Below are 902,500 nucleotides of genomic sequence, written 5' to 3' on the forward strand. Positions count from 1 at the left end.
TCTAAAAACACACACTTATATATATTTCTTGATGTTGAAAAAGAAATGTTGTATCTGTCCTGCAGATGGCGCTCCACTGAGTGAGTTGTCCTGGTCATCCTCTCTGGCTGTGGTGGCTGTGTCTTTCTCTGGACTCTTTACCTTCATCTTCCTCATGCTGGCTTGCCTCTGCTGTAAACGAGGTAACATTGGCTTTAAGGTGAGACCCTCTTTCATTTCAATCTCTTTTTTTAAAACAACGGCTCTTAAATCCAAACATGATTTACAGGGCCCAATCTTTGAAATAAGCCGACCAGTTCCAATACGAATATTCATAATAAAATACACTATGTTAGTCTCAGGCCAATTATATAAGCACACAATGCAAATCTCTACAGTATCTTTCTCATATTTTCCTGTCAATTTTTTTCAGACTTTTTTATTTAAAAAATAATAATCTTATTGTTTCAAGCTAGATTCATTCTTGTTTATTGTTTAGTGAAAATGTAGAAAAGGACGATATATACTTAAATTCAAGATGCATTCTAATAATAATTAGCTTTGCTTAACCACTAAATTGATTTTTTTTCAATATTTTGAATTTTGAATTAAAACAAACACTATTCATTAGGAATATTATTTAACAATGATAAAACAATAACATTCTGTAGTAAATATAGTATATATAGTAAACGCTCTGGCTTTCTCATGCTACTGTCTATGAATATGTATAGCAAAATGTGCATTAATGATGTGACGGAAGACCCGGAGGCAAAGATTTATTATATTTACCATATAAGTAAATAAATGATCATGAAAAATCGATTTGAGTTGAAATTATTATGCGAGGAGAAAGGGAGCATGGAGTGAAACATGAGCCATGAAACTAGCTATAGAATCAGTTATTATCATTTAGCCGTCGTTATACAAAAAAATGTATTGTAGAATTCTACAACTGACCAATCACAATCAAGTGTTAAAGGGTAAATGTTGCCAAAATTTAATCTAGGCTGTTTTTGTTTATCTACCCGAGTTAAACTTTCATGTAAAAGCATAATTAGAATGGAAACGCCACTTTTAAGATTAACCATATTTTTGTTTTCGGTCAAAATGCATTTTGAATGGGAGAGCATGGGGCACTTCTATGATAGCATCAAAATCGCTATTCTTAAAACACTAAGGAGGCTCGACACAACATGAAACTGTGCTTGAAGGATCACCAGGGGCTCTACACATGAACTTGAGCATTGAATTAAGTGTTTGTGTACATAAAGTTTACTAAAAAGAAAGGTTTTGTACGACTCACTTTATCAGTTAGTGTTTCCGGTGGCTGGAATTTTGTCAGTCAAAAGTAGTCGATCTCCGAATGCAATGTAACAGGGAGGAGAGTAAAGATGGAAAGCTCCTAAACCAGTTAGTTCCATATAAATTCACGGATAATTTGTTGTTTTGTTGTTAGCGAAAATCAATATTGACCTTGTATTTGAAAAAGGATCCTCATATAATAATGAAATGATTCAGTGATACAGATCGACTATTTTTGACTGACAAAATGCCGGCGGCCGGGAAGAACCACAGCTACAGTGAGTTGTTCAAAACGTTTCTTTTCAGTAAATTTTATGTACACAAACAATGTAGTCAATGCTCAAGTTCGTGTGTAGAGCCCCTGGTGATCCTTCAAGCACAGTTTTATGTTGTGTCGAGCCTTCTTAGTGTTTTAAATATAGCGATTTTGATGCTATCATAGAAGTGCCCCATCCTCTCCCATTCAAAATGCATTTTGACCGAATCCGAAAATAGGGTCAATCTTAAAAGTGGCGTTTCCATTCTAATTATGCTTTTACACGAAAGTTTAACTCGGGAAGATAAACAAAAAGAGCCTAGGTTCAATTTTGGCAACATTTACCCTTTAATACACTGATATAAACACCACATCTATTCAGATTTAATCACGATTGTGTCATAGAGAGGTTTTTGGCTGGAGATTTCAGCAGCGAATTAACACATAAACATCTCTCTCTGTTGCGACTTCTTGGCCTGTTGCTCTCCTGCAGTTATGAATGAAATTGTGAAGTCTGAAAAGCATCATTCATGAATCACTTCTGAGCCTGTTTCTGATCTGTAGGAATGCTTTGATCAGCTACTTGAAAAGTAGCACAGCGCATGCACACATGCGTTCTGTTCAGCTGCATGTCCTCTTGCCCTTTTAAAGTCTAAGAGTTTCAGAGTAAAGCCATTTCTGCAGAGCAAACCACTTAGTCCTGTCTCAAAAGGGTAAAGGAGCCAAGGCAAAGAGAGCGCAGGGACACAATCACTTCCCTGTAGACGTGTTTTTGTAGTGAGCAGCGGAGGCCTTCTAAAGGCATATGGCCCATAGGTCTCTGTGCATTTTTCAGCAGCAACTTTAAAGTGGGTCAAGGCACAGGAGAAATGAGACTCGTGTAAGTGTGTGACAGAGAAGAGGATAGCTCTTTCATGCTTCTAAGCACATGGTCTCCAGTAAAGGCCAAATATTTGTAATTACAATCCCTCAGTGGAACACCAGCTCTCTCTCTCTGTCTATTACCTAACACAATTCCTGTCTCTGCTTAAATGGCTTTCATTCTTACACACAAGGTGGAAGCCTGACAGGCCTGAAGGTAATTGATTCATTCCCCTTTAGCATTTAGCACAGGCTTCACATGCACGGTTACACAATATGTGAGCGCTGCGGGAAAAAAACGTGTTTGTTAGGTAGAGGTGAGACTGTAATGCAGTGCTTACATAAAGTGCAAGTGTGTTTTTATGCTAATATGTTGGGAGCTGTATATGCAGGGTCAATATTGAAAACTCATCAAGTGTTGGCGAATAAATTAGAGCTATTCATCTGTTGTCTAGTAACTTCATCATGTACTGCAACAGTATATGCTTAAAGGGAATTTTATGAATGATCTTTATTGATGCAACACAATTAAATGCATTAAGACCATCTGTATAAACATGCAGATTCAAGTTATCATTGTTCATTGATAACTGTCACGATCCACACACGGGAAACAGGGGTTAGATCCAAAAGCAGTTTATTGGGTAATCCGTACTCACAACTAATCCAGGCAGGGGTCAAAACCATATAAGCAATCCATAAACGATAACAAAACAAGACCGGGCAAGAAACAGACATCCAGAAGTGGTGGGACATATAACAAGGACTCCGTGACACATACTAAAACAGACAGGGTTATATACACAGGGAAACGACAAAGCTAATGGGGAATAGGCTGAGTGCAATGATTAGTGACAAGGGACAGCTGAGTGCAATGAAGAACAAGGATCGTGGGGAATGTAGTTCAGAATGTGACAAACACCGTGGGGAAGGAGGACATCTAGTGGTGACCCAGGGAACTCAAACCAGACACTGTGACATAACCCTCCTCCTACGGAGCGGCTACCAGACGCTCCAAGAAATGACAGACAAAAAAAAACAGGGGGAGGGATGGGGGGCCAGGTCCATGGAGGGAAACGGGGACAGGGAGTGACAGTCCATCGGGCGGCCAGGGCGGAGACGACAGTCCATCGGGCGGCCAGGGCGGAGACGACAGTCCATCGGGCGGCCAGGGCGGAGACGACAGTCCACCGGGCGGCCAGGGCGGAGACGACAGTCCACCGGGCGGCCAGGGCGGAGACGACAGTCCACCGGGCGGCCAGGGCGGAGACGACAGTCCACCGGGCGGCCAGGGCGGAGACGACAGTCCACCGGGCGGCCAGGGCGGAGACGACAGTCCACCGGGCGGCCAGGGCGGAGACGACAGTCCACCGGGCGGCCAGGGCGGAGACGACAGTCCACCGGGCGGCCAGGGCGGAGACGACAGTCCACCGGGCGGCCAGGGCGGAGACGACAGTCCACCGGGCGGCCAGGGCGGAGACGACAGTCCACCGGGCGGCCAGGGCGGAGACGACCCCTTGGGTGGCCAGGGCACAGGAACAGAGACCACCGGCTCAGGAACTGGAACAGACACCACCGGCTCAGGAACTGGAACAGACATCACCGGCTCAGGAACTGGAACAGACATCACCGGCTCAGGAACTGGAACAGACATCACCGGCTCAGGAACTGGAACAGACATCACCGGCTCAGGAACTGGAACAGACATCACCGGCTCAGGAACTGGAACAGACACCACCGGCTCAGGAACTGGAACAGACACCACCGGCTCAGGAACTGGAACAGACACCACCGGCTCAGGAACTGGAACAGACACCACCGGCTCAGGCTCAGAAACAGACACCGGTTGAAGCACAGTGTCCGGGGTTCCAACTAGACTGGAGGCTGTCATCTTGGTTGTGTGTGCAGCCCAGGCACGCAGGACAGCAACTGTGTAAAAGGTGAAGACTGCCCTCTTGGCCGTGGCAGGCCTGACGAGAACAGCCTCTGGTGCAGGAACCGTCTCTGCATCGGCAGACGTGACGTGGACAGTCTCTGGAACGGCAGACGTGACGTGGACAGTCTCTGGAACGGCAGACGTGACATGGACAGTCTCCGGAACGGCAGACGTGACGTGGACAGTCTCCTGAACGGCAGACGTGACGTGGACAGTCTCTGGAAGGGCAGACATCCTGTGCCTCCTCCACGCATGCAGTACCGCCACCGCATAAAAGAGGAAGACCGCTCTCTTGGCCATGGCAGGACTGATGGTGGGCGGCTCCGAGACAATCTCAGGGATGACAGCGGGCTGCTCGGAGGGGACGGCCTCCGGGACGACAGCGGGCTGCTCGGAGGGGACGGCCTCCGGGACGACAGTGGGCTGCACCGGCACGGCCACTGGGACGACAGCGATCTGCTCAGGGACGGTCTCCGGGTCATTAAGGAGGCAGGAAGTCTTCCTCCTCCTCCGTGTTCGATGGCGAGGAGTAGGCTCCAGGCTGGACAGGAACAACGGTGAAGGGAGCTCTGGGTCAAGCATCACCGGCCCAGGGTGGAAGAGAGACTGAGGCGAAGAGTGGTGCTGGAAGTCGCCTCTAGTACCTCCTCCCCTGCGGCCTCCACGGGGCCCAGAAAACTTGGCCAGGCGGGTTCCCTCAAAAGATTCCTGCCTGACTGAAGGAGGCTCAGGGGATTTGGTCGCCATCATCTCCTCCGTTTGATGGGCCCATAGTGCAAAACATTGAAAAATGTTCATCCGCGGTAGAACCTCTTTCGAACCTCCCCTCTTGATGGCTGGGGAAGAGCCACGAAAACCCTTACCGCTGGATCTATTCATGACGGAGTCCTTCTGTCACGATCCACACACGGGAAACAGGGGTTAGATCCAAAAGCAGTTTATTGGGTAATCCGTACTCACAACTAATCCAGGCAGGGGTCAAAACCATATAAGCAATCCATAAACGATAACAAAACAAGACCGGGCAAGAAACAGACATCCAGAAGTGGTGGGACATATAACAAGGACTCCGTGACACATACTAAAACAGACAGGGTTATATACACAGGGAAACGACAAAGCTAATGGGGAATAGGCTGAGTGCAATGATTAGTGACAAGGGACAGCTGAGTGCAATGAAGAACAAGGATCGTGGGGAATGTAGTTCAGAATGTGACAAACACCGTGGGGAAGGAGGACATCTAGTGGTGACCCAGGGAACTCAAACCAGACACTGTGACAGATAACTTGCTGCTTAATATTTTTGTGGAAACTGTGATACCCTGAATTGTTTCCCCCCAGGATTCTTTCATGTAAAATCAACAGCATTTATTTGAGATAGAAATCATCTGTAACATCATAACTGTCTTTACTGTCACTTTTGATCAATTTAATATGTCCTTGCTGTATAAAAGTGTTAATTAAATGTTTTTTTTATATAAAAATGACTGACCTCAAACATTCGAACGGGAATGTACTCAGCTCAAAAAGACAGTTAAAACAGTAAGCGGATATGAATATGCAATATCTATATACAAATGGATGAACATGCATATATACAGTAAAATGTTTAGAATATTTCCCTTCTTTTAATATCTGTGTTGTAAATGCAGACATACATGTGAGCATGCTCATTGTGCAAGGGCCTGTCATGCACATGTGAGAAAGAATGAGCGTGAGGAAGGAAGGATGAAGAAAAAAGAGTGATGTCATGAGCACAGAATGTGAAAGCCTTTCCCTGTTAGATTTTTTTTTTTTTTTTTTCAGCCTCGCATTTTTGTGGAAGCGTCTCCACTACTATTAATCTCTGGTCGTCCACACACTCTCAGGGGAAGAACACAGGAACTGCCCCTCCCTGCATTCTCTCTCTCTCTCTCTCTCTCTCTCTCTCTCTCTCTCTCTCTCTCTCTCTCTCTCTCTCTCTCTCTCTCTCTCTCTCTCTCTCTCTCTCTCTCTCTCTCTCTCTTTCTCTCAAGTAGAGAATCCATTTGCTCTTTATTTGTAAGTTTTCTGGAGAGTTATCATGATGTATTCTCGAGACCTGGACTCGGTTGCGCAGCAGCATGGGCTGGTTTCTAATGCTCTGTCTAGTGAGGGATCCGTCTGGGGTCATGTGGACACCTCACAGGTGCTCTGTGAAGAGCCCAGCACTGCAGGTTCACGGGGTGGAAGGGAAGAGTTAAAGATTCAGCACAACCTGTTAGATCTAACACGTGCATTAAGGGCAGGTAAGATGGGAAATTGATGAAATCTTTGCACTTTTGGAAGAGAGCTTTCAAAGGTTGTTTTAATTTTAATAATGGTGTGCTTGAGTATATTTAAAGAATAAATGCTGTTTAATTATCAAATTTAAAGTGTAGCTTATAGTAGATAAGGTTGAGTGATCTGAAACCTGAAAATCTGAAAATGTTTTATGTAGAGTAGCCATTATTGGAATCATGCATTGCTCAGTGATGTTGGTGCACATAGAATGCAATATATTGTGCAGACCGGGGCTAGTTGTCACATAGGGATGCACATAAATGCTGGTTTGCCCTTCAAGTGGTTTTGAATGCTGGTTTCAAATATTTTGAATAATTTCTTAATTTTCCTTTAGAAAAAACAATCGATATCATAATTTTTTTAAACATAAAAAATATGTAATTTTGGATTTTAAGTGCTGCAAGTTATCACGTTTTGGAATATGTGGTCATTTTATACTTTTTTGAAATAACACTTACTGTTGACTAACAGAAAAGGTTACCTTTCACATTTCTGCCATTTAGGCAGCTTGTTGTGTTTCATAATTGCTGTACTATTTAAATGTCGGCTGAAAGCCTTTAATTGACTGTTTAATGACAGGTTCTCGTTGTGACAATTTACCCCATGTTGTGTGACAAAATATTCTTTATACGGTAATAGTTTTTTTTTTTTTTTTTTTTGCATGTTTTTACTGAGATGTTTATGGGCCATTTCCAGTCAAAGATGATTGCCAAATGCATTGTTTTTGGATGGATGTGTTGGCTTGTATTGAAAAATAATCCCTATACTTAAAATGGACATGTACTTGCTTATTTTTCTTCTACAGAGTTTATAACAGTGCAGAGAAGATGTTTCTGAGCCTGATGTGATAAAAAAAATCCAGTGCGATTCAGTTGGCTGGAATGTTTATCCTGTGACTTGAGCTTAGCAATGTGGTTTTAGGCGACACATTAGTGCTGGCCTTTAGTTCGAATCAGAGCGTGCCCTATTGGGAACCTCAGCACTGTCAGTATCAAGACAGTGTTCAGTAGCGCTGCCTTGTGCTGGGCAGATCAGGAGCCGGGTCATATGGCAGCCGTGTGGGGCGTGTGAAGATGTGGCGATGGGGCCCATTGGGGAACTTGAATGTTTGTGTGTATATGTCTGTTAGCTTGTACGTTTAAGTGTGTGCGACCCCCCCCCTAGGTCACTGTTTTCCATTTCTTCAACCCCATATCTCTGCACTCGCGTTCACAGAAAATTTGCTTGCATCTGGAGGAGCATTTCCGATTTCTAGATCCTGCCAAGTTTTTTCCTTGTCTTTTCTTAGCACTGTCTCATCTCTCTTTGTAGTTTCACCACATCCATAAAGAGATGAAAAACACATTGGAGCAACGTATAAGTTTGAAGCTCTTCAGATTAAACTGATGGCTCATTATTTGATCTGATTATAGTGACATGCTCTGTAATGGACTGCTTAATAAATTGTCATTTGTTCCAGTAAGCATTAAATGGTCTTTTTATATTAATTTCATTCAAATAATCAGGTTAAAAGCTCTGCAATTAAAGAAGCCACTGATGTTTGTTCTCAATTTAAAGAAACTCCTTGTTTATTCTTGTACATCATGTCTCAACACACACACACACACACACACACACAATTTGACTACATGGATCTCTTCTAAAGACTAAACATGAGGAAGAAAATTATTTCAAACTCATTTTGGAGGGAAAATGTTCTTATCATGAAAATAATGCAAAATAAAAATCTCAATAGTTCTAAAAACTGGGTTAATTTTCTTTATGCAAAATATAATTTAAAAAATAATCTTTTTGAACTAGGGGTGAAAAATAACCTGGAAATGTCTTTTAAGACATTTACCCACTCGGGTTAAGAGTTGCTACCTTCACCTCTGACCTCTGTGTTTTTCATTTCTACCGTAGGAGTTTGAGAATGCAGAGGGAGAGGAATACCCAGCGGACATGTCCACGCCGGCATCGCCTGCATCTCACAACGGCCCCGACGTCTACATCCTGCCTCTCACCGAGGTCTCGCTGCCCGTCGCCAAGCAACCTGGCCGATCAGGTGGGTCTTTGTCACACCGCATAGTTTGATTATTAAAAAGAAGCTTTTGATATGAGCAAGACCAGATGTGATAGCACTTAAGAAAGCCCAAAGCGGATTGGGGTTGTTGAGTGTTTCCTCCCAGTCCTGAATCCGCTTTGACCCCGCTTATGCAACTCCCATACGGGTTTCACATTCTCTGGATTGGACCGAGCTTTAATTTTTTTCCAGAGAATATTGTTAATGTGTTCGGTTTCACTTCCAACCCACAAGTTCTCCAGTGTAAAATCCAGAAGAAACCAACGCCCTGCTGCTGCCTCCACTCTTCCCTTCTGGGATTGACACCGTCCCACAACCCTGCCTTGCTCGGGACCCTCAGAAGCCAGGCCAGCTGTTCCATGCTGTGCAAAATTAAAAATTAAACTATTAACCTTACAATTTATGAGTGTGAATTTGAATTGAATTGTCCTCACCCTACATGAAGCTGAATTGAAATTTGAATGGGAATGATGCAATGCGGAATTTACCAATTTAAGTTCATTTAATAAGAATAATTAAATATACTAATTATTTCTATTCACTCTATGGTTCCATGAAGAACCTTTGACATCCATGGAACATTTCAAATCCACAAAAGGTTCTTTATATTGGAAAAAGGTTCTTTAGATTTAAAAAAAAAAAAATTCAATTAAGAACAAAGGGTTCTTTTAAGAACTTTCCACTAAAAGGTTCTTTGGAGATGAAGAATCATGAATGGTTCCTCATGGCATCGCTGCGATAACCCCTTTTTTGAAACCCTTATTTAAGAGTGTATGTCGCATTTCAAACATATACAATACTTTTCAAAACACTGTTTAGACACTGAATTGGAATTTAAAAGGCAGTTTCAAATCAAATAGTGCACAACTCAATCTGAGCTTTTGTTCTCACATGGCCTTCAACAATTTTCTTTCTTTTGTCTGTATCTCTGGACCGGAATCTATGGATTGACCCGAGACCACATGGCTGGCGGGAGCAAATACATTGAAGAGAGACAGACTGGAGTCAGTATTCGCAGAGTTCTTAGATTTGCGTGCTCTTGACTGGTGCAAATTCTCAATATTAATTGCATTTCTGCCTTGTTTTTCAGTAAAAACATCCTTAAAGATTAAGACTTGTTTACATAGAGTGTTGTGTTAATTAAGTTTATTTTTCTTACCCCACTAGCAAATTGTTTTAAAATCCAAACAATTATTCACTCGAGCGTTTTTTTTCCGTCTTTCTCTCTCTTATTCAGTCTTGACCAGCACAAACATCTGCCTGTTGCATAATGCCGCCTCAGCCAGCCTACATAAATGTGCCTTGGAATCTGAGGAATCTGAGAGACGATGTGTACATTCCGATCCATCTGTCTCCCTCTTTCCCATAACAACAACTCAATTTATTATAGTCTGACAGTGATGCTAACAGCTATGTGGTGCGATTAGTAAAGGTCAGAGGTTAAGAGGTTGTGGTTATCCATATCTAGCTCACAGAACTCTCACACAACCCTCTGATGTGGCATTTAATTTATGCGCTAACTAAGTGAATAATAGATGCAGTATTTTGCCACCTGACCGACAAAATGCTAATTCATCAAAGTAAAAAATCCCACTTATGGTATAGTCCACTGGGCCCATCTGTAAGAATGTAATAAACAGCCTGGTTTCAGGCATGGCTGAGATGATGTCACTCCTTAAGGATGAGGTTGAGGTCAGATACAATCCTCCTGCCAGGAAGTGCAGGTTTCAGTCATTGTGACACGGATAGCATCTGTCTGTAATCAGACGTGTCTTTCTTCACACGAGAAGTCAGTTAGACATGAAAAAGCTAATTGTAGTGTTTATCATCCGATTTGAGAGCTTTCAGCCAAACAGATCATGTATTGCACTCTGGTGTGTAGTATCCACCCCAACACAGCTGTGCTCGTAAACACACCCTCACACACACACACGCACGCACACACGCACACACGCACGCACGCACGCACGCGCACACACACACACACACACACACACACCTCCGGGCAAGGGAATACTTTAAAAATCACATCATTTCATATATAACATGCGCACACACCCTCTTTATCACACTGATTTGCATTGCTGGGAAAACTAGACTAGAGGGACAAATAAAGCAAGTCGTGCGTAAACACATTTGATAATGTATGATAATTCTATTTGGTTTGAGTGGAATGATTTCTCACCATTATTTTCCCAACGACTGCATTCCCAGAAGCCATCTGACCAGCGTGTCACTGTCACTGACCAACACTGTGGTAATGAGCAGGCTGAGTAGTCATTCATGTATATTCACATACACATAGAGAAAAATCCTGATACGTGATGTGATTTTTGCTGACACCTTGTTGTCATACTGTTGGCAGACCTCAGTGTGTTTCTGTTCAGCTCTGTTTTGTTCATAATTTGGTCTTTGTGACTAAATTAAAGCTGTGTCCAAAACCGCTCCTCGTCTCCTATATAGTGAACTATATCAGTTGTCGGACATTTCACAGTGGTGTCCGAATTCTGTGTACGACTTCATTCCCTACATTCGTTCACTCCTTTATGCCCACAATGCACTCTGATTTCAAGAGTACATCCGATGTACACTCGCTGAAGCATTATTTCCCAAAATCCAACACGAGCTTAAAGATTTTAACATTTATTTGACGCTTCCATAAACAGCTAAAAGCTCAAACTGGATGTTCCAGCAGGATACTGGAGATTTAGTTTACAGTTCTGTTTTTACTAGCCTACCGTTTAAATACTATTATTCATATTTTGAATTAGCTTTTCATTTTATACTTTGAGTTTTCATTAAAACATTTTTTTAATTTTAGTCATTATAAAACTATTTTAAAATAGTTATAGCTTTAACTTATTTTTATTTCAGTTTTAGTCATTTTAAAGTAAACTTATTTATTTTAGTTGCCAAGTCATCATTTCTGATTTTCGTAATTTTTTTTAAATTTAATTTCAATGACCAAAAAGTATTGATTGTTTTCTTTCTTTCTATTTCTTGTTGACTTTGTGTTGCTAATGATGGATATACACATTGATTTGATTCATAAATTAATTTCACTTAATTGCAATCCATACAATTTGTAACTACATCTTCAGTCTCTTCATAAATGCTGTATGGCTGTTTGCAACAGTCATTGTAATATAATATTTAGTATCTCGTTCCCACATCAAACATTCTGATTTGTTTACCGGCCATTTGCTTTCCCAGACTTAGGCTAGAAACCTCAGGAATAATAGCATTAGTGTTTCCATCCTCTCAGTGGTACCAAGCAGCACCGCCAGCATGACAAAGAGCCCAATTCTCCCCAGCGAGGGCTCTCTGAGGGGGCAGGCAGAATGAACAGCCTCCACAACGCCACATGGGCGTAAAATATGGCTGCTGCATAAAAAGAGAACAGGGAGTGAGACAGTATGTCATGCACCCTTACAATACACTGTCTGTGTGAGCACGATGAGATGAGAGAAAGAGAGAAAGAGACTGTTATGGCTTTTTGAGATGATAGAGATATACAAGGATCTGTCAGACGGGAGGTTGAACGATACAGAAAATCACTGGTCAAATCTATCCCTACTGCGGCAGTCTTCATCCATTCCCTGACTTCTGCATTTCAGAAAAAATGCTTTTCAAGCAGTTTGATAGATCACGGCGAGAACTCTTAAGGCAGACTCTCGAATTTGATTTTGTGCCGTTTAACCTCTCTCTTGCTCAGAAGATTGCTCACTGCCTTTTGGAGAGGATATTTGGAGGATGATTTTTTTTTGCTGAAGGAAAATCTTGATGAGACTTCACGTAATGCACTTACAAGCCTCAGCTGTGCACTAAGGGTGTGTTACGTTGACTTGGAACAGTTCAAAATGGTTTAACTAATGATGCTAATTTCTCATTATTCATATTGATTTTTTTTTGTTTTTTTTTTTGCATTTTACATAGGTTGAAGTTTTTCTATTTTCTGTATTTTATCAGTTTTGTTTTTATATATTTGCTTATTTGACGATGCAATGGATTTAATATGTATAGAGGGGTCCAAATGCTGAAAATGCTGCTGTTCTGCTTTTTTCTAATTTAATAAACTTTTTCATTTCAAATGATATTGTCAACATATGATCATCCTGATGATCATCTTCTCCAGCAATAGAATAGAAGCAAGAACATCTGATCGTCTGCACAATAGAAGTATACTTTATTCGTGTTACGTCATTTTTCAACTTTTCTTGATTTCATTAGTTTTTGAATGCCAGATTTTGCCACTGGTCCATGTTGCCAATTAATATCTTGCTCTGTCTCTGTCTGATAATCATCCTTTAGTCCAGCTCCTGAGATCCACAGATCTTGGCCGCCATAGTTTGCTTTATATAAAGGAGATTGGACATGGCTGGTTTGGCAAGGTAAGTCTAGTTGGTCTATTGTTTATTTTATATTTGTTTTGAATGTCCAGCTCGTAGACATGGATGCCCTCGTGTACTGCTACTCCTCGTGTATTAGCTCGGTTTAGCTCTGTAGTTTAGACCCAAGGATGTAAAAATATCTTCCATGCTGCGTTACCTTGGCCATGCTTCAGTAATACTCAAGCTCCCGGACTCGTGTCTTGACTGTTCCCTGCGAGAATTTCTGTGTTGCAGTAAATTCCAGAAGCACTTTAATATTTCATAGGAATAATTTGTGCCTCTTTCATTCTCATTCTCTTTTCTTTCTCTCTACTTCTTTGTCTTTGTAACACACATACATAAACACACACACTACCCCAATTACCCCAACTTTCCATTGAATGGGTATGTCCATCTGTATGTCTGTCTCTGGCTGCATGTTTACCGATGTTTCATCTGGTTTTGTGTTGTTTCGTCTTTCTGCATTTCCCTTTGAGCAACTTTTCGCATGATTCCTGGACTTGATTTAAATCTTTTTGGGTTTGTTTGTCTGTCTTCGATTTCCTTCCTTCCTTCCTTCCTATGTGCCCATTTCCTTCTTGTGCACATCTGTTTGTGTCTATCTGTGTCACCCTGTCCATAATTGTGTGTTTTGTCCATTTTCCCTCTGTTCATACCTGTATGTGTGTTTCTGTTGTCTTTCCCTTGTGTGTTTGTGTTTGTGTATATGTGTGTCTGTGGGGTGTCGTTCTCAGGTATTGTTGGGGGAGGTTCACTCTGGTCTCAGCAGTACCCAGGCGGTGGTGAAGGAACTAAAGGCCAGTGCCAGTGTGCAGGACCAGATGCATTTCCTGGAAGAGGCTCGGCCATACCGGTAAACAAATCGTGCATTGCATTTCATTTATATCTTTTATTACATTTCTTTTACAAGAATGAATAAGGATGTGTTATTTGTAGGTTCAAATCCCTCCTAGGCTGATTTTCCTTCTAAAAATATACTGTATTTTTTCTTTTTCTGTAGTAGAACCCAAAAGAACAATTTAGAAAAATGTCTCTGTTTGTTTCCTTTATTTATTTCTCCATAGTAAAAGTAAGTGGGGTCAGTGTTGTTTTGGAGCCCTAAATTGCTTTGGGTAAAATGTCTAGTAAAATTTGTTTTAATTTGTAACTAAAATTTAGGACATTAAATGGATAGTTGACTCAAATTAACATTCATTCATTGTCCCATAAAATAAAATTCAAAGGGTTTGAAAACTACTCTGACACCCCTGACTTTTACTGTAGAACACTGAGAAAAAACAGCGAACAGAGGAATTTTTCTAAATTGTTCATTGTTCTTTTGTGCTCTACTACAGAAAAAAATAATACAGGTTTGGAACTATATGAGGGTGAATATACTGTACATGATGACAGAATTTTCCTTTTTGAGTGATCTCTTTAAAACCAAAGTGGATTCTGACAGTGTATTGCAGTGATGATTGGGGTAAAACTCTTTCTGCAGGTCTCTCCAGCATCCGGCGTTAGTGCAATGCCTCGCTCAGTGCACAGAGATCACACCCTACTTAGTGGTCATGGAGTTCTGCCCACTGGTTAGTCTATTAGCTCTGTTTTTCTGTTTTTATTTTATTTTATTTTATTTGTTTTTTTCTAAAACCTTTAACCTAAAGTGTTAATTTTTGGTTTATCTCAAACACAATTCATACCTCAAATCAAAACGGTGGCTCAATGACGCACTGGAGCCACTGAGCTCCTGGCCCCGCCCCTACTGTCGATGACACACTGGAGCCACGGAGGCTGGCTCCGCCCCTAACATTAGAGCACATTCGCATCAGTTCGCCGCTCAATCGCGACTCGTTACTGTCAGTACTTTTAGTTACTACAGCCTACAGTTTGCTAGCTATGCCTTCATCATGGAAATGCATATTACTTACATACATGCAATGCAATCACTTACAAAACAGATCAGTGTCCTTATTTTAATTTCCGAAAAACGACTAATTTTGTGAAGAGCCAGCTTAATGGAGAGCTGAGGATCACCACCAACACCCGCCTCTGCAGTGATCATTTTACACAGGATAGTTTTATAAACTTTAGTCGCAGACAACTGGGATTCACTGATAATCCGCTGTTACTGGTGAATCCTTCATCATCCCGTCCCGAAAGCAGTATATCCTAATAAGTTACTGTGTTGCATTTTCGTGAAAGGGTTTTTACATTGCCAAAAAATAGTTTGTTATTAAAAAACAAACAAGAAAGCCCAGCCCAGGTGAGACAAAGTTACGCAAAAGTAATGTAACAAATTACTTTCCATAAAAAGTAACTAACAGTATTAGTATTAGTTACTTTTTAGGGTGTTACTGAATATTGTAATGCCTCACTTTTAAAAGTAACTCGCCTTAACACTGTTTGCAAGTAACCCAATGATTTTTGCCTGATGGATGATAAAACAGGTGATAAAAATCCCATAGTCCATATCTAGAGACCATAATATCGTAGTGTTTATATAATTAGGCTAGTAAGCAACCACATAGCAGCCACCTAGAGCACTTCCTCGCAACCACATAGCAATGTGCTGAAATCCCTCATAATACTATAGCAACCATATAGCAAAGCCATGGCAACCATGCACAACACCCTACTGTTGTGCCTGCCTGCTTGTTTTGTATGTAATTGTGCTTTATTTGATATACAAGAGCCACACATGATAGTGTGCTTCTTTATTTTATATCATTCTTCTCCTGTTATTGCTTAGCTAGGTCACATGTGCTACATCATTGTCAACAGATCAACCCTTAGCAACAACATCAAATGTTGCTGACCTAATAATGTCTTGTTATATAACTCCCCCCAGTGGATAGCTGAGGCAAATCAGTCTGACAGCACACTCTTTTGATGATTATGCATACTGATTTGAATTTACACCTTACCTTTGTATTTTAGCATTTGTTTTCTCTTGATATCAGGGTGATGTTAAAGGTTACCTGCGCAGCTGCCGGGCAGCAGATTCCTTGACCCCTGACCCCTTACTGCTTCAGAGAATGGCGTGTGAGATCACTTCAGGCCTGCTGCACCTTCACAAAAACAACTTCACCCATAGGTCAGCCAACATTTTCATACATAGTTTAATCAATGTATAAAATTATATTTTAATGTGCAAATTCTTGTTTAGAGAACCTTTGGATCCTTTGATTTTAGGAACTACTGTAATAGATATCATCACAACCTTTATTATCATTCTCAAATAGACTATTTGGGAGACTGCCATCAGATTTAAAGTATGAGTATGAAGCTAATGAGTGTGAATATCTGCTTTCCCTGCTTCCTGTTTGATGGTTTCTCCCTGCAACAATCTCCTGGTGCTGCCTGAGTGTCTTTACTCCACTCCAGCATCAGTGATTTTGTTGCCGGGGATCACCACACTTCTTCAAGCAACTTCAACATGTCCTTGCCAAGATACTTTTAAAAGGTTCCTGAAGACAAGAGAATTATTTTTGGAAAGTAACATCACAATGCAAGTAAACCCTTGTGGAAAAAAAGTGCACTTTAGTGTACTTTTATAAAGTGTACTTATTACACAAATAATATACTTTAAAAGTATACACTTAAGTGTGAATTAAATGCAATCTTTTGGGCGCACTTAATGCACATTAAGTATAATTAATTTCAAATTTATTACATATTAAGTTGAAATAAAATGCAATAAGTTGCCATTAAGAGTAATTTTTTGGAACAACTTAAGTGGGACTTTAATACAACTTTATATCTACTTTCATAATTGCTTCTAGTGTCCTTAAAATATACTTAAAGTGCACTACACAATATACTGACACGCAATTAATGTGAACTAAAATATACTTTAATGTCAGTTAAAAATACACTTAAGTGTGAATTAAATGTATTGTTTTGGGCGCACTCAATGCACATTAAGCGTAATTAATTTCAAATGTATCACATATTAAGTTGAAATAAAATGCAATAAGTTGCCATTAAGAGTGATTTTTTGGAACAACTTAATTGGGACTTTAATACAACTTTATATCTACTTTCATTACTGCTTCTAATGTCTTTAAAATATACTTTAAGTGCACTACACAATATACTGACACGCAATTAATGTGAACTAAAATATACTTTAATGTCAGTTAAAAATACACTTAAGTGTGAATTAAATGTATTGTTTTGGGCGCACTCAATGCACATTAAGTGTAATTAATTTCAAATGTATCACATATTAAGTTTAAATAAAATGCAATAAGTTGCCATTAAGAGTGATTTTTTGGAACAACTTAAGTGGGACTTTAATACAACTTTATATCTACTTTCATTACAGCTTCTAGTGTCTTTAAAATATACTTTAAGTGCACTACACAATATACTGACACGCAATTAATGTGAACTAAAATATACTTTAATGTCAGTTAAAAATACACTTAAGTGTGAATTAAATGTATTGTTTTGGGCGCACTCAATGCACATTAAGTGTAATTAATTTCAAATGTATCACATATTAAGTTTAAATAAAATGCAATAAGTTGCCATTAAGAGTGATTTTTTGGAACAACTTAAGTGGGACTTTAATACAACTTTATATCTACTTTCATTACAGCTTCTAGTGTCTTTAAAATATACTTTAAGTGCACTACACAATATACTGACATGCAATTAATGTGAACTAAAATATACTTTAATGTAATATACATGTACATCGTTCGTTATATAATTAAATACATTTATCATTTTAAAAAATTATAATAAATTTGTAATTTAGTACATTTCAAATTTTAATAAAAAAAAAATCTCTTAATAACCTAGTTACAATCAAAAGAAACACTATACATAAACACAAACAGTTACAACACTTTAACTCCTTTAGAAAGAGTCTGGAGGACAATGAAGCTTATATGCACAATCATTTTCTTCCTCAAATACAAAGGTACCTAAACATCACAGAAAACATTATGCATTTTTACATTTTCAGAAAACATTCTGTATGATATATAAAATTGTTTTTGTTTCCATGTAATTTACTGGTACTACTACTTTTGGGGTAATTTGGAATTTGGTCCCCATAAAAAAAAAACACATACACACACACACACACACACACACACACACACACACACACACACACACACACACACACGCACGCACGCACACACACCTAATATTAACAAAGATGAATAAATACAGTAAATAAATTGTTCATTGTTAGTTCATTTTGGCTAATGTATAAACTAATGTTAGCAAATGAGACTTAATATTAAAGTAAAAATATTAAAGCTCTTAAACCTTTACTAGCACCAACAGGACCAAATGGTTTCTTCTAAAATCTTACTCAATTACAGTGAATGTAAGTTTGTCTAAAAACAAAAAACAAAACAAAATCTGAAGAACTCCAACGGCATAAAAACAAGAAAACCAAAATCGTTTGTCACCAAATGTTTTGAAGTTGTTGGAAAGTGCTGTTTATGTCTATGTCCCAGAAGCTCTCCAGAGTATATGTGAATGGAAATGTTCCAGAGAAGCAGGAAAGTCAGAAAAAATACCTTGAAGAAAGAAAACAAAAACAGAAGGAAAACAATTGTTTATAAAAACAGATCCAGTCCATTATTATATTTGGCTCAATTGAATGAAAGTGATAGATATACAGTTGCGCTTTAAAGTTATACACCTTGCAGTATCTGCAAAATGTTAATAATTATAGTAATAAGAGGGATAACAAAAAATGTTGTTCTCTTTTTATTTAGTACTGCCCTGATGAAGCAGTTTATTCATTCCCCAATCAAATGTCAATAAATTTTCGTCATAGTTGTCGTCATTTAAAACTGGTTTTTATTTAGTTATCGTCTCGTTTTCGTCTGTGAAAAAATGTCGTGACGAAAATAATGATACAAATTATTCGTCATTAGTAACATTGCAAGATGGCTGTGGATGAACACCAGTTGTTTGAAACAGCTTTGGCCGCTACAATGAACAAGAGTTAGACTTTTATCTAAAAGAGGAACCGAAGACGGTGCTCGAAACGTTCCTTTGCAAGAAGGATGTTTTTACTGTTTTGCCGGCAAGAGTCTAATATACCAGTTAGCTCCGCTGGTAGCTAGGCGTATGGGGCTTAGTTGTGATTGGTCGTACTAGTATTATCCAATTGCGTGCAGTGAGATTTTCAAATACATGCTTGGTGCCGCCCCTCGAGTTGGGTGATTTATATTACTCAATGCCAGTGCCCGGTTGCATAAAGCACCTTAAGTTTTTCCCTTAAGTATGACACTTAAGGGGCGATTTCCCCTTACCTAAGAGAATAACTTAAGGGTGTTGCATATAATCTCTTAAACGATTCTCTTAGGTAAGGGAAACATTTAAGTGTTTCACGACAGCGATCCTGGATTCACGTTATAAAAGTCTGTTGTTGCCATAGATACGCAAAACACTAACACAAGCGGGAAAGAGCCCCCGCAACCCGGTGAACCACTCTGCTGACAGACGACTTATGAACGTGGAAAACATCTCCCACTATCGTCTGAAAACTCCCAGTTGCAAAAAAACGCAGTGCTATAAGCAGTTGTAACACCGCAGGTAAAGAGTGGTTGCGATCTGTGACACGGTCAAGGGCGCCGTACTAGTTTGTTAGTGATGTCAAATATTGCGCGTCGATCAAAACGGTATTCATGCAACAATAGGGTTCTCCCTATCCCTAAAAATTATTCTTGGCACATAATTATCTTCAGCTCGTTCCATAAATTCAGCCATGTCGTCTTATTTTTTGTCCGCGTTACTCTTAAGGTTACGATTTCCAAACCTTAAGTTATACTTAGGGAAATGACCGTTAAGGGGTTTTATGCAACACTTAACGCTTTTTAAGGGATTACTTAAGTGAAAAAACAGCATTTAAGGGAAATTCTAAGTGTTTATGACGTTTCACTTAAAAAAACCGTTAAGTAACACTTAAGGGTATTTTTCTGCAACACCCTTAGGTTTAAGGGAAACATAAGGGCAAACTTAAGGGAAAATTTCACTTAAGGTGCTTTATGCAACCGGGCACAGACCCTTAATCTTTCGGATTTGGGTCTGGATTTCCAGGCTAGCAGTTCCTGGATGTTAAAGTTGAATTTACTGTCCAATTCGAACCACTGAATTTGCGAAGCGGAAAATTGTTTTTGACCAAAAATCACCTGTTAAATATTATAGGTTGTATTTTTAAACCATTTGAATATTTTTTAAGTAAAATATTAAAGGTGAATATGGATTATTGGATTTTTAATAATGAAAATGGGTTTGAAATGTTTTTAATCGAAATATTCACAGCTTAAATTTCAACCCAAAATGCAAGCCCTAAAAATACAATGCATTAAAATGCAAGCATAGTTAATGCAATGCATTTTTTTTTTTGTTCAAGTAGTGCAATTCAACAGGCTTTTTTGTTTCAAAAACATTTGCCATTATTTTACTTCCATACCCAAGACCCATGCAAACGTTTCCTCATCTTGGCTTGTAAGTTTCAGCTTACCGCGCAAATCTTCATGAAGGATGTTCCTGTATTTACTGGTACCACGGTTGACACAGCAATTCTGCGGCCCTCTTCCTTTGGTTTGATACCTGTAAAATATATGATGATTATAGGGGCATCTGTAAATGCACAGGTGGGAATTTATTACTTGCAAATGGAGAAGATTCAAAGTATTTAAAAGCTATAGGGATAGTAAGTGACTTGATAGCAGTGTTTCAGCTTGATCAGGGTGTGCTGTCTGTGCAACAATTCATGACAAATTATGTAACGTTAACATCACCTCATCAATAAGGGCCTGTGATTCCACACCGCTTGCACTGTATCTCCAATCACATATGAACTGATCCTGCAAAATGAACGTGTAACTCCAGATAAGCACAAAAAAATGACATATTCCAAAACAAATAGTAACTGAACAACTCACTCTTCAAATGCAAAAATAAAAAAATAATGCTACATTACAAGCATTATTTCTAGAGTGATATATTACATTTTTATGGTGGTTATAACATTGATTATATGTATTAAATGTATATAAATGTCTTCGAGTGTTACAATATTGGATCCGTATTTAGAATTTAGTAATTTTTAAATGATTTAAAAAGTCGGTTTAATTTAATTATATATATTTTCAGCAGCCAAATTCGTCGAACACACCCACACGCGAACATATTATGATATAAGAAATTATTAGAATGCAATCATAGATAAATTATTGAAAACCTGATTAATTCACCTCCCGAGTCTATTGCGTCTGTCTGCGATTAAAATAATGTAATGTGTTACACAGTCTTAATCGCAATAACAACTGCCATGTTACGGTGAAAATTTTAAAATAAAGAAAGCATCAAGATATACTTACTTGACTCATTATTGCAGTATAACGTCTCATCTGTAATCAAACGTGGCGTGGCGTTCTCTTCCTGATTGCGCAGCTTCAGTTTCCTTTCCTCACGAATCGCGATTACAGAAACATAACAGTGCATTTTTCAAACTCTGGTGAAGTAGTGCGTCATCGTGACGTAGTATATCTGGCGCATGCGCATTAAATAAAGTTAATATATTTCATGCATGGTTATGTTTCAGCTTTTTAATTTCTGTTCAAACCATAGGTTCAAACTCATTGTGTTGTTAGACTCTGTAAGTTCACAAAACTTGATTCATTCACCTAACTAAAAGTCAATCATTTTTATAGTGTAGTGTAGTCTAATTTAAATTAAATGTATTTTAACTGCATTTAAATGCAGTTTAATTTTGTTTAGATTTGTTTAACTTTGCTCACAATTAAATGTGTTTAATTTAATTAGATCAACATAATGATATTAAAAGTATTCTCTACACAGATGTAAAGTACAATACGTTAATATTACATTAAGAACTCCTCTCATAAATGACATTTTATTGTCAAATATTATGTAGAAAACTGACACTTTTAATTGAGTTCATAGAGCAGAAGCTGGTGATAAAAATGTCAACAATAAGTTGTACTGGAGTATACTGTATAAACAAATGTATTGCAGTTTAGAGGAAAAATACATTTCAAGTGCATTAATGCACACAATATATTATAGACTAAACACATTTATAATACATCAACAAAATAATTTTGGACAACACACTTGAGTTGAAATTAAAAACAATTATTTTCCATATTTTCCATTAAAATTATTATTTTATTTAGTATATTAGTCAATACATCAAAATAACTGTTTAAGTAAAACTTAAGTAGACATTATTACAAAGTGCCTTTTTAAAACATGCACTTACGTGTGTTTAGAAATATTGTGATGAAAGTGTACTTACTTTAAGTTAAACTTAATTAGACATTATAACAAAGTGCATTTGTAAAAAGTGCACTTAAGTGTGTTTATAAATATTGTGATGAAAGTGTACTTACTTTAAGTTAAACTTAATTAGACATTATTACAAAGTGTATTTGTAAAAAGTGCACTTAAGTGTGTTAAGAAATATTGTGATGAAAGTGTACTTACTTTAAGTTAAACTTAATTAGACATTATTACAAAGTGCATTTGTAAAAAGTGCACTTAAGTGTGTTAAGAAATATTGTGATGAAAGTGTACTTACTTTAAGTTCAACTTAAGTAGACATTATTACAAAGTGCATTTGTAAAAAGTGCACTTAAGTGTGTTAAGAAATATTGTGATAAAAGTGTACTTACTTTAAGTTCAACTTAATTAGACATTATTACAAAGTGTATTTGTAAAAAGTGCACTTAAGTGTGTTAAGAAATATTGTGATGAAAGTGTACTTACTTTAAGTTCAACTTAATTAGACATTATTACAAAGTGCATTTGTAAAAAGTGCACTTAAGTGTGTTAAGAAATATTGTGATGAAAGTGTACTTACTTTAAGTTCAACTTAATTAGACATTATTACAAAGTGCATTTGTAAAAAGTGCACTTAAGTGTGTTAAGAAATATTGTGATGAAAGTGTACTTACTTTAAGTTAAACTTAATTAGACATTATTACAAAGTACATTTGTAAAAAGTGCACTTAAGTGTGTTAAGAAATATTGTGATGAAAGTGTACTTACTTTAAGTTCAACTTAATTAGACATTATTACAAAGTGCATTTGTAAAAAGTGCACTTAAGTGTGTTAAGAAATATTGTCATTAAAGTGCATTCCCTTTAAGTACACTTAAGTGGTATTTAATTTGAACTATATTATATTATCTGCAAGTGCACTTTTCAAAAAGTATACTTTTATGATATTAAGCACACAAAAAGTACGCTTTCAATACAATTAAGCACACTTCTTTTTCACAAGGGAAATGATGGCTATTTCTGGCACTGTATCTGTCCTACTTTGTAACTTCTACTGTGTTCATTTTATGCGTGGTTCCAATTGAGTAAATAACATCCAGTTATCTTTTGAGCTAGCTAGTGGTATGAAAACATTTAGGCCATGTACTATTTTTAGAAGGTGCTTATCATATGTTTATTTATTTATGTTGCTCTGATTTTCTGCAGTGATCTGGCTTTAAGAAATTGCCTGCTAACATCAGACATAAATGTCAAGATTGGAGACTATGGACTATCGCACAAGAAGTACAAGGTATGTACATTTAAATCTATACATTTTTTTTCTGTACAGTTTTGATATATATCTATAATATCTATAAACGCATAAACATGAGTTTTAGATTACATTAATTTACTTTTCAAAGTTAGTTTTGAGCTTTTTCACTCTTCATATCTGTTCGTCCCCAGGACGACTATTTTGTGACATCAGACCAGACCTGGATTCCTTTACGCTGGATTGCCCCTGAACTGGTGGATGAGGTTCATGGTAACTTGCTGGTTGTGGACCAAACCAAGGAAAGCAACATCTGGTCTGTATCTTTACTCAATGCTACAACAAATAGCTAATTTTTGCATCTGTGTGCAGGAAGTATAACAAATATAATGTTGAATTTAGGCCTTTGTTTTGCAGTTAGGCTGTTTAGGAAGAATGCACCACCTCTTTAATAACCAATATTATTGTAGTGTCTATATGGCTAGATAGAAAACAAGTCATTATTGATTGATGCATTAATTGCTATTAGTTAACAGAATACGTTGTATTTTCTCTCTGTACATAGGTCACTTGGTGTAACCATCTGGGAGCTGTTTGAGTTGGGGAGTCAGCCGTACCGCCATTATTCAGACCGACAGGTTCTCAGCTATGCTGTGAAGGACCAACAATTGAAGCTGCCCAAGCCACTTCTTAAGTACCCTCTTGCTGACCGCTGGTGGGTGTCTAATAAACCTTATGGTGCTCTTCTTACTCATTTAATTAACCGTTACCTAGAGTTAGAGCCCTGAATTTTCACTTCGCTAGAGTTTTTACATTTTCACTCGTTTTTAAAAAAACTCGTTGCTCTTAAAACTATTTTAATTCTCTATTTTCAGATCACATTCATAATCAAATTTCTTTCATAGATGTGATACAGTGTACACTGCAAAACACTGTAACACAATGTACTCTATATTTTAATAATTAATAATATCATTTTCCAGTTACAATCTCTACAAATTCTGATGGTATCTTCGCCTTCGTGTACTTGTATGTAGCAGCCACCCGTTACAAATGTAAACAAATTAAAAACAGGTGAAAAAAAATCTCCCAGCCTTACTAAAAAATACTATTATATTTAATATACAAACTATTAACAAATGTAATCTCATATGCGGTGTTGCTTCTCAAGTAAATGTATCTTGTTTAAAAAAAAGTGATTTATTTTTACTGAGAAATAGATCAAAAGACCTAAAAGCTCATTAAGAAGTTAATTTTGCAGTGTATTTTTCAAAGTGTTTGTGTTTTACCAGGTATGAAGTAATGCAGTTCTGTTGGCTTCAGCCTGACCAGAGGCCCAATTCAGAAGAAGTTCATCTGCTGCTTAGTTATCTATGTGCCAAAGGAGCCAGTGAGGCTGAGGAAGACTTCGAGAGACGCTGGAACTCCTTGAGACCAAACACAAGTCATGCTAATCTCCATGGAGCTGGTGCTCTTGCAATCAACATGCCCCTCTCATCCACCACTTCATCATTCCCCCTACTGGAGCAGTTCCCCACTGGAGACGGCTACCATTCGGAATCTGGAGATGACATCCTGACAGTTACTGAAACCAGCCATGGCCTCAACTTTGAGTACAAGTGGGAGCAGGCACAGGCTGAACAGCACTACCATTCCTCATCCACCACAGGCACTTTGGGTCAAAGCAATCCCCACTGTCAGGAGGTCTACTACCCTCCAGGTGGAATAGTGGGGGGCTGTTCTGTTGAAGGACTCGCCCTAGGTGTTTCTCCTTTATATTATGAGCCCAAACAACTACATACCCCTGTCGTGGTACCAGTCCTGAGTGCCCATAGTCCACCAGTGAGTAATGAATACTATATCCGCATTGAGGAACCAATACAAAGCAATATTGATATGAACTTCACCATGTGTGCTTACAGTCCAGAGTTCGGGGGCAGCAATGGAAGCTTTCTAACAGGTAGTGGAGACTCTGGGGAGTGTATAATCTGTCCCCCTGAAGCTAAACCAGACATGTATTGGTCAGCAGATGTCCATAAAAGCAGTGCCTATGATTCTGATACCAGTCCCGCCATGTCTTTAACTATGGAGCCTCTTTTGGGACATGGTAGCCCCCTTAGGGCATGGGAGTCTGGTCACTATGTCTCATACAAAGACAGGGATGGAGGTTACTACTATGAACCATCACCTCCTAAGGTCATGGAGCACTACCTGATACGAGACCCAACACAGCCTCCACACGAGAGCTGGGGGTCTCGAAGCCTGAGACAGGCACTTGGGGAACTGGAGGACCCTTTAGGCATCTCAACATCACATGGAAGTCCTCCACAAGGCTATACTGATCCTTACTTGGAGAACATCCAAGGCTCCATTATAGGAAAGAATGTTACAGGAGGATACTATGATATGATGGGCTCCTTGAGGAAAACTATGCCAGGTAGCCACTCAGTTTGTATTGACATGGCGTCAGGTGGTGCTATATTTGTAGGACGAGATGACAGCGACTCTGATGAAGAGGAAGACATTTTTGTTGAGAGGCGAGGAAGAAGCTGGTCCACCGGCAATCCAGCAAATACAAACACAATGACTTTGCATCAGAGGCAGGGGTCTTGTCTCCAGGGTTCATATGCAGACTTCCACTACACTATGCCAATGACAGACATTGAGGATACATGGCCAGAAGAGCAGACCCTGCCGTACCATATGGCTAAACCTGTTGACTACTTGGAGACAACGGTCAAAAGCAACACTTGCTTGGTGCACGGAAGACACATAACTTCAAACCCTTCACCCGAGTGCAACTCGTATATCCATATGTGCCATGAACCCAGAGAGGCTGAAGTATATCCTGTACCATGTTGTCAAGCTTTGAGCAGTTCACATTTTGTAGACCCTCTAACAGGAACACTTGTGAGGAACTGCTTCATGATCGACTGTATTCCAGGGAAACCCATGACATTGCCCCCAAAAAACCAACATCTAGGCCAAGCACCTTTATCTGCTGGACATATAGTCTCCAAAATAGAGTCATCAAGGGAAGGAGCCAAAGAGTTTGACATTTCGGAGCAATATGTGGATATTGCGGCAGGGGAAACCAACTTAAAACAAGAAAAAGCTTTGCATCAAGATGCATCTCCAGCAGATCCTAAAACTGAAATTACTGCCATCCCTTCACAGTTGATAACATCCCTATCAGAGTTACCCAAATCAGAGCCAGAGTCAGAGTTGAGTAAGACAGCGGACAGTGGTGTGGACCGTGGATGCTCTAGTATCAGCCTAGTAGAGATTGATGATTGCAGCGATGATGACATCACTGATGTAACCTCAGGGATTTTTTGTGAATTCACAGTAGAAGCAGAAAATGTTGACTACGCCAATCCAACATTCAAGTCACTACAAAAGCAGGTTGGTACCCCTGATTCCATGGACTCCATTGACATACCATCTATAGCATGTTCTTGTGAGACACTCAGTCCTGCCTCCATCCACCCATCAAGCTCTCCCAAGACTGTGGACAGTGGTTATGACACCGAAAACAATGAATCTCCAGAGTTTGTCCTAAAGGAACCCCATGAGCTACAAGATTCCAAGGCTTTTATCCAACCATTGGGAAAAGTAACATCTGGGACTAACTTTGTCAGCGAAGAACAAGAGATTAAAAGGGCAGAGGATGAGAAGCTAGAGTGCAATGTTGATACTGTAATGGCCTTTACAACATCTGAGAGCAATGATGGAGAGCTGAAAGCACTGAGTGATAAAACTCCATACAGAGATTCGGCCTACTTCTCTGACTATGATGCCGGGAAAGATAAAGAAAGCGAAGAGGACATCAATGAACTTGATGATCAGAATGATGGACTGGAGGAAATTACAGATAAAGAGGAGCTACTTCAACCACAGAATGAGACCGAGGGAGAGGAATATTGTATGCCATCTACAAGGGACCATGAAAATACTCCAGAAAAGGCTGATGATTCCACTTCAAACAATCCATCTAAGATAGATGAAGGTGTGTCTGCTTGCGACACAATCTGTAGTGTGTCCCTCTCACCTCCTGATAATGAAGTGTCTGCCATAAAAGATAATTTTGATGGTGATGATGAAAATCTTGGTATAGATTCAGATCTTTCTGCAGTACTTGCGGCACCAAAATCTGAAGTATCTGATTCAAATACTTTTCCTGGTCCTGATGTAAAGCAAGAGGACTCTTTCACGCAAGTTGGCATTGAAGATAGTCCGACTCTTGACCAAGTAACTTCTGAGGGCGATGTTGTAAACACCAAAATTGAGTCCATTTCAGAGGTCCTCACTGATGAGAATGAAGCGGCCATATTCAAAGATGTGGGCTGTACTATTTTGTCTGAAGAGGAATTAGCGTCTCAGAAGGAAACAGCAGAAAGGAACAGTTTCTCTAGACATGAGGGGCTGGAATCCAGGAGGAAGGACTGTGAAGAAGGAGGACGTAAAAGAAGCTCCATACGTTCTGGCTCTCCTCCCCCTCCATTAGAAGGACGGGTATCTCCCACAGATGGAGAGGAGGCAGATGAGGAAGATGGTGACTCTGAAGACAGCGATGAATCTGATGAGGAGCTGCGCACATACAGCATCCAGGAGCAGAGCGAAGAAAGCGAGGATGAGATCTTGACCGTTCCTATTATTGTGAGCGATTGCAGTGATGCACACAAACTCAGAAGCCTACTTAAGATACCAATGGTGCTCAGTGATTCACTGTCTGATGAAATGGAAAGCAAAAAGAAGGTGGTGTCATTCTTCGATGATGTCACCGTCTTTCTGTTTGACCAGGTATGTTTTGTCCAGATATTTCAAGACAGTTTTCGATGACATATTGAATCACATTTGAGTACTTTTTAAGTTTAATCATACAATTTTGTGTCAATGCCTCCAGGAAAGTCCAACCAGAGAGTTGGTAGATCACAGTTTTCCCTTGGGTGGAGAGACAAGCAAATCGAGCGTAAAGAGTAAAGTGCAAAACCAACAGGAAAAAGTCAATGCCTCAGATGACTCTTCTGATGGAAACATATCAGAAGAGAGTAAGCTTCTTCTTCTTTTTTCACTGCACAAAATATTTAAGTATCTATCACACTATCTATTTAACATCCTTCTTTGTCTTTGATCTTAGGTGCAGGGTTTGAATGGGAGGATGATTTCCCATTGTTGCCCCTTCCCACATCTTCTGAGGGGTCTTCACCGGACATCACTGCAAAGCCGAGCCTGCCGACCGGCATCACTAAACCTGTTGCACAAGTCTCTCGTTTTACCATTTCTCCATCCAATGTGTCACGTTTCTCCATTACACATGTCTCGGATTCAGATATGGATTCTGCATGAGGTGAGACAGCACGTTTGAAGCAGTGTTTTTATCATTAACGGACGCAAAAACATTAAAACATTTGTATATAAAATATACAATTTAATGAAACCCTATTCTAGTACACACCAAAAAGAAAATGAAGACTGAGATAATAGGACCCCTTTAAACCGTATACATTATATTAAAATAATAAATTGGAAACTATATTAACAGGCTTAAAGTACATAATGTTTCGATTTTTTAAGTTTGACTACGTGTTACATATTTTGTCTTTGAATAGATTTATTCTACAGTAAAAGCTTTTTTTATTCTCCAAAAGCTTTAGACATTTATTATGCGATAATATGTGATAAGTTAATGAAAAGTTGTGTTTTTCCTCTATTTTAAAGGTAGCAGTGAAGACGGGGAAAGAGAGTGAATCATCATACTAATGCCAACAGTGAGCTGCACTGACAGACCCCTCAGTAAGAAGAAGGTTTGGATCTCTTTTGGAAACCGTTTTTGGATTTCCTCAAAGACAGTGCCACTTAATGTCAGCAAACACTTCAGAGCAGAACCTTTTAAAAAGGGCCCAGAAGAAAAAACATGTGGAAATGACTAAACATATTAACAAACACAAACTAAAATTTAGCATATTATAAATGAAAGAGAATTTGGGTGGATCTGCTTTGCTCATATGGACCTACTGAAAACTGACTGTGACTGTTTACAACATCATATACTGTATTTTTGGAAAGTGTTTGAAAAGACGCTAAAGGTATCACTGCATCAAAAATTTAAAGAGACCATCTGAGCGAAATGTAACAAAACTAAACCGATCTGATTTTTACTGTGAAATACCAATGCAGTGTTGTTTGAAAAGGAAAGGGTATTTAAGTGTTTTCATGACTACAATGAAGTTCACGACACACAGCTGCCTTGTGTATGTCACCTGCCTGAGAGTAGCATTGTGTTATGGTGACATGGCATTCTGAAACCACTTTTATGATTTTATTAATAATCACACTTTATCATCAAATCTCTTTCTTCATAATTTGCTTAGTGTTTTAGATCATGTTTGTTATTTATTTACTTATTACTCAGTGTTCCAAATGAAATCAATTGCACATGAGGCAAATGACTTTGATATTTTTTGCTGTTCATAGCAGAAATCAGGTTCCATGCTAAATCCATGAAATAATATATAAAAATGAAATGATTACCTTTTTAAAGGATTGAAGTTTTAAGAGTAGGCAAGTAGAAAATCTTCATAATACTCAAAAATAAATATCAAACAATATATAATTGACAACATATTATGTAATGGGGGATTTAAATGGTCTGACATGTATTTAATGATGTATTTAGAGTGGCTAAGGGACACTTAAGCTAAATCATCATCATTAACATTAATGTAGCCATTTGAATCATATTATTAAAAAAAAAACAAAGGTGATTACAAATGACCAGAAAGTGTTGCACTTTACCTGTATTCACCCTGTTAAAATGATGCTGTACATGCCTGCTATCTTTGGAGGATTGAAGCCGGGTTGTATTATGATCAGGGTGTTAATAATATACATAAAGAGTGTTATTTATTAGCCAACACATGTTTTATATATCCTTGAACATTGAAATGCTTTTTAGCATTGCAAGCTGCAACGCTTAACAGAATGTCATGCTGAACTAGATGTTGGACTTTATAAATTGACCAATAGGAACAATTTAAACTGCTGAACAAAATGGACATGATCTTGTGACCTTTTTTCACATATGGTTGGGAAACAACACATCGGACGTGATCAAGGAGGACGAGCCTGCAGATGTAACTGAGAACAGTGTACAGTGCGGAGGGATTGGATGCTACCTGCACACTTCTGTGCGTTAAATCTCCATACGCTACTCTCGATATGTTCTGTTTGTTTGCCCGTGAAGGCGTTTATTCTATGTAACCGTCTAGCTTAGATTGAACTAGACAACAGTCTGTACTATTTTTGTATTTGATTCAACAATTTTAAACTACTGAAAGATCAAATGGGAACTCAGGAGGTAAAGGAAAAGTATGTGTTTTCTGCCAAAGAAATGTATCACGTGATATGGCACACGCCGGACTGGTGTCCCTGTTATTCTGATCCAGAGCGGCAGATTCACTGATTTTTGTCCCTGGGAAACTTGCCTGTACGATGGTTTTGAATTGCAGTATCATGTTAAGCGAGAGTGGTTGTAAGTCTGTTCCTCAAATGTGTCAAACTTAGTGAGAAAAATAAAACTATTCTGTTTGACGGTTATCTCTTGCAGTTTTTTATCTTTTAGGGGTTCTCATGTCATCGCTTTATGGATTTAGTTTTAATTAATGAGGTTTTTTTAATTCATATTTTTATTTTGATTAAATTTGCCTATACCCGATGTGAGCGTCGCCCGATGGTCGTTTAATGACAAGCCTTAAAGGTACTTTTCATTTTGAAAAAAGGGATTCATTTTTGAAAAGTAGCGATTCATTTTGATAAAAGTAGCGATTCATTTTTTGAAAAGTAGCGATTCTTTTCGAAAAACTAGCGATTCATTTTTTGAAAAGTAGCGATTCATTTTTTAAAAGTAGCGATTTATTTTTTAAAAGTAGCGATTCATTTTTTAAAAGTAGCGATTCATTTTTTGAAAAGTAGCGATTCATTTTGAAAAAGTAGCGATTCATTTTTTAAAAGTAGCGATTCATTTTTTAAAAGTAGCGATTCATTTTTTGAAAAGTAGCGATTCATTTTTTGAAAAGTAGCGATTCATTTTGAAAAAGTAGCGATTCATTTTTTAAAAGTAGCGATTCATTTTGAAAAAAGTAGTGATTCATTTTTTGAAAAGTAGCGATTCTTTTTTAAAAAGTAGCGATTCATTTTTTAAAAGTAGCGATTCATTTTTTGAAAAGTAGCGATTCATTTTTTAAAAGTAGCGATTCATTTTGAAAAAAGTAGCGATAATTTTTTTGAAAAGAAGCGATTCTTTTCGAAAAAGTAGCGATTCATTTTTAAAAAAAAGTAGCGATTCTTTTTTTAAAAGTAGCGATTCATTTTTTAAAAGTAGCGATTAATTTTTTTGAAAATTAGCGATTCTTTTTTTAAAAGTAGCGATTCATTTTTTAAAAAAGTAGCGATTCATTTTTTTGAAAAGTAGCGATTCATTTTTTGAAAAGTAGCGATTCTTTTCGAAAAAATAGCGATTCTTTTTTTAAAAGTTGCGATTCTTTTTTTGAAAAGTAGCGATTCATTTTTTGAAAAGTAGCGATTCATTTTTTGAAAAGTAGCGATTCTTTTCGAAAAAGTAGCGATTTCATTTTTATTTTACAGGGGGAACAGAATCCGACGGCCAAAAAACAGCCGTCGAAATCCGTTCCCCCTGCATTTTTTACACAAGGAGGATCTTCTAATATCTTTCAAAGTGCTTTATTTCCAATGTTGCCACAGCCTAGTGGTCCAGACATTAAGAGCTGAAGATTTTTAGGAGACACAAGTTCAAATCCCGGCTCGCTGGCTTTTTTTTAATCCAATATTTTCCTTTCACAATAAAAGGTAAAAACTCGAAAATATATTTCTTTAAACTGGTGCCAGGTAAGCTCCATCCCCACACAAAATAAAATAAGATTTTTTAAGCCACTACAACGCCTCTCATAATGGGAGTGGGGGAACGGATTCCGACAGCTGTTTTTTTTTTTCAGGGGGAACAGAATCCGACGGCCAAAAAACAGCCGTCGAAATCCGTTCCCCCTGCATTTTTTACACAAGGAGGATCTTCTAATATCTATCAAAGTGCTTTGAATTCCAAGGTTGCCACAGCCTAGTGGTCCAGACATTAAGAGCTGAATATTTTTAGGTGACACAAGTTCAAGTCCCGGCTCGCTGGCTTTTTTTTATCCAATATTTTCCTTTCACAATAAAAATGTAAAAAAAATCGAAAATATATTTCTTTAAAATGGTGCCAGGTAAGCTCCATCCCCACACAAAATAAAATAAGATTTTTTTAAGCCACTACAACGCCTCTCATAATGGGAGTGGGGGAACGGATTCCGACAGCTGTTTATTTTACAGGGGGAACAGAATCCGACGGCCAAAAAAACAGCCGTCGAAATCCGTTCCCCCTGCATTTTTTACACAAGGAGGATCTTCTAATATTTATCAAAGTGCTTTATTACCAAGGTTGCCGCAGCCTAGTGGTCCAGGCACTGACATTTAGAGCCAACGATTTTTAGGTGACCCAAGTTCAAGTCCCGGCTCGCGGGCACTTTTTTTAATCCAATATTTTCCTTTCACAATAAAAGGTAAAAACTCGAAAATATATTTCTTGAAACTGGTGCCAGGTAAGCTCCATCCCCACACAAAATAAAATAAGATTTTTTTAAGCCACTACAACGCCTCTCATAATGGGAGTGGGGGAACGGATTCCGACAGCTGTTTTTTTTTACAGGGGGAACAGAATCCGACGGCCAAAAAACAGCCGTCGAAATCCGACCGTTCCCCCTGTATTTCTTACCCAAGGAGAATCTTCTAATATCTATCAAAGTTCTTTGAATTCCAAGGTTGCCACAGCCTAGTGGTCCAGACATTAAGAGCTGAAGATTTTTAGGAGACACAAGTTCAAATCCTGGCTAGCTGGCTTTTTTTAATCCAATATTTTCCTCTCACAATAAAAGGTAAAAACTCGAAAATATATTTCTTTAAACTGGTGCCAGGTAAGCTCCATCCCCACACAAAATAAAATAAGATTTTTTAAGCCACTAAAACACCTCATATTTGGAGTGGGGGAACGGATTCCGACAGCTGTTTATTTTACAGGGGGAACAGAATCTGACGGCCAAAAAACAGCCGTCGAAATCCGTTCCCCCTGCATTTTTTACACAAGGAGGATCTTCTAATATCTATCAAAGTGCTTTGAATTCCAAGGTTGCCACAGCCTAGTGGTCCAGACATTAAGAGCTGAATATTTTTAGGTGACACAAGTTCAAGTCCCGGCTCGCTGTCTTTTTTTATCCAATATTTTCCTTTCACAATAAAATGTAAAAACATCGAAAATATATTCTTTAAACTGGTGCCAGGTAAGCTCCATCCCCACACAAAATAAAATAAGATTTTTTTAAGCCACTACAACGCCTCTCATAATGGGAGTGGGGGAACGGATTCCGACAGCTGTTTATTTTACAGGGGGAACAGAATCCGACGGCCAAAAAACAGCCGTCGAAATCCGTTCCCCCTGTATTTCTTACACAAGGAGGATCTTCTAATATCTATCAAAGTGCTTTATTTCCAATGTTGCCACAGCCTAGTGGTCCAGACATTAAGGGCTGAAGATTTTTAGGAGACACAAGTTCAAATCCCGGCTCGCTGGCTTTTTTTTAATCCAATATTTTCCTTTCACAATAAAAGGTAAAAACTCGAAAATATATTTCTTGAAACTGGTGCCAGGTAAGCTCCATCCCCACACAAAATAAAATAAGTTTTTTAAGCCACTACAACGCCTCTCATAATGGGAGTGGGGGAACGGATTCCGACAGCTGTTTTTTTTACAGGGGGAACAGAATCCGACGGCCAAAAAACAGCCGTCGAAATCCGTTCCCCCTGCATTTTTTACACAAGGAGGATCTTCTAATATCTATCAAAGTGCTTTGAATTACAAGGTTGCCACAGCCTAGTGGTCCAGACATTAAGAGCTGAAGATTTTTAGGAGACACAAGTTCAAATCCCGGCTCGCTGGCTTTTTTTTAATCCAATATTTTCCTTTCGCTTAATTTTTTTAAAAGTAGCGATTCTTTTTTAAAAAGTAGCGATTTATTTTTTAAAAAGTAGCGATTCATTTTTTTGAAAAGTAGCGATTCATTTTTTGAAAAGTAGCGATTCTTTTCGAAAAATTAGCGATTCTTTTTTTAAAAGTAGCGATTCTTTTTTTAAAAGTAGCGATTCTTTTTTTAAAAGTAGCGATTCATTTTTTTAAAGTAGCGATTCTTTTTTTAAAAGTAGCGATTCATTTTTTGAAAAGTAGCGATTCTTTTCGAAAAAGTAGCGATTCATTTTTTGAAAAGTAGCGATTCATTTTGAAAAAAGTAGCGATTCTTTTCGAAAAAGTAGCGATTCATTTTTTGAAAAGTAGCGATTCATTTTGAAAAAAGTAGCGATTCTTTTCGGAAAAGTAGCGATTTCATTTTTATTTTACAGGGGGAACAGAATCCGACGGCCAAAAAACAGCCGTCGAAATCCGTTCCCCCTGTATTTCTTACACAAGGAGGATCTTCTAATATCTAACAAAGTGCTTTATTTCCAAGGTTGCCAAAGCCTAGTGGTCCAGGCACTGACATTTAGAGCCAAAGATTTTTAGGTGACCCAAGTTCAAGTCCCGGCTCGCTGGCTTTTTTTTAATCCAATATTTTCCTTTCACAATAAAAGGTAAAAACATCGAAAATATATTTCTTGAAACTGGTGCCAGGTAAGCTTCATCCCCAAACAAAATAAAATAAGATTTTTTTATGCCACTACAACGCCTCTCATAATGGGAGTGGGGGAACGGATTCCGACAGCTGTTTATTTTACAGGGGGAACAGAATCCGACGGCCAAAAAACAGCCGTCGAAATCCGTTCCCCCTGCATTTTTTACACAAGGAGGATCTTCTAATATCTATCAAAGTGCTTTGAATTCCAAGGTTGCCACAGCCTAGTGGTCCAGACATTAGGAGCTGAAGAATTTTAGGAGACACAAGTTCAAATCCTGGCTAGCTGGCTTTTTTTAATCCAATATTTTCCTCTCACAATAAAAGGTAAAAACTCGAAAATATATTTCTTTAAACTGGTGCCAGGTAAGCTCCATCCCCACACAAAATAAAATAAGATTTTTTAAGCCACTAAAACACCTCATATTTGGAGTGGGGGAACGGATTCCGACAGCTGTTTATTTTACAGGGGGAACAGAATCTGACGGCCAAAAAACAGCCGTCGAAATCCGTTCCCCCTGCATTTTTTACACAAGGAGGATCTTCTAATATCTATCAAAGTTCTTTGAATTACAAGATTGCCACAGCCTAGTGGTCCAGGCACTGACATTTAGAGCCAAAGATTTTTAGGTGACCCAAGTTCAAGTCCCGGCTCGCTGGCTTTTTTTTATCCAATATTTTCCTTTCACAATAAAAGGTAAAAACTCGAAAATATATTTCTTGAAACTGGTGCCAGGTAAGCTCCATCCCCACACAAAATAAAATAAGATTTATTTAAGCCAATACAACGCCTCTCATAATGGGAGTGGGGGAACGGATTCCGACAGCTGTTTTTTTTTCAGGGGGAACAGAATCCGACGGCCAAAAAACAGCCGTCGAAATCCGTTCCCCCTGCATTTTTTACACAAGGAGGATCTTCTAATATCTATCAAAGTTCTTTGAATTCCAAGGTTGCCACAGCCTAGTGGTCCAGACATTAAGAGCTGAAGATTTTTAGGAGACACAAGTTCAAATCCCGGCTCGCTGTCTTTTTTTTAATCCAATATTTTCCTTTCACAATAAAAGGTAAAAACTCGAAAATATATTTCTTGAAACTGGTGCCAGGTAAGCTCCATCCCCACACAAAATAAAATAAGATTTTTTTAAGCCACTACAACGCCTCTCATAATGGGAGTGGGGGAACGGATTCCGACAGCTGTTTTTTTTTCAGGGGGAACAGAATCCGACGGCCAAAAAACAGCCGTCGAAATCCGTTCCCCCTGCATTTTTTACACAAGGAGGATCTTCTAATATCTATCAAAGTGCTTTGAATTACAAGGTTGCCACAGCCTAGTGGTCCAGACATTAAGAGCCAACGATTTTTAGGTGACACAAGTTCAAATCCCGGCTCGCTGGCTTTTTTTTAATCCAATATTTTCCTTTCACAATAAAAGGTAAAAACTCGAAAATATATTTCTTGAAACTGGTGCCAGGTAAGCTCCATCCCCACACAAAATAAAATAAGTTTTTTAAGCCACTACAACGCCTCTCATAATGGGAGTGGGGGAACGGATTCCGACAGCTGTTTTTTTTACAGGGGGAACAGAATCCGACGGCCAAAAAACAGCCGTCGAAATCCGTTCCCCCTGCATTTTTTACACAAGGAGGATCTTCTAAAATCTATCAAAGTTCTTTGAATTCCAAGGTTGCCACAGCCTAGTGGTCCAGACATTAAGAGCTGAAGATTTTTAGGAGACACAAGTTCAAATCCCGGCTCGCTGTCTTTTTTTTAATCCAATATTTTCCTTTCACAATAAAAGGTAAAAACTCGAAAATATATTTCTTGAAACTGGTGCCAGGTAAGCTCCATCCCCACACAAAATAAAATAAGATTTTTTTAAGCCACTACAACGCCTCTCATAATGGGAGTGGGGGAACGGATTCCGACAGCTGTTTTTTTTTTCAGGGGGAACAGAATCCGACGGCCAAAAAACAGCCGTCGAAATCCGTTCCCCCTGCATTTTTTACACAAGGAGGATCTTCTAATATCTATCAAAGTGCCTTGAATTACAAGGTTGCCACAGCCTAGTGGTCCAGACTTTAAAAGCCAACGATTTTTAGGTGACACAAGTTCAAATCCCGGCTCGCTGGCTTTTTTTTAATCCAATATTTTCCTTTCACAATAAAAGGTAAAAACTCGAAAATATATTTCTTGAAACTGGTGCCAGGTAAGCTCCATCCCCACACAAAATAAAATAAGTTTTTTAAGCCACTACAACGCCTCTCATAATGGGAGTGGGGGAACGGATTCCGACAGCTGTTTTTTTTACAGGGGGAACAGAATCCGACGGCCAAAAAACAGCCGTCGAAATCCGTTCCCCCTGCATTTTTTTACACAAGGAGGATCTTCTAATATCTATCAAAGTGCTTTGAATTACAAGGTTGCCACAGCCTAGTGGTCCAGACATTAAGAGCTGAAGATTTTTAGGAGACACAAGTTCAAATCCCGGCTCGCTGGCTTTTTTTTAATCCAATATTTTCCTTTCGATTAATTTTTTTAAAAGTAGCGATTCTTTTTTAAAAAGTAGCGATTTATTTTTTAAAAAGTAGCGATTCATTTTTTTGAAAAGTAGCGATTCATTTTTTGAAAAGTAGCGATTCTTTTCGAAAAATTAGAGATTATTTTTTTAAAAGTAGCGATTCTTTTTTTTAAAGTAGCGATTCATTTTTTTAAAGTAGCGATTCTTTTTTTAAAAGTAGCGATTCATTTTTTGAAAAGTAGCGATTCATTTTTTGAAAAGTAGCGATTCTTTTCGAAAAAGTAGCGATTCATTTTTTGAAAAGTAGCGATTCATTTTGAAAAAAGTAGCGATTCTTTTCGAAAAAGTAGCGATTCATTTTTTGAAAAGTAGCGATTCATTTTGAAAAAAGTAGCGATTCTTTTCGGAAAAGTAGCGATTTCATTTTTATTTTACAGGGGGAACAGAATCCGACGGCCAAAAAACAGCCGTCGAAATCCGTTCCCCCTGTATTTCTTACACAAGGAGGATCTTCTAATATCTAACAAAGTGCTTTATTTCCAAGGTTGCCAAAGCCTAGTGGTCCAGGCACTGACATTTAGAGCCAAAGATTTTTAGGTGACCCAAGTTCAAGTCCCGGCTCGCTGGCTTTTTTTTAATCCAATATTTTCCTTTCACAATAAAAGGTAAAAACTCGAAAATATATTTCTTGAAACTGGTGCCAGGTAAGCTTCATCCCCAAACAAAATAAAATAAGATTTTTTTATGCCACTACAACGCCTCTCATAATGGGAGTGGGGGAACGGATTCCGACAGCTGTTTATTTTACAGGGGGAACAGAATCCGACGGCCAAAAAACAGCCGTCGAAATCCGTTCCCCCTGCATTTTTTACACAAGGAGGATCTTCTAATATCTATCAAAGTGCTTTGAATTCCAAGGTTGCCACAGCCTAGTGGTCCAGACATTAAGAGCTGAAGATTTTTAGGAGACACAAGTTCAAATCCTGGCTAGCTGGCTTTTTTTAATCCAATATTTTCCTCTCACAATAAAAGGTAAAAACTCGAAAATATATTTCTTTAAACTGGTGCCAGGTAAGCTCCATCCCCACACAAAATAAAATAAGATTTTTTAAGCCACTAAAACACCTCATATTTGGAGTGGGGGAACGGATTCCGACAGCTGTTTATTTTACAGGGGGAACAGAATCTGACGGCCAAAAAACAGCCGTCGAAATCCGTTCCCCCTGCATTTTTTACACAAGGAGGATCTTCTAATATCTATCAAAGTTCTTTGAATTACAAGATTGCCACAGCCTAGTGGTCCAGGCACTGACATTTAGAGCCAAAGATTTTTAGGTGACCCAAGTTCAAGTCCCGGCTCGCTGGCTTTTTTTTATCCAATATTTTCCTTTCACAATAAAAGGTAAAAACTCGAAAATATATTTCTTGAAACTGGTGCCAGGTAAGCTCCATCCCCACACAAAATAAAATAAGATTTATTTAAGCCAATACAACGCCTCTCATAATGGGAGTGGGGGAACGGATTCCGACAGCTGTTTTTTTTTCAGGGGGAACAGAATCCGACGGCCAAAAAACAGCCGTCGAAATCCGTTCCCCCTGCATTTTTTACACAAGGAGGATCTTCTAATATCTATCAAAGTTCTTTGAATTCCAAGGTTGCCACAGCCTAGTGGTCCAGACATTAAGAGCTGAAGATTTTTAGGAGACACAAGTTCAAATCCCGGCTCGCTGTCTTTTTTTTAATCCAATATTTTCCTTTCACAATAAAAGGTAAAAACTCGAAAATATATTTCTTGAAACTGGTGCCAGGTAAGCTCCATCCCCACACAAAATAAAATAAGATTTTTTTAAGCCACTACAACGCCTCTCATAATGGGAGTGGGGGAACGGATTCCGACAGCTGTTTTTTTTTTCAGGGGGAACAGAATCCGACGGCCAAAAAACAGCCGTCGAAATCCGTTCCCCCTGCATTTTTTACACAAGGAGGATCTTCTAATATCTATCAAAGTGCTTTGAATTACAAGGTTGCCACAGCCTAGTGGTCCAGACATTAAGAGCCAACGATTTTTAGGTGACACAAGTTCAAATCCCGGCTCGCTGGCTTTTTTTTAATCCAATATTTTCCTTTCACAATAAAAGGTAAAAACTCGAAAATATATTTCTTGAAACTGGTGCCAGGTAAGCTCCATCCCCACACAAAATAAAATAAGTTTTTTAAGCCACTACAACGCCTCTCATAATGGGAGTGGGGGAACGGATTCCGACAGCTGTTTTTTTTACAGGGGGAACAGAATCCGACGGCCAAAAAACAGCCGTCGAAATCCGTTCCCCCTGCATTTTTTACACAAGGAGGATCTTCTAATATCTATCAAAGTGCTTTGAATTACAAGGTTGCCACAGCCTAGTGGTCCAGACATTAAGAGCTGAAGATTTTTAGGAGACACAAGTTCAAATCCCGGCTCGCTGGCTTTTTTTTAATCCAATATTTTCCTTTCGATTAATTTTTTTAAAAGTAGCGATTCTTTTTTAAAAAGTAGCGATTTATTTTTTAAAAAGTAGCGATTCATTTTTTTGAAAAGTAGCGATTCATTTTTTGAAAAGTAGCGATTCTTTTCGAAAAATTAGAGATTCTTTTTTTAAAAGTAGCGATTCTTTTTTTTAAAGTAGCGATTCATTTTTTTAAAGTAGCGATTCTTTTTTTAAAAGTAGCGATTCATTTTTTGAAAAGTAGCGATTCATTTTTTGAAAAGTAGCGATTCTTTTCGAAAAAGTAGCGATTCATTTTTTGAAAAGTAGCGATTCATTTTGAAAAAAGTAGCGATTCTTTTCGAAAAAGTAGCGATTCATTTTTTGAAAAGTAGCGATTCATTTTGAAAAAAGTAGCGATTCTTTTCGGAAAAGTAGCGATTTCATTTTTATTTTACAGGGGGAACAGAATCCGACGGCCAAAAAACAGCCGTCGAAATCCGTTCCCCCTGTATTTCTTACACAAGGAGGATCTTCTAATATCTAACAAAGTGCTTTATTTCCAAGGTTGCCAAAGCCTAGTGGTCCAGGCACTGACATTTAGAGCCAAAGATTTTTAGGTGACCCAAGTTCAAGTCCCGGCTCGCTGGCTTTTTTTTAATCCAATATTTTCCTTTCACAATAAAAGGTAAAAACTCGAAAATATATTTCTTGAAACTGGTGCCAGGTAAGCTTCATCCCCAAACTAAATAAAATAAGATTTTTTTATGCCACTACAACGCCTCTCATAATGGGAGTGGGGGAACGGATTCCGACAGCTGTTTATTTTACAGGGGGAACAGAATCCGACGGCCAAAAAACAGCCGTCGAAATCCGTTCCCCCTGCATTTTTTACACAAGGAGGATCTTCTAATATCTATCAAAGTGCTTTGAATTCCAAGGTTGCCACAGCCTAGTGGTCCAGACATTAAGAGCTGAAGATTTTTAGGAGACACAAGTTCAAATCCTGGCTAGCTGGCTTTTTTTAATCCAATATTTTCCTCTCACAATAAAAGGTAAAAACTCGAAAATATATTTCTTTAAACTGGTGCCAGGTAAGCTCCATCCCCACACAAAATAAAATAAGATTTTTTAAGCCACTAAAACACCTCATATTTGGAGTGGGGGAACGGATTCCGACAGCTGTTTATTTTACAGGGGGAACAGAATCTGACGGCCAAAAAACAGCCGTCGAAATCCGTTCCCCCTGCATTTTTTACACAAGGAGGATCTTCTAATATCTATCAAAGTTCTTTGAATTACAAGATTGCCACAGCCTAGTGGTCCAGGCACTGACATTTAGAGCCAAAGATTTTTAGGTGACCCAAGTTCAAGTCCCGGCTCGCTGGCTTTTTTTTATCCAATATTTTCCTTTCACAATAAAAGGTAAAAACTCGAAAATATATTTCTTGAAACTGGTGCCAGGTAAGCTCCATCCCCACACAAAATAAAATAAGATTTATTTAAGCCAATACAACGCCTCTCATAATGGGAGTGGGGGAACGGATTCCGACAGCTGTTTTTTTTTCAGGGGGAACAGAATCCGACGGCCAAAAAACAGCCGTCGAAATCCGTTCCCCCTGCATTTTTTACACAAGGAGGATCTTCTAATATCTATCAAAGTTCTTTGAATTCCAAGGTTGCCACAGCCTAGTGGTCCAGACATTAAGAGCTGAAGATTTTTAGGAGACACAAGTTCAAATCCCGGCTCGCTGTCTTTTTTTTAATCCAATATTTTCCTTTCACAATAAAAGGTAAAAACTCGAAAATATATTTCTTGAAACTGGTGCCAGGTAAGCTCCATCCCCACACAAAATAAAATAAGATTTTTTTAAGCCACTACAACGCCTCTCATAATGGGAGTGGGGGAACGGATTCCGACAGCTGTTTTTTTTTTCAGGGGGAACAGAATCCGACGGCCAAAAAACAGCCGTCGAAATCCGTTCCCCCTGCATTTTTTACACAAGGAGGATCTTCTAATATCTATCAAAGTGCTTTGAATTCCAAGGTTGCCACAGCCTAGTGGTCCAGACATTAAGAGCTGAATATTTTTAGGTGACACAAGTTCAAGTCCCGGCTCGCTGGATTTTTTTTATCCAATATTTTCCTTTCACAATAAAATGTAAAAACATCGAAAATATATTCTTTAAACTGGTGCCAGGTAAGCTCCATCCCCACACAAAATAAAATAAGATTTTTTTAAGCCACTACAACGCCTCTCATAATGGGAGTGGGGGAACGGATTCCGACAGCTGTTTATTTTACAGGGGGAACAGAATCCGACGGCCAAAAAACAGCCGTCGAAATCCGTTCCCCCTGCATTTTTTACACAAGGAGGATCTTCTAATATCTATCAAAGTGCTTTGAATTCCAAGGTTGCCACAGCCTAGTGGTCCAGACATTAAGAGCTGAAGATTTTTAGGAGACACAAGTTCAAATCCTGGCTAGCTGGCTTTTTTTAATCCAATATTTTCCTCTCACAATAAAAGGTAAAAACTCGAAAATATATTTCTTTAAACTGGTGCCAGGTAAGCTCCATCCCCACACAAAATAAAATAAGATTTTTTAAGCCACTAAAACACCTCATATTTGGAGTGGGGGAACGGATTCCGACAGCTGTTTATTTTACAGGGGGAACAGAATCTGACGGCCAAAAAACAGCCGTCGAAATCCGTTCCCCCTGCATTTTTTACACAAGGAGGATCTTCTAATATCTATCAAAGTTCTTTGAATTACAAGATTGCCACAGCCTAGTGGTCCAGGCACTGACATTTAGAGCCAAAGATTTTTAGGTGACCCAAGTTCAAGTCCCGGCTCGCTGGCTTTTTTTTATCCAATATTTTCCTTTCACAATAAAAGGTAAAAACTCGAAAATATATTTCTTGAAACTGGTGCCAGGTAAGCTCCATCCCCACACAAAATAAAATAAGATTTATTTAAGCCAATACAACGCCTCTCATAATGGGAGTGGGGGAACGGATTCCGACAGCTGTTTTTTTTTCAGGGGGAACAGAATCCGACGGCCAAAAAACAGCCGTCGAAATCCGTTCCCCCTGCATTTTTTACACAAGGAGGATCTTCTAATATCTATCAAAGTTCTTTGAATTCCAAGGTTGCCACAGCCTAGTGGTCCAGACATTAAGAGCTGAAGATTTTTAGGAGACACAAGTTCAAATCCCGGCTCGCTGTCTTTTTTTTAATCCAATATTTTCCTTTCACAATAAAAGGTAAAAACTCGAAAATATATTTCTTGAAACTGGTGCCAGGTAAGCTCCATCCCCACACAAAATAAAATAAGATTTTTTTAAGCCACTACAACGCCTCTCATAATGGGAGTGGGGGAACGGATTCCGACAGCTGTTTTTTTTTTCAGGGGGAACAGAATCCGACGGCCAAAAAACAGCCGTCGAAATCCGTTCCCCCTGCATTTTTTACACAAGGAGGATCTTCTAATATCTATCAAAGTGCTTTGAATTCCAAGGTTGCCACAGCCTAGTGGTCCAGACATTAAGAGCTGAATATTTTTAGGTGACACAAGTTCAAGTCCCGGCTCGCTGGATTTTTTTTATCCAATATTTTCCTTTCACAATAAAATGTAAAAACATCGAAAATATATTCTTTAAACTGGTGCCAGGTAAGCTCCATCCCCACACAAAATAAAATAAGATTTTTTTAAGCCACTACAACGCCTCTCATAATGGGAGTGGGGGAACGGATTCCGACAGCTGTTTATTTTACAGGGGGAACAGAATCCGACGGCCAAAAAACAGCCGTCGAAATCCGTTCCCCCTGCATTTTTTACACAAGGAGGATCTTCTAATATCTATCAAAGTGCTTTGAATTCCAAGGTTGCCACAGCCTAGTGGTCCAGACATTAAGAGCTGAATATTTTTAGGTGACACAAGTTCAAGTCCCGGCTCGCTGGCTTTTTTTTATCCAATATTTTCCTTTCACAATAAAATGTAGAAAAATAGAAAATATATTTCTTTAAACTGGTGCCAGGTAAGCTCCATCCCCACACAAAATAAAATAAGATTTTTTTAAGCCACTAAAACACCTCATAATGGGAGTGGGGGAACGGATTCCGACAGCTGTTTATTTTACAGGGGGAACAGAATCCGACGGCCAAAAAACAGCCGTCGAAATCCGTTCCCCCTGTATTTTTTACACAAGGAGGATCTTCTAATATCTATCAAAGTGGTTTGAATTCCAAGGTTGGCGCAGCCTAGTGGTCCAGACATTAAGAGCTGAAGATTTTTAGGTGACACAAGTTCAAGTCCCAGCTGGCTGGCTTTTTTTTAATCCAATATTTTCCTTTCACAATAAAAGGTAAAAACTCGAAAATATATTTCTTGAAACTGGTGCCAGGTAAGCTCCATCCCCACACAAAATAAAATAAGATTTTTTTAAGCCACCTCAACGCCTCTCATAATGGGAGTGGGGGAACGGATTCCGACAGCTGTTTTTTTTTTCAGGGGGAACAGAATCCGACGGCCAAAAAACAGCCGTCGAAATCCGTTCCCCCTGCATTTTTTACACAAGGAGGATCTTCTAATATCTATCAAAGTGCTTTGAGTTCCAAGGTTGCCACAGCCTAGTGGTCCAGACATTAAGAGCTGAAGATTTTTAGGAGACACAAGTTCAAATCCTGGCTAGCTGGCTTTTTTTAATCCAATATTTTCCTCTCACAATAAAAGGTAAAAACTCGAAAATATATTTCTTTAAACTGGTGCCAGGTAAGCTCCATCCCCACACAAAATAAAATAAGATTTTTTAAGCCACTAAAACACCTCATATTTGGAGTGGGGGAACGGATTCCGACAGCTGTTTATTTTACAGGGGGAACAGAATCTGACGGCCAAAAAACAGCCGTCGAAATCCGTTCCCCCTGCATTTTTTACACAAGGAGGATCTTCTAATATCTATCAAAGTTCTTTGAATTCCAAGGTTGCCACAGCCTAGTGGTCCAGACATTAAGAGCTGAAGATTTTTAGGAAACACAAGTTCAAATCCCGGCTCGCTGTCTTTTTTTTAATCCAATATTTTCCTTTCACAATAAAAGGTAAAAACTCGAAAATATATTTCTTGAAACTGTTGCCAGGTAAGCTCCATCCCCACACAAAATAAAATAAGATTTTTTTAAGCCACTACAACGCCTCTCATAATGGGAGTGGGGGAACGGATTCCGACAGCTGTTTTTTTTTTCAGGGGGAACAGAATCCGACGGCCAAAAAACAGCCGTCGAAATCCGTTCCCCCTGCATTTTTTACACAAGGAGGATCTTCTAATATCTATCAAAGTGCTTTGAATTACAAGGTTGCCACAGCCTAGTGGTCCAGACATTAAGAGCCAACGATTTTTAGGTGACACAAGTTCAAATCCCGGCTCGCTGGCTTTTTTTTAATCCAATATTTTCCTTTCACAATAAAAGGTAAAAACTCGAAAATATATTTCTTGAAACTGGTGCCAGGTAAGCTCCATCCCCACACAAAATAAAATAAGTTTTTTAAGCCACTACAACGCCTCTCATAATGGGAGTGGGGGAACGGATTCCGACAGCTGTTTTTTTTACAGGGGGAACAGAATCCGACGGCCAAAAAACAGCCGTCGAAATCCGTTCCCCCTGCATTTTTTACACAAGGAGGATCTTCTAATATCTATCAAAGTGCTTTGAATTACAAGGTTGCCACAGCCTAGTGGTCCAGACATTAAGAGCTGAAGATTTTTAGGAGACACAAGTTCAAATCCCGGCTCGCTGGCTTTTTTTTAATCCAATATTTTCCTTTCGATTAATTTTTTTAAAAGTAGCGATTCTTTTTTAAAAAGTAGCGATTTATTTTTTAAAAAGTAGCGATTCATTTTTTTGAAAAGTAGCGATTCATTTTTTGAAAAGTAGCGATTCTTTTCGAAAAATTAGAGATTCTTTTTTTAAAAGTAGCGATTCTTTTTTTAAAAGTAGCGATTCATTTTTTTAAAGTAGCGATTCTTTTTTTAAAAGTAGCGATTCATTTTTTGAAAAGTAGCGATTCATTTTTTGAAAAGTAGCGATTCTTTTCGAAAAAGTAGCGATTCATTTTTTGAAAAGTAGCGATTCATTTTGAAAAAAGTAGCGATTCTTTTCGAAAAAGTAGCGATTCATTTTTTGAAAAGTAGCAATTCATTTTGAAAAAAGTAGCGATTCTTTTCGGAAAAGTAGCGATTTCATTTTTATTTTACAGGGGGAACAGAATCCGACGGCCAAAAAACAGCCGTCGAAATCCGTTCCCCCGGTATTTCTTACACAAGGAGGATCTTCTAATATCTAACAAAGTGCTTTATTTCCAAGGTTGCCAAAGCCTAGTGGTCCAGGCACTGACATTTAGAGCCAAAGATTTTTAGGTGACCCAAGTTCAAGTCCCGGCTCGCTGGCTTTTTTTTAATCCAATATTTTCCTTTCACAATAAAAGGTAAAAACTCGAAAATATATTTCTTTAAACTGGTGCCAGGTAAGCTTCATCCCCAAACAAAATAAAATAAGATTTTTTTATGCCACTACAACGCCTCTCATAATGGGAGTGGGGGAACGGATTCCGACAGCTGTTTATTTTACAGGGGGAACAGAATCCGACGGCCAAAAAACAGCCGTAAAAAATCCGTTCCCCCTGCATTTTTTACACAAGAAGGATCTTCTAATATCTATCAAAGTGCTTTGAATTCCAAGGTTGCCACAGCCTAGTGGTCCAGACATTAAGAGCTGAAGATTTTTAGGAGACACAAGTTCAAATCCTGGCTAGCTGGCTTTTTTTAATCCAATATTTTCCTCTCACAATAAAAGGTAAAAACTCGAAAATATATTTCTTTAAACTGGTGCCAGGTAAGCTCCATCCCCACACAAAATAAAATAAGATTTTTTAAGCCACTAAAACACCTCATATTTGGAGTGGGGGAACGGATTCCGACAGCTGTTTATTTTACAGGGGGAACAGAATCTGACGGCCAAAAAACAGCCGTCGAAATCCGTTCCCCCTGCATTTTTTACACAAGGAGGATCTTCTAATATCTATCAAAGTTCTTTGAATTACAAGATTGCCACAGCCTAGTGGTCCAGGCACTGACATTTAGAGCCAAAGATTTTTAGGTGACCCAAGTTCAAGTCCCGGCTCGCTGGCTTTTTTTTATCCAATATTTTCCTTTCACAATAAAAGGTAAAAACTCGAAAATATATTTCTTGAAACTGGTGCCAGGTAAGCTCCATCCCCACACAAAATAAAATAAGATTTATTTAAGCCAATACAACGCCTCTCATAATGGGAGTGGGGGAACGGATTCCGACAGCTGTTTTTTTTTCAGGGGGAACAGAATCCGACGGCCAAAAAACAGCCGTCGAAATCCGTTCCCCCTGCATTTTTTACACAAGGAGGATCTTCTAATATCTATCAAAGTTCTTTGAATTCCAAGGTTGCCACAGCCTAGTGGTCCAGACCAGTGTTGGTCAAGTTACTTGGAAATAGTAATTAGTTACTGATTACTGATTACTTCTCCAAGAAAGTAATCCAGTTACTTTACTGATTACTCATTTTCAAAAGTAATTAGTTACTTTACTAGTTACTTTACTTCAAAAACATGATGCACGACCATACGCTATAAAAGCAGACCTTTCAGCCTAATTCTATTCTTTCTGCATATTCCATCATCTAAAATTAAATCAAATTAAACATTCTCTTTTTGAAAACTTCTTTAATTAGTTTCAATATTTTAACTTTATGCACATTGCATCAACCAAATATTTAATTAAATGCAACAGTCTCAGACTTGAAGAAAAATGTTGAACATTTAACCAATTTCTGCAGAGTCCACCATATTTTTACGAAATACACAAAGTCCTTCTTCTGTTAACTTATATTTCTGCATATTCCAGCATATAAAATGCTAATATTTTTTTGTAAAATCCTCTATTCGATTAGATTCAAATAAAATACAGCAATAAACTAATTAAAATGAAAGTCTCTCATGACTGTATTCCAAATTATTAACAGTTACGTCTTTTAACATTAAAGAGCAGATTCGTTTTGTTTTTGTAAATCGTCAGACATGTTTTTACCATTTCATGGAGTTTTCCTTTGTAGAAAGCCTTTCTTTAAAGTGAATTTCGTTTTGTATAAATTGTATCTTAATTTTAATAAATATTGCATCAACCAATTGCATATATTTAATAAATAAAAATTAAATAGCAGACAATATAATAACCGTGCATTGAGGCGGTAGCGCGCCGCGTTCACTTGCATTGCATTGTTAAAAGCCTTTCTTTAAAGTGAATTTCGTTTTGTATAAATTCAATTATTTTTGTATCTTATTTTAATAAATGTTTCATCAACCATTTGCATGTATTTAACAAATACAAGGCAAATATAGCAGACAATAACCGTGACATGGAGGAGCCGCGCGCCGCGTTCACTTTCACTTTCATTGTTAACTAGAGCGCGCACCTCATAAATGAATGAAACTCAGCGTAGGCCGATGTCTCATGATTCATTAGCATTAAATATCTTTGCTGCATCCTTTCTAGAACAGACAAGGGCTTTCTCGCGGCTCGCATCAGCATTTACGGATGATGAGTTTTGTGATGCGGTTGCGGATGAAATAAATAATACCCCATTCGCGCAGCTCTATCGATAACAACATTGAACACTAGGATACACAAATAGTATTTTTTATTTTTATTTAGGCGATTCATTTTCCATAGTGACATAGGAGGTGCCGGATCCAATAAAAAGGGTTCCGTATCCAACGTCGGGCGTGTTCCGGCTCAAATTAAGCCACGACTCACGAGACAGTCTAACGAAACAACATCACAGTAACGCAGTAACGCTGCCTCCTTACGGGAAAGTAACAGTAATCTAATTACTGTTTTTGCAATTGTAATCCCTTACTTTACTCGTTACTTGAAAAAAGTAATGGGATTACAGTAACGCGTTACTTCTAACGCGTTACTGCCCATCACTGGTCCAGACATTAAGAGCTGAAGATTTTTAGGAGACACAAGTTCAAATCCCGGCTCGCTGTCTTTTTTTTAATCCAATATTTTCCTTTCACAATAAAAGGTAAAAACTCGAAAATATATTTCTTGAAACTGGTGCCAGGTAAGCTCCATCCCCACACAAAATAAAATAAGATTTTTTTAAGCCACTACAACGCCTCTCATAATGGGAGTGGGGGAACGGATTCCGACAGCTGTTTTTTTTTTCAGGGGGAACAGAATCCGACGGCCAAAAAACAGCCGTCGAAATCCGTTCCCCCTGCATTTTTTACACAAGGAGGATCTTCTAATATCTATCAAAGTGCTTTGAATTCCAAGGTTGCCACAGCCTAGTGGTCCAGACATTAAGAGCTGAATATTTTTAGGTGACACAAGTTCAAGTCCCGGCTCGCTGGCTTTTTTTTATCCAATATTTTCCTTTCACAATAAAATGTAGAAAAATAGAAAATATATTTCTTTAAACTGGTGCCAGGTAAGCTCCATCCCCACACAAAATAAAATAAGATTTTTTTAAGCCACTAAAACACCTCATAATGGGAGTGGGGGAACGGATTCCGACAGCTGTTTATTTTACAGGGGGAACAGAATCCGACGGCCAAAAAACAGCCGTCGAAATCCGTTCCCCCTGTATTTTTTACACAAGGAGGATCTTCTAATATCTATCAAAGTGGTTTGAATTCCAAGGTTGGCGCAGCCTAGTGGTCCAGACATTAAGAGCTGAAGATTTTTAGGTGACACAAGTTCAAGTCCCGGCTGGCTGGCTTTTTTTTAATCCAATATTTTCCTTTCACAATAAAAGGTAAAAACTCGAAAATATATTTCTTTAAACTGGTGCCAGGTAAGCTCCATCCCCACACAAAATAAAATAAGATTTTTTTAAGCCACTACAACGCCTCTCATAATGGGAGTGGGGGAACGGATTCCGACAGCTGTTTTTTTTTTCAGGGGGAACAGAATCCGACGGCCAAAAAACAGCCGTCGAAATCCGTTCCCCCTGCATTTTTTACACAAGGAGGATCTTCTAATATCTATCAAAGTGCTTTGAATTCCAAGGTTGCCACAGCCTAGTGGTCCAGACATTAAGAGCTGAAGATTTTTAGGAGACACAAGTTCAAATCCTGGCTAGCTGGCTTTTTTTAATCCAATATTTTCCTCTCACAATAAAAGGTAAAAACTCGAAAATATATTTCTTTAAACTGGTGCCAGGTAAGCTCCATCCCCGCACAAAATAAAATAAGATTTTTTAAGCCACTAAAACACCTCATATTTGGAGTGGGGGAACGGATTCCGACAGCTGTTTATTTTACAGGGGGAACAGAATCTGACGGCCAAAAAACAGCCGTCGAAATCCGTTCCCCCTGCATTTTTTACACAAGGAGGATCTTCTAATATCTATCAAAGTTCTTTGAATTACAAGATTGCCACAGCCTAGTGGTCCAGGCACTGACATTTAGAGCCAAAGATTTTTAGGTGACCCAAGTTCAAGTCCTGGCTCGCTGGCTTTTTTTTATCCAATATTTTCCTTTCACAATAAAAGGTAAAAACTCGAAAATATATTTCTTGAAACTGGTGCCAGGTAAGCTCCATCCCCACACAAAATAAAATAAGATTTATTTAAGCCAATACAACGCCTCTCATAATGGGAGTGGGGGAACGGATTCCGACAGCTGTTTTTTTTCAGGGGGAACAGAATCCGACGGCCAAAAAACAGCCGTCGAAATCCGTTCCCCCTGCATTTTTTACACAAGGAGGATCTTCTAATATCTATCAAAGTTCTTTGAATTCCAAGGTTGCCACAGCCTAGTGGTCCAGACATTAAGAGCTGAAGATTTTTAGGAAACACAAGTTCAAATCCCGGCTCGCTGTCTTTTTTTTAATCCAATATTTTCCTTTCACAATAAAAGGTAAAAACTCGAAAATATATTTCTTGAAACTGTTGCCAGGTAAGCTCCATCCCCACACAAAATAAAATAAGATTTTTTTAAGCCACTACAACGCCTCTCATAATGGGAGTGGGGGAACGGATTCCGACAGCTGTTTTTTTTTTCAGGGGGAACAGAATCCGACGGCCAAAAAACAGCCGTCGAAATCCGTTCCCCCTGCATTTTTTACACAAGGAGGATCTTCTAATATCTATCAAAGTGCTTTGAATTACAAGGTTGCCACAGCCTAGTGGTCCAGACATTAAGAGCCAACGATTTTTAGGTGACACAAGTTCAAATCCCGGCTCGCTGGCTTTTTTTTAATCCAATATTTTCCTTTCACAATAAAAGGTAAAAACTCGAAAATATATTTCTTGAAACTGGTGCCAGGTAAGCTCCATCCCCACACAAAATAAAATAAGTTTTTTAAGCCACTACAACGCCTCTCATAATGGGAGTGGGGGAACGGATTCCGACAGCTGTTTTTTTTACAGGGGGAACAGAATCCGACGGCCAAAAAACAGCCGTCGAAATCCGTTCCCCCTGCATTTTTTACACAAGGAGGATCTTCTAATATCTATCAAAGTGCTTTGAATTACAAGGTTGCCACAGCCTAGTGGTCCAGACATTAAGAGCTGAAGATTTTTAGGAGACACAAGTTCAAATCCCGGCTCGCTGGCTTTTTTTTAATCCAATATTTTCCTTTCGATTAATTTTTTTAAAAGTAGCGATTCTTTTTTAAAAAGTAGCGATTTATTTTTTAAAAAGTAGCGATTCATTTTTTTGAAAAGTAGCGATTCATTTTTTGAAAAGTAGCGATTCTTTTCGAAAAATTAGAGATTCTTTTTTTAAAAGTAGCGATTCATTTTTTTAAAGTAGCGATTCTTTTTTTAAAAGTAGCGATTCATTTTTTGAAAAGTAGCGATTCATTTTTTGAAAAGTAGCGATTCTTTTCGAAAAAGTAGCGATTCATTTTTTGAAAAGTAGCGATTCATTTTGAAAAAAGTAGCGATTCTTTTCGAAAAAGTAGCGATTCATTTTTTGAAAAGTAGCAATTCATTTTGAAAAAAGTAGCGATTCTTTTCGGAAAAGTAGCGATTTCATTTTTATTTTACAGGGGGAACAGAATCCGACGGCCAAAAAACAGCCGTCGAAATCCGTTCCCCCTGTATTTCTTACACAAGGAGGATCTTCTAATATCTAACAAAGTGCTTTATTTCCAAGGTTGCCAAAGCCTAGTGGTCCAGGCACTGACATTTAGAGCCAAAGATTTTTAGGTGACCCAAGTTCAAGTCCCGGCTCGCTGGCTTTTTTTTAATCCAATATTTTCCTTTCACAATAAAAGGTAAAAACTCGAAAATATATTTCTTGAAACTGGTGCCAGGTAAGCTTCATCCCCAAACAAAATAAAATAAGATTTTTTTATGCCACTACAACGCCTCTCATAATGGGAGTGGGGGAACGGATTCCGACAGCTGTTTATTTTACAGGGGGAACAGAATCCGACGGCCAAAAAACAGCCGTAAAAAATCCGTTCCCCCTGCATTTTTTACACAAGAAGGATCTTCTAATATCTATCAAAGTGCTTTGAATTCCAAGGTTGCCACAGCCTAGTGGTCCAGACATTAAGAGCTGAAGATTTTTAGGAGACACAAGTTCAAATCCTGGCTAGCTGGCTTTTTTTAATCCAATATTTTCCTCTCACAATAAAAGGTAAAAACTCGAAAATATATTTCTTTAAACTGGTGCCAGGTAAGCTCCATCCCCACACAAAATAAAATAAGATTTTTTAAGCCACTAAAACACCTCATATTTGGAGTGGGGGAACGGATTCCGACAGCTGTTTATTTTACAGGGGGAACAGAATCTGACGGCCAAAAAACAGCCGTCGAAATCCGTTCCCCCTGCATTTTTTACACAAGGAGGATCTTCTAATATCTATCAAAGTTCTTTGAATTACAAGATTGCCACAGCCTAGTGGTCCAGGCACTGACATTTAGAGCCAAAGATTTTTAGGTGACCCAAGTTCAAGTCCCGGCTCGCTGGCTTTTTTTTATCCAATATTTTCCTTTCACAATAAAAGGTAAAAACTCGAAAATATATTTCTTGAAACTGGTGCCAGGTAAGCTCCATCCCCACACAAAATAAAATAAGATTTATTTAAGCCAATACAACGCCTCTCATAATGGGAGTGGGGGAACGGATTCCGACAGCTGTTTTTTTTTCAGGGGGAACAGAATCCGACGGCCAAAAAACAGCCGTCGAAATCCGTTCCCCCTGCATTTTTTACACAAGGAGGATCTTCTAATATCTATCAAAGTTCTTTGAATTCCAAGGTTGCCACAGCCTAGTGGTCCAGACATTAAGAGCTGAAGATTTTTAGGAGACACAAGTTCAAATCCCGGCTCGCTGTCTTTTTTTTAATCCAATATTTTCCTTTCACAATAAAAGGTAAAAACTCGAAAATATATTTCTTGGAACTGGTGCCAGGTAAGCTCCATCCCCACACAAAATAAAATAAGATTTTTTAAGCCACTAAAACACCTCATATTTGGAGTGGGGGAACGGATTCCGACAGCTGTTTATTTTACAGGGGGAACAGAATCTGACGGCCAAAAAACAGCCGTCGAAATCCGTTCCCCCTGCATTTTTTACACAAGGAGGATCTTCTAATATCTATCAAAGTTCTTTGAATTACAAGATTGCCACAGCCTAGTGGTCCAGGCACTGACATTTAGAGCCAAAGATTTTTAGGTGACCCAAGTTCAAGTCCCGGCTCGCTGGCTTTTTTTTATCCAATATTTTCCTTTCACAATAAAAGGTAAAAACTCGAAAATATATTTCTTGAAACTGGTGCCAGGTAAGCTCCATCCCCACACAAAATAAAATAAGATTTATTTAAGCCAATACAACGCCTCTCATAATGGGAGTGGGGGAACGGATTCCGACAGCTGTTTTTTTTTCAGGGGGAACAGAATCCGACGGCCAAAAAACAGCCGTCGAAATCCGTTCCCCCTGAATTTTTTACACAAGGAGGATCTTCTAATATCTATCAAAGTTCTTTGAATTCCAAGGTTGCCACAGCCTAGTGGTCCAGACATTAAGAGCTGAAGATTTTTAGGAGACACAAGTTCAAATCCCGGCTCGCTGTCTTTTTTTTAATCCAATATTTTCCTTTCACAATAAAAGGTAAAAACTCGAAAATATATTTCTTGAAACTGGTGCCAGGTAAGCTCCATCCCCACACAAAATAAAATAAGATTTTTTTAAGCCACTACAACGCCTCTCATAATGGGAGTGGGGGAACGGATTCCGACAGCTGTTTTTTTTTTCAGGGGGAACAGAATCCGACGGCCAAAAAACAGCCGTCGAAATCCGTTCCCCCTGCATTTTTTACACAAGGAGGATCTTCTAATATCTATCAAAGTGCTTTGAATTACAAGGTTGCCACAGCCTAGTGGTCCAGACATTAAGAGCCAACGATTTTTAGGAGACACAAGTTCAAATCCCGGCTCGCTGGCTTTTTTTTAATCCAATATTTTCCTTTCACAATAAAAGGTAAAAACTCGAAAATATATTTCTTGAAACTGGTGCCAGGTAAGCTCCATCCCCACACAAAATAAAATAAGTTTTTTTAAGCCACTACAACGCCTCTCATAATGGGAGTGGGGGAACGGATTCCGACAGCTGTTTTTTTTTACAGGGGGAACAGAATCCGACGGCCAAAAAACAGCCGTCGAAATCCGTTCCCCCTGCATTTTTTACACAAGGAGGATCTTCTAATATCTATCAAAGTGCTTTGAATTACAAGGTTGCCACAGCCTAGTGGTCCAGACATTAAGAGCTGAAGATTTTTAGGAGACACAAGTTCAAATCCCGGCTCGCTGGCTTTTTTTTAATCCAATATTTTCCTTTCGATTAATTTTTTTAAAAGTAGCGATTCTTTTTTAAAAAGTAGCGATTTATTTTTTAAAAAGTAGCGATTCATTTTTTTGAAAAGTAGCGATTCATTTTTTGAAAAGTAGCGATTCTTTTCGAAAAATTAGAGATTCTTTTTTTAAAAGTAGCGATTCTTTTTTTAAAAGTAGCGATTCATTTTTTTTAAAGTAGCGATTCTTTTTTTAAAAGTAGCGATTCATTTTTTGAAAAGTAGCGATTCATTTTTTGAAAAGTAGCGATTCTTTTCGAAAAAGTAGCGATTCATTTTTTGAAAAGTAGCGATTCATTTTGAAAAAAGTAGCGATTCTTTTCGAAAAAGTAGCGATTCATTTTTTGAAAAGTAGCGATTCATTTTGAAAAAAATAGCGATTCTTTTCGGAAAAGTAGCGATTTCATTTTTATTTTACAGGGGGAACAGAATCCGACGGCCAAAAAACAGCCGTCGAAATCCGTTCCCCCTGTATTTCTTACACAAGGAGGATCTTCTAATATCTAACAAAGTGCTTTATTTCCAAGGTTGCCAAAGCCTAGTGGTCCAGGCACTGACATTTAGAGCCAAAGATTTTTAAGTGACCCAAGTTCAAGTCCCGGCTCGCTGGCTTTTTTTTAATCCAATATTTTCCTTTCACAATAAAAGGTAAAAACTCGAAAATATATTTCTTGAAACTGGTGCCAGGTAAGCTTCATCCCCAAACAAAATAAAATAAGATTTTTTTATGCCACTACAACGCCTCTCATAATGGGAGTGGGGGAACGGATTCCGACAGCTGTTTATTTTACAGGGGGAACAGAATCCGACGGCCAAAAAACAGCCGTCGAAATCCGTTCCCCCTGCATTTTTTACACAAGGAGGATCTTCTAATATCTATCAAAGTGCTTTGAATTCCAAGGTTGCCACAGCCTAGTGGTCCAGACATTAAGAGCTGAAGATTTTTAGGAGACACAAGTTCAAATCCTGGCTAGCTGGCTTTTTTTAATCCAATATTTTCCTCTCACAATAAAAGGTAAAAACTCGAAAATATATTTCTTTAAACTGGTGCCAGGTAAGCTCCATCCCCACACAAAATAAAATAAGATTTTTTAAGCCACTAAAACACCTCATATTTGGAGTGGGGGAACGGATTCCGACAGCTGTTTATTTTACAGGGGGAACAGAATCTGACGGCCAAAAAACAGCCGTCGAAATCCGTTCCCCCTGCATTTTTTACACAAGGAGGATCTTCTAATATCTATCAAAGTTCTTTGAATTACAAGATTGCCACAGCCTAGTGGTCCAGGCACTGACATTTAGAGCCAAAGATTTTTAGGAGACACAAGTTCAAATCCCGGCTCGCTGTCTTTTTTTTAATCCAATATTTTCCTTTCACAATAAAAGGTAAAAACTCGAAAATATATTTCTTGAAACTGGTGCCAGGTAAGCTCCATCCCCACACAAAATAAAATAAGATTTTTTTAAGCCACTACAACGCCTCTCATAATGGGAGTGGGGGAACGGATTCCGACAGCTGTTTTTTTTTTCAGGGGGAACAGAATCCGACGGCCAAAAAATAGCCGTCGAAATCCGTTCCCCCTGCATTTTTTACACAAGGAGGATCTTCTAATATCTATCAAAGTGCTTTGAATTCCAAGGTTGCCACAGCCTAGTGGTCCAGACATTAAGAGCTGAAGATTTTTAGGTGACACAAGTTCAAGTCCCGGCTCGCTGGATTTTTTTTATCCAATATTTTCCTTTCACAATAAAATGTAGAAAAATAGAAAATATATTTCTTTAAACTGGTGCCAGGTAAGCTCCATCCCCACACAAAATAAAATAAGATTTTTTTAAGCCACTAAAACACCTCATAATGGGAGTGGGGGAACGGATTCCGACAGCTGTTTATTTTACAGGGGGAACAGAGTCCGACGGCCAAAAAACAGCCGTCGAAATCCGTTCCCCCTGTATTTTTTACACAAGGAGGATCTTCTAATATCTATCAAAGTGGTTTGAATTCCAAGGTTGGCGCAGCCTAGTGGTCCAGACATTAAGAGCTGAAGATTTTTAGGTGACACAAGTTCAAGTCCCGGCTGGCTGGCTTTTTTTTAATCCAATATTTTCCTTTCACAATAAAAGGTAAAAACTCGAAAATATATTTCTTTAAACTGGTGCCAGGTAAGCTCCATCCCCACACAAAATAAAATAAGATTTTTTAAGCCACTAAAACACCTCATATTTGGAGTGGGGGAACGGATTCCGACAGCTGTTTATTTTACAGGGGGAACAGAATCTGACGGCCAAAAAACAGCCGTCGAAATCCGTTCCCCCTGCATTTTTTACACAAGGAGGATCTTCTAATATCTATCAAAGTTATTTGAATTACAAGATTGCCACAGCCTAGTGGTCCAGGCACTGACATTTAGAGCCAAAGATTTTTAGGTGACCCAAGTTCAAGTCCCGGCTCGCTGGCTTTTTTTTATCCAATATTTTCCTTTCACAATAAAAGGTAAAAACTCGAAAATATATTTCTTGAAACTGGTGCCAGGTAAGCTCCATCCCCACACAAAATAAAATAAGATTTATTTAAGCCAATACAACGCCTCTCATAATGGGAGTGGGGGAACGGATTCCGACAGCTGTGTTTTTTTCAGGGGGAACAGAATCCGACGGCCAAAAAACAGCCGTCGAAATCCGTTCCCCCTGCATTTTTTACACAAGGAGGATCTTCTAATATCTATCAAAGTTCTTTGAATTCCAAGGTTGCCACAGCCTAGTGGTCCAGACATTAAGAGCTGAAGATTTTTAGGAGACACAAGTTCAAATCCCGGCTCGCTGTCTTTTTTTTAATCCAATATTTTCCTTTCACAATAAAAGGTAAAAACTCGAAAATATATTTCTTGAAACTGGTGCCAGGTAAGCTCCATCCCCACACAAAATAAAATAAGATTTTTTTAAGCCACTACAACGCCTCTCATAATGGGAGTGGGGGAACGGATTCCGACAGCTGTTTTTTTTTTCAGGGGGAACAGAATCCGACGGCCAAAAAACAGCCGTCGAAATCCGTTCCCCCTGCATTTTTTACACAAGGAGGATCTTCTAATATCTATCAAAGTGCTTTGAATAACAAGGTTGCCACAGCCTAGTGGTCCAGACATTAAGAGCCAACGATTTTTAGGTGACACAAGTTCAAATCCCGGCTCGCTGGCTTTTTTTTAATCCAATATTTTCCTTTCGATTAATTTTTTTAAAAGTAGCGATTCTTTTTTAAAAAGTAGCGATTTATTTTTTAAAAAGTAGCGATTCATTTTTTTGAAAAGTAGCGATTCATTTTTTGAAAAGTAGCGATTCTTTTCGAAAAATTAGAGATTCTTTTTTTTAAAGTAGCGATTCTTTTTTTAAAAGTAGCGATTCATTTTTTTAAAGTAGCGATTCTTTTTTTAAAAGTAGCGATTCACTTTTTTGAAAAGTAGCGATTCATTTTTTGAAAAGTAGCGATTCTTTTCGAAAAAGTAGCGATTCATTTTTTGAAAAGTAGCGATTCATTTTGAAAAAAGTAGCGATTCTTTTCGAAAAAGTAGCGATTCATTTTTTGAAAAGTAGCGATTCATTTTGAAAAAAGTAGCGATTCTTTTCGGAAAAGTAGCGATTTCATTTTTATTTTACAGGGGGAACAGAATCCGACGGCCAAAAAACAGCCGTCGAAATCCGTTCCCCCTGTATTTCTTACACAAGGAGGATCTTCTAATATCTAACAAAGTGCTTTATTTCCAAGGTTGCCAAAGCCTAGTGGTCCAGGCACTGACATTTAGAGCCAAAGATTTTTAGGTGACCCAAGTTCAAGTCCCGGCTCGCTGGCTTTTTTTTAATCCAATATTTTCCTTTCACAATAAAAGGTAAAAACTCGAAAATATATTTCTTGAAACTGGTGCCAGGTAAGCTTCATCCCCAAACAAAATAAAATAAGATTTTTTTATGCCACTACAACGCCTCTCATAATGGGAGTGGGGGAACGGATTCCGACAGCTGTTTATTTTACAGGGGGAACAGAATCCGACGGCCAAAAAACAGCCGTCGAAATCCGTTCCCCCTGCATTTTTTACACAAGGAGGATCTTCTAATATCTATCAAAGTGCTTTGAATTCCAAGGTTGCCACAGCCTAGTGGTCCAGACATTAAGAGCTGAAGATTTTTAGGAGACACAAGTTCAAATCCTGGCTAGCTGGCTTTTTTTAATCCAATATTTTCCTCTCACAATAAAAGGTAAAAACTCGAAAATATATTTCTTTAAACTGGTGCCAGGTAAGCTCCATCCCCACACAAAATAAAATAAGATTTTTTAAGCCACTAAAACACCTCATATTTGGAGTGGGGGAACGGATTCCGACAGCTGTTTATTTTACAGGGGGAACAGAATCTGACGGCCAAAAAACAGCCGTCGAAATCCGTTCCCCCTGCATTTTTTACACAAGGAGGATCTTCTAATATCTATCAAAGTGCTTTGAATTACAAGGTTGCCACAGCCTAGTGGTCCAGACATTAAGAGCTGAAGATTTTTAGGAGACACAAGTTCAAATCCTGGCTAGCTGGCTTTTTTTTAATCCAATATTTTCCTTTCGATTAATTTTTTTAAAAGTAGCGATTCTTTTTTAAAAAGTAGCGATTTATTTTTTAAAAAGTAGCGATTCATTTTTTTGAAAAGTAGCGATTCATTTTTTGAAAAGTAGCGATTCTTTTCGAAAAATTTGAGATTCTTTTTTTAAAAGTAGCGATTCTTTTTTTAAAAGTAGCGATTCATTTTTTTAAAGTAGCGATTCTTTTTTTAAAAGTAGCGATTCATTTTTTGAAAAGTAGCGATTCATTTTTTGAAAAGTAGCGATTCTTTTCGAAAAAGTAGCGATTCATTTTTTGAAAAGTAGCGATTCATTTTGAAAAAAGTAGCGATTCTTTTCGAAAAAGTAGCGATTCATTTTTTGAAAAGTAGCGATTCATTTTGAAAAAAGTAGCGATTCTTTTCGGAAAAGTAGCGATTTCATTTTTATTTTACAGGGGGAACAGAATCCGACGGCCAAAAAACAGCCGTCGAAATCCGTTCCCCCTGTATTTCTTACACAAGGAGGATCTTCTAATATCTAACAAAGTGCTTTATTTCCAAGGTTGCCAAAGCCTAGTGGTCCAGGCACTGACATTTAGAGCCAAAGATTTTTAGGTGACCCAAGTTCAAGTCCCGGCTCGCTGGCTTTTTTTTAATCCAATATTTTCCTTTCACAATAAAAGGTAAAAACTCGAAAATATATTTCTTGAAACTGGTGCCAGGTAAGCTTCATCCCCAAACAAAATAAAATAAGATTTTTTTATGCCACTACAACGCCTCTCATAATGGGAGTGGGGGAACGGATTCCGACAGCTGTTTATTTTACAGGGGGAACAGAATCCGACGGCCAAAAAACAGCCGTCGAAATCCGTTCCCCCTGCATTTTTTACACAAGGAGGATCTTCTAATATCTATCAAAGTGCTTTGAATTCCAAGGTTGCCACAGCCTAGTGGTCCAGACATTAAGAGCTGAAGATTTTTAGGAGACACAAGTTCAAATCCTGGCTAGCTGGCTTTTTTTAATCCAATATTTTCCTCTCACAATAAAAGGTAAAAACTCGAAAATATATTTCTTTAAACTGGTGCCAGGTAAGCTCCATCCCCACACAAAATAAAATAAGATTTTTTAAGCCACTAAAACACCTCATATTTGGAGTGGGGGAACGGATTCCGACAGCTGTTTATTTTACAGGGGGAACAGAATCTGACGGCCAAAAAACAGCCGTCGAAATCCGTTCCCCCTGCATTTTTTACACAAGGAGGATCTTCTAATATCTATCAAAGTGCTTTGAATTACAAGGTTGCCACAGCCTACTGGTCCAGACATTAAGAGCTGAAGATTTTTAGGAGACACAAGTTCAAATCCTGGCTAGCTGGCTTTTTTTTAATCCAATATTTTCCTTTCGATTAATTTTTTTAAAAGTAGCGATTCTTTTTTAAAAAGTAGCGATTTATTTTTTAAAAAGTAGCGATTCATTTTTTTGAAAAGTAGCGATTCATTTTTTGAAAAGTAGCGATTCTTTTCGAAAAATTTGAGATTCTTTTTTTAAAAGTAGCGATTCTTTTTTTAAAAGTAGCGATTCATTTTTTTAAAGTAGCGATTCTTTTTTTAAAAGTAGCGATTCATTTTTTGAAAAGTAGCGATTCATTTTTTGAAAAGTAGCGATTCTTTTCGAAAAAGTAGCGATTCATTTTTTGAAAAGTAGCGATTCATTTTGAAAAAAGTAGCGATTCTTTTCGAAAAAGTAGCGATTCATTTTTTGAAAAGTAGCGATTCATTTTGAAAAAAGTAGCGATTCTTTTCGGAAAAGTAGCGATTTCATTTTTATTTTACAGGGGGAACAGAATCCGACGGCCAAAAAACAGCCGTCGAAATCCGTTCCCCCTGTATTTCTTACACAAGGAGGATCTTCTAATATCTAACAAAGTGCTTTATTTCCAAGGTTGCCAAAGCCTAGTGGTCCAGGCACTGACATTTAGAGCCAAAGATTTTTAGGTGACCCAAGTTCAAGTCCCGGCTCGCTGGCTTTTTTTTAATCCAATATTTTCCTTTCACAATAAAAGGTAAAAACTCGAAAATATATTTCTTGAAACTGGTGCCAGGTAAGCTTCATCCCCAAAAAAAATAAAATAAGATTTTTTTATGCCACTACAACGCCTCTCATAATGGGAGTGGGGGAACGGATTCCGACAGCTGTTTATTTTACAGGGGGAACAGAATCCGACGGCCAAAAAACAGCCGTCGAAATCCGTTCCCCCTGCATTTTTTACACAAGGAGGATCTTCTAATATCTATCAAAGTGCTTTGAATTCCAAGGTTGCCACAGCCTAGTGGTCCAGACATTAAGAGCTGAAGATTTTTAGGAGACACAAGTTCAAATCCTGGCTAGCTGGCTTTTTTTAATCCAATATTTTCCTCTCACAATAAAAGGTAAAAACTCGAAAATATATTTCTTTAAACTGGTGCCAGGTAAGCTCCATCCCCACACAAAATAAAATAAGATTTTTTAAGCCACTAAAACACCTCATATTTGGAGTGGGGGAACGGATTCCGACAGCTGTTTATTTTACAGGGGGAACAGAATCTGACGGCCAAAAAACAGCCGTCGAAATCCGTTCCCCCTGCATTTTTTACACAAAGAGGATCTTCTAATATCTATCAAAGTTCTTTGAATTAAAAGATTGCCACAGCCTAGTGGTCCAGGCACTGACATTTAGAGCCAAAGATTTTTAGGTGACCCAAGTTCAAGTCCCGGCTCGCTGGCTTTTTTTTATCCAATATTTTCCTTTCACAATAAAAGGTAAAAACTCGAAAATATATTTCTTGAAACTGGTGCCAGGTAAGCTCCATCCCCACACAAAATAAAATAAGATTTATTTAAGCCAATACAACGCCTCTCATAATGGGAGTGGGGGAACGGATTCCGACAGCTGTTTATTTTACAGGGGGAACAGAATCCGACGGCCAAAAAACAGCCGTCGAAATCCGTTCCCCCTGCATTTTTTACACAAGGAGGATCTTCTAATATCTATCAAAGTTCTTTGAATTCCAAGGTTGCCACAGCCTAGTGGTCCAGACATTAAGAGCTGAAGATTTTTAGGAGACACAAGTTCAAATCCCGGCTCGCTGTCTTTTTTTTAATCCAATATTTTCCTTTCACAATAAAAGGTAAAAACTCGAAAATATATTTCTTGGAACTGGTGCCAGGTAAGCTCCATCCCCACACAAAATAAAATAAGATTTTTTAAGCCACTAAAACACCTCATATTTGGAGTGGGGGAACGGATTCCGACAGCTGTTTATTTTACAGGGGGAACAGAATCTGACGGCCAAAAAACAGCCGTCGAAATCCGTTCCCACTGCATTTTTTACACAAGGAGGATCTTCTAATATCTATCAAAGTTCTTTGAATTACAAGATTGCCACAGCCTAGTGGTCCAGGCACTGACATTTAGAGCCAAAGATTTTTAGGTGACCCAAGTTCAAGTCCCGGCTCGCTGGCTTTTTTTTATCCAATATTTTCCTTTCACAATAAAAGGTAAAAACTCGAAAATATATTTCTTGAAACTGGTGCCAGGTAAGCTCCATCCCCACACAAAATAAAATAAGATTTATTTAAGCCAATACAACGCCTCTCATAATGGGAGTGGGGGAACGGATTCCGACAGCTGTTTTTTTTTCAGGGGGAACAGAATCCGACGGCCAAAAAACAGCCGTCGAAATCCGTTCCCCCTGCATTTTTTACACAAGGAGGATCTTCTAATATCTATCAAAGTTCTTTGAATTCCAAGGTTGCCACAGCCTAGTGGTCCAGACATTAAGAGCTGAAGATTTTTAGGAGACACAAGTTCAAATCCCGGCTCGCTGTCTTTTTTTTAATCCAATATTTTCCTTTCACAATAAAAGGTAAAAACTCGAAAATATATTTCTTGAAACTGGTGCCAGGTAAGCTCCATCCCCACACAAAATAAAATAAGATTTTTTAAGCCACTAAAACACCTCATATTTGGAGTGGGGGAACGGATTCCGACAGCTGTTTATTTTACAGGGGGAACAGAATCTGACGGCCAAAAAACAGCCGTCGAAATCCGTTCCCACTGCATTTTTTACACAAGGAGGATCTTCTAATATCTATCAAAGTTCTTTGAATTACAAGATTGCCACAGCCTAGTGGTCCAGGCACTGACATTTAGAGCCAAAGATTTTTAGGTGACCCAAGTTCAAGTCCCGGCTCGCTGGCTTTTTTGTATCCAATATTTTCCTTTCACAATAAAAGGTAAAAACTCGAAAATATATTTCTTGAAACTGGTGCCAGGTAAGCTCCATCCCCACACAAAATAAAATAAGATTTATTTAAGCCAATACAACGCCTCTCATAATGGGAGTGGGGGAACGGATTCCGACAGCTGTTTTTTTTTCAGGGGGAACAGAATCCGACGGCCAAAAAACAGCCGTCGAAATCCGTTCCCCCTGCATTTTTTACACAAGGAGGATCTTCTAATATCTATCAAAGTTCTTTGAATTCCAAGGTTGCCACAGCCTAGTGGTCCAGACATTAAGAGCTGAAGATTTTTAGGAGACACAAGTTCAAATCCCGGCTCGCTGTCTTTTTTTTAATCCAATATTTTCCTTTCACAATAAAAGGTAAAAACTCGAAAATATATTTCTTGAAACTGGTGCCAGGTAAGCTCCATCCCCACACAAAATAAAATAAGATTTTTTTAAGCCACTACAACGCCTCTCATAATGGGAGTGGGGGAACGGACTCCGACAGCTGTTTTTTTTTTCAGGGGGAACAGAATCCGACGGCCAAAAAACAGCCGTCGAAATCCGTTCCCCCTGCATTTTTTACACAAGGAGGATCTTCTAATATCTATCAAAGTGCTTTGAATTCCAAGGTTGCCACAGCCTAGTGGTCCAGACATTAAGAGCTGAAGATTTTTAGGAGACACAAGTTCAAATCCTGGCTAGCTGGCTTTTTTTAATCCAATATTTTCCTCTCACAATAAAAGGTAAAAACTCGAAAATATATTTCTTTAAACTGGTGCCAGGTAAGCTCCATCCCCACACAAAATAAAATAAGATTTTTTAAGCCACTAAAACACCTCATATTTGGAGTGGGGGAACGGATTCCGACAGCTGTTTATTTTACAGGGGGAACAGAATCTGACGGCCAAAAAACAGCCGTCGAAATCCGTTCCCCCTGCATTTTTTACACAAGGAGGATCTTCTAATATCTATCAAAGTTCTTTGAATTCTTCCAAGGTTGCCACAGCCTAGTGGTCCAGACATTAAGAGCTGAAGATTTTTAGGAGACACAAGTTCAAATCCCGGCTCGCTGTCTTTTTTTTAATCCAATATTTTCCTTTCACAATAAAAGGTAAAAACTCGAAAATATATTTCTTGAAACTGGTGCCAGGTAAGCTCCATCCCCACACAAAATAAAATAAGATTTTTTTAAGCCACTACAACGCCTCTCATAATGGGAGTGGGGGAACGGATTCCGACAGCTGTTTTTTTTTCAGGGGGAACAGAATCCGACGGCCAAAAAACAGCCGTCGAAATCCGTTCCCCCTGCATTTTTTACACAAGGAGGATCTTCTAATATCTATCAAAGTGCTTTGAATTACAAGGTTGCCACAGCCTAGTGGTCCAGACATTAAGAGCCAACGATTTTTAGGTGACACAAGTTCAAATCCCGGCTCGCTGGCTTTTTTTTAATCCAATATTTTCCTTTCACAATAAAAGGTAAAAACTCGAAAATATATTTCTTGAAACTGGTGCCAGGTAAGCTCCATCCCCACACAAAATAAAATAAGTTTTTTAAGCCACTACAACGCCTCTCATAATGGGAGTGGGGGAACGGATTCCGACAGCTGTTTTTTTTACAGGGGGAACAGAATCCGACGGCCAAAAAACAGCCGTCGAAATCCGTTCCCCCTGCATTTTTTACACAAGGAGGATCTTCTAATATCTATCAAAGTGCTTTGAATTACAAGGTTGCCACAGCCTAGTGGTCCAGACATTAAGAGCTGAAGATTTTTAGGAGACACAAGTTCAAATCCCGGCTCGCTGGCTTTTTTTTAATCCAATATTTTCCTTTCGATTAATTTTTTTAAAATTAGTAATTCTTTTTTAAAAAGTAGCGATTTATTTTTTAAAAAGTAGCGATTCATTTTTTTGAAAAGTAGCGATTCATTTTTTGAAAAGTAGCGATTCTTTTCGAAAAATTAGAGATTCTTTTTTTAAAAGTAGCGATTCTTTTTTTAAAAGTAGCGATTCATTTTTTTAAAGTAGCGATTCTTTTTTTAAAAGTAGCGATTAATTTTTTGAAAAGTAGCGATTCATTTTTTGAAAAGTAGCGATTCTTTTCGAAAAAGTAGCGATTCATTTTTTGAAAAGTAGCGATTCATTTTGAAAAAAGTAGCGATTCTTTTCGAAAAAGTAGCGATTCATTTTTTGAAAAGTAGCGATTCATTTTGAAAAAAGTAGCGATTCTTTTCGGAAAAGTAGCGATTTCATTTTTATTTTACAGGGGGAACAGAATCCGACGGCCAAAAAACAGCCGTCGAAATCCGTTCCCCCTGTATTTCTTACACAAGGAGGATCTTCTAATATCTAACAAAGTGCTTTATTTCCAAGGTTGCCAAAGCCTAGTGGTCCAGGCACTGACATTTAGAGCCAAAGATTTTTAGGTGACCCTAGTTCAAGTCCCGGCTCGCTGGCTTTTTTTTAATCCAATATTTTCCTTTCACAATAAAAGGTAAAAACTCGAAAATATATTTCTTGAAACTGGTGCCAGGTAAGCTTCATCCCCAAACAAAATAAAATAAGATTTTTTTATGCCACTACAACGCCTCTCATAATGGGAGTGGGGGAACGGATTCCGACAGCTGTTTATTTTACAGGGGGAACAGAATCCGACGGCCAAAAAACAGCCGTCGAAATCCGTTCCCCCTGCATTTTTTACACAAGGAGGATCTTCTAATATCTATCAAAGTGCTTTGAATTCCAAGGTTGCCACAGCCTAGTGGTCCAGACATTAAGAGCTGAAGATTTTTAGGAGACACAAGTTCAAATCCTGGCTAGCTGGCTTTTTTTAATCCAATATTTTCCTCTCACAATAAAAGGTAAAAACTCGAAAATATATTTCTTTAAACTGGTGCCAGGTAAGCTCCATCCCCACACAAAATAAAATAAGATTTTTTAAGCCACTAAAACACCTCATATTTGGAGTGGGGGAACGGATTCCGACAGCTGTTTATTTTACAGGGTAACAGAATCTGACGGCCAAAAAACAGCCGTCGAAATCCGTTCCCCCTGCATTTTTTACACAAAGAGGATCTTCTAATATCTATCAAAGTTCTTTGAATTACAAGATTGCCACAGCCTAGTGGTCCAGGCACTGACATTTAGAGCCAAAGATTTTTAGGTGACCCAAGTTCAAGTCCCGGCTCGCTGGCTTTTTTTTATCCAATATTTTCCTTTCACAATAAAAGGTAAAAACTCGAAAATATATTTCTTGAAACTGGTGCCAGGTAAGCTCCATCCCCACACAAAATAAAATAAGATTTATTTAAGCCAATACAACGCCTCTCATAATGGGAGTGGGGGAACGGATTCCGACAGCTGTTTTTTTTTCAGGGGGAACAGAATCCGACGGCCAAAAAACAGCCGTCGAAATCCGTTCCCCCTGCATTTTTTACACAAGGAGGATCTTCTAATATCTATCAAAGTTCTTTGAATTCCAAGGTTGCCACAGCCTAGTGGTCCAGACATTAAGAGCTGAAGATTTTTAGGAGACACAAGTTCAAATCCCGGCTCGCTGTCTTTTTTTTAATCCAATATTTTCCTTTCACAATAAAAGGTAAAAACTCGAAAATATATTTCTTGAAACTGGTGCCAGGTAAGCTCCATCCCCACACAAAATAAAATAAGATTTTTTTAAGCCACTACAACGCCTCTCATAATGGGAGTGGGGGAACGGATTCCGACAGCTGTTTTTTTTTTCAGGGGGAACAGAATCCGACGGCCAAAAAACAGCCGTCGAAATCCGTTCCCCCTGCATTTTTTACACAAGGAGGATCTTCTAATATCTATCAAAGTGCTTTGAATTACAAGGTTGCCACAGCCTAGTGGTCCAGACTTTAAGAGCCAACGATTTTTAGGTGACACAAGTTCAAATCCCGGCTCGCTGGCTTTTTTTTAATCCAATATTTTCCTTTCACAATAAAAGGTAAAAACTCGAAAATATATTTCTTGAAACTGGTGCCAGGTAAGCTCCATCCCCACACAAAATAAAATAAGTTTTTTAAGCCACTACAACGCCTCTCATAATGGGAGTGGGGGAACGGATTCCGACAGCTGTTTTTTTTACAGGGGGAACAGAATCCGACGGCCAAAAAACAGCCGTCGAAATCCGTTCCCCCTGCATTTTTTACACAAGGAGGATCTTCTAATATCTATCAAAGTGCTTTGAATTACAAGGTTGCCACAGCCTAGTGGTCCAGGCACTGACATTTAAAGGTAAAGATTTTTAGGTGACCCAAGTTCAAGTCCCGGCTCGCTGGCTTTTTTTTAATCCAATATTTTCCTTTCGATTAATTTTTTTAAAAGTAGCGATTCTTTTTTAAAAAGTAGCGATTTATTTTTTAAAAAGTAGCGATTCATTTTTTTGAAAAGTAGCGATTCATTTTTTTAAAAGTAGCGATTCATTTTTTTAAAGTAGCGATTCTTTTTTTTAAAGTAGCGATTAATTTTTTGAAAAGTAGCGATTCATTTTTTGAAAAGTAGCGATTCTTTTCGAAAAAGTAGCGATTCATTTTTTGAAAAGTAGCGATTCATTTTGAAAAAAGTAGCGATTCTTTTCGAAAAAGTAGCGATTCATTTTTTGAAAAGTAGCGATTCATTTTGAAAAAAGTAGCGATTCTTTTCGGAAAAGTAGCGATTTCATTTTTATTTTACAGGGGGAACAGAATCCGACGGCCAAAAAACAGCCGTCGAAATCCGTTCCCCCTGTATTTCTTACACAAGGAGGATCTTCTAATATCTAACAAAGTGCTTTATTTCCAAGGTTGCCAAAGCCTAGTGGTCCAGGCACTGACATTTAGAGCCAAAGATTTTTAGGTGACCCAAGTTCAAGTCCCGGCTCGCTGGCTTTTTTTTAATCCAATATTTTCCTTTCACAATAAAAGGTAAAAACTCGAAAATATATTTCTTGAAACTGGTGCCAGGTAAGCTTCATCCCCAAACAAAATAAAATAAGATTTTTTTATGCCACTACAACGCCTCTCATAATGGGAGTGGGGGAACGGATTCCGACAGCTGTTTATTTTACAGGGGGAACAGAATCCGACGGCCAAAAAACAGCCGTCGAAATCCGTTCCCCCTGCATTTTTTACACAAGGAGGATCTTCTAATATCTATCAAAGTGCTTTGAATTCCAAGGTTGCCAAAGCCTAGTGGTCCAGACATTAAGAGCTGAAGATTTTTAGGAGACACAAGTTCAAATCCTGGCTAGCTGGCTTTTTTTAATCCAATATTTTCCTCTCACAATAAAAGGTAAAAACTCGAAAATATATTTCTTGAAACTGGTGCCAGGTAAGCTCCATCCCCACACAAAATAAAATAAGATTTATTTAAGCCAATACAACGCCTCTCATAATGGGAGTGGGGGAACGGATTCCGACAGCTGTTTATTTTACAGGGGGAACAGAATCCGACGGCCAAAAAACAGCCGTCGAAATCCGTTCCCCCTGCATTTTTTACACAAGGAGGATCTTCTAATATCTATCAAAGTGCTTTGAATTCCAAGGTTGCCACAGCCTAGTGGTCCAGACATTAAGAGCTGAATATTTTTAGGTGACACAAGTTCAAGTCCCGGCTCGCTGGCTTTTTTTTATCCAATATTTTCCTTTCACAATAAAATGTAGAAAAATAGAAAATATATTTCTTTAAACTGGTGCCAGGTAAGCTCCATCCCCACACAAAATAAAATAAGATTTTTTTAAGCCACTAAAACACCTCATAATGGGAGTGGGGGAACGGATTCCGACAGCTGTTTATTTTACAGGGGGAACAGAATCCGACGGCCAAAAAACAGCCGTCGAAATCCGTTCCCCCTGCATTTTTTACACAAGGAGGATCTTCTAATATCTATCAAAGTGCTTTGAATTCCAAGGTTGCCACAGCCTAGTGGTCCAGACATTAAGAGCTGAAGATTTTTAGGAGACACAAGTTCAAATCCTGGCTAGCTGGCTTTTTTTAATCCAATATTTTCCTCTCACAATAAAAGGTAAAAACTCGAAAATATATTTCTTTAAACTGGTGCCAGGTAAGCTCCATCCCCACACAAAATAAAATAAGATTTTTTAAGCCACTAAAACACCTCATATTTGGAGTGGGGGAACGGATTCCGACAGCTGTTTATTTTACAGGGGGAACAGAATCTGACGGCCAAAAAACAGCCGTCGAAATCCGTTCCCCCTGCATTTTTTACACAAGGAGGATCTTCTAATATCTATCAAAGTTCTTTGAATTACAAGATTGCCACAGCCTAGTGGTCCAGGCACTGACATTTAGAGCCAAAGATTTTTAGGTGACCCAAGTTCAAGTCCCGGCTCGCTGGCTTTTTTTTATCCAATATTTTCCTTTCACAATAAAAGGTAAAAACTCGAAAATATATTTCTTGAAACTGGTGCCAGGTAAGCTCCATCCCCACACAAAATAAAATAAGATTTATTTAAGCCAATACAACGCCTCTCATAATGGGAGTGGGGGAACGGATTCCGACAGCTGTTTTTTTTTCAGGGGGAACAGAATCCGACGGCCAAAAAACAGCCGTCGAAATCCGTTCCCCCTGCATTTTTTACACAAGGAGGATCTTCTAATATCTATCAAAGTGCTTTGAATTACAAGGTTGCCACAGCCTAGTGGTCCAGACATTAAGAGTCAACGATTTTTAGGTGACACAAGTTCAAATCCCGGCTCGCTGGCTTTTTTTTAATCCAATATTTTCCTTTCACAATAAAAGGTAAAAACTCGAAAATATATTTCTTGAAACTGGTGCCAGGTAAGCTCCATCCCCACACAAAATAAAATACGTTTTTTAAGCCACTACAACGCCTCTCATAATGGGAGTGGGGGAACGGATTCCGACAGCTGTTTTTTTTACAGGGGGAACAGAATCCGACGGCCAAAAAACAGCCGTCGAAATCCGTTCCCCCTGCATTTTTTACACAAGGAGGATCTTCTAATATCTATCAAAGTGCTTTGAATTACAAGGTTGCCACAGCCTAGTGGTCCAGACATTAAGAGCTGAAGATTTTTAGGAGACACAAGTTCAAATCCCGGCTCGCTGGCTTTTTTTTAATCCAATATTTTCCTTTCGATTAATTTTTTTAAAAGTAGCGATTCTTTTTTAAAAAGTAGCGATTTATTTTTTAAAAAGTAGCGATTCATTTTTTTGAAAAGTAGCGATTCATTTTTTGAAAAGTAGCGATTCTTTTCGAAAAATTAGAGATTCTTTTTTTTAAAGTAGCGATTCTTTTTTTAAAAGAAGCGATTCATTTTTTTAAAGTAGCGATTCTTTTTTTAAAAGTAGCGATTCATTTTTTGAAAAGTAGCGATTCATTTTTTGAAAAGTAGCGATTCTTTTCGAAAAAGTAGCGATTCATTTTTTGAAAAGTAGCGATTCATTTTGAAAAAAGTAGCGATTCTTTTCGAAAAAGTAGCGATTCATTTTTTGAAAAGTAGCGATTCATTTTGAAAAAAGTAGCGATTCTTTTCGGAAAAGTAGCGATTTCATTTTTATTTTACAGGGGGAACAGAATCCGACGGCCAAAAAACAGCCGTCGAAATCCGTTCCCCCTGTATTTCTTACACAAGGAGGATCTTCTAATATCTAACAAAGTGCTTTATTTCCAAGGTTGCCACAGCCTAGTGGTCCAGACATTAAGAGCTGAAGATTTTTAGGAGACACAAGTTCAAATCCTGGCTAGCTGGCTTTTTTTAATCCAATATTTTCCTCTCACAATAAAAGGTAAAAACTCGAAAATATATTTCTTGAAACTGGTGCCAGGTAAGCTCCATCCCCACACAAAATAAAATAAGATTTATTTAAGCCAATACAACGCCTCTCATAATGGGAGTGGGGGAACGGATTCCGACAGCTGTTTATTTTACAGGGGGAACAGAATCCGACGGCCAAAAAACAGCCGTCGAAATCCGTTCCCCCTGCATTTTTTACACAAGGAGGATCTTCTAATATCTATCAAAGTGCTTTGAATTCCAAGGTTGCCACAGCCTAGTGGTCCAGACATTAAGAGCTGAATATTTTTAGGTGACACAAGTTCAAGTCCCGGCTCGCTGGCTTTTTTTTATCCAATATTTTCCTTTCACAATAAAATGTAGAAAAATAGAAAATATATTTCTTTAAACTGGTGCCAGGTAAGCTCCATCCCCACACAAAATAAAATAAGATTTTTTTAAGCCACTAAAACACCTCATAATGGGAGTGGGGGAACGGATTCCGACAGCTGTTTATTTTACAGGGGGAACAGAATCCGACGGCCAAAAAACAGCCGTCGAAATCCGTTCCCCCTGTATTTTTTACACAAGGAGGATCTTCTAATATCTATCAAAGTGGTTTGAATTCCAAGGTTGGCGCAGCCTAGTGGTCCAGACATTAAGAGCTGAAGATTTTTAGGTGACACAAGTTCAAGTCCCGGCTGGCTGGCTTTTTTTTAATCCAATATTTTCCTTTCACAATAAAAGGTAAAAACTCGAAAATATATTTCTTTAAACTGGTGCCAGGTAAGCTCCATCCCCACACAAAATAAAATAAGATTTTTTTAAGCCACTACAACGCCTCTCATAATGGGAGTGGGGGAACGGATTCCGACAGCTGTTTTTTTTTTCAGGGGGAACAGAATCCGACGGCCAAAAAACAGCCGTCGAAATCCGTTCCCCCTGCATTTTTTACACAAGGAGGATCTTCTAATATCTATCAAAGTGCTTTGAATTCCAAGGTTGCCACAGCCTAGTGGTCCAGACATTAAGAGCTGAATATTTTTAGGTGACACAAGTTCAAGTCCCGGCTCGCTGTCTTTTTTTATCCAATATTTTCCTTTCACAATAAAATGTAAAAACATCGAAAATATATTCTTTAAACTGGTGCCAGGTAAGCTCCATCCCCACACAAAATAAAATACGATTTTTTTAAGCCACTACAACGCCTCTCATAATGGGAGTGGGGGAACGGATTCCGACAGCTGTTTATTTTACAGGGGGAACAGAATCCGACGGCCAAAAAACAGCCGTCAAAAATCCGTTCCCCCTGCATTTTTTACACAAGGAGGATCTTCTAATATTTATCAAAGTGCTTTGAATTCCAAGGTTGCCACAGCCTAGTGGTCCAGGCACTAACATTTAGAGGTAAAGATTTTAAGGTGACCCAAGTTCAAGTCCCGGCTCGCTGGCTTTTTTTTATCCAATATTTTCCTTTCACAATAAAAGGTAAAAACTCGAAAATATATTTCTTTAAACTGGTGCCAGGTAAGCTCCATCCCCACACAAAATAAAATAAGATTTTTTAAGCCACTACAACGCCTCTCATAATGGGAGTGGGGGAACGGATTCCGACAGCTGTTTTTTTTACAGGGGGAACAGAATCCGACGGCCAAAAAACAGCCGTCGAAATCCGTTCCCCCTGCATTTTTTACACAAGGAGGATCTTCTAATATCTATCAAATTGCTTTGAATTCCAAGGTTGCCACAGCCTAGTGGTCCAGACATTAAGAGCTGAAGATTTTTAGGTGACATAAGTTCAAGTCCCGGCTCGCTGGCTTTTTTTTATCCAATATCTTCCGTTCACAATAAAAGGCAAAAAAATCGAAAATATATTTCTTTAAACTGGTGCAAGGTAAGCTCCATCCCCACACAAAATAAAATAAGATTTTTTTTAAGCCACTACAACGCCTCTCATAATGGGAGTGGGGGAACGGATTCCGACAGCTGTTTATTTTACAGGGGGAACAGAATCCGACGGCCAAAAAACAGCCGTCGAAATCCGTTCCCCCTGTATTTCTTACACAAGGAGGATCTTCTAATATCTATCAAAGTGCTTTATTTCCAATGTTGCCACAGCCTAGTGATCCAGACATTAAGGGCTGAAGATTTTTAGGAGACACAAGTTCAAATCCCGGCTCGCTGGCTTTTTTTTAATCCAATATTTTCCTTTCACAATAAAAGGTAAAAACTCGAAAATATATTTCTTGAAACTGGTGCCAGGTAAGCTCCATCCCCACACAAAATAAAATAAGTTTTTTAAGCCACTACAACGCCTCTCATAATGGGAGTGGGGGAACGGATTCCGACAGCTGTTTTTTTTACAGGGGGAACAGAATCCGACGGCCAAAAAACAGCCGTCGAAATCCGTTCCCCCTGCATTTTTTACACAAGGAGGATCTTCTAATATCTATCAAAGTGCTTTGAATTACAAGGTTGCCACAGCCTAGTGGTCCAGACATTAAGAGCTGAAGATTTTTAGGAGACACAAGTTCAAATCCCGGCTCGCTGGCTTTTTTTTAATCCAATATTTTCCTTTCGCTTAATTTTTTTAAAAGTAGCGATTCTTTTTTAAAAAGTAGCGATTTATTTTTTAAAAAGTAGCGATTCATTTTTTTGAAAAGTAGCGATTCATTTTTTGAAAAGTAGCGATTCTTTTCGAAAAATTAGCGATTCTTTTTTTAAAAGTAGCGATTCTTTTTTTAAAAGTAGCGATTCATTTTTTTAAAGTAGCGATTCTTTTTTTAAAAGTAGCGATTCATTTTTTGAAAAGTAGCGATTCTTTTCGAAAAAGTAGCGATTCATTTTTTGAAAAGTAGCGATTCATTTTGAAAAAAGTAGCGATTCTTTTCGAAAAAGTAGCGATTCATTTTTTGAAAAGTAGCGATTCATTTTGAAAAAAGTAGCGATTCTTTTCGGAAAAGTAGCGATTTCATTTTTATTTTACAGGGGGAACAGAATCCGACGGCCAAAAAACAGCCGTCGAAATCCGTTCCCCCTGTATTTCTTACACAAGGAGGATCTTCTAATATCTAACAAAGTGCTTTATTTCCAAGGTTGCCAAAGCCTAGTGGTCCAGGCACTGACATTTAGAGCCAAAGATTTTTAGGTGACCCAAGTTCAAGTCCCGGCTCGCTGGCTTTTTTTTAATCCAATATTTTCCTTTCACAATAAAAGGTAAAAACTCGAAAATATATTTCTTTAAACTGGTGCCAGGTAAGCTCCATCCCCACACAAAATAAAATAAGATTTTTTAAGCCACTAAAACACCTCATATTTGGAGTGGGGGAACGGATTCCGACAGCTGTTTATTTTACAGGGGGAACAGAATCTGACGGCCAAAAAACAGCCGTCGAAATCCGTTCCCCCTGCATTTTTTACACAAGGAGGATCTTCTAATATCTATCAAAGTTCTTTGAATTACAAGATTGCCACAGCCTAGTGGTCCAGGCACTGACATTTAGAGCCAAAGATTTTTAGGTGACCCAAGTTCAAGTCCCGGCTCGCTGGCTTTTTTTTATCCAATATTTTCCTTTCACAATAAAAGGTAAAAACTCGAAAATATATTTCTTGAAACTGGTGCCAGGTAAGCTCCATCCCCACACAAAATAAAATAAGATTTTTTTAAGCCACTACAACGCCTCTCATAATGGGAGTGGGGGAACGGATTCCGACAGCTGTTTTTTTTTTCAGGGGGAACAGAATCCGACGGCCAAAAAACAGCCGTCGAAATCCGTTCCCCCTGCATTTTTTACACAAGGAGGATCTTCTAATATCTATCAAAGTGCTTTGAATTACAAGGTTGCCACAGCCTAGTGGTCCAGACATTAAGAGCCAACGATTTTTAGGTGACACAAGTTCAAATCCCGGCTCGCTGGCTTTTTTTTAATCCAATATTTTCCTTTCACAATAAAAGGTAAAAATTCGAAAATATATTTCTTGAAACTGGTGCCAGGTAAGCTCCATCCCCACACAAAATAAAATAAGTTTTTTAAGCCACTACAACGCCTCTCATAATGGGAGTGGGGGAACGGATTCCGACAGCTGTTTTTTTTACAGGGGGAACAGAATCCGACGGCCAAAAAACAGCCGTAGAAATCCGTTCCCCCTGCATTTTTTACACAAGGAGGATCTTCTAATATCTATCAAAGTGCTTTGAATTACAAGGTTGCCACAGCCTAGTGGTCCAGACATTAAGAGCTGAAGATTTTTAGGAGACACAAGTTCAAATCCTGGCTAGCTGGCTTTTTTTTAATCCAATATTTTCCTTTCGATTAATTTTTTTAAAAGTAGCGATTCTTTTTTAAAAAGTAGCGATTTATTTTTTAAAAAGTAGCGATTCATTTTTTTGAAAAGTAGCGATTCATTTTTTGAAAAGTAGCGATTCTTTTCGAAAAATTAGAGATTCTTTTTTTAAAAGTAGCGATTCTTTTTTTAAAAGTAGCGATTCATTTTTTTAAAGTAGCGATTCTTTTTTTAAAAGTAGCGATTCATTTTTTGAAAAGTAGCGATTCATTTTTTGAAAAGTAGCGATTCTTTTCGAAAAAGTAGCGATTCATTTTTTGAAAAGTAGCGATTCATTTTGAAAAAAGTAGCGATTCTTTTCGAAAAAGTAGCGATTCATTTTTTGAAAAGTAGCGATTCATTTTGAAAAAAGTAGCGATTCTTTTCGGAAAAGTAGCGATTTCATTTTTATTTTACAGGGGGAACAGAATCCGACGGCCAAAAAACAGCCGTCGAAATCCGTTCCCCCTGTATTTCTTACACAAGGAGGATCTTCTAATATCTAACAAAGTGCTTTATTTCCAAGGTTGCCAAAGCCTAGTGGTCCAGGCACTGACATTTAGAGCCAAAGATTTTTAGGTGACCCAAGTTCAAGTCCCGGCTCGCTGGCTTTTTTTTAATCCAATATTTTCCTTTCACAATAAAAGGTAAAAACTCGAAAATATATTTCTTGAAACTGGTGCCAGGTAAGCTTCATCCCCAAACAAAATAAAATAAGATTTTTTTATGCCACTACAACGCCTCTCATAATGGGAGTGGGGGAACGGATTCCGACAGCTGTTTATTTTACAGGGGGAACAGAATCCGACGGCCAAAAACTAGCCGTCGAAATCCGTTCCCCCTGCATTTTTTACACAAGGAGGATCTTCTAATATCTATCAAAGTGCTTTGAATTCCAAGGTTGCCACAGCCTAGTGGTCCAGACATTAAGAGCTGAAGATTTTTAGGAGACACAAGTTCAAATCCTGGCTAGCTGGCTTTTTTTAATCCAATATTTTCCTCTCACAATAAAAGGTAAAAACTCGAAAATATATTTCTTTAAACTGGTGCCAGGTAAGCTCCATCCCCACACAAAATAAAATAAGATTTTTTAAGCCACTAAAACACCTCATATTTGGAGTGGGGGAACGGATTCCGACAGCTGTTTATTTTACAGGGGGAACAGAATCCGACGGCCAAAAAACAGCCGTCGAAATCCGTTCCCCCTGCATTTTTTACACAAGGAGGATCTTCTAATATCTATCAAAGTGCTTTGAATTCCAAGGTTGCCACAGCCTAGTGGTCCAGACATTAAGAGCTGAAGATTTTTAGGAGACACAAGTTCAAATCCTGGCTAGCTGGCTTTTTTTAATCCAATATTTTCCTCTCACAATAAAAGGTAAAAACTCGAAAATATATTTCTTTAAACTGGTGCCAGGTAAGCTCCATCCCCACACAAAATAAAATAAGATTTTTTAAGCCACTAAAACACCTCATATTTGGAGTGGGGGAACGGATTCCGACAGCTGTTTATTTTACAGGGGGAACAGAATCTGACGGCCAAAAAACAGCCGTCGAAATCCGTTCCCCCTGCATTTTTTACACAAGGAGGATCTTCTAATATCTATCAAAGTTCTTTGAATTACAAGATTGCCACAGCCTAGTGGTCCAGGCACTGACATTTAGAGCCAAAGATTTTTAGGTGACCCAAGTTCAAGTCCCGGCTCGCTGGCTTTTTTTTATCCAATATATTCCTTTCACAATAAAAGGTAAAAACTCGAAAATATATTTCTTGAAACTGGTGCCAGGTAAGCTCCATCCCCACACAAAATAAAATAAGATTTATTTAAGCCAATACAACGCCTCTCATAATGGGAGTGGGGGAACGGATTCCGACAGCTGTTTTTTTTTTCAGGGGGAACAGAATCCGACGGCCAAAAAACAGCCGTCGAAATCCGTTCCCCCTGCATTTTTTACACAAGGAGGATCTTCTAATATCTATCAAAGTTCTTTGAATTCCAAGGTTGCCACAGCCTAGTGGTCCAGACATTAAGAGCTGAAGATTTTTAGGAGACACAAGTTCAAATCCCGGCTCGCTGTCTTTTTTTTAATCCAATATTTTCCTTTCACAATAAAAGGTAAAAACTCGAAAATATATTTCTTGAAACTGGTGCCAGGTAAGCTCCATCCCCACACAAAATAAAATAAGATTTTTTTAAGCCACTACAACGCCTCTCATAATGGGAGTGGGGGAACGGATTCCGACAGCTGTTTTTTTTTTCAGGGGGAACAGAATCTGTTATGTTCACTGGATTAAGTGTTTTAGGTTTCTTACTTAGGACTCTAATTTGGAAAATTTCCTGACTAAGCAAGAGAGCAGCCATTTTAGTTCAGTTTGCTCAGCTCTCTCAAGCATTAAGCTCCATGTGACTGCCGCTCCAGTTTTCTTTAATGTTCATGCCTTCGAAAGCATTGTCAGTAAGTAATTATTGTAAAATGTGTAAATTGAGAATATTTTCTTTATTTCCTATGCTATATTGGTAATACTTAAGTGTTGTTTTATACACCAATTGCTCAACTGGTAACCCTGCTCTGTCAGCCTTTATATTGTGTATATATTTTGTATTCCTTTTACTAAAAGCTATTTATTTGTGTATTGTTTTTGATAGTTTCACTCTCCTTTGAAGCATATTGGAGTAAACATCAGGAGTTTTTTTGAAAACTACACCCTGGCTCCAGTCGTTATTTGAAGGGAGTTTGGCTTGCTGCTAAATTGTGTTCACACATATGGAAACACACAAGGAGAGCAGTATAGTGAAATGACATGAACTCAGCTGGCCGAACATCTTCGCAGAAGCATACAGCAGTAAGTAGTGAGCATCATGGCTGAAAAGTATCCAAAAGACACCACATTAGGAAAGATACAAAGTAAAAGTATCAGAACATCTGACGCATCCTCTAAAAGTTCTATAAGAACTTCAAGATCCTCAAGATCTTCAGTTGGTGTTGCTGCAGCACGTGCTAGAGCTAAGGCAGAGGCGGCACGAGCACGAGTTACTTTTTCAGAGAGAGAAATTGCAATTAAGGTGGACACAGCCAGATTACAAGCTAACTTGGAAGCCCTACATCTAGAAAAAGAGGCTGCAGCTGCTAGTGCAGAAGCAGATATATTAGAAGCAGCAGCAGAGTTTGAGGATGAGGAGCCATATGAAAGGAAAAGTCACTCTTCATCAGCACAAAGTACAGAAAAACGTGTTTGTGATTATGTCAGGGACCAAGCTACATATCTCAGTGAGCAGGCCGACTTAGCCGCTGATCAGTCTCATGATTGCAAATCTGAACCAGACCAAGTAACGGATCAGAACCAGTTTACCTCTCAAACAGAACCAAATATAGTGCATGTGAATGATAACCAGTATGTCATACTTGATGCATGTTCTACATCTTCATCTCCAAGAGTGCCAAAACTGCAAAAAGTAAAACTCCCAAGAAACATGAAAGAGGAGTCAATAGAATCACCAGTTAGCAATAAATGGCAGCAACAGGCTAAGTGCAGTGGTTTATCCAGTTCTTTGCCACAACAGTCAGAAACTTCAGGTATGATGGACCTAGTGAAATATCTTGCACGTCGTGAGCTGGTTAGCAGTGGTTTAACACGCTTTGATGATCGCCCTGAAAGTTACAGAGCCTGGAGGTCCTCTTTTATCAACACAATCAAAGAATTGGGTCTTACAGCCAGTGAGGAGCTAGACTTGTTGGCGAAGTGGCTTGGTAAAGAATCCTCAGAATATGTGAGACGTCTCAGGGCAGTTCACATAGGAAACCCAGACACAGCCTTGAAAATGGTCTGGAACAGACTTGATGAATGCTACAGCTCACCTGAAGTAATCGAAAGTGCGTTGTTTAAGAAGTTAGACAGTTTTCCCAGGATTTCAGGTAAAGACAACCTCAAACTAAGAGAGCTCGGAGATCTTTTAATGGAGCTGCTCTCAGCCAAAGAAGACGGCTATCTACCAGGTTTAGCCTACTTGGACACTGCTCGTGGCATCAGGCCCATCGTTGAAAAACTGCCATATACCTTACAAGAGAAATGGATTTCTCAAGGCTCAAAGTTCAAAGAAGAATTTGGTGTCATCTACCCTCCTTTCTCGTTCTTTACTCAGTTCATTTGCAATCATGCTAAAACACGTAACGATCCCAGCTTTGCCTTTTCTAGTAGTTGCCGCCCACAGTATGAAGGACTAACTGTAAACCGCTCTAACTTCAAGACGCCAGTGTTGGTACACAAAACTGAAATCTCTCATAGTGCATCTCAAGACAAAACGCCTTCTAAAGATGATCCAGCCAAATACTGTCTCATACACAACAAACCCCATCCTTTAAGGAAATGTCGAGGCTTCAGATTGAAAACAATCGATGAACGAAAAGCATACCTAAAAGAGCAAGGGATCTGCTTCAGGTGCTGCTCATCATCATCACACTTTGCTCGCAATTGCAAAGTCATTCTAAAGTGTGATGAGTGCAACAGTGACAGTCACAACTCAGCTCTGCATCCTGGTCCACCCTCATGGACACCCAAAATCCAAAGTCCTCCATTGCAGCATGGCGGGGAGGATCCAGGGGAAAATCTAACAACACAAGAGGTGAGCTCCCTTTGCACTGAAGTTTGTCACGGCCTTTCCACAAAATCTTGCTCCAAAATATGTCTCGTCAAGGTGTTTCCCGTGGGGCATCCTGAGAATGCTGTAAAGATGTATGCTATGCTCGACGATCAGAGCAACAGATCTCTGGCCAGGTCAAGATTTTTCGACATATTCAACATCAATAGCAAAGCATCTCCTTACAGCCTAAAGACATGTGCTGGGTCGATTGAGTGCTCAGGAAGAAAAGCAAATGGCTATCGCATTGAAGCGGCAAATGGTGGAATTAGTCTTGCGCTTCCAACACTAATTGAATGTGATGAAATACCCAACAACCGTGATGAAATTCCAACACCTGAAGCTGCTCTCCATCAACTTCACCTCAAGCATATTGCAACTGAAATCCCAGCTCTGGACCCTGAAGCCCACATCCTCCTGTTGCTTGGACGAGACATACTCAGAGTTCATAAAGTGAGGAAACAAATTAATGGCCCACACAACACACCCTTTGGCCAAAAACTTGACTTAGGATGGGTTCTGGTCGGTGAAGTATGCCTAGGAGATGTGCATAAGCCCAGTGTTTCCAGTTACAAGACAAACATCTTAGAAAATGGAAGACCCTCACGGTTTATTCCTTGTACAAGTCACGTACACATTAAAGAAAAGATCAACAGCAACTTAACAGCTCTGCATACAGCTCACGACTTTGAAACCCACTGGAACCTGAACAAAGACAATCTTGGCCAGACTCTATTTAAAATATCAGAGAATGACAATAAGTCTGCACTCTCCATCGAGGATGAAGTATTTCTTGAGATTATGGAGAAAGACGTTTTCCAGGATAATTCCAACAGTTGGGTGGCACCTCTTCCTTTTAGGTCTCCACGGCCAGTTCTTTCAAACAACAGAAATCAAGCTTTAAGCCGCCTCTCTTCTTTACGACGTACCCTAGAACGGAAGCCAGTTATGAAAGAACAGTTTGCAACCTTCATGCAAAAACTATTCGACAGTGACCATGCAGAACTTGCAGCTCCACTACCAAAGGGAAATGAATGCTGGTACTTGCCACTATTCGGAGTCTACCATCCCAAAAAACCAGACCAGATCAGGGTAGTATTTGACTCCAGCGCACAGCATGAAGGTATCTCTCTCAATAATGTGCTCCTCACCGGACCAGACCTTAATAACAGCCTCATTGGTGTCCTGATGCGCTTCAGGAAAGAGTGTGTAGCAGTGATGGCAGACATACAACAAATGTTTCACTGTTTTGTTGTGAGAGAAGATCATAGAGATTACCTACGCTTCCTATGGTACCGCGATAACGACCTTAACAAGGACATTGTTGAATACAAGATGAAGGTCCATGTGTTTGGCAACAGCCCTTCCCCAGCAGTAGCGATTTACTGCTTAAGACGAGCAGCAGATAAGGGTGCGCCGCAACACGGCCCAGACACCAGACACTTTGTGGAACGTGGATTCTATGTGGATGATGCACTAATTTCCTTGCCAACTGAAGAGGAAGCAATAGACCTACTAAAGAGAACGCAAGCATCCCTCTCTGAATCAAACCTGCGGCTACACAAGATTGTATCCAACAGTCTACAAGTACTCAAAGCATTCCCAACTGAAGATCACGCGAAAGACATCAAAGACCTCGATCTCAGTGGAACAACTATGCCTACACAACGCAGCCTTGGTCTGAATTGGGAAACTGCTACCGACACATTTACTTTTAAAGTATCAGTCAACGACAAACCATTCACACGCCGTGGTGTTCTATCCATAATCAATAGTCTCTTTGATCCTCTCGGCCTTGTGGCTCCTGTCACTATACAGGGGAGGTTTCTACTTCGAGAGCTATCAATTGAAGGAACAGACTGGGATGAACCACTGCCACAAGAGAAACGTGGCGAGTGGGAATCATGGAGACATTCATTGAAAGACTTACAACACCTTCATATTCCTCGTTCTTACACACCCAACTCTCATTCAAAGGCAAATCACAAAGAAATCTGTGTTTTCTCTGATGCGTCAACAAAAGCTTTAGGAGCCGTAGCATATCTCAGGGCAGTAGATGGAGATGGACAGATCAGCATTGGCTTCATCTTAGGAAAAGCAAAACTGACGCCAAAAAACCAGCCTACCATACCCCGATTAGAGCTTTGTGCTGCAGTCTTAGCAGTGGAGGTAGCAGAACTCATTGTTCAAGAGATTGACTTCAAGCCGGATGCTATTACCTTCTACTGTGATAGCAAAATTGTACTTGGCTACATCTATAACGAAACTAAACGTTTCTACGTCTATGTCCACAACAGAGTACAGAGAATCAGACAATTTTCAGAACCAAAGCAGTGGCGATACATACCCACAGAGCACAATCCTGCTGACATTGCTTCCAGGTCCATCCATGCATCTCAACTCGTGAAATCTAACTGGTTTACTGGTCCGGCATTCCTGCATAAGCCACATGAAGATGACTCCATTATGACAGACAACTTTGCACTTGTGGACCCAGATTCAGATACAGAAATCAGGCCAATTGTGACAGCTTGCATCACAGGAATGAAGGAAAAACAACTTACCCCTGAGAGGTTTCAGAGGTTCTCCTCCTGGAAAACCTTACAAAGAGCCATTGCATCGCTCATCCATGTAGCTTGCTCTTCTAGATCCACCAATGAATCCAAAACATGCAGCGGTTGGCACCTTTGTTCACAAGCACACACTGTAAGTGAGCTGTTAAAAGCCAAGAATGTGATTATCCGCTCTGTGCAAAGGGAATCATTCAGCAAGGACATCGAAACACTCTCTAAGGGAGGACACCTGAGCAGCAAAGTTCCACTCTCAAAACTGAATCCTTTTTTAGATGAAGACGGCCTACTCCGAGTCGGAGGCAGATTAAAACTAGCAGATTTAAGCTACCCAGAGAAAAACCCAGTCATCTTACCTGGCAAGCATCACGTTTCTGCGTTACTCATAAGGCACTATCATGAACGTGTGGAGCACCAAGGCCGCATATTCACAGAGGGTGCCATTCGTGCTGCTGGACTATGGCTTATTGGAGGCAAGAGATGCATAAGCAGTATTCTCCATGGATGTGTAACCTGTCGTAAACTTCGTGGTAAACTAGAAATTCAGAAAATGTCAGACTTGCCACCAGAACGACTAAGTGTGTCACCACCCTTTACCTACACTGGCTTAGATGTCTTTGGCCCTTGGACAGTGGTAGCTCGCCGCACAAGAGGAGGTCAAGCTCTCAGTAAACGCTGGGCGCTGCTTTTCACCTGCATGAGCACCCGTGCAGTTCATATTGAAGTCATTATGTCTATGGACTCTTCGAGTTGTATCAATGCACTTCGCAGGTTTTTTGCGATCCGTGGCCCTGCAAAACAACTGCACTCAGACTGTGGAACCAACTTCATTGGTGCCTGCAACGAGCTTGAATTCCACAAAGTTATTAAAGAAACAAAGGTGCAAAGATACATCAACAACGAGGGATGCACATGGGTTTTCAACCCACCACACTCCTCCCATATGGGAGGCGCATGGGAACGAATGATTGGTCTGGCTCGTAGAATTCTTGACTCAATGCTGATGCGGGAAGGACACTCAAACCTCTCCGATGAAGTGCTTTGTACACTTATGGCGGAAGTGACAGCAATCATTAACAGTAGACCTCTCGTACCTGTTTCTATGGAGGCAGACTCACCCTTGATACTTAGCCCTGCAATGCTCTTAACACAAAAAGCAGGTTCTCCACCTCCAGCAGGACAGTTCTCTGAAAAGGACATCTACAAACGCCAATGGCGTCAAGTTCAGAGCCTAGCCAACCAATTCTGGAGTCGCTGGAAACGGGAATATCTGCAAACACTGCAAGTTCGTCACAAATGGCAGGAGCCATTCCCAAACATCCAGGGGGGTGACATAGTACTACTAAAGGACAATCAAGTAGCCCGAAATGAATGGCCTATGGCACTCGTCACAAGTGTTTTCCCTGGTCAAGATGGGAAGGTTCGAAAGGTCGAACTTAAAGTGACTAAAGAAGGGTCCAGCAAAACTTTCTTGAGGCCTATATCTGAAGTCATTTTCCTGCTTAGAAAATAAGACAACTCCTTTAAACGGTTGGCATACCTGACATCTTTATAGACGTCAGGCGGGGAGTGTTATGTTCACTGGATTAAGTGTTTTAGGTTTCTTACTTAGGACTCTAATTTTGAAAATTTCCTGACTAAGCAAGAGAGCAGCCATTTTAGTTCAGTTTGCTCAGCTCTCTCAAGCATTAAGCTCCATGTGACTGCCGCTCCAGTTTTCTTTAATGTTCATGCCTTCGAAAGCATTGTCAGTAAGTAATTATTGTAAAATGTGTAAATTGAGAATATTTTCTTTATTTCCTATGCTATATTGGTAATACTTAAGTGTTGTTTTATACACCAATTGCTCAACTGGTAACCCTGCTCTGTCAGCCTTTATATTGTGTATATATTTTGTATTCCTTTTACTAAAAGCTATTTATTTGTGTATTGTTTTTGATAGTTTCACTCTCCTTTGAAGCATATTGGAGTAAACATCAGGAGTTTTTTGAAAACTACACCCTGGCTCCAGTCGTTATTTGAAGGGAGTTTGGCTTGCTGCTAAATTGTGTTCAGACATATGGAAACACACAAGGAGAGCAGTATAGAATCCGACGGCCAAAAAACAGCCGTCGAAATCCGTTCCCCCTGCATTTTTTACACAAGGAGGATCTTCTAATATCTATCAAAGTGCTTTGAATTCCAAGGTTGCCACAGCCTAGTGGTCCAGACATTAAGAGCTGAATATTTTTAGGTGACACAAGTTCAAGTCCCGGCTCGCTGGATTTTTTTTATCCAATATTTTCCTTTCACAATAAAATGTAAAAACATCGAAAATATATTCTTTAAACTGGTGCCAGGTAAGCTCCATCCCCACACAAAATAAAATAAGATTTTTTTAAGCCACTACAACGCCTCTCATAATGGGAGTGGGGGAACGGATTCCGACAGCTGTTTATTTTACAGGGGGAACAGAATCCGACGGCCAAAAAACAGCCGTCGAAATCCGTTCCCCCTGCATTTTTTACACAAGGAGGATCTTCTAATATCTATCAAAGTGCTTTGAATTCCAAGGTTGCCACAGCCTAGTGGTCCAGACATTAAGAGCTGAATATTTTTAGGTGACACAAGTTCAAGTCCCGGCTCGCTGGCTTTTTTTTATCCAATATTTTCCTTTCACAATAAAATGTAGAAAAATAGAAAATATATTTCTTTAAACTGGTGCCAGGTAAGCTCCATCCCCACACAAAATAAAATAAGATTTTTTTAAGCCACTAAAACACCTCATAATGGGAGTGGGGGAACGGATTCCGACAGCTGTTTATTTTACAGGGGGAACAGAATCCGACGGCCAAAAAACAGCCGTCGAAATCCGTTCCCCCTGCATTTTTTACACAAGGAGGATCTTCTAATATTTATCAAAGTGCTTTGAATTCCAAGGTTGCCACAGCCTAGTGGTCCAGGCACTAACATTTAGAGGTAAAGTTTTTAAGGTGACCCAAGTTCAAGTCCCGGCTCGCTGGCTTTTTTTTATCCAATATTTTCCTTTCACAATAAAAGGTAAAAACTCGAAAATATATTTCTTTAAACTGGTGCCAGGTAAGCTCCATCCCCACACAAAATAAAATAAGATTTTTTAAGCCACTACAACGCCTCTCATAATGGGAGTGGGGGAACGGATTCCGACAGCTGTTTTTTGGCCGTCGGATACTGTTCCCCCTGTAAAAAAAACAGCCGTCGAAATCCGTTCCCCCTGCATTTTTTACACAAGGAGGATCTTCTAATATCTATCAAATTGCTTTGAATTCCAAGGTTGCCACAGCCTAGTGGTCCAGACATTAAGAGCTGAAGATTTTTAGGTGACATAAGTTCAAGTCCCGGCTCGCTGGCTTTTTTTTATCCAATATCTTCCGTTCACAATAAAAGGCAAAAAAATCGAAAATATATTTCTTTAAACTGGTGCAAGGTAAGCTCCATCCCCACACAAAATAAAATAAGATTTTTTTTAAGCCACTACAACGCCTCTCATAATGGGAGTGGGGGAACGGATTCCGACAGCTGTTTATTTTACAGGGGGAACAGAATCCGACGGCCAAAAAACAGCCGTCGAAATCCGTTCCCCCTGTATTTCTTACACAAGGAGGATCTTCTAATATCTATCAAAGTGCTTTATTTCCAATGTTGCCACAGCCTAGTGGTCCAGACATTAAGGGCTGAAGATTTTTAGGAGACACAAGTTCAAATCCCGGCTCGCTGGCTTTTTTTTAATCCAATATTTTCCTTTCACAATAAAAGGTAAAAACTCGAAAATATATTTCTTGAAACTGGTGCCAGGTAAGCTCCATCCCCACACAAAATAAAATAAGTTTTTTAAGCCACTACAACGCCTCTCATAATGGGAGTGGGGGAACGGATTCCGACAGCTGTTTTTTTTACAGGGGGAACAGAATCCGACGGCCAAAAAACAGCCGTCGAAATCCGTTCCCCCTGCATTTTTTACACAAGGAGGATCTTCTAATATCTATCAAAGTGCTTTGAATTACAAGGTTGCCACAGCCTAGTGGTCCAGACATTAAGAGCTGAAGATTTTTAGGAGACACAAGTTCAAATCCCGGCTCGCTGGCTTTTTTTTAATCCAATATTTTCCTTTCGCTTAATTTTTTTAAAAGTAGCGATTCTTTTTTAAAAAGTAGCGATTTATTTTTTTAAAAGTAGCGATTCTTTTCGAAAAATTAGCGATTCTTTTTTTAAAAGTAGCGATTCTTTTTTTGAAAAGTAGCGATTCTTTTCGAAAAATTAGCGATTCTTTTTTTAAAAGTAGCGATTCTTTTTTTAAAAGTAGCGATTCATTTTTTTTAAAGTAGCGATTCTTTTCGAAAAAGTAGCGATTCATTTTTTGAAAAGTAGCGATTCATTTTGAAAAAAGTAGCGATTCTTTTCGAAAAAGTAGCGATTCATTTTTTGAAAAGTAGCGATTCATTTTGAAAAAAGTAGCGATTCTTTTCGGAAAAGTAGCGATTTCATTTTTATTTTACAGGGGGAACAGAATCCGACGGCCAAAAAACAGCCGTCGAAATCCGTTCCCCCTGTATTTCTTACACAAGGAGGATCTTCTAATATCTAACAAAGTGCTTTATTTCCAAGGTTGCCAAAGCCTAGTGGTCCAGGCACTGACATTTAGAGCCAAAGATTTTTAGGTGACCCAAGTTCAAGTCCCGGCTCGCTGGCTTTTTTTTAATCCAATATTTTCCTTTCACAATAAAAGGTAAAAACATCGAAAATATATTTCTTGAAACTGGTGCCAGGTAAGCTTCATCCCCAAACAAAATAAAATAAGATTTTTTTATGCCACTACAACGCCTCTCATAATGGGAGTGGGGGAACGGATTCCGACAGCTGTTTATTTTACAGGGGGAACATAATCCGACGGCCAAAAAACAGCCGTCGAAATCCGTTCCCCCTGCATTTTTTACACAAGGAGGATCTTCTAATATCTATCAAAGTGCTTTGAATTCCAAGGTTGCCACAGCCTAGTGGTCCAGACATTAAGAGCTGAAGCTTTTTAGGAGACACAAGTTCAAATCCTGGCTAGCTGGCTTTTTTTTATCCAATATTTTCCTCTCACAATAAAAGGTAAAAACTCGAAAATATATTTCTTTAAACTGGTGCCAGGTAAGCTCCATCCCCACACAAAATAAAATAAGATTTTTTAAGCCACTAAAACACCTCATATTTGGAGTGGGGGAACGGATTCCGACAGCTGTTTATTTTACAGGGGGAACAGAATCTGACGGCCAAAAAACAGCCGTCGAAATCCGTTCCCCCTGCATTTTTTACACAAGGAGGATCTTCTAATATCTATCAAAGTGCTTTGAATTACAAGATTGCCACAGCCTAGTGGTCCAGGCACTGACATTTAGAGCCAAAGATTTTTAGGTGACCCAAGTTCAAGTCCCGGCTCGCTGGCTTTTTTTTATCCAATATTTTCCTTTCACAATAAAAGGTAAAAACTCGAAAATTTATTTCTTGAAACTGGTGCCAGGTAAGCTCCATCCCCACACAAAATAAAATAAGATTTATTTAAGCCAATACAACGCCTCTCATAATGGGAGTGGGGGAACGGATTCCGACAGCTGTTTTTTTTTCAAGGGGAACAGAATCCGACGGCCAAAAAACAGCCGTCGAAATCCGTTCCCCCTGCATTTTTTACACAAGGAGGATCTTCTAATATCTATCAAAGTTCTTTGAATTCCAAGGTTGCCACAGCCTAGTGGTCCAGACATTAAGAGCTGAAGATTTTTAGGAGACACAAGTTCAAATCCCGGCTCGCTGTCTTTTTTTTAATCCAATATTTTCCTTTCACAATAAAAGGTAAAAACTCGAAAATATATTTCTTGAAACTGGTGCCAGGTAAGCTCCATCCCCACACAAAATAAAATAAGATTTTTTTAAGCCACTACAGCGCCTCTCATAATGGGAGTGGGGGAACGGATTCCGACAGCTGTTTTTTTTTTCAGGGGGAACAGAATCCGACGGCCAAAAAACAGCCGTCGAAATCCGTTCCCCCTGCATTTTTTACACAAGGAGGATCTTCTAATATCTATCAAAGTGCTTTGAATTCCAAGGTTGCCACAGCCTAGTGGTCCAGACATTAAGAGCTGAATATTTTTAGGTGACACAAGTTCAAGTCCCGGCTCGCTGGATTTTTTTTATCCAATATTTTCCTTTCACAATAAAATGTAAAAACATCGAAAATATATTCTTTAAACTGGTGCCAGGTAAGCTCCATCCCCACACAAAATAAAATAAGATTTTTTTAAGCCACTACAACGCCTCTCATAATGGGAGTGGGGGAACGGATTCCGACAGCTGTTTATTTTACAGGGGGAACAGAATCCGACGGCCAAAAAACAGCCGTCGAAATCCGTTCCCCCTGCATTTTTTACACAAGGAGGATCTTCTAATATCTATCAAAGTGCTTTAAATTCCAAGGTTGCCACAGCCTAGTGGTCCAGACATTAAGAGCTGAATATTTTTAGGTGACACAAGTTCAAGTCCCGGCTCGCTGGCTTTTTTTTTATCCAATATTTTCCTTTCACAATAAAATGTAGAAAAATAGAAAATATATTTCTTTAAACTGGTGCCAGGTAAGCTCCATCCCCACACAAAATAAAATAAGATTTTTTTAAGCCACTAAAACACCTCATAATGGGAGTGGGGGAACGGATTCCGACAGCTGTTTATTTTACAGGGGGAACAGAATCCGACGGCCAAAAAACAGCCGTCGAAATCCGTTCCCCCTGCATTTTTTACACAAGGAGGATCTTCTAATATTTATCAAAGTGCTTTGAATTCCAAGGTTGCCACAGCCTAGTGGTCCAGGCACTAACATTTAGAGGTAAAGTTTTTAAGGTGACCCAAGTTCAAGTCCCGGCTCGCTGGCTTTTTTTTATCCAATATTTTCCTTTCACAATAAAAGGTAAAAACTCGAAAATATATTTCTTTAAACTGGTGCCAGGTAAGCTCCATCCCCACACAAAATAAAATAAGATTTTTTAAGCCACTACAACGCCTCTCATAATGGGAGTGGGGGAACGGATTCCGACAGCTGTTTTTTTTACAGGGGGAACAGAATCCGACGGCCAAAAAACAGCCGTCGAAATCCGTTCCCCCTGCATTTTTTACACAAGGAGGATCTTCTAATATCTATCAAATTGCTTTGAATTCCAAGGTTGCCACAGCCTAGTGGTCCAGACATTAAGAGCTGAAGATTTTTAGGTGACATAAGTTCAAGTCCCGGCTCGCTGGCTTTTTTTTATCCAATATCTTCCGTTCACAATAAAAGGCAAAAAAATCGAAAATATATTTCTTTAAACTGGTGCAAGGTAAGCTCCATCCCCACACAAAATAAAATAAGATTTTTTTTAAGCCACTACAACGCCTCTCATAATGGGAGTGGGGGAACGGATTCCGACAGCTGTTTATTTTACAGGGGGAACAGAATCCGACGGCCAAAAAACAGCCGTCGAAATCCGTTCCCCCTGTATTTCTTACACAAGGAGGATCTTCTAATATCTATCAAAGTGCTTTATTTCCAATGTTGCCACAGCCTAGTGGTCCAGACATTAAGGGCTGAAGATTTTTAGGAGACACAAGTTCAAATCCCGGCTCGCTGGCTTTTTTTTAATCCAATATTTTCCTTTCACAATAAAAGGTAAAAACTCGAAAATATATTTCTTGAAACTGGTGCCAGGTAAGCTCCATCCCCACACAAAATAAAATAAGTTTTTTTAAGCCACTACAACGCCTCTCATAATGGGAGTGGGGGAACGGATTCCGACAGCTGTTTTTTTTACAGGGGGAACAGAATCCGACGGCCAAAAAACAGCCGTCGAAATCCGTTCCCCCTGCATTTTTTACACAAGGAGGATCTTCTAATATCTATCAAAGTGCTTTGAATTACAAGGTTGCCACAGCCTAGTGGTCCAGACATTAAGAGCTGAAGATTTTTAGGAGACACAAGTTCAAATCCCGGCTCGCTGGCTTTTTTTTAATCCAATATTTTCCTTTCGCTTAATTTTTTTAAAAGTAGCGATTCTTTTTTAAAAAGTAGCGATTTATTTTTTAAAAAGTAGCGATTCATTTTTTTGAAAAGTAGCGATTCATTTTTTGAAAAGTAGCGATTCTTTTCGAAAAATTAGCGATTCTTTTTTTAAAAGTAGCGATTCTTTTTTTAAAAGTAGCGATTCATTTTTTTAAAGTAGCGATTCTTTTTTTAAAAGTAGCGATTCATTTTTTGAAAAGTAGCGATTCTTTTCGAAAAAGTAGCGATTCATTTTTTGAAAAGTAGCGATTCATTTTGAAAAAAGTAGCGATTCTTTTCGAAAAAGTAGCGATTCATTTTTTGAAAAGTAGCGATTCATTTTGAAAAAAGTAGCGATTCTTTTCGGAAAAGTAGCGATTTCATTTTTATTTTACAGGGGGAACAGAATCCGACGGCCAAAAAACAGCCGTCGAAATCCGTTCCCCCTGTATTTCTTACACAAGGAGGATCTTCTAATATCTAACAAAGTGCTTTATTTCCAAGGTTGCCAAAGCCTAGTGGTCCAGGCACTGACATTTAGAGCCAAAGATTTTTAGGTGACCCAAGTTCAAGTCCCGGCTCGCTGGCTTTTTTTTAATCCAATATTTTCCTTTCACAATAAAAGGTAAAAACATCGAAAATATATTTCTTGAAACTGGTGCCAGGTAAGCTTCATCCCCAAACAAAATAAAATAAGATTTTTTATGCCACTACAACGCCTCTCATAATGGGAGTGGGGGAACGGATTCCGACAGCTGTTTATTTTACAGGGGGAACATAATCCGACGGCCAAAAAACAGCCGTCGAAATCCGTTCCCCCTGCATTTTTTACACAAGGAGGATCTTCTAATATCTATCAAAGTGCTTTGAATTCCAAGGTTGCCACAGCCTAGTGGTCCAGACATTAAGAGCTGAAGCTTTTTAGGAGACACAAGTTCAAATCCTGGCTAGCTGGCTTTTTTTTATCCAATATTTTCCTCTCACAATAAAAGGTAAAAACTCGAAAATATATTTCTTTAAACTGGTGCCAGGTAAGCTCCATCCCCACACAAAATAAAATAAGATTTTTTAAGCCACTAAAACACCTCATATTTGGAGTGGGGGAATGGATTCCGACAGCTGTTTATTTTACAGGGGGAACAGAATCTGACGGCCAAAAAACAGCCGTCGAAATCCGTTCCCCCTGCATTTTTTACACAAGGAGGATCTTCTAATATCTATCAAAGTTCTTTGAATTACAAGATTGCCACAGCCTAGTGGTCCAGGCACTGACATTTAGAGCCAAAGATTTTTAGGTGACCCAAGTTCAAGTCCCGGCTCGCTGGCTTTTTTTTATCCAATATTTTCCTTTCACAATAAAAGGTAAAAACTCGAAAATATATTTCTTGAAACTGGTGCCAGGTAAGCTCCATCCCCACACAAAATAAAATAAGATTTATTTAAGCCAATACAACGCCTCTCATAATGGGAGTGGGGGAACGGATTCCGACAGCTGTTTTTTTTTCAGGGGGAACAGAATCCGACGGCCAAAAAACAGCCGTCGAAATCCGTTCCCCCTGCATTTTTTACACAAGGAGGATCTTCTAATATCTATCAAAGTTCTTTGAATTCCAAGGTTGCCACAGCCTAGTGGTCCAGACATTAAGAGCTGAAGATTTTTAGGAGACACAAGTTCAAATCCCGGCTCGCTGTCTTTTTTTTAATCCAATATTTTCCTTTCACAATAAAAGGTAAAAACTCGAAAATATATTTCTTGAAACTGGTGCCAGGTAAGCTCCATCCCCACACAAAATAAAATAAGATTTTTTTAAGCCACTACAACGCCTCTCATAATGGGAGTGGGGGAACGGATTCCTACAGCTGTTTTTTTTTTCAGGGGGAACAGAATCCGACGGCCAAAAAACAGCCGTCGAAATCCGTTCCCCCTGCATTTTTTACACAAGGAGGATCTTCTAATATCTATCAAAGTGCTTTGAATTACAAGGTTGCCACAGCCTAGTGGTCCAGACATTAAGAGCCAACGATTTTTAGGTGACACAAGTTCAAATCCCGGCTCGCTGGCTTTTTTTTAATCCAATATTTTCCTTTCGATTAATTTTTTTAAAAGTAGCGATTCTTTTTTAAAAAGTAGCGATTTATTTTTTAAAAAGTAGCGATTCATTTTTTTGAAAAGTAGCGATTCATTTTTTGAAAAGTAGCGATTCTTTTCGAAAAATTAGAGATTCTTTTCGAAAAAGTAGCGATTCTTTTTTTAAAAGTAGCGATTCATTTTTTTAAAGTAGCGATTCTTTTTTTAAAAGTAGCGATTCATTTTTTGAAAAGTAGCGATTCATTTTTTGAAAAGTAGCGATTCTTTTCGAAAAAGTAGCGATTCATTTTTTGAAAAGTAGCGATTCATTTTGAAAAAAGTAGCAATTCTTTTCGAAAAAGTAGCGATTCATTTTTTGAAAAGTAGCGATTCATTTTGAAAAAAGTAGCGATTCTTTTCGGAAAAGTAGCGATTTCATTTTTATTTTACAGGGGGAACAGAATCCGACGGCCAAAAAACAGCCGTCGAAATCCGTTCCCCCTGTATTTCTTACACAAGGAGGATCTTCTAATATCTAACAAAGTGCTTTATTTCCAAGGTTGCCAAAGCCTAGTGGTCCAGGCACTGACATTTAGAGCCAAAGATTTTTAGGTGACCCAAGTTCAAGTCCCGGCTCGCTGGCTTTTTTTTAATCCAATATTTTCCTTTCACAATAAAAGGTAAAAACTCGAAAATATATTTCTTGAAACTGGTGCCAGGTAAGCTTCATCCCCAAACAAAATAAAATAAGATTTTTTTATGCCACTACAACGCCTCTCATAATGGGAGTGGGGGAACGGATTCCGACAGCTGTTTATTTTACAGGGGGAACAAAATCCGACGGCCAAAAAACAGCCGTCGAAATCCGTTCCCCCTGCATTTTTTACACAAGGAGGATCTTCTAATATCTATCAAAGTGCTTTGAATTCCAAGGTTGCCACAGCCTAGTGGTCCAGACATTAAGAGCTGAAGATTTTTAGGAGACACAAGTTCAAATCCTGGCTAGCTGGCTTTTTTTAATCCAATATTTTCCTCTCACAATAAAAGGTAAAAACTCGAAAATATATTTCTTTAAACTGGTGCCAGGTAAGCTCCATCCCCACACAAAATAAAATAAGATTTTTTAAGCCACTAAAACACCTCATATTTGGAGTGGGGGAACGGATTCCGACAGCTGTTTATTTTACAGGGGGAACAGAATCTGACGGCCAAAAAACAGCCGTCGAAATCCGTTCCCCCTGCATTTTTTACACAAGGAGGATCTTCTAATATCTATCAAAGTTCTTTGAATTACAAGATTGCCACAGCCTAGTGGTCCAGGCACTGACATTTAGAGCCAAAGATTTTTAGGTGACCCAAGTTCAAGTCCCGGCTCGCTGGCTTTTTTTTATCCAATATTTTCCTTTCACAATAAAAGGTAAAAACTCGAAAATATATTTCTTGAAACTGGTGCCAGGTAAGCTCCATCCCCACACAAAATAAAATAAGATTTTTTTAAGCCACTACAACGCCTCTCATAATGGGAGTGGGGGAACGGATTCCGACAGCTGTTTTTTTTTCAGGGGGAACAGAATCCGACGGCCAAAAAACAGCCGTCGAAATCCGTTCCCCCTGCATTTTTTACACAAGGAGGATCTTCTAATATCTATCAAAGTTCTTTGAATTCCAAGGTTGCCACAGCCTAGTGGTCCAGACATTAAGAGCTGAAGATTTTTAGGAGACACAAGTTCAAATCCCGGCTCGCTGTCTTTTTTTTAATCCAATATTTTCCTTTCACAATAAAAGGTAAAAACTCGAAAATATATTTCTTTAAACTGGTGCCAGGTAAGCTCCATCCCCACACAAAATAAAATAAGATTTTTTTAAGCCACTAAAACACCTCATATTTGGAGTGGGGGAACGGATTCCGACAGCTGTTTTTTTTTCAGGGGGAACAGAATCCGACGGCCAAAAAACAGCCGTCGAAATCCGTTCCCCCTGCATTTTTTACACAAGGAGGATCTTCTAATATCTATCAAAGTTCTTTGAATTCCAAGGTTGCCACAGCCTAGTGGTCCAGACATTAAGAGCTGAAGATTTTTAGGAGACACAAGTTCAAATCCCGGCTCGCTGTCTTTTTTTTAATCCAATATTTTCCTTTCACAATAAAAGGTAAAAACTCGAAAATATATTTCTTTAAACTGGTGCCAGGTAAGCTCCATCCCCAAACAAAATAAAATAAGATTTTTTTATGCCACTACAACGCCTCTCATAATGGGAGTGGGGGAACGGATTCCGACAGCTGTTTATTTTACAGGGGGAACAGAATCTGACGGCCAAAAAACAGCCGTCGAAATCCGTTCCCCCTGCATTTTTTACACAAGGAGGATCTTCTAATATCTATCAAAGTTCTTTGAATTACAAGATTGCCACAGCATAGTGGTCCAGGCACTGACATTTAGAGCCAAAGATTTTTAGGTGACCCAAGTTCAAGTCCCGGCTCGCTGGCTTTTTTTTATCCAATATTTTCCTTTCACAATAAAAGGTAAAAACTCGAAAATATATTTCTTGAAACTGGTGCCAGGTAAGCTCCATCCCCACACAAAATAAAATAAGATTTATTTAAGCCAATACAACGCCTCTCATAATGGGAGTGGGGGAACGGATTCCGACAGCTGTTTTTTTTTCAGGGGGAACAGAATCCGACGGCCAAAAAACAGCCGTCGAAATCCGTTCCCCCTGCATTTTTTACACAAGGAGGATCTTCTAATATCTATCAAAGTTCTTTGAATTCCAAGGTTGCCACAGCCTAGTGGTCCAGACATTAAGAGCTGAAGATTTTTAGGAGACACAAGTTCAAATCCCTGCTCGCTGTCTTTTTTTTAATCCAATATTTTCCTTTCACAATAAAAGGTAAAAACTCGAAAATATATTTCTTGAAACTGGTGCCAGGTAAGCTCCATCCCCACACAAAATAAAATAAGATTTTTTTAAGCCACTACAACGCCTCTCATAATGGGAGTGGGGGAACGGATTCCGACAGCTGTTTTTTTTTTCAGGGGGAACAGAATCCGACGGCCAAAAAACAGCCGTCGAAATCCGTTCCCCCTGCATTTTTTACACAAGGAGGATCTTCTAATATCTATCAAAGTGCTTTGAATTACAAGGTTGCCACAGCCTAGTGGTCCAGACATTAAGAGCCAACGATTTTTAGGTGACACAAGTTCAAATCCCGGCTCGCTGGCTTTTTTTAAATCCAATATTTTCCTTTCGATTAATTTTTTTAAAAGTAGCGATTCTTTTTTAAAAAGTAGCGATTTATTTTTTAAAAAGTAGCGATTCATTTTTTTGAAAAGTAGCGATTCATTTTTTGAAAAGTAGCGATTCTTTTCGAAAAATTAGAGATTCTTTTTTTAAAAGTAGCGATTCTTTTTTTAAAAGTAGCGATTCATTTTTTAAAAGTAGCGATTCATTTTTTGAAAAGTAGCGATTCATTTTGAAAAAAGTAGCGATTCTTTTCGGAAAAGTAGCGATTTCATTTTTATTTTACAGGGGGAACAGAATCCGACGGCCAAAAAACAGCCGTCGAAATCCGTTCCCCCTGTATTTCTTACACAAGGAGGATCTTCTAATATCTAACAAAGTGCTTTATTTCCAAGGTTGCCAAAGCCTAGTGGTCCAGGCACTGACATTTAGAGCCAAAGATTTTTAGGTGACCCAAGTTCAAGTCCCGGCTCGCTGGCTTTTTTTTAATCCAATATTTTCCTTTCACAATAAAAGGTAAAAACATCGAAAATATATTTCTTGAAACTGGTGCCAGGTAAGCTTCATCCCCAAACAAAATAAAATAAGATTTTTTTATGCCACTACAACGCCTCTCATAATGGGAGTGGGGGAACGGATTCCGACAGCTGTTTATTTTACAGGGGGAACATAATCCGACGGCCAAAAAACAGCCGTCGAAATCCGTTCCCCCTGCATTTTTTACACAAGGAGGATCTTCTAATATCTATCAAAGTGCTTTGAATTCCAAGGTTGCCACAGCCTAGTGGTCCAGACATTAAGAGCTGAAGCTTTTTAGGAGACACAAGTTCAAATCCTGGCTAGCTGGCTTTTTTTTATCCAATATTTTCCTCTCACAATAAAAGGTAAAAACTCGAAAATATATTTCTTTAAACTGGTGCCAGGTAAGCTCCATCCCCACACAAAATAAAATAAGATTTTTTAAGCCACTAAAACACCTCATATTTGGAGTGGGGGAACGGATTCCGACAGCTGTTTATTTTACAGGGGGAACAGAATCTGACGGCCAAAAAACAGCCGTCGAAATCCGTTCCCCCTGCATTTTTTACACAAGGAGGATCTTCTAATATCTATCAAAGTTCTTTGAATTACAAGATTGCCACAGCCTAGTGGTCCAGGCACTGACATTTAGAGCCAAAGATTTTTAGGTGACCCAAGTTCAAGTCCCGGCTCGCTGGCTTTTTTTTATCCAATATTTTCCTTTCACAATAAAAGGTAAAAACTCGAAAATATATTTCTTGAAACTGGTGCCAGGTAAGCTCCATCCCCACACAAAATAAAATAAGATTTATTTAAGCCAATACAACGCCTCTCATAATGGGAGTGGGGGAACGGATTCCGACAGCTGTTTTTTTTTCAGGGGGAACAGAATCCGACGGCCAAAAAACAGCCGTCGAAATCCGTTCCCCCTGCATTTTTTACACAAGGAGGATCTTCTAATATCTATCAAAGTGCTTTGAATTCCAAGGTTGCCACAGCCTAGTGGTCCAGACATTAAGAGCTGAATATTTTTAGGTGACACAAGTTCAAGTCCCGGCTCGTTGGATTTTTTTTATCCAATATTTTCCTTTCACAATAAAATGTAAAAACATCGAAAATATATTCTTTAAACTGGTGCCAGGTAAGCTCCATCCCCACACAAAATAAAATAAGATTTTTTTAAGCCACTACAACGCCTCTCATAATGGGAGTGGGGGAACGGATTCCGACAGCTGTTTATTTTACAGGGGGAACAGAATCCGACGGCCAAAAAACAGCCGTCGAAATCCGTTCCCCCTGCATTTTTTACACAAGGAGGATCTTCTAATATCTATCAAAGTGCTTTGAATTCCAAGGTTGCCACAGCCTAGTGGTCCAGACATTAAGAGCTGAATATTTTTAGGTGACACAAGTTCAAGTCCCGGCTCGCTGGCTTTTTTTTATCCAATATTTTCCTTTCACAATAAAATGTAGAAAAATAGAAAATATATTTCTTTAAACTGGTGCCAGGTAAGCTCCATCCCCACACAAAATAAAATAAGATTTTTTTAAGCCACTAAAACACCTCATAATGGGAGTGGGGGAACGGATTCCGACAGCTGTTTATTTTACAGGGGGAACAGAATCCGACGGCCAAAAAACAGCCGTCGAAATCCGTTCCCCCTGCATTTTTTACACAAGGAGGATCTTCTAATATTTATCAAAGTGCTTTGAATTCCAAGGTTGCCACAGCCTAGTGGTCCAGGCACTAACATTTAGAGGTAAAGTTTTTAAGGTGACCCAAGTTCAAGTCCCGGCTCGCTGGCTTTTTTTTATCCAATATTTTCCTTTCACAATAAAAGGTAAAAACTCGAAAATATATTTCTTTAAACTGGTGCCAGGTAAGCTCCATCCCCACACAAAATAAAATAAGATTTTTTAAGCCACTACAACGCCTCTCATAATGGGAGTGGGGGAACGGATTCCGACAGCTGTTTTTTTTACAGGGGGAACAGAATCCGACGGCCAAAAAACAGCCGTCGAAATCCGTTCCCCCTGCATTTTTTACACAAGGAGGATCTTCTAATATCTATCAAATTGCTTTGAATTCCAAGGTTGCCACAGCCTAGTGGTCCAGACATTAAGAGCTGAAGATCTTTAGGTGACATAAGTTCAAGTCCCGGCTCGCTGGCTTTTTTTTATCCAATATCTTCCGTTCACAATAAAAGGCAAAAAAATCGAAAATATATTTCTTTAAACTGGTGCAAGGTAAGCTCCATCCCCACACAAAATAAAATAAGATTTTTTTTAAGCCACTACAACGCCTCTCATAATGGGAGTGGGGGAACGGATTCCGACAGCTGTTTATTTTACAGGGGGAACAGAATCCGACGGCCAAAAAACAGCCGTCGAAATCCGTTCCCCCTGTATTTCTTACACAAGGAGGATCTTCTAATATCTATCAAAGTGCTTTATTTCCAATGTTGCCACAGCCTAGTGGTCCAGACATTAAGGGCTGAAGATTTTTAGGAGACACAAGTTCAAATCCCGGCTCGCTGGCTTTTTTTTAATCCAATATTTTCCTTTCACAATAAAAGGTAAAAACTCGAAAATATATTTCTTGAAACTGGTGCCAGGTAAGCTCCATCCCCACACAAAATAAAATAAGTTTTTTAAGCCACTACAACGCCTCTCATAATGGGAGTGGGGGAACGGATTCCGACAGCTGTTTTTTTTACAGGGGGAACAGAATCCGACGGCCAAAAAACAGCCGTCGAAATCCGTTCCCCCTGCATTTTTTACACAAGGAGGATCTTCTAATATCTATCAAAGTGCTTTGAATTACAAGGTTGCCACAGCCTAGTGGTCCAGACATTAAGAGCTGAAGATTTTTAGGAGACACAAGTTCAAATCCCGGCTCGCTGGCTTTTTTTTAATCCAATATTTTCCTTTCGCTTAATTTTTTTAAAAGAAGCGATTCTTTTCGAAAAAGTAGCGATTCATTTTTTGAAAAGTAGCGATTCATTTTGAAAAAAGTAGCGATTCTTTTCGAAAAAGTAGCGATTCATTTTTTGAAAAGTAGCGATTCATTTTGAAAAAAGTAGCGATTCTTTTCGGAAAAGTAGCGATTTCATTTTTATTTTACAGGGGGAACAGAATCCGACGGCCAAAAAACAGCCGTCGAAATCCGTTCCCCCTGTATTTCTTACACAAGGAGGATCTTCTAATATCTAACAAAGTGCTTTATTTCCAAGGTTGCCAAAGCCTAGTGGTCCAGGCACTGACATTTAGAGCCAAAGATTTTTAGGTGACCCAAGTTCAAGTCCCGGCTCGCTGGCTTTTTTTTAATCCAATATTTTCCTTTCACAATAAAAGGTAAAAACATCGAAAATATATTTCTTGAAACTGGTGCCAGGTAAGCTTCATCCCCAAACAAAATAAAATAAGATTTTTTTATGCCACTACAACGCCTCTCATAATGGGAGTGGGGGAACGGATTCCGACAGCTGTTTATTTTACAGGGGGAACATAATCCGACGGCCAAAAAACAGCCGTCGAAATCCGTTCCCCCTGCATTTTTTACACAAGGAGGATCTTCTAATATCTATCAAAGTGCTTTGAATTCCAAGGTTGCCACAGCCTAGTGGTCCAGACATTAAGAGCTGAAGCTTTTTAGGAGACACAAGTTCAAATCCTGGCTAGCTGGCTTTTTTTTATCCAATATTTTCCTCTCACAATAAAAGGTAAAAACTCGAAAATATATTTCTTTAAACTGGTGCCAGGTAAGCTCCATCCCCACACAAAATAAAATAAGATTTATTTAAGCCAATACAACGCCTCTCATAATGGGAGTGGGGGAACGGATTCCGACAGCTGTTTATTTTACAGGGGGAACAGAATCTGACGGCCAAAAAACAGCCGTCGAAATCCGTTCCCCCTGCATTTTTTACACAAGGAGGATCTTCTAATATCTATCAAAGTTCTTTGAATTACAAGATTGCCACAGCCTAGTGGTCCAGGCACTGACATTTAGAGCCAAAGATTTTTAGGTGACCCAAGTTCAAGTCCCGGCTTGCTGGCTTTTTTTTATCCAATATTTTCCTTTCACAATAAAAGGTAAAAACTCGAAAATATATTTCTTGAAACTGGTGCCAGGTAAGCTCCATCCCCACACAAAATAAAATAAGATTTATTTAAGCCAATACAACGCCTCTCATAATGGGAGTGGGGGAACGGATTCCGACAGCTGTTTTTTTTTCAGGGGGAACAGAATCCGACGGCCAAAAAACAGCCGTCGAAATCCGTTCCCCCTGCATTTTTTACACAAGGAGGATCTTCTAATATCTATCAAAGTTCTTTGAATTCCAAGGTTGCCACAGCCTAGTGGTCCAGACATTAAGAGCTGAAGATTTTTAGGAGACACAAGTTCAAATCCCGGCTCGCTGTCTTTTTTTTAATCCAATATTTTCCTTTCACAATAAAAGGTAAAAACTCGAAAATATATTTCTTGAAACTGGTGCCAGGTAAGCTCCATCCCCACACAAAATAAAATAAGATTTTTTTAAGCCACTACAGCGCCTCTCATAATGGGAGTGGGGGAACGGATTCCGACAGCTGTTTTTTTTTTCAGGGGGAACAGAATCCGACGGCCAAAAAACAGCCGTCGAAATCCGTTCCCCCTGCATTTTTTACACAAGGAGGATCTTCTAATATCTATCAAAGTGCTTTGAATTCCAAGGTTGCCACAGCCTAGTGGTCCAGACATTAAGAGCTGAATATTTTTAGGTGACACAAGTTCAAGTCCCGGCTCGCTGGATTTTTTTTATCCAATATTTTCCTTTCACAATAAAATGTAAAAACATCGAAAATATATTCTTTAAACTGGTGCCAGGTAAGCTCCATCCCCACACAAAATAAAATAAGATTTTTTTAAGCCACTACAACGCCTCTCATAATGGGAGTGGGGGAACGGATTCCGACAGCTGTTTATTTTACAGGGGGAACAGAATCCGACGGCCAAAAAACAGCCGTCGAAATCCGTTCCCCCTGCATTTTTTACACAAGGAGGATCTTCTAATATTTATCAAAGTGCTTTGAATTCCAAGGTTGCCACAGCCTAGTGGTCCAGGCACTAACATTTAGAGGTAAAGTTTTTAAGGTGACCCAAGTTCAAGTCCCGGCTCGCTGGCTTTTTTTTATCCAATATTTTCCTTTCACAATAAAAGGTAAAAACTCGAAAATATATTTCTTTAAACTGGTGCCAGGTAAGCTCCATCCCCACACAAAATAAAATAAGATTTTTTAAGCCACTACAACGCCTCTCATAATGGGAGTGGGGGAACGGATTCCGACAGCTGTTTTTTTTACAGGGGGAACAGAATCCGACGGCCAAAAAACAGCCGTCGAAATCCGTTCCCCCTGCATTTTTTACACAAGGAGGATCTTCTAATATCTATCAAATTGCTTTGAATTCCAAGGTTGCCACAGCCTAGTGGTCCAGACATTAAGAGCTGAAGATCTTTAGGTGACATAAGTTCAAGTCCCGGCTCGCTGGCTTTTTTTTATCCAATATCTTCCGTTCACAATAAAAGGCAAAAAAATCGAAAATATATTTCTTTAAACTGGTGCAAGGTAAGCTCCATCCCCACACAAAATAAAATAAGATTTTTTTTAAGCCACTACAACGCCTCTCATAATGGGAGTGGGGGAACGGATTCCGACAGCTGTTTATTTTACAGGGGGAACAGAATCCGACGGCCAAAAAACAGCCGTCGAAATCCGTTCCCCCTGTATTTCTTACACAAGGAGGATCTTCTAATATCTATCAAAGTGCTTTATTTCCAATGTTGCCACAGCCTAGTGGTCCAGACATTAAGGGCTGAAGATTTTTAGGAGACACAAGTTCAAATCCCGGCTCGCTGGCTTTTTTTTAATCCAATATTTTCCTTTCACAATAAAAGGTAAAAACTCGAAAATATATTTCTTGAAACTGGTGCCAGGTAAGCTCCATCCCCACACAAAATAAAATAAGTTTTTTAAGCCACTACAACGCCTCTCATAATGGGAGTGGGGGAACGGATTCCGACAGCTGTTTTTTTTACAGGGGGAACAGAATCCGACGGCCAAAAAACAGCCGTCGAAATCCGTTCCCCCTGCATTTTTTACACAAGGAGGATCTTCTAATATCTATCAAAGTGCTTTGAATTACAAGGTTGCCACAGCCTAGTGGTCCAGACATTAAGAGCTGAAGATTTTTAGGAGACACAAGTTCAAATCCCGGCTCGCTGGCTTTTTTTTAATCCAATATTTTCCTTTCGCTTAATTTTTTTAAAAGAAGCGATTCTTTTCGAAAAAGTAGCGATTCATTTTTTGAAAAGTAGCGATTCATTTTGAAAAAAGTAGCGATTCTTTTCGAAAAAGTAGCGATTCATTTTTTGAAAAGTAGCGATTCATTTTGAAAAAAGTAGCGATTCTTTTCGGAAAAGTAGCGATTTCATTTTTATTTTACAGGGGGAACAGAATCCGACGGCCAAAAAACAGCCGTCGAAATCCGTTCCCCCTGTATTTCTTACACAAGGAGGATCTTCTAATATCTAACAAAGTGCTTTATTTCCAAGGTTGCCAAAGCCTAGTGGTCCAGGCACTGACATTTAGAGCCAAAGATTTTTAGGTGACCCAAGTTCAAGTCCCGGCTCGCTGGCTTTTTTTTAATCCAATATTTTCCTTTCACAATAAAAGGTAAAAACATCGAAAATATATTTCTTGAAACTGGTGCCAGGTAAGCTTCATCCCCAAACAAAATAAAATAAGATTTTTTTATGCCACTACAACGCCTCTCATAATGGGAGTGGGGGAACGGATTCCGACAGCTGTTTATTTTACAGGGGGAACATAATCCGACGGCCAAAAAACAGCCGTCGAAATCCGTTCCCCCTGCATTTTTTACACAAGGAGGATCTTCTAATATCTATCAAAGTGCTTTGAATTCCAAGGTTGCCACAGCCTAGTGGTCCAGACATTAAGAGCTGAAGCTTTTTAGGAGACACAAGTTCAAATCCTGGCTAGCTGGCTTTTTTTTATCCAATATTTTCCTCTCACAATAAAAGGTAAAAACTCGAAAATATATTTCTTTAAACTGGTGCCAGGTAAGCTCCATCCCCACACAAAATAAAATAAGATTTTTTAAGCCACTAAAACACCTCATATTTGGAGTGGGGGAACGGATTCCGACAGCTGTTTATTTTACAGGGGGAACAGAATCTGACGGCCAAAAAACAGCCGTCGAAATCCGTTCCACCTGCATTTTTTACACAAGGAGGATCTTCTAATATCTATCAAAGTTCTTTGAATTACAAGATTGCCACAGCCTAGTGGTCCAGGCACTGACATTTAGAGCCAAAGATTTTTAGGTGACCCAAGTTCAAGTCCCGGCTCGCTGGCTTTTTTTTATCCAATATTTTCCTTTCACAATAAAAGGTAAAAACTCGAAAATATATTTCTTGAAACTGGTGCCAGGTAAGCTCCATCCCCACACAAAATAAAATAAGATTTATTTAAGCCAATACAACGCCTCTCATAATGGGAGTGGGGGAACGGATTCCGACAGCTGTTTTTTTTTCAGGGGGAACAGAATCCGACGGCCAAAAAACAGCCGTCGAAATCCGTTCCCCCTGCATTTTTTACACAAGGAGGATCTTCTAATATCTATCAAAGTGCTTTGAATTACAAGGTTGCCACAGCCTAGTGGTCCAGACATTAAGAGCCAACGATTTTTAGGTGACACAAGTTCAAATCCCGGCTCGCTGGCTTTTTTTTAATCCAATATTTTCCTTTCACAATAAAAGGTAAAAACTCGAAAATATATTTCTTGAAACTGGTGCCAGGTAAGCTCCATCCCCACACAAAATAAAATAAGTTTTTTAAGCCACTACAACGCCTCTCATAATGGGAGTGGGGGAACGGATTCCGACAGCTGTTTTTTTTACAGGGGGAACAGAATCCGACGGCCAAAAAACAGCCGTCGAAATCCGTTCCCCCTGCATTTTTTACACAAGGAGGATCTTCTAATATCTATCAAAGTGCTTTGAATTACAAGGTTGCCACAGCCTAGTGGTCCAGACATTAAGAGCTGAAGATTTTTAGGAGACACAAGTTCAAATCCCGGCTCGCTGGCTTTCTTTTAATCCAATATTTTCCTTTCGATTAATTTTTTTAAAAGTAGCGATTCTTTTTTTAAAAGTAGCGATTTATTTTTTAAAAAGTAGCGATTCATTTTTTTGAAAAGTAGCGATTCATTTTTTGAAAAGTAGCGATTCTTTTCGAAAAATTAGAGATTCTTTATTTAAAAGTAGCGATTCTTTTTTTAAAAGTAGCGATTCATTTTTTTAAAGTAGCGATTCTTTTTTTAAAAGTAGCGATTCATTTTTTGAAAAGTAGCGATTCATTTTTTGAAAAGTAGCGATTCTTTTCGAAAAAGTAGCGATTCATTTTTTGAAAAGTAGCGATTCATTTTGAAAAAAGTAGCGATTCTTTTCGAAAAAGTAGCGATTCATTTTTTGAAAAGTAGCGATTCATTTTGAAAAAAGTAGCGATTCTTTTCGGAAAAGTAGCGATTTCATTTTTATTTTACAGGGGGAACAGAATCCGACGGCCAAAAAACAGCCGTCGAAATCCGTTCCCCCTGTATTTCTTACACAAGGAGGATCTTCTAATATCTAACAAAGTGCTTTATTTCCAAGGTTGCCAAAGCCTAGTGGTCCAGGCACTGACATTTAGAGCCAAAGATTTTTAGGTGACCCAAGTTCAAGTCCCGGCTCGCTGGCTTTTTTTTAATCCAATATTTTCCTTTCACAATAAAAGGTAAAAACTCGAAAATATATTTCTTGAAACTGGTGCCAGGTAAGCTTCATCCCCAAACAAAATAAAATAAGATTTTTTTATGCCACTACAACGCCTCTCATAATGGGAGTGGGGGAACGGATTCCGACAGCTGTTTATTTTACAGGGGGAACAAAATCCGACGGCCAAAAAACAGCCGTCGAAATCCGTTCCCCCTGCATTTTTTACACAAGGAGGATCTTCTAATATCTATCAAAGTGCTTTGAATTCCAAGGTTGCCACAGCCTAGTGGTCCAGACATTAAGAGCTGAAGATTTTTAGGAGACACAAGTTCAAATCCTGGCTAGCTGGCTTTTTTTAATCCAATATTTTCCTCTCACAATAAAAGGTAAAAACTCGAAAATATATTTCTTTAAACTGGTGCCAGGTAAGCTCCATCCCCACACAAAATAAAATAAGATTTTTTAAGCCACTAAAACACCTCATATTTGGAGTGGGGGAACGGATTCCGACAGCTGTTTATTTTACAGGGGGAACAGAATCTGACGGCCAAAAAACAGCCGTCGAAATCCGTTCCCCCTGCATTTTTTACACAAGGAGGATCTTCTAATATCTATCAAAGTTCTTTGAATTACAAGATTGCCACAGCCTAGTGGTCCAGGCACTGACATTTAGAGCCAAAGATTTTTAGGTGACCCAAGTTCAAGTCCCGGCTCGCTGGCTTTTTTTTATCCAATATTTTCCTTTCACAATAAAAGGTAAAAACTCGAAAATATATTTCTTGAAACTGGTGCCAGGTAAGCTCCATCCCCACACAAAATAAAATAAGATTTTTTTAAGCCACTACAACGCCTCTCATAATGGGAGTGGGGGAACGGATTCCGACAGCTGTTTTTTTTTCAGGGGGAACAGAATCCGACGGCCAAAAAACAGCCGTCGAAATCCGTTCCCCCTGCATTTTTTACACAAGGAGGATCTTCTAATATCTATCAAAGTTCTTTGAATTCCAAGGTTGCCACAGCCTAGTGGTCCAGACATTAAGAGCTGAAGATTTTTAGAAGACACAAGTTCAAATCCCGGCTCGCTGTCTTTTTTTTAATCCAATATTTTCCTTTCACAATAAAAGGTAAAAACTCGAAAATATATTTCTTTAAACTGGTGCCAGGTAAGCTCCATCCCCACACAAAATAAAATAAGATTTTTTTAAGCCACTAAAACACCTCATATTTGGAGTGGGGGAACGGATTCCGACAGCTGTTTATTTTACAGGGGGAACAGAATCTGACGGCCAAAAAACAGCCGTCGAAATCCGTTCCCCCTGCATTTTTTACACAAGGAGGATCTTCTAATATCTATCAAAGTTCTTTGAATTACAAGATTGCCACAGCATAGTGGTCCAGGCACTGACATTTAGAGCCAAAGATTTTTAGGTGACCCAAGTTCAAGTCCCGGCTCGCTGGCTTTTTTTTATCCAATATTTTCCTTTCACAATAAAAGGTAAAAACTCGAAAATATATTTCTTGAAACTGGTGCCAGGTAAGCTCCATCCCCACACAAAATAAAATAAGATTTATTTAAGCCAATACAACGCCTCTCATAATGGGAGTGGGGGAACGGATTCCGACAGCTGTTTTTTTTTCAGGGGGAACAGAATCCGACGGCCAAAAAACAGCCGTCGAAATCCGTTCCCCCTGCATTTTTTACACAAGGAGGATCTTCTAATATCTATCAAAGTTCTTTGAATTCCAAGGTTGCCACAGCCTAGTGGTCCAGACATTAAGAGCTGAAGATTTTTAGGAGACACAAGTTCAAATCCCGGCTCGCTGTCTTTTTTTTAATCCAATATTTTCCTTTCACAATAAAAGGTAAAAACTCGAAAATATATTTCTTGAAACTGGTGCCAGGTAAGCTCCATCCCCACACAAAATAAAATAAGATTTTTTTAAGCCACTACAACGCCTCTCATAATGGGAGTGGGGGAACGGATTCCGACAGCTGTTTTTTTTTTCAGGGGGAACAGAATCCGACGGCCAAAAAACAGCCGTCGAAATCCGTTCCCCCTGCATTTTTTACACAAGGAGGATCTTCTAATATCTATCAAAGTGCTTTGAATTACAAGGTTGCCACAGCCTAGTGGTCCAGACATTAAGAGCCAACGATTTTTAGGTGACACAAGTTCAAATCCCGGCTCGCTGGCTTTTTTTTAATCCAATATTTTCCTTTCAATTAATTTTTTTAAAAGTAGCGATTCTTTTTTAAAAAGTAGCGATTTATTTTTTAAAAAGTAGCGATTCATTTTTTTGAAAAGTAGCGATTCATTTTTTGAAAAGTAGCGATTCTTTTCGAAAAATTAGAGATTCTTTTTTTAAAAGTAGCGATTCTTTTTTTAAAAGTAGCGATTCATTTTTTTAAAGTAGCGATTCTTTTTTTAAAAGTAGCGATTCATTTTTTGAAAAGTAGCGATTCATTTTTTGAAAAGTAGCGATTCATTTTTTGAAAAGTAGCGATTCTTTTCGAAAAAGTAGCGATTCATTTTTTGAAAAGTTGCGATTCATTTTGAAAAAAGTAGCGATTCTTTTCGAAAAAGTAGCGATTCATTTTTTGAAAAGTAGCGATTCATTTTGAAAAAAGTAGCGATTCTTTTCGGAAAAGTAGCGATTTCATTTTTATTTTACAGGGGGAACAGAATCCGACGGCCAAAAAACAGCCGTCGAAATCCGTTCCCCCTGTATTTCTTACACAAGGAGGATCTTCTAATATCTAACAAAGTGCTTTATTTCCAAGGTTGCCAAAGCCTAGTGGTCCAGGCACTGACATTTAGAGCCAAAGATTTTTAGGTGACCCAAGTTCAAGTCCCGGCTCGCTGGCTTTTTTTTAATCCAATATTTTCCTTTCACAATAAAAGGTAAAAACTCGAAAATATATTTCTTGAAACTGGTGCCAGGTAAGCTCCATCCCCACACAAAATAAAATAAGATTTTTTTATGCCACTACAACGCCTCTCATAATGGGAGTGGGGGAACGGATTCCGACAGCTGTTTATTTTACAGGGGGAACAGAATCCGACGGCCAAAAAACAGCCGTCGAAATCCGTTCCCCCTGCATTTTTTACACAAGGAGGATCTTCTAATATCTATCAAAGTGCTTTGAATTCCAAGGTTGCCACAGCCTAGTGGTCCAGACATTAAGAGCTGAAGATTTTTAGGAGACACAAGTTCAAATCCTGGCTAGCTGGCTTTTTTTAATCCAATATTTTCCTCTCACAATAAAAGGTAAAAACTCGAAAATATATTTCTTTAAACTGGTGCCAGGTAAGCTCCATCCCCACACAAAATAAAATAAGATTTTTTAAGCCACTAAAACACCTCATATTTGGAGTGGGGGAACGGATTCCGACAGCTGTTTATTTTACAGGGGGAACAGAATCTGACGGCCAAAAAACAGCCGTCGAAATCCGTTCCCCCTGCATTTTTTACACAAGGAGGATCTTCTAATATCTATCAAAGTTCTTTGAATTACAAGATTGCCACAGCCTAGTGGTCCAGGCACTGACATTTAGAGCCAAAGATTTTTAGGTGACCCAAGTTCAAGTCCCGGCTCGCTGGCTTTTTTTTATCCAATAACTCGAAAATATATTTCTTGAAACTGGTGCCAGGTAAGCTCCATCCCCACACAAAATAAAATAAGATTTATTTAAGCCAATACAACGCCTCTCATAATGGGAGTGGGGGAACGGATTCCGACAGCTGTTTTTTTTTCAGGGGGAACAGAATCCGACGGCCAAAAAACAGCCGTCGAAATCCGTTCCCCCTGCATTTTTTACACAAGGAGGATCTTCTAATATCTATCAAAGTTCTTTGAATTCCAAGGTTGCCACAGCCTAGTGGTCCAGACATTAAGAGCTGAAGATTTTTAGGAGACACAAGTTCAAATCCCGGCTCGCTGTCTTTTTTTTAATCCAATATTTTCCTTTCACAATAAAAGGTAAAAACTCGAAAATATATTTCTTGAAACTGGTGCCAGGTAAGCTCCATCCCCACACAAAATAAAATAAGATTTTTTTAAGCCACTAAAACACCTCATATTTGGAGTGGGGGAACGGATTCCGACAGCTGTTTATTTTACAGGGGGAACAGAATCCGACACCCAAAAAACAGCCGTCGAAATCCGTTCCCCCTGTATTTTTTACACAAGGAGGATCTTCTAATATCTATCAAAGTGCTTTGAATTTCAAGGTTGCCACAGCCTAGTGGTCCAGGCACTGGCATTTAGAGGTAAAGAATTTTAGTTGACCCAAGTTCAAGTCCCGGCTCGCTGGCTTTTTTTTATCCAATATTTTCCTTTCACAATAAAAGGTAAAAACTCGAAAATATATTTCTTTAAACTGGTGCCAGGTAAGCTCCATCCCCACACAAAATAAAATAAGATTTTTTTAAGCCACTACAACGCCTCTCATAATGGGAGTGGGGGAACGGATTCCGACAGCTGTTTATTTTACAGGGGGAACAGAATCCGACGGCCAAAAAACAGCCGTCAAAAATCCGTTCCCCCTGCATTTTTTACACAAGGAGGATCTTCTAATCTTAAATCAAAGTGCTTTGAATTCCAAGGTTGCCACAGCCTAGTGGTCCAGGCACTGACATTTAGAGATAAAGTTTTTAAGGTGACCAAAGTTCAAGTCCCGGCTCGCTGGCTTTTTTTTATCCAATATTTTCCTTTCACAATAAAAGGTAAAAACTCGAAAATATATTTCTTGAAACTGGTGCCATGTAAGCTCCATCCCCACACAAAATAAAATAAGATTTTTTTAAGCCACTACAACGCCTCTCATAATGGGAGAGGGGGAACGGATTCCGACAGCTGTTTTTTTTTTCAGGAGGAACAGAATCCGACGGCCAAAAAACAGCCGTCGAAATCCGTTCCCCCTGCATTTTTTACACAAGGAGGATCTTCTAATATCTATCAAAGTGCTTTGAATTCCAAGGTTGCCACAGCCTAGTGGTCCAGACATTAAGGGCTGAAGATTTTTAGGTGACACAAGTTCAAGTCCCTGCTCGCTGGCTTTTTTTTCCGTTATTTGCGTTATTTTGTCACTTATTTGGATTAGTATGCTAGCTGCAACCATTTACATCCAGTCTTTGTGCTAAGCTAGGCTAGCGGTGGGTGCGTCAAACAGACTTATAGCACGCACGGAGATGAAAAAGGTATGTATGGACTTATCTAACTCTGGGGGATAAGGTGAATAGGCTAAAGTCCCAAAAAGTGTTCCTTTAAAACAAAGAACTTAAAATACAATTAAGTACAGAATATAATAAAGTAGATTACTTAAAACAATTACATGGAATTGTCATATCTAAATTTATAAAGCAAATAAAGAAAGAAAGAAAGAAAGAAAGAAAGAAAGAAAGAAAGAAAGAAAAAGAAAGAAAGAAAGAAAGAAAGAAAGAAAGAAAGAAAGAAAGAAAGAAAGAAAGAAAGAAAGAAAGAAAGAAAGAAAGAAATGAAACATTACTCTGATGAATAACATTACTCTGATGAACTCGGTGGTTTCCACCACGAGCTGTTCAGGTTCATAACGGAGCCATTTTTGCACGTTTGTAGCAAAGATAAACTCTGAGGTATGGAGTCAAAATAGGGCCATATATATCTGCAAAATAAAACAATGTTTCGCAAAAAAAAAAAAATGTTTTGCAAAAAAAAAAAATGTTTTGCAAAAAAAAAAAGTTTTGCAAAAAAAAAAAAAAGTTTTGCAAATAAAAATAGAGTATTGAGGAAAAAAAATGTTTTTTTGCAAGTAAAATAAAATAATTGCAAAAGAAAAGTTAACCACTGAGAGAAAAAATAAAGTTTAGCAAAGTAAAACTTCAGCAGCATTGACTGCAACACATATTTCCCTTTGCGCCGCTCCTTTAAATCCGCGTTTCTGTCATCCGTGCCTCTGCGGTGCACGCTTTCCTTTGCGCTTCCTTTTTCTTTGCGCCTCGCTTTGTGTCCCTGATTTGACGTGGGGGGTGGGGTCAAGAGGTTGGGGTGTGTACAAGGGACGAATGCGCGTCCTTCTCGCCTACGTCATCAGCGCGAGCCCCAGACCGAGTGGATCGATCGAAATGGCGGAGCAGAGACATGTGGGTGATGGATCACAGGTATGTATTATTGATAGCTTTCTTATTATTATTATTAGACTCCTATATTATTAATAACAGATACTGCTAAATACCACCCTCTAGCCGGTCTGAAGTATCTGTTATTAATAATATAGGAGTCTAATAATAATAATAAGAAAGCTATCAATAATACATACCTGTGATCCATCACCCGCATGTCTCTGCTCCGTAGAGTTGTGACGTTCGCGAACGAACCGATTCTTTTGAACGGCTCATAAACATGAACGATGGGAGCCGAGTCGCGGCTGGAGGGGAGCCGTTCTTTCTGTCGTTCTTTTTTTCCTATGCGTGTTTCACACAGATGCACACAAAGGCTGTGTTTACACTTGGCATTAACATGCGATCACCATGATCTGATCAAGCAGATCGGATCATTAGCCAATCAGGACACCGTGCGTTTACATTTGTTCATATTAACAAATGTATCTGGATAACTGATCGGATTTCTGTTTCCTGCATAATATTTAAATTATGTCTGTAGCACGACACCAATAAGATAATACAAATTAAGCAATGTCCCAATTGCTTTCACTCACTCACTTTACTTTCCTGTGCAATCTCCATCCTTAAATCAAATTACGTTTTTTGAATGAAGGAATATTTCCAGAGTTGATCATACATAACCATATAAGTTACATCATCGATCATCGGGTGATGTCCTATTTGCAAAGTTTACAGTAGTAATAGTGGATTGTATGTAGACATTTCCATTTTATTTATTCTAATTTCATCTACAGTATATATTTAAAACTTTAAATATTTTTTGTTTTTTATCAAAATGTTCTTGTGTGGAAGTGTTTGTAGTAAAAGCTGTTTTGCACAGAAATTCATTGCAGCCGGCTTTGTTTTTGATGTTTATTTGTGAGTAACGTTAGGTATTGTATGAATAACATAAGTCAGCATAGCTTTACACATAGGCCTACACAAACTTTGTACTAAAGGTAAATCCAAAATAGTGATGTCACTTCCTAAGCAGAGGGATGTTGTGCAATGAAATATAGTCCACACATGACAAATGAGGTAATAATCAATATTTCAGAATAATTCAACTATTGGTGTGTGATATCTGAGTTTTAATTATTTGACTACAAATCTCACCTCATCATTCCTCCCAGTGAGGATAAACTAAGATGCTCCCAAGCTGGCTTCTTAAAACTGACTAAATATTTAAAAAGAGCCAAAAGAGCCGTTCTTTTGAACGGCTCTTTGAAAGGAACGGATCCCCTCAAAGAGCCATAAATCCCATCACTACTGCTCCGCCATTTCGATCGATCCACTCGGTCTGGGGCTCGCGCTGATGACGTAGGCGAGAGGGATGCGCCTTCGTCCCTTGTACACACCCCAACCTCTTGACCCCACCCCCCACGTCAAATCAGGGACACAAAGCGAGGCGCAAAGAAAAAGGAAGCGCAAAGGAAAGCGTGCACCGCAGAGGCACGGATGACAGAAACGCGGATTTAAAGGAGCGGCGCAAAGGGAAATATGTGTTGCAGTCAATGCTGCTGAAGTTTTACTTTGCTAAACTTTATTTTTTCTCTCAGTGGTTAACTTTTCTTTTGCAATTATTTTATTTTACTTGCAAAAAAGCATTTTTTTTCTCAATACTCTATTTTTATTTGCAAAACATTTTTTTTTTTTGCAAAACATTTTTTTTTTTTGCGAAACATTGATTTATTTTGCAGATATATATGGCCCTATTTTGACTCCATACTGAGGCATCCTTTTTTTCACTTCAGGCCATCTTAAAAAAAAGAGAGAAGTTGGAAAATATTCGAAAATGTGACTTTTGTGAATGTGAATGTGAATTTGCCTTAAAGACCCCCTGTGGTGAAAGGCAAGTTTTTAATGTTGTTTATATGTGGTGTTTTTATGCTTTAAGACAAACCATGTGCAAAAATCTCTAAAGAATCGCTATTTTTTCAAAAAGAATTGCTACATTTATTCAAAATGCATCAATACATATATAATCAATACATTCACTACACTTTCAAAAAGAATTGCTACTTTTTTGAAGAGTCGCTACGTACTTTTTCCGAAAAGAATCGCTAAATTTATCCAAAATGCATTTATACGTTTATTCAAAATGAATACATTTATTCAAAATGCATCAATACATGCAATCAATACAATTACTACACTTTAGAAAAGAAAAAATACTACTTTTTCGTAAAGAATCGCTACTTTTTTTCCAAAAGAATTGCTACATTTTCAAAAAGAATTACTCTTTTTTTTTTTTTTTTTTGCTACTTTTTCTAAAATAATAGCTACTTTTTCAAAAAGAATCACTACATTTTCAAAAAGAATCTCTACCTTTTTCATACAATCAATCAATCTAATCACTACACTTTCGTAACGAATCGCTAATTTTTTTTAAAGAATCGCTACATTTTTCAAATATCGCTACATTTTTCAAATATCGCTACATTTTTCAAATATCGCAACATTTTTCAAAAAGAATCGCTACATTTTTCAAATAGAATCGCTACATTTTTCAAAAAGAATCGCTACATTTTTCAAATAGAATAGCAACATTTTTCAAAAAGAATTGCTACATTTTCAAAAAGAATCGCTACTTTTTCAAAAAGAATCGCTACTTTTTTCAAAAAAGAATCATTACTTTTTTTTAAAGAATCTCTACATTTCTTCAAAATGCATTTATACATTTATTTAAAATGCATCAATACATACAATCAATCAATGCAATCACTACATTTTCAAAAATAACTGCTTTTACTAACTGCTAATAACTGCTGGGTGTGTGTCATTTATGTTGTAGAACAAAACGTCAAAGTATCGTACAAATTTGACAAGATTTCATCACAGCAGAAAGTTGTGAATAATACCTTTAACTATAAAGCAAAATAATGCATTCTGGCCAATATCTAAAGTAATACTGTTAAGTGGTTTCGCAAAGTGTGTATGATGTCCTGTTCCATTGATATGGCTTGGGTCCTTCAAGAAATGCATAACAAGACTCATTAAGAGTGAAATTTTGTTCTGTTTCCTACCTTTGTTATGCATGGACGGTCTTTCTTTTCCAACTTGAGCTGTTGCAGGGCAAGTTTCTCCAAACTATAATAAATGATTGTGCCTGTCCAACAGTCTAGCATTTTTTTTTGGATTGATTCATATTCGTTCCGTTGTCAGCCAGAAGACATGTAGGCTAAATGAGAACAGCTTTATTTGACATTCGGCTATATTATGAAAATACAGCAGGCCTGGTGGAAAACAGATGTAAAGTGCTGATAGTTAACGCCATCTAGCGTCATTTAAACACTTTCAGCAGGCTTTAGCTACTTTCTATTAAAAAAAATGGTGGGCAACACACACAAAAAAAACTCCTCAATATTCACATTTTCTCAATAATCACACTTATTCAAAGATGAGTTAAAGAACTTTCCTCGTTGAGGAACCATTCTTAGAGAGCAGTCTCTAGATGTATATAGAGATAGAAATGAATAGAGATGACAATGAACCTTATTTTAAATAATTCAAAGTGCGAGAGACCACAACAAATATGTAGTCCGGTGGAAAGAGGGCAGAGACTGCTGTATGAGACAAAAATACATCATAGAAAATATCATGTATGTTATCTGGTCATTTGAGCAGATTTCTTCAATGGACCAAACCTAAAATTGACTAAAAGTAGAAAGGTCTTACTAAATAGATTTGCATTTGTATATTTTCATAACTCGAGTGATGGTTTCTTCAACATGATCTAGGCCTATATGATCCATATTAAGCTAAACTTGTTATGGCAATAGTAGAATGAAGAGAAGCTCAGAGCATGGCGTTCTGATCGTGTGTGTAAGATAATGTTCTGTACGGTATCTCCATGTGGCCTGCAAAAATGTGTCCTAATAATGGAGTCGAGATCCAAGGTCTTCAGTTATGATGAGTTTGGCTTTCTGCTTGCTGATGGGATTGCTTTGTCTTTGGCGAGATGTGAGCGCAAATGTGGTGAATTGGAGAGGGTCCGTCACTCTAAAAAAAAACATACAAACCATAGCATCATATAAAGGACAGACGTAACATTGTTTCTAAGGACGCTTAAAAGTGACAATAAAACATGCAAAGAAGATAAAAAAGGAAGTTTGAAGCTCTATATTTGAGTGAGTGAGATTATGCATGCCATACAAACAGACATAATTCTCTCTTCCCTGGGTCGTTTGTGGCTGCATAAAAGATTCATTTCAGATTCATTTTGCATTAAAATATGAAATTGTATGTGTAAATTGAATTGTTTAGAAAGCTTTATTAAATGGACTGGGGAGGAAAGAACTTGAAGCTGAAGTAAAACCAGGCCCAGTCAGAACCTTCAACATGCTGTGGACAGAAACATAAAAATAGAGACCCCAAAAGTTCAAATCATTTAAATAATTATTCAGTGGTGTCGTAACCATGCAATCTTCTTTAAAAAATGTAATATATAAATAAATGATCACGGAGATATATTTTAGTTGTAGTTTACTCACTCAAATGCATTCAAATTCAGGAACCACACTGGGAAAAAAACGAGAACAGGCTATAGGAATTTGACTCTAACGAAAGGAACTATACTATTAATGTTTTTTTTTTATTTGTTTTTTTTTATAAATACAACAACTTTTACTGAAAAGTATACAAAATAGAACATGGAACTTTCCGATGTATTATATAATGTGCTTAACATTCATACAATGATGAACAGAAACGAGAGCTCTTTTTTATTGTTAGTTTAGCAGATTGTCACAGTCATCACATCTAATAGTTTTTTTAGATTTTTTTGTTGCTTTTTGATTTGTTATTAACACTTTCCCACGCCAGCGTTTTTTGTTTTAAGTTGCCAGCCAGCGTCAGCCTTTTTGACCATTTTAACAAAACAGAAACTGAAATGAAATTATTGTTACTTTGAAAATTCATTAAAATCAGTTTTGATTAAATATGATGTTTAAGTAATTTCAACTTAAAATTACATTAAACTGAATTAAAAAAATTAGTTGAATCTTGTAGAACTTACAAAAAAGCTGAAAATTGCTTAACTTATTTTGATGAGTTAAAGCAATGTAAAAAGATATGTTGTCAACTTCATATAATTTTTACAGTGTATGAAGCAGTGAAGTTGCAGATTACAGAAACTGCAGATTGACATGTCTGCAGTTATCAATCTGAGAACTGACAATCAGCAAAAACTGCACAGGTATTAATATTGAAAGACTTAATCAGCTATCATAAGCGACAAATTCAGATCAATTTAGAGACAAACGGACTAAAATTTAGACGATCTCATATTCTGTTGATCGGTCTCATGGCACGAGTCGACTATAGACGGCTTACCATGACATTAAGAAGGAAAGCAAATTATGACAAGACGGGCATTAAGAAAATCTACACCGCTTAAATTTGAAGAAATGTTTATTCATCTTCTCAAGAGTAGAAAGTCACATGATCATTTAGCAACATTACACTGTTTAGTGTCGCCCAAAATACATGCATATTGGAGTGTATATATACTTTGCAGCATTATTGTAATTTCTCTACTTTTACATCCAATAGTGGGCATTCCAAAAAAAGAAAGAAAATGAAACCGACAAATAACATGACAGAGGATCTCTGTTTGAGCGTGGCGGCTGTAATGGCGGCTGTACCATGGCTTTACTTTAGTGCAGAAAGAAGAAACACTGGCACTGGCTTCCAGTCCTTGACACCTTACCGCTTTTGTCTCTAAATTCATCAAAACAGAGATGGAGAATGTTGGCAGAGCCACAGCAAGACGTTGGTTTAGTCACACAGAAATGGACAAACAGAAGGTAAAAGAAAAAACTAGTTGGAGAGACAGACACAATTAAAGCACCTGGCGGGATCTTCAGTGCAGGAAAACATGAGAAAACCTTAAAGGGAAAGTGAGTGTACAATCTGGACATCTTCACACTAGTTTGCTGAAGGTGCATTTTATTTCATTGTGCATCTCCTTCATGTACAGCGATATATCGGCATTTCAAGTACAATACAGAGAAAATGTAAAGCAGTGCACCTTTGGACAATAACTGTTTTGCTGACTAATAGACAAGCACTGCAGTGTTTCTATCACATCAGAGAAACATCAACCCTATCGCCTCTTTTAATCCTCAATTTGTTTCTATAAAATGGCAATTTCAAAGCATTTAATCCGTTCCCTGTCATTACAACACTGGAACTAAAAGACTTCTGCTTTCACTCCTGTGAAAAAGGCTATAAAACTCACACGAGTAGTGTGTAAGTGTATTATAAGCATATAAGATTGTGTAAATTGTTATTGAACAACAAAAAAAGATGGTATCAAATTTGATTATTGCTAGTGTTTACATATTACGTTTTGAATTAAAAAGCTATACAGGGATCTTGTTGATCCAAATAAAAGAAATGCTTTCATGTCAAAAGAAAATAATTAGAAATATTCATTACAATTCGGTGTTTGATTAAAGTTATATTTACAGATATTATGTGCTATGTACAAGGCACTGGATCACATGGATTATATTAAGACTTGGCACATCAGTAATATGGATGTATGTATCGCTGGAGACTGGAGAGGAAAAAAGGCCGATCCGACTGTAAAATCTGATTGGATTAGCTGAGCTTTATCTACATTAATAAAGAAATGTTGCTTGTAACCAACCTATATATTGTTTATTCTTTCTGCCTTTATGTATATGAGCAATGAGTCACTCTGTACATGCATTACAGTGATTTACCATGTTAAGCGGTTATACCCCTTATCTGTGGTGAAATCACTAACATACAGCTTCTCACGGCTTATTGAGTCACTTGTGGTTGGTGAAGGGACATGGAAATGTAGGTATCCAGTTGTCTTTTCTTTCATGCATGAACCATGAATTCCAGAAACAACTGACATTTGTCATTTATATTTAAAGAATTTGTTCCAATTCAGCTTCAAGGCTTTTAGAACAGAACAATCTTCACTTGAGACAATGCAAGGGTCAAGTGTTTGCTGCACATCAGAACCGTCCTGCTCTAATCAACACTTGACGCATTTAGAAAACAGAGTTTATTGAAGGCACTCCAGATGAGATATGAGATCATGGAGGCCCTTTACATCAGCAATATAAGCAATGAGATGGAAAAACACTGAAACCTCTTTAATAATTACATCATATCCATTCAATTGTACAATGCAAATGAATCATTCAAAAACACCTGAATATAAATGTATTTTTTTCAATCCTCAGCTCTGTTTCATTATTAACATTTGTTTGTACTTGGATAAACTCACCGTTATTGTTACAAACAATAAATTCAAACATATTGCCACACCGGTTTCATTGTCTTTTTTTTTGTTCAACAAAAAATGTAATTAATTTACTTGCCCTTATGTCGTTTCAAGCTCATACAACTTTTATTTCTTGCATGGAACACAAACAAAATTTAGATTTCTGAGCTTCTCTCTTCAATAACGTCAAGCTCCAAATGTAAAAAAAAAAAAAAAAACACTATAAAAGTGGTCCATATGACTTGAAGCCATACAATAGGTTTGTGTGAGGAACAGACAATCACAGAAAAATAAAATCTTACTGGACAGATCCATTCACTTTCATTTTAAGGAAGAAAATCAGCTTCTTTGTGTTCCACAGAAGAAAAATGTTACGCAAATGATGAAAGAATTTCCATTTTCTGGTAAAAACTAAATCCATGGACCCCTCGATGGCAAAAGTGATGCACTTAGTTTATACATTGCTGACATGTACATGCATGAAAGACAGGCAAGAGATACATATAGACAATTTAACATGTTTATTGAAAAAAGTTCAACATCCTCATGATAGGAACGTATGGTGAGGAAGGTCAACATGGAATATTCAGCATTCCGGTTCCATTAGGCTGCTTCCAACTTGGATAAAATAAGGGAAAGGGAAGGAGGGAAGGGTGGATCTAGATCCTCTTCCTCTGAGGGTGGAGTGAAGGGGAATGGATTGTTGAGATAAAGGAAGACAGGGAAGTGAGTGTGGACGGAGGGGAGGGTGGTGTCTGTGTGTCTGTCTGTCTGTCCTCTCACACTGTCGAGATCAATTTGCCCTCGGCACTGTGGAACAAAGAGAGGGAGATGCTGCCAGACTGGCTTTGGACACGGACACATTGATGCACAGAGAGCATAAAGCACTCATGTTCAAGGAATAGTTCACACATAAATAAAAATTGTCATCATTTACTCAAATTTTCCAAACCAAAAGTTACAATGAACGGGGACTGAGCTTATCAGGCAAAAGCACGAAAGAAAGAATCATAAAATTAGTCCATATGAATTGTTTGCTATACTTGAACTGAAGAAATGAATGAGTCTGATTCGTGAAGGAATCATTGAACCTGGTTTTGTGAACTTGATCAACCAATTCACAGAAAAGATCGTAATCAAAAGAATTATTCGTTTTTGTGTTTCTCTCATGAAAGGAGAGGCAGGGGGCGATGTCAAGATAATAATGATTTCATTTCTAGTGTGTTCTTTATACAAAGCTATTGTGTGGCTTCAGGGGACTTGTGAATATAGGAAATTAGTCATTTAGACTACGTTTATGGTGCTTATTGAAGCTGAAAAGCGCCAATCTACATTTATTTCTTGAGTTCCAAGAAAGGAAGAAAGTCCTCTATGGTGATGTGAGGGTGTAAATGATGACAAAATAAAACATTTTGGGTGAACTATTCCTTTAATGTTACTAATTTAAAACTAATCTCTATTTAAGCAGGTTGCAAACATGTGATGGGCTTCATTTCCTGCAAGACACGTGTGTGTGTGTGTGTGTGTGTGTGTGTGTGTGTGTGTGTGTGTGTGTGTGTGTGTGTGTGTGTGGTTCAGAAGTCAAATGAAAACAATTCAAACATATTAATCAGAAAGAGAAAAATAATCCAGATTCATACACGTGTATTGAGAAAATGGAGCCCATTGTTTCAAATGCATCATGGGAGTCAGATCTAAATGGTGTGTATAGCAAGGTGTAAAGTGAACTAGAGATTTAAAATACTCAGGGAAGCATGTGGAAAATCACTTCTCATGAGAAATTCCCAACAGAAACTAAAAGTTGGAACATAATACACTTAAAGACTATTTAAGACAGACACACATGGACAGCAAAAGCAAGAATGGAATGGAAACGTAAATGGAAAAATTTAACCATTTGAGAAATGTAATCTCTACCTACTTCAAATTTTGGGATGCTAAGGAATTTGGAATAAAAGCTGGGAATGGTCAGCTTCCCCATAGATGACCCACAAGGGGTTATTTATTTATTTATTTATAGTGATGGATGTCACACAAGGTGCTTTCTACAATAAAAAAAAAAGTTAACTCAAATTGGTAAAGTATGGCTACAACATGTTTGAGAGTAGGTATGCTTCTCATCTATGGGAAATGACCATAAATGACTTATTATATTATTGCGAGGTTTATGAAACCCATTTAAACAATCAGAGGTTTCTCTCTTGTTCAATATGGGTTTAGGTGCCCTGTTTGGTCACCCGCCCACCTTATGTTTGGGCTAGACCTTCAGAAACGTCAGCTATGTTCGTCTGCTCCGGCTGCAGGTCAAGCAAACAAGACTTTTTTGCTTGCCATAATCGCCACGGATTTACAATATGTATGTAACATTTTTAATTCAAACAAAACCAGAGAAATAATTCAAATAATATAGGAAACAAAGAAAGAACTTATAGACAAACGAAAATGCATTTTGTTTATATTGTGTCACTGTTCAGAGGGCTAAAGAGTAAGTGAAAACTTGGTCTTACCTTGTTTGGAATCGAGACTCGTACTCCTCCAGCCCTTGCTGTGAAGGAAGAGAGAATATCTTTAAGTAATTTACTTTTCCTCACATCTCCAGTAGATGGCAGTAGAAGAACACGGGACACTTATGAACTGCAGTATTGATGATACTGTAGCTAAAGCATTGCTATTGTAACAGGGAATAAAAAGGAGGTCATTGGGTGCATCCTGAACAGAAGCAATGGGAAGAGACAATTGAGCAGTGTCTCCAGTCCAGAGGAACACAAGCATGACAATATTGAATGCACTAAAGGGGACCCTGGGATTTCTTGCCGGCTTTGTTGCATGTGTGGAATGTGGATATGTGCACTTTGCTGGCTTTGTTACATGGATATATAATATATGTGGATATAATACATAAAGTCCTACTTCTGAAACTGTGACAAAAAGCGTTCCACCATACCTCTGGTGTATGAAATTGTGATGCATTTTGATCCATTCAAGTCTGTAATGCCATTGCAAGTGGATATATTTCAGTACACTTTAGTATAAAAACAGACTTTTCATGCAAGCATTTCTCAAAAATAAATGTTGGGTTTTAAATGCCAAACCCTAGATTTGGTTTGTTCTTATATGCAACATGCCAGCTTCCTTCAGGGGGTTCAGGGTAATGTCCTGGAACGTCCTCTATGCAGTTAGCTGGAGATTGGGCTGTTCTAATCGAACTGTCGCACCGCTATATTTCAGCATGTCTGATAAATGTCTACGAAAGGTGATTAATACTACGGTACTATTTTTATAGAAAGCTATACTAATATCTGCATACATCTGTCAAGTTGAATCTGTGTGTACAGGATGTAAGAATGAGAATAGACAGGGTGTGTGTGTGTGTGTGTGTGTGTGTGTGTGTGTGTGTGTGTGTGTGTATAGCTTACTTGTGAGAATCCTGGCACAGCCACGCTGTACGGTCTCTGTCGGCTGTGTGGTGTGCTCTGCTGCTGGGCGAGGAAGCGTGTGGGCATGCCGTAATCAGGTGTTGGCAACGCCATCTCTCTCTCCAGAAGATTTCCTGTGCTGCTGCTCCTGTTATGCTGCAAACTACAAACACACATATATACACACCATTCAAGTCAACATGATTTGCCATCTACAGCTCATTTATGTCTATAATGTGACATTTTTGGATATTGAATTGAGAAATGTAGTTTATTTTATCCATTAGGAATTGATTGGATGTTGCATACTAGAATGGAGCCAAACTGAATTCACATTTGCTCAAACAATATCTAAACATTATGATATTGGATAACATTATCCAAGTGACATCAGTGAAAAGGAAAGTGAGACTGAGCTAGAACATTACATTTAAAGGACGGCATTTTATTCTTCTTGGAATAACATGCACTGATCATCAAACACAATCATATTATGAATGTGCCTGAATAAAGTAAACAAGGTTCATTTTGATTTGTCATGTCAACATTAACATCTTTATGCACAGGCATCAAACTTGTCTGAATTGCATGTTTTATGGTGTTATTCAGCTCATGATGATCGTAGTTCTCTAACTGCACTTCATTCATAGGTTGAGCCAGCACAATATTAAATGGCATAGACATTGAAAAGGCTTTTGTGAACCCGTTAATATTCCGTCAGACTCACCTGACGTGGAGTTTGTTGCTGTCTGGTTCGGGAATCACACGAGTGTAAGAGAACGGAAACCAGCCTCTCCTGATAAGACACATACAACATGGCATTTGAAGCAGATTTTCGGATTCATCAATTCGCTTTAAAACACATTTTCATCATCAAAAATCTTTTTCTCTTAAGTTGTCCTATGCATAAGCAAATTTTATTGTGATGTTAGCATTAGATGCTTACATTCTGTTCTTCTCGTTTTCACCATAGTGCCAGCCATCTCGGGCTTCAGGCACCAACAGTGTGATGATGTCTCCTTCCATAAAGCTGAGGAGAGTGCTGTTGTCCCCGGCGGCATGGGAGAAGAGGGCCTGAACGCGTGTCCGGCCATTTCTCTCCAGCCCAGCTGCCATCGAGCTTGACCTGGGCAGGGTCTGTGTCTCTGCTGGGGTCAGAGATTAGAAATTCATGCTGAGCAATTTTTCATAATTGATTGTGCGATAGAAATGTCAGTGTATAGATAAATGTATATTTTATAGATTCAATTGTTTTTGTGTTTAAAATATTTGTGCTGTTAACATACTAACATCAAACTATTGGAATATACAGTTCAGTCAAATGCCTGTTTGCTGCATGTGAGGCACTATTTGAGTCTCTCCTCTCAAATCGGTCACTTCCGAGATTTAGTTTCAGTTAGTATCCTGCCTAAGTAGGCAGTTAACACCAAGGCAGCTCAGTAGGTTTAAGAATATATTTAAAATTTGGTTGCACTTTATCTTACAGTACGTGTATTTGCAGTGTACTTACCCAAGAAAGTACTGGTTGATATAAGGTAACTACATGGGTTAAGTTTAGGTTTAGGGGTAGGTTCAGGGTTAGTACCTAGTCATTACCCAGTTATTGTAAAAGCTATAGTAAGTACATAGTATGTACATGGGGAACAGGACTGTAAAATAAAGTGCTACCAAAATTGCACGTAAAGGTCGTGTACAGCACTCATTAAGAGGGCTCGTTTCTGCTGCTTCTTAAAAATACTTCCTTCAAATGAGAAGCTATAACCTTCACCTATTTTCTATTCATTTTTAAAACTGTCCTCTCTATTCCCAGCTGCTCTGCCCCGTTTTCATTTCCAGCAGTGTTTGCCCTGTTATTGTCCACTCACTAGAGGAATACTCACTAATTTCTCGAGGAGAAAGAAACGCGCAGGTGCACAGACCCTGACACAGCTAAAAAGCGCAGATGCCAGTTCGAAATGAAGTTATATAGCTGGGTATTGAATAAACAGCACTGAAAACTTCCATATGTCGTGATCAGAGAGTTAGATGCAATGGGAGATGTTTCGCTTGTTGCATCCTTAACTTACCCAGAGTGTTCTTGGGCTTTGCCGGAACAACCTTGCGGACAGGCAGGGTATTGGAGAAGGTCTCTACACCGTGTCTATGAGACTGCAGAGACTGTTTCTCGTGTGCGGCTTTGGTCTCCATCCAGCGTTGGTAATCTTCTCCTCCATGGACACCTGATCCATTCATTATGGGTAGACATTCTGCTCCCATCATCCTCTGCAAGAGGATTTTTTAGGCATAAGACATAGTTTTCATGTGTAAAAACAAACACTTTACTTCAACTATACAGTAACTCCTTGCTCCAGCTGTGCCTCTGTGATAATAAACTGTAAACTGAAAAGTTGTACGTGCCCCCAGGTTTCTGATTATTCTTTCCACAGCATTGTGGTCATTATCAAACAGCATTTTAATGACTTTATATCCATCTGTCTTTCATTTAGCCGTGAGTGGTTCTTACACCCCCAAACACCCTCAGGACTTAATTATACACATCATTAATGCAAGCATTTACAAATTTTCTAGCTACACTTGACACATTGTATCATTTTGTGGCTCTCATTGTTTTATTTAGGTCAAACTTGGTTTCTAACTCACCGTCTGTTGGCTCCCCATGAGAGCTGCAAGCTCAGGTGGCACAGGAAGTGGCTTGGCCCCAGGGATGGGGTCTGAGATGGTCAGGTTAGATTTAGAGGTGTGGTGTCCCAGCGTCCCCACCGCTCCTGAGCCCATCTGCTGAGCCAGAAGCATTGCCCGCTCCGGGAGTTTATTTGGGTCGGCACATGCTTGTTGCCACAATGGGATCTTATGCGTTAGCAAGTCTCTGCCCTAAAATAAACAATCCACGCCACAACAAGTATTAGCACCCGGCATGAGTGACAAACTTTACATACCTGCAAGAGAACAATTTAGAAAACCCATGTGGGTAAATCATGAATAGACCAATATAGACTCTCCATGTGAAAATAAACTTCAGTTCCTGCACAGCTAAGGTTTCAGGAGGGAGCTCTTCAACTGATGGACTGATAGAGGGAATGCGATAAAGTGTGATAAAGTGATCCCTCCTCACCTGCCGTTCCTCTGAAGCTCTGAGACATCCCTCTCTATCCTGATAACCTCCCCTCCCTGTAGGTTGAAGCCTGAAATAGCCTCATTACTCTGCCCTATGCACAGGCAGTGAGCCTGGCTGAGCGCTACGACCAGTAGCTGTAAAAGAGAGATGAGGAACGCCTAGAGACCTCCGAATGTAGAGCACAGGAAGTGCGATTTTATCTTTGGACTCTTTTGTGTAATTCAGATCATCTGCTTGAGAAGTGCATGGATGCTTATTTAAAACTCTGAAGACCCACATTGTTGTGATTTTTTTTGGTCATTTTTATAGTTCAGGGATAGTTCACCCCAAAATCAAAATTGTTGTTATTTACCAACTAAATTTTGGTTTGATACTCACAAATAGTTGTACTATTAACTTTTCAACTACATGTCAACTAACTGTCATTAAAGTGTTAGTAGACTGTCTGCTTAATATCTGCTAACACTTTATTTTGTTGGTCCCCCAACAGAGATTCTACTGACTATAAGTAACTTGGCAACTACAATTGTATTGTACTTATTCTCCTAACCCGAACCCTAACCTAAAAGTCTATTGACACACAGTCTTCTAATCTAATGACAGTTAGTTGGCATATAGTTGAAAAGTAAACTTATAGTTAGTAGAATGTCTAAAGTGGACTATCGAAAGTGCAACCTTCAATTGTGTATACTTTTCTTTGAACGATTGCTCTGCTCAAGATGCCTAAATCAAATATAAAACAATCTACAGGATGATACTATATTGACACCATAATGTTGTCCCAAACCGGTAGAGGACAATTTATGAAGAATCTTTAACGTGTCTGACAGATGATGACTACGATATGGTTATAATCAACCATTGTATGTCATATGCTAAACACAGCACTAAACATATCTGTATTCAATGATAATCTTGCCCTCCACAGAATATCTGAAATCTGATTTGCATTCACATTCAAATAAAGATATAAAAAAGGTATCATTTGGTTTGTGGGTGACAATTTGAATAGAGAATCAGATTTGACAACGGCACAAAAATGGTTAAATTCTTAGGTGTCCAAACCTGATCTACCGTCAAGATCTACCTTCCTGCAAAGTTCAGCTCCAACCCTGACCTAACAACTGAACAAGATACTTAAGAACTTGATTATTATAGTGTTGGATTAGGGTTAAATCTAAACTCTGCAGGTCTCCTGGAACAGGGCACCCCTGCTTTAACATAAGTGTGATAAATGTACTACACATTGCACTGGGTGAAAAATACAATTCAATACAGCTTTAACTGTATTTTCACAAGTTTGTTTGCCCATATAATCTTTAAGCTATTAAGGTTGAACTTATTTGGCTTTGAGTGAAGGGGCTCAAGGAAGCAGCTTCAAAAATAGCAAAATGCCTAAATGATGTTGGTGGAGCTGGGGAGGTGGAGGGATGCCAAAACAGCCGATGCCGGAGCAAGGTGGGCGACTGCTTATATGGTCCGCCAGTTAAATGAAAGATTAAATGGGTTCACTCATCTCGAAATAACATTTAGGAACTTCCCTTAACATGTCAAAACCTTTCTAATCGAATCTTTGTTTTTATTCTACTTCACTCTGTTCTGTCATAATATCTCTATTTGGCCAGCACAGGTCAGTACCACATCTACTGAGCCCCCATGGTCCTTTTCTAAGTCACGACCTCATACCACTCCACCCAAAGCAATTATCACTCGCCTGCCTGTCCGGCACCTGCAGACTCTGTCACGACCTCATTGGGTCCATGAAAGCACAAACGTTAGTGCTGTTTTCATTGCATTGAACACAATTGGCAGAACTTAAAGTCAATTTATCCATGCACATAATTTTTAAAATTCATGTACCTTCATAATCTTTAATCAAAAACATGAACTTCCCCTTCTCTTTGCAACAACATCATTTCATGTGATGTGATCTCACATGGAATCGCAGCAGTTAGTAAACTCCAATAATCCAATCAATTCCCAAAATCAAGTCCCGTCCTACATTTCACTCGGATATACTTCACAATAGGGATGAAAAGAGGAGCGCAATTTCCAATTCTTCATTATTTTAAATGCTGAAAAGTGTGAAGAGTCGACATGACATTCAGTAAGGTCATTAAACTATTGCCAAGTTGAAGCAACATCGTTTTAAAGGGCTAGTTCACCTTGAAATTAAAGTTTGATCATAATTTACTCATATTTACTCACATGTCATTCCAAACCTGTATTACTTACTTTACTTTAGTGGAACACAAATGCAAACTGATATTAAAATCCTGAACTATTATTCCCTAAAAGTCTTGCTCTGTCATACAGTAGTTCTCAAATTTAATTTATTTACATTCAAAAATGACACTTAGAGACATGTTGTGGCGGGTTTATCAATGCTGCTAAATGCTACTGGTTTACAGCACAAAACAAGTTTGAGAATGTAGGAGAGTGAATAAGTTTTGAGAGTTTTGAATGCAGTGTGCGAATAACCATTTAACATTAGCCTCTTCTTCATAAAAATGTATTGTAAGGCCAATATAGCACAAAAAAAAAGTATTCTATTATTCTAGCTCAGGGCTACTAACTGACATGTTGATATAGTTCAAATACCTCAAATAGTTTAGGCACTTGATCCTAAATTGCTCCAAAGGGATGACCCTGTATAAGTGTACTGTCACTTCGGATAAAATAATCTGGTAAATCTCACTGCCTTTTCATACAGACGCAATTTAGAGACCACTACTAACTACCCATTAGTTCTCAAGAAATCTATGAATCCTTCAAGCATACAACATGTATAAGAGGTCTCTTTTCCATTTTCTTCCCAGTGGTAAAATCTCTTAGTCATCAGAGCGTGAGAGAGACTCTTATACTTTCTTTGTTCCTTCTGCCCTCAGTTGCAGACGAGTGAGTAAGTATCAAGTACTGCTGCTATTGCATGACTGGCGTGGGCAACGGTGTTAAGATTCAAACATGACGAACTCTGGCAGATGGTCATTTAGTTCACATCACTTTGTTCTTCCTGTTCTCACAAAAGTAGATCATAAAGAAGGTGAGATTTGGCCAGTATTATGTAGAATAGACCCAATACAATTTTACCCAATGAAGTACCGCCACTTTGTCTAAAATATTTCTCTATTTGCCTGCAGAGAAAGAGTCTTCCTACACAAATGAAAACAGTGATTATCGTCTGAACAGTCTGTTCTTGTAAAAGTGGGCCACTCTCTGCCTGGCCCTCCCTTTTCCTTCTCCTTCTCTTGCCATCGTTGCTCCCAATGCTCTGTCTATCACCATCTCTGAAGAGTGGGCGTCACAGTAGAGGAGTGAATCTCACTTACTTGGGAATGACTGGTGTTCTTCTGCATGCTGGTGAATCCACCAGATCACTGAATCTCTACTCTATTTTTGATCAGTGTGAATGATCAAGTCAGTGTGAACGTAATGTCCTAAAAGAATAATCATCGTTCACTGCGTAATTATGTTTTATGTATGGACTGCACCACCTTGATGAAATCTTAATATGATTCATAAGTAATCAAAATGTCCCCAATATACATTCAAGCACATTCTCTAGCAAGCATAGTGGAATGATCAGCAATGAAATGCAATGAATGATATGACTGAATAAATGGAAATTGGGAGCAGAAACAACTGAAAACAAAATGTGGAGTTGTCCAAGTTTGTTATTTACTTGGCAAAATGGATACTTAATTTATAGTATATGATCTGTTTTAAGAGATATTTCATCCAAAAATGAAAATTATGTCATTACTTACTTAACTCAACTATCCCTTAAATGCTTACATTACATGACTGAAAGGTTAAAGACAACATTAAATAAAAATTGAACATATACTTTCTTAAAAGTCTGAAGTCTTATCAAATTTAATAATTTTCAGAACTGCTAATGTAACAAAGGCCAAGTTGACATAAACAAGGCTTTATAATATTAACAAAAATCAATTTAACAGAACAAATGATCCAACCAAATATGGATAAAATCAAATTAGTCTTACGATTATTCAGCTTTACTTGAAAAAAATGTCACAATGCGGAAGTTAAATGTGCTGTAAATGCCATTTAATGTTGTCTTTAACATTTAAATGTGCAAATAAGGGCTAAAATGCATGCTTAGTGCAAATTTTACTTAACTTAATTTCAGTGTTTCTGCCACCCAAATTTTCTTCAACATGACATGTATTCTCACCTTGGTGTGGTAGGTGCTGCTCGTTTTGGCCACTGCACATTGACGGTCAACAAGGAAGCAATACCTCCGCCTCTCTTCGGACAGGGCGTTCTTGTAGCTCTCAGAGATGTAGTTATCCAGCTCATTTTGTTTGCTGCTGATGGTCTCGACGTACTGAGGGACAGGGAAGGTGGCATGAAGCAGACAAAAAAAAAAAAAAAAGGCAAACAATGCCCAAGTTTGACTCAGACTGATGACTGATGTAACGTCATGCTAGGAGAAATTGACATGCACATTTCAAATGATAACCATGTAGGGCTTGCGGTTACTCTCATTGTATGATGGCAAATGGGAATGCTAAAGCTCAATGGTCCATAGCACACAAAGCTGGTGAGGGCTTATTTAGCCAGCCTATTTGGTTTGATCAGAGAATCCAAGTAGCAAAGAAGGTCATGTTCATTATTTAGCATTCAAAAAAATAAAATAAATTTAATTTTAAAAATGGATAACTAAAATAATCATAACATTAACTCAAACGTCCTATATAACAACAATAGAAATTACCAAGGCTGGTGCCTCGGTAGAGATTACACTACAGTCAAAACATCATCTAACAAGGACATACACCTTGCAGGAACTGGATCTGATCCAAACGCACACACACAGATGACACCTCATAAGGTTCCTCAACCTGTGTAGGCATCGTGATATCACAGTGAGTTATGCTGATTCCTTCCCACCAAGTGTAAATGAAAGAGGCTGGAATCACTGTTTGCAAGTCTATTATTAGTTTTCAGTTGGAAAAGGTCATTGCATCACATGAAATGTGTCACAGGTTCATAGTGATGTATGAATGTGTACAATATGTTCACCCAGACTCTCAATCTTTGAAGTGTCATGAGGTTAGTGACTTGCACAACTGAAATGAATAAAGCAATGCCTCATATGTAATTGGTACATATCCAACCAGCACCAAAACAGCTTTGAAGGTTTAGTTACTCTGATGCACATCAAATGCACATCAGATAGATGGTAATACTTTAGCATAAAACTCATGTGGGAAAGAAAGTGAGAAGTGAAAGAGTAAAAAAAAACTCATGTGGGAAAGAGAGAAGTGAAAGAGTAAAAAAAGGAGTGCTAAAGAGAAACAAAAAAACAGATGTTGTAGTGTAAAATATAAAAGCAGATATTGAGTTATCCAGCTAGTATACATCCAATCACCCTGTAGGTAAAAAACAAGATGTAAATGTAACAGGATTTCCAGGATTCTCTCTGATCATGAGTGGGAGTCTGGTCACACCGCTGACAGGTACATGCTCAGCACACAAAAACAGCTGATCGCAGAATATTTCTGCACACAGCATCAACCCAAAGTGTCAGTCACATCACATTATCAAGCTTGAAAGACTTCTTCATTTGACAACTTTATTTAAAGTGAACTGTGAATTGCTCAGCAAAAAATATTCCAGGAGACTGAAAAGAAAATGCTGAGGGCATGGTGGTTACACTTCTCCTCAAATAGCGTCTTTTCTTTCTAGGTTCTAACCAAAATAGAAACAACTTGGCAAAAATGTTGAAGGCATTTCCCTCCCCTTTGGAGTTTGGTTCTCCAGTGTAAACACCCTTAAAGAGAAACCCTTCATTTTTTTAAGACAAACTAGCATACTGTCAAGGTTCTGTCCCTTTGGTCTGGTTTATTCTTAGTTTGGTCTTTGTGTGAGCGAGGCTTGCACGCTTTCGTCCAATCGTGACATTGTATGTGGCTATGTGAGCCAAATCAGCATGTTATAATGATTTCTGAAGGGTCAGACTGATGTAATGGCTGTTGAAAATTCAGCCTTGCAATCACAGAAATAAATTACATTTTAAAATAATATTAAAATAGAAACAAGTTGTTTTAAATTGTAATAAAACAATCGTATAACATTTAAAAAATCTTACCAACTCCAAACCTTGAAGTGGTATGTAAGCTATAACATAGCTGTATTTGTGGGCAGCAGTAATTTAAGATGATTGAATCTCTATTTTGGAATTTGAAAATGTCGTAGCCCACATCTGCATTAGACTGCATACATTTATGCGCTAATGGATCAGATATGACAGTCTGTCTTTTTTCTCTCTGGATAATGACAGCACTATACAGCAGGATTTTCTTGGAATTGAATGACCCATGGTCAAGACCCCTTTTCTGCTCCTATTAAATATTCTTTCAGTGTCTGAGTCATGAAGAGTACATTTACATGTACAGTTCATGTACAAGCTGCACACCAAGATTAAAACTTGAGGTTCAGAAAGTGCACTTACACAACTGCAGACGTAGAACCAGTGAAAGTCCGTTGCCAGATACAAGTACAAAAATATGTTGTCACCAGGCAAAGCTCAAATGCATCATATTTCTGACGGATGTATTCTACAACTACATCTTATGGTTACCAAACTGCACCTGCACTAGTTCGTTTACACACACAAGAGTTTCAGTAGCAATGCTGGCAGTAATTCGCTTTATTTTATTTAGTGGTTAAGTAAAATGTATGAAAACTAGTGTTTTTTAATGTCAGCTTTGATAGATGTTTACTGCAATACAGCCTGAGGCAATAGGTTCACTCATGATTTATTTAAACAACTAAACTATATTTTCACCATCAGACATTTAAAGCATAGGAGCATGGCAAAACATGACATTCAACATCTGTATAACAATCTCATTTCGTGATTCTAGTAATAGACAGGCAGTGTGATTAGCATGATGTTAAGTACTTGTGAAGTAGCTAAAATGATCATACTCAACCAAGCAACAGTAAACACTCTTTAAATAGCTGTCAGGATAAAAACACTACATTCAACAGGTACTGTACTACTGCACTGTCATAGTGTATTTATATGCAGGACAGTATGTAGCCGTATGGCTCATTGTGGTGGAGTCGGGGTAAATGGGTTCAGAAATCATATTCAGATCAAATTCCTGCACTATGTGCCTTTAGTTTGATACCCAAGGGGAATACAAATGTACACACATATACACGCACAAAGATGATGTAACGTGGGTCCATATCCTACACTACTGCAGTCTGAAATCATAAGCGACACTCCAGTTGAAATCAATCTGCCTGCCCTCCGTGTGGCCTCATTTTAACACGTGCTGAATATGAATGCAGTGCGCCATCATTTCTGTGCATTATGATTCCTCAAGGAAACAAAAAGAGAAATGAGTATATTAAATTAGTCAAGGTATTCATTTTGGCAGCAGTTCTGTGGGAGAACTGGAACGTTTCTCTTTAGTAATCAGGGAATTGAAACGGTGTAATTTAATTGTTTCTTATATAAAACAAAACCTATATTATGTTTTAACAACTGTGAAAAATTACAAACTTCAAATTATAATAACAACAGCAGATTTACAGAATAAATAGAATTTTTCCAGAAAATATTAACTACTGTAGAATATTGGCATTTTTGGGGCAAATTGAGATTTTTTAAAAGGTTGATATTAAAATTTGATTTAGTCCAAAAAGATAAAAAATGTGTCATTTTACGAGGGAATTTACACATCAAAATATTACAAAGTAGAGTTTGAAAATGGATATAGATTTGGAATTACAAAGATTACATTTAAAAATTATTATTGTTTTTAAAGATTAACTTTTACCTTTTCTGACATCTAATGCTCACTAAGTAAATCTAAATGAAAAATACGGTAATAATCATGCGCAATTAAATATCCAACGTTGGCAATTTTTTAAATAATTATAATATCAGCAAATAATTGATATGGTACCAACGATCAATATTCCCTAAGGCTTGTAGTGTGTTTTGCAGTGTTCTGCTCATGGCATCTCTAAAGACAGACTCTCCACAGCACGATGCACAGCATGACCATGAGCCCCACATGTAAAATTCATCCATGGTTCATACTGAGCTGCTAAGTGGAATGAACACACTCACACACCTATAAATAATTGACAAAAGCTATTACAGAAGAGAGAAAAAAAATCACATTCATTGGGCATTTAAAGAAATCTCATGAGAGAGATGCCACATGTAGGGAACCACGGGAAGGGTTTACACCTACACAGTGTTTCCTCAGCTTTCAAATCTCAGCTTTCACAAAAAACAAACAAAAACAAAAAAATCCTGGGGAGCGTCTGGGGTTTATGGGCTGGGATCAGAGGCGTTTTGACTTGCAGCTCCAAATATCGACCAGCCCCTAACAATCAGAATGTGATTTCCATCTGTTTTCTAAATGCGCTTCTTTCTTAGAGCTGCATACGCATCTAACTTTAGGCCTTTGATCATTAGTCAAGAAAATAAGTACATCAGAGCCTCTGTTTCTGCTTGGAACTGAATCTGTTGAGGTCTATGGAGGCCTCCTAGAGCTTTCGTTAGACTCCAGAACAGAAACAGGAAGTTGTCTTCACTGTGTTCACCTAATTAATTTAAACAACCCACTCATCTTCTTTCTTTCTGTGTTTTCTCTTATACACACCTGTGGAGTGTGTTTAAAATGCAAGCAGAGCCCACAGCGTTTTATGCAACAGCGTGTTCCCACACCACTATGAGGAGCACACCTACAGCTAATGGCATGAACTGACCCCAGGTCAGTCCACAGCATAACACTCCCACTTCCCCCTGACCTCACACCTGGTGACGACGGTAGTGAGAGGCGTACGTTCAAAACAAACAGCGGCCCCGACAATTCAACCCCCGTACAATGAGGCCTCGGTGAACAAAAGCACAAGGACACCACACACAATGAAACCCACACAAAACAAGTACAATATTGCATGGAAGGGCTTCAGCCAAACAGAGTGGGATTTTCTTTAGCACCTAAAAGCCAAAGAGACTGAAACTGGAATGTTTTCTGTTTTCACAGCTTCTTGTCTGATTCAGTGCAAAGCAGGAGCACGAAAAGAGCAACAGCATATCATAAAGGAAAAATACACTTTTATCGGAAAATAAATAAATAATGAAAACATTTATAACCCCTGTAGATCCATAACTCACAAAATTCTGAAATAGATTCTGAAAAAATGCCTGTGCAAAACTCGCCGCCGACATGGTTATTTTTAATGAATCTTTCGATCCAACTGATAAATAGTATTATAATTGTAACAAAACAAAAATATGTTGGATAAATTAGCATAAATTGCCAATGTAAAAATGTTATCATGTGCATGTTTAATTTCTCATATCCTCTCAAGTGTGTTCAAAGGTGTATATTCAAGCTTTGAAGGGAGAAAAGGGTGGATTTATGGAGATTTATTTATAGAAATAGAGGGATTTATAGAATTCCCACGATATTCAATCCCAGCAGGAAGACTCAGTTGGATATCATGGATTGCACTCACATCAAAAACAAATTCAATGCCTAAGTTCTGGAACATTCCAATCTACTGCCAAACTCTGAGCATAGGGACATACATTTTTAAATATTGAATTGATTTATGCTTACTCATTTTGAAGAAATAATTCATCCGAAAATAAATTCTTTCATCATTTACTCAACCTCATGTTGTTCCAGACTTTTTTTCCATGGAACAAAAAGGAGAAAACATGAAGAATGTACTGGAACTTTTTTTCCATGCAATTATAAGAAATGGGGACTGGAGCTTTCAAGCTTCAGAAAGGATGCAACGCACCATAAAAGTATCATAAACTTCATACAACTCATTTGTTATATTTCAGGTCTTCTGTCAGGACAGTCATATTAAAGACTATGGACGAGAAGCTAAAATTAAAATCGTTTGGGTCTTTGGAACAACATTCTTCAAAACATCTTCATTTGTGTTACACAAAAGAAGGTCATATGGGAATAACATGAGGGTGAATTTTGACAAAATTTTTACTTTTGGCCGTAATTAGTCCACCAAAAAGCAATTATCTTTGTTGAAATTTGCGAAGAGCTGACTCACCTGCATCTCCTTGTCTCCATATTTGGAGGGGTTCTTGCTGCCCTGACTCTTCCTGCGCAGTTTCTTCAGTTCGGCTTGGCACTTCTCCAGACTCTCTCCTTTACTTTTGTGTTCGTTCTGATATTTCTTCAGAGCTGCCTGCCAGACGAAATAACACAGCTCTCATCACAATCAGCAGCTACCAAAATTCAAATGGACAAGACGAGGAAATTAATGGTCGCATTTCAAATGATCTATATCAAACATCTATTCCAGAAGAGTGGATGAATGCCAACTAGAATGCGGCAGTAGATGCGGCAGTATTCTTGATAACTTTATCCTAAGGACATCCTGAGGTTTAAAGGTTAAAATAAATGTTTAGCGTGCCCATGGTGAGTCAATTGTTTCTTAACAATGCTTAACTGAACTGAATCCAGAATCGAAAAGACCTGAAGGTCGTCATGTGTTCTTTACTAATGGGAACTTGGCTGAGTCAGCCCAATAAGGTCTTTCATTGTCCTCAAAGTGTCTTCCCAGAGCTCCCTGCTTCATGGATTCATTGTGTTTCAGACCAAGCCTCTTTGTTTTCACTAGTCTTCACTGCCAAAGCCTTCTGCTTCATTTGACTGAGCAGTTTTATTTTGCATCCTTACTATGTGTGGAACAAAAAAGCATGGGAGCATAGTTAATTATGTTTGTCAATGCTGGAAATGAGTGACCGAAAAAAAAATGGGCCTTTGATTTTTTTTGCAAATAAGCTTAGGGTCAATCTAATGCATTTACAAACAAGCCTGTTAGAGACTCAGTAAGAAGAATTCACAATCTGTGTTGCTGAAAGCCTCGTTTCAGATGCTCCGCTTATCTTTCATATTATAAACAGACTTCTCTCAAGTAAAAAAAAAGATCACTTTTCCTAACACAGACGAGAAGACTAGCCTTTTAGAAAATGTTACTGTTAATGGAGGTAATACTCTCACTTTCATTACATACAGTGAACTCATTTAATGCCTTATTGCATACTGTATTTGGGGGTAGATAAAGCCAATTAGGTAAAATGGAGAATAAATCTAGTTATGTTATTGGAAGTGACTATACATGTTTTAAAACAGTTAAATGAAGAAACGAGACAGAGAGACATCCCTTAACTTTACTAAGTTAGGTAAAAGAGAATCTTGAGAGAAATAATTTTGTGAGTGAAATCCAGTCATTGCGATCAGGAATTTCATGCGAGTGTGAAAGTTAAACACAGATTTCACAACTGGTTCAAGTTGCTCATGCGGTTTCGCCACGTTGACCAATAAAAAGCTGAAAGTGACTTCAACGTGAGCGAGCGGTGCTTTATGCTTCGTTACACTATTGACAGTAGACGATGAACCTTTTTTGCCGACACAATTTCAGCATCATTTTACAAATGTGACCGTACCTTAAGAAAGTGTTGGTGTGTGCTTATAAACTTACATTTAAGTAGCGAACATCCAATTCCACTTTTTTCTCAAGTTCTGTGAGTAGTTCATTGTGGAATGATTTCAGCTGAAAATTACAGTAGACAAATACAATTTATATTATACACACACACTACAGTACAATAGACCAGCAATTTTCCTCTCGTATGACAAATATTGATTCTGCATCTGATTACAAATTTACCATCAAACTCAGTCATTAACACTAGACAAAGTAGCCTTACAGAACCGAAACTGATGTCCTATCCATAATACTCCTTTGTTAACTCCATTTTCTGCCCCGTTATCATTTTCAGAAGGACTTAGATATGGTTTGTTTAACATCTGCAGCTGTGTCACACAGCACAGGAAAGTCTGTGTTCTGTCTAAGTTGGTGTGTTTACACATGTGACCATGGGCTATTGTCCTCCATGTATATACGGAAGCGTCTGAGTCGATGTGACATTTTGAGACGCCACTCCCTTCCATTTCCTTATCCTGGAGGCTAATGTGGCCTCTTAAATACAACCTGATTGTCTCAGTCATGTTGTGAGAAAATGTAATGAGAAAATGTGAGCCTATGAGGCAATGCGATCTTCATCACATTAATGATACTCACCATGTCCTCTAGCTGCATTTGGATCTGTCTGTGAACCTCCGCCATTTGAAAAAGCACATCCCCTTGAGAGAGAAGGAAAGAGAGATAGACGGATGAAATAAATGAAAATGTCATTATAATACTTTCGCATCTGATATCAGAACATCATGCAGTCAGACAAGGGTGCAGGGATGTGAAAAAAAGGAGGAAAAATTATGAACAAATTATGAACAAGGTGAGCTGACAGTCAGAGCTGGCGCCAGGGCACATAAATTAGCTTTATATTTTTTTGGGGGGGTCAGCGGCAGGCGAAATCACACATTTGTAATCGCTTTCTATTGCGTTTTCGTTTTTTTTTTAAGTTTTTGCAGCGGGGAGGGAAGGGGGGGGCACATTAACTCATTGTGGGGGGTGGGGGGGGGGCATGGCTCGCGAATGCCACCCCTTGGCGCTGGCCCTGCCGACAATCAAGCTATAGGTGCAAGAAAGAATCTGACAAACATGAGAACTCAAGAAAAAAAAAAACACCACAGTGTTAAACCATATTGTTTCATAAAAAACAAACAAACAAAAAACAAATGAGAGATCACACTGAAAAAGTAATATTAGTCTGAAATATTCTTCCATGAAGATGCAAACACAATAAAACATTCATGGGAAACAGTAAAAGCATATTGCAAGTGCATGTTTAATAAACATGAGAAACAAATAAGACTGAACAAAAAATGATAGAAAAGATGTCAAAAAGATCATGTTGTTAGCACACAGTTTTCTCATATCAACGTATCATTCTGTGGTACAAGAGAGAGAGAGAGAAAAAAAAGAAAATCGAAAGAAAAGCACAAATAAAGAGAGAAGAGGTGATTCATGCAGCCATTTGTGGCGTGTGTGTTGTGTTGTGCAGTGTCGGGGTACCTACATGCTGCCTCTTCTGATTAGGCAATGCATTGTAAAAAAAGGAACAAAAGACCTAGTTTGAGCAGGAACAAATGTACAGAAGACCTTAAGACAGTAAGAAAGAGTGAATAAGTAAAACCTCCCCAAACACTAAATGCATAAATAACACTGGCCAGAGGGCTTCCCTATTAGTCTCATGGGCACAATATCAAAGCAGTGTTTCCTACACCGCTATTTGCTGCTGAATCCATAATGCCACAGTGAAAAAATACAGCATTAAGCCACAAGGGCCATCAAAGTATGCAAGTGTTTTTGAAGGCTTTGAAGGCTCAGACTGGCTGGTGGCATCTTTGTAGGTGTGCTTATAAAGCCTCACATCATATTACTCAATCAAAGCAACCCTAAAACAAAACTTCCATTCATTACATTAGTGATACACCCTTCCACAGGGACAGAAATGATTGTAGAGTACTGCTGAGACATCTTCCTTCCTTCCATCCATCCATCCATACATCCATCAAACTGTTGTCTAACTCTGCATTAACCAGGTTTGAACTGGCTTGATAAAATAATGAAATAAAATAACATAAAACGCACACACAGTATGCAACAGAGACAGTATGCAACAGTATGCAGCATCAGCTGCAGACACTTTGAAAAGACAAGGCATTTACACACGAGTCAGCTGTAAAAGAACAATGACAGACGTTCACGTTCATGCACTCGCATGACATCTCTCTACCTCCTGAACTGGTAATGGATCCAAGTCTTCATAGGGCTGTATATGTGGAGGCAACTCATGCCTCATCCCATCATTGTTTGCGCTATGCATGGACGTGAATGATAACTCAGATTGTTCTGTCTGTTATTTTCCATATCACTAGATATTAAATACCTTCAATATCAATGCACATATTTATTTATATTTGAAATCCATGCACATCCCTCTGAGCTACAGAGCCACACAGTGTGTTTCATAAAGCATGACCCTGCCTGTCTTTGAATCCGTCAAGCTGGACCCAGGACAACTGCACCAGCCTGCAGTACATATCTAATCAAGCCTTCCCTTTAAGCCCTGCCTTCTGAGAAATAGAGGGACAGTCCGTTTTATACAGTTGTTTGAGTTCAAGGTCAGCAGACTGCATCCAACCAGTAACGTCCAACGAAACAGAGAGATTAATAAGGGTGGACATGCAAACACATATTACACATATGCTTATCTTGCTGTATCCATAATTTTTGTTGTGGTAGAATGAAGAAAACATTCGCATGAAAGGGGAAGCAGGCATGAATGTGACACTTTCTAAGGTACCAAACAAGAATAGCCATTGCTTTCTAATAGGAACTCAATTAAATATTCAGAAAGAACTTCATCAGATATTATGGGCAAGTGACTCATTTGACAACATTCAAGTGATAACGTTCAAAACAAAAAATTGTTGGTTTCTCTTTTATAGCTTTGAAGATGTAATGGGGATCCAAGTTATTCTTCATCTAAAGATGTTTCCTCAAAAATCCTTTAGGAGAAATAAACAAGGCAATTGTCTAAATACAGTAAAAGTATAGTGATATAAAATTAAAATGGATAGCATAGTTTATAATTTGGCTTTTGAGAAATTTGAGAAAATGAGAAAATCACATCTGAGCACAATTTGTGACACTGTTGAGATGTCTTCTGAAAGTCTATGCACATGTGAGATCCCTAAGATGTTTTTCTCAAGACGTTCGAGGAGAAACAACTGAGATATTAAATATCATCTGTGATTTTTTTTCAGTATACTGTATCAGGTTCATATAAAAGTGTACGAGTAACTGGAGACCCGCTGCTGCTGACCATGCCCTAGCCTCACCCGGTTGTCCCCAGTCCAGATCTCGTCTGTAGGTCGACACACTCTCATTTCCTGTCTAAGTCAGCACAATGGTCTGACACCACTTCCCGTCCTCATCCTTCACACCCCCGAATCTCTCTGCTCGGCAGGGCTCTAAGCCGCTTACCAGTAATCAGCACGGATCACAACATCTGCAGCTTTGAAAGACTTAAACATATTGTTGTCCGCTCTTAAAGGGCCGAATCAATTAAGGTACAGTCTGAAGAAACACTGGGGCATAGTCAGCACCCTAAAAAACGAACTACTAAAAACATTTTGGCTTGTTTGACAAAAACACATTACAAATACATTATTTAAATAAAGCACTGAGGACTTAGTAAGGAATAAATACAAAAAGATAAAGAGCTTAAAATGAGAATGATTTTTGATTTGCTGTGCACAAGTCAACATGAAACCCATTTTATTTTTGTAAAATTATACTTTTCTATGGACCCACGAACATGGCATGCAGGGTGGAGGTCAAAATATCATGGCCACGAATTAAGAATTTGTTCCCACAACTTAATTTGTTTCCTTGTTGGCCAAAATTTAACTAAAGCGAGGGAACAAATTAGTACAACGTGACCATGATTTAACTAAAACAAGGAAACAAATAAAAAAACGTGGACACAGATTAATAAGTCATGGGAATGAATTCTTAATTTGTGCCCACTTTTATTTTTAATTCCACATGTCATGTTTGGGGCTCCATACCTTTCAAAGTAAAACAGGATATTCGAGAGAAGAAGAAAAAACTTGGACTGACTGAGATGTGGCCTTTTTATATGGTTGGCGAAGCACTACAGCGGCATCATTGTATGACACCGTAAAGACTCACTGGGTCAACCTAACCTTTCCAAGGGAAGATGAGCCCTATAATGTACTCTCATCAGAAAGCAAGTGAGTGCTAGAAAACCTTCTTTTCCCTAATCTTTTTCTTCTTTCTTTGTCCATTCTTCTGTTGTCCTTATTAAACTAACTCAATTCTTCTTCTCCATCTCTTGTTGTTTTTAAATGATTTGACTCTTTCTGTGCCCTTGGTAGAAGTAATAAACACCAATATTAGGTTAATTATACAGAACACAGATGGATATGATAAACTTTAGTGCCTTTGGACCAAAGTCTCCTCTGCTAAATTCTCCAATAAGCTGGAAGACACTTTGCAGCAGAACTTTTATCATTAAAAAAACCTAGTGCACAGCTCTTTCTTTCCACTAAGCTCACATTTGATTGTATATCTATAAGCAGGACAAACAAAACAGTCAATCTGATCCATATGCTTCAATATAATAATCAGCCGTATTTGAATCTGTAAAACTCAGCGACCTAAAACGAAATGCGTTGATGCCTCATTGAGCTTGAAACTCCTAAATAATTATTTTGCGGACATTACTTGGTGGCAGAGGACTGTATACATGACTATTAGAGAGCAGCTGATGAGGTCGTAATGGAGATTGATTACTGCAGCAGAACAGATTTAGGGAGGGGTGTTTTGGGTTGGATGTGCTGGGCAGCCAAATTCATTTGATCAAATATCGAAGTAACATTATTACCATTGTCCATGACTATTGAACTTTATTCAGACCTACAGGTGGCTAAATAATGAATAATTTGAAGCAATAGCTTATGAGTATTAAACATCTCTATTTCCAAACCTAGTGATCTGCCTTATGAAACTATACCTACATAGATGTCTACCTTCAAAGTAAAATGTAACCCCATAAGCAACTGATTTAGAAAGCCCTACATTGGCAGCAACTAATTCCAATGGAGTTGGGCAATAGGATGTTGCTAAGCTAACAAAAAGATACTCTAATGAGAGTTAAAATTCAGAGCACACCCATACCCATCAACACTCGTCTGCCATTTTACTATTATTATTATTTTATTCAAATTTATATTCATTTTAAGGCTTGTCGCAATTCATTCTGGAATATTTTAGAAGGCAAGTACCTACATGATGCCTTAAAATGCTGTCTAAGGTAGCTCACTGGGGGTTTGGAAGGCTTAAAAGTTACAATAACATAAATATATTAATGTTCATGAGCAAATTTTCCTCTATAGCATGACTCATTAATTTGTCTACCTGTGAGAGGATGAAATGCTCTTAAAAGAATGTTCTCCAATAGCAGCTCTGATGCAAGTCACAGCAGTGGATCCATCGCCAAGCGACGACTCTGTTTGCAATGGCATCTGTAGCAGCAATTATCAGCTCTGTGATTCATTCCTCAGAGGTGTTTGAGCCATTTGCCTTTTTTTTTTTTGTATGTGTGCTTGTTTGTGTGTGGAGGGAGAGATACCCAGAGGGTGAGACAATGGCTTTCAGTGTGGTGAGGAAATACTCAAACCATGTTATAACACTACAAATCCCACCTACTTGGAGTGAAAATTAAACTTAAAAGGTGAAAGGGAGTAAGGCAACCCATACTCTGCATTTAACCTATCTAAGTTAGTGCACACACATAAGGAGTAGTGAGTAGAGAACTCACACACTGCATACCGTGGATACACACACAGTGCGCAGCCATTTTTGATGTGGCGCCTGGGAAGCGATTGGGGGTTAAGTGCCTTGCTCAAGGGCACCTCAGTCATTTCCTGCCGGTATTGAGAACCAGACTCTCTAACCATTAGGCCACGACTGCCCCGAACTTTGTCTGTGCCAACCTGCTGCTGCGCTCCCAACATCAGAACAGAGTCAATCACATAATAAAGTGCTATTTCAACTGTTCCTGTGGTGAGCAGGAATCGAAGGTTTGAGAACAGAGAGAGAGAGAGAGAGAGAGAGAGAGAGAGAGCTGTATATATCTATACAGATAAATATTTCCACGGTTCTTAAATGTCTCGTTGAATGTTTATTTTCTTTTTATTTGTTTTTAAGTTTATGGTATTCTATTACGTTTTATTGTATATTCCGCACTGAACATCTTAACTATTAACCAAAAAACACACATGACATGCAGTGCTCAATTTAATTGTGAACATTTAACATTGTGAAATAATATTGCTGCTATTTTAAAATAACTAGGTTAATATATTTTAAAATGTAATGTATTCCTGTGAGGATTACTCAAGTCTTTAGTGTCACATGATCATTCAGAAATCATTATAATATGCTGATTTGGTGCTCAAGAAACATTTCTTATTATTATCAGTGTATAAAAACAGTTGCTGCTCAATATTTTTGGTGAAACTATGATACATTGTTTTCAGGATTCCTTGATGAATAGATGTTTTTTTTGCAACAATGTAACAGTGTAAAAGTCTACTCTTTACTTTTGATCCATTTAATGCATCCTTGCTGAATAAAAAGCATTAATTTATTTATATAAAAAAAAAATCTTACTGACCACAAACAGTAGTGTAGAATTTTGTAAAAAAAAATTAACTTATTTGTAATATATACACAAATCAATTGTGGTTTTATTCCTTTGGCTAAAATTATTTTATTACTTTATTCAGCCCGGTCAGAAAAGGCTAATGGTTTTGCAGATGTGCAATTTTTCTTCACTCTAAATTAATTTAATGAGTGATTTAGCCTTCGGGCCACTCCATAGATGAAAAATAGCATTCATTGTGGTGTGCCACAGTAGCAAAGAAGCTAAAGATACAAATGCTACATTTTTGGACAGGAAATCCGATCTGTGAGGCATATTTTAAAGGATTTATTTAAATAGCTTATCAAAAATGAGACCGGATGTGTTGCTGGAGCATTTCAGTTTGCACCAAGATTTGCCAGCATTAATTATTCAAACACCCCAGAGTTATTTTGTGACTACAGCCAGAGCAAGATGCTTGCAGACGCAATTAATCGTGTTTAGTCAGAGAACACAGTTGCCTTTCTGCAAACATTTGTGCTTGAGCGAGAATATCCAGGATTTAGACTAATTATCAGCACAAACAGTTGTAATTTGATGGAAAACTCCCAAAGCTAAAACTACAAACGTGAGAAGACAACGACCTACTGGTATCTCACATGCATGACGACTGATACCCCTATTTGGGCAGGAGGAACAGGAAGCCGTTTAGTATTCCTCACACTCGTGCAGCATTGAAAAGGCAGACAGGGGAAGCTGTTTTTGGAAACACATGACATCACCAAGGAGGCATTCTGGGACTCTAAATCCACAGCACGGGCCGCATTCACATTACTCTTGCTCTCTCATTCTCTCTCTAGCGGACCTTCTCCTGTTAAGGCAAGTGCTTAATCTATTTTTAGCTCACGACTCCCTCTCTCTCCTCAGGCCGGCTGCGTTCCTGCATCAGTGCGTGGGCTGACTGCGGGCGGTGGGTGATGCGATACGCACAAGTGCTGCATTGAAGAATCACTGTGCATCTCTCTTCACAGCGAGAGATCGCGAGTTATTCAGAGTTGAGGATGCGATGAAGAGGAAGAGAACAGCACTTAATGTAATCTCACCATTATCCACAACCCCGAGAAAGAAGCTCTTGCAATGATAAAAAGGAATTTCATAAATTTTGATTACTTCCACTCATTTAATTTTATAACTAGACTGATAGGATTTAAGCCTGACATCATTATATATATTTTGTAAATCAACTGGGTGGGTTGCACGACTGACTATAGTTGACTTATCGTTCTTAAAGGAATATTTCCCTCAAAAATAAGAATTCAGGCATCATTTACTCTCTCTCAAGTCGTTCCAGTTTTCTTCGAACTGCAAAGAACACTAGCCAACCAATGAGATTCGTGCTTTTAGTCACAAGCCCAAAAATGACGCAAGGGCAAGAAAATTACAGATATAGTTTTTGGGTTAAGTCTCCTATTAAGGAAATTCTGGGCTGGTTTTAAGTTCACCTTTTACAGTTTACAAGTTCATTTTTTACAGTGTAAGATGCATGTTTGCATTCAAAAGAACATTTTGAACATCACAGTGTCTTACAATCACAACACTCATGGTGGGAGTTAGATGTGATGCAGTGTTGCTTCATTTAAAGCAACTTTTCGTAGAGGATAAATGTTTAAAAAAAATCAAAAATATATATATAAAAATACAAAATAAATATATGTAATATAAATACAAATCATAGCACAGGCCTGTTCCTACATAAATAAATTAGTCAACTGCACTAATCAACTAGGTTGTTGGATGACTAGTCGACATCCATTAGAAATAGTATAACATGGGGGACAACAAGTGCACACACACCTCAGGCATGTGAACTGCTACCCATTATGCTTTAGGTCTTACATTATTAATGCAGCCGCTGTGGTGCACATCCTTTAAAACCCCTCCAGTCCATCTCAGAGACATGCTAACAAGTCCATGAAGACAGGAACATCTTGAAGCTGACTGTAGTGGGCAAAAGTGCTTGACTGAGATTGTGTGACTGATTGTAAGGTTTCATGGCCATCACGATGATCTAAGGCCAGTGAAGCCTCGCAATACAAAAGCCAAAAATAAGTCTGCATCAATTATTAACGCTGGGCTAAGACCTCACTTAAGAGATTTATTTAGGCACGCAGCAATCGGTTGGGTCCACATGGCTGATGCTATGGTTCCCACGTGCTTAAATGCACGCACCCTCACCCACGCATATGTCTGCATGAGTATGAATTCATAACACAGACTCATTCTGCCTGTGGCCAAATTGGATAAAAGTTTCCACTTCATGCCGATGTTCTCTTGCAAGCTCTATCAAAGCCTATGGCCCCTAACTAACACTGACATTCAACATATACTTACAGAACAGACCTGATTTTAACAAAACCTGTCACTCAAAGAGGAACACACACTTCTTTGTCTCGCTCATGTAAATCAATCATAGTACTCACTCGGACAACAACCAGACAAAGGAACAGGTGTTTTGTGGTTATGCTATGCATCTGGTATGCTCTGGAATATTTTTTTAGTGTCAAGAAATGTAAGACAAGAACGAGACACAGAAAAAAATAGACACATGCAACAAAAGTGGGAAGCACTGTTGATTAGATGATTAAAAATATTTGTACCATATACACTGCAATTTTTTTTTTTAATGTTTTGGCTTACATAATATTTCAACAGTAACAAAAAATGAGAAGGGACTTCTGGGATTGCCAAATAATAAATAATTAAAAAGAATGAAATATACAATATCTGCTGCTACTATAATAATAATAATAGAACATTTTAGCAGATATTAGGCCAAAATCGTTTCAATATCGTGCATCCCTAATAAAAGCCACATGGTAATGGTGATGTACAGAAAGTTAAAAAAAAGTTACTGCCTGGTTGTCATTCATTGTAAAGAACAGGCACAGACAAATGACATGAGCATTACTGGAATAACTGTAGAAGCATAAGATGTGGGAGGGGGGAGTATACGATGTAGTCTGCAAAACAGCTTTACCTTATGTAACACTTTTAATTTAAAAAACAATATATTAGCAAATATTAACAAAAATATTTGCAAACAAACAACTACTTGTTTGGGGCACATCCACTTCTGTATTTTCTGTATTTTATTAAATATCTATTGACGGGCGCTATTCAACATTAAAAGATAATATGGGCATAATCATAATGCCACACATAGGGACACACATGCATATGACATTAAGGCATAAAACAAACAGACATGCTGTAATTTGTCTAGAGATGAAAGTTTCTAGTGAAAAGGCTAAGAGACTTAAATAAAAAAATTATCATTAAACTTTTTCATACAGAGATATTGCTGCTTTTTACAATGCTGAGACAGCAGCAGAGAAATAGCTCTCCTCCAGCCCAAAAATATAATCTCATAAGGTCTCCAGCTCGGCTGTACTGTTTAGATATTGAGAATGTTGGAAATCAGGTAACTAATATCAGGATGAGATGAAGCTGAATTCATTCAAATAATAGCCTTTTAATGATCAAATTAGAGCTGGTATCGTGATCTCCATTGAACATGTATTCAATGAGACACCAGCAGTGAAATGAGAAGGCGAATGCTCTAGAAAAATGATTCTGAGATAAATGATGGAAGTATAACCAGCCTCTCCCCTCCAGTCCTCTGCAAAGATAAAACGTCTATTCAAATTTGCTGCTGCAACACTGATGTGCTTTTAGCATCATCTTGAAGAATGACAAATTATGCAATAGATTCAACAGCCAATCCTATCAAGAGTCTCACATTCCACTGAAGTCCATCTAATCAGACTCCAACTTTACCCAGAGTGATGCACTGGACACACGATTGGACAAGGATTGTTTGTTTGAAGTTAAGGACTGAGGTTCAAACCCACACTCAACGAATTTCACCTTGGAGATCAATAAATCTAAGTCTAACCTTATTTAAATCAAATGATATTCAGACTTGCAGGTCTAAAATGCTCTTTTCAGCAAGATACCAATAGAACAGAACAACACTTCCTGGGAAAGGCAAATGCCAAAAGATTTATTTGTATGTACTGATATTTGGTGCATCCATTGGTTGCTATAGTGTTTACTGCACAGTTAGTCACTGCTAGCTACAAGGCACAGTCACTTGTAAATAATGAATGGACAGCAACATTACCGAGGAAAGAAAAACATACTTGTACTGTGACTGCAGATATGTTCTCTGACTGTAATCTCAAAAAGGGTTCACATATTAAATTTTTCATGGACATGTTGCGCAATCATTTGTAGGGCATAATTTGTTTTCAAAGGGCTGGAGCGAAAACAAATGATTCACAGATGCCCTATTAATGCACACAACTTCATAGGTGTATTCAAAATTGACATTCATTTTTAATTTATTAAAAAACATATGCAAGACAAAATACTACAGATAATAAAAGGTGTCGTGATGTGCAAAAACTTCCACTAAACTAAAATATTTAAAGAATATGACTTTACCTAGCAAAGATGGGACAGATGCCATCTGAAGTGGCATGCTAAGAAGAAAAAAATTACACAAACTTTTTCATATGGTTTCAGCTACTATTAATGCATTGATTGTTCTCATGCACAGCCGAATGGCAAAGTTTAAGGTCATGAAAGGGCAGAGCAGGTAACTAGATTTTCATATTTTACTGCAAAAGAAATTCACACTTAGACTGTTCGTAAAAAGTTGAGTTGCGTCAAGAATGGTTAATCTCATCATGACTCCCTAAATCTAAATCATATTTGTTACAGTTGGATGATGATTCATAGAGAGACAAGGAAATAAGACAACAGTATAGAATGAACATTGTGCAAACCAATCACCAATGAGCAAATTAATGCATCTGCAGAGTGTGTACATTTGTACATGTGTGTTATGTCCAAAGATACAGTCTTAGATATGCTGTACTATGTTCTCATACATCCAAAGCCATTCACACTGAAACCATAAGTTATTCTCTTTTGCAATCCCCCTCCCAACCACAGGGGCCACTGCAGCTACAGTCTATAACTCACCAAGATCCTTAGAGCCGTGACTCTCGCTGGCCAGCTCTCCCATCCGCACCAGTGCGTCGAAGTAGCCTTTTGCTGCAAATGTCACACCTGGAAACATGGAAGCATTGGGGACATAAGAATCGGGGTTGTGCTAACTTGCTGACCCGAAGCTTCCCTCAACCCACAGGTGCAGCATCTATGAAAACAGGAGTGGTGGATGGGAAAGCTTTAAGCTCTATGTTCTATGATGTCTCGGCCAGAGAACTGGGGAGGTGGGGGTGGAGCTTGTGATTGGTGAGCAATGAATAGCAAAAGTACTATTACTTTAAAATAATAATAATAAAGAAAAGTTTGATACCCTCCAAAACTTAACATTCACATCAGATAGCGCATTACTGAGAGCAATCACTCATTCTGTGTGAGGTCCCGCCACAGGGACAGCTGTGCCTCTTCTGCGTCACCATGGAAGAGAAGGGCTGGCTCTGAAACAGGCTCTCTCGGAGCCAGAGGATCATGGCAGTTTAGCGAGGCGGGAGAGTGCCAAGAAGCACAAAGTATCTTGGAGCACAGGGAAATTTAGAACCAGAAGGTACTGAGCAAGTGGTTAGCGAAGGTTAGCATGTGTAGCAGAGTAGAATAAGCCAAGTTCTGCCTTGACTTCAGTTGATAGACTTCATTTTAAAATCAAGTAAGAATCATACAGACAGACACAGCATATTTAATTTGATGCAAATATAAAAGGCTGTGAGAGATAGAATCCAATATGTTGAAGAATCATCTAATTTTCATTGCATGTTTTTTAGGGCTTTTTGTCCATTGGAAATGTTTTGTAAAGACTTTTCATTAGTCTTTACAATCAACACCATGGTACATTTAACTATATTGCCTGAAACGTATACTAAATATGTGAACACAGACGTTTGTCGCAATGCACGTTTATTTTGTTCATTGTTGCGTCTCTAAATCCTGCAATTATAGGGATGCACAATGTAACTGTTCCAGTACTGGAAATTGAATTGTGCAATAGGGATGTCATAGTGAAGACATTTTACAGACTTTTCACTTTCGTGTAGGGAGCGGCAGTATCTGACCGCACATTTACACTATAAGATATTTGTTAATGATGCTCAGGATCTATTGAGCACCAAATCCTCCGCTATCTTGTTAATCATCTCAAGCAATTTTTCAAATTAAAGTTTCTCAATTTCTCAAAATCTCATAAAGTAAAGCAGACTCCTGCTGCGACTCTGCAGCTCGTGCTGTATGGAGCAGAGCAGACGCTTTCAGTAATTGTAATATCCTTGGTCCAACTAAACTAAATGGTTTTCATTGTATTTGCGGTGTCGCGGTGGGCAAGTAATGTAATCAGTATATGGCCAAACACAGTGTAACACCGGTAACACTGAATCCCGCAGCAAGCCTACTGTGAATATTCATCATTTTTAAATTTTAAAATGAGCTTTGTCACTATCTTACTTTGGCATTAATCATTAAAACACTAAAAAAATGTATCTTCTTTTAATCTTCTATTCATCTGTAGCCTACATTATAATGTTGTGACGTCTAAATTCACTTGTAGCATTTAAAACATGTGAATTTAGTGTTATACTTTTAATTTATTTAGAACAAAATAGTGTTGAATTTTAATATGAGCCATTAGTCAGCTATCAGCCATTAAATTAAAATGCATCTAATTCATTACACAGTGAAAGTACACAAGCATTGATTTCTCAGCGTTGCCACATGTACTTGTGTTGTAAGATCTAAGAACTGTTTCTGTTCTCTGACATTTTAAACAGACCATACTTCTGTCCCTAAAAGACTTGTTGACACTCACATCAAATTAAATATGCTGTATGGCCATCCCAATTCAATGCAGAAGGAGTGTTTGGGTGGAGGTGGTTAGGCTACACCAATGGCAGCCCAGTCACATATGAATGTATAGACTTATTTGCTAGTGTCCGCACAAATCCCATGCTCAGGATAAGGTGCGTCCTGGTTGTGAGGGATTAGAGGGGGAAATCTGGGGGCTTTGGTGCTCCAGCGGTTAGGCTGAGTGGTGAGGGGTAAAGAAACGAGAGAGGCAGCAGAAGGAAAAGAGGATTACAGAGGTCTGAAAAATAGGACAGAACGTCTCTCCAACCATCTCTGAGGAAACACGGATCAGCCACAAGAGACAATCCAAAGTTAAAAACCACAGAAAAGCCCAATCTATACCCTGTTATCACGTTGTCTATATGTGATATTCTCCTGCTTAATGCACATAGAAGTATCCATTGAATACAGATGTTAAGGTCTTTGGTCACTAATTATTCTTATTCTAATAAATTATTTAACCTCCTGACCCTTTCGATCCTTTATTTCTAAGAATCCTCCAACACTTCCAAAAAAAAAGGCAAAGGGGGAGATACTTTAGGCTTTACAGCTGATTATGCACCATACATCTCAACATAATCATCTACTTTAGGGCATGCAAATGGGCCTCCAAGATCTGCAAACTGTTGAACATTTCATTTGCAGCCAATGTTTCTTTTTTGTACTAGATATTTCATTATCTTCAAACAATCTATTAGTTTTACTATTGGTTACTTGCATTTGCCAAGCAACCCAAAAACTTGCTAATGCCCCGTGGCCACCATTTGTATCATTAGTGGGTACTGTGGAGGGTTTCCACTCTGCTGCCTCCAAGACCTGGCATATTTACAACTCCGGCAAATCCCCATGAGGGATTCTGCGAACCTCCATAGATCTACAAGGATGGGAGCACAAATCTCACTCTAGTTGGGTCTATTTTTAACTTTATCTCTCAGACTTCACACTCTCGCACACATACACACACTCTCATGGTCTATCCTCCAGAGCGTTGGTCTTTTTCTTGTATTTTCTGCCTCATAAAATATTAGATGGACTCTGGAATGATGAGTGAAATTATTGGTTCTCTGCAGTTCTTGGCACAGTGCTAAAACTCTACAGGGATTTGTCCTGAAACTTCTGCCCTGTCCGTGGGCCTAAACTGAACACAGGAACACTGTACACATCATACCCTGAGATCAGACAATGTGGCACCATTATTTACCTGATTATAATGCAAATCCAATGGATTAAATCCTAACCAGAAGCAACGTTTTAAAAGGGACAAGTTATTTAAAAGTTATCTCTTTCTCTTTCAAAAATGTTTCTAACCCGCCATGATCGCGATGAGTGACACCAGATTTTGTCTGCTAGTTGTTGTTGTTTTTCTCTTCTGCATCGCGCCATGTAGCCTCACACACACCGAAATCACCCTGGACTGAAATACTACTCCTCATGCATATTAAACATCAAACATGGATGAGGAGACACTGAAGAGATTGAGAATCGGATATTATATTAGATATTAAATAACAAAATGAAAAAGCATGAAATGCAAGGTTTGTGTTCTTATTTTTATGCTTAATTGTGCTGTGAGAGCACAAACGGCAGAAACTGTTGTAATTGGCTGTTTGTGATCGATTAGGTCACTTGTTTGATTTTCATCTTTAGTATGGATAGACAAACTGCTTGTCATCTTTTTTGCGTCGCACCTGGTTAGGGTTTGTCATAAAAATCTGTTTTTCCAAGAGTGATCGAAGTTATAAATGAGACAATGTTAGTAATTATTAATCTGAGAATAAAGCATTGTGAAAGAAGCGATGCAGTAAAGGGCATTTAAGTGTTGCATTGAACACCAAATAACTGTGCTACCCATTGTCGTTTTTGCCATACTTCGTCCTCCTTGCAGTGTCATATCATTCTTGTCCTGAATATATATCTTCCCTGTTCCCTTTTCGCTTCCTTTGCGGGACTGTGTCTGCTCCCAGAGCTCTCTCTGGCCTATTTATGCCTGTTCTCTGTTCCATTTTACTCTCCCTTCCTCCCAGTGCATACTTTTTGCTCTGAAATGCCTACATCCATGTCCAGTCAACATCTTGAAAACACACACAGAGGTCCGTAGTACTCCGTACATCATCGAGTGTCATGTATGTGTTACATGTATGTGTTACATGTATGTGACAGCTCTGGGGATGCTACATGCATGAACCAGATGGAAGTTAAGGGGGTTTCAGGGTGCATATGGATTTAGACATGTAACATTCTATGACATCATTAGTACGAAGGAACAGGAAGCCTTCCGCCCCACAAACATAAACATAAATTCTTAACAAACATTTAACAAACATTTAAACAACATTCTACTAGATTTCTATACAAGAATTTGATTGGAGTTTTTATATTAGTCGTGAATGTGTATGCAACCAAGGAGTGTCAAGGAGCGGAGCTCCCCATAAGCATGAATTTCAAGCAATTTCTTCTCATAAATTAAAGCAGACCAATGAAACAAGAGCTTGAATAGCTGGCTCATTGCCTGCTAGAGTGATAATGAACAAGCCGCTGATGTACTCACTGGAGAGGGCCTTCTCATAAGTCTTCCCCATGGCAACAAAGTTCCTCAAGCAAGGGTTGAACTGCTCCATGATGGACTGCAACAGAAATAGCACAGCTTTAGTCAGCACAAGAGCATTGGTTTAACAGCCATACTCCCCACTAGCAAGAACATCAGTGGGACAAACACAAAAAGTTTAATGGGAGGTCACATCTTTAAGGATGCAGATAATTGACAGGTGAACTTCTAATTCTAAGTCTCAACTCCATATTACAATTAAATGTCTGTGTGTTGATGCAGTGCATGTGAAGATACCAAGAAAGATGGATATAGAGAGAAAAGAAGCCAGAGCTCTCACGCCCCCACTTTTCAGAACGCTCTCATTAGTGGGACTTGGAGGGCATCCTGCCAGCTGGGATTTGCCGTTCTTTTGTTGCTGTGAGCACAGAATTGTGGGAATATGTGGAGATCTACCCACAGCCTGACTCACCTAATCCAACATTAAGAGTTGCCTTTTAAAATTTATTCATTTTCTATTGAAACTCCTTATTGACCTCATCCTCTTTTTTTTATTAAGAGCTTCGCTGCTCCATTCAAAGTAAAATCTCTCAACATGATGAATTTGTTCTGAGCACGTTTGCCCCAATGTCCCATTGTTCCTTTTTTTAAAGGCTTTATAACAGCTTCCAAAATAGTACCTACAGCGACATATAAAGAGACAGAAAAAGGTTTCAAAATAGTATACCAGGAGACAGAATCTAGGAAAGCCAAGAAGAGCAGAGGATGTACAAAACAACAACCAGCAATAAAGCACTGTACAACACAAATACTGTGGCAGCTATGGAGAGAGAATGAAGCTATGTGAATGAAAGTCTCCACTCTGGGTTTTACAGAATTGGAGTGAAGTTGTTTATGTGATTAATTAAGGTCGACGGTAAACTGATTTCTTGGGAATATACGAAATCCCCGCCACTCTATGCTCCAGTTACAATGAAAGCAGGTTTCCAGTAAAAATGAGGACAAAGGCAGAATGTTTTTTTTTTGCTGCAGAGAAAATTGTGATTCAGAGGTCTTGAGGAATGAACGGTCAAAAAAATGTAATAAAAAAAATACCTCAGAGCATGCAATTAATAACATTTATAGCGAACTAGTAAAAGGACAATATATCTAACTACGCTAGTTAATCAGATGCTTTAGATAACAGGCATTGGCAAATCTCTACGCCCACTAGGCCAATTAACAGAATTGCACATTAGCCATTTTTCAATATTTGTTTGTAAATGTATTGTGTAAATATTCTTTCAAATAAATGTTTCATTTCAAACTTTGCAAATATGCCAAACTTGCACAAACAGCTAAACAATGAGGGACAAAAGAGAGCAAGAAAGAGACAAGGCAACTAAATCAACTCCAAGTAAATCATTCATAAAGTCTTTCTCTACACTGTCACGTCTTATCTAACACAACATCTCAAGTCACAATTATTTCTTATGTAATTCATCATCTGCTGCATGTAATCATACAGCAGAGTCTGTCCAGCGGTAGTAATCTTCATTATTAAGTCTTTAAAAAGGAAAAAGGAAACACAGACCAACAAATAAACACCAACAAAAGAGATGAGATCAAATAAAGGCACAGGAAAAACTCATGGTTGGATGCAAAGCAAGCACAGCTGGCATGTTTTCATCAAGGAAGGAATTACACAATCATAGTGTGATGGATCTCACTGCACCACATGCCTAAGAGATGAGAGTGCATGATCGTATGAATGAGGTGAAACGTGCGACTGGTCCAGGGTGAAGCTTTTGCATGTCAAGTTATAATTTAATTTCTGCACATTTTAAACCCCCTTTATGATCAGTATAATAAATGTCCAGTAAGTATGCATTGCAAAAATATCCAGAATGCATTGCAAACCTTAAAATCTCATCTTTTCTATAAGCCAATACATTTAAACAAACTGCTTTTCCTCTCCTCAACATTTCCCACAGAGCTCTGTCCTAGAGAAATCCGTATTATACATGAACCGGTGCCAAGCTGATGTCCACCCAACATTTAATCATTAAAAGCATTTAAAAACGTTCTTTCCTTGATTAGTCCCACATCAATCAATCTAGGTTTAACAAGCATGAACGAGAGCAACCAAACCCCAGATAAGGTGTCATTTTCTTCTCTGTGCTGCTCTGCCAGACACTAAACACAGATTACCATGTGATTTTCCCAGCACTTCATTACAGACATCTTCATTAGGATAGGATGTAATTAATAGTCTTAACTAATGAGCAAGATTTTATATTGATGCATATTCAATCAGCTGGACTGCCAGCTCAAAAACTGCTGAGGGGAATTTTATGCTCCCTCCTGAAATGAAGGTGTGCATATATTACAGTATAAAGTACAGAACTAGATATGCATGGTTTCGTTAGATAATACAAATGCTCACCGAAGAAGAGAGTGTATAATTTTCCCTTTTTTATAAAATAGTGCAGAGGATCAAATGAAGCACAATTTCTACAGTCCATTAACACAGATATCCAACCACATCAGCAGAAATGTACAACATTTGGGAAAAAAAAAAAGTGTTCAGTGCATCAATTCTGTTACCACTTTTATTTAACTTAACCCCGAGAATGCCTTGATAAACCAACTAAAGCATAAGGTCCCTTTGAGAATATGAATGAGCCCCCTGGCTCAGATTTTCACTGTGCACATGCACACAGACTGGCTTTGTCATGTTAACACGTTGAGAATGGTTAGTATTTGTTGAACAAGCAAGGTTGTAATTGTAAACATGCCTTATTTACCACAAACACACCCTCATATCAACAAACCTGTATATAAACCTGCTACACCACAAACCTGTGATGAGAAACTATTGCTGCAGTCTCAGACAGCTTGCAGCAGATTGATGAATATAATCAACTCTTCTGTGTGTGTGTGTGTGTGTGTGTGTGTGTACGTGTGTGTGTGTGTGTGTGTGTGTGTGTGTGTGTCCGTCCTATAACAATCTATGCTTCAGTGTCAGGTGGGTGCACAAGCGCCGTTTTCATCTTTCATCGTCAACGTACACACACAGTAAAACATAGTTAAAACAGCCGTGTGGCCACTGATGCGAGTTGCAGAATTGCAGTCTGGAAAAAGCTTCCTGCTGTTCAGTGTTTATGTAATGCTCTTGATTCCTACGGCCTCAGGACAATTGAGCAGCGGAATGGATAATGATGATGTATATTAATCAGTGTGTCTGAATAGGTTTTTGAACCCAAATGTCAGGGGTTGATTTTAAACGGCTAACCTTCTGTTCAAAGCATTGCATTACACTGTCCATTAATTATATTATTCAGTTCTGGAAATAAACTAAAAATAAATGCGAAAATGATTAAACTTATTAGAATGATACACAGTTGGCCTCAAAAAGTATTTGTTCACTTACGTCACACTGTATAAATGTCACTGCATGACATTCATACATTTTAAATGTGACTTAAAACTATTGGGGCCACTATAATTTCAAATTGACAACTGGCAACTGGCCAATATTCTGCAAGTATATAGAGAACAATGAACTAAATGTGGGCAGGGAAGAATCACTCGCTAAATAACTAAGCTCAAGGTGATCCAGGCTTGGATTTTTCCAACTGGAGACATTTTCGCTTCTTCGAAAAGAACGCTTGCACCATGAAACACTGTCATTTACATATTGTAAGATTACCTAGTAAACAAAACATTTCAGCTTTGTCACAAGCTCACACTTTTTAAGAGATGTAAAAACAATAGGCAATTCACACACCTCCTACATCCATGAAATTCTACAGAAACTTCATGTGTGATGTTTGTATATACTATATGTGTCTATTTAAACCACATAAACCCTTGTTTATCATGAAAAAATATTCCTTACCATAGACATATTGTTCTATACCCATCTATCTATTATAGATAGTATTACAATCAACAGCAATCTCGCATTCAGCCGATTCTTCATCTAATCAACAATAGATGTAAAGAACCTAGTCCGGCCCCTAAATTTTTTCTTTTTAGATTTCTTTCGAATGTATGTCACAATACTGAATAAAAGATCTGGTGTTACTTCCATTTCATCACGACTTTGAAGGATTGGAATTTAACAATTTACTTCCTAAAAGCTATCACTCTCTGTCGCTCCACACACACACACACAATCCTAGCTTCAAAACAACACTGACTGCAGATCAGTTTTACCATTTTATTACACTACGACACTAACAGCAAGAGTATTCGGCCCTGATATGAGATATCTTCCCTCCAGCTTCCCACATGGACAAAGACCTTTCCGTGTCCACTGCGGATGCTGCATGTCATTTAGTTACAGATGTCTCACTCCTACAAGCCGCCCTGGCGCTCATCTTACCAATTTCCATTTCAGATGAGCCCCTGTCTGTGTACGTGAGTGGGTGTATGTGTGCCTGTGCGAGTTCACCGTGAACATCAGCACTGCGTGTGCATCCCACTTCAGAGCGAGCTTGGAGAGGTGAGATGGAGAGAGAATGACTTCCTTGCCCATATATGGTTGTGTCGGAATTCCCCCGCATTACTCTCTGCTACAGTGTATTCCTATTCCCTGCACGTTTGGATCATACCATCTGATCGCAGCAGGAGGGGGAGTTTGTGCAGCTAGAGCTCATTACCTTTGACTGATGGAACACTGTGTCCCCCTTCGTTCCATCACCTTAATTCATTCACAGAATCGCCAATAAGAAATGAGTGAATCGCAAATTCAATTTCAGTGCGAGGAGACAATGATGAATACGACTGAGATGCATGTGCTGGTACATGTGCCTATGTATAATACATGTATATAAGGGGGGCTGTGTGTGGGTGATGCACACGGACGCGGTTTTGTCTTCCTGCTGATGTATCCTCCTGTGAGATCTCGGTTGAAATGTCACTGCAAAGATTCCAGCATTTCCCAATTATCTCCTCCTGTCTCAAACACACACATATGCGTCAAATCGTTCCTCTTCCATTCACCGTCAATCAATGTCTCTTATTCTATTGTTTTTCCTCCTCTTGCACTCTCTGACTGTTAAATACACAATAATCAAACGGGGGGAAAATAAATTATATTTTACAATGAATTTTAAAAAAGCATATTTTAGGTTGAGATTTAATAATAATTTATCTTTATTTAATTGTATATATTTTTTCAGTATAGTATTTTAAAATGTAAAAAAAAGCAAGAAAAAAAAGCACTGTAATAGGCTACCTAAGTAATGGTATGCAAAATATAATTTTTATTTTTTAATGGGTGAAATATAAGATGAATATTCCCAGACATTCCTTGACAATTTACATTCACTCTGTAGACTACCACATCACTTGCAGTGCATTTTTGCATTTTTTTTCTTTTCGGATGATCAAGACAAATATAGAATATCTTCACTGTAACCTACACATTTGTGCATCAATGATATTTTAATAGGTTTCTCTCATGCCTTGCCAATTCCATCCTCCATTCTTAAACCACTCTGCCTGGCAGGCATGACAGTAGTATATTTGCCCTGCTGTCTATTAATAACAGGCATGACAGAAACAAACTCCTCTTTACAATATCCATCATAGCAGCCAAAGGCCCACATTACCCCATGGAGTGAAATAAAGGGGGACGGAGCCAAAATATTGTCACATAAGCAGATTACCTTTGGGTTTGAGACAAAGATATCACAGCCTTGTGATTAAATGTCAAAAGAGATGTGTTCATACAAACTGACCAAAATATCAATATCATAGACATGGGAGTGGGCTCTTTCAGTAACAAACGGTTTGCACAGACCACCGCTAATTTTCTAGTTATGTTAATATAGTTACTTTGCAGATCTGTCTAAGCAATTTGTACCATTAGATATTTTATATCAGTAAATCTGGAGTGGATTTCAACATCAAGCTGCTGAGATACAAACAATTATAAAAGAAATCATTAGAGCACACAGATGTCTCTGTTTAGTGCTCCAGGAGTATATCTGTGTGATTTGTTTGAAGTACAAAAACATTTTGTGCCTATGAGAACATGATAATCTGATGATGCGCTGCTGGCAAAATAAAATCTTTTCCTCCTCTTTTTCTCATTCACTCTTTCATCATCACTGACATTCAAACAGCTGGCCAGCCTCTCACCAACAAATCACACAGAGACAACAGTGCAGTCTCTCTCTCTTCATCTAGATACACACATAAAACCATTTAATCTGGACCTTAGCTTTAACCATAAGACATATATGTGTCTATTACTAATTATATTTAGAAGAAAACCAACACATTCACAGCCAATCTACTGTGGAAACATATTTTCAATGTAGGAAAGCACCAACACAGGTCACTGTGGTGTTCGGCTTCAGCCAAGAGTCCAGAAAGCAGGACATTAATTAATCATTAAAACATGGCATTATGATGTAAGGCAGTACATTCATAATGTGGCCATCTGTAAATACCAGGTTTTTGCATAAAGTCATAAGCTTTGCCCTTTTCAGAAGCTTTTGTGATCTACTTGTCTCAACTAAGAATCCCATTCAAAAACAGTCAAAAAACACAAACACAAACACACAGTCCAACAGCTTTCTTCCAACATGCTGTTAAGCTACCATCTGTCTTCTATCTGACAGCTTACAGCACGCAAAAAATAATATTCAGGACAGATTTTTAATGACATCTATATTCTTTTAAGGCTCTCCAGATGACTTGGAGTAAGATAAGAGGAAAAGTTGAAACTAGGACTTGTTATATAATACCAAAGGGGTGCATACTGTGCCACTCTAATTACTATGCATATGAAATGGGTAATCAAAACCGAGAGAAAACCCAACTGACCTCACCCAAAACTCGTAAGCCTATAAAGAAATCCCCACTTCGCCCTGAAAATCCACTTCATTTCATTGATAACCCACACCTAAACACACACACACACACACACACACACACACACACACACACACACACACACACACAGATAATGTTGATTTTGGAACGAGGTAGAGATCCATCAAACAAAGGAACTTTGGGTGGATATAAGCACTGTTTCGTTGCGTTTACAAACCGATTCAAAGGTGATTTTGTCAGTTTTACCAGTTGAACTCTCGCCTATTCAGCACCACTTTCATTAATGGCATGACCCCAAAGGGACAGTGAGTTTAAATCAGGGGTGTAAAACTCAGGTCCTGGAGGGCCACTGTCCTGCAGAGTTTAGCTCCAACTCTAATAAAACACATCTGAACCAGCTAATCAATGTCTACAGGATTACTAGAAACATCCAGGCAGGCGTTTTGGACAGTTTGACTCATGTGGTTTAAATTATGACAAAAAATATTAGTAAATTGAACAGAATTCTAACAGAATAACTCCTTAACTTCCCATAACTCCTGTTTGGATGTACAACATACCTCTTAGAAAACAAACAACACAAGAGCATAATTGAGCCTGATACCTATCAAAGAAGTGAGACCCAGCATGAGGCCAGTTCAAGCGTGGACATGTGGTCAGGTTGTGGGCAGTGCAGCGTGGTACGAACTGAAACAGCCTCCAACAGATGACAATATCTCTGAGGCCTGACTGTCCTACTCACCGTGGGCACACACAAAGTTGAACTCACACACAAACCCTACGCTTTGGCAGAAGCACAATCGCACAATCAGACCGTTTGGTCTGCGAGACACTGCCCACACATACACACACACACACACACACACACACACACACAGGCAGAGGCACATGCACGTACTGACACACATAATCCATTGGCCCGTGAGACACTGCCCACACACACTGGCAGATGCAAGCTGAGTCACTCGTAAGTGCAGACGGGTGGATTCGAGCTCCCAGGGTCCTGTGAGATTACTAAGCAGCTGCCTGGCGTACACACAAACATACATCGACATGCTCCCAAAATCACACATGAAGTTGGACAAAAGAAATTGCCATCAGATCCAGTTTTACATGAGACATTGGAACTCCATTAATTTACAAATTTCCAAAAAATTGGCAGGCTTGTCATTCACCATGTTCTACACAAGCTTTGTGCCTTCTGTGTTGATTAAACAGTTTGATCATATTTTACAAATAATAGTGTAGTAAATCTAATTTAAATCAATTTCATAGATTTCTCCCCCAAAATAAGTGTAGAAAAATGTAACAAAAGTTAAAAAAAGGCATTAAAAAGACCGCTATGCAGTCTCATGATCAACAGTGTTTCTCAACTAGATTTGCTTCGGAACCCAGATTTTACTTTGGACATTAAGTAGCAACCCGACACATTAGCAAAATTGTTTATTGTACAAAATGTTGTACAATAAACAATTTTGCTAATGTGTCGGGTTGCCAATACCTTGCAAAATTATAAACATGACATAAGCTGAATGGGACTGAAAATGTCCAATATTTCAATGTAAACCAAACACACTGAAGTCAGCACAAACCATGTCTATCCTATTTAAGTTCAAGACGAGTGAACCATTAAAAAGAAGGTTTACTTTGACTAGAATTCTAGAAAAGTTTGTTCATGGTTTGAGGAATCAAGGATAAAGGAAGTTACCTGTACACGTTGGCATCTATCTTATTCGCGGTAAATTAACTTGTAGCAAAATTATCTTCTTTTTTTTACCAAAAATGATGTTTGGATAATTGAACTTGGTATTCATGAACTTGGGTGTCATGTTCTCAGGTGATAAATTAAACAAGTTGTATTAAAGTTCTTCGGCAATGAGCCGACTCTGTATTTCAGCTAAACAATTCTTACTGTTGCTATTCTATCATGCTTTCCGGTCACGGTGAAGACCGTCCACACATTGGTATGTTTACCTTATCCACTTTGTTTGCACATATAGACACTGACACGGTTAAATGTGTCACCAGGAAAGCACTAATTAAACATCATAGTTTCTGTCGATGTTTTCAGACCTTCCAAACTGTTTGGCCGAAACGGAAAGTTAACTTTTGTTTTTATTTTTTTTTGCTCTTTCTGCCAAATATTTTAAGTTGCCAAAATGTCAGTGCATCACTACAAAATATAGAGTTTATGTATCCAACAACAAAAGATACATAAGATAATGTTACATTGCATCTTTTTTAATTTAACAAGTTTTTGCCATGCTGTCTGTCATTAAACAGACCTGCGACCCAATTCTGGATCACGATCCCCCAGTTGAGAATCACTGAAGTGAAAGATGATGCCTGATAATGTCAAATGGCCCACTACTTTGTTCTTCTATAGTGAGTGCAGTTTACTGCTCCACTGCATCCGCTGTCTCTTTATTTCTTATAATAGAGAACCCCACTGCGGCCTCACAATACCCATAATTATACAAATCACAGAGCCTAAAGAAGCCAAGAGACCCAATGAGGAAAGAAAATTCTCCCACTTAAAGTCTGAAAGGACAAAACAACCAAAAAAATGACTTACGTTCCCAGTTCCCACTTCTCACCGCTCCTACACTTAACACAACATACGCTAGAATATCGAATTAATGATATAATGAGGTTTAAAGTCATTATTCTTGGAGATAATTACTTTCTAAAGTGTCTTTTTGAAGTAGTCAATTTTATAAAATATGACTTCATCCTGTTTAAAATCATCCTATCTATGAAAGAACATTGGTAATGCGTAAGCTTGATGTCTTTAGTTAATCCTGAAACAATCAATCAAGTACAATCCAGCAGGAAAAAAAGTCGCAATTTTCATCAAAGGTCATAAAAACATTGGAGATGGTTTCACTGTAAATACTCTGAAACTTCTGCCATCGACAAGAAGATAATACTAATGCATGCAAAATAATCCTGAAGGAGGATTACGTGGTCAAGAAACGTCCAGTTATTAAACTTAAGCTTTTCTTCTGGCCGGTTACGCAACTTCTCCAAGCTCATGAAAAATGTATCTCCATAAGTAAGACTTACAGTACAAGAGAAATAACTTCTTCCTTTAGGACCCGAGGTATTACCATGACCTCATTTTGACTCATTTCAACCTCACATGAGCCTTTCCAAGTGAGAGAAGCTTTCCTGTTTGTTCACATACTGTATGCTGCAGGTTGTCATTTCCTCATAAGCACAGATGAACATGTGATCAGATGTTTTTTCCAAAGCCTGCCATTAAAAGTACCATATATCCAACCAGAAGAAACAAGAATCCTAACAGTAACAAGTCAGCTCTGCAAAAAAGTAATCTACTAGAGATGACTGACATTTTGGAGAGCGTTAAAAATGCATTTTGTACACATTGTGTACTATATATTGTCTAATATGAAAAATTATATAATATGCAGTGACATACATAATAAGTTATTCTAAACCTATTTTTTATAGCCTAGATGTTTGTTTACAAGCTTTACTCAACTAATATTATTATCCAATATATATTATCCTAATTTTGATATAATAATCAAAATTAACATAAAAATGTTATGACCACATATTATTTACTATTTGTTCATTTCAAAATTAATGTCACACCGCAGGACTATATAACTGTAAAAAATAAATAAATAGTAAAAGGTGATTTTAAAAGAAGAAAAACTTGCTATTGTGAATGTTTTTGTATACCCAAGACGAAATGTATGCCGTGACGCCTCATTTTCACATTAAAATATTGGCATTAAAATAGGTGCACTTGCAGGAAAAAATATTCTGCAGTTTTCCTCTGAACCCAAAGAAAAGTTAAAAGTTCAGAAAAATGCCATCCCTGCCCATGTAATAATAGTGTCCCTTCCTATAGCCAAGGATATTAGCTCCATGGGTTGGAATTAACAGCCTAAACATTAAAGTCCCTTAACAGATGTCTGCAGGATTGGACTAACACGCTTCACTGGGTCAGCCTCAGCAGCCACCAAGGTTTAGTTTGGTGAGTCAGGTGGTTTCAAAGAGGTAGGCTACGCTATACAGACGTGAGCTCCACCGGGGAAAAGCTGGCAGAGAAAATAAGTTAATGTACGTTCGTATGCGCGTGCCGTGGGGATCCATGGAAGTGCATTAGCCACTCTTTCCTGTTGGGACTCAGTATGCTCCATCTGTTTTACACAATCAGCTTCATACCACATTACAAACCGAGAACTCATTTAGAGCAAAACAAACCAACAGTTACAAACAGGGAAAACATTTACATATTAAGCTTTTCACAAATACCAAACATGAAAGAACAACAAAACCAGAGGAATATCCACAAAAGTAAACTCTAAAAACATCTTTACACTCTCCACAAGAGATTAAATCAAAGGCACCCGAAACTCACTTGTCTCCCAGTGAGTTGCAGGTGAGATGTCAGGTTCAAGTATTTGGCTAAACTGGTTCTACACTGAAACCAGATATGTATGCCTTTAATTACACGAGCCTCTAGTCTGCATCATTTAAAGGACTAGTTCACTGTAAAATATGATTTCTGTCATAATCTATTAGTCACTATTCACTTTCATTGTAAAAGATGCTTTCTGTCATAATCTATTAGTCACTATTTACTTTCATTGTAAAAGATGCTATGTAAGTGAATAGTGACTGAGGCTGTCAGTCCCTCACGATCTCTAGGCTATTTAGGTCCCAGAATTGAAAGTGACAGGTTTAGAACAGTAAATGATGACAGAATGTTCCTTTTTGGGTGAACTGTCCCTTTAAGCAAGTTATTAATCAGCAAGTAACTTTAAAAGAGAAACCCTTTGCATTTACATAATTTTATATTAAGTTTAGAATATTAATAGACATAAATATAACCGAGAATACATAAAATACAACCAATGCAGTGTAATAACAAATATAAAACTATATAAATCTGCCTATACAATAATAACAGTGAAACTCACCTTATAGACATTCTCCGTTATACGGTGCACCTCATCGGTCCGGGACATTTTGGAAGCTTGAGTCAGAACCATAGACGAGAATTTTAATTTCTACTGCAGGAAAATGTTTCCGAGACAACACAGGAGGAGGAGGATGAGGATGAGGAGGAGGAGGAAGAAGAAGAGGAGACACTGTATCGTTCAAACAGAGAGTGTCAGAGGCTGAGGAGGATGCGGGAGCTTTTATATGGAACTCTCTCACTGATGCCCACGCGCAGCCGCCGGAGTGGCGGGAATCCACCGTACGCGTTCATCCTCGTCACTGGAACTGCGCTTGATATTCCAACGGACTCCGCCTCTCCTCTTCGCCTTCTACACTGCGAATGCGGGCGGCGCGACGCGACAAAAAAGCTTTCTTTCTTGGTTATTATAACAGAAGCGTTCGCGTTACTACATAACGCGGGCAGTGAAAGAGCTGCAGTCAGATGTGAGACCATTTATTACAACATTACGTCGCGTGCTTGCAAAGAGTAGCCTGTTATCAGCGTTCATGTTTGGCGCGTCGTTACGCAGTGTAGAAGGGTGTCAGGAACAGTCTGTCCTTTATGGATACCATAGCTATGTTCAAAATCGCCCCCTATACCCTCATTCTCCTATATCCCATTTCATATTAAGCCAACAATTGAAGGAGTGAATGAAAATGATTGCGCCGGAAGGGCTGCCGCTTTTGCATGCTGCGTGCTTGCTGCTTAATAATCATTTGAAACTTAGCAAATTGGCAGCTCCAGTATAATGACTATCTATATTGAACTCTGTCATGGAAACTAGCATGTTAAACCAATTAAACAATTTAATCAATTAAAAAGGAAATTAATTATACCGTTATGATATTAGCATATCCGAAATCGCATAGGCTACTATAGCCTAGTAGGCGTATGTGACTGACAAGCAGTATGTGACAAAAGAAGTATGCCCGAATTCACTCATTAAAGACTTAGCAAAGAGTAGCCTACCCGGATGCCTTACTTCCGGCGAGATTCTGATGTGTGCATAGGCCCTACAATGGACTTACTATCCCATGAGGCCAGGGGAGAGGATCTATAAATTGCAGTGAAGCGACCATAGGTCACATAATAATGACAACATAGTGAATGCAGTACGTCCAGATTATATTCATACTACACAAATTCATACCATATAGAACGTGAAGTAGGCTACTTATTCAAAACAAATAGCCCAACCTCAAGAGAGAATGCGATTAAGGACCCGACAGTCACAGTGCATTATGGGTAGGCTATTCTCTAGCCGTTGAGTGTACATCGGTTATGCACTCGTTATTGCGGTACAGTATGGGATTGAGTACACTTGAGAACGTCCACTATGGTTTTGGACACCAATGCAAATGACTCTCCCCTCAAATAGTGCCCTATTTAAGGGTATGCTATAGGAGGCGGTTTCAGACACAGCCCTACTCTTTAGTGGGGGGCATTTTTAATAAATTTTAATGAACTTAATCTTTGAAACCTCCTAAAAAGACACTGACCCTTTGTCGTGGCGACATGCAAGTGTGTGAAATGAGCAAGTGATTGCATTATTAATTTTTAGCAAAAGTTGTGTTCGACTTGAAGTATAGGACATAGCTACTCGCTCTCATGGTACTTTCGGTCTGCGCAGCCACAGCGCTACTTCAAGTCGAACACACTTTTGCTTTAGTAAACAAAAAAAAATTATCTTTAGAACAATATGTATCATATTGTGAAAAACATCATACAAATAAATTTAATTTTAAATGAGACGATGACGAGACAAGTGTTAAAATCCAGGATTAGATAACTTTAATAGCTCGTTCATAGAACAATACGAAATCTGTGATGTTTTTTTCTAACTGACAATGTCAAATTTCACATTGTCAGTTAGAAAAAAACGTCACAGATTTCGTATTATTTTATGAACGAGCTATTAGTGTTATTTAATCCAGGATTTTTGTGTAAAAAGAGAAATCTATCTCTAAATTTGAGGTTAAATGAGACTTTTTTCTGTTTTGAGAAACATTTGCTTTAGCCTATATTCCCAGAATCAAGCGTCATGACTACATCACTCATAGTACAACTATCACCCAAGGACAGGAGGAGGATGAGATGAGTAGCCTACAGTAGTGGGCACTGCGCATTTCATGCGTGGGTCTGTGCGTGTGATGCAGGCAGGGATTCCTTTTGTATCTCTCAACAGCTTCTACCCACACCACCAACACACAGTTTCTCCCTGCTGCACTCTCCCTCTCTCTGCTATCTTAGAATAGAGAACTACAACACCACAAACCAATAATAAAACCTCATATTCAGGATTTAGGGCACCTGATGAGATCATTTAAGATGCTTAAAAATCTTACAAGAATATTTCTTCTTTTTTTTGTCGTCAAAACACATTAAGTATTTAGTGCTTTATTTTTAGTTTTTAAAGCAGCTTCGCAGTAATAAACCGAACAAAAAAAACTATTAAGCATCTCTACAGAAGACATTTGGGTTAATATTCACCTCAATTCAAGGTTTTGTTTTCTCATCCGGTAATATTTTCTATTAATCGTGTATAAGCCTGGCAATAGACATTAAGATGATTGCTAGATTAGGCCAATATTTCGGGTTATGTTAAAAATAAAAACTATTATGTGGCTATAATAATTTGAATGTTGGGTCATGTAAACATGTCCGAAATATCCACTGTAAATGAACATTCATTCATAAATTAATTTAAAAATGATAATAATATGTTTTAAAAAATCAAGCTATTAAAAAATACATTTAGTAGAGCAAGCATTTTTCTTTACTTTTTTTTCTTTATTTCTTTATAAACCTTTTGCAATTGATTGCAGCATTATGTTATCAATAAGGACATGAATAATAATTAATTGGTTGTTCTTTTGCTGTCAAAAACAACCAGAATAACAGCCAAAAAGTTGTAAAGTTGTCAGGTAATTAAAAAAATTACTTTGGTGCGTAAGCTCTAAAACATATCAACGTTCAACAAGGAAAGGAGCTTGTACACATAATAATAGAACATTTCTTACAAAAAAAAAAGTTTTGGCCTGTAAATAAAGTGTTTTGTGTGTAAGAAATGTTCTACTATTATGTGTGCAAGCTCCTTTCTGAACTTTGTATAGCATGTATTGCTGCCAGTGTTGGAGGAAACACATTACAAGCAAGTTATCAGATCACTTTTTTCAAGTAAACAGTAATGCATTACTTTTAAATTTACAACAAAATATATTATTATGCAAGTTACATGTTTTCCCATGTATTGACTGAAACCTCTCCTGCCCCCCTGTTGAGAGAAATCAGAAGTGCAGAGGTGTTGTGTGCGCTGCCGCTGTGTAAACATGATGGTTATTCTAGGCCTACTTCTAGACTAAATATGAGCAGCATGCAGTTCTCATCTCACTTGCACAAATACAGATACAATATTGAATGAAAAAACAGATTATGCAAACTTGCAATAATTAAATATGTTAACACAAATATACTTTATGAATTTAATCTTATTTTATTAAAGGGGACATAACACACACAGTTTCTGCCAATCTCATGTTAATCTTCTTGAGTACCTATAGTAGTATTGCATCCTTCATATCTCCGAAGAGAGTCTACAGTTTTATCAGATTTATAAAAGACAGTATACCGATTCTTTCCGAATACAGCCGAGCTCCTGGGGGCGTGCCGTGGGCGGAGCTAAAGAGTCACGCACATACATCATTGTATTTTCCCTGGATACCTTCAGATTCACTATACGATCATGTTGTTTACATGCACGCGCCGATTGCCAACAAAACACAGACATTTCATGTTACTTACCGCCTGTAATTCCGACTCGTAACCGGGATATTTTAGCACTATAACGCTCCATCTTTCAGTTTCAAACGATCTGCAAATCCAACATCGAACTGGGCCTTGTTTATGAAACATTTGTCATCGAAATACCGAGAAGAAACAAACACACTTGCACAACTCCGTTGCTGCCTCGGAAAAACTAACTGCATCCACTGTTACCGTAACATTGGGTTCTTTAGGAAGCTGAACATGTTTTATTTCCCTCACAACCAAAAAACACACTTTGTTGAAGTTTATGGGCATTGCTCTTGCTCTGGTTGATGTGTGCACGCGCTTTTCCGGGAGAAGTACCCATACAAGGAATTCCGTCCTTTATGACGTTATACAAGGCCATACCTTAAAGAAATCCCGAGCTTCCCACTGGTATTTACAACATTGTGGTGGCGTTCAACTCGTAAATACGATCTATAGGCCTACTAGATGACTTGAGCGCACCATACAGTCTATGGGCCAATACACGAAAAAACTCTTCTAAACTTACACGAATCTGTTTTTAGGACAGAAATACTCCGTCATACGTCCAGCTCAATTTAAAAAAAAAACTTTGGCCATGTTTAGCAGGGGAATCAAACTCTTTAAAGATGTAGATGAGTCAGAATCATGGTCAGAATGCATGAAATAGCATTAGCCATCCCATTAAGCAATGCCTTTAGCTGCCAACCTTCGGCGATCCAATTCAACCATAATAATAAGCAAAAATGTCTAAATATCACATTTTTTTATTGCTGATAAAAGTACGTGTTTAACTTTCTTCTCCTGCATCCTATTCTTCCGAAATCCAGAATTGCAGTAGGCTACAGCTGAAAGGTTTGAGTTGGACTCTCTACAGGAGTGAATTTGCACTTCTTTCATGGCTTATTCATTTCACTTTTGCTGTTAAGGGGCCTTTGCATTAGCCAAAAATAGTACATTTGTGTTTTTGTTATTAAAAAGCAAGCAAGCCCAACCCAGGTGAGAAAAAGTAACGCAAAAGTAACATCACAAATTACTTTCCATAAAAAGTAACTAAATAACGCATAATTACTTTTTTATGCAATATTGTGAAAGATTACTTATAAAAGTAACTTTTCCCAACACTGTGTATTATAGTAAGATGTGCATGCATTAAATAATATTCCAATAGGATTATACAGTAATATTAACCACAAGATTTGGACCTTAATCAAAAAAGATATTTGCATGTGTGAACGTGGCCACACACTACGGTGGTAATGGCCCTGACAACTCCTTTTCCAGCTGTTCTGATGGAAAAAGCTTTACAATTATAGTTCAAACTGTGTTGTTGCACACCTGCATGTCATTTTCGACTGAACCCCAAGACCTTGATTAGTTAGATTGTGTTGATAACAATTGGAGCTAAATTTCACAGGAAGGTATCCCGAAGAGCCGGACTGAGTTCTAGTGTTTCCCTGTTTGAAAGGTCAAGCGAGAGAGTAAACTGCATTTGGTGTGCGACGCTTCTTGATTGCAAAGGTCAAGAAATTGAATCTGATACAATGGACAATTTCCTTTCTTTTTCAGTTAGTTGCATATACACAGCTCATGAAGGTTCATGGGAAAATGCGAATAACATAAGAGATGCTTCTGTCTAGAGGCCACATCGATTGATTTCACATCACAGTCAAAGTCTTATCTACTGGACATATCAAGACTGAATGTAAAGGGTAAATAAAAAGCAAAACAGAGATCAATACAGACAGCTAAAACCAGCATCTCTTCAGAACCGCTGTGATTAAGGGAAAACTTGAAATGTGGAATGAGAAAAGGCCAAATGTTATTTAATTAAGATAAAAATGAAGTTAGAAGCTGTTTCATATTCGGATATAGACTTTAAAGTAAAAATTGTGTAGGAGTGCTATAACTCATTATACATATCAGCTTTTTCTGTTTCTAGGAAACCCAGTTTCTGTCTTCACTGCACAATATTCACACCCCCATATGTTTACTGATCAAAGTCCGTTGTCTGACAGTGTAACAGTATGAAGCTGCTTCACATTGAGCTCTGGTGGAGCCATTCAGACCCGTGGGGCAGCCGCCCACTCCCATAGTGCTTTGTGTCAGGCGAGATAAGAGCAGCCCCACACAGCTCCAACTGCCTGGTTCCAGACAATGGACTTCCAACAAAGCAATACAGGTACTTGGTTTTAGGTCAATACCTTTCAAACAATGGTCTATACTTAAGCTTGTTCAAGAAAATCTGCACTCTTCTGGAACAGGCTGTAACATGAAATGCATTTGCTGTAAATCTAAATGATTTAGTTAAAAAACAGTTCTTTGATTTTTGATTGCAGACTTTATCTTGGCAAATCTGAGCTGAGTTTGAGATTTATTGTCTTTGTATCCTCAGAAGAAAACATCCCCATTTAAATGTCAATGCTGCGTCTAGTTATTATATTGTTTATATATATAATGTAGACATACTGTGTACGCTACTATGCAAACATTTTGGGCTTTATTTTTTAAAGAAATTACGTTTTATTCAGCAAGGAAGCATTATATTGATTAAAAGCATTACATTGATTTAAAAAATAATTAAGAGTAATAGCTGTTGAAAATTCAGCTTTGCCACAGGAATAAATCTTATTTTAAAATATATTCAAATAGAAACCAGGTATTTTAAATTGTTATAATTTAAACAATTCTTACTGTATTTTTTAATCAAATAAATGCAGCCTTGGTGAAATTATAAGACTTCTTTTAAAAATATATAGCCATACATTGCCCACATTTTGAAAGGTAGTGTATATGAGAATATAATAAAGACATCTTATTTGTGTACTTTTGTTTCTATAATTAAGAAGTGATATATCTGAGACCATTTGGCGAAATGCATGATAACTACCTGCAGTAGCACGCCGCGTTTCTGCCAAACTGCCAGCCTTGTAGCAAACATGCCTTGCATAATACTGCTGCCTAGTGGCTGCTACATATACATGCCGTTTCCTGCAGGGAGTGCAGGCACAACAGTGATGAAAAATGATTACATAAAATCCATTGTTGCATATTTACTAAATGAAACGTAATGAAATGTACTTAATGAACAGCGAATTCATAGTACAGTAAAAGAGTGCTAACCTGGGAAAATTTTAGTTTAAATAAACAAAAAGGACAATGTGATTAGTTTTGCTTCTATACATAATGTCCTTGTATCTTATGCATGTAAACTTCATAAAAACAAAACTCTGTGTACAACATACATAATGCAATGACTCAGAAGTGGTTTTGACTTTAAAATTACATTTCTGTTGTAGTATACCTGCATTTATCCCTCATCAATCTATGAATCAGTTTTAACTACTTCTTAAGCCAGGCTTGTCATAAGTTTAGTTTTTAATGACATCTTAAAGCACAGTGAAAATTTTGTAAAAGTTTATGCTCATAATGGAAACGCTTCAGGTTTATGTTCTTTGTGACAAAACATGGCGTACTAAAGTTTGGGAATCATTTTTAACAGAGATTGTAATAATAAAAGTAATGCATGCATTAAGAAGTGACAAGCTTAGACATGATATGCCTTTGATATATAATTGAAAGATCAGACAAAACTGTAGGGTGATTAGAAAGACCAGGCACTGTTAAGAGTGATCTTCAGAATGATCATCTTACTAAACTAAATGGCGTACAGTATGCTGTGTATATACAATTTTAAAAAATGGCATTGATGTAGGGTCTTCAACATGAACGAGGAGGAGGACTGTTAATCACTCAGTTTTGTTTAGGATGAGCCCTTGGGGTCTCCAGTGGGATGGCTCGAGAGAAGACATGGAGGTACGACAGATGGACAGGTCTTTATTTACACTGCCACCATTTCTCGCTCTGGTTTCTTTTTCGCCCTCTCCTTCTCCCGCACTGAAACGTTACAAACATGTTTTCTAAGCATTTGCATACTGTGCACTTTATGCATAGTATTTACTACAGAAAAGGAGAAGAAAACACAGACCTGGCTCTTGCTCTGGACCCTTTGGTAGCTCTTCTTCAGGCACCTCAGGAAGTTCAAGGTCAGCGTCTCCCTGAGCACAAACAGGAGAAGTATAAGGTAGATGAAAAAACAGCAGCTGACACAACATCAGTAACAAGGGCTGTCAGAGTGTGTTCATGTACACACCTGAGTGATGGCCTCCAGCTCCGCTAGCACAGCCTCCTCATCCTCCTGGGTCAGAGATCCCGCCAGCATATCATCAATTTGCTGCACACACACACAGACAATCAGGAATGAGGGAAAAAACACTTGTACATCGTGCACAGTTGATTTAAATAGCAACAAGCACACAAGAGACCCAGTGTGTCTGCGAGTGAGATCCAGATAACTCTCAGTTCTTCTAGATTTGAGCACAAGAGAGTATAACAGATCATTATAGCCTTTTATGGCTGCTCATCTTTAGACTTTTTTTTTTATTTTTTTTATTTTGACACAAAGTTGATGTCAGTCGAAATATTTCTCTCGCATGTGCCCCTCGAAAATGAGATGTTACATGTCAAGGGGTTATACTTTCAATAAATTCAAATAACGATCAGTAAAAGATCATTGTGTTGCACGTAACAATCTGAAGAGAAATCTGTTAAAACATACAAATCCAACTGTAGGAGTACAGTGGGAGACTTTTTCATCTAAATTTAGAAACATTTCAATGTAAAAAGTTTTTAAGAGAACTGAAGAAACATTATTATTAGGTCACGCATGAAATATACACATTAATAAATGTGTGACATTGACCATGTGAGCGCTGAACAGATTTTAGGGCATACCAAACACATTGTATTAATTTTTCAATTCAGTTTTCCACTCAAATTATGCTAACATTAACAATATAATTAGTAATGAAAACATGCAAAAGAGAAGCCTTGGACCCTACCGTATATCTAAATGTATTCCGATAAAGGGTCTTATAACTTTTACTGTGGCCGGTTACATAAACTGCTTAGACTAAACTTACAAATTAGATTTTGAAAAGTAAAATGTACCTGCTGATACTCAATGGCATCATGTGTTTCATCCATGATCTTCTCCACGTCCTCTATGGACAGCATCTGGCATCAGAAAAAAAAAATGAATAGAGATATGGCTGTACAAGTTCAATTAACCAGTACATTGTGCTGAACACGGCCAAGAATAACATTTAATTTCACATTACATACCTCATGCATTTTCTTAAGGCAATCATTGCCAACTTTCAGTCCTTCAATGACTTTTATCTCTATTTGTGCAAATTCAATATCTTGAACCTGTAAAACAAAAATAGATCTGATTGTGATATGCATGAATAATGACAGATAAATAAATAAATAATACAGAAAAAGGGGCAACCATGTTAAAACGAGTCAAATCTAACATTCTCAATGTAAGATCTGTTTTATTTACCATCCGCTCCAGGTTGCTTATCTGATTTTCAGTTTTGTTCAGTAACTGATCCTGGTAGCGTTTCTTTTTGAGGAGTAGGAGTGCTTTCCTGAACAAACAAACACAAAATATTATAAGGAAGATTCTGTTTGTTTTAGAAAACTAGACCTTCTAGTTCTACAAGTAACACGAAGAGAGACATGATCACACTCACTCTTTCTTTCCATCTTTCAATAACTGTTTGGCCAGTTGTCGCTCTTTGTCTACATGAAAAGTGATCCTTTTCTGATACTGCTTCAGTTTATCTCTCTGCTGCTTCAGTTGCTGCTCACACACACAAATAATAAAGAAACATTAAATGAAAGCGAAAAAGTGACAAGATGTACAGTAAATATCCTATAGCAGAGCAGTTTTCTATATAATACAACATAAACTGCACTTTCATATATATTTTGTATATGTATATATACACTTCTCTCATAAGACTTATTAGCCAGTTAGCAGCTGTCTAACACACCAGCACAGCTCTGTCCTGCTCGGTCACCCGAGTTGCTTTCTTTTTCCCGAAGAGATTTCCCATGTCGATGCCGCATCCCCGCCACTATCTGTCCAGACAGGGGTGGTGTTTCTAAAATTTAGAAAATGGTAATTCCATAAGCCTCGTATGTCTGTAAGTCCATGACAGCAACACTGAATTCTGAGCTGTGGAAGAAAACAGCAACCCGGCCTACCGGAAGTTATGTCCTTCAAAATAAAAGCCCTATAGAAATAACTTGTTTTATTATTAACAATAATAATTATTATTACTTCGAATTTATTACATTAATAAAATTGTTCCAATGGCCGTTAGGTTTGCTCAGTAATGCAAATATCCCACATATTTTACTGTATATATTTAGTACTGTCGGTGCAAAATAAAAGTATGGCTTAGGGTTAGAGCTTTAGGGACTTTGACTAAGCCTAGCCTAGTTGTCTGTATAGACTAATTCACTGAGCCACACCTTTGGGTCAGCTAGCAACCAAGTTACTGATAATTCTGTAAAAAATACTTCTTATATGCCACATTTCTATTTGTCCAAAACGTGAAAGTTAAATGTCCTCCATCATAATCTACCACTTCATCATGACCGGATGTGGACGTGGCATACAGCTCAGTTCTTCCGGTGCGCGTGAGGAAGGGATTAAACGTCTGTTTCTCTGCTCTTTCCGTGAAAGAACGGTAGCCTTGTCGCGTTTACCGGCGTTTAGAACCGGAACGGCGTCCCGACGAATCGTTCGTTAACCCATCGAGCTGTTTATGAGGTGAGCTGTCAGATGGCGCTAGATATTTGTTATATTATTTGGTTATTTATTTTCCTGTCACTGCTAGCTTAGCTTAGCACATTCAGCGCGAGCCGCAGCGTCGAGTCATTTATGCGTTTTATCTTTATTTAATCCATTAAAGTGACACATTTTGCTGTAATTCATACGATATAAGGGTTTATTGAGGTGAGATCGTGTTGGCAGACCAAGTGGGTCATTTCCTGATTGTGTTTTAATAACCGGCAACGGTAAACATCTCAAATTAGCTTAGCAAGAGGTGAGAGAGTGAGTGGATTTAATGTCCTCATACGACACATAGTGATTTTAAAAATACAGTTATTTATTAAAGCATAACGTGTGTAATGTCACTTAATGGCCCAGTTAATAGTATGTTATTTACTTTTAATAGCACATGTGTTGTTGCTGTTTGACTTTTATGTTATGATTTAGTTTCTCAAGTTGTTTGACATTCCTTCTACTCTGAGTCTCTTAATATCATGATATTCATGTATTTTAGTTGTTTTGTTTTTTTATTCGCGTAACACGCTCATGTCCCTCTCTTTTGCTTACATTTTCCAAATGTGTGTGCATGTAACGTTAAGTGAAAGCACGACACTGGTTTCCAGACACGTTAGAGTCACTGACGTGGAGTGAAATGCATCATTTTGTTTTCTTAAGTTGTCAAGATAGTTATGCTCACTTAAACTGAACAACTTTAATGCAAGTTTTTTTGTTAAAATCCATTAAAATGACATTACTCTTAGTGTTCCCCATTGTAAATTAATGGGTAACAGAAATGTTTTATTTTACTCTAGACCACGCCCCTTTATTGACAACTGTATCTCTATCTTCATTTCAAATTTTTAGTGGATCTTACTTTTCTACCGTGCTTTTTGGTCAAATCAACAAATGGCCAAGCAATTTTAAAGGCAGCTTGGTTGTTTGATCATCAGTGTCTTTAAGCCTTAGGTTATGAAACCAGTTGCTTGGGTCAAAAGACTTGCGAGTTTGAGTCTCAGACTTGAATTTCCACGTCTGCTGGTTTCCCTTTACGTAACGTTGTCACCCATGTTGTGATCTTGTACACAACTCCGATGAGTATATTCATGCAGCAAGCCTGTCATTTCATTTCAGACAGATAGATGGAAAATTAGCGTGTTTATCTCTGGAAGTGCTCACACATGGGATACTGTATACTATTACGGTATCCATTGCCTTGAATTATTCAACATATTATCCAAGGCTGCGTTGTGCTCAAGCTTCTCAGCTGTTACATGCTATAAACCCGAGGAACAGTATTTTTATAGAAGATGCTTTGAAGTCTAAATTTAGATATTTCATAATAGCCTGTTGAATCTACTTTCCATATGCATTTTGATTTCATTATAACATCTGCTAAGAAAGCAAGTGTGCTAGCACTAATCGTGTCATTTGAGTTGACTACAATCTGCTTGTGTTTCATTGATGTTTGTGAAATTGATATGTGGGAGACACTATTAAACACTATGTTATCAGCTTCAGGAGTTACTTCAGTTTGTTGAGAGTTTGTCATGAGTCTCAGATGTTTGGAATGGGTGTGGATGTATTGCTGTCAGCCGTCTGCTCGGTTCTGTGAATGTTATTAGGGTGTGCTTTCTTTTGAAAATAGGTAATGTTTTTGTTGTCTATCATCAGTCCTCTTAAATGGTGTTATGCCTATGCAGAGTTTTAAAATGATCAAGGTTCACTTCAAGGTTTTTCAGGCATAGTTTAAAGTTGACATGAAATCAAAATGTAACCTTTTTACTTTATTAATGCGTTTTCTTTTATTTATTTGTTAATTATAATACATAATTTCATTAATCACAACAAAATAACTTGTTCGGTTCTGAATTTCTTTTAGTTAATGCTAACTTGTATCCGAATATGGATATGTTAGGCTACTTTTTGTAAACTTTCTAAATTCCTACCAATAGTTAATGTGAAAGTTTCATGCCTGCTAACATTAATTTAATAAAATAATGGTCACACTTCTAATTCTCACTATTAACTACGACTTTTGTCTCAAACACCTAATTATTGCTTACCGGTATTAATAGTTAATATGGTAGTTGTTAAGTTTTGTTAAATGATGGGATGTAGAATATGGTCATGCAGAATAAGGCATTAATATGTGCTTTATAAGTACTAATAAACAGCCAATATCCTAGTAATAGGCATGCTAATAGTAATAAGCAACTAGTTAATAGTGAGAATTGAACCCTTAACTAAAGTATTACCAAATTAATGATGGTGAAATCAACTTCAGGATGAACTTGACCTCCACGTAGTCTTCCATGATCCACTGCAAGCTTTCATTCACATAGACTCTATTCTGATCTGCAACATAATCCAATCAATTCCCCTTTGATAATTCAAATCATGTAATTTAAAAAAATCTGTTTCATTAAGAAATGTCACATTATGCAAGTTAAAAGGGTTGCTAATGTTTACTTTAAGGGTCTGATTTATTATTTGACCATAGAATACAACAGATGAGACGTTTTCCACTAACAATTCCTCTCGAATACTGAATTATATTTCACTTTAGTTTAAACAGGGTTAAAGTCTATGCTGAAATGGGTTTTGTCATTATAAATTACTAATTTTGATTCTCATGCTTAAAATTAAAGTGAAATGCACATGTTATTTGTTTGCTCATCAACTTCCTTGTGTTGCTTGCTTTTAGAAATCCCAAAGCGTTTTTGGCTTGAAGAGTGAAAGAGCTTTTCGGGCAAATTTCTCTTTTTATGTCAACATTTGCTGCACTGGTCTGAGCTTAAATGATTAGTCGGGAGTTTTGCTGTGCCAGCAGTCCAGCAGCACATGTCTTTAGACCTCTGAAAGCATCAGAGCGACTAACAAGACCTCTTAAGCACTTCTCACAGCAGTACCTCATAAATATAGATTTACTCACTCACTCACTTTCTCCTTTTCCCCCTTTTTCTGCCCTCTATTTAGAGTTAGGGATGAACTGAGAATGAATGTCAACCAGCAACCTCACATGGCCTCTCCTTATGGGCAGCCTCAGCCTGGGTATCAGGGCTACCCTCAGCCTGGCTATGGGGGTGGCCACGTGCCATCGGGATATCCAGCTCAGTACGCACCTTATAACGGGCCGGGTTCTGCCTACCAACAAGGTCCACCGCAAGGTAAGGGGGTGAAAGTACAATATGATTGTGACTGATTCAGAAAATATTTATGATGGGTTATTATCATTTAATAGGGCCTTAAGGTCAATCTGTAAGATATATTCTTGTGTATATTCAAGCTGTGCTTGTTCAGAGCACGAAGAAGAAAGTGACAGCCAGATTTATCCCTCCCAGCCTCCTCTTTTTACCTGTCATCTCCTGCTTTCACATTTTATTCCCATTTTTTACTTCTCTCTCTTTCTTGTATTGCAGGATATTCTCCTTATGCAAGCTTTCCTACTAAGACTCTTGCAACAAACTTAGTCTCTGACCTGTCCTCCTCCTCTCCTCTTGACCTAGGTAACTGGTTTAATTCTGCTTAGCAGCCTGTCCTCTTCTCTTTTCCCTGCAATTTGTAATTGACTAGGCTATATTGTGTGGGATGGCTGGGCGGTGCTTCACCTGTGGCAATGGAAACAGCAGGATACAGTCAAAAGCCTGCTGTGGAAAGACATTCTGCCTGCCTGATGATATTTACATCACTTTCCTTTTCCAGTAATTTTCTCTTTTTCCAATAGTCTCAGTACATGTTAGGATTGAACGTTAGTATGTTAAGCATTCTTACATGATCATTGAGTGAACTTGCTTTCCCTTACAAGAGTCAAGGGGGTTATTTGACTGCTTTGGTATATTTGTAATATACACAGTACAAAATCGACACTTGTACCAAAACCAAGGAAAAATTCCCTTTATGTCTATACATAATTAGTTTGCACACATTTGGCTGGTGATGTAATCAACTGCAACATAAAACATTTTGGCTTTTGGCCTGTAATAAATTTTTCTCATCCCGTTCCGTTTAGGTCCCACATTTTTACATGTTTATTCTTTGCAATAAAAAATTCTTTGTCATCAGAAAGAGTGAGAGAGAGAAAGAAAAAATGACTAAAGTGTAAAGACAAACAAGTCTATATTATAAGCTGCATTATTTGCTTATATTAAATGCCTGTTGTTGCTCACAGATAATCACAAAAGTTTGAAATCAAAAGTGTGTTAAGCTTGGGACACACCAAGCCGACATTCAAAGAACTAGCAGCGACAAAAGTTGACTGTGTTGTCGTCTGTGTCTGGGCCAAAAAAGCTGCGCTTGCCTTGAACACACCAAAAGGACTAAAGGCGACTCAACTAGCACGTGCGTTCTGCGTCTGCGTGTAAGTAAATGCCTGTCTATATCAGCAGGTATCAATAGTCTATTTTCGTCATTCAAAAAGGGCTAGGACTACAGCCACAGGACTGCAGCTATACAAACCGTAAACAAAGCAGCGCTTGCTTAGTTACCATTTTGGATATCCGTCACGCTTATCCCTTTCTTCATTACACTCGGCTATTTTTGAAAATATTTGTGCATTTGAATCCTTAGGTAAGATGATTTAAAATAGAACAGCCTTCTGTCTGTACCAACTTGACATCTCTGCTCTCTTTGATCACTTTCGCTTTTAGTCACGTGCACTGACTCGTTTGCTAAGCTGAACAGCCAATCAGAGTTCTCTCTCTCACCGACGGCCTGACGCAGATTCAACATGCTGAATTAGCCTAGAAAAACCTGACGGCTTCCGACTAGAGCCAACGGTGCGGAACACACCAAAAAAAACTAAGCCGACCGACGCTCAAAAACTGCTCGACATTGTCCGATGGCCGACCGTCGGCTTGGTGTGTCCCAGCCTTCACTCGAACATTGAACTGTTTAATTATTTATTGTCTCTCCTCCTAAAGGTATGAGAGGACCCCCCACTTCAGGGGCACCACCTGTCTCAGGTGCACAGAACTATTCTCAGTTTGGGCAAGGAGAAACTCAAAATGGACCACCTCCGATGGGTGCTCCACCACAGAGGTCAGTGACCTGTCATATCAGCACATAACCATGTTCCTTCACCCTTTCCCTGTTATCGATTTTTATTTGGCTTGTATGTTACCTCTTCAGTTTTGTGGTTGACATTAAAAAATGTGTTATAATAAATTTCACTTCAATGCTTAATAAATGCAAAGTGAGTTATTTTTCATGGTTTCTCTGCACTGTCTTGTCTTACTTTGATCTTACTTTAATTGTTCGTTCAGGCCTCCAGTGTCTCAACCTTACACTCCAGCTGTGGTGAATCTCTCTGGTCCTCAGCCCCCGTACGACCAGCAGTTTGGAGCTCCACCTGTCAGCATGCAGCAGATGACCAATCAGATGGCCAGCATGCAGGTTGGCTCCACTGCACCATCCCCTGCAGGCCCAGGCTATGGTAAATAACCTTTTTTGAAAAATGTAACATCATAAAAAGATTTTAGAGCATTGCAGTGATCAACAATTTGTTCTCTTTTTTTTCTTCTAGCCCCTCCCTCCGTATCCCAGGCTCCTATCTCCTCTGCCTACTCGCCTGCAGCTCCTCACACTTTCTCACTCACCTCCACTGCTCCCACACAGCCTCCGCCTACTGAAGCTATGGCTCAGGTTCCCCCTAGGTCCTACTACGGAGCTCCACCTCCTGCCCAGCAGCCTTTCCCGAATGCTGCCCCGCCTTTCTCCTCCACTGGCCCCACTCAGCCCCAAGCCCCCCCACCTGTTTCTCAACAATCCTTCTCTCAAGTTCCGCCTGTCTCTCAGCCTCCGTTTTCCACAGCCATGCCTCCAGGTCCCACCCAGTCATATGGAGGCCCACTTCCTCCAACACAGCCCTCTTTCCCAAGACCTCCACCTCCCACCTCCCAACTGTCCAATTTCCCTGGAGGGCCACCACCCACCTCAACTCCATCTCAGCTCCCAGGAGGCATGCTACCCCAACCACCAGTTTCCCAACCCTCACCTTACCACTCAGTTCCACCTCCAAACACTACTGGGTTTCCACCACAAGTTGGTGCTCCACCAAGGCCCCCCCCTGCTGGAATGCAAGGTCCTCCAATGGCATCACAAGGGCCTCTAATGGCACAGGCTAATCATGTACCCCCTTCACAGCCTGGCATGCCACCTAGTCCTATCAATGCTGGCCTGTCAGGGCCACCACCACAGCCAGGAATGCAGGGATATCCTCCTCAGCAAAATGGTACGCATCATTGTTGCTAACTTCAAACTATTAAAAAAATAATAATCATGTGACAGTTACATGTCAGTGTATTTATGGAAGCTATACAGGTTTGGAACAAGTACCAAATGTTATTTTTGGCAGAACTAAATTTTAACAACCCTAGTAATTACTTCACAAGACTTTGATTTTTGTGAATTGATTTGCCTATGACATTTTTTTCCCTACCAGGTGCTTTCGGGCAGGTCAGAGGTCCTCAGCCTGGCTATGCTGGACCGTATTCTGGGCAGCCAAATTATGGACCGCCACCCGCTGCACCTGCCCCAGCACCAGCCGCCCCGAAGAGGCTTGATCCTGATTCTATTCCAAGCCCGGTATGAACAGCTCAGATCTGACACACACAAATACCTCAAAATCACTGTCCACCACACCTTGTCCCACACATCTACTGTGTTCATTTCTCAAGTGTGTTTTTAACAGGGCTTTAACAGGGAGTTTTTTAGCTTGTTTGCTGTACACCCTGTCACACAGCAGCTTTTAGGCATTGTTCTGTTTTTTGTTGTAAGTAAGAAATGACAACGAGGCAGCTTCACGTAATACAATGTGAGTGGAGAGGGTTGGTTTGTTTTTGGTTTTTGGTTTTAATTGCTCATAGACACTTACCCATTAATTCTAATTTAACATAATCTTGTCAGTTAACAGTTAATGATCGGTTAACGGGCATCATTTGTCGGGACAGGAAAACCCCCAGAAATGAACGTCCCTAGGTTTAGTTCCAACCAGCTCTAACACACATACCTGTAGTTTTCAAATAAGCCTTAAGGACTTGATTAGCTGTATCAGGTGCGTTAATGATAGCATAGGCTTGCATAGGCTGTACTATTTCAATTCCTGATTGGTTGACTGCCAAATTAAAATGTATACGATAAAAGGACATTATTAAACAGTTAATGGCAATTTTAAATAACCGTTTCTGTTCAGAACGATTAAACTTTATTTAATTTCTGTTTTTGTTTGTTCATGTTCCTGTTAATTTAGTTTGTTTATTTTTTTACACACACACACACACACATCCATCATTTTCAGTACTAATGCACTTGGATACACACTCACTCACATACACACAGTCATACCCTCAATATGTAATAAATAATATCTATGTATATAGATGTGTGATGTGGTTGTGTTAAGAAAGGCTTCTGGAGTCTCCTGTGTCTGATGTGCATGCACTATGGTGGCTATAATTAACAACAACAACAACATCCAGATTCATAGATTTTTTTTTTAAGGCTTGAAAATTCTGCACGTGCCACATCACAATAACTGCACACATGTCTCTTATACTGCCTGCTAAACAGTGTGATTAATCATCAGTAATTCTAGGCCTGGAAAACAAAACAGAGGAACCGTAACTGTGGTTACACTTCTGTTTATCTTCTCTGCTCTCTCTCTCTCTTTTTCTTTTGTTTTGGCTTCTCTCTCTATCTCTCTCCTCTATTATCATTTGCTGACTAAATTGTTAAAATGTAAAGCAAGCCTGTGACATGCCGCCTGTGCAGAAAACAAGACATAGAATAGACCCAGACGCAATCCCCAGTCCAGTAAGTGCCTCGTGTCTCTGCTGTTCTGTGTTATACTGTATCCCGATTTCTCTGTTCCTTACTCGTAGGGATGCCAGTGACTCTATCTAGATGAATATTTTATTCTCTGTTCTTATTATGGAGCTTACATGATAGCTCTGTGCAACAGACCAACTTCCTTGTTGAGATGGACACATATAACATGAATACTTAAAGCGATAGTTCACCCAAAAATGAGAGTAGTCAGCATTTACTCACCCTCATGTTGTTCCAAACCGATGACTTACTTTCTTCTATGCCTTTTTTTGTTCATACTGTGGAAGTCAATGGTTTGGTTCCCAACTTTCTTCAAAATGTATTCTTTTGTTTTCCACAGAAGAAAGTTATACAGGTTTGTAACGACATGAGAGAGAGTAAAGAATGACAATTTTCGGCATAATTTTATCCATTTAAATCAATAAATTCTTTAAATGATTTTGGATAATTTACTTGTATTTTTTATAATGTTTAGAGCAGTCATTGGTACCCACCCAAAAACATTCCTATCAACACTCCCGCATGCTATATAGTGACCGTGTGTGCATGATTGGCATGTTCTTATTTATGGTTTAATAGGCTGTCTCTAATGTAAACATTGTGGCCCATCATTTAAAGGAATATTCTGGGTAAGATGCTACTCGAGCTCTGTCGATGGCCTCTATGGGGATGACGAGGGCAGTAATAGAGCTTGAGGGTTGACGTAATTTTGTTGGCCAACCCGGAAGTTGACATATCTCTGGATTTCCCTTGGCAAAAAGATTTTCCAATGGCTTTTGGGTTTTTGCAGAAAATAAGCTAATAATAATTATGCAGTTTCTTGCACTTTTTTTATTTACCAATAAAAAACACTTCCCAATGAGTGGGCTTGATAAGCACAGACCTTATTTCAGGCATTTAACCAAGGAAATTTTGACTTTAGGACGATGGAACCGGAAGTAAAAAAAAAAAGAAAAAGAAAAAAAAGCTTGTTTTTAAAGTCTATGGGACTGTTCAATGATATTAAAGCCAAACAGATTGAGACAGCATGTATCCGATGCTGTTTATTCAGCTTAACCTATTCAACCCTGAATATTCCTTTAATCTGTTTTAGATGCTCAGATGTGGCACTGAACTTTTAAACTTGCTGATCCTGTTTGGATTAGTTCTATATGGGCATACAGAGGTTTATCAGGTGTAAGGTTGGGTTGAGTTGTGTTTGTTCATGAATAAAGGTGTGTCACTCTTTCATAGGCTGATGTTTGTTCTCTCAGATTCAGGTTATCGAGGATGATAAAGCAAACAAGGGAAGTGAACCTTTTACTACAGGGGTCAGAGGTCAAGCCCCACCTCTTGTCACCACCAAATTCCAAGCTAGAGATCAAGGTAAGAATAGAGATTGGATACGTTTAGTGTATGTTTGGAATGGAAAACTAACTTTAATATACTTACTAAATTCTTTAAACTGCATTTTTTTTTAATCATAAGTAAAACGGTAGGCTTTATATCAGAATATTACGGGTTTGAATAAAATATGCTTTTGATTAATCTCTTTAAAGGGAATGCGAGTCCACGCTACATCCGTTGTACAGCCTACAACGTGCCCTGCAATGCCGACATGGCGAAACAGTCCCAGGTGCCCCTGGCTGCTGTCATAAAACCCCTGGCCACTCTGCCTCCAGATGAGGTAAAAGGCCACATATGAATGTTGCTTATTGCCTTGAAAATGATTGCAAAAGGGCCTGTGGGTAATAGCATGTCATTCCTTTTTACTGGCAGTCACCACCATATCTCGTGGATCATGGAGAAAGTGGTCCCATCCGCTGTAATCGCTGTAAGGCCTATATGTGCCCGTACATGCAGTTTATTGAAGGTGGCCGTCGTTTCCAGTGTGGCTTCTGCAGCTGCGTCACAGAGGGTTTGTCATGCTCCAAGAACACGTTTATCATATTGAATTCATTCTAATCAACATCTAATGTTTTTGTTTTTGTTCTCCTTTCACTCTCCTAGTGCCTCCCCATTACTTCCAGCATCTGGATCACACAGGGAAGAGGGTGGACTGCTACGACCGACCGGAGCTCTCAATGGGCAGTTATGAGTTTATGGCTACTGTGGACTACTGTAAGGTACAGTATAAGTTCCAATCGTGCAAGTACAATCTGTGCTGATGTGTGTGAGATTGCTTAATTAAATATTATTTATTGACAGAACAACAAGATTCCTCAACCGCCAGCCTTCATCTTCCTGATTGACGTGTCCTATAATGCTGTGAAGAATGGCATGGTGGGAATCGTATGCCAGGAGCTGAAGACACTCCTGGATTACTTGCCCAGGTGAGAGTTCAAAGTTTGAACCATCAGAAACAACTACAAAAATCTTTTGAGAGTGTTTTTGCATGTATAATAGTATAATTTTGACATTGCCTATTTATTGTTCCTGCAGACAGAATCCTGATGTGGATTCAAACATTCGAGTTGGCTTTGTCACCTACAATAAAGTGCTTCATTTCTATAACGTGAAGGCCTCACTTGCTCAGCCACAGATGATGGTTGTGTCAGATGTGGCTGACATGTTTGTGCCCCTACTGGATGGATTTCTGGTCAATGTCTCGGAGTCCAGGATGGTTATTGAGAGGTAGGCTTCGGTTTTCATACACTACCATTCAAAATTTGGCGGTTGGTAAGATCAAAATACAGGAAAAACGGTAATATTATGTAATATATTAATGCAATTTAAAATGATGATCCTGTGATTGCAAAGCTGAATTTTATCAGGCATTACTCGGGCTGTCATTCTCTCATGATTCTGATATGCTGATTTGGTGCTCAAGAAACATTTCTTATTATCAGTGTTGTGCTGCTTAATATCTTTGTGGAAATCTTTATACATTCTTTTTTTTTAGGATTCATTGAAGAATAGAAAGTTGGAATAAAATTAGTACAATTATAAATGTCATTACTGTCTCTTTAGATCAATTTAATGTATCCTTGATTAATAAAATTGACAATTTCTTTTAAAAAAAAGAAACAAAGGAAATATTAAAGGCTTTGTACCTGAATTTTGACCATCGGAGTGGTTTGATTATTAAAATGTTTGTTGCCCCCCAGTTTGTTGGATCAGATTCCTGAGATGTTTGCAGACACGCGGGAAACTGAGACTGTGTTTGGGCCGGTTATTCAGGCTGGGCTGGAAGCGCTCAAGGTATGTGATCCATCTTATTGCAAGTTTCATAGTCTACAGTGAGTGACATCATCATATGAATGTTAATGATTCCCGCAACTCAACTCATTGTGGTTCAAAATGATGTCAGCCTTGTAGAACCTTTTCAAGGCGGTACATGGGGCATTTCGGAAATGTGTAGTGTTATTCATGGAAGAATTTTTTGTTTGTTTTTTTCACCTGCGTATTTTGTGTCTACCCTGAGTGCAAACACTCCTTTATAAAGACATTTCTGTTTTGTCACCTAGGCTGCAGACTGTGCTGGAAAGCTCTTTGTTTTCCACTCGTCTCTTCCCATTGCTGAGGCTCCAGGCAAACTGAAGAACAGAGAGGATAAGAAACTAGTGGGCACTGATAAAGAGAAGGTACCATGACCGTTTCTTCTTAAATCTCTACTGCTCATTACATTCTGTCTGTCTCTGAAAGAAGCAATCATGAATATACAGACAGTGGCAGTTGAAAATGTATTGTCACCACAGAGACTGAGACCTATGGGAACATTGTAACTAGGGATAGGGGCGATATATTATCATTTGCGATATACCGGTAAAAATTCTCCCCACGATAAGAATAAGTCTTCCCGCAATAATAACGATAAAGCCTAGTTGATGGCGTATTTCTGTTTGGGACCCAATCTCAGCTCACGTGCAGCGGAGTTTATCGCTAAACGAGGAACTACCTCTGCAATCTGGAACTGGTACACACAGATATATTTTCACTCGCCGAACATGGACTGAGTGCTTAGAAGTTTCGCTCTACGACAAGCGATCCGTAAAGCGCACTGTTTCAGTTCATCCCAATGAATGCACAGTGACGCACAGTATACACTAGTGTGAGGCGCCCGACTCGCCGTCACTTTACTGAGAGCGCTCAGTGTTTCTCACACACTCAAAGAGAGCGAGAGAGTCTTACATGCCACGCAGAATTGACGTTCTACATGTAAACAATATTATTTGTTGTATTTTCCTCTTAAAAAGAATGGAGTTCATTTGAAATTATTCAGCCTTTATGAGCAAGCAGAAACTAATGCGCAAACGGTAATCTCATTGGCAGTTCGAGCAAACGCAGATCCGTAGTGCGGTTTATACTGTTATGAATAGAATTTGTAGTAGTAGTATTTTATCAGTATTATTGTTCGTATTTTACATTTCAAACTTGTAATTGTTTGAATTGTAATGATTATTGTGTGATGTTTTACAGTACAGTTGGACTAGGCCTATTTAAACATTATCTGCACGTTTACAGGAGAAACTGCAACTTTTCTATTTCTGCAAGGGCTGGTGTTTGGATTTTTACTGTTTTTTTTTAATTATTTAATGTAATTTGGATATTATAATAGAAGCCTCTTTGATGATGGGTATGTTTTACTTTAGATCAATGTTTGTGTTTCTGAGGCTCTCAAGAATGCATGCAGCTATCACTTTTAGCCAAAAACAGGGGTGAATGGTACTATATTTATATCGTTATCGCAATAAATACCAGTAATATCGTCATATATTTTTAAGCCCATGTCGCCCATCCCTAATTGTAACAGGAGTTTTTTTTATTGTGGTATTTATAAGGACGTTTTTTAGAAAGAGCCTCTCCATTCGACACATCCTGAAATTCCTCCTATTTCTTTTGCAGTCATTATTCCAGCCACAAGTTAGTTTTTACAACACTTTAGCCAAGGAGTGTGTGGCACAGGGTTGCTGTGTGGACCTTTTCATCTTTCCCAACCAGTATGTTGATGTAGCAACGTTAGGGGTGGTCCCCACTTCAACAGGCGGATCTATCTACAAATACACCTACTTCCAGGTAAGAACTATACCACCCAGTTATATTGCCATACATGACCAGATCAAAGAAATCTCCTTAACCAAAAACATGCATTATGATTATTCACTCAATGGTTTATTTCAGTCTTCGACTGACCAGGAGCGTTTCCTCAATGACCTGCGGAGAGATGTGCAGAAGCCGATGGGCTTTGATGCAGTGATGAGGGTCCGCACCAGTACAGGTGAATATACAGCTCTATACACCAGATTATTAATGTTTTCTTCATCCTGCTATTTACTTACCGCAATATATTTATACACTACCATCCAAAAGTTTAAGTTTAAGAATGAAGTTTCTAATTCAAGCAGCATTTATCAGAAATACAGTAAAACAGTTTTAAAATATTATCATTTAACATTACTGTTTTCTATTTTAATATATTTTAACATGTCATTTATTCATGTGATGTCAGACCTGAGTTTTCAGCAGCTTCAATGTCACAATGAGCATTCAGAAATCATTCTATTTTGTTGATTTGGTGCTCAAGAAACGTTTCTTATTACCATTTCAGCATTTCAAACTTTTGAACGGTGGTGTAAATCCCCTCTCATTATGACAGAGGTGCTCAACTTCAAAAGCGAAGAGGGCCACTTTCAAACCGCAATTTTTTTTATTTATAATTGCCCCTCAAAAAGTCCTAATTTATAAATGCGTAATTTTATGATTTGGTTTGTATGACTGTTCTTTGGTCCCAATTTTTTAAAATACGTATTATGAATATTTATTACACAACTTTCAAAGACATGATAAAGCCATTTGACCTTCATCCACTTCCTGTTTATTTATTACAATTTTATCATTGATTTAAAATACTGGCATAAAGGCTGAGTTGAACTTGTGTGCGGTGCTGTGGCAGGTATCCGGGCAACCGACTTCTTTGGTTCCTTCTACATGAGCAACACCACAGATGTAGAGCTGGCAGGACTAGACTGTGACAAGACCGTTACCGTGGAGTTCAGACATGACGACAAGCTCAGCGAGGAAACTGGAGCTTTAATGCAGGTGTGTGTGTGTCTAGTCTTGCACACATATGTGAAGTGTCAGCTACACTGAATTCAGTCAGCTCAACATTTTATCACCTCAGCTGTGCTGACCTTTTTGTCTGTACTTTTTTTTTTCTTCTTCCTCTCCCTTCAGTGTGCTGTTCTTTATACCAGCTGCAACGGTCAGCGACGGCTTCGGATCCATAACATGGCAGTGAACTGCTGCTCTCAGCTGGCAGACCTGTACAGGAACTGTGAAACTGACACCATCATCAACTTCTTCGTCAAATATGGTGAGTGAAACCACACACATCCTCTCAAACCGGTTGGATCAACACCTTCTCACTGCTTCCTGCACTATTATTCTATGGGCCAGCTCTGTTATATTGTTTTGTTTTAATTTGAACAATTCCGATTCTGCACATTGATTCCTATTTTCAATTCCAATAAGGTAAAAAAAAGACACTTGGATATAATTTACATTATACTTTACATTTATTTTAAGTCTTATTGCAAAACATTTAATTGTAGCTGAAAACCATAAATAAAAATCAACAGGCTAAGGAACACTTGCACAAGGATTAAAAAATATCAAAGCAAAAACAACTAGGCTAACTAATATAAATTTCAAGCATTATTAAAGACAAGTGAACACTCGGTAATTAAAAAAGAATGAATAAACAAATTACCAATCGCACAAATAAATACAACTGAACAAAGATACGATTGAAAAGTGTTTTACGATTTTCATGTATTCAGGTACAGAAACTGAAGTCAAATGTAAAATAATGCTGCACGTTATAAATAAATTACATATGCATTACAAATATAGTTACAAAAGTTATTACAAATGTAGTTAAAAAAATTAAGAACAGCGAGTGAATTTTCTGTCTTTAGTTGTTTGATTAACGTTACGGCAGCAGAAATGCTGTCACTTTAAGAGCTGCACAGATTCATTTATACTGTTACACATACATTTTCTTTGTCAACTGTTTGTTTACTAATGACATAACCGACTGTTTACGAGGAAATTTTGACATATTTTTGTGTATATTTGTCCATTCAAGTGCAAAAAGACACGGAAGAGAACTCTGTTCATTATCACGCACTGTACAGTATGAGAAGCAGTATGTTTTGGATTGTGTGCTGAGCACAGAAAACAGCATGCAAGACTTCTTGTGCTTGAATGGTTTAAAGTCATTAAAATGCACACAAAGGAATCGTTAAGAGGAATTTAAATTAAGTATCTGATTCCTGACCTTAAGTATTTGATTCCAGAATTGGAATCGATTTTTGATTCCCATTTAAGTTTAAGTTTTATTTAGCTATATTTTATTTTCATTTTATTTATTTTCTTTTGATTTAACTTTTTTGTTTAATTTTTGGTTTGTTTTTCATTTTGTTTTTAGTTTTGTTTTCAAGAGGGAAAGTTCTCTCCTCCGTCTACACACATCTTTAAATAAAACTAGACTGCAAAGTCATGAATCAATTGTCATGATTGATCGTCATAACCATCAACACCTACATATTCAGCAGCTTCGTGGGCCATTATTATGCATTTCACATGTTAGTTATTCATAATATCGGTAATTTTCTTTTAGGAGTCTTAAAGGTCCAGTTTAAATTTTCTTAATTGTTCTGGGACCATCAGAATTCATTTAAAAAATATATGTTGTTGTATGTGTTTGCAGCATATCGGAGTGTACTCAGCAGTCCTACCAAGAATGTACGTGATAGCCTGGTGAATCAGTGTGCACAGATCTTAGCCTGTTACCGCAAGAATTGTGCCAGTCCATCTTCAGCAGGACAGGTAAGTAAAGAAACCCACCCACAAAAACACAGTGCTATAGTGAAGACCAATACGGTTTCTAATGATTTTATATATACTCAAGTTACCATTCAAAAGTTTGGGGTTGATAAGATTTTTGTTTTTGAAAAAAGTCTCTTATGCTCACAGAGGCTGCATGTTTTGGATAAAAAATACAGTAAAAAGCGAAATATTAAATTATATTGAAATATTAAAAAACATAAAAAATCTTACAGAGCCCAAACTTTTGACTTGAATGGTAGTGTGTGTATATATATATACATTAAAATATTATATGCTGAATATATATATATATACACACAGGGTTTGAAATTTACCTTTTCACTCGCCAGCCTATTTGGCTATTAAATTGTTACCAGCCATTCAGAACATCTACTAGCCAAAACATAAACCAGATCATCAGTCACAGCTTAGATTTAAATATATTTATTATTAAATCTGATTGAATCATTGTATTGTTTTCAGCTTTACGACAGTCAATACTTTGTGGATACCCTTCAAATAAAAGGAAATGGAAATAAAAATAAAAGCAAAATTCTCTGTGACTTCTCTTATAATTACCTGCACGTGGCAATAAATACGCTAGGGTGCTTTTTGGCCAAAAGTCTTGGACATCCGGCATTTATGAGAGCGGTTTGGAAAAAGTAGTCTCTTAATTGTCTCCTAGGGCTCTGGCGGCACAGCAGACGGGAAGCGCCACACCGCAGACATCTCACAGGCAGGTTTATCGCACACCGGTCGCGTCTTACTATACTCGCGTTCTCAAGTTCAATGCGGCAATCCAAAACATTGAATCTAATCACAACACACGCAATAGTTCACTTCAAGAATGAACAGTGGCGTCGATAAGTTTGAAGTAAGGTATTTGAAAAAACTTTGCAAACGGAAAGCGAAAGTGCGACGTATATACAATAAATATCTTGTACAATACAAGATCTCCTAGGCGTTTCTCTGTGTGCGTCCCTTTCTACGCATTGTTTTGCTAATGTTTGAGGCTCTTTTTAGGGGAAGGGCTTTGATAGCGATGCCATGCAAAGTGACTATTGTGATAATTTATGAATTATAACCTGCCAAATTGGGTAGTGTGTTGATATGCGTTCCCTGCCACAGTGGATTTTCACCCGCATTTGGTCGGGTGTTCATTTCAAACCCTATTTATATTAGGGCTGTCAACGTTAACACATGCACTTCATTAAAAAGCATTCAAATAATTTTACGCAAATAAATTGCTTAAGCACATTTTTAGCTGTTATCCAGTAAACAAATTAATTCACACAATCAGTCCAAAACAGCGCTAATGTAAAGAAAACCAGGCTTATTACATCAGAGATGGCAGAGAGAACAGTGATTCACTCATGGCCATTTTCAATGAATGACTTAACAGAACGTCAAAAAATTACACGTTTCTCGGCTGAATAAAGCAAACCAGCGTCCTCGCTTGTAAAGTTTTGATAGATTGTAATCAAGGTGAAGACGTTTGCGGTGACGTACAGGAGTGGTACAGTATGCATGCGTGAGTCCGTTATATTGATGTGCAAACAAACAGTGCATGTGCGCTCTCGATGCACTGATCGCACATTGTATTCATGCACATTCAGGATAATGTTTTTATCTGTCTTGTGTATGTTGCTGTGTTTAGTAATTCTGAATGGATCCCTGTAGTAGGTATATGGAGTCAGGTCAAGGTGAATAGTATATATATATATATATATATATATATATATATATATATATATATATATATATATATTTTTTTTTTTTTTTTTAATCTCATCTCCATGTTGTCTTGATCTGTATCACAAACTTTTTGCTGTTGCACTGTACACATACTGTACACTTCATTCTGAAAAGTTTTTTTTGTTGTTTTTTTCATGGGTGCTTTGGTGTGTTTAAATTTATGTACTATATTGACTCCTTATCGTTAATCAAATTAGTTTTTGATTTATTTTCATTATCAATTTTTACCAATTAGATGTTACAGCCCTTTACTTTGCGGTATATAGCAAATGATGACAAAATATGTATTGATATTTTCTTGTCTATTTGTCTGTGTACAGTTGATTTTACCAGAATGCATGAAGCTGCTGCCCGTGTATCTGAACTGTGTGTTGAAGAGTGACGTTCTGCAGCCCGGGGCGGACGTCTCCCTGGATGACCGGGCCTACCTGAGGCAGCTGGTTAGCGCTATGGATGTGGCCGAAAGCCATGTGTTCTTCTACCCTCGGCTGCTTCCGCTGGTGAGAGACAAACACAGTAATATCACATCACCCCATTTGATATTGTAACTGAGCTGTGATGGTTACGTTCTCGGTTTCTCTACAGCAACAGCTGGATGTTGAGAGCATGTCTCTGCCTGTGGCAGTGAGAGACTCGGAGGAGAGACTGTCTAGGGGAGGAGTGTACCTCTTAGAGAATGGATTGAATATTTTCCTTTGGGTGGGGGCCAATGCCCAGCAGGAGCTGCTTCAGAACATCTTTGGCACAACTGCCTTCAGCCAGATAGACCCCGGCATGGTACGACCCTTTGTAAATGCTATATTTAAAAGAAAATTGTCCATAAATCATTTGTTTTTTACCTCATACAGAAGCAGTTTTATAGCTCCACCTTATAAGCACATGAAACTTTAACACTTTACCCAAGATACTTGAACTGTTTTTGCATGCTAAATTTTGTCTTTAAAAATGTTATGTGAACATTGGCACTTTTTATTGTGTTTTGCTGGTTTAGACCTCTCTGCCGGCTTTGGATAATCCTTTTTCAAAGAGACTGAAGGAGATTATCGAGTCTGTCAGGGCACAGCGCTCACGATACATGAAGGTAAATGCGTCACATGGCTTGATATTTTACTTCCGCAGATTTTCGTGATTTGGACAGCAGAAAAGATTGTTTGAAAGCTTAGATCACTTGTGTTGATATTTTATTCACTACAGTACAATACAATTATTAGCAAAATCAGATGAGCATGAGGAATATGAAGGCAAGATAATCCAGGAATTATGTATGACTTTGACTAAGGGGAAAAAGGGAGTATTTTCCAGTCCAGATTAATGTTCATCTGTGATTTATTTCTCACTACTGGGTCACTCATGATTATAGGGTGTTTTTACACTGGAGTCCTCCTGAAAATAACCATATTTAGACCAAAAAAAGGAACTAGCTTGCTTTCACACTGTCCGTGACCGTTTATGGACCACATAGCCATGTTGGGGATTTAATTGATTTATTCATTTTAACGGGTGGGTTCTGGAAAATGGTTATTGTTGTTTTGACTTTTTTTGTATGTGTTTTTGTTTTACTTTATGTAATAATTAGAGATGCACCGATTTATCGGCTGGTGACCGGAATTGGCCGATTTTCGCGCTGTCTATTTTTGTTGCGCTGCTCACGCTCCATTAAAGTGAAAGCACACTTTTGATGGATAAAATAAATAGGATTTCACACAAAAAGTGCCCAAACTGAACAGAATTTGCATGTCTAGTGTGTTTTAACAAGAACTGGAGTAGGGTGTGTCAGAAAAGAAAGACTCAAAAATATTTAAAGAAAATGTACCCATTTAAACTCGTTTTTATTATTCAGTTTGGGTAAAAGTACATGACGTTTTATTAAAAAAAAAAAAATATATATATATATATATAAAAAGTGTGTGCTGTAAAGTGGTTCAAAAATGAAATCAGAATCAGCTAAAATCGGTATCGGCAGGTCAAACTCAATCGGAATCGGCCTAGAAAATTGTAGCTACCCCACTTGAAATGATGATCAAATTACTCCTTAAACTGATGTTTCCATTAGCATTTTATTCGTGACACTCATGTAGACACCGTAAGAGCTACAGCAAAAACACAAACAATAAAAACAAACACTGTCACTCAAACACATTAACCAACATCACAATAAAACGATACAATTACAAAAAATAATAAACATCAAACTTAGTTTACCTTATAACCCTCAAGTGGGATGCACAAAACTTCATGAGGGGGAGAAAACCGTCATGTATCACAAGCTGCGTCCTTCACAAAAGTGTGCGCACATACACATAGCGGAAATAGAGCGCGCTTTATACACATGTTGGTGCACGTTAAGGCCGTATCATAATAAAAGTCCTTCAAATAATTATACATAAATCGGTACAGACCTTACAAATTCAAGCAAATTAACAATCCTTTACACTCCCACCAAATCATGCGTTATAATAAACAAATGATTTCAAAATTACAATGACACTTCAAACAATACAAAACAACAACAAAAAATAAAGAAACAAACAAACTTTAACAAGTCTCCAACAGTAAAACCAACTTCTGAATAGGACGTTCAATTACAGAAGGCTTCCCTAGACGTTCTCCCTTCTTTCCAAGATTTTTGTCACCAAGATGAACCCTAACTCTCCTCACAAGTCCATCCGAATCTATGGTCGTTTCTACAATCCTACCTAACAACCATTTGTGCCTAGGTAGATCATTGTCCTTGACGATCACTATGTCCCCAATTGACAAATTTCTCTTAGGGGTGTGCCAACGCTGTCTGACTGCAATGTTTGAGAGATACTCTTTACGCCAGCGACTCCAAAATTGTTCAGCAAGATATTGGACATGGCGCCACCTTTTTCTGGCATAAAGATCTTCTTTAGTGAACTTGCCTGGAGGAGGTAAGGCAATGGTGGATTTCATGGTAAGAAAATGATTTGGCGTTATGGGTTCAAGGCTATTTGGGTCACTTAAATTGTTGACAGTGAGTGGGCGACTGTTTACAATTGACATGGCTTCGTAAAAGAACGCTCTTAAAGATGAATCGTCAATCCTTTCAGAAGCAATTAAAAGTGTAGACTGGAGGACACTTCTGACAGTCCTAATTTGTCGCTCCCATACACCTCCTGTATGACTTGCACATGGTGCATTCATAACAAAGTCGCATTGATTCAAAGCCAAGAAGTTATTCAACTTCTCAGTGTCAAGTTCTTGGAGTGCTTCAGCCAACTCATTCTTAGCCCCCACAAAGTTGCTCCCTTGATCAGATCTAATCTGCCGCACAGCTCCACGTATGGCAATAAAACAGCGCAAGCTATTAATGAAGGAATCTGTTGACATTGAATCAAGCATCTCAATATGAATGGCACGGGAAGACAGACAAGTGAAGATCAATCCATATCTTTTGTGCACCTTTCGTCCTAGTTTCACAGAAAATGGGCCAAAACAATCCATACCACAGTAAGTGAATGGTGGAGAAGGATTCACTCTCTCTGAAGGCAAGTCAGCCATCTTTTGCTCTTCTGTTGGACGCCTGTGTTTTCTACAGGTAACACAATTACGCACATGAGATGCTACAACACGATTGATGCCTGGGATCCAAAACCCCCTTGAACGAATCTCATTGATGGTAAATCCTTTACCTTGATGTTTAACTCTTTCATGGCAGTCAGCTATGATCATTTTTGTAATGTGATGGTCTTTGGGGATAATTGTAGGATGTTTGAGTAGACTACAAAGAGAAGAATTGCGAAGTCTTCCTCCCACCTTAAGCACACCAGCACTATCGAGAAATGGATCAAGGTTGTACAATTCATTGTGAGATGACAATTGGATACCCTTACTTAATGCTTTCAATTCAATTTCAAACACATGTCTTTGCAGAAGTTTGATTATGTGGCTCTCAGCCTTTTCTCTTTCCTCAACTGTAGAAAGTCTGTTTGACTTATCCTTGCGAATCCGTCGTTGAATACGTGCAATTGCTCCTATTACCTGAGACCAAGTTGAGAACTTTGACAGGCGATTTATAATGGTTTCCTGTTCCACTGCTTTTGTGTTAAGCGTTTGAGAGCATCTGACTTCTGAGTCACCTAGTTGTAATTCTGTAATCTCGTTGGCGGGAAGAACCATCTCCTTATTCCATAAGAACCTTGGCCCTGTGAACCAGTCAGATGAAATCATTTCATCAACAGTGAGACCTCTTGAGACATGATCTGCAGGATTGTCCTTTGTTGGAACATACCGCCATTGCTGCGGAACTGTACTTAAATGAATCCTTTGTACTCTGTTAGCAACAAACGTATGAAATCGTCTGGCCTCATTATTGATATATCCCAGAACAACCTTGGAGTCAGTCCAGAAAAACTCTGTGATGTCAGTAAACCGAAGTTCTTGCTTAAGGATTTTACTGACATTCACTGAAACGACTGCAGCCGTCAACTCCAACCTTGGAATAGTTGTAATCTTTAAAGGAGATACACGAGACTTCCCCATGGCAAGAGCAACATGGACATTTTTACTTTCATTCTTCAATCTCAGATATGAGCACTGTCCATAGCCACTAGTACTAGCATCTGAAAAATGATGCAGCTCTACTTCCGTTACCTTTCCAAACCCAGGAGGAGCATATGTGCGGGGAATATTCACTTTCTTCAAGTTGCCCAAATCTCTTTTCCAGCACTCCCAACTTGGCTGCAACTCATTTCTCAGTGTGTCGTCCCAACCTGTACCATGTCTGCATACTTCCTGAAGTATTTTCTTTCCATGAAGAATGAATGGAGCCAAGAACCCTAATGGGTCATACAATGATGCAATCGTAGATAAGATTCCACGTCGAGTTGCTGGCTGTTCCTTGAGAGAAATATCAAACTTAAAACAATCACGTTCCATGTTCCACTGAATCCCCAATGTTCGCTCTGTCAAGGAATCAAATGAGAGATCAGGTTCCTTTACATTGATTGCTCGTTCTGAGGGAGGAATACTTTCCAGCACAGCATTATAATTGGACACAAATTTGTGAAGTCTAAGGCCACCAATGGCACAAAGGTCTCGGGCTTCTTGAGCAAGTTGAATTGCATCCTCTGTCGTTTGTACACTTGTAACACCATCATCTACATAGAAATCATTCATTACAAACTGAAATCCCAAAGGGTACTGATCCTTGTTACCTTCAGCCAAATGCTTCAATCCATAGTTCACACATCCTGGAGATGAAGACGCTCCAAAGAGATGAACTGTCATTCTGTACTCTTGAGGTTGTTCTTTTAAGTCTCCATTTTTCCACCACAAGAAACGCAGAAAGTCTCTGTCTGCTTCAGGCACATGGAACTGATGAAACATTTTCTCAATATCACATATTAAAGCAACAGGGTGCTGGCGAAATCTAAGAAGAACACCGGTCAAATTGTTCATCAAGTCAGGTCCTTGCAGGAGATGATCATTTAAACTTATTCCACCATACCTCGCAGAACAATCAAAAACAACTCTCAGCTTATCTGGTTTCTTCGGGTGATAAACACCGTGATGAGGAACATACCATTTTTTACCTTGACTCCCTCCATCTTTAACTTCCTCTGCCTCTCCTCTGTCAATGACCTCCTCCATAAATTTGACATAATGCTCTTTGTACCTTTGGTCCTTTAACAATTTTCTCTTTAGATGGTTAAGTCTCACAAGAGCAAGTTGTCTGTTGTCCGGCAAATTAGGTCTCTCTTTAAAGGGTAGAGGCATTTCATAGTGTCCAGAGCTATTTCTCTTTATACCATCACTTAATTTGTTCAAAAAGGTGATGTCATCTTGGGAAAGAGTTTTGTCATCATCATTAGCATCCTTAAAATCAGATTCTAAAATGCGTATGGCATCTGCTGGAGTCAATGAAGGAATTTCTTTAACAGAAAGTCTATGACAGAGACTAGTGATACCTGAAGAGTCAAGCCTGGGTAATGAAGGTCCAACAATGCTCCAACCCAAATCAGTCTTGACCGCATAAGGTTCGTCATTCTCTCCTAAAATCGCTTGTCTTGGTGCCAGCGCTCTAGCACAATTATAGCCAATCAAAAGACCAGCTTCACAGTCCTTCAAAGAGGGCATCTCCTCAGCAATTGCAGAAAGATGATTCCAACGTTTGGCTGTTTCACACGTAGGTATATGTGCATGGTTGACAGGAATACAATCTTTAGTGTAGACAGGGGGGAGTTCAATGTAAGTGGCAGAGCTATAACCCCTTACACGAAGTCCTGAAATCCTTTCACTCTTCACTATGGTATCCTTTCCAGTCATGGTGGTCAGTTTTAACTTGACAGGAAATTTATCTGCCTGCAAGACATTGCTCACTTCTTGGTCGATAAAGGTTGTATCACTTTGTGAATCGAGCAAGGCATAAACTAGTTTTTCCGTACTCACATTGTTGCTTGATGATAACCATACTGGCACAACCATCGATGTATAAGATGATCCCTTTCCAGCCACACTCAGAGACAGAACGGCTGTTGACTCATCTTCTAACCTTGGAGCAGATGCCGTTAATGGAATTAGCCTTTCTCTTTTGGTGAAGTTATCGTCGTGAAGGCAAGTAGGATGTTTCCCTTTACATGAGTTACAGGAATGACGATGGCGACAGTCTCTTGCACTATGGCCAGTTTTCAAACATGCATAACAAAGATTATTTTCCTTTACATATGCCCGTCGTTCTGCTAGTGTCTTGGTCATCAGTTTGGAACAATCATAGAGCTGATGTTTAGGATCTTGACAAAACACACAGGGAGGTTTGACATTTTTCTTGATGATCTTTGGTCTGTCAAGTCCCAAATCGGTCTGAGTATTAAGGACATTAGCTTTATTTCCCTTGGACTCTCTGAAAGTTTGTTTGTTACCAGATGTTAAACTGAGAGCATAAGATGACGTGACTGGATTACAACCAATCTCTGCTTCAAATGAAACAAAGGCTGCAAAGGTCTTGAAGTCAGGAAAATCCTTATTGTCTCGCAAGGTTTGTGTAACTTGTCGATTCCAACGTGAAGCAGCCCATTCAGGTAGTTTTTGAACTAACTTTTGGTTTTCGTCACAGTCATTTAAGATTTGTAAACTTGCAACATGAGGTATGGCATCTTGACAGGCATTAAGAAAGTCCGAAAATTCTCTAAGTCCAATAGCATCCCTTGACTGAATTTTTGGCCAATTTGCAAGCTTCTGGCGAAAAGCACGTTGAATCGTAAATGGTTGACCATACCTTTGATCTAATTTACTCCAGGCATCCTTATAAGCTTCGTCGTCACTCCTGTAGAAGGTACCATCCAAGGTTTTGCGTGCCGATCCACCCACATACCTTTTTAGATAATAAAGTTTGTCAGCAGCAGATATACTCTTTCGATCGATCAATGACGTAAAAGAAGCCTTCCACTCAACATATTGAATGGGATCACCGTTAAACACAAAGGGCTCTGGAGCTGGCAATCTGTTCAAATTTATGCTGTCTTGTAGGGCTTGAACAAGAAAAGGCAGTTCATTTTGAGATGGAGATATATCATTAGCAGGTTGGCTAGAAAAGCTTGGAGGCAGGCAATGTTGTTCTCTGATAACACGGTTTGTTGAAGGATTGTCAACTTCCTGCACTGCTATCCGATTATAGGCCTCGAACCTTGCCTGTGCTACTTTTAAATCCCTTTCCGCCTGTAACTGCTCTAGTTCACGTTTTTGAGCATCTAGGTCTCTTTCTTGTTTTTCTTGCAAGTCTTGAATTTTTTCCTTCCGTTTATTTTCCTCCATTAGCATTTTGTACTCCACTTCCTTTGCCGCCAATTCTGCTGCTGCTTCAGCATGTTTTGATGCTACACATGAAGATGCAGAACGATGACTTGACTGAGCACTAGACTTATGGCTAATTCGAGAAACAGTGGAGCCATAGATAGAACGAGCATGGCTAGATTCAAGTAAATCTTTTAAGCGATGTTTTACTTGTTCTACATCAAATTCATCAATGCCTGATATTCTTTCATAAGCAACTTTCATTATTTCTGTTGTCACAGCCTCACAAGCATCAATACGACGTCTCAGTTCAGTAGATGGCGTGACATAATTTCTAACTTCAACATAGATACGCATAACCTTCTCCTTTTCCTCTTCCAGGGTGTCAATTAGAGTTGCTAGCTGGCTTTCAGAAATATCAGACTTGAGTTGATCTCTAGCCTTACGTGCCGACATTTTCCATTGTTCATACATTGAAATAAGCTTTCTTTCTTTCTTCTGAATTTCATCCTTTTGAAATGCAAGCATTTTTTCTGTAGGATTTCGTGGACGAACAGAACGTCGAGGACCTTGAGAGTTTTCTTGAAGTTTACTTTTAAGTTCACTCAAAGTTTGTTCTTTAGCCTCAATTGTCTCTATTATCTGTGGTCTATTTAAACTCTCTGTTGATGTGTGATACTCATTATTAAGGGTTTCAATATCATGTTGGAGACTATTTATCAGCCCTTCACATTCAACATTATCAAAGGAACAATTTGGCTCTGTCATTTTAAAATTACCAGATTAACACACAGTAATATAAAATGTCCAGCACAGTTAAAAGGTCATTTAAATTCCCAAACAGTAACGTTAATCATGTAGCCTCAAACATTAATATCAAGTGTTTTTTAAAATAACCCCCTTTTAAAGACAAATATTTCCTTTAAAACTCGTATAAATATCCCTTCTTCAGACACAACATATTATTTGGTCTTTCAAAATGCTTTAAACATTTCAACCCTTGTTTTAAACTTGAAGAAAATGTCTGTCGTTGGTTAAATGTTTCACCTTAATATCCGTTTACTGCTGTAGAAGTGCGTAGAGGGATAAATGTCACCTGAAGAAGAACACAGTCTTTCGCAATCCGTAGTGTATCGCTTAATCCTTGATTTCAGCCGTAGTTATCCATAAACGAACCACATTTGACCATCGGAAATCGACCTGCTGCCCGTGAACATCCACTTCTTAAAGACCCGTCGGCATGGACACCAGTCATTAACGCAGCAGACGAACGACGAATGGCCAAGCTCTTACTGTAGCTACCCCACTTGAAATGATGATCAAATTACTCCTTAAACTGATGTTTCCATTAGCATTTTATTCGTGACACTCATGTAGACACCGTAAGAGCTACAGCAAAAACACAAACAATAAAAACAAACACTGTCACTCAAACACATTAACCAACATCACAATAAAACGATACAATTACAAAAAATAATAAACATCAAACTTAGTTTACCTTATAACCCTCAAGTGGGATGCACAAAACTTCATGAGGGGGAGAAAACCGTCATGTATCACAAGCTGCGTCCTTCACAAAAGTGTGCGCACATACACATAGCGGAAATAGAGCGCGCTTTATACACATGTTGGTGCACGTTAAGGCCGTATCATAATAAAAGTCCTTCAAATAATTATACATAAATCGGTACAGACCTTACAAATTCAAGCAAATTAACAATCCTTTACAAAAATTATAATCAGTGCATCTCTAGTAATAATTTATATTTGTAATTTTGCCACTTTGTAGTAGGCCCACAACTGCTACTAATGTTCTTTCCTCCATAAGTTTACTTGCATTAATTTTTTTAACCTAAGAATGAATGTATTGAACTTCTTGTTGTCTTTCAGCTCATGGTGGTGAAACAGGAAGACAAGCTGGAGCTGATCTTCAAGCACTTCCTGGTGGAGGATAAGAGCAACAACGGTGGGGCCTCTTATGTGGACTTCCTGTGTCACATGCACAAGGAGATTCGTCAGCTCCTGAGCTAGGAGCATCGGGTCCACCCTCCTCCTCCCTTGGCTCTGTACTCAGAAGCGCTTTAACTTTTTATTTAACATAATAAGCAAAATCCCATTGCCCATCATCTTCTCTTCCTCAAGTATAATCTCATCCACCCAGACTCTTGAGGAAGACGCCACCTTGTAAAGGAAATGTTGCTTCGTCAGATTACGGTGTTCTTTTTGGTTTTAGTGGTGGGAGTTTTGACCCGACCTTCTCCTCCTCTCTTTTGATGGCAGGCTCGTGAGACTGTGTGATAGGGAAGCAGATATGCTGTTGTTACCGCTCTACAGCTGATCTGGGATCAGGCTACGTAGCCTCTATTAGAGCTTAACCCACTTTGTGAAACGAACATCTTCAGAACAGCTACCTGGTTTTAGAGTGTGCTTGACTGTGAACTTCGATGCTGATTGTACTGGGTGTTTTGACTGTGAGAAACACTAGCACTGATTGATGGCCTCTAGGTACAGAGGGACAGAAAAATAACCGCATTAGAAATTAATCTAGACCTACTCGGAATACAGTGAAATGAAATCCTTCATCTTACTCCAATATGAATTGAAAGTTGTTTTAGAACAAGTTAGATTCATGTCTACCCAATTATTTGTATTTTTTTTCTGCTTAAGTTCTGTTTCCCTTTGATTTATCACTCTCAACCTTGGCCTTACTGATCGTGTCTCTCCTTTTTCATCCGTTGTTCTGTTTATCTTGTCTAAGTTTTGTAATTTCCACCTTTTTAATGTGTGCGAAAGACCTAATAGACTCTGTGGAAGTGTGAAGTGTGCTGTTAACCGTTCAAAATGTATTTTACTCAGAGAAAACATTTGAAATAAAAGTCTATGCATTAACTTAACATAATCTTTGAAAGAGAGGGAAAGCTGTTCAAGAGCCTGACGAATATTATCTGCACGTTTTTTTTTTTCTCCTTGCCATCACCCTCATCCACCGTAAGATGCAGATACGCCTAAAACTTCTACGTTAGTGACGTTTCTGCGTCCTGATGAGGAATATGGATCCCTACGGATGCCCGGACAGGGAGTTGAATTTCAGATGAGCCTCTCGGGAGGATGGGAGTTATCAAGTCCCGTCAGATGGTTCAGTAATTGGGCATACATTACAGAAGCATTCTGGCATTCATTCAGTTCCCTTTTAAATTCTCTTTTTTTTTCTTTACTGTATGGTCTGTTAGTAACCTGTATATTACATGTGCTTGATCATCATGTATCAGTTATGATTTAATATTATCTGTGTGAAGGCTTATGGTTTTGTGCAGGTGGAGTCTCTCTGCTCTAGGATATTAATCTTTGTGCACTGGAAGCCTCTGCTGAGAGTGGAGTGTGGGACTCATTAGAAACTGACCATTTCTAACCGCTTTTCCAAGCGAGCGACGTCAAGCACATGTGGAATTGTGACCTTAAAAGCAATCAACACTGAATACCTTGTCATCACATTTATTACATGTACAGAATTAAAAATCACATTTTAAAAATGATGTCAAGCTAGTGTGCTTTGTTGAATCTTTAAGTGAACTGCATATGATGTTTGGGTGAGCTGAAGAATGACTCTTTTGAACGATTCTTTTCTTGTCAGTGTCAGTCTTTTACAAGCTCATCTTAGTCCTTTCAAAGACTTTCTGAAATATATCTTTATCTCTATCCAATACTACAGAGCTCTTTTATATAGAGGTGTGTGTGCGTGTGTGTTTATTTATTGGAAGTGTTGTCCTAGTGAGGTTCTCTTTAGAACGGAGGGATCAGCCTTTTAGTTTTTTCTTATCTTTATTTTGTTTTTGTGTTTGTCTCTAACCCATATTTGTTTATGTTGGCCATATACTCCTCAATGTCTTTCTTGTTGCATCTATGCCTCCTGACTGCAAATAAATAACTATAAATTCATTGATTGACTTGAGTCCTGCCCGTCCAAATTCAATTCAGTTTCTTAACTGGATTCGGGTTACAATTAGATGGCCAAATGTTCCAGAAGTGAACATTTGAAATTTCAAGTATAAGAATGTAACATCCTGGCCTAATTTTTATACATTTGTTTCGAATGAGGTAGATCTTGTGTCGTGATCTCTGATCTTAATCTCGGCTCAAAGCACATGCCATGCTCAGAGCATCAGACTCTCTCTCAAAAAAAAAAAAAAAAACTAAGCTCTTATGTAATGGAATAAGTCAGGCTTAAGAGGAAGTGATGTGATGGTTGCATTAAAGGTGTGTTTATTAATGCCGTTCTAGTTCAGGGTAGGCCTATGTGTGTGTAAAAATGTGGTTTTGTCAATTTTTAAGAGTACACAAGCATATAGATGGCCTTGGTATGGGTTAAACCCCACAAAACCGATAGAGAAAGACTGCTATACAGATTGCATCAATGTGTGTTAGGTTGAGAATTAAAGACATGCCAACCAACTACTCCTCAAGCTTATATGCCTGAGAGCAGATATCACTTCTAATCAAGTCTATGAGAGAGAGTGAGTGAACTGCTGGTGGACAGATTACTGTTTATTAAAAAGCAATAAAGGCTCACATCCAATAAACGATGACTATATTTTTAAGTATTATCAAATGTCAAACCAAAGTATAACATTTTAAAATTAATAGACGTAAGAAAACGAAATTTAATAAAATAATGTACATTACAAAAATTTGGGATCTGCAATACTTATTTTTAAAAGAAGTCTTTTATGCTCACCCAGGCTGCATTTATTTGATAGACAAAAACAGTAATATTGTGAAATATTACAATTTTAAATTATTCCTGTGATGGCAAAGCTGAATATGCAGGATCATTACTCAGTCACACGATCCACCAGAAATCATTATAATATGCTGATTTGATGCTTAAGAAACAAGTCTGATTATTATCAATGTTGAAAACGGTTGCTGAAAATAGTGAAGCTTAATATTAAGTAAACGGTGATGGATATTTGTCAGGATTCTCTGATTAATATAATATTTAAAACAACAGCACTTTTGAACTTAAAAAAAAAAAAAAAACATCTTACTGACCCCACATTTTTATTTGTAGGTGGTAGTTGACTGGAAAAAGTTGCTGATGATGACTGGAAGTGCAATAATTGGGTCCCCGGTGCATCTGCCAACCCGAAGTGACTCCTCCGTTCAGAGTCTTTGTTTTGGTTATCTTTATGCATGCAAGCATGTCAAAAAATAAACCAACCAGATTTCGCTTCCCTTCTGACATAAGGCCTAGGCTATAGCCGATCAGAAAAAAAACTCATGAAGTGACAGGTCACCTGTCAGGTGTAAAAGGCCCCTGCGCGCGCGTGTGGTTGAATGACTGTCATGGAGTGTAGGCTACTAATATGTCCACGAAAATGTCATACAATTTCAGACTCATTTCTTAATAGCAACAAGTCAATCGGTCCAATAAAAACAATCCAGTGAACGAACGAAGTTTTGAAAAAGTGTTGCTTGTTGTCATCACCGCACGACTGTCACGCGCCGGTTCGCGTCATTCAAAAATTCAAACAGAAATAAGGATAACGTGTAAATTAACCGACTAACCGCATCTGTCTGCGAATCATATTGTTTAATCTCAGTCGCGATGAACAAATCACCTGTAATCGCGGTTAATCGCCCGGATAAACATAAAGATCTCAATGAAGGGAAAAAAGAGGAAAGCAAATGGTCTTGAACCCAAGGAGTCCAAGGACTTCAGGTAACGTTAATTTAACACTGACTCACTATAGCCTCGTAGAAACTAACGTTAACGCTCACCATATTTCATATTAACAATATTCAGGACGGTTATTGAGTGAACATGAATGACAGAAGATAACACTGAGTACACTGAACAAATATATAACGTTATTTGTTTATAATATCTTAATAAAAACAAACACAATTTAAATGCATATTTCACATTTTTAATACACGCGATTCAACTTAAATAAATACAAGTAAGTTAATATAAAATGTTACGATAAAATGTTACACTTGCAATTGAAATTAAAACATAACGTGTATAGGCTACTACTAATGATACTTTGATATGTAACGTATTTGCTGGTAATTCAAGATATAACGTCTTCTATGGCATTATCATTTAAATAAATACACATGTTGTCATGAGGATGTAACGTTAATGTCTTATTTTGTCGGTCAATGTGCCATTAATGCCATCACAGTGATCTAAAAAGAAATGTTAAATGTGACTTTTCCTGTCTTTTAGGCACTGCTATCTTGTGTATATTAACATTTGTGAACCTGATAACAATCCCACTGGACATGGCATTTTCTGAGGACAGTAGTGCCCACACATACTGGGTGCGGCTTTCAATGTATTCTCAGACCTCATGTTTTGTGTTGATGTTGGCCTTAATTTTCGAATGGGCATTTTCAGTGAAGATGGTCAGGTATGAACGTGCCTTCATTATCTTGTATAGTGTAATATAAATTATTTATTATGGCTTTACCTTTCTAAAATATGGTTAAAAAATGATTCAATGCATTCCTGTTTCTGTAGGCCATCCTTGATCTGAAATTAATAAGGAAGGATTATTTCAGGTCTTGGTTTGTTCCTGATGTGGTGGCTGCATTTCCGGTTGACATTATCATTATTATTCTGGTAATTATATTCATCAGTTAAGTTAATATCACTCACTGATTAAATTGTAGAGATTCTTCTTACAGTTCAACCAATTCACCACAGGAGCATTTTTATCACGCTGACACTACTTCACTGGTGGCTTCGAAGTTTGTGCGGATGCTCATGTTTGTGAGGATTCTCAGTTTGATCCATTTACTCCGTGTGCCAAAGCTTCTGAGATTCTACTTTGAATGGGAAAGTGTAAGTTTCAGCACAACTCACCATCATGTTTATGCAAGAATTTATCAATGGCCATATGCAACAACTTTACATTGTTTCAAAGTTTGACTTGACAAATGCGCAAAAATAAAGGCTCCAATAAAAAGGCTGTCATATTAAAAGTTATACAAAGAAGGACTTGTTATTCTCTAGTTTTTCAGAAAACCATGATCTGATCATTAATTAAGGGATAGTTCACCCAAAACTGAAAACTTGGTCACAATTTACTCACCCTCATGTTGTTCCAAACCTGTATGAGTTTATTTTTTCTGTTGAACAGAAAAGAAGATATTTACGTTTGGTAACCAGACAGTTGGCACTCCTATTAACTTCCTTAGTATATTTTTTCCTATTATGGAAGTCAATGGGTGCCGTCAACTGGCTGGTTACCAACATTCTACAAAATATCATCTTTTGTGTTATAAAAAATAATATAGCAACTCAAGAACCCCAAACAGCCTAAAATAGTATTTAATAATAAGATTGAAAAAATATGTAAAATAAATAAGATGAAAGGATTTTTGAGATAATTTTTGTAGTACTTTCTCACATTTTTCCTCATCTATCATAACACGATAAACCAGCAAGCAACAGGACATTTTTGGTTGTATTTTATACACCCTTATTGTTCTATGGAGACTTTATGTTATATTATCTGTCATTTTAGGTGTCTGATGTACAGCTTGAAGAAGTCAAGAAGTTATGCAGGCGTGTCTTTGTTTTCCTGATGATGGTCCTCATTTGGCACTGGAACACTTGCGTTCAGTACTTCATTTCTGTAATGAAAGAGTTTCCCCAAGACTGTTGGATTGTAGAAAAGAAACTTGAGGTATGTCTCATTTTTTATTGCTTATGCAGGCATTTATTTGACATGATTGATGTGTTGTTCAACATGTCTTCCTTTTTTTCTGTTACATTTTGCAGAATACCTCGATCGGGGAAAAATACTCCTATGCTTCCTTTAGAGCTTTATCTCAAATGACCTGGAGATCATTTGACTCACCAAAACGTACGCCGCACAACATTCTTTCAACATTAATACTTTTTTTGAGAAATGATAATCAATCTTATAATCAGTCTTTGGGCAGAAAAATGTCTCCTGAAATCACTTTAATCGGTGGCGTTTGCTAAGGCCAGCATCACTTTTACAATCATGATTTGGGATTTTGTTTTAAACCTGTGACGCAAAGTTTTTTAATCTATGATTTGCTGTTACTTTACATTGAACTAAAGTGATTCCCTTTTTCTTTTCTTTTTTTCTTTTTTTTTTAGGTGTGGATGAACGGTGGATAGCTATTGTAAGTATGGTGATTGGATTTATAATGTGTTCTGCATTTATTTCTTGCTTGATCACAGCATTTGGGAGCATGTCTGCGACTGGCAATGCATACAAGGTAAGGGTGAATTTTAAGAGTTAAAATTAAAGCTGTTAGTATTTGTTAAGTTTGTTTATTCAGCAAATAAATACAAGGCGGTTCTGATGATACTATGCCATGATATATAAATATTTCAGATAAACCAGCTAAAATCCTCCACAATGTTCCAAAGGCTGCCCAGAGTGTTGCGCCAACGTACCACTGCCCAGTACAAGTGGCACTGGGATGAATACACAAGTTACTGTAAAGCCAGATATAACTTTAAAATGGAAGAAAATATTGTTTATATGTATATGTATGTTGATATGTAGTTAACATTCATAATAAATCATTTCAAAATGAATGTCATTTAAACATTTATTATGAATTTCAACTACATATCAACTCTAATAAAACATGCTTCATAAGGAATCACCCCCCTTTTGATAGTAAACCATTTTCTAAAATATGTTACTATCATAAAAACCAGCATGTGCTTGTGACTGAGTCATGTTGCTCGTGCAGTGATATATTTGACAAGTTGTGAATTAATTCTTCATTATTTCCTTTCAACAGTGCCAACTGGGTTTCTAAATTGCCTATTTTCTTAACCAAACCACGATAGCCCACTCATATGGTTTATCAACAATATTTTCTTCCATTTTAAAGTTATATCTGGCTTTACAGTAACTTGTGTATTCACAACGTCTGATTTAAATGACTGCGTTATCTAAATGCTTTAAAGGATAATTCCGGTATTTAACACCTTGTTAAATAAAATAAATTTTAATAGTGCTATGTTTTCTGTTTCAAAGGATATTATGGCAGAAACATGCTCCAACCTGTTGAACAAAGGCATGTTTTTGCTTAACAAAGAATTCACCGAAGCCGTCTTGATCAAGTTGGACCATGAGTTCTTCAACGCAGGTGACATCATCATTCATCGGAATGCTCAACCTGACAAAATGTTCACCATTGACATTGGACTGGTGCTTGTGAAGAACGAGGATTTCCTAATGGAGCTGAGTGATGGAGATCACATTGGAGGTGATGTATGAGAAACGTACTGTTCTGTGATTCAGTTGAGAAGTAGTCTCGTGTAGAGTATGGCATATACTGGCAAGTCTGGTCCACATTGCAGTGCTAGTCAAGTCAAATTTAGCGCTTTTCAAATACACGTTGTTTCATAGCAGCTTTACAGAAAATCATGTTAATGTTTATAATATCTGAATTTCAGCATGCCTCGATCTGCTATATACATTATGCTGATACTGTATGAATGTGAATAAAGTTGGACATGCCTAAATATTGAACCTTATAAAGAGCTGTGCAAAATTTTATTAACATTTTGCAATAAAATAAAAAAATCAGTCACCTGAGACTATATAATTAGTTTCAGCTGCCTGATTTATATATATATATATACATACACACACACATAATATCAAAAGGAACCTCTTATCTGTCGCCACGTTGTCAGTGTCCTCTTTACTCCGCAATGTTTTTCACTGCATGAGAAAACAGTGTGAGAGCGTGACAACAGTGTCAATTACATGAGTTTCACACTCAAAAATGCTCAAAATTAGATTACAGAGCTTGCCAGATCTGCCAGATCTCAAGGCCAAGATATAAGGATGTCGTTAACTCGACAAAATGATTTTGTGGTACGACTTACCACATTCCCACGAGTTAATATGACGTTCCCACAAATTAATATCTCGTGGCCACGACAAAACTAATGGCACTTTTCCATTGCTTGGTACGGTTCGGTTAAATAGTATCACGTCGTCGGGTGAGGATCCAAGTGAACCGTACCGATACTAAAATGTGACGTGTAAAACACTGATTGGTCAGAGAGAATCGTCACTACCAGCATCATTGGAGCTTTGATATACACGATAGAATCTTTATTACATATCATATTAGAAAAAAAGTAGGTGTGTATGTGACGAAATTACGAAGACTAATAACACACACTGATGAATCTTTCATAAGAAGACCATACAGATTACTGAAGCCAATCTAGAACATTTCGATGTCATAATGATTTTAAGACTTATGTTTGTTTATTAAAGGTGATGAGCTGTATCTGTTTGCTGAAGGGTATCCAAGATAAGTGTTGGTGCCAACCCCCCCACCCCCCGTCTGAACTTCTACATGCAGTCCATCCTGTGACCTAAGATCTAGTGATCTATTTATACTCACTGTTCCTTATACTAGCTCAAACGTAGAGGAGACAGAGCTTTTTCGGTAGTAGGGCCAAGATTGTGGAACAGCTTGCCGGCACAACTTAGAGTAGCTCCTTCTCTATCAATTTTTAAATCTCTGCTAAAAAAAACATTTGTTTTCCTTAGCTTTTAATACTTGTTAATGTCACTACTCTGTATGTTTTAATTTTGATTTTGTCTATTTGACTTCACTGTTTTCTGTTTTAAATCTGTACATGTAGTTTCTTAGGCCCCGTTTACACGATGGGAAAACGCAGGTATTTCTCTGCGTTTTGGCCTGTCATTTACACGAAAACGCCGTTTTTATCCCAGAAAACGATTATTTCTAAAAACTCCGGCCAAAGTGGAGATTTCTGAAAACGCCGGTTATATGTTGTCGTGTCAACTGGGAGAAACGGGGTTTTAGGTTCTCTCTTGTCGATTCTGAGGATTCTGATTGGCTAGCATGGCTTTATCCTTCTCCCTACACTGCCACCCATAGGTTTAGCATAGTTATAAAGGCGCTCGACGGCGTATTTATGCGGGTTGTGTGCACGATGTTATTATTGAAAACGGAGGGGGAGAAATATTCATTTCTCTAAATACCCGGCTATGTGTAAATGTGGCCTTAGTGTCATGATTCCCTGTCTTGTCAATTAGTTATCCCAGGTGTCTCTCATTTCCCACGCCCCCTTGTTATCCTGTTTAGCTCAGTTGTCTCTGATTATTTAAGACCTGTGTTTCTGCCCTGTCCTTGTGAGTTCTTGTTTAATGTTTAACTGTTAACGTCGATGTTGGTTGTTCCTGTTCCTGTTCCTGTTCCCGTTCCCGTTCCCGTTCCCGTTCCCGAGTATCGTTGTCCTGTCTAGTTTCTAGTGTAAAAGTTAGTCTGTTAAATAAAGCGTGTGCTGCATCTGGATCCTGCCTCTTCTCTGCTTCCGCCGCACCGGCGTAACACTTAGCTGTTTTCCCCTTGATTTTTAGCTTATGCTTGTACAGCACTTTGGTCAGCCTTGTGACTGTTTTTAAATGAACCCCCACCCCCACTCATTACAGCAGTGTATATTTTAACAATAAAATGAGTTTAATATTTTTGTTGTTTTGACCCATTATTCAAATAAATAAGCTACAGACAAGGCCTACCAGTGACATTTTCGATACCACAGCAACACTACTATAATCAAGGACTTTACTGTAGTCAACTAAAAAGTTCAAATGTTATAGTTATATCCTGGTTATAATTAAGCAATGGCCAAAACAAATTTAATAAAGATGAAACAGATTAAATAAACACATTTCCAGGTAGGTCTAGTATTCACATACAGATATTGAATAATCGAATGTAAAATAACCATATTTTATTCTGTGATGATTTTTGGGTACAAATATAATTTTAAATTTTATTTATGTTTTCATTTATTCTGATCTGAAGCAATATTCTCAGTGTATCAGCTGTTATTACTTAAATCTGCATATTTGTGATATTTACTACTACAGGGCGTTATTTACCTTTATAAAGGTACCTTATTAAATGTAGGCTATACATCATATTTCTGTAAGTGTTTTTTAGCACTTCTACAGAAATATCCAGTCACTGCATCAGAAATCGTGTGTCACGCATTGAGCGTGACAGTCACTCATTTCAGTCTTTTGTCACGCACTCCCGCCACACATTGTATTTCTCACGCGGAAAAACTTTATAACATATTTAATATGCCGCAGCGCCCAAAACTTCTCTGGCCGCGCCGCTGTCACTATGGAACCGGCAGGAAACAAGCGTGTCGCCGCGACGCGTCTCCCCTGGATACAGTATGAGTTGAGCCTGCCACTTAACAGCCAATCAAAAAAAAGAAAGGGGCTACAAAATAGCCAATCAGAAAATAGCACTACTGTATCTGGGTAAGATTTAACGTAACAACCAATTGGGAAAAAAGGAATTGTTCACGTGATCTTCCGAAAGTTTCGTTCACCCACAGAGGAAAACGTACTCGGTTACTTAACGTAACCTCGGTTCTCTCTAGAAGAGGGAACGAGTACTGCGTACTGAAAGTACGCACCGGGTAAAGTCTCTTTGCTCGAGATATTGAAGCCAAAATTTATCCTTAAATTTCCATATCTTGTAAACGCAGTGCAGCAGCAGTCAGACCTAGAGCGGGCAATCTAGCGCGCTCATTGGCTGCTCCGCGGCAACTGCTGCAGCCTACCACTGAGCCCCAGGCGTGACGTCACGCCCAATGAGGGCGCTTCGCGCCCTCACGCGGCAAAGCCCGCCGAAATGGGAGTGGCTTAGCGTATATAAGGGGCAGTTCAGGCTGCTAACACTCGATTTTGATCGCTGAAGCGAAATGAGCTCGAAGCGCGACACGGCAGGGAACGCAGTACTCGTTCCCTCTTCTAGAGAGAACCGAGGTTACGTTAAGTAACCGAGTACGTTCTCTTACGAGAGGTTCTCTCGTACTGCGTACTGAAAGTACGCACCGGGAACCCCTTGTAAACGCCGTGTGCGCTTAAGCAGTCACAATATGAATCCCAGGGGGGAACGCCCCGGGGGACATGGATAAGTGAAATTTAGGTGGCCAACAGAGTGGGCTCGCACCTGTACATAAGCACTTTATGAGGGGATATACATACAGAGCGGCACTGCCGGTCTTATATTGAACACATCTACCCTTGTAGCGCAGTTCACGAGTGAGTCGCTAGGACTTTTTTTTTTTTTTTTTTCAGACTGAAAGGAGTCTAGCCTGCAAGGCGGGGACTTCTAGGTTGTAGAACCTAACAAATGTAGACGGGGAGGCCCAGCCTGCCGCCGTACAAATGTCATGAATAGAAATCCCGCTGGACCAAGCCCACGAAGAGGCCATGCCTCTGGTGGAATGAGCCCTAACGCCCAAGGGGCATTGCAGGTCTTTTGACGCGTAAGCCGCAGCAATAGCGTCCACTATCCATCTGGATAGGCTGTGTTTCGAGGCGGCGAGACCTTTGGTGCGCCCACCGAACGAAACAAAAAGCTGCTCCGAGCGCCTGAAGGCGGCGGAGCGCGTGACGTAAATTCTCAGTGCTCTGACAGGACAAAGGAGGTTCGCATCGACCTCGTTGCCTGATGCCGGCAAAGCTGAGAGTGAAATGATCTGTGCTCTGAACGGGGTACCGATCGCTTCGGGGACATAACCATGTCTCGGTTTAAGGATGACTTTAGAGTCATTAGGTCCAAACTCGAGGCACGTAGCACTCACAGAGAGCGCGTGTAAGTCACCCACACGTTTAACTGATGCAAGAGCGATCAGAAACACGGTTTTGAGCGCGAGGTACTTCAAATCCACAGAGTGAAGCGGTTCGAAGGGATGTGCTTTCAGGGCCTCTAAGACCAGGGAAAGATCCCAGATAGGAACCGAGGGGGGCCGTGGGGGATTCATCCTCCTGGCTCCTCTAAGGAAGCGGATGATGAGCTCATTCCTTCCTATCGCCTGGCCGAGCGTCGACTCGGCGAACGCTGCGATGGCCGCGACATATACTTTGAGCGTGGAGGGGGACCTGCCCCTGTCCAACATCTCTTGAAGGAAGCAAAGCACCCACGAGACTCCGCACGTTTGTGGCTGTAAGCCCTTGTCCGTGCACCATTTAGTAAACACCGACCATTTAGACGCATAGAGCCGCCTGGTAGAGGGGGCTCTAGATTGCGTGATCGTGTTCACGACCCCTTCTGGCAAAGCAACGGGTACCCGTTGATTATCCATGCATGCAGAGACCATAGCTCTGGATGAGGATGCCAAATCGATCCGCCGGCTTGGGAAAGGAGGTCTTTCCTCACCGGGATCGGCCATGGGGCTGAGTCTGACAGCCGCACCAACTCCGAGAACCATGTCTGGTTCTCCCATCGGGGGGCTATGAGGAGCACCGAGTGACGCATTTCCCTGATTCTCTTAATTACCTGTGGTAACGCGTATAACGGGCATCTGGGCCATGTCTGGGCCGGAGCGTCCTCGTTCTTCGAAAAGAATCTTAGGCAATGGGCGTTGTCTGTCGACGCGAATAGGTCGACTTCCGCCTTGCCGAAGCGGTGCCACAATAACTGGACTGACTGAGGGTGCAGGGACCATTCCCCGAGGGGAACGTTGTTCCTGGACAGTCTGTCCGGTCCGTCGTTCAGGCGTCCTGGCACATGCGTGGCTCTGAGCGAGCGCACGTGGTGCTGAGCCCAGACGAGGAGGCGTTCCGCCAGATCGCAGAGTGGCCTGGATCTGACACCGCCCTGGCGGTTCACGTACGATACCACAGACATGTTGTCCGTTCGAACCAGTACGTGGTGGCCCCGCAGAAAAGGGAGGAAGTGTTTCACAGTGTACTCGACCGCTATCATCTCCAGACAGTTTATATGGAGGAGCTTCTCCGTGTCTGACCATAGGCCAAAGACCGGTCTGCCCTCGAATATCCCGCCCCAACCAAGGTTGGAAGCGTCCGTCGAGATAACTTTTCGGTACGAGACAGTTCCCATCATAACTCCCCGCTGATACCAGTCGGTCACTAGCCAGGGCTGCAGAGCTGAAACACAGCTCTGAGTCACTCTGATTCGGTAACCGCCGGAAGCCCAGGCTCGGTGGTGTACACGAGCGTTGAGCCATCGTTGCAGGGGGCGCATACGCAATAGACCTAGCCGGAGCACTGCTGCGGCTGAGGCCATAAAGCCCAGCAATCTCTGAAACGTTTTCAGGGGAAACACTTTGTCTTTCTGGAAAGATGCGGCCAAACGCTGAACACGGCGCGCGCGCTGTGTTGACAAGCGAGCCGTCATTGCCACCGAGTCGAGCTGTATTCCTAGCAAGGAAGCTGACTGACGGGGCAGCAGTGAGCTCTTGGTCCAATTGACCGTGAGACTCAGGTTTTCCAGATGACTGAGTAGCACAGCTCTGTGAGACACGAGTTCCGCCTCTGATTGTGCTAAAATCAGCCAATCGTCCAGATAGTTCAATATTCGCATCCCCTGACGCCTCAGGGGAGCGAGCGCCGCGTCCATGCACTTCGTAAATGTACGGGGTGCTAAAGACAGGCCGAACGGCAGGACGGTGTACTGATATACCTGACCGTCGAAGGCGAATCTCAAGAATGGCCTGTGACGGGGTATGATCTGAATCTGAAAGTACGCGTCTTTCAGATCGAGAGAAATGAACCAGTCCCTCGGGCGAATTTGCGCGAGGATTTGTCTGGTCGTGATCATTTTGAACGGTCTTTTCATAAGAGCTTTGTTCAAATGTCTCAGATCTAATATAGGTCTGAGCGCTCCGTCCTTCTTGGGCACGAGAAAATAACGGCTGTAAAAGCCTGACTCGCTCATAGAAGGACGTACCGGCTCTATCGCCCCCTTGCATAACAGTTTTGCTATTTCTGCGCGAAGTAGGTGTGCTACTTCTGGGTTCACGCTCGTCACTGTACGGGCTCGGAAGCGCGGGGGACGGCGAGCGAACTGCAGTGTATAGCCCTGTCTTACAACATTCAGCACCCATTCTGACACGCCCGGGATCGCTTCCCATGCTTTCGCACGCATAGCTAGGGGCAGAATGGTCTCCGCGTCCTGAGCGCCGCACTGCGCGGGCTCGAGAAACTGAAATGGAGGTATCAGCGCGGCGCGCGCGCCCTCGTTTGCTGAGTAATGCTGCTCGCTGACGGCAGCAGCCTGCTGTTTCACATTCCGTAACTCGGTCGCTAGGGACGGAGAACAATTTGTGGCGCGAACAGCGGTGCGCGTGAGCGGTGTTGGGGGTACAGTGTTTGTTAGTAAGCGTGAGCGCTCACAGGGCTCACGTTCACAACACAGCCGGTTATACAATGGTATCCGCGTTCCGATCGCCGCACTGCGCGGGGTCGAGAGACTGTAGCGGAGGTATCAGCGGCTCGCTGACAGCGGCAGCCGGCTGCATTACACCTAATGACTCGATCGCTTTGGACGGAGAACATTATGTGGCGAGAACAGCGGGGCGCGTGAGCGGCGTCGGGGTTACAGTGTTTATCAGTAAGTTTGAGTGCTCGTGAGCGCTCACATGGCTTACGTTGACAACACAGCCGGTTATACAATGGTATCCGCGTTCCGATCGCCGCACTGCGCGGGGGTCGAGAAACTATAGCGGAGATATCAGCGAGGCGCGCGCGCTCTCGATGTCTGTATAGGGCGGCCGGCTGTTTCACATTCAATGACTCGGCCGTTTTGGACGGAGAACATTTTGTGGCGCGAACAGCGGGGCGCGTGAGCGGCGCCGGGGTTACAGTGTTTATCAGTAAGTGTGAGTGCTCGTGAGCGCTCACATGGCTTACGTTGACAACACAGCCGGTTATACAATGGTATCCGCGTTTCGATCGCCGCACTGCGCGGGGGTCGAGAAACTATAGCGGAGATATCAGCGAGGCGCGCGCGCTCTCGATGTCTGTATAAGGCGGCCGGCTGTTTCACATTCAATGACTCGGCCGTTTTGGACGGAGAACATTTTGTGGCGCGAACAGCGGCGTTGGTTTACAGTGTGTATCAGTAAGTGTGAGTGCTCGTGAGCAGTCACAGGGCTTACGTTCACAACACGGCCGGTAAACAAAGGTCTCCGCGTTCCGATCGCCGCACTGCGTGGGGTCGAGAAACTGTAGCGGAGGTATCAGCGAGGCGCGCGCGCTCTCGATGTCTGTATAGGGCGGCCGGCTGCATTACACACCCAATGATTCGATCGCTTTGTACGGAAATCATTCTGTGGCGAGAACAGCGGGGCGCGTGAGCGGCGCCGGGGTTGCAGCATTTATCAGTGAGTGTGAGTGCTCGTGAGCGTTCACAGGGCTTATGTTCACAACACGACTGTTAAAGCTTTCGTCCCCTGGAATAACTGTGCAACAGAGCGGGCAGTGAGTAGGTGTGGGCACTGTAACGTGGGCACATATCCTACGTCTAACACTCGAGCGGCGCGTGCCCGCTTATGTGAGTGGGCTCTGTGACAGTGAGGGACACCGGGGGGGATCGTGCTTATGTGTAGGGTGAACACAGTGGCGTGGGCACATCTTCTACACTTGAAAACACCGTCGGCGTGAGCCGGAAAAACAGACACTACACTCTTTATGAGATTTATCTGGGTCGCCGTGGAAACGGCGTCTGTGTGCAGGCGAGCGGGTTAAGCAACTGGCTCGTTGGCTGCGGTATACACTACTGCAGTAGCCTTTGCTAAGGGGACTGGCAGAGCGGGTAGGTTTGATGGCGGTCCGGCCGCGGCGGGACTCGCGCATCTTCTCCTCCGTGCGGCTGCTAGGAGGACTTCGCGGCTCAGGTTTCAACGCGATCTCGGGCCGGGGTCCCCCGGGGGGGAGGCGGCTTGTGGCGGCTGTCAGAGCGCGATCTGTCGTCGCTGCGAAGAAGGTCCGCTGGGGGAATTTGTATCCCAAAAGCAGCCATCATCGATGGTTCTCCGTCCACCTCATCCCCTGAGGCGACAGCAGTGAGGGCCGAGGCCGGCAGCTGCGTGTCGGGGGGGAGGGGGTCTCTGGGGGCGGCACTTCTGTTGCGCGGCCCACCGAAGACAGCCGGAGTGACATCTTCAGCGTCGAACGCGGCAAGTCGAGCCCGCAGGGTCGACATTGGCAGTTCCTCGCAGTGAACGCAGCCTCCCGAAGACAGAGCGAGGGCTGCGTGGTCCTGTCCCAGGCGGAGAGCGCAGAAGATGGCGGTCTCCGTCGCTGAGCGGGAAAAACGAGGCATTTTGAAACAAACACCTCGTGCTCTTTTAGACACGTGCGTTGCAGCGGCGAACGCACGGAGAGGAAATACACATTATATCATAGACATAAAAAGGATATGACGCCGGATAGCGTAGCTGGCACGGACGGCTGAAGGTGGCGAAGACGGCCGGCTTCCTCAGGCGCTGTCCTAAGCTGGCTGGTCGCTGGATTCGACGGCGGCGGCTTCTCTCAGAGGTCAGCGTAGCGTAGAGCGTCGCTGAAGAGATTAAAATCGAGTGTTAGCAGCCTGAACTGCCCCTTATATACGCTAAGCCACTCCCATTTCGGCGGGCTTTGCCGCGTGAGGGCGCGAAGCGCCCTCATTGGGCGTGACGTCACGCCTGGGGCTCAGTGGTAGGCTGCAGCAGTTGCCGCGGAGCAGCCAATGAGCGCGCTAGATTGCCCGCTCTAGGTCTGACTGCTGCTGCACTGCGTTTACAAGATATGGAAATTTAAGGATAAATTTTGGCTTCAATATCTCGAGCAAAGAGACTTTACCCGGTGCGTACTTTCAGTACGCAGTACGAGAGAACCTCTCGTAAGAGAACACTGGATCTCCTCATGATCTCCTGTAGACCCCGAAGCCATTTGTTTTGAGAATAATGGCTGGCTGATGAAGTTATTGGCTGGCTAGCCGGCTCAGCCAAAACCTAAATGGCTGCTGCAGCCGCCAAACTTTTCATAGCTGCAAATGGCTGAAGCTGCCACTTCGTGTCTACAGATGTCTATATGTTACTGATTTACTAGATCTCAATATTTCCAAGCAATGCATGGCTTACACTATATTTATACAAAATGCAATACAATGTAATAAAGAAAACACCAGATCGCGGAGAAGTATGTTGATTAAGAATGCAAACTTTTGTTGAATTTATGAGAAATCTACAGACGCAAACAGACAAAGTGCAGTAAAATAAAGACCTAAATGTGTATTTCGCACTTTTTTTCACCACAAGTCTGAAAGAAGACATGTTATTGAAGACAAATATCCAAAAATCTCAAAATTGACCAGTAAAAAAAAACGATGTTTTTGCCTGCCGTGTCTCGCCTTAATATAAACACACACTGTTATCAGTATTATTTTGGACAAAGTTTTGCACATTTCACTTCAATGTACACTGAAGCATGCGTCGTGAATTAGCAATGTGGAAACGGTGGTTTGTTACTGCAGTAATATCACGTTCAGTGCTATAAATCTCTCCGTTCCAGAATATTTGGTTCATAACATCAATCTTTGATTCAGGTGTTTGTGCAACCGTACCCTGAAGATTTAACAAAAGTCTGGGTAGGCCTAAGTTTAAAAAAAAGTAAGTAGGAATCAGGAAAGTATGTGAGAAGGGAGATCAAAATTACCTTGCTTGCTTCTTTCCGCAATTTCACCTCAGTGCGAGAAAAAAATGCACTGCTTCTTCTGTACGGAAAACGAGCAATTTTAATTGGTCGTCAATTCACTGTGAGTCTGTGTATCGTAGCAACGAGCACAAGACTGTGCTGATGAATCCAGTGGGGAAATAGATATCGTGTATTGTTTTTATATTTCGTGTGTGTATGTCTCTATGTGATAGATTTATTATTTGATGCAAATAATACCGGCTCAGCCAAACTTTATCAGATGGCGGCTCAATTTGGCTTACGAAATTATTGGCTGGCGGCGGCTGAAATTCTAAATGGCGCAAATGGCGGCGCCTGGCGGCGGCTTCGGGGTCTAATCTCCTGTTTTAATGTTACAACAAATTCACAACTTGTTTGACACAAACAATGACAACTTGACTGCTGTTAGAAAATGTTTCCCAGATAATTACCATCAGTTTTTCATGAGTTACTGTAACTTAGCCAACAGTTTTACAGCCTGTTCACTGACAACACCTGCTCAGAACAAGTAGTCTATCACACGATGACTGACATATTGTTACATTATAAACATCTCTCTCTCTCCAAATAGGCTTAATAATTTTATTAGCACTAAATAAATTAAACTGTTGTATAGTCGATGTTATAAGTCACTTTTAAAATCATGTCATATTTTATAATATCCATGGCCATGCATTAATCATTGCATCTGTCTTTCAAATATGTCAGGTAAAAAGCATACTTTGTATTTGGTTGAATTGTCAGTGCCATGTGTCAAATATTATCTTCTGCAAGTCTGAGCATTAATAATAACAACAAAAACACTAATAATATTATTATTAGCCTAATGAAACACCAATAATAATAACACTAATATAAAAACAATAATAAACACAAAAACACTAATAATATTATTATTATTAATGACCCCCGCGCCCCATGTGTCACTCTAGCTTGTCTTCAAAACTTGAGAGCCCTGTAGCCTCATTCTGTATAGTGTGCGAAAAAAGGTAGGCCTACGCCAACAGAGTAGGCTACCGGTAGTATAATTGCATTTTAGTTAGATATAAGTCAACATTTGAACCGCTTTAAAGGTTTTTATTTCTACATTTGTATCATTAGATATTTGGGTAAGCTGAAAACACTTACGTAAAGTGTAATTCGTCAAATTCTTTCAAAACAGTCCTGTCGTCACTGGCGCGCATTTCTGAGGTAGGTAACAGTGATGCGCGGGTTGATCCAAATGAAGGCACCCGCGTCTACGAGTCATCCAAAAATATTTTTAATGATATTCGGGTCGCGGTCAGTCGGGTCGTTTGAAATAAAGATGCCAATTAAACCTTTGTAATTTATATAGTAGCCTACTAGACACAATTTTCTATGAAATACATAGGTCGCTTTATTGTCTGAATAACTGTCGCGAAGATGACGCACGAGCTCAGTCTGCAGGCAGAGATGAAAGTGGTAAATCCTTTTATCTTTTGAATGTTGAGCGCGTTATGAACTTTTGTATAAAAGCTGACGCGGGACAAAATGCCCGATTTCCCAACACGTTGAACTGAGCAATACCATTTTAATAGGCTACTTTTAAACGCATAGGCTATAGCTCAATAATGTCAGTTTTATGTATTTTCTGAGAGGGGGCGGGATTTTTGTTGGGAAAGTCGGGGGAGAGACGCACACTTCGATTAGACTCGTCGGGTGGGTGCGGGTTGTTTATACATCACAAGGCAGGATCCAGCTGTTATTGAAATGAACGATACAACAGCTGGATACCTTTGAAGTAGGCTAGAAATGTGACCGCCTTCATTTTTATTTTTTATTTTTTATTGTTACAGCCTCAGTCGCGCAGCCGTGACGCCATCGTCCTTCGAATGCGGCCTCTGAAGAATGCAGCCTCTGTAACACTGATAGTAACAACATGGTGGATGGATGTTACCGGTATTTAATTCATACTATGTACAGGTGCGGACTTGGTGATTTGGGTGCCCCGAGATTCCAGGTATGGGGCCCCAACAGTCAAACTTTGAACACAAAAAAACACCCTTTTTCTATATGTTTCTGTTTTTTTTCTTCAACCTTTGTAGGATAAACTGCATGTTAAAAATATCTGTAACCTGGACCATTTATTTTCTCAATGTAAAATTAAATACAATTGAATTCACACACACACACACACAAAAACTAAATTCACAATCAAACCATTTACAGTTAATTAACCATATTTGTGATTAGACTTTAATATTAATGCATAAAAATGTCTGTAACTTGGAACTGTTGTATTTTCTCAATGTAAAATAAAATAAAAATGCACTAATAAATAAAAAAAATCACAAACTCAAAACTCATTATCTGACGGATGTTTTGACCAGAAAGCAGGATGGTCATTCATTAAAACTCTCTCTGAGTGCTATTCACGTCTGTGTGCTGTTCATGTTCGCGGGACACACTCACCGGCACACATCGATCTGATTGAGCTCAAGCCAAATGAAATTTCGATCAGATTGAAAGGGGTGGTTTATTCCTATAATGTTTCGTCTCGACGTCACAACGAAACGGTTTATGACTCGTTTCAAAAACGATTAATTTCATTGACTCAGAGTCGACTCTTACTTTTGAAAGACAATATACAGTGAACTTTCAGATTTAAAACTTTGCCGGATGTTTTCATTCACTTAGAGCTATGTTACACACACAACATGAAAGATAATTTTCCTCTGTAATAAATAAACATCTACCTTTTCCAGTGAGACAGCAGTTATTATTAAAGGCAAACCAGAGCCTTATAACCCTCACGAGTATGAAAATGACCTATACATATATTACATTGAAGTTCACTAAATAAGATAAAATAAGAGGCTTACATTATTCATGTTATTACATTTTCTTGGAATACCACTTATTAAATATCCCTAATGCCAAACAGATGTCACTAAAAGCTGTCCTGAAAAATCTAAATATGTCCTATCAAATTAAAATATGTCATTCATGGATAATGAGGACTAGGTTTAATGCAATTAATAGGTTAAATATGACCACTTGCAGTGTTTTGGAATAAATATTTTGAAGGTTGGAGCTTGTAAGTGCTGTCCAATTAGAGTGCTGCTGGCTCTGTGACATCATGGAGAGTGAACCCGGGGAGACTCATGGAGAATTCCCTGTTTGTGCGAAGCAAATCAGGCCTTTGACACCTGCAGTGCGATCAATCGCAACCCACATCAGACGCTTTGCATTAACAAGGCCCCTGCCACCCTCCTCTCTCTCTCTCACATACACACACACACACACACACGACACACCTCACGTTCTGCTTTGAACCCTGTCTCTCTAAGTCCAAGGCAGAAGTGATTAGTCCCTGTCCCGTGGGACTGCTGTTTTGATAGCCCGCTGAAAGCACCGTGTGACGACTGTATTATCTCAGCTAACTCCAAGTCACTGAACATTTCTTCCTCTGTTTTCAAAATGAAGCCTTACAACCCCTACATAATGAAATCATATCTCAAATCATGTGGCTTGTTGGGTAGAGATAATGCTTACTTTTCTAATCATGACAGAACCCAGTTATGTATTGTTTAATGCCATTCTGTGGTGGAAATTACATTTTTAATATAAAATTCACTGAAATTTTAGCACTTTTGAAAAACTTGTTGTGGTGCAGGGAAATGACAATGAGGGACAGTAGTACATTGTTAAGAAATAATAATAAAAAATCACTATAAAATGTGCAAACATTTATATTTTACAATGTATTTTGTATTTTAAGATTGAGAATATGCCTGGTTAAAAGGTTTACATAAACAGATTTTGAGCATTTTAAATGTAGCAAAAATAAATAATAAACGCATGGACACTATTTCTAAAACATTTTAATATGACGAAGTTGAATTAACACCCATGTACAAGTCTATATTTGTATTAAGGACAAAAATAATGCTAAATAATATTAATAATACAAAAATGCTATTATATATAGGCTAATTTACATTTATTTAAAAATGTATTTAACACAACAATATAAGCGATTTATCCTCTGGAGAAAATAAATAAATGCTACAAAACAAAATTCAAAGACTGGCTTTGAAAGTAGTGATATTTTTTAGACTATGCCTTAAAAAATAAAACAAACGTTTTCTTCTTGTATAAGGAATAATTTCCCCACTATGTCCAGCAGGTGTCAGTGTGTTGAGGATAGTAAACACACACACAATCTCCTGTTCTGTCCTCGTGTAGCCTGTTTCTGTCATAACACATTCAAATATCCGAGCAATCACACGGAAGCATCAGATCTGTGTGTCCTGATGAAGACCTGCAGATGAACTTAAAGATTCTTCTTAAGGAGACAGAATGAAGGCAGAGTTCTTGCGCCATCTGCACGTGTCCGTGTGTGTGTGTGTGTCTGTCTGTCTGTCAGGACAGTTTTCCCCACCCACCAGGATGACCACCTGCCTACCCGAGCATCATCACCTGTCAGCTATATGGGTCACAGCTGTGCATATGCATGCGTTTGTGTGTACAAATGTGTGTGAGCCGTAGTCTTTTCTAGCCCTGAATCCAAACTCCAAAGTAAGCCGGAATATATAGTTCCACATATATTTTCATTTCCAATCAAAGAATTAAAGCTGTGTATGCTTGGAAGGACTCTGTCTTTCATACACATTAAAATGTACAAATTCATGTCATTTCATATTTACATGCAATGCAAGCATTCCCCAACTTTTCTGTCACCTGAACCTATTAATGACCGTGACCTATTATTTACTTGAAGAACCCTCTGAGATTTTAAGTTAATAGGTTAGGTCAATCTAAGTCAATAATAATAACAACGATAAATAATAAAAGTTCATGGTTCTCTAATGCAGTGAATGGTCACATGACGTAGGTAAACAAATAAAATATTTGATAGGCCTACATTTTATATAATATAATCTTTTTAGTAAGTTTTTGGTATATTTTAAAAACACCTATTTAGTCAGTGTGTTATTTTGATTGTTTTTATTTTAATTTATTTATTTTAATTTTACACTTTTATGATTTAATTATTTAATAGCTTTGAATTGATCCCCAGTTTGGGAAACCCTGCAGTAATGTAATTTTGAATGCACTTCATGTTTTTGATATTTTCTTTCTCTTCGTATGTTTTATATCAGTATGGTACAGTGTTATCCTATTCGAATCAATGTGATAAACAAGTTAGGTCAAAATAAATCTAAAAGTAATAAAAAAATAGTCAGATTACCTTAAATGTGTAATGTAATGGATTCCGTTACTTACTACAATCTACTATCTTGAAAACACTATGAAGTCATAGCCACTGTTGCTAGTTTGAAGTGGGACTGTTTGTCGACCAATGACATACAGGAGGCGTGGTCTGGAAAACTGTTCGAAAACAGCGATTGTATTTACATTAGTTGATGTTGATGGAGCATAAATGACCGTTTACCTGCTTATTTTAGCTTGGGCACGAAGCGAAACATCAAAAAACAATACAGACATGCAGTTTGCTGCTGAGGCATTGTGTGTGCATTCTAGCAGTGAGGTCAAAGATGTGCGGTATAGGCCTAGATAGGAGGCATTTTTGCTAACAGAGATAGAGAGAAAAGAAAAAAGCCAGGAATGAGAAAAGAAGGCAGGGATGCTGCACTCCTCTGCACTCCCTCGTTCCCTTGGCTCGTCTATCACTGCGTTCAGCCCCCGCCGAGGACTTGCCAAGGAGACCCCTGGAGTGCTCTCTCCGCCTGACCTCAGATCAGTCCTGATGCAGTGAGTGCAATAAGCCACAAAGTAGAAGTGAAAACGAGAAACTAATCCGGAGTCAGCTATTAAAGGGACGTCTCTACCCTAGAGCAGACGTGCTCGGGCTTGACCCACATTGCCATCCGCCCGTTCTCGCTTTGCTCTCAGCGGCTCCCTATCAAGGGCACCAAACAGTCGTGCTTCACGGTTTCACACTTTATGCGTAACCTGGCAGGAATCTTTGATATTAGAGGATGTTTCTCGTGAAATATGGCAGAACAATTGATATAAAAAATCTTCTGGAGCATCCTTCTAGCATCTCACGCATCTTTGTTACTGTTAAAATAATCGTTTCACTGTATGTCACAGGTTTTTACAATACATTGTGGTAGGCCTAATTTAGAGTAACTAATTTTTTAAATAATTAATTGTGATTAATCATACACATTTTTGTTGCTAACACATGCAGGTCCTCGAAAATCTTTTGTAAAATTGTGAGAGGTTCCAGGTTCAAATCCCGGACGAGCCCCCAATTTATGTTATGACCCCGTCTTAAAGTCACAACATAAAGAGGACACTTAACAAAATTGGTTTCAATAAAGGAAATCTGTCAGTCCTTCAAAAAAGGACAGTCATTTAGAGACGTTATCGAGTGCTATAAATCCCACAATGCACTGCAATAACGAGTGTACAACCTACAGTATGTACACTCAACAACTAGAGAATCCTCATAATGCACTGTGAGGCTCGTGGCTCCAGGGTCTCGCCAGAAGATGGCCGAATCATCCATCCATCCATTTTCATTGGATTGTTAAATTAAGGTTTGTACATAGTTTCCATGACGGGTTTTAAGATAAATCTTTTCATTACTACTGGAGCTGCCAGTTAGCTAAGTGTCAAATGATTATTAAGCAGCACAAACAACGCAAAAGTGGCAGTCCTTCCGGCGCACTCAGTGTCCGAATTCACTCACTCGTTTTCATTCATTCCCTTAAGTAAAGTAGCCTATAGTAGTGGACTAATGTAGTGAATGAGGTTATGGGGTGATTTCGATCACAGCCAAGAATGAGAGAGAGTCAGACAAAATAAAATATGTTGCCACAGGTGCTGTCCATTTTCAGTAGAGTAGTCTCTTCCCTAGAATTCATTAAATTAAAGTAAGTTTAAGTTTTATAATAATATAAAAAAAAATCTTACAGACCCCAAACTTTAAATGTTAGTGTATTTATTTATGACACTGAACAGATGTCCTCTTTATTCGTCTCACTTGCTTCTTTCTTCGCAACAAGAATATAATGCATTTTCATATTCTTCTATCATCTTTGAAACATGACCAATATCCAAGTTAATGAAGTTATAACTTGTGAAAGACAAACAAGCTCAAGCGGAGGAAGCTGCTTGGTGAGTCAGTTTTTCGCCCACAGAAAGGGAATCATTGTAAAAAATTAATAACTTTTTGGTTAATAATAATAATAATGGTTATTGATGTCAAGTATAATATGAGTTAGAAGAAGCAGGTTTAAAGTCAGTGAAGGGGTATTAACCTTTATGATGGCGGACACAAAAGACAAAAAGTTTGGGAATCACTGTTTAAAATTGCTTCATATGACAGTATCATGTGAGTTGTCCTTGATCCAGATGGTTATTCCAGAGGTCATCATCCACCTTCAAACACAAGCTCCACCTGCGTCATCCATCTATTGACATCTGATGTACGGCAAAGAGGACAGCTGTATAACTTCGTGTTTCGTCTGTATCTGCCACTCGCGCTGCAAACATTTAAAAAAAGTCTCCTCTGGGGTTTTGTTCCATGCGTTGATCGGTCCGATGTGTCCTACTGTCAGTCTAATCTGACTCTCTAATAGTCTGTCTGTCTGTTTCACAGTCTGTCATGTCAGAGTTGATGAGGCGTCGACTTCACACCGGATCTCAAGGTGACTTTCCTGTTTCTCTGTTGTTTTTGGTTGTTGTTGTTTTTTGTGGTATAATCATGATATTGAAGGCTAAATAAAGGCCACTATTCACTATGTGTCTTCAATGTCACATGATCCTTCATAAATCATTCTAATATGCTGATTAGGTGTTTAAGAAGTAATATATATAGTGTTCTTATTATCAATGTTGAAAAACGACTTTTGAATGCTAGTGTATTATGCACAAAAACTCAAACATTCCTCCTCAATTCAGAAAGACCCTTTTTTTATCATGCTGCAAATATGACTGAAATATTGGTTCTGAAGTCTCTATATTTAATGCCAGATGGATGAACACATGAAGACATTGACCCAGCAACCTTAATTTGATCAGACAACTATTTGGTATTCAGAAATTTGGCTATAGTCATACAATAATAAAGATAAAGTAGATTCATAATGTTACTTTAAAATAAGAGGATTCTGTTGTTCGTGTGAATATACTGTATAACTGTAAATACTGTATAACTGTAAATATATATATATATATATATATATATCACATTAATGCTGTAGTTTGAACTTTCTAACATGGTTCCCACAAAAAAGTATTAACATGAAAATCAAAACTGACCATATTTGCTTTACACATTCCTGCTCTTATTATGATCATCAGTGCACAGCACACTGAAAAAAAAAAAAAAAAGTTTGATCCAAGCAGTTCCAAAGCCCCATCCAGATCACACTCTTTATCCACATTACAGAAGTACAATGTGTTGTGAATCTCAGGCTGACTAAATGTATATAAACAGCCTTCTAAGAGCAGGAAAGAGGCCGAAAAAAAGATAAAAAAAGAAAAGGAAAAAAAAAAGATTATGATATCTCCTAGTAGAGCTCTGATTTAAAGGTAGATATGAGTATTAACGGGATGCTCAGATGTTCAACCCACTGGATTTTCCTCTAAATTCCTCAGTGAGGCATTGAGAGGAGAGAACATTAATGCTGACTGTGTCTGATCTCCAGCACGTCAGAGTCTGATTAGAGCGCAGGATTACAGCATGAAGAGCTGATGCTGCATCGCCCAGTTATAGTGAGCGTTTCATACACTGTAAAAAAAATGACATGATCAATAAGTTATGACAACATATGTTTTTACATTGCTTTAACTCATCAAAATAAGTTGAGCAATTTTCAAAAAAATTTTTTATAAGTTTTACAATATTCAACTTATTTCTTATGTCAGTTTAATGTAATTTAAGTTGAAATGAGTTAAAGATCCAAGTTGATTGTACTTAAAAATAAGGCAGACATTTTTTATTTTTTAGTATGTACATTGGGGTCCAAAAGTCAGATTAATCTTCAATTAGATATTACTGGCAATTCTAAAATGTAAATTTTATTTCCAGGTTTAAATTAGACTTTGAATTCTCAAAAGTTGTGCTGGCTGAATAATCAATCCATCAAATCTAGATGTTTCATGTAGTAAATGAAAAACATTTTTGCTCACTAAATGTTCATGACATATTCATTTCCACGACTTTTCTAGACCTTTTCCAGAAATTTTAGCAGTGGTCAACTGATATGGGTATATTGGACACGCACACACTAAAGTTTGAGGTCAGAACCATTACTTCTCATATTTTATTCAGCAAGGATGAGAAAAAGAGACAATAATGACTTTAAAATTGTCACAGACACACACACACAAAAAAAAAGCCTATATATATATATATATATATATATATATATATATATATATATATATATATATATATATATATATATATATATATATATATATATATATATACTGTATATATCACATTTAATTCTGTTAAAAGCAAAATTCAGATTTTAAAATGGAATAATGCTACATTTTAAATTGTAATATTTCACAATATTGCTGTTTTACTGTGTTTTGATCAAATAAATGCAGCTTCGTTAAACAAGAAACTTATTTTTTAAAATCTTACCGACCCCAAACTTTTGAATGGTATGTATACACAATATATAAAATGATGACATTAAAATGAATAGTTATTTAAAACTATTTTGATACACAATGAAAAAATGCTTTTTTCAGCCTGACCAATCGGTCTATGATTCATTTTCAGATTCGGTTTGACTGAACAATGGAAAAATGATGAAACTCATTTGTGTAATCCTGATATTTGTCCATGTATCATATATTATAATTTGCTATAGAGAGATGGGGAACGTCTCTTTGGTTTCTCTGTGGGTGTAAGGAAGAAATTTGAACTGTCATGTACCATCAGTACTGCAGCCCATCTCAGAGCACTGCAGCGACCCACGCAGCTCACACACACACACACACACACACACGCGCAACAGATAACACAACGACTCTCTCTTTGTGCCGCCGATGACCTCTCTTTGTCTGCACTCATGCAAAAATCACAAACACGCACACAATGAGTAATGAGGACGCCTGGGCTGCAGTTAAGTGTACATCACTGTTTATGTCTTCATGCATTATTCACATGTACAGTCAAAACATCTGCCAAAATGACTGCTCCACTCATTTGCACGGACTACTTCCATCTACTTATCTACTGTTAGCCTTTTAAATTTCCATTCATTTGCACACACACACTTACTGTAGCCTACATACGCACACACAGGTTGCTTCAAATGTCACCTCAGCTGACAGGAAGAAGTCATATTGACTTTAAAGAGCCCTTAAAGTCAACATAAAATCAAAATGATTTACTATTTACTTTCTTAATACATATTCCTACACTCTGTATTTTGAATGATTTATCAGTGGATATTATTGCAGATAAAAAAATATAATTAGAACGACCTCTAACTTTCCTATGCAGTTGATGTCATAGGTTGCACGGGTGGGAAAAATAATGGTAATTAATAGCTAATATGTACATTATTTTTGGCTACTCTTTGACAATGGAGCCTTTCTGAAACATAACTGTTTAATTTCTGATCATCATGCATAGTACCAGTATTTAATGATACTTTTATTCAGCAAGGATGCATTAAATTAATCAAAAGGGACAGTAAATTTATAATGTTACCAAAAAGCAGCACAACTGTTTTCAACATTGATCATAAAAATAAATGTTTTTTGAGCATCAAATCATGAAGGATCATGTGACACTGAAGAATGGAGTAATGATGCAGAAATGCAGCTTTGCCATCACAGATAAAACATTTTTAAATTAATTACTTAAAAATAGAAAACTGTTATTTTGAATTTTAATAATATTTCTCAATATCAATGATTTTCTGTATTTTGGATAAAAATACAAATAAATTATAGACTCCAAACTTTTGAGTATAGTCTAAATATGGGTTTTGGCAATGATATTCAATAACAATACATTAGAAGTGTTACAAGTGGTCTTGTTGAAATTTACATTCTTCGAATAGCATGCTAAATGTATTAAAGTAATATAAAAAAATTACTTCTTTCACCTCTGAAATCCTTTTTTTCTGCTAATTTAACCAAGGCCAGGAAAAATTATATTGTATTTTTCTTATTTGGACTTCAGTGTACATCAAAATATCTTCTTTTGTGTTCTGCGAAATGGAATGGCACGAAGGTGAGTAAATGATGAGAGAATTTTGGGGTAAATCCATTCCTTTAAGACTTGCATTACGATATGCAGAGACTGTGTCAGAGAAGCCCTGTACACTTGCATCTCATCACATTAACCAAAACGGTATAATAACAAAACAGGAAACGCGGCCCACTGTGCACTGTGACGGAGGGATAGCTCTCCAGAGATAACATATGAAATTGCATTCGTTTTGTCTTTCTGCGCCTATCCACTTATATCTGGTTTCATCTCTCTTCCCAGCATGTCATGCTCTCCATCAAATCATGTCTTTCTCCTTCCGTCTCATACAATTTCTCCACACATTTCTTTCTGTCCAGCGCGGCTCTTTCCATTTCTCTCTTTAATAATTCAGAGCAGGAGAGGTGTGTGTGGCTCTTCATCTGCCCTGTTCTGAGAGGACAGTCCCACCTGCTCACTCCTCCAGCCACTGAGATGATCTCTAAACCACACTACTCATACTATCTCTGGAATATGCATACTACAGTATGTGATGTATAGCTATGTTTGGAATAGAATACTATGATAATTATTATATGATGTAAAAAACAAAACAACAAATATATCTGTTTATGTCTATACTATATCTATCTATCTATCTATCTATCTATCTATCTATCTATCTATCTATCTATCTATCTATCTATGTATCTATCTATCTATCTATCTATCTATCTATCTATCTATCTATCTATCTATCTATCTATCTATGTATCTATCTATGTATCTATCTATCTATCTATCTCTATCTATCTATCTATCTATCTATCTATCTATCTATCTATCTATCTATGTATCTATCTATCTATCTATCTATCTATCTATCTATCTATCTATCTATGTATCTATGTATCTATCTATCTATCTATCTATCTATCTATCTATCTATCTATCTATCTATCTATCTATCTATCTATCTATCTATCTATCTATCTATCTATCTATCTATCTATATCTCTATCTATCTATCTATCTATCTATCTATCTATCTATCTATCTATCTATCTATCTATCTATCTATCTATCTATCTATCTATCTATCTATCTATCTATCATCTATCTATCTATCTATCTATCTATCTATCTATCTATCTATCTATCTATCTATCTATCTATCTATCTATCTATCTATCTATCTATCTATCTATCTATCTATCTATCTATCTATCTATCTATCTATCTATCTATCTATCTATCTATCTATCTGTCTGTCTGTCTGTCTGTCTGTCTGTCTGTCTGTCTGTCTATCTATCTGTCTGTCTATCTGTCTGTCTGTCTGTCTGTCTGTCTGTCTACATGTATATAATTATGATTTTTTTTTATTGTTTCGAAATAAGTTTCTTATGCTCACCAAGGCTGCATTTATTTGACCAAAAAAATCAATAAAAACAGTAATATTGTGAAATATTATTAGTTTAAAATAACTGTTTTCTATTTGAATCTATTTTAAAATGTAATTTATTCCTATGATGGCAATGCTAAATTTTTCAGCATAATTAGTCCAGTTATTAGTGTCACATGATCTTTCAGAAATCAGTCTAATATGCAGATTAGGTGCTTAAGAAACATTTCTTATAATCATCAATGTTGAAAACAGACTTCATATTTTTGTGGAAACCATGATACACTACACTTCCTTTTAAAAGTGTGGGGTAAGATCCTTTTTTTTTAACGCACAAAATTGATTCAAGTCTGTAAAGACATTTATTTGTTATTATTAATGAATGAATCAGATTCAGAAGGATCTATCAACAATGATTTTTATCCTCTTTGACTCATCATTTGATTAGATGTTCATAATATTTTTGGAATAACGCCTACACCAGTTTGGAATAAGCATATTCCATTACAGTTTTAAATACAATTTAATGAAACGGACGTTGTGATAGTGTTTACTTCTCTATTGTGATATGAGTGAAACACCTTCTCGAACAAGAAAAAAATATGTAGGGCGGGACTTGATTTTGTCAATCGGGAATTGATTGGATGGTTGTGGTTTGCTATTGGTCGATCTCATGTGAGTGACAGGTTGCCCCGCCCTTGCGCCAGTAAACACCTCATCAGAGAACAGAGATGAGATGACACTGCAAGAGGGAAGGTTAAGTTATTTTTATTAAAGAAGAAGAGGGCATGTGAATAAATAAAAAATGTATGTGAATAAATTATTTATAATAAATACTGCAATATTCATTAAACAAAAATGTGTCAATTTTGATTTTATGTTGACTTAAGGTGATAAAAAAAGCAGTAGTTGCAGTATACGCTAGTGTTCAATTCCGAACAGAATTACACCATGCACACACACAAAATTCATCGGACCGGGATTCATAATCAAGTTCCCTTGCAACACATTAGCAATATCTGCTAGTCTTACTCTTATCTCTGCTGAGCTCAGGCTCAGAATAAAGCGCAATCTTTCTTGTCTCCCTTTCACCGCTCACTATATCTCACCTCTCTCCTCGTCTCTCCGTGGTCTGCTGTGTAAAGCAGGTCAGTTGAGGGGGAAGATGCTAACACAAGCTGAAGTGTGCTGTTACATAAACACTGTGGGAGAACCAACCTCCGGACACCTTCCCACAGGCCTCTGCTCACTAACGCTAAGCTAACATTATTATCATGTAGCGCTCTGTCCTCATACACCCCCTCCCCACACACACACAGGCCGTCGGCCTGCTTAATTCAACTGATGCACACAACCCCTGTCACTCAAGGGCTCCGCTCAATAATATGTGAAAGAACACCACTTACAGTACATTGAGTCACTTTAAGTCACTTCTGGGGCATATCTGAACTATAAAGAAAGCTTAAGAAATGATAGCAGAGAATAAAATGCATTCATGCAAGCAAATCCATACACAAACCCCTCGAAGGGGCTGTTCGGAGGTGACACGTGAATTATACTTGAGAGAATTCAGGATGCAGGATTTTTTTGTCTATGCCTGATACTTAGATTTATATATATATATATATAAACTATTATTACGAATAGAAAATAAATAAATATGTATGAATAAAAAAAGTATAGGCTAAATTCTCTCTCTCTCTCTCTCTCTCTCTCTCTCTCTCTCTCTCTCTCTCTCTCTCTCTCTCTCTCTCTCTCTCTCTCTCTCTCTCTCTCTCTCTCTCTATATATATATATATATATATATATATATAGCCAAGAAGGTGGAGGGGTGAATCAACGATGAAGGCCCATAAATCTGAGGCGAAGTCAGAGTGACTTGGTCAGTCGTCGCTCAGACTTCACCACGGATTTATGGGCCTTCGTCGTTGATTCACCCCTCCACCTATTTGGGTTCGTCAGGCTGAGCCTTCCCTCCGGCTCCGCCTCAGTCCTCGATCGCACCGGCTCCACCTCAGTCCTCGATCACACCGGCTCCGCCTCAGTCCTCGATCGCACCGGCTCCGCCTCAGTCCTCGATCGCACCGGCTCCGCCTCAGTCCTCGATCGCACCGGCTCCGCCTCAGTCCTCGATCGCACCGGCTCCGCCTCAGTCCTCGATCGCACCGGCTCCGCCTCAGTCCTCGATCGCACCGGCTCCGCCTCAGTCCTTGATCGCCCCGGCATCACCATGGCCGCTCGTCCCCATAGCTCTGCCTTGGTCTCCAGGACCTTCAGTGACTCCCGGTCTCATCGACTCTTTGGCTCCGTCTGGGTCTCCTCCACAACCATCAGCTCCGCCTCAGTCCGTCATCCCCCTGGTTCCACCTGTCAAGGCTCCATCATGGCTCCTCCCGCCCTCGACTCTGCCGTGGGCTTACGTCCTGGGATTCCGCCCTGGCTCCTCCTACCTCTAGCTCCTCCCTGGCTCTTCATGGCTGCTCCGCCCTGGTTCCATGGTTCCTGGCTCAACCTAAGCTCCCTCCTGCTCTCCTCTGTTGGACTCTTTATTTTTAGGGATGTTAAGTGCAAGGATGCGCCTTCTTGATGAGGGGGATATATAATGGGTTACCTGTGCTCGTTTCTGTTTTGGGTGGGTTTTAGTTCAGTTTGTGTTTCAGTTAGTTTCTATGGTGTTTCATTGATTTGATTATCATGTGCTCCTGTCATTAATTTCAGTGATTGGTTTGTTTGTATTTAAGCTCTATGTGTTTTCAGTTCATTGTCTGTTCTCATCGGGTCATCACGGTAGTATTCTGAGTTTTTGTCAGTAAAATCTAAACTGCTGCAAATAGATCCGTTCTCGTATTTATTTGCAATCGAAGCTGACAATTGTTCACTTATGTCTATTATTATTACCACAAAAAAAAAATCAGATTACTTGATTAATCATCAAAATATTCAACCGATTACTCGATTACCAAAATAATCATTAGTGACACCCCTAAATTAGTTAAAACATTTTAAAATGCACATGCATTGTTTTGCCTTTTGTAACTTCCAGTCAAATAAAAGACCATTTTCAGTCATATATTTTGTCATCTTGTATATATACATACAGTATATGTGTAGTCGATAGTAACTGATACAAGATCAGTAACAACCGTAACAACAGTTGTGACTTGTGATACACTGAGCATATGATAATGGACGGCACTCCATGCTAAATGTGATAATGTGCTGCACTTGTGAGCGTACGTGGAAGAAGTGACAGTGATTCTGCAGGGACCATGTGGAGACTCCAGCGTCTTCACCAATGACAAGTCAGAAAATTAGAGCCAGTGACATTAACAGCTGAGAAAAGCTCGTTCTCCTGTTGTTTCCACCTGTTAACATCTCTTTCTCTCTTACTGTCACTTTCAATCTCTTTTACACTCTGTTTCTCTCTCACTCACTCACTCGGCACTCTCGCTGAAAGCATGTACAAGACACATACCAAGTATCTTGACATTTAACTTAAGACACAACATGTGCCAACATATTTGCAACACTAACTGATGCAGTGTTAAAATATTTAGGCCTGAGTGACTGGTCTTTAAATTGATCCAAATGATCTTCATTCGAAGTAAGATGTAGTGTAGTGTAGATGGACTGTGTATTCTCAATTGTATATATATTTTTTTGTCTTAGACCACATTGGACCTGAGTATTGTGAAGATTTAAAGAAACATTCTGACATAAAATTAAGTGGCGTAAGACTATTAGATTGAAAATGAAGAATTCAGGATTTCAATAAGTGTGAAGTGTCAAATAAAAATTATGAAGTGGTTTCTGACTTTTATAAATATATTTTTTTTAAATAAATAAATACATTTTCCAATTGAAAACAAAAATATTTAAAATCGATTATTTAATTACATTTTAATTAAATTTGACATTTTAATTAATAAAGTGTATATATCAGTATAAATTCATTCTCAATTCAATTCTCAAATGAGCTGTATCTGTCATTGGCCAGGACGCTCTTGTAAAAGAGATTCTAATAATCTCATTGTGCTTCTTGTCCTGGTAAAAAAAAAAAACGGATATAAAATAACAATCAACTTGAAAAATTCAAATGAATTTCAGAAATCTTAAATTTTCTTATTAATTTTGTCATAATATGATAAATATATATATATTAAAAAGTCTCTGACTTTAAGATTAAATTGTTTTTATAATTCAAAAATAAACAATGAAAAAAAAATTAAATTGAAAAATAAATATACCTAAACTGTTTATTCAATTCCTGTTTAAAATGTATAATATAATAAATAAAATACAGCAAAAGCCATTAATTAAGCATTCATAGACTTAGATGTAATGGTATTTGATGCCTGATCTTTTAAATTGAGGCTATAAATATGTCATCACAAGTAAATCATTAAACCCATACATTGGAATTGTTGAATGTTTCATAAAGCCATCGCACACTGTTTATCCTTTGCAGTTTATGTATTCATGTATATGGAGAGAAGAGCATGTGCTTTTCCTCAGTGTGCCCATGTGTTTAGATAGACCTCTCTCCGTTGCACAGACAAAAGCCTAACTCTGTGCTCCTAATTTCAGCCTGGTGAAAATAAGCTCATTGATCTCTATTGACTGATGACTAATTTATGTGCCTCCATCTAGAGTGTTATGTCTTGCAGCATGAGTTGCAATGTCCGGAGTTTACTTCATTTGGCTGCCATAGAGCCTTTGCAGAAAGTCAACTGTCTGCATGCAGTGGTTTCAGACCAACATCAGAACTGCAAACACTGTCGTCGTAATGAACGCAGAGTTTGGTGATTTCCTTAATAAATCATCTTATAAAATGGCATAATGTGGGTGCTTTGGAAGGAGGTTAAATCTTGATCTCGTTTGCGTGTTCATTCATTTGATTTGATTCATGCCTCTGATATCATTGGCTGAGTGATGTCATGTGCGTACATATTCTACAAATGTGTTATGACATTGAATAATCAAATGATTTGCATGTTTTGCATGTGCAGGTCAAGCTTGTAATTTCATTGGTTGGATATTTTCTACATGTGATATCTGTGCAGTTATGCATATATTCTGATAAGGCAAGCAGGTTTCAAGTACTATAAGGTGGAAGGGATGGACCACAGTTCAGTTTTGAAACAAAATACATTTTTGTGTGTGATTTGAAGTCAAATGTATGAAAGCAAAATATATAGAAATTAAATCCTAACCACAGTTCTGGAATTCCTGTTCCCTTTTGAATGAACTGGAGGCATTTTCATGGACCAGACCAGAACGGATATATGTTTATGAGGGACTAATGGATGAAAGTGCTGAATATTTCAGATGAACAGTAAAACGGCATCAATTATGAATGGCTTGTATTTAGTGATCACACAGGCCAATAATTGTAAGCTAAGTAACATCAACAATAGACTATAACTCCTAGATGCCCATAACAGCATTTCTGAACAGTTTTTGAAAAATAAGCTTCAATTAGTAGGCTGTAACTACTATAATGCTTATATGACATGGGCTCAATGATACATAATGACTTTATCATTGTGGGAATCATTCATAAGAACGAATCTTTGGCAGCCATAACAAACGTTATTACTCAGATGTAGCCTATTGGTCCTCTCTCATTTGTTTTTATGATGAAACTCTTTGCCTGACGCTTTAAACGGAGTTCATCTTTGCAATCTGGCACGAGAGTGAGAGAGCACACTGTCCCTTGAGAGAAGGAATAGAAGCACTTACAAGGTGAGATAACCTAACAAGCAAAGTCTTTTTGAAAGTGCAATGGGATTTATATAGGAGCTTTATGGCAGACGATGAAGTAAAGTATTCTGATATTTGAATGGCAGCAAAAGCAATGTAAAACAAAGATGAATAATTGTTTGTAAAATGAAATTTGTAAAATGAAATGGGTTTCATATGAATTTTCAAGCTGCTTAATCAGTGTTCGTGGTCTGACATATTATTCATCTAAAACGATTTTGCACAAAATCTTTCTGATTATTCTATAATTACTAAACATGTTGTTTTTATGACTTCATATTCATTAAGAGACAATTGAAAGTGGCAAAAGGACCAGTTAGTGAAGGCAAAAGGTTTATTAAAATAATGACATTTTTAAAATAATTTGTCACCAGCTACAAATTCTTATGCATAAGTTACTGGAATGCTAAATTAAAAAAAGTGTATGGACATGCTAGTTTATCCACTAACCTTTATCCAGATGACACTCCTCACTTTAAAAACAAATTAATGATGGAACTAGTAAAACGTTTTGGACTGTTCATAAAAAAAAATAACACACAATACATAACTTCAAAAAACGTCAGAGAGAGAGAGAGAGAGAGACACAGAGAGAGAGAGAGAGAGAGAGAGAGAGAGAGAGAGAGGGATTTGAACGGATGAAATAGGACTACCAATGTTGTTTGATTATTCTGTGGCACCTTTTTATTGTAGGCCTACTGTCTTACAAAATGTATTCAATGAAATGTTTTCGTTGTATTATGACTAAAAATTACACTTGTCATATATATAAATGAAAAGGAACTGTCTGTCTGTCACCCTACCCGTGACTTTGCTGATTGCATGGAAGTCTCGCGTTGTCTCGCGTTATGTTCTCTCCACCCCCACCACCATCAGCCCCTCCCCTCCACTCTTTCCGTCGTCTGTATCTCTCTTCTTTCTCTCTCTGGAACACATGAGATTCTCCTCCCGAAACCTGAACCGCAGCAGCAGAGGCATCGACCCCCCTCCCCACACGCACACACAACATGGCTACAATCGTAACCTCGACCAGGTTTACGGACGAGTATCAGCTTTACGAAGAGCTGGGAAAGTAAGTGCGCGCAACATTGTAGCAGTGTGACGTCATCGGCGCAAGTTACTCTTGTTTGTTTCGTTCCATTCTTTTATTTGGATGTTGACAGCAGGGGAAATGACTTGCTAAGAGACTCGTAAACCTCTCCGAAAGCCACGCACAGGGGGCTTGATCGGATCAAGACAGCACTACGGTACAGCACTCGGTTCTGGACTTGATCCGATCAAGCCCCCTGTGCGGACCTAAGCTTTAGGCGTTTAAAATGTCAGGTTTGAAGGGCTGTAGTGGTTTTGAGTAATGTGCATGTAAGCGTAGAATGTTGAATATAGCATGCACTGTGTTTTGTGTTCACGCCTTGTTTTATTTTAAGGGCTTGCTGATGGGCAGGAAGGTTTCCTCGTCACTTTGGGTATTTGGCTGCCACTTTTCATGGCATTAACATTGTGGATTGTTTTATGCTTGTAACCAGAGGTTTAATAATGTTCTTCTGCAGCTGCTTAAAATTATTGCAGGGTAGTGCACTATGTAGCTAGTGCACTAAAGAATATGAAATATAGAATGATGTAGCTGTATACTTGATATTACAATAAAATATTGAATGTGTCGCACACACAGTTAATCACACTTAAATATCTTAGGAGGGGAGCGATAAAGAGGGATTATAAAATCAATAAATGAGCAGTGACGCCTTTCTGAGAATTCAATCTCACTTTTGGAAAGAGCATTACTGCCTTCTAACATGCAGATGCGAATTCACGCCGCCCGTTTTTCTTGAGGCGAATGTCATATTTGTAGTAGCCTAGTGTTATGTTAAGTATTTTTTTTTCCAGACATGAGCCAATTTGCTAATTCGTACTTGTTCTTTTTTCATACTTAAATGTTTTGACGTCTCGCTATGTCCGAATGACTCGTATCGAATCTTTTCAATGAATCGGTCGAACCGGTTCACAAAATTGGTCTGAGTGATTCGTTCACTAAGGAGACTGAATCGGTCCGAGCGGCACTCGAGTCAGTATAATTATTTTTAATATAATATTTTCATGCAAATGTAAATCATATTTAGATTTCAGGTATGAACACATTACAATAAAACATTTATTTAGAACAGGGATGGTTCACCCTAAAATTAAAATTCTGTCATCATTTACTCGCTCTCAAGTTGTTCCAAACCTGTATAAATATCTTTGTTCTCCTGAACACAAAGGAAGATAATTTTGAAGAATATGGTTAACCAAACCGTTGTGGCCATCCATTGCGTGGAAAAATATGATGCAAGTCCATGGTGCCCTACAACTGTGTGGTTACAAACATCCTTCAAAATATCTTCCTTTGTGTTCAGCAGAACAAAGATATTTATACAGGTTTGGAACAACTTTAGAGCGAGTAAACTGTGAGGAAACTATCCCTTTAATAAACAGCAATATGTTTCACATAAAGCATAAAATATGCCACGCCGGTGAAACCGGTTCTTTAAATCGAAATATCAGACATCTCATCAATAAATTATAATGGAACTGCTGTTACGTCATCTGTGACTGGCAGCTCTTCCTTGTTTGCAAGAGTCAAGTGCATCTTTTACTTTCAAGGGAAATCAAACTCTGTATTCTTCATTTGCAGGGGTGCCTTCTCCGTGGTGCGGAGATGTGTGAAAAAATCCACTGGCCAGGAATATGCTGCTAAAATAATTAACACAAAGAAACTGTCAGCAAGAGGTAAGCTTTCGATTCAGCACTCTTCCAGCGTGTGCAGTACAATGGGATAAAGGTGCTTTGTGTTTTATTTCGATCTGCATTCACTGAAGGGAAGAGAAAAGACATCGTCCTCTGAAGTTGTTCAAATCAAAATGGGAGTTTTGTGGCTTTTATGTCATGTCTGTTTATTTGAGGGCGTCTTTTTGGTTGCGTACTCGTAAAAGTTGACATACAGTAATTAACTTTATTGCAGATACACTCATTTAAGTCATCTGGTAAAACGGACCAGAAATATTGATGAATCATCCTGCATTCACAAAAAAAATTGTACAATGAAGTGCTTCCTAGAATGAGAACATCTCCTCCCCCAATTCCACCGTCTTCTGACCAGTACTAGACAAATATCATCTGTTATTTGGCCATTTTTAGATTGTTACATTGATTAGTTGGTTTACACAAGTAGTTATTTCACCAATGGTCAGTTCCAAAATCTACTGACAACCTTGTCAGTGGACCGGATACAGGTGTTTTAGTGAATTTTGAGTAAAATTATGTTTTTTAAATACATTTTATTTGACTCCATTTAACTGGCACTCAGCCACATTGCTTGGTGAATATCGGTATTGTCTTTTAACATTCTAGTCGACCATTACTTCTGACTGCCAACTGAGTGTTATACTTATATTATCATAAAAAAATATATAGCTTTTTTCGGCTTAGTAATTTTAGTACTTTAACTTGTTAAAGGTGGGGTATGTAATTCTCTTTTTTGGCCATTTTTTCAAAATCACTTAAAATCCTATTCCTAACCCACTTACAGCCACTGAGTTAGAAGCACTGAAATAAAAATTAAGCAATTTAATCATCTGTGGAGCAGGCAGGACTCAAAAAACACCAGCCAATCATTTCCAAGACCACCTAGAATCATTGGACAGTAAGTGTGTCAATCAATCGGTCGTACCATTGATTGGTCCATGTTCTTTGAATGGGTGGAGTCAAAGGAAAGAAGGTAGGACCATTTGAGTTATGTATTTTCAAAATCTACCGGCCGTTTTGCAAATCACATACCCCACCTTTAATTTCGTCGAGTCACCAAGGGCAACATTTTTAACATTTCATTTAAATTTAGGGTTTTCATGTAATATTTATATTTTAATGTATTTTAGCTTTAATTCAAATGCCAAAAATTGTTTTAGTTAACACTGTAGAAATAACAAGCAGTAAATCAGAAGTCATGGCTGTGACGTGAACTAAAGGCTGTTGGCTATTCAAAAAAGGACAAGCCCATTGGTATGCATGTCCTATCCCAACTTCCTGTTTCAATAGGAAATAGTCAAAATTGAAAAGAAAACTGAACTCAATAGCTGTGTGTTGAACCCTGGCCTGCTGGGTTGGTCGCAGTCCTTTAGATGGAGCCCAGTGTGTTCATGTTTTTGTAGAGGAAAAGCATGCAGAAAAGTTTGCCTCTGTCCAGCCCTGTTTTTCTCAGTACTTGAAGAGACGCATGAGAATACGTGCTGTGCCCTGCAGCACAAATCTGGCAAATGGTCCCACCTGCAGTTTTGCAATAACTTTGTGAACCTTTTTGTGCAAGCATGTGTTTATCAGTACCATGTGGTGTCACAGAACTTACATGCTTTGTTGTGCAGCTCCTGAAGACGAAAGTTGCTTTTGATTAGAGAAAAAAAAAGAGATGGCGCTTAAAAGGGAAAAAAAATATTTTTTTTGTATTTTTTTAATTTCAGTTGAAGAATGGATTTCTCCAGGATCAGACAGATTTAAGGTGTGTTTCAAGGCCCGCGGCGGTTACTATAGGATATATTCATTGGCATGTGCTTGTTTCTCTCATTTGAATGTTCAGATGCTGCCCTGATGAACGGGAAAATGTGTTGCATTATGGGAATGTCAGAAAGGCCTATAAGCTGAGTCATACAAAAGAAATATTCTGAGACAATTCAGCTGATGGTAAACTTTTTTTTTATCGTCGAGTAAAATGATGACTGTGTTAGAGCCAGGGTGAAGCTGTTGTGAGCCATTGATGATCAATCAACATGTTCAGTGATTTGAGTTTTGTAATAAAATAAGTATTTTTCTGCTTTAGCTGGTTGGGTTTTGGTCTGCTGCGTTAAATCTAATTGTACCTGCCTCAGCAGGTTGGAGAAGCTTGTTTGTCATAACGGCGGATGGTTAGTAAGTGAAGTGTCTTGTGCAGTACGTCTTTCTGCCTTCCTCGATTTGCTGATTTGCAGTTTTCCATGGAGCTAATGTGAATTTAAGTGGAGAGCATGGACAGTGAAGGTCTTGTTTATGGCACAGCCATTTTCTTTGTTGAGTGCTTGTCTCCAGCAGCCCGGCCAATTAAGACTGGACTAGCCGAAGAAGAGGAAGCGTGACGGAATCCCTTTAACGGCTAATATGGAGATTCTGGAAGATGCCCTGGGAAAGGTGTGGTTCTTGTCATCGTGGTGCAACTTTATATCCAATTCATCCATGTCTCATTTGAGATGGATGATCGGTTTAATGTTCCCTCAACTTTCACTGATGCGTGTGCATTTAATTCTAGTTCAATTTGAATAGATTAGTTCGCAAGGGATGAGAATCTAATGATTCAATTTAATGCATTGATTCAGATTACACTTAATGAAGTTTGTTCCTTAGCGATTCCATTAATGATTCCTTTTACTTTTGAGGAAGGGCCGGCTAAGTAATTGATCCTTTAAAGCATTTACTACATTTGTTGTTATGTATTTATAGACAAAAATTCCAACTATACAATACTGTTGTGCTCACTGTACTGTGAATGATTTCTAAAGGATGGTGACTGACTGGAGACTGGAATAAATGGCTGCTGAAAATTCTGCTTTGCCACCACAGAATACATTACATTTTAAAATGTATTCAAATGCTTAATTAAAATTTTAATAATATTTGACCATGTTAGTGTTTTTACTGCCTTTTGGATCAAATAAATGTGAGCATTTAGTGAGCATAATATACTTTTTTCACAAGCATTAAAAATCTTCAGACTAGACATTATCAGCCCGATTTTCACACGATCTGCGTATCGTAGGGTGTCGTGGTGATTCGTAAATGGCCGCCAGGACACAAGAATCAATTGTTTTATCTAGTGTGTAGTGGACGACAACAGACTTTGTGATGCATTTGTGGCGCTTGACAGAAAGACAAGCAAGCTTAAATGTTTTTCCCGGCACTCCACGACATGTTCCATCACATCTGTGATATCGACCAATAGGAGCACAGAAGCTCTTCCGCACACAGCTTTGAGCTTTCAAACATGGCGACACGAAAGAGAGACGATGGTAACGATATTGTGTACTGTTCATCTGTGATTGACTTAGCTAAGAGTCAGTATAGAATCGGACAACTCTGCTTGTATGTTTGTTGTTGCATTCAACGGTTTGGATGAAACGATAATTGCAAAGCACTTGAAAGCAGTGTTATTTATTTACACCCAGTCTGTCCCTCTAATTCGATCTGTCAGCTCACAACTACAGCATTAGGCATCATTTAGTTTACTGTGACACTGAAAGAAATAAGAGAATGCAGACATAAAAAAAAAAAAAAAACGCCAACAGAACCAAACATCATAAAAAAACATTTAAATTTAGTATTTTTCCAAAAATGAACCTGCTTATTTTTGTACTCCTAAAAGATAATTAAAGTTGTGTTGCTGTAATGCTTCACTCATTGGCTGTTTTGACCAAGAGCTTGTTGCAGTAGCTAGGCAACCGCTTTGCTTGGGGTGTATTTGATTGGTTGCCTCAAACGAGGAGCTCAAGACTTGTGTTGATGGTCTGAGTTGAAGATGAGAACGAATGAGAAGGGACAAAAATCTCTCATAATCCCTCACTGCCTGGTGCCCTGACGCGCACCACACGTCTGCAGAGAAGCAACACGTCAGCCTGACAGGGGCTTAGAGTAGACGAGTCTCACTCCGCACACCTACTGCCCAGATACGTGAAACAACCTGACAGCTTCTCAAAAACTGGGGTTCATTTGTTTATATTGACCTCGGCACACAGAGACCCCGTGCCATATGCAGGAATCCCTCTCTTATTTGCCTAGATAAATATTTGTGTGATTAGCGCTCTGGCCAGGTCATATGACGACCTTATTAGCGGGTGGGGGAGGGTTTTCAGAGCCAAGGAAATGTATGCTGTAATGACAGCAGCTGTGTGCGTAATGCTTGCAGCTTGGCTTATTCGGAAACACGAAGGTTGAATTGCTATAGAAATGGCAACAGAGGTCTGGTAGACACGTGTACCCCCCTCACTGGGGTGCAAACGCTTCCCAGAGGGTCTTCACTGTAAAGAGGCGGGGTCATAGTGCACAAATGAATATGGCTAAATAATATACATTCGTTTGAGGATTTTTTTTTTTCTGCTTGGCTGTGTAATGTGGTTTTGTAATGTATTATATAATAATAATTAATAATAACAATTATTATTATTATTATTATAGATGAAACAAAAATAAATGTCAATTGGAAAAAAAATAGTCAAAATGAAAAATGTATATATTAAGAAAAAAAAACACATAAGTTCAAAAGCTTGGGGTTAGTATGATATGTTTTTGAAGGAAGTCTATTTTGTTCACCAATGCTGTATTTATTTGATGATTATTATTATTACTTTTGGAAATATTACAATTTAATATAACTTTTTTTAATTTAATAGATTGTAATATTTATATATATATTTTAAAAAAAATCTGAATTTTCAGCATTATTACTCCTGTCTTCAGTGTCGTACGTGCTGATTCGCTGCTCAAGAAACATTTCATATTATCATCAATGTTGATAGTGGTTGTGCTGCTTAATAGTTTTGTGGAAACCATGATCAAAGTTTAAGAGAACAGCCGTTTATTTAAAACCAAAATCTCTTTTAATATTATAAATGTCATTACTATCGTGTTATCAGTTCAATGCCTCTTTGCTGAGTATTAATTTCTATAAAAAAGCAGTGTACATTTATTTATATGAATTATGAAAAATAAAATTAATTTAACAGATTCAGAATGACCAGAAATCAGGCGAAGGTAAAGGTGTTTACCCTAGCATTTATAAAATTATACAAGGACAAGAATATTTTACTTAATTCAAAGTGCTTTAGAGATTTTCAATTTATAGTTTGATGTGTTGTGTGCTTTCTGTTGCTGAATTTCATAAGTTATGAAATTATTGGTTAATCGAAGAAAATGAGTCTGTTTTTCCCCCCTGGGTTTGGCATGTATCTGTCCTCCTCTCTCTTACCTTGCAAGGGGGATTGCTTTTGTATTGAGGTTAATCCACTTATTTAATTGTATTTCATGGGCTCAGACCAGAGGCGGGTTGCCATAACCATATCTCACATTGCGCTTGTTTTTTTTTTTGTCCACCATGGCATGTGGTCATAATTTCTGTCTTTGCAGACATATGTTGTTTAAACTTAACCTTAAACGGTTATGAAAGCGGCACAGGAGATTCAATCAGCTCCTCGGATCCAGTGGATTCAGTTTAAGCTGCTATTGAGAGGACTTAACCTCCCTAAGGCCGACTTGAGCCCAATGACTAGTTGCTTGTTTTGCTTGACGAAAACCGACATGGAGTCTGAATTACCTCCGAATTTTGTTGTGATACTCAGGATCAAAATGTCACAGTTCAGTTGTCCAAAAGGCCGAACGATTCATGTCCTAGTGTTTGCACACACAAACACACACCCACTATGCATATACATGTTGTGTGTACACATGCATTATTCCTTTGATATGGCTTAAAAGGGTGTGACCCCTGCAGTAAAATGATCAAATAGTCCTGTCTGAAGACTTGTCCTCTACTTTGTGAATTGCTTTGCCTGCCCTGCAACATCATACTCCCCCTCTGACTGATCTGACTAGAAGCGTTATAACGCATTTTCATGTCGTGGGTCATTAAGATCACTGTCACTTATCCTGCATGCATCTTCCCGACTGCTCTCTCTCTCTAGCGCTTCATCATTGGCGTAGTCATTTCCAGCTGCCCTGTTCACATTTTTACCATGCCGCTAGTTCCCCTGGACGAGAATGTTGCGTAAAACACAAATGAGGCTTGAAGCAGCACATGTACATTGCAGATAAAGCTTCTTTGTCTTCAGTTCAGCGAATCTAATCTCAAGATTTTTGAGATTTTCTCTCTTTTTTTTTAATCTACTGACGATCTTCTAAATGGATAACAAACCATTTTACAATGTGAAATCAATGTTTATTTCAGCAATTTTGTGCATTCACTATCATTGTAGTCTGTTTAGAATTGGGATCCAAGAACCATTTCTTATTCATAACATGTCAATTTAACAAATAATAATACTGGAACCGAATGATTTTTATGAGCCAGTCTTTTCGGTGAATTTGAAACATACAGTACAACCAGTGTATTCGGATTCCAGAATGAAACATTCAGTACTTTTTAGTGAATCAAACATACATCTTACAGCTAATTGTGAGACTCAGTGGAGTTACTCGCTAGTTAAATATATAACATGTAGTTAAAGATATACGTTGTTTGTTTTTTGTTAGTTGAAATGAAATGAAATGCACTACCATTCAAAGGTTTGGGGTCAGTATGATTTTTTAGAATGTTTTATTCATCAAGGACGCATACAATGGATCAAAAGTGTTTACATTACTGACTTCTTTAAACATTTCATATATTTTTTGTATTGTTTGCATTGAGTTCAGCATCCTTGTGCAACCCATTTTTGTTGCATCCCTTTTGAGCCATGGGTCGTAACAAATGCGGGCTTGTCCGTTGCCATAATAAATTAAGGGCTTTAAAATGAGGATGACTTGAAATATTTGACACATTGGTTTGTTTTATCCCGTTTTGTTTTTGCATTTTGTCTTGATTTCGATATTTGATTAGATTTGAATTTGATTGTGGCAGTTTTGAAGGAAGTCCCATTTGATTTTGTTGTTGTGGTGAAAACAGTAGTAGCATTTACAAAAATTATTTGTTAGTTTAGTATCATTGTTCAAGCCCATATACCTCATATACTTCATGTCAAATACTTCAGCCATCCGTGTTTTTTTTTGTCCAGCCCCAATTTTTGCGTCCATGCGGAAGGTGCGCATACAATGGCGGATGTGAGAGTGATACTAAAATCTGAGAGTTAAAACAAAAGTGTTCTAGATGTGCGCATGCACCGAACGCATCGTTCGACTCTCACGTCCTTTGAAAGGTTTGCGTACTCATCTGTGCATGAGACGGAGCGTAGCGTGGAAAATGAGGTATGACACGGAAGAGACGAAATTGTTGAATAAAGTGCACAAAAAGTATTCTCATCGCTTCATAACCTTAAGGTAGAACCACATAGCCTGGGAAAACCCAGACCCTCTCAGTTGTAACTGAGTAAGGGTCTGGCAAAGCTCCATAGACAATTCATTTCCACAGGGGCGTCACCAACGGACGTCGGAAAGATCTAAAACCAATCAGAGCGATGAATGACATGACGTATGCAGAGCGACGGAGAAACATATCGAGACTCTCAGCAATTCTCTGTTTGTGTTAACGAAAATGACCATTTTAAATCGCTTGAAACAGACGCGATAGCTGATTCGAACGAGTGATGTTGTGATGTTCCACGGCGGCATCCATGTCTGTAATGTACAAAATCTGCGTCACCGTCTCTGCTCTGTCGTCATCGTGTAAAACGTTTCTGATTGGTGCCGCGATTTCGGCGGATTGGAAATGGGTTTCAATGGGCTCTTTGCCAGACCCACTTGCAGAGCAAATCTAAATTTGCCGGAAGTGGTCTGGGTTTTCCCAGGCTAAGAACCACATGGACTATTTTAACATTGTCTCTTTACTACCTTTCTGAGCTTTTTGAAGTGGTAATAATGTTGCAGTCTATGGGGCGTCAGAAAGCTCTCGGATTTCATCAAAAATAACTTAAAAATAACTGTTTGTGTTCCGAAGATGAACAGAGGTCTTACAGGTTTGGAACGATATGAGGGTGAGTAATAATTACAGAAATTTAATTTTTGGGTGAACTAACCTTTTAATTTCTCTAGATATTATGGAATCGCAAATGTAACCAGAATTGTAACCAGAACTAGAAAATAAATTATTTACGATTCCCCACGATTCGTGTACGGTAAATATCAGCATCAGCCATTGAAAAAAAAAAAAACTGGTCTTCCACTAGTGCACACACACACAGAGCGTATTCAACAATTGGTTGTTATCAGGCAGTGTAATACATGAGAGGAATGAATCGGAACACAGAGTGCGTGTTTGAATTCAATTTTCCTAGTGTGTCGAGCATGTATATACAGCCCAAATCTTAATCCCCTTTCCTTCGGGATCATTGGCCTCTTTGTTCTGCCTCATTTTAAACCCCATTGTGTGACAGAAGCATAGAGCATGGAGGTACTATAAGGACTGATAGAAAGATGTTCTCACTACAGGGAACGGAGTGGCATTGTTCAACTCTTCTCTTCCATCCATCTCTCTCTGTGATGGGAGCTGCGATGTTCCAGCCACACTCATTTTGCAGTCTTTGTTCTGAGCCGCTGCGTACGGTGCCTTTAGTAGAACTTCCATCGATTGCTCTCCCTCCCATTCCTTCCTGCTCTTTCCCATTTTGTTTTGCTCCGTATCCCTTCTGTTCCCCTTTTCTTCAGCTGTGATAAGCCTTATTAAAATCAGGTTATTGCGCAATCACTTTACTGGTTTCCCGACAATAAGGTTTGCTCAATTTTCACACACTATATTTAGAAAAAGAGGGGCAGTAAAATGAATTGGATTTAAGTCTTTAGGAGGAAGAACTAGACAAATCTGATTACTCGCCTTTTAAAGGCTTGGGTGTGGGAATAGTTTTTTCTGGTACATATAGTGTCCGAAAGTAACTTCTAGTAAGAGGCAACTTTTACTTCCTGGAATTGATTTCTAAGGTCTTCAAAAAATATATACTTTTTTATTATTAGGTTAACGCAATTTCAGTGGTTCTCAACCTTTTTTTTCAAGAAAATATTCAAAGGAATTCCTATCTAACATATGCACCACTTATGTTGTACTGAAGAAAAAAAACCTCAATCTAATGTCAGTTTAATGTTGATAAAATTAAATTCTTTATTTTCAAAGTTTTAAAAAAAAATCTTTATTTTCAGTTTTTTAGCAATTTAATTAAAATATAACTAAATATTAATTGAATAATTTTAATTAAATTCTCAATCTTAATGATTATGTTGGTTTATTGTTATTGTATGCATTTATTTATATTTTAGTAATAAGATAACATCAAATATTTGCTAATGCACAAGGTATCCTAACTAAACACTAGTTTTGATATCCTGTGCATTATCTCATTCTCATCTAATAAATTGTACTATATTTCAAATCAATTCAACTATGTAACTGCAATATAAACGGATTGCCAATTTAACATTAACTTAAATTTAGTTAACTATATTAAACATGTAAAAATGAAAGTATGTAATGGTGTTCTTTAAAAAAAGTTCTTTCAAAACATTGCTGTGTTTGCTTGAGAATCCCACCCGTCGGAGACAACAATATTTGCTCAACCAATGGTGTGAGATTGGGGCGGATACATCTGTCTCACAGGACCAATGGCTCAACGTTTCTGGCCTTCGCCGTATAAATATGTGGGACTTTTTTGGTAGCGTTTTTGCCATGGGCACTGGTTAATTTCTGACCCTCGTCTAGCACCTACTGCATAAATCCTTCTAGGGAGAGAGACAGGAAAGAGGGAATGAGACGGAAAGAGCAAGAGAGCGATTGCAGGCAGAAACCTTTGCCAAGTTGTTCTGAAAGTGAATAGAACCTGCGAGAGTGAGTCAGGAAACTTATAGTGAGTCAATTTATCTTTTGAAATGTTGACTACCATGCAAATGGCTCTTTCTAATCAGGTGAAGACGTGGGCTGTAATAAAATGTTAATGGTCGGCGTAGCTGCCAAGCTGATTGCGTACGATTGTCTCTAAGTGTGATATGATTCCGCTTTAATGAGAAGTGTTCATTCCTCAATTAATGGATGATGTGCTCTGACCAACAACCATGAGGAACCAAAACCGAGAAGGTTACTTCCTGTCCAGATAGTGGTTGGAATAGTTAAATTACCCAAAGATGATCACATACACACTACCTTGTGTTCTCTTCCCTTTATTACAGTTTTGGAAATGTGAGAACATTTATTCAGAGGTGAGGCTGGGAAAAGAGTGGGTGGTATGAGAAAATTTTACATCACTGTATGAGTAATTTTACATTACGATGATGGTATTTATCACAATATACTTGTTTTTCCTGAAAGTTTAACCTCCAGATATTTTATATCTTACAAATCTGTCATATCGACATTAGCCACTGAAAACCCCAAAATAATTAAGTTTATAATATGAAAAAGTTTTCTTATAAAAACGTTTTTGTTTTGTTTTTGGAACTTTTGGAACCAAAATGTAAGATTATTCATAACTAAGGAATGTCTGTAGTACTATAACCGCTGCATGTGCAGTTAGATCATATCAGTTGAATTCCATATTGTAATTTGCTGACAGTTGCGTTCAGGACCGTGGCTGCATGTCATGTTATCCAGAGAAAGCTGTAGCTAGTGAGTTGGCGCTCTGGGTGGCATTGAGTCATTGATCTTTTCTTCCAGCGAGGTTGAGTTAAGCCAGGGTCCTCGGAGATCCGCACAGGCCCTGGCACGCCGCATCGGAGAGCTCTGGATACCCACTAACTCAGACGCAATGGAAATGCTAAATTAGTCAGCTTGCTAGTTCAGCAGAGAGTGAGGGACCCAGTAGAGAATGACTTGTGACACACTTTAGCTGTTCGAAGTGAACTTGGAATAACAGAAATGACAGCGATGCTGAGGGAATATTTGAATCCTTCTTGTAATGTTGAATCTGGAGTGTGATCCAGTGCCTTTTGGGATTGTTAAGTTGTTGCACTGCCCGATACTAATGTTAGCTTTTTTCTCTCTCTCTCCCTCTCTCTCTCAAGTGTTTGTCATGTAATCCTCACATACTCCTCTGACACTCCAACCTCCTGTGGATAAATATTTGCCTACTTTTGTATTTACTTGTAATGGGCCCTTACTTTTTACTGTGTGTGTACTGAAGTGTGTGTCATGTGAGCTAACGTACTGCTCATCTGGCACTGGTGCGTCTGTTGCTGCTTTTATCTCTACCATGCTTTTCCCTCTCTATCTCTGTCTCTCTTTGTCTTGCAAATTTTTGAAAACTAGGTCTGGGGAGTATATATCATGTAATGGTAGAAACTGTAATTTTGGTTTGCATCCATCAAGTTCCAAAAATGTATAAAAAAATAATATATAATAATTAACACTGCTGTTAAATTTTGGGGTAAGAATTTTCTAAATTGTTTTTGAACAGTCTACTCACTATATCTTACATTTATTTGCTTAAAACAATAATATTCTTATAATTTAAAATGCCTGTTTACAATATAGTTTAAAGGCAAAGCTGAATTTTCAGCATCATTACTCCAGTCTCCAGTGTCGCATGATCCTTCAGAAATCATTCTAATATGCCGAGTTGCTACTCAACAAACATTTCTCTTTATCTTATTATTATTATTAAAAATCTGATACTTTTACAATGAATACAAACACGTACTGTGATATAAGATTTTGGTCACACTGCCCACACCTTGTTATTTCCTTATAAATGCGTTTACAGTTTGTTACCATTACATCTATTTCAGTGAATCTATTTACTTCTATTTGAAACACTCCATTTATGATTTTACACATGCGTATATTTATGTTGTTACACATACGTATCTGTTTCCTACGTGTTCTCTTTCCTCTCTTCCTCATTTCTCTTTTTTTATGTGCTTGTTGTGTTGATTCTCACACACACACACACACACACACACACACACACACACACACACACACACACACACACACACACACACACACACACACACACACACACAGTTCTAAAGCATGCAATGTCATGAAGTGCTCCTCTTTCTCTGAATGAACTGCTGACCTAAAACACACACACATTTCCCTCGCTCTCTCCTTTTTTTTTTCTGTCCTGTGAAGTTGTCCTCTATCTGTCCCTTAATCACTGTATCTGAGTCCTTCACAGTTCACACAGCACAAAGCTCAAGATCCGTCCTGCCTCTAGAGACAGAGAACTGCCTGAGCTCAGAACACAGAGACCCATTTCTAGCCGGGACTGTGCGCCATTCAGTTTTGAAATAAGTTTCTATTTAAATCTAGTTCAGTTCCTCAATTTCAGTGAACTTTGAATCAAACAGTTTGCAGAATTGAATTTAGTAGAATTCAAATAACTGAAATACAAAGAAATTCATATAACTGCAGTAAGTGTCATTTAACTAGAAAAGGTGTTATCGGCTGTGTGTGTGTGTGTGTGTGTGTGTGTGTGTGTGTGTGTGTGTGTGTGTGAGTGTGTGTGAAAAGTCTACTGCAAAATGATCAGTTTCTCTGGGTTTACTATTTTACTCTACTAAATTAACATTTTCCAAACTACTGACAACATTTCTCCCAAATTCCAAATAAAAGTATTGTCATTTAGAGCATTTATTTGCAGAAAACGACAACTGGTAAAAATAACAAAAAAGATGCAGTGTTGTCAGACCTCGAATAATGAAAAGAAAATAAGTTCATATTCATTTTTAAACAACACAATACTAATGTTTTACCTTAGTAAGAAATCAATATTTGGTGGAATTTCAATCACAGCTTTATGCGTCTTGGCATGCTCTCCACCAGTCTTTCACATTGATTGTTGGGTGACTTTATGCCACTCCTGGTGCAAAAATTCAAGCAGCTTGGCTTTGTTTGATGGCTTGTGGCCATCCATCTTCCTCTTAATCACATTCCAGAGGTTTTCAATGGGGTTCAGGTCTGGAGATTGGGCTGGCCATGACAGGGTCTTGATCTGGTGGTCCTCCAGCCACATCTTCATTGGCCTGGCTGTGTGGCATGGAGCATTGTCCTGCTGGAAAAAACAATCCTCAGAGTTGGGGAACATTGTCAGAGCAGAAGGAAGCAAGATTTATTCCAGGACAACCTTTTATGTGTGTGTAGCATATGTATATAGGCCTGGTTTGGGGTCAGTAAAATGTTTCCAGTCTTCAGTGTCACATGATCCTACAGAAATCATTCTAATATGCTGATCTGCTGTTCAAGAAACATTTCTTATCGATGTTGAAAACAGTTGAGCTGCTTAAAATTATTGTCAGAATGCTTTGATGAATAGAAAGTTCAAAAGAACAACACTTATGATCACTTATGAAACACTTTTGAATTTAATGCATCCTTGTTGAATAAAATAATTAATAAGAAAAACCTTGCTGACCCCAATCTTTTGAAATGTACTGTAATTAAATGATTACACACACGCAAGCACACACTCACACTCACTCACACTGCTGTAGTCTGAAAGTCTTCCTGTACTTTTTTTCTGCTATGAAAGAGGAAGGGCTGCTCGCGAGTTCTTGAATGTGCTGCTGTTTCTCACACTTTTACCACTGAAAGTAGAGCATGTTGTCTCTCGGATAGATCCAGTGAGGGCCAACACTGTAAAAGGATATCAACACTTGTCTTTTTGCTTTTGTAAAAAGCTAGTTTTGTGTGTTAACACTTTAACAGGTATATTTGACTGTTGCTAGTTTTTTTTTTTTTATAAAGACACCATGACACTGCATTTATAAGTTAAACTTCTGCATTGTGACAATTCAGTGAGAAATAAGTGTAAGACGATTGGATGTTTATTAGGAATACTGCTGTTATGATGTATTTATTTATTATTATATATTCCCAGCCTATGTGAGCTTGGTTGCATCTGCAGGAAATAAACCAGTACATGTACAAGTACAATAATGTGCCCTAATGAATCGGGAATGGATTCCAAGGAATAAAATGTGCCCCTTGAATGCAGTACAAGTAATTCTTTATAAAAGCTTCTGCCAAGTGCATAAGTGTGAATGTAATGTAAATGAATCCTGCACTATAAGGCCAGGAAAATGTATTAAAATAAATGCGGTCAGTTTAATTGAACCTATATGTTAAACAGGTAATCCATCAATAACACACCATCCTGTCCTGTCTTGTATTGAAAGGGTTAGTTAAAACTTGTGCTTGTAGAAGCAAGGCAGTGTAAGTCCTTGTTGAGCCCACACTGTCTCTGAGGGGTTTCAGAGGAGAGAACCTGCCGTTGGCTGTTTTAATGAGATGTATCTGTGGTGGACATCTCTGCTTCTGCCTTCTGAGGAATGAGAGAGGAGAGGAGAGGAGCAGAGTGAATTCTTTCTTATTGAGTATCATTTGTGGTATTCATCGCAATCATTCATGCGGATTCCTTTTACAACATCATCTTGGTAATCTGTTCCTGAATCGGGAGCTGAAGTATCTGTGAAAGTGTATGTTTGCTTGATTTAAATGGGCTTGCTGCACTTGTGCTGTTGTGTTTGTGTGTTCTCCTGTTTTTCTGAGCAGTATGGCCCTGCAGGATTGTGGATTATTTTATTTTATTTATTATTATTTTTATTTTTTCTTCTTTTTTTAAGTTATAGCGCAGTAACCAAAAGTAATATCCGACCTAGGAAAATCAACATCTTCATAATTTATTAAAATAGATTTTGATCAAATTTTGTAAGCATATTGCTTAGTTGTGCTTGGAGTCAATTGTTTTATTTGTAATAACGCATTGAAGTGCGGACATAATTATGGCCAGGTTGTCATACAAACAATCAGTTATGGTGTTGATTATGTTGTTGTCAATGCATACTTTTTCCTGTGAGCTTTTTTATATTCTATGTATTTTTTTTGCATACTAAAATAAATACATTTAAATGTACCCCTTTTTTCACCAAATAATTTTGTCAGATAAATACCTTAACCAAAATCAGTGTTATGTTCTTCCCTCATATTTAAAATATTTATAAAATATACAAATATTTTCCTCATATTTCGATGGTTTAATAAAAAATTTAGGTTCATTCAAAATAAAAACAAATCACCCACTTTTGGCCACTACTGATAGAAATATATACTTTTTACTAATTTGTTTCTGTTCTGATTTTGGTTGAATATGAATAACTAAGTGTGTACTGATCTAATGCTATGATCTGTGCTGGTCATTTTTTTTCTGAAGTTTTCATATAAAAAAACTAAATTATTCATTTTTGTAATGAGAATATCACTCATGAGGTGAAATAACGCAATACTTTGAAAAAAAAAAAAAAAAACAGTTCCCTGCTGTATCTCACACAGTGTTATCAGGACTGGGACAGATTATTATTATTATCGGTGCTGAATTATTAAAAAAAATCTAATTGGCAAGAGTCATGCATAAAACAAAGGACTCCATCTTTAACAACAAGATAAAGTGCGCTCTCATGGTGCGCTTTCAAGTTTTTGCTGTCACACCTGATAAGACTCTGTACATGTTTGCATTCTGACTGGCCTATTAGCAGTGATCTTATCTTGTATGTAGTTATTTGTCGGAAGAAAGTATGTGTGTGTGAAGTATGGCAGGCGAGCTCTCAGCAGGGGATAGTGTTCATGCATGGACTCTTTGAAATTTGTTTTGAAATGAGCATTCTGCCTTGAGATACGAAAAACAGCGAAACGTAGCGCAGATCTCTTTAGGATGTAGGAAAGGAAAATTGACAGCATGCATATTTACGGTGCAAAATGTGCTTTTTTTTTTAAAAGCAGCTCTGCCAGTTTACATAATTCACAAAAGGCAAAATAGTTGACGGTCCATAAAATGAACAGTCCTCTTTTTCGTTTCCTAAATTGGCCAAAAGCTTCATGTCAAATGTGAATCTTTCTGTAGTGAACAATGAGTATTTTGCTCTGGTGTTAACATTATATAATCCCTCCGATTTAATGAACACTCCTCACTGCATCACATGCGCGTTGCTGTTCTTTGGCGTGGGGCGTTCGCCATGCTTTTGTTGTGCTGCCTCATTAAACACGGAGTGAGATTTTCCTCTTCGTTCTTCTGCACAGTCATGATTCCTCAAACATGGCTCTGCTGGTTACTGTGAACAGCTGTTCCTGATGGAACATCTATTTTGCTGAAGATAAGAAAGCCTATATACTACAGTCCATTGGACTTGTGTTGTTGCCCTGTCTGGATTTATTCAAAAAACTACCCCCCCTATAGGAAAACCTGCTGCATGTATGAATGACCGCATAGGAGGGAAATATGGTGGACTAAACAGTTTATGTGTGCTTGTCTGTGTTTGTGCTTTAGGTCACTCCCAGAGGGCCTCATCTCTCCAAATATATCTGTACTCATGTCTGAGGGGACGCACACCTTCTCCCGGGGCTATTCTTAGGTCTCCTCTCTCTCTCTTTCTCAGGTCCTGTGGTGGGTTCATCCCGTTGTGGAAATGTCAGGCAAACGCACTGCTGGAGCTGCATCAGGCTCCATAAATTCTGATGTAGTCTAGTGATCAACTTTAAAAAAAAAAAAAAAAAAAAAAAAAATGTATGTATTTTACACAATATTTGCTCAAATGTATAAAAATGCAAAATATCTATTAATTTGAAACCATAACATTCTGCTGTTTATAGCAAAAGGAGGTTTTCACAGCGATGCCATAGAAGATCCATTTTGGGTTTCCAGAGGAACCTTTCATTGTGTAATGCTGCGTCTCATTTCGGGTTAAACTTTGATTAGTCACTCAAACCTTTAAACCTCTCTCCGCCGGTCGCGCATATCCGCCATGTTTTGTAGTTTTTGTAGTTCCTCCTCCAAAGCGCAACGGGTTGTGGGCAATATTAGCCTTTAGAATGTGTACGGATCCACACTTCGAAAATCCACCGGAAATAGTAGACGATCCGAGGACTTCTGGCATACTCCTTTCAACATACTATGCTTCGGGACACACTTTTTTAAATCTCACATACTGTTTAGTATGGATGGTATGTCAAAACGACTAAGTGTTACAGGACTGAAACTTTGGGGATGTTGGGGATTCTGATTTATGGTTTGATTTATTATAAATGTATAAAAAAAAAATTTTTTTGCAAAAAGTGCTGCAAAAACTTACATCATGGAAGGAAAATTGTGTGATATTGCTTAAAAATAAAGTTTTAATAAAAACTATTAAAATTATTACTTTGAGAACTCAACTCTACTGTGCAATGGTAATATATTATTTTAAGCAGGTTTTGTAGTGAAAGTTGTAGTGAAAAACTTTGCGTTTTAGTGTGTATCTGATGATAGTTTTATGAAATGAAATGGTAAGATGCTCATGATGTGAACTCTTGTGTCCTCATATAGTGGTGCTGGCTGGCCACTCAAAAAAGTTACAAGAACAACAGCTCGGTGCGCCTTTCAGATCGTTGGAGGAAAGATGCAGTCGGGTTATAAAGACTATATATCATACACAAATTTGCATGTTTCTCTGTGAAGATGTTACAGTTGTTGGCTCAAGTCATTAAAATGCTTGCAAAGCAGTTTTATATTAGTTATACCTCAGGCATTCTGATACTCTCAACTTGCAATTAATATTTATCCCCTTCAAACTTTGTTTTTTAGATATTTGATCACCTAAAAATCTAAATTCGATCTCCTCTGAGATTCAGAAGTGGACACTTTGCTGTCCCATGAGGCTATGGGAGCAGAGGAACTGTCAGATTTAAAAAAGCTAAAAAATAATGGCGGGGTATTGTTAACCGGGCAGTGTACCAAAAAAGTGTTTCCTCATGGTTAAATTGTACATTTACGTAAGTTTTCGTGGTTGTTTTTGATAGTAGGTCATAAGTCAAAGGACTTGTGGGTCAAGCATTATAACAAATAACAATGTAGATAGTAGTATGTATGTATTTATACAACATACACCTTTATACTAGAAAACATACTTTACTAACAGTCAAAAAGTAAGCTCTTTAAATTCAGTACATACTCTGAAAAGTATAAAAATTAGGACGTAGCTTATGTGGGAACCTATGATGTGTTTTCCGAAATTTAGTTTTATTTTTCTTAAGTTCTGTGTTTTCCATTTTAATGGTTTAATTACATTTTAATAATCCAGGATGTCAACAATTTTTCAACAATTTAATAATTTATTAACTGTTTAACACCGATATTGCCCTATATAAAATGTTTGTTTTTTCCCAGAAATTATTTTATCTTTTTTTCTGGATTCTGATTTATGGTTTTTGATTCATAAATTTATCATCAAAAACGGCAGTAATTAAATGAACGCTTAACTGAAATTTTAATAAAAAAATTTGCACAAAGTGCTGCAAAAACTTAATTTTTAATTTTGTGATATTGCTTAAAGTTTTAATAAACTTTATTATAGTTATTACTTTGAGAAGTAAATTCTACTGTGCAATGGTAATATATTTCTCTCATAAATTAAGTTAAAGCAAACTTTTATGTGTATATGTTATAGTGAAAAACTGATTTTCACTGTGTATCTGATGATAGTTTTTATGAAATGAAATGGTAAAATGCTCATGATGTGAACTCTTATGTCCTCATATAGTGAGACCGCAGAAGCTGAAAATACCACAAGTGTGCTTCAGTTTGTGATCTCATTCATACTGAGACACGCAGAGCATGCAGACTTCATATTTCAATAGTCTTTTATGGTTTAAGTGTACAGCCTTAATTTTTTATTCATTTATGCAGCATTTCATATACACAGAACCTGAACCTAAAAAGTCCCCCTACAGTCAAAAATTTTATCCCTTAAAACTCATCTTTGATTATCAAAATGACACATTAAAAAATTTTTTCCTGTGACAATCATTTCTTCATGCCTTAAAATACCGGTAGCTTGAATGTAACTCTACACCCTTGTTTTATTTACTATATGCATGAATATGCAAATTAGCTCAATCACACTAGCTCGGACTACCTTTTTCGATTTGCTAACAAACGCTACACAATGGCAAGTGGAAATATTTGTAGCCATATTTGAACCAAAAAATAATGTAGAAGAAGAAGAGCAAATTACATTGGCATGCATATACTGTAATGAAAAGTTCAAATGACTTTGTGACTTTCTTTATTAGGTCCGAGGCCAGACTGACTTCATCAGCTGTAGCTTCGCCAAGCTTGTTGTTGAAGCTTATATTTTCTCTCTCTGTGTCCATTTCAGATCTCGTGTCGTTGTGCGTTAGCATGATGTTCTTTGGATCCCTCTCTCCTTGACCCATTTAACGCCCGTGGTCTTTCTGGCTCTGGGCTCTGCTCTCTCTTATGGTTCCCTCTCTCCATCACTCACTCTGGTGTCTGTGGACACGAGTGAGGTTTTGTCTTTTATTTGACACCGTGTGCACTGCAGTCACCCATTCTTACAGCTGTGTCATGTGTCCCTCAGTTTCACCGTCCGAACTTAAAAAAAATCCCTTTAGAACTCCATATGGTGACACATGCGGTATATTCCTTGCATTAAGCCACTCAAAACGTGAATATAATGATCAAAGTTGCGATGTATTTTTTTCTGTTTTTGTGCAGTTTCATTGAGTGGTGGAGATGGGCTCATCTCATCTCATTGTATTTTCACTGTGTATGATACCTTGGGGCAACATTATTCGTAAACATGAGATGAATGTTTGTTCAGTTTTATGCTGATGACACACCGTTACACCCAATGACACTGATGCATTAAAGAAATGTATGAATAATCGTCAACTCTTTTTCATGAGAAGGAGAGTAAAGCGACTACCAAGCATAGACGAGCTCCAAACATTCACGTTTTTAAGGTAAAGAAATCCTTTTTGGTTAAGTTTTTTAAATATAATTTTTTAAGAAATTGTATTGAATTATTATTATTAGTTCTTTCCTAATTTTTGTATTTTTCCATTGTTGCTTTTTTTTTTTTTTTACTAAATATTTGATCTTTCGTACCGTTTTTGTAATTGTATTTATTTTTTATATATTCTATTTATATTTTATATTCTATATTTGTATGTTTTTGTATATTTTGTTTTATATATTTGATAATCACTTTGAGCTGCATTTAATGTACTATATAATACTAAATGGTACTGTACATATATATATATATATATATATATATATATATATATATATATATATATATATATATATATATATATATATATATATATATATATATATATATATATATATTATATTAAGATTTTTTTTTTTTTTTACAGAAAATGAGTACTTTTTTCAGCAAGGATCAAAAGTGACAGTGAATACATTTATGATATAAAACATTTCTTTTTCAAATACATGCTGTTCTTTTGAACTTTCTATTCATCAAAGAACCCTGGAAACGACTGTCACGGTTTGCACAAAAATAGTAAGGAGCACAACTGTTTCCAACATTAATAATAATAAGCACCAACGATCTTGAGCAGCAGATCGGCATATTAGAATGAAGTGGATGCACATTTACTCATGCAACTCTGAAAATAGAACCACTGAGTGGTTTGGTTTTATTGATGGCCTTCATTATCACATAAGAGCTCGACCAGATACATCTTTTCATTCAGTCACTGGTTTGTTAATTAGAGTTGTGGTAAGTGTTTGGTCTGGGACTCTTTATTAGTACACGGCCATCCTGCATGGCCCGCCCCGTTCGTGAGAGACTAATAACGGCAGCATTTGGAAAACAGAAGATCTGTCATAAACGTCAGAGGAGAGAGAGGCTTAAATGGCTTGTGCGAGATGACCTGGGGTTATGGGACGTCACGAAGAGGGGAGGGAGATGCGCAGCTAAAAGCCATTACATGACGCACGCCACCTTTGCCTGCTGCTCTGAAATATTCGTTGAGAGGCTCTTTCTGATGAGCCGTAGCTTTCAGTTTCTGTCTAAAGGGAATAAACTGCTCTAATTTGCCCCCTCAGGCCACGGCGGGGGCTGAGGTGTATGTTGGGAATGTATTGTTTACGTCCGTATCTCCTGTGGCTTGGTTACCGTTGTTTTGCACCACAGGTGCGGTGAGCATTGAGCTCAGTTCCGCATTACCCAGAATCCTCTTCTCGGATGATTTCGCTAGCCCCTGTGGAAAGTTTGAATGCGATGCTACTGTCTGGAGATTCAGATTCCTGTTGTGGATGGTGTAATTCTTTGAAGCTCATTGTCCAAATGCTGTTTCTAGGGAAACACTTCCCTGAACCATTTACACTAACTGCTGAATCACTTAGATTGGTAACATCATGTTTTTGATGTCAAAATACTTCTTATTCCAGCTTAATGTGCGGAGACAACCATGTTGGGGCTAACATGTTAAAAATATGTTCATTATGAATGATTTGTTATTCCATTTGGTGCCGCTACTGGCAGGAAGGTTATCCTCCATGATTTTGGGAATTGGTAAGGAATTGAAGCCACCTGAACATCTGTAAACACCTGCATCTCATGTTATAGTCTTGTGAAAGAAATGAATAACATTGGCAATTATTTTAGTATTTGTATTTAAGCTAGTTTTTATCAATATTTTAAATTGGCTTTTATTTTTTAGATTTTCAGTTTTCATTTTAATCTTATTTTAAGTTGTAGTAAATTGGGGGATTTTTTTTTTTTTGTACTAATTTTCATTTGTATTAGTTTAAAAATAATATTTCTATTTAGCTGTATTTTTGTTTTAGTCATTTTAACACTTCAATTTAAAGTGGACCTATTATGCCCCTTTTCACATGATGTACTATAAGTCTCTGGTGTCCCCAAAATCTATCTGTGAAGTTTCAGCTCAAAATACCCCACAGGTCATTTATTAAAGCTTGTCACATTTTCCCCTATGGGTGTTAGAAAAAAAACCGTTTTTGTGTGTCCTTTTAAATGCAAATGAGCTGCTGATCCTGGCCCACTTTCCTTTTAGAAAGCACCTGGACTTTTCTGAATGGTTAGTGGATAAATGTATGTAGTTGTTGTGGAGTTAAGTTGATTCAACTCCTCTACTAGCCTGTACTGTCATGTAAATCTACAAATCTATCAGAAACCAATTTTGTGCAAATCCAGAGTTGAACTGAGTTGGCCCCCGTTTGTGTTGCAGTCCGGAGTAAAATGATTTGCGCAAATATATGACATTTTAACATTGTTCGTTGGTACGTCCAATAACACAACATTTTGTAATGTTTTTTTTTGGCTCAAACATTGTATCTCTCCAGCTGCTGCAGTGAAACAGAGATGGTGGCCTGCTGCGGTTCACTCAGGGTGGGGTCTATTCTAATAGGGCAGATCGTCTCAAGTCAAATCTGGAACCGCTCGTTTGGAGAGACTGGTTATGATTTATGGTGATTTATAAAAAAGGAGTTGCAGAATTTTTACCATTATAGGCTGGTTGTTTACACACACTCTGGACACACTGCTGTGTTCAAACACCTTATAAAAGTTAATTTTGCATAATAGGTCTCCTTTTTAAACCAAAACTATTTTTTTTTTTCCAGTTTGTCTTTCCAAAAAAAAAAAAAAAAAAGTTCAGTAGACAAAATCTCCATAAAATATATTATATTACTTAACTACGAATATGTAAAATTACATAACCAGACATTTTTTTACTTTTGTGTTAGACTTCTAGAAAGTAATCGCATGGGACTGCAGAAATCTTGAAACCTAGTTTTCCCCTCAAATGTCTTGCTTGTCTTAATTTTGCTAAGGTCTCAAGGGTCAGAGGATTAGTTTAAACGGTTTAATTGCAGATTAATTTTAATTCTAACTAATAAACAACGTTATTAGGGAGTAATTTCTTGCTCTTTAGCTTTTATTCTTTTTTACCTCAGGTTCAATATCATTTTCCATGTGTGTCTGTATAATCAAAAATTATTCTTTCTTTCTTTCTGAAGGTTTTCTTTATGTATTCATGTAGTCTGTTTATTAACATTCTGTTGATATGCTCTCCCACAGTTTGTACTTTTATATTTCCCTCAAGACAGTGGTATAGCAGTGTTATCATGGAGAGAACAGAGGAATGGCGCTGAGGGGGCATGCATGTGTTGAAAATATCAGTTCAGAATAGTCAAAGAGGGGCATTCTGAAAGCGAGAAGGGCAGAATAGCAACAGAGGAGGACGTTTGCAGTGGAGATTTGAGATGCAGATACTGTGGCCTTGCCGGCCAGTGCCTAGGGACAGCTCTGTCTGGGTCACATACATTCTGATAGCCAGTGCTCATGACGTTTTTTTGTGACGTCATGTTGCTAAAATGATAGCTTGCTTCATGAATATTAATTCAGGCTATGTGAACTTTTCCTTTAGAGGTGCACTCAATGTTTTGTTTTGTTTTATTTAAAAAAAAATGTCACTGCTTGAAGTCACATATTCAAAATGATAACAAAGGCTTGATAACTTGGTGTGTGGAATATGAGTTGTCGTCTTCACCTCTGCCGATGGAAATCAATCCGACGGGTCTCACAAATCATGTTCATTGAGGTAATGAAATAAGGTTTTATAACCGTTACGTTTGATCACATGATTTTATTTAATTCTAATGAATTGGCCGCAAGTAACGTAATGTTTAATGCTAAATTGCTTCTCGCATGTCACCTTTTTTGTCGAATTAAATGGTGGGGTAACACCGCGCAGTTGCGATGTAACGGAAGTAGTGACAGATCTTTTCTTACGTATTGTGACATACTTCAAAGTGAAAGGGATTATTGTATCCTTTTTCTCTCTCTCACACTATTAATACATTCTAATAAAATCATCAGATAAACACATACATCGTATCATGTTGTGTGGCACTCACTCACTCACTCAGTCTTGGGACTTGGCATGTGTGTCCATGCGGTTGTGGTTTGTATGGTGAGTGTTGTGAAGACTGGCATTGTGCCCAGCATGGATTTGGCCTGGATTTAGATTTTAGTTTTTTTTTTTTTTTTTTTTGTAAAACCATCTGACCTCACCCTCACCCTCTGCCGGTGAAGAAAGTCTGTCCCAGAGCACAGAGCATTACATGACTTTAGTTTATTGACACATCACTCTTTGCTCCGTTACATCCAGGTGCAGCTTTCTTTAGACCTTTTAGCATTGCATTAGGCAATTTCTGACATCAGGATACAGCTTGTAGTAGTATTATAATCAGTGGAAGATAATGAATGAAAATAGCTGGGAGTGAACATGAAACGGCATTTGTAAGCTATTTTATTTTGTAAAGTGAATTTCAGACTGAAATAGCGGCGTGGATTTTTGTCACTACTAGCCGCTTTGGCGGGTTGAATTTTCTATGTAATATATACATTTTTCAATTGTAGTTTTTTAAAAAGGCGTCTGAAATAATAAACTAAGCGCAATGTTGTTTTGTCAAAAATTTAGATTTTTCTAAACAAATCGATACTGAAATATCTGAAATGCTTCCAATACTAATTTTCTGCAGAATAAATACACAATACCAGCTGGGCTTTCTCGCTCTCTCGTCTCTCCGACAGCGAGTTGACTCGTTTCATTTGCTCTGGATGAATATTGTTGGTATTACAAGGCTTGAATTTTAGCGTGGAATTGCGTGTATTAAACATAATTTTACTTGTTCCCGCAGATTTTGTTTGTGCACATAAAGCCGTCTCTCTTTCATAAAGCCTTCCTAAATTGAGCCTAATATACTTGCTGCCAAATTTTGAGATATTAAAGATATATCTATATGGTAGTTTTCCCCATGGTATCGATGTCAAAATTGTGCCCAGTGAAAATGCTGAGTGGCTAGTAACTTTGGAACCATGTACACACATGTGTATATATACATATATATATATATATATATAACGAGAAAAAATCTGATGTTTATTATATATATATATATATATATATATATATATATATATATAGCTTTTAAACATCAGATTTTTTAAAATACAGTTCTTTGTAAGCCCAAATGTTACTCTAAATCAAAAATTCAACATTATAATGCACATAGAGTATTTCCTGTAATTCTAAACTTTAAGTCTGCCTGATGTTATTTGCTTGGTGCTGATCCTTCAACATAATGGCCTCTCGTCATATTTAACATTAGTCATTGGAAAAAAATTGTCATTTCATCATTTTGAAAATGGAAGAGCCGCAGTGACCAGCTGCTTCCAGCAGATATTGACAGGCTATTAATTGTCCAGGCTCATACTGATTTGCGCTCTGGGTCCAGACCCGTGTCCCTGCGGGTCTGCGCTTCTCTGCGCCTGCTCTTTTCTGTTGGCCGCTGCAGTTTTGTTGATTGCGACAAACACAGGAGTGCCTCTCAGTGGGCCAGTAATTGAGCCCACGGATCTCTGAGCTTCAGCACAATAAAGCAAAACACTGACACCGACACTAAGTCAAACACACACACTCACACTCAGTCTCTAAACGGCACGGGTGATGGAGCAATTAAACAATGCACCATCCGTATCCATATTAGGAATGAGCATTTTCTTTTTGGAAGGGTTACCTGTGTGCGTGTGGGTAAGCTTGTGTGTGTGTGTGTGTGTGTGCGCATGTGTGCGCGTGTGTGTGTGTGTGTGTGTGTGTGTGTGCGTGTGTGTGTGTGTGTGTGTGTGTGTGTTACGCTCGCTTCAGTCGACTGCCTCTCGGCTCCTCCTCCTTCCCTCTGGCATCCTAATGAAGGCATTATCTCGACAAGTCACGGAACATGAAACTGCTGTAATTTGGCTTTTATCAATGTGTTTGCTGGTCGGGAAACATCCTTGCCAGCTCAAATGAAAGCAGAATGCTTTTTGATGCTGTTTTTTTAGATGATTCTTTTTCTGAGATTGATTCGAAACGGCATTATGACATTAGGGCTTGCTTTGTCACATATAATCAGACCTTTGACTAGACCGCATAAGATGTAGTCCACACTGCAGTTTATTCTGGTCAAGATCCGCCCACTTAGATAGGAAGAGACCGTCTGTCTGGCATGGATAGTGACCAAGCACATTTATATTTATGCATTTATGTGCCATTTAGGGGTGTGTTTGTCTGAAATTATATGATGATATGATAACACAAAAATAGACAAGTGGGAAAAATGTACAATTAAATAAAAAAAAGTATTTAAATGATAATGCTCTATACATGTTGTGGAAAATGTGTACCGGTGTAAACCAATGAAAATGCAATTTCAGCTTTTCTAAAATAATTATATATTATTTCACAGACATTATTCAAAAACCAAGCAGAATAGTGTGTTGATCTAAAGCAGTGTACATTGCGTTCAAGTTTCTTTTTTATCAGTTCATGGAGTTTTTTTGCAACAATACTTTGACACCACAAGGTCTTAATGAAGAATTTAAAATAGTTTATATTTGGTATTAGACAATTTTTCTGATTGTGTTTTCTGAATTTTATTGTAACGGTTTTTATTTGTTGTTGTTGTTTTTTAAAAACCTTTTTGTATTTATTATGACATGAAGTGCTAGGTGAGGAGAGATGGGATGTGACTGTTTATAAATATATATATATATATTAAATATTTGATATATTTAAAAAATATATATATTCCATATGACCATGTAATTGATATAATTAGGTGAGATTATTATCACCGGATTTATTGTGTTGCTTTTTTGTCTTTTATCAGTTCATGCATTGTCTGGTATTCAAACCTTTGACCTTTGCATGGTTTGTAGCATGCTTTACTATTTGCGCTACTGAAACCTGGCCGTTTTGTGTGCGTTACGAATCAGGAGTTCACCCAACGGGCATGTTGTCTGAGGTTAAGATTAGGGATTTTTGGATGAGTGCTTTGTAAGATCCAAAGTCACGACAGTGGCTACATTTTTTTTTTTTTTTTTCTCAGGATAAGAAGACCTAGAGATTGTTGGTATCGCACAGGCTGTACAAATCACTGTATTACACAAGGAAACACACTCTATTTTAATGGAGCAGATGTGCATGTAGGCGTGTGATTGTGCATAAGTGATTACTTGATGAACTGGCATTGCTGGCCGCTCAATGGTATAGTGAGGACCCTTACCAATCCGGTTTCTGATTTTTGAATATCCTGTTTCTCATTGCGGAAGTAAAATGTTTTATTTTTGTTAACTTTAAAGGGGTTCTATTGTGTCCTTTTTACGAAGTCTTGGTTTTATGTTTTCATGCTTGATTGAAAAATATTTTCATGCTTGATTGAAATTGCATTATTTTTTGCATATTTTACATTTGGAAATGTCCCGCCCCTCCATTACTGCAAGCTATATTTATTTAGATGTAAATCTTAATGATGGCGTCAGTTTCAAACAACTCAATTCGGATCCTGACAATGTTAACGAACAAGAGGATCATGCAGAACGGATTTAATGCACACACTTTGCAAGCACAGATTTTACAGGATGTTTCAGAGGGTAAACTAAGATAATACAAACCGTAATCGATCACTAAACCATGGTTAATTTTCCTAAGGAGTGGTGAACAGCCTTACAAAAGCAAGAAGTTACAGTTACAGAAGCTACAGTAAAGCTGTTCTCCATAAAATATGCAGTGCACAGATAAATGTTTGGGTTTTAATGTTAAGGAACAGTGTTTAAATACATTTTAATCACTCTAAGGTCGTCAGCCTTAGGAAGGTCAAACAAATGTCTCTTTGGAAGGTCAAAAAGGTCTCTTAGAAAGGTAAAAATACCTGACAACACTGTTTTCTTTTCTAATGCAGCTCACCCGGGCCTCGTCCCCTTATTTTGCGTTTTCCGTGGGTGGAGATTATTTAAATGAGGAAGATTATGACTTCATTAGATCTAGAAAATTGCATTGTAGTCCAAACGAGCCGTTCATTGTAGTTCTTTCAAAGGAGATTCTGTTAAATAAAATATCTCTCTTTGGAAAGGACTTTGAGCTTGCAGATCTTTTGTATGCTCAAACAGCAACATTACACATTACAACTAAAGTTAAAAAAGTGGAAAAGCATAATAGGACCCCTTTAAGTCAGTAAATGATGTCAACAAGTGAAGGGATATTGGTAAAAACTGTTTTTTTTTTTTGCTCTGGTTATTCGTAGATTAAATCAGAGGAGTGAAGGAATGAAGGAAGAAAGACATCCTGGCATCTGAGCTGATGAGGACACACACACACACACTTTTTTTAACAAAATTTATGACGAAAAAGGTTCATCGATGTGCTTAACAATCATAATCGGTAACTGTGATTATATCAACATGCAATATCGATGACGATAAAAGACGAGACTAATGTTGTACGAATAAAGTTGTTGAAAAAGGAGAAAATATTACTACAAGCGTTCATGTTTGTGGTTGCCAGTTTTCAAGAGTTTAAATCCCCAATCAGAGCTTTTCTGCTAAAAGGATACATTTTCTGCTGTGTTTTACTTAATCTTTGCAATCTGGGAACCATGTGTGTACGCGTTATCTCTACATTGCAGAAGAAGCTCGGATGATCTGGAAACAGACAAACATGTAAGCCGATCTCAATTGAGATATTCTGCTCAAATGAAAGTGTAATTCAGTCAGTCTGTGTCCTGTCACGAGCCACTTGCACTGTTAGCTGGAACTAAATCTGCGATCAAACCTTCAGTTATGAACCGTAATAAATACAAACATGGATCTCCACTATATTGTTTGCGATTGGGGTTGCTGAGTGAATGCACTTACGCAACCTCTGCAATTCAACTTTTTTTTTTTTGCTGTTGTTTTAATAGAAGATAATAGGAATAGGAATTTTTGGAGCTACTATTAGGAATTTTTCTAGTTTCAATTTTTGAGAGAAGTTTCTTTGACTAAACAAAAACATGACATGGTTAACTAAATGTCATTAAAAAAAAAACATTTGACACAGGACTAAATAAAAAAAATAAATGACAAAATTAACAATAGTTTCAATGTTTATTTCTGTTTTAATTCCAGTTTAAACTATAATTCAGTTACATTTCCATCCCATGTATTTCGTATTTCTCTTTCCTCCACCCCCCCCCCCCCCCCAAATCAGTTCTTATTCAATGTCCATTCAATTTATATTCAATTCAATTCCAATTCCAGTTATAATTAATTTCCATCAATTAATTTGCATTATTTGCTTATTTTGATTCCACTTTCAACCCACATTTCCACTACTCGCGTCATTTAAAGGTGTTTTAGATAGATCTATGTGCAAAATATCAATGGACTTCACAATAAATGATCTATTTCACTTTCAATGCAGGGTTAGTTTGGTGTTTTTGTTCCACTGCTTGGCCTCTTCCCTGTAACCTTTCAGTGGCTCCCATTTCCCCCATTGTCTTCCTGTCCGTCCTCTTATTCACCCTTTACACAGAATGTCAGGACAGAGGGCCTTTCCTATCTCTACCCTGCGTTTAATTATGCATCAGATTAGAGGGCTGTGTGTGTCTGTAATACAATTACTGCAGCATGAGAGTGTGTTATCTTCCGTAGTGAAACTGAAGTAGTTTTGATAGCACCACGCTGCTGTGTCTCTCTGTAATATAGAAGGGAGTTTCCTCTCTAGTTACTTTTGGAACTGAAACTTAACAGTAGAATATCTTCCAAAAATATTTGTCATTGAATGTTTTGAGTCAGACCTTTTAATCGGTGTGAAATCAGTTTTTACATTTACACATTTTGCAGACACTTTTATCCAAAGGTATAGTTTATCAGTTCATGCATTTCTTGAGAATCAAACCCTATGGCCTTGGTGTTGCTGGCACCATGACCATGTATGAGCTACAGGAATTCGCAACTCATTTTACTTTACACAATGAGAGAATCTTGGGCAAAATGTGACAGAATAGAGCTCGTTGGTTTGAGGAGAGGGGTTGAAAAGTAAAGGCTTTTTCGAAAGTAAAGTGATGCCGTTTGATTTTTCGATGTGATGAGCGTTTGTGAAATGTAGACAGCCTCAAGATGTTGCGGCGTGACAACGCAATGCAACAACTTTCGCATCTGGTGTAGACACTGTGTTACGCAACTAAGTGCTGACAAGTGACTGTTAAAAATATGTATTTGTCATTGAATCATTCATTTAAGAGATTTGTTCAAAACGCTGATTCATCCATTAATAAAACAAGTATTGTTTGAAACAAGTATGAGTGACTGATTTTTTTAAATAATTCTTTCAAATGAATTAAACATTTTTAAATTGACAGCAAAAATTATTATTTTATCAGAAGCTCTAGTAAGTTACATGTAATTTTGTCTGTTCAGAATCATGGAGAATCTAATTATCTTTATTTGAAACTATTTCACAAATTATCCAGGATTGTGCAGCTCTAGTATCTTGTATATGTTTAGTTATGAAACCGACTACCATGAACGTAAACGTATAAATATCATGAAGGAGGATCTAGAGTTTAAAGCTCCCTTTTTAATATAAACAAGACATGGAGAACTAGAATGAGGAGGAGCATCAATGTGTTTATATATATATGCGTATGTATGTGTGTGTATAAAAATATAACAAAATATGTATGTTTTCCATTTTTCTATATTTTTAGCTATATTGCCCTCTTTTCCTCATATAAATGTTTCTAGTTTTCTATTTGCTTCAGTTGCCAGTTCATAGTCACATTTTCATTGTGCCTCTGTGCTGATCTAGTAACAGGGATTTGGTGCCATCTTGGCACTCTCCTGCTTCTGCGGTTGGAGTGTGTGTGGTCAGTGTTGGCCAGCAGGGAAAGGGGTGTAGAGGAAAACCGTATTTGTGCCAGCAGCATGCTAAGGGTTAATCTTCTACTGGGTCACAGGGCAAGATGGAGAGGATGTAATCCTGTTAGCTTGGAGCATGTCTGCTGTACGTGTGTATGTGTGTGTGTGCGTGGTTGTGTGTGAAAGTCTAACACATAATCTAGTTCAGAGAAAGATTATCAACAATACATAATAGAGCAGAGAAAAAGATAAAAAAACAGGAGTTATGGACCACAGACAGCACAATATGTGGAAAATTTTAATGGTTGTGTGTGTGTAATAACACATCCAATCAAACCAACAACCGAATCAAAAATGGCACTTATCTTCCAGTTGATGTGCTTGTTAAGTTGATTGGATGGGGTGTTATGTCCTTTCAAAAGTGCCATTTTATAAAAAGTAACAATTGGACAGAATCATAGTCATTCTATAGCTCTGTTTCAAAAACCTTGCCTAGTGCCTACAGCATAGGCAGCAACATGTTCAGCAATACATTTCAATAAACTTCAATGTTAGCATTCTCTTAAATTAACAATGTGATATGCCAATAAGCATACAAAATTGGGTTAAAAAATAATTTATTTTGTCATTTTCACATTGAGTCTCAAAATTAATGTAGAAACAGCATAAAGATGCTATATTATAAAAAATAAAAATTAATGGCATACTAAAAGTAATGTTTTCTTCTCAATTTCTGGGAATAGAATGAGAAAAATTTAAGCCATTCAGCATTACAGTATAATTAAAAGCCATCATTTTAAACGTTTAATAAACTAAAATATTGAAACTTTAAATTTAAGTGAACTTCAACAATCTTCACATAAAAAAAATCATTATAATAAATTTCACATCTTTTACATGTTTCTGTCCGATGCATGTTTTGTCGATATCAATTTTCTCAGTTTGAATGAGAGCTGCCAGTTCATTTACCCCCCCCCCCAACTAAGTTTATTTTGCACATTCATTTTCACTGTAAGAAAATGACTAGTTCTAGCATTTGGTATCCATATTTTTATGTGTGGATTGATCCTTTCGATACAACGTCAATATCACAAGTATTTACACTTATTTTCACACTTACACCTGTATGTCTTGCATCCATCAGCCTCTCAAAGAGAAACACACGGAGGTGAGCGGGGCTGATCATAGGAAAGGCCTACATGCGGACCATCCTCGGTCGGTTGCTCTCTCTTTCAAGGAAAGTCTGTTCCCTCTGTTGGCCATATTTATAACGGCTACGTTGCTATTTTGAGCATCCAAGACCACGTCCTATCTACTTTATTGGGGAAATTCTGAAATCTCAAAAACTGCCTGCTGAATTTATTCAAGTAACATTTCATATCTGTAACAAAATCTGACATGAACTGTCCCATAAATGTATCTTATGCTCAAATAGCGTTAAAGAAGTGTATTCTTCAGGCTAGACCAGCCAATGCGCATATGCAGTCCTAAGCGGACGTCTCAAAAGTGCGGTCAGGGGATGTGCTGCTGCTGCTTCTCTCAGCCATTCACTGAACAGAGTAGACAGTAGGACAGTACGCTAGCAGGACAGTACTGGCGACGTTTAGAAAGTTACTGAGGTTTGTCCAAAAATAGTAGCTAAATCTAGCGACAAAGTCGTTAAGTTGGTAACACTGCTCAAAACATGGACTGGTTGAAAAACAGCTCTGAGTGACACAATGCCTTTACCAATCTGTGATTGGCTCCTTAATTTAGAAGGCAGGACTTATTCCTTGAACTTTCTCCCATTCATGAGTAATATGAGTGCACAGTCTTTGTATATATAAAGTCTTGGTCGGAACCTAGATAGCATGATCATATACTATAACACTAGCCAAAGGATGTGGGGAGACATTAGCATAGCTACTTCAGGGAGGGGAAAACGGAGGCTGCGTTAATTACTTAAATATTTTTTTAATGAATTAAACAGAAAATATTTGTTGCAGAAATGAACACACTAATAAAAATACACACAAATAATGGGTAAATGTTTTTGTTTTTTGGTGAGATTGACATTTTTATTCCTACTTTTTTGTATTGAATGAATTTTTTTTCTTTCTTTGTCCGCCATCTTTGATTTGTTTATTTATTTTCTTAAATGAGCTTGTCGTTTTTAACTAATTTGTGCATCTTGCAATTGACCTCTCTGTGAATAATACGCGCAATTCTCCCTAGCATTGACCAAAATAAGGTGTATTTTATGCTGCCTACATTTTGGAGTCTTCACACCTTAAAACGCCTCCTACGTAAGCAACCCACTAGGTTTTGGCCCAGAGCCTGCTAGGAGGTCCGCTAGACTCTGTTTCTCACAATGTCTTGCTTAAGCATGTCAACTTATGGCGCTTTTCCATTACCAGTACCAGCTCGACTCGACTCAGCTCGTCTCAGCTCAGCTCGGCTCGGCTCGCGTTTCGCTCCGTTTTCCATTGCATAGTACTTCCACAATAGTACCTGGTGGTCGTCATAGCGACGCGACACACACCCGCTACCCACACACACAGGACAATGGAGGAAATCGAGTGTATGCTGTTTTACATAATATTAGTAATGGGTATATCACGCAATCTCTGGCAAAACTATTTAAAAATGCCAGGGTTATTCAGGATACTCCGTCTGGCGCGTGCAATGATGGCGCAGTGAATAGTGACGATTCTCGCTGACCAATCAGCAGTCTCCCGTGTGTCACGTCACGTTTTAGTATCGCCTCAGCTCGCCTCGGCTCGCTTAGAACCTCGCCGGAGGTGATACGAAAAAAAGTACCTGGAAGCAGGTACTGGTACAACTTTTACACAGTGGAAAACCAAACAGAGGCGAGTCGAGTCGAGGTGAGGCGAGCCAAGGCGAGCTGGTACTGTGCAGTGGAAAAGCGCCATAAGACAGTGTTAATATTTGCAGGCTGACTCAAGTTGATGTGTTTATCGCAGAGAGCTGGGTGAATGAAAGCTGACAGTTTTACTCCATGAAGAATACGCTGTCCATGCCGGTTGCACAAACATGCATATGAATTTTGTAATGTTCATCTACTGGCCTCGTACTCCGTACAGTTGTCACTCCACGTCTGAGTGCTTAATGACAGTGATTCTAGGGACAAAGTTCAGAAGTGGCAGGTTTGGATGTGATGGTGTGTTGTACTGTGCATGGCGACTGCACAGCAATCATTTCAAGTTCACTTAAGGGCATGACTCGTGAGGCTGAGACCTTTGAGATGGCCCTGATATTTGCTTGATAATTAAATGATTATGATTGCCATCTTATTTTTGTCTTGTTGTCTGGTTAAAAGACAAGATCATTCAGTTTACAGCAGATTTGTGTACACTAGAGAAAATGTTTTGAAGTGTAGTTTTCTTAAGCCTTTGTCCAAAAAAATGTTTCTTTAGTTTTAACTTAACAAAATGTTATATTTATGCAAAAAATAAGAAGAAGAAAACTGCTTGCTAGTGTGGCAATTTATACATTTAATAAAAGCAAATTGATCTTCTTTAAAATGCCTGTTTAAGGATATTATTTAAATATTTTATATTTGATCTGCAATGGCTAACAAGCAAAATATGAAAGCTTGCATAGCCTGCTGTATGAATATAATCTTTCAAAACATTTTTTTTTTTTTTTTTTTTTACTTTTAAGCCTATTATTTTCTAAAATATGAATCTCATCCAATTTCATAGGCCTCCAGCAGTGCATAGTGGGTGATTTTTACATTGAGAAGATGAATAAACCCGTCAAGACATTGAGCTGCTATTTAGACTCCCCACGCTTGTGATGTGTGTGTTGCAAGTGTGAGGAAATGAGCCCTCGGGCTTGTTTGTTTAATTTTACGTAACATTCATCCTTCAAGCTCACACAAGCATATTACATGTTTCAGTAATAAGCCCTAGATTAGCTTGAACCTCACCCCCACTCCAACAAACACAGTTTACAGTATCTTATCATGACAGGAGCAAAGTCACACACACACATATATATTGGTATATTATTGGTTATGCCGATCCGATTATATATCAGTATTATTACTATTTCTGCATATTTGTTATTATTATTATTATTTTTGTACCAGTAGTTCAAATAATGTCGTAAAGTTCAGTTACTGAATGAGCAGATTGTCTCACTGATTCTGTGAATTGTTTATCCCTGCCTACCTCCCCAGTCCTGCTGGTCACATTTATGACACCTGTGTGAAAATGTGCTCTCATCTTAGAGGAGAGGACAGAGCTGCTCTCACCCCAGCTGAAGTGTTCTTTTCATTTTATAGTTGTGAGAACAAGCCATCAGCCACCTCAAATATCTAACCTGCTTTTCTCCCCCTCTTTGTCCTCTGCAGATCATCAGAAACTGGAGCGTGAGGCCCGAATCTGTCGTCTACTCAAACACCCCAATATCGGTGAGATTGATCTGTATTATGACTTTGTATTTTTTTTAAAGTGCCCCATTATGCTTTCAGGTATTACCTTTCATGTAGGGTATAATATGGATGTTTGTATATGTAAAAGTTTCAAATTAATCTCAATTCTCAAATTAATTAATTCTCAAATGAATACGCCAAAACCGACGCCATTGGTACTGTTCATATCACTTTATCAAGCTCTGAGGAAGCCTCTAGAGCTGAAATTCAGATATGGTAATGGCCGTTAAATTTCCAACAAGCGTTTTAAGCGGTTGGACCAATCACAGCAGACTGGGTCATCTGACCAATCAGAGCAGAGTAGGCTATTGGAAACCAGGGGTTTAGAGAGACCGAATCCTTTATCGGTATTATTAAATGAGAGAATTTGAAGTATGGGTCCAAAAATTTAATAAAAAATAAATAAATCTAAACTATATTTGAGCTTCAAGTTCACAACCCCTCTGTCTAGATTCCAGCTCTGTGCTTCACGCGCACTCAACTTTTCTAGTCTATCTCATCCTTTAAAAATAGTTTTGTAAAGAAATATTTCTCACAATGTATATATGTCTACATACCTAATATTGAAGCCTTTAAGTTTTTATATAAAAAGTTACAAAACACACACTATTGTTCAAAAGTTTTGGTTCAGTACATTTCTTTTTGAATTAAATTAATTCTTACAGGACACATTAAAGTGAATAAAAGTGACAGTTTAACACCTATATTAACACTTTGCCATAATAGGAATAAATTACATTTGAAAATATATTAAAATAGAAAACAGTTATTTTAAACTTCAACAATATTTCACAATATTACAGTTTTGTACTGTACATTAAAAAATCTTGCCGAACCCAAACTTTTGAATGGGACTGTAAATTTACTCTAAAACGTGTGTGTGGTGTGTGTGTGTACTTGTACAACTATCTTTGTGAGGACCAGTTTGAGTTTTAGCCCATTGAAGTGAGGACATTTTGGCCGGTCCTCACTTTCTGAGACCCCTTTAAAGGCCTGTTTGTGGGTCAAGACTTGGTTTTAGGGATAAGGTTATAATTAGGTTAAGGGTAGGTTTAGGGTAAGGGTTCGAGTTAGGCACTTAGTTGTGATGGGTAAGGTTAGGGTAAACTGCTAAAGATTGCATTGTCAATGAATATCCTAATAAAGATAAGATGGATGTACAAGAGTGTGTGTGTGTGCGCTGGTGAAAAAAAATGTTTGCTCCAAAAATACTGTGTCCTGTGAAACAGCCTCTTCCAAAAGTCATTGTCTAAAGGAACGTATGAACAATAGAACAAAATAAGGATTGTGAGGGGGAAAATGTAACTAATAAATGGCAGAATTTAGTAGAACACAAACAAAGGAGAATGAAAATTAAGGCACAGAGGGAATTAGAGGGAGGAGTGGAGACAGAAATTGGGAGACTGATCGATAGAATAAGGAGAAAACAACCAAGCTATCGAGAGCAGAGCCATCGAGATGGGGCGATGACGACGAAGAAAGAGGTGAAGGCAGAGGGATGGAGAGAGCAGCGGAGAGAGATGGAGAGGGATAGAAGAGGAGTGGAGCTCTATAAATAACTGTGCTAAGGTGGGAGATGCTGGTGGGCAGCAGTTCAGTCCAAATACCATCATTATTGCCAATGAGTTCAGGAGAACGGCAATAGAAGAGGCGAGAGAGTGGAAGAAAACCACGAAGAAGATGAAGAAAGACACCTGGTTGAGGCACTATGACAGTTTATGATGTGTACTGTGCTGTTTATACCACAAAAGATGCATTAGAGGTTTGTTTATTGTGATTTATCTTTTTGTTTGTGTTCATCAGGGATCAAATAATAAGATAAAAAAAATTATGAAATGGTCTCAACGGAATTATACTTGGATCATGGTTATTAACATATAAACCATTTTTCTTTATTACATTTTTTACAATAATAACTACATTGTGATACATTCTGTTATATTACTTTAATAATTACTCGTACCGTGTTACGTATTTATACCCCCGGGGCCGTATTACAGAAACATCCAACTAGAATCCCGTCTTATCTATTTGGTACCAAAGAAAACTAGCCTTCGGGCTCATTTGGGTACATGCACATTCATGAATGTTGATAAATGTACACTGTATACACACACACGCTCACTGCGACACAACTTGTACACCACAATTTAAAAGTTTGGGTGCATTTGACAAAATTTACAGTCCCATTCAAAAGTTTGGGGTCAGCAAGATTTATGTTTTTGAAAGAAGTCTCTTATGCTCACCAAGGCTTCACTTTAAGACCTGCCCATGACGCGGATATAACACGCACTCTTTACGTTCAATTAAGACTTTAAGTAATTCAAGACTGTGCTTACAAGGCCACTCTACAAACTGGGCATTTTGCGCATGAGTCGTGTATGTGTCACACAGATGGGAGGTACTGAGTTCTCTTTTGTGTCTTGTCACGCTTGAATAATTTTAAAGCATTTGCACAAATAAGAGCCTGATCACATAGTGTAAAGTTAGCTAAAGGATGGCGGGAAATAAACAAATGCTAACACATTCATTTTGACAGCTCTAGCATATAGTGTGTATATGGTTTTATGGTTATATAACGCTCATTTCAGTTCTGTATTTTACTGATATGTAGTTCTACTGTCTGGCATCTTGCACACCTTTTAAAGTAGTCCCACATTGACCTCGGATTCACACTCCGTCCAGTGTCTTTCTCCTCCATTCTCGGTTTCTCACTCCTCCATCTTTTTTCCACTCTCGCCATTTTTCCATCCAATGTGTTTTTGTATTCTCGTCTCTGTTCCCCGCCTCAGGCGATGCCATCTCCTTTTTCCTGCTCCATCACCTGTATCTGTTTCTCTCTCCTTTACTTTCCCTCCTGTTGTCGCTCCTCAAGTGGACAGCTTGTCATGTTTTCTGCTTGGGCTGCACATAAGTGCTGAACAATAGAGCCAATGAAGGAAGAGAGATGGAGAGAGAGAGAGACAGTCTGAAAGGTTAAAGAGAAGAGAGGACTGAGTGCTCATCGCTACTGGCACAGTTGGCACACACTAATGTGCATCTCTTTCTCTTTCCCTCGCTCACTCAGCAAGTATAAAACATTTTTTTTGTAGAATGTTCTCCAGCATCATTAAAGACAATTTTGTAATATTAAATAATAATAATAAAAAAATAATTATTTTTATTATTAAAATATTCATTATTTTTTTGAGTTTGTCATTTAATTTGCATAAATTAAACGTTTCTAATAATAATAATAATAATAATGATGATTATTATTATAGAAATGTACAAAAATTATGTGAATAAAGGTGAAGTATGTAATTTCGGCACCAAACAAAATAGATTATTCCCGAACTGGTTTCCTGTCTTTTCAAACACTTCCCTACAATTCGTTGAACCAACAGATAGCCCCACCTCCAGAATCATGCTATTGGTTGACATGTTTCCATCAAGCGTGCCGCACAAGTGCTGAAAAGTGAAGCCAAAGTGTCTCGATCGCCACCCGGTGGCTGGTCCCAGTATAGGTCATGAACCCCACCTCCCCAAGAACTCTACTGGACGTGATGGAAACAATCAAATTACTTAATTTTAGGTCGTTTTTATCACGCTGATTAAAGTTTTAAGTGTTTGTTTTTTTAAATAAGTTTGGTCTTTAGTTATTTGATGCTATGAAAACGGAAATGTGGCGTCATGATTGACAGCTGTGATTGACAGCTTCTCTAAACAAAGTAGTCACCAAGGCAACAACGGAATTTTTTGGGAGGAGATTGGTGCTTCAACTTTAATTTCTACATGTCCATAACTGTTTATTTCACACAGTACATTTTGTATTAACCGTTTCTATGGGAGTGAGGGCGGGACCTTGATGGTGGCTTTACTTCCTCGATGCTTGCTTTACTTCCTGCTCACTACTGCGCAGAAGCAGGTCCCAAATCTGCGCAAGATATCAGCGCCATATTAGGACTTTGGCGGCTTCACTTTTCACCAGTGGAAGAGAGTGAAGGGGCGTCGTCCATCTTTTTTTACAGTCTATGGTTTCCATCTAATCAAACTTCAGTGGCTCCCAGTCCTGCCATACATTTTTTCATGCGGAATATTGGTACACCTATTTTACACAAGTTAAATGTGTGCAGATGTCAATTTACATGGTATTTAACCTCTGACTGAATGTTTAGGACTTTATTAAACTTGAGCATCTGTAATTATTGGCATGATAGCAGCTCATGTTTGCAGTTCCAGTGTCAACAGGCGAGGGCCTTGCTTGTCAAACAATCACTCTGAGGACTATTGACTCACTGCATTACTCTAATAATGTAGAAGTAATTTATCTAATATATGTATATTCCAACATCAGATTTGCCTCGATCTCTCTGTTATTTACCCTCCGTCTCTTCCTCTTCCTCCTCTAGTTGCAATGTCGCTCTTTTTCTTAGCACTCTCATATGGGTCCTGCTATTCTGGGCAGTGTTTACTCAACTCTTCTCTCTCTCTCTCTCTCTCTCTCTCTCTCTCTCTCTCTCTCTCTCTCTCTCTCTCTCTCTCTCTCTCTCTCTCTCTCTCTCTCTCTCTCTCTCTCTCTCTCTCTCTCTCTCTCTCTCTCTCTCTCTCTCTCTCTCTCCCCCCCCCCCCCCATACACTCGGTGTGTGTCACTGTCTACGTGACGCACTGCTTGTGTTCATAAGTGAGCTTGTCATCCATATACTATCTCTCTTTTCGATGGATTCTTTTTGTGTTATTTCATTTCGCCATGTGCTCATTATGGTTATCTTAAGTCTATAAACGTAGCTCATAATTGTAAGTGTCACTATAATAGCGTGTAATTGGACGTATGCTGTATGTTGTTCTCATCAGATGTTTGTATGAACGCTGTGTGATGGAGCGAGGAATGCTCAAGATTTCCCTCTCATTAAAAACATTTGCTTTCATAATGCATTATCTCTGTGTCTGACATTGTTTAATGCTGATTCTCTTGTTGTGTCTTTTCAACTGTAGTTCGGCTCCATGAAAGTATTTCAGAAGAAGGCTTCCATTACCTGGTTTTTGACCTGTGAGTAACACACACACACACACACACACACACACACACACACACACACACACACACACACACACACACACACACACACACACACACACACACACACACACACACACACACACACACACACACACAGTATTGTATTGTAACTTGAGACATGATAGTAAAATCCTCATTTAATTGAAATTTCATTAAAAATATGACCAAATACTGTAATAGTAAATAAATAATACAAAAAATAACATGGCTTCTGTCTTCAGGTAAGTTTGTAACACTCAATGGTTGTAAGAGGCTTCCTGCTCTTTGAAGAAGGATGGACAAGTTATCAAACCCAAGACATTTTGTTCCCATGAATCATGTCTGAAACCCCATTGCTGCAGGCAGATAAATGCAACTGAAATATGTTCGACAAGAACAACCTCGTATGCATCTTCCCGGGTGTCAAAAATATATCCTTCAATTTGATGGGATCTGCCAGCAGAATTGATGGGCAGACATTTCTGGGTGGCCCTAAAAATACGATTTAGTACTGTCAAGATTGTTGTTCTGGTTTTACCCAGAGTCCAGTGCACTTTGATTTTCCCAGGTGTCATTGTGGAACTCAATTTATCTGGAACAAATGCTGAGTTACTAATGTTCCTGTTACATGTCTCGTGCACTTCAACTGCACGCCACCCTCACAATTTACCATGGTAACCATTGCGAGTTGGTGATATAAGAAAAATTTTGTTTCATAATACTCTCAATAAATATCAAATACTGGTCAAAAGTTTGGGGTCGGTAAGATTTTTTTAAAAAAAATTCATTTTATATTATTATGAAATATTATTACTGTTTTCTATTTTTATATATTTTCAAATGATTCTTCAGAAATCATTCTAATATGCTGATTTGCAGCTGAAGAAACATTTGTTAATATCAATGTTGAACACAGTGCTGCTTATTATTATATATATTTTTGGGATTATTTTAATAGAACATTTAAAACAATTCTTATGTATAATCTCTATAAGAATTCAATATTTTATAACATTTATTTTCTTTTTTTATATATTTAATTAGTTGTATTGCAATGCAAAATATTTTAATATTTCAATATGTCAATTAATAAAAAAATATGTATTACTATTGTTATTTTTATTTGATTTGTTGTAATTGTTATTACTATTCTAATTGTTGTTGTTTTTACTCATTTTTATAAAAAAAATCTAAAGTGTTTTTTTTTTTTCTTCTGACATTTCTTTATCTAATTTTCTACCAAATGTTGCATTTTGCATAACTGAAATTCAAACAGTTCTCAGATTTACCAGTTTTGGATCAAATACCATAGGTTAATACAGTAATTGTAACTACAATAAAACTCCTGAAACTTTGTAATAGCCACCATCGTCTTGCACTGTCACTTGTATTTTGTCAAAGCCTACGGTTACCATGGTAAAATTGCTTATTGCGGCCTTGCATCCAATAATATACCTATATGAAAAGTATAATTGGGCCATGCGAGTTTTATTGCAGCATCACATACATTTGCGATCATGTTGACGGAAGTATAAAATGTCGGTTCTGCCTCCTGCTGCTGACCAAATCAGCCCAAAACCCAGCACACTCTCCACTCTCTCTCATCCCTTGTTTCACTGGGTTTTTTCCCCCTCTCTATTTCCGCAGTGTGACTGGGGGGGAGTTGTTTGAGGACATCGTCGCCAGAGAGTATTACAGTGAAGCTGACGCAAGGTGGGCTCTCCAATTTACTGTTGCTGTGGTTACTGTGCTGCAGCCTGCAGTGAGCAGGTCTCACACACACACACACACACACACACACACACACACACACACACACACACGCACACACACACACTCACATCTGATTCAAAAGCACAAAGTGGACGATCCCTTTTGTGCAGAAAAACTGAGAGCCTTTAATGATGGTGGAGTTGCAGAACTGGCAATCAACAGGTGCCGCACAAAAACGCATCCTTTTGCCCTCAGTTGGCCCCTCCTTTTGAGTGCATCATTTCTGCAACACTAACAAAAGCAGCACTGAACTGCAAACACCAAGATTCGGTCTAAACAGGTTTCCCAGAGTGGCACAGAAATTACACGGTTTGAAGAGTGTCTTCAGGAACCAGCAGCGAGTGTGTAAGTCTCTGAGGAACTCTTGATTCCAAGTTAAAGCCCCAGGCATCCAACGCAAACACCCTCCAGCAGTTAGCTGTGTTTTAATGCGCTCATACGGGACTGCATGGTAAATTTGCTTTACTAGAGTTGCATGATGCCAGTTTAGCATCTAAGCTTTGATATTACGTAGGAAAAGACAGAATAAAAAAGTGTGTGTGTGTGCGAGAGCGAGAGCGAGAGAGACAGGTCTTTTGTGTCCAGTGGGATTTGTGCTGTCCTGAAAATGGAATGCGGGGCTTAAAATAACCAAATTTGGCCAAATAGCTTCTGTGTGCTATTTTAACATTAATATACTCAACAGTCTTTTTCAATCTGCTTTCTTATCTCGTGTAATCCACTTTTCTTATTCCCTTATTCCTTGTGGCATGTCATAACCAAGCATGATAAAGTGACAAGTGATCAAATCTGTCTTCCCTGTTTCTTGTTACTGGAAACTTGTCGCCTAGTTAGGACTAGTTAGGTATAAGTCTGCACTTTTGAGTAATATAATATAATATATTATGCTATTTAATATTTACAAATGGTGAATATCTATATTATATTAAAGCAATAAGCCATGGTTTACAGGTGAATTTACAGCTAAAGGGGCGTTGTTAGGCTCAATGCGAAGTGGAGCTTATTGCTTTACGGGCTTATTGCTTTTATTAAACGGTTATTCCTCATACCTGGCAAGGTTTTATAAAATAAACACACAGACACAAAAATGTTATTCTATTGATAAAAATAGTCTTCCTCCGCCAAGCAATGTAGTTCTTCAGAAGTGGAAAGTTTGCCAGTAATTTGTATGACAGCGTAGTAGACCGTATTGTTTGTAGAGAAATTTACTACAGTTTTGAACCCGGTTCAACCAATCATCATCAAGGACTGGAACTATCCGTTTTGTATTATATTATATTATATTATATTATATTATATTATATTATATTATATTATATTATATGTGACCCTGGACCACAAAACCAGTCATAAGTCGCACAGGTATATTTGTGGCAATATAGTCAACAAAACCCTGTATGGGTCAAAATTATCGATTTTTCTTTCATGCCAAAAATCATTAGGCTATTAAGTAAAGATAATTTTCCATGAAGATATTTGGTAAAGGTCCTACCGTAAATATATACATTTTATTTTTGTGAGTGAATGCAGCACAATCATGAACATAAATGGACAACTTTAAAGGAGATTTTTCTCAATATTTTTAATTTTTTTGCTCCCTCAGATTCCCGATTTTCAAATAGTTGTATCTCGGCCAAATATTGTCCTATCCTAACAAACCATACATCAATGGAAAGCTTATTTAAATATTTCAGATGATGTATAAATCTCAATAAATAAATAAATTGACACATAAGACTGATTTTGTGGTCCAGGTTCATTATATCATATCATATCATATATTATATTATATTATATTATAAAGCTATCCATCTGTTTTGCTAAAATACTACAAGTGACCTATGAAGAGAAGTTAATTGTACACAGTCATGACCTAACCATCATCTATTCCACTTCCTCAGAACAAACTCGATAAGGATCTAAAAAAAGGCATCCATAATTTCAAATGAATACTAAGTATTTATAGCAGCGTGACACCAAAGCAAAACACACACACACACACACACACACACACACACACACACACACACACACACACACACACACACACACACACACACATTCTGGTTCATCTGTCCTGGTTAGGCCTCTATAACATTGTTATAGGATTACATCTTTAAGAGGGATGAGATGATGTGTGTGTACCTGTCTGAGAGTGAGGTGCTTTTCCCAGAGTAACGCTCACCTCAGCTATCCCAAAATCCCCTGCTCATCTTATATGCCTCAGTCACATTACACTTGACCCGTGACTTGGCTCATTCTGCTAAAGTAGCAGTAGTACGTGCATATGTAGTGTCAATCATCCAGTCATGTTTAATTGAATTGCTTAATTGAATTGTCGAGCACAGGCTGTTGATTAACTTCACTGTAATCAATTTCAAGGGTTTATTTTAATTATTAGATTGAAGTTATGGACTTCAATTAATTTGTCAAGTTCTCAAAACAACAACAAAAAAAGTAAAAGAAAAAACCTTGTGGAAAACTACCTTTTAGAAGGAAAATGAATGGATAGGAATGTAAATATAAGGAAGCTGATTTTATTAAAGGTTTGTAATGGAGTAAATAGAAAGTTCAAATCAATATTTAGCCTTATCTCACCCCTCACTTATCCTTATGATCTTTCTCTGCCACTGATTGATTTATTATTCTGTTTTTCAGCCAGTGCATCAATCAGATCCTGGAGAGTGTCAATCATATTCACCAGCATGACATCGTGCACAGAGACCTTAAGGTGAGCGAGCGCCAATCGCCACGACAACCCCACACATGGCAAACGGGCCGTCTCTCAGGGCTTTGCCCCACACAAACACACAGATATACACATACAACAGTATTCCTGCTCTTGTTTATCATTCCCCTCATTTTAAGCAATGACTTTAGCCAACTGACCTGCGTATCTGTAGTTCTGGTGTTTTCTCTACAGTTCAAATGCTCAAATACATACTTAGACTTTTTGTACAAAGGATTATCTTTGTTTGAAATGATATTCTCTTCTTTAACAGCACTAGTTAAACAATTCATTATATTACCATATGAATCAAGTGCATGCATAAACATCACACACACGTTGTGTCTCCGCTGCAGTGGGTGCGAATGCATGAAATGAGTGTGTGTGTGTGTGTGTGTGTGTGTGTGTATATGTTGTCTTGACAGTGCCAGTGTCTTTGATAATGCAAACAGACACGCCGAGTTTTATCACGTCCTCCTATTGTGCATTAGTCACATACACTGCCCTCCCCCATGTGTATGTGAGCCCAATGATGAGCAGCAGAGATGTGCCCAGGCTGGTTGCCATAGCGAAGAACGTGATACGACAACTGTTGCTGGTATTGCCGGAGAGACGGAGGGATGTGGGAGGGGTCACCTCGAGTCTCACCATCCCTCATTTGTAGTCTGCGCATTTAATGAGGGAGAGTGAGAGATTCACACCTATGGGCATAAATTTCCCTGCATCCTCATAACAGATGCATTTAAATTCTGTGCTTGAATGTAGAACTAGAGTGTGAACTCTGCGCATTGAGAAGATATATGTGCGGTAGCTAATAAATCAAGCCTATTGAGTTGTATATTCGAGAACTGGAGAGGAAATCGACTTTTCCAGCCTATATTTTAGTGTGGAAGGCTTCCATTCTGCCTAATATATCTTTCTGGGCCTTTTCTCTCAGATGTGTACTTGAAGCTCCTGGATATTGATGCATGTTTGTGTTTGATTATCAAATTTGGTGCACTGACAAAACCACAGGAAATTCACCCTAATATTTGCTCAGCGTAACTGTGGTAGTAAAGAGAAAACTATTCAGATGTGCTTACCCTGTAAGCTGTGTATAAACTCAATTACCTGTGGAGAGAACGGATCTGGTTTGGCTGGTATAGTGAAACCACCTGTTCATCTGCACATCTGCTGGGATGCTCTTCTCTTTAATGGCGGTTCACACTGACAGTGTTGAAGGTTGTAAAGTGGCTGTATTGTTGCTCTTGTATGTTTTCCTACTGCTGGATGTCCTAATGCCACTGTTAAATTTAATAATGAAAATGTACCTTATTTTTAAGATATCATTTTTTTAAATCATTACTTTATTACAATAAATTAAACCGATTATTCTTTTTAATTTGAAATGCAACATCATTCTTGTACTATTCTCATATCTGTATTGTTTAAAAATATAGGAACTACCACTCTAAAGTTTGGGGTCAGTATCATTTTTTTTTTTTTTAAGGTAAGAAATACTTTGTGTATTCAGCAAGGACATATTCAACTGATCAAAAGTGTATTAAACTTCAAAAGTGACAGTAGAGATTAATAATTATATTTCAAATACATTTATAAATTTCTATTCATCAAAGAATTGATAAGGAATGTTTCTTGAGCAGCAAATCAGCATATTAGAATGATTTCTGAAGGGTCATGTGACACTGAAGACTACAGTAATAGAAAATAGTGATTTTAAATTATAATTAGTGCTGTCAAATGGATTAATCGTGATCAATCATATCTAACATAAAGGGTTTTGTTTATATAATATGTGCATATACGTACATATGTGTGTGTGTTTGTGTTTGTGTGTGTGTTTGTGTTTGTATATGTGCTGTCAAATCAATCAATCGCAAGTTTTTATTTACATTAATATGTGCGTGTATATATATATATTTTTTTTTTTTGTAATATTTTTATTTATTATATACATGTCTGTGTGTGTGTGTGTGTGTGTGTATGTATGCATATGCATGCATGTATAAATATATTTGTGTGTATATACAGTATAAGTGACGTCTGGTTGCTTTGATGCTGCAAATTGCTGTCAGTGTGAACATCTCAACGCCAGTAAACTGTCTTTGCGCCACACGCTGGGCACGGTCAATCCCAAAGAATCTTTTTAACCCCTATTTGAAGTCGATTTGAAATGTTTGTGACTGTTCAGTGTGTTAAAAGCACTATCTGCTTTCCTCCTCAGCCCGAGAACTTGCTGTTGGCCAGTAAGATGAAAGGAGCGGCAGTGAAACTGGCAGATTTTGGGCTGGCCATCGAGGTGCAGGGAGATCAGCAGGCCTGGTTTGGTAAATAACTCTGACTTCAGCTCGAATTCTGCACCTCACGCAAACTTATATTTGTGAGGATGTCAAGATTTACTACACCTATCCAAATCTTTTCTCTACAACTTTTGGGGATTTTTAGATTTAAAATATATTTTTACCCAAAAACCTTTTTGGGTGATTGATAGGCAACAGTAATAGTAATGTTTGCCCTAGCATTCACTAATTAAAATAGGCCTATTGTTTTGCCCATTTATTAATACTTTTTATACCTTCTTTTTTTAACTGCTAGTGTATTACATTTTTACAGGATTTACTGTATTTGTGAGGACTTTTCAGACATTTTCCCTACGCAACTGTGATGATTCTCTCATAAAATTCATTCAGTTTATCTTAAAAGGATGTTCCGACATTTCCCGCTCCATTACCTGCAGTCTGAAGTGGATTGTAATGGCCGTAAAGGCTTATTTTCTGGCCGTACTAAATGCCAATCTTTGCCCATTTCATGTTTCGCTTTCACACATCATTCCTGTCGGTGTGTGAAAGATCCTTTAGCTCTGAAAATGTCCCTCAACAGCTGCCTTTCCTGGATTAAATCACCATGCATGCTTCTCTCAGGACTTGTGGCCCCCTACTGGCGGCTGGGTAATTCTGCCGCCATTCTGCTTTAGTGCCAATCAAGTATCAGTACAGCTTTCTTTAGTGTTAAATATGTAATCATCTTGTTTTGACTTAAGCATGCTTTGCTTTGTGAAGAGAAAAGCCCTGTGAGTGGAATATTTGTTATATACAAGCTATATGATTGGACAGCGCAGAATTATTTTACCACAGTGGGCAGCTGTTTAAAAACCTACCTATTTCCAGCCTTTTTCAGCCTTGCCAGTGCTGGAGGGATGAAGCTATCTCAGCACGTCACCATTTTGGCTCTGAATGGTTCTGCCGTATGGAAAAATCCATCTAACTATCCACACACACATGCTTGGAATTATTAGCATTTCAGTGAATATTAATTGGCTGAGCTACATCGCCTACAGGAGTCTTCAGTTTGCATCCACTTTATCTTATACTCATAGTGAAGAATAGTCACTTTTCAACTTGTTTGCTGTTTTGTCTCAGGTTTTGCTGGCACACCTGGCTACCTGTCTCCAGAGGTGTTGAGGAAGGATCCCTACGGCAAACCTGTGGACATCTGGGCCTGTGGTGAGTCTTCAACAGGGTCCTTAATCATTAGACCTCTTGCATATTCAGTCTGCTTGAACTGCTTCCCATTATATTAACAGGTTGCAGTATTCACACTGCACGAGTAGGTCATGCTGCATAGCACCGCAAGTTGAATTTCAGTTCCGAGCCTATTTTTGATGCGCGTCGCATGCTGAACTCAGCAGAAAATATAGTGCAGATGCTCTGTGGACCTGTCTGTCAACACAATCTTTTGCAATACATGCTTTAATGAAGCAAATAATGAGTGAACGCTGGGACGTTCGTCAGGTTCAGGCTGCAGGTAACGCATGCAGCCAACAAACTACACTTTTTTTTTTTTTTACATAAATGATTAGGTACTAGTCAACAGTGTTGAGTTCCACCATGTAAAACAACTACCATTTGGATGTAAATATGGTATTGCTTTGTCATATGAATTGTATTTCGCAACAATCCAGTAGGAAGTTAACTCGCTGTGCATTCAAATTGTGTAATGCACGTCTAGCCCTGGATTATAACAAGTTAACACCAACACTAACAAGTTAAATGTTTGAACCACACAGTTTTACTGGAAGGGTTAAAAATACAGTTCATTTTGTTGATATAGCAACAAATTATATAGATATAGCATGCTGCATGTTTTAAATCAGACACTGAGATAAAGTAGTAAGATTTATTTATGATTGAATTATAATATTTATTTTAATTAATTATTGAGAGAGAGAGAGAGAGAGAGAGAGAGAGAGAGAGAGAGAGAGAGAGAGAGAGAGAGAGAGAGGTGCATGTGAATTACCTGCATCTGTGCTGTGTCTCTCTACTTACAATGATGCTGTGAGTTTAATTACTTTAAAAACTGCAACATCACCACCTCTTTGCGGAGTAATATAATGTAGCGATTCAGTAGCGAAGCTAATTTATTCCTAAAAGTCCCGGGGCAGCCTTGACAACAAGTTCCTGTGCTCCTGAATGTTTCTGTGTGGGTAGCACAATCTCTAATCTCTCTCCATTTGTGCGTGTGCGCTTCAATGAAACTGAACTACCTGTGCATTACATGACTTGAACGCGCACCTTCCAGCCAATCAGAATGGAGTTTTCTGACAGACCATGTGATGCAATCAGTGGAACAACTTCATAACCATGCTGAAAAGACCTTGGAATGTCTGTCAGCCAATCAGAACAAAATATTTAACAGTATGAGGTAACTGATTATTTCTCTCTTGTTTCCCTTTTCTGTCTTTCTTTCACAGGTGTAATCTTGTACATTCTACTAGTGGGCTACCCTCCATTTTGGGATGAAGATCAACACAAGTTATACCAGCAGATCAAGGCTGGAGCTTATGATGTAAGTACAGTTGTCGTCCAATGCAGCCACACTCTGTCACTGTAGTTCAGTCCAGCCGCTCGAAAAAACCCTTCATCTGATTGGTCTTTGAATGCACCATCAAGTCTTTAAAAAAGGGGGCATTCACTAAGAGTGTAAAAACTCTTTTTGCCTTGCACATTTCCTTTGGCCACATTTCAGTCAAATTTACATAGATTTTTTTGGAGCCATGTCTTACTTTTAAATCATATTTTTGGTTGTTTCTAATTAGCCCAGTCTATGTGAATTCATTAAGTCCGTTTCATAAATCAGTCTAGTGAGGCTTGTTTAATATTAGACCGCACATCACAAGGCCTCTACATCCTTTCAGAAAATCACTGGAATTTCCCAGAAGGATACCGTTAACACCGTTTCCTGTCAACATTTGTGAAATCACTTGGAATAAAATTCAAGAGGCAGAGCTGTGCAAGAAATGTTTAAACCAGTGGCAATAATGAGCCAAGAGGTAGAAATAAGATTTATTAAAGCTTGGAGACATAAAAAATATATAATCTAATCAAGTAATGCTCAAACAATTAATCAATGAGTTGGCATTTTATTTTATTCAGTTTTATATATTTAAAAAAAAGTATTTTATTAAAAAAAATATAATCTTAATTTAATCTTAATAAAAAAATACATTTTTAAATGTTTCTAATTATTTTATAAAAAATGAAATAAATATTATCTTTAAAAAAAATATAAAATAAAATAAAATTCCAGCTCATTGCTTATTTATTCCAGCATTATTTGATTACAACAGATGTCGCAAGGTCTCTGCAACACTTACTGTGGTCCAACTGCCCGTTTAATTTCTGATTGGGTGCGATTTCAACTACGGGTGCTGTTATTGATTATGTCAGGCCCTCCCTGACGCATTGCAGAGAGATGGGCTTTGCTTAGAAACAACTGCCTTGTCCCAGAGTGTATGTGCTTGTTTGTTTGCTTGTGTGTGTGTGGGGCGTTTTAAATTGTCCATCAATTGCATCACCGTCTCACACCCTCAGATGTATTTAGCAGGACATGGAGCGAGTGACTGCCCCAGAGAGATATTCATTCCATTAAAATGTATGTCAAATAAAAGGGAGGAGATGATATGATTGTGGCTTGTTGTGAAAATGGAGTGAATGTGTGTTACACTGTTAGATGGGTTTGGTGGTCACAGTGTCAGGCCTGGTCAGTTCACCTCAGGGGATGGCGATATGAAAAATCTTTTATCACAAAAATATATAAAACAATGTAGTTATTTTTGCTGAAAACCCAACCACAAAATAGTTTATATCAAGAACACATTGGTGGATGGAGTGACGTTATGCTCATACAGTACGAGTGTAGTTCCAAATTTTGCTCTCTTATGATGCTTACATTGTAAATTAAAGGCATTAAAATAATCATTGATGTTCAGAGTCAAATAGTTTTCCTTATGTGTACATAATATTTTCATTGTATGGGCCCCTGATTTATATAATAAATGTGGTATTGTATAGTGTAGTCATTGAAGATAAATATTTATGAAATGTTTTTTCATTATGATTATTTTCTCTTAGTATTTGGAAATTGATGGACACCGAAACCAAATTATATGATGATGAATAATTAGTGCAAAAATGCTATACCAGTCAAAAGTTCTAGATTTGGTGTTCAAAAACATTTATTTTCAATATTATCAATAATAGTAATATTTTTATGGAAACTATGATACTTTTTTTAGGATTCTCTGATGAATAGAAAGTTCAGAAGTACACCATTTATTTGAAATATGAGTTTTTTGTAAAATTATCAATGTTTTACTGTCACTTTTGACCAATTTATGCATCCTTGAGGAACAAAAGTATTCATTTCTTTTTTTCTTTTTTTTTATCTTACCGACTTTTGCAAACTTTTGCATGGTAGTGTATAACAGAAGACAATACATATTATAAAGATAGTTCTTCTGATTCCTTCTGTTGACTTGTCCCACTCTTTATTGTTTTGCATTTTTCTTTGTTAGCACAGTTATCACATGTAAAGTAAATAACACTCAGTAACGTTGGCAATGTATATGTACCATGGCATAAATCTTAATCCAAATCTCTACATGTTGACACATTGCTATTGTCACACAGTATATGCCGTAAGAATCAAGAATAGGAAACCTTACCGTGAGCGTCTCCGTTTTGTACTTTTATAACCTTTCGTCATGTGATCACAATCAATGAGGTGTAGTTGTGCCTCATCATCCATTACAAGCTTCCGTCACTGCGCCTTCCGGCCATGCGTTCACATTTGAATGCGCCGTCCGCAGTCTTGAGTGGCCGTCTTTGCTGAAGCAGCGCACGGCAGTGCAAAAACGCCCCACCCATGACATGTTTTAGCAGTGCCCTGAGCCAAAAGCGCAGCTGAATCAGTGTGTGTAAGGGCTTATGAGCACCTGCAGTGTTTCTAAGTACAATCCACATGCTCGTTTTAGCTGATGCAACACAGCTTGATGCGCAAACAAATTATACTTCCTGGAACCTACCCAAGGTTTTCTTGGAACAGACGAAAGGATTTGTAACGGCCACATTAAGATCTCCTGGTACGAAAGAGGAGGTGCGACACACATTCAACACTGATACAGACACAGCTTTTTATTGGCTAATTACAACTGCAATTTTCTCTAGTTACGGGCTGCAATGAAGCCACGAGGTGTGAAATGCGCAAGCAACATGTTTCGAGCACCAGCCGTGCCGAATAGGCCGACTGTAGGAGGACTGACTGGCGTGACTCATTGAATCCTGTACGCTGCCTTGTGACAGGTTTAATTTCATTAGGCCTCGATGCAGACTGCTCTGTATGTGTGTCAGTACGTATTGTGGTGTGAAAAGCTCTCTAGGCATTCTCCTGCATTCAGATTGCATATCTAACACTCACTCGTGATTCTTTCCCCTACAGTTTCCTTCTCCGGAGTGGGACACGGTCACCCCCGAGGCCAAGAACCTCATCAACCAAATGCTGACCATCAACCCAGCTAAGAGAATCACAGCAGAGCAGGCCCTCAAGCACCCATGGGTCTGCGTAAGTTATCTCAGCTGAAGACTTAATTTACCACAAGCCCTGAGCAAGAAAGAATCATTGAGTTTAATGTGAAATGCAGCCTTTCACACTGTCACTTTCCACATATTTGAGCTCTCAGAATAAGTTGATGTGAAAATTGTCATTATTTGACATTATTTGAATTTTTAGTATGTCATGTATATTTTGAAAAATGAAACTGAGTAATGTGCCTGACCCGTTACTCTTTTCTTTGCAACTACAATGAATTGGGAGATTTCAGATCTTTTAAATGCATAGGTCGAATGATTTGTTCACAAATCTGACATTGTTCTGGTTCTCGAGTGCAACTCAGTCGGGAGATTGAATGAATAACATAATCTTCTCTTTTGGCTGTTTTCCTCACACAAAACTATTGTATGACTTCATAAAACTTAGATACAACAATAAGTCATACAAGAAGTTGTATGGACTACTTTTATGGTATTTTTGCATTCTTCTTGAAGCCTGAAATTACACCATTCATTGAATTGGAAAAGCGACAATTAATTGTGTGTTCCACAGAAGAACACAGTTCATTCCTTTAATTGGTTCAAATACCTCTATAATGCTGATGTGACATTTTTTCTTCATCTCTTTTTGCTCGTTTCAGCAACGGTCCACAGTGGCATCCATGATGCATCGCCAAGAGACTGTGGAGTGCTTGCGCAAGTTCAATGCTCGCAGAAAACTCAAGGTATGGCAATGGGTTTGAAGGGCCGTAGACTAACTCCAGTCTTCATCCCTTGGGTAATTAGTGCTGAAAGTCCTGTTGCCATGGACTAAACACTATTTTTCTCTGTCTTTGTTCAGGGAGCCATTCTTACTACTATGCTGGTTTCTAGAAACTTCTCAGGTTAGTTCCCTCATTCTCCTGGGATCAGGTAGGAAAGTGCAAAGTCACGGATGAACTTGGCTGACCTCTTGAACTCTTGCTCCAGTTTTCACTATAAAAAAAGATCTCCAAAGGCTGACTCAGTAATTTAATGGAAGGAAAATTCACTTTTGGATTACAGGAGTATAAAGTTTTAGATTTTTCTGCTCTAAGTCTATATCTCGGTTTCTTTGAGCTGTTAAAGATTTCTCTCCGAGGCTCGAGGATAACAGTAAAGGAATATCTATAACTTTCTTCTTCATTTGTTTAGTTAAGTTAACATTTGCGAAGTTTATTTTCTGAACAGACAATGTTTACTCAGATTTGTGCAGGTATATCTTATGTCTTTCATACAGCAGGTTTGAGAGCTTTAGCTTGATTTTAGAGAGAGATATTCCTCAAACTCAGTCCTGGAGGGCCACTGTCCTGCAACAGTTTAGCTCCAACCCTGATCAAACACAGTGTGACAAATCGGTGTTGGAGCTAAACTCTGCAGGACTCCGGCACTCCAGGACCGAGTTTAAGGAACCCTGTTCTAGACCGTAATTCCTTATAAAAAGCAAAGATAACTTGTTCAGTAGAGGGTTTGAAAAAATTCCATAGCTTCTCCCAACTCAACGCCTCTCTGTCCAATAGTGGGCCGGCAGCATACCAGCCCTGCTGCTCCCACCACAAGCACTGCCGCGCTTGCACAGGAAGGTATGTGAGAGTGCATCTCCTCACCTCGCCACCAGGGGGACCAGCGAGCCCCCTCCACAATTCCTCTAAACCCCCGCCCTATCTCTGCTCTATCCAATCAGCATGCATCCAATGAGAATCTTTCTGCCTTTTCTGCCTTTCTTGCCATCACTTGCATACATTATTTGGTTTACCTCAGTCTTCATTCTCATGAACACCGTCTTCTATGTAGTCTTGGAGAAGTTCTCACATTTAAAAGGATAGTTTCCATTTCTCACATACACGTCATGCATTTGAGCAATGTGTAAGAGTTTATTGATTAGCATGTCATTTTTTTTTTTCAGCCATGTTTTTACTATGCTTTGCTATTACCTGACCATGTAGTTTTGCATTCATCTAGCTAGCTTTTAACCCTACTTGTTGTAAGATGTATTAGAGCAGTTATCTTCCCACCTCTAATCTGGGTCTAATCAATCAAATAGATCATTAAAATTAAAGAATAATTCCTACTAGGCATCTGTCAAATTCAACTTTTAAAAATCTATATATTTAGAATTAAAATCATTGTTTAGGATTTAATTATTTGGTTATAGATTGATTTTTTTTTTTAATTTTTTTTTATGGGATTTCTTAATTATTTTAAATATTTTTCTTTACTGATCAGTATTTGTTACCATATTTTGAGAATGACTCGTATAGCATCATTTGAAGTATCTTAGCTTTTGTTCATCTCTCAAAAAGACTATTTATTTATCCATCCGTCGCTATAGATTGGCTCTTTTTTTAAATGCGTGAACAAACAATATCTCATTTCATCTTGCTACTATCCCCAGTTCAGTTTACACACAGTGGCTCTAGGCAAACCAATCCAATCAATACCACAGCACTATATTCATGTTAACGATAGCCACCACGAGACCCACCATCGGCTTGCATGCATTATCGTCTGCATGGAGTTAAAAACGCGAATGCCGCTGCTTCTCCTTTGATTAGACTTTCTCTTTCCCTCTGTCTTTCTCGCTCTGCTCCTCTCGGTTAAATTGCTTCAGCCCTTTTTGGCTCCCTCCTTCCCTGCTGTTCAGCTTTCTGGTGTTTTGTGCTATTGGGTTAAATAGCTTTTAAGTGAAGTCTGCTTTAGCTGAAGATACAGGACCCCGGTCAGGTGTCTGTCCTCAGCCCGCCTCTGTGCTCTCCACCTCATGGAGGATAATGAGGTTTGGATGGGATGGAGGTTTGGGGGTTCTTAGATCTGTGTCCTGTGTCATTAACTAAAGCAGACCTGTGCAGCCTAGCCAAGCCACCATTGCCCTACCACTCTCCTTTCAACTCTTCCTCCTCCCCTCGCCAAGAGCGCAGGGGCTTAACTACATGGACGGGCAGGAGCGGGGTTGGCTTGCTGCCAGTCGTCAGACCCGATGTAGCTGGCACACGTGTCCGGTGAGAGCCAGGTGGTCTGCGGGGAAGGAGGCCCGCTGGAGGGCAGATGGACGACACTGTTGACAGTGTCACTGAGTCAGGAGAAAATGGAGAGAAGGTCTCTGGTTCCAATTGTGTTGTCTGATCAAATTGAATTGTTACACTCTTACCAAAGCCTGGGACAGCTGTCTGTCAGAGCCAGTAAATGTCAGCCAGCTGTCATCTTCAACAAGCTGCGTCTGAGCAGCTGCCGTCTCGGTGAGAATACTCCATATGTACAAAATGAGCAAAGGAGAACAGTTAAGAAAAGATCAGATCCTTGCAGATCCCTCAGGATTATGGAAAACAAACTAGAGCTCTTCGTTGTCTTGTTGAACCTGTTAATGTGTACTGTTTTGGTTGTTTCAGCAGAAATAGGATCTGTTCAGAATAGCATACAACGTACTTCTCTTACTCTTTCCGCAGGATTTTCTGTATCCATAAAATTCTCCAAGGAGCTATAGACAGATATCCATTAGCATTCCCATTAAAGTAGTTTGCAATCTGGATGCTGCCAGGAAAATGCACTCTTGGCTCACTGTTTGAAAAGTAAAATTTATAAAATGTGTAAAAATATAATTTTACCTCTATGTACAGCATCCACGGCCTCAATTACCACAGACAATCTCAATTTAAATGTATACACTCCCCTTCTCTTTTTTTTTTACTAACTGAAGGATAATCCAAAGAGTTTAAAGTTGTATTTAACCTGGAATATTCCTTTAATGTTCTTTTGAGCCGTCCAATCAATGCTCTCCATCAGTTCTTGGCTTCAACTAGTACTGTAAGTGTTTATAACTCTTTATATTCTGTTATTGTTAAAACCAGTCCTCAAGTTGAATATGTACGATGTTAACCAATAACCAGTAATGACATTTCATCAATGTTTCTTCATTCCTTTTTTAGAGCTTTTCATTATATATGACCAAGCTAAGACTCACTGACCAATAGATTATGGCATGTTAGTATGTCTGCTTTGTCGCCTGTTAAATCTATAATATATAATTTTTTTGCTTGCACAGATCTGATTTAAAGATGTATTGAATGTGTAGTGGCTGTTGTAATTGATATTACTAGCTCAATCTGCTGCCTTAAAGACCTTTTTTTTTCCTCTTTTGAAGCCTGAAGCATTATTTAATAGGGGTGTGAATATTTGCTTTGAATTTGATTGTTATTTTCATTTGAAATTTGGTTATCACAATTATTTTGTTATGAATATTAAAGAAACGGATGCTTAAAATGTGTCGGGACAATTAAACGTGCAAAAGATGTAGATTGCTGATATGGATTTGAAGGATATTTATAATGGAAAATCGTTTTAAAAATGTACACAATAAATGACTATTAAATGCATTATGCAATTATAAGCAGTTAATAATTTTTTTGTAATCAATGCATTGAAATTGAATTGATTCATATATTCACCCCTGTTATTTAAACTGCATTAGGATGCCACATGACCCTTTTTTGCATAGTATAATTGTGTTATCTTTAAATCAAAGAAGGTTACTGCACTTTGTTTGAAAATGAGTTAATTTCTTCCTCCTCATATAATTTATTTCCACTCAGCATTAATCGCGGTATGACTGCAGCGTGGCCGTCCTGGGGTCCCGTATCCATCTGATTGTTCCGCAGTATAACTGAAGACTGCTGGCTCAGCTTTCCCAGTCACAGTCTGTGAATCCTATGAGACATAGTTAGATATGTGAGAGACAGTGGAATGGTAATGAGTTGAGGTCTAGCTTTATGACTCCTTCATCAGTGCATTGCATTATGGGACTCGTAATCCCGTTGGCACTGCATGGCTGACCGTATGGTGAATTGCATCCACCACCAACACCTCTCACCTCATAATTAGTGAAGCATGAAAGCAGGACTGCAATGCAAACAATGCCTGCTAACTTCCAGCTTGTCCTCTCTGCTTCTAAATGGGGTTTTGTCTTAACCTTGCCATCTTTTCTTCCAATTTGTTTATTGAAGGTAAGGCGTTTAACAGGAATACCGAATGTGAAACCTGAGTGTTTAGTTTTTTCATGATTGAGGTTTTATAGGTCTTACACAAGTCTTTTGATTGTTCTCTGAGGGACTCTGAAGTATATCGGGGGCCGTTTCCCCTACACTGACTCAAGACCTCCCAAACATGCCCTCTGGGAAATAACAGTTGCAGTTAAAGGAAAAATCAATTGCATACATTAGTCATGATTTTCCCTCATTATGTCTGCGGCCGCAAATGGAGAACAAATTCATTCTCTTTATCTGCTTGAGATTGGTGAAAAATGGAATAAAATGGGTAATTTATTCCAAGTCTGTGCAGTTAGTTAATTTTAAAGGGGTTATATCACACTTTTTTTTTACCAACCGTCCCCCTCTTACAATATTAGTAAAAAAAAAAAGAAACTTTTTTACCCAGGTTTTTAATGACCATTTTCCACCCTCTGACCATTAAAATTAAGCAGGAATTAATTTTTTTCTGTTCCTTTAAGAAACACTTTGCTGCACCTACTTATCGATTTTATATGTATTTATGAATAAAATTTGAGGTCAGTAAAATGTTTAATGTATTTTATGCGCACCAAGGCTGCGTTTAATTGATCAGAAATACAGTAAAAACATTTGCGAAATATTATTAAATTTCTAATTTTATATTTTAATATATTAGGCTACATAAAATGTTATTTATTCCTGTGATGGCATAGCTGAATTTTCAGCAGCCATTACTAAAGTGATTTGGTGCTCATTTTTTATTATTTTTTATTTCTTACTATTTTCAATGTTGAAAACAGTTGTGCTGATTAATATTTTTGTGGAAACCATTAAAAAAAATGTATTCTTTGATGAATAGAAAGTTCAAAAGAACAGCGGTTATTTGAAATAGAAATCTTTTGTAACGATGTAAAAGTATTTACTGTAAAAAAAAAACTTTTTGCATATTAATTCATATTTCTAATTGTGACAAACTCACAAAACAATGAAGTGTGCTGTACAAACTGTTGACTGAAATAATCAGAGAGATCTGCTAATTATTTCTAATGTTGAGTTTTAATAAAGTAACTTGTTTCTCACTGGTGAAAAGTTTGAGTTTGACGTTGCAATATGTTTTCATACAGTACAGTAGTTCAGCAAACTCTTTTAAAGATCAAGGGAAAATTTGGTCCCTGAAGATATGACCCCTTTAAAGTTAATTTTACCAAAATGAATTTCTCATTTGCGGTAAGTTATTTATTTATAAGTTACATCCTTTTTTACCTTCCTCTCCCAAAGCTTCATATTTCTTTGGCTTAAACTGATATATAAAGATCAATAAGAAATTTCTCCCGTGGTAAAAAATGATTCTAGTCAGCATTACCTCCCAAACCCTGTATGCTAATGAATGACGGAATGCAAGCCAGCAGTTTGTTAAATGTTTTATATGGTATTTAATTGAAATATGTGCAGATGTGAGCATTCTGCTGGTTTTGTCACTCACACTGTATGTAGTCATTTGTTTTTTTTTCTGTTCCCTAACAGCATGCAAAAGTTTACTCAACAAAAAGGCAGATGGAGTCAAGGTAAGTCCACAGATGTTCCTTATATACCGACTTTCTTGTGGAGTTTGAGATGTTATAATCTCTCCAGCAGGTTTTAATTCAATCACCACAATTTAGTAAAAGTATATTGGTGCCCTTAGGCATTAGACTATGTGCTTTGCTGTAGATTGTAGCTGTACAACCCAAGTGTTGCCTGAGCGGATCTAGTTATCAGACTGTATTATAATGATTTTGACTACAGCTATAAGGTACCATGAAATATCCATTAGTAATTGTCGCCCTCTGTCTGAATGATGGATAACTCTTCCTGCCGTATGTTATTCATCTGTTATTTTGAACTGCCATCCGATCCGATCATTTCCCTAGTGATGTCATCTCTCTGAAAAGAAAGTTGTATATGTCCTCTCTATTTCAGCCCCAGACAAACAACACTAAAAACAGTGTAGTGAGCGCTGTAGTGAACGCCATGAAAGAAAGCAACACGGCTTCTTCTACACCGATGGTACCTCATCTACATTCAACACTCTTTGTAACCCATCTACTAATTTGACCGTATCCCATAATACATTTCTGCTAATGTTGTATTTGGTGCATGTCAGAGGTTTTTGCATGTACTAAATACATCAGATCTGTAGTTTGCTGTGCAGTAGATGTCTTAGTCATTCCTCCCTTATGAGTTTTTTTTTTTTTTTTGAGTGCTCGTGTCCTTTCAAAGCACGCCTGGTACACATAATTGTGGTGTTTTATAAACATATCATAAGGATTTGTTCTTGTCCGTAAGCTGCTGGTTTATGTCCTTCTGCACTCCTCTTGTAGGCGTTTACAACTACAAACTAAATCTAGTCATCGGACGAGGTCTTCTTTGACATTGCACTTGTTGTGTATACATGGTGCTGGAAAATAACCAATATAAGACTAGAGTTTGAGCCAAGTCACCATACAGAGTAGCATAAATGTATGGATTCCAGCAAATAACTAGGTAATTTGAGTCCGAGTGCATAAACCAGTCACAGTAAAGATGCAGTGTCCCACAGCTGTCAGCCGTTCGGCCATGTTGGAAAACTAGGAGTGTCCCCTGGAGATTTAAGAAAAGGAAAGCGGATTGACACTTCAAATGGGGCCTTGTTTGCTCGACTGCCCAAATAGCTGAGCAAAGAGTATCCTGGGACCTCCAAAACAATCCATTAAGAGCACAAGTTAACCCCCAACCCCTCCCGAGGCCTCCAAATGCCTTCACAGTGCTGATGGACAGCCAGCAACCACTGGGCGATATGAAACATACAAGACCCCAGAAACGCCAATTGGAATAATATGCTCGACATTTTAAGGATTCAAATGGGTCAATTGGGTAAATAACTGGAAGTTAATCAGAGGAAAAATATAGGGCATATAATCCAGAAACTGCTTGATTCAAGGCAAATTTTTAACTCATTTATGATTCTCTATCCCTGTGGTTCTGGCAGAATATTCGTTTATTTTGAGGAACTGCATCTTTAGATCTTTGTGACGCATTCCATTTATTATTTTTTATAAGTGTACACGTGTGGTCGGTTTTTATGCAGTGAATGTTCATCAAACTCATCATGAACTCAAAATCCTTATTTTGTGTCTTAGCCAAGCTCAGCTTTAAAAGTATGCGTGTGTATTCCTGGAGGATGTTGTGTTTATCCAGATCGTTGTGGATGAGTCTTAACCTACTTTAATCATGATATGAAATCTTATAAAATTTTACAGGAGCCACAAACTACAGTCGTGCACAACCCTGCCGATGGTCCCAAGGTACAATTTTCAGGAGCTTTTAGAATAGGGGTGGGGAACAATTCACAAATAACACTATTACGGTTCTTTCTAAATGAATCTGGGCTGATCAAATGAAAAACATAACGTGATTTTAATATATTCTTTTAATAATTTGATTTATTTGTACTCACAAAATACACAATTAATTAATATAGTAAATGAATATAAATAATTTAACATGATCATAACATGAATATGTTCATAACATGATCATTTTATAGTATATACACATTTTGTAATCGCTCTCTGATATAATCGCGCTCTTATTAATAATAATAATAATAATATTATACTACTAATATTGTATAATTTTGGCAAGACTATGGGACTATACTGTTGATAAAAAGTTCAGTTATTTTTTTAATGGCTGTCTGAATCAAAAACAAGTCACATCTTGAGGTATTTTATTTTATTATTTTTCTATTTAATTTTTTAACTTGTAAAAGATTTGTGGCCCTGCACTGTTGCTAAAACAAATGTAGATGTATCACGAATCACTCTCTGAATCAAGAACATTGCCTAAAGATTCCCACCCCTGATTCCGAAACTTATTTCAGAGACCATAGCCTAATGCTATTCATGACTTTTCCTTCATGTCTCATGTTTTGTTTGTCTTGCATGTTCTTCGTCTGTCTCTGTTTCTGTCCTCAGGGCTCCACGGAGAGCTGTAACACCACTGAGGAAGAGGATATGAAAGGTAGGAAAGGTACACAGATCTTCTCTCCTGTTCTCTGCATGCCTTCAGCACGGTGGAGTTCCAGCTCCCGGTGCTCGTGTCAAAAGGGTAATCCCTCTCCTCTCCGAACACTTCCGGTACTGCAGTCCCAAAAAAAAGCCTTTGATTGATCAATATACATCTCACATCAGTCAACAGCCTTTGAAATATGAAACATGAGGCTGTGGAGACACCTGAAGCTTTGTGATTTGAAGGCAGGGCCGTGAACTCACGCTGCCGGATGGAAAGGAGGGGAATTACGGTAGAGGGCATTGAGACGGGGTTTGATGGATTGTGCTTTACACATTAACATGCATGATGGTACAACTCTCTTGGTTTACAGCTACATTGCTAGTTTAGAGATACAATGTTAGTAAAGATCCACAGTGAAGGTGCACCTGATAGATTTAGTATTCAGCAAAGTAAATGAGGGCAAATTCATTGTGAAAAAAAACAAAGCATTCACAAACATTCCTATCCGGATGGGATTAGAATTCTCTGAACTCCAAGATAGCGATAGTCGTGTGAGGGAAAAACAGACATGTTTAATTCAAATTAAACAAAATAAAATTGCAAAGTACATCTGTGAAACACAAATTTACCTGACGTCCTCAGAGAAAACTAGTCCCATCTGAATAGGGCTTTAATAAGCATTTCTATGTCAGATCACTCACGCAATTTGTCATTGTCACGCAAATGAATTTGCAGCCACATTCAAACGATTTAATCCAATTTAAATATACATGTATACATCTGTTTTAAGCTGTCAGTGTCTCAGTAGGTTTCCTTGTAGATTGTGTGTGTGTGTGTCCTGTGTTTTTCACCCCACTTATTTAGATGTTTGTTGATGTGCCGTGTCTTGTAAATTCATTAGCATGTTGTGAACCGGACTGTTTTTCCCGAGGGACTCTCGCCGATACAGTTTTCTGTCACGAAAAGGGCCAGGCTCGAATTCATTTCCTCTCCTTATTCACTCCGAGCCTGAACAGACAATAGCAGCTTAAAGAGCCTTATCATTAGCTCCGTCACGTCTGAGGTTAGGTGATGAGGACAGGAAATTGGCGCGGAGCCTGGAGAAACAATCTCTGAGCGCGCTGTTGTCCAAGCACAACAAACACGACTCAGCTTCACCACACCCATAGATCCAGACCTGCGTCACACCATCACTCATAACTCGGCTGGAAAATCCAGGATCATCACCTGTAGTCCTGTTCCCATAAACACAGTGCTGCTTTTATCGAGAACAGCTCATCTAAACGCATCCCATTCAGCGTCTTCGTGACCGTTAAGCTATTTAGTCATGATTGCGTGCCAGCGTTGGTGTGGTGTCTGTGTTGGTTTGTTTCGGCTGGTGAAGGACATGAGAGATGTGTGTGTTTTTCCTCCTGGTGTCGTGTGGTTTTGGGGCTGTGCCAGCCGAGAGTGCGCAGGGAGCGAGCAGTGACAGTGCCGTGATGAGTCAGTGCAGTGCCGGGGAAGAGCCGCCCGCTCTGGTGGCTTCACCACAGGGCTCTCCTGCCAGTAAGTCAAGATCCTCTCGTATCACCTGGGCACCTTCAATCTCCCCCTCAAACCTTCAAGTCGAGACTTTTTTGTATCACCCCCCCCCACCCCCCCAACAACTCCAGCATTTCTGCCCTTCAGCATACTATCATATGGGTCACTTGTTTTCCGTGTAGAACAGTATGTCACAGTTGTTGATCCCCTTTTCTGCTCACAAATGTATTCACCCCCTGATGCATGCTACTCAACTGTACTGTTGTAAAGTGACATGCCCTTTAGTAGCTAGATTGACCATTTAGATGTTCTACTCCTGATTTTTCCTACATTCTCCTTCCTGATAAAGATTTAAGTCTCGCACACGTCGTAAACGTTAATATGCATTTTTCCACATACACGCATTTCAATAGATTCCCACAACCAAGCTACATGTTTGTGATTTCATGTGTCACTGTTTGATGAAACACTACTCCATACAGTCTCTAATGTATTGCTGACCTTAAGAAAACCCTGAAATAGGCCTAGTACGTAGAGTATCTAGTGAAATTATGCTTTTATTTTCTTCTATCATTATTCATAGTCCTTTATGAATTCTAATGCTCGTTTTTAATTTGAAATAATTGTATTTCTTCAACTGGGTTTGGTAAATGACCAAAATCCATTTACATGAGCTTCTTTTCAAAAAGTACGGGGTCAGTAAGACTTGTATTCAGAAAGGATCCAATAATAAATTGCAAATTATATTAGAATGATTTCTGAAGGATCATGTGACACAGAAGACTGGAGTAATGGTGCTGAAAATTCAGCTTTGCCATCACAGGAATAAATCACTTTTTAATAAAAAATATTATTTACTGATATGATTTTTGATCATATATAAATGCAGCCTTGATGAGCGTAAGAGATTTCTTTAAAAACATAAAAAAATCTTAAACCCTAATTTGAATGACCAAAACCATTATAAACCACAAACAAAGCTAGAGAGCAGCTTGGTGGACATAACACAGATACACTACTACTCTGTATATGCATAATATAGATTCATGTTAACAAATGGGATGCTGATAAAATTAATGCTTATTTTACTATATTTAAATGATCAAAAAAGTTGGAACTGACACATATAAGTTAAGGCTTCTGTTAAGTGGCTGACCATGAATATTATAACATATGAGAGGAGTAATGGTAAAAGAAACAAAAATTGAGTTGATTCTGTGTCCAAGCCAGAAAACACTGCAGCTGCAACACATCCACATCTGCTCTCTCTTCCTTTAACATCTGTCTGCATCTGTCTTCAGCAGTTTCCTCCACCCTCCCTCCTGTTCTTTACTTCATAAGTGATCAATTCATTGTCTACATTTTGACTTGCTTTGAACATCATAATTTCATTTTAAACTTTTCCATTCTTTTTTTATTCATCCCTTTATATGCATTCTAACACCGTTTATGAAGTACAGCAAAATGACTTTATTGTATATACTTTTATTTAAGGCATTAAAATAATTATTTATCCAAAAATGTAAATTCTATCTTCATTGAAAAAGAGCTGCATAGATATTCTCCTTTTGTATTTTGTGGATGCAAAAAAAGGATGATAGAATTTTTATGTTGGGCGATCTAAGATATGTGATGTTGTACTTCATACTCACGTGTTCATGCGTCCTCTCTCTTTCTGCATGCATCATCACTTCACTGTTGCGTGTGCTGCGTTGTGTGTTGCAGCCGTCCCCGTGCATGACGTTAAACGCTTGGCATGGAACAGTTCAGAATATACCTCATGTCCAGAGTTAGAGCGAACTCATTCTGGCCCCTGTGCCTCAGTCCATGGGGTCGGCGGTATCACAGCGAGTGTGTCCGCAGCTCAGTGTAAGTGTGTGGGGTAGACCAGGACACACACACACACACACACACACACACACATTCTATCAGATGTCACAGTGGGCAGTTTGCATTGTGTTAGTCAAGGTTGTGACTGATTTTTAGCGGGTAGATTTTTAGTAGTTTAACGAATAATGTGTTAATCCAAATGCATATAATTTACACACTATAAAGGCCTATTTATATTGAATTCAAGCACTTAAATTGAAAATCTGCATTTGTACCGTCTCCATCACACAGTGTGAGAAAATGTGCACATTTTTATTCTCATCTTTTTTTTTTCTCTGTGGAAAAATAAATGAGTTCATGGCTTGTCAGAATTATCATAATTACAAGATTTTAACTTTGAATTTGAAACTCTGAAACACTTCAGTAATTCCATTCATTGAGTAATGCCTTAATAATGCAAGATTAATTTGAAAATAAACATAAGACATACAATAGAGTTTACTGTTTCTAGAAAAGAATTGGATAACCATGTCTAATGTCCTACTAAATAACTTTAAATGTTTATTAAGGCTTTTGCATAACGACTGTTACTTGTTTTATTATATTTTTGTCTATTATTTACTATATTACTATACAATATTAAATGGATTCCTTTTGACATTAATATTGTTGCCATAGAGGTTTTCACCTTCCTGCATTTATACATGTCTGAGTAGAACTTCAAGTATTTACAGTAACTACGACATGGCGTGAGCGCACCAAAAACTCGCCAACCAATAGAATACAAGCTTTTGGGTCATGTGACTAGAGCTGCCATTTCAGATCAAGGTGAAGCTGGTTTCTGAGTATTTTCAACACATTTTATTTTTATTTAGGCATATGTATTTTTTCACAGACTGATACATTTGATTTACGATTTGTTTATTTGTAGTTTTATGTCACTTTCACTCTTGGTGTCAGTAGGTCTTAAAGAGAGAGTTCACCCAAAAATAAAAAATTCTGTCATTAATTCCTCACCCTCATGTCGTTCCAAACCCGTAAGACTTCGTTCATCTTCGGAACACAAATGATGTGTTCCGAAGATGAACGAAACTCTTACGGGTTTGGAACGACATGAGTAATTAATGACGCAATTTTCATTTTTGGGTGGACAATCTCGTCAATATGAAATTATCGCAGGTATCTGCAGTGCGAGCAGTGCAGGTTGTGCTTATTAACTTTCCATTGTTGTTGTTTTTTTCTTTTTTCATCATTTCATTTCCTCTCCCTCCATCATCCCTCATCTTTCACCCGTTCTGTTCGAGTAGCTCGTAAGCAGGAGATTATAAAGATCACGGAGCAGTTGATCGAAGCTGTCAACAATGGAGACTTTGAAGCATACACGTAAGTACAGCCCACCTGACCTGCACATGACTGCAACACAGGGATCTCGAAACCTTGTAACAAAGATACTATGAAAATTCTAGGTCATTGTATGAATTTAATAGCCTGGGAAAACCCAGACCACTTCCGGCTAATTTAGATTTGCTCTGCAAGTGGGTCTGGCAAAGAGCCCATTGAAACCCATTTCCAATCCGTCGAAATCGCGGCACCAATCAGAAACGTTGGGGCGGGCTTTACACGATGACGACAGAGCAGAGACGGTGACGCAGATTTTGTACATTACAGAGATGGATGCCGCCGTGGAACATCACAACATCACTCGTTCGAATCAGCTATCGCGTCTGTTTCAAGCGATTTAAAATTGTCATTTTCGTCAACACAAACAGAGAATTGCTGAGAGTCTCGAGATGTTACTCCGTCGCTCTGCATACGTCATGTCATTCATCGCTCTGATTGGTTTTAGATCTATCCGACGTCCGTTGGTGACGCCCCTGTGGAAATGAATTGTCTATGGAGCTTTGCCAGACCCTTACTCAGTTACAACTGAGAGTGGTCTGGGTTTTCCCAGGCTATGAATTTAAGGCTTTAAGGTGCATTTTATATTAAAAATGTACAAACAGGCAGATAAACTATCGGTCTGAAAGAACTGAATTCCCAGTCTGTGAAGAAGATGCTCCTGTTATTTTAAGAGAATATTGTATCTAGCCACGAAATGCTGGTAATATCCAGTTGTATCCAGACTCCAATTAAATTGCTTCACTGTAAACATTCTTATGTACCACAGAAGAATCTGTGACCCTGGTCTGACCTCTTTTGAGCCCGAAGCTTTGGGGAACCTGGTTGAGGGGATGGACTTCCACAAGTTTTACTTTGAGCACTGTGAGTCACGTCAAACTACGAGTATAGTTGCTTTACCTAAGTCATAACTACTGACCAAATCTGAGATACAATCAATGTGTTTGACTTTTACAGTGTTGAGTAAGAACAACAAGCCCGTGCACACCACTATTCTGAATCCTCACGTTCATCTCATCGGGGAGGACGCTGCCTGCATTGCGTATATCCGGCTGACGCAGTACATCGACAGCCAGGGCCGCCCGCGGAGCTGCCAATCGGAGGAGACGCGTGTGTGGCACCGTCGTGAAAGCAAGTGGCTTAACGTCCACTTCCACTGCTCAGGGGCACCAGCCGCCCCCTTACAGTGAACTGCACAGGACAGGTAAAAACACACCATTCGCACTGCACCATTTTTCTCCGTCATTTAACGCATGTAAGTAAGCCTGGATTAACAAAAGAAGCAATAAAATAAAAAAGGTCATTGTAAAGGTGATCTCACCATTGTGATTTTATTGCTCATGATTGCTTTAACTTTATTTGTCTTATTAGCAGTGTCTGGAAAAGTTTCTTTTAAAAGTAATGTTACAATATTGCAAAATAAAATATCAATAAGACATGCACATTTCCATTCACAAAAAGCTTTATTTCTTTCAGTTTACCTGGATTCTCGAGATAATGGGAATGTTTCTTCTTTGTGGCTGGACGGGCATGTGAAGGCCAGCTGGATGACAGCTCTTAAAGTTACAGACACACCAGTGAGGAACTCTGACAACATCCAGTTCAACTGTCTACACCACCTATCCTGTCCTATCTTTGACCAACGGGAGCTGGCCGCGGCCGTGGCCCCGCCCAAGGGACGGTGCATGTATCTGACGCCCACATGGGGGGTGCTGTTTTGTCCTTTTCCCACGGAACCATCTTTTATTTTTTTGCCCGTTAAAGATGTTCAGAAGGTGTTGTAAGTACTGATCTATGAATTCATAAATATACTGTACATTGTAAAAATCACTAGCTGAACCAGAAGCTACAATCAAGTTTGAAAAAGCATTTATGTAAGTAAACCAGGATGTGAGTTGGCAGAGTTGGGGGGCTGAACTTCAAAAAAAAAAAAAAAAAAAAAAAAATCACTAAATGGACTAGCGCCCAAAAGCTTCTAAAGTTTACAGGTTTGTCATCACAATCATTCTTGTATACTTTGCAGATTTTTGGAAACAAAATTATACGAAAAATTAAGGGAAGGTGTTGTCTAATCCGAGAGCAGAAGTTCTTCATATCAAAAAAGAACCAAAGTGTAGTTTTTAGTCTTTTTAAGGAGTGTTTTTGTTCGGTGTTGGCTTTTTATGTAACCTGGGTCTGAGAGAAGGTTTGTGCGGCTCAGGTTTTAGTAATCTCTTGTGTTAATGTGGAACTCTTTCTTTTTATTTGATTTTTTTTTTTTTGTCTTGGACTGACGTAACACAAGTATTTTATGTTCAATTTTTAAGACTGTTTTATTTTTTAAGTTAATCTAAATAAACATGTAAAGATATACAGAGATATTTAAAGGAGGTATGAACTCTCACCATCCAGGTTTAGGGAAAGATGTCGTTCCTGATGTGTGTGTGGGTGTGTGCGATTGGAACTTGAATAAATTGAATCCTCCCATTTAGATTGAATATGACGAAAGCCCAAGTGAACAGCACACAACTAAACGCCGACCAGTAGATTTGCCCTTCCTGTTTTGCTAGATCACATTAGCGCCATAGACGAACCACTGCCTTTATACGCACAGGCAGGATGTACTGTGATAGTCAGACATGAACTTCATTCCCGTTTTCCAAACTCGTCAGGTTTGAGCTCAAAGGAGGACTAGTAATTTTTACAAACTGCATCATGATGAAAATAGCTTTAGTATTCGACTCGCCATCCCTTCTTCCACCACTCGGCTGCATTGTAAACGTACTCAGTTGTTTTAGTAATGTTGGACGTGTCTAACTCGCCCTGTCCTCAGTGTTGTCGTGGCGTGGTTCATGTCGGTGACGGGGGTGTACGTGCTCTGTAAATACATGCCATTCAGTTCGTCCCATCACAAGGAGCGGGTGAGGAAAAACGAAACACAACGCGTCCAGTTGCCACAGTTACGTTGTTTAAAATCACCGTTTTAATGTTTGTACAATTGAAATTCACAGCAGTTTGTTAGATCTCACCACAAATGATATTACGCAGGCTTTATGGCACTGACTATTTAAACTCAGTTTTAGTGTTACTGTTACTTAACTTAGAAGTGAGGGTTTGGTTTTTCGCAAGTGATTAATCTGTTGAGTCTGTAGTTGCACGGATGCTTTTCATCACTGCTACGGTTTTGTCTTTAGATAGATTTTAGTATAGTTTCGTTTGACGCAAATATATTACGTGTGGGGAAAAAAAACAACCAAAACTACCGAGTTCACCCCGTCTCCTTGAAACGCATCAGTCTTTTGTAACGGTCTGTAAATACATGTAGTGTTCGCACACCTCATTGTGTGCTGGGCTTTGTGACATATCAGGACTATACCTCCGCACGTGTGTGTGTGCGCGCGTTTATCACCTTAATGACAATGTCTTTTAAGTAAGTAGTGATGCTGTCAGATTATATGTGATGCTGTTTTCACGTCCGTTTTGTGTCTCGCGCTTATTTCTTGCATTTTTTTATTGCTATTTTTTGTCCTTTTTCCTTTGTTTGTGCTATGGGGAACTGCTGCCTTGCCTGGCCAAACTAGATCTACGCTTTTTATTCTTTTCATTTTTATTTAAACCCATCCAAGAGTTCCTTTTACTGTGCATGGTCGACATCTTCAGCTCCATGAAAATGAAAGGGATTGAGATGAGGAGTCACTTAGCTGGTAGATTTAGAGAAATGAATATCCAACCCCTGAAAAGCTCGGTCTGAATCCTGGGCCAGACGGCAGATGTATGAGTCTTCTGGCCCACCCGTCCAATGACAGGAGAAATCAAACACGCAGTTTAAATAAACCACAGAATATGCATGTGTACTTTTCTTGGTAAATCTTCTTTTCTTTTCTTTTTTACTGTCTGTGTTTACTTAATAAAAAAGGGAAAAAATCCTCATAGTATTTGCATCTCGACATGAAAATCACTCCATTGGGAATTATAAGTGATGTACCATATTAAAAATGAAAAAAAAAAAATGTAGAAAATAGTGAAAAATATATAAAACAAAAGCCTCTGCTTGGTATGCTCCCCTCATTCTAAGTAAATCTATTGCATTGTAATGGTATACTATTGGGCTTCGTATATACTCGGAGTTTAAACATGGATGCTGGATTTTTGCATGATCATACATTTAATAAAACCATGAAATGACAACTATCAAGTGTTTGTCTGAATGTTAGTAGGTCTTTATCATAGCTTTGTTATTATTGAAACTTGATCTGGAAAGTATTTAATAAAAAGAGCATTTCTGCAGCTGATTCTGTGCTTTTTTTGTGCAATGTAAAAATCCACATGAAATCAACATTTAGTGTATTTGTCTTGATACGCGTCACTTGTCTTATTTTGAAAGATTCATTCATGCACATTATTACAATGAAGAGTGCGTCTAACTTCTCAGGCCTCACGGAACACAAAGGTGCATTTAGTAGTTTGGTGCTTATTTAAAAAAAATGACAGATTAAGAAATAAATAGTTTTTGTGAACTGTCATCTGAATGGTTTACACTCAAACGAGATGAAGACATAATCACTTCTATAAAAAGTGTTTTGATTATGTAGTGGGTCACCCCCCTCCAAAAGTGATGCCCGGCTTAGGAAATTTGACCCTTCATTCAAATTTTATAAAATATTTTTTTTAAGCATATTGCATAGTTGTGTTTACGCTATGAAACATGCCATATTATGCAGACATTATTTTGGCCACGGTGTAAGAAATTACAAAAAACAAGAGATAACTAACGAAACAAAATAATAACTGATCATGTTGTTGTCCATGAATGATTTTTTCCTTGTTTTCTGTTTTTTTTTTTTGCATAGTAAAATATTTTTTATACTCATATTTTTTATGATTTATTTGAACTTGTAGGGTCATTAAAAAGAATTATCCCCTCCGAACACCAGTTTTGGCTGCAACTGTAGGCCTGTTCATTTGGCAGTGGAGAAAACGAGAAAATCACACGTATGGCTGAAAATGCAGATATGGACAAAAGAAGTGTAAAAATCGAGCGTAAAGAACCAAGTCCAAGTTGCTTTTTTGTTGGACTTTAAAGGGTCCTTGGAAAGAAGCCTTTGTTTCCTGTCAAATGTTCATTTATTTATTTTTTTAAGGAATGGATGCATCAGGTGTATATCCTTGGTCCACAATATTCCTTTCCACACATTCCAATTATACACAAAATTAGCAGAAAATGAATCGGGACTGAGTTCGTCCAGTTTCATTAAACGGAGTTTCATTATGGAATGCAAGATGAAATAATTTTAGAGATGAAGGTATTATTTTTCTTTTGCTGTAGGCTAAATGAATCACTTAATGCTAACTGGGCATAATGCAAATCATCACCACACATGTTGTCACTATAGTCAGTAATACAAATTAAAAGTTCATAGAAAAAGTATTTTATTCATTTAATAGTATTATCGTGCCGTGACCACGTGAATGAAACCTTAAACGACGTAACCTTATGCACTTACCAGATCAACTCATTCTAGTCATCATAAAATCAAAATGTACTATTACTTTTTATGGAATATTGCAGCATTATAAATGATTTATCTGTGCATTTTTTTTTATTACATATATATATATATTTTTTTATTATCTTTAATCAAAATAACCTCCCCTGCCTCATCTCTTCTCTGATGACGTAAATTAAAAAAAAAAAAAAATTGTCCGAGAAACGTTTCACTCGTTCTCCACAAAAGGGAAAACACTATAGCAACTTTACCAAGCCTCACAGGATACAGCCTTATTGAGAAGCACTGAATGCACCTTTAATTAAATGATGTAATGCTGGTTAATGAATGAAAAGCTATTTTTTTAGTTTTGAAAAAAGCATTTGCATCTCAAGTTGCCTAGTTAAATATTCTGGTTGACTTCTTGAGGCTACAGTGCTTCATGAACCAACAACCGTAGCCTACCATACATGTCCATGTTTAATGTGCTGTGAATTAGACCTTATAGTTTTTGCAGGTGTCCAGCTGCGCTAGATATGCTAGGAAAAGTAATACTTCAATACAAGCAGCATTTGCTGCATCAATAGCGCGGGTCTGCAGTCAGATGCATAGGCACTTTAGAGTTCACACCATTTATTTTCCTTCCTCTCCCCTCCAGCACGCCGTGTGCTGTCTGTGGCGGCTCCCAGCGGACCTGAGCAAGTCTTATTTAAGGGCTTTGTTTCCTGCAGTCGAGCAGCTGGGCCCCCAATCTCTCAAATGGAGGGCGAGTCTCTCGTTTCTGGGCGGTGATTAATCAAACTCTCTCTATTCTTCCTCTCATCTGATAAAGCAGACTGCAGGAACAGAGATAAGATACCGTACTCACCTCTCATCTCCAGTTCACCTTATTCTACTCTTAAAGAAGAGGAAACCGAGATGCCCGTCTCCATTCTGTGCCTTCATTTCCCAATATGTGTGTACTTAAACTAAACACCAGACATGGGATCACATTACTGTGAATTCATTTTTTTATGTACCCAACTGTTGCTACACATACACAAAATTCACATTCACTCATTGGCAAAAGTGCAGCACACTGTACTTCTCTTCTTGGCTCCTGGGGCTGCACAATGTTTGTTGACCTCAAACAGAAATCACTTAACAGTAACTGTTTTGTTTTTTTTAAAGGCAGCAAGATGGCTGAAATTTATGATGCACATTTAAATACTTCTCTGCTTGGCAGAGTTAAAGACTTTGGAGAATAAAATTTAAATAATCCTCTCATAGTCCCTCCCTTTCATGGGTATTTCCACAAAATGTTCCCAATCTCCTAGAGGTTCTGTGCAATTCCCTCTCTTCCTAGAAGACTATATTTGCATTTCAAAACAGCGAGTTCACAGCGGCTTTTAAACCACTCTAGAAGTCTTTTTAAAGCCGTCCAATCAAGTCACTCCCATTTCCATATCTGTGAATCCATAAAGGTCTACTACAAGTTCCCATGACGAGGATGAGGGCCACTCTGACTCTGAGGGCTTCATTCAGACTGACAGCGTGATCGGGCCGTCTCCTCGGTCAGAGCCTGTGCGGAGTAAGGAGGGCGAGAGGGGTCAGTCCTCTTTTGGCTCCTGCCGCACACGGGCCCCGAGTTCTCCTATGTGGAGCAGGGTTCTGCTGTGGTTCTCCTCATCAAGGTTCTTATCAGCTCCAGCTGGCGTTGTGCAGTTCGTCTCTGAGCCAAACGGGCAGAGGCTGACCCAGACGTTTAAACATCCTGAGTAACTCCACGTTCTGCTCGCGGTAATACTCTGACAGAAACGCCCTTGACTGGAGTGATGGGAAGATAACAAAATCAGAGTTACACACAAATATATATGGAAGCTCATTTCCATCACTTAAAGAAAATCATGCTTTGGTAAAACATAATTATGACATAAAAAGTAAAAATGATAAGATACTAAGTCATAATCATGAGATAAAATCATAATTGTGACATGAGTCAATTGACATACTGTAAGTCAATTCTAAGATAATAAACCATAACAAAGAAGACAACAGATGTCAATTATTGACATTGTGAGATGTCAATTATGAATTGTCAAAAAGCCAAAATTATGACACCATCATAATTATCAAAATTTTGACTGTCATCATTTTGTCTTATGTCAATTTTGACAATTCATAATTTACATCTCATAATTGTGACAGTCATGATGTTGTCGTCTTTGTTATGGTTTATTATCTTAGAATTGACTTAAGTATGTCAATTGACTCAATATGATTTTATCACAATTGAGATAGTCAATTATGATTCTAAGTCTTAATTATGAGATAAAGTAAAATAATTATAAGACACCAAGTCTATGGCAGAAAATTTAAAAGACTATCGCATAAAAAGTGAAAAAATATGAGATACTAAGTCAATTATGACAGTCAAAATTGTTAAAAGGTCAAAATGATGGCAAACTAATTCACAATTATGAGATAAAAGGTTGAAATTGACAAAGTCATGACATAAAAATTCAAACTTGATATAAAATCTTAAATATGGCATGACAATTTGATGTGCCATTAAAAAAAAAAAAGGTAATTATGAGATCATATTTGACATTAGTCATCATTTTGGCATGCAAATTTTAACATTATCTTAATTTATCTCTGCTCTATTCTCACTTGATGTCTAACCGACTCTTTCTACACTGAATTATAGAGAGGAAAACAGGACTAAATAAACGTCACTGGCTATAATTGAAATGCAATGTCTATTTTTGTTCAGTTGGAGAATCTTATCTCCATATCTGGAGCTCTAACATTGAGAAGTGAGCTGTACCTCCAGGCTCATGTCTGGATATTTCCTTCCTTTGCTCTTTCCCAGACAGCGAGTGCGTCCTGCCTCCAGTTTCTGACACCAGAAGCCTTTACTCTCCTCAAACCTTTCAACACAGAGCAGAGAGAGGGTTACTTTTCCTATAGTACGACTTTAGAAAATAAACATACATTCATAGACTTCAGCAATAAATAAAAAATGTAATGTGAAATCCTTAATACATGACAAATTAGCATCCAGGACTGGAACTACTGTATCAGTTTTGTGATAAATATATTTTATTAAGCGCTCTCGGACTCCAGTGAGGAGGTGTGTAATAAGGAGAGCTCGTACGTCAGAGCCTGTGTGTAGTTGTAGTACGGTGTGACTCCCAGGAACTTCTGAATGCCATCCATCATCTGAGCAGGACTGGAGCGCAGCTGGACACCATCCACGATCAACAGCTGTTTACAGGATAAACACACATCACACACACTGATGCCGCTCAACACACCTGCTCAGGAACGCTACGAGATGGGTTTGAACGAGTGCAGGTTCACTCAAATGTGTGGACGCATGCATTACTTGTTTGTGTGAATATTTTAGGTTATTTCTCAACATAAATGTAAAGGTGTTGATGCCGCTGACAACTCCAGTTTTCATTCATGTTTATAATTTAACACAGTTTACAGTAATACACTTATAAATGAACAGTGATTCTCAACCAGGGGGTCTCAAGATTACTTAAAATAAGACAAAACAAGCCTCAAAATCAAGATTTTTTTCATTAAAATAATTTCTAGATTTTTTTCTTGCCAGTTTTATGAATACAGTTTGGGGTCAGTCAGATTTTTTTATTTTTGAAGAAGAAGAAATTAACTCTTTTATTCATTGATCAAGTTTCTATTTGTTTTCCTTTGAACTAAACATTTACCAAAAAAATCTGAAAAAAATGTATTACATGTTTCCAAAAATATGAACTGTTTCATGAAGGATCTTGTGACACAGAAAACTAAAGTGCTGCTGAAAATGTAGCTTTGCCACCACAGGAATAAATTACATTTGAAAGTTTATTAAAACAGTTATTTTTAACTCTAATAATATTTCACAATAGTAATGTTTTACTGTATTTTCTAACAAATAAATGCAGCCTTGGTGAGCATAAGACTTCTTTCAAAAACAATAAAAAAATCTTACCAACTCAAAACTTTTGAATGTAATGTAACATATTTTTCTAGTTATGCCAAGCTCAGAAATATCTTATCGATAGAAATAGTGTACAAAAATACTTTTCATTAAATAATATTTAATTCATTAATTTATTTAAGTACCTGCCTTCCGCTAAAAGATATGCATGTAAACTTCGGTGAACAGCTTTTCTGGGTGCTGTGCAGTGACTGAACCAGTTGTGTGTTTTAGCTGCTATTATATGATCTATTTACTCATGTTTTGAACACAATTGACACCCAGAACTGAAAAGAAGGATAGTTACATCATAGCATGACATAACTGCGGACTAAGATGAAAAGAGTTCTTTTAAGAGGTAAATCTTTTGTGTTCACACCTGGCTAGGTTAATAGCGGTGTAACTAGGAGTCAGCTGTTGGCGTGCGTGTACACACACACACCTGACTGGGCTGGTAGTGATGTACCCAGCGCTCCAGGTGACTGCTGTAGGCTCCGGGCTGAAGACAGCGCCGGTGCAGAGACAGCAGAGCAGCGGGAGAGGACGGCCCAGCAGAGATCACCTCCTGAAACGTGTAGTTTAGCGCCACAGGATCCTGATGAGCCCTCTGATGCTAGAGAGAGAGAGACAGCAGAGGAATTAAACAGTTGTAGTTTTCTTCAGATGTGTCACTGGAGGAGGAGGAGGTCGATAACATCTGGAAAACACTCCATTAAGGCCGTTATATACTCACGGTGAAATGCTTTCGCTTAGGGGTAAAAAAATTAAAAGTTTGAAATGTGTGACCTATGGTATACTATTAGTGAACCGCTTTACAGTATTAAACACAAACTCAGTGTTGCTTTCGATTAGTATTGAATCATCTTTTTCTACTATAAGGCAGCTCTTCAGTGTGTTCATGTTATTATCAGGCCAAGACTTTGCAGGCAGCGTTTGCACATGAAGGTGATGTCCAATCAAAGGCATTTCCAATGGAAATAAATGTCAATTTTACATCAGACGGTGTAGTTATGACATCTACCAGCAGGGGCTAACCGAGTCGTGCTAATTAACCAGCTAAACCTTGATGCTTTGGTTTCTTGCGTACACAAACGCACCTGATACCAGGAATACGCCCGGTCAGCAGGGTTGATGAGTATAGAGATGATTTTGGCTCTTGGTAACAGGGCGGCTGCTCTCTTCGGGGCGGTTTCAGTGTCAAAATAGTTTGCGCTCTTCTCAAACAGGAAGTCTGTGCTCACATTTGAGGGTACGGGGAAAAAATCCATATACCTGAGACGAGACAGAGGGACAGAGTTAGCCTGCACAATGAAGCAAATGGCAAATCCTATACCAATCAAATATTAAGAGGGGAATAATTATGTTGTTTGTTTTAAACATGTTCCTATGCAGGTGATCTGAGTGCTTGCTAAGGCATTCCTAGGTGGTCCAAATCGAAAAGGTTTACAGAACTTATTTGACCTTTTTTTGTTGCAAAACCACATGTCTGATGACTTTTAAAAGTAATAGCATGTCTTCTCAACCAGTGACATAAATGTAATACTTTACCCAACATATGAGCATTAATAACAATAGTCATGCTTTCTAAGGCACAATATACTCACTAAAATATAAAATGTAGGACATTTAATTCAAAAATGAGTTTTGTCAGTGTGATGTGAGTGAAGCTTTGCAAATGAAACAAAGAGCATGAGGCATGGATGGAGTTTCCATGGTTACCAGTCAATGCCTCGCTGGTAGTTTGGTCCGCTGAAGAACTGCACCTCCTCAAAGGTGACGGTGCTGGGGAAGCTGCTGGTAATGGCAGGATGAAGGGCAAGAAACGAGTGCAGTGCGGTAGTTCCTGCGGAAAGATCATGACACCAGAATACAATCAAGCTGTTTTAGTCAAATATTAATCACATTTCTTGGAAACATTCGGTGTTCCGTGACTCGAATGCCATGTGTTCTACATCATAAAGCCTGGCTAATCGCCGAATTGTATTTTAGTTTCTTATGGTTTAAAAGACTGACAAACAACACGGGTTCATGCTTCTGTTACTGCAAACAACCTCACATCTATGTTCAACACGGAATTCATTTCTAACCAAAAAAAGAATAATATTTCAATGTTTTGTGTTACCGGTCTTCTGAGGGCCAACCACTAGAAACTTGGGCAGTCTGTCACAGGTCTTCTCTTTGGACCAGATGTCTTTGTGTCTCTTGTCATGACATGGGTTCTGTTTATCAGGGGGAGTAATTAAAAATAATATGAGCATAAATTAATATGAGACTAATACAAATCAGTTGTAAAAAGTACTGTAAGTTTTCCTGTTCATTATGTAAACTGCATTTTAATTCAAGGGTTTTTAACAGAGGATCCACGGTACTGCAGGAAGTCTGTCAATTAATGTTTCTGTAGCGCTATATATACACACACATACATATATATATAATAAAACACATAAATTATATACAAAAACTTGATGTTAGATGCGAGTGCCACTTTTTGTTTTGGCGGGCAGTGTATATACATACATATATATAACCATTTTAGATGCAATGAAACAAAAATAATTTAAAATGACATATTACAATTTTTAAGAATAAAGAATGTATATAATTTTTTATATTGTTCACTTTACTATTGATTTTGGGGTGAATTATGATGTCTTTAGCACAATTGGTAGCCGAACCATGACATTCATCCAATAATAAGAGATTCAGTAATAACCATAAAAATGTGAGTGCACAAACCTGCCACAAGGGGTCTCTCTCATCAGGGAAAATCTGGAAGTATTTGTGAGCGAGTCTGACAGGAGGCAGAGTCTGCAGGCGCAGGTGAGTCCAGCACTGCACAAACCTCACCAACGACTCAAAGGTGTACAGGCCCAGCCGGTCGTTGCCGTAGTTTGACAGGTGAGTCATGAATATACTCACCTACCCATGGGAGAGGACGGGAACAAGTGGATCAAAAAACAAACGTTTGTAATATTGCATAATTCTTTGGGTTAGAGTGTCTTTGTGGGTGTGACACTAACCGGATTGAGCAGCACTGTAAGAAACAGCTCTCCGCCACGGATGCTTTTGTCCAGCTCCTGAGGGCCTCCTGGATAATCTTTATAGAAGATGGTGTGTGTGAAAAGCCCACATGTCTGCCGGGGGAGAACCTAATACACAAAACCACACACAACTTATTAAAGTCAAATTACACTAACAGAAATGAGAGAAATCTTGGGAAATGATTACTTATATTATAAATACGTTTGTAACATTACAATAAGGCTTGATTTGTTAATATTAGTTAATGCATTAGGTATCAGGTACTAAAAATGAAAAAAATTAACAGCATTATTAATCTAGGTTAATGTTCATTTAAAAAAATGGCTTCTGGAAATTTTAAAGAAAAATAAATTCTATTTTAAAATAAAACAGTTAATTTAAATTGTAATAATATTTCACAACACTGTGTTACTGTATTATCAAATAAATACAGCCATTCTTAAAAAAACGATTACAAATATTATTTTGAAGTTTAGTGTATAGAAATTTGCATTAATCTTGATTAATATATGCTGTAAAAAGTATTGTTGTTAGTTTATGATACCTACTGCATTAACTCATTTTGATAAACTGATCCTTAATGTGTTACCACAATTTTTTTTTTAAAGGTGTTCCACTGCAGGGGAAGATACCAAGCCCGAGTTAAGGTGTGCTACCATACCCAAAAGGCAAAACTCTTGCATAGTTTATGATTGACACATTAATACCTGCCATTGTTGACAGCGTCAGCTGTTATGCAGCTATCATGAGACTGTTGAAGTCATACACATTAAGGCTACAGTATGTTTACACGGAAACGATCTGAAGAGAAAACGCAAAAGTGGCGTTGCTTTATCCCTTTTTATTCTGCGTTTAGACAAACGTTATGTGGGGGAAATGTGTGTGCATGGTGACGCAAAAGTGTGTGAAATTCGATGTAGTATGCACTCCAGGCGGCTAGGTGGCAATGTGAAGCAATGATAGTGAAAGAGACGCTGACACTGTTTTTCATGTTTAATACGGTAAAGCTGCTGCTTTAACCCTCGGTGCTCTTCGTGTGTCACTCAAAAATGACAGATTTTTTTTTTTTGTCAATGAAATTAATACTATATTTTAGTTTGATAATGTTTTGTTATTTTCCTGTACTGGTGCATGCCTGTGACGTAAACGCATACACGACGAGAGCCACCGTGAGCAGATCGGTGCCTTCACTGTCTAGCAGACTTGTGTTTTTACCCTTTAGACGGGAACGCGACGGTGGAACGTTTTTAAGATTTCCACTCTGGAGGGTGGTTTCACTTTTTTGAGTTTTTAAGCCCCAAAAACGCTGTTGCCGTCTAAACGAAACGCACATCTGATAAAATATTTGTCCGTTTTCACCCGCGAGCGTTCTCGTGTAAACCGGGCCTCAGATGGACGTCTCTGGCATCAAGTAAAAAAAATGTAGCGCTGCATTCAGTCTAGTTGTTTTGCTAGATGCAACCAAGCATCTTATGTAAACGCCCCCTGAGAAACACGTTTGATTGAGTCAGGTGATCTTGGGTTGCTACCTGAATGCCGTTGTGTATGAATCCCCTACGGTAGCGGGCAGGCCTGAGATGAGGATACTCCTCTGTGCTGGTCACCTTGATGCCCCATACACTCTTCCAGGCATCATAAAGCTGACTGTGCACAGGGTAAACTCCTGAGTGATGGGGGGCTACAGCGTAACCCATGTCTGTGGGGATCCCATGCTCCTAAAAGAGACACAACCTGGGATTACTTTGCTTGTAGCTATGCAAAATCAAACAAAATCTTGTGCAACACCAGAATTCAACGACATTATTTAGCATGCATCAAGGCGGATTCCGACCTGTGCAAACTGTCTATTAAGTCTCATCTGTTCTGCGAGCACGCTGACGTTGTGGAAGAGATGAGGTTGCATGTGGCTCCACATGTGCGGGAACCACCAGAACTCCTGCCGGTGTCGGAGCAGCGTGTCGTCACCCTCATCTTCCTCATCTGTCCCTGAAGAGCAAGATCAGACAGAGACAAAGTATACATGTGTGGAGGTGGAGATATAGATTTTACCTGTTTAACTCATCTAATAACTTTATCATACCTGTATGAAAAAACTTGCCAGAGAATCCCAGGTTGAAGGTGAAATTAGGTACCAGAGAACGAAGTTTATTCTGTGTGTGAAGCAGTGCCTAGAAGAAAAAAATCCAACTGGTTCAATATACATAATTTTATAGCTGACACATGATGAGCAGTTATTGTGGGTTAAGATTTTTATTTTGGGTATATGAAGCTACTGTAGGTTACAACTAATGGCGGGTGGTATAAATGTATCACAGTATGAGTCACGGTGATGACATCTTGCAAAACAGTTATTTTTGCTGGATTCAAAAAAAATGTGTTGACAGTACAATGTACTGTCCTTGTGTTAATACCAATTTTGGATAATCCAGTCAATTAAAATAAAATAAAAAATAAAGTCATTTTCTCTTTGTATTTGTAACAAAAAAATACTTTTTTTATTTTTAAGATTTAATATTATATTAAACTGGATGAGTCACATTTAAAGTTGTGACCGCACATCAGTTCTACTGTCTATCTATGTGGAAAACAAACATAAATAGCTCAACTTTAAATTCAGGCTCTTCCTCATCCTGACTGTTTGGGACACAATTGATCCTCTATCTTCGCATTTACTTTTTTTTTTTTTAACACAAACGGTATTTTAAAGAATGTTGTTATGTAACCAGACAGTTGACAGTTTTTTTTTTTCCTACTATGGAAATCAATGATTGCTGTCAACTGTCTGCTAAACAAAATTCTTTAAAATATCTTCTTTTGTGTTCAGCAGAAGAACGAAACAATCCTAGGCAGTCCTAGTCAATCAAGTATATTATTTTGTTATTTTAAAGATGCAGGTTGGAGAACAGGTGGATAAACAGGTCTTGCAGAAACAAGGAAGGCAATAACACGAATAGAACAAAAGATGAAAAATGAAAAAGTGCGCTCTTACTGGGGGGAAATAGAAAGGGTAAGAGAGGAAAAAATGAGAGAGAAATGTGAAACTGAAAACCTCAGGCATGACATTGCTTTTGGTGTGCTGGGCCACACAGAAACCCCTATGAGAACTTATCTGCTCAAATTAAAAAGTGAGCCAGTCTAATTAGCCCCATGCTAGCCTTCAGCAAGAGCCTTCTTTCACTCTGAGGAGATGAGAGAGAGAGAGAGGGGGAGAGAGAAAGACAGAGAAAGAAGAAGAATACCATGCTCCAATGCATTACAAACAAGCTCTCCCTCTCACACAATAATCAAGGCTCTCTACAAACAACAGCAGAGAGAATACATCTCCCTGATCCGTATTAACCGTGCTAATTCATTAGCTTCATTTCAGTCATGGAGGAGCTCTGGGAGTGTGATGGCAGTCAGAGAGAAGCTCTGAGAGTAAAGAGCTGGGATTATTTAAACAAAAGATACCTTTGATGGAAGACAAACTGATGTCTGATTCTGTATCAAGCCTATCACAAACAGACAATTTCATATCAACAAACTTGTTTTGATTTGTTTTTTTTCTCCTAGTGGTGGTTGCCGAGGTTTTTCTATATGGTTGCTAAGATGTATAAGTTCCTTTGCTAGGGTGTACTGGGCAGTTGCACACTGACTCAGGTCAAAACAGCCCACCCCCAAGTCTGTGATATTTCGGTCACTAGATATGGCTGAACTCTTTGCCTCAATTCAAGTCAATTGTTTTTGATAGTTTCCGTCCGCCAGGAAAAAAAACTAAATCTTAAACTGCCTAAAGTTACTAAGAAAAATGACAAACCCATGAAGAGGTAAATATACGACAGTCCAAGCTGGTACTGATGATCTACTCAATCTAGCCTATGTTTTTATCATCATTCTGAATACGATCAAGACGTAAAAAAAAATATTTTCTCAGCTTTTTGTTTTGATTTTTTCTTTTTAATTAAATTTACCCACATGATTGTTGATTTAAAAAACACACAAAATGAAGCTAAAAAAAAGTTTTTTAAAGCAGAGGCTTCTTTATATATTGGCTGTACACACATTCATACAAAAACATTCTGGGGGCCATGAACTTTTTGTGAATATGATAATAAATTCACACTCATGGTTGAACATTTGAAAATGAAAATTAAGATATTAGTATTGTCATTTTTCTGATGTACTTGATAGTCATATTGATATGTAATCAGAAAATAAGGCTCCATAAGGCTCTTACCTCAACATCTGCCACTTTCATGCGCGTCCCCTCCTTCCCAACAAAGATGTCATCCACGTCCACCAGCAAAAATCTGTCCAATGAGAGGCTGAGCCTCCTGCCAGTTAAATACCCCACAGCATCCACAAACAACAGCTTGTGCAGCCAAAAAGTCAAGCTTCCACCAAAGAACACCCGCTGAATCCCATCGTGAAGACCTAGGTCCTGCACAACCGTAGCTAGCAGCGCTCTCTGTTGGTGTGAGTGTGTTGGGAGCTGATTGGGTTCTGCTGGTCTGGGGCTAGCTAACAGCACAGGCTCATAGGTGCTGTGGTTGGACAGGAAGGTGGTCCAGTTGTCTGCAGGTAGAGGACCAGGTTCCAGCTCATTGGGTTTGGTGATATAGAGTAGGGGTGCAGCAGGGTTGACTCTGTAATCCCAAAGTGGCAGGTTCGAACGCAAGAACAGAGGGAAGCCTCTGAGCTGAGCGCTGGATGGCGAGTTTTCATTCGCCCGGTAGAAGCCAATGATTCCCACTCCATAGTCTTGGCAGTATTTATCCAGTAACTGGCGGTTCCACGAGTCCAAGTTGACGTACTTGAGCAGATTCTCATAGACGATGAGTGTGTATCGGCCACGACCTCGCCAAGCCAGAGGAGGCATGTCCCCTTTCCCCGGTGCAATTTCAGTGCGGTAATGAAAGCGGCTTGACTCTAAAATGGCAACAATCTCTTGTCCGAGTTGGGAGTAGATGCTTTCCACAAAGAGTAACACCACAGGCTCTGTCCGAGAGGTGTCTGCTGTCCTCGGCGAGTGTCGCCGCTGGCTGATCTGCGATGGCAGGAACAGTGGAGCCCTTTGTCCGCCACCAACTACCGATGTAGCTACACAATCCCCCAGTGGTAGCGGCAGAGGGGCCTCCTTGATCTTGGGTCCAGCAGTGACGTGATAAGCCAGGTAGGCCATGGAGAGTAGACAGAAGAGAATGAGTGCAAGGATCAGGCGGTGGAGACCTTGGTGCCTGACTACTCGTGCCAACTTCCTCACTCCAGCCATAGCTGTCTTGGCCAAGTGGGTGGCAGGGACAGAGAGAGGGTGGCGCCTCACTCTGGTAGGGAGGTAGAATAAAAACAGGGCAGGGATTAAACGGCAATGAATTTGCCCTGCCAGAAAACAACCATTGAATCTAGGTCACCATGGCCCCCATAGCCTGCGACGGAGTCGCCGCTCCGGTGTCTCTGTTTTTGTATTGTACTCCTCCCGTCCATATAATGACCCTACGCGTAAGCAGCCGAAGGCATCATGTGAAAACACTTCTCAACTGTTTGTTCTTTAGAGTGTTGTTGTTTTGGCTTGAAACCATCTGCCACTTCATGCATCTGCTTGATCAAACCAGGTGTGAGAGAACCGTCATCTAGCAGAACCACATGTTCATCCTAAAAGAGAAATGAGAATGGGGGAAAAACAAGAAATGAAACGTTTGAAAGGATTATAACTAAATCTGTTTACTTTAAGGCTGGAATTCACTAAACAAATTTTCACAATCTGGAGAAGTTGAAGCTAGTTGCCTAAAGTCAGAGCCATTCTGTAGATTGTGTGTAGTCAGAGTTGACAAATATTGCATAGAATGCAGTATGATGTTTAGACTTGAAGTCATGTAGTGCATCCCAGCATTGAAAATTGAAATTTGAAAATGAAAATTCTGTCACCCTCATATTGTTCTGAAAGCACCTGGTATTACTTTTTTCCTTTTTGGGGGGAGGGAAACAAAGGGAGAAATATACTGTTTGCTCTTTTCAATGCAATTACATTGAATGATGAATGAAGTTTTACAGCTTCAAAAAGGAAATAAAAGTACCATGATGCTCCAGTCTCCATTCATTGCAATTCTATGGAAAAGAGTGATCAATACATTATTCATACAGCTTTAGAAACACATCAGACCAAAAGCATTTTTTTCTTAAACAGTTTATGGCCTTCAACTGATAAAGAGCACTTTTTAAAGCATTTAAACCATGTGTGAGCTTAAACGCTGTTGTATTATTAGCCATAACCAGTGTTCACGTGTGTATGTAAACACACTCATTGATGACAATATTCCTTTTTGGGTGAACTAATCCTTTAATGATATTAAGAGGATACATTTTTACAATGTCTAGACACTAGGTCTATAATCATGGTAATAGCATGAATAGGAAATCCGTCCTGTACTTAAACACTCACATAAAGAGTCACAACATAAACGTGGGAGTTTCAGAAGGGAGTCCTGCAGCTATCTGAACTGTACCATGCACTTTCTTAACCTTTAAAACTACAGGTCGTAGAGCTTCTCCCCATCCAAGGGGCCAACACATACAAGAAGGGGCCACAGAGTATCTCCACAGAGAGAGTATTGCAGACAAACCATCTGCTGATTTTCCATTAGATGACACACAAACACATACTCACAAAAACACACCCCCTGCCCCATTATCAAATCTCCCTTACCGTCTACATGAGACCTTTTCCCAGGGATCCCAAAATAACTCCACCCCACACCATCCCTTAGTCATGATCCTCGGATATAGGCTTTCAGGTGTGACTAGAAATGTGTGAGAGTGCTAGTGCGTGTGCTACGTGTATACAAAAGAAGAGGGCGTCAAGTATGAAATGTCAGTGCGGTGCATAGTCTGTTTATCATGAGCTGCTTTCCGCTCTGTCGTCTCCTCGATATCAAATGTGATTAAGTTTGGTAGATCCAACATTCACCTGTAGATACTGCAGAGAAATCTGATGCCGTGAGAAATTGAGTTCTAGTTAAGTAGGCCAAGCGACAACCCAAACAAGTCGCCCTGCCACTGGCATTATCGCCTTTAACGCTGCAATATTAGCCTTTGCTAGCATTACCTTTATTTGAATAAGTTAAGGACACATTAAATGTAATTTTTGGGCACCTGTATTCAAAGGGCACACGGAAATATCATTATGTTTGACGCACTGCATTAAGCTTCCATTAAGTAATGGCTTAAAAATTTCTCAATGCCTTTATTAGTTAAAAAGTGCAGAACAAGCTTTGGACGTGCAGCAGTTTCTGCACCAGAGATCCAGTTCCATTAATGTGGCACATTTCAATGATTAATCTCTGGGAGAAAAAAAGCAGAATGGCTGAGCATGAAGAATTTCAGAGATAAAACATAAGCTGACTTAGCAGTTTTATAATATATTATACTGTACCATGTAAATGGATCTTTCCAGTTGCCAAGAATAACTTTGATACAGAACTTAGCAGAAGAAACTCTATGACAGGAACAAAATGCACCACAATGCTGGTGCCTCATCATCCGAGGATGTTTCTTTACTTCATATGTAAGCTTTTGATGCACACGGTCTAGTCAAAGAGGCTTTTGGAGATGCAGAAGCAGTGCAGCCTGTGACCACAGCGTGGAGCGAGAGCTTTGTAGCGCAGCTCTACAGAGTCTAACGCAGAAGGGCAGAATCAGCTCAGCCCGAGGGGTGCCTGAGGGCCGCCGGCGTCACGACACGCATAAGCAGATGACATTCTTCAAGAGTCCTTAACACGCTCTCTTCCCACGGCACTCAGAAACACTTCGAGTGATTCAGCACACATATTCCGTTTGACTTCAGTGTTGACTTATGGTTCCTTTCCTTCCACTAGGAAATCATTATCCTGGCCAGGCAGTATAGGGTTTCTGTTCTGCCAGTGTGTCTGGCCAACAGGAGAACAGCTCTATGGGACACTGTTCCTTATGACTGCTGGAAGCCAACGGCTCTGTGGAATGTCTTACTGGCTTTATATAAAGACAAAGTGTCACATGCCCTCTGGCTGATATTTGATCCACAGGTAATATAAGGATAATGAATTCAGCAAGAGCCCTGAGAGCTGCGATTCACACAATTGCGCATGAGTATTAATGAGACGAGTCATTTAACTGATGAAGAAAAGCCATTCATAAAAGCTTGAGGCATTCTAGAAATAAGGTACAAGAGACGGTGTATTGTGGATTTTTTTTTTTGCTATAATAAAATGACATATACCACATACTCTTACATGATAAAATTAAGCAAATTCACTTTAGCAAAAGGCCTCTAGATAGATAGATCGTTAGACAGACAGACAGACAGACAGACAGACAGACAGATAGACAGATAGACAGATAGACAGATAGATAGATAGATAGATAGATAGATAGATAGATAGATAGATAGATAGATAGATAGATAATATATTGTGATTTTGTTCCATTTCTATTCATATTTATCATTTATTCATATTCAGGGCTATGCCTCCATACAACCAAACAAGGTTGTAAACATATATTATTATATATTGTCTTTTAAAATAAATATATATCTATCATTTTATAAAAAAACATTGTTATATTGTGTCTTGCAATATATTTTTGTAATATTAATGTACACTATTACAACTATATGCAAGGTTTTTAATTCACAACATAGTGAGAGGACAAAAAATAAAATGTTGCAAGCCAGATTGAAACTCTTGTTGTACATGCGAGTACCATAGCTCAATGTACTGTTTAATGTGCTAACCACTAAATCACAGGTCCGACTGCATACATGATTGGGGGAGGAACACAGTAGTCAACACACTCGCCGAAAAAGCCATTTTATAGAGGTCCTGCAAGCTCTACACATCAGAGCCTAAAAATATGTCTGTTGAATCAGTGGGATACATGGTAGTATAATTCATAAGACAGAATGGAAAAAGAGCAGATGGCAAATGTTACAGAATAAGGATAAAGTTTAATCTTCCATCTCTCTATCTTCTAAAAAGCCAAGATAACCGCTCTCATTAACCATTAATAAATATTTAACAGTGGAAGATTAGAGTTAAATAGGTCTCCATTAGTCAGGTTATTCATCATAAGACTTCCAAAAGTGTGAGAAAGGAAAAGATTTAGCGAGAGATAAGGTGTTAATATGAAAAGTGAGAAAGTGTAATAAGTTAATTTAAGTAAGACACCCCGTTGGACAACTCTGAAGTGTTTATGGGAAAGAGTAGCACTTAGATCAGATAACTATGCCCAACAGAAGGAATGAGAGTGTAACAGTGTATGAGAGAGAGATGAGGATAAATAGAGTCATGAAAATCAAACCACTTTTTTCTTGCTGAATATCAGTTTCAAATATTTTTTCTTGTTTCAATTTCACCCTGAAATAAGTAATATTTTTGTAGTAAAATGGGTTGCTGTTTGATGTTGACATTAACCATCCTGAAGATTTTCTTCACACACACAGTAATCTGACCGCCATGTAAAAAATCTTTAAAGAACTGATATCCACCAATCACAAGAGTGTGTTTTCATCTGGGCCCAAGCTAATACTGCCAATACACACACACACACACACACACACACACACACACACACACACACACACACAACCTTATGAACGGCTTATTTTTGAAATGATGAGCTGCAGAGAGCTGAGAGAAGGTGAACATAAATGATGGTGAAAGAGTGGAAGTAAGAGGAGGGATGTAGAGGATACAGTGTGCATGTTTGGGTTTTTTAGGAAAGGACATGTGTCAGCATGTCTGTACAAGAAAATAGCTTGTAATAGCTCAAAGCTGGTTTATACTGTACATGATGTATTTGTAGTTGTACCACTTTTAACATAAAACTGGAATGCGCTTTGCTTACCCTGAAGTCATTTACCAGGCTCTTGAGGACACAGTGAAGTAAAACTAAACTCAGACAGCTAAAGAAACACAACTTAACTTGCATAACAATGGCGATATACTTGTCTGACTGAAATGGGCATTTTAATGAATTGCATGAAAAACTCTTTCCACTTTTTTCAGTGTTGATGATAATATGAAGCTGATTTCTGTAATGGAGGTGATGCTGAATTCAGCTTTGCCATTACAGGAATAAATTGATTTTTAAAATATATTTAAGTTATTTAAAATTGTAATAGTATTTCACAATATTACTGTTTTTACTCCATTTTTGAACAAAATCAATTTTCACTGTAAATTTTAAGCCTTGGCGACCATACGAGATTTATTTTAAAACAATTTTTAAAATCGTACCCACTCCAAACTCTTGTATGGTAGTGTATATATACACAGTATACTATATCATACTGTACACACCAATATTTTCATCACAGCTGGTTTGACAGCACTGACTTGACTGCTGTGATAGTAGTAGAGTGCCAAAATGTGTCTCTTTTCAAGATACTGTAGAAAACCTGGTATCCTTACATTTTTTTATTTTAGTATTTACCAAAATAAGCGCATTTTGACATCCCTAATGGATGCAATCACATGGCACATCATGCTCAGGAAGACTTCAGTTTCCACATGGCCAGATTCCCGAATACCTCTCATCCTGTCTAACCGTGCAGGTAATGGAACACAGTTTCATACTTGCGCGAGACATTGCATCCAAATCAATACTAGCTCAAGCATGATGGCGGCCATCGTCCCCAGGTCTATGTTAGAACAAGCCTGCGGTGGATACGTAGCCACAAGGTCATGGATATTTCAGTGGAGCCTACACAGGAGTCAAGGCCTGCCATGATTCACCTGCCCATCTCTACCTCCCCAGCTTGATACAGCTGTCAGTCAAATAAAAGATGACCACAGTGGCGTACACAGCCTCACAGCCTGTCAAATCCATTTTAGAGAGCACTCCCTCAGACAGACACAAAAACACAAACAGCTATTAGAGCTGTCAGCCCCCATTCACAGACGGAGCAACTGACAGTATCTCCCCCCTCCTCTCAACAGTCCCTCATAAACACATTAATGCAGACAAACAAAAGACAAGCGATGCAGGTAATCATTCCATCAGAGGAATATAAATCAAGCTCAGCGCAGCATTAAGAACTAAAATCAATTCCAATCTTCTAGCTTTTAGCTTCCCTTCCTCCTTTACAAAATCTCCATGGTGATGGATCAATCACTCCACCCCTCATGCGTCCTCCATTTCTGGGATATTGTATTAAGAGCTGGATTTCTCCAAGGTTCAGTTTGGGCTCTCAGGAGCGGACAGATGAAGAACAGTAATCTTTTTATAGTCTGAGAGTTGGGATATTCTATTAGCTAGAATGGCTTGAGCTTTCTGATTTATAGCACAGCGTGTCCACCTCACAGCCAGGGGGAGCTGTTAGAAATCAGCAGTCAATCAACTCAAGTCATCGACCCAGTATAATCGGGCTTAATGATTTAGGGAAAGTGAGAGAGAAGAAAGAAGAGAAGAAGAGAGTGTGAAAGACAGGCAAGATCCAAAACTTAGTGTGCTGCCTAACTTTTGTGGCAACTAACTTTTTCAGTTAGTTGTTGAGGCAACATTTCTTCTAATTTTATTTTATTGTAAATCGTTTCATCTAATATTTATATTTTATTTTAGCTTTATTTCAATTTTAAAAAAAAGTTTTTTGATAGTTTTAGTGAACAATGACACTTACAGGCAGCATAATTAAGATATTTTCTAAGAAACATTCTTCTGTTTAATAGAATTATAGAAAATAAATTCTTCTTCAATATAGTTTAAAGAGGTTGTGAGTTGAGAAATTAAATTTTCCTTGATCTTTTGGCATATAAGTGGTCAGTTTCTGAACTCAAAAATTCCTCATTAGTCCAAAGGTTTTATTGAATCCAAGTTTCAAAAATGATTCCTTTTGGATGTTGTCACATTATGGTGTAATAGCGTGACCAAACTTCTACATCATCGCATATTTTTGCCCCAGCCACTGGCGCTTTAATGAGATGAGAAGAATGATACAGGATCACTTAATATTACCTTCCGACGGATCCTAATAGTAGGAAAGTGCTTATTAATTTTCAAAATGTCTCAGTAGAGCATTATTTGTTCAGTTCACTATGGATTATTTGGTAAATCAGTCGCAATTTCGGCGAAGGCTTTGCAAACCAACTTTTACTGTAAAGGACCTGACAGTAATGCTACAACATGTAAGTAACCATGTTAATATTTCATGCCTAATCTGTGATTCAATGATTTCTGATATGTAATGATTAACGTACAGTCAGACATTCTGTCTCAAAATCGTTTAATGCCATTTATGGGTCAGTAAATCAAGCCAGTGACTAAATGGACAACTTCACATTGTTTCTCTTTATACCATGAAAAAAAAAACTGTAATTTGAATTGTGAATGAATCATATAAAGCAATTAAAGAACCCTCCCTTTATAATGGCTGGAGCTGTAAATCACATAGCACAAGTTTATCACTGAATAAGTTCTGAATTCTCGCCAAAACTCCCGTTATAATCAATTACATTGTCATTGTATTTGCACTGTTAGTTCTTAAAAGCATTCATGAGAGTGCAGAGATAGAACTGCAATAGCGAGATCACTGCATTCATGCGCTCAACAGACTTGTCTATCATCGGCTACAATGCTCATCACTGCAACCTATCATGTGATGGGAGTAGATCTAAATATAATGCTATAATAAACATTTTTTACAATTAGGTAATCTTGACAGCAATAACAGTAAAAATGTAGTAAAAGAATTCGAGAGAGTTCCACATGTAATACTTATTTCATATTCAAATATGTTAGCCAATCATAGCAGTGGGCGTTTACAGTACATTGAAGTCTCACAGAGCGTTCAAATCAGAAGGCTAAATTATGGCCTTTTATTTTGACATTATGACCATTTTTATGTGAAAATCATACTAACATTATAAGTGCACCTTAGGAAGCATTGTAAAAAAAAAATCAGTTCATGACCCCTTTAATAATATCACTGGACAGTAAGGTTTAGATGAATCTTGTATGCTCTTTACTAGAGTAGCGTTATTTGAGCTATGAATGACTTTAGAGAGTTGCTACCTATGCAGGGTGTTTTTAATCAGCCAATTATATCAGGTTTCATCATAGTTAAGATGCTGCCTATGTACTGTAGGCGCTAGGTATCGAGACAGCTCAAGGTTCTCAAACAGAGCTAGAGTGAAGACCGATAACCAGGGGAAAAGATGAAATCACACAAGAAGAACAAGATAAGCAGATCTGTGTGTATGCCTTAAACTAGATAACATAATCTCATGGCTAACTGCTTGAAAAAGTCCCATGCTGGTTACCAGTATGTGTGTTAATCAAATATTAAATACTAAAACTCAGTCATGCAATGGCATTTTTCATACTTGTCCAAAATTAAGGTTTTAAATAGAATTTAAGGGTTAAACAAAGAAACGGAATTTGATTAAAGAACTAAAAAAAAGTATTCAATACAGAGAGCGACATTATAATATTTTTTTTCTTGAATTATGTCAGAGCAAGAGCCTTTCCATTAATGAAAGTCACATAACAAGAGGAGATTCTCATTTTCTATGGTCAAATGGCATGAATACTGTGCCGAAGGACAAAAGAAGCTGGACAAACTTGATGAAAGGAGAGAAAAGGAAATTAAAGTACACAGTTCATAAATCCTCTATGGCAACAGACATATTAGAAAAGATAAAGCACAGATGGGCCGCTAGTAAATTTGCATTGTAAATCAAAGATTTACAGCTACTTGTAAATCTCTTCCAAGAAGGGTACAAATTATGAGAAGGATTAATGTTTGATCCCCTTAATTAAGGCTTCAACCCAATTCCCCAAAAAGGAAGTCAAAACAGAAGGTTGGAGAGAATCTACTTATTCTTTTTAAATATAAGAATGCTACGTCAACACGGTTTTCAAACGTTCCAGTTGCCACAAGTTAGTCAAGTTAGTTTTACAAGATTAGTCATTTTCACTTGGCATTAAATAGACGCCCACGAACAAACATTGTGTTTAATTGAGGTGGTAACCAAGGAAACCGTTTTAGTCCGTATATATATAGGTTATATAGGCTATATATATATATACATATATGTATATGCATATATATATATATAATTTCTGATATGCACCACCCAGACAAATTTGGTTACAGATGCAAAAGACAGCTTGGGTGGGCTCTTAAAATAGTCAACATCCCTAAAAGTCTATATAATTCACATATTACTTCAGCTGTAATTATCACAACGATGTCGCATCATTAGGAGACAACTATTTAACAAGTCTCAAAATAATGTGCTGCCACAAATAACAAATACATCAACACTAACATGAGAATCTATGGCAACATTTGCTTATGCGACATTGCTTAAATCTCCGCACACACGCTTGGACAAGCTGATAATAATTTGTTTTCACTGGAACTGGTTAACATTCAAAATGTCAAGTGTTTGTGGCAATGTGAGCAGCCTTGAGCACAAAGGCATAAAAATGCGCTCAAAGAGCCTCTCTTTCGACTAAATCCATGAACCACCTCTAAGAGCCCAAAGCTAAGAGCTGAACCTCTGAGAAGAGAAAATGATATCCTCTCACCAGCCTTTCTAATTCAAATGTTATCTGTGATTAAACCTTTAGGGGCGGCAAGCACTACTACTGTATCTCCTCGTCCCTTTGAATGCACTTAAAATAAAAGTGCAAAAGACAGCAAAAAGCACACCAACAAAAACAAAAAAGGCATCAATCTCCAACAAAGGCTTTTAATGGCATCCATTTTAATCCTCGTTCTGAGAATTTCAATCAATGCGCCATGGGCACACGAAAACATACCGACAGAGTTTCAGAAAGTGTTTTTTTTTTGTTTGTTTTTAAAGGTTGGAGTATATAGGAAGATCATGCAGCCATGGGGTGATTTCCTCTGTCGTTCGGGATATCAAGGCTTCTGTTGAGGGGAATTGATTTCCTTTAAAAGACAAAGCGACAGAGGAAAGGCCAAATCGCTGCTTTATCTAGCATGCTACGAGTGAATTGCTCAAGCCAGAGAGGTACTGGAGCTTATCTAAGGGTCAGATGGCCTATCATGGGTTACACATCTGGGAAATGCAGATCATTCAAGACAGTAATTGACTAAAATGGGCTTTTCACACTTGAAACCGTTTACCCTGTCGTAGCTGTGGGCGTTTTGATACCAAAGGATATACAACACCATTCAAAGGTTTTGGGTCAGTAGAATTATTATTTTATTTTTTTAAGAACTTAATACTTGCAATAAATTGACAGTAAATACATTTATAATTTTACAAAAGATTTATTTTCCTTTTGGAATTTCAGTTTCCACAAAAGTATTAAGCAGCACAACTGCCTTGGTGAGCATAAAAGACTTTCAAAAACATTTACAAAAATTGGTACCACTTTATTTCGAAAGTCCACTTTAGACATTCCACTAACTATAAGTAACTTTGCAACTACTGTACATGTCAACTAGTCATTAGACTGTCTGCTAACCCTAACCCCCAAAACATTATTAATACTTGGAAATGAATGAGAGTTAGATGACACTGTTGCAAAACTACTTATTGTTAGTAGAATGTCTGAAGTGGACTATTGGAAATAAAGGGCCCTATCTTGCACCCAGCGCAATTGACTTTGAACACCGACGCATGTATCATTTTGCACCCGCGCACAGGGGACTTTTCCCTCCACAGACGCACGTCGATAAATTAGGGAATGAACTTGCGCTCGCAGGGGCGGTTCAGCGCAAAGAGGAGGTGTGTTTCGGCGCAAAACTTCCATGGTGCTATTTTCCAGTTTTAGAAAGCAATTGCGCCACTGACCAGGGAAAAAACAGTCTAAAGACAGTGGCGCGTTGCGCGTTAGTGATATGGTATTTTAAGGGCGCGTGCTTGGCCATAATGTTAACGCGCATCCACTTTGATTATATTTAATATAAACAGACGCAGCAGTTTTCATTTTTGCAAATCATACATTATTACAAGGAAAAATATTAACACACGAGGGAAATCATTGTTGTGTCCGTGAAGATGTGAAAAGATCTATCTAGATTTAAAAAAAAAAAAAAAATCTAGATTAGGCTACACATTTACCCAAAATACACGCCTGTTTAACCGAAGCTAATTTGGGTGGGTTTCTCCTATTATCCCCAATGTCACTTCTCTGTGTTTTACGGCCCTGACGAGAACGTCGCTTTCCTCGGCTGTGAACCGCTCCTGGCGTGCGCTGGCAAATCCGCCGTTATAATAGCGATCCGCCATGGAACAAGCGCGCCTGCTCTTAAAGGGAATGTGAGAGGACGCTCTGATTGGTTTATTTCACGTTACGCCCAAACCACACCTATGAATAATGAAGCTACTTCAGACCAACCCCTTTTACATTTGCGCCAGGCGCAAGAGGCATTTATCCCGCCGGGAAAATAGCAACAGCGCCGGGATCCGCCCACAAAGTTACTTGCGCTTTGACACTTGCGTTTCAGATCGTTAAAATAGGGCCCAAAGTGTAGTAAAACATTTTTTTTGTACTGTTCTTGAACTTTTGAGTGATAGTGTATATTGTAAGATATATTTGTTCAGTCTCACAGGTCACGTCACTTCCTGATCCCACTCCCTCCCTCTATCCCACTTTCCTCTCTGCCAGTAAATAAAATGCTAAAAATGTAATGCATACATAATCCTGTGTTATCTTGTTTCACACTGTTCTTATTTCCTCCTGGGTTTGTAATTAATCCTAGATATTCAGGTTTCAAGATTTTACACTGTGCATCTGTAAACCCCAGTTTAACATTCTTATTAGCATATTTATGAGGTCAATAACACTGATTGGAGGAATACAGGTTTGCGAAAGACTCAGAATAGTTTAAAAACTGCTTGTGGCAGTCACAGAAAATGTACAAAAGCAAAAACAAATTCCAGTTACAGCATTTGCCACCACTAGTGGCCTTTGCTCAGGGTTTAGAAAGATGGTAGTTCAGTTTGAAAAGCCCCACAATCGTATTATTCATGATGAAACTGCAACATTATTCCAAGGAAAATATGTCTTCATATAAAATAAGTTACCGAAAAAAGCAGCTCCACTATATAGTGTTTTTTACCCAACGGTGAAACTCATTCGTAATTTGACAGGCTAGAATATACACAATTGATTCCAAAATGACACAAATTCACCAAAGAATATATCAGATTTATTTTTCAACAACCAACCAGACAGGGAAATCGAGCAACTCCCTGCAAAGTCTGTCCATTCTGATCACATTTATGACATCTTGCCTTGATATCCACTGGAAGTTGCAGGAATTTTATATCCGGCATTTTTAAAGATACCTAAAAACCATCTTTGTGGTAGAAGGTTCTCTGCCGTCATTGCAAAGGATAAGCCTTAATTACATCCCTGTGAAACAATGTGACAGCATGAGGTTGGGCTGAAGACTCCTGCAGTGCTGGAATGGGACTACAGCCAGATGCTGTCAATTAAAATGCCTGGACAAAGGAAAAGCCAGGCTCCTAGACAGGGCCAGAGAAGGATATGATATCTACCAAAGGTGTTTTTCCACTCACAGAAAACCACTCGTCCCATGTCGCAGCGTAGGCAACGATCAAACCCAAGATCTGCTCTAATGAACTTGAGCTCCCATTTAATTCCATCTCTTCAGATAAAGAGGAAAAAAACCTCTGACCACAGGGTACAGAGGAGTCATAACTGTGATTGATGGAACCAAAGAGCAAATCGCGCTGTTCATATGAGTGTATAAATAATGCACATTACAAAACAGTTCTGGCTCTAGAATCTCATTGAGTGAGTTCAGTCCAACCTGAACACTCATCAGCTGAATTTATATCAATGCAGTCTACAGTATATATTGTAACTCTGGCGTCTTAGTCATATTGCTTTTTCAGTCATTTTATGAAAGAAAAAAAAATGTCTAGAGGAGTTTATTACAGTGCTTTCACCATGTTTAAAATGGGGTTTTAAGGGGGCAACACATCCCCGTGCCTTGTTAAAGTGTGTGTGAGTGTGTGTGAGTGTGTGTGTGTGTGTGTGTGTGTGTGTGTGTGTGTGTGTGTGTGTGTGTGTGTGTGTGTGTGTGTGTGTGTGTGTGTGTGTGTGTGTGCGCGCTCTGGGAACAAAATGTTTTACTGCTCATGCTCAGAGCCACTTGAGTAGAAGTAACTAGATTAGCATTTTCTGAAAGTAAGGCAGCAAAAATATCGTGTTAAAACAAAAATGTTAGGTATAGTCTTGTTTTCTTATGAATGTGCATGAGAATCAATGTGGCTTTTATGATTACAATACAGTGTGCAAATGTGTGCAATGACAATTGCTGTCAATTACTTTTGAATGGTAAACATTCTATCAATGTAAGTCAAAGGAATAATTTTCTTTGATAACAAAAAGATAACTTCTTAATTGGACAAAAAAAAGTTACAAATGGAAACACTGGAAAGAAAAGAACTTTTCATAAAAAGAAGTACAAGGAATTTCTTTAGTGTTGTTTGCAGTAATAGTCTGATTCTGAGTCTGTTTGCACCGACACATCCCTTGAGACTTTGTGTGACCACTTTCATTTTCACATAACTCCTCAGACAAATGTCATCCTCAACACCTCTATATACACACATCACAGTGTGGATGTCAAAAAGACACAGGCAGCTTCCTGAGGCAGCAATGAGACGTGACCGAACAAAAAGCAGACGCATCCCACTGCTGTCATCTTGAATCGGCAAGCAGACGGCACAGAGGTCAGGACAATCTCAACACATTCCTGCAGAGAAGGTGGACAGGGGTGCTTTTTATCTGGAAAAACGAGAAAAATATAGACCGTTTCTCTCTCAGAGTTTGCCAAAATGAAGTATAACACTGTTAAAATAGCAACACAATGTAAAGCATATTTAGTTACACAAAATTAGGGCCAGTAAAACATAAAAAATAAAATAATAATTTGCAGCAAGGATCATTAAATGTCAGCAACAGCCGTAAGTAATGAATGTTGATGGTCTTGTTTTGTAACTAAATGTGCATGTAACATCCACCCACAAAATGATCGTATTAGCAATACTCAGCCTTTCTAAATGAAAACTAGTGAAGACCGTTGACAAACTGGAAGAAAACAACAAAATACACCCCACCTCTGTCCTCCTTTCTGACAATCACCAGTGTTCGAGGGTGTTTATTAACACAAGCACACAGAGTACTGTGTAAAAGGCCACATAAATCTGTCCTCCCACCCCTGTCCAGTTCCTATCCAAACACGGCATGAACGTATGGTAGATCTCTCACTCTGCCTTTGGTCCACATCTACAGGAGAGGCTTTCCAAGAGAGGATGTTTTACCATTATGGATAACATCATAATGTGACATTATAGGCATTAAAGATTCAGGTAATACGGTTTAGATGGTCCACTTTAGACATTCTTATAACTATAAGTAACTTTGCAACTACATGTAAACTAACTCGCATCAGAGTATTAGTAGATTGTGCGCTTAATATCTGCTAACACATTATTTTGATGCTCCCAAACTGATATAAGTGACTATAAGTAACTTTGCAACTACATATCAACTAACTCTCATTAGAGTATTAGACTGTCTTCTAAATATCTGCTAACACTTTATGTTTAATGCTCCTCTGAAAGACATTCTACAACTTATTCTACTAACCCGAACCCTAACACCCAACCCTAACCAAACAGTCTATACAGTGTAATACACTAATGAGAGTTAGTTAACATGTTGTTACATAGTTAGAAAAAAAATTCATTTTGTGAATAGAAATAGAAAAATAGTTTTGTGAAGTGAAGATAGTAAGGAAAGATGATTGACAGGCCGACTTCGGAGGATTTGGTGCGCAATAGATCTGGAGCGTCATTGACAAATCTTCCCCGGTTTCACAGACCAGGCTTAAGCTAGTCTCAGACTAAAATACTTATCTGAACTGTTTTAACAAAGCAACTTGCTCGGACATATCTTAGACTGTATGTCAGTGCTATTGTTTTGTCTCAAGATGCACACCAGTAATGTTTTGGTCTAAGGCATGTTTATAAAATGTACTTATATGTCCTCCTAATTGAACTAAGGCCTAATCCTGGCTTAATCAAAACCCTGTCTGTGAAACCAGGCTCTTATCTAGTAAAATGTGTGGTCACTCCCTATACACAGAGTACGCATGATCGCAAATTAAAAAATTAAAGTGAAAAGCATACATGCATTCCTGCCTGATGCCTGCAAATTATATATAATATAATTATCCAACTATGTAATTGTGAGAGAATGCGAAAGCTTTGAAATATATTTTTTTCCCATGTCCCTTTAGAGGCTGCATAGAATGTGTAATTTCCTTTCCGAACATCGTTTTCAGTTTCGGGCACATCCCAAGCTAGCATTATGAATGAATGAATGAATGAATGAATGAATGAATGAATGAATGAATGAATGAATGAATGAATGAATGAATGAATGAATGAATGAATGAATGAATGAATGAATGAATGAATGAATGAATCAATCAATCAATCAATGAATCAATGAATCAATGAATCAATGAAAATGACATCAGATAACATCTGATATTACATTATTGACAGATAGTCAATATTACACCATCCAAATGACAAAAGCTTGAATACTTCTTGAAAATTTAAATGATTGATTTCTTCAATTCTAACCAATTGGAGTCAATCTATGTTGTACAGTCATGGGGGATGAGTGCTAGGTTACTAACACATTATTGAAGTCATGGGAACAAGTGTTCAGTTTGTTGCCATGACAACACAGAACAGCACTTCAGCATCATGGACGAATGAATTCAGTGTCTTTAATGCAAAATCTGACATTTTGCATCATGGAAAGAGTATCAGCTTCGCTCTGTTCATTAGGGTTTCAGTAATCTGTGAGATAAAGACACTTCCTGTGTGAAAGATCACACCTGACTAAACAATTTACCTGCTATCCTGGTACAAATATCCAAACGCACTATTCAAAGATTACACAAGAGAAGTCAAATGAAAGATCTAAATGGCAGACTGTGTGACACTCGTAATATTTAAACAATAACACTGTTTGAGGGAAATCTTAACTGACAACTTTCACAGAAACTGTCAATCAACGTTTTCTGCCAAAAGTGTGAATGTCTGTTTTGAAGCGTCGCTACAGGAATAGCTCAGCTCAAAATGATTCAAATTCCTTAAAAAACGTACCGAATGACTTCTTTGACTTCTACTTCCACTCAAAAACATCTACTGTAATCAGTGCTTTATAATTTGGATGGTGAGCAGCAGACAACGGCTCCCCTGAAAGACCATCGGGCCATTCTAGAATCGGATGAAACGCTGAAATATTCATGACAGGCTGATAGACTCAAAGCATTCTGTCGGCGTTCTCCCACCGACAGAGCATTAGTGGCTGTTATAGAGAGGAAATGGACTTGAAAATAACCCGTTTTTTTGTTTAAGAGGCATCGGTAAATATTTAAAAGCTGGCTGTAAATTTCACATTTCAGAGAAAAATCATATGGAAGTCAAGAAACTGAAAAATGGAACAAATAATGGTTACACACACACACACACACACACACACACACACACACACACACACACACACACACACACACACACACACACACACACACACACTTTTTTAGATTCTTCCTGGTTTTTATATCTTTTCAACAACACAATATAACTCATTTTGTAAATAACTAAGTAATGTTTAAATAACAATTACAATTCTCTGAATTTTATAACTATTATTAATTGCAATAAAATAGAAGGAGTAGCAGGATTAATAATAATAACAATAAATGGTTGCATACATTTTATTTTTTAATTATCTTAATTTTTATAAATCTCTTACCTTTTTATTTTATTACAACAATCACAACAGCAGTTACAATAAAAATCATCATTTTATACTAAATTTTTTTTAAAATAATTTTAAAACAAACATACACTTATTTTTAAGAATCATCTACTGTATGTTAGTGTATATTATGCAAACATTAAATAAGCTGTAAACACTGTTATACATTCTGTTATATCTGAATAAGCTCTTTAATATATGAAACCTGCAGCAAAGACATTCTCATCCAACAAATACATACAGTACATTTAATTTACCAAAAGCAGACATTTTAGCTTCCCGAAATAACAAGACTATCAAGGAATCATTCCATGTAAAATCCTTCTGGTTTGTGATGCATCTCCAGCACCAAGTCTTGATCAAAAAAACAGAAATCGCTAGAACTCTGCCACGAGCGCCCTATCCATCACTGTGCACTGACAAAAGAAGAGGGATGAAAGGAGGACGAGAGGGAGAGGTGGGAAATGGAGGGATAGCTGAGCTGGCTGATTACACCCCCTGCCTGCAGAGCCTTGTTGGATGGGATCAAACAGGCCCCGGCTCTCCCATGAGATTATCTAGCGGGGTGTGTGTGTAAATGAGGGGTGCCCAAGGCTGCCTGCCATCTCCATATTCACAGCAGGAGGACCTACAGCGAGCTGGTGCAGCTGGCATACCATTATCCTTTGGTCTAAGGTGCGAGCTTCCTTCTGCAGAAAACATGCAAGGAGGCTGCAACCATCTGTTAGGACACAATCCGTCATGTTTCAGTGCTCTTGCGATACACACTCACAATGCAGTTTCTATAATAAATGCATTAATTAAATACCAACTAATTGTACATCTTTAAAGGGGTCATGGCGTTTTTTTTATTATCTTGAAGTTCACTTAATAAAGTTTTTTTGCACAAAATAAAAAAAATATATAATAATAAATCTACATTTATTTGGGAAAACAATTATTTTGAACCTTCATTCTGACCCATTGTTTGAAATAATCCGTTTTTAAGGGGCGGCTCTTGTCAGTAAACATCAACGGTCATGATTGGCTAACGTCAATGCATAGGAAACAGTATCAATTCCCACTCACTATTGCGAGTAAGTGTTTTGAAAACATTCTTCATCATGACACCATAATTCACAGACAAAACATTATAAAATAATTGACTTATGGTTTGTGACGCAGCTACTGTCAGATCCAATAGAGTTGGCCACTTCATCTGTCAACTAAAGTTTCTTTGTGAACAAAACAAAATGCTCCGAGTCCGAACAAACATACAATCCTCCAACACAATCCGGGACGGCATTAAAAATAAACCATTTACTTTCCAACGCTGGGATCCTTCTGAAGTCTGTACAGAGACGTAAACAAGGTATTTGAACAAGACATTTGTCCTATTGTCAACTCAAGTGTGTGGAGTATGTCAGAATCGCAATGCAACGCTCACATCCAGTGAGGTAAATGTCAGCCTTTAATGGTAAATGGACTGCATTTATATAGCACTTTCACAGAAAAAAAAAATGGCCACCAAAGCGCTTTACATTTTGCCTCACATTCACTCACTCATTCATACACAGACGGCGGTGTCAGTCATGCAAGGCGCCATCCAGCTCGTCGGGAGCAGCTGGGGTTAGGTGTCTTGCTCATGGAGACCTCGACACTTGGTCAGGTGGAACCGGGGATTGAACCACCAACCTTCTGGTTTGTAGACAACCTACATGAACCACTGAGCCACTGCCACCCCTTTAAAGCGACTGAATGCCAGTGGGCGGGGCCTCTGGTGTGATGATGTATAACTATTAGTTACTGTCTTGCTCTGCAGGCAGTCATATGCAAATGTATTTGCCCATGTGATGTCACAGAACCCGCAATATCAAAACGAGCCATTTTTGGAGCCTGATTAAATAAATGCTTTGTTTATAATGAGGAGAACGTTTTAAGCTATGAAACTTGCAGGATGTTTTAATGGTTCAATGACTTCTTATATGTCAAAAGATCAAGGCAAATTAGATTTCTCATGTCATGAACCCTTTAAGGGTTTAAAGAAAATTACATCACTTTTAAATTATTCAATAATTTATGACATTCTTTCTTCCACGGAACACAAAATTAAAAATTATTTTTGCTTCCTTCCAGACAATTAAGTCATAATGCGTCATGCAGGGCCTTTCAAGGACAAAAAGTACCATAAAGTAGTTACTAATGACTTGTGCACTATATTCCTATAGTCTTATGAAGATGAATATACCAAATTATAAGTGTTGCCCTTTGCCACAGCGCTCAATTCTTATTTGGGCATACATATTTATTAATCTTTTTTAGTGTGTATCTTCAGAAGAACTGGATTATAGTGCACACATCATATGGATTACTTTTTTATTTGTTTTTTTCTGTCTTTTTAGAGATTCACACCCCCTCTATGCTTTAATTGCATTGGGAAAAGCATATTACATGGGTTTTAAGTAACATTAAGATGAACAAACAATACAGAATTTTCATTTCAGGCTGAACAGCTCTTTAAGCATTTCAGCAAATCCAGAACAAACTGAAAATGATCAAGTCTACTGGGGAATCCAGCTTGAAGATAAACAGCAAAATCACTTCCTGTCTGTTGACGTCTCAGAGCCAGTGCATGCACATTAGTCTTTAATAAAGTCTATGTGTGTCTTTGAAGCGGATGCTCTCAGGACAGATTTAAGTTTTCTGGGGCTTTTGGAAATCTAGCTCACCTGTTAGGCTCTGCCCAGAATACACTCTCACAGTTCTCAACCTCACTCAGCCCAGGAAACCTGATACCAGTACCAGTAACCTCTGCTGCTTTATGCTGGGATGTCATGGATGAGACACCACAATTACTTTTATCTAGCCAGCTTTGTATACATTTACCATAGTGCTGATGGTTCACCCAGACAAACAGAGTGGTTTAATGTTTAATGCATCTCTTGTATGAGTCAAGTGCAACCAAGAAATGGAGAATTTATACATATAATAAAAAATATATGCAATAACACACCAAATTTAAAATAAATATGACCACGGTTCGACACATTTGGATTTGAACACTAAGTCTGATCATCAAATCGAACCAAGTAACGGTGGCTGTGTAGGCTATGTGTGGTCTTTTCAATGAGATCAAGGTGCTTGCTTCAAGAAGAAACACATGGACCTTTAAGTCCCTCAAGTCCTTGAAATTTGGGATATATCAGTAATTATAACTCAAGTAGGCATTTAGCACAGACCTGTTTGTGTGATGTGTGAATCAACCAACTACCACTAAACACATCAGTACCACCAAAGGAACATACATGTGGCGAATAAAACCCACCAGAAGAAACATGAAACGGGTCAAGGTTACCAAAGTGACCAAACTTTTGCTACCAGGAGATCTTGAAAAAAAGGCAGTCAGAACTGTATTATACATACAGTAGCTGTGTGCACATCTCTCGCTCCGGGCTTCACTCTACTTAGCAGCTATAAAACGGCAGTGATAGTTATACAAATATTTGGAAGGATTTTGGTGGTGAAATCAATGGATTGTGCAGGCTAAGTTTAGCTCAGAGACCGCAGAATGATGTGAACAGAACTCGGGCTTCGGCCATAGGTTAACCTCAGGCTGTATGTAAGCAGGGCAGTGATGTTAGCTGAGGTAATGGTTTTATACTAGACTAACAGCTCGAAACATCTAATAGCCCTCTGAAATATGTAAACATGGAACAAAAAACAAACTGGCACAAGAGCCTTATATTCAGCTGAGAATGTGTGAAAAAGGCCAGTGAGGAGGACTGGAATTAGATATGTAGCTAAATGCTATAAAAAGTAGAAGAGTATACGTTCAAAGTACACTTGCGTCATCATTTCCACCTAATATTTAAGCAGCACAACTGCTTTTAACATTGATAATAATAAGAAATGTTTCTTGAGCACCAAATCCGTATGCTAGAATGATTTCTGAAGGATCATGTGACACAGAAGACTGGATTAATGGCTGCTGAAATTTCAGCTTTGCCATCAGAATATTTTTATTTAAAATAGCCTATACTAACATAGAAAACAGATCTTTTAAATTGTCATAATATTTTACAATATTAGTGTCTTTTGATCAAATAAATGCAGCCTCAGTGAGCACAAGTCTTTCAAAATGTTTGAAAAAAAATTATACTGACCCCAACCGCTGGGTGTAATGCTGGCTGTAAACGATTAATCGGATCCAAAATAAAAGTTTGTGTTTACATAATATGTGTGTGTATTGTGTATAATTATTTTGTATATATAAATACACACACATGCATGTATATATTTGAGAAATATTTGCATTTATATACTGCATATATATTTTTATATGATTTATATTATATATAAATATAACTATTTTATATATAAATAAATACAATTCCTAAATATATACATGAATGTGTGTGTATTTATATATACAAAATAATTATACACAATACACACACATATATTATGTAAACACAAACTTTTATTTTGGATTTGATTAATCGCGATTAATCGTTTACCTCGGAAGATTAATTTTAGAGTTGGGAATGATGTCACACCCGAGTTGACTGCATTCCAGTACACAGGTCAAAAAACTAATGGACATGCCAGGCAAAGCTTTGTAGTGCTTGTACAAATGAATAAAAAAGCGGTATTTTGCACAAATAATGGCAAAGTATGATGTCCATAAATTGAGGCTGGACAGTACTGTGTGCACTATTGAGATTGAGACTGTTTCACTACGGTTGATGCGTTGAGCAGCCATATTGGATTCTGAAGTTGAGGTTGTGGTAGTTCCCCCGAGTTTCCCAGTTGCAACTCCGACTTGAGGGGGCGTTCCAGTTCAAAGTTAGGCCTACTTCTGGGAACTAGGAATTTCAAAAAATGGAAAGGACCATAAACTGTTGCCGGTGTCAACTGAAGGAGAGCATATGGCTTTCCAGAAGCTTCAGAGGAAGACGAACCTCAATCTTGACAGCCCCTTCATTTGCATCAATAGCACTTCTTATAAATAAGATTGAAAAAACAGTGACAACTGATTTAAAACTGCTGCCTTTACACCAATAAGTAACACAAAACCTGATACAGTATTCACTACCAGCTTGTCTTTTAAATGCAGAGTGAGTGTTTCTATTTTTGACTAAAGAGCTATTGTACAGAGTTCAGCTCAAGGAAAGAGAAAACCATCATTTCGTCTTAGCCAGCATTAAGCCAGAGATGCAGCATGTTTAATTCATCCTGAATAAAATTCTTCCAGAAAAAAAACCCCTCAACGTCCAAGATGCAGTAAATGAATATCCACAGTGGTGTTTATCATAATGGGAGTATTTTTTTGTGTGCTGAGACAAATTGCTCTGTGCAACTTTGTACTGTCTGAATAATCTATAAATATCTAATGGCCGCAAATCTGACTAACAAATAAGCAGACAGCGCTATTTTGCAGTACATGTGTAATGAAGATAATGAGTCCATTCAGCAGCATGCTATTAAAGACAAAATACAGAGGAACAACCACCATTTAAGTCTGATTGTATATACTTCAAAAAGACAAAATACAAAGCCAATAAGTAAGACACAACCTGATATTCACTACCAGCGTGTCTTTTAAATGCAGAGTGATTGTACAACAGCTCTTCAGTCAAAAATAAACAGAGTTAAGAAAGGAAAGGAGAGGAAAGAGAAAACCATCATTTTGTCTTATCCAGCTTTAAGCCCGAGACGCAGCAGGAGAACACCATGCATGTATAATTCATCCTGAATAAAATCACATACTCTGCATTTTAGGGAAAATAATGAATTATAGAAACATTACAAATCACCACTAGCGCTCCAAGAGGAATAGATTACACATTCCCTGTGCTGCCACCGGAAATACAGTCAGAGCTGAAGACTGACAGATGCGACAGTCCTTCTGGAAGCTTCCCAGGTGGACGTTTCACCTCCAGTCCAGTGCATATTATAAAGTGTTAAAACAGCATGTGACCTGAGGGACACCCAGTGCTGAGAAATGCTGAAAAATGTAAGGAATTCAATTGGCCATTACTTCTTTATCCATAATCCCTCACGGCATACTTCAGCTAGGCTCATGGTAACAGAATCTAGTGAAATGTTTGGGCAGGATCTGATTATGAAGTCTATAACAGAGCAGCGTTGTTGCAGAGGGATGCATTACTATAGGTCGGACCATAAACAGTTCATAGAAAGCAGCTCAGTAGAGAATGTATAATCTCTTTCACTCTTTATTTGTTCCTTTTGTCTGGTTTTCTCTTCCCTTCATTTTACAGATACAAACGTTACTACACATTAGACCTCTGATATAAAGCGAAAGCAAATTAAAGCCATAAAGAACGTCAGAGAAAGAGAGAGAGAGAGAGAAATGGTGTGTGTGTGTGTATGTGTGTGTGTGTGTGTGTGTGTGTGTGTGTGTGAGCACATACACGTCAGACACAGCGAAAGGAAAAGATTAGATAAAAATAACATGTTCTGGCTTGTCAGCCTGAATGAGCCGTAACATGCAGTAAAACTACATCCTCTAAACTTTCTTTACCTCCCTCTCTGCCATCTCTCCTTATTCATCTCTCATTATCAGGCCAGACTAGAGCTTCAGACAGACTCATAACACACAGTCTGATTGTTCCATAAAACTACTAGTTATTTTACTCATCCTCATGTCATTATGACGCCCTACAGTATTATTAAAGGCGCTGGTCACTAATAATCTTCCAATTTGCCTTAGTCTTTTTTTATTATTATTGACGTTGTGATTGGCCACAGGACACATGATGTCAATTTTGGTGCTTTTGTCCATTTTGCAGCTTAACAGTAAAAATCAACATCCACTGTCTTCATGTAAAACAGAAGTACAGACTCTCTATGCTTCGTTTAAGAAAGAAAATAATATGGACTGACATGAGGGTGAGTAAATAATGACAAAATGTTAATTTTCGGGTGAACTACTCCTTTAAACAGCACTTGGAAGTGAGTCTTATGAAGCAATTATAAAAACAGCCAACAGCTTGACAAGCCGTCTCTCAGAAACCACTGAGCCATATCGCGTTCACCGCCAAAGGCTGGAGTATAGCCTATATACTGCATATATATAAAAAGGTATGTAAAATTCATTATGCAACAATAAACATTCCAAACAATTTGCTACACTGTTGCATTACATATACGGTGTCCAATAGTGATGTCTGAAATAAATGTGGTTATGTAGCATTTTTGTAGCAGTCTGATTAAATAATGCATCAAGGCAGAAATGTTAAGCATCACTGATTTCTTCTGGTGCACACAGGACATGTACGGTCAAGTCAACCTCTGTGCTTATTGTCTTAATTAGCTATAGATATACAGTGCGTCTTATTTTGGATGACCATAATGGGAGTATTTTGTGTGCTGAGACAAATTGTGCTGAGCAACTTTGTACTGTCTGAATAATGTATAAATATCTAATGCCTGCAAATATGACACACACACACAAACAAAAAAGCAGACAGCACTATTTTGCAGTGCACACTGTGTAATGAAGATAATGGGTCCATTCGGAAGCATGCAATCAAAGACAAAATACAGAGGAACAACCACAGGCACACAACCAGGCACACGCTTGGTATTTTAATATTTAAGTCTGATTAAATATACTTCAAAAATACAAAGGTAAAAGTAGAGTACATCATGTGCCGGTTTTGTTCTATTAAATATTAGTGAAAATGAAGCAGGAGCAGGATGAAGAGCGACCGATGTGCACAGGTGGTGTGTAATGATTTGTTGAAAGCTAAATCTCTGAATGTCACGAGAGATTGCAGGACACTCAAACAAAGAAGACCGGAACACACAGCGAGTCCATTAGCGCCAATATGCCAACATGACGGCTTTAGCATGTGTTCCATTAGCCGCATCTTCCGGTGGTGGAGGATATGTTCTTACAGAAAAACACTTTTACACAGAGCTATTTTTAACCTGCTGACGTTCAAATCTCTACCATTGTTTCTGCGGGCTGGGGGGAAAACGAGCCATTGATGTTAGAAATTATTCCTTAAGTATACGCAGGGACAATATAATCGTTCTGCTTGTGTTTCATGAAAAAAAGCAGGTCATTTCTTATTTATAATTAGAAAAATTAAAACATTTCAATAAATAAATAACAATAAAATGATTAGTGATTTTAAAAATGAATGATTAAGCACATAATGTAACAATTAGACATTATTGACTATACTCCAAATCATCACGATGTACAACAAAACCAAAAAGTTGCCGCAATCTCTGGACAAAAGTATAGTTCATCTTTCTTCTGTAGAACACAAAAGTAGACATGGAATATAAAACATAAGTCATATGGACATTTATTATAAATGTATTCTAATTTTATGGTTCAATTTCTCCTTTAGTGTTCTACAGAAGAAAGTCAGTCATGAGGGTAAGATAGTGATGACATAAGTTTCTTTTTGGGGTGAACTGTCCATCTCAAATGTTGTCATGTCATGTGAAAAGAAAATTTTGAATTTGACCACTAGGTCAACGAACTATGGTCGGCCCTTATCCAAGAGCAACATGTGGGGGGCAGCATTCGTGAGCTTATTCACTATAATATATTATATAATATATCTGTACCCTGAGCATGAACCTCTAGTTAGCAGAACTGTTTGCAGACACTCAAGCTAAGTAGCTCTTAATACTGAGCCTATTGATGCGAAAAAAATCATGAGGGAATTAATTACATTTCTATCAGATGATGACTCTATCTCCGCTAAGGACACATTAGAAGATGCCTCCATTATCAGCAAGGTATGCAGTGTGTAATAAACATTAGGCTTGGAACTGGAAGTGAACGAAAATCTTAAATATAAACATTCAAAGCTCTATTCAGACAGGCCTAGTAGTTTTCTAAACAATGTTTGAGTTACAATTGAGTTTGCCAAAAAAAACAGTAGGTAACTTGTCCTGACATTTTTATTGAAGTTGTGCGAGATAAACACAGACATGGCAGATTTGGACAGGATTAAAATCAAGTACGCCTGTGAAACACGAACGTCCTTCATGAAAACTAGTCCGGTCCGAATTGGGATTTCGTGTATACCATTATAAATCTGTCTATCATTTATCATTTTGTGCAGATGATATCTTTTTAAACTGCTAGGGTTTACACCGACTGCTTAAGTATTCTGCTTTATATTCAGTGAAAGTATTTGGCTTTATATTGTGCTTGATAGTGTGTCATCATTACATCAAGTGCCTGCTATATGCACACATTATTAATCACTTGAGTTAGAGCTCTCAGCCAATTCCAAATGAGTAGATGTGCCTCCAGCAGATAAACAGATATTCACCTTGAGAATGACCTCCTAGAAAATCTATTAGTCTCAAGAATGAGAAAAAAAACATTTTAATTATTACAATGCAGCAGAGCAATTGAATTCAAAGATATTGAACAAGACTTTTCATTGAAAAGTGAGAAATGACTTAAAAACTTTTTTTTAAAGGTCGATCTCAGGGTACCCCTTATTCTGTGAGGTGCTGATGACCTAAAAAAAGTAAAGAAACCACTTAAGCTCAGAATAAATGAGTGCAACTGAAGATGACTGTCCTTTTCTGGCTTTATTAAATAAAGGGAAAAAAAATCGTAGAATTGCACGATATAAACTCGCAATTAAGAGTTATATAGTCAGATTTGCGTGATATAAACTTGCAATTGCGTGTTATGAGGTCAGATTTGCGTGATATAAACTTGCAATTGCGTGTTATAAAGTCAGATTTGCGTGATATAAACTTGCAATTGCGTGTTATAAAGTCAGATTTGTGTGATATAAACTTGCAATTGCGCGTTAAAGTCAGAATTGCGAGATATAAACTCGCAATTGCGTTATAAAGTCAGATTTGCGTGATATAAACTTGCAATTGCGTGTTATAAAGTCAGATTTGCGTGATATCAACTTGCAATTACGCGTTAAAGTCAGAATTGCGAGATATAAACTCGCAATTGCGTTATAAAGTCAGATTTGCGTAATATAAACTTGCAATTGCGTGTTATAAGGTCAGATTTGCGCGATATAAACTCACAATTGCGCGTTATAAAGTCAGAATTGCAAGATATAAACTCGCAATTGCGCGTTAAAGTCAGAATTGCAAGATATAAACTCGCAATTGCGTTATAAAGTCAGATTTGCGTGATATAAACTTGCAATTGCGTGTTATAAGGTCAGATTTGCGTGATATAAACTCGAAATTGCGTGTTATAAAGTCAGATTTGTGTGATATAAACTCGCAATTGCGTGTTATAAAGTCAGAATTGCATGATATCAAGTCGCAATTGCCTGTTATGAAGTCAGAATTGGACTCGCAATTGCAAGTTTATCTCACAATTCAAGTCAGAATTGAGAGATATAAAGTCAAAATTATCTTTTAAATAGTTTTATTCCGTGGTGGAAACAAGCTTCCATACTTTCCTTAAGGGCTCGGTAAGAGATCAGTCTGTCAAAACGTCATTGTCCTCATAACTAACTGCCTCAACTCTAATCATTTACTAATGTTTATTAGATATTTTAGTCCTTGAACTTTTAGAACATAAACTTTAAACCTAATTTGATTTTTGAAACTTGATTTTTCTTTATTTTCCTCATATATTTCTCATAGTTCTTCAAACATGCTTTGTACACTAGCTTTTTAAATTCTTATTAGTAACAAAATTGTTGGTGGTTGAGAAGGGGCCAGAATTTAAACCATTAAGTTTGGGGTACTAATATTTCTTTTCAGGATTCTGTATTTTTAAAGATAATTTAGTAAAATCCAAATAAGCTTTACAGATCAGTATTGGAAAGTGAAACAATTTTTACAAATTCACTCCTAGAACAGTCCTTAAGACGCTTCCAATAACTTAGGATAAGAAACCTTTCTACTGGCTCTGAAAAACCCCAGGAGAAAGATGCAGGGTTCCTGATCACCTGCGTTAACATGCCATAGTCATGCTGCCGGGAGGCATGAAGACTGCAGATGTGAACAGAGCAATAAACTGCAATGTTCGTAGCGTAAGACTAAGACAATGGTACAGGGAGAAAGCAAGGACAGCTGACCTGATCGCCCTTGCAGAGCCAAACCATGTGACCATTTGTCTCCCTAGATGTGTTCGAGAACTTGCAAGTGTCTTGGTGGAAGAGTGGAGTAACATCACACAACAAGAACTGGCAAATCTTTCTCAGTCCATGAAGATGAGATGCACTGTAGGACTTAAGACAGCTGGTGGAAACACCACCTGACTGCTCCTTTTGATATTGACCCCTGCTTCCTTCAGGGACTCATTATTCCATTTCTGTTGATCAAATCTCTGTGATATTCATTCCGTTTATGTCTCAGTTGTTGAATCTTTTTATGTTCATACAAATATTTACACAAGAAATTTGAAAATTAGAAAAGCAGTTGAAAGTGGGAGAACGTGCCTTTAAGTATATTTCAAATAAATGTTGCTTATTTTAACCTTCTATTAAACAAGGAGTCCTGAAAAATCATGGTTTGCACAACGATATTAAGCAGCAAACGGTTTTCAACATTGATAATAAGAATTATTGCTTTAGCACAGAAATAAATTGCATATTAAAATATATTAAACCAGTTGTATTATAATAATAATATTTCACAATATTGCTGTTTTTTACTGTATTTTTTTAATCAAAAGAATGCAGCCAGTCCAAATTTTTGAATGACAGTAAAATGCCATTTCAATATTTATTGTATCAAAATGCCAACATGTTTTGGAGAAAAAACATTTATTTCATAATGTGATTCCCGGTTTTGATCATATTTACCAGGGGTGCCATTAATTCGAGCACGACTGTATGTGTGAAACTGAACAGTTTACAACTGAAAGTCTGGATCTACAAGAAAAGTTAATCATAATATTTATACATAAAGGTATTTGAATAGTAGCAAAAGTAACATGATGGCATGTTGCAAAGTTTGCAAGAGAGTTTTCTAACAAATGACAATTGAAAAAAAAAAAAATAACTTTTAATAAAAATCAACTCATGGGACAAAGAAAAATGGCTGTACTTGAAGAAACACCCACACATATCAGTCACTTCATTATGGACAGATATCGCGGCACTCAAAACACAAGCGTCCTTCATCGTCTGCCGCGCTCTGTCAAATGAGAATGCAAATGCAGGTCAAGGGCGGCATCTCAAGACACCGTCCTCGCCTGTCAGTCAGAAGAGCACACGCTACAACCATTTCTCCAATTTGATCCATATTCATGCCCTCATATTCATGAGACCTCAGGTAATGGGGCCAAGAGAGGTTCAATTACCTGCCGCCACAGAAGCATAAGATTTATTAGAGAGGGCCACCCTCTTTAAACATTATAATTCAAAGAAGTTTGCGATTCATTAATTCTGCTTCCCAATTCATGATGCCGAGTGTCGTTCCGCCCAGTGTTATCATGTGAGGAGCGAGCGAGCGGTATCCCACGCAGACGTGTGGAGTTCCAGCGGTGCCGTGACTGACAGATCGCTTAATGAGAGCAGAGAGGCACAACGGCAAAGCTGGCGTCTGAATGGGCCCCTTATTGCAGAGCACTGGTCCAATCTGTGTGTAACCACGCACTCTTTGCTTTCACTAAGCACTCAGTTGAGAATGGACCATGCCTTGGTATCAAATGCCTGTAGTAAGAGTGAGAAATCCTTGTTTGAGCTTGTTTAATGTATTTGTGTGGTTAATAGATCCTTCGCTGTTTTCCATGCCATCATTATTTATGGTACTTTTCAAATGTCACTTGTGTATTGATTTTATTGTTTTACCATCCGCCTCTCGGACAGCGTAATCCCGATTTCCGTTCTCTTCTGCAGCTTATATGGCCAAATACACACAAAATGACATCAAAATGCCTATCTTGGTCAGTCTTCATGTAAACACAATCCGTTTTGGCTTAAGTGGAGTAAACAGTTGAGAAAGCACGCATGTAACAACATATTGGATCTGTGCAGCTCCTGAAGTGACAGCAGCCTAATAAACATGCTTCCATCTGTGTCTTTAAAGTCCACATGAAATCAAAATGTTTTACTTTTGTTAGCCTTAAGGTTATCTATAAGCTAGTGTGCTTTAAAAAAAATCTTACAGTCTCTCACTTCCGACAATATGGATCAACAATTTTGATGACATCACACTGCACTTCAGCTTCTCATCAAATCAAATGCTTTCTAGAATCGGACATTATAAATAAACGCTGTAGCTGCGGCTGAAATTCGTCACTTGTTCACACATTTACTATTTTCTATATGGTGAATGGCACATGGTGCACTTTATAGGGGACAGGGAACGATTCAGGCAGTGTAAATATGCTTTCCATTGGGGCGAACGAAGTCTGGTTTCGCATTAGTATCACGCGAATCACCGCAGCGCGCACACAGTCTGTTCCGGTCCAGAGACACGATAGCACAGAGCAGATTATATGCGCGTGTCGCCACAGACAAGAAAACGTATCGGACACATATGAATTCTACACAGAGTGCTATATTTTAAAACGATATGGAGATTAGGAGGAGAAACGGTTAGAGAGGCATTAGAAGCAGCACTGACGAGTAGAAGACATAATACCGATACCATTCACTAACATAAATTACACACTTTTCAAACAACAAAGCCTCAGCATGACTATGTTCACTGTTTTGCTTTAGTAACAGTTTCATAGTAAATTTAAAAGTGGACTCTTTTACACTGTATAGCTGTCAAATGCGGCTTTGCTGAGCTCTGGCCGATCTGTGATATAAACGAAACACTATTGGCTATTTAAAAAAGGGGAGGAGCTGCTTGATGTCCCGCCCTGTCTTCCTGTTTCAGTGGAAATTACGTCAACACATTGAATAACGCTGCATGTTTCAAGGCACTTCAGTGGGCCTTTAAATGTTAATCAAACAACCAAGACAAAGCGAAAATCACTCACTGCTCTCTTGACTAAATAACTTTTGTAGCTTTAATAAGAATCAGTGTCTATTTAATTCATATAGTAAAGATTAAGAAGGGTTTTCTTTTTACATTTGATTATTCAATTTCTGTTGTTAAATAAACCTAATGTAGGCCTATCTGAGACCATAAACCCCCCTTGATTTACACTGGCGTTCAAATTATACTCAAGTTTTATGCAATGCTGCAACGCTACAGTAAAATACTGCTGTTCCCTTTCAGAAGTCTTAGGGGTGCTTTCTTCTCACAAAAAGAATGTATAAACGTGTATGTTGGTTATATAATTTTGAGTTTTTCAATATATTTAATTTATTTTACACTTAAAGCCTTATCGCATTCATATTGCATATCAAATAATAATATAATTTCCACCACGGAACAGAACAGAACACACAATGCATAGGTTAAGATGTGATGGAATGTTTGCTGGAAATGTTCAGGACTTTTAGGTGGCTCACAATCCACAAACTAAGTAACAGCAACAGTGGGCTACTTTTTTTGTGTCTGCTCATTGCTTAACTAAGTTTAGTTAGCGCTATTTCTCAAGGAACATTAAACTAAAGCACATTAAAACTCAGACTGAAGCTGTGAGAGAAAATATGATGAAAAGATCCATATTATGTTCTGTGGCGGTTGCCATGACGACTGCTAAAGTTGGCGTAAACACAAGATGGCTTGATGGAGCTGCAAGGCTAAAGTGACTTCAAAATGGAGCCTCCATATGGCAGCCCTTCAGTCAGCGGATCTCATCCTTGACACCAAGCCTGATTCTTAAAAAGTGCATGGCTTCAACCAACTTGCTGTTTGCATTTCAGATCAGGTGTAAATAAAGTGGCATACGCATACCACAACCTTAGGCGATACATCTAACACACACATAAAATCAGTTTAATTATTGACTTGCTGTAGACTTTGATGCTTACTGATGAGACATATTCTTTCAATGAGTGGTTCTGTTTTCCCAGAGACACAAATACATTTCCAGAGACCTTTAAATAATTGAATGTGCAATTATTATCTCAGATCTAGAGCTAAGCATGCTTTTGAATTTTGCATGAATAAGAGGTTTATATTCTGTACGCATACAAGGTTTGTGAATGCAGTGAAAACGAAGATCCCATCAATCCTAAAGCACTTTATATAGCAACATATATCAGCAAGAGTCTGTACTACACTGCACAGTTAGAAATCCCAGAATCAAACATTGATTTTCCAAAAATTAAAGCATCCCTCGAAAAGATAGGTTTAGCAATATATAAAAATATTTAAATGCATCGCCTTTTGTATGGAACTAATCTTAAAATAATTTAACCAAATTCAAAGACTTAGGGGCTTACAGGACGTGTTTTTAACCTTTTTTTTACCTTCAAATGGGATCTTAGGATCCATTTTTTTCCCTTGACATATCATCTTAAAATGTGGCGTAATGACATTAGACATCCGACAAAACTTATGAACATATGAACACACAATGAGCATATGAGAACACACAAGTCTCTCAAAATATCCAACTTAAAATGCATTTTAAATTTTATGCATTGATCATTTAGAAAACACAGCACAAAACATTTCATTACAAACGAACAGATTACAAAGTGAAATCTGACACTGGATCAATATATTATTGAAGATATTTCCTATTTCACAGACACTACAACAGGCTGATCTTCTCTATTCATCTTTCCTAGACAGTTATGGCTGATGCTGTGATAGGCCTCAGGGCGCCAGCGCTCTGCAGAGCATACGTTTAGATTCAAGGTTTAGGGCTTTTGATAAATGCGCTGTCCCGCCAGGTTCACACTTTCTTGCCTCCCCATTTCAGACCACTGTCCTTCACAGGCCATTAGACTATTCACTCCACTGAAGGTCGTACTGCCAGATCCCAGTGAGATCCATAAAGCCCTGAACAGCACAGGTTGCAAACAGCTCCCGAAGCAGGTACGTGGAGTCATCTGGCTTCATTTCATCTCTATTCCGTGCCACGTCTGAGTAAACATTTCGTCCTCGTGTAATTTTCTCGCAACAGAAATTGCTTCAGTCATTTCCGTCTGGTTGGAGAGCTTTTGATGTGTGAGTCGAGACTGCCCTGCAGAGCGCTGTCAGGGCTCGGGAGGAAGACTGGAGAGGTCTGGATTCCCATTTGATTTTCACATTGGAGCACACTCTCCCACAAACTCTCTCACGCACAACCTTGGATGCAATGGTGCGAAAATGAAGCGCTGCCAGAGACGGTACCCTCGCAGGCTTGGCCTGAAACTCAACACAAGAAGCTCAATGTGTCTCTTTTTTTCTCCCACATCATGACTGTAAGCTGAAGTGCTCAGAAACAAGCTCATCTGCGCCTCCCTCCATAAGCGCTGGACACCAGACTGCTTTTATCTCCTCCAATAAAGGTATTTCACTTGTCGGCCTGTCAAAGCGGTGCCAAAGTCTCTCGCTTTTTAAAGCATTAAGCCAAGGAGAAAAAAGAAAAGAAGTTAGGGAAAGGGGGGAGGAAGGAAAAAAGGAAAAGATTGTATGTGATTTTCCAGCAGTGCAGTATGCAGGCCAAAGGAAATTAGACGCTTCCTTGTCTGGTTTTGAAGATGGAATGTAATTTATTATATCCAGGACCTGCATTGTGAGCGAAATCTCCAAACCTTTCTCAGAACAAACCACATCATGTTACATCAAACTTCTACTATTTTTGATAAATACATGCCAAGTCATTTACAAAAATTGCTTATGGAAAAATTTAAATTCTGTCATTCATTATTTAGGCTACTTACTTTTTTCTGCGGAACACAAAAGCAGATATTTTAACTGTATGCAAGATAGACTGTATTTATATATTTAAACTGTATTCATACAATTAAACTATGTTAACAGTTTTTCAATGAAAATCCATGTAGTCCAAAACATTGTATGGTCAAAAATAACTGACTTTTTCAAGATGTCTTACAGGTTTGTAATGACATCAGAGGTAAATAACAAATGTTGGGAAAAAAATTAACATTTGACCATTAAAATGAACAAAGTGTCTTTCAGGCACAATGTTAAAGGGATAGTTCACCCAAAAATGAAAATTGTGTCATTACTTACTCACCCTCATGTTGTTCCAAACCTGTATGTGTTTATTTCTTCTGTTGAACACAAAAGAAGATATTTTGAAGAATGTTGGTAACCAGACAGTTGCCAAACCACTGACTTCCAGAGTATTTTTCTCCTACTATGGAAGTCAATGGGGTCCATCAACTGTCTGGTTACCAACATTCTTCAAAATATCTTCTTTTGTGTTCAACAGAAGAAAGAAACACATACAGGTTTGGAACAACATGAGGGTACGGAAATGATGACACAATCTAAATTTTTTGGGCGAACTGTCTCTTTAACTCGAGACACACTGCTAAGTGGGTAAAACAATTGTGCAGGCATTACAATGATTTACGGCTCTAAAAAATTGTTTATTCAAGAAAGGCCTACAATTTAAAGATCTAATTTGTCAGCTTGTCAACAGCTATTGTGTGGAATGCGACCAGAGCATTTTTACGAGCGCAATTTCGTATGCTGGTCCTGTCAAAGGCTGAGCTCACCTTGAGCAAATCATACCCCTCAATGCCCATATTAATATTCTCACTTATCTTCAACTACGCTGAGAACTGAAATGCTGAATATTTTGCTAATTACGACGAGACCTTGCGGCTTTGACCTTATCAGGCTGTAATTAGCGTCTCATTAGGAAACAGTTTACCACTGATGTGAGACCTGTCGACACTGGCAGGCATGTAATCCCATTCAGTTCCTAAGGAAGGACGTTTCGCTGTCAACGCCCCAGTGCAGACAGGCGAGGCGGAGGAAGACCCTCAGGTGTTCTGCCGGGTTAAGAGGTGCTCATCTAGTTTTCTTTTAAGTTTGCGCTTGGGAAAAAAGCCCGCCTCCGGAACAGGGGGTGATAACATCTGTTGTAGGTGTTGGCAAGCAGCGACGGAGCATCATTATTATAGCACTTTGAACGATTCCATGCATGTTCGAGCAATCAAACACTGTGTACTTCTAATTAAAGCCCGGCTCTGATTGCTAACGGAAGCGACAAAGGAAAGAAGTTGACATGAAATGTGAAAACACACGTCAGGCAGAGAGGGGAGAGTAATGAGGTAGGGGAGGGGACGGGAAACAGTGTGAATTGGTTTCGTGATGGAATCGGTGAGCTGAGGAATGAGACCGAACAGCACTGAAAAATTAAGTTTTTCCCCAGTAGATTGCAGCCGGAGGGTCCCGGCGAACCAACCGCAGTCTCATTACTTTCCTTCATAGGCTGGAGGGAAAACCAATTAACTCAACAGCTGGATGAAGAAGAGACACTAGAGGAAGATGGACAGAGAAAGACAGCCAGAGACTGAATTTCATATTAACACGACAGAGTCAACAGCTACAGAGCCATTGTAGACTTGAAATATGGATAGCGGTGACAGTAATGGTTTTATGTGCTAAATCATGCACGAGCTTAAAGGGATATTCTGTCATAGTTTACTCACCTCCATGTGGTTACAAACCCGTTTGACTTTCTTCTGTGTAACACAAAAGATATTTTGAAATACAGTATGTCTCAGTGTCTCTGTTTTTTAGTGTTATTTTAGTATTATTTATATACTATTATAGTATTCATAGCTTGTAGTATTTATCTTTTATTTTTAATCTTATTTAAGTTTTAGTGATTTTATTATGCGCTTTAATAATTTGTATTAGTTTTTAATGTTTCTATTTATCTTTAAATGTATTATTTTATCGATTTCAGATTAGTTTTAGTTCTTCAACTTAAATTTATTTTAATTTCAGTTAGCTGCCAGGGAAACATGTCTAATATTAATTTAAGTATAAGTTTTCCTTCTGATATGTCATATATTCAATATTTAATTTTAGCTACTGAAAACAATTTTTACCTTTAGTTAACAATAACAACACTATTGCCCATACATTGAATATCATTGGGCTCCAATGTTGTTTGGACCCCATTGACTTTCATTGTATGGACAAAAAGACTTATTTTGTGTTCAGGAGAAGAGAGAAAGTCATGCAGGTTTGGAATGACATCAGGGTGTTATAATAGAACTTTAATTTTTGGGTGAAATATTCTTTCGATTTTCCGATATATTTTCTAATATTCCAAGAATGATTTTAGGAGAGACAAATCAAAGTGTTTCACACACACTGAATTGAAGGAAACCACAAAGCAAACTAAATCCTAATGGTGGCAGGCCGACTCCCACACGCCATGTTCCTGCAAAAGCCAGGCTTATTTGACCTCTTTCTGAAAGTTTCTGTCAAAACAACAACACTTTGAAATAATAGAAAAAACAGGAGAGGGACACTTTGCAATAAAGCATTGTGCAATGATGCAATAACTTCTCCCTACACCACACACACATCTAGACCAAGTGTACAACTAATATTCAAACATTCTTTGTGCGAATCGAAAAAAACTACTCAATTAGAACTCAATTGCCAAATATTGTGTTATTTATGTGGGACAACTTGCAAAACAAATCTATGGTCGATGACAGAAGTGAGACTGTTGCATTGCAAGAAGCTGAATATTGCAACAGCGTGTCAAAATACTGACAGGGTTTCACAGCAGGGAAGAGCTTTTATTGACAAGTTCCCCGTCTCCCTGATGGCCTAAAGCCCGGGTTTCAGCATCTATCATGGCAAACTTTGACAAAACAACCGCGCAGCTTTCTAAGTCGGAGATGGTATTGCATGACACTTCATTTTAATATACAGAAATACAGGGGGGATGTGACCTTTCAGGTTTCATTGTGAACCGTGTAGGAAGGAGGTGGAGAAATGGAATAATAGCCACTCTGATATGCCATTTTTCTCTGCATGCCGTCTAGAAAACATGTTTTCGATGTCTGGAATTGGGAACATGAAATCTTTAAGATTTTCATTTCTTAAAATGGCACAGCTAAATGCTGAGGGTACATTTAAAGTTGCAGTTCTGCTTATAATATTCTCCAGGAAAGAGATGTTTCAATCCAAAAGGACTGGTTGGTTGTCATCATATGCAGTCATCAAATTTAATAATACTCTCCCCTCCACTGTGTTTGATGTTCAGGTTGATGGTTCTGTCAGTCTGGTGTGATATTACGGAGACCGATGAACGTTGAGGAGTCTCTGCGTTTAAGAGGTTTTGAGGACATCCCTGGAATAAGTGGGCTAGAGGCAGCTGTCTGGACTCCAGGGCATTTAAGGGTTTGGCAGCTGGCAACATTGAACTTCATCTCCAAGTCAAGTTTCCAGCCATGCAGAAAGTAGGAAACATGAAATGACAACGAAAGACATGGAGACTGATGAGATTAGTAACAACTATAAAACTAAAAGTATACACAGTATAAAGTATATACACATTACCATTCAAAAGCTTGGGGTCAGTAATAAATAAATTAAAATTAATAAAAAAGTATTCTTTTATTCTGCAAGGATGCCTTATTTCGATCAAAAGCGGCTGTAAAATACATTTATAATGTTACAAAAGATATGTATTTTAAAGGTGCAGTATGTAAGCATGACAACTAGTGGTCGATATAGGTACTGCTGTTGAATTCAAAATATCAGAGATCGTCGTTTCTCCCGTCACCTGCTCTTCAGACTGGACGGCGATCACACGGGTTGCCAGTTTGACCACAAGCAACAGAAACGAGCACAATGGACAATGAAAATTGGCAAAGTGCAGTATCACAGACAAAAACAATAACAAGCATTCCAGCCTGGAAACGCACATTTCAAAGTAAAATAACTGACTTTTGAAGTGTTTTTCAGAGAAACGAGCATGTTTCCTCAATATATGCAAACATATTATGGTATTTTTATGTAGAGTGAAAAGGTTGCATACAGCACCTTTAAATAAATGCTGTTCATTTGACCTTTCTATTCATACTGCACAAAATTCCATTAACAAGTGACACAAATATAGAAGAATAAAATAGTTTTTTGGACACCAAATCAGCATATTAGAATGATTTCTGAAGGATCATAAAACTCAGCTTTGCCAGGCAACTTATTCTAATAATATAGAGTGCATAAACACAGTCACTCGTCAATCCACAATTCAGCCTCTTTTTTCTGCAGTGCAATAGGCCTACTATAAATGGCGAATACAGAAAGAACAAAAAAAGGGTTTCTTATGGAAAGGAAAGAAATAAAAATACTGTGACAGAATAAAGAGCCAAACTACTGTAAACTCATGTGTGCTATTTGTATATGCAAATCATTTGGTGTAACATTCAGAAAAAGGGGATGTGAGGAGTTGGAAATTGAGTCATCTTCTGTCAAATCAATTTTAATTATAGTTTGGCTCATCAAATGAACAAAAAAACAAAGATAGGAATGGTGATATTAGTATGCTTAGAACCTTGATTTCAGTTGAATAATGATTGGAAATTAGATTGCCACATTTATTGTATTTATATAGTATACATGATCTGTTTGCCACATCATATTTAGCATAGAAAATGTGATACAAAAAATTAAAAAGTGCACTATACTCTTTTAAAAAAAGATATGATTTATAAGCTATATCGTTTTTAATGTCTTCAAAAAGATATTTGCATGTATTTTTTAATGCTTAACTGTCAACCTCCCATATAACAAAAATAATTGGAATTGCTAAATACACACAGTGACGGCAAGTTATATCTCACTGACAGGGATAAACGGACATTTCTCAGAATAGAAGCTAACTGTATTAGTATCGATACAGCTCCTAAGCAACATGAGAAGTGCAAAACTGGAATTTAAGGCAGGCCTGTCATTTGGAAACCACTTATATCCAAGGCCAATACACCGAAAATCATTATTTTGTGTTAAGAACCAGACCTGTGAGCAACATGTGACAGTAATGTGGTCTAATAAGACATGTTATGCCCTTTCCTATCCAGACAGGTTTACATTTGAAGAAAGCCAATGGATTCCTTAAGAGCAGGAAGCAGATTTCCACCTCCTTCATCTGATCAACAACTAGAGGCTTTTCATCTTGATAAATGGTGCAATATGCAGTAAAAACACAGTCCAGGACTAACAAGATAGAGTTACCTACACCTTCTCAGATCTTTGAGATAAGTTACACATAAGAAAGACAACAAGCTACACATTTAACAGTATCATTCGATTTTGGGGAACATGTACAGATCAGATAGCAAGCATTCAGGGATTTTTTAAATTGGCTGAGCCATCAAAAATTTAGTATTTAGCCATCAAGTTCACTAAACATCCAGACATATAACCCACATAACATCAGAAGATCTCCAGACAACAGACTGCTGTAATTTAATAATTCACTGCAGGGTCTGGAGAAATTTCACATTCAATAAATTAAATACACATTGCGGTCTTGCCCACTGGGTTTTTTATAGTCCTACAGAAGAATTGCGGAGCCTTCGGCAAATAAATAAAGATGTAAAAGCTGCAAAATAAAAAAGGCAAAGAACCGCAGACATAGCACCACTAAAGAGAAGCCAACAATGGCTTCCAGTTTTCTCACGGTTCAGATAAGACCCCCTCCTCGGGCGTGTTGGACTGAGGTTAATCTCTGGAGTCTCCGTGAACAATAAGTCAATGCGCGCTGTATGCATCAATGTGGCTAGTGTTCCCTTGTGAGCTTAGGCACCAGAAACGAAACCTAATGGGGTCAAGCAGCCTGGCGGAAATCCTATACGAGACACCTCTGCTGAACTCCGGGGTAAAGCGTTTAGCATTCTGATTCATGAAGGAAAAAGGATCCATGCTCCGAGCAAGAGAGCAAAGCAAGAGAGGGCTGAATAGATTAACCAGTGTTGGGGGCATGTGTTAAATTTGTTAGCATGTGAAAGGACACACAATATTAAGGGCCAAGTCGATGGTTAACCATGGCTTTGCTGATTCAATCTCCAAGCCTCAAACAATGGAATGAAGTTAATTAAATCCAGGGAGGATTCAATGAACAGCAGCGTTTAATGAATTTCAAAACATCTCTATCTATCTAAAAAATAAGTGATGGTGAAATTGGCTGTTTTATTCCTAGACTGGCCAGTATTGGTAATGATACTGCTTATAATGCAATGTCACATTCACAATAATGTCAACAGGAAACAGCATTTGCAACTTATTATACTTCTGGAGAGGAAGAAGAATTTCTATATTCAATCCAAAAACATAGGGCGGAACTTGACTGAAATCGTCAGAAACTGATTGGTCCATGAAAAGTGATCTCTATGGCCCTGTTTACACCTGGTATTAAGATAGTTTTGGTCGATCGGATCACAAGTGGATGACCCTAAATACAGGGTCTAAATAAGCTTGTCCATTTTCGACCACTTCCAGAGGTAGTCGAAAACGGATTCGACCGGATTGCTTTCGTAGTGTAGACGCTCATGTCGGTTGAATGTGTTCAAACAGCCACTAAAGACTGCCTAGTCCACCTAATGACCTAATGCATACATATTATGGGAAGCGCACCAGACGGGATTTAAACTATGTCGGCTGAAGACCCATGTTTGGTTTGAAGATAAAAAAACATACCAAGCACGATGTACTCTCACTATTCCTGATTTCTAACACACACTCACAGCGTTCGGCGTGGTCTTGCGGCTGTCAGAGCAGAAATGAAAGCTGATGCTCTCTATATGTTTTTCTGTTGTCTGCTTTCGCATTCATATGTAAATTGCGTGAGCTTATTTCGTCCATTAGATCGAAAGATCTGGAAAAAGCCCATACATTTACCCGCCCATAGACCCCTCCGTCGAAGAAATCAGGACAGAAGTGGTTTAGGAGTGGACAAAAGAGACGGATTAAAACACCAGGTGTAAACAGGGCCTAAATGCCAGCTGGTTGGAAGAGAGATTGAACATTCTTTTATATATATAAAATATATACTATTTAATAATACTAAAAAAAAAAAAATATATATATATATATATATATATATATATAAATTAAATTAAATTATATATATATATATATATATATAAAATTTAGATTCTTGACATTTTAAATATTTATTTTAGAACATTACATTCTCCATTATTTACACTACAGTTCACTCTGTTGTCTTTCTCTTCATCAAAGAAACCAGCATAATTGTTTTAAACATTGATAATAATAAAATATGTTTATTAGAATGATTTCTGAAGGATCATGTGACACTGAAGACTGAATGACTGGTGAAATGGAATAAATTACATTTTAAAATATATTCAATAGAAAACCATTATTTTAAATAGTTTTTAGTTTTATTGTATTTTTGATCAAGTAAATGCAGCCATGGTGAGCATAAGAAACTTCTTTCAAATTTTATTTTACAAAAAAAAACTTACCGACCCCAAAGTTTAAAATAGTATATAAGGTATATATTCATAATATATCACTTTAACCAATGTTGAATTAAAAAGCAAAAGTCCAGCTAAATATTTAATTGGCCCACCCAAATTAAAATGTATTTTGCTAAATTAAAGTATATATGACTCTGCAAGCCATTAAAATCATCATTAATGATGTACAATGTCAAAATCATAAAGTATGTAAATACATTAATATAATAACATGCATTACATTTTATAACAAGTGTATATATTACAGGACCCCTGCTCTGGGTTTCTGAGGTCCTGGTTTAAAGAAGACAACTTTTTTTTGGACAACAGATGCTTCCTTATTATCAACTTCAAATACTCATTAAAAAAAAGCTGAAAGTAAAGAGAACATAGAAAGTTATCCACTGCACCTTGAAGAAATTCATTAAACCAGCTGACAACAGCTGTCGGGCCTGAGCTCAAGTCCTGTTTCTCACAGTGCAGAAGCACCTTTAATCAGTTTCTTTGTGGAGCCCTATGGAAAGATGCCATAGAAAACCGGCTCTTGGACGACCTCCCATAACCTAGGCCTGAGGTTGAATCTGGCAAGCTTTCCATCCTGTCACTGACAGCAACTACAGCTCGCGGAAGAGTTATTACTACTGCGGGGCAGAGGAGGACACGGCTAAAGACGGCAAACCGGAGCAGATGCGGCAAAGTCAGAGCAGAGCCTAGACAACCTAGACAACATCGTTCCACAATCAAGACATCTCTTTCGAAAGTACAACTCGTCTCTCAGAGGATGTTCATAAATCATGCATAAATTATCTAGTGAACTCTATGTTCTCACAGTGCTGAAAGCTCTGAATGACAAGGTGTATCCGCTGTTATGACACGTGCGCAGCGTGGCTGCGAGACTCCATGCCAAAAACCACAGGTGAAGATTTTCATAATATGACGCTGGGTTTTGAAGTACTCTCTCTCGCTCTCTTTATGAGATTACGGGCCAGTTTCAGTTGATTGCGCCCCAGGAGACAGGCAGAGCATTACGGGTATTCTGAGAGATGCTCGGCTCAGTCTAAGTACAGGCAGGGGGATTTAGAGGCCCTGTGGGACGCCCTGCAGCTGCAAACCTCCGCATTTAACCATTATGATAGGGAAACCATTGTGACCAGAGAACTGACCAGAGAACAGATTCCAACTGTTACTTGACGGCCACAACCTTTAACCTAACTGTTGACCACAATGCATTTATCCTCCTCCGACCTTTTAATAAAATCTAAAGCACCTGCTTCGAATTCAAAGCATATCATTTCCCACAATCCTGCAGTGACAAAGCCCTCGGCTAATGCCGCTACTCAAAAGGCAGCACGAGAGAGGGAATCTCATTGTGGATTCAGAAAGACTAAAGAAAAGTAGAGTATCCTATTACACAGCCAAACGCTGCTGAATGAGAAAATGGAGTGAGCCTTTTTGTGTGTGCGTGTTTCTTTCTATTTTTTTCACCAGATAACTAGAAAAAATGTCTTCATGTGTGGTGAGCCACCAAATCATTTGCTTGCTAAGAATATCAATATTTTGTGCCGTTTTAGAATGAACTTCAGTTTAACAGGTCTGTGTGCACGCTTAACAATCCATCAAGTTACATGTACACATTTTTTTTTGCCATGGTATTAAAGATGTAAATTTATGCAAATGTATGCACCTCATACACTCCATCTTTATAATTAATGGCTAGTACGGCTTCAAAACAAGTCAAAGCGGTATTGTGGAGCACAATAATCAGTGTTTGCTCTCAGTGCAGAGATCAGCCCCATAGGCACGTGTTCAAGTTCAAGGCAAAACAAAATATTATCTGTTTGCATGAAAGAGATCCATTAGAGTACTGTGAAAACGACAATTTGTAAGTGATTAAGTGGCAGGCCTTAATAATTAAAATCTGTATGACTTCTGTGAAGCACAAAAAGGCATATTGCTCCAGAAACACGGAGACGTTTCTTCAAAAAACTTGTGTTCCATAGAAGAAAGAAAAACATACTGGTCTAGAATGACATGAGGGTGAGAAAATGATGACAGAATATTTATTTTGGGGTTAACTGTCCCTTTAAGATGAAGACATGCAGGAGTGCAGCTGGCACAGTAAAACGGATTTGCCACCCTGGGAGAACTTCCTGAACCTAATATGTTTTTTTTGGAGCTCCAGAACTAAAATTCTTAGCGTGTTATTTCAAGAACATGTTTAACTTCTGGTTACATCAGAAAAATGGGAGATGGTGCTATCATAACATTTAAAAAAAAAAAAATCCCTAAAAAGTTAGCAGTCTGTCCAATGATGTAGAAACAACATCAGAGATCAAGCTCTCTTGACGCAGAAATACTGAGCTAATTATGATTCGGGTGCTGGCTAACGGAGAGTAAATGAATTACGTGACCAGCACTGACATAGACCACGAGGCTGGGTGCATCTATCTTCGTTTATAAGAGCGATTTGGATTAACTGTGGAAAAACAGAAATCAACAACAAATGCTTCATCCTTTGCAATATATCATGGATTAATCCTTGAATTATACAGATTTCTCTGACAGAAAACAGAGTGAGATAAATGATGGCTGAGAAACATGAAAACCCATAATGAGGGATTTCCATTTATGGAATGAGGATGACAGTCTTTGAAGTGCCTTCAGTCCTAAAGCACATAACAAGGAAATGACGCAAGACTGAAAGCAATCCGGCATGAAGAAAACCTCCAGTCATTTAAATCCCAGCCATTTTAAGGGAATGAAGATTCACACAGACTCACCAAACAAATAAACTAATGCTTTTGTAGATGGCGGAGTGTCATACAGTGATGAATGCAGAAAGGCCCTTCGGTTACTGAAAAACAGATCTAAATGGGTCATCGTAATGGGCACTTTAAACAAAAGATGACATACCCAATGTTAATGAAATAACAAAAATAGAGACCATCTGAATACGTCCATGTCGAGGGGTGTTCACACTGACAGCGAATGCGTCACTGGAAGTCATTCAGTTCAATGAGAGTTGGCGAATTGACCAAAGGCCATAAAACAAAGATAGCAGTATTCATATATACATGCAAATGAGCAGTGATGTGGTGTGGCGACTTTCCGGATACAATTAGAGTCAATTACCAACGTCTACTAGCAAGCAATAGCACAAAGACTCGCATCATCCCATTTACTCCCTTTCATTAAATGGTTTATGTAAACGAACAGGTTCAAATTATAAACAATTTACTGATTTGAGTTGCAGTCTTGTTTTTATTGAGTCAAACACTGTTATTCACTGTTTTTGATTCTGTTACATTAGTTAGTTAGTTGCTTTTTAGGTTTATTTACAGTAGTGTAAATTTATCAGTTCAAATTGTAGCCAATTATTAAATGCAATTACCTTATTTGAGAAACTCATTGTTTCTGTGCAAGATAAGACTGCTCTAATTGCAGAACTAAATTTTATCATCCAATTGTTAATATTTAAAAAGATATTGCCCTCTAAAAAGCTTTAATGCACAATAGTAAGATGTTTTGATCAACACTCATGGCAAATCATAACTAGATTTCGGTTTTGGCAAATTGGTTGCTAATTCGTATTCACACAATTTTGTATGATCTGCTTACGCCCCACTGGAGGTTAGGTTTAGGGGTGGATCTTCATACATTTCTTCTAATAATTGTACATTTTTATACAAATCACATTGTACAAATTTACCACCTCACAAACTAGCTACATTTTCTGATGAGATCGGGTTATTGTTTTTTAAGCAGCTTGTAGTGTAACTAACAATTTTTTATAATGTTACATGATGGTAGCTTGACTGTAGTACTTGAAATTTAGAGAAATTTGTTTGTTTCAAATTAGCTTCCCCAAAGCTGTTTAAGTGTGTATAACTGTAAACCGAAACAATTGGAGAGCATTGGAAGTCGAATGTTCACAGGTAACCCGGGATGTCAGATCAATCAACTCAGCTGGGTTAGAGGAAAAGTGAATTCTGTTCTTCAGTGGATCTATTTACTGATAAGTTAACCAGGCCAATAAGGAGATGATTATTCTGATTTCAATAAACTGCAAGTCTATGAGGAAAATATTTTTAGTAAATAACATGTCTCCATTAGCAATCCCAATCTGATCTCTGATTATGACGCTCTGCTGGGGTTTACCTGCCGTGTGACTGGATGTGCAACGACTCACTTCATTAACGTTTAAACTGAAATTTTGCCACTGACTAGTCACATAAGCAAGCTATATTGTTATATACTAGTTTGACATGAAGAAAGGGAAAATATTTGTATAGGGTTTCAAAATACTCCCTCACTTGCTCATCTTCCAAATGTGAACATTTCTCTGAACCCGCTGCGAGAGCCACAGAGAAAACCAAGGCATGCAAAATATGAGGAAATATGAAATTATTTAGTTTTCTGCTCCAGATATATGCTTTTCAAAATAATATATTATATTTTAAAATGAAACATTAACACGATTGTAATTTAAACGTAGCCTTTGTGAAACATATAAAGCAAAACATTAAATGTGCATATATGTAAACGACTAGTATTTCCAAGTCGACTAGCAGCAGCAGTATCGACTAGTCTCGCACATCCAGTTCTAACATTCGGTGTGTGAACATTATTATGACAATATCAGCAGATGGCCATGTTAGCTTTTTCAGCTGGTCAAACAAGCCTGAATGGGTAATCGATTTGATAAAAAGCAGAAAAAAACGATTTTTTTCTGCCAACTTACAACCATTGAACTGAATGAAAATGGATTTATCTGAGTTAACAGATTTTGGAGAGGAAAATACATTCCCTGCTGTGCTCAATGCAGACTCTGCATCTGACAAGGTGGTTTCTAGGACACATAATAATCTCGTTTTGTGGGAGCGTAAACATCTTTATACCATAAAGTCCCTTAAAAAAAAGATAAGTGATGCAAATAAGGCCCTGGCTTTCATCTGTGTGTAAAACGGTAATTGTATTACAGATGCATGTCCCAGATAGCACAGGTATGTCTCTAAGATGTCTGCTAAAGTGTGCTTCATCTGGAAAAACGTCTCAGAAAAGGCAGTTTTACATACATTCTACATCATAAACTACTTAAAGACATTTTCTAAATGTCTATTTAACGTCTAACAGGAAACATAAGCCCCTTCCACACAGCGCGTTGATCTCGGGAAATTGCTGTAAAATTGCGAGAGTGCCTTCTGTGTGAACACAAACACGTCCCGGGATTGATGCCGGGATCGATGCCAGGATGGGGACCTAGTAACATTGCCGAGATCAGTCCTGGAACGCGCCCCGTGTGAACATAAGCCAGGACCAATGCCGTAAGGGGTGTGTCGTAGTGATCGCAATGAACTGTAGCTTTAAGTATCCGATGGTGTCTGCGTGCTTTACATCTCGCTGCTTCATTTTGGTTCCTACTCTCCGTAATTTTTTCTTCCAGCGTATTCCTTATCAAATGAACACGTTGAAAAGATATCATAATCGGAAAAAAAAGATTTGACTACGAAACATGTTGTACATAAACAAGAAAGTTTGAACATCAAACTTTACTGGATGTGTGTGAACGCACTCACAGATTCCGGAAAATCACTGGCAGTGTGAATGAACCAAAATCAAACGATCCCGGGACACATTATCCGTGTATTTTCCAGAATCTCTGTGTGAAAGTCTCAACTCAACTCAACTTTTATTTGTAAAGCACTTTCAAAACCATTAAAATGGACCAAAGTGCTGTCCATGAGCATTAATAAGTTACACAAAAATTACAATAGCTCTAAAAGACACACTAAAATACACACTAAAAGACACACTAAAATACACACTAAAGACATGACACCATTAAATCAAACATATAATCACTCGCAGTTCTCAGACCCATTCAAAGGGGCTATAGAGACATATTATTCAGCAAACACTCTAAAAAATACATCTTGCAGATGTAAATGCAGACATCAAATAGATGTCTCTGTGATGTGTGCTATCAGGGGTAACAAATCAAATGCTCAAATAGTTAATTAGTGAGGTGATTTTTCTTTCTTTTTTAACACATGGCCATTGCATTCTAATACAAAATAGATGAAAAATAGTTTCAGCTAATTAAAATTTACCACTATAGCCAATTGTTGTGTGTATTTTACTGTTCAAATTATCACATTGTTAGCTTAGCAACATGCTAATGCCAAATGATTAATTCACGCCATGTGATTATTAGATGACAACCCGGCATTCTACTTGGATCTGTTCACGTCCTCAGACTTTCAGATTATTCTTGCATTATTAAGGCATTAACAATCTCAACTATATGAATTATTAAATGGAAATATTATGAAATAATTACTAAGTTACATTTTAATGCTGAGAAGCCATGCCATTTTGAGTGCAGAGCTCTCAGAAAATTCTGAGTTTACAAGTTGTATGAGTTCTACGAGGATGTGAACACTTACACATCGGAATTGAGCAATTATGGTAATTTCGACATGTCATGGCGTAAAGTAAACACACCTAAACGCCCAGGTACTTGGGGTAAAAAGAGCTAGTCTACTTGTGCTTGCTCTTTTTGAACATCCTACCACAAACATTGCATTTTTAAATACCATGCAAAGTTAAAAACAGTCCAAGTCTAGTTACGTTTTAATGCAAAAACTTAAGAAATGACCTGTGCAATCAGGGTCGGGTGATTGGTCAACTGGTCACTCGTGCAACTCACAGGCTAGTCTATTTTGAAAATACATAGTTTTGCAAATCCCTAACCAATATGAAAGCATGTTAGTGTGCAATGTGAAGGAAAATAAGTCAGCAGAAAGCCACAGGAATGAGTACGGGTATAAAAATATGAAAATCCAACAAACCCAAAAATCTATGGATTTCCCAGCAAATAATGCCTGCTTTCAAGCGGACTCTTTCATGTCGGAGAGAATATTGGATGAAATGAAAGGACAAAAGCAAATACAAGAGCGAGAGAGCAGGAGAGAGTTGGAGGAAAAAGCACAGCACATTTTCCATTTTCCTCTGCAAGTAAAAAGGCACATGAATTATGGATGCGAGCAAGCCAACAGTGCGAGAATTTGATCCCTGACCAGACAGCTCTTGGCTCCCCGTGGAGCAGCCTGCCACCATCCCCCCCCTACCGGGTTTTTCGACATTGCTTGCTACCATCCATTCCTAACTTCCTTCTCGGGGAGAGAGCTGGAACTGTCGGCTAACAAGGCTTGGAGACTATTGCCTGGGGACAGGACGTACTTGTCTAGGAGACTTCAAGACGCTACCTCTGCATGCCTTCTATTGTTAGCATCTTGATCCTCAAAACTGAACTGACATTTTCACCTGGTGGTTTAAATGTGAATGTTCCAACATAGATGCTCATGACGGCTCCATCATGAGGGGTTTGCAGGTCAGACGAGAAAACAAAAGGAATATTTATTACAAGTACCCTCAGCTATTTACAGAACACACAAAGAATGGCTCTAACTATACAACATTAACTTTAAGTGAAGAAAGCAATACCAAGAGATCCCAATTTAAATGGAAAGTAAGGTTTACAGTAAAATAGATCCTACAGAAAACAACAGGCAACTAAAATACAGACTAGTCTAGACCTTCTGGATGATTTTCCCCATTGTTTGTCATTATACTAAACACATCATGTGGACACTCAATCTATCAGGGTATTTATTCATATTTTAAAAGTCTTACTGATAACTGGCCCTGATATAGACACAGGCTCTGTTGTAAACCTAGGAAGCTGCCTTCTAAGGCAGGATCCTGAGTCTTGACTGAAATGTAACTGTGCATCAGATGCTGCCTTCAGGAGTCAGGCATTCACTATTAGGACATCATGTGTTTGAGTCAAACACACAACACTAAAGCAAGAGCTCTGTGACCAAAAACCCAAATAACGACATCTAATTTCAAAATTATGAAAATTATTCATTTCTACCATTCTATAAATGGTACAGTATTACAACTGGTCTTTTTTACAATGTTTTTGTGACAAAGCAATCTGTGAAATTTGAGTGATTAACTTTACACCATTCATCACGGACCACTGATTACTATATAGATTATACATTATATGATATGTATATATTATATTATTATGAATCAGTGTTTCCACCATGGTTTAATCAACACGCCCCTTCCAATATCACAACCCATGTATCATTCTAGAATTCATCTTGTTTCGACTCTGGTAAACAAGATGTTGATTAGTCATTGTTGATACAAAATAGTTCAGATTAATTCAATCGACTATTTTATCCAATATTTGTGTTTTATGGTATCATGCTGTTAGCTTAGCAACATGCTAATGTCTATATTAACAGCTAAACACCCAGGAGTTATAACCTACCGTGTTCACGCCATGTTGTAATTATCGCAATGACAACAAGTGACTTTCTTCAGACTCTGGCAAAATGAATGGTAGCAGTCAGGTGGTACAAGTCGGGTTTTCGAGTTCTACGACGTGGACGCTTTTTACAAGTCGAAACCTTGTAATTACGGTAATTCCAACATGGTGTGAATGCACCTTTAGACATTACCATGTTGCTAAGCTAACAGCATGATACCATAAAATGCATTGGGTAAAATAGAGTAAAATCATGTGCATCGTGAGATAGGCTTATCTGTTAAGGATACATGCAACACTGTGTTACAATTTAACAAAAAATAAATCTTAGGGGACAGCATAATCATGTATTTGGAACTAATCACTGCAATAGTGAATTAAACTGCCTTTAAGAACAGAAATCAACAAAATGTCTTAATTAAATTTAAATTGAAATCAATGCTCTGAGAATTCAGGGACACATTGAGCAACAAGTCTTTGGGAACTGAAGAAGGAACACTATAGATATTGGTTAGGCCTGAAACCAGGCATTGGAACATTCCACACCACAAACAGAACACCACCACGCCAACCCACTTACAAAACAAACTCCAAAACAGCAATGAAAAAGCATTGCATAAACTATTATCAGCCAATGGGCGCATTGTGGGTACTACACTATTGCATTTGAATTCATTAAATACATGCAAACACACATCACTTTGTTCAGTTCCATTAAGCATAGCAATTAGTTGAATCCAAAATAAAAGTTTGTGTTTACATAATATATGTTTGTGTGTATTGTGTATAATTATTTTGTATATATAAATGCATGTATATATTTCAGAAAAATGTGTTATTTATATATAAAATAGTTATATTTCTATATAAATCATATGTAGTGATTATATATACATATATGCAGTATATAAATGCAAATATTTCTCAAATATATACATGCATGTGTGTGTATTATTTATATATACAAAAAAATATACACAATACACACACATATATTATGTAAACACAAACTTTTATTTTGGATTCGATTAATCGCGATTAATCGTTTACAGCCCTACATTAGTCCTGCTCTAAGCAACACTGGCCAGTTTTTAAAGTTACATCACAAAAACAGAACTGACACTGTGTTTTCAGCCACTAATCATGAGAATGTGTCTTAAAAGTCAAGAGCCAAATCAAACAATGAATGACTACAACCCTTGGGATTAGTTTGCATTTAGGATTATCTTGCATATACTAAAGCAGGTTTTAACTCCATTAACAATGAAACAAACCGCTTTGTTGACTTACCTATTGTGACTGAATAAAAATCTGTTCATTGTACTTGATGTCAAATGGACATAAGTAGCTGATGACTAGCATTCATATAAATTGTGTGCATGGCAGTGTATTAGAAAAAATCAGAAATTAATTAATAAGAGTGCGTTCATATGATTAATGTGCATCCAGGGTATGACAGATTGAAGGAGGAGGCTGTCGTGTGCAGACAAGGTAGGTCTATTTACACAGTAAGCACATAAACAGGTTTGGCTCCACTTTTATTGAGCACTGATTAAGCTCTTCGTGAAGCAAATTACAGTCTGGAGAATAAAGCCCACGAGCAACAATGTTTAATTATATCTGACTCATCAAGGACATCAATGAGGCACTCAATGAGTGGTATTCATCTTCAGCTCTCTGACCAGCACTCATTGGGTTCCTCAGTCAAATGAGAGGCATTAATAGGTTCATTTCAAAGGAGGCGGAAGCTCTTTTATTTCTCTCTTCTCCTACTTCAATAGCTGCCGAATGTAATTACTGAGTCGAAGCTAAAACGAATAAAAAACGATTTTCATAATTTCATTTCAAATGTGCCATCACTCCACCAGCAGCTACAGTAGTCATTTCTTTCAAAACTTCAATAGTCTTTTGTGTCTTTCCACTCCAGTTTCGTTTTACTTTAAACCGCAAACATCTTATCAGTAGCACATTAAATGAGACTTAATTTTTATTAGTCTCAGAACATGGAATAAAAATCACAGAAATGGATGTGTTCGGATCTCGGATGCACAGCCAGTGAAACTATCTTGCCGTGAAGATTCACAGGCAAGAAAACAGATGCTTTCCTAATCATACAGTCCAGTTATTACCGTAGAAACTTAACAAGCATCTCAAAAGCAAACAGGCCCTTGTGCTTTGAAATATGTCATTTAACTGATATTATGTTAGAATGACAACAAATAATATCAACTTGTCTATTCCCACTAAAACATTTTTTTTTTTTTATGTGCAAAACACAGACAAAATAAACACATCAAGAGAAACTTCCCACACACCTTGGCAGAATATCACAGACTGCACGCTGGCAACACCCCAAATGCCCACAGCAAACAATTCCAGGTTGTATGTTTTAGCAGAAAGATACATCATCAACAGGTTTGTTTGTGCGTTGAATTACATGGAGATAACTGAGACAAAAGATCCTTTATAATTGAGGTAAAATGATTCGTTTGAACTATATTTTGTAACCGATACTCAAGATTTTCAATTTAATCAGTTATCGGTTCTTTTTAATCGGGCTACTGATAAATGCCACCATTTGTTGAGTATAGCCTACTAACAATTTATTTAAACTTAATTCATGATTTTTGTAAATGACTTAAATAACAGCCAATTATTCTCAAGTAAGCAAAGCGTATACTTATTTGCAAAATGAATGCAAATCAAAAAATGTCTTTGCAAACATCTAGATCATTAGGCTTGCTATTATTTATCAAACATTCTTAATCCATTTTTAATATCTATTTTTGTGGTCTAATCATCATTATTGTCAACAACAACAAAAAAATCGGTTATGTAATTTATCAGACAATTAAAAATAATGTCATAAAAAAAGCAATATCGGTCAATCTCTGCTACAGAAAGATAAATAAAGAAATAACCCTATTTCAGCACATACCTGTACAACAGAACCTTGATTTCCATTACTATATAAAATATATAAAAGCTTAACACAAACTAAAAATAAACAACGAACCCCGTTAGAGACATTTTGACAGGTCTCTTCCACCTATTGTAGGCTACTGGCTGACTGTAGAGAATTTGATGGTCTCGAGCGAACTGTAAACATTGCAACTTTGCAAACAATAGCACTGATTTGTCTTCAATCTACAAACAATCCACTACATACCACTTTCATCGAACATGTCACGCAACACTCAAGTCCTCATGCATAGCTCAAGGCTGAAGGCGAGATGTTCCTGCATCTAGCGGACTGCCACATTGCAACTGAAGTCAACGCCAAACCAGTGTGTATGTGTGTGTGTGTATGTGTGTGTGTGTTTCCAGAAAAAGCAAACAGTCCCTTGGAACACGCATGGAACACAGCACTCAACACGCATCCCCTTACCGTTTTAAATGCCCGCTTTGAGAGCAGTCGCGAGAATCCGAATCAACTGGACGCCACAGAAAGAACTTTGATGTCTCGTGAGCGCATCCTGCGCCGCTCGCTCGCGCTGCTCCGCCATCTTCAGCGCGCGCCGAATGCGCGAGAGAGTAGAGCAGCTGACGGGCGCGCGGGGAGGGTTCTTCACAAAACAGCCCGAAGTTCTCAGCTCCTCATCCATGCACTACACCCCTGTCATGTTAGGGTACCTACCTAATAGGTTCTTTTTATCAAATTTAAAATAAATAAATGTAAATAAACTAATATATGACAGCATATAGGCCTATATAGCTATAGGCTATAGTTGACAAAAACTCACTTTTAGCACATGTAGATTTCCCAGAACAGACCCAAAATATTGATGACTCACTACACGACAAAGATTTGTGTCCACTATGCTGTGTAGAATGATCTAAATGAAAAAAATGTAATACGTTGGCATCAATATTCATCATAAGGGTTATCAAGAGAGAGAAAAAATGACATGAAACTGTATATATATATATATATATAGAGAGAGAGAGAGAGAGAGAGGGGGGGGTGTTTGAAATTAACTTTTTCACCCACCGGCCAATTTGGCTACTAAATTTAAGTTTATGAGAGACCAGGTTACTCTGATAGTGGCCTTCAGCTCTTCTGCATTGTTGGGTCTGGCGTATCACATCTTCCTCTTCACAATACCCCATAGATTTTCTATAGGGTTAAGGTCAGGCGAGTTTGCTGGCCAATTAAGAGCAGGGATACCATGGTCCTTACACCAGGTACTGGTAGCTTTGGCGCTGTGTGCAGGTGCCAAGTCCTGTTGGAAAATGAAATCTGCATCTCCATAAAGTTGGTCAGCAGCAGGAAGCATGAAAGCATGAAGCATCCTGGTAGACGGCTGCGTTGACCTTGGACCTCAGAAAACACAGTGGACCAACACCGACAGATGACATGGCACCCCAAACCATCACTGACTGTGGAAACTTTACACTGGACTTCAAGCAACGTGGATTCTGTGCCTCTCCTCTCTTCCTCCAGACTCTGGGACCGCGATTTCCAAATGAGATGCAAAATCTGCTCTCATCAGAAAAGAGGACTTTGGTCCACTGTGCTTTATTAGATCCAGAGTCAACGCAGCCGTCTACCAGGACATTTTAAGAGCACTTCATGCTTCCTTCATTTTCCAGCAGGATTTGCACCTGCCCACACTGCCAAAAGAACCAAAACCTGGTATTACTGTGTAATTACTGTGTGATTTCATGTAATATTCTAATTTTCTGGGATTTTATTTTGTGGTTTTCATAAGCTGTAAGTCATAATCATCAAAATTATAACAAATAAAGGTTTGAAATATCTCACTTTGCATGTAATGAGTCTATATAATATATTAGTTTCACCTGTTAAAGGTGGGGTATGTGATTCTCTTTTTTGTCCATTTTTTCAAAATCACTTGAAATCCTATTCCTAACCCACTTACAGCCACTGAGTTAAAAGCACTGAAATGAAAATTAAGCAATTTAATCATCAGTGGAACAGGCAGGACTCGAAAAACTCCAGCCAATAATTTCCAAGACCACCTATCATTGGATAGCGCGTTCACGTGTATATGGTGTATATGACCAGGTATGGTAAAGGATATGTGATGATGTGGGGCTATTTTAATTCCAGAGGCCAAGGGCACTTTATCAGGATGCATAGTATCCTGGATCCATGAAATAACTGGCCTTTAAAAATAAAAATCTGCCTGCCTCTATGGGAATTTAACATAGGGGTGTCCTGACTCCTGACTTATGCACCCTGTATTTTAAGGAAGAACATTTATTTATTTACAATACATTATTCATTCACAAAGAAAATTGGTGTCCTTAAAGGTTGGAATTTTCCTCATTTTTTTAATTAAGGCATTAAGATCAATTTCCAAAAGATAATTTTTTATTCCTCTTTTTTGTCAACTTTAGCATGGGTGTTCACTTATGCTAAGCACTGTATATTAAAATTTGGATTTCATACATTCATTTCTAATTCAAACAAAAACCTGTCATCCAGCAATCTCCTTCCTATATATAGAATGGCTATATATATATATATATATATATATATATATATATATATATATATATATATATATATATATATATATATATTATATATATATATGAAACTATGACAATCGCTAGTAGGTTATTTATTGCTTTGTGGTAAAGTTTCTTTCATTTATTATATTAATTTATTTATTTTTGTGCTATTGTTTTAATTACGTTATTTTTTAAGTGCAAAAACATTCATTGCAGTGGTATAATAGTCTTGTTACAATTCAAATTAAAATGAATAATCAATATGAAATGTAAAAAAAAAGAATCTTCAGAAATGTATTTGAATAAATCTAAATATAGCCTACAATTAAACCATATTGAAGCAATACAATGCCAAAGCCACAAGAAGAGGTCACTTTATTTTGGCACTTGTCACACATGAAAATATTCAGAGCGGGGTTTTTTTTTACAGAAACTCAAAGACTTGATAATGACTGAGAACATCATCAACGTACAAACAGATGCTTGCGTGACATGCAACAGATATCAACACTCTCCAGAGTCAGGGCGATGAGCTCCTTATCACGGTCCTTGATGAAGAGTCCCAAAGCTCCGATGCAGTGATTGGCCACTTTAAGCAGTGTTCTGAGCGCGAGGCCTGTGTAGTTTACTTCTAAAATGGCTTTTGAAGATCTAAGCAGGCACCATCCAAACACAGAAGTTAGTCTTCAGAGAGGAGAAGCACTTGATACAGTCCAGTTCCCATTTGATACATCTCCAGAACATAAGACCCTCTATACATAAAAACTGAAGTAGTGCTTTGAGATCTTAACTGTTCCCATTTCTTGAAAATCCACCATTTAATGTTTAGCCCTGGGTTTTACAGCAATAGAATGCCATAAAAAGATGCGGGCCCATCGGAAGGCATGGCTCCACTAACATTAAGAATACATGAATAATATATGCCTGTTCACTAATTTAGCAGGCAATATCAGATTATTAGAATAATTTGTACGACAATATGCATTAATTATGAAGCAGGCTGAATAGAACTTTTTTTTTAGAACTGGCTTTTTAGAAGTAATATCAGATCTCGCAGTAAACTGAGTGTTTTAGAGAGAGGTTCTGTGAATATTTGTTGCATCAATAGAACACACATAAAAACGGACATGATTTAGACTTCCTTGTAATTTTGGAAACTTTAAATGTCACATTATTTTCACCCAGCCCATATTTTGCACAACTGGAAATAATTATTCAGATTTTCATCACATCTAAATGAGCAATCACGACAAAATTGGATGTATATGAAGCTCTTGGCTTTTAATTTACATTCTCATCCATAATCTGTGATGTCATTTCTTATATACCAGTAGCCTACATTTGCTTATTGCCTCTCGTAATGGTGAATTTTAAAGAGCCCTTGTTGCTTACTTTTTTTCTCTTCAAATTAAATACAAAAATCTGTCATTCTTTGCATGAATTCGGTTCTGTAATTCTGATGGAATCCGTGAGGAAACAGTCAAAGGGGGTTTAAAATAAAAAAACAGACTGAATAATCTAAATCTATATACAGCACAGAACAGAATTGAGTTAAAAAAAACACAATATCGCCACCCACTGGATGAACACACACAGTTCACAGAACAAAGTACAGATGCTACAAAATAAAATCTCATTATACTGACTGTCAACCAAAATATAGTCAGTCACAAACTTGCACTTTCTACACATTAGAAATGAGAAACTCCTCTTGATTTCACCCTTTGAATGGATAAACCCCATTATCAATTGCCATACTACCTTTACATAATGACACACGTATTAAATCACCATGACAAATAAGAGAAAAGTCACATTAGGTTATTCGCTATAATGATTCTAAAATGCCATTCTAAAACTTGTACTTCGACTGAGACAAACAAAACACATTGAGTCATTTCTTCAAGAGCTGTATGTTAATGCATCAATAGCCTATACTGATAGTAAATTAACGCCAATTTGAAAAGTTAAATATCATAATTTACTGTACATGATTTAAAAACTGCATTAAATGTATGACACATACAAGAAGACACATGGCTTTAAAGATCACTTCGACTGTCGCTATCTAAAAAATCCTACGTGATTCATTTTACTTGTCTAATCCACAACACTGAAAATGTTTCCACGAAGATTAGAGGTGCAGTTCAAGCCTTCTGTTAAATAAGAATAGTAAAAGAATCCATTCCGTTTTCTTCCACCCCACAGAATAAAAAAAATCAAACCTGCTTTTGCAGAGCTTTTGCTACCATTCTATACCATGCGGAAGGCCTGGGCAGCTGCATCAAATGGCTTTTAAAGACAATACATACATTAACATGCACTGCAGCCTCTGGATGGCGCTAGAAACATTTTAAATGCACAGTAGAATCACACGTCGCACACTCTTTTAAAGGAACACTTCGCCCAAAAATCTAAATTCCATCCTCATTTACTAACCCTCAAACGGGTTTGGAACTAGCGGGTGAGTAAATGATGAGCGAACATTATTAAAAGGTGAATTGTCCCTTTAACATCACACTGGTCATTCTACAGTGTCCTAGATAAATGAAAATCTTCCCAGACTCTAGACTTCCTAATCTCTAAATGCTAAAGATGTCAAATTGAATTGTACAGATAGAATACAGAAGAATTAAGATCCAGGGTGTTGAAAGCATATAGCAGGTGTTAAACACTCTCAGGCTCTTGTTTATCCTTTCATAGAGTCCTGGGTCTCTGAGGTGTGGTTTTCAGAGAGAGTGGTGCTTCAGTGCTGAAGAGGGGCGGTGCTGTGCGTCACCTGTTCGATCCAGAGCAGGTAACGGCTGACCCGTGAATACACGCCTGGGTACGAGGGGTCACCGCAGCCGTGACCCCAGGAAATGACCCCTGTCAGTACCCAGCGCCCCGCCTCGCCCTGACACACTAGCGGACCCCCGCTGTCGCCCTGGCAGCTGTCAGCATGCTTTCTCAGGTCAGACGTCATGCTGCCCGCACACAGCATGTCGTGGCTTGTGAAACGCTCGCCATAGCGCTTCTTACATTGCCACGAGGGCAGAAGAGGAACCCAGGCCTGAAGAAGAGTGCTGGGATGCTCAGTGTCTGAAAAATATGGGGAAAACAAATGGTAAAACACCATTTGCAGCACATTTAAAGGAACAGTTACCCCAAAATGACATTTATGTCCTTCATTGTTCCAAACAAAAGAAGATATTTGTTATAATAAGATAATCCATTTTATAAGATGGATTGATGAATCGTGCACAATAAGATATATATATACAGTATATAACGTGTGTGCGTGCGTGAGTGTGTAAAAAAAATGCATTTCATGACCTGCCAATATTGTGCCCATGTAAGAACAACCGAACATTACCTGTCATTCCCCAGCCAGTGATGACACAAGACGCAGGTCTCTTGCCCCACTTGCTGCCAGGTGCGGGCAGGCAGGCGGCGTTAGTATGAGGGTTAAAGGCCACACACTTCCCCTCGGCGCCCTTCAGCCGGACCAGAGCCACGTCATGCTCCCAGCTCTCCGTTCGGTACTTCCTGTGCACCTCTATGCGCTCTGGAGAGAGCACACGCTCAAAATCATCCTGTTCCCGCGTGTGATAATCCCCGAGCTTCACCACGTACCGTGAAGCATCACTGCCAAACCTGTGGAATAAAAGACATTCATTCATATTACAGATTATGTACTGCCATTTCAATCTTTCCACCGCTACATTAATTCATGCACTATAGTTTTAGTTATAAATAAAAGTAGAGCCTTTACAGTTTGCATTCCTCTTATCTGAATGACCAAAAACGGTTAGTCGACTATAATTTTAAAATGTAATTTATTCCTGTGATAGAAAAGCTGAATTTTCAGCATCATTACTCCAGTCTTCAGTGGAACTTTTGTAACATTATAAATGTCTTGACTGTCACTTTTGATTAATTTAATGCATCCTTACAGAGTAAAATTATTAATTTATACATAAAAAAAAATAAAAATAAAAACAGAAATGTAAATACATATATTTGGTATTACAATTAGTAGTTTGTGTGTTGGTAAATAAAGCTTTAGAAAGTTTTTATATTTAAATGAAAACATTTTTTAATGTATTTGTGCCAGATGACATCTGAAATACATATGGCAGTGTTCTTCAACTACATTTATTGCAGATCAAAAATATGAGGGGCGACAAACATTTTTCAGAATAATTATCATATTTTAGCAATTTTAAGACAAATTAGGGAACTAGAGAAAGTTAAACTGTTAAAGCCCATATATTCAACCCACATAGGGATTTTTTTTTTTTTAGAACTGTACATTAAATCATTAATTAAGCCAGTGAAGAAAAATGAGCATTCCCTTGTCCTGAAAATATGTTGTACTTCTCAGTGCAGATATTTGTGCTTTATATGATTGAAGAGTGCTTCTTATTTTTGTAGATTTATTCAAAATGTATAAGTTAAAAAATATTATACAGTCAAAATTGGCCGAAATATAGAATATAGCTGAAGAGCCCAGGCATAGCAGCCAATACCACTGATGTCCAGCAAGTGTCTCTCTTACCGTTTAAAGCAGTGCGCTGCAGTGAGCAGCCAGCAGGAGTTGATGAGAGTTGCTCCGCACAGAGGCTGATTCCCTTTAGACTGAGATCTGAGCCACAGGGACGCCTGCCAGGGCCAGTCACCCCTGCGGGAGACACACACAGACACACAGACAGACACACACAGACACACACACACACACACACACACACACACACACACACACACACACACACACACACACACACACACACACACACACACACACACACACACACGAAAGGTCAAGGTCAAGAAATAGACACTGTCATATTCATTTGGGAAGAAGTAGGGTGATTATAGAACATTATAGGGGTGGTATAATGCCCTTTTCACAAGATGTAAAATAAATCTCTGATGTCCCCAGAGTGTGTGTGTGAAGTTTAAGAACAAAATACCCCACAGATATTTTTATATCATGTTAAAGTTGTCACTTTTTGAGGGTTTGCAAAAATGCACCGTTTTGTGTCTGTTCCTTTAAATGCAAATGAGCTGCCGCAGAGGGCGGGGTTTCATGAGCTGGTGTGTGTTACCCCGGATTTCCACCAACTGCAGAACGGCTCCGTGCTCTGCTGTCCTTCAATACCCACCAGGTCCGGATTTGTTGCGGAACGGCTGCGGCCGAGGACCCAAGAGATCTCGCTAATTCACGTGTGATCGCGCGATATGTAGTTTCGATAAACAGAACCACCAAACCAGGAACAGTTTTCCATCCATCCAGGTGTAGTGTAGGGAAATATGATCCGCCATGATCACGGTGTATTTTATTTTGAAAATTAAACGGATCTTTTATTTTGTTTTGGTTTGTTCTGTTTTTTGCTCGACTTCCTGTCCTGCGCACTCTGCCCTGTAGTGCTGCGGAGCTCTCCGGCATCCGGCAAAAATAGAAGCTCTGCGTATCTGCTCCGGAGGGCTGCGGATCGCCGGAGTCGGAACGCAGCCGTTCCGCAGTCATTGAAAATACACACATTGGGCCTCATTCATGAAACATTCGTAAATATACGAGTAAATATGTGAGTGATCTGCGCGTAAAGAGACCTTCCCGAAAATTCTTCTCCTGATTCACAAATACTTCGTAAACGTCAGATGTGATAGTGAAACGTGTGTGTGTGTGTTATGAATTCCAATCTGTCGTAAATGGGACGCGCGTTCACGCTCATTCTCAATTACCATAAATCCCGCCCATTAAATCCGACTGACAACTATATATGGGTATCATACTATGACACCAAACGAAGGATTTCAACATGTCTTCTTAAAAGCGAATGAAAAATAAAAATTTCTCATTATCAGATAATATTTTATTATCAGAAGTTCATTCAAAACGCCACATAACAGGGCCGGATTAACCATTGGGCAATTGCCCAGGGGCCCAGCCAGGACATCTAAGGGGCCCTGGGCACCGTCAAATATTATGTCAAATATTATGATTAAAATGTCTCCACGATCTGTTTTTGAATAAATATCGTAGGATCGTGCATTCTATCAGTTTGCAGTTCTGGCGCCTCCGTCTCAACATAGCCTACTGTACAGCGCGACGTATATTCACATGAAATGCAGAGGAACGGGACACTGTAGTTTATAAAAATTAATTATTTGCATGTGCTTTAAAGCCTTGCCGGTTAAACATGTCATTCGCTGCTGATGCGCTGTTCTAACGGGCGCTTTTCTGAGCGCAATAACGTTACACCCGCCGACGCGCGCATGCACTAAAAGCCTACAGCGCCTGTTATTTCAAGCGTACATAGCCTAGTGGCGTATCAGGTCCTAAAAAAAGCAAGCTTGGCAGATATTACAGATGCAGTTACTGGAGTTTCATCTGTTAATCGAACAGTCCCAGAAGTGAAGAGAAAATGGTTCGACATGAAGCACGACTGCAAAAAACGAATTAGTTCACTTCGAAAAAATATAGCCGAGCCGTATTGAGCAATTAATTATGTGATTAAAGTGTTCCGTTTGCAGATGCTATTACTGGCTCTTATAATAAAAGTAAAAAGAAAAAACATATGTAATTAATATAATAGCTATTTTTTCAAAATGCTGTGTAAATATGTCCCCGATTAAAATGCAGCCTTATTAATGAGCAAAACGTTCGGAAGTTAAACGCACTATTTACACGTGGTTGGGAGCAGGTGTAGATTTCTTTCGTACCAACTAACATTTGGAAAATACGAACATTTTAATGAATCCGAAAATTTACGCCAGAACCACTTTACACACGATTTACACAAGAATTCGTTCTGCTCGTGTTTCATGAATGAGACCCATTGACTTTAATAGAAACCTATTGACAGAAACTGTTCTGTCTTTAATGTTAAAACAGAGTCAGACAAAGATGAAGAGACTCAAGAAGTGACAACATGTAGAATGCAACAGGACGTCTCTGAATGGTTAGTTGATGAATTTATGTTGCTGACGTGGAGTTTCTTCAATTAGTAATCTTCAATTAGCATATTCTGTCATGATAATCTATAAATCGCTCGTATAGGAACTGTTGTGAGATGCACACAGGGTGGCTTTATATTGCATGTGAAAAGATGGATGCTAAAGTTTGAGCTGACTCACAAATGTACTGTTATACAACAACTTTTCCTCTTCTCAACATGGACTGCGTGCTCCCGGGGCGGGGTTTATGTACATTTTAGGGTTGGTGATGTCACTAACCCGTGAGGAATGTTGTGTAGTCCATACCAGCCGTATGTTGTAGTCCTTTTCTTTAGAAGCAAATATCTTCCTTTGCTTTGAACTTTGAGCGTTGTAACTTTGCAGATGTTGTTTATGCTCAAACAGCAACATCACACACTAACTAAAGTTAGAAAAGTGAAATCATATTCAACCACCCCTTTAAAGGGTTCTGTCAGGCGCTTAACATATTTATAGAACCTTTTAGGGGTTCCCATCATGGGATAATTTAATGGATTTAGTTTTAATTCATTTTGTTTCAATTAATTTTTCATTTTAATTAAATTTTATGAATTAAACAACTTGTAAACATACTTCATCACTAGAAAAAAATTAAATAACCTGTTAAAAATGAAAGTATTATGCAATATTTTAAGGCATTTCTCCTAAATATAACCTTTTTAAGCATAAAGGGTTCTTTAAACCCTCAAAATCCCTAGGGTTCTGTATAGAACCTAATGGAACCTTATTCTAAGAGTGTAGGATGTCTTAAAACAACTTGTATTTGCAATCCATTTTGAGCAAATATCCACAACATGTGTTGTAGAACTGATTGCACAGCAGTAAAAATGTGATTACCTGAGAGATTTGTATCCACCCACAATTCTCTTGCTGCGCCTCTCAGCGCCAGCTCTCAAACCGCAGGTGTGCGTGCCCACTACTGCTATGTCAGCCTCCGGCTCCGGCAAATAATCACACGCTACACCCGCATCCTGTCCGTGCTTACAAGCGTGGCTGTCTTGTCCTTTAGAAGGGCATTCTCCGAGGAACGACTCCTTCCCAGTGCACCTCACATTGGTCAGATGGATGGTCCCCTTCCCTGCTCCGAAATAACCCATCGGCCGCACTTTTGACACCCCACTGCCATAGAGAGTATAAAAACATTTAAAGACTTTTTCTTTTTTTAATCTCCATTCATTATGACTGAGGGATGATAATGAATCATATTCCACGGTACTGATTATGAGATGCTTTAGAGCTAAGATGTTGCAAATGGTTCCCTACGTGAATCCAAGCTGTCTGCAGACGACAACAGCATTGACATCATTCCAGCCATGATCACAGACACTTCCCCACTCTCCGTTAAGAAACACCTCCACTCTGCCCTCTTTTCTATTGTCGCCACCTGCCAATCGTACCAGAGGCCCTGAAACCACAGAAAAGCAAGAAACTACCTCAGATTGTGTCACTTAGAGTAAAAAATAAATAAAAAAAATCCCCACAAGTGAAGGAAGTAATTTTCCATTAAAGCTTATTATGATGTAGGCAGGTTCAGTACATGGATGGAATTGACTGAAAGACAGAAATGATTTAATAAATTGCATGTGATTGCAGACTGAAGGACCACATCCGATCTGTTACTAGCGGTATAGCTTAAACCACAACATGACGTGCACATGGGTTTATCAGTTTGACAGTCTCAAAAATGGGTTTTGAAATTGTTAGCAGAGTACACAGACAACACACGAAATACTGTTTCACAACGACCAGTCTCTCTGACTGGCACACTTTAACAATGCGCTGCTGGTGTTTCTGACGATTTTTAACCAGTCACGTCAATGTTTGATCCCTGAGTTGCATTCAAGCTATTTTAAGGAAAAAAACAATTAAATGTGTCATTTTGGTAATCAAAGATAAATGATTGACTACAGGGGGACTTTAAGCAATTCATAGTGTCCTCCTCATGACATCTAAATGGGCCTTAATTACTTTCTTAATATACAATCATCGTCTTACTGTACTCAATTCATCAGTGCATATTACTACTGTATACAAAAAGCATCTTTCCTTTTCAGCTAACGTCTTTAACATCTCTTATTTTTCAACCCCTCCTTTCAATCTGTAATGTCTACTTTCACAACACTACTTTTGCACTTCATTGTGCTTATTAATATTTCACTCAAAAATGTCACATTACAAAAGTAAAATGGGTTGTGCATTTCATGTCAAAATCTTAAATAGTCAAACAAATAAAATAGATTGTTCAACAGACTGCACACACACACATGAATACAATTTCAGTGTCTGAAAATGTAAGCCTTCATATTGAAAACCACAATAACCACTACATACTGTAAGAAGCACCTTAACACGGATTTTAATCTATCTGTCTGTCTATCTATATATATATATATCTGTCTGTCGGTCTGTCTATCTTTCTATCTATCTATCTATCTATCTAAAACACATACTTTTAATAATAATAAATAATGATAATCATGGTAATAATAATAATAATAATTATTATTATTATTATTAATGTGTCTAGGCAGTTAAGAGATTAAATTTAGCAGATGCTTGGCCTTAATTTTCAAAACCACAAAGGAAATGGCTGTTTTTCTTTTTTTTCTTCCTTACTTCCTTTCTGTGTAACATGCTTATACTGGGTTAGAAGTGACAACAGAAGGAACACACACATTTTATAACGGACTCGTACAGGTGAGTAATACTACAAAATAACTACATTAGCAAATTGTGTAAATCTAAAATGATAATGAACACTGTTTTTCCACAGATTTATCTGCAAGCAATTTTGTCTAAAATGACAAACTCCACAAATGTCTACATGGTGCTAAGCAGCACAGAGAAGGTGGCCATTGGCGCGATCTGTCTCGTGATCGCACCCTTCAGCCTCCTGGTCAATGTGCTTGTTCTGGTTGTCGTAGCCAGCTCTGGGAACCTGAGGCGAAATCCGTCATACCAGTTTATGGGCAGCTTGGCACTAGCTGACACCATTGCCAGCTGCTGTTTCACCATCTCCTTTCTGGATTTCCACCTTTTAAAACAGGACGACTCTTTTCAGAGAACAAAGTATCTGTTTAGGCTGAGTGGCGTGACCATGGCGTTTACGGGCTCGGTTGGAAGTCTGCTTTTGATGGCAGTAGACCGCTATCACGCCATCTACAAGCCTATAACCTACAAGATACAGCTGACGCGTAAAAGAGCCTTGTTGGGAATTCTGACATTATGGGCCTTGGCTGCCCTCATTTCCCTCCTTCCTCTGATGGGCTGGAGCTGTCAGACTTCTCTACCGTGCTCCCAGTCCCATCTCTTTCCGTACGTGGATCGTAACTACCTGGCATTCTTTACCTGTCTCATGTTGGTGGTGCTCGTCCTCATACTGGTAGCCTACGCCCTGATAGTGTGGTGGGCCCACCAACATGAAGCCAACATGAACGCTGAACATCTAGGGCTAGCACACATGCGCATAGACATCCATTTGGCGAAGACTTTTAGCTGTATAATTCTGATTCTGTTGGTGTGCTGGCTGCCTGTCCTTTCCTTCATGATGACAGATGCAGTTACGACAGAGCTTTCAAAACCACAAAAAAGGGCATTTGCTTTCTGCAGTACTCTATGTCTGCTGAATTCAGGCATTAACCCATTGGTATACACCCTGCGCTGCCGCGAGCTACGTGCAGCACTTAAATCATTAGTAAATGGTTTAATGAGAAAATGTTGTTGTTCACCATGTTAGTAACTAATAGCAGCTAGTAAAAAAACATTTAGCTAATAAACAGGAGTTACAGTATAGCTCCCCCTAGTGCATGTTTGGATTTAAATAGGCAAATGAGTCAATGATTGGATCATTATTGCAATGATTATTATGTTTCTAGCATGTTATATGTGTGGCAACAGTTCTTCTAACCCTGATTGATGGAGTGTGTAGTTTTTCATTTCTTGAACAACCATGTAAGAAGACAGAGAACACTGAAATTCATCTTACCATCCCGAGTCATTAAAACGTATTCAGATGCAGACGTCGTATTTGTAGTAAAGAGGATGATTCTCATCATCAAGCGTCTATTTTATCAGACCCGGTTTAGAGCAAGAGCATATAAGGAGGAATGGATTCAGTCAGTGTCTTCGAACATGTCTCAACGTGAGTGTCTTGTAAAAAGACCGAAGACCTTTGAACATCGAGTGAATTGTTAGGCTATATTCAATAATACTCTACGTTGGCAAGGGACATAGAAGGCGTTTTACTTCAATAATGGCATGCAGTGGATAGTGACCCTAAACTCAAGAAATGTTTTAAAAAGCCACCACGTGTTGTACACAGGAGACCACCTAACCTTCGTAATATTCTGGTCCGAGCTGATGTTACTCCTCCTTTACATTTTCTAAACAAGGTGCTTTGGTAACTATAGATGTGGTAATTGCCAACAATGTAATTTCACTGACAAAACACATTCAAACATCCTCAGACTGCAAAAATGTTTAGTATAAGAGGCACAATTTTGTGCAAATGGCTAATGTTATTTACATGTTGCGCTGCCCCTGCGGCCTTTGCTATGTGGGCAAAACTATTAGATCTTTAAAAACCCGCATTTCAGAACATCGTTGCGCTATCAGAAATTGAGATTTTAAAAGTGCGGTTGCTCAGCATTTTGCGACTTTTAGACATTCGGTCTCTCTACCTTACAAGAATAGAATTGGTGAAGTGTCCACGGCGCAGAGGCGGCATTAATAATTGACTTTTAAAACATGAAATCTTCTGTATTTACACACTAGATATTATGGCACCTATAGGAGGAATTTGATATGCATCCGTTTCTTTAAGATTTGCTCTTGACTTTGGTTTATGCAGGTATCACTATTTGAATTGATATTAATTTTGTATGTTAAATTTGACTTTCACATTTAGTATGCATTATCTTTGTATTTTTCCTTTGCCTTTCTTTGTTCTCTTGGGTGATATTGTTATAATTTAAGGGGGGGGGGGGGGGGGGCAGCATTTATTTAAAATTGAAATCTTTTAACATTATAAGTAACATTATAAATATTATTACTGACACTTCTGTTCAATTTAATGTGTCCTTGCTGAATTCAAGTATTATTTTTTTTGTAAAAAGTCTCCGTTATTTAAAAATAAAGTCACAATTATAGTACCATTTCATTTTTTTCCCTCTAAGGTGGAAACTCAAATGTTACATCAAAGGCGCTAACATTTAAAAAAATAAAAAAATAATAATAATAATAATATATATATATAAAGAGACATTGTATGACCTTTTAGATCCAATAAAATCATGAATTTTCTCATTCTGACAAACTTTGTCTTCTTTTATCACAGCAACACTGACGGAACATTCAACATTGTTCTAACATCAATCTTGTATTTCATACCTTATATTTCAAACCTTTTCAAACATACCCAAAATGTCACAGGCTGGGAGCAAAAAGAGCAGTGATGTTATATGATAATGGAGTTTAAATTGAAATGGTGTTTGTTTGGGGGAACAAAAAAAACATGTTTGTCTAATATTACACAGTCAAATGTCAAAGGTAGTGTTGCGGTCGCCAAGTGCTACACAATACTTTATTGAAATTCAAATGGAAGTTTTTATCAATAAAAGCGAGCGCTTGGTAGACTACAATGGCCGCGTTTATTCCTGCTCTCTGTCAACAAATGACATTTAAAACCCCTGTGAATTTCAGAAGGGGTCAAAACGGCGCAGACAGAGAAGTCTATCAGCAAAACATATCTGTACCTCACACAAAGCCCTACTCATGCACACTGAAGCGCATTTTAGTATATTCAAGATAACTTACCAGTACTTTCTGGAGCCAGCGGGACCTCATTGTTTTCTACCCTGTGGCAGCGTATTCCAACATCTTCGCTATGAGAGCAATCGTGTCGACCCCACACACTATGTTTACACTCCAGCAAAGAGCTCTCACTCCCCTCACACTCCACATCGTCCAGCAGAATCAGCCCCGTTCCTTCTCCAAACGCGCCAGACGGGGCGGCCTCCGCACCGCCCCTACATGGACATACACACTCATGATAAATCCCCAATAGCCACTTGAAAATCTCCCACAAAATTCTTTAAGTATGCATATAGAACATATAGAGAATGTGGACACCCACATTGGACACTCACTATTGTTGAGTAGGACACTTCTAAGAGAATTTTAAATTACTAATCCCCTACAGCCATTTGCTAAACAAATCCCCTAAGTTAAGAAGTTAGTGATAATATAATAATAGTCATAATAAGGGTTTTCCTAACTTTAGGGATTTGTTGAGCACTGAAGGTTTGTGTGTATATTCTACTGTATATTCACAGCGACTGGAGAATTAAAGAATAGCACCTGAATCCCAGCTGTCTGCAGACCACCTGCGCATGCTGCTCCGTCCAGCTGTCATCGCACACTGTGCCCCAGTCCCCGGAGTGATATACTTCCAGACGACCTTCCCATGGGTTATCACCGTCTACCAGTCTCACCACGCCATCTGAATACATATATTTAAAAAAAAACACTATAAATACACACACATTTCCTCTCTGGACAGTTTCTGTATGGCCAATGGAAAGTGACAAAGCACAGTCAACTGAAGAGAAGGGGAATTGTTTCATCCTAATAGGGTTTCTTTTGTTTGTTGTGCATTATCCCATTTACACGGCTACTTACCAGATAAATAAATAAGTAGACATTAAATATTGACTTGAAATTATTTTTTAATGCGAGAAGAGAGAAACCATAGAGTGATACAACATATATAAAACTAGCACAGCTACGTAAACAAATGACAGGGTCAATTGTAGAAAATATTGCGGTTGACCAATCAGCATCAGGTATTCCTGTAAGTAGGGCTGTACGTGTGTGTATGTGTGTGTCTATGTAAAGGACGAGACCTGAATAGGGGTTGCATGACACCCCAGCATCTTCCATATGGTCACAGTTGTGTTGTTCCCATCCGCTGTGACGGCACTCGTCCAGAGAGAGCTCATTGCCTGTGCACTGCACTGCGTCCAGTTGGATCGGCCCACTTCCCTGCCCGAAATGAGCCCATGACCAGGCTTTGGGGATGCCCCTAGACACACACAAAGTCATATAAATGGTCAAAAAAGAAGTAGACTTCACAAGGTTGAGTCAATCTCAATATATTTAAATGGTAAAAGTAATTAGTTTAAAAATATTCAAGTTCCTCTTAACAAAATAAATAAATAAAAGCACTTTACAGAGTGAGAGATACAATGTGTGTGTATTTGGGGTTGATTAAGAGGCCATGATGGACAGAGGCTGAGGGCAAAGATGTTTTTTCCAAGAAACGCCATGGGGATTTTTACTGACCACAGACAGTCAGGACCTCAATTTAACTTCTTATTAGAAGGATGGTGCCTTTTTGCTGAACACTATCCACATTAATATACTGGACCGACACAGAGCTCAGGGTGAGGACCCTCTGCTGGCCTCACTAACACCTCCTCACCAGCAGCGTTAGCTGGTCTCTCATCCAGGTGCTGACCAGACTCAACCCCGCTTCGTTTCAGTGGGAAACCAAGAGGCCCTGAGAAGCACTAAGTACAGCATTTTAGACATTTAAAATGCTTCTTACTACACATTCAGTTTGAAAGCTTACACATTTTTTTGTTGTAACTATAACTGACAAATTCATCATTCCATTGCTTTAATGCTGCAGTAACTGAAGTCGTGCGTATCATCTCTGCAGCAGCGGTGCGAGTCTGTGCTCATGTGCCATCTCACCGTCTTTATTCTCTACAACTGCTACAGAGAGCAAATAATACAACCGCGCAAAATAAATAATTCAATCTTCCTCTCATCGAGATAAGAGCACACAGGGATGAAAATACCTCACAAGAGCTCCTAAGATTTGTGTTGTGAAAAAAGAACAGTGCTACTGGTTCTTTAAAGAGGCCATATGATGCCCTTTTACTGTCTTGATTTTGTTTTTGGGAATACTAGAATAGGTTTTAATGCTTGAATGCTCAAAAAAACACAATATATTTTTCATTGTTGCAGCACCTCTCTTCCCAGTCTGTCAGTAACGTCCTGTTTAGTTGCTTTCTCTGAGCTCTGATTGGTCTGCAGGAACAGTGTGTTGTGAATGGTCAACCGCTTTGAGCGGAAATGTCACGCCTCTTACCATAACAGCAAGTTTCAGCTTCTCAGGTGTAAACACTAACAATGGCATCAGTTTTACTTGATCAGTTTCAGGGTGGACAAAACAGCGTCTCATAGCAACATAACACCAAGGAAAGTTGAAAACGTAAAAAAGCATAATAGGTCACCTTTAAAACCTTACTTTTTTTTTTTTTTGCAAAAGGCTGTTAGCAAAGGTAGGAGTTGCAAGCATGATGTATTACTCTGAAACCATCCACTGTATATTCATGACAGGGGTGTGTACGGTAAGCATTTGATGTATTAGCTGTACATTGGACTCACCCCAGTCCAAGCTGCCTGCAGACCACCTCAGCATCCATGTCATCCCACTGATCATCACAAATGGTCCCCCAGCGCCCATCATGGAAGACCTCAACTCGTCCCTCAAAGTCCTCCTCCCCACCAACCAGCCGCAGTGGCGGTCCATTACCTGAGCGAGCAAACCAGGAATCATGACCCGAAGCCACAAACACATCAATAAATGTAGTGACACTCAGAATGCTCTGCATGCAATACTTGCATACAATACATCTCTCTCTCTCTCTCTCTCTCTCTCTCTCTCTCTCTCTCTCTCTCTCTCTCTCTCAGGGTGCATTAAACAGATCAAAAGTGAGAGTAAAGACATTTAGTTTAGTTACAAAAGATTTCTATTACAAATAAATACTGTTCTTTTAAATGTCTATTTATCAAAGAATCCTTAAAAATATGTTTCTAGAGCAGCAATGATTTCTGAAGGATCGTGTGACACTAAAAACTAATGCTAGTAATGCTGAAATTCAGCTTTGAGATCACAGGAATTAATTATATTTTAAAATATATTAAAATAGAAAACAGTCACTTTAAATTGTAATAATAATAATCGTTTTACTGTATTTTTGATCAAATAAATGCAACCTTGGTAAGAATCAGACTTTTTTTTTTAAACATAAAAAATTTACTGAACCATTTACATTTGCGTATTGTTGGGTTTCTATGCAGTTTCACTTTTGTATCATAATAATTCTGTACAATAAACAACTGGTAATGTGTTTAAAAATTTAAAATCTGGGTCCTGAAGCAAAGCCAGAATCATTACAACTACAATTAGATATATGCGCAGTCATAAATATTTTATATATAATAATAATAATAATAATTCATATCCGGAATGCATTATATGCACCCATTCAAGAGCTAAAAAACATCTTTTGCTGCCCTGGTAACCCAGCAGCGCACATCTGTCCGTGTGTCCTCAGACTGTGTCTTCAATAAAGCTCTCAGCAGGCAATCATGAGTTCAGACGCCATTGATTTGCTTTCCAACCTATTTTCTCGTTTTTTACCCGCTTTGTTCCTTTCTACAAAAGAAAGTATAGCTCTTTTGATTCCACCAAAGAAAGTATAAACCCCCACTGAAATGTTTCATTAAAATTTCTAATTTCAGCTGGCGCCAATTTAGTAAGTCAATATGAACGGACAAAGAAGCTGGAATAACGGCAATTCAAAGATAACATAATCGTCTTCATGATGTTCAATCACACACCCTGTGGTTTTTGTCTTAAAAATCATTTTAGATCAGAGATACTCAAATGATGTTGCTCCAGGGCAGCTTTTAGAAAATGCAAGGTGATCAGTGAATAAATAGTCATTTTCATTTGGTTTTACATTAAAAATGTACATTAACCGACAATTACAGCAATGTCTCAGACCAACCTCATATTTATATCACAATATTAAACAAAAATCAGTGATTCAGTGTTGTTTTAGGGCAAAATCTGAAGAATAGTATTTAATGTGGTTAAATTGGAAGAATAGCTGAGAATATTTCTTATTGGAAGCTGAAAGCATAATAAAAGTCCAAATATTTAACAAGTGAACATGTCAGGGGAATTTCATCAATCAGAGATGATAGTATTTGGATATGCAAATTTTTTGTGTCAAGCTAATTAAAAAAAGTTGAGCAAAAACTCTTGTGAATAAATCTGCCACTCAATGTAATTTAATTAGACAGTCTGCACTGCACAGCAAGCAAAAAGGTGAAGTACGACACAACACGGAAAAAAAAGGATGCTCGCATTATAAGCACTTGCCGACCGCTTTGTTGATTATAATAGGAGCAATCTTCTTTGTCGTATGCAGTGATACACTTACCGCGCAAACATGGAAAATGAATTCAATCATCAAACTGAATTCTCAAAACCAGACTTTGAGTAACCCTGATGATCTTTGTATCCTATTTAAACACTTTTTCAGTTTGATGGCAGCTGTAAGGTTTCGCGAGGGCATCGAGATGCAGGAGTGTTTACAGCACTTGTCACTTAAAAGGTAATTACTAGCTTCACTCCCACAGAAAGCACACTGACCTTCAGGTTGTGCGCACAGCACTCCGGCCTCGTTCCCATGGTTACAGTCACTAGTAACAAACTTCCTGCTCCGGCACTCCAGCAGGGATTTCTCATCACCACGGCAGCCAAGGCGGGCGTAGTGAAAAAGCCCGGAGCCGGGGCCAAAATATGAGTGCTGGAGAGCTGTGCCAATCTCACTACAACAAACGAAAAGAATTATGAAGAAAGAAGCACCAAGTTATTTCCTCCACTGTTCAGTGGCATAAGGTTTTAAACCCACTCATTTTATAAAGGCTAAATCAAAAATAGATATTGTAAATATGAAGACACATATACATTTTAATTTATCATTTAAATATGCAAATGAGTAACCATACTTTCAACACACTGAGAAGCACAGGCAAAAGGGCTAACATTTATTAAATTATTTACATGACTAATTAATCAAATTAATAGCAAATAATCACATATTTCAACATTTGCTGAGAAAAAAAACGAATTAGTTATTATAAACAAAAACGTATGATTCAAAGACATTACCTTACTGTGGCAGTCAATGCATCATTTTCACATTATCTTTAATTAATTGTACTAAATTAATGGGCTATATGTAAGAATGTATCGCTTTTTGTATTGCCATTTCCAATGTGTGAACTGCTTGTAACAAAACTTAAAAAAAATTGAGACCTTCTAGGGTGTCTATGAAAGCCTGTTGACTGATTTTTTATGTGAAGGACTCGTGTCGTGAGGTTTTCGGCGGGAAAATCCAAAGGATGTGACGTTTGTGTGCGCTCTCATTCCATGACACGTGAAATTAATGCCTATACAATGTTCAGGAGGATACTGCCGAAACAGCGATTCTGTGCTGTAATGTCAATGTGTCATGCAAAGAAAAGGGAATCATTCAAAATGTAGTCTCACATCGCCAGATCTATACCGTCTATAGTCTCAAACATAGCCTACTTTATATTCAAACTATCATAACAGTGTCATTTTAATGAACTCTGTCGTGATGTTGGTGAATTGCAGAGATTGTGCAAACATATCCACATCGCTTTGTTCAGATGCTTTCTTCTCGCCACTATCATTTTTGTTGTATGTTTATTTTGTTACATTCATCTAAATGATGCACCTGGATGTTCGTTAACAGCATATCGCTGCAAAGGTATTTCCAACTTCTTTTTACTGCTAAGGAAAGAACGAAAAAGAGATTCGCCATGAGTATATCAGGGCATTGAATCATGTCCAGTCTCTTGTGTATCACGCGTGGATGAGAGCGAGCACAAGTAATATTTCGCTGGCTGCAGTTCACTTAACGGCCACCGGTGTCGCTAACAACAAGGGTTTCTGAATTATACTTATAGTTAAACTGACAGCCCTAATTAGAAGTAAACATACCTCAGTCCAAGCTGTCGGCAAACCACACTGGCATCACGGTCTGTCCAATGCGTGTCACAAATTGACCCCCACTGGCCGTTCAGGTAGACCTCTAGTCGGCCACTCTTTGAGGACGAACCTCCCGCTAACCTGACCGCTCCTGAACAGGTAAGATATATATACACATATATTATAAATAATAATAAAAATAATTGTAGGAAGTAATAGAAAGATTCTGAACGAAATCTATGGAAAGTATTGATATGAATTTGTTAGGGTTAGGTGTTCTGGGACTGGGTGGTTCTGGGGAATTGTCTGAAATGTACCACATCCAATTCTGTAAATCTGTATATAAACCTATTTACACCCAGTATTATCATTCCTAGCTGTTTTCTAGAATTTAATAAGAATTAACAGTGAGTTATAAAATCTTACTGAAAAGCGATCAAGGCCATTTTATTCTTTACAGGGAGGATAACAAAAATGTCAAGGTTTTGATTATTTTTTTTCTTTATAAAACTGCTCAAAATACCATTGTTCATTCTGAATTTACATACAAATGTATCTTTTATAGAACTGAATTTGGACATGGAAATTAACAGGCTTCTTTAGGGAGACATACTGTAGTAGTGCGAATAGTTTATTCAGATCCCTCAGCATGAACTCCTAAAATCAGAGGCAAAATCTAAAAAAGGATTTTGTTCTTATCAATGTGTTCATGCCTCTAATCCCAGCCCTAAACCTTCAGTATATGTGATTGCTTGATAACAGGAACAGAATGTTGATCCAGGAACACATCGTACTTGGAAAACTCACAGCCACCATGTGTCTCCACTGCACACAGAACGCAATGTTTTTTTTATAAAGAATGTTTACCATATATAATTTTCCTGAGATTCATACTGAGATAGAATATTCTTCTTAAGAATGTCAACCACTGATTTCTAAATATACAGTCGCTGCAAAACACAACAGTCTTCCAAGAGACACCAAAAGGGAAGAAAGACGTATTCAAAGAGGTAGCAAAAACATATTTATCAGCTGATTAAAATGTACTAACATCAAAGGCTGACGTCCCACTAGCTGATTTTCAGTCATAACCATGTTTCTCTCCACAGGGGAACTTTAACAGCCCCAGAGACTAAACTCCCTGATGAGTAAATGGATCTGACCCAAACTTTTTCTTTAGCAGACTCGAAGCCACATATCTCAAACATTGATTGCGTTTTTCTGCTAAAATAAAACAGCGGGAGTAAAAAAAAAAAAATCTCATTAAAGCTGTGCATGAATATTCCTGTGCATGAATTCATGGGGTAAAATAACCGTGAATTTCTGCTTTCAAATTGATTTTCCAAAACACATTACTGCAATCTATGGCAGTAAATCATATTTACAGTAATCAGTGAAGAAGAGGGTGAGATTTTAGAAAAAGCAAAAATGGGTTGTTTCGATTTTGGCTAGTGGGACACCTCCTTAAGAAATATTTTAAACTCACTAGTTAAACATAGCAGATCATTAGTTGTAAACACTAGGGCTCACCTTGGTGGCAGTCGCAGTAGGCCCAACCAATGGCCCCTGAGCTCTGTCTGAAAAAGCACCATGGGTTAGACTCACGGTCAGGATTTCGACAAAAATTGTGCTCTCCCAGACCCCTGCCCGGATACTGCTGCACGTAATCTGGGAATTCAGTCCACTTCAGACAAGGTGAACCTGAGTCGGTCTGAGAAACGGTGCCATTGTAATAGCCCAGCTCAGTGAAGCCCTCGGAGCAGGACAGAGGAACTGGGGGGGGGAAAGAAGAAGAAAAAAAAGGATTTTACAATGTACATAAATCCGATTTAGTTTTCAAATCCCATCTTTAAGGCTGACTGTTCGCACTGGCATTTTTCAAAGTGATGAAATCTAATCCGTTTGTTCAGACAGTAGTCAATATCCTGTGTATCTACTGTACATAATATGAGCATGATACCAAGAGTATTTCTCCTTCAACACTAGAGAGCAGCTCCCGGTGTTGAAGGAAAGAACATTTTAAATGTAGTCTCTGCTTATGTCCATCATAAGGACATCTTGCTGTGATGCTTAACAGATAAGTTACATATTTTAGGAATATTTATATGGATAAAATATGAATAATATAATTTAATTAATATGAAATATACAATATTATTATTATTATGTATTATTAATAGATATAAATTAAATATGGATCATACATGTTTCACACATATTTTGTGAGCAAAATTAGCATCTTTGGACATTATTGAACTTTTAATGAAAAAAAAAATTGACTTGACATTCTGAAAAAAAAGAACATATTCCACAATATATATATATATTAAAATGAGATTTAAAATCCTATAACTTTGCATTTCATTTGTATTTTTCTGTTTAGACCACAAAAGTATCCAAAGTAACAACAGGAGATATGTACATTACACCTTGCACTCAGTTATTGAAAAGAAGCACAAAGTATATTATGCATTTATATTAGAAGTCACACATTAATAGGCTACACATATCTTTTTTTACAAACAGAATCAAAATGATTTAATGGCAGCTAATTGGCAGCATGGCACAGAATGCATTGACAGAGCATACCTTGTGTTTAAAGCTGAAATTAGGTATTAAAATGGACTTTATTGAAGTAATCAAGTTTTGACAAATATGGGCTCAAAAATAAGACAAATATTAGTCAATCCAAAATAAAAAATATATATAATTAAAAAAATACTTCTACTTAATATAATTAAATGAATACAGTGATTTATTTTGGAACTGCTTCAAGTTTAGTTCCAAGAGTGCTCACTATCTAGCAAAATCCCCTTTTTGTCATTAGAGTCCAAAATAATAATCCCCTTTTGTATAAATTGCCAATGTAGAGCTCTGCAGATGTGGCCTTTCAATATGGCTTTCCTGCCAACATCTTATATCTAACAGCGGCCCTTTTGTTTATCTCTCCGGAACACCCACCTTGGCCTCCAAGCCATGAGCACTGAATCCTCAGCCCCGGGGCTGGAGATTGAAAAGAGGGAGAAGTTGGACATGTGGATCCCTCATACAGCCTCCTTTCCCAGAATAAAGGACGAGGGATTAGACAAGCCTGTGCTCTAAGCAGGTGCTGAGAAGCCAAGATGAACAGCCAATAAAGCGGCAGGGAGCAGAACTCTCACTGACCTGCCCTACTTGAGCCTCACCAGCAAGAGCTACACCACCCGTACTGGATTTAAAGGCACAATTATTGCAAACTTGCACCTCGTGTTAAGGAAAACAGGTGGTTGTGGTTTCTTAGGCCTAGTTTCAAGGCTACACATATCAATGTCATTGTTACATATGTAACTGCATATACACTATCTCAAATTCTTTAAGATCAGACGGTTATTTTCTATAACAAAGATCGTTTCAAAGCAGTATTTGATTGACAGATGAGTAGGAGGTTCGATGATGTCACCCGGTATGCATCAGTATGGATTAGAGTTTACACTACAAATGTCAAATGCATTTTCGACAAAAAACACACACCATATGCCATCTAAATGTGATATTTAATCGAGCTGCCATACCATTTTTGACAAAGTATAAGCAACCACAGCAATGCAGAAGTCAATGAACCTGAAATTATCACAAGGCTTTATTCATGGATAGACATCTGCCATGTCTAACAATTATAGTCACTTACAATACGTCCCAGCAGGTATGAACTGACACGCTTCCAGTGACAAGTGATTAGTCCGTCCAAATTGAAAGAAACATTTCTGCGGGATGTGACACAATCACAGCCAAACTGAGTGTATTCGATGTTTAATATAGATCAGGATTTTAAACCAATGAGATTTCACTGAGGGAGGGGCTAATCAATGCAACACAACAAAAACAAAAAGTGAATGGACAAAAATGCAACAACACAAAAAATATATATTTTTTTTATCAAGTTGTTTTTCTCAAAATGCATATTGTTCCAACGCAGCTTTACAAAGAACTGATTTGGAACAATATGTTATATAAGGGGAAAAAACAAAGAAAATAAGAAATGATTGGATAAATGACTGAAGTAAACAGAAGTCCTCACACGATTATGGCTGGAGCATAGCTAGCTGGATAGAAAATCATAGCTGGTCTTCTTCCAGAACTCAAACTTGATTACCTTAACACAATTTTGGTGTTGTAGTGCTGTGAAAATCAGGATCAAATTGCATTGCGCGCAGAACAACATCACACACCCTGTGAATGGCTAGATAATCTGCAGGAAAGATTATTAGACTTTCGAACAGTTTGAACACAACTTTACTGCGCTAAAGGGCTTGAGTGTTCGAGTTTGGTGCTGTGCTGATGAAGACACAAATGCGTCTCTCGCTGGATGACTGAACACATGGTGGGGAGGAGAGCAGAACTATGGGAAGAACTCATGGAGAGTTTAGATGCTGAGGTCCATATGGACTGTGAAATGCTGCAGGCTTTGCACAAAAAAAGCCTCCGAGAGGTTTCAGCAGAATGTCCATGTTTGTATGCCGTTTTTGAGGAACTTTGTTGTGAGTTGGACCCAAAGACAGTCAGAGAGGATTATGGGAAGTGAAAGATCACAGCCTCTCCATCCTTCTGTCAACCCACAATTCCTTAAGTCCCAGAATCCAGCACTCCATGACTCAGCAGAATTTCATTCCCAGCCTGTCACTAAAGCTCTGTAGATATGAAGGGTCCTCCACCTTCCATTTGCCTTTGAAAACACATCACTGGCAGTGGGAAGAACAGGCTGTTAATCACAGTCACGACTGGCACGTCTGCAGGCTTCTTTGTCTGCATACTCATGCGACTGCACTTTTCTGAGCCAGGCTGTATTCAAGTGATATCAGAAAAACATATATTACAGAGGAACTGTGTGTGTGTGTAAAGAGCAGCAGTAGATTAATGTCTCCATCTGCAAGCTCAGACAGACTCACTGCAATCAGGGCAGGGCTGAATTAGACATATTAAAACAGGATGACGGAGAGCGCTCTCAGAAAGAGTTGTGCCAACCTCAGGGAAATCGTTGACTGGGTTTCTGCTTAATTGGATGCATAAAGATGTGTGGGCAGGAAACGCCATAATGCCGTCGATAAAGTGTCTGGAACCAACTGAAAATTATTTAATCCGTAGAGAGTGACAGAATAAAAAAGCTTTTGATTGCTTTTTACATTCATTTTCATCTTAATTAGTATTTTGTCTTGTTTTACGATAAAGTATCTAAACATCCTAGAAACAAGATTAATTTACTTGAGAAGAAAAATTGTGTCAGATAATAAGACTCGCTTTAAGAGAATATTTCCTTGATTAAGGTTTTCTTACACCATTGGCAAGTAACTATCTTGTTTTAAGCATAAATCTAATAAAGTGTTAAAGTGTGCTTTAAAAAAAAAAAAGTATACTGTTCAAAAACTTGGGGTCAGTACGATTTTTTTATATTTTTCAAGGCTGAACGTATTTGATCAAAAATACAGTAAAAACAGTAATATTGTGAAATAATGTAACCCCATTACCATTGTCTATTTAATATATTTTATTAATATACTTTTATTAAGTGTAATGTATTCCATCATTACTCCAGTCTTCAGTGTCACATGATCCTTCAGAAATAATTCTAATATGCTGATTTGCTGCTCAAGAAATATTTCTTATTATTATCAATGTTGCTGCTTAATATTTTTGAGAAGAATGGACAGCAGTTCAAAAGAACAGCATTTATTTTAACTAGAAATCTTTTATAACATAATAAATGTCTTTACTGCTCAATTTAATGCCCCCTTGCTGAATAAAAGTATTAATTTCTTTAAAAAAAAAAAATGTACTGACTCTTTAGTACTTTTTAATGGTTGTGAATATGAGGAATATGAGTCCAGTCGGAACAGAATATCATAGAAGCTTGGTGTGGACTGTTTGACTTAGTGTTCTTAGTCCACTACTTCATAACCACCCAGAACATCTTAGCAACTGTAGGAACAACTTGCAAATGTTGTAAATAGAATTTAGACCATGAATGTAATATATAAAAGTCATTACTCATTATTCACTGATTATCTTCACCTTGCAACTCTTGAAATCACGTGTCGCTTATAGTGCAGTTTTGATGTCATGACATTAAAGGATAACTCTTGCCAAAATTGAACCTAGGCTATTTTTGTTAATCTATCCGAGTCAAACATTCGTGTAAAAGCATATTAGAATGGGAACTCCACTTTTAAGGCACTACAATGAGAGCATCAAAATGTTTAGCAATCGCTATTTTTAAAAGACTAAGGAGTGTCGACACAACATGAAACTGAGCTTGAAGTATCACCAGGGGCTCTACATTAACTCGAGCATCGACAACTTTGTTTGTGTACACAATGTTTGCTAAAAAGAAAGGTTTTGTACGACTCACTTTATCAGTTAGTGTTTCCGGTGGCTGGAATTTTGTCAGTCAAAAGTAGTCGACCTCCGAATGCAACGTAACATGAGGACAGTAAAGATGGGAAAGCTCCTAAAGCTTGTTTCCATATAAATTCTAAGTGTCTAAGTTATCATGCTTTTTATTGGAATTACAAGTTCATGACATTTCCTCATATGGAGTCGGAGATCGACTACTTTTGACTGACAAAATGCCGGCGGACGGAAACACAGTAAGTTGTTGAAAATCTTTATTTTTAGTAAACTCTGTGCACACAAACAATGTTCTCAATGCTCGAGTTCATGTGTAGAGCCCCTGGTGATACTTCAAGCACAGTTTCATGTTGTGTCAAGCCTCCTTAGTGTTTTTAAAAATAGCGATTTTGATGCTCTCATTGTAATGCCCCTAGCACTCCCATTCAAAAGGCATTTTGACCGAAAATGAAAATACGGTCAAACTCAAAAGTGGAGTTTCCATTCTAATTATGCTTTTATACAAATGTTTGACTCGGGTAGATTAACAAAAAGAGTCTAGGTTCGATTTTGGCGAGAGTTATCCTTTAAGAAACATTAAATAATCATTGAAATTTGATGTAACCGACATCCCTCCTGCACAATGCAAAATGGTGCATTTATTATGCTTTTTGAAATTTTACAGCCCCTGGTCATGATAAACTGACATTTTATGGAAATCTCTGTCAAAAACAAGTGTTTAACACAACTGGAATGACAAAGGTTAAGTAAATAATGATAGAATTTTCATTCTTGGTAAACTATCCCTTTAAGACTGATACATTAGGCTGACATTTAGATCATTTTATAACAAAGAACAGAGGAGATAGACATCGTCTGCGTGATGGAATAGCACATTTCGTGCTAAAAAGAAGCAGAGAGATATTTAACATGAATGACAGGGAAGGTCAGGAAATAAAAGAGTATAAAACAGAGGCGTCTGGGCATCAGGACCAGCACCAGGAGCCGGCCATGCTTATTCAGCACAGGCTCAGACATTACGATCCCATTCCATTACGGTGCAAGAAAAAAAGGCTGATCTCCAGGTGTTAATAACTCCTACGACATGAAGGTCGGGGGAGGGGACGCCACGGGAAAATATCGAGCATGTAGGATGCATGCTCTACCACGGATCTGATAAACTAACACATCCCGCTCATTGAAAACAAGCCATTCTTTGAAATATCAACTCTAAATCATCTTATACTGACGTTCTTCTCCATTCTAAACCAAACACACGAGGATCTGACACATAAGGTGGGGGATGAAACATCAAAGCCGTTTGAGAAAGCAAAGACTGGCACAGAAGCACAGAAGAGAGAGAGAAGCTGAGAGAGTCTTTTCTGTGATGTTTTGAAGTTGTATTCCAAAAAGATTTATTTAAAAAAATACCTTATGAGTCAACTATCAAAACTGGAGGACATAAGTGATTCAATCAAAGCTTGGGCAATACAAACAGAGCCAACCAACATGTATAGAATTAAAAAAATTGGCACAACAAAGCAAATCTACAGACAATCAAATCGGAACAAAGATAAAAAATCTTAGATATAATAGATCTTTTATAAGACAATATGCAGTTAACATTGAGTGCAAAAAATAAGCTAAACAATCATTGAACGTAATAAGAAAAAACCCCAAAAGAAGACAAATAAATAATGCAGAGCATTGTATTAGAGCTCTTTGGCTGGAATTCATTCACCTTCAGCCACTGACACCCTCTGTGCCGCTCTAAGCTAATGGAAGCACACTGGCAGAACGAATGGCAGCAGAAATCAAGTCATTTACGCAAAGCATCCGTATGGCGTACTTGGACACACACGCTCTCAGCTCTGCGCCATAGGAGAGCTCATTCTCCATCCCCAAATAATCCATTTCCCCACCACAATGAATATTTGATACGGTTCACATAACGTGCTTTGGCGTGTTAAGCGAATGTGGGAGCAGATGCATGGTGGGGCACCAATGGGTGACAGGAAGCAACATAAGAACATCAGGGCAGGCACATTAACATTGGCTTTTTTTTTCTTTTTTGCAAAATAAACCAGAAATTAGTTCTCCTATTGTCACTGTTTCACGTATTAAGCTTCAGTGCAAGACAATCGACAAAGACTTTGCATGCAATCTTTGCACATTGTTTCAAAGGATATAACTCATATCAAAATAAAAAAGGTCCACTGTGGCATGCTACCTAGATCTATAGGAAACAATCTAACCATGCAAATTTCAAGGGTACTATAAAATCATAAGCTGACCCATTTTTTTTTTTTTTTTTTTTTTAAAGGATGCTTTGGGCACAGTTTATGTTTTCAATGAGAAGAGAAAACCAAATCGCTCAATCTAAGCCCTTTCCGTTCCCGGCACCATAAAGCCGTCTGATTGGCTGATCCGGGGAAGGCTGTTTATCTGTCTTGATGCAGTGACATCAAAGCACTGACAGTCATTAGCACTTCAGGATTGGTACTGGGGAATTTCACGCTGTCAAAGTATATGAGAGCGAGATGAGGGAGAAAATCTGACACAGCTCAGAAAGATGGGACACCATCACAGGGTGAATGCCCTTATTAAACAGCCACACTGGCGGTATCCAGCGACCAGCGCACAGTGATGTGGTGTAAATGTCACATTTTGGAGCTCTGGAGGAATTGATGAATTATTTATATAACACAACCCATCACAAATCCATCTTCATCGGCTCATTACTGCCACAGCCAGAACTAAGAGAATGAGAGAATGAGATATAGTGGAATGTAGCTCTAAACAAGCATTTGTTTTTAATTTTTCATACATCTCGGTATGAAACATGAAAGTGAGCCAGTGTCTTCTTTATAGACCATGAAATGAAAATTGCGCTTTTAGTACTTTTAGTACTTTGAAGCCATCTACAGTAGTGTACTCTTAAAAGATAATAAAAGTAACCGTTAGCAGATACTCACATTTAGAATTTCCTTATTTGCTGGGAAAATCAACTAAAAAGATTGTTGACTCATCTTGCAAAACTGTACAGGTATGTATACAGATTTTTGTCCAATCAAATGCTGTTAGGAAATCTCTCTCCTTAATGCTACTGTACCTGAATCAACTAACACAAGGATCAAATCATGTATATGGCATAAATGAACCCTAGATGTTTACAAAAAGGAAGCAATCTCTTCAATATATATATATATATATATATATATATATATATATATATATATATATATTATCACTTTATATGATGAACAGATTGAATTTATGCTTTTATTCACATATAAACAATCATCAACTCCCACATCAGTTGTGGTAAACAGAAGCTCAAGCATGTTTGAGAAGACGTTTAAGAACCAATGAGGTTCATTCTCGTTACGCAGCACGTTTGAGCTTCAGCAAGAACCAATGAGGTTCATTCTCGTTACACAGCACGTTTGAGCTTCAGCAAGAACCAATGAGGTTCCTTCTCGTTACGCAGCACGTTTGAGCTTCAGCCAGAACCAATGAGGTTCATTCTCGTTACGCAGCACGTTTGAGCTTCAGCAAGAACCAATGAGGTTCCTTCTCGTTACGCAGCACGTTTGAGCTTCAGCAAGAACCAATGAGGTTCCTTCTCGTTACGCAGCACGTTTGAGCTTCAGCAAGAACCAATGAGGTTCCTTCTCGTTACGCAGCACGTTTGAGCTTCAGCAAGAACCAATGAGGTTCCTTCTCGTTACGCAGCACGTTTGAGCTTCAGCCAGAACCAATGAGGTTCCTTCTCGTTACGCAGCACGTTTGAGCTTCAGCAAGAACCAATGAGGTTCCTTCTCGTTACGCAGCACGTTTGAGCTTCAGCAAGAACCAATGAGGTTCCTTCTCGTTACGCAGCACGTTTGAGCTTCAGCAAGAACCAATGAGGTTCCTTCTCGTTACGCAGCACGTTTGAGCTTCAGCAAGAACCAATGAGGTTCCTTCTCGTTACGCAGCACGTTTGAGCTTCAGCAAGAGGTTCGTTCTCGCGCATCAGGCAGGTTCGGTTGAGCTTCTGTCTTATGTTTGCTGATCAATGTTTATATGTGAATAAAAGCCTACATTCAATCTGTTCATCATATAAAACAATTGAGTCTCTTCAGAAAATTTGGAATAAACAGCTCATGGATTAGTTTTAAGATCTCTTTATGAACTTTTTGAAACGTCAAAGTTGCGTAGCTGCCAATGATGGAACAGAAAGCTCTCAGATTTCATCAAAAAGATCTTCATACAAATGTCTTACGGGTTCGGAACGACCAACACGATCTCATGAAAGTGCGTATCTATACCACGAAAGTTATTTCTCGTACCATTTATACACCAAAAATGTTTTTTTGCGTGCATATGCTACGCACTGAAAACCCTTGGGTCTCTGATTTCATGACAAATGATATCACAAATAAACTATATGGTACTGCATGTTGATAAAGTGCAGCAATATTTGCACACCACATTCTCAAATACACTTAAATTGAATTATTATCAGTCACTAATAACAATTTTGAGCAAAATGCACAGTTATTATATACACAGTTACTACTATACATAAACTCATGATGCTTTATGATCTAGGTTTATTCAATTTAATTTAGCATTTATGCAAATCAAATTGTCTGTCGCATACAATCGTATGCTTTGGCAAATGTTTTCATTTAATTCAGAAAAAAAAAGTTTAGAACTCTTATTTTAGCACAGTGCTGATGAATATGCAGATCTTTAATGTGGCCTCACATTAGGACTGGTTAGTATTTACACTACACATACAGTTGGGTCAAATGCATTTTTGACCACCACTGAATGTGGTTGAGTGATCATCAAAGCTTTTGGACTCCCTTTACATGTATTGGATCTTCCGAAATCAATGTTAATAGTGTAAATGGGGTCTAAAACAGAGAGGACACATATCGGCTCACACTCACCTGTATTCTGCACTGCATTCAGGTAGCTGTCATCACCATTCACCTGCAGAGAGGGAAAAGGAAACTGAGTTCAAATGCAGAAAGATGACAGAATTATGAATTGAATTGATTTGTTCAGTACACTAAAGTGTCTGTTTTTCTAGAAAAGTGAAGTTTTATCTTCTTAGACGTGACACACATTTGAACAGCGGTGCATTCTGTTTCTGCCTGGCTCAGAGGAAGCGGTGAGAGTCACTCCTGACAAGGAACGAAGATAATATCTGTTAATATTTTAACTGACATTTTATTTCTGCGTTTTCTCATTCTGCACTGCGACTGAAGAGCAATTAGGAGATGAGTTATCATCTTAATCTTTAAAGGTAACTGCTGTCTTACGATGGAAGAGAGGACTGGGTAAATGGGAATAAAATGGCTTTTCCACACTGTATATAAGTGGTTTTAATTCGAAAATAATAAATGCATGTTTTTCACTAAACACAAAACTGATATTTAATAATGTTCATTTATATTTGTATAAAATAGTGATAAACAGCAACATGTACACTTCCTTTAAATTATTTTATCATTTGAAAAAAATCCCACCATACAGTGCAAATTATGCATTTTTTTTAATGGATGGTTCTCAACAGGATTTTTACTGGATTCATGGAAATGAATCGAACATACCGACTCAAGCTAATACAAATCAGAAATGCTATTAAAACATCTAAATGCTCTCATATTCATGAGTCATGAGACAAAGAAGAATCATAAAACTATAGTCTGATGATACACTCTTTAAAACCTAATAGTTAAATAAAATGCACATTAAAATCTCCACAATATTATTTTAACATTATTGTGAATATATGGTGAATGCTTAATTGCCTAGCCCTATTTTCTACTAACAGTTCCACAAAGACTTTAGATGACTCTGCAAACAATGCTTTAATTGTCCTGATATACATCAACTCCTCAGTATTCAGTTGAACACCAAGCTACTAACACAGTGATCAAATCTGGCACTGGGTTTTCAAACCATTTAGCTCAAATTTGGGCAGCTGTCAAGGTTGAGTACACCCTAGAAATCTGAGGATTGCTGATAGAGCATCATTGTGGCAGCAAGAAGGAACTAAAGCTGCTTCTGTGACTTGAAATGCAATGAGAGATTTCAGTGAAGCAGGAAAACAGCTATAAAGCGTTGAGTTTTCCAGAACCAATTGGACTCTGTTCTCCCGACTGATTTCTCACTGAGGACCAGAAACCATGCAGCTTGTAATCCTAGATTTGACCTAGCATTCATCACTGACCCTTAAGAATATTTAAAGGAAACATTTATTTTATGTGTGCCAGTTCTTTAAAGATATATATAAAGGAATCGTTCACCTAAAAGTAACAATTCTGTCATCATTTACTCATCCTCATGTCTTTCAAAACTAGTATGATTTTCTTTTATCCGACTACACAAAAGGAGTTATTTATAGCAGAAAGTCCAAGCTGCCTTTTTTCCATACAACGACATGAATGATGGTCCAAGCAATAATTTCAATGCAAGATTTTCAGTGACTTAAATTCCTGTCCTGTTCTTCTCACACAAAGCTATAAAATGGCTTCAGAAGTCTTACATAGAATATACAGCATGAGTCATGGACCACTTTTATGATGCTTTTTTGAGCTTGACAGCCCTTTCGTTGCATGGAAGAGAGCAAGACCAGTCATGCTGTTAAACTTTTGTGTTCCATACAGGTTTAGGAAGACATGAGGGTGAGTAAATAATACATTTAAAAAATAATTTTCCAAAGAAACTATTCCTTTGAAACCCTTTTGCTTCCATGCTGCACTGCACAGTCATTTGAACACGTCTGTAGATGAAAACATGGTATTGATTTACTTCATTAATTTACGACCGATAAACTGATCTGGGGGTTTAGCACCACCAGCAGGGATAATTGCATTATAGATAACAAGCTCCAGTTATGCACCCTGATATTTATGCTCATATCAACACACTCTGGTCAGTCACGGCCATAATCGCATCTGTCATTCTCATTCCACAGCAGCAACTGAGGCCAGACTGACACTTCCTTTCCCTGAAATAGCAAAACACACATCAAAAAGCCCTTGATTTAAGCAGCATCTTTGTTTTTTCAATCTCAAATGACACGCATACAAGGAACAGACTGTGGTAATGGAGTATAACACAGATGTGTGAACATATGACCAGGTGTGTCTTACTGACAGCTGCAAACAGAGGAAGGCACACAACAACCTTGATGTCTATAGCATATAGCAATGATCCAGTGTGCCGCTGCTCTGTATCTCAGGAGTTTAATTGCAAATGCACATTTTAAAATGCATGATATATATAATCAATCCGGTGTATTACACCATCTTAGGAGCAAAGCCTTTCAACAGATGTGTTGGTGCTGTAAAATTTGCATAATCAAGAGGAGCATAAAGTCTCTAATGGAGCACGGCATTCATATTACTCATTAATTCCGTCCCATAGTGCTGTTGTTTCACCGCCCAGACAGATGTTAAGATAGTCCAGCTCTGTAGTGAATGTGAACTGAGATGAAGGTACAATTGTGTAGCTGTTGAATAACACTGGTGCCTATTTCTTTATGTTATGCTGAAAAAAAACTAAAACCGAGGCATTTGGGAATGGTTTTCCAGATGTTGATACAAAGAAAAGTCTTGTTCAAAGCATTCTGTCTAATCTTTCACAACTGGATGTTTCTTTGTCTGCTGTGCTGAGCTGAGTTTTGAGACTCCTGTGTGTAGATATGCTCTATAACCAAAAGAAATCGGCCATTCTTTTCAAACAATTTTTATACTGAATTATTTAAATGAAATGTAATGAAACCATTACGTGTGTGGGTCAATATTTTTTGTTCTAGCACACTCATCAAACTCATTAGTCTTACAGCAGAATATGGGTCAATGTGCTCTGTATTTTTTCCACGGAATCATTGTGGTTTGCAAGCACTGGTCTTTAAGCATTTAATAAAGAAAACATAAATGATAACTGAATTAAAACGTCTAATAATTCTCCATGTATACGGTGTATCGTTTAAGCGATATTTCCTCCCTAAAGCATGTCCGATCCTCTTTTAGAGGGAGGTGGCTTTGCTTGAATCCATTAAACAGCATGTGAGTGCTTTATTGCACAATGACAAATATTAAATGCTGAATTAGATTTGACCAAAAAAGGTGCACTTTGAAATCATGCTGCAGTAATGTTTCCGGCTCAAAGCAATACAAATAAGAACACGCAAAAAGCAAACATGGTCTTAGCAAATGGAATAAAGCTATTTAGGCTTTTGTCCCAATATATATTACCGAACAGCTCTAAAGGCGCATCTTACCTCCAGAAAGACTGCAAACACCCCGAGCAGCGCGAGCATCCTCCACACTCTTGGATCCATCCCTATCTGCGGCTATGGGTCAGTGTCATTGTACGGTGTTAGAAGCCACCTCCGGAGCAGGGTGTATTCGCGAATGAGCGCTGTTCAAACGGTTTGAATGGCACAACTGAGCGGATGCCGTTTAAGAGCGTTGGTTTCCAGTGTGAGTGATGCGATGCTCCGTGGCCTGCCGTAGGTTGATATGAGATGTCTAATCGGTGTTGTGGAGTATAGCCTAGTGTCACAGACGCACACACCCCTCGTAGCGACCCACGCGCAACCCTACGTCTCCAAGCGCTCACGCACCACGCGCGCGCCGCACTGATGGACCAGCAGCCAACAAACTGGGCGTCACTGCTGCCTTAGTGCAAACCTGGCAACACAATCATAATAATGATAATTAACAAATAACAAGTGAGCGCAATTTGTGAGATATGTGCCTAAATGAACAATTAACACACTGCTCATAACTAATAATATCCTAATAATGATACTCTGTGAATAGCCTACAGGTATAAATAAATAAATAAATAAATAAATGTTTGTTTAGTTAGGCTATGCGATTACATTTTTCTACAAAAAAGATATAGTCCTAGAAAATAAATTATGAAGTAGGCATAGTTCACAATGTGTAAAACTCAAAACACACAACAGTGTTGTGAGGAATAGGAAATAAGTAATTATTCACTGATTGTTACAATGTTGAGTGAGTTGAACTTTAGAACCGAGTCAGTCTGAGTTGTGAGCGAATCATGCAGATCGATTTTGTGAATCATTGTGAATCAACTCATTGAAACTGTCCGATTGAGACAAATTGCTACTTCTCTCAAAGGCTGCGTCTGAAATCGCATACTTCCCTACTATATAATAGGCTAAAAACAGTATGCGACAAAAAAAAGTCACAGTACTCATAAAAGATTTTGCAAAAAGTACCCCGATTAGCTTATTCCAGCGAGATTCTGAAGTGTGCATATGATGGATACTTAACTGTCCCATGAGGCCACTGGAGAGGATTTATTTATGGCAGTGAAGCGATGCAACTGACGCTGGTTGGACATGTGATACTGACAACATGGCGAATGTAGTAGGCCTATGTCCAGATTACTTTCATACTACACACTCATATAGAACATAGGCCTACATATTAGCGTGCATATGAAGTAATTACTTATTCAAAATAAGTACCTCAAGAGAGTAGGCCTATGCGATTTCGGACGCAGCCGTCATCTCTCATGAATGCCATGTGCATGGAGAGCAAAGCTGGATGTTAAACTTTTTAGAGAGAATGACAACTTAAACTTGTAGCCTAATTTTACTCAGTTTGCTGTTCACATAGCCTAAGGATGTCACAGAGAGAAGGTACTAGGGACATTTTGTGTGAAAAATAACACTTAAGTTACAGCATCTTTAAATAACTACTCCTTCAGGTAAACAAGATGACTTGACTACATTTTCAATGCAGACCAGAAGAGATTAAGTCTCTCTCTGCATTTTTATGCATGAAGTTCTAACCACTTTAAGACAATCTCTATTGCTAAAAGTGCTATATAAATAAAGTTAAACTGAATTAAATTATTCTTTAATTAATAACCTCCAGCCAGTTTACTTTATTAAGAGATTATTTTTAGCAGCTTTTTTTTTTTTTTTGCATTGTTGTACGTTTACCCTCTAAATGTGCATAAACATAGGAAAGTGATTTCTCTGAACAAATATTTGTTTTGCATGCAACAGTAGAGAGGTGACTATGAGGTCTGAATCTTCAAAAAGAAAAAGACCTGGAGGGACTTTGAATAAAATCAGCAGAGGGAACATTATAAACTGCAGCTAGATTTAGAGGGGAGAAAAATTAAGGCAATTAATTCTTTGTGTGGGTTTCGGATGGGAAGAACAGAATATTTTCCTCACAAATAGGCTAATCGTGATTAATGCACCCACTAGTCAAAAAAGTTCATGGATATTTCCAGAAAACTGAACAATTTAGAAAGTTACATCAAAGCATTATTTCACATGGAAACCAAAAAAAACAAACTATAATTCCATGGAAACCATAAAAGTCCAAGAAAATTTATGAAATGCATTGATGCAATATATTAGATGAAACAGCCATGCACTCTATAGCATTTATGGGATAGCATGAGTTCAATTAATCTCTATAAAAACAAATAGAGCAGAGCATAATAGATTTAGTTGATTCATGTTTGCTCATAATAATAAAGCTATACAGCTGGGAAGCCCAGCATGAGTGACCTTCTGATACTGGCATGCAAAGTCACCCACGGAGTCTTCGCACCCACACAAGCATGCATACATTACCCTCTCAATCCTCCCTTTCTCCCGCCACACTCATGACCTGATCAGTGGCACTGACGTGTTTTACAGTCGTGTTATATCTCTGTGCCGCAGAGACACCTGCTACATGATGATCTGTGGTTGTAATGGGGGAAACAAGAATTTTACTGGTGCACCACTTTGATGGATGCGGTGTTGTCATGGCAACACAATGGTTAAACCGCCAGCAGTACCTCCAACACTCACAGCATATTTAAGGATTTTTAAGAGACAATTGTCTTTGTACTCTCTGGAAAAATTGGGTCATGAGAGGGGGAGGGGGGGGGGGGGGGGGCTGAAAGTAATAACCTGAAAGTGGCATTGTATAGAAATGACATTTTAAAAGGACAATTTTAATAGAGATAGCACAGATAGTATACTACTGGTCAAAACACGAGCTGCATGGTGATGCTCCAGAGTGGTGTCTTCGAAAATCTGGTAATAAATATAATAACAAATGCATCTCTATACCACAGTGAAGCGTCCATGGAGGAAGAGCAATTGTGTCGGAAAACCTTTTTAGCTGCTGGTACTTCACTGTGAAGTCATTTAATGCTTTCGAGTTCAGGAGAATATTGCAGAATGGCTTCGCTTCCCACAATTGAAAAGCTGTTATCTAAAGAAGAATGATCAGATGTTATTTTTCAATAAGACACAAGAAGTCCATCAGGCTCATGTTCTGTCCTGGTCAGAGTCCAGATTTGAATATTTGGTCTCACATCAAACTCAAACTAACTGGGAGACACTTTTCAACTATGAAATGTTTGAAGCCATTACTATGTTTGAAGGCTATTCTGTGCTACGTTCCTTTATTCACAATATTTGTGCAATTCTTGCTAATTGACTTGTGATTTAAATGGTTATGATAGACCATTAAAAGACTACTAAATACATTTTCGCCATGGTCCTTTTATTTGGCCCATGTTTTATATTGGCAACAAATACACCACTGAGTCATAATGCTTTGTAAAGTCTTTCCTTTTTTACACAGCCACACAAAAATCCACATCCTCACAGATTTGAGGGCTCTGTCTGTCTATCATAACTTCTTTACCCAGAGGCGTCATCTCTCAGTTCCATTAACCGCCTCTACAGCAGCCAATCCCCATTCAGTTGGTATGGAAACAGATGAGAAAGAAGAACGGAATAAGCCTCTCTTCTTCTTTTTTTCCTTCTGTATAACAGATATTGAAGTAATAGTTCACACAAATATGAATATTTGTTGACCTTTATGTTGTGTATTGTTTCTTCCATGGAACACAAATGGAGAAATTTGTGATCGACGGCTGTAATGCTAAAAAAATAAAAAAAAAACATAAAAGTGGTATGACTCAAGCACTTTATTCCATGCACTTACTATATATGTACACAATTGAGCCTTATTTGTCCATTTTGAAGCTTGACAGCCTATGGTCACCATCCACTTTCATTGTAAAGTAAAGAGCAGCATTAATATTTTGCTGAACATTTCCTTTAATGTTCCACAGAAGAAAGAAAGTAATATGAGTTTGGAGCAATATCAGGTTGAGTGGTAACACTTTACAATAAGATTCCATTTTTTAATATTCCATTAGTTAACATGAACTAACAATGAAAAATACTTCTAAAGCATGTATTCATTTCAGATAATGTTCATTTCAACATTAACATCTGTTAATGTTATGGACATGAGCTAATCTGAAGAAACAATGAGCATTTATATTTTATTAACACTATCAATCTTACAGTATCATGTTTCTATAAACAAATTTATAAGGCCTCTAAATTATTAGCAAGATTAAAACTTTGGTCATGATTGATTTTGTCTGATTGATTTTAGCAAGTGTAAAGGCTTTTAGTATAATTGAAAAAGTATCCACCTTCGGGTTGTTTACTATTTTTAATAAATTAAATGTAAAAATACATGTTATTTTTAGTAATATTACAAGATGACAAATCACAAGAAAAATAAGTCATGTTAAAATGCGAGTATTAAACCTGATACATCAGGATATTGTGGAACCTAATGCATTAGCTGCATTAATTTGTTCCACACAATACAATTTACAAAGGTTTGATCATAAAACGGAGCTTTTAAATATAGTCTGAATATAACATCAGAATTTCATTGCACTTTTTGGCCATCTAAATATTAGCAAAATTGCATTTCTTAGTTTGGGCCAATGAATAAAATTGAGGTGTTTTTTTCCTCCTCGAGTATAAACTCCATATTCCCCTGTCATACTATATGAGCCATAAAAGCCTGGTGTATCAAATATGATAATCAACAAACAAGACATATGCAAACTTTATTTTCTATTTTCTCTAAAGGTTCAATAAACTGCTCTATAAAAAAAAATAAAAAAAAAGGCTATTATGTCAGGCTATACGGGGTTAACTAACATTGACAAAGGTTTGATAAATAATGTAACAAACGTGTTGCTCATTGTTAGTTAAAGTGTTACTTGTGGAGTAAATGACAACAACACTTTCCTTTAGACTAGCAGTTATTACAGCCAATAAGTTCAAGGGACAAATCACACACCATGAGCAGGTGAGATAGCACTATAGATATTAGATATTTGAATAACAATTTGGCTTATTCAGACATATCTGAACTATTATGCATGCACCAGTTCTCTAGCATCATGGTTTGGAACTTTTTTTTATTTACATAATCTGTAGTCAATCTCTCTGTTATGTTTATCATCATATTTTGCATGTTAATTTAACTCATACAACAAGGGAATGCAAACCTTGTGTGTTTTATATTTCTGAATTTCATTTCAAATATCCAACATGATATAGACTTCCTTGTTCAGTTAAATATTTATAGTTGAATGCTAAAATACTTAGACATCCTTGCTTCCTCTATGTGTATCCTTCCCTAGAGTTTGGCAGCGGGAGAACAGCAGAACGTTTAGCATTGGCTGCCGCAGGCACTCTGGATGCTGTTGTAAGATAGCTTTTGAAGTGGCACATGCTGTCGAAGATGCGAGCAGCCTCGTGAAGGGTTGTTCTTCTGTTAATGGAGGATCTTAACCACATTACTAATGTACCAAGCATCAATCTTGTTTCGCAATAAAGAAGTTTATAATGAGAATGAAACTGGTTTGCTTCATTAAGGCAAATAACCAGTTAAATATGATTTAGACAGACAGACAGACAACAAACATTGTGAATGCCTATTCAATTGCATTCATTTTTGCAGAGTATTCAAAATCTTTTTGCATCCACTCACAAGATCGCCAGAGGGCTTTTGTCTGCTGATCAAAGAAAAATAACAAATCCCTCCTCTAAAATAAGCTAAAACATCAGCTTCAAAAATGCACACAAAGTCTTTAATTTGATGCATGTAAAAATGCATGAGTTATGGCCTGGGCATATAAAAAGACCAAAAGTAATGAGTCCTGGCAGACCTTTGATTTATATGTCAATCTGACCTGACACGCCTGATGCAGAGGTTGCTGAAGGAGGAGATATTTATGCTTTTCCAGCACATATTACATCCGTCTCTCCATCTCTGGTCCCCTTGCGCCTCCTGTGCTGACACTTCATTTGTGACCAATTGATAATAGGCAGATACATGAATTCTCTGTCAGGAGGCAACAACAGAAAATGGAGAGACATCACCTCTCTTCCCATGGAAACATCTCTAAACAAATACTCTCATTAATAGCTTCCCGGTCTCCTAAATCTCTCTTCCACTAGCAAGATTATCAAGATAATGGGTTTGGCTTTAATAATTAGCACTTAAGACTAATTGTCCAACTAGCTGAAAAAGCAAATAAACATTGCAGCTTTGGGATGGGCCGCATCTAATGAGATCATTAGTGGTGAAATAAAGCCATTTGAGAAGAAATACTGCCATCTAGTGCAGAAAATATGAACTGTATAAAAAAATAACCTATCCAGTGAGCAAGAATGAGTTTCTTTGGTGAAGTTCCTATTACATTTAAGAAAACCAAGCTGTGATCGATACACTGCAGTGCAAAGAAGCGACCTATTATTTAAACATGAAAACTATTTTTTAATGTTTTTAATGACAATTAGAAATCCAGTGTCCTTGATTTGATCGTATTTCATCACGTCTGTATAATACATTTAAACCAATTCAAATTCACTGCTTACTTTTGTCAAAAACATTATGTGACAAACAGGGAGACACCTGGAAGCATTGTTCACGTCCTTCCATTCTAAGCTCCGGATATTCCGCCTCTTTTCTCTGACGTGACATGAGTTACACAGGTCTCCACGAATAAGCGCTTTCAGAGAACATGATTGACAGGAACATTGGCCAATGAGCGTACGAGCTTTGGCAGCTATGGCGTCGGTGCCCCGTCTGCTGATTTGCAACCCGCCGAAATAGGATCGGTGAAGAAGGAGACCTTCGAGCGGTTCGCCATGGACTGTTCTAGGATCAGTACGGTTTAAATACGACTCTAACCATTGAGCGGTAAGTAAGAATGCTGACAGTAACTTGTGTCTGATTCAAGGTTAGCGTTCGTAACCAGAACAGTCCGAATAAAACGGTGGTTTGGACGCTTTTGAGAACATGAATACGGTGGAATATCAAGTTTCAAACATGATGGTGGCTTTGGCCTGTCCTACTGTTGATCAAAACAAGTAGATTATCATTCCTCTCAAAGTCAACACTGACTTATGCAGGCTTTATGTGTATAAGCTTTTTGTCTTTTTGTGAAGTAAACGCTACTTTATATCACATACTCATACTTTATCAAATGCATGTGTTGCAGCCCAGTTTTATTTACCGGGTAGTTTTAATGTTCAAGAGTGTGTGGAAAAGACATACCGCCGCGCGATCACAAGCACGCGCTTCAAAGTTCAGCCGTCTCGCGCAGAGGTGACGCTGTCACAAAAAAAAAAGTAATGTGGGTCATCTTCTCACCTTTATATTTGACGAAGTATATGATAATGTTGATCTTTTAAAACATCAATGTAACCGTAAGGTCATGAGAAATTATCTTTGTTCGTTCTCTCTTTTTTTGTAGCAAGAGTTTTATTTGGTAGGGACAAAGAATGGAAAATGCTAAACAAATTTTGCATCAAATTAAAAAAAATGTTGAATTTGTGGACTGGAAAAAGAAACAATTTACTACTATTGACAGTTTACTATTTACAAGATTTGGAAGGATTTAGAAACCCATATTAACATAAAAATAATTACGAATTAATTCACATTAATAAATTAATACACATAAGAAGAATTGGGCTTACATTTTACATTTGATAAAATTATACATAAACCTTTGGAACAAACTAAAAACATGTAAAAGCATCAACATTTATGTTACTTTTTTTGTCCAGCAGCTAATGTAAAAAATTTCAACATCTTGTTCTTGTGGCATTTATTTGACAAAATATAGAAAAGTCTGAATACTACCAAAACATCTATGAAATTGGCAAATTTAAATGAAAATAATTTTGTCAATACTGAATGAAAATTGACTTTTTAGTTTACATTACTAATATTATACATGTCCCTAAATTAGGTCCCAATCAAATCGATTGCTGTTAGTTAAAGTCTTCCCTTCATTTAGTCTGATTGAATTTCCTATTTCTGCAGTTTATGTTGACCTGTTTGAAAAGTATACATAATATATCGGTTTATTTAACCACACATTTTTTATATTTTCTTTTTTGTCAGATACAAAGTTGCATTAATAAGCTGATGATCATTGTGCTGGTGAGAGGGAAAAGATGGATCCGTCTGCAGGTATGCACATGTCCGCTGTTCCCCAGAACAGCGATATCGTCCACGTCTCTGTCGGTAACCCCATTATAACCATGTATCAGCCGCAACCTCCAAACATCGCACAGATCATCTCACAGCACGTGGTTCCTCAAGAAGTCTCCTGTCACGCTGTACCGCACACAGTCCCGTCGCACATCCACATGCCAACTCACATCCAGACTCAGTCTCACATCCAGACTCAGTCACACATCCAGCCTGCTCAACATCTGCAGACCCCACAGCAATGCCACGTGGAAGCACAGGCTCATATTTCGACCCAAGGCCATGTATCAACACAAGGTCCGTCAGAAGGCCAGAGTGCCGCATCGTCTCAAGATGGTGCAGTGAACTCACTGCAAGTCCCTTTTGCAGAGGTAGCCTCCCTGCTGGATCCTAACATGAAGAGCTCAAAGGCTCGGAAGTACCAGATCCATTACGATGAGGTGAAGAGGAGATTGGAACCGCCTGAGAAGATGTCTCTCCGCTCTCTGGCTGCCTACACAAGAGTGAGTCGAGGTCCGGCTAGTAAGAAAACACTCTTAGAGTCCCTAAATGTCTTTGGACTGTCACCAAGCACCAACACAGCAGTGTCCAGTTCCTTTTCCAAACTAACTGAAGGTAAGTCTGGACCATATACTTAAAAATATGAAAAATTCCATGTTTAGAAATCATGTTGTTCCAAACTTGTATGAATTTCTTTCTTCTGCAGAACATAAGAGAAGATATGTGACCCTGGACCACAAAACCAGTCACATGGGTCAATTTTTTTAAATTGAGATTTATACATAACCTGAAAGCGGAATAAATAATCTTTCCATTGATGTATGGTTTGTCAGGATATGACAATATTTGTCAGAGATACAACTATTTGAAAATCTGGAATCTGAGGGTGCAAAAAAATCTAAACATTGAGAAAATCGCCTTTAAAATTCTACAATTATGTTGGCGATTGTGCTGCATCCACTCACAAAAATAAATGTTTTATATATTTACGGTAGAAAATGTACTAAATATCTTCATGGAACATGATCTTTACTTAACATCCTAATGATTTTTGGCATAAAAGAAAAATCGATAATTTTGACCCATACATGTGGCTATTGCCATAAATATACCCGTGCGACTTATGCCTGGTTTTGTGATCCAGGGTCACATATGTTGATAGTTTTAGTGTTTTTTTGCCCATTGACTTTCATTGTATGGAGGGGAAAAAATACTAAAACTATCAAAATACCGTCTTTTATGTTCCGCAGATTAAATAGTAAGTCAGACATGTTTGGTACAATTTGATGGTAAGTAAATGATGACCAAATTTTCATTCCTTTTATACACCACATGAAATGTATATATATATACTAGGTTACTAAGTGTACATAATGCATTTTAATAATTTTCAGGTGACACAGCGGCCCTTTGCAAAGACATGAAGGATTTTGCACTGCAGTATGTCGATTATGAGAACATGGCTAAACAGTTGCTACCTGAAACAAACCAGGTGCAGCACTGGTCAAAAATCATTGAAACAAGGTAACGTACTAGTAGGCCCGTAGAAAAAACAATAAATGGTTCTGCTTTGATTCAAAAAGTTATTTTGGTTGTTTTTTACTGTTAAACAGGAACTATCTCGAGGAGATGAGGAAGATTTTTAACGACCCCATGAATACCCGCTTGTTCTCCAATGTTACGCATGGGCTTGGTAACGGCATGATGGACGTGGCTCTCGATATCATAGATAACGTCATCGACCGACAAATCCGAATCCTCTCTGGGAATACGGACCCCAAACCCGAACTTCCAGTGAGAAGGATTCGGAAACGCAACCGCAAGCCCAAAGCTGCCACGGAAGATGGCAAACCTAAAGAAAAGGGCAAAAGGGGACGTAAGAAAGGAAAACAGATGCGGCTGGATTCTGTTGTTCCTGAGGTTCAACAGTCCACAGAGATGGAGAACAGCGTGTTAACGCTAGTCTCTGTAGGATACGAAACCATTTCCAGTGGACTCAACCCCACCAATGCTGGTCTTGCGTAACGTCCCGTGCCCGAGAGGCACACAGAGACACTGTGAATTCTGAGTGCAACAATTTTTTCATAGAAAATGTTAGTTTTATAAACGTTAGACTTCTCTGAAGACTAATTATTTTCGATTTTTCTCACTATAGTCAATCAAGAAAATATTATGGGTCTGAGAGGGTGTTCGGCAGATGTTTTGATTTATACTTTACCAATCACGTGTCGCTCTCGACCTTTTGTTTTGTTGTTTGTGGTAAAAAAAAAAAAAAAAAAGATGTACACAGAAAATGTATGCTATTAAAGTAGCATGCAAGCATATTTTTTTTTGCGAGCACTATGTTGTATTTTATCTCTTAAATGTTCTTTAATTCTGTTGTACTTAATCTTACAATCTCAGAGCAATTTAGTTTGACTAAGAACATATCTTCTCTTGGACATTGTTTGATTTTCAGACTATTTATTTCCTTTTTCTGTTTGATTGTGTCTGATCGTGTATGTGAACGACTATAGCCTGTACTCGGTAAGTTTTGCAGATTGCTCATCATATGCTTGTATTAAAAGCATTACCTTTTTTAAGCAATTCGTATATTTATCACTTTTTTTATTGCTTCGCAGAGCAAAGAAGGATTCACTCTAATATAAATGGCTGAAATGTACAATATCAAATTTATTAATTGCAATTTCAATTGCTCATAATTAGGGTTAAGGATTTGAACAAAACCCTAACCCTAAGTATTCAAATTTGGAGCGTTACTTATCTCGCACCCTTAGTGCTACGGGCCGGAATGATACTTTAAATTTTGTGGGGTTTTGAGAATCAATCAGTCTTGCGATTTTCATTGAACGACAAAACATCAAAACAATCCAGAAGCAGCCACGTAGCATGTTATCATTTATTGGTTTTATACATCCTCTCAAATATTAATAATAGCTAATTGTTTTGTTTTCAATTATGTTCAGTTCAACTGCTTTGTTATCTTTTGTGTTTCCTCAAAAGATTTCCCCCACAAAGCAGCTTTTCTGAATCCCTGGCAAGCATGCAGAGAAAATCCTCACCGTGGAGTCAGTTTTGTAGCTCAGCCAATGACATTGTTTGTCTGTTTGTTGTTCCACTCTCTCTTCTGCCCTCTAGGAGACATTTGATGTGAGCGTGCTGCAGTTCACAATGCCACCTACAGGCGGCCTGTCCACTGTGAGGCTTTTGTTAGACTTGAGGATTTGGAGTGCATTAGTGAAGGTCTCAATCAGAGCAGGCAATGTAGAGACAGATTGAGAGGAAGAAAATAAAATGAGGGAGGGAGGAGTTTGTGTCGCAGACATTCATGCACATACAAACCCAACAGAGTGGAAAGAAACAAAGCAGGTGAGGGACCCAAAAAAGGATAAATATATACAGATACAAAGCAAGAGATGGAGCTGTGTGAGATTTTAGAACAGAAAGGCAGTCTAGACTGTCCTAATCTGGGATACGAGCAGTGCTGAGGACTAAACGGGTCATCACAAACTCACATATGGACAAGATGGGGGCCAGTCGTCCACTGCCCAGCGCGCCCAAGGGTAAGTAACAGCAGACACAATAGAAACTGTCTGAAGGATGTACATTTTGATATACATTTTCTTTTTCTCTCAGATTCATTAAGTGTTGCAATAGAGGCCATCAGTGTGTGCACAGAACTTGTCGAGGAGGAACTAAAACCCTATTTGGAGACAATGCTGAATGTTGCCATTGAAAGAAGTGAGTATATCTCATGTTTTTGTTATATGTTTAAAATTTTGGATTATTCATTTGGGTGTCAAATGTTTGGGACATGAGGAGGTGGATCAAGAATGTACCTGTAGTTGTATTGGTGCACATGTCTAACTAAACACTTAAGTCATGTCTACATACACTTGAGAAAGAAGCGAGTCCCTGCGGACTTGTATAGTACGGTACTAGTTGAGGACTTGTTTACAAAAAACCATGCCCTCTGAGCATTATACAGGATGTAATAATATTTAGTGACATTTATTTATACATTATGCCTTTATAAAGTAGTTTCTTTCAAAGGAACAAGAATGAAACGGTTGTCAATTATTATTATGAGCTTGTTTGAACTAGTTAGATGCAGAATGTGCCAGAACTTTGTGTGAGGTCTGAAAGCTGCTTAGTGTGTATTGTAATTACTCTTTGGCTTTAGACATCAGTGAGGCTACTATCGCAGGTTATTATGCCTCTTTTTTGGAATACTCGATTCTGATTGGTCAATCCCAACACTCTATGGTTGAACATTTTGCGCAAGTACCTAGAAACTGTTTCCAAACATTTATTTTATAGCTATGCGAGGTTCATGTTTTTTGTACCACTCTACATATTCTTTCTTCTCACATATTCAAATAATTTAAACTTAATGTTTGATGTGTAAAAAGCAGGATAATGTACAGACAGATTATGTACTGAAATGATAGTGTCAGGGTTATTTTACGATTATTGACCAGCTGACTGTGCATTATCCCTTGCTTATCACAAATCATTTTGGCATAAGTGATAAACCATAGTTACTATGTCAACGAGGGTGGCTATGAGAAGGTATGAAAACAGAGACGCTCTAATCCGTGTTTGTCTCTGTGAAAGCCATTGAGTGACAGAAACGATTAGCCAAACTGTTCACTTGTACGCAAGCATCCAGATAACCAGCTGTGAGCGACATCTGTAGTTTATGGAAACATAATTTGTGTGAAAGTGAATGTTCATTCGGGTCAACTGGACAATGGTCTAGCTTGTTGGAAACAGTTGATCCAATTTGTTGGTCTTTCAGAGGGATGGGTTTGTAATATATACAATAAATGTTCGTGTCAGTACAATTTTAAAATACATTTTGGTTACACTTCATTTTACAGTGTAATTCTACGTTTAGGTACTGAGCAACATTATTAAACAACGTGTACTTACTATAGGGTTATGGTTAAGATTAAGGTTTTAGCTAGAATTAGTTGCATGCAATTATGCATAATTTACTCTTATTAATTTAGCAAGTATATGTAACATGTACTGTGTATGTAACAAGGGCACTGTAGAATAAAGTGTTACTGAAAGTTTTAGTACTTTTAATTAACCAAGAGCTCATTAAATTAATAAAAATAAAAACATTTATTTTACAAAAGATTGTTCAAATAAATGCTGTTGTTTTGAACTTTCTATTAAACAAACAAAAAAATCCAGAAAAAAATGTTTTCAACAAAAATATTGGTAATGGTAATAATAAGAACTGCTTCTTGAATGGCAAATCAGCATATTATAATGATTTCTGAAGGATCATCTGACACTGAAGACTGAAGAAAATTCAGCTTTACCATTTCATGACATTATTTTAAATTATATTAAATTCAAAAACCGTTATTGTTTATTGTAATAATATGTCACGAAATCACTGTGAGCATAAGTGATTTAGTTTAAAACAATAATGCATTTTACTGACCCCAAACATTTGAACAGTTGTGTATCTCGATTGTTTAGTGTGAACGTGTGTTTTCCCTGCCCTAGAGAAAGGCATATCCGAGCAGGTGGTCAAAAGCGGGATCCTCCCTGTCATGGCTCAGATTTTAAGAAGGAAAAGCACTCTCACTACTCACACTGCCAGACTAGTAGCTGAACTGGCCAGAGACGGTAAGAACAAATGTTTACTGTTTTAATAAACATGTTTATGGTAATGTTTTTATTGTCTAACTGTATACTTATAGTTGATGAGCTCTAAATGTGTTTATTATTCTATCATTTCTTCATTAGCTCCTGTGAGAGAGCAATGCTTTGAGACGGGCATTGTGTCTGCCCTTGTGACCTTACTGCTAAGCCAAGACCAGGACCTTCTCCTTCACGTTAGCCAGGCCATCGCCAGGATCTGCTATGACAGCAGTGAGTGGACCTGAACTTTTTCCCTTTTTCTTCTAAACCATAGATTTTAAAAGCAGTACTGATGTGAAAGGGCATTAGTCATATTTCATTGACTAAGACTCAGATTTTAATTAAATTTGAAGCACCCTATCTGTGAATACAAAGGTATTGAACCCCAATTGATCTATTTGAGAGGCAATTGTTAGGTTTCAGCCTTGAACCAGAATCTGAGGTGATGTGGCTCAGAAGAAAGAGTGGTTTCAGAAAATAGTTGACATTATCAAATAGTTTTGCCTGCCTTTTGTAATGATTACACTGGAACAGATGGTGTTCACAGAAGAGATAGAGAAGTGGAGCTTTCAAGAGCTGTGTGTGAACATTGCCAGATAATATTTAATGTCACAAACTGTAAAATACTTACGGCAGCTGCTATTTTCAGAGAATGTGAAGAGAGATCACACCAGATTTTTAAAGGGATACTGAAACAAAAAAAATCTGTCATTGACTTTCTTTCTACTATGAAGCACAAAAGAATTGAGAAATCTCTCAGTGTCAAATGGGTTCCCAATGTTCTTCAAACACATTATTTTGTGTTCCGTGGAAGAACGGAATGCTTACAGATTTGGAACTATATGAGGAATGTTGACAGAATTTTCATTTTTGGGTGGAGTATCCCTTTAAGAGGCTGGCAGATTTTTAGGAGGGCTAAGATGAAAATCAGGGAGCTGAGGCGCCCCTAAGTAGAGCTTAGCACCGTATATCTTGATGCTGACCCTGGAGTTTGAGATGTAAGTGTGATTACTTTCTTGCCAGACTTGCAGCAAGAGCGATTCCTGAGGCTCGGAGCTGTCCCACGACTGGTGTCGGTTCTTCTCCAGCACAGTGGAAATGAGGCACTGCAGAGCTCTTGCCTTATGGCCCTCTGTAACCTGGCTGACATGGGTGAAGAGGACGGCTCCATGCTTTCCTGGGAGAAAGGGGCATATTTCGGCGAAGGGGAACGTGTGTTCCGTGGCACCTCGCGTTACTGTTTCGGCTTCTCTTCGGCTGTGACTTTGGTCAGGCTGAAACAGTGGACTAACGGCCAGTACTCTGTGGCGGTAGAAGTGCTTCAAAGGTGCTCCACAATGCTGTGGGGCGCTAAAAACGGCCACCAGACTGGACACCACTTACCGAACTTTGCCCATCTGGGCAGCTGCCCCAAATTTTATAAAGTTATCAAATGCTCAGTGAAGAACATACCGAGAAACAGGAATCTGAGGGCAGCCGTGCTTCATACCCTCATGTGAGGCTTCATCGTAGTGCTTTTGGATTTATTAATAAACGTCTGAGGTGGCCTAAACAGGTGATCTGGTGTTAACCACGTCCTGACATTTAAGGAGCTCATTTCAGCCATTTGTTTTAAAGAATGGATCTGAAAGCAACAAAAAACATAGAATAGTACCGCTCTTGGTTTCCTATTGCTAAGGGTACCAAATGAGTGCCAGAATCACAAGCCAGGTCACAAGACACGCTGTGTCCAGGCAGTTTAAGTCTTAGATGCTGGCTGTAGAGCATGAGAACAGGTGGACGCCGAGCTGCAATCTGCTAGCCTTTCTGAACTCTGTGATTAGTCCATAAGAGGCCTTACAGTAGTGGATTATCCAGACCCAGTGTTCAGGGTCAGAGCAGCTACACTCACCCAGGTCACAATATGCAACCATGTTGCAGGGAAATAGATTTATAGATGAAAATGGTGATTTATGTTTACATTTTTTTGAGTCCAGGTAAAAGCAGACTTAACTAATTTGATCAGTGTTACGCATAATTGGGTTTTAAATTTCATTCAGGTTTGAGAACTGCATAATGTTAATGTCCATCAATAACATTGTAAAATAAAACTCTGCTAAAATGGCCTATACCCACAGTGCATGCATGTAGGCCCAGCGGGGGTGGAGGATTTCACACTGTGTAGGGTTCCCACAGACATGGAAAAAGTTAAAATATTAAGGGAAAAATAATATTGTGGCTAGATTTTGCTTTTGTGTAGAGTAAAACCTGCTCAAGCTACACTACTGTTCAGTAAGAGTCAGTAAGATTTTGAAATGTCTTTGAAAGAAGTCTCACCAAGTTTGCATATATTTGATTAAAAGTACAGTAAAAAAAAACAGAAATATTATTGCAATTTAAAATAACTGTTTTCTATTTGAATATATTTTAAAATGTAATTTATTCCTGTGCTGGCAAAGCTGAATTTTCAGCATCATTACTCCAGACTTCAGTGTCACACGATCCTTCAAAAATCATTCTAATATGCTGATTCGCTGCTCAAGAAACATTTCAACTGTCAGTGTTGAAAATGGTGGAAACTCATATTATTATAAGTTTTTGATTAATAGAAAGTCTAGAAGAGCAGCATTTATTTAAAATAGAAAGCTTTGGTTACATTATAAATGCCGTTACTGTCACTTTTGAGCAATTTAATGCATCATTCCTGGCTGAAAGTATTAATTCCTGTTTTTTTTTTAAACATACTGACCCCAATCTTTTGAACAGTAGTGAATGTCCAGTTTGTAAGTGAATCATTCTTTTGAATTGGTTCTTTTCAATGAATCATTCAAACTGAGCGATTCAATAGCGATCCCTGTGACCCTACATGGGACAAGAGGTTTGGAGAATGGCTTTTAAACAAAATCTTTATTCGTCATAAACAACTGGAAAGGTCATGGAAATGTGTGGGTCAAGGTGCGAATTTAAGTGTGGGAACCCTGTGGTACAACTGGACTGTAATTTTACCTTCTGCATCGTCACACAAATGTTCTGATGGGACTGCTATTATTTTTAATAAGCAAACTCATTCACAAATTTATGCTATCAATAAACCTTTTCTTTTAACTTTTTTTTTATTCCATTTGATTTTTGACATCAGCCTCTGAAAAAACACTTCCCCCTTAAATACAAGTCTACCATTCTTTGGCATTGAGTGGGTGTTGTTCAGTGAGGTCCCTGTACTGTGTCAGCGGATCCCAGTGGGTGCCATTGCCTGACCAGCTCCTGTGGTTTGCTGACCATGTCGTTCCAGTGTTCCAGTTCTCTGCCCCTTGCATACATGAACGGCCCAATGACCACAATCCCCAACGACACTGGCATTAAAGACAAAACAGAGTGACTCGGTAAAGATACATGGGTGACAGACATTTTTAATGGTGCATCAAAAATAGCTGTATGTCTATCATTTTTAATGACGTTTATTATCAGTATAACAATTTCAGTCAAAAGTTTAATAAATTAATATGAGCACAAATTTGTTTAATTAGTGACCTATAAATAGTGTAGGAGGACTTTGAATGTGTTATTCATTTTACACCACAACATTTGTTTGAAATATTTCTGAAATATTTGAAAAAAAAATGTTTTGTTGTAACCAATATTTTTTATAGTATCAATATGGTTATTTTGGTATTATTTATACTATATATTATTTTTAAAATAATTTGAATGAGCTTTTATTTTGAGTTTTTGTTTATGTGCTTTTGTCATTTTTTTTATTCGTTTTTTTCTTCTTCCAAATATTACCATTTAGGTTTAATTCATTTTTATTCAGTTTTAGTTATGGTTCAGTTTTAGTTCTTATTTATGTCCACTTAGTAATTTTAGTGCTTCATCTAATATTGATCTAATATTTTTCATCTAATATTTCAATTCACAAAAATCTTTCTTATGATTTTAGTTAGCAATAATAAGCTTGGTTTTCCTAACCATGGTGTTTCGTTTTCGAACATTTACATCTGTTCCCCCAATATTTTCATTTTAATTCATATAATGTAAATTCGATTATGCTAATTAATACAAATTATAAAATTAATATTAATATATTGTTTTGTTTTGCATTCTGTTATTTCTGCATTAAAGGGATAGTTCACCCAAAAATAAAAATTGTATCATCATTTTCTCACTCTCATGTTGTTTCAAACCTGAGTTTCTTTCTTCTGTTCAACAGAATGTTTAAAGAATGTTGGTAACCAGACAGTTGACGGCACCCATTGACTTCCAGAGTATTTTCCCCTACTATGGAAGTCAATGGGTGCCATCAACTGTCTGCTTACCAACATTCTTCCAAATATCTTATTTTGTGTTCAGCAGAAGACAGAAATTCATACAGGTTTGGAACAACATGAGGGTGAGTAAATGATGACAATTTTTTAATTTTTGGGTGAAGTATCCCTTTAATAATAGCAGGATAGTGCAGGTGAGTGGTGCCCTGTCGCCTTAGATATGATTGCTTGACATTTACCAGGATCTTTTGTGCTGGGCTGCTGAAGCTGTAGAGTCAGAAAGGCTGTGTCCAGCTGAATGGGGAGGAGTCTGAAGGTAAGCCTCTCATTAAAGGATGGATCATTTCCTTTTGCCACAGAAGTCCACTTGTTTCTCACCACCTGATTATGCATCTTTAGAGAAACCTGGGCACACACACCTGTACCATACACGTGAGTTAAAGGTGCAGAGACTTCTTGTAACTGTTGTATTCTTTACTGCTCTGTTTCTCACCTGCATCACTGGAACACTGCAACCCTCGTGCTCGTAAAACAACCACAGTGAGGCGGTGTAGGGACTGGTTGTAGTTCAAAGACACCTGGATGTCACCATTTTTTGAGATGGGCTACAACAGCAGAGAAAAACACATTCAGTACATTTAGTACAGCACACTTTCCCACAAAATGCTCAGAAATCAGATTAAAATATTAATTCTGTCATTATTTACTCACCCACAAATTGTTTCCTGTAAGTTTCTTTCTTCAGTTGAACACAAATATATATATATATATATATATATAAGAAAGTATTTTAAGAACCCCAACTGTTTGGTTACCCACATTCTTCAAAATATCTTCTTTTGGGAAAGAAACTCACACACGTTTAGAACAACTTGAGGGGGAGTGAATGATGACAGATTTTGAATTTTTGGGTGAACTATTCCTTTAATATCCTAAGATCTCTTAAAGTATCGTACTTGATCACTTTCATTGTCCAGATCCCTCCATTGCACTTCGCCTGCTGCCTCCTTTATGTCAGAATGCCTGAGGGGGATCAGAATGTGACCCACGAGATGGTGCTTCTTCTGATGGTCCACAGTGTACATGCTCATATTCAGAGAGCACTGGTCAACACAGCCATTAGACACCTGTTATAAGGCATGGGAATCAAGTTATTTTGACCATACACTATATCCCATCCAAAAGTTTGAAGGCGTTTTCCCCCCAGCAAGGATTAATTAATTTGATCAAAAGGGACGTTAAAAACATTTATAATGTTACAAAAGCTTAAGTTAATGTTGTTCTTTTTAACTTTCTATCCATCAAATAATTCTGAAAAAACGTTTCACAGTTTCCACAAAAATATTAAGCACGACTGTTTTCAACATTCAAAATTTTATTTGAGCACAAAATCAGCATATTAAAATAATTTCTGAAGGATTATGTGACACTGAATACTGGGTTGATGGCTGCTCAGGTTTTCCATCACAGAAATAAATTGCATTTTAAAATATATGATTTTTTTTTTATTGTAATTCTGATCAAATAAATGTAGCCTTGATGAGCATATGAGACTTTTTTCAAAAACATTGAAACATCTGGTAACACTTTACTTAAAGCCTTTATATATAATGCATTATAATTAATAATGCTTTGTATAATACACCTTATAATGTGTTGTACGGTCCCATGAATAATTGTAAACATAATACATTATACTTTCTGAAGGTGTAACAAAGTATTATAATGTATAAAACACATGACAAACAACCTATTATCCAATTAAACATTATATCCAAATATTATAATTCATTTTAAATTTGACTGCAGTTATTTATAAAAAAAATATATCACTTAGCCTACATTTTGAATGCCTTCACAGAGCATTATACATAAAGGCTTATCTTAGTGCATTTTTATTTATTTTATTATTATAATTATTATTATTAATATTTTACAAATTGGGGATTAAGTTGAAATGAATGTGTGTGGTAAAATCAACCGCTAAACTTGTATTGAACCCAGAACATTCCTCTGAGTGCTCGGAAACCTGCTAGCAATGGCCAATAGATGGAGACATCAACTATCAAAATGTCTTCTCTATTTTCAAGAAGTTTTTCATTTTTTAGAACAGAAATGTTTTTGAAAATCAATCCACAAACAAATCATGAAACATTCGTCCAAAGCACTTGAATCTTCATAGAATGAGGAATATTTTGCTGTTGTACCCACATCCCGAGAGACAATCTTCAGATTGCTGATGTTTATCAGAAGAGACTCCATACCTGAAACACAAAGGTGTCGTTGAACTGCGGGTGACATCCTTTCCGCCGTGCTTTGGCTTGCCGGTGTCGTCGGTCGTCAGACGGCAACAGCTGCAGTTTGACCAGTGTGGCGTTACTCTGGCACCGAACGGGCAGGTTAGCGGCTCGGAGCAGAGACACCACCAGCTGCTCTCTCTCCTGCTGGTACCGCAGAGCGAACCACAGACGCACCGCTGAGCCGTTGGGGAGGGCCCATTCACTGGGTTCGTCTGGGAGCTGGTACAGGTCTGGCCTTATGCAGCCCAGAGGAAACCAACCTCAAAAACCACAGAGCAGAACGAGAGACAGTCAAAAGATTCTTCTTATACTTTCTTTTTATCATCATTTCTGACATCAAATGCCTTTATTCCAGTCCTGACATACTCCCTGTTAGAGAGCCTCGCTGGGTGTGCAGATCCGGATGGAGTTCCCATTCCTCAGCATCCTCTCTTCCCTCTTTCCCCTCGTTTAATTGGGATGTTCTCTTGAATTGAGGAGGCACGAAGAAAGGAACATCACCTGAGCTGTGAAAGTTCAAAGGTTATAAGAATGCACTTCAATATATTACTCGCATTTTAATATAGTCACATATTACTTTTGAAAATGTGAATATATATATGTGCAATGAATGATACAGTAGAAATCTTATATTATTGTCATTTTTAGACAAGCAACAACTGTTATTTACCCATAGCTGCTGATCTCTGATGTCTGAAGCACTGGAGCGGTGCATCGTGGGATTGTGGGGGTGGTAGGTATCAGTCCCCTGTAGAGTGTTTGAGTTCGCCTCTTCCTCCACAGATAGACTGATAGGCCGAACAGCAACAGGAACAGAAATGCTCCAGACAGTCCACAAGCCAGTGCTACAAGTGGATCTAATGGCACAGACACAAAATGAAGTCAGGTGACGGTCACCCTCACCTCTCACTCAGTGTTTCATACAACAGAGAACATGGCTTTGCATTAACTAAACCTGCTGTGTGACACCATTGGACAGTCTCTTTCTCTCATGCCTTTTAAATAGACGTGTCAAGTGTCTTGTGTCAACACACGTTAGTGGAGACCTTCGTGCAAGAGGTGGAGCACATTGTGTTTCTGCTGCTCAAGAAGCACAGTTTCTAGAAAAACAACCTGTCTTCTCCTTTACTGTTACTGCAGCCACCTTCAGGAATCCAGTGCAGGTGAACCAGAACTTTGTAACAGGTATAGTAGTTGATTTAATACAGCTTATCGTTGAGAAATTAAAAGGAAAACTTACATGGGATAATTAATTATATATTAAAATGTAAAATATATTTAAATAAAACAAATTTATATAAAATAATACTATGTTAAGCTCATTTGCTTACTTTTAAATTTAGTCAGTGCTACAAAACCTTTTTTAAATCTTCATAGTAAGTTTTTAAATGTTCATAGTAAGTCATAGTGACCCAAAATGAAAATCATGTCATATTTTTCTCAACCTCATGTCGTTCCAAATCTGTATTACTTTCTACTGTGGAACATATAAGAAGATATTTTGTCTCCATAAAATGAAAGTCAGTGGGGTCTGATGTTGTTTCGGACCCCACTGACTTTCATTGTAGGACAAATCCATTCTTCAACATCTTCTTTTGTGTTCAAATGATGACAGAATCTTAATTTTTGAGTTAACTATCCATTTAAATAAGCATTTGGCATTTATGATACTAACTGTATCTGTAAGCTGAAAGGGTTAACTATATATTCATACATATTTACAATTGCACATTCTAATGTATCAGTGGTCAATAATTGTTCAATTGCACATGAAGATTATTGGTGTACAGGGGGTCAACCATATGTTCTGTAGGGTCTAATGGCATATCACATTATCAAACAGAAATACATGTCGCTATGACAGCACTAAACCATCATGTCTGGAAAAAAAAAAAGCTTAGGTGCAACTAACATACATAGTACATATAACATGTCTGGCGCAACTTATTTTAAGTCACATTAGATGACAGAGCACTGATCAAATATTTGCAGCCTGGTAAAACAAACAATGTCTGTTTGTCTTAAAGATCCACTATCACATAGTATTATATCTGTGTAAAATAGGTCTCAAGTATATGGTTTGTACAACTGTTTCCAATAATCCTCTACTCACCAGCCATGGATGGCCACAGTCTGTCTAACTCCTAACTGAATAAAGTGTCTTGCTCTCTCCAATACAATCACCAATCAGCGATTTCCCATTTTGCCCAGAGGCCGTCTCATTGGCACTCTACCTGATGTCCCATTGAGAGTAAGCTGTGGCTTCTGACAGCCTGGTCACCCTACAGGAGAGTACTACAGTCTCCCTGAGGCTTCCCAGGTTAGTTAATCAACACCGTACACTGGTTTAAGCAGGTGACCGATATGTGCTCTGCCAGTTGCAGTATTTATTTCCAAACAAACACAAAGCCTTGATGCAGTGCAGTGAGCATACAAATAGCAAGCTACTTGGACTTCCAACCTAAAGAGCTATTGTGGCAATTGTTTAAAGCTAGTCCGGATTTCTTTATTTTAACATGTGGATGTTACTACTCTTACTTTATGGAACCACCACAGGGCTCATAGACTGTGGTTTAATAACTACAGATTGAATGTTATGGTGTCCACAAGAGCCTAGTTTGCATTCACTAAGTGTTAATGAATAACTCTTGGACAGCAGGGGAAGTTTATCAAGGCTGTGATCAGGCAACACATCTGCTGTTCCCACAATACATCTAAATGTAGTTAACAAGGCATTAGATTGCAATAAACACTTACAGTAAACTCATCTCAGATTTACTAAATAGAATACATCTAATTTAATTTAGTAAATTCCAATACATTTTGATGTTCACGTAAATATATGAATAACTAGCTAGCAACAGTGCATGTTAGCACTACTCCAATATATTTGCGTTCTATATTGAACAATAGTTAACATCATTTTTTATTTATTATTATTATTACTTACCTTTGTGTCATTTCAGAGCTTCTTCTTCTTCTGTGGAACACACACACACACACACACACACACACACACACACACACACACACACACACACACACACACACACACACACACACTCACAAAATATATATTTTGAAAAATATTCAATATTTTTTTCAGTCAGTGGGATCCAGTCTTGTTTGGACTACAGTGTCCTTCCTTTGTGTTCTGCAGAAAAAAAAGAGAAAGTTTTACAGGTTTGAAACAACATAGTGTGAGTAAATGATGACAGAATTTTAATTTTTAAAATTAAATTAAGGTCAGGCTTTTTCGTCAAATTGGTTTATAATGCCAGTGGAAATACACCAAATACAAAACCGATTTAAAATAACAACAAATAGACAGCATCTGTGTTATTATGCCAACAAAATGTCTTTACTGCCAACAGGTTCCAAATGTCTCTGTAAATAGGGTGGGGGGGGTTCAGTTTTTTTTATAGGGCGATTAATAATGTGTCATGATTTTGCTTTTGCATTACCTTTTAACTATAATTATTATGGAACAGGTAATCTGTGAGATTGCAATGACAAGTATATGAACAGGTGAATCAGATAGATGAGTCACAGACATATATCATAATGGTTTCCCAGCACCACAAGAGACTGTTTTCATTGTTCCCATGACAACTTAAAAAAAAGGCATGATGAAAATTCATCGGGCTCCTATTGAGCATGGCTGTTTCTATAGCAACAGGAAGAGAGGGACTGAGTAAGAGGCAGGAGCTACGTGTGTGTGTGAGAGAATGAACATGTTATGTGTAAAAAAGAGTATTTATTATATTGATTCGCAAGGGAGAATCTACATTTTCTCCTCTAAACCCCATCCCTCATCTCATACACACACTTTCACACAATTCCACCCCCCTCCATTGGGCATACAGTGCTTCATGGCTACCCACCATTTCTGTCTGTGTGTCTTTGCACCTCCTCCCCCCTCCACCATGGATTTCCTCTCAGAGAGGGAGTGTGTGGTGTGTAATCAGCTGACAACAACTGATAATCCAGCAACACACCCACTCTGTCCTGTTCACTTAGAGCGGAGCGAGAGAGCCCGAGTGGAGGAGAGAAAAGAAGTGAAGGAGGCGGAAGCTGTCTGGATTGAGGGGAAGGAGACGAGAGGAGGAAGTGGGAGGTATGTACATGTGCGTGTGTGTGTGTGTGTGTGGAGGGAGGGAGGGAGGTTGTTGATTTACCTGTGGCCATGAGGGAAACCGTAGCTGTGTCTTTATAAAGCAAGTGCTGCTCAGTGTGAAAGGAATGTTTTTTTTTAAAAGGGGGGGAGTGAAGGTGACAAGGAATAAAAGACAAAGGATGGCACGGGGCCTTGATTGGACCATGTATACTTGCTAGCAAAACCAAAAGGTGAGATCTTTCTTGTTTGCCTTTCTTGTATGGGATGAGAGGTTCATTCAGTGTTTATATTTGCATGTGTGTAAGAGTGTGTCCCAGTCTGAAGCTAGTACGTATGGGTGGAGGTTAGCTTGTGGGTTGAGGTGGAAGAGGAGTGTTAACAGTGAACACCTTGTCTGTTATTTTTAGATGCAGTTGGAAGATAAGTATTTTTGTTTTCCCATGATAACTGAGGAGAGATAACATCCGCCATTATGCTAGAGTCACAGTCATTTGTACAGGTTATTTTCCTGGTCTGCTTTATCGTTGTTATTATTATTTAATACACGCTAATGATCAGTATTAAATAGTGGGAAATAACTGTAATAATAGTATTAAATATGTTTGAAGTATAGAACACTTGTTGCGCGATAGTGCCACCCTACAGATACAAAACAAAAGTGTGCCTACTTTATTATTTTAAGAGTTATCAATTAATATTTGTGGATTTGATTTATGAGCTGGATGCTGAACACTGGCTTTAGCACACATGGCCTTTAGATCTTCTGCTCCCATAGAATCAAACAACTTTTCATGAGAACATATTATCTGAATTATAGACTGTGCACAAATACAAACACAAGGGATCAGAGATTTGTAAGCTTTGTGAATGTTGTGTTCCAATTCTGCAGAAATCTGCTGAGCTTTTTTCAGAGTTCTGCACATGCAGATTCTGTGTGGGCATCCTTGGAAGTTACATTTATATGGTATGATTAAACTATTAGTCACAGATGGCCTAATCATTAAGTATCCACAAAGATAACACAAAGGTTGCAAGTTTATTTCTGAGTTTACTCCTGAAAGTTCTGAAATGCCTTTGATGCACTTAACCTCCGGTTGCTTCAAAGAACATTCCCTGCACTTGGTCTACTGCAAGTTGCTTTAAAACAGTGGCACCTCAATAGCAAGTAACAAATCATTCTGAATTAACGTGTGCCTTGAATAGCATTCACAGATTAGAGTATGAGTGTGATGTATTTTGGATTCAGTAGTATGTTTGTGCTGACAGTAGGGAGTGACAGACCCAAATGTCTGGACTAGTGGCTAAAGTGGCTAAAGTGTGATGTAAACATGAACAGACCTGACACACATTCACTCTGTGCTCTCGAGAGTTCCTAGAAATGAGATATACTCTCACAGTAATGATTTGAGGTCCAATATACCATGAAGCATAGACCGTTTGCAAACCGTTTGCAATATTCAACCCCCTGTCCTTTTTGGACCATGTGGTGTGGAATTGGCCACCTGTGCTGGAGCCCCATGTGGATTAATGTCCTTCTGAGAGAAGCTGGGAAACCCATGTTGTAGCTAATGATCTTAAGACTTAAATTGGGCTTATCCATCTGTAATCTGACCAATTCTCTTGGGAGAGATACCTAGACCTCACTTTGTCCTATTCACGTTAATTTAGTAAGGACAAAAGAAATCGCAGCTTTATACCGTAAAAGTAAAGGTTTAAGGGTCATGCAGATTCATCAGAAATTCAATGGATTGTCTAGTAGACAACTAAAGAGAGGAATAATTTGTGTGCCTCTTCCATTTTAAGAAATGTATAATCATTTAAAGTATATAGTGTAAATAAATAAGTCATCATTAATATTGATTATACTTCTCAAACTTAGTTGTATATCATTGTCTGTCTTTCTTTACCAGTAGATATTTCACTATGGAGGAAGGACAACGACCTACATCTGAGATCTACCTCCCAAGCATCAGCCTTGGATCTGTTGATGCCGAAGCAGTGGAGGACCATGAGCTACCAACCATTTCTTTATCCAAAAGCTCGATAGAAATGGTGAGTGGACCTCCTCAACGAATGGAGCTGGCATGGTATCGTCAGAATTTGCGCAAGAGTGTCAGCAGTTCAGCATGCAGTCAAAGGCCTATCAGTCTGGGTGGACCCGCGGCTGGAGTTCCTGTGAACGTTTGTGACCATGAACAGGGGAGCTTGCACAGTGGCAACAGCACCCCTGAGACTGTAATCTGGCATGGAGGAACTGCAAGATCCTGGAGCTTCATGGAGGACTCCCCCAGAAGGACTCCAACGCAGGATCTATTCCTGGGGCAAAATCAGGTCCATAGTGGTGTGAATTGTGTTCCACACTCGCCATCCACAAATAGAGATTTAAGGATGAAGGGTCTGGTTTGCAGGGAGGGATGTTGTCGATGTTATGGACCTGCAGAGAACCTGACAGGATGCAGCTGTTGCAGAGTGGCTTGCAGAATGAGTTCTTCAGGTTTGAGCAACAGCTTCACACCACAGGGAGTGAATACAGAAGACCATGCTCAGAGCAACTGTGAAGGCCATCATTTAACTGCATGCCATAGATCTACCTGTTCTGGTCACATGATGAACACTTCCTGTTTGAGAAATGCTTGCAGTGTTGTTCCATGCCCTGGACATTTGATATCTCGGCCACCTTGTGCAGGAAACCCCTGTGCAGGACAAAGATCACTTCTTCATTCAGGCTTGCTTGGTTTTCCACCACTTGTGTCATCTGTCAGCGAGACCAGACTTGACAGCCGGAGTACAAGCCATTGCTGTGGATCCGAGTTAAGGGGGCAGAACTCCTCCTGCCTTAGACTAGACCGGACAGGTCAAAATAGTCTTAACAGGACAGTCAAAGATGCCACTACCATGACATCTGATCATGAGATCAGAGATATCGGTGTGCAGACCATGTCTGATTCCCTTGTTTCCCCTCTTTCTCACGTGTTTCCTGAAATTAGTTTGAGAGCGGATTCTACCTCGGATGCACCTTTGACAATAGAGCACATGTGTCATAGGACCCCAGTAAAGGAGGTGGAATGGGATGCTGAGGGTATGACCTGGGAGGTGTATGGTGCAGCTGTGGACCCTGAAGAGCTTGGCCTGGCAATCCAAAAGCATCTGGAAATTCAGATCAAAGAGACTGCAGCCGCTGCAGCTGTGGCTGCTCAAGCGGAGGACTCCACGGACAATACCAGCAGCCTGGCACTGCAGCCCTCGCGACGAAAGAAGAGTGAAGGCATTATAAAAACACTGCGCAGTTCTGCATGTTGCGCTAACCCCAGTACTGTGGCAGACTAAAGCAACTAGTGCAGGGCTAGAGCTTGCCTTATCGGTATGTGGGTGCCTCGGTTAGGCGTAAGGTATAGAAACGATACAACTTTTGCTGCAAGGTGGAAATGGATGGAAAATTGCTAATCTAGCTAAAGCTAATTGTCCTTCAAATAATATATCTAAATATTCCAAAGCCTTGTCTGCTTAGCTATCAAAGCCCCACTATTGGATCAGTAAAGTGGTAATGTTCAGAGAAACACTGAAAGATAATGTTGCATAGAGCTACCATTTAAAGTTTACAGGTAACGGTGTGTTTCCACCTATCTTCACACATGGCCTTGTCCCTGTCTTGACCTTCAATGTATCTTTTGGATGCCTTTTTTTGGCCAAAAATACCAAAATATGATTTTGGTGAGCACTGAGTATTAGCAATTTTTAAACTGTTAATTATAGGCTAAATGTGGCTGTTGTGCAGGTTAATGAGCATCAGCTAGGGCTACGTTAAAGTTAATGGAGCTCTCGGAGACCCTGAAAGGCTTCCTGGAGCAAGATCCGAAGGCTAGTTCTATAGTCTATGATTAAGATGGATTTAGATCTCTTTGTTTTCTGATCTCACAGATTCATGGTGTTAATCCGTTTGTAGTCAAATACAAGCTACAGCTCTCGCTCTCTCTTTTTGTTGTTGTTGTTGTCTTTTGTCTTGATGTAAATGGTGATTGGTAATGTTTTGGCCTGGTGGGTTGGAGTGGGCTTTAGGCCAGAATCAATCCGCAGTGCTAAAAATATGAAAGGTAGGGTAGATAATTACGGAGCGGCTAGCAATAGCAAGCTCGCTCTGAAAGCATAAGATCCCACCCTCTCTTCAGAGCGTCTCCAAAGCCACGACTCATAAACACGCACAGCCAGAGCAGAGTTTACAAAGCGTCACAAGAGACGGCTTTAAATTACCTTGTACCACCTGTATCACCATTACTTGTACCACCTGACTGCAGCAGATTTATAATATCATTGATAGTGTTGCCATAGAAACGCATAAATCAGAGTCTGAGGACGTGAACCACTCTGAGTAGAATGTCACGGGTGGCCATCTCGTAGCTACGGTAGTTATGCTGTGAACACTGCATAAGTTTATTTGTTTTGGTTCAGGAGGAACTGTCAAAAGTGGCTACTGTTTGTTTGTGGCGCACGGTGACTGTGTGTCTACAAGTCTGCATAGCCTTGTGAAACTTGCTGATGATGTGTTGTCTGCGCGAGCAGGTTATGTGGAGATATGGAAATACATATGTGGTTGCGATTTATTTTACAGTATGTGTACTTACAGTGTACTTACTTAAGAAAGTAGTGGGCAATACAAGGCAACTACATGGGTTAAGGTTAGGTTTAGAGGTAAGTTCAGGTAATTAATATAATGTGCATGTGGAACTGGACTGTAAAATGAAGTGCTACCACATACGTTAACAGGTAGGAATGCAATGATTGGACATAAAAAATTTGTTATCGAGACTTCCACATAAATGTTTTTTTTTATATATATATTTAGACCCCTTCTATTATTGATTGCTGTCAGGATGTGAAGAGAGTTTCAACCAGTATAACAAAAAGTGAAAAACATTCCCTATCCTAGCTTTAATGCACATGAGGTTTGTGGGTGTGTAAAGCTAGGTTCTTATCAAAGCTTCCTGTAGCTCAAACAGTAGAGCTTTGGCGCCAAGTGTATGGGTTCGATTCCCAGGGAAAGCAAAAACTGATAAGATTGTAAAATGTGTACCGTGAAATGCAATGTAAGTCGCTTTGGATAAAAGCGTCTGCCAAATGCATAAATGTACATGTAAAACCTACTGATGATTAGTAAATATAGACTCAAGGTCAATGTTCCCACACTTCTAAAGTACACTATGAGCTGAAAATAAGCCCCAGTTCTATGCTCAGGGACAATCTCAATAAATTATCAAATTAAAACATGTACACTTGGAATTTGGTGCCAAAATCTGACCTGAACAACTTCTTTCCGCTATTTTCATGTCACAATTTAATAAATTGTTGTTTTTGTGGTTGTATCCTAATCAGAACCTGTGCAAGGACAAAGATAATTTGACATTTTCACATAATTTTACATGTTCATAAATCATATTTTTTTGTCATGTAATATCATAAAATGTTTTTTTCATTATAATGTTAAAATATTCTAGTTTAATTGCTTAATTTCACATTGAGTAAGAGCTTTACTGTTTTTTATGTACATCATGATCACATGTGCTATATCAAAACTATAGCATATACAGAATCAGTCATGATTTTGTGAAAATTAGGGATTGTAATTAGAGCAATCTCTGTCTGTAATGTTTAGATTATGTTCATTTAAATAGCATGGATGGACCTTATTGTATGTAAGTAAATGTGTATCTAGAATCTCTGACCAAATTAACAGTATGTGCTGCACAAACTGCTTTTGTTTTTCTTTGCCAAAGCAATGTTTTCCTTTTCTCTTTTTTTTGGACCAGAGCATTGTGATTTAACATAATATAGATATTACTGAATCAACCTTACAGTATGATGAAAATAAGCTTACTATAAGCTTTATACAGCAAAAACTACACTAATGTGTTTTAATATTGAGAATAGTGAATGTCTTGAAAAGTATGAGCAACAATAAAACATTTGACAAACAATATCCAGTGTCTTTCATTTTGATTCATTTATTTTGAGATCCCTCGTTGGCTTGCTGGCAATGGGATTTCTCTTTGTTTGTGAAGATCACGGAAAAGAGAGTGACATGAGAACATGTCAGAAGGTCCTGCTAAACTTGGTGAACTGTGTTCCAGTAGATTGCCCTGGACATTTCCATGGCTCTTTCATTGTAACTTTGACCAATTGGATGAGCAGGCACATTCCCTGGTATTGACTGTTCTGTCACTGAGCAGGTGATCCCTTTTTGGAATAAATACAACAGGTGAGCAGGGACACATCCTAAACAAGAATAATAAACCTCCATTCAGCCTGAATATAGTTTCATAGTAATTAACATCTCAGCATCTCCTGTCTTAAAATCTGCACCACCAGAACAAACAACTTTGAAATTCAGTAGGTTTCACAGGCCTTATTGTATCCATTTTGCTTCTTATGCCCTCTGCTGGTAACATGAGAAACATGTTCACATTGCTATCAAATCATGCAAACTATACTGTATAAATCTTCCATCCTTTACTATCTTGAACTCATGGAAGTTTAGCTGAAGCTATAGGCTAAGAATAAGACTAATTGTAAAGTCTATTATGTAAATTAAGTGGTGGTTTAAGGTCCAGCTGAAAAGGGATGTCCATCCGCAAAGTTCAGGCTATAAGCAATCACCATTGTGCCCTTGAGCAAGGCTTGCTCCAAGGGGATTGTTTCTGTAATGAGTGGACTCACTTTGGATAAACGAGTGCCTGCTAAGAACAGGTTCTGCTAATATTTAATGAAATGAATATATAAATGACACATGGATCAGTCATGATCTTGTAAATTATTTGTCAGGGGTTTACCAAGGTAAAACTTGAATCCTGCAAGGTTTTGGAAGGCAGCAGAAGGTCATGTGAAGGCCAGCTCTTCTGCCCATCCAAACAGCTATTAGCATGGCGTGACTGTAAGGAGGCTACTGGCAATCTATTCTGGGAGAGTTGTTTTGCACAGTGGCAAGGGACGGGCTGTAGCTGAAAGTGCTGATGGGACTCCCATGATCCCATGGGGCCAACGTGTTCTGAAAACCCCCAGCTACCCCACCAGAACAATCCAGGATTGGGAGGGGTATTGTGAAAGTGCTTTGTCCCAATGACAGGGGTGGGGAGCGCACAAAGAATGGCCTCTGCACTAGGCATGGTATAAATGGGTAATCACCAGAGCGCAACACACAGTTTACTGTAAATCATGGAAGTAAGGAGCCCATTTTTTCCACTGTTGCTAATGCTGCTGGGTCTGGTGCTGGACAGAGCCTCCACCCATGCATTCAACCCTAGTCGCCTTCAACAGCACAAAGTCCTCCACCTTGGTGAGAAATGAAATGAACGCTAACCACTGACATCTTTCAAGTGCATTTCAAGTGCAGCTATCTTGAGAAGAAGAAAAAAACTGAATTTACACTTATTTCTATGTCTTTCTCAAAGATCCAAATATGGATTTCCTTTCCTTCTTTCCTCTCCTGGTACAACACCTTTCATTTGCTTCCACATAAATCCTGTGTACCTTGTGTATTCTTGTCTACATGGTACTTTAACTGACATTGACTTAAGTGTTGTTCTGTCCTTAGACTGGCCGACGGACTGTGGCCTGCCTCATTTCAAACCAAACACAGTGGAGCGTATCGTGTCGGGCAATGAAGCGAGACCCCATTCCTGGCCGTGGCAGGTCTCACTGCAGGTAAATTATACTTGAAATGACACCGCATTACTCAAGGTGTAACAAAAGAGGAAGTCACTGATGCCTGTGTCTATTTTAATAGGTTCGTCCCAGAGGCAGTAAACATTATGTTCATGTGTGTGGAGGGACTCTGATCCATAAGAACTGGGTTCTTACTGCTGCTCACTGCTTCCAGAAGTAAGGCAAAGCATAAGTTTATCACCAGTAGGGTAGACCTAAGAGCGCTGCTCTGCTGGGCAACTTTTCCTTCGATGTCCAACCTTCGATGTCAAAATCAACCAACCACTTTTTGTATCCCTCTTGTTGACCAGGGGAAAAGCAGAGGATGCTAGTAGCTGGCGTATCGTTGTGGGTAAGCATCAACTGAAAAGATCAGAGTCCGCTGAGCGCACTTTCCCAGTGAAGAGGATCTACAGGCATGAGCACTTCCGTTATCCAGCCCACAGTGAGCTAGACTATGACATCGCATTGGTTAAAGCTGGCACGGACATCCCGACCACTAACTTCATCCGCTATGCCTGCCTGCCGCGCAAGCAGATCAACCTTAAACCAGGGCACTACTGCTGGGTGACCGGCTGGGGGGACACACGAGGTAAAATCATAAGCCTTTTGTGCTAAGAAAGTTCGGTCTTGAAATATGATGGCTTGTTTATCTATGGTATCATTGGCTCATAGATAAAGTATAATGAGTGTAGAGTAACACCGTCACTCACAGCAGTTTCTACCTTAGAAACTGGTTAATTTTATATCCCTGAGGTGAAAACAAAGAGCACTTTAATGTTTTGTTGATATCATTGAATTTACAAAGGGAGGTGATCCACTTATCCAGAATATTGGTTTGGTATCTCCTCTTAGGTGGGAAAGAAAACGTGTCACTTGCTGAGGCACTGAATCAAGCTCGCCTCCCAGTCATTGACTACAAGACCTGCCGGCAGAAGAAGTTCTGGGGTGACCGTGTGCGAGACTCCATGATTTGCGCTGGGTTCCGTGATACAGAGGGGACCCCAGCTGCATGCCAGGTGAGAAAACTATTTAATGGGGAAATGTATCTTGGTGCCCCATCTTCAACTCTATTCATACCTTCTCTGTGGCTTTTCTTCCTAAAGGGTGACTCTGGTGGCCCTCTGCTGTGCCAGGTGGGGCGTGACCGCTGGGAGGTCCACGGCATTGTAAGCTTCGGTCCTATTGGATGCACGGTGGAGAACAAGCCCAGCGTCTTCACTCGCACCGCAGCCTACATCCCATGGATAGAGGCTACACGCATCAGGGACTTCTTCTTGCACTGAATTCCCACCTCCAAGAATTATTTGCCCACATTTGTAGGTACAAGAAGAGTTGTGAAAGCAACTGATTAAGTGCCATGTCCCGGTCTGGGTCTGGCCCATGGACCTGCTTATCCATTTGTGGTCCGTGCACTGAGAGCTGGTGTACATCATTGCAACCACCAGCCACCAAGTTAGGGTAGTTTGCACTGGTTTGTGGGTCGTTTCACCGCTATGCATGTGAGATTCTCCTGGGCTTTGCTATAGTACATCAACTGCAAAGTTTTAACTGCTTTCAGCTAAATCACATTGGTCTCCACACTGTGTTCAGCAAGCCAAGCTACATTTTCTGTAAAACAAGTCTGGCTATTCTACATTACACTCATCAGTTCAGTTGGCCTTGTTTTTTTCTGTAAGGAATGGCATGTACATTTGCCCTCTCTTGGGTAGTCCGGTATTCAGTCCCTAAAGGTGCTTTGACGGTCAACGTCAAGTAGTAATAAGAACATTTCACCTGTTGATGGAGACAGTCTATCTTTGATACTCCAGTGCTTTTCACCGAACAGGCTAGGTCATTTCCACAGGACGGATATTTATATTTTACACTAAGATGCTACAAGGAGTTCATACATTTCTTTATACGGTAATCATTATTCTGAGAAGGAGCTTTAATTATTGCATCATGCATATATCGCTCAATTATTCAAACTAAAGGGAGAGTGAGTTAGTGGTACAATACTACTAGGATAATAGGATGATTTCGAGAAATAATACTGAAAGGAATTTTTAAAATGCTTTAGCTCGTAAAAATGTGTGAATGAATACTGTAGCATAAGGTCGTAATGAAGGACATTCATTCTGTCATATTATAATTATCATTCCTCTGTACTCTACACATTGACTGTAGAAATAAAAGGTTGACCTGCTTACAAATAAACCATTTGGAAAACAAGACCCCTATCAATTCATTTCTATGCAGTCAGTACATTTAAAACATTTTTGTACATTAAAAAGAACATGTACTAAATGTTGTTTATATATTTAGAGCTATGTGACTACAGTACTCCCAGTATGAAAGACTGACCATTCATGCATCCATTGTATTATACAACTTAGAAATTTAAATCCCCCTAAAATACAAATAATGAACCTCAAGGAGTGGAAACTAGCATTTTATTTTAGATGGTTGCAGAGAGGAAGCGGACAGTTTAATCAGCACTGATAATGTGCATCAATCCACAATGAGAACAGATTAAACCACATATTAAAGGATACAGAGTTAATTTGTGCAATTTACACCAACAAAGACATGTACTTGAACAACTGTACGACTGAGATGTCACCAGCAAACTCAGTGCTACATAGTCCACACAGCTGGAGGCGGTCTGGCTCTTCCATTTAAATATTACACCTACTGTAACTCTGAAGAAATCTGTGCACATGTGGTGGTCCATGGATTTCTTTTAAAAAGAAATTTGAAGCATCTCCAAAAGGGGGTGAAAAGACTAAGAAGGGCTCAGAGTCAAAATAAGTCCATGGTTTGAGTCATTCTCAGTAATGCGAAGGCGATGTCCCCTTAAGGTGACCCCAGTTGTTGTAAAGAGCATACAGCCCTGACATGGCTAAACCAACGAGACCTCCTCTGGTAGCTCCTTTGAGTCCACCTGAACACAATAAATATACAGTATGTAATAAATTATTATTACAAATATTACGTTCAATAGATTAAAGAGTTAGTTCACCCGAAAATGAAAATTCTGTCAGTAATTACTCGCCCTCATGTTGTTACAAGACTTTCGTTCATCTTCGGAACACAAATTAAGATATGTTTGATGAAATCTGAGAGCTGAAATTGGTAACGCACTTTTACGTTTTCTCGTTGGTTTCTCACGATTTGGACATCAAGGAAATGCACACTTAAGAACCATTTTAAACACTACATCGAGACCCATCTGTGTCATCTGCTCAGTTCTCGCGCATGTGACGTGGTGCTCTCGTGAACTCACGTCAGAGGCCCACATGCAGAAAATGAATAGTTGAATAAAGTCGTTATTTTATTCTCGTCGCTTGATAGACTTAAGGTTGAGCCACTTGGACTATTTTAACAATGTTTTTACTAACTTTTCTGGGCCGGCAGATGCAATTACCTAGCAGCCTATGAAGGAGTGAGACAGCTCTCAGATTTATTCAAAAATATCTTCATTTGTGTTCCGAAGATGAACGAAAGTCTTACAGGGTTGGAACAACATGAGGGGGGGTAATTACAGACAGAATTTTATTTTTTGGGTGAACTAACCCTTTAAATATGTGATTGCCACAATATTGAGCACTGAAGTCAATGTGGCTTTTCCTCACCTGTGGATTTAAAAAGCATCCCAGTTAACGTTCCAGCTGCCACTGTGTTGATGTCATCCTCTGCACCTCTGGCCTTCTCAAAGGCCACACCAAACACACTATACAAAAGAGCTGTAGAGAAACAAAACAAAATACGTTTTCATATAGCTATACGTTTTTACTGATCGGATAGCTATATGATGGTAAAACCGTTCTATTTACACCTGGCCACATAAATTTCCCTTCGCAAGACGAATATAAAGCCGATCATCAATTCAGTTCACATCAACGAAAGCAACACATGTGATCATTTTATTTATCATGAGCTAATTTCAAGATCAAATACCACAATAGGAGAAAGAACACCATCAGCACTGGTAAGATCATTTAGTGTCTAGGGGTGTAACAATATATTGCAATACAAAAATGCAACACTATGTATCGTGGATACTGGATAGTCACAATATTTTGTCAAGTTTTCAGAGTTTTAGTGTCAGTACTAGAGGTCGACCGATAGTGGATTTTACCGATAACGATAGCTAGGTTGGGCCATACTTGCCGATAACCGATTAATGAACCGATAGTTTTTAAAATTGATACTGGATAAAAACAAACATAACACTCCAAGTAAAACAGTGCTGAACTTTATTATAAAAATAAAAAAAACTGTATTGAACCATGAAAACATGCTAAATGAAATAAATATATAAATGTGAATAAATATTTAAGTCAATAAAAGACATTCATTCAAACTGAAACAAAAAGTAATACTCTAAATAACAAATAAAACCAGTTACATTCAAAATGTAACTATTTAACTGTTCTTTTCAAGCCAACTTAATTAATAAAAAAGTAACAAAATTTGTATTGAAGTGAAGATGAAAAAAAATAATAACCGAAATCGAATATGCTTTTCTGATTCGTTTATGTTTCTGTCGGCTGTATGAACATATCAGTTTGCTTACGTCTCTAGCTTTACATATGCAACTTCTCTGCATATTTAATGCATAAAAGTGACCAGCTGGATATGAACTAATGCAAATAGAGGTAACAATTGTGACATTAAACATTCGGGTCGGACTTACGTTTATGTTTGTCAGTGTTTTAACCGCTTGAGGTACTACTAATGTTACTAGCGTCCTCTCAGCCTCGAAGGCAAACAAACATACTGGTGTGCTGTTCTTTCTCTACTAATGCAGCATTTAATCAACAAATTAATCACTTTATAATGATATGACAAAATGTACTGTATACATACATTTGAGCTGTCGGTGCTTTAAACGCACATCTGATGTCAGCGCTCTCCACGCAGCATGTGCTCTCAGTGTAGCACGCAGCATCACGTGTCGAAATAAACAACACGAGGCTCCAGCGATAGTTTTTATTACACCTCTAGAGGCCGCTCTTGTACTGCATCATGCCAGCAGACCCTTCTCAGCTCTGACACTGTGTAATGAATGACAGTGTGCGCTTCTCAGCCGCTCCAGCAATGGACGCAATGAACCAGGAAAAACTATCGGTATATATTTTTTGCCGATAACGATAGTTCCACCAGTCAACTATCGGTGCCGATTAATCGGCAAAACCGATGAATCGGTCGACCTCTAGTCAGTACTACATTAAACTACTATATAATGTTGAATATAATAATGTATAATAATGCACCAATGGGGGAATATTTGTGGGTCCTGATCATGCCAAATGTGCTCTCAGGCAATCATTTATTTTTTTACATTTTGAGAGGAGTAAAATTGATATTTGTGGTTTCAACAACCAGATGAATTTACACTTGTCCGGTTTAATTTGGAATGCCCTCCTGAAGTGGTTTGAGTGATCGGATTTAAATCCATCTCAAAATCGTTTCAGAGGGCATTTACACCTGGTCTTTTCCCGATCGGATAGCTATCCAATCAGAAAACAAAAACACATGAAGTGACCATGTGTAAAAAGGCCCTTTAACTAATGCCAAAACAGGTTGTGATGTTATTTTACACAAGATGTTTGAATTCAATGCATTTCTTACCCACAGATCCTAGTGTGTTGGCCCATGATGCCCCTTGTCGTGTGACCATGTTCAAAATCCTGAAAAAAAAATCACAATGAATGTCAATTTTACAATAGAATTATATGGGTAATGAAACAATGGATAAACCGTTTTAGTGAATGTTGAATAACTTTTTTTTTTTTTTCAGAAACACCAAAACTGAAAATTAAGTTTTCATTAAACCAAAAATAAAGTTTTGATAATTCAATTTGGGTAATCGGACTTACAGGTGAAACTCGAAAAATTTTAATATCATGCAAAAGTTAATTTATTTCAGCAATTCAACTTAAAAGGTGAAACTAATATATTATAGACTCATTACATGCAAAGTGAGATATTTCAAGCCTTTATTTGTTATAATTTTGATGATTATGGCTTACAGCTTATGAAAACCCCAAAACTCAGAAAATGTGAATATTACATGAAATCAATTTAAAAAAAGGATTTTAAATACAGAAATGTCGGCCCTCTGAAAAGTATAATCATGCATATGTATGTACTCAGTACTTGATTTGGGCCCCTTTTGCATGAATTACTGCTTCAATGCAGCGAACTAAATAAACTTTTGCACGAATCACGATATTCTAATTTTTCGAGTTTCACCTGTAATATACTGTTCAAGGTGTCATGTTTACAGATGATAAAGAGTCATAGTAAAGTTTTTCATCAATTGTTGCTTAACATGTGTGAACAAAACAGAGACTGACAGTCAAAACACTAACTAACAAAAAGCACTATGATTTCAGCCCTCCAAAACTATTTTGCCCTAAATCTTTTTTTTGCGGTTTCGGCATGTTCACAAATTTGTAAACATCCTAGCTTTCATAATTAAGCAGCATCATCATATCAGCATTATTAAAACCATTGACCAGTCTGCTCCGTGGATATTCAAAAAGATCCAAACTGAATTTGTGCAGTAACTTTCATAATTTCCGATCAAAGTATTTACAAAAGAACAAACACTTACTGTACGTTTCTGGGTTTGGACCATGACATGTCTCTAGTTTCCATAAGGCCCATACGAAGACCATTAAGTGTCCCAAAAGCAGCGCCTTCAAAGTAATGAGCAAAAGTTAAAAAGAGTGCAGATTTATGACATGGTAAGATTGATCAGAGACAGGACAGGCCTCACCTGTTATACAGCATCCCCCGATGGTGAAGAAGGCCAGCTCAAAGCGGCCACGTGTTTTATTTGCCCCAGTTGGCAAGATGAACTCATCTGTGTCCTAAAAGAGCAAGAAAGAACCATGAAAGCATCTTAATTGTAATGTTTAGTGTATTACTATAATTCCAAAATCATAAACAAGGGAACACAATACAACCACACTAGTAGGGCATGGGTCAACTTATGAAGGCAGATTTTAATTGTAGTTTTAACTTTCTTTCTCAGGGAATCACGTTAGGTCTTACAATAATTATATGCAATTTATCAATCAACTCCTGTTGGCCAAAACAATGTTCTGATCGTTTTGTCCATTGCTGTTTAATGAATTGGCTTTGGTTGAATAACTGATTTTCTTTTTTACCATTAAACAACCTACAAAGACAAGTTTCCAATTTGACCCGTTAATTCAGTAGATTAAAACTCTTAACATGAGCTAGACACATAATTTCTACCACGCAAACCTTTAAATAGACCTGAAATGTAGCTGTGGTCTCATAGAAACTCACCTGTACAAGGTAACGAGGGTCAACATTGAGGTACGGCGAGAGAGGGCTCATACCAGTCACTGAAAATGACAGATAACAAATGTATACATTATCATAAATATATAGATTCTCGTAGCAACTCACTTGGCCTTAAAGTGAATCTGACTGTTAAAAAGAGTAGCTTAGACACTTATCACGTAACTTACATGGTACTCCTGCGAGCTCAGTATTTGAATACTCAGGGGTTCCTCCACCGAAAAGACTCCCGAGTCCCCCTTTAAATCCTCCTGATTCCTGCGTGTTATTATCCATTTCTTTAGAGATGACAGAGAAAACTGTCTCGATGATCCTGCTTCTTCCTTACCGACCCGGTAAAACTGATGAACGCTAGGGACACTAAACGATTTTCTTTACCGACAGGGTTGTGTGTTGTATATCATCTGTTGAAAATCCCACATAGATGTCACTGTGCAAAATTGTTGTCAAGTGTTGTTTAAATTAAAGAGGTTTCAGTGTCTGGCAGTGAATATCTGCATCTCTGACCTCCACATGCTGCCCTGCCGTAAAGTGTAAGGACACTGCTGACGTAACACTGCCGTAAAATTACTCGTGTGATCGCTCCATAGACTGTAATACAAGCTCGAAGATTTCAACAAAACAGTAATATATGTAGGTATAACATTACAATTAAATACATATTAGTTTGCTAAAGTACCGTATGCAATAAACATGGAAAGTATGCGATATTTGTGTTTAAGAGACTCTAAAAGACCTGTCAGTGAACTTACCATAGAGGAATTTACATATTTACCAGTTGATTGCACGACATTTTGCGACATTTTGTTTTGTTGCGCAAGAGTGATTTTTGTTTTTCGTTTCAGAACAAGTAAGATTCTACAATTAAAAACAAACTGAAGCAACATTCATGACAATGAAAAAAAAAAGTTTTTTTTAAAAAGGTTAAATAAATAAAAATAGTTAGGGAAGAAAAATGAAAGTAAGACATGAAGCTGTCAGAATGATGTTTCAACCCATGTTTGGGTCAAATATGGACGAACCCAACCGTTGGGTTTAAACATTTAGGCCTGGTTTCACAGATTGTGCTTAGATTAAGCCATGATTAGCCCTTAGTTTGATAAGGGCATTTAATAGTTTTATAAACGTGCCTTAGAAAGAAAAGAAAAAAAACTTACTGTTGTGCTGCTTGTGCATCTTGAGAAAACAATGGCACTGACATAGCCTACGCCTATAAGATATATCAGAGCAAGTTGCTTTCAGTTAAAACCGCTCAAACATACATTTTAGTCTGGGACTAGCTTAAGCATTGTCTGTGACACCAGGGATCAATTTAAAATTTTAAACCAGGTTGGGTTTTTCCATATTTGACCCAAATATGGGTTGATCATTTTTTATCATCATTTTTTAGTGTAGTATATATATTTTTTTTGTATCAGAGATTAACGTTAAAATGATTTTTTTTTTATCAGCCATGAAAACAACAGAAGAACAACAACTTAAAACTTGAAACTGTAATTATATTAAATTCTACAATGGCATTACATTACATTATATGGCTATTTAATAACTTATACTAATAAATTAATAATAAATAAATAAAAATGCATTCTACTTGAGTGCTATGATATCCTGTTCATTATTTACAGCTAATTTTGTGTTTGATGTTGATTTTATGGGTAACAGCCATAATTGTTCAGATTGATAGTTTATTTTGTTTTTAATTATTACTTTAAAAATATTTGACAGACATAAATAGAGTGTGGCTGCGTTCCAAACCGCATACTCAATGAGTAGGTACTTAATTTCAATAAGTACTTACTTAACGAGCGCTAAAAGAGTAGGTACTTTATAGCCAAATCTCGTTAAGTATGAATGCGAACCGGACATCTGCCATGTTGACGTTATCATGTGACCTACGACGCGTTATCACAAGTGCAACAACTTAAAAGATTTGAACGACACGTTTAATTCATCTATCTGTAAATATCTTGATATTGATTAAACTTGCTCATTTTATGGTCTTTTTAAAGAAACTGCTGCCCATTTATTTTGAGAATACATTTAGGGTTGATTTAAGTTCTTATATTTAACCCTACTTATGTGACCCACCGTTTTATCCTTAACGATATTATTTATTTTTATTACGAAATCCCAAAATTGTCATCTCTTGAATATGTTGTTAATTTCTTTATTTTATATCCAAACATTTTCATCCACAAGCAAAAGTGGCTTACCGTGACAAATACTGACCGATACTTAATTATATTACTTTTTACTGAAAAAAATCAATAAAACAAACAAAATGTAATGTATGTCATATGACATAGCTATGCATGAATACACTCTAGATGTGTATATTGTGAACATATCTACATTTTCATTCAAACAATTAATTAAATAATGATATTTTATTTACTGACAACAATGATAAATATTAATAAAGGAGTAAATTAATGAATGAAAGTCACCATCACATAATAAACAAATGCAAGTCAACACATGAAACAAAGCTTTATTCAAACTACAATCATGTATATAGGCTAGGCACTGAACCACATCTACTGCCATCTCAACACAGCGGTTCCCCTTCTGCGGCTTTATTCTGATGAATCAGCGGACCGCCGGAGGTGAGTCGTGCCGGAGGTTGTTGCGTGATGTGTTGTGCTTCACAATCTGAGGCAATAAGGGCCGGTGGAGAGATGGAGGGTCTCATAAGGGCCGGTGGAGTGATGGAGGGTCTCATAAGGGCCGGTGGAGTGATGGAGGGTCTCGTCCATGGCACGATCTCCAGGATTCAGCTCTGTGCTCCTCATCCTCAGTGCTCACACCAGTCTGCTGACATTTCAGATCCTACAAAAATGCACAAACATAACACAAAAGCAGTAGTTTTAACAGCACAATGTCATTTGATTTCAGTATTATTTAGCAGACAAGAACGCTTTTTTTCCACAAATGCCGCCATCATCTTTCCTTGCAGGTCCTGCTCCACCACAACAGCTGTGCAGTAAATGCACAGAAATCAAGAATCAGAAAGGTGCTGTAATAACTCTGTTTGAAATTACAATAATTAAAATAAACTACAACTTAATATTTAAATTATTATTAATTTCTGTAGTATACTCACTCAAAGCCTTTGATGACAGCTTCAGCTTCATGAGCCTCTCTCCACCGGATAAACACACATCTGTTCATCTGTCCCTGCAACATCCAGACAAGACTCCCATAACCTCTGTGATTTATGAGCTCAACACTACATTTACATGTTTAGGTTGTTTTAACTTTTTATCCAACATACATGTTCCTCAATTTATCAACAGTACTAATGGACAAATAAAATAGAGTTTAGTTACTTTATAGATATGTTCTACATAATTGCACACATATCACTCAGATGTATATTTCATGTTGTGATGTGCTCTTCTGCAATACTTATAAAAGATGTTCCTGTCAGATGTAAATAGACGTTTAAAATAAGCGTCTTTAAGATGTTTATGGTTTATGTAAATCCACGTTAGAGACGTAACTTACGTGTCCTTACTGGAGCTCCTGTCAGCTAGAGCTAACGTTATACATAATAAAACGTGTTTTTACAGCCAAATCACAATCATACTATACTATCTAACTCCTTTACACCTTCAATAGTTAAAACGTTTACTCTATAGTAGTTTAACACATGCAATTTTAACACAAGGAACCGTGTTTACTCACATTTGAAACCCCGCGCGTCGCTGATCTCCGTGATGTTTGATAATGACGTATCCCCTCGCGTGGCCTCCTGGGATAGAAGAGTATCCACCAGTTGAGCACTCAAAAATCTGGCTGGAAGCAGTAAGCCATCCGGGAACTTCTCGCCTACTCTTTTATGAATACTGATGTTTCGAACGTACTGCTTCCTTCACGTACTGTTTTCGCCTACTATATAGTAGGAAAGTAGGCATATTGGAACGCACTTAAGTCCGAATCTCGCGATAATTAGTACGTCACCCAGGTAATTCTCGCCTACTCTTTTGGATTCATACATACTTTTTCGCTCGCCTACTCTTTTTCCCATACTAAATAGTAGGGAAGTATGCGGTTTGGAATGCAGCCTGTGTGTTTGATATGGTTGGAGAAAAATCTCTGAAACCAGTGATGATGCTTTCCCACTAGATGGCAGACAAGGACAAATTTCAAAAGCCTGATGGAGTTACATCAACTTTTTCTTCTTCTTCAACAGTAGGATAGTTTTTTTCTTCTTCCTTTCAGTTGATTTGTTAGTTTGTGTGGGGGAAAAGATCTACCTCACACCGAATCATGTGCCACAATAAAGCATGTCCCGCAATGCATGCTTGAAAGCACAAATGGTTGTTTAGCACCATAAAGGTTGTCTTCTGATCCTCCTGGCCTGATGAGATTTAAGAGGAATTCGCCGAGTGGGAGGATGCTGAAGCAGAATTCTATCACCATTGCTAATTTTTTTCCTGTCTCTTTCTTTTCCACCCCTTGAGGTGGAGCAATAACGTTTGCCATTGTTGTCATTCTGTGAGCTCAGACTTCCTGGCATCCACACTAAATTACCCAGGGCTTTCTGTGGGAGCAGAAATGGCTCACTGTTCCCCAACAAAAAGACCATTCACAGTCAGTGGAAGGCCTCCTATAGACAGCCCACAGTGCTGAAGAGAACCAGAGGCAGTCGAATAGAGACAGGCACCCCGAGGAACTGGCCGCACTGGGATATGACAGTGATGTCATAATGAATGCATCTCACAGATTATCTTTTTATCACGCTTGTGTTTTATCATCACACTTTGTTGTCGGCCTCTTATATTGAGACTTTTTTTGTGCCTAAACTCAAACACAACAAATGTTGAGTAGCCTACACACACAAAAAACTCCACAAGGACCCCAAAGGGGGTGTGTTTCCATGGAGACATGAAAGCTGCGCAGCAGAGCCTCTGTTCCTTAAACTAGTTTTGAGGAGATGAGAGGGGAGGATAAGAGGGGGTGGGGGTTCAAAGGGGTCCTCTGAAACCTTTCAGATGAAGACATAAAAGCTATCACACTTTTTTTCCCCATAAAGAGTAAATAAGCATGGCACATACTGTTGCTGTCGGAGAATGAGATTCATAAAACACATTTAGTTTGTTTAGAATTTCCATTAGCCATTATTACTCAGTCATCAGTGTCACATGATCTTTCAGAAATCGTTCTAGTATGCTGATTTGCTCAATTATTATTGGTACTCAATTGTTAATAATGGTTCTTATTATTATCAATGTTGAAAACCGTTTTTGCTGCTTAATATTTTTGTGGAAACCATGATACATTTGTGATTAATAGAAAGTTTAATGAACAAAATTTTTGTGAAATCGAAATCTTTTGTAACATTATAAATGTAATATAAATTTGCTGAGTAAAAGTATTCATTTCTTTTTTTTTTTAAGTATACTTAACCTAAACTTCTAAATATCACAGTTTCCACAATTTTATATTTTATTTATACTCTGGGATTGTTCGCGAGTTGGTGGATTATTTTTTTTTTTTTCAATGAAATAATATTTTGTATTTTATATTTTTAGGGGATTTTATGATAATGAGCTTTCAGTCAAATTTTGTTTGGCCGCAGTACCAAACGCTTCCACTAGATGAAATTTGTCTCCCATTCATTTCCAATGCAGTCATAAGTGTGATTATTTTTTTCAGGACCATTTAACCTTTTTGAATCATGTCCATGACATTTTTGTGTGTGAACAAAGTGCCAACACCTTTACCAAGTAAAAAATAAAGATCTAAACGTAAACATTTTTTTTAAGTTTGATCAAATAACTGCAGAGACTTCTTTTTAAAACAAATTTTTTTTCAAACTTTATATGTAAACATATTAAGTATAATGTGTTATGTTATGTATACTGTACAGGGTGGGGTTCGGAACGAACAACTCAAAGAGTTAAAACAGAATCACCTTTTTTAAAGTCTCTGGAAACATGGAATCCCCCCAAACTCAACAGTTCCTCCTTAATGTGGATTTGTTTCGTTAAAGCCCAGCTGACACTCGCAATAGATTTACATCAGCCGTATAATATCCCAGATACAAATTAAAATCCAAGAGCCATAGTTGTCCCTTGGCATGGCTCTTGTCATTTCAAGCTCCCCGTTATTCTCTGGCAGTGCTTTAGGACTTTGGCTTGGCTGCGAATGTTCTCCACTGTGGCCTGCCAAGTTCTGCTGTCCTCTCCCACCAGTCTGGACAACGTCCAGCGTTGTGGAGCCAGTGTGGGGGGCCAGGACTGAGCCAGACCCCAAGCCCCATCCCATGAGAGCAGACAGGAAGGGTGGGGGGGGGGGACCCCACAGAACGAGAGGAAGTGGAACGGGGACACCAATAGAAGACAGAGAAGCAACCTACAAGTTCAAACACACCATGTGTGTGTCTACAGTACAAGTAAACTCAATTCCTGTACATCTTTTCTTGGAAAACCCATTGGATGGAAGTGAAGTGTAGCTGCGCCCTACTGTGCGACTCCGCTGTGGCGTAACATCTGTTGTGTCATCCTGTTTAATTTGCTGCGTCCTTTATATGCACCCCACCATCACCACCTCTGATATTTCTCAGATCTTTAGCTATGAATAGAAACAATTACACAAGCTAGGTAAACAGCGATGACTTCCTCTCTTACATAAACACTGATGGAAGTGTCTGTGGAAAAGGATCTTTAATAGAGCAGAAGGAAGTGTTCCTTGAGATTTGTTCTGGGTGAGCCCGTTGGGAGGACATTCCCCACCCTCTCCATATCCTCATGCTGGACATGTCTTTGTGGTCGTCATTGTTTAAGATCAAGTGCAGTTTGTTTCCTAGAAAACCTACACATATGCTGACACCCCCCTTGGTTCAACCAAACTGAGGGAAACTGATGAAATCCTGATCCTTCAAGCGATGCAAGACATCATTCAAAGCTAAATGGGAGGGATGTGAGTCGAAAGCTGATAAACAATGACAAAATGAATAATAATAAAAAGAACATGATATTTATGAAACATTATTGAAGTTAATTTTTGAGTGGTGTGAGACTAAATTAATCTGTCCATTACAATATTCAAAGGTCACATAATGACCTTATAAATTATTAAATCTATTACAACTAAACTATTAAAACTGAATGTCAATGTGTACATTCATTAATAATGAATCCAGAGGTTTTAAGAACTATTTCAATAAAAACAATAGGTATTTGTTACACCTTGACTGTTTTAATTAATTAAGTTAAGTTGTTTTAATTAATATATTAATAAAAAATTATGAATTTATATAATTTTAAGTAATTCTGCAGCCCCCTTGGAAGTTTGCTGAGAACCAGCAGGAAGTTTGCTGAGAAAGGTTGCAAAGGTTTTAATTTTTTTCAATGCTGGTATACACCACATCAATCATACTCAGTTCAGCATTAAACAGCATAAAATATTTTAATATTTAATGTTACGCTTCTTCATATAGGCTACCTGCAGTTTTAAGAGTGCACATCTTGACAATGCCCCCTGTTGCCTAATTTTGTTTATAAACGCTAATAAAATTAACAAAATTTTCAACCACACCAGCTTCTTTAGCGGAAACCAGGCTAAAAACTACATATATAATCTTGGTAAATGTGCAACTAAGGTAGGACTTTTCTTTTTTTTGAACAACCAATAAAACGTTGTTCAGTACCTGACAGATATTACGAAGGAGAGTGGACGTTTTAGGGAGGGTGTGTGGTTGAAGCTATATCCAAATGGAAATCACACCTACTGAAAGCATGGACTGAAAGCCTTTCTTTACAGCCGCCATATTGAGTTGCATTGCGACATCCCTATTCATTTTATCTACAAAGAATCTGTCGCCTCTTCCTTAAACCGACTGTGGGTTTGGCCGGCCATCGGCGTCCAATAAGATCGGTAGATTGACAAGGAAGGAAGGAAGGAAGGAAGGAGGGAAGTAAAGGGTTCTATTTTCGTTTGGTAAGTTGGGACAGAGAGTCCTGAGTTTGTTTGTGGGCATAACGGTTGTAAAGGTCATCACAGCCTCTGAGGGGGAAGTCAGAGTGCGAGTCTCTATAGCCTACAGGAACTTACCCAGTTCATCTTTCCTCTTTGGCCCTCAGCAAAACTGTTATTCATTCCACTCATCTGCTGCATTACGCTCCATTACTTTAGTATATGTGTTTTGATAAGGTAAGCAGCGCTGTAAAGTTAAGGAGGTAGGAGGGGGCATCAGACAATGAACAAGACAAGAAATTGAAGTTTTAATTGCAGGTTAGATATGGAGCGAGGATGAGAGGGAAAAGAGGGAATGATTACCTAACATAGCAGCTAGTAATTTAAGAAAGGCAGGAACCATTAACACAACGTGTGGCGTTTAATGAACAGTTTGCCTTCAGTGGGAGCGAATTAACCGCACTCTCCTTTTCCATCCATTTATTTTCTCCCTCTCAGTGCACGTCCATTTTTTGTGCTATAAAAGGAACAGTGTAGAACTAAAATGAAAACCCTTTCATTAGGCCTTATTTACTCACCTTCATGCGTCATCCCAAATATAGCCTAGCCTATGCTGCTTTTAACAAAAGCAAAAACATTTTCATACAATCTTATTGACCACAATTTTAAGCGCCCAAAACACTTAAAAAGGTAGGCTAGTGAACAGACCAACATTTATTGATTATTTTTTTTAGTTTTTCTGGCTTCTAGAGGTGCGGTCCTTAGGCTACCGTTGTTCGTAGAATTTTCGCAGGCGAAATATAGAAATTTCAATCCACGTGATGAGGAATTTCGCGCGAGCGCCAATGAGTTCCTCTCTCCGCAATGTGTTTAAACTGGTCACCCCAAATCTCTGATTTGAACAACAAAAAGCTTTGTCTTTCGGTCAGTTTCTCTAAAAAAAAAAAAGCTTTAGAAAACATTTAATAGCCTACCGGTTGTCCCCCAGTTGTGAACCTTTATGAGTGTTGTTTTTGGCGAGAGGCTAATCTCGATATGAACTGTGGTCGTTAGAAAATAGCAGAATTAGGTTTCTTTACAAATTATTTTCCAAGGAAAAATAAGAACATTTGAGTTCAGAATAAAATGAGGACAAATAAATAATAGCCTATATTGTTCATTCTGCAGTAGGCCTACTATTCTTTTTAAACAATCTTTGTTGTCACAGACTGTGACAGTCACAGATTAAGCTCTGTTGCTGTTCTTTTGGATATGACTAGATTTGTTTAATGGTTGGCGACTTTGCTATAAACTGAAAAGGGAACAAAAGCTAGTAACTAGGACTCTTGGGTGCCGTGATGAGGTCTTGTGGGAACTAAAAGTGTCTGATTAGCTTTATCAGCTAAACACAGACCATTACACACAACAGCAGCTCATTAAAACAATGTGTGAACATTTAGAAAATTGAAATACAGTTTTTAGAAGGTTATTCAGATTTCCTTCGCTACTCCTATTCCTCTCAACACTGAACAATTGCTGTGTAAGTGTTATGACCTCTGCGATTTCTATGAGGATATTCACTTTTCAAACGAGGAAGTGATTTGAAACTTACATTTTATAAGCCTGATGTTTGTTACTATAGTTAGACAGTGCTGCTGATGAGCAGCTGAAAAATATTCCGGTTAGTGGGTGTTATTGGACTGACCTCCAGTTATTTTACAAAAGACGATGTTAGCTTCTTTTGTTTTCTTACACATTTCAGACAATCTGGAAAGTTTTGCTTGCATTGTATGGTTTCAATGGACTCCTTTGAAAGACAATTACCGGTGTAATCTATCTGTGGATACTCTTTTCTTGGTGACTCTTATGACTTTTCAAAACAGCTCAACAGATGGCTACAATACAAAAACAAGCACACATAATGGAGAGCGTTGAGAAAGAGAGAATAATCAAACTGTGTGAAAAAGAGGTGGGTGTTCTTCCAACTCAAGCAACCGTACCGTTTATATAGATTTTACGTCTTCCTTTTTTTCTGCCCCATAATCATCCTGTCACTTTCCTGTTACATGCAGCTTTGTTCAGGATGATCAATTAAACAGTACAGAGAAGTTTGGACCCAGATCTTCTCCGTTATCTACAGCAGACCTGAATCAGATTAGTAGGCAAAGTGTTCTGGCACATATAAAAAGCACAAGAGAAAGAGCGACCAAGTTAGTTTCTTTTTTAAAACTGTGATTTTAATATTTCGCTATTGCTTCTCATTACAGAGTTTAGTCCAGCATATTTCAGTCAGTAACACACTCTTTTGCTTAATTTCACACAAATCCTTTTCTAAAGATTCAAAGCAGACAAAAGAAATTATTGACGGGGTTAATGTAAAGAAATCATCAAATGTTAGTACAATCGGCAAGAAAAGATTAATCAAATTATATAACTAGAAATTGTTAATAGTTTACAATTTACATGAGAAGGCACAGAGGCAAAGCAACAATGACAAACCAAACACCCCAGCAAATAATAACCTCTTTAAAACTTGCTCAGTGTGAGGCTGGAACCAAATAATATTGTTCATCGAATGGGGTTTTCCATTTTCCACCTATGGAATTATATCATCATGGAAAAAATATCTGTCTCTCAAAAAAAATGTCTCTCATGTCAATTTTTGTAATAAGGCATACTGTTCATATCTGGAAATGTGATTTAATGTTATTTCTCACATACAAAATATGATAGAAAAATACATTATAAAATGTTACAATGGTTATAAATAGGACTGTATATTTTCCAATGCAGGAAGCTGCTTGGGTTTGCGACAAAACATAACGACAATAATAATAAGCTTGAATGGCGAGTTGCAGTTCATTGGCATATACAATACACAAACACTCACTCACACAATCATCAGTAAACATGTTCACACATGTCGACACGGTCTATAGTAATACTGCATGGAAGGCAAACACTAAACCAAAAAACACACATTAACAAACAACTCCAGTTCCTGGTCGTAAAAACAAATTCCATCCGTTAAATATATTTGCAGGATTTTTCCTTTAGAAATATCCAGATTAATAGTAATAAAAAAAGAAATGACATGCAACTTGATAACAAACGCAAATGTTTTAAAAGTATTGCATTTGCTCGGCATAAATACATCCAATATTATTAAAAAAAGGAGATGCATCTTCTAAAAATCCAGTTATGATAACCAAATAACAAAATGTAAATCATAATTTGTTAATAGGCTTTTAGTTTCTGAAATGGTACTGGAAGACCAACTGAAGGACATTTATTCGGTCATTTTAATAAAATTTAAAATCATTTGCATAGGAAGGAAATGTGACATGTCTGCACACAACTTCTAGTACACTTCAATTCTTCAAAAGGAATAAAATGAGTCCTGTACTAATTAACCCTAAACCTTTATCAATTTCAACCTGCTGAATTGAAAAACAGCTCCTTGAGATATAAGCTGAGTGAAAAACACAGAATCGAAGTAATAGTTTAGAAGTTTCGTATTGATGTGCTTCATTGCTGTATAACAGATGGCTCTATAAACATACACATATATTTTCACAAACAATCAGATTGCTAGCGTTAAGAGCTCAAGAAGTACCTAATGTAGTGTGACAGGGAAAACTATTAATCATTATTTGTAAAGAAAAATATTAAACGCACATAAAAACACTAGTTTTTGAGTGTAACGCCTGCAACATTGTTCTGTACACCTCGTTTTCATGATCACCGATAGAGGAATTGAACAGAAATACCTGATATGTTGGCACATAACACATTGATGGACATTCATACTTGTTCGTAATTGATGATAGTGTAAAATAAGGCACTTTGTTCGTTTTTATTTAAAAAAGACACCGTTTTGGTCTCTAAATATTTGTCATAAGGAAATAAGCATTGTTTGTTCATCATATTTTGACAATACTGTTTCTTTTTAATACAAAAAAGGATCACCTGTGGAAAAATATAGAATCATTTCCTGTGCAGCACCCACGTATCAAAAAGATATTAATTGATGTTGTGTTTGTACACTTCCTCACGTGACTGAATGCTTTTCGACAGCTCTCTGAAGAAAACGCTGGTAGGCAAGCATGGCTTTTACATCCCTTATGGACATTTGGACCTCTAAGTCAGCTTTAAAGTAAACTGCAGGCTTTTTCTTTTAACTCTTCAGGATGGTATGAGAACTGCAGTGCACAAACTTAGAGTGTTAAACATGATGCTCAATTATTCATTTTTAGAAACAAATAAAGATGTGTGTTTATTTAGTGTGTGCATGTGAAGGGCTAACATTAGGATTTTAGGTGTCGCCCAGACAGTGTTATTGCTTTATGACACTTCAGTGCAGGCTGGGAAGCCCAGGTCACCTGACCAAGGAGGTCCTCGGTTTGAGAAGGGGAGTGATTCGGTTCTGCGGGTGGTGGCGTGGGGCCATCACGGCTTCTCGGCTGTGTTAAGCGAATTAAAGCTGCTTCTGGGCTCACCAGCAGGCTGCCAAAACATAGAAGCGAAGGACGAGAGCCAGAGAACTGGTCAGCAGGCAGGCAATGGTCAGGTCATCATTGGGTGAAGAGTTCAGAGGGTCATTGGTTAGTTGCCGGTGGCGGCTGGGTTGTTAGAGAGAAAAAAAAATGGACAGACAGAGGGGAAACGAAAAGAAAATAATAAAAGGACATAAAAAGGACACAAAAGAAAAAAGATAGAGAAGGAGATTAGTTTCAGCTAGTGACGGTTGGATGACAATATGACATTACTAATTACAGCTACTGTAAGAGAAAACTGCTCAAAGTCTACATTAACACGGAAAAATCATGAAAGCCTCATGATTTAACTCCAGAACCCATCTCCCAGGTGAAAAAGGTTAAAGAAGCAAAAAGGCAAATCAATTACAGAGTCATTACGAATTAAACTAACAGCACTTAATAGTTAGTAGCAGTCAACTGAGTTTGGGTGTTTGGAAAGTCAAAATCAATCCTGGATTAAGAGATGCAAGGATCCTCTGACTGCTATTAAGCATTAGAGTGCTGAAAATACAAAAGCCACAAAGCTGCTAGTGATAATGATATGGATTCATGAGTAGTTACAGAGATGTGACGAGAGAAGTAAAATCAGAGAGTGACAGGCTAATCAAAAGATTTCTAGACAGCACAAAAAGTTTGGTGTTTTTTTTAACTCAAATTTTATTGCCTTTAAAATTGGGCTATTTACAAAAAAAAAAAAATACAGAATGCTAATCAAACATGATACTAAAGCACATTGGCTGAAATTTAGGGCTAAAACAACACTACAAACACAATGAACACAGTCTACGTGTTTCGCAAGCTGATAAACTCTCAGCCTAAAACTTTATAAGACTGTCACAGGTACGACATCCTAAAAACAAAATGTACCCCTTATGGAAAAATAACATGGCATTGTTCTCGAAGCTTACATGTTTATAAATTCCCTACTCATTTACAAATACAATAAAATTTCATAAATGTTCTTGCTTTATAGTTAAACATATTGCTTTCATAAACTCATCTTTAAAAGATCACACACGATAACTGGTTTTCCATACATTTGACAAAATTCAAAAAGAAGCTTACTGCAAAACAACAAAAACAAACAAACCAAAAATGGAATATTTCGTCAGTTCATCTGTTGTTCTTGTGCTAACAGGCAGGCACAGTGTGTAACCGCTCTGCTTTGATAAACAACCTAACATCTCATGAGGTTTTTTGCGTTTCGTTTTTTTTTTTTTCTTGTTTCACTTTGCTCTGTCCGAGTAGCGCAGACTAGGAGCTGGTGATTTAAAATCTTCAGTGCAAAATACTTGTGCCATATTTTTATGATGAGGAATTTCTTGAATGGAGAGTTTAAGGGATCATAAGCACCTTTATAATGCACAGAGCAACTATAAAAACGATAGTGCATATGATGACTTACACTCTCAAACAAGTCCTAACCTTCATAACTGTCTAGTCTATCTCATGCGACACTGTCCGAGCCATTTTCCCTGCACAGGAATCTTATAAATGATCAGAGATCTTTCTGTGGCTGTGGGCAGTAAGCCAGACAAGGTAGATTTGACTTTTTGTGCAATTTCACAATTGTTATGCATTAAACTGGTCAGTTGTATTGGTCATTAAATTATGACATGTTAAAGTCTTACGGGAGTGAAATTCACTTGTATTGATCAGTAGATTCTCACATTTAAAGTTTTTTTCAGGAGTCATAGTTAATATATGTACAGTTTTGGCACATCCACATGTTTGTAATATGAGTTGTTTAATTCAGTTTCATTACAGCAATCTTTAAAAGCTGGCACTGTAATTCCCTTAGATCCAGTTTATTCCATTTAAGGCATTTGAAAGATTTTTTTTATCATGAATATGCTCATTGACCCGGGCCAGAAATGATTACTTTTAACTTAAAATACAATTATCAACTGATCTATACATAAAAACTGCAGTAAAAGGTATAAATACAATATGTAAGTTGAGGAAATATTCTCAAGAATGCATTAGAAAATTGCAATATGAGGGGAAAAAAAAGATTTAGCAGAAATCAAAGTATCTTTACAGAAGAAATACTGTACTGTAATATGAGATACAGGTTATAACAAGCCTGAAATAATATTCAGTAGTTTGAAGTTTCTCAAATAATATGATTAAGTTTACGTATATATCATACATTGGGGGAAATTCTAAATATTATTTATGCTTGTCTGGCCAGGTTGAACTATGATAAATAAGCTTATGTTTCATTATGTGAGACAAAAAAAAAAAAAAACTTAGATCTTCCTCCAAAACCTAAATCTTGTAAAGTTGTTCCATTATTCAGAAAAACTCTTTGTAAGCTGCCAAAAAACTGTTTCAGATGATCAGGATTGAAAAGTAGATTTAAATGGGACACTACTGTATTCAAGCGGCATAAAAGGATCTGCAAATACACTAAAACTCCGAAAGAATATTAAAAGGAATGACAAATGAAGAATAAACCAAAGCAAACAAACAGGTGAGCTCCATTACCCTTCATTGACTATGAGCCTGAAGGCCATCACAACGTCATCAGTGTAAGGAGTGTAGTGGACAGTCAGTTTTGCTCCATGTAGGTTCTGTGAACCCAAAGTGGTTCTAACACTATCACACTAGTTTTTCATCTACATACGTCCACAACTAAACTTCAGGTCATGTTTGTCTCAATATACAATGCATGTAAGTGCTGAAGTTATCAGATCATACCAATAGTCTGTTCCAAAACCTGGTGAGCTGCCTACAGAGCCAGTAGTTATGAGCTAATAATATGCTCATTGATTCCATTCTGACTTAAAGGCCATTCGCAATGTGAGGATTAAAGATAGCCTCGGTTTACCTCATTTTAGCCTAAGCCGGAATGGTGTGTATCCTTCACGGAAAAGGCAATCCCAGAATGCACTGTGACGTTGCATTCATTTAATTACTGACAAGTATTGATAAAACATTTTTTTTTAAAGAGTTCAGTATACTCTACACTAAAAAAAAATGCTGGTTTGTTTCAACCCAATTTTGGGTCAAATATGGACAAACCCAACGGCTGGGTTTGTCCATATTTCACCCAAAATTGGATTGAAACAACCCAGCAGTATTTGTGTTCTATGCGTTTGTGGCGCGCAAATCACATAATACTGTGCACACGTTACGCAAGCTCTTCCTATCGCGACGATCTATTCCTATCCTTTTATTCTTTTGAGAATTAACAACTTTAAAACGCTATGGAGAAAGTCAAACATGATCTAAAACAGCTACATAAACTAAAAAGACAGGGAGAAAACAGGAGAAAACATAATCAAGTTGCATAAATTATAAAGATTTTTAAACTACTCATGACCACCCATACTAGAATTTATCACGTTTTTTTGGAGTTGCTATTTGTAGATTAATAAAAAAAAAAAAAAAAAAGTCAACATTGAGGAGCCATCAATGGTCTCACATGTAATTCTAACCTTATCGTAACAAATGCTATAGTTAAACAATTACAAGAACTATGATACATTTTCATTAGGGCAAGTACAAGTTTAAAGTATGGACGTTTTTGAATTACTGACCAAACAAGCAGTTTTTCCCACGTGTAAAATGTGTTCTGTTCTAATGATGACGGACAGGAAAAACCTGGCCTTCAGATATCCCAAGAGATGACATAGCTGTAATCATTTTGAGTCTGTTGAACTGTTAAGGAATGGGAAATAAATCATTTCAATGTAAGAAAATGTAAAGTTAGTTTGACTTCCCATGGCATTTTGAAGTAGAAAATTCTATCAAACTGATAAGGTTTCAGATGCTTAAATAATATAAAATACATAATATATCCTACGTAAACAAGTAATTGTTAAGTATAGGCTACTTCTTTATTGCAGTTATGTTATCAACCAACTTTGCATGTGTGGATTATAGGTAAGATACCACAAAAGACCATTTTGCTAAATTAAATAAATAAACAAACAAATAAATGTGATAAGGGAGCATTCTCTGAGACCCCACTAAAACGGTTCACACGTCGGCCCCCTTAATGTTCAAACCAAAACTACACCCTTGGTTCTATGCATCTATATATCCTTAAAGTATCACACTGTTAGCTTAGCAACATGCTAACTGCAAACTTTGAAACTATTGAAATCAGTTGCAAGTCGAGTCTCCTGTGTGCAATGCAATTTATGTAACGTGTTGCTTAAGTAGAGTGTTCCAAATTGTACATTGCGTTCCATGGTGGTTAGGATGCTCTTTTTGAAGGTAGCTCACTAGATTTTGGAACAGAGCTGAAATCTCGGAGTTTGGAATGTTTTCATAAACCATAAGGATGTTTTGACCTATTGTAAATCAGTTATAATTTTTTGTTGTTCCAGTATTCTATTTTTTAACCTTTGCTTCAGTGACCCCAAGAACATGCTCAACATATAATACAAGTAAGATGATAACACCTTCAGTTTCAATGCATTTCTAGGTTGGCAGGTTTGGTGAGTAAACAAACCCTGCACAGTATGACTGGCATGTACTATACCCGATAACAGCAACACTGAAATCTCAAATGATGCTTTTGTTTGGAAGGTTATTAGAAGTTGCTAAAAACAGTTCATCTCTTTGTATTGAGTGAGATGCAATGAAAAAGACAGTGTAATCAGCATACTGAAGAAGACAAAGTACACACACACACACACACACAGAGCACAGTTTGAACACTGGAGCTAAACTAACCTCGTTCTGCGGTCACTACCCTTTGGTAAGGATGGACGCGCATATCCTGCCTTCGTACTTTAGTAGTCACTGCACCTGCTCAGAGCGCAACATTGCCAACAAAACAAGAATTAACAGATTATTCATCAAAATACATTAAAACGACATTTCACACAAAATTGTTTCACAAACAAGTCTTGTGAATCCAAATTACAAGGCACAAGTGACCTTTTCTCCATTGTGAAATCACATCATGTTGTTCCCCTTCTCAATTTCCCAGTAAATCTGAAGTATTTCCATAAAAACACAAATGCTGCTTAATGCTCCGACTAATTTAAACTATAGAGCCCTTGTATTCCTCTCAATACACAAGATGCTTCAGATAAAATGAATTCACTACAGGCTTTCATGGAGAATGTTTTTCACAAGCACGTTATATTAGCAATAATACTGATCACTCTCTAAATATCTAAGATACAGTTGCAGGAGAAATTAAGTGATACAAATATTACAAGCTAAACAAATATAGATTACTTTCAAACAGAGGAATGTAATAAGGCTTAATTATCAGTATTTATCTGAAAATATCACTTTTTTTAATCTATGAATAAGTCAACAAAACAGTTAAGACCAGTGTAAACATGAGTAGTAATGATCTTTAGTCTTTTGTTTCTTATAGAAATCGGTTTCTTCGTTTGCTCTTTTGTTCCGAGGCAGCTGTAAAGCAAAGCATTTTTAACACTCGTATGGGCTGAAGACTGTGTAAAACCCCTGAGCATTACTAGCCTTTTGTCGGGAAAGCCATACCTACAAGGACAAGACAGAACGCTGGAGTTAGTCTACTGGATCTCTGAGCAAACGAGGACAGACTGTGTACTCCAAACAGGGTTGGACATATAGAATATAATACGAAATAAAATAAAATATAATAAAATGTATTTAAAAAATATATATACATACTTCAATATAAAAAATTATGTATTTTATTTTAAAAAACAACAATATATTAACATAAAATGTATTATTATTGGTAACTCTTTATAATAAGTATAGAGTAGCAAAGCAACAATATAATTTGCAAACTACTAGTTTATAGTTAATTAATAGTTTATAAACTGCAGTTAATACATTAATAGACTATATAAAAATAGTGATTTCTTCTTTCATTGTCACTGTAATTAAAAAGTGTTATTGTTTAATTAGCTCATAAGTAAAGAGTTAGATAATGCTTCGTTAACAACTTATAAAACATGAATATTTCACTCTTTAGATTACGTCATGGAAAATCGGAAAATGTCAAAAATTAAGTGCTTTAATCCAGCCGTTTTTGGACATTAATTACATTAGTATTAAGAGTTCCTTAAAATGTTTCAAAGTATTATAGAAAGTGTTACCTTATTATTATTAATATTATTATGAAAATAAACTGCTACAGACAGATGAACAGTATAGCAAAATCTCTAACTGTTGACAAATACCATGCATTTTGGGTATATCATACCAGTCATAACTCCAAATCATAGTAATTGCATAATCTGTACAAAACACCTTTAAAGACAAACAAATAATCAAATCTCTTACCTAAAACACCACTGGAGTCAATAGGATATTCAAGAATGGAGGCTGGGGCTAGGGTGTAGGGGTAATCGTAGGGTGCATAGATGATGCCTGACTCGGGGGTCTGGGGTAAGAGGTGGTGCGGCGTGCCCGTGGGCATGAGGGCAGAGGTCTGGATCTGTCGGATGAGGGGCATGAGGGTGGGTCCGTTGGGTGCAGGGTTACGCAGTGCCCCAGTGGGCATCCCCGGGGAGGGGCCGGTGATAATGCGGGGATGTTGTGCTGTGGCGGCCAAGGAGAAGGCTAAGGCTGCTAAACAGAACAAGATGCACAAGAGCAAATACACAAAAGATGTGAGGGGAAAAGAAACTTGGGTGCTAATCATTTCAAAAAAGCAAACCAGCTGCCTATGCAAATATTTTCACACAACAAGTTTGCTTATTAATTCATCCACATGGCAACAAAAATTGAGATGGGCAACTTTGGTCCTGGAGTGCCACTGTCCTGCACAATTTAGCTCCAACCCTTGATTTTAGCATTCCTGAAGACATAACCTGTCACTATTCAGAGGCTGCATCCTTCGAAGGCCGATTGTGTCACGGTGGCGCGACAAAGGCGGTCCCAATTCTAAGGCTCCTTCAAATGAGTCCTTTGTTTCCCGTGCAATGAGTGATAAAACAGATGGATCTTTTGCGGCCTTGCCTACCCCAAAATTTTAAAAAAATGACGAATTACACTTCTAAACACAAGTATTGGGTTTCAGCTTACTCAAATATAGAATGATTCAACATTTGTATCATTAGATATTTGAGACCATGGTGAACATATGTACACAGTTTGTGAACCCTGTTTTGTTTTCAGACAGTTCAACATAACTTTCAAAGAAGTCCAGTACAAATGTTACTGCCACTCAACAACAACAGCAGCTTTTAGCAGTTGCAATTAACACTAACAGTGCTCGTTCCAACCGTCACTGACTTCGAAGGATGCAGCCTTTGAATTGGGACACAGCTATTGCTTAGCTTGTTCAGGTGTGTTTGCAGGACAGTGGTCCTCCAGGACCGAAGCTGCCCATCCCTGGTTTAGGTCATTATTATTGTAAGTCAATATTCAAACTTTCTTTTTAATCAAGTTCACAAAACCCCAAAATAGGCCGCATATCTAAAACTGAAATGATGTACAAAAAGGCTCGGGTTGAATTAATTGCAAGAAAAGATTGGTTTATAACAAAAATGTTTGAAGAATATCAATACAGTGCTCCAATATCTTAGCCTGGAAATCCAGACCTAAATCTGAAGGATTAATGGTCTGGCATCAACTAATGAAAATCAGCCAGCTCGAGGGGCGGCACAAAGCATGCATTTGAAAATCTCACTGCACGCAATTGGATAACACTACGACCAATCATACACAGTCTAAGCCGCATATGCTTAGCTACCAGCGAGGTTAACTGGTAGACTAGACTATTGCAAGCACTATAATCAAAGCTAAAGAGCCCAATAGAATCGAGTTGTATTGCAAAAAGTAAACTTTGAAAAGAAATTAGTTTAATATAGAGGAATGAATATTAGAGGGGAAGAGAATCTGGACAGATAACCAGGTCGATGTTTGATGATGTCATTCTTACGTGACTTGATATTGGCATCTCTGTATGTGCCGTTGAGTATGGCCAGCTCCATCAGCTGCATTTTTTTCAAGCTGTCTTCACCTTCAGCCTGCACATACACATGAAAAAAGTTGTTTAGAATAATTTTACATTGTTTAGCTTACTTAAAAAAAAGCTGGATTCTACATGACTACACTTTTTGTCTACTAGGATGTTTGAGAAGTAGGCAGTGCAGTGGCGTGGGTAAGCTAACGTTTCACACTTGCTAAGAGCTAGCGGATGATTTACTCTGCCACTGTTAAAACAAGCCAGCCCCAAAGAGCAAGAGGTTAAAAAAACAGATAGCATTACTCTCAGCAGCGAATGCTGAGATCAACGCCTCTCTGCATTCCCGTTTTCCGTCGGCTCATCCTACAAGCTGTTTCCCCATCCGCATAGTTCACTTCCCCTGAAGTGGACTATTTTTTGTCAATTAAGGTTCTCAATCAGCTCTGCAAACTTCCAAAGGGTTTGGGGACCACAAGATGACTTACAATTATTACAATAAGACAAAAGTATTTAAATAATTACAAACTACAAAATCAATGTATTTTTTATTTTAGTTTACCCCCTTAACAAGTTTTTTTTTTTTTTTTTTTTTTTTTTGGAAGAACCAGGATTCCCACAGTTTTTAAAAACTTGAGGAAATATGAGGTAGCCTACTTTTAAATAACACACACATAGCCTATACATACACACAATAAATTATTCTTTTATATTATTATTATTATTATATATAAATATTTATACATTTTTTAAATATAAATTGTACATTCATTTTAAATATCTAATTTATATATTTTTCTAGTTATGCTAAACACTAAAAAATATTACATTAGTAATATCATGAACGCCTGGGAAAGTTATGAGGCCTTCAAATATTGTGGACAATATTCTATTGTCTGCAACACTTCTCCACCTAATCATTTATCTGTGCATGACAGGTAAAACAGCCATAAATGCACTGATCTATTGACAGCAACCATATAAAAATTCCAGCCTAAATAAGTGAAAAGATCAGCAACTGACTTTTCGTCAAGCTCCCAGACAGTAAAGTGTGAGTCCAGAGCAGATCAGTAAGGGGCATGGCAGACAGGCCACAGAATAATATGAACTATGTCAGCAAGCAGAGAAGCGAAAGAAAAGCGGAGCTTTTCAAAGTGGGATCAGTGTGTGTGTGTGTGTGTGTGTGTGTGTGTGTGTGTGTGTGTGTGTGTGTGTGTGTGTGTGTGTGTGTGTGTGTGTGTGTGTGTGTGTGTGTGTGTGTGTGTGACCCTTCTCTCTGCTTGCTTTGCTGAGATCTGACCGAAGCTAGTGAATATCAACCACTATTCAGACTGTGTGTTAGTGAAAATACATATATAATACCGGTAATTATAATATTTTGATGAAGGAAATGCTGAATTCAACAAAAATTGCAGAAAAATATTAATTATTCTCGTGAAATTAACTTCTCTTCCATTAGCTTTTAGCAGAAAATGGTGGAAGAGCACAATTCAAGCTCAAACCTGTTATGAAAAGACATTTAAAAACTCTATATACTATAAATCAGTGGTTCTCAACTGATTTGGTCATGGGACCTACATCTGTGGTCATGAAGCCACAACCCAGGGATTTGAACCAAGCTCATTTATTTCTCAAAAATGGTTGAAACATACAAGTAGGCCTACCGTCCCACTTTACTTAACATACACATGCATTGTAAGAATATAACTAACACAAGATAAACAATGTATATCCCCCATTCATACTATATTTTTTCATTATACAATAATAAGTTGGTATGAGCCACCACAGTCATCAAAAATATAGAAAAGCAGAAAGTAAAATAAAGTGGTATTTCGGGTTAAGACTACGGAAACTACAGTTGCATGATAAATACACAATACTAGCATGAACTGTTAATGAAACATATGGACACTGATCCATATATTTAGGTTATAAAAAAAGTACATTGAAAAAATATATACTGGATGCCAAAGCTTTAGTTTAGACACCATTAATTTCAGGAAAGAAACAAATGGGATGAATTTGCTTAGAGAGTGATTGGTTGCTATGGGGATTCTTTTATATCTTGATATATAATTGCAGAGACTAATTTTTCTCCCAAGTGAGACAGAAAGACTAGATATTCTAAGTCTCGGAGGGGAAGAGATGTCTTCCATGTGTTTTGGGCCTTGAGCTGGAAAACAAACGCCCCACAATAACTTTTTTTCTACACTGGCAGTGAAACATTCAACATGTTTGAAATATGAAATGGTTAAGAAGTGCATGACTTGTCACTGACTTGGCTAAAACAGATCAAATTTAATTCAAAATAAATATCAAAACATTATCTTTGAACACTACTTTATTACAAAAAGCAACATCTACAAATTTCTCACAGCTTTAAATGAGTAGGCAGTGCCCCCCCCCCAAAAAAAAAAAAAAAAAAAGAAGCTGAACACTTCCCCAGGCTGGTTTGATGAAGACAAACACAAACGCAGTGGGTTTACCTTTAAGACGAGAGCTTCCTGGAGTAAACAGTGCTAAACTTTATAAAGAGCTTATTCCCCATTCAGGGTTCCATTGCAGAGAAAGGGCACAACTGTCAATCAAGGATCAGTGCATCCCAAGAGGGTTTCCATAGTAGCACCACAGGGAGTCCAGACACCCTCTCTCTTTGACAGCCGAGGAGGGATTACAGTCCACAATTACACAATATTCCTCAATCCCATTCTCTAACTCTATTCTGCTCTCTACATTAAATAGCTGATCTTAAGAAATACCACAGACCCAAGAAATGCTTCACTTTAAAGTTAACAAAACATAATTTGCAACAGTATTATTTTATTATTATTGAAATACTATTACAGTGTTTATTAATATTTGAATTAGCCTTTTTTGTGTGTTTTAATCATCAAATTATCTGTTCAAAATCATTTTCTGTAATAAATTTAAATGTGAACAATACCAGCACAAACAATAAGTCTGTAATGTTACATATTTTTGAGTGAAATGGAACAATAACTGAGAAAAAAAACTAAGCAACCCATTTTAAAGGTATAGAACAAGAATAATATCAAGTCATTGACTGGATTATGTCTCTACTTGATGGATAAAAAAACGAAGAAAAAAAGTTAAAGTTAAAGGTATATTTTCTTTTTCCGGGTGGGTAGCCTATACTATTGGTCCACCTAAGTGTCAATCATTCTGGTGATATGTTTACGGAAGGCCGTTCACACGCTGGCGTGCGCTAAAAGCACAGGTTGGGCTTCCCACTGATGCATGCTATTTGGAGAAATCCATTTAAAATCACTGCTATGTGCATTTTAAAAAAAAAATAGGAGAGGGCGGGTCTTTTCTAAAATTAGGAAAGATCCTCCGCTATACCTTTAAGAAGGCATTTTGATGTTAAGCGACAAAGCAAAATAGTTTCAGATGACATGGAAATAGTATTAAAGCAAATATGACCAATTTTGATTTAAATTTTTTTTTACTTTAATATTACATTTTAGTGTAAAGTCCTAAAAAAACTTTTAAAAAGTCAATTGTTCTTCTTGACATTTCAATCTACAGTATCCAGATATGATTAGATAACTCTGATGCAAGAATATTGCTATATTTCAATGTCTGACCTCGTAGCTATTTTACAAATGAAAAAACCGTTGTGAAAAACACTACAGAAAAAGAACATTTCTCTCAAATCTCACTAGGCTTCTAATGGCACTTCCTCCTAACCTGCTGTCACTTCCTTTAGACCCAAAGGTTAATTGGCATTCAGCTCCGCGTCCCAGGGCAATGCTGAGACTTCTGTTGGTCCCCTGTGGGGATCTTTTGAGTCTTGACCCTTCAGTACTGAGCTCCTCATTAATTTATAAGCAAAGGTAATTAAGCCTATTTAAAACTGCACACGGTGCTCACCTTTGCACATCTGGAGTCATGTGTGCTCAATGGCTCCAAATTCATTCTCATGGAGGAAAGCAACTCCTCTGTTTCTGCTCCCTGCTCACATTTTACCTGTCTGAGGATGCAGAGCAACTAGCGGGAACACAGAAAACCTGCTGAGCGCAGCTCTTTCGATTAAGAGTGTTCTCCTCAGAGTAAATATATTTATCAGTGCCCAAGCAGCTTCTCCACGAGTCTTCTTTGCAAATCAATGTGGATTTTTCCACTCTACACATTTTTTTGAAGCCTCTTCTCAATAAATACACACAAGGTCAGGAGATCAAAGGGACAAATCACTCACCGCAGGGACAAGCAGTTTCTTGACCTCCTCGACGGCTCTCTTGAGTTTGATCTCAGCACGGTTCTGAGAGTCTTCCACAGTGATGAGGACATGCAGGTCTTCGTTCAGGTGTTCCCAGTTGGGCTTTCCTCGGTTTTGCTCTTCCTGTTCAAATGAAAACAGAAGAACCATTTGAGAACCAGGGCTGTGTGCGCTATTCAAAGCAGAATTATGATTTTTTTTTTTTATCAATTCACAAATTTGAATTGATGTGTGAAACAGGACGCAGAATTGCAACTTGAATTTGAATGCAAGCTAAATTAATTAAAACGTGTAACTAATTGACAGACAGACAGACATATAGACAGATGGTTTCAAACGCATGAATTGCAAGGGAGACAATTCTTCAGACAGACAGACAGACAGACAGACAGACAGATAGATAGATAGATTCAAACTCTTGAAGGGAGACAATTCTTCAGACATACAGACATACAGACAGACATACAGACAGACAGACAGACAGACAGACAGACAGACAGACAGACAGACAGACAGACAGACAGACAGACAGACAGACAGACAGACAGACAGACAGACAGACAGACAGACAGACAGACAGACAGACAGACAGACAGACAGACAGACAGACAGACAGACAGACAGACAGACAGACAGACAGACAGACAGACAGACAGACAGACAGACAGACAGACAGACAGACAGACAGACAGACAGACAGACAGACAGACAGACAGATAGATAGATAGATAGATAGATAGATAGATAGATAGATAGATAGATAGATAGATAGATAGATAGATAGATAGATAGATAGATAGATAGATAGATAGATAGATAGATAGATAGATAGATAGATAGATAGATAGATAGATAGATTCAAACTCTTGAAGGGAGACACTTCTTCAGACAGACAGACAGACAAGAGGTTTCAAACTTATGAATTGCAAGGGAGGATTTTAAAATGACAAAAAGGCTAAAAAATAAAGTCATGGACAGTCAGAGAAAAGACAGGAAATGACAGTGAGAAAGAGGTGGGGGTGAGATTGGCAAATGACTTGATCCGCCCACATAAGAGCTACAAGAAGACGTGTCGGAGAACGTGCACAACCGGCCAGGCCACATTTCCAACAAGACATTTTTTCAAGTATTTTCCAGGGACATTTGTAAGACTTTGGATCAATTGCCTATGAGCGCACAGACCGCTTCCTGTGAATACGCAGTGCCACAGTTTCCATGGAAACTTTTCCAGACTCGTATTCCAACTGTACAGCTAAACATGGACATAACCTAAAACATCAACACTTAGCGACAGTTAGCTTAGAAACAAGTGACTGTCGGTTTATCTCAGGGTTCAGACCGCCAACAGCAGTGACAATCCTGTTGCCATAGAAATGGGGCGTTGAGCCTTATTGAATGCATTGTCTCCAGCTGGGTTTTTCATCACAGCGGGGCTTATGTTTACGACACAGCTCAGGCCTACAGAACAATCCATTACTGTGAACTCGCTCGCTGCCTTCTGAGGTTCCCACTTCAAGCAATCACAGACATCACCATGGCCTCAAGGGAAAAGTTTGAATGAGAGTAACAAAGACATAGACGGCCCGGCCTCATCCTTGACCAGGGGACGCCAGCTTCAGATCACAGTTGGTGGCGTTGTATTTGCTAATAAGTGGCTGCCACCTCCTCAAGACAGAGTAATTAGATGATCAAATATGTGCATCCGATAAGGCTGCAGTCTTAAGCACAGCTGGTTATGTGCTAATAATAACTGTAATTTTGACTCTGAAAAAGTCTAAGCAGCAGCACAATGCATAGAGGTCTTCTTCTGGCCTACTTTTGGTGGGTCGGCAGTTTTGTGCACAACACAGCAAAGTGTGAAAAAGTTAATAACAGCTATAGATCATCAGTGAATGTAAAAGGCCAATCCAACACAAGCTGTAAATTACAGAAAGTTCACATCAACACGATTTTAGCAAGCTTTCATAGAAGGATTGTGAACCTAATGGTGCATTTGGTCTATTTTCGATTTTCATTTGTACACAAACTTCCCTCAAACTTAGAATCTTTATTTTGCTTTTGCAAAATTACAGCATACAGCATAAACAGGCTATTGCGTCATGTCATGTGATATTATAAACGTAGAAGTTTGCTATAGTAATAATTGACCAAAAAAAAAACCTGCCATCATTTACTTCAAAATATGAAAGGATATCCAAGTTGCTCTTTTCCATAAAATGAAACCATAAGATGTTCCTCAGATAATTGAATGGCTTGAAGCATAACACTACTTAAATTTATTGTATGGTGCTTTTTTGCTTTGCTTTTGGAACCTGACAGTTCCTGGTACCCATCCACTTTCATAGCTTAGCTTATCCTTTTGTTTTCCACAGAAAAAAATAAAGTCATACAGGTTTGGAATGACATGAAGGTGAGTAAATAACCAACACCATTTTAATATTTGGATAAATTCATGCTTTAATTACGAACGCCTTTCACATCCAAAAAAAACCTAACCCTATTATTTGTTTGTTCCAGGAAATGTGACAGTAAATCTAATTTAGAGAAAGAGAAGAGATGCAGATGGCATCTCCATTTGACGCATGACTTGTTTGCCCCTGGCTGCAACTTTTCTTATTTTTCTCGCTTCCTTGATTGCCATAATATTTCACAAGATTTATGCACAAGTTTCGCTCTGCTGTCAGAGTAGTTTCAGTGTTACAGAAAAATAGTTTGCAGAACACTAGAGGGCTTGATGGTTTCATAATCTAACATTCATTTTAGCACAGTACTCAAAAACTTCACAGATTTAATTTTGACATGCTATTATGACAACAGCTTTTTGCACTGCTGTCAGAAAACAATTATGTCAAACTTGAGGAAACAGCTGAGGTTTAAACTTTCCATTTCGATTGTGTGTTCTGCGCTTCCTAGATGTGCAACACTAGTCTGGCAAAGAATGCTGAGCCACCAGTCTGTTTTTCCATCTTGACCCACACTACGAAACAGCCTTTATAAGCATCTCTGGTGTGATAGACACAGATTGTGCAATACGGTGAGAGAATGGTACTTTGCCTAAGGCATCTCAGCTCATTGTGTTCCATTAATTCCCCATCAATCTGAATCTCATCAATGTGTCTAACCCAATATTTTACCGTGTATGCTCTTAATGTTTTATGCGCAAGCCTGTGTAGGCAGTAGAAGTTGCGCTGTGAGGAATAAACACAGATGGTGTTTCCTCAAAAATCTCAAACTGATGAAACAAGTGATTTCTATTATGTAAAAAGGAGACATTTTATGATCCATCTGTGGATCACTACTACAGGCTTGGTGTGTGGGAGTGGGAAACAGGCCTGGACTCAAAACGGTAGTTGCTAGAGTCTGTATACCACATTGAAATCAAACAGGATGACATCAAGCACTTTAGAAATGCACCAATGCAATGCCATTAAAGCATTACAACATTTTGTAGAATTATTTGTTCTGTTCTTGTTTATTTGTTCTTTTCTTGATTTTGATAGTTTAAAGTACTGGATATTTGCAACATGCCCATACTTCCTCGTACCTAAAAACTTGGGCTAAATGGTGTAGGATGACGCATTGCAAGGAAGTGAAACCGTATTCTTTGAGCTTGAAATCCAGAGCATTCTCCTTTATCTAATGGCACTCATTTTCATTTTAATGCGAGTCATTTTTCCTCTGTGTCAGGCAGCCTTGGAGGCAGGCAGATCGTCTGCCTCAGCTCTACAGTTGGGAAGGCCATGCAGACTCCGTCAGGAATTCCATTAAAATGGAATTGCCTGGATTTTGTCTACTACCATTTGGTATCTATTAGTTATGCGCTGTCGCAAAGATAGTATATGGTCTTCGTCACTATAAAACATGCAGTAAAAACACAGCTCGAAAGAAAGAAAGAAAGAAAGAAAGAAAGAAAGAAAGAAAGAAAGAAAGAAAGAAAGAAAGAAAGAAAGAAAGAAAGAAAGAAAGAAAGAAAGAAAGAAAGAAAGAAAGAAAGAAAGAAAGAAAGAAAGAAAGAAAGAAAAAGAAAGATAGAAAGAAAGATAGAAAGATAGAAAGAAAGAAAGAAAGAAAGAAAGAAAGAAAGAAAGAAAGAAAGAAAGAAAGAAAGAAAGAAAGAAAGAAAGAAAGAAAGAAAGAAAGAAAGAAAGAAAGAAAGAAAGAAAGAAAGATGTTTCTTCAACTTGGATGTTTGAGTCATTTAACTTAAATGAAATTAAACTGACTTATTTATAATCATTTAATCTTGTATAACTTACAAAAATGTTGAAAATTGCTCAACTTATTTTAATGAGTTAAAGTAATGTAAAAACATGTTGTCATTAATTATGAATCTTTAATTATGAAAGAAAAAAGAAAGAAAAATATTTTAAAAAGAGAAAAAGATATTGAAATAAAAACGGAAACACCGTAAATAGAAACAAAAGAAGAAAAGTAAAAAAATAGTACAATGCAAAATAAAAGAAGATCTCACCTTCTTCTTGTCTCTCATGGAGCCTTTGCCTCGCACCATGATCTTGCAGCCCGTCTCTGCCTCCAACTGTTTGGCTGTCAGGCCCCGGGGCCCCAGGATTCTCCCCACAAAATTAAACTGTGAAGAGACATCAAAAGGTAAGGAAAACAAGAGAATTCTTTCAATGGAAAACCTCTGCATTTTACACATCTGGTATGAGCATCCGAGTGCTGAAAAGCTGAAATCATTTGTGTTGCCGTCTCGCCGTGACTAAATGATGTGTGCTTTATCACCGTGCACACGCATTCACTTTTAATGCGCATTGCTCTGATATTTTAGTCATTATAAAACTATTTAACATGGTTAAAAAATACCTTTAAAAACTAGAGCGGCAGAGGCAGCCACAGTCACATCCTCAAGGTTACAAAAGACAGACCATCATCCCCTCAGCTAATGGTTCTCCCATATGGAAGTTTTGGCAGAGCTCGACGTAAACTGCAGCATGGTAACATAATTGTATAATTTAATCAAAGGGACTTTGTAAACCCTGGCAGAATGTGAGGAATGCTTAATCCCCCTTTTATTGAAAGGGGAACATCTAGAGACCAAATGTGGTTTTGGAATGTACCATTTGCCACGGGGGAGCCTTAACCGCTCCACCCTATTCCTGCACTGACACAAGTCACATGGAACAAATTTAACCTAACAAAGGGGTCAAAGAGTCATATAAACAAATACCTACCATATTTAACAGCCAATTTTACTTGGAATAAGAACAGGATGTACACGAAAGTACTTGCTTGTTTGTTTTTTAGTCCAATCCAAATTCATGTTTCAATTGATTTCTACATGATTTCTGCTTTAAAAGTAAAACGGCAACAATAATTTGTATTCTTACATCGACATACTATTTTTAAAAACCAAGTTGGTTTGAACCGTTTCCACAATCAATGATGATTATAAATGATGTTTTTCGACGTCTTCGTAGGGAAACCACCAGGCAAGCATGCTGAATGATTACTAAAGCTTTGATTCGACCCATGGCGTGATTTATTGCGCTGCCCCTTTAACAGTCGCGAGGCCAGAACATTGTGCTTTTTGGCATTTGTGGGCCAGTGGCAGCGCCGCGCTTTCAGCATTTAACCTTATCTGTCACAAGGGTTGAGTGATAAGCCAGGCAGCTGCATCTCTCTCAGGGTCACAATGCATTCTCTTCCTTTTAAAGCTCATGTCTTGGCGGGCCGTTCACAGCTGCTGGGGGCCGATGGCTCTCTGTGCTGTATATTTAGAGTTGAGCTCATCAAACTACTGTGTGGATGGCACTGTCTGTCTGTCTGTGTCCTTGTGTTATTGTCGTTTTAAGGCAATGTTTGTGCAACTGTTGACTTCGTGAACTTCGTTTTTGTCAGTCAAGATGTTTTTTGCTACCTTCTGTCATTCTGATTGGTAAGCCGTGTAACAGTGAGATGAGTCACCGCTGGTCTACGTAACCGCACAGAATAAATGACAGAAATTACTGCTAGTGTATAATTTCCAAAACAAAGGGACAACAGCAACAACAAAAAAACATTCATTTCGAAGAGTCGGATAGTGGGTGGATATATTATTGTTTACAGCACAAAAATACGCTTTACTAACATTATAAGTGGACATTGGGGTAAAAATTAAGAAAATAGAAATAAAAACAAAATAAAGCTGTTTTTATTTGATCAAAAATACAGTAATATTGTGAAATATTATACCTATTTAAAATAACTGATTTCTATTTGAATATATTTGAAAATGTATTTTATTCCTGTGATGATAAAGCTGATTTTTTTTGTATCATTAATCCAGTCTTCAGTGTCACATGATCCAGAAATCATTCTAATATGCTGATTTTCTGGTCAAGAATAATTATTATTATCAATGTTGAAAACCGTTGTGCTGCTTAATGTTTTTGTGGAAATATTAATGTGTCCTTGCTGAACAAAAGTATTTTAAAAAATCAACAACAAAAATGTACTAACCCCAAACATTTTAATGCCTTTATAGTGATAGATCAGTTAAGGTTAGATTTGTTTTTCAAATTAACACAAACAACGGGGGGTTTTATTTTTATTTTACACCCATTATATGGACTTTTAATTTTAATGTATGTTCATCTGAAGAAAGTAAGTCATATACATCTGGGATGACGTATTGAGTTATTGATGAGAGAAAATACATTTTTGGGTAGACTATTCCTTTAAGAAGACAAAGAAAGTCACAGAATCCTAACAAAAAGTAAACAGTGTCTTTTTTGTGATTTTTAACAAGTTCAAGGCTCTTAATGAACAACAATGAAGCATTGGAAAAACCTCATTACCAGTCGACAGCCAGAGAGAAAAGAGTGGGATGAGGATGACAGACTGAGGCGACGGCCTGAGAATCATTCTGAATGGTCTTTACATAGAAACAGTGAGAGCATGCAGAATAGAAATCTAATCATCATTCCCCACCCCGCCCATCTCCTCATCAAAGTCCACATTTGTTTTCACACAGACTATGCAGGCAGGGATAATGTTCTAGATCATTCTCTCCAAAAGGCGACGGAGGACAGAAAGGCCAGTGACCTGCATGTCTCTCACCCGCACTTGGCACTGGTTGTGGGATGGTGGTAACCCTGACAGGTTCCCGCAGGATTATCGGAATTCTGGTTCTATTACAGGGGAGCAAAGCCACTCTCAAAACAAGCCTGATGATTGATGGCTGCAAATAAGATAAGATTTGTTGGACACCAACTGATCTTTAAAAGACAACGGCCAACTAAGTGTAGAGGAAAAAAGGTAGAGGCAAAGCAACAAATAAAAGATAAAAAAGAGGGAATAACAGTATCTTACATTTGCTAATCATGTACATTTGTTTTAAACCTTACAAACATTCGATTTTCTGTGACGTGAACACTGAAAATTGAATGTAGTGGATTAAAGGCAACTCTAGCTGGTTGACAGTTATGTTGAAATGTCAAGAATATTCTAGGAAGCGTCAATAGAAATATTTGAAAATAACTAAATCAATAATGTATTGCACATTATGCCACTATTCTAGCAAAAGTGTGTAGTTTGTTTATTTAAATGATTTGAAATTGTAAAAATATCCAGCTATATTGCAATTTAAAACAATCATATACATTTATATATCTATGAATTAATTTTGCTAAAAAAAATCTATTTTATTTTATTTCAGCAACATATTTTTGTACATTTATTTTAAAACATTTCGCCAAAGAATAAAATGTACCTTATTTTGAAATGGGGCCATTGAAAATGTTGGCCAGGCAATTACAGATCTAAATAGGCCTGAAAAATCCCTATTGTTGAGCCTGATTTATCACAATAACTGTATAACTGTATAATATTGCACATGACCCAGACATATTGGTGCTGGTGGGGTGCTACTCCAAATTACTTTGTTGCTTTATGAATATGTGACCTCAATAAATCACTCAACAATGGGAAATTCTGAGCAGGTTGTCAAAATGTATCAAATTTTAATACACTAGACACCTGACATCAAGTTGGAAGTTCCTGTGTTTTGTCATCCATCAGGCTAATCTATACAAACGCTCTTCTTTCTTCAAAATGTGTTTACTTGACGCAAGAACAGCATCAGAATGAGATATTTTACATTTTATAAGAGTTCCAATTTCTCTACATAACTTTTCAAACAAGTTCATTTTGCACACTTGCTCAAGTGCTGTCAGTAGTTGGTTGGGTTTCACCCTAATATAGAGGACAATGCACAGAGGTTAATTATAACTAAACGGGAGATAAGAGAGAAGCCCCAGTAACGCATCTCTCATTCAAACTCGATTAACCCTGACCCTACTATCACTCTTATCAGCTCTTTAAAATGGCAGAATCGTGAGAGCTGACAGCCAGAAACACTCCTCCGTCTCCTTAACATCTCCTTAAACTCAGTCTCAACCCTAAATCTGTTCAAGATCAAACGAGACAGATAATCGCCCACTGTGAAACGTACATCCCAACACTTTATATACAAATGTTTCAGATTGGACTCCTCGCGTAATCCACTCTCGGGCCTGATGACCGTTTCTGCATAAATTATGTTTTCTGAGAAGAGTTTCTTGCATCGAGATTTGAAAGCCACAATGTATTCAAATTAGAAACACAGGCTGTGAGTCAAACAATGCCTAGGATTTGCAGTATTAAGCAATATTTACCATGCTAATTATTTTCATTTGATTATTGCTGTCCTGGTAGAGACGAGTTAATTGGATCAATCTGCTGCAGGCTTCTCATGCTCCCCTGAGTCGACGTCTAAGGTAAAACAATCAACGTGCAAGAAAAACCCCAGAGGATCCACCTGTGATTATAGACTTGAAATAAATGTGCTTTCATGGACAAATTACCAATTTTCTGTCATTTGAGTAATCTAAAAAAAAACATGTGTTAACACCAAAACATGTCTCTCTCTTTATTTACATGCACTAGTCGGGGTGCATTTGAATCCCTCATAAACATTTTCAGGAGGTAAAAATGGCAGTTTCGGTACATTACTTTTCCAGTAATACCATGAAGTGGCAATGATCTTATCAAAATAATAATCTTCTCTAAAGCAGCTTTATTGACCTTAATATTGCATAAACATGCCCATTGCCCACACTGATGGAGATTCAACAGCTACTCAACAGTCTATGAGTTAGAAGAAAACAGCAAGGACTTTGGGCAGCATTTGGGACGGGGCCAAACATTATTTTTGCAATTCAGGGAGTCATTAGTGTCAGAAATGGTTTTCTACTTTTTACTTGCTGCCTTTACAAACCATTGGCATAAATGTGTTGATTCTGTAGAAACCATACTGTCCGAAATAAATCTTTAGGGGTACAACAGTAGCCTTAATGAGACCGATTTGTATCTTAGGTGTGCATATTATCTTATCCCGGGTTTAGACTAGACAATATTTTTGTCTGTTATCATAGTCACTGAGTCAGATTATAAAATTTTGACTACATTTTGGTTGTGTCGTGGACAAGAAACATGTCAGACTACACGTTGCTTCCCAACCAATCATCGCTTGCCGTCGTTAACAATGTGCGTGATATCATCAAGAAGGCGGAACTAGCATCTGACCCAGAAACAAGAGCGTAAACAACCATTGCTACCATTGGCCAGCATTTATCTTTTTTCACTCTGTCCTGGTAGTCCCTCAAAAAAACATAAAATTATGTTTGTTTTTTCTTTATAAAACATTATAAAAGTCAGTAGTATTGTTGCCATATCTCCACAAACCTTTCCTCCATTGCATAATTCCACCAAGCAACCGCGCCAAAATCGGGCAGATATCGTGTAGTCTGAACCCGACATTAAGGTATGTGCTCTTTAGGGTGGCATACAAAAGGTGTACTTTTAAGGGTACTGCCCCACTAACAAACTCGTTTTTTTTTACTTGTTTCTGACAGTGTAGCTACTAACCAAACATTTCTAAAAACTTGATTTAAGTTACAATAGCAGTGAAGTAATACTTACGTCTGGGAATTCTTTTACAGGCACATAGAGTTTCTCTTGGAGTTGTGCAATGGGCCCCACAGCATCCGGGAGCTCGGAAGTCCTTCTATCTGTGCCGTTCATGGTGTCATTGTACATGTCCTTCCGTACCCGTCCAATTTCTGTCAAACAGACACATTAAAAACTCAATTATTAATCCATAAAAGTTGTCTCATCCATCTTTAAAAACAAAGAAAAGTAAATGTTTTGTTAAAACTGACTTGCAGAAGTCTTGATGAGTTCATGCAACTATTTAAATATAAAAACAACTCCCAAAGGGCATGAGAGCCCAGCCAGCCATGGAGGAGCTAGCGCAACATGATGTGCATTCACAAAGAGTGAATCAGACACCAGCCTTTTGAATGCTTTGCTGGTCCAAACCGAGGAATTCCAAAGAGACCAGCTTAAAAGACTGAAGCAATAATTATTTTTTAACTAAAGCTCTTTAGAGGATATTGGGAAGAAGCAGCAGTATATTGGAATGGATTTACACCGATGTACAATATGGTTCAAAATGACAACATCAAAGCATGGCCCAGGCCTACAGATTAAAATGACCTAAATATAACCCTGATCTGAGCTAGCTGTAGCTTGCTTGGGCTCCCATAGGATCCTCACAGAGTAAAGCAGAGAACCTCAACAAGATCTCATAAGCAATAACTCAACAGTACTCAGCAGGATGTGGTCTTCTGAACTCCGCCGACACCACCACCCCCTCTTGAAGAACGAACAGGATTGTTTTCATATGCCTTTCCATTAGTGTACGCAGGCATGTAAGCACGTTTACACTCAAGTACATGCAACACATGCTCTTGGCACTGCCCCATCTAACCATGTGTTCGATCCCTGCCACGAGACACGGCGTTTTCTGATTTACGATGTTTTAAATGAATCCAGACTGCACTGTCACATTAGGACTGGTTTCATCTGTTCATATGCTATCATTCAGAATAAAGCTGATGAAATAAACCCTCAGAGTAAAACCAGCCATTTGAGGTCCCACAATGAAGAACAAATCCAAACATCAGCTCAAACTGCTCAAAGCCGATTAATTTACACATTCTAGGACTTACTCATGAAATTGGTATAATTGGTCACTTTACATTGAGTGTTGAAAGGGGATTAAACAGTCAGTCAGAAGTTTATATTGGGTTTTGTGCGACTCTGCGGCTTAACATTCCAACAGTCTCGACACTTTGGACTAAGTATGACTTATCCCATGAGTCACAAGGGCTGGGCGATAAATACAATATTCACAATAATTCTGCTGCCAGTAATAAAAAGCAACATTGTGGATATCTCAATTTTAATGTTTTATTGTTTGTCCGTTAAGTTAAAGGGATAGGATAGTTCACACAAAAATTTAAATTCTGCCATCATTTACTCACCCTCACAAGACTTCCATTCATCTTCAGACCCAAAATGACCTAAATGAGATCGGTTTCTTATATAAAGTGATCGTGTCTCTTCAGATGACTCATTTGGATTAAATTTTTGATGCATTAAATCTTTGGTTGCAGGAACTTTTAATGGATGGACAAAAATGATGAGAGAATATAAAAAATGATTCATTTGTGTTCTAAAAATGAACGAATGTCTTATGGATTTGGAACAACATGAGGATGAGTAAATGACGACAGAATTTAGTGCCCGGTTTCACAGACCAGGCTTAAGTCTCAAACCAAAAAGCATGTTTGAGCCGTCTTAACTGAAAGCAACTTTCACAGGCATATCTTAAAATATGATTATATGATCAATAATCATTAAATAAACAGCAGAGCAATTCCAATAGGGTCCTCTCACCATCAGTGCTTTAACTAAGGCCTAACCCTGACTTAATCTAAGCCCTGTGTGTGGAACCAGGCCTAAATGTTTTTAAAATTCAGGAGAAAAACAAATGGCTTTAACAGGGAGTCTAATTCAATTCCGAGAATCAGTCTTGTTCATTGTCCATTTCAAAGAATAGATTCAAAACTCAATGATTTGTTTGCATCACACACATTTAACATTCTTTGCATGCTATTGTCATATATTATTATTAATATATTTATAAAAATTAGTCTTGAAAAATGGTGACATATTGGGTTATATTTTGGACCTATATGGAAATCACTATTTGGTTGAGATGGTAATTCCTCATATTTAAAATAAAAATACAGAACAAATGCATAAATAGAAATGCAAATTTCAAAATAAATACTATCTGTTTTAACCATATGTATTTTTTCTGAAGAACAGCTGAGGTGACATAAGACATATCATTTTCCACCCCCAGTTTGGCTGTTATTAGCACAAGCTTCAAGTGCACTAAAAACAAACATTAGAGGCGACTGGTCAACACTGCCAACCACAACATACACAGACAGTGAGATAGTCCTTCCTACTGCTGCTGCAGACCATCATTTACGTGTGTGTGTGTGTGTGTGTGTGTGTGTGTCAGAGAAAGAGAGAGAGAGAGAGAGCTCAAGACGACTCTGATTACAGTTTGTGTTTGTTTGCTGTCATCTGAGTCTGTCCAATACTATGATACACTTGGTCTGGTATGGCTGTGAGCGAGCAACAACTACATCACTGCGACATAAATATCACCTCCATAATGCCAGCAGATCCTGCACTCTAAACACACAGCACTACGGATAACCTATCGCTATTCAGTTGCTGTTATTTACTAATGGCACACTGTCATCCGTCTGGTTTAAATGACTTCTTCTGACAACTTTAGTATTTTTCACACTTTCAGTGTCAGCCATGGAAAGTTTGCACCTATATCATACTTTCAAACAGGCAAATTTGGATGTAGTTTTTAGATTTTCTGAAACTTTTGACTTTTTAAACCTAAGAATTGGAACGCAGAGAAATGTGCTGGCAGAAAAACAAGCGTGATTTAATGTGAGATGTCAGACACATTCCTTGGTCGTTTAGTGAACAAAAGTGTTGTTGCCTGTGAGAGCTGGCGGTCTCCAGACCATGCTGGACGCTGGATAAAGACAAAGCGTTTACTCAACCAAACACTGCTTCATAGTGTGTGCCATTACATAAGGTTTGAAAAGATGTGTGCACATACACACACACAAATTGATATAAACAACAGAAGTGGAGATAACAAGAAAAACAACACTATGAATACATCATTTATGGAAGGTTGTCAATTCAAATACTTAACAGAAATATCAAACAAGTACCGGTACTTGCTTTTTTTGAATGAATGAACAGGTCCAGTTTCCACAAAAATATTAAGCAGCATGACTGTTTTTAACATTGCTAATAATAATAAATCTTTCTTGAGCACCAAATCAGCTTATTAGAATGATTTCTCAAGAATCATGTGCCACTGAAGATTGGAGTAATCGTGCTGAAAATTCAGCTTTGCCATCACATGAATAAATTAAAATATATTTTGAAATATATTAAAATTAGAGCTGCACAATATTAAAGAAAAACGTGATATGCAATAAAGCGTTAAATATTGTGATATTTGATGTGCGATACATTAATGCTTTAAGTGTGTAAAATAAATGTTTAAATATATTTAAAAACAGAAAATGATATAACCAACATACATTTTTCACATTCTTTTTGTGAGAAGAAAGCATCCCTACAACTTCCGAAAGTAAACAACAGTATTTCACTGTAGCATAACAGTAAGTGTCATTTTAATGTCAGTATACACCAAGGGGGGTTTAGGGCTTCAGGTAGGACATTATGTTTATTTACAGAAATTGAATAATCAAATGTAAAAAGTAAAACACTGCCTAGCACACAAATTTAAGAAGGTTTATTAGGTTGCTGTCACTTTAAGAGCTGCATGGCTCCAATATGTTGCTCACTTTCTGTGTAACCGTTTACTCCATTGACTGTGACAGACATAACTGACTGTGTTTACGTGAAAACTCATGGGCATTCTGACATAATTTGTGTATTTGGCCATATAAACTGCAGATGAGTTGAAATCGTGATAACGCACTGTCCGAGAGGCGGTTTCATGTGTGCTTTGCTTATTGCGCCTAACAACATTAAAGCTACACTGTGTAGGAATTTCTCCCATCTAGCGGTAAAATCGTATGCGACTACCAACTGAATATTACTTTTTAGCTCCTCCCATTCCGAGGGTATTTTAACTCCTACGGTGGCCGTATTATTTCAAATCTGCCGGCAGTCGCGAGTAATCTCCCCCTCGCATTCGTCACGGTGCCACTGAGTGTAAAAACGCGAAAAGCGAAGCTTGAATTTCAAGGTATGTCCCTCTTTGGCTAATGTATTTTCAAGATGGAGGCGCAACATGGCTTCCGCCATTCGAGCAGCTCACCCGTATGTATTATAAATAACAGATTCTACACTTACGAGAATACTTTAATTAGTTGGTAGAAGTAATTATACATTAATGAGCACATATCATTTTGAAAGAACAAAGTGGTTTTTGCTAAGAATCAACTTAAAAAATTACACAGTGTAGCTTTAAGCATGTCACACCACACATATTTAACAGTCATGTGTCCAGTCTATTCTCTGCTGTCTGCGTCAACCTAAAACTCAGACCTTTTGAAGTATTAAAATCATTCAGTTACAGTAAGCCATTAAGATATGCACATTTTCAATATCGTGCAGCCCTAATTAAAATGTTGTGCCCATTCCTAAATCATCACGAAAAATACATTTTCATATGTCTGCAATGATTATAAGTCCCCCACCGATTTCTGAAAGTCTTAAATAAAATAATTTTATTTAATGATTAATATTTTATGTACCACTCAACGGTAAAGTGCACGTCAGGCACCAGAGAGTTTGAAGACTTTGGAACAGAAACAGATAATTTCAGTCTCTAACACACACACACACACACACACACACACACACACACACAGACAGCGAGTTGACCATCTGTGGCAGTGTGGGAGAGATGAGAGACGCTGAGATGAACAGAGGAAACATGATAAAGGTAAAAAATAAATAATAATACTAAAAAATAAAAGCTAGAAAAGGTTGCAAGAGGGATGAAAGAGTAGACCGCAAACCGTGAAACCATCTGGATAATCGTCGACTGCCAGGAAACTGTCCGACTCCTCCTCCGTTTTCACACAGAGAGCAGACACCAGTTACTGAGATTGTCAGGCTGTTAGTGACAGTGTAAAAACAAATGTGTACATGAAAGAACAATATTTCCCTTTGCTCTGACAATATATCTTCAAACTAAATACTGATTTCAGCTTTAGACCAAATACCTGTGGTGAAAGCAGATCTATTTCAACTGCAACTACGGTCATTATAACCAACAATTAATGACCTAAAAATGCAACATACATAAATCATTCTAATCAACAGCATTTTGAATGCTTGCTGTGTTGACATCTCTTCCATGCATAAAAAAAATCTGTCATTATTTAATTGCAACAGCCATGCATGACGAACAGACACAAATTTAAGTCATGTTTCACTGAAAATCATGCCTTCTGCCTTAGCTCTTAAATCAATCATGATGATGATGTCAATGATGTTTGACCATGTGATGCGCCACAAGGACCAATGAGCTCTGATGATGTCATTGACATCCAACCTGACATGTGAAGCACTGAAAGGCACTATATTTCACTCAAAACCGCGGAGTGCAGGATTTTCTGAGAATATAGACTTAACATTTGATCTGCTCATCAAAACTATGACTTCAAAACATATAAATTTAATTTTGTAATGATTAATATAAATTAAGATGGTTCAAAATGCTTCTTTTGACTATAAGAAAAACAGATTTGGCACTACACGAGGGTTAGTGTGTGTACATGACAGAATTTCCAATCAAGGTCATCTTGATTCTCCTAGCAATCAGGAGATTTGAATGTGCAGCTTGCGCTTATCACTCTGATTGTGTTGGTCAGCAGTAACGTGCTATTGTGATTGGATGATTGAGTTTAGGTTGAGAGAGAGAGAGACAGAGGAATTGTCTGGTGGTGTCAAGACGACTGCAGGGCAAACTGGCAGTTAAGGGTGAGATAAGTATTGAGTATTTACAGATGCAAGCTAAGCTGCCTGGAAAGAGCAGGAGACTGATGAGATCACTGACACGCTTGATAATCAACATTTATCTTATCAAAGAAAACGGCCAAAAGGGAGACAAAGAAAAACAGACAGACACACACACACACACACAAACAACTGAAAAGCACCTTCACAACCACACAAGACACAAGGATTGACACAGAATCTAAGATTTGACCTGAAAACGACAGCATGACTGTCACCTTATAGCTCAAGGCCATGTCTGCCGCTGCCAAACAAAGCAGTTTCACTCAGAAAAGCCATAGTGAAAAACTGTCTGATGGTCAGGGAGTCAGATCTAGTCAGATTTAAACATCATTAAAACCGTTTTTCCCCAATATTGTTTGAGATTCACCTCTAAAACTCCCTAGCAAAAGCTAGATCTGTTAAATCCCTTTGTGGATGAGTATTTATTTAGATTTTTCTCTGTGAAAGAAAATCAATTGAGGCCAATTACTGATTGTTATTCCACAGAAAAACATTCGGTTTTTGTCATCTTTAATCTAAGTGTAAGAACTTGTGCTGACCTCTGAAACGACTTCTTTTTTGGCAGACATCAATAAACCCTCTTATTTTTAAACCACTTGTCAAAGTGACCACTTTTTATGACCCAATAAATTCCTGGTGGATAAAATCATGTCTTGAAAAATATAAATATAAAATATCAACTGCCGTTCAAAAGTTTGAGGTCGGTAAGATTTTTTTAATATTTTTAAAAAATCTGGAGAAAAGTCTCCAGACAGTGCTGTCAAAGAAGAATTATCTACAGAACCAGTAAAATGCTGTGCCTTTCACAGATCTGAGACCAGAATGAAATGTATACAACCGAAAATAAAACACAGTCGGAATGGGATCAGTGCTTAGCTAAACAAAAAATAACCAAAATGTTGGGACAAAACATATATTCCCTTAATAATCGCTGGGATAAAGTAATTTGCATACGATGCTGGATAAAACACTGAAGACTTGCACACACATTTGTTACTATCAAGAGAAAATTCCACAAAGAGTTCCTCATGTCAGATTCCACTGTCCATTAAACACGTAATACTTCCACCCCTTTGAGGAACTGGTTTAATTCTGTTGACACTTTTGAAATTTAGCCTTGAGGTTTTTAATCTTAGATGGGTGTTATGATTTCACTTTTCTAACTTTAGTGTGTAATGTTGCTGTTTGAGCATAAACAACATCTGCAAAGTTCAAAGCACAGGGAGATATTTTCTTTAAAATAAATTGCTTTTTAAGGATTACAACAAACGGCTGGTAGGGACTATTCCTCCCCGCATTCCTCATAGTGACATCACCAACCCCAATATTTGCATAAACCCCGCCCTGTAACAAGATTTATAGATTATCAAGACAGAATATGCTAATCAATGACTAGAAGATAACTACACATAAGCTACATAAATTCATCAACTAACCATTTTGAAATGTTGTCTAATGTCTACATTTTTTCACTTGAGTCTCTCCATCTTTCTGACTCCAGTTTGAACATAATAGGGCTAAAAGTTTTTGAAATTTTCAGTACATGTCTGTGTGAGGTAATCGAAGCTGCTAAGGACAAAAACTCTTGAAGCTCCGCCCCCTGTGCCGGGAGCAGCAGCTCATTTGCATTTAAACAAAACGATAGGCGTTTTTGCTCACCCTCAAAAAATGACAACTTTAACATGCTATATAAAAATATCTGTGGGGTATTTTGAGCTAAAACTTCACATACACACTCTGGGGACATCAGAGATTTATTTAACATCTTGTGAATAGGGCAATATACCACCTCTTTAAAAAAATGTTTTTATTTTTGAATAGCTAAACCTGGCTCTCACCATGAACATAGCCAAAGAAGCTGCAATGACGTTAAAAAATAAAGTCTATTTATTTGATCAAAAAATACTAAACAGTAATATTGTGAAATATTATTACAATTTAAAATAATGGTTTGATATTTTAATATCTGCAACCACTGTCACATGATCCTTCAGAAATCATTCAAATATGCTGATTTGGTAACATTTCTTATTATCATCAATGTTGAAAACAGTTTCGCTGCTTAATATTTTTGTAGAAACCATGATACGTTTTTATTTTCAGGATTCTTTGATGAAATATCCAAAAAGAACAGCATTTGTGTGAAATATATTTTTGTAAAAATTAAAAAAAAAAAAAGTTATTTTGATCGATTTAATGCATCCTTGCAGAATAAAAGTATTTAAAAAATCTAACTGAGCCCAAACTTCTGAACAGTAGTGTAAATGTAATAATAAAATATTGCTTTATTAGTAAAACGTTTTCTAATTGTAACATTTTCTGATGCTAAATATAATAACTGGTGTGACATGATGGAGCTTTTCATTGGGTTGAACAGTGATTTATTTTCATTCACCTGTTCCCAACAGAAAAGTCTTTCAGAAGGATTCCTTTGGTGCATGTTAATTTTGCGACATCTGTCCTGACTGCCCTTTCCAGGAATTTGAGGGAAGCTGTCTAGTCGGTGTGCCCTCACCCCAAACCCTGATCCCCTGGGACTTTCAGCATCTCGCTCTGTTTGTCACGGGATCTGGCTAAGGAGGTAATAGCTTAATGCAGTCAAAATCAAAGACCATGGATGTCACATGTATTCTGAGTCGAAAAGGTCATATAACTACACTCACTCACACACATTCATACTGAAAGGCCTTTCAGGGGAGCATGAATATATGGAACAATTATGAACTTGTTAAATAATAGACACATGGACACAATTATATGTGACAAAATTTCCTGGAACACACATTAATACTCGATACTCATTCTCTCACACACACACACACACACACACACACACACACACACACACACACACGAGATCTCTATCTGTGGAACATTCAGCACTTCTAACAGTCATGAAGTGATGACAGACTCATGAAGAATCATGTGATCTTTGCTCTACTCCACTCTGTGTGTGCCCTTGTCACTGTCATATGATGCATATAGGTCAGAGAGGCGTCTCTTCACTGCTCATGTGCCAGTCTATGTTTGGATGGGGTGACCAGAGCACCACACTTACAGTTTAACCGAGAAGACCATAATGTGAGGACAATCAGAGGTCAAGAATTCAAACTTTCCTATCACATTTGCTTGGAGCAACTTTCACCCCTTTAGGAAATACATGATGCTATGGAGACATTTAGAAAACTTAAATGACTAATTTAAGTGACAGACAAGCATTAAAAGATACCCCACCAGAAAAAAGAAAAGAAAATCAATGTTCAAGGCACTTTATAAATGGGATGCAAACTTTACCCAAAAGTATTACACGAAAACACAATCGAATACATTTCTTTATTTTATGCACTGTAAAAATATATAATCAGTAAGCTATGACTGCATATGTTTTTACATTAATGTAACACATCAAAATAAGTTATGAAATGTTCTACTTTTTTTACAAGTTATTCAAGATTCAACAAATTTTTTTAAGTCAGTAAATGTAGCCTAATTTAAGTTGAAATGACATGAACATCCAAGTTGATTACTTAAATATTTGAGGCAGCAACTTTTTTACAGTGTGATAACCATTTACATTTTGTCTATTTCATTTCAATGCTTATTTAAAGTGTATTAATAGAAAACAATTTTTTGGGAACCATGTCATTTATTTTATACATTTTGCCTGTTTAATTTCAAGATTTATTAAACTTTTATTGATAGAATAAAAAAATCTGGGTTTAAACTGCATTTAGAGAACTTATAAAATGGGCTCTTATAAAACCGAGTCTAATAAAACACTATTTATTTGACCTCCTGAGGTGGACGGTTTTCTGATGGATAAGAACTTTCTTTAGCTGACCATTTATTGAAAAGTGCCTCCAACAATAACATTTGAGCAATGTTGTTAACGCAAGCCCAATATTATTTATATTACGCAATAATAAGAGGCAACAGAACAGTTGCAGTAAAAAGAACAAAAAAGCACATTTTGCAACAATTTCATCTTTGAATCACTAGTAGGCCCCCTGGGGCTCCGAAGTCTCTTTTTATATCTAATCAGATAAAGAAAAGCCAGTGTTTTCACTGAGAGGTTCAACACTGCTTCTGGATTCTCTCCCAGATATGTTCCTTCGGTGATGGCATAATTACTCAAATAATTCAATTAGCTGCATACCAGCAAAATATACTGTATGTTCCTCAGAGGGAACTCAAGTGAGAAGAAAAAGAGCAGCACTTGGAAAACCAACACTGGAGATTTACAATACCCAGAACCAATAACACACGACCACAGAGCACAATATTAAATAATATGGGTTATAAAATGTTATGTGTAACGGGTTGTGTTAATTTAGAACACTACAAACAATACAAGCAAGAACAACTGCTATAAACAGTAGGCTAGATTTTAAATAATGCAGAGATAAACCTATAAGAGCAACTAGAAACTGTCAGGATGCCTTGAATTTTAGGTAAATAAATTTACAAATTTGAAAACTGCAAACAATGGAGTTCTCTGGCATCATAAACTCCAATGCGTGTGTGAAAAAAATAGCCTGTGCTCAAGCAAAATACCAAGCTTATTATACAGTAACCTCTTTAAAATAACCTGACAGAACTGGGATCCTCATTCAAGGAAAATATATGAGACACTAAAGCTATACAAAATGTAGTGGGTGATTCAGAAACTGTGATTGTGAGAAGAAAGCTAGATCAAAGACAGCTAAACTTTGTAATTCCACCTGACAGTCAACATTTCAAGACTTCCAACCAGTTTGTGATTTGCTCAACTGAAGAGAAATAGATAAGGCAAAATTAGCTCTAAACAGAGGAACTGAAAACCCTCAAGATTTGTGAGTTTATTTATGACACATACTTCAATATGTCACAAGCCATGGGTGAGCTATGATGAATCTAGAGAGATTTCAGTGTACCAAGGAAGCATGACAGACGAAATCCACTCTCATGTGGATTGCAAGATACTCTATATATAAATCTAACAGATCACCCATCTCGTCATGATAGTATTGCAATGATAACATTTATATTATTACTCTGGATTATCAGCAATAAACTGGGAATGAAATAAACCAGGGCCATGGGCTGATTAGAATGAGAGGGAGAAAGAGAGAAGTGGTTCTGTTATCACATCTTTAGCTTCCCCTGCATTCTCAGAGGAAAACCGTTACATGCGTTCTGCAGCATTTTAGAAGTGTCTGAGCAAACTCAAGCTTTTCACTTTAGGTACAAAACTTATTTTACAATACCTACAAGAGCCTAGACAGATGTCGTGCCACTGTAGTATATGTTAAAAATAGCCATACCTCTAAATTCACAAAGCAAACAAGTAGGTTAGTCTCGATTACAGCCATCAGTTCCCCAAATCGGAGTATCATCCAACATGGCCCGTAATGATATTTTGTAATTGAATGCATCTGTGCTGATTTAATAAGCTTGCTGCAAAATATCACAGTGTGTTTGGATATGATTAAAGACATTTCCAGGTCATGTAACTGATTCATTTGAGCAATAAAATAAAAATAAAAAACTTTTTCAGCTATATGGCCGTTTAGGGAAGAAAGTATACCGTCTGACATGTTTCTCAAGCCTGTTAAAAATCAGAACATGGTCATTACCATCATTGTTTGTTACAGTCTGAAAGAATGAATAACCTTCTGTAGTGATAAGCAAATGTATTCTTTCGGTCATGAACTAATCATTTTTTTTATAAATAAGCCATGTCCTCGAACAAATCGCTGTCGTATGCTTCCATGGAGACTTATATCTTTCGTTCATCAAAGTCCCTTTCTTTTGACTGCTTTCCTTGTTTCAAGCTACTGACTAGTAAGAGCTGTGAAGATGATTTCATTAGTTGAATCAATTGAAAGAACACACTTCCTTCAGTGAATAAAAGTCGTTGTTTTGAGGCAGCACAGAGTTAATCTTGTTCACAATAAAGAAGAGAGAAATTATGTGTAGAAATTACTTTTTTGTCTAATATTGCATGACTAAAGTCATAGCTTTTTCCAGCATGTGACAAATGCGCTGTTTGTGTTGTATAGGAAAACGTGAATGAATGATGCATAAACACTTAGGTCCATAGTCTTATAGTAGATTAGCAAGCATGGACATTTTAATAAAGTATCATAAGACTTGATGCTTTGCTTTCAACGAAACAGGAGTGAATGATTCAAAGACTCACTCATAATCATATGCACTTGTCGCCACCCATTGGCGTAACAACATAGTGTTACTAAGTGTACTTACTAAATTAATCGGATAACGGATTTAAAAAAAACTCGAATCACTGGAATGAATAAAAGTTATCAAAATATATTTTTTACAAGAAACTTAAGAGCTTTTTTACAACAACACTGAGACAGAAAAATAACAACACTGACATTTTTAGGATAGGCTACATCTCTGCTAGCATCCGCAGTTCTTCCAAACACATTCATTCGTTCTTTTGATAAAATAGCAGAACTCTCACCTTCATCTAACAGTCGCTCGAGGTGGTTGAAAATGCCACAGAAGTTTGGCAGGCTGCTCATCAGTTTCTTGTCATTCATGAGCTGCATCAGATAATCAGGAGTCGGCTTAGGCTTCTCCTTCGTTTCCATTTCCCCAACCATGTTTAAAATAATGGCCCAAAAAAAAAGCTTAAAAAAATGTGTTCAGCTTTAGAAAAATACGAAGCCCCCCACAAAAACGCAAACTGAGGGGTATGATATATTTTCCGTTTTATTCCAAACTTTTGACCTGACGTTGTTACTTTTCAAACACAAAGTTCCAACTTTGTATCACCCTCAATCATCAGTTTTAAAAAAAAACTGATGACGCATTTAACGAAACGAATCTGCGCGAAAGTTCTTATTTGTTTGTAGAATGTTTGCAGTCAAATAACTCCAAAAACTCCCGCATGCCCGCTGAGATTTGTTCGTCTCTCCTCTTCTACAGAGTATGTTTTAGAGCCACCACACCAAACCTCTATCCAGGCTGTTGAAAACAGCTTCTTCTCCTCCCAGGACTTTTTCAACGACCGTCGATATGTTCAGTGCACTTGAATAACGGTTTTAAAGCAGGGGCGATGTTCACTTCTAGGCTCTCTCGCGCTGTGGAAACTCCTTTAGTCGCGCCTGGTGTTTCTGTTCAGTGCCGTGCGTTCTCTCCCAAAGCTGTCTGTCAGTCACATGATCATGATCAACCCTACACTGCTCAACATTGCCATCGTGCGAAGTCGCCAATGGGAGGAGAAACCAGCACAATTCTCTCTCTCTCTCTCTCTCTCTCTCTCTCTCTCTCTCTCTCTCTCTCTCTCTCTCTCTCTCTCTCTCTCTCTCTCTCTCTCAAACTTGTACACATACTTGTCTGAGGAGGAGCTCCCATTCACAACGTTTTTCTTACATTAAAGTCATTATGAATTCTACAGACTTTTTGTATATGGGAAGCCAGCCATGGGCTAGAGCCAAGTTGTTTCACATTTTTTAAATAAATATGTAATTGGACATTCGAACGGGGCTAACGTTCTGGCAATGTTCTCTTAAAGTTATGAACAAACGTTCTTCTAGTAGGCCTAACGTTAGGGTTAATAACTCATCAAAATGTTAGCACCAAAAAAAAAAACTATATTTTTGAATGTTCAGAAAATATTTTCATAACATAGTGAGAACATTCACAAATGAGCACTTTTGTTTAGTTAGGCAATTTTCTTGTGTGACAACCAGCCAAGGTGCACTTTATAACTCTAAACCTTTCTATATTTTCAGACATTCTGGCCTCATAAAACATACACACACTCAAAAACCCCGAAGCGATGACATGAGGAAAAAGTGGGTATTTTTCTGCATTCCAATGCATTACAAAATATTTAACCATGGACTGTCTCAGCGATAACATTATCTTGAAGGAAGCATGGTGGATATCATGGTCTTTAAAATCCAGTTTGACTAGTGTCTGGACTTTCCTGTTTCAATGACCTTGTTTTATAAGCATGTGTTATACATGTTCAAACGCCACGATTTCTGAGAGTGCGTGAAACATCTCAGCCAAGTCTTGAGAAAAAGAAGAGAGGGGAATGAATGGGCTTGGGGGAACAGGAAAAGTTTTCATCAGTCTGTGCAGACCTCCTCTTTCCTCTGTGAAGTGGGCAGCATTCTTATGTAGATGAACACAGACTTCAGCTATTGCTCTCGCAACAGCAAAAGGCCAGAGTGAGAGGCCCTCCTACAGGGAACAGTTTGATGATGAAATGCTGACCTGGGATCAGATTTGTGCCATGTGACATTTTAAGCAATGGTAAATGCAAAAAGAAACAGAAAGTTAGTGTTCCTGCTGCCTTTGTGATTGTACACTGAGTGATCGTGAAGGGTGGCATGGGTTAGCATGCTAAACTATACGCACACACTACATTTTTTAATAAAATAAAAAAACATCATCAGTGCATTTTTCTAGTAAAAATATAAAAAATATAGAGTAAAGATCAATTTACTTGAGACAAAATATATAGAATGTATTATATTCTATTATATATTTTGTATTAGCTATATACCACATATTGGACTTTTTTCTTGTTTTAAGCATACACTGTAAAAAAAAAATGTTGGTTTAACTTAAAAAAGCAAGTTACCTGGTTGCCTTCAAATTTTTAGTTCGTTGTAATTAAAAATTTTAGTTAAAACAATGAAGAGGAATGGTTTAATTAACAGAAACTCAAAATAGTATGTTCACACATTAGTCATCGAAGTTAATTTGACAAAAGATAAAAAGTTGTGATAACAAATCATGAAAATATTTTTTTACAGTGGTTGAAATTTCTTTGAGGTTTTTTTTTTTTGTTTTGCTTGCTTTTAAACAAAAGCAAAAAAAATTGAGGATCACGGTTTATGGCTAAAACATTACCTAGCAGAAAACTGTCAAGTCACAGTGTGTATGAGTATATAACAGAAATTTCAGTGGTCAGAACATTCCTCCGGGATGCTATGCGACCCTTTATACTCTTATTTTTCACTATGGGGAGTCAGATGGGTGCTAATTTGCCAGGCCGTGGAGATGAAAGTGAGGATGGTATTAGCCTGGGCATCAAGGGATTGGAATGCAGGCTATTTAGCATGGGAGTCAGACAATCCCCAGGGCCTCCCATCACCACAGCACAACGGCTAAATAAATAGAGAAGTAATTAACAGACTAGTGAGAGAACAGACCGTTTCATTACTGCACCTTCTTCTTCTGATAGAGAGAGAGAGAGAGAAAACAGTTCACCAGGCAAAGCCATGCAGTGAGATGTATTGACAAAAGACTATGTGCAAATCTTTGGGGGGAAAAAAGGAAAAACACACAATAGTCATTTGATTGACACCTCAGTAAGATTATTATAGGCTTTGAGCAAAACAAGAATTTAATTGTCTTTGTGGAAAGTTACAAAAAAACTAGTCAGATTTGTTATGCTGATGTGCACATCACACACACACATCCTCTTTTAACAGAGGCTTATTGAAGCATTAATTTAGTGATGGCTGTGACCATTATTAGATACAACTGAAATGTGCAAAAAAAATTACAAAAATTCAAATAGGGTTTCACTATCTCTGCCATTGGTTGTACAAACAGATAGGGTCTGTTTTATAATGTGTACAAACTTCACATTTTCTATTGTGATATATGAGTTCTTGAATGAGGAAAATGTAGGGCGGGAGTGGATGAGATGTCAGTTGCAAGAGGGAGGGAAATATGCTTTTGATTAAAGACTATGAGAGCACGTGAATTTTAAATGAAACAATAATGTGTGTGGATAGATAATTTATAATAAACTGCAATAATCCATAAAAATGGATTTAACTGTTTTCAGCTTAAGGGGTCATGACATGAGAAATCATGACATGTCAAAAGTCTTTGTAGCCTACCATTAAAACATCCTGCAAGTTTTATTACGTATAAAACCTCCTACTCATTATAAACAAAGCTTTTATTTAGCTAATCGATCTCCAAAAAACGGCTTGTTTTGTTTTTCCGGGACATCATACGGGTAAATACATTTGCATATGATTGCCTGCAGAGCGAATAACAACGAATTATAGCCTACATCATCACACCATAGGCCCCTCCCACTGGCATTCAGTCACTTTAAAGGGTTAGTTCACCCAAAAATGAAAATTATCCCATAATTTACTCACCTTCAAGCCATCCTAAGTGTATATGACTTTCTTCTTTCAGCCTAACACAATCAGAGTTATATTAAAAAATATCCTAGCTCTTCCAAGCTTTATAATGGGAGTGAATGGTACTCATTTTTTTGAAGCCCAATAAAGCACATCCAAAGCATCATCCATACATCTAATCCATAAGGCTCCAGGGGGTTAATATAGCAGCCTTCTGAAGGAAAGCGGTGCTTTTTTGTAAGAAAAATAAATATAACTATTTAAACCCTAATTGACTTCCGGTAACGGGCGTATACGAGAGTCTAGTTCCGGCGGAAGAGTGACCTCTGACCCGACTCATGATGTATTGATGAACGCGGAAGCGCAGAAGAGGATAGAGTAAAACAATTATAAGTCTAAAACGAGAATTTTTAAAGTAAAATGTCAGAAAAGCTTGAGTTTGTTGCCCGGCCCTATTTGTTTGCACAGCGAGAGGCGTCTACTCTCATCTAAGCTTATGCCACTCCTACATCATATATGCCGGATCTCGACTCTCTCGTGAATGTGCGGACGGACGTTACCGGAAGCTAGCGATTACAGTATATAAAGTTATAATGTTGTTAGCATTATAAACAAATAAAGTGATCATTATGTCACGTCAAAAACAAATAGAAGCCATTATAATCACTGACACCGTCTACACTGGATACAATATACAGACACACATTCAGTTTCTGACATACTCAATGCGCTTGAGTCTGTCGACAACAGGACAAATGGAAGATTGAAAGAACGTTCGCTTTGGATAAAAGCGTCTGCTAAATGATTAAACGTAAATGCCAAAAAGTACATTCAAATAAGTTAGACAGTTTTTATTCATGCTGACTTTAAGAAGTACGGAGCCCCGTACATGGTGATGGAAAAATTACTGGCGGAAAAATTATATGTCAAAGTTTTTGTGTTCTCTTGCAAATGTTTTGTGTTGTCCCAAGAAACGTTGGTTTCGCTTGAAAAAAAAAAAAACTTTAAAAAAACCTCACATATATTATATATATATTCCACCACCATATCCCTAGGGGCTCAGTAATGAGGACTGTAAGCTGACAGGAAAACCATTTGAAAACTTTATTTTGGTCATAAGACAAATGGCATTATTGTTAAAAAGATACAGGGAACTCATGCAACTGTTTTGCTTTCATGGGCAGACAGGCTGGCAACTACTTGTGACATGGCGATGAGAGTGTGTGTCCCAGTTGTGTGATTATGTTAAACAATGTTTGTTCACAGTTTGTTTGTGAATGACTGTATATTTTTGCATGTTTGCATGTGTGTTTGGGTATGAATGTGTGCTCATCTAACAATCATGTCTATGTACATAAGCATCCAGTGTGTGTGTGTGCGTGTGTGTGTGTGTGTGTGTGTGTGTGTGTGTGTGTGTGTGTGTGTGTGTGTGTGTGTGTGTGTGTGTGTGTGTGTGTGTGTGTGTGTGTGTGTGTGTGTGTGTGTGTGTGTGTGTGTGTGTGTGTGTGTGTGTGTGTGTGTGTGTGTGTGTGTGTGTGTGTGTGTGTGTGTGTGTGTGTGTGTGTGTGTGTGTGTGTGTGTGTGTGTGTGTGTGTGTGTGTGTGTGTGCGTGTGTGTGTGTGTGTGTGTGTAGAATGCTGTATGTCTGGGAATGTACGTTGGGTATGACATGGTGAATGAGGCATGTTTTGCCACTGGGCCTTTCTGTCTAACAGAGTTGGTTTGTAGCCTGTCGGTACTCTGCAATAGCGTGTGTATATATTAGTGGAATATAGAATGAACATGCTTTGTTATGATGAATGCCGAGAGACTATTAAGTGTCTATCCCACGTCATAGCACACATACCAAAGCCAAGAAGGAGTTAAACAGGCAAGTGCATTTGCCTTTGCTCTATGCACGCATACTGTTCTGTCAACAAGCCAAACAAGCTTTACATTCAGCATGGGGCCTGGGTCAGTTGAAAGGTCAAAGTTCATCCCATGCTTAGGCTTCATGTCTGCATCTTCTGACATTCCATTATAATCTATTGATATAGTGGAGCAAAGTATCCATGTAAAGCAAGGAATGATACACAGACATTTATGGCATTAAGATAATTTATTATTCATTGTGTTGTATTTATTACAATTTATATTTTTTTAACATATTTTGTTAAACATATACACACACACACACACACACACACAGGTTTGGTGTTGGTCCGATTTTTTTTGTTTTTGTTTTTTAAATAGAAGTCCCTTAAGCTCACCAATGCTGCATATTTTTTTTGTAATATTGTGAAATTAGTAAAATTGTAAAATAGTAAAATTGTGAATAATTACCCCAGTCTTCAGTGTCACACGATTTTTCGGAAATCATTTTAATATGCTGATTTGGTGCTCAAGAAACATTTCTTATTATCATCAATGTTAAAAATGCTATGCTATTTTCCTGTTTAATAATTGATATACGTGATAAAAAAATTGTCCAGGATTCTTTGACAAGTAGAAACGTCAAAAGAACAGCATTTATTTGAAATATGTTTTTTTTTTTTGTAACAATTTAAAAGTCTTTACTGTCACTTTTGATCATTTGAATGCATTCTTGCTGAATAAAAGAATAAACTTCTAAAAAAAATGAGTAGTGAACTCACAGTAGTGAATTTATATAAATTGTACATAATTATATAAAAACCGCATTAAAGAAAACAAGGACTAGCTCCTATATAGTTAATTGTGAGTTGCATTGGCAAGAAGGAGATTGCTAAAAAATGTGTGTAAATTTACACTGAATGTGACAATAATTCTGTGAGCTACTGCCCACATAAATAACACTGAATTTTTTATCTTTTTATCCTTATTTAGACCATCAGTCTCATTTCAGAAGGACTCGAGCATGCAGTGAGAATGCGGTCTCTTAAATGTGTGTAGTCTCAAATGATTCCTCATTTCATGATTACACTACAAGTCATATCAAAATCCTTTCTGCATCACTGCAATTCATATGTGGCCTGCAGGCATTTCAGCAGATACTCTTAAGACCACCTCCAGTGAGGCAGCCCACCTTAGCTGTAGATTCAGCTGCCCATCACCTGTCACTCACCTGTCAGCTGGTGGTCCAACTGCTGGGAGGCCAAAGTGAGACAATTTGTTGCTCTGTTTGAAGGATAATTTAGTCAGCTTGAGAAAAGCACCACTTTTTTCTTTCTGAAATAAAAAAGAACTCTAGACTGGGGTTCACACCTGTGGCTCCCTTAAATTCAGAGGATGAAACTTTTTCTCAACCATATTCTGCTGGAACATTCTGAATGTGAAGAAAACCAAAGGAAATTAATCTTCTCAAAAAGCATCAGTACTCATGCTAGAAAGAATTAAATATTTATTTGTATATATGATCATGTTTGGACATACTTTCTTTTGCATCCTCTGCGCTTCTTTTAAAGGTGCAGTAAGCGATTTCTGAGAAATACTGTTGAAAGTGGATCAGACCGAGCACCAAAACACCCTTAGCCAATCAGCAGTACTCATGAGGGGGGAGGTGCCTGGTGTTCAATAATTGGGGGCGGGGCTATCAAGAAAGGGGAGTGATCCTTTTCGGAAAGGGGGCATGTTTGGATTGATGATTTCAAATATCAACATTTTAATCAAAAATCTGCGGAATTAGGTGGAATGAATTTAAAAGTGCTTGACTTTTATTGCTAGCTGAAATTATAATAGAAATAGCTATACATTATTTTATACAATTACTTCTTATAACATTTAGTTGTATCAATAAATTGCCAGGGCTGAGGGAAAGATTTTTGTGAATATTAGGAGTTCTACGTATTTTTTAAATTCAACTTTCTGTGGAGAAGATTGCGTACATCCCTGATGGTTGAAACTAAGAATTACATCAGATGTATTCATTTTCTAAAACATCGTGTAACCTGTTTATTTTTGTTTCTCTGATGCCCAGATCTCTAATCTATTATCTTCAGATGCCGAGAATGCATTAGTGTTTTATCAACACTGAATAATACAGTGCCACCGTACTCATTTCTCTCTCTGGTTTATCCACAACAGCTATTTTAGCTCCATTCCTCCCCACCATCACCCCTTTTCATTCTCCCACCACTTATTTCTGCACAAAATCATTGGTATTCACTAATAAAGACCTCAGAGACATAATGCAGGAGACATAGCCCCGTTACAGAAATAGATTTATTGCTAATCCATTATGCATAGTGGGTAATGTAACATATCCAATGCAGAGGCGCACAGCGGGAGGAAAAAGAGGGTTTAAGTGCATTGAACATTAGACTGGAAAACTGGAGAGCAGAGAAACCCACAGGCATCACAACATGCCACCCTGCAAGTAGATGGGCAGTCCTGGCCTCCAACCACACTTCCATTGCTGCCACTTCATCTCTTCTTCTTTCCCTCTCAATAAAAAGGAAAGTTCGCTCAAGGCAAAGAGATACCCTGAGGTGACTCTCAAACCCACATGTAGCCACTAAATGCTAATAGGCACGGAATGATGCCAGACAGTATGGAAATCGGCGTACTGGTGTGAGGCTGTGGGGTTGATGCGATTCAGTTCAGAAAAATGCTCACATCATTTCACATCTCTGTCTTTCTTTTTTATTTTTTCTTAATTTAAAAAGGGCCAATGTACATAAATCAAAATTCAAATACATGCAAATGAACTCCAGTTAGCTGAAAGGCTTATTTTCATTAACAGTCCCTTTGCAAAATGAAAGGAAACAGCCCTTAAATTAATACAATAGAGATCAAAAGCATATACAGCTCAATTAAATACAATTAAGTAGCACACATACTGTACATTATGCTTAAGATAATAAAATTATATTATGATTTTGAGCACAATTTAAGCTTTACATGGATATAAAAGCCTGATATTTAAATCCTGATCACCCTGTTAGGGTTTATTTTGCGATAGTCACCGGCTAAAAGCCCATTTACACCAAGAACTAACTATAAAGATATCTAGAATGGTATTAGCGTCCACACCAACATACGATAACGTTCTGTTTAATATAAGAGCACAGCAGTTTTGTATCCTGAGACCTTAAATGCTCAAGCTCTATAAAGCATGATGGAGACTTATTGGCTGTCAATGTTTTTATCATGAAAAAAAATTAAACAATTATTTGGAAAGTGATTCCAACGATATCGTGCATCTGTGCCGTTATCGTTATAGTTGTGGTGTGGCTATTCTTCTACATTTAGAATGATTTTTAAAACTACATAGTTATCGTTGTCATTCATTATTATCCTTATCACCCTTGATGTGAACGGGCCTTAATTATACAGTATGCCTTATTTATTTGAAAAAAAAAGAGTTTATTTTCCAGTTTAAACAAACCCATACGGTATGTGCTATTTATTCTCACGCACAAAGTCTTTTTTGTTTTGTTTAGGTTTTAGTCAGTATGAAGGGAAATGGTAAACGCCATTTGGATGCTTTTAGGCAAACTGAATCTCAATGACTCATATCACATTGACCGCAGTGGTTCATTTATGAACTTTACAAAAGGGGACATTCACTAAAGTGTTGCCAGCATCATAACAATTAGGGTTGATTTATGGGCAACAGAGGGAGATCAATATGTTCAAGTTGACACCTTGGGCACTGGGCCGGTTGAGTGCTATAGATAGGTCTTTGTAAAGCCCTTCACATCACCACCTTACCTCCGCTGCATGTCGCACATGCCCCAAGGTCCTGGTGCCCTTGTCACATATCCAAATGAGAGACAGATGGCTATTAATCGGGGGGGTGTGACAGCCATGGCCGACCAAGATGTGTGTCAGAGACAGGCATGATTACAGGAATCTATGCCTTGTTTTTTCCACTGGTTGATCCAAGCCGATATAACACTGATTCAGGGAGAGATAGAGTCTTGGGACAGAAAGAGTCCAGAGAGCACGTCTGTGGTATCAAGATAATCTCGTCTGTCTTTCACATTGATGACAGATACATTAAGGATCACCTGGTTCGCACGTCCACTTCATGATCAATGGATGTAATTAGATAGATATCTATTCCTGAGTTTGATTTGGTTTCAAAATGCCAATCAGTGAGGGTTTGACGGATCGAAAGGCTGTGGTCTGTTGTTTTTAGAACAGAGAAGTGACTTCATTAATTGAGCCAGCAGTCTAAGCGATGACATCACCACAGCTGCCCACGGATTGATCTGTCGGTTCCAATCGTCCAACAGATCAGATGAGCAATATCTGAAAGTCATATGACTGCCTCAGAATACACTGATGAAATATTCTGAAAGACCGATGACTTAGAAATAGCTCAACCAAAAAAAAAAAAAAAAAAAATGTACTCACCCGCATGTTTTTCCAAACCTGTATCTATCCACAGAAAATGATTTCACCAAGTATAACATATTCCTGGATCAAAATATTTGTTGATCCTGGAACAAAATTTCAATCAACCAATCAGATTAAGTTTACAGTTTATGTCAAGTTTAGGCTTACAACCAGGGTTTGGTGCTTCTATATCAGTGTTACTCACCTATCATTTCCCTCTGATTTTAGGGATAACTTATGGGGTAAGGTTTAGGGGTAGGGATATGGTTATGATTACATTTTTGGACAGGAATGTTGTCCCAGGATCAACAAAATATGTGGACCCAGGAGCGCGACTAACTGCAAAATCAGGACGTGCTATCATCCCGTCAATGAAGGTACACTCCATATATCCAGATCTTCTACTCTGTAAGTCTGTGATTTTGATAAATACAGTGCTATGCATAAGTTTAGACACCCATGCTAAAGTTGACTAAAAAGAGGAATAAAAAATCATCTTTTGGAAATTGAACTTAATGCCTTAATTTAAAAAAATAGGAAAAATCCAACCTTTAAGGACACCAATTTTCTTTGTAAATGAATAATGTATCGTGAATAAATAAATGTTCTTCCTTAAAATACAGGGTGCATAAGTTTGGACACCCCTATGTTAAATTCCCATAGAGGCAGGCAGATTTTTATTTTTAAAGGCCAGTTACTTCATGGATCCAGGATACTCTGCATCCTGATAAAGTTCCCTTGGCCTCTGGAATTAAAATAGCCCCACATCATCACACACCCTTCACCATACCTGGAGATTGGCATGGAGTACTTTCCATAAGATCATCTCTCAATGCAAATCAAACCAGCTGTTAGGCTAACTGAAATAAAACCATGCCAATCTCCAGGTATGGTGAAGGGTGTGTGATGATGTGGGGATATTTTAATTCCAGAGGCCAAGGGAACTTTATCAGGATGCAGAGTATCCTGGATCCATATAATAACTGGCCTTTAAAAATAAAAATCTGCCTGCCTCTATGGGAATTTAACATAGGGGTGTCCAAACTTATGCACCCTGTGATTTAAGGAAGAACATTTATTTATTCACGATACATTATTCATTCACAAAGAAAATTGGTGTCCTTGAAGGTTGGATTTTTCCTATTATTTTAAATTAAGGCATTAAGTTCAATTTCCAAAAGATGATTTTTTATTCCTCTTTTTAGTCAACTTTAGCATGGGTGTCTAAACTTATGCATAGCACTGTATAAGCTTACTTAATCTAAAACCGCATGAGGCGTATTAATTACATTTATGGTGTGACTAATTTTACACAAAGACTGATAAGATGGTGTCAAAGGTTTAGCAAAATCCTGAGCTGAACTTCTGTAACAGTAGATGTGCTAAAAGAAGAGAAGCACATGTTATTTGGTTGTGTGTACATTTGTCTTTTAAGCTCAAAGGGCTTTTGAGGGACAAGTGGGATAGAGCGAAAATTCTCAGTGTGAAGCAACTTACTCTACAGAGTCATATAAACAGACTTGGAGGGTTTGAAACGGATCCAACGACATTAAAAGCAAACAAGAAAATAAAAGCCACATTTTATAGCTTCATTTTAAACTGTTGTCCTCTCTGTTAGCCTGCACGTTAAGTTCAAAACCAGATTCACCACAAACATTTTTGCCACATACCACATTGGGGAATAATATGGGACATAATCATATTGTAAAACAAATCCAGCTTCTTTGAGATCATCATTTTGTTGTATTGTTTCAGCAAACTCATACTCTCTAAGTCAGTATTGTGTTGAGTAGTGAAATGTATATTCTCTATAGCCCAAAAAAGCAAATGTGTCATAAGGATCACATTGCTTTCACTCTATAGAAGGAAATGTGCTCTGTTTATCTTTACACACCTGGAATTGTCTTCAAAGTTGTCCAAAACAAGTAACAAAAGAAACTGGATCAAGAGCCTGTGCTCAAAGTATTCTTGGCAAATGATCTATTTTCTTTCTCAGGAATGGGGTGTTGCACATTACACACATGTTGAAGGAAATATCTCTAGGTTCCACTACGTCATGGCCATCTGCCGAAATCAGATTCTCTACTCTCTGATCTCACTCAGTTTATATTTAATGTCAGCGCACACAACAACAGAGTATGAAGACTGCAGCACAGCCCATGAGGCATAACACTGTCAGCTTCACCACATCATAAAACCCTGGGTGGGGAAGTACTATATATGTTTATGATTGCTTCAACCATACTCTGTAATGAAAAACACATGATACTACTATACTATGTCAGTGCAAAATCAAAAGAAACAAGAGTAGACACGATAAAATGAAATTCAGTAATCAAATCAATCATAAATAGTAAATTATAAATAGCGAAATATAAATAGTGACTCGTAAATAGCGTCTCGAGATATTTAAGCGCAGACATCAGATCTACTGATATTACATTTGGACCAGACACTAAAAGAGGAAGTGCTCACAGAAGTGGGAGGAAATGGAAGGACTGGGAACTGTGTGTAGATAATGAATAAGACATGACGGAACTCATGGGATTTGAAAAGCTGCAGTCCATCTGAATTTGCTTTACTTCTGAGAGCAAGTTTTATTGAAAGATTTAAGACTGCTCTCTGCCTCTGTGACATTCATCCCTGATGTCATTAATGTCTGATTTGCTGTGACTAAATGAGTTATTGAAGAGCCATGGCCCATATGTGTAGTTTATAATAGGAATTATTATCCGTGGAGTTGCTGGCATTTGTTTTGTGCACAGCTTATGGAAATGCAACAAATAAACAAACAGACAAAAAAAATAAAACATTGATTGCTATACACTTCCATTCAAAAATCTGGGGTCAGTAAGATACTGATTAAGAAAAGATTAATACTTTTCTTCAGCAAGTATGCATTAAATTGGTCCAAAATGAATGTACCTATATGTTGTTATAAAAATTCCATTCCTAATGAATGCTGTTCTTTTAAACCATCCAAGCATGCTGAAAATAAGTGTATCTCAGTTTCAACACAAATATAAAGCAAAACAAACGCAACATTTGATAAACAGAAATGCAGCAAATCAGCATTAGAATGATTTATGAAGGATCATGTGACTCTGAAGACTGGAGTAACGGCTGCTGAAAATTCAGCTTTGCCGTCACAAGAATAAATTAACTATTTTATCATAGAAAATTATAACAACTTTTCACATTATTATGGTTTTACTGTGTTTTTGAACAAATAAATGTAGCCTTGGTTATCACAAGAGACTTCTTTCAAAAACATTAGCAAATCTTTTATATTGTGGGGTAAAAAAATTAAGTTCAAGTAACAACCAAACCCCCGCAGCAAGGTTAAACAAAGAATTGAATTTTAATTTCATCATGAGTGGTTTGTTGTCAGCGACTCCGATATAACGTGCAACCTTTAGAAAGACGAGTCACAGAACTCAAAATCTTCCAAAGAGCAAATGTCACAGCCCAATGTAATTCAGACTTGGGTCATTAATGCTACACAGTGTTCTGTCAGTCGGTCATATCGAGAACCTCTCGTTCCAGAGCTTGTTACTGGATACTGCAAGTGCTCGCTCAGGTCACGCAAGCATACTTCCCCATTGTGAAGTTCCTGTTTATCGAAAACATTAAAACTGTGACCATTGTGATCTGCCTTGAAAACTAACTGTTACATTCCAACAACTGTTGCGTGATCAGTATTTTTTGTAATTTTCAAAGAGATTCCTTTCAAGCACACTGTGTTCAGCTGAAATGTGCCAAATTTTGTAAGCAAACATGAAAAGACACTGGAAAAAAGGTTAAATGGGGCATGATTTAATAAGCCGGTTAATTTTTAATTCCAGCTTTCTTTTTATGGTAATCCAATGCATGCCGAAGCAGTTTAGGATTCTTCAGTATTGACATGCTAATGCTGCGCTAACATATATTTGCCCATGTTTTTACATGAGTGTGTTTGTGAACTGCCCTGCCTTTGTGGAGTCTAAGTCAATGTGTCTCATTGAGTCCAAATGTGTACTTCTATTGTGGCCTTTAAGACAAATATGTAGCATGGTGAATGCTCGTCCAGGCCACCCTCCACCCCCAGTCCAGGCAGACCAACACATAGCACTGCTCACAAACAATCAAGTGTCCATTGACCAACCAAGGACAACAGTGGTCTTATGTGCTTGATGGGCGTTTGGACGTACAAGGAGGGTTAGTGTGGTGACATGGTTTGTCATCGCCAGCTGGTATGGTGGGCATGTGAGGGCGAAGACGACCCATTGTTCTCGCACAAACAGAACAATTGCACGTTTCAGAAGACCACACTGTCTTTGAGAGACAACGCACCCCCCTGATTGCAATGAGGGGCCGATTGCATGATAGCAGGCTAATGCGTTTGCATGATAGCAGGCTAATGCGTACTAATGCGTTTTGCTTTATGTTAGTTATTTTTTTGACATTTGTATCTAATTGTATTCAGGGTTCATACACATTTCTATACCAATACATTTCCATGACTTTTGAGGCAAATATTCATGACCTAACGATCCATGTAACATCGGTGTATACATGATCTAATTTCAAATCACAGCATATTAACTAATTTCGACAAACTATGTGGTTTGTGTCGGACACTCAGAACTCCACTTTCTAATTTATGTTTGTGCAAAATGATGTTTTATCTTCTTTTCATCAGTTTTTTTTTAGTTTATGTGGCTGTTTAAGATCATTTGACTGTAAGTGCATTCAAGCCATGTCGTAATTACTGCAATTACATGATTAATAAAAAACGTTAACGCGTTAAAAACGTTAATCGCTGAGCTTTGCTTTTGGTTAGCCAGGAAAGTTCCTAATGAAAATAAAACATTCGTTTTTGGTTTGTAGAACGTTATTGTAATGTTCCTCATATGTTATTCTAACGTTCTCCTAACGTTATATATTGTATATATTATAAAAATGAAATATTTATACTTAATGTCTTTAATAAATAAATCATTTTTTTTGTATTTGGTATTACTTTACATAAACCTACCACTTTTTACTTTTATTCAGCCAGGATGCATTAAATTGATCAAAAGGTAATTGATCGGTAAAGACATTTATAATGTTTTGCAATTCAAAAAAATGCTGTTCTATTGAACCTTCTATTCATCAAAGAATCCTGAACGAATTTATCACAGTTTATGCAAAAATATTAAGCAGCACAACTGTTTTCAACACTGATAATAATAAGAAATGTTTCTTGAGCACCAAATCAGCACATTATAATGATTATGTGACACTGAAGGCTGAACTAATGATGCTTAAAATACAGCTTTGCCATCAAAGGAATGATCCCATTTTAAAATATTTAAGTAAATAAAATTAGAAATCCATATTTTTCACAATATCACTATTTTGGGTAACACTTTACTTTAAGGCGACGTAGTTACACGTTACTACACTTTTTTTTTTTTACAGTCCTGTTCCCCATACATAGGCTACTATGTATTTATTATTATAATTGAAATAACTAGGTAATAACCCTGAACCTACCCCTGAACATAACCTTAACCCATGTAGTTACCTTATATTACCCAGTTTCTTAGTATAAGATAAAGTGCAACCCCAAACCCTAACCCTAGCTGTAACTCTATTGTAAGTGGATGTCGTTAATTAATATTACTCAGTACTTATTTGAGTAAAAACAATGTAACCGCATCACCTTAAAATAAAGTGTAACCTATTTTGTACTGTAGTTTTGTTCACCTAAATAAATATTTAAAGATGTTTGAGTGGAGGATCAACCGTTTTGAAATATAAGAAAATAGGAAGAGTTTAAAAAGTATTACACTTTATAAAGCATTACATGTCACAGTCCTTCCCCAACAGTATGTGAAACTGAACAGGCCCATTCGGATCAATATTTCCTATTAATGCTTTATACTCTGCAGCTCAAGGCCTTTTATTTTTATTGTCTTCAAAATACGCACGCTTTTATTCCCCTTCCGCATCAGCTCTCAAAATTCTCAAATTATCAAAAGGAAACTTGAGAAAATTGATTTTCAGATAATGTTGTGTTGTTGCTGCTTGAGATTGTCCTTCAGAGACGAGTGCGATGGAGCCTGTCATTGAGCTCTGTATACGTAACACACACACACACACACACATGCACGCACTCAGTTAAATCAGCCTTTACCAAAGAGATATTTTACAATAATGGAGAATATGTTCCTCTATATTTTATAGACAGTTACATTTGCCTCTTATTGAATTTCACATCACTCCACAATGTCTTAAAATGGTGGTACTTTGATATAAAATTTTCAGGTTTCTTTCCTTTTTTTTTGCTTCTTGTTTGTTCTAATTGGATTTTTTAAATTATTATTATTATTATTATCTCATTGAGTGGTTTGAGCATCTTTATAATGCATTAAATTATCACTTGATTAAAATGTCAGAATTGTCCATGTGAATTAGATTGGAACAAATAAATAAATAAATAAATACTAAATATATAAATACGTTATATATTTCTATAGTAAACCTATATTTATAACTCCAAACATATTTACAATAACTATTATTTTATTTACAAAATAACAATTCAAAATGTATTAAAATACCTACATTATATGCATATATTTCTAGTTGAAAATATTATTTATTTATATAGTAGCATATTTCAGTCTCTGGGAGTTGTCAGCTATGCTCATGGCCTTATAAGCATAGCTGTCACTTGAATTTAAAAGACCTCACTGTAAAAAAAAAAAACTTTTTATCTTTTATCAAAATCAACTTCGATAACTAATGTGTGAAGATAACATACTATTTTGAATTTCTGTTTATTAAACCATTCTTCTTCGTTGTATTAACTCAATTTTTTAATTACAACAAACTCAAAATTGTAAGGCAACAAGGTAACTTGCTTTTTTAACGTAATCCAACATTTTTTTTTACAATGTGGGGGAAACAAGGTTGTACCACCCCAATTAATCACTGACTTTTAACTAATAACACAAATCAATGTTTAATAAATAAATTAGTGCTTATCAAATTTGTTTTATGAATCATTAGATGACTAAATAACATACCACAACTTGGGCCTGCCTCGCATCTATTTAAATAAATTACTAATTTAATTGAATTATTCTAAAGGCTCTAAAGCCATGCAGGCCTTAAAAAATGCTTTAATAGCCATTGTAAAACCAGAGCTTTCCTCATATGCCATTTTGTCTCCCCATGAAATCTTGTCTTTTACCCTTTGTCTACCACTCCTCCTTCTCACTTTAATCCATTTAACACAAATATAAATAGTTTTCTTGGCAATCTAATACGTGATATGTGTGGAAATAGCTCGTCATTGTGAATGATTGATTGATGGTGGTATGAGAATGAGTCAATCGTAAATGTGTGTTTAAGGGTTTAGGTAGGAATACAATAAACTCTTCTTTCTATTGTGATGCAGAAACAGTTTACAAACCCCAAACAGAAATGAGTGTATTGTCAAGCTTTCACTCAGGTAATGTGATTCTGGCTCTAACAACAGATTTGGGGTTGAGGGCGAATTCCCCTCTAATGTTTCTTTATCTCTTGCTTTATCTGGATAGATTGATGCCAGACTGAACAATATTTGTTTTTCTCAGCATGTCAGTTCTTTCTCTCAGGCCCTAGTGAAATACAAAGACTGGCATGAAAGTGTTAAAAAAGGCTTTCAAAGGAATATTCTGGATATATATATATATATCATAAATCAATGAAACAGCAGAAGATCTATGATAATGAATTTTCACTATTTGTAGGTAAAATAACAAATACATACATACATGAACTAATGACATTTTAGTACCTATTTATTTATTTATGCATTCATTCATGCACATACATACATACAAACATACATACATACATAAATACACACATAGGCCTACATACATAGCCTGATAAATAAATGGGTGCATGACACCCTTGTAAACTGAGGAATGAGGCAAAAATTGTGTCTGTATTTACAGATGCACTGATGCGACACTTCATTTGAACCTGAAATATTCTTTAAGGGAATAACTTTGAATGAGAACACAGACAGATGTGATGAGATGGGCTTTTGGAAGCAAAAGTGAAAGGCTCCGTCAACTTACCATGAATATAGATTACCATTATCAAAACCTAATTATACCTTTAAGCTCTGCTGCCAAGTGCCTCAGCAAAGCTGTGCAGAGAGAACAAACAGACCCAACATCAACTCACAATGAAGCCTTACTTCAGCATAACTTGACACGCTAATGGCTCTAAGGCTGAATAAAGAAAACCATATGAGCCCTTCATCTTCACTGACAGAGACTGGGACATTTTTGACAAATAAATGAGTAAAAAAAGTGGGTAAAGTTGCCCGTGTTTGAAACTATTTAAGGCATCATGGCCTCCTGACAGACCCCCAGTCATCAGAGCTAACCTGGCGGCCATGTCGTAAATCACATAATGAAGTCTTTCCCCGCAGACTTTCACCATCTTTGCTGTTTAATCCTGATCTCAGGGGCAACACCCAGCAGTAGCCTACAAAAAAAAGACAAAACACTCTCTCCTCTAGCCATAGAGTTTAACCTGCCCCGCAACAATGAAACTACACCTACTAAAAACCTCTCATTCTTCACTTCAATGCCTCCATCTATCTCTCCCTTTCTCGGTCCCCATAGTGTTTTTGTCATTCGCAGTCTCCTTGCAGGCATTTATCTCCGGGTCACGTAGAATGAGACCAACCCTGGACTCAGGCCAAACACAGAGCGCAGAGGGGTAGAGAAACGTCGAGGTCATGACTGTGTAAGTATTTGATCATCATGACATTATTCCGCTTTTTTCATTGTTGTATATTGGTGATATCAATGTTTGTTGCGAAATTATTGGGGTTTGCAACTTGCATACAAAGATCACATGGGTGTAACTTGTCTGAATCCTGACAGAATAGATTCTCTGTCAATAAATGTGAGACGCCAGTAAATGCTGCCCCCGTGAGGAAGAGTATGTTAATGTCTCATGCTTTTCTCATCATTTAAAGGTGCACTGCTTTAAAAAAAAGTTCTTTGCAAATCATGTACCCTCACATGAGATGAATACTCTAGCCTATTATAAATAATACAAATATTTTAAATATTTGACATCAAGCGGGTCACCTCATGGGGACAAACATTTTGAGATTACATGACCAGTCAGAATTCAGGGTATTATTGAGAAGCAAGTTTTCTCTTTGGAACAGCTGTTCTCAAATTAAGCCTGTTGCATCTGCAACTATGACCATAGTTATTAATTCATATACATATAACATCACATTGGAATTTGCAAGAATATTATAGGCCTAGGGTCACACTTTTTACTACATAAACATTTTCTGAGGGTAGCCAACTTTTGCATAAGAACATACTTTTAAAAGGCCAGAACATATTGTAATTAATTTAAAATTACAACATAAAGCACAACTGTGACAACTTACTTCATCCTGACATTTATGAGAAATACCGCTTGACTTGTTGACTGTTGCCTGGTCATATCCATGTGTGCTTTTATTGTGTTTGCTTATTGCTCAACAAAATATGATATTGGACCGAATGATTCAAATTTAAGTATTTGAAACCAACACGACCTCCGAATCAAAACCTGATAGTTATTAATACATAACCCTTGTTACAACTTACCTGAGACAACTAGCTAGCTGACTCCCCTATTTGTGAAGGCCAGGTCAAATATTTAGGAGCTTGGCCCAACTATAAAGATGTGTATTTTAAAGCTTGTTTTGTCTTATTTTAAATAGGCTATCGAAATTAAGAATGCTTTGTGTCAGTGTCGTTATTAACTTATTGACATAAATGCACTCTAAACTAGATAAATAGGCCTAATTCCTTTATTATTATATTTCCCTACATAGGAAAAACAGCTTGGAAAATGGATTAGAATCTGAGAGAGAGAGAGAGAGAGAGAGAGTGTAAGGAACACTCTCTATACATATAATTGCCTAAGGCTCAGAAATGCTTAGTAGATTTGTAAATACGCACATTTTTATGAAACATAATACGTTTTTGATGATTCGATGCATTGTTCATAACACAAAAGGAAAAAAAATAGGCTTAAAAAATAAAATAAAATAAAATAAAAGTCGCTCGTTTTTTTCGCCACCTACTGGCGTAATATATTTGTAATATGAAGAAATGGTCACGGTACGAATCTTTTTTTAATTAACTGATTAAAAAAAAACTCTTACTGAGATGAATCAAAATCCTCACCGTAATGGTCAAACATGTCATAACAGTTTCACACAAAAAAAATCTTAATTTAGTGATGAGTAAACAATGATAGCATTTTCATTTTTCGTTCATTTAAAGTTGAATGAGTTGAAGTGGGTGAACAACATAGGCTATATATTTAGTGAAAGAGTGTGTATGTATGTATGTAGGAGGAGCTCAACTTTGCCTGAAGGTCCTGGCAAAAGATGGATCGAGAGATGAGGCAATTTTCCAGCTGAGAGGAACAGAGAAAGGAGGTAAAAAATAAAAATAAACCTGAGAGAGAACAGACTATCTATCACAACACAGTGAAGCATATTTTGCAGTGTTTGTAGAGACTTCATTCAGTCTGAGAAACCAATGAAACTTAGAGAGAGCTGCGTCATCATCTTGACAATAAGAGTGTTTATTGAAAACCACTGCAATACATTCAAGCAAACCAACAGATGGCAGTGTTTGAGGCTTAAATCGATAGTTTAGGTTTAATGACGTGTTTATGCTGGCTGGCCTAGTTCTGTCACTGACCCCTACTGTTCAAGCCAGAGTAAGAGGATTTAAACACAGGTCAATGCACAAATCCTTCAAGTTTATACTCTTTAAAGGTGAAGTGTGAGATTTCTGGGCCACTAGGGTAATTCTATGAAATTGCATAAATAAATAAACAAATAACGCCAAAATGAGGCTTTATTGAGTTGTAGATGAATAAATACATGTTTATGTTTTGGCCCTTTTGAGGTTTAAGCTGGTATAGAAGAAAATATTTTATTATATAAAAAATTACTCAGTTCACCTTTAAGTATATCATCTGAGTCAAAGTGCGATTTCCATTAACCTGGTAAAGGAACATAATAGGAATTTATAATAATTAATTAAATAATATTTAACATCATAATTATTTAAGGGAAACAAATATTGCTTCTCCCAACTCATTGTTTTACCAATTAATCCACTAGAATGTTTTTCTCTCTTGTTTCTGCAAATATTGTGCATGTCTCTCGGTTCCACTGTATTTGTTGTGACTGTATATAATGACTCCTGTAAATTGTGGAATGTGGTCTGATCTTTCGTGTTGACAAATTTGAAGTTGAAGATTTAATTCTCAACAAACTTACTGTCAAAATAGTACCCTACCTCACCTGAAATGTGTAGTTTTGAAATTATTTCAAAACCGATCATAATCTCACATGATAATCTCACGTGACCCCAGTTTGACATAATTACAGCTATAAAATCACTTTCTATTAATTTAAAGCTAATCGGGGATAAGCAGCACTTGCATGATTTCCCACCACTCCCAAATATCCTGTGACCAAAAGGGAAAATAAGGGGGAAAAGAAAAGTGCACAGCTTTGTTTGACACATTCTGTACCTGCTCAAGGATTCTGTATCCTTCAGTGCTTGATACTCTTCACCGGATATGCAGCAGAAGTCCAGGTCACCTGCCAAGAAGTTAAGCTGAGCACACTCAAAAGCAGCTTACTGTCTTTATCAGATCATCTGTGTTTATGTGCTTGTCAGAAAACCAAAATACCTAAATAAAGTTGCCCTCTTTACGGCCTTGTAATTTCCCATAGTAGTCCATGCTAATATTCTGCTTCTTTCCTAAAATCATAACATAATTGTTAGTGTGGATGACTTATCTTGATGACTTTTGAAATTAATCTAGCAGTTATGTGGCTTTTCTATGTTTTTGTATCATGTTATTGATGAGTGTGAGGTATTTCATGTACAACACTTTTTAAATACAGACTATATGATGAAACTCACCACCTACTATTCAGATTCACTGCCATGTGTCATGCACAACAAACACCATGTGAACGCAATAATCACATAATTCTCTACTGATCTTATTGGATAAGGCAAACCTCCCACAGAGCTTCCAGAATGGCCTGCACTTTGATCAAATGACTGGACAACAGAAATCTGTATGTTTTTTTAGTTTTGTTTTTACAATTAAACAAGTTTTATTCACAATAATAATCACTACGCACCAAACACTGTCCTAGAATTGTCAACTTTTTCTTAGAATTAAATTGTATTTTTACAAAAGGAAAAATATATTTGTAATAACGCTACACTATTTACATAGACACATAATTTGAAGTAAAATAATTACAAAAAATTACAGGTTTGACCATAGAGTTTCAGTCTCTGGTGGCCTGGGACGTTTCGTGGAGTAATTGTGCGGATGTGAAAGCACAGGAGCTCCCAGCAGTGGGAATGCAGAAGTCACAGGTCAGGGTTTAGCTGCCAGTCTTAAGCTGTCTCCTCAACTCCAGGGGACTTCTCAAGCATCCCCTCACCCTGTACCTGGTTATCCCTCTGTACCATAGCACACATCGGGGTCTCCTAAACCTGCAAAATCAGCCTCTCCTTTCAGTGCTGTTGAAATCAAATATGTTATCTGATGCTGAACTTGTGCACAAAGCATCATCAGGCAGGTCACAAAAAAAAAAAAAAAAATGTTATACCCCTTTCTCAAATCACAACCCTGGTACTTTTTTATTTTTTATAAAGCATTACTTTAAAATAAAACAAAACAACTAATTCTTGTCTCTCCATCCATCTGTCAAGTATGTGGATTCTCACCTTTCATACACATTTCATACCTAAGTCCACAAGGGTGAAAAGACACCTGTCTAAAAATGTATTTTCTTTGCATTTGCCATACCCATGACAAATTGTGTTGTTTATTCCTAATAAATAAAAGTACGGACTGTACTGAGGCTAGTTTCCATATTTTTACCGTTCACACTATGCCAAATCGGTGACTAGCCATTCTTAGGTTGAATATCAACTCATAAATAAAACAAAATATGACTATAAAAATGACTATAAAAACATTTCGATTTTTTGTAGCAAAGTTCAAAGTCAAAGGGGAAAGCGAAGCTGGTAAAATTACTATTTGATTATATTATATTATATTATATTTAAAGCCCCTCTTTACAAGCCAATCATTTGTATTCTAATTAGTGTTTTCACCATAGTATTGGTTTCTAATATACCACATTAGTTAGGAATGTAAATGACTGACGAAGGTTTGTGTTTAGATTTTCTCTCCACCAGTTCTTCATTGATTGGCTTTGTCTACACTTTGTGTAGTGTGGATGATATAGTTACAGTTTTAGGCTGTGTCCCACAGCTCTCTACCTCAGGTAGGTGTGGCCAAAGTTTGGTGTGCAGGGTTAGCTCAGCTCGCAGTGGCAACAGCCTCTTCATTTGCCCCCTCGTCCACTTGATTGCCTTTGCCCATGGCCTTCATCTTAGCCATGATATCAGTGAAGGTCTCTTTGACTGTTTTCTCCAGGATCCAGCCCTCGCTCTCACTCTCAGGGTCTTCTGGGTTGACCAGCGTGGACAGGGAGGTGTTTATGTACTGAAGTCCAATCATTACAGCAGTCTAAAGAAAATCATGAAAGATATGAGTTAGATAGCTGCACATTAGATAGCTGAGTGATATGTTTATTCATATTTAACATATGTCCAGGCTATTTCACAGATAGATAGTTAGATGTCTATTTTTATTTACAATATTTCTATTAATCTCACTTCCTATGATTCTCATTCTGTAATTATCAACTGTATTTTACTGTAACAGCGATACAATTATTGTTATTATAATATATATTTTTGTCAGTAATAAAAACAATACTTTTTCATTTAAATCAGCAGAACAATTAAATGCAGAACAATAAAAAATGGCCGTGATGTATAAATACTTGATTAAAATAAGCAACCCATTCCTCACACACTCACGCACACGCACACACACATATATATATATATATATATATATATATATATATATGTATGTGTGTGTGTGTGTCAAATCAATGGATGGAAAGTTCTACATCTTTAATTGGTGATTTGAAATCACCTTTTCCAAGAAAGCAAGATTTAACTCCGCCCTGCAGATTAGAACATTTGATCCCTGTGAATCTTCAGTCACCACACCATCTCACACTCCTAATCTCCACCAACCCTAGTTCAAGGTCTTGTTGTTGCTACAGACTGTTGTAAGCTTGGCAGATTTTATTTAAATCAATGTTTATTTCCATACGTTTCCATTAATACAATTTTTTTTAATACAAAATGTTTATTAATTGGGTAAACTAATATGTGCTTTATGTATCATCCAAATAAATTTTTTTTTTTATATCATTTCTTTTTTTTTCAGGTAAAGATTAAGTCAATATTATTTACCAATCTTTTTAAAAGTTAGATCAGGTAAAAAATAGCTCCTGAAGGATTCCTATGCAAATTCCTGAGACATGTATTTTAATTTATCCCAGCAGGTAAGTCAATATTTCTGAACTACTACAAGGTAATCAGAAGATCTATCACATTTATTAATACCCAAGTCAGTTAGATGTTTTCCCTGATGGTGCCATTTTAGATGATTGATTGAGGGAATGAGGCTTCGGTCAATAAACATGGTATGACGTCATAAATATGAGCAATTACTCCTCTAACTAACCTTTACTTTTGCACCTTTTGGGATTGTCTGATAAGAAGGACAGGGTCCTCAAATCTGTAGCCAAAACAATGTGTAGTTATAATTTACCTTATTAGGGGGCAGACAACAAAAACACCTTATGATGGCTGTTTACAAGATTAAGTATCTAGACTGGACAAAACGTTCCTTAAGTACTGATCAAAGATCAGTCTGACCTTTACAGCACAATCCATTAAGATTAGATGTACGTAATGTAAGTCATTAAGGTCTGATCCTGGATCAGCACATTAAGATATTCCAAAGCTAAACATCTTACCTGCAAGAGGGTGACCGCCAACACAAGTATCCCAATGGAGCTCATCATTCCACCATAGTATGTTACAAGAGCGTCTCGGCAGCCACGTTTCCAGATGTTTAGTTCTTCGGTGTAGTGGTCATAGCTGTAGTGAGCCGAGTTGTTGGTTACTTGTTGCTGGATGCAGGGCCGTGGCGAGCTAGGGTTGCAACAGCTGAAGGGAACGCCATCCATTAGGTATTTTCCATCCACATTGCTGCTGATTCGACTAAAGACACACACAGACAAAAAACTGTTTTTGCAAATATATCGGTTGTATATTACATTTCAGAATGCATAAGACAAAAGTAGGACTCAAATGTACAGTAAATTTAAAAAATGTCAAAAGCAATATACCATTGTGAAACTTTCCCTTGTCTTCATTAACAATTTCAACATAAAATGCATTACACATTCGTGTCTTAGTCAGAAAAATGCTGATATTCTTTTTTTCTGATTGAAAATTGTGAATGCTGACAAAATAAGCAACTTCCTCAAAATTATACATTATAACTTCCTTATTATTGTTATCAATAACATCTAGTTTATTTAAATGAATTGATAGATAAATAGAATTTGAATCACTTTGGAAAACTTTTAATAGACTTTATAGGTTAAACATCAAAAAGCTCTGTGATGAAAATATCACACACTCTGATATTAAGGCTAGTAATTTCAATGTCTATTCCAAGCCAATCTACCAGGTATTGATCTGATTGAAAGGGACAGTAAGCTCTAAGGGCAAGAAAATGTGATCCAAGAAGATTAGTGACTAAATCTAAACTGGTTAACATACCTGATACCACTTACAGTGCACATTGACCCCTGCAAATCACCCGGTGCCCAGCCTCACTTTAAACTTGCTAAATAACTCCACAAACAGCATAAAAACAGGCATTCTAAAAACCTACAAAAGAAACTCACTGTTTTTGGTCCTTTCAAAGTGCCAAGCATCTTAAATGAAACTTCTCAGCTCATTATCTAATCGTCGAAACTATATCTGACCAAAATGAATTGAAAAGAACTGAAAGGAATGAATGTTTACGCATCACCCAATCATTGAGCTGCAAAAGGACACTCACTCTTTGACTTCCTTGGAGCTGAAGTCCAGGTAACGGTTGCTCACCCACTGGATCTCGAACCAATCTTTGTAGTTGTTGTTGCCACAGCAGCGGAACTCTATCTGCATGAGGTCCAGAGTTCTCTTCATGTAGCAGCGACCGGGTGTATCGGTGTCCTTGTAGAACTTCATTCCATTTTTCAGGCCCTCGGCAAGGGTAAACTCTAGAGGAATGCGCATGGCAAAACACAGAGCCGCCGTGAGGATGAGGAGGAAGTTGAAGAACACACAACAAACGAGAAAGGGCTTCAAAATGGACTTCCATTTCGCAAACTTGGTGGAGTCGAGCGAGTCATAGCAGATTTTGCCCCCGAAGGCATTGAGAAAACATGCTAAAAGACCCACACCGATCAGAATGTTGGGTACAAAATGACTCTCATTGTTGTCCATAAGTTCACTTCTCTTGCGAAGTTCGATTTTAAAGAAAAGGCCCATGCTGAAGACAAGAACACTGGCCATAACAGAAAACCAGTACATGAGCCATAGCATTTGGGCCAGCTTCACCCGTTTCTTCAGGTCAAACTTTACCTTCATGAGAGCCATGTTGAACAACTAGTTAAAGTCCAAAGAAAGAAAAAAACAGAGTTTGATGATCTCCAAAGACAGCTGTGCGATGTACCTTACAGAAGCTGAACGTTGAAAGTACGTTCAAGGCACAATGTGTAATCCATTCCAGTAGAGCGAGAACTTAATAGCTATTTTCATGATGATCTTTGCACCCATAATAGACAAAATCCAACTCAGGTTCTTTTACAGGTAAACGGCAGTGTAATACATTATCTTCTTCACAATCTTAAAAATGGATTTTCATCTACAATACTTAAAAACAACAGTGTGCCCTGGTGCTGACGCAAATAGTGGTGTCCCTCTATCTGCAAAGGGAGGACAAAAGCCAAGGATCCAAATGATTAAACACAAAGTTACTGTACGTCATCCTAAACCCAGCTAATCACCCTCATCCCATTTACAGAAATCCCTGGCCAGCAGATGAGCCTATCTGTAAGCTGCTGCCGTGCCGTGTGATTGGCTTGATTGGTCACATGGTTTGACTGGCATAACTAAAGAGACACCAAAAACCAGGAGGCAAAGATTTAAGACCATTACACTTCCACTTCAAGTGTCTTAGAGATCATGACAAACAAGCCACTGTTTGGGAGGATCTCTTAACTTTCTCAAAGTTGAAATATTCATGGAACTAATGATAGTCAAAAACACTTTACAATAAGGTCTCGTTTGTTAAGTTAATGCATTAGCTAGCATGAACGACAATGAGCAATATCATTTTACAGTATTTATTAATTTTTGTTAGTTAATAAAAGCATAAAGCAATTGTTCATATTTGTTCAGTTCAAAGTGCATAAATATTAAGATACAACTAACATTAAGATAAAACTTTTGATTATAAAAAGAAGTATAGTTAATTGTTAGTTCATAACCAATGTAGTTCAGTAATGTTTACAAATGAGACTTTATTATAAAGTTTTTTAAAGTAAAAAATTACTAGTCTACACAACTAATGCATATTTAGATAATTGTATTTGTATCAAAATCTAGAGCCTATAAATCTGAATATAACAGGCCAATTTTTGCATAACTAATTATCTGGTATCATTTTATAGTATTAAATTAAAACCTCCATATGTATACATTGTTTTGCACATAATGCACAAAAATGATCGCATTTTTTCTATAAATCTTGTTTTTAGAAAATTACTGAAATGTGTTACCAAACTAATTACATTATGCATTAATAAATGTATAAATTAGTAACAGAATTAAATGTGATAGTTCACCCAAAAATGAATATTCTGTCAACCCTCATGTTGTTCCAAACCTGTATGACTTTCTTTCTTCTGCAGAAAAATGGGATATTTCAAAGAATGTTGGTAATCAAACAGTTTTGGTGACCATTGACTTCCATTGTATGGAGAGAGAAATAAATAACAAAACACTGAGACATTTCTCAAAATATCATCTTCTTCTGTGAAACAGAAGAAAACAAGTGTAAAGTTTTGGAAGATGTGAGCGTGATTAAACAATGCCAGATATTTTACTATTCTGTGAACTGTCCCTTTAACAATGATTTAATTCGGTAAAGTTGAATGTCTTGGCGAGTGAACTACAAATAACAGATGTGATAAGACTTTTTTATTTTATTTTTATTTGAATACATCATTCAAATTAATTAATGAGCTTTATAAGTGCAGAACTCTGGAACATTCAATGTTTATGGCATCTCAATATTAGCATCATATTTTCTTAACACAGAATAATGTAATCACATCAGGGTTTTGTTTTTTAAGATGGTCCCACAAAATCCCAACTACTTATTCTCTCAGTCTCAGGAATGACAGTCCAGTTGGGTGAAGGTGTGCCAGCAGCAAGCCAATTGAAATCATCCACATCGGTCCAATTGTTTCTGTCTGGATCAAGTCCGGCTACTTTGAAATGATCATGGATACCTGGATAGGTCCACGTGAATGGTGCAAACCTGACCTCACGACAATCCTCTATAATTGCCCGGCTGGTCACATGGACATATATCTGAGTGGCAGTGGTGTTATGGGTGCGCAGCTGCTGACAGGGGAACACCAAAGTGCTGTCAGTGCACTGGTCAACAAACACAGAGCTGGACACTGGCCCGCAGAGGATCTCGCAGCTCCGGATATTCTTGATGTGCAGGGTGCTCGGACAGCCATAAAGTTTTACTTTACAGTTTGTCAGATGAGATAACAGAACATCTTTTTGCTGGATCTCCTCAGCTTGCATGATCAGGACTTGGTTTTCAGCATTAGAGAATCCACACTGGTATACAGAGATTGCAGCATCCACTACTACAGTACCACCAACATCAGATGCAGGCTTATCTGTTGTTTGTTTACTCGGTTCAGGCTGCTTAGTTGCTCCGGCATTCCTGGATCTGAAGGCGAATTTCTTTTTAGGCAACACCAAGTCCCTCTTCTCATCAAGAGAGCTCTGGAGTTTCTGCATGGATGCCTGTGCCTGTCTTATTTCATATTGGGTTAGAAACAACATGCTGTCGTTGAGAAACTTCTGGAGCTGTTGAATTCTCACAGTGACCTCCTCCAGTGTTTTTGCGGCTTTGTCGCGGTCACTGAGGTTAGAGCTGGAGAGCATCTCCTCGACTGCTGACTTCTCAGCATTAAAGGTGGACGTGAAGAAATCGCTCTTTTCTTCCTTCACGGTCTGGCTCTCCTTGACATTTCTCCGGCGCTCTGCCTCTTCCTGTCGCGCTTGATCTCTTCGTAACACGCTTTCGGGAACATTGACAGCTGTATTTGTTTCTCCGTCATCTTTCGCCACAGTAACTTCCACTCCTAGTGCCGCCATGTTGCTTCTCAAAAGAGGTGTGGTAAACGCGCGCTGATCATGTGACAACTCGTCTAAGCATGCTGATCAATGATTGGACAAAAAAAATCTGTACCATTAGTAACGCGGCTTTCTATTGGCTCATTAAATGTTCACGTTCATAATAAACTGTTTTCCCACACATTCTTTTTTTTGATACTGGAAGATTTATTACTTTGTTTTTAGACCATAGACAGTATTAGACCACATAGACATTTAGACCCATTTCTTCTCTCATATTTGTATTTGATTCATATTTTAATTTAATTATTTATGTGAGATTTATTTTTCACAACATGAAATGCTATAAGAAACTATATAAGTTTATATTATATATTATAAGTGTTAATTTATTTATTTAGAATTGCAAAATCACCTCGTGACTGTAGAGAAAACAAACAATGTTTAATTTTTTAATTTTTATTTATTTTGATATAGCCTAGCTAACAATTTATATCAATTTCAACTATACTGTTAGTTTCTGTCATTTGATCAGTTTTCTAGTTTTGTCATAGTATTTAAAATGATTTAAACACTAAACTAAACTTGTTTTAGTTCGTTTTGAAGTGATGAAAATGTATTGTTTGTCAGTAAATGTTAGTTTTATTTAAGTTTTCAATGTTTTAATTTAGTTTCATAAATGATAACATTGACATGCTTGCTGTAGCAACAATCTCATAATCATAGCCTACAGTTTATAGCCTAAAAATACAAATAAATCAAAAGGATCCATGATACATTTCTTATTTTGCTTCAGGTTCACACTTTTGGGTGATGTGATCTCAGGACACAAATGATGTTGTCAATGAAAAAAGAAGATGTAATTGATGTTAAAAATTATTATTAATATGGGTAAATATCATATACATAAAATCAGCTAACAGTAAACCCTCTTTAACTTGTTTAAAAAAAATTAATGTAAAAATGATCCATAAAATACTCATCTATCTTAAGTACTATCTAAAGATAATCAATCACTTGGTAAATTGTATAGTTATGTATGAGTCACTTTCCTTTTAAGACTTTGTACATGCATTGTTTTGAACAAATTATTTTGTAGTTTTTAAATGCACACATTTAAGCATATGCACAAAATAATAGATACAAATTGCGATTTAACTACATGTTATTTTTCGGTATATTTCCATATGCATATTATTGTTCCCTATACTAGTTTGTAATTGTTATTTTTTTTTTTAAAGGTGTGGTCCACGAGGGCCCCGCCCCCCATAACAAACACAATTTTTATTCGGATATGCATGTCAGGCATTTGAAGTGATCAATCAAAACAGCAGCTTTTATTTATATTTTGCAGAAGATACAGAAGCAGCCTTTACAGTAGTAAACAAACAGAATAGGAAACCCCAAGTTTCAAGTAAAGAGCCCTTGATGTCTAGTGCACTATGTAGTGATGCTGCCTTCTGCTGGAGCCGCACTGCTCCACCGGCCCGTGCAGAGATGGCGAGGAAACCCCGTGGACACGGCACTGCTTTTTCATGACGGTGAGTTTCCCCTTTGAGTGTATTATAATTTTGTGATAAAAATTTCAAGGAAAAAACACACACAACCTCCTTCCTCCCCTTCCTTCGGGGAGGGAAGAGCAAGCGTGGAGAGAGAAAAATCTATCTGAGACTGAGCAGCAAGGACAGTGAGGGAAAAATATATGAGTGGGAGAGAGGGAGAAAGAAGAAGAAGGAGGAGGAGGAGGAGGAGGAGGGGGAGCAAATTAAAAGTTGCCAAATGGAGATATTGGGTTTCAAGAGGAGTGAGACAGGAGTAAGGGTTTGCCTCTTTTTCAAGTCGTCTTTATGTGATGCAAATTCAAATAAATATTTATGCTTCGCCAACGAATTGTTCTCCGTTCGGTTTTTCCTCGACGAATTCAGCCGTTTCTTAATAGGTGTGGGGAAGGTCCACGACGTCAAGAAGGCCGTCGACAACTCGGAGCACGAAGAATGCGTAGACTCGCCTGATGAACCGCGTTTACACCCTTCACCAAACCTAAGGCATCCGTGCCATTATTAATCGAGCCGTCCGATGCCGATTAACGTTACGCGTTTCTTTTTGCCGCCCGTCCAAGCTGCGCTCGTCGGCTGTCACAGATGCGCAAAATACGCATTGTAGAAAGGCTTTTTCGAGACGTGCGATAAAACGAGTCTCTCCAGCCTCGGTCTATTTATGGACAAAGTCCCTGTGTGTTTCTAGCTGTTACTTTCAGCGAGATTAAGGCGGGTTTTGTGCGTCCTGCCCTTGCGCCATGGAGAGCCTTTTTAGTCCACCCTGTTTGACAAGTGAATCAGTAAAATGCGTCGCCTTGCTTCAACAGGGTTTTACTCTGTATTTTGAGGGGTTGCTGGTTTTCTACGTATCTCTTTTCCGCCCCTTTGACTTATCAGGCTAAGAGGATAGATAGTTTTTTTTTCTGGTAGAGAGGAAGAAAAAATAATTCATCTCCTCCCTCATTTGGCGTGCTAAGTTGACCACAGCCTTAACGAATATAAGTGTTAAATATACCTCACACCTCTAGTACATCGTTTAGTTTATTAAAAACCCGTTCATTTACATGCAAATTCAGGTTTTTATATATATATGTTGAAGTTGTTTATCAAGGACATGTAAAAGGGCCGGGTTAACCTGTCATACTTTTTTCTTCATTAAGATTGCACGGATATGGCTTTAAGCTTAGACTTGCTAGTTAGAAAATGTTCATTTTAAATATATTGACTAATCTTATAATTCATTCGTATCTATTTAGACGGTCATATCAGTGTGTTTATTTTTCTGTTCTTGTGTGTATGCGGTTTAATGATGAATTAACTAAATTCGCAGTTTTTGATTTCTGCAAGTTCAAGCTGTTTTTAACAACGCACGACGTCGTTTGTTTTGAAACAAAGACAAAAATACATTCCCATCGAATGCTGTTCAAACATTTAATCACTTTGGGGAAAACAGAAAACGCATTTCGTTCCCTCACTAATATGTGTTATAAAGCATTAACAGAAGCTTGTGAAGTGCGAGTGTGAACAATCAAACTGGCCAAACATGTTTCACCCATCCCCCACGTTTCTTCCTCTGTGTCACATTTCCACACATGAATTTTCAAGTTGTTCACATTTATATGGCAGCTTTACAAAAATATGATCTGAAATTACAATCGAGTAGCATTTTTACACTGCACACGTTCTCTGCGTCATAACGCCCTTTTGTCTGTCGACTGTAGGGAGCAGTGGCGCAGTTTCAATCAGCAGCCGCCATTTTAAAGTCTCTAGGCTGCGCATGCATCTGCAGCAAAGAGTACATCCATTCTTTGTCATTTTTAAACATAAACATCATATTCGTGTTACACTACAATGTATATTAGACTATTTTACTTTCCTTATGTGTACCTAAACACTAAAAACAAGTTTCCTAGCTGATTAGGATGAAATTGTGCTTGTTGCGAAGTCAAACAATTTCTTACTGTTTACTTCACAAGAATTTCAGCTATAGTTATTTTTATGTTGTGTATTTATTCTCCACTGGAAAAATTTTTTTTACCAGAGGCGGTCACACCATAAACACAAAATTTCTGATTCTTAATTAATTTCCGTTTGTCAAAAATGTGTGTATTCGCATTGCAAAGTTAGCGGTATGTCAAACAACTTGGCACACGGGCCTGTGACTGCAGAGAACAGTTATTTGGCCTATTAATGTCAAATGCTTATGTATGTATTTAATATTAGCCTATACCTGAAGTCTTATTATACCTGTCCTGAGAATGTTCTTTAACCCTCTGGTGCTCCTTGCGTGGCAGTCAAAAATTACCAATTTTCTTTTTTCAGTTAAATGAATATACTAGGCATATTTTAGTTTGATAGGTTTTTATTTCATTTATTTTTATGTTTTTCATATTTAGTACCTATGGTACTAAATGATATGCATTAGTTATAATCCATGTATTACCTGTTAACCACTTTTCGTAAATGTTGAATGCTTTGGAGCATGGTTTGGTCTCTTTTTAAAGAAGACACTTAGCAGATTGAAGTTGAAAAAAAAGTATTGTTATGAAAAATGTACAAAAATACTATTTTAAAATTTTATATGAATTATATATTTCCCAAAACATGTTTTCAAATCAAAGCCATAAATCTAAACAAGTTGTGTTCCAAATTTGAGGTTGATATCTAAACATAAAATAAAAAAAATAATTAGTTTCCAATGGTCCAATTTTTTTTAGGACCATTTAACCTTTTCAATTCATATCCGTGATTTTTGTTGTGCTCGCATAGCAATTGCCAAAACCTTGGTATGAATGGTATGAAACCTACCAAGTTTCATACCATTCCGATGGGAAACATTTTTTTTTTAAATAAACGTAAAATTTTGACGAAAGAGCACCAGAGGTTATAAAACTGGGGATCCTGACAGATTACAATGCTTTGATTTTGTGTAAAACACTATGCAGACTACATTTATTGGATCCTTAGGTGTGTTCAGAAACAAATTTATTTACAACGTATGTCTCACTGTAGCCAAACGGCAAGGAAAATGTGTCCATTGTAATATCTCAAAATCTGTTACTGTCGCAGGTGTCATGGATGATGAAGACGACCGCCGTCTTCTGGATTTTTTAGGGTAATCAGCTTTATAATTTGATGGTTATGGTTTAAAGAGCTATGAACATAGTTTAAAAATAACTTTTGCCCATCAAACATAAACAAGCTTTAATGAACTGTTTTATTTCAACAGAGATGTGCAAGCATTGAATGAGTATCTTCATGGTTCAAATAGTAAATCTGTAAGTATACTTACACTATATGACATTTGTGTTTTATGTTGAAAGGTTATTGACAACTTTCTTTGACATTCAAACAGATTGGAGAAGATGATGTGACAAATGCTGCATTTGGGTCGGCCAGCTCATTCTTCACCAGTGACACCGTGAGTACAGTTAAAGTCCCTATCAAGGAAAGTCAGTTCACATGGCAGCCATATTTGCAACGCTTACAGGAAGCAACTTTGGTCATAAAGACTAGCTCCTATCTACTTGAATGGGGATAAACGGAAATCTCAAAAACTGCTTGCCAAACAGATTATTTAAATAAAAAAATTGAAATCAGCAACTAAATCTGACATGAATTGTCCTATAAATATGTTTCTTATGCTTAAATAGCTTTAAAAAGCACATATTTCAGGTTGGTTATGTTAATGCGGTTGTGCAGTCATGTTCCAAGTGCACGTCTACTACACGTTAACTGGGCTTAACTGTTTCTGTAGGAACAGGAGCTTTTAATGACATTTGCAGTGACGTGACGACTTTTCCAATTGGCGATTGGCTCTTTTATTTAGAAGGCGGAAGTTTTCTTGCCATATTGTGTGTATTGTACTTTCTGCCATTCATAGAAATGAGTGAACCGTCTTGGTATACTGTAAATGGTATACCAAGCAATGGGGATACTTAGAATTGGGATTTAGTAGGAGCATCTGAACAACAACTTATTTGGTTTTCTACTCAGAGTGGCTCCAATGAAGAACTCAAAGATGGCCACAATCATTTGGGAGAGTTTGGGGAGTCTGGTGGAGCTGAGCTTCAGCTCTCAAGCAGTCTTCCGTTCATCGAGGATGAGCTCGACGGTGAAACCTCTCCGGATGGGGTCGATCTCAGTGGCGAGGACCAACCGTTTGACATCCTCCAGAAGTCATTGCTGGAAGCAGATATTACAGAGCAGACATTGGCTCAAGAAGCCCTTTTGGACTCCCAGCCATCTCTCATTCCTACAACTACCACCTTCCCTCAGCAGCTGGTCTCTGGAGGGTTTGGAGGTCCTGGTGTGGTGGCACCATTGGCACAACCTCAGGCTTTTATCCAGCAGGTTCCCCAATTACCCTTGCCAAATGGCCCCACTGGACACATCCAGGTAGTGGGATCCTTCAGTGGCAGTGCCTCCTCTATGATGACTATCAATAGTTTGGAACAGCCTCAGATCCTGTTGAGGCAGAGTGGAAATGTAGTAACAAACAACAGCGGGCAGGGTACCATGTTCACCCCTTCCGCAGCTGGTCAGGTGTCAATGTCTTTCAATAAAGGAACGATACCACTTCAGAATATTATCATCCAGAGAGGCCCTACGCAACAGGCATTGGTTAGACCGATTCAGCCTAAACCTTTACAGGCAGGAGGACAAACTGTATACAATATCAGCAACATCGGGCTTCAATCTAGCACCAACACTGCTGGGAATTTAGTCAGTAGCCCCTACACAGCAACTGGCTCTCCTCAGTCTGCTCAACAGGTGAAAGTGGTCAATCCAGCCAGCAGCATTGTAATGCATTCACCGCTGGGGCAACAAGTACAACAACAGTCCCAGTCCAATCTGCCTCAGGGGCAGTTTTTGCTACCCAGTTCTATTTCCCTAACCCCTGGTACGACTGTTCACAGCTTCCAGGCTGTGAATGGGCAGGTGTTACAAACAAACACTCAAGTGGGTGACCCGGGGTCAATAAGCACTACCACCTACTCCATCCTCACCAATCAGAACACAACAGTACAGCTTATCGCTGGGCAGAACTTTTCAGCTGGAGGGCAGCTAATAGTCAATCAAGGTTTGGTCAGTGGAGGTCAAATAGGCCAAGCTTCACCCACACCTGTAATGGAGGTGTCTCAAAGGCCTGGTGCCACGGCCAAAGTTTGGAATGCCAGCGCGTCGCCTAGCCCATCGCCTCTACAGACGTCACAGACTTCAAGCCACCTCACCATGGTCAGTTCTGGTGTTCAAGGCCCACAGGTTTGTCAGCAGTTATCTGTGAGTCCAGGACAGCACCTCCAGCACCTTATGCCTGTGGGCCAGAACGCCCTAACTACTTCAGGTGTTCAGGAGTTTCAAGTCTCTCTAAACCAGGTGAAATATATTTGGATTCATTTATTCAAAGTTCCTCTTCAAACTAAAGTTGTATTGTTTCATTACAATTGAATGTTTCTTTAATTTCATAGAACACCACAGCAGCAACACAAAGAGGGCAAACACAATTAGTTAATCTCCTTGGTACCAAAGGTAAGACTACTTTGAATCCTTTTTGTGTTTCCATCAGTGACCATAAGTGAGATTTAATAAGATTTTTTGCTCTATTTTTTTACATATACAATTTAAAAGAAATGTTTTCTATTTTTATATGTTTAAAATGTTATTTATTTAGTCATGGCATCATTCTAATATGCTGATTTGATGCTCAAGAAACATTTCTTATAATTATCTTTGTTAAAAAACTATTTTTGTGGAAATCGTGATAAAAAAAATTCAGGATGCTTTGATGAATAGAAAGTTCAAAAGAACAGCATTTATTTGAAATAGAAATAGTTTGTAACAATGTAAATGTCTTAACTGGCCCTTTGATCAAAGTATTAATTTCTTTAAAAAACATACTGACATTAGAATGGTAGTGTATATATTATTATGTGTTTTTGTTTTTTTTGCACCTGAATTTCCTCTCTTGGATCCATGAAGTAATTTTTCTTTATTCTATTTAATCTTAGCTGTGAAAACACTCACTCCTGCCAGTCAGGAATTGCCTCTCACACCGAAGCGACCTGCAACTCAGCAACTTACTAGAGGAGGAATGTGAGTGCCCAAATTGTACATCTGTTACAGATGAAGTGTGTAATTTCTGCACCATTAGTGTCAACGAATAGAATTGCAGAAATGATGATTGTAACACTGGGGCTTATTTGACAGGGTCCTCCAGCAGTTAAGACAGGATCACTGTAGAGTCATGTCTTCAGAGCGGACACCCTTCACTTCATTAAATGATGGCATTTACAGATTACTGCCCTATCATGTTTTCCAAGGCTCGCCACCACTAGATGAAGATTTCGCCAAAAGTGCATTTTCAACTTTTCCTCTACAAAATTAATATTTAAGCATAGATAAATATGTCATAGGTTCTGATGATCATTTTTGACTTTACAGTTGATGACGAGTTTGAGGCAGTTGCCACACAAGTGCTAAACAGAACGCAGGCCATGGTGAACAAATACAGACGCTTACTCATGGTGGAAGCAGAGGTAGGTTCAGAACATGCTTTTAACTTAAATGCACAAAATACTACATGTAGTTATTTGTAGGTAATTAATTACTCTAATGTCACTTGCGCTAATGCAAAACCATTCGCTGCTTAATACTCTTTCAGAGGTCTAGCCCTTCATCAGAAATGGTGATGATTGACCGGACTTTTAACCAAGAGGAACGGGGCAACCTGACCCAAGACAAACGAATGATATTGGTGGATCCAGGTGAGAGATGGGAGCCTGGTTGCATTTTTACAGTTTTTTATATTATATTAAACTAATTAACTAATACTAATGTTCTGAGTTGACATAAAGTAATTTCACAGTGTTTCCAATTAGTTTTATTTTGGTTGAATAAAGTTAAATAGTATTTGCGATTTAGTATAATAGAGGTTTTTTTTTGTATTTTAAATGTACACATCAATTTTGTTATATGCAAAGTAACATGCATAACTATATATAATTGGCAAAGCCTTGGAGAACAAATTAAGAAATAAATTTCTTATATGAAAAAAAAATATATATATATGTGTGTGTGAATATATATATATCTTTTTTTTTTTCAATCATCACAAAAGTAGAGTGTGAAGGTGGTGCTGGTAATTTTTGATCATTCAGATACATAAACTGCATGGTAGATTTTGGTTTCTTTTGAAATTGTTGTGATTAATGGAAATGCTTTTACGATGTTGTACTGTAATTATACCAAATGCAAACAAAATGATAATATAATTTAAAAATGTTTTGCGCTTTCTTGATTGTATGTATGTTTGTAATTTTTTGCCACATTGCTCCTCAGATGGCTTCCTGGAAGACTTCTGCTGTGGCCGTAAACTAAGGATCCCAAGTCCCGAAGTCTTGACCCCAGTCACCAACGAGGGCAATACCAGCACAATGGAAACATCCCCAAGGCATTCCATAAGTCTCACCGTAAAAGATGAGCAGGATATGAACAGCCACACAGAACCTGCTTATAGGACAGAATCTCAACAACAAGGAATGGAAGAACACAGAAGAACTCCCATCAAGTGCATCCTGGACCTAAAAAAAAAGACATCCAGCACCGTAATCAGCAGCAACAGTCAACATGCTCACTACCCTACATCTCCCAGCCAATCACAGCATAGCTCTGCCCAAGGCTACCCTTCGAGCCTGGGACGGGGCCATGAAGAACAACTTCCCTCAGATCATAATCACACTTCATCGGCTGACACAGACTCTGTGCTTGAGGCTGCTGTGAATAGCATCTTAGAATGTTAGACAGTGCCATATTTATGTTTGTTAGTTGTTCCATGTTAATCTCATTTCATTTCATGCCATGTGTGTGCGAGCTGAACTCCACGGCATGTGTGAACGGACGTACGTTGGCATTATCACGGTTTGAAATGCACACAGCAGCTCCGACTAGGTTGAGGAACAGGAAGGTGAATCTAATGATAGTGATACTCTAATACTGTGCCTGTTGTTTTAGAGAAGTTTACATAAGAAAGCCTTTTTGACAATGCTTTACAGGATACACTTGCAAACACACACACACACACACACACACACACACAATCAAGCAGTAAGTAAGTGTGATGTTTGGAATGTCATGAGTAGACATTGATATTTGTAGCGTATCGATCAATATCAGACACTTAGTCTAATAGTCTGTCCGCACTTAAGGTTTTATGGTTGTCTCAACACTTATGTTGTATCATTGCAGTAGACTTTGACCAAGTGAGGCACACAAACACACCTACGCGTTTAATTGTTTTTAAACATTGGTTGTGCTCTTCTTCTTCTTTTTTTTACATTTGTTTTGCAATTAGTTTTGTACCTTACAGGTATGTTACCTCTCCACAGAGACAAAACTCACTTCTGTGGTTTTGTGCAGGGGAAAGTTAAGTCCTCAGATTGAGGGTACAATGTTACATGATGTTTATCTTTTTTGTTTAATTCATTTTTTGAAATGATGCATTATATATATATATTTTTTAAATTCTGTGCTGCTCCCTGTCAGGAGATAATATGTGCTGTTTTGCACCTTTAGTTAGTGTCTCGAAGAACCCACAACGGTGAATCTCATGAAAACCCGTCGGTCGCGTTTCAACCCAAAATCAATCGAAAATTTAAGAAATAATATTTTGCAAAAAGAGGAGGAAACCTATTTTTGGACCAGTAATATATGTATTGCAGTGTTGTACCTTTTTTATTATTATTTTTATTATCAAATAAGCACATTTTAATCACATTTAAATTTTCTTTACAGTCATCAAATTCGTATTACATTTTGAAAGAATCTAAAAGAATTTAAGGCAGTGCAACAATCTCTACCATTATGTACAAGACAAGTACATTACAATGAAAAAATTCTCATCACAAATTAGATTTTTTTTTTTTTTTTTTTTTTGCATTATGGTAATGCAATTGGTTGCAATTGTGCTTGTCGTGAAATATCGTCATCACAATCTCAGTGGTCCTACAACATGCTTGATTTCTCTGAGCAAAATATAATTTCTTATTTCTTTACTTTGATTTGGGGATTTTTTGTGAGATTTACCAAGACTGATGTTGTTTGAAACTTTTCATTTTCCCTTGTGCGTTGAGTCCCCTGCTGGTCAGGCTGTAGTCTTGGCAGTCAGTTTGCAGTTTCTGCCTCTAGTGGCAGCTTATATTTGCACATGTGGACGTGACCTTGTACTTTAGATAGCCATGATCACAGCTCTTACAGCCCCTCTGCAGGTCACTTCTCTCATTTGCGCAGTTTTAAATCGGTGAAAGCAGAAGTAGTGATGTCACAGCATATCAGGTTTTTAAAATTCAACATTGGTATCTAATTAATAGCATTATGAGATGGTCGTTTCCTGAGATAATGCAGTTTGGTTGGTGGACAGGCCCACATTTCAAGAACCCGTTTTGAGAAATCATTTCTAAAGAGGAGACTTAGCATTCAGTCCTGTTTTATAGAGTAGAACCTATATTAACTGTGCCATTACAGGGCTTTGTCAGTCAACGATGGGAGTTTGACCAAGACAATGTCAAAAACTGACCAGGGGAGCGTTTCCCAAAGCCAACTAAAGTCGTAAGCTCCATAGTTTCCAACGAAAGGAATTTGCGACCATGGTGGGCTAAACTGCAGTGTGCGTACATTTTCACAAGTCTGTTTCCATTAGCATCCATTCCAGATCTGAAGGGAAGGTTGCTTGTTTTCATCTAATGTCATCCCATTGTTTTTGCATCATTAACACTAAACGCCACCGTCTTTCCCAGCAATTCAACCAAAAATGACAGACAGAAAAAAAAAGTGAAATATTCTTCTCTCTGATCTGAGCTCTAGGTCGGTGTTTGGGAGCATTCTGAAAGACCTTCACTTCGAAGGGCTTCTTTGCCTTAGGACAGAGCGAGTGAAAACAAGTTTAAATAGTGTATCGTTTGTTTTTACTGCTTTTTGTTGTGCGAGTGTGGCCTTCAGTTATCGTAATACCCCATGGTAAAAGTTGCTTTTAACGTTTTATTTTCTGCATCACCTAAAACTTGATTTGTAATGTTTGTATTACAAAAAATAAAAACATGAAACACAAAATATTTATACTTTTTGTAAAGAAAAAGAATGTAAAACAAAAAAGTTATTTTTATTATGTTAGGTGTACACGTCATACTGTATATGTGGTCAGTTCCTGATTTGTTGTTTTTGTGAGTGTTCATTACAACAGCAGAGATAAATATTAAATCCATTTTGAATACAGCCAATCTGTCGTAATGTCTTCCTTTTTAACAAATTGTGGATATTTGCATGCAACAATATTACATAAAAATTAAGAAATTAAACAAGATAGCAACAAACAAAAGAACCATATGACAGTCTCACAAAGAAAAGTGCAGAACAATATTGTATAATTTATTAGATCTCAGGTAAGTCCTCTTTTTGGTTACACAATAAACAAAATGTAAAATTGTTTTGGTTAAAAGCATTACATTTTTTAGGAAAATTAACATTTAGAAATATTTAATTCAAATAATTCCATTATCTGTGCTTCAAGATAGGTTCCTATAACATTTTTAATTCATAAATACAACAAAAACACAGCAAACCTCAATTGTAGTAAACCAATAGTTCCTATTATTATAATTTTGCCCTATTAATTATTAATCTTATGGTGCCCATATGGCCCTGAAAACAATTACAAAGACTACCAAACGTCCTTAATGGTACTTCCTCCAGCGTTCGTTCTCTGTAAAACAGAATAAAACAGACATTTCAATCATGCATGCCAATGATTATGGGATGTTTGTGATGACATCGATTCAGACTCACTGAGATGTGGGTATCTCCATATGTAACACAGAACGCAGTATCCAGTCAACAGCATGGATATCCCACCGATTCCTCCTCTACGAACATCAATATACTTCCTGTAGTACCACTGCCAACCTGATCCCATAACCAGAAAACACTAAAAAAAAACACTAACCCAAACGTTATGTTATGTTATGTTGGATAAGGAACAAACCTTGCTTTAACATGGTCACAATCTCTCCAGGTGACACCGGAGTTCCAGCGGCAAGCCAGACACCGAGTTTATTCAATCTGACATCTCCAAGTGTCCGCTGCACTAGAGGCTCTATATGAACAAAGGCATTTTTATCATTTCATATTTTTATCATTTCAACTCTCTTGTTTCTTTTGAATTGGTATGAGAAATTCATTATTTTAACAGGCATGTCATGAAAACTAGTGTGGGAGCACAATGTGGATGTGGAACTTGAGGATGAAATGAAAAATTCACATGAAAGAATGAATATAAATGGTAATAGGAGGAATGAGATGAAACTGTTTCATGGACCAACGTCCCTTTCCAGCCAAGCTGATGAAAGTGTATCTTGTTTACTATCAGAAAGGCACTAAAGAATGTGCTTAACAATTCTAAGACACCTAAATGTAAACATAAACCTAAATGTTGGAAATGGAAGTATTTTTTTCATTAATTTCTACCACAGGAAGTCTTTGTTAAAGCGTTATAAGCCACGAACTAAGCCAACCAGCTGAGGTGAATCATGGCATTAAAAACTTTGATTCGAAGCAAAAATATACTTGAAAATTTGACAAAAATACAAAGGTACAAGACTGTATACTTAACAGCTTTAGTGAGGAAAGAACTACAATCCCATGAAGCATTGCGAACAACATAATCAAATTAAAATTGATGTTGAAATATAAAACTACTCATTTGTTGAAAATTTCTATAGAATGTATCTACAGAAACAATGTATTTTAAGTTCATTGCAAAATAAGCATATACATACAAATACTTGAACCTCGATTTTCTATTAAAAAATCATGAAATATAGTTTTCACCACAAATTCCACTGTTAAACACCGTAATAAAATAAAAAAGTCAAAATAATACGGGCTCAAGGCTTCAACAGAAGCATATACCATTGGTTAACAATCTCGTAGCTCATGGTAAAGGTTGTCTAAACAGGTTTCTAAGTTATGATTAAAAATAGTGAATTTCCATATGGAGAAACTGAATGGAGTTTGTACTTCTGATCCACGAGATTGTGAATTTTATGTGAGGGTGAAAGATTTCAGAATCTTTGCAGTTAAACATTCACATATCGTGATTTTATTAAGTGCACATCTATGATCAACTATGATAACTAGTATGGCGTCCACACCAACACACAATAATGTTCTTGGGCTCTTTAATGCAGGGCGGATTCTGATTGGCTTGTCAATGTTGTTATCAGCTGGAAAACACGTTGTGAAAGTGATTCCAATGATATCGTTATCATTATTGTTGTGGTGTGGACTCTGCTATTCTCTTAAATTTACAATCCTTGGTGTGAACATGCTTTTAAACTAAGTGATTTCTCCTTTTAAAGGGATTTCTCTTCACATGAAATATAACTATGTATGTATACAACCAAACATCACAGAAATCATGGATTACCTTCACTTTGGGAGAACGGTCCAGGAAATTGACCCTTCCTCCGAATATTTTCATTAGCATAGCTGCCTAAAGGCACTGAGGAGAACTGTATTCTGTTGTAAGCCGTCGCTGTCTCTGGACTACATGATAGACTTCTTGCACCTTGCAGTCTTGAACTAAGGATGTCTTCTGAAGGTAGATGAATGGTTTCAGATAAAGTCAGTGAGGGTGGAAAGGCAACCTTGGTAACTGCTGTTTCAGGCTTGTTTGATTGTTGCATAGTCTCCAGAGCAGCATCTTTGGATGTTTGAATAACAGGATAAGGCACAAACAGATTATAAGACCTCTTGTAATACAAACTGTAATTGATGTGGTCCCACACAGAAGTCTTGGATGTAAAGAAAGCATGAGCTTTATGCTCTTTTGCTCTTGATACTAGATCGATATTCTTGTTCTGACTGTTCGCAAGTCTTTCAAGCTCCTCCAAGAAGTAAACTTTTGTTTTGAGTTTGGGATTTTCATGCTGTAAACTGCACTCAGATGGGAGGCGAGAGTTTTTCAGAATGGCTGGCACAAGTCCAGGGGTATTGATTTTACTCTTGGTGATGGACAACTGCTCTGGTAATGGTGCCATCTTTAGCTTCTTTTTGCCTTTAGCGCTTTTCCCATTACTTAGAGATGTTCCCTGATTTGGTCCATTGGAGATCTTACAAAAGCTTTTATCTCCTTCATGCTTGGATAATGAGGTAGGGTTGCTTGGCATCTTTGAGATTGGCACTAACAGGTGTAATCTCTCAAGTTCCCTTTGTCTTTTAGCAAGCCATTTGTTTTTAGGCCTCTCCATGTCCAGAGTTTCAGATGATAAGACTTTGCCCTCAGTAGTTGTGAGAAGACTGTCTGCATTGTGAGTATCTTCTTTCCTCCTGCTTTTGGTGGTTAGCCTCTCATCAAAGATGACACCATTTGTTGTCTTTTTATGGATCTTCTGTCTGGATGTGGTTGCACTCAGTTCTTTTGGTGCTTTAATGCTTTTCTTGGGTTGTGTAACTGGTGCCATTTTGCAGTGTGGTAGGTGGGTTTTCAGCCTCTTGAATGGCTTTCCACAAAATGGACATTCTTCTGAAAGAGAAAAGAAAAAAAAGAAAAAATAAGATATTACAGGACTGGATCAATAGGTTTGAAATCACTGTATTGCTTGTAGAAACCAAGAACTTTAATATATTCCCCCATATCTCTTAGAAGAAACATGAAATCATTTTAATGAGCAGTTTTCTGTGTTGTTGATGTAATTCCTTTAACCTATCTATTAAATATAGGCTACAATTTAAAAATCTGTTTTAACTGCTAGTTAATTTTGTCAACTTTCATGTAGCACACTCACTGACATCTATGGCCTCAAAACAGATATGGCCTAACAGCCACAAAACTCCAATTTTGATTTAATAGGGTCTTAAATACTACAAACAAGGCATGGGATACTAAAATGGACAAATAATCTATCAAATATTTAGATTTGCCACTCACCTACACTCATCTTTTATAATTTCACTGCCATCTTTCAATGGAAGAGGGAAAGGTCTTCTCTCTGGTGTCTTTTAATCATTATTAAACTCTTGACTTGGGAACCTTTCTCATGCAGCCACTTTGAACCAAGTCGGTTGTATTTTAACTAGCTCGTTTGCGCATATGAAAGCTGCCGTTTGTTACCATGGGACATGCAGTAAAATAACGGACCCTGCGATATGCGATGGACCCGCTAGAGGACATGCTGGATTATTTTGAGTTACGAAAGACCCAGTTAGCCGTCTCTATCAATGCCTGTGTGTAAGTAGCCTACTGAATGTGTGCATAATGCCGTTGGTCACGAAAGCAATTGCACATTCTTTTCCGAACGGAAAAGTTTTTTTTTCTCTTCTTTTTTTTTCTCGGAAGGAAGGATCTATCTATCTATCTATCTATCTATCTATCTATCTATCTATCTATCTATCTATCTATCTATCTATCTATCTATCTATCTATCTATCTATCTATCTATCTATCTATCTATCTAAAGAAGAACTCAACACTTACAAGCAGAAAGGCAATAACAAAATATTATAAATAGGCCTAGACCCAGCCTATATATGGGGTTACAATCATAGACTGTAAAAAAAATAGGTTACAACACGGAATTCTAAAATGAACTAAAACGTATTATATTAGTTAAGTATTACACAATCGAAATGTACAAGCAATTTCTATAAAGAATTTAGATATAGGGGCCTATATCAACATATTTCATGAAAATAGAAAGAAGTAGGCTATTTTCTTTATAAATGTACATACTAAATGTAAATTTCTCAAAGAATAGTAAAAAAATATATCAACTTATTGTGAAAAGGGACTATTTTTTTTACTACTGTAATACAGAAGTTTAAGGATACATTTTTGCGGACAGGCCTAGAAACTGACGTCATGACTGAATAAAATGTTGAATAACATGTCAAACTAATGGATAACTTGTCTAATCCAAATCACCTTAAATTAATTATTTAATGTAGAAAAAAATCTAAAAAATTGTAATTAAATAAAATAAAAATAAAACGTTACGTGCGATTCGCCACCTCGAATCGGACGTCTGTGCGTCACCGCTCGCTCAAAGGCACGCAAGCTACGTCATTATGACAGCAACAGATGGAAGTGTGAGAGCGAGTGAGTGAGCGAGTGAGAGAGAGAGAGAAAGAATGAGATCCGGCGAAATGGATACGTTGTAACTTCAGAAAATGACTGAACTCGAGATCCATCTGTGAACGGAGAGAGGTAGAGTACATCACACCCCTTTCGTCTCTTCACAAACTCCATTTATTCCGTTTAAATCACTTCGTCGGTTCGGTAGTAGGAACAGTTCTTCGCTAGGAGGAAGTAAAGTGAACTACACATAGCATTGTGCTATCTGTCTCTCTGCTTGACACCCTGAACGCACTATTTTTGCATGGCAACATTAGTAGCGTTTTGTATCAGTGTGATTATGAGCCATTAGCCATTTTGTCTCAATAATGTAAATTAATAATAGATGTTTACATTTAAATTATATATAGATAAGGTGGTTCCGTTCCGTTCTTCGTCACTCCTATGCAGAGCATTTTTCTAGTATGAATATAATAGCTCAGTGTATCTCACGAATGCATCTTAATGCATATTAGCTGATAATAGATATTAATATTACGTTTTCTGCACACCTGTACTGCAATGTAAACGTGTCTGCAGCTTCTCACAATGAATTCTATTTGTCTTGTCGCTCATCATAAAGGGAAATCTTGGCAGATCCCTTCATTTTGCTGAAAAGAAGCCGGTGGTTTCTGAGTCGAAGAGGTGTTGTGTGTCCTTATTTGGCTGTCAAATGCACAGACACGACATGTTGACAGAAAGCAGGTAACATCATTTGCTTATAGTTGTGTCTGCACGCATGTTTCATGTTGCTTTTATGTAACGCATGTCCTGTAAACATCCATGTGGCTGCTGTTGTCAGTGCTTCATGTCTGGTGGTGGTTATTTTTAGATGTTCTTTTAGAAGGCTGATCCTCTTGACTAGCTACTACTATATCGGTTAAACGAGTCTGTGCTGTTATTATCCAGCATCAGGCTTTGATAGCTATTGTGTTGATGACATTTTTATTATTAAATCTGAGTCATAATCCTGCAGTGGACATATTGATGACTAATGGTTGCAATCAAGTCTGCAGTGCTCCATTTCTTAAGACAGTTTTCAATCTTCGTTCTTTTCAATCCATGGACCCCCCTGGCCTAAATATAATCATCCTTGTGCGAGGGACACCCATCCTGAAATTTGAAATGCATCTATTTAGTTTACCTGTTGTAGCCCAATTTATATTGTGAGAATTAATATTATAAACATGTAAACATTATTTGGAACATATTTCGTTTCTATTAAGTTCATTATTACATTATGACATTCAACCCCCTGGTTTAAGAAATGGTGACGCTCAGTGGTACACTTACTACTAAAGATTTGCATCTGAATTATTCTGAACCAGCAGAAACAGACCTTGCGGTTATGAATTCTTCCACGAATGTTAAACAGAGTAGTCAAAGGTGATGGTCTCTGTCAACAGAAAACGCAGACGCAGCTGTGATGCTGAGCAACTCCAGGTCTTACCCCAGGCAAAGAGGTCTGGAGGTTATTCCTTTCTTCCTGAGGTTGGCCGTGATGTCTGGGACTCTGAGGTAAGAAGACGCAACAGCTGGCCAAGAACATTCTTTCGTTCAAGAACGGTCAACTGTTGACGTTCATTCTAGAATGTATCGTAAAGGCACACACACACTAAGCTCTTACAATAGTATCCAAAGCTGTATCAAATGGAAGGTATTTCACTTTTCCAGTGTGATGAATGAACCTTATTTTCAAGTGTTCACACTTGGTCCGGATCAAAAACTAAAACTTTTAGTCCTGGTCCGCTTCTGAGTTCACATTGGCATTTTAACATCAAACCTAAAGGCATAGGGATACATTCACAACCTGATTGGTTGGCTTTCATAACGTTTCGAGATGGAACTTGCCGGACATCCATATGATGGTATTTTGACCAGCTGAGAACTCTTAAAAAAATGCATATAAAATATGTAAAGGAGTCGAAACAGCAGCAGGAATCCTTCCGTCACACACACAAAGATCTGCTGCGCGTTAGATGTGGCAACATCGCGACTATAACGAGAAACATCAGGTTTGCTTTAGCATTCTGTCCTTTTTAGGGTTGTATCTTGTGCCATTTTTGGTCCTTTTACATATCTTTGGTCCGTGTTGCATTCATATTTCATATCGAACCGAGTTCGTTTGGAAGCGGACTGAGACCCATCTTTTCTGCGGTCTTGGTCCGCTTGTTTGGTATGCACACCTGGGTTCGGATGGCAGTTATTCGAATGAACCGCAATCACTCCAGGGTTAGTTTTAATCGAACCAAATATGCCAAGTGTGAACACACCCTTAATCTCTTTCTGATTATTTTATTAGTTGACAGCCCAATTGTAAGATCTTTTTTTCATTGGAAACTTTAATCAGAAGTGATACAGCACAGAAACCCTCAATTCTTTTTTTTTTCCACAACAGTCTTCCAGCAGTGACAGCAGTGGGATTAGCAGTCCGGACCACATGGCCGGTGCCAGTTCCAGCATCCAGAATACCGACCAAAGAGGACTCCCTGTTTCCCAGGCTCCCTGCAGCCCCACTATTGCAGCAGAAGAGCCGGCCATTTCCTTGAGCCACAACGTCTCATATGATCACATCAACCGTGTCTTGAGGGAGGCCCACTTCAGTAGCCTGCAAACTCGTGGTCAGCAAGGTCCAACGTGATGGACAGTGACTCTTCCAGCACCCATTGGCATTAAGGAACAATGTACTGGGGAGCTTTTAGAGGGAGTTTATGGGTCGCTTTAAGGCCTGGCACAAATATAGGCCCTCTAAATGCATTAATGTTCTTTCTTATAGCACTTTTTCATGTTCATAGTGTTTATGTGGGGCTCTACTTGATGTGTTGACCATGAACTTCACATAGGTGCTATATAAAAGAACAATCTTGAAAAAACAACATCAAGTTCTTGTAAGCTTTTCCCCTTTACGAGACAGTCACACATGGTGCTACTGCGGTTCTGGGTCATGTTTTACTCAGACACATGCATTTGGCCACTTTTGACACTCTTTGGTTGGTCTAGATAAGGAAAACAAATAAAATAATGTCCTTTATTTAGGAGCTGAGGTAAACCATGTGATTATATTTGCAGCCCTGCTTTGGAGTCATTCCAGGACGATCAATAATGCTGTTGTTTACAGAAGATGCCGGTTTGGTTCTCACTGGAATTTAGACTCTTTCAGGGAGGGTTTTTTTTTTGGGGGGGGGAGGCTTGAAGATTGCTTACATATCCAAAACTCAGGTCTAGAGGATTTCTCCCTGTGTGCCATGAAGGTTTGAGACTTCAAATGAGGAACTTAGTGTCAGATCCGTCGAATTAAAATAAAAAAATCTCTTTACCTTTACCTTAGATGAGGAAACGCATACTAGCACATCACACCGTAGAGAGACCGTTCTGAAAATGCATGCTGGACTCAGGTCTGTTAATGTACATAATGAAGCACTCTTAGAGAAGGTGTAAGCCAACTGACAGGTGAATTAGTGTGTAAATCCAGTGACTGCTAATTGAAAGCCATGTCCGCTAATCATATACGAATTTTAAAACGATCAGAGCTTGAAATGCGCTAGTTTAGATCATTCACTCACTATGCTCAATGTAACACGAGGACTCGTCTTCTACGGGCAGACCTAAGGAATGACCTAAAATTAGCTTGCACCTAACTAAGCACTCTGCAGTGTCATGTCACCACAAAATCCTAAATATTTGACCATAAAATGTCCATACACACACTTATTCCTGTGTCTGACCAATATATATGATGGCCTGATTCATTTCAGAATGGGAAAACAAACTGGAATGGTAGTGTTCCTAAATTTAGTATGCACAAGTGTAGTTCAGTCCTTTTTAGATACACATCCTCAACTAAACTTCAGCTTAGTCCAAACAGCCGAATGAGGATACTTACATCATTTCAAGCAGGTGATCTAATTGTGTACAAGATACTGATACACTTTCAACTACTCAGTGCACACAATACTGTACAACCCAGGCACTGTGCTTTGTGTGACAGACTATTAGCTTTTGATGATGAAAATCGTCCCTGCAGTCACCATTGTTTTGTATGTAGGACTGTACATAATATATAGCTAGCATATATACAATATTTGAAATCATTGTTATTTTATGAATTGTTCCTCTGATGTAAATTAAATAAAGATTTTTTTTTTAAATTACATGTATAACTTTTTTTATTCCCGTTTCAGTCTCAGAATGGACATTTGTATTCAAGCCTGCCTTTCAAAACTCATGGGCTTTAGTTGCTGTAACATTTTCACACAATATAATTCTTTATATATTTGCACACAAGGTAGACAATGGTTTGGCAGGATGTATTCTGATCAAACTCGACTATGTGGGTGTTAATGTTTGTTCTTATTTTATAATGTACACAATAAGTGCTTTTAGTAAGAGGAAAGACTAGTGCAAATAGTAGCAGCCATTTCAGTAACACTTGTGTTTAACACCTCAACTGAAAAGCGTCCTGAGTTGTTTCTCAATAGTATCGCAAAGAATTCAGAATGATTTGAAGAAATGTACCACACTGATCATCAAGACGATTCCCAGCCTTAATGTGAACCTCAAGCAGCGTTTAGACGGTGTGTAAAGAGTATGTTGCTGTTGCTGGTATAGATGTTATCTCCATAAGCACTGGTTCAGTCAGTAACCACATTCACATGCACAAGAAATCCTTGACAGCAACTGGAATATTCCTGTATACATGTAGTCGGCATATAAACAAAGACATGCATGTTCTCTGGTGGAAATACTGTTAGTAATTCAGCATATTGACATCAACTCATCAAGAGCACATTGACATGCAATATGTACACTACCTTTCAAAAGTTTGGGGTCGGTAAGTTTCTTATTTTAGTGTTTGTGAAAAAAATAAATGATCTTCCTAACAAGGTGACTCAAAATTATGATTAATACAAGCATCATCCAGTGGTCTCTATTCAGATTTCTGGAAACCACCAGAATATTGGTCTAATCGGGTCATGGCGATCATGTTACTGCAGACTAAAATTTGCATGTGCATGTAAATGTAGTCACTTTCAGCAATTATAATAATATTATTATTCTTAATATCACAAGGTTGTTAACCATTCCATTCAACAATTTCTTTCACTGCAAAGCTGATTCTGTGCAAGAAGAAATCACTCATAGGCTGAATGGTCCCCCCCCCCCCACCCCCATGAAAGTTGGCGTCAAAGATTAAGGAAGGAGAAGGCAGACACTTTCTCACTTGATGTTCTCTCACAGTTTTTCTCACTCGCACAGTCTATTCCTGTAGTGGCTTCTACACTTGTCTGGGCGTCTGACTCGACAGGAACAGGCTCAACCAAACACACAGGTTTGCTTCTGTTCACAAGCTCCATTCCACTGAAGAGCGACAGTCTGAGTGGTTCTGAGATCTTGGAGGTGTTCGTGTTTCTGTATCCCTCCTCTTCTTGCTCTCTTGTCATATGAGACCCAGGTGCAGCGCTGTTGCCCTGTGGGTATTGTGGAGATGGGGTCTCCTCTGATGGGATAACCGAGGTTGCGATTCCTCCAAGTCGTCCTGGAACAAATGGGATGGTCATAGATTCAGAGGGCTGGTCTGAAAGTGAAGAGCTGGCGAAGGTTGGACGCCCAGCACGGTCACACCTGGGATTTGTGACACAACCAAGCAAGGCCTCAAACTGCCTTAGGAGCTAGTTAAAAAAAAAAAAGAATCTGTTAGTCCCACAAAATTACAAGAGGATAGAACAAGGGCAATTGTGCTTATCAGTAAATATTATCTGTATTCATTATTATTAAAGAGGCCATATTATGCCATTTGTCTTGTTTTTGGGATCTACTAGAGTAGGTTTTCAAGCTTGAATGTTCAAAAAAAAACTTGTTTTTCATTGTTGCAGCACCTCTCTTCTATTATTATTATTGAATATCCTGCTTCCACTCATTTACACATGGTTTTGGTGACGGTACCTTGGTTGCCTTGTTGGCGACAGGGCCTGCGGTTCCGTCACTAAGTTGTCCGAGGCGTTTGTGTGTGATATTGAAAATATGATCTAGAGAGAGGAAGTCTGAAGACATCAGGCAGGCCAGAGCGCACAACGCCCTCTGCAGGAAGCAAACACAAATTGGTTATGCTGTGCGTTATCAAAGCAAATTTTTCAGACAAGTTAAAGAAAACAATTTAGGTTTATTAAAAAAAAAAAATTTGCAGAATAGGAAACATTACCATCTGGACGATTTGTGTGTGGTCCTGAAGTCTCAGAGAGAGAAGTTCAACAACCACCTCACAGTTGAGAGTTGAGCATCTGAAAGAAAACAGGAGCAAGACAGCAGTTATTTTAACTATGACATTACTGGCCACTATATGCGCTGACATTATAATCCAAGGGTGTATTGCAGATCAGTAATGATGGCAAAAAAAAAAATCAAGAACATGTCTCGCATGGAATTTTTTACTCTTTGATGAAGTACAGGCTCTCTTCTCTGGACAGGAAGACTTTGGAACCATTGGTCAGTCGGTTGATAAGCGCAGTCTCCTGACCACAGTCCCCCAACTGAATGGCCTCCACACTGATTTAAAAGAACAAATACTAAAAGAATGATTATCTCAGAATAAATATGTGAATCTCACAAAACCTCAAAAGAATCTAATCAAAAAATAAAAATAAATTAATGTACTGTATTTTGCTTTGTGAACATGGTGCCGATTTATTCATTCTTATTACCACTATGTGAAAAAAGTACAGTACTGTTCAAAGGTTTGGGGTCAGTAAGATTAAATTGATCAAATCAACAAATGTTACAACAAATCATTTCTATGTCAAATAAATGTTGTTCTTTTTAACTTTCTAAACGTCCTGAAAAAATGTATCATGAATTCCCAGAAAATATTAATAATAAGAAAGATATAATAAGAAATGTTTCTTGAGCAGCAAGTTCTCAAGGATCATGTGACACTGAAGACTGGAGTAATGATGCTAAAAATTCAGCTTTGACATCACATAAGTTACATTTTTAAATATATTAAAATAGAAAGTTATTTTTGATCAAATAAATGCAGCTTCGGTGAACATAAGAGACTTCTTCCAAGAACATTTGCATTTATACATAAATAATGGTCATATTTATTATACTGCCTTTAATGTATGCAGATTTGAATAAATAAAAAATCTCAACTATACTTATGCATTATGATAATGAGTATTTATGCTTAATTATCAGTCATGTTTCAATGGTCCGAAAATGAATAATAATATTTATATCTTGTGATTTTGTGTGAAATATGACAAATGACATCTGACATGACTCTGTATGCTGCTATTTTAGTTCTGGAAATGAGATGCCAGCATTAAAATGCCCCTTGGTGATGCAATGACCTGGCGTTAATGACCTCTAACACTTGAGAAAGCAATGTGTGTTGACCACCATCAAGAACAGAAGCCCTGTAGCAGTCTGTCCCTCACCGTTCCGATAGGTCACCACTCTCCCGACTCGAGCCGCCCGACTGACTGCTTTTTCCCAGTGAGGCCTGGCTGGCTTCCGCGGTCTCCTGGGACGAGTTGTGGGAGGAGCTGTGCCCACTGTCCGTTTCCTCCCAGCCTCCACCAGCCTGCCCTGGGCACCTGTGAGATGCTAAGAGAAGGAGAAATGCTCATTTCTTTGAAACTATGAACATGCACTGCTTTTATAACCTGGTGCATGGCTCACCTCTGTGGCTGTGGGACGGGATGTTGTAGGCACATGCTGGCACTGCCATCTCCACAGTAGCAGAGGGCGCCACCACAGCGTGGTAGTGGTTATCATGGAGACGGATGCCAGGATGCTCTGTTGGAGGAAGGACGGCGCTGGCAACCACCTCGGCAGCTTTCTGAATCTTGTCCAATAGAGTCCCTCCACCTGAACGAGAGAGGGAAATGAGACAGGACACACACCAGAATGCCTTCCAGTTGTAAATATTAGTGTTGAGCTCAGGACTTGGATGAATAACATTAAATGTCTGTCTTACTGGACTCTTTCCTTCCTGGGCTGTATCCAAACCCCTGCATGCCAGACCTGTGCGACTCTGAGCCCATTCCTGCAAACAGAAATCTTGGTATTAAGATTTGTTTTCCGACATGCGCTAGAAGAGGTAGACCAATCACAACAGACTGGGTCATCTGACCAATCAGAGCAGAGGGGTTTAGAAAGACCGGATCCTTGATCGAACCAGACATTGGTTCCGGACATTGTGATAAAAGAGCTGATGCTGAAATGTATATTATGAGAAAATAAGTGTTTTTTGACCTTGTATTAATTTAAACATATTGTAGAAGACCTCCAACATAAAAACAAAAAAGTATAATATGGTGAAAAAACCGAAACAGCACTCACCCACAGATTGTGTCAGTGTTTTGTGTTGAGACAGTCCAGAATCTGAGGACATGGTATCATTAAATAGTAGGCTAGCCAACTCCTGTATAGAAACAAATGCTGGCTCAATTCAGACATAACAAGAAACAAACAACAAATAGACAGAAGAGTGAATGCCTGCTGGATTAATTATATATTTCATATTCTTTATGAATAGAAGTGCATCTATGGTTGTTTTCTATATCATAAACTGTAAAACATACGGGTTAAACTCGAAAAATTTGAATATCGTGCAGTTTAACGGGCCAATGATATTGATTTGTCTGCACAGAGAGAAAGTTTTACCTGTGCCGAGCTTCTGACTTTCTGAAAAAGAGCACTTCCATGGATGGGGTCCGGGGGGCCGCTGTAGACTAAAAAAAGACCATTTTTATTGACTCAAATAAACTCAAAACATAACTCAATCTATTTACTTCTTTAAAATACTTTACTGTTCAAAAGTTTGGGGTCAGTGTGCTTTTTGTAATAGTATTTAAACTAAGTATCTTATGAGAAGTATTTTATGCTCACTAAGGCTGCATTTATTATATGGAAAATACAGTAAAAACAGAAATGTTGTGAAATATCATTACAATTTAAAATAACAGTTTTTTATGTTATTTATTCCGGATAATAATTACTCCAGTCTTCAGTATCACATGATCCTTCAGAAATAATTATAATATGCATATTCGCTGCTCAAGAAACATTTCTTATTATCAATGTTGAAAACCGTTGGGCTGCTGCTCATTATTTTTGTGGAAACTGTGATAATTTTTTTTTTCAGAATTCTATGATGAATATGAAGTTCAAAAGAACAGCTTCAAATAGAAATCTTTTGTAACATTATGAAATTCTTTACTGATACTGATTCTCAATGTAATGTCTTTACTGTATAAAAGTATTTATTTCTTTTTTTTTTTAAATGTACTAACCGCAAACTTTCAAACAATATGTTCCTGCTGATTTTGTTACTACTTAGTCATCAGTGCACGTTATTCCAAAGAAAAAATGTGTTTGCCAACTTTCATCAAAATATTAATTATTTATTTGCTTTTAAACAACTTCCAAATTTTGCTTCACCAATCTGTCCCATTTTTCATGTACCGTAATACAAAGACCACTTTTAACAATCTAATCAATTCTCAGTGGCTAAAATCAAGTCCTGCCCTACATTTTGATCTCATTGAATATAATAAAGCAGGTTGCAAACATCCCTGCATCTTGTTTATAAGATTTTCTCAAGTTACTGATGCTCTGGTTTTGATGACTGACACATTAGGGTTTTATGTGTGTACACTGACTCCTAAGAATCAGTCAATATGACTTTCTTTAAAAAGTGTTCCAGTGTTAACCTTGAATTGTTTAGACCTGCTTACCTATTACTTCCTGTATAAATGTAGCATTCCGCCGTAGCTCTGTGAGGAAGTGAGGTGGTCCATGGCCACATAAATGCAGGAGAATCTTCAGGACCTTGGACAGGGTTAAAAGAACAATAAACACCACAGACCAACTAAATATATCAAAAACACTGAGCTCAATGAAGGGAGTTCATGAATTACCCTTTGCGGGGTTTGAACCTACAACCTTCTTGTTACCAACCCAAATAAGACTGAGCCACACCACTCTATCTCACCTTAAGTTTGACGTGGCAGGACTCCACCTGTAGTCTCTCCAAGAGGTACTCGAGAAGACACTGGCAGCAGCCCACTGACTCATGGGAAATTTCTTAGTTACCATGACTGTCAAGGTCCACTGATGACAGAGAATTCTTTATCCTGCCCTACTCTACTTTCTTCTGTAATGCCTCAAAAAGGATACTGCCGATTTCCTCAAAAAGATAGCCGGGACAAGGCGATTCGTCATCTGATGTTGCCCGCATAAGCGTTGGCACCTGAGACACAAAAAAAGAGGTGAGGAAATCTCTCTTCCCAAAGTTACCTTTAAAGTCAGTTTAAAACGGAAGTTGCAAGTCTTTTCTTCGCTATTGTTCTTTGAAATTATTTTTGATTAAAGAATATGAGGCCACACATCATTTATAATAAACACTGCAATATTCCTATGTATACATACATACACACACACACACACACACACACACACGTGTTTTGTAATTCATAGAAGTACCGTAACGTTACTGGTATTACCATCTAAATTACTATGGTACACTACAGTGATACCGTGGTACGTTACTATATACAATGAATGTAACATATCTAACGTTATTTATGTTAGGTAAACACTACTAAAATACTATAGGCCTATGTATTTATATCACACTTCATTATATGACACTAGTTTTACTATAGAACACAGGCACTGCTAATGGTACAAGTAAACAAACGTGGTAGGAGGACCACGGTACATGTCTAAAACAACATGGAAGTAACGTTACCATGGTATTTTAGTCGTGTATTTTTAAGTGTCTGTAAACAGAAATATCAATTATATGCGGATATATACAGTCTATTTAACTGCTGCTAACGTCAGATATACAGACGTAAGGAAACTGCTAAACAACGTAGGAAACTGGGTTTGGCGTAAAAGATAGCCGAAATGAGATTATATCACTGGTGCCACGAATACGTACTTTTTGTAGGAAAATCAAACGTTCCAATAATGTAGCCATGATGGAGCAATCTGTGTTTTTTCGCCTGTCTATGTACCATTGCTCACAGGGCGGGTGACCGTGCGGATCCTGCCTGCCCGAGAATATCCTCAATCACACGGACCTATGTTTAGCTAGCCCACTCTGATTTGACACGGCGACGGCGCTGTCCGGTTTGTGAATCGGATCTTTTCAGTGAAACAGTTGAACAGGTTCAGAAATATTTGATCACACGAATGACTCCATTGAAAAGATCTGTTCAATGCAATCGATTCGCGGAAATTAATGCAATGCGGTTGTAGCCAATAGAGCGCGGCCCTAAAGAACACGTGACTGGATACGGAAGTTAATCTGGAGTGGATTTTTTGACCATCCTGAAAATGTCTTTGAAATCAACTCAGGTTACTATTGGCTCTTCATCAGACGCAGGAAACTACAACAGAAAAATCAACCAATAAGAAAGCAGCGAAGATATTTCTGGTACCATTTTAACGCTTTGATTGGCCAATTACTCGTCAATGGGAGGTTTACAAACGTTATATCAGAGGTCAACAGAATGGCGCTGTCCATGTTGAATATACACACTACATTAATCTCTGAGTTTATGACTTTTGTGAATAACTATGATGGGTCACAGAGATTTTAAATGAACGTCGACACGCCAAAGTATTATTTTGCTGCTATTTAAAGGATTATTTTCAAGTCATTGAACAATGTCTGGTTCAAATGTTTGGACTCGCAGCAGAGCGAGAATGAGACTCTTCCCAGAGCTGTTGGCTCAGTGCTCAGGAGAGGTACACGTTCATTCAGTATTCCTTATTAGTTTAATCAGTACTGTCATGTATATATATATATATGAAGTCTTCAGATGCAAAAGCCTCTAAGTGCCATCTGAACTTTTTTTCCTAGAATGATAATTTTTTATCAAGCTTGTATGTTTATGTTCAGTAATTTCACTTTCATGACAGTGAACATTACCTATGAATTGTCATTAAAGTGAAATTACTGAACTTAAATATACGAGCTTGATAAAAATGCATATTTCAGATGGCACTTAGCTAGGCTTTTGCATCTGATCTCTGTGTGTATATATATAGGCTATATATATATATATATATATATATATATATAGGCTATATATATAGGCTATATATATATATATATATATATATATATATATATATATATATATATATATATATATATATACACACACACTCACTGGCCGCTTTATTAGGTAGGTTACACTGAGGCTACAATTCGCACAGGCTCACCAAAGTTGGACAATAGAAGATTGTAAAAATGTTGCCCGGTCTGATGAGTCTTGATTTCTGCAGGGATATTCAAATGGTATGATCAGAATTTTACGTAAGTGCTAAAGGTGGTGTAAAGGTGTTTCAAATATGTTCTTGGCACACTTTGACCCCCTTGGTACCAGTTTAGCATCGTTTAAATCCCACAGTCTATTGTTGCTGTCCATGTCCATCTCTTTATGACCACAGTATACCTGAGTATTGTTGATGTCCATGTCCATCTCTTTATGACCACAGTATACCTGAGTATTGTTGCTGTCCATGTCCATCTCTTTATGACCACCGTATACCCATCTTCTGATGGCTACTTCAAGCAGGATAACAAAGCTCAAATCATCTCAAACTGGTAGATAGATGGATAGATTATATTACTATTTTGTAAAGCTGTTTTTCTATTATTATATTATTAGGCAACTGCTTATGGGAAATGTGTGGCCGCCACAACCACTGGAAAACAGGAGCTGACCAAAAACACGTGTGTCAAAGAATTTGAAACACTGAGAAGCTGCTTTCAATCTGCCGTGAGTGTTTTATTGTGATTATGCTGTATATAAGTTTTTTTTTTGACAAGTATCCTGTTCACACAAACCTACATACATTAGAGACATTAATCACAAAACAATGTTTAAGATTATTAAGTGTCATAAAGTAATATTTAAATTATTTTATACTTTAATTATTATTAAATTGTTGTAGCTAAAACATTAGTGCATGGCGCTAACACCAAGGTCATAGGTTTGATTCCCAGGGAATGCATGAAACCTTGAATGCAATTTTATATTAATGTTTATAAATATTATCTGTCTAGATATTGTAATTTTGTTGGCTTTTCCTAACCAATTGTTTTATATTTGCAGGCGAAAAAGGGAGTAAAGTGAACAACATCATGAATAAATATCATGTTAACCTTGACATTTTGATGAATTAGCCAGTAAAACATTTCTGGTGATGAATATCTTCTTTCATATTTGCTTTTGTCCTTTCTCTCTCTGTAAATACACAGAAATAATAATAATATGTTTCAAAAGGATAATTGTACGGTGCATAAAACCACAATAAACATTTTTCATAAAAACGTGGAATCATAATTCTTTGTATAGACATATCGTTACAATATAATATATAGAGGCAGTTTAGACTGAATTATATCACCATCTGCATCGTTACTTTGCTGTTCTCACATATCAATATATCAGAATTGGGATAAAAGAGGCAGACTAATGATAACCAGACGTTGTGTGTTGTTTGGAGTGTGTAATTGATGAGGGAGTGTCAGAATGAGAAATGAGATATGAGGTGTTGCGTGATGGGTGGTCATTATCACGCCCTTGACCGCCGATTGCAGATCAGCACTCCAGTCAGGCTCCAAATTTGGACTCGCTCCTGAAATCTAGGATGGCGGTTTTAAGGGGTTTGTTTCCAATCAAACAAAAGCAGGCTGAAACATGAAAGGCCAGCTGATTAATGTGTATCCGTGGGGTGTATGTCACTGGCACCACAAAAGATTATGGGCTCTTAGTCGTCTCGTATGGAATGTAAAGCCGTGCCACTGTTAAATACACCCTTCCTGCGCAACCCGCACCCTCATTAGCCACATGTTAATTGATAGAAGGGCCATAAAGGCAGCCACTAATGACTGGGGATCAACAAACGAAGAATGGCTCCGGTATTAAAAAAATGTTTCAAGCAAAGCAATGACCTGTATATCTATAAGAAAACACATGCTACAGGTTATGCTTTAGCTTAGTCACAATCAGTGTTTGTGGCCTTCCTTCATATGGGCTTCATTCGCACATTTTCAGTGCACTACAAGGTGTTAATTGAAAGAGAATGGTCCTTTGGAAACGGTTGTGTTTGGTCCAAATTGGCAATAAAATCGAAAGGTTTAGGCTGGGGAACTTGACTTTAAAAAGGCTTATGCGGACAATCAGTTCTGTGCACATTGAGCATTAATGCAGCACATGCTGTCCTTTATCGTGCCAATACTTGACATGGCAAATCAACCAGGGACAGAAACATTTCTAATTCCTTTATAGTCATCAAGCATGCCATATTTATGACATACTAATTGAGACTAAACAGGGTATTGTGCATTCACAAAATAGTTTGTCACAGGACTGTCTAGAGATAGTTCAACCAAAAATTTTAATAATTTACTCGCCCTCAAGTTGTTCTTTCTTCTGCTGAACACAAATTAAGATATTTCGATGAATGTGGGTAACCAAACAGTTGCTGGGGCCCACTGACTTCCTATATATTGATTTGTGTGTGTGTGTGTTAAGCTGAAGAAGGAAATTCATACAGACCACTTGAGGATGAGTAAATGATGACAGAACTTTAATTTTTTGGGTAAACTATCCCTTTAAAATTTTAAATGAACTGCACAAAACGTTTGAAAAATGTACTATTCACTATAAAATGTAACCTAAAATCCTAGACTTGAGGGGAAACGATAATAGACATAATTTGTACATATAATATAAAATATGAACACAAAGAAAAATTCTGTTACACATAAATCATTTTATTAATTTAACCAAATTTTCACCCAAAAGAACAAACTAAAATGGTTTAGGCCAAACAGTTATCAACTTCTGAAATCTGCTAACATGTAACTTGAGCATTTTTAGAGGTCTCCACGTCATCTGCTAACTTTTAAACACCTGTACAGGGAGACGTAAGCCATGTTACTGAGAAGGCAGCATTCCATTAATCTCTTTCAAACCATATCTCTCTCTCTCTCTCTCTATATATATATATATTTGCTCTTTAGAAATATAAAATGTAAGATCCCCAAACCGAGATTAGGAAATTTATCAAAAGAATAATCAATTACCATTAGTTTAACCAGCAAGGTATAAAAAAAATGCAGTTGGGGAAAAAAAAGACGCAATCCACACACAGTGTGGGTGTAAAAGACTTCACATACACAGCACTGCAGAACATAAACCCATGAGGCACTGATAAGAATCACATCTTCATAGGCAAATATACGGAATGTAGAACAACAAAGCAATGCAACCCTGAAAAGAAATCCATTGCACAGAGAAAACAAATAATTGACTGTGGGAAACAGTTACATTTAACACTAAATCAAGAATCTATATGGTCCAATTTCAGACAAACCTCAAAAGATGAGAGTCGAGTACTTTCATAAAGTGATGAAACAGTCGAAGACAAGCTGAACACACTGAAGCAAATCAAAAGAGAAAAACAATACGCACAATAATTTGTCAGCTAGCAATAAATCAGACATTTTGCATCAGTCGGAACATCAGCGATTCTCATACTTCATTCACTTATAGCTGGTTTGACTAACTATTAGATAACAGTTAACAATATAGTTCACTTTTAAATATACTATTAATTATCATAAGTTAACTCTTTGGAAGAAAAAATCTGATACTGCAGCAGAGCCACATAGAAAGACACTCCTTTAAAAGGCGTACATTTGATTGCATTAAAAAGAGAAAGACCTTACAAAAATTTGATCAAAATATGTTTCATAAAGGACTTTGGATGATTATGAATGAAAATATTATTTTCAGGATTTCTCTGAAACCCATTAAGGAAGTCTCTGGTTGGTTGGATTTAACAATGTACAGTGGAAAAACAAAGATGTCAGTGACTGCAGTCGCAGATAAGAAACTTATTTTTACTGACCACTGAACATTGGCCAAGGTAACATTAACACTCCGTCCTCATAATACAGAATAGCAGATTGAAAACACTAAGGCACAGTAAATGGACCATAGTTCCTAGAGAAAATAAAAATCAGGTCCTACAAAGATAAAAGTTTTTTTTAAACTCACCTCATATTAATTGTAAAGCCGACGGAAGTTTCTGGCTTCTATTTTCATTCACAGAAGGAAGTATGCAATAATTAAATTACATTTTACAACTTGGCATATCATTTACCATAGCAGACACAAGGGGGTACACTTGTGCCGTTTTCCTTCCTATGCGATGGTCCAAAACACAATATTCTTAAATGCCCTGCTTGCCCGTCAAGGCCCATTTTTAATGTGATGCCCGCTCAGTTTATTACACCAGACATTCTGTTTATTGCACCAGATTCAGCAAAATCTCACACAAAACAATGAAAGCTCATAAGGGACTATGGATTCAGTGTTCCCAGCGGACAACTAAAGGATCACATCAAAGTGCCCACTGTCATCATGAACCCAAAAGGAACGTTGGGTCTACTTTTAAAATGAGGAGGAAAGAGATTTTTCTCACAGCCAGATCACTTTGTCTGCACGCCCATTTGAGAGGTCCATGTGGTTCCAGAGGTTGTCATTCCAGAACGGTCTACTCTAGTCTTCGTCCTCCTGCCTTTGAAACGTCTGTTTAAGCTGCCGTGTGTGAACCAGAGACCTGCAGCAGCTGTCCCTTTAGGTCAGCGTTTAAGTCTAAACCTCCTACGTCCCGCAGAAGATCCAGGTCAGCACCTCCTCCACCCTCAGGGTCCACAGCTCTGCGCCTCCTCCTAAGGTCATTCTCTCCGTTCCTCTTTTCCTCTATATTCTCCTTCAAGTCCCTGCCTCCGTTTTGCTTAGGCATCGGCGGGAATTCTGCTTTGGGTGCACCTTGCTCCTTCTTCGTGTCAATGACCTGTTGCATCTGGTCTAGTCGTTCCTTCTGCTCAAGCATTCTTTTCTCCATCTCGGCTCGTTCCACGATCTCTTTATCCGTCTTCTCTCGTTCCCGTTTTAAACTCTCATCCTCAAGACTTTCCTTGTCCCGCCGCTCCTTCTCCTGTCGCTCACGGCGCGCATCAATGACCTGTTGCATCTGGTCTAGCCGTTCCTTGTGCTCGAGCAATCTTTTCTCCTTCTCGGCACGATCCACAATCTCTTTATCCATCTTCTCTTGTTCCTGTTTTAACCTCTCTGCTTCAAGCCTTTCCTTCTCTAGGTGTTCCTTTTGCTGCCGCACGTGTTCTAGCTCCTGCTCGCGTGCCAGTTCCTCTCGTCTTTCCCGCTCCTTCCTCTCCTTCTCAACACGGGCCTGCACCTCCTTCTCAATCCTTTCCTTATCCAACTTGTCTTTCTCTATTCTCTCTTTCTCCGCCTCCAGTTGGGCCAGTTTCTGATTCAATCTTTCCTCCTCAGCAAGAGCTGGATTGATTTTGGGTGGTTCTGGTTCTCGTTGGTGCAGCGCGACACCTTGGGCATCGACCTCTGCAGGTGCTGCTTCGCCTTGCCCTGCTTGGTTTTTCAGCTCCAGCTCCTTCTTGAGAACTTCAGCACCTCCTTCTTGCACTGATTCAAGGGCATTGTGGGGAAGACCAACTACAACATGAGCCTCTTTTGCTGCTGGGTCCTCAGGAACCGGCTCACCCTGGGGCTGTTGCAATTGGGCCGTAATGACAGCGGCAGCTTTAGGCTTAACTGACCCCGCCATCCCTTCCGGCTGCCTCTGCACAACATTCTCCACCTCACCTGCAAAAGACATGATGTGTTTCATTACTGCACTGCATGCAACATCACTTCAGAAGAAAGCACCAATACTGCTCATTCTCTTTTTATTTTTCCACTACATGACCAGGGCCACAAATAAATTTGAGAAGAGCTGTGTCTGTATTGGTACCACCAGTATGTAACAATGAATGCGTTTACATGCACATTCTTAACTAGATTATGCTTAATAAGCTGGCAATGCACGTGATCATGGAACCGCATTAACCCGTTTTCCTTTATCGGAGTAAGGTCATAAAAAGGCTTATTCATAAACCTATCATCACAGCTAGATTTTTGCCCCTTACGGCGATTTCCCCCAGCATGTAAAGTTAAACGCATTAACCAGCTTTCTGTTGGCTTGATGAAATGCGCATGTGTGATACGTGACCGGAACGCATAGACAGTGCAACTCTTTTTAGATCACACTCTCTTCTTGAAATCTCGTACAGAAGTGGTACAGTCAAAATGCTGCATCTGTAACTGCACGAGAGGATCATATTTGAGCCGTAAGTTTCCCGCTGACATTGCAATACTCTTTTTAATGCTTTATTTAACATCACAACCGACATAACAATTGACATACTCTAAGTCAAATACACAAATTACGTTTTGACGTCACTACCGGGAAATTACCTGCTTTATTAATAAAGTCTTGTAAATGCGATTTACTTGCGTTGTCTGGTTATTGGTTTTAATGTAAACAACAAATTATTTCAATAAGCTGATTTTTGTGAGTTATCAGCATACTGGTGTGCTTGTAAACAGGATCATTGTCTGACTTTTAGAGACTAACCTGCTGGTGCCTTGGGTTCAGCTTCCCCTTCCTTTACTTGATGGACCTCCTCATGTTTTTCCTCCTGGTCCATATGTCTTTTCTGCTGTTCTACTGCCTTTGGTTCTTCTTCTCCCTCCTTAATTTGGTGGATCTCCTTGTGTTGCTCCTCAATCACCGCCAGAAGTTTTTCCTGTTGGTCCAGAATCCTTTTCTGCTGTTGTTGCTGCACCTTAATGACCTGCAGCAGCATAGCATGGTCCAACTGACCCTCTGAGGATCAGTCCAACAGAAAGGAAAAAGAGAAGAAACAATGATCCAACATGCCTTAAAATATACAATAATACGTAAAAATGTGATTATTACAATTTTATTTAAAATTTGAAATCCTTTGAATATAAATACAATGTAATTATCTATGGCCAAACCAATTGTCAGTCTGATTGTTTATCAAATTAAAACTAGATTTTAAATTTGTCTTAAGAAAATGTTAGTGGTGAATGCCTATACAAAACCTGCCGCCGTGATAACTGATAACTTTCCCACTATTTGCTAAGCAATATTCAAAACAAGGTGTTCTGAATCTCAAGCGTATTGTTAAGTTCTTCTAGGTTGTTGCTAGGGTGTTTCTATGCAGTTAGTAGTGCATTGTTAGGTGGCTGATAGACGATTGCTGTGTTGTTCTGTGTGATTTTTAGTGTACTGCTTGCCAGTTGCTAGATAGTTACTAGGGTGGTTCTATGCATGTGCTAAGGCAATATGATCTCCTAACAACATCAATATGGAATTCTACCAAATAAACCACTTTCATCATAAAACAAGAGACAGTTGTACTTCCAGAGCTATAGAACACTATACACACACATAAGCAGCTTTTCCAGCGTCGGGCTGAACGGTTCTAAGAACAGTAAGGACTGGTTCCAGTTGTATTTCCACTTGAGCCTGGTACAGCACGACATGACTACAAACCGTTCTCGGCCCGGAATTTTCAGCACGGTTGGTCACTTGTCTGTTGCCTGGCTACCAATTTCTCTGAGCACTATTTGAGCAATATAAACACAAATTACTAATAAAATTAAAATAAATATCTGATCATCCTCCGTAACGGTTGCTACTCTCTCATATCGTCTGTAAATCTTGTGTTACCAAGGCAATGACTGACACATTTGTATTACATTCCGAAGAGCTCTGTTATCAGCCTCACAGTGGAAAATGAAACCATATCTGTACCGGCTGGCCTGGATCGGCACGGAATGGAACGGTTAAGCAAAGAGAACTGTTTGGCCCGATGGTGGAAAAGTGGCTATATACAGTAAACTAGATGAATAAACACAGGTAAGAGACTATTAACTGTTATTAACAGACTAATAACTATTATTAACAGTTATTATTGAAGTGTGAGAGAATGACTTAAAAACAATAGCAAAGATGACAGGAATGAACTGAGAACAGCAGATATAAGACACATCATCTCGTACCTGCAACAATCTTTTTAATCACTGTAGGAGGCAGGAGTCCATGGCACAACAGAATGGTGGAGGAAGATAAGAAATCGAGAAACAAAAGAGAAAAAGACAGCAGAAAGAGTGCAAAGTGCTTCAATAAAAAAACAAGCCACGTGAAAGAGACAGATTTAAGATTTGGTGCTTCCTTGCAGTATATCTGAGCATAGCAATGCAATGTGACAGTTCAGATGTCGGCCAGAGAAAATAGAGAAAATAAAATATTTACTTGGAAAAGAAAAAGGGAAAGATAGGTTCACATATCAAATACTACTTTCTAGTGTATGGATTGAATTAAATTAATGTGCTTAATAAAATTATCTTGTATTGTATCCTAATAAGTCATGGGTAAAGGAGTTACATATATAAATTTATATAAATGAATTATGAATATTATGAATCTTAGATATTGTGTAACAATAAACCTATGATGAATGGAGAGAGAGAAAAAAAGTCCATTGTCCATTTCCCACTAAGAAACAAGGGTAGAAACCATCTGGCCAGGAGTTATGAAGGATAACAGAACCAGAAAAAGAGAAGGGAAAATTGCAACTGTGAGCTCACACATCTGACTGAATAACAGAACAGGAACCACTATTTTTCAAACCACACTTCCTATAGCTTATGAAAAATGTTCTGTGATAGATAAAGCACTTACCTTCCATCTTGTCCCCATCTTCATCCTTGTCTGCTCCTCCATCCTTCCCATCTGCAACCTTCTCTTCCTTGTGCTCCTGCACAAGAAGCTTCTCCTTCGCTGGAGGAAGTACAGTCAATGAACAAATCATTTGGTTGGACCTTATGATGTGCCATATAAATACAAAAGGTCATAGACTACTACTTAAGAGTTTATCAGTCACAGACGCTAAACAGAAACTAGATGTTTACATTTTATGAAGATGTGGGAGGTTGCCAAAGAGTTGTTAAGGAGATGCTAACGTGTTCACTTACGTTTCTCATCCTGGGGTTCAGGGGCTTTCTCAATCTCCTCTGGTATCTTGTCTCTGGCCACTTCATTCTCACCAGGCACCTCATTCACTTCAGGCACGTTTTCTGGTTCTTTATGTATCACCAAGGGCTCACCCTTCTTCAGATCTTCTGGATTTTCTGCCTTGTCCAATACTTCATTAGCTGCAAGCTGGTCTTGATTTACAACCCTTTTCACCACATTTATTTCTTCTTCTGACTTCTCCTCTTTTATAGATTCCTGCTCTAAGTCTTGTGCTTGCCCTGCCCCCTGCTCAGCAAGAATCTCCTCCTCCTCTCTGGCAGGTAGTTTCTTTTCTTCCTCCACAGCTACAGGTTTCTTTTCATACTCAAGCTCCTCCTGGTTTTTGATCTCATCTATCTGAACTCTGTCATGAGGGATGGGCGGCTCATGGCGGTGGGCTTCCCCTTCTGGGACCGCTACACCTGTAGAAGAGAAGTCATAACTCTTAACTGCTCAGAGGTTCATAAAGCCATCAAGATGACAAAGCTACTGTAAATGCATTACCTGCTTCAGGGCGATCCAGCTGAACCTCTTCCTCATTCTTTCCATCAGCCACTTCCACAGGTACTTTAATTTGAGGGGGTTCTGCTGCTTCCTGCTGTGCTGGCTGTGCAATCTCTATTGGGGGCCTATCTGGCTTCTCTCCTGGATGAGGATCCACTCCATTCTCTTGCATTAGAAACAGACAGACAAACTACATGTCACAATGTGCAAATATATATTTCAAATTTCTGTGCAAGGTAAAGAAAGTTTACCCAATGTTATCAACCTTTGGCTCTCAGGCTTCACGTGGCTCTTAAATTATGTCTCAAAGTTATTTATTTATTTTTTGGTTCTTTACTTAGATGTAATTTGTGACTTTTTTTAAAAAAAGTGGCCGCTCCATACCAGAACAGAGCACCGCAGCTAGTTGGACAGGGTCTCTACACTACCAGATGAAAGTTTGAACACACCATTCTCTATTTTCCCACATTCAAAATAGAAAAGTCAACAAATCAAAACCATCTTGTATTTTCTTGTAGCAGCACAACTGTTATCAACATTATTAATAATAAGTATGTTTCTTGAACACGGAATAAGCATATAAGAAAGATGATTTCTGACCATGTGACACTGAAGAATAGAGTACTTGCTGCTGAAAAAGGTATTTTAAAATTGTTTTTAAATATTTCACAAGGGACTATGGATGAAAATTAGCCAATTTAGCTGAATCTGCCACATTTGACATATTGTCATGTATTCTTAATGTGCATTGTCCCTGATAAAATAAACAAAATAATATTGCTGTTTTTACTGAATGTTTCACCAAAAAAAGAGCTGCCTTGGAGAGATTTTAAATTTTAAGACTTCTTTAAAAAAAAAAAAAAAAAAAAAACATCTTAGAGACTACATTTTTTTCATGGTAGTTTCTATAGAATTGACGAATTAGAGGGTTTGGTGACACGAGTCAAAAAGTAAAGCTGTTTGAGAGAAAGGTAATACTAAATAATAAACTATATATTTTTCTTTGGAATAGCATTTCACAATAAGACAATGAATGTGTATTAAAAAATAAATAGGGTCAATTTTAATGTGCACATTAAGAAGGCTTTTTACAAATGTGAGTCTCTCAAACCAAAGAACTTGTATCTTAAACTGGCTAAGGCTAAAGTACCACTGTCATATGCATTATTTGTTTTACTCCAAGCCATAGCAAGAAGCCTGAAACTTAAATATGTGCATGCTTTTCAGCTGGAGCCCAGTCTTAAAAATCCCAGAGTGCACCACACAAATACCAGTAGAGGGCAGCAGAGCATGATAGACCAACAGGATACGAGCAGAACCGTAAAGATTTCTAATAAGGGTACGAGATGGATGCTCAGTGCTTTCCATATAACCTTGCCACTCATCCTGTGCAAAACAGCCTTTGAATATTTACAATGTCCACACCTTTCTTTAACCGGAGTGCACTACCGTAACAGATAATCTATTGCACGACAGCATTTATGCATATGCAGAAAGGAGTTACACATTTCAAATGAGAAAGGATAACAGTCTTGATAAACATTATCTAAGGGAGCGAGACAAGAAGAAGGGAGTTGAAAAGAAAGAGCGAGCGTATAGTAAAGGGGGTTGGGTGCACTTCCCTACAATCCTGAAAAGCAAAGCGTGCCTGCGTGTACTCGCACAGCTGCAAACGCACACCTCTACATGCCCGCGGGCCCCATGTTCCACTCGCTCGCTCGCTGAGCCCTGCGTTTTCATACAGCTGCCCTCAACAGCACGCTGTAAACAGGAAACAGGTGTGGAAGTGGGTGTCCGCTCAATGATAAATGCCAGTGTCAGTCAGCAGGAGGGAGTGAGAGGGAGAGGAAGGAGGAGTGGCAGAAGAGAAAAGGAGGGGTAATGGTGGATGAAGTTGTTGGGACGCTCCTGGTATGTGCCTTTTTACGAGCCTCTGTCCTGTATCAGCCTGTGTTGGAGGGAACACTGTCATTTCTGCCCTCTCCCAGATTTGGACGCCCTCCCATCTTCCTCCCCTGACCGGAGCCATAACGGGAAAACGCCACCGGCCGTTTCACTGCTGCTCTGGGACACCGAGCGCTCAGGTTTGAAGGGCGTCATTCAGGTCACTGATTCAAACAGAGGCCTTCTACTGGAGCTTTTAATTTGTGCTCCTTCACAATTCTTTCTCTTTTTTCTTATTATAATATCTTTTCAGAACTTAATTTTCTATTTTGTATCATTTTTCAACTGATTAGAACTCTCTCTCCATTAATATTAGGCATAAATGTACCTGGTACTTTGGGCAGCTCGTGGGGGATGAGGATGGGAAGCTTGTCCTCAGTTCTTGCGGGGATATCCAGAGCGGGGTTCGATTTCTGCGGCTCGTTTGAGGAAATGGACAGCGTGGTGAAGGTACTGATGAGCAGGATACCGAGACCGACCCACAGAACCAGCTAAAACAGAAAGAGAGGAATGAAGAGAGAAAAGAGAGTTAGTGCATATGGTCATCTGAAATACTTCAGTAAAAGATCAACGGTGTGATTCAGATTTGTCTCCTTTTATTGTCAGGCTCTGTTAAATGCACTCCAAAAAAAAAATATATATATATATATAAATTATACAGACAAGGACTTAAATACACGATGTCTTTAATGAATATTTTTTCAATTTCTGCATTAAAATAAATTTTGGAAAAAAAGAAAAAGAAAAAAAACGTTGCTATGTGGATGGATGAAAAACAAAGCTGGAAATGATCATCACAGTTTTAGAAAGTTTGATAAATATTAAATATAGGCTAAACAGACAATTTGATTGTTTTTTTATGTTGATATGTCCATGTAGTCAAATTAAATTACCTCCAAATCCCATATTAAAAAAAATATGTTTACTTTGAAAACTAAGGAATATAATTAAGACATGTACACTAACAGGTATTCAATGTATTAGGAATATGCTGTCCTTGCAACTGCGTCACTTCGAAGACACTAGAGAGCTAGCTAACAAACACACACACATGAAGCAGTTTATCCTTTCCAGATGTTTACTTGTGTGATCCTTTTTCTTTTGTAAAACTGAAATATACAACAAACAAGAAATGAAATTACAACTTGTACATTAATTCCTTTGATATCACTACAATCTGCACGTGCGTATACATGTGACAGAAAACCTCCTTACATTTTCATATCGATCACAAACTAACTTATTTTCAAGAGGTAATATTATGTCACCACATGACACTTTTAAAGATTGTTTACAAATACTAAATAAACTTACAGGCATATCTTTCTCCAAGGCAAAGACTGTTGAATTGAAATCGATGCTGCACGTTGAACTGTTGCCGAACTAAAAAATCAACACTTTCGGGCGTACAGAAAAATAAACTGCTATGCTGAAAATGGACACTAGGTGGTTATATAATATACAATGACCAGATAATGGGCAGAACAAGGCAATTGTTATAAGTTTTACTTAATGATTATCCCACTTACAAAAAATAACTTGCAAAGATAACAACTGTAAATTAAATGGTAATAAGTGTTTTTTCTTTTTTAGAAGATATCTTTTTTTTTAGCAAATTCAAATTTGCTAGATTTAGAAAAAGTATGGATGGAATTATTATCCTTGCCCATTCTGAGTTGGCCAGAAGTTTAGAAAATTGGTGCAGAATGTTGGCTGACCAGAATGTTTGCGATTGTGGGTTTTTGATCCACATCTTTCATCTCTGGAATGCGTTCAATGTGAGTCCTCATGTTAGAAATGCACCTAACATACTTTACTTTGACTTTACACAGCTTGCATTTTGCATACACCTTGTCAAGCTTCCCCTAAAGATGATAAAATCAAAAGTTTGTTCAAGTGCTTGACCTCACTGAAAATGGGAAGGATGTATTCGTTTCCCCCCCTCCTTTGCTCAAGGATACTCCACTTCTGCTGCACTTCCTGCTCGTGGCGTGAGGTGTGTGCTCTCTAAACTGTCCCAGTGCAGCACTTCTCTGCTCAATACACAAAGCTGGCAAGGGTATCGTTGGCATCCGATCTACAATAATGTCCTACGGTCATTAATGGTGCCCCAAACGCTGATGAAATCTATTAAAGCAGGCCCTTCCCAGTTTCACTGCCCCTGATCTGTGGGTATTCTTTGTGCAGCAGTGGACCTGGACATGTCAGGCTGCTTGGCATGAGACATGGAAGACTGGCATTATACACTCACGCCAACACAAACATCTGCTGCGCTCATTATGACAAGAAGCTCTTTTGGAATGATCCTCGCCCCAATATCAGAAACACCACCCATTTGGGTGGACTCCAGTGTTTGGGAAGTGACCCTGGTGGCAAAGACTCACGGGCATGGAAGTGTGGCACGGTTGGCACTAAAGAACAATGAACATCAGTATGTTGGCTGCTCGCAAACCAGACAATGCAAGAGAGGTGAGGGAGACATCAGCATTGTGGTTACACATCATCTAAGATGAGACCTCAGTTGTTTTCACTCTATTGTGAGAGAGCAAACGCAGCTGTAATTTGGGCGGGAGACGGAGGGGGCACAGCTCGAGGCACAGAGCCAGACAGTGCCAGCACACACACTGTGGGAGTGACTCCGCACAGCTAGTCAATGCACTTGCAGGATATCAAAATTAATGACAAACTCCATTACAAAGAGAGAAGAACAGCTGCCTTTTCTTCCTCACACACAATCCCAGTGCATTCCTATTTCGGCTCACATCAGATTTCACACAGACAAAAATTTGATGTCGGTAAGATTTTTTTATGTTTTCGAAATGTGTCTTGAAATGCTCAACACGGCAGCATTTATTTGATAAAAAAATATAGTAAAAACAGTAATATTGTGAAATATTAATTGGAATTTAAAATAACTGTTCCATCTTTTAATATATATATCATATGCGTAAAAACTGAACCGCCGAGTGTGCCGTACCTGTGCAGTCCAGGCGTTCTTCATGATCTTCTTGTAGATGAGAGCTGGGCAGATGAAGCAGATCAGACTGCCCATGGTGGCTCCAGTCAGACCCAGGATGGTCTCCACTATGGCACAAAAACACATACCGGTACATACATTTATTTTATAGAATCATTCTGTAATCATTCTGTAATCACTAAAATGTGAGTGCACTACTAATTAAGAATCTAAAAACATTTTTAAAAAACTATATAACCAATATAGTAATTTGGTAGTAATTTAATAATTTGGCTCTAAAATATGATTGGACAAGTCATATTTGAAGCTTTAAAATCACCCATGCACACATCACTTGCATTCTATATTAATGTATTAAGTTGCTACATTACAAAAACAAAAAAACAAAACAAAAAACAAAGGTAATGATAATGACCTATATTATTTGGAAGAATTATTAAGTATTTTGCAATTAAGAATTGCAATTATTCATTGGACATTAGTGTCTTTTTAGAAAATATGTTAAATATTAGTTAACTTTTCTACTTCGTATTGCTCATTACATTTTCTATAAATGTTTCAAAAGATATGTAAGTGTACATGTTAATAATTCTATTCAAACACATTTTACAAGAATACTTTTTTTAAGATAAGAGTATTTTTAAAATCAACATAATATATGCATTTCCACTCAAAAGATTGAGGTCAGAAAGATTTTTTACTTTTAAAGAAGTCTCTTATGCTCACCAAGATTTGATAAAAACGATATAGTAAAAACACTAATATTGTGAAATATTACAACAATATAAAATATCTGTTTTTATTTTAATATACTTTCAAATGTCATTGTTTCTTGTGATGGCAAAGCTGAATTTTCAGCGTCCTTCAGAAATCATTCTAATATGCTGATTTGGTGCTCAAGAAACAGTTCTTATTATTATCAATGTTGTGCAAACAGTTGTGCTGCTGAATATTTTTGTGGACACTGTTACACATTGTCTTTCAGGATTCTTTGATGAATATAAAGTTCATATTAATCTTTTGTAACATTATAAATGCCTTTACAGTAATTTTGGATTAATTTAATGCATCCTTGCTGCATGAAAGTATTAATTTCCTTTAAAAAAATCTTACTGACCCAAACTTTTGAATAGTAGTGTAAATACAAAACCTATTATCATATTTCTAAAGACAGTCTGAACTAACTTAACATAAAAAGGTAATATTATCTGATTTCTGTTTAATATTATCTGATATTAAAACTTACTGACCTTGACACACAATGTAAGTGATATAACACCACCATTTAACAGTTGTATAAATCAATGTAATGTGCAATGCATCCTTAGATGGCGAATTGCTTTAGTATATCAGGGTTCTTGCAGGTTTCAGTAAGTAAAATTTAAGACCTTTTTAAGACATTTTAAGACCATAAAGATTTAAATTTAAGACCTACATGACGCATTAACCAGCAAATAACAAATAAAATTAGCATCAATATGCCCTTTTTGTTTACATAAACATTAAAATAATAACATAAAAAAAATGATGGCTAGAACATGTACAAGTTCAAATAAAGTTTTGACAAAAAAAGGTTTTATAAAAAGATAAACCTCACGTATTTCAGCCTTTAAATAATTTTTTATAGAATTAATGTGTCAAAAAAAGATAAATTACTGACATTTACAATGCAGATTAGCTTATCTTTTATTATTAATAGTAATATTTGGTCCGATTTTCCCGTTGCGTCTGTCGTTGCTATGCAACCATGCACTGCGCTCTCCACAACGACAGTAGCTAGCTAATGATTTGAAGAGAAAAACACCTGCAGTGTTTGGGTGCACGGTGCCTTCATGTTGACTGAGCTTTCAATGTTGTTACGGAAAGGGTGAAGCGGATTGGTTGGTTCTTGTCACACGACCTGCGGTGCGCTTGCAGAATTCTGAAAAATTTAGCTTTTTTTTTTTTATCTCGCTCCGCCTGGAAAAAACGGCCGCATTGCTTCTAATATGAGTGCGCTTGCCGCGCGCCTAAATTTGAAATAACGAACTTGAGCGCGCAAACGACGCAATATGTGAACGGCCTCTTTGGTAGCTACCGCCAATCAGGGCACGAGCTACTGGAGCTCGCGAGTGCCGTGTTGGAGACCCTGCTACAGCTCCGCTTGGTAGGCTACGACTCCATACTTTTTTGCTACTTTGTAATAACTTTCTGTGGCCAGCATTTCAGGAAATTAACGAGGGTAAAACCTTTTTAAGACCTGACTAAATTAAATTTAAGACCTCGGATGAAAATCTGCCCGTTTTTAAGACGTTTTAAGGCCTTAAATTTAAAGTTCAGAATTTTAGACTTTTTAAGACTTTTTAAGACCCCGCGGGAACCCTGGTATATAAACCAAAATACAACAGCAAGCTGATCTAACTCACTGTAAAAATCCATTCCAACCGGCACTATATTCAGACCCACCAGTTTAAAGCGGAAAAAAAATGGCACAGGCAATCTACACCATCTCATCTCCTGAATCACCACATCCATCCTCCATCAGTCTTTCTCCTCTGACCGTTCCATCACACGCTCCCCCCTCATCCCTCTATCTGCCTCCTACCATCCTTCCTCCATGTTGCCCTTGTGTTGCAAGGCTGGGCAGTGGGCCCAGGGGGTATTTTTCATCCTGAGAGCAGCCATATTGTTTTACTCAAATTTATGCCCTGCAATGTCTGCTTCCCTATGGTTGGATTTGTGGCCGTGAGGACACGCCGGTGGCCAGCGGCGCCGTCATGGAGGACAGAGCTATGCCTTTCCCCCATTCAATCGTCTCTGCGAGTCTCACCTTCCCCTCTCTATTAGTCTAATTGGGCCCACTGAGCCAAATGGAGCCCGCACCAGCGACAGCCAATCTCCATGAAGAATGAATAAAACATGGCCCACCCCACCATCGCCTAAAACACACATCTTTATCATTCTGTTCCGCTGATAATGAATGGATGGTACCGAGAGGAAGGATAAGGAGTGATTGACGGAGAGATACTTTAAAAGGGAAGATGAAGTGGAGTGTGATGTCATGACGGTATTAGGGAGAGTGAAACTTGAGAAACGTGAGCACACACAGACTTACCATTAGGAATGAGGATGCCGCCCAACATGGTGCCAAAAACAATGCAAAGGGTGATGCTCTTGAAACGAAGGGGTGGCATATACCCACCTGCGGCGAAGGTGCCATCCTTTTGCTGAAAAACAGAGACAAACAGAGCAAAAGCTGTTACTAGATTCCAGACCTGCATGGAGTTCTCCAAGCCTCTGTTATAGTTGAACAAGTAAAATGCATGTAAGGATATTGGGTTTGGCATGCAAGCTTCATAAACCCCCCTCTGCTCAGTTGTCAAAATGCCAGATTTAACGACAGCATAAAACCCTTCGCCCGACCGCGAATCCAGCCGTGATTTGAGCTGATTCAGCGTGGCAGCGATGGTGAGACAGCGAGCTGAAATCTTGGCTGCTTTATAGAGGAGATCTGGACCTGTTCTCATCAATCCAGCCCCTTTTATTTCCTCTTGAATCTCTCAGTGCCCCGGCAGTCTTGCTGTCCGTGGAGGCTGGATCACTGGTGTCTGAGTAGTGGAAGGAGACTCAAGGAATCTCAAGGGATCCATACCGAGGGACAGAGCATGCAAATGCATGCTGACTGAGACCAGACTAGGGGTCTGACATCAGCCCTGTGTAAATCTGTTAGACTCAATGAAGTCTTTATGGAGTCCATTAAATTTAGCAAAATACTTCTGCAGCTGGTGCACTTTATGTGCATCAGTAAAGAGGAGACACCTGAGTTTGTCCAGACGGTGCAAGGTAAAGGATTTTAAATGTGGGCCAAGAATTTTGGCATTAAAAAAAAAGGGGATGCATATTAAAGGTTAATTTGGTGTGGATAAAACGGGATGTCTTTGTTGATATGTCAAGCCAGTCACAATACACATCACTTTTAACAGTTCTTTCACATTTCTACTTCAAAATAGGTCAAAACTAATTTGCACTGTTTGCTTTCACAAAAGTAAATGACAAATGCAATAAAAACAGAATCCAGAACAGAAAGCAAGCAAACAATGAAGTGCTGGGGTTAGAAAAGGGGTCATAAAACTGGGGTCTGGGTAGGGTTGGGTATCATTTGAACTTTAACGATTCCGATTCCAATTCCGCTTATCGATTCCTATTATTTGTGTTAAATAAAATTAAGCTTAAATAAAATTAAATAAAAATATTAGTTCAAAAACTTAAACTAAACGAAAATGAGAAATGTTGCCTTGGCAATAAAGTTGAAGCACTAAAATGATAAATAAATAAAAACTAAACTACAACTGAAATAAAAATAAATTACACCTACCGGTAAATAGCAATATTTAAAATATACATAAAATGGTGAAACGAAATTACTAAAACTTTTACCTAAAATTAACATGAAAGCTTTTATTTTTATATTTTTAGTTAATAAAAAATATGAATAAAACTATAATAAAACTAAAATAAAAACTAAAATCCGGTTAAGTATAAGATTAGTGAGAAACATTTTGTAAAAATTATTTATAAATAAATTAAATAATAATAAATAAATAAATAAAAGTAATTCATTTTATTTAATAGAAAAAACAAATTTCACAAAATAGAAAATACATATTTTACATATAATATTTTAAATGTATATATAATATTACATTATACAACAAGTTACATTTTACAGTATAAACTTTTTTTTTATTCATGAAAGTAAACAGCTGTCTTTATGTTTTAGGAAGGTGGTCGGTCACAAGGGAAACATCATATTGAGGGGGTCCATGGCATCAAAAAGTACAAAAATAAATAAAAAACCTGTCTTTGTAAGACTGTTACCTGCTGCTCGAATAGCATTGTGTTGATGGCCTGTCTGCAGGGCAGGATCATCATGGGGAAGCCCACAGCCACAGACATCATAAAGCCCACACGGATCATCTCCGTTACCAGATTAGATGGAAAGTTCATCAGAACGTTCCCAGCAATGTTATCTGTGAAGCTCACATAGCCGAAGAACCCCACCTGGAGGAACACGGTACGAAGTACAGTTGATCATTTGAGACTTGTGAAAGACAAATCTGCATAACAGACAGAACAAAAAATATAAAACAGCATTCAGTAGTGATCCATTTTCAATTCGAACTAAAAATTAAGCAAAAATGAATGTAGTGTAGGACTCTGTTTTGTTCATCAGGATTTGATTGGAGAGGCTGAGAAAGTATTTTATATTAAAAGCATCTAAAAAATGTTTTGCTAATGTACTTTTGTGCATCATGTGTGATAAATTATTTTGTGATGATCATTTTGGCACAGTCCTAGTTTCACTGCAGTTTTTCAATTTAAAAAGATGGATACTCCATACTGAAGTAATGTTTGTTTGGAGGCAAGCAAGGAGAAGAATTCTGTTACATTGACTTTCCACTTCAGTATGTGAAGTGTATAATTTCATATGGGGTCACTTGATCCTGCTTGAAATGATCAGGACTAAAACTTCTTATGGCATTATACAGAAGCGGCCTAACAGAGATCCATGTCTCTTTCCGTGTCTCTTTGATGACCTCACAACCCCTCCTGACTGTGCAATGATATTGTTTTTATGCGATGAAAAATAGCGAGCTGCTTTTCAAAGGTCTTTAAAGCCTATCGGCCCCCTGAAGGCCCTCTCTACAGAGAAACAAAGCAGTGCTTTCCCTCCTTTCCCGACCTTGCTGGCCTTGATCTATCCGCAGAGGAAAAGGTTCCCTTCAGTAGCAACACCAGGCAGAAGTCCTTGAGCCTGCCACAAAACTCCCTCTCTATTCTATTCTACAAACCCTCCCCTGAATCAATTCAGCTTTTGTTCAAAGAGAAAAAAAGCAAAAAGATGATGAAATATAAAAGCAGAATACAAAGAACACAGTTGAAAAAAGAAATCACGAGCAATATTATCTCTCAAGGTAACGTTTATACTTTAGCTTTCAGAGAAGAGAATAGGGACCAGAAACATTCTGACGATGTCTTAAAACACATTCCACACAAAGTGGCCCTGAAAATATTTATGAAGGAATAAAAGAGACAAGGCATTTGATGTTGATGGAGCGTGTCAGTGTATGTGGGTTATAGAGGAACGTGCCAGTGGGTCTGACCCCATCGTCTGCGTTCTTTCTCTTCCTCTAAGCTCCAAATGGGAATTGGAAGGATTTTCCAGGGTATCAGCGTGAACCCAAAACCCACAAAAGGGGAAGGGCAATCACCTGTGGGGGACGGATATGGATCTAAAAGCAAGAACGTGAGCCGACAGCAACTCTACCATTCTTGAATCCTCATTTCTTTCCTGTGTCTGAGGGCACAGGTTCCCAGGAGCCAATAAGGACAGAGCAGCAACAGAGCAAGTGTTATACGTTTTATATAATTGCTACAGTTTGTATAAACAAAAATGCATGTTATACACTACCGTTCAAATGTTTGAGGTCAGTAAGATTTTATGTTTTTGAAAGAATTATGCTCACCAAGGCTGCATTTATTTGATCAAAAACACAGTAAAACAGTAATATTGTGAAATATTAAAAATGTTCTATTCTAATATATTTTAAGAGTCCTACAGAAATCATTCTAGTATGCTGATTTCCTGCTTAAGGAACATTTCATATTATTATCAATGTAGAAACAGTTGTGCTGCTTAATATTTTTGTGGAAAACATGATATATATTTTTCAGGATTTAATGAATAGAAAGTTCAAAAGAACAGTATTAGTTTGAAACAGAAATCTTCTGTAACATTAAATGTCTTTACTGTCACTTTTGATCAATTTAATGCATCCTTACTGAATTAAAGTTGTTACTAATCGATACCCTTTCAAATGACTGAAAAACATATGACACGATGTGTTCCTAATATTATTATTTATGAAATAAGATTATAATAAGTATGAAATAGAGCACTTCTCATTTGTCAGAAAATGAATAAGCTAATACTTTTTAGTTAATCACTCCAGAAAAGGTTAAAACAGAAGAAAAGGCTAAAATACAAAAACAAAATGGTTATTGTTTTGGCCTCAACAAGCTGCAGATGATCAGTTATCAGTTGATGAAGTGTCTCACACACTTACTGTGATGTAGAAGGTGGTGACCACGTTGAGGGAAGAGGTGAATATTGTGCTCATTCTCTTCACCGAGGGCTCATCCAGGCTGTCATACGTGGGTAATACTTGCCTATGGAAGAAAAAGCTTTTTTATATACATCAGGCTCAAGATGCATACGTTGAAGTGGGACAATACAAGTTAAGACTATGACATACTGTTGATTACCACAGACAAAAACTCAGTTGGAAATCATATTTTTCATAACGTTTATATTAGCTCTTTCCCAAATGTCTGATATTTAAACTGTAAAGAAGTCTAAATCATTGTTTAAAAGTGTTCTAGGTGGAAGAACATTTGGTTGTGCATAACTGATGTAATTATTGTGGATGAATTTTTCATTTTTTCGAAAAGTCTTTGCAAATATCATGTCAATGTTACGGGGTCTACCAGTTTTACATGGACTGACGTTTTTTTTTTTTTTTCAAACTGAGGAACACGATGTGGTAATCGACAGCACGTCACTGATAAATTCATGCATCAAACCCAAAGCATTCCTTTAAAAAACTAAAGGACACATTATTATAACAGATGCACAATTTTTGCAATGTCAGATTTATAGTAACGTTATGACAAAATATAAGAAATATGACATTATGTGAAATCACATAAATGCTTATTTATGGGTTAACTCAAACTGACCAGTCACAGTAGAATCATCATTATTTAGCATAAGGACATACTGAACTGTGCATTTGAGCTCTAGAGACATAAACATGCAAGAGAGCAAGAGAAGCAGGAATTTAATATAGAAAGGCCATCACTCATTTCAGACATACAAAAGACAAAATGGAGGGAGGGTGGGAAGGAGGGAGAGCCGAATTGGATGAAACGAGCACTGATAAAGGGTTCAGTATCACAGAGAAACAAAAAAACAGCTACAAAAAGAGCAGGAAAAAAAAATCTATGTCTGTCATCAGGACAACTAATAAAACCAGACGCCAGCAAAACATTAAATGGGGAATTTACAACGGCTATATATTATCGACAAGTGCTAGTCAGACTTTAGCATGTTATAAAATTTCCTGGCAGTATGGGCTTTTGTCCGGGCTCTCTTGCTCTCAGCCCACTCACAGCTCTTGTAGACACAGTCGGAGCCCATTCCTGCTTTTATTGGGATATACAGTACCACGTTCTGGGCTTTTTAAGCCAACGCCTGATCTCACACCAAAGGCCAGTCTGTCTCATAGCAGGAACCCACTTGCAATAAAAACCAGAGAAGGACATCTATGTAGACTTACACATTTTAAGTGTATCTTTTTCACGTATCCATTACAGTATTTGCAACACAGCACTGTTATGATATTGCTCAAACAATCATTTTCCATTCAAAGTCCATTTGAAAATCTCCCATTGACTTGGCCTACCATTCAAGTTTTGTTTTGTTTGATAGGAGAAATGAATACTTTTATTCAACAAGGATGCATTAAATTGACAGTAAAGACATTTATACATGTTATAAAAGATTTCTATTTAAAATAAATGCTGTTTTTGTTTTACTTTCTATTCATCAGAGAATCCTAAAATGTGTACCTAAAATATTAAGCAGCACAACTGGTTTCAACATTGATGATAATAATATGATGTTTCTCCAGCACTAAATCAGCATATTAAGGTACAATGATTTCTTAAGGATAATGTGACACTGAAGACTAAGGTAATTCAGCTTTGCCATCACAATAATAATTACATAAAATAAAAAAATATTAAGATAGAAAACAGTTTTTAACTATTTATTGCATTTTTGATCAAATAAATGCAGGCTTGGTGAGCATTGTATAAATGTCTACAAATGTCTCCAGGAAGACAAAAAACGTGATCTGACTGTGGCATAATTTAGGATTTGTATTTTAAGGCCAGTAAATGCTACCTTTGTTTCTCCTAGGAAATACTTATTAACTGACACCATTTAGAAGCCAATGGTTGATTCTCATATACTACTGACAGAAAACCAGTCATATATTGAGTCTCATGACAACGAAATGTGCAACACGTGATGCGCAATTTACCCTGAACCCAAATCTAAAATCTGACTTTATTTTAAAAAATCCTTCAGGAAATGCAAATACAGTTTTATAATTTCCTTCAGTGTAAGTTTATCTTCCAAGTCCTTCCAATAACTTTCATGTTGCCAATATAGTTCAAATTTAATTTTGAGAGAGAGAGGAGAGAGAGAGGAGAGAGAGAAGAGAGAGAGAGAGAGAGAGAGAGAGAGAGAGAGAGAGAGAGAGAGAGAGAGAGAGAGAGAGAGAGAGAGAGAGAGAGAGAGAGAGAGAGAGAGAAAATGGGGGCATATGTTGCATGGCCAATTAAATGCTTTTACAGCCATGACATGGACACAAACTGGAATTCAAACACATAACTATAGAATTATATAGATTTGTAGAATTCAGTGTCATAAGATGGAGAAAAGACCCCAGAAAAGCCATTCTTGATGAAATTTCAGTGTGCGTGAAGGGGGAAGATCGGTGATGCTACAGTCCCACTGCAATTTCTCTACACCTCTACCAAGTGTTGACACAGTAATTATTTTGTAATACTACTAAAATGATTCCGTCATAACACCTAAAGCTGTGAATCTGTGACTTGATGCTGTGTAAGCTCACATGACAATTTTACGATAGGAATAACACTATTATGGTGTTTACACATTACAGAGGTATTTACACATTAAGCAGGAGCCGTATAAGGGCACCAGTGGACCCAGAATGCTGCTCTTCAATAAACAGTATCTGTTCTCCAAGTCAAAAGAGCAAACAAGTCAACTTTTCTCTAATGACTCAATTTGGCATCAAACAGAGCTCACACTAAATGTACTAAAGTAATAAATGTAAATGGATGGATAAACGTAGGCGATGACAGGAACTGTTTGTGGTCAGATCAGAGGTCATGTAGCACCGTCTCGCTCTTCTAATGATCGGGTGTAAGTGGCATTGTGTGTCAATGCTGGCCAAGAAGTCACAGCCAAATATCACTCATCACCCTTCAGAGAAAGAAAGTGTGTGTGTGTGTGTGTGTGTGTAAAGGGAGAGTTACAGTAAGTCTCAAGAACCACATTACCTCATCCACACCAGAATCCAACACTGACACCTCCTCCACCCCAACACCCTTACTCTCACACACTCACACACACACTCACACACACACACACAAATTCTATTCACTTCCAAACACATAAAAACCAAGACACACACAAACATGCACCATTTTAAAGATAACAGAAGGAACCTTATATGTATAGGCAATATTTATTTCTATAAAGTTACTTTTTTTTTTTTACTCCTGTTTTTGTCTGTGCATTTTTATCTCAAAAACATTTGCAAATCTTGCATAACCCAAACTTTTGAACAGTAATGTTTAAATATAAACATTTATATGTAGGAAAATGATTACATTAATGTAGTTTTCTTTAAAACATCCCTTGATGTTGATCATTTAATTGTTTTTAAAAAAAAACATCCATTTGACAGACAATATTAGACAGGTCAAAACTATGATAGCCATATGTGTATTGTAGAGAATAGAGATTTTATTTAATATAATGTGGATATAGAAAAACTACAGTAAGAATGATCTGCACAATAAAAAAGAGCAGAAGGAACTGTGAGTGGAAGTGAATGGACATGGCGTGGTGAATGGTGTTAATGTTGTGAAACATTAGAAACAGAAAGCAGTGAGTGAATGACCCTGCTCCCTGCCCAAGCTTGAGAATACCTGATCAGGTAAACACTGAGATTACCAACCCCCTTTCGTGGTTAGTATATTTGAGCTAGCGGAAAGGAAAGAATAGAGACATGAAATTAGTTCAAGACAGAGAAAAAGAATGTGAATTCTTATCGATGTAAATAAACACTGGACAAATGTCTTCCAGCAGTATCAAAGAGCAGTAACAATGTTCACTGTGATCTCAACATTAGTTGATGGTACTCCCACAACATATCAGAGTTTCAACATAATATAAACAAAGACTGTGTCAGTGCACAGTGGTTCAGGGGAAGATCCGGTCACGGTGAACTCCTTATGGAAGAACTATGAAAAGCTCCAAAAACTCATTTATGCTTATATCAAAATGCACTTATAGTTCAACTGTATGCGGATCTGACAAGATGTCAATGACAGAATAAATTAAGACGACCTTGTGGGTCAATCTTTTATTGCAAAGGAAACCGAAGCTATTCAAACATGTTAAAAAGGGAAAGAGGCCTTTCATGGTAAGGAATAGTTCACTCACAACTGAAACGCATTCTGCCATTATTCACTCACTCGCTCGCTGTTCCAAACCTGTATGACTTTCTTCCTTTTTTTTATTTTTTTTATGCACATGTGCGAAAGATTTAAAAGCTGCAGTTGAAGCAAGACAAACAGTGAATAAAATCTTAAATGCAGTCTTTTCCTCCATGAAAGAAAGAATGTCATACAGATTCGGAAAGACATGATGGCGAGTAAATTATGACAGATTTTTCATTTTTGGGTCAACTATGCCTTTAAGAAACAGATTTAGTGTTAAGAATAGGATAAAAACAGTACGCACAAGGCAACAAGTTAGGCATTCCACGCAGATTAGAGCCACACAACTTCTCAGATATTTGATAAAGAATATAGTAACGACAAGCTAAGCAGCTTCAAAGGTCCATTTTCTCAAAGCAAACACACTTGTGTTAGATGCATCTGCTCTTGGATGTTCTTTTGCACCATTAAAATGGAGCCTTAAATTAAGCCTAACTGGCGACAGAAAGGAGGGGAGAGGCAGTGCGAGGATTGGGGAGTACTTACGACTGACAGGCAAATGCCATGCCACAGATAGGGATGCAGCGAAAGACGCCGTCCCACCGAACGTAAATGACCTTGTTCAGCCACTGGCCAGTGAGGAGGCCGTGTTTGAAGGAGGAGAGCACCATCTGTGGTGGAGGGGAGAGCAGGAGGGTTACAGAACATCCCAGAAAGAAGGGGGGGGGGGGGGGGGGGAGACGAGGAGGGCAGTGATGATGCTGTGATTAAACCCTTAGACTGACTACGAAGAGTGCATGGAGACGATATAATCTGTTTAACGAGATTTAAAGACTTCACCCTAAAATTAAAATTCTGTCATCTTTTACTCACCCTCATGTCGTTCCAAACCAGTATGACGTTATTTTGGAAGACAAACTATGAAATTATGCTTATGCTCAACAAAGCTACATTTATTTGTTCAAAAATAGAGTAAAAGCAGCAATATTGTGAAATAGTATTGCAAATTGTTTTCTATTTTAAAATGTAATTTATTCCTGTGATGGAAAAGATGAATTTTTAGCAGCAATTTCTCTGTTCATTCTATTATGCTGATTTAGCACTCAGGTATTATTTCATATTATTATCATCACGGATGAAAACAGTTGTACCACTTCGTATTTTTTGTGGAAACATTTTTTATTTATTTTTTTAGGTCTTTATTGTCACTTTTGGTCAATTTATTGCATCCTTGCTGAATAAAAGTATTAATTTCCTTTAAAAAATATCTCACTGACCACAAACTGACTTCAGACTGCTTTTTACACAAAGCTATCACATGGGTTCAGAACAGCGCATTAGTTGTATGGATCACTTTTATGGTTTTGCATCCTTTTAGAAGCTTGAAAACATCAAAACAGCGCAGACTTTTTTCTTTTGTGTTTCATGGCAGAAAGAAAGTAATCAGGTTTAGAACAATATTATGGTGAGTAAATCATTACAGAATTCTTTAAGGGGAGAAACAAATTAATTAATTTGCCAACTAAATGGGCAACAAATTGCACTGATCAACTTCCACACATGATTTTCAATACCAGTTCATCTCTAAAGAACAGGAAAACTGCAGTTTCATGCAGAACAATCTTGAAGGATAAAATCTGATTGCTGCACACGTTTGCAGAAAAACTTCCCACGCCAACTCACCACTTTCAAAATCAAGAGCGCCAGCCCATGTAACCATCAGAATCACCACCAATCCCAACCCTATCAGATCTGCTTACCCAGTCACAGGGTATAATTAAATATAGCAGGGGACTCTGGGTATTACCAAAGAGTCAAGACATCTCTGACGACCCACAATTCATATGAATTCTGCCACGAACGCATTAACCTCACACCTCACATACACACACAAAGACACACACAAAAATACCCGGAACCAGAAAGCGCCGACAAACAGAGCTTTGGACTGGATGAAGGTGGACAGAGGAAGAAGGGGTTTTTGGGTAATGTAGCTGAATCCATGGCAGTGGAGTGGTCCGTTCTCCGGGGCAGATTACTTACGGGTGGCAGCAGAAGGTGGTGGCGATAATTGGCAGACACTGTATGACACCCTTGAAGCGCCACAGATGTACTTGCTCCACCCAGGAGCCACTGATTATTCCGTAACGCAGAGACGACAACACTATCTATAGGCCGGTGCATCAGATGGTCAGTCAGAAGTCAGCATCAGGAATGGGGGCGGGGCAGAGGTTCAGATGGGGGCAGAGGGAAGACACATAGATGGTTAAATGCTAGACTAATAAATTTGGTTGGGGGAAAAAAACACACCGTGGAGCTGGATAAAAGGTATATAAACTCTTAAGGTGATTACACTGTGATGCAATAGACTAAAGAACTCCAGGAACATCCATGTTTGCAATGTCAATGTTATAAAATATACAGATTACATAAAGTTGGGTCAAAAATTTCGATATGAGGACCTTTAGTAACCATTAGTGCTTCTATGTTGTGAGGAAAGTGGCTTTTTGTCATTTTATTATTTCAAATTATATTATCAACACAATTCAAGTGAAATCCTGTGTAAAACCTGAACTTCAAGCATTTTTTTTGCTTCAATGGAAGAAAGAACACCTGACCGTCTTTACAATGAGGTTGATCAATATCACATTTATGATCAATAAAATAATTTATCATCAATATTACATTTAATTACTGACCTAGAATGCAGAATCTTAATCTGTCTTATTAATTTTTTAAGTTAATTTGTTTTACATTTCTCAAAATTCTAAAACGTATACGTACAGGATAAATTACAGAATTTCAATATGATCTCAGCAACAATTCACTGAGTATAACTTGAAAACGTTTTACATTGAATGTTCATTGAATTTGATTTTAAAAAAAGTTCTCCACCGCATTCAACATCTTTTCCTAAAAGAGTTTTATAATGTTCTGTGACGGTTCTCTTTAGTTCTTCAAGAGCTTACGCTTCACTTTTAAGCTTCCAAAAAATCCACAGACATTGAAGTCCTGCTGCCATGGTGATGCATATTCACATTGTATTCACAGAAATCAGCCAATCGCCACAGAAATTGGCTAATTTAATAATAATAAAAAAACTATAAATGAATTTCACACATACTTAATAAACTACATAATTGAAGTGACTTTCAAAAACATGTCCTTAAAGTAACCATAATGAGGAGCTGTAATTTGAAGTTCTTACGCTTTACAAAACATTTTATATAATTTAATTAAATATTCTAAATGCTAAAAGATCAAATTACTCCTTTACTTCCTCTTATCAATGCCATATATATATATATATATATATATATATATATATATATATATATACATATATATAAAGTAACCTGCCTACATTTGTATGAAGGTGTGCTGATGGGATCTGATTTTACATTTTACAGGGTTGGAGTTTGGAACGGTGGAAAGGGGAACGACTCACCGTGAACATGAAGAGTGTGTAGAAGATCAGTGCCATGGCTGAGAACGACTGGATGGATGACATCATGTTTCTCTGCAAGCTGAGGGGTAGTACGACTAACAGCGAGACTGAGATCAGTAACACGATACGGAAGCTACGTGTCACCTGAAAAAGCAAAAGGAAAAGCAGTTACTGGCAATATTCAGGGCAACAAAACCCCCCAAAAATTATATACATGTAATTACTAGTGGTCAACCGATATATTTTTTTTTATGGCCAATGGCGATATCTTAGAGAGCAGGGTGGCCGAAGGCCATTATAAGGTTGATAAGCCGATATATTCGCTTTGGCAATATATCGTTCGACCACTAGGAAGATATATTTATGGCCAGTAATATTTCTCAATTCACCTGGTGTGATAAAAAGTTCATTTTCACACAGAAACTGTGATCTAATCTACTCTAGAGTTATAAAAAGTCTATGAAATGTTATTTTTTTATTAGCTCGGCACTTTTTATAGATAGTGGCCTTTGAATTTATCATTATTGTGAACAAGGGCAATGATCAGTTCTGGGAACTGTGTATCAACAATTAATTTATTTGGAAGAAATGTGTTGGAGTAGCAACAGGAGTGTAACTAATTTTAGCCAGGTGATAACCTAAAAGTAGGAAGGTTATTTCTTACCTGCAGCCCAAGCAGCTGAGCAAAGAAGTTGGACCCCAGATCTGCGATGACGACATAGAAAGCAATGCATGTTCCCAGCATGAGTCCAATCATGCTGAAAAGAGAGAGAATGGAAGTAGAAAATACAAGCAATAAGACCTTACTTCATTTATTAGGTCGAAGCTGAAAAAGTTAAATCTCCACAAAAGCATCTTACCTCAATTCCACAAGTGCTTTGCCTGGTTTTCCATAAGCATGAAAAGCTGGGAAGGGAGAGATAGAGAGAAAAAGGTTGCCAAATTTCAACACCAAAACCAAAAAAGGAAGATTCTTGCAAAAGTGTCTTATAAAAGTTAATTTCTTCTTATTATTATTTTCCTCCCCTTTGACAATAAAGGTTGTATATTTTCTCTTGAATAGCATTTTGATTTGACACTACTTATCACAACACGGATGTGGCAGGAGATCTTTCAATCTGCATTAACGATGAGTTTTAGGTGTAGCTTTTGTGAAACTATACAAATTAAAAGGCCTATTTGTTTAGATTCACTTGCATTGATAAAGTTCTTCTTTTAGCTGCCTTCTCAAACTTTGTAAATGCATTTCATTTCATGATATTGTTTCATAATGATCTCTTACTCTTCAGCAAAGAAGTGAATTAAGTTAAATAAAAGCCTAAACTCAATCCGTTCATCATATAAAGCGATCGATTGAGTCTCTTCAGAAAATTTGGACTAAACCGCTCATAATATGGATTCGTTTTACAATCTCTTCATGAACCTTTTGAAGCGTCAAAGTGCTAGTTGCATAACTGTTAATGGAGGGGCAGAAAGGTCTTTTTTTTTCATCAAAAAAAACTTCATTCGTGTTCTGAAGATGAATAAAAGTCTTCCGGGTTTGGAACGACATGAGGGTGAGTAATTAATGACAGAATTTTTGGATGAACAATCCCTTTAACTGAATTGAATGAATTATTCCACAGTAATCCACACGCAGGACATTCTAAAACATTGTTATTTGGTAAATGATGGAAAATGAATGCAACCTCTGTATGTTTGTTGCTTTTGTTCACTCTCACCTAGTCCCGCATAAGTCCTGCGTTTGGTGTTACTGGCTGAGTGGACTAGAAACATGCAGGACTGGTGGGTCATCCACGAACAGAAGAACAACAACAATGTGCCCAACACAATTCCACACTGCAGAGAGAATGAAAAATAAATATTTCTATAATTGAGAGATAATAGAAGAACACGTATGTCCTACATGTTTAAAATCAAAGTCACATGGTTACATTGATTCTTGTACTGATACAAAATAATGTGGACAAACTAAAATTGCAGCTAATCAATTTCTGATTCGCTCAGATTACAGATTATTAACCAGCAAAGTTGTGTGTAAACCACTGTAATTGCATTTGGCAGACCTGATCATATGGAAACCTCCTATCAGCACACAAAACCGCACAGCACACTTTCCCATAACCATGTGTTTACCTGTTTGAAGCAGAAGGGCATCGTCAGGACACTCACACCCACAATGCTGTTTACAACGTTCATGATTAGACCCGAATTTGACGCAGTCATTTTGGCTCTCGGACAGCTGAGATCTCCAATGTCCAGACGGGTATGTGTGGTGCTCCTACACTGGCTTAAGGTTTAATTGAGATAAGTGGGTTAACACAGATGTCCTTTAACTGTTCGCTATGATGCTCTGTGGAGACACAGAAGAAAACAAAAACATCAGCATTATCACATTCATAGTTTATACTAATAAACCAACTCCAAATAAACTCTGAAATAAAGAAAAGATGCTAAATTTAGAAGAGATTCCCTTCCATACTGAAGGAAAGCAGATCATCACAGAATGACACCTGGAATACATTTTTCTATTGTTGGTCTACAGACAAGTTCAACTAACCTGATTCCTTGAAAACATTAACAACGGCATACATCTAATTCCTGCACTGATTACAAACAGCAAGTGTAGTTGTCAAATGTGTTTTTGGTTTGCTTGCCATATGGCAACAGTTGTGTTGTCAGAAGCACTTTGGGTACTATTAATTATACAACTCATAGAAGATGTTGATTGGTCATTTTTGGAGGAAGTTTTTTTTTTGTGGTGGTGGGGGGGGGGGGGGGGCAGTTTACAATAATATCACAAATGGCAGCATGTTTGCATAGAGAGTATACACAGAAAATATGCAGTGTTTGCTTTTATCTTGAATCAATGGCGAAAATAAACACTTTAGTCTATCAGATTAATATTAAGAGTTCATGTGACTGTATGTATAACACTGAATGCTATACAGTAACACATCAAGTAGTTGTTCTACACTATATATCTAATTTGCCAATTTAATATGCTATTTATATTGCAACAATTAATATTTCTCATAACTAACCACATTGACAGTTCATAAAGTTTCCCATTTCAGGACTAATGATGCTATAAAAAAAAGTTTGTTTACATACCACGTCCACACTTTTCCCATCAGTCATTCATTTCTATGTCACCATCGGTTCATAACTGTTTTAAAACGATTATTAATAAACGTCCGGTGATGTTTATGCCGTCTGTAAAAAGTTAAAAGAGACGCAACAAATATTTAGAAAGATATTTCCCGAAATAGGCACAAAAAAACCTTGTTTCCACAGTCTGTAACCAGGAAGTACGCGCAGTGTTGCCACAGTGTGGCGTTCCCAAAGACACTAGTGCGCCCTGCTGCCTCCAGTGGCCAGGAGTGGAATTACATGTTGCCTACAGCGTCACAACATGTCACGGTTAGTCAGGTTCACTTTTCATTTGACAAATATTGCTGAAATTGGAAGTTGACGGTTTGTTCATTTTGTTTTCAAAGTAACCAACACCTGCAATATCTTTGAGTCCCGCAATGCTTAACTTTGACACACTGTGTAGGTTTTATGCATGCAGAGATCACATCAATGGCTCTGTCTGTCAACAGCACCTACACAGACGAAACACGTTGTTGTTTCATTTGGACAGAGATTTGAGCAGGAAAGGGAAACAGGAACAAGGGATGTTGATCTGCAACAGGAGCTCCGCGGATTCCGGGCAACATAGGCTTCTTTTCTGTTGCTAGTGTTTTTGGTGGAGAGGTTGGGACCAGCGTGCCCCAGTTAGGCATATGCTCTCCTGGGAGGGGATTTTAGTGTGTTGTTTTAGGGGGGCTAGTTTTAGGTAGGAGACAGGAAAAGTCTGGCTATTGTGTACCACTGGCCTTCGAACCTAACTGACAAGTCAGCCTATTGGCCCGAGGGTCTTGTCACTCCACACCTAATCCCTGAAGATTGGAATTAGGCCCAAGCAGCAGAAGGGGAGACTGTGGGCAGATTGCGGGGCAGATTTGGCAGCGGGGGGAGAGAGATTCTGTAGCCAGCAAGAAATTAGACACAGGCACCCGATTGAACCGCTGACCTCCAGGGGAAACCCCTGGTCAGTGCGAGGTCACGGGAGCACAAAGCGGGGCGATGAACTGCAAGAGGTCAAGCATGCATGCAGCTGAAAGAGAGCCTTTGTGAGCTCAGGCATGCACAAAATTTCCCATCAGCCACCAAAGTCACAGGCTCCTCAGGAAGCCAAGGAAGGGGGATGAAACCTGGCGACGGAGAGTTGCAGCGCTTGATGTGTGTGTGTGTGTGTGTGTGTGTACGCGCAAGTGACCTCAGAAAGGACACACACAGACTGCGGCTGTAATCACATTTAATTACACATCAACCAGCCTTGTGAATGAGGTTTTTAATGCAAACTCTCCCTGCACACAAAAAGACTGACATGTGCAGCTAAACATTGCCTACCTTTGTCCTCCTAAAATCTATTAAAGCCCTCTCCATTAACCATCAGAATTGCTAAAGGCTGCAGATAACGACCATTATGTTGATAATAGTGAATAAAAGGAACAAAAGATGTTTTTTGTGCAATGAGAATGGTATGCCTCAATCAACCGTTCAACCAAAGGTCGGGCCTATTTATAATGGGAGCCTGGTTGAAATTAAGGACTGATTCAGTAAAAGAAACAAATACCTGTTCCTGTGCCAATAATCTGTCAACGCTTGTAGTCACCAATCAATGGTTTACTAAGTATTCTAAACAGCCTGTCGGTGTTTGTTCACTCAGTGTCACCTGTTTTAATATGATTTGCTAAATTCAAATCATGAGTTTCAAATCTATTTCAAATTAATGTTGGTGTGTTTAAATACAATAGACTCGGTGATGAAGATAAGAAAATCTTTTTTTTATTTTTTATCAAATGACCATAAATTGTGATTGGTTTAAAATTGCAACATTTAAAAAAATTGTTTGAAAGTTTTGAAAACAGTTTAAAAAATCATTGAAGTTTGTTTATGGGGATAGATAGATAGATAGATAGATAGATAGATAGATAGATAGATAGATAGATAGATAGATAGATAGATAGATAGATAGATAGATAGATAGATAGATAGATAGATAGATAGATAGATAGATAGATAGATAGATAGATAGATAGATAGATAGATAGATAGATAGATAGATAGATAGATAGATAGATTGATTGATTTCAGGCCAGTTGCCTTACAATTATTAAGTAAATAAACTTTGTGTAATTGAAAAAAAATTAAGTTATGTAAACTTGACAATTTCACATAATTAAATTTTTTCAATTACACATTAAGTTTATTTACTCAATAATTTTAAGGCAACTGGTTTCCTCACATTTTTAAGTTGTCAACTGATCTCTTTTTACGGTATAGAGGTAGATATTTTAATAAATTAATTCATATGTAATAAATTAATTTTAGGGTGGGGAACACTTCATTTCCCCAAATGCATGTGTTGAATTTCAATTCAGTGAATTCCACTTCCTGTCATTCCAACTGTAGGTGTGCGATCGAAAGGGAACCAATTCTTCAGTACTGAATTTGTCATAATCCTGGTGGTAAAGTAAATAAAACAACACAAAGCACAAACACTGAATTAATTGACTATTTAGTTAAATCGGTCAAATACTGTATATAGTGGTTTAAAAAAAAACAAATTCAAGATTGAGGGTGAAAGTTTAAGAATTCATTCTTGATGAAAATATCAGGGAAGACGTGACCCCTTCAATGCCTTTGCTGGTTACAACTCTGCTTTAGGGAGAGCATTTGGGAGATGACACAGAATATTAGCTGGTGCTTGAAAACAGTGTTCATTGTTTCATGGATACTTCTTGTTAAATAAGCAGAACACGGCCTCAGACACATCGACGCGTCACTGCGTGGGGGTCAGCAACATTGCTGGGAATTTTTCCCGCAGTAACACATGCACAGGCAGCTCTTTGGCATGTGCATGTGGACAGTAAAAGTGTCAGAATGACATTTACACCATTAGAACGACTAAATCTCTCTACGTTACAGATACTGCTATTACGGCTTGGGGCGAAGCACACACACACACACTCAAACACACAAGATGGCAATTGTGAAGGGAAAAACTGTGCATTCAGTATTTACTTGGCCTGACAGCTATAATTTCGGTTTTCACACAGCTTAAAGATAGGGGGTAATTAAAGTGAGAATGTTTTCCTTTCAGATTAGTTGTCCTGTCCATTTATCAGTTGTCTGACCACATGTGTACAGACGCTGGTTGCCTCTGAAGCACTCACTGAAAGTCAGTCTTTCAGAAAGAGCGCCAAATTGTCTTTCCCCATTAAAAACTGCTCTCCACCCAAACATGGCAAGCGTCTCGGCTTGAGAGGTGGCTATTTTACAGGCCTAAAACATTCCTCTGCCTCTTTCCTTCCGTCTTTTTCTGTACCCGACCCATCCCTCCCCCGTGACTGCCAACTACAGTAACGTCTGTTGGTACAACTCAATCAGGTCTTCATGTTGAATTGGGCTTAAGTAACCCCTCTCAAACACCCATGAAATAGCAGAGAAAAAACTTGTCATAAATCTTTACACGAGAAAAAAAAAACCTCAGACTCATAAAAAAAGGAGGGTGACAAGGGTTGCGCTGATGGGCTGATCTATGTAGCCTCTCCTCTCAAAGTTATGCACAGCCATCCTCATACAAGCCCGCCGTATATCAGCCACGGGGGATGGAGGGCCAGTCAATGGCCAGGCCTGTTACATGCGACGGGCACAGAAAGGGCCCCTGAGTAGGCTCCCGTCGAGCTCCTCCAATTAAAATCCTTTTTTGAGACATGGTTATGTGCGAATGCCGACACTTGACTGATTTTTTGATATACAGTCTTGGTAGGTGGGTCCGTGCGGAGAAAGAAGGCACCTCATTTCTGTGTGGCAGAGGGGAGTGATTGGGCTGGTTTTAGGTTTCTGTAAAACTAACGGATCATTTAGGGCTTGCTTGATGAAAGTGAATTCTAAATATAATATATTACTCCACAAATGCTTTGATTTGGCCTCAGTTTACACAAGCAACGGCCACCGCATGCCTCTGGAAATCTTTCTATGCCATTTTCGGGCCTCTCAATAATTCTTTGAGAAATCTGCGTCGGCCGTTTCTCACTAATTATAACCCTCATGGTAAAAAGAGAGGAGACAGTGGCAGCTCAGTGCCTTAAAAGAGAAACGCATAGATCATAGATCTTTTTAGTGGCCCCTCCCTCTTCTGCCCCTCCCACTGAAACACAGCCAATCACAGGCACAGTGCTCAGACCAGATGCTGGCTCACAGCTGCTGAGGAATTAGTGGGGTACAGCCATTGCTCCCCTAACATTACTAATGAATCTCTTTTAGATGACTTTCATGGCTTCACATGCAGCAAGTGAGCTACCCAGCCCCTGCCCTCTGATTGACCCCATCCCTGGCCACGTATATATTCTTCATAGTGACTGAGGGGAACAGATGGGGTACAGGAATACCCCCCTTTCCTCACCAGTTTTTCAGTCTTTCGAATAACCACATAACCCCCACCCCCATTTTTATGGACCATGACCCCATAATCTCTCTCTCTCTCTCTTCTCCATCAACAGTGTATAGCTTTATAAGGCTCCTGTCTTCTAGGGAAGTGAATGTTGCATATTATATCAAAGAAAAGTCTTTGTTGACGTCAAAACAAAATTCAGTCTACAGGAGAGCTATTGTTCCGTTTGCCACTTTTCAGGCATCTTATTATTCACTATGCTATCAAATATGTTTTATACAGCCAAATAGGCTACATTTAAAAAAATATATATTACATAAGCCATTTTACAAAAACTGATTTGGTGGAATGAACTGAGTTATGGAGGCATTTCTTAGGCCTTAATGTGGCATTTCTGTCTTAATGTGTAATGTTATGTCTTACTTTTTTAAACAATACTTAACAATGCTATAATATTAAGATAAATAAAAGGGTGTATTAACACTTTCTGCAGATAACATCGATACGCCTTTAGGTGGCAGCAGGTATCTGTCTTTATGATATAGGCTACGTTTTTTGAACAATTTATTCAGCCGATTTGTTTAAAAACGCGGATTCATTCAAAAACAGACACAAATGACGTGCTGAATTAGGACTATTCTTTACTTATTTTTTTTTAACCATATCTCTCTATGGCAGAAATAGTAAGAGTAGTATGAATGCGGTTCCGAATTTAGCAAAGGTTTACGGGTGATTCATTGAATCATCAATTGAACCGATTCATTCGAAAAGACGGAATCATTCCAGGAACGAAACGCTAACTAGGCTACATTGCTCTTCTGTTGTTGTTTTTTAAAGACGTATGAAGACGAATTGAAAGACTTGTTTGAACAGTAAGTTACTCAATATTAACTTTCTGTTTATTGGAACTGTTGTATAAAAGCAATATCACACAGTTGTGCTTAGACCTAACATTTATTTTGCGCCTCAAAAATGGCCAAACCGTCATTGCTAACGTGACGTTTTTGAATTAACGTTAGCTGCTAACGGAGTCGGAGACCTGTTCTAACGGAATTGTCCTTATATGTTATTAATCATATTTATAAGAACAAAGTAAGTACCTGCTGTGCTGATAAACGTCCATAACACATATTTAGCTACAGGTGATATTGTTAATGTATTTTTTTTATGTGCCCACCATTTTTATGTATTTTCATGAAAGTGAAACACACACACACACACACACACACACTCACTCACTCACTATATACAGATACTATTACTTTAGGATTATTATAAGCTAATGGGGCAGCTTGAGGATGAACCTTTTCTTCTTTCATTTTTTTATATGATTAAAATAGCTTCATAAAATAAGCCCACTAGCCCAGTGGAACTACCCACACTTCTATATGGATTTCTTATATTCAGTGTCTCTCCGCTTTCCAGCATGGTTTTCCTTTTTGATCATTTTGTCAGATCTAATAGGCACATACACGTACATGCACAAATGCGCACAGCACACATGCAATTCAGAAGGAGCACAGCAGCTGAAGTGAACAGGAATCAAGGAGACTTTGGGGATTTTTAATGGCTCCAAATGGCCATACAGTGGTGACAGTGTAGAATCAACATCCATCCATTATCTCTGCATCTGCTTCTAACTCAGCCTTCACGAACACATGCTCAGGAACACGCACACACTCACACTCACCACACACACATACTTGCACTCAAACACAAACAAATACCGACAGGTACACACTCACCCAGAGAAAGTGTGTCACACTTGCTCCGGGTCCTCTGGAATCTCAGACCCTCCCGTTTTATTGCCCCGTTTCCTCCTCCTCCTCCCTCGTTCTGTGCCGCAGAAATGCGTGAGGATCACCACAGAGCAGCTGCTGGCAAGAGCCGCAGGTTCGGGCCAAAGAGAAACACATTATCCTGTTCTAAACAGGAAATGTCTTCTTAAATAGCCATAAGTAAGGGCTTCACTGCACAGTTGGGCCCTGGAAACACTATTTTTTATTTTATGTTGAAAGCCAGCATATGTAAACATAATCACACATAAATCTAAACAGTTATTAGTTCACAGTCTGCCTTTTATATATCCTCATAGCACAGAGAACATTTGTGGCATATATATACAGTATATATATCCTACACACACACACACACACACACACATACAGTATACACATACACTATAGGCTACAGCTACAGTATAGGCCTATATTCGAACAAAGTATCTGCTGTGCTGATAAATGGCCATATACACACATATTTTACATGTGATATTGCTTTAATGTATTTTTTATGTGCCCACCAGCCGTGATATTTTACTTACAATACTCAGCAGCATATATATATATATATATATATATATACCAGGTATATCCAAATAACATCCATTTAGAAAATAGATTTGACTTTAGAAATTAGAGATGACTTTAAATAAATGGCACTTAGTTTGATATTTTGTGCAATGACATTTTTATGTATTTTCATGCAAGTGAAGCCTAAGTGTCCAGATAGTTTTTGGGGCTTTTGTACTTGTATTTTTTGGTTGCCACTTGTGTGTTGTGAATGGCCCGGGTTTTGTGTCCGCCTGCACATGAGTGAGGCCTGCACACAGACAGTGGCTATCCACATGAAAGCCTTCACTGTCCCCACAATCTCGCCTTTGTTCTTACACTGGTCTGATCAAGGGCAGTCTTTGTGAGCTCCTTGTGCCCTGCCTGCGTGCACTTTCAAGGGGATATTTCTCTTCCATGTCTACTCCTTTGCTTTCTTCTCTCTCTGAAATTTAGCTCCGTAATTCATGCCTTTTTCCAGGTAAATGAAAAAAGAGGGCCATGCGATTGATGTGTTTGGCGGCTGTAGGGGATGCAGTGGTGTGGACAGAGGAAAGTGGTTGAGGAATAAAGCCATGTCTTCCCTTTGTCATTACATCCTCCTACCCATTTGTTTTTTTTCCCCCAAGTGTCTTGAAACAACAGCGCTGCTCCTTATTTTCTGTAATAGTGCTGCTTATTTGCTGTGAGTCATTGACTTTGTGCCAAAGCCACATTTTCCAGTGAGTTTTGAGCTGTAAACCGCATCAAAACGAGGGGTGGGGTGGGGGTCATTCCTGCAGTGAGTGTAAATATTTGGGCACAGAACACATAGTGGGTGGCACTTTGTGTTCACGAGAGAGGAGTGGCATTGCCCTTGGACACAGAGAGATAAAACTGTTCCCCTCTGTGCAAAAGCGCAGGAACAAACCCTTTACCCACCTCTCCTTCACTGCTTAATTAGCTCTTATGAAATTAGATGAAGCCCACAGATAGACTGCAAGGGGAATTACTAGCGTTCTGGGTCTCATTGCAGTGACTCAATATTCTGATCAGGTTTATTGTCTGTATTAGAGGAAACAGGTGGTCTGGTCAGACTCAGGCAGGAATGAAACTAGATTTTTTTTTAATTTTCTGAAGAAAAAGTCATACTTGTCTCTGCATATCTCGCCATAATGCTAGAGTGTTCTGAGTGGTTGAGAGCGTCTATGGGAATTTTCCATCTATTTTATCATCTCTCAGATGGACTTCATAAGTCCAGTTGTTTAGAAAAGTAATAGCACACTCTCCTCAACAAGCCGGCCACACAATTTGAGGTGTCACTCTTGTCTGCACCACAAACTGCGAGACAATTTTACGTTTAAAAAAAAAGATCTATATTGGAAAGCTTCGCAATTTGAAACGCAAGCAAGTAATTAGTTGCATCAGAGTTTATTACTTGAGGTTAGAGGCTTAGTATGAGCAATTGTAGTAGTGGTGCTATACATAGATAACATTATTAATATATGTAAGTTGCATATCGATCAAAAAGTATTCTGAAAACTAGCAATGTGAACATTTGTGCCCTGAACATCCCAAAATTGATTCAACCTCACCCTAAAGCAATGCTGTACCCAACCACTACCATAGCCTATATCTGGACAAAAGGAAAATCAGAGCTCGGTTTGTCCACAGGGAGTGTTTAGCGCAGTTGGAGGCTGTTCTGTCAATAACTATGATTATCAGCTCGCTGAGGTCATGCTACAGAGAGAAGAGAGGCCTCGGGGTGTCAGAGGTGGGGCGCATATGCCCACAAGGTATAAGGACCTGCACTTCTACAACATGTGGGTGTACTTATATACGACCTTACCAGAGTCACCCCAGCCCTGCCTACCAGGGCTCTAATCATAGTCTCCATGTCCTCAAGCTACATGGTGTGGTCAGCAGACATTCTGGCTACAGCGGAGAAACTTCAGCTGCCCGCATAATTTTCTTTTTTAACTGAAATGCGCCGGTGACCCCGGCCTGGCCTCTCGCTCACCCCGGCCTCCGCACGTCTAGCACCCGACCAAAACAACTTTTACGCTCTCTCCTGCTCGGAGACTGCAGTACAACGCAGACTTCCAGAGTTCAGCCAATCGTTTTGTTTCGAGGCAATAAATTTGAATTGTTATTGTTCGCCCAACTATTTGCAAGCGAGTACGTGTCTGTGTGTCAGAGCGGCGCTGCATGCGCAAGCCACAGGTTGCACATTTGGTTTTAATTGTGGCCGTTTCAGTCCAGGGCAAATGGAAAGCACATGGAAACCCCTCCACCTGCCTTGAGTCAGCTACTGACAGAAACACAGCAAATCACACTGACAAGAGGTGGGCAGAGAGAGAGAGAGAGAGAGAGAGAGAGAGAGAGAGAGAGAGAGAGAGAGAGAGAGAGACGATAGCGAGTTGATCGAGGGCGTGCAGTGAATAATTAATGATGGATCCGAAAGGAAAATAATCTTTAAAAGGTAACGGAGAACAATTAAGACTTCGAGACTGAGTTGCAAGCAGACAAGTTGTTGCAGGTAGGGGGCGCTGTAGGGTCTGGGGTTTTCATTGGCCACACAGGATCCTTGTGTGCAGTTTGGAAATATGCCTGTGCCTGGCTGCCTTGATAAGAAACACATGCAATTCGGACAAAGAGACTCCTCTTGTATGATTCCCTCTGCTGAGGCGAGAACATAAACAAGCCGATTCAAATTAAAGAAGCCAGTGTCAAAATATTTAAACCCACCCAACCTGGGCTGAACCGATTTCAACAGGAACAAGACTGCTGCCCTCTGAGATACCGGCCTAGTTGCTTGTCAAAGAAAGACTCTTTGATCCGACAACAGAAGCAAGTGATGAAAACTGTTTTATGGAGAGATAAAACCGTAAAGTGATTACAAAGAGTAAGAAAAAAATATTTCCATCAGCTTTGTGTTGCTATCAGAAATTAGTTTGAATGACCGTGTGCAGTTCAAATCACGTACTGCATTATACATAGACAGCTTGAAATTTGTAATACTTTGAACCTTCACTGTTTAAGGGTCACTGGTATTTCTACTGTCCACGCATAATGCGTGCTGTTGTTTTCATACGAGGAACATGCTGTGTTACTGCTTACTGAGGCAGACGGCTATCACATTTGTGAGGCTGAAGTGTTTTTACTACTAAAAATAGTGTCTGTGGGAAAAATGTGTGTTTGCTGACAAGTTTCATTCATGCTGGTTTCGACTAACTGTATGAACAAGCAACCTTTTACAAGCCACAGATTTGAAAAGTTCTTGGAAGCTTGTTGGAAATTGGAACGCACATACTTTTTCCAAGTCTGTCACATAAAGTGTATTCTGCACACTGACATACAACATGCTTAAGAGCTTCGAATACTTCAATTTTTAATTTATCCTTGCAAGACAGGCTTGTAAACAGTGTTTGCTAGGGATGTCCATTTCCGCACCAGTAATTTATTATTTCTGTGACAGAGTACAGTAATTGTGACTTTATTTCTCACAATTGCACTTTTATATCTCATAATGTTGACTCTATATCTCACAGTTATGACTTTGTGTCTCCCAGTTGTTTCAATTCTCATAACTGCAACTTTATCATATTGTGGCTATATTTCAAAATGTGACTACATCTCACAATTGCAACTATAATTCTCATAACTGCAACTTTATCGTAATTGTTATTCTAATTTAAAATGTGACTACATCTCACAGTTGCAACTTCATTTATAAATGTCTAAAAAGCTATTTCATTTTATAACTCACATATTGTGTGATTTTGTCATACAATTGCAACTTTAGCCTATACTTCAAAATTGTAAGTCTTGAATCTCAAAATGTGAATAGTTCACAATTGCGAAATTCTGACTATATTTCACTACTTTGCATAACTGCAACTTTATATTGTTTATTGTTTACTGTGTAGAAGCAGGCAAAAACGAGAAGTGAAAAATCTAATCTATGCAATCATTTAAAAAAACAAAAAAAACACTAAGTGTCTCATTTAACTTTATTACAATTGGAGTAGTTTCTTAATTTTTTCCCAGCTACAATTTGTGTAATCTTGAACTCAACTTAATAAGGGGGCATGCGTTGTATCCGGGTCTGGTTGCGTATCGCTGTGATCCCTCTCATCAGTGTGTGAGGTAGGGCATCCCGTACCAATCAGCAGCCATGTTACAGCATTCATCTCCCATCTCATTTAGAGTCACTTACCTCCATGCCTAAAACTTCTCTGTGCCATACGCAAACCCTCCTGCTCCCTTCAACTCTTCTGAGGTCACAGCCAACCTACCAAATGAGTTTCAAATGTTCATGTTATTTATGATTAGGTATCAATTCACTCTACAAATCTCTTGCAGATGTTTTTGTCACTGCAAGCCTTTTCCACATACATAGGCTTGTATATGCGTACGTGTGTGTTAGAGAGAGAGAGGGTCTTGTATGAATTATACATACAGCAGGTGTTACTGTTTACCACTAAACCTTGAGCCTGGGTTATACATCACAGGCGTGGCAATATCATCTCAGTTCAGGCACGGACAAAAATACATTTACAATCTTTAAATTTACAATCCCCCCAAAGGAAAAACAACAAGAACTGCAAAACGTTTACTTAACAAATTACAGAAAATGAGGGTTAAATGAGAATTCCAACTAATAAATCAGCATTGTATTTTACTTTATTTCACAATTTTACTGGCTACGTGTTACATTGGTGCTCTTATTATTTTAGCTACTTATTCACTTGCATGTTTAAACAGGCAAATATGACACAAACCAATCCATCTTACTGTGGTCCAGTGTTTTTTTTAGCCTGCACTGTGCTTTTACACCAGTAGGTGGAGTCGTCAAAGTGTCTGTCATGTATTCAATACTCGGCAGAAGCCAAATGGGGGGGGGGGGGGGGAGGATATATTGCAAAATATTGCCCATCTATAAATCTCATCAAAATTTTATAAATAACATATCCAATCAGTTCCTGATGAATACAATCAAGTCCCTCTTAACATTTTTCTCTCTGAATATCCTGTTTGACTCTGGAATATTTTCTAATAATGGAATTGTGAACATGAACATCATGTATTTTATGAGGCGTTTGCTAATTTTTCCCTGCATAACATGAACACATCATTTACCACGTAGTTTAAGCAAGAAGTGCAATTTTTATTTCTCTCTTGCTTCATAGAAGTGGGCTTTATAGTAATGTGACTGTGAATTTTAAGAAGAGGGACTGAATGTTGCAGGTTTCACCGTTCGACTCATTATACAATTCCCTCGTGGCCTCCCCTAGAACATCTCTCTTACTGAAACTTACCCTTTCAGATCTCATCAGTCATAGGTTACCCCCGCTGACAGGTCTGCCTTGAGATTGACGCACACATCTTTAAACACACATACACTGCCTTATTCCTTGTTTTCTCTCTCCCCTGTAAGGCATTCACAGTCAAGGAAACCTGGACACCACACACATGCAGCGGTGTCCGTTGGGGTCCTCCACACGCCAGGTCTGTGCACTTCTGAGAAGCTGAGACGGGACTTAAGGCTCAAAGGACACGAGGAAGACAGCGCACATGACCTTCCTCAACCCCTCTTTTCCTCTGGCTCAACATCTGGTTTGGTTATCCCTATCCCTGCCGGTGATCCACTCACACACACACACACAGGTACCTCAACATAACACACATCCACACACATGCGCGCCACCTCTTGCCCTCCGTCCATTAATCGTATCAGCCACATCGTGCCCTCAGCTTTCGCAGTGATTGGTAAAGTAAACCCAAGACGTGAAAATGATGTATGAGCTGCTCTGCTACGGAAACGACAATCGAGCAGAACCTCAACCTCGGCCGGACCCCGCTGTGCCGCTCTCTCCCCCTTCAAAGGACCTCACTCTTCTCCCAGAAATCCTTTCTCCCAATAGGCAAGACACACCTGTCCTCCTTATATGTCAAAACGGTTTACAGGCAGGAGTTTTTCAGCCCTTTATTGGAAGCATCTGAGCCAAAGCCTTGTTAGAAAGAGGACCTGGAGAAGGCTGTTGCTCCCTTATGTTGTGCTTCCAAAACTACATCTTACTGTGTAAATACAGTTAATTTTTGGAAATGTAAGGCCCATTATGATAAACGCTGCACCGCTTTTGTTGCAGAGTAGAACGAAGTCTTGAGATGATGCATTTTGTCATTAGAATTTTTTCAGTAGTGCACTAGATTGTAATGATTCTGCGGAATGAGAGCATTGTGCTGTCATTGTGAATAATAAAAACATCAACTAACTGTTGTCTCGAAAGACAATGTGGGGTTCATTTTCAGCCATCTTGTCATCAGCAATAACGCTGCTATTTCTCAGCCTAAACACACCACACGCTGCCGCAGCTTTCGCTGTAAAACAATGATCATCTCACTGAACTGTAATTCTGTCCCTTGAACCTCACAAAGAGTCTGTAATAATTAAGAGCAGTACACAATTGTACGCATTGAGCAGTACGCATATTTTTTTATTTTCTTAAATGAAGCAGATGCACCACAGTAATGCATGTTAAATGTGATGTGTGTTTGTGTGTTTGTGTGTGTGTGTAGGCTATAGCCTAATTTTTTTTTTTTTTACAGAATTACATGAAATTGCCTCTTTTTTTAATCTGAGTCGAGAATTGCGTGCAGACACTCAAAACTGATGAGGAAGAAACTGATGGTATAACAAGACAGGCCTATCTCACATCTCAGTCTTTGCAAGTTACTGAAACCACACATGAAAATACACGTGTGTGCAGTGCAAAGTACTGTATGATGTGAAAGATAAATAATTGGCACCAATGGTCTCTACGATCAACTTAGCTCAAGATGCTTTTAAGAAACGCAGCCCACTACGATTTCGTTCACAAAGCATATTTACTGAAAATGCAGGTGAAGCCTGTGAATTCAGTTATAGAATGAATCACTCTAATATAGGACTGACAAACGTATGTTGTGTGAACGTGGCCATATAGACTTGTCAGGCCAAGTTTCTGAACACAAAACAAGCGTAACTGACGTGTAAAAGTGGGCTGTGTTTTTGTTAATTAATTTGTGTTTTTGAAGTTAAAGAGTCAAGAACAAGTCTTTTTTCAATTACTGTTCTTTTTTGGTCTGGTTAGGGGTTTTTTGGTTCGTAAAGTTTCAGAAGGTTATGTTTTCATAGGCTATTAACTATTTGAAAAGTTTTATGAATTTTATTTTCAATTAAAAATTGTATCTCAGATGTTGGGAAATAAGATGCTGTATGCAAAACATATAAAACAAACATTCTAAAAGGTATTTATAAATGAGAGGTCAAAAAAGAAACATTTTTTTAAATGATTTTATTATGAGACAGATGGACATTGTATCTCCCACATTTTTAGTAACACACACAGACCAATCCATATTTTTAGGGAGTCAGAAAGAAACGGATTTCAAGTTAAGATTCTGTGACACACAGATGATGGCTCTCTTCCCACAGGAATCATCCACTGACACTTCATGGGGATTCTTTGGATAAAAAAAATTGTATTGTCATTTACCATAAAAGTCATATCAGTTTAAGTGGAGAGGTTCAAACTCTGGTTTGCTTTTATTCTCTGCTGTGCTGCTCTCTGTTCTGTGCATGCATGTTGAGTCAATGTATCGTAATACATCCCCAGGAATCATAATTACATTAGTTTGAAAAGATGTCAGGGGTGTGCATGTGTGTGTTGTGGGGGGTGTGGGTGGGAAGGGAGGCTCATCCCATTTTGTGGAAATGCTGAAACTCCAGGAGGTCTGACAGCCAATTAAATAAGCACCAATCCAGCTCCACCCTACCCCCACCCACCCTTCGCTCCAAGACCCCCTGCACCTCCTATTCAACACTCATTCCTCACTCAGAGAGGCAGACTGAGAGAAAGCGAGAGCTAGAGACAGAAAGAAAGAGAGATCTCTATTGTCATCACTGTCTGTCAGTCATAGCCATGGGCCTTGGAGGTAAGGCAGATAGACCAAAGAGCAGAGAAAGGCCATTGAGTCTTCTGATATGTTTGGTACCTTACAAGCCTGTGGGGTGTTTTCAGTGGGGATTCAGCACAGGGCAGACTTCAGCCAAAAAAAAAAAACACACCTAAGTCCAGTCATTGGCCAGGACACCTGTCAGGATGGAGAAAAGATTTGACCCTAGCCATTATTTTTATGAAATGATAAGCATGACAGGAGTGGACAATAGTTTTGCAACAAACAAAGTATATGATCAGTATTTTTGCTTTGCGTCCAATCAGTCCAAATCAAAATTTTCATGGATAGCCAGAATACCTTGTACAAAACAAAATGTCTAGTACTTCTAAATATAGTATTCTCCAATATATTTTACGATCAGCAACACTCTTCAACACCAATCTTTCTTGAATATTTTTTATTGCTGTCAAAACATTTGTAAAGGGATTAAAAGAAGGGGTCTTAAAAAAAGCACACAAGGGAATGAGAAACCGAAAAGAAAGAAATAATGTAACATTGCATGAAATACTCCCCAGATCGATCTCTGATCATCAGTCAATAGTTTGTATCCATACAGTGAAAGAATAAACGTCTTGAATGGACATTCATCATGGCCACTGCATCAGAATCTGCAGTTAGTCTTTTCACATCCTCAATGGTCATTACATGCAGAGCTCACACAACCACAGGAAACTGAATACTAAAGGGAGAAAACACACACGCATGAGAGAAAACACATTGCAAAGTTCTAAAACTGCTTTGGTACTGATACATTGTAACTTGTAACTCATACAATCTACAATTTGTAACTCATACAAAACCACATATTATATTTGTGAGGGAAAAAAGCGTAAAAACAGACATGCTTCTTGTTTGACTTATTTCACTACCTAAAGAATATGCTTGGGTTAATTCTATAATGTTTTTAACATCTGTTTGCCATTGTCTGTATTAGCAATTTAATCTGAAATCACGCCCTATTTGTCAAAAAAACGCCTTCAAATGGCGTTTGTTTTTATGCAAGGTAAAATTAAGTCACGTTGTTCCAAAAATGTGTAAAATAATCCATAGCTAAAATAATCAAAGGAAAGAAGCTCGTTTCCAGAAAGGATCAGAAAGGTATTTGGATTTACTTTAATAGCTGGTTAAATGAGCACGGCGGCTTTGGACTTGTGTTTAACGGGCTCTGTGTTTTACAGCGCAGGATTCTGTCGACTCATAGCCGTTGAGTTTAACGTTTATAATGTTCAGCTAGCGTACCTAAAGCATTGAGTTTAAGTTGTAACTTTAAGAACAAGTTTATCGTATGAATTTTTTAAAAAGAAATATGCATTCATTCATATTATACAAATAGGCCTTCATACAAAAATCTGCTAGGCCTATTATCTGTGCGATGACTGGGTGTTATTAATTTTAAAAAATGAAAATATAAATAAATATATAACTATTTACACATGTGAGGCTATTATTAATATAGAAATTCTAATAATACTTAGTTTGATTTAGCCTACATGTGGAATATCTTTAAAAATGCCTGAATATAACTAAAAATTATTTAATTTTTAACTACTTAGAACGTTCCATCCACACACGTCACTATTTTAGAACTTTTCAAATAATAATTTGCTCAATTAAATGTTGTGTTTGACGATTTTCAGGTTATGACTCTATTTATATGGCTGCAAGCTCTTTGTCTTCAGTTGGCCTCCAAAATTTCTTATAAATCCATAATGAATTTTAGAAGGCGTTCTGAAGTGATAGTTTAGTTCAGACACAAAAGGAAAGGTATGAGGCTGCCTCAGGGGGGCGAGAGAGTCTCCTGCCTGAGAGACTGAGAGTTTTACATTGAGCTTACGATGATGCACCTTCTGTCTTGATACAGGTCGGTCGGCCCACTGGTAACACGGTCAAATAACTTTTACTAATATTAACTAACAAAGATCAGTAATTCGTGTACATTCAATTTACAATATTTATTCAAATATGTAATTCAAGGGTTTAAGGCATTAGTCACTGCATGTAGGCCTATCACAAATTAAATGAGCTTTAGCCTACATGCATAGCCTACAATAATATTTGCTTATAATATTTAATAATAATAAAGGTTATTATTAACTATTTTTAAACTATACGATCAACAGTTTATCTGTCTTGAATGTTTCAGCACTTTATAGGCTTTATAATTATATAGGCCTGAATCGTATTTTAAGAATTTCATGAACTCATCTCTGGCCGTATTTCCCCCCGTTTTTCTTTTTTTTCAAGATTTTTTTGAAAACGGAGATAATAAACAAAATAAATAAAATAAAAATACATAATTGCATAAATATTATTTTTGCTTTGCCTTAAGCATTGGATCGTTGGTAAACCACATTACTCAAAGCTTACATAATAACACATAAAGCTATTATATGACCATATAAAGTGTCACACATTAACTCCTCTGCTATCTTCAACGCGTGTTAACAAGTCTACAAGCATACAAACAAATAAACAAATAAATAAAAATTGACTTATTGGTAGGCTATACCCAATTGTAAAATGGCCTGAGTCAGGTTTTCGTATAAAATCACCTAATTTGTATTTATTTAAAACATCATTCGATTCGAATATGAAATAACCCCCCAATTGCTTTTGTTTTTCTAAAGGGTTTACACTGTAAATACATATCCCAAATACAGTTGGCAGCGAGATGTATTGTCAGTGAAGTGAAAAGACTGATAACACGAACTATGAGAGGCCCTACTGGCCAGCAGCCTGCATAAATTAATGAATGTTTTATACATCAAGTACCCACGTCAATCTGGAAAATCTACAAAACACAGATGTGTCTTTGGTCTTGTAAAAAGAATCGAGGAAAAACTGGTTATTTGGCCTTCATCCTCTACTGGCCGTCGTCGGAGTAAGGCTTTGGGTCATAGACAGGCTGTTGGTCTGGCGTGAACATTTTTAGAAAGATTGAGTAATTGCAAATCACAATGTTCCATTAACCATAATAGGGCCTTGCCACAAAAATGCGTAAATTGACTGTCTTGATTTATTATAAATGTAGACTTTTCCTCTAAGAATATACTGCTACTAGCCTAACTCCGTCATCGTATTCATAAAAAATCCCTTCTGCTCAAGTCAGTTTGAATTAACTTCAGAAACTCGTCACTATTCGCGGCGGGCCTCCGTCTATTGTTATAGGCCTATACAGAAAGAAAGAAAAAACGAGGAAAATTAAATATTCTTTCTGTGTTCTTTAATTCTTGTTATTGTTAAATCAGTGCACGAGGTAAACCGGTTATGCTGTCTATCTCCTTCACAAGAATGTCAGTTTATCGATAATCTAACGGTTAATCTCAAAATTACAAAACATAAATACAAGTAGGCTATACAGGCTTAATGAAATATATATATATATATAATCAAACTTACACTCTCACATACGCAAAAGTCCACATGCCTGCACAAATTGAAAAAATTAATAGGTATAAAAAGTATAGCCATTAAATTACAAAAAAATAATATGGTAAAATAAATAAAACAAACATGTGGTAAAATAGATAGCTTGCATGAAAATATGTAGAAAAATATAAAATAGTAGATAATAAAATAGATAGAATAAGAATAAAATAGAATAAAAAATAGTATTCTATATTAATAGAATAAAATAGATAAAATAAAATAGGGTTGTAGGTTGCTTTAGATTTGGGGCAATATGTTTTATGAATTATCTGGGGCCTATATGGCAATGCTGAATTGGATTTGCTTTTGTGCATGTTGATAACACACACACACACACACACACACACACACACACACACACACACACACACACACACACACACACACACACACACACACACACACACAATGTGTTAAATTGTGGTGATACAAAACACACGAAAAGCTTTTTAGTTTTAGGCAAGTTGTGTCACACACCAAATGTAGCCTACATTTCACACACCATAAAAATATAATTATTTGAAGCCCTTATAGGCTTCTAAAAATTCAACCAACAAAATCTTAATCAACTCTTTATTTATAACGTTATACAAATCAGACGACAGATCTTAAAGACGAGATTTGCTTAAAGAACACGTAAAAAAATCGTGTATGTGTATAGGGATTTTTAATAGACACGCAAGAAAATATGACTCATTATTTTTAAATTGATAGATATGTTGAAATAAAATACTTTACAGGACCAGGGAAATTGTATTTACTTTTATTTTTCACACTAATAAACAATACACATCTGATTACAGTATTTTGTATCTGAAAACATGCTGTGCAAATGTAAAATAAATAAGTAGGCTGAAAATATAATTTAAAAATGCAAATCATGCGCGATATAAAAAAGCAGAACTAATAAATAACCATAAGTCTTTTTCGATTCCTGAATCAGAATCGCAATTGTATATGCGTGGATTTAAAATAGGCTATATCGCAAGGTGTGTAGGCTATTCGTTAATTTATTTCAGAACAATTCGGTTTGATCATTCATATACAATTTAACATGTTTAAATAGGCTTTATAGGCTACTAAAGATGACTATAAAAAATCGTTTGTCTTGCTGTAAATTGCGTAGTTAAAAAAAAAAAGTAGTAGCCTAGGCTATATTAGGCTATCAATGATCCAAACAATTGTCCTCTAAGAAATCTGCGGATACAATGAATTATTCATATATGTCCTTTTGAAAACAGCCTGTAATATTATTTAGGCTAGGCCTATATATAGATATACATACAGGCTAAATTAATAAATCGCTGTATCCCACCTTAATGGCAATGTGACCTCCGAGACATCCCATGCATATAAAACATCCTTGATGTGAAAACGACGGATTTGTTTAACCACACAAAATCTCTTTCCTTCTTTTTTCACAATATTGTTGATTGTCGCCATTATCTTTACCATTACACTATCGTACGACTAAAATCCGAAATGCAAGTAGACGAAAACAAGCAAGCGCGACATTCGAAACTCGCGCCAAATTATCCAGCGTCTTGTTGGTCATTATGACGCGCAATGCTGCAACGCGTGCTGATCTCGTAGTGCTATTTGGAAACATACAAATAGTCGACATCCATGACAACATGAGAGCGTTACGCGGAGAAGAACGTTCATGCTCGCGGTGACATTCATTGCCTTTTTAAAGACTACGTGTAACAACAGCTCTCGGACAAGACTGTGAAATAAGCTATCTAGCCCTCCCTCTGCTCCAGACGATACAGTCCGCTCTGCAATCTTCCTCACTGTTGTATTCCACAACAACGATCTACGTATCAAAAAAACGCAAGATATTTGGCATCATCCGTCGTAGGTGCACCGTCGTCCATTTCCACAACAGGGTTTGAAGCACCGGAGGCGCGCCATTCTTCTTAACGCAAAATCACAGGCGTCTTTAGGTAGCAGGGTTGGAGAGGAGTCGTGCAAGGGGATCTCCCCTCCCCAACCCAGCAGCCGAGGTGGATAGGGGGAGGGGAAACCCGCTGGATCTACGGGAGGGAGCCCTTGGCCAGCCGCGCAAAAAGGAATTCCCACCAAACGTAGCCCACATTTAAGGGGGATCCGTAGACCCGATAGACACAAACAACTGGCACGTTAAATGTGCATTCCGGTCGTGCCAGAATTTTATTTAGACCTCATAAAACACAATGTTGGAGTAGTTGTTTTGAAATACAGGGAATAGTATGTCGTTTATAGATAACATAACATAATTTGGAAATAAATGTGATCAAGTTATGTCCACAAATAGACCAGGGCAATCATACGTGGCATATAAAGTTCCCAATGAGAACCGATTGAAATATAGCAGAATTTAAATTCAGCACGAGCCTATTTTTGTTTAAAAGAAAACTGAGTGTGTTGGAGCTGAACGTGTCCACCTTAAAACATGAGCTCTTTCAAATGCAGAGAGCTTATGATGGTGGTTAATGCCCTGGTCAGATGTTCTGCTTGGCTACTTTTTGGAAAGCTAAGACTATTGATTTGCAAAAACAAAAGGGGAACTATGAGGATATCAGAAAAATGCCATAGGTAATTAAGTGATGGTGAAGTCATCAACAGATCATGCATGCAGTCTATAACGTGATGTGCCTGTATATGGTATGTGTGTGTGCGCGCGCATTCGTGTGTGAAATGATTAAATCGGGTTTTTAGTTTCTTACTATGTTTTATGTGCACTTATCTGTTCAACGTTATATATTGTAAAGTAGCCTATACGTTGTATAATGTAAAGGCCTGGAGAATTACAGTGTTACCAAAAAAGTCGAGGGGTGGCTATTTGGAAAGTATTGTGAGTTGGGGTTTCGCATTTCAAATGAATTACTCTCGGCTTTCCAACAGTCGCAGTTCACACCTATGTAAACGCACCCCGGAGGGCAACAGATTTATTTGCAAGAGAACTATTTTACCCCTCCTTTTTACCCTCGACTCGGTGATGGATGGACGATCTCTCTTTGTCTAAATGCAAATAGACTTTAACCCTGAATTAATGGATAACTCCGTAGAGGGGTGATTACTCGACTTTCGGGTTGATCTGCCTTTCTCATAGTCCGTCTGTCACCAGCTACATGACAATTGATCATTTGACGCACATTTGGTGCACCCCCTAAATGTGCGAATTACTACCACTCTAGTCTAGACAATCGAGTTCAACTGAGTATTCCTTACTGGTTTATTAATCAGGCTGGGCCAGTCTATCTATCTATCTATCTATCTATCTATCTATCTATCTATCTATCTATCTATCTATCTATCTATCTATCTGTATCTATGATAGCACATTTCTGATACTGTGATACAGTTCTTTCTTTTTCCGAAGTCATGCTACGTTCATTTATAGATTTATTTTGCTGCTGTTTTTAAGAGAGTTCTGCATGTCAGCATTCAAGTGCAATAAGTAGCCAATAATGTTTGGAATTTTGGAAGCAATCTCCAACGTTAACTCTGATAAACATAACATGGCTGTCATTTACCCCTGAGCTAGCTGCAGACCCCCTGTTGTTGTCTGTAAGGAGCCCCATTTAAAAGCAATAAAGAACACAGCAGCGCGTGTAGAGAGGGGAATGGAGAGGCATTTTGGATTTGATTTGAAGTTTTAGGATCAGACGTAGATCTGTTTTTGGATGCAGTGGGTTTTTAGAGACTTGCTCTAAAAATGCATAAACCTTATTTGTAAATTATTGTTTGACTTTTATTGGTACAATTTACCAAGCAGATTAATTCAATTTGTTAATTTACTAATCCCCTTTCCTCTGTTTGTTTTGTATCTTGTAAAGTTTTTGATTGTAATGTTTCATACATGCTGAAACTTGTTGCACCAGGGTTGAGCATTTATTGATAGTACTGTAACAAATAGAAAGGTGAAATGAAAATGTAATCTGAAGATGTGTGTGCATCAATACGTGTGTGTGTGTGTGTGTGTGTGTGTTCAGTTTTGTCCTGGTCTTCAGCACGACTTGCACATTACCAGAGGTACTAAAATTTTATTTCCAGCTAACATTGTCAGGATACAGAGTGTGTGTGTGATTGAGTGTGTGTGTGTGTGTGTGTGTGTGTGCGCTCGAGAATATGTGTATAACAGCACTATTGCCTTTTGCCAAGGGGGGCGTTTGCTCATGTAGCTTGTAAAACTCAATGTCTGGGCACCCTTTAAGCCTTCCCTATGAAATATCACTCGTGTTCTTGCTGTCCGGTGATAAAAGAGCCAACAGGATTTGGAACTGATCTATACAGAAGAGGCCACCTGTTGCAGAGGATACAACATGAACCATTATCAGTACATAATATTATGCGTCACATGAGACCTAATTTTGTTAATAAGCCATATTCTTGCATGTGAAACTAATTTTGGTGTTAAAGGGATACTTCACCCAAAAATGATCATCATTTACTCACTCTCATGTTGTTCCAAACCTGTATGAGTTTCTTCTTTCTGTTGAACACAAAAGAAGATATTTTGGAAAAAAGAAACTCATACAGGTTTGGAACAACATGAGAGTGAATAAATGATGACAGAATTTACATTTTTGCGTGAACTATTCCTTAAAAATTATACATTATCCACATTTATATATTTCCAATTATACATTATACGCAAATATGCACACTTAAAGGGGCAGTTCACCCAAAAAAAAAATCAGTAACTTTCGCCTTTTTCCACCTTTGTTGCCATTGGCTTGGCTTGCTTAGTTGGAGACGTTACATTTAACATTTAATCTAATATTCAACAATAATATTGATCTGCCTGCACTATTATACATGAACTGGACTGAGCTGGACGATGACATCACGGTTTGCAGAGCGGCTATATATATATATATATATATATATATAAATATAAATTAACTAAATTAATCACTTTTTAAAACATAAATGAAACATCACTGAACTTACTTAAGCTGGACTGTGACGCTATTTTCTTCTGGAAACAAACTTTTTTTTGCATTATTTTCCTATGATCTCTGGAAAGCTGCTTTGAAACAATGTGTATTGTGACTTGGAAAAAATAATTAATATAATTAGAGGCATGAATGTGATGTAAAAGTCAACAAATAGATCAGGAGGTCTAGGCCCACAAACTCATTTCATCCTCCCCTTCACCATTTTGCTTATTTTCCCCCTTCACTTTCTGCTTCTCTCATTCTCTTCCTTAAATCTGTTCCATTTTGTGGCTGATGGAGTCGGTTGTTCATTCTTCTCATAAAATCAAATCAGTAGTAGTCTTGGGACCTTGGTGTGTATCAGAGGGTGAACACAGGGTCGTCTCGCTCTCTCTGCACATCTTTAAAAAGAAAGCGATGCCCAAGGCCTGGAGATAGAGACTGATAAAAGGCAGCAGAATGCGAGCAAGAAAGGAACGAGGGACAGTGGGGAGAGGGAGGAAAAGAGATGGTTCATTGTTGGGTGGGCAGTTCCATCACTTGATGACTGTGGCACTCTCCTCAACCCTGCAGCTGGGTTCTGATGCCCTCACAAACTGTCTTTCTTCTTCCCAACAACAACCATGGCTTCGGGGGTCACAGAAGATGCTTGCCCTGCCACGTGATGGCGCTACAGATGTGGTGAGGGAACTGCTTTAACATCCAGGGCAAAAAGCAAATGCGTCAGATACAAAGGGAGGGTCACAATACTGTCCTTGTATCTTTCTCCCAGCTGCTGTATTTAACAGCTGCAATAAAGAGCTTATTTGAAAAACCTGAAAAAAGAAGAAATTGAATGCCTCAGACTTTTTAAGGGATGTCTCTGTTTGTCGTTCTCTCTATATCTAATGCCTCATCCATAAGTGTTTAAATCAGACCTCTTGCTCTGATCTGAAGATAAAATAATGAGCGCTGCTCAATCCTGTTCACATATCAACCCTTGCCCGAGTCATGTGGATTTGGTGGTGTGAATTTAGCACTGAATATTTCTCTTTATTTTCTTATTCATAAACGTAATAAGGATCAGGGAATTAACACACCTGATACAATTCCTCATTTTCTAAACTTAGCTATGTTGTTTACTAGAGTCATTCAGTGTAATGTTTTGTACTGTAGTTTGTTTTTAAAATAAAAAAGGTTGTACATTATATGTCCATTGCCATATGCAGTGTTCTGTCACCTAGGCTATAGGCCACATGCACACTCCATATATTTCTTCTCTGCATTCTAAAAATGCACTGTATTGACAACCACATTAAGCTGTAGAAAGTCCGCATAGTGTAGGCTATTGAATCGTTCCGTGCATCCCAGAAACTCCCGGTCGCGTATTTTACCAAATTGATTCGGGGCAACCATAGCAGTGACGTCACTCTATTTTTGGACCCTGGCAGCTTTGGTTACGGTGCAAGGAAAGCACAAAACACATATACCTTTCTTTACCCATTCACAAATTTTGATTCTGTTTCTCTCCACTAGTTCTCCACACCAACCCTGTCTGGGGAGGTCCGCAGCATAACTGCGCGCGAGAGCGACAGATTATTTCTATCGTTAATATTACTATGGTCGTAAACATCTCCACCACACGTATTTTATGCCCGTGAGAATTCGAAATGTCACTATTTTTATCACTAAATTAGTAGCCCTGTGTCAATCATCGATATCCTGTTTCGGAAGTGACTCCTGAATTCCGTTCACAAACGGGATGAAATAGGTATAGCCAAACGCGACTCTCACTTATGTAGCTATGTGATAATTACATGGAAGTTTCGGTTTCTGTTTTGGAAATCATGGATCTTTTAGAAAGTTTTCCATTTATTGGATTGTCGGCAGCTTCATGGAGGAATTTAGAGTCTTATTTTTCTAACATATTACAGCTGTTATCACAGTGGACTAAGCACAGACAGGTTTACTGTGATTTCTCCAGTGGGGATAGAAATACGCCCTTAACGTGTTTTTTTTTGTGCAATTTTCAGGCTCTTAAAGCCAGGACAGATTTTACTGTCTTTTTATTTATTATTTATTTATTTTTTATAAAGCTAGTGACCAACTACTTTTAATTTAATTTGCCATAAGTCCATGTCCTGTTTTTTGAAATATTTTGTCATCTCATGATATTTGCCTGTGTTTTATTTAATCCACCATTCTGATTAATCTGTTAATCTCATCATCTCAGTGCTGGTCTGGAGGGGCTGAATGATGATTGAAAGGCCAATGAGGATTTGTTCCCCTATGAAAATTACTATTAAATGACATTTTAAAAATAGATTTATACATTTTTTTCAAATATGTAATATACAAGGGCAGGGCAAGAAAAATATTTGTACAGAGAGACTGATTAGATTACATTCCAATTGAAATAAATGGAACATGCATTAAAGCATTCCCGAATCAGTCACGTATGTGCATCTTATCTGACACTCATATGCAGGACTCTCTCCGTGCACAAATAAGGAGCATGGATCTTAAGTTTAGTTTCACTGTAATTTTAATTAACGCATTCATATACAAGAGAAAGGTTAGGAGTTTAGCAGGATACCATCATTCATGCTTTCATGAATATGGAGAGGTTTAGCTCCATCACTTTAATCTTCTGTTAGCTGCCCCGAAGCTTGCTTAGTGCAGACAATAGTGTTAATTATTCCATGCTTCTCTCCTTCAAACACTTACCATTCACATATGTTTATGCAACAAACAAGGAAGTGCCCAAAACACACAGTCATTAAGAATATTCACCACACAAGCAGATGATGTTTATAATTTCTGCCATTGCAGTCATGCCAATGACATTGTCTTTAACGGCACAGCAGGGTAATTTGGGGTTAAGTTTGTGCATGAAAAAGTATCTGACTTTTGTTGTCCTCCCTTGATTGATCCCTTTTGAAACTGTATTCTTAAACACATCCATATAAGCCACTGTATAGTAAATGCAGATGCGCCGTGGTGTCTGTTCGGTCAGGATGCTGTTGCATAACTGTTAAAATACACCTTTGACTGCTAATTATAAGTGTGCAGATGTACAGTATATGCATGCTAGCAGATCTGTCTCTGATTTGTTTGTCATTTGGGGACGGCCTGCTCATGGAGTGTCCACCTCTGATAAACATGACAACTGTAATGAGGAAAACTATTGCATTCAGCACATTTCTGCACTTCCAAGAACTTTCATGAGCAAGTTGTAACATCTTTGGGTATTTATAAACATTGGCAATCGGTGAGGGAATTTTTCAGGGAGGTTAATATGCAAATTAAACTGATTAAACCAATAAAAGCATCAGGTTTGAATTTTTTTTATGCAGTTACAGCTCATGTACACTTGTTTTTTTTTAAATAAATATTATTGCAGTATGTTTTACTAGAAAGTACTTTTTTAGTCTTTCAAATGTGTACATTTAACTCAATGCTACTTGCTGTTTCTTTGTAATTTTGTGAAGTTTACTAATAGTTTTTTAAAACATGTTGTTTTTTGTGTATGATACACTCAGTGTTGATAATAGTCTGACAGAGTATAATCTCCCAAAATACTCATTTCTTTTAATCTCTCGTTTGCCTTTTTTGGCTTCAATTTGGAAATAAGCAAGCAAATACACTCTCGGTCTTTATTGTCAGCCTTCTTTAAAATTCTTGCCGTGATTGGTTATTGTATATGAAAGACTATTTTGTAGGCCTATTATTATAGTCAATGCTTGTTATGCACATTATAAGAGAAAAGTTAACTTTATCAATTTTGCTGTTAGGTTCATTTTTAATAAATTTGTAAGTGGCTCAGCCTGCCTCTACATCACTTTAATGATATTTATCACCTAATGATATTATCAAAAGTATTTTTTTTCTTTGTGTAAAACTTTTTTTGCTTTGAGTGCACCTTTAAACTGCACGCCAGTTTAGCAGCACAGCATTCACCCTTTGCAAGTTGGTCCTTTAACTTGTAAATGCATGACAAGTTGCACTATATCAATATATTAGTGTAAACTAAAGCTAGAAGTCTTGCCTGCATCTCTAAAGCGGTCTCACTCGATCAGTGCTCACGGGACTGAAAGCGTTAATTTTCAGACGTCATCATTCCCGGGGCGGTGACCTTAGAGGTAGGGGTGGGGGCAGATTCTTGCTCCGGGGATGAGTGGGAAATACGCCTCGCTTTCAAGGCAAATTGCCTGTTTTGGATGTAAAAACATAACTTGTTTGTAAGAGTCGGGCATTGCTTTTCTTTCAGGACAACAAATGTATTTTGTAATGGATTGCCTGTGTTTCCTCAAGGTAAATCTGTAGTTCTTTAAGTAAACAACACATTGAAGCGAACGTGTGTTTGTGGTGTTTCTTGTACTGATCTTACCTCCTCTACAAAACATCTGTTCTCGGACACATTGGATTTGTCGAATGCATTGTATCAGCTGCAGCACCCTTTACAAAACGCGTATGTACTTTGAAAAACAACCGTTACAATCGGTTTGAAGTATCAACATTCTGCAGTTGTTGCGATGTCTTATGCCTAATTTCGCACGCGTGGTCACGATCGACTCGCGAATCGTCTGCGATGTATTTTAATTTCCCGAAGTTACCACATGAAACTGGCTACTTTAGTTCGATTAAGGTAGGCTTGGTTCTTTTTGCAGATCATGTGGGAAGTCCAATATGGTGGAGAAGATCTGATTAAGTATCCAAGGTCTATACGACGCTGAGGAAAGGGGCCGCTTTCCTCCTAATCTTTTCCAAGGTCCCGTTCGGTGCAAACATGCAAAAAAGTAGAATAGTTCAAGGTGTGTGAAGGAGTTGGGGTATGCTCAAGAGACACGTGCCCTCTCCCCTAATTAAATGAGGCAAAAATGCAATGGTCTGGATATGACAGCAGATTAAATTTCGTTCGCCTCTCCATCAATTTTCTGTTTAATGTCACTGAGCTCCATTGTGGGAGAAGAGGACGCGTCATCCAGCCATAAATTTGTGATTATAGAGGCTCGAGGAGGCAGTTGACTCTATTCGGACGGATTTGCTCCGTACCTTCAGATAGATCTTCAACAACCAGAAACCATTCAAGTGTCTTTTATATACCATTTAGGCTTTAAATAGTTTTTTACCGGGACCAAGTAGTCATGATAAATTAAAAAGCCTCTATTTTTTTCCAAAGGCTGTTAAGATTTGTTAAGAAGCTCTGCGCGAGGGACACTTGAGACGGCTTTTTCTTGATCAAAGATTTAAATCCAGATCACGGGCGCATTTCGGATAAATCGATCAATAGTCAATTCTTATTTAAAAAATATTTTCTGTCTGGATGGACTTCCATTTTTCTAGGTAGGTGTTTTCTACTCATCTGATTGTGATTTATTTCAGCCATAAGGACTTTTGCAGAAGTATTGAGAAGATCGTGCTATGTTTAGGCTACTCGTAAATGTTTGTGTCCTTTATCTTTATGCAAAAGGTAGGCTACATGGGTTTTCAGAATAAATAAGCTAATGTCTTACTACAAGGCTGTTCTTGACATTAAAATACACTTTCATCTCGGATATACACCATTAGATCAGGAACTATTTATCGGTCAGTAGCCTATAAAGAGACTTTTATATAATTTTTTTGAGAAGTCGTCTTTTTCTAAAACTGGCTTTGAATGGAGTATTTTAATGCAAAACAATATATGAAGCCTACAATTGATATGGGAATTTTAAAAAGACACTAATGTATTATATCTCGTAAGATTTTATCACTATTAGGGTACAAAAGACACGCTGTTCTGTGTAATACGGGAGAGGGCCTTTTGACCGGATATTTGATTGTTCTGACTTTTTCATTGTTTGTGCTGGACTCTCAAACAGTTTACGTCACACACAAAAATCTAATTTTTAATAGATATAAATTATATTAAATTAAATATCATTTATTTTAACTTTTACACTTATTGTTTCCGTTCACATGCTAAATGTTTAACTACATCTCTACTATGGTCGTTTAGTAGGCTAGTTTATAATTCATTCATTCGAATTCAGTAATTTGCATTATTGCTTTGCTCACCAAGGTTACTAGGTCATAGGGTCAAAACATTATTGCTGTTAAACGAAACATGTATGGATGGTAGGCTATATGATTTCATATTATTTCAGTCTGTTTGGATTGAGCCATTCGTGAAATGTAATACCAGCTATACATTTGTTTATACAACCAAATTAAACTCGGAATGACTCATTTTTGTTCCCATAAAAATCAACATGTATCAAGGGCCTTCAGGAGGGACACTTACGTCGACTGATAACGTGTAAAACATTGAATACATACCTGTGAGAGGAACTATGAAGATCTGACAACCACCAGGCTGTGATAAAAGCATATACTACATAGGCTCCACTCGGATCAAAACAGCACCGTGTCCCGTGTCAAAACCGAGTGGGCCACTGACAATCCAAAAGCATGTGCTGAGCCATTCCCTTACGGATTTATTTGAATCTTTACATACAGACTCATTATCGCTAATGCAAACAGTGAAGACTATTATACTGCGTTGTGTGACTACATCTCTCTCAAGATTTTTATATAAGGTAGCCTATTTAATTATGGTTGCAATACTTTGTTTTAGATTTATGGCAGTAATGAGCAATGTAAGGCTACTTTTGTAACTCGTATTTTGAACAACTGTATAGTCTATACGAAGATTACTCGAAATAGGTATTGCTAATATTATTCACTAATTTAGCAATTAGACCACTCATCCGATTAATATTCTTTAGTCACGTTAAATTTGGGAGATAAGCTTTAAGGAGACATTTTACGAATTATCACAGAATTTAAACTGAGGTATTTATAAGACAGTCTCATTAATGAAGCACTATGGGGGGTAAGTCGTCAGTTTCTTGTTCATTATAAATGGGTCAGTCAATAATTGGTGCATATCAACGGCAAGTATTTACTTCCCCTTCATCTGCGTTGTTTTGTGCTTCTGTTCTAAAGTCCTAGGGAGATTTGCATGGTAATAACAAAAAGTTTCTCAAGTGTTTTTTACGGGTGTGTGTAAGTTTTTTTTTTTTTTTTGTATTTTGTTAGATTCATTTACCTCTCTATAGTTTGACTTCTCGCTTTTTCAATAAAACAGGTCGTAATGAGGTAGGTTTGTGCCATTTATGGGGGTGAAGCAGTACTTCCCTTAATTAGACACAGATGCTCTTTTTCTATCGATAACGCCGTTCCCTGGAATTTATAAAGGGCAGATAGTCGGTATTCACCCCTATTGGCAGTTTTTTTTTATCATTCAAAAATTATCCCTGGGTTTGTGCTGTCTTAAACCCAAAATATTATTCGGTTGTTAGGGTTAGGGGTGGGTTTCCAACCTCTACATTTGATTTAGCTTGTATCTTTATCGTTTCAGGTAGAGTTTTGACTTCTGTGTCAGGTCTGTCTAATATTACTCCCTCGTATGCGATTGCTAAAAATCAACTGTTTCTGCATCGCTGATTTCATTAGACCTGACTGTTCTTGTAAAGTTCTTATCAACACAAATAACGCTTCGATCACGACGGACCACAAAACACAAATTTAAACTAGATATTCCTACGCCTAAAAATGGTTATTTATAATGTCCACGTTTTAAATACAAGTCCTGATACTCACCAGTATAGCCTACTGCATACAGTGGGCCTTCTAAACCGTTTGTCCAAGCTGTGTGTGCACGTCCCTGATGCCTGACACTTACCAGAGGCCAAGTCATTTCACAAGAATTTTGTCATTCTGATGGTTGCAAATGTTCAAAAGTAGATCCAAATATATTTCACTTGGATATAAAATGCAGTAGCCTAACTTAAATCATCAAAATGAGAGGAGAGGTCACCAAATAGCTACCAATCAATAGGCTATAGGTTTAAAACGTCTGCATGCACTCTCAAATATTCAATCAAGTTCTGTTAAGGAATAAATCCTTTAAAATCAACGTACAATTTTATTAAATTATACAATATTAATACCAGTTAGGCCTTTTTTCTTTTTCTTTTTTTCAATAGCCTACAGCGGATGTTTTAAAATCGTGTTTCTCGTGCAATTTTACGAGCAGATCTCCGACCAGTGAGCGAAATGAATGTCTTGACTGAACATGCTCCATCCTCGTCACCGGTTATGGAGTGCATTGTCACAATGATTCATCCGACGGACTCGCATAAAATCCCCTAACCTACACGGACGTGTATGCGCATGTAAGCATCGTTTATACATTCGAATCAGAGTGGGCTCTAGTATTCAGGCATCCTCTTATTCTTTTGCCAAAGGCAGACCATGGGGATCTCGCACTATCTAAAACTGGTGTGTAACTTAGGCCTGACAATAACTGCGTCTCTGCGCACCCTTGGCCTATACGCTGGTGACAAACGCCCCGTTCCGGTAGTTTGAATGTGGCTGGAAGATGGAGGGAAAGTGTCAATCAGAGACGCTTCATTGATCACGGACAATGCCGTTCGCGGGACTGGTCTGTTTCGAGAGCAATCAGTCACTCCGCATTAATTATCCCCGCGTCCCACAGTAGGGCAGCTCGCGCTGGCACATGGACAGTGTGTGTCTGTTTGTGTGTGCGTGAGTGAGTGAGTGAAAAAAAAAGTAAGAATGTGTGTAAGTGCGCGCGTGGGGAGAGGAGATTGTGTGGTGTGTGTGTGTGTGTGTGTGTGTGCGCGTGTGTGAGACAGAAAGAAACAGACACTGAGGTTGTGTTCAGGTATAAACGTAGGCTATATGTATTTAGACGAGCTTGTATGCGAGAAAGAGAGTGCATTTGCTTGTGTGTAAACGTGTGTTTGCATGGGCTGCTTGTGTGTGTGTTATCCGTACACCACTAAAAATGCACCCCACCCCCACCTTTCAAGTTGCGAAAAGGAGCCAATAAAAACCCAACAATAAAAGGGTCTTTCTTGTCACTAAATAAATTAAGTGCCGATATCTGCTTAAAGCGCTGCACCTTTTTGTGTATTGCAGAACGGAATTCTTTATTGCCCCAATGTTATTGCTTTTTTCTAGCATTTGCTTTTTTTTGACAGAAGGGTCGGTGGTAGGGCATAGCACACACACTCTGTAACACGTACTGTAGAGTTGGTTAACACAATGACTGTGCACTTTGTCATATTAAGAGCTTCTGCGTATGGGTCGTTTGCATACTTGATTTCATACTTCTGAGGCGAAAATTTCTGTTGAATCTGATTCACCGTGGCGTTTTTCTTTCAGGACTGACCTTATTTCTCTCTCTTTATCTCTGTCTTTTCCCTTTCCTTTACAACAAGCCCCACTCCTACAGGATCATAAACAATTTATACATTAATGGAATGATTTATTGAACTGTTGATTATTAATTGATTCCACCACATCCTGGAATGTTTTATCGTTTCATTAAAAAAGTTCCAGTCATTTTTTTTAGTAGGCTAAGTATACTGTCTCTTTCTCTCTCTTTTATTTAGATGGCGTCAATGATCAGCCCATTTTTTTATCTAAAATTTTAACTATGCTATATGCAGACCTCATAAATGTAAAATATATAAAATATGAAGCATATGTGGTTTGTAATATAGCACATTATAACTGTTCTCTATATAATCATTATGGCTATATGCTTTTTCCCCAAAAATAGCTATTGAGCAAATATTAAAAACGTAATATTCCCATGGTGGTCGACGCCTCCCTTATTTATTTATTACAAATGGATACAAGATGGTAACAGAAAACGTATAGTAGCCTATCCTACACTTTCATGAAATGACTAATGGCTTATTTGCCCTTAGTGTGATGGTGCTACGCAGAAGGTTTTGCTGGATGAAGTTTCATGGGTTAAATTTAAAGAGGTAATGAAGAAAGGAATAATTGCAGAGTATAAAAAAACATAGAAGAACAAAGTCCAAACAGTACAGTATATTTCATATTTATTTTTATTTTTTTTCAGTTTATTGAAAGAAAAAAAGCGATGACAGGCAAAATATATTTATATTTGAATAATAATCTATTGTGGGCTAATACAAACAGCAATAATAATGTAATAATTTCTGTTAATAATCATTTCCCAGTTCACTCACCCAGGTTTTACAGAATTACATTTGTAGCCTACCGAGAGAACAAAATAACGGCATAGGCTAGTTCGTCTTAGCGTTTAATTGTTAGTTTGTATTTTCCGGTTAGTTCATATATAACTTACTTACTGTAGTGAAATATCCTCTCAAAGTTATAAGTCGCAGTCAATGTGAAGTTTTTTGTTTACATTTCATCGTAAAAATCCTCAGTACGCACGCTCGTTTTGGTCGCTTTTGCCTTCATTTCAGCCTTCTCGTGTTTTTAGTCTTTTAGATTCCATGTATTAGAATTGTCATGTTGCTGTTGAATTAAGCGATATTAATCCGAGAATCTATACTTTAAATTTAATACAACATGTAATTTCCCCCTTTTTAACGCATTCCCTTTGATTAAGTCACTCTTGACTCTCCTTTAGCTTTGGGGCCAACGAGGTTCGCCTAGGGGAAGCCTTGAAACCGCCCCTCCTTATCTCCTTTCATCATCCAGCTCTGGGCCGCCTTGAAACCGCAAGGCCAGTAATTGCTTTTTTCAGGCAGCCCAGTGCGGACTGGACAGCAGCCAATCAGAGCCTTGTTTACATTCTATGATTGACAGCGCTCTGGCAACACGCCAACCAATCAAACAATTTTAAGGACGAGGCCCAGGATTTTAACTCTTTGTTTGCCATTGCACCGTTGTTTGGGCTTTAAGTTATTTCCCATCCTGATGTGATCTGGGTTCAATTTGTTTCTTAACCCTAGCGTGCAGTGACATGCTTTACATTGAATGATACTGTACCTTCACAAAATTGATTAAAAAAAAAGAAACTGATGTTAAATTTCTCATTTTATTATTGTTCATTTAGTTTGTATTATACTCAATGAGACACACCGGCTATCATTTAAAATAATCAATAGGCTATATAATGGCAACTAATAATGTGTCATGTTTGCAAGGCTTACTGTTCCGCTTGTTAAAAACTCAAATGTTGTGAATTCCGTTTCTTGTGTAGTTTGAAGTCATTTAAATAATGGCACTCTAGGCTGCATAAGTAACCATGTGGTCGTGCCTCACACTGAACTCGTCGCGAGACAGGAAAGCTCAAATAAAGCGCCCGCCGTTTTGTTTAGTTGATCCAGCTGACACGCCATTGGCTCAGAGCGCCATCCAATCGGAGCCACTGTTTATCCTGGGGCGCGCTGCACGAGCTTATTGACATGTAGGTATTAGACCAATGGGCGCGACTGCTCCCACAGTCACCTCCCCCTCTTCTCCTTGAGTGGCACTAGCAGATTCAGGAAAGAGCCTCTGACTGCTTGTACGGGGCTCGATTCAGCAGAAGCTCTTACTACTACGGTGCATCTCCGAACTTCTGCACTGCACACGCACTGCAATCAGCAGACTCTAGGATGTAACCATTTCCAAATGTTTTTATTCTGCTTCTGCTCTCTTTTGCGTATTTTTTGTATTATGTTTTTTTAAATCCATTTATTGTTTTGCAAGGAATAACTTACCAGTAAGTAATTCGTTTATATTGTATTTATATGCGTGCAATAATAAACATTTGCCTTCAAGAGCTGCTCTTACTTTTTGTTTTTTTAAAGAACATCTGGCGTTATACAAAATTACCGAGTTTGTGTTGCAAGGGGGGGTGAAAGAAAAAAGATCCCTTTATTTTCATCCGACTCTGTTGCTTTGTTTGAGCAATGATGATGATAATAATTATCATTATCATTATAATAATAGAAGATTAGTGCAAGACTGAATTTCTGTTTGAATAAAGAAGGAATTTTATTTAGAGGGAAGACATTAATGTCTTATCGACTAATAATGTAAAAAATACAAGTGTGAATAATTATAGACAATCTTAACAAAAGACTAAATTCGACTTCCATTTGTAAACTGCTATGCAATGGACGTGATGGCAGAAGAACATAAGCCCTTTTTACCTTTGTACACTTTACATGTAGAATGAATAATGGGCAGTTGTTTATTAAATTGAAACTGACCACTGGCCTGTTGACTAAATTTTAGTTTTCACGTGCTTTTATTCTATAGACATGTTTTATATTGAAATACCACGATTCATAAAATTGTCTGGATTTTATTAGTTTAAAATGGCATTTCCGAACACTCAAAACCTTCTTTAGGAAACCTGTTCTTTCATGTGCTCCTCCTCACCTCCCATCCGTCCTCCGAGCCAAGGCTAATAGATCTCAGATCCCAATAAACGTTAAAAGTTCGGCTTTAGTTAATAGTGGGAGGTTGCTGCGTTCAAATACTTCATGCTTTAAAATTTCTGCCCAATTTCTTTTCACGATGTTGCAGAAATGATACATGTTTGCTAGAAATGTCCTTTGTCAGCGCAAAAATGGTGCACTACATTTTATTCTGTGCCTCAGTGAGCTCGTTCCTTAGGTTATTTAGCGAATGCTCATTATTTGAGGAACATTTTCTTAAATTAATGCCTAATGTTGTGCACATCAATTCACTCAATCAACCTCTCTATTTTGTGTTTTTAATGAAAGTAGTATTTGCTACAGTGCAACCATCCTCACACTCAAAACTGGGAACTTCCAACGTTTTAAGGCCTCGTTCAGCAAAACGCTGAAACATCCAACAGACGTTCAACGTTCTGAGCGTCAAATATCTGAAGATACGAGCTAAGTGAGATAAGGAGAGCACCATTCGCGCGAGCTTTTGTAATTCTGTTGAGCAGACTTTCTAATTATTGCCTATCAATGTCCGAAATCTGGCAAAAGTAGGCTATGGATGCATGTTATGAGGATGATTTTGAAACAAATCTCGCGCATTAGTAACACCACATGACAATTCTCTCAATGCACCATTTTGCCATGACAAGACTCCATCTGCACCAGCGTAAGATGTTGCTTTTACTCGTGATTTAGGAAACTAAAGGACTGGAGGCCAGAGGTGAAATATAGACGCCATCATCCATGTGCTGTTGTTACCCCATATACAAAGGTTACAGAAAGCCTAGACGAACAAAGCAGTTTAATTATGTGGAATGACTGAGAAAAATTGACGAAGAAATTACATTTATAGTGTGATGCATTCAATAATTAACCGTTTGCAATGGAAGCAGTCACACCAAACGTCAGCGATTATAGATTTTCTTAATTTTTTCCCCATCTTGTCTAGTGAACGACCGACTGGTTTAGCTTTGTCCATTTTACATATTTTTTTTTTGCTTAAGACGTCCTTAGTTTTCCATATGCGTAATAATACTGTAAAAATGTAGCCTATTGATCTAGGGATCTCTGTGAATGGTATATTGCCTGCAGTGAGTCTTCTGTGTAAAAGTGGAGGTGTGCTGCAAGCTCGCTCAATTGTGGTGAGATGAGAGAGACGAGCGGAGAATGTGTAGTTTAGGCAGCAGTCGCAGCAATGGACGTACACTCCTGGTGTTTCCAATGAAGGATTACCATTACACTTCTGAAGGATACTAACATGATACGATCTTGTGGATTTGCATCACTCATTCGTGTAACTGGTTTGTAATTGAAACTACATTTTATGATTTTTGTGTTGCAGAAAACATGACTGGGACATACTTTTTTGGCCGTCAGAGCCAAAACTGTGCTGAATGCAAGACCTAACCGAAACTCTTAACGGAATTATAACATCTGGGCGGCGTTTGGTTCGGTTCTCGTGGTTTCCCGCTCTGGATTTCGGATTTAACGTTTTTTATCGGGATGGAAGGCCGGGATTTCGCTCCTCCGCCGCACCTTTTGGCAGAGCGAGGCGCGCTGGTTCACAGAGCCGCCTCGAGGATCACTCATGCCGGGCACACGACAGTGCAGCATCCCGGTCACTTTCAGCCTGGGAAATATTACACCTCACATATAGCGATGCCTCCACATTCAGGTAAGTGCTTGTGATCCCCTGTTGATAAGTGAATGCTTTTAAAACATATTTTTTTAGCAGAATTAAATTGCCTAACTTCAGAAAAGCGCGTTGACTTGTAGCCTACTTACTTTTTTATTGGGGAATGAAGGTCTTTTTTGGAAATAAGCAATTGCTACGGACTAGGTGTAGTCACATCTAACAGAATTAAAGCGTTTTATTGAACAGTTTACTCGCATAATGTCTGTCATGAGCTGCGAAAAGATGGTCGTTAGTTGATAGCAGTTCGTATCACAAGAAAGCGGACAAGAAAATTACCTTCAAGCTTAACTGAGGTTTACTAGCTAAATAGTCAAATGGAATTTATATTTGTTACATTTTTTTTTTTTGATGATTTCATTAATATAGTGTTTTGTTAATAACGAACTGTTACTTTATAGCTGGATTGCCCTCTTTGTTTCGCGCTCATTCAGACATCTAGTTTTCTTTTGACAAAACAAGTTGTTTGGACATATTTATTCTAGTAAAGCCCCATGATTTTATGTTAATTATTAGGGTGCATCTTTGAGTGGTTTGCTGCTACAGCTGCTTTAAGTTAATAACACAAGCTTTGGTGTGTGTGAGTGTGTCTGCGCTGTGGTTCGAGAAGTCTCCCAGATTAGGGTCAGTAGCTCTGTGTGTATGCGTATGCGTATGTGTGTGTGCTAAAAGAGGCGTCTGTAATACCAGAAAATCCGGTTTCTATATTGAGCGGTGATGTGACGGGGTGCGAATGAGTTGACAGTGCATGCATTAGATTTAACAAGTGTCTCCAGCATCCAGTGTACCTTTGGGATAGAGGTACACTTTGCATTTTGATTGTTAATGAGAAATAAGTTCGTAGGCTATGAATGCTTTTGTTAGTAGGCTAATCACTGAGAAAATCACATGTAGCCTACATAATTCCACAATTTATAATTTTATAGGCTATATAACTTTTCATATTGTTGCGATACTCCCTTTTGACTGACGTGTTGTTTTTAAGAATGTTTAATAGTTCTAAACAATTAATTAAATAAATAAATTCCCGTTGATGTTGTTTCATGTGATTGAATATAGGCCAATAGCCTACATTTTTTGTATCTCTTAAAATGTATATATTTTTTGTAAATGTAAAATCACATGTAATTGGGTGCGTTATTAAGTTCAACATTTAAAATTGAGTTAATTTAAAGTAGCCTATATTATAACTCAAATTAAATATGTTCAGTCGAATTCGCGCTGTGCTCAGCCCAGCTGACGTATTTTCAGTCGAATTCGAAATCGACTCAAAACGTTCGCCGTGCTGTAGAATGAAATTTCAGAAGCGAGATCTATCACAGCGCGCGCTGACCCTGATGGTCCCCGGCCCACGGTGAATGCGCGCGGGTACTGACGGGGTCTTTAGCGGCTCTTTCTCTCCGGCCTCCCGCTGCATACCCCCGCACTCCCTTCTTAAAAGTCATTTTTATTTGTTCCTTATACAAATAACGTCGTCCTAAAACCTCACACAGAGACAAACAACGAAAATACACAAGATAAACTCTATTAAAAAAAAAAATACAGCCTTTTTTACGATAGCTGCTTTCGAGAAAATGTAGCCTGTCGTTATTTTTCATCTCTTATGTATTGAATCGGGTCATTGTCTCTTTCTTCGACGACTGTCGTCGAGCTGAATGCATTTTAAAAGCCGAACCCCCGGTAGATTGATGGATTTTGTTGTGCTGCTCAGTTCTCGCGTGCACATCAAATGCTGCTCTGGCAGTGCGCGCGGATAATGTGTACAGTAGGATCTCCTTTTCTTCTTTCTCCCCCCCCCCTCTCTCTCTTTCTTTTCTTTCCTCCATATCCTCAGCAGATGTCTTTAACGTCTGCCTCAAGGCGGACGCCAGCTCATGCCATACAGGTGCATCATTTACTTGTGTATGTGTGTCTGTGTGTATGTGTATGAGTATGTGTGTGCGCTCGTATCAAATTCTTGTTCTTCCGCTGTGGCTTTTTTAATCAACACAGGTGTCTTTTCTGCTCATACAGAATAGATATTGTAGTATAAGATGATATGTGTATTATTTTACATCATATACTGGGACAAAAGTTATTTATTATTAAGTTTTAGATCTGTCCCTTTTTGTTTGAATGGAATGTAACTAATATATATATATATATATATATATATATATATATATACTATATATACTAATACTATATATACATATATATATAAATGTTTTGCCTCCATTTTGTATGTTTTATTAAATTTTATCTTCTTTATTTATCAATTATTTAATATTGCCTTTAGATTAGGGGAATTTAGATTATTTCAGACACTCACCCTCACATAGAAAGTGAAATCCATTGAGTGTAGACATGCAGCATGGGAGGAATGTGTAAAAGTCCCTCAATGTTTGTGAAATTAAGTAAGAAATGCATTGTGGTATATATAGCTTACTCTTTTAGCCAGAGCTACAATTTTCTAACTGTTTAAATCATACAAATACTGATAGATTAGATGGATTAAGGAGAGAATAATTTAATTATTCTCAGATGGAACAAACACCAACCCGCAGTTCAATTAGGTGGCACCCTGTCTGTCTGTCACGGTCACCCACGTGGCTGTTCGCCCTCACCCTCGGTGTTACAGAGAGTTATTTTGTAGCTTTGTGCTGTAGCAGTCATGTTTCTGCAAAAGCAGTGGTCTGCCCTGTCAAACCTCGGTCGGCCTTCTTTCATATCACTTCTTTCTCTCTCGCTTCTGTGTGCCCTGAGTCCTGATTTAACAATGCTGTCTGCGCTGCTGTTGATCCTAACCTGTCTCACCCTCCCCGTCCACTCGTTCCTCTGCGGTGCGGCCCTGTTCCGCACAGAGGTGCTGCTGCCCCCGGGCCATTCGCCTTTGATAGGGCTTGTAGTTTAAATTAGTTGCGTTCCCTTGGATCTAGTTAGTATCTCTTTTTCTTTCTCTCTCACTTTTACCTGTATCCCTAACTTGATTTCTGATTTGGATTGAACGTTTAGTTTGATTCCATCTTCATCCTGAACTTCCGTAATGGCATGCGTTTCTTCCGCTTCTCCAAAATAGGGGGGACGAGTGAAAGTGACTAAAAGAGAGCGAGGGAGACGAGGAAAAAGAGTGGCTGAATGTTTCCACCTGGTTGGTAATCTGGCCCAATTACCTCTGCTTGGTAGCACAGAGCCTGGCGTGTTCCATCGCCACTCACTATGCCTGCCAGCTGAGTGCTGTGAGCGAGTGTACGGCACTCTGTGTGTGTGTGTTGTGTGTGTGTGATTCAGCAGAGCTTCGTTGGCAGAAGCGACATCGTTCCCCCCTCCCCTCCACCCCACGGTCTCTTCTTTCACTGTTTGATGTGCCTCAGTAGGCCGAGAGAGTCCCAACGCCCTGGCCCGACTGCACCCATCACCGCTGCCCCTCAAACAATACATCTGCACGTCATCAATGCCGGCAGAAAATCATTTATTAATATTTGATACTTACACCTTATTTATGTACACCTATAAAAAATGTATTACCTGCTGCAGCACCCTGGAATATCATCACTTTAAACGTCTGTGACTATTGATCTGGACTGTGTTTCCCAAAAAGCACAGCTGTGCCGTGAACTTCACGTGGGCCAATATGGCGCTTTCCAAAACGTTGAAGCCTGGATTCATCTTAAAAGGATTCACGCAATAAATAATCTGTCATTATTTAGGCCTACTCACCTTTATGTCATTCCAAATCTGTATGACTTTCTTTTTTCTGTTGAACACAGAAAAATATATTTTGAAAAATGTCTGTTTTTTTGGACATACCATATATGATTAAAATCAATGGGGTCTAATTTTGTTTTCCCCCTCACTTTCATTTTATACATAAAAAAATTTGTAATTGATATGTAATTTCAAATCTAGCTTTGGTGTACTTAATCAAACGAATGCGATTGTTTTATGCTGACAATACATTTATAAACAGTTTGCTATAGATTTAATGCAAATCAGGAGGGTTTAAGGAAGTGAGAATAAATGACTCTCTTCCTGCACGCATGGCAACTCAGACATGCATATGCACCTATTACACACCTGACATATGATACGGTGTTTTCACACCAAATCTGAAAATTGTCGCTCTTCCGACTTGGATTTGTGCAACTGATACTTGAGAACTGAAAATGCTCACTGGGAGGGCTTGTAATATGCACACAGACACAATCGCACACAAACACACATAAGCTAACCTTAATAACGGATGCAAGCAAATAAGGGTCAACACACACACACACACACACACACACACACACACACACACACACACACACACACACACACACACACACACACACACACACACACACACACACACACACACACACATACACATACACATACACACATTTCAACTTTTAAACCCTGGGTTCATCTGCTGTGCATTGGATCAGCACAACAATGAGGCAGTACTCTGGGGCGCCGTGAGCTACAGAGCTCATTTATACAGCTGTCAGACTCCCTCTTTCTTTCTTTCTTTCTTTCTTTCTCTCTCTCTCTCTCCCTCCCTTTCTCAATCTCCTCCTCCTCCTCTTCCTACTCTGTTTCCTACTGGCTTACATTTTCACAAGAAAACAGCCTTCCTGACTCGTCAACATTGCTGTTTGGATTTCATCAGTTTAACACCCAGCATTTTTGTTTCCATTTTATTATTGTTTTGTTTAGCACGAATATGTAATTTTTTTAGTTATCTCACTCATTTTGACACATTTTCTTAAGGGGGTTACACGTTTCTTCTCTTAAGGGGTTTCTTCAGCGATTTGAAAATTAGTTTATACTGCAGATTAAAATGCAGTGTATGTTCTGGTTAATTTCGCATACATCAGCAATGTTTAAGTGTCTAATGTTCATGTGAATGAATGGTTATAAATAATCTCTTAACTGAATCTAAATCAAGGCTGAACAAGGATTTTTTTCTGCTAGTCTAGTTGGGCCAGTATCAGATTTTACTTGCCATGCCAACATTTCCACTGGCCTCTAATTTGTTGTTAATTTTTTGTTTTTACTTTTGAAATAGAAAATGCTTCATGTATATATTTTATATATTGTTATAGTTTTATAATTTATTTGTATACGTATTAGAAAAAATACTATTATGCAACAAACAATTTGGATACATACAATATATCTGGAATATATATATATATAAAAAGGGAATGAATGAAGGATAGAATGAGAAAAAAAGGATCATTGAATAAAAGGAAAACAAATTCAGAAAGGAATTGGAATGAAGGAACGTGAGACATTTTTTTTATAAGTATCTGGAAAAAAAGAACCCTTCACATAAACACTGGCCCGGGCCAGGAGACTCTCTCTTTTGTTGAACCCTGTCAATTTACCGTTTTTGTACAGGGTTTGAGCAGAATGCGTTCTTTCTTTCATGTGTACGTGTGTGCGCTTGCATGCTGCTTGCTACATCCTGTGAGCTACTTTTCATTGTGACACCTCGACTGATGGACTCAACCACCACAGCATATTATAACCATGTGGGGAATCTCTCTCTCCTCCCGCACTCTTTCCCTCGCATTGTCTCCTGCACCGCTGTCATTATTAAGTCCAAACTTTGACTAGGCCTGCAGCCAGCTTTTGTAAATGAGAAACAATTTTGGGATTTGGCTTAGAAAATAAAAGCCCTCCACATTGGCTTTGATGTCTGATAGTAGAGAGAAATGACATTTTAAATAGGCTGCAAAAACAAAACCTTGAAAGTGCTTCCATTTCTGTGGTGAGGATGTGTGATTGGACAAGGAAACTAGTGACAGTCCTGACTGTGTGCTCGGAGGAACTGGGAAATCCACTTCCCTTTTTTTGGAATGTGTGTGTTCTGAATCATGCTGTATAATTTCTGTGTTTGTGCATGTGTGAGCATACAGTGATCAATAATCGATCTGTCTGTGTGTCCTCGCCAAGGTCAGATCGTCCCGCCTTGGCACACACAATTGCACACATAATTTCACAGTTGTGCTGAGCTCATCACCATCAGATACTGAGATGATATCAGGCAATAATATCATCAAGGATTTTATGCTGCAATGGCATGTGACACCTGTATGTACCAGGTGCACACACACACACACACACACACACACACACACACACACACACACACACACACACACACACACACACACACACACACACTTTCCATTGACATAATAATTTTGATTCTGTACAAAATGTATCTTTGAAGTGCCTTCCCATCACAGTAAACTTTCAGTATTTTTACATTTTCAAAAAACATCACTTAGTATGATTTATAAGCTGATTTTCTCATAGGTACCAAAAATGTGCCCACAAGGATTTTGGCATCTTTGTGGGGACATTTTGTTCCCTCCCTTTTGTTCTCCCCAGTCAAGATCCAAGCAGAATCCGACTACCTTATTCATGCAGTTATCGTTTAGTTTTTTTTTTTAATGCTTGTCACCATTTTGCATTATTGAACACATTTTTTTCTCATGGTGCATATGACTATTATAAAAGGCACAATGTAAATTTCGATATTTGGGTATCTCGAGCAGTATGTGATCATGCGAGGGTGGGATACCACACAGCAAGACGAGCGCTCCAAATGTATGCAGAGCCTTCATTAAATATACATAAAGCATGCTTTTTAAGGACACGTCGCTTCCACACCAGTAAAGGAAAAAAAGCACAAAACAAAGATTAGCATCAGGAATTCAATATTAATCAGTCTCGAGGGACACACACACGCTCTCTCTCTCTCTCTCTCTCTCTCTCTCTCTCTCTGTTTTCGTCTCTTTCTCGTCTCTCTCGTTATAGCGAAGGCTTTAATTCGAGAGGGACTTGTTGCTTTTGAGCCACATGTCTGAATATTTTCATGTTCTCTGATTAAAACAAAACTCTGGTTGACGCGTCGTCTTTGTCTTTGCCCCGTGCTTTGATTGCTTGTTGAGTTTTCCTTGCTCACTTTCATCCCTCCCTAATCGTCTTCCTGAATCTTTTTGTTTGCATTATTATTATTATTATTTTTTTTTAGGCAAGGCGTGTTTTTCTTCTTCTCTGTCTCGCTCTCTCTCTGCCTGTCTCTCTCTGGTTCTGATTAGCGTTTCTCAGACTCAGCAGGAGGTTGGCTAGCTGTGGGGGAAGACAGTGCCGTGACCACCGTGACCACACAGTCATGCCTGAACACGGAGCCAGCCTTCCATGCATCCCATAATAGCCCCTGTTCTATTTCTGGACTTCTGGCCTTGCCATTTTTACCCAGAATGCACAGAAAAATGAAGCCTTATTTGACCACATGAATTCTCAGCTTCACTCCTCCCACAAGTAAAATTCTGCGAAGCGAACAACATGTCAAAACATGTGGGTTTCATTCCAATAATCTAAAAGAGTCCTCCTTCTCCACACCACCTTGGCCCCCAAAATGCACTGATTTAACAATAAACTGCTTAAACGAGCGTGGCTTGGCTGGTGTGCTTTGTTGTGTATGAGCTGATCTGTGGTCAGGTGTACTGTGTGGTCACAGCCAGCTGAATTAGGACACAAACCTGCTCAGCAGCTATCAGCATGGCAACATAATGACTGTGATTTGGATTGAAGAGGAATGCATGACTACATACAGAGGGGCTGTTGACAAGGGAAAGTGGCATGTCAGTGTGTGGATGTGTGTGTGTGAAAGTCTACAGAGGATGTGTATGAGCCTACCCTTATTATCGCTCTTTTTCCCATAAACAGATCTCTAGCTTTAAAAACGTATCGGCTAACGTCAGTATGCTTGTTTATTTAACTGCTTAATTACCCCCACACACACACATATACGTGGGTATTGGTTGCCTGGTGATAATAGCTCTGGGCTGGTGACCCAAACAGGTGTGATCCCAGATAGGGGTGACCCACGAACTGTGCGTTACTGAGAATCATGGTGCCCTTGGGCAGGGGGGTTAACCTGTGCAGCTCCAGGGGATTGTCCCTGTAATTGAAGTACTGTAAATGCTTTGAATGAAAATGTCTGCTTACTGATAAGTAACCAGTTAGACAGCTAGTTTCTTAGTGTAATGTGTGTTTGTTTTTTTTAAGATGATGCTGCTTATGGGGTTTTTGCACATGAGAGTGTGCACTGTTATACGTCTCTCCTGAGTCAGAGTTTGCAGGGCAGCAGAATGAGACTTGGGGCTGCTGGTAATCCCTCTCTGGGCTCTGAGTTTCTGAGCTTCGCTCGCTCACTGATACTAGCTGGTTAGAGGGGGATTAGAGGACTTCATCATTCACTGGACCCCAGCATAGGAGTATGGGTGAGCGTGAAAAGAAGGGAAAATGAAAGGAGGAAGGAAGTAAGGAAGAACTTAAGGAAGGGGGAAGGAAAGGGAAGAAAGTGAGAAAGCAAGGAAGGAATACAAATAATTAAGGTGAGGCAAAGGGAAAAAAGGGAGTAAGAAAAGGAAAAACAAAACAAAGGAAGGTAAGATGGAAAGAAAAGGTGGAAAATGTAGGAATAAATAAATAAATAAAAAGGGAAAATTTATGAATGATTGAAAGAAAGAGAAAGAGAAAGAGAAAGAGAAAGAAAAAGAAAGAAAGAAATCATTAGTAAAAGTGGGGCAAAGGAAAGAAGAATTGACAGAAAGAAAGAAAAAAGGAAGTAATCAATGAACAGGAGAAAACAAACAAGGAAACACAGAAAGGGAAGAAAATTAGGAAGGATAGGAGGGGAAAAGGAAGGAAGAAAGAAAGGAAGAAAGAGAAAGAAAGAAAATGAGAAGACAAACAAAGAAACACTGAAAGGGGAGAAAATTAAGAAAGAAAAGTAAGAAAGAAATGAGGGAAATAGGTGGAAGGAAGGAAGGAAGGAAGGAAGGAAGGAAGGAAGGAAGGAAGGAAGGAAGGAAGGAAAGAACATAAGAATGAAAATAAATGATTAGGAAAGGTGGAGGAGAGCAAGGAGAATAGACAAACAGAAAGAAAACAAGAACAGTGTGAAAAGGTAGAAAATGAAAGGGGAGGGAGAAAAGATAAGTAGGATGGAAAGGTAGGAAAATGAAAAGAACATTAATATTGAAATTAAGGAAATTATGTGGAAAGAAAGAAAGAATAAAGAAAATAAAGAATGGATGAGAAGGAAAGAAGCAAGAATGAAAAGGAAAGATGGACAGACAGGAAAGAAGGATGGAAATGAGGAGGAAAGTAAGAAAGTAAGCAGGTGATATATGTGTGAATATAATGTATGTGAGAGTTGTGTGTGTGTGTGTGTGTGTGTGTGTGTGTGTGTTCTCTCCACTATGGTTTATGCTTGAGCGAGAGTGCTGATGTCATATAGACACTACCAAGATTAAAGTGCTGCACCGCTGTCTGGGTGTAAACACTGCCGGCACATTAAACACTGCAGAGAGACACACAGGGAAACATGTAAATGAAAGACAGAGACAGTGACAGAAAAAGACAGAAAGAGAGAGAGAGAGAACAAGAATGAGAAACAGAAAGTGCAGAGTGTGGGGAAACAAAGAAAGGGAAAGCCGGAGATACAGGAAAAAACGAAAGGCAAGGTGCGTGATTAATGAAAGGGAAAGTTGTGTAATGACTCTCTAAAGGGCTCACGGCAATGACATCATCAGCAGTGTATTCTCATTAACGCGAGGAGTTCTGAGTCTGCATCGTTTACTACAGCACTGTACGTGTAAGATAACACGTGAGACGTGTCAATGTAACTCTGCAACAAGAGCCACACTCCGCGATAGATTATGGGCTTCATCACGCATATTTTGATCTGAAAATTCTCGTATTCCTGTTTTTGTCCTTCAAATCAACATCCTGCATCTGATTATAGAGGAAATAAGCAGTTCTCAGGGAGCAGGCGGAAATCAGGACAAAATAAAATAGCCACATAAATAATTTCCCTACACTTTTAGCGAATGCATGCCATGTTTGCAACGATAAGGAAAATACTCCTCATCATTGTTGGTATCTCTTTAAAGCAGGAGACTCAATTTGCTCTTCGTTTAATCGCATTGCCGTCTAGAAGAAACGAATGAGATTTTAAACAGATCTCATTTGTGATTTTTCTTTCCTACAGGTCATTATGGACAACGCAATTCAACCTTGTCCGTGCTTTTTACACTTTCTTATACATGCACATGAACTTGTGAACAGTTTCTGTTATAGTGTGTGTCTGTGTGAACGCTATGAGTGTGTGCGTGTGACGCTGGCTCCAGTCGTCAGCGGTTATCAAAGGCCTTGCGGGTGCTGTGTTGTCTCTCTGGCTTTACGCTCGTTCCCTCAGCACGTCTGGTTGGGCAGGCCTGTCCTCTATCATGCCTGCCAGATAGTGGCTCCTCTGTGCTGAGCTTTGTTTGGAGGTCAGGAGCCTTACACACAGCTGTGGACACAACACAGAGGCATTCAAAGTCCCACAGTCCTCCCCTATCATCTCCCCCTCGCGCACACACACACAAATACGTTCAGGACATGGAGCCGGTCCAGCCTGATGAAAGAGGGAAAGATGTGAGGCGTGAATCGAGGCTATAGTGATTCCACATCTCGGGTGCCAGAAACGCTGCTCCTCTCGCTCCTTGACGGATGTCTAAGGATAGAACGAGTGCCGGTTTTTATGAAAGTTAGTGATTCAGATCTTTTTAATGATTTAAACGCTCTTCGTAGCTTGGCTCCTCTCGGTGGGGCAGAAGAGTTTTTCGGCCAGCTGTAAGAGTGAGTAGACAAACACGATGAGGCGGCCCAATGTTATGTTGCCGCTGTAAAGACCATTCAATCAGCCTTTAATTCTCCTAATAGCCGAGAGACCGGCCTATGATTACACTTTGGCTGATATACACTTCCCTTTGGCTCCAGTTCAGCTTTCCGTGTGACTCTGCAAGTTGTATTTCTCTTTCACTCACTTCATGCTTGTTTTGCTTTGCTCTTTCTCTGTCACTTCCAACTGTTAGTCTGATACTCAGTTTAAAGGTGCTGTTTTGCTCAAATCCGCCTTGTTCCTAACTTCATTCTCACATTCTTCTTCCAAAACCCAAACCTGCTAAATGATTTACAGGCAGAAATGATTCTGGTTGGCTAAAAAGAGCTTCTTTTCAGCCTAGGACTGTCACAGAGATAGTTTTTCGGACACCTATTTTTCGACATCACATTTTATGTCGTATTCCAAATATTGCTTACAGCGCCTTCAATACACTTTCTGCCTCATACTAATATTTGTGCAGACAAACACACCTTTGTACAGCAGCCTTGATCCTTAACATACAATCTGCAAAAGTGATTCAGTTTCCTTTATAGTCACACATTCACTCCCCTCTGAATATTACTAGCATTATTTCTGCTTATGCCTTTCACTTCTCTTCTCCTCCATCTCTCTGTGCCGTTATTTTTCAGTTTGTCTCTCCTTGAGTTGTCGCTCTTTAATACCCTTTCAATAACTCTTTATCCTCTTTGTGGAGTATTGGTAAGAGCCGTAATACCAGGTTCAGACTGCATGGTATTTTTGTTTGTTACCATAGTCACTGTGTCAGATTATGTGATTTTGACTCCTAAATTCTTATTGTCTCGTGGACAAGACACATGATCCCGATCAATCATCGCTTGCCGTCTTTAACAACGTATGTGATGTCATTGAGGAGGCGGAACTAGCGACTGACTTCTGGAAACAAGAAGGTAAACGAACAATGGTTGTACTAGCTTAAAGAAACACTCCACTTTTTTTGGAAATAAGATAATTTCCCAACTCCCCTAGAGTTAAACAGTTGAGTTTTACCGTTTTCGAATCCATTCAGCCGATCTCCGGGTCTGGCGGTAGCACTTTTAGCATAGCTTAGCTTAGCATAGATCATTGAATCTGAAGTTTTAAATAGGAAAAATATCGAAACTCTTTGGTCATTTTTTGAGAGAGATGCTAACGGTCTAATCAGATTCAATGATCTATGCTAAGCTATGCTAAAAGTGCTACCGCCAGACCCGGAGATCGGCTGAATGGATTCGAAAACGGTAAAACTCAACTGTTTAACTCTAGGGGAGTTGGAAAATGAGCCTATTTTAAAAAAAGTGGAGTTTTCCTTTAATGCTAATTACTCTCACATGGTTGCTGAAGCGCCAGCATTCATCTTTTTTCACTCTGTTGTGGTGGTCCCTTGAGGAAACATTATGGAGCCAGTAGTATTGTTGCCATATCTCCACATACCTCCATTGCATAATTCTACGTAGCAGCACAGATCGTCTCTTTCGTTTCGCCATTTTGAAAGTGGTGTGCGGAAGAGCTTCTGTGCTCCTATTGGTCAATGTTACAGATTTCATGCGTCCTGACGCCCATTGTCATTTACGAATCCTCATGACACCCTACATCAAATGGATCATGACAAAATTAGTCTGAACCGGCATAAGTCAGTGTGTATAAGTCAAGAAATTAACATAAATGATTATAATAGGAGCAATCTAGTTTTGTTTTGTTTTGTTGTGTGGAAAATAATTTGTTCTATTTGTTGCAGTTCTTGGTCAATGTGCATTTACAAGATGAACGTCTTTGTCTATTGTTCAAAATAATAATTTGACAAAGTGTAGAGTGAAGAAAACGTGTCCTGTCTCTCCAAAGTGTAGAGTGACTACAGTAAAGTTGCTGACACTGTTAACATGTTTGTGTTTAGTTCATTTTTATTAATCTTTAATTATTGATTTTTCATGATCAATTCAAGTGTAGATGTGGGGTTAGAGAGAGAAAGCGTTAAATGCCCAGCTGTTGACTCTAGTTTAGGGTCATAAAAGAGAGTCTCACACTGGCTGCTTCTCTGATGGTTTTCCATGAGGTTACTGAACCCAGTCTTTACTACTGCCTATATCATACAACAGGAAAATGCAAGGGTTCGGATGAGTTCACTCTTATGTTATTTTCTGTGTGTGACTGTCCAGGAGTGGAAGGACTGTCTGCAGGTGGCATATTCAGGTTCTCCTGCAGATCTCTTTGAGCTGAGCTCAGCCTTGCTTCTAATGACTCTTACAGTTAGTTTATGTTTTCAGGGAGAAATCGCCTCTATAGAGCTTAGTTGAACCCACACAGCCTCATCTTTCCTGCTGTGTGTTTGCTCAAGGTTAGAACGCTACAATGCTACTCCAATCTTCCCGTTTTCCGAGGCGTTTAATCTCAGATCTGGGATCAGCCTTGTCTTTCCTCTCATCGCTTCTACAGCAGTTCAAACAGGGGCATGTCTGTGGCCTCCAGGTCGGATCGAGAGAAAGTCTGTTTTCCTGCCGTTCACTCTCTCTCCATTTTGGAGCCATGAGAGAAGAAAATGAAACGCATTTATCTTGGGTTTTCCTCTTCTCTCAACCCTTCATGTGTCCTTCCTTCTGCTTTTATTTGTCGAACACACACGTACACAAACCCCCGGAATGGTGCGCCCATGCAGCGCCGTCGATATTCAGAAGGGCCCTGAATGGATGGCTGGCATTTGCATGCATTGATTGAGTGCATGTTTGCCCAATATTTCAGCGCAGCTGATGGCTTTATTAGACACATTGATTTAGAAGGCAGATAGATGGAGGTGGACGACAGGGAGGGGAATGAACAGAAGGGAATAAAGGAGGAATGGAGGAGGAAAGGGAGAGAACATTGTGACACACACACTGGAAAATTGAGCAGTTTGCGTTGCTTTTCTCTGTATCTGTCAAACTAGAAAAAATAAGTCACAAATGATAATAAATCCTTACAAAATTAATAGTGTATAATAAATGGATTTTGTATGGAATCAAGAGGTCAAACTGTGATGTCCTCTATTGGTCAAATGTCCTTGTTTGAACTTGAGTTATTTTGTTATTTTTTTTATATCTACTTATCCTTGTCCATTGCCCATGGTTTTTCCTTTCATGAACATTCATAAAAAGTTAAATATCACCTGCATTAATTGTGAGGTTTTTTTTACAGGAAGCCTGAGACATCTTTGACAAAATAGGCTTTTTCATACTATTTTCAAACATTTTGTTGAAAGATTAAAGGAAAATAAGAAGATGTGGAAGAGAGGAAGCTAGAGTGAGAGGTCGCTTTAGACAGTGAGAACTGTGTGACCTGCATGTGTGTGTGTGTGTGTCCTGAAAGAGTCTGATTAGGAGGACAGTGTTGGGTTGTCAGAGGAAGCGGTGGCCTTACGTGGGAACTCTCACCTTTTCACTGACTGCACTCAACATTAGCCTGACCCTTCCTAACCACTGCGCACACACACGACACACACACGCACAATGAAGCATGAACACAGAATGATCAGGGGTGGATCACACCACAGACTGCTCTCTCTCTCTCTCTCTCTCTCTCTCTCTCTCTCTCTCTCTCTCTCTCTCTCTCTCTCTCTCTCTCTCTCTCTCTCTCTCTCTCTCTCTCTCTCTCTCTCTCTCTCTCTCACTCTCTCTCTCACTCACTCTCTCACTCTCTCACTCACTCACTCACTCACTCACTCACTCACTCACTCACTCACTCACTCACTCACTCACTCACTCACTCACTCACTCACTCACTCACTCACTCACTCACTCACTCACTCACGCACTCACTCGCACTCACTCGCACTCACTCTCTCTCTCAAACACACACACACACACACACACTTTCTACCGTTTCAGTTATTCACGATTACGGTACTATTTTAGAACTTTTTACCAACTTTTTTATTAGTATTTTTAAACCAGATATTGAATTATTATTATTATTATTAGGTAGTTATTGGGAGATGATTTCAATTTGTATGAGGCAGAAATATTTAAAACCAATCATTTTAAAGAGTTTTGAACAAGAATTTAGTGTAAAAATGTCTCCAATAAATGCACTGAATGATCTTTCATTGTTTTCAATTCTAATATATACAAACAATCATAAATAGCAATATTTAGCCAATTTTAGAGCAGAGCAAAACTAGGAAAATTAATACATTAAAAATATATATATTTCAAAATATTTGATATATATATATATATATCTATTGAAAGAAATCACTGTGTTTTTACGCTTTTATCTTTAAGATTTTACTACATTTTATGACTTTTATAGGCCATGGATATGGCCACTTTGTGTTTTTTATTTCTGTTGAACATAGCAGGTCTAGGAGCGTCACCTGCATGTTCAAACGGACGTCTGATATGGGTCACATTTAAAAAGTTGTGAGCAACCACATGAAAAACTGAATTTAAGCAGAAAATCTCTTTGGTTTGTGATGTGAATGTGTCCCCTCTTTCTTTGTCTCCGTCTATATCTTTTTTTAGCCCAAGCCATACTGAAGAATTCCCTCTAGAAGCAGCCCTTTCCATTTGATATGAGTGGAAGCCAAGCAGATGTGGTTTTTGGTTACACTTCTGTTAACCCCCCCCCCTAAGGAAACTGCTGCCTTTTCTCTCTCCCATCACTTATTTTCAACATGGGAGGGCTAGGGTTTTGCAGTACCTCAGCTTTGGGGTTTCAGGCGTGCTTCACGCTCTCTTGCTGAGGCCAAATATAGAGGCTCGTTCCAGTGTGGGTGCAAGACACCGCCAGACCTGACCAGACTAGACCCCTCTGCAACAAGTGCTGCTATTTCCACTTTCCAACAGGAAACTGGCTGTGTGGCTTTAGCTTAGCAAGGGCTTTTTGAGTTGTGTGTGTGTGTGTGTGTGTGTGTGTGTGTGTGTGTGTGTGTGTGTGTGTGTGTGTGTGTGTGTGTGTGTGTGTGTGTGTGTGTGTGTGGCAGAGAAAGTAAGGAGGGTTTTAATGTCATGCTCGCATGTGCGGGTTAATCTCATGTTGGACAGAAAGAACGTTTGTGTGTATGCGTATCTGATCTAGTGAGCCGTTACAACGGCATCAAGGAGCAGGAAGCTACTTCACCCCCTGTGTTCCTCTGTGTCTGCTTTCTCCCTCATCCCTCACTCCTCCTCATTTGCTCTCACAAAAGAGTGTCATTGTTTGCAAAGCTGCAAAAACAACCATTGTTTAGTCGCGCTTGTGGTCGGAAAGTGGGCAATTTAATATCTATGTTCGGCATTTAAAGTGTACTGATATGTTACACACACACACACACACACACACACACACACACACACACACACACACACACACACACACACACACACACACTCACACTCACACTCACACTCACACTCACACTCACACACACACACACACACAGCCACACGCACACAAATCATGGGGACTTTCCTTTGACCTCTATTGTTTTTATACTGAACTAATTATGTTATCTTTCTTTCAACTCTTAAACCTAGACTTCACATAAACCTTTTTGTACGTTTCACTTTTTTGTTGTGCACACATTATAGGTGTTTTTCAGGTTTTACTATCTTTGTTGAATCTTTTGGTCCCCACAATAAATACTAATTTGGATTTATCCAAATTTGGATTAAATCCAAACTCACAAGTTTGGATTTATTTTTTAAATGAATTAAAAAAACAATAATTAATGCTTTTATTCAGCAAAGATGCATTACATTGATCAAAGGTTACAGAACATATTTTTTTTTCTGTAAATGCTGTTGTTTTGAAACTTTCGATTCATCAAAGAATCTTGAACAAATGTATATCTGATTCCACAAAAATATGAAGCAGCACAGCCGTTTTCAACATTGATAATATTAAGAAATGTTTCTTAAGCAGAAAATCAGCATATTAGAATGATTTCTGAAGGATCATGTAATGAAGACTGGAGTTATGATGCTGGAATATTTTGCCACCACAGGAATAAATTAAAAAATTGTAACAATATTTCACAATACAATATAACTGTTTTACTGTATTTTTGATTAAATAAATGCAGACTTCTTGATCAGCATAGAAGATTTCTTTCAAAACATAAGAAATAGTGTAAAACACTCATTTACTTGCTTTCTTAATTGCTAATATACTACCTACTTTTTATACAAAGGCAATTAAATTAGGCTATTTAAATTAAATTTAAACTTTAACATTTTTGCAAGTGACAACATCATACATTTGTTGTAAATAAAGCAGTAAAAAAACTTTTTGTATTTTTATGAAACAGTATTTATTAATTTATTACTTGATGTCTGGTTAAGAATTTATATATATATATAAACTTACCCATCACAGAAATCTTTTTGAATCTGTACATTTTCAAAAAAGATTATTCTGTATGATTTATAAGTTTGTTTCCTCATGGGAAACAAAAAAATGTCCACTCAAGGACAAGGGGTTTACCAGGACCACACACACACACACACACACACACACACACACACACACACACACACACACACACACACACACACACACACACACACACACACACACACACACACACACACACACAGACACAGACACAGACACAGACACACACAGACACAGCACACAGACACAGCACACAGACACAGCACAGAAGACCATAAACCAAACAACCCAAGAAAAACTTAAGCAGATTAACAAAAACACTCTTAGCCAACCAAAAAGACAACAGAAGCACAACCACATGTATACACATGGTTTGTGCATGCACACACAATGGCAGGGCACAGAAATATCATTATGGGTATAAAAAGACTAAGTAAGAAGAGTAAGAAGAATGAAAAAAAGTAACCTGAAGGAATTAGCGAGTGTGACTGAAGTAGTTCAGAAGAGAATAGCTTGAGTAATTCATCTGCAGGTCTCCGCATGCCTGTTTGCACAAGCTCTAGAGGTGTGTGTGTGCGTGTGTGTAAGTGGACACATACTATAGGGCAGCGGAAAAAGTCATTTGTCTCTGTGATTACTCATTAATGATCAGGGCCCATCCAGCCACTCCTGTTTTGTTTGGTTTCTGTGCATGTGTGTGTGAGTGCATATTTGTGTGTGAGTATAGTGAATGAAGTGTGTTTGCTTTTCTCTCCTCCATCATGGTTAATTGCCCTTTCCTCCTCCTCCTCCTCCTCTTGGCTTAATGAGGTGTCTGACCCCTGGTCGCCTCCAGCACCATCAGAGCCTTATCATAACACACACACACACACACACACACACACACACACACACACACACACACACACACACACACACACTGAACATGGCTTCTCCCACAATTCCTGTTGTTCCCACAGTCTCCATACAAGAAACTAATGAGTTGTAGGTACGTCTCCTCGGGGTCCACATTCTGCCTGTGTGACTCCCTTCAAATGTGAGTCATGCTTTCATTGGTCGTCTTTGCCAGCACTATGACAGATGCCAATGTGTGTTTGTGCTGGTATAAATACTGCTAGTTGATTCTCGTGGCATGTTCAGACGAGTCGGTGTAATTAGGCTGCTGGATTATACCAGGCTCACTCCTTCTCCAGGAAGGAGGCGTGCAGCTTACCTACATATCCAGCGTCTGTGATTAAAGTGAGAATGAGGAACTGCTGATTCTGGCAGCCTGGTAGCACTGCTACAACAAACACCCTTTAATATCAATGTTACTTTCAAATCATGTCTCTGGTGATTGCGCTCATACATTCTCAGCTTGTTTGGGGGACAATTTGATGTAGTCATTAGGCACAATTTATATATATCTTGCGTATTTTATGTGTGTATGAAGACTTCAGATGCAAAAGCCTCTAAGTGCCATCTGAAATTTTCTTCTAGAATGATAATTTTTTATCAAGCTTGTATGTTTATGTTCAGTAATTTCACTTTCATGACAGTGAACATTACCTATGAATTGTCATTAAAGTGAAATTACTGAACTTAAATATACCAGCTTGATAAAAATGCAAACTTTAGAAGAAAATTTCAGATGGCACTTAGAGGCTTTTGCATCTGAAGTCTTCATATATACTCTCTCTCTATATATTGTGTATTGTCAAATAACTTTTATATTTGAAAATATTTTAATGTAAGGGTTAGAGACACATAAAATAAACTTACTGCCTTCAAATTTATGAACAGCTGAGTAAAACACATTTACTTGCTATTTAATTGGTAATATACCACCTATTACTTTTTATATAAAGCTAATTCAAATATTCAAATTCAATTTAAGTCTTGTAATGGCAAAGCTCTTACATAAATTAGCCATTACTCCAGTCCTTTTTTTCTTTTTTACATTATTAACAATGTTGTGCTGTGCTTATTTTTGTGGAATCTTTGTTACTATTTATATAGGAATAACAGGAACAGGAATAAATTACATTTTTAATTTTTTTCAAATAGAAAACAGGTTTTTTTATTTGTAATAATAATTTGCTATATCCATGTTTTTATTGTATTTTTAAGGAAATAAATGCAGCCTTGGTGAGAAAAGAAACTTCTCTTTTGGAAGAAAAATTGGATTGTTTCCAAACTTTTGACTGGTACTGTAGCCTATATATAGTGCAATCACTCTCTTTCTCCTATATGTCTTCTATATGTGAGTGTTCATGTGAAGTGAATGTTGTTGCGTTGACTTAAAAGTTATGATTACCTCCATGCTAACTGCTATTTTGGCGAATCTAATCAGCCTGGTGCCTGGCCCCCTGCGGCTGCCTCTGATTGGTTCCTCTCTTCCGCCATCACAGGAAGAACACAAACCCCAGCTGGCCTGTCAGCCAATCATCAGCTCAGCTCTCTTTGAGGCCATTGGGAGTGTGTGTGTGTGCGTGTGTGTGTGCATATGGGTTGATTTTGGCATGAGCCGTGTTTATTCTATTTGTATAGAGAGTGTGTTGGTTCTTATGCATTGCGTGCCCATTTTCCTGCATGCTGATGTCTTTGTAAGTGCATAACTTTGCATTTCTATGTTGTGTAAATGGAAATGCTTGTATATGTATATGTGTGTGCTCGTCTAGACACACAGCCACCTTTCAGTGTGTGAGAAATGCAGCATGCACTTCTGCCCTTGATGATGTGAGAGCGTCCCCCAGTTCCCCAGACACACTCATCCACCCTCTGCTCCTCCCTTCCTCTACACTCATCTCTCTCTCTCTTTGTCTCTTCTGTCATTCTCTTCTCTGGGGGATTCTGAGCTCTATAGTTTGGGGTGTCTTTCAGTCTCTTGACAGGCAGACGGATGAGTGCTTGAAGGACTGCGGCGTGATTTCTGTGACTGTGTGTGAGAGTATAGGGGCGGATACCTGGAGTGAACTCTCAGAAACCTCCAGTCTTGAGCCAGAAAGGTTTGACTGACAGCTGCTGAACCAATACAAATCTCCATAGAGAGAGAGAGAGAGAGAGAGAACAGAAGAGTTGTAAATGTGCAAAGAAAGAACTGTAAAAGATGTAGTGTTAAAGGTGAAGGATGTCATTTTTGCATCACTTGTGACTCTAAAAAGAATCGCAAAAATAAAGAATGCTTCAAAGGTTGGTCAAATAGTCCAAATGAAAAATTAAGAAATATTTGGGGAAAAGATGGTTAAAGATGTTGAGGTAGAACAAAAATGTGGTAACATTCAAACATTTTTTATGAAATACTATCAACAAACCGAATAATATGTAATATTTAACTACAGGTTGTCAAACATACATTACATGTTTGGGAAACATACATTAGTGGAACTCTATTTGTCCGTTTTATGCATTTTTTTTTCTTCTTCAACAAATCATATCATAAATGCGTCGTCAGAATTTAGATTAATGCGTGGCGAACCCGGTACGGTTAGTTTTTTTCTTACCGAGAACCGTTACACCCCTAAAAATCATGGCAGGTTGGTGTCTGCTGTGCGATTTGATAATCAGACTAAACCTCTTTCTGTTCATTCACCTTGATGTGTTAATGTGTGTTTAATTTGAGCATGCCACTTGGTTTACGGTTTAATTGTAGTGCAGATGACTCATTTGAAACTTCAAGGTAATTTGTGCCGAGATAGATTTTTATGAGCGCTCGTCCCAGTTCTGGACCAACAGCTTTCCCGTTGGGTTGTTCAGTGTGTGTTTTCAAAGTGGTGGTCGAAAGTCAAACTCTAAGGAGCCTCTATCCTTCACGACTGGGAGTCTACATCTCTTGAATTATTCCATGGAAATCTGTCATTTGCAATGGTTTATCCTTTTCCTGCTTTCATTTATTCCCCATTTACATTCTTCTCCCATTTTGTTGCTGCTTTAAGATGATTCAGATCACTTGGTTTGGTTCTCTTGGGTGATCTGCTCTCTGCCTCGTTCCCTCTCTCCTTTTTTCTACTTTATTCCCTCAGTGACTGCGAGACTGAAGAAGAATGAGAAAGCAGGGTGAGAAACATTAGCAGAAGAAGATAAAAGCGAGGGAGTGGGCAGAAGTTGTCCTATTGGAAATGAGGGGGAAAAGGTGCCCGGGTTTTTTTATCTGTTTTAGTAAACACTAGTGCCAGGACAGGAGGAAGATGATGGCTGAGACGGACCTGTTATGGTTCTTTCTTCATTCGTTTGGCAATCAGCGTACAATGGTTACGCTGTATGTTTGCTGGTTGCTTGTTTGATTCGCGAAAAAGAACCGACTCATATGAGTCAATTAAAGGGGAATCGTTCTACACTGGTTGCGCAGTATGTTTTTGATTCACTAAAAAGAACCGGTTGCAACGAGTTAGTCTTTCGGACTGTATCGTAGTTTCCATTATTTCATTTTTATACTGTTTAGACTTGGTAATAAATAGTCTACAAGCTTGTCACATGAATGTTAGCACCATCAACATGTCGTCATAAACGTAGGGCTATAATAACCTACTATTTTTCATTGTAAAGCCGGTCGTTTTCTTAAAATTTTCTTTAAACTCCACATTTTAGGAATAATAGACAAAAAAAATATATATATTTATCTATAGAAAATTGATGTATATTTGATTATTTATTCATCTATATTTTTTACATTTTAATTTAAGCAAAACTTTTACATCAAACGTTTTTTACAATCGTAAGAAGCAAATTGTTGAATCCAAACTCTTCACTGATGGTGTGTAATAATAGATTTCTAGGGAACTCATTTTTTCCTCATCTTGACTTGCAAAACCAGACTGCTATCAACAGGGGGCGACACTCTGCTAGAGGGCGCTGTTGGTGGGAAGGTGTGAAGGGGGTCAGACTTGCGGTCAAAGTGTTTACTGTAAACAGATTGTTGAACAAACAGCGGCTAACATGCTCACCGGCAGACCCGCTGTCCACTGTTGACTTAACTGCTCCCTTATCAGAGAGAGCAGCACACGGTCAGCCCTGAATAAACATTCCTAACACAGGAGTCCTTTGTGTGCATGAGTGCGTGTGTGTGTGTGTGTGTGCGTGTGTGTGTGTGTGTCAATGCGCTCAACTCTAATGAGAAAATACTGAGTTTAACTTGTCCATATAGTGCGTTCAGCATGCTGCTACAGCCTGTGCAGTCGCATGCAGATATAAAACAAGAAGTTAATGATCTAGCAGAACGTTCAGGGCTGCAGGCCAAAGCCAACCCATCCAGATACATGCTCTGAACCTGCACCACACTGATACCACAGCTCATCCCTTCAAATAGCTTCACATAACAAACATTACACAGATCAGAACCACGCTGGACCAGAACCAGCTCTTTTATCGCACTGGGATGGCTGTGAAGCTCCGCATGTGGCCTTTGATGTTGACTTGACAATGGCTGTAAACCTGTGTGAGAGAGCCGATATCATGATTCATCAATATGTTGTTTATACTTTATCTACTTCATAGATTTATTTCTCCGTTTGTTTACGTATTCTGATTTAGCATTTATATACTTTTATTTTCTTTCATACACTATTGTTCAAAAGTTTGGAGTCAGTAAGATTTTTTAAAATGTTTTTGAAAGAAAAATCTTGTGCTCACAAAGGCTGCATTTATTTGATAAAACAATACAGTAAAGGTAGTAATATTGAGAAATATTATTACAATTTAAAATAACTGTTTTCCTTTTTAATATGTTAATATGTTTTAATATGTTAAAATGTCATTTATTCATGTGATGGCAAAGCTGAATATTCAGCAGCCAATCTTCAGTCACATGATACTTCTGAAATCAGAAATGTAATTTTCTTCTAACATTATAAATGTCTTTACTGTCACTTTTGATCAATTTAATGCATTCTTGCTAAATAATTTTTCCCCCACAAAATATTGTACTGACCCTTTTTTCAGAAATTCAATATCCATGTAATCCTACAACAAGTCTTACTTTTTTCAGATATTTTTTTTATTATTATTATTATTGTGCATCTTTAAAGAGTGCAAGGATACGTTTGCATAGAGTGATGCATGGCCATAAGGAAACCTTATATGCAGTTGATTTTGGCTTGTTTTTGTGCTAATTATCTTCTCCTTCATTTAGAATAATCCAGATTCCACAACATTAGATCAAGAACAAATTGATGTGTGCATGCCACATACACGATGCACCTGTAGTGAATCTGACAGAAATATATCTTGAACCTTTCAATGTGTACGTAATTATTAATGAATAAAACCCATTGTGGGTTTTTATATCACATAATTCTAAAGCTTTTTGTTCCGCTTCTACAAAACAAAAAGTGAAAATGAACGATTTCTTTCCTAATTACGTTTAACAGAGGGATTCGCTGGTGTTAATAAGAATTCAGTCCTGCGTTAATGAGCCTATTGCGTATGTGTGTGTGCTTCCGTGCATGTTTGCGTATGTGTGTAAGCATATGAGATCAGGCTTCCTGTCTGAGTAAGTACCCCTGTCACTTGTGTTGTTGCTTTATGTCAAAACATCTCAAAGCAGGGACTGCGCTCTGACTCTTAACGCGCGCGCACACACACACACACACACACACACACACACACACACACACACACACACACACACACACACACACACACACACACACACACACACACACACACACACACACACACACACACACACACACACACACACACACACACACACACACACACACACACACACACACACACACACACACACACACACACACACACACACACACACACACACACACACACACTGTTGGTACGCAGCATGCTGCCAAGTCTCTGGGTGGTTACAGAGCTCAACCTGTTAAAAGGTTGAACTCTTGGGAAGGTGCTGATCTGAGCACACCGCACAGAGGCCCTGTGCACTCCTGTCAGCCTGACACACACACACACACGCACACACACACTAATTCTGTATTAAAACCTAGAGCTGCCTACGTAGGCCACATTTTAAGCGATCATAAGTATATTCCCAGAGCAAAAGCTTTTCAAAAAGATCCAAATTGAATTATGCTGCCTTAGATACCTTGTTTTGGCCAGACTCCATGTAGACTTTGAAAAGAACAAACTCAAACTATTTCCTTCTTGGAAGGTAAGAAGGCATGTCCAAATCCAATTCTTGTCACATTCTGTATAGTGAGATACCTTCATCTGATAATTTTTTTGAAGGCAGCATAGATGTATCCTTCGCTGCCTTTGATATCCCACAATGCTGTGCGTTGCATTTCATGACAGTTGAGCTACTTAGTGTGTAAATGTAATTTTTTTTACCAACTTTTTTCAAAAAAAAAAGGTAATTTCTAGCTTAAAATGACTATTATAGTAATTAAATATTTGCTTAGTTATCTCCAAAGCTCTCTCTGTTTTGTTGTAGATCATAAAAGCGTTATGCTGCCTCAGAAGCCTGTGTGAAATCAGTTTTGTGAGCTACCCTTCATGTGCAAACGCTGCCTGCAAAGTCACTGGCTGATAGGGCAGCGAGGCAACGAGTCAGATGCCTAAGCTTTCCAACTCAGCCACTATCTCATCCCCATCTTATGGTGCAAATACGCACAGCTTTGGTCAGGTACATAAGGAAACCCTTTTACCTTTTTAATGTGTTCTAAACTGACTTTTTATATGTTGTAAGGATATTCTGAGATTTTCTTCAGCTGAAATATGGCAGCAGTTTCTCTCCATTATGGCAACTGGCTCAGGTCCTCCCACTTTATTCCAACAGATTTATTTACCTCACAAGCCTGGAAGCACGCAGTAATTCAACAAAGGTATGCGTGCACACGCTGTGTTTAAGTGTTAAAAAGAGCGAATGAGACAGAGCGGAAGAGACAGAGAGAGAAAGCGAGAATGAAAAGGAGTGCCAGATCAACAAGTCAGCATTTGTAGAGACCTTGTTAATTGGCATTTGTGACAATAGAACACTGGCAGTTATTGATTCCAGATCGGCCAGGGATCGAATATGCAGAGTATTACTCCTCAGCATGACTGAACACACTATGAGCGTGTGTGTGTGTGTGTGTGTGTGTGTGTGTGTGGCTTGCGAAAATACTTTAATTGGTTTTAAACAGTAAAAATAGTTTAGGCTAAAGGAAACTCTTTAATAACTGAATTGATACCACATTGTTCCTAATTAGATTAAAATGGAGAAAATATTGTGATTCTTGCTTTTTGTTTACTTGAGTAACAACACCTAATAATGTTTCATTTTAATATACAATATTTTCTCACTGATAGATTTTGTTTTGTTTACACAACAAGTAAACAAAAAATTTTTTTTTTAAAAGTGTGCCAGTTTGATGTAGTCAGATTCAAATAATTAAAATGGAATTTTATTGAAGGCACACACTTTGAAATAAAGTCTTAATATGTTTTACAGTATTGATAATAAATAAATAAATGGTTATTTATAAAAAATGTAATTGTAATTTTGAAATATTTTGGTAATTTTTAACTGGAAGACTAGAAAATATATTTTTTTTCTGTTTATATCAGTTTTTTTCTCCAAGACTCTTTTGCTTTTCACATTTTTACCCTGAGAAAATAACCCTATTAATTTCACACCTCAACAACATCACACACATCCCCTTTTTAGACTATTAGGAGAAATGCAAGGAGTTGAAACTTAAAGGGAAAGTCCGCTCAAAAATTAAAATTCTGTCATCATTTACTGATCCTCATGTTGTTCAAACCGTATGATTTTCTTTCTTCTGTGGAACACAAAAACTAATGTTGGTAACCAAACAGTTTTGTTTCCCATTGACTTCCATCTTCCATTGGATAAAATGGAACAGTCAATGGAAACTGAAACAGTTGGGTTACCAACATGCTTCTTTTGTGTTCTGCAGAAGAAAGAAATGCATACAGGCTTGAAATGACTTGATGGTAAGTAAATGATGACAGAATTTACATTTGTGGGTGTACTATCCCTTTAAATACAACTGAGAGCTCCATTATGTCTCCAGCTCAGCTATGAAAGACAAACTCTGAGCTGTGCAGGTATTGGCTGACATCTCTCTGGCAGTAACGTCACGAGGTCAAATGACGCCTCTCTCTGTGCGTGCTCCCCTGTGAAGATGACCTTTGCTGTGAATGTACAGATTGCAGGAAGTGCTCCCTAATTTTACTCCCCAGCTGGGAAGGCTTGCTGCTTTATTTCACCAGATGTCCAGCAGACATCTGAACGCCACGGATGAATGCGGCTGTGTGATGGAAGGCGTAATTCAACTTTAGTGCGAGTCAGATTCAGATGTGTCTCTGGTAATGCTTTACCCGCCTCCGACTCTCCGTTTTACCCCTGACTGGTGGAGTCCAGAGGCTGGAAAAACATGAAAGAGGCCCCTGGGCAGGTTCACTGTAAGGAATAAGGGGGTAATCTTTAGGCCTCAGTAGAGCAATGATGAGGAGAGGCAGATAAGACGACTGTCAGATCTCTGTATATGAACCTTTTCATCTGCATGTGTTTAACCTATGTGGTTTCCAAGCTCTCACATGCATACACAAGCAAAGGAAATTATGGCTCAGAGGTTGCTCTTTCATAGCTCAGCTGGAGACTCAGTTGTATTTAAAGGGATAGTCCACCCTTACATTTTCATCATTTAGTCTTTTACTTTTTATACTGTTTCTGAATGTATAGTAGGTGCTACTTTTGTTTTTAAACTTACTTCGCTAACATTAAAAAAGTATGTTCTATGTATTATAAATGTGGGAAGTATGAATGAAATTTGGACGTACTACATCCGCTATATTGTCACTGACGTTATTATTACCTCCATTCATAAATCCTCTCCTGTGGCCTCATGGGATAGTGAAGTGTCCATCAAATGCGGAAGTAGTAAGTCTTCTGGGTACTTTTTGCCTACTGTTTTATAAAAACTATGCATTCGGACATACTGCTCGGCTATATATAGCATGGATGTATGCATATTTGGATGCACCACTAGAATTTATGAGATTTCTCTCTGAAGGTTCCACTAATGTGACAGTAGTTGACATACTTAACTTAACACTTAATGTTGACTCTTATTATTCAACAATATTATTGATCTGACTGTACTGATGCTGTTGAGAACTGAACTGAGCTGGACGATGGCATTTCGTTTTTTTTTGCAGAAATGCATTATAGATGAAATGAACTAATTTAATATGATCTTTACAACGGAACTGACATCAACAGCCAAAATGCATAATCTTCACTGGAAAGCTTATTTGAAACAATCTTTATTGTATAAAGCGCTGTAAAGGTGACTTGACTTGACAAACATTTTGAGTCTGTGTCACTGAGACCTCTTCTAAAAAATTAAGTCTTTTTTGTTTTTCACTTTTTGCCAATGAATTCATTTATTTTTATTCTATGTTTATATGCCTTCTTGCAAAGTCTGCTGTTTTGTTTCTCAAGAATAATTGTCTAGCTGGCTAACAGATGAGGTTCTGCCAAAATTGCAAACATTGCTAGTGATAATTCTGAAATCAGCAGTAAAGGCCCATTCATCAGCTGGGAAAATCGTTATGAAAGTGATTCCATTTCCAACATTTTCGTTCCTCTGTGTGGTTATTGTTATAGTTGTGATGTGGACTTCCCTATTTTTAAAGAATTAGAATGATTATTAAAACTTTATTGTTATCATACTTGGTGTGAAGGGGCCTTAAAGTCCCCGTGAACCGGAAGTTACAAACAACTTTTCTCCAGTGTTGTGACGTATTTCCAAGTGAAGCGGAATATTGAATAGAGGGCAGGGTTTTACTTCTCCGCTCCTCCTCTCCATCTCTCCATCTCTCGCTCATAGCAGACTAACGGTTTGTGGGGAGTTGCCACGGATAGCACATGACAGGAAGAGAAGAGAAGTCGTTTTGAGGGGGGAGGGAACTCAGGGAATGATAACGTATTTGATTAAAGATTATAAGGGTACATTATTTTTTTTTAATTAATGAAGTGCACAGATAAATAATTTATAATAAACACTATACAATATTACATATAAAAATACGAATTGTACAATTTGATTGCATGGCGACTTTAAGAATGTCCTGATAACTGAGTCAATATGTAAATTATTTCTGTCAAAACGATTAATCGCGATTAAATTGCATCAAATATATATCATGTAATATATAAGAAAAGAACAACTTGCATTTGATCACTTTGCTGTCTTGGAGAAACAATACAGATATTTCAGATTTTTCATTTGTTTTTTTCTTGCTATGGAAACGCATTGAAAACACGTGCAACCCCCTCTGAGAGCATTCAAACAAATGCAGAAACCAGTTGTCACTCCTGCACCTGATCATCTGTACCTCATCTTCCGGCATGTGGACCACCTTTACTCCCTTCCTCTTTCTTTCTAACCTCCCTGACTCGCTCTTCCTTTTCTCTCTTCCTGTCTTTCTTTCTCCAACCCCAAAAGAATCTTCCCTCTCCTCCCCCAGAGTACACGCCAGCACCAGATCTTGCACCGGGGGGCAGAGTGTCCTTGGCCGGTGCAGCCGGCAGTCTTATCTTCTCAGCTCTGCTTTCAATCTGAGCGCTCCCTCACCCCCGGGGAGATTTCACCCAGGGCTGGGCTTTGAGCAGATGCAGGCGGGTGTCGAGTCATGGTCAGCTCTGTCTTGCGTCTGCTAGCCTGCTCTGGATCTTCTCACTCACAGAAGTGGGAGTGCGGCCCTGAGAAAGCTCAGGTTTTGATACCAGTGTGAGGCATATTAATGTTTGCTGTCGGTCCAAAAACTGATTTGGCCCATGCTTCAAAGTTGTGTAAATGTTAGGACTGTGTTAATGGTGGGAATGGGTGGTTAGTGTGGCAAAACTCTCTCAATAAGTGAACTTGTCTCATGTCCTGTTTATTTCTAGATAGAATGGCGGCAGATTTTTCATGAACTCTCTCCGTCTAGCTTTTTAGAAGTGAGTGTGCAATTTTGCATCTGGCTGAAATCTATGACATGCATTTTGAGTTGCTTGTGTAAATACTGACCACTGATGATTTGTCAAGAGTTGAGCCTTGGGCGTACCGACTCCCTTTAGATTCCTTTTGACCTGGTTTACTCTTTACAGCTTTATGGAAAGTTTTGGAAGGTCTTGTGATTCAAGGGCAGGAATGACTTCTCAGTGAGCTGTCAGTGCTGTGTGGGATCTCTGGTTCCTCTGTGAGGCTGCAGTCTTGCAAAAAGGCCTCTGGAGTGATGACGTGGCCCAGGGTCAGAGAAAAGAAGCCTGGGAAACTGGAAAAGTATGAAATATGCCTCATGGACCCTTGCTTTGATTAAAATAATAATTATTTAGTTTGTTTTACAAATAATTTATTGTCTGGACATTGGAATATCTAAAATAGGGATATAAAATTATATGGTACCCAACACACACACACACACACACACACACACACACACACACACACACACACACACACACACACACACACACACACACACACACACACACACACACCTTTTAAAAATATAAATAACCTTTGCTGTTATCTAAGACTCACTTAATCTATACATTGGTAAAATTTATTTTCTTTGGGTATAAAATCTTTAACCAGACATCTTGGAGACCTATTACAATAATGCATTAATGTTAATTTATACAACTTTTAAAGTAATGTATTCATTTATTCAATAAATTAATATTATTGTATTTATATAATTTATAATTAATGTATATCATCATCATCAAGCAAGATTAATAGATGCTGTGTTCAATCTAATTTCTTTTTAGCTATCACATTATCTGACTAATGTTAACATAAAGGAGCTTAATGTAAAGTATAAGTATCATTTATTTTCGTAACAATGTCCTACATGTTATCAGTGGCCACAAAACTCCATACATATGTCAACAGATTTCCACAACATTGAAATGCTTTAAAAAAAATATATATATATATCAGCATATTATTATTTTTCATTTAATGGTTACTTTGATTATGCTTTTGGCTAAACAATAAGTCAGTACAGCTCAGATTTAACGCACTCTTGCTGTATTTAAAAACATCCCACAGAATTCTACAGTGCAGAAATGCTGCAGAATGCACGTGGGCCTAATGAGCTCTAAGACCACGTGCACCAAATGCTCTTGGTAGAACTGGTGAAGACATTGAAAATAATCAAGATGGACATTGATTAAAAACAATGATGATGTGCTGTGTGCGTAAGAATCAGCCTGATGGGAAGGGCAAGGGCTTCTGGGAAAGAAGAGATGAAATGAAAGATTGAAATGATAATGAAAAAGACAGGATCTGGGAATTAGGAAGAAAGGTAGTGAAAGATAGATGGATAAGTAGCATTCTCCAAATGTAACCTACCAACACCAAATACACTTTTGCTCCAGCTTTACTCTCTGTTCTTCCTTCCCTATCACACTTGTTTTCCTTCTCTCCCTTGCTGTTCAGACAGTGTGTGTCCTTGCTTTTAAAATGTTTTGTTCCTTGGGGAGAATTAAGTCCTGTGCAACGGACATAGTGTGTGTGTTTGTGTTTGTGTGTGTGTGTGTGTGTGTGTGTGTGTGTGTGTGTGTGTGTGTACTGTCTGAGTAGCCCCTGAGGCTTCATGCTGGGAGCCCACCCAGCTGACAGTCTAGCTCAGCCCAAAGTCCCATCCTCCCCAGCCAGACCACCCAACCACCTGATCCCAGGACTCTTCAGATACATCAGTGGGCTCATGTGGCTATACATATGTCATGTGTATTTAATTTTTCGTCTGGCATATGTATGTGTGTACAAAATTCAGAATTGAAAAATTGGCCTTCTTTCAATTCATGAGTTGAAATTTGAATTTAATAGGCCACGACTCACACAGGAAGCTAAATTGCAATGTGTATTGCAACGAAATGAAGTGGAATTTACTAAATTACAATTCAAATATATTTGAAAGGTATGGAATTAAAAAAATAAATAAATAAATTTCCAACTCCGTTCATAAATCTGTCTGACTTTATACCTATGACTTTATATGTTTATATGACTTTTAATATACTTCCTTAAATTTGAACTGAAATTGTATTTATTATTTGCCAAATTCAAATTCTGAATGGAGCACAACCCTAGTATTTATGTTTCGATAAGCTTAGAGGTTGCTCTTTAATAGCTCAGGATATTTAATTAAGTTCTCATTTATGTTTCATTTAATCAACTTTGTGTCAAATCTTTCTATTAAACAAGTGTTTCTCAAGCCTGTCCCCACCACTGCATTTTTTTTATGTCTCACTCATTGAACACACCCAATTCAAGTCTTGCAATCTGATGAGTTGAATCAGGTGTGTAAGATGAGGGATACATCCAGGACATGTGGATCCCAAGGACATGTTTGAGAAGCACTGTCCTAAACTTCCATAAGAATTTATTTAATAGAAACAAAACTATAATAAAGCTATTCATGTTGAAGTAGCCGGCCCTACTTTTCCCGCTCTGAGCAGGATTCGAAACGGTGTCTCCGGTATGGGATGCGGGCGGCTAAAGACTGCAATCTCTAGCGTGCCACTTGAGACCAGGGGAGTGAGGTTTACTCACACAACTCTTAAAAGCTGGCCTCTGTTACACACTCAAACTTAAAACACACTTACTTTGAAGACTTTGGTATTTTGACAAAGTTGGGATCTCTTTGGAAACTCTAGAGCCCCTTTCATTCAGAGATTCCAGAAAATACACGGATAATGTGTCCCAGTATTTGTCCCGGGATCGTTTGATTTTGGTTCATTCACACTGCCAGTGATTTTCCAGGATCTGTGAGTGAGGCGGGATTTACGTGTCTGAGATTTCTGGGGTCTTTTTTGTAAGGAAAACCCGAGAAGCAGGAGTCTTAAACAATTTCATTGCAGTCTTACACTTGCACATTTAAAATCTCATTTGTAATATTTCTTTCTCATGCCACGTGGCATCTTGTTGTCAGGAGTGTGCCGGAGAAAGCGGAATGGTAGGATGCTCAGAAAACCAGAGGGAGGACTGTAATGCACGCACATGCTCGAGCTAAAACCAAAAGAGACACCGCCAACATGCACAAACACACAGTGGCGTAAGGATAAGCAATGTATTAGTCATCTATTACAGGAATCAGTCTCACACTGGGCCTGTTTTCCAGTCTTGCTGGATGCCTTGTGAATTTCCACCCATGAAATAGAGCGGCTTTCTTCCCCCAGACTCAGCTCACAGAAACTCGCTGCCCACGGGAGACGGCTCTGACCTGGCAAATCTCTGCTTACAGTGGGTCAAATTCTCCACCAGCAGTGTGGATGATACAAAACATAATCCAGAAAAGAGAGGCGCAGCGAGTCTGACTTCACCCCATGAATGGACTGAATGGAGGAGTGTTAGCCGAGCTGGTCGATTTGAAAGCATGCACCTGGTGTGATTCAGGTGTGTGTGAAGGGTATTGTACATGCTAAATGGATTTCTCACCTCTCGCTCTTTGTGGAATGGACAGACCAGCCAAATCGCCCTCACTGAGAGCGCTCTCAAGGCCTTGGAATATATCCTCCCTACCAAGAATGAAAGAAACAGAGAAAGAGTTCGAAAGAGAGGGACGAAAAAAAAGTGTGTGTGTGTGTGAGAGAGAGAGAAGCAGAGAAAAAAAAAGAAAACAAAATAGCGTTTACGGTTCAGGCTGCCTCTGAAATAATTTTCCATATCAGTGCAACTGCATGAGCCCAGTGGGAAAGGGAATATGATTTTCTCCATACAGTGCCAGTGGAAAAGAAGGACTCGAATCAAAACAAGATAGAAGAATGATGGGAAGAGAACGAGAGAGACACTTGCTGGTCTTTACATCAGGAATCCTGTACTGGGAGCACTGTAGGACTGTTTTTAGTAGATCTTTTCTGGTTGGAAAACACACAAACCATCATTCAGTTATCTGTCCGTGTCCAGAACCTGTTTGGCCTGTCCAGTAGCCCGCCGAGATCTATTAAGCTTCGGCCTCTGCCTCCAGCTCGGCACGCCAGGTCAATCCAGAGAGCACAAGGGCTTGACACCATGTTAATTCTGCCCACTCTCTGGGTTGCCCCGCTCCCGCCCCTCGGGTTGGGAAGCGGCTCTTGCTGAGCCCCAGGTTTTGGACAGCGTCCTGTCATTAGTTAATACTGAGAGCTCCATCTGATATTCCCTGGATAAGTCCTTGCCTCTCTTCCCATGCCGACACTCAGGATAGAACAGAGGGTGGATCGGGGGGACGTGGAATGATATTTGGCCCCTGAGCCAAAGTGCTCTTGTGACAACAGGCCGATTAGCATGAAAACAAATGCTCGTAGCAGACAATTGAATCGTTCCCTGTTTGGAACAAATGGTGGCTTTGCTTGTTGCATGTAATTAGCCTAGCCGAGGCAGGCTGACAGCATCCATATGTCTGAGAGGGTGCGAGAGCGTGTGTGAGTTTACCGTAAGCGCTGGAGCGTAGAGCGCTAGCCACTAGCGCAGCATTTTTAGCAGGAGAGGAGCCGCAGGAAGCAGCAAAGGGAGGAAGAGAGATTTAATGAGGTAGAGAGCACGAAAAATGACAATTCAACATCGCTGCTGTTTGCTAAGATAACAATGAAGTGATGGCGACAGCAAGATGCTGATCCCGGGGGAATGAGGGCAGGTTTTCCTCATTAAAGGCCAGGGTGGTGTGGAGGGAGGGTGACAGGCATGCGGACCCGTGATCTGGCCAGGTGGAAATCCATGTAGATAACACGGCTACTGAGGATGAGATTGATGTGTCAGAAAAAGATTTAACAAAAAAATAGTAAAGAGTACTAAAGTAGTAGGAGAGAAAGAAGCAGAAAACGTTTAATTTTCTGGTTTATGCTAGTTAGAAAAGATGTCACCCAAATATTCACTATTGGACACTTTTTTGTCCCAAACAAGTATGACTTTATATCGCTTAATGTGACTTTATATAGCATAATTGCAGCTTTAAATCTCTCTATGTGACCTTATATCTCACATTTGCAGCATTATTTCGTACAATTGTGACTTTATATTTCCTGATATTGACTTCAATGTGACTTCATATCTAGGAATTGTGAAAGCCTGTCTCATAAAGTGACTTTATTTCATGTTTTAAACTCTTAGAAAATACCTTAAAAGTTTCAGAACAGAAATACCTTCCTATTTTTTTTACTCTGAGGCAGAAACATGCTTCCATAGATGGGACAGAGAAGGTGCAATAGAGAGACGCAGGGAAACAGCTCAGGTCATATTCAAACCAGACCACTTCTCCGATGGCTGAGGAATCTTACTCATTATATAAGTTTAGAAGCCTGGTGTAGACATCAGCACGGTAGCATCCAAAATGCCACATATACTGGTCTTTTCCGCAGGGATAGATTAGCATGAATAGCATGAGAGAAGAAAAGATGACTTTGCCCCTCCTGACCCAGTGTTCCTGCCACACCATAGTTAGGAGTAAAGGAGTTTATTGCTGTCTGTGCAAACTCAATTTTGGACAATGGTCTGTCTATGTGTGTGAAGCTGGTGTCCTATCTGCAAACCCTGAGTTGACCCAGACTGCCGTGTTTGCTTTGTAAAGCACTGTGTGTATGTGTGTGATTTTTTTATTTTATTTGTGTGTATGGCTTTAATGTTTGACCTTGTACTGCTGTGTTTATCCCTCTCGCTGGCTCTCTGTTTTGTTCTGAAGGTAGAGTGATTTTAGAGACCTGCTGATCATAGAGGGGTGTTTTCGCACCCAGGGGGGTTGATTCAAACATTCATACATGGAAATGGAAGGGCGGCAGTGCCAGCAGGGAGCTGTGTGTGTGTTGTGTCCTGGAGTGTGTGTACGTCTGCTCATCACCGCTATTGTTTCGTCTGCTCTGTTTGACTCTCATCTCCGTGTTACACACACACACACACACACACACACACACACACACACACACACACACACACACACACACACGCTCTGAGGATATGCTCTTTCAATAGTCTGGGTGTGATTTTTGATTGACAGCTAGTGTTTGAATTAACTGGGTTCTTAATAAGTGGGCTGAAAACCTGTCGCTGATTTAAAATTATACCCGTGTGAGTGCTGGCTTGTGGGAATGCTTTTAATTGATCCGCAATGGAGACGTAACTGCTATTTGTCATATTTGAAAATGTGGTTGGACAGGTCCTCCCAGTTTTCCAAACCAAAATTATACGTAGTCCCAATCCAACATCTGGAGCTGATGAATAGCACCTACTAATTTTTTTAAAAACAGATAGACAGCCATTTAATTTCACCAGTGTTTTGTGGCCATGCTGGCTTATTAATGTTTTGTCCTTGTGGTTTTCAGAAAATCAGATCATGAGTTTCTTGCCAGGACGAAACTGCTCTTGCCAAACTCCGTAACCATCTCTCTGAAAATAATCTTAGGCCAGTACTCAAGGGCGATATAGTTACCTTCAAATGTATGTGCCATAAAACTGGATGGGTTATTTTTCAGGTAGCATGCTATAAACATGTTTACAGTTGAACTAACTTTCAGTCATGACAACTCTCTGAGTGGATTATTTCAACCGGATTTATTGGCATGGGGCATGGAATATACATAGGCTTGACGAGATCTGCTACGCTGTCGCTGTTGCTGCTGCTGAGCAAATACAATAATTTGTTCAGCTTAGTCAAAAATAACAAACAAAAGGAAAGGCTTCTTCAAGTAATGGTAAAGCCCCCGTAGCAGATCTCTACAGGTGGGACTGGGGAGGAGGAGGGATAACAGAAGCTTTCATAATCGCGCAACGTGCCGATCACAGGCTAGGGTACGATATATATGCTTACATTGATTTGTAAGTACTTCTGACTGATTGGCTGGTGCCACGGCGTTGAAAGAACCAATCAGCTTTCGGTTAGAGTTTCATGTCTGAAAGTAATGGCGTTGAACACCAAAACACCCTTAAGTAACTTGTAACAGTTAAGTAACAGTTAACTGTACCCTTAAGTAACGGTTGTCTTCAAACTGTTGCTCCACCATGCTAGTAGTTGACCTGAAAGAAAAACTTACCATAGAAACTGTTTATGCTTATTGGCTTATTGCATTAGTGCCTCTTGTGGCAACTCTGAGAATACATTGCATTTTGAGACATTGGAATGGCATTTGCGTTCACATTCTCTGCTTTTGTGAACGCAAATGTCAGTACTAAAGATGGCGATTAATGGTGAACTATAAAAAAAATCAATAAAATTGTTATTTTTTAACTTTTAAATAAGTTGCTTAGCAAGATTCTTTTCAGATTGCCATGACAATATCTGCTCTGCCTGACAGAAAACTAATCATAGAAGAAAAAATGTATGCTAATGCTCGCTAACTTGCCCCCTTGTGGCAACAAGTAATAGTGGGTTACTCTTTATTTTAAAGTGTCATTGTTAGAGTGTAATTATATATTTAAGTACTGGGCTTGTTATAGTGCCCCTTCATGTGGCAATACTGATAATGCAACATGTAGATGTTTTAACATTATGATTTGTAATCGGAGCTGATAGCCTTGTGGGCAGCGCTCCGACTTGTAGAGTGATTGCACTTTGGGCGACACGAGTTCGAGTCCAGGCTTGCGGACCTTTCCCGGTCCCGTTCCCCTCTCTTTCCCTCTTTGCTTCCTGTTTACTCTATACTATCCTATCATAATAAAGGGAATAACACCAAAAATAAGTCTTTAAAAAAAAACATTATGCACTGTATTTTGACACATTTGTTTCAGGCCTAAACCGTTTATCTTACAAAAAAACAAATGCATTTGTTGTATTACTCATTCACTTCATGGTGTTGCTTCTAGACTATCCGTCATTGTTTTCTTTTTCTCTTTGGGTGGTGTGCAGTTCTCTGTTTCTTTACATGCACGATGCACTTTTACTGTCCAGCAAACGATGCTCCGTTGTTCCCGCCAGCTGTGCGGTCTGTGCCTACACAAACACTCCGGCCCGCAGACCTAGCTGTCGGACTTCGGCGATAGATCTTTGGGTTTTTGGTTTTCTGCCGTGTGCAGTGCGCTTTCTGTCTATTCTTTTCTTTCATTGTTGCCGGTTTAAATTCCCCCTTCTCCTATTTGTCTTTTTCTCAAATCGCCTTTCCTCCTCTGCGACATATTATTTCATGCCTCTGTGTGAGTTATTTAGTGTGGTTTGACGTATCTCATCCTGAGAAGCTGCATAGCTGTGTTTAATGATCCTGCCATAGGACGACCCACACGTGACACACAGACACACACACCACACGTTGATTACTGCAACTCCTCGCTGCCAAAAGTTTGTGGCAGTTCTGGGGTGTGGCGTGTCCCAGTCCTCTGGGAATTAACTCACTTCCAGTCTGACCTTCTGTTTTAAAATACACAGATGCAGAGTTACACACTCACACACTTACAAGACCACACACCCACTCATATGGCCTCTTCCCGATTCCCAGGGGAAGACGCTTCCTCTGAGTTACAATTTAATTCATGACCAGGAAATACCACGGATGGCATATCATAACAGTGAAAGGTAAAAAAGAAAAGAAAAAGAAAGATGAATGAATGAATGGAATGAAATTTTTAAAATGCAAATCTGCTCTTTTTGGCACAACATTCACAAATGACATCACCAGGGATAAAATTCCTTAACAGCAGCCAATCTTTAGTGGTTCTTGGAAAAAAAAATGTGCATGTTCTTCACAGTTTGAGCTGTAGTTGTTAATCTGTCCACTTTTTTTATTTCCTGCCTGTTTCAGTGTTCACTCCAAGATTTGAAGAAGAAAAAAATAGTAGAAATGTGCAGCAACCATCGTAGGTGTAAGCTGACCTTGATTCTCGCTTCCTGTCGTAGAGTACAATATGGAGTTGTGATATTATTAAGTGCATCTCTCTAAAGCCCTGTTTGGATGAAATAGTTATCGCTGAGGAGATTACGTGAATTTGTTCATCACAGAGTTTTATGATATTCATTTATTTTTCCCCACAACACTTTTCTTGACCAATGTTAAAGAATCTACGATATTCAGTATAAACATTTGAAATGACAAAAATCACATGTGAGAAACTGACTGAAATATAAGTTTTTAGTCACTGAAACCTTGACACCTGCCTCAGCTTTCCTTGGCAAGTTTATTAGAGAAGTTTTGAATTAATGTTAAATCAATTGGACTGATCTGGATCTTGAGTTAAACTTTGTTATGACCATGTTGTTGTCTGGTTGTTTTCTACTTTTGTTTTTGTTGGTTTGATTGGTGACTTGAGCACACCTGAATCTCTTGATGGCACTTTATTTAAACATGCAGTTGTCAGTCACCACCGCTCCTAAGATGCTGCTTAGGCAGTTTGCCAGACCAGGTTTGAGAATGTTGTTTAGTTTCGCATCCATGGATTTTTCCCTATTATTATTATTATTATTATTTTATATTTTTTATGTAATAAATTATTTTTTTTTGTTCATTTCACCACGTTGTCTTCCCTTAATGTTGCATCTTCGAGCCAGGTGTGACATATGGGGGCTCGTCCGGGATTCAGTGACCCAGTGATCCGTTTGCAGCAGTTAACAACTCGCTGGAGGGGAAGATTATCAGTCAATGCCTTAAATTTCTGTTCAATACGCAAAACTATCATAGCTCTATTTCTTCTAGCAGCATATATCTACAATTGTAATTTTAGAGTGCAACCTGGGGATAGGCCTCCAGCGGGAGCAGGGTTACACATTCAGTGCCATGTTCATTTAAATCCTTCCTGTCTCTGCCATTTCTGTGTTTAGGAACAGAAATGACTAATGACTAATGCTAATTTTACATGTGGATTACCCTAAATACTCCCATGTCAGTTTAGACTCATTCGCACAAGCGATCGGGCCAAAACCAAACGACTTCAAAAATATCCTCTCTACGGCACAATCCCAAACTGACTGAGTCACGGCTTAGAGACGCAAAGCAAACAGGCAATGAGAGAAGTGTGCTGTTTCTGCAGACCCTGCCCTTCCTCCCTCCCAAAGGCTATTTATTATGACTGTGAAGAGAGAAAATATTGGGGTTTTTCTGGAGTGGCACATGTTTTGGGGGACAGTGAGATGTGGGGTTGTGTGAGAGCGTGGAACCCAGCTGTGTAAACACTCCCTCACTTCACACACACATATGCGGTAACCACTCCCCTGACAAAACCCTTAATATGAAGTCTCTTATGCCCCTCCTCCACTAGCTCTGCCATATAAGACATGTTCAAGCTCTCAGACTAGTGGAGCTACAAGATAAAAAATTTGATTTAGTAAAGGATTCATGTTCCATATGCGCCGGCCGGGGTCCTGTTCACCCTATCAGGGTTTATTTTGCAGTATTAACTGTCTGAGTGACAAAATATTATCACTCTTATTGCACAACTTCTTACCAAGTAAAAAATGGACATACAATATTGATGAGAATGAGCAAAATTGTTTTATTATGAAAGGAGAGAGAGGACACAGAATGATACAAGAGACATGAAACTGGCACAGTTATGCTGGATCGAGTGTTGTCAATTTAGCAGATAAAATATTTGATAGCAGATTGACCAATCAGAAACCGGTATTCCAACAATTTTCTTTCTGTTTATTGGGGGACATAATCTATTATCATATAAATTATTATAATAAATTCATACATACATATTTTATTTTAACTACCTAAAACGTAAATTGTAAAATTTTAGATATAGTCTTGTATATATGCATGTATGCATGTATTTATGTATGTATGTGTATACACACACACACACACACACACACACACACACACACACAACAATATAAAATGAACAAATATTAATTTCAGAAAGGTTTACTAAAATCAATGAATATTTATAATATAAATATTTTTTTATTATAAAATGTATATTTTTACATGATAAATATTTATGAAATACATAAAATGTTATATTTTGCCTAAACTATGTAATTAATTGGTTTGTTTATTCATTTATTTATTTATTATAGCAAAATAATATTTTTATACATTGCCTAAACTATAGTATTAATTCATTTATTTCAGGTAAATATAAAAAATTCTTTAAATTTAAATACAATTTTTACAAATTACAAAACTAAATCAAATATTATTTATTTTTTACTATATTTTATTTTATGTTTACCTTTTATTTTTTTATCGTATACCTAAGCTATATGTTTTGTATGTATGTGTGAATGTGTATGCATGTATGTATTTAACAATATATATAATTTGGCAAATTTATATGGTTTAGGTACATGTAAAAACATTGAGTTTGTTTCTGTTATGCTTACGGTACTTCTCTATTCTCTTCTCCACCATAGTTAGAGCTGCACTTGTGCTATCTCTGTCTGTTGAACTGAGTACTCAGCACCAGTAGACATAAACATCCTCCTGTGAAGAGAGACATAGAGAGAGAGAGACAGCTGTTGTAATGTACACACACAGACCCATTAGAACCTGGAGCTGTTGTGTGTGCCGATGGATTGCACTTCATTTGGATCTCTGACTTAAACAAGTAACACATAATCCAAACCTCTGACTTAACTTTTCTTTTTCACATCATCTCTCTCTCTCTCTCTCTCTCTCTCTCTCTCTCTCTCTCTCTCTCTCTCTCTCTCTCTCTCTCTCTCTCTCTCTCTCTCTCTCTCTCTCTCTCTCTCTCTCTCTCTCTCACACGTCTTGTTCCACTAAAGGGCAGCGCTGGGGGACTCTCATTTGATGACAAGGCTGAACATGCACTTGTGCAATTGGCAGTTACGTGAGTGTGTATTTGTGTGTGGCAGACACACTCGGGACTCCCACTCTTCAGGATTCTTCCTTTTAATTCCTTAATTGGATTAATGTTGCTCTGAGCCTGGAATCAGGCGATTAGTATGCACATGACCCGATTTCCTTAAGCGCTCGCACAAGAGTCACTCTCTCTCGTTCAGCCGTGTTTCGCACCACGGACATAAATAAACACACATTCCCTTTGGGGATCCGCCTGACAAGACAGCATCATCCTTTATAGCTCACTGTACTCCCGCCGTAATGACTCTATCGCTGTTGTTTTTTCACAGTGACTGGGCTTCCCCAGGTTCAGCGTGCCTCCCCACACACGCTGTTTGGGCTTTTTTTGGCAGCCACATTTCTTTTTAGACCTCCCGCCATCCTTTCCTTTCCTCCAATCCCTCTGTTCATGTATCAACAGCATTTCATTTCTGCAGTTTGGTTTATTAGAAGTGGTGGAAGTAGGGGGGGAAGTTAGTAGGATGGGCGAAAGCAATAATTTCTGCTTTTGCAGCTGACGCTCGGCCCACGGTGTGCTCGAGACGGAGGGGGAAAAAAGAGAAAAAAGTCAATAAAGCAAAGCAAACAAGAGGAAACATTTTATTAAAGGGAAGTTGGCGGAGGGCGTAGAGGAGAGGAGGAGCGAGGCCTTTATGTGCTGTTCAGATGGTTGGGTACGGCGGGTGTAGTGTAAATCAGACTTGTGGCATAAAGTCTGGTCCACTTTACTACATATTTTGGCCAAAAACAGCCAATCGAAAGCTACATACAGTTCACTTTTGTCTCCATGTGCTATTTAGATTAAATCCAGTGATTAGTTCTTCCTCTCAAGCTCTCATTATATTAACCTGGTGCCTTGTAAACACTGTTTTGTTACTCTCCAGGCTGGACCTGTGTGCACTGAACTTGCATGGCTGTTGCTGTGAGTTTTAGATGTGCGTTCCAGTTTTCTGTTCAGACTATTCATCAGACGGTCAGTGTCGGCAGTCTGTGGTCGTGCTGTCTGAGGTCGAGGCTACCAGGATACCAATGGCGACAAGATGGTTGAATCATGTATGAGTATTTAGGTTCACATAAGGGTGGATCAGGTTTCCCCTGCTTTCATTCGTTCAGTTTGAATTTATCATAGATCGAATATTTAGCCTCTCCATGTCTCTAGGAGTTCAGGGCTGAACGAGCAACTGCTGTGTTTTTCCATTGTTTTCCCTTAAAATTCAGTGTTAATCTCATCAACGATTTTTTGTTTTGTTGAGATAAACAATGTGCATTGATTTTAATTAGAAGTAGTTTCTGAAAATATGAAGTAAAAAGACAAGATTAATTTGACAAGCTAGTTTAATATAAAATGTTAATCTTTTCAACAAAAATACAGACAAATGTTCATTAAATAAATGTTTGTTAGTTCATCGAAATAAAAATGTCGATTTTAATTAAAATATGAAATCCACAAAAGTATCAGGTGAAAAAGAGATATATACTAAAGTCAAATATTTAAATATTTAGTTTAATTTTCTTGTCAAATACACTTGTTTGTTTTTATAAACGCATAATCTCATCAACAAAATGAATGTCAAGAGTTTAAGTTATTGACATTTTATTTTGTGGAATGTTGAAAAATGAAAAACGCAAGATATTTTTTTTTAAGAAAAAATCTAGTTTAAATTATAAATTAACTATTTCATTTTCTCGTCAACTACTTATTTTGTGTCAAAATGTCTGTAAAATTAGATGCTGTTTTAGTCAGAGTAAAATCGACTATAATTAATGTGACATGAGGAAAATCTTGACTAAATTTAATGCACACACACACACACACACACACACACACACACACACACACACACACACACACACACACACACACACACACACACACACACCCACTATACAATACAATACAACTTTATTTGTAAAGCACATTTAAAACAACCAAGGTTGGCCTAAGTGCTGGACATATTTCGGACAGATTATAAACACGAGTAACAAAAAACAAACATTTAAAACAAGGGACAAAACTAGAAAATAAAATCCACAATTCAACTATCAAGCAGGTTTAAAAGCCAATGAATAAAAGTGAGTTTTAAGTCGTGATTTAAAAATGTGAAGGCTGGGGGCCAATCTGACATGCAGAGGCAACACAGATACACTTTCTCAAAGTCTTATATTGTGTCCTAACTGTTGACCTAACTAACTGGAAAAGACCTTGTACATTTGAAAGTGGTGGATTTTGTCAGAATTGTGGAGACAACACCCATAATGCATTGGTGAAAAGTGCACAGTCCTTTCATTTCGGGAATGGAACCCATGGGAAGTGGGTAGGGACATTTGGGAGAAGACGGCTGTAATGTGTGCTGGGAATTCTGCAGCTTAGATTATACCATGTAGTGGGAAACTGTTCCTAGACCAGCGCAAAAAGGCTACTTTCATCCCGAGGCGAGTGAGTGGGTGAGCGGAGACAAACTGTCTTGACGGCTGTGATCCCAGCATCCACCCCGGCTCCAGCGGCCTAACGTCTTTCCAGACCTGTAATTCCGCTGGTCTTTTCCTGCTTTCTTGACTTCTTGCTGTCATTTTTTGCCTAGGGCTTGAGCTGTGGCCTGGTGCTCTGTTTATCTTGTGAGAGCACTCATTTAGTAATTTCACACCCATAAACGTCTTCCTTCACCTCATCCCTCTCACCCACGTTAATTAACTTTTATCAGTTTAGGAAATGAAACCGCACTCGCCTTCACCTCGCTGTTTAATTGGTGGTGTTGGTTGTTTTAGAGGACACAAGGGCAGGGTCTTTGTCAAGGGAAGACGCACAGGAAACCACAGCGGTATACGCTGAAACTAACAACAGTGTGTTCATGCGTGGTGTTTTTTCATCAGCACTGAAGTCACTGTTGTTATTAATCTTGTAAATGTTGTGCAGACATCGTCTTAAGCGCAATTCGTTCTATTGAGTTCCATGTTTAATAAGCTGGTTTGATGATTCTATATGCTGCTGTATCGCACCACGAGCGAATCATCTCCGGTGAGCTGCCTTATCTTTAAATTATATTATGTCTGAAGTTTATTAAAGCCGTGCCTCTGTAGCATATAGCTTAATCAAACTTATTGGAGTGTTGCAAATTCGCTTTGTTTCTTTCTGTGTTGAAAAAACAAACAAAATATAGATGATGTGTTGGAAATGTAATGGCTTCTCCATGTGGTTCGTATGTACTGTGCATGTGTAGTGGATTTGATTTAACCCTTGTTGGCTTGAATGTATAAAGTCTTGCGCATTTTCCTTCAGGGAAGAATAAAGTTGAATCTCTTTGATGCTCTTCGATTTAAGGTTTCCTTATTATCATTCCATCACCATCTTTTCACTCGCTTTTTTGTGCATCTGTGTTTTCTGTGTTTTAGGTCAGTGGTTCTCAAAATGGTTCTGCTTCAGGACCCAGAATTTATATTTGGACATCAAGTCTGTTGTTTTCTGTGCTAACTGTGGTTTGTTGCAGTTTATTCTTTGCATTTAGCATTATTTTGTTCCCGCTGGCTGGTCAGACAGACACCCGCCGTTGGGTGTGCTGTGGTAATGATTATTTGGATGAGAGTGTATTACGGCCTGTTTCTTGTTCTCCTTTGTAAGTCGTGTCGCAAAGTGTGTGTGTGTGTGTGAGAGAGAGAGAGAAGCGACAGCAGAGTGATCACAGGGACTTCATTATGGGCACGGTGTCTTAGAACAGACCGCACGCTCACAAACTCTCTCTCTCTTTTTCTATTTTTAGTCATAGTTCTCCCCACAATTGCTCTGTAATTGTTTAATTTGGTTAGAATGATTATTTTAGGCAGAAAATAATCTTCATGTGTTTTCTCTTTGTAACGGCTGCACTGTAATTGTGAAGGTCCACTTCATCATTTTCAGTAATTCAATAATTTGGTCATTCCGTGGTTTTGTCTGATTTTTAACCATTTTTTTTAATGTTGTCCAGCAGGCAGTGGACTGATAGGCAACTCCCCTGCCTCCTTCATGGGAACATTTCTGGCCAGCAGTCTGGGATCTCCTCCCTCCCATCCCACCGGACCCCCATCATCCCCCTCTTCTCCACCCTATCGCTCTGGACCTCACTCCACGGCCCCGTCACAGATCTGGTTCCCCCACTCACATGAAGGTGATCATCTATCTATCTATCTATCTATCTATCTATCTATCTATCTATCTATCTATCTATCTATCTATCTATCTATCTATCTATCTATCTATCTATCTATCTATCTATCTATCTATCTATCATAGACCTTTTATCTCTCTATACAGTCCTATTCTTCTATACTGATCTTGTATAAATACCCAGCATGCTTTCTATATCGGTCATAACGTTCACTTAAGATTCAGTGTCCTGTGCAATATTAGTGTACCCCTTTCTTAATTTCATATTTTTATATACAAGCGTAATTGTTTTCCCCTTATGTGCGCTCCGTGTGCTTATGTTTTAATTTAGACTGTGTCCATAATGTGCAATATGTTCTTTTAAACATTTATAGATCTTTAAATAAATGTTTATGCCTTTAGTGTGTGTCTGAGTGTAGTGTGTATTTGTGTTGCACATGCCTGTTCTTTTTAAATAGTGTGCACAGCTGAGCACTTGCTATTGGTATTTTCACAGATTCGTGTACAACCGCGTACAAGTTTATGTGTGTGTGTATCAGTGCGGGTTAACTGCTCTGTATCTGCGGAGCTCTTGGCAGCTGGCAGAATGGAACAGTAATTGTGGTTGGCAGCGAACACAGTGGTGTTACTGCTGGCACCCAGCGCTACTGTAACTGAATGACTGAACAAATCTGCGCGTGCGAAACAGAATGAGAGAGTTAGAGGGAGAGGAAAAAACGTGCCGCCATAGCCGACCTAGTGCATATTCTTCTGCGCAAAGAGCTTTATATAAACCATCAATAACCTACAACAATAACAATAATCATAAATATAATGATGATGCTTCTGATTATCACCATTAAAATAATAATAATAAAACTAATAGCAATAATATTAATAACAGAATGTGCCTATAATGATACAAACGGCCCCATCGTGATGATAAGAGCTCATTATCTGAATCAGTCTTTAATTGTGCTTAGCCCCTTGAAGCAACTGATTGGATGGCTCCGTTTCCCCCCCAGCAGTGTCCCTGCACTCCCTACTTCATTTGCATAAAAAGCATGTCATCAAAACGAGCCATGCAATTACCCCAGCCCCGTTCCCCTGGAGACGGTCCAGCGACCGATGATGTGACGCCCCACCTGACCCATTAGGCCAGGGGGGTGAAAGGGGGAGGACAGGAGAGAAAAGCGTTAGTTGATTGGATGCAGCGGGATCTCCTGTGCGGTCCAGGAAATTGTTAATTAATATTCATTAACTTTATGAGGATGGTGCTGTAATGTCTGTCTGCAATTTAGTAAATTACCTTAAAAGCAAAAAAAAAAAAAAAAAAAAAAAAAGCAGAGGAAATGCATTTTGAGCATCATTGTAATGGGATTTCATGGGGAAGTTGAGCTGGTCACAACGGTCATGTGGACACCCGACTGCCAAGAGACGTTGCAATGTGAGGCTCAACATTAGAGGCTCACTGTTTCGGGGGGTTGATGTGGGGTTTCCTCATCCAGGCCCAGGGGTCTCGTGACCCTTACGGTTAAACCCAACTGCAACGGTCTACTTCCTGCTCAGACAACCGACACTCACACACGGGGTGTGCATCTGTGTGTGGATTTGTGTGGGTGCGTGAATGCGGTTTTAACTGAGAGATGCCGATGGTTAGAAGCATCACCACAGGGAGGTGCTGGCTTCCGGACCCTGCTGAGCGTGTGTCTGTGTGTGTGTGTGTGTGTGTGTGTGTGTGTGTGTGTGTCCTCTCTGCCTTTTGGCCCCTCGGCTCCTCTTTTGGCTATGAACAGTTTGTGGTCAGGCAACACTTTTCAGTGCCTCCTTTATCTCTCCCGGTCAGGTGTGTGTCAGTGTGTTTGTGTAAATTAGTGTCTGAGAGAATGTGTGTTTGTAGTCATATCATAGAAATAAGCCAACAGTGAGACATGCTGGCTCAACCTAACTGATAACCAGATACCTAAACGCCCAACCGCCCCATGGCAGACAGATCAGCCAGAGGTGTGTGTATGTTTTCCAAACAGAAAACACAAGATATTGAGTGGAAATACTCCAAATATTCAAAATGTGTTTTTTTCTCTCCCATGGAACACAAATGGTTATTTTGCCGATACAAGTTGACGATGCTCTTTTCTATGCAAGTGAAGTATGTCAAGCTCCAAAAAGGACATAAAAGCACCATAAAATTGCCCCACATGACGCAGCTCTGTATTTTTCTATGGCATCGCTGTTAAAGTAACAAAAGTTATCATGAGCATTAAATGTCATAATGAATTTTAATAGACCAGGAAGTTTTTAAAACGAGTGGTTCATTCACAAATCCGTAGGATCTTATTTTCATGCTGTGGAAATACAATCCGGAAGACAGAACACAACGAGACCAACGGTGAAAAGGGGCGGGGCTTCATAAGGTCTATACACTGATAATCTTCCCCTTTGGTGAGCTGTTAAAGTTACGGTGTAATGGAAGTAGCAACAAGTTTCTTCCGTATTGTGATGTACATCTGAGTGAAATCGAAAAATTATTCAACGTATCGGAAAAATAAAAAATGTAGGGTATGGACTTGGTTCTGTCTATCAGTGGATTGGTGGGGAAAAAAACACATGCATGGATGAATCACAGTTAGATCAATAATATGCATTTAGAAAATATGGTGAATTTTTATTTCATGCCAATTTGAAGTGGCAGAGTCGGTGAGTTGAATTTGAGAACCGAATCCAGTTTCACTAAATTGTTCTTTTGATTTGGATCTTTTCATTGAATCGTTTTATCCAGTTTCTCAAAACCAGTATGAATATGTTCATGAATCAGGTTTTGTGAAACTAGATGAATCAATGAAAAGATCTGACTTAAAATAATGATTCATCTGCAAATTGGTCTGTCATGAACTCTTAAAGGCGGAAGTGAAGATTTTCAGTGAACAACGACTTAAATTTTGGTTTTATTTACACACACACACACACACATCTATTGTATGATATGGAATATAGCGCATGGGTTGAATAATTCCATTGTGTTTGGACATTTTTTTTTTGGAGCTTGACTGCCACAATCCCCATTTACTTTCATTATATTAAAAATAGCGGGCAAAATATATATTTTTTAAAAATCTAATTTTGAGTTCCACGGAAGAAAGAAAATCAAACCGTTTAAATTGACATGTTCCCTTTAATTCTAAGCATGTTTTTCAGAGTGAATCAAGATTTTTAATATTGCTGTTTTTTTAATCCATTTATCCATTAATGTTTTCACTTAAAAATAAAGTGACTCTCTGTGCGTTCCCTTACGATCAAGTTAAGAGCAACCTGGACACCTGTTTTCCCATCTGTGTGAACCCTCTGAGGAACATCAGGTTGCGATTGTGCCTGACCAGAGGATGCTTTCGTTTATTCTGTCCCTCTTTCTTTCGCACACACACACACTCTCACACACACATGTGCCCTCTAAATCCTCTAAACAAGTGTTGTGTGAGGCATTAACCGCACAGCTGAGTGCTTCGCTGGGTGTTAATGTAAAATGCCCGGAGCAGGTAGAAGTGAAGTCGGAACAGCAGAAGATTCGGAGAGTTTGTACTTTGAGTGTGCGTGAGGGTGTTAGGTATGTCTGCGCGCTACGTTTGTGTGAGAGAGAGAGAAAGAGAAAAGGAGAGCAAGGGAGTTGGCTCAAAGCAACAGAGAGGGGATCACCTTTGAAGTCCCAGCTGGTGGAGGAAGCCAGGCTTGGCACGTTGGATGGAGTGACTGTGTGTGTGTGTGTGTTTAGCCTGGGAAAAGACATGGAGACAGTTTGTATATTTCATAATAAATGAGAGAGTAAGAGGAAAATAATTGGTTACAGTAGCTCATGTACACCCACTCAAATATATGTTATCCCACACACACACACACACACACACTCTGTCCAAATGATTGTTTTTAAGGACTGAATCCAGGAAGCCCCAATCGGCATGTTGCCAGCTGGCCGAACTCCAGTGTCTGGCGCCCAGCCAACGCACAGATCTGCCACCCGAGACTCTCTCTCTCTTTTTCATACGCGGATTCTCTTTCTCGCCGTCTCATTGTCCATCTTTCTTTTATCTCTCACTCATTCAATACCTGAGTTTTTTCTCCTTGATGTACTAAACCACTCTTCCTCTACATTAATGTTTTTTTTTTTTTGTTCGTTCCTCTCTATTTTTCACCTTCATCCATTACTCTTCCCTTTTAAAACTTTTTTCCCCCATCATTTGTTGCTTTCAGGTTCTAACACCTTCTCTTACTATCGATTATCGATAGACCATCATCTTTCATGATCTCTTTTTATTATTTGTCTATTTTCTTTTTACATAAAACCTTCCTAACTCAAATGCATTAGTCAGAAAAAAGTGAAAAAGCTTCCACTAAAATATTAAGCATCACAACTGTTTTCAACATTAATAATAATACATTATTCCTGAGCAGCAAATATTAGAATGATTTCTGAAGGATTAATGTTAATGGCTGCAGAAAATGTAGCTTTGCCATAATAGGAATAAATTACATATTACAATATTATATATAAAATAAAAATATGTTGGCAGTAATACGTTGATAGAGAAAACAACAAGCCCCACATTTGTTAAATGCCTGATCAAGTTAAAAACCCTCAAATGCACTTCAGGATTTTAAACATCCTTTACTATGTGATCCCTTAGGCTAATTAACTATATTACTTGCTGGAAAGAATAGTTTATTTCAATTATGGTTATATTAAAATAAATCGTACTATTTATTGAACATTATAGTCTTTTATTGAATTGCTGTTTTGCCGTTTATTAAAGCAATAAGCCACCTGAGGGTATTCGTTGTGGTTTTGCCACAGATTTTGATGTGAACCGGCCTTTTGTGGCTTATTGCGTCTTTTTTCTCGCAGCCAGCCACAGTGGCCACATTCTGCAGCCGTTGATTCAGCACATCTCGCAATTAACAGAGCTGACAAGATCCCCTCCCCTCGTCCTCCTCTTCCCCTCTCTGTTCTGCTCTCTCCTCCCTCCGTCTGCCGGCTTCGTTCTGCCGCTTTGCTTCAATTAGTGCGATGGAAGATCAGAAGTGCGTCAGCCCTGTTTGTTTTTTATATTGCACTGCTTTCTCTCTATATCAGTTTAAACGATGACTTTTTAATGGCATAACAAAATGTGTATTGCAAAAATAAGATATAGCAATATTTATTTGTTTTGTAGTGTATAGAAAAGTAAAAGTAAATACATTTCAGAGAAAAATGAACAAAAAATGATGGCAACACTTAAAGCCTTTATGTACGATGCATAATAAAGGTATTCATAATGTTCGTTATAATGCATTATATCTCTTCATAAATAATTGTCACCAAAGTTAAAATGCATTTTACTATTCACACCGATTCCTTGTTACATCTGGGATTTGGTTGTTTGTCGTATTTTAGTGCGTTAAACTTTATGAAGGTGTAATATGACTGTGGTTACAATTATTCATGACACCATACAATTCATTATAAAGTGCATTACAATGCATAATTAATGCATTAAAAATACTGTTAGAATGCATTATACATAAAGGCTTAAGGAAAGTGAACACTTATGAATTAAGTAATGTAACTTAAAGGAATAGATAATCAAGACGACGCATGTTAAATATCTAGTTAAAGGACAGATGCGAGTAATTTTAATGATTTAATTGTAATAATGAACAGTAACGGAGGCACGCATCTCTCTCACACAGTCTCTTACGCTTCTTCTTTGTTGGTCAGGAATCTTTGTTCACAATCACATATACATTGAAATGAGTAATTAGAAGTATTTTACAGAGAAAGATGGAGGTATGGAGTGGCAGTTAATAATTTGTTTATAATTTCTCATAGACTAAAGAGAAAAAGAGAAAATTACCTCCATAAAATAAACATGGGCACTCAGCTCTCTAGGGTTAATGTCTGTGTGCATATGATTGAATGGGTAGTCTGTGTAGCGCACGCACACACACACACACACACACACACACACACACACACACACACACACACACACACACACACACACACACATACACACACACACCCAACCAACCACATATCCTCTTTGACTTTGTTTGGGACACTGTCCAACACTCCCCACCTGTACTTTTCACTGCTTCTCAGTCTTACAGAACAAAAACAGTGTCTTGGCTTCTGAGCCCAATCTCAGTTTGATCTGGCACACTGAGCTCCTGTGGCTCCATCATTCTTCATTTAGATGAATACAGTTTTCATTCAGACTGGGGAGCTGTAGTTTACAATAAGTGTGTTTGATTAGTCGTGCGTGTGTGTGTGTGTGTGTGTGTGTGTGTGTGTGTGTGTGTGTGTGTGTGCGCGTGTCGTCACTCTAGCCTGTAATGGTTTTTGCTGGACTGCATTTATTGCTCATCATTAGAGTGTGATTGCTTTCAGACTGCCGCGCTGCTCTGCTCTAATTGTTGGCATTTAAATTAATTGTGGAACGGAGGGATTGGTGTGATTGTTGCCTCCTTCTCCTCTCTTCTCTCTTCTTCATCAACTGTGGTGGTCTGGTCTGTTCAGTTCCCATTTCCTTTTTATCTCCTTTTTATCTCCTTTTTGTCTTTTTGAGACTGCACACACTCCCGCTCAAGAGTTTGGGGTCAGTACGATATTTTTCTTTAAAGAAATTATTACTTTTATTCAGCAAACATTCATTAAATTGATCAAAAGTGACATTAAATACTTCATTGTTAAAACAAATATATATGTCAAATAGATGCTGTTCTTTTGAACTTTCTATTCATCAAAGAATCCTGAAAAAAAACTATCATGGTTTCCATAAAAATTAAGCAGCACAACTGTTTTCAACATTGTTAAGATTAAGAGATATTTCTTGAGCAGCATAGGAAATATTTCTTAAAGATCATGTGGCACTGCAGACTGGAGAAATTATGCTGAAAATTCAGCTTTGCCATCACAGGAATAAATTACATTTTAAAATAAATGAAAATAGAAATAGTTATTTTAAATTGTAATAAAATATCATAGTATCATTGTTTTTACTGTATTTATGTTAAATTAAATGCAGTCTTGGTGAGCATAAGATACTTTTTTACAATATAAAAAAAAAACTGTAGTGTACACATACACATTAGTGTATACATGTGTACACAGTATACATGCTCAAGGACATACATGTACACACGTTTACAAATGACTGTGGTGTTTCAATTTCTATTTCCCTGTCCCTCGTCTTAGTGCATGTTCACGGTAATGTGTGCGTCTCTCTGTATCTACGCATGCTGCAGGAGTGTGTGTATGTGTGCTCTCCGCATAAGTGTGTGTCGATAACATTGAAATTCAGTGGCTGTAGGAAACAGGTGCAGCCAGAAGGCCCGATATTACACATCTGGACTCCCCTGTGATGTCACTGTCAGCAGGACGCTCCACTGGTGTCAATTAGTAGGAGAGGCAGGAGAGGGGGAGATCTCCTTCCCTGCTCCTTTGTCTCTCAATCGCTCTTTCTCTCTTCCAGACACACTCACACATGTACCTACACAGTCACTTACGGTCTGTCTCCCTCATAATCTGCCTCTTGAAATGATATGCTCTGTCTCTATCACACTCACACTCCCTCGTTCACATCTCTTTCTCACTTTCACCCTCTTGCTCGTTATTGATATATGTGTTACACAAAGGTTTAATTCATGCCCCAAATGTCTGTTACTATAATGAAAGTCTTAACAAAGGTTCTTGAGGTGTGTGTTCATCAGTTCTACCAATCACAAAACGGTTAGCATAGCCAAGCTGGTTACCAAACCAATTCTAGTGATGCACCGAAATTAAGATTCTGAAATTATTTTTGTTTATATTTTGGCGGATAACCCATTAATTGCTGCAAAATTTTGTTAAACAAAAAACAAAAAAACAGATTACATCAATCATTTAAAATTATGCTAATATCGGCTGAGGCTTGATATGGCACCAATAAATCGTGCACATCCATCGTCTTTTTCCAGAGTTTCCTATTGTTTCAGGACCGATGGGGTCACGACAGTGTGTGTGTTTTGTAGGCTATGGGACAATAGCTCTGTGGAATGCTGAGGATGAGCATTATGGACTGTTGTTTACTTTGGCCCCGGACCGTTAAACTTTTAACTGCATCCAATTAAACAGTGTGCAAGGACAGGGTGTCTCAAGCAAATACATGCACAGAGGAACACACACTCAAAAAGACACCGGGATACTCTCCCCTCAAAGGAGTACCATTTCACTGACACACACACACACACACACACACACACACACACACACACACACACACACACACACACACACACACACACCACAGATGGCCTATAATAGCTCTGTGTTGTGGGCGGCTTAAGCATGTGACCCTTGTGTGCCTGGCCATTGACCTCTGCTGGTCTGTGGTTGGGTTTCAGCCATGTGCTTAGTTTACACATAAATACACCCCACTGTAGCCTTCACTATCTCAGGAAACAGTTCAGTGTCCTTGAAGATTGGAGTCAGAGACTAGAGTCAAGCTGAGCGGCCATTTACCTCTCTTTGAACCAGTAGGACGTGCGTGCATAGCTGTTAAAAGAGAATGTTGTATTCGTTTGTTTCTGTGAATGTGTCTCTCTTTATAAATATGTGTGTGTGTGTGTATGTATATGTATATATATATATATATAATATATATGTAATATATACACATACACACTGTATTAGTTTTATGCACTAAAGTCAAAGGCAAAGCTATCTGATGATATTATTATTGGTTATTGAGTCAATAATAGGATGCTTTTTTTGTATTGTCTATTAGTTTATTCAAGAAAAAATGCAATTCAAACATGCAACTACTTGAATACACCTCTTGTATGAGTGTCTTTTTATTTCTAAATTAAAATTATTTTCCATAGTTCAAATTGTAAATTGTCATGGGGTGCGACTCCCCAAAAACTTTATATTTATGTATTGTAATTCATGATATTTGTAAAAAGTAATTTTTACCTTGAACAAAAATATATTAAAAAACTTTCTGAAAATAATGATTAAGATTATTTTTTTAAAGTCTGTAAATTTAAATAATTGTAAACAGAAGTTCTAAAAGTTATTTTTTAGATGAGCTACTCTAAGCTCTAAATGTCGAGTAAAGAACTGAACTTGTTTGTGCAGGGGATTCTGGGAAAGGTTGTACCATGCTGTAGGGCTTCATGAACCTGTGTCCAACCACAGCAAAAGGCCAAAACTGTCACTCTCTTTTGTTACATTTGTTTATCCTGACAATGTTCTCTCCCCTCTCTCCTTTCTCTCTCTCAGCCCCAGGGTATCCCCGCTTTTCAGGGAGTCTAGCCCCCACTTTCCTGTCTATGAGCCCCCTCGATCACCATGGCAACAGCAGCGTACTCTATGGACAACACCGTTTCTATGACACTCAGAAAGGTGAGTGAGGTTAAATTACTCCTGTCAAGCAACAGTAAACAGTTTACGTAAAATTATTTTGTCTAAATTTACTTTTAATTCTTTCCTAAGATTTCTATCTACGAAGCCTCCCGTCGCAACCCCACCTTCTCTCCACCAATCACAGCCTCCCACCATTATCTAGGACCGCTCTCGCCCACCCATTGGACTCCTGCAATCGTGAGAGGGAACCTGGGAGCACAGCATCCCAGAAGAGCTCCAAAGAGACGGGTGTAGCAGAGCGAAGAGTAGCACCCGGAGGGAAAGAGAAAGAAAAGAGTAAACAAGAGTCCAAGCAAGAACGTCATCATCACGGCCCTCCCACCCTTCACCACCACCACCACCACCACCAGCACCATCCACAACACCACCCCCATGGCCTAGAAGAAAATTTTCGGCACAAAGATGATCCCAAGACACTTAGTTCCTGCCTGCTTAGCACCAAGACCCAGAATGGCTCTGATCCAGGGGCCACAACCAGGGGCTCCTTGCCCAGTTGTGTGGGGCCGGGGGCCTCAGGTCTGGGGGCTGGCCGGCAGACCAGCGGAGATGGTCATTGTTGCAAGGAAGGAGTCAGTGGAGAGATGCGAATTAGTGAGCAGCCCTCAGACTGTCTTCGCCACAGTGCCATGTTGGGCCATGCCCACCCAGTGCCCTACTCCATGCCCCCTCACCTGGGCCTAGGGTCTGCCGTGGGAGCATCCTGGCTGCACCCAAGTCATCCGCACCATCATCATCATCCTCATCATCCCCACCCAGATCTCTTCTGCCCACCACCCCCTGCTCCACTAACCATGCCCACTGCTCAGGAAAAGAGCCTTGGCAGGGACTCTGAGGTGACAGGGCCTACGTTTGTGCCCTCTGTGGGACCACTGAGAGACAAAACCAGTGGACCATTCCAGCTAGGAAACCCTCACTGTCGAGGTGTGGGAGGTGGGATGGTCGGGGGTGGTGCAGGGAAAGAAATGAAAACTCCTGAGAGGAGTAGCAGTGGAAGTCGAGCAGCTACCCTACTGCCTCCTCCGAGTAGCTGCCAAAGAAAATCTTCCCAGCAGCAACACACATATGGCAAAGCAGACAAGAGCCCAGACTGGCCCCTGGGCCCCCATTCACGCACAAACGAGGTTCAGCACAGTCAGAATCAGCATCCTCACTCGGCTCGTTCATGTAGTTTGGACAGCACTGAGGAATCTGATGCCTTCCGTCCCTCTCTGCCACAGGGGACGAAGGGTGGCCACCAAGCGAAGAGTAGCATTTATGCCAGCACTCCACCTTTCCGGGACTGTACCCACTCAGGTCCGTCGAACAGGGCTTCGTCCGAAGGTAAAGGTGCAACAGAGATTGAGTGTACTATTCAGAGGAACAGTCAGAGAGTTGCACGGATACGTCATCAGCAGCACAGTAACAGGGCTAGCACTGGTGGACAGGGTCCAGAGTTGGAGCATAGCAACGGCGCACAAGACAAGAGGAAGATGGAGATGGAGTCCAAGTCACAGGGACACAGCGGGCATCAGACCGGCAATCATCCCTCCTGGGAGGTGCAAGGACACCCGGCTCGGCTGGATGAAGAACCGCACAAGGCTTACAACTCTCTGGGTGCTGTTTCCCAGAATTCACGTGGGGACCAAGGGCCTCTTCCCCCTCTAACCGCCCCGCAGGAGGCCACACTGGGCCACCAGGGACCTGAAAGCAATGCCATGAGTAGTCTAATGAAGTACAGCAGCCAGCAACCACTGCTGTTCTCTCAGAAGAGCCCGTTTGGTGGCCTGGGCTGCATCAAGCAGGGGGCAGTAACTGGGGAGAGGAGCGAGAGAAGCGACAAAAGTGGAAGCGGAGCGAGCAGTGCTCTACAGGAGGCGAATCAGACCCTGCCCCCCAGGAGAGCCTCATCATCTGGGGAGAACGTGCGTTTGGAGCGGGCGGGCAAAGACTCAGGGGAAGCTCAGGGGGAGGGAGAGGTGCGACAGCCCCCTGTAGGGATAGCAGTGGCCGTTGCCAGGCAGAGAGAGCCCCTGTGCCGCCTGCCAGACGGGCATCCCACCCACAGCCACCATAGCAGAGTGATGCCCAGCATGAAGGGTAAGCGACTCTCGACAGGAGGTCTGGTGTGTGTGTGTACAAGTGTGTTCTAACAAGCTATATATAATTTTTCAGTTTACTGGATGTGCTTGATGAACTTTTGTAAACTTCTCATTAAAGGAATGAGATTAAAGGAATGGTCACAAATAAGATTTTTTTGGTTGTTAATCCAAACTACTTGTCATCTCATGATATTTTGTAGGTTTAACCTTGCCAGATTGTGTTTTTTAGGTGTTACAGTGACTGCCAAATTGCTCTTAAATCTTCATTAGGACACAGTCTACAATATTCTCATATAAACACATGCCAAGATCATACAAATGTAGGATGACAATTAGCAGCCACCTGTTAAAAATGCTGAATAGCTATTACCCAGTTGCAACACCTTGGCTGTGTCTAATATCTGAAAATGCTACTTTTATACACAGTATAAAGAGATAAAAGGACAGCAAGACATGAATGCAATAAATGTAGTTTTCGCTGCCTGTGATATCCCACTATCCTGTACCTCTGGTTTGGCATTTGATTGAAAGAATATAAATGTTGTCCGAAGAAGTTAAATTACTAAAAAAATTATTAAAGGTAAATTAGTTTTAAAATGTACATAATGGTATATATCACATTATGGTGCTTCGGAAGGTGATTTTAAATCAGTTTGAAAGGTTTCTTTGAGCCAATTACTAACTGGGCAGCTAGGCAAGTTGTTGCCTTTGGTTTCAGACACAGCCACTTAGACTTTTGCCACAGGATGGTCTAATGTTTTTGATCAGTGGTGGGTGTTCAGATTATGGTGCTGACCTGTTCTGTGTTAGGTGTTGGACGCCCAATGTACCCGCTGGAGCGGGAAATGGATGAAGACAGGAAGAGAATCTGTGAGGAACAGCTTGGACTGCCTCCATTCGACAGAGAGCGAGAACTCCTCCTCAGGTATGGCTTTTAGTCATATGATGTTTCCAAAGATCAACCTGCAGAGTCAGCATGCTACAGTGTAGTTTTCCTGTCTAAGAGAGTAATATTGTGCCATTTTGATGGCCTCCCCTCAGGGAAAACAAAGACAGAGTTGAGTTTGCCAGGATCCACCCCTCCAGTAGTTGCCATGGAGATTTGACCTCACACCTTATTGTGCCAGGCGGTAGCCAATTAGGCACTGAGCCATCTGCTCACGCCCACCCCGCCCATCATCACTGGATGCCTCGGACAGGAAGTCCCTCCCTCTGGATGGGTCACTCTTATGGTGAGCAAATGGCATCTGTTTTTACTGTTTTGATGATATTAGATTACAATATACTTCATGGTCTTGTTGAATTTCTGCATGTGTTGTTTAATTAGTTTTACCCTACTAAATAATCAATGAATTGCCCATTAGTATTGAAACTTAAGCCAAAATCTTTCATCATTAAGCAGTTTTCCATGTCTGTTCAGGTCTCAGTCATGCAGCATTGCACCAGAACTTGACCCCAGGCTTCTCTGCAACCATGCCCAGCCCCTTGCAGCCAGTCTTGCCCCTGCCTCAGGACCCCTCCGCCGCCCTAGTGGTATTGCCTACCGAGCCAGCAGCCCACCCTGCCACTCATCACCTTGGTAAATTTCCCAAAATTACTGATAATTTAATTATCCCAGGAGTTGCGCTTTTCCAGCAATAATGCCAATAGGTTAGAATTTAAAGTGTATGGAGGTTATTCAGTTCCACAAATATTCAAAGACCATGCAAATGAAGAAAAGCTCAAATATTTGTAATTGTTTGTGCAGTTTTTTATTTATGTATGTATAAACTACTTTAGACTGTTGTGAATAGTCCTTAAATAGATAAATGGCCCAAAAATTACTCTCACCTTGTTTCAAGCCTGTGTGGCTGATTTTTGAAGAATCATCACACAGCTTTTTTCTTTTCTTCATCCATTGATCAAACTAGAAATAAACAGAAATTTCATGTTTGCGTGAACTTTTCCTTTAACAGCAAAACAGTTACAGCAATTTAATCCTTGATCAGTCTGTCCACTTGTTTTGTTCCAGAATTCTACACTGAATGCCTTCCCCTTGGGTCTAATGTCCCTTCCCCCTCTGCACAGTTCCATCTCATCCCCTTCTGCCCCTGTATCATTCTGTAATCATTATTGTGAAACGCTTCACTAAGCCAAGCAGGCATTTACAGCACATTGTAGTATGGACTTAATGGGAACAGTTTCACAAGCGGCCCTAATGCACACTCTGAATGCGCAAAGTGGAATTATTCAAACTGTTTAAACAAATTATCATTTCAAGTAGATAGCTTGCGTATTTGACTTTGAGTGTGTGTGGGGGGAAGGGGGGCGTATGCATAGATAAGCGTGTGCGAGTGAGAGAAATGGAGATCTAAAGTCACTGTGTGGGTGTACGTTTCAGGGTCTGTTGGTTTAGATTAAATTTGTATGAATACGTTGTTCGCATGGCAGCAGAATTGGCCCAGGTGGGCTTTTAGGAGTTTGTCTCCTTTGTGTCAATGTGTGGAATCTGAGAAAGCGAGGGGTACCGGGAAAAATAACAATTTAGGGATCAAAATGTTTTGTTCATTTTTGCACAACGGAAGATCATTTTACTACTATATACTAAATATATATATCAGTTTTTGGCCAACATTATTTAAAAAAAATTATTGGTATTGTCAATATCAAATATTTAATTTTGCTTGCTTCTATTTGTTTACCTTTAGACTACATTTGCCGTCATCTAATGCTCACTTTTACAAAGTTTACCTTTAAAAGCACTAATTATTTAATAACACTGTTAAATGTAATCTCCAGCAAATCTCAGAATGAATATTAATTATTCATACTGTATGCTATAATATCCTAAATTCACTTGTAGCATTTAAAATGGCTGATTTATTGGTTAACCGCGATAACGTGAAAATAATTATTGGCTTATCGTTATCAGATAGAATTTTAATAACAACACACACATCCCTACTCTACCTGAACACTGAGTTACTTTAAACCAATGCAATATTTAGGATCAGCTCATGCCAGCAGTTTGTGTCATTCTCTGGTACACCATGCTGCCTGAGCAAAGTTAGAATATGGTATACTTAGCATGGCTTTAATGGTTTTAAACTGTATTGCACTGTGCTTTGTCATGCCATGCTGTGTTTGGCTGTGCTATCGTGTCTGCACAGTTCTGGCATTGTGCTTTGATTTGTTGTGCATCTCTGTATGTCCCTATTATCCTGTGCCTTGCTATGCGGTGCATCATTTCGTGGCTTTTTGCTGTATTGTGCTGTGCTCTGCTGTCCTGTGTTGTGCGCCTCTGTTCGGCATTCCTCCTCCCCACACTGGCTGTGAAATTTAATTAGCTCTCTGCTCCTTAGCGTCACACTCCCCTTTCCGCAACAAAGAAGGGAAGTGCATCCATTGGATCCCTCCCTAGGGAAACATAACCCTGTCCCAGTAATCTTTCCCAAACAAAGGTCCTTGCCATACATCAAGGAAGGAGGGGCGGAGAATATGCAGCATGCAAAACCGAATGGCTGAAAGAAAAACATATTGTGTTGAAATTTCTGTGGGCTGAGGCTCAAGGCTGAGACTAAGTGCTTTGCACAGCTGCGCTTCATCCCTCTACACTCTCTCCCTCACTCGCCCCCTTCCTCCGTCCTTCCTATCTGATCAGTTTGTTTCAAAAATGACCGACTCCTTTCAAATTTCCTGTTCGCTTAGCGATTAAACGGCACAAAAGTGCATCTGTGAAATGCCTAGTCACATGTAGGCAGACTTTGACTTTGTAGCATTAAGTCTGGTCCACATTTCAGGTTGTCTAGTTAAAGGTTTAATTCATACAAAATGTGTATATCTGTCATCCTTTCCTCATCATGCTCCAAAATAATCATAATTTATATATATATATATATATATATTGATGAAGAACTATTTTTGTCCATATAATGAAAGTCAATGAGGTTTTTCATTGTATAAAAAAAAAAAGAAGAAGTAGTATTGTATTGTTCCACAAAAGATAGTAATACCGGTTTGGAACAACATGAGGTTGAGTAAATTACATTTTTGGGCGAACTATCCCTTTAACTTGATATTAAGCTCCAAGATTTGATTCACTAACCTGGCAAACTTGACCAAATCCAGTAATTTATTTCATCCCTGCTCATTGTATCAACCCAGTATCTTTTAAACACAACTTTCCAGTTATTTAGCATCAGTCAGTCATATGGGAATTTTAGATAGCACCTACCGTTTTTGCATGCAATATGCATCAGGTGGCCAGTGGGTGCCGCCTTGTGAGGCTGAGGCCACGGGTGACCTTAACGCTTCCATGTCTGTCTCCTTTCCTCAAGAGTTTGTCTCTGGATATAACATCTGTGCTCCTTTTTAAGGCCAACACCATTCCCCTTACCCTCATTACAGGAATAATAACCCAACCCAAGCTTTTGTGAATGAGTGAGCCATTTGGGAGTAGACCCTTCTTGCCCGCTCTCAGCAGGCTGTCAGGAAGGTCTTGTCAGAGGAGCCACATTCATGTGACAGTTTGAGACAGCAGCGCTGAATCGTCTTGACTGGCACTGCGGCATGCGATAGCCAGAGATCAGGCAAGTGTGGCTGGTGCGCTCACTGGTGACCGTCGTTTTGCGTTAATCCGCTGTGGTATGGCCAGGCTAACGGTGAGTGCAAGGGACAGACGATGTAAAAAGGACCCAGTTTGCATTCTCTCTCTGCCCACGGATTGAGTGTGTTACATGATTAGGAAAGAGATGTGGAAATGTGAGGGGATTTTTTCCCTGGGGACGGAGGATGACTTTTGGAAAGAAAAAGAAGAGAGTTGGAGAGTAGAAGAAAAGAGGGACGGAAAAGGAGTGGAATCTTATAGCCGTAAATCAATAGGCCTTCAGAGAGATAACTGAGACTTGCCTTGAGGCAAAAAGAAAAACCTTTGTTCATTCTTTTCTCATTCCTTTCTCTTTCTCTCTCTCACTCTCTGTAGATGTAATGGAGCAGCAGGGACTGTGGCCCCCTGTTTACGGAGCCCGAGGGCCCGCCTCACACATGCAGCATCCCGCTGTCTATTCCCGCACCCAGTTTCTACGGCAACAGGAACTCTATGCGCTGCAGCAACATCAGCACCAGCAGCACCGAGCGGCACAGGCAATGGAGTTGGTGCACAGACACAGTCACTCACAGGTAACACATGAAGGAGACAGCACACATACATATGGGTAGCCACGTTTCCTTGTACCACTCAAGGTGATTTCCCAACAGCTATTTCTCTACTGAAGCCCCTCGTATTTCAGCAGGCCTACCCAGGGCGCCCGAGGTTATGAAAAGCCTGCCATTCTGCTCTCAGAAATTCATAGCAGTTATAGCCAAAGAACGGCCAGCTTTCATTTTCAAAGTGCATTTAAATGTTGGAAGTTTTGAAAGAGTGGGATTCTTCTCAGGAACAGGGCAGGATCCAGGCTTTTATCTGGCTGCTTTTGTACAAAGAAGCAGAGCAGAATGCAAGTGAACAGTGGATCATTAGCACCCATTGTACTGCGTCCCTGGTGCGTGTCGTTATGCAAGAAACCTGAGGGGACTGAATCATATCTAGCTCCATGTCAGCATCCCTTTTCCACTATAAATGCATTTCAGTTGTGATAAAACTGGAAATAATGTTGCTGTAGTGCTCTGTGTTATAGAGTCTCTGAAGCCTGTTTGTAATTCCTCTGTTTCTGCAGAGGAAACCTGAGGATCCCCCCATCGATCTGGTTGAGGGATCGTCTGAGCTCCGCACGCCTAAGCACACGAAGCCTTTCTCCGTTGGACCCTCCGCTAAACCTCCCCCCTCCTCCTCGTCCCCAGGGGGCTGCGCCTCTCGTCTTTCGCCCTGTTGTCGCTCACCCGCCCCGCGGTCCCATCTCAAGAGTACGCCCTGCACGCCCTGCCCTGAGCCCAACCCAGCCGTGGCCGCCCCTTGTTCCCCTTCACTCAGCCCCCACACCACCCCCCACCACCTGCCAAAACCCGCTGAGTCCCAGGACAAGAGGGGTGAGGGCCAGCCACCACAGGACTATCCTCAGTCGCTGGAGCCTGGTGAGTGGAAAATGGCAGCATTCAATAGGATGTTTATTCACTGAATGTATTTAGAGTACTTACAGACACAAACATGCATTGTATGGGTTTACCTGTATATGGGTGCTATTGTGAACATAAGTGTAGTAATAATATGAAAAGTGGGAGGACTCCTCATTATATACTATTATAATAATATTATATATTATTAATTAGGTCTCATAATGTTTGCACAACTTGTTTACTTAAAGGCAGATGCTACTAAGTTAGCTTGTAAGAACCAATGAGGCTCATTCTCGTGTTACGCAGCAACCAATGAGCTTTTTTCTCACTTGTCAAGCAAGTACGGTTGAGCTTCTGTTTATGTTTGCTGATATCATTGGTATCATATATACTATTGGCTGATATAAGCCAATTATATTAGACAAATGATCAAGAGACCCTCCTTTATTTCTAATTGCCATGGCTATAAGAAATAGCTTTTCCATGGTAAAAGTTGTATTTTCCAAAATAAAAAAATCACAGAAATAATAATCCAGTCTGAAAAAAGAATAAAGCATAGAATATAAGCCTAAATCATGTTTTTTCAAATTTGTTTCCTATCCCAATGCCCTCAATATTTGAGTCGGGAAAAAAACACAGCAACTAGAGGAAAGAGACTGGAACATTTCATTTCATTCTCAAGGTTAGGGTCTTGCCATTGCGCCTGGCTCCACAAACCCCTGGGGGAGAGGGAGTGAAGGAGAGAAGGATAAAAAGAAGAGAAGAGATGGCAGAGTAGGAAAAAAAAGACCACGACCACAGGGACGATCAAGAGAAGAGAGAGATATTTCGCAGCAGATAAGATACACAAAGCCTTTGAAGGACTTGTTGCCCTTTGATTACTGGAGACAATCTGCCTGTTAATATGAATGGAAGTATAAGCGCTGACTTTTCACTTTGTGTTTGTGTCTTTGCACCATTGTATCCATTTCTGACACATTTGTATGTGCAAGAAAGCATAGACTCCATGGAGAACAGCTAGCCGTACAGGGTAGGTATGAGTGAGATAGACAGAAAACAGTAGGGTGGTCAGTGAGACAGCAGACAGGGCCTCTCTTATCCTTCAGAGGTCCTTGAGTGCTGGCTGGCGGAGGGATACGCATTCATCTGGCGGATGGATACCATCAATAACACAGCGCTGAGGTGACAGGGCTGGCTGTGCAATCACACCCAGACACCATGCTGTCATCAATATACCCGGCTATGCTGCAGATCTCATATAGAGACACACACACACACACACACACACTCACTTTTTCATGCACGCAGCATTCCCTGCACAATCGTTTTCACTCACGTGGCGGACGAGACGAATACACACTCTCACTTAAAGACTAATTTATACACAAACATTCCTCTGTGCACTCTTTCTTTCTCTCGCATACACTACATCCATAACAACTTGAACATAATTCAATATTCATGGAAAATTCGCTCATGCCTGCGCCATAGCCTTTATGGCGCCGGCTCCATTATGTGTGTGAGTTATACTAGATAAACGCAACGAATGGTACACACTGTCGCTAATGCTTCTGTATACAGCATATATATCACCCCTCTCTGCACTTCAGCGGCAGGGGGCCGTGCCCCTTAACTGACAAGGTCATATTGTGATGTGTATTACAAATGAATGGTAATGGGTTGCTGGTTCGCTGTGCGCTGAAGTGTGTTTCAGGAGCAGTTAAATCTTTATGCTTGTAATAGAGTGACTTCAAACAAGGTTGAGGAGCCCAAACTAACATCAGTGTTTATGGAAACACTCAATCAGTTTTATTCCCATTTTTTCCTGCAGATCTCCCTCCTGGCTACACTTACCCCGCCATCGCCATAGGTTACAAGGGTGGCCCCTCCCCTCAAGAAGTCCAATTGGCTGAGCATGCCGACTTGGAGGCGGAGCAAGCGGAACCTGCGGAACCTGCACCTCAGCCCCACCCCCTTTCTCCGAAAGAGGAGGAGCCTCTCTGCCACACTGGTGTTGGCTCTCCTACTAGAATGTCCCAGGAAGTAGAAGATGTAGCGGAGGAGGGTAAAGTGACTGACAGACAGGTGGATGAAGGACAGGTGGATGCCACTCTCTCACAAACTTCCCTTTGCTCCGTTACTGACTCTACAGTAGCGGACTCCCATTCGGACCAGACAACCATGATCCCCAATAGCCAGACTAGTGAAATGGAGAGTCCAGCGCCAGCTGAAGACAACAAGAAGCAAGATGAGGAGCTACAAGACCCCATCCAGATTTCCGTGACCACCACCCAGGATTCACAGTCTGTGGAACCTACTGAGCATGACCCAGAGAGGGTTGCTGAGGATGAGTGCGCGTCACCCACTGACTCAACCTCGCCAGCTTTCTCCCCCTGTCCTGTGCCCTCTGCCCTGGGGAATCAATACCCCGGGAGCTGCATTTGGAGCCTGGAGCTGCTCATCGCAGCAGCACTGTGTGCCACACGAGATGCCCGAATGACGGCCTCTGCAGCGGTGTCTGGGAATGCAGTGGCCCCTAATTATGGCATAGAGTTACTGAGTGAACTGGCAGAGCTGGAACGATCCCAACAGCAGAGCAACAACATGGGAGAGAATGGAGGTAAGGACAAACCTACACATGTGCCCCCCAATATTCAGATTACCAGTTGATCAGTTTGGGCTTTTCAATGGTAGATTCAAAGATTCTACAATTTTCAGGGGAGTCAGCTTTTGCAAAATATTTTTTATAGGATTTTTGCTAGCAAAATTGAGGTTCATGAATGAGATGAAACTCTAAAAATTCCCTATAGGAATTATTTTATAAAAGAACAAAAAGCAAACAATTTCTGTTTGTGAGTGTTAAGAACCCCTAATCAAACACTCGTTAAAATGGGTAAGCAACATTAAAAGAAAACACATGAAGGGAGGTGCAGTCTAACCAACAATGTTTATTATGGACCAAAATAACGAATGCACACTAACTCACGTATCCTAACATTCACACAAAGGAAGAGAAAAATACAAATAAAATAAACATTCAAATTTGCCAAACCAAGACAACTTTACAATAAACTTCACTCTTAAAGGAAGGAGTCAACAATATACGCATTAGATCAATAACACAACAAAAAGAACACATGAAAAACAGCTTGTATCCAGATAGTCACAAGACAACCACATGAGGCTTCGGCCGTAACAATGAGCATCTAATTACTGCTGTGTGCTAGATCCTTTTCCTGTGGTAGCTGTTTTTAATACCTAAAACATAGTGTGTCATTGTGATATCATGTTCAAGCTAATCAAAAGAGACTTAAAGTTGCGATGTAACAGAAGTAGCGACAGATGTTTTCTTCTGTATTGTGACGTATATCTGAATGAAACAGATTATTGAAAAAAGAAAAAATGTAGGACTTGGATGGATATATCTATCAATTGTTGATTAGATGGAGGCAGATCTGAATGTGAGCTTGCAGTCGATTGTAAGCAAAAGGTGGGGCTTAAGCAAACTAAATGATTGAAGAGATCACCAGAGAGAAGATCGAATTATGACTTTTTCACTAAAAATGACGCATGCAAAAATGAAATGCATGCAAGGATGAATCATTCACTATAAGGTAACTAAAATGCATTTAAAAAATAGGTAGGGTGAATTTTAATATCATGCTGAATGGCTGTGCTAAGCTGGTCGACTTAACAGTTTGATTGCTAACTTTTGTGGCTATTGAAACGTGTACAAAAACAGCCAAAAGCCGTAGATGACACTGATGATTATGTAAATCGAAAACGTTTTGTCTTTGCATTTGACCTCTAAGATATTTTTTTAAAGAAATCCTCTACTATTATGTGTGCGAGCTCCTCTCCTTGTTGAACTTGGACTATTGAAATGTATTTAAATATACTTGCACCTAAAAGAGAACTTTTAAGTACGTACTTACGAGTACTTTGAAAACCTTACCAACCTTTTGTTGTAGCTCCGTTTGGAGAGTCCTTATTTATTCGCACCCGATCTCATTTGGTTACTCCCAATGTACACCATCACCACATCAACTCCCAGTTTCAGAAAACATTTCCAGCACCAACAGGTTTACAAAAGGTAGTTAAAAAGCCAGAGAAATGGGCGTTCTGTTCTTTCTTATCACAATAGAAAAGCACGCCCAATCACACACAATTTAATTCCTCATCAGTGATTTGCATGAGTGGTCTTGTAGCGCTGTGATACAGGCGGCTGGGGAAGACCACGACAGAGGCTTTCATTTTTTTTTCCTCTCCTCACAAAAAGAGGTGCAAAAAATAGGGTTTTCAGCTCAGCCAGATCTCCAGGCTTTGTGCGAAGGAAAGATAACAAAGCCCCCCTCCCCATACTGCCATCCCGACAATACGGTGCAGAGACACACCGAAATACACACAAACACTAACTCTCAGCTGACCGTCCAGCTTTCCACTTTCATTGGAACCCACACACACTCGCTCACTCAACTGTGCACTAGCTCGCACTCCTGCCTTCTTTTCCTGCCTACAGATCAAATGCTCCCCCGTCTTTTGGGGTTCGGCACTTCCTGTGGGAGAGACTAAGACGGAGCGGTGAGGAGGGGGCCGTGTTTTTAAAGGGCTTTAGCCTGTCTTAAAAGGCAGCTCTAATGATAGCTAGTTCCCCCCGGGTCCGCCGGATTGGACTGTGTCCACTCACTCATCCTGAGGGACGGCTCCCCTGCCCCTGCTCCTCAAACCTGTTTGATCACTTTTATAAGCCTCATTTTAGATGGAAAAAAGCCTCTGCGCTTTCCCACAGCTCTTCGAGTCCCACAGTGCGAAGTTGATGAAATAGTAAAAACAGCTGATCTTTTTCCTCTCAGGACGCCGCCGTTTTTGTCGGCTAATTAGGCCCCATTGTTGTGAGCGCTGTTTTAAAGGCTTGTTGCTTTTCCAGGGACCGTTTAGGGTCTCCCTGCCAAAGGATGTTTTTATTTACGCCAGCATCCTCTAGCAGCTGAGAAATCCCCAACTCTCACACCACTCAGGAAAAAAATTCTAACCGCATTTGGCGCTGTGCATCGTTTTAGCTGTTTGTGTGTGTGTGTGTGTGTGTGTGTGTGTGTGTGTGTGTGTGTGTGTGTGTGTGTGTGTGTGTGTGTGTGTGTGTGTGTGTGTGTGTGTGTGTGTGTGTGTGTGTGTGTGTGTGTGTGTGTGTGTGTGTGTGTGTGTGTGTGTGTGTGTGTGTGTGTGTGTGCGTTCTCAGCCCGTATTAAAACCGGAATGTAATCTGCTGTGTAATTCTTGTCTAAGCAAGCTGCACTAAAGGGACTAATAAGAGAATATGATAAAGCTCTTTGCAGTGGGGAAGAAGTCATCAATAAACACGCCCGCCTCTGAATTATTAAAGAACTGGAGGTGAGGCGGCCGCGCGGGCTGTCAGGACCCAGTCTCTCGCCAGCTAAAGATTTCATATGCGATTGGGTTTACTCTTCAGTGATTTACCGATTTGATTTCAAGCATCCTTATCTATGGCAGACGTCTCAGGTGCTCCGCTAACATTCCTTGCGGTGTTATGGGCATTGTGAAGTACGGACAAATAACGTGTGATAAAATTATATAGATTTTGAGAGGTTCTTTGAAGTATTGTTGGTAGTTGTTATTGATTGGTTAGTGATATCACAGAGTTACCGCTCCCCCCTCTCAGAAAGCATTATCTGTCTTTTCTCCTACCCTCTCTCATTTTCATTTCTTTTTTGGGCCTCAGCTTTTCCATCCCTCTCATACTTCTTGCTTTCATTTCATCACTCTATGCATGTGCCGTTCCATGGCTCTGGTCCCCGCCGGTTTCATTACGGCAGGGCGATGGGCATCGATTTCAAAAAGACCACCACAGGGCTAAAAGTGGCACAATGATTTCAGCCAGGTGGGAAACCAAAGACCCTCCCAGACCCCATAATCCAGTCTTCCTCATCTTGTATTTCATTCTTTTTTCCTTTCCGTTTACCTGTCTCTCTCACTTTGCGTTTCAGCTGAGAGATTTCCTTAATGCGGCTATAATTCTTTTAAAGCCTGTACAACTTGTCGTTCACATTTCTCCCTCCTCTCCCTCCCTTGTGAGGCAAATCTCACAGAATGTGTCAAGAACATGTGCATGTCATATTTCACCCCAAACAAAAATAGAAATGTATTATTTTATATTTATGTTATATATTTGTACATTAACATTTTCCATGAAGATTAAGAACATTTTCCAATCAAATTCTCATTACTGTAATGCTTAAATGTATTAAGATTTCTTTCAATATATTTTGACATTTTCTGCCCCAGTTCTAATTATTGTAATGCTAAGAATTGCATTATTTTATTATTACTATAAATTGTACAGAATTTATTCAGTATGTAAAGTATTAGGTATAAATTAAAGAAATCTTAATGGTTCTCAAAATAGGCTTAATTTGCAAATAAAATGCTAATACTTTGAATTTCCCATCATTTTCTAAATTCTCATTACTGTAATGATGAAATGTATTATTATTATAAATCAAGTATTTAAAGTAGTAATTCAGTATACAGTAAAGGAAAATTTAGAAAATGATGGGAAATTCAAAGTATTAGCATTTTATTAGCAAATTAAGCCTATTTTGAGAGATTTCTTTCAATATATTTTGACATTTTCTGCCCCAGTTCTAATTATTGTAATGCTAAGAATTGCATTATTTTATTATTACTATAAATTGTACAGAATTTATTCAGTATGTAAAGTATTAGATCCGTATAAATTAAAGAAATACTACCTTGATGAGTACAGTCATTTTTCATCACCATTTATAATGAGAATCAACTTTGGGAATAATGGGAGGAAACATAAAATGTGACACTGAGAATCTTTGGGGGAAATGTGCTTAATTGTCATGAAAAAAATTAAATAATTTGTTGTTAACGTACTAGACGAATCCCTTTGACTTTGTGTTATGAGAACCTTGTGTTAAAAGAAATTCAACTTTCAAAAAACAACAACTCTCAAGATGCCTGACCTAATGATCTTTAAAATATGCTTAATTTTTTAATATAAAAAGCTCTTTTTTATTATTTTGTGGTAAATGTGATATGACATTTTTTGTGAGATTTACAGTTTTCACCAGCCTCTTCTCCTGTCCTCTCGTTTGGGTTTGATCTCTTGCTCTCTGCCCTCTGTGCGCAGGTCTGCTCCTGCACCGCGCTTTTCCCCTCGGAGGAGAAAATTGGATTCTTTCCATGTTAGTAATGAGGGGATGTTTGCGAATAAATAGATAGCTCAATAAACACTTTACTTCTTATTGCCTCTCTCCCCTCCCTCTTTCCCCCCTTGTTCAGTCTCTCTCCTCGCCGATCTCATACTGTGCCCCTGCCTTGCAGTGACGCAACAGAATAGCGAGCTGTGGATGCCCGCTAACACAGACACAGACGCTCACACATACACACTCATGCAGTCTTCGCAGGATCCCCAGGCCAGCTTTGGCTGTCATGAATATTCAAGCCTCATTGGCTGAGTGGAGACTGAGCATGTGGCCTGCCCTAATGACAGTGATAAATGTTGAGAATTCGCCCTTCTTCATCTCTCTCTCTCCCCCTCTCTCTCTCTTTCTCTCTGTAACATGGCTCCTGGCATCTAAGCCTCATGTACAGAGATAAGCTCTCTGGTTAATAGCTATCATCATTGCTCATTCAGCCTCTGAAAGCACAAAGTGCTGTCAGGAAACAGCGGCGTGCTTAGAGGCGGCTTTGTACCGTTTGAGGCTTTCCTCTTTCTCGCTCTCTCTCTCTCTCTTCCACTCTCTTTTTATTTTTGCTCCTTCACAGGTTTTTTTCTGCTTGCATCTATTGGGACAGACTGGATGTCTTTTTTGCTAGGTCACTTTTGAATATACATGGAGAGACGGAGGCCTCAGTTTACACATGGCATTAGCATCTGTCTAGAGTGATTCCCACTAAATACACATGTAAACAGGGTTCATAACATTTGAAAAGGGTCAGAAAACGTGTGACCACATCTTGATGCATCTAAGACAACAATGAAGACTAATCGATTAAAGGGATATCAGCCAAAAGTGAACATTCTGTCATCATTTACTCACCCTCATGACATTTCTTCTTCTGTGGAACACAATTAGTTTTTTGTTTTGTTTTTTTTGTCCTGTGGTTTGGTTACCAACATTCTTCAAAATATCTTTTGTGTTCCGCAAAAGAAAGAAAGTCATACAAGTTTGGAATGATGACAGAATTTTCATTTTTGTGTGAACTATTCCTTTAATTATTGTGCTTTGGGATTTGAAATTTGCCTTCAAATTAACTTCAAATTTGATTTTAATCTCGTTTAATACATTTGAACCAGCTAATCAAGGTCTTCAGGATTATTAGAAACTTCCAGGCAGGCTTGTTGGAGCAAGACTCTGCAGGAAGTTGGCCTTCCAAGAACAGGATTGGACTCCCCTGCCCTAGGCAGATGTCTTTCTGGATCTTCCTCATTTCTGTCATTGTGATATAAGATCAGATAGCGTGATGTCTCCTTTAATCTCTTTATTTCTTCTCATTTTGTGCAGAAGACGACATGTTGACCTTTGACCTTCAAAGTTTGGCAACCCTAGCTGCCGCCCGGGCTTTGGAGCTGGCCCCGCCCCTTCCAGCAGACTCAACGCCGCCCCTCCGCAGAATTCTCAATCTGCGCAGGAAGTGCAGGTGGACGCCACGGCCTGAACCGGTACATGTGACTCATGTTCATTCATTTACATTTGCTTGTTTTTACATCGTTTAGACTATAGTCCTGTAATAAATTAAACGAACTCAAAAATGTCTTTTAACTGTAGCGCTCAAATCTTATTAGCACTTTTGCATATTCTAATTTGTTGCATAAAAACACATGATGCCTAATCTCGTAACACTTGCAATCAGGGCTGCTTGATTAATTGGAATAAAACTGAAATCGTGATATGGCTTTGTGCAATTATCAAATCACAAAGATTGAATTAAATATAATGCGCTGCACGTTTCAGGGCGATGTGCGGCACTGTGTTGCGGTGTTTTCAGTGTCTCAGAATGGCTCTGTTCACAGTAAATGCTGCTCCACATGACCTCTAACATTCCAAGTACTATGTCTGCAACATGCACCATCTTCCCAAACTTGCAAGCATTAGCAAAAGAGAAGCTTTAGACAGAGGCTCCCTGTGATTTTCTGCCACAATTAAAGCTTGAATGATAATTATTATTATTTTATAATCATATTGATATATGATAGCAACATTTTTGGCAAAACCTGTGCAGCTCTGCTCATAAGCACAGCAAACCTGGAGCTTTTAAAAAAAACTCACAATTTAAATCGCAATTACAATTAGATTATTTCCCCAAATTTTTCAGCTCTACTTGCAATTCAGATAAGATTTAAGACCTACAAAAAGTATTTTTAGTTATTAATGGCTGAAATTTCAGTTTGTTTCTCACACAAATCTATTGTATGGTTCCGGAAACCCTGAAATATAGTGCATGAGTCAAATAGACCAATTTTATGATATTTTAGTAGTGCTTTTTAGTCCTTTTTGGAGAGTCATCACTATATTGGTTCACTGTATGGAAAAGAGCATTGTGAACGTTATTCACAATATCTCCATTCACTTTCTGTAGAAGAAAAACGGTCATGCAGAACGTTGAAAGGCATTTTTACTGTTAACTCACTTGAGATTATTCCATTGTGTAGGTGTGTCCTGTTAAGGGTACCATGGAAACGCTCGACCGGGAGGAGCTAGCGATGCGTGTGCGGCTGGCAGAACTGCAGCGGCGCTACAAGGAAAAACAGAGGGAGCTTGCCAAGCTACAGAGAAAACATGACCACCAGTGAGTGAACCACAGACCACTTTCACAAATACACACCCTCCACATATAAATGCACTCCGCACACCTTTCAAAACCCATTTACACACATGCATGGAGAGATCGAACTCTCTTCGATCCCCCAGCACACGCTCAGTCTCTCTCTAACTCTTTCTCTGTCCCCTCGCAACGCTCTGCCGAGACCACCCAGTGTGTGCTGAGCCCTCTTTGCATAAGCCTGAGCTGTGCTTAAGTCTTTCCTCTAGTCCACTCTCACAATTAGGATGGCTTAGTGTTTCGTTTCATTCAACATCATTAGTGTGAATTAGAGTGATTGACAGGCTGTGTGTGTGTGCGTGTTTGTGTGTTTACAGGAAAGAAGAGACCTCACGCAGTCCAGCTCGTCGAGGACCCGGAAGGCCACGCAAGCGCAAGTCCACATCGGCACCCCCTATCCCCACAGATGCCCCTAAAAAAGTCAAGTGAGTGTTTCCCTTTCTACTTGTTTCTTTTTCTTCATGCTTGGTGTTTCCATGTTTTGTGAGGGACACATTTCTGACTTGCAAAGACTTTCCTTGCTTGAAAAAAGGATCATAAATGGGCCAGCTTGTGTTTTAATTAAATTGACTGGTACTTTAAACTATGCTGTTATATTTTTTTAATCAGCCGGAGTTGCGATTTTCCATCGGCAGATGATAAAATGGGTTAAAAAACAACAACTTAGACTTAGACCACCCTACATTTTTTCTTTTTCGATAATACATTGTGTTCATCACAATATGGAAGAAAAGATCTCTCGCTAATCCCGACATAGGCTAACAATCTAGCTTTAATTAGCTATATTTAATTGCTATACAAGATGAATAATGTGTATGTGTGTGTTTAGAATCGTATAATTCTGCAGAGCAGCAAATATAGTGCGATTCTTCTACAGCTCTTTTATATTAATAATGAAAATGCTCTTTCACAGTTTCCAGAGCGAGAGAGTTGAGATTAAATTAGAGCTTTAGTGCGACCAGTATTAAGCCTAGCTCAGGAAACAATTCCTTACCTGCAGCCAAACGCTTCACATGCATTAATAACAGTCTAGATAGGAGATGTTTTGAAAGATTATGTTAGTGAACTCATTTTGTACGTGCATGTGCAATCCGACTCTTTTGAGTGTGTGTGTGTGTATGTAAATAAGTCTAGAAGGCTCCTATCAGTTCATACAAGGCAGACTAAGTGCTTAATCAGTGCAAAGAGCCGTCATTAATCATATTTACAACTTCCATTGATTATCTACAAGTGTTGCGACTCCCTTCTAACCCATGACGCGTCGGCGATATTAATTTGATAAAGCGCGGAGACCAATTGCCTGCGCAAAGTCAGGGCTTTAAGTTATCACTCTGATGGATGAGCGTTCTCTCCTGAGATACACCTCTGTTTATGCCGGGCCTTAGACGTTTTGATAAACTCGGTCAAATCAAGTTTACCCTACCTGATTAACAAAACTCCCATTTTATTACTAGCCTGGTTGATTAGCAGCATGCTAATGAAAAGCAGGAGCTAGAGCTTAATTACACATGCTATACCCAGCGCACATTCATCCCTGTCGTTAATAAAGCTCCCCTGCCAAATAAAACAAATGACAACTTCCCGCCACTAAAATGTATCCGAGTCGTAAAAAGCTTCTTTTTTTTAGAGTCCCTTTAGGGAATGGCAGAGAAAAGCCAAGGTTTGACTTTCTCATCATGGTTTATGTCAGTTTGATGGCAGACGGCATGAATTGTTGGGGAATTGAATGGTAACATTCATTGTTGTGTTTGTCAGCATTATTGGATTTGAGGTTATGTGTTGAAGTATGTGGGCTTTCTTCAGTCTTTCACTCCCCTCATGCATTTGTGTACTAAAAAGTGTAACATCCTTCGGCATCTGGCCGAATCTGTTTGAGGTCAAAGGGTCATTTGACAAGGTTAAGGGTGTTGATGGTGCATCATGGGAGCATGGATTGGAGACAGATTTTAGACCAGACCACAGCTAACCCTGTGTCCAAATCTGCTTAGTTTCCTTTGATGGACACTTTACCATCCCATGAGGCCATGGGAGTAGGCTTTTTTGACTTGCTTTCCAGGAAAAATATTCTTAAAAAAACAAAATACTAAAACAAATTTACTCGAGATGCAACACTGCTTAAAGCTACACTGTGTAGGAATTACTTTTCACTCTTCAGGTGAAATTGTATATGACTACCAACTGAATATTACTTTCTAGCCCCTTCCATTCCGAGGGCGTTTTAACTCCTACGGTGGCCGATTACACAATTACACAGTGTAGCTTTAAGTTATTAAGACTTTTCATTTTCTTTTAAAAATTGTTTAGAGTTCTAATGCAGTAAGACAAAATACACTTGTATTAAGTCTTAATGTCTTATGCAGTGTTGCTTCTCAGGTAAATTTATGGTTGCACTTTATTTTACAGTATGTGCACTTACGTGTACTTACAATGTACTTACCTAAGAAAAGTACTGGTTAATATAAGGTAAGGGTTAAGGTTAGGTTTAGGGGTAGGTTCAGGGTAAGTACCTAGTTATTACCCAGTTATTGTAATTACTATAAGTAGTACATAGTATATACATGGGGAACAGGAATGTAAAATAAAGTGCTATCGTAGTTATTTTAAATTACAATATTTAACATATTTTACTGTAATATTTTACTGTATGGATCAAATAAATGCAGCCTTGGTGAGCATCAAGGACGTTTAAAATATCTCACAGACCCCAGATGCTTGAACAGTAGTATATTCGGACACCTAAAAACGTTTAAACGTTATTGCTTTAGATAACAAAATGCCAAAAGAAGGTGATATTTATTTTAACGAGGAGAAAAATCGCATGTGTGCACTTTTTAAGCAAGTTTGTTGGGTTTAAATTGACAAAACGGACAGTTCAAAATGAAAACAGAACAAATTTGGCCACTTTGTGGTTGTCAGACGGTTTCCTGCATATGATAAAACAGTACAGTGCTCTTATGCTGGGATTTATGCCGATATATATTCACTTGCCAGAATGATTGAGGGTTTCAATGGTAAATAATAGCAACATTCAGCATCTTTTTCAGAGAGAGAATGCTAGAATTTGATTATTGGACTGTGAAGGGGACCATGGCAGGAACACACACACACCCACACACACACGCACACACACACACACACACACACACACACACACACACATACACACACACACACACACACACACACACACACACACACACACACACACACACACACACACACACACACACATGACCGTTTTCTCCTGCTCTTTTCTGCTGTCTTCTCCTCTCTTCTCTCTCTCTCTCTCTCTCTCTCTCTCTCTCTCTCTCTCTCTTTCTCTCTCTCTCTCTCTCAGCTTGATGATTGTGTCTTGCTAATCAATGCCCTTCCCTGAATAGCATTACTGTGTAATCCTGACCTCTCTGAGGGGAAGGGGTTTGTAATTAGAGGACTGCGAATTCTCCTACCAGCATACTCGCTCAAGCACACACACTCTCTCAACAGCAGGAATGTGACATGGAGTTGACACAAGGACTAGAGGGGCCTTTCGGGGTCAGGAGGTCAGAAGGTCGCCTTTGGGTGGCGACAGGCAGAGTGGAGTGTAGGGCGGGGGGCTGTCAGCTCTGCTCTTTAATAGACGCCCATGCCACAGTCCTCATCAACCGCACACCAAACCCTGCCTCGGACCAGGTGTCGGGTTACTAATCAGGTTTCCACGGTTACCTGGTCTCCCGGGCCTTGGGGGTTTTGGAGACTCTGTGGCATTTAAATGCAGAAGAAGCGAATCAGAGATGCACACGACCAGAGAAAGTACCACTCTGCTGCAGAGCAGACCGAAGCTTTATTCTCTGTTTTGACAAAAAACGGGGCCTTTATTAAGGCTCTTAATGACTTCGTAGTTGAGGATCTGTAGATAGATGTACTTGTGCCATGAGGAGGAGAAAGGGAAGTGCACTCAACACTCTCTCTACTCTGTTCACTTCAGAGCTGAACAGTTTACTCTTGGTAATGCTTTTGTGCTTTACGGTTTTTCCTCCAGTTCCCCTCATGTCTGCTTGTTGCATCTTCTCCCGAAAAACAATAATGAATCTCCAGGTGTGATTTGAAGGGGGGATTGTGGGTATTATGGTAATATGATGTTTTTGGATGAAATTATCGGATGCAGAATTGCAGATGTGGAGAATGGGGTGTAGATGGGGATGTTCACGTCGCATGTGGTGGCAGTCGATAGAGGTTAGTGTCCATTGATCCAGCTCCGGTCGGTTGACTGACTCCCTCTGGATTGCTCTCTCTCTCTCTCTAACCCTCCCTCTCTGTTCTTTCTTTCATTTCACTACATCAGTCGTACTCATTTGTGTCCACATTGATCTTTGGCTGCTTCTCTTTCTATTTAGTGATGCTTTGGTGTACTTCTGGCTTTTCTGATTTTGTTTAATCTTACAATGTTAGATTAGTAGTACTAATGTCCATAATAAGTTTTATTTACACAAATAAGTAATATATTTATTTATATATAAATATAGATATTTAATACATTTATATAAACACTCTACAGTTCAGAACCGTGGGGGTTTTAGCAATGATGCAATTTCAATTTCGAGTAAATGTTGTTCTTTTAAACTTTCTATTCATCAATGAAGTCTGAAAAAATGCAACACAATTTTGACAAAAATATTAAGCAGCACAACTGTATTCAACATTGATAATAAGAAAAATGATGCGGCTGTTAACACTACTCAAGCTTTGGTGCCTGTTATAAATTTTTATATTACTCCAGAGAACCTGGTCTTTATTTCTGAACTTATAATACACCCTGAGAAAGTTGCCATCTACAAATCTGAATGACTCTCCTACTGAGGTTTTTTAGAGCCATGGTCCATGTTTTTTCCACCCATCTGGACATGTATCCGTGCCTCTCTTTCTCTGCGGGTATCCTCCCTCCATCTCCAGCTAAAGCAGGGGCTCTTTGTATTGAGGATGAGGGCCGGGGTTTATGTAGTGGGGACACTGATTCTTTCTGACAGCACCGGCCTGAGTAAAGGGCAGACAGCCAGTGTTCAGACAGCTGAAAGGAAGAGTGGAAAACAACGCAGCCAGTGCTGGGCTTGTGTGGGGAAAGTGTATATGAATGTGTGTCTATGTAAGCGAATGTCTTCGTGCATGTGCATATGTATTTTGTATCATTCATTTCTGCCAGGTCTTCTTCTAAATGGGTAATCCTGAAAAATCACATGTATTTATTTAGTTTAGACCCTCGCATATGCGTGCCAAAGTAATCTTCTTCATCTTCAGGCAGCCTTTTTATTTAGTTATGAGGTGTGTGGAAAGCCAAATGCTCCAAAAGCAGGACGAAATTGCGCTATTCAGCTGAACAAATTATTCAGTATTTCATTATTCATTAATCAATTATTATTATATCAATTATTAATGACCAATTATCCACGTGAGACCCAGTGGGCAGTGCCAGATCAGTTATGCGCAGATCAATTTGGCCAGAGCTGCACTATTAGTGGGTCGCACAAGTAAATGTTCAACCTAGTTGGGATGCTCAGTGCAAATTTGGTCCACTTTTATGCTGCTTTTTGCTCCTCATGTCTAAATTAGGAGAGTTTGCCATGAGCAGTATTTTAAAATGAGGATTTCTGCAGAATAGGGAAATGACACCTTGTGACTCTTGTATAATGAAGTATTAAGGTTTTCAACCTTGCAAATATGGCCCTTAACATTATACACATCATTAAGGTCAAATATACACTTAAAATTGACCATAAGTTGAGGAAACACAACAATGGTGTCGCACAAAATGGATTAAACATTAAGCACAGTAAACAATGAGGCGGTAATTGATTTATGCATGCCGCTGTGCATGCTGGGAAACAGTCCAGAATCCAGCACCGCAGAAATCACGAGGTCAAGTTGGTGATGTGGCACCTCGATTAACAAGAAAAATTAAAAATGTCTTCATGTCATGATTCGGGGTCGCTTTGGGAGTAACTGACTATAGCTGTCGCTAGGACACTGAAGGGAGGCTGGAATTCACCAACCACACGCCGACACGGCTTCTGACACTCACCTGCCAATCATCCTGGTGACTGACGGGCCAGCTGATGTCTGTGCCGCCACCCCCCGCCCCGAGCATAGACTAAGGCAGCCTGTGGCGAGTTTGAAGTAGCTGTCTGTTTCTCTGGAGTAAAAACACTGATGCTTATACACTGCAAAACGAGAGGCCGATCACAGCAGAGCGAGTGTATGAGCTTTATTTCAGTGTAATAGGTCTGCTAGATGGTTGTCTACACACACACACACTCACACTCACTCACTCACTCTCGTTGCCCTCCTGAAGGCCTATGCATTGTACTGCTTTGTGCAGGAACAGATGCATTGATATGGTAATAAGACAGAGAAGGTTTTTTTTATTAATGTAATGCTGGAATTCACAGCCCTGAAACCATTGGCACAGAATGGAAAAGGAGTAAGCAGAGACGGAGAGACCGAGACGAGGGAGAGCGAGGAAAAAAAGAACAAACAAAATTATGAGTGGGAGGTTGCTTTACCAGCACTTCTCTCAGATATTTCTCGGTTTGGCGTCAGATCCCAATTTTTCAAGCGTGCAGCGGGGAACCAAGCCCCTGCCTCTCCATTCATCAAAGCTTGAAAAGAAGGTCATTAGAGAGCCACAGAGAGGGAAGGCAAGCCCTCCGCTCGCCTCTGATCTCTCCTTTTCAACCTTCGTTCTTCTCTCCCCTCATGAATACCTCTCTGTTGTGATGGACAGGTCGGCTGGAGCGGGGGCGGGGCCGGGTCTGCTTACAGTGGAGGACTTGACTGGAGGCGGAGACAGGAAGAGGAAGAAGAGGAGGATGACCAGTAGCCCTTACCGCCATCTCACTAGCACACAGGTTCGTAAGCTAATCGCTTCTAAACTGCTGAAAAGAAAACGTATTTTTATGTTTTTGAAAATATCTCCTTAAAGTTTGCGGTTGTCATGTTGCTCAACAGTTTTTGTTTGTTTTCTGTCACATGGTTAAATACTTGTTATTGTTCTTGTAAAAAACATTCTTGATTGGTTGATTTTTTTGTTTGTTTTTTTGTCCGACGGTTAAATACATCACAATTCAGCATTCAAATAAATGCAAGAAAAAAGACCAGTAAATATCACAATTATGTCATTGTTGCAAGTTATATTTTGAATGCCAAACATTCTTGGTGTAAGTCAAATTATTTTTGAAACTTGAATTTTACATTTCTTTAATCAGTAAAGTGATTTCTTACTGGGTTTTTTAAAATGTCACCTTAAACTTTGCTGTTGAGTCATGACACTAAACACTGTTTTCTGTCAGTTGGTCAGTGTTTTGGTTCTCTCTCACATAGTTAAATACATGTATAAAATGGAAGACCCATCACAATAATTGGTTTTATTATTTTCCTCTCTTTGTTTCAGATGAAGGCTCACTGTAGGCCAAGAGGCAGGCCAAGACTGCTGAGCTCTAAGTTTAAGCAGAAAGCTTGCTCACAGCTGAAGCAGAAAGCCAAAGTAAAGCGTGGATCGAGACTGGTGAACCTATTGTGTCACAGAGAGACCAATACACAGAGTAATATTGCAGAACATCTGTCCCGAGAGCACAGTGGAAAAGAAAAACATACGCATTGTAACAAAACTGGAGAGAACAGTGACACAGGTAAACATTATACATACTAGACGTATGTGAGACACGACTTTTAATTGCATTCATTATTAGATTACTGTAGATTATTTAGAAATTTGAAGAACATTTGCTCTATCCCAGCAGGCAGTAGGACAGCAGTCCACCAGGGATCAGATGGGAAGCGGACTATGAGAAGAGGTGTGAGGTCAAAGGCCATCCTGAGCTCCTCACCCCTGCCAACCCAAACTCAGCAGCTGATGTGCGATACGGCAGTGACCGATAGCAAGCTAGAAGCTACCGAGAAGGGCATCTCTCCCTCCGACAGCAACACAGGTGAGTTATGGGCCGAGAGAGATGCATCCCAGCATGACGATCAGCGGACCCTCTCGTTTCCCTGCTCGACTGTCATGCCGTTAAAAAAAATTAACGATGCCTCCTCAGGCATGCATTGGGCAAAACCCGAGCTGTAATGCTAGCCTGCATCATGCTGCGTTCAGAATGCCACACCTATAGGGACACTCTCTCCAGCGCCCCAGTTCCGCTACATGTTTTAGTCCACGCTCCCTGCAAACACACCTCAGTAAGTGAACAAAGTGGAGATGAAATCATGGCAGTAATGAACGCTAATGTGAGCTACGCCTGCGGTCGAGCTAGGCGGTGTTGTTGCCGCTCTGTTAATTGCCCTGAAAGTTATCCTTTTCACATTTCACGAGCTTGCGAGAGTGTTGACGAGCGCCTTGTAAGTGACAAGTGTGTCAGCACTGTGTTGACACCCGACACTGCTTGCCACCGTGCCATCTCCGTTCTATGCGAGACACATAGCCCACAGACGGCATCTGCCAATACATATCTGTGACACCCAAGTATGCGAGTATGACTTTGTGTGCGTACGCTACCGCTCAAAAAAATTGGGAATCACAAAGACATTTGTATGTTTTTGTTAGAAATTCATATTCAAAAGCTTCAAAAATACAGTACAAAAAACAAAAACAGTGCGGCAGAAAGCATGAGATGAGTAACTTTATCTGAATATCTTAATAAACTGACAGCTAGAATGCATATGGTGTCAATTGCTGTTTCCATCCATGTTATGAAGACTTGTGTTATGAAATACAAATAGAAATGGAAGCTGTAGGTATTGGGAAAACTATGTTATCTTAGTCATTTCATTAGCTTTTAGTGTTAATAATTTTAGCACTTAACATATTTCAGTTAGTTGTGAAGGCAACATTTCTAATATTTGTTTAAGTTAAAAAAAATGGTTTTAATCTATTATTTATATTTTTTTCCGCTTAATTTTTTTATATTAGTTTTAGTTTTAAACAGTAACAGTACTGTGGGGAAATCACAGTGTCTCTTTAATCAAATTAAATAAATCACTTAAAAAACATTTTCTTACTGTATATTCGAGTGTAAGTTTCGGAGAATGTTATACATTTTATTTTCACCTAGGTGTTTCCATCCAGCAAATTGTGTGTGATGGTATCCCAAAATTCATTAGAAGGTTTGAAGAACAGATTTTTTTATTTATTTTTCATAGTGATTCCAAACTTGGAATGGTAATGTATGTGTGGCTATAAGCAGGAGTCAGATACTAGGGCAGACACGTGTGGGAAGCAAAGGTCTGGTGGTCAAACCTGTCAGTGACTAGACTATTCTGACTGCCACAGTTCCTGTGAACGTTGACAGTTACAGTCACAGTTGGCACCCATTTCATGAACTTCATCATGCTAAATATCGAACAAATCATACAAGTGAGAGGAATCGTCAGGCTGCATTCACATTCACCATGACCGATTCAGATGCCCGCTGTGAACTGTGGTCCAGTCAAGATGTCAATGCATTCAATCGATCCATCATTTTCACAGAGGAGGAAGATGACGGCATCTACGACAGCGAGGAAGGGGCAGAGGGCTTCAAGAATCTATCATCTAAAGAGCAACTGTCTGGAGTCGGCCGTCCTTTACAATGCTCCATCATGAAGCTTGAGGCCAATCAGAAAGCCAAGAACAAAACAGAAAGACAGGGATACGGTAAATGTTACATCCTTATTTAATTAGGCCGCAGGGATTGACAGATATCACCTTAGTTCACAAACACTCATCTTTCACTGTCACTCTTAAATTTCTTCTTTTTTTTTTTGTCTTCCCTCCAGGGTCTATGGATGTGTCCGTCACTAAAGAAGAGGTGAAGAGAAGGAAGGCCCCCTGTAGGCAAGCCCTGGTCAGTGCTGACCATAACCACTCAGAACTGGAGGAGGAAAGGAGATTGACTGGCTCTAAGTGGAGAGAGGGGTCAAGGCAGAACACCTTTGACCACACTAGGCTTCTCAAGACCTTGCCTACTCCACGAGAAATCACCACCAGGAAGAGTGCAGTGCTTTTTGGCAAGGTATCAGCTATGTTTTGTTGAAATACTTTGGTAAGTTAGCTACAAACAAGGCTCTAACGGTGCTAACATATCCCCTACGGCTGTTTCAGAGGAAAAGCTGTTGGTTAGAAGCACTGTCGTCTCAGTATGATGACATCACTTGGAGCAGACGAATCCGAAACAAGCAGGTATGAAATGGTTCCTCCCAGTTTCCATGAAAATTGGATGGCTAACATGGTCGCTTCCTAAATAAAATGTATACTGGTGACCAGGAATTCAAGGAACTATTGAGCTCATTTATTAGAGTTGTGCTGAACGTTGGTGTAATCTACCGAGGCTGCAGCGCCACACAGCGAATTAGCCCCTAGTGGCCTAGATCTGTCTGCCTTGCCCTCTTGGCACCCATAAAAAGTCATCCCTCCAAGAAGGATTGTGCAATTCTCGTGTGGTTTGTCCTGTCAGGGGCTCTCGTAAATCTACTCACAATAAAGATAAGATGGGATCCGCCTGCTAATTCACGGGCTGAATCATGCATTGTCTAAATAAAACAGTCAATAGTTTTGAAAGGATTTACACCGTAGGTGTCAAGGCTGTCACTGTCGGCACTTTGTGAGGTCATCAGTGAGGCATGCGAGGGGACTTTGCCTGCCTAATCAGAGGGCGGGGAGAATTCCCGCTTTGCTCAAAGAGTGCGATAGAGAACAAAGACACGCATCATTCTTCACCTGGGCCTCGCCCTAGAGAGACGCTTGTAAAATGAAAACCGAACAGCATCACCCCAAGTGACGAAACCTCCATCACATTAATATATGACAGCTTTTTTGAGCAATGTTAAGTACCAAGGGCTGTGCACAAGATTGGACCTGTTAAGGTGCGAGAGGTTATGATATATTTGTATGGGAGTTTGAATGAATGTTGGAGCCCTGAATCACTCTCTCCGGGGCCATTAGGGGTGTGTGAGTATGTGTGTGAGACTCACATGCCGTTTCGTGACTGTTAGCAGGCTAAGGGGCGAGCAGTCAGTCGTTTGCTGGAGAGCTTTGCTGCCGATGAGGGATTCCGGATGGATGACGACAGCAGCTTCTCAGAGGGAGAGGAAGATGAAGAGGAAGAGGAGGAGGAACCAGAGCCGATGGGCAGTGCATTACCGGGTAAGAAATGTACAAACAGATAATGCTGTTATACTCCTGCATGTGGTAAAAGGAGAATGACCTCTCACTTGAATCTGTCTGTCACAACCAGCCCTGCCCAACTGCATTCTCACCAAAGAAATCCTGAAGGATGGACTGAAAGTGTTAATCTCAAAAGAGGACGAGTTACTGTACGCTGCCTATGTACATACACTGGACCTGCCTGATATGTAAGACATCAACCCTGTATTTTCAACATAAAAAACATGGATGGGGGGATAGTTAGGGATGGATCAGATGGATGGAACGATTGAATGATAGATGTATAGATAGATGAATAGATACATGGGTAGATGGATAATTACAGTTCATAATTTTTGTCTCTTCAGCTACAGTGTTGTCGTTGAGGGAGAGCGTGGAAACAGGCAGAGGATCTACTCTCTGGAGCAGCTGCTTCAGGAAGCGGTGAGACCCTTTAAAAAGCTTCTTCAGGGGGACTCATTCCCCCAAAGACTCTCTCCATACAGGCCTCGGACTGAACCAGCCCTTCAGGCCACCCTCACAGGCTCTCACAGACCCCTTGTTCTCCCCCAGAGCCCCATCAGCTCAAGGCTGGATCCATCCCAGCTCTGACTTTCTCTGCTAAAGCAGTTAGGAACATAGCATCTGGGGTTGTGTGTGTGTGTGTGTGTGAGTGTGTTCCGATAAGCAGTTACTTAGCCATGAAGCGTGTAAACTGCTATGATCTGTGTGTGAAGGACTCCAAACCAACTCTAGGCATTCTTTTGCATTTACGTCTTTTATTGCTCATTTCTTATCTCATTGAGCACAAATTCATCAGTAAAGGAACATTTCAGCATCTGGTTGTGATAGAGGAGGGTAGACAACCCTAGGAACTCTTATATCGCTAATATAGCCTGGTTGTTGTTTTTTTAAGCAGTACTCTTAGCTTAGCTGCTCTTAATGCGGTCCAGCAGTCCACTACATTCCTGCATATACAGTTTCACATTGTGACTGTATATAACTGTTCCTGGTTAGTTCTGCGTGGCCCCTCAGGAGGACGTACAGAATAGCATGTTTTATCCCTTTTTTATTTATTTATCTTATTTAGGAACATCTTTGGGGCTGAACTGCGGGTTGCACTTACACGCATAGTTTATCTAAGCCGACGGGGAAAAAGGGAGCTGATTACACACCGTAAACCAACAGCTCTTTGTCAGCATGCATTCATTTGAATACATTACATGCGTTACTTCTCTCATTCATCTCTCTCAGTATCATGGGCTGGAAGAAAAGTGTCTCGCTGCCTAGGGACCACCTATCGCAAGCTCTACCCGACCGTCCCCAGTCTCCCTCAAAGACATATTAATGAGCATGCTCTATGCAACTCTCAAATTCTGTACAGTACACAAAACATCTGACGATATCTCTTCTTGATACAATCCACAAGCTGCAACACAAAAAGCTCTTGATTGTTCACAAAATGCAAAACAAAGAGAGGAGGTTGTCATTTGTGTCAGTGTTGGATGCGATTGTGCATAGTTGTGGGAGAGATAAAGCTGGGAGAATAGAAAGACAGAGAGAGCGAGCACTATATTCTCTCTGAAGGCTAGCACAGTAAAGGCTTTGACATTGAACGCTACACTCTACTCCAACAAATTGGACTCACCCATAAGCCTGCAGCATTGTTCCTGTGTATATTTGTGTATCAGCTTTACTGGAACTAGTGTGGAATTAAAAAGCGAACACAGCTCAGGTTTACATAAACTTAAGTCAACATGAAAGAATGCGATCCTTAATGCAAACTAAAAAAAAAACAAATTCTGGCTCCATTTTGGTGTATACTTAGTAAAGATGAAAAAGCTGAATTTAAGAAATATATTTATATATCAAGTGTAATTTCTCTCATCAGATTGCACCCATGTTTCCTACACCATTTTCTCTGGACTTGTAGGTGGAGTGGGTCATTTCTACACCAAACGAATTGCGAATTGGTTGGATAAACACATAGTCATGCCCCAGACACATGCCATTGGTTGAAACAACATTGCCATATTGGACTAGATGGACTAGATAATAAAAAAATAAAAAATAGCAGTATATTGCTAGAAACTACCTATGCCTTTTTTTTTTAAGTCAGATTTTATGGAGACACTGCTAGCCACTAGCATTAGCCCCCCGTTTCAGTGATGCCTCCTCTTTCCTGTGCTGACTTCTTATCAGTTGTTTTGCTTCCAACACCATTGCCTGAATAGTGCATATCCTGGCCAAAAACTCCTCGGCTCCCCGTTTGCTCTGTCTGTCAAAAGGGCTGTATCTACAGCAGACCCGTTTGAACTGGTCCTAAAAGAGCCCTCAGTGCATGTGCTCTGTGTAGTGGGAGGGGAGCTGGCAGCCTCACTATAAAGTCATCGATTTAGGCCTTTTTCACCTCTCTGCTCTTTTATTCCATTATTTCAAAGCAGACTCTCCATGCAGCTATGCTGATTTTCTCTCTTTGTATTCTCGTTGAGACCAAAGAGACCAAAATCAACAAACAGCGTTTCTTGAGAAAGGTATACCCATGGTTGTAATTGCCTTAAGGGAAGGCCTCAAAGATATCCATGCTTTTTGCAAAGTAGATGTCTCATATTCTTTATGTGTGTCTTTTAACTAAATCAGCTTGTTATGCTTGATAAGCTGCATGTCTGCCAGATATGTAGGTTAATTTTTAAAGTCATCCATGTGTTTCAGGTTTTAGATGTGCAGCCGGAGACAGTGGAAACTCTGACGGCTGGAACAAGAGTGTGCGCTTACTGGAGTGAACGCTCGCGCTGTCTGTATCCCGGATATGTCCGTAGAGGTGAGATCATTCTCTCTCTCTCTCTCTCTCTCTCTCTCTCTCTCTCTCTCTCTCTCTCTCACACACACTCTCACACACACACACACACGATTTTATACTGTACAAACTGTATATTTAATTCCACTACACTAACCTTACCCCTAAACCTACCCATCACAGAAAACTTTCTGCATTTTTACATTTTCAAAAAACATAATTTAGTATGATTTATAAGCTGATTTCCTGAAAGCTTTTTATTTAAAAAATCATTAGCATTGGTAGTCATTTTAGCAATTGTTCAAACACAAATACAATCATATGCATTCTGTTTAACGCTGTACATGTGTGTCTTCCACAGGAGGTCCAGGTGAGGAACAGAAGGAGGGCAGTGTCATGGTAGAGTTTGACGATGGAGACCGGGGATGGATTTCTCTTTCAAGCATTCGTCTGCTTCCGCCAGGCTACCAAATCCACTGTATGTTTCTGCAGATAAATACATTTCATCTCCAATACAAACAAAGAGTCTCACGTTAACAATGTTAGACAGTGTGCCAAGTTTCCGTGCTTGTCATTAAGTCTGTGGCATTGTTGATGTACTGCAGGTGCAGAGCCATCACCAGCTCACCTGGTCTCACCTAGGTGCCGCAGGAGGAAGACCTCCACTCAAGAGAAGATAACTCGGCAGGCTGATGTGTCCTCAGAGCATTCCGCTAACACAGAGCCCAGGAAGAATGTTGTTAAAGCCAAGCCAGGTGCGTGATGATGTCCACATTCTCATGGCTTTCCAAGTTCCAAATTGATTGGATTAAAATAATTTTGGGTTACATTACACGTTTTAAAATCAATGCTTTTTGCATCATCTAAGACACCCCAGGTGTTACAGTACGTTTAACCTGCAACAAAGAGGTAAAACGTGTTTTCAAAGAGACATATCTATCAAACAAGATTCCACTACAGGTTTTCATGACTTTTTGGGTAGATGTTTCTCAATCTGTTTGTCCCGGCCTAAGGACATGCTTCACTACCTTTCCTGGTTCTTGTTCCAGGAACTGACGCACCCACCAAAAGGTTTATTTAATGTTTGTCAAGAGCCTTAAAAGTATTATCGGATGTAAAGTAGAAACATCCGTTTTAATACGGAAGAAGAAAGCATTTGCCTTCATTACTTTAAATTACCCTGTGCAATTAAGACATCAGCACTGATGAAATCAGGGTTCGGTTGACTAATGGAATGAAATGTGTTTAACTGAACAAATGGATGAGGGAAACTGGCGTCAAGGTTGAACTCTGCTTAACTATAGAGTCTGACTTAAAGCCCTGAACTACCGGTCCAACAGCTCCAATTCAGCAGATGTTATCAATAGTACAACAAACAACATGGAGTCATAAGATGTTTTCCGCTGTCAGGCATATTTGTTTGTATCTGTTTTCTCTGAGGGGCTGAAGGTAGTATCATAGCAAGTGGAGCTTGGAAAATGCAAATAAGTTAACATTGATGGTAGGGTTGTTTTCCAACTTCCCCATAGCAATACCTTTGTTTATCTTCCTCAACAGGAAGGCCAAAATCTGTCAATGCATCCTCAAAGAGCTGTGTGTCTGTGAATGTGACTGGAACCGCTTCCCCTCTTCTTGGCTGGCCAGTTGCCACCATGTCCAGGAGGAAACCCTCCATGGATTTGTTCCAGTTTAACGGGTTAACGAAGAAAGCTCTGAGAGGAAAAGAGTCAGACATGTTCCCCTTACTTAGCTCCACCATGACCACTCCAGCCAAAGGCATCTTCAGCACTTCCTTTGAGGTGGACTCCTTCAGCAGCATTGCTAATGGTTGCACTTCCTTTGGAAATCAGCAGTTGGCAACAGGTCTGCCTCTTAGTCACAAGGGCGTCTCTGGTTTACGGGGTAGAAAGATAGGAGACAGGAAGGAATTTCTTGTCAAACTGGACCATGAAGGGGTAACGTCCCCCAAGACTAAGAATGGAAAAGCATTGTTGCTTCTTGGTAACCCAGAGGTACAAAGAGGTGGACGAATGGAAAAGGGCTTTGGAGCCAAAGGAATAGGAGAACTGACCTCGACAATGGGCTACTCCCAGTCCGTTCTTCTTGTCAAAGATGCCAAAAGGAACAGTTGCCATATTCTCAAAGGTTCATCAGACATGCGTAAGCACCCTCAGGGTCTTGGGCTTAGTGAATATGCAGATTATGGGGCAAACTGCCACAGCGACTGCCTAAGCTCCTATTCAGATATGGATGAAGATGAAGACGAGGATGAAGATGTCAGAAGGGCAGACATGCGCACCACTGGACGCTTTCTGTCTCGTCTTTCTGTTTCGTCGTCGTCCTCAGGGTCCTCCAGCGCATCTAGTTCGGGCTCGTTGTCCAGCTCTAGCATCTGCTCGTCTGACAATGACTCGTCTTACAGTTCAGATGAAGAAGAGGCATCACGGCTTCTGCTTCAGGGTTGCCTTTCTTCTCATCACACATTGCTTCAACAACAGCAGCATCCTGAACCTCCCACCGCCCCACCACGACATACTTTCGGAGCCAAAACTATAACTATCCCTAATTCAAAGACTGCTGTCAATAGTAGTACAGGAAAACCTCCAAGGAGAAAGGATATTGCCAACAACTCTTCCTCTGTAGTACAGTCCAAATCTTCCAAAGACTTCCCTAAAAAACAGAAGTTACCATCTTCAGAGGGTCCACCAAACTCATCCTCGTTCATGCCAGGACGGCAGCTGTGGAGGTGGTCTGGTAACCCAACTCAGGTAATTTCCTGTTCTGATGTTTCTGTTTTAATCCCAATCCAAAATGGTTTTAGTTGGGGAAAATGTCCCTTAAACTTTACTTTCTTGTCATCAGAGACGGGGTTTGAAAGGAAAAGCCCGAAAGCTCTTCTACAAGGCCATCGTTCGAGGAAAAGACACCGTCAGAGTTGGAGACTGTGCAGTTTTCCTCTCTGCTGGTCGACCCCACCTCCCCTTCATTGGGCGCATTGAGAGTCTATGGGAATCCTGGTCCAGCAACATGGTAGTCAAAGTAAAGTGGTTCTACCACCCTGAGGAGACCAAGCTTGGAAAAAGGCACCGCGATGGGAAGGTACAGTAGTGACCAGAAGTCTTGTTTGGTTTTGATTGACTTAAGGTAGACTTTTCAGACCTAAAACTTATTTTCCTCTCTCTTCACAGCATGCCCTTTACCAAAGTTCCCATGAGGACGAAAATGACGTCCAAACCATCTCCCATAAGTGCCAGGTGGTAAGCAGAGCTGAATATGAGCGTCTGAGCCATATCAGGAAACCAAACAGCAACAGTCAAGATCTATACTACCTGGCTGGAACTTACGACCCCACCAGTGGCCAGCTGGTGACGGCAGAGGGAGAGTCGATCATCTGCTAACGTTTGAAAATGGCTGAATGCACTACTGAAATCGTGAGATACAAGAAATGGCTGACAATCAGGCCAGTCTTATTCAAGATACAAAACTAGCATGATGTGAAAAGTGAGTTTAACCCACAGCCATGGGTTTCTGCAGCCACTTTTATCTCCACTCTTAGAGTAACAGTATATTATCAAATGGATTGTGGGGAGGACAAATCGTGGTGATCACTCTATGAAGGCTCCACAGACATGGAATATTTTTGTATCTATTAATGAAAAAGGCACTGGATTTTTTCTGAGTAGGATATTTAGACTGACAGACATGGATCGGAGGTGAAAAACACTGACTATAATTTTGGATTTGCGGAAAGTTCTTTTGGAAAGCTCTTCACTGGTTAATCAAGTCAAACTGATGTCACCAGGACTTTTAAATATCCCAGCAGGACCAAATACACTGTTATTTTGAGCTGTGGTATGATCTGTCTGTTTGTGTTTGCGTGAGAGGAGGTGTGAATGAGAGGGTAATTTTTTGCTTTATGCAAATATGTGAACAACCATGTGTGTATGTAGAGATCAGCCACAAAGAAAACAAAAACAAAAAAAAACAGGAATGGGTGTTAACCTGGAGATTAGAGGCCTAACTGGTGTTCTAAATTGAATGATGCTCTCACATGTGTACAGTCTAATAACCTCTTTTGACAATACCAGGGATTTTTTATTGTTCTTTTCTCATTCTTTTTGGCGCTAATGATTATGTCAATATATTAATAAGTCCGTTTATGAGCAAACAAAAAACACAGACAAAAACAAAAGGAATGATTTTTCCAGTCAAGCCATACACTTCTGTACCTCTTGCTTATCTTCTCATTCAGGTGTATAGTTGTACAATTGATTTATTTGATGTGTGTACATATATAAATATATAAATATATATTAAAAACAACAAATGTAAATATAATATAAATGAAGAGAGAGCTCTATTCCTCTTTATTGCTCTTGATTGTGTTATTTTTTTAAATGAAATATGTTTGTTTGGGAGGTTTGTTTTGGGGACAGGCATGTTTAAGGCGACCTTAGTTACTGAATAATTACTTCACTGTTGTATAGGAGGGAACGGAGGGTTGGGAGACAGTCGAAACGATGCAGTCCAGTCAGAGGAAACAGGCTGTCTGTGTTCACTTCATTACTATCTTTCATCTTTCTTTTGGAGTTTGATTTTGGCTTTGAAAGAATTGTGTGTTTCTATTGCATTTCATTGTCTTTGTGTGATCTAATTGGTAACAATTGAAGCAAAAAGTCAAAAGTGCCAGGTCCATATAGCATATTTGGAGGTTTTTTTTTACTGTCCGGAAATTCATTTTAAAACACTGACTGAAGGAATCTGGCCTCCAAAATGACAAACCAAAGTATGTCCTTGGAACTACTATACTTCCAACTGCAATAAATATATAGACTGAATCATAAACAAGGGGCACTTGCAATGATTTTGCCTGATGTACTTTAAATGACGGACAACTAATTTTGCAGATAGCTTTCCAAATGCTTTTGTGTTTGAAAACAGCTGAAATGTTCTTACAATGTTTCAGCAAAGTTGTAGCAAAGTGTTGGCCAAGGATTTTTTTTTTTTTTGGTCTGCAAAGAATGGGTATAGACATGCAAACAAAGCGTGAACAGACGCTTCCAGCACTTGAAGCCTCCTGCTGTCCTATGTCACGTGATCATGAAGGACAATCATAACCTGTAAGTGATGGCAGTTTAAAACAGATCTAATCTAAAATATTTCCTCTTGTCACTTTTTTCTTCCTGCTTTGCCAAAAATCGTTCTGTTTGTTTTATCCATTGTCAATGTTGTACTCTTATTTGTTTAATATGCAAGCCTGTACAGATTGTTCCGTGTTGGAATTGTGAAAAAGGTGACAGATATGCCTTTCAATCCTAAAGGATGACTTACTTTTTTAATGACATTGTTGCTGTTACACTGCAGAAGCTAAAGCTTTAAGAAATCTGATGTGAAAATTAATGTAATGTCACTTTCTGGGTCTATAAAAAATTAGAAAAAAAAAAAGAAAATGATATTTTTGTAAACAAACACTGGATTCAACGCTTGATATGATGGCACTGGCACCACCAGCGTGCCAGGAAGTTGGCCAAGCCTCAAAGGAAATAGAATCATTGTGTAACCTGAATTTGAGACCCACTTGGAACTGATTTTTACGGTGGATGTTCTTTTTGACCTTGTGGCGAATATAACTCTAAGATATTTCCACTGTTAAAACGTTATTTATCTTAATTTTATTGCATTCGTGTTGCATTTAATTAAAAAAAAATCTAAATGGCCATGCCTCCGTGTGTTTTATTCAAGGGTGTTTGATATTGTGAAAACATTGATTTACCTGATTGTATATGTTAAATTGGTCTTAAATTGATTTACACCAGTAACTTGATAGACTGTCGGCAAACAGCAAATAATGTTAAAAATTATGTTTTGAAAAGTCATCCAGAGTATTGACAAATCTAATGTTGTTCAGTTTCAGCTGGTTATGTTGCCTTCATGTGCCATCGGAATTATTGGAACTACGAGTTTCCTTGTTGAAACTCGACACACGAACGCCTTCTCAAGTTGTATACCACTGGGAAGTTCGGAGATGATAATAATTCCCAAGTTGGGTGAGCCATAAACTTTAAACATGGCGAAGATTTCTACGATTGCTGCTGTGACTGGTATTCTTTATTTGTTTTTCCCACAACAGCTGCATTGCCTTGTCTTATCATTAAAGCTGTGCATATTTACATATACAGTATGAATAATCATTTAAAGCGTATTATATGTTTTATACACTGCAAAAATAGCCTCTATTTATGCCTGATATTTTATGCTACTGTTTAACATTGGCATTATTGTCATGAAAAATACAAATGAATCACGTTATTTACACATAATTGTATTTTTTGGTGGAAAGGGGGTTAATTACAACAGGCTTAAAATGTACTTTATGCAAAATATAATTTATTTGTATCTTTTGGTGAAAAAACATTTTTGTTGATTTACTGATCTACACTTATTAAACAGGCTCTCTGTAGCACCCGTTAAGCAAATAACTTCTTATTTATATAATATTTGAGTTGGCTATATGGTTTTCTGGAGATTTAAAAAGGTCTTGATGGTCAGGCGGGTTCTTCTGATCAGTATATTGATTTCTAGAGAAATTAAGCCTTTCTGGATTCTTTGAAGCACCTGTAGATGGTTTTCAAAAGAACCACTTAAAAAGTTTTCATGGCATCAGACAATATAATCATTTTGACAGCTTTAAAAAAAAAAAAAAAAAAGTTTGTGTAATGTAATTGAATTATGCACACCTTCACACTGCAGGAAGAATATGGTTTCTGCACACAGTTAAATGTAAAACCAGCGAAGTGACTGGATTAGAAGATTGTTCTGTATCCTGTGTGTGATTTACATTCATAATAACTCTTTATTTTGAAATTACTTTTTCCTAAGCACATTAATATTCAAAACGTTATTCTGTAACGATTCCTTTTTTTATGCTGTTTCATGTCTAAATGTATTTCCAGAAAGTGTTATCTTATGAGTTAAGAAGTCCGCAATAAAAAAAACATGCCTAATTTAAAAAATTTTATATATACAATAATAAAGATTTTAAATGTTGTTAAAAGACATCTCATTCTCAGCAAGGCTGCTTTTATTTGATCAAAAATACAGTAAAAACAGTAATATTGTGAAATATTATTGCAACTTAAAAGAATGGAATTGTTAATATATTTAAACTTCTGTGCTAAACTGAATTTTCAGCATCATTACTGTGTCATTTGCAGTCTTTAGTGTCATGAATCGATCCTTCAGAAAGCATTCTAATGATTTTGTACTAAAGAAACATGTATCAGTGTTTAAAATAATTTTTGCTTTTTAATATTTTTGTGTAAACTGTAATGCACTACTATTCAAAAGTTTGAAATAAGTAAGTTTTTTTTAAAAAGACAGGTAGTGTGTATTATTATTTATTTTTTGTGTAATCAGTAGTGGTATTTTTTTTAACCATCTGGAATCTCTTAACCTTTATTTCCCAGTCAAGGTTTCCCTGTTTGCCATGCCACCTACTATAGTTGAGAGAGGAAGGTTTGGGATGCTTGTGACTGCATTGGTACTAGAGGGTGAGGCTGACCAGAAGAACCGGAGTTAATGATCTCGCATCAGTCATACCCGGAGCCGGAGGCCCATCATGCATCAGGCGCATGTGACCACTGGGGGAGGAATTTTTTATTAGTGTGTGTGCTATAAAGGCAGTTTACTTTTACACAATCTTTTGGGCAACACTGCAGGATTCGATCGTGATGTTCGGCTGCCTGACACGAAAACTGACAAAAATAAACAAATACTATGCGTTTGCTAACTGTATCAGACGTGGACAGCTATTCCAGCAACTCACTGAACCTGAAACTTGAAAACCTGAAAGAGCAGAAGCCAGACCATGTCAATGCCACAGTGTGTTTTTCTGAGAGAAGGCAAATATCTACACCTCATAAATGTCCTGCCCGCGGCGTGACCTCTCCTGGCCCGCCTGCTGAGTGGCTCTCAGGAGGACGAGAGGAGAGTGTGTGGGGCGGGTGGGGTGGGCATTCTGAATGAGGTGCTGCTGGTGAGACGGAGAGCGCACACAGACCCCTCCTATGGTGGGGTTGGTTTGAAGGTCCGAGAGCTCATCCATCATGCAGTGTCATGCTGCTCAGGGGTCCCAAACCTGTCGGTGTGTGAAAGGCCCGAGCAGAGAGCGGACATGCACAGAGATAGAGGGAGAATGTGTGTGAGAGAGACAGTCTAACTTGCTACTGCTTCAGCAGTACAAATTCACCATACTTTTCCATGCTAGTGAAGTATTGATAGAAAGAAAGACTGCTAAACAATGAAATAGTGTCATTTTTTTTCAGTCTGTGTTAGGCTCACACCATGCGTCTGCACACTTAGTGGACAATAAAATGGGTTTCAAAAAATCAACCAATAAACTTCGAGGTCAAGATATCATAGAGAAAAAGACTTGTAGAAAGTGTAAAAATCTATTTTTTTATTTTCCAGTTGAACTAGTATTGTTATTTAAGGCTGCTATTTGCTATTCCGTTTCTTTTCTTATTGTATGTATAGCACCAAATTTAGCCAAATATAAGCCTATTCTAAGAATTATTTTAGCAATACAATACAAATACATTTGATAAGCCAATAAAGCAGAGAGCACATTAAAACATCATAGCTCAAAAGTACTTTTTAAACATTGTTTTACATACATATCGTCAAAACATAATACAATAAACAATAAAATAAGTGATGGAAAAATAAAATGTTTACATGTAAAGGTAATAAAAAGAATGACAAAAAGTAAAAAATAAATAAAAATATAATTATATACAAAATATTAAAATCACACCCCTGTCCTCAAATTTAATTGGCCGAGAGGCCTTCTGAGAGTTCAACAGCTCAGTGACCTTTCACTGTATTCTCTGGTATTACTCCGCTTGTTTGTGTTGAACGACATGGCGTTCTAGAATCTAGAGATTATTGCTGCGACCCATTTTTCGGGCTGAGCAAGAAGCGTCTTTTGATATCCGGAGCGTTTGTTATTTCTCTTGCGAACAGACGCAACAAGAAGTTGTGTGGTTTTATCTGCAGCTTGAAAGCCAAAGAGCGTCGGCGTTGGAAAGCCGGAGTGGATCTTTATAGGAATAATTACAGAATGCTTTGGGGCCTGGGACAAGTTTATGTTGCTCCGCTCCATGGACAGCTCCAGGCCGGAGTTTAGTCTGGACGTTGCTTGGGGACTATCAAAGCTTTTGACTTTGGCCTAATATGGAACTATTTTCGTTGGAGATGAAATACCAACTGAGTCACTTCAGAAACGTAAGTTACTCAATATAATATTCTTGTTTACAGAGCTGTTGTATAAAATAACTATCACAACGAAATGGTGCTGTTGTATTGAATATCAGAATTGTCAGATGTAGGCTATCAGAAATAGCCTACATCGTACAAAAGTAGGCCTATTTGGGGTCAGTCAGAATGATTTTTTAAAGGCAAGGACACATTTAAGTTACAGTAAAGACATGTATAATGTTAAAAAAGATTTCTATTTCAAATTAGTTTTTTTTTTTTTTTTTTCTATTCATCAAAGATGTTTTCAACATAGGATAATGATGATATGATAATAAATGTTTCATGAGAACTAAAGCAGCATATTAGATTAATTTCTGAAGCATCATGTGCTGGAGAAATGGCTCAGAGTCAGCTTTGTTAGAAGAATAAGTTGGATTTTAAAGTATATTAAATACAAAACAGTTATTTTAATTTGTAACAACATTTTACAATAGTAGTGTTTGTACCCTTTATTTGAACAAATAAATGCAGCCTTGGTGAACATAAAATACTTTAAAGACATTAAAGAGATTTATGTACAAATTATGCCACCAGGCTCCTGTAACCAGAGCATCAAGAATATTTAGGGATTGAACATAGCAATTGCACAGGCCAAAAACATGGACATAATGTTAGATAGCTAAACTAGGAGGGAAAAAATCCCCTGTTCTTATATTGTCTGTCAACACTCTCTATAGCTTCACAACATTTGCAACAGTGACTTTGAATGTCTTTGTGCATTCCCAGAATACTTATCCAGACACTGCCTAATATCCCTAAACTGCTAACTCCCTAAATCCACTATCCACCTGCCACTTATCACTTCTGACATTTACTGAATTTCTGATGCTCTGGATTTGAGGATGCCTTTAACCTGGAATTACACCGGATTAAGCTGTTTCCTGAATAGATATGCTGGCTTGATCTTCTAATACTGGAATAGACATCATTTCTGTGGTATATTATGTCCTTGATCTGGAGTTATTTGCTCATATTTGACATTACTTTTTGTGTGTCGAGATTCAGTTGTATTTCCTATTATTAAATATTAATAAGGTTACAGAGGTGCTACTGCTCTAAATCAGTTTTACTGTCAGTGTCTTTAGTTTACGTTGGCAGTGACAGACATCAGTATGTGAATATTTGCTGTTATCTATCTACGGATTCGTTCTACCAAAACTAAAACGCTTGTGAGGGACAAGCTGTCTTCAGCCATACGTATCACCATCACAAGTGTTTAGAAGTAAGAATTACATGTTAAGTTTTGAATTTATGTCATATCCTGCTGAGAAAACAAACAAACATCTTAGACCAGCCTAAGCTTATTTGCTGGTCTCAACTGGTTTAAGATCAGTGGCCAGTTGCATAAACTTAGCCAATATGTTAAGACTGTCTTAAGAACTAATTTGACCAAGCAATTAGTCAAGATGTAATGAGTCTTGAGACTAACTTTTAAGACTAGTCAAGCGGTTTATGCACCCAGCCCCATGTCTCACGGCCTGGCCAAGCTAGTCTAATTGGTTTGCACTTGCCAAACTTGACCAGCTGTAAAATACCCCAAAACACTCTAAATCTGCCAACAGAGCATCCTGACCAGAATAGATCAGCATCTAATATTATTAATAAGTCCTGTTCAAGATGTTTTAATCAGTTTTTTTATTTTTTTTCTGCAAGAAAGTTATTGGAGTACTTTTGAAAGTAACGTTTCCCGGCAGTGCATCTCTTTTTTTCCGATCTCTCTCTCCGTCCTAAATTTGGTGCTTCTCTTTCTATGAGCCACGTGTGTAAATGAATAGCTGTCAGCTGCATGAAAGTGCTGGATATGGTGATCCAGACCAATGGCTCAAAGGTTGTGGAGGGGGATTAAGGGCATGGAACCCGTCCAGCTCACCCCATCCATCCCTCTTACAGCCGGGGCCCCTGTGCACACAACATATCCATCCACAGCACATTCAGTGTGAGCTTTCAGGTCAGTGCGCCGAACCATGTGCCAGCGATTATATTGCACTCTGCCCTTGCACAACACTGCATTTCTCTCCCTCTCTCTTTTCCCCCTTTGGTTAATGCTTGCTATGCCATTGTGAGATCCTTTCTTTTTTCACATGTGATTTACCTGGAAGTTGGGATAGACAGGTTTCTCAACAGGTTTAGCTTAGGATCCAGGGTTTTACGTTGGTGAACCATGCTGTAGCCTAGTTGTTAATTTTTTTCATTAATTGTAATAAAGCTTATATATATATATACATATACATTTTAATTAATAAATTAGTAGTTTGATTTTAAGAAGTTTGATTTTACTTTTCTACTCTAAACATTTTTATTTACTAAACCACCACCATAATATACCATATGTATACTGTATATTACACAATATGCATCAGTTTATTAGAATATATTTTTACATTTTCCCATACTAACTCTTGATTTGTGCAACTTGTCATCTTATTAATTGCATTCGGCATTGTTTTTTGTCCTGCTGTCCGTGACCTACCAGTTGAGGACCCCTGGGATAGAGTTTTTTTCCTTGTCTGTAAAGCTGAAATATTTAGTGAAGGGTGTCATAAAACACAGTAACAGGACTCCAACTCCCTGAAATGATCTGATAGACACTTCAGTGCCGCCGGACTCCAGGTGAACCACTTTTACCGTGGACATTTTATGGGGGTACATTTGAATCCACACCCTGTAAATCCTGTTTAAAATGTAGGTGGTGAATGTGTCAGTGTGAAGGCAGACAGTTTGGGCGATCTGTGTTTATAAATATATTCACCTGCTGTCTCCGAGGCAGAGTAAGACTCTTGGCAAGACCACTTCTGTAACCCCCCCCACAAACTTTATTTATCAGTACATGTATGTGTGCATATGCTTGTGCTAAAACCACACTGGTATCCAATTAGGAATATCCATTAGGAACCCGAGACTGTCCCCCTCTAAACACCCGGCATACATCCTCAGTATGTTTTCCATCATAACTCTTTACTCCTGCCAACAACTCTGATAATAAAAAGTATATAAATATATAGATCCACCTGCTGTAAACATCATGCCTCTTACTGCCTCTTTGCGTCCACTCTATGTATGCAGGTGTTTGGCCCCTACATATGGTGGCTGGGCAGGCGTGTGGGTATCAGGCTGGGCGTCGGGCAGCTGGGGACCTCCGCAGGGTGCTGTAAATCAGGCCGACCTCATGCAGAAATGGTAGGACTGGCAGAGTTGGGCAGCAATAGCATAGCCATGGCACACAGCGCACACTCTCGCACATACCACTTTCGGCCAAATAACACACATCTCCGTCTGTTAGACAAGCCAGCTATGCTGATTTACCCGTGTCCCTCAGGCACGCCGGGACAGCGCAGGGGAGACAAGGGGGAAGGGGTTCTCTCTATGGGAACTGGGGCAGACGCCTGCAGAGACACCAGGAGTTCTGCTGGCGGTTTTGGAGAAGCATAATGCATAGGCTTATTAGTTCACCTAACATTCTGTGATAGTTCACTCATGTCATTTAGTTTTTCTGCGGAACACAATAAAATAGATTTTGCAGAATGTTTGCATACAATGGCTGGCAGTAGAATCCAAAACAAAACACTGGAGCCTATTGACTTTTGACCATTTAAAAGACCTTTTAAACATCTTCTTTTGTGTTCTACAGAAGAAATAAAGTCATACACGTTTGGAACATCATGAGTAAGTGATTACAAAATGTTATTTATTTGAAGAAATTTCATGCTGCTGTTTTTCAAACAAAGTAAGCAGACAGTGACCATGGGGGCAGTCAAGCTCCAGAAGGGCTAATTCTATTTATTTAATTACTTTTTTAAATGTTTTTATTTATTTTATTTTAAAATGAGGACAAACCAAGCTAAAGGGAGGCAAATTAGATGTTGGTTCCTGAAACTGTTGCTGTTGCGTATTATTTCTAGAAAAATAAGTGCTTTACACAATATTTATTTTACAGCTAGATGCTGTCCACCCCCATTTAATTTTTTATTGGAAAGAAGCAGCATGAACATTCTGACTTATTTCTCCTTTTGTGTTCCATGGAAGAAAGAAAGTCATATAAGTTTGGATATTATAAAATGATTGCAAAAAAAAAAAAAGTTAATGAAGACCTTATACATTGTCACACTAATCCCACTGTGCAGTTGAGGGATTTTTTTTTATCTTCTTGAAATTATGAATATGCAGCCAGCAACAGTCCAGCTCAATCTCTTCATCTCGTCTTATCTCATCCTTTAGTCTCTCCGCTGATGTGTTCGCTCGCTCAAGCAGTGACTGGGGGCGTCAGACGGACCAGCATGCACTGGCTGTATTTTGTCTCTGTAATAATATGACTGTGACCATGAAACCTCACTCCGCTTGCTTACCGCTCTGCGTTTTAAAAGCCTCCATTTGGGTGATATGCACAAACAAAGCGATAAATCTCTCTCTATTTCTCTTTTGTCTTTGTGTGTGTTCTCAGATTGTGGTTGAATGTGAGAGGGACAGAAAGGGGAAAAGAGAAGTCTGAGTTTCCTATTTGGCAGGGGGATTTCCTATGCATATGTGCAGGTGTGTTTTCGTGCATGTGAGGATATGATCCGCAGCAGTGGCGTGTGGTGGACTGCTGAATATTCAATTTCCATTTGATGTTTACACAGTTTCCTCATTAAAGACTTTGACTACTGTATGAGACACCATTTACCTTGCAATCACAGATCATTTTATTTTACTTTTTATTTTTTTATTTTTTTATTCTTATTCTTTTTATTTATTTATTTTAAACGAGGACACAAAAAGCGTAAAGCAACAGAGACACTACCTCCTTAAAGTTTATCTGCTGTTGTTTCTATTGGACATTATTAAGTTTGACTATTCTATTTCAGCTAGTTACTAAAAGCAACAGTTGTCATTTTCATAGTTCAATTTGATGTACTAAAATAACTAAAACTAGAACTGAAATAAAAAATCTGATAAACAGCACAGCAAAATGACAACGATGTACTAAAAATGAAAAAAGTTTTTTCTTTGCGTTTTTGCGATCCCCGTTCACACGGGTCTGTGAAAACGATTAAAAACGGTGTATTCTGCTGCCAGGCCACTAGTTGGCAATGCCACTTTTGTAAAGACAAACTACGCGCCTAGACTGAACACGTAATACGCATGCGCATGACATCATCGTTTTCACAAATTAGCGTTTTTATAGTTTACACGGAAATTATAATTGTATTGTTTTCAAAGTCTTGCACTTTGAAACCCGTTTTCAGAAGTTTGTGTTTTCCAGCCCCCAAAACGCTGTTGTCGTGAAAATGAACAGCCGAAGCGCATAAAAAGTGATCTGTTTTTAGTTGTAAACGGCCCCTGAGTGTGAATAAGCTCTATGAAATAACGTGTGTGTTCTGTGAGTCTGGCAGGTGTGTGTGGCAGGGAGAGTACTGTATGTGTTAGGGGAGGCTACTGTCTTTCTCATCTATCATAGTCTTAGTCTGACGTATTCTATAAGTAAACAGGCTATTTATCAGACAGGCGAAACCCAATACACCCCTCACATCCCTGCCCTCCGCTCTATAGTGAGTGTGTGTGTGTGTGTGTGTGTGTTTGCATACGAGACTGAGCTGGTAAAAGCAAGAGAGTCATGGATGAAAGGAAGGAAGGAAGGATAAGAGATGAATACAAAACGCAACAAAGCCGTTGCATCGTTCTTAGTTTTCCCTGCTCTCTTCCGTTTCTTGCTCTCTCTCACCTCTCCATCCTGAAGTGGATGAGCAGGACTATATGATACAATATGACACTGATGTTTACTAATTTATCAAAAAAAAAATGATGTATTTGTTTTTTAGTTGTGGTGCTTTAACAAAACTATGATATTTGAATGCAACAAAACTACAAAAGTACTGTATACCGTACATATGTAAAATAGTAGTTTGCTCTATTTTTTATTTATTTATTTATTTATTTTTTACAGATCTTTGGCTTTTGCGTCATGCCTTGCTGTTTTTTTGTTCTGTATTTTTTCACGCCATGAGCCTCGCATTATTTAGCTATCTGTTAGCATTCATATTCATCTACTATAAATGGCAGTTGCTCGGCTGGTGCATGGATCCTCAGAAGTACACGGTCTGGATTATTGCTGTATTTGCTCAATTCCGGAGACTATTTTGCATTAAAAATAAATTTATTTTATATATATATATATGTATATATTCATATGTATATATGAATGTCACACACACACACACACACACAAACACACACACACGTGTTAATATAGATAAAAATGTAGGGCGGTATTTGATTTTCACTGTAAATTGATTGGATCTGTGGATAGATGTTTGATTATTGCTGCATTCTCATGTGAGTGGCAGGTGCTGGAGAGAAAGGGTTGTTGCTGAGCCCTTGCGCCGGACTAAACAACATCAGAGAAGAGATGTCGTTGCCATGGGGTGGGTAAGTTCATGTTTTAAAGATTAAGAGGGCACATGAATTAAGAACATAAATAATGAAGCACACTGTACAAATAAAAAAAATACTGCAATATTCCATGAAAAAAAAAGAATGGTCAATTTGATTTCATGGCAACTTTAAGGCACACAAGCCAAACCTTGATTCTATGATATAGAAGGAACAGGAGAATGCAGGACCAGGATTCATTCTCACACCAATTTGATCACGGTATCCTACACTTGCTGAACGATATCATGCGTATAAAATTCCTACATCACTAAATTCTAAAATTGACATTGTGCGCTGTGTGTGTGTGCCTCTCCTTGCATTGCTTTGCAACAGTGTGTGTGTGTGTGTGATTGTATATGTGAGCGCACACATGTACGCTCCTGATGACAGACGATTTCCTCCCACTGGGTTTGGCTGACAAAATCCAGACGGAAGCTGATATTAATGGGAGGAGGCTGCAGCCTCTGCGGACTTTTCACAAGTGAATATTTGATCTTGCACACACTCCTCGTCCATGTAACTGTAACTCCGCGTGCTGCCCAGGGGATGGTCAGGATTGCAGCTCCATCAACACACCTTGGCTCTGTGCTCCGTTCCTCTCTCTCTTCCCCGATCTGCGAAACTAAAAATACATTTATCGTAAACTTAGACTGGAAATCCACTCCCCACAGGAAGCCGCAAACAATGCTTATGACATCATGAAAGTGATCATCTATAGCTACCTATTTTTATGATTACAATAAATGGATAGTTCACCCAAAAATAACATATCTGTCATCAATTAAAGGGGTCCCATTATGCTATTTCACTTTTTATATTTTAGTTAGTGTGTAATGTTGCCGTTTGAGCATAAAAAAAGGTCAAAGAAATTCCCCTTGTTTGGCCTTCCTAAAGCCGGGTGCACACTGCGATTTATAATAGTCATTTACGATGGTTGCTTGTCAGACTGTACGCAGATGATCATGAGTTTTACATCATCAATCAATGACACGTTCGGTGATAGTGAGGTGCATTACACGCGGGATTGAAATAGTTGCTATAAAATATCTCTAACGTTAATTTTGGTCATGGTCTTGAAAAACAAAGACAATTTGAAGGTCGTCGTAACAGAAGTCACACTGCAGGACTGTGAGTCAAATCTTCTGACACTGCCAGAATTTCGTCAGAGGTAAAATTAGTTCGCAACGGTCATTATCCGGCTGTCGGTTTACATATCAAACTAACGATCAAAGACTTCCGATTTAGGATCAGAGGAATCTTTTAGGATTTGCAAAGTTTGTCTCAGACGGCCAAATCGTGGCCAAAAATCGACAGTGTGCACCCGGCTTAAGGCGGATGAACTTAGAAAACAGTGGTTAATATTTTTTTTTAACACTGTTCCTGAACATTATAACCCCAATGTTTATCTGTGTGCTGCACATTTGACAGAGGACAGCTTCCAGAACCTAAGAGAGAACAATGCCGGCTACGCACAAAAGCTTCTCCTGAAAGACGGAGCAGTTCCCACTTTGTCAGGACAATCAGTTGTTTGTGGATCACAACCTGTAAGTATGTTTTATTATTTGTTGTTGTGTTTTCTATTAACAGTTCCAATTATAAATTTGATGTTGTTGCTACACCTGAGCAGATGAAACTCACAGTTATAGCAAGGGGAGTGACATTTCGGGAAAACACGCTCTAAGCGGTTCGCCAATCACAACTCACTGTTTTCTATTTTAATATGTTTTATAATGGAATTTATTCCTGTGATGGAAAAGCTGAATTTTCAACATCATTACAGTCTTCAGTGTCACATGATCCTTCAGAAATCATTCTAATATTCAGATTTTCTGCGCAAGTAACATTTCTTCTAATTGTTATTATCAGTGTTGAAAACAGTTTTGCTGCTTAATATTTTTGTGGAAATGGTAATACTTTTTACAGGATTCTTTGATGAATTGAAAGTTCAATAAACAGAAATTGCATTTATTACATTTAGTTATAAAATTTTATTAAAGCATTTATTAGATATAAATATTTTGTAACACTATCAATGTCTTCAATGTCACTTTTGATCAATTTAATGCATCCTTCATGAATAAAAGTATGAATTTCTCTTTAAAAAAAAATCTCAACAAAAATGTTTGAATAGTATCACGGTTTCCACAAAAACGTAAAGCAGCAAAAACTGTTTTCATTGAAACATTGAAACTGTTTACATTGAAAATAATAACAAGACATGTTTCTTGAGCAGCATATTAGAATGATTTCTGAAGGATCACTGAAGAATGGAATAATGAAGCAGTGATCACAGTAATAAATAAATATTTTTCATTTATTAAAATAGAAAAGTTATTTTAATATTGAACAATATTACTGTTTTACTGTATTTTTGATTAAATAAATGCAGCCTTGGTGAGCATAAGAGACTTCTAAGAGGATGAGACCTTTCTGGTGAAACTAAGTGAAACTTTATCCCTGATAAAAGAATCGTGCACAATCGTTTTCATTTTGTTCTCCATGGAGGAAAAACATATGTTTGGAAAGACATAAGAGTAAACGTTATCAGATTTGGGGTTTTTTTGTTGACCCAAGTCTTTAATACTTCAATACTTTAATAATATAAAGTATACATTTGTATTTTAGTACTTTTGCTATTGTCCATTTTAAATGTGTGTATTTTGTGTGTCGCAGTGTCTGTGTTGATACATAAATATCCATGTGCACACAATAGTGTTTTCTTAGATGAATGAAAGTGAATTTGTTTGTTTGAGGGTTGAAGGGGGATAAAGAAGACGAAATGAGTACAAATCTGTTAGCACTTGTGACGAGAGGTGTGTGTGTGTGTGTGTGTGTGTGTGTGTGTGTGTGTGTGTGTGTGTGTGTGCGTGCGTGTGCGCACGCGCGTGTATACATAAGCTTTTGCCTCTGGCATCGATATTGCCCATGCTAAGCTCATCTGGTGGTAGCTGATCTTTGTAACCACTTACACATGTTGGTACAGTCTAGTCGTACACGCCTGACGCTCCCCCTGCAGTGCCATGCTGATGCTCCATGGGGGTAGAAGCATCTTGCAATGCAGTATCTCGCAAACTGGCCCAGATAAGCTTTCCCAGACATCTGCCTCTCCAAAGCAAGCAAGGCCTCTCCTGCCTGCAGTGCACGCTGTTACTGATGCCCCACTTCACATCAGAGGAGAGCTTCAAAATCAAAAAACTACTGAAGGAAAGTTCGTTAAGACAAACTTTGATGCTGGCTTGATTAAACCTTGTCTGAAAGTTAAAAAACTAGGGCTGTCAATCTAATAATTTTAATTGAATTAGTAACATGATATGCCAGTTAATTAATTGAATTAATTGCATACATCAATATTGGCTGAGCCACCAAATTTATTTTGGCAGATTAGTGAAGCTTTAAATAGACATACAAAAAGTGGCGTTGGAAGTGAATATATTGTTTTATTGAACATTCTGACCTACAGTCCACCACAGTAATCCATTTTGCAAACAAGTTTGTCAATCTGTCCAAGGTAGACTTGAAGGCCACTCAGGATGAATTCTCTCTAATTTAATTTTTTACATTTTTTATTTATTTCAGGGATGGAACAGTTACCGGTTTGACGATAGATTATGCTACAATTCCCGAGAGTTGGACCATTTCAGTTTTAAGTAGCATTAAAACTGTATTTGAAACTCTCTGTCCAGCATTAAAGTCGTCATGAAATGGAAGTTGTGATAGTTTTTTCTTCCCTATTGTGACTTATATGAGTGAAACTCTTCTCAAACAAGAATAAATGTAGGGCGGGACATTCGGAATTGACTAGATCGTTGTGGTTTTGCTATTGCTGTGATCTCATGTGAGTGACGGGTCGTCCTGCACTCAGATAATAATAGTGGGAGGGGAAGTTATTTTGACTAAATATTACGAAGGCATGTGAATTAAAAAAAATATGATGCACTCAGTTAAATTATTTATAATAAACATTGCAATATTCCATTAAAAATAAGGGTTACACTTTATTTTAAGGTGACATAGTTACACGTTACTACATACTTACTATAGTAATAACAGTAAATATAATTAATATTCAATAAACGTCATAATTAACCCTAACCGTAACTCTATAGTAAGTACATGGAGTTAAGTTATACCTCACTGTCATAATATAATTATGATATGAACTTTTCATACTGTTTCATCATTTATGTATTTATATATTTATTATTTTATATTTATTTATTTAATTGTTTGTCTGAGTATATGGAGAGCTAGGAGTGCCACTTAAAAATTAAATAAAAATTATATTTCATTTCATATCATAACTTTTCAATAATTTTTATTTTTTAAATTGATAAAGAAATATTTAAACTTGTTTAAACTAAAATGGAAAAATAATAAATACTACATTTAAAATTGTTAAATAATAAATTAATACATCACTTTTCAAATTGTATTTAAGCTCTAAAATTTGTTTCAACACATTTTTAAATGCAACTTTTAAATTGGATTAAAAAAAACATTGGCTAATTGCTTTGCTACCATTTGCCTGTCCAATGGCATTTTTTCCACGCTATTGGCAAATGAATAAAGAAAGCATTTGGCAAAACAATAAGGAAGCGCTGTAATGGAAATGGAAATGCTGTATAAAAAAATGTGTTTTAAATGTTTCATTGATCGGGCTGCAGACGGTGCTGAGTTTGGTGGATGCAGCTTAAAATCTCTAGGTCAGAAATGTCCTCTATATAGATTGGCTCTGTCAAGCCTACGTAATTAAATTAGGAAGACAGAGTGTGGTCAGGACACTTGTTTTTTTTAGACCTGTCAAAACAACACAGACCAAAACCAGACTAGCAATCAGTTTTTTGGTAAATAATTGTAGAGATGATCATAGTCTGTTTCTACTAACGATTCCCACATTGCTCTGAGGCTAATAAACCACAGTCATCCCGGCTTTGTTTACTGTCCCTATGTTTGTAAGCCATAAAAGGATTTGTATATTCTGTTTACTGTTCCACATGTTTATCTGTCTCGCTGTCTCTCTCCTGTGTATCCAGCTGTTGCTATCCCGTTCCAGTCACCGGATTCTTCAGGACGGGGTGTGTGACGTGTGTTTTGGGTGTGTGATGGAGAGGAGAGATGGACCTGCAAGCCCCCTTATGAGAGACAGATGGCTGGTGGTGATGCACGTGTAGAAAAGAAAGAGAGAAGTATATGCAAACAGAGAACAAATACGTAGAACATCTGGACCGGACTAATGAGTAGGTGTTAAGAGAGTGTTGATTGAAAGTAATAAGCATCTCTTCAAAGCGATTCAACAGTGACGTACATATCTTTTTTCTTTCTTTCTTTGTTTTAACAACATTTTCAAGATGACAGTTTGTTGCAATGATCGTCTTGTCTCAGAAGTCAGTCGTTATTCATCAGAAGGGGTGTGACTAGGATCAGTGAGAAACCATGGAAATATTGGAGATTTGGGAAGTGCTGTGTACTGGGTCATATTCACTTCTTTTAAAAGTGTAGATCGACAAGGAAAGAGAGCATGTTCTCTTGTGTGGCAGTGCTGGTAGATGCCATAACTACACCATGCTGGCAAAAGGCATGTGTTTTCTGACGGATTATTTTTTTTGTGCAAGCAAGCAACATATAAATAAAATAAAATTGCATTACGTTAAATTCAATTATATACAAAAATAATTATAATGTAATATAGATTTATATGCAAAAACTATTCACATTTTAACTTAAAATTAACTTTTTCCCACATCATTCTACACTCAATAATGACAAAGCAGATTTTGTAGACTATTTTAATTAAATAGAACAGAATAGAATATATAGATAACTATTTGTAAATAATCTCATAAATTGTATTATTTATTCTATATTATTTATACTATTATTCTAAGAGTTATTTGACATACTAAAGGTGCATCGTTACTTAGATAGATAGATAGATAGATAGATAGATAGATAGATAGATAGTTTTTATCTATTCAGTACATCCTTCCCGAATAAAACTATGTATTAAAATATATATATATATATATATATTATTATATATTTAATTCTCCTTATATAAAATTAAAATAATATTTTACAAGTATTTAAATGTTTTGGGGGGGAAAAGTCTGTTATTTCAACAAATTAATAAACAGTAAGATTGTCAAATATTATTACAATTTTAAATAACTGTTTTCATGAGATGGCAAAGCTGAATGATCCTTCATAAATCATACTAATATGCTGTTTTGGTGCTCAATTTCTAGTTGTATTATTATAATCGATGTGGAAAACAGCTGCTTAATATTATTGTGGATACTATGATACACCACCTATATATTTCTATATATATCTATATATTTCTATATATATAGAAAGTTCAAAAGAACAGCATTTGAAACAGCTTTTCTGTCACTTTTGGTCAATTTTGTGTCCTTGCTGAACAAAAGTATTCTTTCTTTTCTTTCTTTTTAAAAAAGTCTTACTGACCCCCAAACTTTTAAATGGCAGTGTCTTTTTTAGAGGCTTTTTAGTTACCTTAAGACTTCGATGATTGGCTCAAAAAAAAGTTTCCAGAACTGAGTGCCCATGAAGCCCAGAATGCAGCACCCAGGCCGTATACTTGTTCGTGGCTGCATGTGCCAGTCGAGCAACTGCCTTTGAGAAGAATGTGAATGCTAACGGAAAGCTCTCCGCAGGTATAATAGTCCTCCATGGCACACACATAATAAAGCTTATGTAGCACATGCTTTCACAGACACACACAAATACACAGTGCATGCGAGTGTGACAATGACAGTGAGAGAGAATATATAGAGAGAAAGACAGTGCATTGTTTGTATGTGTGTGTGCTCGTGTGCAGCCAACACTGAGCCAATGAAGAATGTGGCAGCAGCATCAGCCGTGGCAAGAACCCTCCAGCTGACGGGGGGTGGGCCGCGTGTATGTGTGTGTGTGCGCGCGTGTGTGTGTGTGTGTGTGTCTGCGACTCTGTCTGCATGCTGAGTCAGTACAGAGAGCGTAAAGCCCTCACCCCTCAGCCATTCTACTCCATTTTCATTCTTTGGTGTCGGCAGACTCACTCTCGGGGCCATGCAATCAATCAATATCAGTATGACAGGTGTGTACGAGTGTGCATATATGTGTGTATGTGCACTCTGACACAATTAAAGACCATTACAGGTATAGTTCACCCAGAAATGTAAAATCTGTCATCATTTGCTCACCCTAATATCATAGATATTTAGCATGAAATCCAAGCTGATTTGTGTTGCTTAAAATGGGTCTTTTAATTCTTAAAAAAAATGCATCTTGTCGATATATATATTGCATTAAATTTGCTAAGTGGATCACAGGTCTGAAAGTATCAATCATAACGCGCGTGTATGTGTGTGTGTGTGTGGTTAGCAAGGACTCTCCATCCTTTCATCTCACTGAATCACTCACAGCTCCATCAATCATTCCCTCTGACGTCTTCTCATCAACAAAAGGTCCAGCTTTGAATGATAAGATCTGTCCACGCACACACATAAGCCTATATCGCATGACACACTAAGAACAAACAAGCTGCCACCGTATACACATACTTGGATGAACACACACACAATCGCCTATATGAGCTCTTGATGGTGTGAGACTCTACATTCTGCAGTTGTTATGATGCTTGCATTCTAATGTATGGAAGAACCCCCCCCCCCCATTCATTAAACTCCCACTCAGCAGTGGCCATCACCACGAGCAGTTTCCATGGCAACATGCCAGCAAACACTGATGGCAGACAAAAAAAAAAAAAAAGATTCCTCATGGGGCTTTGGCCATCTACTCTCTAAAAGGAACAGAGGAAGACTCTCTCTTTTTACTGTAATGGAGGTGAGCGCGGAACTGGCCCCTAAACTTTTTAACCTCTCCTTACAAGAATCATACAATATAGTTTTATAAACCATTCATTTTTAAGGCCAAATAAAATCAATGCGATGTATTATACAGAGGCCCCAGAGAGAAACCCTCTCTTAAACTGTTTGAATGTCATTGCATTAGGAAGTGTCATCTGCGAACAAAGGGTGCTAGGCCTTTTCTCAGAAATTAAATGCATTTTTTTTTTTTTTTTTTTTTGCAGTGGCTTTTAGAGGATGTATGAAGTCAGTTCATACAGGTTTAACCAGGTGTCGTTCATCATGTCAGCTATGAGCATGATTTACTAACGTTTGACAACCAGAAAATATCTGTGTTGAGCAATATAAATATGGTTTTATCAAATGCACTACTGTTTAAAAGTTTGGGTCAGTAAGATTTCCCTCTTTTCAATAAAAAAATACTTTTATTTAGTAGGCCTAAGGATGCATTAAATTTATCAAGACTTTTACATCCTAACAAAAGACTTAATTTTCAAGAAAATGTCATCCTGAAAAAAAGGTATCACTGTTTCTACAAAATATGAAGCAGCAAAACTGTTTTTAACATTGATTGTAATAGGATGTTTATTGAGCACCGAAACAGAATATTATAATGATTTCTAAATAATCTTGTGATACTGAAGACTGGAGTAATGATGCTGAAAATTCAGCTTTGCCATCAAAGGAACAAAATATATTAAAACAAAAAACAGAATAATTTTAAATTGTACAAATATTTCACAATATTACTGTTTTTACTCTATTTTTGTTCAAATAAATGTAGCTTTGGTGAGCATAAGACGTCTGTTTTAAAAACATTTACAGTAATCTATTTTCTAATAATAATTTACTCACCTGCATGTTGTTTCAAACCTGAATGGCTATTTCTTTTTTTTCTTTTGTGGAACACAAAGTATATTTTGAAAAATGTCTCTTTGTTTTTGCCCATACAATGAAAGTCAGTGGGATCCAGTGTTGTTTTTAACCTCATTAATTACATTAGCAAAAACTTTTTAACAGCATTTTTCAAAATATATTTTTTTATTTTTTATTTTTTATTATTCTGCTGAAGAGAGAAATGACTTGAGGACAGGTTTGGAACAATTTGAGGGTGAGTAAATAATGACAAATTAAAATTATTGGTGAACAATCCCTTTAAATTCCAGATACTTTATTGTGTACACACGTGATTTTTATATTACGAAATTTATATCACTAAGAATACGTTAACGGACTCTCAAGGAGCAATTGAGACGCATGACATAGTATCTGCACAATTGCTTTAGTGTTGAGACTACACCTCGACAACATCTGTCCCACTAAGCTTGAGTTACAATCCTCCTCAGTTAGACCATAAGAGCTCGACGCTTCAGTAAAACTAAACTCCGTAAGGTTGATTTGAGCCGTTGTCACCCTTTAAACAAACAGCATCTCTGTCATCATCATAATCTGTGTAACCTTCTCGTATATCACGGCTAGTTCTTTCATGATGAGAGAGTGTGAGGCTGTTCTTGATGGAAAGCTGGAGTGTCATCTCTCACGCAAATAGTTTACCATGAACTCATGAGTCATTTCCTTTCTTCAGGTTGGGCTCATTTGGTGGATTCCAAAGATATTGAGGAGGCTTGCAAGTTGCGGGACTGTATTTCGGACCATTAGCCAAAAATCACGAAGAACTTCTGCATGCTTTAAAGGTTTGTAGTTGCAACTCAGCTTATGAAAAGTTGCTTTTTTTAAGTGGTCCGAGAATGTTCCCAGCCCACTCTTAGGAAATAGTGCCCAAAAAGCTACAGGAAAAAATTATTTTGAATTTTATGTACTTTTTTTTTTTTTCAGGCTCTTGGTTTTTTCAACCAAGGTTGTAACCAACACAGAGATTGATGGGGACGTTTCCCCTCAATATTCAGATTAGTGGTTTACCGATATGGTTTTTAAATAGCTGATGCTGAATCTATTATCATCGAATATGTAGTTATAGCCTAAAACACATACATTTGTGGTTGTAGCCTTACAATGTACCAATATTATTTATTTAAATATTTACATATTTTTACAGCTATATATATAGAAAATAGTATTTACATGTTAATTTTACCTATTAACTATAAAGTCAATAATTAATATTCCACGGGTACTCAAAGGGCACCATTTGCTGAGAAAAAAATCCTCTCACTTTATCCTCAAAATGAATTTTTGACTTATTAAAAACTATAAAAAGAATGACGGGAACATGTTTTTCACAGCTACCTAAGAGACGAATGTAAAATGTCAAAACAGGGGCCTCTGGAATACACTTAAAAAGTTCAGCATTTCTCACCAGAGAGTTGCAAAACATGAGCATGCAGCAATGTGTATCAAAAACATTACTCATATTAAGTTATGTTTCAAATAAAGGGTACGTTTTGCAAAGGTCTGAAAATACATGTGGGTGTAATGGTCATATTTCATATTTACTGAACTTTATAAATGATTGTACAATGCCACTGGTTGCACATTGTAAACAACAGAAACTGTCTGTGTGGGCTTTAAATGGTCTCTCTTTTTTAATATCTTTTTTTTGTTTCTGAATCTGAATACAACAGCCAGTTGTCTGAGTTTTTGTCTAGCGTTCATTGCGACTATTGCTGCTGGTTTGGACTATTTCAGTCACTCTGTCTCGTCTTTTTTGAAACCATACGGCCTTCCCTAGGGTTCAGCTCTCCTGTCGCTTACAAACACAGGCCCCCATCCCCTCCACAGCAAGCATGTGGAACATGTCATACAGCTTTTTTAATGGGAGTACGTTAAGCTGTCAGTCACTCGCTCCCGAGGGGGTGTAACCAAGATCCCCCCCCCACCACCACCACCACCTGCTGATCCCCCGTCCCGTCTCGCCGCTGTCCGGGTCTAGTGTAGTCCATCTCAGCATGTCCCTCTGCCTGAGACATGTCTAAATTAAACTCCTGCGATATGGACCCTACATTTATATGGCAGATTTTAAAATATCACTTCTGCTCAGATACAGGGCCATAAGACGGATGCACAACATCACGTACAGTATATGGCTCTCTTCACAGCAATCAGTAAATCAGTCCTATATGCTTAATGACACACCTGGTGTGAAATGACACATTGAGGAGTATCAGTGTGACACATTGGACTGTGAAGGGTATTTTATGAAATGTATTTACGTCACAGAGATGCACAATATATTGGTACTATATTGGTTACTATATATATATATATATATATATATATATATATATATATACATACAGTATTTGGTTACTATATATATATATATATATATACATACAGTATATATATACACACATAATATTTATATTTATTTAAAAAAAAATTGTAATACTGTATGATGCCATACAATTGAATTAAAACAATTGATTACAATGTTTTATGTTACATTTAATTGGTTATTAATTATATTATCATTTTACTATATTTTTTTAAATAATTATCAGTTTATCTGCAACCCATAATCTGATTTATGAGGTTATGGTTTATGCACTCTTGGGGCTCTATGTAGATTAGAACGCTTGGGTTCTTCATTCAGTTTTAAAGCACTCTTTATGCCATAAAGGTTTTAATGTAGGTTCTTAAAAGAAATTTCCTAAATGAGTGCATAATACTTTCATGTTTAACTAATTAATTCAAACTAAATCCATAAAATGATCACATGATGGGAACCCCTAAAAGGTTCTCTATATGAAGCGCCTGACAGAACCCTTTAAGGTTCTATATAGAACCTTTTCTTCTAAGAGAGTGATGTCAACCGAATCGTGTGGATCTCGTGTCAGAGCAATTTATTACATTTTAATCAAATATTATGAAGACTTTTTTTCTTTAACATGCACTGATGAATTATGCACAATAAGACGAGGAGCGTCACTACTAAAGTAATTGGGCTAAATTTAGCTTTCATGTTGATTTTATGTATAAAGATCTGTCAATAATGCAGAATATATGTTTCACCCCCCTACAGTTTGTTGTGTCCGTGTGTCGATGTGCCAGTGTGGGAGCCAAGGGAGCAGAGGTGTCTGTGACACAGGGAGATGAACGAAGAGAGAGACGATAGATACGAAGGGAGCGGGATGGTGAGAACAACAGACCTGCGGGAAGGAGGAGCATGGAGAGAGCAGAGTTCGATGAACGAGAGAAAAAGGGGAAGGAGCGAGACAGGACCCTGGTGAGAGTGGCAGGGGGAGTGGTGGAAAATACAGAGAGAAAGGGAGGGGGTGATAGTGGAGGAGACCGCCTCAGGGAAGCACAGACAGAGAGGAGGTGGTAGGGAAGCGTAAACGTTCTTTGTCTATGTCCTCCTCAGGCACTACAATAAGCACTCTCAGAGAGAGGGAGAGAGAGAAAAAGGATGGAATGAAAGAGATAAAGAGGGAGTGGGAGAGGGAGAGAGAGATAAATGGAGACAAAACAGTTAAAACCGATGGAGCCAAAGATTAAGTGACAAAACGAAGAAGGGCGAAAGATACGGACAGTCACTGGGGAGAAAACAGAGACTGAGGGAGTCAAAGACTTGAAACTGCAGTTTGCCAAGATAGGTTTACTCAGAATTTAAAGTCAAGCTATCCTTTAGAAAAGGTAGTTCACTGTATACATTGAAGTATTTTAGTTTACAACATAAATTTACAAAAAATGGCATGTTGGGAGTATCAGGAACCACAAATGAACCGACATTACATTAAAACTTACATTACAAATCTCTTACATTCGGATGTATGTCACAATATGGAAAATAATATCTGTCGCTACTTATGTTTCATCGAGACTTTAATATAAAAAATCTCACTGACCACAAACTTTGGTAGTGTAGTGTTTGGTAGTGGTAGTGTAAATTTACTTTCATTTCACACAATTAAATAATATTTTCACACTTTTTGAATACTTCCTTAATTACACTTTTTAAATGTTGAATAATAAAATATTTGATACATTTATAGGACCTTCATATTACAAAAATTTAAATCAGTTCAATTCCTGGGACATAAAAGTGCCCAAAGTCGAAGAAACACCCAGAGAAGTTGATAGTGTTGCTTTTGGTTATTTACTCGCTTAGACAAAGATAAAGAAAAGTAAAGAAAGGAGTGGGGGCTTAAAGAAATAAAGACAGATAGTGAAAGGTGGAGAAAGAGTGCAAAAAGATTGAGTGGACTGCTGAGAAGAGAAATGTTGAGTGAGTTTGTTTTGTCACTGAAAGCTTCCACCTGCCACTTCAGCAGTTCCCGCTCAACCGACCCACCAACCCCCTTAAGCAAATCCCCCCGCGCGCACACACACACACACACACACACACACACACACACACTGTGAAAACAGGCTTTACGTTTAACCATAAAACAGGTGTGTCAGGGGGCCTGAGGCAGCACTGTCTGACTGACAGACACACTAAACCAGTTCGCCGCTGTGCTGTCATTATCCCCTGTATAACCAGCACGGTTACGGCCCACTGTCTCACTTCTGGTGGAGTTTATAGAGGCCTTCAGTATGTCTGCTTTAGGAGACCAGTGACAAAAATGCACAGAAGGACTGTCTTGTAGAAATGTTTAATAGCTTATGTCTTTCGCTATAAAGGTAACTAGATTTATATGTTTTTTGATAGAAAAGTAATGCTTGCTCACCCAAAAATCGCTCAAGTTTTATGGGCTGTTGTTAGAGCATTTATATGTTGTTGCCAAGTTACAATATTAGTGTGTTGCCATTCAGTTGCTAGTGTATTCTGGTTGCTATCTGGTGGTTATTCTGGTTAGTCCATGCATACTGCTTTGTTTGCAAAAAAAAACATAATTTGCCCCTTTATTTACAAAATATGAATCTCCAACGCATGTTCACGAGAGCACCACGAAGCATGCATATTGTGTTGACGCGAGAGCAGACGTTGTTGCTTGAACTTGCGTCGAAGATGAATGTTTTGTAAATAAAGTGGTAACTTATGTTATGTAACTTACGTAACAAAGCACTCTCACTTCATCACTTCATAAAATCGAGATAAAATAACTGGAGTCACATGGATTACTTTTATGATGTCTTTACCTTTTTGGGGCTTGAAAGTGGTAGTTGCGTTGCTGTAATGGAGGGACAGAAAGCTCTCAGATTAAAAAGATCCTCATTTGTATTTTGAAGATGAACGAAAGTCTTACAAGTTTGGAACGACATGAGGATGAGTAATTAACAGAATGTAAATTTTTCTCTCTTTGACATAAAATAAATGCATGAATGTTTCACCAATCACTATTACATATTCGGGTCTTTAGCGACCCAGATCTATATCTAAGACGGATGGATCTCTACCTGTCTCGATAATGTAAAACTCTGTCTCAATTACAGAAGAATAAAATAAAGCATATTTTGTTACCTTTTGGAAACAACATCTTCAAAATCAATATTTTGATCGCTGACAGCTCCTTCAGCAGATTCACCATCAAGTGACAGTGACACTAATATTTGATTGCGGACAGTTCTTGCTCTGCAGTAAATCGCTGAGCCAAGTCAAGTTTTGCTGATGATACTTCCTTTTCTTTTGTTTTCTGCCTGCAGTGACAATTTGAGTGAAACACCACTTTATCACTGAGTATCAGATATTGTCACCTTGTGGAATAAAGGTGAATTGCACTTATTCAGTCATCAGGTTCAATTATTGTTGTGCAGAAAAAAATATACTTACACTGTTACACACCTCGTGTCGTTAGTGATCCTATACAAAATGTAAAAAAAATTAATGGGAAACCAGGCATTCTTTAAATTTTTTCTTGTTAAATTGTTTATAATGAATTGATTGAGGAATATTAAGAATGTTGAATGACGTCCCAGGTCACTAAAGACTTTATTTTTATCATCCACCAGTCAAAAATTATAAGTCTGTTCACTTAGACAAGTAGTAGCATATATATTCCGCTAAATGTTATCAACGATACATAAGGAACAATGAATCTTGTGCAAACAGTTTTTATAACAGAGTGATCACAACATTTTTCTGGAAGACATACAGCAGAACATACTTCACTCTATCAAAGGAGATTCAAATTAAACAATCATAACCTTTGCGAAATGGAAATGTAACCATTTGGGAACGTTACTGTTTTAATAGCACTATCACAGTTGAGGAATCTCATGTGGGTTTACTGTGTCTCCATGGAAACGCTTCCCTCCAAAACTGAAGGTACTGTACAGGTTATAGGGCTTTGTTAATGTAAATACATTGTAACCCCCCTTCTCCATAAATAAAAGGACAAATCCACCCCATATGTAAAAAAAAATTATGCATCCAGATTTGATATTTAGTGTGTTCCAGAATCCAGATTTATGAGCTGCTTCTTCACAGTTTGAAAACCAAACATTTGTTAATTATTTAGATTTTTTGTGTGATATTTTTGTAATGGTTTTGAAAGGTGTTTCATGAATATGAAGACATTTTAATTATTTTTATTTAAAAAAAAAAATTCCAGCATTTTTGTGAATGCTATTCTTTGCAAACAAGTGAAGAAGGAATGTGAACTAGTTAATTCTTTTATGCGTGTCCTTGTTTCAGGATGTCAATATAAGTTCTGTTTGCTCCAAGCCTGAAAACCGTTACGCCGTAAGTCTGAATCAATGACCGTTATCTCTTAGAATGAATCGAATGGCAAATTCAATTCAAATGAGGAACAATTTAAGATCCAGATGTGGGCTTCCCGGTGAATGTCTTTGCGTGTGAGCTTTGCCTCTATTTCTTCATTTACTGATGGCAGTAAACCTTTATGGGTGCAGTCAGGACTGCTGTGGCTTTAATGGCATGTGGCATCCTCTAAAATGGGCATCTGTTCATTTGAAACGACGGAAGGGACTGCATGGGTTGCTTTCCGCACATAATAAGCGTACCTTTAGAAGCCTTTGACGTATTGCCTGATCCATTATTTTCTTTACTATTTTAATTTGGCTCTTAATGATTTTCTAGATCTCACTTTTCAATTTAAGCATGCTGAGACTCGTAAGGGATTTAAACAAGGTGTGTTCGGCATGCGCTAATCAACAGTCATTTCCGGCGTGTCCGTCGCCAGGTGTGGGTGTCAGAACGTGCTGACCTTCCGCTAACGACCCGTTCGTGATGTAATTATAACACCAACTGTCCACGCCACCACTTGTTACTGTCATCCTGAGCCTCCGTGTCCCAGCCGGTTACTGCTGTGCAATTGTGCAGTTCTGATCCTGTTCTGCTCTCCTGCAGTGTGGAAAGTACTGGATCATTACACCTGTTTAGAACAAACGTGTGATGTGGGCTGGGTGACCTGATTGTCCATTTCTCCAGGTCTTTCTTTTCTAAAGTTACGTTATCGCAATGAGGGATGGTGGGTATTTTCTTTTCTTTTCTTGGCTTTACACAAAGATCCAGCATTGGGCAGGTGACTTCAATGGAGAATTAGATCTTGATAGCACCTCTAGGTGGTCGGTCTTGCAGTAGCAGACATCAATGTGCACAAATGCACTGACTACACACACACATATTCGATGGAACGTTATCAACTGTGGACAAACCCCTAGGGATAAACGCACACACATAGCGGTGTTGGGGGTCTTTAGTGTGAATCTGCAATGGGAACATTAAGTCTCTGGCCAAATGAAGGACACAGCGAGGATATTTTTGGAAAGACGCAGTATACTTGCATAATTTTGGTTCTTTTAATCGATGATCTGGATTCTTGTGTAAACACTGCTTTGATTTACAGCTGTTTTTGAAAAATGCCTGATGACAGTGGAGCCAGAGGGTTGTAAACTGTTCTGATCTTCTGAGAACTTCTGAAGAAACACTAACCCCGCACACACACCCCATCCGACAATCAGTTGGGAACAGTGGGCATGCCCCCCCCCCACACACACACACAGACACACACACACACACACATCCCCATTGAGTTTCAGCCAACATCATGCTGACGAGAAGCAATACTTTCAGTTATTGACTTTTGCCATGGTTTGTTGAATATGTACATATACACCCACCTCACACAAATTTCCATGGAAGTCACACATTTTCGTAAAATAAGCAGCCTGAACCCTGAACCTATGCAAATAGGCATGTAAAACGCTCTAACTTAACTTATCTATGGGCAAGTTCGATATCAGAAGAAAATGGCTATTGCAAACGACTGAGTTCTTTCACAATGCCGTTTTGGCCTGCAGGCAGCGTAATGTGAGAGATGATATGCACAGGAGGCCGTGAAAGGTCTCTCTGCGCTCCGTTTATGTGGGGCGCACTGTGCTCGTAACGATTGATTTGCAGTATGTTTGGGGTTTCTAAATTTGCAACATGGTGTGTTTTATAACCCAGGGAATGAGCTGTGAGACTACTTTGAACCGAGGCACTTACTGTATTACGAAAAATTGATGAAACTCTGAATTTCATATGGAAATGTGCCAACTTGCTGATTGATTTCTTTATAGATCCATTAGAGGTGATGATTTATGAGCATCTCAGAAGATCTCGCAAATTAAATAAACTTTAGCCATGGACAACTGATAAATTGATATTCAAACTAATAAAACAACAACAAATAATGTTTATTTAATATTGGCAACCTGATGGAATGAAATAACAAGTGTCAAGGTTGTCCCAGGGGGACAACTGTACTATCCCGAGTAAAGTGAATTGAAATTAGCAGACAACGCTGGGCTCTTGCTCAAGGCAACTTCTCCTTCAGCAGCAGCATAGATGACAAAGAGAAGGAAGTAGTATCAGGAGCAGACACTTGTCAATGCAAAGAAATCATGACACTTCCTGCAATCAAAGTGAGTGGAAAAGTCATACTTAGCATGGCCGATTTACCCCGTTTTCCGCAAATCCCGCGGCAGCGTGGCGTAATTGAAAACAGGGGTGAATAATCAGTGAAACAACTGTTGAAAAGCTAATTGATCTCATATGCAAACAGAATTAAGTTAAAAGCTGTGTCTGGCGCTCTATCTGAGCCTTCACTTTCCCACTTTTCCAGAGAGAGAGAGAGAGAGAGAGAGAGAGGAAAGGAAACATTCAAGGTCTAGACGAGGGACAGAGTGGGTGGAGAAGGGGAAAGGCTGGATGGACACAAAGGGAGAGAGAGGTAAAGCCACCCAAATGATACATTTATTCAATTCAAGATTTCACAAAGCTTGAAAAAAGGGGGTGTCTCATAATAGAATCACTTCATCAGGAACTCAAGTGCTTGAACGCAAGATCCATCTGTTCGGTGTATCGTCTGATTCCCCCTTCTATCACCCTCCTCTTTCTCTTTTCCTCCCTCACCTCACTCTCAGGTGTGTGTGTGTGTGTGTGTGTGTTTTAACAGAATTGAGGGAACGCATAACTGTGTTTCATTACCGCTGTAAGAGACGTTAAGCTAATCATTCAAATCGCTCAGAGTCGAACCCCACCCGGCTGCTAATTCAATCTGCCCACAGCAAAACATGCCAAACAACATCCATTATGGTCACACAGTTAATTGGCAGAGGGTGGGGGCTCAGGCTTGAGTCAGGAGGGAAGCATTGCAGCGGACAAAAGCAATCTTGTCTTTTCACCGGTTTGAGATGGCGGATGGCGATGCACTTGCAATGCTTTGTATTGTCATTGGACAATAGACAAAGACACACAGGACAATAATATAAACGGCTTGTGGGACGATGTTAGATTCAAATATGTTTCAGTAGTTCATTGTGCGGTTTCTGTACTTACAGCAGTTGTTCAAATAGAAACCACTGACGATTTGAATCTCTGTGAAGAAGATTGCGTTTTTACAGTGTTAAGTGTTGTTAATTTTTATTTGAGGTTTTATTTATATCATTTTTTTTATTATTTTCCAAATTTTTGTTTCTAATATATCTCTAGGTTTGCAGCTTCAAGTTTTTTAAAGCTTTTAATATGAATTTATCTGTTCAAATTTATGATTCATATTTGACATATTATATATCCCCCTTGTTTTTGAGCCAAAGAAACATTTTTAGTTAAAAAATAAATTATATGATCTTAGTTTTTTTTATTTACAATATTGTTTTCAAAATAGTTTTTGTATCTCTCACATTTCTTTCTTTTTTAGAAATCCGTATACATAGTTACTTTTAGATATATACCGTGTATCCACCTTGTTCGTATCTATAAAAGAAAAGCCAAAATGTAAAAGGTGTTCATAGAACTTAAAAAAATTAAGGCAACAGTTTTCATGGCCTTATTGCTTGAATTAATTATTATTTCAATTATTTCAATTAAAAGTATTCAGTGAAATGTCTTGACTGAACTGAAAGTTGCCATAACTTAATTTCTGCAATCATTATACCAATTTCCTTTTTTAGATTTAGTAACTCTAATAAGATTTCTAACTAGTTTTAACAGTTAAAAAATAATAATATGCAGTTGTTCCCATGCATGGTTTTAAATGGTAAAATTGTATGTGCTTCTTGACTTTTTTCCCAACTCATATATGCCTATTACCTTTATACTAATTTATGACTTGAAAAAAATTATTGTAATTGAATGCATGTACTTCCTAAAAGTTGTATGTTCAGAATGGTAAGTAAACCAAAACACCCTTAAATATATGTAAATCTATGTTTATTTTTTCAGCATTATTTATTTAATCTCTGTGTGTGTGTGTGTTACAAACTCTGACCCTCAAGCACACACAGCACATGCTGCAGGTTTCCATCTCTATTTGATCCCGGGCACATGGCCAGCTCTCTCCCAGGTCCACAGCAAAAAACAAACAAACCTCAGTGTGCCATACACAACTACAAGCGGCCGCCACCACAACCTGTTCGCCTTCCCCACCAGGTAGTCTAGTGTCCTCCAGCCCTGTCAAAATGTCCTGCTTTTAATGGCCATCCAACACCCTCTAATTCAATCAGTCGTCCGACTCTTTTTTTCGGTCTCACTTCCCAACCCTCTCGTGTGTCAGAGTGACAAAGGCCTTTGAACGGGATTCTTAAACGTAAAACACTCTGTCGTACAAAGCCAGTGAGGACGAGGCGGTGTAATGAGGAGACGGCCGTAACAAGCGGACCGAGGGTGACAATTAAGACCAAACAAAAATAAAAATAGCGTCACTGCTGCCATGGTATTAAAAACAGTGACATTTACAGACCTGTATTTAATTACCAGCTCACGCTGTTCGCCAGGTACCCCATTACACCATGTGATAAATCTTTTATAGCTAGCAATATGTGTGTGTGTTGGGTAGGGTGGTTTTCTGCTGTGATGAATGTATATAGGCATTGATCAGCAAAATAAATACATGTATAGGAAGAAAGAAAGACAAATATTTGGGCAAGGAGCAGGGTGCCTCTTTAAAGGTGCATGAATGTTAAGTTTGTGTAAGAGCGTTTGTTTTTGCATGGTGGTGTTGCCTATTGAGGGACTGTAGCTGCCGGCCATTTGCTGTCAGTAGATGCTGCTTTTCAGCACTGTAGTTTTGCTTTCAATGGAAGTGGAGTGCATCTCGCCTCCTGGTTTTTTTGTGCGAGGGCCAAAAGCATGGAGAACATTTTAAGCGTGTTCATAGGCTATCATCACCCATATGCTTGTGGTCTTGAATGGCACGAGTATGTCAGCTGTGGCAAGTGCTGGAATTCAGTCAAGCTTCTCTGCATTAGTGTATCTCGCTCAGGACGACAGATGGAAAAACTATAAACACGGAAATGACATGCATACAATTCTCTCTCATTCCTCTCTCTCATCCATTTAGCTAAACGGTGGTTTTAAATTCTTAATCAATAGCAAAACAAATTTGTTTTTTCATTGAGACTAACATAAGCTTCATTGATATAACCAAATAAAAATTTTTTTTAGTGTTGTGAAATACTTGAACATGCATATGAAAAAACTGACTGTTCATATCTGTGCATAACTTTATTCATCAGCCTTTTTTCTCATCATAATCTGTTGAATTCTCAGGCAGCGTCTCTCCTGCTGTACCCGCCGGCCCCCCCTGCATATGCTGGGAAAATGAGAATAGATTGGCCCATTCTTGGATGGTGCCAGGTGGCATTTAGACCCCCAAGAAGACACGCGTGCAGTCTATCTACCTCACAGTGACAGACGTTGGGCCTGGAGAGAAAGGAAAAGAAAAAAGGAAGCAAGTCGGAAAGAAGGAAAACGGAGGTGGGGGAAAGCAGAAAAACCCTAGTAGGTCCACTCCAGGCAAATGTGTTGTCCTGCTGAAGGCATGCTTGTTTTCTTTGTCATTATCTCAAGCTGCTGTTGCACAGTGAGCCAGATGTACATGTGGGAGTACGCAAACGGGCTAGTGACAATAGGAATGTGCTTCTTTTTTTTCTTCTTTTTTCCATTGCCATGTAATCTACGCCTATTCCTTGTTGTGAAACTGTACTTAAGCTGTACCAATTGGATTCCAAATCCTGTTATATGGATTAGTGAACAACACTTAGACATTCCGGAAAATAAAAATCAGTGCGCACAGATGTTATTTTGCAACACATATCTTTAAAGAAATATTCCGGGTTAAGTACAAGTTAAGCTCAATTGACCGCATTTGTAGCATAATGTTGATTACCAAAAAAAAAGAAAGGAAAAAAAAGAATTCGACTTGTATGTCATTTTCTTAAAAAAATGGCAAAAATCTAGGTTATTTCAGGTTATATTTAAGAATAATTCAGATTCAGTACAAGTTCAATTGACGGTATATGTGGCATAACCACAAAAAAATTGTTTCGACTTTCTTTAAAAAACAGCAAAAATCGAGAATATTCCAGGTTATATTTAGGAATATTTCAGGTTCACAAGGTAAGTTCAATCGAAAGGATATAGCATAATGTTCATTACCACAAAACATTTTTTTTGACTCATTCATCGTTCATTTAAAAACAAAAACAAAAAAAAACAGTAAAAATTTTGGCTACAGTGAGGCACTTAGTAAAATGGGGCCAGTAAATGGGAGGCAGGAATGTGAAATATTGTAATTTTATAAAATACTTAAGCATTATTTGAACTGTAAACTTGTTTTAATAATAATTTTTACAGTTGTTTTGGGGTTTACGGCATGACGAGTTGTACAATTGGATATAAATTTACACAAAATAAAGATTAGTAAGCAATTTTATCATTCTAAACTCGTTAACATATTGTTTAGATCGTATGGATATACTTTTGAAACAACATTACATTTATTTTTATGTATGGTCCCAATTGTAAGGGCCTCACTCTAACCCCGATTTTAGCTTCTTCTTCTTCTTTTTTCTTAAAGAAAATAAAATATTTTTTTGTTGTAATCAACATTATGCCACAAGCGCTGTTGATTGAGCTAAACTTACTGAACCCAGAATATTCCTTGAATTGCATTATCAACAGTACAGCATTTGAAGTCCTGCTACATTCTGAGCAAGTCAGCTCTTGCAATGTGTGTTGCAAAAGAATATTAATCATGCAGGGAGGATGGTGAAAGAGTGTCATGTCATTGTTTCCATTGTTGGGAAATACCTGTTTTTCGTGTTCTGCAATCCGTTTTCCTCATTCAGAGCAAAAGCCATGACTTCCTGCCATCTGGGTAAACAGTTTTTATTGTCTGAGCATGAAAACAAGAACTCTAATTATAGCGTTCGGATTATGCTACAGTATGCCAATGACCATGATACCCCTGGCACAGTAGTGGAACTGTTTCTACAGGCCCTGAATAACCCCTAAGCAGCTAATGTTATATGATGGGGCTTTTTCTGGGTGATTAATGAAAAGGATGGGGAGGACAAGAGATGGAGAGATAGAAAGAGAGGGGATGGGGGAGGGGTGATCATGACAAATCGTTTGGGGGTTCTTCAAAACAACACAGGGAGATAGATGGCGGCAGTGTGTGTCTTTCATTATCAGTGACCCCCTGTTCAATCAACGCCAGAGAAAGACGGCCACGGTCCAGAGAACAGGGCTACAGGACAAAGTATCATCCCATCATCACTCAAATACTTACGCACACACAAATCTTCTCAAACACTCGCCTCTACCCCTCAAACGACCCCACACACATTGATGAGATGACCCCCAGACTGGATATGCCCTCTTACCCCTCAGGACCCGAAGAAAGGGCGCCATCCACGCAGGTGCCATGGTAACAGCGGCATGACAGCTCGAGTATCGTGAACGATGGTGTTGGTGATGTCATCGACCCAGTGGGAGGAGCAACGCACCCGTAATCACCAGCTGCCTGTGTCCATCGCCATTCAAAGTATGTCCTGTTTTTACACAACTCTCATTCTTTTCCCTCCTCAGCACGTTAAGAAAGTGCATTGTGAGAAAGCTCATGAGATGTGTCTGTAAAAACGTCCCAGTGATCTGTGCTTTAAGAGTGTTCTTTGGGGTTTAAAACCGTGGTTTTCTAACTGGGGTGCACCAGGGGGTCTGCAAGGTGGGTTATGGAAAGTTTGAGATGAGAGAAAAAAGATATATAATTATTTATAAAATATTGTGTTAAACATATTATAGAAAATGTTTAACAAAATTTTTGCCAAAGTGTATTCTTTTATATTATTATATTGGTTTAAAACAGTTGTTTTCTAATTGGAGCCCACCAGGGGTCTACAAGGTAGGTTATGAAAAAAAACCTCAATATTTGTTTAACGCAATATTGTTTTACGTGCCAAAGTTTTTAACAGAAAGAACTCCATGCACCCCCCACCCATAAAAAAAAAAAAAGGTAAATACATGTAACATTACTCTTATAGTGTGTTGAAAAACGAATGTGTCAGCTTACAAGTTAAATATTTTCCAGATAATGTTATTAATACAATGTTTGCTTTGGCTTCAGAACCGTGACAACATAAAAAGTCAAATATTTCATAATTGTCGCTAAACATTTATCTTAGAGACAATATAAAAAAAATTCTATAATACCCTTTTAAAGTGATTAAAATATTTGAGGGTCCTTGGCACCGTAAGAAACCGAGATGAGGAGAAGGGACCAACGAAGAGAAAAAAATGTTGATGAAGGGGGAAGGGTAGAGGGCCGGAGACCTTCTCGTCACCAGCTCATCAGTCGGGCACATTGAAGCTGATAAGATGGTTGATTTACACAGTCCGGTTTTGATAGTGAACTTTTCTCTTCGATAAATATAAATGAATAGTAAGGGAGCCTACTAGCAATGCACAGTAAGTGGAGCGAGGGCCAAATACTGGAATGGTTTGAGGAGGAAAACACACACAAACAGGCACGGGAGGAGGAGAACTAGCGCAGACAGATAGGGTGATAGATTAAGCACTGTGCCACCCTCTGAAGCAGGTATCATCATTCAGAGTGGCAGCCGGTCGGTGAGCACTATAGGACTACCTGCTGAGGATCCTGCAGTAATACAGCTGCTCCACATAATCATAATCTACACTACACCGCTAAAACAGGCAGAGAAAAGAACCCAGCATAGAGAATAGCAGAACGGATTTGTCAGACAAAATGGAATGTCCTAAGAATTACGTGCTACATTTAACAAACACAGAAATTGTACAGATTTGGCATAATGTAAATGCAAGAGGGGGAGAAGAAAAAAAACGTACGGGAGGAGAAAGATGGAGCTCTCTTCCTCTCAATCTCGTAGCGAAGCTGTGAAACAGATGCTAGCAGAAGCATTAACAAAAGAGCGGAGCTTCTGACCGCGAGCCCCGGCGCTTGGCAAGTCCTAGAGGTAATAATGGTTAGCAACCTGAAAAATGTTCTTATCTGAAAAAAGCCCCAGACAGTAATAAATGAAATAATTGTACTAAACACATTAATCCATGTCGGTGGCCCCAGGGGGAGGGTCTGTGAGTGTTAGAGGTAGTGAATGGCACTAACCTGCCAACAAAAAGAGTCTCTCTCTCTCGTTCTCTCTCCCTCTCCTTCTCGACCCTCTGCAAACAGTGTATTTTTTGCCCTGCCTTTCGGGAGGCAGGGGTCGTTATTAATCTTGCTGGCTTGCTTAGCTTCAGGCATCACAGCAGGGCAGCATCTGGGAGTGTGTGTGTGTGTGTGTGCGTGTGTGTGTGTGTGTGTGTGAGCCAGGATATGGATAATGCATGGGCAAAGACTGTGTGTTTGTGCACTAGTCTGATTCAGAATGAGGCAGACCAAGCATCTTAAGTCATGTGTATCTCTTAATGGATGTGTTTAGATGTAAATTACACCAATGTGCATGCATTCTCATCAGTGTTATGCTGTGCAAGTCACAGGAGTGTGCATGTGATTTAACAAGAATGTAACATTTGACTATGATGTATCATAAAACCATTACATATTGCATGCATGCTTATTTAGGACAGTGGTGAAACTGAGAAAGAGAAGGGGTGTAGATTCAAATTAATGCTTTTGAACGTGACGGAGATATAATCAAGTCTTCTGCATCTGCAGCAAGGTCCATTTCCACTGGACAGACGTGGTGTAAAGCCTGGTACGTATTGGACATTGGTACGAAAAGAACAATCACCACGGCAACCATCACAGCAAACATCGCCATGTGGACCTTAGGCCATGCATCCCACCGGCAACTTAAGTAAGTATAATACTGTTTTGTGTGTGTGTGTGTGTGTGTGTGTGTTTGTGGGGGTGGGTGCTTGAGTGAACACTATAATGGACAGGCATGGGAGCGAAAAGACATGATTGACTAAAACCCTGTTTACATCTGTTCAGGTGAGACAATAGTAAATAAGGTGTAAACAAGTCGTCCACTTTAACCACATTCGGAGGTGGTTGAAAACACATGTGACCACATTGCATTTTTAGTGTAAAGTTGTCCTGATAGATCCGTGAAAGACCACCTTAAAACTATTTGGGTGGTTATGTGATGCTCCAATTGAAAAACATCCAATTGAAAAAAATGCTGATGAAATATACAAATGGTATCTAAAAGTGAGAAATTAAATTTTCCTTGTCTTTGGCTTTTGGACAGTGTCAAGTCACCTTTATTTATATAGAGCTTTTTACAATACAGATTGTTTCAAAGCAGCTTTACAGTGATAACTGGAAAATAATGCAACAAAGTTTGTTTATGCTGTACAGCAGATCTAGAAGAAAATAGTGTCGTAGTCCAGCTTATGTAAATTCAGTGAGGGTTCATTTTTGTTGTAAGAAGGTTATTCATTTAGTTCATTTATATATATAGCCGCACTGGAAAAAACAGTGATGTCATCGTCCAGGTCAGTTCAGTTCTCATATAATGGGGTCAATGCAGGCAGATCAATAATATTGTTGAATATTAAGTGTCCCTAAGCAAGCCAAAGGCGACAGTGGCAAGGAACTAAATCTCCATCAGGTGACAGAATGGAGAAAAAAGCCTTGTGAGAAACCAGGCTCAGTCGAACGAACAGTGTATGATTATGATTCAGGCATGCAGCATTACAGGTCAGAAGTCAGATTGGATTGGAACATATCAGAATATTTATCCAGTTCCATCCGGTTGAATCAACGGATCCTGTCGCTCTACAAGGCAAGTTCAGGTGATTGGCTCAAAAAAAAAAAAATCTGTCATCATAATTTTCATGACATTTTACCATGAGAAGTGCATGCCTACAGAGTGTCATGCACCAGCTGAGCAAGCGCCACTGAGATGCATGGGGAAATTAACAGATAGGTTTCTCCAGGTATATTATAGACACTCTTTGGCCTGAAATATATGCATTTACACTTGGCTGATTGATCAGATTGCTGTCTCAAAAGCGAGGGCATTTACACTGGCTGTCCAATTAGTAAAAATGCATGAAGTAACCATGTGTAAATACCCCCAAACACATGCACTTTTCTGCTTCTGATCGGATCAAGCTGCCTTATATGGCCAACACATTTGCAGGCGCACGTCTATTTGATGCATTCTCTGATGTCCCATCTAATTTATTTGTTGCCAAAAAAATATAACCTGTTACTGGCCGAGAATGAACGGGATGCATGAGATAAACTCAGAGAGAGAATATGAATCCAGTAGCAGCTAATTCCTTGCAGCACAAGCTGGATGAAATATAAAACCCCGGGCTACACGAATGGTGTTTCCAGACAGGAAAAAGGCGGAAAAGATAGAGTTAAATATCAGATCTAATAATCATGTTTTTAAAGGAAATCATATTAAGGTTGTTAAGAGGTGCGGCACCAAATGTCAGAACCGTGTTAGTTTCACGCGCTCTCTGATAGATGCGAAGCGACGAGCCGAAGACGCTCGCGCTGACTCCCAACTCGCGCAGGGGTATTTCCGCAGACTGCGAACAAGAGAGGGAGAGAAGTGTGAAGCCCAATCACGGGGCGCGGGAGGGGCTTCGCGAAGTCTTTTCAGCCAATGGCAGCTCCGCAATGGTAAAGAGGCCCACGTGGGCCTGGAATCTTGTACTTATCAACGAACATGCATTGAATCCACTCTAGCCAATCATTTGGGTCCTAAGTGTTAATCTCAATACGGATTGGCTGGCAGTTTCATACAGGTCTTTATTCATCTCCGTTGTTAACTCATTCCTGCCACACGTTTTTTTGCTGTGGCTGCCTCATGAAGCATTCCTCATCCAAGTCCCTTTTTGGGAAGCATTTTCTTGTCAGCAAAATAAATGGCCCGAAGTTTAGGTGCAAATTGTATATAAAACATCCATCCTCTTTTTATAATCTGCATCCATTAGGCCATAAACCATTAGCTTGATTACATTAGGATGAAATTTACATGGGCCCTGTTGATACCGATGTGTCAATTAGCCCACACACAAAATGAAATGTTCTTAAATAAACCGTCTGATTGAATAGACGGATGTGGGATCTAAAAATACCTCACTATTGAGGAGGAAGCATATGTCTATTCTAGGTTGTAATAATAAGGCAACAGACCAAATTGTTGAGGGTAACATTTAGCGCCGTTCCTCCCCTGCGTTTTGACTATAAATTCAACAGAGTCGTGGGAAATTGACCGTTGATTCTAAAAGCGGACAAAAACGTATAGTAGCCTAGCTTACACGGATGATTTTGAAAGGTGGACTCAGTAAGTTTTTGTTCACTTTTTTTTTTTTCACATTTAGTGTATTGTTAATTAACTTAATTGCCTCAGTAGTTCCAGTGCTTTAGGAATTTACTCTGACACCTATTGGCCTGGAAGCATGAAGTTTGCCACTAAATGCTGCCGCTTCGTTGTTTTGTTGTGTCTGTATGTTGGCTTGTTTTGTTTGAGCTTGTGATTAGTGAAGTGCCTTGAGCAGTAGAGGAAAGTACTATATAAAATAAACACATTATTATAGTATTAGTAGTAACCTGGTCAAGTATTTGACCAAATATGGCAGCGCCCATGAGGAACCAGCCCACCACTACATGCAGAATAAAACAGCTTTTTTCTTCTAGAAGACTGACATGACTAAAGTCTTTTCATGTGGCTGTACATCATTTTAATGCTATTTCTAAAAAGTGCTTTTTATTTCTTTATATGTAAAACTTAGAGCTCCTTTAATTGCTGTTAATACAGCTTTAAACCGCTTGGCTCCTGTTTTGCACCTTTCTTTGACTGGAAGGTCCCGTTTGCGGAGGGGGGCTATAAAACAAAGATTAAAAATAGTCAAGTGAGTATAATCCCATCATGCTCACAGTCACAGAGGCACCACGTCTGACAAACCCAGCATTAATCTCTTATTTTCTTAAGAAGGGACTCTGGTGAGACGTGCAAAGCAATAGTGACACCTAGAGGGCCGATCGAGGACTGCTTTTGATGGAAGGTGCTCTTTCCCGTTTACCCCTTATGAATTATGCAGCAGACATACAATTTAGCTGCTCCCATGGTGGACGAGGAGGTCACATCCAGCCGCATGGCTACCACAGCTGTACGTTAAACCTCGGGTGGCATCTTCAGCCATCAACACTCTTCTGATCAGGTCTGGATTCATCCTTCTTTGTTCAGAGGACTTGTGCTAAAAGAAGAAAGAACGTTCAATGTACAGTTATTTATTTAGGACACATTTTATCCAACATTAATTATAAAAGAGAATAATAAACGCAAAGCTTAATGCAACGGAGAAAACTAATACAAGTAGTGATGCAATAAAAAAATTATATTAGTTCTTGAATAGTAAACTCTGCTACTATAGATCAAAATAAAGAAAGATTACATTAAATTTACATTTGTTCATTACACAGATTTTTTTTTTTTTTTTTTTTTTCAAAACATTGCAATAATACAAGAGTAAAGAATTAATTCAAGGGGGGAATAAAGGCCTACAAGTCTTGCTAAAATACCTAATTTCAACTGAGTCCTAGAAAAAGGGGATGGACACTGGGGCAAACTATCCCAGCCACATCTTAACTGAAACATGATGTTGTTCTGATGACAGGATATAACAAGGTTGCAAAACCAAAGGACATAGAATTCAGAGTTGAGGAGATCAGGGTGGGGAAAGTTGAGCAGGAAAGGGTGAGATGGAGGAGAGAAAAAGAGGAAGAAAAGATCACAGGTTAAGAAGAGTGCGGGAGACGGGATAAAAATGAAAGGGATGATGAAGAAGACTGAGAGACAGAGGAAGAGGGAGAGCAAGAAAGAAGGATGTTACATATATTGGTGGTACTGGGGATGGCAGGGTTGCTCCCGACAGAGCAGGGGAATAGCAGCATTGCAGTTAATAGGGTAGAAAAAGCTGGGGGGCTGTTAACTCTGAAATGTTCATTTTTAAACTCAAGCCTTTTTTCTCTCCTTTCACCCCTCCTCTCCTCCCTCTCTCTCTCTCTCTCTCTCTCTCTCTCTCTCTCTCTCTCTCTCTCTCTCTCTCTCTCTCTCTCTCTCTCTCTCTCTCTCTCTCTCTCTCTCTCTCTCTCTCTCTCTCTCTCTCTCTCTCTCTCTCTCTCTCCCTTTGACAATCGTGCTCTCTCCCCAGGCTGTGTAGTAATGATAGCTATTTGACTGCCATCAGAGGAGCTGGGTAATGGTCTCTAAAGAACCATTTCAGACTCAACCTGGCAGCGCTGGCCTCCCAAAAACATATGCTTGCCTATCAAGAGGTACCACCGCACCAGACACACTACACACACATAAGCACACTCATGCACACACTCATGCATGGACACGCACAGTACTGTGTTGCGTAGAGTCATGCCCGACTTAGGTAATGGACCACGGGAATACTTGTGAGCTGAATACCAACAAAAATAAAAGAGACGGTAATAGTGTTGTTGTGGTTAGGGTAGGGACTGGGGGCTGAAATAATACTAATATCAGACTCCTCTTGTAATTAAATGTATAAATGAGATTGTAAACTGAGTTGTAGACGGTTGTAGAAATCAGACAGGTAATGTGCATGTATAATTTATCTTTAATATGTTATGTACTTCATGTTCATGTTGTTTAGATGATGGTTCTCTACTGCAGTGTGATTTCCCAAAATGTTGTTAATTCTTGAAAGATTTTAGGCTTCCTTGTGGACACCAGGGACCTTGTAGAAAATAAAACCAGACATTTCCATGTTTAATATATTTCAGATTATAGTACAGGTAAACTTTTCTTGTGATATTTTGCACCGTCTCTGGGAAATTTCTGCTACTCTGCCTCCCTCTGGTGGCACATTCCAGTACGTTCTTTTCATTCAGAAAGTTTTCCATGGGTAGGTAATGTGATTGTGAAACATGGGCTTTCCATATTAGCCATATTGTTAACAATTCATTTGTATTTTTCTTCCACAGAAATGACCAAGTTCATATATCTGGAGACCTCCTATATACTCAACCATAATTCAAACATTAATCCAAATGTGTGGAGAAAGATATGTCGGTGATTAAATGGGAGCTTCTGCGCTACTGTATTTGTAGTCAGTTGAATTAACCTGGCTCACAGGTCATGATAGCTTTTCTCTTTGAAAGAGCAAAGCTCCAAACTGTCAGTCAGGCTGTTGAAGGGATTACTTGCAATTGACAAGCTCTCAGCCCATTGAAGAAAGCCGAAGAGAGAATTGATTATGGCGACAAGGTCAAATATGCTTCCCACTAATACTGATTTTTGATAATATAGAAACACTTATTTTTTGTGTGTTAATTCAACTTTTTTGCTGAACCTAATTGAACATTATTTGTGTCTCAGTCTTTGTTTTGAGATTTCTCCAAGGTGTCATACAATGGTTTACAAGTACTCAACTGACAGCACATCAGTTTTGCTGTACTGTATTTTGTTGTTAAATCTTTAGCTACTCACTGTAACTTCTCAAGCATGACATATGCAATTTATTGTACATTGCTTTATTATCAAAGCTTCTGGCGACAATTTAATAGTGTAAATAATAATGTAAGGGTCATAGTGCATGTCTAAGGTTAACATCTCTGCTTATAGGATCTTGAACAAATGTAAACAAAGGATAGATTGGGCAAAGCCAATAACGGTTAATGAATGTCTTATTGTTCCTGTGCTTAGATGAGTCTGTATATGTGTGTGTGTGGTTCAGGCTTACTTGTCCCATACGCGGTCAGTCACTGACAGATGGAAGGTTCTGTGTCCAAGACGCGCCCAAGGAGAGGAGGAGGGGTTTGGGGCTGCTATGGATTAGATTGGTCTAATAAAAGAGTTGGATCATTGAAAGGCAGATTAGGGGCCTGTGGTGGAGACTGTTTTTCGAACATGCTTGGGATTTGAAATGGATCGACAATATGTGTAGCATTACGCAAACATTAGGCAACATAGCCAGTGAAATGCTAAGCAAACAACTTATGTGACTGAAAAAGAGCTAGAGAAATGTTTTCAGTCACAGTGAATTGGTCTTCAATAGCTACATGTCAGGCATCTTTGAATAAGCATCTGTTTGTTACCTCCACCTACACTCACACACCCATATGCACATTGCTGTAATAAAGATGACCAACCGAGCTCGGAATCAGAGAAGTCATGTAACTGTATCCTGAGTGTGCACTGGAAAGCCGATCCCCCTCTCAGGCCACTACCACTGGTGCTGGGGGAGGGCTCTGGTTACCCAGCTTTGTGTCAAAGCGCCATCAGCAAAGAGTTAGAGACTGGGGAGGAGGACAAAGGCAGGAGCACTATAGAACGGGTGGATTACTGGGCCTCCATAAAGGGTCTCTAGTGTAAGAATACGTCCAATATAGCAAAAGAGGAGAAAGGACGTATAAAAAGAAACATAAGAGGATAGGACAACAGGTGAAAGGGAGGTAGAAAAGGTGTCGAAGTACACCCGAAAAGCTGCACTGTACTTCATGTGCCGTTTGTTGACAAGCTGGCCTGGCATCTTAGTGGGCACCTTGCACACTAACATGCTTCTATTTCTCGAGGTCTCGGTGGAGAATGATGTGTCTTTTTAATGGATGCACATGTCTTAAGGATGTGACTGAAGTAAAAATACTTAGAAGAGGACAAGGAGGAGACAAACCAATCAGATGTCAGACTGAAGGACTGAGACGACTAAGGCATCGAGAAGAAGTAAAACCGTGTGACTCGGTCTTGAGCATCTCTTTAAGAGATCAGTAGTCCCACAATCTCAAAGGCAGCCAATGAAGAGGACAAGAGATGCAGGTGAATTGAGAAGGAAAGGGAATGAGAAAGAAAGCGGGTGAAAGAGGTGCAGAGGAAAAGGAACCGTTGGGATCAGGGTGACGTCAGCAGCTCTCTGGATTGAGGTGTTGAGTCCTCCTGATTATAATCTGATCTGATTAGGAAACACAGGGAAAAAATCTCCAGAGCCTCTGCAAGCTCTCCGGGGAGCAAGACGTTGTTTTTACCGAGCGGAGAGGCCAGGACCAAGGACAAAACTAGAAGAGGAACTTAGGCCTAATAAAGAAAGTTAAGGCCTGTATCTGAAGAGAGTAGGCTACACTAAGGAGTCTATAGTGAAGTGGACTTCACTTTACTCTTCCCCAATAAGAAGCAAATTAATCGGGACACATAGGAGAGCTAACTTTGTAAGTCTACAGGCTGATCAGCTTCTTCTCTGGACTTTCAACACTCTCTGGCTTCCATCTGGGTTGTAAGCCAGGATGCCCTCCAATGGCAGTAAAGCCCTCAAGCTACAATTCGGGCTTATTAATCACGAGAATCGCTATTTAACAGCGGAGGCCTTCGGCTTCAAGATGAATGCTTCAGGTCCAAGTCTTAAGAAGAAGCAGATCTGGACTCTAGAGCATGATGAGCAGGATGGTCAGGTGGTTTACTTGCGCAGTCACCTGGGTCGCTACCTGGCTTCCGACAAAGATGGCAAGGTGAGCTGTGAGGCTGAGACCAAAGAGAACGACTGCCGCTTTCTGATTGTGGCACAGTCAGACGGCCGCTGGGCCCTGCAGTCCGAGCCATATCTGCGCTTCTTTGGAGGTTCGGAGGACTACCTGTCCTGCTTCGCTCAGACCATTGGCGAGGCAGAACTATGGGCCATGCACCTGGCCCTGCACCCACAGGCAAATCTGCTCAGTGTGGCCCGCAAACGCTATGCCCACCTAGCATCTCCAGAGGGAGAGATTGCTGTGGACAGCAACATCCCCTGGGGTGTGGATGCTCTTCTAACTCTTGTGTACATGGACGGCAAATATTGTCTAAAGACCAGTGACAGCCGCTTCCTGGGCAACGACGGGAAACTGTCCTCTGAAAATGGCCGTGGGACAGGCTACACCTTGGAACTGAAATCAGGCAAATTGGCCTTCAAGGACTGTGAGGGGAAGTACTTGACCCCCATGGGGCCCACTGGAACTCTGCGCTCTGGACGCTGCTCCAAACCTGGCAAAGACGAGTTGTTTGATCTTGAGGAAAGCCATCCGCAAGTGGTGTTTCAGGCCGCCAACAGCAGATTTGTCTCCATCCGACAAGGTAAGTGGTGCTGGTTGAATTTCTTTTGACATTTCCCTTCACAGGAGGACCACGTGCTTCTGATATCATCAGTGGCCAGCCTAATTTTTTTGCTGTAGAATCGAGTGAATACAATCTTCAACTTGTGAAAGTACATTAAATAACAGTTCACCTTAAAATTTATATTCTGTCATCATATACTTAACCGTATGTTGTTTCCAAATATGTATGACTTTTTATACTGTGGAACAGTAATATTTCGTCTCAGTGTTTTTGCCTGTAAAATGAAACTCAGTGGGGTCTAATGTTGTGGACAAAAACAGAATATTCAAAATATCAGATTTTATGGTCTGCAGAAGAAAGAAAGTCATACAGGTTTGCAATGGTTTGAGAGTAATAAAATGATGGCAGATTTTTTTGGGTGAATTATTCCTTTAAGGAGATTCAAGGGAACTATCAATATAAGGTTTGTCCTCCTCCCTTAGCACTCCTGTGGCGACTTGTGTAATAGATGTGAGTCCTCATTACAACTATTAAGTACTTTTAATACCTCTTGGGTAACCAGATAGCTAAAGTATGGAGTGCAGACATGTAAATGTCAATTGTAGATTCAGTGAAAATTTAAATTTTCAGATTGAATAATATGCTAAACAACTTGATTTTAGTATTCTGAGCATAACTTGCACTGTTGTGCTATCAGTCTTGCTCCCCATTAGTGTTTTATATGCAAGCATACCAATGCATGAAAATAAATTGCATGCAAAATTGCAGCTGGATGGCAAACTATGCACACATAGTCAAATGGAAACTAGCCTGGAGAGCAGGTGAACACTGAGTCACACCCATGAGCGTGACCTCACAGAAATAATATATGGCAGCTGTCTTTTCAGCTGAGTTGGCCAATATTAATCTGCCAGACATAGCCAATTTTTATTCTCTGGCCATGTGCTCTGCTAACAAACACACTGCATAATTGTAGTTTCCTGTCTTGACTGAGCAACTAAGTTATGTAATGTAAATCTTGCATGCTGGAACATTATCCATTATCTCCAGTGCAGAGCTCTTGGTAAGCATTTTGAGCCACCTGCAATAGATAAATTACTGGAGAAACTGAATGGCTTTGAATATCCGCCATAGTAAGCTGGGTCAGTAACAGATCCTGTCCCCTCCAGTACACTCATCCATCTCTCTCCCTCTCTCTTTTGGTCTTACACTTTCTCCTTCTCACAGATGCACACATACATACATTTTTTCACAGAGTGATATACTTTTAGCCAGTGCTTTTATATAACAAAATAGGAAGATGCTCTGATATAAGCACATGCACGCATGCACACACTAGTGGCGAGGTGTGATAAATAATTGAGTGGACAGGGGCATTTCAATGATGGTGGAGTCTGCTTTCAGAAACACAAGCCTTCCGCCGCATTTCTTTATCTGGGGACCATGCAATGTGCTGGTCTACAATGGGGACACACAAATCAGAGAGTCCTTCAGGAGCAGTTGGGTTCTGCCCGACAGGGGGAAAAAACCAATGGGGGGAAAGGGACAATGGAGTGTGAAAGTATACAGCAGAAAGAAGAACAAGACAGGCAGGAGGAAGAAAGATCAGGCACAAAATCACAATGAATAGACACATAATGCATTATGGGTGTGGACAGGTGAACGGTATTGCTTTTTTGTCACTGTAAAAAGATCATAAATCAAAGACTTTAGCAGCAGTTCCCTGGGGAGGACATGATGTTGTATTGTCAGTTTAGTTTACCCATGGGATAGAGCGTTTTAATGCCATCCGAAAAGTTTGTGGTAGCAAAGCATGTGCACCAAGAGCCAATTTAGAGCACAAAGAAAATGATTTACTTTTAGTCGCTAAATAGGTTGCAAGGCATTATACAAATCCAAAATTGTTAGGTCTGAAATGTTAGCATCTGAAGCCATAGCTAAAATCTCTGGATTGTAATCAAAATTAGGAGGTGAGATGTTTGAGTCACACATTATAACTCTTATCGAGTCCTACAGTGCGTTTCCCTTGCTTCAAATGGTTCAGTGTCGATTCAACATTAAGAAACATGAAGTATCAACATATTGGCAAAAATAATCCATTTCATTATGGGTGAAAAAAGACATGGAAAATGACACAGGCCAGATGGAACATTTGTTCTTAATGAACAAGAAGCATCTCTCCCCATCTATTGCACATTCATTCTGTGCAAAAAGCAATTAGGTAAAGTGATTCTGCTAATGGATGAAGCAGTTCATTTCTTTTAGAGAGTCTCTACATGATGAAGGGAACCAGAGATGACTTGAGACAGGACTGCCAATCAGCTCTGCAGGTCTGACGTTCATTAAGCCCCAGGCCTCTCGCCCTGGGACACAACACAAACTCACAGATGATCTTTTAATCAATAATGAGTAGTGACACTGCACAGTAGTTTTTCAGAAATATCACTATTACTAGCCAAGACTATGTTTATCACTTTAGTTTAGTTGTGGTGTACTTTTATGCAGTAGCTCCATGCCTGTTGTGTGGCTTTCATTCTTGAGTCGGAAAGATGGCATGCAGTCAGGCGGGTGGATCTGTTACCATGTTCTTCATCACCTCCACAGTGTTCCCCGGAGCATTCTAATCCGGTCCGGAAGGTGAAAAGAAGATGAGCACAAAGAGATATTGAGATAAAAAGAAAGAAAGAAGCTAACAAAATCAAAAATACAGTGGATTGTGGCATCACTTTACCATTAAAAATTAATCTCAGAGTGACTATCTTGCTACATTTGGAGATCACAGCTTTAATGTGGGCCAAATATTTCCAAGTAGACATCTTCACTTGTGTAAGGGTCCAAAAGTCTGGGACCGCTAGTGAAAATGCTTATTTTTTGTAGTTTTATAATTTAATCAAACAAAAATGTCATGACAAATTATAATATCAACATGACTAAAGTTAAATAAAAATATTAAAATGAGTTTCAGGATGTTCTTTATTAGTGACAGCAGCACTAGAGCTTTATTAAATGTATTTTTATTTTTTCCAGATTGTCAATGTAGCCACAGACTTCTGAACACCGTAATATACTACATGCATGTTAAACCAAAACATGCTCCTTTTGTAGTGTTCTCCCATGCATCTTTTGTGTTCTCCGATCTGGTACGCATGCAGCGATCTACTTGCCCCAGTTTTGAGAAGGTCCTCTCGCTGTCTCTGGGTACTGTTACATTCCACAGAAATGGGTTGGTAAATTGAGAGGGAGCATTCTGTGATGGGAGTGAGGTCATTCGCAGGAGTTCAGGATTGAGCTCAGTAATCACAATGCCGTGGATGAGGAATGATCAACAGAGGAGATAGAGTGTCCTGCCCCAGCTGGCCTCTCTTCTTCTATCTTTGGTGCAAAACTAAAGCAGAGTCAGACGTGAAATTGGAAAATAAAGTGTAACGGGCCGCAGAAATGAAAACCGCTGCAGCAGAGTGAGGTTTGATCTGAGAAAAAGAAACATCTGAAGCTGTTTCTTTTTCGGTATCCCTGATTTTGTCTTGATTAGAAACTAGACTTTGTTTTGGCGACTTTGGCTGGTAGTTGTGCTTTGGTTCCCACCAAAACAATGCGTTAACACTGTGTGTTCTCATTATTGTCTTAATCATGCATACCACATGTTCTATCACTTAAAGCCATTAGGAATTGGATTATAGAATCCAATTTCCAAGTATGACCAGATAGTCTATTGATAAGCCATTATGATTTGTAAAAATAGTCCATGCTCTGTGAGAAAAAGTGACAGGCGGAGAGAGAAACACAAGCACACATGGATAGCCTAAATCATATTGCAAAAAGAAGAAGAAAAAAAAGAAGCATTCCACGGTGGAGTGATCGATGGCCACAGATTCTGCTGATAGGCCTGGTTTCTTTCCCAGCGTGTCTAAGGCGCCCTGCAGAGTCCCGTCGAAACAATGGTATTACTTCAGCCTCCCGACTGGTTTTCCTCGGAGCTGGAGGATTGTACATACGCTACTCAAAAAAAAAGCTGCTTACTGGGCCCTACGGTGCAGCTTTGTGTCTCTTTGCATGCTGAGAATTAGGAGAGGTTGCAGCATGAGAAGGGGAGGGGCAGGAAGGATGACAGGGTGGAGGGAGAAGGGGGTAAGGTGCAGGATCTGGCCTGTTAAAGGATTAAGAAAATGATCAAGGGATATTTTTGGATACATCCACTTTGAGCCTTAGCCACTACAATCCGCTTGACGCATTTTGCACGACGCCGTCTGTTTTGGTTGAGATCATGTCATTCAATCATTTAGTTGCACTACTAGACAAAAGTTTGGACACACTTGACTGAAGTAAAAAAAAAAAAAAAAGCCTTTGAAGACCTCATACAGTAGGTTGAAAAATGTCATCTTTGAGAGTTTATTTATACTTCATTTCTATATTTTAAATGTTTAGTGTCATTTTAAATTAGTTCTATACACATTTAATTAATTAATATGTATTTTGCAGGGTTTAAAAATTTTTTTTTTTTTAAACAATGTCATAAGCATATTAGAATGATTTCTGAAGGATCATGTGACACTGAAGACTGGAGTAATGATGCTGAAAATTCAGCTTTGCATTAGAGCAATACATTTAATTTTAAAATATATTCAAATAGAAAACAGTTCTTTCAAATTGTAATCATATTTCAGAAATTACAGTTTTTACTGTATTGTGATCAAATAAATGCAGCTTTCGAGCAGAAAATACTTATTTGAAAAACGTGTGTGTGTGCGTGTGCAGATAGATAGATAGATTCCATTTCAAATAGCATTTGAAAACTCAAACTTATTAACATTTACAACAAATTTTGAATTGTCTGACCATATTTTGCCACTTACAAGTAAACAAGTACCGTATTTGTACTGTAGGACTTGGTCCTGTGTTCTGTTTTCAAGATGTTTCTTAAAGAAAGCTACAGTATGCGTTACATTTTACTCTAATGAATGCCATGAAACAATCCCAAGACTAATTGGCATAGAAACCCAGCAGGGTGCAGCGAAGCCTCTGACCCTGCCAAGGTCGTGGTTTCTATGCCAAGGTTTTATCGGTGCAAGGAGAAAGATATAATCACAAGTGGTTTTGCCCTACTGCACTGAATGATAATTCAGATGCATAGTCAGAAATAAGATGTTTGTTGTTTGCCAATAACAAAATGCATGAATATAGGCTACTTTGAGCAAAATACACAAGGTTTTTAAGAAACACACAGAGTCTACACATGTTACACAACCCAATAGCTTAATTATGATTAATGGCTTGGATATGAAAAATGTTTCAGACCTCAGCCAGTGGTCTTGTTGTGTAAATGTTAATGTTACAAATAATACAGTGATTTGGAATGGATCTGTCATTGTGACTAATTGAGTAAACCTCCTCATTTCAAAACAACAGTAATCTCGCATTGATATAAAGGATGTTTATAGACAGCGGAGTGACATGTTTGGGCTCCATTAACTATATATGTGAGTCTTAAATAAACATGGTCTGTTGTAGACATTGCGCCAGAACAGGACTCAGAATCAGGTTGATGCCTGTCGTGCGTGGCAGTGAAGTTAATCATGCTTTGTCTCACTTCAGGATTCCAAACTGGGGGAAAGTTCAGGACAAACACATGCTATCTCGGTTAAGCTGATACATTTGAAATGTACTTAGAAAAGCATGTAGTATAATGTTCTAATAGTCAATGTCAGTCGGTGTGACTTTTTTGTTTGAATACTTCTATTTAGGGAAAATTCTGAAGTTTTAAGTAAGCTTAAAGTTTATTATTTTTTAATATATGACTATATTTAAACAGCAAAAATTCAGCTTATTAGCATATCAGCATATTAGAATGATTTCTGAAGGATCATGTGACACATGATCATGTGACTGGAGAAATGATGCTTAAAATTCAGCTTTGCCATCACAAGATTCAATTACATTTTAAGATACATTAAAATAAAAAACAGTTATTTTAAATTGTAAAAATATTTGACAATATTGTTTTTTCTGTATTTTTGATCAAAATGCTGCATTGTTGAACATACTGCTTTCAAAAACAATTTTAAAAATCATACCGAACCCCAGACGTTTGAACGGTAATGTAAAATATTAATTGACGTTATGGAGCTTTTTCAGATAGGCTATTGTTACAGTTTTACAACCTAAATGAACTTCTTGTTAAAGTTTAAGCTTGTTAATTTAATTGAGACAAGTATTGAATACTAACATGTCCAATAGGCCTAAGTAAGACTGCTAATATGTTTCAGGCACAATTTCAAACTTTTTCTGAATTAGCAAAAATGAGCTGTTCTCCCATATTAAATGAAAAACAAGTTGTGTTTGTCTTATGTGCTTCAACAGGAGTGAGCGTCTCAGCCAATCAGGACGACGAGACAGACATGGAGACGTTTCAAATGGAAATTGATAAAGACACAAGAAAGTGCAAGTTCAGAACTAATGAAGGGAATTACTGGACGCTTGTCGCTCATGGAGGCATCCAGTCGACAGCTACTGAAGCGTAAGATTTAGCTTTACTTTCAAACTTTCTGCTATTAATTCTCTTTCACTTATAAGCTATGACATGAGAGAAAACAGCAAAAATTATATTACGCATGTAACTATTGGTGAATGCATCCAAAACACAGTAACAGTGAAGCCATCTCATTTTCTCCTGTTTTCTGTGGGTGTACATGTTATCGAACAATGCATTATACATTATGAACACTAATACGTACAATCTCCCACTGTGTGCAGCGGTGCCAACACCATGTTTGACATAGTGTGGCTCGGTCGACGGGTGGCACTGCGAGCCAGCAATGGAAAATACGTATGCACTAAGAAAAACGGCCAGCTTTCTGCAGTCAGTGACTCTGTGGGTGAGTTCACATGATGCTACACACACACACACACACACACACATATATATATAATTAAAATAAAAAGTTATTTGAAAACCGTATGCCACCCTGTTTTTTCCTCCAGGTGAGGATGAGCAGTTGATTCTGAAGCTGATCAATAGGCCTATTCTGATCCTGAGGGGAGAGAATGGTTATGTATGCCACCACAAGAACTCTAACACACTGGACGCCAATCGCTCCGTGTATGACATATTTACACTGCAGTTCAGTGATGGCGCATACCAGATTAAAGGTGAGTTTTACTTCAGCCACATTTTCCTGTACATTTATATTTGTATTTCCTGTAATAGATTCAAAAGCAGCTTTCTAGAGAGCAAATAACAGCTTTTATTTCCTGGAAATTGATTTAAGGGCAAAAAGAGCTTCTGGCAATGACTTCTGTTAATTGTAATCAGTGTCAGAAATGTCAAAGCGTGTTAATTAACCAGCTGGTATTGATTTTCAAGGGAACTTGTTTACCTTTAAAAAGGCATACAGTATTTTCTTAAAACCATACAACTAGAATACAATATTGTGAAATAGACCAAATCTAAGACAAAAAAAGTTCACCATTCAACATTTAACCTGTTAACTGTCAGTGTCCTGGTGGCGGGACATTGCGTTACCATAGAGTGCTGCAGGGATGATGTATTTGTGTAGGCCAGTCTGAAAGTTGCATCACACTGGTTCCCTCGACAAAAACCCAATAGGATTTTTCCATTGGCTTTTGGATTATAGCAGAAAATAAGGTCTGAGACTAACAAAAGCTCATTATTGTTACATGTTTTGTTCATTGTGATAATCTTCACAAATGAACACAACTTTTTTTTTAAGCTTAAATACAATCGGCAGGTTTGTGTTTTATAACCAAACTACACCATGGTCACATCACATGACTTCAACATTTCCCCTGAAAGCTCGAGTTATAATAGTTTGCAAAGTTCTTAAATTCTCATTTCCGTGTTTTGGCCTATATTATAAAATACATCCCCCAAAAAACTTTTAGCAGACTCCTCCCCCTAGTAGGCAGTCTCATGTTTCAAATTGTACAAAATCTTTTTCAAATCTTTTTCTAATCTTTCTAATCTTGACAAAACGCATATCTTTGGTAAGGTCTGAGACTTAAGGTTCAAAACTTGGCCACTGTTTTGTGATAGAAGTGACATTGTGACAGAAAAGTATTAAAGGCACAGTATGTAATTTTCGCCGCTAGAGGTCGCATATTCAAAACAATAACAAAGGCGTAGCTTGATGAAGCTGTGAGGGAGCGTGGAATGATGGGAGTTGTCGTCTTCACCTTCACTGCCGATGGAAATCAATCCGACGGGAATCACAATCATGTTCATGGATGAGGTAATGAAATAAAGTTTTATAATCGTTACGTTTGATCACATGATTTGTCGAATTAAATGGAGGGGTAACGCAACGCAGCTTTACGAGTTCAAAACAATCACACTAAAAGTACATTTGAACATACCCACAGCATTTGCAAAAACGCTGACTTACTATTTAACACACAATGTTTAATTACACTGCCATAGACTTGAGCGCTCTCCATTTTGGAAATGCCAGACCGATATTGATCCTCGCGTTATTTCTCCTCTTGTCCAAAACTCTTCTTGTGTGATTTGATTCACTTTATCAGACGACAGAAACTGCTGCAAACAATAACGAATAATTGTGGTCCATGACAACTGTGCGAAACAACAACAGATTGTCGTGCTAGATGCTAAAACTACTACTTCCCCATTTTTTTTCATTAAACTGAAAAAGAGTGTTGAGAAAAACTGTTGAGACTGTGTTGAGATAGTTTCCACGGCAGTAAAAGCGGAAACCGAGGATAAAGCGGATAAAGCGGACATGACGCAATTGGCAGGCGACGCAATGAGGACGGATGTTACACTGCTTAAAATTGTGAATTTCTCTGAATTTAAATATTTGTTGGAAATTGGATAATTTTGGATAATTTAAGTACAAAAGTGCACAAAATATATACAACTGATATTTTAATGACAAAACTCTTACATATTGTGCCTTTAATTTGACAGGAGAAAACATTTAAAAAAAAATAAAGGGTGAGAGAGTAGTGACAATCTCACAGGAACCTCTATTTTTGTGAAATCAACTTCAAATTTGGAAACTTTACAAAGTTATTTGGTAAAATATGTATTTTGTATCAAATATATATATGTATATATATATTTTTTTATTATTCAATGCATTTGCTTTGCAGTAAACTGAAACTTCTGTCTTTTTTCCATACTTTTATATCTGCAATAATCTGCTGAGTGTATTTTTTAACCTTAGCTCTTTATTCCAAAGCATTCATGAAATACAGTTCATGAAGTTCAGATGCATTTGTGCATTTTCACGTCTATGCTCAAAATGGAGGGTGACAGTTAACAGGTTTTAAATATGTAAATAAAATGTAAACATAATTTGTATCACTTTTGCATTTTTTGGTTATGTGCTTATGAACACAGAATTATCCAGGGTTCAAGTCATTTATTACCGGTAAATGAAGCTGACCAGTATTGTTTTCCTACAGGTGCTGGTGGAAAATTCTGGTATGTGTCCAACAGTGGTTTGGTGTGCTCTGATGGAGACACACCTGAAGATTTCTGCTTTGAGTTCTTAGAGCATGGACGGATAGCTATGAGGAACAAGCACGGCAAATACCTGCGAGGAGACCAAGGAGGCAATCTGAAAGGAGACGGAGAGAATGCAGACAGCTCTTCCCTCTGGGAATACTGACACCATGTGGACATTTAAGTAACTGTCATTCACCTGTGTTAAACTCTTGGATTTACAGATGTGAGAAAATAAATTGGTACAGTTTAATGTTCGGACATCTGTTTCCCATCAATCAGCACTTAATATAGAGTCAGTATTCAGTATTACGCATGTATTCATGACCGTTTCTGATTTATAGTCCATATACAAACATGACAAAAACCATTATCATTATCAGCTCACTATTGCACTGTTATTAAAACTGTGTGAGGTAATAATCATGCATAAGTCTGGCATAGCATGCTATTATTTTAGCAAATCACTTCTAACATATCTGTTCGTTTGCGAATTGACACATGGAAATTCATTATTGTTGTTTTTCTTTATTACTATTTTTTAAACCCTTTTTCTTCTTGTCTTTCATGCTATTATTTGTTACCATGTCAATGTCTCTCGGCTCCAGTGAAGCTTATTTTATTCTCTGGGCTTACAGACTGCTGTGTATATTATATGGACATACAAGTCATAGAAATAGGCTTGGCAAATGAACTCTTCTTGTTGTTTCTTTAAGCTTACATGGCAACTGACAGGAAAGCCAAGCAACCACGGATAGAACAGAATACACAGTAATTACTTCATCTCACCAAAGAGAAATGTACCAGGATTAAATTCATTTTATTCCCTATTGTGATTTATTTGCTTTTTCTTTGCTTAAGACCATCTGGAAAGGTTTTACAAATTAAAATTCTGTCTCCTAATTTTGAAGGAATGAATTTCATTTAGCTTACATTTACAGTAACCTGGGTTTAGTAAAACAAATGCATTGTTTCTGCTGTGAAATTACGTAATTGGCTGCCGAGGCATCAGAATGGAGTCTCACGCAGGCAAGCAGTGTTTTGCTGCTGCTGTGCCTCTCCACAGTATTGCTACCGACAGAGAGAACACAGTATTGTTAAGAGCCCTGTTTTAAAAATGAACTGCTGGAAGCTGCAGCCGATAAGATAAAAAGTGTAAACCCAATAATTCTCAACTGGAGGTATATACACTTAATGTTTCAGAACATGAGCTTTACAGAGAAATACCATTTTGCATTCAATTATGAAAAAGTTAGGTTATTAGGTGGGCATGTGGATGTTAAGGGAATATTCCATTTGATCATTTTGCAGACATTATGGATTGGGAAGATTACTTTAAATGAAACAAGTAGCAACATTTTAAATAAACATTGTTGTGATCAGATATCTCTGAACGAATGTTCTCTTAACATTACTCGAACAATATTGCTCATAATTTTGAGAGAACCTTGTCAGAACGTTTGAGAACATTCAGAAAGTTCTGAGAACATTCCTTATGGCTGTGCTTAGGCCATTGGTTAAAGGAGACCCTATTTATTATTATAATGACACATAAAATGTTTTATAAGGGTTATATGCAGACACAAATTACCATTCATTGTGTAAAGAGTGGCAATGAAGTAATAATATAAACTCATGTTTCTTGTGGTTAGAATGTGTGTTCAATTCTGAGCAGTAAAAAGACCCAACATGTCCTCCATAGCTTGTTAAAGCATCTCCAGTTATAAAGTTTGCAACAGTGCACTGTTCTGTTTCAGTGTATCAGTGTTCAGAGTATCTGTACATAGCTCCATCATAAATTCCATTTAGTAATGTAAGCAGTGATCATGCCATAAAAAAACATGAAAACAGCCTCCTGTGATTATATAACAAAAGTGCAACACTTATGAACTAGACACCGATCTGCGCATGCGTGGAAGTGTGACGCACTGTAGCCAATCAAAACTCGCGCTCTAAATTTTAAACTTTAACCGGAAGAAACGATCATAACAAGAAAGGCACTGCTGTATCTCGTTCCTTTTTCGTTTTACTTTTAATATCTCTTCTCCATCTTCAAGAAAATGAATCTTGGTAGTGACGACCAGACTAAAATGTACTTTTATGAGAACAGACTTCAAACATTCGTTGGGTGGCCGTTTGAAGAGGGCTGCATTTGCACTCCAGAAAATGTGAGTGAACCCTTTGATCCAGCTAGCCCGGACATTTGTTTTGTAGGTGCTACAAAAAGAAATGCAATGTTTTCCGCTTTATACATGCCTTGTTGTTCTATAGATGGCCAAAGCTGGATTTATTCACACCCCGTCGGAGAATAGTCCAGATATAGCTCAGTGTTTCTTCTGTCTGAAAGAGCTGGAGGGATGGGAACCTGAAGATGACCCTGAGTGAGTCCGTGTCTTTTAAACTTTCCACTACTGCATTATAGATCTGAGAGAGGCTTTGTCTCTGTAATGCAATAAGACCCGGATTTCAAGTCAGGGTTATTTGATTTAATAAATGTCATTAGCCCCCTTACTGCGCATTTTGTTCCTGATGTGCTGTGTGTTTCTTGTATTATCAGGAAAGAGCATAAAACACATTCTTCCTCCTGTGATTTTATCTTGCTGAAGAAGACAGTGGACAGTCTGACTGTGGAGGAGTTTCTGAAACTTCAGAAAGAGAGACAAAAGTTTATCATTGTAAGTATGAGCTCACTGACAGAACGTCACATTTATTTATATAGCGCTTTATGCTGTAAGTTACAGATTGTTGCAAAGCAGCTTCACATGAATAAACAGAAAAATAACAGTGTAAATGTAATTTATGAAACAAATTGAGTTTCAGCCGTAAAGAAGCTCTACAGATTGTTTCAGTTCAATAATTGTCAATGTTGGAAAGTTCATAAATGTATGAAACATGTTCAATTCAGCTATAAGCAGCTCAACAGAAGCCAATAGTGTCATTATTCAGCTCAATAACAGTGTCGATATTGCAAAGTTAGTGTCATTATCCAGCTCAAATCTGTTCAAATATTGTTCTCATCAAGCCAAAGGTGACAGTGGCAAGGAACCAAAACTCCGTCAGGTGATAGTAGTGGAGAAACAAACAAAAAATCGAATACATCCCTCGAGTCTGTATAATATCGTAACATGATTTCACCAAAGTACAACATGTTCCTGGAACAACGTTTCAATCAACCAATCAGATTTGAGGGACAAGTTTACAGTTTATGTGCATTTTAGGCTTAGAACCAGTGTTTGGTGCTTCTACATCAGTGTTATTCACCTCTCATTGGGTTAGGACTACATTAGTCTCACGTAACCAGACCTTCAGACTGACGGCAGAAGGTCTGTCCCCAGTTGCATAAAGCACCTTAAGTGAAATTTTCCCTTAAGTTCGCCCTTATGTTTCCCTTAAACCTAAGGGTGTTGCAGAAAAATACCCTTAAGTGTTACTTAACTGTTTTTTAAGTGAAACGTCATAAACACTTAGAATTTCCCTTAAATGCTTTTTTTCACTTAAATAACGTTAATCCCTTAAAAAGCGTTAAGTGTTGCATAAAACCCCTTAACGGTCATTTCCCTAAGTATAACTTAAGGTTTGGAAATCGTAACCTTAAGAGTAACGCGGACAAAAAATAAGACGACATGGCTGAATTTATGGAACCAGCTGAAGATCATTATGTGCCAAGAAGAATTTTTAGGGATAGGGAGAACCCTATTGTTGCATGAATACCGTTTTGATCGACGCGCAATATTTGACATCACTAACAAACTAGACGGCGACCTTGACCGTGTCACAGATCGCAACCACTCTACCTGCGGTGTTACAACTGCTTATAGCACTGCGTTTTTTTGCAACTGGGAGTTTTCAGACGATAGTGGGAGATGTTTTCCACGTTCATAAATCGTCTGTCAGCAGAGTGGTTCACCGGATTGCGGGGGCTATTTCCCGCTTGTGTTAGTGTTTTGCGTATCTATGGCAACAACAGACTTTTATAACGTGAATCCAGGATCGCTGTCGTGAAACACTTAAATGTTTCCCTTACCTAAGAGAATCGTTTAAGAGATTATATGCAACACCCTTAAGTTATTCTCTTAGGTAAGGGGAAATCGCCCCTTAAGTGTCATACTTAAGGGAAAAACTTAAGGTGCTTTATGCAACCGGGCACTGGACTCTATCGCAGCTTTCATTGGCCAAGGACCGCTCAAGAGGACGTTTGACTGACATGTAGCGCAACCAATCACAGTTCGTTTTGATCAGCGTCATGTTTAGCAGACGTGAAAATGTAAAGTTGATGTCCCCAAAATAACAGACCGGCGTGCATGTAATCAATTATTCATTCAAGAATGTTGTGCAAGTTTACTTCTCATACTTTTGATAACCCAGTGTTTAGTTGATCCTGGTAAGCTCATTGTCACAGTTGTAAACACAACGCGTTCTTCTTCCACAAGGGAGCTTGGCGTCACGATGGTTTCCAGGCGGACCTTTATAGAACGCGACACACACACATCTCCCAGACATCCTGTAGAATTCAACCAATCAGATGATTACTTTGAAAATCCTGATTTGTTTCCAGTTAAGTGTCCAACGTCCGTCTGAGGCTGAGACTTGGACTACTATTTCGGACAGAAATGTTGGTTCAGGATCAACAAAATGTCTTACTTGATGGCGAAATCACAGTGACCCGTAATGCATTACGTTAGGTACTAGGGCATGTTCAGGAGATAAAGTCAAGTCTCAAATCCCTTTTGTTTATAGTTGTGTAATCTGCACTTTAGCTTTATAAACACTCTTACGGGACATTTCATTTATTATATTTAAAATATGTATTATTTCTAGGGATTTCCTTTGATCATGTAAACAACTTTTAGACATGCTATTTTAAATGGCACTACATAGAAAATGTATTTTGATTAGATGAAAGAGTAACCTAGATTGTTGTATTTGATTCGTGTTTTTCTTGTGACAAGGAAAAATGTCAAGTCGTTTTTTTTTTTTTTGCCGCTAAAAATCCACTTCCAAGTTTCCATAGCTGTATATTTTTTCCATTCTCATGCTAAGAGTATGAATGATAAATTGTATGAATAACATGCTTTGTAAACTTTTGGAAGTATGGGGAAACACTTAAAAACCAACACTGAACCTATAATTCTCCTTCAAAAGAGAGCCTTAAGAATTGTTAAATAAAACCACTTATAGAGCACCAACTACTCCACTGTTTATTAAATTGAAAGCACTAAAATTCAGAGATATTGTTGACTTCAAAACTGCACAAATCATGTACAAAATAAATAATCAGCAGCTATCGAACAGTATTCAAGGGTTGTTTCAAATGAGAGAGCAAACATCACTTAAGAGGAACATTTGTATTTAAAAAGAAATGTATAAGAACAAATTCTAAAATATCACTGCATCACAACCAAAGGAGTTAATGTATGGAACAGCTGCTATGAAGAGATGAAATCATGTACAACAATTGTAGTAATTTTAACAGACTATTTAAACTGAATATATGAAATGGATACGAAAAGGACTCGAGGTGATAGTATTGTATACAGGTTCCTTGGTCTACATATTAAGTCTAGTTATGGAGGTGTTATTATTTGATTTGATAGATGGAAATGAAAGAAGAAAAGAAAAAGGAGAAATTTTTTTGTATGTATGCATCTATATCTATGTGAATGCATGGGTTTATGTGAACAGTAGGTAGGTAGATATACGGTGTGTGTATAAGAGAAGCATCAAATTGTTTTGTATTTAACTAAAGGATAAAAATAGAGAAAGGGGGTAGGACCTGAAAAGTTTGTTATGAACTTCTTCCTACTCTTTTTTTTTTGAACATGGGAATTTCTAATTTGAGTTACTTACAATAATTTTGGCAGATTGTGCTGAGAAGTAGGCTACATGACCTTATTTAGCTGCTATTTTAATTTTGTATTTATATGCATGTCTGTATGTTCAAATAAACTACTACTACTAAAAAAAACTACTACTACTACTTTCAGAAAAAATCATGTGGCCAGGCGATTGATAAATTTGAAGAGGCCGTGAAACTCAAGAGAACTAAGATCATCCACACGGCAATGGGGGAGGAGTGAAGCGGTTCTGTGAGGGTTACGCTGACACCATTTTGGTCCATTTCTTTCTTTTGTATGTCATACAAAATGCATATTCTCCTTTTAAATGTTACCTGTGATGAAATCGTTGTCCTGTCTCTTGTTGAAGTTGATCTTATTACACACATTCTTCCTACTTTTATAGTATTTATTTCAAATGAGTTTAATAAAAACACTCTCCCATGCTCTGGAACATGTTTTCAGTCTCATGTCTTATTCTTTCTATCTTTTTGTCTGTTCTGTCAGTATAAAAACTGAAGTAAAAATGGCAAGTTATTGTAGCTGTGACAGAATTCTCTTGGGAAATGTTCTGGTATGGAAAAGTCCATATGGTAACTACTTTGTATTTCTCCTCAATGCTCTGCTCTGAAATATTACATGGGCTAAATTGCTTTTAGTAAAAATAAATAAAAAGTGGGTGCATCACAGCTCCAAAATGTATTAACAAGCCCTCACAGTGATAATAATAATTAAAAAAATTTGAGCAGTTGTGTGCCTTCTTTATTAGTAATTTATTATTCATTTATTTATTGGTTGAGCAATCACTTTTCTGTGATTTTCGTGCTTTTATTTTTGTCCTAATTCCTTTTAGTGAAAAAAAAACCTTTCTTGACCCAGTAATCATTAATTACTGGAACAATCGTGAAAATTAAGTGTGGAAAGACTATGTATCAGTATTTTTCATTTATGATTACAAAAAAGGTGGATGGATAATGTCATGAAGGGTGTTCGTTATGCACTGTACGTCATGTTTCCTCTGTACCAGTCATGCGTAATCTTGCGCTCAGTGTTAGTTGGATTCAGACTGCACACACCGTTGAGGAATAAATGTCCAAGCAACCAACCTTTTCTCTTAAAACCACAGAACTTTTCTACTGTTAACACCTTGCATGTCAGCATATGTTGTCGACATCTTGGATGGGCAGCCTCAACATCACTTATTCCAGCGCGTGTGGTTTATTCCATCAGCTCCTGGGATCCTTCACTTCAGCATCTGATCGCGTCGCACAGATAATGGCATGGTTTTCAGCTTAGTTTCTGTGTTGTCCTGAATCGGAATCGCAAATATACTGTCCGATATGAAAAATACATTCGGTTTCGTGGTCGTCAGCGGGGGCTTAACTGGTATTCTTAGTTTCAGCTGTTTAGCGCTCGCCATTGGAACTGAATACTGGTACATCATTGAAGACAAGCGCGCGAACCACACTGACCCGGCGCGCAGTAACTCTGGACTTTGGGGAGTTACAGATGGTATGGCGTTTTCATTATGTCTTCTTTACCCATGAGAAGCTTTGAATTAACTGATTGTAGTCCGATTCTTTTTTGAATAGATGCATCTTTGGCTTTTGCTGGTGCGTAGTTCACTGACAGTTCGTTTGACCAATGAATTTCCAGGACCTTTTCTGTCATAACTGAATAAGTAGCCATACAAATAATTTCATAGATATTGCACCCACAGAATAATTTCTGCACCCTGGTGATTTGTTTTGTGTTTCTGACTAGATGTCCAAAGTCATACAGAAGACACTGGATATTCAGAATCAGAAAGGCAGATGAAAAGTAAGTGTTATCCTTTTCATGAACAAAATTACCATAACTCCATCTAAACTCTGCTTATTGTACTGCAATGAATGTTCCATCATGAAATATCAGGCTATCTGTATCACTGAGCCATGCATAAGATGTTAGTTGGTGTTTTATAAGCCATTTCTGTGTATGGCATAACAGCTATAATTTACTTAATTCAGTCATGCATAAAGTGATTGCCATCTTACTGCCTCTGAGTCTGGTGATGCTGGTGTTTGGAGGTATCTGCGGTCTCGTCAGTTCCCTAGCCAGAAGCCGGACACTCCTGATCGGATCCGCTTCATATTTCCTCCTGTGCAGTAAGTCTGACCCACTGAATGCCATGTTTGCTCAGTAAACAAACATCTACTGTTTTAAAAGTAAAGATGCACAATGTATTATATGTTGCCCGCAAAAAAGTTTGTCAACAGAGGACACCACTTTGAATGAGCGTCTGAAGAGAACATAGACATATTGTCTATGGGGGGCTATTAATACACACAGTGCAGTCACCGTGTCATAAGTTATAGTAGAGGAATGTTTAGCTAATGTTTTTAATGTGAAATAAACCTTTTGGACGACACACTATCTGCCACATTGAAGAACTCATGGTTATCACTTCTACCTCACCATATCACACCACATGAATGCCTGCAAGATGTGCTGCCTAGTTTTTTAAAACACATTTTGCACTGTGCAACTACATTTGACAGATTTTGTGCCTCGTAAAGCATGCTATCCATGTTTTAAAGGCATAGTAAGTGAATTCTTTGAAACGCTGTTGAAAGTGGATCGGATAGAGCTCCACAACACACTCGTAGCCAATCAGCATTAGCTGGTGTAGGCTATATACTCATGATGGAGGAGTTTTGAGTGTCATTGTTTGTCTGGAGCTGGCATCTATACCATGATGGTTGTTGAACAAACGCGGGGTTACCGGATTAGTTTGAAGTCGACAAAACCAAAACAATTAAATCATGCTTTGTTGGTACCATGATGCTGATCATCAACTTCCTCTGTCAGCTCAGGCTTTGATCCTGAGTTCATGGAGCGCATACACGAAAGCGTGACATCAGTAGCGAACAGCCAATCACATGCCTTAAAACCGAGAGAAACTGCGATTCACTTCTCACGAGAGAATCAGCGAGATTACTTTATCTCTTCTGCCGGAAATTAAGAGATTTTAAGAATATGAATTACATAATGCATTTACACAGCAAGAAGAAAATATCTTGCTGTCAGTGCAAGTGAAAGTTGTGAGGTTAGTTTATAGTTGATATAGGTTTACAGAGACTCGGACGTGTAAGCTCACATTTAGTCATTTTTAATGCTACCGATTCCAAATCTTATTTATATTACATAGTATCTGTATATGATTATGTTCATTTAATCTAAATGTTTAATTATAATAAATAATCTTTGCTAAAATACAATTTTGTATTTAAAAACATTTAGCTATGTAGTGACCTTTAATTTGGAACCAGACTCACTTTATTGCATCAGAGATTTGTAACTTTGCATCAAAGATGATTGGTCCAATTTTGGTTTGCGATCTCTTACGCAGGTTAGCCGTGGAGTGTAAGTTACTATACCGATGAACATTACTAAAACCCAGGGTTGACGCAAACTAAACTCAGACATACCTGGCTATCCACCTTAACCGTCTTAATGGTACAGGCCCAGTGTGCTGCTGGCAACTAACAACCAACTCTTGCTTGTATACTCAATATACTGTATATGTTCATCTTTTGTTCTTCCTTCTCTTTCTTTCATCATCCTCACTTGTCATTCTATCATGCTTCATCTATGATAAAGAGACATCCTCTCTTCTTGAATTTTGGGGGCGGAGCAATGAAGGGTGTTTGAATGTTTGTTTGGGCTGATTTCAAATATCAACGGTGTTTCTCAGAAATCGCTTACTGCGCATTTAACTTGAAGAATTTCTGTTTTGACTGCAGGTAGCACAAATTGTCAGAACACCTTGTCCCCACTACATTTTGAAAGCTGCTTTTCTGTTAAAATTACTTTAGATAATATGGGTGTTTCACATAAATTCACTTTTTTTTATTATTATTGCCAGCCAGAAAGCATTTAAATACATATTATTTTTTACAAAAGTGTAATGGCTCCAGAATATTTTGTTGTATGAATATCTGAACATGCAATATATCAAAAGAAAGACCAGACCCTCTGCTTTTGAACAAAAACACGTTGTATTCTAGCTTTGTATTCTTTTTTATCAACACTTGAATGTGGGTAGTTTCATAGAAAAAGCAACATTTTGAGCAAAAAAATTACGTTTTTGGCAAAGACTACGTCTGGATCGGATTCAGAACGATGATCAAAACATAGATGAAGTAGATCGAGTCCATCAACACCCTTAAAGCTTGCACAGTCCTGGGTTCGACATCATTCCACTTGCTGACATTAGGCAGTTTTGATTTGTATGCTGCAATGTTGATGTTGTTATTTTACATAATATGCTAACATACTGTATGATATCGCTTGTTTTTGCTTCTTCTTCACATGTCTTTTGATTGGAGATTATACTCTTTCAGAAGATGCCTAATAGCATCATTAAATACCTTAAATCATAAATAAAGGATACATTTAAACATGTGCAGCACACATACATTCACTGGCTGCCACCTACTGGTGTAATTATGTGGGTGGGACTAATGCAAGGGTGGTAATCCTCTTAACTAGTGCTCACCAATTTCAGCAAATCTCTTTGGGCGAACGCAAACAACATAATTAACATTCATGAGCCCAACAACAGCCTGCCTGCCATTAGTGTGACATGTCATGCATTGACAACATGCTATATACTGTACATGCAATAAGAATTGTTAAATAGATCAAACATTTTACACCGAAGTAACTTTTAGCATGTTCTAAGTCTCAGGCGAATTAAACTTGTTTTTTGAAGACTGATGGGGTGCAACATATGTAAACAAAGTTCAAGTTCATGCATTTGGTTGTGCAGTTCTCTGAATGACATTCGAAAACTGGAAAGCTAAAGGCATTATTCACCAAGAGTAATTGTTATGTCAGAGTCTTATGGGACTGAAGTTATTGCGTTTCATTGTTTTCCTCTCATGTAATTGATAGGATAATAGAGAATGTTCCCCCAGCTGTGATTGAAATCGGCAATCTTAAGGTGAAAGGGAAAGGTGAAACCAAAAAAGATCTGGGCAGATTTATGTGAAGGATGATACAGCCTCCAGTTATTCTATGCATCAGTCTCTCATTTAAATGTGACAGTATTGCTTTTGTTCTTCAGACAGTAAACACATGTACAAGAAGAAGAAAATAAAATAGAATAACAATCCATGCTGAGTGCAACCAGAGCTCATTTCCTGAGACCCATGCAAGAAATCCCAAAGCAACTTAAGTATCACAGGCAGAAGAATTTAGCTTTGATCTTCGTACATGCACACATAGACATATCTGGTTTGCTCTTTACCCTGACACCAAACAGCATCTCACAGCCTGTCCTCTCACTATGCAGCATGACTTGAATAAAGGTTTCCTTAAAGGAACCAGCCAATGATTCTCAGTATTTACCAGCGTGGTAATAAAGAGCGCATGGCAAGAGTTTAACACGGTGAAGCTTGGAATGTAATTCCAAATCCTCTATTTGTTGGACTGGTTATCACGGAAAGGAACGTAGTGAAAGTGCGGATGCAATTTTGAAGGAATATTTTTTACATCAGAGAATTTCACACGGACTATATTTTGTTAACGGTTTTCCGCTCATAAGATGAAAAATCAGAGCATCTATTCACCAGGCTGTGACTTGTGACATACACAGTGCTATATACAAATAATCCGTAGTTTCTGGAGAGTACAGACTGTTTGTTCTAAATGAACCGGCAAATGTAAGATCAAAAACAAGCCAGTCTGTTCCGGTCTAGACTCTTGGCCATGCTAATTAGAAAATCTCTGTTTATTGGCTTAATTATATGTGCATATTATGGCTGGTGGAAATCCATTCTCATTTTGTCAGTGTTTAATTAGATGTGATTTTTTGCTGCTGTGTATCCACATCAGCACATTCTGTCTTAATGAAGATTTGGTAATAATGGCTCGCGCCTTGGAATCATCAGGCGCACCAGGGAGCCACAGGAAGCTAGTTTGACTTCCTCCCTATTTACAACGCTGATGCTTTTATTAATTTTGAGAAAGCGGATGCTGTAGAGTAGACTATGGTCGTGTGTTTATGGCTCTGTGCTTACAGTAAGTTTCTCTGCATGTCTGGGAGGAGAATGTTTTTCATATTAAGTTCTGGTTCAGTTGATCAGAGAAAAAGACAAATAGTTTTTGACGGCTTACAATATGGGTTTATCAAACTAAAGCACTTACATAATGCAAACAATATGCGAGCGGGAATAAGATCACTGGATCCAGATCATTTAGCACAGACACAAAATGTTACAGTCATTTAAACCTGAAGCAAAAGCTTGTCAAAGATCTGAATCAGTAAATCACCCTTGTTGTTTACAAAAAAGTATTTTGCCACTCAAGTCACACTTAAGTGTCATTGATTTAAAAAAATAAAACCAAGTGGCATCTTCAAACAAGGACAAATATTTATGTAAATATCCGAGCAGCTGATTGGTTCTCTTGAAGCCGACCGCTTTGTTCATAACTTATTTATTTATGTCCCTAACCAGAACAACCCTGTGCAGCGTGCCATGGGAATTTTCACCCTCCCCAGCACCACCTGCCCTAGGTCTGCTAGGGGGATTCTCCCTATACTTTCCATGCAGCAGCTCGAATTCTATTCATCATTCATGTGCATTTTTCGGTTATGTCCTTCAGATCTAGTCCGCCAAGATTAAGCCTAAAAATGCACATCCCATGCTTATCAATAAATGCTGTTTAAATCTATTCCAAGAGTTGTCATGATTGAACTGCACTTTTCAGAGACATTTCTTTTTAAACATAAACTATGGAGAAAACATATTTCAATGCATTTGCATTCCCCCGAGAAACTTTGTGTTCGATTGCTAAACCTTTGCGTTCCTCCACAAAACTTTTTGCGTTCCCCCCGAGAAACCGAGTTCTTTGCGAGTACACAGTTTCTCTGGAGAATGCAAAACATTTTCGGGAGAATGCAAAAGCATCTACATATAATTTTCACTCACATCTCATATTTTTTTCATCACCATGCTCCTTTAGGGGCTTTGTAAATATAAAATCATATGGTATTTATTTATTATTATTTGTATTATCATTTAAAAAAAGAAAGAAAGATAGCACAAATGGACTTTTCAAACTAAATATTTCACTAAAATAAGTTGTGATAGTGCAAAATGCCAGCACATCGGAGTCTTTAAATGTATTATTCATGACTGAATGTAGATAAATGTGGCAATGAAAAAACCACCCCAGCCCACACGCAACAAATGTTCTGTCAACTACTTGTCATTGATTAAAAGAAATTGCCAAGAAGCATAATAATAACTGGATTTTAACATTAGATCTGTGGAATCAAGACTGATTGTTGTCGATTAAAATAATTTTTTAGCCCACAGCTAAATGTTAAATGTCTTTTTAAAATCCACCTACAAAGCAAAAAGAATGTCTTGTTAACCTCTGATAGAACGAGGTGTTGTCTAAAAAATGATGCTTAATTGGTTTTGTTTGTGTGTGTGCATTGATGCGTGCTTGTGCATGTGTTTTCTCAGGTCTTCTCACTCTCTCTGGGCTGAGCTTGTACATCAGGTTCTCTCAGAAGGCTCTGGAAGAGGCTGTAAGGCGGATGGGCCGCGAGCAGATGGCTCAAGTGTACACGTCATACGGGTGGTCAATGGGCATGGCCTGGATCTCCTTTCTCCTGGAGGTGATCACTGGCCTTCTTCTACTGCTGGCTGCCAGGCTGGTGCCTTTAACTCAGTATGAAGAGTCTGTTGCTCCCATATAGAGCAGGTTTGTTGAACAATACATGTCCATTTCAGGCAAGAGACAGTATTTGTCAAGGTAAGACTCCTCTCAGTCTTATAGTTATCAAAAATGCAGAACCTACACATGTACATTACCTGTCCATAGTTTGGACACATCTGTTTTATTTCTATTATGACTGTTTTCCACATTTTAGAAGAATGGTTAAGTCATTAAAACCATAAAATAACACAAATGGAAGTAAACTGAAATTTCAAAAGAAAAAAAAAAGGGGTGTGATGATATTCATAAGCACATTTTTGTCTTCAAAACTAATTTCAAACACTTAAAATCACGAGAAACATTTCTTTTGAGCAGTACTGTAGACAACCAAATTGCCCTTGCAAAATGGAACAAATTGCATAAGTCTGTTATGTAAATTTAATTTTGATATATCTTTTGTAGATAACTGCTCCTGTAATTGCTAGTAAATTTCACGTGTTTGCTTCTCTGTGATGTATTATCTTTTATGCCCGGCTCCTGTTTTCCAGTATTCATATTTGCTGTTTTCTCTATTGTCCTTGATTTCACATTATGAGTGGGGCATGTAAAAGGAAGCATGACGTAACTGCAATCCATTGTTCATTAAATATGTGTAGTGTATGAAAAGGCCTTTCTGAAAGATATTCATTTACCTTCTGCACTTTGATTCGCTTTATATCTTCTTTGATGTTTTAAATGGCTTCATATTTCATGATAGTGAGCTTTGCATCTGATGTGTAATTTATTTGCATGGGTCTTTTTTAGAAACTATGTGCTAAGATGGATCATATATAATCAAAGTTATTTCTCTCCTCACATTTCTAGCAATTAAACAAATTTAATATGCACTGCCAATATAGAGACATTCCACAATCCCTTGGACTTTGAATGTCTTGTGAATGGTGTTCTTGTAAATACTGTTATCGTAAACAAAACAAAAGTCTTCTCATTTATATTTGTGTTTCTTGAGTGTTTCGCACTTTAACTTGATTAGTAACTGCTGTTGTTTGTCGTATAGACAGCTTTCAGTCTCAAAGAGATAGTGCTTTATGAAAATCTCTGTTGACTATTATTCTGATTTTGGCTTATGGCAACAGTGAGAAATATTATGCTTTTAGATATCTGTCAAGATTAAAGCCTAACTGAATTGTCCTGTAGATAATGGTTGTTTGGATATTGTTAATTCTGGAAATGACCCTATTTACTTTGGCTTTGCAAAAATAAAGGTGCATCAGAAGACTTGGAAAACATCTGACTTGCAGACAAATAATAATAATATATCAGGGACAACTGCAATATTTCAATATTTTTTTTTTTTAGTGTACGCTCTAATTTTGATTATACATAGAAACAGCTTTAAACAAATCAACAACAGAAGAACAAATGTTACTCAGTCACTCGGGATTTAAATAAATGAAGGTGCTTTTGGCACACTTGGCTGAATTTATAAATCATAAAGATTGTAATGTCTTAAGAGTGCAGCAGTGGGTTTAATTTTTTTGCTTTAATTCTGCTTTAACACTCTCAGAGGGTGACAAGCTGGCAAGAAATCAGATTAATTCAAGTTCATTTTCAGGTGTGGAAAGAAAATTGAAAGAAAGTGTTTGATGAGACTGACTTTTTTTGATTCGAGCTAAATATTGCTCTTGGTGCTTCTTACCAAACTGAAACTGACTATTGTTCATTTGCCTAATTTTGTGTAAATTAGAGATTTCACTTTAAGTCCAGGCTGGTCTGAAACGACAGATTTCCAAACTACTGCATCCCAAACAGATGTAAATGTTTTTTTGTTGAATTATTCACAGCCTATAAATGATGTTTTGTTGCCGTGCTTCTTTTTTTTTTTTTTACATCTCTTAGATGAATACATTGAGTATAGTAATAGCACTCAAGCCTTCACTGAATAATTTTGAATTTCAGTTGGAGCCAGTCTGTTTTTGTGGCCTCCTCCACACAAGTTGATTAGTCCCCCCATCAGTCGTACACGTCCCCATCAGAGCCAGCAGACCACACAAGGCTGAAATTAATGTTCCTTTGGTGTGGCCTCGTGGCTCAGTCCATAAAGACAGTATTTTTCCATCATGTCATGTTTCACTCATATGCAGCCTATTGATTGTGCCTATCAATTGCATAGGGTATTTATGCAACCACATGCAGCACACTTCCCCCCCAAATAATCAATTCTATTCAATTCACATTTTTTTGTATAGCGCGTTTCACAATACATGTCGTTTTAAAGCAGCTTTACAGAAAAACGCAAGTTTCTACATTACAAGAGTAATCTGTTATCAGAGGTGACTGTCAAAGTTATGTCAAAAATGTACTGTTCTAAAATACAAATCACGCAGTTAGCTAATATCATGTATTCATGTAGGCAGAAACAATGATCTCATTATCAATTTTTACAAGTTGTAATTATAAAGATAACAATACATAGAAAATGTGTCAGTTATGAATATTGATTCAGAGTTGGCGTCATCTAAAGCCCTAGCAGGGGATGGCTCCTCTCTTCACATGTGTTGGGGGATCTGAAGTCTGGATCCAAACTGGAGCTGGCGTACTCTCTATCCCGAGGTAGAGACAGAACAGCAAATGGAAAATAATTAGTGTAGCTGCTGTTCATAACATAAAAAATAAATAAAAAAAGAGTCATGTGCATTTCATCTGATGTAACTGAAGTACAAGGTTATGAGGTGCATTATGTGAATGCTTGGCTAAAGAGATGCGTCTTTAGTCTAGATTTAAACTGGGAGAGTGTGTCTCAGCCTTGAACATTATCAGGAAATCTATTCCAGAGTTTAGGAGCCAGAAGCCTAGTTTTGTGACCTTAAAGAACATGGTGGGTTGTAGGGCGATAGAAGATTGGTTAAATATACAGAGGAGCTCAACCATTTAGAGCCTTATAGGTCAGTCGTTTGTAATCGATACAGAACTTAATAGATAACCAGTGTAAAGATGATAAAATTGGGGTTACAGTGGAGGACATAATTATTTGATCCGTTACTGATTTTGTAAGTTCACCCACATACAAGGAAATGAAGGGTATATCATTTTTATGGTAGGTTTATTTTGACGGATAGAGACAGAATATCAACCAAAAAATCCAGAAAAAGCACATTATATAAAGGTTATAAATTGATTTGCATTTCAGTAATTGAAATAAGTGTTTGATCCCCAAGCAAAACTGCCTTGGTACTTGGTACTGCCTAGACGTTTCTTGTAGTTGGTCACTAGGTTTGCACACATCTCAGGAGGGATTTTGGTCCACTCCTCTTTACAGATACTCTCTAAATCCTTAAGGTTTCTTGGCTGTCGCTTTGCAACTATAAGTTTCAGCTCCCTTTTCTATAGGATTAAGGTCTGGAGACTGGCCAGGCCACTCCAAGTCCAAGACCTTAATGCACTTCTTCTTGAGCCAGTCCTATGTTGCCTGGGCGGTTTGGGTCATTGTCATGCTGGAAGACCCATCCATGACCCAACTTCAGTGTCCTGGCTGAGGGAAGGAGGTTCTCATCCAAGGTTTAACGGTACATGGCCCCGTCCATCGGCCCCTCAATACAGTGAAGTCGTCCTGTACCCTTACCAGAGAAACAGCCCCAGAGCAATGTTTCCACCTCTGTGCTTGACTGTAGGGATGGTGTTCTTGGGGTCATAGTCAGTTCTCTTCCTCCAAACACGACAAGTTGAGTTGATGCCAAAGAGCTCAATTTAGGTCTCGTCTGACCACAACACTTTCTCACAAGCCTTCTCAGAATCATTAGATGTTCTTTGGCAAACTTCATTCGGGCTTCTATATGTGCCTTCTTGAGCAGGGGGACCTAGCGGGCGCTGCAGGATTTCAATCCATTGCGGCGTAGTGTGTTACAGTTGTGGTCACTGTGGTCCCAACTGCCTTGAGATCATTAACAAGCTCCTCTCGTGTAGTTCTGGGCTGATCCCTCACCTTTCTCATGATCATCCGTACCCAATGAGGCCAGATCTTGCATGGAGCTCCAGTCAGAGGGCGATTGATTTTTCATTTTGTATTTCTTCCATTTCTGAATAATAATAACCTTTATATAATGTTTTTTTTCCTGGATTTTTTGGTTGATATTCTGCCTCTAACCGTTAAAATAAACCTACCATAAAAATGATAGACCCTTTTTTTGTAAGTGGGCGAGCTTACAAAATCAGCAGGGGATCAAATAATTATTTTCCCCACTCATATTTTGTGTGTAAAGGTTTCTGGTCCAATAAGAAATACCTCAGCCTGGTCTAAATTTAATCGAAGAAAAATACTGGTCATCCAATATATATATATATATATATATATATATATACACACATTTTTTTTAATGACTATTAATTAATCCCAATGAGGTGATAATCATTCAACAGCTTTACTATTTAAGTTTTTAACTAATTTTTCCTTATGCACTCCAAAAATCCTAAAATGGCTTTGTTGGCATAAAAAACTAATTGATGCAAACAGGTCAGTCTCACAAAGCCACTCAAATGATGTCCAGATTTCACCACAAAACAACAGCAAAAATAGCATAATGAAAAAAAGGCCTATATATATATGAACATATAATATTTTGCATTGTGGTGTTATTTTCAGGACAATTAGACATATTTTACCCCCAGTTCTTTATCATAATGCACTTATTTAACGTTGTACTTTTTCCATTGTTTTAAATTTAAATATATACCGTATGCTCCACAAATATTTGCACCCAAAACTGGCTGTGAAAATTTGTTTTTGCCATTTGTCTTTTTAGTCTTTCATTCAATATATATATATAAAAAATGCTAACCTTTAAAGTCAGATAGAAAAATTATTGTCTGAAATATATGTATTCCAAAATTATTGGCACTCCTTCATTCAATACTTTGTGCAACCTCCCTTTGCCAAGAAAACATTTATGGATCTTCTCCTATAATGTGTATTTAAGGATGATGAACATATGGCAAGAGATTTGAGACCATTCCTCCATACAGAAACTCTCCAGATCCTTCAGATGCTTGTGGACTCTTTTCTTCAGCTCATCCCACAGGTTTGGGTCAGGGGATGCTATGCCCATGACAAAACCTTCATTCTGTGGTCAGTGAACTTTTCTGTTGTTTATTTTGAGATGTGCTTCGGATCATTGTTATGCTCAAGATCCAACTACAGCCCAGTTTAAGCTTCCTGACAGAGTCAGCCTTGATCATATCTGTGTGTACTTGATGATACTGTGTATCCTAACATGTTGTACAGGGTCTTTGGAAAAAGAATTAGCTACACAGTATTAAAGATCCACCACCATACTTCACAGTGGGGATCGGGTACTTTCTCCACGTGGCTATGTTTCAGTTTACGCCAAACCCACCTGTGGTGTTTTCCAAAAACAGTCCCAGTCCCAATGAAAGTTCCAGTAACGCCGGCAAACCTTAGGTCCATGAGATTGCTGTTTGATGTCACCAAAGGCTTTTTTTTTATTGCAACCTTCCCAGACAAGTTGTGGTTTTATAGGTGAGGTCTGATCATAGTTTTGGAGACTTTCGGACCCCAAGACCCAACTGGCATCTGCAATTCTCCAACTGAGTATTCCAACAATTATAGAATTATCTTACATCCACTTCATGATTTGTCCCATTTTCTTGACAGGTCATTGTTTACAATGTATTAACTGTAAATATCTAGGGCTACTGGACTGTAAACATGCAGAAAATAAGCGACAGAATAAACGATACGCCCTAAACCAGTTTAGGGATGCGTCATTTTTACCTAAGTATAACCAGTCATTTCATCCCTCCTGCATGCTATAGTAATAAAGTTAGCTGTGGCCCTGAGCACCTTGTGATATCCACTACTACAGTAAATCTCTGCTTTGTTGTCATGACAATCCGTCTCTACACTGAATGTGTCTCGTCCTTATGGGGAACTCTTATATAACACTCAATGATAAAAACAATAGAACTAGCCATAATGTATCTTTTTAAAAAGTCCTTAAACTGCTTCTGGTGCTCATAGAGTGCGTAGTTAAACAAGATTCAAATGTCAATCACAATAGTTTATTGTGAGAAACAATTAAGTGCTGTGTGTGTGTGTGTGTGTGTACACACACTAAGTGGGCGTACTATACCTCTCACAGCCGAATTGAGTGGGTGAATCTTGGCTGTCAAACTGGAGTGCAAAAAAGTTAATATAGTAATGCTTGTTTTTTCAGTTTTACAGTTTTTGAAAGGTCCCTGAGACCAAAAGACTGGTGTAAAGACACCTCTGATTGGTCAAGGGATGTTCTCATGCTGCCCTGACAGACTTGAGCTTGTGTTGTTGGGCCACAAACTGAGCCTTCTGTATAGCCAGCTGAGTGTCTTCCTCGCTGATGCCCAGGTGCCACACAGCCCTGACTGTGTCCCCGACATGGGGGAACATCAGAACCCGGACCCCTTGTCCCAGAGCCTTCACCTCTTCTTCATCTACACCTGCCATCCGTTCGCAGAACTCCGCTGGGCTCATCCGGCGGTCCCGCAGGCAGAACCTCAAAATGTTGCTTTCCACAGTGGTCAGATCCACCCGGTACAGAGAAGGGTCACACTTTAACAGCGCTACAAAAGAGAAGGTGAGAGACGTTACATTAGACTCTTGAAATAGAACTGTGGACATTTAAACTGGACCTATTCCATGGAACCCAAAAGGAGATATTAAAAATGATAAAACAATTTTAAATTGTTCTTTTCAAGGCACTGAAATGTTTAAGCTTCAAAAAGGACACAACAGCACCATAAAAGTATCATGTGTGTTATATGACTGGTGCACTTATATTCCAAGACTTCTGGAGTCATAGCTACTTTGTGTGAAGAACAAACCGTCATGATTTAAGTCATTATTCACTTGTGTAATTTTAATTGTAACGGCTGCATTCATTGAGTCAGTGAGTTGAACTCAAGGACCGAATCTGTCCGATTTAATAATAAATAATTAAAACATTCTTTTTTGCCTTTTGAAGCTTGACAGCCCTCCTTTGAAATGACTATTGAAAAAAGCAGAAAAATACACCTTTTGTCTACCCTGGAAGAAAGAACTTTAAATGGGTTTCTAAGAACACGAGGGTGAATAACTGCCGTAATGACTTTTAGATTTGTGTGAACCATTCCAGTGAATTTTTATTTATTTATCCTAACCTCTACAGTTCTGACTTTTTTATGCTTTTAGTTTCTGATTTTTCAGTCAGACAGGTTTAGTATGCATTATTGCCAAATGAGAATGAGCATAATTAGATGACATACAAAACGGTGGTGCCATTAACTAATTTCAGCTACTGCGAATAAGAGTATTTTATATGCCTAATATATTCCTTCTGATTCTTTTATAATAATTATGTTCTAAGAATATTTCATGAAAGCTATTCACGCTGAAGCTAACTATTGTAGTGAAGCATCATGTGTACAGTGCTCGTGTAGTGTCATGCTGAGGGTTCAGGGAAATCTATGGGGTTCTGTCACCTTGAGCAAAGCGTCTGGCGTTCCTGTGGTCCTCCTCCAGTCTGCCAATCATGTCTGACAGGGCAATCTTACCAGCTGCTGCCAAGACACCCGATTGGCGCATTCCTCCGCCAAGTGTCTTGCGGGCACGCACTGCTCTCTGTATGAAATCTTTTGACCCACCTAGCATGGTGCCCACAGGTGCCCCGAGTCCCTGCCAAAGAGCAAGTCAGATCAAATGAGCCTTTTTGTTTCTGCATTGTGTGAGATTTCCAGCTCTTTGCATGAAATTGAATAGATAGGGATATAGAAAACAAAAGAGAATCTATGAAAGAAAACTTATGCAGTGCAGTTCAGACATGTATTAAATGGATGCAAGTTTAGTATCCACCTTAATGCATTAAAAATGCTGAGGGTCATTCACACAGAACGTTTCGTGTTAAAAAGTTTTTTTTTTAAACTCGCCTAAAAGGTTCATATAGCCTACTTTAATTTGATGTTCTTCCCTGAAGCTGTCATTTTAGCAGCATTTATATACTATTATAGTATTTTTTTATGTGCTTGTGAATTTTAATAGTTTTTTAAATATCTTTTTAGCGTTTTAGTAAAAAAATATATATATTTCAGTCATTTAAAAAAAAAAAAAAAATTTTTTTAGTTTAGGTTTTTCATCCTAATTAACAATAGCAACACAGCCCTGAGATCTATTTATAATATTAGTAAAGTTGTTTTCACACCAATAACAGTCCATTTATTGCCATTTGAAATGCCATTTTTTTTTGCTGATGTTTCTGATAACAGAGATACTGAAATTAAATAATGAATTTGGCTGGCCATGTGATTAAGCATGTTGGCTCGTATAAGGTGACCTGCTCAATGCAAAATGAAACCCATCTGGTGTGAAAACCCCTAACGTGTCTATTCATACTTGCATGAATGAATAAAGGTCGCCGTGATTTTACCAAGTAAGACATGTCCTATTGTTCCGAGCATCTATCTATCCAAAAACAGTCCTAACCCTATCCCTACCCATAATTTATCCCTAAAATCAGAGGGAAATGATAGATGAATAAGAATACTGTAGACGCCCCAAACCCTTGTTGTAAGCCTAAACTAAAAACTACCCCTCAAATCTGATATGTTGTTTCAGGATCAACAAGGATGTTAATCCAGGAACATGTTCTACTTGGTGAATTTACGTTAACAATAATAACATATTAGCATACAGGCACACGTTTATAAAGGACACATAATACAGATTTTTCCTCATATGTCTATAATCAGAACAGGCAGAAGTGATTTGATATTCATATCGGTGATCTTTGTCTATAAGCCTCAATTACATTTAATGTCTTTCAGCAAGTGGGAAAGAGGAAAATTCGGCGACAGAGAGTAGCCTGTTTAGCTAGCTGCAAACAAGCTCTGTAATTAAAATGCAAATACGCTTGTTGAAATCTACTCCAAGGATTTTGTTGAGAGTTGAGAGTGATTAGGTTTATACTTCAGGGTCACTTCAATCGACTTGATCTGAGTTGTGATGTTGAGTTCATTCCAGGGGAGTAATGAGGGAGGACATTTCAAAATCCTAGATGATACGATATGATTACAGGTGCGTTATCAGAGGAAAGCACCACACTTTGATGATATGACTAAAAATAAGACTTGATTATCTGGACGTGAGACACCTTCAGGGTGCAGGTTATAACTTATAAACCACACAGGCACTGACTTTAACAAGGTCATTTTCAATGCCTCTCACTTAAACTGATTCCCACTGCTTTTCGCTGGAAAACTCTCACTGCCTAGAGATGTTTTGTTCAAAACGACTGAAATAACTTTCCTAGAAAAGCACTTCCCGGAGAATGAAAGCTACTGCTGGTTTTAATAAGTACATTTTTCCTATTATGAAAATCTCACTATTATGTTCTAGGTGAATTTGTTGCTGCAGTTGCTATACAGTTTCAATTTCCAAAATATGTTTTCCTCGTTCCTTTTCATTGATACAATAAATCACACTACATCGTGCTGAAAGATATATATCAATTCAAGATATATATCAATATCTTGAATCAATGTCAGTGTCACATGATCCTTCAGAAATCTTTCTAATATGCTGATTTGGTGCTTAAGAAACATTTATTATTATTATTATTATTAATGTTGGAAACAGTTGTGCTGCTTAATATTTTTTTCAGGATCCTTTGTTGATTAGAAAGTTCAAACGAACAGAATGTATATATATATATAAAATATTTATATTTAAAATTATTATTTAAAGTAATATATTTTTTAAGAATAAATTGAACTGAATCAACTAATTGTATTGACATCCCTCCTATTAATATATAATTACCTTAATATTGGACTTATATCAAGTACATTTCATGTAGCAGAAGTGAATGAACCAGAACAACTATCTGAACTTCATAGTTACATATCCTATATAAAAAGAGTCATGTAAGAATAACAGAAATATTATATATTATACTAAAGCGGACCCAAAACCTGTGATTGCTTACCTTGGACAGACACACACTGACAGAGTGGCAATGCTGGAGGATAACAGATGGCTGGACGGCAAGAGCCACAGCTGCATTCATCACCCTCGCTCCATCCATATGGACAGCCAAACCAAACTTATCAGCGACGGAGCGAAGCTTTGAGCAAGACACACAGTTATAGACATACATTCAGTGCAATGCAATTCAATCAATGAACAAAGGCGTAATATGTGGTTGTGCCCCATTTGTCAAATCTAAAGCAGAACCTGTTCGTGCTAGAGTGCTGAATAAATCAGTCTTTGTTTAATCACTCATTTACTAAATGGAGCGATTGTGTCTTAAGAGTTCAGCCCCAGGTGTCTGGCTCCCTCAACATATTCTCTCTCACACACACACACACACACACACACACACACACACACACACACACACACACACACACACACACACACGTGCAAACTTAAGTTTAACTAATATCTAACCTCCTGCAGGAAGGAGAGTGGGAGGACGCGCCCTCCCTGAATATTGTGTGTGTTTTCCACACACACCAGGCGGGAGCGTGGGTAGTGTGGGTCAGGGTAACCGTGACGGATCTTGGAGATCAGCTGGTCTAGGTCAAAGGTGCCATCGCCAAGGGTGGTCACTGTTGCAGAATGGACGCCTGCTAGCTGTGAAAAAAAAAAAAAAAAAAACATATTTTTCATTCTGCTGATAATGTGGTACATGGATGTTTTTTCAACTATGGGCACTTTTGTCAAAAAATAAGCTTTCTTAAAGCACACTTTTCACATTCTGACTAGTTAATTAAATCCTGGCATATGAAATAGTAGTCAGAAAAAATATTTTTATTATAATTTTGAAATGGAAGTTTATTGTGTAACAGTTCTAGAGTGTTTTCACTGTTACTCTTCCTGGTCACAAGGGGGCAACGCCCTCAGGTAAGAATACCATAAAGAAGAATAGCTAATCTAGCGGAGGCCATGTGGTTGTTCGAGTTGAGGATGGCTCACTGTTTTTAAGAAAAAAAGAGGTTTTGAGTTGAGGCTCAACTTTTATGCTTCTCTTGATGACTAATTGAGGAACAGTATGTTTACAATGCTCAATGTATATATATATATATATATATATATATATATATATATATATATATATATATATATATATATATATATATATATATATATATATATTTGTATTTCCTCGATGTTGGGTGTTAGTTGTGCTACCTGGGATCACCGTTTTCTACTGGGACTTAAGCCAGCATCAAACCTTCTTCAGTGGATTAGATATTTTTTCCTTTTCAGTTTTTTGTTTAAGGACTTCAATTTTAGCTGAAAAGGAGTTTTTGCCGAGATGGGACTGTAATCATAAATGAACTCATTTTGAACTGGATTGTGCACTGACCCTCTGAGTCGTCAACGCTGGATTACAGGTTCATTATATCCAATAATAATCACATCATCCTTATTATCATTGTATGATTTTGTGGTTACATGGTATGGACTCAATTAGTAAAGAAATTGACTCATGGGACAGGGTTTTGGGTGATTGTTTGCTATTAGTGCTTTATGGTGCTGATATATTATTTTGATGTTCATTTTGAGCTGGTGTTTGGCAAAAAAAAATTGTGTTTCATTTTGTCTTTGATAACCGACGAGTTGTTACAATTGAACCATTAGACAAATATTTTTATTTTATTTTTAGAGTATTATATTTAATAATTTTTTGTATGGCTCATATAGTGACATCAGGAGAATATGAAGCTCATACTTGACAGTAAGAAACAGCTCAATTTTAGATTTAAATGATAATTTTATATATGATATTTATATGGCCAAAAATGAAGATTAATTATTTTTTTTACTATTTCTCCCAATAAATTGTCTTTGGTAAGATTTTATTTAAATGCTTAGTTTTATTATCAAAGCTCTAAGTTTTTATTGTGGGCGGTGAAACAAATGCAATGTAATACAATGATTATTGATAGATGCACAAATAAATGTTCCTCAAAAGTCTAATGTATCATATTTGATACTCACATTTTAACACGTTTTTTTTTAACATATGAGACTTTAAGTAAACAATCTTGCTGATCACAAACTTTTGAATGGTAGTGTACATGCATCATATAATTTTTTTCCCCTTTCTAAATCATCATGATAATTTCCACCACATCTCAAATCATCATTGTGTTTAATAGCATTCTGTGGTAGAATTTAACCTTTTGCAATAAAATAGCAGACTCCTTTATGAATATGTTACATAAATCACGCAGCTGTCATCCATTACTTAATTCAATTTAAATTGATTTAGGATTGCAAGAATATTAAATACAATTCTGAGAAACAGAACACGTAAGCCTAATAAGTAAGAGACAAATGTATCCCCCATTTGTTCATACCTGTGCACTTCCTCCTTGCTCATAAACATGAATATGAGAGAGATCACCAACTATCATCTCATCATCCCGCTCTCTGCAGTGAACCATAACTGAGAGAAAGAAGGACAAAACATATGTGTACATTACTGCAGCATCTGGTCACTAACAAGAACACAATTCCTTGAATGGTGAGCTATTTCTGTGAGCTAAAGCACAAATCAGTATCATTTTCAAATACCAGATTTTAATAGCCAGAGGCGGCTTTTAGGCAGTGCAAACCACAGCCACTGCAAAATACGTGTGCATTTTACCTATAAGCTTTTACCAAGTGACAACTGTAAACCAGTTTTATTAATAGCCCTGGGCACTATCCTGCAATCTCACCTGCAATCAGGTTACTCATCGTTCCTGTGGGGACATATAGAGCCGCTTCCATGCCAAACATATCAGCAGCTGTTTTCTGCAGTTCTGTAGACAGAATGGGGAAAATACTGTACAATGTATGATCTAAATTTCCTAATGCATGAACATATGTAAACAACTGTTTTGCATTGCATATATAAACACTACCTCAAATCTGGACACACATACTTATTATTTAATATAGAATTAATTGTAAAGTGAACAGAATTATGAAAAAAAAATGTAAGCATTTTTTTATGGTTTACGAATTTCAATTGTATATTTTATTCAATTGTATATTTCAATTGTATATTTATTATATTTTATAATAAATTTTATATTAAAATTCCATCAAATTGAATTGAGGAATCCTTACATATTATTCATATTATGATTTGCATAAACAGCAAAAAAAAAATGAAAGAAAATATGTTGAAATTTATAAACACGAATCACATAAACGAAATGGTCCATTAAGATTTGTACAAAATGCTAAGCTCTAGTTTTTTTTACTCATTTAATTTTTTTAATTCATTTTATGAATAATATGTAAGGATACCTTTTTTCAGAATACTTTGATGAATAGAAATGTCAAAAGCACAGCATTTATTTGAAAAAGTAATCATTTGTAACATAATAAATGTTTTACTGTCACTTTTGAAAAAAATGTCCTCGCTGACAAAGTATTAATTTCTTTCCAAAAAATCATACTGATCCTAAGCAGTGTGTCTAGACAAATCTAACAGTATATAAGTATATATTAACTCAAAAATGTGTTTAACACCTTGTAATGTGCTATGCAATCTGATATTAGCTCATGAGAGCTAATCGAAACAAAAGTAGTTCTTATTTAACAAAAGATGCAGATCATATTTATTCATCATTCATTCATTTATTTATTTATTCGTGTTTAACTGATGCCTTTGAAATTGAATTAAACTCACTTCTTAAATGTCTTTATTACAAAAAGAATAAAAACCACGATTCCTTAAATATTATAAATATATATATACATGTATGTATATATTTTATTATCATTATTTTAATTAATGTATTTAGAAGCTTTCCTGGAGCATACTATCAATGTCTGTATGTTATTGTATTATTGTAGACACTACAGTTGTTATTGTACAACTGAAGTGTCTGTGTCCTTATGTTGTATAGCAACTAACGTTTTGATTATATTTTTCAATAACTTTAATATTTTTTATTTAAACTTCTCTATTTGTTGTAAGATGTATTTGTCAATTATGTAGAAATTGTGTATTATTTTATTTTGTGTTTATCTTTATGTATTTCCTTGGCAATTAATGTTCTTATGTTATTGTTAATCGAGCATAAAATCAAAATATAAATGAATGAATAAATAAAGTGTTTAACTGATGTGAGCGCCCTCTCATGGCCATTACAGAAACAGCGGGTAAGAGTACACACACACACCATGTGAGAGCTGTGTGACGTCTATAACATCTGTTATTATGCTTTTAACTGATGAATCCCAATTAAACACGTCTGGAACCGCTTAGATTGTCACAACAGAAGCACACAATAGTGACTGCGTGTCATATCTAACCAACCATTAACCGTGGGGTCTTCTCCGAACACATCGTCTCCGACCTCCGCCTGGGCCATGGCTCGGCGCATGGCTGCTCCGGGTTTGGTGACGGTGTCGCTGCGGAGGTCCACGGTGCGAACATCTGATCCCGTAGCCGCCTGCGGAGACCCGTAGTACAGCCGCACCGGATCCACGCAAACAACTCGACGAGGTTTGTGGAAGCAATGACGGACTAAACGAGCAGGAAGCGTTAGTGTTTTGGAGCTCATGTCTTCTTCTTTTCACTGTAATGTAACGATGAATTCTGCAGTAGTGTATAAATTCACACTACTTTCCTGAACTTTGGTTTACTGTATTCGATAATCATTTATGTAAACGGCTTTAAGCTTCCAGACATGAATAATGGAACTCACAAATATCGATCAGTTAGTAATCTTCTCACAACTACATTTTACCTACAAGTTATACAAATGTTTGTCCACTTGTGGGCGCTCATGTTTAACATTTTAGTTCCATAGTGCTTGAGCAGTTTATGGTTTTGAACGTGTCTGAGCTGCATTATTTATGTAGCTAGCAGTATCTTTCAAAATGCAACTTCCATTATTTGAAATGATAATTGTAGGATTTTTTTTTTTTACTTCTTTTGAAATAGATTTTAATGTCTCTAGGCTATGGAGCAAACTGATCACACAGTGACCTCAAAAAGTAGGCCCTATCTCCACATCACATAATCCACATTCCAAATAGCATGCCATTGCATTAACAAAACAACAAACTAAGTGACATTTTATTAGCATAAGCACTTCCTTTAGTCATCACATTGTGGAACATGTTTAAAGTTAATATTATAAACACCATCATTTGTTACTTTACACCTGTGTGACTTTGAGGAAATTAAGTTAGTTCTGAGAAAAGATGCATCATTTTGCAGATCATTGCAGATCTTGCATCATTTGTTTGCAGATGCCATATTGTGATATTTTGTATCTATGGGAATGACATTATTAAATTACATGTAGGTGTGACTTTGCACTTTTAACACTTTACAATTAGGTTCCATGTGTTAACATAAGTTAACTGAACTAACAATGAAAAACACTTCTAAAGCATTTAGTAAGCTTAGTCACTATTCATTTACATTACTAATACAGTATTAAATCAAAAGTTATGTCTGTTAATATTATTTAATGGTCTTGAGCTATGAACTAAAAATGAACCCTTGTATTTATATTAACAGTATATTGCAGTGTATATATCCTCAAATGTCCATGCATGCTGCATAATATATGATGGTAGATTACATTGTGTTTTACTATTAGAACATAATTATTTGTAGCAGGGACATTTATATATCTTGACTGTATGTCATGCTACTAAAATATCTGCTACTAAAATATAGAAACAATTTGACTTTAAAAACAGTACATCCACCCACAGATGTGTCATTTAATCACGACATGCATGTTTGCTGAGTGACTGCATGCCTTATTGAAGATGATGCCTATTTAACTATATATGTGGGCACTAAAATATCCACTTCCCGTTAATAGCTCTTAATTGCAATTCAAAAATAACATCACAACCGTAATGTCAGCATGGCTTCTAATTCCGCTTGATACTCGAGTGTCACGCTCGCATGCCCACCGCTGTGAGTAACACAATCTTATTTACACCCATCCTCTCAGACCTGAAAGGCCCGTCCACCCGCTGCAGTGATGTCATACGGTCAGCAGCGGAGGTTTCCTGGCCTTCACCGGCCGTGTCTCCAGCAGCTGAGCTGTGCCAGGCCGACTCTAATAAAACCCTGCGGGAGGTGTCAGGAGAGGTTGTGAAAGTGAGTCGAGCAGCTGTCTGGGTTTCCAGTAAGAGGAGGAGGGTGGGGGTAGGTGAGGGCTAGGGTGTGCCAGATGGCACCCGATTCTTACATTATATTCAAATGAGAGCATTTGTCATCCATCCCATGCCAGACTGCTCTGGTTGTAGGGCATGGCTAGTGGTGCAGCAGAGATCTGTGTGTGGCGAGAAGACTCCCATCATGCATTCAAACATACGGCCCATATATTTGAATTGCTTCTCAGTTTGAGGTTAACATAACCTTTGAGTTTTGACATATGAGGAGATTGTTTAGAGAGTTCAAACTCTGTTAACGCTCCATTGACTGATCTATTGTTGATTTATATATAGTGGTAAATATGGATCTGTCATCACAGAGTGTCCACTCAAAAGTACTATAAACACGCAAAGTCAGATTGTTTTTAGACACAGCACGTTCTTTATATTTATCTTTTACTGCAGCTGCTGGATTAGTGCCCGTAAATGAGCTGCATATGATTTTTTTCTTCTAGTGTGTCTGAAGAAACGGCTCCCTGTTGTGAGAGAAACCGTTGCAGTAAGAGGAGGGTTTACTGGAAGTCAGTTTGAAAGAGTTCCCTTCATTCTTCTATTTTTTTTTTTTTTTTTTTTTCACCACGCTAAGATTCTCCTGCTGATTGCATTGCATATTATCCTGACCAAAACTATGCATGCACAGACTGTATGTTATTGTAAATCCTGCATATTTACTCTAATGGAGTGGGTTGGGGAAATGTTCTCCCAGGAAAACTAGAGCAAGTGTTTAGATCAGCAGTTTGTGTATTTCATACTTTTTATATACATGTTCTGTGGATTTGATTTTCAGGTCAGTGCTGATAAGCCCTGCTATGAGCATGCTGACATTTTACGTAAATATGAAAATGGTTTCCTTTTTGGAGTAGACACCTAAATCCTTCATAGCAGAGTCTGTCAGGAACAAGGTGGCTTGTGTTTCTATTATAATACTATTTTTAAATGTAAATAAAACTATGTTTGCAAGTTTTTAGTTTGCATTCATTTATTTTAGGTATTTTTAAATAATACTTTTTGTCATGTGATGAATGCTCAGTGCTACTACTAGTACAATTATTATTTTATTTTTTTCAGATTATGATAATAATTTTAAATTAATAGTTTTCGTCTTCGTTATTTTTGGTCTTCAATAATAACGCTTTTAGTCTTCAATCTACATATTTTTTACATTTATGCAGCTCCTGTTTAGTAAAATGTGCAGCCTTGAGAGCATGACATAAAGCTGTCGTCAGGTACATGACTTAACCTAAAAAGGACAAAGCCATACAGCCTAGGGCTCATCATTTCCCGGTTTGAGTTTTAAGCTAAACATAGAACACAGGATTTAGCACAATCATCACAGTACACGTTGATATCACAGGCCCTGGGATCTGGAGCTCTATTTTGGTGGTGTTTACAGTAAAACGCAAGCTGGACGTGCTGGTCAAGTGGATCACCGAAACCAGAAGATCTGGTTCAGATTCTAATTGGTTTCAAAACAATTTGCCCTTTTGTTTGCTGCTATTGTGTCCTAAAGTGCTTTGTCCACGTATACGCACATTGTACATATTTCGGCCATGCAACCTTTATTTAGCATAATTTGTATTAAAAATATAGATTTATGTAATTATGCTAATAGATATTTTGGTTGGTTTTCATTCACTCTGTAAAATAAAGATTTCCTACACTGTATAAAAAATGTGAAATTTACAGTTAAAATATGGTAAAAGCATTTTAGGTTTCACTGAATTAACTTAAATTTCCAGTAAAAACAAAACAAAAAACCTATATATTCAATTAACTGAAATCATGTTAATATTCAGAACCATATTACTTAATTTAGCTTTTTGCCTTTATAATATAATATATAATAACACAGGTGTTAAAGAGAAGGCCACATGATGAATAAAAGTGCATCACAAGTAGCGTTTATTCACAAGCTGAGCTAAATACTGATATATAGATGATAAGCACGGGGTCAGACACACAAATACAAAACACCCTCATGGTAACACATGACATTAAAACAATCCAATAAACATTCATTTAACAATATAAGCCTATGTAGCATTAAACCCTAATGTAATCATAAGAAGCATAGTTATTGAAATGACATAAATGATAACATTGATTTGTTATTTTTCTCTTCCAAAAATTGTATATTTAACAGTATTTACTGTGAAATGGTCCCATTAGATCTGTTACAGTTTTTCACTGTATAAAGTAAGGAAACCTACTGTTAACCCATTAACAGGTTTTTACCACAGCATTAAAAATTACTTTCAATGTTTATAGTATGTATTCATTTATTTTACTAGAGGTGAATACAGGTAAAGAAGAACACATTCTGATCACTTGTTACATATTTAAATATATGATCCAAATAATTTCATCCCATACTAGTTCAGGATGAACTATTCATGAGTATATATATACATAATGATAGATGATTATGTGATTATGCTTAAGCGTCTCACTTGTACTCGTATTCGCATGATATAATCTCACTACCAGTAAAACCAATGCACCATCATAATTAATCTTTTCTGTTCTTGCAAACGGTTCTTTTATGATGTTTATGTATGTGTGTTTTTCAAACATCTTCACTTCCTTCCTGGTACAGTGTGGAATCCTGCAGCAGGTATTCCAGTAAAAGCTGGACGGATCACATGTCACAGGCTGTTTTGTTGAAACTGCATTGAATGTCTCATGAGTACAGGTGACTGTAATCCGAAGTCATGCTTCAATCCGTTATTATTAATCGGCAGAACAATTAAAAAGGAAATGCCACGCTTTGTCATTTTACTGGAACACCGAGTTGTGTGTGTTTGTGTGCAGGTGTGTTTGTTTGTACAGGCTGAGAAAGAGAGATAATGAGTGAAAGCGAGCCTGTCATTTGATCTGGTGTGGTACCTTTCGTGATAAGGGAGCCCGGCATTACCGTTGGACACGAGTTTTCCATTTCCTCCAAGATCCTGCGGTCTCATCTGCATAACACATCGACGTGATGCGACCGTCACGAATGCTCTTGCAGCTGCTGCATCCTGCTTCAGAGTGCAGGAACTCGGGATAACAAAACTGCAGCGACAGACAATAGAAGCCAAGAAGAATTGCCTGTCACCCTGCATTTGCTCTCAGCTGAGGACGCACAGCTGCTGTGTGTGTGTGTGTGTGTATGCACTGCCCTATATGTCTTAGGAAATATGCCATTCCGCTCTCAGCTGGGCCGTTTTTCTGACATTAAATTGGATTAGCTGTGAATGGAGGGAGAGACAGAGAAATATTGACTCCTTCTCGGAAAGGAGGGAGAGGGCAACGCCTTTCCAATAACCATAAACCCTGGGGCTGAAAATAGACCATACAAATGTGTATATCACAAATGAGCTGCTGTTGTTTGTGGACGGTGGGTGGTGTTCTTCCACTTTCTCTTTCAAGGGTGCAATCTGTCTCCCTTAAGTCAACACACTTTTAGTAATGACCTCAATCAAAAGAGAATGCGGTAAATGAGGTGTTACCCTCAGGGCTTGGCACCAGAACAATGTTTGCAACGTGCACGTCCAATAAAGTTCACTCTTATCTTTGGAATTGCCATTGTGGACTGATGTCTGTTTTGATCGGGAGTCATAAGATGTTGCATAATGATGCATGTGGTCAGAGGTCAGGCCTTCTTGTTAAACTCCTCCATATATAAGTGCAATGTTGTAATTTATAATATACATAATATAATAAACCGATAATATAATATAATAATATATAAAATACAATATTTTTTTTAAAGATTTCTATTTCAAATAAATGATGTTCTTTTGAACTTTATAATCATCAAAGAGTCTAGAATGAAAATAACAGTAATTTAAGCATTTTTTTCACTAAAACATTAAGCAGCACAATAATAATAATAAATATTTCTTGAGCATCACATTTGTACCAGCAGAAAATGTATCTTGGTTTCCTATCTTGGTAAACAGTTACTTTAAATTGTAATAATATTTCATGATATTTATTTCCTGTATTTTTTTATCAAATAAATGCAGACTAGTGAGTAATTATTAACTTTAAATAAAAAGGATCTTCCACAGGAAGTTATTTTATTGATCAGTATGGCCATTTTTTTAATCTTTCTCAATAGGCGCTTATGATAGTACGTCTTTTGATATTTCCTGCTTAAAGATCCTATTATGAATCCAAATAAAATCCTAAATCTAATTGCCGTCTTTGTAGTTTTAAGTATTGAAATAAAGAAGAATTCATAAAGAAGTTTGCATTCATAAAAACACAACAACTGCATTAGTCTAGAAAGGTGTACCAACTTCCCAATAAACCACCCAGGATCAACTTTATGACCTAACGTCCATCAGAGACATCCTAAAGTGTGTGTGGTACCTTTGTCTTCAGTTCCGTAGAGGAAGTCAAATCTCAAGGATTTTGGTAATTCTCGAAAATGCCTTTGTTTTGCTCACTCTTTTACGGTTAGGACATTCTGTCGAGAAATTACGACTAAGGCCCGCCTACAGTCACGTGACTTCTTGGCTAATGAATGTTTATTGCACATGAGCACAATTTTTTGCAACAGACCAGAGACTGTGGTGTAAAGCTTCTTCATATTCCCAATAAGGACAGCAATAATTTGAGGTCCAAAGGAAACTGCTTATGAATAATCTGTGTGGGACTTAGTGCCTGATTCCTGTCAAAAAAAAGGCTTAGTGTGTGCAAAATTTCACCAAGTTTGCTGGCTATTTCTAACCTGAAGGGGCAATGAGATGGAATTATGTTAAGTTTTCGTAAGCATGTTTTCTCAAGGCTGTACTGCAGAGTTAAATGTACTTCCCCAGAGCTGGACTGAAACTTGGGGCCGGCAATACTAGTACTTGGCGCCTTTGAAACTCTCTAGAGACTGAGCAGCACTGCTAAAACAGGCTTTATGTATGTATGTATGGATTACATAAACATCGACAATCCAGTAAAATAGTCAAAAGTTACTCTGACTTACAGTAGCATCTTTTTTATTACCTTATAAAGTTTGCAAACTACAATCTGCTAAGTGAGCCATATAGATTATCCAGTTGTATGTTTTTAGTTTTTCCTTCCAAATAGCTTCCATTAAGTAAAAAAAACACAAACATCCTCTATACTTCCTCTTTGTCAACATTTCAGCAATATATTGCTTTTTTGGTTCTATACATTTCATAATCATCAGACGTTTTCTTATGAATCGGGAAGTGGATAGAGCACACTTCTGTGTACGAATCCTTGTATCTGCCTGTCCAAATTCTTTTCACAATGCGAAACCTCAAACTTGCAAAATCCAAACAAATGAAATGAAAAGCAGGTGAGTGCACAAGTGCAAATTCGGTGGGTTAGTTCAGCTGGTACAGGAGGCACCACTTTTCATGAATATTAAAGTATTGTAAAGTAACCTCTGTGAAGTGTTTATGGTCCGAATAGTATTGGAGCATTATGTTCAGTGCAGTTGATTTTATGCATGCAGAATCATCTAATATATGTCTGAAACTCGATAGCACAGATCACTTTTACATTGCACAACAACTTAGTGCAAGATGTGTGATTTTAGCTGTATGGTTTTATTTAGTGGGGTCCTAGGATCAGTTCCTAACCTCATTTGACAGTCAGTGATTTTTCCTTTGCATATAAAAGAACTTTCACGTGTTGATGGTAACTGTGTTACTCTGGAAAAATGAGTAAATTATGACAAAAATGTTCTGTTGACTATCCCTTTAAAGCAAATGATCTGCAGAAGGCCCAATTTAATTTGATGACCAAACTTGTGTGATTTCTGCAGCAAATTAAAATATTGAATTCCAATAATCACACACACACACACACTTAGTGTACTCTCCTTTATACTTTCTCCTCATGCATTCTTTGCCAAGAAATCCATCTTCAAATATCCCTTTCTGACCCTATTCCTCTCGACCCTCCCCACTGTCATTCTCTTTCTCCCTCCCCCCTTTTCTCTCTCTCCCCCTCTCTGGAAAGTCACATGGTTTCCCTGAAGTGGAGCACCATAAAGCGTGGAGCGCAGGGGGCTCGCTACCCTCATTTATTTTCATGCTCTGCTTGAGCAGTCTGCTCATTGGTCGAGACAGTGTCATGTGACATTTTGTGAGGTAAATTTGCCAGGTGGATTTATGCAGCACGTACCAAAAACTTGAGTTCCATGAGTATCAGGGTACATTCTGTATTGCACTGCAGATTATTTTGGCATGAAATGGAGGGTAGTGCATTTTCTTGGGTGTGTGTATCAGGTCTCTTGGGCATCTGCAGGATTATAATTATTGTTATGTGATAAGGAAGAGAAAGTTATGTAGGGGTGTTAGTATTCAAATAGTGTTCAGTTTTAGTAACCTCAAAAGACTTGTTGCACAATTTGTTCATAACCGCAAGTCGCCTGTATGCTAGGAATCAAAAATGCTTTACAAAACTTTCCCGTAATCTGCAATAATCATAGCCATAGAATAGGAGAGATTAAAAGCAGTTTGTCCATTGTTCAGCCTGTAAAGACTGTCATTATGCTAACTGTGCCACTGAATGTAGCTTGACTCAGTCCTGCTAATTGCTTCTCAGATAAATAGTTTTAGTTTCCCATGCTATTACAATTAAATCAAAAGAATTGCGCTTTTTGTTTGAACAGAAAGCGAAGTTACGTGATTTAAGGGGAGTAAAATCAACTAGAAGAATTCTCCGAAGGGGGAGTTACAAAGGCATGTTTTTGTTGCCCTCAGTGTATCCTGCTGATAAGTATTGACAGGCCATAGGCTGTGGTTTTGTGATGAGGTATCATTTTACAAACATGGAAGTCTGGGTTTTTACTCAGCCGTTCATGAATCTTCGGGCCATACGCTGCTTAGATGGAACTGCAATGCAACCAGCAAACCAACATGCTTGAGTGGCTTTTTTCCAACACATACTCACACATTCTATGCCTCCCTTGTTCTCTCTCTGACATGGTTGGGGTCCTTATGTGGTATTCTGATTTTAATTCCAGGAATCCTAAAATATTCTGTGTTGGCTAATGTTATGATACCATGTTTACTATGTTTCGCAGACATATTAAACATGATATATAACAGACCCTGTAGCTATGTTCAAAGATATTGGCCGTTTCTCAATATGCGTTCCGAACTGATCTTATATGTCTTATACGTACTATACGTCATCAATAACCATCAAAGTCTGCAAGTACGCTAGTACAATGCATGAGAATGCATGCAAGTACCAGGATGTGTTCTTGATATCGAGGATGCATCGAGTGCAGACTTGAGAGAATCGAACCGTTAAAAATCGCAGAAGTTATTGTGGGCGGACGATATAACTTCAAGAGATTCCCGCTAACAAAGATGTGTTCTGTATCCTAGAGTCCTTCAGAGTTCGTTCTTTCAAGTCAGCCTGCAAGACTAGTCTCCTCGAGAACACAAGTCTGTTGTTTACATTCTTAGAATTGAGAAACAGACATTATGATAAGTCACAGGTGATAGTCTGGCATGTGTACAAGCACAGCTAAATCCTTCAAGCTCGTAAATTCCTTTGAATTCCAGCTAAAATGTCAGTCTAATCCAGTTCTGTTCATTTTAGGGGAACTGTGTCTACTGGATGATGGATCAAGAAGAATCTGTGACCAAAACGAATGTTAAAAACAAGTCAGACAACCTTTGGAATCAAATGTGGCGGCGGCAGCTGGGAAGTTGATTGCCGCAAGCCACATTTCGACTGGTTTGCTTAAAATGGTTTGTCTGAACGAGTGACACCATTTAGATAACCACTTCAAGTTGAATGATTTACTTACAGGTTTTATTATTTCTAAAACCATGATAATGTAGACTGTGAGTTCATATAATTATATACTTAGGCTACATTGTGTCTTAAACCATGTTTAAATCATTTAAAATAAAAATGCAATTCAATGCATTCCAGCAGTAGACTTCCAGTTCCCTTTACATTTTGCTTTTGCAAATAACTCAATAAAAATTGCTATTAGTCTCCTTTGACATTTCAGATCACTTTTACATTGCACAACAACTTAGTGCAAGATGTGTCATTTTAGCTGTATGGTTTTATTTAGTGGGTACAGTCAGTGATTTTTCCTTTGTATATAAAAGAACTTTCACGTGTTGATGGTAACTTTGTGTTACTCTGGAAAAATGAGTAAATGATGACAAAATGTTCTGTTGACTATCCCTTTAAAGCAAATGATCTGCAGAAAGCCCAATTTAATTTGATGAGCAAAACGTGTGATTTCTGCAGAAAAATAAATGATAGACTTCCAATAATGAGAACACACACACACACACGCACACACACACACACACACACACACACACACACACACACACACACACACACACACACACACACACACACACACACACAGGGGGGATGTTTTCGAAAAGGTTTTTTTTTATTCATGAAAATAAATCACAAATCACATGGGTATTTCATGCAGCTGTTAATGTAACATTTGAATAATTATCAACTTTAATGAAACAATATCAGAAAATTTAGACAAAGATTTTTTTAAAAGCCTTTTTTTTACATTTAATCACTCGAATGCCTTGTCCTTTCCTCAGGGAAGCGCTCATACACATTATTAACATCTACTTTTGAGCAGAAATTTGGTTTCATATGAATTACACAATCAGATAATATCTGTTCACCTTTCAAGCTTTCTATAGACATATTTATTTCTTATCGTGACTGCGGAAAGTAGCCTATAGAGTTTTGGGTCATTTTTGTGACATTTTTGTGTTTCTTTATTTTACAAAAGCACAACGTTTTGATGTTATAGTGAGTGTACATAAATAAAAGTAGACATTTTACAGTTTAAAATGATGTCCAAAAATGTAGTATTTTAAGGTCTTTCTGCTAATGAGAAAAAAAACATGCCAGCGTGTTCATTGAACGCTATTTTAACATGCCAGATTAAAACCTGATTTTAGAACATATGCGTAGCCTGGTATGTTAAAACACTTATTTATAAACTTCAATATTTCATGGCATATTTCATGGATTATGGCAACTGGACATAATTGCACAATCCAGTCAAATAACCCATCATTCATGTTGCGACAATAGGCAACATTCTAAATGACACAATATCTGATGGTCTTTTACAAGAACTACAGGACATCTGAAAGAACTTGTTGTTTTGGAGAGCTCCAGTTCTTCTCATTTGAAGCGTGTTGCAGAGAAGAGGCAGTCAGTCAGACGCAGATGCTCAGAGGAGGAATGTGGCTGAAAAGCCTCTGGTTCCTGGAATGCCCCTGGCTTTATCAGGCCATAATGGAATTACCTCAGATCAGGCCCACAAAGAGGGGTTACTGGAACTGCTGAGGGCCCTTTGTTTTGACAGCACTCACACGATTATGATATTCATGCTTGTGGTGGTTCGACATGTGTATACGTGGTGCTTGTTGTTGTTTTCACATATTCTGCACGTCAGTAGCACATTTCTTTGCTGTGAGCATCTGTTGTCTTTTGTGAATTTGAGAGAAATAGAACAATGGAATATGTCTTAAGTATGAGTCTGTACATCTGTTTTTTTTTCTTTTCTTTAAAAATATATTTATAATCTAGTTTAGAAAGTTTACGGGACACAAAAACACATTGAGAAGCTAATTTGTTAGTCTTTGCTTGTTAATGCCAAAACTATTTGCAACAACAATGCGTGCAACCTAGGAATCGTCAATAGCGAGAGGACGTGAAGAGCTTCAAGATGGAACTGTCATTAGTGTGCAAAAGCTCCCTTACTGGAAATGTCACAGTGACCCATTTAAAGGCGATGGTTGTCCTTTTTCGATGTTTAAATACTTTTTCTCTCCTTTCCCAGTTGAACACGCAGAGACAACTATAAGCCATTTGTAGGTTGATTTCCCTGAAAAGTGTAGGGGGGGGGGGGGGGGGGGAGGTTGGGGTAGTCAGGGGGGGGGGGAGGTTGGGGTAATCAGGGGGGGGGGGAGGTTGGGGTAGTCAGATTTAGCCAGTCAAAACAAAAGGTTGTGAGGTTATTAGTAATAGTACATATTCTTTTTTTAATTTATTCTATTTCATGTATGTTTTATGAATATTTTGTACATATGAATACATTCAAGTAGATATCACTACTACCCACGGACTTACAAAAAAAACAATCCGCAGTAACAGTGTAAAAGTAGCTCAATTTCACGGGAAAACTGCGGACAAACGGCACAACACATACACAGTTCACGCAGACCCTGGGAGTCAAACCCATGACCTTTGGTGTTACTGGCATGATGGATAGCTACAGGAACTTAACGGACTCTATTGGCCTAGGTTGTCACAAATTATACTTCGCTTTACAGTTTTGGAGTAATTTACTGCAGCCTGCCATTCTGAAAGGTTTTTATGACTTTTTTCTGACATTCTGGAAATTTGGCTGTTATAAAAGAGCATAAAGAAAGATGTTCCGCTATCCACTGAAGTATTTGTAATGAGTTTAGAGTTTGCAGTGCAGGGAAGTCATGAGTCACAATTCTTGGTCAGTTGTTTGGCATGATCCAGAATGGAGGCTTTCCCTCGAACATCTCTCGTTCTGAAATGATCTCCACACACCTCAGTCAATGTGAGATTTTATTTATATTGATTGCCTTTATTTCAAACTATGAACATCTTTGTTTAAGTCCGAAAAACAACCTAATAAACACTAGCTAACAAGAATGCGTCATAGTAAACGCACGGGGAAGTGGGAAATATTGCCATTGCTCACACATGAGCTCAAGCCCAGATTCCACTGTTAGTCATCAGACAATAAAAAAGAGACTCTTTTATACACTGAAGCACTTCTGCTCACAGTGCAACATGCTGAACGTTTTATTTGCCAATGTCGGCATGTCCTCTCTGATTGTTTTGAAAGCGAATGAAAGAGAAGACATTTCGTTATTGATTCAACATTGGGTTGGTCTAGTATCACCGGTTGCATAAAAGGAAACACATAATTCATCCACTCAACAAGTCACATATTGTAACGATGGCAACATTTTTAATTTGCTCTTCAGACCTTTGTTCCACTATGGCTTGTGTTTATCAGCTCAATGGCTGGTTAGACCATTTGAAACCAAAAATGGGTAAATGCTATAAAAAGCATTCTAAGTCATACTTCCATTAACATGAATTATGAGAGATATGTGAAGGACTGAGAGAGGTCTTGTAGGTTCCTCTTTGCGATGATGAACTGATGATCGGTATCAGAAATGTGTCAGGCACATTTTGTGGTTGGAGGAAGGAGGTCTTACTAATGGGGTGTATGCGTCATTTCACTGACGGAAAATAATTTCTTCAATGAGCTAAACTTGTTTGGACATCTCCCAACATCTCCCCTGTGTGGTAACTTCCACTCACGCACACACGATATAACCTGATATAACCACGTACACAGACAAAACTCACACCTAGGAACCAGCCAGCCATCTAACAGCAGCCATAAAATACCACAGATAAACAGTTCTTTGAAAATCTCACTATGTTAAAGTATTGTTTTAAGACTAAAAAACTAAAAGTTTGGAGGCTTACAGTACTTCATTACATTGGTCTGGTTTAATTTGTGGCCTGAAAGTGTATAAAGTCATAATCAAGGGAAATCGAAAAGGGTTTTACAGACTCATCCTAATATGAAGAACCTTTTGAAGTCTATAAAGACACTTGATTCTCTAGTTTTTTGAAAAACCAAACTGGATTTTAAACTGGTTTCTCCTTTAAATGTGTTAAAACCAGTAATTGCACAGGCCAAGCAGTATGTAAAATGAATAATGAGACATGGGCTGAATAGAAATCTCTTGAATTTCATTGGTTTTGTGTTCTTGGCATCCAATAATACACAGTATAAAACACATTGTGGTTAACACAAACCATGTTTATCCTCACAGAAAGTGAATGCGTATTTCATTTAGTCTGGGTCATGTTTTCCATTATATTGTTTAGAGAGCGTGTTTGTGGTTTTTCAAGATGAGGGAGTGTAAACATGGTCAACTGTCCATGTTGACATCTGTCTATAGAGTGACAGATGAATTTTCACCAAAATACTGTAGAGTTTGATTGGACGCACAACCTTTGACATATCCAACAAAAGATATGTGAAGCGTTTTCTCTTCTCACTAAAAATGTGCTTTCCTTATTGTCCATAGGTATCAAGTTCTGTGTATTTTTTGACTGACCACAGCTCAGCCCAAACTTGACAAACTGCTTTATCTCCGATGAACGCAAAGGACAACTCAAATCCGTTCACTTTATGATTTATTATTTTCTTACAGATGGTTTAATAGATTTGGGATTAACTAATTATTATTAGTTACAAATAAATCACAATACCACTTTCTCAAAGTAATAATAAATAAATGATACTGAATCCTCAAACCAAATCAAACAAAGTCATTCAGATTACCCTAGGATCTCTAATAGTTAATAATTAAAATACTAATCCCATAATTAAACTTATATAATTTAAACAATACACATGCTTAGAGTAACGTTACTTCCGTCAAGTTATACGTTCACATAATAAAGTCTCCACTATTTAATTTAAATTGCACGTTACAACCAAGCAAGATATCATATGAAAGCCTGAACTCAACACATTCAAACACATTCAATTACATTCTGTCCTACCAGTTGCGTCTTTGGATGATTAGGAGCTGTGGTCATAGTATCTTTTTCAGGAACGGGTGAGAGGGCCAACTGAGCTCTTACCAAACAGTTCAAGGCCATGCCCTTAGTTAGTTCCATTTAGTATTGTATTGTCCCTTTTTTACTACTTTATTAATTAACATGTTTAATGTTTAATGAACCATACCAACCCTTTACCGGAAATTACCGCAATTGCACGATTTCAGCTTGTAAAAAGCGTTCACATCCTCGTGGAACTTTTAATTGCAGCTTGTAAGATGGGAATTGTTTGAGAGCTCCTAGTTGTACCACGTGACTGCTGTACCACCTGACCTGATTCATTTAGGTGTTGATAGTGGTGCCATAGAAATGCATAATTCCTAGTTAACAGCTCCGAATATAACGTCACATGTTGTCATCTCGAAAATCCGATAATTACGACATGGTGTGAATGCAGCATAAGAACCTACATTTTTAAGAGTGCAGAAACTACAATCTGTTGTCATTAAGATTTTTAAAAATTCAATCTTCATGCTAAGAAATGTGATATATTCAACAAGCTTACTGGTAATTTCCTTTAAAAACATTGAGTAATTTATTTCCAAAATTTCAACAGTGCACAGGAAATGCATATAGCTTAGTCACTGAAGAATGCAAATGATTTTTATTGTCAGTAATTGTCAGATTCAGTTACTGTTATCTGCTTCTTGAGGCACATTGACGGAAAATGAGGCGGGTGTGTGTTTTCAAACGCTTTCCTGGATTTAGCTGCCAAGTGATTAAAAAACAAAGCATATTGCTGAACCAACCCTTCACCCCTTGAGTAAGCATGGAGTCTCATTCCGGACAGCAGTGAGCCAATCCTGTGGGTAGCCTTGACCCCAGACTCCATTTCAACAGATTGCAGATGAAGCAATCACCACACGACTGATGGCCAGTAATACAAATGACCACAGGAACAATGCATGAGGAATCTACTGGTCATTGGACTGGAGAATGTGTGAATGAACCGTCCAGAAAGGACAAATTCAGCATGTCTAAGAATTTGGTTTGTCCCTCTTTTTCTTTCGTGACAACATCTCTTGAGCTTCATGAACTGCAGGTTTGTGTAAAACCTGATGATCATGTTCTCCAGCATGAGAATGATCCGAACAGTATTCTTCAGTGGAACCAATAACATCTGAGCATCTATACAAAGAGTTTACATTCTCATTTATTTACAGTTGCAAGAAAAAGTTTGTGAAACCTTTGGAATTACCTGCATTTCTTCACCGATTGTTTAAAAGGGGACCTATTGAGCAAAATTCACTTTTACATGGTGTTTAAACATAAATGTGTGTCGGCAGTGTGTGTACACAGCTACCCTATAATGGTGAAAATCCACACACTACTCCCTTTTAATCCCCATAAATCATAAGCAGTGTCTCAGAACAAGCCGTTTGCAGATTCTACCTTTCGTGATGTCACAAAATGCCTTGGCCCGACCCATGACTGCTGCCGGACTCTGTCCTATAGAGAGGTGCAGGTATGACGTCACTTTGTAGGCCAACCGGCAGTTAGCATCACTCTGGTCCCCACGAAATACGCCACATCTTTCAATTTAAGAAAAAAAATTATCCAAGAGGAAAATTCTATTGGAAAAGGGCCTGGCTTTTACCTGGGAAATACTGTATGTCCAATAAAGCTAAGGAAATACATTTGAAAGTTTTACATAAAATCCTGTCAACTCTAATATTTCTAAATATGGACATTGACAGCTCATGTGCTTTTTGTAAAACAAGCAGAGGAGACATTTGCACATTTGTTTTATGATTGCTCGAAATCCAAACAAATTTTGGTCTGACCTTGGTTCATACATATTTGATTCTGCCAGTGTGACACATTCTTTCAGTTTAAAATACATTATTTTTTATTATAATGACGAAAAAAATAAACCCCTAGAGTACATTGTTAATTTCTTTATTTTAATTTGCAAATTCTTAATTCATAAACAAAAGTTTGCAAATGGTAGTCTATCCCATCCTTATTTTGACACTGAATTAATCTCACTTCTTAAATCTCTTTGTTATATAAATAATAATAAAAATCCTTGACAATGTTCTTATGTTATTGAGCATAATATATATATATATATATTAAAAGCATAATGCTAGTCCCCTTGACAACAAATCAATAGTATTTTCCCATAGGCTTTTGGATTATCGCAAAAATCAAGCTCTGTGATCAACAAAAGTTTATGTTACTGACACGTTTTGTCCATCAAGATCATTTTCACAGATGAACACACCTTTTATGAATTTTGAAGCCTAAATGCAATCACCAGAAGTAAAAAACTAAAGGTAGGCTATAAACGAACTACACCATGGTCTTACGAATTCATCGTCACCACTAAGCTTCCGACAACTCTTTCAGTTTTTACCTAAAAAAAAACATTTTCGAGAAAATTTTAGCTAGAATAGTTTATAAGAGCATAATTATAAGCATAATGATGCTGTAAATGCGGACTGAGCGTACCTTTTCAACATGATGATGTTTAATGTCCTCGACAGCCTCTGTAGTCCCATTAGCCACTTGTTAGCATCCGCCTTTGCCGCCTAGCAAGACACATAACAGAGAGGGATAAAACTGATGTATTTTGTCATAGATTAAAACATGAGTGTCTTGAGCTTGTGTTCACCACAGACCTTATTTCAGCCATTTAACCAAAACCCCATTTAAAAAACCCATTGACTTCTGGACAATGGAGCCAGAAGTGCTAAAATGTGCGTTTTGGCGTACGAAGTGATGTCATACCTGCACCACTCTATTAGCATAGGCCCCACCCTCAGTGAGCTGTGCAGTCCGCCATGTTTATCACCTCGCCAGAGCATTTAACAGCAGCATTCAAGTAAGAAATCCATTCTTATTAAAGCTACTAAAGTTAATTCAATCAAGAGCAGTGAGTGATTTTCTGTTTTTCTTTTGTTGTTTGATTCACAGCATATATAGCTGGTACTATATTACGCTGCTTTCTCTTTAATAAACAATCTCATATACACACGTGATTTCTTTACTTGCTGTTTTACATGCACAGACATATCTGACTGTGTTAATGAGATCTTTCTTTGACATAACCTTGTGTGTATTTGATAGTTTAAGTGCAATAAGACTTGGAAGAGAACGTAGTTTAATACTCATCTGACAGCTCTCTGTGCGCGTGCTTCAGATGTGTGCACTCAGAAAACCATATTTCAGAAGTTTAAAGTGATATGGCTTTAAAACGCATGCAGATAATAAACTTGGCAATGACACGTGAGCGTGACCCTGACAGCCAGGGGTAATCAAAATCAAACAGATGTTTTAGTTTTTGGCAGAGTATCAGAGGCACGATAGGCTCCGCCCTCTTCTGGAAAGAATTTGCATTTAAAGATACATGCACGAAAACAGCATGTTTTTTCTACCACTCAAAAATGGGCATTTACAACATGGTATAATAAATTATCTGTGGTGTATTTTGAGCTGAAACTTCAGACAACTGAGACCTATTTTACATCTTGTAAAAAGGGGCAAACTGTAAAGATATAGTTCTAAATTTCGTTCTCAATATTACAGAACTGCGGAGTTCACACCACAACTATAACGATAACGGCACAGAGAAACAATTCAGACATTTTTTCATTTTTGGTATCCCGTTATCCGTGTAAACTATAAAAAGACGAATTGATGAAAACGGTGACGCCATGCGCATGTATATTACATGTTCAGTCTATAGGCACGTAGTGTTTCTTTACAAAGTGACATCGCAGCAGAATACATGGTTTTTAAAGTCATTTTTGCTGATCCATGTGAAAGGGGATCGTTTTGACATGTCGTCTGTACGTGAAAAATGCGAAGGAAAAACATTTCTGTTTTTTAATACATTGTTGCAGTGTAAATGTGCCCTAAAACATTTCTCTTATAGAACCTTTTATAGCATAAAGTGCCCTTTTTTAAGAGTCAGGTTGTCTACAATTAATGCATAATATTATATATATATATATAGTCTTTATTTCTTTGTTTTAATTTGTTTTAAATTCCGAAATGTGTTTTATTTCCAGATTTAAATGCAAAGAAAAATAATCAAATTTTCATTATGGTCATTATTTGCAGACTCATGCAACGCAGTTAGTCATTAGGTTTTATGTACAATACCAGAGTGTTTTAACTTGACTGACTTTACAGACCTTTGTCCCACAGCTATAGTGTATTTTAACTGGATTTGCGTCATCTTTTTAATACAGTAAGAATGACACAGTTAGTTTTCCCATTTGCCAGTATTCAGATTTAAATATCTTGAAGATGTGAATGCACTTTGCTTTGACCTGTTTACACATGTATACGCACAAACATGTCTATATGCCTTTCACAAATCATTAACCCACACCGGGGCTGAAATTCCATAGTAGTAGATGTTTGATGGGTTAAAGAGCGAGGCAGGACGAGCGCAGATGCTGGAAACGGTGCCGTGAGAGGGCACATCTGTTCCTGAGAGTGACTCACATCTCTCGCTCATCTGTCTCATGAACCGTGTGAGCTGGAAATCCAAAGTTCCTAAACGAGATAAATCCATGAGAACTAACTAAAGGAAGACGGTGGCCCACAGCGGGTTTGCTCCATTTTGGGTCTATTGTTTGCCTGTGTGTGCATATTTTATTCTTACTGTAACACTCCAGCAGTCAAAGGTTTATCATTAATTCTGTGCGTCTCAGTGGGTGGTCTGCTAAGATTTCCCACATTTACAGTAAGTGTCTGAGGTTTATTTCTTTCGTGGTTTAGATGTGATCTCCACAAACCAGTGTCTCTCGCTGAAACATCAGTGCAGTCCACACTTCTGGGCCACATGTGTGTGAGAATGAGTCAGAGAAAACCTTCAAGTTTGCCATTGTTAACATCATCATCGCTATTAAAACCCCTCCAGCTCCTTTCTCTTTTTTTCAGTATTTCTATTCAACATCTCTCAATTCCTGTCGTCGTTGTGTGAGCCCTCAGGTCCCCTCTGAACTGGGGGTCAAAGAAATGATGTACCATATTCTTTCCTGACTTACTACTGCTAATTTTTTTTAAAAGCCCTGGAGGATGAAAGAGTGCACTCCACAACAATGGGCTTTTATGACTATATTTATAGTTCTTGAACATGTAGAGATTGTGTGTACAGAAAAACTTAATTGAAAATGCCCCTTTGTACAGATTTTATAACAGAAGTTAATGCAAAGAATAATCTGTGTGTGTGTGTGTGTGTGTGTGTGTGTGTGTGTGTGTGTGTGTGTGTGTGTGTGTGTGTGTGTGTGTGTGTGTGTGTGTGTGTGTGTGTGTGTGTGTGTGTGTGTGTGTGTGTGTGTGTGTGTGTGTGTGTGTGTGTGTGTGTGTGTGTGTGTGTGTGTGCGCTAAATTAAAAGCATCAGTACTCTAAGACCTTTGGATCTCACAATATTTTATGTGCATATAATCACAGTTAGGAGCAATAGAAATCATTGGATCAAGATGCTTGGAAAAAGCTTATTTATATGGCTGTTTGTGTGTTTTTGTGACATCATCACCTCTATTAGTTCTAACAACCTAAAGAGGAATTTAGAGTTTTGCTCACAAAAATCTGATATGAGCTGCTTACAGCGCATAAACGTTGCAACATACATCTCAACATGCTGCAACGCAGTAATTTTCCAGCAACTACTTTTCCGGGGAAAAATTGTGCCATGTGTGCTTTTGAAAGAAAATGTTAAGTAAACAAAGCAATTTGCAAGCACATTTTTTTTTTACTGTGCTAAGAAATCTCAGCCTACATGAAATAGAACTCATTTGTCTCTGTTGCCCCAGCCCTGCCGTTGCCATAGGAACAGCCGTGTTGTTTTGGAGCGTTTGCATATGTTCCTGGATGAATGGACTCAGTGCTGTAAGATCAATGTTTTTAAAAGAATGGAGCGGCTGTTATTGGCTGCCCTCGCCGTAGCGTCACCTTCAGACCTACTGGCCTGTTACAGTCATCACTGTTGCTTGTGGAATTTGGCCTGTATTTGTATGCAGAGACCACTATGCTTAATTTGCACGGTTTAGTCTCTCTCAACTTATGTGTGAGGATAGACAACTGGCTTTCTGGGATGGTGTATGCAGATGTTTGACCTCTCATTAAAATGGTGTGACTGTGGTGTTGCGTTGGTGACTATTTTTGAGTATTACAGCTACACCCTTTACTAACAGGTGCACAAAGTCAAGCATGCAGCCCTGCAATCTCCTTAGACAAACATGTACAGAATGAGAATGGGGCTCTTTTCTGTCCCAACATGACACTGCTCATGCACACAGTCCCTAAGAAATGAGTCTCCTGTGGAAGAACTTTGCATATGAAAGCCAAAGTGACATATCTCTATTATTATTATTATTATTGGTGATTTGTTGATTGTATTTTTAAATGGAAAATGATAACACATTTTAATAAATAATTTGTAACAAATAATGATTTTATTATTATTATTAAATAAACAAGAATATATTTTAATAAATGTTTTAATAAATACATTTTAATTTACTGTATCAAAAGTAAACATTGTTGTTGTTGTTGTTAATAATAATAATAATATATATATTGATTGTATTGATATCATCATTATCATTAGTATTATTATTACTCTTGGTGATTTATTTATTATATTTTTAATTGGAGATGATAATAATACAAATATATTTTAATAAATGTTTTTAGTAATAAATATAGTTTAATTGACTATCATAATTTATTATTATTAAAATCACACAGCAGGGCAGTCACTTTGGACGCCTAGCAGTCTAACAAGCTGAAAGTCTATTGTCATTCAGAGTAGAAAAGGGAATGGCCATGGGTCTCCCTGGGGCCTGGGTTTCACCATATTTCTGGTCATTTAGACCAGTCAGATTTTTCTCATTGCCAATACACACATGCTTGCAAAAACACATAATTGCATGATTTGCGGGATTCTGTTTGTCCTAACGTGACACATCACCATGAGGTTCACACAGTGCTTTCCATGCTGTGGAAAACTCAGGCTCAGTTTACCAGACCAAGTCATTCATGATGAATCAAATCCCAGCTGATCTCATCCTGACCTCCCACCCCACTGGGAAATATAAAAAACAGTTGTTAGTTTGTCAAATCAGCTCTAAAACATCTGGGAAAATTACCAGAAGAAGGATACCAGGTAAAGATCAGTGCTTCCAGGAACACACGGCACAAGTTTTATTTTGGTCTTGGTTATTGTAAATTGTAAAGTTAGAATAAAGGAGGGGAAGGATGTGAACCAAAAAAAGAGATAGATAACAGCCAAGTGGGCAAGACGAGGATGATGATAAACATTTAGAGAGAGAGAGAGAGAGAGAGAAAGAGAGAGAGAGAAAGAAAGAGAGAGAGTGTGTGTGTGTGTGTGTGTGTGTGTGTGTGTGTGTGTGTGTGTGTGTGTGTGTGTGTGTGTGTGTGTGTGTGTGTGTGTGTGTGTGTGTGTGTGTGTGTGTGTGTGTGTGTGTGTGTGTGTGTGTGTGTGTGTGTGTGTGTGTGTGTGTGTGTGTGTGTGTGTTATTTCTGTACTTGCGGCACCAAATGAAGAGGCAAAAATCTTTTTCTGCCATTGGTCAGGCAAACAGATAGTCCCACCCCAATCTCACGCCATTGGTTGTGCAAATGCTACTGTCTTAAGGCCCCAATATACTCATGGTGAAGTTATTATTTTTATAAAAAAGAATTTTGAAATACGTGAGAGGTATATTGTTAGTGAACAATGAACATCCCTAGTCCGCCCACACTGCTGAGAGCACCGTTTAGATGAATATGTAAATATGTCCTGCACGCTTTCCTTTCAAAAACAAAATAAACACACAACAAAAATGACAGTGTCTTTTTCAATTAGAGTAACGACTTCAGTTTCCACTATAAAGTGGCTCTCCAGTGTGTTCGCGGCTGATCTTGACGGACTGAAAAGTGGAAATTAACCAGAGAAAATTTCCATCAAAGAAGGCGGAGCCCCAGAGCCACACCCATTATGTAATCGCCATGGACCAATGGCAGCAGCTGAAGGTGTTTATCAGCCTGACTGCACTTTTCTGGAAAGTTTGCTTTGTTTCGAACCCCCGAAATGAACTCCTAACAAACTTTGTTTTGGCCTGATTTTGTTTTAAATTACGTCATACACGTTCGTTCTTCGATTCTGTATGAAGTATTGGGGCCTTTAGGCTGCTCACATGGATTTTCAATTCACATCAGAGCAAAATTGTTTGCATTATACAGGGAAATATATGCACATTGATTTCAAAATGGCAGCCATGTAAAGCCACTTACTAGCCCCTTAAGCGGCACCCCCCTTTTTTTAAATAGACATGAAAATGCACATTCCGAACTTAAATGGTTGTAATTCAAGAATGCTTTGGAATATAGATGTAAGTCTTGTTTTAAAGAAGACATTTGGCAGATTTTTGTAGAAGTGAAATAAATTAAGGAAGTTAAACAGAAAAAAAAGTTATAGAACTTTGAGTTTATGAAAATGTACAATATTCAAAATTTAATTATTCATATTTTATATAAAATATATATTTTCAAAACCTGGAGGACTCTAAAAATGCAAAAAAAAAAAATCAAAGCCAAAAATCTTAACAAGTTGTGTTTCTAATTTTAGGTTGATTTCTCAAAAAATAAGCTTTCAGTGAGATTTTGTTTGGGTGCAGTACCAAACTTTTCCACTTGACATGACTGCCCATATAAGGGCGCCTCCATTTCCATATGTTTGAGTGATCTGAACCATTATTTTTTAAAATGTTCATATAATTTATGAAGTAGACATCCTATTCAGAAGTATAGGATGGTTTGGCATATTTTAAAATGAATTCAACCTCTAAGAAACACAAAAAGAACACTTTTGTGCATTATAGCTCCTCATTATTCGCTGCCACGAATGGTGAATCTATTCTTTTTTTCTTTATATTTAAATCATTTTCAGACCTTTTTTTTCTAAAAGAATTTAATGGATGCTATCTTTTGAACTCTTGGCATGAAAACAAACTGAGGTTTCTACCATTCTTTCATGATCTTTCATGTTCATCACTATTTCAAAATAAAGGTCTGAACACGCCTGAAAATATTCTTGTTGCAAATTGATAAATTACGGCTCCTCTGTAATTTATTTAGAAAATCAGTCACCAAATATGTAAACTAGAGATTGTAAGCTTTCAAATTATATATAGTTTGTCAAGATTAGTTTAGGTTTAGTATAGGATATTACTGTTTTAAATATGTAATGGCCCAATATAAGGGGTTAGAGGTGTTTCTGCATATTGAGTTGAGATAGAAGATCATTTGTTAACATTAAAAAATGTACACACTTCAGCTTCAAATTTTTTAAGTAAATGAAATAAAACTGCTGCAAAATTCATATCGGTCCGGTCCCCCCTGATGCTGCTGGTGATGATTTACTGTGTTTCTTTGTTAATAAGTAATGTGATGAATAAGCCTGCAGTCTTCATCAATGCTTATGTGATTTGCAGTGGAATTACTATGAGGAAACTCTTGCAACTCATGCACTCTTTATTTGTGGGAGAAACAGTGGAAATGACAGTACATGCTCTCTAAATTTCTCTCTGTGTTCTTTTTGGTATATTTTCTTGATCTTAAAATTGAGAATAATAGGGTCTTGCAGTCTTTCTATTTTTGTGGCTTTGGTATTTTGGAATATGTTCAGGAAGGAAGATACATTGTATAATGGCTGTTCCGTTTGCGTCAGTGTTGTAGACGGTGCACTGGCAATCACTTTTCCTGGGGAGTCTCACAAGAGGAACAGAAATTGGGAAACTGCAGAGAAGACACACTTCCTTGGTCCATTTGGTAATGTTGATTTCTTAAATAAAAGAGTGGTTTCTCTTTGACATGTCTTTGTAAAATGTATTATTCCATGACCCTATTTACAAATCAATGGTGCTCAACGAATCTGTCACACCCAGGTTCATTTCTGGTAAGTAAGCCATTCATGTTTGTGTGAAATGACATGCTTGCATGCCCTATAATTACACAGATGCATCAAAGACATTCCATGCATATTAATGCATTTCAGAAGACTATAATGCATTTTTGAAAAGGTCAGACAGTACATAGGTCATTGGTACTTAAAGGAACACTGCACTTTTTTGGAAATAGGCTCATTATTCCAATTCCCCTAGAGTTAAACAGTTGAGTTTTACCGTTTTCGAATCCATTCAGCCAATCTCCGGATCTGGCGGTAGCACTTTTAGCATAGCTTAGCATAGATAATTTAATCTGATTAGCACTGTGTTGAATCTGGCAGCACAGTTCCTTGATTATTACTCGGGAATGTTCCTAATCATATTGGCCTGGAAAATCGCAACTTTTTATTTTCTGTTGGTCTTAGTACACGATGTAACTACAGAAGACTCAAGTTTTAAATAGGAAAAATATAGAAACTCTTTGGTCATTTTTTTGAGAGAGTTGCTAACGGTCTAATCAGATTCAATGATCTATGCTAAGCTATGCTAAAAGTGTAACTACCGCCAGATCCGGAGATTGGCTGAATGGATTCGAAAACGGTAAAATGAAAAATGGAAAATGATCCTATTTCCAAAAAAGGTGGAGTGTTCCTTTAAAGTCGGCATTAAACAAAATATGTGATAGTCTTTTCTTTCCTATTGTGATGTATATCTGAGTAAAATTACTTCTCGAATACAAAAAATATTAGGATGGGACTTGATTGTGTCTATTGGGAATTGATTGGATCATTGGATTGTTATGGTTTGCTACGCACCAGGAAACACGTCATCAGAGAAGAGATGTTGCTGCAAGAACAATGGGAAGTTATTTTGATTAAAAAGATTATGAGGGACCAAAACAATGGTACTGATGTGGTAAAATGAAAAAATGAATTACTCCCCTATTGTTTGATCTGTCAGGCTAAATGCAAGTTGCATGTGCAATGACAGACACACAACATTCTAATCAGTAAATCTGACTGAATCAAATTAATTTAAAGGCACATTATGTAAGTTTCGCTGCTAGAGGTCGCTTATTTAAACCAACTTAAAAAGAGGAAGCTTGATGATGCCGTCAATTAGTGTTGAATCATGGGAGTTGTCGTCTTCACCTCCACAGCCGATGGAAAGCAATTCAACGGAAATCATGTTCATGGGTGAGCTAATGTTTTAAAGTTTTATTAAGGTTCGTGTGGTATGAAGCAGGGCGGGGCCAAGAGCTCAGGACATATTTCGTTGCTATTTTTATTATGCGTATATGCCGCAGTCGGCTGAAGTTCGCCTTCTTCTTCCCTGAACTTTGTTACAGTTATGTTTGATTGATTAAATTCACATTATTTTATTTCTTTCTAATGAAAAAGCCACAAGTGCTGAATTACTACTTATACAGGTCGCTTTTATTTGACCAATTAAAATCGTTGGGGTAATGCAGCGCTGTTTTACTGCTTTTTTACTGTTTTACAAAACAATCATTCTATAAATACATTTGAGTGTGTTGAAAGCTAACGTAGCTCTGTGCGTTCGCTCTGTGTCTGGTATGAGACACTTGTTGCACACTGCAGTAAGCTAAATCATATTAATAAAAGCTGGATGACTTGTTGATAAATGGTATGCAATTCATTTTAAAACGTATGGTGGAGAAAATGCTGTATTACTGTTACTACAAATAAAGCTCTTTCTGATTATGCTATGTTAGCCACTTGACAAAATAGTGTTGTCTGATTTAGTTTTTGAGTAGGCCTACTCGAGATTCAAACAATAAGACTAACCGTGTTGAGCTATATAACAATGATTCGTTTTCTGTCGATAAAGGTATAGGTATCCGAACAGTTGCTCACCTGTCTAAAACACATAATATTGAAGCGTCTTTGGCGTTTCCATGGAAATCTAGGGTAACTTGGATATGACGTCATTGACAGGTGATGCAATGACACGAGCCGGCCCGTTTCACTAGTTAAGATAACTGATTTCTCTGGATTTAAGTATGGGATAATGTAAGGTATACTGTAATGGTGCGTTCACACCGGACGCGAATAGCGCGTCAGGCGCGAGTCATTTCAATGTTAAGTCAATGCAAAGACGCGTTACGCGCGTAAAACGGACGCTATTCGCGTCCGGTGTGTGGGTGCAGTCAGTCAACAAAACATAACATTGTTCTAATGGTTTTTAAAGACATATTATGCTTTTGAGTAGTTCAATCCCACATTTAGGATTTGAGTTCTGTTTTGTGATTTTTTTAAACAAAGTTGAATTACTGGAGCACGTTTTACAAGAAAATACTATTTCAGGCTTTTTTCATATTCAAATTTCACATTCAATCCAGCGTGTTACTTGCCATTTTCTTTATGATTCATATTTGTGAAATTTCAACTTTTTTCAGTGTAGATTAATTACCATTTGAATGTAAATATGGTGCCCCTTCGCTTGTAAATTTTTCACAGTGATCAAGTTTGTATTTCTCAATGGCCAATCCAGGCGGAAGGCTTCCATAGAAAAGTCTGGATGATGTTCTGGTCGTGAAAGACTCCCTACACGTGACTTTTCCATCAAACCACTCTGTTATTTTTTCAGAGAAATCAATTGAAACTGCAAACAGAGCAGTAACTCATAAATAATGAAATGTGCTTTCCTGTGGAATGGGGAAATTATTTAAATGGGCAAACTGCTTTTCAGCCATCAAAATAGAGACTGTGTGTATGTGTGTGTACAATAATGCAGAATGTGACAAAATAAAATTGATGCTGCCTTCGTGCGAGGTTATATATGTTCTATAATGAAGACCATAGTATCAATTTCCAAATGTTTTCAGTACCACAGAGGTTCATTTATTGTTTTGAATTTTCACTATTAAGAGTAAAAGGGATGAGTATTTTCCAGTATGCGTGGAATCGCTTGCGCTTGTATGTGAGAGGTGAGCTTTATGTTTTCACCATTAGTAATCTGGCAATGGAACTACATGTATTGATTTGACTCGATCGAGCCAGGCATCATCTATACAAAGACTCTCCCACCATTAATAGGTCAGAGGATCTGTTGTTTATGACCGTTGAAACAGAACTTATATTATTTGAAAATGTCAACATGCTGTTAGTATTTGTATTTTATGTTTTTTTCTAATGAGGGATCCACACATCTGCATCTGTTGGCCTGTCGATGTGTGTATTTGCTGTCTCAGATATGAGTGTTATTAAATGTGTTAGTGTCAGACAATCATTTAAAATGATTTAAATCATTTAATAATTATCAAAACCTGGTGATGTGGTCTGTTTTTGTGGTCTGTTCTCTTTTTTCCCCCTCAAAAATGTGTGTGTGTGCTAAAAAAAAAGGACTTTACATTATAAACTAGTTTCAATTGCAGAAAACTGGAAGTACAAGATGACAGATTAGTCAATAATAAGTGACGTTAACAAGTGCTTAGTCATATTTACACGAATAATGAGTCAATCTTTTGAAACACCCTTAACATCATCCAGGCTGAATAATTTGAGACACAATGAAACTATGTGTTTATTTGGATTTACTACTGTGTTATATAAAATATAACAGAAGTTTAATCACATGCTGATTCAACCAAACATAATGCAATGCGTGTGAGGTTAATCTCCTTTCCCAATTCTGCGTAAAGGAATAGGTCAGCCAAAATTCTGTTTAATTCACTCCTCCTCAGGTCCATCCAATCCTGGTTGATAGTTTTCTTTTCTTCTCTTGGAACACAAGTAGAATATTTGCATAATTATTTTTCAGCCAAGCTGATAGTGACCATACCTGTAAAACACCATTGGCCTGTTGCATGAACCTAACAAACTCTGGCCTGGTTACACAGACAAGGCTTAGATTAAGCCAGGATTAAGCAAAATAATCAAGCTGACATTCAGTACAATTTATCTTTCATCTCGATTACATACAAATAAATGTTTTGTCTTTTAGTTCGTGCTTACGTGCTCTACTACGCAAGAACGGGCCTCTAATTGAATCTGAAAATAATGCAAAATAACTGAGAAAAAATGAGAATTAGTCCTCATGCCATTATTACTCCACCACCTGCGTGACATCATTAACCAACGGTTGAACGACAAATTTGCGACAATATGGTTTTGGCAAACAGACTAGCTTATTGATTTCTTCAATGATGCATTGTACTTAAGCACTCCAGAAAACGGCTTTGCGCAACAGGCCTCTAAAGTTTTGTTTTGTTTTGTTTTGTTAGACCATGGTCACTGTGAACTATTCTTTAAAGAGCTTTATGAACATTCTTTCTACTTTTGTCGGACATAGTATGTGACCCTGGACCACAAAACCAGTCACATGGGTAATTTTTTTTAAATTGAGATTTATATATCACTTGAAAGCTGAATAAATAAGCATTCCATTGATGTATGGTTTGTTAGGACAGGACAATATTTGGCCGAGATACAACTATTTGAAAATGTGGAATCTGAGGGAGCAAAAAAATCTAAATATTGAGAAAATCACCTTTAAAGTTGTGCATTTATGTTCGCAATTGTGCTGCATTCACTCACAAAAATAAATGTTTTATATATTTACGGTAGGAAATTTACAAAATCATGGAACATGATCTTTACTTAATATCCTAATGATTTTTGGTGAAAAATCTATAATTTTGACCAATACAATGTATTGTTGGCAATTGCCACAAATATACCCGTGCGACTTATGACTGGTTTCATGATCCAGGGTCACATATTGCTTTGGTACGACATGAGCTAGGTCAGGGGCCAGTGCACCTTCACAAAAACACATGATTGTTTGTGTATAGAGTCGTGCATAGACAAATTATTTTTGAATGATGAGAATGTTCCTGCAAAGCAAACTGAAATATCAGCTATTGGAGCTCTCAAACACATTGTGATGTGATGTGGTGTCTATTTTCAGGAAACATGAGGATTCAAACAGGGTTGAAACCGTTTTTCTTTAAAACTCTAAATGTGGGCTGTGGTCGCTGTTATAGGAATGTATTTGGTAAAGAGAGAAGAGAAACACCATATCAGATATCAGTTCAAATCGAAAAGAACTACGCCGCCCTTGGAAAGGCACTGCATGTGTTCCAGTAAAGCTGACAGTCCATCACCACAGGTCAGTAGGTGAGACGGAAGTGAAAACACAGCAGGGCAAAGATCCAAGATATCCGACTGGCTCCGAATCAAGCTTTATTTCTTGTACATTTATACTTGCATTTCTCTCCCTGCTCACACAAGCTTCCCAGGCTTCCCATATCTTCCAGTCAAAATACGCCTACATACCTGTTCTCTGCGCCAAAATATAGCTCTTCAGGCAATCGCGCGTGGGTCTGATGAGCGGTTTATTTATGTTTGAGGAATGTGTAGCAAACCTTCAGGTGTTACCTTCTCTCTGTCCAACACAGCAGACAGGAAACCTCTCTCATCTCTCTGGTTTCCTGTGCTTAGATCTTTCGAACGCTCTGCAGTCTTTCTCTCTCTCTCTCTTTTCGCTGTCTATGTCATTTTGGTAGCTTGGCTTTGTTTGAACTTCTTTTTTTTTAAATGTTAAGGTCTACAATCCAAAACTCGCATTGTCAGTTACACGGGTTAGCTGTTCACCTCATCACAACAGAGCTCTTTTCGATGATTGTCACATTCTTTCAGCTCCATCCTCCACTTAAGTCAGACATTATAAAGTCAGTAAAAGCGTCTTCAGGGAAAGAATGGGAAAAATACTTCCCAAACCAAGGCTGCTGAAAAGTGGACGGTCGCTATTGTGCTATAGCAGCTGCAATCTGAGTGCAAAGTAGAAATCAAGGATGATGCTGAACGTGAGAAAGTCTCTGTTCTATTGTTTAGGGCGATATGTGCTTCCTGTCTAGAGATCAACTGGCATGAAGTCATTGTATCTTTTATGAACCTACACACAGGGTCATACAGTACAAGTCGCTTAACTTCTGGAGAATGGGTTGATGAATAATAAATCCTGAAACATGTTTGTAGATTTCTAACACATCTTCACAGGTTTGTGCATGTCTTGCTGACTTATTCAGCTTTTATTTCTTACCAAAGCCTCGAACTTTTGAAATCCATCAAAGGAGAACTCATTGTTCCAGGTTGCGCTGGTTTCAGGTTTACTCTTCCTTGCCAAGACTCTTCTAAAGTTACAGTATACGAGTCCAAATGTCTGAGACCACTTTGAAAATCTGGGATTCACAATGTAAACTGGAAGTAGTAAACCGTTAGAAACAAAGAAACTTTTATTACCTAAACTAAAGAATAAATAATTGTAGGTTTCGTAGTGTAGTTCATCACTGCATTTGCCAATTAAACATGATTTTTAAATATGAAGCTGAGAGCCGAAGCTTAGTCAGATATTTCTTATACCAGCATTGAAAATGTATTTTGCTTTATTATTTATTTATTCAATTATTTATTCATTAATTTATTTATTGTCAGACATATTTCTTTCAAGCTTGATAATTAAACAATTTATTTGCATTAATTTAATTATATTTTTATATGAATCTTATACATTTTTTTAATATTTTATATTTAATAGCTATACATGTTTTAAACAACAATACATATATTTTACTACCCTTCAATTTTTTCTTTATATTTTTCAAATATAATTGTTGTTGTTTTTATTATTATGTACATTTTTATAACATATAGTTATATACATCTGGTCATAAATATTTCTGAATTGAACATTTATTTTGTATTTTATTAATTTAAAAATTATGTCAGAGTAGTGTGCATGCTGAGAGATTAATCTTGAATCAATAATCTACACTGATGGTCAATCAAACATGCACCAGTATTGCATGACAATAAGACAGTGCATGTTTTATGTGTAAGTATATAATGCATATATTATGATATATACATGCAAAAGTGTGCAGACGGTGACCCAAACAAAGCGAAAATTGATGGGATGGAGAAGGAAAGGGTGCAGAAAGAAAGCGAGCAGCTAGGAGGGGGGAAATGAGTTCTTACAGTAAAGGAACGTGTGAGTTTGTGCATGAGCTCCCGCTCTGCACCTCCCCTTCCTGTCTAAATGTGTCCTCTCTCTCTCTCACTCACATTGCAAGAGCAGTAAAGAGTCAACTCAATTAAAGAGCCTCTTTCCTGGAAACTGGGCTCTGATGGCACAGGGAGGTATGAAGGGAATGGGAACCATGTGTGTTAGATGGGGAGGGGGATTGTTGGACTTTGTTTCTTTGCAAGTGTGTGTGCAAGGAAAGGCGAAGGCGGCACAAAGAGCAGGAGAACAACGGATGGAAACGAGGACAGGGAAGGAGCGGGAACGATAAACAAAAACACAGCCTCACAGCCCCAGTGTCAGGACTGAGGGAATCTCTGCCCTTTCTCTTGCTCGCTGCACGCTAGCCCCTCCTCTTCCTCTCTCTCAGACATACTCAAGTCATTCCTCAAACCATTAGCTGTTTGACCACAAAGTCCCAGTTGTAAATCTGTCCCGCGAGGCCTCTTTCATCCCAGCTTGCATTCTCTGACCCCTCTCCAGCAGGGAACACAGGTCCAACCAACAGCCCACTCACTCAAAAATGCTCCCCTAAAGAGCTCACAGGTCCAACCAACAGTCCACTCACTCAGACATGCTCCTCTACAGAGCTCACAGGTCCAACCAGCAGCCCACTCACTGCTCCTCTACAGAGCTCACAGGTCCAACCAGCAGGCCTTGTTCACGTTAAAGACAAGGGGGTAATCCATCCGCCGGAAACTGAAGCCTCCCCGGGCGCCGCCATTGTAGCAGAACTTCACCTGCTGTTAGCATTCCATTGACTCCCATTCATTTTGGCGTCACTTTGACAGCGAATAACTCTACATCTGAGGCGCCCAAAAACTCCATTTGTCCATTATTTATTTATAAAGTGTATAAACTCGACAGTGTATAAAAGGCTCCATTACCTTGTACCTTACGTTATGGCCCCGTAGAAGCCGTTTTTTGTAAAAATAGGCTAACGATTGCGTCATAAACACGCGACTCTCTGTCGCACTGTAGAGAAATTACCATATAGACCGGTGGAGAAGCTCGCAAGCAATCGGGGGACGTGGAGGCATAAAGTCCGATAAAGTCAAGGGAGAAGCCCATAGAGAGTGATACAGCTGCTCCTGCTGCTAGCTCATGGAAAGCTAATGCTCACGCTCTCCGTCTCAGCGAGATTCGGAAGGGAATGACTCAGATTTCTCTCGGCACAGCTACTAGAAGACTGACAGTGTCAGACACGATGCTCACGTCACCAAGCTCAGTTTGAGCCTGCGCAGTACGCCTGGCGATCAGGAAGTGAGTGCTTCAAATGGGCTTCACTTTTCTCCGTTGAAATCTATGGGGTCGCTGTGTCCATCTTATATACTGTCTATGGTTAAAGACACATAGGGCCAGCTTGCACCAGCGCAAAAAACAACTTTCAGAATTTACTGAAAACACAGTGAAAACTTGGCTGGAACAGTTATTTTTGCAGCTGACCTTATTGCATATGCATTTGTAAGAGTTTCCCTTTCAGACATTATGGGAGGAGAGTATTTAAATTAATCATGCAAGGTGATTTACTAAGGTTTGCACTCGTCAATTCATCCGGATACTTGTATATTCATTCCATTTGTAATTTCTTATATAGAGAAGCCAAAAGAATATGAATCAAATTAGTTGCCTTTGTTCGTTTAGCAATAAATATTTCCTTCAGTTATTTTCGCGCCTAATTAGAAATGTTTTGTAGGAGCTTCCTTCCCAATTTTCAGGTACAGAAATTCAATTAATTAATTAAATGTAAAATGATACTGCCTCTTCACAGTATACGTTTTATGTGTGTGTGTGTCTGTGTGTGCACGCGTGTGTGTGTGTACTTTTGTACTTCCCAAACTTATTTTTGATGACAAATGATAACAAATCTCAATACCCTATATTAACCTTTTTCTGCAATTTTGCCTCTTATGTTAATTTAACTGATTTTGAAGGATGTTAAGTTAAGATTTTTACTGGAAAATTGCAGGGCACAATCAGCTATTGGTTACCAGGCTCATGTAAAAATCATGATATTTTTATAGGCCTAAATATATAAGTAACAAAACCTGAGATGCCACACAAAGTATTTTGATGTGTATGCGAGATGTAGGCTACATGCAAAGGTTATCTGTATTCCATGGTGTTGATGTCATTAAGTTAAGCGTGTGCAAATATTAGCGCAAGACTTGCCATAATTTGCTTAAACAAAAATTTAAAAGTAAAAGTAAAAAGTAGCAAGATATAGAGAATGAGAGTATTTTTTCACCCGTTACCAGCAGCAGTGTTTTGATGACAGCCAGAGCGTGTTAGTTTGCTATTTTGCTTTCAATATGACAATTTCGGTGACATGTTGTTACCATAATGTTTTCATTCTGTGTGATTATAGGCAGACTTGATTACAGACTTTACAAAGATGTTGTGTTAAAGTGCATTTCACAACAAGGAACGTATCTATCCTCACTATACGTAGGCCGGTATGCAGGCACGCACACATTTTGCAGAGTCTTCCCTGGGCCCCTGCAGTGGGCCAGGATGTATAAAAAATGGCCTCACATTCCTTTCCTGTTAAGTCAACCACAATATGGGACTGACACACGAGAGGACTGGACTGTTTCCTAGCACACACAACCCCTCTGGAGTCCCATTACTTTCAGTCATTTACTCAGACGCACACACAAACATGCACATATTATGTCCGCGATGGCTGGTTCTCCGTGCGGCTCATAACTTATCTGTTAATCGTAGTCATCAGCGTCTACAACTGGAGTATCAACATAGCCGGGCTTACCGTAAGTTTGCAAGATTCAGGGAAGTCGAAACATAAGCATATCTAGACACGCGGAGGGCTGAGGGCTCAGTGAAGTATTGCTTCCCCAGGGTTACAGTCAGCGAATCAGTAGTGAGCAGATAGAAAGGTTACAGAGATGATTTACTGTAAAGCCCCAACTGAAACTGGTACTGACAGCAGTAAAACATAAACATCTAGAGACATGCTGTTTCTTACGTGGTGCAGACGTGTGTATATTTTCACAAAGGCTGAGGAGAGTGCATGTCCATGCTTAATGTGCTTTATATTTGCCATATGTAGGCCTATATATATATATAAAAAACTAATATTGAACTTGTTAAATATGAAATAAGTAGGTTTTGTTTTGGGAAGAGGGTGGTCAGGAACTTTCGGAGCCCGGGGGCTTTGTATTTTTGACGGGCGTTGGCTCTGAGCAAATGAGGCTTGGACTCACTGACTGCAGCTTTGTTTTGAAAACACTAAAGAGGGAGGAAAAGGAGGAGGACGGCCTGAACGAGTGTGAAGAAAAGGCGGAGACTTCCCAAATACCGTAAAAAGAACATAGCGGGAGATACCACTTGGAGTGGAGTTATGAGAAGGGACTGTTCAGTGGATGCATGTGTATTATAAATATTAACATATTTCTCGGAATCTAAACAAGCCGTGGAGTAAATCTCTCTCGTGGGTATGCCGTATACTCTGGCAAAAACACACACATCCATTGCTTGCCTGTATGAATGGGAATGGAATTTACCCATAATGCTAAAACACAAATAGTAGGCTAGCCTAAAGATCAATGCACACATTTTATAAAACTCTATAAATATTACACTTAAAGAGAGTTCACGCAAAAAGAAAATAATATGCCATTATTTACTCACTTTGACATTAAAATTTGTATGACTTTCTTTCACAAAAGATATTTTAAATGACGCATTTTTTTGTCATCCATATCCTACAATTAAATAGTCCAATGTTGTTTGGACCCCATTGTCCCATTGTCTTGAGGGTGAGTAAATGACAGAATTGTATTTTTTGGATGAACTGTCCCTTTAATAAGTCATCTAGAGTAAGTTTACACGGAAAGTTTTTCCTTTGCTTTTTCCAAAACGTTGTCAAAACGATCCCGTTCACACAGATCCTCGAAAACGACTAAAAACCGTGTATTCTGCTGCCAGGCCAGTAGTTGGCGATGTAACTTTGTAAAGAAACACTAGGCCTACACGCATCACTGTTTTCACAAATTAACGTTTTTGTTGTTTATATGGAGACGATAAAGGTATCGTTTTCAAAAACTTGCACTTTGAAATGCGTTTTCAAAAGTTTGCATTTTCAGGCCGTCAAAACACTGTTGTCGTGTAAATGAATGGCCAAAACATACAAAAAGTTTTCCACTTTTAGTTGAAAATGGTGTTGTGCAAGTACAAAATGCATTTATAAATATGCGGCTAAGAACTGACACTTAATTTGAATTTTTGTGTAACTATGCAAATCAAAAAATAAGGAAGCTAAAGATATTGATCAATGAAAACTTAAACCAGTATCTGCTTTAATGCCTGCATATACGGTCTGAATTTATTTTTTAAAGTTTAATTAGCTTTTGTTTTTATAGTTTATCAAAATATTAGACAAGAATTCACTGATATAACCACACCTTTTCATACCACCACTACCAATTCTAAAACTAAGTGTATTATAAACAAATAGGTTATCTTTCAATTGCACAAGTGCTTTTGTAGACTGATTAAAAGTCTGCACTGTAAGTCAGAAATCTTATCGTGTCAAGCTCTATTGGGTTTGCTCAGGAAGTTTATCAAGGCCTATTGATTTTTTTTTCACTTAATGGCATTTAATGGTTTGTGAGTTACAACTTTTACTATGTGTTAATTACCCTCTAATACGCGGACGAAGAGCTGATAAAAGCCCTTAGTTAAATGGAGAGAAGAAAATATTAATTAAGAGAGGGGTTAATCAATGAAATAAGTGGAAGCGTACAGATCTTAGAAACACACACAAAAATGCACTGTAATTTGTAACTTTGAATGGAATTGCTATATTAATTTAAATGACTGGTTGTAGAACTAAAAAAGCAGAGCAAGTGATAAACATGATGTCCATTTTACTTGCTGATGTGATTTTTCCTGTAAGGAATGAAGAGTGGCTATATTAATCCGTAGAGAAAGAGAGAGACAGATGTTTAACTTTGATCAAAAGAGAAAGCACTCTGTGACATCCTGTACCCATACCTCAAGGTAAGCCTCAGACCTGTTTTTCTGAAAACAAGAGCAGTTGTGGTATCTTCATTTGTGTGTGTGTATATATATATACATATGGCTGGAGGAAAACGTTTTCTGCAGCAAATGCCACATTATAAAAATCATGCATGTTTAAATAACATGCAGCCACAGAGAATAACCATTGCATTTTAAACAAGAATGTGAATCACGCAGGAGGATCCATTTTGTAAAAATAGTGCTCTTTAATATAAATTATGGAAATATCTTATAAATATAAATATGTGCAAAGGTTCTTGCTGCATTTTCTATGTTAATGCCTTTGTTTTCTGATCTTCAAGCTTGCACTGCGGTCATCAGACCAGACCTTAAGATAAGACATCTTTATAAAAGACAGAGTAAAAAACATGCTGTCCTGTTGGTGGCCACACATGTAAACACCTTGATTTGACAAAATATGAACAAACAACAGCAAAAAAAAAAGTGAAAGAAAAACAAACATCTACAAGTGGAACCATAAGCCCTTCCATAGACTCATAATACATTCAGTGAATAGCAGACGTCAAGTCCTGCTAATGAAACAAACACTGTGTCGTTGTTATTGAATGAGGATTTTGAAGCGCACAAAGTACAAATGCTTTTCTGAGTGATCAGAAAAGCACGGCCCTTCATGTCAAACACCACAGTACATCAGTTAATAAAGGTTTCCCATACTGTGCTTGTATTTGCTTCACAGTATATGAATGTCAATTTGCTCATATTGAATCATCAACAATGTTCAGTCTGCCTTTTCCTAGCACAAATGAAACTACGGGTTGCTTTGGCTCCTGTCATGAACAAATGTAACAACAGTCCACTGAGGGGCCGTCTTCTCCAGAGAAGGCTTAGGCCCGAAACAGTCCGCAGTAACGGGCCTCTCGTCGCGTCGATACGTTCGCGCCAGTCCTTTTTCTTGACCCCGCACACGGTCACCAGAGCAGACACGGCAGTGTCGGTCGTGAGCGGTAAGTAGCCACCCCGTTTGCGCCCCCACGCCCACTTATGAGGCAATTACACTTGGCAAGAAGCAGTGGAAATGTGTACGTCATTGCAAACACCCAGCTCTCGCTCCTTCCTTCCAGGAGAAAGTCAAAAAATGTCGAGCTAAAGAAAACGGACGTGAGAGAGTGTCTCCCGATCGATGATGAGGAGCTGGACTGTAGCCATAGCAGCACACTTAACTCCTCTACTGATCAACTATCACTTGTGTTTATCTTCAGCAGCCACTATTTGAGACTGGCCGCTGGAACGTGGAAGTCCGTTCGTGTCAACAGCTGCTGAGATGTCAGATCCACTTGAGTGGAATTACACATCTCGTGCTGTCCTTCAAAAGTTCACAATCCAGAGGTCGAAGGCACAGCTGGCCTGCAATACTGACAGACGCCGAGGTCTGGAGTGATAATCTCCACTTGTGCGCCTTAATCTTCTGCCCTTCACATATAAAACCCATCTAGATAGGAGCATCATAGTCCTGGAGGAACTCTTGGAGTGGATGAGGCAACTGGTCCCGTTTGGTGGACACGTCTATATGACCGTTTAAAGTCTTTCGACATAGGTGCTGCAGACTGGACATGCTCGACGCCAGCGGACGCAGTAGCTCCAGAGGGATCTTCTCGCCACCGGAGTAAATGAAGTACGCACTTCCGTCGGCAGCGCTTCCGCTGCCTCCAACAGCTTGGATCTTCGACGAGGTCCCCATCGCTGCCGAGGGCATGTAATGATGGATGAGTTTGAGGACGCAATCAAAGCGTGGCACCGTCTGCTCGCTCTGGGAGTCAGTCTGCAGGAAGAAGGAGCAGGAATCACACTGGATGCGCAGGTTTTTGGTGCCCGTTGTCGTTTTGACGCTGAGTGTGAAGAAATGGTGGTGGTCCGAGCTGTCGCGCACCAAGAAGGTCCCCGAGGGCTCGGTGCTCAGCAGAGCGCTGGCCTCTTTCCCGCTCACGGTGCTCCAGTAGAAGCCGCTCTCTTGCAGTTTACGCACAGCCGCGACCACCATCTGATACTGCGCCCGAGAACTGAAGCTCTTGTACCGGTGGGGGGGCAGGGGCACGCCGCCTTCAAAGGGGCTGCTGCTCATGGCGCTGTCAAACCTACTGTGCGTTACCATGGCGCTCTGCCCGCCCCCTGTACCACCCGGCAACCACTGGTGCTCGGGGTCCAGGGCCGAAGGGCCGTCCCAGCCAGGGTGCTCATGCACCGGAGAGCACCAACACAACTCCCAAAGCTCTGGCGCCTCTTCCACATCCAGAAGAAATGTCGTCTCGGTGGGTATGGAAGGCAGCTGTAGGGAAAAGCCAAATGGAAAATGTCAGAATCAACCAAACAACAGAAGCCAGTGCCAGCAGACTTACATATGCTATGACATCAGCTTTATTAGGGTCATTCATGGTTCTAATAACTGGATTGGATGTTTCTCACATGTGTTCCTTATCATTAAAGCCCAACCCTACCGCTCCAAAGAAACATCACATTTACACATTAAGCATTTCAATGATGTAATCGTCCTAGTTGGGGATAAATCATGTCTGTTTAAACATTTATTTACTACTACACTTATTTAGTATAATACTGGTAGTGACTAGTATTTTGTCAATTTCCTTTGTTACAAGTCCTCAGTACTCCTGATAACAACTTGTTTTTTTGTTTGTTACTGAACTATATATCTGTATTCTAGATCAACTATTCACTTTTGACTAGTATGTATGCCAATGTTGCTGGTACCTATTAAAACTTTACTACTAGTTACAAATTTAGATTTTTGTTACTGAATTATATGGGAATCGGTTTAGAATCTAAACTTTAGATCAATTATTCACATCACATCTGAATAGTATGGCAATGTTGCTGGTACTTATTCCTTTTTTTCTACTGTTCCTAGTATTGGTACCCAATAATACTGGTTACAAATTATTCAAGTTATTAAATTATATAGAGATCTCTGTTTTAATTATCAATCATTCACGTTCCACTACTATTATTCCTGTAATCTATTCTACTTTTACTAGTACTAATGAAAAAAAAAAAAATCCAATAGTTACCAGTTTGACTAGTCACTAGATGAAAATGGGTAGCCTACTTGTTGGAACATAACAGATAATTTTGAAGCGCAGATGTTAAAACACTTGCAATGGATAAATTAACGATTGCTAATCGAAGCCTTATTTTTTAGTCCAAGCTCGCCCGTGTAAATCCGATATCGACTTCGATCGCTCTCTCGGACTATTGGAAAACAGGTTATGAATGAGGTCCTCCAGTTCGTTGTGAATAACCCAATTCCTCATTCATGACACACGGTCTCAGTCTCGTGTTACCCAGTAAATACCCATTCACTCTCTTATCCTAACTGGAATACAAATTCACAGACTTATTCGGGTTACATTGAGGTCATGTAGTCCGACTAGCCCACATATATAACTCAAGCAGAATTCAAACTATTAGGATATGCGTTAGCTCGCATTACAAAGATCAACAACTGTTTGTTTTTTACAGGGATACCATGTAGCACCGCATTTATCGAGGCATGCATAATAAGCCGATATAATATATGCATGCATTTATAATAGATTAAGAATTTGAGTAGGCTACATTACAATAAAACGTTATTTTACCTTCAAAGTGTTATCCGTATCAATCTTGGAGTTTTCTTAAAACATAGCTCCTTTTGTGATTTCCATATGACCGCTTATGCGAAATTGACCTTCTTTTAAAGGGATAAAGATCAGTTTCATGTCAGTTTTTTAACAGATGATCAGAGATCAGCTGTGTAAAAGTCTATGAGAGGTAGTGGAGGTGTCCTGTTTGTGCCATCGAGTTGAAGTAGCCTACCGACTGATATTTCTAAAGAGCTCCACCCCTCTTCCAGTAAAGCAACCACACACACACACACACACGTGGCGGATTGCCAATAAATAATCAGCGTGACCCTTTTTTACGGGATTTCTCCACCCTCCCTTCCCTGTACACACAAGGTGAAAAGTTGCATTGCCCTTGCAGATATAAATGCGGTTGGTGTGTTATTATGACTGATATCTGACCGCACACGTGTTGCATATTATTATGTTTTATTGGTCTATTTTATTTATTCATATAATTTACGGTCAGATGCATGGTGGAACATTCACGCAAATATTTTTAAAATAATAATTTTGCATATCATCAGGATTTATGTTGACATAAAAATGTAACATAGCTATTTTAAATTGAATACAGGCCTATAAGGAAACGTTAAGTATACAATTGTTCTATAGTAAAGTATAGTAGTTTAGTATACAGTATAGCATATTATATTACAGTAAAGTATAGTGTAGTAAAGTGACATGTGAAGGCCAAGTATGGTAACCTGTACTCAGTATTTGTCCTCTGTGCATTTAACCCATCCAAGTTACTGCACAAACATTAGGAGAGTAGTGAGTAGTGAACACACTGTGATCATATACCTGAAGCAGTGGGCAGACATTATGCTGTCGCGCACAGGGACTACTAGTGTAGCATAAAGTATAGTATGGTATAGTGACAGTATAGTATGGCACGGTATAGTATATAGTATAGTGTAGTGTAGTGTAGTATAGTATTCAAAAGATACTTGATAGACGCACACTGCCCCTTTACTGGATTTGTTCCATACGCCATCTATAGGATGGCAGCAGTAGACCTCCCTCCAAAAGACATCAATGGGATATTAGGGGTATTTGTGCATTAGAAAAGTCATTGATCAGAAGCTTCGGATATTTATGAACCACGTGAATCAAGAACATATTGTATACATAATGTCGTGAAATATACAATTAAAATTGTATTAGCTTTTTAGATTAGATTAAACTTTATTGTTTTTTTTTGTCAATAAAGAAACAACGTTATTGTCATTTACAGAGCCAAATAAATACAGTTAGCATCAAAACATAAATGCATATTATTTATTTAAATATTATTTCATATTTAAATTACTTACTCTATTATATTATTTAATATATTAGGCTAATGTTAAGATTTGATTTAAACAATAATGGTGCAAGTAACAATATTATGTGGCAGGGTCAGAAATTAACCAGAGCTTGGAGCAAAAAATGTATGCTACAATTCCTCTCGTTTGATATATTTCATAATATTTTATTCTTTGTCTATCTAGTGATTCATTTAGTTAATCTGACAGTGTATCTGTCAAATAACGGCATTCATGGTCGTACTTAGAAGTTGAAATTAGACGGAAGATAATATAATGTTTTAATGAAGAAAATATTTTAAGAAGCACAAATGTGAAAAAAATGCATTCCTAAAAACTGCAAAAGCAATTAAAATTCATTCTAGCAGAATTTTTACTGTGCATGTTTTGTATATAACTTGATTTAGTATAAAATACATTCAAATTGTACAAATGGACCTGGAAGTAAGTTTCAGGGGGAAAATATAATAATTAATTGACAAATAAACTGACACTAGGACGGTAGCTAGGCTACAGATGGCTAGAGGTCAGTTCGAATATAAGGTGCAGCGTGAGATAATGTATTTTTATCACTGATAAAAACTTATAGGAAGACGAGAGACTAGCAATCATACCACATCAAGGCTGGAAGTCCTCTCGTTTTAATCAGGGGGGCAGTGTTCCGAAATACATTGAAGCCGACCTGGGCGCCGCCATTGGCTAGCGGACCCCCACCTGCTGTTAGCATTCCATTGACTCCCATTCATTTTGGCGTCACTTTGACAGCGAATAACTTTACATCTGAGGCGTTTAAAGACACCGTTTGTCCATTGTTTATTTCTAAAGAAACACGAAAATGTATAAAAGGCTCCATTACCTTGTATCTTTTGTTATGGCCCCGTAGAAGCAGTTTTTGTAAAAATAGGCTAACGATTGCGTCATACCCGCGCGACTCTGTCGCACAAGTCGAAAAATTACCGTATGGACAGGCAGAGAAGCTCGCAAGCAATCGGGAGGACGTGGAGGCATAAAGTCAAGACAGAAGCCCATAGAGAGTGATAAAGTTGCTCCCGCTGCTAGCTCATGGACAGCAAATACTCACGCTCTCCGTCTCTGCGAGATTCGGAAGGGAATGATTCAGATTTCTGTCGGCACAGCTACTAGAAGACCTACAGGTTGCTCACGTCACATCTACGTCGTCAAGCTCAGTTTGAGCCTGCGCAGTTCGCCTTGCGATCAGGAAGTAAGTGCTTCTAATTGACTTCATTTCTCTCCGTTGAAACCTATGGGGTCGCTGTGTCCAGTTTATATACTGTCTATGGTTTTAATGAGCGAACTTGGCTTGTTTCTGTGTTGTGGCTTCTGTGCATAGCTTCTGTTCAGTTTTGTCGCGCCAGGTTATCATGAGTTTCGATAAAGTTTCGACATTCAAAGTCCTGTGAAAACATGGCGGCGCCCATGACATGGAAAAGACTTGTGTTCTCTGCGTATACTCCTGCATTTTCCTGGGTTTTCACGAGGATAACTGACCGATTTTTCAGGACACATGATCGGAGGAGAGGGTAAATGATCGCATTATGCATTACATAAAGACAGACGATAGAAATCGCGTAATGTTAAATCGCGTGTTTGGCTAATGTTAGCTTGTGGTTGTATAAGGGAGAGATATGTCTTACATTCACGTGTTGAGCTACAGTTATCAAGATGATTTTGAGAATATAAGCTGTAAACATTAGAACAATAAAGATGGTTGCTGATTTTGCTCTGCTATTGTTCAATAGCTTTTTTCCAGTTTCCATCATTATGTCCAGTGACATGTCATTATGTTTTTAAAGCTATAGTTCACCCTAAAAATCCAAATGAAAGTGAATGGTTACTCCTTAACATTTTGTTTCATAATCCTTTAATGAGCTGTCAAACTGCACACTGGTTAGTGTGATGATAGTTACCCCCTTACCAAATAAACCAAGGATCAGGGTTTGTCAGATGTTATCAGTTTCAGGCATGTCTGATCTGGCAGCTGTCAAATTTTTTATTTTTCATGATATTTTCTATGAATGTAAATATAGACACTTGTTCATGTTATTTTTCTGACAGAAGCATGTAGTCCAAGGTGAACGTCTGTCGATCAGATATTCTTGTTAAACTGCTGTTATGTGTTGTGCTTTGCAATGAAAGAGGTTAATTCTAGAAAACTTAAAAGCACTGGTTTACAAAGCAGCCATTTACTGCTGGCCTTCTGTAAAGGTCACTTTAATCAAATCACTTTTCAGCCTGATAGTATTAAAAGCCTTTTCCTGAATATCTTCACTTGTTAGGGCAGATCTTTGAGGGTTTTTAAAAGTGGGTCTTGTTTTTGAAGCAGGGTTGATGCGTATGAGAAACACTATAGTTAATTTGTGTAGATTCATTATCTAACACTCACTATTGACCTTCACATTGTTTTACACTCAGTCTCCGCAGGGTCACGGCGCTCTCAAAGGCGCCTCTTTTCTTTTTGTTTTCTCAGGAGTTATGTGAGATCTACTGTAATGTGCGGTGAGACTCTGGGTTCTGTGAGGAAAAGCACCGTCTGGGTCGTAGAGAACTCGACGTGACCTTGGTGTTTGGCAGTAGATCTGAGTGAAGGGTTGCAGTTTGAGAGTTCATGCTGTGTCATACAGACCATATTACTGCCTTTGTGTCTTCTGAACACTGTTGCATTTGGAGCTGGATTTAGGGCTCTGTCCTGGCTGAGTAGTTTGAAATCAAGAGCTGTTTGGTTTAATTACTGTTTTTAAAATTAACAAGAGATATTGCATGAATTGGTCCATATTGCACAGTCATTGCTGTCACCATAAAAAAAAGAATAAAAAAATAAATAAAAAAAGAAGATTTTTTACTTGCCCTGCCAATAATTTCATTTACACACACACACACACACACACACACACACACACACACACACACACACACACACACACACACACACACACACACACACACACACACACACACACAAAAATCATTATAAAATTAAAAATGTGTGTGATTGTTGTTGTTGTTGTCCAAATAGCAAAGCAAAAAAGTACTAAAAATAACTTTGTTTTTTTTTAATTAGCAAAAATAGCTGACAATGCATTACTTTTCAAAGGTTTGGGCTCAGGAAGTTTTTGTCTAAAATAAATTACTACTTCTATTCAGCAAGGACACATTCAATTGATCAAAAGTGACAGTTAAGTCATTTATAAATGCTGTTCTTTTGAACTTTCAATTCATTAAAGAATCGTGAAAAATATTACGCAGCACAACTGTTTTCAACATTGATAATAATAATAAATGTTTCGTAAGCAATAAGCACCAAATCAACATATTATAAAGATTTCTGAAGGATCATGTGCCACTGAAGACTGGAGTAATGATGCTGAAAATTCAGCTTTGCCTTCACAGGAAGTTATTTTGAATTGTAATAATATTAGACAATATTGCCATTTTTACAGTAGTTTAGTAAATAAATTCAGCATTCTTTCAAAAACAAAGTCTTACTGACCATATACCCTTTTGAATAGTACTGTGGGCAGTTTATTCGCACACTTTTGCTGGAAAAAGTTGTTTGGGAGCCAACAGGAAACAAAAACTAGTTCAGTACCACTGTTCAGCCATCAGATTATACAATATTAACTAATAGTGTAAACTGAAACACTACAGTGCATTGTGTACAGTTGAAGAGTTCTGCCAGCCTCGCTCTTGGATTCTGATTAAAGGGTTTCTCCGCCTCTTATTTCTGTCGTACTTCCTGTCATCCTGTAGGTCCGCTGTGCTGCTTTTGGCCCCTCTCCTGGCAGAGGCGGACTCAGCCCCCTTGGCCTCCTCCAGACCTCCAGGCTTCACTGGTGTCGAGGGCCTCCACTCTCGCTTCCACTGGATGGCTGATCATGTGCCTGCTTTCAGGGTCCCTGGGAGCCACATACACATCCTTCACTCACCTGATGAGTTTTATCAAGCTATGAAGGTATTCATGTGTGTGTGTGTATGCTTGTTGAAAGCCAAGCAATTGCACCTTCAGAGAACCATATAGTCAGTAAATAGGACTATAAGGTTGTAAAAAAGAAATCCTTTGTTAAACATTGAACTGACCACAGCTAAACAATGACACTGTTTTCTTTGAAGAGCTGCTTTACAGCTGAATTATATTCTGTTCGCATCACACATTATTTTCCTGTTATCACTGTAAAGGTTTTTCTTTTTACACTTTATTGTATAAAGTGCTATATAAATAAAGGTGACTTAACTTGACTTTGGGTTTAATGTTTAATTCTAAACGTGTGTGTCTCTTGCTATTAGTTTGTTTTATTTTGAACATTAAAAGTAATACAATTATGAAATATCTTGTATAGTTTTAATTGTAATATTATAACTTATTTGTGAAATTGCTTATGGTAAAGAAATTTGATCTTGTCATAAAATCACCTATGATACTCATATGCCTCTAAACATAAATAGGCCTACATGTAAGATTAAAAATGGAATTTTGGTCAAATCCTGTTTTTTCCATTTCAGAAGATTGTCTAGTTGTGTTTATGAAGATACTAGTTTTTTTTGTCCAATTTGTTTATAAGTTTGCATTTGTTATAATATTAACCTTATTTTTTTAATGCAGAAGTAAGCTTCATTCAGATTCAGTTACCGCTACAGGTAGCCTAATAACAAAGAATATCAAAATGGTAAAAAAAACATTTTGATTATGATACTAAATTAAAATAATGTGATATGTAAAATTAAGCAGCATAACAGCTAAAATAACTAGAAGCGGTTGAGAGCGGAAGCTTTGACACAATCAAGTTACAATGGCCACCCCGACTCTTACAGTACATTAAAAATAAGGGGAATAGCAAAAAAAAAAGAGCTTTAAAGGGGTGGTAAAATGCCATTTTCACAAGATGTAAAATAAATCTATGATGTCCCCAGAGTACCGTATGTGTGTGAAGTTTTAGCACAAAATACCCCCACAGATAATTTTATTTAGCATGTTAAAGTTGTCACTTTTTGAGGGTTTGCAAAAACGCACCGGTTTGTGCCTGGTCCTTTAAATGCAAATGAGCTGCTGCAGAGGGCGGAGCTTCAAGAGCTTGTGTGTGTTAGCAGCTGCGATTACCTCACGCAGACACACTAAAATGACAGAAACTGTTCTGCCTTTAATGTTAAAACGGAGTCAGACAAAGATGGAGAGACTCAAGAAGAAGTGACAACATGTAGAAGCAACAGGACGTCTCTGAATGGATAGTTGATGAATTTATGTTGCTGACGTGGAGTTCACTATCTTCAATTAGGATATTCTGTCGTGATAATCTGTAAATCGCTCGTATAGGAACTGTTGTGAGATGCACACAGAGTGACTTTCTATTGCATGTGAAAAGATGGATGCTAAAGTTTGAGCTGACTCACAAATGTCTCTTATACAACAACTTTTCCTCTTCTCAACATGGGCTGCGTGTTCCCGGAGGAGGGGTTTATGTACATTTTAGGGTTGGTGATGTCACTAACCCGTGAGGAATGTCGTGTTGTCCCTACCAGCCGTTTCTTGTAGTCCTTTAAAAGCAAATATCTTCCTTTGCTGTGAACATTGAACGTTGTAACTTTGCAGATGGTGTTTATGCTCAAACAGCAACATTTCACACTAACTAAAGTTAGAAAAGTGAAATCATACTTTACCACCCCTTTAACTCATTAAGTTTGTTCTGTTTGCCTAGGCTCGTATCAAGACAGCCAAGAAGCGTGTGGTGATGGCATCACTGTATCTGGGAACTGGACCACTAGAGCAAGACCTGGTATGTAACCTGTCTGCACACATTTACTGTCACTGAGAAAGAAAAGCCTGTCTTCGTGCAGTTTCTCATTGAGAATATTACATAAGAGGAAGTAATGTTTAGCATTTATAATCCTCTGTTTAAACCCTGTAAGTTCAAGAATGACTCATTTGTTAAGCAAAAAGATCAGGTATGAACAGTAGCTCATGTCACATCTGCAAACATTTTCGAAAACTCTGAAGAGAATTTGATCTGGTGTTGTTAAATCCTAGTATAATCTTTTTATTTAACTACTATCTCGGTGTACAATAAGGTAACATTTCCTTGTTCAAATCAACATGCAAAACCAGCCAAGCCATAATGTTCCTGCAGCAGAAAAAGAATTAACAATTCAAATATTGCTTAACCCTAGAATATGGTTAAAAACTCTAACAATTAGAGGCTTCTTTCAGTGACTGTCTAATTTGTTTTGAAGGTTGATTGCATGGAAGAGGCATTAGAGCGCTCACAGGAAGATCATGCGCCTGATCTCAAAGTGTCTTTTCTGCTGGATTATACCAGAGGCTCAAGAGGTCTGTTTCTGTCTCTCTTTCACACACTAGCCCCTTTCACACAGCAATCTCGTTCAATTACCGTAAAATTACCACAGCGACTTTCCAGTAAATACACAAATGTGCAGTTCACACAAGGAACGGCGTTCCGTCTTTTTACCCGAAAGGTATCGTTCACACATCAGTACCAAAATACCAATAAACTCGGTGATGTCAATCATCGGAAATGACCTTTAAATCCTGAGCCGTTTTATTCATCTACCTGGATGAGGAGAAGCACTTTAGTTTCATTTTAGTTATTTATTTATTTTTACATCTGAGTGACGGGCGTAAGGGGGTGACCACACAGAACGCGGTTTAGCTCTTGAAAACATTATGAGACCCATATTTACTATAGTATTGCAGTTACTGTAGTAAGCAATAAGTGCAGAGTTACAGTGCTGATGAATGGAAAAGAAGGCAGGGTCTCGAGCGCTGCGATGCTCAGACATCTGCATGTTAAGAGCAGCAGAACTTAACGTAAACAGCCCCAACGGAGCTTTATGATTGGCTCAAAACAAACGTATCATGTCAGCGCGTTCTGAGCTCGGGGACATGCTCATACCGGTAATCTTCATTCTTTGTTCACACACCATCATGCTGGTAATTTACCGGTAATGTTACAATTTCTCATGCTGGAAAATTGCCAGAACCGATTTAAAGGTAATTTTGAAAAGGTCCTGTTCACACATGATCTCTTAACGGTAATTTACCAGTAAAGACTGTATGTGTGAAAGGGGCTACTGTCTCTCTCACACACTCTCAGGCTTTGTTCGGACACACAGCAGCTGGCACATCCAACCCCAAATCCTTAGAGTTGTTATAGTCTGAACAGCAAAAACATTTGAGAGCCTGTTCCAATACAATCTAAATCACATGATGTGGTATTCAATTCACTCATTTAAAATCACGTTGTAATGAATTGTGAAAGATCGAGTGATTTCAGGCACATCACATGTATGATTGTGTAAAATACAGTAATGTATCTGCTATGTCTAATGTGTTATGAAGTCATTACTACAGTATATGTATATTGACAACACTGAACATGTGGATATGATTTCATCTAATGTCGTCTAAATGACAGTGAGGACAATCAGTTTCAAAGATCGGATTTCAAAGTCAGAGGAGAATTTCTGCACTGTGAACAAAGCTTCACACTCACTCATTTGTGAACTTCGTTCTATATTGTTTTATTTCCTTTTAAAAGTCATTATCTTTTTTTGATCACATTCCAATGAAACTATCAGGAAATAATGCATACAGAAAACCCCCTGCTAATGTTCGTTTCCCTGTCTGTGAACACTGACTAACATGTGTGCACCATGTCTATTCTAATATAACAGCGTGGGTGTAATTTTGAAAGATTTCCAGCTTTAGTAATTGTAGGTTGCATGTTCAGACCTCCACCCTGTTTTCTCTTTTCTTTTACCTCACAAACTACTTAAAAGGAACTGTTAGTCATTCCATTGACTGCTTTCAATGTGCTGTTGAACTGACCCAATGATGTTGTAAGAATTCATAACATATCATGGTAACCGAGGCATCATATTACAGCATTTACCTTCATTGTATGGTTTAGATTCTACTTGATCTCTTGAAAATGACTCTTATTAATAATTTCACTCTCTGAGAGACCTTAGGTTATTCTTCTCTATTTTTTAATGCGAGTTGGCAAATATCTGGCGTGAGCGACAACAACCGTTGGCAATGCGTATGATATACCGCTATGCTTGCTTCTATGCAAATGAGCTGTGAAGCAATGTGACGACTACCAATAGGAGTGCTCCAAGTAGTTACGTTTTTTTTTTTTTTTAACGAATATTGAAAAAAGTTGTGCTGCTAAATATTTTTTTGTGGAATCATAATCAAAAGATCCTTTGATGATTAGAAAGTTCAAAAGAATCTTTTGTAATTATTTTTTCGTCTACTGTCTTTGGCATCACAGTTCGGTATAGCTGCTAGTGAAGGACAGACTTGTGTAACAGGTTATCTGTTTTGGGTGAGTTTGTCACATGTTTTCAGTTAGTTTCCATGGTTTTTCATTGATTGTTCGAGTTGTTGCGTCATTCACTTTGTTGATTTATTTCCCTGTGTATTTAAGCCCTTTGTTTTGTTAAGTTCAATTGTCTCTTCACGTCGCTTAATTCTTGGTTGTTCTGTTCCTGTTTTCTGCCCAGAGTGTTTTTGTTTCGTTTGTATAATGAATACATTTGTATTAATGAATAGTTACTGATCCTGCCTCTCACCTCTTCACTGCAACTGACTGTGACAACTTGCTAAGCATGTCTTGATAACTTTTATTTGTCCCCAAAGTGCAATTTTTTTCCCCAGCATTACTACAACACTTACAATACAAATGTAAAAAGACAAAATACTATATAACTAGATTATAGAATTAATAGAAGCAATTTGAGATGCACCAATTTATCAAAGTTTATCAATTTATTAACTGTGACTGCCAAGGGCCAGCGTGAACAACGCTCGGGACAATTGACGGAACTGTGACTGTCCCGATCGGGCCGTCTTTACAAATATTTATCCTTTTGCACATGTTTTTAAATCTTGCGAATTAAAATATTCAAGAGCAAGAAGAAGTGATAGAGAACTCAATTCTACTCACTGTGTCAGAAGTTTTGTTTGTGCACACATCCAAAGCGCGCGCCAGGAAAACTACTGTTAGACCTACCTGCAAAGCACTGTTTATTTCATATGCATCTCTGTTCTGTTGTATTTATGTTTATGTATTTATGTTGGCCCGTTGAATGTTAAATGGATCCAATCAATGTTGATAGGAAATTATTTGATGCAGCCATAAACTAACTAGTATACCTTAATGCATGCATGTTTAAACGTTGCTAATTTAAAACATGATCAAAACCGTAATCAATTTTAATGACAAAAGTTCAAATAAGAAACAAATGGGTCCGACAAATGGTGACAAATATCGGTCACTGATTCATTATAACGGTTTATTGTTTTTGCATCTACAGGTAAGCACAATTCCCGCACAATGTTACTGCCGCTGCTCCAGAGTTTCCCCGATCAGATGAGAGTGTCCCTGTACCACACACCAGACCTGCGGGGACTGTTGCGTCTTCTGGTGCCCGAACGCTTCAATGAAACCATCGGGGTGCAGCACATCAAGGCGTACCTTTTTGACAACAGTCTCATCATCAGTGGGTATGTACACGTGTAATATCCACTTTTGCAGTGATATATGCATGTCATCTGTTATTTCTGACTAACTCAAATATGCTTGCAATGTAAATACCAACATTTATCTCTGACAAAATATTCGCACAGCTTTAGCTCTTCATGGTTCCGCGTTTGTTTGTAGACTGTATGGAGCTCACTGGAGGAAGGTATGTTTGTTGCCCACTCTGAGTATGATATGATCTCTCATACAGGGCCAATCTGAGCGACTCCTACTTCACCAATCGTCAGGATCGTTATGTACTTCTGGAGGACTGCGAGGAGGTGGCGGATTTTTTTGCTGACCTCGTGGGAGCCGTGGGCGACGTTTCACTGCAGCTCCAGCCTGACAACAGTGTGCACATGATGGAGGGAATGGTGCATCCTTACAAAGGCAAGTGCTTTTCAGAGGGAGGGACCCGTTTAAAACAGACGCTACTTCCTTAGTAGGACCCTGGACCACAAAACCAGTCTTATGGGTCAATTTTTTGAAATTGAGATGTATTCATCACCCAAATGCTGAATAAATAAGCTTTCCATTGATGTATGGTTTGTTAGGATAGGACAATATTTGGCCGAGAGACAACTATTTGAAAATCGGGAATCTGAGGGTGCAAATATCGAAATATTGAGAAAATCGCCTTTAAAGTTGTCCATTTCTGTTGGCGATTGTGCTGCATCCTCACAAAAATAACATTTTGATATATTTAAGGTAGAAAATTTACAAAATATCTTCATGTATCATGATCTTTACTTAATATCGTAATGATTTTTGGCATAAAAGAAAAATCAATAATTTTGACCCACAGTGTTTTGTTGGCTATCGCCACAAATATACCCGTGCGACTTATGACTTTTGTGGTCCAGGGTCACAAATGTAAAATGTCATGCTTTAAGACAATGACTGGGGAGTTCACTGAGAGTTCCTTAGCATTAACTTAAACGCTCCTGAGGGATTATGCAAATGAGGTAAAGCCCAAACGTTCACACAATGCCAAATGCAATTTACACAACTTTCTTAGCTTGAAGGCCAATTCTGAGCGATAGATTGTGGCAGCTATCTGGCCTACTTTAGTGAAACTGTATAACATTGCTCTAAAAGTGCACTTGATTACACCACTCATAAAGAGATATGCTGGTTATGATTAATTACTGCTGACAATATCCAAAATATGCTAATTTAACGCCTTAGACTAGTTAACTGGAGAAATATTCAAGTGACATGTATTATAAAATATGTATCGTATGAATTTTTTTACATTTATCACAATAAAAAAAATAAAAAAAGTATAATTTATATGCAGATTGACATGGGCCTGTTAACAGGAGATCTAACAGGAAGATTCATATTTGTAAATACAAAAATACTTCTTATTCTACTTCTTCAAATCAGGCAGATAGGAAAATTAAATTAATTTTTGTGTTTGATTTTTGCAGTATGAATATTCTTTCATTTATCACAAAAAAACTGGTTAAGAAATGTTGTTTCCTGTATACCTAATTTCTTTTAAATGCGGCTTGTTTGCATATATACATGTGCTGAAAATAGTGTGCTACACCGTGTATCCCTTGGTTAAAATGGACTGTGTGGTATGAATATCTATTATTTATTAAAAAGATCCTTCTTTAGGTGCTGCTAGTCCGTCTAAATGCAAGTGATCAAGCAACTTCGTCAACATTTTTCTGGCTATGAAAGTATTCCTGATAAGAGAAATGAGTGACACTCGTGGCTTCTGACATGCATCATGAATCAGAGGTTATGATGGGAAATCACTCATTTCCTTGTAACACGTTGAGTAACAGGAAGCTCAAAGCCTGCTTGCTAGCCTCAGGTCTCTGTGATGCTCTCCAGCCATGACTCGGTGTGTTTTACGGTCCCCAGGCTCAGTGAGGAGCACGGAACGAGTGAATGAGTGATTATGCCCATTCAGCTTCGGTCCATATCCGTAACCCAGCGCCGTTCGATGACATCATTGTGGTGGAGCGGGGCCACAGTTTGTCACAGATCCCAGAAATAGTGCAATGATGTCACCTTGCTGGTGGTAAATGATCTGTGCTGGGAGAGTAGGAAAGGAGAGATGCAGGAGGATGATAGGTTCGGGAAGGAGCTATTTGGACCTCGCTACAGTCTGTCAAGACAATGAGGTCAACGGGAAGCGATGGACTGATAGCCGTGAGCGAGAATAGTGAAGTATGACGGTAAAATATCAGAGTGAGAATAAGGGTGCTCTGATTGATCGGGCGCCGATCGTTATCGGCCAATAATAACTTTACATAGTTTGATCGTGTTCTCTACAAAGGCCGATCAGATGACACAACTCACATTTTTCTATGCGCTGCTAAGATTGCTTCACTACATTCTCCGGTCTGACAGTTCTACCAGATGTCTAAACAGGACAATACATTTGCAATGTCTTTAGTGAGAGGGGAGACAATAACAGCAAGAAACTGGCGTTGTTATTTTAGTGCATTTCTTTCCTTCTCAGCAGTGCACTTTCATTCCTCCCTAAAAGCCCAACCTTAACGTCCAAATCAGCTAGATCAGTGATCCACATAAAATACAGTCTTCTGTTGCTAAACGGCAGGACGTGCTCGATTAATAAAAAGAGTTATTAAAATTGCATTAAGCCGCGAAAGTGATACTGTTCCCCAAGCGGCTTTCTGTGTGCGCGCTCCGAGATGGAGTGGAACACGGACAAGCAAAGTGAACTTTGAGCTTCGGGTTCGCGCCTAAACCGCTAACACAGAAATATGTTAAAATGCACAGCTTGGTGATATTCGCTTAAACACTGTTGGTTATGTCTTAAGACAGTTAACATGAACAGTTGGGAAATATGTCACATGTGTATCAGTATATTGGATCCATGCATTCGGTCTTAAAGGGACAGCAGCCTAATATTCCTACTGCCGTATGTGTCATTAATGTTAATTAAACATGAAAAGACAAAGAGAAAATCACTCACTTAACTTTATAATTAAATATAAAAGGATTATTAAATATAAATCTTTAATTTATTCAGTGAAAACAATGCAGTGTAGAAAGTAACAAGTGATTACTTTCAGTTGATAAAGAAAAGTTTTGTTAACTATTCTGATATATTTGTTAATATCACCTGTTAATAGTGCATAGCACATGTTGCTTGCCAATAAATAAAGTGTTGTCCATTCATGATACTTTCTCATCATGATTATTTTTTATAGGCCTACTTAAAATACATTGTTGTTAAGAATAGTTGGCCTATAATTAATTTCGGTGATTGATATCTGTGATCGCATTGGCCAATTCTGCTTCCAGTGACTGGTAATCATTGATCAGCCCCAAAAATCCTTATCGGATTCGGAGCAGATCTGATCTTCTTCTCAGTAAAGAAGACTATAAAGCACATGCGCTCCAGTCAGGGTGACGCTTCTTTATGCAGCTTGTGGTTGACGTGTCACTGCAGCTCAAGCCTGACAACAGTGTGCACACGATTGAGGAAATGGTGCTTGCCTTCAAAGGAAAGTGCTTTTGAAGGGAGGGTCCTGTTTAAAACAGAAGCTATTTACATATACATTGTCATATTTTAAGAGGTCATGTGCATATGTTGTTTTAGCTTCTGAAATGGATTATGCAAATTAGGTAAAAGCCTAAACACATCCACAAAATGCCAAACGCAACTTCCTTAGCGTGCAGGCGGAGTGATAGATTTTGGAGGATGTATTATAATCTGACCTAAGTTCAGTATGCAGCTCATCGGTGACTGTATATGTAGAAAGAGAGTGCAAAAGCCTCATCTTCTAGTAAGAGTAACAGCCCATGACATACGTCAAGTGAAATCGAAGAACCAATATGTGTTGTCATTATCGTCAGTTCTGTTTGAAGATGGCTTTGTAAGTTTAGAATAGTTCTGGAAAGGTTCGCTCCGTCTGATAAACGCCCCCGAGCTACCATTGGTCCGTGGTGATTACGTAATAGGTAGGTGTGTTCTGAGGCTCCGCCTTCTTTGATGTGGAAATTATCTCCGCCTCATTTCTTCTGTTCAGACCATCAAGGTCAGATGCAAGTAAAAACATGAAAACACTGGAGAGCTTCTTTATAGTGGAAATTAAAGTTGTAGTTCTAATTGAAAGTGACAGTATTTTTTCACATTTAATAATGTGAAGTTGCTTGCTTTAAAGCAATATATTGTATGAAGTGACTTGCTGGAGTGCAGAATTTCAGAACTTGTGCAAACAAACCCACATAAATATGATCAGATGCTTTCTTAACTGCCATTTTCTCACCCCTGTCATTTTTTGTTTATTTTGTTATTTATAGAAAGACGGCACATTTTTTACATATTCATCTAAACGCCACTCTCAGGAGCTTTGGCAGCATCAGGATGTTCGCTAACACTATACCGCTGAAAAGGTATTCCAAACCTTAAAGGGGTGGTATAATGACCTTTTCACAAGATGTAAAAAGAGTCTCTGATGTCCCCAGAGTTTGTATGTGAAGTTTTAGCTCAAAATACCCCACAGATATTTTTATGTAGCATGTTAAAATAGCACTTTTGAGGGCGAGCAAAAGCCCACCGTTTTGTGTCTGTCCCTTTAAATGCAAATGAGCTGCTGCTCGTGGAACAGGGGGCGGAGCTTCAAGAGCTTGCACTCACATAGACATGCACTGAAAATTTCAAAAACTTTTAGCCTTTTATGTTCAAACCGGATTCAGACAATGATGGAGAGACTCGAGAAGAAGTGACAACATGTAGAAGCAACAGGACATTCCTGAATGGTTAGTTGATGAATTTATGTAGCTTATGTGTAGTTATCTTCTAGTCATTGATTAGCATATTCTGTCTTGATAATCTATAAATCGTGTTCCGGGGGCGGGGTTTATGTAAATTCTAGGGTTGGTGATGTCCCATTCCCGTGAGGAATGTCGTGTAGTCTCTACCACCCATTTGTTGTAGTCCTTAAAAAGCTTTGAGCGTTGTAACTTTGCAGATGTTGTTTTTGCTCAAACAACAACATTACACACTAACTAAAGTTAGAAAAGTGAAATCATAATCAACCACCCCTTTAAGCGAATAATGAAAAAGAACTCCTCTGTCGGTATATGGGGGCCTTTACTGGAGCGCCGGCCCATTGAGAAGCTTATCCGCTGAGTCGGCAGTCGAGTCCTGCCCCTGTATCTCCAGTAACTGGATCCCACAGTCTGTCGGTAAGAGCCGCTGAACTTCGTGGCCCTGTTAACTGGATGTGTTTGGACCTCTGAGGCCTGGAGGCTTGGGGTGGCTGGCTTTGAGTCCGTGGGGAAAGCCCCTGTATCCTGCTTCAAAGAGCCATTTATTTGTTCTCCGCCAGCCACACATATTTCTTATCCTCTGCATTTAACAAACAGAATATTCCGAGCGGCCTTTCTGCACATTCTCCCAGTTAACCAAATAAGCACAGACACCGTCTTCTGCCATACATTACCAACATTCAGTGTTCTGCACTGAAGCTAATTCATTATTTACAGATTATCTCTCTTGCTATGACTCACCGTGGCACATTATGTCTAGCAGAGGCGCCAGGGTTTGACAGAGCGCCTTTCCAGACGGTCAGCAGTTATTGACCCGCGTCTCTGAGGTTTTGATCATGCATTTGCAGGATCTCGCGTGAACAAATACCTGAAATAATGGATTGGATTGGAGAATTACTTGATGTTTCGCATGCATACCTGTTCAAATGAGTGTGACTGTAAACACCCTGTTAAGATCAGTTTCCTAGAATTATTCTGCTTATCTTTGCTTTCAGGTATTTTGACTTGGTTGACATTTAAGGCTCCTTTCCAAAACCTTTTGAAAGGTTATTGGGCTATACTTACTAAAATAGAACCTCATAAGAGGCTTATTTTGAATGCTCTTCTCACGCAAAGCATCGGAGAGACTCATAATTGCTTCTACAGTAGCTTGTTGCTAAGCTTGCACAGTGATATTTACACCACCTTTCAAAACTTTTGGGTCTGTATGACTTTTTTTTTTAAAGTAATCCTTTTAATCATTGATAATGTATTAAAGTGACAGTATAGACATTTATAATGTTAAAAAAACATTTCTATTTCAAATAAATTATGTTTATTTGTATTTTGATTTTTATATATTAATCAGTTTTCACAAAAATATTAAGCAGCACAACTGTATTCAATGTTGATGATAATATATGTTACATTGAAAACTGTAATTCTGCTTTTCCATCACAGGAATAAGTACATATTAAAATGGAAACCAGTTATTTTAAACTGTAATGATAATTTATAATTGTACTGTATTGTTGGCCAAATAAATGCAGCCTTGGTGAGCATGACTTTCTTCAAAAACATTTTTCAAATCTTACAGACATTCAACTTTTGAAAAGTTTTGAAATATGCAAGAAATACATGGTACACACAATTGTCAGATAACAATATTCAAATGTATCTTTGTCAATCTATTAAGGAAATATGGTTATAATCAACTTCCGTTTTCTGCTGTTTTGTTTGGATTTTTTTCACTGATCTCACCACAGTGCATTATGGGATTGAGGTGATGTGACATTATAATTTGTCCACAACAGCTTTTGTGTCCCTGTGCTTAAAATGTTGCTTATATAGGCATCTGACTAGGTTTTGGAGTGCAGCCTAAATCTATCCAATATTTATAAGCATTTCAACCGATTTGAGTGTTCTCAGAAAAAGTCTGTCTTGTGGTTTTACAGGCAACAGAGCAGATTTTTCTGCGTCAGCACAGAAACGGATCATGGAGGTGGTGAATACGGCCCGTGTCCGACAGAGCATGCTGGAGACTGAATGCCCAGAGGTTCCTGATTCAGATGGGATGGTGCCAAATGACACCTGGATCTTTCCACTCATGCAAATGAAGCCTCTGGGCATTTACTTGGATGAACAAATAACCAAACAACTGCTCATAGAGGCCGGTGGAGACTCTGTCATCTTCCTGACATCGGGTTACTTCAACCTGACGCGCACCTACATGCAGCTGGTGCTGGGTGCAGCAGCAGACTACCGAATCCTCATGGCCTCCCCCGAGGTTAATGGCTTTTTTGGAGCCAAAGGAGTTGCAGGAGCAATTCCCGAGGCCTACGTTCATCTCGCCCGACAGTTCTACAATAAGGTGTGCATTTCTTTAGTTTGCCATAGGGCTGGGCAGCATGACGTGTATTTACCTGTGTCGGTAGAGATAAACGCTTCAGTGTAGACAGCTCTGTCTTTTATATAAGGTGCAATTTAGTTTTGTCGAGTCATGCCGCTCACGTCCAGTGTGGACAGGATGTAGTCATAGTTACTATAGGTTGTTTACGTTGCCAAGCAGCAGCATCACAAATTGGTGCATTAGTAAGTTCACAATTCAGTTGAATTCTATACTGTCACATATAATATAGTGGCTATTTTATAATATTTATTACAATTTGAAATTTTAATAAGCTGTTTTTGCACTCAAGCTGGACTTCATTATTATAATTTTTTTAATAATCTCATGATTTGCGGCCAAGAAAGTATTTAATTTTGGATTATTACATTTAAATAACGAAAATATTTTGTGACGCTCTGAAGTTTAAAGGAACACCATGTATTTTTTGGTGCTCTTGTGGGTAATAAACAAAACTGCATGTTTTTTGTGGAAGAACATTGTAGCCGGAGCTACTTCTCTCTGCATGTATATGACGAGTCATGCAGATACACTTATTATAGGCTTACTGTAGTGATTTCAGGACAAGACAAAAACACAGTTTGGAAGGTGCATTCATGATGTTCTCGCATACATTTTGAACAAAAAAGTTAAAATGTACCTTTTCAAGTAAAAAAAAAAGTTTTTAAAGCTGTATTTATTTGTTCAAATACAGTAATATTATTACAATTTAAAATAACTGTTTTCTGTTTTAATTAATTGAATTAATTTTTATGTTATTTAAAAAGTAATTTATTCCTTTGATCATGGCAAAGCTGAATTGTCAGCATCATTACCCCAGCCTTCGGTGTCACATGATCCTTCAGAAATCATTCCAATATGCTGATTTGGTGCTCAAGATTTTTTTATTATTATTATTATTAGCAATGTTAAAACAGTTTTGCTGCTTAATATTTTTCTGAAACATTTTTTGTATTTGTTTAAAATACTGCATTTAAAATCTTTTGTAACATTCTAAATGTCTTTACTGTCACTTTTGATCAACTTAATGCATACAAACTGATATAAAGTATTCATATGGTTATGAACCGAGTTTTTCTTTGTTGCCTACCCCTAATTTTGCAGTTTATTATTGTTGCCTGTTCTATAGATGTGCTGCAGCTACAAATTGCACTCAATTCTGCTTTTCTGCTAATGTTTTATTTTTTAACCTTTTATTTATATAACCTTTTTTATTTTATTTATTATTTTAATAAATGTTTATTGTTGGTTTTAAAAGTGAAACATTCAGCATCCTGTCCATTTCAGGTGTGTCAGCTGGGTCAGCAGAGCCGTGTCCACTTGCATGAATACCATCGCCCCGATTGGACATTTCATGCTAAAGGTAGGTGTTTATTTTCTGACCTGTTTTTTTTTTTCTCAGAACTGAAGTAGATCAGCCCAGTTCCCAAAACTTGGGTGTAACAGGAAAGCTCATAATTTAATGTGCAGAGCAGGTTTCCCAGCACCTCTGATTGAATAGCCTCAGAGTTCTTCCTGGACAGCTTCAGGACACAGAGGCTGCCAGACACATGTGATGTTTTCTCTGTAAAGCAGAGGTATGCTTTGGCCACGTGTTTTTTGGCTGTTGAATGTCAAGCTATTTCAGCATGTTTTTAAGACAAATCAAATTGAGCCAAAAGCAACCTAAATGCTATTGTTCAACAACCTGCTGTTGTGTTTGTAACTTGGAGTAGTTATTGGTTTGATTTCATTCTAAATTTGATGTGATTATTCAATGGCATTAACGGAGTCTCCTCATACACTTTAATAAAGGCCCCTGACCAGAAGGGACAGAATAAAATGCTGCTGTCTGGGGAAAAATAGATGCGTGACAAACCTGAGCAGCGTCAGTGGAATTCAATTTCATGCTCCTGTTGAGATGTCTGGCTTATTAGATAAAGCCTTGTCATGCCGTCATTTCTTGTAAACAGTGGAGCTGAAGTGGGAACAGAAGGGTGCAGAGGTCCCTCCAGCTGAGCTACAAAGAGAATCAATGAACATTAGCTGCCATTCTGACGCTGGCCGCGCACATCAGGAGAGACAGTGAGGTGGACTCTGTTAAGCCATTCACCAACAGTTTCATAACTGTGTGTCTTGCTGTAACTACAGTTATGTCTCCAGTCATTTAAAAGTGGTAGCAACTTGCAAGTAGGATTGTTTACTTCTAGTGGGGTCATGTGGCTAAAATCCCCATTGAGACTAATTCAAGGTCATGCATGAAAGTTATCAACACCATATATTTCATAACATTTATCAAGTAAGTAAATCAATGTATTTTTCAAAAGTTATGTTAGAATTTAGTGTTCTTAAAGTGCTAGTGGATTTGAAATGCTAATGGAGTTAGTATCAGTTAGGTTTTCGAACTATTTTTATTTTATTTTATGCTCACCAAGGCTGAATTTGATCGAATTTGATAATTTTCAACTGAAATATTAAAATTTTTAAATTTTAAATAATAGATTTTAAAATGTATTTTATTCCTGTAAAGGCAAAATTTAGCATCATTACACATGATCCCTCAGAGATTATTATATGATAATTGATTATTATCAATGTTGCAAACATTTGTGCTGCTTAATTCTTTTGATAAATAGAACATTTTAAAAGAACAGCAATTTTGCAACAGTCTCAAAGTGTTGATCATTTTGATCCATTTAATGCATCATTGCTGAAAAGTAGTTTCCCCCCTCCAAAAACCCCAAACAAGTGGTTTATAATTGAAATACCCAATGTCATGATGGGACGAAGAGAAAACTGTTTTGCGTTGTGTTTTCTTGTATTAGTTTGAAATTAAATTGAATTAGGGTTAGGACATAGCCTAGGACATACTAGTTAACATAGCCGCATATAAAAGTTTTTCTAATTTCTGTTGCATGTGTCCATAAGGAAGTCCTAAGGAATTAATTGTATAGTATTCCCGGCAGTTGTGTTACCTGATATTCAACTTCCATCAACAAGAACATTACCTCAGGTCAGGGTGGTTGTCATTATTGGCAGGTGTTTGAAGTGGCAAGCAAAGCCTGCTGCCTATTAATAGAACACACGTTTGGTTTGTGTACTGAACAAAGCTTAACAACTTTGTTTTTTCCAAGACTTTGTTTTGTGAATTGTTGGCTGTGAAAATGAAATCTACTTTTTAAGCTCATGTGACGGGAAACAAATACTGAAAACAAAACACTGTAAGCTGCTTTGAAGCATCTGACAAATGCATAATTTTGAAAGTTGGGGCCCTTTAAAATATTTTTTAGAGTAGAGTGAGTCATTGTAAACAATTGTTCAGTAAAATGAAGCACTTATCATTATTACTGGTCTGGTCAATTAAATTTCTGGTCTTTTTTATTTCATTCTTCACAGGTCTGTGGTACTATGTGGGAGGAAGAGACCACCCCTGCCTCACTCTTATTGGCTCCCCAAATTTCGGCTATCGCTCTGTGCACAGGGATCTTGAGGCTCAGATCGCCATAGTAACAGAGAATGAGGAACTCCAGATGCAACTGCAACAGGTTGGGCTTCCTCTACGGCACCGTTTCTTAAGATTTATGGGTTATATGACCCCAGTACCCTGTGTCGGGGTGTTTAACAGCTGTTGGTACTATCTATGATATCTTTGGCTCATCATTTTTGTAAGAGTTTGCTGGAAACATAAAAAAAACATATCGATCATATAGATATCATTGAATGTAGACCATTTTATGTTGCTTTGAGTCTTTGATAGCCACCATATGATGAAATAATGCAGTATTGGCTGATTTAAATACTGTCATTTTCTGTACCACTACTTTTGTTTGTTTTTTGTACCAGAGAGCACTGCAGTCATATTATCTTTCCAATCTCAAACTGAATTGCATATGAAGGAACCATTAATCTATACTGGGAACAGAGGCTATAATAACAACTGCTTAACTGGGAGTGCCATCAGTTTTTATAGACTGTAAACTAAGTTTCCTGTAATCTTCACTTATCAGGTTGTAAGTGACCAGTTCAAATCAGTTATATAGTTGTCTTTACGAGAAAAACACTGAGATGACATAACACTTAAGATAGTGAGATAAAAAAGAAAAGAAAAAGATGGTTTACGTGAAATCTTGTTTTCTGTCTTTTCCAGGAGCAGGAGGAGTTATACCAGAGCTCGACACAAGTGTCAAACTCCACATTTAATCAGCCGGACCGCCACGTAAAGTTGTGGGTGAAACTTGTTACTCCCCTCATCAAGAACTTCTTCTGAGGTGATCGATATCTCACTGCCTATGACAGGTTTGTTGCTATCGTACCTTTTCATCCTTTGCTGTAGAAGATCCCGCATATCAAAGTGTTAGTTTTAGTTTCAGACATGAGTAATTCCTTCTGGAAAATCCATTTTAAGATGGTAGCTGCGGTTTGGTACATGGAAGCCGGTTATTAGCCAGGCCAAGCTGGTTATTATCTGGTCCAAGCAGGTTATTAGTTGAACCAGGCTGGTTATTAGCTGGTCTAGCAGTGACCATGTTCCAAAAAACATCTTGACCACTTTAAAGTCAGAATGAACCCTATTTACTATCTTAATACGCGTTCCTCGTCTCATTGTGAATGATTTATTGGGGGCTGTTTTAATCAAAATATAAAATACTGGACCTTCCGGTGACTTCTCTCTTGTGCCGTATTCTAGACTCTGATAATTTAATTGGATTAATCCCTGTCCCGTTCATCATTTTTGAGTCGCCCAAATCTCAACATATTATTAACATAGAACCAAGTCTCTAGTCTACTTTTTTTTTTTTTTTCAAAAGTCTGTTACTCTGTCTGTGATGCACATCACAATATGGAAGAAAAGGTCCATCGCCATTTCTGTTTTCATCGCAAATGTAATTGAAGTGCTTGAACCAAACGCCTAATAACATTTCTTTTAAAGCATCTTTATTAGTAAGTGAAAATATATATTATTAAATGTTAAAATTAACATTTAACTGAGATTGATGTTATAGAAGTGTTGTTTATTTCTAGGTTATATTAACTAATCTAATGGAGTTAACTAATGTTAACCGAGTCGTTTACACCGCTCGCTCGTCTCACTCTGTTTTGGTGCGTAAATCTATTTAATTACTTCAAGAATACAGTTGTGATCCACACTCAAAATTCAAAATCTTTTTAGTCACTTTATAAAGAGAAACGGATGTTAAAATAAAACAGATGTTAACTCGCAGGCCTTCTCCAGTGTGTTGAATGCTCTGATCCCGGCACACACACTATTTAAACAATTATACTGATGTCATCAAAATTGGTCAATGTTAAAAATCACTCAATTAAATGTTCAATAGGAATTATCCTCATATAATATGATCTTGTTAAATGTACACACCACTAATTTTCTTGAAGCACAAGACAATTTTACTCTAAGCACAATAATCAAAATAATGAACCAATTAGACAACTTTTTTTTTAAATCCTCCTTATACATCAATCCAGGTAACCACATCAAATACATAGCAGTGAAAGACCTTATGATTGAAGTCATCAGAAATACATATATCACCACCTCTACGTGATCGCAAGACTTCATTATCAAACTATTGGAATGTATTGGGATAGAGGAATGAATAGGATCCTGTAGAGGAGATCATATAAATAAAGCGAGAAGCATTTTGGATTTATGAATTGAAATCACTGGCTCCTAACAGCATGAATGAAGAATTCGATTTTTCTGTTTTCCTATAATGAGATGAGTTGTTGATCTATGAGATATCTAGATTACTACATGATTTTTTACAAATGTCATATAATAAAGTGTAAAAATCAGTGTTGATTAATGTTGATGTATTTCTGATGACTTCAATCATTAGGTCTTTCACTGCTATCTATTTGATGTGCTTACCCGGATTGATGTAGAAGGATTTTTAATTTGTCTAATTGGTTAATTTTTTTTATTATTGTGCTTGGTGTAAAATTGTTTTGTGATTCATGAAAATGATTGGTGTGTGCATTTAACAAGATCATATTATATGAGGATAATTGCCGTTGAACATTTAATTGAGTGATTTTTAACATTGACCAATTTTGATGACATCAGTATAATTGTTTAAATGGTGTGTGTGTGTGGAGGGATCAGAGCATTCGACACACTGAAGAAGGCCTGCGAGTCGAAACGTGTGTTGTATTATTCTCATGTGAAAAATGTAAAATAAAGTGACTAAAAGGATTTCGAAATTTGAGTGCGGATCACAGCTGTATTCCTTAACTAATGTTAACAAATCAAACCTAATTGTAATTTTTTACAGTTTTAGAAAACTCAAATATTGTTTGCCACCATTCTGATCTAAAATCAAGTCCAACCCTGTTTTTTTAAATTGATTATCCTGGGTTTTTTTTTTTTGGCAAATATGTGATAATAATGAAGTAATATGGGTTGCAAATGGTAATTCATATTGACTTAAAGCAACTAGTTACCAGCTACCATCTCAAGCCAGATTTTCCAGCAGGGATGGGTTGGTGGTATCGGTTGTGTGCATTTCATTATGTTGAAGCATAAATGAGCCATTCGCATGAAATGCTATGAAGGTAGTTGCCTTGAGCAAACAAAAACAGCATTCAGCGTTTTATTCCACTTCCAAACAAATGACTTGGCTCTCTTGCGCTCAGTATAGTCAGACTTTCCCCGAAGATGGATATACCAAACCTCGGCCTGCCAGACAGTGGGTTCTGAAGAATGTACATTGTCACTCCAGTGGTTCCTTCAACCCAAATCCTCGTCACACAGCCCAGCGTGGAGCTAGCATGGCCAGACCACAGCATGAATCTGGTCATCCCAGTGCTGTCAGACTCCAGCTGCACTGGCATTGACCTCCGCGAGCCCTCCGTCGCCAACATCTGGAGGCCGTTACGGCTGGTTTTCCTGCGTGCTGCTGTACCGTTCCTGCTCTTTCCTCCATTTGATTGCAAACATGCTCTATCTCACTTGCTAAATGTCAGGATTTGAGATTGTTTTTCCCTTTGAGCCTCTGGTATTAACAAAATGAGGCTGTCTAAGTAAATATGAAAAATTAAACATAGTTGAAAGACCAATAGCATGCAGAAAGCACAGCAGAATGTGTTCTTTTCTGTATTTAATTAAACATGTATGCTAATGTTATCCTTTTTTAATAATATACCAGTATGGTTATTGTTAGTTATCTTTTTTGGTTATTGCTCTTGGTGTGAATGGGCCTTAAAGGGGATTTTTAATGGATGTATGAAGTCAGATTCACACAGGTGTCTTTGCAGTTAGTTCATGAACCAAAAAAGTGTCCACATACCTTTTTTCCTCCTTTTCAATGCTATATCGATTGTTTATCATTTAAAACTTGAACACTGTGCTTTTCTTTGAACGGATATCTGTTGTGTTGGTATTTTGTAGTTTGATGCTCTTTTGTAAGGTCTGCTAAATGCATAAATGTGATGTAAATTACATTAAGACATTTTAAAGTGTGACTTAATTGTCCAAATACTTTTAGGGGCCACTCTAGTATTCTTGGTCATGTTGAAATCCATTCTGCAGAATTCTGGAGATTTTATAAAGAAATCACTTCAGAAAAGCGCAGGTGTCACTTCCATCTTCAATCTCAAAATATAAAGTTATTCGACTTGACATTAGACTTAATGTAATATGGTTTGCAGTCCAATAAGCAGGTTTGTCTGTGGTTGATCATTTCCTTTCCTCTGTAGTTCTCACTCTGCCCTCTAGTGATTATTCAAGTACATTACACTTTAAACAGTCAAATGTGTTTTTAAATGGTGGTGTTTTTCAAGGTAAACATCAGTATTACTATTTATACTGAGTACTAACCTGTGCTACTGACATGAATGATACCTCAAATTGTGCAGCTTGTTTAAATTATTTAGAGAATGTAAAAATATATATTTTTTACTTGTAGCATTATGTAGGTTTTCATGCACACTACTGTTCAAAAGTTTGGGGTCAGTAAGATTTTTTTTTTTTTTTTAAAGAAATCAATAACTCAATACCGTTTTTTTTTCCAGATGGAGTTGGGAATACATATCTGTGATTTGTACACGAGGCATTTACAAATATGGATTTTGAAGAGGACTGGCATTGCGGGCCTCAGCCAGCGTCCCAGGCAGCTCCAATGATGACCACTCAACTAATCAGCTCTGTGCTATTATATTTAATAACATTCATTCTGATCTAACAACCTCATTGTTTGGAGAAAATGCATGTACAACCAGAACAAAGAATTTACTGCGGGTATTATGGATATGTATCTGTAAGCATCATGGCAGATATGAACGTTTGGCCATCAGTTTGATGTGCATCTAACATTTCTGTACATATTTTAGTTAATTTAATTTTTTTTCTGTAAACCATTTGTAATATTTTGTCACTTTAATAAGATGCTGTTTAACAAAGAACCTTTCCATTTCTGATTTCTTTCCGTTGTACTTTATTTTTTTACTACATTATTTTGGTTGAAAATGGCAGAAGCAGTTCATTAATATTGATTTCATTAATAAGGTCAATAAGTTGATCTCGGGAATGCAAAGTGATGCAGTTTGAGTCGTGCACATTTCAGCAACCCTTAGTAACCTCAGCTGAAAATATCCATATTTCTCTATCTTTAAATTTTTTTGACAAAAAACTTTTCCAAACCTGCATGCATTTTATTTATTGGGACTCAAAAGGACAACGTTCACTATTGATGTATTGAGAGAGATTTTAGTATTCCACTCAAAGTCATTCAGGTTTAAAATGACATGAGGTGCGAGTATCTGAATGTTAATTTTTTGGTGAACTATCCGTTTAATACTCCAATACTCACTAGTTATACATGATTACTGAAACTGAGAATATGACTTCCATTAATAATTGGTACAGAAGAGGTCTTAGAGCTTCAAATCCTGAGGCTTTAACGTTTACACAAACCTTTACACATTAAGCATGGGATACCTTTTTTATTATTATTTGTAGCATTTTCATGACTATTGCTTATTTAAAGGGAATATTGCAGTATTATTTTAACATCAGAGTCGGTTTGCGAAGTTGTTTTGATTTTGGTTCCAGTGTGGAGGAAGAGCGTTTGCTTGTTAGGTTATTTAACATTGAGACCAGATTATTTTTATTGTCTTTTTTTAAATATACTTCACTGGATTTAAATGTCATGATTGCTAGTGTTTGGGAGCCACTAACATAGATGGAAACAGTAGGCTACTGTTTAAAAGCATGTTTCTCTTACAGAAGGATAATACCTGAGTAAGATGGGGCCTTAAAACCACATCATCCAACGCACAAGAACTTAAAAATGGACAAAAATATTCTGTACAATATGAAGGCAGTGTTTTTTGTCATTGTATAAATTGTTTTTCAGAATAAAAGACTTATACAGTCATGACTGAGTTATTTGATGTGAAATAGCCTACCAATGCGTGACCTTTAATTTTGGTGTAATTTTTTCCTGGCTGTTCAAATGAAGTAATTTGTTTTTAGTTGGCTAAATGTCCTTATACCGACAATTTTGTAATTTATTTCCATGTTTCTTTAAGTGTAGTTTTGTAACGATGTAAACCGAGTTGAAAATCAGCAATGTCGATAGTATGAACAAGGCCTACTCATTTGTTACCTGGACCGAGAAATTCACGTTTGTCAGCAAAACATTTGACAGCTCCAGCCTTCAGGGCTTTCGTGCAAACGGCCGTTCCTTTCAGTTTGGCATAAAACTGTGTTTAAAGTCACCCAGTGTGAAATGTTGACTACAAACACGTTTTTCAGATTTTCTGTAGCGGTGTTCTCTCCATATTTACAGTTCTCTGTAGCCTTAGGCACATTGTAGCCTAAGTAGGCCTATTTCCTATTTACAACGTGCTGCATCATTCACTGCATGGGAAACCAAAACTAACTCATTCCCGCTAAACGTTTCTCTGAATTCTTTTCTCTGAATTCTTGAGACCGTGAACCAGTCGACACCATTATGACAAGTTTGCTAAGAAGCAAAGTGGTATTTGACTCGGTGCATTATGGGTTTTGGAAAAAGGGAAGACACCAGCCTTTTTCTCTCTCGGTTTTCTTTAATCAGGTATCACAGATTTCAAGAAATGAAAAAAGTAGCCTTTCTACTGCATAGGCAGCCAAGTTTTATTAAAAGCCCATTTTGCCAGCGGTGAAACCACACAAATTAAAGGCATTGAGAAATAAAAATAATTCATAAAAAAAAAGTTATTTGTAAAGCTCAAACTTTTTTTTATTGTAAGCATAAGGTTACATACTACACTAGCAATGGTGAAATCAACTTGACAGGTTAAAACCTTTTCGTCACCCTGTTTACTTTAGCACAAAGTATATGTTTACTTTAGCACAAAGTATATGTTGTTGACAATAAAAAATAAAACAACCTATATGTTTAAATATTTACAGCATTGATAAATTAGCATTTAAGAGTTCTCTCAATTATCAGTGCATATAAAGCAACAAAAAAGTTTTTTGGGGGGAGGGGGCCTTCATGAGTTAATTTAACCAATACATTTAATGTGGTAAAATACAAAACATAGTAAAAAATAAACTCTCAAGTCAGTAGTTTAATTTTTGACATTGTTCCATAAACATGAACCAAACTTACTGAAATGTTTTTGGATTTCACAGTCGTTCAAGGCCACCTATGAGATCAGTGAACAATGCAAATGTCCTGATATTTTAAATAAAACTGTTTAAGCTAAATAAACAGCATCAAAATAAAAATATATCTTCATTTCATGTTCATGAATCAGAAGCACTCAACTTCAGGTTTTAGGACAGTATTACATGGAGTAGGACTGAAAGACAAACTTTGGCAAAATGTGAAAAAATGTCGAGTCAACAAAAGAATTATAAATATGACAGCAGATCAGAAATGATCAGAAAAACAGTAAGATAGTCTCAAACAAAACAAGGCCAAAACCCTCCCAGATATTTACAGTACATAGCATTGTAAAAATAGGTGCACAATTAGCATTTTATATGTATCAAAGCACAGAAAGGAACGGTCATGTCTTCAGCAAGCTTAGAAAAGGTCAATAAGACGCCACATTCAGTCAGACCTGCTGATTTGAGATGATAATGTACGTGAGTGCACGATAATGTTCGTTCATGAGAATTAAACGTTTAAATGTCAGACAACCTTCAAGAAAGCCAACTGCACTGACAACCTTCAAAACTCAAGGTCATTCCTGAGATAAAAATCGCTTCCAATCCAGCGTTATGGCTTCCGTTTCTCAGTCGTCCCTTTTCCAGGTCCATGTCTTAACATCCTCTTTGCGGCCTTGAAGCGGAGATCCATCCATGCAGCCTTGAGCATTTCTACTGTCTCTTTAAAGATGATGCTTTCTTCTTCCTGGCAGCAAGCATCTCATAGAAAGGGTCCCGGCTTATGGCAGCCCTGGAGAGAATGCGAAAGGGAGAAAAGGAACATTTTGGTTAACCTCAAAAATAGCCTGCTCACTACTGAGCTATAGGTCATTTCCACCATTACAAACTATTTTAGCTATTTTATCACATGCACAAAATTAAATGTTATTTTAGTATTATTTACACACTATTATAGTATTTATTAATATTTTGAATTTGCTTTTTTTTCCACAAGTTTTGTGCTTTTTCTTCGTTGTTTTAAATACTTACTTTTAGCTTTTAATCTTTTTTTTTTTTTTATGTTTCTATGTAGCTGTATTTTTATATTTTATATTTAGCTGTATTTTTAGTTCAGTTTTAGTAATGTTAGTACATCAAAAAAACTTGTATTTCAATTAGTTATAAATATTAGATGAAAAACCTGAATACATTTTTTTATCTTATTTTATTATAATGATTTTAAGTTTAGGTTTAGACAGTGTATCTTATGTGTTTGATGTGCATTATCGATGCATTAAAAATCAAACCAGTATATTCAGCTGAAGTATCTGACGCAATGTGCACTCATAAAGATAAAAACATGCTACTAAAGATCAGTTTTAGTGTTCATGAATGTTAACGTGTCTGGAACTTTATTTCAAGCCTTTGAATTTAAGTTGCAACTGGGTTTAGGACCAATCTGTGTCAAAATGATAACCCTGTGCATATTAGAAATTCTGTCAGAGAACGATGATAGGAGGACTTACTTGATGCTTTGGATCCACTCTTCTTTCTCCTCTGTTGTTGGCGCTGAGATGCGGTAGAATGTGTGGTTTCCTTCCACAACTCGTCCATCTGCTTCAGTCTTGCATGCTTTGATGACTTGATCCTTGTTGTCTGGGATGAAGAGTTCAAAGCAGTTCTGTGTGTAGAGAGCTACTTTAGAAGAGGCTTTTATATTTTACTGGAGCAAACCGAGGTTACGAGAACAGTGGCGCCAGTGTATGAGAGTGATTTTAGCAACCCGTAACCTTTGTGCTAATTACAACCACACACATTTTCAAAATCATAGATAGAGCTCCAGGGGGCCCACAAGGAGGAAGAGGAACAACAGTGCCAACATTAAACAAACCAATGAATTAAATAACAAATATTTATTTAATTATATATATATATATATTTGAAGAGTTCAGATGCAAAAGCCTCTAAGTGCCATCTGAAATTTTCTTCTAGAATGATTATCAAGCTTGTATATTTAAGTTAAATAATTTCACTTAGATGACAATTAATAAATAATTTTCATTGCCATTTAAGTGAAATTACTGAACTTAAATATACGAGCTTGATACAAATTATAATTCTAGAAGAAAATTTCAGATGGCACTATCAGTATAAAAATATATTCAAAATAAAAATATTATTATTATCAAAACAAAATAAAACAAATAAATAAAAAAGCACATGCTAAACAAATTGATGCTATTATATAGTTAATACTGAACATAATTAATGTTAACAAAAATATCAACAACAACACAATTTAAAAGGATAGAACAAACTGAATAAAATAAATTGATAGATAAATAAATAAATAACCAAAATAACAATAACACTTAAAAAGGGTTGTTATATTAATCAAAATATTTAAATATTTTAAAAATAATAGTACAGCATGCTAATTAAACCACTGCTGTAAAAAAAATATACAAATAATAAATAGTTACAAACTTAAAAGCAAGAATAACAAAGTAAAAAAATAAATGAATTAATACTAGTCAGTACTACTCACTGATCAACTTCTCAACCACCATGACTAATACAAAGTAACTTAAACGTGATGAAATATAGATGGGAAAGCGAGTGAAAGCTTACTGGCTTCTTGGAGTCATCCACTTCCCTAATACTGAGATTTTCCAGAGGAATGATCCCTCTTGGCTCTTTATCCTGAAAACAGAGGCAGAAGAGGAAACACGTGTGACCACAGTAGAGCACAGCGGATGAGTTATATTACCACTGGATCATTCAATCACTGAACTTCAGGTTTACGTACAGTGGTGTATTCAAAATAATACAGACAGTTGTCGGTCAAGATGAACCATCTCCTTTTCCACGTCTTCACCCGTCCACCTGTGGATCAGACAGTACATTAAGAATGCCGTCGCTGAGGTCTGTGTGAGTAAAGAATGATTGTGGTGAGCAGCAGAGACACATGGCGAGGTGAGGACTGAGGCACAGCAGACAGACACATGTATGGGAACTCACATTAGCAGATGGACAGCTGAGCTCGAAGCCTCATCAAAAATACACAGTTAGCCCAAAACCACTGAATCAGGCACAAGCTGAAGGTGTTAGTGACCACATTAGTAAGAGAATGTGTTATCAAATGAGCCTTATATCAAATAAATCTCAGAATGTAGGAATGGATGCAAGTCTAGACCAGAGATCTACAATAGCAGTCATTAATAAATCATAAATGCTGTAAATAACGAAATGACAGTATTTAAAAAAATTGAGTGAACTATTCCTTCAGAACGGTTTGCGTTACATTCTAAAACTGGTAATAATCATAATAATTCTTATTTTTTACTGTCAATAATAATACAAATTAAGAGTATGGATAAAACAAAACAAAATATAAAAAAATATAACAATGTACAGCATGTTAATCAAACCTCTAAAATAATAATAATATTAATCAAACTTTAAAAAGAATCCTATTATTATTATTATAGAACTTAAAAGTGATCAAAATAAAAATATAAAAAGTACTACATGTTAATCAAAGCATGTTAACTAAATAATAATAATAAAACTTAAAAAAATAAAAAACGAACTAAAATCTGACTAATGAACTACACAACCATCATGACTTTTTCTATTTTTATTCTCACTTCCATCATTTTACATGCAATTATAAACTGCACATATATCAACTGTAAATCCTCACCTGTAATTCCTGTGCTTGTAGGCAAAACATACAGTCACACATTTATTTCTTGTAAGTGTATGCAGCATGTAGCATTCACACAGCAGCATGTAAAGACTGCAGAGCAGGCAGTGCTTCAACTGACCACATGTGCGCAGTAGAGACCAATACACATCTAATGTTTAACAGACAGGCGGATCTCCAAGAAGAGTCTCACAAACATCGTGAACACGGCACAACAGCGCAGCGACACCACACCAGTTTAAACTCAAATGAGGCCAATTTCATTTTGATCAAATGAAATATCTGTTAAATGATAAATAAATAAAAAGACAAACAAAAGGAGTAAATGAAAGCACAAAGCACCTGGAAGCATAGCTTAATGGGCTAGCTAAGAAAACCAGTACATACCTCCTGAAGAAACACAACAAACGTGGAAAGAAAGAAAAAAGTGAAATTAACCATGAAAATCTGAAAAATATTGTAACAAAAGGCTGTAATAAAATACATGTGTGTGTCAGCCTGGTGTAAAATCCAGGCTGAGCTGAAATATGAGCTGCATGCAGATAAATAAGGAGGTTGCATCAGCTATTTTAGATTAGCTTTGGAATAGAAAGCATTTGGCCCCGTGCTTCTTGGCTATTAAGTTACACAATGGAAGACTTTCAATTCACAGCTCTGATTAAATGAAATAAATCAAATTTTTAAGTTCACGAGACACTGGGGCATGAGAAAAATACACTGCCTGGTCAAAAAAAAAAAAAAGAGATTTTAAATCCACATTTAGATTTAAATAGAAAAATGCGTAAGAGTCCATGATTGGATCATCATTGCAGGGATTATTAAGTTTCTAGCATGTTAAATGTTTAGCATGAAGAATCATTTTCACACATGAAGGCACCTCTGAGTCCAGAACTTTAATTCTTTAGGATGTGCTGGAGGAGACTTTGTGCTTTGTGAAGAGTGCTTGACTCTTGCATTGTCAATATAAGAACTTGACCAAAAATGATTGCTCCTCTTGATGGAAATTACATTAAATTTTATTTATTTTTTTATCAAGAGGTGCATCAATTTTTGGTCAAGATCTTGTAACATAATAATCACTGCAATAATGATACAATCATAGACTCTTAAGCATTTGCCTATTTAAATCCATAGAGCCACTTTTTTTTTTGGTTGGGCAGTGTATATAGGGCCTGTTAAGAGCCATGTATCATTCAGACTTACTTCTTTATCTTCCGAACAGACAAACACTCACTCACTCACCCAGTTTTAGCAGCCAGCCCTCGCGGTCTGGGTTAAAGAACGTGTGTGTGAGGTCGTTGCCGTCGTCTTCAGGTATCTTGAATGGCTCATTCTTAATGCTCTCGTACAGGTTCTGCAGGAGTGTTTAATTTGAGTTCTAGTACTTCAAACACTTCAGCACTACAAGCGTAAATTTTAACAAAAAAATATTGAGAAAATAAATGGCTTAAATCTGTCAATGATCAGTCAAAAAAGCAGTTAAAATAAAATTTAAAAACATACATATGTTTTTGAAAGAAATCTCTTATGCTTATCAAGCATGTATTTAATCAAAAATACAGAAATATTGTTAAATATTATTGCAATTCAAAATCATGGTTTTCCATTTTAATATACTTTGAAATATTATTTATTTCTGGGATGCAAAGCTGAATTTATCAGCCATTAATCCGAATGATTTCTGATGGATCATGTGACACTGAAGACTGGAGTAATGGCTGATGAAAATTCAGCTTTACACCAGAGAAATAAATTAAAGTATATTAAAAAAGAAATCCATCACTTTAAAATAGTAATGATATTTCACAATATTTCTGTTTTTTCTTCTTCTGTTTAAATAAATGCAGCCTTGTTCATTATTATAATAATGAAAATAGAAAATAGAAAAATAATTATATAATATTAAAATATATAAAACACAACAACAACAAAAAAACCTGGGTGAGACACGGACCCTGAGCAGGTCTTCTGGCAGATCTCCTCCATCATTGATGCCTCTGTTCATGCAAAAGAATCGATCTGCAGACGGCTTGTCCTTCACATTAGGGTTGTGCAGACTCGTGTTCAACATGATGATTGCGAATGAAAGCACATAACATGTATCTGCAAAGGAAATTGAGAAACCTCAGCATTAACATTTTTTAATTTGAGTTTTTTTCTACCAACACTCAGGACGAAAATTCTCAGCTGTTGATTTGTGACAAACAGCAGGCTTGTGCGAGATATATTTCATCTGAATCATAATCAGAGTTTACATGGAGGAACTGGCCCAAATGTAGTGAATTAACTGATGTCCAAATGCATGTTGAGAAACAATTAGCATCCAAATAGTGCTTGACCAAATGTTGCTTGCATTTCTAATCCTCTCACAGGCCCTAAACAGTTTATGAATGTAATCATAACACCATTTATATTTGCATAACAAAATTTATATTTAGCATTTGAAATGATGAAAGACATGATTGTGACATGAACTAAGGAAAATATTTACATCCAACTTTGAATTGTCCCTTGACAAAATACAGAGTGGTCAAGACATGTGTAGCCACTTTGTGGGCGGCATAGAAGTGTTCTACATCAGCGGCTCTCTTTAGCATAACCAAGAGCATGATAGGATATTTATGAAGAGAGCCCAAGACGTGTATGAGTGGGAGTGGGTGTAGGGAAATTACAGAGGGACTCTGGGCTAAAAAGCAGTTTTGGTTTGAGACAAAGAGAAGTAATTTTTTGCAATCTGTTATATAATTGAAAATAAAAAGAGATTTAAAGAGATTTGCTTAATTGAGAAATACTTGAAGGCTAAACCCCAATATTTAATTATTATTATATAAACAAAACATCATACTATGTCTTGCTTTGGTGTAAAAATTATGAAATCTCACAGGTATTTTTGATATTGTTAAAACTCTATTGCAAAGCAATCAGATTATTACACGTGCGGAGACACACCTGTGGATTGAAAGACTCCAGGATTGCATTGACAGTAACGCTGGGCAAAAGCCTCCATCATTCGATCAATTTTCTGAGCTTCACCCGGTAACCGGAAGCTCCATAAAAACTGTCTGCATGGACCATGGGAAGAAATTAACTCAATTAATGAGATCACAATGACACGAGGATATCAAATAATTTCGCTGCATAATCTACAGATCTATATTTTGTCACCTGAGTGCCTGAACCAGGTTGAGGTCTGTAAATTCATGAAGCTCCACAAAGGCATGAAGAACCTGAATATTGAAATCATCCCTAAAAAAAAAAAAAAAAAAAAAAGAATCAACAGGAGATTCATTCTTAGATCAACAGCAATGACGTTACAGTGACATCTGGAGAAAAGACTCGATCAGATTTGTATTTCCTTCAGGAAATACCAATGCAGAAAACAAATATTGTTAATAAGTTTCATAAAACGTTTGAGCTAAATTAATTACAGACATTTGTGAAGAAAAGGCAGATAAAAAGCAGATGTGCCACTGAAAATCATGTCTACTGTTAAAAAACATGCGGTGTTCACAGTGTGAAGGGAAATACGGCTATGATCCTCCTCTCAGACGTCTCCAATGGGCATTAAATCCCACAGGGGGATTACGGCTGGGATTACCGTCCGTGTGTAACTAGCCCTTTCTTCAATGAGGAAATGGGGCATGTCGATAATATCAATGAGCAGTGAATGCATTAACCCACTTTGGGGGTCTGTCCATTAAGCTCTATACTCTTACACTCCTTCATCCTGCTCTGCACTGCCGTGACCACACAAAGACAATCCCGGGATTCACCAATGATTTTCCTCAGGTGACAGAAAATTATGTGTTTGCATTTATGCGATGTGTGCATTTGGAAAAATAGTGTTATTGACTGATTAAAGAATATTGGAATGAGATGCTAAAACAGCATACAAGACAGATGATTATGTACTGTACAAAAAAAAATTTTTTTCCCTCAAATGAAAGAATAGTTTACCCTAGGGTTGTCTAACATACTGAAACTAAAAAATATATATATATATTTTAAAGTTGACTGTACCAGCATTTCTGCAGTAGCGGTAGTGTCGAGTACTGGGTATGTTCAATACCCGCTGATAGACGCTGCTTTCAAACGCTCTCATTCGTGTTTGTTTGAACGCTCTCTGAGCATCAAAACTTTCTATTTACAAGCATTTTTACAAGCGTTGAGCATTGTAGCCTATCACAATCATATCTGTTGAGCGTGTGAACGCAATGGCCTATCGGAGATGCTTGTTAGCAAGTTAGTCAGAATCTGCTTAACACTCCTGAAAACGCACAAGGATTTGTTTTCTTCAACAAGAGACTTCTTCAATGCTCACGAATACACCACTTTAACCAACAGTGTAAACAAGATGTAAATAAGAGATTCGTTAAGCAATTAAGACAGCTTTTATTTATTATAACAGAAGTTTTTGCGAGAGTGCAGAATTCAGTGATTATAAAGGGAGGCTCTTCTCTTGCTTTCTGTTTATTACCCATTCACAATCTGAATACAAGTTTAGATTTTTCAGTACACTGCAACGTTTCTGGATTGACAATCGTATTTAAATGCACGACTGAATCGGAAACTGCGATGATTGACAGTGATATAACCAACAGACAAGAATTTTAAAAGTACTTAAAGGGATATTTCACTTTAAAATTAAAATTCTGTCATCATTTACTCACCCTCAAGTTGTTTCAAACCTGTATTAATTTATTTCTTCTGCTGAACACAAAGGAAGATATTTTGAAGAATGTCGGTAACCAAACAGTAGACAGTACCCATTGACTTCCATAGTATTTTTTTTTCCTACTATGGAAGTCAATGGGTACTGTCTACTGTTTGGTTACCGACATTCTTCAAAATATCTTTCTTTGTGTTCAGCAGAAGAAATAAATTAATACAGGTTTGAAACAACTTGAGGGTGAGTAAATGATGACAGAATTTTAATTTTAAAGTGAACTATCCCTTTAATTCAACAGTTTTTGCTCTGGTACTGAAATTGGTACCACAACATTTTACTGGTATAGGTACAGACTAGAAATGTTGGTTCTGTGAGAACCCTAGTTCACACAAATTTTTTTAATTCTATCATTATTATTTATGAAAAGAGGATGAGTACCGGTAAATAAATGTTAGAATGTTCATTTTTGGGTGAACTACCCCTCAAATTTTAGTGCAATTGTGCATATCTATAATTACACAGAGAGAGGAAAATAATCCTCCCCATGCAGACACACACAAACTATATACCTTTCCTTCCTGCTCTGATAGGTCCCTGATGGCCTGGCACTGACATTGAATTTCAGTCCATCAATAAATGCGTAAGCTGACCCTTACTGCAAAACATCACTTTCATATGGGCACAGGCCATCTTGATTCAGTAGATAATGGCCTTTGACAGACTACTGCGGTCAGTGAGGACCAGCTCACGATCAGTGATGTCATCCTCCCCTGAGCTCCGATTAGAGATATAGCAAATTCAGAACCTTAACAAAGTCAAAATCTGTTTAACTTCCACTAACCTGGTTACGCTCAATGGTAAATTATGTTTGAAAGAACGTGACAGTCTATTAAGGCCATGTAGGTTGCATGTAGTCTTGCATAGCCAGAACTTTGACTAAACATCTGGTACACAATGCAGCTTATCCTGGTCAAGAAACACCAAGACAACAAGACAGGAAGAGGCGCCTGACCAATATGTAAAGCAACCAATCAATTTGTTTGAAAAGGACGTGAAAAAAAAGCAATAAATGTGTGTATGCTTTTAAATCGGAAATTTTGATTGCTGACAACTGCGAAAACAATTTGGGGTCAGTGAGATTGGTTTAATTTTCTTGAAAGTCTCCTATTAAATTACTGTTTATTATTTTAATAAATTACACATTTAATTTATTCCTGTGATGGCAAAGCTGAATTTTCAGCATCATTACTCCAGTCTTCAGTGTCACATGATCTTTCAGAAATCTGATATGCTGATTTGGTGCTCAAGAAACATTTCACATTATCAATGTCAGAAACTGTGATTTTCAGGATTCTCTGACAAATAGAAAGTTCAAAAGAACAGTATCGTTTGTAACATTATAAATGTCTCACTTTTGATCAATGCATCAAAAGTGACAGACATTTAATGCATCCTTGCTGAATAAAAGTATTTATTCCTTTAAAAAAATATATTTCTGACACCAGATATCATGTATATCTCGACTTCAGGAGCTCTGTTTTTATGGACCAGCAACATTTAGTACTTGTTCTTACCTTTCACCCAGATAATCTCCGATGGCTGTCTTGTTGAGGCCTTCACCCTTGTAGAGGAATTGAGCAATATCTTCACAAGTGTTCTTCAGCAATTCATTCTCTATGAGGAACTGAATACCCTGAGAAAAATACAACATTCAGCATAAAGAACATCCTACATGCACGCATTATAATTGCAGTTTCCTGTTGGTAAAGTACATTAAAAATCTCTTTCCTTTACTCTTTTCCTGCTCTCTGAACTATGAGTTTGGATTCTGCTGGATCTATGGAAATGAATTGGAAATGGTGTGGTTGCATAATGCTTGGTGACAAAACTTGTGTGATTATGATAATTTGTGCATCCACACAAGATCAAAGGTTTAAATATGCAAAATGGAAGTGCCTTTTATGTAATGGAGATCATCTTCTATGTCAAAGCATATCAGGTAATCTCTATGATTTAAAAAACTTCAAAATATTTCAACAGAGGCTTCATGCAATGCTTGTTTACCTTTTTGGGATCCATGTTAAATTTCTTGCGGCCCATAGCAATCTGTTTACCCCGCTGCATGTTTATTCTGTAAACACACAAAGACGAGGGCTTTATTAGCGCTGGGTAGGTTCTTTCGACAGCTGTAAACTAAAGCTAAATCTCTGGGAATGGAGTTGTACAACACCTACAACTCACACGCCATGTCAGGGCTTTATAATGACATCATTACTATCCACTCAGCCAAATGCACTCTTGGGTGGTGGTGTGACATGTAAAATTAGAAGCCACAGCCTGTAAAAGGGGCCACACACTACTGTACCTTCCATTGTGGCCACATGACATGACTTAAGGGGGGAGGAGGAACAAAGAACGACAGAAGAATTTCATAAAAGGAGGGGAACACTTTCTGAAAATGGCTTTCTTCCATCACAATGGCTCTCATGTGAATCAAAGTGGGCATTCCTGTGAAGTGTTCGGTGGGATCCCAGTGGGATCACGCGTCATGTATAATGAATGGGCCTGAAAGGCTGATTCAGTTTGATGTATATTCTAAGAGCAATTCTGTTTGGTCTGGGAATATGGGTCAATGCAGTCAGAGAGTATAAGGGGTCATTCACAGAATGCAGATTTGCATTAAGGGCAGTGGAATGGAAAAACGCAAGTTCTCAAGACACGTTTTTTAATGTAACCCACGAAATCAAAAATGACGAATCTTTTTTTAAATGGAATATTGGTGTATTTGTTTTAAATGATTGATCAGTGCCCAATATTATTATTGTTTTTTTTATTCATGTGCCCTCTTAATCTTTAATCAAAATAACTTCCTCTTGCAACGTCATCTTTTTTCTCTGAGGACGTGTTTACTAGCGTGAGGACGCAACAAACCGTCACTCACATGAGATCATAGCAATAGCAAATGATAATGATCCAATCAATTCCTGATGGACAAAATCAAGTGGCGCCCTACATTTTCTCTTGTTCAAGAAGCCGTTTGACTCTGATATACGCCACAATAGGGAAGAAAAGACTATCGCAACTCCCATTTCCTGCCGACTTCGAAAGTTTAAGTCTTTTAACTTGAGGGCCGCGTTTTTAGGCCAGCATGTTGTGCGAGACTCTGCAAAAGAGACGCAAACGCAACAGTCAAACACTAGTACATGTTTATTTAGAAAAGCTAATGAAAAGCAGTGCAATTTAGTTCAGACTGCATTGAAACATTAAGACACATCCTGTTTGAAATGCTTTTCCTTTAAGGAAACTCACTGAACACTGTATGACTGTGACCATAATGCACTGTTCAGACATTCTTGCAAAGTCCTGAACACATCTCAGTCAATTTGCACAAATTACACCCCCTTTTACCAAAAGAGACGTACATAATTCACCAGCCTCCCCTCCCGCAGGGGGCACTGTTATTAAATATTCAAACAGGGGACGGGAGTAAATGGAGAATGTGTTTTTGTGAGTGTCTGTGTGTGTGTAAATATGGCAGAATCAGATAGCAAACACCAGTTGAAGGCGGATATTTCCTTTAGCATAAACACAAGCCAGCTTTCGCAAGCCCTTTTTCTTAGATAGTGTAACATATTTCCAAGCCAGCTTTCGCAAGCCCTTATCTTAGATAGTGTAACATATTTCCAAGTGAAACAGGATCTGATTGGCAAATGGATCATTATCCATCAAACAAAAATAAAGAAACTGAAAATACATAAATAAGCCATTTTGATTTATTGTTGACTAAAATAAAATAAAATAAAAAACACCCACCTTTCTTGAGTGGAGCCAAGACTTTCGATCTCATTCGTCACCTTTGCTATCTCATCTTTGAGCCGCTATATACAAAAAAAAAAAAAGAGAAGGAAAACATGGTTGAGTTAAAGGAGAACTGAAGGTGGGGCTGCCCTCTGACGGTCCTCTAAAAGTCAGCCTGCCACAGGAAGTGATGGAGAGCCCTGAATCTAATAAAATGAACACACAGAGGATCATAAATATCTAATATGATTTTCAAGAGTATGAAACATTCAATCATGGCACAGTATGACACCTGCATTAGATATCAAGATGAAGTAGCGTTTGTTAGGGGGAAGGGAAAGGGGGAGAGAGATGAAAGATGACAGAGAAGACAAAAAGAGATCAAGAGGGTATATGAGCAAGAGTACGTTGATGTGTGTGTGTGTGTGTGTGTGTGTGTGTGTGTGTGTGTGTGTTGTGTGTGTGTGTGTGTGTGTGTGTGTGTGTGTGTGTGTGTGTGTGTGTGTGTGTGTGTGTGTGTGTGTGTGAGCATCTATCTGTCTATCTCTCCATCCTAAATATAATCTTCCCACCAGTGTTTTAATTTATTTAGTTAATATTTAAATGCATTTACCTATTTAAGCAAGTCTACAGAGTCTCAACTAAAGACATTTCGATGTTCAGATACAGGTGACTTATACTGTACTAGTATCCACATGCAAGACTGTAAGTGTGTACTGTATGTAGAGTCAGTGTGTGTGTCATAACAACACCAATCCATCTTCCTGAAGAAGCTCAGGCACAGATCAATAAGACTCATATTACCAATCCACCAAGGGTACGTGCGCGCACACACACTTGCCCTTTCGATGAATTCTGCATTATCACTTCATCCCTCTCGAGCTATAGCACCTGGAAAGGTCAAGTAAGTACGCTTTTAACATCTGACCTTCCTTCGCTATACATTTTCAGAGTGTGTGCATGACCCGAAACCTTACTATAGGACTGCGGTGCAGCCTTAAATGCCTGACCCAGACAAGTGCTCTTGGTGCTCAATAAAGCAATGTGTTAAAGGGTTAGATCACGCCAAAATGAAAATGCTGTCATTAATCACTCACCCTCATGTCGTTCTAAACCCGTAAGACTTTCATTCATTAGGTAGATAGGTAGATAGAGCTTTTCGTCCCTCCATTGACAACTACACAACTAGCACTTTGATGCTTCGCTTTCCTTCCTTTTATCTACATGTAAACATCAACTCACACATCAGTTGTGGTAAACAGTTTCGCTTGACGTGCGAGAACCAATGAGGTTCGTTCTCGTGTTACGCAGCACGTTTGAGCTTCAACATAACCAATGAGGTTTGTTCTCGCGCGTCGAGCAAGTACGGTTGAGCTTCTGTCTATGTTCACTGATCAGTGTTCATATGTGGAAAAATTCAGTCCGTTCATCATATAAAACAATCGTGTCTCTTCAAAAAATTTGGACTAAACCTCTCATATGGATTAGTGTTAGGATCTCTTCTCTTTATGAACTTTTTGAAGCGTCAAAGTGGTAGTTTCATAGAATGTCAATGGAGGGACAGAAATCTCTGAGATTTCATTAAAAATATCTTCATTTATGTTCCGAAAATGAACGAAAGTCTTATGGGTTTGGAACGACATGAGAGTGAGTAATTGATTACATTTTTTTTTTTTGATGAACTAACCCTTTAAAGAAATCACTGCGTTATAGAGAAGACAATTCAAGATGAATGAAGAATCTGGAGACCAAGAAATCATGCTATTAATCTGGTCCACCACAAATCTGTGAAAGGGGGCAAAATAAGACATGTTTAAGTCATGTAAAAAGTTTAATGTTTCCAGAAAGAGATGGAAAGTCACAACAAATAGTCTAGTGAAATTGACTAAAAGTTTCTCTGAACTTCAATTGAGAGCCGGGAAGATGTCAGTGGGCAGAAGATGGATTAAAGTGGTCATGATAATGATACTCTATCTGAATGTTGCTAGGCAACAGCTGCCATATAAAGGTAACATGTAAACAAACGCCACAAGTTGTCAGCCCACACTTTTCCATTCGTTTTATCCTTATGCAGTGCATTTAATGTCTTCCTCTGTCTCTTGGCAACAGCCAGAATTTTCCAGCTGGACCGAGAGTGAACCAGGATTGTCCTGCATGACTCTATGGAGACAGAGAGGTTGAGCGTGGCATTTCAGTCACTTTAATCGAGTACTTCATCTCCATTAGACAAATATTACATGAGCAATTTACTTATTGTCCCACTGGTATCAGGGAGGACACCTGGGACCATTTGGTTAATCACTACATTTTATTTAGTATATTAAATGTGTACCTATTTATACCATTATCATTTCCTATTTTTAATAGACACAAAGTTATACACATCTCCCACCACTTGTGGTTTCATTTACAAAATATTTTGGCCAATACCGTCATGCTTCTAATAAGTTCTAATAAGAGTGTAGAACTCTTAGCTCCGTTTAACACATTACATTTTTTCCGGATTTTTTCCAGATTTTCTCCCCTAAAAAACTGTAGAAAATGTAAAAAATAAATAAATAAATCATAATCAGCAGATTCTGCTGGGCCTATAAAGTGCAACAATTAAGCCAAACTGTATTATGAAAAATAATATGAATAGCAACAACAACAAACTGTATCAGGAAAAGTAATAATAAAAATATAAGTGGTTTAAAAAGTAAAACATAAGATCACTATGGAGTTAACTGAGTCAAACCGTATTAAAATGAGTAAAAAAAAAAAACCCATTGTGATCACTAAAAAGGGTGTTGGTAACCAGACAGTTGACGGTAGCCATTGACTTCCATAGTAGGAAAAAGAGTCAAAAGATGGCAGTTAATCAATGGCCGTCAATTGTTTGGTTACCAACATTCTTCAAAATATCTTCTTTTTTTCTTATCTTCTATATGAGGGTAAATGATGACAAAAAAATTATTTTTGGGTGAACTATCGCTTTAACTGAGCATTGAGTCAAACTGTATTAGGAAAAATTTATAAAATGTGTTTAAAAAAAAACAAAAATCAAAAGATCACTTTGGCTTTAAAGGTGCACTGTAATATTGACAGCTAGCGGTTGAACTTGGTACTGGAGACTAAATTCAAAATAATGGAGAACGTTTTTTTTCTCCGCCCCCTCCTCAGAATGGATGCTCACGCGGTTTGTGAGGACGCAAAAATGAAAAGAGCGTATTTGATAAAGAAAAGCGACAAGCCATACAGTACAAGTTGATCAGCTAATGTGTACGTTTGCAAGTTTTTTTGCGATCTCTGACCCAGTTCGTTTGCGGGATTCCATCGCTGTGTTTTCCACTAACTGGCAAACTGGGTGTCGAAATACTATTGTGGCAGTGGTTGGAGTCACAGAGACATTTAACATTTCAAAGTAAAGAATAACTGTGTGTAGTATTAACGGAGCCAAACTGTATTAGGAAATATATAATATATAAAATGTGTTTTTTGTTGTTGTTGTTGTTGTTGTTTTAACACCTCAAATAAATGAAAATGACATGAACAGAAAAGAAAAGAACAAACCACTACTATTTCTAACCACTGCTTTTAACCTTTTTTCCCAAAAGCCAATACTCCAAACTCAACAGCTGCAAATGCCAGACTACCTTAAAATCCCGAGACGTGCTATCACACACACAGCATCGATCAGCTCCGGCTAACCCTAATTGGACTGACATAGACGACAGTATCATCAATAACCGCACAAGGCCTTCGGTGCCGAACACGAAAGACAGAGCCAGATTGGATCTGCTGAATGTCTGAACACATCTGGTTCAGTGAGCGCGAACAAAAAACATTTAGTTCAGACAGCCTAACATCGATTTTCAAACTCGCTGGTTATTGTAGTGAAAATCAGAAGCACTCTGGGAAACAACAGATGTTTACTTATACATGAAGGCTAAAGTTCTGTCTAGTCTCTTTCACTTGAGAGGAATAATAATACTCCAGAGCTGACCTGATTCAGATCAGACCATAACTTAGTATGTGAGAGAAAGTGTGTATGCCAATTACTGAACAAAAAAAAGCAAGGACATTTGGAGTAAAACTCCAAGGACTGTGCTCAACAGCATATATGCTTTGGTATCAAAAACCATGAAATTTCATTTTGGTATGGACTACTGAAATCTTGGTATGGTGACCCATCGTGAACGCTGTACTGCCTGAAGGGAGACTTGTGTGTTCCAGGTCAGAGGGGGGGTCTGCTGGCGGGCAGCATCACATGGCTCCTTCATTAAGAGTGTAAGAGGGTCTAGTGGTGGTCTGCTATATTGAGCTGATTCAATCAGTTCTCTATGATCATGACCCATCACAACCTCTATTCATGTGAAGGTCTTATAACGCTCCAGTTAACTCATCTTCTACTGTCTGTCTCTCCACACAGGACAAATCCTCTGCTACATGTTCATCATGACACTCCCAGGAATCTTACTCAGCCAGACACATTTTTCAACAATGAAATAAAAAATTCATAAAGCTGAGCTTTTATGGACTCGGTTATGGCACCTCAAATGCTCAGCAGAGAGTGAAACTTATTATTTTGCATATATAAATACACTTCTTAATTTGATATATAAAATATTTATATAATAATATAAATTATATATAAATATATATACACAGTATATACATGCAAATATTTATTAAATATATAGATGCATGTGTGTGTATTTATATATACAAAATAATATATACACAATGCATATATTATGTAAACACAAACTTTTATTGTGGATGCGATTAATCGTTGCATAGCCCAACTTTAAAGAATAATAAATAAATAAAAAAGGTTTTAAACAGTACTTTTCACAAATATTTTGACAGACTACTGTTCAATAGTTTGGGGTCATTAAGATTTATTTTAAATTAATACTTCAAATTAGCAAAGATACATTACATTGATCAAAAGTGAGAATAAAGATATTTATAATGTTACAACAGATTTCGGTTTCAAATAAATGCTGTTCTTTTGAACTTTCTATTCATCAAATAATCAGGAAAAAAAGCAGCATAACCGGTTTCAACACTGATAATAATAAGAAATGTTTCTTGAACACCAAATCAGCATATTATAATGATTTCTGAAGGATCATGTGACACTGAAGACTGGAGCAATGATGCTAAAAATTCATTTTTGCATCACAGGAATAAATTACATTTTAAACATATATAACAATAGAGAACATTTATTTTAAATTGTAATAATATTTCAAAATATAAGTGTGTTACTGTATTTTTGATGTAAAAAATTGCAGTCTTGGCTATCATAAAATATTTTTTCCAAAAGACCAAAAACTTTTGAACGGTAGTGTATAATGATGTAGTCTAGTAAACTAAGCAAAAATAAAGATGGTGTCAGAATCAAGAATACCATCATATTTGGCATTAAAACAAAGTAACAAAGTAAAAAAAAAAAAAAACTAATTTCAGAAAATAAATACACGTCTAATTTGAGAAGAGTAAATATATGACTATTTAAAGAGAGAGATAGTTCCTCTTCTGATGGCAGTCATGCTGTTCAAGGGCAATCAGGAAATGGCAGGAGACTGGAATGGAACTGGCAGTTAGTGGCAAAGATGAATGCCAAAGATATGCCAACAAACTTCATTTAAAGGTTTACATGATTGATTAAGTCATTTAAGAAACGAAGGGGACAGTGTTTGGCAGGAGGGACATCAATGGTTGACATTCCAATTGCGTAATAGAATCAGCATAATTGAATTCGCTGGACTTGGCTTGCACCATCTGCTCCAAAGCATACCGCCCCTTCATGAGCCAGCTGTTACAGTCTATGTCCCAGGGTGGGACATCCCATCAATCCTGTACACTAAAACTGTGCACAGGAAGCCCCTCCCCTGATCCAATTCCTATTCTCTACAGATCCACCTCATTCCAGCTGCCTTGCCCAGGGCCAAGAGAGAGGGGCATACAGTTGATTTGGTAGTATTAATTATTATAATTAATGAGACATCAGGCGGTTCAAAGAGCAAACTCACTCAAAACTACAGTGGATGGATTCAAATGACTTTAAAGGCAGAAAGTAGCCGCTTCAGAGAAATGACCTGAAGTCATTACCTGTATGTCCTCTAGCAGCTCCTGTTTACGTCTCCTAATGTTCTCCAGCTCCTGCTTCTCCTCTGGCGTCAGGTCGTCCGGCACTTTGTTAGGAAACAAACAAAAGCAAACAATGAGGATTCAGATGTACAAAAGTGAACAAACACAAATATGCAAATGGTCAAGCTGCGGTCTCTTGACTCAAACATTTTTGTACATTTCTAAGAGGTTACATGGGCTAAATAAATATTTTCAGAGAAACAGAACTGATGTAAAAAGAAGGAGGGATGTGCAACAAAGGAAAAAAAGAGCTTGTGGAGATTGTGAGCAAGAGAATAGTAGTAAATTGTTTGAGGTAAAGCCTTTGAGACACAAACCAACTCGGCAATCAATAGCTAGAAACACACAGCAGCGGTGTTTATATGGGGCTCAGATCGAGAACATCAGGAAGTTCTCAGAGCAAAACAAAAAGTTGTTCATTTCATTAAATGCTTTTCCCTTAAACTAAAAGCTATTTCGAAGAATTTGTAGTGGCTAGCCAGGACACATCACACAAACTAGCAAGCCATTTCGGTATTTATTTGCCCAAATGGGTTAGGGGAAAAACAAAATAGTTATCTGTCCATACTCTCACACCAAGAACTATTATCTTTAGTTATTTATTTTCATCAAAATATATGTATCAGATCAAAAGAAACATGTCAGTAAAAGATTGCAATATAATCCAGTTTTCCAAAACTATGTACTAAACATTTCTTTTTTAAATTCAATGCTTTCATAACATGACCCATATATTGATATAATATATTGCCAGGTCTCTGCTGATTCCCAATCTTGGCAAACCAGCCAAAGACCATCAGAAAAAAAGCCATTCTGCTCAGCAGTTCTGATGTGCTCTAGAGAGGTCTGATGTTGGAATTTGCAGAACACAAATAATTCATATGAACCTTACATCCATAAACCTAAAGATTTCTCTGAAGCAATTGAGTTTAAGTGCTTTGTTCAAGAGCACCAAGTCAGTCAGTTCAATACCGGGCTGTGGGCCAACATCCCCCTGATTCCGCTTGGTTTGGCTGATGCCAGTCAGAGAAAGACTCTGCTTTATCTTTGTGCATTATATTAAGATATTAATACAGCATACATGAACTTAGGGTTTAGGTTAAATTGAAGTACTTCTCAAAAGTGACTTTTTTTTGTAATACCTGGGGGAAAAAACCCTGAAGGAAAATTATATATATAAAAAATGCTAGTAGTTTTTAATTTAAAAAAATAAATAAAAAACAATAGTAAAAATATGTTAAATTTGTTAACTATAGGCCACCCAAAAATATATGGCGAAAATGTACATTAGTTTTCTTTTTTTTTTAAGTATTAAACTATATAAAAAATTTAATTTAAAAGGTATTGAGGTATTTTTTTAAATTAATCATAATTCATTGTTATCATTATCAGTATTGAACTTTTAAAAGTAATGCATTACAACATTGCGTTACTCCCTAAAAAGTAACTAATTGCGTTATTTAGTTACTTTTTATCAAAACTAATGAGTTACGTTACTTTTGCGTTACTTTTTCTCATCTGGGCTGGACTTGCTTGTTTGTAAAAAAAAATATAAAGTTCTGTTTTTGGTCACACCAATAAATAAGCTTAAAAGGAAATGCAGATCCACCTCAAATAAACCTTTCAGCTGCGATTACAGAAGAATAGGGGGAAACAATTAACAAATGTGATGGTTGAATTAGATCAAAGGTAAGTAACAAAGACATTAAATAGAGTGATACTTGTGTAATTTAACAATTAATTATTGCAGGTTTGTGTAACATTCTGAGTTTGTGTTTTACAGTTTTTATTCATTTTGAGAAATACTGAATCTGTTTTTTGTGAGATGTGAGATGAGTAAATTCAGGTTCACATTTGGTTTAGTAGTACACTAAGTACGGTAACTCAAAATTTAACAGTGCTGTAAAGTAAATTTTACTTTACTAGTTACTTGGAAAAAGTAACCCAATTACATAACTCACGTTACCTGTAATGCATTACCCCCAACACTGATTATTATTATCATCATTATTATTATACCATTAACATAATTTTTTATAATATACAGTGAATCAGTCCCTGCCAGACAAATTTCTGTTATCAGTAACGTGTAAAACATGATTGGCAGTGGAGATGAATGGTCTCATGTCATTTTTAGACAGAGGTCATTTGTCAAGATACAGCCTCATTAATGGAGTCTAAAAACTACATGGGGCATTTGAGGCCACCATAAAAACAACACCACAAAATTCCTTTGGTATTGAAAAACTTAAATACAACAAAAGTATGTTAAGACAAAGGCATTTAAAGTCGACCCTGACCTTCCCTAGCCATGTGATCAGCTGACCTCCCAATAAAAATAAAGACACTCAGTCATATGATATGACGACCCTCACCTTTCAATGTGACCTCATTAAATCCCTTCCTGGTGGCCCGTGTGATAGCCTGACCCTGCAGGGGACCTACAGAGACCCTACTAGCGGCCCGTGGAGATCTGGAGGACTAATTGATTCCTTGTTCCATTTACACCATCACATAAAAGTGAGGTTGTCATGGTTATCTCATGCTGCCATAGCAACAGTTCCCAAACCACCAGGCCCTAACGTTACAGCACCATTAGCTGATGAGAATATCACCATTGTGTTAAAGACACCTCCTCCTCCAAACCTACAGCCTGCCCACCGATCGCCTTCACTGATCACATGGATAGCCATGTTTCTGAACGACTTTTTGTTGCCATAGTAATGCACCGCATGCATTTCCTTGCTGAACTCCAGCTGGGATGTTTGACAGGCAGTCTGTAAGCAGAAATCCCGTCCAGAAAGCAGCCCATCCCCCCTTATTTTGTAGAAATTGGTATTGCAACCTCCAGAAGAAATCCATTAGTTTCGCCTCAGGTGAGGCTGGAGTTTACACAAAATACATGTGTTGAAAAGTTCACTCAGGAAGAGAGGAGAGGTAGGAGTGTGTGGGCAGCTGTATTAGTGGACATTTATTTCAGAGGAACTTAGATAAGACATCACACACATTAATCACATGGACTGCGTGGAGTTTCAACACACAGCCCACTGCGTAAGCTAAATTTGCATTACAAGCATTTTCCCCCGAATATATGAGCATCACTTGTTTGGATATGGATTTACATCTATGGAAAAAGTAGCCCAGGGGACAAGGATAACTTGTAGTCTTAAAGAGACAGGAGTCACAGGACAAAAAAAAGTGTACTTCTTTAGTGTACTTCTGTTAAAAGACATGATGGTGAGGAAATAATATCTACACTTAAATTTATGGATTAACTATTTCTGGATGGCTTCAGCGTCACATGATCTAATATGCTGATTATTATGAATGCTGAAAACAGTTGTACTTCTTAATATTTTGTGGAACCAGTGACACGTTTTTGAGGATTTTTTAATAAATAGAAAGATAAAAAAGAACAACATTTATTTGATATAGAAATTGTATTAAAGTCAACATTATTAAAGTCTTTACTATTTTGATCAATTTAATCCATCCTTGCTGAAAAACGTACTGACTCCAAACTTTTGAATGGCATATTACATGACGCATAGCATACCATATACCACAGGCCCAAAATCAACTCCTATCTGAATAGGAAAAGGTTAACTGTGACTTTCTAGCTGGAACGGCACATGCTGAATCATATGAATCAAGAAAGAATGTCTTGAATGACTTGCTATTTAGGGCATCCAAACTGAGCAGACAACACAAGGCAGTGAAGTTTAATCACCAACCAAAGCTAAAATATAATTTCTAAATCATAGCTGCTTAAATTGTGTAGCTCGGGGGCCATTTATGAAAATGAGGGGTGAATGAGGTCCATTCAATAAAATGACCAAGTTAAATGAATGACACTTCATTTTCATTTGGCTTTGTAATGTGCGGTAACCAATGACAACGACTGTTTTAGACCTGCTTTATATTTTCAATCATCTTACCTGTTAAATGCTAGTCAGTCTTTTCCAGAACAAAGTGTTAATATTGATTCCACACAAATTCATTTGTAACTTCTCAACACAAACCATTTGGAGATTTGACAACCTGTTACTTTCTATCAATGGTTGATTTGGATATTTTTATGCTTTTCTTCACAATTATTTAAAAGAAATACAACAATGATTTGTGGAATCTTTTCTAAATAATTCCGATAACTCTACCAATTACTGTATATGTATACTAAACATCTTTACACCCTGTCTGCACTGAAGCAATGTGACATGCTGCGTGAAAAACCTGGAGCAACCCAATTAATAAACAAATCTGTTGTTTATACTGCATTATAATCGACAGTTGCTTGCAGCGTAGACAGCATTATTAACAGGATCTTTCTGGTTTGTCGCAGCAGTACTCTCAAATAAAAAGTGGTCAGCGGGCTACCGATAAACACAGATCATTTCACAGCAAGTCAAAGTTTGTGCATCTTCATGCATACACATGATCCTACAAATTGTACCCACCGTGAAGCCCATTATGCATCTGCACACGTTCAGGCAGTTACTAGCTTAATGCTTCCTCATGTGCTTCCCATTGAAAAGACAAAGCGCTCATGTTAAAGCTGCATTAGCATTTCACATTAGCACATTTCTAATGAATCACTTGAAGCCAAAATCCTAGTTTAAAGTCAGCATGAAACAAAAGTTGCTATAGTCTTTTCTTCCCTATTGTGCCGTATATCCGAGTGAAAAATCTTCTTGAACAAGAAAAACAGTCATCAGAGATGTCACAGATTATGTTGCATTAGATTACAGGGGCACATAAATTAAAAAGAAATGATGATGTCACTCTTGATTTTATTTGATTTCTTATGGTATTGGCCATGTCAATCACAGTTCACAATTCACTTACAGCCATGACCATGCTTTGCTAATTGCTAGTCAGTTGCTAGTGGTATTTGGGTGTAGAACATTCTCATGCTATCAGATTGTGTAAAAAAAAATCTGTAGTTAAAGATGAGTCATCAATATTTTTAGTCCATTTACCCAGAACAGAGAGACTGCAAATTTTAAACTTATCTCAGGTAAAAAACTTGTCGACCTTTAGGAGCATTAGCATAAGCCTAAATGGCTTCAAACCTAACAGACATAAACTTAAAGCTACACTGTGTAATTTTTAACGTTGATTTTAAGTTGATTGAAAATTATATGTGCTAATTCATGTGTAATTACTTACACCAACTAAACAAGTATTCTCGTAAGCGTATGATCTGTCAGCGTATGATCTGTTCGAGTCGCTCAAATAGTGGCAGTCATGTTGCGCGTCCATCTAGGGCTGGGCGATATGGCCTAAAAAAAAATCCCCGATTTTTTCATAAAAAATCCGATTTACGATTTAAATCGATTTTTTTCCCCCCCTATTTAAAATCAATATGCAGATGACAAATAAATTGTTTAAAACAAGTTTTAGCTAGCCAAGATGGCAGGCCCTGCCTTTGTAAACAGTGAAAATGTAACATAACACAACATAAAATGGGTGTAAATGTAAAAAAAAAAAAAAAACTTGCATCAGTTGGTGACTAAACAGAATTTTATTAAGTATAGTGACAACACAATGTTTACATGGTACACTGACTGTATGCTACTGTTTTTTATTAATGCTCACAATTTCAATTCTTGTGATTTGATTCTGATCTTGATTCAATATCGATTCCTTCAGATAAATATTAGGTACAGTAGATGCGTTAATGTGTTGTTAATTGTTCTCTCCCAAAAAAAAAGTCACCTACTGTAAACATACAGAGCCCTGTCAGCTGCCATTTTACAATGGCAACGTTATAATAATTTAATGATATAGGTAAAAATATAATAAAAATGTAATATAGTTATCATATTTAACAAAATACTCCTCTCTACAGACAATTGGATTATAGAGACAATCTCAGTGATCAGAGAAGAGCTCATTCAGCCCATCAGGCAATTGTTTAAGCATGTATGGGTTAGAAAAACGGGTATTTTTAACATGAAAAGTTGCTTAATGCACCTTTAAGTCCAACTAACGTGTTATGGTTATTAAACGGCTTTCCTGAGGTAAACGTTAACTTACCCGACTGTTCTCCAGCTGTTTATGGACCTCTGTCCGCGGTTGAAAAACACTTGATCTATCGATTTTATTACATTACATACTGTATCTTTCAAATTACCTATTGATCATTCGTGTTTATTTATATTAACTAAGTTAGTAGCAACAGATGACCGGTTCACGTGCCGCTTGAACTGAGATCTCTCTGCGATCTGTCACGTCACATTTACAAGCACCAAAACGGTGTTTATTGTTTGAATTTTGTAATTAAATTGACAGAATCTGAGAGCTGAGAATTTGTTTTATATCAATAGTACCGTAAACCTTCTCTGTCGGTGTCACCGTCCTCTTTGCTTCGCGATTTTCTCTGCGTGAGAAATGGATGTGTGGCGTGAGAGCGTGTGGAAAGTGACAACTGCGTGAGTCTCACTGTGAATGCGTGAGAGTTGGCAGCTCTGCAGATTCAGTTAGTAAATGTTTTTGGCGAGTGTGCTTGTGGAGCCGCGGTCTTGTTCATTTGCTATGTTGTTTGTGTAGCTCTATGGCAAACGCGCTGAGCGCGTTCGGAACTACGGAAGCCCAGAGGGGAGCGTCGGTGGATATTATAGAGAAAACCGATTTTCATTCAAACACATCGATGTACACTACACACTCGAGTTAATCGATAAAATCGATTTATCGCCCAGCCCTACGTCCATCTTAAAAATACATTAGCCAAAGAGGGACATACCTGGAAATTCAAGCTCCGCCAAATCAACAAGACCAAAGTCAATATTGGAGTGGCTTTTCCAAGATGGAAAAAGCTCATGAGGAGCAAGGACTTTAAAAGGGACGCCAAAGTTGCCTGCTTTCTTCTCGACAGGTAATTCAGCCTATTTGTGTAAATTTAAAGTTTTATAGTTGCTTGGCTAACTATAGCATGGTTGTGCATAACGCCAGAACAACGTCTACATCAAATAATACGGCCACCGTAGGAGTTAAAACGGCCCTCGGAATAGGAAGGGCTAGAAAGTAATATTCAGTTGGTAGTCATATACGATTTCACCGCTAGATGGGAGAAAATCTCACACAGTGTAGCTTTAAGTCACAAAAATCACAATTGTCAAAATGATTAACGCACGTCAAACAGAGCATAAGGATTCGATGAATGTAAATTAGAATATGAATAAAAGCAGGCCGTAGCCAGGAAACATCACACCAGTTGCCAGTACGCTGGTTGGACACAAACATGTTTATTTATAAATTCAATATTGCAGCTTCTTGCCTGGCTTGAGTTATCCAAATTCATAAGCTGAAGCAGGATGACAATGGTTCTATGTTTGGCCATGGCAACAAGGCAGTCGCACGGTTTTTATCCAAGCTGGAGTGCCCTCAACCACGAGCAAGTTACCATTAATTTCCAAGTCAAATGTTGGTCAGAACTCGCAGGCAAGTGCCACAATAGCAGAGACACATGTCTGCCTTTGACATCGATATGAGCATATAAATCTTTAGGGAGAAGGCACTCTAAATTTATGTCAAAGTGTCTGCCGGCCACGTGGCTGGAAGGTGGAGTTTTCTGGGACGTTGGGTGTCTCTTGTGGGCAACATTACTGTACAGCATTAATGGATAATGGTTTCTTTTCCATTAAGATCATTTAAATCTTGGTTGGAGCCTTATGATTGTGTATAGCAACGTAATTATGAGGTCTAGGGCTTTGACGATTCCTTGATTAAATTCGATGGCCCAATTTAGAAAACCGTCAATATAGTGTATCAGAATCAGATGAAATGAAAGAAAGTATTAAGTATATATGTCCAAGTATTTAGTGTTAAAAGAATCACTATATGGATTCTGAGTAGAATCGCTGTATCATCACAGCCTTTAAGTGCCAGATATATTCTAAAATGAGATATCAAACTAGAGCAAGCTCTCATGGGTAATGTGATCCAGCTCTGACTCAATGTCACCAGCGGTGGCACTTCTTGGCACTCACAGCGGTGCATCACCCTGCAGTTCTCTCCCAGCGCAACCATGTGACTGTCAGAGCACAGAAGTTCTGGCAGGCCGTAATCACGCGAACTGTTGCTTGTGAGCACGTTGTCACTGAATGACCATTCTGAAGAGTAAATGCTTGGTTTTTACTCTTTATGAAAAAACAGAAGACAAGTCTATAAATGTACATTTCCACACTTAAAATAGTAATAGCAGAAAAACATACCACAAACAAAATGATGTTATGGTTGCTATTCAGTTGCTAAGGTGTTCTGAATGGCTTTTTGAACACAATCTCTATGATGTTATCCCAAGATATGGCCCAGGTCCATCCAAAGCAACTCTATGGGATGTTATTCGCCCATTCTATCGTTATGCTGGCATCAAGAGAACCACAGAGATTTTATAAGACATTTTTAAAACTTCAATAACTTTTCCACAGTGACCCACAGCGTGAGCAGGACACCATGCCTGACATACTCTCTCTGCTGACCAGAGACCCCCTACAAACAAACACCACAGGGGCAGAAGAATGTGCCATCATCAATCAAGTCACTGGCTACATGCTGTCATTTGGACATTGTAAAGGGCTGAAGAAAACAGGGAACCCAGAGGTTGTTTTCCAGAGAAAACGCTAACCAAACATTTCTTATTAGGCATGTCTGCACTGACTGATCAATCAAAGATGAAGAGAAGAAGAAACAGATACAAAAATAGACTATACATGACCATTAATCTTAAAGGACCCCAGTTTAGATTCTAAACTGAGTAGAAGGCATTTTAAAGGAAACACACTTCCGACGTGAAGGTAGAAAGAACCTTCAGCTGCCTTCAAAGATACCTAATTTTGGCCAAATTACATCACATGCATCCTTTGTGGAGCAGGCAATCCCATGATACATTGTAACAAGTGAAAAAAAATGTATCCAAGATGGCGGATGGGACCGGAAAAATGTCAACTTTAACTTCATTATACATTCATTCAACATTGAAACATGCTTTAAAATTAGTTATTTTCGCTATATAACTCGCTATAAAGAAAATTAGCATAAACTATTACTGGAAAATTAGCATAAACTATTAACTTTTAGCTCATCTACTGTCATGGCAGAGCAACAGTTGAATATAACTTTGCTAGTAAAGTTAACTATAAACATTGATTAATGCACATAAATTGAGCTCATCAAACATGTCCAACAGATGCTCAAAAGCACTTGCTTGACAAGCAAGAACCAACCTCATTGGTTGTCATGCATCAAGCTAGCATGTTTGAGCTTCCGTTGATCATATTTGATGATATCTAGAGGTATTAGGGCGGCACAATATTGAAAAAAACTGACATTGGTAGGCTATATTTTGTTTTTCTGCGATATTAAAACAGTTTTACCAGATGAATAACTATTTGGAAAAAATTATAATTCTAGAATGATTGGGGTGATTTTGTAGGGTAGTGAATCTGCATAGAAAATAATAAACATGCTTGTATATTGTTGTATTTCAATGTATTTGATCATTCATACTCATAAAGTAGAACTGAAATGACATTCATAACAAGATGATTTAGTTAAAACATTTCAAAATGCACCTGCAGACTATTTTTCCAGTCATGAATTTTGTCATTGAGGATTTCTATCAAATATTGTGCAAAAATCTCGTCTCGTTCTTGTAAACCCAATCTCGTGTCTCGTCTTGTCTCGTGAGATAAGGGTCTCGTCACACCCCTACATTAGGGTGAGAAATGATTAGATGAACTAACCCTTAAAACTATCAACATTTTTATAACTAGCTGAATAAAAACATTGTTTACAGATGCTTCTGAAGCAAACTCTATCGCCCCCTTGAGTATGGAGGTTTGCTATCGCCAATTATGTTCAAATGTATGCTGCATGTTTGCAATGCATTGTCCAAACTTGTGTACTTGCATAGCTCACTACCTTATACGCCAATATACAGTACTATATCACGTTAATATGTACAAATGAAGAAAAAAACAACAGGAAAAAGGACAAAGCTGCAACAATCATAAAGAATCTGAGCTGAAACATCAGTTGATACAAGAACACCCACCACTTGCTCCTTCTAAGCATTGTCTCTGCAAACACACTGATAAGAAAGGACACAACCCACAGATCAGAATTACAGCGTAATCAAGTCATCCCAGAAGCGCGTACAAAGCCTCCATCTATACAGGCTATATGTGCCGTGGCTGCCATGAGTTTCCTGATGTCATACTGGCGCTCATTCTACAATGACTAGTGAAGGGAAAAGTCATCCACAAGCCTGCAAAAGAAACTGTCATTGTGTTTGTCAAGCACATGATTTATTAGATGTAGATGTGACACACTGCTACATTTAGAAAGTAGGATGATGGAGACAAATGACTGTAAATGCATAAAACATAAAAAAGGACAATGTACCTGAGTATAATAATCCTGTAGCACTGAATGACAGCTCTATGCCTGTACAATTCCAGCTTTCCAGTTTTTGTTTCGATCCAATTAGCCAGATAAATACACATTCATGCGATATTGCTACCCAGAAAAAGCAGCAGAAGCCAAACTCCCAAGATCTTCCAGTAATCTCCAGCGCTCCATATGTGAGTGGAAGTGATGCTACAGGGAAATGAGGCGGCCAGTTTGAGATCTCGACTGCTCTGCTCTCAGCACAAACTCTGCTGTATCTCAAAATGACCCCCTCCTCTCTCCTTCATGTTCTTTCTCTTTATGGCTCTCCGTAACCCTCTCCTCTTGTCTCCTCCCCCGGCACACACACACACACACACTTATTTCAGCACACTCCAGCGCTCCACCCTGTGGCTGCACAGAATTTTGCCCCGTGGAATTTGTTAATATACACTACCGTTCAAAAGTTTGGGGTCAGTACTAAGATTTTCTTTTTAAAGAAATTAAGACTTCTATTCAACAAGGACGAAATAAAATGAATCAAATAAACGCTGGTGTTCTTTTTTAAACAAAAGACAAAACAAATGCTGAAAGAGACCATTAAACAAAAAGAAAGGAACAAAAAAGATAAAAGTGTACATGAAGTGACCTTCCATTCTTCTGCTCAGCTTTTGTCTTATTCTTATTCCATCCGCAATAAAAGAGACAAAACAAACATACCTCTCCCGCACGGATGTGTTTGCATTTAGGCGTGTTGCGGTTTCTGTCCTATATAGTCTGGTTTTCCCAACACAGTACTGGCTCAGTCCAGTTTAGCCTGTTTTCATAGCTCAAAAAACTCAGCAAGGCATAAGCTTTGGTACTCTGACCAGAAAAAACATCTGAGCTAGACGTGACCTGAATTCAGTCAGAATGTCATTATTGAAAAAAAAATAATAATAATTCACTTGATCACACAGCAAAAACCTCTGAGCACATGGTTTAGTTTGAGTAATAAAAAAGCAGATCCTAAAAGAGAACCGACTCGAGACAGGCCTTTCTTAATCTAGAGGACTTGATTTGGGGTCGCACCAAGTAAAGCCACTCCTGACCTGGATATCCAGGGTAAGGAGGGTACGGATGGAGAGGATTGGTCTCAAACACCCACTTCCGAAAGCCCAGAGTCACAATGTAGACTTTAGGTCAAATAAAAAAACATCACTAAACTATGCGATGGATCTTTTGAAAGTCTAAATCCATGTTATTTATTCAATGAACATGTGACTATTACTGATCAAACTATGTAACTAGATGCACATAAAGTTGTATGGAAAACTGCAGCTGAAATTAAGCCTTCTTTAATTACTTCCTTTCTTATCCAGAAATACTGTATATTGGAATAGGAATAAAACATAATATAAATGTATTATTAAAATGCTAAAGATAAAGAAAAGCGACAAATTCTGTAAAGTTTGGGAGGCGACATATCAGGACAAGTTTTCATTTAAATTAGTGTATTACAGCAGTCAGTAGTGTCACTGTGCTATTTCAGAACAGTTTGTTCATACTGAGGGGCAGTCTTGAGGGGCTCTGTCTCAGCACATGCTTTAACTCTCATCTGAATCAACAAAAGGGAGAGAAGCAAAGAGTAAAAACACATTTGGATGGGCGGGCGGACGGATGGATGGCTGATCCAGAATGCTGCACCAGAAGTGTTCATTAATGAGCCGAAGAGAGCGTCACATCTCTCTTTATAAACGCACTGGTTGCCAATTGCCTCTCGCATCAAACTCAAGGCACTGATGTTTGCCTACAGAACAACCACTGGCTCTGCACCCCTATACCTAAACTCACTACTTCAAACTTATAAGCCCCTCCAGAAGCTTGCGTTCTGCACGTGAACTGCGCCTTGTGGTGCCATACCAAAGAGACACAAAATCACTTTCACTGACCTTTACCTTGACTGTTCCAAGCTGCTGGAGTGACCTGCATAACTCAATCTGAGCTACTGAGTTTTGATCCATTTTCAAGAAATAACTAAAGATGCATCTTTTTTGTCAACCCATTAATACTAACACTTACTATTCTATATCCATTTATTTATTTATTTTTTAAACAGAACTCATTTTCTCTACATGATAACTTATGTATTAAGTTTAACAAAAATGAACCTGCTACTGGCATCCAATATCAATAGGTCAAGTCAAGTGAGAGTGCCTCCATCCGCTGGGTCATTAAAGTTAACCGAGTCATGGTAGAGGTCAGATCAGCTTGTGTGGGATTGTTTTAATGTGCATTGTACAGACACAATGATCAGAAATGTATGCTTTTCTGTAGAGCAACAAAAAAAAATATTCTAAAATCAGAGCTCTCTTTCAGAGAGATAATAGAACGTCCTTGTGTAATAGCCATATTGGAATAATATTGTAGAGAATTTACCCTGGGAGAAAGTATGGTCTTAATTTGTCACTTATGAGGCAAAACCAATAAAGTAATAGAAATAACATTTAAATTGATTAAATTAAATTTAAATTAACACAAATGTTACCCAACCAACGCCTTTCTTAGGAAATATAAGTTAGATATTGAATTGCTGTTTTTGTCACTCTTCTGAGGAAGATGTCATTCACTTGTTTTGGCAATGCACCCACACAGAGAAATTATGGTCAGATTTGTTCATGTTTATCCGATCTTATTTTGTAAGTGACTTTTCCTTCTGTATTAACGGTGTTTTCTTTGGAATATTTGACAACTCAAAAGAAAATGTATGGAAATATTAAATAATTCATTTATAAACTAAATGTCTCATACATTTATGTTTATAAATGTGTTTATTTGGTTATAAACAAAAATGTACTGGCTATAAACCTCTCTTTTATCCATTCATAGATGACAAGCCATATCTTCCATTTTCATCACATGTCTTCATCTTCTGAAGGTGTAAATTTATTAGGCCTACAGTGTTGTTGTTTTGTTTGTTTGTTGTTACCTTAGCAACACATCATCTGTCTCTGTGCATCTTTTTGTCTTCTTTTGTTGTTTCCATGTATTGGCCTTCGTGCTTTGATGTGTTGTACTGTTTAATAAAAAGCTGTTGATTAGAAAACCGCTAGGTCCGATTCAGCCCGATACGTAACGTTAAACAAATCGTTCAGATTAGTTTTGTGAAACGGTTCAATCGATTCACTGATACGATCCGACTAAAACGAATGAATCGTTTACAAATCGGACATCATTTACCTTTCCCTTCAGACAGCATGGATGGACCTGTTGCATATCGACCGTAACGGTTTCCATTCATATTCAACAATTCAAAAAGCAGGAGACAAAAACAAAGCCACAACGATTATATTTTTAAACATCATTGGCCACTGCAAATGTGAAAACTTATTAACGTTAGATCGACTCACCGATTCCATCTTCTGATTTCAGCACCATGATAGCTGCGCTTTACACATGCGCTGATCTTGTGATTCGGAGATATTATCTGCTGGCGGTTTGACAAAACCCAACCTTAACCTGCCAACTTGAAATCGACTATTTGAAATGTACATAAAACCACATCTAAAGAATTAAGCTGGAAAGAGTGTTTGAAAGTATTCGCGCAGTAACAGTAGAGAGACCGGATGTCACTGCATGAAACCCTCATGCTCTGCAGAGTGCAGGAGGGGCGTGTCCTAAAGATGGAGAACAACCAATCAGCGTGAAGCTTTGGTTAAGTTTTTTTTTAAGTGTGCGTGCACTCCGTGCAGATACCCACAAACACAAATGAATAAGAATAGAAGCTAAAAAAGAATATGAGTTATGTCTGAACTTCTAGGGAGTAGGCTATGGTAGTGTCTCCCACTCTGGCTTTTTGATCGTTCTGAGAGCAGCTCATTCAGGGTGGTGGTAGCTGACACTTGTGGGAGGAAAGTTTTATGCATTGGAAAAAAGAAAAGCACAAACCCCGTAAATAGGCCTGTGTCCTTTCTAAGTACCAGTAAAAACACTTCCCTATTCTATAAATAGCAAAACATTCATAACGCTATACGTTTCCATTGCTTGGTTTCAGCTTGGCATTCTGGCGAAACTCTCAAAATGCAATTATGCTTATGTAGCCTACTTTGCTCTGTTTAAAAAAAGGTTATTAATATAGCCTACTGGAAATCAAATTCAGCAAGGACACATTAAATTGATCAAAAGAGACAGTAAAGACCTTTACACTGTTACAATATATATTTTTAAGTAAATTCTGCTCTTTGAAATTTGTGTTCATCAAAGAGTTAAAGAAAAACTGTATCAGTTTCCACAAAAAAAAATATTAAGCAGCTGTTTTCAACATTAGAAGATATGTCAGTGCAAGTTGTTTTCAGTTAAGTCAGGGACTAACTTAAGCCTCGTCTGTGAAACCAGCCAATGGGTTTTAATAATAATCCAAACAAAAAACAATCAGGAAACACAG

At 38.2% G+C, this 902,500-nt stretch overlaps 32 protein-coding genes and 5 long non-coding RNA genes across 114 annotated transcripts in view; 19 read left to right on the forward strand and 18 right to left on the reverse strand.

Moving 5' to 3' along the window:
* aatkb (apoptosis-associated tyrosine kinase b) overlaps positions 1-31,205 on the forward strand; it is a 59,136-nt gene extending 27,931 nt beyond the window's left edge. The window contains exons 2-14 of one of the 5 annotated variants that reach the window (XM_079594564.1): positions 66-199; positions 8,541-8,682; positions 13,012-13,091; positions 13,826-13,944; positions 14,572-14,659; positions 16,034-16,167; positions 23,567-23,651; positions 23,807-23,928; positions 24,178-24,327; positions 24,905-28,415; positions 28,519-28,663; positions 28,753-28,962; positions 29,334-31,205. In XM_079594564.1, the coding sequence (XP_079450690.1) occupies positions 66-199; positions 8,541-8,682; positions 13,012-13,091; positions 13,826-13,944; positions 14,572-14,659; positions 16,034-16,167; positions 23,567-23,651; positions 23,807-23,928; positions 24,178-24,327; positions 24,905-28,415; positions 28,519-28,663; positions 28,753-28,961 (4,919 nt within the window). In that variant the 3' untranslated portion in view covers position 28,962; positions 29,334-31,205. Of the gene's footprint in view, positions 1-65; positions 200-6,361; positions 6,605-8,540; positions 8,683-11,748; positions 12,531-12,630; positions 12,880-13,011; positions 13,092-13,825; positions 13,945-14,571; positions 14,660-16,033; positions 16,168-23,566; positions 23,652-23,806; positions 23,929-24,177; positions 24,328-24,904; positions 28,416-28,518; positions 28,664-28,752; positions 28,963-29,333 lie in introns of those variants that run through there. The other 4 variants (XM_079594565.1, XM_079594567.1, XM_079594568.1 and 1 more) reach the window with 4 other exon arrangements.
* On the reverse strand, positions 17,736-21,548 carry LOC306989161. 2 transcript variants are annotated; one of them, XR_013795593.1, is made up of 4 exons: positions 21,437-21,548; positions 20,855-20,920; positions 20,575-20,663; positions 17,736-18,616 (listed from the first exon to the last, which is right to left on the reverse strand). It is a non-coding gene; the product is annotated as an uncharacterized lncRNA (long non-coding RNA). The 2 variants fall into 2 exon arrangements; XR_013795594.1 differs by having other exon boundaries at positions 17,854-18,616; positions 20,575-20,920.
* Positions 31,206-114,522: 83,317 nt separating the features above from the next.
* On the reverse strand, positions 114,523-166,235 carry baiap2b (BAR/IMD domain containing adaptor protein 2b). Of its 8 annotated transcripts, none has more exons than XM_079594400.1 (15): positions 165,482-165,929; positions 153,696-153,771; positions 149,294-149,380; positions 138,187-138,248; positions 137,584-137,655; positions 136,147-136,284; positions 130,259-130,411; positions 125,586-125,816; positions 125,012-125,207; positions 123,892-124,093; positions 123,673-123,741; positions 122,946-123,108; positions 122,037-122,074; positions 121,775-121,826; positions 115,450-116,264 (listed from the first exon to the last, which is right to left on the reverse strand). In XM_079594400.1, the coding sequence occupies exons 1-14, from the start codon at positions 165,551-165,553 to the stop codon at positions 121,808-121,810; spliced, it is 1,578 nt and encodes a 525-aa protein (XP_079450526.1). In that variant the 5' UTR covers positions 165,554-165,929; the 3' UTR covers positions 115,450-116,264; positions 121,775-121,807. The 8 variants fall into 8 exon arrangements, with proteins under 8 accessions (XP_079450522.1, XP_079450523.1, XP_079450529.1 ...); XM_079594399.1 differs by lacking the exon at positions 115,450-116,264 and adding an exon at positions 117,659-120,339; XM_079594396.1 differs by lacking the exon at positions 121,775-121,826 and having other exon boundaries at positions 114,523-116,264.
* A 4,605-nt stretch (positions 166,236-170,840) lies between these two features.
* Positions 170,841-175,802, reverse strand: chmp6b (charged multivesicular body protein 6b). Its single transcript, XM_079594409.1, has 8 exons — positions 175,197-175,802; positions 174,894-175,003; positions 174,701-174,788; positions 174,478-174,564; positions 174,304-174,369; positions 173,447-173,527; positions 173,282-173,351; positions 170,841-173,190 (listed from the first exon to the last, which is right to left on the reverse strand). Exons 1-8 carry the CDS (start codon positions 175,257-175,259, stop codon positions 173,135-173,137), a joined length of 621 nt encoding a protein of 206 aa, XP_079450535.1. The 5' UTR covers positions 175,260-175,802; the 3' UTR covers positions 170,841-173,134.
* A 10-nt stretch (positions 175,803-175,812) lies between these two features.
* On the forward strand, positions 175,813-205,063 carry sec24c (SEC24 homolog C, COPII coat complex component). Of its 4 annotated transcripts, XM_079594390.1 has the most exons (25): positions 175,828-175,981; positions 178,961-179,151; positions 179,404-179,490; positions 180,904-181,021; positions 181,246-181,415; positions 181,506-182,213; positions 182,424-182,566; positions 185,062-185,173; positions 185,347-185,474; positions 185,567-185,705; positions 185,798-185,913; positions 185,996-186,120; positions 186,230-186,421; positions 186,895-186,988; positions 187,255-187,371; positions 188,633-188,803; positions 188,909-189,005; positions 189,681-189,826; positions 189,962-190,100; positions 191,499-191,617; positions 192,303-192,353; positions 193,693-193,872; positions 193,958-194,149; positions 194,364-194,453; positions 203,018-205,063. In XM_079594390.1, the coding sequence occupies exons 1-25, from the start codon at positions 175,977-175,979 to the stop codon at positions 203,156-203,158; spliced, it is 3,771 nt and encodes a 1,256-aa protein (XP_079450516.1). In that variant the 5' UTR covers positions 175,828-175,976; the 3' UTR covers positions 203,159-205,063. The 4 variants fall into 4 exon arrangements, with proteins under 4 accessions (XP_079450517.1, XP_079450516.1, XP_079450518.1 ...); XM_079594391.1 differs by lacking the exon at positions 192,303-192,353 and having other exon boundaries at positions 175,813-175,981; XM_079594392.1 differs by lacking the exon at positions 179,404-179,490.
* Positions 205,064-208,704: 3,641 nt separating this feature from the next.
* LOC306989888 (potassium/sodium hyperpolarization-activated cyclic nucleotide-gated channel 2-like) lies at positions 208,705-212,736 on the forward strand. Its single transcript, XM_079595955.1, has 5 exons — positions 208,705-208,824; positions 208,920-209,004; positions 209,268-209,389; positions 210,166-210,397; positions 211,426-212,736. The coding sequence occupies exons 1-5, from the start codon at positions 208,723-208,725 to the stop codon at positions 211,464-211,466; spliced, it is 582 nt and encodes a 193-aa protein (XP_079452081.1). The 5' UTR covers positions 208,705-208,722; the 3' UTR covers positions 211,467-212,736.
* A 27,051-nt stretch (positions 212,737-239,787) lies between these two features.
* On the forward strand, positions 239,788-312,162 carry camk2g1 (calcium/calmodulin-dependent protein kinase (CaM kinase) II gamma 1). Of its 29 annotated transcripts, none has more exons than XM_079594727.1 (23): positions 239,851-240,063; positions 241,663-241,757; positions 276,583-276,642; positions 281,639-281,693; positions 283,350-283,415; positions 286,134-286,206; positions 288,428-288,530; positions 289,623-289,706; positions 290,954-291,048; positions 293,980-294,102; positions 294,731-294,814; positions 294,931-294,973; positions 295,628-295,690; positions 300,632-300,672; positions 301,067-301,153; positions 302,386-302,430; positions 303,103-303,157; positions 304,583-304,687; positions 306,386-306,532; positions 307,801-307,876; positions 308,661-308,755; positions 308,849-309,095; positions 309,368-312,162. In XM_079594727.1, the coding sequence occupies exons 1-22, from the start codon at positions 239,999-240,001 to the stop codon at positions 309,079-309,081; spliced, it is 1,893 nt and encodes a 630-aa protein (XP_079450853.1). In that variant the 5' UTR covers positions 239,851-239,998; the 3' UTR covers positions 309,082-309,095; positions 309,368-312,162. The 29 variants fall into 29 exon arrangements, with proteins under 29 accessions (XP_079450861.1, XP_079450862.1, XP_079450869.1 ...); XM_079594738.1 differs by having other exon boundaries at positions 306,389-306,532; XM_079594749.1 differs by having other exon boundaries at positions 303,103-303,148.
* Positions 312,163-313,975: 1,813 nt separating this feature from the next.
* On the reverse strand, positions 313,976-378,358 carry ndst2b (N-deacetylase/N-sulfotransferase (heparan glucosaminyl) 2b). 2 transcript variants are annotated; one of them, XM_079594758.1, is made up of 14 exons: positions 378,165-378,358; positions 324,585-325,999; positions 322,449-322,536; positions 322,200-322,354; positions 321,898-322,083; positions 320,347-320,475; positions 320,063-320,245; positions 319,449-319,545; positions 319,046-319,169; positions 318,424-318,598; positions 317,769-317,939; positions 316,496-316,605; positions 316,166-316,268; positions 313,976-315,162 (listed from the first exon to the last, which is right to left on the reverse strand). In XM_079594758.1, the coding sequence occupies exons 2-14, from the start codon at positions 325,617-325,619 to the stop codon at positions 315,037-315,039; spliced, it is 2,682 nt and encodes an 893-aa protein (XP_079450884.1). In that variant the 5' UTR covers positions 325,620-325,999; positions 378,165-378,358; the 3' UTR covers positions 313,976-315,036. The 2 variants fall into 2 exon arrangements, with proteins under 2 accessions (XP_079450884.1, XP_079450885.1); XM_079594759.1 differs by lacking the exon at positions 378,165-378,358 and adding an exon at positions 377,946-378,077.
* Positions 378,359-380,603: 2,245 nt separating this feature from the next.
* Positions 380,604-419,632, reverse strand: LOC306989074 (neurotrypsin). Of its 2 annotated transcripts, XM_079594395.1 has the most exons (15): positions 419,559-419,632; positions 410,601-410,659; positions 410,423-410,465; positions 400,650-400,892; positions 399,132-399,270; positions 397,752-397,930; positions 395,693-395,840; positions 394,141-394,319; positions 393,596-393,737; positions 393,053-393,264; positions 388,502-388,643; positions 388,076-388,357; positions 384,798-384,920; positions 383,613-383,893; positions 380,604-383,338 (listed from the first exon to the last, which is right to left on the reverse strand). In XM_079594395.1, the coding sequence occupies exons 2-15, from the start codon at positions 410,616-410,618 to the stop codon at positions 383,004-383,006; spliced, it is 2,466 nt and encodes an 821-aa protein (XP_079450521.1). In that variant the 5' UTR covers positions 410,619-410,659; positions 419,559-419,632; the 3' UTR covers positions 380,604-383,003. The 2 variants fall into 2 exon arrangements, with proteins under 2 accessions (XP_079450521.1, XP_079450520.1); XM_079594394.1 differs by lacking the exons at positions 410,601-410,659; positions 419,559-419,632 and adding an exon at positions 413,770-414,172.
* Positions 389,859-392,443, forward strand: LOC306989079 (cannabinoid receptor 2). The gene is made up of 2 exons (XM_079594407.1): positions 389,859-389,935; positions 390,012-392,443. Exon 2 carries the CDS (start codon positions 390,039-390,041, stop codon positions 390,972-390,974), a length of 936 nt encoding a protein of 311 aa, XP_079450533.1. The 5' UTR covers positions 389,859-389,935; positions 390,012-390,038; the 3' UTR covers positions 390,975-392,443.
* A 356-nt stretch (positions 419,633-419,988) lies between the features above and the next one.
* LOC306989078 (uncharacterized protein) lies at positions 419,989-424,457 on the forward strand. Its single transcript, XM_079594406.1, has 4 exons — positions 419,989-420,571; positions 421,784-422,488; positions 423,268-423,397; positions 423,487-424,457. The coding sequence occupies exons 2-4, from the start codon at positions 421,837-421,839 to the stop codon at positions 423,896-423,898; spliced, it is 1,194 nt and encodes a 397-aa protein (XP_079450532.1). The 5' UTR covers positions 419,989-420,571; positions 421,784-421,836; the 3' UTR covers positions 423,899-424,457.
* A 326-nt stretch (positions 424,458-424,783) lies between these two features.
* On the forward strand, positions 424,784-430,619 carry LOC306989080 (rap1 GTPase-GDP dissociation stimulator 1-B). Its single transcript, XM_079594408.1, has 5 exons — positions 424,784-425,436; positions 425,510-425,614; positions 427,400-427,522; positions 427,643-427,768; positions 428,561-430,619. Exons 1-5 carry the CDS (start codon positions 425,391-425,393, stop codon positions 429,034-429,036), a joined length of 876 nt encoding a protein of 291 aa, XP_079450534.1. The 5' UTR covers positions 424,784-425,390; the 3' UTR covers positions 429,037-430,619.
* A 101-nt stretch (positions 430,620-430,720) lies between these two features.
* On the reverse strand, positions 430,721-436,317 carry syt15 (synaptotagmin XV; the record flags this gene model as incomplete). The annotated part of the gene is made up of 8 exons (XM_079594405.1): positions 436,195-436,317; positions 434,752-434,938; positions 434,448-434,587; positions 434,046-434,341; positions 432,738-432,908; positions 432,275-432,386; positions 432,021-432,200; positions 430,721-430,869 (listed from the first exon to the last, which is right to left on the reverse strand). The coding sequence occupies exons 1-8, from the start codon at positions 436,199-436,201 to the stop codon at positions 430,721-430,723; spliced, it is 1,242 nt and encodes a 413-aa protein (XP_079450531.1). The 5' UTR covers positions 436,202-436,317.
* A 1,812-nt stretch (positions 436,318-438,129) lies between these two features.
* Positions 438,130-444,161, forward strand: LOC306989076 (uncharacterized protein). The gene is made up of 2 exons (XM_079594404.1): positions 438,130-438,198; positions 440,109-444,161. The coding sequence occupies exon 2, from the start codon at positions 440,122-440,124 to the stop codon at positions 441,523-441,525; it is 1,404 nt and encodes a 467-aa protein (XP_079450530.1). The 5' UTR covers positions 438,130-438,198; positions 440,109-440,121; the 3' UTR covers positions 441,526-444,161.
* A 1,202-nt stretch (positions 444,162-445,363) lies between these two features.
* On the forward strand, positions 445,364-448,104 carry LOC306989082 (chymotrypsin-like elastase family member 2A). Its single transcript, XM_079594410.1, has 6 exons — positions 445,364-445,522; positions 445,781-445,890; positions 445,973-446,067; positions 446,202-446,482; positions 446,746-446,909; positions 446,997-448,104. The coding sequence occupies exons 1-6, from the start codon at positions 445,402-445,404 to the stop codon at positions 447,174-447,176; spliced, it is 951 nt and encodes a 316-aa protein (XP_079450536.1). The 5' UTR covers positions 445,364-445,401; the 3' UTR covers positions 447,177-448,104.
* Positions 448,105-448,308: 204 nt separating this feature from the next.
* On the reverse strand, positions 448,309-454,488 carry timm23a (translocase of inner mitochondrial membrane 23 homolog a (yeast)). 4 transcript variants are annotated; one of them, XM_079594413.1, is made up of 9 exons: positions 454,374-454,488; positions 453,724-453,807; positions 453,387-453,620; positions 453,202-453,260; positions 452,663-452,756; positions 452,498-452,582; positions 451,510-451,568; positions 449,508-449,618; positions 448,309-448,816 (listed from the first exon to the last, which is right to left on the reverse strand). In XM_079594413.1, exons 3-9 carry the CDS (start codon positions 453,490-453,492, stop codon positions 448,704-448,706), a joined length of 627 nt encoding a protein of 208 aa, XP_079450539.1. In that variant the 5' UTR covers positions 453,493-453,620; positions 453,724-453,807; positions 454,374-454,488; the 3' UTR covers positions 448,309-448,703. The 4 variants fall into 4 exon arrangements, with proteins under 4 accessions (XP_079450539.1, XP_079450537.1, XP_079450538.1 ...); XM_079594411.1 differs by lacking the exon at positions 454,374-454,488 and adding an exon at positions 453,969-454,298; XM_079594412.1 differs by lacking the exon at positions 454,374-454,488 and adding an exon at positions 453,896-453,960.
* A 1,205-nt stretch (positions 454,489-455,693) lies between these two features.
* LOC306989085 lies at positions 455,694-457,117 on the reverse strand. Its single transcript, XR_013795559.1, has 3 exons — positions 456,907-457,117; positions 456,323-456,396; positions 455,694-456,048 (listed from the first exon to the last, which is right to left on the reverse strand). It is a non-coding gene; the product is annotated as an uncharacterized lncRNA (long non-coding RNA).
* A 6,839-nt stretch (positions 457,118-463,956) lies between these two features.
* qki2 (QKI, KH domain containing, RNA binding 2) lies at positions 463,957-501,059 on the reverse strand. 9 transcript variants are annotated; one of them, XR_013795557.1, is made up of 9 exons: positions 500,244-501,035; positions 487,739-487,878; positions 482,250-482,366; positions 477,758-477,901; positions 473,512-473,599; positions 471,909-472,193; positions 470,349-470,423; positions 469,205-469,325; positions 463,957-465,743 (listed from the first exon to the last, which is right to left on the reverse strand). XR_013795557.1 is itself a non-coding variant. In XM_079594417.1 (8 exons), exons 1-8 carry the CDS (start codon positions 500,383-500,385, stop codon positions 465,727-465,729), a joined length of 1,011 nt encoding a protein of 336 aa, XP_079450543.1. In that variant the 5' UTR covers positions 500,386-501,059; the 3' UTR covers positions 463,957-465,726. The 9 variants fall into 9 exon arrangements, 7 of the variants coding, with proteins under 7 accessions (XP_079450543.1, XP_079450544.1, XP_079450542.1 ...); XR_013795558.1 differs by having other exon boundaries at positions 464,960-465,743; positions 471,909-472,196; XM_079594417.1 differs by lacking the exon at positions 469,205-469,325 and having other exon boundaries at positions 471,909-472,196; positions 500,244-501,059.
* Positions 501,060-520,834: 19,775 nt separating this feature from the next.
* Positions 520,835-527,423, reverse strand: prph2a (peripherin 2a (retinal degeneration, slow)). The gene is made up of 3 exons (XM_079595261.1): positions 526,318-527,423; positions 525,218-525,464; positions 520,835-523,845 (listed from the first exon to the last, which is right to left on the reverse strand). The coding sequence occupies exons 1-3, from the start codon at positions 526,896-526,898 to the stop codon at positions 523,636-523,638; spliced, it is 1,038 nt and encodes a 345-aa protein (XP_079451387.1). The 5' UTR covers positions 526,899-527,423; the 3' UTR covers positions 520,835-523,635.
* A 223-nt stretch (positions 527,424-527,646) lies between these two features.
* Positions 527,647-530,215, reverse strand: tbcc (tubulin folding cofactor C). Its single transcript, XM_079595260.1, has one exon. It carries the CDS (start codon positions 529,704-529,706, stop codon positions 528,654-528,656), a length of 1,053 nt encoding a protein of 350 aa, XP_079451386.1. The 5' UTR covers positions 529,707-530,215; the 3' UTR covers positions 527,647-528,653.
* Positions 530,216-530,396: 181 nt separating this feature from the next.
* bicral (BICRA like chromatin remodeling complex associated protein) lies at positions 530,397-541,218 on the forward strand. Of its 2 annotated transcripts, none has more exons than XM_079595250.1 (11): positions 530,397-531,226; positions 534,293-534,338; positions 534,453-534,501; positions 534,579-534,644; positions 535,220-536,602; positions 536,695-536,755; positions 537,235-537,319; positions 537,434-537,579; positions 537,668-537,762; positions 537,888-537,990; positions 538,565-541,218. In XM_079595250.1, exons 1-11 carry the CDS (start codon positions 531,136-531,138, stop codon positions 539,023-539,025), a joined length of 2,586 nt encoding a protein of 861 aa, XP_079451376.1. In that variant the 5' UTR covers positions 530,397-531,135; the 3' UTR covers positions 539,026-541,218. The 2 variants fall into 2 exon arrangements, with proteins under 2 accessions (XP_079451376.1, XP_079451377.1); XM_079595251.1 differs by lacking the exon at positions 530,397-531,226 and adding an exon at positions 531,334-531,500.
* Positions 541,219-541,252: 34 nt separating this feature from the next.
* LOC306989482 (uncharacterized protein) lies at positions 541,253-545,506 on the reverse strand. Of its 7 annotated transcripts, none has more exons than XM_079595252.1 (5): positions 545,205-545,506; positions 543,702-544,799; positions 542,259-542,369; positions 542,063-542,179; positions 541,253-541,979 (listed from the first exon to the last, which is right to left on the reverse strand). In XM_079595252.1, exons 1-5 carry the CDS (start codon positions 545,212-545,214, stop codon positions 541,951-541,953), a joined length of 1,365 nt encoding a protein of 454 aa, XP_079451378.1. In that variant the 5' UTR covers positions 545,215-545,506; the 3' UTR covers positions 541,253-541,950. The 7 variants fall into 7 exon arrangements, 5 of the variants coding, with proteins under 5 accessions (XP_079451378.1, XP_079451380.1, XP_079451381.1 ...); XM_079595254.1 differs by having other exon boundaries at positions 541,441-541,979; positions 545,209-545,481; XM_079595255.1 differs by having other exon boundaries at positions 541,626-541,979; positions 542,063-542,139; positions 545,205-545,445.
* A 775-nt stretch (positions 545,507-546,281) lies between these two features.
* Positions 546,282-550,537, forward strand: LOC306989487 (protein VCF1). Its single transcript, XM_079595263.1, has 4 exons — positions 546,282-546,479; positions 546,970-547,091; positions 547,793-547,904; positions 548,785-550,537. The coding sequence occupies exons 2-4, from the start codon at positions 547,060-547,062 to the stop codon at positions 549,025-549,027; spliced, it is 387 nt and encodes a 128-aa protein (XP_079451389.1). The 5' UTR covers positions 546,282-546,479; positions 546,970-547,059; the 3' UTR covers positions 549,028-550,537.
* Positions 550,537-557,632, reverse strand: tepsin (TEPSIN adaptor related protein complex 4 accessory protein). The gene is made up of 13 exons (XM_079595262.1): positions 557,338-557,632; positions 556,569-556,641; positions 556,384-556,475; positions 556,127-556,220; positions 555,054-555,121; positions 554,730-554,811; positions 554,365-554,433; positions 554,067-554,255; positions 553,823-553,991; positions 552,816-552,929; positions 552,586-552,664; positions 552,330-552,464; positions 550,537-552,055 (listed from the first exon to the last, which is right to left on the reverse strand). Exons 1-13 carry the CDS (start codon positions 557,374-557,376, stop codon positions 551,570-551,572), a joined length of 1,689 nt encoding a protein of 562 aa, XP_079451388.1. The 5' UTR covers positions 557,377-557,632; the 3' UTR covers positions 550,537-551,569.
* A 245-nt stretch (positions 557,633-557,877) lies between these two features.
* ndufaf8 (NADH:ubiquinone oxidoreductase complex assembly factor 8) lies at positions 557,878-559,692 on the forward strand. Its single transcript, XM_079595264.1, has 3 exons — positions 557,878-558,149; positions 559,079-559,189; positions 559,526-559,692. Exons 1-3 carry the CDS (start codon positions 558,069-558,071, stop codon positions 559,544-559,546), a joined length of 213 nt encoding a protein of 70 aa, XP_079451390.1. The 5' UTR covers positions 557,878-558,068; the 3' UTR covers positions 559,547-559,692.
* A 2,046-nt stretch (positions 559,693-561,738) lies between these two features.
* On the reverse strand, positions 561,739-591,044 carry slc38a10 (solute carrier family 38 member 10). 4 transcript variants are annotated; one of them, XM_079594522.1, is made up of 18 exons: positions 590,747-591,044; positions 589,769-589,985; positions 589,354-589,471; positions 588,493-588,538; positions 588,297-588,390; positions 587,633-587,776; positions 586,228-586,352; positions 579,927-580,029; positions 577,678-577,860; positions 575,915-576,026; positions 572,821-572,927; positions 570,172-570,334; positions 567,900-568,064; positions 567,356-567,817; positions 567,063-567,161; positions 566,381-566,401; positions 564,924-565,175; positions 561,739-564,112 (listed from the first exon to the last, which is right to left on the reverse strand). In XM_079594522.1, the coding sequence occupies exons 2-18, from the start codon at positions 589,856-589,858 to the stop codon at positions 563,019-563,021; spliced, it is 3,378 nt and encodes a 1,125-aa protein (XP_079450648.1). In that variant the 5' UTR covers positions 589,859-589,985; positions 590,747-591,044; the 3' UTR covers positions 561,739-563,018. The 4 variants fall into 4 exon arrangements, with proteins under 4 accessions (XP_079450648.1, XP_079450649.1, XP_079450650.1 ...); XM_079594523.1 differs by lacking the exon at positions 586,228-586,352 and adding an exon at positions 584,731-584,855 and having other exon boundaries at positions 590,747-591,001; XM_079594524.1 differs by lacking the exon at positions 566,381-566,401.
* A 4,631-nt stretch (positions 591,045-595,675) lies between these two features.
* LOC306989140 lies at positions 595,676-603,736 on the forward strand. The gene is made up of 3 exons (XR_013795591.1): positions 595,676-596,011; positions 602,889-603,118; positions 603,206-603,736. It is a non-coding gene; the product is annotated as an uncharacterized lncRNA (long non-coding RNA).
* Positions 603,737-606,043: 2,307 nt separating this feature from the next.
* LOC306989143 lies at positions 606,044-624,112 on the reverse strand. The gene is made up of 3 exons (XR_013795592.1): positions 623,985-624,112; positions 623,030-623,086; positions 606,044-606,131 (listed from the first exon to the last, which is right to left on the reverse strand). It is a non-coding gene; the product is annotated as an uncharacterized lncRNA (long non-coding RNA).
* A 1,037-nt stretch (positions 624,113-625,149) lies between these two features.
* bahcc1b (BAH domain and coiled-coil containing 1b) lies at positions 625,150-718,107 on the forward strand. Of its 5 annotated transcripts, none has more exons than XM_079594526.1 (29): positions 625,150-625,351; positions 627,391-627,723; positions 672,425-672,604; positions 681,875-681,997; positions 682,088-684,094; positions 684,907-685,021; positions 685,138-685,328; positions 685,517-685,675; positions 689,057-689,253; positions 689,790-690,144; positions 691,958-692,746; positions 698,679-698,836; positions 699,827-699,963; positions 700,314-700,421; positions 706,754-706,877; positions 707,420-707,657; positions 707,766-707,957; positions 709,493-709,657; positions 709,780-710,015; positions 710,105-710,182; positions 710,995-711,145; positions 711,237-711,354; positions 711,514-711,589; positions 713,858-713,966; positions 714,304-714,420; positions 714,548-714,697; positions 715,500-716,710; positions 716,805-717,041; positions 717,131-718,107. In XM_079594526.1, exons 2-29 carry the CDS (start codon positions 627,552-627,554, stop codon positions 717,338-717,340), a joined length of 8,103 nt encoding a protein of 2,700 aa, XP_079450652.1. In that variant the 5' UTR covers positions 625,150-625,351; positions 627,391-627,551; the 3' UTR covers positions 717,341-718,107. The 5 variants fall into 5 exon arrangements, with proteins under 5 accessions (XP_079450652.1, XP_079450654.1, XP_079450655.1 ...); XM_079594528.1 differs by having other exon boundaries at positions 710,998-711,145; XM_079594529.1 differs by having other exon boundaries at positions 707,769-707,957.
* A 43,341-nt stretch (positions 718,108-761,448) lies between these two features.
* Positions 761,449-774,537, forward strand: fscn2b (fascin actin-bundling protein 2b, retinal). Of its 2 annotated transcripts, none has more exons than XM_079596260.1 (5): positions 761,449-763,246; positions 769,586-769,742; positions 769,979-770,100; positions 770,207-770,374; positions 772,670-774,537. In XM_079596260.1, the coding sequence occupies exons 1-5, from the start codon at positions 762,427-762,429 to the stop codon at positions 772,873-772,875; spliced, it is 1,473 nt and encodes a 490-aa protein (XP_079452386.1). In that variant the 5' UTR covers positions 761,449-762,426; the 3' UTR covers positions 772,876-774,537. The 2 variants fall into 2 exon arrangements, with proteins under 2 accessions (XP_079452386.1, XP_079452387.1); XM_079596261.1 differs by lacking the exon at positions 772,670-774,537 and adding an exon at positions 771,335-771,859 and having other exon boundaries at positions 761,538-763,246.
* Positions 774,538-774,615: 78 nt separating this feature from the next.
* Positions 774,616-779,615, forward strand: birc5a (baculoviral IAP repeat containing 5a). Its single transcript, XM_079596393.1, has 4 exons — positions 774,616-774,877; positions 774,981-775,090; positions 775,267-775,384; positions 778,694-779,615. The coding sequence occupies exons 1-4, from the start codon at positions 774,770-774,772 to the stop codon at positions 778,784-778,786; spliced, it is 429 nt and encodes a 142-aa protein (XP_079452519.1). The 5' UTR covers positions 774,616-774,769; the 3' UTR covers positions 778,787-779,615.
* tmem235b (transmembrane protein 235b) lies at positions 779,569-787,246 on the forward strand. Its single transcript, XM_079596392.1, has 4 exons — positions 779,569-780,055; positions 780,308-780,364; positions 780,553-780,690; positions 786,064-787,246. Exons 1-4 carry the CDS (start codon positions 779,884-779,886, stop codon positions 786,297-786,299), a joined length of 603 nt encoding a protein of 200 aa, XP_079452518.1. The 5' UTR covers positions 779,569-779,883; the 3' UTR covers positions 786,300-787,246.
* Positions 787,247-790,855: 3,609 nt separating this feature from the next.
* Positions 790,856-801,215, reverse strand: tha1 (threonine aldolase 1). The gene is made up of 7 exons (XM_079595265.1): positions 800,608-801,215; positions 799,013-799,096; positions 798,650-798,738; positions 796,731-796,916; positions 796,267-796,404; positions 793,769-793,961; positions 790,856-792,871 (listed from the first exon to the last, which is right to left on the reverse strand). Exons 1-7 carry the CDS (start codon positions 800,852-800,854, stop codon positions 792,564-792,566), a joined length of 1,245 nt encoding a protein of 414 aa, XP_079451391.1. The 5' UTR covers positions 800,855-801,215; the 3' UTR covers positions 790,856-792,563.
* LOC306989490 lies at positions 800,652-803,438 on the forward strand. Its single transcript, XR_013795652.1, has 3 exons — positions 800,652-800,796; positions 802,271-802,419; positions 802,931-803,438. It is a non-coding gene; the product is annotated as an uncharacterized lncRNA (long non-coding RNA).
* Positions 803,439-837,028: 33,590 nt separating this feature from the next.
* pgs1 (phosphatidylglycerophosphate synthase 1) lies at positions 837,029-868,159 on the forward strand. Of its 3 annotated transcripts, XM_079594571.1 has the most exons (12): positions 842,697-842,720; positions 843,366-843,623; positions 845,851-846,052; positions 847,791-847,868; positions 848,323-848,419; positions 851,431-851,620; positions 851,848-852,026; positions 858,335-858,750; positions 860,074-860,149; positions 862,162-862,310; positions 862,913-863,061; positions 866,797-868,159. In XM_079594571.1, the coding sequence occupies exons 2-11, from the start codon at positions 843,508-843,510 to the stop codon at positions 863,030-863,032; spliced, it is 1,623 nt and encodes a 540-aa protein (XP_079450697.1). In that variant the 5' UTR covers positions 842,697-842,720; positions 843,366-843,507; the 3' UTR covers positions 863,033-863,061; positions 866,797-868,159. The 3 variants fall into 3 exon arrangements, with proteins under 3 accessions (XP_079450698.1, XP_079450697.1, XP_079450699.1); XM_079594572.1 differs by lacking the exons at positions 842,697-842,720; positions 843,366-843,623 and adding an exon at positions 837,029-837,119; XM_079594573.1 differs by lacking the exons at positions 842,697-842,720; positions 843,366-843,623 and adding an exon at positions 843,269-843,304.
* On the reverse strand, positions 837,277-842,714 carry socs3b (suppressor of cytokine signaling 3b). Of its 2 annotated transcripts, none has more exons than XM_079594581.1 (2): positions 840,752-841,108; positions 837,277-839,424 (listed from the first exon to the last, which is right to left on the reverse strand). In XM_079594581.1, the coding sequence occupies exon 2, from the start codon at positions 839,248-839,250 to the stop codon at positions 838,591-838,593; it is 660 nt and encodes a 219-aa protein (XP_079450707.1). In that variant the 5' UTR covers positions 839,251-839,424; positions 840,752-841,108; the 3' UTR covers positions 837,277-838,590. The 2 variants fall into 2 exon arrangements, with proteins under 2 accessions (XP_079450707.1, XP_079450706.1); XM_079594580.1 differs by lacking the exon at positions 840,752-841,108 and adding an exon at positions 842,697-842,714 and having other exon boundaries at positions 837,324-839,424.
* A 716-nt stretch (positions 868,160-868,875) lies between the features above and the next one.
* cyth1b (cytohesin 1b) overlaps positions 868,876-902,500 on the reverse strand; it is a 66,760-nt gene continuing 33,135 nt past the window's right edge. For 2 of the 4 annotated variants that reach the window (XM_079594575.1, XM_079594576.1), the window contains exons 2-13: positions 887,647-887,729; positions 881,560-881,624; positions 879,811-879,877; positions 879,321-879,439; positions 876,243-876,323; positions 876,027-876,139; positions 875,032-875,180; positions 874,320-874,431; positions 872,178-872,254; positions 872,000-872,071; positions 870,895-871,049; positions 868,876-870,179 (exon numbers count right to left, since the gene is read on the reverse strand). In XM_079594575.1, coding sequence (XP_079450701.1) covers positions 870,101-870,179; positions 870,895-871,049; positions 872,000-872,071; positions 872,178-872,254; positions 874,320-874,431; positions 875,032-875,180; positions 876,027-876,139; positions 876,243-876,323; positions 879,321-879,439; positions 879,811-879,877; positions 881,560-881,624; positions 887,647-887,729 — 1,172 coding nt within the window. In that variant the 3' untranslated portion in view covers positions 868,876-870,100. Of the gene's footprint in view, positions 870,180-870,894; positions 871,050-871,999; positions 872,072-872,177; positions 872,255-874,319; positions 874,432-875,031; positions 875,181-876,026; positions 876,140-876,242; positions 876,324-879,320; positions 879,440-879,810; positions 879,878-881,559; positions 881,625-887,646; positions 887,730-898,092; positions 898,401-901,466; positions 901,762-902,500 lie in introns of those variants that run through there. The other 2 variants (XM_079594577.1, XM_079594578.1) reach the window with 2 other exon arrangements.

The sequence above is a fragment of the Phoxinus phoxinus genome, assembly GCF_949152265.1.
Source record: "Phoxinus phoxinus genome assembly, chromosome: 21".
In the NCBI taxonomy this organism is placed as follows: domain Eukaryota; kingdom Metazoa; phylum Chordata; class Actinopteri; order Cypriniformes; family Leuciscidae; genus Phoxinus; species Phoxinus phoxinus.

Bases quoted from the DNA above. Each gene is read 5' to 3' on its own strand.
- LOC306989074 (XM_079594394.1), bottom strand. From the start codon at position 413,829: ATGGATCCAAGAGTGTGGAGGATGCTCGCGCTGCTCGGGGTGTTTGCA. The intron at 393,738-394,140 runs GTCTCGTCCTTT...ATATGTATTCAG, and splicing joins GTCATGCAACCCCTATTCAG to ATGGCGTGGTGAGACTGGTA. The intron at 384,921-388,075 runs GTAATCACATTT...TGTCTCCCGCAG, and splicing joins GGTGGATACAAATCTCTCAG to GGGTGACTGGCCCTGGCAGG.
- LOC306989079 (XM_079594407.1), top strand. From the start codon at position 390,039: ATGACAAACTCCACAAATGTCTACATGGTGCTAAGCAGCACAGAGAAG.
- pgs1 (XM_079594571.1), top strand. From the start codon at position 843,508: ATGGCGGCGCCCATGACATGGAAAAGACTTGTGTTCTCTGCGTATACT. The intron at 847,869-848,322 runs GTATGTAACCTG...TTTGTTTTGAAG, and splicing joins GACCACTAGAGCAAGACCTG to GTTGATTGCATGGAAGAGGC. The intron at 852,027-858,334 runs GCAAGTGCTTTT...GTGGTTTTACAG, and splicing joins AATGGTGCATCCTTACAAAG to GCAACAGAGCAGATTTTTCT.
- LOC306989482 (XM_079595252.1), bottom strand. The intron at 542,370-543,701 runs GTAATCCATGAT...TTGTTCATATAG, and splicing joins ACCGTTCTCCCAAAGTGAAG to AGCCTCTAGTGCAGCGGACA. The intron at 541,980-542,062 runs GTGAGTCTGAAT...TCTGTTTTACAG, and splicing joins ATGGAGATACCCACATCTCA to AGAACGAACGCTGGAGGAAG.
- fscn2b (XM_079596260.1), top strand. From the start codon at position 762,427: ATGCCCTCCAATGGCAGTAAAGCCCTCAAGCTACAATTCGGGCTTATT. The intron at 770,101-770,206 runs GTGAGTTCACAT...TTTTTCCTCCAG, and splicing joins TGCAGTCAGTGACTCTGTGG to GTGAGGATGAGCAGTTGATT. The intron at 770,375-772,669 runs GTGAGTTTTACT...GTTTTCCTACAG, and splicing joins TGGCGCATACCAGATTAAAG to GTGCTGGTGGAAAATTCTGG.
- slc38a10 (XM_079594522.1), bottom strand. From the start codon at position 589,858: ATGACTGCGTCAAATTCGGGTCTAATCATGAACGTTGTAAACAGCATT. The intron at 566,402-567,062 runs GTAAGTGCTTTA...TGCCTCCTACAG, and splicing joins AGATGGGGACAAGATGGAAG to TGATTAAAAAGATTGTTGCA. The intron at 564,113-564,923 runs GTTAGTCTCTAA...TGTCTTTTGCAG, and splicing joins TGAACCCAAGGCACCAGCAG to GTGAGGTGGAGAATGTTGTG.
- tmem235b (XM_079596392.1), top strand. From the start codon at position 779,884: ATGAAAAATACATTCGGTTTCGTGGTCGTCAGCGGGGGCTTAACTGGT. The intron at 780,056-780,307 runs GTATGGCGTTTT...GTTTCTGACTAG, and splicing joins ACTTTGGGGAGTTACAGATG to ATGTCCAAAGTCATACAGAA. The intron at 780,365-780,552 runs GTAAGTGTTATC...TACTTAATTCAG, and splicing joins ATCAGAAAGGCAGATGAAAA to TCATGCATAAAGTGATTGCC.
- timm23a (XM_079594413.1), bottom strand. From the start codon at position 453,492: ATGGATAATAACACGCAGGAATCAGGAGGATTTAAAGGGGGACTCGGG. The intron at 452,583-452,662 runs GTGAGGCCTGTC...ATTACTTTGAAG, and splicing joins CGGGGGATGCTGTATAACAG to GCGCTGCTTTTGGGACACTT. The intron at 448,817-449,507 runs GTGAGGAAAAGC...TATTGTGTTCAG, and splicing joins GATGCTTTTTAAATCCACAG to GTGGACTCAAAGGAGCTACC.
- LOC306989888 (XM_079595955.1), top strand. From the start codon at position 208,723: ATGATGGTCCTCATTTGGCACTGGAACACTTGCGTTCAGTACTTCATT. The intron at 208,825-208,919 runs GTATGTCTCATT...TACATTTTGCAG, and splicing joins TTGTAGAAAAGAAACTTGAG to AATACCTCGATCGGGGAAAA. The intron at 210,398-211,425 runs GTGATGTATGAG...TGTTTATTAAAG, and splicing joins TGATGGAGATCACATTGGAG to GTGATGAGCTGTATCTGTTT.
- LOC306989076 (XM_079594404.1), top strand. From the start codon at position 440,122: ATGGAGGAAGGACAACGACCTACATCTGAGATCTACCTCCCAAGCATC.
- qki2 (XM_079594415.1), bottom strand. From the start codon at position 500,385: ATGGTTGGGGAAATGGAAACGAAGGAGAAGCCTAAGCCGACTCCTGAT. The intron at 482,367-487,738 runs GTAAGTATTACT...GTCTCTTCACAG, and splicing joins CTGTAAAAGAATTCCCAGAC to TTTAATTTTGTGGGGAGAAT. The intron at 470,424-471,908 runs GTAAGAGATTTG...CGCTCTGAGCAG, and splicing joins TGACTCCAGTGGTGTTTTAG to GTGCAGTGACTACTAAAGTA.
- LOC306989078 (XM_079594406.1), top strand. From the start codon at position 421,837: ATGGATCCGTCTGCAGGTATGCACATGTCCGCTGTTCCCCAGAACAGC. The intron at 422,489-423,267 runs GTAAGTCTGGAC...AATAATTTTCAG, and splicing joins CTTTTCCAAACTAACTGAAG to GTGACACAGCGGCCCTTTGC. The intron at 423,398-423,486 runs GTAACGTACTAG...ACTGTTAAACAG, and splicing joins TCAAAAATCATTGAAACAAG to GAACTATCTCGAGGAGATGA.
- bahcc1b (XM_079594526.1), top strand. From the start codon at position 627,552: ATGGAAGGCCGGGATTTCGCTCCTCCGCCGCACCTTTTGGCAGAGCGA. The intron at 627,724-672,424 runs GTAAGTGCTTGT...AATGTTGTCCAG, and splicing joins AGCGATGCCTCCACATTCAG to CAGGCAGTGGACTGATAGGC. The intron at 711,146-711,236 runs GTAAGAAATGTA...TGTCACAACCAG, and splicing joins GATGGGCAGTGCATTACCGG to CCCTGCCCAACTGCATTCTC.
- tha1 (XM_079595265.1), bottom strand. From the start codon at position 800,854: ATGAGCTCCAAAACACTAACGCTTCCTGCTCGTTTAGTCCGTCATTGC. The intron at 799,097-800,607 runs GTTGGTTAGATA...TTCTGTCTACAG, and splicing joins AGAAGACCCCACGGTTAATG to AACTGCAGAAAACAGCTGCT. The intron at 798,739-799,012 runs GTGAGATTGCAG...TCTTTCTCTCAG, and splicing joins GATGAGTAACCTGATTGCAG to TTATGGTTCACTGCAGAGAG.
- tepsin (XM_079595262.1), bottom strand. From the start codon at position 557,376: ATGGCTACATTATTGGAACGTTTGATTTTCCTACAAAAA. The intron at 555,122-556,126 runs GTAAGCAGGTCT...GTCTTTTTTTAG, and splicing joins ATTTATACAGGAAGTAATAG to TCTACAGCGGCCCCCCGGAC. The intron at 554,434-554,729 runs GTGAGTGCTGTT...TTCTGTTTGCAG, and splicing joins AACACTGACACAATCTGTGG to GAATGGGCTCAGAGTCGCAC.
- birc5a (XM_079596393.1), top strand. From the start codon at position 774,770: ATGAATCTTGGTAGTGACGACCAGACTAAAATGTACTTTTATGAGAAC. The intron at 774,878-774,980 runs GTGAGTGAACCC...GTTGTTCTATAG, and splicing joins GCATTTGCACTCCAGAAAAT to ATGGCCAAAGCTGGATTTAT. The intron at 775,385-778,693 runs GTAAGTATGAGC...TACTACTTTCAG, and splicing joins AGAGACAAAAGTTTATCATT to AAAAAATCATGTGGCCAGGC.
- baiap2b (XM_079594396.1), bottom strand. From the start codon at position 165,553: ATGGTTCTGACTCAAGCTTCCAAAATGTCCCGGACCGATGAGGTGCAC. The intron at 149,381-153,695 runs GTGAGTACATCA...CCATGTTTCCAG, and splicing joins TTATGAGAAGGCCCTCTCCA to GTGTGACATTTGCAGCAAAA. The intron at 136,285-137,583 runs GTAAGTTTATAA...TTCGTCTGGCAG, and splicing joins TGGATGTTCGCTACTTAAAT to GCAGCTCTGAAGAAATATCA.
- prph2a (XM_079595261.1), bottom strand. From the start codon at position 526,898: ATGGCTCTCATGAAGGTAAAGTTTGACCTGAAGAAACGGGTGAAGCTG. The intron at 525,465-526,317 runs GTGAGTGTCCTT...GTGTGTCTTTAG, and splicing joins AGCTCCAAGGAAGTCAAAGA to TCGAATCAGCAGCAATGTGG. The intron at 523,846-525,217 runs GTAAGATGTTTA...GATTTTCTTTAG, and splicing joins TGGCGGTCACCCTCTTGCAG to ACTGCTGTAATGATTGGACT.
- LOC306989487 (XM_079595263.1), top strand. From the start codon at position 547,060: ATGCACAGACACGACATGTTGACAGAAAGCAG. The intron at 547,092-547,792 runs GTAACATCATTT...CTCTGTCAACAG, and splicing joins GACATGTTGACAGAAAGCAG to AAAACGCAGACGCAGCTGTG. The intron at 547,905-548,784 runs GTAAGAAGACGC...TTTCCACAACAG, and splicing joins GTGATGTCTGGGACTCTGAG to TCTTCCAGCAGTGACAGCAG.
- camk2g1 (XM_079594727.1), top strand. From the start codon at position 239,999: ATGGCTACAATCGTAACCTCGACCAGGTTTACGGACGAGTATCAGCTT. The intron at 283,416-286,133 runs GTGGGCTCTCCA...TCTGTTTTTCAG, and splicing joins TACAGTGAAGCTGACGCAAG to CCAGTGCATCAATCAGATCC. The intron at 304,688-306,385 runs GTAAGTCAAGAT...CGTTGTGTGTTG, and splicing joins ACCACAGGGCTCTCCTGCCA to CAGCCGTCCCCGTGCATGAC.
- ndst2b (XM_079594758.1), bottom strand. From the start codon at position 325,619: ATGGCTGGAGTGAGGAAGTTGGCACGAGTAGTCAGGCACCAAGGTCTC. The intron at 320,246-320,346 runs GTTAGTGTCACA...TCCCATGGGTAG, and splicing joins TTACAGTGCTGCTCAATCCG to GTGAGTATATTCATGACTCA. The intron at 319,546-320,062 runs GTTTGTGCACTC...CCTGATAAACAG, and splicing joins AGAGAGACCCCTTGTGGCAG to AACCCATGTCATGACAAGAG.
- LOC306989082 (XM_079594410.1), top strand. From the start codon at position 445,402: ATGGAAGTAAGGAGCCCATTTTTTCCACTGTTGCTAATGCTGCTGGGT. The intron at 446,068-446,201 runs GTAAGGCAAAGC...CTTGTTGACCAG, and splicing joins GCTGCTCACTGCTTCCAGAA to GGGAAAAGCAGAGGATGCTA. The intron at 446,910-446,996 runs GTGAGAAAACTA...TTCTTCCTAAAG, and splicing joins GGACCCCAGCTGCATGCCAG to GGTGACTCTGGTGGCCCTCT.
- bicral (XM_079595250.1), top strand. From the start codon at position 531,136: ATGCTGCCTTCTGCTGGAGCCGCACTGCTCCACCGGCCCGTGCAGAGA. The intron at 534,502-534,578 runs GTAAGTATACTT...ACATTCAAACAG, and splicing joins ATGGTTCAAATAGTAAATCT to ATTGGAGAAGATGATGTGAC. The intron at 537,991-538,564 runs GTGAGAGATGGG...ATTGCTCCTCAG, and splicing joins AATGATATTGGTGGATCCAG to ATGGCTTCCTGGAAGACTTC.
- sec24c (XM_079594390.1), top strand. The intron at 185,914-185,995 runs GTACAGTATAAG...ATTTATTGACAG, and splicing joins CTACTGTGGACTACTGTAAG to AACAACAAGATTCCTCAACC. The intron at 194,150-194,363 runs GTACGACCCTTT...TTGCTGGTTTAG, and splicing joins GCCAGATAGACCCCGGCATG to ACCTCTCTGCCGGCTTTGGA.
- LOC306989080 (XM_079594408.1), top strand. From the start codon at position 425,391: ATGGACAAGATGGGGGCCAGTCGTCCACTGCCCAGCGCGCCCAAGG. The intron at 425,437-425,509 runs GTAAGTAACAGC...TTTTTCTCTCAG, and splicing joins ACTGCCCAGCGCGCCCAAGG to ATTCATTAAGTGTTGCAATA. The intron at 427,769-428,560 runs GTGAGTGGACCT...CTTTCTTGCCAG, and splicing joins CAGGATCTGCTATGACAGCA to ACTTGCAGCAAGAGCGATTC.
- chmp6b (XM_079594409.1), bottom strand. From the start codon at position 175,259: ATGGGAAATCTCTTCGGGAAAAAGAAAGCAACTCGGGTGACCGAGCAG. The intron at 173,528-174,303 runs GTACATTTTACT...GTGTGTGTGCAG, and splicing joins ATGCCATTGAGTATCAGCAG to CAAATTGATGATATGCTGGC. The intron at 173,191-173,281 runs GTCTGTGTTTTC...GTAACGTTTCAG, and splicing joins GGGTCCAGAGCAAGAGCCAG to TGCGGGAGAAGGAGAGGGCG.
- tbcc (XM_079595260.1), bottom strand. From the start codon at position 529,706: ATGGCGGCACTAGGAGTGGAAGTTACTGTGGCGAAAGATGACGGAGAA.
- ndufaf8 (XM_079595264.1), top strand. From the start codon at position 558,069: ATGTCTGGTTCAAATGTTTGGACTCGCAGCAGAGCGAGAATGAGACTC. The intron at 558,150-559,078 runs GTACACGTTCAT...TTATATTATTAG, and splicing joins TGGCTCAGTGCTCAGGAGAG to GCAACTGCTTATGGGAAATG. The intron at 559,190-559,525 runs GTGAGTGTTTTA...TTATATTTGCAG, and splicing joins GAAGCTGCTTTCAATCTGCC to GCGAAAAAGGGAGTAAAGTG.
- socs3b (XM_079594581.1), bottom strand. From the start codon at position 839,250: ATGGTAACGCACAGTAGGTTTGACAGCGCCATGAGCAGCAGCCCCTTT.